The 1,153,433-nt window shown below is 36.3% G+C and overlaps 2 protein-coding genes, 1 long non-coding RNA gene, 2 other non-coding genes and 1 pseudogene across 5 annotated transcripts; 3 read left to right on the top strand and 3 right to left on the bottom strand.

Moving 5' to 3' along the window:
- Positions 1 to 62,714: 62,714 nt before the first annotated feature.
- On the top strand, positions 62,715 to 62,783 carry TRNAS-AGA (transfer RNA serine (anticodon AGA)). The gene has a single exon. It is a non-coding gene; the product is annotated as a tRNA-Ser (tRNA).
- A 287,741-nt stretch (positions 62,784 to 350,524) lies between these two features.
- Fs (Follistatin) lies at positions 350,525 to 852,648 on the top strand. Its single transcript, XM_069835112.1, has 6 exons — positions 350,525 to 350,766; positions 712,721 to 712,909; positions 719,857 to 720,072; positions 748,213 to 748,437; positions 839,754 to 840,014; positions 843,976 to 852,648. Exons 1-6 carry the CDS (start codon positions 350,709 to 350,711, stop codon positions 844,038 to 844,040), a joined length of 1,014 nt encoding a protein of 337 aa, XP_069691213.1. The 5' UTR covers positions 350,525 to 350,708; the 3' UTR covers positions 844,041 to 852,648.
- Positions 466,131 to 466,202, bottom strand: TRNAF-GAA (transfer RNA phenylalanine (anticodon GAA)). The gene has a single exon. It is a non-coding gene; the product is annotated as a tRNA-Phe (tRNA).
- Positions 852,649 to 894,782: 42,134 nt separating the features above from the next.
- LOC138706128 (vanin-like protein 2) lies at positions 894,783 to 922,549 on the bottom strand. Its single transcript, XM_069835113.1, has 7 exons — positions 922,417 to 922,549; positions 919,779 to 919,851; positions 917,011 to 917,211; positions 906,146 to 906,289; positions 902,368 to 902,528; positions 897,889 to 898,100; positions 894,783 to 895,965 (listed from the first exon to the last, which is right to left on the bottom strand). Exons 2-7 carry the CDS (start codon positions 919,842 to 919,844, stop codon positions 895,085 to 895,087), a joined length of 1,665 nt encoding a protein of 554 aa, XP_069691214.1. The 5' UTR covers positions 919,845 to 919,851; positions 922,417 to 922,549; the 3' UTR covers positions 894,783 to 895,084.
- A 24,558-nt stretch (positions 922,550 to 947,107) lies between these two features.
- Positions 947,108 to 947,226, bottom strand: LOC138706827 (5S ribosomal RNA; annotated as a pseudogene).
- A 17,794-nt stretch (positions 947,227 to 965,020) lies between these two features.
- On the top strand, positions 965,021 to 1,015,515 carry LOC138705666 (uncharacterized). Its single transcript, XR_011333718.1, has 3 exons — positions 965,021 to 965,201; positions 976,213 to 976,263; positions 1,015,421 to 1,015,515. It is a non-coding gene; the product is annotated as an uncharacterized lncRNA (long non-coding RNA).
- Positions 1,015,516 to 1,153,433: the final 137,918 nt, after the last annotated feature.

Raw genomic sequence — 1,153,433 nt, forward strand, 5'->3', positions numbered from 1 at the left:
ATAAGGATCACAATAAGGACCATGACAAGGAAAACAAGAACCAATATAGGTAATGCGATATGGATAAAGACAAGGGCCACGATAATAATTACGAATTAGACCACGATAAGGACAAGGTTCATGATAAGAGTGACGACATGAACCACGATAAGGACCAAGACCATGATAAAGATCATAACAAAGGCAACAAATACGATAAGGTCCATGATCATTACAAGATCTACGGCAACGATAACGATAAGGACCATGACTTCGACCACGGAATAATCACCATAAGGACTTCGTCAAAGACGGACGATGTTAAGACCCATGATAACAACAAAACAAAGACAAGGTCCACGATAACAATAACGACATGGGTCACGACAAACACTATGATATGACGATAAAGACCATGACAAACACTACGATAAGGTTAGTAAAGACCAAGACAGCGATAAGGACTATGCGAAGGAGAATACGGACCTCTATGAGATTCACGATAAGGATAAGGACGAGGACTACGATAAGGATCACGACATGGTCCACGACACGCACCACAAGGTTCAGGATCGGAAGAACCATAACATGAACACTTTAAGGACCGCGACACTGACTACTATAAGGATCACGAGAAGGACCAAGACTATGACAAAGACAAGGAGTAAAATAAGGGCTATTATAATGACAACAAAGATGACGACAAAGGGAAAAATGATCACGATAAAAAAGATGACAAAAAGAATGATCACGATATGGACTATGCCAGAGACAACAAAGACTAATGTAAGAAGCGTCACATGGACTAATGTAAGAAGCGTCACATGGACGAAGACAAGAACCACGATAATAATCGCGACATGGACCACGATAAGAACCATTACAAAAACAGAAAGAACGAATAGGGCCAATACAATGACAACTAGGACCACGACAAAGACAACAATATTGAAGATAAAAAAATATTACAGATGCAACAATTATCACGTTAAGGACCATGCTAGAGGAAACTAGGCCCAATACAAGGACGCGAAATGGACAAAGACAATTATAAGAAATACGATATGGACCATGATAAGGACCAAGGCCACGATAGGGACCATGACAAAAACAAGATTGAGAAAGGCCATTACAATTGAAAGAAGGACTGTGATAAGGATCCCAAGAAAGAAGAGAATAACCACAACAGAGACAACAATGGCCACGATAAAGACCAGGACCACTATAAGGACTTCGATAAGGACAAGGACCACCATAGCGTAAATATCATGACATGGACCATGACATACACCACGACAATGGTCGCAACAAGACACCATGGCTTGGACAACAATAATGTCCACGACAAGTATTACGACAAAGAAGCAACGACCATTATAGGACCACGAAACGGACAGACACAAAGACAAGAATAACAACGACCGCAGTAAGAGTCAAGACATGCATCGCGATACAGATAACAATCAGGACTACGACATGGACACAACAAGGACCATGACAAGCATTACGACAAGCACTAAGGCCACGATTAGGGCCATGACGAAGACAACAAAGACCATGATTAGGACTACAACAAAGGCAACAAGATGACGATAAGAATCACGAGAAAAACGACAAGGACTACGATTATGATGCCGACATGGACAACGGAAAGCACCACGACAAGGATTACAATAACAACTACGATATGGTTCACGACTAGGAATACGAAAGAACCACGAAAAGGACCAAAACCACGATAAGTACGATGACAAATACAACAAGAATTGTTACGAGGACCACAACAAGGACAAATACGATTTCACAACATAGCTCGGGTCACAAAATATCATTGCTTCTCTGTACCGAATGGCAATTGCATGCTGTGGGATCTAAATTCTGGACTGCTGCTAATGTCACTGTCTTGTCTCGGTAGCTCAAACGAGTACAGTAGCGTGTCGGTTTCACTCTATAACCGAAACGTCTATAACCCTCCTGTTTTTTAACGCCTTATAGTATATAGTACATAAATATTATTGACAACTTAAACATTAAAGATTTTCCAAAAGATACTGCAATTCGTTATTTAACAGATGTATTTAATAATTAGTATTAATATATCTAATTAGTCAATAGCTGCAACAATGCTTTTTCATTCAATCATAACATGAATAAAATTGAATGCACATTAAATTAAACACTATTGCAAACACGTAGATAAAAATAGTTAAAATCAACTGAAGGAGTGAGAATGAAATAGTCCAGAGCCACACTTTTCACAAAAATTGTTTCGTGCCAGTGCATTTCTTAAACATATGGGAAAGCTACTAATAAAATATTGTAATAATTACTCAACAAATGGTATAGGCCTAAGGACTCTAAACCTTTGGAAAAAGTTGTCTGTGTGGCTTAGGAATATATTTTTAATTTCATTCTAAGTGTTAGTGTTTAATATGTTGTTAAATGCATTCATTAGATTAACGTTTATAATATTATAATTTGTAATTTTTTATTATTTTCGATGATTAAAACTTAATCTCAGGACTTTGTAAAACTCTATTGCAACGTTATTTAGCTATTTCAACGTTATTTAGACAAAAAATCGTTGTGTAAACTAAGAATCGAACTCGCACTCTGCTACACAACACGCAAAAGTTTTAGCGTCTGAGCTTCTGAAACGACAAGAAAGCTGTCCTTTCTGTGCGGAGTGTCGATCATAGTCATGAAGGCCCAATGTCGATTTAACTGCACGATTTATGTATATATTTATCTATTATTTGCGTCATATTACCATATATATATATATATATATATATATATATATATATATATATATATTTTTTTTTTTTGCAGTTTTTGAAGTGAATTCGGAATGATGCTAGTAACAAACCAAATAGCCTGAATTTAAGTAATTCAATATTCGTTATCTTGTGTATCAGTGCTCAGGTCTCCGATCATGCGCAGTGTCTTACATCTGAGACTTAGGAATATTCAATCGTCTCATTCTATTCTAGGGAAACTGTACATGTTGTTCTTGTATCAATTGGATATTTGCAGAAGATACGATATCACAGATTTCGTATGTCACCTTAGTATCAACGTTAATGGTTTAATCAATTATCTCGGTTTTGATATCGGTTAGAACCCTGGAATTTGGATTGTACAGAGTGAAAGTGAAATAACCCTGCATATTTTTAGAGCGAATAGCTTGCAGATTACAACGTTGCAGTCAGAGAGGAAGGTGGGAGGTAGTTCACGGGAGACAGAGCTGAGTTGGTTGATCTGTTACATCCGTATTACGCGAAGAAAGAGCAGTGTGTTAGGGGCGATGTTGTCAGACTGCTGAAACTTCCAACTTAACTTCCTAATTAATCGTGCATTTAATCGCAGAACATAATATAGGTTTGCCATTCATTTACGTGTATCCTATTGTACTTCTCAATCTGCAGGATTATTTCAATTCCACTCTGCAATAGAATTTCCTATTTTCCTTAATTTGAAAATTCTTTATCCTTGAAAGGTTTACGAATAATGTTGGCTGAAACTTGAAACAAGACAATGAAACAAGTGTTACCGTGTTGTGTTTATTAAATGATATGATATGAGCCTAGATAATCTCTGAAGGAAAAGGGTCTCCTACTAGTGTAGGGGGGTCTCAATTTTAATTTCATGTGATATTATTTTCATTCCCCTGTGACTTTTGTCCATATTGTGTTTTATTAGAACGGCTATTTATGTTTATAATGGCAATTTAATATATATGCTACTCTGACAGACCTACCCAAAACAAAAACAACCTGGCAATTGACTAACAATGCATCAGTGTTTTTCTGAGCGAACCATTTATTTTATGGTGTATTTGTTGTTAGCAATCAGCTGTTTGACTGGATAAAGCCAGAACACTAATTCAAATTCCGATTTATTACGTAACTTGGTCTCACCTTGGGTAGTCTGTTCGAGAATGCTGAAATTCGTCAGAACCAACTAATAGACCCTATATATCTGTGATCGGCTTTCTCGTGGAACCCCGTTACGCTGGACATCTCCTCAGCCCTCTATTTAACCCACAGATTTAAGAGGATTGGTTAAAAATTAATAGCAAGTCAGCTGTAATTTTGAAAAGGCTTTATTATATGAGGGAATATACTTGCATTCCTTCAATGTAACCACTCCCCCCATGTTTACCACGTTCTCCCATTCTTGTGGAAGGTGTCGTATACAATTAACGCCTCCATCTCTGTTGATGTTCAGAAATGACCGTCCTATAGTATTGTAACTTTTAATTTAAAACAAGAATGTAACTTTTGTTGAAAACAACAATAATCACTTTCTACAATTTAATTTAAACACTCCCGTCAACAATGGGATTTCCACTCCACACAGCAACACAGTATTCGTTATTGCACTCCACAGACGACAATGACAATTCACTTGGATTATTGAGAACAACAATGTACTCCTAATCTCAACTAATGTTCACAAAGCACTATTTAGAACACAAAACTGTCAGTTCTCAGTTCACAGTTCGTTTGCCTTGGCTAGTTCTTCTAGCTCAGTCACTCACGTTCACAGTACCTCTTCAGAAACAATCCACTGAACTTCGAACTCAGGTCCCCAAACTGCGGTCCACTGCACTCGAACTAAGGATTTGCGGCGACAGTCCAGTGGCCAGGAGGCTCACAGCAGCGGACACACTCAAGTCGAACTCCGGTTTCGAAGCAGGCATCACTGCTACACAAGACTGACTGGCTTGCTGTCCAAAAACTAGCAACGACTGCTATAATTGCTGTCAGCTGACTTGGGTCTCCTATTTATAACTAAACCATAGTTTCAGAAAGTACGATTCCTATAGATGCCGAGGCGCCTATCTAGACTGCTCTGGATTTCTCCCCTCAGTCACCAGCTGGTTTACTTTTCCCTCTCTGCCGCGGCCAGCATGTCGTTGTCCCTCCTCTCCTCTCTACGCCGCGCGCCACCTCCCAGTGCTCCGTGCAGCTCGTCTAGTCTCCCGCGCACCCTTCCCTCTTGCGGGACGCGTGATCGAGTCTCGACATGGCTATCACTATAATTAATTGCGTCTCTTGTGTTGTAATGGTTCCCACTAAGTGGTTCGTTTTTGGGGATGAAGAGATCATAATCGCACGAGCTCACATCAGGTATGGCGGATGTTACAATACTTACCATCGTCAACAGCGCAGAAGATCAGTCACGGTTTTACCGGTGCGAATCCTCGCATCGTCATGAATGATAGTGGTGTTTCCAGATAGTGTCGCGGCTTTCTCCTTAAATCCGGACGTAAGTGTTGCAGGAAATTGCTGTAGTAAGCAGCATCTACCGTCCGTCTTGACGGTACAGTATGACGCACTACCATTTAGATGTCATACGCGACAATAGACATCTCCTTCACCCCACCTTGTGCAGAGCGCTCTGTCCTTGAACGAGAGCGGGAATACTCATATTAATTTGTTTGCCGCCTCAAGCGTGGTTCATATGAGACAGCTTACGTTTCGCCCATAGCGACTATCCGTCAAAAACAGTTGTCACCTTCCGTCTAGTAGCGGTTTAGCAATTGTATATTTGGATAGTGCTGTCATTGTTGCACCGCAGTGATCCAATGGAATATCTGACGCGCTGCAATTTTGCGTAACCCAAGAATATCGTGCAGTATGTGGAGCACGGTTTGTGGCATACGCCTATATGCGACTAATTCACACGCATTCCATCGGTGATCAATATCCAGCAGCGAAGGAAGCTGAGTGGTATGATCGTCCTGAACGGGGTCTGTCCTGAAGAGACTCCCTGCCTTCACGAAACACTTTCATCCATCCATCGCACAACTGTATGATATGACAATGCTGCATTACCACATGCATCACGCAGTCCCTGGTAACAGTTCAGTGAACCAGTTCTATAGGAATGAGGTAGTATGCTGGACGCTCAGCAAGTTTTGGAAATAGGTGCACAAATTATGTACGCACTTCACACTTTAGGTGAAGTCCTGTACTGTAGGAGAGTGATAAAAGGGACTCGAAAAGGAATTTGAATATCAGTTTGAAAAGTAACAACGATTTTGGATTAATCCAAGTCAAAAGCTCTATGACTTTCAAAATACACGAATGTTGTTTGAACCCTATTACGTGAGAATATGCTTTTGACTAAGAGAAGCCCTTAAATAAAAGAGACAAAGGACGTGTTACTTGCGACAACGTGAATTCACGCACATCCCCAAACTAGAAGTGAGAGAGAGAGATGTATCTCTCGTTTGTTACGTGACATGCGCGTCAAACCATACCGTGCATATGAGAACAGCGATGAGACTAACGTAACTAGTTCCTGGGAAAACGAGGATTAGCGTACAACCTGCTTCGCCCCAAGAATAGGAAACATCTCCCCTTTGAGCTTGGAGGAGTTGAGGTTTATACGCCAAAGGAGACATCCAGAGCAACCTAGAGTGCGAAGACATCAGCGTCCGGCAAATGCTGAAGATTCACTCCTCAAGGACATGGACCAAACTTTCAGTGGTCATTGTAGATATCACAATACTCCCGAAGGCCGGGATAGGATTAAAGCCGTACGGCTTGTTGCCTGGTGAGGATCACTGTTGAGGACTATGTCCCCAGCAAGCGTCCACCTCAATGCAGCAAATGACAGTGGTACTATCACAAGCAGGCTAGAGCGCAGCCTTTGTATCGGGCTTGCGCATGCCTCCACAGGATTAAGGACTGTCGCAAGTCCAATGTCCCCGCTACTTGTGTACTTTGTATTTTCGCTCACATCGCCAACAATGGAAGTTTTCCCGTGGCCCTTCAAGTAAGGTATGTCGCAGGAGGAACGAGCAGGTCTGTCTGGTGGAGGAGGGCAGAGCTCGAAGAAAAGCGGACTCTCCGATACGAATGGCTCCGACACCGGGTAGAGCGAACTGCAAGGCAGCAGCAGCAGCAGCTGTTCCTGGAACAGCAGCGGCAGCCTCAGGTGCAGCAGACTCATGCTTCTCTCAGGGGCCACGCATGGGCCTCAGAACCGTCAACATCAGCAGCAATCGCAGCAGCAGGAGACGGTAATCTATTCCCTGCTACTAATACTCGTCGCACCCCTGTGGTCGGTCATGACGGCGACAACACACATCCCTGCTACCAATAGCACAGGCCCCAGGACCCTAAGCGCAACGAGGGCAGCAGTAAAGGCACCCAGGCTACCACGGGAGAGCTCACCTCAGCTTCTCTCCCAACAGCCAGAGAGCTGTTGCCAGCACCTTGAAAGGCGTGTCCGATCTAGGTGCTACCATTGAGCTAGTTCAAAGCTTTGCCGGGACAGTGCAAACAGCAACCCCACCTGCCACTAACCCCAATCCTAGAGGTTGATAGCTCTTACAGAGAACACTATGGCTGCCGTCCCGGAGATATTTAAACTTCTAACATCCCTCGTTTCCCATAATGGCCAGACGAATTGACGAAGTCGCTAGGATGTGTATATGGAACGCTAGGAGCCTTAGATATCATAGGAATGAGTTTTTGGTTTTTCTCGACGAAAATAATACAGACATAGTATTTGTAACGAAAACGTTCCTGACACCTCAAGTAAATTTCAGATGCGCAGGATTCAAAGTATATAGATCGGGTAAGCCAGATAGAAGAGACAGAAGTGTAGCGGCGTTAGAAGCAATAGCTATCAGAGCCTACATAGGCAGAGTCTTCTTTCTGCTTTTATCTGCAGAAAGTCCTCCAGGTCACACTCACCGAACTGGATCTAAATACAGTGACAGGCCTCGACGATAGGTTCGTAGTCTTCACAGCACTTCAACTCAAAGTACGCTAACTGGAACTGTAGACGTCCCAATCGTGAGGTCGATAGGGATCCCATTCTTTTCAATATCTTCGTTAATGACCTCCCGTTTCCATGACAGATGTAGTCATCTGTATATCTATGCAGACGACACTGCCCTCTTGGTAATGAGCACCATCTACAAGTTAGCGTCCCGTAGATTGCAGTCGATCTTAGATCACTCCAAGCCGTGATTCCATGACTGGAGAATCAAGGTCAACGTAGATAAGGGGAATACAATGGTAACTCTCATTTTTATATATTTGTAGAAAGGTGAATAAATACAATGAAAAACATTCACTGAACATAATGCTGCAAATAATTCAACATAGTGATTAACAGTTGGCAGAAAAATGTTAAATTGTTTCTATGAGGTCCCATACTATCAAATGGAATGTTCAACATTTCTACCTCAATATCTCCATTTCTGTTCAGTGTGCATTACCATTATATTCCCCCACATCCTTCAAATATCAGTTCATACGCTTTTCACTAAGAGTAGGGCTCGAAGACATAGCACCCCACCAACACTTTTTGACCAAGCAATGCCGTGGATGAACCCAATTAAATGCTTATGGATCATAATGGACACTCATCTAAATTTCCGAGATCATATTCAATCCCTTCCTCGTAAGGCCAACGGAGGGATCATAATGGACTCACATCTCAATTACCGAGATCATATTCAATCCTTTCTTTGTAAGGCCAACGGACTGATAGTTCGACATTATCCCATTTTGGCGGTCTTAATTCCTGATAACCAGGGAGTAGAACCAAGTATAAAACCCTCATTCCCTCTGTCATAACCTATGCCGTAACCTCAGGGGAGTTCGCGGGAGTGACCCATCTCCGAACCTCAAGTTATCCAGAACCAGGTGATTTGAAACATTATAAATCTCCGAGTCCCCTCGAGAAAGATGTTCCATGATGAGCTGAATTTCCCAACCATCGACGAGTTTATTACTCGACTCGGTAAGAACTGTACACGACAGCTCCTGCCACCAAAACCCGCTCATCTCTAGCCTCGGCCGGTATGATCCTAGGTTACGGCGGAGACACCAGACGGGTCCACTAACCATACTCGTGGGACAGGACAGGGAGACCGGTGCCATCCCCAAGTTTAGGTAGATGAACACTCATCTCATAGGATCTCTTGAATAATTAATTAAAAGCTGTGAAATGACCTTGTTCTAACTAGAGTTACTGTATAATACGATCACTTTCCAAGCAGTATCGTCTCACCGATCGAAACCTAATTCACTATTCACCAAAGAGCCAATTGGCTAGTCTAAGAAACTGAACAATTGATCGAGTCATAATTCAAGTCACCTCAGCTAAGAGGCAATTGGCTCATACCCCGTCGAAAGTCTCTTAAAATGAGACAACTGGTCCTGCCTAAGATTTTCTGTAGTTTTTCTAAGATGTTAAGACAAATGTCGGGATGAGACCTGAAAGACCTACATTCCCTTCGCCATAAAGATTCCATTATGTTTTTTCTAAATTTAAATTTTCGACATAGATGTCCCTGGTTCAGCTTTCATACATTATCCAGTTACACGAGCGAGGTTTCTCGTCTCTACTCGCACTGCGAGAGGACACTGAACCTTCCACTGTGAAATAACTCCCGGCATCTCCTCCTGTGGTCTTGGCGTACTCTTCGAACATCACACCTGTTACATGTGCTAGTACTTTTCAGTATGCAGACTTATGCCTTCCGGCGTTTCTTTTCCTATCCTGCAGTCAGTTCCTCTAATGGCTCCCCCTCCCCAGTATGTGGTAGCTAATAGGTTACGTCCATTTTCAGCTTTTTTCCCCTTCAAAATTTTCTAGATCCCCTTCAGTGGAGCAACGAAAACCGAAGTGAGAAGTGGCCAACAAGCGTGGAGCTCACACACTCAGTTTCTCTCAGCCCCGAATTCTGTTGCAGGCCGCGTTTCTGCGTAGCTTTTAACGTTTATCCTTCCATGTCCCTCTCATTTCAATTCGGCTAACATGAGTGCCATATAAGCCATGGTGTCGAGCTCATACTACAATAATTGTCTATAAATCGATTATGAGGACATCTTCTGTAGAGTCAGTAAATCACAGATAAATTAATTAGAATCAGTGGAAAGGAAACTACTTTGCAAAACTGTCCCCTTCCCACCGAACACAAACAACAGAACAGTCTACACACTTGATAAAGTTAACCATTTTCTCAGTATATAAAACACAAAAACATCAAATATAATACACGCGCATTACAAAAACTTTTCTCGCAAAATCTTTTCGCAATAGCTTCACCTGTTGAACCTGACATCACAATTTCCCGTCTACTAAACGAATATAACAGTCGCCACAGAAAAAAAAAACTAAAAATATCCACAAGTAACATGAAAATCCTTCCCAAATCATCATCTACCGTAACATCATATAATGATAAAAAATATCTTTACCACTGTCCTCCCATTTGCATATCTCGCATTCCCTAATACCGCCATCCCAGCCTTTCCAACAACAATACTCTCCACACTTTCCTAAGACCTGAAGAGGAAGGCTCGTAAATCCTTGAAGCAGGTGAGGCAGCGCAGCAGCTGCAAACTTCGACGTCGTCTGTCCCACAGAAAGAACTCAACAGTATAGGAATGCCGCGCATAAGTTACTTGTTATATGACTTTCGTACTTCGTACGTAACAGAATGGGTTAAGTACAAATTAACGACCAACACTCCACAAATATAACCCTACTGTACATGGAGTTGTACCCCAGGGCATCGTACTATCCCCGATACTATTATGAACATCTATGTTGCGGACATCCCAGGACCTTTCAATGTGCAGATTTACACCTTCGGCGTTTCTTTTTTCGATCCTGCAGTCAGCTTCTGTTACGCCTCTCCCCTTCGCCCGTATTTTGTAGCTATTAGATTATGTCCATTATCAGCTTTTTCCCTTCAGAATTTTCTAGAGCTCCTTCAGTGGAGCAGCGAAACCTAGAATGAGACGAGTGGCCAACAAGCTTGGAGCTCACATGTTCAGTTTTTCACAGCCCGAACTCCCTTCTAAGGACGCGTTTTCACATTCTTTTAAGTTTCTCCCTCCATTTTGCTCTCTTTCACTTCAATTCAAAACATTCCAGAACTACAAGTACCGGCAATAAAACTATGGCAGTTTGCAAATAACACAAAACTGACATCGACATGCCTAAGCATTCATACTGAAGCAAGGCTCCTTAACGACTCTCTGAGACGTCTCACAACATTGCTTGACAAATGGAGACTGACGATTAACACGAGAAGACAGTGCTACTTAGAAGACTACAGTACTCAGGAGCGACAATACGCGACAGGAACCTGATCCTCGTTAAAAACACACGCCTATCATAGAGACAAACTAACCTACTTCGGTGTAACGTTCGATAGAATATTAAGCTTCAACCCCATTCAGAGAAATTCCTCAAACGAATCAACCTAATAGTTATACTCCTCTACAAAGTACCCGATCGCACTCCTGAACGAAATGGAAGCCTCCGCAAAACCAACATCAGTAGTAGTAGTAGTAGTAGTAAGTAAACTATCTTTGACGTAGCCCCAGAGAAAGAAATCGAGCGGTGTTAAATCAGAATCAGCGACGAGACGGTCTAGCATCGTATTGGCGAATTCCACTCGTTTGGGTTTGTCATCCGGCTCCAAACGTTGCATTAACTGCACTTTGTATGCGTACAGTTTGAGACGTTTGTGGACAATTCGTTGCAATGCTGATTTTGCTACTTGAAGTTCCCGCGAAGCTCTTCTTAATGACTTCCACGAGCTTCGCTCATACGCGGCTTGAACATTTGCAACCATTTCGTCGGATTTCTACGACCACCACCATGCTTCTTCAACACCGATCCTGTAGCTAAAAATGTATCGTGCCACTTCTTAATGCTTTTAGCAGTTGGAGCATCATGGTTAAATACTCGCCGATACTCCCTTGAACTCTAACAATTGATTTAAACTCCGCATACTACAACACAGTTTGCGCTTTCATCTGCGGTGTCGCCATTTTGACAATCGATACAATCTACGAAAAGAAACCGTGTCTCGCACCATCTACCGACAGGATTCGAAACTTGTTGAGTTTTCCTTTCATATAAATGTTGCCGTAAGGTTCTATCTTCAACCGTTCACCAGTCACATACAATTGAAATTAGGTACATTCGAGCGGTCCACCCTGTATATTACATTTATGATTCATTTAAAGGACGACAATGTCGTGATTCTCTATACATACATACATACATACAGTCCACACCTGTGGAGTAACGGTTAGCGCGTCTGGCCGTGAAACCAGGTGGCCCGGGTTCGATTCCCGGTCGGGACAGTTTACCTGGTTGAGGTTTTTTCCGGGGTTTTCCATCAACCCAATATGAGCAAATGCTGAGTAACTATCGATGCTGGACCCCGGACTCATTTCACCGACATTATCACCTTCATCTCATTCAGACACTAAATAACCTGAGATGTTGATAAAGCGTCGTAAAATAACCTACTAAAATAAAAAATACATACATACATACATACATACATACATACATGCATACATACATACATACATACATACATACATACATACATACAGGGAGTTTTAGTCATTATACGATGTTGCGGAGTTGGGTAGAAGGGATCATAAGAGATAATACAGTAAGTTACTCCTTTTACAAATTATGTAGGAGTGGAGCACGCGCACGGATGTTAGTAAGCACTATGGGACCCGGAAAATTTTACACAATATAACATTTTTAAAATGTAACTAATCATCTTACTTCATTAATTGAAAATAAAATATTAGATATTTATTAGAATTACTTACTTTTTTGTTTTTATATTCATCTGTATGAACGTTTTCATAACTAGTGAAGTACTAGCGGTGTTCAGCAGTAAAGTATGTGCAATTCAAATTCCACTGTTTACTCTTTGTTTTGACATAGACAGGTTTTTGGCTGACAAGTACGTGTAGTCGTGCGATTTAAGGCGTATACATGTCATACAAACAATAGGACCATGGGTTCGAATTCCGTTGCATATGTGTGCTATGCTGAGTACAGGCAAAGACCCTGAGTGAGGTTGATCACCCACACAGAGTCCTTGATCTTTAAGAACGTCATGTGAGCGACCAAACCCCTGCTACATAGGGAATTTAATGAACTCGGCTTGTACAGATTGTTTCGGTATCGCAATTTCGAATTTTAAAGAATGTTTGTAATAACAAACAACAAATTTTTAAGGAGGTCGAACTGTACCATAATTTATATTTTTTCTTTATCATCATTATCATTATCATCATCGTCGTCGTCGTCGTCGTCGTCGTCGTCGTCGTCGTGGTCATCATCATTATTATCGTTCCTTCTTTTATCTGCGTCTTCAGCCCGGTAAAGTCAATCACGTCGTCCGACAGTACCTAAGTTGTATTAACTGTCGCATTATACTAAATACAGTGAAAATATTATAATGTTTGAAAATACGAATATGTTTCGAGAATTTTACGAATATGTAACCTACGCTTTCAGCATATTTAAAATATGTTTTTTTTTATCAGTTGTTAAATATGTCATCTTTTAGTATACCAGTATATAGGATTTTTTTTGGAAAGTGTTATGAACCAATTCATCTGCGAAATGTGGACATGAAAAACAACGTTACTACTGTAGCAACATGGTATCATTTTAAGATACTAAACGTGAATTGCAGAAAATTATTTCATATCGGTTAATGGACAAACTTTGTCACGTCAAGAAGTCAATGGTTGAGAGCTAGAGCGGTGGTGGGGACCATTTCAATTGTTAAGAGTAACATACGTTGTCATTAAGTTATTTTAAGTTGTGCATTACTGCCTTAAAGTAACGTAAGATTGATAGTGCAAGATTAGAACTTTATGCTGAATGTATCAAGATAATTCATCCAAATTTTGTGATTCTGAATGGTGCGACTTAGCTCTATAGTGCAGACCTATAAGAAGCATATCTTGCTGATTTTTCTGGTGAATGAGCAAATACAATCACTGTCTTTTTGCAATATGGGATTCAGAGATCAGTGTTTCTTACGGGTGTCCGTTTGAAGAACCCAAAATGTAAATAGAACCATGCTTCATTCGTTAAAAAAAATTAAACGTTGATCAATAGAGCCATTATAACACCCAACTGCAGAAATTTACTCTAATCACTTGGCCGGAATTCCTGAATAAATAAAATGGTATAAGGTTGTCTTTTATTAGACACATTCATTTCGAGATGTTACAGTGGATATTTTTGTAATACCGTATGCGATTTCTACTCGTATTTATGGGGAACTTAATAAATAAAGTGTGTTGGATTAACCCACATACGTTGGAAGGAGTAAACGACAATATAAGTAAGGAAAATGCAGCAATTTCGGAAGAAAAATTAAAGTGTGTTAATGCAAATTTTCTTAAAAGGTGTGAGAGATGCGTGTTGGAACAAGGACATCATTTCCAACACTTTCAACGACAAAGGTAAGTGGTTATTGTAATTTGCATAAACATTCTATGCGCTTGACTTAAGGGGCTATGAATATGAGACTCTGCCGATAAATATCGTGCTTCCAGCAGCCACGCGTGACCGCACAAATCACGGATGAATGTCTGTTTGAAAGCTCTGTATTATATATTGGTTAGGAGAAACAATATATCCCCATAGCTCATACTATTGAGTTGAAAGAGACTTATGAATCCATAGGTATAGCCCTTCTGAAAGGGATAAACAATTCAACATTTGACTGGTACATTTGTGCAGATCTGAAAATGGTATATCTTCTCCTTGATCTTCAGTTGAGAGTATGCCAAAAAACATATGGTTCTTATGTTTATGGAATAGCCGCCATGGCAGCAAACATTTTTCAGTTAGTTTCAACACTGAACTTCAAGAACTGAACATATGTTGGAAAACGCAGTGTGTAAAAACTCCAGATCACATATAGATTGCTCATCTCTATGCTAAAATCGGTTGCACTTTGAAGAGAACAACCGCCAAGATAGCCACCCGTCCGCCGTAAACGAACACGAAATGGCAGTACGGTCGCTAATGTAATTCAAATGGGAGTTATGACGTGACTCCTTATGTAACAACTAGATGGCAGCATAGTAAACCTGACAAAAGTTACCGTCAAAGCCTATAATGCCGACCAATCTGGGTATATATATTATGATCTAGGGTAAAACGCACGCAACACTCGTTGACGCACAGAAGACCTATCTTCTACTCTTTCACATTAAACTTGTCTCGATGAAGTATCGCAATTCTTTTATATACTGCTGTTTTATTATATTTGCTCATGCCTTGGCAAATTTTATGTTTAAAAATATTTTAAACAATTTTTACAATTACGTTTTTGATTAAATGTAAAATAATCGTTTTAACTAACATTAAAGCACACATATTCAACTGATGCGATACAATATTAACACATCGCGTCAACAAAATTTGTTTCTCATCAATATTGTACCTCGCACAAAGACACGTTCACTTCAAGAAATTCCATATGAATAGGGACATGTTTCCGAATATTTACGTAGTTAGTTCCCATCTTGAGAAATGTATTACTTTGAACCAGTCTTTCATAAATCGATCAAGTTTTGATTACCAAAGAAAGAAATACGTGTTTTTGTTATCTTATTCTCCCACATCATAGACACAAGAAACCATTACTTTACCACGTATAAGCGGCTGTCATTATGATAGTAGTTACATCAGCTTCAATGAAATGCAAATCTTCAATAATTGTCGCAGATGAAGTAGTCTTATCAAAAGTAATGTCAGATATAGGCGTGGTCAACACTCAGGTATTTTGCCTACGCGAGTGAAGTTTGTGCTGCCAACTTCATCAAAATAAGAAGTGAAGCTCTTCAAAATGTGTTTGTAATGTTGTTTAAACTATTCTGATAGCCACAAATAAGCAATTAATAAATTATCATTTTCTTAATACTGCGTAAAATGAAACAACGATTCAATTTTCAATCTTCATTTAATACAAAAAACATGCTGTGTAGCTTTGAGAAAAAAAGCTTCCAACTTTCTGTAATGTAAGAAAGCACTTCTGATTAAAAAAAATGCTACTTAGGACAGTGTTCTTTGTGGTGATACTTTATCCTATGTTTCCTAGTTAAGACAATTAATACTTTTCTTCTTAATTCTGAAATTTTTACATCACGGTAATTATTATCCTGCAGTACTCGCGCTGCATACATTTGTAATCCATTCCTAATTATTACGTAATCACATCCCCGCTTCCAATGCTGAGAGCGTGAAATTTTCAGGACCTTCCTGTTACAGTTTAGCTCTGATGCCTGGAGTGTTTGGATGTAATTGTGACTTTTTTCTTTGTAGCAATATATATGTTTTTAAAGTGGATTACAAATGTAATCCGCGCGAGTACTAACGCCAGAGTTTTTAAAAGAATATAATACAAAAGCATAATTTCGATTTCCTTGTTCGTAATTTCATTTATTTCTATAAGCCATTCATAAGACATTTTTATACTCTTTCTATTGTTGCAGTGATTATTTTATTCTGCAATATAAATGATTTTTAAGTAGGTTATTTTACGACGCTTTATCAACAGCTTAGGTTATTTAGCGTCTGAATGATATGAAGGTGATAATGCCGGTGAAATGAGTCCGGGGTCCAACACCGAAAGTTACCCAGCATTTGCTCATATTGGATTGAGGGAAAACCCCGGAAAAAACCTCAACCAGGTAACTTGCCCCGACCGGGAATCGAACCCGGGCCATCTGGTTTCGCGGCTAGACGCGCTAACTGTTACTACACAGGTGTGGACAATATAAATGATTACGTGAACATATTTGATAGTATAGACCAATAACTTCTTTTCATATGAAACAGACATGTACTTGAACCCAATAGTGACTTAAATTTTAGGAGTAGGAGATAATGACTCTAGAGTGTAGTTTATAATAATTAACAATTAAGCCCATATAAAAATAATAGAGTTTTTAATTACATTCTTTGCATCATAATACTACTAATTATATTATATTATCACTGATTTAAATCGTAAATTTCAAATAGAGTTACATTGTTATATCACAAACAGTTTAATATAATCAGTAAAGTAATTTTATTTTATATATATATATATATATATATATATATATATATATATATATATAGACACACACACACACACACAAATGTAATCCGCGCGAGTACTGGTGTCACAAATTATGGCGTGAGTACTAAAGAGTTAGTAATGAGAGCTTGTTTGATATGGGACTCTTTTACTCAAGAGGACCGCAGTGCCAGGTCAAATATAGCAGGCCGGACTTTTTTGTTATTGGCGATAAACGCGAAATATGACTGAGAGATGCACCAGAAATATCTGCAGTTAATATGACTGATTTATGACACTAAATTTGTTGCGAATTTTCGCGAAAATAGCTGTTTCTGCGGAAAATCTTAATTTATGTAACAAAAACGAAGGGTATTCTTTTAATTTTAGAAAAATATATTCGTCCGTCGAATGGGGACGTTAAGCCTGGCGGTCCCCTTGGTGCTATTCGACAAGAATAGGCTACGTGCCTGCACCTTGTTTCCTCTTCTCCCTTCCTTACTTTCATCATCATCTTCACTCATTCTCTACACTACACTTACAAACACGAACACTTGCACTGTTAGGTTGGCAGTACATATTCCACTTTTGTACCGCTAGAATTCCCAATCTTTCGTCCCAAATCTGCTACTGACGGACAGCATTCAATAGACGTGATTGCGAAGATGACGGCCAGCCCTAAAATGTCAGTGCGCTATGTGGCTCGAGAAAGTGATATCAGTAGAGAATCTGTTCGCAGAATATTCAAAATCTGCACGTTTTCACCCCTACAAATTACATTTACACACAATGCAAGAAGAGGATCCACTCAAGAGGCGAACATATTGCAAATGGATCACGTAGTGTTTGCGTACTGATCGATCCTTCCTTCATCATGTTCTGTTCAGTGACGAATGCTTGTTTTTTCTTTCTGAATGAACACACACATACACAAAATGCACGATACTGGTCCGAGATGGATGCGTGAAGATAACAACCCTGGTGTTCCAAAAGTTATGAAGTGGTGTGTAATACTAGGTGATATGGTTGTGGGACCTTATTTCTTTGATGGAAAAAAAAACATATGGGGAATTGCTGGACAACACTGTAATGGAGTTCCTGTATGATTTGCCACTGAACAAACGGTTAAGAATGTGATTTCAACAAGATAGGGACACGGCACATTATGTTCTAACATTTCGCCAGAAACGAAATGAGATGTTCGGTATGCACTGGGTTGGACGAAGTGGATCTCAGTCATGGCCTCCACGATCACCAGATCTCACACCCTTGAGTTCTTTCTATGGAGATTTGTGAAACAACACGTTTTTCAGACGGAGCCTACATCTATAGATGATTTGAAACAAAGGATTACCCATGTTATCCAGCACATCCCACCTGCAACACTTTTAAGCGTGACAGAAGAATGTCAGGATCAAGTGAGGCACTGTCTTCAAGTAAATGGAGCACATTTTGAACTTTTCGGTAGTGAACATACTGTGTACAATTGTATTTCCAATTAGGGTAGTGTTTGCCATTTGTCAACTAACTTCTATGTCACACGGTATAAAACCGAGTTAAGAACAAGGCTGTTTTACGATGGATACAGTTATTATTATTATTATTATTATTATTATTATTATTATTATTATTATTATTATTATTATTATTAACAGCTTTTTTCGCCATGAATGTTGCAAACAATGAGTATGATATTACAAGACGAAAAAATTATCACGAAGTTTTAATGAAATTACGATCAGATTTTTAAGCATAATTACGAAATGTTATTTATTTTTCACGAGAATTAAAAAAGAATTGTCACCAAAAAACTTGGCCCAAAACATGTCAATCATTTTGTATAAAACTGTAACTAAAACTTGAGTTATTTAAAAATAACGTTACATTGTCTTAAATACCGTACCTCACTTAAACGACTTTTCGGATGAGAAATAATGTAACTTGATTATTTTTATGTACTACTCCGAATTTAACATTTTAATCCCTATGAGAAGAGAAAATCTTTTATATACTACTCTGAACTTAACATTTTAATCCCTGTGAGAAGAGAAAATCTTATGTACCACTCTGAATTTAACATTTTAATCCCTATGAGAAGAGAAAATCTTGAGAGGTCGTTCCACACAATACATACGAAGTTGTTCGTCCGTACGTAAGGAATCTAAAAGAAAAGAACGCATCCGTTCTGGTGGAAGAGACTTGATTGACTGGGGGAAATGGGAATGATGGACGTAAGACAAATGCATTCAAGCCGAAGGAGCCGAGGGATGAGGGGTTGGGCACCACATCTTACTCCTCGCCGCAGTATTGCTACATAGTTTGCAATCGATTAGCTACATCAACTGCTGAAATTAGTTGCTTCCCTTGGGGAGTGTATATAATTCTACCTTGTTTTTGTGCATGAAAGAATCGGTTTTCTGTCTGAGCGAGGAAACCGATTCAGGGCATGTGAAAATAAAGAAGTAGGGGGATATTTGTAAAGAACATTGCACACTGAGTACCCACCGGGGATTTGAAACCAGACCAATACGGCAGAGGGGTGTGGAGTATCTGGAAGGAAGAAGCTACTGTGAAGACCAAATTATGGGACGGAGAAGAAAAGCTGGCACATTGCGTGTCCATTCTTTGTTTAAAAAAAATTATAAAATTGTAGTTTATTTGTAGTTAGCCAATTTTATAAAACGCTCTTTGTAAAAAGTCATTCTTGTGAGATTTTATCTTCATATGCCACCGATAAATTTTTATGGAAAAAAAAAAAACATGTCTGTAAATAATACCTTATTAGGAAATGTCGATGCCACATTTCATAATTATTTTTCTTTTGCCTGTTCAATATATCAGGCGGTCACATTTTCGGAATACCTTTGTAACTTTCATAGACTGGATGTCATTGTATTTCGTTATAAATAATATATTTTTTTATTCCGTAACAGTTCGGTCTATCGTTTTCCAATATGGTTAATTATTTTCTCATGTTTCCAATATATTTTATATAAATTAATGTAATGCGCTTCGTCCGCTGTATATGTATAATGGTTTATTATTATTATTATTATTATTATTATTATTATTATTATTATTATTATTATTATTATTATTATTAGATTTCTGGAACTTCTGCACAGCAATGTTTGTAGGTCTCTGAATTTATTTTGAGACGTTCTAATGGGAGTCCAAATTTTACACGCGTTTAATGGAGACAGACAAAACTATTCCTTCCACTCATATTATCATGATAGTGATTTAACCTGTTCACGTTTTCACACATTCGTTTTTATGACTAAATTGTTATACATTCGTAAATTCACTTCATTTTGAAGTCATTTTATTTAATAGTGACATATCAAACATAAAACGTTTTATGAAAGTATCCTGAAAGAACAAAGCTCTTGTTCAGAGACAGTTCCGTTTTGATAAAATATTTTCAGATTACAAAAAGATAACTTGAGAATGACACATGAATATATGTTTTGATTAAAGTTTTTATTGTAAAGAATGTAAGACGTTCGACTACAAGCAGTAGACTAAGAATACCCACCAAAAGTATAAGAACATCAAAGCATATTGAAAGGCTTTGGAAGAACCAATTATGACTTGTGACAGAACGGAATAATTTGGTCTGATCTTTCCATATTTATTACCAACAACGCTATAAATATTCGGTTTAATATAACCATTATAGATACAATATCAGATTAGAACGGAATAAGGCAGAGAGATTCACTAACCCCCTTAACCTTACTATTCAACTTAATAATGGATGGAATAATATTTGAAGTAAAAACAAAAAAAAGTTACAAGTTAGGTATTAAGGACGTACCAATTGTGTGTTATCCGAAGTCGATTTAAAGAGATTTATATATTTATTTCATGGAGGACGAGAGAAGTATAATATGACAACGTATTCAGAAAAAGAACAATGCATAACAATTTCCAAGTTTCCACTTCTCAGTAACATACAGACTAGAAACAGATCACAAAATAATGCGAGTCGAACAAGTAAATGCCTTTAAGTATCTGGGTATACTAACAACTTCCTAGATTGATTTATAGAAAGAAGTATAAAAACAAGCTAAGAAAAGCATTGAAAATATCAGAGGCTCTTGATAATAAGATCTGGAACAAGAAGTACCTACAACCTGATGTCAAAACTAGAATATACTTATAAAAATGTAGTACGTCGTATTTTAGCATATGTTCAGGGATGGGCAACTCGTGCTCCCAAAGTGCTAAAAAAAAAACCTTGAAAGAAAGAAAGGCAGACGGAACCAACAGCAGCAGTTACAAGTTTTTTGTAGTTTCGCTGCAAAAGCCACGGTGCGCTCTGGCGGCTCATGCAGGCGATCGTGATATCTGTTCCATGATTTGAATTTCAGAATGACTCATGGTACAATAATTATAGTAATTTTAAACAGACTGTACCTAAACACGTAACAAAATTATATTATTTCCTAGCTTTGTAAATTAGTTTAGTACTGGAAACACAAACTGAATACAACCTTTTCAAGATACAACAAATATAGCTGCAACACTTATTTATTATTACACTGTTTGTTAATATTTCTTATTATAGGTCTCATTTGAAACATAGAACCCGAGAATTTACAAGTCTTTATACATTAAAGAGTATTCCTATGTTCTCAGAAAGGTAATAGTCTGTATTCGTAAACAATAACAAATTCAAGGAAGTATTTTTTACATGTCACGGTAGACGAAATAAGTTTATTTCTGAGCTCTTTCTTTACTTTGAGAGCTATTACACTTCTTTCTTGTATTAAACTCTGCCTCAAGCATATATAGTATATATGGAAGCAAAGAGTAGGCCTATATTTGGAAATTCTAACTTAGGCAACATTACGAACAGTTCGATTCCTGATTTTGCTGGAATATGAGTGGCGTGTTGTTCTGTAGATTTATTAATTCAAGCTATAAATTTTCAGGGTTTTCTATCGACGTAAGCTAAAAAGGTTTCAGAAAAATTTCGATTCCTTATCAATTGTCACTGTTTCTCCAAACTTAGCAGTGAATTCTGCTGTAGGTCTTGAAGTAGGATCTTATATTTGATAAGATTTTCTTATCACTCTTCAAGATAGTTTATAGTCAAAGAAAGTGAAGTTGTCTATGTTCTACATGATACTACCACATTTCAAATTTATCCATAAATGTTCTTAGCTAGTCGATTATGTCTTGCAATTCTGTAACTCGCACGCACAACGTGCTAATGATATTTGATATCAGTCTCACTTTGTTTATATCTCATTTTTACCTTTAGCTATTCTAAAGCAGATGCAGACAGTATTTCTTTACTAAACCCTTCACTGTTTATTTGTAACATAAAATGTCATGCGTAAGAAAGTGTAATAGAATACAAGCTTTGCCTCTCTTCTTAATAAAAAAAATTCTCTTTTTACTGGTAACTAAAGGGAAATGATCTGGGAATTATATTTTTTTTACTTAAAACGAGCCGCCACTTACTGCAGACGCGATCGAACTTGTGTCTTCAAAGAACCGCACACAGACAGTACAGCTAGTAGAGTGTCCGTTCTACCTGCACTGAGATTGTGTTGACACTTTGAGAGCACGAGCTGCCCACCCATGCATATGTTTCTGAGTGGAATGGAATTCCTTGAGAGGGGCACTACGACCCAGCACTGCGACCTTTCACGATCTATTGTGTTTATCCTTAAACTAGGCGTATTCCAAAACCCAAATATTAGCTGACTACACTAAGGTTCGCTGTATACCCAGTTTTCTAGCAGGCAATCCTTCTCGTCTCTTGGCCAGCTCTCTCAGTATTTCGCCAGCCAGCATTCGGGGAATGCTGTGGAATGATAACGAAATGGAGAAATGTTGATGGAATGATGTACAGGCCTAATATGGTGACATGGGAGAACGTTGATAAAACCCCAACTGCGACCTTGTCCACCATAAGTGTCACTAGGCTAGGCCTGACCGGGACTCGACACTGGACCGCCTGCGTGACAGGCTGAAGATCTGACCACTCAGCCACCGCAGGGTTGAAAATGTTTCTGAAACCAAGCCACATAAACAAAAATAATTAGAACAATTGAAACAGTAGAAATGAAAATATTGAGGTAAATTGCTAGAAAAACGAGATTTGACCATGCCAGAAACGAAGACATAGGAGATGCATATAATATCCAACCTACAGAACAGTGGGTACTTTAGAAGACGGGAAGAATGGAATGCCTGTATTGATAGTAAGCAAATAGACTTGTTCGAATCGCCCGAGGTAAATCTCCAAAAGGAGGAAGGAGCATTGACCGACCGAAGAAAAGATGGAAAGATAACTTATTTAAGGTGTTTAAAAATAGTGGACATTATTTGAGAAATGAATTTCCCATTGTAGACAATAAAAAAGTTTATTACAACATGGGTCCGAAAATGCTAGGTTTCCGAGTTGTGACGGTGACACTCTTTTATATTTCTCTAAAGGAGTTGTTCAAAATGTCCATCTTCTGCGTGAAAACAGGTCTCACATCGACGTCTCATGGTCCTACGAAAACGATCCCGATTTCCTGGATTATTATGTATTTCCTCACAACTTGCCACAATTCGATTTCGAAGAGTTTCCATGTCAGACACCGGAGGCGAATACACTAATGATTTTAATGTTGCACAACAAGTAAAAATTGATAGGGTTCGAATGATGTGAGCGTGGAGGCCGAGCAATTGGCACACTTCTACCTATCCGTCGATCAGGAAACCTTCGATTCATTGACTGAAGTGTGATGCCGCGCCATCAGGTATATTATTATGATGTATCAAAGTACATAGGGCATGATATTTCCGTGCAGAAATTCTGCGTTATAATATGATGAAGGACAGATAGAACAGAGAAAAATTCTCTCCGGCACCGGGACTCGAACCCGGGTTTTCAGCTCTACGTGCTGACGCTTTATACAAAGTCACACTGGATTCCAGTTCCGATGCCGGATCGAATCCCCTCAGTTTAAGATCTACCTCTCAGTATTCCCTTTGGTGGCCTACCGTCATGTACTGTGTTGGACATTGTGCCACTTAAACTGAGGGGATTCGATCCGGCATCGGAACTGGAATCCGGTGTGACTTAGTGAATAAAGCGTCAGCACGTAGAGCTGAAAACCCGGGTTCGAGTCCCGGTGCCGGAGAGAATTTTTCTCTGTTCTATCCATTCTTCATCATCAGGTATATTATTTTCCAGAAAAAATTGTGTAACCTGCATCGTAAGTCTGTTTGGAAGTACATGTGGTCCAAATAGCAGGTCATCAAAGGCACTGCCCATAGGCTATAGCTATAAATTAGCGCTTCGCACAAAACTGTAAGGCATATTCTTTTCCTGCGAAAGACACTTTCTGTAAGACTAAGATATGCTGAGACGCAATCGCTTGTAGCAATGTTGCCGCGTTTACTCACTGATAGCACTCTCTCTCAGTTACCGGCGCATAGGAGTGCATCTGCTAACAGTCAAGCTGCCCTTTCGTGGTAAGGAGATAATCTACTAACCCAGTAGCCTAGGCTATATCTAGTGATATAACTTAAGGCTATGTCCCTTGTTGTGGCACAAAAAAAAAATAATTTTCTATCTTCAAACTCAGCGGGTCCTGATTTGATTCTCGTCACGGAAGTGTGAATTCTCGCTCCTTTGTCCTTTATTTTGTGTATATCTTAAGCAGTAATCTTGCGCCATGCTGATCACATGAACAAGGAGACTTATTCTTGTTTGGCATTGCTTCATAATCGTCATGAGATTGAAGACGATAATGGCAAGTAATCAAATTCTTAAAGGTACGTGATGACGAGATATATTATAAATTATTATTTTGTAAATGGCTGGTTAGCCTGAGACTGAAATAATTGTAGAGTGGGTGTGTGTGCATATCCAATGCCTACCCACTTCACTTATGTAATTCGGCTTCCGCATGTTGCGGATAGATAATTTGTAGAGTTTCTGGCTATCAATTCAATGGAACCAAACTCGATTCCCGGCAGGAAAGTAGAGCTTAATTTTCCTTTAATAGAGACTGGGTCATTTGTTTCTGTTTTGTATCCTTAAGAGGCGGTCTTGCTCTGTGTCAACTTACATGATCATTGTGTCCCAATTTTTGTATTTAAGGTTTATTTGTACTCCTCATGAAATGAGGACGGAATAGAGTAATTATATGCTATAGAATTATCTTCTTCAGCATAGAATTAAGGAAGAAGATGATGATTTAAAAATTCAAAATTTGATCCTTAGGCCGTTTCTTTCCTAATTTCCTTGAGGAACATAAAAAGAAGATTAGAAGTTAACAAATCTATACCTCAGCGGAATAATAAGTCCATTTTATCAACAGATTACACGTTTTTTTTCTTTCATTTCCGGTAAAGTTACAAACCACAAACCCATTCCTTTTATTTTTGATATAGTGGAACCATGATACACCTGGAAATTATGACACAGGGAAGTAAGCAAAGTTATGTGGGACTTATCCTAGTATATACCTAATACCTTTTCACTCACCTTCTTCTAAAAACTATTCATTCAATCCGAAATCAGTCGTCCCAGGACTTAACAGAGTATAGGCTATCTTCTGATAGATCTCATCCTAAGGAATTCAGTAGAGCTATCATCTCAAAATCGCAAAATTTGGACTTAAAATACATTATCTCTGAGATACAGAAATATTGGTTCACTTTCATCCTATGTTCAGCGTTAATTCGACTTAAATCAATGTCTTGAAATGAATTCATTAGCCACTGAATACTCTGTGGACAGTGAGATGTTAAACAAAGGACTACAACTTTAAATTTCACAAGCTTCGATGTTAACTGCAATGTTATTTCATCGTAAAGTCCTCAGGCCCTCTGTGCCAACTTTTTGCAGGTCCATTGTAGATCCGGAATGCAAGTCGTGTTTAAGTTACAAGATGAGACTTTATAAAGTATGAAATATGAGGAAGAGGATGGAATGTTTCCTGAAGATAAATAAAACCTCCCCGTCTTTGAACAGCACGTAAAAAGCATAGTTAAACACGTGAAGCATATGGGGAAGGAAGGAAGGTCTTATAGTTCTTTATCTCGGAAATTAAGCGGTGAATATTGTTTTACATTATTATGTTTACTCACTGGTACACGTTCACATCTGATTAATGTCTGGCAACTGCAGTCTGACTGCATAACTATAACTGATTGATGGCACGCTGCTAACGTGGGAGGGGGATCTGCAATGTATACAGATAGCAAGGTACGTAAACGAAGCGGGCGACCCAAATCCCCGGAGTAATAAATCACTGTCTTGTATGGGAAAACTTCAATATTGAAGCAGCGTCGGTGGCAGAGCAGACTTGCTGTTATTAGCTCGGTGCAAGTCTGCGGTTATTCGTACTTGCATGCATTCCGCTATGCATCGCGTCTGTGTCTGGATGTCTAGCCTCTTTGTTCCTTTTGCCCAGTCTCCAAGTTTTGAAGTTGAAGGTGGACACAAAAAAGCGGCGGAAGGTGGGGAGATATTGATTAATCTGTGCGGTGGCGGGTACATAATAAATCCAAGGAGATCGCCGGTTATGCAAGACTTTATCTCAGGGGCGTATTCTTCATAAATGCAACCTGTGAATTGCATACTGGTACTTAAAATGTTGCTGCAGTAGATCACAACTAATATTAATAATACTAATAATAATAATAATAATAATAATAATAATAATAATAATAATAATAACAACAACAATCTTTCTCCAGCGGCAGCGGGAGAGGTTCATAAAATGAACTAAGTTGGTCCACATCATCTCCAACGAAGCTGGTAATTTCAAGTTCTTTTGGAGTATTCTGGTCTTATTTATCGATATTTAATATCAGATTTATGTCTTTATTTCGTCTCTCGTAAAGTAGTATAAATACATACATACATACATACATACATACATACATACATACATACATACATACATACATACATACATACATACATAGGCCTACATATACATACATACATGTTCTGCCCTTGGGCAGGTCTTTCACAGCAAAACCAGCTTTCTTCAATATTTACTATTTTCTGTCTTCCTCTTAGTCTCCGCTTATGATACATCTTAATGTCGTCTATCATCTGATATCTTCTTCTGCCCCGAACTCTTCTCCCGTTCACCATTTCTTCCAGTGCATCCTTCAGTAGGTAGTTTCTTCTCAGCCAGTGACCTAACCAATTCCTTTTTATCTTTCTGATGAGTTTCAGCATCATTCTTTCTTCACCCACTCTTTCCAAAACAGCCTCGTTTCTTATTCTGTCTGTCCACTTCACACACTTCATTCTTCTCCACATCCATATTTTAAATGCTTCTAGTTGCTTCTATTCACTTCGTCATAATGTCCATGTTTCTGCCCCCATGCAATGCCATACTCCACACAAAGCACTTCATTAGTCTTTATCTTAGTTCTTTTTCCAGAGGTTTGCAGAAGATCCTCCTTTTCTATTAAAAGCTTCCTTTGCCATTAATATCCTCCTTTTGACTTCATGACAGCAGCTCATGTTACTGCTTATAGTACTTCTCAAGTATTTGAAGCTATTCACCTGCTCTACTGCCTCATTTAGAATTCGGAAGTTTATAAAGGAGTGTATGGAAGTACATTCATAATCCTTGGCACGACAACCCATGAAGAACCAAGGTCAACCACCCGACTGCTAGCTTCATCTCCACATGCCTTAGCAGAAGCAATCATTCAACCACTACGGAACCAACGTGTGGTGTGCCGTTATACTTGGCTTACGAAACCGGATTTCGCTACTCATTGAAACTCCTCAAATTCATAACGATTTTGGGTGGACACCTGTCCCACACACTGACTTATATTGTATGAAAAAATTTCTTCTTCCATTGAGTGTGTGTATTTATTTAATTTTTCATGAGTGTCTAATAAGCAGGGAACGGATTTATATGGACTAAAAATATATGAAATATGTAAATATATATGTAGTTATTTTTACCAAAATATGGAATTAAATATGGATTTTTACCAAAATATGGAATTAAATATGGACTTAAAATTATAAAAAAATGACTATGTACGTTAAATATTGGTACATTTTAATCAAACTAAACAAAAAATATAATGGACGTACCTTATCTTCCAATGTAGTTTCAACAAAACACAATTTTTATTGTCTGTTACCATAACAATAGGTTACAAACATTTCTTTCAAGTGCTGAAAAGTGAATCTTCTTCTATTGTCTCTGAGGATAGATTTATACTGACTAAAAGAGCGTTCGACGTCACAAGAAGTAACTGGTACATAATTCAATTTCACAATGTCTGCTGGGGATAAGTCCAAGTTAATCTTCACTGTTGATTCACCACTCATCACAGCAACAACCTTTTGTAGTTCTTCATATCCAGGGTTTTTTGAAAGTACAGTGTCCACCTTAGCTCTTACTGCATCTGCAACTTTACCTCTACCACGATTCAGTTGTTCCACAGTACTATTTATAATTTCAAAACTTTCAGATAGTGAAAGGTGCCTATTTTGGAGACTTTTGAGCGTTTTTATGATGCATGAAAATGTATGCTGAATGTGAGCTAAGTCATTCTTCACACTTATGTCACAGGTAACTGTTTTCGCAGTATCAATTGAGACTGCATCTTCAGAGTCCAATGCAAGGAGAACATTGTTAATAGAGTCTATATGTTCGGCATAATATTCAACTGCTTCTAGCCATGTACCCCATCTAGTTAAAATTGGCTTTGGTGGCAATGGAATTTCAGGGTACATTTCTTTCAACACGTTAACTCTACTGGGAGCTTTGAGAAATACTTTTTTCACTGATGAAATCAACAAATCTACTTTAGGGAAATTGTCTCTGACCACTTCTGCCACACGATGAAATGCATGCGCCACACAAGTAAAATGAGTCAATTTAGGATATACAACAGATAATGCTTGTCCAGCTTTGACCATATAAGGGGCAGCATCGCTAATAAAGAATAACACATTATCGTACATAATACCCTTTGGCCACAGGATACCCATAGCTTCGTTGAACAGTTTAACTATAGTTTTGTTATTGCACTTTTCTAGAACATCACAATGTAAAAGAATTCGTTCAGAATATTGTTCACTTAACAAACCGATAACTACATTACCAACAAGTCTACCTTCTTTGTCGGGAGTCTCATCAATGGAAACCCAAATTGAACTATCTTTAATTTCATCTCTTATCTTCTGTATTGTCTCATCGTAGATGGATGGAGCATACGTCTTCCTAAGTGTTGACTCATCCGGGATTGTATGTTGAGTATATTTTTCAAGGAATTCCCTGAAGACCTTATTCTTTAGTTTGTAGAGAGGAATATCAGCAGAGATGAGAGAACGGCACAGGTCGATGTTAAACTCAGATCTTACATTCGATGTTGTTGGTTGTGTTAAAAACAATTGTCTCTGCTTGGAATTTAGTTGTTTGTTGGCCTGATGTTTACTAGTTGTAATGTGTTGTTGCACCAGGAACTTTTGTGTAGATGATACTGCACACTGACACAAATTACAAAATAATATTTTATTGTCAGTTGATAAACCATCTTCTTTAAATTCTGAAATGTAACTTGTTAGTTTTGATTTTAAATTGACTGAATGACGCACTTTTGGCATATTTACCGTCTTTATAGTATGATTTACAAAACTGAACCTATGTGTACTCTGACTGGCATTTAACTGTTGAGCTGCTCAACTGAAGTCTGTTAAAAATTTTAAATTAAATTAATACAGTTTTGTAACTTACTTTCCCATTGTTGATAGGACTGCTAATTTTCAAATAACTCTGATGTTAAAGGGATTACTGAACATGTGTTTAAATCTCTATTGTTGAAATGTATTTTTAAAAGTTAATGGAATTTTGTTTTGTTTTATTGTTAAACCTAATATAATATGGACTGTTTTATATGAAATATGGAAAATATATGGAAATTAACGAAAATATGTACTAAACTCTAAAATATGGAAAAATATGGAAAATAAAAGTAGGATTTTTCAACCCTACACATTGTGAAACATAAAGATAATGCAAAATATAAATTATATTAGCTTTATAAGTAAATATGTATTTACATATAAATCCTTTCCCTGCTAATAAGCATATTCTTACTTACTTTAAGAGTACTCGTGAGTGAATTTTGAAGAAATTCTCTCAAAAATCATAATTTTGTTTTTTGAAATAAAATATTACATATCTCTCTCTATTAAAAATAGCACCACCAGTACGATAGCGCCATTTTAAAGTCCATACGCCAATTTTAAAAGTTCTGTGGTTTTTAAATTCTAGCTGCGACACGGTCAGTTTTGCACTGTTTATCCACACTTTAAATTTTCAACAATTTCATTCCTGTAAAATGCTTCTTACGAACCAGGTTTTATGATAGACACTTCAAACTTGCTATTTATATTCACAGATATATAGTGAATAAAAATTGCTCTGGGTTTTATGGTGAATACAATTTCAATATATTGTGGCGCCATGTTGGAAGACCTATTCGCGTCGGGGGAAGTTGCGAGCGCATATAGTGCGAGGGGAGGTGCGGCGTGACGCGGAGCAGAAGAGCAAGGGGGGGTATATCTGGAAGTTTTGCAAAGCCACGCGAGCCGATTGTTGTAGAAACTTCGGGACGCAGTACTTTCGAGAATGGGTGATCTAATAAATAGAAGGGGCAAATGAGCCGCAGAGTCAGTTTAGTTTGGTCAGTCTAGTCAGTGAATCAGCAGCGAGCAAGGAAGCCAGCCTTCGAGACCGGGGTTCGACGTGAGGAGGATCGCAACTGTGGCAGCGACCAGGCAAGGATCTGGGTTCGACGTGCAGTGAACTTGAGTGAGTCCGCAACTGTGGCAGCATCCAGGCGAGTGCGGCATATCCGGAAGTCTTGAGTTCGACATGCAGTGAACTTGAGTGGGTCCGCAACCGTGGCAGCGTCCAGGCGAGTGCGGCGTATCCAGAAGTCTTGGGTTCGACATGCAGTGAACTTGAGTGGGTCCGCAACCGTGGCAGCGTTCAGGCGAGTGCGGCGTATCCGGAAATCTTGGGTTCGAAGTACAGTGAACTGTATCCGAAAGTCTTCGGTTCGAAGTGCAGTGAATTGTTATCTGGAAGGCTTGGGGTTCGACGTACCGTGAACTTGAGTGAGTGAGCTAGAAGAACTAGTCAAGGCGAACGAACTGTGAACTGTAAACTGACAGTTTTGTTTTATAAATAGTGTTTTGTGAACATTAGTTGAAATTAGGAGTACATTGTTGTTCCTCTCAATAATAAACGTGAATAGTCATTGTCGTTCTGTGGAGTGCAATAACGACTATTGTGTTGCAGTGTTGAGTGGAAGACTGAATGTTGACGAGTGTGGTTGAAAGCTAGGAATAAAAGTAACATTATTGTTTAAATGAAAGTTACAATATGTTTTTATCAGTTTCTTAATATTTATTTTTATTAAAAAGTATACAATATTTAAAAAGTTCTAGAGGCTTATCTAATTAATATATATGGAAACCCAGGGCAATTTAAATAAGTATATGTTTGGAGAGTCCACTCACAAATTATGAGAACGAAAAAATGAAAATTGTTACGCAAGGGACTTTTTGTGTTACTCGCCACTTGCCCATAACTTGTAGACCATGAGAGCTATAAGGACAGATTTTTGTGAGTTCTCTAGTTATACACCTATGATACAAATTTTAAAAATATAGTTTTTATAGCTTAGAATTTCGTAATTTCACTAATGGGTATCCAATATTGCAACCATATCCCCTATGACATCACAATAATTCTTCATTTTCATTGCTAATTACGAATGTAACGTAGGTCCACCTTCCGCCGTGCACTCTGGACAGTCTCTGACGAACTAATTGCACTACGCTTCTCGGAACTAGCGACATCTGTGAGTATGCTCGTAGAGTCGGGGCGAATAACGGCAATAATGGAATTAAAAAAAGATATTATGTATATTTTTTTCTGAACTGAGTATGCCGCCAGGTTTTTCCAATAAGCTATTATTTTCGTCTCTACGGAAGAGTTTGTGAAATTCGGATGTCAAGGCATGGAAGGCAATTCGAGCATGACAAATTCTTTGGGCCGTATTCATAGACATTCTTAGCGCGGGCTTTCGGTGGAAGATCAGCAAACTAACGTTTTTCGTATTCATAAACCAGTGTCAGCGATATGATATGATATGAATCCTGTTTAGCACGCTCGTAGTGCGGGCTAGCGAAATGTCTATGAATAGCACTCTTTGTGTTTAGATTAGTTAAGTCAGGTTTATTATGATTCTCTGAAGGTACTTTTTCTCGTTTACAGAGTCCGCCACTTTACGGCGCAACTTATTTTATGGTGAATGAGTTGAAGAACGGTAGAAATGAATTTTAACCGAATGTTCATGGGTATCGAGGTTTTTCATAGCTCTTCGTCCACTTTTCCAATTTCTTGATTATAGACGCACATACGATGGTGAGGACTCATGAGACACTGGGTCGACAAGATGTCATAGGATCTCCACTTTAGATAATACATCACTTCACGTTAACAAGAAACAAACATCCCTGCTCTAGACAAGTTTTGGTCCCATGACTGTATCTTCAAGGAACATTAAAGTTGTGCTCCCAATCGTTGCTTTCACCGTATGTTACTTAAACTGGCACGATAGCTTTCGGTTCTTACGTCGTGTTACAGATATAGAAACTTCCAACGTTTCGGAGTTGTATATCAGTCCCATAATCATGGAAGACAGAGAAAGGGGAAAGTACGATATATACTGTATTGGCTCGGTTACCCAGAATCCAGTCCTGATGAAGAGGATGAAGAACACTTCATTACTGATCCAACATAGCAGACAGGTTCTTCTTTATCTTTCTTTCCCGATGATGATGAAGATAATTATAGCTCTGAAAAGTTGACGTTTCTATATCTGTGACGGTGTAAAAACGAAAAATTCTCGCACCAATTTGAACACAATCAAAGCTTTAAATAAAGAGAAAATTACATTTATAGTGTCATGAGTACGGTACCATAATTTCTGTTTTAAACCGTGCTCAGCTTTTCTTTTCTCTGTCTTAATTCGTTGCTGAGACTTATCCTAAATTCAGGTTTTGAAGCAACGTAAGACTGTTATGTAACAATGGTCTGCATTGCTATTTGTCCACTACCTAACACAGTTAAATGTAAATCTTATAGCCACTCGCAAAATAACTTACATTATTCTCTTTTATGAGTTTATTAATTTGAAGTAATTTCGTAAAGTTACATTTCATTGTGGGACCTGGAAAGTGACCCACAAAACAAACAAAAATTTATAACATTTGAACGCCTAACATTCTAAATGTGCTAAATGCCAATTTTTCAAAATTAACTTTATTCAACCTAAGGAGGAACATTCATATGAGAATATTATATTAAATTGTCTCTGTCGTAGCTTAACTTTAAATGCTCATTCATGCGCCAAAAGACGGTGTTGTAGGTACGAGTATCTCAATTTGCATTTCGCAGTGTGTTTTTCATCAATATCTCAGATACTTATTTTTGGTACTTAGCACATTTACAATATTAGGTCCTCATTTTATAAACAGATGTCTCTGGGAAGTTCTGAATATCAACTGACCTGATATACTCACAAACGAAGGTTCTGGAAAACGGCAAATGAAACTCTGATCATGAAAATAATTTTGAAATGGAAATGGAACTGTATGCGAAACACTCTAAGAAAAGTCAACTCAACAGAAAAAGAAGCACTAGACTGGAATCAGCAAGAAAAAAAAGAGAGAGAGGTCAAAAGGACTTGGAAACAGAGAATGGAAGAAGAGTTAGCTGATCTACACATTACAACGAGCGACTGCAAACATTTTAAGTGTTTCAAAAGAAAAAGTCTCCATTTTGATAAAATACGTTTTCTTCTTTCCTAATGAAGTGCTCGCTACCAAATTCTTCTATTGGGGCACTCATTTTCAACCCCCTAGCTTTATTTTGTTTTCGTATGTTCACTGAACAGCAGACCTGAACTAAGCAGCGTTGCGTGCCGTCAAGCTATAGGCCTACTCCATACATACCTACACTGTTGCGGGTTGCTTGGAGGCTTTAGGTAACCAAACGCAGGACTGTACTTATTATATCCACTGTATACATTTCAAATATTCCCATTTTAGTACCTGTTTTAAATGTCTATTTTTGGATGTTTTAGTGCCTCTTTATCTGTTTATTTTTAAGGTTTCAAGTATCTACCCATTGTTTATAAGTCGTTTATTATTTCACCGCCACAACCATAAATCCTAAGTCATTTAGACTGTTTCTCTCTGTCTGCCAACATTCCGCTTTTCTCTTCATTTGTAATGGCACATTTAAGTGGGATTCGATATAGCTCAGTTCTAAGTAGATGCTCTTGCTGCTTTAATATTTTACATTTTATTCTGTTGTTGTGTTTACAAAGTACGTAATTATATTAAATTTATGCTGCACGCTTTCTTAAAAATGTATATTTTTCTTGTACTGAGGCTGAGCTAGTAGGCTAATACTGCAGCCCTGACTGGACTTACTTTGTATTACCATGAGGCTTAAGACTCCGGTGAAGTCCGTATAGAGTACCCCTTCACCTTCCACCCGAAAAAAGTAGGCTACTACTCCTCAGACTAATGCCGTCTCTACTCTAATCACAGTACTACATCTCACAGCACCGTTTTGGATGAACACTACTGAAATGGAGAGTGACAGTGAAATTATGGAGCCAAATGAAGGAAGACCGAGAAAATCCCTCAGGAACTTTGGCTTTGTTCACCACATACACGACTCCGCAATCACCCAAATTCGAACTCGTGTCTGTAGTCATTATAAGTCAGTGCTCTGCTAACTGAGTTAACAAGGCGGCTTAAACATATATGTTACTTAGATCGCGAATTTCCGAAATGTAGTTCAACACGCAAGAGGCACAACTTTATTCCATTACTTTCAGGTTGATGGATAAGTTAAGTTTGTAGGTTTTTTTTCGTTATCACAGCACTGTGTTTTTAGGAGGATGCTTATGGTTTGTCATTTGTCATATGTTGTGCTCGTTTGCATCCGATAGCTGCTTATACTGCCTACTCGTAAGATCATTTTAACAAGGCTTTGACTGAAACAGCGAATTTACAAATTTCAACGATAGGTGTAGCACCAACCAACTCATCTGTATGTCTGTTTCAAACAATAAAAGAACGTTGTTCTACCTAGTTTGTGCTATTGTGACATATTGAAGTGTGTTAGAAATAATAATAATAATAATAATAATAATAATAATAATAATAACAATAATAATAATAATAATAATAATAATAATAATAATAGACTAATCAAAAACCTGTATCAGAAACTCTTGTGGATAAATTCGTGAAACCTCTACTTACTTGTTAGTAATGTAGGGAGTTCCACACAGAAAAAAATTTCTGCGTTCCTTGTTAGAAGAAACCTCTTCCTCGGAAAGTACGGAAGCTGTAAGTTCCTGGGAAACTAGTTCATTTTTTTTATTGAATTGCCTAGTTGCAAAAGTCCCTATCTGGAAAGTTCATATATATATATATGTATATATATATATATATATATATATTTGTAAATCACTAAATTTCCTTCAAATCTCTGCTTTCTGTGTTCACGTTATAGTATGTTAAAATAGCTTGAGTAATTAGGTCACTACTATAATTGGATTTTATCGATTACACTACCCAACATAAAATTTACCTCCGTGAAGATAATACATGTTTTTAGCCCATTTTCACGCGTAAATTCCAAAAACAGTGCTTAAAATGTCACTTCATGTCACAATTTTTACATATTTTAGGTAAGTTATCCTACATTTTAAACGAGTTCGCGTGCCACCTCGTAACACGCGTGTCATGTGTTGTTGGCTACCGCTGTCCTACACGATTACTTACATACTTGCAAAATATAAAAATGAAAATGTGTTATTTGTTATACTATTTGTAACCAAGCCCTTGTCAGTTATCGGGATACCGTCCACACCTGTGGAGTAACGGTCAGCGCATCTGGCCGCGAAACCAGGTGGCCCGGGTTCGAATCCCGCTTGGGGCAAGTTACCTGGTTGAGGTTTTTTCCGGGGTTTTCCCTCTACCCAATAGGAGCAAATGCTAGGTAACTTTCGGTGCTGGACCCCGGACTCATTTCACCGGCATTATCACCTTCATCTCATTCAGACGCTAAATAACCTAGATGATGATACAGCGTCGTAAAATAACCCACTAAAATAATAATAAAAAAAGTTATCAGGATACCGGAAATAAATCTGTCTTTTCTTCTAGAAGTAGACATCGCAAAGATATAAACCCAGGCAGAGACCGATCTGGCACTTCTAATGGGGTTGTAAAGTAATTTTATTTCCTGCATAAAACGTGATGTAACTTATGTTAGAATATATGTTTCTGTGTAGACGTTAATTTTTTAATCAGTGAACTAAGGGTTGACCATAATCCAGATACTGGTGATTGTTTCTAGATTCATCTAAGTTTAGCTTAAAAGCAGTGTTACTTCATAATTGTAATGAATTTCCATCTGTTCCGGTTTTCCATTCTGTAGGTCTTAAAGAAAGTTATGAAAGTGTGGCTAAGATTGTCCGTGTTTTAAAATATGAGACTCATTGTTGGAAGATATTGATTTGCTGCTTGGTTTGCAAGGGGACTTCACAGAATATTGTGTTTTTTGTGTTTGTGGAACAGCCGTGCTACAGAAAAACATTATGTGGTACAACATTGGGACAAACAGCAGGAATGTGTTCCAGGGGAAAATAATGTAAAAGTAACACCATTGGTTCAGCCTGATAAGATTTTTCTTCCTCCCTTACACATAAAACTTGGGCTGATAAAGAATTTTGTTAAGGCACTGAACAAGGACGGTAGTGGTTTTGAATATTTACAAGGCAAGTTTCCACAGTTAATACACGCAAAATTGAAAGAAGGGATTTTTATTGGATCTCAAATCAGAAAACTCATGGAGGACGAAATGTTTGAGAAAAATTTACAAACGGTTGATTTAGCAGCTTGGCAATAATTTTAAAAGGTTTTGCGTGGTTTTCTCGGAAACACAAAAGAAGAAAACTATAAAACTTTGGTGTCAAATTTGTTGAAATGCTACAAAAATATGGGTTGTCGAATGTATTTGAAAATCTTTTTCCTTCATTCACATCTAAACTTTTTCCCGGAAAATCTGAGTGATGATAGTGATGAAGAAGGGGAATGGTTTCAAGACATTTCCATTATGGAGAAGAGGTGCCAAGGTCGTAAGGATCCAGTAATGACGAGGGATTACTGTTGGTTTCTTGTGAGAGAGAGCAGGTAAGAGTACTAGATAAAGTCACGTATTACCAAACACTTTTAAGCAAAGTTAGAGTTATGTTCTCTTAAAATATGGCCCAAATATTATTTCATGCATATAAAACTACATTTGTAAATTAATCTTAACCTAGCATGAATATGTCATTATATCATAATAATAAATCTAACATAATGTTTTATCTGAAATCACTTATGTGAGATTCTAAAATGTGTTTATATCTTTTTAATTTGACGAGATAAGATATTTTCAAAATCAGCGCAACTTTTTCGTTAAGAATCACCTGTTTTTGTCGCGGAGGTATGAACAACTTTTTTTTTGTTGGGTATTGTTATTTAACGATGCTGCACGAACTGCGAAGTTATCTAGCATCGTCGTTGAGATTGGTCCTAGCTGTTTTGGTGAAATGAGGCCCAGGAATCGCTTTGAAATACCTGGCATTGCCTCGTGCTTGATGGAAATATCGGAAAAATCCAACCAGCTGTCATCTGGAAGGGGATTCAAACTCACACCTGATTACAGCCTGCTATCAGGAGACAGCTGAAAATTAAGTATTTTATACGATGTTAGCAGACATTTAGGGTTGCATATGTTTCTATTCATAAGTGAGGATACGCCACTGCTTTATCTGCAGAGATGCGCATAACAATGCACTGATTGTTGCGTAGGGTTCCACCAGACTGTGTCTGTCTGCCCCCTCCCCATCACCTGTACAAGGACGCGGTACCTCCCGAGGGGGTCGCTCTACTCGGTATAATTCTCTTATATAAGTTCTAAATGAACTTGTCGAGTGGAATTCGCCACGAGAGGCGGGGAGGAACGGGGATCCGGCAATATTTCACGTTCCTGCAATTGCCCAGTGTAATAATTCTCATATAAATAAAGAAGTAATAAAAATTTGCAGGTGTGTCCCTTAATGACTGGAAGCGACAACATTGTTATTTTGTAATGGAACTCATTTCAATGTTGTTTATGACGTGTATTTATACTCTAACTCCGAAGTAACATTCTGTTCTCTAACTCTTATGAACATGCTTGAATTTGAAATCTGTATAACATAGCGACGTAAAAATTATTTTTCATTCAGTAAAAATTCAAATAGAAGACAATATTTAATTTGACTTTAATGATCCTCACTGAATAATATCTATCCGTTCCTCCATCCATCCATTCGTCAATAAATCAATCCATTCATCGTCCATCCGTCCGTCCACCCACTGCCCGTCCATCCATCCATCCACACGCCATCCAGCCATCCGTCCATCCGTTCGTCCATCCGTCCATCCATCCATCCATCCATCCGTCCGTCCACCCATCCATTCATTCATCCATCCATCCATCCATACATCCATCCATCCATACATCCATCCATCCATCCATCCATCCATCCACCCACTCGTCTACCCATGCATCCTTCCATTCATCCATCCCTCCAGCCATCACTCTGTCTAAGTTTATTTTCATTGGAAGATAATCCAAAACGTTACAAGTTTACGTTAAACAATCCATGATCGTTGGCCGAATTTCAATTCTTGTGCCTCGAATCTAGCCACAAGCAGAGTAATTGGACCAATGAAGACACGAAATGACGACTATGAAGCGAGGAAGGAAACAGGATGGGAGGAAGAAACTGTCCCACAGACGCTTTGTTACCACAGGACTCAGAGAATCTGCCCAGTATCCGACACTCAGCCTGTCTCTAAGAGAAGGTGCTAGATCACTGAGCCAACACTGGGTCTGTGTAATTCATATGCACATAACTTTGCTCCAGACTTTGATTTGTATGTTATGAGAAGTATAAAAATAAAATTCCTTCACACGCCAGTGGGGAACAGGTTTTTGAAAAAGAGAAGCCAGTCTGCTGACGTGTCATGTATCAAAATGTGCAACAAAATTGCAAAGCGCGCGTGCACGTCCTCCAGTCCCCCGAGGCACAGCTTCTGTGTATCAGAACACTTCGTTTTTCAATTTAAATTTTATTTGATCAATAAACTGCTTCGCCGAGCCTACACTTCCACATTTCCCACAAGCTTCCTTCGTGCTCATTTAAGCCCTTCGGCTTACCTGTCCGTCTCCCAGACGGTGTTGCATTCTCATTCTTATATTATACAAATATGTAAGACAGTTTTTCTGTCGTCTGTGTTTATAGAGGAGGAGAAGGATGTGTAGTAAAAACAGCTTGATGCGCAATACCTCGTGTATGAGTAATGCGTGCTGTATTCTATTAAGTGCTTCTCAGCCCCTGAAGAGGAAATAAGTTTGCGTTTATAATTTTTACTTCCACTAGATCATAGACTATTACGAGGATCTGTAACTTGTAGCCAGCACGACGATGGCTTTCCATGTATAATAATAATAATAATAATAATAATAATAATAATAATAGTTACTTTATTAGTTTTAATTTTAAGTTGTATCAAGTTATATTGTTTTAATCTTAAGGTTGTGTTTAGGTTAAAGATAAGTTATCTATGTACCTATCACTTACTTACTTACTTACGGCTTTTAAGGAATCCGGAGGTTCATTGCCGCCCTCACATAAGCCCGGTATTGGTCCCTATCATGTACCTATCATTCGAATGAATAAATAAATAAATAAACACATAAATAAATAAATAAATAAATAAATAAAATAATAATAGTTATTATTTCATCGGAATTTTGTCCCGCAGGAGTTCTTTTACATGCCAGTAAATCTACTGTCATGAGCCTGTCTCATGTAAGCACATTTAAATGCCATCGACGTAGGCCGAGATCGAACCCGCAACCTCAGGCACATAAGAACAGCACTGCCGACTGCGACACCCAGACCGAAAGAACATCGGATTCAAAAGTAAGCATGGTACATATATACTTTAGCATGGAGGGGTTGTATTTACATTCACTGTACGAGCATTGCGAGGACAGACATATGGGGCAACATTAGCAGTACAGTTACACAATAGAAACAAATGTACAGGCTACTCACTTGCGGCTTAGCTTAACAGGATAACTATTGAATCTCATAAGTGTATCTTGTTCATGGTGCCTGTTATTATTTCTCATCGAATTATGTACTTTTCGCGTCACAAGAGTAACTCCCTTGTTTGTCACACGGACTCAAATAGTAGTTGACTTGGGTTAATTCTTTTTCATGCATTCTGTCATCAATAAAGTGCATTTTCACTTCGGAACTTTTGCCTTCATTTTTTTCTGATCTGTAAGGGCTCAATCTATGATTTACCTTGGGAATTTAACCTCTTCAGTCCGTATTCGTTGTAGATCTTTCCTAATTGTATTAATGCCTATATTTCTCTTCCCGTATGTGTCCATTATGTTATAGAATTTAATTTTTGTAGTAACCTATATCGTCATTTTTTGACTAATTGTCTATGAATTTTGCCGCACATTATTTTATATTTTTAGTCCACACTTGTGGAGTAACGGCTAGCGCGTCTGGCCGCGAAACCAGGTGGCCCGGTTCGATTCCCGGTTGGGGCAAGTTACCTGGTTGAGGTTTTTAGCGGGGTTTTCCCTCAACCCAATATGGGCAAATGCTGGGTAACTTTCGGTGTTGGACCCCGGACTCATTTCACCAGCATTATCACCTTCATCTCATTCAGACGCTAAATAACTCAGATGTTGATAAAGCGTCGTAAAATAACCTAATAATAATAATTATTATTGATATTTTTATTTAGTTTATTATAGGATGTGCGGCAGAGTCACGTTTAAGGCGTAAAGTTACGTGGCTGGAAGGTCATGGGTTCGATTCCCGATGGGGCATGGATTTTCTTCTTTGATCCAATCCTTCCGGTCGCAATAAGACCCCGGGTCTTAGTCAGTCTCCATCACAAATGAGTACCAGGGGCATTTCCTTGGGTTAAAGGCGGCAGACACATAGGACTGACATCTCTACTCTCATTAATACCGATTGTAAAGGTGGGAGCCTTAACTTTCCACCACCCTCTGGGCATATTTGGCGTGGGATTGATTTAAAGTCCACACCTGTGGAGTAACGGTCAGCGCGTCTGGCCGCGAAACCAGGTGGCCCGGGCTCGAATCCCGGTCGGGGCAAGTTACCTGGTTGAGGTTTTTCCGGGGTTTTCCCTCAACCCAATACGAGCAAATGCTGGGTAACTTTCGGTGCTGGACCCTGGACTCATTTCACTGGCATTATCACCTTCATTTCATTCAGACGCTAAATAACCTAGATGTTGATACAGCGTCGTAAAATAACCCAATAAATAACAAAAAAATGATTTACATTTAGTATATTCATAGCTTATATGGCATTCTAGAAAAGTGAATACCGGAGCTATTATTATGCTCCGATTTATAGCTATCTTGGAACATACTGTGTGTTCGTCTACTTATTGTAGGTTTTTAAGTTTGGAATGCTGAATTTGCCTAGTGTACAGCTGGTGTGAGAGTCTAGACGGGAACGTGAAGATTGCGGTTTTGTTTGGGCACGAGAATTATGCAATTTCGCAGGAGAGGATCTGGCGCAGACGGCGCACCCATCCTATGTGCCGCCCACACGGGAAGGAGGGCAGACGGACCCGCGGGCTGCCTGATCCCTACACGCGAAGCAAACCTCGGACAATCGGCACAAAGATCCTTTATCACTGACAAAAACGTCGCGAATAGTAGCAGATCCTGTCTGCAGGCATGGGAACGCGGAGGCAGCCGGGTGTGAAGTCTGCCAACTCGTCCGGAGTATTTTGATTTACTGCGAGCGGAGCAGCATCTTTGTCACTTGCATGAGACCCTGCCAAGCGATTCTTTCCATTCATTCGTTCAGGTTGATCTTCTATGTCTGTGGGTTATAAATAAATAGGTGGTTGACGTAAAATGAACGTCATTACAATATCCATGTTTCCCCTGCAGCTTAATACAGGATGAATCTAAAGTAAATGATCAGACTAATGATTTTATACGATTTCGTGACTTGAATACTCTGTATGATACAAACATAGAGTTCAAATTAATTTTCTGTGATACGTTAATGTATTGTGGGTCCCTATCACCACGGCATGGCGCGTCCTCAGGTTGCGAATCGAGGAGACGGCCTCCAGATATGGAGGGAAGCTGTGAATATATTGAATAAGCAGTCGCGGACAGCCGATGAGGGGTGGTCCCCCAGCTTGGGGGTTGGGCGAAGGACCAACAACCCATCATCGTAAAAAAACAGCTTGTTACGAAACCTTCAAATAAGCCTCGGAATGAAACTGTTTCTCTGGCACGACCACAGCAAAGGAATAAGGTTGTGAGATTTGGGTTGTGAAACTTGGACTCTCAATTTGAGAGAGGAACATAGGTTAAGGGTGTTTGAGAATAAGGTGTTTAGGAAAATATTTGGGGCTAAGAGGGATGAAGTTACAGGAGAATGGGGAAAGTTACACAACACAGAACTGCACGCATTGTATTCTTCACCTGACATAATTAGGAACATTAAATCCAGACGTTTGAGATGGACAGGGCATGTAGCACGTATGGGCGAATCCAGAAATGCATATAGTGTTAGTTGTTAGTTGGGAGGCCGGAGGGAAAAAGACCTTTTGGAAGGCCGAGACTTAGATGGAAAGATAATATTAAAATGGATTTGAGCGAGGTGGGATATGATGATAGAGACTGGATTAATCTTGCTCAGGATACGGACCATTGGCGGGCTTATGTGAGGGCGGCAATGAACCTTCGGGTTCCTTAAAAGCCAGTAAGTAAGTAAGTAAGTAAGTAAGTAAGTAAGTAAGTAAGTAAGTAAGTAAGTAAGTTAATGGGCATTGTAAACGGGATGAAATCGTTATCCCACTATTCGCCAGAGACTACAATTAAAAAAAAAAAGTAATGTCATGAGAAATTAAAGAAAACTTGAATGGAATTAAATACGAGTATTATGCAAATGGATCATACAAAAAGACTCAAAAACCCATGGACGGACGGACGGACGGACGGACGGACGGACGGACCGACAGACAGATAGATAGATGAATGGGTGGGTGGTTGAGGTTGATAGGTAGATAGGTATCATGTGATCATATTTTGTTAATACACCCATGTCAGAAACGCTTTGTTTACGTGCTAGCGTCTCTGAAATGTGGAGGAGCAAGTAGGCAGTACGGATTACAAAAGAAGTAAAAAAAAGACAATTGAAATACTGTAAGTAAACAGCATTTTAATCAGCTACAGAAGGTGCTCCAAATGGGTGCCACCAACTTCGATACTTTTGTGCATCGCCTGGTTATGTCATGTCGAACTCTTGGAAATATTCCCGGCATATCTCGGATGACTCCAGCCGCTACTTGAATTCGTGCCACAAGATCTTGTTGTGTCTTCACGGGAGTCTCCTACACCAGGGCTTTCATGTACTCCCAGAAAAAGAAATCCAATGGTATCAGGACAGACGAGCGAGGGGGTCAGGCTATTGAACCTCCACGTCCAATCCATCTGTTGCCAAGGTGTCATTCAAGTGGCCACGTAACTCATGTTCGAAGTGTACTGGAAATATGCTGGTGGAATGATAAAGTGAACGGGAGTACCCCGAGAAAACCCTCTGTAACGTCTGCTTTGTCCACCACAAATTCCATCACGACCTGGCTGGGGATTGAACTAGGGCCGCCTGGATGGAAGACTTTAGCACTTTAGCCACAGGTGTGCCAAATGTGTTATCATTTTGCAAGTAGCTGACGTGTCTAGTAATGTGTGTGTATTCAATGCCCACCCACTTCACTTGCGTGATTCGGGTTCCGCATACTGCGGATAGATGGCAGAACTGTGACACCACTTCGGCGGGTCACACTGTACATGATGTATATCTGTGGAGAGTTATGTCGTGTACTAGGGTGAGTGTATGTGTAAGTGTAGTGTCTGGAATGAGTGATGATGATGATGAAGATGATTAAGGGAGAAGGGGAAACCCGGTACCGGCACTAGTCTACTCCTGCCGAATAGCACCAAGGGGGCCGCCAGGCTTAACGTCCTCATCCGACCGACGAATCACTATCAACAGTGACATATGCCTTCTCTTCTGTGCACTGCTGAGAGATTTAACCCTTGGTGCACAATCTAGTGATTAGAAGTTATGCACCTAGAAATTTTACATGAAAATTTCTGACCCCGCCGTGAATCGAACCCGGGCCGGCTAGTCTGGAGGCAGACACGCTACCACAGAGCTAACTCGACGGACGTGTCTAATAATGTACAGTATGAACTTGTTTTTGGATAACTGGTTGGTGACTGGTTGATAGCTAACGCTTGTAGGCATGGTCAACCAAAGATCTCTCTGAACTGTGTTAACATTGCAGTCTAATTTGTATTTCTCAGATTGGGGAATGTGTAAGGAAAATTTATTACCCTGATAGTAATGTGGCAGTCACGAATATTTATTACAGGAATTAAAAATGACACGGCTGATTATCGCCTGGAACCGTCTGATCCAGGAATAGATCTCTTTTTTATTTGCCTTATATGTACGACATTGAATTTCTACCTCGACTTGTCCTCAGAAAGAAGAAATACTCAGGAATTTTTACTTTTCTACTCTTCTTAATCCGTTCTTTATTTTAAAATAGTACTACTTTGGTTTTCTAAGTTGTATATTCCGAATATATTTTTTATCAATTTATGGCACTTAAAAATTACTCAGTTTTGTTTTTAGACTTGCAAAAATTAGGATCTAATGCATCTCATTTGCACTTAATACAACAGTGATTAATAAAAATGAATAAGATACAAATTCAGAGAAAAGGCAGATTTATCCTTCCATCAATTTCCAAAAGTAATATTTTAAAAGAGGACTTCCTCGATTGAAAACATCTGGTAACTTAGCTAGGAGCAAGATATTCATTTCCTTCATGGCAAAACACCCTATCCCCCAGTTAAATGTCCTTCTAGGCTTCCGACAATAAACTTTAATACCCCATCGGAATCTTTTTCTACGCGAGCCAACAGCGATACCAAAGCTTACTTCTTAGGCTAGAATTGTTCTATATCAATTATTTCCTGAAGAATAAAAAAGCAACTCTATCGACTACGTTACCCGCGACTTCGCTTTTGAATAAACAGAAGAAAGTAGCTGAGATTTGCCTTCACTTCCACGAGAATAACGTAGAATTTACTACTCTAGTTTTGTTGTAACACAATTCACAGATGATTGCTAGAGAGAGGTAGTTTTTCGTAAGATTTTTGTCCCTTTCATGCCCGACCGCCATTGTACGTGATGGATTGGCAGGCTAATAGTTCGTCCGTGGTGTGATACTCCATTTAGTCGTTCCGCCGCGTGCGCTGGCAGCGATCGTTGACAATGAAATGAACAGCTCTGCGACTCGCAATGTAATACTTCAGACGCTACGTGGCTTGCATATTGCAAACAGCTGAATGATTGGATTAGCTGGCTGTGCAACATTATATAAGTGGGCTGAAAATGTGACTTTACATTGTGCTAGGTTAGGATTCTCTTTGTGAGAATTCATAGTATGTCGTATTTGTTAGATTTTTACATTCTCTACGTACAAATGTTAGGGAAGTATTCAGTATTACTATTTATTTTATTATTACATGTTAGAGAGGACAGAGAAATGAGATGTACAGTACATATAAAACTGGAAACATTCCAAAACATTTGCTTACAGAACTTTGTAAAATAAAACAAGAAAGGAAATAAGGATTAAAATATACAAAAGCAACGGTTGTAACTGTGTTTCAGTATGGACTTAAACATAAACACATTGTAAAATTTCTTTACAGAACGAAAAGTTACGTTTGTTCGGATCAAATTTCTGCATATTTCAAGGACGAAACAAAAATTATTTCAACCATTTATTATCATTATACAATGCTCTCTTAAATTCATTGAGCATATTGGGAATTAAATCAGTGACTTTTCCAAACACGCTATGAAGTGTTTCATATAAAACAATTTTTATCTTAAAAGGAAACAAAAACGACAAAAATTGTATTAAACTTTTTTGTTTGGAATATCTCAAAAGTCCACACCTGTGGAGTAACGGTCAGCGCGTCTGGCCGCGAAACCAGGTGACCCGGGTTCGAATCCCGGTCGGGGCAAGTTATCTGGTTGAGGTTTTTTCCGGGGTTTTCCCTCAACCCAATACGAGCAAATGCTGGGTAACTTTCGGTGTTGGACCCCGGACTCATTTCACCGGCATTATCACCTTCATATCATTCAGACGCTAAATAACCTAGATGTTGATACAGCGTCGTAAAATAACACAATAAAAATATCTCAAAGAATAACCCCTTGAAATTACTTACGGTTCTCTCTGTATATACAGAATGGAAAAATTAAATAAAAGATTAGCACATGTCGTTATTTTCTGCCATTAGGAAGTTAAGTAACCCAATTGGAGTGACTAAGGGACGGAATTCAGTTGTTCAGACCGAGTGCGTGTGTTTTCGTACGTGAGCCGACGACACGCTGCGCTGTTACCAAACAACGCAGACTTTCAGCCTACTTTTCTAATCAACCAAGAAGAAATATAACAAAACAGCGTATAACATATAACATGACAAAACATGACTTGACATCCTTGAATGGCTATATAATTCCAATTCTTCCGCAATTATTGGCGTCGTCCTCGTAAGACGGTCCCATTTATTAGTAGGACCAGTAAATTCATAATATTGCTTTACTTAAATCCATTTTATTAATATCTAAACACTTTCTTGAATGGAAGTTATAAATATAATATTAGTCTGTATGAGATAAAGAAGAGCTGGCTTAGTTGTGTCTATTTTCACTGATTCTGGAGGCTATTCCAGATGATTGTGAGGATGGGAGATTTTTCGATATTTTACTCTTCATATGCAGCTCTTTCATAAGCTCTTTTAATACATTCGTGCATCCAACTGTTCCTTGTCTGCTTTTATATTTTTTTCCTTCAAACAATTTTACATTACCATTTTCGGCCGGTAGAATGCCAATTCACATATCTGATGTCAGTTACTTTTTTTTGGAAATACACTTGAAACTTCATCACTTGCAGCTAGTGATAACAGGCTTCGAGACTTTGGACCCGATACAGTAAGTTTTCTGTGCTTGTATTATAGGTTGTTGACTCGCTGCAGGTAGTGAAAGGTAGAGATGTGTTGAGGCAACAACGTTGCTATTTAGAATAGAGTACGGTAGTATGGGGAAACGCACACACATATGGACATTCTGAAAGTAAATATACATTACACAGTGACAATGCCAAAAGAATGTGAAAAGCATTTATTCTCCTGCCTTTTATAAACATTTGTATTTAATAATTATACACAGTGTTAATGGTGGAAATAAACATTTAGCAATTTTAATTTATTCATTTGTCCTATTGGTCGTCTTTAGGAAATGCAGTTACAGTACCGAATTGCAATGTACTACAAGATACATTTTCAGTGTCTCAAACGTAAATCTTTTTCAGTTATCTACCAAACACAGTTTGTACTGTGAAAAGATGCGCTCTACGTCGCATGACTTTATAGGAGCAAAACGAAAAAAACCTAACGTCATTGCAGTCTCTAACAGACAATCCTTCATTCTCGGGTGACTCTATGTCCACTAATTTTCTGTTTATATTACACATTGCTCCATATCCGTTATTTTTTTTTTACATAAAATTCATTTCCACTTCTGTTTTACACATTCAATAACCGGTGTACTTGGTGCCTCATTAATTCTCTGTGTCATTTCCTCAACTAATTTGAGGGCTTCCGGCATCTCTTGCTCTGACTTTTCTAACCGTGTAATAGTTTCAGACACAGTTTGAAAATAGATTTGTATGAAAACCAAATTATTCATCAGAACCTTCAAATCCAGAGCGTTTTTCTTTGCGTATTTGTTGTCATTCATTCTACAGTACCCCCACTGTACGCTTCGCCACTATACTCAGTACGCCGTTATGCAGATTTCCCACTGAACTGCTCTATCGGGTCCGAAGTCTCGAAGCATAGTGATAACACGATGATAACTTAATAATTATGTTGACGGTCACTAGACGGCGCATTACGTCAAGCCGGGTGCACACAGAATCAGACGCAGCGAGGCGCGACGCGACATTTTGTCTGATGGTACTTGTCTCCCATTTCTTATGATGTGATGCACACAGAATCAGACGCGGCGCGACGGTCGAGAGCGGACACAAGGAGACACGAAGAGACAACATCGAATGACTGCTTGAAGTTCGTCGCGAGGAGACTGATAACTGCAGTGTACTGCGCATGCGTTAATAGTGGCTATGATTGCACGCTTTCATTATCTACAAAAAATACTTTTGTTGTGTAGTGCACGTTATTCATAATGGAGCTCGATGCGGATAAATTAGTTGTTTTAGTACAGGAAAGATACGTTATGTACAATCTTTGGAACAATATCACGACAATAGTGTTGTTTCTAAAAATGTGTGAAAAATTTCAAATGAGATGAAAGCACCAGGTGAATAATAATTAATAATAATAACACTGCACAACAAATTTTAACTTTTCTTTTGCGCTGGGCATGTGATACATGTTTTCTATATAATTTGAGCCTCCTGATTATGAATATGACAATAAAAATAGTTGTTGGTTACGGTTTTTGAGAAATTTTCGAATTTATATCTATTCAAAATACCGTTTTATATAATGACAATAAGGTTAAATATTCACTGTTCAGAAGATTACAGCTTTCTTTTTCTGCATTTTCTTTTACACTGGGCATCAGGTACATCACGACCTAAAGTCCAACATTAGTTTGCTAGCATATTGGTACTCCACTGTCCTTGGTATCTTTTTCCTACAGTTGAAATTTCTTTATGAAAGCGCTCACCATGCTCATCACTGAAATCGCCACAATTCTCGGGAAAATAGTCAAGATGTGAGTGAAGGAAAATTACTTTACTTTGAGGTACAAGGGGTTGATGTATAATATTTTTCTTCTCTGGCTGTAGTGATTGTCGTTTTATTTTATAATGCTTATCTCGAGAGTGACTGTCCCATTCGCACAGAAAGCAGCTAAATTTTGTGTAGTGTAATTGCATTCCAAAAAGCAATGGTACAACCTTCAAATCCGCACATATAAACCATTATTACTTTGAATATTATCATTAAAGCACACTTTATTAAGAAATACACGTCTGACACAGAATACTAACACCACGGAAATCTCCTGGTAAACTGAAGCGATTTCATACGGCGAACCTGTTTCTTCCCCTCCAAACGGAACCGAAAAGAGCAATAAAACAATTTCTGCTTCTAGAAGTGGTTTTGACATGGTGGTCTATTGCAAAATATAAACTGCAGTAATGTAATTGAAGCTCACAGTGAAAAAAATATACATCTCAAGTAAAGTCAGGTAAACTCAAGCGAATTCATTCCGCGAACCTGTTTCACCCCCTCCAAATAGACTCGTAGAAGGGCAATAAAATAATTTTCCTTTCTACAAATGCTTCTAACATGGTGACCTACTTATACTAATATTGTTTTCACATAATGAGTCTTCACATTCGTAAAACAAAATAGTTACTCACGAAATACGGTGATTTTTTTAATAAAATGCATAGAAAATGAATTATATTATGCATCTTGAAAACAAGAACTGATGGAACACTTTGCTTGTTATTTTTGAATTCAGGAAGTCTAAATTAGTAAGAATTTGTTAGTTTTATGTCTGGCGCAAAATGACTGTTGACCAGTGTAATTTGTAGTAAGCCTAATTCTCTGCTCTATACTATCACTCATTATTGATTTAATATATTATTTTTCTTTATTGTGAGTCGTGAAGTAGTCATAAACATACAAAATGACGTTTGTGCAGTACATTTAATTTTAAGACTCTTTCAGTCGTATAGATTTTTAGGCGCTTTAAACATCCTTAGGAAATAATAAGCAAATACAATAGAATTTTTCATATAGACAGTCCTCTTTTATTGACGCCATTTTCTAGCCAAGGCCAGTTTTCCAAACCCACACAGCCAGCAAATCAGTTGTCACGAGCAGACAGTTTTAAGCTATCGCGAGGCGTTGTAAAGCAAAACGTAGCGTCGCGCCGCACCGCGTCGCGTCTTATTCTGTGAGCATCCGGCCTTATTGAGCGACCTCAGCCTTTATTTTGCGTGACCATAGTTACCATGATTAATCGAGAGTAACCATGTCAACTTTTCTGTACTATCGAAACGCGGTATCGATAATGTATCTGCTCTGAATTGTCTAGTCTTGGAATAAAGATTCCGGCATCGGAGTTGTGAATAAAGTAAATCCGTTTGAATCAAGAGTTATTTGACGATGAAATGGATCTATTTGTTAGTATAATGAGAGTAAAATGTGTAGATAAGTTTTAGAAGCTTAGGAAAATGAGTGAAATGGAATGAACACGACATTATCACTTGAGAAGTTTCATGTGTAAGGTAGGCCTAATACAGATTTACTGGGAATCCATTTTCAGATCTGGATATTTTGCAAGTTTCGTTAGTATATCACGTAGATTATGTTTTTCCTCTTTTGTGTGTGTAACGCATTTGAATTATGAAATAGTGTTGAAATATTTATTTCAGTCTTATTAAGGATTCGATATACCAAATGCTCAGCGTAACCTGTCAGTGTTATAAACGATTGTAATCACCATGTTCACCAATTTACTAGCCGGTGAATGTAGAGTATCCAACGCCCACTGAACGAATATTTCACTTTTATCACTGCCAATGTTGCGCTATAATCGTATATGCAATGTAGGTTATAACAAAAACCTAAACTAACCAAACCTAACCTGTCAAAGAGACAACAAGTTATACTAAATATGTGTAAAATTGGCCTATGTCTCTATAGTGGGCGGGACATAAGTAACATTGACAAAATGCTACTATCATCATTTGTTATTATTTACCGTTGATAATTATTTACTTTGTCGATACCGTAGTTGTTGACATTCAAATGTTGCGTCATTCACTTAGTACATTGTGTTTGTGACATAGCGTTATTTATTTTAACATATTATAAGTAATATACCAAGGCCGCTTCTAACCTAAATTAAACTAACTGAAAGTGCAATATGTTCGCGCCACTGTAAGCTAATTTTTCATAATTTTATCACTGCCACAACGCATTTAACTTTTTATTGGATCATATGAGATGTTTACTGCATTAACGCATTAATTCACAAAACGCACGTCAGGAGTAAAATGTAAGAATAATGAGTAGTAGTTCGAATGAGTCACCATTCTTGGCATGTTTCCCGCTTCATTCACTAGGTGGCTCCCAACTCAGCATAGCAAAGACGGCAACATTGAAGCGAAAGTAGATTATGTGTGTAGTATTATGTGAGATGTTAGGTTAGATTAGGTATGGAGTATTGTGTGAGAGGTTAGGTTAGGTATGTAGTATTATGTGAGAGGTTAGGTTCATATCACAACCCTTGCACGCCATTTTCCACATTTGGTGACACTGAAAATCCCAACATTCTATTCCTCATATTACGTCACATAAAGAAAATATAGCGGACTTTTTCATTCACGCACAACGAATTTCGTAGCATATAATTAAGGTAAACAGGTCTCCTAGTGATCACATCCAATTTCCACTACTCTATACTATTAATCATACCGATTTTCAAGGTATTTTAGGGGTGTTTTCTAGTGGCGCATACATATTAAATCTTTACACTAAACTATCGGAGAGTGAGAGGTAGTCTAAAGCATATCTGGATGGAAGTCACACAAGAAGAAGTGGAGAAATATTGAGTAGGAATGGTATCGATAAAGTAAATAAGTACGTTCCTCATCATTATTATTATTATTATTATTATTATTATTATTATTATTATTATTATTACTGAAACTTGAGCAGAGGAAAGAAAGTTAATAAGAAATACACATACTAGTGAGGGGTCGATCACGCGATCGGATGTGGGTCAGTTCCCTCCCGCAGTCAATTTGCACAGCCCAATTCCCTCCCGACCGATTAAAGTTCTAAGATAATATCCCCATTCCCTCCGGCTAAATTTTATTCAGAAATACAAGTAGCCCTTCTGATTACTGTACACGAAATAATATTTACACATTGAAATTCAGATTTCAGGAGACATTGAAGGACGGTGTACAAAGATGGGGATGCATTAAAAAACGTGCAGGTGCTTCATTAAAACTGATTAAAATACTGAAATAATGACTGAACGAAATATTGAGCATAACCATGAATGCGTTAGTTCCGATATCCTGAACCGAGATAATTCGGAACTGTGCTAAACACAAAGCCACGGATATTAATTTGAACTTATGACAGTCCACAGTATGTGAGACGGGAAGTTGTGTTTCCATTTCAGATGGGAGGAGGGGAATTGACCCATAATCTCCATGTAGTTTTTTCAGATGGAAAGGAATAGACCTGTATCTTTTTTGGGAGGGAACGAGGCTGCGCATTTGGGAGGAAATCGGACAACTTCGACGCGATCAATTATAATAAGCAGAATCAACCTATCCTGACCTGAGCTGCTGTTGCTGAATTCCTTGTTAAGCGCACTTCCGCATGATACCTATTTTAAATGATTTCAGTTAAACACGAAAGAAAACTGTCTTTTAGTGTCCTCTTTTAAAATTTTGGTATACCAAAATAACTAAATTTCATCATCATTTTGAGGCGTTTTCAATGATTGATTTATTCATGCGAGCAATAAAAGATGACGATATAAGGTGCCATTTGAAAGCCAAACAAAGATGATTGTGTTGCAAGTTTCAACTTTTGTTGTTTATCATAGTTGTGACGTCAGTTCCTCTGCATGTGTCTGACACTGCGTTTTCGCTGGGCAGCAGGTCCTCATTCAAGATTTAGGAAATAAGCCTAAATTTGTTATAACTATGTCTTTTGCAAGGATAACAATCCTGAGACTTTAATTTTACCGTCAATTATGATATGGTCACATCAATGTTGATGACGCGCATTTAAATTCTATCAATAATATTAACATTTGGAGTCGCTCCAAATTTACAAAAGCACTTGAACTCGAAAATAAAATTTCAGAGTATTTTAAAAATATGAACCAAAGAAAAGACAATGTTACAGTTCTCTATCCTAAGCAAGATTAATCCAGTGTCTAGCATCATATCCCAACTCCTTCAAATCCGTTTTAATATTAATTCCCATATAATAGAATATACTGAAATGATAAATGTTAAACAGTTACAAAAGGCTGAAGTATTGTTTGAAAATGTTGTAAACGACTGTATCAAAAGCATACACTTCAGGACGAAGTAAATCTTTGTATTTGAAGGATTTTCTAAAATAATTATGAGTATAAAAATTCATAATGACAATATTTAAAGACAGTCTAAGTAAAAAAAAAAAATAATGTTAATATCGGATTAATTTAATTGATCCGTAAAAATATAATTACATTTTTTATACAAAAAATACCAATGACAGGATGTTTAGGAGGTTTTGAAAACTTTTACAGTAATTGGATATATCCCGTGAAATATGAAGAACTTTAGAATATTAGAGAAATTTGACCATAACACAATTCCAACTCTGTACAGAGTGAAAACCTTATAAGATGCCATTACGGCACAGTTTGTTAAAAAAGTGAGTTCATTTAAGTTCATTTTACAGTTCGCAAAAGAGCGGGCCAGGGTTCAAATCCTGGTTGAGGCAAGTTACATGATTAGGTTTCTTTTTCCAAGATTTTCTCCATCAGTCAATTTCGAGGTAATTACATTATTTATTAAATAAGAAAAACAATGTAAAAATGTTACATTTTAATAATCACGAAGTGTTTAGCCTGATTGATGGGATAAGTTTTTTAATTGAAGACATGGAATGTAATGGTAGATTGTTTCGTGACACATGAAACGTTTAATTTGACAATGCATGTTATTTTATGTTATTTACAAAGGTTATGAAATTTGTGTTTATACTAATACAGGGACATCATTTTATTTTTACTTCAACTTTTATTGTACCGGAGTTTTTGAATGTACTTCACTCCCACCCCTTCTACTAACCAAGTTCCAACTGTTCACACAGAACTAAGGCCGCAGTACTGAGTTAGTGATTATAGTACGTTTCAGAAATATGTTCGCGTTTTCCAGTGACGAAAATTTCCAATATTGAATCATATTTTCGCACAGGTACTCTCGTCCGTTTGCCTACGTCGCATCCCGATTTCCCTCACCTGCATCTGCTCGCTCCACTGTAAAGACTAGTGGCTGGGCTTTCTTAGCTCTTTTCTGAAATCATTAATTTCTGTTAGAAATTAATTGGACGTCTACGTAATATTATCCAACTGTTTAAAATAACTTAAATAAAAGGGCCTCGTTAAGTAATTAACTATCATGTGATTCCCCCCCTTTCTACGGTCCTGCGACATAACCACTTGGACGGACAGTAGATAGCATGTCTGAGTAATTTTATCTGTGCGACTCGGGCAGAAGTGAAGACTAAATTTACAGTACGTAAGGTACTCTTTTATAGAGTACGTACAGAATTATTTCAACATGAATTACTAAGTATGAAGGACGAAACTGGTAATTGGAATTAGATGCAATAGTCTATAGTGCGATAATAGGCACAAAAGACCAGTATCGAAATGAACGGCCACCATTTTAAAAAATGTGTTTAAATATCTATATTATGATTATTTTTCATTTTAACTTCGTTCTCTATATCGTATGCTACTGTGATGTAGACAATATAATATATAGTGCATAATGAATACGTTCGCATGGATAACTCAGTTCGTGAGTAAAAACACTTACTGTTAATACTGTACTGTATTTTGATTAAACAAAACCTAATGAAAATTATCACACTCAAAATCGCGATATTTCCTACTTTACGTAAATGGATGAACTACTTTTCTTCCCTCCTGTACCTAGTAAAGTGATCTTTTTGTATTTTACGCCAGTAACATCGAACTCCAGTCGTGGAAGGGGTAGCAAACGGTGTTTCCGGATCTCAATCATTAATCCAAAGGTATAGCCAGGTTAATATTAAAAATGTTAGTAAAAATAAAATGATGTCCCTGTATTAAAACAGCACAAGATTATTAGACAATTTTATGACATTTCATAAATTAACATATTTTATTATAATTTGTTCTAATGGAGAAAGTAATGACGGTGTATTATTGATTTCAAGTTTTTCTTGAAATATTTATATTCCTAAAATACGTATAAAAGAAAACAATATGTGTAGGGAAAGATTTGTGCATTTGTTATTAGAAAGAAATACAATTGATAATGTTTTTAATTGGTTTATTTTACGACGCTTTATCGACTGCTGTGGTTATCTAGCGTCTGTGTGATGAAAGTGGTAATGCCAGCGAAATGAGCCCAGGGTCGGGAGCCAAAAGTTACCCAGCATTCGCTCTTAATAGGTTGAAGGAAAACCCCGGAAAAACCTGAACCAAGTAATTTGCCTAAACCAGCATTTGAACCCGGGCCCACTCGTTACACGGTTAGACATGCTACCTTTACTCCAAGCGGCGGACACTTGATAATGTAATAACTGGACTGACCAAATGGATGTTTCACTATAATTTGATGGCAGTTCAACCTACTTTCCACGTTAGTGGAATGTGTTTATACTATATGAGCCGTTCATAGCAAAAGTGGTGTAAGACAAAATTGAGTAATGAGATTTAAAGTATAAATTCTGTAAAATACAGCGCAAAGTAGCAATTAATATTTCCTTCTTGCTATCCACTGACTACTAATAGTTTAAATAAATTGAATACTAATTGCCACTTTGCGCTGTATTTTACAGAATGTTTACTTTAACCCTCATTACCCATTCTTGATTTACACCACTTTTGCTCTGAACGGCTCATATAATATGTAAGAGTAGAAGCAAGCAATGAAAACATAAATATGCGGTAGATAATTTTCGACATAATTTGTGTTTTTTTTTTTTTTTTTTTTTTTTTGGTAGTATGAAATATTTTTCTGTGCCTCTTCTGACTTCGAATATTTCAAGTTTGTCAGCATTTTCTAGACCCACCTGCAGTCTCTCTTCCTCTTTTGAAATGCGACCCATTGTATTTCTGTTCCCAATATACTGTATGTTTGACTCTGTATTATGTAATTATTACATCTGTAATGGATGTAACATTTAATACATTTTATTGGTAAATGTAATGAGCTACTGGTAGAAGCTATATTCGTCTACGTAAACGTTGAATGAAATCCGTAGAAATCTTTTTGCTATAATTCAGCATCGAACCAGGCAGAAGTTTGAAACATCGTGATACGATTACTAGTGAACGAAGTCGAGACACCAAAATATTGCCTAGACGCGGCTACAGGTTAACGGAACACAGGATATAGGATGACGTTAGTTGTTTCCTTTACTGATGTACCTTAAGGTTCGTATCCAAAACTAAGAACGTCGCGTGAAGGTATCTCTGTTCGTTCGAAGTTTAATGGGTGCGAGTTTTGTATTGTTTACTGCATTATAATAGTTGTTTCTACACAGTACGCCTATTTTCTGTTCAAAAAATAAACGTCTCGTATGGAGTTCAGTTGTGATTTAGCAAAAGTATTGTGAAGATGTATTAAAGTATCGCCAATAAAATCTGCACTTTGCCTGTGCTTGCAAACAACTTTGGAGATGGCTATTTTTCAGTCAAGGACGAAAATATATTATGGTGTAAAATGTGTAAGTTAGACATAAAAGTTGATACGCGTCATAATTTACAAAAACATTGCGACTCTAAAAGGCACTTCGAACATCTGGAATTGTTTAGTGATTTGATTTCGGATCAGTCCACTTTTTATTACGACTTGTGTCTGATGCTGATATGTGCGAATATTCCGTTCCATAAACTTGAGAATCCACTTTTTAGACATTTCATTGAGAACTGTACGTTTAGAAAATTGCAGACTCCAACAACCATGCGTACACAATATTACCGTCGTGTTTTGAAATAACTTTAAATTCTATACGATCAGCTGTTGGTAACAACAAAAGTGTTAAATTAAAACTAAAGAGTGTTCTTGGAAATATTCTGCTTAGGCCTATTTGAAATTCTGTGGAATGCAGTATGAACCAAATAATGAACAGGCACAAGATTATAATAAATAAAAACTATTTCAAATTCGCACCAGTAACATCGTGTGATGTCGAAAGAACATTTTCTTGTTTGAGTTTATACTTTACAATTTACGAATGTACGCAGTTCTACATTGCAACAAAATTAGTGACGCTTAAAATACAAATCATTATTTAGGATATATCACCATTTACTACAAAGAAGAGAAGGAAGTAAGTATCTTCCGTAATAGTAATATGCGTTACAAGAGCGGTATATTGAAGTTTTCATGTTCGAGGAAAAGTTTGAAAAAGCGAAACGTAGTTGAGCTTTTTTAATTTCCGAGAATTGAAAGAAAACATACCGCTCGTGTATAGTACATTATTTTGTGCGAAGATCGTTTATTACATACCTGAAAGAGGAATTTCTAATTAGTTGCAATGAAATCTCCATCTTGGTTTCTGTTCAATGACGGCAAATTTGCAGAACAAAAATATCTATCTTCAACATTGTTGCTTTAAAATGTTTTCTGTGTTTACTATACTCCAGCAGGCCGTGATATACGTCTGTCTTTTTTTTCCCCCAGTCTATGTTGAGTCTGGAATCTTGTTGATTTTTTCATGGCTTTCTTAATGTTACTTGCATCACGAATGCAGTAACTTTAGTGGAGGTGTAGAGTTTACTTAATTTTTGCAAATATTTAAAAACAATAATTAACAGTGCAATTTAGGTGAAATTGCAGTGGTAAGTTTCCAATTTATAATTATTACTATATTGAACGTCTCTAAAAATAATATGTTAAAAGCCTAAAGCAGTAAAATCAATATGTCACTTAAGCGGTAAGAGGAGGGAAATTGTTATGTGTGTTAGGTTGAGAATACTGAATGTGGAATTTTAGACTTTCCGCGGATTGGGTTTGTGCGGAAACCAAGCAAATACGCACGATCTCGCACAAATGTGTGTTATACCCCACTTGTTTCAGTCACCTGATTATATCGAGCAGTGTTTTGATTCAAGCAAAGCAGTAGAAGTTCCTGTACTACTCTGAATTGATGTAAACAACATGATTTGTATAATACGCGATGTAGTTAACTTCATAAGTTAGGTGTCTAAACTTCCATGCCTAATAATTACTAAGATGTTCATTCTGTACAATGGTAATTAGAACTACGTTTGCCGTTTTGTGAATAGAAAGGTAGAATCAGTATCGAAGGAAGCATCGCAAGTGGCAACAGATGCGAATTCACCCGAACACATGTTAGAAAAATGTTGTAGAGATAGGTAAACAACAGCACTGCAACAGAGTGTTCCAGAATTTTTGTAATGGAATTTGTCCAATTAGGAATAAGAGTAGTTTTAGAGCAATCCAAAGTCATGTTCAAGTGTTCAGATTCTACTCAGGAAGTAGATACTAGTATCTTGTCTTTGTGACACACTGTGATATCTTGGATGAAGTTCGAAGTTGTGCTGGTTATGTTACGCGCATCTACAATGTACTGTGTTCGTATAGTGTGTCGACCTGGTTGGCGAGTTGGTATAGCGCTGGCCTTCTATGCCCAAGGTTGCGGGTTCGATCCCGGGCCAGGTCGATGGCATTTAAGTGTGCTTAAATGCGACAGGCTCATGTCAGTAGATTTACTGGCATGTAAAAGAACTCCTGCGGGACAAAATTCCGGCACATCCGGCGACGCTGATATAACCTCTGCAGTTGCGAGCGTCGTTAAATAAAACATAACATTTTTTTTTTTCGTATAATGTCATAAGGATATACTCGGATACTGTGCAACAAGAGAACCGGTTATCTAGCTACGGGTGGGACTGGAATCATGTTGAACCGAAACCATTTTGTTGACGTTGGTGTGTTCCGCAGTGAGAAAGTGCCTTGTAGAAAAAGGACAATGGACATACTTTTGAGGACATCATTAAGTAAGTTTTTGTCTTGAAAAAAAAAATGGCGAGAATTATATTCTCACTGTAGAGGCACTTCTAAAAACATTGTGCATTGCATGAAACCCGTAGTTGAAAGCCCGTGTGCTTGGTCTAGAAACAGATTGCTTGATTTGTAATCGATTAACATATTTCATTAAATCTCATACGGTATGAATTGTTTAATCAGATTCAGGTAGTACAACCAAAAGAAACCGGTGAATAAGTGGAAACTGATGAAGGTGTTGGGACGGCCCCATATTTCTTATCGCAAGGACGTAACAAAACGGACCATTGGAACGTAAATAATTCTCAAAGCTAAAATAACCATTCTCTAACTCTGCTGTTTTTATACCCTAATCTCATCGTCCTCTGCGGTCTATTCGATATCATGCTGAGAGTTGAACATGAGGTTCGCGGATTCCAATGCGGCAGAGGCCGATGGATTTTAGAAGGCAATAAAATCATTAAAATTGCTTCTTCCTGGAGGGACGTGAACTACGGGCGCCGTATCGTATATTTACAACTCACAGAAGAACCATGTACTTGGGAGACGATTCCAGGAAACCTTATTTGTTGGCTATTGCCCACGTTGAATTTCTTAACTGAGTAAAGTGTACAGTTGGAAGCAGCGTTAATACTCCTGAATCCTACTCTATTTTATGTTATGGCCTAATACTACTCTATTGGAAATATAATATTCTAATCTGCTCTCTTCTATTCCGGTTTGATATAATATAATTCAGCCACCGGCATGGTTCAGTCGGTTAAGGCGCTTGCCTGCCGGTCTGAAGTTGCGTTCGGGCGCGGGTTCGATCCTCGCTTGGACTGATTACCTAATTGGGTTTTTTTCCGAGGTTTTCCCCAACCGTAATGTGAATGCAAGGTAATCTATGGCGAATCCTCGGCCTCATCTCGCCAAATATCATCTCGCTATTACCAATCTCATCGACGCTAAATAACCTAGTAGTTGATACAGCGTCGTTAAATAACCAACTAAAATTAAAAATAATATAATTTTATTTTATTTCTTATCCAGTTTTCTTTTACGTTCAACTGTACACTCAACTTGACTCTATTCAAGTCGATGGAATTCTGTTCTCATAATACAGCGTCAACAGTATGTATTGTCATTAATTTCGGGATATTTCAAACAAAAAAGTTTAATTCATTTTTGCTCGTTTTTGCTTCCTTTTCGAGATAAAAATTGTTTTAAATGAAACTTTTATAGGCATTGATTGAATTCCAAATGTTCTCAGTCAGTTTAAGATAGCAGTTCATTATGATAATACATGACTGAAAGAATTTTAGTTTTATCCTTTAAATGTGCGGAAATTTGATCCCAACGAATGTAACTTTTCGTTTTGAATAGAAATGTGAAAGTGTGTTTTATTTCGTTTCACTTTGTTGAACGTCTTTTCAAAGTCCATAAAAGCTATGCTCATTGGTTCTGTATTATTTCAGATACATTTTTTAGTAGGCCTATACTTACATTTAGTATATATTTTTTAGATCCATAGTATACATTTTGTTACTTGTATTCTGTTAGCTAATTCTTCTGTAATTTTCACATTAATTTTTATTTCGTTTTTTTTTTTAAATATAGGAATAATTACTGCATACCTCTATTCTTATGGCATTTGTTCTATTTTCTAACAAACATTTACCGTACTAGGAAAGAATGAACTAGCTAAGGGTGAAGTGAGAGCGAAATGTGATGGTCAGCAGAGTATTAGGCCTATTTCTATGCCTTCTTGTTACTGTGTGAATCAGTGCACTCATTAGAACTAGGTACAGACCGATTATTTAGTCCTGGCAGCTCGACGACGCGAAACAGGGGAAGTAATAGGAGTAGTGGGGAGAGCTCCGGAGTAGAGATAAGAGCGGGCGGTCAGTAAAGCAATGGAGTACAGCTTAAATTTACTGGAAACATATCATTCTACCACACACGTGACATCCGATCGCTCTGAATGCAAGCTACTGACTAACCCGAACACTGCTTTGTGTAACTTAATGGACCCGCCTGACCCAGGCGCACATTGTCGGCGATTGTCAGGACTAAATAATCGTAGTTACTGTACACAGCTTTGAAGCCGTTAGCCCTGTGATCTTGCAGTTTATTTAATTCTCCTTATTTTTCTTGAACTTTAAATTTTCTAGAGGAAACAAGTTTGTGGACTAATTTGAATTGTGTCTATTCAGACAAACATGGGCAGAGCAGCATGTCGTTTATTGTATTACTGCAATTATTAATCGATTTACTATAATAATTATTATTTCGAAAACAATTTTAAATTAATTTTGTTTTTTTTTTTTTAATTTACATTGTGAGCACACGTAAGAGTCTGGAGAGGGTTGGCTGCTCGGTAGAGCATAAGCTTCACCGTAGATGCATGATGGCGAAGCCAATTTTCGAAGAAGTAAAATACCATCGAAGAGAGTGAATGACGATAATTTATAAAACATTACGAAGAAATATGAAGGAACAATTCAGAAGGAAGGGATTAGTTCCGTGGCCCATTTCTTTAGGTCTCATTCCGACATATTTTGTCTTAGCGCCCGAGGGAAACCAAGGAAAACCAAGCGCAGAATGAGTTGTCGTACTGACGACTAAGTATTTATGAAATGTTCAAGGAGAAACATCAATCGCCAACTTACGAGGATCTTTGTTTATTTATTCTAAAACTACACTTATCTGATTTATGTGGACGAACATATCGTCCTGAATGAGATAAATAGAAAGTGTATTAAAACATTTATATTAATTTTAATTAAAACCAAAATGTTGAGCTATGTGTGGGCCTAAGATCATGTCCATCGAGACAAGTCGCCGTGTCGCTGTCGCTGTCGTTTCGTCTTCGATTTGATGCATGTCTGGGACATTGCCTCTTAAAGCTAGAACGTGAAGCGTGCTCTTAGGTCTTCTCCGAGTTTATTTAAAGCGAGGTTGCAGTTACCCAGACTGGATACTATTACACTATACGATTTTCTATATCTACGGAGTCCTTGTTTAAAAGTTAATCAGTTCTCCAGGTTATTAATTCCTTATGAATTAACCGAACCGCGGTAACTCTCAAAGTCCAATATATTTAATCTTAATATTTTGTTTTGCAACGAAAACGTTTACTGGATCTAAAAATTTTATTAAAAAGAATAAAGAAGCATTTTTTTAGTTTATTATTAATTACGTCCGTTCTCAGTGAGATTTTAAAATTATTTGTAACTTGTAGTTCCTCCAGTATTAATGGGTTCATATTTTCATCATTTGTTCCTAGCTCAATAGTAGCCCCATTTTCATCAGTCCATGAATTTTTATAGTAATTATCCCATTTTGACTGAGATATAGTATTTAAATATAATTAATATTTGAGGAGAAAAATTCGCTTCGGCGCCGGGGATCGAACCCAGGTCCTTGGTTTTACGTACCAAGCGCTCTGACCACTGAGCTACGCCGAATTCAATCCACAGCACCGGATCGAACCTTCCTCCTTCAATGTTTCCCGTTGGCCTGACTACAAGCTAGGCATATATGTTGACGTTTTATGCCCAAGACAGCTGCTATTATGCAAGGGGCACACTCAGCTGAGTGCCAACGGGAAACATTGAAGGAGGAAGGTTCGACCCGGTGCTGTGGATTGAATTCGGCGTAGCTCAGTGGTCAGAGCGCTTGGTAGAATCAAGGACCCGGGTTCGATCCCCGGCGCCGGAGCGAATTTTTCTCCTCAAATATTAATTGTCAATTAATTACAGAGATTATTCTGTAGAACAAATTAATACATCTTTAATATTTAAATATATGTTTTTTATATTTTTAAGCTCATTCAATATCTTACAGTCATTGATGTGGTTGACTGACATGTTCTGTATTGTTGTTTAGTCAATTGTCCGAAGACAGTTCTGAAACTCACAAGTGATACCTAAAAGCATCACTTATGAGTCAACTAGGCCAGGAGATAATGGGGTAGGGTGGCCAGTTCCTTTCCCCCTCCATTGCATACATCGGCGATTACACTATTACACTAATCAGACTTCAGATGTATACAAACAATTGTTCTTCCTCTGACGCATGTTGTCAAGCGAGATGTACTGTCTGATAATAATAGATGTTCTTAGCAGCCAGAACCTCAATCAGAGGATATGTTCTGTACATGAAACATATGTATCCCATCTTTGTCTATTCATTTCTTTCATTTCCCCTTTACAATCTTAATTAATTTTTCGTACTTCAATCTACTTTCTGGAGTTTTTGTATTTTTATGCTCGACCATGCCGAAATGTAGTAATTATACACCTGGTAGCAGTCCTTTAATGCATGTCATTAAAGTACATCTACTCATTAAAGTTCAGGTGTTCAGCCAATGACAAATCAGCTTTGTACCGTTATATCGATTATTCTTGGATATGCAATCGAAAGACAATTAGCGAAAAGTCACGGAGGCTGGAAATCCAATACTGTCGCAGAAGGTTATGTTCTGTTACTATAATAATTAGCGTTAATTGTAAATAATGTTCAAATAAATTCAATTTGTCATCTCGTTTTTCAATTCTAAATCAATTTCCAGGTTATATCAGAGTAATCTTAATCTTATTCTCTGCCAAGGTCAATGACATTCTGCCTCGGAAAAATCAATACTTTCGCGTCTGCGCACATCTCACAATTCAGGTCAGTTCGCACATAACCATAAGAAGATCTAATTTTAAATAATTTCAAGTTAGAAATATGTTCGAGCATAAAAAAGTCGTATGAAACTTGCCTATAATGGTAATTAAGACGCTCGTATGAAAATTATGAAACTCGCTTGCGCTCGTTTCATAAACAATCATACTTGCGTCTTAATTACTACCATTATAGGCTCGTTGCATAATGTACTATTATATTTTAGATAGGCCTGTGCTACTTTCTTATGTAATGACACGTTATGTGAAATGAAATCAGTGTTTCCACCGTGCTTCTGAATGAAAATATCAGAAATTAAGGACAAGCGTGATATACTTAAATGTTATCTTCGCTATTAATTGAAATGTCTTTGTACAGTATCCACAGAGAGGGTTGTCCATAAGGCGTTGAACTAAACATTTATTCTGGAAGTGTTCAGAAGAGTCGATAAAACTTGTTTAGTTCATCAGATCATGGTTTAAGATAAGAAACTGGATTTTCAGTCACCGAATCATTTATGCGCACAAAACTACTATAAAGAAATTTCTTGGCAGATATTCAAACTAGTGCTTCTAATACATACACACTTTCCGTTATACTGTCCTCCGCTCATGCTGTTCTGCAACTATTTCTGTCTGCGAAATGTTTGAAGGATTTAGATCTACGAGTTACATGACCCATGTGAAAAACGTCGTCCTCATTAATACAGAGTTTACCGCGACTACATTTGGATCAAGTATCGCGGGTTCCGACATGACTAGGAGCATTGAATTTCCCGAATGAAAAATGTAATAGATTGATTTCTGGAGGGGGAGAGTATAGTTGTGGATCCTGTGTTGCACCAAGTTCCTAGCATATAGAAGAATCTTAAGGTAAAATCCTAATAACCAAGTGAAGCAAACAAAATTATTATCGCCTTCATATTGTCTACCTGTAGTTCTTACTTTCAGATACGATTTCAGAGTCATACAGGTTGTTCTGCACGGTGATCCCCGGTGGTGTTTTCTGATGTCAAAAAATAGGAACGATGTAGTGGTGGTGGTGGTGGCGGTGGCAGTAGTGATTGAGGTTCTGGCTGATATGTATATCTACATATTATCAGGCGGTACATCTCACTTATGCTGGGTAACTTTCGATGCTGGACCCCGGACTCATTTCACCGGCATTATGACCTTCATTTCATTCAGACGCTAAATAACCTAAATGTTGATACAGCGTCGTAAAATAACCCAATAAAATAAAAAATACATCTCACTTGACGATATGTCAGAGGAAAACAATTGTTTGTATGCATCTGAAATCTGATTAGTGGACTACGTAGCTAATCGGAGATAATATGTATTGGAGGGGGAAAGGAAATGGCCACCCTACCCCATTATCTTCTGGCCTAGTTGCCTCATGACGATGTCTTATTGGTGTCACTTTGAGGTTCAAACCTGTATTCGGACAGTTGACTAAATAATAATAATAATAATAATAATAATAATAATAATAATAATAATAATAATAATAATAAGCCGTTAATTAAATTTACAGTAAGCTTCATGAAAGGAAACATTACAAATTAAAAGAGAAGATTATTCAACCCCACATTAAAGAACTCGTCAACAGTATAAAAAGTCTTGTCAGTTAATCACTTTAAGATAAGTTATTTAAAATGGGAAAGAGCAACACATTTGGCATTTACAGGCAAGGTGTTAAACAAATTTATTCCCATAGTTTCCCAACCTTTCATTGTGAATGGAATAGTCAAATTTTTCTCATTAAAAATTCACTTAAGGTCACATGTATTCCTACTAATATAGACGTTGCGGAAAAAATGCGCACAAAAAATTTGAGAATACGAAGGGTGCACAGAACTAAGTATTTTAAGACAAGAAACAAGCGGTCTAGACACTTAAGTATGGCTCTGAATGTATCGATGTGTGTCAACGCTGAACCTAAGCTGCAATTATTGTGAAATGTGTTTATTTACTGTCATATGTAAACAAAACTCACTGGCACAGTTGCTGTCATAAGCAAACTGCACATCGACCTCATCCCAAGCCATCCACAGTCAATTGGTTTATAGATTTTCGTGCAAGAGCGGTTCGCTCTAACCAATATGTGGGTTGGGGTTGTGGAATTCCTCGTCGGCTCCAACATGTTACCTCGAATACTGGACGCACATGTACCTTGTGTTCTTACGGGACGGTTTACCTGAGTTGTTATTACACTTAGAAAAAGCCTTTGGTTTCAACATGACGGCGCACCTTCTCATTTTTTTTTGTACAGACAGAAATCATGTGATTGAAGCAATTGATATGTGGCGATTCAATAGCATGGCGTCCACTTTCCTTTGACTTGATATCGTGCTACTTTTTCATTTGGGGTACAGTGAAGAACATGTTTTTTTCTGAATAGCTACTGACAAGTTACTACTTCCGAATGTGGGTGAGAATACTTTCCACATGACCGTCAACAAACACATTACAAGATCACGACTTTGAATCTGACATCCGCAGCGCCGCAGCCAAACGTCTGAGACGAAACGTCTGTATTCTTAAACTACTTAGTTTTTTGCCACCTTCTTACTCCCATATTTTTTGTATGTATTCTTTCCGCACTCAGTATACTAACAGAAAAGTATATTTTCGAAAACGTCTCAGATTCATTTAATAAAAAATTCTCTCTCTCTTTCTTATGGCGAGTACTTCAGTGATTCACCCAAGCGTTCTCATCTGTGAGCAACGTACCGGAGCTGTAGTTCTCTCCCTATTTTATGTCTCCTGGTATCTCAGTGCCAAAGTGCGGACTTATCGTTCCACAAACTGCGCTGACTTTAGTGATGCTTGTGATGGACAAATTTTGAGAAATGTTTTTCTCAGGGTTCTCACATTTTCCTGAATAGTCGAAATTTCATTGCACCAACACTATATTTCACAATACTATCTCTTCATTTCACAAAACATAGTTTCAGAGTGAGGTGTTTGAGCTTCGGTGATGCTGAACAGCGATGACTGATGGGCCTTAGTACCTCGTAGTGGGGGCAGAATAACTTCCTGGTACTGGGGGAGGAAAATCAGTGGCGTCCGTGAAACGGGGACCCCGTTAGTAGCCTATATTTGTAACAATGATGTCGGACTGGGACTGCCTAGATGTCGTATAAGGAGCGCTGTGTGTTGGTCCTGCCTGGTCGTCTGTGTTATTTATTGGTTTAAAAATCTGCAATGGAGTCATTCAGTTATCTCGTCTTTACCTCCTGCGAGTTATACGCATAGGCCTGACTGCATGGTTTGCACCCGTATGGAATGCATACATGCATGCACACTCATATATATATATATATATATATATATGCGTACCAGTACATTTACAGTCCCACCCCAAGACAGCATGATACGCTGGAATATTCTAAGTTCCTCTGGTTTGTTTGTTGTTGAAACTAGTTCCGAAAATCACTTGAAAACTGCAAGAGAAATGTTTGTGTTTTAAATAATAGATAAATATAAAAATCGTATATTAACATCGCAATTTGAACCTTAGTGCGCAAACACACAGCGCAGAAGCGAAACCTTCTATCTCGTCTTAGTGGATCAGACGGCTGGCGCATCTGTGTGTCATGCAGAAGGGAACGGGTTCGAACTATGCCTGCAATTTTTTTCTTCAATAACGTTAAAACGTCCTGAAGTTAAGCGAACGATCGCGAGCGCAAGAAGATAGGTTTCCGATAAGAATTACTGATCACAGACAATACAAAATTACGAATTATAATGTTATAAACTTATAAACAATAAAATAATTGCATTAACTATGAAAGCAATATGTATTAAAAATTTGGTGACTCAGCGATATGTTTTAATAAATAATGAACATAAATTAGATTATACAATGTCATGATTAGAGACGAGAATTCCATGCAAATGCATGTTTTTACAGGAACATAGGACATAGCTCAAACTTAGTAAACTTAATCCAAGAAAATGATGGACAGAACAGTAATATACTGTAGACTACTACAGCCAAAGTTCCCAATTGTTTGAAGGATGATTTAAATACATACTTACTATACATCAGTATAACTGATAAACTGACTATAATAACTTTTCCACGTAGTTGCTCATCGAGGCATCGTCGTACCTTCAAGTTGCCTTCATTGATTAAGTCTGCCGCGACTCCATTTAACCAGTTGACCACGAACTCATGGAGTTCGGTAATATATGGCACGTTTTCTATCCAAAAACTTTTTCAGGTGAGTGAATAGGTGATGGTCACTCGGCAGCAGGTCAGGGCTGTACGTCGGTTGGCCAAAAACTTCCCAACCAAATTCGTTGAACAGAGCCTGAGTGCTGGCTGCAACATGTGGGCGGAAGGTATCGTGAAGCAGCACAACTCTGACGGACAGTCGACTCCCGGTGATTGTTCTGGATCGAGATCGTAGCTTTCGAAGTGTGACACAAAAAGCCTAGTATTAATCGTTGTCTCATTAGGTATGAAGTCTACAATCACAATGTCTTAGCGGTGTCAAAATATCATAACCATGGTTTTCCTTGCCGGCAACGTTTGATTGAACTTTTTGATTTGTTAGACGACTGAGCATGGTGCTACTTATGACACTAACGTCTATCTTCTGGAGTTTATGTTGTGTGAGACCCAGTTTTCACTCCCCTTAACGATTCTGTGTAAAATCTCATCGCTTTCGCTCCGGGAGGTAAATGCTGCATCTGTTCTGCTTCTTGTGCTCTTTTTTCAACATTCGCAGACCCATCTCGCACAAATATTGTGGTAATGGAAGTGTTTACTCACAATTTCACAAATTAACGATCGAGAAACTTGTGGACTTATTCGTGCAGCTAGTGAATGAGCGTCTGTTGCTTCGAATATGTTAATTAACCTGTATGCTTGAGCTCCTCATTGATGACAGATGGGGGTCCACTTCGCTCATCATCGTCGTCACCGTTTGTTGCTCTGTTGTTAACCACCTGGCACCGTCTTCTCATATTGGCTTCTTGCATTTCTCTCTCTCTCTATCTATCTCTCTCCCACCTCTCCCCCCATAAAATGCAACAAGTTGCCGATGAATTTCAATCGGTGAAATCTTTAGTTCGTTTACGAAGCGAATAGCAGACCGCACCGCACACGTGACGGAGTTATCAATTTTCTTGTTCATGAAAAACGAGTGTGTAACATTTAAGCATTACCGAAATGTAGTGCGAAACATCAACATACAGTAGGCACTGGACTGAAGCCATTAGACGTTGAACGGGTGAATGTTACCAGCGTATTTGGTTCGATTCTCGACAAGGAAATACATATTTCTCTCTCTTCCATTGGAACGGGCTGTATGTTTTCTGTCTTGGATTGTTAACTTGTTGTTTTAAGTGATTTTGTTACACAAAATCGAGTAGGCGGGGTGCGGCAACAATTCAAACCGTAGTTCATGTTGTTTAGCAACCGCGAATGCAGACGTATGAGTAGGTGCATTCTCGTGATGAAACAGGACTTTCTTCTTGACCAAACCAGGCCTCTTGCGAATTTTCTCTTTCAGTTGCTGCAGAAGATTTGAATAATGTTCTTCGGTTATTGTTCTCCCCTTTGCTAGATAGTCAATCACGATTATCCCTTTTGAATCTCAGAACACGGATGCCATGACTTTCCCAGCCGATTGATAGCTTTTTCTGCTTTCTTTGAAAGGGGAGAATCACTGTGCTTCCATTGTTTCGATTGCCGTTTTGTCTCTGGTATGTAATAGTGGAACTAGGTTTCATCAGTAGTCACAAACCACCTATAAAAACCGAGCGTAATTTTCTCGAATCGACTCGGATAATCCCTCGAATTTTGAGATCGGACGTGTTTTTTCCGGTGCTAACAAAAGCGGGACCCATCTTGCGATGATCGTGGAGACGCACCCATTCAGTTGAGATACGCATAACCTCACTAATTTCCCTCACTTTCAGTCGACAGTAATTCAACACTATATCGTGGATTTTTTTTTAGATTCCTTCATTTGTTGCTGTTACTGAACATCTACTGCTGGAGTCATCTTTCACATTCTCTCGACCTTGTTTAAATAGTGCCGTCACAGTCGAAAATGCTGGAACGGATTCTACTAGAGTAGCATCCATGTCTGCTTTAATTTCTGTTGTAGGTACTCATTCCCTTTTTTATGAAATATTTAATGACAATACGAAGGTCGATATTTTCCATTTTTGCCACTCTGTTCTGCTAAGTTCAAAATTAAACTGCATAAAATGTAGTCAATGTTATTCGGTGGCTATTTCGAGTAGAATCGTGATTTTTGTCCATATCGATAAAAAATCTAATAATGATTTATCCATCTGGCGTATTTGAATAGCGTGGACGATTTTCGTGTAAATTTAATTTAAAACCATTAATTTGAAGCCACTGACCGAAGCGACTAGCTTGCACCATTGTAGCCAGAAAGGGGGATGGGAAGTAGTTCATGAAGGCAGACAGATCGTATTTCGTTGACCTCTTAGATCTGTATTACGAGAGGAAAGAGCGGTGTGTTAATAGGATGTTGCCGGCCTCCTGAAACTTCCAGCTCAATTTCCTAATTAACCGTGCATTTAATCACACAACGTAATATAGGTTTTCTATTCATTTAAGTGAAACTTATCGTTCCTTTCGATCTGCAGGATTATTTCACTTCCACCCTGTATATACTGTAATTAATAAGAATTCCTAAACGTTTGGGTGACTCAATCATCTTAAGAGACTCGAATTTCATTTTGAGGGCATGTCAGAAGGGCGTATCAACAAAACTGCACCTTTACATTAGAGTCATTTAAGTATAGAATAATTTTTCCTATCCTTGTCTATATAAAAGGTACATTTTTTGATCCTTCTTCATGCCTATTGTATTTTTAAAACGTTTCTTTTCAAACATAAATAGTTTCTATTAACATATTTCAATAACGCTCCATTTGTTGATACGCTTATCTGGTATGATACTCTCGGTATCCAACACGTGCTTTAAAATAGTCATAATATAAATCAAGATTATGGTAATTTTCATAAATATTTATTATAACACAATCGCTGTCATTACCATTACGATAACTTTAGCACCACTATCATGATCGCGATCCTAACCATCATCCTAGACCAGTGGTTCCCGAACTGGGAGTCGTGTAAAAAGCTGAAAGGAGTCTCGAAATTATTTATAAAATGGAACAAAAAAGGCCCTTGTTAATGTACACTTACTATGCGTTAAGAAGCAACATTCAACATAATAAAAAGAGTTTCATTGTCTGTTTTTCAGAAAGTGTCTTTCAAATCTTGACTCTGTATTAGATACATAGTGATACCTTTTCAAGTTCAGTGACATTTCTCGTCTTTGTTTTGATGACAATCTTAGACGAGAAGCTTATTTTGCATAAAAACGAGGTTGCAAATGTTATACAAAATTAAGAGCTTAATTAGGAAGCTCGAGGTGTTCATGAATTCTTTTGATCCACAACTGGTCTCCGTTCTGTGAGAAAGCCTAGTTTCAACATTCCATCAGTAGGTATTACTCGACCAAGGCGAGTGGATCCGCGGGCGTAATGTGAGCTATCGCGATGCGGTATTACGAACACAGGAGCAGTAGCGCCACGGCTCCGGACTGCAGGACTCCACTGGCCTTGGTCGAGTAATACCTAGATATTTATTTATTTTTTTTAGTTTCAACTAGTTTAACGAACTATCAAAAAACGGATTTAGTGGACATCTGTGATTGTCGTGGTCTTTTGAGTGTCTTCCGGAAAATACTCAAAGAGCTGTTGTTTAGGATTGTGCAAACTTAATTTAACAACTCAGTATTTGCCGTATTATGCGTAGCTAAATATTTCACGAGTTCTTTAATGCACTGGAATGCATCACATTCCTTTTTTTCAAGTGATGTAGACGAGAAATAAAGTTTATTTATAATTCCTTTGGTTTTATCTCTATTTGTTATTATGTTAACATCTTTGTCTTGCGAAGTGTTTGTGTTCGCAAATATATTCAAAGTAAGCTATTAGACCTAATCTTCATGCAATATTAAATTTAATGTCATTGTTGTACTATATTTTTATATTTTGGTTTTTCTTTGGGTGGTTTCCATTAATTTTCAGTAAAATTATCGTTGTATTCGATTTTATAGGGATTTGTATTTTTCGAATGGGTTTAAGTAGCCTAGCAGTTCGGTAGAGGAGGTCGCATGTAAAAGTCTTGCTAGAAAGTGGGTTGCGTCTTCAAAGAGTTCGGGAACCACTGCCCTAGACTATATAAATTGGCCAGTTCCGCTTGTAGTCAGAATTTTTGATTCTGTTGTTTTATTAGGGCGTTCAGGTCCTTTACACTTCAGATATTCGTGGGATATCAAGTAAGTTTTACATTCTTCATACGAGTATATTCTTACCCTCAGTATACATTTCGTATTTTCTCTACATATAATATGTTTGTATATATTTTATAGTATGTGTGTGTAATGGCTGCTATACAAAGTGGAAGTGAAATTACCTTTCAGATTGAAAGGGACGATAGTGTACACTGAAATGAATGGAAAACCTTTATTAAGTTTTGTGATTAAATTCACGGTTAATTAGAAAATTAAGTTTTAAGTTTCAACAGTCCGACAACATCGCCGAAAACACACGCTTCTCGTGATACATATGTAAGAGTTCAACGAACTCGGTAACCCGGTGCCTCGCTAGATGATCTGTTCTCCCTGGAACAGTGTTGCAACCAACTCGTAGCGTGCAATGGCTTGGATTTAGAGGTTTTTAAAATTAAACTTACACGAAGACCGTCCACAATGCTGAAATACGCCAGAGGGATAAATTATTCTTCATTAGTTTCCCTATCGATATGGACAAAAATCACGTTCCTACTCGCAATAGTTACCGAATAAGAGGTTGTTAAACTTTTGAGAAAGAAAAAAAAAACTTTTTTTCTGAAAAAAAAAACTATTAATTAACTAGTGGACTTGTGTTAATTATGTAAGTTAATTAATTAGTTACATTCAAGTGTTAAAAATAGTGTACGCAAAATTCAAAATGGAAAAAACTATTAACTTTCCGCCAATGTGATATTAAAGATTTTGTTACATACAACATGAGCTATTCGCTCTGAAAATCTGCAAGGCTATTTCACTTCCACTCTGTATATTATAAACATTGTACACTTACATTTAGAGACCTTGTGTAATGAAGGGATCTGGAATTTGTTATGGTTGAAGATAATCTTGTCCAGACTTCTTTCAGTAGTTTTGACACCTCTCTTATTGCTCCTTGACTTCATTATTCCATTATTGTCAACTTTGATGTACTTTCTTGAGTATTTCCTGTTATAGAGTTGCTGCTTCATAAAAACCTAAATCTTTTGCTTGTGCTTCATTATGTCTGAATGGCCTGTGTATTTTAAATGTAATGCTATGTAATTCTACATTTGAAAAGTTAAGTCAAATAAGTTCAGAACTGGACTTACAGTTACAAAAGAATATTAATTGACGGGTGGAATTGTTAAAACATGCATTTAACAGAGACTTTACTCCACCCCGTTTATTGGCCTAATGAAGTTGTGTGCATACTAACACTTCTGTGTTTACGGCAGATTTAAAGAACCGAGAAGTCTCTGATATTAATGAGGTACTTGTTTTGGTGCGGGCATAAATAATAGAATGGGGCGAGGATTTAGTTAGTTGGCTATAATACAAGTGTGATTATATATGACCTTAAAAATAAATAACCTCTTTAGCTGCACCTCTATCAAGCAATTGTTCTTGAATGAACGAGACCTTGGTTGTTTCCTGAGTAGCGTCTGGGAACTTGTTCGTGCATATACAGTATTCTAGGAAAAAGATTTTAGCAAGAAGCTATGATCGACCTGGGTGTAAAAAGTTAATGTTCTAGATTACGTAAGAATAGAAGACCTTAATTCCTGGAATAAAGTACTAGACGTACTATTATGATTTTATTTCCCTTAGAGATTATAAAGCCCAGGGCTGTCACGTTTTTATCAGTAAATTAATTAAAGCACAGATTATACATTTATATGACGACAGAAATATCTTAACTGCCTTTACAACCCCCACAATGAGAATACTCTCGATATATTTTACATTTACCGCCATGAACTCGAAGAGTGATACACAAGAAAAGGTTAAATGCATTTTCTCATAAGGATCGCTAATAATAATAATAATAATAATAATAATAATAATAATAATAGGTTACCCTGGTAATTTAACCTGTATGTAGTTCCGAAACGTTGGAATGCCAAGTTAGAACGGACACGGTGGATTACCCAAAAGTCTAATTCTAATCACAGTCACCAAATAATAATATTTATTAATGAAGCAATGGAATACTAGAAAATTGGAAGTGCCCTGCGAAAAACCTTCTTTCAAGTATAGTTTCTGTAAACCAAAAAACTCAATCTTACCGGGATTAGATCGCGTGTCTCCTCAAACAGAGCGGAGGCTTTTCAGTAACCTTTATATGAAACAACGAGCCAAAGTCAGGATAGGAAAAGAAGTGACAGAGAAAAAGGGAAACAGGGAGAGGAGTACTTCAAGGATGCCCTTCATCACCTACCCTGTTGAACATCTACTTGGAAGATTTAGTGAAGAACTGTTTTCAGAACGTGGGAGTAGTGGTTACAACAACAATGAGACAATGAATGGCGCTCGCCTTCAGGCAGAGTGGCGTATTCGCCCTTCTCGTACGGACTAATATGAATATTATGAACCTGTGACAGACTACGCAGTTTCTCCAACCTTACAAACAATGATAATTTCGATCTAGCAAGGACGAGCTGGCCAACGTCTGTCAGACTTATGTTGCAGATATGTGTCTTAAGTATTTGGAGGTGTAAAAAACGCAAAATTCGACCCTTACGGAACGCCTCATATAACCTTCATTTCTCTATCACTTCTCTTCAAATTTAATTTCTTTCATTCCAGCCTGAAGTAGTATGACTTCAATGCAGTCTAGTTTTTAAAATTCCAATTTATCATAGTTAACTTTAAGTTTTTTTTCTCTTTAGTTTCACTGAAGTACATTTTATTCGCCTTTCTTCACTCCGGTCCATTACACAAACAGAAAGTGTAAAAATTGTGTTCATGTTGATGGGAGTAACGTCTAATGAACTACTGCTATTGTGAAGTACACCTACTGTGTTAGTAATTGGAGAACAAATTTTGCCAATACCAACCAGCATAACGCTCATCACTTCATGCTATACAGTATCTTATAACTTAAGTTTTTCCGAGTAGATGATGCAGATTTTTTTGAATCCTTGTAGTAACAATGCATTAATTTACCTCTTACTGCTCGCATTTTGTTGGAGCAGTAGGCCTCTCAATTTCCTGAGAGTGAAGAGTATCAACTTCCCAGCCTTTTTTCTGGGAAGGATGAAAAGGCAAGAAGTACCACAACCACTTAATTTTCTTACCAGACAAAATTCCTTGAAGCCAGACTTGAAGGTCATGCTAATCTGGAGTTCCTAAACAAAGCTTATGTGATGCCATGATTTATGTTGCACTCTGTTTAGCTTTGGCAAAATCATACCTGTATTTAATATACATGAATATGACTCTTGTAAAATAGTAATATATAAGTAATAATGGAAATAATGTGATATTTAAAAATCAGATCGTCATAAATAAATAAATAAATAAATAAATAAATAAATAAATAAATAAATAAATAAATAAATAAATAAATACAAAATTTAAATAAAATTCATAACAAAAAGGGTATGATAATCCAGTCATCAGGTGATCAAGAGAACAAAAAAGGAAATAAACAAATAAATAAATAAGTAAATAAATAAACACATTAATTAATTAATTTAATTTAATTAAATAATGGAATTATTTTTATTTTGAAGTTGTTGTGTAACAAAGTTTTCAGTAAAATAGTGCAAATCACTTGAAATCGGCTATTAGAAACAAGAGTGAAACGTCTGGCCACTGTTTGAAATGTTTTCAAACCAATGCCACCAGGTTGTCTTTTCGACATTTTTGGTCTTCTGTCCTGGCAGTGGCATAGTTGTAACCCACTTCTGAGGTTGGGGCGCCTGGAAGGTGGAGTTATATTACCCCAATGGTATGATAGGATGATTATGATTATGTGGTGCCAGGAGAGGTCTTAAATCTAAACTTAACCTAAATTCCAGACCATAGACGAACACAGGAATAATCTCCTTTTAAGGAAAAATTCCTGTGCTCTAACCAGGAATCGAACCCGGAACCACATGAACTATAGCCAGAAGCTCTGACCACTAGATCATGAGGCTGGTAATAGAAAGTCATTTATAGAAATTTCTGAACGTTAGATATTAATAAACAAATGAATTACTTGAACAATAAAAGAATGTATAACTATTGATATAAGTAAACAAAGCAGAAACAAATAATTCTAAACTTCCCCAAGTTCGGAGAATCCGGTTAATTAGTTTTATTCAACCTGTAATATCTCCGTCTGAGTATTCACAGGAGACTGCTTTTATTAAATGCCAATGAATTCAATAGTTTTGTACTGTGTTGTTATCAGTAGATTAAGTACCAGGTAGTGTAATTGATTTATAACTCTCGGCACTGTGTCTGATGCAACAGGTTGTGTATTGATGAAATGTTACCTTAAAGACAGATGTATACTACGGTAATGCTGTAACCTTAACGTTCCTTCATCCTGCGTTATCTGTCCATACTACGCAACACAAAATCTTCCCTACATACATACATACATACATACATACATACATACATACATACATACATACTACACGAATCTACCGATACGGAAGTTCACCTTACAATCTGACTAAAACCTATGTTATCCCTCCATACCCATTGGTGATACAGCCTAGGCACATAAGGTCACAGGACAGGTCTTGCCTCCTCTTCTGTACATGCATACTTACGTACTTACATACTTCACATACATGCATACATACATACTTACATACACTACATACTGTACACATTTTACAGATATGCAATACAAACACACCTACACACGTACATACATACATACATATATACATACATACATACACATATGTACGTAAATTCATTCATACATACATAAATATATGCATACTTTACATATATAAATACATACATACTGTACACATATATTTTGCGTACATATATACTGTACGTACATACTTTACATGCATGCATACATACATACTGTGCATACATGCGTACTGGACATACACACATAAACACGCATATACATACATACATATTGTACACTCCTTGACACGGAAAATGGTCGCTCTCCAGTAGTGTGACTTTGTGTCGTTCGGATTAGCGTATGAAATTAAGACATAACAGCGATATACTGTATCTGTGTCACGAAACGATATATTGCCTACAAAGTCTTTAGGGCTTAACGATAGAGCTCTTTATTTTCGTTACAAAGATCAGGCTCCCAATCTCTCTATGTAAAACGCACGTGTGTAAATGCAGGGCACACGATGATTCCCGAGCTATTCCGAGTGGGACAGTCTCTGAACAGCGAACAATTTCCGTGTCAAAGGGAGTATATACATACATACATACATACATACATATTACATACATACGCCTACAGGTTTTCATACTCGTACATACATACATAAATGTCTACATTACATCAAAGTACCTGGCGGTGATGAACATGCTCTTGAGCTTCATTGATGCATATGCAATAGGTTATATCTCATTCATTTACCTCCACTGGAAAACTTCAAGGTGATGACTTTGGATGTGTTGCTCGATATTTTAATACAGTGTATGTTTTATAAATATTAAAATTGTACGTTCACACCTCAGATACGAAATCACCTTGCAGAACATTCCTGGCTGGAAGTGTTTAAAATCAATTGCATTCTGGTGGGTTTGAAAATGTGAATTTGTGATAGAAAGGAAAGTCCGGTATCCTTCAGACTACAGAGGGAGGCAAAGTAAACAGTTGTTACGTCGCGGTCAAATGAACCGTGAAACATATTGGTTTGTCACATCCACTGAGCAAGGCACAGCACGTGACTGCCAATCACATCCTCAAGGACACGTGCGCGTTGCACTGTACATTGTAATTGACCTACCTCAATCCACTCCGCGCTAAAAATCTCCTCGATCTGCTTCTGGCAGCTGGTTTGTGATTACCTTCTTTATGGTGCAAACGCGGTCTGGTCTGATTTGCTGTTAACGTTAATGAACTGAGAGTCTGCAGTGTGTATTTCATTACTGCTTTTGATTAAATTCCTCTTCGCAATAACGACTAGATGTTTTTATAATAGTACGTACGTAGCTAGATCTTTATTTCTAGACCATTGCTCGACTTTCATGAAATAACATAGTCATTCAAGACCTACAGTATGGTCGAAAATACGTAAAAATTATTTACAATTTACAAAATTACAATGCGAATTTAGAGCAACGTGAGAGCAATCTGTTTATTTTCTTGTCAATAGAATCCAATACAATTTCACATCTCGACATGAGTACTGATTGAATTTTAAGACTTTAGCTCTATTCTGATTATCCCAACACTTTCGCCAGTCTGCAAAGACAAATACAAGGATAGTTTATATTTTATTATTCACTGTTACACCGCAAGACTGAATGAAACAATGGCGGGAAAGGGAATGAGAAACGAACTAATTTGGCATTATCGAGAGAGAATATAAGTTACACGGAGTAATTTATATTGAATTAAATACCTGAATTGACAAACATCCCAAGTTCAAAATTGACAAAATTTGACTTTTTACCTGATACATGTTGTGTTTTGCATGGGCTACCATTCTGTAGAAAAGAATATCAGAGTCCGACTCTAAGCCTGTGCTTGTAAATCATACATATATTTCTTTCAATATCCTTATATTTCAAGTATATATAGTTTCTTTGCCCTTCTGAACAAAATTTACTTCAACGGACTTCTCAATGCATTTCTTCAATTTCGTATAAAGTTTTGGAAGTTTACATATATATCTTGCTAAGATATTATCAGCAGAAGATTGGTCACTGATTCCTTGAAAATAGGTCAAATAATTCTTTAGAGACAAAACCAAATATTTCATAAATGATTATATGTAATGAAAACTTTCAGTCGACAAATAATGTGGAGACGAAAGGCACGCTGGGTTTTCACAACTGAATTATCATTCTTGAAAAATGTCTCGATAACGAAAGCACGATGCTCCGAGCTTCATACTTACATGATTACACAAAATGGCACCAAAAATTCTAACAAACGACGGTCGATCGATATCCATAACCCTCATGTTGCTCAGTAAACGGCCTTCTAAAACCGTCTATTCCTTTGCCGCTTCTTGTACAAAACGTTTCTCTTAAGCATGAGCAGGATGTGGGAGGTGTACGATCATCCACTCTACATTTCTCATAGTGGCTGTTGTTCGCCAGGTGGATAGTGCATTGGAAGATTAGATGTGCGCAGTGGAAGACTTTTAGAAATAAATAGTGTGAATTTGTATAACAGATATAATTAACAATAATGGATAACAATATACATGAATGATAAATGAAATGACAAATAAGTATGAAATAAGCGAATGGAAATATCACAAGTTAATCTGAACAAGAACCACAGCGATATCTGAATCGTGAAAGTTTAACTAGACTGGGCAAACATACTTATAGGTCATAATACAATCTAATATGCCCATCTCTCAATAATCAATAACTGACCTATTAATCATCTAGTCATTGAAACACTCTCTGAAATATATATATATATATATATATATATATATATATATATATATATATATATATCTCCAACTAGATATAAAGCTCAACACAAAAGCCCAGTCAGTACACTAACTCAATACATGGTCCATTCAATTACAGATACCATACAATCTAACCAAACTCAACGTACACATAAACTCAATATAACACAAAGACTTTACCCAGTACGAAGCGTCACATGACTGATCACTATAATATAAATTACCAATATGTCTTACATAAACTATGCAGATTGGACAAACAACAATCTCTGTACTTTACAACAAACAATGCCCAAGAGAGAAAGTGAGAGAGAGAGAGAGAGATACGGTATATGATAAGTAACCGACGATAATTTCGAATCCCAATGATCGTTTGAATAGCAACGGAAAGTCAATGCACTCGATTCCTGAATAGCGGCGTGGGAACCAATAATCAAAATGGACTAGGGAAGATACTAGAACAATTAAATGAGGCCCATACTATTCTAGTTCATTACAACGTCAAATAGGACGTAACCCAAAGATCGTAATCGCTACGCTATCACACAAACCGTCTTGGAACATCAAAACCTCACATGTCAAATCATATTTCGTCACGTAATCCCCAATACAATATAACCTCATATATATCACATTATATGTTACTTCACGTAATCACAATTACTTGACCCAAGACGTATCACCAGCGAGCGATTTTTCAAAATACGATCCAGCACAATCTCTCAAACACATACAGCCAAAAATAAAAATATCACAACCCAAATTTACCTACTCCACTGATTACAAATCTGACACAAGTTGTAAGCAGGCTAAATCACAAGATATACATCTGAAACAAGGTTCCATATAATCCGTAAATACTCAAAAGAAATATAATGGCACCCTATTCTCGAACAATCTATCACGATAAACTTAAGTTACCAAAATAGAATACAGTTCGAGCTCCACTTCGCGAGTGCACGTCAATTGCCTGAATGAAACTATCGATGCGGGCTGCAACTCCCAAGTAATGTTGCCCATACGGCTTCCAACTCCTAAGTGATGTTATCTCTACCAACTTCAACAGCTGAGTGATGTTATGTCTACGGCGTCCGAGGCCTGAGTGATGTTATCTCTACGGCGTCCGAGTCCTGAGTCAAGTAACATATGACTGCACGTAACCAAGTAAACTCGCTTTCCCCCTCTCCTCGTGAGACGTAATCAACCGGCCCATAGGATAATTTGGATCTATAATATGACGTCTGAGAGCGCTCTGACGGACGAAGTGACATAGTAGGTGAACAGCTACGATGTCGGGCACGGCTCAAACATCATATCCTTTTTTAAATCTGTGGATAACAGATGTACTGTGCCCTTATAACCGCATTTTTCCTCCAATATCTGTCTAATGCAAAAAATTTGATCAATAGTCGATCTATTACGTCTAAAACCACATTGATGACCCCCAGTAATTCCAGCTACATTTGGAGTTAATCTTCTCAATAGAATATTTGACAAAATTTTGTACGACGGTAAAAGTGATGCTCCATGAAAGTTACACAGTCTTTTCCCCCTATCCTTAAATGTAGGTATAATTATGGACTTCTTTCATTGTTCTGGTACAATTTCCTTTTCGCAAATAGCAAGTATAATAGTCACTATAAAAAGCGCTTCCATCCACTTGTATTAATTCTTCTGGGATTTGGTCGATACCTGGAGACTTGTACTTTGTCAGTTTTTCTATTGAAATTTATTACTTCAGAAACTGTGAGTTCGGGTATAAATGGCTCAGCTGTTTGTGTTTGAATATCGTCCCTGTCATTTGTGTTTGGCCTATGTACTTGTAGTATTTGCCCAAAATAGTTTTTCCATCTGTTCCGGATGGAATGAGAGTCTGCAAGCAAGTCACATTCTCATCCTTGTTCGTATATACCCTTGACTGATATCTTTTCTTAAATTCCCTTATGCCCCTATATAAATCTCGAATTTTTTTAGTCTTACTATTTGTTTCTACTTCATTCAGTTCGAAGGCTGGCTTCCTCGCTCGAAGGCTCACATGTAGACTGACTTCCGAAGACTCACTCAAGTTCACTGCACATCGAACTGAGGTCCACCTTGCACGCTGCTGTCTAAGACTTGAAGGCTAATTAACTCCCGTACACTCACTCGCCCTTTTATTTATTAACTCACACGTTCTGGAATCTTAGATTCGCGTGGCTTTTCGAACCTTCAAGAGGGATACGCTTCTAGATATTCCCCCTGCTCTCTCCGCTCCGTCCCGTAGTATTCCTTCCCATCGCCCCGTACCGCGTTACAGTGCCTACCGAAGCTCGAGTTTCGTTTCCCCGCGCCTTCCTTCTCGCTGATGCGCGCACACGCTCCGAGGCGGCCAGAACGTTCCAGACGGGTGCCACAATATATATGTATAAGAAAAGGTCAAAGACGCCCCCAAAAATTTTTAGGCTATATCAGCAAGAACCACTGTAACTACTAGACTGTTGAGGTTATTAAGACTTTTGCATTCGACGGTCTCCTATGTAAAGAACGCACTATTGACGGATTAATAATACTGTAATCAGGCTAGGATTTATATGTAATAAAAATGGCTAAATATGTACAGTAGTGGCCTTATAGCTGATTTCAGAGCATTGTTCACTCCAGAGCGTCGGTGCATATTCCTTGGACCCGAAACCACCTGTGCAGTTGAACAACAGCCACACAGCTGGTTACTGTTTTCGTCTTCATTGAATGGCTCAGGTACTTGGGGCGCGCCGCTATCATGCAAACGGTCGCAGGTTCGATTCCCGTAGCAAGAAATTTTTTTAAGTATACGATAATAATATCCATTGTCACAGCTCATATACCTAATTTCATTTTAGTAAAACAAAATGTGGATTATTATTTGGCCTAAAAATAAAGATTTATCTGGAGGATGCATCTAGTCATCGTCTAACAAAACAAAAAATATATTTAAAAAAACTTCACAAAACATAAAAAAATAATGAAATAAAATAGGCTATTGAACTACTAATATTTTGTCCAATAGCCTTCAGCTTCTCTGACAGCTTCTGCTCGCCTAGCCATGGAATCGACGAGCCTCCGAAAATAGTCAAGATCATGGGCGATGTCCTCCCAGGCGTCAATAACATGTTCCCAGAACTCGTCACGATTTCGAGGTCTGCCTGCAATCAGTTTGCGCGTCCTTCCTATTAGTGTGGCCCACGCATTTTCGATAACATTCATATTAGGTGAAAGAGGAGGCAGAGCAAACTCTTCGATCTCTGGCCTCTCCGAAAACCATCTCTGAACGCCCATCGATTTGTGTACTGCGTAATTATCCTGCAGGAACAATAATGGTCTATCTGGATAACGTTCACGGGCGGAAGGGTAAAACATGTGCTACAAAATATGAATATACTGATCCGTGAGCAGAGTCCCATCTATCCGATGTAGCATTCGTGCTCCGTCTCAAGACATCCACCCCCAGAACTTGACGATAATGCGCCCCTGCTTTGGGTTTGGAGCTACATAAGCACGACTGTGCTGTCGGCCAGCATCGCGATAGAAATGTACAGGTCCTCCATAACTAGTCGAGATCTGGGATTCGTCGGTGAAGATGACTCTTCCCCAATCGCCCCTATCTAGACTGTTAGCATACGCCAGGCGATCTATGGCTTGCTCCTCTGTAAGAGTTTGTTTACGAGCAGCTCTATAGTTCTTATACCCGCAGCCTTAAGGCGATTGCCAACCGTCTTACGGCCTCCAGGGAATCGAGAGGTAGTTAGTAATTGCCCTGCAGACATTGAAGCTGTAATTAGGAGAGGGAGAGACCGATTTAATAGCGAAGTGATATCTCCATATTTTTGTTACATGTATTCGCGGGGATGTTCTGGCGACTTGGTTAGAATTAGCTTCCCACGCAGGTGTTCGTCTGCGTCACTGGTCAGAATCGGACAGATTTATGCAGGGTTTTGTATATAGAGACTCGTTGAAACATAAAATCCTAAAGTTGGACTGGACCCGTGGGAAAGCTATTGCAAAGCTCGGATTTTCCAAAAGGACGGGGATTCTCGAAAGATCTACTAACTAATTTGATGTTGTGGGAAGTCCAAAGTCTAAATTTAGAGATGACGTATTTCGCGCCCAATGAGAAGAGATCTTGGTTCAGCTTATGAGGTCACTTTGGACCAATAGAGAATAGATTTTAGGCCGGTTAAATGACGTAGTTTGTAGCCAATGGGATAGTTAGTTTTAGCGTAGGATAGGTTTTTATAAATAAGGGTGACGGGGCGCGGAGAGGATCACTACTCCTTTTCGTGTCGACGGCCTTACATACAGGGCAGAATAACTTTTATCGTGTCGGCGGCCCTGCATACAGGGCATAACTACTCCTTTTCGTGTCGATGGCCCTACATACAGGGCAGAATAACTTCTTGTCGTGTCGGCGGCCCTACATACAGGGCAGAATAACTTCTTATCGTGTCGGCGGCCCTGCATACAGGGCATAACTACTCCGTTTCGTGTCGACGGCCCTACATACAGGGCAGAATAACTTCTTATCGTGTCGGCGGCCATACATACAGGGCACAACTACTTCGTTTCGTGTCGACAGAATAACTTCTTTTTCGTGTCGACGGCCCCACACATCGAGCTTTTTGGTGTCGGCGGCCCAACTTAATAGTCTTTCTCCCGTCGAAGACTCGATAGATAGAACTTTGTCATCGACGAGACTACTCGTCAACGTTTAGGAGCTTCGATCGGAGTGTATTGAACAAAGGATTGAAGTTATAGCATTGGACAGAGCATATTCAGCGCTGCCGTTGAGTCTATACAGAAGTGCGACCAACGATTGAATTACAAGTCCAGCCGGAAATACATACTCAAGGGTTTACTGAGTGAATACGACAATAAACTTATAGTTTTGGAATGAACACTGTCTTTTATATAAGTAGCCGGCTTGGTATTATTCCCGACATCATCCTACACCACAACTGTATCTCGGCTACCCTGAGTGGACCTCACGCTACACCGAGCGTCGAAATAGGGTGGGCTGGCGCCCACTACTTAAAACAATAATAAATTCGCCTACCCTATTTGCGCTTCTCGAAGTACGAGTGCTGACAGCCGTGGACCAGCAGGCTGATGCGAGCGAGGGCATCATCCATCGCATCGGTTGATTGATCGAGGACCACGACCGAGACGCATCCACCCACAAATGGTCTCCAACGAGGGGCAACAGTAACCAATCCACCCTCAACATAAAAGGAATACGCTCACGAATTCGGAGCAATGCCCTATCCTCTCTTCCCGTTGAAACACTCGGACGCCTAGATCTACGGCGTCTTTCAACCGCCCCAGTTTCTAGGTATCGACGAGCCCACCTCTTCGCAGTAGCTTTTGCCATTCGTAGCTTATCTGCAGCCTGAGATATGGAATATCCGTCATCTAGCAGAGCTGTCAGTCTGATACGTGTTTCTCTAGCAGCGGCCATTTTGAGGAGAATCTGTTCATAGCATTCTGTATCGACTACAAATTTGTGATAAGGTGCAACATAATATAACGTGATTTAGTAGCGAGTTTCTCAATCCAGTGATACTTAAGTTAAATTAAGAGATGTAACGGAAACGTTTGTTTTCACAAGTAATGCAAATTACGTGACATTAGTTCTAAATTAAAGCTACTTGTAGGACGTAGTCTCCTTTTAAATCACTTGTTGTATGACAGATTCTCAAGGAACGTTGGTTCTCAAGTGATTCCGTAGCACAGTGACAGCATGATAGAGTAGTAACTAAGACTTTCGTGGTTGGAATCCTGCCTGGGAAGGAAACTTTTTTTTTGTTTCTTACTCAAATTTATTTCCAATATTTTTCCATTGCAGCGATATTTTACTACTTAATTAACTTATTATTCCCAGAACATGAATTTTACCAGCTTATTTTCTTATGGTTTTCGAAATGGGCTGCATCAGCAGTCGAAACTACAATTTCAATAGATTACTCGCTATCTTGTGAATGCGGACGTGGCATGCGCAGTGGCTCATTTCGTGGACTGATTATTCCGTCGGTCCGGTTTTTTTGCCACTACTGTACATACGTATGGGCTAAATATTTTCAAAATATGGAATAAACTATGGACAAAAATTGATAAAAATGGTGCAAAATAATGTGAATAATATCTGTATTGTATCAAATTTTCATAGTTACAAAATATCTTTCAAACTTACAGAAATATCTAATCTTACAGACGATGACTTATGATTTGATGGTATTTTAACTGATTAACACTCCGAATGAAAAAAAATATATAATCCACATTGAAGACTCACTCAAAGCTAATGCACGACTTTGATGATTCGTGAACTACTCGTATAGAACAGAACATGTTACAGCTGAAGTCTTAAAACTGAACATCCCTCTATCAGTGGTAAATGGACTTGATCAGGCGACAATCGTAGATTGATTGTTGCCAGTTACAATTGTCGCATTACTCGCAACGCACAGGAAAAACACTTGACTATTCTCGTTATGCAAAGTAAGAGTTTCACATTTAATAAACACGAATTTATTTTTAATTAATGTCATATTTTAAGGAGCCGGGCTCTCGTTCAGAGGGTCGGAATTTCAAATCTGCAGAATACCACGATCTAGCTTTGAAATTACTGATGCTAGTAAATTAAATTTTAACTGATTTTCTGACAAGAATAACTTTTAAACCATAAAATATGAAACATATTTAAAATAAAATGTTAAGTTATGTCATGATATGTGTGTTTTCCTAAAAAAATGTAAAAATATTTACTACTCGAAAATGTGGACAAATATGGAAAATAAGATATATTTTAAATCCTTCCAAATATCCTAATTTGTAAACAAATTACAAAATTTTAACTGTTGGTAATGATAAAACAAAATAATATGCAATTATATAGACGTCACAGCTCTAGTAACAATGTGTTTTGTCGAGGGTTATATTATGATACAGTTATGGATGTGTTGTCGGCTGTAACGATATATTTTTTGTTAGAAAGTATTAAAATAAAACATTTTAACAGCGTATGGTCCCGTGAAAAATGAACTAATATGAGAAGATGAATTAAAAGTAACACTACTAATAGGTCAACAATAAGCTTTGGACTTGCGCATTTGCTCGTTCACGTCAGGTTTGGGGACGGCGTCGGTGAAGAAGTGTTAGGAAGTCCGCAGCATAGTATAAGTTGGACATAGTAATGAGCGTTTCTCTTGTAAGTTGGTAAGTAAAAATAAAATTCGAACTCTTCTATGTTACGCAAGGAGATGCTGGAACTGTCTGCCTTCATTTTCCATACATTTGTGGCATCTGCTTATGACATTATCCATTACACTATGCAGCTCCCCCTGAGAAATGTGTATTGACATACCACGTGACAGGAACCAAATAAGATTAAAAAGACAATGCGTACAAGACAAATCCACACATTTTAGATAAATTGAAACATATCATTCGTGAATAAATGCGAAAGACGCTTAAGTGTCTTTTCTTTGGGGAGGTGGAATTTTCCAGAGAATGTCCAATGTGATGCCTTCTGTAAGCATAGTGCGTTTCGGAATATGTATGATAAGACTTTCTCGTGTTAAATTCTAACGTACCTTGTTTACATGTTTCGACCTATTATGGATCATCCTCAGAACTGGTAGTTAAAAGCTGTGTAATCAAGATGCATAGTGCGTTGCTTTCTAGGCTTCTTAATTTGAACATTTCTTGTTTCACGGAATTTATTTACCAATCTATGAATCGTAGATCGACCTGAAGCTTCAAAGCCTGGCTATCTCCCTACAACCCGAGCCTATTCCGTACTCATGTACGAATGACACATACATAAACATTCTCAGTGGAATAGAATACGAATTCAGTCGTATTAGCTTAATTAAAACTCACACAGATACTATGACTAACTTTAAATGACATATTGAATGGTCGTTAAGCCGATGTGAAAGTGTATAAGTTACGTTATATATATATCGTATATGATAAACTTTGACGGTCGTAACATGACCTATATACCATGAATAACGCCTCCTCAAGAACGAGTATTTTTTCCTGCGAAATTAAAACAGACTGACGTGAAGTGACCTTGAGGGTGGGTGCGTCTCGGTGTTGCGTGAGATTCACTCAGGGTAGCCGAGGTACGGTTGTGGTGTAGGATGATGTCGGGAATAATACCAAGCCGGCTACTTACATAAAAGGCAGTGTAAACTCCAAAACTATAAGTTTATTGTCGTATTCACTTGGTAAACCCTAGAGTATGTATTTCCGGCTGACTTATAATTCAATCGTTGGTCGCACTTCTGCATCGACTCTATGGCAGCTCTGAATAAGCTCTATCCGATACTATAAATTCAATACTCTGCCCAGTACACTATGATCGAAGCTCCTAAACGTTGACGAGTGGTCTCGCCGATGACAAAGTTCTAACTATCGAGTCTTCGCCGGAAGAAAGACTATTAAGTTGGGCCGCCGACACGAAAAAAAAGATGTCGCGCCGTCTACACGAAGAAAAGTAGTTATCCTGTCGACACGAAACGAAGTAGTTATTCTGCCCTGTATGTAGGGCCGTCGACACGAAAAGTAGTAGTGGTTGTGCCCTGTATGTAGGGCCGCCGACACGATGAGATGTTGTCTTTGTGTCGACACGAAGCGAAATAGTAGTCCCTTCTCCGCGCCCCGTCACCCTTATTTATAAAAACCTATCCTACGCTAAAACTAACTATCCTATTGGTTAAAAACTACGTCACTTAACCGGCCTAAAATCTATTCTCTATTGGTCCAAAGTGACCTCATAAGCTAAACCAAGATCTCTCTTTATTGGGCGCGAAATATGTCATCTCTAAATTTAGACTTTGGATTTCCCATAACATCTAATTAGTTTGTATATCTCACAAGAATACCCGTTCTTTGGAAAACCCAAGCTTGCAATTACTTTCTCACGGGTCTAGTCCAACTTCTCTGATTTTAGGCCTCGACGAGCGTCAATGCAGAACCCTGCCCAAGGTGGCCCTAAATCTGTCTGATTCTGACAGGTGACGCAGACGAATACCTGCGTGAGAAGCTAATTCTAACCAAGTCGCCAGAACATCCCCGCGATTACATGTCACAAAAATATGGAGATATCACTTCGCTAATAAATCGGTCTCTCGCTCTCCTAATTACTGCTTCAACCTTCAGCCAGAGGACTTCACAATCAGCCGTATGACAGCCCTATCGGCTTGATTTGCCGCGGACGGACAAGCCGAGCGCGCGAGTCCATGGTTATGGTTCATCCAGTATTAAAAAAAAAACAGTTTTATTGTTCAAAGAGTTAAACAAGACAAGATCTATATTCAGCAACGGCTGTATCAAATTACTCATTTCCCAGTTACACCATTAATAAGAAACATTAATGCCGGACTAAATGGCTCCGCTTTAGCAGCGCGGTCCGAAAGTTCGTGGTTTTGTATCCCTCCTCGGACATGGATGTCCCTTGTTAATTTTCTGTCATTTGTCTGAGTGAAGCCCTCTACGCTCTACTGACCCGAGGCTAGGAGAGGCCCATACATGTGTCGACATGTAGTGTATGTGTCTAGAGAATTATTATTTAGTACGTATCGTAGGCATTGTTATTTAATATGTATTGTAGAAGATGTTAAACAACCAATAAAAAAATGAAAAAATGAGCATTAATAACAATAGACTGCTGCAGTTGTTACAATATTATTTCATATCGGGATCGAACTCGGGTTCTTGGTTCTACATGCCAAGCGCTCTAACCATTTAGCTACGCCGAAGTTCAATCCATAGCACCGGATCGAATCCCCCTCCTCTGGTGTTTTTCCCTTTGTGGCCTTACTCCAAGTTCGACATGTATTGAGTCAACTGCCATTATACAAGGAACTTACTCAATTGAGTGACTTGGTAGCCGGTGGCCGGTTATGTGGATTGAAGTTCGACGTAGCTCAATGGTTAGAGGGCTTGTACGTAGAACCAAGGACTCGGTTTCGAATCCCCGATGCCGGAGCGAATTTTACTCCTCTAATTACAATTGAATCAGGAATTTGCAAAAGGGACCAAGTCCGAAAAAGTAAATTTTAAGAAAACAACATAAAACCTTTTTGTATGGATTTGGATGTAGGTATGACAGTCCAGACATGTTGATACACAATTTAAATGTGTTCATTCTATAGAACTTGGTTGCTTTTAATGCTGAAATCCAAGAAGAGTGTATGGAGAGCCAGAAACGGATATAAACTCAATTTGCAAAAAATATGGACAGATAAATTCTGTAGGACCAAAAATTAATCTTTACGTAGATTCTTCGCCCAACAGTGCATATATATGTATATATATATATATATATATATATATATATATATATATATATATACTGTGGAATTCCGACCACCAAGTCACTCAATTGAGTGCGCTCCTTGTATAATGGCAGTTGACTCAATATATGTCGAACTTGGAGTAAGGTCACAAAGGGAAAAACACTAGAAGGGGATTCAATACGGTGCTGTGGATTGAAATTCGGCGTAGCTCAGTGGTTATAGCGCTTGGTACGTAGAACCAAGAACCCGGATTCGATCCCCGGCGCCGGAGTGAATTTTTCTCCTCTAATTACAACTCGACACGCTAGACATAGACAGCGTTCAGAGAGCAGTAGTATTGTCAAGGCCTTCTAGAATTTTTCAATTTACCATAATCGCTATGACTAAACAGTCCGTTCATTAACAAAATAGTAACAGACATTGGTATAACGCAATATATTTAACGTTCTAGATGTATAAATAAGCAAATAGCCTAATTTGCTGACAAGCATGTAGCAGGAATTTAGACTGACCTACTGTACTCACTGAAAAATACCGATTCAGCTATTGCAGTGTGCTGGGTACATATCAACAACTGCTAACCTGGATGCAGTATGATGACACGGAATAATAATTATTAGTTAACATGCATAAGTGAACCTATCACTAAACATAAATACGAAAGTTATAGAATAAATTTAGATGCAGAAAAAATTTTTTTTTTAATGTTCATGGTAGTAAATTGTGAAAAGGAGCAGATAAATAAGTTTTAAAGTTTTAATCGTTATCACGATTGGTTTCAACATGCACTAAAACCAGACGGAAGTGCAAGTTTGAACTAATAAATTATTGAGATTTGCGATAAATTAATTAGTTTAGGAAACTGTATATTTATTATGTAGCTATAACTACTGGGTGTTCATTTCAAAGTGTGTCATGACGTCACTGTTGTTGGGTCACCGATTTGAAGCGAGTTTCAGCTCTTTCGAACTGTGTTTTGCGCCGGCAAGTCGTACGCAGGGTATTTGTTATCATCGGTTGCGTACGGTAACATTCCACAACACAAATCAAATGCTCCGTGTCCATGTTGACAGTCGAAGTTAATGTCAACAAATACGTAAGTAATCGTCTTAACCCTCTCCCCATATCCCGACAGTACGTATTTCCAAACAGTTCACATTCCTGCCACTACCGGCGTTACCGTACATATCGGTACGTACTCTTCAGAATGAACGCCGTACTTGCTAGGCAACTTCTCTGCCTCTTAGGTTATACACCTCTGCGGAAGTGTAGGATGATTGAATTCTCTAGGCTCATCGGCTAGCCACATGACGGCATACAGCGAGCCATGACACATTTTGAACTGAACACCCAGTACTTTTGTATATAGATCATTTTTTTTAATTATTAAGTTTGTACGTTTGTGAACTAATATCAATAAATCTATCATGATTATATTTAACGTTCTGGCAGCCTAACATTAGTGCTGGCTATGATATACATGTTTAAAGTGATTGTCTTGCTCCTAAGTTATCTACAGTTCTCGTTTCGCAAATATTCCTACTTATAAAATAAAATAAAAGTTATACCATAAATAACTATTATCTTTCATTTGAATTATTTCCCCACAGTTTCGTCTGGAAACTAGAACGCGGTGCAATAATGCGGGGGAGTTCATTAAAACACGTACAAGTATATCTCCCGCCCTGATAGCCGCAGACTCATTGCGCCAGAACGGGGAATAACTCCCGTTTCATCTTCATTAGTCGGGAGTCATTTGAATTTGCAATAAATCACAATGACAAAAATGATTTGTTTAGTTTGAAGAACTGCGCGGGTAAGTTTCATTTCACTGGTTAATAACAACACATGACGTAGTGTTGTGATGAAACTATCTAATGAGAAACGCGAGGAAAAAATAAAGATCCCAGACATTGTATAGGAAGCTCTTTTTATTATTTATTTCTTGAGCTTCGTCTAATATACTGCACGAGGAGGAATGGAATTTAACGTAGACGTGGCACAAAAACATCGCTGATGGCATTCAGATTATTTTGCTAGGAAAATGAAGATCCAGTCAGTGTAATGAAACCCATGTAAGTACAAGAGGTTCAACAAATATATACACTATAGAACGTCGTAGGTAAGGAGAAAACTTTGGACTCTCAAAATTGTTTCAGAATTATTTTCAAAACTATTTTGAAAGCTCAAAAACAAATGAACTAGTCGTTTGAGAAAATTTACTTGTCAAAAAACGGATGTAACCTTTGGATGTAGATATATGCTTTCTTCTTTTTCTTCTTCTTGAGGCGCTACAACATTATGTAGAAGTTTTGGCCATTCTTTGGATCGACAGTAGAATCTCTGACACGATGTAGATGTATTGCAGAAACGTCACAGGACATATACAAGACAAGCTGTAGTTATAAATGCATCTGTTCAGTTTTTGAAACTGTATTTAAATGTTGAAAAAAAAAAACACAATTACTAAATAAATCCGAGATGATCACCAAAAGAATTAACTATTTTAAAAAGTTTTCTTAGAGGTGTGTTCCGGAACAAATGAGTCTTAGATGGGTGAGTGGGTCCACACCTGTGGAGTAACGGTTAGCACGTCTGGCCGCGAAACCAGGTGGCCCGGGTTCGATTCCCGGTCGGGGCAAGTTACCTGGTTGAGGTTTTTTCCGGGGTTTTTCAACCCAATATGAGCTAATGCTGGGTAACTTTCGGTGCTGGACCCCGGACTCATTTCACCGGCATTATCACCTTCATCTCATTCAGACGCTAAATAACCTAAGCTGTTGATAAAGCGTCGTAAAATAACCTACTGGGTGAGTGGATAGGTGAATGGACTTATTCGTTCCATAATATGCTTACAGTTTCTTTACAGCTATAATAAGGAACATGTTCAGTTCTTATGTTTGATATATATATATATATATAAAAAAAAAAACATGATTAGTTATCGTACAATAATACATGAAACACTCGTAAAATACAGAAGTTTATTACATTTATATTTGTTACATATGTAGGTTTTATAGCCATGTACGCACACACACGTAGTAGTGGTTGCCATTTGAAGAGTACAGTGGAAAAAAGATTAATGTGATGAGAGTGAGATAATGATCTAATTTAGTATATTACTACAAAATTGAAAATTACGGAAAGCATGACCGTCCGTAATGATAATTCTCCTTTTTACCAGATTTGATAAGAACAATATTGAAGTTTATAATAATCTATTGAATTAGATACTGACATCACCCTTAACAGCACTGTGACATTAATCTCTTTTCCCGTTTACTCTTCATTTAATAATGTATGGAATACATACAGAGGATTATTATATTCATATTTCCACAGTACTGTGAAATATCAAGATTTCATCTAAAGAATAGAAGATGTGAGAAATAAGTAATTATTTTAGTTCGGCTTTAAGTGATAGTGTTTTGGTTATGATTTTTAGCACCCTCAGTAGGACTGCTGCATTTTTTTTGCCATATAATGTAGGACTCCATTTTAATATCACGGTAAATTTGGTTATGATTGATGTAAATCTTTCTTTCCACGGGTGTTTATATTATTAGGCCTACGTATAGCTGAATTAGTTGGAAAATTTTCTTTATTACATAAAAGGAAGTTTACTGAAGGATATATGCACTGATTTGTTAAGGTCAGAATTTCTAATATGTTTTTTTTTATTTAATATGATTTTTCCATCTTAATGTGTTATCAATATGTAAACCAAGAAATTTTGTTGATTTTCCAGAAGGGGTATATTATTGATGGGTGTGTTTAATGTTTGGGAGATTAAATTTGAACTGATTTTAAATTGAATTATGTTTGTGTCATTAATGTTTAATGCTGGTTTATTGGTTGTGTACCAGGCATAAATTTGAAGAATTATTTCCGTTTTGTATTTGAATGAATCAAACTTGTGGTCTGTACGAAACTTGCGTCATCCGCAAATTGTATAGGACAACCTGTTTCTTTCATAAAGGAGTCAAGATCATTTATGAAAATTAAAGAAAAAAGCTGTAATATACAGGTTGTCCCGCAGTGGGATGTCCATAGCTCACCTACGTGTTTCTGGGATAGATTGAAAAAGTTATTGAATGCGTTGATTTCGTAATTTTATTTTTTGTTTTGGTGATATGTTTGAAACCGTTTGTATACTATGCTTTTAATTCTATAATATTCTAATTTCGTCGGTATAATTTTATGGTTAATACAATCGAAAGCTTTGGAGAGATCACAAAATATCCCTCCTAGTTGATACGATATTTTATTGCTGCAGCTCTTATTCAGTTATGGGTCGTCACAACGTCTCTGTATTCGTGCTCCCCATCACCTTCTAATTATAATATCATATACAAACTTTCATCAACGTGTGCAGTCATTTTATTTTCCTTTACTATCTCTATTATAATACATACCCTCAATTTGCTCTCTAACCTCTCACCTTGAAAATAACAAGATAATTCACAAATAACTTTAATTGTTTTTTTATTGTATTTAGTCGTTATGTGTCTAGTATTTGTTTTATTATTTCTGATAAAGTTTATTTATATTCTCCTTGTTAACTTATCTGTTTTTCGACAATTTTAGTCTGACCAAATATTTTGTCTTGTGCTCCTACAGCTTATCGTTTTTTTAAATGTTTTCAGTCGTTCACTGACCTTAGTTAAAGTGCGCAAATAACCATAGCTGTTGACGCGCCCTTCTAGAGATTAGTATTACTATATCTATATGATTTTTCTCCATCGCATCGGTGCCGTAAGAGACGACGGATTTGTCCTCAAATACTTTATGTCCCAACAGAAGATAAGAAGTTCAATATGAATGATTCCTTGATATCAAAACTTAAATATTCGTACACGAGTAACTTGTACAGTAGTGGCAAAAAAAAAACCGGACCGACCCTTGTAACTGATTTCAGAGCCTTGTTCACGCCAGACCACGATAGACTAATAACGAAGACTTTCGTGGTTCGAATCCTGCCTGGGAAGGAAACTTTTTTTTGTTCCTTATTCAAATTTATTCCCAATACTTTTCGATTTCTGGTAAAATCCATGTTCTGGGAATAATGAGTTAATTAAGTAGTAAAATATCGCTGCAATCGAAAAGTATTGGGAATAATATTGCAAAAGGTGATGTATTCATAAGCAGATGATAACTACCTCTGTACTTCGGGAAGAGACGATGAATTTACACGAGCTCTCAGTCAATCACATTTTATATTTCGAAATTTTTATACGAAATTCTTAAGTCAAACATGGCATGTGTCTTTTGCGGTTTGTAATAATTTCGTAAATATTGTCCTGAATTTCTGCCCAACTTTCCGGATCGCATAGTTCAGTTTTAACGAAACTCCATATTATAGCTGAAATTGGAAGCTTTTTCATTTTTGTACCGTTGTGTTGAAATGATTAAAAATCACAAAAGCAATAAAGTTATACATATATCGTAACTGTTATAAAATTTAATCTCAGTACGCTTTATGAAGTTCTTTCAACATGAACTAATGTAACATAACATTTCATAAGGAGAGTGATTAAGTCAAACACATTTATGAAACTGAACAGTGGCTTATAGTCGAAGATTAAAACATTTGAGTACCGGTATGTTGGAATTGAGCTTCACGGATAAATGCAATAATACTCTAAATAAAAAAAACACTGCTTTCTGGAAATACAGACATAATTTTTACACAAAAAACAAAGAATAATTACAATTAAATTAACTTTATGGTAAGGGGGAGAGATAACAAAAAGTTATAGCTGTCCTTTCTAAGAGTTGCCATGAAGATATTCATAGTCTACTGGTCAATCCAAACAAGAAAATACAGTCTGATCCGTTTGAGTATGGATAATATTAATTTATTATTATAAAACTATTATCTTAGTAGGAAAAATTTCTTGCTTGTTATATTATGATTAAAAGATGGGAGTTTCCATATATGACAATGAACAATGCATAATCTGAAAGAACAAATGAAAATCGTAGATGATTAAAATGGCTACTACAAATCAACAGCGGGCAAAATGTGTTCTTTGGTATGTTAAATTTGAGAGTGTTAAAAGAGTGCAAAGGGAATTTCGACGTGAGTGTGGTGTGCGTAATGTACAGCTGTCAAAAGAAAAAGTGGCCGCTCTCCTGAAACGAAGTTCCCTTCGGGTATCTTCGCTACAATTCGGAGACAGGCGATGTTACATGTTGTTGGACCACGTTGCCTGATATCTACAGTTATAATTGAAGTATTCTGTGTGTCATTCGATAGCGTAATGGTAGCGTTCAGTCCTCTTATTTATGACATCCTGCGTTCGACTACAACCTCGTGCTTTTTATGTTCTTTTTTGTTCTGTTTTTGAGAGAGACAAATTATACATAATGGCTCCTTTCTCTTTTACGATTATTTTAGTAATTAACATCAGGTTCATTAATATATTATGCCATGACTTTATCATTATGATATTGTGGCTGCAAATGGAAAGAAAAAAGATTTTATTCTCAATAAAAATATCTTCCGTAGCATAAACAAAACAAATTTACTGGCGTCGGCATAAAACATTGAAACAATTAAGCGTTCAAAAAACAAAACAAAAAGCCACAATTCAATATTTAGTCTATCTTCCTCTTATCTCGATCATCTTGCAGTCGAGTGGTCATGGAATTGACTAGTCTTTGCAAATAGCGACTGTTCTTAGACACGATATTCCAGGCATTCTGAACATACATACATAAGTGTTCTGTCCATGGGCAGGTCTTTCATTGCAAACCTTGCAATCTCCAATCTTTCCTATTTTCTGCCTTCCTCTTAGTCTCCGCATATGATCCACATATCCTAATGTCGTCTATTATTCTTTTCAACTAGAGACCCAACCAATTCCTTTTTCTCTTTCTAATCAGTTTCAGCATCATTCTTTCTTCACTCACTTTTTCAAAGACAATTTTATTTCTTATTCTGTCTGTCCACTTCACACGCACCGTTCTTCTCCACATCCACATTTCAAATGCTTCAATTCGTTTCTCTTCATTTCGTCGTAACGTCCACGTTCCTTCCCCATACAATGCCACACTCCACACAAAGCACTTCACTACTCTCTTCCTTAGTTCTTTTTCCAGAGGCCGCAGAAGATCCTCGTCCTCGTCCTCCTCCTCCTCCTCCTCCTCCTTCTTCTTCTTCTTCTTCTTCTTCTTCTTCTTCTATTAAAAGCTTCCTTTGTTCATGTTTGCAGTTTTTCTTGGGAAGGATAGGCCTAAATGCTGTAACATTCCGTTGCTTTCCGCACACCACTATCTCTTTCGCATCTTATTAAATTCCAGGGGGCCCAAGCGTGGAGATGAGGAGAGTGGATTTCACTAATTGGGCCCTCCGGACTTCACTGAAAGTCACGGCAAGGGTTAAATATTAATTCTATCAGGATGTTTGACCCGATTAGAGACCGGGAAATCTCAATTAGCCTTTGCCCACCGCATCCTGGACTAGCTTCTAAGAATCATCAGAAAATCTTAGAGTGTGATTGGGCTAATTTTTCCGAAAATGTTTCCACACTTTTGCCCTCGTAGCTCATCGGACGAACGTCGGAATTTCGATGTCAGCGTCTCAGGTTCAATTCCTCGTTACTCCTTTTCATTTTATTGTGGTTCAAGATAGTATAATGTAATAATACAAAAAGAAAAACTAAAAAACTAATACCAGTATTATGCAATTGGATTTTCCAAACCTAATATTAAATTTATGTTATTTATATCGCTAAAGAACGATTACAATATAAATAACTTTAATATTATTTATACAGTATCACGAAAGAACGATAACAGAATATAAATGATAAATATCGGTTTGCTCAATTAATATAAGATATTATATAATACGTATTTAATTATCTAAATAAAATAACCTATTTTACAAAGAAAGATTGTTACTTGTGTTATAATAATTAACTTACTTACATAAAATACAGATTATTTATATTGCGAAAGAACAATAACAATATAAATAACTTGAATATTATTTTATAATGCTAATGAAGGAAAACAGAATATAAATGATAACTTGAATATTATTTATATCGCTAAAGAACGATAACAATATAAAAAACGTGAATATTATTCATATCGGAATTTCACAGATTTATTACAGATGTATTTAAGAAATTGTAGAAGAGTAGTAATTAGTAACAGTGTCCTATGTATTGTTCTTGGAGCCAAATTTGTAACTTTTAAAACTGTGATTACTATGTTGAAGTGTATGTGTTGCAACGGATGCTTGATTTGTTATGTATGTGAGTCAGTTATGGGATGCTTGATGTGGTCACAATGTCGTAATTATAGTTTGATTGTGTTTGTGTGACAATTGTGTATTGATTTATGATGTATGGTACAGAAAGCTGCATTTTTTTGTTATAGAAGTGTTACTTATGTGTGTTGTTAATGTTTTTGTATGTTTCAAATTGATAACTGATATTTGTTTTGCAATCGCAACGCCTAATTTACGGATTGTTTATGTTTTGTTTACATCGCGTAAGCTAATTTAATTTTCTTTTCCTTTTCTCTTTATGCTTATCTTTTTTGTGTATAAAACTATAGCCCTAACATACATATGTAAAATAAGGCTAACCTCCATTGGAGATACAATAATAATAATTATTATTATTCATATCGTTATAAAACGATAACAGAATAGAAATGATGACTTGAATTTTATTCATATCTCTAAAGAACGATAACAAAACATAAATAACGTGCTATCCATAAAGAACGATAACTGGATATAAATGATAATTTGAATATCATTTACATCATTAAAGAACGATTAAAAAATAAAATGAAAACTTGAAGAAGGCCCGAACCCACAACCTTTGAATCATTAAACAAGCACTCTACCGCTGGTCTACGAGGCGCAGATATGGAACACTTTCATAGTTCCGGAACTGCGTGTACAAGCACATGCATCGTGTAACATCGCCGCTATCCGAAGTGGACTTTGAAAATATTCGCTGTTCACGAGTGCGGCCACTTTTTTTTTTTTTTTTTTGACAACTGTACAGTAGTGGCAAAAAAACCGGACCGATCCTTGTAGCTGATTTCAGAACCTTGTTCACTCCAGAGCACGATAGACTGGTAACTAAGACTTCCGTGGTTCGAATCCTGCCTGGGAAGGAAACTTTTTTTTTCCTTATTCAAATTTATTCCCAATACTTTTCGATTGCAGCGATATTTTACTACTTAATTAACTTATTATTCCCAGAACATGAATTTTACCAGACATTGTGTTTTCACAGAAACCTAGAAACATTGATGATCTGAGAGTAAAAATTATTCAAGCTTTTTAACAAATCACCCCTCTTATGTTATAACGGACATGGGCTGAATTGTATCATCGTTATGAGTTGTGCAGGGTGCGCAGTGGGGGTCATGTTGAACTCTGAGAAATCTCCCATCTCTGAGTGTTGTATGCACAAAGTTTCAACAAATAAAGTTTAGTAGTAAATATTTTACGGCGTTTTTTGTTTTATCCATACCCAAACGGATCGCCATGTATTTTAATTCATAAATGCTAATTATAAAATTTTAGTGCATCAGTATAATAAGTGTTTTGTTTATGTAATTTTGAGTGGACACCTATCACTTTCAAGAAGTTATTAGATTTTAATTTTTGAGAATGTAAATGATTGTGTACTATAGCTAAAGAGTCTCTTAAGATTTGTAGTCCGATGTCCTCGAGATGGTAACTGTGTAGCCCGAAACGGTTGAAGAGATCACTAAAAATTTAATGCAGATTAACGAATGTGATAGGAAGATTGCTTATGAGAAAATTAATGTTCATAATAATGACATGCCTTTTTATGAAGTTAAAAATTAGAAAATACTGTCGGGATGCAAGTCAACGTTTTGCAATAGGCCAATGCTTCAATGATGAAACCATTCAATTATCTGCTTGTATTTTCATTACACGAAATAAAATGCTAAAATTTATGTAGTATTTAATATGCAATATATATTAACATATGTATTCGAACTGCATTTATGAATTTTTATTGCATTTTTAATGGAAAGTGGCCACTTTATATTCATTATATTATTACACTCCATAAATGTGTATTTTCAATATTGCTGACGACATGATATATAATAGTGTTAATTTGCATTTCTGCAGATTATCGTAATTCCTTTGTAAAGTAGATCGAGTGATAAAATAAATTATAACAATTTTCTTATTAACTTTCAGGGTGTAACTTTTGAAGACATCACGTGTCGTTATCGACAGGAATGATTCATCGTCATGTGACCATGGTAAGAACATAAAATTCAATTCATTATTGTTATCCTATTGTGTACAGGCTACTTCGATTGACTTAAATAATATTTTGACGTTAAAAAACAGGATATTGTGGTAGATTTTCATGAAATGCGTAACTTTTTTTATCCTAGCGATTTAAGCATAGGCTATACAGGGTGTTAAAAAGTATCCAATATTGTAAGAGGTGATAGTATGGATCAAAACAAGAAAAAATGTTTAATAAACATGGGTCCTACAATACATACTTTCTGAGATTTGAACACTTATTCATAGGAGGTGCTCAATGTGACGTCCATTTATGGCAATGCATTTTTCTACCCTAAATACAGCAGGCTACCAGGTAATCATACCGTAGTTGATACCCCTGGCATGGAATAGTGATACGTCGTAAGGAATACTGAAAACAAAAGTTTGGTTGTGGATATGAGCGGGATTCAGCAGAGATAGTGTTGTGAATTTTCATTGTCAGCATGTGTGGGCTGATGAAAATTCCCATGCACTTGAAGAAACAAGGCATCAGCACCGATTCTCAATCAAAGTATGGGTAGGCGTTTTTGGCGATAGATTAAGGACCATACGTGCTACCATAGAGATTAACTGGGGCTCGTTATCAGGATTTTCTAATTAATGTATTGCCTACCTTGTTGGAGTATGTGCCATGTCAGCAAAGACTACAGATGTGGTTCATGCATGATGGCACACCAGCACATTTTTTCCGCAATGAGCGTGAACATCTGACAATGACATTTCAGGACCGCTGGATTGATTGGGGAGGCCCCATACCTTGGCCTGCGCGGTCCTGAAATCTAAATCCCCTAGACCTTTGGTTATCAAGAACAATCAGATCAATTTCAAAGAGTGCGTGATTCCTTACGCTGAAGGGCAGAGGAATGCATTGCCATGAATGGACGTCACATTGAGCACCTCCTATGAACAAGTGTTCAGATCTCAGAAAGTACGTGTTGTAGGACCCATGTTTATTATACACTTTTTTCTTGTTTTGATGCATACTAGCACCTCCTAAAATATTGGATACTTTTTTCTTAACACCCTGTATAACAAAAAAACAGCCTAAATAAAACATTCTTAAAAATGATGGTCGGGTTTATGAGAACTGCGTTTGCTGGAAAGCCTACCAATCTCACTAACATAAAATCCCATTCTAATTTTTGTTCTGAAGCCTGAGCACTAAAAAGAAATATAAAATATACGATTAGAAGCCCAAGAAATGAAATTATTAATATAGTTAACAGGATTCTGTAGAATAGATCATGTTAGAAATGAAAGTATTGAAGAAGCATGCTTGGGGAGACCAATAGTCTGTTGTATGGGACATACAAAAATACAGGTCATAGTTGAAAAGCATAAATAACTTTTTTTAGTTATATTACAATGAGGATGTCCACTAAGAAGCGCCATTATAGGCGTACCCAATTGTGTTTTCTAAACCCCGAATACCCTCTATAGCATTTGTGATGAATACCTAGCAGGATATGAGTCTGATATAATTAATTAATTTAATTTCATTCATTCCACTCATTTCATTTCATTCATTCCAATAGTGTACATATAGGACTATGTTACCTAATGTGTGTTTGTACGTGTGTAGATGTATGTGTGTGGATGCGTAAATGTATACACAGTGTATAAGGTCTATGTGCTTGATCATATGCAACATATATTATGATATTGGAGTTATTGACGTTATTAACTAAATGGTTTACGCGTATGCATTGTAAGTGTTGAGATACTAAAGTTGTATAAATAAAATCATACATACGTATTTAATTTTTTGCTGTAATGTATCCTATTCTTCATTGTTTAATCTCGTGAATGCAGGTGTGGTTCTAAGAATAGTCTATAGTTTTAATAACATCTGGGTTTTAGGTAATTCCTTTTCTTTACAATAGAAACTTCGTTGTCAGACATAAGAATTATTTTGGAAATAGTATAATAAAATGTTTGTCTGGCTTTCAGTTTTAAAGATTGCTATTAATTGTTTTATTGTATCGTTTCACATTATAGACTACGTGAATAATTAACGCATATTGTAATAAAACATACAGTATACAAGAAATACCGGGAAAGAAGCTTATCTGAGCAGAAAGAAGCTTATCTAAGCAGACTCATCTGAGTGATGTAGACCGACAGGACCGAACCCCGGTCACGCCTGTTGATATCTGACAGCCAACAAACAACATCGCAACGGCCGTCAACCCCGCGAACCGCGGACAAGCGCCAACAAGGCCACATCAGATGCACTTAGGTAAATAACCCAAGGATAGGTGAACGATTGTACCGATCTGTAAGGGGTGGAAACCACCTGAGTTCGATGTTCATGTACACGTTAAATTTAGAAGTCGTAGCCAAAGGAAACGTTGTGCATATAATGATGATGATAATATAATATAATATAATATAATATAATATATAAAAATCAATGTGTGTGTGCGTGTATGTGTGTTTTTTTTCTATACAAATCTACAGGAATTGTCCGATATTTGCCAAAATTCTCATAATCAGGAGAAGAACATAGGCTACATTAAAATTGGACAGATGGACGTTAAATTATTGAAAACAATAAAAATTAGGAAAAAATGCGATCAAGCAGGCATGTTATAATATAAGTTGAACGTCATCCAATCACGAATCAGAAACGCGGTGACGCGCATCTTCCTCCGTTGTAAATACGGCCATATTGATACTGAAATATTAAATAGAATAACATTAAATTAAAATTGCGTAAATGAGGGATGATCTCTTGATTGAATGTGTCAAACATGAAAGTATTCGTAACACGTAAATTCATCGGATTTACTACATAGCTCTCTGTAGCATAGTTGTACTGTCATGTTTGGTCTTTGGTGTAGGGGACCTGGATTCGAACCTTAAGTCAACTGATTGCTTTATTATTTTGACAATTTATTTACATTATTTTAAATACGTTATTTTATTTTAACCCGATATAAAGGGGGGTTTACTACATAAATAATATATCCATAGTATTTTATTTATGCTGTCTCAAACAAAGTTACCATACAATTTATGTAAATGCACGTACGCAAACTCACTGAAAATAACAGTGTGTTAACTATAAAATATACTGTAAGCTTATGTCTTTCAAAATTTTGTTATGTCCGAATATGTGTTATTGCTAAATTATATCTGTATTATCATGTCGTGAATGTGCAGTAGTATATATGTTAAGCCTACTGGAAACAACAATCTGTTAATTTTTAAAATACGCTTCTTTCAAAATATTATTCTTCAAGTCCAAAACTGTTTTATTGCGAGATTATACTGTATTCTGTACATAAAATGAAAATGACATAATTAATATACAATATTATGTACGAGTATTTGTAAGACGTCATTTTTCAAGTCATATGTAAGAAACCGGGTATGACATAAGCCGGCGTAAAGCGGACAAGGGCTACAAAATTCTCCAATCCTATTATGTATTTTTTTATTTATATATATATTGATTCTTTAATACTACCGGTAAAGAGGTAAATCTTAACTCACCATGATATCCCAAGGGGTTCAGACTGAGAACAAGAGTTTTCCCTATTTATCGTCAACTGTCTTTAAACGTCAAGACAGGAAATTACATTAAATTTGTTTCAGCACAGCTTTAGATCAATGTAGAACATTGCGTCTATGCTAAACGGATGTAAAGGGACAGAGGGGATGTTTTTGTTTAGCTAAACTGCAAGACAAAAACAGTAAGGCACATGATGAGAATAATCTTTTCTTTTTGGTGCCTGATCTTCAACTGTTTTAAATTGTGTTAATCTTGGCAGGCGTTTTGGCTATAAGAAGGTCATTGATTCATGTAAGTGACGCTATGTGAAGATTCATCTTCAGGGACGAGGAAAGCTTAGTAAAGACAGTAATTCGTTTTGGTTTTCTATAGTTGAGTTGCTGAGCCTCCTTAAGTCAGAAGCAAAAAGGAAAACTCGGCAACTCCGGGTGCTTTTAGCTAGTATAATATAATAATGATAATGACAATGATAGTTATGGACTTCAAGAATACCTAGTTTAATAAAATTTAGATCGAGTCCTAGATCTTAAGATGTTCCTGACATATATGTGTTAAGAAAGCTCTATATTACTAATGGGCAGCAGTGATGATGATAGAAAATAATAAGAATAATGAGTCAAGTAAATGTAGCTTTCAGGAATAGCTAGCTCCCCGTGAATAATTTCAAGGAAAAAATTGTTCAAATCATCTTCGCGGGGAGCTATACCTGAAAGCTAGATTTGCATAATACAAGTCACTGTTCGTTAACAGAAAAACCACAATTCAAGTCAAGTAAAAAACATGGATGCTTATTATAACTTGGTCTATTTTACTGTATTATCTAGAATAATGTAGGCCTATCTTGTATTAAAATTTCTGTTTGACAAAATTGAATTCTTCAAAATATGTGCACCGATTACTCGAAGCAAATTAATGTGGAGTTAATCGTAGGGTTAGAACTGGAAACGGGATAAGTATTGTATATTGAGTGTTGCAAACTTAGGGTGCAACTTCTTCTCAGATTAATAATATTTCATTTTGACTGTTTGTCTTAGCAGCCTTCAGGGAAATTACTTTAAGCAAATTTCTGTGAAGAAATTATCAGTATGTATGGACTAAGTTGTACGTTTGAATTCCAGGCTTGTTTTGTTCATATATGATACATTTTTCCTTTCCACCCGAATACTTCAAAAGAGAGTCGGGAGATAAAATTTGAACTGTAACCAAGCATATTTTTTATGAAATATTCATTTAGCTTTGAGATTATACGAAATAACGAAAATAAATAATCTGGAAATAATTGATAGCATAAATTGATTTTTTTGGCAATTTTACGTAAAATGCGGTTTTATTAAGACATGAATATTCACCATTGCTTCCTTTCAAATATCGTACTCATCATTCTGGCATGTTTTGGACGTGGTGACTTGTGTCTTCTGTCGGGTTTTTGGAGGTCTCCCAAAAGACTTATTACCCCTTGGGTGTTAATTCAGGAGCTGTTTGAGGTAGACGTGTTGTATGCATACTTAAGGCAGGTATCAGTTTTCTCTATGTTAATCCGTACGAAATATTAATAATTCTGTGTTACAGGCTATCTGCATTTTTTAAAATGTAATTTTATGTATCTAGCAGTTTCTAAATTTTTCATTTCACTGGCTATGCTTTTTATGTCGTACTATCATATGGCTCAGATTTAGCGTCCATAAAGGAACATTCGCCTTGCCAAGAAATTTCAGATCTTGATTCTTGTAGGCTTACATTTTGGGGTTATGAAACTCGTAGGGACTTAATAATTCCCATTGCTCTGTTGTAATTTACAGTTTCGCTCCTAAATCAATTTCCTTTTCATGAAAATTAAAACATTCTAATATTAATCTGTGGCTTGGAGCAAGAAACACATGTTAAAAAAGTAACTTTGTGGGAAATCCCTTCCGAAGTTTTGCACCAAAATTTAAACACTTATAACTTCCAAACGACTCCAAATTTTTGTTTAATTTTTTTTTCTTGGTTAGATATGAATTCTTTGGGAGTGTATACTTAAATTTTCTTTTATGTCAGTGTTTTAGAAATACGAAATGTTATTTACATTGGTTGTTGTAGCACTGAAGACATTTTGAAAATTTCTGATTATGGTTGTGATACGAACTCATTCAGTTATTCATTTTACTACATTTTAAGGAAATAAATAGATATTAATAAAAATATTTAACTTTTGTTACTGTATTTACCATTAGATAATGGGTATTTTACAAAATTTTCAATATTTTCAATAGCGCAGTCTTTTAAGCCTTATGACACATGCTAAATGAAAATGTATACATTAAAAGTGGTGCTTATTGGTTATAAGAACATGTTCTCATATACTGTTTTTAGCTAATTAAACTTGTTAAGGAAACAAATAAATTAAGTTCGACTTTAAACCTTAAAAAAAAAAAAAAAACAAGTCGTTTGAGTAGATAGTGGAAGCGGTTTTTTGTGAAGTAGAGGTGACATTGTTGATGAACTTGATCAAGACAATTATTTAGCCTATACTGCAGCAATTTAATTTTCACTTAAAATATATTGGCTTTCTTATTATTAAAACATAGTATTCTTTTAATAATAACGAATTGAAGTCTATTATATATTTTGTTCTAATTCCATTACTGTAAGTTCTGGGATTACTCTGATAAGATTGGTTGAATCTCTTGAAGCTCAACCAGAGCTGCTGACTTCTTTGCATTTTCAATGGTAGCGTGAATAGCGTCAGTCTCCATATGAGTACTATGTCATGGCTCTAGGAACTTGTAATTAATAATTTTTATTTGTTTTCTTGCTTCCTGTAACTGAGAAGGATTGTGTACCACCATTACAGCCACTAAAATGTTCCCGTTTTGTCCAGTAGAAGAATCACTGAAGATATTTACCTCTTCAGTTCCATAAGGCAATGAATCTGAGTGTTTTCTGACACAATACGCAGTTTTCTGCCCTTCTCGTCTTTACCGTCCCATCCCAGAGGCAACATGTTGCGTAATTGTTAAATTTAAGATTCAGACGCCTTTTATAGAAAGCAATGCCACTCATAAGCAGAGGAGTTGGTAGGAATTTTTCTAAATCAAACCTGAAGAGGGCTATCTTGCGATTTTGTTTGGCTTTCTCTTTGTCCATCCTATTTCCTTCATATAAGTTTCAAATACAAATATTCATTTCGATCTTTTTCTGTAACAAATTTTTCTTCATTTTATTGATGTACTTTAAGCACTTCAAATCTATCGTATTTTCCACAATTTTCATTATTTTGGGTGATGAAAGACTAAGTTAATTTTCTTCCATGAACACTTTTCTGTAAGCAGTTTTAATGCACAATGTATCTGCATTTTTTCATAGTATATTTTCTAGAGCCTGTGCATAATTATGTGATATTGACAAATTAAAGTCCAAATTTGACTGAAATCTATAATAGTGGCTTGTATAAAGCCGGAAACAATTTCATGTGATTTTTATTTAAACGATTTTATTTGCACACTGTATCTGCATTCCTTCACAGTATGTTCTGTAGAGCCTGTCCATAATTACGGTATGTGATATCGACAGATCAGGGTTCAAATATATTTTGACTGAGATCTAAAATAAGCTATATTTTCCTCTTCCATCAGGAGAGAATATATTACAGTCTGAACTTACCTTCTTTTCTACTATTATCCTTATCTTTACAAATGTCAAAGCTCGAGCGTTCATAATCAATTTTTGATATGTTTAATTATTTTGGTGCCTTTCTGCAAGGAATAATTCCTGGAATACTTTTGTAAGCTTTCCACTTTGCTTCCACCTCTATGTGTGCATGTTGCTTTAGAATTCTCATAGACTATTGGATTTCATGACAAGCCTCGAGTATTTCCTCAAAAATTTGTTATTGTTACTACAGAAATCAAACACAGGCATGTAACATTAATTTTATTATACATTAGTCCTTAGGAAAAAATTACATCTGTTGTATTTATTTGCTTTTTAATTACTTTGGCATTTAAAACACTTTCTAACTGCTTTCATCTCTTTTGCCAAATTTTTCATTCACAAGTAGGTAGATATTATTCGGGCAAGAATGGCCGTAGTGGTCGGAGTTATTTTCTGTGGGATCTCTTGCTCACGAGCAAAAAGCCGGAGTTTGATAACGATGCAAGATATTAAAATAGCTGGTTGATTAAGTAATAGTTTATTGAATGAGTATGATAATTCACCAATCAATCATATGTTAGAGAAAACGGCGTGTTGTAATCGATAATTCGCAATGGACTACCATCTTCTGGCCTTCTGCCTTCTGACAGAGACAGGCAAAACCTCATTCAGACGTGACCATAACTGTTTACCTTTGTGAGTGGGTTAACGCATGGTATCGCTCGCCTGCCGTCAACCTTTCCTCACAAGCAGGCAAGCAGTGTGGTTGCCAAAGACGTTGTAGTTATATATGTAGACACACAATTGGCGCTGGTTTCGTGCACAAATTTGAAACCTCTCGCGCAGGTTCGCGCGACGCCATGTTTTGGGACACGAATGATTGTTTCTATAAAGCATTCGGAGTTTAGAAAATACCATTGAGTATAAAGGCATCTTCTTAGTGGATTTCCTCCTTCACTGTAATATAACTAAACTGACTTACGTATTTTCTAACGTATAATATAAAATAACAGAAGTAAATCTAAATATTGTAACTAAGCATTGTTTTAAATATAAACGCCTTATATTGCTCATAAATAGACTTATTAGTTTATTTCTATTTCCTATGACCGAATACATGGAATATTTTTACTTACGTTATTTTATATACGTTAAAAAATACGTAAATAATTTATTTAAATTATATTACAAAGAGAGGGATGTCCGCTAAAAAGTCTATATACCCAATGATATTTTCCAAACACCTAACGCTCTGTAATAATAATTCTCAGTGTTTTGAGAATCAGAGGCGGCATGACTCTTCTACTGCAGACATTGATTCCAATTCCCTGATTCTTACATCATTTTCAATGACACAATATTGTCAAAATGTGATTGTATTCATTGCTGGCTTAGTTGTTAAATCATTAAGAAAAATATGGTGTAATAAATCTAAAGACCCAATTTATGGTACGTAGCCTACCAGCAGTAAACAAAATCTCTTGTATTTTTTTAACGAAAGACTAATGGGAGTCTTATCATACCATCATCTGAGATTATAGAACTATGTCGCTTAAGTGAAAGAGCGATTATACAGATGTTGACAGTTCAATGGCATATTACCACATCGTGTGAAAACAATGTGCTCTGGAAGTAAAACACTTGTACAATCTTTCTATACTTAGGGCCTAGGAACATATCTTAGAAAATGAATCCCAGATTCCTCCCGAGAATCATATTTTAAAATTGTTAAACTGACCATAAAAGTACATAAAGATCTACTGACGTAGCTCAGTGGGCTAAGGACTGTCGGTCCGGAGTCGCGCTCGGTCGCAGGTTCGATTCCCACTGATTTCCTGGTTTGGTTTTTCTTATATCCCCAATGGTAAGGTGAATGTCAGGTAATCTATGGTAGATCCTTGGCCTCGTCTCGCCAAATATCATCTCGCTATCATCAATACCATCGATGCTACAGTCCACACCTGTGGAGTAACGGTTAGCGCGTCTAGCCGCAAAACCAGGTGGCCCGGGTTCGATTCCCGGTTGGGGCAAGTTATCTGGTTGAGGTTTTTCCCGGGGCTTTCCCTCAACCCAATATGAGCAAATGCTGGGTAACTTTCGGTGTTGGACCCCGGACTCATTTCACCGGCATTATCACCTTCATCTCATTCAGACGCTAAATAACCTAAGCTGTTGATAAAAGCGTCGTAAAATAACCTACTACTCGATGCTACATAATCTAGTAGTTGGTACAGCGTCATTAAATAACCAAATAAAAGAAAGTACTACATAAAGAGCAGATGTTAGAACACAGCTTAAGGTTATCAGTACAACATGGCTTTACATAAAAATGTTGTAAGACAGTATTTAACGAAGTCAATAATAATAATAATAATAATAATATAATAATAATAATAATAACAATAATAATAATATAATAATAATAATAATAATAATAATAATAATAATAATAATAATAGGCAAGATGTTCTGTATACTAGGCCCGAGTTCTATTATATGACTAATTGACTAATTCATGCTTGTGACGTTCATTTCATACTACAGCTGTGATAATAAGCTATTGCACGGTAGGCCTACTTATATTTCTAACTAAAACATTAGGTACGTGTTTCTATTTTACAGGTGTAGGCCTATATTATGTGATATGGAAGCGAATAAATAATAATTGTTCATTCTCGTCCACATCAAAGCAAACATGTTTACAATATAGGCCTAATGTAATGTCTTACACAGGCAGTGTTTTGCTAATAATAGTTAATACTAATAATTTTCTTTTCATCTGAATTACTACAATATGCATTTGTATTTCTGTTCGCTCTATATGTTGTCAAATAACTATATAACATCTTTAGTTACGGTATCAAATTGTCACAGTTTTCTTTCGTTTCATGTCAAACTAACGATAACTAAGCTTGATTATATATTTAACGTGGTCGCTTTAAATGTTAATAAGATTTTTTTTCATGTATCCATTCAGATTTGATTTATAAGAGACACCAAACATATATATATATATATATATATATATATATATATATATATATATATATTAAAGCTTCAGCATTGTATAGTGCAGCCGTCTGCTAGCCGGTGCTTCTCCCAAAGCATGGCGGCGGACGCAAGCTTCAATTTGTCCCTACTCTAAACTTCTGCGCAGCCTCGGCTGTAGGGGCTCGGTGATTGTAGTCCTAATAGTGACCCGAAAGGGCTGTTTTGTTCCGCCGACCTGCGCCAGACTGTGCTGCTTTCAAGTGCATGATAAATATCAACGAAATCTCATCCAAACCCAACAGGAAGCATACAGATATAGATAAACTATTGAAAACTTAATTTATCGTCTTCTGAAACGTAATAAATAGAAAGAAAACTATTTCTCGTCAGCATAATATCCATTAAATGCCAATAGTTAGTATAAATTACTTACACTTTTCTTTTCATCATAGTAATATAAATGTAATCCAAACTCTTCAAAATTTAATCTTCATAAATAAGAAGAAATCTATCCCTCAGAAATTAAATAGCAAATCAATATTTCGAAGAACGAAAAACTTTTTTTACATTTTTACAAGTCTTCATGAAGGTTTTAATTGTTTATAAGAGAAAAGTTAAAATAGAGTTTTTTTTACTATAATAGTTTTTGATATTCATAATAATTGTTACTAATGTATTTTAAACGTCTTTCCTTTCCTTTTCTTTGCTCGCCCCTTTCCTTTTCTCTCCCCTTATCTTTCCTTTCCCCTTTCTCTTTCTTTTCAATTTCCCTTCCCGCCCCTTCCCCTTCCTCTCCCCTTCCCTCCCCTCCTCTGTTCTCTTCACTTCTCCTTTCCTTTCCTTTTCTTTTTTTTTTTAACTAATCACAAGGTAAGAAATGTTACTATTTTATTGAGTCAGACACACTTTGCAGGAAATTGAAATGTATAATATTTAGCTTATTATTTTATTAAATTCTGTAGTGCAATAAATTGTAAAACTATGTTACTTTAACCAAAATTTTCTGCCGTATTTATCAGAAAATACAGATTTTTTGAAGTGACTAAATAGCCAACGAACTTAGATTTCAAACTAGTAACTTCCTGGTTCATGATAACCATGATACCTGAATGCAAGTCAATCTACAATACAAGCACACAGGCGGGCTTTCTCGTGTCCCGTCTGGACTGTGCTTATAAAACCCGGGCTGAATGGGCTAGTCCTAAATTTTAACGAGCGCTCTAACTGCGCCACAATCCAAGCCTGACGGCAGACAATTACGGGCGTGAGTATTGTCTGCTTTGCCGGTGTCTGACAGAAGGGGACTCTCAGTCCGAGTTTGATTACTTGTGGTGACGGACCACACAAGAACTGGTTAGGTAGATTTGGTGAATAGACAGATAAAGAGACAACTCTTCGGAAAACCGCATACGTGTTGCGAAAAAAGCCACTGTAAACGCATTTGTTGACATTTCTATTGCGAATCATCCAATGTTAAAACATGAACATACTGTACTAATTGAGTAAGCAAGCGAGAGATAGCGACTTTCCTTTCCTCTTTTTCCTTACTACCTCAGTGCTTCAGTAGCTATCCATTCTACTGTTCTCGCTGTTTTGGCCAAGTACATCTCTAACAAGTGAAGGCTTTGGACCTCCCGACGAGAATCGTTACGAAACTTTCTGGAGTGGACAAGCATGAGACCAAACTAACTGGTACGAAGTGTGGCATTTCGCAATCACCCGTAACCGCTAAACATGGCTTATGAAAGTGGATCGCGCGCCTGTTATGTTTGTAACCATAAAGCCTCTAACACAATTTACCTGAAAGATAGTTATTATAATAGACATGTAAATGATGACAGCGATGATGTAAAACATAAGGTTGCAAATATATACATATCTCATTCCACGTCATGGTAATGTGGCGTGAAAAGGCAGTGCTGCAAGCAAAGTTGAATTCCGCACAGCGACGAGATACGACGGCACTGGAATCAGTCAGGAGTGCTGCATGTCTCAAAAACTGCAAAATTTATGTCCAACACGTTACGGAACATAAGAGGTGTGTCCTGTGACATATCCAGACACCTTCCATGCATAGCAAAGCATAGGTTGGTATTGTGGCGCACTCAACTGATTTAGAATCAACGAATGTACGATCGTCGCTACAACTGTATCTCGTCTGTCTGACCTATAATTACTATAAATTTTGGCACCCGTAAATATAGGATTTACATACATTTGCAGAAATGTGTTGATGACGAATTCTATTCATTGCGGGGAAAGAAGCAACATATTAGGAGCTGAATCTCGGAGATAGCAATCGTGGAGTACATCGTGGGGAGAACTACCACTCTGGCTACTCTCTCTGTGTTGGTAGTCAATTGCAGTTTAGGGTTGGCTGATTGCTAAATGTGAAGAAATATTTGAATTTGTGTAAGGGTTTCTATTTGTTGCCTAGGACCAATAGGTTAGGGTGTTAACATATGAGGGAACTGTGAAAGCTTGAGTGGAGATGGCATGGATATTTGCTGCTTCTAAAATTGCTGCTACTGTTATTATTGACCTGATCTAGGAGCACGCGACTTGCGAGTCGAGGGTATGAAGTCTGCTGCGTCTAGCGCTGCTGTTGCTGTTCCATGAACTGCTACTTAGCACCTTCGCTGGAATCTTTGCAGCTACTGGTTTGGGTGGTGTATACAGCATCCGGTGCACGGGTTTAATGTTATCGGTGCCCATTGCCTTGTGCTTCCGAACCCGGTATTTAACCATTGCACTTTAAGGAGGTTGATCACCGATCGGGGAGAAACTATATATATGTGCAAATCCATACGTAGTGTAAGAACCTGTATGTTCCTGTCCTACTGGAGAGAAGCCTACCAGTTACGCCAAACTAGTCACCATAGAATACCCGGTCTGCTACCATAGAAAGTGCTGCAGAGCCCGACGGTTATCGTTTGTCTTTTCGCTAAATCTCACGGTCCTCAGAAGGGATTGTTGGACAGTGAACGTAGCCCTTTTTAAAAGGTTTTACAGTAGTGAAAGTATATAGATGGGAAGAAAGCAAGTAAACTCCAGTCGCTGTAGACAGTCATTCTTGACACAGTGGCACGGGTAGCGTGAGGACTCTATCCCTACCAGGAAGCCAGACGAGGAGCCTTAAACAGCCGTAGGTCTTGTGGCCTGGTCGAGGAAGGATTATTGTGTGCAATAATTATCCGTGAGCCGCGAGCCTCCTCCTTTCAAGAACGCCAGTACTGCTTATGGATCAATGGACTACTGCTTTAGAAATGACAGTTTGCGAAGATTCCCAGGGGTCTACCTTTCTTGCCTGCGAGCCGTTCGCTGCTAGGTTTCTTTCATGAACTTTGATGAAATGCCTCTGTTGGCTGTTGGCCTTAGTTACTGTTGTACTGAATAGTTAAACCTGCTGTACCAACGGTCATTTTGTGAACTTGTATAATAATGCCCTCTTCGACTGCGTATACCTCATTTGGTGTGCTAGTATTTTATCTAGTGACGTAAATATTAGCTTCTCGGGGAAAAATAGGTGATACTTATTTTACATATCATTTTGAAATTAATATATATTGTTTCCGTTGAAAAGCGAAGTGAAATGGGTTTGAATACTTCCCGTATAGATTTGAGAAGAGGAAGGATGCCGAGAAGAAAGCACAACTCAGATTGAGTAATATATTTAATAAGGAAAAATTTGTTGAATCGTGCACATTCTCCGTTAACTTCATAATGGTGTTCTCAAAGTGATTGGTATGTAGTGTGCTGATGTTGATGTGTCTCTTTCGATGATTTGGAAAGAGGAGTACATGGGAATGTTTTCATCCTTTGGAAACTTAACCAAGTGTGACAGATTGAAGAGATAGCTTGAGATGATTTGGAGTTACAGATTGTAATTGTATAACTATTTGGTATATAATTCCGTCTAAGTTGGTATCGAGGTGTTGAAAAGTTGGAGGAATAAATAAATGTCCAGTATTGTGTCATAAGTCAATCGTGATGGTAGCACTGGAACTAGGTTGTAGAGTTGGCTTTAGTTGATGACATTATCGGTGAAAAATGTTGTGAATGTGGTTGAAATTCTGTTCAAGCTGTTTTGCATGAATCGTTGGGAGGATTTATCGGAAAATTTAAGTTTTCCTATTGTTTCGTGAACTATTAATTATCCGTCTCGTAATGGGTAAGAGTTGCGGTTGTATTGCCCGAAATACTTTTAAGATTCCCCAAAAACGTTTAGCAGCCTTTGACTTTCCATTCTAAAATTTGCGTATGATTTCTTCCCGTCGTTTTTTTTTTTTGTGTATTTGTATTGCATCTCTAACATTTTGCTTTCTAAATTGATTTATTGTCGTTACAACAACTAAAGTTATATCGCAACATTTGTTGGAGGAAGACTTTGAACCTTCAAATAGTGTTCGGTTCACTTTGACGCAGACAGGTGTCCTTAGTTGCTTTGACATCTTCCTGCTTTGCGAAGTGTGCTGAAAGTTCCCGTTGCATAGTCGCCTTTGTGGTCATTACCTATTTCGATTTTACTATTTTGTAACTACTGTAAATTAACTTTTAGGGTTCATGGTAAGAAAATGGCCAACCCGGCATTTAGCTTAGCAATTAGGGAAACCAAGCGAAAAACCTAGTTTGGTTGTCTGGTCCTGGGGTTTGAACTCGGCACCTCTCGAATTGGGGCCAATGAACTTGTAAGAAAATGTAACGCTATCTGTTTTCGTCTTCGTCTTCGTGGTACGTACGTTTAGTCTATGTAGAGCCCATTCAATATTAATACATTACGTTATGCCTGAAGATACTGTGTGTAGCAGAGACCTACATTGCCTCACATCTATACTCATACAAAGATGGCGTCTGTAGTGTCTGAGTGTTCATGTTTGGGGATTAGGAAGGAGGGAAGAAATTGAGTTTATGACGCGATACCACTAACTGAAGCGCTTCTTCGTGTAAACAACCGGAAGTCGCCTGACGTCGATAGTCTTCAGATTATCCGGAGTAATGTGGGAGACTTCGGTTGAGTATTTCTGTGTTAGGGTACTACATTGATGGCCAGTCATTGGTGATTTATCGTTAGATTTTGTAATACACGCTGATAGTAGAAGGATAAATCCGAGTAAAGTGAATTTCTTTTTTTATAATATGTATGGAGGAGCTCATAATCTCATAGACTTTGAACAATATTCAGGTTTTTTCTATTCCCTTCGCTCTTCCAACGCAAATACGAAAAAGATCGTTTCATTATAATGAAGGAAAGAAGACAAGATTGAATTAGACCCGGAAAAGATTAGATTGTCACCTGTGAGATATCAACAAAACGCGTTTGGACATGCATCAATACTGGTTCTGAAGAAATCTGAGTCAAGTCCTTGCAGTCACGCCATATGGCTTGCCGAACGACCTTACCGGTGCTGAATCGCTTACCACGCTGGTGCTTCCCAGGTGCAAAGAGACGGAAATCATTGGGTACCAGGTCGGGGCTGTTGGAAGGATGATACAGTACCTTCCACCGGAAGCACCAAACCCACATTTGTTTCCGTGACATGATATTCGGACTGTACACCTCAACAAGTTTATGATGAATTTCTTCTGGTGAGGTGCCTTTCAGACGCAAAAAACGGATCACACTAAGCACTTCCATGTTTGACCATGTTACATTGCAGCCATGTACTTGTAGGAGTTTCATTGTTAAAAGAAAATCAATGTTTCAATTAACTTGTAACATTTATATGGTTAAGTACTGTTTGTCCCTTGTGGCAGCTCACGAATGGTGAGGAGATTTATAAATTATTACAGCTGATATTGCAAGGATGACGCAACATATGCGCCATATTGTAGCTGCGTGATAAAGCTGTGATCTGGTGCTGCGGCCCTGCCGGAAAATTCGAACACGACTGCGAATTTGTCACTCGTGAGAGATCTTGTTACCTCACTTTCTGAATCACCCTCGTACAACAGTCTGTGTGTAGGAGCCTTCAATATTCCAAACACAGAATTTAAATTTCAGCATTTTATCACTCGGGTTTCTGACTTTTTTTTCCTTTGAAGTTATATTTTCATGTTTCTCCCATTTTTAGGCTTCACACACTGCCGATGACAGAAGATATGACAGTAAAACATTATTATTATTATTACGTGAATACAAGAGACGCCACATATCTATATACGATCCATTTTAAATACTGAATGGTATCTCTCTCCATTTATAATCCAGTTTTGTAGACGCGGTGACGAACGGTTGCATCATAGGTAAAGCATTTCGCTGCAAAGAGAAAGGTCGCGATTTTGTTTCCCGATTGGGTCATGGACTTCCTCCACTAATTTCATTCTTCTGGTCATACAGGCTCTGGGGTTATCAACTTCTAACAGACATTATTACCATGTATAGGACTGTCATTCCTGCTGCTACTAATGCCAATTTTCTGTAAAACAGGGAGTCTTAACCTCTCGCTACCTTTGGGCCTGTGTGGCATGTAATAGGGATAATTTACTTCACCTGTATTTATTCACGCACTTCGAATGGTCGGTCATCAATGACATCCAATTCACCTATTCGTCGGATATTCTGCTGAATATTGATCTTTTAATCGGATTATTAAACAGGCAGGCTTAGTTGGATTTTCGGAGTGTGTGTTTTTCGCAGATAGTGAATATGAAGACGTGGAATCCTTGGTGGAGCATTTCTCAAATATAATGATACGGGCAGCGGAATTAATATTATACCTCAATCCTCTTGTAGATCAAAATACATAATTTTTCTTGGAGAAAAGTTACATGACATATGAGAACGGCAAGGGCTTGGCGCTAGTTTGAAGATCATTCGATCCGAGAAAAGTTTATCTATTTTACTCGTCATTTTTTCGAAGTCATGTTAATTGCGAATGTGTCCTTGACAAAATATGTTTAATCAGAGTTTAGATCGTGCTCCTTATCATACTGAGACGTAGTTCTGCTATTTTGGATCGCTTGTATAATATTACTATTATAAAAGTATTGTAATAATCATTAACTGAGTTGAAATATCTAAGCTACTTGCTAGGCTTTTTGCCAGAATAAGAAGATAAGTAAACTATGGACTGAAGTTTCTAAGAATTCAGAAGACTGCAGAAAAACAAGAGCTCGTTTTATATCGAATAACAAGAATTCTTATAACACACCACATACCAGGAATTAAAGGTGGAGTTAATCGCTTGATCTTCCAACGGCCAGAAAGTATTCATAATCCAGTAGTAAAAACTCTTAACATTAGTTACTAAGTTTTTTCGCTGAGTAGAAGGATTTTTTTAACTTTATGGTCTGTCATTGTAATCCTTGTACAGTAATAACAAAGAACTGTCTTTAGCTTCTGACTTCTATTTGTTGACCGGTTTTTCTGACCAAATGCGTGTAAGGTTAAAAAGGAAATTATAATGAAACACATCATGTGGGTACTCGAATAAGGAAAACAATTTTCCGGAATTAAGTGCAGTTTCAGCCATAGATGATTTTGGTTCAGACACAGAGAAGTTTTAGGCTTATAGGGGTTTCCTCAAGAAACACTATCTTGTGGCCTTCTGGTGTAATCTAGAGTAGGCTACAAAGTGTGCAGAACTGGGAACTTCGTGGCAGTCGGCCTGCTGGTATTTTCTAAGTTCGCGTTGATACACAATTTTCAACGCAAATGTTCCGCTCAGATCTGTAATAAAAACCCTCCTTTCGTTCTTTGCAACAAAATATGCCTTTAATATTAGACACCGTTCTTGAGCACTTTTATACGTAGACGACTTCTCTACGTACATAACATAATTCCTTGTATCTATCCTCTAATGGGCGACAGATACATTATTTTGGCCACATTCATATCGTCTGAATGGACACAGCGCAATGATTAAGAGTTTTTACTTAGAAGTTGCAAAGTGTCCGCTTTTACAACCTCAGTGACTAAATTCATATTCTGACATGAGTCTTAACTAATTAACATTGCAATATGAAGCCAGCGCTAGATTATTTTTGGACCTTATATTACTTTATAAGGAGGAGACAAGTTAAGTGCTTTGTGGGGAGTGTAGCATTGTATGGGGCAGAAACATGGACATTATGACGAAGTGAAGAGAAGCGACTAGAAACATTTGAAATGTGGATATGGAGAAGGATGGAGCATGTAAATTGGACAGATAGAATAAGAAACGAAGCTGTGTTGGAAAGAGTGAATGAATGATGCTGAAACTGATCAGAAATAGGAAAAGGGATTGTCTGGGTCACTGGTTGAGGAGAAACAGCCTTCTGAATTATGTATTGGAAGGAATGGTGAACGGGAGAAGAGTTCGGTGCAGAAGAAGATATCAGATGATAGACGACATTAAGATATATGGATCATATGAGGAACCAAAGAGAAAGGCAGAAAATACTAATGACTGGATAATGCTGGATTTGCAGTGAAAGACCTGCCCTTTGGGCAGAACACAATGAATGGATATTACTTTATAATGTATTTTCTTCAAAAGTATATACTCGGAATTTTAGGAGGAATTTCAGTAAGTCTGTCTAGGGTAAACCTTTGCCTCTGTGTAACATCACATTTTCGGGGGGGTGGAAGAGATGGCAGAAAGATTGTGATGCTTTTTAATACTCTAACGCTCGCGAATAATATAAGGCACTTTAAATTTAACGGTCATTGACCACCAGAGATGAATTTTAAGATCTGTAGATCATTGAGTCAACGCTATGTGAGTGTATAGGGACCAAAAGGTGTGTTTTTGTTTTGCTGAACTTCAAGACAATGCTAACTCATTTAAAGTTCGTGTGACTGTTGCCTGTCTATATTTTCGTTGGTTTTACTTTGTTTATAGTTAGATTTTTTCTATTATTTTATTTTATTTCTGGTGATGTAGAAGAGATGGTCTAGTGGCCTTAACTACACCAGATTAAATAAACAAACAAAAATAAAAAATATGTAATTAATTTAAAAAACAGTTAAACGCAAGGCTCATGATGCCATGTTTTCTTCTCGGTGTCTAATCTACAGCTGTTTTAAATTGAGTTAACCCTGGTAGGCATTATTTCATGTAAGTGACGCTATGTAAAGATTTGTCTTTATAAACGAGGTTGTCTATAGTTCAGTTTCCGAGATTTCCGAAAATTCTAACAACCAGTTTAATTAAAAATAGAAGCAAAACTGAAAACCTTGGCAATGCCGGGTGTTCCCAGCTAGTATATTATATTCTACCTCTTATCACGGGTACGATAGGGTACAAACTGAATATTTATTTGTCGTATTTGCTTGTTTTTGTACGGTTGCTTGATTTTGGTTCCTGTATTTATAGCTCACACCCAAAATACATAAGGATAATAAGTGAAATATACAGGAACAGCAAAGCGAGAGTGAAGACAGAAATTGAAGGAGAAATATTTAAGACAAGAAGAGGAGTCAGACCGGGAGACCCCATCTCGCCCAAACTCTTCACATGCACACTCGAGGCGATATTCAGAAAACTAAACTGGAGCCAGAAGAGAAGAGGGATAAATACCAATGGAAGAATGCTATCAAACCTAAGATTTGCAGACGACATAGTGCTGTTCGCAAAATCAGCCACAGAACTATAGGAAATGTTAGCAGATCTGAGCAAAGAAAGCGAGAAAGCGGGCCTACAGATGAACCCTACAAAGACCAAAGCAATGACAAACGACATAGAGACACCAATAATGATAGACGGCACACACAGTCAGTACTGTAAACAATATATATATATATATATATATATATATGGGACAAGAAGTCAGCTTAACTGAAAAGAGGGACAAAGAAATTCGAAGAAGAATTTACCTAGCATGGGGGAAATTCTGGGGACTCAAATTCCTGCTCTTAGACAAAGATATTAATATACAATTAAGACTGGAAGCCCTACGGACCTGTATCATACCGACCTTAACATATGGCAGCGAAACCTGGCCGTTGACTAAAAAAGACAAGCACAGAAGATACAGGTATGCCAACGCAAAATGGAAAGAAAGATATTAGAGATTAAACTACAGGACAAAGTAAGAAATGAAGAACTGAGATTAAAAAGCGGTATCGAAATGGCCTGCAAGACAGCGAGAAGACTAAAATGGAAATAGGGAGGACATGTAGCCAGACTACCCGCCGACAGATGGGCATACGCCACTACAGTCTGGGACCCAAGGAGGGGAAGAAGAGGAAGGGGAAGACCAAGAAGGAGATGGGCACAAGACTTCGTTGACGTGATAGAACCGTAGTGCGAGAGACAGAGAAAAGTGGAAAGACATAATTTTAGATTTAGAATAAGTAACAGTAGAACACAAAACAGTGGAGTGAAGTAAAGTGAAGTGAAATGAGAAGAAGTGAAGTGACTCAACTTTGAGTAAGGCCCACAGGGACTAGCTCACCTGGCGAGCAAAAGTAGAGCTGCTCTACCGATGGTAGGAGGCCTTTGCCTGCTAAATATCTAATGGGCTTTTATAATTCTAATTTTTAATTTATGGCTCAAAATGTAAGTACAAGCTATAGTTACTATACTCGACACATGCAACTTTCTGTAAGATTGGCATCAAGAGATTTCTGTTCATATTGGATACGAAGACTGTAATGAAAGTCTGGGGAGCTACCTTTGTATCAACGAGCTAGTATTTAGTATTAGTAGTATTTAGTATTTATTTATTTAACCTGGTAGAGATAAGGCCATCAGGCCTTCTCTGCCCCTCTACCAGGGGATTACAACTATAATATGAACAATAAAATTACAATTAATATTAAATTTACAATTACAATACAAATTAAAGTACGACAAGATTACCTGATTAATGAAAGCTAGACATTTTATCATAGAAGTTAAGAACAAAGAATATTTTTGTATTTACTGAATTACAAATTAAACCTACAATAACAAAATTCTATAGTGATGAAATTACCGGATATTGAAATATCTTGTGATAGATTAAGAGAACTATTTACGAGAAACCGGTGTCTGAACGAGTCTCAATTACTGACCAAGTGCCTAGAAAGTTTGCGTTTGAATTCGATTTTATTTCGACAGTCCCTGATGCTAGCAGGTAACGAATTCCAGAGTCTTGGCAGGGCTATTGTGAAAGAGGATGAGTATGAGGAGGTGCGATGGGATGGTAATGTTAGTATTGTTTCATGGCGAGAGCGTGTGTTCAGATTGTAGTGGGAAGAAAGGTAAGTGAAGCGAGACGACAGGTGCGAAGGAATAGAAGAGTTCAAGATTTCGAAGAGAAGGAGAAGTGAATGTAAGTTTCTTCTCTTATCTAGTTTAAGCCAACCTATTGTTTCCATGGATGGGGTGATATGATCATATTTACGAACATTGCTTACAAAACGTACACACAAATTATGAGCACGTTGAAGTTTCGTTTTGTTGTCGCTGGAGAGGTCAGTCAGTAAAATGTCAGCATAGTCAAAATAGGGAAATACAAGCGTCTGCACAAGGGACTTTTTTAAGCAAGAGGGAAGATGAACATGTATCCTTTTTAGCACATGGATAATAGAATATACTTTTCTGCAGGTTTCTATGATTTGCATGTCCCAGTTGAGATTATTATCCATGTGAATGCCAAGATTTTTTACCGAAGAACTGAAAGGTATATGCACTGTACTTACTTTAACGGGGGAAATGTCGAGGTGCTTTACAGCGTCGGTTTGCCGTTTGTGTCCTAATATAATTGCTCGTGTCTTTCCAGGACTGATATTAAGGTGGAATTTCTTTGTCCATGTCACAATCGAGTCAATGTCTTCGTTCAATTTATCTATAGCGTCATTTATTCGGTCTAAGCAGGAAGAGATGTAGCATTGAAGGTCGTCAGCATACAAGTGATAGTTACAATGCCTTACGAGAGATGTAATATCATTGATATATATTGCGAACAACAATGGTCCGAGTACCGAACCCTGTGGTATACCTGATGTTATGTTAAGCCAGGAAGAGCTTCGATTCCCGGATACAACACATTGTTGTCTTTCCCGTAAATAGGATTCGAACCAACTCACAGCAGTCTCTGACAAATGCAGATTTCTCAATTTATGGGTGAGCAGGTCAAAATTTACAGAGTTAAAAGCTTTGCTAAGGTCAAGAAGTGTTAGTATTGTTACTTTATTAGAGTCGATTGCTTCACGAATGTCTTCGGTCACTTTAAGTAGAGCAGTGCTTGTGCTGTGTCCAGCTCTGAAACCAGACTGATACTTGTCGAATAGTTTGTGTTCGTTCATGTAGTTAGTAATTTGTCTGTGCACGATTCTTTCCAGTGCTTTTGATATGGCTGGCAGGATACTGATTGGTCTATAGTCGCTCGGGTCGGTGGGAACTTTGACTTTTGGAAGAGGAAGAACGAAAGCTTGCTTCCATAGGGAAAGTTGAAGTGATTAAGGGTCTATTGAATATGTGTGCAATTGTAGGTATTACTATGTCTTGTATTTTCTGTATGAGTAATATGCTAATGTTGTCTGGCCCTTGAGCTTTCGTCTTGATGCGTCGGATGGCTTTCATTACGTCAATAGGAGTGACGTCGGTAAAATAGAATTTGTCTCGAGTAGGGGGAGCTGAGTCAGGCAAAACTGTGTCTTGTTTCGTTGTGCCGTTTAAGGTCGGGTCCTTTACAAAGTGTTCGTTCAAGCGGTCAAGTGGGATGGGAATGTCTGCTTGTTCACTAGCCCTTCCAAGTCCAATAACCTTCAGATTTTTCCATAACTCGGAAGGGGTTGTGTATTTAGTATTCTATTGTAGTCAGGCGGCGTAAAGCTCCACTTACATCTTAAAAAATAATGTAGACCTTATTTTGAAGCGTTCACTTATTCAGCTTGCCTAATCGATAAAGAGTCAATCAACGGAGACTTAAAACTGCTGTCAGTTTCAGGACGTAATCTGAACTCGGTCTTCAGCTTTCACTTCTAGTGTCCTGGAACATCTACCCACTTTTCCATGGATTTTGCGTCTCTCCTAATTTGATTTCGCCTGAGTCGATGCTTTGATAATTTTACAGGCTCTTTTATTTAAGACTGCTTTTCAGAGAAGTTTTATTGAAGTTTGTCTCTTATACTTCAGTGTTGACTCAAACATTCCATGTAAATAATTGTATGAATTGTTCTGTGATTGCATATGGACATTTGTATCAATTTTAATTCTGCTATATGTTAATGTTATTACTGCAAAATCTGTGCGTTTTACAGATTCATATAGCACCTGCCCCGATCATTTAAGAGTCATTCAGTATCTTAGGTCGTCGTGATCTGACATCAGAATGGCATAGATTCCTATTCATTTTGCGATTCTTGATAACTAAGAGGCGGCTACTGCAGCCAGAGTAGCTGCAATACTAGCGTGAGAGGTGGCAAGTCGTATTGAACACCATAAGGAATTCTCTTTGATGGTAATAGGAGGTGGGAATAATCTGTACAAGAGGAAATTATATTTCTTAGAAACAATTCACTACTCGACGATGGAATTCATCTACCACGATGTAGAAATATGGCAATTATTTATTATGTCTGCTACTATCTGGTACACGGCTATCTAGTATGTTGCTCTTTGAAATTATTTCAAATTTGTGAGAACTGAACTATCATATTATTTGTTTATCGAGAGTGAGTCTCGAGAAGTTCATCTGAGTTTTATATTGTCATAGTCCATTTTTAAGCTTTTTACACTCTACACATCTGAGGAATATTTCAAACGTTTCAATTATTTTACATTTAATATACAGACATTTACCTCGGACTATTTTGTTCATTTCAGTAGTTAGAATTTAATATACTCTACATTAGCGTATTACATTGTTGAACAGACCTTGTTATACTATTTCGGGTCTATTATTTGTTAATTTTATTGCTTATTTCAGGTTATGTGATTCATCGTCATATTTGATTACTAATTTAGGCTAGTGAGAGTTCTTAAATTACATTCTTTAAAATTATAAATTTTTTAATATGGTATGGTTTAAAAGGTTCAGATGATAATAGTAAATTTCTGACACTCTTTAAACAATTAACCACCAATATTACTACTGCTATTAGTGCTATTGTTACTACTTGGAAGCAGGATAGTTTCATCTGTGTTGGTTGTCAGTTAAGTAATTTAATTATGCATATTCAATATGAAAGCCGTTCTCTTCAAGACACCCGCAGTAATTCATTTGGCTTTTGAAGTCAAATCGGAATCCAAAAGGCATGTGTTCAAACCTAATGAAATTTGTTATTGATGTCTTATCTATGGTGTTGTGTATTATACGGGACTTAGCTCACCAGCCCTCACTCTAAAGCTACTTGAAATCACGTCCCAATTCGCAAGCTTCCGAACTGGTAGCGTCCAAAGTACAGTCATCATTATGAATGTTAACATATCACATTCAATAATTGAATGACAAAGTTTTCGTTGTACATCATACACACAATTAACAAAATTGTCCATACCTGTGGAGTAACGGCTAGAGCGTCTGGCCGTGAAACCAGGTGGCCTGGGTTCGATTCCCGGTCGGGGCAAGTTACCTGGTTGAGGTTTTTTCCGGGGTTTTCCCTCATCTCAATATGAGCAAATGCTGGGTAACTTTCGGTGCTGGACCCCGTACTCATTTCACCGGCATTATCACCTTCATCTCATTCAGACGCTAAATAACCTAAGATGTTGATAAAGCGTCGTAAAATAACCTACTAAAATAAAAAAATAAAAAAATTAACAAAATTGAAGCTGTGTATGTACCTCAGCGCTAGCGCGCACTGGTTCAACTCCCGGCTAGGTCGTGATGGAATTTATGGTGGACAAAACAGACATTTTACAGGGGTTTTCTCAAGGCACTCCCGTTTAATTGCCTTATTCAACCAAGACACTCCACTTCCTCATTTCATCTTCCAGCTACAGTAGTTAAAAATAGGCTGAGGTAACATATGGGGGTAGTGCGGGTCTCCTGTGCTGATATAACATTTAAGGATTTTGGGCCCTGGGCTTGGGGTTTATCATCTATTCGTCTGGAGATGGAACCTGGCTGTCTGTCTGTCTGTCTGAAATCTATTAACTGCAGCACGTTTAGCCCTCTTAATCTTTTTACTTCCAGAAATATGCTTCACAGGAGTAATAGTCAATACAAGTTCATTGTATAAATGTTGCTTCCTTTATTGAGTCGTCTCTGATTTTGTCGTGATGATTGTGAAGACATGTGCACGGACTCAGTTTCAGTGTTTCATTCGTTGCTGTTTACGAGAAATTAACTCATCACGGCAGCAAGAAGTGAAATGGCCTGCTATTCCCCCTACAACAAAATGACATGCTTGGCAGCGATCACAAATCTAATCGATTAAACCAATTATTAATACAACTTACAACTGGCTTTGAAGGAAGCCGGAGGTTCATTGCCGCCCTCACATAAACCCGCCTTCGGCCCCTATCCTGTGCAAGATTAATCTAGTCTCTACCGTCATATCCCACCTCCCTCAAATCCATTTTAATATTATCCTCCCATCCACGTCTCTGTCTCCCCAAAGGTCTTTTTCCCTCTGACCTCCCAACTAACACTCTATATGCATTTCTGGATTCCCCCACACGTAATAATAATAATAATAATAATAATAATAATAATAATAATAATAATAATATTTTAATTGGTTATTTCACGACGATTTTTCAACTGGTATGATTATATAGCATCTGAATGAGATCGTGATAATGCCAGCGAAATGAATCCAGTACTCAACGTCGAAAGTTACCCAGCATTTGCTGTTCCTGTGTTGAGGGAAAATCCATGAAAAACCTCAACCAGGTAACTTGTCCCAACCAGGATTTGAACCCATGCCCACTCGTTTCAGGATCAGGCATGCTAACCGTTAATCCACAGCGGTGTAATAATAATAATAATAATAATAATAATAATAATAATAATAATAATACTTACAAATGGGTTTTAAGGAACCCGCAGGTTCATTGCCGCCCTCACATAAGCCCGCCATGGTCCCTATCCTGTGCAAGATTAATCCAGTCTCTATCATCATATCCTACCTCCCTCAAATCCATTTTAATATTATCCTCCCATCTACATCTCGGCCTCCCCAAAGGTCTTTTTCCCTCCGGTCTCCCAACTAACACTCTATATGCATTTCTGGATTCGTCCATACGTGCTACATGCCCTGCCCAACTCAAACGTCTGGATTTAATGTTCCTAATTATGTCAGGTGAAGAAAGCAATGCGTGCAGTTCTGTGTTGTGTAACGTTCTCCATTCTCCTATAACTTCATCCCTTTCCTAAGAACCTTATTCTCAAACACCCTTAACCTTTTTTCCTCTCTCAAAGTGAGAGTCCAAGTTTCACAACCATACAGAACCGGTAATATAACTGTTTTATAAATTCTAACTTCAGATTTTTGACAAATAATAATAATAATAATAATAATAATAATAATAATAATAATAATGATAATAAGAGTCATAGTAACAATAACAATAATGTAATTTGTTCATTTATATGGCATTTTGGGAGCATAAGTCAACTATCAACTATGGATTAAAATCCTAAATTGTGGCAATACGATAACACTGGTGATACATTTGAGATATAATTTAGTAATTCTTTATGTTACGGATATTTTACGTGAGTCAAATTCAATTTCGAGAGTAATATAGAGCAGGTCTTAACTTTGTTTTGCTACTTTGATAGTGATACTACTAAAAATATAAAAATAGTGTCGGTAGGACAGTATTTAAGAAAGTTGTAAATTTATTCTCTAATCGCATTTAAATTTTCTTAGTATCGATTGATACATCATCTGAGTCTATACTTCATGGAATACTGGAAAATGTGCCTCTTTAACCTTTGTCTAACAGAGATTTTGAAAGCTGTTTAAATGGGTCTCCCTCTCACACCGTCTGGCCTTGTGAGACAGACTGCAGCGTAGATCATCTCAATGTCAAAAAACGTCTTGCTTTTGTTTTACGAGATGCGATGAGATCATCTGCCGAGACGAAGTACACTTATATGTTGACACTTGTTAGTTTTTTGGATCATAAAGTTGGATTTTGAAAGTAATGGTATCATCAGGTAAAGTAGCGAAAAGCAGTTTCGTAAATAATAGTATAGTAATGATAGTGGTAATCGTAATGAAAATGATGATGATAATAATAATAATAGTAATAGTAATAATAGTAATAATAATAATAATAATAATAATAATAATAATATATGGCCGTGTTTGGGTGTCGGAAGGCCACTACTTGAGAAAAATAACGCAAGGCAGACGTCCCACTATATAGAATAAATTCAAATTTCTGTTTTGCTATGGAAATCTGGATTCTGAATGCATTGGATTTGTGGGAACATTCGAATCATTCGCGGTGAACGAAGTGACTAATTCTTAATGTTAAGCATGATTTTTAAATTGACTATTACACTTTTACTACGTCATACTACTTTTGACCAATAAAACGATACGAAATGACATCTTCCAACCAATCATGGCTGCTTAATTAGGCTATCTCACAATTTTATCACTTCCCTAGTATTTGTTTAATTTTATCACTTCCCTAATATTTGTTTGTTCTATCACTACCCTAGTATTTGTTTCTTTGTTTGCCAACATTTCAAACTACAAATTCTTTACCTTACTATAAAACATGCTTTGCGATAGTCATTTGTTTCTCGCTTAGATAGTCGACTGAAAATGGCGGCTCCTTTCAAACGTTTTGGTGAAGGTAACATTAGTGAAATAGAATTTTAGTAAGTCAATTAATATCTGTTTTATTGTATTAGAATACTTTATTTCTTCTAATCTTTATATACTTCTGTTTTTATCACCTCCCTACCATTTGTTTCTTTGTTTGCCAACATTTCAAACTGCAAATGTTTTACAGTACTACAAAACATCTTTGCAATCGTTATTAGTTTACAGCATAGACAGTCAACTGAAAATGGTGGCTTCGTTCAAACGTTTTGAAGGTAACATTAGTGAAATAGAATTTTAGTAAGTCAATTAATATCTATTTTATTGTATTAGAATATTTTATTTCTTCTAATCTTTATATACTTTCTTCTGTTTTTATCACCTCCCTAGCATTTGTTTCTTTATTTTCCAACATTTCAAACTGAAAATTCTTTACGGTGCTATAAAACATGCTTTGCGATCGTCATTTGTTTACAGCATAGACAGTCAACTGAAAATGGCGGCCCCGTTCAAACGTTTTGTTGAAGCAAACATTAGTGAAATAGAATTTCAGTAAGTCAATTAATATTTTATTTATTAGTCTACTTTATTTCTTCTAACCTTTATATACTTTCTTCTAATCGTGTAACAGTCAATTAAATCCCACTGGAGTTTTGATATTTTAGATTTGAGAAAACATACATTACCGGCAGGCCTATGTGGAAGAAGAAGATATTACTTATTCTGTTAATTAACGTAAACTCGTACTTTGAAACAATTATTACACGAAATACAAATACAAGTAAGTAGTACTGAGACACTGGAAGAAGTTCATTTCGAGATTTTAGTAGTAGAACACGTTTTAGGTATCGCTGGTATAAAATAAAATTATTTTGAAAATATCGTTTATCATTCTTTTTCTCTGTGGATGTTGATTTTCCTAAAACTCATAGAGCCTGAGTATACAGAAGGTCAATTTAAGGAATGCGCACGAAGTACAATAAGTGTAGTAAACAAATAATATGCTCTTTTTCTTGAATGAAACAAAATGACACTGCAATTTAAAATAGACACGATTTTCTTCATTATTTTTGTATTACGTAGAAAAAAAACTTACACATTTAGTATGACTATGAAAATCGTATCGACTGTAACAAGTTTCACTAAAAAAAATTACTTTTTCATTATTGTTATTGTACTTTTCCATTAACTGTCACGAATTTCTCCAAATGCATTGAGACAGGGTATTGTCCTCTGTGATCTGAAGATTAACATTCTGACCGCTTGATCAGAGGTTCACGGGTTTAAAATCGGTCGAAAGCGATTAATTTTTAAAAGGCGATTAAATCATTAGTATGGCTTCTTCCAGTTGGGAAGTAAATTTTCTCCTTGCCCCTTGTTAAGACGATTACCGTTGTTAATAAGAAAAACGTTTGTTAATCGCGAGTGAGCCACTGGATTGAGGTCTTAAATCTGTAGGGTCCTGCTTAGAGCCTCATAATAAAATCAGTATTATATTTATTACCTTTGCCACTTTTAAATACTGATTTTTATAAAGAGATCATAATATTATAAAAATTATAATAGGGTCTAGGTGGGGAAGAAAATAACAAAAGTCATACTTTGATATAAAGTTGAAATACTTTTGTGGTGTGAAAATATGAACAAGTATGAGTAATATTTCAATTTCCTTTAATATATAATGAACACAAATTTCACAATTTGGGACATCTGGCCGACATCTACGGCTGACCACAAGGATCCAGAATACAAAGCAGAGGATAAATAAAAAATAAAGTACAATATGATTTGCGGAGAAAATGCGAACAATGATAAATTTAAAAATAAAGTACAATTTGATTTCGGAGAAACATGAGGTGAAAGTACATTGAAGAATAATGAAATGAAGTAAAAGAAAATATTACGTAGTGTTATACGAATGATTGTGTGAAATGGATAATGAATCTCTCATTACCATTAGGCAAATTTTGTTAATGTCCTCATTAGAAAATTTAAGAGAAAGGAGAATGGTTTTGGTTAACTTAAATAAAGTTCCCCTAGCGCCAAAAAGAAGTTCTTTCACTTCCCATGTATTAATATTAATATGGTCTATGGGCGTATATAAGAAAATAAAACACTCTTTCTCTGTTTCTCAATATGTGGGGAAAACAATAACTGTGTGAAAAACGAAATCATATGCTTTTCCTGTTTATAACTATAGTAGTTTCATGGGTCATAAATTTAAACACAACTAATGTTCACTCTTGCTAGCAACCCTTAAAATACTCTTTCTTTGTTTCTCGATATGTGGGAGAAAAAATAACAGTGTTTTTCTTTGAAAATGTGTAATCTCATTTGAAAACGTATACTGACGAAACAAATTAAATTATAAATGTATAGACCCCTCTACAATCATATAATCTATGAAACAGCCAAGAACTAACAGTACACTGATCACAATACATCTGTTTTTTTCTCCAACTTTCTGTGCGTTATTTTCTTCCCCACCCAGACCCTATGTATAGCTGTTTGGTGTAAATTCGTGTAAAATAAAATGTGTGCATCTACGTACCTGAGGCTTACAGTTGGTAAAAATAAGTTAGATATCTTACTTTTGAGATTATGAAGAATTAATTTTGTATATAATCCAGAAAACTAAAATTCGTACCGTAGCGTTCCGTATATTAGGTGTAGACTCATTACATGTAACTAATACAATCTTCTTTTTGTGAAAAAATAAGTAATAAGTTAACTGAATTTGTAATTGTACAGCGTTCTTATTCTTTATGGCAGTATTTTTTAATAAAAAAGGTTCCGAACAAGATTAACTAAATTTCTGCATACTCATACTTTCTTCCCCACTGATAAATTGTATATTGTTCCCGTAAATTTTGATTTAATCTGCTTGATATGTACTGTATGTTTTTGCATAGCTCAATCGATGATTCGTTATGCTTGTAAATTGAGTTAGGCTTAATGTTCTTGCTATATATTGTATATTTTTGTATAGCTCAACCGATGAATTGTGTATACTGTACCTGTGAATCGAACTAATCTGCTTGTTATGTGTTGTACTCGTATATATTTATAGAGGCACGAGCGTAGCTCAGTCGGAATTGGGCTAAATTCCCCCGAGGTTTCCCTCAACCATAAGGAAAATGTCAGGTAATCTATGACGAATTCTCAGCCTCACCTCATCTCGCTAAGAAATGTACAACTCGTGACTTGTGTCATAACTTAAAGCTTCAATGCTAATGTAAGGTCTATGGAATACAGTGAATTAAATGAAATGAAAAAATGAAAAATAAACAGTAAGTCAAGAACGGACCTAGCAGCTTTAACCCTCTAGTGACAACTTCATTCGTACCACTGTGACCACCATCGCAACCTCTACTCTACCCTAAAGGAAGGGTGAAAGCGTCTTTCCAGATGGGTAGATAACGGACGCAAGATCCCCACGGGATCCACTAGCTATACTTACGAGACAGGAGGATAGGGAGGCCGGCGTCATCCCCAGGTTTAGGTAGGTGAAACCGTCGGAATACTGCAGCCACTACTAAAATTACCTTTTTGACATTGAAATTAAAATCCACGATTATTTGCCAAAGATTTTGTGTAGTCCTTCGGAGAATATCTTTTAAGTCTGTATTAACTGCAATGATTTTGAACTTCGTGTCCATTACCAGACTCTGAAATTCTGAAGTTTTCTACCCGACATAAAAGCATCTGGAGTAAAGTCAGTTGCATAGGATCAAATTTCGTTGTCGTGAACAACATAGAAAAGTGTTTGTGCATCCCTATCTCTAAGAATTCTGCATGTCTCAATACCTCCCATATGCTGATTCATGACGGAGGGCGTATTTCTAAGGCCAATCTTTGTTCGGCGCTCTCACAATTACAGTAGTATTGAGAGAGGCGACCGTTTCTCCTTGGCTGCCATGATAATGAAGTGCATCTTGACGTACCTAACCTAACCCAACCTGCACTCAGACTCGCTCTCTTTCTCTCCAAATATAAAGAAGGCATTCATGGCTCGAGCTAGACAGCGTCTGGGAACCGCTGCACCTGTGTCAGATACGAAGTTCAGAGAAACTGCATAGCACTTTGATAACATCCACTCATCCACGAGCCCCCGTGCACATTAATATCAGACAGATATTTCAGTTCCCAGGTTAACGAGATTCGAATGGAAATTTCCAGGACTATTAGAAAACGTCCCAGATGGTAGAAACTTGACAGAACTTTCTAGACGTGTGTTTATGCTGCAGTTTTCTGTCTCATTACGTCTAAGTGGTTCAGATCTTGGAGACCAGTTTTATAATTGTAACCACGACACAGTATGACGATGGATATAATTTCTCACTAGTTAAGAAAGTTTAGTTCCCGTCTCGGAATTGTTACGAATTTTATTGAGAATAGGGACACTTTCGTTCTTCCTGCTGCTCCCGGTCTATATGCAAAAGAAATACTTAACAGGAAGAAATTCAAAAGAGCTTAATGTATATGTGTGTGTATATATATATATATATATATATATATATATATATATATATATATAATATCTACAGTCCGTTGTCTTTAGTGGTCGAGTGGTTATTGTGCTTGGCATGCGATGCGAAGTTAGTGGGGTAAAGTTGAGTAAAGTCCTGCAGAGGGCGATTAATATTTCAGATAATAACCTTTGGTTCTAAGTATTCGGGAGTAACAGTGAGTAGTAGTTTTTTCAAGTACATATGAATTAAGATATAAAATAATAATTCGAGCAGTAACAGGATAGCTAAATGAAATGAAATAAGGATTTATTAACTTTAAAGTAGTAATACGTGAGGTGCAGAGGAATGAGATAAACGACAGATTTAGAAATTTAGCGATCAAAGATTGAATGAAAATGAATACAGATCTAAACAGTAAGATTATGTGGTCATGTGCGTGGGATAGGACAAAGGTTGCTACAGAAAAAGTCGAAGCAGAGAGGTAGAAAAAAAAACACGTAGAAAAGATCTTAGAGGAGTGGCTAGGCAAATAAATTTTTCTACGTTGCTATGAAGTGAAATGACTAAGACTAAAATAACACATAGTTTGATAGATAATAACCCTTTCAGGGTATTCGGAAAAAAGATTAGTCTCCGAAGTCCCATTTTCAAATTTTCCGCTCGTACGTAGAGTGTTGAATAAGTTAGTTTTCGGTGTCTAACAAATGAACACACATTTATTTACTCGTCAAAATTTCACACTGAATGTTACCCATACTTTTTTTCTCTGAGTTAGGGACGGGGGACATGAAAGTTAGTGCAAAAGTCTCGAGTGGGCTTGTTGTGCCTGTCGCGCTCTTTTAGATATCGTGACTCTGATGTATGGAGCCATCTGTCGATTCGGGTTAGACGTCTTCACGGTTCTGGCATCGTTTTAGTTAGGCTAATGCTATTATAAAAATGATAATAGATATTGAAATGAAGAATGACGGTGGAGTGATGAAGGGAAACGGGATAACCACCAGCGAAATCTTCAGAAATTTGGTTTTGTTCATCACAAATATGACTCCGCCATCACCGAAATTCCAAGCCTGGTTCGCCGCTTTCATCGTAGGCCAGTGCTTTGCCAACTAAGCTACAAAGGCGGCTACTCGCATTTTTAATCTCTTCCTCCATACAATCGTCTTTCGTATTTTTTTTTTTTAATTTTACCGGCCAGAGGCCATTTCCCTAAAGTTTTCTTTTTTTTTTTGTTTATCTTATTTCTGTTTTTCTGGTTTCTTAAACTAGTACGTACACAACATCCATGCCCGAGGCGGGACTCGTACCCACAACCCTTCAGGCCAAGCGATAGAGACATGCCGTGCCTCTACCGCTTGCGCCATCCAGGCGATGATTTAGAAATTTAGCGATCAAAGATTGAGTGAAAACGAATACAGATCTAAACAGCTCGTATTCAGGCAGCATCTTCTCAAATATCTCTGCAAAGCAAGTAATGATCTGGATAAACTCGTACAAGAAACGTCTTACTGTCTCTCTAACAGCTTCAGTGAACCAAAAAATGACCATCTTACACATATTTATTCATTATGGACGGAGATGTAAGTCGCTGTGTGCCAAATCAGAACTGTACGGTGAATGATCAAGACGTTCCTCATCAAAACAAATTTTGACATACATACATCACCACGACTCTACAGCGAATATCATTTACTATAAAATATGTCCCTGCTCGTGACTAATAACTTTATTTATTTCTTTGTTGATCTAGGTCTCTAAACACACTGACGCTTGCCATATCGTGAATTCTAGTAACTAGATCGACCCTCTTCACCGTGTATAGTATTTAAGAAACTACTGCTTATGCGTAAAAAATCAGATCTAGTAAACGATAATTAACACATGTAAAGAGACGATCAGTTTAACTCTAACTATTCGTATAAAACTCTCAGTTGTAAATAACTTTGCTTTGATTCATGTGTCATGCTAAACGTACTTTTCTATGAATGAGATGGCGTCAAACTAAATATACAAATCATTTCTGTCCGTAAAGTTAATATCTTTGCTAAAAGTGCCTTTGAGAACTAATATTCTACGAGACTTTATAACATACACGTAGAACATTTGAAAACGAGTGCACTATATTATTTTAAGTTCTGTTCATCAGTGATTGGGGAGGAACAAAATTTTACCTTCGGCATCCTATTTTAAATGTTCCGTGCATGTAGTAAGCACATACTAAATTTAATTCCTATTTCTACGATAGTGGTTATTGTGGTCTCCATTCGAAACTAGCTGTTTCAAATTAAGCCGAAAGCGATTATTCTTTTACTGTCCTTAGTGCACCTGAAGTACAGCTTACTGGCATTGTAAGCGGTCGTAGCGCTCTTACTTAGTGGGGAGATCCGAACGCTCTCTCGCATGGGAGGAAAATGAATCGGCAGTTTAAGTCGGAGATTTAGGCCTATAGTCCGGTACAAATAAATAATACGCCGGTAAGAGGTAATAGCGAAACGTTAATGTTATTTTTGCCTTTTAACAATGCGTATGTTGAAAATGATGTCCAAGTATATGGATGCAAAAATGATATCGGTGTAGATAATTCTGAATTTTCTATTTGTAATTTCACTCAAACAAGCCTTATTTCATTCTCCAGCTCTTCAAGAGAGTTTGGATTGTTCACATACATTTCTTTGTGTTTTAAATTCCTCCACCGATAAAAGTCACCAACATTCAGACTAGTAAGTACCATATCTCAGACAAAAGAAATACCCGATTTTCAGAGTGTTTCAGGTGTTTAGACAAATGTATTCTATTTGAGTTGAAAAAATAAGTCATTTTAGGGCAATATCAAACTCTATGAATAGCTTTCAATTTTCATGAAACGTAAATATTAATAATTATTTTTTTCCTTCTCCTAAAGCAGCGGTCATCAGCACAGTGCACTCTCGGGCTAGCGTCTCTTACCCGCGGATATGAGACTGCACTATGGTGCATCCGTGGCTGCTGGCGGGTATGCTATCTCCGTCTTTCTGCTTATTACGAACAACTGCTTACCCGTTACCCATTTCAATGAGTGCTGACGACCACTGTTCTAAAGAATAAAATAGGCATTTGCCCTAAAATCCGATGTTTGCTAATAACATTTCAGAAGTTATTATTCAGCAATAAAATACAGAGCAGAAATTTATATCTAAACAAATTATATGTAAACACTCTAACCGATTTCAATTTCCTGTCCATTTTATTAATGCTACTGTTTTGAAAAAGAGGTTGGCACAATAAGCCCCATAAGAGGTGAAGTGATCAGAGATAACCTAATCCTTCTCTATCAAACGATTCTTGTGAACTGTCGATGCTATTTAATGCACGTGAGAATGCAGTAAGAGTGCAGATATGCAGGAAAAAAAAAACAAATAGCAAATAAACTTTATATCCCGTGTGATCGTCTGCACAAATAACATACTCACAGGGGTCGGAATGCAGTCCTTTTTGTACATAACTTGTAAGGTACCGGCACGCCTATACCTTTAATCGAATACATAAATAAAAGAAAACGTTGCAATTAGATACATTTAAGAACATATACTTAAAGTGAAAACACTGTTAAAGGAAAGTTACATAAAAACATTGGATTCAAATTGTTATTCGTCTGTATTTATTTTAGGTAACATCATACCTCGTACTCTTCCTAAAATATTTAATTCTTAAAGCTGACGAGGAGGAGGAGGAGGAGGAGGAGGAGGAGGAGGAGGAAAGAGCGAGGAGGCGGAGGAGTATTAAATATTGTGCCATTTCTTGCTATATTATAAATTTCCTTCACTTATTAATTAATCTGAAATTCATTTCTTACTTACCAATAATTTCAAGTCACTTGTTTCGATATTGATTTTATACAGTTACATAAAAGTTATGTCAATAGAGTTTGCTCAAATATTAGACCTACTTTATACAAACACAGAAACAAAATTTGGGCCACCAAATTTTCACAGTTCCAGTTATAACATACTGCTCATGCTCAGGTGGCTCAGGTGGTCAGTACAATATTTGTTCAGCCCCATTTCATTTTATGTTCAAATTTTGTAGGAATTATTCCCCAGGTATCACTGTAATTTGTAACAGATCAATTAATAGTGGAAACGTACTTAATTGTAATTATTACTGTACGATATGAGTTGAAGCTTTAAAAAATAACTGCAAAATAAGCTGAGAATAGAAATTAAAGAAACGTGTGTCCGTTGATTGTGTATTTAATGTGAACTTAACAAAATGTGTGAATGTAAAATAAGAATTTGTAGAACTGAAGTCGCATAACTACTAAACGAATACGACAACGTTAATATCAAACGGAATATTTCTTTATTAATTCTACAGTATATGCTGAATGTTCAGAACCAAACATAGTATTAAACAGTAACACTTTCAGACCGAAACTATTAATACCGCATGATGGGACAGGAAGTGTTAATATAGTTCTGTAACTAAAAATAACAGAAATTACATTCAATAACTGATTCCGACACTCTCATCTACAAAAGGATAGATTTACGTACCGTTAGTACAAAACACTGAATTCTCTGTCTTACCTCATCAAGTACTCAAATTTAATTCAGTCGAACCTAAAAATAACCTAGTAATTCATACAGCGTCGTGAAGTAACAGACTAAAAACAGTGCATTAAAACTGATACTCCTGGAAAACTTGATCGTCAGTATCTCTATCCACGAATCTCACATCAGTGTTCGAAATAGATCACTGGTGTCCTTTGGAAAGAAGCTATCAGCTGAACTATTTCAGAATGTCATTTTTTAAGAATATAACAATGTTAAACTTCCAGATGTGTCAAACGAAAACTTCCTGGACTGCTATTCCAGGAGTGAAGAAATATTATTTCAGAGAATTATTATCTGTAAGATGAAATTCATCCGTCTTCTTTCCTTTGCTATGGCACACATACAGTGCGCGACATATACTGTACAACGTACCGGCATTTTAAGTGGTCGTACCGCGCGTGTTCATTGGGGAGATCCGGCCTTTCACTCGCATGGAAGGAAAACGAATGGACGGTGAATGGCGGTGATTTGCCTACAGTCACGCACAAATAAATAATACCCCTGTAGGAGGTAACAAGGAAATGTGTTGATCTTACTTTTTATCAAAGCATATGTTGAAAACGATGTCCAACTTTGTGGACACAAGAATCATATCGGAGAAACTAACACATATTCTGAAAAGAATATAGCGAAGTCCTAGGAAATCTTCACAAGAATGTGTTATAGTAGATAACAAAGTGTGTTGACGTCACTGGCTTGAGGGCTCGTAGGGATCGGAGGAGGCGCAGCCAACAGAGGCTTCGTAGTGTTGCTCTGTGATTGGTTGTAGCGGAAGTGGAAGATTTCAATTTTAACTGACAAATGGGGTAGGAGCATGTATAGGAATGGTGAAATGGGGTGGAGCAGATTTGGGAATGGGGTAACAACTTCTCATTTTGTTCTTGCAATAGCAATTCGTTGATCACATGACTTTTTGAAAGGGAACTTGTACAACCCATGCTACGAAATGACTGATTATGAGCAACATTGTAACATGGCCACACAAGCGCAGTTTCAGCTCCTTAGTAGACACAACATTTTGTTTCGTTCGAAGGAACTTGTCTAAGATCCCAGTTTTGGTAGCAGCACGTTGTTTTAGGTTATGCAGTGGTGTTTTTACATTATGCTCAATGCCATGCTTTCCTTTGTTTTGAATTGACAAAACTACGTTGCCGATAATGCATCTAGTCTTGTAATCATCCTCTTTCTCTCGCTTCATGCTCGGAAAATTACTTTCAAATAAATCTTGAAATTTATATTTTGGACGTGTCATTTCCACTTGTTACACAGTCCGATCGAGAGGTTTTGCACTAGTTCGATGGACACATAGGCACTAAGGAACACATTTTTTTAGAGAAGTTGAGAAGGTAATTAAACCCATAAGTAAAACCATATGCGAAATAAACATAGGCCGACACATTGCTCTTGTAACTGCAAACGTGCACAAGGGCGGGATAGGACGCCTCCTGTCAAATCCACCAGGTAGCTCTGTATTCTGGTGCAGTCATATTTCTCTCCAAAACAAATGGCAGAAATCCTGTCAAGTCTATGTGGAAAACAACAAGCATTTTCAGTGAAGGTATCATTATAACCGCAAAAAAAGAGTACAGCGTGAGCAAAGAAACCGAAAAGTGAGGAGCACTTACTGTACAGGAGCACCTCAAAAAGAGTACATGTACTCTTTATAGAGTACGTCTGATCACCCTGCCTAAAATGATTGGTAGAGTCTAATTTGTTAATATTCGGCTTAAAATGTATAAATAAATGTAAAGTTTCGTTATTTCACTATTTGCTCACACTCTCATATAGAAGCCGCGCTCATTCGAGCCCAGGCGCTTTCCTTTGTAAGCGACAATGAAACACTTTTCACTGTTGACCACTTTCCTACTAATTAAAACAAGGAGTGGAGGCAATTGTTTTTAGACGCGTTGTTGCCGTACTTTATGCTTTATAGGCCACTAACAATTAAATTAGATTAAACGTACCTTTACTCATCGCCGTCGCTGTCTCTCACGTGAATCACAAATCTCTCCAGGTATTGTCTGTGTCGTGATTTTGTACAATATGTAAGCTATATTAAAGTTCAGTTTTTCATGGATTAACACTACTAGGAAATGTAACATACAGGTATGTGACAATAGTTGAAATATATTTTAATGAGTAGCCTTATTATAATATTTATACATTGACTGAGTTATGCTGAGATGAAATTCTTTTAAATACAACTACACTTTAGCTTTTAAATTTCGATAATTAAAGTATTTACGGGTCACTGAGATTTTGTTTGTTCGAACCAAGTAATCGCAGTTGTGATAGAAATACGGCAATACATATATGTTTGAAATGCTGACAGTCTTTCTGTGTAGTCATGCTCAGATAGGTGACCCAGTCATTGAGTACATGTCGTGAAGTGTTAAGGATTAGTTTTCTATGTAGCTGCGATTCTTGTTTGCATATTATTATATCCAGGACCAGGTATTTATGGAGATTGCGAAAATAACGACATAATAGATATGCAGTAGATTTTTAATAATTTTTACGAATTAAGTGATTCTGGTTAATAATATGCGGATAAAATAATCGCGACAAATCGCGAAATAGAGTTCTATTAGCGAAATATGAATACATTGGCGAATTATTACTATTGTGTCGTTTTATAGCGAATTTCATATTCTGAGTTTCTTTTTTGGATTTTTTAAATTTTAATTTGTTATATATCCAAGTAGGCTATATTACGTGGTATTCCAGATGTTCTGATTACATTAATGAACTCAAAAGACGGAGAATTCAACATTTCACTAATAATTTGAAAGTGTTAATTTGAGGGCTGCAAGTTTTTTTTTTTTTTTTTTTTTCATTTTTGATGAATGTGTGTTAAATAAAGAGTCAGTCCAACAAATATTGTCTATTGGCCATACCGCACATTTACCAGAATCTAACGTACCTTTAATGTTAATTATTTGGAAAGTAATATACTGAGTTAATACTCCAATTGCAAAATAATTTTATTTTCCAAAATTTCAGTTAATCCCCGTCAAGAGTACAAATCAATCTCCAACAATCTTCGCCGATACAAATATTAAGAAACACAAATGATAAAATTAATCTTCATAAATACCTGTGCCTGCATATATCGAAGTAACGTTATCACTTTGGTACACACAGCGATCTTTACATGTCTCCACAAGTGAAAATCAAGAGGCGTGAAGTCAAAACCACACAGGGGCATTATTCGATAGGTCCACGTTAACCAAGCCATCGTTCAGGGTACTGTTCCCTATGGTACGTAACTTACGAAACAGCTCTACTACTACTACTACTACTACTGCTACTGCTGCTGCTGCTGCTACTGCTACTACTACTACTGCTACTGCTGCTGCTGCTCGATAGGTCCACGTTAACCAAGCCATCGTTCAGGGTACTGTTCCCTATGGTATGTAACTTACGAAACAGCTCTACTACTACTACTACTACTACTACTACTACTACTACTGCTGCTGCTGCTGCTGCTGCTGCTGCTGCCGCCGCCGCCGCCGCTAGGATGCAGTAACCTACTATTAAGTCCATCACAATAATGAATCAATTGCTTTTCATCTTAGTTATTTCCTCTGAACAGTTACATTCATTGTTACAAAAAGTGCAATGAAAGTATGTGAAAATTGAAAGAAATTCCGTTAAAATATTTGAAAATAATTTCGATTGAAATTGATGACTTACTTATAGTCATTAAGCTGACGGTTTTATCACTTTGATGTTTTATTGTCCTTTATTAAATGGTTCTTTGTAATATTTGTCTGTTACATAGCCTACAAAATTGTATACTTTTGGAACGCTGATATAACAGAGTTAAGCAGATCTTTTCGCCGTGACGTGAGTTTTACCAGCACAACTGTTATTTTTTCACGTCATGTAACTGACCACAATACAAAGTGTTTGTTTAGCTAACTCCAACGCTAGTTCGAGGATCCATTACGTAATTGTATATTCTTGTTCTCGTCTCTGAGTCATTTAGAATGCACAAGTATTAATATATGCAAAATGCAAAGTAAAGAACATCGGTGTGTATCGTCTAGACCAGGGATGCCATGAATTGTAAAAGTAAACTCTGCAAGTGCATCGAACATTTTCCCTGTGTGTTAAAAATTCAAGGTCACATTTCCCAGATATTTCATGTTTCGTCTTTGCATGCTACTTGAGAAAGGATTTCACTTTTTACGTTGATGGTGAGGTATGTTTCTAAAGTTTTACCTTTCTTTTCAGGCGAAAAAATGAGAAAAAGATTCCCATATCGCTGGCAAAATTATTAATACTAACCAAAAATTGAGAAATGAAGATGAGCTAATGTAACGAATCTGAAGAGAGTAAGGCGAAGTGTTTCAGGACATAAACTGTAATAAACTTTATCATTAAGATGTCAACAAACTATCCCATTATGCATTGTGAGTCCCGAAATAGTACAGTTTCTGTAGTTATGTTACAGTACATTTCGCCTTATAGTCGATGTTGCATATCTCGCTCGACAGATAAACACAAACTAACACACACACTGACACACTTTCCACCATAAGCACCGACTCGTACATTCACATGAACCTGCTATTCGTGTATTGTAACAGCTGTATGTAGTATTTTTCTTGCATACGTACTTTGATAGGGTCTATATAATATTGATGAATATATTTCGCGACTTACTGATTTGTAATGAAATTATACTCCACATATCTAGAATTCGTAAGGGCGCAAATAGCCATAGTAGCTGACGCGTCCTTCTTAAACCCTACTACTACTACTACTACTACTACTACTACTACTACTACTACTACTACTACTACTACTACTACTACTACTACTACTACTACTACTACTGCTGCTGCTGCTGCTGCTACTGCTGCTGCTGCTGCTGCTACTCTAGAATTCGTATTGTTACTTATATTGTTAATAAAGTAAATTATTAGCACTCTTCTGAACGATTTTTTTTATTTTCTGTGACATCCCTGCACATATTATATTCAATGGATGAATTATAAATATGTTAACTATATTAACTAATGAAGAACTGTGTTTTACTCGATTTACAACTCTTCCAGGAAAGTTAGTTCGTAGATACTGAATACGAATAAAATCCGTTGAACATATTAAGGAGAAATCGCTGTGCTTATGGTTTCGTGTGGTTTTAGATTCAAAATGAATCACCCTATCTTCAGTTGCTTTTAACTTCCATATTTTTCTCGGACTTTTAATATTATCTTAATACATAATTGATAATAATAATGATAATAATAATAATAATAATAATTATTATTATTATTATTATTATACATGTCATTCTCAAGAGTGAATACCGTCAATAATAATAATAATAATAATAATAATAATAATAATAATAATTATTATTATTATTATTATTATTATTATTATTATTATTATTGACGGTATTCACTCTTGAGAATTACATGTGTACCGCCCATCTATAACTACTGTTGTCTGTCTTAAACAAAAACAAATTTTTCAGTTTATTGAATAATTTAGATGATTAACAATTCAAATGACACTTCCACGCAAAATCAATTTAATATGGATAATCCCCACAAGTTGTATTATGTATGACATATACAGGGTGAACCATAAGTAATGTTATTAATTCTGGTGGATGATTTTTTCAGTAAAGAGCGACAAGAAAGTAAAGTACCGTTTTGATATGTTTTGAATAGTTTTCCAGAAAAACGTGAATTTTAAAATTCATGAATAATTATGAGATCGTGCAACGCTGCAACGAGTGCACATTAAGTTGTGTTGCTCTGAACAACCCTTTCACCTGTTGAAAGTCATTACCATGTACACTGTTTTTAAACTCGTTACAAAAATACAGATAATATGTTTATGTTTATGTTTAAAGTACGTTAGAGAACGGGGAGTCGCCCTGGTTGGCGAGTTGGTATAGCGCTGGCCTTCTATGCCCAAGGTTGCGGGTTCGATCCCGGGCCAGGTCGATGGCATTTAAGTGTCCTTAAATGTCCTTTAAGTAGATTTACTGGCATGTAAAAGAACTCCTGCGGGACAAAATTCCGGCACATCCGGCGACGCTGATATAACCTCTGCAGTTGCGAGCGTCGTTAAATAAAACATAACATTTAAAAAAGCATTTAGAACGGAGAATGAACAATGTTCACTGTACGTTAAATGAAACCTTGGAAAATTTAAAATAAACGCTACAACCTAATTGTAATTAAATGTTCAGAGGACACAGACAATAATACACGCTTATTTCAAACTAAATGGAAAATATTAAGCAATATATCTACACTTCCATTTCAGTTGAATATTCTAGAGATCGTAAACTATAATTATACTTATTTTACTTTATACATTTTAATTAAATATTCGGTGAACACAGTCAATAGGTAAAGCTTATTCTGCATTACACAAATCTAATTAATGATTTTAAAAAATCTCCATTTGTCGTATTGAGAATTTTCTTCAACCAATTAGAAGTATTTTCCTCTCACTTTAATTTTTAAAGTAGTAATCGGTAAACTTACATATAAGAAATTAAATTTACCGAGCTATCTTTAGAAACAATTGTCTTATGTTTACATATCTCTTTGTCTCATCCATTCCTTGCATTTCTCCAAGCAATAACCTTTATAGTGTTGTCACATTGCATCTTGTTTTAAAATTCCTTTGCAGAACGAAAACTTTTATTTGTTCGGATCAAGTTTTTGTAAATTTAAAGGAAAAAACTAAACTTCTTTCAATCATTTATTGGCTTGATGTACTGCTCTCTTAAATTTACTGAGCATATTGGGAATAAATTCAATAGCTTTCCGAAAATACGCTATAAAATATTTTTTTCTCGAAAAGGAAGCAAAAACGAGCATTGTATAGTATTAAACCTTTTTTTAATATCTCAAAGAATAACCCCTTGAAATTAATGACATTACTTGCAGGTCATTCTATGTACTCAAGATGGCGAGATCGTACGGGAGTGAAGTAGACTATCTACGGTAGAATATGAATTTCAAGAGAAATCGAAATGTCGCCTGAAAACATGTCAGATCCTACTCTTGTCGTTAAAATGTCACTTAACCTAGCGGGTAACATACCGCATTCCACTTTAATTAAAATCCGTGAGCTATCTGAGTTACGATAAAGACATTTTTGTAGGTAGACGGATTTAGATAAATGAAGGATATTTATATCCTTAATAGTGAGGTTGAAATTCCTATAGATTTTATTTTTCTATGTATTTTAGTACTATTTTATGGAAGCTATATGTCAAAATTTGCTATTTGTAATACGGATCTTCTCTGGATACTCGTATGCCTCATTAGTGCTTATTTCACAATAACTGGGTATATATAACTTACTGGATGATGCTATCTGAATGCAAATAATTAAATTAATGTATAAAAACAGCTGAATAGGATTTAATATGCAATATGATACTAGGTACACAGAACTAACCGCTCTTAAATTATTTCTTTGCTCCTTGTATGAAGCTGCTTTAGCTGTTTCTCACTGCATTGCAAATGGAAGCAAACTAGAGCAAAACAACCGGTTATTTTCCCGAAGCTAAAGGATTAGAATAATAACCGAGACGTTGTCAACTAACAATTTCTCTTCCTCCGGGATTCAGCGCAAGCAGTGCTTTTAACTTCGAAACAGTTACAAAGGGATGTTGCTTCGCTCTCCCTCTTCAATTTATAACAGCTGCTAGAAGGGCAATCACTCGGTGGTGCTGCCGCAGAATTATTTGAGTGATGCATTGATGCAGTGTCTTCAGTAGAAAGGATAATTTTTAGTCAGTTCCATCAGCGTTCGTCAGATTTTCCTTGTAAGATCGTCAAATTAGCAACTGTCAGCCTAATTTTTAAAGATAAACATTTTATGTAAGTTTATAAACAATTAATAATGATTATTCGTCAGTTTTGCATTTCAATATTAGTACCGGTATTAGGCATGCATCTTAATAAACAAAGCAAAATCAATCATCATTCATTTATTTTCAGCCATTTGGTATATTACAATAGAATAGGCAATGTCAATGTCATTGTAACAATTGCAAATATTAAAAACAAAGATCACCATGAGCCCAGTTACAAATTTATCTGAAGTATTATTATTTATTCTATTTCTTCCTGTAACCACTACAGGTTGCCATTGACAAAGAGTACCATGATAAAATAAATAGAGTAAATGCCTTGAGGCTTAGTGATACATTGTTGTTAGAGTGAAAAATAACAATTTGAATTAGATTTAAACACATGATAATAAACGAAGTAACGTTAAGAAGATGCGAATTAGTCATGGTCCATATGTATGATGCCTGAAAATAGCTATTGAGCCTTTGAGTGCTGCAATAGTTAGATCTCTTAAAATATCCTTATTCATGCCAAAAGATTTACAGACGTCGACTTGGAACCGGGGTATGGTCCCACGGGCTCCTACATTAGTCCCGTAATGACGATGATTCCAGATGGTATTTGTACTTATAAAAACTGATGGAAGATTCATATATATTCCTTTTTTCCTCGTGTACTTCTTCTGCCCGGTGTTCATGTGATTCGAATCTCACAGTAGGGTCTATGATGTAACCTTCAAGAGAGGGATGTTTAAATGCAATTATGTCGAGTCTTCGATTACTGCCCTCACTGGATATGCCGTGTACTTTTTCATATACTGAATAACGTTTGTTCCTTAAGGCAGTTGCTATTATAGATCTTACTGTATGATGCCGTGTATTTCGTAGAAGTTCACCGTGTGGACAGGCCCCCAGGACATGGGCAAGGGTTTCAACCTCCCTGTCGCAACGTCGACAGAGGTTACTGCCCGAAGACCTGCCAGGTACACTACGCACAGCTGATACGTTTACTTTAATCTCAAATTTAAAATCGATTTGTATTTGTCCAGGGAGTAACCCTTGATCATGTCAGGTAATATATTATTATTATTATTATTATTATTATTATTATTATTATTATTATTATTATTATTATTATTATTACACTGTGCAGTATGATTTTCTATAAATTAAAGCTAAATAGCGTTTCTTATCGATTTTTGTGCTGATTACGAAAGTGTACTTGGTTTCTGCCCATCACATCAGAATATACCGCAATTCGCAATTTTATTTTTACTTAAGGGACATTTCTAGACAGATTTCCTTAACATTTTTTTCTGTCAATTAACAGTATTACCAAATTTGAATTTAATTGGACTGATAGTTATTAAGAAATTATTTTTTTATATTTTATATGCAAATAATGCCAATTAATCAAACGTTCCCCACTGTTTTCTAGATACAACATTAACTGTAATAAATAATATTGGTTTTGAGTATGAATTACAGTCATAGAAATACTTTTGCTTTGTGATATTTAGTATAACTAATTTTATTTAATTGTAATATTTTTAGGGGGGATTGTAGACCCTATCCTCGCCATGTTGATGTTAGGTACCGTCATTTCCCATAACTATGGTCCTGGAACACAACTATGGTCCACGATACAGCTATTCAAAGAACATTGTAGAAGTAACATAGACCGTTCGTAGTTAGCTGCAGTGACTTGACTTCAAACTACAGTACAGCAGATAAACGAGGTACTATGTTTGGAGTACAAAATATGAATGGACCATAGTTGTGTTCCAGGATCATAGTTATGGGAAATTATTGTACAATTTTGTCAGAAACTATCGCACAGTTATGGAACTTTGCACATTTATAGTTTCGATTTTTTTTAAATCTTTGTATATTTTGAAGTGTGTTCGTACAAAAATTAATATTTTCATTATTTTTTGACAATTTTTTGCTGCAATTTTAAAGTAATCTCTCTGTGAGCTGTTAGTTTAATGTGAATATGAATTAAATATTTCACGTTCTCACCACTGCCGCATGCCTGGCCTGTGTTTGAATCATATGACAGTATAAAGATGGTACTGCAGGAAGTGGAATATGAAAATCATATGTGGTCTGTTTGTGGTGATTCTAAAGTTATTGGCTTGTTATTGGGTCAACAAAGTGGTTTTACAAAATATCCCTATTTTTGTGTGAATGGCACAGTAGAGATAGGACTTCCCATTGGGAGAGGAAAGAATGTTAGGAGACAAACATTTACACTGGGAATGAAGAACATTATTCTGGAGCCATTACTTGACCCCACCAAAGTTTTTTGCCACCCTTACATATTAAATTAGGTCTTATGAAGCAGTTTGTGAGAGCTTTGGACAAAAATAGGCCGTGTTTAAATACCTGTATGATAAATTTCCCTCACTCAGTTATGATAAAGTCAAGTCTGGAATATTTGTAGACTCCCAGAAAGTCAAATTAATGTTAGAGAATTATTTTGATGCTGTTATGTGTAATTCAGAAAAGAATGCTTGGGATTGCTTCAAAATGGTTGTAAATAATTTCTTAGGCAACTATAAAGACCACAATTACAAAGAAATTGTTGAAAATATCTTGTATAACTTCAGAATTTTTAGTAGGCTCACAACTTGTGGAAAGAAGTATGGTAGAAGAAGAGTAGATGTTGATTCCAAATCATGGTAATGGCATAATACAATGCTAGAAAAAGCTACTTCTTACACCAAGAACACACAGTAAATGCACACTGGCTTCACATTCTGGAGAGCAGCAGGTCGTACTTCGTTAGAAGTTGATGGCCAGTACATTTTGAAGCTACACTTTCTCTTTACGCGATAAATAACCAGGTGATATCCAAGCTTACCGTAACAAGAGGAAAACATTAACCTGTTACAAATGAAGCTACGCATCTTCATAAAAAAGATGCAAGTTAGAAATGTATTCCATATCTCATCTTATATATTTCCAAAGCCTTCTAGGAAAGCTTGTACCGAAAAAAGTGAAGTGGTTCACAATATTTTGAATGGTATAATTATGGAAGACAGTTCCATGTCGTCATTGGGAAAAGTTCTTAAAAGTATTAAGTATGACAGAAAAATTACCTATAAAATTATCTTAACTTCATGAAAATATGACATTAAAATCAAAAATAATAACCATGATTTTAATAATAAAATAAAAAAAAATAGTACTATACTTCCATATGTGGAAAATACATTGTCACCAAACTCAGTCACTAAGTATTGAAAAAAAAAAAAACTTTGCTTTGTTTTACTTTCGGCATTTTTACGTTTTCACTTGTGTGATACAGTATGCTGACTGCGGGCACTGCAGCTGCAGTATTTGTTCTGTTGAGGGAAAGCACGTAACACACGTGATCAGGAGTGACGGCTGATGCAGCCATAAGGAAAATTCTTGTAAGACGCAATCGAATTACATAAGCAATCTGCAGTAGGTCCTCGAATAGACTACAACTACACCATGAAAAGTGTCCGTTCATGAGCAGGAAAGGGCAAAAATTCAACAAAAAGTAGAGCATTTTCTACAAATTACCAATAGATAATAAAAAACAGAAGAATTCAAAATAAAAGTAGGCTATATTTGTTCGTGTTGAAGTGAAACTACTTTGTATTATATCCTGCATTATCTGTGATGTCTTGGAAACAATATGACATTTCATCAACTTCCGAGCCATAGTGATAAGACAGAGCCGTATTCATAGACATTCTTAGTGCGAGCTTCCAGTGGATGATCATCGAACTAACGTTTTTCGTATTCATAAACCAGTGTTAGCGATATGATATGATATGAATCTTGTACAAGTAACCAGTCGATAGCCCTAGTTTAGCACGCTCATAGCGCGGACTAGCGAAATGTCTATGAATAGCACTTGATGTGTTTGTGTGGTAGGACCACGAATAAAGAAAAAGAAGAATGTTTTTTTTTGTAATATAGGTTTCAAGACTTGCTGCATCCAGAAAATTAGCAGATTGATAGACGTTTTACCAGAATTTGGAGGCCTACAACGTGGTATATTTCAGAAATACGGTTTCCAAATTTACCTGTAGGGCTTGAAAGCATATGTGCAGTTTTTTTCTAGAGTGCCATTCATGGATATAAGGATCCAGTTAATGTGTGAGTTCTATAATAAATTGATTACAGTACGCCTACTGCATCCATACTGTTCTCTCTTGTATGCGTTAATGTTACCTTTGCAGACAGCTGACACTCAGAACAATTTTAAAACACGAGATTTTTGTGTTTTATTGTTTCGTAGCCTATATATTCACATAGGCCTACCGATACTTCACTTGTAAATGAACACCAATTGTTTAACGACTTTTGTCATCTTGATCATCTCTCTGTGAAGTAGGTGCTGTTATTTTCTTTGAAGAAATCTTACACTTGGTTTTGATATGTTCAATAAAACTGTAAGAAACTTCAAACTAAGAAATTCTACATCTATGTCAGCCTCTCTGGCCCAGCTTTGTATGTACCAATAGTGTGAGGCACAGCTGCATTTCTTGCTGGTTTGAATTTCTTTAAAATGTGTGGGTAAATGGGATTTTATTTTTCTTATATACCTACCTACTTATTCTTTTTTGATAAACTTCACTAACTCCCGCATTTTTTCGCGAGTCGTTTTGTACTTTATAGCTGTAGTATCCATGGTTTTATTCTCTTTCTCAATACTTCTGTAAATCTGCTATTTGTTTCCCTGAAAAACTTCTATTCAATATTATTTTTCTTCTTATTCATGGGAATATGAAATAGACCTATTTTCTTCTTACCCCTCTGGGCTTCAGGGAGTTACAGCTATTTCAGGCACATCACACTGATGTCCACTGTCCTTCGATATATTGCTGTTGTGCAAGAGTACATGGATTGTACTTCGGGTTGCATTCGTCGACACGTACTGTCCTCTAGTTCTCCTCAAGAGGTTCCAGAAGAAATCCTAAAGGTCATTAGTACTTAAATATTCATATTGTTATAGGCAATAGCCATATTCGTTTGGCGGACTACAACCAGGAAAAGTTACACAATTTTTCAACCATCTGGTTCAATCCACATATGATTGCGAAACTTTAAAAATATCACCGTATTTTCTAACACTTCCCAAGCGGGAACTGCGTGCATTTCGCGAGTAAGCGGTGATGTCGTTTCCTGCACGTGAGTCAGCGGTCTCGTCGCTAGACTGCGCCACTAGCCGATCTTCGCTTCGCTACGGTATTGACACTTTACGTGTAAGAAAATTATATCGGTTCGTATTAGAAACACCTCCAAATTCTGCAAAAAATATTACTGATATTCGATTATAAAAGAATAAAAAATTAATTTAAATTGTTTTTAATTATAAATAAATAGAACTTTGGAAAACGTAAGTTAAGTTTCCATTATACCGCTTAAATCGTGTTATGATTTAAACAATAAAGTTTTGTTATGAAGAATGTGATGCTCAAAAACTACATGAATTTGAATTCGATTATTCTTTTACAATGATCTCAAACGTCACTTACATGTCGTTGTAATTTATAGGTCATTATAATTTTGGTGATATTATTTTCACAAGGAGAGTACTGGGAGCCAACTGACTTGTATCATGTCCTGTTTTTAGCTGCAAAAATGATTAGACTTATTTCTGACATATATATGTCTAAGTAAAAAAAAATGGAACATAGCTTATAACTTAGTTATTTGGAATAAATAAATCAACAAATTTTGCACATGTTTGTAAAACAGTATTTTATTTTTATGTGCAGGATGTACTTTATAATGACACTCTAACATTTATTTTTTACAGTATGTATTCTCTTAGGTGTTAAGAACGTAACAAATCATAAATATTTTATATATAAAATTCTTCTTCTTCTTCTTCTTCTTCTTCTTCTTCTTCTTCCGTCTCCTTATGCTGTTAGGCGTTGGGTTCACCTCGGTCCACCCAGACTCTCCAGCGACTTCTATCTGTACACATTCTCTTCAATTCAATCATTGTTTTCCCTCTCTCATAAGCCATTCTTTCTATTGTGTCCTCCCACTTAATCCTAGGTATTCCTCTTCTTATTCTTCCCTCAGTTCACATTTCCATCACCTGCTTAGGTTTCCTATCTTCTGACATAAGATAAAGTATACCCAAACCACTTCAGTTGTCGTTCCTCAACGTTCTCAATTAGTGACTTCTTTTGATTTATCTTCTCTCTTATCCTGCTATTTCTAATTCGATCCCGTCTGGTGTATCCCGCAGTTCTTCTTAGATATTTCATTTCTACTGCTATCATTTTACTCCGATATTTGTCTTATAATGGCAGATTTTCCGTCCCATACTGACCTATAAGTGTTATGATTTACATATCTGCATTTTGATCTTAATGCTAATCTCTTTCTCCAAGTACCGTGTTACAGTTATGTATCTCATAATATGCTTATATTGCTTTATATGTTCGTTATAGCACGGGTTCAATGAAAAGAGAAGTGCATTTCACTATCGGCATATCACTAGTGAGTGCAAAGATGATGACCATGAATCCAATAATCGTGGACAGAAGCCAATTGAAAACATGATGACAATACATTTTTATTTCAATCTTGAGTCTTTTTGAATTGATCACCATCAAGTAATACGGTAAGCATTCAATTCTAGAGGAGAGGTGAAAAACTATTTTGAGTCGAAAGTTTCCGGAGGAATGAATGAAATTGTCAGAAAAGGAAGAGTTGAATGGCCCCAAGATCCCCCACCCCATCTGAACTCAATTTTTTTTTTATAATGATCCGGTATTAAATTGTAAGAGAGGGTCTGTCGTAACAAGCGAGATGCCCTACAAGAGTTAAAACGAAGGATTAGCAATGAGATCCAACACATCAGCGGAACAACGTTGCTGAAGCTATTATAACCCTTTTCATGTGACTTAGTTCATGGAAATCGTGGCTTTTTATTTTCCCAGAACAACAAGAGTCATTCGCGCTTAAACAACGTTACCTAGTTGTAATGTTACGACTCGGTTACTGTTAGTTATAGAGTTAAAAAATATTATATGCGTCCAGACAAAATACTGTAGCCTCAAAGAAGATAGGACGTATGAACTAAGTCGTGTGGAAAGCATTATAGGCTACACGTATTTCAAGATAGACTCATTCAATATCTATAAATTATTAGTGAAAGGTATCGTAATGTGGCTTTGCTTATTGGGCCTAATTGCGACCTGCTTCTTTCGCGAACATATAATTCTTCATTATCATATAATTTCATGTCATTTATCCATATTTCGCGATAAATCTTGCCATCTGCCCAGGAGTATAGCACCTAATTAAATTAAATTAAATTAAATTAATAATTATTAAAGATTAATTACAAAGGAATGAATGAAGAAGTGACTGTATGTCTGACCAGGACGATTACAGTGTACACTTGTGTTTGTTACTTAACACGTTCATTATCTCCTCCTCGATAGTAGAAAGTACAACTAAGGTAAGATAAATTAATTTTATTATTAATTATTCTTAATATTATCATCGTGCCAATTACTTCCCTTCGAAAGAAAACATTTTCTACTTCAGCATAATGTATTCGTACAGTAAATTCATGCATATATAACTATACCCTAGATCATATATGTAACAGATAGGTCGGCCTTATAGGCTTTGAAGATAACAACTTTTGTCAGGTTTACTACGCTGCCATCTAGTTGTTACATAAGGAGTCACGTCATAATTCCCATTTGAATTGCATAAGCGACTGTACTACCATCTCGTGTTCGTTTACGGCGGACGGGTGGCGATCCTTGCGGTTGTTCTCTTCAAAGTGCTGCCGATTTTAACATAGGGATGAGTTATCTGTTACATATATGATCTAGGACTATACATACACTTAGTCTGTAGTGAGTGGCAGTGATATAACTGTGTTCATTAAAGGGGCAATAGAATACTTTAAAATAAACTAAAAGCCTATTGTGCATTTTGTAATTAAGTGCATGCTTAATCAGAAAATTAGGCTTAGAGTCTCTGCAGTTGGCAACAGAGTATCGTCGCCTCACCTACGAATCGAAACAAACAAACAAAGGTCTGAAGAGCAGTACTCCGTCCCTTAGTCACCACAGCAGGGTTGCGAGACATCATAATGGCAGGAAGTAACTATACGTGGTAATGTATTTATTTAATTTTCAAGAAAACCATCTATTTTATTTAAAAACTGCAGAGGAATAAATCATTCCTTTCAATTTCTCTAATGATAAGAAGATAGTGCTTATTGAGTAAAACAGTGTTAACATATAAGGGAAAATTATTTTTTTTCTGAGGAAGTATTAATTTGAGAGTAATATAGTATTAGAATTTCTTGTTGTATTCAATTGAAGAAATAAACTATTAAAATCTGCTCACTCACTCACTCACTCACTCACTCACTCACTCACTCACTCACTCACTCACTCACTCACTCACTCACTCACTCACTCACTCACTCACTCACTCACTCACTCACTCACTCACTCACTCACTCACTCACTCACTCACTCACTCACTCACTCACTCACTCACTCACTCACTCACCTATATAATGTAGATCGGAAGTCTGTTTTATTCGTATGATTTTAGTCGTGACGATACTTCCGGTAAATTATTATTACTTCAGAAAATTCGAGCGGTGTCGGTGTAACATAACGAATGTAGAAGCTTGAAATTCTTCTGTTTCTCTGTTTTATTTGAAAATAATGATATTGCTGAATGTTATGGTAGCGACAAAACGCTTTGAAATTACAACAAATAATAATGATTTAATAACATTTTCTAGTGGTCAACGAGAAGGTAATGAAATAGGCTTTTCGTATGATTTTAATTAAGTTGACAATTATGAAATTCAGTAGTGTTACTCTGCGAAGAAATTGCGCTTGTCGAATTTTTTCGAAGTGTGAGCTGTTTGTTTTGCCAACTACATTGTCTTCGTTTCTGACTTACGTTATCGGAAGAATTCTTTTATTCTCTCGTTTTGTTGATGATCTTGCCCCAGATATTCCAGATAGTCAGTATTAAACTTACAAGTTATGTTAATAGGTAAAGAACTCCAGCAGCATTGTATGGTAAGAGAGTTATAAAAAGCTTCGGTATCGTCCGCAAAATTCAAATGAGAAGTGGAATTCGCCCCAGTGAATTATGAATATGGAGCTTAAGTGTGTTCGGTACAGAAGGTACTGAAAAAGTAAATTTATGATCACAGTATATACTTTTAAAGACATTTTTCTTTGGATTTCGCCTCTGTGCAAAAACAATCAAAGCGAACTTATCTGTCAGTTCGAAACTTTTCCCATTCTTCACATTGCGGTGATATAGATCGGATGCTCGTGATGGGGACAAACGGCTTGGCTGGTCTAGCGCTCTCCGCCACATCGATCTCTCAAACTGTGTGCGAACAAAGAAATCGAAAAGAAACAACTCTCATCATTTGGTCATCCTCGCAGTTACAACTTTCTCGCGTTCTGTACTATCATATTTAAGGAGTATAGAAATTCTTGCACTACCTACAGTATATCAAATAGACCCTATAGGTATTAACATCCTCTTCTATTAATAAATGTATTGAGAACAAGCAACAGATCTTATATTCATATGTTAGGTATGTCATTATTATTATTATTATTATTATTATTATTATTACTATTATTATTACTATTATTACTATTATTATTATTATTATTATTATTATTACTACTACTACTACTACTACTTAGTTACTTACAAATGGCTTTTAAGGAACCCACGTCGTCCTCAGTAGCGTAGTCGGTATAGCGCTGGCCTTCTATGCTCGAGGTTGCGGATTCGATCCCGGCCGAGGTCGATGGCATTTAAGTGTGTTTAAATGCGACTGGCTCATGTCAGTAGATTTACTGGCGTGTAAAAGAACTCCTGCAGGACAAAATTCCGGCACACCGGCGACGCTGATATAATATCTGCAGTTGCGAGCGTCGTTAAATAAACCATAATTTAAATTTTTTAAGGAACCCGCAAGTTCATTGCCGCCCTCACATAAGCTCGTCATTGGTCACCATCCTGTGCAAGATTAATCCAGTCTCTATCATCATATCCCACCTCTCTCAAATCTATTTTAATATTATCCTCCCATCTATGTCTCGGGCTCCCCAAAGGTCTTTTTCCCTCCGGCCTCCCAACTAACGCTCTATATGCATTTCTGGATTTGCCCATACGTGCTGCATGCCCTACCCATCTCAGTCGTTTAGATTTAATGTTCCTAATTATGTCAGGTGAAGAATACAATGCGTGCAGTTCTGCGTTGTGTAACTTTCTCCATTCTCCTGTAACTTCATCCCTTTTAGCCCCAAATATTTTCCTAAGCACCTTATTCTCAAACACCCTTAATCTCTGTTCCTCTCTCAAAGTGAGAGTCCAAGTTTCACAACCATATAGAAGAACCGGTAATATAACTGTTTTATAAATTCTAATTTCCAGATTTTTTGACAGGAGACTAGATGATAAAAGCTTCTCAACCGAATTTCTTCTCACGCATTTCCCATATTTATTCTGCGTTTAATTTCCTCCCAAGTACCATTTGTATTTGTTACTGTTGATCCAAGTTATTTAATTTTTCCACCTCTTCGAAGGATAAATCTCCTTATTATTATTATTATCATTATTATTATTATTTATTTATATACAGAGTTATAATGTTTACACATCCTTCTGTTCCTAAAGTTTTAAAGTCTTATTCTTGTTCTCTACTCTTCTCTGTCCATCCAATCCATGTCGTTCAATTCTGCGCTCTCTCATCCCTTTTCTGATGTCTTGTAAGCATTAATTTCAAGGTCTCGTTTTCCTTCTCCTCCCAGGTGGACACCATTCTAGCACCATTTTAGGTAACCTTTCTTCTGGCATTCTTGTCACATGCCTATACTAGGTCAACTGCTTATATCTTACATACTCCAAAACAGATCTAATTTTGAATATCTCCCTGATCTTCTTAAAAAATTCATTTCTATTGTAATGAGTTTTTATGCTAACTTTTTATTAAATTTCCATGTTTCAGCATCGTATCTAACAGTACTTTTGGCTACTGAATTATATATTTGCAATTTATTTTCCCTTGTTATATGTCTGTCCCATAGAATACCATTCATCATCGCTGTTAGTGTTCTGGCTTTAGTAATTCTGTTCCTAATATCAGCTTCTTGTCTATCTTCTTTATCTATTCGAACCCACAAATACTCATATTCTGCACAGTCTTTATTACAGCCTTTCTGATCTTCCAATATTAAATCCTCAGTTTTTATTCCACGTCCCATATAAAATGTTTTTTCTAGTTTTACTTTCAAACTCCTTATATCGTATTCTTCTAACTATTTCCGAAACATAATTTTCATGTCTTCATATTCTTGTGCAATTACCACCTCGTCTGCAATGAATAATGTATACAACATACTTATTGATTTATCTCCAACACATATTCCCATTCCTGAACATTTCCTAGTCCAGTTTGACAATTCTCTCTGTAGAAATATCTTAAATAATGTAGGTGACATGCTACATCCTTGACGAAGGCTCTTTGTTACTATGATTTCGTCTTTTGACCTAGATTTTCCTCTTTTCACTTTATATACAACATTCTTATATAAACTTTTTATTGCATTAATTTTTGTGTCAATTTCCATATCAACTAATAACTCCCATAATTTTTTTAGTGGTACAGTGTTGTAAGCCTTTTCTAAATCTACGAATGTAAAATGAATCTGTTGTCCGACACTATTGATTTTCTCAATTAACTGTTTCACACAAACATATGGTCCATTGTAGATCTTCCTGACCTGCCTGTATTTCATTCTCTTTATCTTTGTAATTTTCTTCTAGGTAATATTTGATTATTTTTCCATATAAACGACTAAAAATATTCATCACTCTTTTTTCCCTTGTAATTCTCACATTTATTTTTCCTTCCTTTTTTTTACGAATCACTGATATCAACCCAATTTTCCATTGGTTTGGCACTTCTTCGCCATTTAGGCATCTCTCAAAATGACTTCTTAAAATTCAAATAATTTCTTGGTGCCATATTTGATCAGTTCTGGTTGTACTCCTCCTTCTCCATAAGCAGATCTATTTTTCAAGATGACAATTGCCAATTCTATTGTTTCTATATCTAAATGTATAACATCTCTATTTTCTTCTTGTTCTTCTTCTTCTGCATTCTTTTACTTTATTTAAGAATTCTATTCGATCTTCGGTTAATAATTTACTAAAGTATACTTTCCATGTATTTAAAGACATTTCCTGAATATTTATTTTATTGTATCCTTTACTTCTCAGATTTTTCAACACTGACCAAGCTTCTGAAGATCTTTTTCCTCCAGTATAACTCTGAATTGCTTGGCAAGTTTGTTCTCAATACTTATTCTTTTCTTCAACTACCTTCTTCCTTACCTTTGCTTGAGCTTTCTTATATTCCATTTTATTTGTTACATTATTTGTACTTAATTTAAGATTTTTATCCCTTTCATCATCTATATCTTTCTTAATATTCTTGTTCAAATAATAATTTTTCATAATTTCTATTGTCTTTATCCCTAATGCTTCTTCAACGGCTATATTTATACTTACAACCTAGCTTCTAACAATACACTGATGCTATTCTTCTGAGTATCAATTTGGTTACAATTAACTTTTCTTCCAGTCTCTTGCGGTGAAGGTATAAAATACTATAGTCTTCAAGTGATCGTATATTACATATATTCTGGTGTATTCATCATTGCTCTAAGTTCTCAATATTTTCTGCAGTTAGTTAAGTATGGAGCAATATTTTGGAGTTTACCAAATAGTGATCACTTCCACAGTTTGGTCCTCGAGAAACACTAACATTCTGTATTTTCATATTTTTTTTGCCTAACAATGACATAATCAATTATTGATTATTGCTGTAATGTGTCTCGGTATATTATTATTATTACTTACTTACTTCCTGGCTTTTAAGGAACCCGGAGGTTCATTACCGCCCTCACATAAGCACGCCATTGGTCCCTGTCCTGAGCAAGATTAATCCAGTCTCTACCATCATATCCCACCTCCCTCAAATCCATTTTAATATTATCTTCACATCTACGTCTCGGCCTCCCCAAAGGTCTTTTCCCCTCTGGCCTCCCAACTAACACTCTATATGCATTTCTGGACTCGCCCATACGTGCTACATGCCCTGCCCATCTCAAACGTCTGGATTTAATGTTCCTAATTATGTCAGGTGAAGGATACAATGCGTGCAGTTCTGCGTTGTCTAACTTTCTCCATTCTCCTGTAACTTCATCCCTCTTAGCCCCAAATATTTTCCTAAGAACCTTATTCTCAAAAACCCTCAAACTCTGTTCCTCTCTCAAAGTGAGAGTCCAAGTTTCACAGCCATACAGAACAACCGGTAATATAACTATTTTATAAATTCTAACTTTCAGATTTTTTGACAGCAGACTAGATGACAAAAGCTTCTCAACTGAATAATAACACGCATTTCCCATATTTATTCTGCGTTTAATTTCCTCCCGAGTGTCATTTATATTTGTTACTGTTGCTCCAAGATACTTGAATTTTTCCACCTCTTCGAAGGATAAATCTTCAACTTTTATAGTTCCATTTCGTACAATATTCTGATCACGAGAGACAATCATATACTTTGTCTTTTCGGGATTTACTTCCAACTCTATATCTTTACTTGCTTCAAGTAGAATTTCCGCGTTTTCGCTAATCGTTTGTGGATTTTCTCCTAACATATTCACGTCATCCGCATAGACAAGAAGCTGATGTAACCCGTTAAATTCCAAACCCTCTCTGTTATCCTGAACTTTCCTAATGGCATATTCTAGAGCGAAGTTAAAAAGTAAAAGTGACAGTGCATCTCCCTGCTTTAGCCCGCAGTGAATTGGAAAAGCATCAGATGGAAACTGGCCTATACGGACTCTGCTGTAAGTTTCACTAAGACACATTTTAATTAATCGAACTAGTTTCTTGGGGATACCAAATTCAATAAGAATATTATATAAAACTTCTCTCTTAACCGAGTCATACGCGTTTTTTAAATCTATGAATAACTGATGTACTGTACCCTTATACTCCCATTTTTCTCCAATATCTGTCGAATACAAAAAATCTGATCAATAGTCAATCTATTACGCCTAAAACCACACTGATGATCCCCAATAATTTCATCTACATATGGAGTTAATCTTCTCAAAAGGATATTCGACAAAATTTTGTACGACGTCAACAAAAGTGATATTCCTCGAAAGTTACTACAGTTAGTCTTGTCCCCCTTCTTAAAAATAGGTACGATTATGGACTCCTTCCACTGTTCTGGTATAATTTCCTTTTCCCAAATTGCAAGTACAAGTTTATAAATTTCGCTAGATAATACTCTCCCACCCTCTTGTATTAATTCTGCTGGAATTTGATCAATACCTGGAGACTTGTACTTTTTCAGATTTTCTATCGCAATTTCGACTTCAGAAAGTGTGGGTTCCGGTATAAATGGCTCAGCAATTTGTGTTTGAATTTCGTCTATTATTATTATTATTATTATTATTATTATTATTATTATCATTATTATTATTATTATTATTATTAATCTATTAATTAGTATTTATGAATTATTACACATAATTTTTACTTCGATAGTCAGAATCAATGGAATAATAAATAATCGAGCAGATTATGAATTTAAAAAGTTGCATGGAAAGCTTTTTACTTTATTTTACTTTTGAGAACCTCCCCACTATTCAGAGTTTACCCTCTATTCAGTCTGTTCCCACTCCTCATCTTTCAAGATCTTGCCAATACTCTTTTTGAACATGCCGGTTCCTCATCCGTAAGGTCATTTCAGCTCTCTGATAGCTCTTTCACTTACGTGCAACATAATCCAACCATTTAAATGTTATAATATTTTCAAATACGTTGGGAAAACTAAATTTTCAGAAGTCATTCCAAAATCCGAACAGCCCCCTACATCGATGATTATAATAGTGCTGATGATATTAGTAATTAGTATTAGTAATTCAAGAGGCTGGTGTGCGGTGGTCTTGAAGAGCTCCTCGATTACGTCGAAGTATTAGATTAGAGGAAGATTTATTATTCAGGAAATGGAGCAGGAAAACTTAATTTTCATATAGATTTTGAATTCCTTCTTACTGACTTAATTTCGAATTATTGAAGTTGATGTGAAGGTCACGAAATTACTGTTCAGTATAAACAGAAATTCTCGTCCGCAAATATTGGTGCGGGTTCTAACATGTCAAGAGTTACACTTAGGACTCTATTAATCCATGTATAATGAACAAAATCTAATATATAATAGTCACTGTTTGAATATGGTAATTTCTAAATATTTTTACAGAAACTTGCATATTACAATTTTTATTTACACTAAAATATCATGTCAAGAGAAACATGATTGTCTTTGAAATGTCCGCCAAATGCTGTTTTTGTCGAAAATTTTAATTTGGAATCGCTAGTATTTTAACCTGATTCTCCAGCATGGAAAGCCGACGTTTAACTAACGTTTATACATATTACTAAGTCGCTAGAAAATCACTGACCGACTATGGTTTAATTTTGAGATCCCTGTCTTATTACATAGTCTCATTGAGTAGGTAAAATTACTGAAATGAAGATTGCCTGGAAAGAACAGCGGTGCAGCAAAGTGAATATGAATTGGAATAATGGGTCATTAGACGCGGATGCACAATAGATGGGAGTAGCGTACTTGTCGTCTCTCTAATGGATGCACTTAGACATGACATTGAAAACTCAAAGAATTTAAAAGGCTAGTTTACCGTCTAGACGCCTTCTCTAGCGCAAGCTCGAGATCTCTTGTCGAGATCAAAGGCTGCTCTTCGTTCCCGACTGTAACAGATCCTGTGTTTCATTGTGCAGATAGGGGATACTTGAGGAGTGTGTACGAAGGTATCACTTCGATTTTTTTTACAGAATCTGTTTCTTATGGCAGTAAAAGCTTATTTTGCTACTATCTAGTCACGGATATAATGCAACCTATTTGCTTATTGTTCTGATTCTCATTTTTCATATTCCATTCCTTGTTTCACCCCCAGGGCCTTTGCGGTCCTCAGTCGATACGTTGATCCGCAGAGATATCTGTTCTTGAAGAAGAGGGCGTTATTGGACTGGCAGCAAAAGACCGACAATGTAACTTGGACGCTTTCTTGTCTTCAGGGACAGGGTTCCTTAACGTACTGTAAAAATCATAAATGACCATCAGCTTTACTGTCCATTCGAAGGAATCTATGCTAAATATGGTTGTGGGGTTTAGGCAAATAGTTCAAAATACACTAACTCAGTGTTTCTCAAACTATGACCCGCGGACCACTTGTGGTCCTCGAGTTCTGCCTTTGTGGTCCTTCAAAAAAGACAAAAGAAGAAATAAAAATCAAACGAATTGCATATCACACTAAAGATGAAAATCTCAGAGTTTGGAAATGATACATGACAATCGCTTTCCACTATTTTCCCAGTACTAATATTTTATGAAATAATTTCTTACCTTACCCGTCTACTCTCAGCAGCAAACGAGTGATTTAAAGCACTACGAACTATGAACGTGGCATTTCTCGCCATTTTTCCCTGCACATCTGGTGCCGAGCCTGTAACCCAGCCAGGGACCACTCGAATTCATAACAGGGGACCAAAGTACCGAACCTTTTCATGTATTGATGGCTTTCTTGATAGTTTTGCCGACACCCAGTCTGCACATTGAAATGGGCACATACAATACGTCGTACACTAATAAAATAGAACGTGCCAAATTGCGTCTTTACTTGTTGAAAATCGGGCATGTTTTTATTTTTTTATTTCTTTTTTCAGATGACGATATAAGAAATCTTAAAATCCGACAGGTTTACTTTTTACACTTGCGTGTTTCGTCTCTATGTGCCGTTTCAATTTCGCGGGTTTCATACACTCGTTTGAAAGAACTTCGTAACAAACAATGCACCGAAGTTTTGGTTCACACTCATTGCCACACCAAGTAAATCCAAGTTCCAAATAACTCTTGTCATATTTACGAAAGTATTTTTTCTTTCAATAGCTATCACTAGGACTAGATATTTCTGTAATGGCACTATAATCACTGATATTAATATATTTCTTCACACACAGCTTCTGAACTATTAGCAGTGCCTAAATGAAGCGTATCATCATGTTCCTTTCTTTTCAAAGATCCGGATCGATGTTTTTCCATTATTTATAATGGACACTATTTAACAGAAACATGGACAACTACTGCGTGTACCACATAAGAAGGATTTCAAACGACTAACTGCTAACAGGCAAGCGATGAATCAACAATGCACAGAATTTGTTATAAGTTACTTGTGATTGGCTACAAAAAATATAATTAGAAAAGTATTATAATTAATTAATTAATTCTATTTTAAAATATAAGTATACTGGTATTAAAATATGCTACAAAAATGATAAATTTGCTTTCGAAGGGAACAAGAGTAAGGTGGTCCGCGGAACTGACTTAAAAAAGTGGTCCTCATTTCAAAAAAGTTTGAGAAACGCTGCACTAACTCATTCATTCGTAGTGTTCTGCCCAAAGGGCAGGCCTTTCACTGCAAAACCAGCATTCTCCAGTCTTTCCTATTTTCTGCCTTCCTCTTATTCTCCGCATATGATCCACATATTTTAATGTCTTCTATAATCTGATATCTTCTTCTGCCCTGAACTCTTCTCCCGTAAATACACTAAGCGCCGATTTCACCAACATGTTACTAATCCACAATTAACTAATTGTAATTTAACTTAAATACGGAAGTTGATTCGTACTTATTTCGTTTGAATTTCATCAAATTAATATGCATTTAAAATTAGTCAATTAATTTAATTCTCAATTAAGTTATAACGGCCTTTCGAATCATAGTAAAATCGTAATTTCGAAGGCCATGTGCCTTGTTAATGTAAGCAGTGACCTCTGTAGTGAGTTCATTTGTTTTATTACGACAATAAAATGACATCATAAACATGCACCCTCAAAACAATTACAATCATGAAAACAATAAGATGAATGGGCAGACTTCAGAAGAAAAGAAGAAAGGTTGGAAATAAGTAGAAATAGATTTCAGTGTAAAAAAAAAACCTCATCCCAATGTCTTCAGCAATGTTGAAGACAAAACGGAATAATATGAAAGTAGATTCGAGGAAATATGCAACAAGCAAAATTTAAAGACTTTATGGATTTGTGCTATTCCTATGCCTTCAAATGTAATATTAGGTTTACATGATAAATTTGATATTCATATTACTTTAGTTGCCGTATTTTATGCAACCGAATACTGATTAAACGTTTATTCAATAAATGTATCATTTAAGTAATTTTATGAAGTACTTAACTATCAGTTGGAAATTCTAAATGATGTTCTATACTATTCAATATGTACAATGCTTATGTTTTGCTTAGCCTAAACAGTATTTTCAAATATTTGTCGTCCATCGTACTAAAATAATCTTCTCTTTCGGAAATTATCCTCGACCGTCTTGATGAGAAATCATAATTTTCAAATCTCTAGATCCGTCATTCTCCTCGGCCATGATAAAAATGGTCGTTAATGCAGGATTAATTATTTAAATGACCAAAATATTGACCAATTAACTTAAATGTAGTTTAATGAGAGCTTAAAGCCCAATTTGTGTTGCTGAGCTACCATTGCTACCTGGCAATAAATAAAGTTCATCTACCTACTTTAGATCTAATTAAAGTTCGGAATTAACAAATGAAAAAATATAAATTTCAGCACAAACTTAAAATAAAACACATTATGAGTGCGTACTTTACGAGTCTATACAAATTACAATCATTGACTGTAAACATTGTAAGTGTTTCAAACGAACAAAAATTGTATTCTTTCTGATAAAATGTATTTTTTTCTTTCCTGATGGCGTGTTCGCTATCAAATTCTTGTATTGTAGCATTCATTTCCAACCGCGTTTTGTTTGCTATGTTCACTAAACAGCAGACCTGAAATAAATAGTGTATATGCTATACTCCATACATGTTGCGAGTTGCTTGGAAGCTCTAGGTAACCAAACGCAGGACTCTAATTATAATATTAAATGAATATCGGAAGGAATGCATATTAAATAGTTGGAGGGTTGAGTGAAAGTGATGACATAGTCGTGAATGAGAAGTAGTGAATTATTCGTCTCAGTTCTCTTCTTAATGCTGTACACAGAATTCTGCAGAAACTGTTGATAGTACACTACATTTAGAGTTTGTTCCTCAGGAACTTTGTGATGGATTACACCAGACCATTCCAGGTGGGCAGCCACCGTGATGCCCCGTGGCTGCCCTGGGTTCGTAGAAGCCATGCAGAGTCCCGGAGAGAGACAGCGAGTGAGTGGGAAGAGACGGAATACCGATCGCTGAGAGGGTTGCATGCGTGCAAGGGGGGGAGTGAGCCAATGAGGTATATGGATGACACATAGAAAGAATTCAAGAATTACAACAATTGGCCATTACAAAATAATACTACAAAATAAAATTGTCCTTTTTTCTGTAGTTAGGAAGACAAATGACATTTCTTTGATTTCACCAACTTAGCTATATTAGGGAAAATTGTTTGAGCAGAATGAATGCGTAACACAGCTTCCAATGCAACATCGGACAAACATGACCCAGTTTTACTCTTATTCAGGTTCATGACTGAAAATGTGTGTTCGCAAAGGCATGTAGAGCCAAACAATCAACTTGCATGCCAATGCTTGGATAAGCAGAAACTTTTTTTGTTCTAAGTTCTTATAAAACGCAACGAGGCCGCCTGGAATATTGTAATATCTATCTTTCAAAATTGTGTAACACTGAAGCCTTATCAATTCTCTTTAGAAATTGACTGGAGCCTGCTCAACATTTACAAAAAAGGGCGTCATAAAAATGTTCACGACGTTCCTGCACGCGGCGACAGATTCTTTGTGGAGAGAGGCTAATTGACTCAAATAAAGTCACCAGGGAAGGAAGTTGAAATCATGCACTTCTTTACAAACATTCCTTCCGTAAAAGATCGGCTACTTTTGGCGATATTTAGGGCAACAATATAGCTTGCATGAACAGCTCTTTCGGAAGTTGGCTCAATGTGCTGCGAAAGAAAGGGAAAAATGAATTTTTAATGACATTGTCACTGTACAAAAAATACATACATAGTTAAACGGACAGAAATTCCTTTATCAGTTTAACGGACAGAAATTCCTTTATCAGTTTAACAAACGTTTTTGTAATAATTCCCATACATTGTTGACAACTGTTCAAAATAAGCTTACTGTAACCTAACTATTAATGTAATTATATTGCCCTTAGAGTACTTAATTAGTTGAAATGATATTTACCTCGTCGTAAAAAGACTGCATTTCGACCTTTAGTTTCGTTCCTCTGTTCGCCGATATCATGAGCGTGGATATCAGAATGTTTAACTTCAAAGTAATGCTTAATGTTGTACGTTTTTGCCCTACATTGATATGGCATATTAAACATCGAACATTGTTGTCAGATTAGACAAAATACAAGCCATCCCGAGAGGGGTTGAATCCTTATTCAAAATAGTTAAGCACAAACGATAGTACACCATATGGATGAATGAATGACTGATGGAACGCATAATCCAACAATGCCTGCAGAATATCATCGAACAGACGAGTAGAGTTGATGATCGCATGCATTCGTACAACACCACAGCCTCTGTGACAGAGAGGAGTGGGGGTCCACCCAGGGCAGACACAGGGCAGCGTCAGGGCGCCTTAGTCCTCAGACACTGTGTTGGAATGATCTGGGTTACACCATCCCTGTTATAGATGACAGTCAACTTCATTCGACTGTGTTTCTGCAGAATTTTTTTCGGTCGATGGCTTACTCGATACTTTATTTTGCACAATGTGCCTATTGATATAATTTCCCTCAAACGAACTAATGTTAGACATAATTTGACGGAAATTGTACTAATAGGCATATTGTGCAAAATAAAGATTACATATCACGCCTATCGGAAACAAAGCTTAAAATAAATAACAACATAACTCGATGCTGCCATTAATTTGATCGGAGCTTCAGTTCCGACTCACATTTCGTCTATGATGAAGATTCGATTAAGAAATGCATCACCCTGATTTTGATAACGCTTCAGTTGAAGGTTGATGAGGAATTCACCTTGCGATATTTGGCATGCCGAGAACATCATGCAAAATATGACTCAGTCTCATGTGTAAGTTTTTGCTGTGTTCATTGCCTGTCAAAGTGAAGTAAGGACTGCACGAGCTGCACCTTTTCTTTGGGATGTTGAAACATCAAGCTCGATGATTATCCTCAGCATTTTCTCGACCTCGATGAAGGGCGCTCACCCATCGTGCAACTGTGGGCAGTGCGTCATTACCACACACTTGCCTTGCCAATAGTCTTTTGTGTTGTGACCATGCGCCACTTCAGGTGTTATCTAACAGCATTGTTCCAACTTCGTAAACATGCTCATGAGCGCCTTAACGGGAGTAACTCAGTTCTGTTCCTATTTTTGTACCACAACGCAAAGGATACCCTGCACTGAGAAAAGGTTCTGTTAGCCGGATGTTGTCCCAGTAGATTGCGTTTTCAGTATTTTACTGTCGTAAAATAGTATTTCCATTACTTCTTACTCAGTCCTCAAATGTAACTGCAAAAACTATGCACAATTCTTCCGATGAATCGTCCGCTTTGCATTCACAGCACATTAATTTATTGTGATCTCTTTTGTGATTTCTTTATTATTTTATTTTCATGAATTGTCCCTTCAGTAATATTGTTGTCTCACAAGACGTTACCCTTCACAGGTATCTGCAGTCTTAATCGAACGGTAATTTTTATGGACATACATTTGAAGAATAGGGAACTCTGAATAGGGAACTGGTCCTGAAATATTCTCGATTAGAGACAGCATTCTTTTGCATGCTATTAATCTACGATAGGGTCCCCAGGTTTTGCTTCCCTTTTGGTAAAAGACATGCTAACCGTTTTGTCATTACTTACACATCTGTCGCCTTCTACTGGATTTGAACTTTTTGGATTTTATGGTGAGTATATTAACGATTAAACCACCGAAAACATCATTATGACTAGCCCGCAAAGCCATCTGCACCTGTAAATAGAAACTGCATAGACGTTCTCTTTAGAATTTTGCTCTCAACCTTAATCAGCAGACATGCTACTAATATTTTTCTGGCAAGAGATCCCCAATTTTACTTCCTACCGGAGGAAGCTTTGTCTTTTATTGCTTGTTCTAATTTACATACACTTGGTGCAAGTTTAAAAACTCAAAGCTCGAGTTCAAAACAAGAATGGTAGCCACTACACTACCAAGGATGACTATTATTTTAAGGAAGAACACGCTCACTTTTCTTTAAATCTCAAACTGATCCACAAATCAACACCACCTGATTGTTTCAATAAAAGTGTGTAAATTTTGCAGTTGTGCATATTGTCAATGCTGTTTCTGTTCCTAAGGACAACTTCATCACGTCATTGAATATGTTTTATGGATGGGCATTCTATATCGGTTATGTGTTATCATATTCCTGAGCGTATCGTATTACCAATTAGAATAGTACATAAAAATAAACTAACATTTAACAATTTATTCTCATATTCTAATTATGTCATTCTTTGAGGAATTATGAAATAGTTTGTATCATTTTTTATATATTTGAACATTTTTTTTAATTTTACGAAATGTATGAAGATAATGTACCTTGAAAATATGCCATTACACCATAGGATTTATTTCAACGTGTTATCTTATATTTGGACTCATCGAAATCCTGATACGGTTGATGGATATTAGACAAAACATTTCTAACTGTGGTTTGTTTCCGGTAAGAAAAAATAAAGCGTTGTATATGATCCTTCTTCATGAAAAATGATCAATAAAATGTAATTCTATAGCAGGTCCACTATTGCAGGGCTATCAACTCTTAACAGATATCAGTTACTAAATACTCTGGTATAAAATAGTGTGAATATGTAGATTAACTAATATCACTGTTACACACCGTCTAAATGTAACATATTCGTTGACGTACATGTTCGTAGTACAGAAACTGAAACTGAATTTCAGTGAAGTCGTGACCGGTAAAGAATAGGAAATGATAATGGAAAGCAACCTGTTTTGACTCGCCGTGAGTTGAACTGGAATTTCCATCGTGAAAAGAATTGCGTAGTAGTTATTTGGTTGACAGCGCCTCTTAGAGGTGGTTAACGCATTGAGACTGGTTATATAATGTGGAAGATTTTTTCCTTACTAGAACGGACTGTCCAATGAAATAGTTTTGTATAATGAAGTAAATAGCACCAGTATGAAAAATACAAACACCATGAACATTTCACTCCTGTTAACATTCTGCCATATTACGACAATGTAACAAATTGTCAGATTGCTAGATAACACCTGTAACTTGAGGGCTAAAGCCATCTTAAGTATACACTTTAAAACTTCTGACTGTAATGACGAAGAATACTATCTCACGCCACAGTTGGGACTCCAAGAAACTTAACCGAAATGTTTCTTTTTGGTTACAGCTCCATAAGCTTACATATCGTACTGTGTGTAAGTTGCATTTTTCTGCTCAAGCAACTTGTTCCACCGCGGGGAATCAATTAAGCCGGCGCCAAAGGCACGTGCGGTCGCACAACTTTGTTGCACTGAGGTGCCCTCACGGATCTCGTCATGGATTCATGCCTCTTGCGTTACTGCTTATTAACTGAGCTAGTATGAGGGTATAGAACTTTTTGGTCTAAAGAATATTACTTTATGAACAGTAAGGATTGAAGGATTGTGTTCAGCTAGGCTTTCGAATACAGGAAAGCTGGTACTTACGTCAGTAAGTTCTTCTACCTCTCACCGTATGGGCCTTAAATCGATCTTTCTCTGGGTTGAGCTGTGTCTTTCTTGCTTATTGGTTGGTAGGGATAGCACTAATTTATGTTCACTTGAATTTTCAGGTAATGTGAAAATCCTTTGAAAATTCCAGAAACTCCACATCCGCTATTTGAACTTCTTTAAAGTAGTTTGATAGACTTTCTGCATGGTACAGAAGCAGTCTAAAGTCACACTATTCTCTAGAAAATGATCAGGGATTTATTTAATGATTTCATTTACCTAGGTTGCACATGCCTAACTGTAATATGCGATTGAAACAAAGTGGAGGTATTTGTATTGGCGAGAAGATGGAGATACAATTGAGTACAATATTTAAGGCGAAGAAAAATAAAGAAGGTAAACGTGCGAATTCGAAATGAGACGGTAGAACAATTGGACAGTTTCAAATACTTGGGGTGTACATGAGGTCCTTCCAGGAAACCAAAAAGAGGATATCAATGGCAAAGGAAGCTTTTAATACATGCGTACACGCACAGAAATTTGAACCGTGTAAATGCACAGGCTTAATATCTTCGCGTCTGTGCTGCTAGAACAATAAAATAGCCCACCAGTTTCCTTTAATGTACTGAAAGTATGCATTTGTAAATTTGCTGTAGCCTAAATAATTGAAATGTTCGTATGCTTGTCAGCATTTCGTCGACTTCTAAAATCCCGGATGTCTTTTCTGTAATGTTGTAATCTTTATATATCTTATATATATATATATATATATATATATATATATATATATATATATATAATCTTTGTGTATTTTCAAAATACGTCTGCAGATAACACCTCTTTAGTCTACAAATAATGTGAAAAATAAAACAAATAGAAATATAGTTACAGAAATGCATAAATGCTAATACATAAGAAGAATAAACGTATTTGAATATATACAGTTCACATAAATAGCTGTTTATATGTTTAATAAAATCTTTGAATTTTTCTAAATTTAGATCTGATATACTGTATGTGGATATAATTTCATAATTGAATTGTACAATAACTGAACCATAATTCAAACTGTGTAGCTTTGTAACATAAGATAACATATATTGCAAACTCTTTCTTAATGGAACAATTAATATTGTCTTATTAAGGCAAAGAAAAAATAAACCAGTTAATTAAGAGAAAAAAATACGAAATATGCAATTATCGTACTACGCAGCTTCGATGTAAAAGAATAATGTTATATGAAATACTATACACAATTTCTTCAGTCTCTCATATATTATTCGGCATTAGTTTCTCACGTTTAAAACAGTAGTCACGTAACTGCTATATTATTGTTTGTATTTGTGGGCGTAATTCCACACCGCTCCGCTAGAGGTCAGCTCCCCGAGATTTCACACTCTCGTCAATGCAGCTAGTATACAGCTGTCCGGTATTATTATAGTAAGCTTAGGTATACTCAAAACAAAAGAGTCCCTTACAAGGTATTTAGTATTTATTGCTACATACAATAAAAAATAAAAACATGTTGACGTAGCGCACACCCGTTTGAGCCAGCTATTTTGTACTAAATGGAACATAACAAAAATTCAATAAAAACTACAAAACGAATATAATTATTACTGTCGATAGATTTACAGAGACCGTTGCTTATTTCAGCAAGATTTTGCACCTTGAAGTTGAGCTGCCTCAGAGATCAACTCTGCTATTCTGACAGTCTATGAAAGAGATGGGCTTTCGTGTGCATTTGCACCGCATGCCTTCACGTTTGCACTGAAGATTGTCTAACCTCTAGGCGCTGTTGTCTTTACTGTCTCGCTGAAGTCAGTGACTGACAAATATTGATTGCAGCTCTTAAAAAGCGAACTAAAATACGTAATAAATCAATGTATGTAAACAGAGATTTTGTGAATCAGTACAGTATGGCTAGCACAAGTGATGTTGAACAGCGCTCAGCATTTCAATTGAATCTTGTGTGGAAAAGTAATTATTTATTTTTAGGGGTAGGGACTGGGACACAGTGTTCAGTTCGTAGAAAAGTTATTATTATTATTATTGTTATAACAATCCATTTAGAATGGTATTATAACACATACCATATTATTCGATATGAAGATATCGTAGGATTTGATCGTGAAACTCTTTTGAATGATCTTTCTAATAATAAACTTGAGTGATTATTTGACGTTGTTTGTATCATCGAAACAACTTCCTAATTCTCAAGCCATCCTCACGTCTTACAGTACCGCTTCGGTTGAGAACGGATTCCTCGTGCATGAAATATGCCTACGCCGTTTCAGCCTTGTAGTGCATGCATACAGTGTAGGTATCTGCCCACCACTGAGCCAGAACAAGAACCGAGCTGGCTTTGTCGTTAGGGCTACGGGTCAGCACTGGAAGCTTCCGTGTTCAAGTCCTTATGGAATCTAATTTTTTACTTGCTATTAATTATTTTAGAACGGCTGTACTGACAATTCTATGGGAATAAGTACAGATTCTTTTCTGGAGATAAAAGGCGATTGGAGAGAGCCGCTGACCATAAATTCTCCTATTGCCTAAGTGCTGTACATCTTTATCAAGTAGACCCAGATAGCTCTGGGCTCTTGATTCTGTAATTTGCTTCATGATGTAGGAGGAATAGAACTGTCAAATTACCTATATGTAAAACTAAACTTTCTCCAAATTACTTGCATGTAAGTTGATATCTGCCACTTCTTTACTTAATATAGGGTGTTAAAAAAGTATCCAATATTTTATGAGTGATAGTATGCATCAAAACAAGAAAAAATATCTAATAAACATGGGTCCTACAACACATACTTTCTGAGATCTGAACCCTTGTTTATAGGAGGTGCTCAATGTGAAGTCTATTCATGGCAATTCATTTCTCTGCCTTACAATACAGCAGACTACCAGATAATCATACCGTAGTTAACACCCCTGGCATGGATTAATGATACGTCGCAAGGAATACTGAAAACAAAAGTCTGGTTGTGGATATGAGCGGGGTTCAGCGGAGATGGTGTTGTGAATTTTGGTAATCAGCATGTGTGGGCTGATGAAAATCCTCATGGAGTTGAAAAAACAAGGCATCAACACCGATTCTCAATAAACTTATGGACATCGTTCTTGACGATAGATTAAGGGCCATACGTGCTACCACAGAGATTAACTGAGGCTCGTTATCAGGACTTTCTTATTAACGTATTGCCTACCTTGCTGGAGTATGTGCCATGTGAGCAAAGATTGCAGATGTGGTTCATGCATGATGGCACACCAGCACTTTTTTTCCGCAATGAGCGTTAACATCTGACGCTGACATTTCAGGGACCGCTGGATTGATTGGGAGGCCTTACACCATGGCCTGCTCGTTTCCCAAAGCTAAATCCCCCAGACTTTTGGTTATTAAGAACAACCAGATCAACTTCAAAGAGTGCATGATTCCTTTCGCCGAAGGGCAGAGGAATGCATTGCCATGAATGGACGTCACATTGAGCACCTTCTATGAACTAGTGTTCAGATCTCAGAAAGTATATCTTGTAGGACCCATGTTTATTAGACATTATTTTCTTGTTTTGATGCATACTAGCACCTCATAAAATATTGGATACCGTTTTTTTTACACTGTATATATAACTTACTACCGGCGTAACTCAGGTGGTAGGTAGCGCTTGCTAATCCGGAGTTGTGCTGAGTGTGGATTCGATTCTCTCTTGGGTTGATTACCAGGCGATATCGAGTAATCTTCGGCGAATCCTCTGCCTCATCTTGCCAAATATCACCTCATTATCATGAATTCCATCGACGTTAAATAGTGAAGTAGTTGATGTGGAGTCATTAAATAACCAACTAAAAGTAAATATACTTTCCCCCCATTTGTGGCGCATAACCTTGTTAGCTCAAAGCTTATGCGCCGGACTGGTAATGAAGACTTCTGAATTCGAGGCTGTCTGGTCCTTTTAGAGTTCCTCATGCCACATTATTCTACGTTTCAGAATGATCATAAACAGGTTTTGACTTTACCTCAGTTGCGAGCAAATTTACCTATAAAAGAGCTTAACTGTGAGTGGTCTTTATTAGTACTTTCCTGCGAATAGAAAATTAATTCATCATGAAGATAACGCATTTTGTTATCGAATAAGTTATTTAATTTACTAACAAAGCATTATATTTCAGTGGCCGGCATGACCTTAGTCTCCTGTAATATGAAGTTCACGGGTAAAAATTTGACAAAAGCTATAGAAGCTATGATGAATGAAACATAAAAATTGACAGTTATTTCGCTTTGTAGCATTTTATTCTGAAATACTTAGGTCACTTCTTACACTAATGTAACAATTGCCTACAGCTTGTCCAAGTCAAGTCTGCGAGTGGGGATATCGGGATGGAATGTAGAGGCAAAACACAGTTGCCACATAGGTCACTTGACGCTCAGATTTCAACGTGTGCTCATCGTTTAAAATACACTACGGAGCGCACGCATTTTTTGTCCTTGTCTTCAGATAAAGGCAACAGTTACGCTGTCTCCCAGCTTCCCCCCTCATGCAACTTTCTCTCCTACGCCCACGCTTGCCAATCAGAACACCAAACCTCACTGTCAAGCAGAAGTAGAAGTACAGTCTATTTCAAAGCGTCTTAAATTGTTACCGCTCTATGAACTGAAGCGCAGTAGGAAAACTTTTCTGTCATATGAGACTGTACTGGTCTCCTCTCGTTACCGCCTCCTTGCACTACAGAACTGCCTCCAACTTCCCCTCTCGGCTCGCAGACTTAACTTGGTCGAGCTGTACCTCGCGGAACTATGAGGATCCGAGTGCGCGCAAGAAGCGGCATATGTAGCATCGATTTTCAAGTCATTATATTTCGTAAACAAGGAAAAAGCGAAACGAACGACTATCACCACGTTTCTTAACGAACGAAAAATAGCTTAAATATGCATTTTCATTAAATTCTAACTGCATGACCCTGGACGGTTCTCTTGTAAGCCATAAAGACTTCGTAGGGAATATGCCGTTTCGTGACATACTGATACGACTTGTCTTCATCATCGGACCTCGATATTTCCCCTTACAAATTTACAAATTCGCGCTACAGGAGAGCGACCACTTTCCGTGTCAAAGGGTGTACATTATATTATCTGTGTAGAATAAGTTAGTGTAATTTTTCCTTTATTGTAACTTAAATGAAACGGAGGAAATGCAAGTTCGTAGTTCATAAATTTGTGTTTGAATGGTTATGCTAATAGATTCTGCTTATCGTTATAAATTTAAGACACCGATGTTCGTTTAAGATTTGAATACAGTCTGTCAGTTGTTTAGTACTATTCCAGCTTCAAAATCGTGGATGATATTGATAACAGTATCTGTTGTGAATAAATCTGTTTGATTCGTGCACTTTAAAAGACGATTTGGTATGCTGCAAACCATTATTTGTAGCAGCCAGCGAGGTCGAGTGGCTGACTATTGAACTAATACGGATTCCAGCCCAGCGTTTTGCTTCTCCGGTTTCTCCAAAGGTAGCGAGACGGGCAAGCGGCACGGGCATTGCAATGATGGTTTGCAATATACCGATTACATAACGTGTGAATTGTTTGTATTATCACAGACAATCCGGCCTGTACTGCCTTCTTGATCGGATGTACAATACTTTGCCGAGTGTCGGATAGATAAAATATTGTCTCTCTCATATATCGTGGATTTACAAGCAAAGCACATTAAGTAAAAAATATTACTTCTGAGTAAAGGATGTATATTATGTACTTAATTTATATATATATATATATATATATAAACTTAGAATTGGTCAATTAAACACATATAATGAGAAACAATTTATTAAAAATAATATTTCGAGGATTCAGTTTTGTTAAGAGCTTTCAAAACCCCTTTTTCTCAGAGATATTATTTATTTTTTATGATTATGTATATTATAGGACAAATATTTAAATTATCTCATTATTATTATTATTTCATTATTATTATTTCTTATCAATGTTCATTATTGTTCCACTAACACTACTTATCGTCGGCTTGGACAGCGCAGTCGGTATAGCGCTGGCCTTCTGTGCTCGAGGTTGCGGGTTCGACCCCTGCTCAGGTCGATAGCATTTAAATGTGCTTAAATGCGACAGACTCATGTCAGTAGATTTACTGACATGTAAAAGAACTCCTGCGGTACAAAATTCCGGCACACCGGCGACGCTGATATAACCTCGGCATTTGGGAGCGTCGTTAAATAAACCATTTTACAACACTACTTATCTGATTCGTTATTTACTTTTACTACTCACTTTCATGTTGTTGTACGGTATAGATACTAATGTAATTATTACTGTCTGATTGGGCGGAAGAGAAGGCCTGTTGGTCTTAGGTCTTCCAGATTAAATAAATTATATATATATATATATATATATATATATAGAGAGAGAGAGAGAGAGAGAGAGAGAGAGAGATAGAGGGATAGAGGTATGTGGTTGATACCATTAGTGCTTCTTAAAATTCTAGAACTGTTAAATTTTCTTCTTTTTTCAATATTGTTAAATTATCGTGTTTTTGTGACTAAGCAATTTTTCTTCATTTATATTGAACTTAACTCGTCACCGTCTCGACGGGGCAGACTGCCTCCGTTCTGATTTTCATCGCAGCTGTATGATTATTTGATTAATTTACTTGTTTCACCGGAAAAACTTTGCCGCCTTCAACAATTTCCGAAAACAATTAATAAAACATCCAATATTACGGTGTCGTCTCTTGATGACAGTTATCTGCAACTGATACCACATGTTTCATATAATGGGACTACTATCCTCAAGAATCTGCTATTCATGCAGGCATTCGTTTACAGAACTATTTTTAATTTCTAGAGTCTCATATGGAAATTTACATCGACGAAAACCGTCTCACTACTGATGTCAACCGAAGTATAAAAATAATCCCACTTCTCGTCTTAAAGAAACGAGTGCTACAAATAGTGCAATGGTTAAAGATATTCTTTCCGTCATCTTTTCCGCCAATAATGAAAAGTGCGTCATTTCTCTGGAAATATATTTACCAACTTCTCTGTGTTAGATAAATTACTACATTAATGTTAACAATTAAATTACTATGAAAAAGAGAGAATTGCTTTTGTTTTATATTACATATAGGTTATTGCGCGTCGCAATTTAAGATTTATATGTAACTAATTGAAACGAAGATTAATTACAATTTTTACTTCTTCACCAACATCTTTATTTTACTGTTCATTTATTTTCAGAACTAACACTTTTCGTTTCAATGTAAAAATTGAACTACTCGTCTATACGTTTAACAATATAGAAACTTTTTTTCCGAGAATGTAAAGTGCCCAGTAATTTTACCGAAGGTGAAGTAGTGTTCACTTAAGTTTCGTTACATAATATACATCTTACATATCCTAGAACCCTGAGATGATTCCTTCTGTCGGAGGTGATTGAACCACCACGTAAGAGCGTGTCAATTTGTTCACAAACCTTCAGGGCAAACGAAAGCAATATTGTATCCGCAGTGCTAATGAGACAATTAAAATATATGGGATGTTCTGTTGCTACTGCATATTTGGGAAAAGAAATTGTGCAAATCATCGTACACATGTTTCGTAGAAGTGCACATTTATATTCGAAGTTAAATATCACCGACAGTGGGTGTCTGTGAGCAACAATATCATAGAAATCAACCGCTTGCGTCGTTGGAGAAACAAAAATGCAGCCGTAAGCACATTGCATCACACACAACCCATACATAGGTTAATTAGATACAATTGCACTCCAAAAGAATCGTGCCTCTTATTCTTATAAAACATAGAAAGTGACTAAACATAATGTTGGATGATACTGGAATCATGGTATAACAATGTATACTGTCAGGCGGAACTAAAATGTTTTCCAATCACTAAAAGGAAAACGAAGTTGACAGTTTGGATGAAAGAGAAAGTACAATATTTGCCTAAAATTTACAGAAACTTGGCAGAACAAAATTGGAGTAAGGTTCATATTAAACTTCTTACCTCAATTGATGTATAAAGCTATGAGGTTATCCATAAACTTTGCAGGTATGTTTCTTCAACGAATTCTCAATAAAAATTCTAAATTCTGGACGAAACTGAATTCGACGTTGCTAAACGAGATGCACAGATTTTCATTCAAAGGTTGCAACATATCTACTCTTTATTGATATGATCTTGTTAAGCAGGAAAGATGACGTATATACCTAAAAAAGGTGTACTAATGGAAACAGATTTCACTTAGTACGGCATCACCTCCGTTCGGAAGTTAACCTGGGCAGGTAACGGAGCTTGCTTGACGGAGATTTAACTGTTCAACTTTCACGAATAAAATCTCGCGACTTTACATTACATTACAGATGTAATTTATTTAATTGCTAATCTTATAATAAGTACTGTAACTATCGACCATCTTTTCTAATGCACATTTCATATCGTTTGAAGAGATTTCTAGATACTCTAGATTTTGTCTCTACCGAGATAAGGTGTATCTTGGAGGAGTACTCAGAATAGTCCATACTTTCATCTCCTAAAATATTAATATTTACCATTCTTCCAGAAATACCATGTATTTGATAACTGGAAGCATTTTCCCAGATATGTATGTACTATTTGTTTTCAATAAACCTTTCCATACAACAGTAAGTGTTGCCCTTTTGAGATGGTCTTCTCGTCTTTTTATGAGAGCAACACTATTCATAATGCCTGTGATCAATTCGTCCCTAGTGTTTATTTTTTATTTATTTATTTTTACATTTCATCTTTCATCCACTACTACAGACAAAAATCGACAGGAGTAAGGTCTAGAGACATCGATGGCCAATTCAAGTCACCACCGCGACCGATCCATCGTTCGGGAAATGTAAGATTCAAATGATGTGTCACTTGATCTCTAAAATGTACATGGGCTCCATCATGCTGGAAAAACATGCCCATCTTTACTGTGAAAGGAACTACAAACAGCTGTTATTCTACACCCACTATGAACAGTGCTGCGCTCAGACTATCTCAGAAGTGCAACACGTACCATTTCCTTTTATGTAGTCAATAATGCGTAGTCATTTGTCGTTCTTTCATACCATTTTTTGTTAAGTTTATTTATACACGTTTAAACATATGTGATCATATCGCGTTTTAGGATCTGTAGGTATACTAGTAGGCCATCCTTACTGTTCTTGAGTTCCTGTTTTTATTGTGTAGGTATTGTCGATGGATTGTGTTCATGTAACAAATTATAGATTTTGATTAATGTTTATGATATTGGTGATTGAGGCGATGATGAATCATGGCATGCAAATTTCCAATCCGGCATTTGCCTTTGTAACCGAGGGAAACCATGAAAGACTCCAGTCAGATTGGTCGGCCACGGGGTTTGAACCCGATACTTCGCGAATGCTATTGTCTGAGCTACAGAGTTATTTTCAAGCAGCTGTGTCGCCACTCTCATTGAAAATTGGACAAGTGTTCATATAAACTTTTTTACTCAGTATAATCCATAATACCACCCCCTAAGATGTTTACTATTCTTTATTGATTATTATGTAGGTTATTTTACGACGCTTTATCAACATCTTAGGTTATTTAGCGTCTGAATGAGATGAAGGTGATAATGTCGGTGAAATGAATCCGGGGTTCAACACCGAAAGTTACCCAGCATTTGCTCATATTGGGTTGAGGGAAAACCCCGGAAAAACCTCAACCAGGTAACTTGTCCCGACCGTTACTCCACAGGTGTGGACTTTTCTGTTCTTACTGAATCATCCTGTATGTTAATTTATTTTAAGTTTGCAACCTGGACTTGTTGTCCCGCGCCGTGGCGTCGTGGTCTAAGCCATCCTGCCTAGGACTAGCGTTACGGAATGCGCGCTGGTTCGAGTCCTCATGCGGGAAGAAATTTTATCATGAAATTTCGGTCAGTGTATAGGACCGGTGCCCACCCAGCATCGTGATACACTTGGGGAGCTACGATACGTAGCGAAATCCGGCTACGCAAATCAGCTATAACGGCTGGAGGGCTCATCGTGCTAATCACACGATACCTCCATTCTGGTTGGATGATCGTCCACCTCTGCTTCGTCATGTGGCCGTGAGGTCAGCAGTCTGCTGGTCGGTCTTGGCCCTTTATGGGCTATAGCTCCACGGATTAAGTTAAGTTAACCTGGACTTGTTACGGAATTTGAAGTAATGTGTTAACGTGTATTGATAATGAAGTGTCAAAATATGTATGTTCCAGGAATCTTCACGAATTTAATTCTATAGGCCTAAGTATTTAGACGTGGGTTTCATAAAATAAAGTAGCACGGAAAACGTGGCAAGTGTGAAAGAGCATTCTGTAAACTGAATAAGGGACATAATGAGCTCGTTACAAGAGTAGACTTGACCTTCCCAGAATTTGGCACATGACGGTAACGAGGCTCGGTAAGGAACGCGGGCCTCATTACCAGCATCGTTAATGAGAGCGCGGCAGCTCGCCAAAGGCTGCGATTGCGTGAGTAGTGAGTGACATACTGCAGCCAGCGTACACATCCTGCAAGGCTGCATTTGGCACAAGTTGAAGTCTGAAACTTTTGTAAAAGTATCGGGAATACTGTGGGTATGAAATTATTATTTAAAATAATCTATTTCAACGATTTTTTGTGTACAATACAACTTAAGCTGTCGTTGCAAATGCAGAACAAAGAAAAGTTAATAGATGAGGTAGTGACAATATTGCTATAAATTAGAAATAAGAGACGTAATTATAATGATCATAGTCCGTCAAGTAATTCCCATCTTGGCCGATTCATTGTTTGGACATCTGCGGCGTCGTTACTGTTTTGCGAAGGATACTCCCTAAAGCTGAAAGTATGTTGTTGAGATCTTGGAAACGCTTACCTCTTAAATGCTTCTTAATCTTCGGAAAGAGTCGAAATTACAAACATCCATATCAAAAGAATATGATGATACATCAGGCTTACCCACTTTCGTCTGTCCAGTAACCTTCTTACAACAATACAAGTATTGTTGTACAAGATAGTCGGATGTGGTTATACAAGTAGTTGAATTCAGTGTTCAAGGAAATGAGGTAGTATGCGGCGTTTACTGTATCTTCTTGTGAGACGGAATAGGATAAAACAAAATTATATTCAATGATACTAACACCTTAAAATTCTTTAATTTTTTTATCTGTTTCTTGACATTTGCAGTTAATTTGTTGTTCGTCTGATTATCGTTTCAGATGTGGGTTACATCATCCTGCCCGTGTTACATCAATTGCAGTGATCAGATTAAGGTACATATTTCATTAGAGTCTTAAGCTGAAGATGAATTAACATGATTTTCATTCGTTATCATTTCTGCATTTTCTGTCGAGGCAATGAGGCACACACCTTTTTGTAATTTTTCTCCTTATCAAATTATTTGAAAGAAAATACACAATGAAAGGTTCAATGCTGAGTATAACACTCAATTCTTCGTAAACCTATCGATGGTCACACTGTAACAAGTTGAAAATGACTTTTACATTCTATTTATTTAAGCTAGTAACAAATTTATCATCGCCGTGCACACAATCCGTGTTTTTCTTTTCTCATGGAAAGGCGCCGATCCTCCTGGCGACAGTGTAATATAGCTGTGAAGCATCACCACTCGCTTCTTGCAGCTCTTCGTGGCAAATCACTAACGCTACATCACCTCGTCGTTACTGATGCGTGAACATCTTTTAGGGCAGTAAAATAAACACCGAAAATTAAGACCTTCCATAGCCATTAGCGACAGCATGTCACATAAAAATGGTGAACATTTTTTCAAATACATTAAATAATGGTCCTTGTAATTCTATTATGCCACAAAATGATGATGATGATGATAATAATAATAATAATAATAATAATAATAATAATAATAATAATAATAATAATAATAATAATAATAATATAATCGCAAGAAGTCTGATAACTTTTTCTTTAAATGTCCAGATCTGTTGATGTCTGTATTAAGTAGCTGTCGTTAAGCATCAATAGAATTCAGCTGTTCAGTAGTACATTATGAGACTATGTACTTATGTTGTTGAAATATTACTTTAGGTCTAATGATGGCTCCTCTTCTTTGTAACATACTTTTTAAAATGTGCATCTGATCTTTATAGTTAGGGACTGAAATTTGATCCGAATTTTGTTTATAAATACAAAAACTTAAACGCATATTATATTTAAAAATAGTCCCCCAGATTTTTATACTCTGTTTACTTCTTGAAAAACATCTTTAGTTGATTTTTCAGCTATTCCCGCACATTTTTTTGTCATAAAGTTCATTCGTAGAAAATATTTCCCTTCCTAAGCTTTCCTTCAGTCATCAAAACAGGCTGTAAATCTGGATTATATGGAAGATGTGGTAGCGCTTCCCAACCAACTTCGGTAGGCGCATCTATTATGATTTTTCTCAGTGAAAGGGAATGATTTCTTTACACAGTTTTACACTTCCTCTGAATCTTATAACTGTAGTTCTTTTTTTCTTAATTTGCCTGCTTTACAGTTAGTATGCTGTATTTATCGTTTATTGCGTTAAGATAAATGTATTAATGTCGGACATTCAAAGTCCAACAAGCAACCTTAAATTTTCCTCAGATGATTTTGCTTTAACCTAGTTTGGTAGTGGCGAATGTGAATGTTTCCATTCACTTTTTCTTAATTGGTTATTTTACGACGCTTTTTCAACTGCTGTGGTTATGTAGCGTCTGAATTAGATGCAGATGATAATGCCAGCGAAATGAGTCCCGGGTTCAAAGCCGAAAGTTACCCAGCATTTGCTTTTATTGGGTTGAGAGAAAAACGCGGAAAAAACTTCAACCAGATAAATTGCCTCAACCAGGGCCCAATCCGGGCCCTCTTGTTCACGGTCAGGCGTGCTAACCGTTACTCCAGAGAGATGGACTCCATTTCTTGTTGCCTACGTTATTTTCAGTGGTGTATTGGCATGCCCAAATCATAACAGTTATTACAATTCTATCTCCGAACCCCTGACTTTCTTGGTTGTAGCCTCAACAATGTTGAGAATAAGGACCAACTTCTCTTTCTTTGCTTTCTTAAGTCAAAATTTCTGGCCATAATTTGATAAACTTTAGGTAGGTGATGAATAATTTGCTCGGTACTACAAATGCTGGTACTCGCTTTAATGGCCACATCATATTCACTTATTCCATGGTCTTTTGGACTACGTTCTCGAATGCGTTGAATCTCTTTTTTCGTTGACAGAATTTGTTGGACGTGCTGCATGTTGCACGTTGAAACAGTAGCTCGCTCATTTTAAGTGATCTACACTATTCGAAGACAGAGTGAAAAGTATCATCCGAACCTGTTTGGGTCTCTGCATGAATCATTCTCAATGTCAGTGTTCACGACGTTGAGCAGTTGGTGCAAATGTCTACATTAAAATTCTACGATTTATTCCCGATTATGGAAGTTAAATTTGGAGATGCCGGACACTGAATTTTTCAAGGCGACTATGCAAAATGTCTAATTGAAAATGGTTGATTTAGTATTCATTTTCATTATAAATGACCGTTTAATTTCCGATAAGTATTGTGTATAAGATATGGAAGTGAAATAATCCTGTATTTATATGAACACACATTAGTCTAGTTACTAGAATAAAGAACTATTAGTATAAACTGTGCATTAAAACATACATATCTTACAATTTCGTTGTCTATTAGTTCTGTAGTATATTTGAAATTAATATTTATTTTTCGCACTAAATTAAAGAATAAAGAATGAAAGATGTTTCATCACTATGCATAGATGAATATCCTAATATAATTTGTCTGTTTATAACTGAAATATATACAGAATATTTCGTAGGAATGTACAGGAACGGATTTCTCGTGGCAAATCAACATCGTTTTCATAATTTAGTGTTGTTATAATCACCAAATTTACAGATTAATCACATGATTGCACGCCACTACATTAGTATCGTAATCGCCTCACTTATTAACAACAATTGTTGCGATTCTACGATTTCCTTAGTAATAAATCGATTAATATTTATATCCCCATCTATATAATCCTCATCCTCTTTCACAATAGCCCTGCCAAGACTCTGGAATTCGTTACCTGCTAGCATCAGGGACTGTCGAAATAAAATTCAATTCAAACGCAAACTTACTAGGCACTTGGTCAGTAATTGAGACTCGTTCAGACATGGTTTCTTGTAAATAGTTCTTTTAATCTACCACAAAATATCTCAATATCCGGTAATTTCATCACTATAGAATTTTGTTATTCTAGGTTTAATTTGTAATTTAGTAAATACAAAAATATTCTTTGTTCTTAACTTCTATGATAAAATGTCTAGCTTTCATTAATCAGGTATTCTTTTCGCACTTTAATTTTTATTGTAATTGTAATTGTAAATTTAATATTAATTGTAATCTTATTGTTCATGTTATAGTTGTAATCCCCTGGTAGAGGGGCAGAGAAGGCCTGACGGCCTTATCTCTACCAGGTTAAATAAATAAATCTAATCTAATCTAATCTAATCTAATCTAATCTAATAATCATCACTGTACAAAATAACTAAAGAAGAAATAAATATTAAGGTCATCCAATGAAATAAAAATGTTATAACAACAGATCCAGAATTAAATCTTTGTGAGACATATCATAATCGTAATTTGTGAACTTAATCATGATATACCAGAAATTTTTGATACGCTATGGGAATCATATCTGCGTCGATATCGTCTCTGTATTACTGGTGGAGGTCGTCAATTCCAGCAATTTCTGTAAAAACTGTACACTTTATTTCAGTTTTCCGCAGTTGTTTCATAGAATTTCAAATGGTAGAAGTCAGTAGCATGCATACCATTTGTCATAACATGGAAAATTGAATGTACATATCATAGGTTCCTTATCTAAAGTTGCTTGTCTAGGACCCCCGTATATTGAGTGAAAATATTTCGATGTTCACTAACGATGTAGTAAGAGGAAGGTAATGTAAAATGAAATGGAAAATATTGGTGTGATGAAAATTTTTAACTTGGAGGAAACGAGAGAATTCCGAGGAAAACCCTCATCCGTCCATTTCTTCACCCCAGTCAACGCTGGGGCTAGAACCTAAGCCCGCATAGCGACAAGCCCGCGCTTTACAACCAGCTACCGGGGGTCAGGTAAAGTGGTTAATCAGGCTACATAGTGTGTTTCGCAATTGCAGGTCGTTGTCCTCAGCCAGGAATGATGTGAACTGTTATTAATTATCGAGCAGCATTGATTGTTTTTATTGCACTTTGAGCCTGTATCTATCTCCTGTCAATTGGTACTTAATGTGTGTTGCTTGCACCTTGTATGTGATGTCATAGGGTTGACAGCTGGACGTTGTTGTTTGACTAATCTGTCTACGGAAATAGAAATGCCTCATAGAAGTTGCATTTCTCGGTACTTGAGAATGCAAGAAGTATGTTTCAAGATATTCTGTCATCTATAAATTACTACAGAACAAGTATGACTCGACAGATTTTATATATACTTATTTAAAATCTTGCGTAGTTGAGAGGTTACAGACTCTTCATGTCACTTAACTGCATCGACATTTTGAAGCTGCACGGCTATCGAAATTTCTTTAATCTATAACAGAATAGATGGCGAATGGAAAATGTATTGTGATGTGCTTAGATTTATATTACTGGTACTTGTTACATTTTTGCTCAGAATTTAGAAAATCTAGCTTAAGTTTCTATAATATTTCAGGTACCTGCTGCCACTTTAAAGGGAGATAGTCTTCAATTTTTCCATTATGTATTACTATAAGACGAAACTATTTGAGCCACCTGTTTAAGTAGGCGGCCACGATTTTGCCTGCTGATGCTGAGTTGCGCTTGGGTGTGGATTAGAGTCCCGCTTGAGCTGATAACCTAGCTGTTTTTCCGAGTTTTACTCCAACTGTAAGGCCAATGTCAGGTATTTCATTGAGAATCCTTGCGCTCATCTTGACAAATGTCATCTCACTATCACGAATTTCATCGACGCTATATAACCTAGTAGCTGATACAGAGTCATTAAATAACTGAATACAAATTGAGAGAAAACAATATTAACATCAAGTAAAAACATTAATAGGCTTATTATATCACCGTTATCACCACCACCACCACCACCACCACCACCGCCGCCACCACCACCACCATCATCAACTTCATGATCATCACAATTCTAGCTAAAATTGGATTCTTCGGTACATTCTGTGATTACTCTTGTGAAGATTATGATCATTGAAAGAATACACGCAGTTCTCCTCGCTCCATCAAATTTTCTGCCTTGCGTGCAGATATCTCTGTTCTGTAGCGTCTCAGTTGAGAATGCAGGTATGTCAGTAGATCACCATCATAATCAACATCGTGGGAGCCTCAAATAACACTGAAGAACAAATTTTTACTTTTTGTCTTGCTCCGAAATAAAAATAGGTTACTATTACTGATATGTGTGCCCTAAATATGAATTTAAAATCCAAATTGCTCCATCACGTACCATTTTCTGGGGAAAATGAATTGAATTTTTAATGACAAAACTTGTTTGTTTTTAATTTTTCACTGCTACTGATAAAATTACAACAATTCCTCATAATACTAGAAAAATGTGTACTGGATACAAAAATGATGTTACATAGTTTAAAACACAACAATAACATATTTCATGCGTATAATGAGAAAAATCTCGGAATTTGAACTTCCATTTAAATAATTTTCTGGATGACTTCTGTTTATAACTAGACCCGGGACTGTATTTTACAAGGAACAAAACAAAAGTCTGCAAGCATGCTGGATGATGTTCTTCCTTTATATCGCCTTTCCATTTCAGATATTTCTTGATGAAATATTTACCCATGCTCGTAGCTTACCGCTGCAAAGTTAGGAGGAAAGAAATCCAAATGAGAATGTAGAAAGTGTATTTTGAAAGACATATTACACTCCATTTTGTCATATGCACTTAACATGGTTTCCACAACAAGTTCTGTGTAGTTCTCTGTCCTGGAATTTCCAGGGAAATTTGAGTAAACGCCATTCTTTCTGTAACGGAAAGTTTTTCCTCAAACAAAGGTTCAGCCATAACTTTGTGAATTTGTGGACCGATGAAAATGCCCTCTTTTAATTTGCCTTCACTCATACTGATAAGCTTTTCCTTTAAATACTGAAAACCAGATGCTTGTTTGTTCATTGCATAGACCCACATGGAACTGTTATGAAAAATACTTAATAGAAGGGACCCAATATCTATTTATTTATTAGAAGTACAAGAGAACATGCCAACAACCATAAGAAACCGGAAATGAGTCATAAACTCATAAAATTCATTAGCTTTTGTTTTGGTTTATACCCCCAACCCGCGCCAGATATTTCCTGGGGGAGCGCTTATCGAAAAGTGAAATCATAGTATATTTTAAAAACCTTACGAAGAAAAGAGATGCATTTTCGGATTCAGCGCACATCAAACCATAGGAGACACAGTGTTTTAAATCGGAGCAAAATTCTTGTTGTTCAGTGATAATCAAAGCAGGAAACAAAATATAAAATGTATATCTCCAAGATCACGCAATTTTAAGGACTTAAAGACATGGTTATCACTGTAAGTTACTTAGGGTGCTATTCATAGACATTTCGCTAGCCCGCGCTACGAGCGTGCTAAACAGGATTCATATCATATCATATTGCTAACACTGGTTTATGAATACGAAAAACGTTAGTTCGCTGATCATCCACCGAAAGCCCGCGCTAAGAATGTCTATGAATACGGCCCCTAAAGTTCGGTTTAGACTTAGAGTCAGGAATTTCTGCTTAAATACACCTCGCTTCAAAAATTGAATTCACTTCACGAGCTTATCAGACATGCCGTATACCCCATATCCAAAAGAGTTAAAGATAGGCTACAGTGCATATTACAGTTTTTATCTGGAAGTTACCTTGTTCTTTTGGACTACAGTACGGTACAAGCTTAAAAAATCGGCTGCTCGTGTCAGTCCTCGTAGCATGATACATTACTTCTTATTTGCGCTCAATAAACTTTTTTTTTAGACTCTTAAAATGTTCAAGGTGAGATTCGCCAGATGAACCTTCTTTATGTAATGCAAGGCCTGGACTCTGCTATTAGCTGTGAGATAACTTTTATGGCCTCATACGGAGGCTGGATCATTAGATATTAGGATGTTTTTATTTGCTATATATTTAGACAGACGAATGGTCTGACAGACGGACAGAAATTTGATTCTTACTTGCGAGTGGACGACCAGTCTCTATGATGATGCGAAATACGCGCATAGGCCCTACCAAGTTAGCCTAGTGAAGACTGAACCTTGAGGAAAATGAAAAAAAAAAAAAAATAGTGTTGACTTTGAAATCCACACTTTTCCGAAACTGATAGACATGATGATGATGATGATTATTATTATTATTATTATTATTATTATTATTATTATTATTATTATTATTCGTGTCATACTTTATCATCACATAAAGCGTTCGCCATGAAACAGATTTCATTCAGGTACGTGCTTTAAGCCTTTTACCGTTATGAGATCGAAAGCGGCTATCGAGGAAATAGTGTGTAAATTTCCCCTGGATCGAGCGAGGGAGGTTTTGTATTTCATAGTATATAGACATATAACACACGTTGATGGGCCGTCAAGACTAGAACTGAATCTATAGGGCTGCTGAAGTCAGTGGCGTAGCCAGCGGGTGGGCCAATTGGGCCCAGGCCCACCCAAAAAATATGCAAATTTTTGCGTTTTTTAAATGGAAAATACTCAACATTAAAACTAAACCGTGGATCCAGAGCAATAGTTACAGTCGATAGCATTAAGGTAAGAAGTCAAAAATGCGTTCATTTCTTCAAGAGCCAATTTAACTGTGTTGGATTGGGCCTAAAAATTGTCTGGCAGCGATAAAAAGAAGGAAGCCGTGGAGGCTACTCAATTGTTACATTAGCTAGAAAAATTTGACACCTTATTTTATTTGGTATGTTTAGACCATACCTGCACAAACAGCGCTCAACGAGCGCGCGCGCGCTCTTTCGGAGCGGGAGAGCTGTGTTTTCCGCTCGCCGAATCGGAGAGGAAGATACGTCAGAATGGCAAGACTTGCTATAGGTAGAGGAGAGGGAAACGACCGCTCAGCTATCTAGTGGAGTGCAGTGCGTATTCTCAGTAACTGTTTCACGTTGTTCTACTGCTACAGTACGGTATGGAGGAGTCTAAAAGATGGAAAAGTAGTGATCAGGCAAATTCTTTCAAAGTTGCATGGGAAAATGCTTATTTTTTCATAGCTGCTAGAGTAAATACTCAGTGCTTTATCTGCCACAACTAACATAATGCGTCATTACGAGTCCAGACATAAAGATACTAAAGATATTAATCTTCAACAATTTAAATATCTCTCTTCAGGGAAAAGGCCAGCTCAGTGTTATATGTTGAATAAATTACGGGATTTCAGTCGTAAACTTAAACTTTTCGTAAGTCAGTTTCGGGAAGGTAATATGGCTTACTTTCGAACGATAGAAACTGCTCGTGATGAAGCCATGTTAAACGATTATGTGCAAATATTAATTGAAATTCAAAATGAATTTAATTGTAGGTTCCAAGATCTTGTCTTAAGGTCCACACCTGTCGAGTAACGGTTAGCGCGTCTAGCCGCGAAACCAGATGGCCCGGGTTCGATTCCCGGTCGGGTCAAGTTACCTGGTTGAGGTTTTTCCGGCGTTTTCCCTCAACTCAGTATGAGCAAACGCTGAGTAACTTTCGGTGTTGGACTCATTTCACCGGCATTATCACCTTCTTCTCATTCAGACGTTAAATAACATACGCTGTTTATAAAGCGTCGTAAAATAACCTACTAAAAATCTTGTCTTAAATGGAAAGAAGTTTAAAGTTATCATACTAAATTACTTCAACACCAGTTGAAACAATGTCATATAAGTTACAGGTGGGCCTGGTTGGCGCAGTTGGTATAGCGCTGGCCTTCTATTCCCGAGGTTGCGGGTTCGATTCCGGGCCAGGTCGATTGCATTTAAATGTGCTCATATAACCTCGGCAGTTGCGAGCGTCGTTAAATAAAACATCACATTTAACGATTTACAGCTCGGATTTATTGATCTTCAATGTGGCCTAAGGGCTAAAGATCGTTTGAATAATACTGCTAGCCTGGTTGAGTTTTACAAGACTAAACATTAGCAATAATATCCACGACTACACAGGCTGGCTGTGAAAATGATTTCTATGTTTGGCTCAACATTTATATTTGTGAGCAACTGTTTTCTATAATCAACTTTAATAAAGGCAGACATCTAACATCTCTAACTGATGTTTCAGTAGGCTACTGTTCCTTTCAGCTGCCAACAGCATAAAACCTCGTTTCATATACTGATAAATAAAAATATAACAAAATGATAGTGTACATTTAAGTAGGTATAAAATTTCTATTATTTCTGTAAAATAAATATTTCTGTATTAATTAATAATAGTCCAAGATAGTTTTGCAAACACTGAACGGGAATTCATTTCATAAACACTCGTACTAGTACTACCTTTTGTGTATATTTTGTACTAGATCACCCCTTCTTCCAGTCCACCCTATACTGAGCGCAGCTAATATCTGCATTCCGTTCATGAGCTGTGAGCCGGCTCGGAGAGCGCAAACCTTGTGCAGGCCTGGTTTAGACGATATGCTTGCTCTTGCAAATTCATTATAGGAAGCACCTGTCTCCAAAAATGGATATTAGGAAATGTTCGTCCTTCATTAAGGCAATGATATAAAACTTTTCAAAGCTCTGAAACGAAAAAAAATTCGACAATCATGTCAAGTACAAGTGTTTGTAATCTAGCAATTCTATCCATCGAGAGGGAGAAAAGTTGGGATTTGTTGGAGGACCCATCATCAGCGATCGACAGATTCGTTGCTAGGAAATCTCGACGGCTCCAGTTCACCTTATGAAGCGTTTGTATACATATGCCTTGCATGATTGTGTATCATATTTAGCATATTATTAAATAAGACTTCCGAGAATGAGTTTCAAGAGAGTTGACGGCAGCGGCATTGTCAGGAGATGGGTCAGGTACTTTCTAAACCCTGCATATCTGGCCCACCCAAAATAATTAGTGTGGCTACGCCACTGGCTGAAGTATAGCCTATAGTTGACATCCCTTTCCTGCAGTTCAGTTTATTTCGTAGCAATGCAGTGCACATTAGAACAACGAATCTTCATCTACGATAGATATATTGCGAAGGAATGTTGCTAAAGTTTCGTGAAATATTCTATGGAAATATCCGGCCTTCAATAAACATCTGATCCAACAATAGAGAATTTAGTGAGAAAAGTGAGAGAACTCGACTCAATTTTAAATAAAGAAAGAAGACGCACAAATCCCGTTTCCATTGAAAGAAAACTCCAAGACATAAGCTATAGGTTATTACACTCTTCCATGAAGTCCTTAAGAATGTTAGCTCAAAAGGCAGGTGTATCCAACACATCAGCTTGGAAAGAAACGAAATTGTTAAAATCAACTCCTTTTTTAAACCATAGATTTAGATTTAGATTTAGATTTTATTTAATGATACCGTATACATAAAAACGTTACATTAAAATACCCCGAAAGAGCAAAGCTGTGTTCGGGGACAGTTCCGTTACATAGATATACATACTTTGTAGACAAAATACTTGAGAAAAAAGCTCACATAAAGATGATAATAAAATTAGTAAATAATAGTACTAATAATGAGTAAAAAAAATGAGACGATGTTGAGATTGATGGATTAATATTAAAGTATTATTAGTAGTATAATTAGTGCAGATCATGTTGACATAGTAACCAAGATAAAATAGAAAAAATACACTTAGGATAGAAATAAACTTGTTTTACAATACATGGTACATAATATAAACACAGGGAAGTCTGTCATATAAATTTTTTAATTCTGGATCTGAAAATGTCATTGCTTAAAGTAGTCAGTTCTGGATGAAATTTTATTATCGAATTATATAGACGTGGACCATAATTTGTACTGTGTAGTAAAGCAGCAGATGTGAAACATTTAGGTTCAACTAATTTAAGAATTTCATTTCGTCTTGTATTATGATCATGTGACTGAGCTACAAAATTCATTCTATTTTTATGATAGAATTTCATTAAAGAGTATTTATAAATTTGGTCAATTCTAAAAACATTCAATTCGGAATGGATCAAATTTGTTGGATAATCCAGTCGCCTTTTCAAACAAATTTTGATTATACGTTTTTGCAACATAATTAGAGGAAAAAGAGCAGAAGTCGTTCATACATTGTATGAAACGGACCATGTATCTCAGAGACGGGAAAAATGTGAGGAGCAATTGATGCAGCCTGTATGACAACAAAATGACAAGTTCGAGAACAAGAAATACATCACTGATATCTACTGTTGGTTGCGGGAGGTGGGGTGTGGCCTGACTTCACGGCGATTACAGAATTTGTTTTGTGTTGCAACATACATTTTGTCCCTCCAGTGATGTACCTACAGTTCATGTCTATCGATAGCGACGAAATCCAGCGTGTCTCAAAATCTTATAAAAATATGTGAAATGTTCATTATACAGGATGGACGACAGTTCCAGCAATTATTCCAAGGTAAATCAATAAATTACATCTGTAACGTAATGCATAAGTCTCGAGATTTTATTGCCGAAAGCTGACGCGCTGAATCACCGCTAAGGTAACTGTTTCTCGCCCTTATCACTCTTCTGTACTAACAAGCAAACATTATTCCAACAAAATTGTAGTGTACGTTAACTAAATCTTTTACATGGAACTGTCCCGCGCCATGGCGTCGTGGTCTAAGGCATCCTGCCTAGTACTCGCGTTACGAAATGCGCGCTGGTTCGAGTTCTCATGTGGAAGAAGTTTTCTCATTAAATTTAGGCCAGTAAGTTATATGAGACCGGTGTCAACTCAACATCATGGTGCACTTGGGAGCTGCGATAGGTGGCGAAATCCTGTTACGAAAGCCAGCTACAACGGCTGGGGGAATCATCGTGCTAACCACACGATGCCTTCATTCTGGTGGATGATCGTCCACCTTTGCTGCGGCATGTGGACGTGAGGCCAGCACCTGCTGGTCGGTCTGGGCTCTTTAAGGGCTGTAATTATATGGAACTAACGATTTAATCATGGGAAAGCCACAGTTAAGATACTTTCCCCTAAAATTTGTATCGTCCTCATTAGGTTAAACCCTTGACCGTCGAAGACAACCGAAAGGAAGGAAGGAAACAAATGAGGATGAGTTTTTACTGGAATATTGATGGATTAATGATCAAATTTTTGAAAAAATATACCTCCAGCTCTAGATTTTTATCAAAAGGTTCAAGAGATATAGCTGGGTAACTTTCGGTGTTTGACCCCGGACTCATTTCACCGGCATTATCACCTTCATCTCATTCAGACGCTCAATAACCTAAGCTGTTGATAAAGCGTCGTAAAATAACCTACTAAAATAAGAAAGAATCAAGAGATATGCACAAGAATAAAATTGAACCCCAGTTCCTTGATCAGAGATTTTCAGCTGAGTGCACTATGACGCTGTCTCTTCCGATGCTGGAATGTGCATTGCGTAATCGAGGGGAAGTCTGCATCGGCATTCTGCGCCCATTCCAGCTTGTTATAATATAAGATGCTAAGTAGTTCTTTCGGTCGTAAAGCGGGCGACTATAAAACCCAGCTAACAGCTTCCTTCCCATTGCCAAAAGCTGCTGCAACTCTGCTGTCAGACGAACTGACGAACAGTAAAATGCGGAGGTCTACCTAAAATGAAACAGAGGGTTGCTTTGTTCTTTAACTCTTGAGATGTTCGTCCGTCGGAGCGTCTCGGGCGGATTTCCACAAAGAGACTGCGAACGAGATTTTGAGTTGACTCACGGTTGTAATAAAACATAATTTTCAATTTCCTCAGAGTGGGCGAAAGGAAATAAAAGCGGTGTGTTCACGCACCGCCAAAGTTTTGGTGGCTGGTTTAATGGTCAAACGAAACGAGCGTGCTCCCGATCCCCATGACTCCGATGGCTTCTAGGAACTTCTCGTACTGGCGCGAGATTGTCCACCCGAAGCGGAGATATGCGTTCGATTTCTTTGTTTCCGCAACCACATCTGGAGATCGTTTAACTCTTCGGACTCAAGAATTTATAGGTCTATTCCATTTTCAAATACTTAGGCCTATTAACTTTCTACTCAGTTATTTACTTCCTTATTTGCTTGAAGGCTAAGTCCATGTTATGGCTGAAGTGATTGCATATCCGCCTGCAAGTCTAGTGGTATCATGAACATAATCATTATCTCATACAACTCGATTGTGTTTGATTTGTGTTGTGTTTTTCCTATGTTCTGAGCTGCGTCATGCTAAACACATTACTAGAGAGTAGGCCTACCGCTACTTGCGAATATGTAATGTAACTTCAAACTTGAGGGTAAGGGAATTAATTACTGAAGCATGTAATGTTTAAGAAGATTACTTATTGAGTAATTAAAACATTTTTGTATTAATATTATAGAATGAATTTTCAAAAGTGATGGTCAATAATTTACAGATGAAAAGTAATACAAACTAACCCAAGCAAAAAGCTCCAATATACACATCGGTCCGCAAATTAGCAGTTGTCGAGATAATGCACATTTTCTATCGAGATTCTTCGCTGACTAAAAGCAGACGTGCAGACATCCCTAACTGGATTCTATCTAGAGCAGGTGTTCAAAATGATGTCCATGCATCTGAAAGCAATGTTGTGCTCTTCTCTATAGCGAACTGCGAATCCTCTCGGTCAGTTCTGGATCATCCCTTATTTGCTGAAAGATACGTTGAAACCAAAACTGCAATTCCTGAAGTGTGTTTACCTCAGAAGTGCAAACCAGGCATTTAAACAACCTCAAATGTAGATCTTGTGAGTTTCCTTTCCCACTTTTCCATCTATTTTTGGTTGAGTGACTATTTTACGATTTCATCAGAGTCTATATTTCTATTGGGATAGCGGTAACTAGACTTTAGTTATTTAAAACTCACTATACTCACGTGAAACATGTATTGAAGTGAGAATCAGGAGTAGCGGTGATAATAAGTAATAAAAAAGCCCGCAAAAGCCCATAAATGAAAGACATATGCACGCAACCATTCATGAGGAATGTAGGAGGAAATAGCTGCCATTTATTTTCTGAAGACATTTCGGAATTTTCTCGGAAGGGATAAGGAAACCCAACTTACTCCAGCGTCTACGACTTAGACGTGAGATTGAAGTTAAGTTTAATTTGTACTGAAACATTGAAAACTCACAAAAGATCTTATATGAGTTAGACATGTGATAAGACCTGTAACTATAGGAAAGAAAATTCAGGTGTGTACTTACGTTTAAAAATGTATTTGGAAGAAGTAGACTCATGTAATCTTGACTGGTAGATCTGTTACCAGACCTCTTGGGTGTATCATGACAGGAATGCGTGACAAATCATTAATTAGTTCTTTCAAGACGTAGGCATTTACGAAAAATGATAACTTGAGGTGAAGGAGGTCCATTGAAACGGTAAGCAAGTGCACGTTAGCTATATGTATTATTCCTAAAAACGCGTTGCAAGAACCTGTGAATCATGACAAAGGTACTCGTATTTCCCTGATTACATTTTGCATAATGTCATATTATCAAAATAAGTTATTTATTCTTTTTTCAATTTTATCTTCAATATTATATAATTAACATTAATCACTCAAGTTTGCGTTTAGAAAGAGGCAATGTTCACCGTACATACTTATTAAAACTCCGCAGCGCGTTTCAAATACGCCCTATATTGTTTTAAAAGTGAGTAATTTAAGTTGCACTGTATTGTTTTGTGTAATTTATTTACTTTGTATTATTGTAATTATGAAGTACGAGGGTATACTGCGTCCTTTGTCACACAAGTTGAGAGTTGCACCAGATTCATTACGAGCACTAGCAGCCCAACGTCACACAGTACTGATATCGACACATTGATCACGATAAACAGCGTCCAATCTCTGATTAATATCATGCCCATTTTCTCCTGTTCAAAACTCGACCACAGCATACTGCTTCAAAGCATCGACATAGTGCTGGGACATGCCGCCGTGTTTCAGGCTATAACTCAGAGCTCTCTACTACAGAAATACGAAACTTGCGTAACAGAAAGCAGAACGTTCACTGAATACAATGTACTATCACTAATATTTTTAACTATATTCGCAGCAAAAAAAAAAAAAAAAAAAAAAAAAAAGAGGCATTACTTTTCAGCACGCCCTCGTACAGAGAACTTAATATTTTTTTAGTTTTTATATATTGTGTTATAACATCGTCGGTTTAGAAGCAAAGCACATTAAAATAAAAAAAAAATACTTCTGAGGAAAAGGCGTATATAAGACCCAGAAAGGAAGCAATGTGCATGGTCAGACATACAATGAAACAAAACTAATTTTATTATCTCTGATCCTCTGATCATGCGCACTGTCTCCTTTGTGGAACTTACAGAATACCTATACGACAGAACTTTTTTCTAAGACTGTACATAACGTATGTGTATAAACTTAGAATTGAACAATTAAATACACCTAAAGAGAAACAACTTACTAAAAATAATATTTCGAGGATTCAGTTTTGTCAAGAGCTTTCAAAACGACTTTTTCTCAGAGGTAATATTTTTTTTTTTACTTAATGTGTTTTGCTTATAAGCCGACGATATGCCATTTTGGGCCCATGATGGGATGTGTAATTCTGTAATGTATGTACAATAAAAAGTGATCTAACATATCTAACTGAGTCGACCTGGTTGGCGAGTTGAAATAGCGCTGGCCTTCTATGCCCAAGGTTGCGGGTTCGATCCCGGGCCAGGTCGATGGCATTTAAGTGTGCTTAAATGCTACAGGCTCATGTTAGTAGATTTACTGGCATGTAAAAGAACTCCTGAGGGACAAAGTTCCGGCACATCCGGCAACGCTGATATAACCCCTGCAGTTGCGAGCGTCGTTTAATAAATCATAATATTTTTATTTAACTGAAGCTAAAACACATAATAATGACATTTTTAAACAACCAAAGTATCACTAATATAATTTAATGGAAAAATGACATGAAACAGACTTGCTGGGACATTGATGAATTTCATACGAAAGGCCTGTATTCTTTTATAGAAAGGTTTGCACGTCGAAATCCTCTATCCTCATCTTCTAATTGAATGACGCTTCTATTGCTACTCCTAGCACCAAGAATGGTGTCATCTCCAGCCGTTGCTCTAACATTTTTAGTGCTCGCCTCTTCATGTATCTTTTAACTGTACCGACTCACACCATTACATTTATATTATATCTCCTGTGAGTATTTCATATTACTAGTATTGAAAGTGGTATTGAATTAGGCAATGTGGGCTTTAATCTTAGACCTTGTCAGTTTAATAGCATGAATTGGCAATGGTAAGGAGGGATTCGAATAATTCATTCAAGCATCTCTGCTGTCTCGTCTGTTTGTAGTTGGTATTAGTAGTAGTAATAAAATTTTATTTGGTGATGTTTCAACTACACAGATTACTCAGCAGATAATCTAACGCGGCCGAAAAGTGACTGATACATTTTGCTTCACCTCGGAGAGACTCCCTTTATTTGCCAGAAATCTACGACACGGAATCCACAGCTTAATTTTCCTTCCCGTTGGAAATCATGGTAAGTAGGTTACTACTTTTCAAAATCCATCGCCCTCGGCCGGATTGGAACTCGCAAACTTCGATCACATGGTTAGCATTGTAACTACAGGACTACTAGTCGTAGGATATTACTTAAAGTTTGTATTGCTTGAAAAGTTCTGTAATTTATATTTTATTAAATATGATCTAAGATTTCGCTGTGTCCAGTGTGGTGCGAAATACATGGGATGTTGCATCTTTAAACGCAATTTTTTGGATGCGAGGGGATGTATGTACATATCAGTATTTTGATATAATGAATGTTGGATCTCAGATGCATGCTTACAACATTAAGCAATAAAAATGTAAATCGTTAAAAGGAAGTCATTATTTATTACAGGCTATTAATTGTTACGAAATTAGTTCAAAGCAATTTGTTAGCTAATGCTAGCCATGAAAGCCGACAGGGTGCCTAAATCTAAAGGAGCAACTCCTCCAGCATCTTCATCGTTTAGGGAAGCGGTCATCAGAACACTGCACTCTCGGGCTAGCGTCCCTTACCCGCGGACAAGACACTGCCCTAGCGTGCATTCGTGGCTGCTGGCGGGTATGCTGTCTCCCTAACCCTTGTGCACGACGGAGCATATTTCCTTACCCTCCAAGCACTCTACCCATTTCAGCGAGTGCTGACGACCATTGGTCTAGGGTCATAATAATGCATCACAGACCCAACGTTCGTCGTATCAAAATACTCGAATGGGTAACCCCTCACATCCGAAAGGTGAAGGGATCATGTAGGTTGCAGGCTATAGGTGAGTTCGGAGTCGGCGCGCGGTGGTCTTAGGACATGCACAACATTCCATGCCGGGTAGTACAATGGGTCCACTCGATCTCTCTGCGCGCGAGGACAGTGTAGTCCGTACCCTCCCCTAAAGGGAGAATAATATATATAGGTAGAACACCTGTCGTGATTGTTTTTTTACGCTCGAGATTCAAATACATGTATCTCCGCATTGACATTTGGACACACATTTACTTTTTTTAAACTCAATTACGGTTACTAGCGACTATATACCGAAATATTTACTATTTCTCTTGTATCAACGTGTATAAGAGGAAATGGTCATAGTAAATTTAATTTACAAGCTTATAAATTAGTTACAAAGCTAGAAATATCTCAACGTTATACTTCAGTAATTTCCAACTGACCAACTTGTAACGTCGGAGCGCATTTCCCCTCTCGGAGCAGAGCTGGTATAGCACGTGAGGGAGGGTAATGTTGTGTCTCTGTTATTTAAACGTCTCCATTCCTTCCTCTGGCATTCCCCCTATTTTGCTCTTTTACCTGTGCTTCCCTCTCAAGAAGCTCAAGCAGAGACGTGTGACGCCACAGAGCCACAGTTGGAAACGCCTGTCAGCGTATTCCGAATCTCACCGGTCCGGTGGCATCAATGACGTCACGTTGCAGCGAAATAAGGAACAAAACTGCTGGAAGGATCGATGCTGTCATGGCGACTGTACAAGTTGTTGTCTGTGCTACGTTAGCAAAATGTTGCGAAATTTTCGTACTCCCATCTCGTTCAAAGAAAAGATAGCATAAACAATTTATTTCTTGAACCAGTAGTAATAACTGGTCCGTTGACATGTTCGCTCATAAACCATTAACATATTATTTTAATGTACCGAAGTACATATGATATTTCCATGCAGATATTCTGGGTCATCATACGATGAAAGAGTAATGGAACGGAGAAAAATTCTCTCCGGGTTCAAATCCTGGCGCCGGAGAGAATTTTTCTCCGTTCCATTACTCTTTCATCATTAACATATTGTTTTTACGTTGTGCTCATTACAAACAATATAGCAGAACTAAAGCAGAACACACCGCCATGACACAACAGTGCACGATGTTATTCGTCTGCTAATTCCCGCCCTATACAAGAACCAATCAGATTCACTGATGGCGGCTGATGGAGACTGCCACCACCTCTGCAAGTTGATGGCACCGGTGCGACACCGTGGAGCATCAATGACGTCATCGGTGGAATTCGGAACACCGTGATGCCATCGGATTGCTCACCGGTGAGATTCGGAATACGCTCTGTTATGCTTCATTATACTTGTTTTTTTTTTTTTAAGATGGGACATCACACGTGCGTTGCGTCCGAAAAAACAACTGAATGTCACATAGCGTGGTAGGCCTGTTGCTATGGTAACAACGGTTGAGTTGCTAAACTTACCATTCCCACGTAGCGAGTGCTTAATAGCTCTTTTGGCGACATTTATTGTGCACAAAATGTTAGCATTGGTACGTTTCGTGTTTGATTCTCTGTCGATTTTTGTATTGTTTTCTTTCCTTTGCGTCAATTGTCAATGAATCTTAACGTCAATTGCTACCTTCCATCAGCTGGCAGCATGGTAGTCCAAATTGGCAACATAGCACTGTAGTTCCAAGCTCGGTCGCTTAACTGTCATGTTCCATCTTTCAAAAGAAACAAGTATAGTGAGATGTTGAATTAAGAATTCGCGAAAGTGGAGGAAATTTACTGTAATAATTTTTTTCATTACTTGACGCTACGAATGACTGTCGTTAGGATAGGATGCGTTGTGTACCATTAAGACTTGCATTTCTCTAATAGCCAGCTAATCTATAACTAAATGTTAGAGTCAGTATGAGGTTATTATGGCGTAACATGGAGACGCAAGGAGCAAGTATTTCACAAACAGGCAAAGGATCTGACTTAAATAGTGCACAGCTATACTAAGTGGAAAGCAGAAACCGGTCGACATTTACGCGATGTTTCCAAAGGTCTATCTTCATTTTCCTCTTTTGAAAATCGGCTCTAACTATATTTCTCCATATTTTTCTTGCGTGAAATAGAGTGAAAAATGGAATGGATTATGGCATGTGTTTTCTAAAATGTTTTTGTGAAGTAAATTAGGTTATTTAATTCGTTGTACATATGTTTAATTCAGACGACATCTATATACAGTATTTTTTTAACTGGTGTAATCCTAATTCTTAGGAAAGGAAACAAAAGAGGAGTAATTTTTTCTCAGAATTATGTACTAAATTACTCGAGAAATTGTGGGGGATTTTATATAAGAGAGGGATAGCATTACACTTAATAAAAGTACTCAAAATTCTATACGAAGGCTCTGATATCAAAATAAAAAATTAAGGAAATACAAGTGATAGTAGTACAATAACAACACAAAGCGTTGCTTAATCTCTCCAGTACTGTTCAATATGTATTTAAATTATGCAAGTAGAGTTTTGAAAGCAAAGAACAATTTTGATTTTAAATTTAACAGCATCAAATTTTCATTTCTTTTATATGCGGACGACTAGATTTTGATATCAAGATCGGACAATCTTTTACAAAAAGCATTTTATAATTTGGACAAAATAGCCGCAGACTAGAGCTTGAAAATATCTTAAATTAATAGTTTTCTGCAACAAGGACTCATTAAGAGGGAAAATATTACATAATATAGAAAGTGAACAGATAAATATTTTTAACTGCCTACATATGTGGCACGAAAATGAGAACAGTTAAAAAGTAAACATGAAGGGATACTCAAATTAATTTTCATAAAATGATGGGATTACCTGTTTCGTTGTACGGATGCGAAACATGGACTTTAAAAAATACAGATTACAAACGCATCCAAGCCGCAGAAATGAAATTTCTTCGAGCAGTGGTAGGCTACAAATAAATAGATAAAAAGAGAAAAGAAGATATAAGGAAAGAGGTGAATGTATAGAGTGGAAGTGAAATAACCTTGAAGATTAAAAGAGACGATAGGGTACACGTAAATGAATAGAAAACCTATATTACGTTTTTTTTGATTAAATGGACGGTTAATTAGAAAATTAAGTTTGAAGTTTCAGCAATCCGGCAACATCGTCGCTAAAACATTCTACTCGTATACAGATACAAGAGGTCAACGAACTCGTTGAGTCACCGTACATAAGCTGCCAAGACGTTGCCACGCGTTCGTTTCGTGCAGTGGTTTGAATTTATTTACTTACAAATGGCTTTTAAGGAATCCGAAGGTTCATTGCCGCCCTCACATAAGCCCGCCATCGGTCCCTATCCTGTGCAAGATTAATCCAGTCTCTATCATCATACCCCACCTCCCTCAAATCCATTTTAATATTATCCTCCCATCTACGTCTCGGCCTCCCTAAAGGTCTTTTTCCCTCCGGTCTCCCAACTAACACTCTATATGCATTTCTGGATTCGCCCATACGTGCTACATGCCCTGCCCATCTCAAACGTCTGGATTTAATGTTCCTAATTATGTCAGGTGAAGAATACAATGCGTGGTTTGAATTTAGGGGTTTTTAAAAATAAATTTACACGAAAACCGTGCACGCTATTGAAATCCGCCAGAGGGATAAATTATTCTTTATTAGATTTTCTGTCGAAATTGGCAAAAATCACGATCCCATTCGGAATAATTGCCGAATAAGAGATTGTTTGAAAAAAAAAAAAAAAAAACATTTCTTCTGAAAAAAAAAGAAGAACAAAAAAAGAAACTATGAAGTTTCCACCAATATGATATTATACTCGGGAAGAAATTAAACACAGAATAAATATGGGAAATGCCTGTTATTATTCTGTTGAGAAGCTTTTATCATCCAGTCTGCTGTCAAAAAATCTGAAAGTTAGAATTTATAAAACAGTTATATTACCGGTTGTTCTTTATGGTTGTGAAACTTGGACTCTCACTTTGAGAGAGGAACATAGGTTAAGGGTGTTTGAGAATAAGGTGCTTAGGAAAATATTTGGGGCTAAGAGGGATGAAGTTACAGGAGAATGGAGAAAGTTACACAACATAGAACTGCACGCATTGTATTCTTCACCTGACATAATTAGGAACATTAAGTCCAGACGTTTGAGATGGGCAGGGCATGTAGCACGTATGGGCGAATCCAGAAATGCATATAGAGTGTTATTTGGGAGGCCGGAGGGAAAAAGACCTTTAGGGAGGCCGAGACATAGATGGGAAGATAATATTAAAATGGATTTGAGGGAGGTGAGATATGATTATAGAGACTGGATTAATCTTGCTCAGGATAGGGACCAATGGCGGGCTTATGTGAGGGCGACAATGAACCTCCGGGTTCCTTAAAAGCCAGTAAGTAAGTAAGTATGATATTATAGTTTTTTGTTACAACTTGAGCTATTTCACATCCACCCTGTATACTCATTTGAACGATCAAATTGATGAATAGGCCTATAGAATAAAATGGAATGAGCATTTAGAAGACAGCGCGACACTTATATTGTAAAACAAACTTGCCAATATAAACCAATAGTAAAAATGAGCTTAGGATGACAGAGGACCAGTTGGATAACAAATTGCTGAGGCCGGAACGAACAGGCATAATTTGCCTAACCCGTAATATAGGAAGAAGAAGAAGAAGAAGAAGATGCTTAATTATTACTCATTGATTTGAAAATGTTTTCAGACAAACATTTTGAAGTTCATGGTATCTATTCAAATTACTAAGTAATTATTAATGTAACTTTGCTATCATGAACAGAGAACAAAATAAAATCATTTTTATGTTAGTGCTTTGCTTTTCAGTGGAATATTCAGACGAAGTTGTCACATTGTCACATCGGTGTCACAAATTTAATTTATTTTGTAAATATTTTTAATAAGGAGATCCTTGCCCTGTCGTTCTTTTTTACGGGCCGTAGTTTTCTCGTTAAAAATGAAATGTGTATGATTTTTGGGTATATCACTGTCTACCTGTAGCAGAATTTATTATGGCACACCGCTGACAGCTTATGTTTTTACAGATATAATACGTCACAGTAGGTTTCAGTGTGTTGGAGGCGATAAGTGGGGTAGGTAAACCTCCCATGATGTCTGTCATTTACGCTAAAGCAATAAAGTAATTCAACATTCCAGTGTCTGCAATACAGTAAGCTGAGTTTACTTATTACATTTGTTAAAAGTATGCCAGAAATGACAAGGATGGTGCTTGCTCATCGGTATATGATAAGCGCGGAATTCAATAAGCCTGATGTCACTGCAGCTGTGTGATTTTCAAGCTAAGAAAATAACATTCCTCTCCTGTCTTCAAATTAACAACTTGATTCGTAATTACAAAGGTATTTCGTTTCATAACAGCATAACAATTTTTGTAGTTAGTAAATATACATGTAGTGACTCGTTACTTAAAAATAATACTACAGAAACTACATTGTATTGAAGGCGCGAGGGTAGAGGTGGAGACTTTACGTGCAATAAGAGACTACGCACACGGCTGACGACATTATTTTTAACATTATTATTGTTCGCTATGTATGTCTATATTGAGACAAATCCCTCTTTATTTTGGTACAATGTTACCCAAAGAAGACGGCCGAGAAGCTTAGGTGCTAGAGTAACAGACTCGAAGATCGAGTTCAATCACGGGTGGTGTAGAACATTTTCCGTTGTCAAAACTTCCAGAACGGTCACGAGGTCCACTCAGGTTCCTGTAAAATTGAGTAATGACAATTTTTCGGGAGTAAAGATGGGATTCAATGATGAGTATGAGATATTCTACGAGAAGGTGTATATCAAGGTTTACAACAATAATAAGAGTCTTTATTAAACACAAATGTGTACAACTTTCACCCATCTTATATTTTGTTCTGCAGACATAAGTACACACGTATAGCCTACCAAAATACTGGTTGTAACTAAAGGTTTGCGATTAGGTATAGCCTAATCCTATTTATGTCAGAAGTATTTTGGTTTATCTCCTTTTTCTGGACATTTTCCCACAAAAGTTTATCTCCTGATTACACAACTTCATTCTAGTATATCCAATTCACAAAAGCATGAAGCTCTACAGCTGCTGCTACTACTACTACTGCCGCCGCCGCCACCGCCGCCGCCACCACCACCACCACCACCACCACCAGGATTAATACGATTGATACGACTACTACGAAAAGGAGACGAAGGTAAAAACGACTGGGTTAGTTGATTATTATTATTGATGATTTTAGACTGAGAAGGAAGAAAAAAAATTAATATGAAGGTTAAAATGAAGACGGCTAAATTTGTTTGCTGTAGAGTAATTACCAAATTTAAACGAAAGAAAAAGGAGGGAAACAGGAGGCCAAGAAAATTTGAGTTTTCAGCGAGAGAAATGTACATGATACAGAAGTTCCATCACAAGATGAAATTTACTGTTGCTAAGATTTAGGTTAATTTATCAAGACAATGACACTAATTATACAGAGTGAGTCAGCCAGGGCTAGACCAGCGTCAGCGGAAAGTCGTATGCGTAGTAACTGCTGCGCCATCCCAGTGACCAGACCTCTTGCTCGCGTACTTTTCGTGTTTAGTTACGTGAACAGGTTCACACAGTGAGAGTCCAGCTATATACCGTACATTTAGAGTGCAGTAGTGTGTCCATTATGAAATATAGCCTTGAACAACGAGTGGTTTATTTACGAAAACTTTGTGAAATACGAATCTTCGAGAACTGTTGAAACAAACTTCCGTCAGTCGTTCCCTGATTCGCCAGAGCCTTCTAAAGCAATGATTTTCAATTTAGTGTAGAAATTTCGTATAACTGGATCAGTATTAGATAAGAACTTATAAAATTCGTGTAGTTCAGAGTTTAACGATTAAATCAGAGCAGACTTAGGTTTTACATATGGTTCCAACAGTCAGTGTATGATGAACTACTTGACCCCACCTTAATTTTTTATAGTGACGAAGCATGGTTCCATCTCAGTTGGTACGTGAACACTGAAAACAATCGTTACTGGGACATTGAAAATCTACACCGTTTTCACGAACAACCGCTACATGGCATAAATTCGAGCCATTTCGGAGAACGAACTGCGGCGAGTTGCTGGATAATGTCTTCAGGAGATGTATAGATATCACAAGGACGTCATTTCGAATATGAATTGTGAATTCGGTAAGTACATCATTGCGCAATACTAAATGTAAACGCGCGGAACGAATCCTCCGCATATGGTAGCGTCGTTACGTATGAATCAGCCGCCGTGAGTGCAGTTAGGACTCTAACACTGTCTGGTTCACTCTGTATTATTGTATTCCAAGAAATCTTATTACCATTTCTGAACTGTCACAAAGGATAAAGAATATTTTAAATAATAATGATAATGATAATGATAATGAATATATTTTCACATCGGAACAAGAAAAAATCATTCAACTGTTCATGTAATTAATTAAACTATGCACTTATTTCAGAAGACACACGATGTCATAAAATATTGGCCTGCAGTAATATTAATCATCCTATCATGTTTGGCAACGAATCTCGCTATATGGGTATATCACTCAGAAATGAAATTGAATCATATCAGACTAGTAGAAAGGAATAATTTAAAATTCCTGCACCTTAGAAAATAACAACAAACACCTTGATATTGTCGGACCATCGGATCTGTGCCCTTTCAGCGCTGTCGTCGTTCTTGGAAAAGTTAACGCCTGTACTCACTCCATTCCACCCGCTTTCCTCCCACCACGTTAAACAGCAGGCCACGAACCTTGCCGAATGGGGATGTTGCCAAACTTCCGTCAAACGGTGTCATAAATAACTGGTCTTCCATGCTTCAATCTTATTTCTTTTAATCAAGATACATCTTGTATTTCTACATTTTTTAAACCTAAATCCCATGTCTGGAATCAGTTTCCGTAGTTTTTCTCTCCAACCTTGGAAATTATTGCTTCTCTCGCAAGCTTCAGTAATTTCTTCAATGTCGAAACTTCTTTCTGAACGGTATAAAATTCTTGTATCTTTCTTCTTAAAATACATCGGTTCATATCATCTACAATAATTAAAAGTTCCCTTGATCTGTTCTTCTCTGGTGATTCTAGCTTTTCATCTCCTGCACAGACTCCCTCTCTCCTGATTTTCTTTATTAGGAGTTCTTACCTATCTATATAAATTACATAAAATGCTGTATTATTAGTATTAGTTAAGTAAGTAATTTTAATACATAATCAATTGAAATAAAATAAGCCTCACCTGTGATATCAGTTGCTCTTTTCGTTGCCTGATTTATAGGAAACAGATATTGACCTGTTTGTTTCTCTCCATCGCAAAATGCTATTACGTACTTGCTTAATAATATTTCTTTCGCCACTCCGTGCTACAGTATTCATGTTGAGTTGACAATACTGGACTGCAAGTGCAAATATTGTAAACTGTCCCACAAAAAGGCCAAAATTGTGAATAGTGGGGGACAGAAAGGGAGAGAGATAGAAAAGCGAGAGATAGGAATGCAGGGAGAGAAATGAATTGCTGAGGCTGAGAAGGAATTAGGGTTCGGTTCGCATATCTTACGGGGCACAGATCCGATGGTCCGACTATACTTTTGCTTTTCTCCACCAAAACGACCCATAAATTGTATTATAGTACTGATTCATGTTAATTTGGTCTATTTTACTTACTCAACCCAATGATAAATGGCCAGCAACATTCAGAAATAAACTTGCATAAATTAACAGTAATTACTTAGTTCACTTCAGATCTTAAAAAGCCAATGAACAGCTTCCAATAACATTGGCACACTTTATTACAAAGTTGCAGTTGACTTTTTCTGTAAGTTATAAATAAATGTTCCAAAGTTGTAAATCCTGTGTACAGTATACTCCACAAGCAGAATTCTTGTTCAATCCATAAACTGATGTGGGGACGACATTTTATTATGGTCTCCGGGGCTGCATATGCGAACGGAAATCCTGGTCAATTTCCGCAGCCCCGCGGTAGGGATCAGAGGTCGCTGAAGCTGCGCCCGCGGCCAGGAAGCTCGTTATTTATGACTGCTCTTCACTGCATCAAGGTCGCTGGTGATGTCTGTAGTGGGTAATGAGTACCAATAATTACCTACTGATCACTTCTACTTGCAATAATGTATGGAACGCCCTATTGCTATTCGAAAGAATTGAACCTCAACGGTCACACAGTGGTGTCTGTAGTCACTTCTGGGAAAAATAGACGTTTCACACATTAGTATTGAATGATGGGAATAAGTTTACTATAAATTGGGTAAACAAATATATAAAAATATAAAATTATGTACTTAAAAAGTTGCAATAGGCCTATACTGTCACATCGGAACAAGAAAAAAGCATTCAGCTGTTCATGTAATTAATTCAACTATGCACTTATTTCAGAAGAGACACGATGTCATTTTATATCTCGAGGCTAGCAATCATACACGTGGACAAAGTATCCACTTCGTTGTTGCAATGGTTTGTCAGTTAGAATAATTTTATATATGTTTTTAGCCAAGCATGTTTTTAAAATGTTTTATCAATTGATTCACGTATATGTAATTAATTATTCTAACATAGCATCTATTCTATGCTCCAAATTTTTTATGTACATGCTTGTTAATGATAAGGCCTGTGTTAATGTATGGGTGTGAAACCTGGACCTTTTCTCAATCTGATATTATTAAGTTGGGCTCGTTTGAAAGGAAGATATTGCGTAAGATATATGGACCCATAAACGAAAGGGGAGAGTGGAGAAGTAGATACAACCATGAGTTGTATCACCTTTATGGGGATCCTGACATTGTTACAGCTATAAAAGTCGCAAGATTGCGTTGGGCCGGATATGTATGGAGAATGGATAACAATGAAATCACTAAGCGAGTTATGGAATATAAACCGGAAGGAAGAAGAAGTGTTGGGAGACCCAACTTACGTTGGATGGACGGAATAATCGAAGATTTGAGAAGGCTTGGAATTAAGAATTGGTGGACGGAGACGAGGAATAGGGAGTCATGGAGGAAAATCCTTAAGGAGGCCAAGGCCCAAACTGGGCTGTGGTGCACATGATGATGATGATGATGACATGTTTTTTAACCTAATTTATAAATATATTCAGTTAGATTATTGTACAAATTGATTTAAGCTGAAAACGTTCATCAATAAATGAGTAAAACTCATTTGTGCATCGTAACACATTGCACCAGATAAGCATAGGCTGACATTAAAATACAATTATATATTAAGGTAACGGCTTTTTGGAAAACTCAAAATTTTTATAAAATTCGTTTCTTATGTCTCAACATCAATATAAAGATTCTTCATTATTTTTCTTTCTTCAAGTAAGTATTTTCACTTAGGTATGGATAGTATTTTGTGATTGAATTTTTTTCTACAAATTACATATTGCAGTTATCTGACCATCTTCCAATAATGTCGGAACTTTGCATAATTGTACTACATTGGAAAATAAGATCTGTAAAAATGTTATTTTCATGAGATAGTATTTTGTTTGTAGAAGGAGCTTGTTATTGATCGACATAGTGTCAAACAGAGCACCAACATCTCTGACACAAAGTAAATTTTTTTTCATACCATATATGTGTTCACAACTTAGCAGAAATGAAAACCAAAATATCTTCATAGATAACGAATCGATCAAAAGAAAACGTATCTTTTAGCATGTGTAGGGAATGAATAAATTTAATTGTATCTTTTAGCATGTGTAGGGAATGAATACATTTAATGATCTACTTTTCCAAGTCAGGTACAGTATTGGGAAACAAATGAATCGGGCATTGTTAAAAGGCTCTTTCCGTATTGTGATAATCGAAGAAAACTGTTCTACTAGCTTAATAATTTTAAAGTTATGTTTGTGTTGTATTTACGTATCACTTATTATGATAACAATAAACTAGGAACTACAGTTGCTTTATTTAATCCTCTATTACATAAAAGAAACTTTAGAAATCCATCAAAATGTCTATTTCGTCAAGAATCGACTTAATGACTTTTAACAATAACCAATAAATATATTAATAGAAACAAATACTTTTGGATATTTCTGTAACCCATTAAAACTGACTCCGCGTATGACTGTACGAAGGGAACTGTTTTTTTTTTAATTTGTAAAATAATGCAGTTTAACCACTAATGTATGTCTGCAAAGGGTGGAATAAATATAAAAAAATAGAAGATAAAATGTAGTAAGTAAACATTATGACAAACTATACATTAAAAAGAAACCTAATATAAAATTAATTTGTTGTAGTCACGGTCCCACATTGTTTCGTAGCTACTAAGTTTATCATCCCTTCACTTGGTTATCGATACGTAAGTTTTTCCTCTCATCCTCCGGTCTGTTGCATCGGTCCTTATTTTCTAGAGAAACGAAGTCGTGGTAGACATTGGAGTTTTCTCAGTTTTTCCGCCAATAATCCGAGATTATTAAATTGTACCTTTTTTGCTTCCTTGATCCATGTCGTTAGAAAGTCAATTCATGGTGAAATATGTCAGAAAAAGTGCATAATCTTTTATTTTTCTTTTCTCCCCTAATATCTGTCCTTCAAACCGTCTCAGCAGAATTTGTTCACTGCGCCACACGCCATTTTCGAGTTTTTCCGGAGAGGTCACTCACTCTATACTTACACTCTCTCTTAAATCAGAAGCCAGAAGAAAGTAAGTCCAAAATCTGCATTTTGAGATAGCTATGACAAGATGAATATTCCACTCTGCACAAAATTTCATGACTTCCTTTGAATACTGAAAAATGTACGGTACTATCCATTCCTGCAATACAGGAAACCCAATATAAAAACAAGCATGACATTCTAATATGAATAAACTATAACCTAAAAATCCATGTTTTGGCGCTTACTTCCTTTTGCCTTATGACGCAAGCTCTGGTAGTAGGCTCTACTTAACTATTTCGGAAGTGTACTCAACACCCGACGTATCTTTTCCAACTTATCAACTCAACCAAGAAACCTTTAATGCAAATTTCTAACTTCTCTTGTGCCATTTCGTGGCCCGATACAACTCCCATCGGAATTATACTGTATGAATGCAATTCCACTTATTTTATCAATGCCTTACCTTTTTAGAGTTACAGTATATCTCCTAAGACATTAATTACACTCAGTAACTCTGCCTTTTCGCTTTCAGATCATTGAATACACGTTATTGCCTACAAAACTTCAGTATTTCATATTAATCGCTCTGTTTATTGTGTTCCATTAGGGAAGATTGAAGAATGCTGGGTTTGTAGTTAAAGATCTGCTCTTGAGTAAAGAAATATGAATGAATGAGTTATTTTTTCGCCCCCTCTCGTCGGAAATTATCATATATTAGTCGAATTTCAATAGGAGATCTTTATTATATAGGCCTCTAGATCTGTTTGAGATGTCTGTACATACTGCAGAAAAGATGTCCGACACTGAATATTTTCGTATTGTTATGAACCTACTTTAGCCAAGAAAATAGGTACCAATACATCAAATAAGACTACAGTCAAGTTGGGTAGGCTAACTAATTCAAACTTTACTTACAGAAGGTTATTGTTGTTAAGTAGGTTATTTTACGACGCTTTATCAACATCTTAGGTTATTTAGCGTCTGAATGAGATGAAGGTGATAATGTCGGTGAAATGAGTCCGGGGTCCAGCACCGAAAGTTACCTAGCCTTTGCTCATATTGGATTGAGAGAAAACCCCGGAAAAAAACCTCAACCAGGTAATTTGCCCCGACCGGGAATCGAACCCGGACACTTGGTTTCGCGGCCAGACGCACTAACCGTTACTCCACAGATGTGAACTTTTACAGAAGCTGTAGCCTATCTGCCTTACCTGAGATTTCGTCGATAGTGAGTTTGAAACCTGCTTGGACGATCCACTCGTTATACTTTTTCTGAGGTTTTGCCAAAGTATAGACCTAACGCGAATGTCAAGTAATCCTTGCACTCATCTCGTCAAATACCACTTCACTACCGAACTCATTGATGCTAGGTAACATCATAGTTGATATAACGTCGTTAAATAATCGATCAAAAACGCCATCACTGCTATCACCAATACCATAAAAAACTACCATCAAAGATACTCATTACAACCATCAACACTACCAACCATCGAAGAAAACCATCATACCAACCACTACTACAATAAACATCATGTACAATCTACACTACCAATATTACTACTGACAAAACCATTACTATCACCAGATTACCAGTATTGCCAGTAACACCAGTACTCATGCGCAAAAAACAATATTACTGCAATACTTCGCATAGAGTGTTTTCCTAAGGAGCATGCAACTTCATTCCAGTTATTTTACTCCTTACTATCTTGTTATCCTTCTTTCGGCTCATCCTCCTCTGCCGGTTTTGGCTTTAAGAGCACTTGGTAGAGTTAGTAGTACGAGTATGTAGGCTTAAGCGCACAGTTAAAGAGGCGAATAAGATGGTGGGTTGTTGTATGTTAGCTTAAGTGCGCAGGTAAATATTGTAATTATTATTATTATTATTATTATTATTATTATTATTATTATTATTATTATTATTATTGGTGGTGGTAGTGATAGTAGTGATGGTGGTGGTGATGGTGGTAGCAGTAATAGTGGTAGTAGTAGTAGCGGTGGTGGCGGTGGGTGGTTGGATGTAGTAGTGTCGCTGCTATTATACATACTACTAATCCTTACTTATAAAATACAGAGATGGGTAAGAAGCAATTAAGACAATTATTATTTTAAAAAGGGTTGCTAAAAGGTAGTGATGTGCATTCCATCTACAACCTCTCCTACCCAAATCCCATCCTCACCTTCACGTGGTGCAACCCGTTTTGAACGAACGAGGCTCTGGGGACCAAGTATCAGCGGTATAACTGAAATGTCATATGCAGAGGAAATGCTGCATAGGTGGAAACCCAACCAATTGTACCTCTCTGGGCTAGCAACCCATTGAGCGTCATTTTCACATTGCTTTCAAGTCTCAACAGAAGCCTCGGATGACAAGGATGGATTATAATGATGACGACACAGGCAAGAACAAGGACCAGACGTGGAAAAAAGAAAATATTTTAAAATTTGGAACTTGGAATGGGCATTTCACACAAAGAAGATCAATTTGATGATATTTTAACCAAAAAGAATATTTGAATAGCAGTAATTTCGGAAACTAAAAAGAAATTGAAAGGATCTAAAGAAACTGAAAACTACCTTCAGTTCTATTCTGGTGTTGACACGAAGAATAGGGCCAGAGCTGGAATCATGGTAATGATACATAAACGCTTCAGGCATGTTGTAGATCATTATTATTACTGGAATGAACGAATGATTCAATTACGATTAAAATTGCAAAGAGGTTATCTTACAGTTATTGGCATCTATGCTCCAGTAGAAGGGAAAGACGAAGAAAATGAAGAATTTTATACTAACTTACAAAAAATTGTCAGTAAAGTTAACAAATCACTGTTTCATTACCATCCGCATGGCAAAAGATCTCTAGGTCGTCCGAAGAAGAGATGGACTGAAAATTCTAGTTTGAGACCGTAACAGGGCACTCGACCTAATACTTGTTAGGAATACGACGACGACGATTATTTTAAAAAGCAAAAATAAAGAAGCAGGGCACTTCCAGGTTACAGAAAAGGGTAACGGGACGGCGCCCTCGTGCGCCCTGGCACGACTTATCCTCTGATTCCACTACTACCACTATTTATAACAACACAATAGTCTCATTTATCTTTACCACGCAAATATACCCGCAGTAATCACCATTACCAATAACATTACTGTGATCTTCACCAACACTTTTACTCTTCACTCCACACTACGAAAAAAGTCTGAAATGAGCTTTCATGAACTGCGAATGAATGAACTGAAACTAGGGGCTTACGGCAACATAATGATAAAAACTGTTAAGTAATTTGATACTCATAGTCTGCAATTAAATTTCGAGTTTCCCAAAGAAAGAAACGGTTAACGAGTGGGTAATAGTCGTATTTGTTTATTTGTGGCCTTTTAAATGATACGTCCTGTATAAGATGACTAGACACGCTGAAATGTTTGATCACGCATCATGTTTGTCATGAAGACAACAGCAAAGACCTTGAATAGTCATCAACTTTTTAGACGGCTCGAGAGCGTAACAAGAAGAAAGAGGTGTACTTATGAGATCACCCTTTAGTGTGTCTGTCTGCCTGTCTGTGTCGGAGTGAACAAGCTGTGGCTCACGGACCAGAGACGGTCGCGGCCAGATAAGTCATTTCACTGTGATGTCTCAGGCTTTTAATATTATATTTGTTAATTTCTCCGTCTCGGTAACTAAGATTAAAATGTAAATTTTCGTCAGGGAAGGTTCAGAAAAAAATATTGTGATACAGGGGATGTATTGTGACTTATATATACATAAATGTGCATCGGTAATGAGATAGAACTTGGTCTGGGAAATGGCGAAGAATTACGGTAATGTGTTTGTACCGTTTATAGAAACAGACATTATTAAAACTGGAATCCATAATATTCAGATAGAGGAGGTAGGTATTCATGTTAATACTAAATGCAGATAACGCCTGTCACTCTGCCAGACTAAGGAAAAAAACGATAACTAATAGACTTATTAGATAAGATTTGTAATTAATTAATTTGGCTAAAATTTTCCAAATGTAACTATAAAATAGGATAAAATATTTACTGAGATAACGTTTTAGGAGTTGTAACTAATAGGTATATGTAATTAACACCAAATGTAACCTTATTGAAGAAGAGGAACAAGCTTGGTAGGGGCTGTATTTAACGAAAATACATAACGGAAAAAAGTTTTGGTATTGGAAGCTGGCAGGACTGTGTAAAAGTGAAATTTAATAGCAATGCAGTAATACAAGAAGTATGAACAGTGGCACTATTAAAAATAGGAGCATAAGAAGCAATGGAAACATCTGTTAGTAATATTGGACATGAGAATGCCCAGAACAAATCTTATATTTGAGCATTTTTGTAAACTGAAAATTCTCTTCTTCGCAGCCGGGAATCAAATATTGACCAATTAAAATAAATATTCTATCTTTAATGTAATTGAAATGCGTTTCATCTGAGAAATACACCGTGTCCCGCTTAGAGGGACTGGGAGTTTCGGAGAATGGTCAGTGCAGCTCGATGTGTGCGCCTCGAGCTACCCTGAAAATATCCAAAAGGTACTCAACTTCTGCCAAGTGTTCCATAACATTTGTGGCGTGATTAGCGCAAATTGTTTTGACGTTAATTCAAATGTTTGTTTCATAACTTAATCACTGCAAACTCTTTATGCTTATTCTTACCCAATTGTGCGGCTAAGAGTGTGCATTTGCCTTATTTAAATCAAAATCAAATCTAATTTGGTTACTATCTTCTCCTCAAATTCATCTGTTGGATTAATAATTCGTACTGTCATTTATTAAACAATTTTTCAATATTTCATCAATAATACAATAGATTCCACAGCCAGTAATACACTAGGTGCGCACACTTACCCTCCTTTACTTTATGTCATATAAAATGTTGGAAAATAGCAAACGTATGAAGGAGCCAAGAATATTTTGAAGAGGAAGGAAGTTTTAAAATTTCTTCTTAATTTGATTGAGGAAATAATAATTGAAGAATCCACTGCAAGAATGATGGATGTCATTTGGAATACATTTTGCAGGAGAAGCAATTGAAAGTTTGAAATGCTTAGCGCTCAAAGCTTGACTGTGATTTTCTGATCATTACTGGACAATGACTATCAATGTTAATGTCATATAACTCTCTATGTACATTCTATATGTCTTAAGCTATGCATTGACAGTCTTGGTTCATTTTCGGCAAGAAAGTGACATCCATCATTCTTGCAGTGGACTCTTCAATTGTTAACTGCTTGTATTCAATAATTACTATTTTACATTAATACTTAATGGCTGTCAAATTCCGGATCTTGCTTATTACGAACTTAATCTTATAATGTGCAATATATTCTGTGTAATATTTACTTTTGTTTATTAATTTGTCTATTATAGAGTAACGAACTAATTAAAGAAGATAGTACAAAATCATAATTCATTACTTAAAAAATGAAAGGGAGCCAAATGAAAAAGTGAAATGCAGATATAAATGCAACAATAGGTATAGATTTAAATGAAAAACACAAATTAAAAAATAAGAAAATGAAAAAAAAAAATACAGATATAAATACAAGATGTAAAATGTAAAAATGAAAATTTAAGAGTAACAATTCATTCATTAATAGTTTTCTGCCGAAGGACAGGTCTTTCACTGCAAACTCAGCATTCTCCAGTCTTTCCTATTAAGAGTAACAAATTGCAATATTATTTTGTCGATTGTCTTTAATATTTGAATAAGAAAAAATTTGTATTTTGTGTAAGAAATGTTCAAATCTACATCCCATATTTTACACAATTTATTAAATTTAGAATACAATATTATGAAGGAAATCATATGCTGGTTCTTCAATTGGCGTGCTATTGTGTGCTTTTGATCTAAAATAAACTCACTAATTCCTCAAGATGAAATAAATCTTAATATATTCCGATTATTACACGTTGATCATCGAGCAGTATTACCATGTTAGACTAAAAGTTAATTTAATATTCGTTCCCAAATAAATTAACACGTAGACACTGAATATAAACAAAATTTGAGCCATGAGAAATTGACAGACAGACAAGCAGATAGGCGTCTTGTCCGGAACCACTATTTCGGTATCAGAGATGGTGAAAAGTGGTAATGGGAGAATTTCTAAATATATTTTTTCAAGTATCATATTACAGTCTCTTCGTATTTCGTGTAATGAGAGTGACATCACTGAACGGCACATGACATACTTTCATTTTTATACATAAGTTCTTAATGTAAGACAGTTAAAATAATGTCTTTTAAATGAAGTTTTACCAACAAAATACGATATATACTCATGCTCTCTTAATTCTCGTTCTCTCCCACAGTCACAATGTGTCTACTTCAGAGTTCTGCACCTGATTCAATCACTATACAGAGATACAAAATATAATTGACGGTACACGCTTTTCTACTAACCGAAGTAAGGTGCCGAGAGCCTCTGAATGTAGGTATGATAAACTGAACTAAATATTTTAAACCATAGAATCTCTAGTGTTTAATTTGATGGTATTTTCTTGTAAGAAATGTTCAAGAAGAAAATAATTGTGAGTTTGAGTGAATTTTTTGTGTAATTTTGACATAAGAGTTTAAAAGTTCTCGTGTTTACATTATTTTCATTTTAATACTTCTCAGTTTCATTGACTGTTAGGTACAAATTATGAACAAAAACTGTCCAGCAGTTCAGAAGAATGGCTGTAGGTACACAGAGGAACAGACAGAAAGCATGTCAAGATATGACCGATAGTGAAAACGAGTGTTTTCGTAAAACTTTTTTTTTAATAATTTATTTATCGACCAGCGCATTTAGCGCTATACAGATCATTTCTAAATAAAATATAAATAGGCTACAATACATGACACTGAATTGAGGGCAGCCTAGATTGGGCTCCTCAATGAACAAAAATAATTGTTAATAAATAATTATTTACATAGGTTGGTGTGATGATAAATTTTGATTCTAATATGAGGTCCATTGGAAGTCTGCTCTTGATTCTGGTGGGAAATGTGGACTTCCTTCCGAGAGAGTAGTGGATGGCGCCTGGAACATTTTCTAGGTTGTTATAGAACTTCTCAGCTTGTGAATGAATAAACTGTTTGATTGTGTCAATACCAGTTTCTCTGTGTAGTTGGCTGTTACGGACAAACCAAGGAGAATTGAGTGAAATTCGTAGGACTTTATTTTGAAATGACTGGTTGTGTTTAATTTCACTTATTGCAGCTCCTCCCCAGACAGGACAGGCATAAAGCAGTAGAGGTCGTAATAGAGATGTGTAAAGTAGCATGCAATTTTGTAGCTTTAGAGATGATTTCTTGTTGAGGAGCGGATATAATTTAGTGAGTCTTGAGTAAGCCAATTTAAGTTTGTTGTTGATGTGATGTTTCCATAATAGACGGCGATCTAAGTGCACTCCAAGATATTTTACAGCTTCATCCTTTGGTTTCCACGGTATCACGTTGGTTGAAAGGTTTATGCATGGAGGATTAGCAGGACGACACAAAGTAAATATCATTACTTCGCATTTAGCGTAAAACTTTAGAAATTGACATTGTTGAGCACAGTCAAAACAGTCAGGAGTACTTGCTAAATTGCAACTTTGATAGTATTTTGTAAAAAAAAATATTTCAGTAGTTAGCATATAAAGCACTTAATCACAAAGGTAATGAATATAGTGGCTTCCTCTAGGACATCTGTTGTTACGAGTATAATTGCTTTCGAGGAATGAGCCCTTCATTCGTCCAGTTCACAACTTCAATCAATCTAAATAATGTCATCATTACAATTATATTAATTACGACTTGGTCCCACGACCTGACAGAGTAAGTGAATGAGATACTGTGTAACATGACATTGAAGCCATGGAACTGAATTGGAAGGTCGCGAACTCACGATAGTAAATGAAAAATAAAAAAATACTGACTAGACACATAAAAGTAAAAACACTTAGTAAGATGAATGAATACAGGGTGAAAGGAAACTTAATGCATACATTGATATGAGTTACGGATTAGACCAAATTCGGTAAATAGTGTTTTTGATACGGACAGTAATCTGTTGAGAATCTTGAGTTTTTCGAGAAAATTAAATGCAACTTTTTGCGGAGTAGAAATGCAAAATACATTAATAGAGAATGGAAGGCAACTTGTTAAATAAATTCTTGTGAGTTACGAATGCAAAATAAATTAATACAGAATGGAAGGCAACTTGTTAAATAAATTCTTGTAAGTTACGAATCAGGCCTTTGCGAGCAAATGTAATTTTTTTTTGATACGAATAATAATCTATTGAGAATTTTGAGTTTTTTTTTTAGAAAATTTTAGCTGCACTGCAGAGCATAAATAGCATTATCGCTACGCACTTCTTCCCTTCACTGACTTGCAGATGGGTGAGTGCATTTCTGTCTGAGGTAGCCAACTGCAGCTCTGACGGCTTTCCAGAGCCACGTTACTGCAGCTGAGGAGTGCAATTCTTTTTTAGGCATTAAGTCTAAACCTGTGCTTCTTGTAAATCAATTACTACTCAAGACATGGCCATAATTGGCTTGCTCTACACTTCCCTACAGAAGAAAACTATGATTTTGAAACAGTTTCATGAAATCTGCAGTCAATATTTTAACATAAAATATATTTTAAATAATTGTTCGCAAAGCAACAACTGGGAATCATACCTCAGGAGGAATTTAGTACATTCTTTTTCACCCTGCAGATCTAAGAAGTAAGTACCGGTAAACAAATAAAATGTTAAGTAAGTAGATAAGAATAATTATACAAATGATTAATAATCTTTATCACGATTATCATTAGTATTATAATCATCATTGTCATCATACCGTACTACACGAATTAAGCCATTCGATCTGTTTCGCTTTTTAGAATATCATATCTGGTCCTTATCGCTTTTTGAGCCAATATAAATTTCTTTAAATTTCTTTTACCTACAGATATAATAAGTTCCATATTTGTAGTTATGGTCGAATTTCTGCGTAGTAACACATTCCCCTTGCGAGTGGTTTTAACATTTTAAAATTAATTAATTAAAATGTCTCAGTAAATGAATGATAGTGTAAATGATATAACATTAAAATTTAATGTTGATATACGCATATGTAGAAAAAAATCCGTAAGAAATGTTTGAATTTCTTAAACTGTGTCTATGAACTCACTGTAAAATACTGACGTTTGTGAACACATCGCATTTGGATCGTTTAAATAACGGTACTCAAACAAAGAAGCGGTGTTATTGCAACTGTAATAGTATATACTGGATGTTCAGTTCAAAGTGTGTCATGGCTCGCTGTATCCCGTCATGTGGCTAGTCGTTGAGCCTAGAGAATTCAATCTTCCTACATTTCCACAGAGGCGTATTACATACATGCCAGAGAAGTTGCCTAGCAAGTACGGCGTTCATTCTGAAGAGTACTTACCGATACGTATGGTAACACCTGTAGTGGCAGGAATGTGAACTGTTTGGAAACACGTACTGAGGTGAGTTTTTTTCTTACTGTCGGGATATGGGGAGAGGGTTAAGACGATTACTTACGTATTTGTTGACATTAACTTCGACGGTCAACATGGACACGGAGCATTTGATTTGTGCTGTGGAATGTTGCCGTACGCAACCGATGATAACAAATACCCTGCGTACGACTTGCCCGCGCAAAGAGGTTATGGTAGCACACAGACCGTACAGACCGCCACGACGTTCAAGTTATACCGTACACGTTCTCAAGTTCAGATTGAACGCCTTGACTTATAGGCAACTTCTCTGACAAAAAATCTGAAACTCGCTTCAAATCGCTGACTCACAACAGTGACGTCATGACACACTTTGAAATGAACACCCAGTATTATTACACGTTATGTGTAGTAACTTACTAAGGAAACTACTATTTAATATCAATTATGAAATTATGATAAAAACCTCTTTGTTTACGCTTCTTCGTCACTATACAAATTTCTGTGGTATGTTCTGTACCTGACTCTCATTACTATACACACAGTTTTCTCTCCTTTATTGTTTCCTAAGCAGGCTAATGCTTCTGTGCTTATACCACAGGAAGAAAGAGTCTCTGTTATTTTTTAAAGATTTGCTTCCGAATATAATGAAGTTGGTCATTAGTTTGATCTGGGATAATTCTGCACATGGTGAAATATTTGTCATTTGTCATATATTTGTGTCACTTCGTATACATTCTGAACGGCTAAGTTAATTATATCGTGCAACTTCGTAAGACGCTTAACATTTTAGTCTAGACAAAATGTTTATATTTGAATCATGATATAGATTGAAGTCAACCAGGCATTTGTAAATATTTATTGATATGTATATTTATTTGTCAGCCAACTTTACAATTCGTAGTTATGGTGGACCTTTAAATTTCTGCTTTTCGATCCACCATCTCTTTAATATATACTATCCTTTTATGTTAATATATTACTTAGCCGTAGATGGGAGGATAATATTAAAATCGATTTAAGGGAGGTGATTGTAGAGAAATCTTGCTCAGGATAGGGACTAATGGTGGGCTTATGTGAGGGCGGCAATGAACCTCCGGGTTCCTTAAAAGTCATTAAGTAAGTAAGTCAAGCATTTCCTGCTTACTTTCTATTCTTCTGTTTAACTGAATTGCTATCTATCCTTCACTACCTATCCTCTTCTATTCTCTCTCATACCTATACTGTCTCCCTTCCATTTTTATTTGTAAATATAGCATAAGGACTTAACTGCGTTATCCGGTTCTGTTTCTTACACACATGCGCAGCCAGGCCAGTAAGTCAGTCAGGTAAATGACGTGGCAATAGAATTTTATTACGAAAGATTTTCCGATAAATTTTAGAGGTATATACTTTTTGCAGCAACACATTACAGTTTTTATAGTTCGTATAACGAGAATGTTAAAAAAAATAAGTAAACTTCATTGTTGAAGTGATAATCGACATATCGTGACAACATGAAGCGAAGGTGTGTGAAATATGCAAGGTGCTTATGTAGTCGGTAATTTGGCTTGAGGATTATAAGTTTAATGCGTCTGTCGTGTAGACAAACTCCTTCAGCGATCTGTTTCCACTATAAAACCGACATCATTGCTGATCCGGCTCGAGCAATTTTCTTTTAAATGAAGACATATTGGAGCGTCATGCATTGTATCGCCAGCCCTAAAGATGCACTTAAAACTAATTGGGTTGGTGCAGCGTGCAGTAACGAGCGTTGCACAACTGCTTCTGTAACGACCCAGCAAAGACGTATTTATTAAAGCCCACACAGGCGACCTCTTCAGTTTCTCTCTCTCTGTCTCTCATCACTCGTATTGATATAGGTGGCTGAATCTGACGTGGAAAATGCAGAGTTCGATTCCAAGTGTACTTCATTTTAGCCATTATATTTATTGGGAATAAAGAGACACCTTTCAGTCTTCTCTGCGGAAAAATGCACAGTAATCTTATAAAGAAAGTTAGAAGGGAATTCAAATTAATTCTAGAAAACAATGGTAGTGAAACCTGATTTCAAAGAACGGAAATCAAATAACGTCCCCAAACAGGGATATGAGAATTCAAACTGTTGTAACTGGTTGCAGCTTAGAGAACACTATGGTATTTCTACTGTATTATTAAAACACATTACTTCCTCATACATATTTTGAAGTAATTCAAATAACCGCAGTATTACGTGAAAGGTTATTAAATTATTAATTATGACATTCTTAGAGTTAATTTCCTTCCACACACTCAAAACTCCCACTAGCAAAGTTCTTGTCTGCTCTAACTCTATCCCAGTGATGTATAGCACGAAATTACAATTAATTTCTTTTATAATTTGTACTCAAACTCCAGCCTAAACCTTAACCGTAAGGAAGTTAATGCGGATAGTAAATGAAAAAAAAATCTAATCTATTACTAAACGCCGCTATTTGAACTGCGTGGCCAAAGTTGATAGCGAAATTATTTTCTGCGAGACAGTAACCAAGATTCGTCATGGGATGGAATTACCTGATATTCGCCTTACATTTTGGGAAAACCTGAGAAATGATCACAATTAAGTGATGGACGAAAGAGTGATTACTGATCAATCTTTTAACCGGAAACAAAGCAATACTGTATAGCCTATGATATACCACAAATATTTTCTGGGAGCACTTGTACTACTTAATTATCCCTTAATGAATATTGATTTTTCTTAGTAATTTATATAGGTCTGTTTACACTTTAAATTGTTTTGTCTGCAAGCATAATGCTCGAGATAATGAAATGTATTTATATGGCAGAAACTTATTTGTAGTGTTCGCTTTTTGCTCTCGAATTATACAAAGTGTAAAGAGAAAGTACTGTGCTAAAATGTCTTATTTCGAGATTTCTTTTACGGAAATACACGCTTTCAGCTTCTTTTATGCCGGAGAATCTGTGGCCTAAGTGTTATCGCGCTAATCTTCCATTTAGGCGGCCCGCAGCATTGCAGAGGGTTTTTTCGAGGTACTCCCGTATCCCTCTATCATTCCAACATTCTCCACTTCATCTACACTTCCATATTTCATCATCATCTCTGTTTCTTTTCCCCATTTCGGCACCCAACTTGGATCCGTGGTAAGTGGTCATTAGTTGGTGGTGGTAGTGCTATGTGCCGTGAGCTCTCTCCTGGGCTCATGATACTTCATGGAACCGGGGTTGGAGACCGCGGTGGAGCCTACATTGAAATACAAATTAATTCTGCGGGCTGAAGGGGGAGCTCGTGGGAGATTCGTAGGGGATCTATAAAGTGGAGGGTCTTAGGCCATGCACATGATTCCGGGTAGCACAATGGGCCCACCCAAGCAGCCTACGTGTGAGAGCAGTCCCAGGTCACGCCCCTCCTCTTCTTTACTTACAAATGGCTTTTAAGGAACCCGGAGGTTCATTGCCGCCCTCACATAAGCCCGCCATCTGTCCCTATCCTGTGCAAGATTAATCCAGTCTCTATCATCATATCCCACCTCCCTCAAATCCATTTTAATATTTTCCTACCATCTACGTTTCGGCCTTCCCAAAGTCTTTTTCCCTCCGGCCTCTCAACTAACACTCTATATGCATTTCTGGATTCACCCATACGTGCTACATGCCCTGCCTATTTCAAACGTCTGCAGTTAATGTTCCTAATTATGTCAGGTGAAGAATAGAATGCGTGCAGTTCCGCTCTTAAATGGAAATATTATAGTACTATAGTGTACGGCATTATTTCCTTGATACTCTAAATGTTTTTAGTTTAATAATTACAACAAACAAAAAAAAAATCGCCATAATAATTATAACGAAAAATATGTCTTTATATAGCGATTTATCCTAAAATGTATTATTCGATATATTTTGTTCATATTCAGTAACTAAGAGTTAATTCGTCAAGAATTACTTGCATGGAATTTAAGAAACTTTTACTAGAAGTTGAAACGAAACTTCTTACAAATTTCTTCTTGCATGATTTCGTTTATTATATAAGATCGTGTAATGTATGAAGTACGTTCCCAAAATCCTTCCCCCCCAGATATGTTAATTATTCTTTACTTAACTAGACATCCAATCACGAACCTATTCAGACAAAATTTTTGGGACATAAATTTGTTTGATAACGTCTGACCCTTTTACTTTCTGGTTGTTTCTTAATATTCTTTTATATCTAGACTCTACTACGTCAATTTCCGAATGAAAAGAAATCACTAGTATATAAATGATTTGATATTAGCAATATGACTGTGAAGTTTCCATAATACTTGTATTGTACAAGATCATTTTAGTAATACAAGACTTTCGAACTTGGTTAGTAAATTGAAACGTATTCGGACTCCACAAATTTGACACAGTTGAGAATTTCACTACACAGGTAGAAACAGCTGTAAAGGGGAATCCTTATCGAGAAGTTAGTTAAAGTTATGTTTTATTTAACGACGCTCGCAACTGCAGAGGTTATATCAGCGTCGCCGGATGTGCCGGAATTTTGTCCCGCAGGAATTCTTTTACATGCCAGTAAATCTACTGACATGAGCCTGTCGCATTTAAGCACACTTAAATGCCATCGACCTGGCCCAGGATCGAACCCGCAACCTTGGGCATAGAAGGTCAGGGCTATACCAACTTGCCAACCAGATCGACGAGAAGTTAGTAAGATAGATAAGGATAATAACTAACAGGGTGGAATTTAGATACGAGAGAAATCCAGCCGATAAACTATATCTAGGTCTTTGTAATTCATGAATGAGGTTGTACGACAAAGGTCAACCACCTTTCTTCTCTTCTTATGGAATTCATAAAAGGAATTTTTATCGTTCTTAAAAACCAAACTTCTTTGTTGGGATTGTAGTATATCGAATGTAGTTGGAAGTTTGATAACTTCTAATGACATCATATCTTGCAGTGTGTTCTGCAGATCGAACTTAGGCGTTTTGAGAAGGTTAAACCGTAGTTGAAGATTTAATTGAACATGTAGTGTTTTAAGAAAAACTTCTTCAGATTTATTGTATTTAATTTGCTTGCTTATAGATATTCAGGAGTATTTGTTAGCGTCCAGACGTTATATTGGTCCACATTCACCGCAAGATCACCATTTTGTATGGTAGATATATAAGGCCGGCATTGCGGAAGTAGGTAATAAGCGAAACCCTGATAATGATAAAATGTCTAATGGAGCTGAAAGTAATAAATAAAGAAATAAAAGGAATATAAATAAAAAAATGAAAGAGCAAGAAGTGAAACGGAGGGAGCAAGAATGAATGGAAGAAAAAAAAAACAAAATAACGCAAGAATGACTGAAATGAATGGGAAATTAGAGGAAAAAAAAAAAAAACGAGTGACAGGAAAATGCAGAAGAGGACTTGAAGGATAAAGAAGGAATGAGAGAAAGGTGGAAAAAAATAAAGATAAATTTGAATACGAAAATAAATGAAGGGAAAGAAATAAGGAAGAAAAGGATAATGAAATTAAAGAAGTATACGATAAATTAAAATAGAAGAAAAAAGAAGAAATGAGAGTAGAAAGGAAAGGAGGAAGGTATGTTGGTATCTTCCAGCGATAATAGCAGCTTTCAGTAATGCAAGCAGTGAAACACTTTCCCTTTAGCCAGACGAGACGGCTTGGGGTGTGTCAGGACAGCGCCGCCCCTTGAGTCAAGGGTGCTTGAGCTCCGTGTTCTCTGAACCTCAACAGTCATCAGACATTCAGTTCCAATCGATGAAGGACTCAATGAAGCGACAAATCTGTCTGCAACACACGAGGAATTTTCGCATAATAAGAACAAGTTTAATGCGTGTTACTTGAAGAGGGGAAATTATTAATTTCAGAATAAGTTGAAGAAATGTGTGCTAATGTTAAAATCAGAAACCTTGTCGACTATATTATTTGCTCCAAATGATTATATTTGTGTTTGTGTATTTTTTTCAGCATGGCTCAGTAAGTTACGGTACGAAAAGGATTAAGCATTTTTAATAACAACTTATAATCAACTTCCATTAGAATACAAATTTTTTTACCAAAATCCCTGTGTTTTAGGAAATGTTTAAGAAAAACTTTTTTTGGCAAGATCATTTACTTTGTCTTTTTTTCATTGTTGGATATACACTTTTAACATTCTTTATTATAATCACTGATTAACTTTATAACTTCTTTACTGCGTTAACATTAGAAAATTACCTGGCTGACTAGTTTCGAAGTGGTATTCTTCATTGTCCGAAGCCTTGACTAGGCTTGACTAGGCTTGGGGACAATGAAGAATAACACTTCAAAACTAGTCAGTAAGATAATTTTCTAATGTTAACATAGTAAAGAATTTATAAAGTTAATCAGTGAGTATTTGTTTTGGTTGGTTTATTTATTTGTTGGTTTCAACCTATTCTTCCTTCTCCCGAAAACTTCAGTAATACTCCCACCTTACTGTTCTTATTTATTTATTTATTTATTTTCTTTCTTTAATTCTCCTCATGTTATATGTTTTTTACAGACTGTAGCTTTATGATTTGTTGTTATTATGTTGTACAACTTACTATGTATCTGTCCTTGTACAGCCCCTGAATACGAGTTTTTCTCGTCGGGCATTACTCAATAAATTAAAAAAAAAAGTGTGTTGAATATCTCCCGCTTGTTGTAAGGACCACCTTAAATAATCGCAGAGTAGGATTTTATCCTTCTCTAAAATCTATCGCCCATGGCTTGGTCTGAACCCGCGAACGTCTGATGAAAGAGCTAGAATTTTAACTGCAACATCACCGAGGACGGCCACTTTAATTTTGAAGGAAAGTCTAAAAATGTTCTCTTCATTGAGGAAAGAATAATACGTAACTTCAAAGTAATGCGTATTTACGGCAAGTTTTAAAGGCGATGTATGAAGTTTTAGAAGTGTTTTTGTTATTAGAAATACTTCAGAAATTATGTTAAATGTTATAAAATTGAAGATTTACTGAATATAGATCTACTACATAAATGACGAATAGTAAACCACACGACTGTGTCCTAAGAAATTTAAATAACTATACGTTATTTGTAAAATTAAGAACCACAGAAACGTAGCTACTTGCTGAGATCAACATTCTTTACCTAGAGGTGTACACACATTCTGGATAGCCCATGTATTACAATTCATAATTATAACTCTTTCGTTGAAGGAGCAGGATTTTCGGTTCCCTACAGATTTTGTGAGATGTTAGAGAAAGAATTCGCTTTCAGGCTAATTTTCCCTCATTTATCTATCCTGCTCCTTCAAATAATTTTCCATAATTGGTATGATTTCGTATCTTAAAAATCTTAGTAATGTGGAGAGTTATTTCATAACAGATTACTATTAGAATGTTCCGTTGTCCAAAAGACTAGAAATCCTAGTAAATTCAAGTACAGATTATATCGAAATACTTCGTGTCCCGTGTCACCATCCGATACATTCTTAGCAATCATCTATTTATCACAGAACCTAACCTCGTCAGTAGCAATATGATATTCTGTGGCGTATACAAGAGTTTTGTATTTCATTATACATTGATATAAATCAAATTGTGATGGAATGTTACAATTAAAATTTTCGGCACAAATCAAATCACTTCAATAGTCACTGTACTTTTTGAGTCGTTTTCACAGAACACTGAGTAACGAATTTCGATCACCAGGCATCCAGACCAGGAGAATGTGAAATGCTTATTTATGCCTAGAACTGTAGGTAGATATTTGATTACTTGTTGCAGTACATAGTGTAATGGTGATGCTTAAAATAATTACTAAGATTTTTATTTAGAGGATAAAAGTTTTCAACTTCTGTGATACCAAAATATAGTGTCTGGCGTTCTGTTTGTGTACAGTTATTTCTTTCGACTATTGGAGTGATATTGTTTATTTCCAATATCTGCTATACAGTTCATTCCAAAATGATTCACATGAAATAGAAATGCAATCATACGTTTTAAAATAATAATAGAATCTTTATACGAAATAAATAACACAAAATAGTGATTTACTCAAATTCCATTGACACTTCCTACTTACATTTTGATATTTTTTCTTATGAAAGTTAAAATGACACGTGCAAAGTGTATATGATCCTCATGTTTAAGAGAAATTGTCATGTACTACTTAGGAAATTAAAAAAAAAAAAACGTGGCAAAGCATACGTTAAAACAGTGCTAATGGTCGTTTCTTTGAATGTAGTCTGCTTGTTTTTTTTTTTCTTTGGTTAATCTTATAGTGGTAATTGAATCTGCAGTAAATGACAGTATATTTTCTCGGTTTTACAGCTAACAATACACCAGTAGTAGAGAAATAGCACAAACGGCATTCTACAGAACGAGCCAAACCTAAGTTATTTGAATTTTACCGAGCCAGGAGATTGCTCTTTCGACGGGTAACGCAATGGATTTTCTCGGTTAGACTGTTTCTGTTAAGCCTGATGTAGGACACAATGCGTGGGTTTTCCTTGTTACTTGTTTACTCTGAACTGGCAATACAATTCTGCTAGAATTTTTCATTGTTAACTCAGTTAGTGAGTTGTCTATTGAGAACGACCTATTTGAAACTATAGCTATACAATGCAACAACGCATCTTCCTCGTTTAAATGTAGGCTTATCTACTGAAGAAGAAGTAGTACGAGTTGTGTTGTCATTTCATATATTTCTTTTTATCGAAAACAGAAATTGTTTTTTATCATTTATTTAACAATTTAACACACTGATTCAATGATTGCGTAGCCCTGAAAATGCTGCCGAAACTTGCTTAAACACAACTCTTATGACTACTTCTTCAGTAGATAAGTTTCTGATATAATTATGATAGAAAATAGGTCTTTCTCAATACAATTCAGACAATTCACTAACAGAGATTGACAATGAAAAGTGCCAGAAGAATTGTGTAGTGCAAACCCAGGCAATATGTCCTGCGCTGAGCTTAGAAGAAACAACGAGGAAAACATGTTTTTCCGTCAAAAAGAACCTCATGGCTCTGTAAGAATGCCTGTAACTTAGGTTTCATTTGCCCCGTATACGCTTCATTATCGATATATTTAAGTGACAAAAATCTTCAGCCAATGATTTAGGCCTACAATATTCTACTGACAGTAACTTTTCCTCCAGTTTGATGTTAATTTGTAGTTCCCCATTACGCACATATTCACTAAACGACATTTCATACAAGTTGAGAGGATGCGAAGGCATTTCTTTCCCCTTCTACTTGCCCTGAATCCGTCAGTGACAGACTGGTAGCTGTTACCTCTTATACCTGCACCCCCCCCTCAAGCTGTACACGCTAGCAAATAAAATATTAAATAAAGTAAATAAGTGAATATAAAATATAGTGTCACAGATGTTTGACAATTACATGTTAGAGTAAATTTTTGTGTAGTTCTTTACAATATTTTCAACTAATAATTAATTACATTTAGGAATGTCAGTTTTTATCATGAAGTCAGGGGGAGCGACACAGTGCAGATTGTCCCATTGTATATGCTGAAGTGTAGCAACTAGTGACGGAGAAAACATTTATCTTCTGCTGTCAGTAGCTTTTTAAGGTGACAGTTAATATAAACAGCAATAAAATTCAATATAAACGCTTAGTATGGACTTTCGAAGTATAGAGTACAGGTAAACACTTTCAGAAATAACATTTGTTACTATATAGAAAGTCTATTAGTCGAACGTTTGTGAGATGGACAGTAGCATCTTCCCCTTCACTGATGGTAGGGAGTGTGAGTAGAGGGGAAAGCCTATCAACCAAACTGAAATGGGGTTTAGTACGGTCTAATATTTTAGTCTACCGGCATAGCTCAGGCGCTAGCAAGCTGGACTTTTGTTCTGGAGTTGAGCCCGACGCGAGTTCGGATCCCGTTTGAACTCGTTACGTTGCTGGGTTTTCCTATGTTTTCCCCGACTGTAACACGAACATTAGGTGATGCCACTATTATTCCTGGGCCTCATCTCGCCAAATACCACCTTCCTGTCACCAATCCCACAAGTGCTAGATAACCGCTCATTTGGTATAAAAATGTAACCTGTGATCTTGAAGGTTTTATTTCCTAAGTTACTTCGATAAGTGGGTCTTCTGTTGTATCTTAGTGCCTACCCGTTTAGCTAATCGAGAATTGATTCTTGACATGAGAAATTTGCAGGACTCTTTCTCTCTCTCTCTCTCTCTCTCTCTCTCTCTCTCTCTCTCTCTCTCTCTCTCTCTCTCAATTTTGCGTGTACTAACGAGATTAAAAATGGTCATACTTTTTTCCATAATATTAATAAATTGAAATCACCTGAATAATGTGTATATCTATGAATAATTATTACTTTTGTTGTAATGATATTATTACTACATTGAGTTAGAAATATCCCGTCAGAGCTTTCAAATTTAATTTAATGACTGTTCTGGTGTTTGTGGCGTTACTAGTATTTGTGGTGGTTTTGGCGTTAGTGTTGGTGGCGATGATAATGATGATGGAGATGGTGATAATGATTGTGGTACTGTCTCAAGTGGAAGTGATTGCACGGCGATAGAGAAACTTTAGTACTCCATGCTTGGCAAAATGCGGCTGTATTGAAAGTGAATGTTGTCTTCTACCTTCCTAGGTACTTGTTACTAATTAAGTGGCCCATTTGCTGTATATCGTTACATGTGAGAAAGTGCTAAGCTAGAGTACTCGTGTCTTGCATTATTTGCAATAACTAGAAAACTTAGAGTGGAGACTGGAGAGTAAGGAAGCCAAGGAAAGTTGCCGTAATGAAAATGCTAATGTTATAAAGACGATATTGCTCCAGGTTCAAAGCGGCAGCCCTCCAGTTGCATCGCCTGCTAACCCAGACAGTTGACTGTCTCATAGTTTGTGATGTAATACCAAAATTAATTTCAGGTAAGCTAATTATCGTCTCGCTTAAAACCTCAGCACTTATGGGTGGAATGCAGTTTAGCGTAACTAACAGGGGCAGCAGGGTAAGCATCGTTGCTTGCTCAACGCACCATGATGGCGGTCAACTTTCCCTCTCGAAGAGGGGGTGAGTTCAGTTGACTTGCAATTTTGTGAGCACAGTACTTAACAATGTTACAATACAGCCACGCAGTTTAGTGCAAGCAATTTCGCAAGCACGCCAGCAACAACTTTCGTCCAATTATCAGGGCACCACATTTTGACGCAGTAAACGAGATGACCTCACAAGTCAAGTGTCTGCTTTTACTGTCTAGCCAGGTTAAATGATCCCTGTATAAATAATTATTAGCAAGTGAACAGAAATGTGAAGATGCAGGAGTACGGGCCCGCCCGGCCGTCTGCAGCTCTATTTTATAGTCTAGCACTGGGGCATTCCACTCTCCCGCTTTCGGCTACGAGGTCATTACGAGAGAAAGTGAAACTTAGACGTCAACCCCTCTTCGTTATTTGATAGTGAAAGTAACTTTAGGGGAGGCGTAAATTTTATTTGTATGCACCGTCCTTCTCTGAGTGAGGATAATGAGATGAATAACTCCGAGTCTACCTCTCTTTTTATCCGTCTCCTTGTACATACAGAAAGAAATAAATCCAACTTATTTTGTGCTGCTAAACAACTCATCGTCACAGTTATCACCATTATCATTGTTAAAACTTCTACAACCATTGCTATCGTTAACACCATCATCATCATCATCATCATCATCATCATCACATAATTATTAGCATTGCTGCTACCATCACCATCAGTTAATAATAATAATAATAATAATAATAATAATAATAATATTATTATTATTATTATTATTATTATTACTTTGGAAAGTAGTCTGAAGAGAATGGTATGAAAATGTATGTTCCCAAGACGAATGCCATAATCTTTTCGGGAAAAAATATTACTCTGAAATTCAACTATTACATAATACTTTGTATGGTCTACATTTTACTCCACACCTCAGGCCAGGGAGCCGCACTATAGCAATGTGAGGAAAAAAGGAGCCTCAAAATCAAAAAGGTTGAGTAACATTACAGTAGTCCACCGCTGTGGAGTAATGGTCAGCACGTCTGGCTATGAAACGAGCGGACCCGGGTTCAAATTCTGGGTGGGACAAGTTATCTGGGGGTTTTCCGGGGGTTTCCCCCAACTACTTGAAGTACAATTGCGTTGGACCTCGGATTCATTTCGCCATTATTAATTCAGATATCATCATCATTATCATCCATACACGATGCAGCGTGCTATACTTGTACAAGACCGCGGCAGTTCGGCTACCCAATCATTCACAAGAATAGGGTGGTAAACACAATAAGCTTCAGGCTGCAGTGTAAGCCTTCGAGTCCCTCCCCCGTACAAGAGAAAGGAAAAACATTACAGAACATTCTACACAATCTACACCTTAGACTTAGAGGCCAGCACTAAAATAAAGTGAGGAAATGGGAAAGGATGAGAAACTCTGATCTATATAGATTATAACAAAAATAATGGATGGTTTTGTAATTTGTTATAATGAACAAGAAATAATAAAATGTCGAGTATAAATAATTTATTCATCTGAGTAATTTTTATCACCTTATGTTAACAGCAAACAGCTCGGTACGACATAATTATGTAGATCCAGTCAAGCTGCATTTATTGTAATTTTTCCAATTGTTCATCAAATGATTGAATAAACATGCGAAATTAGTTAAAGGAACTTTCTTTCGGTCTCGCGCAAGTCACTATGTAGATTTATAAAAGCTTCCTTCAGGATTATTAGAATTAGTAGCGAGTGAACACAATATTGTCTATTATGCACTCTTTTAATACAAATAATGTGCAGCCAGAAGCTTCCTTGAAGCACGCTCATTTTGAAACAAACAAGCCGACTGATATAATTAATTTGCTACGGATTTGCTACGCGTGACTGTGAAAGCAAACTGCCTACGGATCCGTAGTGCGTACTGCGTAGCATACGGATGACTGTGTAACGGGCCTAAGTGGTCTGTGGCGCAGGTTCTTTTCTATGTTGTATACGTATACCTATCTATTATAGGCCTCTATATTAAACAGAAATACAATAGTGATATGGAGTACCGTATAGTCTTCTTCACGTGAACTCAGAAACTCGTGTTATATTAAGACAATACGATACAAAGTGAGATACTTCTAATAGTGAAATAAGGAAGTTCTATCCGATTATCGAATTATGTACTCATCCCCTAGTGAAAATCGCATAAATTAACCTGAAACTGTATTGGAAACTCTTTTTTTTTTATAACAACTCGCAATTTAAAGGTTGCAACGAAGTCCGTAGTAAATAAGTGTAGGTAGTATTAATTTTGTTATTATGCTTCATAAGAGGTTGTCAATGGCAATGACCAACCACCAGACTCCTTTGGAAGACGCATTAGTAATTACTTCTCGGGAGATTACCAGACTTAATCTGGAAGTAACTGAGGCATATTTCAGCTCACCTGTAAATTCAAACCGTAATGGGCCAAGAAGCTCAGTACTTGCCAGGAATGTGATTATGGGAAAAAAAAAAACTTTGAAAATTTCGCAAAAACTTTAGGGTGTTGAAATAAAATTCCCATCTTGGTGAAATGGCTTCGTGTTTAAAGGACAGAAACATCTTACTTTTCATCTTCTTACTTTTGCCTTTTTTTTCTCTATCTCGTATTGTATTCTGTCCGTTTGTCTTTTACCTCGTCTGTTTCTCACTTTCTTTTATCTCTCTATTGACTACCCTTTTCATTTTTCGCTTAGTTCTTTTTTCTTTGACTACTGTTTCTGTCTCTTTCTGTTCCTTATTTCTTGTCTCGTATCTTTTATTTTATTCGTATTTCATTTTAAATCTCTTTTTTTCTTTTTGTCTTTGTTGTTTTGCTTTCAATTCTCTCTATTTCTATTTTCGGTATCTTTCTGCATCTCTTTTTTTTCTGTCTCGTCATTTTATACGTTGAATGTCTAGGTTACAGAAGTTCTTCTCTGTCTCTCATGAAGACTACTTTGAATTCCAGCGAGTTAAATGGAGATTTCTCTTCTTATTATGGTGACTACACTGTAAGTTTTAGTAACGATATCGGGAGTCTTTTTGTGTGTGGTAAGTTCTTATGGCTGCCTAAACATTGCATGTGTTGGGTTTTTGTCGATGTGAAAAGAGCTGTTTCTTATGTCTATTAATGTTACGTGCTCCATACTTTCTGATTCACTATAGCGTCTGAGTTAAGGCGTTACATTAAAAGCTGAATGGTCGCGGGTTCGATGCCCTTTTTTCATTGATCTAGTACTCCCGGCTGCATCATGACCCTGGAATTCATTCAGCTTCTAATAGAAGTAAGTACCATTGTAGGCCTATGTCCTTTCGAGGAAAGCGAGCAGTATGACTGGCATCCCTATTGCTACTCAGTGCTGATTACCTCTTGAGTCGGGATGCTTAACAGTTCGGGACCTGTGCTGGGGTGACTTATTTTTGCTTTCCTTTCCTGTGGCTTCTGCTTACAATGTGTTTCTTCAAGCGCACCTCATGAAGTGCCTTGCACTAGACTGGTATGACCAGGAAATCCTCTTTCTTGGGACGGACTTATTTGTGAAATTATATTTAAGACCTAAATTTTAGTTTGGTTCAATTATAGCCATAATTAAGCAAATTAGAATTAATTTTTTCACTTTGTGCAGTTTGGGAACAAATTGTCGTTATAATTTATTTCCTTTATTGGTTTATCTCAGTGGATCCAATCGTTTTTGAATGACGACACACTTTATTGAACGCCCGCGATATAGCGACACACATTTGTTTTTATTAAAAAATAATGATATAATAATAACAACCAGTGCTTTTCTTCTGGAGAGAGAGGTGGTGGAACTCTGTGTATAATATTTTATAGCGGACAGTGAGATGATTACTATTCACTGCACGGGAATTTTATCGTTTTTAACCTTTTTTCGTCCAACTAAGACTTTCGAGATCTAAGCGGAAAAATAATATTAAAAACATAGTTATTCACACATATTTCGGTTCCATGATGAAAAATGTAACAAAAAGGTGCCGGAATACCAGAGCTTGCCGTCAGAAAAGAGCATAATAACAATTTCTATGTAGTGTCGGACATACAGTGTTGTAAATAGGTCGATGTTAACATGCAATCAAAAATTCTTAAAAAAAAAAAGAACAAAACAAAAAAAAAAACAAAAACAAAAACAAAATAAGCACCAACTTGAGTAGCATTAGAAAAAAACAAAGATATGTGTCAAAAATCTCAACCTGTCTATTCTGGATGTCCGATAAAATAATTTTATTATCGTTTTTGGAAACTCGCCTATTTAAGTTAATGTGGTCTGCGCTTGGTGAGTTGCACAGAGTTTCTCTATATGTGGCCGTATGATTGACAGGCCAACACACAAATCATCTTTAAGATGCAGCAGTCTGTTATTTTGTTCAGAGTTCACTATTTTCATGGTAGAAAATGCTAATTTATTGACATAAGTATGACGTTGAAAACGGCAGTTCTAAATATCTTTTTAATTTATTTGGCACCATCGACTGATTTGACAAAATATTTCCGCACATAAGACATACGGGATTTTGTTTATATTCATTTTCACGCCACGTAAAACCATATTCCAAGTAGGCTATTCATGACTATAATATTTACGAAACGCAGTACGTTTTTGCGAATTCTGAAGGGAACTTTCGCTCACATTATTTGAATTAGTGCTGCTGTCATCTAATCCAGAATTTAATTCAGATTGAGTTTTTTTAATTAAAAATTTGCCCATAAAAAATCTAAATAAAGCACTATCACCCGCTCACACATATATCTGAAAGTGACCGATATGTTCTAACGATTCTAAACTCTGTTTATTACTAAGTAGAAAGAGCAAACGAATTACTAAGCATCGCCACGCAGAAAAATAAAAAAACTGAGCATTGTTATAGGTGTTCACGTGTCATTGGTAAAGTCTGTCTCAAAATAAAATGAGCCACATCAAAGACTTCGTTGTAAATAAAAAAATGCGTTGTAAAGGGACTTCCTGGATGGCATAAAATTTATGTTTGAGTTCCAAAATTTCACGATACACACCATGGGGCTGCGCGACACACCAGAAAAGTACAGAGAAAATCGCCATTTTGTATTTTTAAATAAATTGCAATAAGTTTCAGTTTGAGTAAAATTGTATCCAGGACCTGCAAGCGACAACGGAGTGATCAGTGTCAAGTGTGGCAGCTGTAGAAAGAACCTACGAGTAGGCGTGCTGTGCAACCAGTGCGAGAAGTGGTTCCATCTGACTTGTCAGAAGATCAAGAGGGAACAGATAGTAGAAGAAACGTGGCTGTGCAAGGACTGCGGGAACGAGGCAGGCAACAGGGAGCTCATCGGTCTACGGAACGAGGTGAAGAAGCTACGGGAGAATCTAGAGACGGCGGAGCAACGGATCAAGTTTCTGGAGGACGAAAATAAGTTGTTGCGACGGGAAAAGGAAAATGGCGAAGAGAGGGAGGAGAAGAAGAAGCATGGTGCGGCAAGTGTTATCATCGGAGACTCCATCATTCGACACGTAGGGAATCTACAATCGGAGCTGGCGACAGAGTGTTACCCTGGGATTAGAGTGAAAGAAATGAAAAGCGTGATCGAAAATCAGGAACGAGGGGACCCGAAAAACATCGTCCTTCACGTAGGAACAAACGATTTGCGAAGAGGTGTTGATTATATCATGGCAGATGTATATGACTTGGTGATGGAAACGAAGAAGAAATATCCGGCAGCTGGGATTGTCATCAGTGGAATCGTCAGACGGAGGGATGTGAACTGGAGAAAAGTGGGTCGTGTGAATAAAGCTTTCGAGTGGGTAGCGGAGTGTCTTGGTGCGCGTTTCGTCGATCCAAATTCCTGGATAGACGACAGATGCTTCGGAAGAGACGGAATCCACCTAAATCGGAGGGGGGCTGCAGACATGGGATCCCTCTTCGCGCGGGTAGTTACTACAACATGGCGCGGCGGGATCGAGGATCCATCAGCTGGCAGCGGCACCGAAGGACCATCAGCCGACGGCGGGGGCGTGGGACTACCGGCGGTCAGCGGGGGTGCGGTCGAAGACCTATCCGCGGGCGGCGTAGACCTGCAGTGACGGCGAGGTGCCACGGGGATTCTGAATGTTCAAGTAAGGACAGGCCTACTAAGACTACTGCAGGTTAATTGCCGAAGTATTAGAAATAAACTTATTCCGTTTTGGAACTTGGTCGATGTTTATAATCCAGATGTAATAATTGGGACGGAATCATGGCTTAGGGAAGACATAAATGACTCGGAAATTTTTAGATCGGATTATAGAGTCTTCAGAAAGGATAGAAGTGAAAAGGGAGGGGGAGTTTTCGTTTGTACTAAGATAGAAATAAGTAGCAATCTTCTGTGGATACATGAGGAAGTTGAAATATTGAATGTTCAGATAAGAAATGGGCTGGAAACCTTAGATGTAATAGCATGTTACAGACCACCCAGTGAATTAAACAATTTAACTTTGCACAAACTAAATGAATATCTTAATACAGTATCAGAAGACCGAAACGTAGTAATTGCTGGGGATCTAAACCTCCCGAAAATTAACTGGAACGGGATTTCAGGTACAAATTCAGATGCACAGACCCTTGTTAATGAATTGATCTGGCGTAAAGATTTCACGCAGGTAGTAAATGGTCCGACGCGTGACAATGCCCTCTTAGATGTTTACCTACTAAGACCTGTCTCTCTCTTTGTCAACTCTGAAAGTCTTCATAAAATAAGTGATCACAATAGCGTCTTATTAGAAATCTTATGGGAAAACACAGTAAATCCGAGGTCAAGTCCAGTGTCTGTCTGGAATTTTAACAAAACCGATGTCCATGAATTACAAACGTTTCTACGACAAAAGCATGATGACTTTCTAAGGACTGAAGGAAATATGGAAAATGTGTGGCATAAATTTAAGTGTATAATTTTCGAGGCATTAGTAAAATGTGTACCTTCTAAAATAATTAAGAAAAATCCGGACCCAGAATATTACACTAATTATATTCGCTACTTAAAGAAAAAAACAAGGCGCGCATTTAGCAAACGTAAACGGAGCCATGAGCATTGGGAAAAATATGTTGAATTAATTAAGAAACTTGAGTGTGAAAAAAGGTTAGCTCAGGAAAATTTTCTAAAAACTATTTTAAAAGAAGATGAAAGTAACAATTGGAGACAATTTTATAATTATGTACGCAGGAGAAAAGGGAAAAATGAAGGAGTAGTGCTTTTACGAAATCAGAACGGAGAAAGTATAACTGATGACAAAGAAAAGGCCGACTTATTAAATTCCTATTTCATTTCGGTTTTCAATAATAATAATAATAATAATAATAATAATAATAATAATAATAATAATAATAATAATAATAATAATAATAATCCCGCTGATAGGAGTGGTTGTGTCACAGACCGTGAATGTGAACCAAATTCGACTTTCAAAATAACTTCCAAAGGGGTTAGAGAGAGAATAACGAAATTAAAAAATCGGAAGTCTCGAGGACCAGATAGTATTGCTACAGAGATTCTTAAATTAGGTTCCGAGGCCATAATTCCATACTTAATGCGTATATTTCATGTTTCCATAAACAATGCAGCTATTCCATGTGACTGGAAATCAGCTATAGTGGTACCCATACATAAAGGTGGAAATAAATTAGATGTCGGAAACTACAGACCGATTAGCCTTACATCTGTCGTATGTAAAATCATGGAGCATTTGATATCGGATTATATTCGTCATGTTCTAAATGCGAAAGACTGGTTTTACAACCGCCAGCATGGTTTTAGGGAAGGCTTCTCATGTGATAGTCAAATTACGTCGCTGGTTCAGGATCTAGCTGAAGAGGTAGATAGAGGCGGAAGAATCGATGCAGTTGTGATTGACTTTTCGAAAGCATTTGATTTGGTGCCACATGACATATTAATAGATAAGTTAAGTAGGCTAGGAATAGATAAAAGAGTGGTGCTATGGATCCAAGAATTCTTAAAAGGTAGAACCCAGAGAGTTAGAGTAGGTCATGAAATATCGGAAATTGGAAATATAAGTTCAGGGGTGCCACAGGGCAGCGTTCTGGGTCCATTACTCTTTATAATATACGTAAATGACCTATGCCAGGATATTACATCAAATGTGAGGCTATTTGCAGACGACTGCATTATCTATAGAAAGATTAGAAATAATTCAGATGTAGATTCTATTCAAACAGACTTGAATAACATTTACAACTGGGCGTTAAAGCATAGGATGAAAATAAATGGTTCTAAAAGTAAATCTATAACATTTTGTAAAACCCGAGAGGAAACTAGTCTTAATTACGAATTCAGTGGTGTTGTAATTCCGCAAGAACAATGTTGTAAATACCTAGGAGTGTATTTAAACTCCAAACTTTCTTGGGGAGAGCATGTTGATAATGTTACGTGTAAAGCATGGAGGGCACTTCACTTTATTATGAGAATCTTGAGAAAGGCTAGCCCCAAATCGAGGGAAATAGCATATCTAACATTAGTGCGACCGTTAATGGAATACGGAACTACATGTTGGGATCCCTATAGAATATATCAGATAAATTCCTTAGAAAGAATCCAGTATAGGGCAGCTAAATTTGTTAAAGGTAAAAGAGAAGATGGGAACGATACGATAAAAGAACTTAAATGGGAAACTTTGGAAAACAGACGTAGGAAAACTAGAATAACATCATTGTATAGAGCACATCTAGGTCAGAAAGCATGGGTAGACATAACGGCTTGGTTAGAAAAGCCAACGTACTATGGTAGGAACGATCATGATTTTAAAATCAAATGTAGGAAACAGAAAACGGATGTAGGTAAATTCTCATTTTTAAATAGAACTATAAATGATTGGAATGACCTACCTGCAGCGGTCTTTGAGGGCTGTCCTTCCTTAAGGAGATTCAAGAATAATTTAAAGAGTTGTGTATAAAGTGAAAATTAAAATTAAGGTGACATTCAACATTTAATTTTTTAAGGTGGCATGTATTTATCTAGCCTGACGAGTTTACTTCCTTGGTTTGAATTGTAAATTATTTAAAAATAGCGTGTAAGAGGGCCTTAGACTAGAAATGTTTAGTTTAAATGTAGTTCTGTTTATAAGTATGCATAAGAATGCAATTATTTGACTTATTTGAACTGTTGTATCAGTGAAGCGAGGTGAGTCAGTGAAGTTATGGTTTTACAGTGCAGTGAACAGTTCCGATCAGTGATAATTTATAGCGTCAATGAAATGTGTTCTATAGTGTCAGTGAAATGTGTTACAGAGTGTCAGTGAAATGTGTGCTGAAGTGTCAGTGAAATGCGTCATAGTGCCACTACAGGGAATGAGATGAGAGTAAAGTGAAAGACTATTGAAAATTATGTAGGACCTATACATAATCATGTAGGTTGTGTTGTAAAATTAGGTGTTTTATTTTATGTTTTATTATTATTGTGTTAAATTGTATTGTGTATTCTTATTGTATTGTGTATAAAATTGTATATGTGTTGTAAATTTTATTATGTATTGTAAATTTTATTGTGTATTGCTTATCATTTTAACTGTGTATTGTTAATATTGTATATACCACTGCCACCGGGTGCTTGCCCACTTGCAGTGTAAATAAATACATACATACATATGTGCATCTTTACCCTATTAAATTTATTTTTTGATACTGAATGTGAAAAACCTTGTTCATTATTCAGGGAAAAAGATTGTACAGTTTCCCTGGAAAAGGATGAGACGATTGAATATTCGTAAGTCTCAGATGTAAGACACTACGCATGATCGGAGACCAGAGCACTGATACACAAGATAACGAATATTGAGTTACTTAAATTCAGGCTATTTGGTTTGTTACTAGCATCGTTCCGAAATTCACTTCAAAAACTGCAAAAATATGATAATATTACGTAAATAAAAGATAAATATATACATAAATCGTGTAGTTAAATTGACAATGGACCTTCATGACTAGATCGACACTCAGCACAGAAAGGAAAGCTTTCATGTCGTTTCAATAGCTCAGACGGTAAGACTTCTAAGACTTCTGCGTGTTGTGTAGAAGAGTGCGAGTTCGATTCTTAGTCTACACAACGATTTTTTTTGTTTAAATAACGTTGAAATAGCTAAGTAACGTTGAAATAGAGTTTTACAAAGTCCTGAAATTAAGTGTTAATGATCGCAAACCATACAAAATTACAAGTTATAATATTATAAACGTTAATCTAATGAATGCATTTATATACACATATATACAATGTAAATGCATATAACTTATATTAAAAACTAACAATTAAAATGAAATTAAATATATATATAATAATAGACAAACTTTTACAAAGGTTTAGAGTCCTTAGGCTATATCATTTGTTGAGTAATTATTACAATATTTTATTAATAGCTTTCCCATATGTGTAAGAAATGCACTCGCACAAAATAATTTTTGTTAAAAGTATGGCTTTGGATTATTTCATTCTCACCCCTTCAGTTAATTTTAACTATTTTATCTACGTGTTTGCAATAGTGTTTAATTTAATGTGAATCAATTTTATTCATGTTATGGTTGAATGAAAAAGCACTGTTGCAGTTATTGACTAATTACATATATTAATACTAATTATTAAATGCATCTGTTAAGTAACCAATTGCAGTATCTTTTGCAAAATCTTGAATGTTTAAGTTGTCAATAATATTTATGTACTATATGCTATAATACGTTAAAAGAATTTGCAATAGATTTGGGATCCTCTACTTTATAATCATTGGTTTTAATGAAAAAATATTTTCTTTCTTAGGATATCTACAAGTTTAAATTTAATAATATTCCGAATAGGTTTAATTGCATTATCTGAATTTTGTACTTTTCTATTCAAATATATTCTATTTCCCTCTTTCATAATTTTTGATAAATTACACTGTACTTCTTGTAGTATTTAAGAACATGTGGATCATTACATTGCAATTCATTACATATAGATTCTTCATGTTAATACATGAGAGTTTTAAGTCCCTGCGTTATCTACATGTTTTTACTTTTGAATTTTTTCACAACATTGAGTGGAGAACATCCACTGAAGTGATTATGAAATTAAGTGAAAAATTCAATACATTTACTCTTAATATCACTAGTACAAGTATCATATATGTTTTTCCAAGATTCATTTTGTAGACATAAATGTAAATAATCACTAGATACAGCATTTACGATCCTTTCTTAGTTTTTAAATTAATATTTTGAAATTGTTCAGTGACATTGGAAACACTTAGGATTTGTTTATCATGTTCAGACAAGCCATTGATTATAGGTTCTGTCGACTAGGAATTCAGTCTAATTCTGTGTACAAAACATTTATCAATGGCTGTGCTACTTCAGCTTGTATGCTGTGGGAAAATGACTCCGCGACTAAGGTTTCCAGTTTCAAGGAGTGAATTTAATTTACTTTTACGGAAAAGTTCCCAAAGATAATCTATGTTTATGTCACTACAGATCACAAATTCCATATGAGATTTCTAAAGTATTTTCTTTACAATGTCAATGTTGGCTATAAATATTAATAAATAATGTAAGAAATATGAATGATTGTAGTTATACAATAAGTCTGATTTACATTATAAAAAGCAAGAAGTTACATTCCTCGGCAAGATTCGAAATTTCGATGATGGTTTTGTCGTCCAACGCACAACCACGGACCTATTCAATGCTTATGTTAATAACCTACAATTTAGCCGAAGCAATGTGGTGTCATAACTTGGGGTTTGTTTACTTAATGTAATTACATTTAATTTGATTCGTTTCGCAACAATTGGACTTCCTGTTATTTAGATATTTAATTTAGGGTTGATTTATTAACTCTTACTATGCAAGATGCTTCTTATTTCAATAATTCTATATCACGTTAAATAGTCATTGTCTACACTAAAGCATTATCGTCATCCCTCATTTCTCATCGTAATGGCGAACCGACGTGACATAGGACAGCGAGTTATAGCTCTAGTTGAGGCTGGATATGGGGCTAGATCTGCTGGCCGTTCGGACGGTGTTCCTGGAAGTACAGCCGCGAGGTGGGTTCATCGTTACCAAAATTTAAAGGAGGTCGAAAATCGCCCTATTCCTGGGCATCCGCGCATTTCTTCATTGGAAGAGGATGCTCTCTTATTCGAGACAGTTCGACAGGACCCCTTTCTGACTGCTAACGAAATAAGAGCAGCATCTAACTTTCCCGGCTCTTCACAGACTGTGATCAGCAGGTTGAGGAACCGCGGTATAGGAGCCGGAGGGCTGCGCAAATGGAAATATTGGGGGAAGCACAAGCTGTCGACCGTCTTGCCTTCGCTACCAATGGAGTGGATTTCGATTGGAGAAATGTAATTTTCTCCGACGAAACAACCATCTCGAGTGATTACGAAGGTCCTGTCCGTGTCTATCGTGAGGATGGTCTCCGACAAGACCAGCGCTATGTGCAACGACGTGAAAGATGGGGGCGCTTTAGCATATCGTGTTGGGGGTGGATGTCTTACGATGAACCTGGCGTTATAGAACGCATCGATGGCCGGTTTAATGCGGGAACGTACGAGTACATTCTGGAAAATATATTCCTTCCCTCCGCCCGAGAACGTTTTCCCGAAGGAACATTGCTGTTCCAGCAGGATAACCATCCCGTGCACTATGCTGGAAGCATTCAAAGATGGTTTCAAAGGAGACCCGAGATCGAAATCATTAATTGGCCTCCGAAGTCACCCGATTTGAATGTCATCGAAAATTTATGGGCGGAATTGAAAAAGAGAAGGATAGCCACCTATGCCCACCGACACCCTCGAAATCGAGGCGAATTGTGGTATCAAGTTGTTGACACCTGGGAAGATCTCGCCGGGGATCAGAACTTATTCCACAATCTCGTGACATCCATGCCGGATCGACTTAGAGCTGTAATAGAAGCTGATGGGATGTGGACAAGATTTTAAGTTAACAGGTCTCTTTTTGTTTCTTATGATTTTTGTTTGAGGAAGAATACTTTTAACTTCCAAGTAAGATTTATTTTTTTTGACGAGGTTCAGCCCACTTGTAAGACCCAGAAATTGGGCATAAATTATTCCATATTTTTCGACAAATTAGACAGTCGAGGAACTCTGAACAAATTAATTACACCTCAATAAAAAAAAAGTTTTACCCGGGATCGAACACGAGACGTTTCGGTTATATAGTGGAACCGACACGCTACTATATGAGCTATCGAGACAAGACAGTGACAGCAGCAGTCCAGAATGTAGATCCCTTAGCAGGCATTTGCCATTCGGTACAGAGAAGCAATGATATTTTGTGACTCGAGCTATGTTGTGAAATCCTGGCCTTAAAAAGCAGTCTTCTCCGTGATCCTTATTCTGGTCCTTGTCCTTGTTGTGGTCCTTGTAACAATTCTTATACTATTTGTCATATTATGTATCGTTACGTCGATATCGAGTGAACCGCGCTGTAGAACTTTAACTTCCGACGACCAAGAATCGTCTCATTCTTTTTCAGGGTAACTGTACATAGAAAGCACGCCGGAAATCTCTTCTTCGATGTCAAGAATGTTAAATATATGTGTATTAGTTAGACGTTTGTAATATCACAACGCATTCTTCGCATCTTTTGTATGAGAAAGTAACAAAAATAAAGAAAAAAAGAACAAAGAAGGCGAAAGAGGTTAACAGGAAGAAAGGCAGAAAGAAGAAGAGAGAAGAAAGAGAGAGTAAAAGGGTTGAACAATATGGATAAAGGGAAAGATAAATACCTTAAAAATTAAGAAAAATAAATAATAATAATAATAATAATAATAATAATAATAATAATAATAATAATAATAATAATAATAATAATAATCCGTGTCGCCACAACTCCTGAAGAGCACAGACCGACCAGCCGGCTGCTGGCCTCACGTTGACATGCAGAAGCAGAGGTGGACAAATAATAATAATAATAATAATAATAATAATAATAATAATAATAATAATCCGTGTCGCCACACCTCCTGAAGAGCACAGACCGGCCAGCCGGCTGCTGGCCTCACGTTGACATGCAGAAGCAGAGGTGGACTAATAATAATAATAATAATAATAATAATAATAATAATAATAATAATAATAATCCGTGTCGCCACAACTCCTGAAGAGCACAGACCGGCCAGCCGGCTGCTGGCCTCACGTTGACATGCAGAAGCAGAGGTGGACCAATAATAATAATAATAATAATAATAATAATAATAATAATAATAATAATAATAATAATAATAATTAATAATAATAATAATATTAATCCGTGTCGCCATAACTCCTGAAGAGCACAAACCGGCCAGCCGGCTGCTGGCCTCACGTTGACATGCAGAAGCAGAGGTGGACCAATAATAATAATAATAATAATAATAATAATAATAATAATAATAATAATAATCCGTGTCGCCATAACTCCTGAAGAGCACAGACCGGCCAGCCGGCTGCTGGCCTCACGTTGACATGCAGAAGCAGAGGTGGACCAATAATAATAATAATAATAATAATAATAATAATAATAATAATAATAATAATAATAATAATAATAATCCGTGTCGCCACAACTCCTGAAGAGCACAGACCGGCCAGCCGGCTGCTGGCCTCACGTTGACATGCAGAAGCAGAGGTGGACCAATAATAATAATAATAATAATAATAATAATAATAATATTAATCCGTGTCGCCATAACTCCTGAAGAGCACAAACCGGCCAGCCGGCTGCTGGCCTCACGTTGACATGCAGAAGCAGAGGTGGACAAATAATAATAATAATAATAATAATAATAATAATAATAATAATAATCCGTGTCGCCACAACTTCTGAAGAGCACAGACCGACCAACCGGCTGCTGGCCTCACGTTGACATGCAGAAGCAGAGGTGGACGAATAATAACAATAATAATAATAATAATAATAATAATAATAATAATAATAATTGTAATATTAATAGTAATAATAATAATTTTGAAGTTACATCAGTTAATAGAACATTGCAATAATAAAATAATGGCATTATCGGAATCTGGATAAACTTTTTATTTTTCAGAGAAAAGGAGAGGAGATGTTTTATGTGGGTTAGAAAGTGGAATACTGAAAACACTGAAAGGAGAAGGAAGAAGAAGTGAGCGAATAACGAAGTTGAAAGGTAAAGGGAGAGAATATAATAGAGAGAAGGGGCAACGACAAAATTACGGAAAGGGAAAGAAGAGGAATATTATTATTTTCCATTGCTTTCTGCTCTACGTCTATTGCAAATTAAATAGTGTCACATTATAGACTAGTCTGCTAAGAATTAAAAAAAAAAAAAAAATTCTTTACGAATGAGGAGAGTCACGTACGTCTCATGGTATTGCTGCGAGGATTAAACCGATCTGCATTTCACAACACGTCATTAGAGGCCGTCACTAAGTACCTGCTGTGTCAGGCGGTTAACTCATTTTGTTTTTCCCGCTTATGCAGACAACATAAAGCGGCCAGTGAACGCGGAGACCCTTCGATATCGGATATTACAGCCATCCAACTAGCAATAAGAAACACAAATTACAGATCATTGCACCAATATTTTTTAAGTTTCTACTACAACTCGATTGGGTTTGTAGACTGTGCACTTGAAGCTTGGAAGTAGGTAGTCTAGTTTAGCACGCTGTGCTAACTGAACAGTTATATAGTATTCATAGCAAATTGGAGAAACATTCTTACTCAACATTATATTTTTTCATCTCTCGAACAAATTCAAGTCGGAATGAACTCACTATAATTCTGTTCATAATGTCATGTAAATGGTCATTATACGTTTGCGTAGTCCATGATGAGGAAGATTCGTATTTCTCGTAACATTGAAGGTTTTTTCTACCTGTTTCTGAAGTTCAGCAAAGTTTTCTGTTTCTTCAAGTCAAACATGTGAATCCTGTTTAACGCAGCATTTAGAAACCTAAACAAGATTAATTTGGTGGGTAAGTAGAAGTAACTATAAGCGAAAATAAAACTTTCTTCAATTTAGGAGAAACGAAAAGAAAATATATAATTTTTTAAAGTGAATGAATGGTATTAAAATGAGAATATTTACAGAAATACCTTTAAGCCATATGCGTAAAATGATATTACGACTTTTTACAGTGTGTGTTATTTTTATATTTCCTGCAGCAACATTGGAGCTAGTATACGGAGCTGTGGTAAGATTATCTACGTTGTATGGGGCAGAAATTTGAGGTTGGAAAAATGCGGGAAAATTAAATAAGATACGAACGTATTTCCTGAAACGAATACTTGGCATTATAAGAAGCACAGCTAATTGCGGGATGTAAAAGGATTTTGAGGTCCAAACGAAGCAATTAACATGAAATTCAGGGTGGTGAAATACTAGCTAAAAATATATATCTTGGGACCAATCGCTTTTACGGTCGATTTGTTACAGAGTTCATCAAAGAGAGGGGTGAGGAAAAGGATGGGTTTATAAACTGCTGAGAGGACTGCGTCATATAGGATGGGATGGGAGTGTGAAAAAGTAGGAAATAATAGAAGAAATGTATGGCGTAATGTGAAGATGCATTTAATAAAATTGATGTCGAGAGGAAAGAGATTGAGCTCCAATGTTCGGAAAAATCCTCACTACATTTACAATCAGACCTGATGCTTAATTGGATGAGGGGTGACTACATAAATTCTTGTAACAAAGATAGTAGAGCAGGTTTAGCGTGACTAAGATTGGGGGCATGGAAGGATAATAAAATTGTTACCGAAGAAGGAGAACATTTTAGCCTATTGTGAAAAAAAAAAAAATACAGAACTTATATGGAGAAAATATCTACCACCCTCGATGCTAAGTCGGAACAGGGATTCTTGACCTCATGGGGAATAGAGAATACGAACAAAAGACTGGATTGTTCCTCTTGAAGGCGAGACAGATTAGAACTTTACTTGTTGAAGTTTATGATGCGAACTGACGGAAGGATAATGGTAACTAGCCTATTGAATTATATACTTTTATGCCTGTTTGTAGGCTATGTTAGTTTAGGATATATGATATATTGTGCTTTGTTTGTACTATTTGCATATTAATCTGTGTGTTTTTTGGAGATTGATTGGATTTAATCATAGGTGAGAGTAGTGAAACCAAGAACGTAGGACTTGTTTTGTAAAGCACGCTAACAAATAGGGTTCACTGGAGTATAATTTCAGACACTGGATGCCTCGTCGCTGATCCAGAAGGTGACATATTCCTAATTGAGTTCTAATATTTCCGTTTCCTCTAGCACGTGAACCAATGTCCATCCATCTTAGGCCTATATCAATAAACCTTCATTAAAACAACAAACCTCTAATCACCTAAGCCTTTTTGACCATAACCGATTCCTGTTTGCTTTCACCAACTCTACAACTACAGAGAGATGTACGACAGAGTCGCGAGAAATTTATACTACATTTATAATTATCTAAAATACATTTATTAAAATAGTATGAACATCTAAATTACGCTTTGAAACCTAGAAACAATCTGTGACTAAAAATGGAGATCTTGAAAGCGACATGAGCTGAACTAAAGCCTCTACGTGTTAAGTCCTCCTCAATAAGCCATTTCTTCTCTCATGTGAACGATGTTTCCGTTTTGTGGTTTATTTTCTGAACAATCATTCAAAATAAAGGCTATAGGCTACATAAATAAAATTATTTACTGCATACCAAAATAAAAATGTGAACTTCTGTTCTGTAATCGCAGAAAGAAATATACTATCTGCGATAGCTATGGCCAAACGGAGTACAAGTAAGAGTTATTTCAAATTTTGAAAACAATGAACGCTGTAAACCGTTTTTATTCAATTGAACATTCGTACATTTTATAACTTGTTTATATTTTCATCATTATTTACATACATAGAAACATTTCTTCATAATATACAGTAATCTCAGATCTGATATTCACATAATTAACACACGGCATAAATCAAAACTAGACACTTGAAGCAATTAATAAGTCATGTTTTCCTAAAAGAATTGAGAACTTTATAACACACTACCTGTCTCTGCTAGAATATTCCTCATGTACAATTTTAAAGCTAAGATATATAATATAAGTAATTATTGGTTTGTCTCATCACCATTTTATTTATTTAAAAAAATTGAAGATTTTCAACGTATTTATGAAGTAAGTGATAATGCAACCCAAGTGCTAGACAATTTAAAACTACATTTACTATTTTACAATAATAGAGTTCATGATTTTAACCATATTTTCTTTGTCGGTAATAATGCATGATCTTAGTCTACATATTTTAACCTTGCTTCTCTTTTAGATTGAAGCATTTTTTCATCCAATGTTACCAGGTTGTCTTTTGGCATTTTTTTAGTCTTCTCTCTTGGCAGTAGCTTATTTGTAACACACTTCTGAGATTGGGACGCCTCAAAAGCGCAGTTATGCTACCACTATTTGATTGGATTATGTAGCTCCAGGACAGATCTTAATTCCATAATATAGAGGAACACAGGAACAATTCCCTTTGACCGGAAATCGAACCCGGGATCTCTTGCACTGTAGCGAGAAACTTTGACCACTAGAGCATGGTTAAATATAGAAATGTAAGTACCTAGTTTATAAAATGTTGTACAAATAAATTTACAATATGGGATACAATTTCACACAAACATAACGTGTTTCGAATATTAACGTAATACTTTGTTGTCTCTCCTAAGCTCTAAACGGTTGGAGTTAGGTACATTTTTCCAGACTAATTTCTGGTAGATCTCTTTGGCTGCAGGCACTTATCTCAGTAAGTTTACGAATAAAAGTAGATATGCTCCAGCATTATGGTCTATAAAGTTTCTCTCGGTACCAATTTTGTAAACGTTTCAACAGAACAGTCGTTGAATGAGTGGTAGAATGACAGATATGCACTGCAGCGTTGTTGTATCTGATAAACCTTAAAATAATTACGAGAGGTTTAAAACGGGGTTCATTGTTGAGAAATAGTAGGTGTATGACAATGTTGCTGAATCCTGTCAATTGCTGACGAGGGATTTGTAAATATTGAATATTGTCTCTTAATTCATAGCTAGATTAGGGGATTGAAATCGTTACACATGACATTGTCAGAGGGAATCTAACGATTACGCGGTACTGTAGTTAGCTGAAACCACTGCGCACTGCCGAAATGCTGCCGAGTGTTGTCAGTCATAGTTAAGGCTCCTGTGCGAGACATAAAACGAAGCAGCCTCTTCTGGGAAGCACAGTTTTCCGGGAAGGATGACCACTCGTCTCTCCCCTCTCTTCCCAAATTGCAGAACAAATCACTTGCGGTTTGTTAGACACAAGTTGCATACAAAATGAGCAAAATCAACAACGAGACAGCAGACGTCTAGATCCTTCAACTCAAATCTCCTCTGATACATGCTCTCAAAGCACTCCGCAAAGGTTTGAAGTTAATTTATTTCTGAGCACGGGTTCCCGCAACTGATGGCGTAATATGACAAGAGAATTTGCATGCTAGAAGATCTTTTGACAGGTGTCGAACACCATCAAGCATCATTTTCAACGAAGATAAAAAAAATACACATTTTAGCTACAGCATATAATTTACATGTCCCTTTAACAACAAGTTACTTTAAAACCTCTAATATAATATTATGTACATCGCTGTTCCTATTAAAATGTAAGTGATATTGTCACTACTGTATTACTACAGAGACAACTACTCTTACTGTGACTGCTCTTTTTTTTAGTAGGTTATTTTACGACGCTATATCAACATTTTAGGTTATTTAGCGTCTGAATGAGATGAAGGTGATAATGCCGGTGAAATGAGTCCGGGGTCCAGCACCTAAAGTTACCCAGCATTTGCTCATATTGGGTTGAGGGAAAACCCCGGAAAAAACCTCAACCAGGTAACTTGCCCCGACCGGGAATCGAACCCGGGCCACCTGGTTTCGCAGGCAGACGTTCTAGCCGTTACTCCACATGTGTGGACGTGACTGCTCTTCTATCAATACAAGCACACTTCTTTAATCAATAATGTTCCTGATGCTATTACTGATTTCATTGTAACTACTGTTAGCGATATTATTTCTACTAATGTTGACTGCTATTAATATTTCTACTAGTACTGTGGCACATTATTACTATTAATAGTGCCATTATTGTTTGGCATTTACAGCTGCTGAAGAGTTTTCTCCAGACTACCTTATATACTTCTACAAGTGTATGTTAAGTCAAGGACACATACTATTTGATGAGCAACCAGTGGCACTTCAATGGGGTGAGTTTAGAATTCACTGAAGGGAACAAATTATTTTACATTCGATCGACAAAAAAAACTCTGTCCAGGTTTCGAAATAACTCTCGATGCAGAATTTTTTACCAATCTCGAACATATATCTATAGCAGATTCTGAACCAACAGCTACAAGATATACCGAACAAACAATTATAACAATTTCCGAAAAAAAAAAAAAAAATCAGTCACAAATCTCCAAAAACTGTGACAATTCCCGAATAAACAACCGTGATACGTCCTGAGCAAGCAACTATGACGAGTCCCGAGCAAACAACCATGACGAGCTCCGAGCAAATACCCGTGACCAGTCTCGAGCAAACAACTGTGACTAGTCCCGAATAAACAAATGTGACGGGTCCCGAAGAACTGACTGTGGCGCGTCGCGGGGAACAAACTGTGACGAGGTCCGATCAAAGCAAATGACTGTGAAGGGTCACGGAAAAAAACTATTCCTGGTTAGACGGAGAAAAGACTATGACGAGTCGAGGGGAAACGACTGTGACGAGTCGCGAAGGCGCAACCCTGACAAGTCCCGTAGGAACTGCCGTGACGAATCCCAAAGGCACAAAAAGTAACTCCGGAAGGAACTACCGTAAGACGCGTCCCGGATAGAGCTACCGTGTGACGTGTGCCGTAAGTCGCGACCGTCGCGAATCCAGGAGGCGCCATCATAGCGAGTTGCGGAAGGTGCGACGGTGCGACCTTATGACGAGTCGCGGAAGGTGTGACTTTGTGACGAGTTCCGATAGATTGGACCATGTGAAGAGTCCCGGAAAGCGCTTCCAGGACATGTGACGTGTCTGAAAGTGTGCCGGTGTGATGAATCGCTGAAGGTGAGTCCGTGCGAAGAGTCCCATGTGACACGGCCGTGCGACGAAAACCCAGAAGGCGCGAACATGTGACGAGTCTGAGAAAGCGCAACTGCTACTATTTTTAGCTGCAACTACGGTATGTGCCGAAGGCGCAACCGTTCCAAATTCCGTAGCAAGTTTCGACGATGGTGGCAAGTCTCATACCGACAACTCGGACAAGCTCTGAAGCAATGTGTGTATCAGGTTTTTCATAAACAATTACGCCTTGTTTCGAAATAGCGATACATTATAGCATTAAGTTCTGCGGGAGCAATAGTTTTCGAATGAACAACTTTGGAACGTTTAGAAACTACAACTTTATTAAGTTCCGAGTCACAACTTTGATTCGCTTCAAACGAACACCTGTGGATTGTTTAGAATAAACAAGTGTGGCATGTTCCGAATCAACAGCTGTGACAGGTTTCGATTTAACACCTGTTGCCGGTTTGAAACCAATAACTGTGAAATCGTGTAGGGTTAGGACTGCGCTAAAGAACTTACGTATACCTTAGATGAAGTAATTTTAATTGAACATAAAATCGATCAAGTTAAAGGTAGGTATTATGTTGAGTGTCAAGTGAGCTTTAAGAAAAATCGTAATGAGAAAATCTTGAATTCGGTAGAAACACAATGAAAAATATGCTGCAAGAATAATAAGCTTGCTTTAAATATAATTTTCGTGTCATAGAATTTCCAACTGTGGTAGGCCTACTTCTCGTCATTTTACATTATCATCATCATCATCATCGTCATCATGTGCAGTCCCGGAAACAAAAAGAGACTGATGCCTGTAGGTTCGAACAGCCTGCCAAACAGCACAACTGTCGTCAAATTTTTACGATTGGTCAGTCGTATAGACTATAAAATTGTACTTCATGACCTTCTTCAAATATAAAACGCAGAAAAGTGATTTGTGTCAATTATTAAGTCTTCCTTTGCTGTAGACATAGCCAGAAGCAAATAAAGTGTTCGATATATTCAGAAATGATCGTTCTGAAACTGAAGCTGCTCTCACATACGTCTTGGTAGTACACACATTAAAATGAAATGTTTTTTAAGTACACAGAAAACACGTTTCTTCTGTTCCAAGCATGGGAAGATTATAATTGGATTTTATTTCTGTTTAGTATGCAGAAAAATTCAGCATGTTAATGCAGGAAATGTGAAGTATCATATTATAGTCCTCGAAAGAATTATTTTAGTCTGCACGAATTAATTTCGTATAAAACGAGTACGTGTTTGTATATTCTTTGGTATCAGTATCCTTGCAGCTAGAAAGAAGTTAAAAATTGCAGATATTTTATATCATATGCTATGTTGAGAAGTTAGTATGGCTTATTTGAACAGATTAATACCTACGGTACTGAAAAAAAAATGAAGTTGTTCATGAGTCTTGTTTCTTTAATTTTGTGTGTATTCCAGCATTTAAGAACATAAATGAGTTTGTATATTTATGTTATATTTATAAGATTATCGTAATAACGAGTACTACTAGTTGAGAAGGACCATGAAAGGATAACAAACTTGGTGGAAAGAAACCGGTAAATAAGAGTGAGTGGAAACAAGAAACAAACAAGGAAACAAAATAAAACAGGAAATGACTGAACCACTAGCTCTGGTGAATTGATTGCTTCAAAAACAATTTCAGCTGTCAAGATTTCTTTTTTAAACAGTGCTGAGAAAGGGTATTTCTAATCTATTATTTAACGACGCTGTATCAACTACCAGCAGGTTATTTAACGTAGGTGTACTTGATGATGGAGATGATAGATGGAAAGATGAGACCGAGGAATCGCCATGTGGTCACTTGGCATTTCTTCTTGTAGTTGGGGAAAAATATCTGAATAAACCAAATCAGGCAAGAGTACAAACGGAAATCGAACCCACACTCGAGTTCAGCTCCGGATCAAGAGATCAGCGCGCCTTACTCCTGATCTATACCGGTGATTGGAAAAGTGTAAAGGAATAACAGCAGTGTACTTTGTATCGGGCATTTTATGGAACCTCCAACAAGGAAGTGCAAGATTCTTGTCTCTCTGACCGCAAGAAGAAACAACCTCTTAGAACAGCTGCAACCAGCCCTAAGAAAAATGGACACCTCATTTGGCCTTACAGGCTAAGGAATCGTGTTCACGACAAATAGATATATGAGAAATTTATTTGAAGTTTATTTCAAGTCGACATGAAGAGGATTAGAATCATTCAACATAAAATTCTTCAGAACGATACTTTTGTGTGACAATTGTGTACAGTTTGAAATAAAACTAGGAAAATAGTGCAAATGATACCTGTAAGTTTCAGCATACATTTCAGAGAAGAAAGGTTAAACGCTAAGATATAATAAGAATAAAGTATTAGATGAAGCAAAAACAAGTTCTTGATAACCTGGTTTTCGAGTTTTTGATTATGCTCAGAATTTATCTATGCCGAAGTTAAATTTAACAAGCGAGTTTTACAAGAAATTGTGTTTTTATGTGTTCACTGAGTATGTGATGCATAACGATAACTCTTCTTTCCTACACTGCGTCATTGAAAACCAGGTAAAAATATTAATTGAGTATCTTTATTACTATGCAACAACTTAGAAACAAAGTTAAAGAAATTTTCAGATGCGAGTTAGAATAATATTTTGTTCTCTGATGCAGCCAGTGAACAAAATATTGTAAGAATATGACTTCAGTACACTTTCGTTATGGGTGTCCAAGATTTTCTACAGTTCGTGGGCATTCCAATACTCCAGCGGTGACCAAAACTCGAACGGCAGTGATTAGACGCGAGAGACAGTCTAAGAAGTAAGGAGACGGGGGAGAGGTACATGGCATGAAAACTACAACCAGTGGTGATTCGTGCACTAACATTGAGTTCTTCATCAACCTCGCGAATAAAAATCGCAAGATTTTCTATATCAGTAACACCACTATCACCAAGAGCCAATAAAAAAGGTATACAAATTTTCTTGCTTTTTTTTAAATATTCCTCATGAACACAATCAGAATTTTTTTAATTCTCTTCTGGATATTCAGTCGAGAAATGCGCAGTTTTTCAAAATTAATTAACAACTTTCATTGGACAAATTATTTCAGCCACTTTGATCATTAGGCTTTAGAAAACTCTTCTTCCTTGGAAGGCTTAAGAGAAGGAGCTATTTCGTTCACCACTAGATAGCTGGCTTCCTTACATTTATTTATGTCATCTTTATCTTCATGACGATGATTTAAGGCTGATTTAGTTCTTGGAGTTTAATAGTTCGTTTCATTACAACATTAGCACGTAATATTCAATCAATTTCTCTATAATATTATTATTATTATTATTATTATTATTATTATTATTATTATTATTATTATCATTATTATCATTATTATTAAATCAATAACTAGAAAATAATTGATAATAGTCATCAAAAGATTAAAAAAGAAATTAAAATGGACATATGGCGTAGTAATTATTTTATCCTTCAATTGAAGATGTAGGGCTATATATTTAGGCACGTATATAAGAATTACGGTAACACTTGCTGATTAATAATAATAATAATAATAATAATAATAATAATAATAATAATAATACCTGTTATGCCTGTATAATGCCCTGTAATGTCGCTTCTATGTACTAGGCTACTACTAATTGAACCGTTGAGCAAGGCAACATATTACATTTTCTTCGACAGAACAGTGAATAAATTCCTCTTCCCATTCTGTACGAAATCTTCTGTTCCTGCTCGTAGAGACGGAGGGTTTGTAGAGCGACATGGTACCGACATTGCTTACCTTCAGTACGTGAGCGAGACAGAGAGAGCAAAGTACAGGAAACTCTCCTTATCAGTATGAATGTCTTCCATTACATGTAATCACGATACCCAGTTTGGTCACCGCTGGTTTACACAGTGGAATGAGACTTTTGACTAGTCAAATCAAATAACAGCCATGGTATTAGCTACGAAAAATAGCTATAATATTAACAGTTATATATGGCAAAAAACTCGCTTAAGAACAGGTTTGACATATTGAAGTCTATGTTCTTCTTAATCGAAACAAAAACTTCAGAATACTATTTGTTAGACATCAACGGTGATTGTGTTCAGAGGTAGACTTCTCTGTTTACCACTGTTTTCTGGAATGTAACGTCTCCAACTTTTCGGAACTACATACAGTTTCTACTATTTACTGAAGGATGCACTGGACGGAATGTTGAGGAAGAAAAGTTCGAGGCAGAAGAAGATATCAGATGACAGACGTCATTAATATATATGGTTCATATAAAGAGACTAAGAGGAAGGCGGAAAATAGAAAAGATTGGAGAATGCTGGGTTTGCAGTGAAGGACTTGGCCTTGGGCAGAAAACTATGAATTAATGAATGAATACAGTTTTCATTTTCAGGACAAAGGTGAGAGAACCTGTATGTAGTTCAAAGACATTGGAGATATAAAATCAAAGGACAAGATGGAATACTAAAAAATCTAATTCTGGTCTTCAGAATGCAGTAACATGTGTAAGTAAAATACAAATACAAGTCTTGGTGTCACTTTTTTTTAACGAATTTACAGTTAGCCTTTCTCATATCTGGAAAGCAAATTATGGCGATTGCATGTTGCGCACTGTTCATCTTTAAGATGCCAAAATGCTGGAATCGCAAGTGCAAGACTGACAGATACAAGGGCATTGTTCAAGTTCGAGGACTAAGACAGCGTTGACTAAATGGAAATGTTACTACAAGAAAGTATACTACATAGGCCTATCTAAGAAGAGCCCACTGTTAAGGAAACGAGCGATGAAGATTTGAATTGGAAAACTACAAAGTGGATTTCGTTCGGTTGTTCTATGTCAGGGCTGGACACATTACGTTATTCTGAGAAATGAGCGCTGTGTGCTTTAAAGAGCGGGTTCTGCGAGCGCTGTGACGTATGCATACTGTGCGTCATTCAGTGTCGGTGTAGTGGTGACTCTGCAGTATGATGGCGAACTTTGAAGACGGAGCTCATACACTGAAGTGTTCCGCTATTCCCAATGCTTTTAATGTATCATGGGCGGAGGAGTTCTTTTTGGTAGAGAGCAGTGGATTAGCAAAGTGTTTAATTTGGCATAAAACACTCCAACTGATTAAGAGGTTCAATATCCAACGGCATTATTCTTCACAACATGCTACTGAATATGACAAATATGTTGGTAATGAACGCCATAAATTAATGCAACTTAAAGAAAATGTTTCTCAGGTACATTATATTAGAGTATTTATTTGATATTTACATTGCATTATAAATTATTATACATTTAGTAATATATAATTTTAAATTATACAAGTATTATGATATACTATACTATGATATATCATAATATTTGTATAATTTAAAGTTATATATTACTAAATGTACTACATAATAATAACTTATAATGCAATATAAATATCGGATAAATACTCTAATATAATGTACCTGAGAAACATTTTCTTTAAGTTGTATTAATTTATGGTCATATCATATCACATCATATCATATATCATACCATACCATATCATATCATATATCATCATATCATATATCATATCTTATATCATATCATATCATATCATATCATATACCATACCATACCATATCATATATCATATACCATATACCATACCATACCATACCATATATCATATCATATATCATATCATATCATATCATATCATATCATATCATATCATATCATATCATATCATATCATATCATATCATATCATATCATATATCATATATCATATCATATCATATATATCATATCATATCATATATATCATATCATATATATCATATCATATCATACATTATATTAACAGGATGACAATAATGCACTTAGTGAATCGGCTCTGAGAATTGGCCACGAAATTGCAAAGGAATTGAAAACATTCAATTAAGCTGAATTCATCAAGCGATGTTTAATTATATTGGCAGATGAACTCTGTCCACAGCAAGTAGGGGAAGTGGAAGCCATACGCCTGTCTCGTAGAACCGTGGTGAGGAGATTGCAGTATGTGCGTATGGGTTATGTAAATAAGCCTAATGATTTGTGTGTGTGCATAGAGCGAGGTTTATTTCATTAAATTAATAAGAGTGTTATTAATTCTGTAATATACACTAGATTGATGTAATATCCTTATAAACTATTATGTACTGACAGACTGAATGACTAGCACAACCGTGGCTCTTGTTATATTAATGCAGGGAAGGTAGCTGTAATGCGAGTCCGCCACTGAGTGAGCGTTCTGCTCTGGCTTGGAATTGAAGTGCCTTGCGGAGCGAGAGCAGCTCTGGCCGACAAATGGAGCCGCTCTCATGCCCGGCCCTGTTCTATGTAATGAGCACATGGCATGTTCGAAACTGGGTCATATCAATATTGAACACAGATGAATACATACTGTATTAATTGTATTTTAAGTAGAGAGAACATAATTATTTATTTTCTTCATTAATAACCAATTAGTTTAGGATAAATATGTATTAATAAATTATAATACATTTTAAAAGCTAATTTCTTGAAACTTGCAATTTTCTGTACAAGCCTTTTTGGAGCTAATGCTTCATTTAGCTAAACAAATTTCTTTGATAACTTCTTGCAGTTCGGCTTGTAGTTTTTGAGTCGTGTTGTTTGCAAGTGTCCTTACTATGATCACCAGAAAAGATGTCAATAACGATTAAAAGTAACAATAATTGTAATAGGGTTCGAATATAAAAAGTTCATCAATGAAAAAAATTCAGCTATTGCGATCATTCACTTTTTCCACAACAGACTATTATTATTATTATTATTATTATTATTATTATTATTATTATTATTATTATTATTATTATTATTATTATTAAATTGTATACGCTTGAAATAGAGGACATATTAGGTCTCGAGTATGTAACTGTTTCATATATCATACTATCGTTGTCACAATTGGGCCTACAGTACACGAAGGATGTTTCCCTTCTACGGGTAAGAATATGGTTTGTAAACCATTCACTCACCATTAAGAATAATTTTGTTAGTAAACGTAGTCATCTGCTGAGGCGCTTGTTTGCCGATCTGGAATTGCGCTCGGGCGTGAATTCGTTTCCCGCTTGGGCTGATTATTTGGTTGGTTTTACAGAGGTTTTCCCCAACCGTAAGGCGAATGTCACATAATCTGTGACGAATCCTCGGCCTCATCTCGCCAAACACTATCTCGCTATTATCAATCCCATCGACGCTAAATAGGCCTAACCTAGTAGTTGATACAGCGTCGTTAAACAACCAAGTAATAAATTATTAAACGATTCTATTCTAGATCACAAGTAACTTAAGGATCTCAAAAGAAATTACATAAAGGCACAACAATATCCGATGAAGTTATAACGCGAAGAGATCATATAAAAGGAGCAGTACAATAATTAAAGGAAAACAGATCAATTTTAAGTACCAACACTTTTTAGAATTTCAGGCATTTGGCCAATAGGATCGGTCATTTTTGTTTCCGTAAATGTTTCCTGAAGAACTGATCTCTTTATCCCGTCCCATCGTGGCACTTGTCAGGATCGTGAATCATCATTAGACATTGAACAATTGTACTGTTCAAGTTGTTTTTTGTCTTTATTAGTCCTATACAGGGGGTTCGACTCGAGTCTGCGACGATAGAGCGTATGCATGCGTGACGAATGGCATGCGTCGTAGACAGCGGCAATAACGAATGGGAAATGATTACAATACAAATTTCAATTTCTTCCATAGAAATGCAATTTTTGCCTTTCATTTTTAAAACCCTATGCTTAAAAACAACACGATTATTTCAAGCCCGTGTGCTAAAATTGAGCGAAAGTATAATAATAATAATAATAATAATAATAATAATAATAATAATAATAATAATAATACAGCCCGTGAAGGACCTAGACCGACCAGCTGGCTGCTAGCCTCACTCCTATATGCCGAAGCAGAGGTGGACGATCATCCAACCAGAATGGAGGTATCATGTGGTTAGCACGATGATCCCCCCAGTCGTTATAGCTGGCTTTTCGCAACCGGATTTCGCTACCTATCATAGCTCCCCAAGGAATGAAAGTATAGTTTACTCAAATTATGTTTCAGTGATTTCCGTCTTGAATTTTATTGTATAACAAGCTAAGTCAAATGTAATAATATAGAACTATCTCTTCAAAACTGTTTCTTTAAAACAATAATGGCCGGTTTTTCCAAGTATTGTTAGAACATGTAACGAATGTTAAACCCTAAAACCAGTTTAACTAGAGTGTTTTCATGTCTTCAACACTAGTTCGGCTTAACAGATTGTTAAGTGTTTGTTAACTTTAAATGTAGGATTTTAGGCAGTTAACTCATTTGACAGATAGTTAAATATGGCAAATGACACTACAGCTATTCAAACAGAAGTTGTGAAAATCATATTTTTGTCTCTCTTTAAAGAATATTTCGTGAATGACTGATAACATTTAAAAGATACTATGAAAAGCTAATACAGGGAAGATAATCTTCAATACTGAACTGATTATCATACTGGCTGCTATTTTGATACTGAGTTATTATTCATTGAATATTTAGAAACTATGGGATCTCAACGTGGAAAGGTTATGATTTATATATTATGCATGATACTCAATTTGTAACAATATAGACTTTCAAAACAAGAAGGCCTCAAACTTTTACAATATATTTAAACCAGACTTGAATATACTACAAACAGAAATAGACCACTTATTCCAATTCATTATCTACTATTTACCCTTGATTCTGTGATACTGGCTCTTTTCAACCAATTGTACTCTTAGTCAAAGTCAATAGTGTTTCAAAATACACAGTGAATATTATATTAAAAAGGTTTCAGCAAAAATTGCTTCTTTGCGAAGTCTATGTTAGCATTAGTACTATAACCTTATATGTAATAATAATATTATTCAATAATAGTTATCTACAACTTCTATTTGTCTTCTTCTTTATCAGTCATGACCTACTGTACCAGGTTATTTTATACATGTTTCATGGCTTACTGTACAATACAGAATTTAAAGAATAACATCAATCTTTAAAAAATTGCCTCACATGTGCAAAATCATTCCTAACTGCTATTGAGTGGTCAAAATAGTGTTAACGACTGTTATAGTTAAATATTGGTTGTTTTACTTTTTTAAGTAAATTGTTTTACGATTCTGTATCAACTTCTTTGGTTATTTAGCGTCTGAACGAGATGAAGGTGATAATACCGGTGAAAGAGTCCAGGGTCCAGCACCGATAGTTACCCAGCATTTGCTCATATTGGGTTGAGAGAGAACCCCGGAAAAAACCTCAACCAGGTAACTTTCTCATACTGCAATTCGAACCCGGGCCACCTGGTTTCGCGGCCAGACGCACTAACCGTTACTCTATAGGTGTGGACGGTTGTTTTAAACAAAATGATGTCGAAGAAATGGAAAATACATTTAAAAACGTTAAAAATAAACATGCTGTTAATTTAACACTAGTTAAGCCAAATTAGACATTTCTCGGAGAAACTGACCGTGAGAGTTGTCCAGATAATTTTACATACAGTAGCTACATGTTGCTAAGAATCATGATTATTCAATTGTTAGGCACCGTACGTATGTGGATGAAAGGACAGGGAAGGAAAGCATGTCGTTGACGAGAACCCACGTTAATTTATATTCTGCTTTGTAGACCCCGAAGATAGAACCCCGGCTGTGGAAATGTTACAACATTGAAATTAAAAGAATCTGGTTTAATGCGATAGTAGATAATTTAGTAAACTTTTATTTAAAAATGCAGTTACTTTCTTGCATGCATAACAAAATATCTAAGTACGTGCAGTTTAATAGCACCAGTTTTTAAATATAGGGCATGTAGTAAGAAGCAGTCTAATGCAGTTTACGCCGGTGCATGTAGGGACTTTGCGAGATGACAGAGGCTTCCGATTTTGCCCGAGATACGAGCTATCATTCTGCCACCTACAGCCTTATGGAAGTACTGAAAGACAATAAAAAGTACTGCATAAATTACGAGATACCGGCGCAAATAACCAGGGGATATGAGTCGACATGTATAATATATGCAGCAAGTAACTAAATAAATATCATATAAAGTATGTAAATTACCTAAGTAGTCTTGCTTTCCTTTTTTCGTGTCATACATAAAGCAACAGTCGTGTGCTGCGAGCGATCCCTAACACCCGTGCGACAAGACTTACAGTATAGCAGAGTTTCCAATTTGGTGTGCAAATACGAAGTAAATCGAATTTAAATATGGAGTGCAGCACACGTGGGAATTGGATTTCTATTCATTATTCCTTATAGAAGTGCATTTCGCTGCAAGGGAAGCAAATGCAATTTTTTGCACAGAACCTCGTCTGAAGAGGGAATTTATCCCAAGGTTCAATCAAATGTGCATCATACATAGTTGTCACAGGAATAGAAGTAACATCTAAAAGGGATTCTTTCCGTTCCCTTCATTATGAATCAGAATTCTTTTTCTTCCTATATATACATCTTTAGAATAAGGAATAAGATATCTTGAGCGTGGCAGAATGTTCTTAAACCTAGGAGACAAACGAAGACATGAAGGGAGTAAAAATAATATAATCGTATCATGATACAAAAGACAAGAACATCGGTTTTTCATAACGGTTAGACCCACTTTTTGCCCTCTCCTGTAATAACGAAAGGCATATTCCTTAGTGAGAGAGTAATGACCAACTGATTTGGCAATTACTTAAATATTCCGTCACTCTCAGTACTTCTTACAAAGGAGAGAATTATTTAATATATCTGACATCTTCTACGCCAAACTTTTCATTTTGTAATACTCATCGTTCCGAGTTCAAATCTCGGCAAGTGTAGCGGAATTTGTAACGAGAATGAGTATTTTCTGAATTTCAACCCATGTGTAAAAACATTTAATTTCAGGCTTCGATCAGATTTTAATCAGTTTTAATGCTTTCGACAATATTTAATAAAGGAATAAAAATATGTGAAAAATACCTATGTACTTAATTTCAACCTCTAAACTAGTCGTGTTAACATCAGCTCGCAATGAGTACTTCGCCCACCGTGTTAACAGTCGAGCTCGCTTGCATCTTCCCCTCTTTCGTCGCAAGAGGGGTGGCAGGAGTGAACAAGTACACCGGTAGTTTTTTTACTTGGTTATTTAACGACGCTCTATCAACTACTAGGTTATTTAGCGTCGAAGGGATTGGTGATAGCGAGATGGTATTTGGCGAGATGAGGCCGAGGATTCGCCATAGATTAGCTGAAATTCGCCTTGCGGTTGGGGAAAACCTCGGTAAAAACCCAACCAGGTAATCAGTCCAAGCGAGGATCGAAACCGCGCCCGAACGCAACTTCAAATCGCCAGGCAAGCGCCTTAGCCGACTGAGCCACGCCGGAGACTTATACAGGTAGTACTAATACGATGAAAGAGTAATGGAACGGAGAAAAATTCTCTCCGGCGCCGGGACTTGAACCCGGGTTTTCAGCTCTACGTGCTGATGCTTTATCCACTAAGCCACGATTCTAAGCGGCGTCGGAGTTGTATCTGGTGTGGCTTAGTGGATAAAGCATCAGCACGTAGAGCTGAAAACCCGGGTTCAAGTCCCGGCGCCGGAGAGAATTTTTCTCCGTTCCCATTACTCTTTCATCGTATGATGACGCAGAATATCTGCATGGAAATATCATATGTACTTCGGTACATTAAAATAATATCTATGATATGCGTAAATCACTTCGTGATTTAAGACGGCGCTTATTCCGTCGGATCCCGGCCAACTAGTCACTCATATCGAGTGCACCTCAGCACATGTGTGGGCTTCGGTCCTGCGTTCATAGACATCTATGACGTAGTGCAGAGGACGGCCACTAGAGGGAACCCAAGAGTTGGAGCTTAATCTGAGACGATTCTAACCGGCGTCGGAGTTGTATCCGGTGTGGCTTAGTGGATAAAGCATCAGCACGTAGAGCTGAAAACCCGGGTTCAAGTCCCGGCGCCGGAGAGAATTTTTCTCCGTTCCATTACTCTTTCATCGTATGATGACGCAGAATATCTGCATGGAAATATCATATGTACTTCGGTACATTAAAATTATATATAGGTAGTACTAAACATGATGTTCGAAACATAAATTTCCTAAATAAGTGATCCTAGTAGGTCTATGTTTATCCTACTATTAACTTTACTTTACTGTAGTAACTTATTCCCTGTACAACGTACATTTCTATTACACGCACTCAATCCAAGGCGCTCGTAAAGTGCACACTGATGGCCAGAAGTTTGTAACCTTTCCCGTGTCCTTAACATGCCTTCTCTGAACGAATTATACAATAATGTCAGCACTGTCTGACTTTTCTTTTAATATTATATCCATAATTTTATTCATTCTTTTTTTTTATAGAACTACGAGTTAGCCTAAATTTAACCTATTTCAGTAGATGTTTATGTACTGCACTTGCTTGTCCCGATAATAATCATAAAACTTCAAATTTCAGGTTCGTACTAAGTTTAGTTGTAATGCTGCCACAATACTTACAGTTAGTAAAGAAATAAAAACATACCAGAAATTCATACTTTACGTCAACCTCTAGCTACTGGATGAGAATAAGCTATGTAGGGGGGAACAAGATTTTTCCTTTTACTATAATTTCTAATCGGCTCTGGGATCCATTCCACATCTTCGATTACGACTGGATCATTATGCTAACAACTAGCCTCCTCTTGACGTATTATTACGAAAGCATGGGAGTTCTACTGTATTTCCCTGTCCTTCGTGTGTATCCGTGGCGAGTACGGAGGACTGTGATGATGATTTTTTATTTCACGATCTCACTAACATAAATATGATACTCAAAGCTAATGTGATAAAAGTATGACGATAACGGAGCAGTTTTGAGGGAAGCAGATGCAGCAGGAGGAAGCCTGTCTCACAAATATTTTAGCACGTATCTCACAGGATCTCTCCAACGATCGACTAGCGTTCTCTTTGGCGAGACGCTGTCTGTTGAGTAATGATAGAGTTTGGACGGGGCACACCTTAAGCTTTATCTTTGTGTCAACATTTCGTTGTAGCATACGAAAAAAAAAACTATCTACTTGTGCCACTTTTGCTGATACTGTTATGGATACAAGTTTCCATGTTTGGTCTGGTATTAGATAATATTAAGAGGAGAAGTAAGAAAAGATACTCTAAGGTATTACAGGGCACTAGTACTCACTTAATGACTGCAAGTTTGGAAATCACAGCAAATTAGGAAAGAAGACTTAAATTCATAAGTTTCCAACTGACCACAGATGATAATGAATTTCATGACGAATAGTATTTTCAGTCTTTCATGCAGTGGCGCCTCGTGGCCTAGAATTTGTCCGGGGCTATATGATTATAGTTTGTCATGGGTGGTACTAAAACTAAAAAGTTATTTCATTATTGCTCATAACATCACATTATCTTTACTTGTATTACATTATTTTACCGCGATGCGAACGCGACCGCGACATAACTGAATGAGCCCTAACAGCGTCCCTCTCCCGGCGCCTTCACTCGCAACATCTGTGTTATAGGATCTAGCATCTCCGTGCACTGAGCGCTACGCCGAACCAGAAACTACGTCATACTCTCCTCGTAAGGTCTGTATTGGGGATCTAGTATCTCCGGGCTGGAATTTATCTGTCGCTTCCATAACAGAAGACTATAGCATCTCCTCCGCGCAGATAAGTCCAAACCTTGACTGTAAAGAGAACGAAACTTCCTCTATATTTGAGAGTTGTTCGTAAATGTCTGAAATAATATACTACGCAAATTTTCATGCGGGGCTGAGCCCCGAAAGCCCCAAAGGACGAAACGCCCCTGCTTTCATGTTATGGCTTTCTATTATTAACATATATTTTTTATGTACCATATTATTCTAAGCTACGAGGAGCCCTAATGCTTCCAAAGATCAGAAGCGAAAAGGTAAAAGCGAAGAGAATATCAGTGTTTTCAGGGAGAAGAAAGAGGTTTGGAGAAGGTACCACACTGAGGACAAAATACCAAACACGGAAAAATTCTGCGCTGTATTAGGGATATACACGCACAATACATCACTGTTTGAATATTTTATTATTATTTTTGTTTAAAAAGGGAAAATATGGACAGGGTCTATATGATAAAAGAAACAATTAATGAAGGACATGCAGTAGGCTATATTTCCTCTCCAAATTAATTAACGTTCCGAAATTGGTCCACCTTACAACAAACTTTTCACTATGGTTAATTAAAAGAGTACCGTACGTGTCTATTACCACTTTAATATTGCAAAACTTGCGATTACAAATCAAACGAGTGGTCGCACAGGTCTGTAGCTGCCGAGATATTACTGAGAGGGGCCAGGCGACAATACTATTTTTATACGCAAATTCGGCGCCCTCTCGCCCGTAGCGAGGAAAATTGGAGTCATTAGGGTTGTCATACACGTTACATTGTTCATGGTCTAACTTAATGACATTAGCATTCAGCTGTGGCTCATAGTCTTTTTACAGTAAGCATGTTAAATTCTCCTATTTTTTTGTTTCATCACTGATCCCTGAACGGTGCCTGTAGCCTGTAAGAGGAAAGACTTATTCTGCGTCATAAAATTAATCAGAATAGTTGAAGTATCTCTCTCCTCTTAGTCCACATGTGTGGAGTAACGGTTGTTTTGTCTGACCGTGAAACGAACGGACCCGGGTTCAAATCCTAGTTGGGACAAATTATGCACATTACACAATTTCCAGTAAAATTTTCTCCATATGCTGATATACGATTATCAGCAAACTTTAAAATATTGCATTCTACTTCGTGCGATTGTAAGATTTAAATTCTGCCATATTAAAAAACTGCTCACTAAACTGCACAACTCCACTGCAAATGTTATAACGTAATAAAACTAGTTCTCTACTGTGCATATTGCTGTAATGTAATTACGAAAGTACATTTGCGAATATACTGTGTTATGTGAACAGAGTGTAGTATACACAGAAGTGTAATACAGCCGGCGTGATCTATATGCGTGACTGCACTCAACCTGAAAACTGTGTTTCGGTACGAAATTCCTACTTTTAATGAGAAGTCGCTGAAGAACATTGATGTTCCTATTGAATGAACACTGAAAAAAATAATAATAGGCTAATAATAATAATAATAATAATAATAATAATAATAATAATAATAATAATATAAGAAGAGTAATAAGAATGAGAATAAAAGAACAGATACAGCCGGGGATCGAACACGAAACATTTTCTTGGCAGGCTAACGCACTACTATACCATTCAACTGTGAAATAAATACGGAATGCACGAGTAATGACGTTAAAGTTGGTTGGCTAATACCTGTTTCTCAGTCAACAAGCATTTACGTATATAAATCATGCATGCTTCCTAAAATGCTTCCTTGGTATTCACGATTCTTAAACGTATTCTGAAAGGAAACAATTAAAATGAAACAATGGACATTTTTATGACCTTCCTCATACATCGACAAAGATCGTTGACTGCTGAAGAACTTTCACTGTCATTGGAACTTCCTGTTCTATAGATTAACGTTGAACGAGTCTTTTAATTTTCGGAAGTGTTTATGACCTCTGTGAAGGAAATTATTTGGATTCCTGACGCTCAAATGATTTAATAAATTCGACAAGCTGACAGGAATTCCAATCTACTGCGATCAAAAGAATTTTTTTCAGATTAGAAATTTTGTAACTTTTGCTATATACCTATAGCATAATATTCTCATGACGGCACGTGTGTATTGTTTTGCCTAGGCCTTGAACCAGTTCGACGTTTCATCTGAATTCTTCAAAAAAGAAGGCGCGTCGAATATTAAAATTATATATGTAATTTCAAGACAGACAAAGGAATCTAATAACGTTGCTATGTATCTTGCTGTTGAAATATATGAAAAATAGGAGTCTACGGGAGAACAGTTCAATATTTAACACCTCTTTTCAACTGCAGAGGTTTTAAAGAGAAGATGAGGTTTCTATAACGTTGTAAGGGAGCAATGGTAAAACAAAACGTCAAAAAACATCTTCTTTGATCTTCGATAAAAACGTCTGTCTTGTTCACTATAAACGAGAGGAATGAAGTAATGAGAGAAGAATGATATTTCTGAACAAGGCATTCGAAAAATATAAGTGGAGTATGAAACAAAATAAAGAAGAGATACCTTTGCAGTTTCCTCAGTATTTCAGAAGCTTTGGGGGTTCTAGGATACTATTGTTGCGTGTTCATATGCTGTCTAGGGTTTTTTGTCCGTTGTCAAAATTTCGTTGTTTGTCTTAAGAGAAAATAGTCAATGTAATCACACAAGTCAAACTTTTGCACAAGTTTGAAATTCGTAGACTAACGATGGATTGAGGATTGGATGACGGGTAGTGAATGAATACGCAGATGGATTGATGGATAGATGGATAGGTCTCCATAGACTATTGGATATAGGAATGTAAGAAGGAAAATTTTCCCCTGTACAGGATGTAAGGGGTATAAGTGCCGTCCTTTTCACAGTCGTCGGAGACGGTCTGCAGGATCAAAAAATGTCCATACAACATAGGGTCAAAACTTGATAGTTTTCCCAGGACAAAATATTTCTTCTCTTATTTTATTAGCGTTATACTGCTTATATCGTTAGTAAAATTACGAAAACAATTAATCAGTAGGTATACCTAGCAAAGAGTTAATATTAGTTTAAATACATATTTGTGTGTTCTGTTACGTTTTCGTGAAATTAAATAAAATTGCATTCTTAAATTTGTTAATATTCTGATGTGAGAGACGTGGCAACGTGTTTAGCAGGCAGTACTCTGCACAGACGTACGTACATGTCAGTTGAGTTCAAGCTCCCTGTCCATAGGTCTACTGCCGAGCGGATGACAGTTCGGTACCAGGTATTCGATAAATAACTTACAATGTCATTCACAATTTAGGAATATCATATGTTATTAATTTATGGAGAAAGTCATCGTAATTCAAGTGGGGCAAGAAGATGTACCGTCAATGTTTTCCGCAATGAAGGTTACGTAATCGGCGAACTTTTGTAGCAGTTTCTGAACGATTATTATAAACTAGAAGCCTCTTACTTCGTTTCGAAAATCATACAAACAGAAATTTCTGTAAAAATGATACCGCTTTATGGAAGCGGGAGAGATTAAAATGTTGCATTTAGAAAAAAAAGTTCGTGTGATTTTGTGCATTGAACCATTATTGTTTATTTCTTAAACGTACAATAAAAAATGGACATTTACCATAAAGTTCTGTTAATGAGAATGAACGTTTGTATTTACTGTTCGTTTTATGCATTAGAACAGAGAATCTGTTTTGTACCGGTATGTCTGTACCCGCTTGAGCTGTACTGTGTACAATAGGCCTATTTGTAAACTCCCTCCTCCCCATACAGCAACGTTGCCAAAAGCCTAATATTGTAAACTTTAATAATTACTTAAATATTGCAATTAGAAAAAATTGTGAGGATATTTTTTCTTCCTTATGACATGAAAAATGATCGGATAATGGCACTTATACCCCTTACACCCTGTATATTCCGCCTGACCAAATTGTTACTTTCTTCGCTTCCTTGCTTACAGTATGAAGAGATGTGGGCCGGGCATTACCAACTGCCAACTCTGTGATGTCACACGTTTCTGCTCTGGAGCTCTTTTTAAGGGAAAGCATAGATAACGGAGTAAAGTACGGGAGGTGGCATTGAAAGGGGTGGAGATTTTTAAATATTAGATTTGAGAACTGCTGTTCCTCATTTATTAAATTGACAGAATGATTTAATCTTTCATATTTATTTGTGTATTGCAAAATTAGAAGTGATGGTATTGATTCCAAATTAATTGTACTTTTGAAGACTGAACATAAACTATGCTTATTTATGTGATAAACTTCTTTTACGTTATATACAGGCTTAGGATCCAACCAATGTACGCACAACTTGACTATACAGTTCCTTGTATTATATCAATACAATTATTATAAAACTTAGCCAAATCAAGAAGCTGAAAAGTGGCTCAGGTCAGAATGGGAAGAAATATCAGAGGGAAGTGGAATATGGAGAGGAGTACCCGCTCTTTATCATCTACCCTGTTCAACTTCTACTTGAAGGATTTAGTGAAGAAGTGTTTTCAGACCACGAGAGGGATGGTAGTAGGAGAAAGAAGAATGAAGTGTATAAGATTTGCTGATGATATGGCGTTGTTAGCAGAAGAGGAGATGATACTAAGGGATATTCTACCGGAACTAAATGACATCTGTGACCAGTATGGGCTGGAGATAATGAAAACAGGACGAAGATCATGGTTATCGGAAGAAAAATAAAGGAGATAAACGTGCGAATTCCAAATTAGGCAGTTGAACAATTGAACAGCTTCAAATACTGAGTATTATAAATAGTAACATGAGATGCTGCGAGGAAGTTAAATAATAATGATGATAATAATAATAATAATAATAATAATAATAATAATAATAATAATAATAATAATAATAATAATGTATGTGTATTTATTCACACTCCAAATGGGTATATACCCTGTGGCAGTGGTAACTAATTACACTCAATAATGACAATTAATAATAAACCACAACTAATAAAAACATCAATAATTAATAATAATGATAAATAATAATCATCATCATCATCATCATCATCATCCTAAATTAAATGAATCACTATCACTTAAAATTACATTTAAAGTAAATATAATTTGTATCTTAACCCTAAGTTCGAACTAAGACTCACGAGTGTGATAGGTTCATACCTGCACAAGTACCTTTCGACACTACACTTATTTCGCTATCAACTCACTCACTGCACTGATTCTATCCTGATTTCACTATCACTTCAAAACAATTTCACTGTTCAAATATTTTGCACAGGGAGGCTTACCTCTGTATGTTTTGAACATTGCGCATAATCGAATAATAATAATAATAATAATAATAATAATAATAATAATAATAATAATAATAATAATAATAGAAAAACATCTGAAAAAGAACTAAAGAAGAGAATAGTGAAGTGCTTTGTGTGGAGTGTTGCATTGTATTGCGTGAGGAATAGACAGACAAAATAAGAAATGAAGTTTTACTAGAATAAGCGAATGATTGAAGAATAATGCTGAAACTGACCAGGAAAATAAATATAAATTTGGCTGGATTACTGGCTGAGAAGAAATTGCCTACTGAAGAATGCACTGAAAGGAATAATGAACGGGAGAAAAGTTGGGGGCAGAAGAAAATATCAATGATAGGCAACATTAAGATACATGTATCGTATGCGGAGACTAAGAGGATGGCAGAAAATAGAGAAGAATTGGAGAATGCTGGGTTTGCAATGAATTACCTGGACTTGAGCAGAAAACTATGAATGAAGGGTAACATTTGATCACTAATTGGATAGGTAGGAGAATGCATGGATAGTCAGGTGCATGAATGTACTGAATATACAGATGGGCAAACGGATGGATATGTGGATGGATGGATGGACCATGCATGCGTGTGATAAAATGAAAAGAGAGAACGATATTTAAAAAAGAGTGGGAAACTTTGTCATGAGTGATTATTATTTGTGTCAAAATGTTGAAACTTATTTCCTACAATTGGAATTCTATTTCGTGTAATGAGATCAGAAAACTGTAAAGAGAAGTCTGGGTTGGAATTAGCTCAAACAGCTTACAATTCCAACTAAATGTTCTGTGGTCAAATTTACTGCAAAGTATGAGATTGTTGTTGTGAAAACAGAGATATTGAGACATTTTTATACCTTAACTTGTACTACATCATTCTGTATTTGTGCCTTATCCCTCTGTGATGTGTTAATATATAAAGTTAATTTTAAAAATTGTATTAAAATAGACATGATGGTTTAATATACATAATTTCTAGACTGCATCGCATAAGATCTCTGCACGTACTGCTGTATTAGTGTTCCCTGGTCTCTAGAGACGCCACTCGAACGCGCCGGTATGATTAATAAAACACTTTCCTGGTATCCCGCTTCGGGAGATTCCGCGGAATTCCCTAATTGACCCTGCCTCGCCTGCCCGCCAAGCAGACCTTGGCCCCCTTCCCAGGAGAGCTGTAATTTGACATTTTACTTCCGGTGCGGCGGGGACTGAGATGGAGGAATCCTTTGCATGTATCCAACTGTTCCTGGTAGCTTGAAGGTTACTGGAAGCGTCTGCATACTCTGGAAATCGGGTTGAAAGCTCTCTTGTAAATCATAACTACGCCTCGCTTTCGCTCTTAATGTTAATGACTGCAAGTGCTGACGAAGCAGAAAAGGTAGTCTATCTTATGATTCCCAGGCGATTGGTGTGCGATCTTCCAGAGTTCTCAGAAGATTAAATTGCTATTTAGTATCTCTTTCAATGTCGAAATAACAGTATTCGAAATACCGGTATCGATAAAACATTAACGTTTTCTGTGCTAATATTAAAATGGATGTTATTAAATGACATAATCATGCTTCCTTATAGTTTTTATCCACTAATTAAAATAACGATTGCTTATTAACCTATGTAAAAGTAGTGATGGTAATACTTAAGAGTTAGAAATAGTAATTAAATAATATTTAGGGTTTCATGTAATTGAGAGAGGAAGAATACGGGAAGTGGAGGAGGTAGAAAGTGAGTGTAAGTAGTGAGAGTGAACCGTAAAAGTTATTCAGTAAAGTGATAAGTGAATTGAACAAGTAATAGCAAGGAAATATTACAAATATTAGAATTGGAACAATAAACGAGACAAATAATACAATTTGGTAATGTAGATGAGAAAGAATGAAAAAAAAGTGAATACTAGTCAGAGATAAAAATGTTTTAGGATAAACAGAAAATTACGGAAAATAGTCATGAAATATGATAATGATAGTAGATATGGATGAGTAGATTATAGCCGAGAATGTTTGTAAATGAGAGTAAGGTAGACAATATTGCATAGTATTCGGGAATGGGATTGAGGGAAGATAAAGAAGGTGAAGAGTTGAAAATAACTATACATCAGAAAGGATAGAGGTAGAATATAGACTGAAATAGGGTTTAACTTTAGGTAATTGGAAGATGTGGGGAGATATAGATGATAGGAGAAATATTTTAGGATATATGATTGTAATCAAGTGTATTGGTGGACCATATGCAGAAATGTGAGGGAAACCACTACCTGAAAGCCGTATGATGATAAATATGAATATTATCCTATATAGAGAATTTTCAAATTATTCACGATTTTATTCTTGAAGTATCCTTTTCTTTACAAGTCACAGAATTTCCACTACTGGAGTTCTCTACTTGCTATTACCGCTACTTCGTAAATTATCATTATCATTATTATCATCTTCATCATCTTTTACAGGTTAGATCTTGAGTGGTTCCGTCTTCAACCCATCGCTTCCTAGGTCTGCTTACATCTCGCTTTTCTGTGACCATTTTATGTGATTTTCCAGTTTTGTCGACAGGTTCATACGAGTATTTTGTCTGCTATTATAAATCAGGTCTGAGCGTTAATAACTCAGTCGAGTCACAATAGACTACCCCTTAACTCCCCACTCATAGCTTTCGGCTGTTGCTGGTCGCTTAAATTCATCACTGATGCACAATGTCTGTTCGCTTGTTTCCAAAGCGGAGTAAGTGAAAAGGACATGAGCAGGAGTATCTCCCTTCCTTTTCTCTTCCCCTTCATGTTCAAGGCTGTTATAAATATTTCAGAGTCTTGTCTAATTTCTATGTTTTAAATTTTGTTTTCTCTTGTACATCCTTTAATTGAACGTAGAAACTTCATTTATGTTGATCTTATCTTTCAATATATCTTGTTTTCTTCTGTATCGAGGATTCAGAACCCTTGAAGTCATACTGGCATTGCAAATCCTTTATTGAATTTTAATTGTTTCTCTTTTGTAGCTTAATTATTTTGTGATTGTTTTATGTTCCACGTATACGTAGAAATTTTACTACATTATTTATTATATCACAAATCTGAAGAGGCTGCAGAGGAAGATCACAGGGAGGCGGAAATGCTTTCCTGTTCATGTGGACTCCGTCAGACGTAGATGCTGTGGCTGAATCGATAAGATGGCACCAAACAGTAAATAGCGTGCTTGATGAGCAGTCCTAAGGACTTCAAAAACCATCCCATAAAAGGAGGTTGCACAATAAGCCTAAGACTGCGGTACTTGTCTACGAGTCCTCTAGCGAAAGAAAAGAAAAAGACAAAAAGTAAAAAAAAACTAGAAGCATGTGCAAATTTTGGGGAGAAAGTACTGAACAAGATATGAATGAAATAAATAAATGAACACTCATAAAGAGGAATAAAAGGAAGAAAGAAGAACAGAAAGTAACAAAATGGGAAGAAATAACGAATTAGTGAGAACAAATCAATTGAAATGCAAGAAAGAGAAAGAAAAGATGCGAATGTCTGAAAAGCAGGCACTAAGAGAAGTTAAAGAAGAAAGCAGAATTTGATAAAGACCAAAAAGAGTGAAGTGTATATAAGGAACAGTTTTGAAGAGAGAAGAGGAAAACTGAAAATTACAGGTGTTCTGAAAAAAGGTTCCAATATTTAGAGAGGTAGTATGCATCAAAATAAGAAATAAAAGTCCTACAAACATGGATTCTAAAATAAATATTTTCTGAAAAATGAGAAAATGTTTATCATCACTGTAAGAGCAGCATATCTTCCACTCTGAGCTCTTTGGCATGAAACAAAAATGGGGAAACAGAATGCAACCGTTTGTCACTACGTATTAGTTTCGTATCTGTTGAATAGGAACATGTTTTATTTCTTGCTCAAGAGTCCACAGTGGAAGATATGCTGATCTACAGTGATGGGAAAGCATTAGCTCATTTCTCAGCAGATATTAATTTTAGGACCCATGTTTGTAGGACTTTTATTTCTTGTTTTGATGCATACTACCTCCTCTCTAAATATTGGGACTTTTTTTTTTTTTTCGGAACATTCTGTATATAGGCGTATACAGCTCCTGAAAAAGAAGTAAGGAGGAGAGATTACGAATTAAAAAGAGGAAGGAAATGTAGAAAGAAACGGAAAGGGGTGATACTGAGTAGTAGAAAGTTAAGGGGGAAAGAAAATGGAAAATGAAAGAGGGTTATAAAAGAGAGGCCATAATGAATGTATGAATGAACGAATGAATTGACAGAAATAAAGGAGAGAATAAATAAAGAAAGAGTATTTTTGATGGTAAAACGAAACAAAGAAAATATATTACGTTATATGAAGAGGAAAATGCAAAGAGTGGAAGTGAAATAACCCTCTAAATTTAAAAGGCCGATAGGGTAAACTGAAATGAATAGAAAACCTTTATTAGTACGTTTTGTGAATAAATGCACGGTTAATTAGAAAAATGAGTTGAAAGTTTCAGCAGTCTGGCAACATCGCCTCTAAAAAAACTCCTCTTTCTTCTCCTAATACAGATGTAAGAGATCAACGAACTCTGGCAAATGTCAGGTAATCTATGGCGAATCCTCGGCCTCATCTCGCCAAATACCATCTCGCTATCACTAATCCTATCGACGCTAAACAATCTCGTAGTTGATACAGCGTCGTTAAATAACCAAGTAAAATAAAAATCAACGAACTCAGGTCTGCCTGCATTAGTGAACTGTCCTTTCTGGCTACAATGTTGCAAGCTGGTCGTGTCGTTAAATGGCTTCAAATTAGTGGTTTTTAAATTAAATTTACACTAAATACATCTATGCTATAGAAATACTCCAGAGGGATAAATTATTCTTTATTAGATTTTCTATCGACGTGTAGAAATATCACGATCCTACTCGCAATAACTACCGAATAAGAGGGTGTTAAACATTTGGGGGGGGGGAAACATATATTTTTTTTCTGAGGAAACTATGAACCTATCTCCAGTATGATATTACATTCTTTTTGTTACATGCAACATGAGCTGTTCGCTCTGAAAATCCGCTGGGTTATTTCTCTTTCACTCTGTACATTACATACATTTTCAGAAATAAAAGAGGATGCAAGTGAAGTGAAATAATGAAGGGAAGAGAGAAAGGAATGAAATGAAAGGGGTAGCAACACATCGATAATGGACAGCTTACAGTAAGTTCTTCTGAAATGAAACTTTCACTGCTTCGACAACGTAATCAGTGTCATCCCAGAGGACGCGGCTATCAACGAGGGATCGCGCCGCCAGCCGAACTGCCGTGTTCTGTGGAAGCCTGTAACAAGCACGACCTTACTAGACGGAATTCTCAAAAGTCAATTATGAACTCCAATAATTTCTCTGATTTCCGAGAATATTCCCGCATTCCCAGCGTGCAAGTCGGGGTGGGGGATATCTATAAGTTATCCATTACCACATTCAAATGAGTCCACTTTTCTAAGAAACTGATCAGACGAATGATTTCTCCAAGATGTTTAATTAAACGAAAACAAGATCATCTGTTGGATACATAATCCTTTGTGTGCGGGGCGGTATGTGAAAATATACATGGAAATTAAAAGCATGAAATCTTTGTCATGTATATAATCAGACGCTCAATTAAAGAAATCATTGTATTTTCTCTCTGTTGGAATGGTTAGCATACAATATTTCTCATTATATACAGTATGTGGTTAGAGAGTTCGATATCGATGAGAGCAACTGAGTTCTTAAGGTCATTACAAGTCTTGAAGTCCGGATTTCTTGTAAAGTTAAATGAAGACGAAGTTCTGTGTTTTGAATTGCACGTAAAGAGCACCGTTTCTTTGATTGAGAGAGAGGAAGATATTCTACCATACTTTAGAAAATAAAATTTCACTAAGCACCCAACTATATAAACAAGATTTAATTCGAACTTAGAATGGATTCTTTCATATTTTTAGCTTCTCAGAAATCATGGCTAGGAATTAGACTGCTGCTACTAAGTATGTATACAACATTGAAATAATCCACATAGGCTGTAACAGAATCAAAATCCTAATAAGGCATAAGCCTATATTTTCAACTTATAGACCGATTGTGGAAATAACATATACATGTTACTCTCTATAATTGATAGTTATACTTACTTACTTACTTACTTACTTACAAATGGCTTTTAAGGAACCCGAAGGTTCATTGCCGCCCTCACATAAGCCCGCCATCGGTCCCTATCCTGTGCAAGATTAAGCCAGTCTCTATCATCATACCCCACCTCCCTCAAATCCATTTTAATATTATCCTCCCATCTACGTCTCGGCCTCCCTAAAGGTCTTTTTCCCTCCGGTCTCCCAACTAACACTCTATATGCATTTCTGGATTCGCCCATACGTGCTACATGCCCTGCCCATCTCAAACGTCTGGATTTCAAGTTCCTAATTATGTCAGGTGAAGAATACAATGCGTGCAGTTCTGTGTTGTGTAACTTTCTCCATTCTCCTGTAACTTCATCCCGCTTAGCCCCAAATATTTTCCTAAGCACCTTATTCTCAAACACCCTTAACCTATGTTCCTCTCTCAGAGTGAGAGTCCAAGTTTCACAGCCATATAGAAGAACCGGTAATATAACTGTTTTATAAATTCTAACTTTCAGATTTTTGGACAGCAGACTGGATGATAAGAGCTTCTCAACCGAATAATAACACGCATTTCCCATATTTATTCTGCGTTTAATTTCCTCCCGAGTGTCATTTATATTTGTTACTGTTGCTCCAAGATATTTGAATTTTTCCACCTCTTCGAAAGATAAATCTCCAATATTTATATTTCCATTTCGTACAATATTCCCGTCACGAGACATAATCATATACTTTGTCTTTTCGGGATTTACTTCCAAACCGATCGCTTTACTTGCTTCAAGTAAAATTTCCGTGTTTTCCCTAACCGTTTGTGTATTTTCTCCTAACATATTCACGTCATCTGCATAGACAAGAAGCTGATGTAGCCCGTTCAATTCCAAACCCTGCCTGTTATCCTGAACTTTCCTAATGGCATATTCTAAAGCGAAGTTAAAAAGTAAAGGTGATAGTGCATCTCCCTGCTTTAGCCCGCAGTGAATTGGAAAAGGATCAGATAGAAACTGACCTATACGGACTCTGCTGTATGTTTCACTGAGACACATTTTAATTAATCGAACTAGTTTCTTGGGAATACCAAATTCAATAAGAATATCATATAATACTTCCCTCTTAACCGAGTCATATGCCTTTTTGAAATCTATGAATAACTGATGTACTGTACCCTTATACTCCCATTTTTTCTCCATTATCTGTCGAATACAAAAAATCTGATCAATAGTCGATCTATTACGCCGAAAACCGCACTGATGATCCCCAATAATTTCATCTACGTACGGAGTTAATCTCCTCAAAAGAATATTGGACAAAATTTTGTACGACGTCAACAAAAGTGATATTCCTCGAAAGTTACCACAGTTGGTTTTGTCCCCCTTTTTAAAAATAGGTACAATTATGGACTCCTTCCATTGTTCTGGTACAATTTCCTTTTCCCAAATAGCAAGTACAAGTTTATAAATTTCGCTATATAATGCACTTCCACCCTCTTGTATTAATTCTGCTGGAATTTGATCGATACCTGGAGACTTGTACTTTTTCAGATTTTCTATCGCAATTTCGACTTCTGAAAGGGTGGGTTCGGGTATAAATGGCTCAGCAGTTTGTATTTCAATTTCGTCCCGATCATTTCTATTTGGCCTATGTACATTTAGTAGTTGCGCAAAATAGTTTTTCCATCTGTTTAGGATTGATGGAGGGTCTGCAAGCAAGTCACCATTCTCATCCTTGATCACGTTTACCCTTGACTGATATCCGTTCTTAAATTCCTTTATACCCTTATATAAATCTCGAATGTTTTTATTCTTACTATTTGTTTCTACCTCATTCAGTTTTTCCTTCAAGTAACCTCTCTTTTTATTCCTAAGTGTACGACTTGCTTCCCGTCTTTCATTGAAATAATTATCTCTCTTCTCCTCAACTGGATCCTGTAAGAATTTCAATTTTGCCTGTTTCCTTCTTTCTACTACCATGCAACAATCTTCATCAAACCACGGTTTCTTTTTCTTAGTTTCATAATAACCTATGCTCTGCTCAGCTGCAATTTTGATACTATCTCTGATATTTTCCCACACGCTATTAACATCTAATTCTTTCTCAACTTCGTCGGAACTTTCTAAAGTGGCAAACCTATTCGAAATTTCGACCTGATAATTTTGCTTAGCTTCCTCGTCCTTTAATTTCAAAATATTGAATTTAGTAATATTAACTTGTTGCTCTACTCGCTTGGCTACTGATAATCTTTCTCTTAATTCTCCAATCACCAAATAATGGTCAGAATTACAGTCTGCACCCCTGAAAGTTCGAATATCTACTATACTAGTATGTCTCCGTTTATCTATCAAGATGTGATCTATTTGGTTGTGTGTCAATCCATCTGGAGAAGTCCAAGTATATTTATGTATATCCTTATGGGGGAATGTTGTACTTTTGACAATTAAATTTTTCGATGTGGCAAAGTTGACTAATCTAACTCCATTGTCACTACTAATTGCGTGTAAGCTCTCTTTTCCAATAGTTGGTCTAAAAATATCCTCCCGTCCTACTTTAGCGTTGAAATCCCCCAATAAAATTTTCATGTGATACCTAGGGAACTGATCAAAAGTATGTTCCAATTCCTCATAGAAGCTATCCTTTATATAGTCGTCTTTCTCTTCTGTAGGGGCGTGAGCATTTATAACTATGATGTCGCACCATCTACCCTTAAGTACTAAATATGATAACCTGTCACTGATAAATTCGACCTTTTTTACTGCTGATTTTATTCTTTTATGTACAAAGAATCCTGTTCCTAATTGGTGATTATTGTTTCCTTCCCCATAATACAACAAGTAATCTCCTATTTGTGATATGCCATTCCCATCTAACCTAACCTCTTGTACTCCCACAAAGTCTATTCTATATCTAGCTAGTTCTTTTGCTACTAATGTTACCCCTCCTGTTCTATAAAGACTAGTTACGTTCCAAGTGCCAAATCTCAAAACCTTATTCCTTTGCTGTGGTCGTGCCAGAGAATCAGTCCTATTCCGAGGCTTACTGTAGGAATTCGTAACAAGCTGTTTTTTACGGTGATGGGTTGTTAGCCCTTCGCCCAACCCCCAAGCTGGAGGACCACCCCTTATCGGCTGTCCACGACTGCTTATTCAATATATTCGCAGCTACCCTCCATATCTGGAGGCCGTCTCCTCTATCCGCAACCTGAGGACGCGCCATGCATAATTGATAGTTATAGATCCGTAAAATTCGCATTACGTGATAATATTGTTCTCATTTTGCCATTTTTTTCACTATTGTTCCTATACCCAAAAAAAACCGCATCTTTGAATCGCGAAATAACACTAATTCATGTAATAATGCGAAAAAACAGAATTTAAGTTTTTAAACGAGTTGCGGCAATACTTGTTTTCTTCGCGAAATCTTAACAAATGTGTATTTGTGTATTTTAACCACAATATTTTTATAACTTTCGTCTATTTTCTTTAATGGCACATTTCATTTCGCTATTTTGTCAACAAATGAATGTAGCCGTGTATAAAACACAAAACTGAAAAGTGATGATGAAAAATTCTGCATAATATTGGTATATACCACTGTTATCGTGTTTAATATCTTAAGACAGGTCTATAAAATGTTATATATAATTATTGAAGACCTTCCCGGAATATAGTTGTAACCAACAAATCCATAATACACGTTTCAGAAGAAAGGAAAATTATTTATTTCAGGAGCATATTTCGTTAGGCCTGTATTTACTAGCAGAATCATTTGACTAATCTAGGATACAAGTTCATTCAGCTATTGGATGCTATTGGATTAGATAAAGGCGCAAATAGCCAGAGTAGCTGACGCAACCTTTTTAAACCCCACTAACTGGATGCAATAATGTATTGTTATAAGTGAGTGCTTCAAAATTACTTTTTTCACCTAAATCACAGATTTAATTAATTTTATGTTACATCAGTTTTCCGTTGTGGTCTTCAATGTTCTAGAAACACCGAAATCTTGCAATTTTAAAGCGAATTTTCCTTAAACATGTAACGACTTTCACGGACTTTACATATAATTAAATAAATGATCAGTGTCACTTTCTCATTAGGTATACTTTACGAATTCCATAAGAATTAATTTTGTTTTATTGTATTACGAATTATATTACTATCGATAATTTATTTTCTTAGATAATTATTTAAAGATATGCTTAGCCTAAATTGAATAATTTACTATGCACCCAAATCATCATCATCATCATCATCATCATCATCATCATCATCATCAGCCATTCAAGTAATAGTCCTAGTGGCCTGTTACGGTCTTCTTCCATCGTTTCAAGGACCGACCGAAAGATCTTTTCCCTCGAGGAATGTATCTGAGGACCTGTCTATGCAATCTAGAACGGTCCATCCTGCTGACGTGCTGGAGCCAATTCTGTCTGTAAATTGTTGAGGTGTTCGTGAATTTGGGTTGTTTAATTCCTTTGTTATTGTGGTTATTATCTATCGGCATCAATAATAACTCCTGTCGCCTGTGTCAGGTTTTGATCCTCTATGCACCCAAATAAGAAAATAAATTTTTATTTTTCTGGATTGTATACGTAAAAGGCTGCGTTTTTAATTTCGTTTTTTTTTTAAACAATTACAAGGCCATTAACGTAGAGTTATTCGCACCGACTCTATGAGCATGCTTCTAGTGCCGAGAAGTGTAAATCAATAGTTCGTTAGAGACTATCCAGAGTGCACCACAGACGGTGGGTCTACATTACACTCTTAATGAATGATGGAGAATTGTTGAGATTCACAGGAGAACCGAAGCACCCGGTGAAAACCCACGTGACACTTTTTTTATTTTTACTTGGTTATTTTATGACGTTGTTTCAACTACTAGGTTATTTAGCGTCGATGGGATTGGTGAAAGCGAGATGAGATCGAGGATTCGCCATAGACTACACGACATTCGCCTTACCGTTGGGGAAAAACTCGGAAGAACCTAACCAGGTAATTAGCCTAAGCTGGGAACTAACCAACGCCGAGCGCAACTCCGGATCGGCAGGCAAGCGCCTTAGCTAACTGAGCAAGCGGGATACCTACCACATAAGCTACGCCGACCACTTCCGTAGAATTTTCGCCGTAGGAATCGATAAGAGTTATTTTCTACGGTGATTTACCGTTGCTGCTGCACTAATAAATTGACGAGTGTGAGTTGCGAAAAGGTATTGAAATAACTTTGAGGGAAATGAAAGTAAACTACAATAGTACTGTTCAATCACAGTCTTTTTCTACTACAAAGTCCCCTTCGACTGGCAAGGATTTAAACTCCAGTCTGCAGAATGGTATCCTGACATTGTGTTGCGTTCACCTAATGTGCTCCTACGAAGTCAGTATCACTATAAATTTCTTAGATCTCTCAGTAGTCAAATCCCGATCAGTTTGATGAGAAACTGTTCATGAGAAATTACGATGTAGAGGTAAGAAATTTAACAGCATACTTACCTCAGGTTGTCATTTTGCGTTTCTGTAATAGGCAAGTCAATTATGACCAGGGTGAAATGATGAACTGCTTTCTCCGTGTTGATCTTGTGAAGTATTCTTTAATATACAGAACTTCGGTGAGATACCGTCGGCTATAGAAAGTTAATGCAAAGTTTCGCCACTAGATGGTAGCCATTTTGCAGACCTGAGTACTCACTTCCGCCACTAGGTAGCAGTCAGTCTTAATGCAAGATTTATGAAAATCAATTGCCACACGGCAGATGTTTTTACTGCTGTATCTTGGTAATGTGCGTTAAAGTTACTGTTTTAGTGATTTATTATCGTCCTTTCCTGCTGTGTGCATTTGGTGAGATATAACTCAAATTATTGTAGTTTATACGTCAAACATGAACACCCATCCATAGTTTCTACTCCAGCCATGATCCTATCCCAGATAATAATTTTGTGTGTTAACTTTTTCTTTATTTACTTGTTCTCAGAGTTTTGCCTTGTTTCATTGGTCCTCCCTTTCATCTTTTTATCAAGCCATAGTCTTTTAACCAGCTACTGTTCTATTCCCTATCCCTTTCGTTCATCCTTTCTCCCTCTCTTTGTATCCGCGTTTACTCTCTCCCTATCTGTCTTTCCCCCAACCATTAACTATTATAGGGCATTTATTATGTACATCCATAGCTTCATTTCCTGTGAAGATATTTTTTTAATGTTAGTTGATATTATTTAGGCCAATTACGATGTAATTCCAGTATTCTCTCATTCTGGTAATTGAGAGTCCGATCTCGAAGGGTGATTGCTTGCTTTCTGGATCAGTGTGGCGGTTATATGCGTAGGATGTAGCTATCAGTGGCCTTGTTACCGTAGTAATGCGATAAAACCTTTCCTATACTGCCTCCGTGAGTGGCACCAGCAGCAACAGTGCCTGTTACAAGCTGACAACCAGTACTTGGGTTAAATGCAGTACAGGAGTAAATTAATAACTTCGGAACTATTATATTCACGGTTTCTTTGTTGTGATTTCCTTTCATTGATTATTTATTTATTTACTTAATCATCATCATCATCATCATCATCATCATCAATAATAACATTCAAGCCTGATACTCCTCCAGAAGAGTTAAAAGTGTAACTGGTCCGTCCATCGATCCTTTGGTCTTCAACTAATCTCTTTCCTACAGGTTTATATGACCATATTCTGAAGAGTATATACCTAAAATATTTATTTATTTATTTATTGTTTTCTACAGGTTTATATGACCATATTCTGAAGAGTATATACCTAAAATATTTATTTATTTATTTATTGTTTTCTACAGGTTTATATGACCATATTCTGAAGAGTATATACCTAAAATATTTATTTATTTATTTATTTATTTATTATTTCGTACAGGTTTATATGACCATATTCTGAAGATATTCATTCATTCTGGTAGAGTTAAAGCCATAATGCCTTCTCTGCCATACCACTGCAAATAAAATTTTATACAATTAAACACAAAGAAAGTATGGAGACAAATGTAGCAAGAAAAATTACAAATACATCCTTGTAAGGTTATTTTAAAAGAAAGAAATTTATTTCAGCAGTGGCTGATGGGTCGTAGTTGTCAAGGTTCAATACAAAACAGGGTATGTAGTCGACTGTAGTGGTTGCAAAGATAACCATTGAATTGAGAATTCTTGAGTTCAAATTTGGTCGAAGGCGGTAGGTTTTAAAATACGATGAAGTCCACCCGAGAGGGAAGTAAAGCTATTCTTGCACGATAATATTTTTTCGTTGTTATAGCAAACGGCCACCACTATTCGAAGTTGATTTTGCACCTAGATAAGTATATAATAATAATAATAATAATAATAATAATAATATAATAATAATATTTATTAATACTATACACTTGAGCTACATTAGGCATTGCAGCCCGAAAGAGCAGAAGCTCGTGCTCGGGCGCAGTTCAGATCAGTTATACAAAATATATCACAAAATTACGAGAGTTCATTGAGCACAATCACATTAACAAATGGTAAAATACATACAGCATGTAATAACAGGGTCTATATACAAATAGAAAATACAGAAGTACATGAATATTAGAGTAACAATTTTAACTCAATTAGCTTAAACAATTAAATAATTAATCTGATTTGTTTCTTAAATCTATGTGTGTTAAGTGTACTTAGCTCAGGGTAAGCTCTAATTAATGTATTATATATTTTGGGTCCAAAATTTCTGCTGTGTTTTAATCCAGCAGTTGTGTGGCATTTGGGAGTATTTAGAAAGAAACTGTAGTTTTGTCTCGTCTGGTATTCATGAGGATCATATTTAAATTTATATATATTGAAATATTACAAATAACTCTCTAGGACTGTAATTAAAACTACTCTGTCATCTACCGACACCTATGACAGACTTCTTGCTGAGAATCAGTCAGTTATTCGTAGTCTAACCTACGTAGGTACTGTATATTAAGATTTTTAAAAATATTATTTTCAAAATATACTATCGTGCAAAAAATACTGTACAATACGAGTACATGTTTGTGAATTTCATTACAAAATCTCGGACACTGAAAAACTCGCTCTGCTTGTTTTTCAAACTTTCCCTCGATTTTGTAAAAAGCACTTCCCACCCTTTCCTGTTCTCTACGAATACTATGTCCTGTCCCTGATAAATTGCTCCGGGCAAAGTTTTTGTCATTTGTCATTTTGTCGTTAAAATACTACTACTACTACTATCACTACAACTACTACTACTACCACTACCACTACTACTACCATCACTACTACTACTACTACCATCACTACTACTACTATTACTACTACTACTACTACCACTACCACAACTACTACTGCTACCTCTACTACTACTGCTACCACTACTACCATCACTACTACTACTGTTACTACCACTACTACTACCACTATCACAACTACTACCACCACCACCACCACTACTACTACTACTACTACTACTACTACTACTACTACCACTACTACTACTACTACTACTACTACTACTACTACTACTACTACTACCACTACTACTACCACTACTGCTACTACTACCACCGCTACTGCTACTCCTATTGCTTCTGTTGGCTACTGCTACTGTTACTGGTACTACAGTCTGCATTTAAGACAACCTCAATCGTCATTCTGTAAACGTAAATATTCACGTTCTAGACTGGAGTTCGGTTCACGACAGTGACTTAAACAACCAGTATCAAGAACGCTTTTATGAAGCTACATGTTTTAATGAGACTTTTCAGCATGTGTAACGGGCTTGTATTTCAAATGGTGTGTCTCCCATACCAATTTGTTAGTTTTCCGCTAAGAGACAAATTTTGTACGATAAATCCAAATAAATCGTTCCGCTTTTTCTGTGTATGTGTACGCTGTACTCGCAACGCCTCTAGTAGTCACTTTCCTCTGGCCCATAAACTATTTCCTTGTTCGTCGGTGAAACTATTTCAGCGTAGTATATGTCCTTTATTACTAACTACTATGATTCTTGCTGAATTCAGACTAACAATGAACTAAATAAGTTGATTTGAAATTAAAAATATAATAAATTATATTATTGCACAAAACTAGGATGGTTGTGTCATATAAACTATATGGAAGTTGAGAGAGTAGTTGAGAAAGCTTTAAAATGGGGAAACCATTAAGCACAAAACAGTAAGAAAACCAGAAATTGATGAAAAAAATGGTGTCATTGAAGATATAAAATAAATGAAAATAAAGAATTGGACACTATTTATCCGGAACAGAAATGATGCAAGAAAATCATTGATAAGGCTAAAACTTCCACAAAGTTTCAAAGTCGAGAAGCGAATATTACTAGGCTACCTACAATTTCAGTCTGAAAGTTTTTATCAACCGTTTGTCAAAAGAACAGAATGTGAGGGCGATTCAGAAATATGTCTACAAATTTGATCGCTTCGTGTGATAACAGTATTATGGCTATGGGAAATGAGACATTACCATTGGAAAGGCAATTCTTCAAATTGAAGAACAATACAAAAAAATACCAACCAGAGTCACTTTATTGCCCCAAACTGCTCACCGTTCACATTCAAGCGCCATCGGCAAGGCTTGCAAAGTCATTAATTTCTTTGTGAAACTGGAATAGCATGAATTTCTTCCTCAAATGCTCTTTTCAACACGTCGATATCTCGTGGTTTCCAATCGTAAACCTTCTTCTAATAAACCCACTAAGCAATACCGTCACAGGCTGTGATATCGGGGGGGGGGGGAGGGGAGGCTAGCCATTCTGTCGGTCCTCTCCTTCCCAACTACCTTTTTGGCAGTTCGCGATTCAACATTACCCTCGCCACAATAACATAGTGAGGAGGTGCACCGTCCTGTTGGAAAAAGGAATGTTCCTATTCAACATTTTGCATCACTAGGATCACATATTCGTATAGTACAGCCTCTGTCTTATTGGCTGTGACGTTGTTTGAAGGAGAAGGTTTACGCTCTGAAACCGCGAGACATCGACATACTGAAAACAGCATTTGAGAAAGAAATTCAAGCTATTCCAGTGGGAATGTATCGCAAAGCAATGCAATGACCGACTTTCTATTGCATTGCCGATGATGCTTGAATGCGAACGACAAACGAAAGTGGTCTTGTGTATTGTTTTTTAATTTGAAAAATTGATTTTCCAACGGTAATGTCTCATTTCCCGTAATACAAATTCAAACTACTTGCCTAATTGCACTCTTTTAGATTTTGCTGAAGGTGAATCTGAATAAATTTCGGGTTTAATGTTGAATATGGAAGAGGTGGTTTTGGCACAGTATATTATTATTTTATTTAGATGAGTTAAAATTTCGGTAAGAATTGTGAACGAGCTATTTTTTGTAATCCATTAGATGTTACTGACTTCGAGGCTCTGAATGAAATGAATAACAAGCAGTTAAACCAGGTGAAAGGAAAAATAAGATTATATTTATATATCTTAAAGATACTATTTCTAAACTTAAATCTTTATAATAAAACCCTGATGAAATATATTCAACGTAGCCACCTGCGTAGCTCAGTCGGCTAAGGCGCTTGCCTGCTGATCCGGAGTTGCGTTCGGACGCGGGTTCGATTCCCGCTTAGGTTGATTACCTGGCTGAGTTTTTTTCCGAGGTTTTCCCCAACCATAAGACAAATGTCGGCTAATCTATGGTGAATCTTCGGCCTCACCTCGTCAAAATATCATCTCGCTATCACCAATCCCATCGACGCTAAATAACCTCGTAGTTGATACAGCGTCGTTAAATAATCAAGTAAAAAAATATATTCCACGTAAAGCAAATTCGAGTTATGTTCGTTATAGACCTACGAGTTTTCAACTGTTAGAATACCTAATAGGGGTCATGCATTAGTTGTTCAGAAGATTTTGTTTATATGAACAATTTAACATATTTTCACATATTTTGTATAAACATATTTTATCTCATTTTAATGTTTATGCTTACATATCCACAAAACTTAAAAAGGCATAAACTAAGCAACGTTTACTGCGGCCGATGAAGGCGAACAGCGAGCTGAAATGGGACCGTATGACAGCCCAAGTTACATTAGCTTTTTAAATACAGTTTAACATTTTAAAAAGTTTTAAGTTTTAATTTTTTTATTTTATTAAATCTGAATCTCTTTAATAATGCTAGCCACCAGCGTAGCTCAGTCGGTTAAGGCGTTTGCCTGCCGGTCTGTAGATGCGCTCGGGCGCGGGTTCGATTCCCGCTTGGGCTGATTACCTGGTTGGGTTTTTTCCGAGGTTTTCCCCAACCGTAAGGTGAGTTGTTGAGTGCTGGTTGAGTGGAAGAGAAGGCCTTTCGGCCTTAACTCTGCCAGCTAAAATAAATCATTATTATTTTTATTATTATTATTGTTATTATTATTATTATTATTATTATTATTATTATTATTATTATTAATACCATGTAATCTATGGCGAATCCTCGGCCTCACCTCGCGAAATATCATCTCGCTATCACCAGTCTCATCGACGCTAAATAACCTAGTAGTTGATACAGCGTCGTTAAATAACCAATAATTAATAATGCTTAGAACGCTATGCACTTCATTCTGTGCTAACTTATATATTATGGAGACATTGAATTAATCAATGTAACATAGTAACTGAAATAAAAAATATAGAATAATAAAATTAACAACATTAATTGCAAAACATACTATAACAATTAAACAATGCTAAATATGATTCAAATTTGTAGACAACCTGTACTCTGTACTAAAGTACTGGAATTAATAGCTATACTTATCAGAGTTCACCTCGATTCGAACAATTGCATTCATTCCCACTATCTCTTCCCAACCATTTTATTTCATTGCACGTCAGCACACTAAGATGCATGTAGGTACCCAACTGCATTGGAGAAGTCTGTGTAATTGATTAATGTACCATGATAATGCATTGGACTTGACTCCGAGGTCAGTGACTCGAACACCGGCGTTGAATTTTCCGCACTATCTTTTAATGTACGGCTAGCATTCTATAAAATATAGGTATGCTATTCATTTCCATTTACTGCCTTTGCCATTTAATATTATTTGCTTTTCATAATGCTCTGTGCCATTTTCGCATGTTGAACTAACTGTATAAAAAATGTTGGATAAAAATGACAGTGCAACCAAGCAAGATATTGTCCTTTCGGTAAGAAAAATTCGGTCACAAAATTCAGAGTTTTATATCGAGGTAATCATAACATTTGATTCATAAAAAATTAACGAGATGAAATAATGTCGAGTTAGTCACCATACACTGAATTTAAAGTATCTCGATATGTATTTATAAATTTCAAATCCGTCTGAAAGATAACACTAATCAACGATTCCACTAATGCAGTCATGTCAATTGATGCCCATAAGAGCAGGCGCTTTGAAACTCATTGTGCCTATAGCTCTCGTCGGCAGATTAGACAAGAACATACCAGATGAACGAGCTAGTCTACTAATACGGGTGGAAGCCGTAGGCCAAGTGTGTTCAATGCGTACATACAGTAGGTTACATGCAAGAGAACATATAGTATATTTACACAGAATGGAGACTTATTTTTGTATAAAAAAAGAGTAGCAATTTAACAAAGTAGGCAATATGAAATTATTACGAATTGTATTAATTTTCATTTCTAATTTTTAAATATCAATTATTATACCTTAACAGTTTATTATGCACTTTCCTTATTTTGCAGACTACAATATCTGATGAACAATGTATACCATTATCAGTTACCTATGATAAATTCCTTAAAACTGCATGGACACTTCATTAAGAGTTGTATCTAGACACTGTAGCCAAGATATCTCCCAATGATATAAGAAAGTACGAAGAAATATATTTTTCTAGAAACACTGTAGTCAAGAAGATACAAGAATTAGCAGGGGAACTGAAGAAAATAAGTAAAGACTTATGTAAATAATCTGTTTCTCATTATTTCTTGATGAAACACATCTGACATCTTGCAGCTTGTAGCTTTTGTTCGTGGTATAAATTAAAACCTTAAGCTTACAGAAGAACTATTACTGCATTTAAAAATCGGTGGAAAAACATAATTTAGATTTTGTATATACAAGGTGTTTCCGGGCTAGTGTTACAAACTTTCAGGGATGATGGGAAAGGGCACATGTATCAATTTGAGATAAGGAACCCTGATCCGGAAATGACCGAGTCGAAATTACAAGCAAAAATAGTTGTGTGGAAATGAAATAATTTTATTCCTCTATACACCTTATTTATGTGTATTTATCTGTACACCTTGCACATACTGTATTCATCTGACGTTGTTTACATTGTCTACTTACAGTATTCTATTCAGTGCGCTGTCTGAGGGGTGGGGACAGGAAACTACACTAAAGCAATGCAGATAGCGTAATGTGTAACGGACATGGTCGGTCCTGATATACACGTCTGTAGACAACAGTGTATGTGTACAAGTTGCAGTGTCCAGTCGATCAGTCCTAGTAAAATGGAGGAGTACACGAGAGCGGAATAAGCAGACCTGATTTTCGAATACGGATGAGCCAATGGGAACAGTAGACAAGCTCACAGATTGTATCGCTTTTAAGTACCCACGTAGGAGACATCCGGCCCATACCATCTTTCCACGACTGTTCCAAAGGTTAAGGGAAGGAGGGCACGTGGTGCGAAATTACAATTCCATTTCCACACAACTATTTTTGCTTATAACTTTCGACTCGGTCATTTCCGGACCAGGGTTCCTCATCTCAAATTGATACATATGCCCTTCCCATCATCCCTGAAAGTTTGTAACACCAGCCCGGAAACACCCTGTATATACAGTAAAACCTGTTCAAGACGGAAGTGACATGGTCCCGATATTTTTTTCCGTTATGGACAGGTTTCCGTATTATTCAGGTGTGAAGTTAAAATGCAATATTTTATCATTTGTATAACTGAAAAACAAAATGGCATTCCCGCAAACTACAAGAAGTACAAAACATTTCGTTTAACACTACTGACATTAAATCAGTTTTCTGTCGCTTATTCCAGTGGTGAATCATATTGAAGAAAAATCTCATTTTCTGTTTAATGTTATCGTAACTCACTCATTAAACACTATTAAATCATAATAAATTTAATATCTAACGCTATACTGTAATAGTGTACTGTATATCACTTCACATTATTTAATTTATTGGTCTAGGAGCCATACATTATAAGCCTTGAATTCTGACTTATCTATTTTTTTTTTTGACAGTTCAAGGGTTTGTTTTGCAGAATAGATCCAGAAATTGGCACGGTCTTTGAAAAGGCATGAAAAACTCACTCTAAGAACAGTTCATTTATTTCTACATAACCAGCGGTTTTCTGTTTCCTTTTTATGGCACCATTAATGTCCGCAAGCCACTCACTCATGAGACGGCCTTTATTTCTCAAAGTGTTACACCTGAATTTTCCACAACTAAAATTCCACCCTAGCACTCCCTAAATTTTGCAAAGAAAACTTGTTTTTAGCTTAGACATATTTCGTACATTTCTTGAAATTACACACTGCTTCAAAATATAGTTTACATTATAATAGTGTATCCAAAATATTATTTCTGTTTTGAACAGTATCAGATAGTTTGTTTCCGCGTTGGACAGTTTCCGTTTTATTCAGGACATATTATACGTAATACAAATTTCGTCAGGACCAATAAATTGTTCCGAAATAGACAGGATTCCGGATTATTCAGGTTCCGATTTGAACAGGTTTCACTGATAAATATAAATGTTGAACACAGTGTTCCTTTAAAGTGTCTGTTATGTTATAATGTGACATTATACTTTTTGAGAGAAATTTGTTTATGTTACTAATTTCAATCGTGTCATATTGAACTAATTATTGTTTATATTTTTACAAAAGCAATGTAGCAAAAGAACCATGGATATCTTTCTTACTTACAAATGACTTTTAAGGAACCCGCAAGTTCATTGCCCAACAACGAATGACCATATATCCACGAGGTCCAAGTTCGGCGGCTGCCGGCAGCCTACTCCGCATCGGAGCAAGCCCGAAACCTAGGAAAGAAATAGAGATGATAATGAAATAGCGGAAGTGTAATTTATTATGATGACGAAATCAATCCGAGATCCAACGCCGAAAGTTACGCAGCAATTCTGCTTCGATTGGCTGAGAAAAAACCTCGGAAAGAACCTCAACCAGATAACTTTACCTAACCAGGATTTGAACCTGGGTCCGCTCGTTTACGGTCAGACGTGCTAACGGTTACTCTATAGCTGTGGACAGATATACTGATTAGCTCTCAACTGAAAAAAAACCTGACGACTTGGGTAAACAACTGATTTCAAATTTGGAATTGGCACATCCATTACAGTAAAATGAAACAGAATTTACGTTAGTAGGAAATAAAAATATTTTCTTCGTCGATCAGTGTAATTATTAGATTTGACATACATGTACAAAATCGCTGACATGTTTGTGTGATTAATACACAAATTTCGAGAGTCGAAAAAGTAGGTCAAAAGAAAGACAATGGAATTCAGTATCCTTGTCCGGTAATGCTGGTAGGCGTTTTGAACTACAATAATTTTAATAAAATCCAAGGTAATTAGGTTACTCTTGTGATTTAATTTGTTTCAATACACCAATTGAGCTACATAAATTAACTCGAAACAAATTTTCGCGAACATATTTATTTCATAATTAATTACATAATTACCTATGTTTCTAGATAATTATAGCAAGTAAATGAATATACTGACATTTCCAGTAGTTGCTGAATGAGACATTATGAAGTGTACCCGTACATATACATAGTAAGCTGTCTTCCATATGTCATAAGCAAGTAAGACAATTAACAAATTTTTATCTGTATGGCCTACCTGACTGGCTGCCTGTATTTCGAAGGCCGGACCCGGAATGAATCCATAAACTTCAGCTTACATGGACTCATTTTGTAGTCTATTTACAATGATTGTTTCAATACAATAGGTAACCCGGTCGGCATTCGTTCTAATAGGAGGGACATCTTTCCTCAGTCCTGTTAGGGCTAGTTCCCATCCTCAGGCGTGTACCTAATAACCACCGAGGTCCAAAGTCCTGAGTCCTCTCTACAGTACTGTATATATAAGCATGTAAATCGGTACTACCTGTAACACTGCCGAGATTTCACTCCAACTCATTTTTAAAGTAGAAAGTGATGGTGAAATATAGGAGGGAAACTGGAGTAGCCGAGAAAATCGTCTACAAAGTCTGCTTTTTCACACCAAATTCCATCACGATGTGGCGGAGACCGAACCCGGACCGCCTGGATGGAAGATCAGCATGCTACTGCTGTTGAACTTGGACATGTTTCGCTAAGTAGTCCTTAGAATTGATCTGAAGTCATCGAGAACTAATCAAGTAGTTGCAGTTTACTACAAGTTTTATGTAGCCTACCGCATTGTCACAATCATCGCAATCTTCTTCTAGAATTGAACTCTTTGGTCAGTTCCATATTATTGCGAGAGTTATAGACAAATACTAGACATTCATAGCCAGCAGGCTTGGCTTAACTTTACGAGCGCTGGATCCAGAACTTGTCCGTACACTTAGGCAGTCTTTGACCCATTGTGCTCCTTATGTATGTGGTGATGGTCTAAGTCCGACAGATGGCTTGCAAATCTGACGGTGACAGGTGGACCATCCTGCCTCAGCCCCTGATAATCAGGTTTCATTCGCACACGAATAGCCTCACGGACCCGGGACCCCAAGCCCTTCTTCGTAATAACAGTGTCGTCAGCTCGTACTGTTCCCAAGACTTCACTCCAATTTATTTTCACTATTTCAGATGATAGATTAATGAGAGGAAGGTGAAGGGTATTGGTGGAATGATAAAGGGAAATGGGAGTATCCCGAGAAAAGCTCTGTACAAGTCTGCTTTATCCAAAACAAATTCAACACGACCTGACCGGGGATCGAACACGGGCCGCCTGGGTGGGAAACCAGCGCCCTAGCATTTGAGCATCATAGGCTACAAGACTCCCGATTGTAACCTATTGCATAGCGAAGACCATAGTTTAAAATAATATTTACATCCTATGGGAATTAAATCCCCAACTCACTACTGGGAATAGAATTCGAGTCAGTTAAATTTGTAGCTAGCAATGTTAACATAGACCTATAAGTAAAGCGTAGAATCTCATATTGAAATAATCATACTCGTAGTCACAACATTTCATCATAATGTGCACAAATACAAAAAGACATCATGGTGGATATAGTTGAAAGGCGTCATCCTTATTACCGCTAACCTCAAGTGACAGGTTATTATCCATTCCTAGTGCAAGGAAATTAATCATGAAGTTACTGTCAAAGCCCGTCATGTGCTGTCCCGACTCACATGTCGCTAATTCATCACTTATTTCACCGTAAGAATAGTCTATCTATAGTCTTCGGATCATACATTGCAGTAGCTTGCTCTTGCTTCCTAGACCAGTAATACTGATAGTGATGTGTTATAATAATAATAATAATAATAATAATAATAATAATAATAATAATAATAATAATAATAATAATAATACATTGAAACACAAAGAGGATCGTAAAGAACCGTTTTTGAGCCACATAAAATTAACTTAATCCTTAAATTCACAATGTGTCCTATAGGATACAACAGTTTAATATGCTATATGCTATAAATGTATCCTATAGGATACAACAGGTTAATAGGCTATATGATATAATTTTAATAGAACAATAGAAAACATTTTTTTTTCAATCATAAGAAAACTTTATTATATAATTATATACAATACAATTGTGCTTAAAAATTATAAATACAGTGCTATAAAAGCACACAAGAAACATATATGGAGGTTGCAGTACTATGACTGTCCTCTGGCAATATGTGAAACAAAACAAAAATATTAATCTTCAAACAACAGATCTGAGTGTCTTTTTCTTTTTAATCTTCTTATTTGGCGAGGCGGTGGAAGTTGTTCTGGGATGGTATTGAGCAGTTTCATTTTGATGGTTAACCATTGAGTGATGAAGTCGTATGTAAGAGCTGCGCAGGGTGGATTCAACTGTAGGCACGTTCAAGTCTTTGTGTAGGTTGTCATTGCTTACAGGGTGCATCCACGATTAGACGAAGGACCCGGTTCTGTATTGTCTGAATTCGTCTGATTTGGGAATTGGATGCAGATCCTCATATACCACAGCCATACATCCATATAGGTCTGATCAATGAGAAATATATGTCTTTTCAAGTGTAGCGGCAGTGGTGATGAACCCTTCAACAGATGTTTAACTTGATATAATATATGTGGAGTCTTTTCACTAGGTTGCTTATATGTGTATGTGTATTCCAAGTCAATTTTCTGTCCAAGTACAGACCTGGGTACCGCACTGACTCAGCATGTGATACTTCTTCACCTTGTAGAGTGATGGATTGATTTTCAGTTTTTCTTTTGTAGGTGAACTGAATAACATTGGATTTGCTAGGGTTCATTTTAACTTTCCATTTGTTACACCATACATCCACTAAATGTAAAAACTGTTGCAATTTATTAGCTGCCATTTCACATGAATCTTTGCACAGAACAGCAACATCATCTGCAAACTGAGCTGTTGTTAAATTGGCGTGGGAAAATTAATAATCAATAATTAATTAATGATTTTTTTACTCGTAAAAAAGTAGAAAGTAGTCAAAGAAGGCCATGATTTAATAATGTGTGCTTTGTTTTCTCTTTCAATTCAAACGTTTATTATTATGTGATTAATATCCTTAACTGGATTAACTCTTGATTATCTGAAGACTTACTTATTTTGTTTCTTCATGTGTGTATTAGGAATGTTTTTCGTCATGTGAATATTCAAGAAATTCAGTGTGTTTTCTAGTGACTTTACAGACTTGTTGATTTTACATAGCAACAGTGCTTACAATTATTAATTAACTAATTAATTTCATTCAGTTTTCGTCTTCGTCTAGTTTATTTACGCGTTTTACTTTAATTTATCACTGATGTCAACCAACATCCCTCTGTGTACTCCTTCTGAATCTACTAACATTTCTTCTGTGACTTGTAATTTATGTGGTAAATCTTTTACTCATCGAGGCATCAATACCCACGTTTCGAGATGTCATACATCAGAAGATTCTTCGCTGGATATTACCCCATCTGCAGCAGGAAGTTCTTCTGATATTTCTACACATATTAGTGCTATCACTGAACCTGTTGAATATATTCCGTGCCCACATTGTCCATCAGGTGATACTAGACTTTTTAGAGGTACTCGTGGTCTGCGCATTCATCACTCACGTGTGCATTCTGACATTCAAGATGCAATTCCATCCTCAAATATCACCCACGAAGAGCTTCACTCCATACTCATACAGTGCAAGAAATCTGTTGCTGTCATACGCAGAATCCCCAAGGGAGCTCGCCCATTGGCTGCGGACCGACTTCGACATTTGATTGACCTTTGTATATCGTTTAATTCCGAAGCCCATTGGGTCAATTTAATGCTTTACGCTTACATTGCTCTTCGTGTTCCTGAAAAGTCTACTAATAAATCACTAATCTCCAAGATTAAGGAAAACATAAACAATTTTCAAAATCCTTCTTTCACAGAGTCTATTCGTACTAAGAAGTCACCACATATCTCCCTGGCGCAACGCATAGAGAGGAAAATTGCTGAAGGAGACATTCGCAACGCTGTTCGTATATTATCATCCGATATGGGGATAGCTGAATACAATCAACTTACTTACGAAGAATTACTATCACAACACCCGCCTCCTTCTCGACCATCTACTTTTCCTGATGCTCCTGTTATTACTGCTAATCACCCATCTTTTTCTGAATCTGATATCCTACACGCCATTAAAAGTTTCCCTCAAGGATCTGCTTCTGGTATTGATGGTCTGCGACCTCAGCATCTAGTTGATTTAGTGTCCATTTCAGCTGGTGACTCTGGTAAAAAGCATCTTTCATCCATAACTAATCTCTGCAATTTTTTGTCTCAAGGTAAATTAAATGATAATGTACGTACAAATTTATTTGGTGCCTCTTTGCTTGCAGTTAATAAACCTGGCGGTGGCATACGCCCAATCGCAATAGGTAATACTTTCAGGCGCCTTGTTTCTAAAATTATTTGTCACGCTATTAAGATTGAAAGTGGTCATATTTTTCGACCTCATCAACTAGGATTTGGTTCTCCTAAAGGTTGTGAATCTGTTATACACTCTGTACGATCCTTCTTACATACTTATGATAACTCAGATAAAATTCTATTGAAGATAGATTTTAAGAACGCATTTAACAGCATTGAACGTGATATCATGTTAAACTCTTTTTTAGAAAAATTCCCCAGCTTTTACCCTTTTGTTTGGCAGTCTTATAGATATTCGTCCAATCTATTTTTTAATTCCAAAATTATTTTATCACAAACAGGCTGTCAGCAGGGAGACCCTTTAGGGCCTTTACTCTTCAGTCTTACAGTCCACTCCCTCATCCAAAAATTAACTAGTGACTTAAATCTCTTTTATTTGGATGATGGGACTTTAGCTGGAGATTCCCATGATGTTCTTTGTGATCTACAGAAAATCATTCATCTTGGGTCCGAACTTGGTTTTGAGATTAATCCTAATAAATGTGAAATTTATTTTTGTTCTGCTATTAACCCAAATATTTTATCTTCTTTCCAGAATATTGCTCCTGGCATTAAAACTGTCACAAAGTCAAATCTGTCCGTCCTGGGTTCTCCCATCTTTTTAGATTCTGTTGATGAAATAGCTACTCAAAAATTGGAGCTCCTGAAAACTCTGTTTGGTCGTCTTGAACATTTTCACCCCCAAGTCTCTTATTTCATTGTCAAAAATTGCCTATTAATCCCTAAATTCACTTATTTTTTAAGAACTACACCCATATTCCTTTTTCCTACTTTTCTCCAGCAGGCAGATGATTTATTAAAGCAGTCTTTACAATCTATTTTAAATACTTCTTTTGACAACGACAGTTGGGTACAGGCTTCTCTCCCAATTAAATTAGGAGGCCTCGGTATTCGTACACTTACTGATATTTGTATACTAGCTTTTTTATCTTCAGTCTTTGGCGTTATTGACTTCATCAAATTTATTTTCCCTATTTACAGTGATGCTGTCGACATTTGCTATGTTCCTGAAGCTTTAAATAAGTGGTACGAAAAAACGAATAACTTTGCTCCTCCCCAGAATCCAGCCATTCAAAAAGCCTGGGATGAGATTATTGCAGGTCAAATACTTGATTCTCTTATATCCTCTTTCACATCTGACAAGGACATCGCTCGTATTAAAGCTCTCCACGAGAAGGAATCTGGATCTTGGCTCCATGCTCTGCCTTCCTCCTATGTTGGTACCTTGATGGACGGTAAATCTTTCCAAATCGCTACTGCTTTGCGTCTGGGCTGCAAAATTTGCCATGTACACCAATGTATATGCGGAGAGACTGTGGATTCCTTTGGACATCATGCCTTAAGCTGTGCCAGAAGTAAAGGTCGCATTCCTAGACATTCTGCTATTAATAACATCATTAGTAGATCTTTAACCTCCTGTGACATTCCAATTCTTCTCGAACCATCTGGTATTAGCCGGTCGGATGGTAAACGACCTGACGACTTGACATTAATTCCTTGGTCCAAAGGTAAATCACTCATCTGGGATTTTACATGTGTAGATACATTAGCCCTTTCCCATTTAAAATCTCCTGTCAATTGTGCCGCATCTGCTGCTGAATCCGCTTATCATGCTAAACGACGCAAATATGAACATTTAACATCAAATTACATCTTCGTCGCTTTTGCAGTTGAGACCTTTGGTCCGTGGTGTAGAGACGCTAAAGATCTACTCACCCAAATTGGTACACGCCTATTGTCCCGTACCGGCGATCCTAGATGTATCAATTTCATTCGTCAACGCATTGGAATAGCGGTTCAGCGAGGGAATGCTGCCTCCATCCTGGGATCATTTCCTAACTCTGTTTCGTTAGAAGAGATCTTTCTCATTTAATGTGTAGCATACCTGCTTGAGCACGGGTAGAAAGTTCACAAGAACAAAACTTCCACGAAGAAAGGAGAGAGAATGTCCGATCTTTAATGAAGCCATGGTCGAGAATATCCACAAGGCGAGGTGCTCCCCATCGGCAACATGAAGATCAACTCTCTGTCTGAGTTACGACGGCTGGCCGGCGTCAAGAGCATGGGCGATGCGGAATGCCCCACGCTGCTGGACATCGAGATCTGCAGCGAGCAGGACCACCCCAGGCAGCGCCCCAACTTCGGCGTCAAGTGCAAGATCTTCGAACTGGACGCTTGCCAAGGCATCGGAAAGGTGTGTCTGGTGTACATGGACAAGAGCGAGTGCGAATCCGATCTAAAACGAGGGGACCCCAAGATCTGGCTGCTGGACAGAAGTTTCGAGTGGCACTACCTGTCTGCAGAATTCACGCAGTACTTCCGGATGATGCTGGTACACCAGGGTCTCCCCCAGTGGCAGTTCAAATTCACGCCCATGGACCTAACACCGTGGGCTGTGCAAATGTTCGTGTTGATCGCACCGCATCTGCTCCAATCCGATGTGAATAACCCACTCACACAGAGCGTGGACTGGTGTGACATGCCGTATAACCACCTCGACCCTGCGATCTTCAAGACGAGAGCGAAGAGCTCCAAGAAGAAGGCAGACCCAGGTAAGGTCAAACCATCCTGAGCAACTCTGCGGGTGTACGAGTAATAACAGAGCGGCAGAAACAACTTCTGTAATACGATTATTACACTAATATTCGTGTTTATTTAGAAATTTCATGACTTTCCGTTTCAGTGTTATAGAAATTAATGATTAATTTATTTAATTAAAATTTCACAATACTATAATATTGTACAATATATAAAATATGAACATTGTGATAATTGTTTTCTTTATAGTCCGACACGATTTAATAAACTAGTGTAAGAAATGAAGTTTTGCCAATTTAAGGATTAACTGGTGAACTGGTAATACGTAAGAGGCTTTGGAATTCTGAAAGCTGAATGGGAAGCCAATATTCAACACTATAACATCGGTAGGCGACTGGAACACATGAATGATGCACATCTACATCACATGAGAAATCTAGAAGATGAGAAAAAAACATCTCTCACGCGCCTGAAAATTGCTCCAAACAGCGTCACTCCTCAAACTAAAGGAAAACATCTCAGAGAAGTTCTCAGAAAACAATCATTCCAGTCATGGTGCTAGCTCCCACATAAAGGCAAAGGTGTTTGTACATTTGAAGAATGCTCCAAAGCCAACTCCTGGATCTCCTCTAAAAAGTGTCTTTCGTCCTCGGAATACATCACTGCCATCAAGCTGTCTTGCAATGTCACCGCAGTGAGATCTGTCCCTAGCAGAACCTTCAGTATTACCCGTTGTCATCCCGGCTGCAGCGAGACTGAAACACTTGGTCATGTATTAGAGTTCTGTAAGAAGGGAGAACTACTGCGTAACACACCATCGTGCCCGTACAGCAATATCCAACCTGCTAAGAAACAGAGGATGGGAAGTACATGAGGAGATTCATTGTGTGTCTGAAGATGATTCTCATAGAAGAGTCGATATAATTGCCATCAATAGAAGAACCCAGAAAGCGATGGTCTTAGACCCTACGATTTGCTTTGAACGAGACATGAATCAAGCACTGCAAATAAATGATGACAAGCGAGCTAAATATGTACCTTGTCTTCCATACCTCAGTGAAAAATATGGCATTTCGCTTTACAACTGGGATGTTGCAGGCTTACTATTTGGAGCGAGGAGTTGTTTACCAAAATTAACATGTAATATCCTTAAATTCTTTAAAATTCCCTTTTATGAGGTTCAGAAGATTGTAATGGAAATTCTGAAGGCCTCTCTTCAAATTTTACACTATCATCTATATGTTAGCACGTAAATTTTTGTTTTCATGTACAAATCGAATCAGTATTTTGCTCGTTTAATTTCCCTTTCCCAATATCAATTGATGAATTTGCTAAGACAACACCTGTTAAACCTCCAATGGTGAATAAAAATACAAATCATATTTTATATTTTGTTAATTCCGGATCCCAGTGGTGAGGACGGATGATTTGAAATCTTAGTAGTACCTCGATTCCACTACAGTAGTGCCCGCATTAGACATCAATGAAACCGTCAAATATCTTGGAGTAACTTACAATGACGAAACCGTTTTCGACTCCGCGAGAACTATGGAAGCCCTCCGATCTCAGTTAGAACGTCTGACCACCTCACCCTTGCTCCAACCTTACCAAAAATACAACGTGGTTTCTTCCTTCATTTGTCCGAAGCATGTATACCCTTTTCAAACAACCCCTCCTGATAAATGACCTGTCAAATTCCTCAAAGATTTAGATCTTCTTATTAAAAGCTCAATTAAGGACATCCTACAACTTCCTGGAGATATTCCACACAATATGTTACATTCCGACAAAAAATTTAAAGGCTTAGGTATTTTCTGCGCACGTTGGAAAGCCTACTTGCAACACGTCTACTCTTGCATGAAGTTGAATATGTGTAATAATATGTATATAAACAACACTAGATGCCTAATGGAGGAAGCTAAACATTGAACAATCTTCAAATCGATGGAACTGCACACCTAACTTCTACAAGAGGAGTAATAAACACCAGAAAAATTAGGACCGAATTACGCCAGCGAGAGTACAACGCATGGTGCAACTTACCTCAAAAGGGAAAAGGCGTTATTCTGTACAGTGAATTCACTCCCTCTAACAAATGGATAACTAAGCCCGATGGAATGACTAGCGGTGAATGGAAGGAGGCTATCAAAATGACTGCAACGTAAGTGCTGTAAGAGCATACCCGGTAGGTCTCAGGACAACCACTGCAGGCGATGCCTCAGTGAGATAGAAACCCTTGGACAAGCCCTGGGAGCCTGCCCTTATGGCGAAATATTGCGAATACATAGGAACTTTGCAATTAGAACTAAACTGGCCGATGCCGTTAGAAAACTAAAATACACCGTCTATGAATAAGTCCACGGAACTGCCGACAATGGCAGTAACAGACGAATTGACATAATCGCCATTAGCAAATCCCTGTCTCAGGGTATGATAATCGACCCCACCATCATATTTGAAACGTATAAAGGACAGCCTGAAGACGTACATGAGGAGAAACGAGCAATCTACGTTCCAACCATCCCGTATTATAAAGATAAATACCAACTTCACGATATCAGTGTTACGGGATTGATGTTTGGAGCAAGAGGAACGATACCTAACTTCTCTTCCCAATTCTGTAAGACCCTAGGACTGCACAAATAGTTTCTGAATGAACTAGCCCTCCTCATAATTAGAGAGTCAGTGAAACTTTTACGAAACCACCTATATGAACTCTAATTCAGTGTACTGAAAAATCTGACGCACCATTATCTTTTTTCTTTCCATTATTAGCTTTCATTGCTTCTTTACTTGTAACTTTTTTTTATTCCGTAAATTTCCATTGTTTGTTTGTTTACTTGTTTACCTTTTTCTTACTCTCTTATCTTTCATCATCTATTTGTTCTTATATTGTTTTGTATGCTTTGTCTAATGGCAGCCTCTAATTTGAGGAAGCTCAATAAAATAAAAATAAAAAAAAATAACTGCATGAGAATATTTAGTAAATAGCGTTATTTATCCATTTGTATGTAAGTAAAGCCAAGCTTGTAATAACTTTCTACAGTTACGCATGTATTGTGCGCACGTCTGCTTCACGTCCACGTCAAAGCAAAACTGAATTTTGTATATGTATACTGTGTGTATATAGGCTATATAGTGTGTGTGTGTGTGTGTGTGTGTGTGTGTGTGTGTGTGTGTATTACAACACACCGATGGATTATAATAAACCTCTCCTAATAAAGTTATATAGGCTATGCGAACTCTCTTGTGTTCAAGAATGGGCCCCTCCACATTGTTCAGTTCATTGGATATGAAGTAAGTATTTCCGTGGCAACCTAACAAGGAAAGTACTCGAGTTGTCCGAAAGAAATGTTGAATATTTATACATCATTGACAAGAGCATGAATGAGATGACCCATGTTATCTAATTTAAAAAGAAACGTCTAATGTTTTACTGCCTTATACTCAAATCATTCACTTCGGTACGTTTTGTATACCATTATGTTTATGTAATTGAAGAGTATGATCCCAAAACGCGCTCATTTTCATTATACAGGTTGTTTAAAAAATACGGGGCATAATTTCAGGTATGTATTTCCCACATGTAGACAATCAAAATAGTTCATTACAACATGTGTCCGGAAATGCTTTATTTCCGAGTTATGGCCTTCACAACATTGAAATTCACCGGAACGTTTTTCTTTCCGCAGGTCGTTGCCGTCAAAGGAGACATTAAGAGGGCACTCTGACAGTTCATTCCGAGGCGAGGGTTACATTCAGTGTTGTGTAGGCGTTAGATTGTGCGACATGTATTCAAATCAAGAGCTGGCAGAGATACACTTCATGTACGGTAAGGCGGACGGCAATGCTGCGCTGGCTCGTCGTTTGTACCAGGAGAGGTACCCACAGCGACAATGTCCAGATCGGAAGACATTTGTACGTCTCCATTACCGTCTGTGCGAGTATGGAAAATTTAACTCTCCTGGTTTGGGAAGGGGACGACCAAGATCTACAACTCCAGAAGTACAGGAGGAGATTCTGGAGGCTGTGAACATGACTCCTTCTATCAGCACACGAAGGGTAGCGTTGCAAGTCAATGTTCCTCATACGACTGTCTGGAGACTGTTGAAAGAGTACGTATCAATTGTATCCTTATCATTTGCAACGTGTACAGGCCCTGTCACCAGCAGATTACCTTGCACGAGTTAGGTTCTGTCAGTGGTTCTTGCAGCAGTGTGGTGTAAATCCGAACTTTCCTGCCGCCTTAGTATTATTTACAGATGAAGCACAGTTCACACGAGATGGCATAACAAATTTCCACAATCAGCATGTATGGGCGTATGAAAACCCACGTGCAACTTTACCATCTCATCACCAGGTGCGGTTCTCCCTCAACATGTGGACCGGTATCATTGGTGATCGATTAGTTGGACCCCATGTACTTGTAAACAGACTTACGAGGCAGGCGTACACAAACTTCCTGGAAAACACCATACCTCATGTTTTAGAAGACACTCCACTGATCAATCGTCAACACTTTCACTTCTTGCATGATGGCGCTCCTGCACACTTCAGTCGTACGGCTCGCCGGTACTTGGATCGAAGGTTTCCTGATCGATGGATAGGTAGAGGTGGCCCAATTGCTTGGCCTCCACGCTCACCTGATCTGAACCCTCTCGATTTCTACTTGTGGGGCCATTTAAAATCATTGGTTTATTCGTCTCCGGTGCCTGATTTGGAATCCCTTCGAAATCGAATTGTGGCATGTTCTGAGGACATACGCAATACTCCTGAAGTTTGGTCTCGTGTTCGCAGGTCAATGAGACATCGATGTGAGGTCTGTATTGAAGCAGGAGGTGGACATTTTGAACATCTTCTGTAATGACAACGACCTGCGGAGAGAAAAACGTTCCGGTGAATTTCAATATTGTGAAGGCCATAACTCGGAAATTAAGCATTTCCGGACACATATTGTAATGAACTATTTTGATTGTCTATATGTGGGAAATACATACCTGAAATTATGCCCCGTATTATATATATATATGATTATGTTTGAGCCCTGTCGTATTTTAAGCATGCTTCCTTCCAAAATAACGCCAATGCTTGTCTAAAAGGTTGTGTTATTGTGCATGTCACTTGAAAACTCTCTCAGTCCGTAGACTGGCGGATATAAAACTAGCCCAGTCCTTTCATAAAAATGGACTTAATGCGTTTTGGGATCACACTCTTCAATTGTTACAATAGTGAAACTTTAGGCGAATAGAATTATCGTCCAGAAAATGCTCGAAACTAAGCGTTCAGGAACATTGAATTCATACCGGTGACTCGAAATGAACACATTCTCGCAAACGGGATCGAAAACCAAACTTGGTTGGCGATTCGAAAACAGTATAGTTCTCTGACCTCATGCCTGGTTTAGAACGTGTACTACCAAAGTCCTGCTTAACGGGGAGACTTGCATTGATTGTGCATAATGAACATCAACTTGATGGCATTGCTCCGCTTCTGTATGTCGAAATTAGGAGCCTGATACGAATGTGGTTGTTAAAGTGCGCATCGGGCGGAAACCAAACTGGTCCAATCGTTGACAATATCGAGTGCAGTTCACTGGTATATTTTCGATGATTCAACATTTACCATCCAGTAGAGCTCCCTGTATAGTCGCATGGTCTGTGAAAGGTCCCCTTGGTCTAGAATTACAAGTGCTTCTTCATTTATAGGCGTACGTTCGGAAAGTACCTCTTGAACGAAAACAGTACAGTCAATTTTTGACATCTTGCCGCTTATAGAACACTTTATATTCAAATTAGGAGGTTGTAACAAACTTTGTGTCATTCGTGGACCGAATTTTCCAGTAGACTCTTGAAACAGAATCAGCATCTTGTCATGCAAAATCCCAGACATTGATATAATAGGCGTAAATGTGAAGCTAGGAATATGTAGCTGCACTTACTGATCGCGCTACTTTCACTATGTCACCACAACCAACTCTGACTAGCGAACGATTTCCAGTCAGTTCATAGTTGAAGCCACTTTGCACACATTTAAATAAAGCAGTGGGTGGGTAATTCCCATTGTTCACAAGTGTTCGTATTGTCGTGGAAAGTGAGTATGCTTGTGCAACTAGAGCATCTGTCAATTGCAAAGCTTTTCGATTGACGTATGCAGTTATTTTGTGATTAGTAATACGAATGCGACGCTTAAAATTAGCAACGAATGTGTGGGATGCATTGAAATCTTTAAGTTGTAGCTCTCTTGCGCGTTGTCTGACCCAATTTGAATGTCGGAGTCGTGAATGAGATGACCCACGTTTACTGCATTTTCGAAGTCTGAGAATATCAGATAGCGCAATCTGTTAAACACGTCTTGTCTATTGCCACCTCGTACGAGTTTGATTTGTAGCAAGTTACTTACACTGGCTCCAAAAACTATTAGTATACCCCATTTTGCTGTAGTACTGGGTTCAATTTAAGATAATTGATATATATGGACAAAGATAAGGTAGTTAAACGATTTTAATTACGAAACTATTCAACGACATGATAAACAAACTTTCTATAAATTGAAATACAGTATTATAATCTCCAAAAAAATTGTGCATCGTACGTTTCTTTCATTTAAACTGCATTAAACACAATATCATGTTTCTGTATCATCACTAAGGGTTATTTACCAGTCATTTGTAAGTGTGGTGTGGTAGTGTTCAATAGGCCTATTGTCAACACGTGACCGAAGAAAGGTGAACATTCATCCTCTGTTCGAGATAAAGTTATGTTATTGCACTCACAAGGAAAACGTTACAGACAGGTAGAATGCTTTCTATAAGCTTCTCTACTGTAAGATGTATAACACATAAATACAGGAAACAAGCAAAGATCTAGTCGCCCATGAAAACTCACATATCGAGAGAAAAGAACCATCATACGTTCAGTCCGAAAGAAATCTAAAGGAAGTGCTGCCTCTTTAGCTGCTGACATCGCAACAACATGTAACAAGATGGTAAGTGCTCAAACAGTACGGAATGTCTTGTATAGTGCTGATATTCATGGCAGGTCTTCCAGAAAAAAAGAAACATATATTTCCGAGGTAAACAGGAAGAAACGCCTTGAGTTTGCCAAGGAATACTGTGGAAAGCCATTGGAATTCTGGGACATTGTCAGTTTCAGACGAGCCGAAGTTAAACTTGTTCGGTTTTGAAGAACGGAAGAAAGTGTGTCAAAAACCCAACACAGAATTACAACACATAGTTCCAATAGTAAAACATGGAGGTGGGCATGTTATGGTTTGGAGCTGCATGGGATCCACGGGAGTTAGAAATCTGGCCTTTATTGATGGATAAATGTATCAATAGAATTTCATTGGTGTGTTGCCGGATATTTTGTCCAACAGTGTGCACAACGTCGGCGGCCTGGGTGGGGTCTTCCATTTGCAGGAAGATAACGACCCCAAACACTGTTATAGAAACAAGAGAGTGGCTACTATATAATGCCTGCAAAAGACTTCTTACTCCACCACAGAGCCCAGATTTGAATCTTAATGAGTATTTGTGGGAATATCTTGGAAGAGAAAGGGCCAAGCGCCGCCCATCTAATAAGGAAGAGTTTAAAACGGTTCTTGGATGTATGATCTGAAATTTCCCCTGAAATGACGAGAAATTTGGTTCATTCAATGCCGAGACGTCTGGAAGCTGTCAACCGTGCTAATAGCTTGCATACAGAATACTGAAAATACATTACAGAGACCTATTATATGCATTAGTATAATGTGCCAATACTTTTTTTGAAATCAGAAAATGAATTTTCTTTTGTAAATAATAATTTTGTGTTGTGATTTCTGTGAAAGATTTTTAGTTTTACATTATATTAAGGAACAAAAATAGTATTTTCTTAAACTTGCCCTTTATACAGACCTTACAGGGAAAACATTGAGTGTGCCAGTACGTTTTGGTGCCAGTGTACGTATTGAATCGAGCTTGAATTGTTGTCACCTTCTTAGGACTTCCATCTTTCATCCTGAAAAAAAAAGCAATAACCTTCCTTTCATCTCATCAGTAAGGGAGACAGTTGATCGAACTTTCTTTATCGGCGAGGGGACACATTCTGATTGGGACGATTAGCCTTCGTCTTCAACAGACTTGGCTGAAGATTCGCCATCTTCTGCAAGAGACTTGGCTGAAGGTCTTGCATCTGTTGCTTTCTCGATGTCTTTGTCTTCCCATCCAATGCTGTCCTGAGTCCATCCAAAGAGCGAAGAACTATTCACTGTATCACATTACCCTTCAATAATCCTCAGAACTCTAACCCTAGATATTTAGTTTCTCGTTTTCAATATTTGTCCTCATATCACACAATAGATACTCGGTCACAACACCATATGACACAATCCATTCCTAAACATAGAACATCCTTCTACTCTTCATCTTTCACCGTCTCTGCAGCTCATCTCTGGAACTCTCTACCATAGCATGTCAGAGACTGTCGGACATTATCTAGTATCAAAAATAAAATAAAAGTGCACTTTTTCAATTCAGATTTCCTTCAATTATAAGCCCTTTTCTCTGCAACAGTTTTGTAAATATTACACTGAACTTTCTTGACCACCAGATGAATTTTTCATCATAGCCTTTTTATTGTGGCTTTTATTTAATTGAGTTCTTTTGTATTATATTACATTTCATTTGTTGTATTCTTCCTTACGTTTTCGCTGTTAAATATTTGTACTAATTTAGTTGCTTATATTATATTCCAGTCTTTAGTTCTGTATTTTACTTTTTTTTTCTATTAGCCTATGATATTATTTTCATTTTTTTTATTATTTTCTGTAATATGTTAGTATTTTGTTCTTTCACTATTTGTTAAATTTCACTGCTTATGCACTTTGTGGCCTGGTAGAATGTAAGAGAAGCCCCTATGACCTTAACTCTGCCAGTAAAAATAAATGAATAAAATAAAAATAAATAAATTGTGCCAAAACAAATATTTGTTTGAAGATTTAAAACAATTTTCTAAAACTTAGAAAATGTATAATATTGTGACAGCGACGTGAGATTCGAACTCACGACCAGCGTCCCGCAAGAGAGAAGATCGCGCGGAGCACTTTGGGACGGCGCGCGGCGAGAGAGTGGAGAGGGAGTTTGCGCGCGCATCTTCTGCTTGCCTAGAGAGGCCGAGAAATCCGTCGAAGTGGAAGACTCGCGAATTCGAACTTTCGAGGCTACGTCGCTGTGGTTATAAATTACGGTCGCGAAGGAATGACAGCAGTTTTCAGTTGATTAGTCAGCCAGTCAGTGAGAAAGCCAGAGCAAGCAAGCCAGTCTTGTGTACCGGAGTTCGACTCGAGTGTGCGTCAGCAACTGTATCAGCATCCGAAGGCCTGAGTTCGAGTGCAATGGACCGCAGTTGGAGGGACCTGAGTTCGAGTGCAGTGGACCGCAGTTGGAGGGACCTGAGTTCGAGTACAGTGAACTGTCTCTGAAGGTCTGTGGTTCGAGATACTGTGAACTCGAGTGACTGGGATAGAAGAACTGTGAACTGAGAACTGATAGTTCTGATTTGTAAATAGTGCTTTGTAAATATTAGTTAAGATTAACAGTTCATTGTTGTTCGTAATAGTCCAAGTAAATTGTCATTGCCGTCAGTGGAGTGCTATAACGAATACTGTGTTGAGTGAAAATTCTATTGTTGACGAGAGCGTTTAAGGTGAATTGTAGAAAGGAATTATTGTTGGAAGAATAAAATTTCATTGTTGTGAGTTGAAATAAAAGTCACAATATATAAGCCAAATGACTAACATACGTCTGTTTATTTTTCAAAGCTTAAATTGTTGAATCATAAAATGGAGACATTTTTGTTTCAGCAAGGAATAACTAAATGCCGTTCTTCACGTATTTCATAGACGCTTAGTTGATCTTGATTGCTCAATTTATTTAGAAAGTATATTATTTCAACATTACTTTATAATAATCCTATCTTAAAGAACTATATACGGAATTTAGGATATACTTCTGTCAATATAATTTAATAACTACAGACTCTTAACAGATAAACCAGATAAATGTTCGAATAGTTTTAAAACATGATCTGTAGGAGAAACATTCTCTTAGGCAGTTTAGCGTATAATGATGATATTAAACCAAAATCAAATTGGGCAAATAGAATAAATATAAATTAAGTTCCTTAGAAAAATTGCGGATTGTATATTTGCGGGAAGGAAAACACATCAAAAATGCAAAGGTTACAAGCGTCAATGAAATACATAATGAGATGAATTAAAAATTATTTAAGGTTACGATCTTTTATAAAATGTTACTTAGTTAATGCTGGGTTGCACTATACTAAAGATCTAATTTGAGGTAGACCTAAATAGCATTCGGATGGAAACGCAACTAAATTGTTTCTCGTGTGAGTTGAGATTTCTGTCCTATAATAGTATAACTGGTATTTTAATAAACATTACTAACACGTTAAGAAATCATGGGATGGAATCGGTATATAAATCAGTCTGGAATATGAACATATATTTACCACATATGACGTATAAATAAGAGAAAGCAAATTGAAGTTGGGGGAGAAAAAAGTGTATCTTAAGATTTTAACTAATGGTTGCATTTCTGGTGTAACTGACCTGGAAAAAGTGGTTTTCTCAAGGGCATAATGCAGTCTATGTTTTATTTGTTTATCTTCGTACTGCTTTAACGTCTGGACGAATTAATGCATTTGGATGATGCGATTGAAGGCGAAGATCTTAAGTGCAAGAATGTAACAACATAAGGACTGCAATAATTTTGTTTTATTCGTTATGAGTAGACCGCGGAACTTCATGCAAATGCATATTTTTATTGATTTGGCATATTAAAAAAATAAAAGTGGCTCTTTGCCGATAAAGGTTAAATACATTCGAGTGACGCCAACTTTATTTTGCATACATTCATATTTCGAGAGTTTTGTCTTTTAAATGCATATATGTTTTTATTTTGCATATTTAAATGCATATATATATTTTTATTTTGCATATTTAAATGCATATATTAATATATTTCCTTGTTTTGTGTGATTTATTATCTAATTTCAAAATTTGTTTCTGATAAGAATGAGAATAATTTCCAAGAAATATAAAAAATATGTCAGAAATAAAATGATTTAATTACTTTGACGACAAGAAATCGCTGCGATGACAATGGGTACTTGTCGCTAGTGTATAAAAAAAATATAATTTCGGTCGTTTTCCACTTTAACATAAAGAAAGCTGTTGTTCTGTATACATACGTACTACCCATGTAAGTGTAATTTTTCAGGAGCCAGGACGGAAATAGGCGTCGCCTAAGGTCATTCAGACTTACAATATATCACCTTTTTACTCTTATTTCATAGAACCAAAAATGAACGTATTTAGACACCTGCGACAATAGTCATGTATTGTTGAGTTCGTGGAACTGCTGCAAAAACAATGCTGCTAGTGCGCTCTGATTTCATACAAACAAAACTGATTGTATTTAAACACCTGCGGCAATGAAGTTTCCTGGAGTGTAAATTTTCATTTCAACAACGTTTACTGCACAATCAAGCGAAGAAGCAGTACAGAATCGCTCTGGTTACAAGTATAATCGCCGACATGCCAAAAGAAAAAAGTAGCAGAAAATATTTATTGGAGAAATGAACACAAAAATGTTTATCTACTGATGGGAGAATAGTCTTCTGTGTAATATGACTTCCGAACACTTATTACTTTGATCTAATTTAATTTATATCGTATTATATTAAACCTTTAAATTAATTTTCAAAGCATATATTTCAGTTTTTAGCACATATTTCAACAGTTTTTACTACAAGTTGCATGCATATTTCAGGTTTTTTTTTTAGTATATAGAATTCTGTGTTTTAGTTATGAGACTGCTTAGACTTGAGCTGTATTTGGTCAATGAACTGATGATGCCTACTTGTCTTTAAATTAGGATACCTTAGCACTATTCACCAATTCCGTATCCTTTTGCATGTCCCCTTACAATTGAAGACATTATTATAAAAACATCCTTAGTCATTTTTAATGAAATTGAGTTAAGGGCACATTTGCTACTATTTCAAATGTTTATAGAATCCAAAAATGACACACGTCAGGTGCAATATCTACAATGACAAACATCAGTTGTACGGAAACAGCTGACATATGTTGTTCTATTTATTTTTATTGTTCTCTTGGAAAATAGCAATTTTGACAAGGGTTGTTTTTGTAATAATGTCTTCAATTTTTATAGAGTTTAAAACATTTGCAGCAATGTTTGGAACATATACTTACATCTACTTTACTGATTCAAGTACCAGAGTCCGCTGTATTCTCACAGTATCAATAACAGAAGCAGGAAAATAAGCGAGGAAATGGACGACAATTTTGTCTGTAGCCTTCTCTGTCAGGAACAGAATTTCTTTATACGTTGTAAATGTACAATATGGAATCCTCTATTTTATTTACCTCTCAGAGGAAGTCATGGTAAGGATATTTATCTTCATTAATGTTCACCTCCCTCTTCAAACCTTAAATGTACAGTAATTACAAGTACAGTAACTACTAGATAACCGTGAAAATTTGTTAATAAACTTTCCCCTGAATGGAAATTATTTTATCAGTTTATTTTGAGGTGTAGTAATTATTTTTTGTCTAATAGTGTATTGTTATAATGAAGATAATACCAACATAGAGTCATATGTATCAACGCAACAATTGTATTGTATTTTCTTATCAGTATATCTTAATTTTATTTTGTTCTTTGTTAAAAATTCTCACTGACTCTCATCCATTAAAATGTCTCACTGTCTCCCATTGACATTTCTCACTGTCTCTCACTCATTCAAATTTCTCACTGTCTCATTCATTCAAACATCTCACTGTTTTTCACTCATTCAAACTTCTTTTTATCTATCGCACTCATTCAAACTTCTCACTGCCTCTCACTCATCCAGACTTCTCACTGCTTCTCACTCATTCAGACTCCTCACTCTCTCTTACTCATTCAGTTGCTCAATGCCTCTCACTTATTTAGACAGCTCACTGTCTCTCACTTATTCAAATTTATCACTCTCTCATTAAAGAAACCATTAATGTTTCCCACACATTCAAATTTATCAGACTCTCAAGCTTATTAATACTTTCAGTTGAATTTCAATCATGAAATATATCACTACGTTCCACTGATTCAAATGTATCATCTTTTCTCCTTCATTCACATTTCTCACTGTCACTGATATATATCTTTTACTCATTAAATCTTCTCAATTTGATTCACTTAAACTTCACATTTTGTGACTCATCCAAAATTCTCATTCATCTCACTGTCTCCCACACATTCAAACGTCTCACTCTCTCTCATTCAAATTTCTGACTATCAACCATGCATTCAAACTTTTTATCTCTGCTCATTCAAACTCCTCTTTGTCTCTCACTCGTTTAAACTTCTCACTGTCTCCCACTCCTTCAGATGTCACTGTCTCTCGCCCAAATTTGTCACTACCAGTTATCTGTACGATACTATTGATGTATCTCACTTATCGGTATTTAAATTTATCACTGCCTTTCATTCATTCAAACTTCTCACTGTCCCCCTCTTATTCAAACTTCTTACTGCCTCCCTTATTCAAACTTCTCACTGACTCTCTTATTCAAACTGCTTACTGCCTCTCATTCATTAAAACTTCTCATTGCCTCTCACTCATTCAAATTTATTATTCTCTCTCTCTCTCTACCACATTCATATTTCTCACTGAATATCACTCACAAAAATATACCACTGTCGTCCACACCTGTGGAGTAACGATTAGAGCGTCTGGTCGAGAAACCAGGTGGCCCGGGGTCGATTCCCGGCCGGGGCAAGTTACCTGGTTGAGGTTTTCTCCAGGGGTTTCCCTCAACCCAATATGAGCAAATGCTGGGTAACTTTCGGTGCTGGATCCCGGACTCATTTCATCGGCATTGTCACCTTCATCTCATTCAGACGCTAAATAACCTAAAATGTTGATAAAGCGTCGTAAAATAACCTACTAAAATAAAAAAAAAAATAAAAATATACCACTGTCTATCACTTATTCAAATGCATCGCTGTTATTCATTCACATTTCTTGCTGTCACTCAAATTTATTACACTGTCTCGTCCATTAGTATTTCTCGCTGTTGCTTACTTATTCAAACTTATCACCGTCTTTCACTCATACAAATTTTTCACTGCCTATCGCTCATTCAAGCCTTTCACTCCCTCTCACCCATTCAAACGTATGAACTGTCTTGCCACTCATTTATAAGTGTCTCTTCCTTTTTCAGAATTTTCTGTCTCTGACTCATTCAAGCTTATCTCTGTCTCTAGTTCATTCATATTTCTAACTGAATCTCTCATACAAATATATCACTGTTTCTCATTAATTAAAATATGTAACTATTTCTCAATTCTTCAAATTTCTCTCTCTCTCTCACTCTAATTTTACATTATCTTCACACATTAAAACTCTTCACTGTCTCGCTCTTTTACTCTTTCAAACTTTTTACTGTCTCACTCATTCAAACTTCTCACTGCCTCCGTCATCCAAACATCTCACTTTGTGTTACTCATTCAAACTACTCACGTTCGCTTATACATTGAAACTTTCACTGTCTCCCACTCATCCAAACTTCTCACTTTCCCTCTCATTCAAATTTCTCACTGTTTCCCTCTCATTCAAAAACCTTCTCAGTGCCTTCCACTCATTCAAATTTCTCACTACCTCTCACTTATTAAAACATATCGCTACCTCTCTTTTATTCAAACTTTTCACTCTTTCCTACTCGTTCACTCTTTTCACTGTCATCCACATTCGAACTTCTCACTTTCTCTCACACATTCAAACCTTTCCCTCTAACCTATGCAAAATTCCACCCCTTCTCTCTCGCTCTCTCTCTTTCTTTCTAAATTTCTCACTGTTTTTCCACTCATTCAAATTTCTTACTTCTCCTGCCCATTGAAATAATATATTATTGGATCTCATTCATTCAATTTATGACTGTGTTTCACCCATTCAGTTTTCTCGTTGTCTGTCACCTATTCAATTCTTTTTCTGCGTCTCACTCATACAAATATTTTGCGGTTTTTCCCCCTGTACACATCTTTCACATCTTCTCATTCTTTAAAATTTCTCGTTCTCGTTCAAATTTTTACTGCCTCTCACTCATTCAAACTCTCTCTCATTTATTCAAATTACTCACTTTGTTTTCTTAAAATTTTCACTTTCTCTCATTCAAATGTTCCACTCTTTCTCACTTGTTCACTTTTGCACTGTCCCTCACTCGTTAAAATTCTTCATTGTTTCACATTTGTTCAACTTTCTCAGTGCGTCTCACGCGTTAAAATTTATAAAATTCTCTTAATCGTTTACATTTCTGTTTCTCGCTCGTTCGGATTTATCCATTATCTCATTCATACAAAAGTACTCAATATAACTGACCCATTAAATTTCTTAATGTTTCTGAATTATAATTTTTTTTCTAGTTTTCTTAAATACTTCACTGTCTCTCAGTCTATGATTATTACTGTTTGCCTTAAAATTCATTACTGTTTCTCCTTTTGGGATTCAAATTTCACTTAGAGAGTTTCACTATTTTTCATTTTCTTCTCAATATTTTTACTCTGTGTCTGAGCCCGTTAATCAAAATCCAAATTTTCTTTGTCTACTTACCCCTTTTTCCATTCTTTCTTAATTTCGTAATCCAGTGTCCCATTGTTTCTCTTTCTCTCACTGGAATATTTTCCAGGGTGTTAATCTCTCATGCATGTGTCATATTATAATTTTATTATTCTCTCGCTTCGTACCATGTGAATATATTGCTTCATCCTATTCTTTACTCAAGTTTCACTTTTGTTGTTTCCCATACTATCATCAAAACTCATAGTCTCTGTGTCATTCTAGTTTCAAAATTTGTCTAATTTTTTTCTAAGATTTTTTAAAATCTCCTATTTTGTGTCACAAATTCGTCGCTTTCCGTTAATCTCTTATACAAATTTATATCTTCTCAATTGATATCATTACCCTTGATGACATTTCTAAATTTCTCTCTCTTCCTGAAACTTGTGACTTTCATTCACTCTTAATGTTTTTGTTTTTCGCTCCATCTCTCACTCAAATTTCTCACTTTTAATCTTTCACATCTCTCTCGCCTCTCTTTCTTTCACGAAACTGTTGCTCTTTTTCAAATTCACTTCTTGTTCCTATTTCTTAAATGGGCATTTTGTTGCATACCTTTTTCTAAATTCGTCTCTCTGCTATTCTCTGATGTCCAATCTCGAATCCTCTCTCTCGCTCACCTGAATGTATACATACACAAAGCGAAGGCGACTTGCGTGGTGCCCAGCTTGGCGGTGGAAGTGACATAATCCGCTTATGAGTTATAAACGCGTTCGCGGCGTGGAAAGGGAGTGGTGAGCAAAATAATATTGTTGCACGATAATGCGCAGGATAGATGCTAATGCTCGAACAATAAGTAACTCTGTTTCGTGGGCAGGTAATTTGAGTCATACTTTATTACACTGCACACAATTGAGAACTTCCATTCTGTATTTTTGTGATCTCGAGTGCAGCGCTACTTTATTAAAAAAAATAAAATAAAATAAAAAGCAAACAAATAAATTCGAAGGGCGGAAACTGATTTTCCAGTTGCGTAGATATTAGAATTCCGTGTTGGTTAAGTTATATGGTTCTTGAGTACTTATAATCTTCTTTATACCAATGTGTGTCCAAAGTTTCGGAATACCTTACTGTTTCCATCTTAAGGAACGATGAACTGCATTTTCTACAAGATATTTTCGTTCCTATGATGCCAACTTCTGGGAATGGGAGAAGGGTCGAAGGTATCAATATGAGAGAGCATTCAGCCAAGTAATATCCCTATTAAGAGTTAAAACTCACAATACCACATCATTATGATGCCGATGCAGTCCTCCAGCGTACATTTATAACTGAATTTTGATGTGTCTCAGACTTGTTTAAATGAAGAACTTTTAAACTTAGTTTTCGTTGCGTTACTGATTTTATTGCTTTTAGGTATCGGTAACATTTTTGTGTAGTTTTATCACATAATTTATTCCTTACGTGATGAGAACTACAAATTAATTGAAATTTCTGGTTGTGCTCTGAAAATAGCTTCCTCCCGCTTTATGAAGAATAATTGTAGCGTCACGGTGTGGACTTCAGTCCCATCTCAAACTTTCTTGCTATTATAACTAAGTTCATAATTCTATTATAATTGTAACTATTTCCAGCCGAAAGTTCTTGGACTATCCACATGTGTCAGGAGAGACTTCACTTTCCAAACACGCAGAAGAAATAGCCTAGTTATCCCGTATTACAATAACAGAGCGTTCGCCAGGAAACAGATTTCACTGAGGTAAATCCAGATTTTTATTGCATTCGCTGATGCTATCGGATCATTGTGATGGATATTGTAATGACGTCGAAATAGCCCTTGTGCAACAATGAAATTATAGGGTATACAGTGCACTTCTCTTGGATTGAGCGTGAGAAGGTTGTGTTACATAATACGGACAGATAATCAGGCTGAACGGAGGCAAGGCTAGAGCATTAATATACAGCTAACTTCCATTCAGTACAGTTCACTTTAGTTCGTGACAATTCAGTACAAATTAGAATTGTGAATTTTCATCGTGTGAAATGTGTCATGGTATACTTTTGACACAAATATTCTGGCGTTCAACAACAATCTGATTCAACAGTTCAGAATTTAGTGAAAAATGTGAGAGAAGCCAAAGTATCTTTAAATAAAAAAGAAGGCACACAAATCGCTTTCTTTATAGCTGAGAAGAAACTCGATGACACAGGATAGAGACTAGAAGAGTCTGCATTGAAATCGTTAAGAAATTTAGTTCGAAGGGCAGGTGTCCAAGATATCAGCTTTGAAAGCGACTAAAATTAAAATAACAGTCGTTCACAAATTCATTGAAACGACTATGTGGAAAAAAAAGTGATATGTGCATTATACAGGGTGGAACTGAAATAACCCTGCAGATTTTCAGACCGAATAGCTCGTGTTGTATGCAACAAAAAAGTGTAATACCATATTGATGGAAAGTTCATAGTTTTCTCAGAATTTTCTGTCCCAAATGTTTAATACACTTCTATTCGGTAACTAATGCGAGTAGGATCGTGATTTTTCTCCATATCGTTAGAAAATCTAATAAAGAATCATGTATCCCTCTGGCGTATTTTATTAGCGTGGACGGTTTTCCTGTAAATTTAATTATGTATGTATTTATTTACACTGCAAGTGGGCAAGCACCCGGTGGCAGTGGTATACACAATATAAACAATACACAATAAAATGATAAGCAAAAAAACAATAATTTCAACAATAATTTCAAACCGCTGAACGAACATTTAAGATTGTGACAACCATTACCTCTGCCTGAGGACTGCACATTGTCATTCAAGGATGTGATGCTATCACCACAGTCTAGTATATATAGTCACGAAGCTTGAGTTGTGAGGGTGCTAGGAACAATAGACTGTGCCGGTACTATTTCGCATTGTCTGTAATGAGGCGATATTAGCGATCCTAGTGGTTAGCAACTATCTATGGATGCATATTTACTACGTATTGAGCTTCGTGACTATATATACACTAGACTGTGCTGCTACGCAGACACCACCTCCCGACTTAACTCGAGGAGAATGGAAACGCCTGCTTATCGCATTTCGCAGTGGACATGCAGAACTACAGCACTTTTATCTTTCATGAAGAACCTACTATTCTGTTTGTCGAGAAGAAAGACCTCGGGTCTGAATTATCCCTGAGTATTGGGGGTTACAGAGATCATTAGCATAACCACCTTACCTGTGTGACAGATCCAATGAAGGATGTGTTATCCTGTGAAAAACAATATTTTGTCCTGTATGGTCAATATTCATTTCATTAACTATACTGTGGTTAGAATACACCTATCTTCAGTAGAATTTATAATAGACTCTATGTACTCGCGACTTGGGTTGAAAATAAAGGACTGTTGAATAGAAAAAGTCGCCAAAATAGCTATAAGCTTTGGTATGAAGATCAAACTATGCAGAAGAATGCCAGAAAAATCCTACAAATATGAGGAGAAAACTAGATTCCATTACTGTAAATGATGCGGAATACAGGTCTCAGACCTAAATTGAAAAGAAAAAATACTTCCACCAGACTTGCCATTACAATTACGAGAACTACACATTCTTCAGATCAGCGCCCAGTCCCATTCCTTCACGTGGGAATATTTGATCTCATCACAGTTCGCATAACGAAGTTGATACAGAACGTATTATAGCCTCCTTAATCTTAGTACACTTAATACACGAGATACCACCCATTTATCTATGGGTCCCGGTATACAGGATGAATATTAAATGTCGTCTTCGAAGACCAGGGCGTAATAGACTACGTGAGAACATGCATGAAACATACTTTATCTTGCAATTTTTACAGTTGTCTAATGGGGCAGGTATTATTTCTGTGGAACACGCTTCTATATGCACGGGTTTAAGTTCAGACTGCAACTCCCTCCTTCGTACAAGGGCGGGAAGCGTGTGGTGGGGGGTGCATTTTCTATAAAGTTTCTTTGCACAGTGCAGTGTTCCAAGGTTGGAATTATGTATAGTTCAGGCTACATCGGATTTCTGGAAACAAGGAATCAGTCGCTGCGGACGGAGACGTTCTCTGAATGACACACTGGTAAGCCTATACTTCCATGAGAGGTGGCAAGACGCTTAGAGAAATTATTATAGGAATTGTATAGTGTGCGATATAGTATACAAGTATACATTAGCATTGGGAAAATGCATGGTCTGTACAAGAGGGAAATAAATTACATAGAATGAAGAATATTGTTCAAAAATGGGATTCGTCAACAACCGTGACAACGACGTAAAGAAGTGACACTTTACCTGACTGAAGATTGGTCACTTGTGCCTAACACACGTTCCTCTCAGTGGCGATAATCCGCCTGAGTGTGACACGTGCCGTGTTCCCGTTACCCTGGAAAACATTTTATTATACTGTTCTAAATTCACTGGCGCTCGGCGTCAACATGCATTACGTCCAACTCTGCGTGACGCTCTTGGCAATGATTTTAATTGTGTGAGCGCTGTTTTAAAATTTTTATTAACCACAGGTCTAGACAAGATGATACAGGTTTTAAAAGCATGTCCTTCAGACTTCGTACGCTTGCAGAATATTTTGCTACCTGCTTTTGCGTATTCTAAATTTTGTGATAGGATAATTATCACCAGAATGTTACGTCTTTTATAAGAATGATGGCCACTTTGGATATAGCGTGCTTCTTGTTATTGTTACAAGTATATTTTATTGTTTTATGTCTAGATTTTTTTTGGTTTTATTTCATATAGGTTCTACCTGAAATATATTTTTATTGTTCCTGTTAAGTTCGTATTTTCAAATCTCTTACATCAGAAACTTTTATTATTCTTATTTGGCACAAAAACATCCGATATTTAACTCTCGTGGTACATTATTTTATAAATTCTTATTGCAATATATATCGTGGTGTTCCTGATCTTTCTCATTGCCTTTAGTACTTCGTTAGCAAGGATTTACCTTCTCATTTTAATTTTATACTTAATGCTATTTTTCACGTTTCTATCTTTAAAGTTTAGGTAGTTAGCTTTAAATTAAATGCGTACTTTGTTTCGTATGCAAAGTGAGCGTAATCGCTAAATCTATGATATGATGGACCCTTTAATGTAGGATATTCCAATTTTTTCAAGGATTGATTAACATTTAATTTCTTAAGTAAATGTACACATATGAGAATTCTATGTATTCAGTACATAGGAAAGCGATTGAGAGATATAATATCGCCTTATTTTTATGCTGCTCCTTACTTCAATAATTTTGAGCCACATCCGGAAAACTTCTCAGGCGTGACATATTTTCCCAACTTGATTTGAATTTTGGGGTACAATAAATAAATTTTCACAATACAGTTGAACCTGCTTTATAGGTAATTCTGTTCTGCGTAATTCATATTTATACGTAAATAATTTTTGTAGGTCCCGGAAAAATTACATTTAAAAACGTGTTAATTAAATCTTATTTATACGTAATGCATTTATATGTAATTCGCTGTTATACATATAAAATTTCAGTGAAATACAATTGACTTATGCAAAATAAGCATATGCTGTTTTAAAAGAAATTATCTCTGAGAGCTGACGGCTTTCGGCGCGGAAACAAAAGACACAGCGGTTTGCTGACACTGTTGTTTTGAATATGATAGTTTTTTTTTTCCGTGGGAACAATCGAGAAGTAAAAAATACAGGATAAAAATTGTCTGTATATGGTTTTTACAGTTGTACAGTGGTTCTTTCATTCAGTTGCTTTCGATCAGCCATGGAAACAGAAGATGAAATACAGTGGAAGCTCTTAAGTTCGACAGAATTTAAGTTCGACATCCTATAGTTCGACTGCTTACGTAGGAGAATTAGACACGCCCCTATACGGTCACTAAGAAATGGGTTTGCCATTTGAATGGAAATTGGTCCTGTGTCTTGTAGTGATACTTTTGTTAGAGGAAAACAGAATATTTTATTGATTAGGACATCCATATTGATCACTGATTTCAAATTAATGAACTCTTCTTTTTCTATTTGAGAATTGTGCCGTTTGTGGGACGGAAATGTCGAAACCCACTGTGGTACTAGAAGCGCATACACAAGTGTCGGGGCGGGCAAGAAATGAAAGTACAGTATTCTATTCGTTGATGGGTAACCAATAAGAATTTGTATTCATTTCACCTGCCACACCCACTACCCTTATTGGTCAGAACTTTCAATTCTGTTCTGTCGAACTTAAGAGAGACCACTGTAGTTATACGCTAGATCAGAAAGTAAAATTCATAAGAGAGGTGGATGTTAATCCACACAATACAAAAACTGAAATTGCTTCTGTCTTAGGAATTGCTTATACAACACTGTGTCAGTCATCAGTAAATGAAACACCATTTTGGATGAATTTTTAAAATTGGGTGCAAAATCAACAAAACGCAGCCGTCAGCAAGAAGAGAGATATGTAGATTTGAAAAAAGGACTTTTCACATGGTTCCAGCAAAAACGGGCTGCAGCTCTATATCAGTGACGACATGCTGAAAGCAAAGGCGATAGATTAGTTAAAACTGTAAATATGAATGCTGATTTCAAGGCTTCATCAGGTTGGTTGCAAGGATTTAAAGATCGTCATAAAATCACAGGGAGAACAATATCTGGCGAATTGAAAACTGTGGATGACGTTACGGTGCAACATTGGAGTGAAAAGATTCTACCCAGTATCATAAGCGATTATCAGCCTCAAAACATGTACAACTGTGACGAGACCGACCTATTCTACAATCTTCTCCCTAGTGAAACATTGGCTGAAAAGGATGACTTGTGCCATGGAGGAGTGACGAATATTCGGAGCATGGCCTGTTATTTAAAAAAAAAACACACTTTTTGTAATTCAAATTATTATCGTTGTTATTATTATTACAATTTTATTTAAATTTATTTTTCTCGTTCTATTTTCCGCGAAAATGTTAAATACTGCTGTATTCAATTTAAATCTAACAGGTTAGACTGCATGTAATTATGTACCCTATATGCAGCGTTTGACAAAAATGCCTTCTAAAGCTTCGAGGTGTATTATCGTTCGCAGATCTTAGAAAGGCGCCGAGCAGGGAAAGGGTGTGTTAGGGTGAAATTCCAGTCAGTTTGGGTACCATAAAAGCTGAGAGTAAGGATGCATGCTATACGGCAGTGGAGAACTGACACACAGATTTCTGCCAGCTTGACCGTTTATTTCAATGGTTATTCCGACAGTGATATTTTTCAGCACAAAAGCAAAATCGACACTGTTACTTACCATTCGAAGATCCATACCTTTCACAATTTAGCTTACAGTGTAGCTTGATTTTGTGACATGTGCAGTGCTCAAGGTTCGTTTAGATCAGTGAGAAGATGAAGTTGTATTTTGTTGTTTTATATAATGTAAAAATGAGTGACTGTAACGAAATGTGCCAGTGTGACGAAAAACTTAAATTAAAACATTTCCGACATATGAACTTTGAGGAAAAGCAAATTATATTTCTTGCTCGACCATGCCGAAATGTAATTATACACCTGGTAGCAGTCCTTTAATGCATGTCATTAAAGTACACCTATTCATTAAAGTTCAGGTTTTCGATTATTCTCGGATATGCAATCAAAAGACAACGAGGGAAACGTCACGGAGGCTGCAAATCCAATACTGTCGCAGAAGGTTATGTTCTGTTACTATAATAATTAGCGTTAATTGTAAATAATATTCAAATAAATTCAATTTTTCATCACGTTTTTCAATTCTAAATCAATTTCCAGGTTATATCAAAATTGGTTCATGTTATTCTCTAGATTATATCAACGTCAATGACATTATTGTTCCTCGGAAAAAATCAATACTTTCGCGTCTGCGCACATCTCACAATTTACGAGCTATGCACAAGGTCACTTCCACTCTTCAGTCAGATGTGAATAAAATGAATACTTCTGAATAATTTCAAGTTAGGAATATGGTCGAGCATAAAAAGTCGTATGAAACTGGCCTATAATGGTAATTAAGACGCTCGTATGAAAATTATGAAACTCGCTTGCGCTCGTTTCATAAACAAACATACTCGCGTCTTAATTACTATCATTATAGGCTCGTTGCATAATGTACTATTCTCGGGACAGACCAGCGCCTACATTAACAGCGGCTGGATTTGTCATACACGAGTAAATATACTGGTAAGTCCACAGAATTACGTTTTGGAAGTTAAACAATATAACTTTATTATGTATAATAATAATAATAATAATAATAATAATAATAATAATAATAAAACAAGAAATAATGTCTAACTACGCTCACTTTCTTGAGAGAAATTGAAGTAATTGCATAGTGCATGCCTTGGTCTTGACTTCACGCTCCGCACATTGGCATGGAGGAAAGAAAAGTAAAATTCGCGTAACAGTTCTTCTCGCCACCAATGCAGATGGATCTCACAAATTTCCCCCCAATTTTGACACTAGAAAAATCTAAGAATCAGAGGTGTTTTAAGGGTGTGAAAACAAAACCTGCAGAATATGAATCCAATAGAAATTTTTGGCTGACTATGATTTTAATGGAACATGGAACTGGATATTAGAGTGAAAAAGAAACAGAAAAAGGTCCTTCTTCTTATGGATCGATGTTGAGTACCTTCACCTCAAATAGTTTTGGAAAATCTTCGAGTGGAATTTTTCCCTCCTAACTGTACCAGTTAGAGTTGAACAACGATCGAGAACGCAAGAGTAACAGCGCCCTCAAAGCCGAAAACCCGCACGACAATATTGCCAATGTCGTTGATTGCTTGTGAGTGAATCAAGCAAACTTTCTAGACATTGGGAGTGGTCAACTCTCGAACGTCAAGCAACCTTGAATTGCCACAGTTGTCTATACCAGACCGAACTTTCATCTATTTTGGCAACTGTTACATATGTATAAACAATCAAGTAGCCTATTTAGCTTATTTGAAACATCATCTTTACCTTTCAATGTATACTAATCCGTTTCCAAATCTTTATTTAATTATTAGGCCCTTATTAAAGGGCTAGGATTTTTTTTCGTATGTTTGAGATCAAGTGTACAATCTCAAGTAAAAAAAAAAAAAAAATATATATATATATATATATATATATATATATTAACGCTTTTTAACGTTATATTTTATGTTTCTAGAAATGCAAATTTACTTGAGAATTTTTCTCTATTTATAGACCCATAGGTAATATCTGATAATAGAACCAGAACATTTAGATATAACTGATACCGTTTTGTTTCCTCTTTTTGAATCAATTAAACACCTATAATTTTATTTATTTCAATGATGTATTTTATTCAAAGTTATGAATTCTTTCCACGCCCAACAAATGCTATTTCGAGAATGATGAGCAAGACTCGAAGCGCATGAGAGTTACGAGACGAGATTCGACAGACAAATGCAACGAACACAGGGAGCGAGAGCGGCAGTTAGATTTGTTCATCTCTCGTACCAGTGTTCTACGGCCGCTTGATTTGGGCAAGTGCATTATAGAAAAAAAATCTGGTTCAGCATTTAATAACACTAATTGATGGGGGAAATGAAAATCTCTCCATTAACTTAGTACAAACCATGGAATTTATTTCGGCTGCCTGGAAGCAGATGTCATCCTCTACAATCAACAACTGTTTCCGTAAAGCTGGTGTCTTACTGGAGGAGGCTGCCTCTGATGATGATGGTGACGAAGTTGTCTGGTGGTGAACTAGCTCTACCGGAGGTTGCAGATTTCGATACGTTTGTGCATTTTGACACAAATAGAAGATAAGGGACACAAATGATCATTTCCCAATAGCTGGAAAATATATATTCAGCTCTATGTTGGATATCTAACCAGGACCCAGTCGCTTCAGAGCTGGACTCGCGACCATTCGAAGAGAGAAACATTTAATAACACATCTCATTGTTTAGAATTTCCCATTAACTTTAAGACCAGTACATAACCAACCCATTAGTTATACCAAAACGACGAGATAAACATTGCAGTTGAAAGAAGTTGTAGAGATTTCTTCTGGAGTAATTCTTGGCATATATCAGGTGTTCAGAGCTAAAGTGGATCCATGAGACGTAGTTTTGAGATAATAGGATTTAAATTTAACTTGCTCTAATGGATTATCCAATCATTTTATTGCTCCATTCTCAAATTCTAGATTTATAAAATATAAACAATTGTGATGTTAATTGATGCAACGCTTTGGTGACTTGATTCACTATGGCTCAGAACATCGTGAACAAATAATCTGAGCCAAAAGTGACTGGTGTCACTTACCGGCGAATACTTGGAATTAAGACTTGATCCATTACTGCTCGGAAAATATCCAACTTAAAATAATCAGAAAATGAATTAAACTCAATTTATGAAAAATTGTGACTTGATCCACTTTAGCTCTGAACGCCTCATATATAGTACGTAGAAATATCGGGTGTTCTCCAGTTAGGCTGATCGGAAACAGCCGAAACTGGTCGAACTGTGTTCCCGGTGTAGTCAGGTCGGACGCCGCGAGCTACTCTAGTTCATAACAGGTTTCGTTCAGAATTCAGCTGTGAGTGTGATGATAGCATGATACGTTTATTGTACATTGCTAATGATCGTGTACTATGATGTAGAACGACGGAAATCATTGACGACAGTCATGTATGAAAATGTTCTTACAAATCCTGCAAGAGAAAATTTCGTCGTTTTGATGAAGGTTACTTATGTCCCAGCCACTATAGAACTTGCTAAAATACATTGGAAATACCTTGGATTTATAGTATTGATTAATAGAAATTTATATGATCACTGGGAGAGCTATATGTTCACCAACCCGCCCTGAATACGTACTTTACTTATATACAAAATCGTCGTGCGTCAATGAAGAATACGGCCATATTTCGTTAATGTGACAGTGGGTTTCAGTATCGCCAGCATATTAATAATACTACACACCTAATCAAACCTAATCTAACCTGTTACATAATACTACACACCTGTAGTAACATTCCTCACGTTTAGTATCAATTCGTTTGCATGTATTGCCAAACCTGTTACTCATTGCAATAATTTTCAATAAATATATTAATCGATTTTTATTGGAAGGTCAAATAATTGAATTAGCGTGATTTTGGCTCTAAAATATGTACACATCGCCCGTCGTTCTCATTACTTACGAATTTGCTATGCAAGCTTTATAATCCTATATATTGAACCAAAATGAAATGTTCAATTCCATAATAATAAAATTATTCCAGTTGTAACAATTTTATCTTCAAGTGGAAGTGGATTGTAATGCCAGGAAGAAAATAATTACATTTAGTTCGTTCAGTGTATGTTTTGTGATTTATTAAATGTGTTAATGTAGTGATAATTGCATAAATATAGTACAATAAGAACTTAAATATGTTGTGGCCGTGATGAAAGTGTTCAAAATTGGTTTATAGCGCCACATTGGCAGTAATAAAAGTATACAATATTCGTTCAGTGGCCGGTGTATACTCTACCTTGTCCGTCGTTTTTCTCTTAATTTTATTATTCCTGAATAGACATTTATCACAAAATAATATTTTAAGTTGGTGACATGTGCGAAAACATAGTATTATTACAGACAAATGTATAGCTAAAGACATGGGCCCTATCCTGTTTTAGCTGAGGAAGAATTTGACAATATAGCGTACCGACTACAACATGGATAGAACTGTATGTTTAAGAGTACAGTGTGAACACTTCATTCGTGAGTACCATTTGATTAAAGTACTTCATTGAAATAAGTTATTGAAACAATGACTAAAATCCAAATGGCGCAGCGCTTTGACGATGGAACAACACTGTCCGATCAACCTGACTGGTGGACACCCGTTAGTAATCTCTCAATTTTAGTATTGCAGTATTCTACTATGCGACTGCATTGCATGATACATACGTCATTCTTATTTACATTACACAGAAAATTGCATGACACGTAGGTACTTCAAATGTTATTTATATTACTCAGTAAAAGTAACGATTCCTTTTGAGTACAGATTTTTACACCAAATGATTCATGTTCTACAAATCCAAATCCCTGTAACTTCATTTTATGCTAACTTACAATATTCCATATTATTTAACTTCTATAATATATACCGCACGTAACAACGAATGTGTTAATGGCAACTTAAAATTTCCTTCTCTCACTTCCCGAATAAGAGAAATGATCGAATAAGAGACATGATGCTAGCGTGCAATTTTGTAGATGATTATTACTCTGAGCGTAACATTTCTCGAGACTTATGTTATTATGTTAATGCATTTTAATATTGTTTCTCACGCAAATGAAAATTTGTATAATATAGTCGTGTTATTTAAAAATCAAACCCGATTTTAAAGAAACGACCGTTAAGTTCAATATTGTGGAAAGAGACTTCAAAGAGCCTTATTTTGTTTCCTAACGTAATCTATTTTTATTTTTTGAGAAGCTAATTTTAATTTAAAGAAAAGCTAAGGGAAGAAGGGATCTTACGTCATTCATTCGAACTACTCTAAAGAAATACGAATAGAAGATTCTGATGTTTCGTATTCATACTTCCAAAATAATTTGTTTCTGAAATATGGAAACCAAATGAAATGAAATGAATTCAGTGGGATATAAATAGAAGAGTCTGCTGTACATAAAGGGACAGAGCAGAAAAAAAGGACTTAGAGACAGGTGGGCAGAGTAAAGCTAGCTGTTTGATATCAAGAACGTTGAAAGTGTATGGTTTCTTCAGAATCTAAGATTCTATTTTTGAACGTTGCACCACTTTGATAGACTTGTTTTAAAGAGAAAATGCTGGTTGTAATATGTGCAACAGGTAAGGAGAGCTTAAACGTTGTGTGGATGCCGGTCATGGGCTCCAATCCGTCTAAAGGCATAGGTATTTATTCTGATCTCTGATGTTGTAAGTGGAAGCTGATTGTACGTTATGAATATTCCATCTTCTGTTACTTTTGTTTAAATTTGTAAAAAGAGAAATTATTGGATTAAAGTGAATTTTTGGTTATGTAATGACGGAGTCCGGGTAAATATGAAATAAACACGAAATTCTCTGTAAATATGTAATAACAAGCATTGTAATAAACATTACTTCAATGAATTCACTTTGTTCTCTCTATTATTGAGTTTGTAATGAGAGATAATCTCAAATTGTTCTCATTCAAACGTCTAGGATTAACACTCAAAAACACTTTCAAAAACTGAAACATTATTTCCTTGTTACAAGTCGTAGTGCGTCACAAGACACACCAGAAACAGAAGAAATTAGTGTTGTTAGAGTTGGCGTTCATATCATGCCCGATCAAGAAAAGTTGTGATAGCCGAAGTCATTGATTGAGACGAGGTTTTCCTTGTTAACATTCACTATTTATCATCATAGTGAATCCGATAAATCTAATTTCACTCCAAATGCAAAACTCCGTGTACTATTGTTCTTCTGAATAATCTCATTTGGAACTCTTTCAGTGTATTATTATAGTATTCTTTGTTTAAGAGTTCAATATTGACTGTTATAAGTTACATTAGTGTATTGTTACTATAGAAGAGTTCTTCACTTAATTTTGTCTTCTTCAATATTAGTGTGGTATGTATGAACTTTAAAATTATTTTGTATAACTTTTCCTCGTTTTTGTATGCTGTATTACAGCCCAGGTAATAACAGATGCGGCCAAATTATTAGACTAAAGTGATTACACGTACAACAAATCTGTATTCATCGACAGAAATAATGGACAAAAATGTATTTTATACAGAAATAATGAACAGAAGATAGATCTGAAAGTTACTAATATTTTGTGAACTTTTCTTTATTCTTGATTAACATGATGATTTTTTCAGGGTAGCGGAAATCTAAAGTTTGACACTTTCTTTGAATATCAGCATCATTTAGCCAGATATCAGACAGTGCTTCAATGAGTCCGTGTTTTGTTGTAAGCTTCAGATTTTCAATTTGCTTCATATCTGGTCTTTTTGCAGGCCATGGGAGAACTAACTGTTGAATATCTTCTGCAGTATGTAATTAAAACACCAATAATACCAACACAACAAGGCAAAATGTATCAAATCGTTGAAAAAATATAGTAGAAGATGTAAATAATAATCATATTTACAACAATATTATAGACTCTGTGAATTATATTGATAGTTGATATGATGAATTATATTATGTTTTAAAGAAAAACGTTTTAGTATAATATTTTGGCCACCTCTATGAAATGTGTTTTTATTCCAAATATTATTGTTTACAATGAATTGCTCCATTAATAAGTACTTACCATTATCCTTCTAGTGTAATGTAACATCCACCTTCTCTGGAACACCGCTGGTCATGCAGATTTGAAGCGTTGGTTCTATGAGGGGATCATAGACATGAAATTGTTAAGAATTGCATTATCCACCGTTGAGCAGGAAACATAAGTATGTAAGCACTGAAGTGATTACTTTTTTTTTAATTTCCCTTAAAATAAAACGCTTCTCTTTTATTAAATCTTGGACTTAAAATAGGGTGTATATCAATAAAAGTGTACTCCTCCTTGTAAAAATGTACTTACAGTGTATTTTAATGAATATATTCACTTGTACTCACAATAAAAATGCACGTAAAATTATCAGAAACATACTTGCAATTTCAAAATATGTGACATTTTACTGAATGTTATGTGTAACATGCATTCTAGATAGAAATAATAATGATGAATAACGAAACTCATTAGCTGACACTGTTCATTTTTAACCGGTAATTTCTTGCCGATAGGGAAATAATATCCCTCAACCTAGAATGTAATTGAAGGGCTCAGAACCATAGTGGGCCAAGCGCCATTTACTAAAACCGTAGAAAACATGGGTTAAAATGAAGTTATTACCATAATTCAATGCGAACATATAGCAAGTAATATAAAGTATACACATTAAAACTAAATCCTATGTCAATCCTCATTAAACTATGGCATTCACTTAACTTTAACCCTTGCTTTCTCTGTTTTTAATAAATGGCGCTTGGCCCACTATGGCTCTGAACGCTTCAATTGCACTTTTATGGTACGATAATATGATTACTTGAGATGTTTACGAAAAACGAAGTGTAATAGCTGAAATGTTAAATCTTATAGAAGCTGTAAATCACACTTAATCCGCGATGCTCTAGGGATTTGTCACAGTTAAGCCCCCTGAAGTTTCTCGTCCAAGGGATCACATTTCGATTTCTGGCAGATTTCATGATTATATATTTTGGTAGAACAAGGTACTGTAACTGTGAAATAGGTTCTCTTCTGGTGCTCCAGGGTATACTATGATTTCAACATCAGGACTACGTAATCGCAATATCATCACTTACCTGTTTCTAAAATAACAGCAGTATTTGGAGAAAGATGTAAAACGGACAGTTACTATTGCCATTATTATCTCACAAATCGATAATCAGGAATAGTACCGCAGGTTGAATACTAGTGTCTGTATTGTGCAATTGCTTCTTCAGCAACTCACTGGATCTTCTGTATTCTTACGACATTACACATTATTTTAAACGATTGGCGAATCAAGAAAAATGTATAAATCAGTTCTCTTTACTGACGTTGATATCTGTGGTCCACCGCATGAAGTAGTGTCTGCTTGTCGGACTGCTAAATCGCGGGTCCGGGTTCAAATTATGGTTGGGACAAGTTACCTGGTAGATGTTTATCCGGGGTTTTCTCTAAAAAAAATTATGTTTCATTTAACGACGCTCGCAACTGCGAGGTTATATCAGCGTCGCCGATGTGCAGGAATTTTGTCCCGCAAGAATTCTTTTACATGCCACTAAGTAAACTGACATGAGCCTGCCGCATTTAAGCACACTTAAATGTCATAATCTGGGCCGGGATCGAACCCGCAACCTCGGGCACAGAAAGCCAGCACTCTACTGATTGTGCTACCAGTCCGACCGTTTTCCCTCAATCCGTTAAGAGCAAAATGCTGGGTAACTTTCGACGCTGAACTCTTTACTAATTTCGCTGCCATTATCACCTTCATGCATTTCATCCAGCCTCTAATCTCTAGATAACCATTGCAGTTGATAAAGCGTGATAAAATAAAGCAACTAAAAAGTGTATGTGAATTCAGTAATCATCATCACAAGTTTTATAAACATTTCACTACGTCACTCATATGAGATGTGAGCTTTGAACATCAACAGTGAATTCTCACAGGAACTGCTATGTGATACCAAGTTGACGGTGATGGATTTCTTTCTCTAATCACCAGATATTATATGATATGGGTTCACTATTATGCGCAGAAGAAAAATATGGTTTCAAAGCGATGGGAGCACAGAGCTACTCCATTTCCCAAGAAGTTCCGCAACCAAATCTCGGCTGATAAAATTACAACGTTGATCTTCTTGGAAACGGAATTAGCTATGTTGTGAATGTGTATTTCTTGAAGAAAGAAGAGACTGTTATTGCTGCGTACTGTTCTGAACTACATTTGGCAAAGTTCAAATCGTTAAATATGAGATGTGATCACCACTGATGAAGGTTCCGGCTGATGTGTACATATATTATCAGGCAGTACATTTCACTTGACGATTTGTATCAAAGGAAAAACAGTTGTTTGTATACATCTGAAGTCTGAGTAGTGTAATATGTTACTAGTCAACGATGTATACAATGGACAGGAAAAGAACTGGCCACCCTACCCCAATATCTCCGTCTTAGTTTTCTCATGACTGATGCCTCATTGAATTAAAATTATTTATTAGGGTGAAGTTAAGGTCATCAGGCCTTCTCTTCAACTTCACCATGAATTATCCTGAGGTACAAAGTAACTCGTAAAATATAATAGTAATTCGTACAATATAATATTGGTGACTTATAAAATTTAAACCTGTCTTCGGACAGATGAATAAACAAAACGATATGATCTGTATTGTATTACAAAACTGTCAACGCAAACTCATATTTGACTAAGAAAACTGTGGAAACTCTTGTATGTATGTACTACAAAGTGTTGTATCATTTCTTGTCTGCAATCCGGTACCCAGATTATAAAGATAGGCTCCTGAATAAATAAAACGAATAAGTCAAATGGATATTTCCTCATTTTGATATTGTATAATTCTCTGGAATGTTTCCAGAAATTTCTCACTTACTCCAGCAGTCTCAAACGTTTTCAATAAATAAAATGTTATTTGTCAAGAAATAATATAACATACAGTATAATTTTCTAGATAATAAGGGATTCTATAGGTACAGTGGAAGCTCTTCCCAAGTTCGACAGAATTCAAGTTCGACATCCTATAGTTCGATTGCTTACGTAGGAGAATTAGGCACGCCCCTATACGGGCACTAAGAAATGGGTTTGCCATTTGAATGGGAATTGGTTCTGTCTTTTGTATTGATACTTTTGTTGAAGAAAAACAGAATATTTTACTGATTAGGACGTCCATATTGATCACTGATTTTAAATTAATGAACTCCTTTTTTTCTATTTGAGAATTGTGCCGTTTGTGAAACGGAACTGTCGAAACCAACTGTAGTACTAGAAGCGCATACACAAGTCTCGGGGCGGGCAGGAAATGTAAGTACAGTACTGTATTCGTTGATGGATAACCAATAAGAATTTGTATTCATTTCACCTGCCACACCCACTGCCCTTATTGGACTGAACTTTCAGTTCTGTTCTGTCGAACTTAGAAGAGTCCACTGTATTTAATTGACTACATAAATTAAATAGCAAGCAAATACACATGAGTATAAACTTACATGGAAATAAATGCCCAAATAAAGAAATAAGATAATGTACAACTACAAACACGGAATGAATAGCAAGTATTGCTACGTATAAAACTATTAACAATAATTAATACTAAAATATCTTTCACTGTTCTTATTTAAAAATACGAATAAATAATTGCAAAATTTTAATGATGTTGCAAATATTAAGTTAAACATACATATCTTGAATTTTCAGTGGAGATGCAGGTTGAAGTTACTGAAGGTAGCAGCTGGTATTAGCTCTGAACGCGAGTCAGCTTGCCTGGAATGAGGAAAACCACGGCATTTCCCATGATGACAGACGTGAACAGGTTGTCCTTCACTGTGACGTCAAAACCAAAAAATAGTTGACCGTATCGGACGCAAAGCAGCGTTTTGGCTTCCTATTCTGTTTCGTTCAGTCATACAGCATAATGCAGGTGGCTACTCACCTAAGACTAAGGGCCGATTTCACCAACATGTTATTAATCCACGATTAACTAATTGTAATTTAACTTAAATACGGAAGTTAAATCACATTTAATTCATTTACATTTCGCTAAACTAATACGCATTTAAAATAAGGTCAATTAATTTAATTCCCAATTAAGTTGTTACGGCTTTCGGAATCGTAGTAAAATCGTAATTTCAAAGGCCATGTGCCTTGTTAATGTAAGCAGTGACCTTTATAGTGAGTTAATTTGTTATAGGATAGACCAGGGTAATTGTAAACACTTTTCACTGATATCAAATATATTTCAACATTACACAACCCTCAGTAACGGTAAGCATGACAAACAAATATTGTGTTATTTTCATATCTTTCTTTTCCCTGAAAATGGGTTTAAAATCATAAGGTTGACTTTTTTCAGTGTTTAATTGCTAGTTTACATTTACCCCTTTGAGAGGAGGGTAATTGTAAACACCAATTTTCGCACGGGCTATCAGACACTGAACATTTTTCGTTCTGTTTCAGAAGAAAGAGCTGTACTCCTTCCAACTCCAATTTTGGTCACTGGTATATTTCGTCCCTTTAACTTATGATATATGACGATATAGGAACCCAGTACCTCTACTGAGCTTCACAATAACTATAGTTACCATTTTTCACATCTGTGACAACCCTTTCTAAATCCTCTACAGTGTAGTTGGCTGGGAGTCTCTTTGATTACTGAAAAGTACGAAATGTAACCATAGTAAAACATGCTTTACCTGAAAGATTAGATTTGCATGTTTACAATTACCCCCAAGCAATTAGAACTATGGGGCAAATGCAAACACGTCATAATTTAATGAGCTGAGGTTATGGGAGATCTCAAAACTATTGTAATAAATGTTAACTACTATACATTACTCATAAAAACAACATATTCTTAAAAAATAGCACTGTACGTTTACTTACAATGCCAAAAATGAAGGTAAAGCAAAATTATTTCTCAACTTTTTTTGTAGACTCTTACAAAACATTTGTTCACAACTAAGCAGTTACTCCTATTTGGCGCCAAACTGCTTTGTAGGTTAACATGTTAATTTAAATATTCCCCCCAATTAAAATTTTTATATTGACAGTTTTATATTTTTCACAGCGTTTGTTTACAATTACTCCCTGTTTAAAATTACCCTCATCTACCCTATTACGACGTCATCATAGGTCTAATTCAAACGGGTATGGTTTACAGGAGTCAAATGTTTGAAGCCTCTAAACTTGACGCCATATTTGTGATCACACGGAACTACCAAACTTGAAACCATGCTTGAAAAACGCTTGCGCTGAATGTTGTATTCTAGTGGTGTTTATATTCAGAGATAATTTGTAGAAACAAAAGCCGCCCTAAATAAGGGTTTGATAGATCGGCCTACTAATCAATTCATAAAGAATAATAAGTAAACAAAACAATTTTGTGACACTTGGAAAGAAAAAGGTGATTTTGGAAGCGAAAGTCGTCAATTTATAACTTTCTTTTTAGACATACAATAATTATTATTGTACTGTGGAATACAAGATATTTAAGCCTACAGCAATAAACTCATTTAATATTAGTAATAGTACATTTTTGTTCATGAATATTGCTTTTGTGGTGGATTAAACGAAATATAGAATAATTGGACCTTTACTGCATTAGCGAAACGGTTAAGATGGAAATTACTTCTGAGATATATCGCTCAAAAAACTTTTGCACCACTTTGATTTTCAAAATCACAATGAATATAGCTTAATGTCCCGAGGGGCTAAGAGATCAAAAACACGAACCATCTGAAAATGAAATACAGATTTACTGTAAAGGTAAAACAAAAAACTGACAAAATGAAAGGCATTATTTGGGAAAGTCTGTCTGTAAAATTCTGAAATTAAAACATCAACTACTGGTGAGCTTCAGTATCCTGTTACCCTACCCCGTGAATTACAGCAAGCTCGGACCCTTCGCGTGATGCTACCCAGAAGATGATTGAGACGGTTCTGGTCCAGTCTGTCCCATTCTTCGACAGTGGCTTTCCGAAGGCCATCTAGGGATTGGGACGGATTCTATGTCGTCACACTGCCCTCTTCAGTTGGTCCCAGGCATGATGAATAGGATTCATGTCTGGAGACATCGCAAACCATTCCATCCGATTCATCCCTGTCTCTTGAAGGAAGGTGTTTACAAGGCGGAAGCATTGTGCACGCGTATTGTCATCTTGAAAAACAAAATTGTCTCCAAATTCTTGCCTGTGTGGCTCAACGATGACCTGGAGGCTCCTATCCCCATATACTGCACAGATGTCAAATTATCCTGGATAGCGATAAGCGGCATACAGCGTCCATGCATGATACTGGCTCAAAACATTACTGATCCGCCTCCCAGCTGGAACCGTGGAACTGAGTATCTGAGATACATGACACTACCCGGTTCTCGCCATACTCTTCTCTGACGATTGTCAGGCATCAGACAAATTCTGCACTCATCGCTGAAGAAAATTTCACGCCATTGTTCCAGATTCCAATCCTAGCACTCCTTAGTCCATCTGTTTCTGGTGCCACGGTGCAGAGGAGTCATCTGTGCTGCTCATAAATATCTCTTGGAGTGTAGGTTGTCCATGTGGAGACTTTTTCTGACTGTAAGGCATGGCGTAGCTGTGTTGCGTTGTCTTCTCTATTTCCTTGGACCGTTATTCGCAGATAACGGTCTTCAGCTGGTGTTGTTGATCGCGGACGATCACTCCGAGGCAAGTTTTCAACATTTTGTGTCATACGATAGAGGTTCCATGTTCTAACAACATCACTATGACGTCTTCCGATCTCGTGACCGGTTTCTCTCATCCTGAAGCCTTGCTGAGGAAGGAAGACTATCTTCTGTCTGTCGAAGGGCAGAATAGGCTCTGGCGCTACTCAGTACCTTAACTTAAAATTTGTTTAAAATCACGTTTTCGATGACAAGGTGAGTTGTGTTCATTAATTGACTTTGTTACTAATCAATAAAGTGCGCAATAATTGTGTGTAATATTGAAACAATTGAATAACTGATGCTAATTTGTTTCGAGATAATAATCTTGTATTTATATTTATTTTAAAGTAATCGCTTATCTGTAGCAGTTATAAAAAAATTGCAGTGGTGCAAAACTTTTTTTGAGTAGTGTATGATTTTAATCAGCAATAAAAAACTGAAACTGTAATAACATGACTTACCAAAGTTAATGTATAGTCCTGGTAGCAGTTACACATCTCAAAAACGAATCTACTTTTTTCAAACCAGGCCAATTTAGACTCATAAATCTTCAGTCCCAGCTCCACTTTTTTCTTGCGATTTTTGTTAGTTCTTGGCGGTACACTGTTATAAGGGTTTTTAACTTTTTTCGAACCATTTCTACGTCAATATTATTGAAACCTTGTTCCATGAGTTCATTGACTAGTTTCTGAAATAATAATTCCCTCTTGTTTTTATTAAGGTATTCTTTGTCACATATTATATTCGATAGAAGTTTGTACCTCTCATACACTTCCAAAAATTTGATGTCATTGGAATTCCACTTAGGGGCATTCATTATTAATTTACTTTGACAATAGGCCTAAAACCACACACACGACACACTCTTTCTCCTTGCAAGTTGCTACAAGTCAGCATTCAGATGCGGAAGTGGTGGAATCAAGTTGGTTAAGTGACGGAAAAGTGAACACACAAGTCCACGACTCGGCAACTCAAATTCTGCTTGACCTTCCAAGTCACAACTTGACTATCTCGACCATATCAAACGGGGAAAGTTAAGGAAAGTCCACATGCTTCAAGCACTTGACTCCTGTAAACTATCCCCGTGTGGATCAGGGCATAAATGGAGGTACCAGTAACCTCAAAACGTATTAAAATAATCGAAATCAAAAAGACGGATGGGCAGACTTTAGAATAAAAAGAAGAAAGGTTATCATTTGGAAATTTTAAATCAACTTCTGTACTATTCAAAATATACAATGCTTAGGTTGTGCTTAGTCTAAACCGCTTATGCAAATATTTTTCATGCTTTGTATTAAAATAATCTTCTCTTTCGAAAATTATCTTCGCCCGTTTTGGTGAGAAATCACCATTTTCAAATATGAAGTCCATTATTGTCTTCGCCATTATGAAAATGATTATCGTTAATGCAGGATTAATTATTTAAATGATCAAATATTGACCAATTAACTTAATAGCTATTCATATATCAAGTAGGCAAAATAAGGCTTTAGCGGACGAATTGAGTGTCTTTGGACGAGGCGTATGCCGATTCCAAAATACGGGATGAGACCGTTGAAAGTTTTGCGTACGTGGTGCATAAATAGTTTTTAGAAAACCTCTCTAAATCATATGAAATAAAATAAAGTAAAAGTAAATATAAGTATAAAAAGCATAGTCAGTCAATTGTCATATTCTCACCTCCGTCTGATAAACATAATGAAACAATGTTGGCTTATTTGAACCCTCTAAAGGTTGTCATGTCGACTTTAACGGCCTAGGCTGCTAAAGATCAATTTTTAGGACTGATAACAGTCCGAAAGCAACTATTTTAGAGTGCATGTATTAAAAAGTAATTTAATGAGAGTTTAAAGCCTAATTTGTGTTAGTGAAATGCATTGCCACTCTAATTGTCAATTAAAAATACTTAAAGTTAAATAAACTTGGTAAAATCTGCCGTTCTCGTGACGGTGTAGTGGACAAGGGCGATTTAGGAAAATATTTTATCCGGTATTGCCTCACGGATTGAATGTAATATATAACACACAAACAAACAAATACAACCACACAGGCGTATACAACCTCAAATGTAACACTTGCAACAACTTCTACAGTACATAGGACAGACAGGCAGATCATTTCAAACACGTTACAAAGAACACATCACAGCCATAACAAAATTACAAAACACCTCCATATATGCAGAACACATCACAAATGCCAACCACACCTACAGAGACATCAACACAGACATGGAAATACTGCACATCCAACCAAAAAGCCAGAAACTCAACACACTAGAACAATATGAAATATATAGACACACGAAAATACACCCCAACGATATTCTCAACACACAACTCAATTTCAAAACACATACACTCTTTGACTCTACACTACGAACGCACCCTCACAGGAAACAAGAGGCGCTAAGACCAACAACGACCAGTTCTGAAGATGACCCAAAATAGGTCGAAAAATGTTAACAAGGTACGTTGAAATTTAACACAAGAAAGTTCTTATCATACATATTCCGAAGTGATACAGTGTTAAAAGTTGTCTAATCAAGATGTATAATATATATAGTTGAATAGTTTCATATACCTATGTTAAGTCACCAACTATAAAAATTTATTACCGCGTCCGCAAATATTTTAATGCTTCTTTAGTAGATTATTCAAGATAACTTTCACTAAAGAGGTTTTTACTTTTAACTGTTTCATAAAAAATTTTTATTATTATTATTATTATTATTATCATCATCATCATCATCATTACTGTCATCTCCGCCATCACTGCAACCAAGATTATGAACATACGTTTTGTTTTTCAAATATTTCATTTTAGCTGGATTTACTGGTATCGACCATTTGTATTTACAACCAAGTGCTGGAAGGATACAAGGTCGTCCAATTTTGCCAGTCTTGAAAGTAGTGTGCGTTTATAAAGCACTGTATGAGTATTTGCACTGAACCACAAGAGGGTCCTGAATTTCAATAAGCTGGTGACCTACTGAACATGTTCGAAGAGAACTATGTCAGGTCAACAAAATCTTCACGATTCCTGGGAAGTACAGTGAAAAGTTTCTCATATCGAATAGTCTCCACCAAATTAAACCAGTCTTGAGGAGTGTGTATCTCATTCATGTGTCCTCTTCCTTTTTTCTATGTGACTGAAGTCCGTGTCACATGGAAGGAATGTATGTTGTATTTTGTCACAAAACCGTCGCTGGACGAGATAGAGTCATAGTGACAGAATAAAAAAGTTTTTGTTCTGACCTTTGCATCCATCACTCCACAATATCAACTCTTTCACAGGAAGAATCTTATTTTTGCGAAGATAATTGAAGTCTTTCAGAATGGCAGATGCTATTTCACAAGAACCACGCTAACTTGTCCTTCAGCACACATCACCATAAATAAATCATCAATAGAGCACACATGCACACACTCATTGTATAACCATAACTGCCTCTGATAGAATGTCTGAGAATGACTTAGGTATTGCACAGATAATGTTTGTTGCATATCAAATGTGAGAACTTCAATAAATAAACTTTTATCTTTGGATTTCTTTACATCTGCACGCAAATGTGCATACCCGTTATCAGCTTTTCGGGCATGCATTTCCTTTTGTGTCAAAAGTTTTGATCTCTGTATTTCTTGTAAGTTCGGGTCACTTAATTGAGCTGTCAACTTGTCACACGTAGTGCAATCTGTACGAGGTGTCCCAAAACTTAAATTAAAGTCATGAAGGAATATGCCTCTGTACATCCATGCCTTCACAGGGATTTCCACCTCCTCCTTATAGAGTTTATACATTTTATTCAAGTTAAGAGTAGGAGATAGGTAAGCTCTTTGTGGATTATCCTGTCCTGAATAGTGGCTTATGGACGTAAGGAAACTTTTTGATGTGATTACGCACTTCCGCCTTTTTTTTTTCTTGAGGTACAGCTCTTTTTACATATTTGCCTCGTTTATCCATCAGAATACTTGGGTCATCGGCTTGCACGCTTTTCTGAATCTTCTGCTGACGTTTACTGCTTATCTGAAATAATGTTTTAAAGGCCTCAACACATACATTATTAATCACGCCATTTTCTCGAACACTATACTTAAACTGTTCTCTGGGATGCATTCTTTCTGCTTCTGTAACTTTTCTATTGCTGTTTGGTATTATCATAAGAAATATACAAATTTTGCTTGTCATATGACCCAGACTTTTGAATTTTTCATACACTGTCTTCCTGTTGGCAATTTTCAGAAAACATGTTATTACAGCTCGGTTCCACAACTTCTTTGCTAGGAACTATTTTCCCCGTTGTAGATACATACTCTTCAAAATTGTTTCTCTGTCACTTTCTTATGTTTTGCTTCCATGTCTCAGGAGTTCGCCGTTTCCTATTACCAGTTCCTTCTTGCAAATCTTCTTCTTCTGCTCTTCTGAGTATCACTAACCTGTAAATAAGTTTTTTTTCTATAGTTCCATACCACTAAAATAAGAAACGATAGTTTTTTTATATTATAATCTGTCACTGGTTAGGCTACTACATAATAAGATCTAATAAGAGGATAATAAAACTTAAAGAATAGAGAAAATATGGCTACTTTTCCTAACCTATAAACCCATGTAATATAAAACACAATAAACCAAATGAAAATTAACTTACTTATCTATTCATTATTATCAATGTTGACTCCTTTTCTGTACATGTAGAGGCACACAAATCTCCATTTGGTACACAAGTCTGCATCTTTTTTCATTGCAGCCAGAAACATACAGTATAAACACAACACGCATCACCTAAATAAGTATTATTTCCTTTCTCTGAATAGCTGGGTGTCGCATGGTAAATGCATAGCTTCCTATGGGTCGAAAGTGTTGCCTGATACAGATAGTACCTTTATAATCTTAAGTATGGCAATCATTTAAAGTTGATTTTACAGTTAGTGTCTTTCTATTCGTGTACACCAAGTACTGAGCCAAACAAAAAAATATATTTTACAGGCTTAGAAGGGTACTAAGTCAAACAAAATGGCGGAACGTTTTTTATATGTAAAAATACATACAAAAACATGTTTAACTCATTTGTCCATAAAATAACAGTTAATACCCTTCTAATACTCAACCCTTCAATTGTCGTGTATAGATGTTGGACCGGAATGAAACCGCGCAAACTAATAATTCCTTTCAGCTGATTTTCTTATGCATGTCTCCATATACTGCAACCATTCTGCGTTAGATTCCCACATTTGTACGCCATTCTGCAGTCAAAGAACGAATTGCAGCACGCCGTTCACTTTTGGACGGTTCCATCTGGAATCATTGTTCGCTTTTCTTTCTTCTTTTGTTCGGAGCAACGACGATACTATGCCAACTACCAAGAGAAAGTCTATAATCATTCATTGTTGCCAATACACTTAAAGCGAACTCCGGAAGTTACCACCACATAGTAGACCTCGGCCGATTTCCATTTGAACTAATCAAACACACATACCTACATTATATAAACCAGTTACTGTAACGTATATATTTTATAATTCGTTATTATGTTGTATCAGTCGCCAACAAATATCCCACCTTTTTATGACAAGCATCATACCGCACTTACACATATCGTGTAAGCGTAAAGTACCATATTATTGTATCACACCATGTAGTCGACCGCGATGGTCTAGTGATAAGTGGTTTGAAATCAGGCCGAGAACTATGGGTTTCAAAGGAAAAGGAGGGAGGTAAAGATTTGTGTTCCATGTTGTAGATATGTTATATAAAATAACTGTTTCTATTAATATTAGGGAGCCTGACAACATTTTGTAATTTCTCGCCTATTTTGAATTTCGACGTTGAGGCACCTCTGTACTTTGAAACTTCGTTGAATAAACCAATAGTACTACTGCTGCTGCTATTATTACTGCTAAAATTACTACTATTACCACAAGTACAAGGCCTAATAGCACCAAAACTACAACTATTACTGTAACAACCACGATTACTATACCACCACTATTACAACTATTGACACCACCATACCCAACATTACTATTACCACTTCTATCACCACCACTACTACTATTACCACTGGTATAACCACTATTAATACTAATAGTCATGACTAATATTATCACCACTACTGCCAATATAGCTACTACTGTCATTACTACCACTATTACCAATACTACCGCTACACGTCTTCCGTTACTGCTGATAATACTATCATCACTCATAGCAATAGTACTACCACCACCATCATTAATACTACCAATCCTACCACTACTCCTACCGGAACTACTACTACAACCATTATAAAAGACTGCCATTACTACCACTCCTACTACCACTGCTACCACAACTACACTTCCAACTGCTACAACAACTATACTTACCACTGCTAATAATATTACCACCACTACTACAGTAGCAATTACTGACATCAATAATACTGCTATAACAGCTAATATTACTAGCAATCGTACTACCACTACTATCACCACCACTATTGTTACTGCTTCCACTGTTAACACTACTACTACTACTACTAAAGTAACTTCTGCCACTAATACCAATACAACTACTACGTTTACTATTACCACCTTCACTGCTACTACTACTTACGACTGGTACAACTATAATTATTACTGTTTCTACTACTTCCATCAATATTATTAACATCACCACCACCACTACTACTACTACTACTACTACTACTACTACTACTACTACTACTACTACTATTACCATCACTACGACTACTATTCCTACAACTACGACCACTATTACTACAAATACTGCCATTACTACTACCACTGCTACCACCGTCGCCACTACTGTATTATTACTACTACCATCATACGTACCAATGTCACCATTGCTGTTACCATTGTCATTGTTGCTGTCATTGCTGTTAACACTTCCACTGGTGCCAACATCTTCTTTGCCATTGCGCTGCTGTAACCATTGGTATTGCCACTGGCACTGCTGCCACTATTGTATTTTTCACTACCACTGATGTCACAATTGTTGTTGCCACTGACACCATTCCAGTACCACTGCCACTGCTGCCACCATTGCTGTTACTACTGCCAGTGACATACCCGTTTCTGTTGTCAATGCCACTGCTGCCAACATTGCTCCTGCCACTGCCACTGCTGCCACTATTGCTGTTGCCACTGCCACTCTTGTAATCACTGATGTTTTAAATGTCACTGCTGCCACCATTGCTGTTGCCACTGCCACTTCTGCCACGATATCTGACAAAACTACCAAAATTATTGTTACAGAACCCATTCCTCCTTCCATTTCTGTTGCCAATGCCAGTGCTGCTATCACTGCTGTTGGCACTACCACTGATGCCAACGTTACTTTACAACTGCCACTGTTGCAACCACTGCCAATGTCATCGTTACTTTTCCAACTCCCACTGCTGCCACCATTTCTGTTGTCATTGCCACTGCTGAAACCAATGCTCTTGCACTGCCACTGCTCCAATCATTACCTATACAAGTGCCACTGCTACCACCATTGCTGTTGTTACTGCAACAGCTACCCCATTGCTGTTACCAATGCCACAGGTATCAAGTTTGCTGTTTTCACAGCCACTGCTACCAACATCGATGTTTCCATTCTCACTACTGTTACTCTTGCTGTTGCCACTGCCACTGGTACCCTTGTGACTTTTACAAATGACACTGCTGTCACTACTGCTCTTGACACCGCAAGTCCTGCTATTATTATAGTTACAACTACCAATAGGCTTACTGCCACCATTTCTGTTACCACTGCCACTGCTGCCATCATTACTGTTGCAACTGCATTGCTGCCACCATTACTATTGCCAATAGCATTTATGCCACAATTGGTGTTATCACTGCTAATGCTGCTGCCACCATTGCTATTGCCACTGCCACTACAATTGCTATTGCTACTGTCACTACTGCCACCATTACTATTGACACTACAGCCATTGCCACTGCTGCCGTCATTGTTACAACTGCAACTGCTCCCATTGTTATTGTTACCAATGGCACTGCCACCAGCATTACTATTGCCATTGCCAATGCGACTAATACCATCATTGGAATTGCTACTGCCACTGCCGCCAGCATTACTATTGCAGCACTGTTGCCACCAAAGCAGTTTCCACTGGTAGTGCTGTTGCTATTGCAGTTGCCAGTGTCACTGCTAAAACCACTGATTTTTGCCAATGTCACTACTACCACCATTATTATTTCCACTGCTACTGCTGCCACCATTGACACTGCTTTTACCGCCACTATTACTTTCCCCACTGCCACTCCTATCACCTTTGCTGTTGCCAGTGCCACTGCTACCATAATTAATTTTACAACTGCCACTGCATCCTCCATTGCTGTTGCCGCTACCACTGCTGCTAGCATTGCTTTTGACACTACCATTGCTGCTATTGTTACTTTTACAACTGCAACGGATGCCAAAATTCCTGTTGTCACTGCCATCTTTACTGTTACAACTGTCACTGCTGCCAACATTCCTTTATTGCCACTGCTGCCAACATTACTGTTACAACTCCTATGTTACCATCATTACTGTCGCCACTACAACGTCTGCCACGATTATTATTGCCACTGCCACTGCTGCTACTTTTTCTATTCCACCATTGTTGCTGCCATCGTTACTATTACAACTGCCACTCCTGCCATCTTTACTGTTACAAGTGCCACTGCTGCCACCAATTTTTGTCACTACCACTTGGCCATTATTTCTTTTTGTCACTGCCACTGCTTCCACCACTATCGCTATCATTATTACTCTTAGAACTGCCACTACTGCCACCATTGCTGTTGCCACTGCCGCTGTTCGATAACCCTCATACTTGTTCGATTGCGTCCAAATCAAGACTACGTTCTGACCATTTCATTTCGTTAACTCTACTTCATCGAGGTGTACTACGTATGAGAGACTGTCATGCATTAACAAAGCATTATCTCCGACGAATGGTGTGAATGGTATTACATATTCTATGATTTCAAAATTTTGGCCGACCAAAAACAACCAAATGTTACGATGTTGTAGCAACAACCGAGGACCCCTTAGTGGTCTGCGGGCATGCACATTATCTTCCACCGATCTTATTAGTAGGGTTCACTCACTAATATTAACCTATTGGATATGTTTGATAGCATTTCTTGCCCCAACATCAATAGAGGGAATGTGTTTTTTGAAAATAAATAAAATAATCATCATGTTCTGACGTGGGACATTTTCTCCCTGAAACAGGTCTTTCTATTAATCCCCCAGTTTACAGTACCCATTATACTATACCTCCGTGCATAGGTGTATTGAGTATGTAGAGATTTATTTCAACATATCTTAGCTACTGTCATCCTCAGTGCCACTGTCCTACTGAGTTTTAATATGTTCTTTTTTTTTCTTCTTTTTTTTTATACAAACGGCAAGAAGTGAGCAATCTCGGAGAAAAACCCAATTAGATAATCGGCGGGATTCAAATCCACACCTAAGCTCAAGCTCGGCGCACCGCTAAACTATGTTAGTGGTATCACAGCCATATCATATATAATATATTCATACCATATATCATATCAAATCGTATCATATATTATATCACATCATCATAAAAATAGGACGTCACTACCACATTTTACTACCCACATATATCATCATATTGTCATTACTATTAAATCATAGTATATCATTAGAAATATCACATATTATATCATTATCATCCTCATCACAATAATACCGCATCACCTTCACCATAATATACTGTGTGTTCATTTCAAAGTCTGTCATGACGTCACTGTTGTTGAGTCACCGATTTGAAGCGAGTTTCACCTTATATGTCAGAGAAGTTGCCTATTATTCAAGGCGTTCAATCTGAACTTGAGAACGTGTACTGTATAACTTGAACGTCGCAGCAACAGATGGCGATCTGTACGGTCTGTGTGCTACCATAACCTCTTTCGAACTGTGTTTTGCGCGGGCAAGTCGTACGGAGGGTACGGCAACATTCCACAACACAAATCAAATGCTCCGTATCCATGTTGACCGTCGAAATTAATGTCAACAAATACGTAAGTAATCGTCTTAACCCTCTCCCCATATCCCGATAGTACGTGTTTCCAAACAGTTCACATTCCTGACACTACTGGCGTTACCGTACGTATCGGTACGTACTCTTCAGAATGAACGCCGTACTTGCTAGGCAACTTCTCTCGCTCATAGGTGATACGCCTCTGCGGAAGTGTAGGAAGATTGGATTCTCTAGGCTCATCGGCTAGCCACATGACGGCATACAGCGAGCCATGACACAATTTGAACAGAACACTCAGTATTATCATCATCACAAAGATTTCATATCAAGGTCATCCTCATATCGTGTCATCATTATATCGCATCATAACCACCATCATACCGTACGATCGTCACCAACATCTCGTCATAATCATCACCGTATCGTGTTATAATTATTGTATCGTCTCGTCATCACTATCCTATAGTGTGATCGTCACCATAATATATCACCATAATATCGCATCATCGTCGCACAATATCGCATCAAAGTCACCATAATAGTATATCATTGTGGCTTTAATATATCACTGTCACCGTAATATCGTACGTCGACACCACAGTATCTCACCACTGTTATAAAGTTTTATCATCGTCGTATCATCGTCATCAAAATATAGTATCATCACCACAATTTGGAATCATCACCATAATATAGTTTCATCATCACCATAATACTCCGTTGACATATCTTATTATCGTCACCGTAATATCGTATCATCATTCCCATAATATCTGCAATGCTCGGGAAAAGTGACACAAGTCACTTTCCATAAACCTCTTTTGATAATTTATTGACAACTTACGGAACATCTGCTCGCTTGGAAAAAAATACATAAGTATTTCTCCCATTACAATAATTCATAGAGGAAAAAAAATCAAATCGACATAAACCAGTGTAAGTTGTCAATAAATTATCAAAAAAGGTTTGTGGAAACTGACTTGTGTCACTTTTCCCAAGCACTGCAGATATATTGTCACCATAGCAATGGTATTATGGTCACAAAAATGTCGCATGGTAATGCCATCACCATAATACGGGATCGTCGTGACCATAATATGAAATCATCTTCACCATAATTCGTCATCGTAATATGCAGTCGTCACCATATTATAACATCGTCACCATGGTATAGTATCGACACCATAATATTCCTTCATCGTCACCATAATATGATATCGTCGTTACCATTGTATGGTATCGTAATCATCATAATATATCGTCGCCACCATAATAAAAATATGGTATCGTCACCATAATATATCATCGCCGCTGCTATAATATCGTGTCATTGTCACCTTAATACTGTACACCAAATTTCATATCATTGTCACGAACTTAATATCACATCATCTTCAATACAATATATATACACCGTCACTATGATATCATACGACCTTCACCATCATTTAGGATCGCCTCCGTCGGTATCATATCGTGCCACGTTCGCCATCAAAGCTTTCTAGATACGTGATACAGTTCTGTAACAAGATTCTTACCCTATGTAGGCCTATATCTCAATAAGCGGTCTTTGGTTAACCGCGTGGTTTCCTACGAGGCAAATGAAGCTGGGCTTCTTATGCGAAACTAGTTTATGTGATACATACGGATCTTGCTACATCCGACCCATTATTTGTTGTTATTTAGTCAACTGTCAGAAGACAGGTTTGAACCTCACAAGTGACACCAATAAGGCATCACTTATGAAGCAACTAAGCCAGGCGATAATGGGGGTAAGGTGACCAGTTCCTTTCCCCCCCCCCTCCATCGCTGACTAGTAACATATTACCCTAATCAGACTTCATTGCCTTCTAATCGTCCGTCTGCAGTTCCTGTCAGGTGCAGATGACTGTGTTCGATATCTCTTAATGATTCTGTCTCATAGGAATATTATGAAAACTTCCTACTTATTTTCCCGTATCGCTCAATATTACTAATCAATATATTCATTTCAGGGCGTAAATGAATAGTCTATCAAACATACTGGAGATTCTAATGGCCATATTCATAGACATTCTGAGCGCGGGCTTCCGGTGGATGATCAGCGAATTAACGTTTTTCGTATTCATAAACCAGTGTTAGCGATATGATATGGTATGAATCCTGTACAAGTAATCAGTCGATAGCCGAGGCTAGTTTAGCACTCTCGTAACGCGGGCTGGCGAAATGTCTATGCATAGCACCCTTAGAGACTTCGAGGATATTAACATGAGACGCTACTCAGCTTCGAGTTTACAGCTTCGACCTTTTATTTTATTTTGTTGTTTGTTATTTTTGTTTAGCCATTGTCTAAGTTTTTCTGGCCGTGTATCCTCTCACTAGGCCTACGTGATCTCCGGACTTAAACACACTACAATTCGTTCTGTAATAACTCCAGCTTCTCCTGTTCAAAACTCTTATCTCTCTGAAAAATAACTGGTTTCAGAATTTTGGCAACCTGCATTTTGTTTCGAAACGGTTTAGGACACTGGTCAACAGTCATTTTGTGCCAGACATAAAAATAACAAATTCTTAACTAATTTCGACCTCTTGAATTCAAAAGTAACGAGAAAAATGTTCCATCAGTTCGGATTTTCGAGATGCACTAATTCATTTTCCATACATTTTATCAAAAAATCACCGTATTTCGTGTGTAACTATTTTGTTTTACAAATATGACGACCCATTAAGTGAAAACAATATTAGTATAAGTAGGCCACCATGTTAGAAGCACTTGTAGAAACGGAAATTATTTTATTGCTCTTTTACAAGTCTATTTTGAGGGGGTGAAACATGTTCGCAGTATGAATTCGCATGAGTTTACCTGATTTTACTTGAGATGTGTATTCTTTCACTGTGAGCTTTAATGACATTACTGTAGTTTATATTTTGCAAGAGACCACCCTGTCAAAATCACTTCTAGAAGCGGAAATTGTTTTATTGTCCTTTATGGTTCCATTTGGAGGGGGAGAAACAGGTTCGCCGTATGAAATCGCTTCAGTTTACCAGGATATTTCCGTGACGTTAGAATTCTATGTAATACGTGTATTTCTTTTAAAGTGTGCTTTAATGATTATATTCAAAGTACGAATGGTTTATATGTGCCAATTTGAAGATTGTAGCATTGCTTCTTGGAATGAATTAGGCTACACAAAATGCATTCTGTGCGAATGGGACAGTTGCGCTCGAGATAAGCATTATAAAATATAAGTATGGCCAACACGACAATCATTAGAGCCAGGGAAAAAAATATTATACATCAAACCCTTGTACCTCAAAGTAAAGTAATTTTACCCCCTTTACACATTAAGTCATGGTTAATAAAGAATTTTGTTAAAGGGATGAATCATGAAACTGAAGCACTTAAACATATCCAGGAAAAATGTCCTGCTATTAGTGACTCAAAAATAAAAGAGGGAGTTTTCAATGGACCACAAATTAGAGAAATAATGGACAATCACTTCGACTCTTTGTTGAAAGGAAAAGAGATCGTATTCAAGAAGGTGTATTAAATTTTCTGGGTAACCGTAGAAGTGAGAACTATGAAGAACTAGTGCAAAATTTCTGTTGGCGCATGAAACTATGGGTTGTAACATGTCCCTGAAAATTCACTTCCTTCACTCCCATCTTGACTTTTTCCCCGAGAATTGTGCTGATTTCAGTGATGATCTTGGTGAGCGCTTTCATCAAGAAATTTCAACTATGGAAAAAAAATACCAAGGACAGTGGAGTATCAATATGCTAGCAGACTATTGTTGAACTTTAGCCCGTGATGTACCTGATATCCAGTATAAAAGAAAATGCAAAAAAAGACAGCTGTAATCTTCTGAACAGTGACTATTTAACCTTATTGTCATTATATAAAGCATTATTTTGAATAGATATAAATTAAAAAATTTCTTAAAAACCGTAACCAACAACTACTGTTTTATATTGTCATATTCGTATTCAGTAGGTTCAAATTATATATAAAACATGTATCACATGCTCAGCGCAAAAAAAAAGTTAAAATATGTTACGCAGTGGGATTATTTCAATCAGTTAAGCAAATCTTAATTCGTTATTGCAATATTTGAGTAGTTCGAGTGATAGTTACAACATATGAAACATAATAAACTAAGATCAGATTGGTCGTCGGCATAGTCTTGGATTAACGACAGGGACTCCTGACGCTAGCTTATGCTGAGGCGTATGTTATAATCCTTCTTTCCGAGGTGTTCTGCAACTATAAGGCGAATGAAAGGTAATATATTGAACTTAAAATTGTTTAACGACACATTAAAAGTGTTAAAATTTTTACAAAAAGGTTATGTACCTTAGACAGACGGCCCGTTTCGACGCCGGTTCTGCGTCATCTTCAGTGTCCTATGAACTAATTTATTGCGATTCTTTGAATACATTTCGCCAAATAAATTTTTCTATCATTAATTCTATCGACGATAGTTAACGCAGTAATATATACAGCGTTGTTAAATAACGTATTAAAAATACCAAATAAAAAAAGAAAACAAGAACATTACAAAACAAAAACAAGGAGGAAACAAAATCTTCGAGTTGCTGCATTTAGCTGGTTTTATCATCGTCAATAGATGCTTCATGGTTTTCTTTTATAAACTTCTTTTGGTTGCCGTACAGCTCCATGACTTTGGAAGACCTATTCACTTACGCTTTGCTTAGTTACGTCATATAATTTAGTCAAATCCTTCTTATAAACGTTCCGACCTCAAAATTGAAATTAAATACAACTAAACTAGCAGAGTCAAAGAGCTCACTTTCCAGTGAAAATTTCTAGAGAACTGGTAACCAGTCAACCAAATCTCTGGATTGTAAATGAGTTTATGAATGTTCTCTTATGTGGAGTGCTCTATAATGTAGTGACCTAACACAATTTGATAATAATTTTATTATTGTTATTATTACAACAGTAATAAGCGCCTTTAAAATAAAATCGGGTCTAGCTTATTACCTCATTTTTTTTTTCAAAAGTCTGGTTCTTAAGCAATGAATTCAGCAATATTCTAACCGTTAAATTGAAAACGTCGCTAGTCTAATGACGCTCTTGAGTCTCCAGGGTCTTGAAGTCGAAATGGGGACAGATTAACTGTGTGCTTCGGAACAGACATATGATGGTAGTGCTCCTTGTCAAGTACTCAGGACCTCGAGCCCAATGCTTCTTATAATTTTGATTCGGCGGTTTTAAACATCTCTTGACCGTTTGATCCCAGACTGATTGTCGCTCATATCACCGACATCTCAATTGGACTTCATGTCTCTAGTCGACAACTTCATGTTTCGAGCCCAATGGAGTAGTATTTGCCTGTTATTTCTCGGAAGACGATTTGAAGTGTGTCACGACCACTTACGAAGTGATTGCGTTATCTCACTGACTCCGATCTAGGATTCCGAGGATGGAGACCGGTGAAAAGGCGTCTCCCATGACAATGTAGGGACTGTGGTTTTAAGTGAATGTTTGATCAAGATGATCGTGTCTCATGTCACCGCCAACATTTCACATGTTCAGGAATCTTGTTAAAGACTCCTGGCTTCGAATCCACTGGAGAGGCAAATCCTCTGCTTACTTAAGGACCGCGTCTAAAGTGTACCACGACCATTTGATCCCAAACTGTTCGTGTCTCATGGCACCACCGACATCTGAACTGAATTTAAGGGCTTCTGGGTTCGAATCCAGTGGAGGGGCGTATGACCTGCGTTTAAAGTCTGCCATGACTGTTGGAGCCCAAATCGATCGTGTCTTACGTCGCCGACATCTAAAGGCTCTGGCCGAAGACTCTGGGGTTCGAGCCCAGAGGAGGGCCGTGACGACGCAATCAATGGCCGCCGCGGTGCTCCGCGAGCGCGTCCAGAGGGAGGACAGTAGGAGGGGGGCGGCCGCGCTTCATGAACTCGCGGAGGAGGCCTTGAGAGCGTTCGGCACGGCCCGGCGCGTGTCCCCTCGCCCCCCCGCGGCCCGCTCCGCGAGTAGCCGTGCCGGCAGGAACGCAGGCAGTGGTGTGTCTCGGAGCGGACGGTGTGGAAGACTCGGGATCTCGCGTGTGTGTGTGTGCTGAGTCTGTAGCGGTGCCGGCGCATATCGCTGCGGCCGTCATGTGACTTGTGCGCACATGTTCTGCCGCTAGCCACGTGGCCGCCATTCACTCCCCGACTCTCAGACCGACAGCGCGATGAATGCCGCTGCGTCTTCCATACTGGTGCTGGTCCTTCTGCTGCAGCCGACTCAAGGTAAGCCGAACCCGCGGGTCGCGGCCCGACTTGCCGACTTCGAGTTGCTCCAACAGGTTTCTCGTGCCTTCCCTCGGCCGGCCGGCAGGCGATGGGTTCAGTGGACGCTAGCGACTTGGCTTAGCCGTGCCGTGCCGAGCCGGCGCGAAAAACTTTTCTTCTCCCAACTTCCCAAACAACACCACGCTCGACGCGCAAAATTTTTACAGCTGTTGCTCTGTGTTGTAAACAACAGTTTTGGTTAATTTAGAACAAGTGTTCTGCCAAATTCCGCCCCCCTGACCCCTACCTCCGTCGCCGCCTCCACGTGCCGGCGGCTTATTTATAGTAAGTACCACTCCATTCAGACCGACTCGTATTTGTACCCCCGGAGAAAATAATTCCGGTACACTAGGTTCAACGTCCTGAAAAAGTCGACGGCAATTCTAAAACGGCGCCGGTGTGCCCCCATGTGCGGCGGGGCCTGCTGTCAAGCTGACAGCGCTCCCGTTAATTGCGATGAACTCTGAACGCGGCTTTCCCAGTTGCCGAAAACGACTCGGATTACACGCGACCACGTGAAGAGGACGATCTCCGTGTAAATGTTTCTCTTTTGCAACGTGTTCTGACAGCCCAAACTTCTACCGTTACTCCGTCACGAGAGAAAATTGTGGCTAGACGTCATAGGTGATCGCATTCCTCTGCTTCAAATTATTACAATGCTGTAGTCGCAGTGTCGTAAAACAATCGCTCTACTGTGCATTCGATTACCGCGAGAGAAGCGTCCGCACGACCCAGTTCACTGTCACACTTTGAGATTTGTTTTATTTTTAACACAGTTGTCAAAATAGAGTATGCAGATTCAAAATCAGAATTTTCCGCACTAAGTGTTAATATTGGCTTCGACAAAAAGTTTCTGAAAACCACAGTATTATCTGGAAAGATGTTCCCACGTGATTTAAATTGTTTTAGTAAGTAAAAACACGTTTTGAAAGACTATGACATTCCTTTCGATTACTCGTTCATGTGTGCAAAACACTAACATGGATGTTAATAAATTGATGAATTCCGTTCAAATATGTTTCATGAGAGAAAAAAAGTTTTGTAAGTGAACATACAGAAAGTAAGCCAGTAAATGTTTAACTTTGGTTGATTTATGGCAAACCGTAATGCAGAAGTTAATTTCGATCTGACGTATTCTACGGAAAGTAAAGTTTCGTAAAGTAATATTTAGAAGAATGTATATGTCGCTTAATTCCATATTTTCGTTCACTTTTCTTAATTATTACCGTTATAGTCTCTAAATAGGCACATTTCTTCTAATATTCCATTTGCAGAAATGGATATTCGAAACTGTATGTTATACATTTTTATTTCGTTTCTGCTGAACTACAGTACGCAAGATTTTTAGCAAGTACTAGATTCTATAGCAACAGTGTATGATTCATGGAAAATAATCTTTCGCTTAGGTAAATAATCGTGTATTTCGAGGTTTGAAACAACAGATTTATGACTAGCGTTGTTAATAAGGAACTTAATCATCTTTGTTCATTTTTAAAGTATGAGTGACTGTAGACTTCATAATGTTTGTTGGACACACTCACATCGAGTAAACTAAGACAGAAAAGTTTTGTGAACGAGTGCGTAATGGCAAGATGTTTAAACTTTCTAGTGTTTATATTAGGGCCATCTCCAGAACTGAATTAAGAGTTGGTGGGAAAAACTTTCGACCTTTGAAACGTTTTTATGAAAGAGAAATGTACCCAACATTTCGGAATATATTTCATGTGTCAGTAGCACAGTAGGGAGAAATAAGGTCATTGACCTCCACCTGGCGAGTGGAAAATAGTATCATAACTTCCATAATTGCAATACGAAGACAGTGATGTGTGACTTTTTAAGTTATTTGGAAATGTAGAGGAAACAATACTACTGCCCTTGTTTCATGAAGAAACTGGCAACTAATTTCGTGTAAGTTTCGTACTTTAAAACTTCTTGCAGAAAAAATGTGTTTCGTAAACTTTACGGTAACAATTCTTTTGTTAGAGGAGGTGAACAGTCTTGCTGATGACTAATAGGATTTTAACTATTTCCAGTAGGAAGAGCTACCCTTCCGAACATTTACCAAGTGGTACAGCATACGACTTGAGTTGACACTTTACCGGAAGTCAAGATTCAATTTGTTTCTGCTTTAATAAGTCGTTCAAGGAAAGGATTACGTTTTATTCTTCCGAAACTGAAGTACGATAAGTACAATGTATATGTTGTATTTTTAAGAGATTGTTGCTGTATTTTTTTAGTAAGTTGAGAGTGGTACGTTGATTTTGTAAGACTAATACAAATAAATTAGTAAAATCAGTAATATTAAGGTAAAAGTAATACTACAAGAGTCGTATATATAGGATGAACGTAAGTAACTTCATTAATTTGAGGAGGTTATTCTTTGAGATATTTCAAACAAAACACCTTAATACAATTTTTATTGTTTTTGATTTCTTTCCGAGATAAAAATTGTTTTATATTAAACATTTCATTGTACCAATGTAGTATGATAATAAATGATCTTACAGAAATTTTGCGTTAAATATGCAGAAATTTGATCCGAAAAATGTAAATTTTAAAAGACCTTTTCAGAAAAGTTACATTTGTTCGTATTAAATTCCTGCACATTTAAAGAACAAAACTAAAATTCCTTAAAAAATTCATTATCATAATAAACTGCTCTCTTAAATTGACTGAGCATATCGGGAATTAAACCAATGACTTTCCCATAACACGCTATGAAATGTTTCATATAGAAAAATTTTTGTTTCGAAAAAGAAGCAAAAATGAGCAAAATTATATGAAACTTTTGTCTTTGAATGAATTATCTCAAAGAATAACCCCCTGAAATTAATGACATTAGTGACATTACTTACGGTTCAGCCTATATGTGTGTGTGTGTGTGTGTGTGTGTATATATATATATATATATATATATATATATGGGTATAGTTTATTTACAGTATACGAGTATGTAACTACTTTCTGGGTTAATTCTGACTCATGAAGTGTTTATACCTGTGTATATATCCACGTGTGTGTCTATATATACTTACTGGCTTTTAAGGAACCCGGAGGTTCATTGCCGCCCTCACATAAGCCCGCCATTGGTCCCTATCCTGAGCAAGATTAATCCAGTCTCTATCATCATATCCCACCTCCCTCAAATCCATTTTAATATCTTCCCATCTATCTCGGCCTCCCCAAAGGTCTTTTCCCCCTCTGGCCTCCCAACTAACACTCTATATGCATTTCTGGATTCGTCCATACGTGCTACATGCCCTGCCCATCTCAAAGTCTGGATTTAATGTTCCTAATTATGTCAGATGAATACAATGCGTGCTGCTCTGCGTTGTGTAACTTTCTCCATTCTCCTATAACTTCATCCCTTTTAGCCCCAAATATTTTCCTAAGAACCTTATTCTCAAAAACCCTCAATCGCTGTTCCTCTCTCAAAGTGAGAGTCCAAGTTTCACAGCCATACAGAACAACCGGTAATATAACTGTTTTATAAATTCTAAATTTATATATATATATATATATACATATTATATATATACTGTATAAATATACTGTATATATATACTCTATATATACATAGATAAAAATACATACCGTTATCCAGACGAAAATTTATATGTAAAGTTTATGTCCTCTGTTTTAGTTATATAATATGCTAGTTTCAATTACCAGCGCTTTTCGAATCCTATATTATTCAGTGCGGCTGAGACAAGACTATGTCCATGATTAAGAACTGAAATATGTATCATATAAAATGAATGTCAGTGGAACATTTGCTAATACAAAATTATCTGGTAATTATATGTACTATTGTAGATTGTTGACCTATTTGATTATTGTATAGGTATTAGCGCATATTTAGGTAGAAACTATTTGATATATATTTAATTATTTTATACTAGATAAGCTGAAATCTACTGATATTTATCCTTTTAAAGCTAACATTTGTAAATGGAGCCGCTTTTAGGTCCACGACAATATCTGTAGGAAATATCCCAATTATGTCATAGGCCTACGCCATGCTGAAGTAAATTCATAGCAAGATGAATATTGTATTGTAATTGGACTATAGATAAATTATATACAGTTTAACTGAATTCGTTGAATATGTTACAGTCTCTTTTCCATACATATGCAAAATCTTATAGTAAAATGTGGATGAAATTCGGTCAATTGAAGTAAATGAAAAATACTCCTATTAAATGTGACGTAGAATCACATACCTCGCTTAATATGTCGGATATCGAACTCAAGACACCTCTGTGCTAGATTGTTAATGCTTATTAACCTCTAAACAGATCATGGGGTTTTGTTTTACGTTTGAATACCGGTAATTGAGTGCATTATTATTATTATTTGTATGAAAATTACTTATTTTAATTTACGATTAAATTTAGTTATTGTTGTGGAATTTTTATGTTTACAGAATCACACATTTGTGTGTCATATTAATTTGCTCTTAAGTGCTGAACTGTATTCGAAGTGTAACCAATAGTAAATATTTCATAACAAAGTAACTTTTAAGTAAAATTCGGTTGATGGAATTAAATCTAAATATTCCTATAAAGTCTAACATAAAATCATAAACTTTACTTGATCTGCCGGATATCGAACTTAGATCCTTTTAGTGCGAAACTGATACTCTTATGTAACCTGTAAACAGAATATATGAAGTGTTAATTTATTTTGGATATCGGAAATTCCACACATTAGTTCTTAAATATTAACTTATTATTTTTTTCTCAGTTACATCATTTAGAAAAGCATTATCTTAAATTAAATTTTTGTTGGGGATTCTTTTCTTGTTTTCAGAACCTAAACAATTAGGCCTATGTGTAATATTAATTTACTCTCATGTATTGGACTAAATTCGAAGGGCAGCTATTACTAAATATCCTTATATAAGTAAAAATTAATATAACTTCATTCATTGTTACTGTCGTTAGTTACTAGGCCAGCGGAAATTCTCAGAACGGCTTCCGTTAGAAGGGAAGTGAAACTGGGCGTTTCATATCTTAGATGTATGATACGTACAAGGAACCTGTTCTCGAATGAGAGGGTTACAGGCAAAATTATTGGCTAGCCGTTCTTGATCCCACCAAATTCCCTGCTTTGAGACAAACATTACTTCGCAGGTCAGTGTCTCTTGAAATATTAAAAAGTTGTCTGAAGGACGAAATAGGAAATATAATAGAAAACTAAAGGTGAGTACAATACCTCGTTAACCAGTACTGTTAAGAGATTTCGTGCTTAACAAGCGGGCGAACCACGGAATAAAAAGTAATTATGAAAATACTGATTCTAAGTAAACGATTTTGGAAAATATGTAGGCTACATATATTATGTATGCACACAAATGTCCATAAACAGACCTCACTTATATAAGTTTTCAGGCTTTCACAGTGACAGTGATGAGAATTAAGATTATCCTGGAATTTGACATTTGCAGCGTCGCGGGACTACTTACATGTTCTATCATCAGGGCCGATTGGTAAGACCAGAGGTTCACCTATTCTGTTGGGTTCATTAGACCAGGCTAATACGGACAACTGAGCTCTGTCAACCGCCTTAGCGAGTCCAACAGAATAGGCAATACATCTGGTGTTACTTATGTGCCCTGATGATGGAACCTGTAAGTAGTTCCTCCGGATTAATCTGACGTAACGAGTCTAACAGAGTAGGTGACCCCTCTGGTCGTACCAATCTGCACCGATGATAGAACCTGTAAGTAGTTCCGGCGGATTAGCCTAGCACAACGAGCTCAACAAAATAGGTGACCCCGCTGGTCATACCAATCTGCTCCTATGGTGGAACCTGTTAAGTTGTTCCGCCGGATTAGCCTGACTTAACGAGTTCAACAAAATAGGTGACCCCTCTGGTCATACCAGTCTGCACCGATGATTGAACCTGTAAATTTGTCCGCCGGATTAGCCTGACGTAACGAGTCCAACAAAATAGGTGACCTCTCTGGTCATACCAATCTGCACCGATGATTGAACCTGTTATGTTGTTCCGCCGGATTAGCCTGACGTAACGAGTCCAACAAAATAGGTGACCTCTCTGGTCATACCAGTCTGCACCGATGATTGAACCTGTAAGTTGTTCCGCCGGATTAGCCTGACATAACGAGTCCAACAAGATAGGTGACCTCTCTGGTCATACCAGTCTGCACCGATGATGGAACCTGTAAGTTGTTCCGCCGGATTAGCCTGACATAACGAGTCCAACAAAATAGGTGACCCCTCTCGTCATACCAGTCTGCACCGATGATTGAACCTGTTAATTTGTCCGCCGGATTAGCCTGACTTAACGAGTCCAACAAAATAGGTGACTTCTCTGGTCATACCAATCTGCACCGATGATTGAACCTGTTAAGTTGTTCCGCCGGATTAGCCTGACGTAACGAGTCCAACAAGATAGGTGACCTCTCTGGTCATACCAGTCTGCACCGATGATTGAACCTGTAAGTTGTTCCGCCGGATTAGCCTGACATAACGAGTCCAACAAAATAGGTGACCTCTCTGGTCATACCAGTCTGCATCGATGATTGAACCTGTTAAGTTGTTCCGCCGGATTAGCCTGATGTAACGAGTTCAACAAAATAGGTGACCCCTCTGGTCATACCGATCTGCACCTATGATAGAACCTGTTAAGGTGTTCCGCCGGATTAGCCTCACGTAACGAGTTCAACAAAATAGGTGACCCCTCTGGTCATACCAATCTGCACCTATGATAGAACCTGTTAAGTTGTTCCGCCGGATTAGTCTGATGTAACGAGTTCAACAAAATAGGTGACCCCTCTGGTCATACCAGTCTGCACTTCTAGAACCTGTTAAGTTGTTCCGCTGGATTAGCCTGACGTAACGAGTTCAACAAAATAGGTGACCCCTCTGGTCATACCTGTCTGCACTTATAGAACCTGTAAAGTTGTCCCGCCGGATTAACCTGACGTAACGAGTCCAACAAAATAGGTGACCCCTCTGGTCATACCAATCTGCACCTATAATAGAACCTGTTGAGTTGTTCCGCCGGATTAGCCTGACGTAACGAGCCCAACAAAATAGGTGACCCCTCTGGTCATACCAATCTGCACCTATGATAGAACCTGTAAGTTGTTCCGCTAGATTAGCCTGACGTAACGAGCCCAACAAAATAGGTATCCCGCTGATCATACCAATCTGCACCGATGATGGAACCTATGAGTTGTTCCGCCGGATTAACCTGACGTAACGAGTCCAACAAATTAGTTGACCCCGCTGGTCATATCAGTCTGCACCGATGATGGAACCTGTAACTTGTTCCGCCGGATTAGCCTGATGTAACGAGCCCAACAAAATAAGTGACCCCGCCAATCTCATCTTATAATATTATTATATTATATTATATTATATTATATTATATTATATTATATTATATTATATTATATTATATTACCGATGATGGAACCTGTAAGTTGTTCCGCCGGATTAACCTGACGTAACGAGTCCAACAAAGTAGGTGACCCTCTGGTCATACCAGTCTGCACCGATGATGGAACCTGTAAGTCGTTCCGCCGGATTAGCCTGATGTAACGAGCCCAACAAAATAAGTGACGTCGCTGAACATACCAGTCTTATCTTATATTATATTATATTATATTATATTATATTATATTATATTATATTATATTACCGATGATGGAACTTGTAAGTTGTTCCGCCGGGTTAACCTGACGTAACGAGTCCAACAAAATAGGTGATCCCTCTAGTCATACCAGTCTGCACCGAAGATAGAACCTGTAAGTAGTTTCGCCGGATTAGCCTGGCCTAACGAGCCCAACAAAATACGTGATCGTCTGGTCTTGCCAATCTGCACCGATGATGTAAGTAGTTCTGAAACTTTGGAAATGTTAAATTGCTGGACATAGTGGAATACCCTAATACCTAATTCAATGCTCACTAATTTCAACAAAATCAGATTAGGTTCTGACGATTAAATATATAATCTTGCATACTGAAGTTAAACAATTGTTGTATTTAATTTTCTGTCTGTCTGTCTGTCTCTCTCTTACACACACACACACACACACACACACACACACACACACACACACACACACACACACACACACACACACACACTCCCTCACACGCAGCGATACCGGTAATAAATTGTTGATTCAGTCTCGACGTCAGGCTGTGACGCTAGAGTGGGAATTGTGATTTAGGAAACTGGAATTGAAAGAACCTTAAGTAAAAACATATTAGGAGTCGATAAAATTGTCCCCCCCCCCATTCTGACATCTGTTCATGAACTTTAAATAACATAGTATTTTGACATTTTCACTGCCTTCTGAGCTGCACTCTTACGGAGATTCATGACGATTTAGGCCATATTACGTCGGAATAATATTTTATATCTCCAATATTTCAAGGACCGCTTACTGCTGTATCATACACTGATCGCTGCTCATTAGTTTTACGCTTAAAAATGGGTTTTAGGCTTAGAAAGTAGCTGATGATTCTCGTGGAAGTGATGAAATGTCCAATCCTCTTTTCATTATTTTATCTGGTTGACGTATTTATTATTATTATGCAATAAGCTGTCATGAACAGTCAGTTGGAGTTGGAGTTATTCTGCACCGATTTCGCAGCCCTTATCGAGACTATTTCCGGTGGTGTATGGAAATATATTACTTTTATGATTGTAATAGACCTTCAACGTGGGAGAACCGGAACCGATTCGTTTCGATTGACTGACTGATGAATAACGGTTGTGGTAAGGATACGCGACAGGGAAAAAAAACTAGCAAAAGGTGTGTGAGAGCGATTCCTTGCAGGGAGGTTTTGGGCTGAGGGTGAGATACTATATGAACAACAAGACAGTAGGACACTTGTCTTGCTCCATGTGTTGCTGATCCGCCGAAGGAAGATAAATTTACCTCTTCTCAATGACACTGAGTAAGCGTCACATGTCTTACCTTAAGCTGTGTTGTTCAGTAAAGTCAATTAGTATATATTATTCTTATAATGTACCGAAGTACATATGATATTTCCATGCAGATATTCTGCGTTATCATACGATGAAAGAGTAATGGAACGGAGAAAAATTCTCTCCGGCGCCGGGATTTGAACCCGGGTTTTCAGCTCTACGTGCTGACGCTTTATCCACTAAGCCACACCGGATTCCACCCCGGCGTCGGAAGAATCGTCTCAGTTTTAATTTCCAACTCTTGGGTTCCCTCTAGTGGCCGCCCTCTGCACTACGTTATAGATATCTATGAACCTAGGAACGAAGTCCACACATGTGCTGAGGTGCACTCGTAATGAGTGACTAGTTGGCCGGGATCCGACGGAATAAGCGCCGTCTTAAATCACGAAGTGATTTACGCATATCATATATATTATTATTATAATGTACCGAAGTACATATGATATTTCCATGCAGATATTCTGCGTCATCATACGATGAAAGAGTAATGGAACGGAGAAAAATTCTCTCCGGCGCCGGGATTTGAACCCGGGTTTTCAGCTCTACGTGCTGACGCTTTATCCACGCCGGAGAGAATTAGGCCTATGTGTCAAGGAAGTCTCGCTACTTGTAAATATTGAGTTTAAAAGCCTATTCTTAAAGACAGTGGTGGCGGTGGGGATAATCATTGTGTTTTTAGTGGATTATTTTAAGACACTTGATCAATCGATATGGTTATCTAGCGTTTGAATAATATGAAGGTGATAATTCCGGCGAAATGAGTCCAGGGTCCAACACTGAAAATTACCCAGCATTTGCTCATAATGGGTTGAGGGAAAACCTTGAAAAAAACCCAACCAGGTAACTTGTTCGAACCAGGATTTGGACCCGGGCGCGCTCGTTTTACGGCATGCTAACCGATACTCCACAGCGATGGACATATTATTTTTTTCGTGTAAAACAAAAATAAAAATAATATGGATATATCCTGACATAAATTGAAGCGATTACTTTGATAACCAAAAATATTAATAGGTATTAAGCATTGGTTTCTAACACCAACTAAAATCTTGAACTCGCTTGTCTGCCAGTACGAAGAATTTTATTTGTGGAAGTGAGGACACTAATAATGCGAAATTAATTACTCTATGTTAAGATAATAATATAAGTTAACTATTAAAGAGTATAACCTTCACACGTGCGAGATACAGTTAGTAAAATTTCTTGGTAGTGTCTCATTCTGGAGAAAGGTTCTTGCACATTCTTTATTTTACTTGGGAAGGAAGTACTTGTACCATTCTTAAAATTTCATATCACTTTGCCGGTTTTTATTCCTTAAATCTTGATATGTTGGCGATGATGGTAACCATTAAATCACTGGTGAGTCTTAAATAACAGATTTTCTTATGTTGAAGCAATAGTGTTTCTAACTACAAATCCAGCGAACCCGGGTGCAATTCCAGACAGGGGATGGAAATTTAACTTTTTTCTTGATGGACTGAGCGTGTCTTAAGTTATTAGATGTTGTACAGGCTGAAAGAGTACTAATTACGGTCCTTTTGAGGAATGAATCAGGGCAATTATTTAAACATACAAGTGTAATATCATTGTGGTGTTTTGTGGACTGGTTTCCAGCATTTTTAGTTGAATAATTTCGGAATCCGTATTCCAGGAAGACGGGAGACGTTATGTTGGGGATTTTGTAGAGTAAATACGAACAAATGTATCGTTTATTCATTTGTTGCGTAAAATTGATGGTTTGACTGTAATGTCTTCGAAGACTGGTAACAAAGTATGCGACAAAAAGACGTGGTAATCGTCCATTCAGTGACGGTAGAAGCACAGTCTAGTATATACAGTCTCGAAGCTCAATACGTAGTAAATATGAATCCATAGATAGTTGCTAACCACTAGGATCGCTACTATCTTTTATTTATTTTATTGGGTTATTTTACGACGCTGTATCAACATCTAGGTTATTTAGCGTCTGGATGAAATGAAGGTGATAATACCGGTGAAATGAGTCCGGGGTCCAGCACCGAAAGTTACCCAGCATATGCTCGTATTGGGTTGAGAGAAAACCCCGGAAAAAACCTCAACCAGGTAACTTGCCCCGACCGGGAATCGAACCCGGGCCACCTGGTTTCTCGGCCAGAAGCGCTGACCGTACTCCACAGGTGTGGACTCGCTACTATCACCTCATCACATCGCGAAATAGTACCTGCACAGTCTATTGTTTCTAGTACCCTCAAAAACTCAAGCTTCGTGACTGTATATACTAGACTGTGGTAGAAGTAAGTCGGATGCAGGACTAGACTGGGAAGGAGGAAATGCAAAGGCAGCAATGTCCCTCTATGACGTGTTAGATTAATCTACCTTTCGTGCAGTTACGAACAGAATTTAGCGACTCAGCCTCTTCTGTTACGTAAACACTTGTTCTAATTTGGCCATCTTTTCGCTTTTATGAATACTGTATCTCAAAAACCGTTCACAAACGACCACAATGATATTAGACCTTTATGTTTCACTTACCTCCATGATCCATCTCTCAAAAGAACTCTATTCATTAGTCTCTTATTTACCTGTGTATTAAGACGGTACCGCGTAGTGTATACACATCACATGACCAGGGGTTAGACTACATGTGAATATCTGAAGTTGGTTTAAAATCCCCATACAATTGAGGAATAGAATTTGTTCACACTCTGTATCTAGGCGCAAACTGATTTGCAAACTATGAACATGAAATATAATGATGTTTATTGAAATTTAATGGACCTTTATTTTAAATAAAACATACAATAACGATCAATTTCAATAATCTGCAGACGACATTCTTCGTGATTTTTTGTCGTAATTACGTAGCATAAACTAATAATTGAGTCTGTAAAGTTAATATTGACAAACAAAACTTTTTGAGGGAAATTCATTTTGATATACAGAATCATTTCTACTTTTTGTTGCGAATTTTGTAACTGTTCCATGTTCTCTGCCCATAAGCATGTAAGGGAGAGCCAGAAATTGTGTTTTTGTTATGGTATTATCACCCGGTTGTAGAATATTCTTTACTCATGGATATACCACTCAAGCAAGATCTTAAATGTCTGGAAAGAAATTAAAGGAATTTTCTCCGATTGTGAGTCTCATTCACTGATGTATTTCAGCATTCTTGTCACTTTTAAATGCCGGTATTCTTAAATAGAAAAAATATATTAGGGCCTATAATTGGAATATACGTACAGCTATTTTACATAAATTTGTGAAAAATTAATTACTTACTTCAAACAGTTTAAAAGTGAAGTAAAATGTCTTTTTATGCAAATCTAGCTTTCGGGTAAAGCTCCCCTTGAAGCAGACTTGAATAATCTCAAGGGAAAAATTATTAGTGTCGTCTTAGTTCTGGAATTATAAAAAAATGCCTTTTAGTACAGTCCAGAAACGAGTGATTCCTTATATTTTTAGTAATATTTTATGAAAAATTTAAACACTAATCCAATTATAAACACCGCAATAATCATCATCATCATCCTTAATGATTGTAGGCTGATGATCCGTTTCAGCACACAAAATGAAATCGTTATGCTTTTTAAAAACTTTTCTTTTCTTCTCTTTCCTGCGGGCGGATAATTCAAAATAATAAAATAATTTTACGAATGTTGAAAAAATTATGTATCATTTTCGTGACAATTTTTATTTAATTTAATACGCTAGTGTTCACGATGGTCGAATGTTTACGTCCTTTCCATTAGAATGGAGAATAGCGGAATCAAATTTAGCAAACATTCTTTAGCCAGTATAAATCTCGTAGGGTTTTCCAGGTATCGTAATCTGTTTGCTTTAACAAAAATTATAAACTATTTTGCTTATGGCTAAGATCTCATTCGATCGTGTGTCTTAAAAGAATTATCTTATTTTTCTTTCAATTCCGATTGTTATTATTAAGGCTTTATTAAGTGAACTATCATATTTCTTAATGTAGCCTAAACAAACTATTGACTTAGTCACTTTTCTATGTAGTCACAATTCCTGTTCTTACACTTGTAACATTTTGTTAAATCACTGATGGTATTGTTCTTAAAGAAATGTAGTTCCACTGATGAGAACCATTTAGTACACACAGGTCTTCAGTTCCTTATTAATTTTTTGATCGGTTTCATTTTGGAATTTACTTTATGGATTCAAAGAACTAGAAAGCTGAAGAACATCCCATCTATATTCTATCATCGGTATCTTTGTTCTAATAATGTCTGGTAGTTGTCTTACCCACCAGTAGGAATCCTTGCTGTATTGAAGGATGTTATTAATCATTTGCTGGAAGTTTCCAGTAAAACAGTTAATAAAATTAAACATTTGATTAATGAAACGCATTTTTTTTCTTATCAAACCATCTGCTCACGCCGTAGTGACACTTGTGACGGGCAAGGTCGCAGTTGGGGTTTTTCTCGGGGTTCTCCCGTTTTTCCCCGTATTAGGCATTTACATCATTCCGTCAACATTTCTCCATTTCGTGACACTTGTGGCGGAGAAGATCGCAGTTGGGATTTTTCTCGGGGTTCTCCCGTTTTTCTCCGTATTAGGCATTTACATCGTTTCGTCACCATTTCTCCATTTCGTCATCATTCGCCGGCTGGCGACGCACTGAGGGGGCTGGCCTAGGGACGAGGGGAGTTGCCTGCTCGACACCTGGGTACACAGCGAACCGTAGTGTAGTCAGCCGGTGTGTGTTTAGGAATGCGCCTAGCTTGAGGATTAGCGCAATATACCTTAACAAGTCGCAGTGCTGGGCCATAGTGCCCCCCTCCCGTAAATTCAATTCAATTCACTTCAAATTCGTCCTTTTCAACTTGCAGTACTCCACACAGAATGGCTTCTCTGCGCCATCTCTGGACATGCATATCGATTATACCACCCATTATAGTGGCGTAAAATTTGATAGCCTTATCCTGTAATGTTTTACTTATAAGACATAATTATAATACATAATTCAAACATTTTTTGAACAACCTAATATGAACATTTTTCCACATGAATTCCTTTCATGCCACTTAATTCACGTATATTATTAACATTTTATATTAATTCTGCAGTGCTTGGGAAAAGTGACATAAGTCAGTTTCCACAAACCTTTTTTGACAATTTATTGACAACTTACACTGGTTTATGTCGATTTGATTTTTTTCTGTATGAATTATTGTAATGGGAGGAATACCTATGTATTTTTTTCCAAGCGAGCAGATGTTCCGTAAGTTGTCCCGAGCACTACAGAATTATACGAAAGTATTGTAACTATAATAAAACGAATTTTAAATTTTCACAGAATTGAAACAATCTTAATTCAGAGAAAACAGCTCCTGGCACGCCCTTTTTGTCAGTTCATGTATGATTTTCTTTTAAAATAATGGACAGATATTGTTCTTACTCAAGAGGAATTCATCAAACAAGTATGCACATGAAATGCAATACTTTATAGCTGAAAAGCAATGGAGAATATTTGAAGGTCTTGTGCCGTAATGTATTACACAGCTAGTTAGTCAAACTCTTTTCTAGGATTTTGTTATAGTTCATTGTATTTTATAAATAATATTATTGTGTGTAAGAGTATAAGGAATATATCGATGGATAAGAAGTGATACCTCGTATCTGTAAATTTGGAGGTGAATAAAAGAAAAGAACAATTTCAAAAATTAATTTTTCTGCAACTACACAAACTTTAAATGTATGTTCCTGCTTTGCAAGATCTTCTGCTCGAAGACAGAATATTAATTAACTGTCCAATTTTGTAAATATAATAATAACGTAGTTGATTTCAATAATGTAGTTAAACTAAATGACAATTATTCTTCTAGATACGGGGTATCACTTCTTAGCCATCGATACATTCGATAATGGTTTTTAATTATATAGACTATGCAGCCTACACATGCCGACTTATATCACACGAGTTTTTCGGCAGTCGGATGAAGGAAGTCAGTCCCGCTAGAATATTAATGTGTGTTGCAGATTCATAGTACAGGAATTAAAGAGATTAGAGATTTTTTTTTGAAGTGGAATGTCATTGAAAATAAAAATGGAGTGGGGGAAATGAGAGAGCATGTCTATAATGACAAAACTTCACTTAATTGTAGTTATTTTAAATGACGCATAATATGTAAAATGGAATTGTGTTATTTAATGACACCGTTACACTTGTAATGTTCCATATTTTACCAGTAAATATAATACGAAGCACTATACTTCTTTAAGTTGCTTATGAGACTTTTTAATAATTTTATCATTAGAATTTGGCGATGCTTTTACGAATGGTGTTATTCGTATAATACTTCCAAGCAAATGCATTTGAAAATTACAGAACATGGTCTAAGAAGATGTGTTGAACAAGGATGTGTGAAATATATTTATTTTTTTGTGACCCAGAACTGAGTATCGCCCCAGAAGTCAATACACTATTACTCTTTAAAATACGTCAAATATAAAATGTTCTTTTGAAAAATAGTATTGATATTTAATAGCTGTTTTGTATACAATATTTCACTTGCTGTTCCTCCTCTTTACAACATTTAATTCAATGTGGGTTATTTCGCTGGTTCCTTTGTGAATTTGTTTGCTTACAGGCTTACATGTAGGCGTGCTTGATTGATTAGTCAGTTGCTAATTTTCTTATTTGCTTTTTTATCCATTTTATGAAGTTTTTTCTTCCTTACTACCTTCCAATTCAGTTCTTTTTTTTCTTTTCTTCTCCCCTTCGTTTCTATTTGCTGAATTTCTCTCTATTTTGACTTATTTGTCCCCTAACATATTCTACATTTTTTCATTCTTGGTTTCTTTTCTTATATCTTTCCTTCCTTCTTTTATTTTTTATTTTTCTTTTCATTTCTCATTTCTTTCTTTTCTTTCTTTTTGTATTTATTTCCTTCCTTATATCTTTCCTTCCTTACTTCTTTTATTCTTTCTTTCTTTGTTTTCCTTCCTATCTTTTTTTTGCGCTTCCTTTTCTTTAATTATTTCTTCTTTTATTTATCTATTTCTTTCTTTCTCTCGTGATTTCTTTTTTCTTTCTTTCCCTCCTTTTATTCTTTCTTTCTTCTTTCTTTATTTCTCCTTTCTTTCTCTTCTCTTTCTTATTTATTTCTTTCTTTCTATCTTTGTTCCTTATATTTTTCCTTCCTTCTTCATTCTTTCTTTCTTTTTTCTTATTTTCTTTTCTACTTTCATTCTTGCTTTCTTTCCTTCTTCCCTTGCTACTTTTATTCTTTTTTCTTTCTTTTCTTCTTTCTTTATTTCTTTATATCTTTCCTTCCTTCTTTCATTCTTTCTTTCTTTTCTTATTTTCTTTTCTACTTTCATTCTTGCTTTCTTTCTTTCTTTCCTTGCTACTTTTATTCTCTTTTCTTTCTCTCTCTTTTATTTTTCTTCTTTCTTTATTTCCTTATCTCTTTCCTTCCTTCTTTTATTCTTTCTTTCTTTTTTCATTCTCTTTTCTTAATTTCTTTCTTTCTTCTTTCTATATAATTTTCTCTCCTTATATTTTTCCTTCTTTATTTCTTTCTATTTTTCTTTCATTCTTTATATCTTTCTATCTTTCTTTTCTTTTTATATAGTTCCTTTCTTCCTTTTATCCTTTATTGTCCTTCGAAACAAAACTGCATTTATTTAACAGCATTGCTAAGTTAGCAATAATAAAGTGCTTAAATGATTTTTAGCATTTAAATAAAGCTATATTACTATAGTATGGAGTTATTTCTCGTCTCTGTCTAATTCACAGCTATAGCCAAATAACAATTTAGTTAAGTTATAAAAGCTCTTATATCGTTGTCTGTCATCATCACCTTTATTCTCGCCGCCGTTGTGTTCGGTACTACGATGTCATCACTTTTTCATCGTCATCAGCACCACCATAATCTTCATTGTCATCTTCATTATATGAACACATTGAAAGTGTTTTCGTCATCATTACTATAACCGTATCATCGTCTTTATAATCATTATCTGATATTGATGTCAGCATCACTACTATCAAATCTTAAAATAATATTAAATCATAATTGTCATTGTCATCATTATAGTGAAGTCGACGTGGTCATCACCACGAACACATTTCTGTTATCACCATTATTATCATCATCTTCTTCTGCTTCAGGCTTTAAGCTTTTAATGCTAATTGTGAGAATCAAATAGGCTTATTCATTAATTTATCATCATTATCATATAACCATTATTGTCATCGTTGTCACTGTTACGTCATTAACATTAACGGATAACACGAATGTTATCATCGTCACAATAAGCACTATAGAATCACCATCACACATCGTCATGATGATAATGATGATTTTTTTATTTTAGTAGGTTATTTTACGACGCTTTATCAACATCTAGGTTATTTAGCGTCTGCATGAGATGAAGGTGATAATGCCGGTGAAATGAGTCCGGGGCCCAACACCGAAAGTTACCCAGCATTTGCTCATATTGGGTTGAGGGAAAACCCCGGAAAAAACCTCAACCAGGTAACTTGCCCCGACCGGGAATCGAACCCGGGCCACCTGGTTTCGAGGCCAGACGCGCTGACCGTTACTCCACAGGTGTGGACGATAATGATGATGATGATGATGATGATGATGATGATAATCATCATCATCACTGTCTATTATTATCACTAGCATAGATATGTTGTCATAACCATTATCAACAACATATCATATACTCGTACAGAGTTAAAGGAGTCGGATAGGAGATGAGGGAAAAGATTAGTGACAACTGAGAATAAAAGTAGGAAATGGAATTGTAGGGTAGAGTTAATTTATTAATAGTAACAGAGGAGGTATAAATTAGAATACAGGAGTAAATAATAATGAAATTGTAAACGAATGTACATGAGAGTTATGATCTGATATAAATACAGTAATGTGTAGGTATACCTTAGCAGATATACAGTAAATGCTGTTGACAAATATATTATATTATATTATATTATATTATATTATATTATATTATATTATATTATATTATATTATATTATATTATATATTATATTATGTTATATTATATTATATTATATTATATTATATTATATTATATTATGTTATATTATGTTATTACCTTTGTTCTTTATATCTATCAATATCTTCATCATCATCATCATCATCATTATCATCATCATCATTGGCAGTGTCACCACCATCACACTGTAATATGATTGTCAATGTCTTCATCGTCATAACGATCATTATGAAGCGTAAATCTAGTAGTAGAATTTTGATTTCAAGTAAGATTTAGTTTTGTGAACGTATTTATCTGAAACATCCATTGCCTTGAATATTTTATGAAATGGAACACACTACGTTCTGAATATTCGGATACAGTTTTTTATTAAGCTTCCTTAATTCTTTATGGCGAAGACTAAATTTATTATTTATTAGTGATTTCATTGTGTGATATGAAAAACTTGGAAGTTGACTCGGTTGCTTCGTGTGTAAGGTTGGTTCCGAAGGGAGGGAGATGATACTTCAGTAATTTTCCCGGCGATTTTGATATACGTAAATTGTCGATGAATGGTGGAATGGCGACTAAGAAACGTAATACTACAAAATTATCTTCCCCATCATGTTTCTTGTTCAGAAAATCTATTGACTCCATTTAGCTACATGGAAAACAAACCCATTAGACTTTAGATTATAATTGTATAATTGATACAGAGACCTGAGTACTTCGAATCTGAGTGTTCGTTTTTTGTACAACGGATAGGCCTATCTAACATTTTCATCCTAGTTTTGTTTCTTTTCGCGAGTTTCTAAATATTTTGTGGAAGTCTCCAGAATTTTTCAGCGATGTTTGGTACTAACTTTTCTATTTCATCTGATTCGAATATCAGAGACCTTTGTAGTTCTCACAGGACACTTGTCTACAGAACGGAAAATCTCCTGGTATACGTGGCTAGTAATATTGTTAGTAGAAATATAATTCAGAATACGCTTATGTAAGTGCCATAAGTTTTCAACAAGGGTTAAACTCGGTTTCCCTTCTCCTGCAAAGGCAGTCGTGCCTGCGATTTTTTGTCGTCCATAGACGTACATTGCTCTAAATAGATTTACAAAACCTCTAATGGCAATTACATTAATATTCTCATTATAGAAATATATTTTATATATATATATTTTTTTTTTCTCCCTGTAACATAGTTCTAGTAAGCTTATATTAAATTAATTTTGATCATTTTACTAGCTATCTCAAATATCAAATTAATTATAATTGATTGAATTAAATTAGCTCATAAATTAAGTTACTACTTTACCTTATAGGTTTATCTAAATTTAAATAAATATGTAGTCTACTAGTCGTTAACTTAACTGAAGAATATTGCTGGAGAACCTTTTAAGTGTAATGTAAATATTCGTAATTTAAATATGTATTGTATTGATTAAAGCTGGTTGGGTGGAAGAGAAGGCCTTATGGCCTTAACTCTGCCAGCAAAAATAAAACATTATTATCATCATTATTGCTCTGAGCCGGATTTGAGTTCACAAACGTCTAATCTAATAAGCATGAAAACAGAAGATGATAGTCTACGAATATTATTGAAGTAACATTTTTCTCAGAGATTAGTTACGATAGAGATTTGGCAGCTAATTTCAAGTCCTGGTGAGCATACATGAAATATTTTGTGCTAGATACAAAGTTTTGTGACTGGTTTTCTCGGGGCACACTCACTTATTTCCGTTGCGATAATACTATCATTTATACGTAATACTGCAATGAAGCTTATCGCTTATACAAAAAAGCAACAAATACCACTTATCGCATCAACTTCCCAGGTTACCATCTCCGAAGGAATTACTAATACGGAAGTGTAATTGGAGCAAATATCGTAGGAATCCTTAGAGATGGTCTTGGTACCCGACTTCAAGTATGACACTATAGAGGGGAAAAGAAAGCTTATATTATGTGTTATGAGAGACTGTGCTTTGAAATACGATAAGCACGTACGCATAAGTTCAATGTCAATTGAAAACCGATATTCTTTGTGGTAACTTATTGTATGGAATATGCTGTGTAGAATGATTTTAACCGAATTTATCGCCATAGACAGGTACGTAAGGAACAGTTATGGTCTAATAGTAACAGGAAATGTCGAAGTATTCAGAGAAAACCTATTCCCACAGCTTTTTATTCACAATACCCAAGAAATAGCTGCTTCTCGTGTTGGGTTTTACCCTAGATCATATATCTTAGATAGGTCGATCTTATAGGCTTTGACGTTAACAACTTTTGTCAGGTTTACTACGCTGCCATCTAGTTTTACATAAGGAGTCACGTCATAATTCCCATTTGAATTGAATTAGCGACTGTACTGCCATCTCGTGTTCGTTTACGGTGGACGGGTGGCGATCCTGGCGGTTGTTCTCTTCAAAGTGCTGCCGATTTTAACATAGCGATGACCTATCAGTTACATATATGATCTAGGTCCTAGATTCTAGGACAATACACATCTCAGCAAAATGTGGCAGTTATCAGTATCATCTCAGTAAAACACTTCAGCTGACCCTTGGAACTAATATAAATAAATAAGTATTCTTCGTGTTGAATTTATCTAATAAAACTTTTGCAAATATAAGACGGCAGTGTAATGCTTTTTAATTGGTTATGTAACGACGCTGAATCAACTACTAGGTTATTTAGTGTCGATGGAATTGGTGATGAGATTGTTGACAAGATGAGGCCGAGTATTCGCCCTAGATTACTTGACATTAACCTTATAGTTGAGGAAAACCTCGGAAAAAACCCAACAGGTAATCAACCCAAGCGAGAATCGAATCCACGCCCGAGAGCAACTCAGGATCAGTAGGCAAACGCGCTACCGCCTGAGCGACGCCGATGGCTTCGTATTGTATGGTATGGTGCTGGGAATTGATGTCCCTTCATTACTTTGGCATGCGTCAAATATGAGTTACAGAGTTCCAGTATTGTTGTTCTTTTGCTGAAAATATTCTTCGATCTAAGTTTGTAGGAAGATGTTAAGGCTTATTTTAAGGTACAATGCTATTTCTCTGCCCACCATCCGTTGTAGCCGTAGGGTAGCAACACTACAAGAAGTGATGTCAATTCCATACTGGGACTAATACAGTAGTAATACTAGTAGTTTCATATCGTGTAGTGCTGCGGGTTGCCGTACCAGTCACATGATTAAAATGTCGATGTAATCTATTCGTCAAACTTAGACGGCAACAGCTCGAGTACATCGGTCAGCTTATCTTGCTGTAAACGTTTATATTTATGCAGGTGGCAGGACATTATTGGTACTGGAATTTTATATGACGTTGCAACAACTCTTTTGTGTAAGATTGTACGATGTGTAATAATGGGATAACGTATGGCTGATAAGACGATTGCACAAGGGCGCCCGCAGGATCCAATCTCAGTAGTAGGAAGATGGTTAGAAAATTAGAGGAAATGGATGGACGAGGAGAGAGAAAATTGAACATGAAAAATACCCAGTTCTGAAATCTAGATTACTGTACTCTGGGCACACATTCATGGTTAAAGCATTCGCTTTTGTTGAATTGTTTACCGAGGATTTGAGAAAACCTGTATTGAGCAGGTAGAAGAAAATTTAAAAACGCTTAAAAATAAAAAATCTCAGTGGTAGAAATACCCCCTATGGGCGCCCTTGCGATTGTAAAACACAATTACTAATATTTATCTATTGAAAGAATGTGACAAAGCTGCATAACCAACAGGCTTGCACCCAATGATTTATTATATTTTCGGTCAGGCAAAGTCTGGAGAGTAGTGTGATTCCATCTAAGCTTGGCAAGAATTATATTTCTGAATATTTAGGTACATTACGAATCTGAAGAAGAATAATCAGCTGTATTAAATCCCAATTATTTGTTGTTATTGTTATTATTATTATTATTGTTATTATTATTATTATTATTATTATTATTATTATTATTATTATTTACTTGCAAATGAATTTAAGGAACCCGCACGTTCAGTACAGTATAAATCTCTCTCAAAACGTCTTGAATTTCAGTAAACTTGTCTATACCTACATAGTTCGGATCGAGTTAGTACTGTACCTTTCTGAACCCCGGACCGAATATTTCAGGTGTACAGTGAATCAATTTAATATTGGGCCAGTGTTATCCTTACTATATGTGCAGAATCACATTTTGCATTAAAATAAATGTATAGTAAAATACATGGAATATAGATATATTATACAATTAAAAGTAAGAAAACTGCGCTATTGTACTACAGTCACTATGACATGGTAAAAATATTTCAATCATAAGGAGGCATTATTTATATTATGATGCTGTATTACAGTACCTATGTAAAAAGTGATAATCATTTCATACTTCACCCTTTATACACCAGCATTAAAACTTAATTCTTCAAAGATCCTACTATATTGTGATAAAATTTCCGTATAATAAAATCCATTGTTACTTGTTTGCATTTTCCGCTGTGAATGTCACTTCGTAACGTTTACTACAAATAGTGTACACTTGTACGGAGTGTTCCAAGTTGTACCAGTGGTGATAGATACTGTATGTCGGTCCAATGCCAAAACCACGAATGTGCAAAATCTTACTTTAGAGATAAACGCATTTTAATATTCAAAGTGACATAAGTGGAAGTACATAAGTGTTTTAAGAATTGTGAATAACTCGGAATTGAATGATCATACACTTATGTGATTTTGGCATAAGAATCTACATAACATACAGACTCAGAAAGTGCACTTAGATGAAAATGCGAAATTTTGCACATTCGTGGTTTTGGCATTGGACCGATGAATTTTATCTACATATAAATTGAAATCCACTCTTTAAGCAGTAAAAATAGCTCATCTAAGGCACCTAATTTCAATTTTTCAAAAATCCGCTAGGAATGGGAGCCGCCGGCATACCTCAGGAAATAGTATCTTCGCCTGATGAGGGGCGTTCGAATCTCGCTAGGGCTGATTAGTTTTTCTTCAAGGTTCCCCCAATTGTAAGGCGAATGCGAGGTAATCCCATGACGAATTCTCGGACTCATCTCGCCAAATACCATCTCGCTATCTCCAATTGAAGACATACGCACAAAAACGGTTTAACCCTCATCTTTTAAAAGAGAGAAAAAATAGTTTTAAAAATACTATAAGATCAGAGCAATAAACACAAGAACTTTGATGAGATATGTTTAACTTCAACGATGCTTTCTGATGCCAGATCACTCATAAATAGTTAGTATCCCTTTTAGCCAAGAGATAGCAGCACTAATCTGGAAATTTTCCATTTTGCGGGATAGACCGTTTTACGCACGTCTTCAATTCCATCGACGTTAAATTAATTAGGTATCTGGTAGTTGATAAATTCATTCATTCATAATTTTCTGCTCAAGGGTAGATCTTTCAAAGCAAATCCCAGCATTCTCCAATCTTCCCTATTTTCCGCCTTCCTCTTAGTCTCCGCATACGATCCATAGATCTTAATATTGTCTATCATCTGATATCTTCTCCGTTCACCATTCCTTCCAGTGTATCCTTCAGTAGGAAATTTCTTCTTAGTCAGTGACCCAGCCAATTTTTTTGTCTCTTTCTGATCAATTTCAGCATTATCCTTTCTTCACCAACTCTTTCTAGTACAACTTTATTTCTTATTTTGTTAGTGCACTTCACACGTTCCATTCTTCTCTATATTATCCACATTTCAATTGCTTCTAATCTTTTCTCTTCACTTCGTCGTAATGTCCATGTATCTGCCGTCATATAATACTGCATTCCACATGAAGCACTTTACTAGTCTCTTCGTTAGTTATTTTTCCAGAGGTCCGCAGAAAATTCTCCTTTTGTAGTTCAGAAATGAGGAAAATGTACTCACTGAGTACATTCCCCTCTTTTTCTCCTTCAACCCAGTCCAATGCCAGTGCCGAGCACGTGGTCTTGATTCCCCTCTGGCGTTGACCCATTACTCTCTACGAACTTCGCGTATACTTATTGAGTAAATAAAGAAAGGTTAATTTCTACGATGAACGGGAAGAAAAGTATTTTTTCTCCCTTCAAGATGGAAAACTGGATTGTTTACTTAGGATCAAACTTAAACTTCCGTCATATTGAATACTAAGTACACGCCACTGAAAATTGATGTTGAGTCAATGTTCCGCGTCGCTACTTCATAAATAAACGGTGTTAAACCTTGGAAGGGGTTGAAATGGACTTTTTACCCGTGATGCTGAGTTCCCCATTGCTGTTGTAGTTGATAAAGTCATTAAAATATGCATTAAACATTGTTAGAAATCGTCTACATACATGAGAATAATTCGCTACCTGACAAAGTTTTCTGCTTGCAGAACCTGTAAGAATGTCATTGTGGTGGTGGTGGTGGTGGTGGTGGTGGTGGTGGTGGTGGTGGTGGTGGTGGTGGTGGTGGTGGTGGTGGTGGTGGTAGATTTGTGCGATCCAGGAAATCCACTCCGAGAATGTTCAGCCTATGTCTTTATTGTCTGCCGGATTACATGAGTCATCTAGAATCATAACTCACAATAACCAAAAACTTTCCTTTGGCAATTAAACAAAAACTTATATCTCACTAATTACCATTTGACAAAATTATTTAAAATGTGCTATCTATTGGTTCAGGAATGAATTAACATAAAATTTGGATTCCTCGTGTGAAGTACTATAGAACAGGTTTCCTACCTCATTACTTCACATTTTTTGGATATTGTGAGTTATGTTATGACTCTAGAGGACTCGCATGTTGCCATTCTTCCCTTTTCTTCGGCATGGTCCACCACTGGCTGCCGTAGTTCCTCCTAAGATCGTCCCTCCAACTTCTCTTTTGCCTGGCGACATTCCTGCTGCAAATTCTTGAGTTCTAGCCTAGATCATATATGTAACAGATAGCTAATCCCTATGTTAAAATCAGCAGCACTTTGAAGAGAACAACCGCCAGGATCGCCACCCGTTCGCCGTAAACGAACACGAGATGGCAGTACAGTCGCTAATGCAATTCAAATGGGAATTATGACGTGACTCCTTATGTAACAACTAGATGGCAGCATAGTAAACCTGACAGAAGTTGTTACCGTCAAAGCCTATAAGGCCGATCTATCTGGGTAAATATGATCTAGGTTCCTAGGCTGTATGTACCTCGATACGTCTACAGCAGGCATGCCCAGCCGGGGCAGATCTAGCCTCCAAACGAGGTCCGATAGTGAAGTAGAATATCTTTCATGTGTGTGCCTGTATTCTGAGATTGAAGACTCGATCTCCCCCGGCGAGCATGCTTGGTCTACAGTATCTGTTTGGGTTTATTCTCATGTATCCTGCCCACTTCCACTTCAGAAAACTGGCTATGACTGCAGTTTCTTTAATTCCTGTTCTTTTCGTGATTTCTTCGTTTCTGACACTGCCTTGCAATCTAAACGCTTAATATCTTTACATGCTTCTCTTCCACATACTGTTGCGATGCCTAAGGAGTAGGGCGAAGTTTGTAGTATCTCGATATGTCCTCTCATGTTCGAACATTATGTGTGTAATTGACGAATAAATTGAATCGTAGGTACTGAAAATGAAGAAGATCGTACAGTAGTTTAGAATAAATCGCGTTACTGCCAGATATATACAAATAAGCGGAATAGGCCTATTAAAACCACTTTTACGATAATCCAGAATGCGGAAAACTTATGTTTCCGCGAAAGTGTCGAAATTGGTTTTTTTATAGTACTTATTACAATGTTTTCGTTTCATAATGCCTATAATTAGATAGTAAAGGAAAAGTGAAAATGCACCTAATTCAGTGTTATATTATTAACATGAAAAAAAAAATATTTTAAATACAAAAAATAGAAAAATTCAGTCGGGAATTAAACAGTAAACACTTTTGTTTTGAACACCAGAGGCTGAAAGGAAAATAATGATAAGGATGTAACGGAAAAAAACTTTTGACCTAAAAGAATGAAGGATCTCTCTTATGGAAGCGAGGACTCTGTGTGAACTGTTGTGCTGCTGATGAAAATAATGTCACTCAGAGCCGACGTAGAGAAATGCATCAGAAAGTTATTGCTTTCCTAGGCGTAGAGAAAAATTTCCTTATTGTAATTCTGCAGTGCTTGGGAAAAGTGACATAAGTCAGTTTCCACAAACCTTTTTTGATAATTTATTGACAACTTACACTGGTTTATGTCGATTTGATTTTTTCTGTATGAATTATTGTAATGGGAGAAATACTTATGTATTTTTTTTCCAAGCGAGCAGATGTTCCGTAAGTTGTCAATAAATTATCAAAAGAGGTTTGCGGAAACTGACTTATGTCACTTTTCCCAAGCACTGCAGAATTGTTCGTCTATAAGGAATGCACTTATTTTACGGGACGGAATATATTATTTATGTATCCATGAGGTAATGCAATAGCTATCGAGTAATTGTGTAAGAACAATAGGACAGAAAACAAAAGTGTACAAACAAAACAACACCATAGCCTTTGCGTAGTCATATACGACACACTTTGCGCGTGATCACGTATCTCTCTAGTCAGGTATCTTTGATCGACCAAAGTTATAAAGAAAATGTCTTAAACGTGTATTAAGGTTTGATTTCTTCGATATTTTGAAACTGCAATATTTACAGATTGCATTTTCACGACCTCGACGATACGTTTCCGAGAATGAAACATGTAAATAGTATAATTCGGAGAAATGAAAGCTGAAAATATTATTGAAAATTGAAGAGTATGATTCCAAAACTCACTTAGTCAATTTAGCCATTTTTATGGTCATATATACATGTATATGATTTTTTTAGACCTCTGTCATTATATTTCAAGCTACTTTTCTCCCAAAACAACGCTAGTCCTTGTCTGAGAGTTTGTGTTATTGTGCATATCACTTGAAAACTCGCTCAGTTCGTAAACCGGTGGATAAAAAATTAGCCTAGTCCTTTCATAAAAGTGGACTGAATGCGTTTAGTGATTACACTCTTCAATTGCGACCACGAGTCTGGAAACTGTAAGTAGTTCCAACACCTTAGAAGAAAACAACGTAGGCCTACAATGAAAACTGCGAAATCTGCTTCATAACCCAATGATCGTGAAAGCTTTAAACCTCAATTTAAATTACTTTTTCTCCTCTTCTTTCAGTGGCTTTATAGCCCAAGCAGGGGTACTGATAGTCCATTTGTTTTATTTTATTGGGTTATTTTACGACACTGAATCAACATCTAGGTTATTTAGCGTCTGAATGATATGAAGGTGATAATGCCGGTGAAATGAGTCCGAGGTCCAGCACCGAAAGTTACCTAGCATTTGCTCGTATTGGGTTGAGGGAAAACCCCGGAAAAAACCTCAACCAAGTAACTTGCCCCGACCGGGATTCGAACCCGGGCCACCTGGTTTCGCAGCCAGACGCGCTGACCGTTACTCCACAGGTGTGGACCTGATAGTCCATATTTTGTGTTTTTACAAGTGGATTATGGGAGTTCTATAAGAAAATTTCATCTCGACGCCGGGTCTTTAGGGCCTACTAAATATCAAATGAACAAAGGAGAAACATCTAGATTATAGACGAGATTCGAGCCCAGAAACTTGGCTTTTGCGAAGTTTTAAAGCTGCCCCTTAATCGTTCATTATATTAATTAATCAAGCATTTTCTCTAGGCTTGCAAATCACTGTTTTTCTTATGTGTAACGGATATCGTTGAAAAGCTGTGAAATGTGTAACACTTCTTTGTCCTGCTTTCATTCCGAAGTAAGATGAGTACAATAAAATCTTAATGTCCCCCCTTCGTATCTAAAGCTGTCTATCCTACGATACTTCTACGGAAGTAGGACCTCGTATTATCTAGTAGGTGGTTTATTGTTCGATACTTACTTACAAATAGCTTTTAAGGAACCCGAAAGTTCATTTTGCCGCCCTCACATAAGCCCGCCATCGGTCCCTATCCTGTGCAAGATTAATCCACTCTCTACCATCATATTCCACCTCCCTCAAATCCATTTTAATATTATCCTCCTATCTACGTCTCAGCCTTCCCAATGGTCTATTTCCCTCCGGTCTCCCAACTAACACTCTATATGCATTTCTGGATTCACCCTTACTTTACTGTCCGATATCGGGATTAATATTCAACGGCTGTAGTCTTCTCTCTAAAAAAGTGTATTTAAACACATATAAAACGTAACATAACATGTATACATACATACATACCATACCATAACATAACATACATACATACATACGTACATACATACATACATACATACCATAACATACATACATACATACATAGATACATAACAAACATACATACATGCTTAACATACATAACAAACATACATACTTAACATACATATAACGTACACACGCACGCACGCACACACACACACACACACTTGACGATTTCCTCCCATTAGAAATCCGGCTCTCGATATCGCAACAGATCTTGGACATAATTCTGTACATTTGCATCATCCAGAAATAGTCTTCCTCCAAAATACTTCGTCAGTGGCCCAAATAAATAAAAATGGGATGTGGATAAATCCGTGCTGTAAAGAAGATGCTCCATAATATTCTAATAAAAATAATGAAAAATCTCTTTGTGCGCTCTTCGTGTGACGTCTGATATTGTGAAGAAGTTCAACATCTCTGGATAGAAGGTCAGCCTCTTCGTGCTAATTTCCACCTTTAATAGTCGCAGTATTGCACATTATCTGTCGCATTTGATTGTTGTTCGAGTCTTCATAATGTCAAGGTGAAGTACGTGAATTGCGCACACATAAGAAAAACATTATTTCCCTAGTATATGCCTACAAGGAAATATTACCCAGAAAACCCTACTTAATGATCAAGTCTCATAGAATCCCAATTTGTACCACAGAAACAATGACTAAAATAATGGCTGCAAATATTCAATTTTTTTTTTACTAAAATTCGGAGTAAATATGAAATTTATAGTTAATATTGTATTAAAGTACATATTATGTTAATGAATTTACTTTATTTTAGGCTCTGCAATGTATATTCCTTCCTGATTTCCCCCATTGAAACTTCGTTACCAGTATGCTCATATTGCAGCCATGGAAAAGAATATGGTCGTTAAAGCATATAACTATAATGTTATGTCGTAGTGGCCATTATTATAAACAAGCCAGTTTTACAAATAATGAATTTAATAAGTATTATTGTTGTGCAGGCTGTACAATGTTATCACATCTTCCTGCGCTCATTTAGTTTTTCGTAATCTTCCAGTTGCTTCTGTCCTCCCAATCTCTCTCCGTAATCCTTCTCCTCTCACTATTCCGCCAATTCCTTGCAACCAAGTAAGTTTGGGTCTGCCTCGTTTCCGTCTTCCTGATGGATACCATTCTATAACTTCATCTGGTAACTTGTCCTGTCTCTCTGTCTGGACGTGTCCATACATTTCAAATTGTTTGTTCTAATATCATAAAAGAGGGACTTAGTTACGTCCATTTTTTTGTTTGTCGTATTTTTAACTTTGTCGTTCCTAGAACTGACCTAGCTGATAGTCGCCAGAAATTAATTTCTGTTCAATTTATTTTCGCTAAATTTCTTTCTTTCAAATTCTATCTTTCTGCTGCATATGTAATTGTTCTTTTAACTATTGTATAATAGGCCTAAATATGAGACTTCGTTTCAGACGTCACGGTCCGATCAGACAAAACAATTAATAATAATAATAATAATAATAATAATAATAATATTCATCATCATAATGTCTCATTTCGAGCTATTTAATAGTAAAAACGTAACAATGCACATTTGTGCGCTTTTCAGTTTCTTATATAGTAAAAACGTGTCAAGTAATCTGACGTTGTAGTCGTATGGTTAGCATGACGTAGGGAAAGCTAAAACTGCTCTGAATAAACACAAGGCAAGTGATTTGGACTCAGTCCTTAAAAAGAGGCGAATATGACTTTCCTGTCTTAAATTGAACATAACCCCACTAGATTTGTATATAGAAGCAACAATATTTTAATATAAATTTACCTTTATATGTTAAACATAAAAAAATAATTTTAATCTTAAGTTGATTATGCAAAGAACCTATTTTTTATCGAATATGTTTTCATATAAACTGTCGAATGTACGTTAAATTGTTTACTAAGTTATAATTTTCAGTGACTCCATTTCACGTGTTGCAGAATTATAGTTGCAATATGAATTTTGCATGCAAATGGGGCTGTACTATGCAATTTATTCCTTATAAAGGAACTTTGACTAGAAGAGCGCAATTGGATAGCGTACAACTGAGGCTTTACTATGGGTTCGGTCGCGACTTGGTCTTGGTAACAATTGTGTTCTTATCACCGGAGCATCAGCCCCGGCCCCCGTAAGTCTCTCGACGTTGGTGTAGGTCGTTACAGAGTAGGAGCAAGGAACTATAGAGTGTTTGCTTCTTACGTCACAGAGGAACTTCTTTGGTACGTAGACCCGAGCTCCCGATCTCGTGTTCCTCAAGTTTTGTTTGAATAAATAAACATGTGAAATGCGCTGGCGGCTTGTACTTTAGTTCTGGAAATTAATAACTTACCAGACTACGCCGTAAAGTATGCGGAATGGGTGACTGGCAGACGGATCGGATCAAGCTGGTCGCTAACTTGACGCCAGTTTGTGGCGTCCGCTATTCTTCTACCTTCCTGTATAGTTTACTCTTATCAAGGTTTGGCCTTTCTTTGATCTTTCGAATAAATTAAAATTTTGCGTACTATGCCGATGAGTGGTGAGACTCGTGTGACGCGAAGTTAGCACGGCACCGAAAATGTACGTAAGAAAATAACTTTAACAACGGAGTTTGAATAGGCACAACGTAATGATAATTTCATAAGAGCAGCGTACATGAGGAATTTCTTTATTATTTTTTTTTGTTTGAAATATCTCAAAGAATAACCCCTTGAGATTAATGACATTATTTAAGGTTCACTCTGTGAACGCGCGCTTAGTTGAATGGTTAGAGCGTCGGCTTTTGACGTTGGTAACCCGGTTTGATTATCGATGGATCCAAGTAGAATTTGTGGTGGATAAAAACAGTGTCTGGTGGTAGGTTTTCGCGAGGTACTCCCGTTTTCTCTACCAATATTATGCCATTGTTTCATTGATCATCGTTTTGATCATGCGATACTATGTAGTTTGCCATCAATGGTGCACCAAGGGCAACGCCTAGCCGCTTTTAAGAACTACAGCTTCGACTCGTCGCCCATAGATGGGGACGCTTGCGTTAATGATGGAAGTCAAATACCCGTCTTAAAATATAATAATCCCCTTATATTATACGACAACCCTTCGACCTACACATATGAAGAGGTGGATTCCAATCTTGCGCAATTCCAAATGACAAGTTATGAGAAAAATTACAAAAGCTTATAAAATAGATGTGACGTCCCTAGTGCCTGCGTATGTTTTTTTTTTTTTTTTTACGGATCGAAGTCAAGACTTAGGAGAGTCTATTAAATAAATTTAGACAATTATATATGGACTTGAAAAAGATAATTTAAATCGTGAATAAAACAAGTTAAAATCTTTAAAAAGGACTTAGGACATTTTGGATCCACTCTTCATATGGGTACCCAACTCGGTTCGATTCAATAGCAAGACTAAAAATTCGTTACTCTGACAAGTGTATGTCTTCTCTCCTGTTTCTCCTCTACTTGTATCACGTTGATCACATAGCCAGGGTGTTCTGCTACTTGCAAGTGTCTGATATCTGTTCAGAATTCTCAAAATTTTGTGAATGGTATGGTGCATAGTGCCAAATTCTAAACATTATAGTATAAGCGTCGTCGTCATCATCATCATCATCATCATCATCATCTTGAGTCCTGAGAGTACAGTATACTATACTATACTATACTGTACTATAATTATTGTACTGTACTATACTATACAGGGTGATTCAGACCACCCGTAACAGTAATTTATTTCGGAAACTAGTGCATGAAAATTTTCGAGACAAAAATATTTATAACTAAACCACATGTGAACTTTCACTGGAGCTTGATTTCATCAATCAGCCTCAACAGGAAGTAGGGTCAGTGGTGTATCACTTCAAAATTTCAAATGGGAGTCGGGTCAAATAAGGTACCATTTGATAGAGCTCTTCAAAACAAACAACTTTCATAGGAAACGTTTTTATCAATTCCTACTCTTTCAATGAGAAAACGTACAAAAAAACAATGTCAGCAAAGTTGAGAAATGTGACAAGACGAAAATGTAAACAAGACAATTAATGTTGACATGTTACTGAAAGGCTGGACAATTCCATTAATTTTTTATAAATTTTCAAACTATCTTGCCGTTCTGAGCAGCACACACCTGTACTCTTCTTCTAACACTGTCAGTGATCCTAATATTTCGGCGTGGTCAAGTGACTGGCAGAATAGGAATTAATAAAAACGTTTGTTTTGAAAAGCTCTATCAAATGGTATCCTATTTGACTCTACTCTCGAACTTCCTGTTAAAACTGATTGGTGAAATCAAGTTCTAGTGAAAGTTCACATGTGGTTCAGCTATAAATATTTTTATCTCGAAAATTTTCTTGCTCTAGTTTCCGAAATAAATGACTCACGGGTGGTCCGAATCACCCATTGTCTTTTCGTACATTTTCTCATTGAAAGAGTAGGAATTAATAAAAACGTTTCCTATGAAAGTTGTTTGTTTTGAAGAGCTCTATCAAATGGTACCATATTTGATCCCGACTCACATTTGAAATTTTGAAGTGATACGCCACTGACCCTATTTCCTGTTGGAGCTGATTGATGAAATCAAGTTCTAGTGAAAGTTCACATGTGGTTCAATTATAAATATTTTTGTCTCGAAAATTTTCTTGCTCTAGTTTCCGAAATAAATGACTGTTACAGGTGGTCTGAATCACCCTGTACTATACTATAGTCCACACCTGTGGAGTAACGGTTAGCGCGTCTGGCCGCGAAACCAGATAATCCGGGTTCGATTTCCGGTCGGGCAAGTTACCTGGTTGAGGTTTTTTTCCGGGGTTTTCCCTCAACCCAATATGAGCAAATGCTGGGAAACTTTCGGTGCTGGACAACGGACTCATTTCACCAGCATTATCACCTTTATCTCATTCAGACGCTAATTAACCTAAGCTGTTGGTAAAGCGTTGTAAAATAACCTACAAAAATAAAAAATCATACTATACTGTAATATACTGTGCTGTGCTGTACTGTACTATAATTACTGTACTATACTATACTACTCGTATGTTATACTATACTTTATTATAAGCTACTATAATTACTGTACTATACTATACTACTCGTATGTTATACTATACTTTATTATAAGCTACTATAATTACTGTACTATACTATACTACTCGTATGTTATACTATACTTTATTATAAGCTACTATAATTACTGTACTATACTATACTACTCGTATGTTATACTATACTTTATTATAAGCTACTATAATTACTGTACTATACTATACTACTCGTATGTTATACTATACTTTATTATAAGCTACTATAATTACTGTACTATACTATACTACTCGTATGTTATACTATACTTTATTATAAGCTACTATAATTACTGTACTATACTATACTACTCGTATGTTATACTATACTTTATTATAAGCTACTATAATTACTGTACTATACTATACTACTCGTATGTTATACTATACTTTATTATAAGCTACTATAATTACTGTACTATACTATACTATTACTATACTATGCTATACTGTACTATAATTATTGTACTATACTATACTATAATTATTGTACTATATTATACTAATACTATACTATTACTATACTATACTATACTGTACTATAATTATTGTACTATGCTATACTAATACTATACTATACTATTACTATATTATATTGTACTATAATTACTGTACCATATTATACTGTACTATACTATACTACACTATACTATGCTATAATATACTATACTATATTATACTATACTATACTATACTATACTATACTGTAATTGCTGTACTATACTATTCTATAATATACTATACTAATACTATTACTGTTACTATACTATACTGTACTATAATTACTGTACTATACTATACTTCATACATGATTGGGATATAAGATGTATGTGCAGAAACCCGAAGTATAGTATAATATACCTGCATTTCTGCCCTAGCTGTAACCTGCATAATTTTTTCAGCATTTTCTTCATTTCAGCGACTTTTCTTGAAGTGTAGAAATTATATTTAACTTTAAAAATAAAACAACAAATGTCTCGGGACTGAGGATGTTTTATTATTATTATTATTATTATTATTATTATTATTATTATTATTATTTTTATTTTAATGTTTGATACCGTTATACACCAGAAAATAACGGTAATTTAAAAAAGAACCAATTCCTAAACTTCCAAATTACATTTCTCTAGTCAAGTTCCATGTATTGCTCGCTTGTGATGTAATAGAATGAGTGAATGTTAAATTAGTAAGAAGCTCAAGATTTTAATGGGAATTACACAGTTTGAAAAAGAAAATTCCTTAAGACTACCGTACTTATCATTTTATAGTGAATATTTACAAGGTATGGCTATGCATGTGTAATTCATGTTGCTATGTTTATTTCATAATCACCTAAAAGAGTGAAGTTTTAACTTCGGATACAGTGTCACAATTCTTAACATATTTTATGTAAATTATACGATAGTTGAAAAGTTAAGGAACTTATGTCAATTGCAGTTTTGAAACTTTCATAGGGGCGCTGGTGGTTGTGATTCTGTTAAAGTAGAAAGTGTAAAATAATGCAGGCTTGCAATTTTAAACTAGTTCCTTGCGACGAAATTAAATATTACTTTTCTATAGGCTTATCTAAAAATTGTGACATTTATATGAAAAGAATGTTATAACTTTAACAGACCATCTTTAAAGAATTTAATGCAGTTTTCATAAACATGATTATTCTATTGCTATATAGTATATCATAGGTACTCAACTTGCTGCGCCTAGGCGTTCCGAATTCGATCCCCAGCCTGTCCATAATGGAATATATGGTGGACAAAGCAGGTGTTGCATAGGGTTTTTCTCGGTTCTTGTTTCCGTCTATCATTCCACCAACACTCTTCACCTTCCCCTCATTTCATCTGTCATCTGCAATAGGCTAGGGAGAAGCCTTGGGGGGGGGGGTATGAGTCTTCGGTGCTAATATATTATTTTTAAGGACTTGGGGCTTCGAGTCCTTAGGTTTATAAGTAGGGACCGGATGTTTATGTAATTACATATTATATTCCTTTCAACATAACCGTATATAAATAAGAAATCTTTGCGAATCTTGTAATTACCATTAATATATTAAAATTTGATAGGTCTACTACATATTTTTACATATTTACCCCACATTACATATTATGGCTTGGTATTACATAAATCTACATATTTAGGGGTTTTATTCATTTTTACTTCTTTAAAAGGAAAAAGAAAACTGCTGCTGGGGAAGTTTACAATTCGAAATACACAGATTTAAAAAGCCTTTTTACCTACCCGAGAAAGGATATATTTCGGGACGAAACATAACATCTAAGTTCCAGGAAGTAAAAGAGGCACTCACCCCTTACCGCCCACTGTAAATATGAGTGAACAAAAGGCAACATTTCGCATACAACTACTCTGTATTGTAAAAATCAAGGAGGGAATAAGCGGACGACATAGTACTAGGGTCTAAAGACCTTACAAAGTTACAAGAAACAATACATATCATGGTAAAATGGTACAATAAAAACAAATTTGATATAAATGTGAACAAGACAAATGATGATACTCAGAAACGGCGGAAGAGCACCAGAAACAGTAGAAATCGTCATGAGGAACAGAAAATTAAAAATTGTACCAAACTACAAAATCTAGGCTTAATAATACAAACCAGCGCAGATATTGATATTAAATATTTTCATGATTTTACATATTTTGGTACATATTCAGCTTATTTTTCTTACATAAATATGTACATATTTCACACCTTGATATAACATAAAAATCCGGTCCCTATTTATAAGGTACTCGTTTGAGGATGGACCTGACTTACTGTTAGGTCCAATCAGGGTTGATGCCACCCGGACCGCCTATCGGACTGGAAGAATTGGCGCATATAGGGCGCACATTGGGTTATTGTAAGCCTTAGTGTATGGATCCGACCCTGGAAAAACCAACGAGCCAAGTTCTCAATTTCAATTTCGAAACATGTATTACTTTCCCGTTATTCAAAGTATTAAGGTACGGTACTGTAAAACAAAAGTCTTAAATTCATAGCAGAAGTCTTAATAGAAGAAGAACAAACTGGATTTAGAACTGGTCGTACAACTGCTGACAACATTTTTGTTTTACAACAAATATTTGAAAAAAAAAGACGAGAATATAACTGTCAAACACATATTGCTTTCATTGATTTTGAGAAGGCTTTTGATAGAGTAAAAAGAGTTGTGTTATGAAACATTATGGAAAATCAAGGATACCCATAAGAATTAATTAATGTAAGTATGTTGAATGTGAAATAATAATTAATATAGGTACCTCGAAGACTGAAACAATTTTAATAAATAAAATAAGTATAAAAATCCTTCAAATAACTGTCTTGTTTAACCTAAGGAATAATACAAATAAATTACATTAGGTCATTTATGCAATTGAAAAGCATGACAAGCGCTTTCGCCAATTAATGGTCCAAAAACATATCATAGTGATACTGTGAGCATAAAGTGCGTCTGTATTGGAAGCCCAGAAAGGTAAGATAAAAAATGTCATTATTTTCGTTTAAGCGGTAATTTTAGTAGTTTTTTTTTTATTTTCCATATTTATTAGTCTTCTTCACCGTGAATACTTATTTGTTTGATACATGTTGAAACAGATTTCGGATAATGAACGTAAGAAAACCCCATTAATATAATAAAAAACATCCAATAAATAGTTGCTAATATTTTAGCTTTTTCTCTTTTTCTGTTCAATTGTTTCGTTCAAGTTTGTCATTAAGAAAATGGTTTGCATTATTATTATGACAGTGTAAGTGTAAGAAGGACTTCGCGAATGCAAATGCAGTTGTGTTCATAGACATTAAAGTTACTGAACTTCGTTGACTTCATGCGCTGTGGACACAAAAACGTCTCTAAAAGCAACGTGGATTTGAATGCAATGATTTAAGCGCTCCTAGGAAGCTCTCTCTCAAAGTGCATCTCGCCTGTCTGCGCTGTGTAGACAACCAGCACGACACAGTACTATCGCTGCGGCTTCCATTGCTCAGTCTGATTGTGATGCATGCAGTACAATGAGGAGGTTCTTTTTGTATTTACTGGTGCGACTACAACACTCTGGCTCTTCACTATAATACCAGATACCGACTGTTTTGCAAACACCGAGAGCCATACGGCTGGAGCGGCAGCTTGGAGGATAGAGTTCGAGACAAACTTGATTTAATGGTGGAAAAGAGACGTATGAGGCCAGACGTTATTAGGTTATTTCTTTTAGTTATTATTCCATTGTTTACCCTTAACTTACAATCATATTGTTATAATTGTACAGCAAAATGAAAAAAAAGACTACAGACACGCAATGTCTACAGTTTTCACCAACACTTGAGTTAGAGTAAAAGTTTGAGGCAAGGTCCAGATTCTAGTGCAGAAAAGCACAGATTTTCTCATGATCCCAACCATTTTTTACTGTACAATGTTCTGCATAATTCACAGTAAGTTAATAGTTTTCATAATTGAACATCGTATTCGACTCTGCCATTGAACGTCGCAGTCTTCTTCACCATTCAACGTCGCCGTGGTCGTCTTCGCCATTCAACGTCGCCTTAATATTCTACGTCATTCAACGTCGTCGTGATCGTCTTCGTCATTCAACATCACCGTGGTTGTCTACGTCATTTAACGTCGTCGTGGTCGTCTACGCCAGTCAACGTCACCGTGATCGTCTTCGTCATTCAACGCCGCCGTGATAGTCTTCGTCATTCAACGTCGTCGTGGTCGTCTACGCCAGTCAACGTCACCTTGATCGTCTTCGTCATTCAAAGTCGCCGTGATAGTCTTCGTCATTCAACGTCGTCGTGGTTGTCTACGTCATTCAATGTCGTCGTGGTCGTCTTCGCCAGTCAACGTAACTGTGGTCTTCTTTCTATTCAACATCGTCGTGGTCGTCTAAGTCATTCAACGTCGCCTTGGTCGTCTTCGCCAGTCACCGTTGTCGTGGTCGTCTTCGTCATTCAACGTCGTCGTAGTCATCTTCATCGTTCAACATCGTCGTGGTCGTCTACGTCATTCAAAGTCGCTGTGGTCGTCTTCGCCAGTCAACGTCACGTGGTCTTCTTTGCATTCAACATTGATGTGATCGTCTTAGTCATTCAAAGTCGCCGTGGTCGTCTTCGCCAATCACCGTTGTCGTCTTCGCCAATCACCGTTGTCGTGATCGTCTTCGTCATTCAACGTCGTCGTAGTCATCTTCGTCGTTCAACATCGTCATGGTCGTCTACGTCATTCAAAGTTGCCGTGGTCGTCTTCGCCAGTCAACGTCACTGTGGTCTTCTTTGTATTCAACATTGTCGTGATCGTCTTAGTCATTCATTGTCGCCGTGGTCGTCTTCTGCTAGTCAGTGTCGCCGTGGTCGCCTTTACCAATCATCGTCGACGTGGTCAATCATCTTTGCCTTGGTTGCCTTCGCCTTTCGCCAGTCATCTTCGTCGTGGTAGTATTCAGTATTTAACATAGTTATACTTCGTTATTTTTCATTCTCATGGTCTTCATTTTTCGTTATTTTTGTTAGTCATTGTCTCCATCTTTCGTCGATTTCTACGTTATTTATCGTGAACTTATGCTGACTCATTTTTCTTCGTCGTATTTCACCGTCCTCGTCGACTCCTTCTGCTTTATTTTCACTTCCTTTCTTTTAATTTTCATTTCTCATAATCACGATCATTATTATTAACGTTAGATCGTTATTTCAGATTTGATCATACTCATTAATTGAAGTCTTCTCAGAAAAAGGGTTCTGTAGTATCGTGAAAAAATCATTTCATGGACATCATATCTGCAAATAAATCGGTTTTGTATATTTTGCTATTCTGTCTCTGCTATGCTAGTACCATATTATCTTAATGTCTGTGAATAGTTGTAGTTCAGGAAGGCGGTTAAAATACTTCATAATAATATACCACTTGGAATAAATCTAAATCGAAATACAGAGCATCTTTGTGTTCTGTGGACAAGTAGACACCTTTTGCAACCTTGTTCGCAGGAAACATTAAGGAAGAGGTCATTGATTTTAAGTGTTACATAAATTCGTGTTCCGAGAAATATCCGCTGAGAGGCAACATGTCTGACCGGCTCCGCTGTAATAAGCCACTCCTGCCTCTGTCAAAATTTCTTCCCTTCAACCCGACAAACTCAAAGCGTTTAAATGAACAGACTGATTCTTACAGGTCTCATAGACTACAAGCCATGCCTTAATAAACGTTGCCATTAAGTGACATAGACTACCTTTTTATTGTACCTAATACCTGAAGATGAAATAACTTCTACTTTAAATGAAAGTGTGTAAAATTTCACAGAATCACATTCTTACATATCCACGTATTTGTGAATCATGAAGTTTCAACCGCCAGGTTTGTCTTTCTGCTCTGTTCGGTAATCCAGAAACATGTAACATACCCAGATACAATAACAAGGAAGAGCGAACAATCTTAACAACGGCATGCTTCATTATTCAAACATCTTGTTGAACGAGGAAACTTAAAATTTCGTTTCAACAGGCACGCTGTTTTATTACTGACAATCATTGTTTATATTATTAAAATAATCCAATAATAAGTACTGTACCAATAATCCTGTACACCTATTGGTTAGAAACATTACTTTTCATTGAAGCAGAAGGACCTCGACGTTTAAATTCATTTGCTTCTTTTTCACGTTTCTGAAAACATTGTTTTAATAAAAAATACTACCGATAGTCTTACACAGTATTTGTACAACACAGTAACTGTACAAAAGGAGAAAATAATAAAATAAAATAAAAAAAACTTGCTTTCTAAAATAAGATTTCCGTAAATACTGGAATTTTGGATCCCACATTTGATTCAAACGGGACAAGTTTCTCCAGCATCAAATACGAAAATTCTACTCGTATGTAACATTGTTACTTTTCACAGTGTGAGAAAAATGACAGGGGGTTTAAATTAGCATTGATAGTGCTTCAAAAACGGATGATGTCTTTCATTTTTACAATACTCCCCTCGTATGAGATGGACTGGTTCTATGATTATTTCATTCGTTTCCTACGATATTCCCTCGTATGATATGGACTTCGACCATACTTTAAATGTAGAATTGTAAAATGGTGTTTCCGACGGTCCGCAATCATCTAATGAAATTACTGCTTCTTTTTATACCTAAAATGTGATTTTTTATTTCCATTTTTACCTCCAGTGAGGAGCTAACCATGTCAAAAGAGCTATTATGCTCTTCGATATCATTTTACGTATGAGAATGAGCTTAAGTTTCTGCTGGGTTACTTCTTGTGCTTGATTGTATCGTGTCATTCCAAAGTACTTCGATTTCGGAGAAAAATAATCGGTTTCCATGGTTACTTTCTTTTAGAACATTCGCTGTATGAATTTCAAAGTGGTTATATCTTGAGAAAAATGGTGTGTTGTAGTGATTAGTAATTTCCAATTGACAATGCTTCCGTGTTAAAGAAAACTACGACAACCCCTGCACTGTTTTGGACGTAGAATTTACGCATCTAGCAGCTCATATAATAATATTAATAATGTGTCATACACTGTAATGTTTTAAGAAATTAGAGTGCTCAATATATTGTTTAATTTTATGAGAAACTGAGGGTTTTTGAACTGTTCAAAATTATAAACAAATTTATTGTACTTTCGAAGTAGCAAAACGGATGCAACAGCAGTCAACTGAAACCCCGACAGCATCCATACGTGCCATTACACTGATTGCTTTACATGGGCCCTCCCCATCCTTTACCATAGGGCCACTTGACTGCAGTGGCTGTCATGTAATTTTTTTAATGTAGCACTGTAACTTGGTGTTTTAAACGATTCGCAATCACTGCATGTCATCACTGCTTCCTGTAACATGAAATATGGCATTTTCATAATGTGCCTACAATAAAGAAATAGTCATGTCAAGAGAGTTTAGGTAAGCGCTCACTTATCTGAACGGATTCGTTCAGCCCATTCGAATTTTATATTCTTAGCACTATTTTAAATTGAGCATTGCCCACTTGGCCATATCATCTTCGTCCGCATAACCGGATTTCGTCCAGAATTCTGACTAGATAAATCTAGACGGTTTTTCGTACTGACTAAGATTGAAATGAAAAAGCCACATTACACCGATTGCAAGGCCTCCAATCGCGGTATTATTGAAGGCATAAATGAAATGGTGATGCGAAGCTTATTTTATTTCTTCTTCCAAAGCTAACATGATTAAAACTACTTCTCCTCAGAGCTCTAATTTTATTTCAAGTGTTAATTCAGAACACAACAAGGAAATAATGTTCTCGCTCTGTCGATAAACAACAACACTTTGAGATAATCAATTCGGAAATGCAAGTAAGTGAGCGGTATTATAATAAAAATCGGAACGCACTGTACGAATCCGTTCCGGTAAGTGAACGCCTACCATCATTATTGCACTTCGATATCATTTTTCCTAAGGGAATGGATTTAAATTTTTGATGGATTACTTCTTAGGCTAGTTTTTACCATGTAATTAAAAAATATCCAGACATCGTAGCAAATATGAACGATTTTCATGGTTGCTTGTTTCTAGAACATTCGTCCTATAACTTTTTTTAAGAATGGTAGAAATATAATAAGAAGGGCGCATGTCCTCGGTGGAAAGCTTCCCCAAAAACATTTTAACTATTTAAACTCGTATTAAATGGCTGTTAAATGATTCGTCCGCGATCTCTTCTTGCAGATTTGTAGTGTGGAAATACATGTTCACAGGCAACACATATCTACTGTTCTGAAAGACGCGCGAGAATAATTATTCTAACATATATGTCATGTTTTTATGATGAGGATTCTCACTATAATATAATATACGTTATGTCCGCAGCTTGACAGTTGACGATAAGCATATTTAGTCACATCTCTGCAGAGTGTTAATTACAGCAATTTCCGCCTCCTCCATGTTTTCTATTGACTAAAAGATCATCTTCGCCATCTCATTTCTGATGACAAAACTTGCAGTCGGTCATGGGATTTTCAATGACGAGAACAATGGAACTCGTCTCCATCATTTGGTTGGTGATGAAGAATACTCGCCACTTAACTTCACCGTATGTTTCTAAGAAAGCGAATTCACGCTATTGAAAATTTTCGCAACCACTCTTCACCATATGGTTGCCTACGACTAGAAGTCTCACAATCCGTCACTGCCATGCGATCTGCTAGTCACGAACATTTTTATGATCCGTCATGAACACAGCTGATTTCTGCTAGCCCATCTCAAGCCAGTCTACCTGAGTTGCGTCCACCTCCATGGCCGCAAGGTGATCGCTATGGTGTGGGTGGACAGGTGTACATCGTGAAAACACGCTCTCAGAAATAGTCGTTACACATTTCTTCTAAAGTCTGTTCGTTGTATATTTGATCGAAGTTTTGAAACCTCTACATTTCTGTTACATGGTGTCTTACTGGTAGTATTGAAAAATATGTAATAGAATAACATTCTGTCGTAATTAAATTGAAGAGCATGAATTTAATGTGATAAGCGTTAAAAGAAAAAATAGAAACTAGTAAACTCCTTTATTTAGGCCTACTATTTAAACATGTAATAGCTGTAATACAAAACAAAAGTCTAGATTCCGGTAAACTTGTTATAATAAAAAAAAAACACTTCTACATCTATTAGCACGTAATTCTTGATCGGTATGGCCAGTAATCGTGGCTCACATGATTAAATAATGAAAGTAACTATTAGCACTGTGAAGTCGACTGATAGGTCCACTATATTACTTAATAGGCCTACCATCGTCAATACATATAGTCACTTACAGCACCGTCAGAATTATCATCAACAGCAGAAACATCAGAATTAGCGTTATTGTTATCACTATCTCATCTGTCAGTCATCGTCGTCGTCATCATCATCATCATCATCATCATCATCATCATATCACTGCCACCGCGTATATAGTCCCTACCCAATTGTAGTGCTATAAAACATCATCATTAGTATAAGAATTAGTACCGTAATAAACAAAATTCAATAGTAACATCACCATAAGCATTATCATCAACATCAGCACATTAACACATTAACAGCACCATTGTCAACCATCATGTCCAATGTCGAAGGTTAGGTCAACTTTGGGCTTTTGATTCCCTGTCGTCGTTTTTCAAATTCACACTAATTTTCACAACAATAGATACGTTTAACACTACATTTTTTTCACAAATTTGAATTCCCTATTATTATTGAAGTACCCTATATTGTAAAATTCTTATTAATCACATTTTTCATATATCACAAATTCTCACTATGTTTCCACAACATAACTGGTTACTTCTACATTTTACACAGTTATCCTGATTGCCATTTTTTAAATCGCTTTGTAGCTGAAATTCCCAGCATATAGGCCTATAGAACCACAGAGAGGATTTGACACTCTTGTCACCTGCAGTTAAAATACTCGTAACTATTAACACTAACATTTCTACGGGTGTAATAGGGTTAAAAATAAGTGGGTATTTTTGTACAACTATGGTTATTACTACTGCTACTGCTACACGACATACATGCATGCGTACACATATGCGAGTATATATTATACACATTTTATAAATTTAAACGTACATTACTGTACATAATATATAGTAGGCATACGTAGGCCTACATGCATTCGTATATACCTACGTACAAACAAACATACCTTCATACACACCATGCATGCATACATACATATATACATACATACAATACAATGCAATACAATACAATACAATATATGCATACATACATACATACATACATACATACATACATACATACATACATACAATACAATAGGTGCATACTACAATAGATATAATGGGAAAGTAACACTGTATCTTGATTTTTATTTCAGCATTTCTTCAAGTGTTGTTCCCTTTGGCCCTTCCTTCTTCATTTCGAGTAGAAGTGTGGATGACTATTATACGTATAGGCTGATGTACCACATTTCCCTGATAGTCCAGTTAGTTAAAAGCAATGCACGCAATGTCATTACTGCACTGACTCGATGTTAATCAGGACTTTCATTCGCTCTGCTTTGGGGATACTTGAGGTAACGATCTGGTGTGTACGAGTTCAAATAATACTAGCACAAATAGAATCTGTTTCATTTTGTGGCAATATATACACGAAATTCACGTAAACACCCATTTAATTGATTGCAACTACCTAGTAGACTTAAATAACCTTAAAATATTCTTCATTGAGGTTAATTGTCTGTGATATAAAATCTTTAACTCCGAATACAGCTCCAGTGACTGTATCTTATTTTAAAAGCGACAAAAGAAAACCGAATACGAAATAAGAAGAGAGATGAATTTGTTGCTTATCATGAGTTTCCTATCCATGATACTACAAGAATATTCTATCACTGTGATAGAAACTCCTAAGAATGATAATATACAAATGTCCATAGTAAATAATTTGGTCCGACAAAGCCTCTGTTATGATATTACAACACCTAGTTCTTAGTCTTTCCTTGTTACACGTCTGCATTTTGGGATGCCTATAGATCTTCATTATTCACCAGCCTGAGGTTGTAAGTAACCACGTAGGCTACTCTGGGAACGAGTGGAGAGGAGGCTGTGGAGACAAAAAAAAAAAATAGCGATGGTTTGGACCCACTCTTAGGAATACTGGTAACGCTATTGAAAAACGCTCTCTTAATTGGAATCCTCAAGGCTTCTGAAATAGAGGACGGCCAAGGGGCACTTCGAGGAAAACCGTCTATGATGAGGTGAAGAGGATTGGGAGATCATGGGAAAGTGTAAACGCAATTGCACAAAATTGTGTCCTATGCTCCTAAATGGAGTTGAACATGTTTATTATGGAGCTGTAATATATACTTTGCGCGTATATAAATTTCCACGAACTGTTTTACTAAATTATTTCAAGGTAGGAATTTCATATACTTTCATCACATATTAGTGACACACATAAAAATTCATGAACGTATGAAGTATTGCAGTACGAGTATGTGCACAAAATGGAGACTTGAGCTCGCAATATAGACAATCACATCTGCTTTAGTTTACCTCGTATCTTTCAGATAATATCATATTCTACTAAGTTTTCTACCAAAAGTTCATTTCCAATTTCAACAGGTGGAAATGAAATAATTTTATTCCTCTTTACACCTCATTTATGTGTATTTATCTGTACATCTTACACATACTGTATTCGTCTGACGTTGTTTACGTTGTCTACTTACAGTATTCTATTCAGTGCGCTGTCTGAGGGGTGGGGACAGGAAACTACACTAAAGCAATGCAGATAGCGTAATGTGAACGGACATGGTCGGTCTTGATATGCACGTCTGTAGACAGCAGTGTATGTGTACAAGTTGCAGTGTCTAGTCGATCAGTCTTAGTGAAATGGAGGAGTACACGAGAGCGGAAAAAGAAGACCTGATTTTCGAATACGGATGAGCCAATGGGGACAGTAGACAAGCTCACAGATTGTATCGGAATAAGTACCAACGTAGGAGACATCCAGCCCATATCATTTTTCCACGACTGTTCCAGAAGTTAAGAGAAGAAGGGCACATGGTGCCAAATTACAATTCCATTTCCACATAACTATTTTTGCTTATATCTCTCGACTCACTCATTTCTGGACCATGGTTCCTTATCTCAAATTGATACATATGCCCTTCGCCATCATCCCTGAAAGTTTGTAACACCACGTCGGAAACACTCTGTGGATATACAGGGTGTTTAAAAATACGGGGCATAATTTCAGGTATGTATCTCCCACATGTTGACGATCAAAATAGTTCATTACAACATGTGTCCGGAAATGCTTCATTTCCGAGTTATGGCCTTCACAACATTGAAATTCAGCGGAACGTTCTTCTTTCCGCAGGTCGTTGCCATTACAGAAGATGTTCAAAATGTCCACCTCCTGCTTGAATACAGACCTCACATCGATGTCTCATTGACCTGCGAACACGATCCCAAACTCCAGGAGTATTGCGTATGTCCTCAGAACATGCCACAATTCGATTCCGAAAGGATTCCAAATCAGGCACCGGAGACGAATAAACCAATGATTTTAAATGGCCCCACAAGTAGAAATCGAGAGGGTTCAGATCAGGTAAGCGTGGAGGCCAAGCAATTGGGCCACCTCTACCTATCCATCGATCAGGAAACCTTCGATCCAAGTACCGGCGAGCTGTACGACTGAAGTGTGCAGGAGCGCCATCATGCAAGAAGTGAATGTGTTGACGATTGATCAGTGGAGTGTCTTCTAAAACATGAGGTATGGTGTTTTCCAGGAAGTTTGTGTACGCCTGCCCCGTAAGTCTGTTTACAAGTACATGGGGTCCAACTAATCGATCACCAATGATACCGGCCCACGTGTTGAGGGAGAACCGCACCTGGTGATGAGATGGAACAGTTGCACGTGGGTTTTTATACGCCCATACATGCTGATTGTGGAAATTTGTTATGTCATCTCGTGTGAACTGTGCTTCATCTGTAAATAATACTAAGGCAGGAAAGTTCGGATTTACACCACACTGCTGCAAGAACCACTGACAGAACCTAACTCGTGCAGGAAAATCTGGTAGTGACAGGGCCTGTACACGTAGCAAATGATAAGGATACAATTGATACTTTTCAACAGTCTCCAGACAGTCGTATGAGGAATATTGACTTGCAACGCTACCCTTCGTGTGCTGATAGAAGAAGTCATGTTCACAGCCTCCAGAATCTCCTCCTGTACTTCTGGAGTTGTAGATCTTGGTCGTCCCCTTCCCAAACCAGGAGAGTTAAATTTTCCATACTCGCACAGACGGTAATGGAGACGTACAAATGTCTTCCGATCTGGACATTGTCGCTGTGGGTACCTCTCTGGTACAAACGACGAGCCAGCGCAGCATTGCCGTCCGCCTTACCGTACATGAAGTGTATCTCTGCCAGCTCTTGATTTGAATACATGTCGCACAGTCTAACGCCTACACAACACTGAATATAACCTTCGCCTCGGAATGAACTGTCAGAGTGCCCTCTTAATGTCTCCTTTGACGGCAACGACCTGCGGAAAGAAAAACGTTCCGGTGAATTTCAATGTTATGAAGGCCATAACTCGGAAATAAAGCATTTCCGGACACATGTTGTAATGAACTATTTTGATTGTCTACATGTGGGAAATACATACCTGAAATTATGCCCCGTATTTTTAAACACCCTGTGTATATATGATATGATATATATTTCTTCACAGCACTTCTTTACATGTAATGGTATACCTCACATTTCTGTATCCGGTGCCACCATTAACATATTATTACAATATCACAATATTTGCAGTACACGTCTACACCAAAACTCCCAATTACACTATGTACCTTTTTTGTTACTCGATCAATCTCCCTTTCAGTACTTCTTCTACATTTCATTTGCTATTCTCTATTTGTTCATTATCCTAATATATATATATATATATATATATATATTTAGGTTTGGTAAAAATGGCAACATGCAATATGTGTCGAAGTCCATGACCAATAACGTTCTTGTTACGAGTTGAAAGTCACAATATTTGTTATTGCAAAGTCGTTAGTTTGAATATTTCTTTTTCATCTAAAACTGTAATGCCTACAAAACACCTGTTGAAATTGCAAATGAACTTTTGGTAGAAAACCTAGTAGAATGTGATATTATCTGAAAGATACCAGGTAAAGCAAAGAAGATGTGATTGTCTAGGCTATATTGCGAGCTCAAGTCTCCATTTGGTGCACATACTCGTACTGCTTCGCGGTATTGAATTTACCCTCCATGTAATTAGGAAATACAAGCGAATGTGTGATCGGTTTCCTTCAGGATGTGGTTTACTCTATAAATATAATTTTATCATTATTTGATTATAATTGTGTAGGAATATTGACGAGGTTTTTGTTTCTAGTTTCAGAATTTAATTTAAATAAGTATTTTATGTATGGTTTTTCAGTACAGTTACCTGACTCATGAATGTAGTAGGCCTGCGTGACAAGTCATGAATGAGGAAAGATAAGCGAAATATTCTTGACAACTAGTAATAAGGAAATTGCAAACCAAACAAGTAGAACGCTGTTAGGAGAGCCGGTTACTTAATGGAAGAAAATGGAAATAACGAAAATTATCAGTTGTTAAAGAAAGCGTTTAACTAATGACACAAGTTCAATATATGAAATATCCAGGTACTGTACTACAGAAGTTGACTCAGTGATGACTTTCTTAGAATTAAATAATGAGGATCTGTGTTTGGCTCCTGGGAGGGAAGTCGAGGTGGGTGCGCCTTTCATATTGTTTCTTCTATTTTTTAGTCGATTATGTAATGACGCTGTACCAACTAATAAGTTATTTTGCATTGATAGCGAGATGAGTTAGAGAATTCACCATGTGATTACCTGACATTTGCTTTGCAGTGTAAAACTGTGGTAAAACCCCAACCAAGTAATGAGTCCAAGAGGGAATCGAAGAGACGCCCGAACCCTGTTACGGCTACAGCCGGAGCCTGTATTGGTTTGAGCCGTGATCTTGCACCATAGTGCTCACAAGACCAGGAAGTTCCACTATTATTCGATATCTAGTTTTGATTCAGAATACCCGCATAAGAATAGATAGAGTTATAAAGGCCTCAGTTCTCGAGATTGACTATGATGAAACGTTCTGTTGATTAATTCTTTGTTTATCGTATCTTTCGAACTACTTTGCTCACTTAGACGTCATGAAATGATGTTATGGAAATTGCAAGAATGAAAAAATGAAAATGGAAAGGAAACGAAATTGCTTGGATATAGTCATAGCAAAGACCTACAGTTACTATTATATTTCATCACGTGTCACAGAATCTGCTGCGAAAAACATCTTTTTATATAAAACTAAATCAACATTGTATTGCATGACTTGGACCTGTTAATCTTTCTTCTTTTTGCCCAATTTTCGGCGGTTGATTTGCACGCTTCCTTTGACGTCACTCTGTCGTTCGTTTACCCTTGATTTCTACGTACAATATTTTCTAGCGTAATGCTTCTTAACAGTGTAATAGTCCACTCCTGTGGAGTAACGGTCAGCGCGTCTGGCCGCGAAACCAGGTGGCCCGGGTTCGAATCCCGGTCGGGGAAAGTTACCTGGCTGAGGTTTTTCCGGGGTTTTCCCTCAACCCAATACGAGCAAATGCTGGGTAACTTTCGGTGCTGGACCCCGGACTCATTTCACCGGCATTATCACCTTCATTTCATTCAGATGCTAAATAACCTAGATGTTGATACAGCGTCGTAAAATAACCCAATAAAATAAAAAAATAAACAGTGTAATTCTTGTCCATTCACAGATTTCGACTGTATAGCATCACAGCATTACACAGAAGACGCATGACCCGGAAGCAGCCCTACTCTCACTAATTCATGCGTTAATTTTTGTGAATTGATGGAAAACCTCAAACACCAATAACTTTATTTACGCAATAACAGAACAACGCAAAGACCTCTTCCTTATTTAGTTATTTAACGACGCTGTATCAACTACTAGGTCATTTAGCGGCAGCGTCGTAGAAGATGGTGATAGGAGATGGTATTTGGCGAGATGAGACCTAAGATTCGCCGTGAGGTTACCTGACATTCGCCTTACAGTTAGGAACTAACTCCTAAGGGAGTAAAACTCAACGAGGAAATCACCCCAAACGGGAATCGAACTCACGACCGAGCTCGGCTCTGAATCAGTAGGCGAAGACACTAGCGCCTGAGCTACACTGGTGGCTCTAAAGTTCTCTTCAAATGTAGTCACAGAATTTTCACAGCTTTCGACTCATACACTGCCGAAAATATTAATAATAATAATAATAATAATAATAATAATAATAGACTAATAATAATAATAATAATAATAATAATAGTGAAATGTTATAATATTATTATTGCTGTTGTAAAATTATAATTATTATTTTTAGTTTGTCATTTAACGACGCTGTATCAACTACTAGGTTATTAAGTGTAGTTGGGACTGGTGATAGCGAGATGGTATTTGGCGAGGTGAGGCCGAGGATTCGTCATTTGTCTTATGGTTGGGGGACAAACCTCGGAAAAACCAACCAGTTAATCCAAGTGGGAATCGAACCCACGCCCGAGTGCAACTCCAGATCAGCAGTCAAGCGTTCCAGTCGATTGAGCTATGTCGTTGGCTATAATTATTACTATTATTATAACTATTATTGTTTTTATATTTTAATTCGTTATTTTACGAAGCTTTATCAACTGCTATGGTTCTCTAGCGTCTGAGTGAGATGAAGGTGATAGTGCCAGCGTAATGAGTTCAGGGTCAGCATGTGCCCTTAATGGATTGAGGAAAAACCCCGGAACAAGTCAACCAGGTAACTTCTCCCAACCAGGATTTGAATTCGGGCCCGCTTGTCTACGGTCAGACATGCTAACCATTACTCATCAGCGGTGGACCATTATTATTCGTGTTATAAGTATTAATATTATTATTGTAATCATTTTATTAAATTAATAGCAATGATATTATTATTATTATTATTATTATTATTATTATTATTATTATTATTATTATTATTATTATTATTATTATTATTATTATGGTTTTTGAGGAACCAGAAGGTTCATTGCCGCCCTCACTGAAGTCCAACATCGGTCCCTATTCTGAGCAAGATTAATTCAGTCCCTAGCATCATATCCCACGTCCCTCAAATCTATTTTAATATTATCCTCCCATCTACGCCTTGGACTCTTCCCCTCAAGTCTTCCAACTAACACTCTGTATGCATTTCTAGATTCACCCATACATCCATACATGCTGTCATTTATATTAGTTATTGTTGCTCCAAGGTACTTGAATTTTTTCACATTTTCAAAGGAGAAATTATTATTATTATTACTATTATTATTATAATTATTATTATTATTATAATTATTATTATTATTATCATTATTATTATTATTATTATTATTATTATTATTATTATTATTATTATTATTATTATTATTATTATTATTTGCTTACAAGTGGCTTTTAAGGAACCAGAAGGTTCTTTGCAGCCCTCACAGAAGTCCAACATCGGTCCCTATCCTGAGCAAGATTAATTCAGTCCCTACCATCATATCCCACGTCCCTCAAATCTATTTTAATATTATCCTCCTATCTACGCCTTGGACTCTTCCCCTCAAATCTTCCAACTAACACTCTGTATGCATTGCTAGATTCACCCATACATCCATACATGCTGTCATTTATATTAGTTATTGTTACTCCAAGGTACTTGAATTTTTTCACATTTTCAAAGGATAAATTATTATTATTATTACTATTATTATTATTATTATTATTATTATTATTATTATTATTATTACTTGCTTTTAAGGAACCAGAAGGTTCTTTGCCGCTCTCACAGAAGTCTAACATCGGTCCCTATCCTGAGCAAGATTAGTCCAGTCTCTACCATCATATCCCACGTCCCTCAAATCTATTTTTATTATCCTCCCATCTACGCCTTGGGTCCTCACCTGTGGAGTAAGGGTCATCGAGTCTGGCCGCGAAATCAGGTGACGCGGGTTCGAATCCCGGTCGGGGCAAGTTACCTTGTTGAGGTTTTTTCCGGGCTTTTCCCTGAACCCAATACGAGCAAATCTGGGTAACTTTCGGTGCTGGACCCCGGACTCATTTCACCGGCATTTTCACCTTCCTTTCATTCAGACGCTAAATAATAACCTGGGATGTTGATACAGCGTCGTAAAATAACCCAATAAAATAAAAAGATAAAATCTACGCCTTGGTCTTTTCCCCTCAAGTCTTCCAACTAACACTCTGTATGCAATACTAGTTTCACCCATACATCCATACATGCTGTCATTTATATTAGTTATTGTTGCTCCAAGGTACTTGAATTTTTTCACCTTCTCAAAGGATAAATAATAATAATAATAATAATAATAATAATAATAATAATAATAATAATAATAATAGTAATAATAATAATAATAATAATAATAATAATAATAATTATTATTATTATTATTATTATTATTATTATTATTTTCGAATAGAAGGTGTTGAACGGTGCTGTAGCTTCTGAACCAACACTGTAGCAATAGGTGACCTGCGTCATTTGCTCATTTGGAATTCGTGTAATTGAAACAGAATAATAAATAATTATTAGGCCTATGCACCGCAGGAGCATGTTCCGAGTTGGGCACATTCCTGCGCATATCTGATAAGCGGCGATCCCCGCCGGGCGCTTCGCAGCCTCTGCGTGCTTTCTTGCTGAGTCACGTGTCAGCGAGACCAGAACCGTATGCGTAGCGGGCCTCGCCAGCCTCGAGGAAAGGTAGCATGGTGATAATGGTGATCATGTGCTCGTTAACGGTTGTGGCAGAGCCTCATTTAAGATACAGGTGCTGGGCGCATTATTTGAGATTGTACAGCGATAATGGGACACTGATGTCATGGGAAATGAAGTACAACCGAACTTCCATTACTCCAACTTTCGATATCTCTAACGTAATATTCCTGACCGTCACTCACGTGGCATGTGTGTTAATATTTTTCAATTACTTGGACGTTTCCTGCATCTGGAAGCGTAATTTTGACCTTTCAGGCAGAAAATGATTCATTAACTTAAATGCTATGGTCAAAGTTCCATACAGATAAACAGAAGTATTGAAGGGCCACTATTACAAATAAGTAGTATTTGTTAGCAGATGAACTCATGCTAGCCTCAGATCAGGGTTTCGATGCTGCAGCTACTTCTTAAATGTGCATACGGGGCATTATCTGTAGGTGATGAGTTTAATGGTTTTAATAAATTATGTTAGAAAATAATTTCAAAGAAAGAAAATGTTGCAAATAAAGGATATCAATGTCTCAATTCCAGTGGGGAATATGTTGAAAAATAGCGCAACAGTTGATGTATTCATTTCAATAAATCTTTCCATGAAATTGTGTTTTTTATGTAAACGACCCCAGAGAAAATCACTTTCTGGACGGCCTCGTAATTGCGGTGGAGTGGTCAAAATTTGTATAAGCATTTGTACATTATTAACATGGTGGAAGGAAAACTTTTAACTTTTTTGTCTGCCCTCATGAGAATGTTTGCTTGTGAGCTCTGCCCAGGTCACTAGTTGGCGCATGCGCTTGAGCAGGGTATAGATAAAGGATTCCCTTTGCGGTAACAGAAACTACAGAGTGATTTATATAGAACTGACACATTTCTTTCATTAATTGTTTCAAAACGAATTGTGCTAGCGACAACTTATTATACCTAAAATGTAGAGTAATTTTGGGAGATTATTTACCTCTATAGCAAATGTTGTCCGGCGTTGTCAAATCCGGAGATCTCGGTGGCCACAGGTTCCTGGAAATTATTCGGTCGTCACATAACCGGATAAATGGAACCATGCTTCATCTGTGAACCATGCGATGAACAATATGGCAGGATTTTGCACAATGAACGTTTAAAACCAACGACAATAATTCAATCTTTTATCCTTATCTGGTTCCTGTAGCTGATGAACAACCGTAACCCTATATGGCTTTAGGCTCTCTGACACATTGAGTAGGTGTACCCTGTCTCCTGCGACAAACGTCTTAATGATTTTTTGGGTGACTGCTCCAGTCGTGCTCTTACGTCAACAACAACCGTGGGAAGCCTAGATGAACGATGCTTGCCCTTTTCACTCACCAGAGATCCAGTTGTTTCCAATTTGTTTACCAGTCCCAGTATTGTGTTTCTTTTGGGAGGATTGCGAACACCAAATTCTCTCTGGTATGCCCTTTGAGTAGCTGTAATTGAATTCGTAATCCAGTATTGCTTCACAAGGAAGAGTCGTTGATTTAATGTGTACTCCATTTTCACGTTGACACAAAATGTCGAAAACAGCTGCCAACAATAGGAATAAAACATAAACATCTGCGCATCTAGTGACAAGGAATCGAAACTCCAGAACATTCTGCTGTTAGTTTCAGACGTTCATTGTGCAAAATCCTGTTATATTGTCCATCACATGGTTCACAGATGAAGCATGGTTCCATTTATCCGGTTATGTGACGACCGAATAATTTCCAGGAACCTGTGGCCACCGAGATCTCCGGATTTGACAACGCCGGACAATATTCGCTATAGAGGTAAATAATCTCCCAAAATTCCTCTACATTTGAGGTATAATAAGTTGTCGCTAGCACAATTCGTTTTGAAACAATTAATGAAAGAAATGTGTCAGTTCTATATAAATCACTCTGTATAAGTGTTGTATGTAGGCGTATATGAAGTCTTTTCTGAGATGCATTTTTTTCAATATCTTTCAGCCGTATTCTCTATTTTTCGTTGCCATTTGTTTCTCAGTTTCAAAGCATCTTTGATGACACCAGTGCAGCAGGTAGGGGAGGTTGGCGTCACAATTTTAAGTATTAATATTCATTATTGTAAACATATTTGTTACGCAAGAGTGAAACATTAAGATTGGTGTATTTAACATTGATACTACTTTTAAATGCTAATTTTGGTGAATATAAAATGCCAGTCATATTATAAATGAGAGAGAAAGATTTATTAAATCATCAGCCCTCCAATGAGAGCGACCTACTACAAGGATCCTGAATACAGAACAGTTGTGCTTCTTTAAGTCTATACATAGTAGTTATTTATGATACAAGTGTTAAAAATTACATTTTATTTTGTGAGTAGGGATGTTTGCGAAACGGGACTGCAGGCGCAGTGAAGTAACCATGCGAACAAAATAAAAACATTTCAACATGTGTGTCGTACACTGTTTTCTAGACAGCCGTTCGTCCGTACTGGTAAAGAGACAATTCTCACAACTTTTTGACTGCCGTCTTATTTCTCATACGGAATAGTGGAACTTCACGTGGTGTGGTGTGGCTTAGTGGTATGGTGTTCGACTGCAGGCCGAGAGGTTCCCAGTTTAAACCCAGATATCCCCTAATTCTTTATAATTACATTTAATTCTGTAGTTATCAAAGTAATTGTTGAAGCAATTTACTTCATTGCACAGGTACTTATCTTAACCAAAAACGGTAATTTTAAAAGCAGGCCTGCCATTGTTTGAACAGTTTTATTGAACGGTTGCGATTGCTGTCGTATGAAATCTGATGCGAAACAATTGACAATCATCGCAAACAGATGCAAGTCGGTGTTAAATTACTTTTCGATAGTGTTAAAAGCTACTTTTTTCATGCTACTGTGCAATAGTCAATACTCATGCCTAATGTTAATACATCTTCTTTATGGAATGGCTATATAAAAAACTGTTTCATATAAATTCGTGAAAAATTACTTACTTACTGTATATCAACTTAAACCGTACAATGTTCAGATGAAGTACTAGCCTATGTCTTACTTTTGGGATTATAAGAAATAATCTCTTTTGTGTGCATTCCAAGAGAAAAGAAGTGCGTACAACTTATTTGAGTGTATATTAAATTATTTTATAACATCTCAAGAAATGAATTATAAACAGTAATATGCATAAGATAAGGTACTAAATTCTGTACCTATGAGAAGTAGAAATTTGTCAATTTTGAGTTTATACCACTACTTAATTCCTTAGGGTGAGATCTATCTCAATGTATACTCTATTAAGTTCTGGGACGACACATTTCGGATTTATTGCAGTTTTTTTCAAAAGAACATGATCATAGAAGAGGGGTATACTACAAGTTCCCCATAACTCTGTCCACGTCTATGCTTCTCTTACGATTTTCTAGGTATACTATGGTTCCACCATAGCAAAAAATAAAACAAATATATTTGTAACATCACCTGCTATGAAAGAAAAACACTATTGAAATTTGTTTTTTATTTGTATCCTAAAGTTGATAAAATGTACTTATCGTACAATAGCTGTGACGTACAGAATTGTTAAGAAAAGCGTAGAACCTCTATCTAATGAGGTAACAGATAACGTGTTGAGCCGTTCGCGGTACAGAGGTCGTACAGCTAATGCAATTTGTACGCTGTATTCAGAATAAATGCGCCCGAGTCTTGACGCGCCGCCAGGTTACCGAGTTAATGACGATAGTTGAGTGGCCAGCGCCGAACTATTGCAGATGCAGCGGCTCTGGTTTGGGACAAAAACCCCCGAGGTTGTGGCCAAATGAAGACGGTCAAGGGCATTAATAAGTTGTAGATGCTTTCTTTATGGTCTCCCCACCCTGCACGGCATAATGAGGTGTATAATACAAGACTTGAAAATGGACAGTACTAAACGGCGCTTGTGCCTACAGCGCAGGCAGGGTGGGTCCGACAACTGTCAGTGAGGCGAGAGAGAAGGAAAAACTTACCTAATTTGGCAACATCGAAAAACGTTTGTGTTCGTCGGGCCATTCACTTTACACTGCTTACGTGTTGAAAATGTCCGTATAATTAGTTGGCATCTTCCAAATCGCTACCATTAAAACACGGATTATGACTTTTCAGAAGTGCAATTAAAAGTCTGCTTTGGATGGTTAGCCGTGCAACTTCTGCAACAACAGTAGATTTTTTGATAGGAGTGCAGAGAGCTGTGCGTTTTAGGATAAATTGCTCTACAATATATGATCATCTACCTTCACTGACTTTCTCACCCGTTCCGTCCTTCATATTGTGGTAATTGTGAAATGAAATCTTCGGAATTAGCGGGGCTCTCCGGTCATTTAGTCAGCATGGCGCAAGACCATCGCCTAATATAAGTCAAGAGCACATATCTGGTCACGTTGTAAGGAAACAAATTAGTAATTTCTTGCCGGGAATGGAACACGACCCCGCCAGTTTCGAAGCCGGAAATATTAATGATTGACACTGTGCGACTATAGCCTATACAGAGCGTAAACGACATAAACTGTAGAAAAATGTACTGTTGATAGAGCATAAATTACTGAACAGAAAAGTGCAATAAATTTTTTCTGTGACTTTTGTCGTTTTTCTAGAAAAAAAAGTTATATGTGAGGAGTCTAACGTTTTTGGAAATGTCATTAATTACTTCGCACCCCCACGTACATTGCAAAAAGGTAAAAAGGTAAAGGTATCCCCGTAACATGCCATGAAGGCATTTGGGGGGGCAAGGAGGTAGAGCCCCATGCTTTCCATGACCTCGGCACTAGAATGAGGTGGTCAGCACCACTCTCTGACCGCCTTTTACCCTCGGGAAAGACCCGGTACTCAATTTTATAGGAGGCTGAGTGAACCTCGGGGCCGTTCTGAAAGTTTAGCAACGAGAAAAAATCCTGTCACCACCTGGGATCGAACCCCGGACCTTCCAGTCCGTAGCCAGCTGCTCTACCAACTGAGCTACCCGACGTTCACATTTATTCAAAGAGTAAATATTAGACTACTATCAGTCCTAAAAACATAGCATTTTAGGAATTAAAAAGAAAAATAGGAGAAAAAAAAAACAAAATTTCTCTATGGAACATATTTAGTAAACCGAAATGTACAGTATGTATAATTTTGATAGTTTATATCGTTTACACCCTGTATATAGCATACGAATGTCGAAAAAAACATAAATGCACTTGTTTGTATTATTATAGTTTTGAATTGTTGCAGCTTTCCCCCCCCCCCCCTGTACAAAGTTTGTGAGAAACATTTCTGAAAGGGTTGAAGTTCAGATTTTGCAGGTTTAAGGAGATAATAATGGTTCAGCGTCGTACCGCCGTGGTCTAAGGCATCATACCTAGGACTTGCATTACGGAATGAGCACTGGATCGAGTCCACATGGGGAAGGAATTTTCTCATGAAACTTCTACCAGTGTATGGGACCGGTGCTCATTCAGCATAGTGATGAATTTGGGGAGCTACAATAGGTACCGAAATTCGGTTCGATATAAACTGTAACTGTTGGAAGGTTCATCGTTCTTGTCATATGTTACCGCCGTACCGGTTGAATGATCGTTTACCTCTATTGAGATATGATAGTATGCGTAGATGTACTGCAAGAAAATTAATTCTGTCCCGGAATGAAGAGACTTCTGGCAAAAGTTTCAGGCCAGTTTTAGTAAATATTATTATATTTTAACTCTGCAAATCATTATTTTTGTCCGTCATCCTTTAATTGGAGGGGCCCAGTGGAAAAGGGGCCCATGCCACATTTCTACCGAATTGTAATCCGACACATCTTATCATCTAGCACCTCATTTAGGGACTTCCATTCTTGTGGCATGTGTCTACCGGACATGGTAAGCATTTATAAATGCCTCTTCTTCACTTGAAGAGAGAATCTTTGTGGAATAAAGGCCCATGCCACACTGTCTGTTGACTTCATAGAACAGTGACTCTGATTGGCGGAGTCGTGCGCAGCCACCCAATTAGGTGCTATGTTCTCTCATGTTCACATCGTTCACAATATGGAGCAATCGTGTAGCAATTTGAATCAGTTGGAGCAAAGAAATGAAATAGTTTCTGCCAAGAAACGTCCTCGTAATACACATCAGTGGAAGGATAATGAAAGGAAGATATTAAGAAACAGTGGTAGACAGTATGTGAGACGAAACAAATCTGTTTGCCTGAGAAAATGTATAAAGACAGCGTAATATTATAGTTATTTACCTATTGACCCGAATATAAGCCGCACTTTTTATCCAGTTTTCAACTACACAAGATCAGGGCGCGGCTTATATTCGCTACCTATGCTTTTACATACCATGTGCTCTTTAACATTACGGTATGCTCATTTACAACATATTTAAAATAAACAGCTCTTGCAAACGCAAGTCGAATAATCTGTACTTGTCGAAGTGCAAGTATTTTATTTTCTGAAAATAATTCTTTGCGAAAAACAGATTTATTTCTTTTGGCCAGGCTTGTAAGCACACGTAGGTGTCGCTCTGTATTCGTTTAAAAACTCAATTAAGTGGTAAATATTTGGATGGCTGGCGATGAAAGGACTGTTAAGTTATGGAATGACGTCATTTCGGCATATGAATGAGTAGTATCGTGCGAGATACATTCAGTGGCGGATTTTAAAATTAGACGTCCTAGGCAAATAGGAGACAATTTAGTACAACATCTCTAGTAGTCCCCTTGGAGGCAATTTACATTATCTCTTTAATTCACTCATAGTCAAATCTCATTGAATGATAAAAGGAATCGTACAGAAATTAATGAAAGAAGAAGTTAAATGGTTAGCTGAGCTGTGATTTTGTTGTTATTGATCATTAGCATCAATCTTGAATCATTATAACAGATTGGGCTCTCTGGTCATGAACATAGGGACATAGGGAAATATCCACTTTCCCACCGGGAATCGAATCTGGGTCCGCTGAATTTGTAGATCTAAATGTCCTCATTTGAACCACAGCGGAAGACAACTGCCATTGATAATAATAATTCTACATATTTCTTTAATTGGTTTGAGTGAAACTGCTAATTTATTAACTGAAATGCACCGATAAACATTTAAATCCTCATTGCATCTTTTAAAGGCCAAACTTTCATTGCAAGGCCATTGTCCTATAAAACACGTTCATAAAAATTCCATCGCCTTGCTGGCAGTAGCTTGACCTTGGTAGTGTTAAATATTTCAGCACTTAGTGTGCAGCCTTATTTCCATCCTTTTGCGGAAGTTTCATGACATCTGTGACCTAATCGTATGGAATCTGAGTTTTATCGGAGATATGAACTGGAGCGGTGCTAATTATGATTAGAAACATCCCACTGTAATGAGATCCCACTGTAATGAGACTTCAGACTTATTATAAACTTTCCTCCAAGTAATTATTCATAATTAAGACGATTATATTTTAATCGATGTTTGGTGTCTTTGTACTAACATACAGTACTTATTCATTTAGAAATATTGTTATAACTTATAATCGGAGCATTATCTGACGTGGTTATTTATCTCATGTTGCTTGTGTTTAGCCTCGATAAAATTAAAAGTTTGTTTCAGAATAGTTGAAACACTATGACTATACAGGGTGGTACACGGGGAGTTACCATAACTTAAGGAGCATATTTCAGAAGAAATTTTGAGCAAAAATGTCATATAAACAAACATGAGTCCTACTCTCAATATTTTTTTAGTTATTCTAATTTAAATTTGTTTGTAAAATGCCTTTGTTCTTTAGTTTTAAGGATAAAAGAATATTGCAAAGAGAGAATGAACTATTCAGAAGTATCGTTGCTTTAATTGACTAGTATTCTGAAGTTAAAAATATGTTGTTAATTCCTTAGTTGCTTTGTACAGTTTTTTTTTATTTTTAACTACAAAATTACATTATTCTTACGCACGCATCACAACAATTGTTACAATTCACGTCACTCTTGTAAACTCTTTAAGACTGTACATTAGGATGTAAAATTGAACTGTAAAGAATCAAGTCGCTAGAAGTGGTATGATCCAATTGTTGTAATAATTATGTAAGAATAATGTAATTTTTAGTTAAAACTGGAAAAAAAAAACTGTACAAAGCAACTAAGAAATTAATAACACATTTTTTTGTTTCAGAATAATAGCCAATTAAAGAAATTATATCCCTGAATATTTCTTTCTCTATTTGCAATATTATTTTACATTTCAAAGTACAGAAAAAGGTGCAAATCAAGCTTTCAGGTATAACTCCCTGTTACGTTGATTTGAACAATTTCGAGGGAACTGAGCTACCCGGGAACTCTACCAGACAGGGATCCAATTTTTCCCTCTATAACCACAGACCTCAAAGTGGGCTGGCAGTCGTCAAGCAACCAACATTGAGTGCACACTAACTCTGTGTGACTTAAATTGTGGTTTTCTGTTAACGAACAGTGACGTGTATTATGCAAATCAAGCTTTCAGGTATAACTCCCTGTAAAGTTGATTTGAATAATTATACAGAAAAAGGTATTTTGTAAACAACTTCAAGTTATTGTAACTCGGAAAATAATGAAAATAGGACCTATGTTTATTTGATATTTTTTGCACAAAATGTCTTAGGAAATAAGCTTCGTAAGTGACGGTAACTCGTCGTGAATCAACCTGTATAACTAAACAACTACTGAACTTAAAACCATATAAGTTATGGAATTTGCTCACGTATTATCTAACTAGACCAAAAGCTAAAGGCACACCCACATAAATTATTGAAACTGAACAGTCATATCTAACAAAGCAAGAAACTGAACCCACATCCACATTAATGATGGAACTTGTATAATCGTAATTAACTAAAGAAGCTGATCTCAAACTCAAACCCATAGACTATTAATAATAGGATTTTATAGACTTTTGTAACTATAAAGATTTAAATCTACAGGCACATAAATTATGAACTTGTATAATCGTATCTAATTAAAGAAGAAATAAAATCCAAACCTATATTAATAATGGGGTTTGTATAGACATTATCTAACTAAACTAAATCCAATATCATATTATTGAAGATATTTATATAGACATTATTTTACTAAACAGGAAATTAAACCCATAAATATATAGATAATAGAACTAAACTTGTATAATCGTATTTAACTAAAGTAAAAACTAAACCCACGCTTATATACATGATATAAAACTTGTGTAGTCATACTAACTAAAAAATACCTAAACTCAAAATAATAGTACCATTTATACAGGCATAGACATTATCTAACTAGAAAAGAAATTGAATGCACACTCAGATCTTGTATAATTATATTTTAGTAAACAAGAAACTAAACAGAAATCCATACTAATAAAGGGATTTTTATAGAATTTTATCTAACTGAACAAAAAGTGAACCTACACGCACTTAATGATGGGTTTTGTAGAACCATGTTCAATCGAAGAAGAAACTAAACCAAAATCCATATTTATAATGGGATTTGTATAAAGATTATCTGTCTAAACAGAAACTAAACCAACTCTCACATAAATGAGCCGTTCAGAGCAAAAGTGGTGTAAGTCAAAATTGGGTAATGAGGTTTAAAGTAAAAATTCTGTAAAATACAGCGCAAAGTAGCAATTAATATGTCCTCCTTGCTATCCACTGACTACTAATAGTTTAAATAAATTGAATACTAATTGGTACTTTGCGCTGTATTTTACAGAATGTTTATTTTAACCCTCATTACCCATTTTTCACTTACCCCACTTCTGCTCTGAACGGCTCAAATAATGAAACTTGTATAATCCTATTTAACTAAACGAGAAACTAAATAGAAATTCATATTAATAATGGGGGGTTTTATGGATATTTTATGTAACTGAACAAAAAGTTGAACCTACACTGACACAAATGATAGTTTTTAGAACCTTGTTAATTGAAGAAGAAACTAAATCAAAATCTATATTAATAATGGGATTTGTATAGAGATTATCTGTCTAAACAAAAATTAAACCAGCACTCACATAAGTGATGAAACTTGTATAATCCTATTTAACTAAAGAAGAAACTGAACGGAAATCCATATTATTAATGATGGGACTTTTATAGACATTATCTAACTAAACAAAAGCGTGATGGATCTTTTACAATCATATTTAGTTAAGAAAGGAACTAAATTTAAATTAATATTCATACTGAACTTTTATTGGCATTATCTAACTAAACAAAAGTAAACCCATAACCGTTATAAATTATGGATCTTTTATAATCATATTTATCTAATAAACTAAGTTGTATCCATATTAATGATGAGGCTTTTATAGACAGTAACAAAACAAAAACTAAACTTACACACATTTATTGATGGAACTTTACAATCTTATGAAGGTAAGGAAGAAAGTAGATTTAAATCTCTATTAATAATAATTTGTAAATAGGATATGTATATAGTCCGGATCAACTTACTTCACATCATAAGGGTGAAACCTAACCATTTTTCCCCCATTACTACATATGCTAGTAGATTGTGGTGATTTTCTAGTTTGCAGGTTGAATTTTCTTTTGCCAACTTCGTTTCGAATTTCGATACTGACAAATACTACAAATGGTAGCGATTCTGTAACTGGTATGTTAACAGCTGAGACAAATATCGACAATATTTGTCGGTACAGGAGTTCCATGAAATTAAAATTGTACTGGATTTCTGAGCCGGTTACTGGAAGCTGGTGAAATTTGAACATACTAATAATTAATTAATATCAGTATTAATATTAATACATAATAGTAATTTTATGTGTTTCGTTGTGGTTATAATTCAAGACTGTAGTCAGGTAAGTTTTCGGAGTTATACTAATAATTTCATGTGGTCCAACAAAGTACATTTTTAGGTTAGGTCTCGTGAGTCAATTGTTTAGTCAAAACAATGAATTTCATATTGCCAGACAAAATACTTGACATGTTGATCCCCTTTCTTGTATAGTTTGCCTACGAAAATATGTTACAGATTATTGGATTATTTAGAATAACCTTCCAACATAAAGTACGGTAAGTAAATAAGTCATTTAGTACGTAGGATCGTGTGATATCTGGTAACAGTTGGCAACACTGACAAGGCGGCAATATTTGCTGTTTAGGAACTGTACTTATGTGACCCTCACTATAGACATCAAACTATACCCACCTCTGGAACTGGAACTCGTATAAAAGGCATTACGTATCTAAACAAAAAACGAAACATACAAATGATGGAGTATGTTAAGACCACGTTGTTAATACATTGTTGTAGAAATAAATTTGTATAATATCCTATTTTTTTTTGCTTTCATATACGTACCCATTGCCTAATAATTTTATCGACTCTATTTGCGCTGCGCACTTAAAAAGATACGTAATATATAGGCTTACAGAATTATGAACTTATCATTCGGTTTAAGACACGATGCAGAAGCAGTATATTTGTATTAACTTGTAATATAACCGTCTGAAGGAGATGGCTCTGCAGCGCAAAAGGGGTTTGACCCCATAAACCGCCTTTCTGGTCGCGTACGCCACTGCCGCCGATTCTCGGTGTTGCCCCATTTCCCTGTTCTCTCTCTCACTTCACTTGTAGCTCGGGAGAATGGGCAATGACCTTGGCGAGTGGGAATGGCCTTGAAGACGTGGGCTATAGGGACCATCGGTGCATTTTTTAACATGCCACAAGCCGGCACTCGAGAATCGACTCTCTGAGATTCAGTACGGCATTATCAATTAATAATTTAATAATACAAGAATGTCGTGTTCGATTTTACTCCATCAAAATGTATCAACGTCCGTCTTAAAATAGAATATCTCACGTGTATACCTACGTGAAGCTTTTGTTAAAATACCGTTAGAAGAGATTTCCGCACCATGCGATCATGTACAACTAGCAAGCTGCCAGTATATTGGCAGGATTTAAATTGTGAAGCGCTGTGAAAACCCAACTCATAAATAGTGAAACACCAGAAATTAAAATTGCTTCCCAAACTGAGGAGCACGACAATTTTATTAAACATAATTTAAGATAGAATACATAATATATGAACACTACGTTACAAATAATTACATTAATATTCTCATTATAGAAATATATTTTAGATTTATATATATATATATATATATATATATATATATATATTTTTTTTTTCTTCTCCCTGTAACATAGTTCTAGTATGCTTATATTAAATTAATTTTCATCATGTTACTAGCTATCTCAAATCTCAAATTAATTATAATTGATTGAATTAAATTAGCTCATAAATTAAGTTACTACTTTACCTTACAGGTTTATCTAAATTTAAATAAATATGTAGTCTACTAGTCGTTAAAACTTATATATTCGTAATTTAAATATGTATTTTATTGATTAAGGCTGGTTGAGTGGAAGAGAAGGCCTTATGGCCTTAACTCTGCCAGCGAAAATAAAACATTGTTATTATTTTTATTATTATTATTATTATTATTATTATTATTATTATTATTATTATTCATTTTCTGTTGGAAAAACTCATTAAAATTATAAATAACCACCGATGCTGGTCAGATGAATGACACGTTGAACCGGAACTTCGATCGGGCATGGGTTCAATTCCCGCTTGGGCTAATTACCTGGATTTCCCCAACTGTAAGACGAATAGCAGGAAATCTATGGAAAATTTTCGGAATCATCTCGCTGTCACTAATTCCGTTGACGCTGAATAACCCAGTGGTAGAAGCAGCGTCGTTAAGTAAAATAATAAAAAATTAAGATAAATTAATTTATTTTGAATTTCTCTTCGAGAATTATAAGATTTCCCATGTTAATGAGGACTCATAAGGCTTATCGAGACATTGGTATCAGTCTTCATTAATAATATAAATTATTTTGTTAATACAACTAACAGAAATAACATTTTTATTTTTCTCGAGAATTATTATTTTGGGTCTTCAACCCTATATTGACATATTAATAACTTCAACGTTTCAGAATAAGTACATTCAGTTTCCATCATCAGTGTACGCCCCAAGATCTAAATTCTCCTGCAAACTCTCGTGCATTTGTTCTTTGTGGCTGTACCAAACAACTCTACCAACAGACTCAATCCAGTTTTTCGGGAGTGTCAGGCATAACAGGCCAAACAATGTGGACGCTCCTCTAGTTCTTGGACATTATTACCCTCATCATGGAACCTGTAAATAAATCTCAGTATTCAGTTTAAACCCAAAAGTGATGTATCTCTCTGCTATAGTACGGTAATCTGTGTTCAAGTATTAGACATTTGGTCCATTCCGTCCCCATTAATTTGAGTAAGTCCCAACCTTATTTTTATTCACGAATAGCGGGACTCTCTGATCTTGTGGCCAGCATGACACAATGCAACCGCTGGAGACAGCACATGATGAACTCTGTACAAATTATAGTACATATATTTTCAAATGCCAGGGAAATATATTTGTGCTTATCTGTAGGAAATCAAACCCGGGTCCGTAGCATTTTTTAGCTGTAAGCACTATACTTGCTAGCTATTTATTTATCACACCAATTAATTATAATTTAATTACGACACAGCCATCCCCACACCTGTGGAGTAACGGTTAGCGCGTCTGGCCGCGAAACCAGGTGGGCCGGGTTCGATTCCCGGTCGGGGCAAGTTACCTGGTTGAGGTTTTTTCCGGGGTTTTCCCTCAACCCAGTATGAGCAAATGCTGGATAACTTTCGGTGCTGGACCCCGGACTCATTTCATCTCATTCAGACGCTAAATAACCTGAGATGTTGATAAAGCGTCGTAAAAAAAAGAAAGACACAGCCATGTTTTTCCTTATCTATGTTAAGTTGAAGTATGCACTCTATTAAAACACATACTGCAGCATATCACAGGAGATTAATTAGGCTCTATATTGCTAAACTTTGTGTTCATTTCTGACTTCAGTAACTGTAATTATATACTTATTATAGTAGTAGTTATTTAGTAGTTATTTATTTAACCTGGTAGAGATAAGGCCGTCAGGCCTTCTCTGCCCCTCTACCAGGAGATTCCAACTACAATATCAACAATAAAATTACAATTAAGTTAGTATTAAATTTACAATTACAATTACAAATAATATTACAATTAGTATTAAATTTACAATTACAATAAAATCAAAGTACGAAAAGATTACCTGAATAATTAAAGCTAGATAATTTATCATAGAGAAACAAAGAATATTTTATATTTACTGAATTACAAATTAAATCTAGAATAACAAAATTGTATAGTGATGAAATTACTGAATATTGAAATATTTTGTGATAGATTAAAGAAACTATTTACAAGTAATCAATTACTGACCAAGAGCCTAGTAAGTTTTCGTTTGAATTCAATTTTATTTCGACAGTCCCTGATGCTAGCAGGTAGCGAATTCCAGAGTCTTGGCAGGGCTATTGTGAAAGAAGATGAGTATGAGGAGGTGCGATGGGATGGTATTGTTAGTATTGTTTCATGACGAGAGCGTGTGTTCAGATTATGGTGGGAAGAAAGGTAAGTGAAGCGAGACGACAGGTACGAAGGAAAAGAAGAGTTCAAGATTTCGAAGAGAAAGAGAAGTGAATGTAAATTTCTTTTCTTATCTAGTTTAAGCCAACCTATTGCTTCCAGGGATGGGGTAATATGATCATATTTACGAACATTGCTTACAAAACGTACACACAAATTATGAGCACGTATATTATACGTAAAGATAAAGAAGAACTATATATACAGTTAAAAGAAATATTTACTATTACCAAAAAACTTGCGTCTAAGAAGATAGAAGCAAAGGGATTCATAGAAACCCTATAATTGAAGTGGTTGGTGATTGTGTGATTGTGTGATTATATGGGTTTGAATGTTTGTGGGTTATGATGTGTGTGAAATAGATTATTAAAGATCGTTCTGCATTTTGCATTATTAGTTATTTCAGTTGCCTTTATACTGTGTTGCGGGTTGCATCAGCCCGCTACCTCAGAGGAGCAATGATATGTTGCGAATTACTTAAGAGTAACACAGAAATGCTAACGGATATTTTTTCCGAATAGTTATCCACTGAAACGTTCCACGTTTAAAACATACTGTAGCTTTCCAATTTATGAATAAGTTAATTTAATTTCTACATAACACTGGTCAACAATGAAAATGTTTCTTGCTCAAAAATAGCTAATTCTTATGTATTTCCACCTGCTGAATTAAAAAATCACCATAAAAATGATATATTAGCTCTTGCTTTGTAGATAAAGTGATATTTCATTTTTTAGAGTCAACATTTTCAGTTTGGGGGAAATTTGGGGGAAATTTTGTTTTGGGAGTTGGCACACCTGTCAAATAACAAAACACAAATGTTCTTCAGCTGTTTGTAAGTTACAAACATAGGTATTGTTGCTGTCACTGTGAATTTCATATTGTTTCTGCTGTAATTAATGCAGAATTTCTGGTTTGAAAGTGTTTTTAAAGCGTAAAATTTGTAAAAATGCCACGAAAATTGTGTGTTTGAAGTAGAAAATGAAGACAGTGTGGAACAAGAAGAAGAACCCAACAAGCCCTGCACATCTCAGGACCCTGATTTTGAGGAAAAAAGATGATAAACAGCACAGACTGAGTCAAGCGGAATTGAATGATCTCATTAGAGACCTTGACCTGTCAAAAGGAGAAGGCAGAAATTCTAGGGTCTAGACTACAGCAATGGAATCTTCTCGAACGTGATGTCAGGGTCTCACAGTACAGACAACGTCACAGGGATCTGCTTCCCTTTTTTTTTTTTTTTTTTTAGAAGAAAAAGAATCTTGTTTGCTGCGACATTAATGGCTTGATGAAATGTTTGAATTTGAACCATGATCCAATTGAATGGAGGCTATTCATAGACTCCTCCAAGCTTAGTTTGAAAGCTGTATTACTTCACAATGGCAACCGTCTTCCTTCTATTCCTGTTGGTCATGGAGTTCACATGAAGGAGATTTATGCAAATATGACAGCCCTCTTCGACTCAATCGAATATCATGAACACAAGTGGAAAGCTTTTTATGTATGTGGGACAGCAGGGATAGGAAATCACGTTATATTCAGGCAGACTGGCCTGCAAGAAATCATATCCCTAGCGAGAAAAATGTTATTGCCGAGCCTCTCGTGGACCCAAAAGATGTTCTTCTTCCACCCCTGCATATTAAGCTGGGTTTGATAAAATATCTTGTCATAGGTATGAACCAAGAAGGACAGGCCTTTAAGTACGTAAGAGAGAAATTTCCGAAATTAAGTGATGCCAAAGTCAAGGAAGGTATTTTTGTCGGGCAACAAATTCTAGAACTTGTAGAGGATCCTGCATTTGACCATGTTTTGGCGGGGAAAGGAAAGGAAGTTTGGGAAGCCTTCAAGGGAATTATTCTTGGATTTTTAGGCAACAAAAGAGATGATAGCTACACTCAGTTGGTGACAGTGCTCCTGCAAAAATACCATGAACTCGGATGCAAAATGTCCCTTAAAATCCATTTTCTCCACTCCCACCTAGACTTTTTCCCTCCTAGTTGTGGAGCTTTCAGTGATGAACACGGAGGAAGGTTCCATCACTATATTTCTATTATGGAACAAAGATATCAGGGCCGCTGGAATGAAACAATGCTTGCGGATTACTGCTGTCTTTCCGTAGGGATGCTCCGGAACTCACAAGAGGCAAGCTAAAAGACGACGATCTCATGAAGCCATACATGATTCTCTTCAGACCCAACTATCTGCCAGGTATTTTTCCATAAATTTAGAACTTTTAGAATGTAACTGCCATTTAAAAAAAATTAAATGCACTTTCAATGTTGTTGGCATATGTAATTAAAATGTATCGTTTTCTCTTAATCCGTTAAACTGAAATACTTCCACCTATTGTGTATCACAGAAACTAGAGCTAAGAAAAATTTTTCATTCTCATATTCTTTTTTCTCAACCCAAAATTAGTAAGAATTGACTCATGAAATGCAAGAAACATCCAAAAAAATTTTTTTGTTGGCCAGTGTAATATGACAACCATAAAGCTTAATATTAATAACGTTTGGGAACAATTCCTGTCCTCAACTGAATAAAAGTATTTTTGAAAACTCCTTTCTTTGAATATATTGGAAGGTACTGATTTCTTTGTATACCGTTGTACGTCAAAATATTTAGGCATATTGAGTCTAATTTTAAATTCCTCAGTCAGATTCAGATCTACAACCCAAACAATTAAAGTTCTTTCGGTATTTTGAAAGGTCTTGCCTTATTTCATGAAACCACTGATCACAACTGACGCATTTTTCACCATGCTTGATGTCCTCAAAATTTTCTGAGCAAGATCCACACAAATCATTAGGTTTATCGTTCTGCTTTTCTTTAAGCACAGGTAATTATAATCTTTGTTTGACTTCTGAAGACATTACTGTTTGGTTGTCTACTTCTTTTAACTCACTTGAGAAGCTAAAAATGTCGTTCTCATTGACAGCTGGTTTGGTCCTTTCTGTTCTCGTCAAACTTTTTTTAGTAGTTTCCTCGACCATAAAATAACTAGGAATCTGGTTATTTAAAAAGGAAAATACCGGATTGATTGCTGTGTACCGCAAGATCCTAATCTATACTGATTATGCATGAAGGACACGTCTTATATTCTCAGTATGTGGCAGAGTTATTCGCAGACTTGGCGGTAGATGGTAGCAATGTCGACAGTCGCGCAATACCATGCGATTAAAGTGACTATTGATACAGTATGTTAAAAAAATAGTTTTTATAACTTGTAACAGTGGCGTTACCGGACATGGTTTGTAACTGGTATACTTTATATTACATCTTTTGACTCTTTCTACAATGCGAAGTTTTCATTTGCGTAACGGAAACACCCTGTGTATATATGCCTATAACTCATTTCTAACGACTTGCTGATATACTTTATAAGAAACGTGGAAGAAAATTGAAAAATGAAATTCGTCCCAGTATTAAATAACAAAGTTGTTAAGATTTCATAAAATTACGGCGTAATGTAGTGATCTAGCAACGTCATATTGATCAGGGATGTACTGACATTCATAGCGCAAATGAGCTTCGATCACAATACAAGGAAACAGAAAATCATAGCTATAAGTTGCATCACAGTTATGACATCCTGTATCATATAAAAAACTGGTCTTTTACCATTATGTACTGTACCAGCCAAAGATTTTACAATTCTTTGATTGTGTAACCTTATATAAATGCTTGTTTAAAAAAACTGTTTTTCATACTTATCCACTACTTAGGCCTGCACAAGGAAATATTATTTTATCTTTGCTGATAATTTCCCATTTTGAACTGAGACTTCTTAAGAAAACTGCAGTTGTTTATTAGTAATGTCTACTGAGAGAAAAGTTGTGTTCGTTTTAGTACTTGATACACAAATGTTGTCAACTCTAGTGTATAATTAATGAATAACGCCAATATATTGTGCTTCAGAAAGAATATTTCCACTGTACAAAACAAAGTTAAGTGAAGACTAATGTTTCAGCGAAGAAAATCTTTAGATGACTTTTATTGCAAAAACTGAAACAAGAAACAATAAAATGAATTCATTATATGACGTCTATCCTATTGTCATGTTCATAATTGTATATTCGTACTCGTTCTACGCATTTACATTTTTGTACTCGTTTTTGCATATAATTACAGATCCGGAATCTTCTCTTGAAATTGTTCTTTTACTCACGAAGCTTAATGCTGTGTTATAAGAAATGGGGGGGGGGGGGAAAGAATAAAAAACTACAATGGTTGCTTACAAGATTCGATGCCGGGACGGGACTCGTATAATGACAGACCAACGCTCTCGTGTGTTGGGTACTTATGGAACGTAGCTTTTAATTGGATAAGCCATTAGACATCGGTCAGATGCTCGAAAGCGCTCGGATGCGGTCACGACAAGGTTATGAGAATACCTCGGCACTTGCATCCCGTTCGATCTCACACCAGGGGTTGAACCTCAATGCCACGCCACGTGTGGTGAAGTAGACCATTTCCGTTGCCATTTTTATTGTAACTGTAGTTCGAAATACATTATTATCTCATGAATTTCAAAGAAATCCCTCAGGATAGCCCGAAAAGGAAGGATTCGTAATTGTAGCGGGTTGCTACACTGGACATATGACTGGTATTACCCTTATGAGACACTTTTACAATGAAAACTACAACGTTGATTTTGTGGGTTAAAATATAGAACTACCAAGATTTCCTAAGCCGGAGAAAATAACATTCCTCGGTCCATAAATGTGAATGAAGAGAATATCATCAAAGGGAATTCTGAAAGTGATTAACGTTTGAAAGCTACAGTAGAACCCCGATTGTCAGTCACTCTATTAATCGATTGGTGGATTATCCGACTGTTTTTCTTTCTTTCTTTCTTTCTTTCTTTCTTTCTTTCTTTCTTTCTTTCTTTCTTTCTTTCTTTCCTTTTTTTGTTTTGCTGCAGAAAAAAAATGAAATGCTGTACAGTATATTAGTATGATTTTTCTACAGAGTATTTTTCTTTTACAAGCCTTGGAAAAAAAAATGCAAGCAATTGAGCGGTTTGATAAAAGGGAAACTGTGATTCATCTCGTATCAGAAAACTAGATTGGAATTGAGGGGTTTGCCGGAAAAAGGGCGTACACGTCAATATGGCGTATTGAAATACATGCAATCTAAGATTTTAAAACGCACCTGAATAAAATGTTATACAGCACGCAGCCCTGTCCTGCAGGTATGTACAGTACAATCAAAACAAAATTTCGCTATTATAATTATTCACTACATTTTAAACCGTTTTCCCGAAGAAGGGCGTATAGGTCTATCCGCCTTTCTTCCGGCAAAGCCCTCAATTACACTGAGACGGTGTCAGGTGGAGTTCCCGGGTAGCTCAGTGGTAGAGCGCTGGTACGTTCAACCAGAGGTCCCGGGATCGATACCCGGCCCCGGAACAATTTTTCCCTTGAAATTATTCAAATCTGCTTTACAGGGAGCTTCACCTGAAAGACTAGATTTGTATATTACAGGTTATTAATTGCAATTTTGTAGGATGTGACGTTCAGTGCATAGGGATATACACAGGGAATTATCCTTGTTTAAAAATATACGGAATGTTCGAAAAGTATGGACTAACTTCTTAAATTTTAATTCCACAAACGGAAATTTTATACAAAAGCTGTTGGAGATAAACTACACAATATAATGCCAGTGTTCGAAAAACTTTAGTTATTCACGCATACAAAGTGTGACCAGCGAATAGGGATTATAAAGAATGGACACTTCGTAGCCGGACTGATTTCAATGACCTTCAAGCCAGCTAGAGCGTGAGATTCTGCTTTGTCCCTAGAGTTGGCGCTGACATCACACCAGCTAGCAGTCGACACAGCGGAAATATGACACATATAATTTATACATCTAGGTACATTATGTACTCAAATAAAATAAATTGGATCCATAAAATAATAAATCCGTCATTAACTTTAATGTCTAGACTCTAGAGTTCCTTTATAATGAGAGTTGAGACGTTGACCCCAACAACAATTAAAATATGTAATGATTTGATAGCACTGAAAATTGAAAAACAAAACTCTTATGAGAAGTAAAACCATATACCTATATTATATACAAATATTAAACGAATTCGATACTTAATTTTATAATGTATTATATTATTTTATAATATAATTTATTATATCTGAAATATAAAAAAAATATATTATTACAACTAGTTTGCCACTAAGAAATAAGGAAAAGCTGTTAACTTGAATTTATTTGAAGCAAAGCGTTACTGGATTATGCAATAAGGTAGGCGATGTTTGAATCCTGTGTCTCAACTCTATACTCAATTATCTTAGCGTATGCTCGATTACACTAACCTCTGGCACTTGAAAGTGGACCTAAGCGCCGGCGCACAGAGAAACAAAACACAAGAAAATTCGTTCAGTGCCCATTGTTTATAATCCCTATTCGCTGGTGTGACAGTAAACTTTTTTTTTTTTACCCAGTAATCGGTTTCATGTCTTTTAACTACTTATTAAACTTGTTTCATGGACTTCAAACTTGAGACAAATAAGTGTGTAAAATCATGTTGAGTAGGCCATGAAACTAAACAAAACACTATTACTAACCAAACTTTACAATAGGTGCTCAAAATGAGAACCATTCGCAGTCAAACAATGTGCCAGTCTATCACGAAAACAGTCCATTGTCTTTCTCACAGTTGCATGACTGATCTGTTCCATCTCATATGTACAGTGGACTGTTTAGTGACAGACTGAGACATTGTTTGGCTGTAAATAGTTGTAAAGTATGGTAAGTGATGATGTTTTGTTTCCTTTTATGGCCCACTCAGCATGATTTTTACATACTTATTTGTCTCAAGTTTGAAGTCCACGAAGCAAGTTTAATAAATTGTTAAAAGACATGAAACGGGTGAAAGGATAAAATTTCTACACATTCAAACGTAAAATTTAATGGAGATTCGGAATATGTAAATTTTAATATAACCTCTTCCATCCTGTTTTAGAGTATACTATACACAATTTTCTTTTAATTTTTTTGCAGTGTCTTGGATACTTTTGAAAATTTTGAAAAATTAAATTTGATAGAAATGAGTATCACTTTTGCAACATTTCTATACCAGAATTATAAATTAGAATTTAAAATTTTTGGGCCCCAAGAGTCAAAATTGCCCCAAAATTTGATTTTCTGTGAAGACTTGATTTGAGATGTTTGGAACCTCAGAATGATTGTGACCAATTTTTTGTTCAATGTTTTTTTTTTTAATTTAAATTCGCGACTGAAGAGGATAAGGTGTCATTTAAAAAAAATAAGGTTGCTATCACATTCTGAATGTCTGAATAACTTTTTTCGAACACTGGTATCATATTGTATGGTTTATCTCCAACAGCTTTTGTATAAAACTTTCTTTTGTAAAATTAAAATTTAAGAAGTTATGAGTAATATACCACACTTTTTTGAACACACTTTCATGTGAAAGTACAAATTCTACAGAATTTAAAAGATTATAAAAGCAAACAACAATACAATTTTATTTTTATATGACTGCAAAACAAGGACACTTAGAGAAGACACATTTGCCTCCAACTGAAATAAAGAAAATTCATTTTTAAGACCAGTTGAATTTATGATTAATATCGATGATAACAGAACAAGTAACTAAGACTGGTCTAAATGTGAAGACAAAGTGGGATAAAGCATAAGTTTTTTGTTTCGGTATGGGTTTGTTATGTTTTTATTCTTTCTATTTTATTTTCCGTACCATCCTATTTAAAAGTTTTAATCTGCTTTCCATGTAAAATAAAAGAATCACAGAACTACCTTTCATTCGCAGATGTACACTGAATATGTACACAAAGTTTAATTACTGCAGCTTTAGCCACTCAGGAGATACTCTGACTTTAGTTTGAAAATGTGAATGGGACTAAACCTGCACTTGAGCGAGACGTTGCAGACCACACCTCGCATATGTATGTGTGAGCATATCCCCTAGAAAATAGACTGAAGAATCGAGATGTCGCAAACTTGTCTACTGTGTAGTGTCCAGAGATCAATCAGTTACCATGCTAGCCATTGGACCTAAGGTTCGTAGGTTATAACCGGACAGAAGGTTATGTACTTCTAAGGGCAATAAAATCCTTAAAATGACTTTCTTCGGGGCAGAAGAGAAACTGGAAGGCACTGTGAAAGGCAACGTTTCTGTACAGTACGATTATTTAGTCCTGACAGTCGCCGGAGATGTGTGCGTAGGACAGGCGAGTCCATTTAGTTACGCCAAGGGGTGTTTGGGTTATTCACTCGCTTGCCTTTGCCGACCGCTCGCCCTAGCTCTACTTCGGAACTCTCCCCACTCCTCCTATTACTTCCCCTCTTTCGCGTCGCTGAGCTGTCAGGACTAAATAATCGGTCTGTACGTTTTTTTGCGTCATATACTGAGGATTCTGTAGTATTTGGGTATTGTGCTGATTCTCGTGAGGACCAATTTCGTGTGACTATCGTAATTAAAAATTATACAGCATGATACCGTTATATAAGAAATATGCACCATTGAAGTGGAATATACATAAAATGTACTCAATTGTTTCTCATAACATTTGGTACACGGTAGATTTCAAAAACTAGATTTACCTCGATTACCGAAGTTCTTGTACTGTGTTTCCGTTTACTCTGACATAATTATGTATTTTCCGTAGTGTTAATAATTATTTCTCCGAAAAGTAGTAGTAAATTACTTCTCCGTATCTTCTCTCGGGATTTTTTCAGGTTTTTACGCTCTGAGAACGAGTAATAGAGTTGGCTTTAGGTTGATGCTATTGCTTAAATCACAAATAACACTGGAAGTAAGTTAAAGTATCTCGGTGACACATTTTCCCAGAGTATGCATATTTCTAATAATTTCCAATCTTTTACTGTTTCTTCATTGTCTTGGCATGATCTTTCTCCTAATAGCATTGCGATGGATGTTTCATTGGCAATTGGTTCCGCTATGATTGAGTATGAATCACTAACTGCACCGACAAGTGATCGGTCAGTTCGCAGTGAATTATCTAGTCGCCATAGCAACTGAGTTTAAATAAAATCGCAACTTTCATTACAAGTAGTTATGGAAATATCTGCCATTTTGTGGAATACTTTTCTTGTCAGACTTCTCACAGCAATTCATTCAAACACTTTCTCCATCATATTATTTCAATTAGTGGGGCTGATTGAGTATGATATTGTTTTCCAAAATCTTCATTCAGCTAGTTCTTTCTTTCATAAGCCATATCTTTCAAGATACTGCCTGAGCACCAGCTTTGAAACCACGGCAGGAATGCGGCTTGGCGGTTTCAGAGCTGGCGCGCAGACAATATCTTCATTGATAAAAATTACACAAAGACAAATCTCGGTGTCCATAAATTTCAGCTTATTAATTTACTATATACAGGGTGATCCGTTTGGTTATGGATGAAATAAAAAGTGTAAAACATTTACTACTGAACTTTATTTATTAAAACTTTGTGAAAGATGGAAGATTTCTCGGAGCTCAACATCCTGCGAGTCCTGCACAACTCAAAACGGTGATGCAATTCAGCCCACGTCCGTTGTAACATAAGAGGGGTGATTTGTTGAAAAGCTTGAGTAATTTTCACTCTCAGATCATCAATGTTCCTGGGTAGCTGATGTGTAGCTACGTCAAGTTGGAATTTCTTAATATGGTGCAAAAGACTGTAGTTTCGTACCGGGACTTGAATCTTCAATGTAAGGTCCTCCCCCCCCAAAAAAGTGACCCGCCTAATTTTACAACAAAGCATTGAGAATGTGCAGTAAGGAAATATAATGGTGGTAATTAAGACGGGAGTTTGTTTATGAAACGAGCGTAAGGGAGTTTTTGTTCAACCGTAATTAAATGTCTAAGTTTTTAGTTTTTACAAATATCTTGCCTTGTTACTTGAAAGGGTGACCGTCAATGTATTTTCAGCGTGTTCCCGAGCAGAGCAATAGATGGCAGGCACGGAGCACTTTTCTGTCGACGCAGCATTTATTGATTTTTTAAGGGCTTTGATTTGGACATTTTGACCTCAAAACAACACACATTAAAATACAGGAAATGAACTCAATATTTTATGATAGGTCTATTAAAATTAACATGAAAAGATTTTATTTTGTTTGAAATAAAGTTTGTTGATTGTGCACGCCTCTGGAGTAACGGTTAGCGCGTCTAGCCGCGGAACCAGTTGGCCCGGGTTCGATTCCCGGTCGGGGAAAGTTACCTTGTTGAGGTTTTTTCCGGGGTTTTCCCTCAACCCAATATGAGCAAATGCTGGGTAACTTTCGGTGTTGGACCTCGAACTCATTTCACCGGCATTATCACCTTCATCTCATTCAGACGCTAAATAACCTAAGATGTTTATAAAGCGTCGTAAAATAACCTACTAAAAGAAATAAAATAAAAAATAAAAATTGAAGGCTTGTGGGTTGTTGCGCATACGATATTAACCAATATCGCATGTATGTAGTTAGAAATGGATAGTTGCAATGACATAATGAATAGCAGTACTTTAAAGTATGTCATTAAGTTACGTCACATATAATTAGTGTATTATAGTATGGTCGAATAAAAAATATTTTAGGCTATTTAGTTTGAGATTGTGTCATTGTATTATAAAAATTAAGAATTTCGTTAATATTGAAGTTCATTTTGTCTCTCTGAACTCTGCAATGCTTGGGAAAAGTGGCATAAGTCAGTTTCCACAAACATTTTTTATTAATTTATTGACAGTTTACGGAACATCTGCTCGCTTGGGAAAAGAGACGTAAGTATTTCTCCCATTACAATAATTCATACAGAAGAAAGTCAAATCGACATAAGCCAGTGTGAAGACATTTTTTTCCTTCTCCTATAAAATTAACATTTTTGACTTGTGCCACTTTTCCCGAGCACTACAGAACTATTATCATTATATTTATTATTTATTTATATTGAGCGTTTAATTTTAAACTAATACGAAGTGAAACGTATCTTAATATATCTAGTCGCAGATAAAAATGACATTTTCAAATAATAGTCTCCCCAATACAGTTTCTAACCTAATCGCAAAATATTTATCAATCATACCTGCCGAACAGTGACATCTTACTATGCGATGTGTTTTAATTGAAGAGGTTGCACGCTCAAATCATCTTCGTCTTCTGCTAAAGGCACGTTGCTACTTCTGCTGCTGCTGTCTCCAAGAATAATCATCGACTCCACCTGTTGCTCCAAGACGCCGTCCTTAAACTTCGCCTCTTCAATTACCTTTAAAGTGTGCCGAATCGCATCAGTTCACTCTATGCAGTGTTTCTTTCAATTGTACAGTAAACCGAAGCTTCATTGACTATCCGGGTTACTTTGACAGTTTTCAGGGCTACTTTGACACTATACTTTTTAATGTATTATAACACTTTTTATTCTTCATATAGTGTTGTTGGTGCAATATGCGGTCAACTACCAACTTCTGGAGTAATTGCTTCTTTACTGTAGGCTACTCGTGTGTTATTGTTATGCATACTTGTATCGCCAGTCGGCACCCTTCGATACTATGTTTCCAGATATGTTGACGTGACAGTTTTAGTTCGAATTACACTGAACAAACAAGTTAACAGAAACGTCTTCCTAAATTTGTCCTTTAAATGTGTAGAAATGTTATCTGAACAAATATAACTTTTAAAATTCCTTCTCAGAACTGCTCTCTTAAATTTACTGAACATATTGACAACTGAATCAATGATTTTCTCAAAACAGGCTGCGAAATGTTTCATCTCAAATCTCTTATTTCTAAAAGGAAGCAAAAACAAACAAAATTGTATTAAACTTTTTTTGTTTGAAATATCTAAAAAAAATAACCCCTTGAAATTAATGACATTACGTACGATTCAGCCTGTATATACAGGTAGGTGATCCCAAATGTTACAACAAACTTTGGAAGGTAGTTCTACACACAAAAAGAATGGAAGAAAAGGAATTACATACACATAGTCTGATTAGTGTAATATGTAGCTAATCGGAGATGTATACAGTGGAAGGGGAAAGGAACTGGCCACCCTAATCCATTATTTCCTGGCTTAGTTGCCTCATAAGTGGTGTCTTGTTGGTATCACTTTTGAGATTCAAACCTGTTTTCGGACAGTTGACTGAACAACAACATAATATGTCGGCAACCGAAACATTTCAGAGCTACAGTCCTTTCCTTGTACTGTCCCTCAGAGTAGATGTTCGAAACTCGTTTCTCCCATCTGAATACAGGTCTGGCACGATGCTGCATTGACTGTCGTACACGATCCAACATCCCATTCGGGAAATGGTTGCACATGCTTAAAAATACGATGTTTTAAAGTTTCCACATTATCATTTGAGGTACCATAAACTAAACATTTCAAATGTCCCCATAAAAATAGTCTGAAGCATTAAGATCCGATGAGCGAGGAGGCCACACATAATAAGCCGACTACCACCTATCCACTGTCCAAGAAAAACATCATAAAAATGGCAAACATTCCGTTGGAAATGAATCGATGCACCGTCATGTCTAAGCCACATATTTTGCCTCATTTGCAAGGGTAAGCCTACAAATTAAAAGTTTCGACAGTACATTGACAAGAAAATCAAGTTAAATCGGCTCTTTCCCAACGGATTGTTCGCCGCCATCTTGAAAATGTTTTGCCTGGACAATTGGTAGGTAATGGTGGGCGTATTATATGCCTCCTCGCTTACTAGATCTTAATCAATTACAGTCCTTCTTATGGGGATATTTGAAAGATTTAGTTTATGCTGTCCCAGTGGATGATGTGGAAAATTTCAACAGCGTATTTTTTAAGCAGTGCAACCTTTCTCCGAACGCCTGAGATGTTGGATCGTGTACTACAGTCTATGCAGCATCGTGATCAAGTCTGTATTCATATGGGAGGATCGCATTTCGAATATATGCTCTGAAAGATTCTACACAAGGAAAGAATTCTAGTCCCGAAATGCTTCGGTTGCGGTCATAATGTGTTTGAAAATTGTTCATTCTTTTTGTGTGTGGAACCACCTCCCAGAGTTTGTTGAAGTATTTTAGGGACACCCTGTACACCTATCAAAAAATGAAGTGGCCGCACTCGTGAACAGCGAATATTTTCTAAGTCCATTTCGGATAACGTTGGTGTTACATGATGCATGCGCTTATAGAAGCAGTTTCGGAACTAAACTTTTTAAGCAGGAGACATCTGCGTCTCGTAGAGCAGCGGTACTGTGTTCGCTTAATGATCCGAAGGTTGTAAGTTCAAGCTTTGTTCAAGTTTTCATTTTATTTTTTTATCGTTCTTTAGCGATTAAATAATATTACACTACAACTGTAACATGAAGAACACTTTAATTATAATTATAGATATCTGGCAACGTGGTCCAACAATATGTAACATCGCCTGTATCTGAATTGTAGCGGAGATACCCGAAGGGATCTTAGTTTCTAGAAAGCGGTCACTTTTTCTTTTGACAGATCTAGGCCTACATATATAAACTAAAACTTTAGGTATAAATGTTTAAATTTACTGTCATATTTCACAAGTACTAGGAATTCGAATCTCTTCAAGTCAAACAACTCACTGAATTGTGAAATCGCGAATTTCCAAACAAAACTGTATGGAATGAAAAGATGAATGCCCAAAGAAAATGAGCTAAATACCGGCACGTTTACAAGTACAACAGCAAGAGCCCACAATTATTATTGTAACTTGTAAACATTAAAAAAAAATATGATTTGGGTGTTAACATTCAGACACCCCACCACACTGCTCCGCATTGAACTGGCAAACAGTCTTTTAGTGTACAACCTTTAGTGGGCATCCTAATAGGGTCTCTGGTTTTCCGATGACGTTGGCGAGTGGGAAGAGAGTTTCACTGATGGCTGCCGAGTTTGCGACCGTTGAAATATTCGGTAGCAATCCCCTGCAAGAACGTCTCCAACAACTGATCTTTTGTATTATGCAGCGAGTGGGACGAGAGTGTGCAGTGGCATATATATTGCACTATTAAATGCGTTAATTCAGTAAGTTTTGACAAAGCTGGGTGTAAACACAGCTCTAACTTCACTTGCTCTCGTTGCTGTATTAAGCACAGTAAAATACAACCAGCATATTAAATGTTCACTACTGTCAGGAAAGGAAATGAAGTAAGATATATGTCCCACATCTGTATAGTGCTGTAGACGCTAGTACATTTAATATGAATATTTTTGTAAGTTGTCGGAGACGCTGTGAAAGTGAATGTCACAGTTGCTTTATGAACAAGACCACGTGCAATGTCTGTGACGGCAATAAAAATATTCATGGCCGCGGTTGTGGTCCAACTGGGAAACCGTAAGCATGTGTACTATATTTTATCGTAATCATTTATTCACACGTTATCTTTACATTGTTAAGGTTGGTTCGCCTTTTCAGACATCTGTAACGTTTATGCACTTGGTGGAACTGCTGCTCTGGAACATAGAACATCATATTGATGGCGGAAAAGGTTCCATGTCCTAAGCAGGATTCAAATTTACAACCGTATCTTCACACAACGTTAAATCTGCACGAATTTAGCCGTTGCGTACATTACGATTGTATCGTACTTCTGATGCATTGTTGCGTGCAAACAAAGAATTTGTTCGATATGTAATATTGTCTTACCATACTTGGTGTTTATACAGATTTATTTTGTAGTACAAAGAGTAATAGCACAGTACCCTCATAATATTATGCTCTTTATCGTGATCCTTGTTGCCTTTTTCATGGTACTTGCCACGACTTTTGTTTTGTGTGTTGTGATCCATGTCATGGTACCTTTGGAATCATGGTCCTTACGGTCCTTTTTATCGTGGTCCTTATGGTGGTCTTGGTACTTGCCGTGATCCTTATTGTGCCGTTTCTCGTGGCCCATGTCGTATTGCTTATTGTGGTTCCTGCCGTTGTCCTTGTCTTTGTTTTGTCCTTGTGATTCTTATCATAGTTCTTATTGTCTTCGTTGAGATCCTTGTGTGTTCACTATCGTTGTCCTTTCGTCGTCCATGCCGTGGACCTTGTACTTGTCGTGGTCCATGTGGTGAGTCTTATCCTGGTTCTTCTCTTTGGCATGTTTCTTATCATTGTAGTTGTTATCTTTTTCGTTGTCCTTATTATCCTTGTTGTCTTTGCCATGCTCCTTATTGTGATCCTTGATGTCTTTGTTGTGGTCTTTATTGGCATTGTGATGGTACTTATCGTTCTCATAGTTGGTATTGTCATGACATTTATCATGCAATTTGTTGTCCCCTGTCATTGTCTTTAACGTAACCTTTGTTCTTATCGTTGTCCTTATCATGGTCCTTCCAGTGGACTTGTAATCCTCATCATTTTCCATGTCCTGGTTTTTATCTTGATCGTTATCGTGGTCCATGTTGTGGTCCTTGTCGCAGTGTTTTTCGTGATCCTAATTGTGGTCATTGCCTCTGTCCGTGTCATGATACATATAATGGTCCCTTTCTTTGTCATGGACTTCGTCATACATTTCTCATAGCCTTTATCGTAATCCTTATTGTAGTCATTATCATTGTCCTTGTAGTGGTCCATGTTGTGATCTCATCGTGGTCATTTTCATTATCCTTGTAGTGGTCCTTATCGTGGCCATTGTCATTGTCCTTATAGTGGTTCCTTAGCGTGATCCTTAACGTAGTCATTGACAGTGTCCTTGCAGTGACCTTTGTCGTAATTCTTATGGTGGTCACTGTCATTGTCCTTGTAGTGGTCCTTATCGTGATCATTGCCATTGCCCTTGCCGTGTTCCTTATCGTGGCGCTTGTCGTTATCATTACTGTGATCCTTTTCGTTGTCCTTGTGTTCTTTATACAGTGTCTATCAGTCTTATTCGTACAGGTGAAAATATGTAACAACTTTGGTGATAAAAGACACATAAAATGAAAGTATTACATTTCTCTTTGAAAATTCTGTTCAGTAGCATTATGAAAACAAATAAAACGAAACGTAAATTCCATATATACCATAAACACGTAAATAAACGAAATTTAACAAAACATGTAATTTCTCTACTTGTCATTTGTATTCGTACAGTTAGTAACAAAATTAAATAACTATACATAAATAAGATAAACAATTACGTTCTAATACCTAGTTGCATATCCTCTGGCTTTGATCACTGCCTGACACCTTCTCTGCATGGATTTTACCAATGTTTTACATTGCTGAGGAGTGAAATTTCGCCATTCTTCCAGCACAACAGTTTTGAGGTGTTCTTTGGACGAAATTGTATTTTTATGTATATTTTCCTTAAGTTTGGACCACAAATGCTCGATAGGATTCAGATCGGGTGATTGAGGAGGAGTATGGAGTTGTTTCGGGACGTTCCATATCAGCCTGTTTGTTCATTTCGGCCGTATGTTTGCTGTCGTTGTCTTGTTGGAAAATGTAGACAGACGGCAAATCCATTTTATTGCACTTTCCTTGACATTATTTTTCAAGATGTTGTTATAGACTACATTGTCCATAATTGCATCAATTAAGTCGATGTTACTCACGCCTTTCGAGGACTTATAGCACCAAATCATTATGACGCCACCTCCATGTTTCACAGTGGGAAGATTGTTATCCACTTTATCGGCCTCATTCTTCTTTTTCCACAGTCTATGGGCACCATCGGATCCGAAAAGATTAATCTTGGTCTCATCACTGTCCCAAAATTCTTGCTCCTAATCTACATGAACTTTAGGAAATTTAATTCTTAAAGCTCAATTTTTTCTATTTACAAAGGGCCTTTTTCTTATCCTTCTACCATGAAATCCATATTTATATAGGACACGTCGTACCGTTATTACACTAACAGTCTTCCTTGTGGTTTTTGTCATGAGAGAACGTGGTTTCGGCACACTTAACCGTGGATTTGATTTTATCTGTCTTATTTTAAACCTTTTTTCCCTCTCATTTAGTATTTTTTCTTTTGGTTTTCTCTTCTGATTTGCAGTAAATCTACGGTATTTGAATTTATTAACCACGTATTGTATCGTGGAATGACTTTTGTTTACTATATTGCCTATTTTCCGTAAAGAATAACCTTCAAGAGCCAGTCTAACTATCGTCTTCTTCAGCTCGGCACTGAGTTCCTTCGACTTGCCCATTTTGAACAGAACTGGCTGCTGAAGCAAAACAAACCCTAGAGCACGCGGTAATGCACATTCGCTGTTACCATTAAGGCACGGCACCCCCGAATAGGTCAAAATTACTCAAGTGTACGAATATAAATGACATACAGTTTTACTTTCAAAGTAATTTATTGATTAATATTTTTGTTAATTAGAGCTTAAAATAAAAACTGGTTGTACATTAACGTTCTAAGAAATGGTTTTAAAGCATGGTACACTACTATTAGTATATGAGTATAATTATTTTGTACATAATGTTGTCTTATTAGTTTAAATTAGATATGTACGAATAAGAATGATAGACACTGTAATAGTCCTTGTACTTATCGTGGTTGTAGGCCCTAATTGATTTAATATAGGAAAAGGAATTCCAGTGTTACATCTGAGTCAGAATGTACCAATCAGTTGGAAATGGAATTCTTGTTAATAGAATTAACTTACATGGACTAGTCTACTGGAAAGAAAATTTTAGTCACATGTACTATGCTATAGCAGTAATTCAACTTACTGGAAATGAAGCACCTGACACTCCTCCCACCATGTGTAATCCTGTCCCTGCCCCGCAAGCAAGAAGCTGTCACCTATGATGGACGTTTCGGAGCATCCTCAGCCTGACCTTGGCGTGAGCGTGAGCGTGCACAGACGGTCGGGCACGCCCCTCATCCGTGTGATGGTTTTTATGGCACAAGGACACGGCTGCTGTGCGGCCGGGGTCGATGAACACGGCTGCTGCACTTCCGTGTTGTGTCTAGCGACCGCCCGCCCGCCTGGCCGCCAGGCCGGTCACTCTGATAAGCGGACACGTGTCACATCACAGATACTCATGCTTATCACTCCGACGTGGGTACATGCACCGTGCCGAGTGCCATCAAGCGAGTACTGAGGCGGTACGATTGGATTTTTTAAAATTTGTTTCTATTCCTGAATTTGTTGTCGGTATAATTTTTGTACCTGTATTAGCAGGTGTCTTCTAGTTATAGTGGGTTACGTCGGTTCTCCTAGGAATTCCATGGAGTGTGTATCCTGGAAGTATGCTGCAAAGCACTGGTTTCTTAACAATCCATGTCTTTACTAGATATACTATTGTTAGTGAAATACGAATAAAAGTGACATGCAAATGTAATACGTTATAATCAGGGAACGGATTTATATGGACTAAAAATATATGAAATATGTAAATATATATGTAGTTATTTTTACCAAAATATGGAATTAAATATGGATTTTTACCAAAATATGGAATTAAATATGGACTTAAAATTATAAAAAAATGACTATGTACGTTAAATATTGGTACATTTTAATCAAACTAAACAAAAAATATAATGGACGTACCTTATTTCCAATGTAGTTTCAACAAAACACAATTTTTATTGTCTGTTACCATAACAATAGGTTACAAACATTTCTTTCAAGTGCTGAAAAGTGAATCTTCTTCTATTGTCTCTGAGGATAGATTTATACTGACTAAAAGAGCGTTCGACGTCACAAGAAGTAACTGGTACATAATTCAATTTCACAATGTCTGCTGGGGATAAGTCCAAGTTAATCTTCACTGTTGATTCACCACTCATCACAGCAACAACCTTTTGTAGTTCTTCATATCCAGGGTTTTTTGAAAGTACAGTGTCCACCTTAGCTCTTACTGCATCTGCAACTTTACCTCTACCACGATTCAGTTGTTCCACAGTACTATTTATAATTTCAAAACTTTCAGATAGTGAAAGGTGCCTATTTTGGAGACTTTTGAGCGTTTTTATGATGCATGAAAATGTATGCTGAATGTGAGCTAAGTCATTCTTCACACTTATGTCACAGGTAACTGTTTTCGCAGTATCAATTGAGACTGCATCTTCAGAGTCCAATGCAAGGAGAACATTGTTAATAGAGTCTATATGTTCGGCATAATATTCAACTGCTTCTAGCCATGTACCCCATCTAGTTAAAATTGGCTTTGGTGGCAATGGAATTTCAGGGTACATTTCTTTCAACACGTTAACTCTACTGGGAGCTTTGAGAAATACTTTTTTCACTGATGAAATCAACAAATCTACTTTAGGGAAATTGTCTCTGACCACTTCTGCCACACGATGAAATGCATGCGCCACACAAGTAAAATGAGTCAATTTAGGATATACAACAGATAATGCTTGTCCAGCTTTGACCATATAAGGGGCAGCATCGCTAATAAAGAATAACACATTATCGTACATAATACCCTTTGGCCACAGGATACCCATAGCTTCGTTGAACAGTTTAACTATAGTTTTGTTATTGCACTTTTCTAGAACATCACAATGTAAAAGAATTCGTTCAGAATATTGTTCACTTAACAAACCGATAACTACATTACCAACAAGTCTACCTTCTTTGTCGGGAGTCTCATCAATGGAAACCCAAATTGAACTATCTTTAATTTCATCTCTTATCTTCTGTATTGTCTCATCGTAGATGGATGGAGCATACGTCTTCCTAAGTGTTGACTCATCCGGGATTGTATGTTGAGTATATTTTTCAAGGAATTCCCTGAAGACCTTATTCTTTAGTTTGTAGAGAGGAATATCAGCAGAGATGAGAGAACGGCACAGGTCGATGTTAAACTCAGATCTTACATTCGATGTTGTTGGTTGTGTTAAAAACAATTGTCTCTGCTTGGAATTTAGTTGTTTGTTGGCCTGATGTTTACTAGTTGTAATGTGTTGTTGCACCAGGAACTTTTGTGTAGATGATACTGCACACTGACACAAATTACAAAATAATATTTTATTGTCAGTTGATAAACCATCTTCTTTAAATTCTGAAATGTAACTTGTTAGTTTTGATTTTAAATTGACTGAATGACGTACTTTTGGCATATTTACCGTCTTTATAGTATGATTTACAAAACTGAACCTATGTGTACTCTGACTGGCATTTAACTGTTGAGCTGCACAACTGAAGTCTGTTAAAAATTTTAAATTAAATTAATACAGTTTTGTAACTTACTTTCCCATTGTTGATAGGACTGCTAATTTTCAAATAACTCTGATGTTAAAGGGATTACTGAACATGTGTTTAAATCTCTATTGTTGAAATGTATTTTTAAAAGTTAATGGAATTTTGTTTTGTTTTATTGTTAAACCTAATATAATATGGACTGTTTTATATGAAATATGGAAAATATATGGAAATTAACGAAAATATGTACTAAACTCTAAAATATGGAAAAATATGGAAAATAAAAGTAGGATTTTTCAACCGTACACATTGTGAAACATAAAGATAATGCAAAATATAAATTATATTAGCTTTATAAGTAAATATGTATTTACATATAAATCCTTTCCCTGGTTATAATTATACATCTTGATTATACAACTTTTAACACTATATCACTTAGGAATACAATATAGGTCATTACTTTGACGTATTTATATCAAATTAACACGTGGAAGTAATCATCATAATATATTGCATTCCTAACATAATTATCCATTTTAAGCCCTAACAAAATTGTTAAAAATCTTATCTTGGGTAAATCTGTGTCAAATATATTGTGTGCAAATCCCGTCTGACATATAACGTTTTACTTCGAAATTAACAAGCCTTCTATCATTCTAACGGGGTTACACCGAAGTGACCATTGTAATAAACTAATAATAATTATACATAACAATGGCTAAGAAGTGATATCTTGTATATTCTATTTTATTTCAAGGAGTGCAGTTTGGTGGCTCCTTCGAACACCCACTTACTGATTTATGACTTCCTACACAAACATCTCTGACAATTCCATCCTTTCCCCTCGTCCCAACATTGCACAGTTGCCACAATCCTGGTGACCCGCGAAATGAGACTGATGGGAATCTTGGAATTCGGAAAAGATGCAGCAACTCTGCCTCCACGTGGATTTGACGGGAGCCTGTCAATTCTTCTGAACAAGGGTTGTGATTGGTTACTGACAGGAGAAGACAAGATTTCCGTCACAGTAAGGAAGACAGTTATTTATGACAACCAATTAGTAGGGGGCAGTAGAAGGTCTGTCAGCGAAGTCCTTTCTATGAAACTGCACTCCACGGAGAAAAAAAAAATAGAGTATAACTGCAGAAGCGGTCGTTTAGGTTAACTACATTTTATTAAATTTACACAATTAGAAAGTTACTAATATTTTGTCTTCTAGTAGAAAAATTTTCAAAACAGCATAATATAGAAAAATTTGCCTATTTTGAGAAAAAAATAATTTTTAAAACAGTTTTTTTATTCATCTGCAGATCCAAAGTATCACCACAGTCTACTATATACAGTCACGAAGCTTGAGTTTTGAGGGTGCTAGAAATAATAGACTGTGACGGTACTATTTTGCATTGCCTGTAATGAGGCGATATTAGCGATCCTAGTGGTGAGCAACTATATAATGTTTGCATATTTACTACGTATTGAGCTTCGCGACTGTATATACTAGACTGTGGTATCACTTCTCAGTCATCTCTTTGGTGCTGAGAAACAATCTTCTGAATCTGACTTAGTTTAGAAGCATGCTATCACTACGTGCTACTTTAATGATTAGCAAAAAGATTCCCTATTTGTCGTTGTCGTTCATTCATTCAATCATTCATTCATAGTTTCCTGTCTAAGAGCACGTCTTTCACTGCAAACTTAGCATTCTCCAATATTTTCTATTTTCCGCCTTCCTCTTTGTCTCCGCATATGATACATATATCTTAATGTTGTCTATCATCTGATATCTTCTTCCGTCCCGAACCTTTCTCCCGTTCACCATTCCTTCCAGTGCATCCTTCAGAAGGCAGTTTCTTCTTTGCCAGTGACTCAGCCAGTTTCTTTTTCTCTTTCTGATCAGTTTTAGCATCATTCTTTCTTCACCCACTCTTTGTAGGACAGCTTCATTTTTTATTCTTCCTGTCCATCCCACACACTCCATTCCTCTCCATATCCACATTTCATTACTTCTAGTCGTTTCTCTTCATTTCGTTGTAATTAAAAATATACATATTACATGTTATAGAAAAATGCGTATATCTTTCAGTGCTGGGCGATTTTTAATAATACGCACACGGAAAACATTTTTATTTCATAAACGTTATACGACTATGTTATTTTGTACATGGAAGCGTTAGTACTTTCACTGTCAAAAATGCAAATTTGACATTGGCAGGTAAATGTATGCAATGAAATTGTTCAAAGCATAGCCTTGAGTCCTAGACATACACATGGCATCTCTGGCGAATTTAAGACTGCCTAATACATCTTACAGAAACACGAAAAACAACGAATATCAAACAGGTCTCTCATTTCCTAATGCATGGTAGCCCTACGTTACAGTTATTTCACATTTAAAAATATAACTGTGACTTCAGCGAAAGGTACAGGTAGATGAATGTCGAAATGTGTTACTGGCTCAAGAAACTTAACTTAATCGAAAAATTTACAAGTGCAGAACTGCAGTTCTCTTCGCGATAATTTTTAGAAATTATGTTGCTCATCAGTCATGACTATTACTTATTTTCGATAAGTCATTCCCTTTTTCAGCACTCATTTGCTAACATTTCCACATGAATACAAATCCATCTGTTTCCTCTTTACAGGAGAGAAATAATTCTGTTCACATTGTTCACTGAAAAACCTATTTATTATTATTATTATTATTATTATTATTATTATTATTATTATTATTATTATTATTATTAGCAGCATCATCATCATCATCATCATCATCATCATCATCATAATAGAGTCTTCTCTATAGTGACTGTTCTCACTCCTTACTCCATAACTCATAATAATGTAGGACGCTGAAATAAAAACCGCTTGATCAAAAATGTATATTAGGAATATTTTGGTGGATAATTTCTTTGAAACAGTTGTTAATAAAAATATATGGCCTGTGCCTATCGTATTATCTTACGTTAAAATAAATTCCGAAAGTATCGTTAGCGGATAAATTAACTCATAGATACTGATAGTCCTGAGAATATAGTATACTATACTATACTTCATACATGATTATGATATAAGATGTATGTGCAGAGACCCGAAGTATAGTGTAATATACCTGCATTTGTGCCGTAACTAGAACCTGCAGAATTTTTCCAGCATTTTTATCATGTCAGTAACTTGTTTGAAGTGTAGAATTGTATTGAAATTTAAAAATAAAACAAAAAATGTCTCAGGACTCAGGAATCTGTAGGAGAAATAGTTATACATAGGCAGAAAGATAAACGGAAAGAGACAAGGAGACGGCATGCCAAATTCACTTACTCGATATCATGGATTGTGAAAACGTGTAGTCTGTATTCATTATAAACTCGAACTAAATATTTTACATTGCAGTGCTTTCTCTACATTATCATTGAGTACATCAAGAGCTTGAGATTAGATTTACAAACTGAAGACATTAAAATCTGATTCCAACCTCATGATGTACTCAATATAACACCACAATAATTTAGATTGTTGTAATAATGCTTTGAATACACAGGACTGTCAATATTATTACTTCAAAGGTTGCACTTGTTATTTTGTGTTATAACTTGTAGATACATAGTTGTGGTGCTACAAGTATGCAAGTGAAGATACCTAATTGTAGCAATACAAATGTAAGTTGTTTTGATAACACCTATTTTTTTACGACCAAAATTTTAAGACATGAATCAAAACCTCACTCATCTAGTTGCACCATATTAAAAAGTATAAACTCAGGCATTATGGAAATGTAGATAACTTATTTTCATGCAAAAGTTAAGTTATCTAGTTGTAGTATTAAGGTAACGAATTCGTTACTACAATGACACCACTGTCGTTATCATTACACCAACGTCCATAACATCACATAACCATTCCTAGCACTACATCGTTAATACCACTATATTACCATCACTACTATCACTGTCATATTAACCGTACTATAGTTGCTACCATCAAAATATCGTCACTAAAATTAAATCACTCTCCTTACCATTACACATTCGTCACAATCATCACGACATCGTTACTAGCATCACACCATTGTCACTACCATTATAGAATCTTCACTACAATCACACCATATCGTCACTAATACTCATCCAAGGTCGTTAAGATTACACAACCATCAATAATATTACGCCACCTTCGCCAGTATCATACCCTCGTTACTACCATCACACACCGTCACTACGATCACCATCGTAACTATTTACTACTACTACTACTACTACTACTACTACTACTACTACCATCACACACCGTCACTACGATCACCATCGTAACTATTTACTACTACTACTACTACTACTACTACTACCACCACCACCACCACCACCACCACCACCACCACCACCATCACACGCCGTCACTACGATCACCATCGTTACTATTTACTACTACTATTAATACTACTACTACCGCCACCATCACACACCGTCACTACGATCACCTTCGTAACTATTTACTACTACTACTACTACTACTACTACTACTACTACTACTACTACTACTACTACTACTACCACCACCATCACACGCCGTCACTACGATCACCATCGTAACTATTTACTACTACTACTACTACTACTACTACTACTACTACTACTACTACTACTGCTACTACTACTACTACTACTACTACTACCACCACCACCAACATCACACGCCGTCACTACGATCACCATCGTAACTATTTACTACTACTACCACCATCACACGCCGTCACTACGATCACCATCGTAACTATTTACTACTACTATTAATACTACTACTACTACCATCACACGCCGTCACTACGATCACCATCGTAACTATTTACTACTACTACTACTACTACCACCACCACCACCATCACACGCCGTCACTACGATCACCATCGTAACTATTTACTACTACCACTACTACTACTACTACCACCACCACCACCACCATCACACGCCGTCACTACGATCACCATCGTAACTATTTACTACTACTACTATTACTACTACTACTACTATTACCACCACCATCACACGCCGTCACTACGATCACCATAACTATTTACTACTACTATTAATACTACTACTACCGCCACTATCACACACCGTCACTACGATCACCTTCGTAACTATTTACTACTACTACTACTACTATTACTACCACACTATCGTCACTACTATCACTCCACCACCACTTATCATTCAATTATTACTACTATTACAGCATGGTCAAAACTACAATACCGTCACTACTATAACAACATTAGCACTATCACTACACAGTAGTCACTATCATGAAACGAATTTTACTACAATCACAGGACTGTTTTTACCATCATATCATCCTTACCAACAAACCACCATCATTATCATCATACGATCATTATTACGTTCAAAGCACAGTTTCTACGGTCACACGACAGTTTCCATTGTAACAAGGTCGTCGCTACTGTCACACGTCTTTCGCTATCATCACACGATTCTCCCTACCATCACACTAACGTCGCTACTACACAAATTCCCCTACAAAAAATACAACAGAAGATAACATAGGAATGCAATCACATTCGTCACATCACCATCACTGTTGCTGTCATCAGTCACTGTCGTTAGCATTACAAAACTATCACTACCATGATACACTGTCACTATCATCACAGCACTATCGCCACCATCACACCACCGTCGCTACAAACAAATAGTCATTACCGCCACAATACCATCACATCATCGCCGCTACCGTCAATTCACAGTCCCTACGATCATACCACCGTCGTAACCACCATACCACTGTCGTTACCAACAAATCATCGTAATTATAACACACAAACTCGCTATCACAACAAAACCACTATAATCATCGTCGCTATCACACGACCGTCGCTGCCATCATACGATCACACGACCGTCGCTGCCATCACACGACCGTTGTTAACATCGAAACAAAGTAATTATCGTCACATCACCTTAGTTACTATCACATCACCATATCACCATTGCCATTACCACACAACCATGCTACCATCGCACCATTGCTGCTAACATCACACCACTATCTCTACCATCATACCGTCGTCACTTCGATCACACTTTTGTCACCTCGGTCACACCGTGGTCACTTCTCTCACGCCGTCGTCACTTTCATCTCGCCGTTGTCACTTATATCACTCCGTCGTCACTTTCATCACGCCGTCGTCACTTCCATCACGCCATCGCCACTTCGATCACGCTGTCGCCACTTCCATCACGCTGTCGTCACTTCCATCACTCCTTCCTCACTTTCATCACTCCGTCGTCAGTCCCATCACGGCGTCGTCATTTTCATCACTCCGTCACTTTCATCACTCCGTCGTCAGTTCCATCACTCCGTCGTCAGTTCCATCACTCCGTCGTCAGTTCGATCACTCCGTCGTCACTTTCATCACGCTGTCGTCATTTTCACCACTCCGTCGTCACTTTCATCACTCCGTCGTCAGTTCCATAACGCCGTCATCACTTTCATCACGCCGTCGTCACTTTCATTACTCCGTCGTCAGTTCCATCACTCCGTCGTCATTTTCATCACACCGTCGTTACATTCATCACACCATTGTCATTACTATCACACCATCATTCCTAACATCACACCACCATCACTACTGTTACACTTTCATCACTCCGTCGTTATTTTCATCACACCGTCGTTACATTCATCACACCATTGTCATTACTATCACACCATCATTCCTAACATCACACCACCATCACTACTGTTACACTTTCATCAACACCATCACACTATCGTCCGTAATATTACGTCACATCGTCACCACTATTACACTATCACTACTATTATCACACCACCGTGACTACAATCAGCACCATTACACCACTGTCTTTACCATTATACCATCGTCACTACCCAGGCCACCGTCGCCAAAATTAGAACTTAGTTGTAATGGCTGTGAAAATCCAAATTATCCGTAAAAATTGAGTTTGAAACTACAAATAACTTTGAAACAAATGTTATTTTCATTTATAAACAATTTGATCATATTTATTTATGCTATTCTGTAATGGCCACTGAATTGGAATAACCATTGTAATATTCCAAATGAAAAGTTCTTATCTCATTAAGTGTCATAGGTCAGCTGAACTCTGAAAAGTCTTATTTCATATGTACATAATGCAATCGTAATTAGCTCGAAAAATTCTCTGCGCGGAATAAATAAAGACACGGCAATCTGTATGTTCATAGTTTTACAATAATAAAATTTATATTTGACACATTTTCACAACTAAAAATCTTAATTATACCATTCAGTTCAGTTCAGTATTTTATAGGCTATTATACTTTCGTTATTTATGCATAATAATATACACTGTTCTATAGCCTTCTCCATTGCTTCATAATCATTGTATCGTTACATCATGTGATGCCTCAGTTTACTTTACTTTCTAGTAGTGATGCATACCTGTGCCAACAATGACAACTATTACAGCTTTAGAACAGCCGCAGAAATGACATATCATTGCTTCAGGTAATTACAATTTTGCACTAATCTTGATCTCTATTGCAATGAAGAAATAAGATAAGAAGCAAGAACCAAATACTGTCGCTCAATCGTTAGATTTCCAGCTTTGTTTTACAACAACTGTGTTAAGAAGTTCTATAATAGTCACCAGATCTCACAGGCAGAGTTCAACCGCAAATAAAGGAATCGAGTCTAGTCGTAGACGTCCCCGACCGGAACATTTTACAGAGAAAGCTGTACCTGACTAGTCATTTCCATTTTTTATCACCGAAATTCATGCACCAATTTGTGCTAAATACGTATTATGGTTGAAAGTGTACAAATAGGGGGATAAGGTCAGGTTAAATAATAGTGTGTTAATGCAATGACATTTGGCAAGTTGAGGGAACAAAGCAGACTCCTTCTTCCGTAATACCTCAATCTTCGATCTCCCCCACCACAAGTATCATTCCAGATAAAACAGATCCCATGGAATGATTAGCCTTCTCTCTGGCACAGAACTGCCGGAGGGGTCGAGAATAAATATTACTCCCATAACTGATAGTATAGATGGGGTGAGCTTATTCGAACGTCACTCGGATCCCTTGTCTAGCGAGGACAGCGTTGGCCTCCTCACCACTCGCTTTGCCCAGACCCTTAACATTTTCGGCGATTCTGCCCTGCTGCTGTTTTGGGGTGCTTGTGAAATTTCTCTCCCTCATTTGGTATCTATTAGGTTACTTTATTTCCTGCTTTTCTTCTTCAAAATGGTCTATGTTCCTATAAAAAACGACGAAAATCGGAATGAATTAAGTGGCCAACAGGTTTGGAGCTCACATAGGCATTTTCTTCATCACCAAATTCTCTTTAAGGACACGCGATTGCGCAACTTTTAAATTTCTTGTCCCATTTTTCCTTTCATTTTTACTGTTACGTCGGATCTCCAAACTTTGTCGTTCACTGATAATGGAGTCTTAACATTGACGGTGCTTCAACTCCGGCTGACATAGGTACATGGTTTTGGCGGTGCTTCTTTCCTCCTCCACTCAGCGACTGGGTGGAGGATGTTTTGGGATACGGTAGTCGCTGTCTGCAGTTGCGGGTACTTGTGCACTGCTGGCTTAATTGTCCAACCACTTACCGTTTTTCTACTTAATTTGTTTTACCTTCCCGCCCCTGTAAAATTTACTGAAGTTCCTTAACTGGGTCAGTATGGACGAAATGAGACAAGTGCCTTTCGGCTAGGAGCTCACATAAATGTTAGGATAAACTCGTGTGTCATTGTGGGTGACACTTCCTCCTTTCTCCCGCATTTATTCATTCGTTCATTCATTCGTTCATTCATTCGTTCATTCATCCATCCATCCATTTATTCGGAGTAGACAATTACAGAAAAAATATGGAGAGGACATCTTTCAAGAATGCGAATGGATGAAGATTTACAAATTTGGTATTCCAGAACAATATACAGAAGATATACGTCGACCGAAAGCGAGGAAATGACCCGATATCAGGAAAGGTCTAATTTCTTAATAGCTTGTTGATCGTAATAATGATTGTTATGGTTAGGCCTTTATGAGTCTCTTTTTAGCCTTTCATTGAACATTGACGTGAAGTAAAGAACTGTGAAGTCAAGGAGTGCATGAACAATTTTTGTTGAGCTATATTACTCAAGTATTTAACATTTAAGTACGTCGATATAAATTAAAGCCCTCACTAAGAAGAAAATATTCTGATTGCGACAGACATCATTTCCCAAAGAGCTATAATATGTCGTACACGACAAAATATGTTCCATATCCCATTTCTGTTTATTTAAATGGTGTTCGTCACTGTTCTGGAACATGTCTTTCCTGTTTACTAGAACTTTGGTTTCGTTTCTTGTGGAATGCGATGTTTGATTTTTTTTCCTCTTTGCATACCGAAGTATTCTTGGTTCATCTTACACAATATCTCTCAACCCACTATATTGCATTCTTGAAGCATTCTTCACATGCCGTGTTATTCTTAGCACAGATTTCCCTCCCCTCTACAAATTCGAGCTGCGTTTGACATTCAGTCATCTATTTGTTGCCCATTTGCTTTCTGGATAGTGCTGTATTCTCCCCATTCATTTCTCAAGCATGTTTATTTCTTCTGTTCGTATGCGTATTTGTTGGATGCACTGTTCCAAAATTTGAAGAATTTACAAGTTATTTACCATCGGATTAGGATCCAGTATAAAATACGACAGACTCAATGGGTTTGGATGCCGGCTGATCGCGTTTGGAGCTTTGGCATCGAGTTGAGAAATTATCCCACATAATATTAATAAATTAAACAAGACAGTTATGTAATAGATAAGAGAAAATCCGGTACTTCATGCCGTATTATATCCTTCATTTCGTATTTTTTATGGATTAAGCTCAGGGCCCCTTACAGACTCATAGGTAAACTTTGTTGATAATATACCAAATGAGAGAATCTATCTGTAAGAGATATTTCAGGGAATAACAAATATTGACCTGAAGCGTAGTTTCTTTCCTTTCCGCCCCCACTCGTTAAGGACAAGTAGCCCATTCGAGTTGAAAGGACACTTCTAACGAGCAAACATTCTCATGGGGACAGATAAAAAAGATTTTTTTTTCTTCCACCATAGTAATAATGTCAAAACAAGTTCTTGTCAAATTTTGGCGACTCAAGCGCAATTAGGAGGGCCGTAAAAATAAGTTTCCCTGTGGCCATTTTTACTTACTTACTTACCAATAGCTTTGCCGCCCTGACATAACCCCGCCATTGATCCCTATCCTGAGCAAGATTTATCCAGTCTGTATCATCATATCCCACCTCCTTCAAATCCATTTTAATATTATCCTCCCATCTACGTCTCGGCCTCCCCAAAGGTCTTTTTCCCTCCGGCCTCTCAACTAACACTCTATAAGCATTTCTGGATTCGCCCGTATGTGCCACATGCCCTGCCCATCTCAAACGTCTGAATTTAATGTTCCTAATTATGTCAGGTGAAGAATACAATGCGTGCAGTCTGCGTTGTGTAACTTTCTCCATTCTCCTGTAACTTCATACCTCTTAGTCCCAAATATTTTCCTAAGAACCTTATTCTCAAACACCCTTACAGAAAGAAAATTCAATGTCGTTGAAAAAATTTATTGGACCAACTGTTGAACTATTTTTCAACATAGTCCACACTGGAATTGAAATATTTTTATACCATGTTATCGACAGAGAGGTGCAGACGGCTGTCACACACTAGTTCCGATCCCAGGTAGCAGACTTTTACGACATAGAGATACAAGTTGATCTCACGGTATGATAAATGTCTCAATTCCGGTGGGGAATATGTTGAAAAATAGCTCAACAATTGCTGTATCTGTTCCAATAAATCTTTCCTTGAAATTGTGTTTTCTTTCTGTAAACGACTCCATGGAAACTTATTTTTACGGCTCTCTTAATTGCGCTCGAGTGGCCAACATTTGTATAAGTACTTAGTTTTAACGTGGTGGGAGAAAAAAAATTATCTGTTCCAATGAGAATGTTTGCATGTAAACCCAAATAAGGCTGGATAGAGTCCTAGTATGAATTTGTATGTACGATAAGTGCCTTGTAGAAAAAATTATTTGTTATTAGAGTTAGGCCTATATTGCTACATTTAAATACATAGTAATGACACACGGTTTTACACCACCTGAAATAGTGTGTATACGAGTTCGAGTTAGTCCTATACATGTGTGACTCCCTTTCAGGAAACCAACGATATTTTTTTCGTGTTTCACCAGACGTGCAGTCCGCTGTTCACTGCTGCTGACATTGCTCAGGGCTGATCTGTTCTTACTTTGGTTCTTGGCTGCGAAGTTACTCCTCTTGTTCCAACAGATGACAGAAACTGAAGCATCTTAAATCTTACGTAATGACATACGTTACGTAACCGAACCCAATGTCTGACAACTAGGGGTGGAAAAAATGTTTTTTCAAAAACATTTCTCTTAATTATAGTTCTACAAGTGAGTGCATAACTAATTCCGAAGGCATTGCAGATTAATATTTTTATGGATATGTTTAGAATTTTTAGTGACCTAACGTGATGATTAAAATATGATTAAAATGGTCTTTGATTTCAGATCACTTCATTTTAGTGTTACAGTGATAAGAAAAACAATACACAGAATGTTCCAAAATTCGTCTGAATCCCGGATGAAAATGTTGCACTTTTTGAAGATAATACGGATACAGTTCATTTACATGGAGTGCCCTCCATACCTTTGACTGAGTAACACTTTGTCGCCGAGCTACACGACTTGTTCAAGTTCGAGGACTGCTTTATACAGCGTTGAGAATGTTTTCATGTGGTTGACATCTTTCACACTGGATACAAATATTGGAAAGTGAACCAGTTTGCCTTAGTATTTTAAATAGTCTCAGAATTCGGAATCCTACGGTTGGAATAACGGCGTTGATATTCGGCCGCAGCAGCTGTTGCATTTCCCTCACACACACCATAAATACCATATCGGGATATTCCTCAGTTGTAAATTTATACGACGTCTTAATACAACTAACACAATGTATAACCATCAACTGCACATGCGACAAATGACTCTCTATGCCAGTGTTACTCACTACGCGACCCGCGGGCCGCGCGCCTCTCCCAAAGACATTTAATGCGGCTCTTGAACTAATATATTTGTTATTATTATTATTATTATTATTATTATTATTATTATTATTATTATTATTTACTATTTGTTTCTACCTCATTCAGTTTTTCCTTCAAGTAATTTCTCTTTTTATTCCTAAGCGTACGATTTGCTTCCCGTCTTTTATTGAAATAATTATCTCTATTCACCTCAACTGGATCCTGTAAGAATTTCAATTTTGCCTGTTTCCTTCTTTCTACTACCATGCAACAACCTTCATCAAATCACGGTTCCTCTTTCTTAGTTTCATAATAACCTATGCTCTGTTCAGCTGCAATTTTGATATTATCTCGAATATTTTCCCACATGCTATTAACATCTAACTCTTCCTCAGCTTCGTCGGAACTTGTTAATACGGCAAACCTATTTGAAATTTCGACCTGATAATAATATTGCAAGGAGATGCACCATCACCTTTACTTTTTAACTTTGCCATTAGGAAAGTCCAGGATACCAGAGAGGGTTTGGAATTGAACGGGTTACATCAGCTGCTTGTCTATGCGGATGACGTGAATATGTTAGAAGAAAATCCACGAACGATTAGGAAAAACACGGGAATTGTACTGGAAGCAAGTAAAGAGATAGGTTTGGAAGTAAATCCCAAAAAGACAAAGTATATGATTATGTCTCGTTACGAGAATATTGTACGAAATGGAAATATAAAAATTGGAAATTTATCTTTTGAAGAGGTGGAGAAGTTCAAATATCTGGGAGCAACAGTAACAAATATAAATGATACTCGGGAGGAAATTTAACACAAAATAAATATGGGAAATGCCTGTTATTATTCGGTTGAGAAGCTTTTATCATCCAGTCTGCTGTCAAAAAATCTGAAAATTAGAATTTATAAAACAGTTATATTACCGGTTGTTCTGTATGGTTGTGAAACTTAGACTGTCACTTTGAGAGAGGAACAGAGATTAAGGGTGTTTGAGAATAAGGTCCTTAGGAAAATATTTGGGGCTAAAAGGGATGAAGTTACAGGAGAATGGAGAAAGTTACAGAACACAGAACTGAACGCATTGTATTCTGCACCTGACATAATTAGAAACATTAAATCCAGACGTTTGAGATGGGCAAGGCATGTAGCACGTATGGGCGAATCCAGAAATGCATGTAGAGTGTTAGTTGGGAGGCCGGAGGGAAAAAGACCTTTAGGGAGGCCGAGACGTAGATGGGAAGATAATGTTAAAATAGATTTGAGGTAGGTGGGATATGATAGAGAATGGATTAATCTTGCTCAGGATAGGGACCAATGGCGGGCTTATGTGAGGGCGGCAGTGAACCTCCGGGTTCCTTAAAAGCCAGTAAGTATTATTATTATTATTATTATTATTATTATTATTATTATTATTATTATTATTATTATTCCATCATAGTTTGCTTTTCTCTGACTATGGCTTGTAAGTTTTTAGATCCTGTGTCTGTTCATTTGTGGATTGGAAAAAATTGTATATTCTCCATAATACGATTCTGCCTAGACTCTAGATTGCTCAGTGGCAAATCGTCAACCTTGAATCGTCTGGTCATGCTTTGAAATGACATTTCCTCGTTTTTAATGTAACAGTTACCCCGCTGTGACTCGGGTCTCATTGCCTTGTTAGTTTAAACAGGTTGTATCATGAGAATGTGAGGTGAAGAGCAGCATAGGAGGATCATGTGAGCTGTATCACAATCTCTTATAATCCTGATTCATACAAATATTATTCTCCTCTATCCTCAAATCCAATAACACTCACAAGCGTTCCGAGTTCCCCTAAATTCAGGTACATGGTAATTCTATAGGTAAAATCTGGGCTTTTCGAAGAATATTATTTTTTGTTGATTCTGTTATTATTAAAAAAATAGGCTGATAGCACCTTACTTACCACGAACGTACGTTTGCGTCATTAGAGAAGAGACACCATTTTCAAAATTATTGTAATTCATTATATCTCCTTATATCATTACCATTACAATTATTATTATTATTATTATTATTATTATTATTGTTATTATTATTATTATTATTATTATTATTATTATTATTATTATTATCATCGGATCTCCAATATATAGAAATTCAATTTAGCAATAGGCACGTTAAGTTTAAAGTTATTATACAAATGTTGTACAAAAATAAAAATAATATAAATGTCGATAGAATAGTTACATTACCACTCAGGACGACAGATTTGGATGTATTTCATAGTCTGTTTTATATACAGAGTGTTAAGAAAAAATTATCCAATATTTTAGGAGGTGCTAGTATGCATCAAAACTTATCTTATTGTATATGTCTTGACTTAGTCATGGTGTTATTACCGTAGTAAACTATGGTTCGCCTATCTTCATTGGTTCTAGTTGAATAGTCTTTACCCCGTATTAAGTTCAAGAGTGTTCACGATATTCCTTTCGGGTAGCTCCTCCTCAGAGTTAGTAATTCCCAAGAATTCATACCTACTCCTGACTGATGCTTCATATTTGAAAATTATGTGTGAGGCTGTTTCATCCTCTTTTCCACGAAGTCTGCAGAGTGGGTTTTCCTTGAGGATTCCTATGGTGTGCAGATGTTTCCTCAGGACACAGTGATCCGCTAGAAGTCCTACTGCAGTTCTCGGTTGCGGTAAGCTATAGTTAGGCCTATTGTGAGAACGAAAGCCTTTGTCTCAGAAAAATACTGCAGACCAAGATTTCTGGTTCCTGTTACTAATAATAATATAATACATACATACAGGGACTTCATTGAGACGAAGTCAGGAGACACTTATTTAGACTGAATCACAATGATAATCCACAGAAACTTATGTAAATGAGGGAACTTAGCGAGGTGAAGAATAGGTGGCAAATCGTTTTATCTAGATGCCTCAAATTGACATCTCATTTACAGAATTTAAATCCACAATATTGAACCCTAATTCTTCTTTCTTGTCTTACTTTCCTATTGAAAGCGTGTTACCTCTATGGATTTTAAAAACCCATCATTTCAATCTGGCTTGAAGACGGCCACTTTATTTATTTTAAATTCAAATACAGAATAAAGAAATATAATTTATTTATTTAAATTCAAATATACAGAATAAAGAAATATAATTACAAAAACAAACAAAGATAAATACAAATAAAATAATACAAGCAATATAAAAAGAAGATACAGTAGTATTAACAAAATTTGAGACCGAATGAGCAGCGCTCGTGCTCGGTCGCAGTTCAGATATAATATTAAAATAGAAAATAATAATAATATAAATAAATAAGTAAAATAAAATAGGAACTAAAATATAATTACAGCGGCAATGGAATTAAGTATATACTATAATAATAACACTAGAGAAGAATAATATCGCACGTGAAAAGTAGGATTAATATATATTTCAAAATTATAGAATACAAATATAATATAGGTTGATTAATTCATACACATAGGCTATAAATTTATTTAATCAAATTTAAGATATTAACACGTTTCTAATTTTCTTGTTATATGTTAGTGGGTTACATGTTAGAAGTTCTGGGTGTAATTTAGTTAAAGCATTGTACAACCGAGGGCCAAAATTTATGCTATGCTTTAGACCAGCAGATGTGAGACATTTAGGTTCTACTAATGTTGAATTAATATTTCGTCTTGTGTCATAATTGTGTGTCTGTACTACAAACTTATTACGATTTTTATGATAAAATTTTAACAGCGTATACTTATAAATTTGTTCAATATTAAATACATTAAATTCAGAATAAATTAATTTAGTTGGATAATCGAAACGTTTCTTCAAACAAATTTTAATTATTCGTTTTTGTAGTAAATTTAACGGACTAAGATTAATTTTTGTACTTCCACCCCAAACAATTATACCATATTGAATGATAGACTGAATAATGGCCAAATAAATATTTCGTAAAACTCTAATAGGTAAGTAGCAGCGAAGATTAACGAATTTATAAATTGTTTTACGAAGCCTCTTACAAAGATAAGTAATGTGATGAGGCCATTTTAAATTCTGATCAATAATGATACCCAGATATTTTACATACGTGGCTTCTTTCAAAGGTGGACATTTACAACTTTTGGGATCTAAACAATTTTCACTGTGTATTATTAGTCGATATTTATCGCTAAATTTTAAATTTTGAACACTGGCAGCTGTTAACGAAAAAGGAACTAAAGTTGATTTAGATATATTTAAAGAAAGGAAGTTGGAATTAAGCCATTTTTTAACAATGTTAGCACCTACATTAGCATTTCTATATGCTTCCTGCCAAGAAAAACCACTGAAAATAACTACTGTATCATCCGCATATGAATATATAGATCCATTAAATGTTTCTAAATTTATATTTAGCAGATCATTAACATATATTAGAAATAAAATAGGTCCCAAAATTGTTCCTTGCGGTACACCTATATCAATATATTTGTATTCACTAAATTGATCTTCAATTTTGGTCATTTGCCTTCTGTTACTAAAATATGATTGGAATAATTTTAAAACTATACCTCTGACTCCAATAGTATGTAGTTTGTCCAAAAGTAAATTATGATTGATAGTGTCAAAAGCTTTCCGTAGATCCAAGAAAATACCCAAACATTTGTTTCCGATATCTAGTTCATTGATAATTTTTCCAGTAACATTAATAAGAGCATCATCAGTAGAAATATTATTGCGGAAACCAAACTGATTTTTAGAGAGGATTTTATGTTTTTCTAAATAATTTTGATCTAATATTTCATACCTTTCATTTATGTCTCACTTACAGAATTTAAATCCACAATATTGAACCCTAATTCTTCTTTCTTGTCTTACTTTCCTATTGAAAGCGTATTAGCCCTATGGATTTTAAAAACCCATCATTTCAATATGGCTTGAAGACGGCCACTTTTGATCTAATATTTGATACCTTTCATTTATGTCTCACTTACAGAATTTAAATTCACAATATTGAACCCTAATTCTTCTTTCTTTTCTTACTTTCCTATTGAAAGCGTGTTAGCCCTATGGATTTTAAAAACCCATCATTTCAATCTGGCTTGAAGACGGCCACTTTTGATCTAATATTTCATACCTCTGATTTATGTTTCACTTACAGAATTTAAATCCACAATATTGAACCCTAATTCTTCTTTCTTGTCTTACTTTCCTATTGAAAGCGTGTTAGCCCTATGGATTTTAAAAACTCATCATTTCAATCTGGCTTGAAGACAGCCATTTTTGATCTAATATTTCATACCTCTCATTCATGTCTTCACTTACAGATTTTAAATCCACAATATTGAACCCTAATTCTTCTTTCTTGTCTTGCTTTCCTATTGAAAGCGTGTTAGCCCTATGGATTTTAAAAACCCGTCATTTCAATCTGGCTTGAAGACGACCACTTTTGATATAATATTTCATACCTATGTTGAATATTCAGACGCGAATATACTGCAGCTCAGTTTAATACTCTATTATTAACATTAATAACAGGCTTAAAATACTGAGAACAGAGTGATAAACATCAAGGTTATACATATTTTCATGTGTCTCAAATAATCTGCAGTTAAGTTTAACTGGCATTGATGCAGCGTACTGCTTGCACATGCATTGCCAGTTGCCAGAGACTGATGCGATGCATGCCATGGCTCAAAATACTCCGGAGGTTTGCAGCAGCGTCTGGTGCAGGTGAGGCGACTAAACTGGGGCATACAGCGTGGTGTCACCTCGCCGCTTCGTCTCGACGCACCATTCCTCGCTGAAAGCCTCAAATTCACAAGATTATTTAAGGAGAAACGTATATATCAGTTACCGGAGTTTGAATGTCATATTTTTATATTCAAAACATTGTTTCTTGATTTTATAAATATTCCCGACGACAGATTATGAAATTATTAAGTGCGCAACTGTGAACAAATTAAGCAAAATGTTTATGCGGAATGAAAATAGCACTCGTGAAATTATTGAAGTCTTTCGTAACGCATGAACATTAGTAATTTTCAGTGCTGTTTCCAAGGAGAAGATCCGACATCATGGCAACACCACGAATCTCACCGAGTGATTAACTGATGATGTTTTGTTTTAAGTTTCCTTTGAACGATTATCCAAGTCTAAATGTCCCCGATTTCAACTGCCAAGGAGATTAATTTGTGTCCCAAGTCCGAATGCCAAGCATACAAATTATTTCCATCTGCCAAGTAGATTAATCATTTTCTCCGAATCTCACTGTTAAGTAGGCAAATTTGTTTCCTCGATCCACTGTCAAGTAGACGAACTAGTTTCCACGAACCCAAGCGCCAATTAGACGGAATAGTTCTGCCGAGTCCAAACGCCAAGGAAACCGAGATAGTCTTCCAAGTCAAACTGCCAAATACCCGAACTATTCCCACCGAGTCAAACTGTCAAGTAGAGAAACTAGCCCCTCCGAGTCCAATTGCCAAGTAGACGAACTAGTCCCTCCAAATCCAACTGCCAAGTGGGAGAACTAGTTCCTCCGACTCCAACTGCCAAGTACACGAACTAGCTCTACCGAGTCCAACTACCAAGTAGACGAACTAGTCCTTCCGAGTCCAACTACCAAGTAGACGAACTAGTCATTCCGAGTTCAACTACCAAGTAGACGAACTAATCCCTTCGAACTCAACTACCAAGTAGACGAACTAGTCATTCCGAGTTGAGCTGCCAAATAGACGAACTAGTCCCACCGAATTCATATGCCAAGTAGACGAACTAGTCCCACCGAGTCCAACTGCCAAGTAGACGAACTAGTCCCACCGAGTCCAATTGTCAACTCGATAGTCCTGCTCATTCCATTGTACCAATTAGACGACTTGTTCATTTGAGTAAATTTTTCAAGAGACACAAAAGTGATTATCTGCAAAGGAGTTTGGTATTTTGCACCTTTAAGCAGTCGTAAAACACAATGCCTAACTTTTTTAATGCGTATAAAAAATTAAGTGCAAACATAAATATACAAAACAAACATAAACTTCATTAATAAATAGACGGATTGCTAGGTAGATAGATAGTGAGATACTGTTAAATATACTGACAGAGACATTCTTCATTTTTAATAAATCGTAAGGCATAATGCCTGTAAATGAAAGGATCTAGAATTCGATTCCTGGCAAGAAAAGTCGTTAATATGTTAGGAAGATTCCGTATGTATTAGCTCGTGCGTCATGTTGACCACATGCATAGCGAGTTTCTAATTAAGGAACTAATAATGTTAGTAGACGGTTCTCAAGGAACAGGCCAAGCTCTTAAAGCAGATGGCGAAGTTGACGAGAAAAACAAAGGAACAAATGTGACACGTAGACGAGGAGCCCTGACAGCATGCAGGTGCCCGAGGTCATAGACGTCCTCGCGAGTTAAGGTTATCCCATATTGGAGCGTCTAGTCGGCGACGCAGACGTTGACAAGAGGGAAATATGCTTCTATAGATTTTCGAGGAATCTGTTCTCTCTTTAGGACGTCGCTAGACGGGCCGGTATGCACGCCAACTGCTCACGGCCACTGAGTCGGCGATCTTCATCGCTTACATTTAAACAACAGGGAAGCGCTGAAATTCCTGACAGTCTTACCACTTCGATACAAAAAGAGTTTTAAATCTTACGCTCGTATGTCATTTTGTTTTTATATAACTTCCCACCTTGTTCGATATAGTAGTACCCTAACGCATTAAGAAGACTGGGTTAGTATTAACCATAGCTGCATTGCTGAATTTTGTAACTTAAACTATGATATCTAATTAAACCCTGCATTAAATTAAAAATAATTTGTAGAATGATTCTAAGTCTATATAAATGAAGCATATATGCCTTTATATCAGTGATGTCAAAGCAAGCGCATTTTTTGACCTTGACGTCGTGCGCGAGCATGAAGCGCTAGACATGGAAGGAGGAATAGCAGCCTGTTGGATTAAGAAAACAGTAGTGTACAAACTTCAAACGGAACGTATAGCTTCTTCCTGTTTGATATTATCTATATTGTCTGTAAAACAAAAGTACTAACACCAATTTCTTAATATTTCAGTTGTGTTTTAAACGTTAATAACATAATAAAGAGTTAAGAAGGAATATTGACATAAATTCCGTAGTAGTACAACTATACTAAGTGGATGAAACACATCATAAAGAAAGTGATATCCCCCCCAAATTGATATTGAAGGTATCTTTAGCCTTATAAAAATAATCAATGAACTAATCAAAACAATATTATAGTACAAATCAAAGTTACCTAGGTACTGTATATATTTTAAATGTAAATGCTATTCCATAACAAAACTCTTATCACATTATGCTTTTAAGGTGATATTGGTGAGCAACTTTCTGCCATCAGAATATTAAATTATTTTCTCGAAACCTACTGAAGCTGTTGAGCTGAAATTTTTATAACACATGGGCACATATCTTTTGCTTATGATGTAACAGCAGTTGCTTTGTTAATTAATTTCTTTACAAACATTTTCCATGCGAATATTTTCAAAATTTGTAATATACTATCTTCAGTAATACGTACTAAAATACAGTATATTAGATTTACGAAAATATTGTTTCAGTACATGTAAGGTTACTAAATAAATAGACCTATATCTGAAAATTTGACTTTTCTATAAAAAAAGAAGTAGAGAAAATATTTCTTTTGAATAAAAAAAAAACAAACTTGTGAAAAATGAGCATTAAAATTAAAACTTAGATTCTTATAATGCACTTATACTTCTCAGACAAATCTAAAAATTAACATGGATAAGTTTTAATAAGTTCTCTTCCTTTTATCTATTGAATCAGTGCTGGCCATCCCTATATATAGCTCGACCAAGCGGCATATGCTACCTCTTTCGTCTGTCTCTTTCCTTTCCGCTGTAAATTGCTCAGGCTCTCCTGAGCTCTAAAGCACGCGCTTGCGCGTATGGGAATCAATTGACATGACTGCTTTAAATTTATAGTAGCTAAATTTATTTATTATTTTTTTAGCTACTTACGTGAAAAATATTGACCACATAATAGCTATGTACCCCCCTTTTTTAAAAGTACTAATCTCCAAGATAAAAATGCTACATACTCATTTTTCATTGGTTCTATCTCTACTACAAGGGTCCCTTTATTTTTTGTATGTAGGACTAGTTTCATATGAAAGTTAATACTTACTCTGAGAAGAAAGAAAAACTATTTTTAGAACTAATTTAATCATATTTCAATAAATATTTACATTATATTGATGAACGTTTATCCAAATATATAACTGTAGTACTTACAAGAAGTGTGCAAAATTTGAGGACTGTACCTTTAATAATTTCTGACAATGAGGGGCATATGTTTCTATAAATCGATGGCTGAGAACCAGACTGTTCTAAGTTCAACTTCTTATAAGAAAGAAATTTCTATTTCATTGTGTTCCAGTTCTTGTCTATATATATGAATCGAACAAAATTGTAAATATTCCTCTCCATAAGGTTGCTATGAAGCTATTCCAAATTTTTTCATGGAGCTTTGAATGTCAGGAGCTTAAAATAGATATCCTGAGAAAAAAATAGTAAAATGTACCTGGAACAGTCTGGTTCTGGGCCATCGAAATGTGAAATAAAATATCCTACTCTGTATCAGGGATACTCCGGCACACAGAATACGTCACCCACTTGCGGGAATGAAACTATAATATTATTGGCTTTAATGTCATATTTCTGTTGTGGTTTACAATTTGGAGATTATTGCTCTACGACCAAAGAAGTAATTAATAAAAAGCATGCAACATACTGTATTTTCTCTTCATATGAAGTGCCATTTCGAAATTAGTCTCAGGCCACATTATTTATTGTGGTTCACTCAAAGTATATCAAACGTATCTATTATCACTTCAGCACTCGCGATTACATATCAAATGAATAGTTGCACAGGTCTATAGCTGCTATCGATGCCGAGAGTCTTCTCCGCTGGGGTCCAGCCATTATGTGCTGCGGTGGCCTCGAACTGGCGACGGAATATCGCCCAAAACGTCGTACCGTCGAACTTCGGCGTCTTGACGTTGTGATGTCTGGCTGAAGGCGATGATTCCGCAGGGCCACTATATGGAGTCCTCAACTCTGTGGCCGCTTCTTGCATGGCACGTCAAACCTCCTCGGCAACTATCTGTTTTTGTTCTCTAGCTTGGCGATCCACTAACGCGAGAATGTGCTTGATTTCTTCAGCATGTCGGTCCATCAACGTGAGTATGTGCTTGTTTTCTTCAGCATGTCTGTCCATCACCTCACTCGTCTTGTCCAGCAACTCGCTCGTCTGCTCTTGACGACGATCGAGATCGCGGATTTTGCCGTCGAAATGGTCTACATCCTGTCTCAACTCGGCTACTGTCTCGTTTATAGTTGTAAAATTCTGGTTTAGTTTATCCAAATCGGCCTTAAGTTCGTCTTTCACGATGGCGACAATTCCATCTACGTGGGCCGAAACGCTTTCAATTTGCGTAGTGACGTCATCTTTTACTCCGCTGATGTCGCCTTTCACTTCACTTATGTCACTTTTCATCTCCGTTTTAACATCACTTATGTCGTTCTTAACCTCACTGATGTGCCTGTTCATGTCGTTCATGTTATCTTTTACTTCACTGATATCGTTCTTCATTTCTGCTTTTACTGCACTTAGGTCGTTTTTCAGTTCCGCGATGGCTTGCAGGATCAGCTGTAGGTTCTCCATTGTCGATAATGTCCCGGTTCTGACACCAATGTGAATTTTATTAGTAACAACAATGTAATTTATTCGTCACAACAATAATTCCTTTCTACAATTCACGTTAAACGCTCTCGTCAACAATTGGATCTCCACTCAACACCGTATTCGTTATAGCACTCCACCGACGACAATGACAATTTACTTGGACTATTACGCACAACAATGAACTGTTAATCTTAACTAATATTTACAAAGCACTATTTACAAATCAGAACTACCAGTTCTCAGTTCACAGTTCTTCTATCTCAGTCACTCGAGTTCACGGTATCTCGAACCACAGACCTTCAGAGACAGTTCACTGTACTCGAACTCGGGTCCCTCCAACTGCGGTCCACTGCACTCGAACTCAGGTCCCTCCAACTGCGGTCCACTGCACTCGAATTCAGGCCTTCGGATGCTGACGCAGATGCGGACGCACACTCGAGTCGAACTCCGGCTGGCTTGCTTGCTCTGGCTTTCTCACTGACTGAATAACTGAAAACTCTGAAACTCCTGTCGTTACTTCGCGACCGTAATTTATAACTACAGCGACGTAGCCTCGAAGGTTCCACCCGTCTCTAGAGATGGCATTCCAGAGAAATCCAGAGCCCTCTCCTCTCTACCAGCACCAGATGCGCGCGCAAACTCGTCGCGTGACGTAATACACCCTCTCTCTTCTCTCCACCGCGCGACGTCACTCAATGTTCCGTGCAGCCTGTGCGATCTGCTTTCATGCGGGACGCTGGTCGTGAGTTCGAATCTCACGTCGCTGTCACATTATTATTATTACTACTACTATCATAATCATTATTATTATTATCATCATCATAATCATAATCGACTTCGTGTGTTAAACTGCCAGAGCTCGTTCGGTCTCGAGAAAAAAAAATAATCGTTCTCTTCATTGTGGTCAGCCTATACTTCTACCTGTGTATGGTGTAAAATCCTTTTAGGAATACGATCGACGTTCATCCTTTCAACACGTGAAAGCCAATTATGCCTATAAACTTTTATTTTATTATTTAATTTGAATATATTTAGTTCCTTCCTAATATATTCGTTCTGTTTTTTTTTATCTAGAAGTGTAGAAACAGCTACGCTTCTAAGGAACCTATTGTACTCTTTTGCTGCTTCTAGTCTTCGTTCTTGTTTCTTCGCTAGAGTCCAAAATTCTGATCCATGAAGGATGTGTGAGACAGCGTTACTTTATAGAATTTTAGCAGCGTTTCTTTGCGTGTCTTCTTTTAAGTGTCTGTAGTTCCACAGCAGTTACATTTATTTATTTTTTAATTCAGTATGTGTTCGTTTTTTACACATGATATTCCATAGCCGAGGTAATTAAAAATTGGTAACGTTTTCTAAAATTACGCCTTCTGTCGTTATTTTTACTCTTAGAGGAGCAATTCTATTAAATGCCAAAGTTTTGTCGTTTATAATAATATTTCCTTATTATAGCTCTTACAGATCATGTTCAATGTAAAAACTGTCATTTGTAATACTATTCCTAAGTATGCTAACATTAACTTAATCATCAGAAAACGAATGTAGGCTATTAAGTGAAGTATTATTTATATTAAAATCGTTATCCAGGGTGATTCACGAGGATTTACCGTCCCTTACGGAGCCTATTTCCGGAGAAGTGTCATTTCTTTAATTGACTAGTGTTCTGAAGCTAAAAATCTGTTATTTGTTTTACACAGATTTTATTTTTCAATTTTTAACTAAAAATCACATCATTCCTACGCACTTAACAAAAAAATTGTTACAAACCATACGACTTTAGGAACTTGATCTTTACAGTTTAATTATGCATCCTAAAGTACAATCTTAAAGAATTTACAAGAGTGGCGTGATTTGTAACAATTGTTGTGATGAATGCGTAAGAACATGTAATTTTGTAGTTAAAAGTCGAAAAAAAATTCTGTACGAAACAACTATGGAATTCACAACACTTTTTTGTGCTTCAGAATACTAGCTAATTAAAGAAATGATACTTCTGAATAGTTCACTCTTTACCTGTAATATTATTTTACCCTTAAAACTCAAGAATATTGGTAGGCCTACTTTACAAACAACTTCAAATTAGTGTAATTCTGAAAATATTGAGATTATGACAAATGTTTATATGACTTTTTTGCTCAGAATGTGTTCGGAAATAAGTTCCGTAAGTGGCGGTAAATCCTCGTGAATCAACTTTTATTTTTATATTACCTTCATCACTTTATTTACTTTTACTTTTCAAACTTCTCTAGTTTTACTCTTCTTTGCTCCTTCCTTTTTCCCTTTCCTATTTTTGTCTTCGAACTTTTCTTAGTTTTCTTTATTTTTCTTTCTTTCGTCTGTTTCTTCTTTCCTTTCGTTTTTCTTCACTAAATATTTTTAATTTATCTTTTCATTTTATTTCCGTCTCATTACTTATTCCTTCCTTTACTCCCCCTATGCACTTTTCTTTGCTTCTTTCTACCTGTCTTCCTTTATTCTTTCTTTTTGGTTTACGTGTCGTACTAGCAGATTAGAGATCTATAAATTAGAGCGCAAATGGTGTGTCGAAAATGTCACATAGCGAATAGGACAGCAATACTACGTCCAGCACAGTGCCAAACACGAGTGCCAGAGTGTCACAAATTATAGAGGTGTTTGCTCTTTACATGGCTTAATTGAACAAGAAATAGATGGGCCGAGTGCCGGCGATGCCTGAAATTATAGTAACGCTTGCTCTTTTTGAGGTTAACTGGCTTAAGACAAAGCACAGCAATCAAGTCAGATAATGTATTTACACTTTCAGAACTGATGGTAAATTAAGATTGATTTTAGCGCTTTCATTGGATTTCATAGGAAAATATCCGATTACTGATGGGAAATTGTTAATTTAAAAAGTCGAAACCGCAATGTTGGTAAACTAGGTTCCAAGGATTCACGCACATTTTCACGTGTATATATATTTTTTTCTTGTGAAGAGGGCTCCAAGTGTTGCACGGCAGCCTGAGGCTTATTGTGCGAACTTCTTTATTATAGGAGTGATTGTGTAAGTTTCCAGGACCGCATTCCTGTAACTATCGTGATTCACTGTTTGATGCTGTCTATCGATTCAGCCGCAACACCCAGGTCAGACAGAGTCCGCATGGTCAACCAGGAACGCCCCTCTGTCACCATGAGAATTCTGCAGCCTCCTCAGATCGATACCATCTGTTCGCAAATGACGTTACTGCATCCTGTTGCGTTCTATATTGAAATAAAGATCGCATTTCTGTAGGTACCATGATTTACTACGGTGCCATCTGTCGATTCAGCTACACAGCATCCAGGTCCGACGCAGTCCGCTATGAAAAGCTCCCCCAGTCATGCTATCTGTGTGGAGATCTCGGTACTGCATCTGCTGCATCTCCAGTCAATCTGAAATTATTGATGATGATGGTGATGATCTTGCAATCAGATTGGACCTCCTCATAATCAGCAGCAGCAGTAGCACCGTCACCATCATCATCATCATCATCATCATCATCATCATCATCATCATCATCATAGTATGGACCAGTTGGCTCGATCCGTTCTCACTGTATAGCATTTAATCTCTTCATCGTAATCTTGATCTTCCAATACTTCTTCTTCCTCTGGCATAATTTAACATTAGTCCATGTGTGGAATTCGATTTTCTATCATGCGTTTGATGTGTTCTTCCCAGTTTCTTCTTTGATCTTTCATTTCTATTTGAAATTCTTCACTCCAACCTTCACTACTTCTTTCGTCTGAATATCACTCCTGCTAAAGATCTCAAAAATTTCATTTCTATTCATTCTATTGGGCCTTTAAGAACAATATAAATGTGACCTTCCAGCGTGGAGATCTTTCGTCTCACTTTAATGAAGTATATTTTTTAAATCATAGTTCAAAATATAAGGAATAATATAAATATCATGGGTGACATACTTTGTAATTGAATTGTTTTGACATACTTTTTTTTTCGGAGGATGGTCCGCAGGCAAGCACCGCAGCCTTAAGCTTATTGTGCAACCTCCATTTATTTGGAATGGTTGTTGAAGTCCGTTAGGATCGCTCTTCAAGCGCATTATTCGCTGCATGGTATTATCGTATCGATTCAGCCACAGCATTCAGTCCTGACTGGAGACCTGATCCTCCGCCTGCCTGTAATGATGTTCCGGCAGCTTCTTCAGATCGATGGCATCTGTTCGCAATTCTTGTGCTTGAATTTACTGAATCCTTAACCAGAAGAACATGTCGCCGTCGATTCCATGACTTACTAAAGCGCCATCTGTCCGTGGGAGCTTACAGTACCCTGGTCGCCAACAGTCTGCTGAAAAGTCCCTGCGGTTTCGCTAGATGTGTGCAGCTCCCGCAGACAGATGCCGCCTATATGCAGATCCTGGAACAACATCCGCCATGTCCTCCTGGTAACCTGTAATCTATTAAGATGATTAATGAAATGATATTAATGAAAGCGAAATGAATCCGAGGTCCAACGTCGTAAGTTACCCAGCATTCTGCTTCGACTGGTTGAAGAAAAACCTCAGAAAAACCCCCAACCAGGTAACTTGTCCCAACTAGGATTTGAACCCTGGCCCGCTCACTTCACGGCGAAGACTGCTGGACGTGACATGCTTATGTCGTACCTATATAAAGTATTGAGAAAGTGTAAAACTTCATCATCATGACACAGATTGTGTTCAAATGTTCTGTATTGTCTGTTTATCGAATCGGTGTAAATTAAATAAGAAGTTAATAAAGTAAAACTAGTTTTCACATTCCAAAATATCTCCGTCTTAATTTTGGAAGATTTTCAACTTAGCCTAAATACAACTATCAACGCTCTAGATAACCGCACTGTTGATAAACATCGTTAAATGACCTACTAAAGAGAATAAGATACACTACAAAACTACGAAGCAGTTTTCGAGAATTTAAAAAAGTATTTGATAGACTATCGCAGTATTTAAAATATTAAAACCATATGCTAAACTATTATTATTATTATTATTATTATTATTATTATTATTATATTATATTATAAACTAATTTCACTTGATTTAATCAAAGTAAGATATAATGAACGAACAATGAAGAAGTACAGTGCAACATGCCTTAAATGGTCACCCAGACGTTCTTCTGAAAAATCGTCGTTAACAAACGTACCCGAAAAATTGCCTTATTTTATCATCAAGAGTAGGCCTACTAAGAAGTCCTGAGTAAGAAAAGTTGTAACCCAAGTTTCAAATCATTGCTGGATATTATTTCAACCAACTTCGTAATTGGACCACCACTGAAAAATTAATAGTTTGTTGTGGCCTTAAATAAGATGAAATTTATTTTATTTCATTGAATATGTAGAATCAATAAACTGTACTGTATATACGATGAAAGAGTAATGGAACGGAGAAAAATTCTCTCCGGCGCCGGGATTTGAACCCGGGTTTTCAGCTCTTCGTGCTGATGCTTTATCCACTAAGCCACACCGGATACAACTCCGACGCCGGTTAGAATCGTCTCAGATTAAGCTCCAACTCTTGGGTTCCCTCTAGTGGCCGCCCTCTGCACTACGTCATAGATGTCTATGAACGCAGGACCGAAGTCCGCACATGTGCTGAGGTGCACTCGATATGAGTGACTAGTTGGCCGGGATCCGACGGAATAAGCGCCGTCTTAAATCACGAAGTGATTTACGCATATCATATATATTATTTAAAGTACCGAAGTACATATGATATTTTCATGCAGATATTCTGCGTCATCATACGATGAAAGAAATTACTCTTTCATCGTATGATGACGCAGAATATCTGCATGGAAATATCATATGTACTTTGGTACATTAAAATAATATGTACTGTATATAGTTCGAACTGGTAATGGAGATTATAGGAAAACGGCTGAATGGATTTTATTAAATGACCCTTTATTTGGAAGCTTAAGAATTCCAAGGATACGGGGAAAAGCTAACCATGTAACCAGTCGAAGCGAAATTCGAAATCACTTTCACTTGTCCCTGTAACAAAAGTACTCGAGTGTTGGAAGTTCTATATTTAACAACAATTTCATCGTCCAAATAGCGTGGACTTCAAATGATACAAATTTTGTCTGGAGCCCTGTATCAGAGACGAAGTTCTTTAACGTATTAAACAGGACCCACAATTTTCCTTCGCCCTTCACACATAAAATCCATCGGCCATCTGTGAATCTTTAATCCAGTGACTATCATAGCAACCAGTACGTCACAGAGTACAACTTGATGAATTTGATTCTGAACCGATTGACATATGGAGGTACACGAAAGAACAATCCAAATCCAAAACTTTGAAAAATAAGATTTTGATGGCATATTGTAAAAGAGGATCTTTGCTGCTTTCTGACAAGTATATTTGAAGAAATCATAGTCCACTTTAATGAGGTGTCAGAATTTAGTGTTTTAGTGAAGAACAATTAAAGTCGATTGGTTAAAGGACTTGTTAATCAATTAATTTATTGACTATATTCAGTCTGCAAAAGAAAATCGTGAAAGAAAGTCACAGTCAGTGTCATATGTCCAGAAATGTGACGAAGAAACCAGAACTGGCAGATTAATTATCTGATGCTAGCAAAAATATTCGTGCCATGAGTCATGCTGCGGAAGAGAACCGCAACTGTCAGCACTTGAAATACGAGTATTTCGAAAATATTTCGCAAGTAGAAATAAGAAGTAACTATGCCATTATACGTAGTTTAATTGTCATGTTGGACTTTGCTTATTCTTTCCTTGTTTCTCAGGACTTTATTTCATTGGAAAAGTTACACTAAGGTGTATTCTTAAAAAATTAAGCAACAAAAACTAGCCCAAAGTGAAAATATTGGATTATAATTTCAGTACCGATATCTGTGAAACATTTCTACTTTGAAACAAATTTTATAAATATTAATTTAAATAAATGACGTTTCAAACTTTAAATTGTTATTTACTCAGAACTTTAAAAATGTGACTTTGGTTGTTCTTTTGCATTTGCGATAGTCGAATGATTTATTTTTAGTGGATCTTTTAACACTTAAGCGAATAATTTCTTGAAAACTTATTTTTCCGGTTAATGGACTGCGTATTACGTGAAATAATTACAGAATATTCTTCGATTTAATGAAAGGTATTGTACTACATGTAAATTGTTAGATATCATTTCACTGGTTGAATACGAGACATCTAATTTTAGAAAAGTGAGTGCACAAACGTAGAATCAGTTCTTAAGTTGAACTATATCAAATTAGAGCAGTGATCTTTGGTTTCGTTCTGAAATATCAAAAGATATATCGACTATATCATACCAGAAGGGTGTATCAACAAATATATTTGAAAACAAATGTCTGAGAATTACAATGGGCATGGGGAAGGATCAAAGAATATATCTTGTTATGTAGACAGGATAGGAAAAACTATTCCATATTCAAATGGGTCTAATGTAAAGGTGCAGTTTTGTTTGTACGCCATCTGTCATGATGCCCTCGATATGTAATTTCATTTTTATATCATTTAAATAAGAATGAACTTCATGTAGGATTGATTCCGTGCCTGCTGCTCTTAAGCTAAAACGACAGCTACTCATTAGAGATGAGATGTGACAGCGTTTTGCCGTTACAGCTCCGAAAAAATCGCTGTGACAGATAATAGCGATTTTGTCACAGTGTGATTTTTGCGTTCGAATGAGTCTTGGCGATTGTGAAAGTTTCTCATCACGAGCCGACAGATGTTTATGTTTATCGCTCTTCTGAGAATTGATATAGGCCTACCGGTTCCATACCTCATATCAACAATAATTGACTAGAGCGGCGAGTATAGCAAAAACACTCTGAGCTGTGTTATCGCGATGTGTTGGTGCGTATATTTTCCAAAGAATGTTTACTACTGCGTAAGTGAATCATTCGTAGAAGAATATAGCGATTGGATTGTAGCTTGACTATCAAAGATTTGCCGACGTTAAACTTTTGAGTGAGATGAAAATTAATTAGATATCAGTTATGTTGTCCTTCAAGTTAATTTTCTGATTTGCAGTTATCTGGGCTCTGGAGCTGTCACGTCCATTGCTGGTAAAATTCATGTTCTGGGAATAATAAGTTAATTAAGTAGTAAAATATCGCTGCAATCGAAAAGTATTGGGAATAAATTTGAATAAGGAACAAAAAAAGTTTCCTTCCCAGACAGGATTCGAACCACGAAAGTCTTAGTTACCAGTCTATCGTGCTCTGGAGTGAACAAGGCTCTGAAATCAGCTACAAGGGTCGGTCCGGTTTTTTTGCCACTACTGTACATCAGTCACCATCGCAATGAGTCACGTTTCTATAGCAGATTGTGATTTCTCGGAGCTCTGATTTTGAAAACTGTAGTCACAGTCGAAACCAGATTCAAACCTGTCACGGCGATAAAATCACAGGTCTTCAAATCACACCCTATCACTACTACTCATTCGTCCACAGCTGTGGAGTAACGGTCAGCGCGTCTGGCCGCGAACCCAGGTGGCCCGGATTCGAATCCCGGTCGAGGTTTTTTCCTGGGTTTTCCCTCAACCCAATACGAGCAAATGCTGGATAACTTTCGGTGCTGGACCCCGGACTCATTTCACCGGCATTATCACGTTCATTTCATTCAGACGCTAAATAACCTAGATGTTGATACAGCGTCGTAAAATACCCCCCACCCCAAAAAAACTACTCATTCAAGAAGCTGAAGAGAACACTCTTTATTGAATAGCCTAGTCCAACATTTTGATCTTTTATTGTAGAGAAGTATGCAAAATCTGATGCTCATGTAAAAAGATAAGTTTCTTGATTTTCGTGAAAAAATAATTGCTACTAGAGAGTATACCCACAATATTTCATTTGTTCTGTGGGATTGCTCATGTATCTGAAGTACTACACGATCAGCAGATGTATTTAATTAGAAATAAGACATTATCTGGTATCAGACTTCAATTTTGTGGCTTGTTGCAGAGTTCAGGTAAGTTGCAACCTTTAATAAATGCTATCAGAACTCGAAGCCTTTAATCTGAGAAGTGGAAGACGCCGAACAAGACCGCGGAAGCAGGCAAGACTATGCATCAGCTCTGGGAGCGCGGTGACAGGTAGGCAGCTGTGTCGTGGGATTGTTGAGATAGCGCCAAAACCGCCTGCTCGACCCCGTTCCGCGGATTCCTGAGCATGACCCTAGCTAATTGCGAGCGGGTGACCTTGCCCCTGGCCTCGTATAAATATGCGAACCCTCTGCACATGCACACTCATACTTCAGGAATTTACGACAATACTTCATCCAAACAGCTGACTGGAAAAGAAATCGGCATTGCTTTCCGTGGAGATAGGCTCGGTTAGCTGAAGGCTGTCCATCGATTCCAGGCAATTACCAACAAAGAATACAAACACACGTGCTACTATTCTGTTCAAACTAAGTAGCCTGTGCATATGGGGTTTAATGAGAACAATACCGGTACTTTATTGAAATGATCGTCTCTCAGCATCTCATTGCATCCTCATCATAACTTAGTCGTTATCATTGCATTGTAACATAAACTTCGTATTTATCATATTATGATGGCTCAGTAATTTTTACTTCACTATATCATAAAATGATAACCTTAATAAACCCACATAGTTGCCGCATTATTAAATCGTCGCCATTATCGTCTTCTTCATGATCATCGCATTACTTACTTACTGGCTTTTAAGGAACCTGGAGGTTCATTGCCGCCCTCACATAAGCCCGCCATTGGTCCCTATCCTGAGCAAGATTAATCCATTCTCTATCATCATATCCAACATCCATTTTAATATTATCTTCCCATCTACGTCTCGGCCTCCCTAAAGGTATTTTCCCTCCGGCCTCCCAACTAACGCTCTATATGCATTTCTGGATTCGCCCATACGTGCTACATGCCCTGCCCATCTCAAACGTCTAGGTTTAATGTTCCTAATTATGTCAGGTGAAGAATACAATGCGTGCAGTTCTGTGTTGTGTAACTTTCTCCATTCTCCTGTAACTTCATCCCTCTTAGCCACAAATATTTTCCTAAGCATTTTATTCTCAAACACCCTTAACCTATGTTCCTCTCTCAAAGTGGGAGTCCAAGTTTCACAACCATAAAGAACAACCGGTAATGTAACTGTTTTATAAATTCTAACTTTCAGATTTTTTGACGGCAGACTGGATGATAAAAGCTTCTCAACCGAATAGTAACTGGCATTTCCCATATTTAATCTGTGTTTAATTTCCTCCCGAGTTTCATTTATATTTGTTACTGTTGCTCCAAGATATTTGAACTTCTCCACTTCTTCAAAAGATAAATTTCCAATTTTTATATTTCCATTTCGTACAATATTCTCGTCACGAGACATAATCATATACTTGTCTTTTCGGGATTTACTTCCAAACCTATCTCTTTACTTGCTTCCAGTAAAATTCCCGTGTTTTCTCTAATCGTTTGTGGATTTTCTCCTAACATATTCACGTCATCCTCATAGACAAGCAGCTGATGTAACCCGTTCAATTCCAAACCTTCTCTCGCATCATCTTCACATAATTATCGTGATCATAATTATATCTTCGATATCACACAATTTTTACATTGTTGCATCATTATCTTCTTCGTCATATCATTATCTGATCACTAACACATCCTATCAAATTTTGATCAGTATTTCTCGTAATCCTCACATCATCATCTTCATGATCATTGCGTGATCATATCATTACATCAGCGTTTCACTATCTGTCAGTATTATCGCTTTCACTTCAGCACGTGATCAAGTTTCCCGTTGCATCACCACATTATAATCTTCATCACCATCACAAAATCCTCTCATCACTGTATCGTCGTCATCAATATCACTATCGTCCACACTTGTGGAGTAACGGTCAGCGCGTCTGGCTGCGAAACCAGGTGGCCCGATCGGGGCAAGTTACCTGGTTGAGGTTTTTTCCGGGGTTTTCCCTCAACCCAATACGAGCAAATGCTGGGTAACTTTCGGTGCTGGACCCCGGACTCATTTCACCGGCATTATCACCATATCATTCAGGCACTAAATAACCTAGATGTTGATACAGCGTCGTAAAATAACCCAATAATATAAAAAAAAATATCACCATCGTCTTTTTCTTCGTTGTTAATTGTCGCATCATCTTTATAACAGCAGCAGCAGCAGCATTGCATTCATATAATGCTCATATTGTTACATCATTAATATCTTATTTTTTGTCACATCAAGACGAATCTGATCACTGTCACACTATATTACATTATTGTAATTATTACTTACAACATCACCAGCATCATTACGTCACGATTACCTTACCACCGCATCATATATCATTTTGTATGGCATTACCACATCATAATCTTCATCATTATCGCATTATGTTCATATCGTCATATGCTTGGTCTTCTTTATCATACCACGACCACCACCACCACCACCACCACCACCACCACCACCACCACCACTACTGTCACCACCACTATTTTTATCACCATCTTACTTTCATTATAGGTTCATCATCATCATCATCATCATCATCATCATCATCATCATCATCATCATCATCATCATCATGTGATATCATCTTTACACCTAATTTTCGTATCATAATCCTTATCACCATCTCATAATTATGTCCTTATCATGCTATTCTCATATTTTTTTCACATCGCTATCATCACTTTCACCTTGTCGTAGTCATCATATCATCACTACAATGAATTTCGACACCACCTTTCTCATTAATCATTAATCTTTCTCTACATAGCCATATTATTATTATTATTATTATTATTATTATTATTATTATTATTATTATTATCATTATTATTATTAATTATTATTATTATTAATCTTACATCCTTCTTCCTCACAATCAGAAGCGCTGATCTCCATTTCCAGTAGATACAGGTACAGACTACTACAAGATATACCAGTTTAGGTCTGCTACAAATGCGATTTTTCCCGGACAGTCTTTTTTTCCCTTACATGATCAATGTTTCGGCCTATTATAGTCATTTGTTCAGCTTTAAACGGCTTCTAGACCTAGACTTCAGAATTTTGTCAAATAAATTATTTCTACTCCATACCCGACATAGGCTGTAGCTCGAGTTATGGGAGGCAAAGAATTTGAATGCGTAGGGATGTATAAGTTTTTGATATTAATTATTATTTCAAGATCGTACTTCAACTTCGACTGGAAACATGACTGTTAAATGTGAATAGTTGTGGAGATATTTAGGCCTACGTGAAAGAAGTTAGAAATTACTACTTTTCCGGGCATTACAACTCCAACTACAGTAGACTTACAAGTCCTGATCACAGTCCGAGAATCTGCACTACGTTTGTACAACCTTTAACACGGAAAATGGTCGTTCTCCTGTAGCGTAAATTTGTCTAAGTGTCGTTCGGGTTAGCGCGCCGTGCAGACGGGGAAATAATTAACATCGAAGCCAGAGGATGAAGTCAAGTCCTAGCGGCGCCGTATCTGTATGTCACGAAACTACATATTCCCTACGAAGCCTTTATGGCTTAGCGACATAGTTCTTTCTTCTCGTTACAAAGACCGGGCTTCGAATCTCTTTAGGTAAAAAGTAAGCGTGTAAACACAAAGCATACGATTCTCGAGATATTCTGAGGTGAGACTTCGTTTCTGAAAAGTGACCAATATTCGTGTCAAAGGTTGTACATAAGGCTGGTGCAGGTACTTAAGAAGATTTGCGTCTTCCACGTTATAGGCACTGTTGGAATGGTTAAGGAGTAATAGATTTCCATGGTTTTATTCATCATTTTATTGTACTTCAAATGTTGTACCCACATCTATGTTGTTAACAAGTAAATACAAATCGGAACATGGTTATGTCCACGATCTAAAATTGGTTATTTAGGTGTGTTGTTGAACTCGACGTGAAATAAGTGGAAGAACGTAGGCCTACTCTTCAATTCATAAATATTAAACGCAATACACTTTATATGGATAAAAGTAAAGAAGTTAAAAATGAAGTATAATCGGAATGTATGTATCAAATAAACTCTTAAGCTATAATAGGAACAATAAATGATATATATGTATATGTATACGCATAAGCAGACAGTTAATAGCCTCTTCATTGCCTTACGTTAAAGTGTTTCCGAAAATAAATACAGCTAATAGTCTCTTTATTGCCTCAAGTTAGAGTGTTTCCGAAAATAAATACAGCTAATAGTCTCTTTATTGCCTCAATTTAGAGTGTTTCCGAAAATAAATACAGCTAATAGTCTCTTTATTGCCTCAAGTTAGAGTGTTTCCGAAAATAAATATAGCTAATAGTCTCTTTGTTGCCTCATGTTAGTGTGTTTCTGGAAATAAATACAGTGAACACGCTCGTAGATTCGATTACCAGTACGTACAGGAAATTGGAGATTTTTCTTTGCATTTATTGGTTCTGGGTATGAATCTCTTCTCATACATTCACCCCGTGTTGCCTTATATAGAAACTTTATGCTATACTGGTCATATGATAAGGGAGATGTACTACTTGTCAGTAATAGTTCATAATATCTGACGAGCGGGAACGGAACGGTTAACGGATCATGATGATGATGAGGAGGAGGAGGAGGGCGGCGACGACTACGACCGACGACTACGATAGCAACGAAGAAGATGAACGTGACTATGTTGTTGCCGATGTCGACGTAAACAAACATATGATGAAAGAAGTGAATTGATAAGTAAAATCTAAAGACATAAACATTAAAGAAGCGAGTAAAAATTTGTTTGCTGAAAAATAACGAGAAGGTTATACATCAAATTTCTTAATTAAAAAGAAATGAGGGAACAAAGAAATTATATTACGCTCCTTTATTCTCGTACATTATTCTTGTTCCTCTGACAAGGAAAAACATTCTCATGAAGTGGTTTATAGGCCTATTGAGAGGAATGTAATAATGGTAACGGTTAATTCGTTTCGTTATTGCTGTTTATTCTCTTCTCTCTTGCGAGTTTTTTTTTCCTTTTTGGCAAATTCATTGAGGAACTTCTTACAGTAGATACGGGGTCAGCGCGATGGTGGGCCTTCACCTAAGACAGCATAGTGTACAACATTGACAAGGTCAAAAGTCAACGTTTTACGCGAAATTCGAACCCGTCACCATGACTGCCTTGCAAAGTTAAAGTTCAGTTTAATCGTTGCGTACACCGTAGCCGGCAGGTTTAGATTTCTAGAATTCAAAATTACCTTATTTGGACCCTAAATTTAGTTAATTTACTAGATATCGAAGTAACTATACTAGTCCTAACATAATAAGATTAGATTCTTATTTTAATTATTATTACTAGTAGCATTGAAAGTTAGAATTTGCAAAACAGTTATATTACCGGTTGTTTTGTATGGTTGTGAAACTTGCATTCTCACATTGAGAGAGGAACAGAGGTTAAGGGTGCTTGAGAATAAGGTGCTTAGGAAAATAGCGGTAAGAGGGATGAAGTTACAGAAGAATGGAGAAAGTTACACGATGCAAAACTGCACGTATTGTATTCTTCAACTGACATAATTAGGAACATTAAATCCAGACGTTTGAGATGGACTGGGTATGTAGCACGTATGGGCGAATCCAGAAATGCATATAGAGTGTCAGTTGGAAGGCCGGAGGGAAAAAGATCTTTGAGGACACCGAGACGTAGATGGGAGGATAATATTAAAATGGATTTGAGGGAGGTGGAATATGACTGTAGGACTGTATTAATCTTGCCGATGGCGGGCTTGTGTGAGGGTGGCAATGAACCTCCGTGTTTTCTAAAATGCATTCAATTTTAAAACCTAATTTATTTTATTGCCTACATCCGGATTTTAATACTTTGAAAATTTTCAATGCAGTGGAAAATTTGTGAAGAACCTAATTTTATACAACGAATATATACCGAACTTAATTAGATTGATAATTATAAAGTAATTTTTAAAGAAAGGATATATACATTTATCTTACCTTTGATGACTTCACAGTCTTATGTCTTGAAGAAGTTCTTTGTATTCAGTGTTCAAAGTGTAATATACTACCGATTTTCTGAAAATTGAACTTCACCGTTGTGGCAACGTTGAATGATTTAGCCATTCTCCTTTTCGCAACTAAAGTGACGGGTTTCGCAAAATGTACACATTTCAGTAATATTGCCAGGGGAATATATAGAAATAACAGTCCTGTAATATGGTATCTCGTAAAACTACCTCTTCCTCTCTTGCTGATGGCCCTTAAATCACTCACAATATCGTTTATATTTTAAAACCTGTGCATGTCAGCCCTTCGCCTTTCCGGCCTTCCTCAACGTCTTCGTGCGTGGTCTAGAGATACTGGTACTCGAAATGTAACAATTCTCAAAAACTAAATTTCCAGTTCTCCATAATAACAAAAATAAATATATTCATTGGCGAAAAATTACGTTTTTTTTATAAATTTTCTTATAGTTTGTGGAGGTTTTTCCTGTGAATCTTTATTATAAAAATTCTGCTAAGAATTCGATATTGAACAATTGATACATAGTCTATATTATATGCAGGGATTTTTTTAAAAAATTGAGTTCCTATTATTAGCCTAGGTATCATGTGTACCCTATGTAGCAATGTATAATGTACAGGGTGTCTGAATCAAGCCGTTCATAAATTGTTTTAGGCATCACGCACAAAACGACTAGTGGTGGAGAGAGAATACTTTTCGCCGTTGAAATTCTCTAAATCGTAGCCCTAGTATTTTAGTATAAGTAACAACTGAAAACAACTAGACATACTGTAGATTCGGAGAACTGATTGATACATTAATTCATACGATGAGTCTGAATGAAGAAACAAACATTTATAATACGCGGATCACTCGTGGATAGTCCATGGCTCTTAGCTAGAGTGATGTGTTCATATGAGGGTTCGATACTCGGTCTTTCCTTTCGTACTTTTTAATTCCGAATTTCGATTCCAGGTGAAACTAAGCGCCTTATTCCGTCGGGTTCCGGCCACTTAGTGACTCGTAATGAATGCAACTCTGTACATAGTGTTGGACATTGTGCCACTGTCACATATTCTGTGACACAGTGCATGAGAGTAGGCCATAAAAGAGGAACAGAGAGGTAGAAATTAAACTGAGAAGGATTCAATCCGGCATCGGAACTAGAATCCGGTGTGGCTTAGTGGATAAAGCGTCAGCACGTAGAGCGGGTTCGAATCTCGGTGCTGGATATAATTTTTCTCTGTTCTACCCATTCTTCACCATATGGCAATGCAGAATTCCTGCACGGAAATATATGTTCTTCAGTATATCATAGTACGTCGACATTGTACAACTCATATGGGTTATTATCGATCTCATATGTCTTGGATCATATGGTTTGTCACAGTCTGAATCTTGGTCTGCCCAAGTTTTGACGTTCTCATGGTAGTTCACTAGGCGTGACATATTCAAATTACAATTAGAATAAATTAATAAATTTTGTTAAAATTCTGCACTGTCTGTTTTTTAAAGATATATTGCTTATTCCGAATGAAACAAAACAAGTAAATTACTTGGAAGTATTGACTGTAACTAACGTACTAAGGAAACTGTGTTATAGGAACTATAAAAAGAACAAATGACCCGATAAAACGTTATCAAAGAGTGAAATAAACGTTGGAAAGGCCAAAGATAATAAATAATTGACATAGCAGTTTGACAGCACGTGTTTAACATAAAATTATCATACGAAGGCTAAAATTCGTAACATTCACGTAATGATGGCAGTAACGTTACACCCACCCCTGTTTCCGCCTACGAAACCATTAAATACCTCCCACATGTCTCGACTGTTATTTGGACTGCCTAAGCAAAAATGAACGGCTTAAGTCAGACACACTGATATGCATAGAGGCCTTAGAAACTTCCAATTCCATTACTTGGAGTAGCAAAAGAAGAAGAAGAAGAATTAAGTTTAACAAAGCGAGTTATGACAAGAAGTCTTTTTAACTGTCCATATTTATACTGCGTTTAATTTCCTCCCGAGTGTCATTTATATTGTTACTGTTGCTCCAAGATATTTGAATTTTTCCACCTCTTCGAGGGATAAATTTACAATTTTTATATTTCCATCTCGTTCAATATTCTGGTCACGAGACATAATCATATACTATGTCTTTTCGGGAATTACTTCCAAATCTATCGATTTACTTGCTTCAAGTAAAATTTCCGTGTTTTCCCTAATCGTTTGTGGATTTTCTCCTAACATATTCATGTCATCCGCATAGACAAGAAGCTGATATAAAGTAAGCCAGGCAAAGAATAATGAGCGATTCTAAAAATCTGCAGCCTTCAAGATGGTCTGAAGCCTTGATCTTCGGATCGTAAACAAAGCAGCATTACTATTACATTACGGATGACCACTTAACGGGTGCTACTGGGCTTCTTTTCCTTAGAAATCAGTTTAAATAGGAGCGGAAGTACAAACCAGTGTCCTGTACTGGCACGGTAACTCTGCTGGACGTACTTCTGCAATGAGAACGGAAAGGCATTCTTAATTCGCAACCCGCAGGGTTAAAGGTATCCAGGTCATTGAATGCTGATGTAGGAAGACCAGGAAATATGACGTGGCCAGAAAGGATTGAAAAATTACCAAGATAAAATACCGGATACCTGGCTGGTTAGATCACACAACCAAAGATGCGTAGTTCGAAACTCGCCTGTGAAGCTGTTTGGTCATCATCGCGAATAGTGCGTCCAAGGAAGACAAGACTACGTGCGATCCAACTGCAACTCAGCTTTCACACAAAGAGAACGGAAGTTTGGTCCAGGATACGTTTCCTGAGCTTTGCAGGGACAACATTGACATTTCTTCTATTTTGACTTTGCCTGTAATTTTCTTTCCACTAATGTTCCACTGTTGTCCTGTCATTGTCTCAGAGTCTGTAAATAGCACATAATTTTAAAACGTGTGTTAAAACTCACTAATCTACTCCGTGCCAATTAAACGGATTTTGTAAATCACGTTAAGGGGAGGTAATAAGCTACTGAAATTAGAAATTGTTTTTAATTGATGGACAGTTTTCATTTTTGTATGTAGAAATATCATTGTTGCAACAACTTGAATTCTAAATTAATTTAAAAAATATGGTTCAAGTTAGAAAAAAACAGGATACAATGATTCACAAAAATATATATATCTCAGTCATTTTCAAATTTAAAATTTCTGACATTTTACATCTAAAAGCAGCTTCTTTAAAATGTCCGAAGCGTAATTTTTATATTTATTTTAAAAATTGTACAATAAATAATTACGTTTTAGGAATTAATTTTAGAGGTACTATTATAGGAATATGGACTCGTATTTTTCAAATGCAACAAAATAGCAAATTTATATTCCAAAAGAAAGTTTCCCAGTGGCCTAAAGAATGTGTGTACCAAATATAATGCACGTAGCGTTAATAGATCCAAAGATAAGTTATATAACGTTTTGTGGAATAAAGCAAACAACAATTGAAGTTACCTGTACTTTCGATCACAGTTTAGCGTCATTTAAAACCCTGTGCAGCAGAGCTTTAAAAATAACGTTACAGCAGGTGACAAGACCATAAATGAGCATTACATTTTATACAGTGTATTTTTCACATTATCAAAGGGATTTTGAAGGAAAAAGTTTTAACAACTAATTTACGGGAATTTGAAATCAATGCTTAGTGTTGTTTAAAAATCCTGTGCACCAGAGCTTTAAAATGGTGTCACAGCAGCTGACAAGGGCATAAATGCGCATGAAAGTTTATGTAATGTATTTTTCACATATCAAAGAATATTTTAAAATATTTTCTTTTAGTTTACTGGGTTTTCACTATATTTAACTTTCTTCTTCCCTTAAACCCGAACGATAGTTCATCTTACATCGCGACCAGTTGTATTATTTCAGCGATTTTAATAGAATGAAGATAAATTCCTAAACTGTCTGTATGTGTCTGCAATACATAACATACCACTAAAATTCAGTGTAGCTAACGCGATTGCCTATGCTCGAATGAAAATACATCCTGTCTTACCAACGTCACCTATATTCTAGTTGTAGCTTGTAAGTTCTGATATTTAGTCATGGCTTTCAATTATATTAATTTGGCTTATCATGCACACCGTCTTTGAGTGGACTTGAATTCTCAGTTACTAATTACTCTCTCTCATTGTCCATGAAGTCACCACTATCCTCATCAGCAGCAGAATCGTCAAAATAAATTACATCGTATTTATTTGTTTCATGTTCAGTCGAAATTTAATCATCCTAACGTCAGTTAGGGCATCACGATATCCTTTGTCCTTTTAGTCTGTATTCGTGAACTGTTTTTCGATAATCGAGTCTTACACAAATCCATATCTCCTTACAACTAACATTCTTCTGAGTGAGAGCAGTTCCATTTTTTTACTTAAAACTGTAAGAACTAGTTGATGAAGAGACGCGACAAATGAAAAATTTAATCTGCTGATATGAAATTCCTACATTCAGTATCGTGATACTTTTTTCGGGATGTTAATCTTGACTGAAAAATGAATTGAACATTTTGACATCGGTACAAAAAGAAAAAACAGCTTTAGACGGGACTGATACCAGGAGATACTACGAATGGAAGCACGAAGACCATCAGCATCCCTAATAAACTGCAAACTGAAGGAAAGCTAAAAGATGGAAGTCCAAAAACAAGATGGAGAGATAATTTTTTAAAAATCGAATGGGCAGTCGCTACTACTTTTGAAGGTGGGAGTGGTAGTGGTGGTGGTCGTAGTTTTGGTGGGGGCAGTGACGATGAGAGTCTTGAATTCGTAACAAGTGATCTTTCCAATTAATGTTGCTATATTTATAAATAAGTAGTGTTATTTATTATGTGGGAAGATTTCTTGAAAGCAGACATAGCTATTGAAAATGAAGTCTGAATTAATTGAACAATTTAATTTACCTTTGACGCCATTTAATAATTCCAGAGATCCTCAAACATTGAAGTGAAGATACATCGTTACGGAAATATTACAGATAAATTGAGAATTTTACGACAATTTCGAAAGAAACAAATCTATGTAAAAGACGATGGAAACATTGACTCTTCTATCAGGATCAGAGACTCTTAACTGCTATTGAGCAGACAATTACAGGACGAGATTCAATAAAGATGAAATTTTTGGGGATAATTGCAGGAATTGTTTTGACTAGGGATATAATAAAGAAGTGAATGAGAAACTAATCATAAAAGTATAACTGAATTCATAAGAGCATATTGGGAAATTACTACGAGTCTGAACTTAGGTCCTAATCAAATATCAGTTTATTACATACCACTGTGGTTTTAATTGGCTTAAAAAAAGAATTAGTTAAAAATGGCAGACAAATATTTATCTATGCAGGGATTATTTGTGTGATCATGAGTCTTAGTGGACAGTAATATTACAAAGAAATAACAGTGTAATAAACTGAGAAACTGAGCACATATTTCATTTTTGCTCTCGTTCTTAATAGGCAAAATATACGTTAATTTTTCGAAGTGACTTACAGATATTAAATATGAATAAAGTCCGTTCAATAGCTCACGAGAATTCTCTATAAGCAGACAGGCGGATGGCACTTTAAAAATGACATTTTCGTCGTGAAGGATTGTTATAGCCTGTATTTGCATGAAAATCCCGTAGGACCATCAGGATAAAAGATTTGGAACAGAATTAACCAAATTTATACACACCCATACCTTCTACACAACTGATGAATTGCTTAAGCTTGTAAGTTGAATTAACCTACTTGCTATACATTGTACAATTTTGTACAGGGCGAGCCATAAGTCACCGTACCCATAGATATTTCGTACTTACTTAATCCTTTGTGACATTTTACATCTGCTGTGGTGTTATGTCTGCAAAGGTAGCTGTCACAGCATATTTCAGTTCTTCGTTAATTTGATACCGTCTAGCAGCCACTTTTTCTTTTATGTACCCGCACAGGTTATTATCTAGTGTTGTCAAGTCGGGACTTCGTAGAGACCATGATAATGGTCTCCAATAGATCCAGCAACTGCAGCACATGTGTCGAGTCTGACCACTTCGAGGAATGTCTTTGACGATGCCAGTAATGAACGCTCGCTTTTCCCAAGCTAACAATGTTGCTTTTATTGGGGGTGGCCTTGCAAAACTCCTTCCAAACTGTGTCATAATTTGTTGCATTGTCTGCCCCGTGTGCTGCTTTTCGTGGACCGAAACACTCGCAACCAACCGCTCTTCAAGCGAATAATTACTCGTATCTGCCATCTTGCTCACAATTCCACTATCGTTATTCAACTGTTATTGTCACTGCTAGCAAATGTTTTAGTCATTGTTATCAACTGTATTTCAGTGTTGGCACACCAGGTTTAGTAATTAGTAGTTCTACAGTACATGACATTGCATATATATCTAAGGGTGCGGTGACTTATGATCCACCCTGTGTAGCTCAACTAAAATACGCTTGTAAATTGAATTAATCTGTTTACTATGTAGCTCAACTGATGAATAATTGTTTACGCTTGTAAATTCCATAATCTGCATGATTATGTATTAGCTATGTTTGTATAGCTCAACTGATTGAATTGATTATGCTTTCAAATTAAATTAATTTGATTGCTATGTATTGTACTTTTGAAGCTCAACTGATGATTAATTGTTTAGGTTTGTAAATTGAATTATCTGCTTGCTATGTACAGTAGTGGCAAAAAAAAACGGACCGAACCTTGTAGCTGATTTCAGAGCCTTGTTCACTCCAGAGCACGATAGATTGGTAACTAAGGGTGCTATTCATAGACATTTCGCTAGCCCGGGCTACGAGCGTGCTAAACAGGATTCATATCATATCATATCGCTAACACTGGTTTATGAATACCAAAAACGTTAGTTCGCTGATCATCCACCGAAAGCCCGCGCTAAGAATGTCTATGAATACGGCCTTAAGACTTTCGCGGTTCGAATCCTGCCTGGGAAGGAAACTTTCTTTTTTTTTTGTTCCTTATTCAAATTTATTCCCAATACTTTTCGATTGCTGGTAAAATTCATGTTCTGAATAATAAGTTAATTAAGTAGTAAAATATCGCTGCAATGGAAAAGTATCTATACTAATAATAAATCTGTAGCCGAAATTTTTCTGGTAATTTTCGATTTTCTAAAAATAATTGGTCCTAACATATATAATTAACCACCCTGAAACTGAAAATCGCTTTTTTGAAATTTTTGTTTGTATGTCTGTCTGTCTGTTTGTTACCTTTTCACGCGATAATGGATGAACGGATTCCGATGAAAATTGGAATATAAATCATGTTCGTTGTAACTTAGATTTTAGGCTATATGCCATTCAAAATACATTATTTAAAAGGGGGGTTATAAGGGGGCCTGAATTAAATAAATCGAAATATCTCGCTTATTATTGATTTTTGTGAAAAATGTTACATAACAAAAGTTTCCTTAAAAATAATTTTCGATAAGTTTTATTCCTTGAAAAATTTTGATAGGACTGATATTTAATGAGATAAATGAGTTTTAAAATTAAAATAACTGCCATCTAAGGCCGTATAATGAAATAAAAAACAAATGACTTCGTCTATAAGGGGCCTTGGACAGCAACAATCGAAAGCTATGAAAGATAGCCTACAGAGAATGTTTCTGTGTTTGTATGAAGTAATATCGGAAGCTAAATTAACCGATTTGTATAATTAATTATTATTTCACCATTGGAAAGTGTAGTTTCTCTAGATGGACATAATCCTATAATGTTATAACAGTAACTTCTGATATAATATAAAATAATGTAATATAATGTAATGTAATTTAATATAATATATAATATAATATAATATAATATAATATAATATAATATAATATAATATAATATAATATAATATAATATAATATAATATAATATAATATAATATAATATAATATATGTAATGTAATATTATATAATATAATTTAAGTTATTTGAAGGGTTCAGAACCATAGTGTGCCAAGCGCCATTTACTGAATATACGTAGAAAACAAGGGTTAAAATTAAGTTATTACCATAATTCAATGGAAACCTATACAAGTAAAGTAAAGTATACATATTAAATCTAAATGATGTCAATGTTCATTAAACTATGGTTGCATGTAATAAAAATTAGAAACATGTTAAAGGAATTGTCATTGCACCAATGAGTGGTCTCTGGACCAAAATGATCGCATTTTAATTATTTGGATGCAATTTAAATTAAGTAACATATTAAACGAGTTATCCTTCTATCAAACACGAATGTTCCCTGGATCAAATGTCCTATTTTAATTATGTAATTACTTTATATTTATTTCTAACGGGTGCAGCGGAGCGCACGGGTACGGCTAGTTGGGAATAAATTTGAATAAGGAACAAAAAAAAAAAAAAGTTTCCTTTCCAGACAGGATTCGAACCACGAAAATCTTAGTTACCAGTCTATCGTGGTCTGGAGTGAACAAGGCTCTGAAATCAGCTACAAGGGTCGGTCCGGTTTTTTTTTTCTTTTTTTTTTTTTTCCACTACTGTACTATAGGCCTACATTTTTGTGGTACCTCCAGCGTAGTTCAGTCAGTACACTTTCTTGTCTGTTGATAGGAGCTGCGCTCGGATTTGGTTATATTGGTTGGATTTTTCCGAGGTTTTCCCAAATGTATGGAAAATATTAGGTAATCTATGGCAAATCTTCGGCCTCACTTTATGTCGCCAAAATATTGTATAACTCTTGATTTGTTCCACATCTTAAAACTTCAATGCTAGTGTAAGATCTATGGCATACAATAACTGAAATTAAATGACAGTATCTCAGCACTTTATTTTTTAATATACAGAAAAAGAGAAAGCAAAGATTAATTTGATTAGTTTTCCATCGCACAGCCAAAGTCAGTGAAACTCCCGAAAGTGCATTTCGTCAGCAGACGGTCATGCTGGACTTTCATTGCAATCTCATACCTGTTAAATGCTGCGGTAATTAGAGGCAAAATTGGACAATAAAACAATTATCCAACACGTTTCTGAGGACGATAACACTCGCAACTTGCAGCGAAGATCAGTAACCTGCTTCGACCAAGCTGGGAGCACGCACGCCAGCTGTCTCTCCTCCCCTCTTATCTCAGCCGCGTACCTAATTGTTTTAATTATAAGGTTTAACACTATCGCACCAAGGTTCAAAGAAATTTTACTTCTTGTAACCGCAGAAGCCTGTTTCTTTAACAAGTATGGATCTCTATGTGACGTGGACACCTTCTTCTTCTTCTTCTTCTTCTTCTTCTTCTTCTTCTTCTTCTTCTACTGCTGCTCCCGTCTTATCATGGATTTGTGAAGATATCTGTTCCTTTCTCGAGAAAGTCCCTTCATCTTCATATATACCTCAAGTTTCTATCTTTCATTTGCGATAATATCTTTAAACTTCTCGGGAATTTTTCTTTCATTCGAACTTTTCAGACATTGCATTTTTGTTTTATTTTTATATCCTGGAATATATTCTCAGGATCTCCCTGTATTTCTTTAGAACATTATGCTCACACATTTATATTCTTCGTAAGAATATCAATTCTGTTCCTTGATTTATATATTTGTCTGTGTCGTTACACCTATAGTTTCTTTCGTAATGAAAGAAATTTTGTTGAACACCAAGAAAATTAAGACTTTTGTTTAGTGTCGTTGGAATTAGTGATAGCGAGAAGCTATTTGGCGAGATGAAACCAAGGATTCGCCATAGATTACCTGACATTTACCTTATAGTTGGAGAAAACCTCGGAAAAAACCCGACCAGGTAATCAGTTCAAGCGGGAATCGATCCCACGCCCGAGCGTAACTGCGGATCGACAGGCAAGCTCCTCAGCCGACTGAGCTACGGCGTTGGCTCGTGAGCTTCTTAAAACCTCATTTAGTGAGCGTGCGAATTTAATATTTTCTCCAGAGTGTACATTACAGTTTTACAGTACCATTTTGCTAAGGAGGCCAATTCCAAAGACTCCATACTTCGAAAGTTCCATAATGGTAGTGTTGGGAATCTCTGGGGTTAGGACAGTTACCTGCATCTTGAAATTTGGTACAGGAATAAAAAAAAGACTCTAGTTAGTACTCCTGCAGAGTAGGGCTACATGCTTTCCTTCCAACTAACATTATGTACGTTCCTTCATCATTTCTGATATTCCATTCCTACTCGTAGCTTTATAAAAGTTCTCAAAGTAGTTGATTTTATGGTTATTGTTCAATTCAACAATCTGAATGTGGCATCACGTTGTAATTAGTTACTAAATTGAAACACTTTGTTTCAAATGCGGGCATCTCAAAGCAGATTATAATTCCACGCTGGGAAAGGCAGCTGTTTATTTTATGATTATTGAGATTACATCGTTAAGTAATCACTCGTCTACGCACTTAACCAACCTAGTCGTGGCTGTGTTGCCAGATGTAGCCAGATCCCTTCGCGAGACATCCTAACAAATGCTTTGTATTAAGTATTGTCTCCTTCGTTGTAAGGAAGGTAGTATATTTTATTCAGAATTCTGTATTCCCTTCTGTAAACTTTTCCTGAATATTACTGTACATGGGATGAAATCAATAGCAGTGATACCGTAATTTTTATAATCACTCTCATAAATTATCATCGTTGTCGTCGTCATCATCAACATGAAATGTCAAAATGAAAGTTTGGTATTTTCACTTTTGTGATGATTGTGAATTTACATAATTTCAGAACCTACAAGCCTAAACCTTTCTCCATTGCTGAAATGGATGTAGTAATTCACGTCGTTTAAAAAGTATGACTTGTCTTCGTTTTCATATAAAAGGGGTCAGTCAAGTGGACTTAGCTGTTTGTGACTAGTCTAGTGAGTAAGATGCTTATCCGAAGACGAAGATAGATCCAACTTTCGAAACGGTATTAATAATTCCTATATTCATCTTCAGCCTTACTTCTTATGTATAATCTATCATTGTTTTCGCACTTATTCGTATTTCTACTTATTTAAATGTTGCGAGACCATCTACAACACATTATGTGGTCAGCAGAGTGCGTGGCTATTGTGTACGACGCACGGGATTAATGTAAGATCTGTGACACAAAGAGGTCTTTTACTTACTCGTATCAACATAAAAAACATTATTATTATTATTATTATTATTATTATTATTATTATTATTATTACTGCTGCTTATTACTCGACCGAGGCGAGTGGAGGCGCGGGCGTAATGTGAACTATACCGATGATGCTATATGAACGTAGGAACAGTACAAGTGGCGCTCCTGGCTGCAGGACTCTGCTGGCTTCGGTCGAGTAATATCATCATAGACACCGCCATCTACTTCGTCTACATCGTCGTCGTCGATTATTGGCATAAACGTCGACATAACCATAGTCATAATATAATTTCTAAGATTGGGCGTTTTCGTCTGTTTTCAGTGCTGTTCCTATCATTATTAATATTTAAATTAAAGTTGTATTAATAATTTATTCAGTCTATAACTTATCCTTCATAAATTACTATATTATAAGTTTATTCAACCACTTGACACAAATATAGAAATATGAATCACGAACGTTTTCGCCGTTGCGGCATCATCAGGTTCTATTTCACAATACTAGGCCTATTTACTTTTTGAACACCTATTATTTGTTAAAAGTTAAAAATATAATAACGTAACTTATAGTGGGCAATAGTTTGATTGTTGTAACATATAAATAAACATACTTCTAACACAAGAAGTCATGTAGTTCCTCTATTCATTTATCGACATACAAAGTAGTAAAATATTAAAACATAATTTTGATCTCTTCTGTGCCCGAGGTTGCGGGTTCGATCCCGGCCCAGGTCGAAGGCATTTAAGTGTGCTTAAATGCGACAGGCTTATGTCAGTAGATTTACTGGCATGTAAAAGAATTCCTGCGGGATAAAATTCCGCCAAATCGGCGACGCTGATGTAACCTCGGCACCGTTAAATAAAACATAATTTAAATTTAATTTAATTTTGATCTAAATGCAATATGAAACACTTTCTTGATTAAAACAATGTGAGTGCATGATTTGAATTTGTTAAGATAAAACATTTATATAAAATCATTGCATGCTGAAAATTTGTTGAAGTATGTTGTTACTATTATCTTATTTTAATGTTGCTGGTAGGTGACCAGTATTACAAGTTCATCTTATGGATTGTGACTATTTGTGCCGTTTATTGAACAAGTTGTACTGGAGTAACTCCTTAGGACTGTTACGTGTCGCTGATTTACTTACGCAATATGGAATGTTTATGGAAAAAATAAAAATAAATTGACTTTTAACTTAAATTTTATAAAATTTGACAAATAACACGTCTTCATAAATTAAATAGTATTGTGTAATAGGACCTGATGATGCCGCAACGGCGAAAACAAGAGTCCTCCTTATTTGTGTCGTATGGTTAACTAAATTTATAATAATAGGCCTACAGATAAGTTATAGACTGAGTAAATTATTAATACAATATTTTAATTACTTGTAACTTATCGGAACGAAATGTCAATGTCAGTAAAAGATAAAAATAAAAATATTAATGCTACTAACACCACTTCCGGTAGTTCAATTGGTACATCGTATGCATTATGTCTGGACACACTCTCGCTCTTCCTACAGAGCTGCGCACGAGATCGGATGAGTCTACTTACGAATTATAGGGGAATGGGTTTGTCATTGCCTTGAACTCGGTAGACACACGCCCGACCTTCCCTTCTATTCTTACCCCCTCCACAAAACGTTGTTCCGATACTGCACATCGCAAGTGTCTTGACAAAATGCATGAGCTGTACAGCAAGGACTGGAAGATCCCGGGTTCAGTAAGGGGTGGTGATGGAATTGCATATTTCATTTTATAATAATAATAATAATAATAATAATAATAATAATAATAATAATAATAAAGGCTTTATTTAACCTGGTAGTGTTAAGGCCGTAAGGCCTTCTCTTACACTCAACCAGGATTAAAACTTGCTTACATAGTTGAACATACAACTGTATCGGATTAAAGTAATTACATACAGATACGATTTACATAATGATATCATAAGAAGCAGTTGAATAAAAATTTGCCCAAGAAAATAAAAATAAGCACAGTGGAATACATATTAATGATAATTGATTAAATGGCGATCTTACTCGTGTTAATTATGTAAGTATGTGCGGCTTACAGCTGTTTCGGTGCTACTTGACACCATCCTCAGAGCCTTCTGTGTCTCGGCGCTATCTTAACTTCGCTGCCTGCCAATGGAATACATTTTGGTTCAATATATAAAACGACTGGCCTATAACTTGCATAGCAAATTCGAAGATAACAATCGTCAGTTCATATGGAATTTAATTTATTAATAGGACATTTTTAATAAGAAATGAGATTTTTCTCGATGCTAAAACAATCAGAACGGCCCCGAGGTTCACTCACCCTCCTATCAAGTTGGTCTTTTCCGACCACACCACCTCATTCTAGTGCCGAAGTCATGTAAGCATGGAGCTCCATGTCTCCATGTTGCTAAACGTCTTCATGGCCTTTATTTAATGCCATTTCTACTATCACTGCTACTACCAATATTACGATTACCAATAGTGCTACGTAGCCTTGATAGCTCAGTTGGCAGAGCGCCGACTATGATGAAATCGAGTTCAAATCTTCACGGTGATGGCAGAATTGTATTTTTGTGGACAAAGCCAATGTTTTGAGAGTTTTCTAGGGGATCTCCCGTTTTTTCCTCTTAATTCCTACAATACTCCCTCTACAAATCCCCTTTCATTATTATCTTCCACTCGAAAAATAGGGCAGCGCCAAATCGTTGTCCGTCACAGTGGGAGTTCCTCGCGGTTTGTTCAAAGAATGGTAGGTTGCAGTGATGTTGGATTCTAGACGACTCATAAATCTGCATAAAGAGGTACCAAAGCCCCTCAGGAGTTTACTGTTGAAGAGAATATGACGGCTCATATAGATACGCGACAGACCACTACCAGAGATATTTTGTGTACGAATTTGAAGGCTAGAGAAGAATGTGTAGTGTGGTGGATGGTGGAGCCGACTTAGCTTTGCAGCACATTCGACACGCAACTCATTCCATCAAGGGTGTACAAAAAACCTTTTTGGGCAAAAATGCGTGGATATACCCCATTTCCTGCCAGATAAACACCCCTATATCTTTATCCACTAGTGCTAACACTTACTACTACTGGAATAATTCTCAGCCAGGTGAGTTGTATTGTTGCTTCCAAGCTTTAGATGACTAGCTCTGCCATCTTCTTCAAGGATTTAAGTAATCGAAAGCTTGGAAGCAGCTCTCCAACTCACCTAGCTGTAAACTCGAGAAGATAATTATTCCATATTCAATGCCGGGAAAACCTGAAGCCCTACATCTAACTTACTGCTACTACAGATCTCGGTTTTTATCTTTGCCTGTTTGCAACGTCACATTTGTGGTGGGGAAGTGAGGGGATGGGAGGAAAGTTGTAATGCTTTTCAATACGCTGACGCCCACGTTGTAAGATAGGGCATTTGAAATTTAACGACCACTGACCGACAGAGATATAATCCGAGATCTGTACTGCTGCTACTACTACTACTACTACTACTACTACTACTACTACTACTACTACTACTACTAGTAGGCTACTACTATTATTACTGCTATTAATACTACCGCTACTACCACTACTACTGATAGTATTCCTGCCACTAAACTTGGAGACGTTACTTTTAAGCGGTCCGACCACCCCCTCCTCCCGCACTAGCAGGTATGATACCATTCAGCTGCAAAACCTTTTCTGGGCAGAAGTTATTGTATTGCGAGAGCGCAGCTGGATCAGTGAAAGTAAGTGGTCAATGTTTTCAGTTTGTAGTGCAACGAACAATTCTGCTGTGTTTGGGCTCTTCAGTAGTGACGTCACTGAAGCCTCTAGTTTTTCTGTCCCCGGTGTACCTCCTCTTGTACCATTACTCACGTCACTCACTGTCCATACTACCAGTACATCTGCAAATAGCATTGTAGTCACTGCTGTATTTATTGCCAATATTTCTATATAACATTGCTATAAAATAAATGACTAAACCTAGATACCATCCGTGTTGGGGACGAAGCGGGGGAGGCCATGAAAGGTCGGGTTACGTGCGCATACTTATTATTTCGAGCTCGTTAACATTCCTAGCGTTCCAAAGTGTTGGGAAGCCGATGAATCCCGTTTCCACGTTTCGATGTATGTGTGTATGGTAATAGGATACTGTCACCACTATCTGCGCGCCACCAGAGCGTGAAGCCAACACGTTACGGCACTGCATGCTGCTTATGTTTGTACACTCAGAAAATTGCCTCCCCTTATAATGATGATCTGTCAACTCAGTCAACTGACGATTTCTCACCAAAGGGACTATGGTTCGACAATTGTTCACTTAATGGTATATTTTGAACTTATAGAGAGCTTTTATAAACTGTAACATGATAATAAGATGATACTGGATCATGACAGACAAATCATAAAATTCTGAAAAATCCTGTCTCTCAAATTCTTTCATCTTCATGAAAACCTTTTTTTTTTTTTTGGCCAAGCGCTGTCAACTGAGCTACTTTGAAAATTCTGTTCTCATAATCTGTCACAATCTGAATGAATTAATGCAAATTTCAACCTGTTATTGTGTGTTCAGGGTGAATCCAATTAACCATGCCAGAATTATACAGGAGAAAGAGGGTGCCCTGCTGAGAATTTTGATATAGGAAACTTAGGATATGTAAATCCAGTTTAAGGGGGTAGGTACAGTTTAACATCTTAAAAAAATCATTTTTTAATACATTTTAAAATACGCACCAACTATAAAAGTTTATTTTGGTAAAACTATTGTTTCATTAAATGTATTACTTTTAATGTCAGACGCTGCACAAGGTCATACATTGCATATTAAATCTTTAACGTTCTTTTCCCACTAACTACTTTTTGAAAATCCATATCGATAATAATTCTGAAACTACTGAACATAATGTTATTAATTATTTTTGCAAGTTTACATATGTATATCACCCACAAAACTGACCAGAATGAAGTCCCACTGTTAGATATTTTGTCTAGAAAAAATAATTTTGAACTAGAATGCCTCGAAAACTTGTTACATTTAATTTAAATATAAATTTAAAATATTACATATTATATAAATGTTATTGTGGTCAGTCTGGTAAAGCTATATTTTAGCTTTAAAACGAAAATAACTGAACACTGAAATGTTGAAATGTGGTTGAGTTGAGGAGGAAATTCTAGGTACTGACAATACAAATAGCTGCCATTTTCAATAACTAAATTATACACTCTAATTCGTGTTAGAAAATTGAGAATCATTTTAATATATTGAAAAAAAGGTAGTGTTAATTTGTAACTGTGCGTAAGCTATGTACACTGAAAGAAATCATTGTCTGAAGCCTAATTAAAACAGTGTACCAAGCAATGAAGAATTTATTTGTCTCGCACTGAAATATGTAATCAACTTAATTGTCTCATAGTGAATGATTGAATAAATAAATAAATAAATAAATAAATAAATAAATAAATAAATAAATAAATAAATAAATAAATAAATAAATAAATAAATAAATAACTTATTTGCCCAACACTGAATATATAAACATATTTCCTTCTACTGAATACATAAGCACCTTGTCTCACAATATATAATTAGCTTATCTGCCTCATACTGAATATATAATCAAATTGTTTGCCGTATAGTGAATATATAAACAACCTTTTGCATTGTACTGAATATATAAGTGGCTTATTTGTCTCACACTGAAATATGTAATGAATTTATTTCCCTCATACAGAATATATTAACAACTTACTTTCCCCGTACTAAATATATAAATAAGTTTTTGTCTTGTACAAATGCCCAAGGAACGTATATGTAATGTACTAATTTGCCTCATAACAGCTAACAACACTTTAAATTATAATTAATTTGTTAATACCCGTACAGTGAATGATCCCAGAAGAGCGAGTTTTCGGTCTCAGAACTACGTGTTACTTCATACGTTGCATTTTTTATGTAAAATCTTCACGTAAGAATGAGTGTACACATTACGATGTGTGTTGTGTGAACACATGCTCTTCATGTGTGTATTATATTAGTGGTATAAATTAATCCCTTCCCTCCCGAACTACTTGTGAGGTATTTGCACTACAAATCCTTGTATACTCGTTTTTGTTTTTGCAGGTGAGAAAATGCCGTCTCATACATCTACGTCTGCGTTGTCCTTATGTTCGTTGTGAAGGCGATTCTGGTATGTGTTATCATGATTTACAATGCTCAATTTATACATAGGCTTAATGCATATGAACAATGCTTATTCTACTTATTTATTTATTTCTTACTTTTGTAAATTTACATTTAATTAATCTGATACGCATAATCTGTACCGTATTGTTGAAATATGTGACTGATATGAAGGCTACTATGTATTTCTATATAGGCGATAAGCCCACATGGAATGTCATAAAATTCTGATAATGTATTAATTGAGGAATTGGGTGCAATAACTGTGTTAATGTAAAAAATCGATTTTGAAAAAAAAAAGTATTAAAAACTGTTATGAACGAAATCTTTACATTTGGTAATAATTAATCTTACGTTAAGGAATTACATTATATTAATAAAATTATTTAAGAACAGCTATCTATAGAGTAACAGCGTTAACAGACTAATCTCCTCTCAATTGTAAGGTGTTTCTATACAATACGCCGTGGAAGTTAGAAATTTTTCCAAGTCTTAAAACTGCATGTGTTCTCCGCAAGATACGTGAATTTATAATCCTCTTTTCTGTAATAGACAGGCTATTCGGAGAGTAACTTACGTTACGTCATTAAAAACATCCCTGCTATTGCAGAATTTTTATTATACGCAACATAGAACTGCAATATTAAAATATTTTTCAACATAGTCTCCAGCCAAATTGAGATATTTGCCGTAGCGATTCACAAGTTTTAGTACACCCTCGTCATAGAATTCTACCATGCTTCACGATGGATGTCCTCTTTTAACTTCTTATAATGTCTGATTATGGTGTCTCCTACCATGAAATTCTCCATCAGTGCTCTTTTCTGTTCCAAAAGACAGTGACCTTGAGTTTGTTACTGGAGGGAGTTTGGCGGCACTTCTTGAATTTTTGGTGAGTGAGTATGGCCCCAGTGTATTGATTGATTTTTTATCTCTAATATAAATTACAATTAAGCTCAAATTAATTAAATAATCGATATTAACTAAGTTGGTAAGTTCAAAGATAACAAAATTAACCTACTCATGGTTGGTGAATATGGTTTCTGATGTTCAATTATAAGCTGAACTAGATATCAGCTAGACGGCAGAGATCGTGAAGATTGCGGATTCTAAATTTTTAAAAGTAAGCCGAAAGAATTAAGCCAAATTACCGTTGCCAATATTACCAGTCCTCACTTCGACTCAAGACGGAAGTTATCTTACATTTGTTCCTGACGTTTGTAAGCTATCAAGGGAGATATTAATTCCTTCTGTAGGCCCGCCCTGTGAGAGTGAGGGCGACCAGATTGACGTTCTGCCACGGGTGGAACCAATAGCAAGTACCGCGCAACGTAAATTCTTAGTGTTAGGTTTCTCCTATACAAAGAATCCTAAGTTGTTTTTTCGGTACGTTTGTGTTTTTTATTAAGTATATTGTTTGCCTGTTTGCTTTTTTGGTTATTTTCTTAGTAATATATATTCTTATTTTCTCGCATGATAGTTTGTATGTTCATATATTTGTTTATTTGTTCTGATATAAGTTATTCCTGTATCTGTTTGCTAGTTTGCTTTTACATGTGCTTGTTTTGTAATTAGGAGTATGATGACATATTTGCTTATTTGTTCATCCTTTTGCATGTGTTTGATTAGGTTATTTATTTCCTTTTTCTTTATTTTTGTTTACGCTTATATGTCAGTGTTCATAGAATATGAAAGTTGAAACGGTGGTAGTATGTGCTCAGAGGTAGTAAGTGGAACGTAAATTCAATTTATGTATGTATGCATGTATGTATGTGTGTATGTGCATATGTGCGTGCGTACATATCTGAGGAGGGTCACTATGATCCAGCGCTATGACGTAAAAGATCCATTTCGTTTCCCTCCAGCTACGTGCATTCCCAACTCATACCGGTTCACTACACTAAAGTTTGCTGAGTATCCAGGTTCCCCATTAGGGGACCCCATTAGTCTTTAGACAAGGTCGGTCCGTTCTTCGTCAGCCTTCGGCTGCCTCCCGAAACTAATGGTTTTATGTAATATCGACAACAGTGAAGTTGAGATTTGTTATTGTGCTTCTTTCAATTTTGTTAAATAGAGAATAATGTACGTTCCAAATGTCTGAAAATTTAAAGAGGTAGACATGAGTATCCTACTCTTTGACGTTATACAACTACTGTGTAAATCCACATGAATGATCGTCCATTCAGTTTTCTGAAGTTGGGATAGACACCGGGTCCAATCGGTGTTTTCGCCGTAAGGACGTTAATGCATTGAAAACAAGAAAAACGTTGCATAAGAATCGCAAACTACTATGCTTAATTACATTTTAACCGTGAGTACCGCATGTGACTTTCTGTGATTGAATAGGACCTCCGTTCTTGAAAATATAGATTTGGGTGCCAAGTATAGTGTTTTGCAGTACTGTAGTCACTTTTCCAGTTAGACATTTCGCCTTAGGAATCTATTGACGTTGGTATTCCGAATATACAAGAACTTTTATATAACAGAAGTTGTGTGAGTGCAGTATTGCTATTTGTAAAAAATTCTTAAGGATCATCATCATCATCATCATCATCACCACCACCACCACCACCACCATCATCATCTTCCTCCCATATATTAGGCCTGGTGGCCTGTTACGGTCTCGTGCCATCGTTTGAGTGATCTTCCTAAAGATCTCTTTCCTCTTGGATGGTAATTCGAAATCTGACGAGGAATGCGGGATCGATCCGTGCGTTGATTAGTAAGGATTGCTTTTAAAATTTTACGTATTACTGTTGTGAATGTGATAACGGGTACAGTAACTTTTACCTGTCACTCTCTTAATCTGTTTTGCAAATTCTTAATAAATGTACAGTAGGTATTCGAACTTTCTCCTCGTAGCTCACATATTGATTTTGGCAACGTCAAGTAAGTTCACTACACCATTCCCTTGCCTTTGTTCTATGAATTTGAATCAGACAAAAATTTAAATTTGGCTTTATCCATTTCCCGAAGACTGAATTTATTATATACAGTGCACCCAATCGGATTCATATGTCGGTTAAAAATTGCATTTTATTATAGTCTAGTCAATCAAATATAATTTCCTATATTTTTTCATCAATATTTTATATTAATGTTGAGTTGCTTTTGCTATTGGACAAGTGGAAAGGACAGAAAGACTGTACCAAGTCCAAAATTATACATTTCGATTACAGACGTTTAAAATTTTATATCACTTGGGAATATAAATAAAATAACCACTTTCACATGATAACATAAAAACTGAGTTCTGAATTACCGCGTTAACTAATTTCAGCTTTGTGTCGGCCATCTTCAGAACTAGTGAGGACTTTGCTTTTTCCTGTTTCTTCAGTTGTTTTGCTGATGGATGCGTTTGTGTATGACAGTGTGGAGTCAAATAGCATGTGTTCGAAAATTTAGCTGAGGTTGTGTTGTGGATGTGTTTTTGTGTGTCTGTATATTTCGTACTGTTACGTGCTTAATTTCTGATTTTTCGGTTGGGTATGTAGAATTTCCATGTCTCTTTTGTATGTTGCTGTAGCTGTGGTTGGTGTTTGTGATGTGTTCTGTGCATGTGGAAGTATTGTGTGATTTTGTTATGGCTGTGATGTGTTCTTCGTATCGTGCTTGAAATAATCTCCCAGTCTGTCCGATGTAGAAGCTGTTACAGCTATTGCATGTGAGTTTGTATATGCATGTTAGGTTTTATTTGTTTGTCTTGTTTCTATGTTGAGATATTTTTGTAGAGTGCTTTGTATTCTGTATGCGAAGTTTTAATTTAATTTCATGAATGAGGGTGCGATCTTCTGTGTGTTTTTGTTTTCGTGTATTAGTGTGATGTAATTTTTGTGTTCTTATGTTGGTGTTGTGTTTATTTGTTTTTTATAATTATCTTTTGTATTTTTTATTATGTGTATTATGTTGGGGTTGTATCCACTTTCCATTATTATTTGGAGTTATTGAGGGGAAGTTTTGAAATAGAAATTATTTCTTTTCTTGTACTTATAGCCGCAATAACTAAAAGAGCTCAAATTCCATTTTCTTCATGGCTTCCTGCTGCTATAGCAGCTCCTGCTCCGGTATCTGCATTGGTTCATTCATCAACTTTAGTAACTGCAAGTGTTTTTTTGTTAATTCGTTTTAGAGTTGCTTTTAGTGATTGGTGAAATATTTTTATTTTGCTTATTTCTGGTTTAACAATGTTTATGGCTGGTTTAGGGGCTAACTTTGAGTATGATTTAAAGAAAATTATTGCTTCAGTGCTATGTATTTGATGGTGTGTAGTTTTGCTGGTTAATTGGTACTATGTTGGATAGTTTGTGTATCGTGTTTCGAAATGCAGCATGTTTGTGTTGTGATGGGTGATTAGATGTATGTGATTGTTGTGGGTTTTCTGTAAATATTGAAAGTATGTTGCTACCGCTATTGTTGCTACTTCACTGTTACTACTACTCCTTTTACTGCTGCCATTACTGCTACTGCCACTATTACCGCTACCGCTGCTATTGCTGCTACTAATACTATTACCTCTTTACTGCTCCCACTAATGCTACTGATACTATTACTACTGCTATTGCTGCTGCTCCTACACTACTAATGCTACTACTCCTACTGCTGCTACGACTACTACTAATACTATTGGTTCTACTATTATTACTATTACTACGCCACTATTACTATTGGCACTACAACTGGTACTACTATTGATACTACTGCACCACGATCACGGACAACATTACGACAAACATGACGATTAACAGCACTACACCACCTGGATCAGGACTACTACGACGGCGATCAGAAACATTACGATAAACACAGCTGACACCAGCAAGAGCATGAGGAAAACTACCACGGTTACGACCAACAACACTACAATGATGAACACGACGACTAACAACACAGCAACGAGAACGCGGCTACTAAAATCACCATGACCGCGACAAATACCAGCACGACCAGGAACAACACTACAAACACGACGATTAATGACATTACGACAGCGACCAACGCTAACATATCCACGAACAACACTTCCACAACGACTACCAACGACACTACAACGACAAACACGGCGACTAAAAGCACAGCGATTCTACCATAACCTTGAGCAACACTTCACGACGATGATCAACGCCACAAATGTTCAGCACTACTATCGTGATCAGCGCTACCATAACTACAACAACACTTCCAGAACAACGACGACGAACAACACTACAACGAAAAGACGATGACTAACAGCTTTGTCTATGATCATAATGCTACCATAACCATGAGAAAGTCCACACCTGTGGAGTAACGGTTAGCGCGTCTAGCCGCGAAACCAGGTGGCCCGTGTTCGATTCTCACGGGGCAAGTTACCTGGTTGAGGTTTTTTCCGGGGTTTTCCCCGGAGCAAATGCTGGGTAACTTTCGGTGCTGGACCCCGGACTCATTTCACCAACTAAATAATCTGAGATTTTGATAAAGCGTCGTAAAATAACCTACTAAAAAAACCATGAGAAACACTTCCATGACGATGACCAACAACACTACACCGACAAACACAACGACTAACAAAACCATGGCCACGATCAACGCAACCATAACCGCGACCAAAACTTCCATGACGACGACCAAGAACACTACAACGAAAAAAAACGACTGACAGAACCACGAGACCGCGACGAACGCTACCGTCACCATGAGCAGCACTTCCACGAAGACGACCAACAACGCTACAACGACCCACGACTACTACCAGAACCACGACCGCGATCAACGCTATCGTAACTATTAGCAACACTTCCATTACGACTACCAACAACGCTACAATGACAAACACGTTAAGCAACAGAACCCTGACCACAACCAATGCTACCATCACCACTAGCAACACTTCATGACGACGATTAACAAAACTACGACGACAAAGGCGACGACTAACAGAACCACGATCGCGATCAAAGCTACCATAACCACGAGCAACACTTTCATGACGACAACCAACAATAACGACCACGTCGACCAACATAAGCACGGCCACGACCACGATACTATAACCACGAGCTATACTCACGTGACAACGACCATCACTACAACGACAAACACGACAATTAACAGCACCACGACAGCTACCAACGCTACTATAACCACGAGCAACAATTCCATGAAGACAATCCACAACAGTGCAACGACAAACACGATGACTAATAAGCACCACGGCCGCAACCAAAAACGTTACCATAATCACGAGCAACACTTCCACGACGACAACCAACAACAGTACAACGACAAACACGACGGCTGATAGAGCCACAACCGCGATCAACGTTACCATAACCACGAGCAACGATTGCATGTTGGCAACCAATGTTGTTGTGAGGTTTAATGACAGCGATTAGATATTCACTCGCTGTACTCACTGGTCATGTGGTTAGCAGAACGAAAAATAAACATTGAGTTACTTTGGAACAGAGGTAAATCCCAATTTCTCTGTCACTGTCTTTCACGTTGAAGGACACACAATCTTCTGGAATTTAGTTTTGTGTACACTAGTGGTGATGGTGATAGTAGTAGCATTGCTAGTGGTAAGTACTAATGGTAAAGGTAGTAGTAGTGGTAGTGGTAGTGGTAGTGGTAGTGATAGTTTACTTAACTATAAGGTTTGTTTTGCGTCGAAACTTAACGTCGCGGTCGTGAGAAATGGCTGACGAATTTTTCCTGGAACACTCTAACACGGAAATCGTTCATTTACGTGCCGCAAAATTTCAACACGAGACGCAAAGCTGTGCTTTCCTCCAGAACGCCATGCTAAGGATTTCGTGGTCTTTGAAATTAATTACTCTTGGCCGGATTTTGAACTCGCGAACCTCAGACGCAGCAGCCATCATGTGGTAACCGCAAGACGACCGGGGACGACCAGTATGTATGTCCCCACTTACTTGAAGTAATTGTGTTAGCGGGTTAGCCTAAATACATAAAGTAGATTCAGGAATAATTCCACCGTTAACATGCAAGTTCTTGATTTCTAGGAAAATGTTTACCGAGTTACATAGACAGACACTGTGACGCGCTTCCTGCTGAGAGGATGAGTCGGAATAACTTAACAATAAGTGAGGAAGTGGCGCAAGACCTGGCGGCCCTCGAAGGAAATACGCTCCATTATATTATGAACCTTTGCCATATTAATACTCCGAGAAGTATGCCTACAGCTTCCATGTGCATTTGGTGAGGAGTTTCTCAAACGGGAGCTCGCGATACCTGTCATACCACTAATTCTGCCAATATGGACACTATAGCAAGGATACAGATTTTATGCAGACTTATAGATCCTGTGTATTGAAATTGAATTTTGTTTCTGGCATAGAATTTACCTTTGTCAATATATGTTTCGTTTTGTCGCAGTGCAGGTCCACCATCCTACGAACTTCACGTTACGAGGTTCGTAGTGCACCTTTCTGTTTTCGTATGTTCAATTAGCGATGAGGGCATTGATTTTCTCCATTGATCTAATCCTTCCCACCGCAATATGGGCCTTGAGTTTACTCAACCTTTAAGAGTACCAGGGATATTTTCTTAGTGGTAAAGGCGGCGGACACGTAGGAGTGACATCCCTATTACCGTTAATGACAGTTTTTTTTGTAAAGGTGAGAACCTTATCCTCCCGCATCTTTTGGGCCTTCATGACTTTTATATTCGATAACTCTTTCTAAGCCAACGTCTGTTGTACGAAGTTTAAAAACCCGGATGTGGAATTTGGTTTGAGATCGAATTCAGAATGTAACGATGAAAAATAACCGCTTCTATTTAATACCCGCATTACAGAAAGTTTAGAAGCACTCTATTTTCTTCTGTTTTCTGGTGGTATTTGTCAATTATTATATGAATCTTTGCTATATTTATATGATCTTTGAATCAGACTGATGACTAAAGGTAGGAATTTATACCACAACATGAGGATATTAGGTTCGTTGTGCTTAGACTGTCGTTACGTCATGAATGATGTGAAGCCTGAGGTATGGCCAGGTTACAACTGAAATGTGTTTTGTATCGCAGCAATTGAATGGAGATATGTTTCTCATGCGTAGGGTTCAGCGTTGTGCTCCGGCAATTGGTTTGTTTACATTGCACTGCGATTCGTTGATTGGTTAACGACACAAAGCTACATTCTCACTCTGCTTATACCATGGCAGATTTCCCTAACATGCACATGTGTTGCTAGCTACGCTCACTCTCTCTTTCAACAACGAACACTCTATGCATACCTAAGCTTCTAGTCTCTATGGGTAAATTCCTATCTTTATTAATGACACATTCCCGTGCTATCTGTCGTGACTGAGCTGACTGACCGCGTCCGGGCGGTTAACTCATAATCTGTTCACTCTGAGTTTCCCCAGTATTAATGAACTTAGAACGCTTAAAGTTGATGGCTATGGATGTTGATTTATCTCCATATCATTAATTCATTTCATGCAGTATTCTGGCCAAGGGCAGCTCTTTCACTGCGAACCCAATGTTCTCCTATCTTTCCTATTTTCTGCCTTTCTTTTTGTCTCTTCATATGATCCATATTTCTTAATATCGTCTATCATCTGAAATCTTGTTCCGCCCCGAACTCTTCTCCCGTTCACCATTCCTTCCATTGCATCCTTCAGTAGGCAATTTCTTCTCAGCTGGTGACCTAATTCCTTTTCCTCTTCCTGATCATTCTTTCTTCATCCACTCTTTCCAACACAGCTTCATTTCTTATTCTGTCTATCCACTTTACACGTTCAATTCTTCTCCATATCCACATTTCACATGCTTCTATTCGCTTCTCTTCACTTCGTCGTAATGTCCATGTTTCTGCCGCATAACAATGCCATACTCCATACAAAGCACTTCACTAATCTCTTCCTTAGTTCTTTTTCCAGAGATCCGCAGAAAATGATCCTTTTTCTATTAAAAGCTTTCTTGGCCTTTTGGTCTTTGACTTCCTGGCAGCAGCTCATGTTACTGCTTATAGTATACCCCAAGTATATGAAGCTGTCCACTTGCTCTACTGCCTCATTTAGAATTCGCAAGTTTACCTTCTTTACTTTCCTTCCTATGACCATGGTCTTCGTCTTGTTGGCATTTATCTTCATTCCATACTGCTACAGCTGTCATTTAGCTCCAGTAGCATACGATTAAAAGAATTTATTTTCAGCCGCTAGATGGTAAGATTTCACCATATAGGAAAAGATGGCTACAATACGTTTTCAGGATGCCACCAATTAGAATAGGCCTACCTCAGAAAATGCTATATTACCACCCACAAGGACGAAGACGTTCTTGGACGCCCACAGAAATGTCATGACCTTGTTTTGCTGGGAGTGAAACAAGTGAAGAGATGGCCTAATTTCGTGCTCAGTGTATGATGATGATGATGATGATGATGATGATGATGATGATGATGATGATGATGATGAAATCGCCTATGAATTTTACATGAAGACGTTTACTTTCATTGCAAAGAGAGATAATTTTTCCAGTTACAATTTCTTTGTTTTGGTGCAAAATTATTTAATTTTATTTGATTGGATTGAAATAATGTCTAGACTCAATACGTCATGATTATCATTGCACTTTCTCATAATTATAGGCTTACTAATATGTTTGAGATTTTATGTCATTTAATTGAAAAATACTTTGGAAAAAAAAACCGTAAGTCGTTTCAAGTACAAATCCAGCAGCACTCTATAGCTAGAGCATTCAACAACTATCACGCAGTATTGCCACTTGCTAGACTACGCAAAGGCAGTACTGGTAACAGGATCACTAGTACTTCTGGACATACGGGTGTATTTTAAGTCAGTTGATTTAAATACAGTATACACGTATATTAATGGCAGTAAAATGTTTTCGAACAGAAGAAAGAGGTTAAGTTTAATAATTATTAAGCTTTATAATACAATAAAATAAAAATACACTTTCGTGGAACACAAGTTTTCAGACTTGTATAAATTTCAAAGAAATTGAATTGTAAATTGTTAGATATTTGATACATTTATTATCACGGGCCCAAGTAGTCACTTGCGCGTAGATCAGTCTCTAACCCTCAAAGGGCGCGAAATGAGTACCTCTTCTCTTTGTATAATACATGCGTCAGATTTATCTAAAAGAATATTTGGAGTATTTGTGGTTATGGTGGTAGTGGTGGTGGTGGTAGTAGTGACAGTGGTAATGGTAGTGGTAGTACTGTTATTGGTGGTTGTAATGGTGGTGGTAGTGGTGGCTGTAGTAGTTTGTAGTATTGGTCGTGATGGTGATGGCAGTGTCGTCGTTGTAGTTGTGGTAGTGGTGGTGGTCATCGTCGTCGTTGTTGTTGTAGTTGTGATGGTGGTGGTCGTTGTAGTTGTGATGGTGGTTGTGGTCGTTGTAGTTGTGGTGATAGTGATCGTTGTAGTTGTGGTTGTGGTCGTTGTAGTTGTGGTGATAGTGATCGTTGTAGTTGTGGTGTTGGCGGTAGTTGTAATTCAATGTCGAAATTCAACGTGGGCGAGAAATGATCGGCAAATTTTTCCTGGAGCTCTGTTTCAGGGACAGAGTTCCTAAACGTGCCATAAATACCTACATGACACATGATCCACAGCTTTAATTCCGTCTCTGAAGAAGCCATTCTAAAGACTTCATCACCCTTTAAAATATATTGCCTTCTACCGGGTTTTAACTCGCTAATATTGATCCAACAAGTTTTATCATGGTAACCGCTAAACTACCGAGAACAATTGACAGTATTTAGATTTTTAAGAATGGTCAGGTCATACCCGATATCTTGAATGGCAAGTAGGTCCTGGCTGTGCCAAGAAAGTAGCATACCGTAGTCGTTTTCGTTATAGGATTAATATTAAGTGGTATCTGAGTTAAGTACTTTCTTTTTGTGCATGAATAACCTTCGATTTTGCTTCTCTTATCTCCAGACCGCAAAAAGTAATTGACGAATAAAGGAGAGAGAATCGAAATGAAGAAGCCAATAATACTTATGCTGCATAAGGGTTGTTGAATGCTCAGTTCTACGAGGTCGTGTGCATGGATCATTGCGGGAATACGGCTGTCAGCTGTTTATGGCAGTTGCAGGAAATGCACTTATTTCAGAGTCATCCATTCACAAAACTTATAACACAATTTACGAAGCTGCCGGCTATGTAATATGTATTTATTGCCGGTATTCCCCGGAGGAAATAAACATGTAATGCTATTCTGACGTTGGTTTTGTTGTGCCTAGGTGCAGGAACATTTAAAACAAAACACTTCCGCTCGTTGCATATATGCATTCAGGCTTTGAGATTGCATTTGCAAGGATGTAAACTTTGTTCTCGCTCCCCTGTGTCTGGCTGTGGTGTTGGATGTCTGCTAACTTCCCAGACTACAAGTCGTACTACAGCGCAACAAATCAACCATCTTCTCTTGTACAATGCATATTTTCGAGACTGATGCTTTTTATTCTATACATGAGTATGTAACATATATTATATACTTTTAGGTTATTTCATGTACGAACATAATAATAATAATAATAATAATAACAATAGGAATAATAGTAATAATAGTATTATTACTAAACATTATTACTAAATAATATTATTATTGCTAATTAATATTATTACTAATTATTATTATTATTATTATTATTATTATTATTATTATTATTATTATTTCGTTCTCCGCTCTTGCTACACCTGTAGATTTTCAAAAACTTCTAGCTACAATTGCAGCGAATCTGGATTCAAGTTTGAAAATTTGTCCCTCTTCGAAAAGGAACTAGGGTGGTATATTAGAATAGAATATATTGTTTTTTTTTTTTGCTGGCAGAGTTAAGGCCAGTAAGGTTTTCTCTTCCACTCAACTAGCCTTAATCAATGCAATAGTGATATATTTAAATTATGAATATTTACAGTACACTAAAGATTCTCCAGCAATATTCTTCAGTTAAATTTTAACGACTAGTACATGATTATTTAATTTGGGATAAAGTCTATACGAAATAGTAATAAATTTATGAGCTAATGTAATCCAATTCAGTCTATATGCAATATGTAAAGAATTATAATTAAGTTTAAATAGCTAGTTGGTTAAATGATGACAATTAAAATAATAAAAGTTTACTAGAACTATGTTATACTTCTTACTTAGGCCTACTTACTTACTGGTTTGCCTATTTTCCGCCTTTTTTTTTAGTCTCCCCATACGATCCATATATATCTGAATGTTATCTATCATCTGTTATTATTATTATTATTATTATTATTATTATTATTATTATTATTATTATTATTATTATTATTATTATTATTATTATTACACTTCGGTTTCTTACATCCTAATTAAGGGAGGCAATATCCGTGCATAGAAGGAATGTAAAACGTTACTTTGTCTTGAAGTCCTCTAGGAACGTGTGTGGTCACCTGAACACCGCAGTTTATTTCATAGAATAATTACAAGCTAACTAGGACGAGCATTCATTAAAAATGTCACGATTGGCTGCGTGAGATGCATTCTATTAGAGCGGAAGACGTAGAAATAAAGTTGCCAACTTTTGAAAAGTTGTAGCATTGTTAATGGAAGGAAATCTTGCCTTTTGTCACTTAACTACCCACTCATCTAGCCCAAACTAACCTTGCTACAGTCCTCGCTTCCTGCCTTTAGGTTTAGGGAAAATAGTCGTATTTACTTATGTACACGAACCTTTATTATACTTTTGGTCTAGGAAAAATACTCGTCTTTATTTACGTAGACTGTATGGTATGAAATGTGTATGAATATTGCCAGCACTGCAGTACTCGCTTCTCATAGGATAGGGAATTTTGTCGTGCGTCTCAGCTTTCAAGGTCGTACGATTTAAGAAAACGAATGATGATGTAGATTACTACTACTACCACTACTACTACTACTACTACTACTACTACTACTACTACTGCTACTACACATCTCACCTGACGGTATATGTCTGAACAATTACTGTATTTGTATAGATTTGAAATCTGATTAGTGTAATATTTTACTAGCCAGCGACTTATTCAATGGAGGGGGAAAGGAACTGGCCACCCTATCCATTATCTCCTGGCTTAGTTATCTCTTGAGTGATGTCTTGGTGTCACTTATGAGGTTAAAACTTGTCTTCTGACATTTGACCAAACAATAACAACACACAGTAATAAATAATGAGTGGAAATGGTATTGATATAATGAAATTTCATGCTTCATTCATCATGATAAAACGTTTACTGTCCTACTATATGCAGTAGAGTGAGCGAGAAAGGTATCTCTGCAGGACAAAATAATTCTTTATGTTCGTGTGGAAGCTTTTGCGTCGTTTATGAGAACATCTCACCTCCTTACCAAACCTATGGCATTATTGGCGAACAAAACTGCTGCGTCATAGGTTTTCTTGGAATACTTTACTTGTGGCATCGTTATCATCCGTCATTGATTTGCTCTCTCTGTTTTTTATATAGTTCCTGCAACTTAGAACGCTAATTGAAAAATTAAATTTGAATTACAATCATTATCTTGACGTCACAGAACACTCTCTGTATTTTGAAGGATCGTTAACCGGTATTTAAGTGGTTACTGCAGGATTATTTAAAGTCCTTGCAAGTCCAGCTTGCTGGAGCGTTGTACTTCGGGAAGCATGCGTGCTGTGTGGCCTACCTCGCTGGCATTTTGGCGTGGAGCGGGCGGCACCTCCCTGTTATCACATGCAACGGGCGTTGGGACTTATCAGGATAACGCTAGCGGAGTTGCGCGAGGTTAGGGTCAGAGCCTTGCCAAGGCCGCCCGGTGCTTCGCCACTCAATTCATCTCGCCCGCTCGCTCGCCCGCCCGCCCGAAACTTGCCTGATTAGCGACCGCCCGCTCTCCGGGGTCAAGACCCCGCGACCACGCTACATGCATGACTACGTTCGGCAAGGCTGGGAACTAAAGTCACTGGATAGTAGGCGGGGACATGGCCTCGTTTTTGTGTACGTTTTTGAACTCTCGGGTTTGCAGGGGAAGAGCGTATAGATGCAACTAACTTCAGTCAATTCTAATTAAATATAAAAGGTCGAATAAAATTTGTATTAATTAGAACACTTTCCGTTTATTTCTGGTCCTCATGACCTTAAGACTCCGTGAGTTAGGCCTGTACACACTCAAACATAATAATCAAAAGGTGTATTTTCGTTCGAAGACTTCGTCAGTTAGACACACTCGAACATCATAATCAAAACGTATATCTTCCTTCAAAGACTCCGTGAGTTATACTCACTCAAACATTATAATCAAAAGGTGTATTTTCGTTCGAAGACTTCGTCAGTTACACACTTTCGAACATCATAATCAAAACGTATATCTTCCTTCAAAGACTCCGTGAGTTATACTCACTCAAACATAATAATCAAAAGGTGTATTTTCGTTCGAAGACTTCGTCAGTTACACACTCTCGAACATCATAATCAAAACGTATATCTTCCTTCAAAGACTCTGTGAATTATACTCAAACATAATAATCAAAAGGTGTATTTTCGTTCGAAGACTTCGTCAGTTACGCACACTCCAACATCGTAATCACAACGTATATCTTCCTTCAAAGACTCTTTGAGTTATACTCAAACATAATAATCAAAAGGTGTATCTTCGTTCGAAGACTTCGTCAGTTACACACACTCGAACATCATAATCAAAATGTATATCTTCCTTCAAAGACTCTGTGAGTTATACTCAAACATAATAATCAAAAGGTGTATCTTCGTTCGAAGACTTCGTCAGTTAGACACACTCGAACATCATAATCAAAACGTATATCTTCCTTCAAAGACTCTGTGAGTTATACTCAAACATAATAATCAAAAGGTGTATCTTCGTTCGAAGACTTCGTCAGTTAGACACACTCGAACATCATAATCAAAACGTATATCTTCCTTCAAAGACTCTGTGAGTTATACTCAAACATAATAATCAAAAGGTGTATCTTCGTTCGAAGACTTCGTCAGTTACACACACTCGAACATCATAATCAAAACGTATATCTTCCTTCAAAGACTCTGTGAGTTATACTCAAACATAATAATCAAAAGGTGTATCTTCGTTCGAAGACTTCGTCAGTTACACACACTCGAACATCATAATCAAAACGTATATCTTCCTTCAAAGACTCTGTGAATTATACTCAAACATAATAATCAAAAGGTGTATTTTCGTTCGAAGACTTCGTCAGTTACGCACACTCCAACATCGTAATCACAACGTATATCTTCCTTCAAAGACTCCGTGAGTTATACTCACTCAAATATCATAAGACGTGTATTTCCATAGAAAGATTCTGTTAGTTATACACATTCAAACATAATAATTAAAAGGTATATTTTCGTTCAAACTCTCCGCGAGTGATACATACTCGAACTTCATAATCAAAACGTGTGTTTTCATTGAAATAATCCGTGAGTTATACACATTCAAAAATCGCAATCAAAAGGTGTATTTACATTGTAAGTTAAACTCAAATATCATAGCCAAAACATGTATATTCGTTGTTAGTTATACTCACTTAAATATGACAAAGCCACCGGCGTGGCTCATTCGGTTAAGGTGCTTGCCTGCCGGTCTGAAGTTGCGCTCGGGCGCGGGTTCGATCCCCGCTTGGGCTGATTACCTGGTTGGGTTTTTCCCGAGGTTTTTCCCAACCGTAAGGTGAATGCCAGGTAATCTATGGCGAATCCTCGGCCTCATATCGCCAAATACCATCTCGCTATCACCAATCTCATCTACGCCAAATAACCTAGTAGTCGATACAGCGTCGTTAAATAACCAACAAAAAAATATGACAATCTAAACGTGAATTTTCGTGCAGAGACTCCGTGAATTATACACACGCAAATGTCATACCCTAAACGTGTATTTTCGTTCAAAGACTTCGTGCGTTATAGACGAAATATCATAATGTAAATGTTCAAATACTCCATGAGTGATACATATTCAAATATCATAATATAAACCTATATTTCCTTTCTAGGACTCTGTGAGTTAAACATACTAGCCTAATATCGTAATCTAAACGTATATTTTAATTCAAAGATGTCGTAACTTATAAACACTAACAAACTTCTCATCGTATATTTTCTTTCAATGATAATGTCTGAAATATATAGATATCATTATCAAAAGTTTATTTTCTTTTGAAGACTTCATGAGTTAGATCTATACACACTGAAACATCATGCTCAAAACCTGCATTTTCTTTCAAAGACTCCGTGAGTTGCACACACTCAAATATTATATATAAGATTGCATTTCGTTAAAATTTGTCAGTTTTTGTGATTTCATCTTCATACATAGGCATATATACATACATACATACATACATACATACATACATACATACATACATACATACATACATACATACAAGACGCATTCTTACATACCTGCCTACATAAATTAGTTTAGTACGTTTGTACAAATGAATGTCATACGTATTTCTGTAAATTTAACTTGACTGCATGTGAAACATTGAAACTGTTCTTCTCCTTCTCTCCTCTTTTCTGCAGGATTAGTTTTTAACTGTTTCATCGTCTTGTAATGCATAGTTAAATACAGTTAGTATTCAATATGTCCATTGTTTAATTTTAAAATACCATTTGCTCTTGATCTGGATTTTAAAATACGAGGTATTAATGTATAAATATTTAAATGGCGACAGATGTTTGGTTGGGTTGGTAGTACATCAAGATTACTTCCGCGGCTGTGAGAAAATTTCATTTTTCACAGTCTGAACAGCTGTAAAGCATAATATTATTCCTAATGACAGAATTATGGACTAATATGGTTGGACGTTTAATTGTGATATGGGAGCGAAGTGGCTGGTAAGCTTTGTCTGGAGTCCCGTTTATATTTCTGTTGCAAATGAGCAGCAGCTGAAGGATTACTGTGCTTGTGAGTAGAATTGAAAATAAGCGAAATTGTATCGTATTTTGATGGATGAGTCCGAGGATTCGATATGGGATTAACTGACATTTGCCTTACAATTTGGGGAAACGTTCGAAAAAATCCAGATATTCATTTGAAGCGAGATTCGAACCCTCGATCAAGCGCAATCTTGGATCTCGAATCTAACTCGCTAGCGTCTGAACAACGTCTGTAATAGAAGAATTTTGAAGTGAATACGACTTTGTTCGAGATGCACTTGACAGGAAAATATGACATTTCTAGCGTAACACGAAGTTTAAGAAGTCTCCGCTAGATACTGCACATTTCGAACGTAAGAGTAGTACCATCTGTCGAGTGTTGTTTAATATGCTTACGAGTGAATAAAGAATGAGCATTATGTAATAAACTATAGGGGAACAACTTAGTAAACTCCGTTGGTCTGCGCATGCGTCAATCTTAAACAGTGACACAATATACTATTCACCTCCTCCTTCCTAATTGTAAGCCAATAACGGAAGAAGGTGTTACTTACGTAGATTTTCAAAGAACCAAAATATTTTCGCATTTTTAATACTTGGTAATAACTCAAAAAGTAGTAGTGAGATTCTAATAAGGAAAAAAATATGTTAAAGGGTATTGTTTGCAGATTTTTAAGAAGTTTGAGTCACCGCAGTATAACAAATGTATGACTTCTTAATTGAGGTTTGTTTTATACTACTGTAGTGTGGGAAAATATGTTTTTGAAGTAGAAAAGCGATCAGCGATAAACTTTTTTTCTTGAAGAGTTAAGTGGGTAGTTGCAGTGTATGAAATCGTCTAAATAGACTCTACTTTGTTGAAAAAAACCCATATTAATAGAATAAGTCAACACGATATCATCACTTGTTAAGTTTAGCCTATGTATGACTGCTTGCGATCCGTCAAGTAGCGCGTACATAAACATTATTTAACTTCAAAACCCAACCATGCTTTACAAATAACCATTTATTGTTTTAATTGGTTTCATTTACTTACAGGGACAGACTAAAATGTTTAGTCAGTTGTCTCCAGTCTTTTCAGATGGATTTTCGTAACAGAAATTGGGTCCCCACTTAACGTAAAGGAACGATTGTGTCGCCGTCTTCTCGCAGAATGTGGAAAAAAACAAGTGGAAGAAATGTGTTGAGCACGTTAAAAATAATGAAGAACAATATTTTTCTAGTGCTAATGTAACAGACAGTGAAACTAACAGAGTAATTTCCTTAGGAGAATGTTTAACTGATAACAGTGATGCATCAGATGAATTATCAATCAGTAGCGACAGTGGTTCAGATTAATGGAGGAAAACTCCGACTCCGTCTCCAGCGCAGCGGTAAGGTTTAGTAACCTCCCATAGCAGAGTTTTGGCAGTTGTTAACCTATAATAAGCATTTCAATCATACCGTTATTAACCAAAATTTAGATGCAATAAAAAACATTAAATCACAGGAGCCAATCCATAATGATAAGAAATAAAATACAAACAAAATGACAAAGACTTGATTTTATGAATCCCATGTCACTTTTTTATGTGCTATAAATCTAAAACACAATTTTTCCAGCTACGATTCGGTTTCAATGGAACCACGTTAAGAATTGGTATGGTTGTTGAATATTCATCACCCAGAGCTGGATATGAACCCTCGTACCAGGAATTAATGGCAAACATGATAATAATGAGGAGCGTTTTTTCAAAACTCGATATATGCAAAAACATGTTTTTTCAGAAAATGCGTTTTTTCTTTTTTGACAAGAATTATTTACTTTAAAATATGTGTATTTCAGCACATGTAATTCAATGAATAAATGAACAAGATGGCGTAATTAAAATTATTACAATCTATTCTTTGCTGTTTGAAATCAGATGTCAACTTAGGAAGGTTTTTTTCAAAATTCGATAAATGATAAGCAGTGAGTGTAAGATGTTCGTACAATCCTGTTTCTTTTGTCTATTTTTATGTTTTTTTTTTTTTTTTGCATAAACTCCAGTATTTATTGATTTTTGACATACACTTTAACATTATTTATTTCAGATACATAATAATGGATACATTAAACTAAACAATGTATTACATAAGCGAGTAAACTGAATAACATTTTTTATGTAATCTAAATTTAATTTAACCTTTTTTTCCTTTATATTGTTACATAATTTATTTTAGATACACAATAATGCATACATTGAACTAAACAATATGTAACATGAAGTTGCTAAACTGCATAACAATTTTTTTACCTAATCTAAATTTTGTTGAACTTTTTTTTTAAATTTCAGTTGCTTTCTAGCACATCTTTGTAGAAATCCCTTGCATCGTCTGTTATTTTGAAATACTTGATTAAAGCTGCAACATCATTTTTCTTATTTTGCTCACTGCACTTTTCTTTGCAAGAACTATCAAATTTAACATCATCTGATGGCAAGATTTGTTTTTCAAAACTTCAACTTGAACTGGATTTCCAAAGTAAGTGCTTGTTACTGATATTTCAACTTTATCCAGGTTCTTTTTATATGTAATTACACGTTGACTATTCATCTTAAATGGCAGTTTTGACTGTAGTACTTTCTTTGAGCTTTCCTTGAGGTTTCTGATTTTCCAGTCTTTGTTTAGCACTTTCAAAATCCCATGATCTTCTAATAGGTCGTAATATTCCTTGGGTGAAGTGATAGTCTCCTGCCGCCTGTAACTTACTTATTTCTATCCTGCCAAACACTCTGTCCGGAGCCATGTAACTATGTCCCTGGACAGGAAAGAAGTGTACAATATTGCTCAATTTCTTGCTTCTTTCCAAGAATGCAGTTAGTATAGCCATCATAAAACTGGTTTTATTCTGGCTACTACAGGAGTCTGAGAACAGTTGAATCGTACTGGCCCCTTCATTTTTCATTTTATTTTCCAGGTCACACATACAATCCAACAAAGCTGAAGCAACCTGGTTACACCCTCTTGTGGACTCCGTTTCCAACCATGTGTAAAAAGCAAAGTCCTCTTTCCTCTGCTTTTCTGGATGGATCATGATGCATAGATTGTATAGCCATATTTTCCTAGAATAAAACACTTCACCAACAGATAGCTTTGGTATCGGCTGATTTTGCTGCATATCGAAGCAAATTTTTATTACATCTGCATTATCATCTTTCATTGTTTTGTAAAATTGCCTCGCACGAAGTTTATGTAATCTGTGGTTTGTCCTTAATTATTTTTTTTCAAAATCCTGTTCTTCAGTAGATTCATTTTGCAAGTTAAGCAGGTATCGGTATGGGGAGTCTTAAATGACAAGTTGAAACATTTGTAGAAAATTCGTTTGTATTTGGATAACGAGCAGAGATTCAAACCTGAAGCAATCTGGTTTACACAAAAAAAATTTCCACATTTTATTGACTGTAAGATGAGACGTTACGTACCCACTCTCAGACTTTCCTCTACCATGGTGACTTTCTCTACATTTGTAGCTTTTATATCATTTTTAATGGCAAGGGTGAGTTCCTTACGTTTTTCTCCTGCTCTATTCCCTCCACCATTTCTTTTGGCACTTTCCCCGTTTCATGAAACCTGTTAGCCGGATAAGACAATCTGTCCTTTGACATACCAGAAACAGCTAGAAAAGTTGCAGCACAAACAGGCAATAATGTACCATTCTTCTTTCTGATGGTATATTTTACTGAAACTGTCTTCTTCCGCTTGGCATTTTCGGTAGCTACTATTCTGCGTTTAGGAGTAGAAATTTCCATAATAGAAATTTGTCTTGGTCAGTTTTATTTAGAGATGCCACATGGTGATGAAAAGTGGTAATGTCATTAATGTCATTACAGCACAGCTCAGCAGCAGTTTTACAATTTTTCTTTCCTTTGGTATTTGTAGCTAACTTCTGAAGTCTATGACTGCAATTTATTTGTGGTTCCTCCTTAGTTTTGCAGATCTTTCTTTTTGGCTAACTCTCCTTGCATCTTGATTTTCTTCCTAAGAAACATTTTTCAACATGTATATCAGTATCAGAATCCTCCGACAAAATATTCATAATGAAAACTCAGTTTATTAACACAGGAAAAACACCACCATTCACAATGAAAACCTCTCAAGGAATGAAATTGAAACTTGTCAACAATACAGTGAGAACAAGTCACTTTCCGCCAGTTTGTAGAAATAATTTATTAGCATCTGTGCGAAGTTGAATGAAATGTAAGGAATAAAATTATTAAAATGGAATTACTTCTTCCTTACTTACTGCATTAATCGACTTCTGCTTTCTCTATTAGTGAGCATTTATCGAGTTTTGAACAAACCTTCATAGTTTTCCTATTTATAAGTAATACAAATATCGTCCTTAGAGTGATATGATTGTATGGGATCATGAAGCTCACATAGATAATATTGATGGTGTGTGTAACTCAATTTTTAAAATTTTGCATTTATCGAGTTTTGAACAAACCTTCATAGTTTTCCTATTTATAAGTAATGCAAATATCGTCCTTAGAGCGATATGATTGTATGGGATCATGAAGCTCACATAGATAATATTGATGGTGTGTGTAACTCAATTTTTAAAATTTTGCATTTATCGAGTTTTGAAAAAACGCTCCTCAAAATTACTCAATCATAAAGGACAATTCCTGGAATTAAAATGTATTACGGAATTAAAACAACGTTATATTAAAACAACATTTATCCCCTAAATAAATATTTTGTAGCAAATTACTCATGTTATAAATTATATGAAACTTCATTGTTCGTTATTAATACCTTACACTTCTTTTCTGTCACTGCATATTTTTAAAAAGATGCTAATATACTACACATTGAGCTCATGACATCCTGTTTTTTCCTCCTCTGTATTGATTTTTTGTGATGCCTATACTCAATTATTAGGATCGTATGTGAATCACTTGAACTTGAAAAAATGTTTGACTTACTTATCTTATGTGCACAGCCTATCACACTAAAGAAATTTGTACAAAAGATAAGAACTGAGCTTACTAACAGCTTCTGTCTTTATTATTTATTTATATTTTAGATTGCTATGATATTTCAATTTTCCTTGTTTGTGCACAACCTACCTTAACGGTCAGTAGCTCTGATGTCAGTTCGGTTCCCACATCGTGGCATGCATGTTTGTCGATTTGTCTTCTGCACGCACCTGCGCAAGGGGGCGTGTTTCACTGTTGCTCCTTGTGATCAGGCACCACGCCACGCTCTCTTCCGAGATACGCATTAAAGATTCGAGACCTACCGCAGTTACGTATGTACAGAGATTTGCGTAACTTCGCTAGCGACTGAAGTATTACCTATAGCCCAGAGACACGTGCGACGAAAGGGCGCAAAATGAGTGTCACGAAGGTATCACCCATTTTCTCATTAAACGTATGACGCTGTTCGCAAGGATTAATTTATTTTATCATATTGCGAATTATGCTACATCGTACAGTTTATTTTCTTGAACTGTCATTTCATTCAATAGAGACACGACTAAGGAGATGCAATATTATAGGCGCCGACTTCTTTGAAATATTGTGGGAGAGGAGGCAGGATTCTTTACAAAAATCCAAAAAAAACTTTAATTACTATGTCTCAAAAATTTCCTTACATATTTTACAGAAAATACCGCTTCTGTCACCCCTAAAATTTGTAACAAAGTCACACAAACGCCACTATTACCCCTAAAATTTGTAACAAAGTCACACAAACGCCTCTATCACCCCTAAGATTTGTAACAAAGTCACACAAACTCCTCTATCACCCCTAAAATTTGTAACAAAGTCACACAAACGCCTCTATCACCCCTAAGATTTGTAACAAAGTCACACAAACTCCTCTATCACCCCTAAGATTTGTAACAAAGTCACAAGAACGCCTCTATCACCCCTAAGATTTGTAACAAAGTCACACAAACTCCTCTATCACCCCTAAGATTTGTAACAAAGTCACACAAACGCCTCTATCATCCCTAAAATTTGTAACAAAGTCACACAATCACTCCGTATACGCCAAGATATTCCAAGTCTAAGGCTGATTTTACACTATCAAAGTTCTTTGACAAAAAATATAATAAAATATTTTATCAAAGATCTGTGTTAAAAGGTAGAATTTTGACTATATTACACCATACAAAATATTTTATCAAAGATAACCTAAAATTAAGGAACAAGAATCATCAGCCTCTATTTATAGTTAAATAAAATAAAATCTTTTGTGCGAGATCGTGCATATTTGCTTGTTTTCCGCACAGAACCAATACGCGGTAAGTGTGAAATACCACATTCAGTATTCCCAACGTATCACACATAACAATTTCCCTCTTCTTATCGCTTAAGCGCGACATTCATTTTACTGCTTTAGGCTTTTAACATATTTTTAGAGACGTTTAACATAGTAATAATTATAAATTGGAAACTTACCACTGAAATTTCACCTAAATTACAATGTTAATTATTGTTTTTAAATATTTGCAAAAATTAAGTAAAGTCTACTACTCCACGAAACTTATTGCATTCCTGATACAAGTAACATTAAGGAAGCCGTGAAAAAATCAACAAGATTCCAGATGCCGGTGTTATTACTGCAATATGTTAAGTAAATAATATTGTTAAAATATTAAAAAGGAAAAATAAATCATTACATAACCTTACCGTTTGTTTTAAGTTCGCATTTATGGACTGGGGGAAAAAAAGACAGACGTATATTACGGCCTGCTGGAGTATAGTAAACACAGAAAACATTTTATAGCAACAAGATATTTTGGTTTTCCGAAGTTGCCGTCATTAAACAGAAACCAACATGAAGATTTCATTGCAACTAATTAGAAATTCGTCTTTCAGGTATGTAATAAACGATCTTCGCACAAAATAATGTACGTTTCGATTTTTCAATCTTTTCCTCGAACATGAAAACGTCAACATACCGCTCTTGTAACGTATATTACTATTTTGATCATAGATATACAAAAACGAATGATATACAGTACTATGGAAGTTTAGCTACAGTTCAAAATGTTGCAATATGCATATTGATGAAAAATAAACAGAAAAGGAAACGCCCGTGTGTTAAGCTACGAATTGCAAGACGTGACAAGAAAAGCATCCCTCAAAACTTGTTAAAAGAAACAGGTATAATGCGAGGACTTGAAAATTTATCTAAATTATTTGAGAATGGATGAAGACAATTTCCAGTTTGTCCAGACTTGGGTATCACTCTTGTACATCAGTTAACAGTCTCTGCTATTTTTAAGTACACTTCTCGTCTTTTATTTTTGTTTTTGTATTTTCATGTTTTGTGTTTTATAACGTTTAATTAATTTCATATTCTCACTATAAGCATTTTGGTCGTAGTAACAGTCCAACAATATTTACGTTCCGCCATATTGGTTTCAAGCTAGGCAGCTCATTTATAAAAGATAACAAGATGCACTTATAATTGATAAAAGATCTTTTATCAAGGAAACTTTTATAAAAGAAAACCCATTACACTATCATATACAGGGTGATTCACGAGGATTTACCGTCACTTGCGGAGCTTATTTCAAAAGACATCCTGAGCAAAAAAGTCATATAAACATGTGTCCTAATCTCAATATTTTCAGAGTTACACTAATTTGAAGTTGTTAGTAAAATATCTTTTTTTCTTTAGCTTTAAGGGTAAAATAATATTACAAATAGAGAATGAAGTATTTCTTTATTTGGCTAGTGTTCTGAAGTTAAAAATGTGTTGTTAATTGCTTTGTACAGATTTTGTTTTTCAATTTTTAACTACAAATTACATTATTCTTATGCACTTATCACAAAAATTTTTACAAATCATACAACTTTAGGAACTTGATTCTTTACAGTTTAATTATGCATCTTAATGTACAGTCTTGAAGAATTTACAAGAATGACGTGATTTGTAACAATTGTTATAATAAATCGTAAGAAAAATGTAATTTTGTAGATAAATATAGAAGAAAAATCTGTACGAAGCAACTGTCGAATTCACAACACATTTTTAGCTTCAAAATACTAATTGATGAATGAGTTCTATTCAGTCAATACTTAACATAAAAGTAAGTATGTTAAGTATTGACTGAAAAGAACTCATTCATCAATTAACATTGAACTTAACGGAACCAATATGCCTTTAAAATTTTCAAAATACTAGCTAATTAAAGAAATGATACTCTTGAATAGTTAGATTTTATCTGTAATATTCTTTTACACTTAAAACTAAAGAATAATGGTATTTTACAAACAACTTCAAATAGTGTAACTCTGAAAATATTGAGATTAGGACACATATGTATATGACTTTTTTGCTCAGAATATGTTCGAAAATAAGCTTCGTAATTGACTGTAAATCCTCGTGAATCACCCTGTATTTTATAATATTTAATTTATAGAAGATGTTTGTCAAAAAAACTTCGATAGTGTAATACCAACCTAACGAGTGGACTGGTTGCAGTGGTGAATCTGATGTTGACAGGCGGGTTATCATTCAATATCTTGTACGAACTGCGTGTTGTACTATGATTTGAATAGGTCTGCTAGTAAAGAATTCTCCACCCCTCATAATAAAGAATATTGAATGCATAATGTTTATACTCAGATGAAAATGATCGAAGATTACGAAATTTGTGTTATGTTCTCTGCCAAAATGACTACTCAAATGCAGGTTTAAGGCTACTTTGGAAATTTTCTGCAAGGAAAGAGGCTTATAATGACAGATAATACTTGGTAATAAATATTTCTCTTTGGAATAGCTAACCATGCACAAACCCAGGAACAAAATTTGGGCCACCTGAATTTTCCAAGTTCCAGTTATAACATACTGCGCATGGTCAATAGTACTGGAAAAGATCTCAGGAGTATGTTATAACTGAAACTTGGAAAATTCAGGTGGCCCAAATTTTGTTTCTGGGTCTCTACGACTTTTTTTATCTAATGTAATAAACCTATTTCACCCTGAGGTATAGGTCTCTACGACTTATAAAGACAGCTTCGACTTATTGGCCTTGGAAGATTTTCTTTTTATATATCGACATCTCAAATCCATTATTTTATGTTCAACAATATTGATAATCGCAGTTCACTATATCGAAGCTTGTCTGACTCTGTAGCATCGTTGTCCAAGGTAGAATGCCTTGACTCGTATTACTGAATGAACACTGGTTCGAACCTTCATGAGGAAGAAATTTTCTCATGAAATTTCTACCAATGTATGGGACCTGTGTCAACACAGCATCGTGATGAATTTGGGAACCTATAGCTACATACACTCGATTTCGGTATATTTCAAATTCGAGTTGTGAGCGTAGAAAATCGAAGTTCTAATCGTCCTGTTGTTAATGAAAGTGAATTTTGCACATATAAAATTACATTTTTTTATTCATGGTGTTCTCTTGTAAGCTGAAGTGTTGAATAGAATCCGATCTCAAGTGAATCCGCAGGGGACCCATGCCAACGAAGACTTCTCCAGATCAAAGTGTAGGGTTCAATGGACTAGACCAACTTCTACACCTGTTCGTTGTGTGGAGTCTGTAAAAAAAGAAACGCAACCATGTGCTAAGATTATGGCACAGTAAGGTAGTAAGAAGGGACCATCATGCAATGCATCAATCATATAGCACTTTTCCCACAGACGGGAAGACAATACAAGAACTAATACAACTTGTAATATACGTTACTTACAGAAAGATTAGGTCTAAAATTAATATACTCTGTGTATGTTAGGTTTAATCAGGTTCATTATACCAAATACCTCAGTTTTAATGAAATGAAAGAGTTATAAGATTACCAATTTTGTGAAACGTTTCTTTCCTAACAGGATGCTGTAAGAGAGGCTGTCTTGCATTGTAGGTACAAACTTTTTTCTTTACTTAAACCATAAATGTCGTCTGGTATCATAATCTTTAGAATAGCATATGCAGTTGATGGAAAATACGTTAAATACAGAAAACTTGACAGCCGTTGGTTTCCAGGTCGTTCCATCGTAATTTTAAGCATAACAATTTTACATTCTGATCGTGGCTTCATACAGGAACTGCTAGGAATCTATCTCCAGCAGATAGTTGTGTATCTGTGTATATTTTCCAGTTTATCATGTTATTATATTTATACAGGGTGTAAATAGATATACTTATTTACTTACTGGCTTTTAAGGAACCCGGAGGGTCATTGCCGCCCTCACATAAGCCCGCCATTGGTCCCTATCCTGAGCAAGATTAATCCAGTCTCTACCATCATATCCCACCTCCCTCAAATCCATTTTAATATTATCTTCCCATCTATGTCTCGGCCTCCCCAAAGGTCTTTATCCCTCCGGCCTCCCAACTAACACTCTATATGCATTTCTGAATTCGCCCATATGTGCTACATGCCCTGCCCATCTCAAACGTCTGGATTTAATGTTCCTAATTATGTCAGGTGAAGAATACAATGCGCGCAGCTCTGCGTTGTATAACTTTCTCCATTCTCCTGTAACTTCATCCCTCTTAGCCCCAAATATTTTCCTAAGAACCTTATTCTCAAACACCCTTAATCTCTATTCCTCTCTCAAAGTGAGAGTCCAAGTTTCACAACCATAAAGAACAACCGGCAATATAACTGTGTTATAAATGATAACTTTCAGAATTTTTTGACAGCAGACTAGATGACAAAAGCTTCTCAACCGAATAATAACACGCATTTCCCATAGTTATTCTGCGTTTAATTTCCTCCCGAGTGTAATTTATATTTGTTACTGTTGCTCCAAGATATTTGAATTTTTCCACCTCTTCGAAGGATAAATCTCCAGGGGGTTACCCAGGAGGGGTAACATTAGTAGCAAAAGAATTGGCTAGATATAGAATAGACTTCTTGGGAGTACAAGAGGTTAGGTTAGATGGGAATGGCATATCACAAATAGGCGATTACTTATTGTATTACAGGGAAGGGAACAATAATCACAAACTAGGAACAGGATTCTTTGTACATAAAAGAATAAAATCAGCAGTAAAAAAAGTCGAATTTATCAGTGGCAGGTTATCTTATTTAGTAAATAATTATATGTCACAATAACTAGCCATTTACGTCTGCATGCTGAAAATGTTTCATCTCATGCTGTCATGTAGATCACTGCATTGTCATAGTGCACTGGTTCGATATTATTGGCTTTTGTTTCTGTTTTTGTTCTTCACACAATTGCATCGCGTGCTACAAAAAGTGCTCGCAAATAAGATCTTCAGTTTTGTTTTAAACATCGTATGCTTGGTATGCAGCCTATTGGGTCTCTTTCGCCGCGGCCACAATTTTCGTGCCAAATATTTTTCTAACTCGACGATTTTCGTGAACAAGACTCTCTCAACACTCCACCTTACAGATCCATTTTATAGATCCTTGTAAAGGCAAGAAGAAATTCAAGAATGGACAGAAGAGCTACAAGCACCATTAAATAGTAATATAGCATAATAGTAGTTAAACAAAAAATAATCATTCAGGTGCAGAAATGATATAACCGCTAGACTATCGCCTTATGTCTAAGACATAATATGATGGCCTGCAGATAGCGAATGTTTAGACTGCTACGCGGTCAATTTTAGATTTTGTTGCGGCAAATGGCTCGTGACTCATCAGAGATCGGTTTCGTTTCCTTCAATATTACTATGAAAAGAAGTAGAGGTAGGTTCGGGTTTTGTTTATACCGCTTGTTGATATACGGGTGATTCACAGTTACAGGATGTTACTCAAGTATATTAATTTTTTCATGCAAAGATTGGAGTTGATAATTTGTAATACTTCAATTCAAGGTTATTCATAGGTAATGAAGTGGCGTGTTGATCATGGCAGCCGCAAGGATTAAGACACGCGGCTTTGGTGTTGCGGGAGTGCTACCATCATAGGATCGAAACCTGGGTAGGATCTAGAGATATTTGTTTGTACTTAATTTAATATAGACCACCGGCGTAGTTCAATCGGGCGTGGGTTCGATTCCTACTTACAAGGGAACCGTGTGCTCGAATTGAATGAAAATGCACATTTAAGCTAATTTTCGTTCGTTAAGAAACGTGGTGATAGTCTTTTGTTTCTCTTTTTCCTCGTTTACGAAATATTTTGACTTTAAAATCGATGTTACTTATGCCGCTTCTTGTGCGCACTCGGATCCTCCTAGTTCCGCGATACCGTATCGCAGCTCTTGCATTAATGCTCTTGTGTAGTATTTTCTTTTTCTCTTAACTCATATTAATACAATACTCTTGCTGAAATACAAATTCAATTTGAATTTAAAATATGTATTAATTTTGTGGCTCACCTTAAACTTGATAGTGTGGATTCGAAATGAAGTGGTCGGGACAAAGAGCCATTGAACAGTACATATATTTTATATAGTCTGGTTTTTCACACTCTTCTGTAACACATAGCCTACACTATTTACAACTTGCAACACTGTTCCAAGAGTCTGTCTAGTTAGCTCTGTGGTAGCGCGTCTGCCTCCAGACTAGCCGGCCCGGGTTTGATTCCCGCCGGGGTCAGAGATTTTCATGTAAAATTTCTACCTCGGGACTAGGACAGATGGCGGTGCACAACTTCTAATCACTAAATTGCGCATCAATATGCCTGGGTTAAATCCCGAATCTCTCTGCAATACATATGAAGAGAAGGCATATGTTACTGTTGATAGTGATTCGTCCATCTCGGGACGTTAAGACTGGCGGCCCCCTTGGTGCTATTCGACAGGAGAGACTACGTGCCGGCACCGGGTTTCCCCTTTTTCCTTCTTCAACTTCAACATCATCCTCACCCATTCCCACACTACACTTACACATACACTCACCCTAGTACACGACATAACTCTTCACAGATACACATCATGTACAGCGTGTCCCGTGACGATATATCCATTAGCAACAGAATATGGACGCCAACCTCCATGTCTCTTGAGATCTCCGTCGAAAACAGTGGCCTGTAAACTCACTAGCATTGGGAAGATCGAGAAAATCGACGATTTTTTCTTAGATACACAACCAATCGTGTAATTTATGTCTACGTATTCACAACATTCAGGATTTCAGAAAATTCTGATTTTCTGATATTTAAAATGCTGCAGATGCTGCCCTGTCTACGCTGATTCCACAAAAGTACACTATTTTTTGAAGACAAATTTATTAGTTACTTTTTACAAGCTTCACTTTCAATAACGCGTATTAAACTTCATCTACTAATGCCGTCACGTGGATAATTCTTTTAAGTTACTTCCTAGCAACCAGCATGACAATTGAAGGGTCACTTTTATTATGACGCCTGTACACAAAAAAGTGATTTTATTTACTAAAATAACTATTTGGAAATGACTATAAAAAAATCGGATATGCAACACGTGTAAAAAGTGCGTATTACGCAACTTCTTACATAAATATATCCAGTGCTCGTGCTGATTTTAAGTACGTGTTAAGAAGCATGCAAAAACTTTAGAATGTACCTTATTTTGGCAAAAATTTGAATTAATTTTAAAGCACAGCCCCTAATTTTAATTTATCTAGTCACACGTATCCTGACAAGAAATTTCCTCTTAATTAGAATAAAATTGAAAATTCGGAGTGGTACGTTATGAATGATATAATATTGTTGTATACAGTCTTGTTTCTAAATAAATACACAGTTCTCTGGCAGACGAAGTTTTAATTAAGATAACTAAGAATTGAAATGTGTTTAGACTGTTCCATAGGACCACGCCAACGTAGACATTAATAGAAGAAATAAAATTAATCAACAAATTATGAACTTTTCCAAGGATACTAATGGTGTTTATGGTAATGATTACAGTGATAGTGAAGAGCAAACGCAGTGCATTGTTATAAGTTAAGTATAAAAAACCGGTGTCATGGAAATGATTGATATTCACTAGCAATACATTTTACACAACAACAAACAAATTGTTTCTTAACTATGTTTTGGCAAACGAATTATCAATGACCACACTTATGTGAAGTCCCTTCTTTCCGCCAGTTCACCAACAGCAGCTCATTAACCACTTCCCTTATTATCCCGAGTTAACTCGGGTTGCTAACATGTGTCAAAATTTATTAACCCGAGTTAACTCGTTTGAGTCCCATTGTCTATTTCATAGTGATTTTTAAGTATGTATGAAAATTAGTGATGTACAGTGATTCTGCAATATTAAATGACCTCATTACGAAAATAAAAAATATGACACTTTTTTTCACAAAACTGGTAAAATATATAGTAAGGGAAGAGGTTAAGTAAATAATATTTTTTTTAAGCAGTAAATACACTGTACAGTGTTAGAAAAAGTTTTGTCGCACAGATACTTTTTAAGTCCCAGAAAGGAGGCAGTGCGCATGATCAGGGGACGAGAGACCTGGTTCACAAGAGAAGGACTACTTGATGTAATAAAAGTTAGTTTTGTTTCGTTCCATGTCTGATCATGCCCACTGCCTTCTTTCTGGGACTAACAAAGTATCTGTGCGACAAAAAATTTTTCTAAGACTGTACATTGTCAAAAGTTTTCCCATAAACGTGTTCCTCATGTCAGATATTGTTTTTGCGTATTCCACCGTGTTCTGGATCTTGACATTTCCAATGTTTCGGTTCCATCTTCAGGGCAGATAGGTATGGCAACTGAGTCGCCTACTATCCCTCGCTACGCCTGGCTACTCCAGGCGACTGATGTCATAAGTAGAGTCCTGTGTTTGGTTACCTAAAGCCTCTAAGTGACCCGCAACAGTGCAGGTACGTACGGAGTATAGATCGGAGGCACCCAACCGTATTGCACAGTTCAGGTCTGATGTTCAGTGAACATGCGAAAACAAAACAAAGCTGGACGCTTGGAGATCAGTCCTGTAATAGAACAATTTGGTAGACAGTACTTCATTTGGAAAAAAGAACACGTCTTTTATCAGAATGAAGGAGAAATTTTTCATTTCAAACACTGAAAATGTTTACAGTCATTCGCCGTAATGTGTAGAGACTCGTAAAGCACGCACTCATAATTTGTCTTACTTTAAGTTTGTAGTGACATTTTTTTCAACCTCTAATCAAATATAAAGTATCTTCATGCGTTTTACGTATTGTAAAAATCAGAGGTAGACAAATTCCAGGCAGCCGCCATGGCGACCAAACATTATTATGTGGTACTTGAATTGTTTATTGGGCTCAAAATTGTATCTTTTATGTCACTACGACAAAAGCGGTTGTAGGAAGAAATTCGAATGTACTTGTTAGATTAATATTGCCCACACCTGTGGAGTAACGGCTAGCGCGCCTCGCCGCGAAATCAGGTGGCCCGGGTTCGATTCCCGGTCGGGGCAAGTTACTTGGTTGAGGTTTTTTCCGGGGTTTTCCTTCAACCCAATATAAGAAAATGCCGAGTAACTTTCGGTGCTGGACCCCGGACTCATTTCACGGGCATTATCACATTCATCTCATTGAGACGCTAAATAATCCAAGATGTTGATAAAGCGTTGTAAAATAACCTACTAAAAATGAATACATTTGGCTACATTTGTTGCGAATCTCAAGATATTGTCACTACTTAGTTTCAGTGGAGAGCACAGAGCGCTCTGAGAGCGTTATCTTAGCTCGAATGGCTTTTTCACTGCATATGTGGGCTTATTGCTGCTTATAAGCTGCCTTTAAATAAATACTTCGATATTATTGTTGTTAAATTCAATTGGCATTTTGTACATGAGTACTATTCGTGTTGTTCACCGACTTACAAGACACGGATACACGAATAGATGTAAACATACAGGACAGGAGCGTGCGGGGAGAAACCGCACCGTGAAGCTACTATGATCGAGGTATAATCTAGCTTGTATTCAAAGCAAGCAAACGCAGGACTCTAGGCATAAGACTTTGAGTCATTATTATGCTACCTTCTCGTCCTTTGAATAATAACAGATAACTTTTTATAACTTACTGTTCGCTTTAAATTATTATTATTGTTGATGCTTTAAAAACTTGAGTACCATACCTTAAGACATAATATCTGCAGTGCCTGGGAAAAGAGACATAAGTCAGTTTCCACAAACCTTTTTTGATAATTTATTGATAACTTACACTGGTTTATGTCGATGTGATTTTTTTCTGTATGAATTATTGTAATGGGAGAAATACTTATGTCTCTTTTTCCAAGCGAGCAGATGTTCCGTAAGTTGTCAATAAATTATCAAAAAAGGTTTGTGGAAACTGACTTATGTCACTTTTCCCAGACACTGCAGATATGTTCCTATCTAATTTCATTAGATCCATGTATAAAATTGTAAATTCCTCTTGAGTTAATAGTGGATACATACAAATGCACTCTGCCTTAGTTTGTTTTGTGCATTTTGCAGAACAGTGCAGTGGTGTAAACTGGGCGTTCAAAGCCAGGGAGCAAGTGCTAAATTTGTGAGCATTCGTACTAAGGAATGCCATGAAGAAGAAACAATAGCTACGGTGAAGTAATTCGTGTACATGCAGATAAACTCTTATATACATTCTTCTCCAATAAATATACAGTATGTAACAATCTTGTTCGTACAGTAATATTCTTATTAAAAATATATAATTTTGTTATCAAAAATATAATCTATTTCAATGGGTTAAATAAAAATATGAAAAAACAATATCTTCTTTTCAGGATATGAAATAAGCTTCATCTAATTTTTCAAATCAGTATAAATAAACATACAAAATCAAAAAATATATATGCACATTTTATGCAACTTTTCTCTTCGTACATCTAATCATTTTGTACTTTTCAAAGTCTTAATTGCCAACTATTACACAAAATTAATATCTTTTAACATATCTTTTGGCTTTAATAATCTCCTCACATCTTCTTTTCATTGAAGAGACAAGTTTCTTGCAAACCTCTGGGGTGATATTCTGCCATTCTTCTGCCACTATTCTTTTGAGCTCCGGAATGGATGTTACCTTGCTATTTCGTATCTTCCTTTTCAAAATTGGTCACAAATGTTCGATAGAATTTAAATCCCCTGATTAATGTGGCATTTTGAGTTGATGGAGAACGTTCCAAATGAGCCAGGTCTTGACGATTTCGGCGGTGTGTTTAAGGTCGTTATCATGTTGAAATATATAATCATCATGGAAGCCGATTTTTTAGCACTTTCTTTCAAATTTGTCACAAGAATACTCTTGTACATCATTTTATCCATAATTCCATCAATGAAGTGTACGTTTCGGACTCCAGAGGAAGACATACAGGCCAATATCATGATGGAACCATCTCCGTCTTTGACAATAGGAATAGTATTTTCTTTCCTAAAGACATAGTTTGCCTTCCTCCACACTCTGTTGCAACCATTTGAACCGCAAAGATTTATCTTCGTCTCGTCGGACCATATTACACGATCCCAATAGTCCTCCTCTTTAGAAACGTGTTCGTTTGCAAATAGAAGTCTTTTTATTCTATTTGACTCACTAATAAAAGGTTTTCTTACGTGGAACCCTGCCATGATATCCGTGTTTTTACAGTACACGACGAATGGTCTGATTAGATATTCCTTTTCCTATAGTGTCTTGTACTTGTGAACGCAGTTTTTCAACACTTGACCTAGGGTAACGACGAATTTGTTGTACAATGTATCTTTCATCCCTTTCATTTAATATTCTTTCTTTTGATTTTCGCCTAAAATTCTTACAAGACCCTTCATAATTAAATTTGTGTACAATATGCTGAACTGTTGAATGTGTATGTACAACAATTTTACTTCTTTCCCTTAAAGATTTGCCCTTAAGGACAAATTGAACAATATCTTTCTCCAGATCTTCTGAAAGTTGCTTTCGCTTCGCCATCTTGTACACTACTGTCATGCTTGCAAGGTAAAAATGTAAACAAGGGAAGCCACCACTCAGCAGTAGCAAGCACGAACCGGTTAGCGTATTTTGAAACGGTGAAATAGGGCAAGACTTGTAAGTGTACAAACAGAAAAGTGCATATCGAACACAACGAATAATGGAGATTTCATTTTAAAATAACAACAAATGTTTTAAAGATACTTTATAATTAAATCTAATAGCGAATATTATGCATAAACTGGACACAATTATATGCGTGAAGAAGAAAACAACATTTTTATCTTAATTGACAGTTAAAACGTACATTGTCACAAAAATAAGGGCTGTACGAACAAGACTGTTATATACTGTATACTGTCGTTGCTTTTATGAAACCTCCTATGTGAATTCACAGAAAATAATTTTTCAGGAGGAAGAAAAAAATAATTAAAACTCAATAGGCTTGCTTAATAATATGAAACATTTCGGTAGAAAATGAACATAAATGTCATCATCGAAGATCAGAGTAGGCCTATTTATTTTTAATTAATTTTTTATTTCTCTTGAAAAATTATTTCCTTACGTCATATAGGAGGTTTCATAAAATCAACGATGATATAATGTTTAAAAAGGAGTTTTTTTTGCATTATTTATTAGCACATTTGCACGACAATAAGTTTTTAAGGCAATTTTTACGAGTACGTTCTATACCTCTTTTTAATAAAGCTTCATTACATAGTCTTTCTAACCCGAAGGTGTCAGGAATATAATTTTAGACTCGTGCAAACACCTGAAGTATTCTGTGATTTTGTGAAATTATGGTGTTATTGGAGATCAATGGACTTCAGAAGCAAGCGGCTTCAATTATAGCGTTTGTGGGGTTCCATATAGCACTGGGATATGCAAATGTGGCAGCCTCTGTTCTGTGCGTGATACTCGGGCGTTGAAATTAGGGATCGGCAATTACTCCACAACCTACCCCAACATGATGTTTCGTGACCCGCCACGCACGACCACGGCGCGAGCCAAGTGCCCGGAACAGGTGCAACCAGGTGTGCCAAATCATCGTATCCGATTTCACGATACTCGTTATATTTGTATTCTGCCCGTACGTACACAACAAATAGCCACCCATTAAGAGCACCTGTCCAACAATTTATTATGTAGGACGCTGTTACGTTTTCGAATAATTGCAATCTGTCGAGGCATAAGTTAGACAAGTTTCAGAATCGCTAATACCGTGCCATTACGTCCCTCACCACCGTCACAGCTCACCATGCTATCACAGCATTATCATAACCATCTTTAACTTTTATCATCAGCACCAAATTTAGCACATCGTCACCACAGCTGTGATTACCACCAGCAATATCATTAGCATTACCATCATTATACTTGTCGTCATTACCACTATTATTGTCAGTCATCATCATCATCACTAATAATTATCATAGTCACCACCAAACCTGTGATCATCATAGACACATCATCACTACAATCACCATGGTCATCGTTATCATTGTCACTACCACCACCATGATGATCATAAAAATCATCGAGGCTATCATTACTGTCACCAGGGTAGCTCGGTCGGCTCAGGCGCTTGCCGCCGATCTGGAGTTGCGCTCGGGCGTCGGTTCGATTCCCGCTTAGGCTAATTATCTGGTTGAGTTTTTTCCGAGGTTTTCCCAACCGTAAGGCTAATGTCGGGTAATAAATGACAAATTCTCGACCTTGTTTTGTCAAATACCATCTCGCTATCACCAATCCCATCGACGCTAAATAACCGAGTAGTTGATACTAAGCAACTAAAAAAACTACCACTACTGGCCATCATCATTATCACTATTACCACTTCAGTTGTCATTAATATGAACACCAGTATAATCACCATCATAAAAACTTGTATTATCACAAGCAGACTATAATTATCACTATCTTAATGCCATTATCATTACCGTCATTATCTCTACTACCAGCAGTAATATTATCAACAGCATCAATATAATTATCATCAGCATATCTTTATACTGAGCATCAATATCATTATCATCAGCATTAATATTGTTACCAGTGTCAATGAAATTATCGCCAGCATGAATATCGTTAATATAAGCACTAATATTATCATCATCAGCATCAATATCATTAGTAACAGCGAGCTCTGCCACCACCAGTAGACTTATCGACAGCATCAATATCATTAGCACTAGGATCAATGTAATTATCACCAATATAAACTATTTTTAATATCAGCATCAATATTTAGCAGCGCCAGCTGAACGACTTCATGGTGGAAACAGGCGGTCATAGTTTGTGTAGTCCTTCCGTTTTCCATAGCTTAAAATCATCTTATCACCTGTACTATAGCAACGGGATAGTAGTGCTCCGTGCCAACTATAACCTATGTGTGAAGTACTACGAAGCACTAACCACAGGATTCTGTACGTTTGTCTGAGTATTCGGGTTTAATGATATAGAAATGAAGGGCTCCCTGCAGAAACGAGGTAGCTCCATTTTAACAAAGTTGTGGAAAAAAACAAAAGAAAACATTATAAACATTCAAATTTTAACTGAGGTTTTATCCTTTTTCACAATATGTCCTAGGTACCTAGGAGTTTCATCACTCACTAATTTATTACAATCAACAATTTAGGGGAGTAAAATATGAATAAATAATGGAACTACTCCCTTTTTGCAATAAAATTGGGTATTATTACCCACATTTTGCACAGAACACACATTTGCTGTGTGAATGTCACAAAATACGACACGAAACTTAGAAGATACACACACATTTATTTATTTATTTATTTATTTATTTATTTATTTATTTATTTATTTATCTATTTATTTATTTATTTATTTATTTATTTATTTATTTATTTAATTAATTAATTTATTTATTTATTATTTATTTTTATTTATTTATTTTTTGTTGATTTATTTATTTTTTATTTAATTTGAGAAAGCATTGATTTAAATCAAACATTTTACAGTGTGTTTTGGAGAAGCCGCTGATTTAATTCCCAATATGCTCAATCAACTTAAGAGAACATTTTGTTATAGTAATAACTGATTGAAAGAATTTTAGTTTTATTCTTTAAACGTGCAGGAATTTGATTCTAAACAAATGTAACATTTTATGAAAAGTTACTTTTGTTCGGATGACATTTCTGCAAATTGAAAAACAAAACTAAAATTCTTTCAATCACGTATTATTGTAATACACTGCTCTCTTAAATTGATTGAGCATTTTGTGATCTAAATCAATGATTCGCTCAAAACACACTGTAAAATGTTTCATATAAAACAATTTTTATCTCGAAAAGGAAGCACAAACGAGCAAAATTGTATGAAACATATGCATTTGAAATATCTTAAAGAATAACTCTCTGAAATAAATGACATTACTTACGCTTCACTCTGTAGCTCAGGACCTGCCTCCTTTTTGCAATGAAACGATTGGGAGCTGAGCTCCAATTCCACTGTAACTCTCTACCAAATGCTCTGAATCACAGCGTTCTTGCACTAAGATCGGGCAAGCAAAATATTAATTTGAACAAAAAGTAGAGCCATCCCCGTTTTGCAGAAAACTCTTCAAATATTAAAGCAATCACGTAAAGATGCTTATGGAAATTTCTACAGATATTTGTTTCCATTGTAATTCTTTTTAGAATATTACACTTTATCGCCATACCCATATCTGAATAAATTATGTAATTTGGAAAATAATTAAATATATATTTTTAAATATGCATCGATACGAGTAGCCGATCAAATACTTTGCTAATACAACGTTCGATATGTAAATTTTGTTTCTATAGAGCGTGCAGAGTTTACAAAATAGCATTTGGTATATGACATCTCCCCTCTTTGTAATATAGCTTAAATGAGTTAGCTATTATTGGAGAAAAATTCGTTCCGGCACCGGGAATCGAACCCAAGACCTCTTAGCTCTGCGCGCTGAGCGCTCTTTCCACCTGAGCTATACCGGAACCAGATTCACGACGCCGACCGAACTCTCCTCCTTTTTTTTTGTATCATCAATGGCCTACTACCTGCATTTAAGACATACAAGCCATGTATGCAGGAGCACATATTTAAATGAATTTGTGACCATTTTCGACAACTGTTTATGAGTTACTGCTAACATTGATATATACTTATATTCATGCCGTCCTCATTGAATAATCAATGACTATAAGTAGTCATACTGTAGATATCTATTACTGGAGAAAAATTCGTGTCTCGGTTTAGCTCAGATGGAAAGAGCGCTCAGCTCGCAGAGCTGAGAGGTCTTGGGTTCGATTCCCGGTAGCGGAACGATTTTTTATCCAACAATGGGTATCAACAGTATGACTACTTATAGTCACTGATTATCCAATGAGGAAGGTGAGGTCTCATATATGAATATAAGTATATTAAATGAGTTATTTACGTATTTCCAACGTGTATAAAATAACAGGCGTAAATCTGTTCCATTTATTTGGCTATTGGAAATACAAATCACCCAACATTTATATATTTATATACAATATAAAGCGTGTATATTTAACTAGTTAATTTACATCTGTTACTTTATTATGTTAGAAAATGCGTAAATAACTTAATTAGTCATATTACAATCAGGGAGGATGTTCGCTAAAAAGACGCCTATATAGCTACCAAATGGTATTTTCTGAACTCCGAAAGCTCTACAGAAAATCAGAGACTTCTTACCATACGGAAATGATGAAGTGATAATGGAAAATGAGTAATTGTCATTAAATGTATTACACAGGGTGTTTAGAAAATGTGTCTTATATTTTTACAGGAGGTAGCATTGGTCGAAACTGAAAAAAAAAAGTTCCTATACACATGTGTCCGGAAACAAAATCTGTTGAGATATGGGACATGTTGCATTGTGGCCTACGATACCTACCTGTCTGTTACGTAGACACTACAGGAGGTGCTCTATGTGGTTACCACGCATTGTTACAAATGCTTCAGCCCTTCTCAGTGAATCACGAACTCTTGCGACCATACCTGGCTGGTGTCGGATGTACTCACGTGCATTGGATACACGTTCCTGTAACGTTTGTACTTTGTCGATGAGCGTGACATACACCAATGCCTTTAAATGTTCCCATAGCCAGAAATCCAAAGGATTTAGGTCAGGTATTCGAGGAGACCATGCTACTGAGGTTCCTCGACCAATCCATCGCGCATTAAAACTCCTGGTTAGGTATTATCACACGAGGCGTAGAAAATGGGGTGATGCTCCGTCGTGCATAAACAGAAAAAGAGCCTACACCACTGAATAGTGTACGTATTTTCTAACACAAGTAAAATGATAGACTCCGTAGTATCCTGGACTTTTGTTTACAAGTACATTTTCTGTTTACTTCTGTTGACGGATGCTATCCACTCTCAAAACATGCGCTATTGTTCTGTGTTTTTAAACGAATGACTATCATAAGTCACAATACATCATGACCCATATCTCAACAGATATTTGTTTCCGGACACGTGTTTACAGGAACTTTTTTTCTAGTTTCGACATATGCTACATCCTGTAAAAATGCTACACTTTTTAAACACCCTGTATGTAACACTCCTTTATACAACATACCGTTACGTTATTTAGAGACGATAAGGCGTCGAAATGGAAATAAAAAAATAATAGAGGAATGAGAACAGCAGAGAAAGTCAAAGTATTAGCAAAAAAAAATCTGGCTCCACAATAGTTCAGTATATAATGCATTTCATATAATCTTTTGAGGATCGAACCTTGTTAACTTATTAAGGAACCGTCAAGCTATGAACCTGCGGCTAGACTTGATAATATTGAGGAATTACCACATTGAGAGCAGTATGAGCTCGAGAAACCAACAATAACTCCGACTTCCTCTCCAAATTCATAATGAATTCGCCGGTGCTTGGAATCAGAACTTCAAAGTTAAAAACAGACGTCTTTTCATTTGGCTAAATTGTTTTCAATAAGTGATTATAAGTCGCTATTGATTCTTTTTCCTTGTTCTCTTTTTCACATTACTTTTGATTGTCGGCATAAAATAGGCTAAAACGGTAGCTTTTTGGTTATGTATTAATTATCCTTTTCATTCCAGAAACTGAGCGTGTATCTCTTGTCTTTGTTCTGTGTCGGCTTGGCTTGACTTTACATGGGCTCTACTCGGAACGGGTCCGTACACTTAGGCACTCTTTGGCCCATTGTGCGCCCTATACACGCGACGATTTTCAAGTCCAACAGGCGGTCCGGGTGCATTCGTGAATATGGCGCTGTTAGGTGGTCCATCCTGCCTCAGCTCATGATAGAGCCATATCCCGTTTTACGGACGAGTAGTCTGATAAGCCAAAGGGACTCAGAGCTGACGCTGACAGGTGGGCCATTCTGCCTCAGCCCATGATAGAAGTCCCGTCCGCACACTAGTAGCCTGATAGCCTGATAAGCCCCAGGGGTCCGGAGCCCCAAGCCCTTCCTATATCAGCATCGGAAACTCGTACTGCCCCCAAGACTACACCCCAGCCCGTTTTGACTATTGTAGATGATGGATGAAATAAGGGGAAGTGGAGAGTGTTGGAATGATAGATGGAAACGGGAGAACCCGAAGAAAAAGCCTCTGTGACTTGATCTATATTACTTAAAGCTGTATTTCTTACGCTATGCTAATCACATGAAAGAAAAGTCCTGCAGTTACATAAATCAGAATGCAATAAGGGTTTAAACCTCGAGGATGATAAATTCAGGCAGCGAAACTTGTTGCCTGATGAAAACAGGTTTATTGTTACTTTGCTATAGGTACCGATTTGTTTACTTGCGCGTAGTAGAGTCATAGCCAGCGGTGGAGATGGATAGGTAGAGACATAGATTTTCATATAATGACATGAAGCGTAGAATGAATATAGTAATTTCTGATAACGTAGGAGAGTCAGTAGGCAAATTAATTAACCATTTCAGTTTGGACATACAGACTGAAATACAAGAATTATTTAAGCAGTAAACTAGTGATTCAGAAAATTGCAACATACGAGTTACATGATTCATATTGATTCTTTGTAAATTTAAATGAATTATTCAACCTAGTAAATATTGTACAGATAAATGTTGATAATGTTAATGCACTCACAGAAAGGGTTAAAGCAATGAGTTACTTCAAGGATATAAAAAGTACTGATTGCAGTGTAGCATTTCTTACTTTGAAAGAAACAGTTTTGAAACAATCATCCAACACTTTCAATGTAAAGCCGACGTGATTGAGGCATTACGAGCTTTCATGTTGAATTACCAGAATTTATATCTGCTGTGTTGAAATATGTCTGCGTTCCTTGTGCATCTGAAAGATTTTTCTCAATGTATGATTTAAATGTTAGTAACCGTAGGCGCAGAATGAAAGAAAATAATATTGTTACTTCTGCTATGCTTTCATTCCACAAATGTTTTAAATGTTATGTTTTATTTAACGACGCTCGCAACTGCAGAGGTTATATCAGCGTCGCCGGATGTGCCGGAATTTTGTCCCGCAGAATTTCTTTTACGTGACATTAAATCTACTGACATGAGCCTGTCGCATTTAAGCACACTTAAATGTCATCGACCTCGCCCGGGATCGAACCCGCAACCTTGGGCATAGATGGCCAGCGCTAAACCAACTCGCCAACCAGGTCGACATTCCACAAATAGAAACAACAGATATTACATAATAGAAATAATGTGTTTTTTCCCTCTCAGTGTTATAAAGTTTTGTTTAATTTTAATATGTATAATAAATGATTGTCTAAAACCTTTTTTATCATTATTTTGACATCTAATCCGTAATATAGAGTTATTTTTTCACATAAAATTGCTTTCAATTTATACGAAATTATTGATGTTATCTTAAAATTAATTAGCGATAAAACTTGAAAATAATATTTTATAACGATTTTTTTCTAAATTAATACGAAATTCTGTTATCTCTAGCCCATGATGTACGTTACTCGTCGCAGTTGATAAAGCGTCATAAAATAACCAATTAAAAAAACCATTGTCGACTGCAACACAAAGCAAGTAAGCAGCGAACAACTGAGGCATAATAGTTCAACGGGGCACGGCCCACGTCGCCTTCTGTTGTACACAGTAGAGGGACTCTAGAACACAGTTAAACTGAAACTACTTCCTCTCTCTCATCGGACACTAAGTTTCGCTCCATGATGATAATGTAGAATACATACAAAGCGAGGGAATGTTAAATTTTAGTCCGTGTAATAATTCAGAAAATCATTAAATCTGTGTACACAAGTCAGATTAAACTCGTCACTATGCACGTCCTCATATACTTTCGGGCTTGAACTTTTACTCAAGTCAGTCCGCACGTAGGTTAGGATTATAGAGAACACTAAGAATTCATACTTACTTACTGGCTTTAAGGAACCCGGTTCATTGCCGCCCTCACATAAGCCCGCCATTGGTCCCTATCCTGAGCAAGATTAATCCAGTATATATCATCATATCCTACTTCCCTCAAACTAATTTTAATATTACCTTCCCATCTACGTCTCGGCATCCACAAAGGTATTTTTCCCTCCGATCTCCCAACTAACACTTTATATGTATTCCTGGATTCGCCCATACGTGCTACATGCCCATCTCAAACGTCGGGATTTAATGCTCCTAATTATGTCAGGTGAAGAATGCAATGCGTGCATTCGTACTTAGTGAAACTCCTTTGTCATGTGGTCAGCATGGGCTGAAGGCTACCGCTGTGGACAACACAGTACAAACACAAGATAGTGCCAGTGGAGGAAATTAAATCTTCATTTACCTCTATGTAATCAAACTCGGTGAGTTACTTTGTAACTAGAAATGCTACATTTTGAGCCAAAGGGGAACACATATGCGTTCACAGAGCCTATTTTGCGCTCTTCGAATGTGGGAACAAAGATGTTAAATATTGGGTCGGACCGGATTCGGGTAACTGGGAACAAATTGTCTAGACATACAGCAGGTGCGCAGTTCACAACAACAGATTTGTTAAGGCAGGTCCCAGACAGACAGAAGACGAAATGTTTGTTTTTCCTTCGAGGCACTACCAGACATTTCTGGACATAACAATTATAATGTCTATTTTTATATAAAAGATTGAGTATTGCGCTTTCTACCTGAAAAAAATTGTAACTTATTTCATTGATGTATTTGTGTAATACAATACAAAGTATTCACAGTGAGACTCCCAGCATTTTAAACAAACAGTTATAAAAAAAAACTATGTATACATTCATTACCTACTATGAATGAAAATGACTGAAACTAACAAGGTTTTCAGTTTAGTGCAGTACACACGAATAATATTTAACTGCGGACAATTTCACTCCATGTCGTTTCCAGAATGTCCACTGTGACAGTTTATTCGTTATGGTATTTCTTATGTCCTGTTTTAAATACATTATGTTGTTAACTTTTGTAGCGCACACTCTTTGCCATACCCCAGAAGAAGAAATCTAATGAAGTATATAAAGTCAGGTGAACTGGAAGACCAAGAAATTTGACCGTCACATCCTGTGCAACGATGGGGGGAATTTAGGTATCATTCAAGAAATTTCGTACGTAACCATTTAAGTGAGGTAGAGAGTCATCTTGCTGGAAAATTATTTTTGGCCTCATGCCTGCTATATGTGGCACAACAAAGTTATCCAGCATATCCAAGTAAATGTCTTTAGTGACACAATGCTCAGGGAAGAAAAACGGCTCAGCAATGCAAAACTGTGCAAGAGACCACATCAAACATTAATTTTTTGGAATACCATGCACCTATTGTTTGACTAGAAGGGGATTTTTGGAATCCCAAAACTCGGCACTTTGTACCTATTCACTTTCTTTAAAACGTGAAAAGGGTCTCCTTTGAAAACATTATGCATGATAAAATTTTTCATCACCAGCAGTGCGATGCAGCGTACTGATTGCAAATGATTCTCGCTTTGTTTGGTTGTCAGGCTTAATTTAAGCTACTGCAAAATCTGTAGGTTTTATATGGGTGCAACTGTAATCGATGGTGAAAATCTTTGTGAACCGTCGACCGTTTCATTTCGAGTTCTTGTCTAATTGTCTTCATTGCGTCTCTTTGGAATTATCTTTGCACATTGAATACAATCTCTTTGTGATACTAGGATTTCTGCCACCGTGTCCTTTCGACACAATGCTACACGCCGATAACTGATAACTTCTCTTGGCTTGGCATTTCGAGGGCCAAACCCGAGACGGATCCTTGCACTTATGCTAGCTTTGCCCTATTGTACACCATATGTAGGCTAGTTGTATGAGGTATGTGACAATTGTCCAAGTCCGACAGGTGCCCAGCGTGGAATTCGTGAAACCGATGCTGACAGGAGGGACATCCTGCCACAGCCCATACAAAACCAGGTCTCATCCACAGATGAATACCTTATAAGCCCCAGGATCTAACGCCCTAAAATTCTTCCTATATCAGCATCGGAAATCCATACTACTCCAAGATTTAACTACAGTCAATTGCAAATAGATGAAATCAATGGAAGTTGAAGAGTATCCCTACGGAAACGGGATTATTCCGACAGAAATCTTTGCAACGTCTGCTTTGTTAACCACAAATTCCATCACGATGTGACCTGGGATCGAACCCGGTCTGCCAGAATGGAATAGCAACGCTCTAAAATTTGAGTCACATCCTTCTTTATAGTCTGGATGTCGTATAAACATTGTTTTACACCCTTTGACACGGAAAATGGTCGCTATCTTATAGTGTGAATTTGTCAGTGTCGTTCGGCATAATGAAAGATTCACACGGGGAAATATTAAGCATCGAGTTCAGAGGATGAAGTCAAGTCGTAGCAGCGACATATTCCCTACGAAGAGTTTTGGCTTAGCGATAGAGCACTTTCGTCTCGTTACAAAGACCGGGCTTCGAATCTCTCTATGTAAAACGCACGCTTGTAAACACAGAGCACACGATGATTAACGAGGTGGGACTTAGTATCTGAACAGCGACCAATTTCCGTGTCAAAGGGTATACACATGTAACTAACTCAGGGCCAAGTGGTTGGACTCTGCCATCCACTGTGGTACCATTCAGATTCGATATCCGTCTGGGCCACGAATGAATTTATGGTGGACAAAGCGAGGGGTTTTTCTCGGAATTTTCCCGTTTCCCCTCTCCATCATCATCTTTTCACCAACATTTCACAATCACCTTCGCCCTGCGAGGTCCCGAGCCAGGCCTGCAGTCAAATAAAAAATGACTCAAAATTGTTCTCATTGTTTACACAAGGCAGAAATGTCGTTGCAATCAGTACACTACTTAAAAGTAAAATAGATTATGTTTTTGCGTAATATCACTCAACCTTAACTCGCCTGGAGTTGCCATTTTAGAAATAAGTTATTGTTGTTAGAGTGCCACTGCTGCTCTATCGCGCACTGTAACATTACCAGGTAAACTTTGCGAGTTTATGATTCTGTTTCGTCCAGAACCACAGCTGTCTAGAAATGTGTAAGTAATATTCATTCAAATGTTGAAGTTTTATGGTGGCCATTCTGTATATATGTAATCTTTCGTTTAGGAGAACTGCAGACTCATGGAGTAATCGTTCAATAGTGGACATAATGCCTTTTCCTTTCTTGCCAAAGGTTTTTAATTTATTTATTCATGGATAATTATGTTATATATAAAGATATTTTAATTCAACCGTACTGAGAGAAGTGTTACTTTTGTGAGCCTAGAGAATATTTGCTCATAAAATTCCTTTTGAAATGAATTTATATATAAAAATATACATTATAGTCCATACAATGATGCATAGTTTCCCAGGAATGTATTCGTGAGAATTTTGAATGCTTTATTCCCAGTTGAGCAAATGAATAGCAATATATTTTTTTGTTAGTGTTCACATTCAACAATCAGATCCTTGTAATAAGTAGGCCTATACACATTCTGCACTTTTTTTTTACATATTTCTACCTGACGAAATCTATTGTGTTGTTGTTATTATTATTATTATTATTATTATTATTATTATTATTATTATTATTATTATTATTATTATTATAACATTCCATTTTTCCTTCTACTTAAGCAGTTATTATTGTTATTGAAGAAAAAGGAACTATAATGAAATAATTACAAGGAATGTCTAACAGAATTCATAAAGAAATTAAGAAGTTTTGCAGTTAATGGTGACACAGTATTATCTAAATATTATCGCCTACTGATTAATTGTATTTAATTTATGGCATGGTTAAGATTCTGTTAACCTGTCTACCGAATTCAGACCATTAAATATGTTTGCATATTAAAGACAAGTGCGTGCTCGAGTTCAGTCGGAGTAGTGGTATACTCGGCCTTGATTGCTTTCCCTTCTGCCTGTCGCTTTCTGCAAATTGTATACATTGGCCCTTAGATGCGGGCTGCAACTTCGATTTAGTATCTTTAAAATTATCATATAAATGAGGGGAAATAATCTGTCAGGTCACCTTCACAATGAGTTGTGGATTTGTTTCTGAAGATGGCCGCATTATTTCAACATTACTGAACCACAGAACTAATTAACTAATTAGCGTCTTCTACATTAGGTAGTTAACTCTGGAAGTTGGTCTAGATTTCAGTTGCTACTTGTAATTTCATTTTAAATGCCGGCGTACAATTGAATTTCGCAAGGTGCTTCCATTCTCACTTCATCGTTCAGTCGCTTCTCTATTAACTTTCTCCACTGCAATTTAACTGAGTGCAACTGTATTATACGGTCCTCATATCTGACTAGATGCTGAAACTGATCAGAAAAAGAAAAATGAATTGGCTGGGTCACTGGTTGAAAAGAAACTGCCTTCTGAAGGATGCACTGGAAGGAATGGTGAACGAGAAAAGAGTTCGGGGCAGAAGAAGATATCAGATAATAGACGACATTAAGATACATGGATCATATGCGGAGACAAAGAGGAAGGCATAAAATAAGGAAGACGGGAGAATGCTGGGTTTGCAGTGAAAGACCTGCCCTTGGGCAGAACATTATGATTGAATGACTGAATATCTGACTAGCTACTTCAGCTGATCACAGATTAAAAGAGGCACGCCATTGTCCTAATCTAGAAAATGTGAAACCCACATTCAATCGTGTCGACACGTTCAATTTTTATATGTGTAAAAAATGTTGCCTGATTTTCTGGTGGTTCGCCTGTTTCCATATCATCGGTTATCATTTTCATTTTAATAATATATTCACAATGTTAATAATGATGATGATGACGATAAGTGACATATCGTCGTTGTTCCTGCAAGAACTCCTATGTGCAAAATATAAAATAGTTCAGTAGGAAGAAAAACACATTTATTTATTCTATGGCAGTAGTACATAGGAGACTGTGAATTCTTAAATTTTCGAAAGAAAGAAATATAATTACATATAGGAGATTTTATTATTTGCTGTATCACTATTTAAGTTATTTAATAGAGTAAAACTCTGAAAATCAATTGTCATATAGGAGTTATTTCAGGAACAACGACGATTTTATTAGAACGGCCAAGTCCCCTTAACTTTACCTTAGGTTGCTTTTGTTTAGATTCATTTATCTTGTTTTTAACTTACCTTACTTTATCTTACCTCATAATAGCTAACCTTATCTTAAAAGCAAACGTTCTGATGGAGACAGATAAAAAAGTTAAATTTTTTTCTTCCACCATGTTAATAATGTCAAAAGAAGTGCTTATACAAATTTTGGCCACTCGACCGCAATTACGAGGGCCGTAAAAAAATAAGTTTGCTAGGAGCTGCTAACAGAAAAAAAAACACAGTTTCATTAGACAAATTTATTGGAACAGACACAGCAATTGTTGAGCTATTTTTCAACATACTTTCAATTGGAATTGAGACATTTCTCATATCATGGGATCGACAGAGAGAGGTGCAGACGGAGTCAAACGCTGGTTCCGATCTGAGGCGGCTGACTTCTACGGCACAAAAATTGATTCTATGGTATGACAAATGTCTCAGTCCTAGTGCGGGATATGTTGACAAATAGCGCAACAATTGCTGTATCTGTTTAAATATTTCTATGCAAATGTGCTTTTTTCTTTAAACGGCCCCAGGGAAAATCACTTTCTGGACGGCCTCGTAATTGTGGTCGAGTGGCCAAAATTTGTATAAGCACTTCTTTTGACATTATTAACATGGTGGAAGAAAAAAATTAACTTTTTTTATCTGCCCCCATCAGAACGTTTGCTTGTTAGTTTAGCTTCATTACCTTAACATAGCTTCACTTAACTTCTCTATCCTTCCTCTCATTTTCTTAACATACTTTTTTTAATAATAGCCCTTTGATGGAGGTTCTGGCTGGTATGTACATTTACCCTACTATCAGGCAGTACATCTATCTCACTTGACGATATGTGTCAGAGAAAGAACAGAATTGTTTGTATACATCTGAAGTGTAGTTAGTGTAATCTAATATGTATCTAGTCATTGATGTATGCAATGGATGAGGAAAGGAACTGGTCACCCTACCCCATTATCTCTTTACTTAATTGCCTCATGAGTGATGCCTTATTGGTGTCACTTGTGAGGTTGAAACCCATCTTCCGACAGTTAACTAAACAACAACAACTTTGTAATGCCGTACCTTAGCTTATCTCAGTCAGTTTATGAGGCACAAGAGTGTCAAAGATTGTGAGCACCGTGCTCGGTAAATATGCACCAGACAATGGACAAAGTCCAACACAAACTTGACGCGTCGAAGATGCGAGGAATGCAAGGTTCCTCGGCGCGTCCTCCGGGCCAGTCGGTCATTCAGAACAACTGTCTGCTCTGCATGCTGTGGCGTAACAAAGCTTCCCGTATGTCAATAAATAGCATGTCAATCGATTCTGGAAATAAGAGAGAGATTCTGTGAGAGCTATTTCTGTGCAAGATGTCATGTAAGGAATTTGCGCCTCGGGCTTATTTATTCTTTCTGTCCCCCGCAGCTCCGTGCGGCGTGTAAATTAATGCGACGATTTCTGCTTCCCAAGAACATAAGCCATATTGCTAGTCTCCGGTTAGACATGTGGAGACCAATATTTGAGTACGGTCTACCGATGGGAGCTGATGTTGCCAATAGTGTATTTACAGTTGAAGACTATAGTATAGGGGAAAAACCTGATAAGTCACGTTTTACTGTTTTTACAGGAGATCGAGTTAAAAGTTTCAAGACTTTTATGTTTAACTCCGCTCCCTGATTCATCCCTCAAACGTACCGTATTTAATCCTCTTTCACCAGGTGTAGATGTGTATACCTATAATTGTTATGATTAAAGGTGTTTGTGGTGACGGCATATTGTAAGAATTTTACTATCTACGACTATTACAAGATGAAAAAGACAGAAATATGTGCTTGGGTTAAGCTATGTTGAAGATAAAAGAATTTAATAGATACTTTTTTTTACTTCGTTATTTAACGACGCTGTATCAACTACAAGGTTATTTAGCGTCAATGAGATTGGTGATAGTGAGGTGATATTTGGCGAGCTGAGGCCGAGGATTCGCCATAGATTACCTGACATTTGCCTTAGGGTTGGGGAAAACCTCGGAAAAAATCCAACCAGGTAATCAACCTATGCGGGAATCGAACCACCGCCCGAACGTAACTCCGGATTGGCAAGCAAGCGCCTTAGCCGACTGAGTAATAGATACTATTGTTCGTAGTACGAACACAGATTGGAAGTGAAATAGTCCTGCAGATTGAAAGCGACGGTAGGGTACAGTTAAATGAATAGAAAACCTATATTACGTATTGTGATTAAATGCACGGTTAATTAGAAAATTAAGTTGGAGTTTCAGCAGTCTGGCTACATCGTCGCTAACACAGTCTCCTTTCTTCTCGTAATACAGATGCAAGCGGTCAATAACCTCAGCCTACAGTACGTGAATTACCTCTCGCCATCCTCTCTAGCTACAGCGTTGCATTCCGGTTGCATCGTTCAGTGGCTTGAAATTAGTCGTTTTTAAATTAAATTTACACGGAAACTATTCAAGCTATTGAAATGCGCCAGAGGAATACGCGATTCTTTATTTGATTTGCTATCGATATGGATAAAAATCATGATCGTACTCGCAATAGTTACCGAATAAGAGAGTTTTAAACATTTGAGAAAACTATGGACTATTCATCAATGTGGTATACTACTTTTTTCTTACAAACAACATGGGCTATTCTCTCTGAAAATCTTCAGTGTTATTTCAATTCCAATACTATCCACACCTGTGGAGTAACGGTTAGCGCGTCTGGCCGCGAAACCAGGTGGCCCGGGTTCGAATCCCGGTCGGGGCAAGTTATCTGGTTGAGGTTTTTTCCGGCGTTTTCCCTCAACCCAATTTGAACAAATGCTGGGTAACTTTCGATGCTGGACCCCGGACTCATTTCACCGGCATTATCACCATCTCATTCAGACGCTAAATAACCTGAGATGTTGATACAGCGTCGTAAAATAACCTACTTAAAAAACTACCAATACTGCTACTAAATGTTATGATGTGACGCGACATTAAGATGGTAAAATTTTTGGGACGTAAGATAATCTGATATAATTGAATTTAAAGTGATGTGTGATGCGTTGATGAGGCGTAAAGTGATATGTGATAAGACGTATTGACGTGACGTGACTCGACATAACACTATGATATGACTTGATGTGACATGACTGTATGTGATTTGGTTACGTAACTTAATGTTCATTTCTTACGTGACTTCATGTGATATGTACGTGACAATGTAACTTAACGTGATTGAGAAACCTTACGTGAGATGAAGACGTAACGGTGTAATCCAGATGCTGTGTTTAAGTAAAGTAGTGATAGTCATTGACTTACAGAAATGGAAATTAGGACAACAGAAGAAACCTATTTATTTACTCAAGGAAAGCCTGTCCTCTCATCGCTTTGCCTTATGCAGGGCCAGCCTCATGTGACCTTCGAGTGGGCGCAACACGTAATTTTAGAAGTGCATTCGCAGTTCTTTTTATATTTCAGTCTCTCCCCCCCCGCCCCTGTGCCCGCCGTTCCGATGGAAGAATCAGCTCGGCTCGAAAGTGAAGTGTGCATCAGAACTTCTTGGAGAATTGTTTTATTATCTTTTTTGTTTTTAGTTTTATCTCAAGTTTCTTATGAAGTCCTATTTTATGAGTAGTAGAGTACGGATACTTATCGGTTTGTACATGATGAGAATGGTCAGAAGTGTTCAAAGTAAAATGTGACGTAATTAACGAATATAATGAACACCGATTTTCTCATTTTTCAATGCTGTTTAAGACTGTAAATCAGCTGTGTTCAATTTTGTAGTTACGCCTTTCACCGAGTTTGCGATAACCCGCCAAGCATGGTGACGTATGGCCATCTGGCAGACTTTGTATGTAACCAGTGGTGGCTTGTGCAAACCAAAGGTACCATCTTTTTTTTTTAATGGGTTATTTTACGACGCTGTATCAACATCTAAGTTATTTAGCGTCTGAATAAAATGAAGGTGGTAATGGCGGTGAAATGAGTCCGGGGTCCAGCACCGAAAGTTACCTAGCATTTGCTCGTATTGGGTTGAGGGAAAACCCCGGAAAAACCTCAACCAGGTAACTTGCCCCGACCGGGATTCGAACCCGGGCCACCTGGTTTCGCGGCCAGACGCGCTGACCGTTACTCCACGGTACCATCTTAGATACAAATCAGCAGCCATAGACTAAATCCCCTTCGGAAAATTTCGTGTGCTTTCTTGAGATCTCAGTTTCACACGTGAACGAATGTATTACGCGGCGAGAGAGTTTCAATAATTTTTTGTTGTCATTGTTTCAAATTACCCTTCTTGTAAGAACACATATCTGTTACCTCGAAAGCTAAGTCGCGGTTAAGTAAAAGAGAGAGTATGAGTGCAAGACTCCGCTCTGTGTTTCTCTTGTTTCGTTTCTTTGTTGTTCTTTCTATTCATAAATCAAGTATTATAAATAATTTAGAACAAAGTTATATTCAAAGGGTAAATTAGATGCAAATAAACATCCTTTCCCTCGTCATGTGAACTAGGCGTTGTCTGATGGATTTACGAGAAATTCAGACTAGAGGATTGTGTCGAAGAGTGTATTGCAACATGATTAATTCCCTTATTCATTTCAATCTGTATTCGGTAGGCTGCAAGCTAACATAGGCCTTCACCATATGGCATAAACATTTTAATCTATAAACTTCAAAATGCATATTGTACTAGAAAAAACAAATCAAAATAGTTTCCATTAGGAAAAAGGTACTATAAAACAAATCCATCAAATCACTCATCATCAACTCACATGTGTAGTTCTCTGAAATCGGGAATAATATCAGTCATTGCAATTGTGAGCTGATCCTTCAAATTATCGTCTGTAAATCTGTATCTCGATTTCGATTTAGCCAGCTTCATCTGCGAAAAAACTCTTTGCATATGTAGGTGGAGCCAAAAGTTGATGCAGTTTTCATACTGAAACTATGTAGATTTGAGTATGTAAATTTACAAAGTTCTTTTATATATGTCCAAGTCAACAATGTTAGTACATTTATTTTTGGTAAATGTGTCATTTTGTAGACGGATAACCTTCATCTGCAAATCTAATCGAACATGTCGGACATCAACATGAAGTGGGTTTGAAAATAATAAGAAATCGTTCTCCGAATTTAAAATCATTAAATCTATTATTGGAGAATTGTAAGATTAAATTTCCTAGCACTTGGATGACATTATTAATGACTACATAAATACTTTGAACATTTTCAAATTATTTAAACAAATCAAATGGATTTAAAAGTCATGTTGAGTTCAGATAAGTTTGTGAAATAATATCATATAAATTAGTTTTTATTTTTCAGTCAATCACGTATCATGTTAAGATGGCAGAAATGGAATTCTGTTACATCAAGATACAATGTTAATATACGTTACGAATGTTTTCGACTTACTTTCAAGTCATCTTCAGGTGATAGTTTTCTAACAAACAAACATTTGAAGTAGGTGAAAATATTATTTAAACATATCTATAAAACACTAGTAAACACTGTAAAGTAGGCATGGTCAGACTATTTACTAGTGTTTTATAAATATGTTTAAATAATATTTTCACGTAGTTCAAATGTTTGTTCGTTAGAAAACTATCGTCTGGAGATGACTTGAAAGTAAGTCGAAAATATTCGTGACGTATATTAACATTGTACCTTGATGTAACAGAATTCCATTTCTGCCATCTTAACATGATAAGTGATTGACTGAAAAATAAAAACTAATTTATATGAAATCAAATGGAGTAGAGACAAACCTATTACTTATATATCTTATTTTTAAAATTATACAATATTCTAGCAGGGACAGGTACTGTGTTATAAAATTCTCAATTCCTTTCGGAAAGCATGAATTATTAATTGCTTCAAGTGCCTAGTTTTGATTTATGTTGTGTGTTAAATATGTGAGTACCAGATCTGAGATTGTATGAAGAAATGTTTCTATGTACTTATGTAAATTAATGATGAAAATATTAATAAGTTATGAAATGTATGAATGTTCAATTGATTAAAAACGGTTTACAGCGTTCATTGTTTTTTAAATCTTAATTAGCTCTTATTGCTCTCTTAGGATATTAAATTATCCATAATATAGGCCTATGTAACGTCACCTCATCGACTAATATAATATAATATGTTCTTTTTTTAACAATGCAAAATAAGCTAGATATAAAAGAAAGAAACGAACAAAAATATTTTTCCAAATATTTTGACGAGGCTTCGTATTATATACTTGTAAAATGTAGAATACTATTCTTACCTTTAATTTCGCTGTATTCACGATGATTAAGTTGCTTTTTTTTACCGCCCGTAACACTTTAGATCACATCAAACATCAAATTGTGGTCTTCCACTTCACAACAAAAAACTGATCTTCCCATTCTTTGTGAACATAATAACTTTTTTGTTTTTTTTTTCGCTTGCGAAAGATCCTTAGAAAGAGACATGTTTGTTGCGTTAAACGTTACCTGGTCTCCTACGAGACGCTATTGAGAATACGAAGAATACAGAATTGAGTACAGTAAACATTTCAATCGCCCCTTAAGGAGGAGGTGATTTCCAAGACTCGAACCGGGTGCGACGAATGCTACTTGTGCTCCGTTTGGCCATAGCTGCTGTAGGTGGTTTATTCTTGGACATGGGTCATCTGGAACATTTCGCAAGAGTAAGCTTACTTATTTGGAAATGTAGAAATAAAGAAATGAGTTCATATCATGATACATAAATAAATTCTACGCAGAGCAGTGGCCGTCAGCACTCGCTGAATGGCTAATGGGTAAGGAATGTATCGAAATATGCACCGCGCGTCGTGCAGAATGGAGAGGGAGAAAGCATACCCGCCAGCAGCCAAGGATGCATGCGAGCGCATATATTATCCGCGGGTAAGGAACACTAGTCCGAGGCGGAGTTGCCCGATCCCCTCCCAAATGCGTAGTCTCATTTCCTCCCGAAAAAAGGTAAGGTCTTTTCCGTCCCATCTGAAATCAACTTCACGGAGATTATGGGTCAATTCCCTCCCTATCAGCTGAAATGGAAACACAACTTCCCGTCCCACTTACAGACTGTGGACTGTCACAATTTCAAACTCATATTCTGTGTTTTGCGTTTAGCACAGTTCCGAATTATATGAGCCGTTGAGAGCAGAAGTGGTGTAAGTCAAGAATGGGTAATGAGGGTTAAAGTAAATATTCTGTAAAATACAGCGCAAAGTAACAATTAATATTCAGTTTATTTAAACTATTAGTAGTCTGTGGATAGCAAGAAGGACATATTAATTGCTACTTTGCGCTGTATTTTACATAATTTTTACTTTAAACCTCATTACCCAATTTTGACGTACACCACTTTTGCTCTGAACGGCCCATATCTCGGTGTAGAATATCGGAACTAACGCATTCATGATTGTGTTCAATATTTCTCTCAATCGTCATTTCAGCATTTGAATCAGTTTTAATGAAGCACTTATATTTTTTTTAATGCATGTCCATCGTTGTACACTGTTCTTCAATGTCCTCTGAAAACTGAATTTAAATCCATTATATAAAATTAAGTCCTTTCCCTTCTCACTTAAAATTTTCGTTACCTCAATCATAGTAGTAACTAATCCAATACAACCACATAAAAACTGTTACACTACATGTGAACTAGAGTCCTGCAAAACCGGTTTTAATGGAAAGAAACTTACATAGTGCTACTGAACGCCTGGCGTTATAGGCAGTATGCGAAGTACATCTGCCTGCGTACTGCCTCAGTATTCGGTTAACGAGTATTCGAGTTGATTCGATCTCTCTGTGGATGGACGGCTCTGGCGTATAAAATCCAGATATTATAACTGAGGATCATCAAGAGGAACAAACAGCATGCAGCGTGAAACTACAGACGTTGTAAAGCGTAAATTGCAGAAAAAAACTTTCGGTATCCACATTTTACCAAGGTTCTAATTTTTGCTTACACTACAAAACTGAATTATAATATTACAATAATGACACGCTTAAAAACAGTAAACTCAATTAATAGTAAAACTAAAACAAAAAAACTGTGTATCTTCTGAAACATACTACAACCAATGCTTTTAGTATGTTTATTATGACAAGAGTCTAGCAACTAATTTTCGAGCAATTGAACTCTCAACGAGTTGTCAATCTGGCCACTGTAGAAAAGTCGAACCACAGCTATGACAAATACTATCTATGGCCCACTTTGACATGCTTGACCTAGGGAGACAGACCTGAGTTCGTTGACGTCTTACATCTGTATTACAAGAAGAAAAAGCAGTGTGCAAGTAGCGGCGATGTTGCCAGACAGCTGAAACTTCAAACTCAATTTTCTAATAACCGTGCATTTAATCACAAAACATAATATAGGTTTCCTATTAATTTAAGTGAACCTTATCGCCTCGTTCAATCTACAGGGTTATTTCACTTCTACCCTGTATATGAATAGCTACTGTTTTGGAGGAATGCATTTAGTGTTATGATGAAATGTATATAGTTATTTAATTTTATGTTTTGTGATTAATTGTAATTCTATTTTGGATTTATTTACTTATTGTATCTCACATTATACATTATGCTTATTTGATTTTCTACACACTATATTGGTGGAAAGATCACCAAACAACTTTAGCCTCTCTAGCAACACTTGTGAAACGAATATTGGCCATTCCATGAATAAGTGTTTGCACCGAGCGTAACTTTAGTAAAACAGATTTATTAATAAATAAACACAAGAAGTCAACTCTGATCATGTAGTCTATGATAATAGGCTCTAATAATAAGTGTGAACATAAAATAGTCAATATTGGCACGTGTGTAATAAAATAGTTCTTTGAATGACACTTGTTTCTCTGAAGTAGATCCGTTCTATGCAGAGTGATTTGTTTCTAAAACTGACTATTCTTTTGTTATTCGTAGTTTAGAAATGTGTAAATTATACTTATTTTGTACAGAACAGCAACCATTAGGAGCCAAAGTAATCGTATTGTTAAAAATAACATTACTGTTTATCTTTTTAAATTGATTTCTTAATAAATAATATTGCAACTGCTTAGAATAATTAAAAAGCATGCAACTATTGTTTTAGAAGTAGGCCTATACATTTTTTTTAGTTTAGAGTACAAACGTCATAATGGACTGTATATATTTATTTGTTTTATAGTGAATTGTAATTATATTTTTGAATATGTTTACATTATGATATTTCACATTATACATTACGTCTATTTCCTTCGATGTCACTGTGTCCATTGTTCATTTATTTGTTACCAATCAAATTACTGCAAGTTCGAAATACAAAAATAAATGTATTAAATTGTCAAATTATTTGTATTCCTATTTGAAGCAAACATATTTTTGTAATTAAACAAAATAAATATCCTTCAATATTATTACTCTGTTTGTATACTGAGAAAATGTTAGAGTTATTGTGTGATGAAATGCACCTGGTGTTATTTGGAGATCGTATTTTCTTCCTCCTTCCGATTTCTTTCTGTGTGAGATTTGTATTCTAAAGAATTCGCGATCTTACATGAACTTATGTAATATCGATTATTGGGTTATACAAATCGAACAAGATTCAGTGAATACATGACGGGAAAGAGTTACGACGTAATCAAATGATGAAGTTATGACGTATACTGTTTAACACTGGTATAGGAAAAGCGTTTATTGGTAAGAAAAAATATATATGGCTTGTGCACGTCTTGTTCTGTGAAAAACTATACCATTGTTTAACATATCTATAAGCAACTTTTATTAGTAAAATATAAACAATACTTATAAAGTTACTGCAAGTTCAGAATAATAAAGAAAATATATGTGTTATAGTGTCGAATCAACTGTAAGAGTACTTGCAAACACTTTATTTTTCAATAAGACAACGTAAATTTCCTTCAATTGTTACTCCGGTTGTGTAGTCGAAAAACGTCAGTTTCATGTAAGTGCGCCTGATGTTCTGTCTACTCTGCAATACATCAGGCGTAACCTCTCGACAACCGAGTATCCGGTCCGATGTTCATTCCAGCCGGTTGTAGCTCCGACTGGTCGAATCTAAACCGGTTGTAAGCGCTGTTTTGCAGGTCTCTAATGTGAACACTGCTACAAAGAAAGCACAGAACTATTGCGCGAGAAGTGAACAACGCATGCGGAAACAAAATCAATCACAGTGTGTTCACAAAATAATATTACCCCGTGTACAGTAATCAGGAGGGAAGAGGGCTGCTCTTATTTCTAAATGAAATTTGTCCGGGAGAGAATGGGGATATTATTATCTTAGGACTTCAATCGACCGGGAGGGAATTGGGCTGTGGAAATTGACCGCGGGACGGAAGTGACCCACACGCGTCCGAGATTGCATTGTGCTGATGACTACTGACGTAGAGCAAATAATGTTGTGACAATTTAGATTAGATCACTCAGAAAACTATATTCTATGACAATGCAACTTATTTTGAAGTCAGTACTGACACAGCCATCAAAGATTAAACGACTTATGACTTATGTTTGATATGCAGCTGGCTTATGGTTGTACGGAGTGTTAATGCACGTGCAACTCTCGAGGCAAGGAAGCAAAGAAAGCAAACATTTGATATGGCCGAAAATTTTCGGAAAAATATATCGAAAAAATTTTCTTTTCATATCACTTTACATCACATATTTCCCTCCAGCCATACAATCCGTATACTATACAGGGTGTTTAAAAAGTGATGGTCAAAAATTTAGGTATGAGAAGTAAAAACGAAGAGAAGCAAAAAAGTTCCAATAAACATGGATACGCATGTATAGTAGGCTACTTGTGGTGGTGGTGGTGGTGGTGGTGGTCTGTCGAACCTCATATATACAGACATAAGCCATTATTTTCCGGTCAGGCGACCCAGAATCTGGAGGCTTCCGGTGCCTCTTATGCAGTTCTGTAGGCCATCTAGAATCTAACACCACTGACATCTGGACAAACTACAAAACACAATGGCGGAAAATTGATTGGGCGTCGCTTGAACGAAAGTGATAACGGTATTCTATTTTCCAGACGGGGATGATAATGTAAGGAGAGTTGTGGAGATTTGTGTCGTGCATTACAGGCGCTATGTTTGGTTCAAGTTTGTCGAGTACGGCGAAGTTTGCTGATGTTCGCTGCGCAGAAAGAGACCTCTCGTGTTTGTGCCACCTCGTTATAAAATATTCGCTCTCCTCCACTCATGTTTTAATCGCTTAAGGATCTTGCGATTAGTTTTTCATATCAAATAAGACGAAGTTTTTAATGTACCATGTTCGAACATTGCAGGACACTAGTAGAGATGGTAGAATGACGAGGAAACACGGCAGAATACCAAAAAGAACCCTATAATCTTGGCTGTGTCCACCACAAATACAACTCCGCCATCGCATCCCCGGGATTTGAACTCGGGTCCGCGATGGTCATAAGTCATCGCTCTGGCAACTGAACTATCAAGGCGGCTATAATGGTGATGATTACGGGGAAGAAAATTGTGCATCAACGATAAGATGACATTTATAATGATAATGATGACTAGTATGGTGTTGGCGTTGATTGATAGTGATACCTGTAATAATGATTGCAATGGCGCCTGATGTTGGAATAAGGCTCGCCAGACAGCGAAATGCGGGCGCAGAATGACGAGTAGCTGACCGGTGCAGCGTGCAGGTGCATATCGCCAGTTTTTAACCGTTGCGTCCATCTTTCTAGTAAGGGATGCGTCTATTTTGAGGCGAAGGACTGGCCAGAGGTCGCGTAGAGACGCTGCTGCATACACTTCACACTGTGCGGTTATTTTCGTGCTTCTACTACTCGATTCAAATGCCTCATCTGACGTATGACAGCAGCAGACACAGGTTTGTCACGGCCACATATGACGTATGGCGATATGGAGATTTGGGGAAACAGAATCTTCATATAACACATGTCTTTGTTTGCCACCAGCTTCTCGATTTGCGACGGGATCTCTTTAGAGAGAAGAATAGCTGGCTGAGCTACGATTGGACATTATGAAGATGGAGGTGGTAATAATGACATTATTATTATTATTATTATTATTATTATTATTATTATTATTATTATTATTATTATTAGTAGTAGTAGTAGTAGTAGTAGTAGTAGCAGCAGCAGCAGCAGGCTACCTGAATGACTCCATTTTTCGACAAAATGTATATATTTACTATGTTATTTCTAGTACCGGTTGATTTATTAGTTCGTAAAAATCAATCTGGTTATTTAACCTCTTAAGTGAGTTTTTCCAAAGTTTTCCCAATCGCTTCCTCGCACCCAAAAAGGTAGGGGATCCGGAATTTTCGTCACTGATTTTTCGTCACATGTTACATTTTGCCACTGCAACATTTTGTCACCGATTCAATTTTGTCATCACCATATTTTGTCACCAAATCACTTTGGCTTCACCATTATTTTGTCACCAATTTAATTTCCTCATCACTATTCGCCACCTCAATTTTTTCTCCCTCCGTGTGTTCCCCTTGATGATACCTATATAAAATGATACGTCATATAAAACCTCCTACTTCATTGTGTTCATATTGTTCATTTCATTTCCAAGGATACATTGATTTTTTGGAATCGAAATCTTCAAGTTAGAGGATTCCATGGTTTAAAATCTTCAAGTTATGGCATGACGGAATTATTTCGAATCTTAAAAAAATAATAGAGAAAGAGATAAATTAATCTATAATGGACATATGTATACAAAGCACAAAATTACAAAGACCGGGATTGTATGGAGATGTGATCAGCGCGACATTTGTAATTCACTGATGATTATTTCCTCAGTTAAGAAAACAACTATAAAAGAACCTACAGAGCATTCGAACCACTCAGCAGATTGGGGTAGAATTGGAGCTGGGGAATGTGTAGAAGCAATGAAAGCTGAAGCTGGAACTTCAGCGGAAGCAACGTCATCTATTTTACGACATACAATTATTATTTCGGTGACAAAATCCCCTCAGTATAAAAAGTATGACAAAATGTATATGATTACGACATGTCTTCGGTGACAAACTCTCCTCAGTGACAAAAAACATGATGACAATATGTATTTGATGACCAAAAACTAATGACGAAAAATAGGTGACAAACTATAACGGTGACGAAATTTCCGGTTACGAGCTGCCCTAGACCCAAATGGTAGATGATCCCATTTCATCATAGTTGATAATTTGTTATTCAAATTAACTTTATCGGCGAGAGGAAATTTAAGGATCGTTTGGCGTGATAAACTAAAATAAAGATTGAACCGCAGTTTTATGCTTATTTTTGTCTTTGAATGGTCAATTAGATCATTAAATTTTGTCTTTAAAATTTATACCTCGCTGTAGTGGAGTCTGTAGACACATCTCAAGGCTAGTCTTTCGAACTATCATTTTCCAGCACTCTTTTTGAATTTTCTATACGAAAGACACTTTGTTTCCCCATGATTCAGGACACGTAATTACAATATACAATACAGGCACTACCAGAGCGACCAATATTTTCTGTAATTATTGCTGATTAACTGCAACTGTTCACGGACCATCCGCTATTAACTCAACGTTCCATTTACTTTTTCTTTCTTTTTTCTTACATTTTTTCTTTCTTTCTATAGGAAGCGCGAAACGGAGTAAACTAATTCTTGTGAATTGTTGTTGATATTTATTTATTGGCATTCTCTCGAGCGTTGACGCCGCAGATGAAAGTGTGAAAAAAAAAATAAAATAAATAAATAACTTAAATAAAAGAAAACAAGAAAAAACACTATTTAAAAACCACCAGATTCTGTGAGAACCGCTAAGTTGGCAACACTGCATGAGAGTTACGAAATAACTGAATTAAACATTTATATTTATTTTAAAATTGGAACACCCTAAATCTAGTTAACTGTCTAAATGAGTTTTACAAAAGTCGAGACCTAGCTGAATTGCTTTCCTGCACCCGAAAATGACAGATTCATTCCTTCTTCTCCTTCTTCTTCTTCTTCTTCTTCTCCTCCTCCTCCTCCTCCTATCACGTATGAAACCTGGTGGTCTGTTACGGACTCACTCCATCGTTTCAACGGACGGCCCAAAGATCTTGTTCCTAAAGGGCGGTAATTTAGAGCTTGGCGTGATATTCTTGTTCTAGGTATCCTTAGTCTGTGATATTTCCATTTCTGTCTACAATTTTGAATTTTCTCTGAAATTGGGTCAATATTTAATTCTTTCAAAATATCCAAATTTTTCTTCTTGTCTAATCTAGCATAGCCAGCTGTTCTTCTTAAAAACTTCATTTCATTGGCAGTGATTCGGTGTTCATCACTTTTAAATATGATCCAAGCTCCAATTTCATACATAGTATAGTATAGGAAACAAACACTTACAATTAACCGTTAATATAATAGAGGATTATACGTATTTAATGTACCTGCCATTTCAGTGTTCGTCTAAATAGAACTCTAATTCTTACCTGTCAATCTGTCGTTCGCTTTATAGGTGTCCATATTTCAGAAATGCAAAGCCATACTAATAGAATCCAATAATTTCATTGACAATTTCTGATGGTAATAACAATTCAACCACTCCTACTCTAACATTTCTCACTTAGGCCTACAATATATATTTTTGTCATCGTCTCTCTTAATAGCTTTGTAGTATTAAATGACGACAAGTAGTCTATTTTACATTAATAAAATGATAATTGATTTAATATATGGAATAATTGTACTGAATTAAGAAACCTGATTGTATACACAAAAATTTTATTTGTTTAAAGTTGAAACATTTTATGGTCTGTAAACAACGCAATTAATTGGTAAATGTTTTAGATGGTATAGTTTTATTATTTAAGAATTGTTTCGTGCCAATTCATACTCATCTTGTTCTCTGATAAGAATGTTATTGCCACAAAAGTGTTGTGAAAGAGACTCCATATTACGATCCGTTGCAAATGATCAATTCATAGATGTAGCAGTTTCCTTGAAACGTTCTAATTGGCAAAACAGTGTTCTTTGGCAGTAGTTTCGCTTTCCTTTGAAAGTTGAAGCCGCAACTGAATAGTCTGGCGCGTTCAACATTCCCGATGATAAAATGAAGTCGTAAACCGCCTCCTAGAAGCCAGGACACAAGTGGCTCATACATGCAGACTGCCGAATTGCGTCTGATAATCGCATTTTTACGTCGTTTTAAATCTGTCGGTATGTGGGCATTTCTGTTGGGATGTTCTGCAGTGCCAGTAGACGCAGTACAAGAACTAATTCCTAATTCCTATCATTTCTGCGTTGCATGCTAAGTTTAATGTTTCGGGTTTAATTACGGTATAAACATTCGGGACCTTCGTAGGGGACCTCCTTAGAACTTATAACTGCTTATAGATGAAAACATGTTCTTTCTATGCTGTACAAATTGCTGTCAATTGAAAATAAGGGAGGATTGTTGATGGATGTGATGTCAGGTATAAGGAACGGATTTCTAGGCGCTAAAAAAGGGAGATTTAGGACTTTATGAAATCCAATTTAGGAATTTTATGAGTTTATATATAAAATTAATAGTTGATCATTTTAATTTTAGTAAATATTCCATTTCAGATTAAATTTATGTACAAAGAACTGTTGTTGATAATGAGTGCTGGTGAACTGAAGACTCAAATTCTATCAGTGACAGAGACCGATTGCTGATTGGTAAGTTTCATTTCGCATAACGGGGGTGCACTGACGCGAAAACTAATTTGTCAGCTGTCGCCTAAACTGAATAACCTGTCACCCCTTTTGTGCTACAACCGATATTTCCAAACGAACTTCGGTTCCAGGAAATTGGGTAAAATCTTGTTCTCTCCCTTTCAAAGATCAATATGGGACAGACTTGTCAGATCAATGATTGTCTGTAAGATACACGTTCTAAAACCTGCGACGGGTTTTACCTGGTGGCACGCGTTGTTGTTGTTTATCTTCCTCTCTGTCGCGTCGCCGGCAGAGGAGAAGTCGATGGACGGATGCTGGAAGATCTTGTCCCCCGGTAGAGGAGATCTCTTCTCAGGGACCTTGTGGTTTTGTGGGCGTAGGATATAATGTGATGTTCGTCGTTCTCACGAAAAGAAACCAAGGAGTATAGTTCCACTAAGTGTCTTTATTCGGCTCACTTCCCTTGCTTGAGTCCAAGCGACGGAATACTGGCTGTTGTCTTCCGTGTGATTTCAGCTTCTCGTCTAACGCCAGTTTAAAATCGCTGCTGTCACTTTTTGAGTAAAACACAAAGCTAAAAAGTGCGAAATCTACACTTTATCACTCGATCGGCTGGAAAACGGAGAATGATAAGATATACACGATCGGAACAAGTGCCGGAAATATTATTAATACTCACGCGATCGACTCACAGGCCGTAGACTATATAAGTGAGTAAATACGCCACTGGCCGGCAGTCTTCTGACCAAACACACGATCGGCTCACTGGCCGGTAATATTATGAGAAAATACACGCTCGGCTCACAGGCCGGTAATCGTCTGGGAGGGCTACACGCTCGACTCACGTCCTTTTAAATACTCACTAAGGTGACGCGCTCCCCAGACGCTACTATTGTTTGCCAGATTCAAACAACGCTACCAGCGCGTTCCTAGACAGGAAAAACCCCTTTATGCTATACTAAAGTTCAGTAACCTACCTCGCGTCTACTAGTTTTAAATGCGTTAGGCGCCTGTCAGACTGAGTGAATAAAGAGCCTATTACGCGCTTCGCTGATACCCCTCGCGTAAGTTAAACATCTTACAGAAATATAGAAATATCTAAAATGAAACTATACTATAACTTATACAGGAGAAAAAATATCTTACTATCGCCGGACCACCCGACTACAGCTTCAAATGCCCCTTTCTCAACAATGGAAATTCCCCTAAAGAATTTTCATTGTTGGGAAATCTCGCCTTCGACAATGCCATTCTACCGTTATCCCTATCGCGATCAGCCAGGATACACGCCATCTTGCTCAGCTATACAAATTCTAAAATAAACATGACATATATGTTTTTAAACAATCTTTCTGTGCACACAGTCATCATTCAAGCATACTTGTTAATCATCCCTCACACTATTTATATACATTATCTACAAAATTCATAAGATTCTTATTTACAGGGTCACACATTATTCAATCACGCATCCGCCTTGCGTACGCAGTTACACTCCGCCGCACTGTACATTGGTATCCTGCCTTTACACAATAGAGTCTAGCTCACCATTCCAACTTACGTATCTATATTTACATTGTCTTGCCTGAATGGTCTTAGCAGCTGTTTATGGTATCTACCTAGAACCTTGTTTTTGTTTAGGTCCTTCAACTCGTAGGTATGGTCTCCAAATTTATTTGCTATAGAGAATGGTCCCTTATACAATAGCTCCATCCTCGAGTACCGGCCTCTTAAAGCCGACAATAACTTTATGTCTCTTAACAACACTTGATCTCCAAACTTCGGTTCCCACCGGTGTCTATACCTCTTTACTTTTGACCTTCTCTTTTCTGCCTTTTTCTCTATCCTATCCAATGCCGATCTACACAGTTGTTCCTCATTCATCGAATCACCCTCCTGTATAGCCTCCGGAAGCTTTCCGATCATTGGATCCGGGTCTATCCCTAACATTAGTTTTATGGGAGGGATCCCGGTGGTAGGGTTCAACGAATGGTTCATCACCTTCTCAATTACAGTACAGTGTTTAAACCAGTCTTTATGTTTCCTATGACATAAGATTCTAAAATACAATGATATGTCCCTGAGGGCTCTCTCGCATGGGTTTCCGCTGGGAAAATAGGCGGAGCAGTTATACATTTTGATACCTGCGCTTCTTAGTCTCTCAGTAACGTTATCACACAACAATGCCTTCACTGGACCATACTTCAGTACATAATCATTAAGTATCTTATCTGCACAAATTTTACTTGATAATGATCGCACAGGGTAGATTTTTACAAATTTAGTGAACACATCATATGTTACAAAAATATATTTGTGTCCAAATGCAGACATCGGCATAGGACCATGTTCGTCTACAGCTACAAGCTCGTTTTTGCTTCCCCTGACAATAACTTGTGGTACAGTGTCGAATTTTACATTCATAGGTTTTGCCTTCTGACAAATTACACAACAAGAGACAACTTTCCTAACTTTCCTTGCCAGCTGTTTGATATCCACCGATTCAGCGAGGGTTAGCGAAACTCTCTCGCTCCCTGAGTGACTCATAGATACGTGAAAATCACGAATTAGTTCTTCTTCCATGCTAGTAGGAATGTACACCTTCCATTTCTGGACGTCTCTCCCGTGTAGCTTATACAACACTCCAGAGCACATACCAATTGACTCACCTTGAGCCTGTGAGATGTCTTTAGCCGTGTTCTTCATATTTCTTATCGCGGGGTCCTCATCTTGCAAATCTGCAATCCTACGAAATCTACCCGCGAGTGAACTATTCCCGGTGGAATGAATTTTCATGACCGCGATCTCATATTTAGGGGCGGTAATAGTTTCCGGCAACCCCGATTTTGAATTCAAACGGGACAGACAGTCTCCGAAGATATTTTCTGATCCCGGAATATGCTTTATAGTTACATCATAGGCGAGAATTTCATGTACGTACCTAGATATCCTAGAGTTGGTCAGTTTGCACCGGTTTAGGAAGCCTAAACTCACGTGATCCGTGTACACTACAATCTGACGATTGAAAACGTATTGCCGAAACTTCTGTAGTGCGAAGTACACTGCAGAAATTTCCAACTCCGTAATTGATGCGTTACTTTCCGTCCGCGACAAACCTCTCGAGGCCGTGGCAATCACGTGTCGCACGTTGTCTTCGCTAGTTTGACACAGTACTGCGCCATAACCATACGAAGATGCATCAGTGTATATCTGGTAAGGTAGGCAGTCGTTAGGCCTTTCCAGCAGAATCGAGTCAGCGAACAATAGTTTCGACCGATCGAAAGCCTCTTGTTCCGCTGCTCCCCATCTAAATGGTGTATCTTTCTTTAGGAGTTCCCTCAGTGGATGCACGTGTTGCGCGAAATTGACCAGGAACCTATTTTGGTATTGGAGGATACCCAGATATCTCTGAACCTGCTTCCTGTTCTTAGGAGGTGGGATCTTCATAATGCTCTCCACTCTCTCTCGGTTCGGCCTAACTCCTTCCGTTGAAATCACATAACCCAAGAATTCGGTCTCAATTTTGAAAAACGCAGTCTTCCCTAATTTCACTGTCATGCCAGCTTCCCTGAGTTTACTTAATACAAAATCAATGTCTCGAATGTGTCTCTGTATATTGTTCCCATATATCAAAAAGTCGTCCACATACTGCGCTAAAAACTCTTTTGTGGAATCCATGAAAATCCTATCAAGTGCTCTTAATAACGCCGATCCTGAACTTGCAATGCCAAAAGGGCAGCGCGTGTATTGATATACGCGTCCGTTGTGCAAAAACGCTGTATATTTCCTAGATTCCTCGTCTAAAGGGATCTGCCAAAATGAGCTCGTTAAATCTAAGCTCGTGAACACGGAACAATCACTCATCCTACTTAAAAGTGTATCTATGGGTTCCGTGCGGAAGTTGTCTCGGACTGAAAAGGAATTTACATGTCGGGCATCGATCGTGACCCGCAGGCTACCATTCTGCTTCCTTATCCAACACAAGGCGTTTACATAGGGAGAATCTGATACTTCAATTATTCCGTCCCTCAACATGTTGTTGATGACCTCGTCTGCCTGCTCTCGTATCGAAAGTGGAATGGGCCTACACTTGTGTCGAAATATCTCTAATCCCTCTACATTAATTTTATGAGTGTACATATTACACAGCCCCGGCGTATCTGAAAATACATCTAAATTTTTCACTACCACGTCCATTAATTGTTTTCTCTCTTTCCCACTAATCCTGTACGCTTCACTGACTTTCCTATTTACTGCCTCGAACGTACCCTCATCAATCCTATTGTTCGCGGCGGTTATTCCTTCAACGCAGTGTCGCGACCCTACCGCGTTAACAACGTCTCTATCGTACAAGTGACTATTACGTAATGGCTGCACCCGGGCTAATTCTACAATGCACAAATCACAATTCCCGCAGTCTACATTACATGTTCCCTTCTTACGGTCCTCATTTTCCCACGGATTGATCTCGATTACTGCATTCTTGCAAATTCGGATATGTTCTACAAAGAATAATTCCTCCTGCAGCTCTCTTTCCCCTTTTGATCTCTCATCTCCTTCTGTCAATGCGCCCCCCGCGCTAAACGGTACGTGTCCTATGTTTCCATCTTGGGTGATCACGCCTAAATTATTTCCTCCGAAATCTAATAACGCCTGCCATTCGTAGAAACTCTCTACGCCAATTATAACATCCATGGTTAATTTTTGCACAATTAGGAAAATTGCCTGTAGTCTGAGATTACCACATTCGATCTCGAAGAGCACCTGGAATCTAACTTTCTCCCGCTTCTTCCCTAACGCGCCAGCGCAGTACAGTGAACAAATCGGAAGTACCTGCAATTTTACTCCTGACTCTTTAATTTTCTGAAAGAATTCCATGCTGCACACATTGTTGGTTGACCCAGAATCTAATAGCACACAACAATCAATACCAAAAATCTTTACATCTATACAGGGTAATGTGTATATGCCCTTATTATCCGTTTCTCGGCATGTGATTTCACTCGGTCGGTTTATGTTGATCGCGTTTGCGGACCCTTCAGATAGTGTTCTATGACACTCGGCTACAGAAATCTCCGAGTCCTTAAGACTTCTGCATCCTAGTTTTCCGAAGCGGACCCATTTCCACACTCATCTCTCATTTCGTTCCTCCTTGCCGTAGGATCTCTACCCGGGCTTGCCGGCCTGTCACACTCGTTGCTACACGTGGCTGGCATTCTATTGTTTCCCTGCTGCGCCGCCACCATCAATGCATTTCTGCGGTCTCTTTCTTGTTCCTGCCTCCTCCAGTCTCTCCTGTTATTCCAGCCCCTACCAAAATCAGGCTGCCAGAATCCTTGCCTGTATCTCCTATTTCTTAACCAGTAGGGTGGGTTGCTGTCCCTAGGGTGCATATCTGCCTCTCTATCCGTATACCATCTTATGTGATTAATTCTGCGGACTGGTCCGCCCCCATTATTTCTCATCCTATTTACATTACTTCCGCTACCGCGGTCAACACCAGGATTATTGCGGTTGTACATATTTCTGACAGGTTGAATATCCCTCCTATTTCGGTTTGGGCTGACAGTACCACTTTGACCCCGACTATTATTATTATTATACCCATAGCCTGGTTGTCTGTCAGCTGCCCAACTATTTACATTCATGTTCCCTCGAGGTGGTGAGAGGGCGCCATGTGCCCCTCTCTCCGCCTTCGAGTGGCTGGAATAACCCTTTATTCTCTTCTCTGCACAATTAGTTGCGTCATAACTTTCGCCTCCATTGTGTGTCATATCAGAACTGTCTAGCGCGGTCAGGAGGTCAATTGTCTCCCCAAAATCTTGTGGTCCCGCGATAATCAAGTTATACCTGATATTTTCCGGGTAATGGGATATGATAGTTTGTATCAATTCAGAATCTGGCATTGGTGGATTTAGACTCTTTCCCTTTTTGACAAGCTCCATAAAGTAATCAATCATCGATATGCCTTTCTTAGCATCAAACCTACTGTCATTGATTTCTTTTCTAATTTTCTGCTGTTGCCTCTGCCCCCAATACCGGTCAGAGAACTTTGTTTTGAATTCTCCATAACTAACCTGTGCGTCTAAAGCTACGAGAACCCAATTAAGTGGCCGTCCTCTCAGACTTTTTCTCACGACGGTCATTTTTAGTTCCTCTGGTACCCCTTTCACGTGAAAATACGTTTCCAATTCGCGGATATAACAGTGAGGGTTTGAAAATTCCACCTCATCAAATACGGGATAACCAATTTCATTAATGATATACGTGAGATACTGTGGGCGACCTAAAGATGACCTCTCGTTTACAATATTTAAATTACATTGTTCCTGATTTCGGGGGTCTTGGTTCTCTCCGACCACATGATTACTTATGTTACCACCTCCTACTATATTTCCTAATCCCATATTACTGCTCCCGCTAGGCGTTCCGCTCACGCTCGGTTCGCTAATTGAATTATCGACAGTGACTCCATGGATCCTATCTTGCATCGAATTCCATCTTGATTCTAAACTCTCTAGGCGTTCTCTATCTTCCTTTCTCTGGTCTCTCACTACTCGCCTAATCGCCTCCATCTCTCGGTCCATCCCTTGTAACCTCTCATCTACCGTCCCTTCTATGGCCGACCTCGTCTTTTCGTTCTCAGCAATTGTGCTGTTCCTCACCTTCTCCTCTAGCTCTCTCATGTTCTCTGCCATCTTATCTACTACGACGCCTAGTTGACTCTCTATTTCCGTATTATTGTCTGCTATCTTCTCCTCCAAGTTTTCTACACGACTCTCTATCAGCTGGTTCACCTGTTCCCTAATCTCTCTGGAATTTTCTCCCATCCTACTCTCCATTTCTGATAGTTTGTGGTCCATCTGCCTCATCAGCTGTTCGGTCTTTTGGCCTAGCCTCTCATCTATTTGCTTTATTTGTTCGGAGATTTGCCTTGCCTGCTCGGTACCCTGACCTAATCTTTCATCCATTTTTTTCATTTGTTCTGTACTCTGGCCTAATCTTTCATCCATTTTTTTCATTTGTTCTGAATTATCCTGTTTCATTTTGTCGAAATTCTGCTTCATTTGTTCTGTACTCTGTTTCAATTGCTGTGTAATATGTTTCGTTAAAATTCCTAGCTGTCCTAGCATCATCCCCTCTTCTCCCTTTTCCTTCTCGCTACATTGCTGGGTTTCTTCGCTATTTCCTATGATCTCGTCGTCCCCCATACTGCTCTCCAATTCTAATCTTCCCTCCATTTCGCTGTCTCCTACGTTCTCCATCCCTCTATTCTCTCTACTTATTATTTTCCTCTCACTCTCCGTCCCTTCGGTCTCAATTCTCCTATTCCTTAATAACATCTGGATATGCCATAACCTATATACAGATCACACAATAACAATCCCCTCCAAAATATTATACACACACACACACACACACACACACACATATATATATATATATATATATATATATATATATACATATAACCCTACACAGAATTATGCGTTAATAAATGTTATCCTCCCTACACACAAAGAAAGTTCATACATGTATAACCCTCCAAAATAATACCATCCACGTTGTCTTCCTCCTCGACGTAGCGTCGACCCTGCTTGTCCCGCGTGGCCGTGATGATTTTGCCGCTCTCGGTGTTGCCGCTCTCGTCCCGTTGTCTCGGCGGGGATGCTGCGTCAGCCTCTCTGCTGTCGTCTCGTACTGACGATAATCACGTTGCTGCTGCTACTGTTGTTCTCGTCCCGCCGCCTCGGTGGTATTGTTGATTCTCGTAGCCACGCGCTAGTATTGTTTACTCTCGAGCCCCAAGTTGGGCGCCATTTGCGACGGGTTTTACCTGGTGGCACGCGTTGTTGTTGTTTATCTTCCTCTCTGTCGCGTCGCCGGCAGAGGAGAAGTCGATGGACGGATGCTGGAAGATCTTGTTCCCCGGTAGAGGAGATCTCTTCTCAGGGACCTTGTGGTTTTGTGGGCGTAGGATATAATGTGATGTTCGTCGTTCTCACGAAAAGAAACCAAGGAGTATAGTTCCACTAAGTGTATTTATTCGGCTCACTTCCCTTGCTTGAGTCCAAGCGACGGAATACTGGCTGTTGTCTTCCGTGTGATTTCGGCTTCTCGTCTAACGCCAGTTTAAAATCGCTGCTGTCACTTTCTGAGTAAAACACAAAGCTAAAAAGTGCGAAATCTACACTTTATCACTTCGATCGGCTGGAAAACGGAGAATGATAAGATATACACGATCGGAACAAGTGCCGGAAATATTATTAATACTCACGCGATCGACTCACAGGCCGTAGACTATATAAGTGAGTAAATACGCCACTGGCCGGCAGTCTTCTGACCAAACACACGATCGGCTCACTGGCCGGTAATATTATGAGAAAATACACGCTCGGCTCACAGGCCGGTAATCGTCTGGGAGGGCTACACGCTCGGCTCACGTCCTTTTAAATACTCACTAAGGTGACGCGCTCCCCAGACGCTACTATTGTTTGTCAGATTCAAACAACTCTACCAGCGCATTCCTAGACAGGAAAAACCCCTTTATGCTATACTAAAGTTCAGTAACCTACCTCGCGTCTACTAGTTTTAAATGCGTTAGGCGCCTGTCAGACTGAGTGAATAAAGAGCCTATTACGCGCTTCGCTGATCCCCCTCGCGTAAGTTAAACATCTTACAGAAATATAGAAATATCTAAAATGAAACTATACTGTAACTTATATAGGAGAAAAAATATCTTACTATCGCCGGACCACCCGACTACAGCTTCAAACCTGTTGTACACTGTACGAGATATCACCTCCAGATTGCGTCTGTGTGCATTGGTGGGTACTTGACAGCACACGCAAAAGTTAGTATGCTTGAGGGTGTGCTCCAAGAAGTAAAGTAAAGTAAAGTAAAGTAAAGTAAAGTAAAGTAAAGTAAAGTAAAGTGTAAGTAAGGTTGAACAGCAGTCATACATGAAAATTGCAGTTTTTCGTTGCTGAAATGCTCGTCAGTGTCATTCTGAGCTACGAGAAGCATTGGGTGATAGTGCGTTGCCTCCTGTGAGGAACCTTTTTGCAGTGGGGGGAGGAGATCTTGGAACATCCTCCCTACTCGCCTGATCTCGATCAATGCTCCTTTGATGTCATTCCCCAATTGAAGAAGCCGCTGCGTGGGAAGCGGTTTGCAACCAGGGGGGATATCTTAACAGCGTTTTGACGGGAGGCGGTACACATAGACGAATCGCACACAGCCGATGATATTCAACGCCTGCATCATCGTTGGCAAAGATGTGTGGAAGACTTGGGGGATTATTTTGAAGAGTGTCAGCTGTGAGTAATGTACTTTGTTTCCTTCTGTGCGTAATAAAACCATGATTTCTATATACGCATCTTTCAGTTTCCTTATCCATTGCCTCGTACCCGGACCCAATTTGGGACTAACGTTGTGAAGCACATTCCAGTAACCTTCAATCGCATAGTGAATTTCTGTTCCTGCAGCTTTATTGGATGATATAATATACAGTAGTTGCCATGACTTATGAAATGACTCTCGTATATACTCGTATAAAATTTTAAATAGAATTTTTGTGGTTTTTGGGCATTTTTACATTTTTAGTGCCGGTATTTTTATTTTTAAGGCGACCGGGTAGTTCAGTTCGTAGTGAATTCAGTTCAGTATCAGTATTTAAGTAGTAAGTAGCGAATTGCAAAGTGAATCGCTCCAGTAATGTGCACATTAAAACTTCTTGGTTCTCGACAGTGGATTGAATGAAAGATTTATTCTAAGGCCCTGTTCACACAGTACGGGAATTTCTCGAAACGGTAATTTATTCGAATCGATTTTGTTCGGACAGTAGTGGACACACACTTCGATTTTTTCCAGTTCATAATGTAATTTAAGTTATGTATGGGAAAAATGGAACCGTGTGTACACTGCTGTCCGCGCGACATCGATTCGAATAAATATACTTTTCTAGAAATTCCCACTACAGTGTGAACGGGGCCTTAATCTGGGTCACACTTTTTACAGAATTCTGATGGTTTCCGAGTCTCTTAGCCAAGTCTCTCGGTCCTATCCCTTGTATGGAGAGTTTTAAGACAATTTCGTGTTGTGGATATTCGCCGAGTGGAGGGTTGATGTCTGAATGGCCTTTGCAACCGTCTTCACTAATAATATTATAATTCGATCCAGACTGTTCCTGTCTAGCTTTTAAATTATTTTGGCAAGGAACGCACACAGATTTCGAAATTATTTTTGTGTTTTATTGAATTAGTTTAACAGCCTACAAACTTAGCATTTTTTTCTTACATTTTAGATCGAATGCATAATTATTATGTAAACAGTTAATGTCTCTAACCCTATAGAGTTTCAAACCATATAGTCTTCACAGCTTTATTTGTTGTTTAACGGAATATAGAAACAGGCTTAGATCAAGAATTAAATCATCAGAATCGATTTTGAGTAAATTTCTTTTTGCATGTTTTATATAAACTCGTTCATATATAAAAATAATTTCTGGTTAAATCTACCCATTTAAGAAAAATATCCTCTCAATAGTTCAGGAAAAATCTCTGCACAGACAGACAGATTGACAGACAGATACAGCACTCCAAAATCATAACTCTGTATCACAGATGCTGAATGCTTGTATTACTGTAAAGATCTCGAAATCGATGTTTTTCAGCAATACAGTATTCTGTCTTTATAGATAAAATAGTTAAAAAGTAAAAAATAAGAGGAAAGCAAGCAAAGAAACTCAAAATTCAGTCAGTCGAGATATGTTTTCTGAGTTGAGCAAAGGAGTAACTACTTACAAATCAGAAACCATATGAGGATATCAGAATTTAAAAAGGTTATATTAAAATCACAATAGAAAACAATGTTGATAAAGCATACAAAATGGACATCTCTGTGATTTCAAACAGGAGTTATATTGTTTTGTATTAAAGTACAACAAAATGCCAGATGATCGATGCTAACTTGGAATGACCAAAACTGATGAGAACAGATACTTTAAGGGGAGATTAACTGTCCTATACCGCCAATTCGCCAATGTTAAATTTACTTATTTAGTAACTCTTTAACACAGGAACTACTGAGAATATCGTAATGGAATTTTTAAAGGATAAAGACTTAGGGCCGCATTCATAGACATTTTTAGCGCGTGTTTCCGGTGGATGATCAGCGTTTTTCGTATTCATAAACCAGTGTTAGCGATAGGATATGATTTGAATTCTGTACAAGTAACCAGTGGATAGACGGGGCTAGCTTAGTACGCTCGTAGCGCGTGCTGCGAAATGTCTATGAATAGCACCCTAAATGTTTCTAAGCAAACTGACGCGGATATATGAAGAAATATAAGTTGTACAAAAGATATAAATTTTTAAAACATTGATTTTTTTTTTGTTATTCTTATGAAAATGCCCCATTTTCTCAGGAACTATAAATGATAGAAGGATGACACTGTAGGCACATGTTGACAACACTATAACAATGAAATGGATGCACATAAAATGGTTGATCAGGAAAAAAAAACATTTTACACAAAAAATAACAAAATAAAATGTACATTATTTTAAAAAATCAGTCCAATTTTATTTCAACTTGTATTCTTCAATAAATCTCCGCCAGTTTTCTTAGAAACTTTGCATCTTTATTCTGTAAAAATTTCATTATGTCTGCAGTAGTTCCTGAGATTAATGGTCGTTAAATACGTAAACAAATACAACATTGACGGTGTAGTGCAGTTTATCTCCCCTTAAGCCAACGGCGTAGCTAAGGTGGTAACTCGTTTTTCACCTAATGCGGAGCTATGTTCAAGCGTAGGTTTGATCCCCGCTTTGGCCAATTACCTAGATGGGTTCTTTTGAGGTTTACACACAATTGTAAATTGAATGTCAGGTAATCACATGAGGAATCCTCGGCCTCATGTCACCAAATATCGTCTCGCTATTATGAATTCTATCGACTCTAAATAACCTAGTAGTTAATGCAGCGCGTTAAGTAACTGTTTAAAAAATTTAGTCTACTTCAGAGAGAAGAAAATAACACGCGTTTGCCTGGTGATCCTGGGCTACGCTCGGGCATGAGTTCAATTCCGAAGTGGGCTGATTACCAGATATTTTTTTTTAATATAAATTTTTCCCAACTATAAAGCAAATGTCAACGATGACAATAACAACTACAACAGTGTCTATTATTGTGTTGAGTATGACATTGACGAAATTGACGATTGCTTATGTGTGACTTGCAAGGAAAGAATTATATTTATTTTCAAAAATCGTCTCAACACATGTATCATGATTAGAGTTGTGGGACTTGGTATGAAACTGAAAGGAGCAAAGTGAGATCAACCTTCAAGAAGTGAGAGTCACTCCCCAACCCGTGCTCGCGATGTAGTGTCTAGGCAACGAGACAAATTTACGTCAGTGCAAAACCGGATATACATCGGGCTTGCTAGCCAAGTCTGTTGACATCCAAAGATATCCGCGTAGTAGGCTGGCGACGACGCTCTTATCTACCTCGTGTGCATGAGTTATGTATGTGCCCAGGAAACAGATCCTGTCCAAGCGACAGCTTTACAGCATCCGTTCCCTACTTCCAGGCGTTTGTAGTTCTATCGAACAATATGGACATCTTTTTGGATTGATGGTTCTTTACTGTGATTGAAGTGCTAACGTTTCCGGTTACAAATTCAAAGGATCCAAACCCCATTCCCTGCAGAGGAGTAGATGCTTACCTCTGAATGAGCGTCCCGGTTTTGTATTTGGTTTGTGCTGTGCTGTCTTAAACTTTGGTCATGTTAACGACAAGACGAAGATATGGAAGTTCCTATAATTATGAATGACCTAAGTGCTGAACTTTCTCAAAAACTTCAACGTTTACATAATGTCTGCATCCGATTTATTTTCAATATCCGCCAACATGATCATATATCGGAATATTTTCTACGACTCTCCTGGCTCCGCTTGCAAGATCGACGATTAGTAGTACATTCTCTTTGCCTGCTATATCGAATTATACATGATTCCACACCCAACTACCTTGCCTCTCGGTTTACTCTCCTAGCTTCACATAATAATCGTAATACACATTCACAGCACAATCTATTGCTATCAATACCACGTCATCAGACATCTCTGTACTCAAGTTCTTTCTCAATAGCCATGGCCCGCTCATGGAATTCGCTGCCGCTGGAAATCAGGGGTAGTCTTAGTCCCCAGTTGTTTAAAATTAGGTTGTTTAGAAATATTTTAAATGCACAGAACTAGTTTTTAGGTATAATTTTTATTTATTATTGTTACTATTATTATTATTATTATTATTATTATTATTATACACAGTCATTACTTTATTTTTCCATTAACACTAATATCTAGGTAATTGTCATTGTCTCAATGTAACACGTGCTGTGCTGATCATACTAATTGTACTATTCCTTTAGTTGTGAGATTATATTCATATGTATTAATTCTTTTTTTTTTCTTTTAACTTAATACTTGTATACTAGAATGTATTTTTCTGTTTGTGATTATGTATTCAGTCTCTTTTTTTTTTACTACATATATATTTTTTTATTATTGTTATTTCAAAGTTAATACTGATTGTGTATATGTATTCAGTCTCTCTTCTCTACTTAATTATGTTTATTATTATTTTTAAGTTCATATTTGTATACCGGTATGTATTTTTTCTGTATGTGATTTGATCCTGGTTGAGTGGAAGAAAAGGCCTGATGGCCTTAACTCTGCCAAGGAAAATAAAACTATTATTATTATTATTATTATTATTATTATTATTATAACTCTCAGAAGAAGCACATCCAAGAGCAAAAATTCTTAGCAATTTATTTATTAATACTTACTCAGTTTATAAATCCGGGCAGAAGTCTATAGAAACATACTAAAAATCGTGATAAATACGTCACAAGTATCTTCGTCTCTTGCTCCTGTGCCGTTATCTTCAGTGAGAATAGCAACAAACCCTAGTTCCCTCTCATGAAAATAGCTCCCTTGTAGTAAATGTGAATTATTATTATTATTATTATTATTATTATTATTATTATTATTATTATTATTATTATTATTATTATTATTATTATTTCTCGTGACCAAAACATAGTACGAAATGGAAATATAAAAATTGAAAATTATCCTTTAAAAAGGTAGAACATTTCAAATATATTGGAACGACAGGAACAAAATATAAGTGACTCTCGTGAGGAAATTAAACAAACCATAAATATGGGAAATGCCTGTTATTATTCGGTTGAGAAGCTCTTGTCATCCGGTTAGCTCTCAAAAAAGCTGAAAGTTATAATTTATAAAACAGTTAGACCTGTATTGCCCAAAATAGTTTTTCCATCTGTTCAGGATTGAATGAGAGTCTGCAAGCAAGCCACCATTCTCATCATTGATCACGTTTAACCTTGCCTGATATCCATTCTTAAATTCCTTTATGCCCTTATATAAATGTCTAATGTTTTTATTTTTACTATTTGTTTGTACCTCATTCAGTTTTTCCTTCAAGTAATCTCTCTTTTTATTCCTAAGTGTACTATTTGCTTCCCGTCTTTTATTGAAGTAATTATTTCAGTGGAAATTATGGAAATTTATCTTTTAAAGACGTGGAAAAATTCAAATACCTGGGAGCAACAGCAACAAATATAGATGATACTAGGGAGAAAATTAAACACAGAATAAATATGGGAAATGCCTGTTATTATTCGGTTGAGGAGCTTTTATCATCCAGTCTGTTATCAAAAAATCTGAAAGTTAGAATTTATAAAAAAGTTATATTACCGGTTGTTCTTTATGGTTGTGAAACTTGGACTCTCACTCTGAGATAGGAACATAGGTGAAGGGTGTTTGAGAATAAAGTGCTTAGGAAAATATTTGGGGCTAAGAGGGATGAAGTTACAGGACAATGGAGAAAGTTTCACAACACAGAACTGCACGCATTGTATTCTTCAATTAGGAACATTAAATCCAGACGTTTGAGATGGGCAGAGCATGTAGCACGAATGGGCGAATCCAGAAATGCATATAGAGTGTTAGTTGGGAGGCCGGAGGCAAATAGACCTTTGGGGAGGCCGAGACGTAGATGGGAAGATAATATTAAAATGGATTTGGGGGAGGTGGGATATGATGATAGAGACTGGATTAATCTTGCTCAGGATAGGGACCAATGGCGGGCTTATGTGAGGGCGGCAGTGAACCTCTGGGTTCCTTAAAAGCCAGTAAGTAAGTAAGTAAGTAAGTAAGTTAGACCTGTATTACCGGTTGTTCTGTATGATTGTGAAACTTAGTCTCTCACTTTCAGAAAGGAACAGAGGTTAAGGGTATTTGAGAATAAAGTGCTTAGGAAAATATTTGGAGCTAAGAGGGATGAAGTTACAGGAGAAAGTTAATCAACGCAGAACTGCACGCATTGTATTCTTCACCTAACATAATTAGGAACATTAAATCCAGACGTCTGAGACGGGCAGGGCATGTAGCACATATGGACGAATCCAGAAATGCATATAGAGTGTTAGTTGGGAGGCCGGAGGGGAAAAAGAGCTTTGGGGAGACCGAGACGTAGATGAGAGGATACTATTAAAATGGATTTGAGGGAAGTGGGATATGATGATAGGGACTGGATTAATCTTACTCAGGATAGGGACCGATGGCGGGCTTATGTGAGTGCGGCAATGAACCTTAGGGGTTCTCTAAAAGCCATTTGTAGTTAAGTATTAATAAGCTTATACGACTGACAGTCGCCTTGCCATCCCTATTTTCCAAGGAGTCCTGTCCTGTGCCTGTGTATACTCAAAACAATATGGCGAGGCACCAAAGATCGAAGATGGCTGGCATTTGAACTTTGAACATAGAACACTAATGTTAACAAATGATCATGGCTTAAAAGAATAACTTCACATACAACTAGCTACATAAAGGAATAATAATTCCACAATATCTTATGTTATATTATAATCGTGATATAAAATATACAGTACACACATATTACATCTGCATAAAATTGTGAATTTCAGTTAGACTAGCTTGTCTCGCTAGATAAATATCTCAAATTGTGCTAACCTAACAGTTACAGATTGACTATCGTGTAAGCTGTAACGTGCGTTTGTTCGAGTAAATGTTACCAGTAGTGAAGTGAACCTAACGCGCGTAATCCGAAATCCATAGTAATGATTGTTTCTTACTCGTACTCTAAAACACGATAACTTCGAACCTCTGATGCAACGACTAGCTTGATTGATCACGGAGGATAACGGTGACAATAATAATAATAATAATAATAATAATAATAATAATAATAATAATAATAATAATGTTTTATTTTAACTGGCAGAGTTAGTCATTCGACTTTCTCTTCTACTAAACCAGTATGATACAAAATTACTAATTTATTATAAACAAAACACAATTAATATAATAAAATACAATACATAATTAATTATCTCTGATTGAGGTCCTCTGATTGAGGCTACCTCTATTATCAGGCAGTACATCTCACTTGATTATATGTGTCAAAGGAAGAACAATGTATACATCTGAATTCTGATTAGTGTAATATGTAGCTAATAGGAGATGTATGCATTGGAGGGGTAAAAGAGCTGGACACCCTATTCCATTATCTCCTGGCCTAGTTGCCTCATAAGTGGTGTAATATTGATATCACTTGTGAGCTTCAGATCTGTCTTCAGACAGTTGACGAAACAACAACATAATTAATATAATACAATAACAGTTCCTTTAATCTTCTCAACACACCAATATAATAATTAATAATAATAATCAGACCTAAATATAATTAAATTATTAAACTTAATCATGATTATAATTATAAGTTCAATTTGACTGCGTCCGTTCCTAAGAAATCGCTTGGTCTGTTCTTGAAAGTAGTTTGCCTGGCAACTCCCGATCGTTTGAGGTATAGAATTCCATTGACGGGGGCCTGAGACAGTAAAAGAGGATGAATAGTGGGATGTTCTATGAGGAGGAATTGCTAGGATTTGGCTCTCCTGTGGCCTTGTGTTATTGCCTTCATATACAGAGTAAGTCAGGAGGAAAGGTACATAGCGTGAGGGATGATAACATTGGTGATTCTGAACAAAAAAGTTATATGAACATATGCCCTATTCTTAACAGTATCTGACATACAACTGTTTGAAAATCACGGGCGTCAGTCTCATGTCCTTCATCAGCACTTACATGCTGACACAACCAAAACGACATTAGGTTGTAGTAGGATCAATGAAACGTATCCTGCAAGTTGGATCGGTCGCGTGGAGTCATTTCTTGGCCACCGAGGTCACCCGAGCTTACTCCATAGGATTACTGTGTGTGGGGTTGGCTTAAGAGCGAAGTCTACAAGCGGAAAGTGGAAACAAGGGAGGAACCTCTCGCTCGCATTTTATGTGCTTGTGCTCAAGTAAACGAATGTCCGAATCAGCTCAGATCAGCAACACAGCAGCTATCTACAAAAGCTGCAAAGTGCATTGAAGTTGACGGTGGACTTTTTGAACATGTTCTATAAAGAAAACTACACAATTAAACAGAACATAAGATAACAATGTTTTAATTTACTATCACCTGGACTTTTTCCTGTTCCTCATTGCTTCCATTAGTTTTCCCCGAAACCGTTAAGAACAGGACATATGTTCATATAAACTTTTTTGTTCAGAATCACCAATATTATCACCCCTCAAACCTTGTATCTTTCCTCCTGACTAACCCTATATATATATATATATATATATATATATATATATATATATATATATATATATATATATATATATATACACGGGTGATTCACGAGGATTAACCGTCATTTACGGAGCTTATTTCCGAAGACATTCTGAGCAAAAAAGTCATATAAACATGCGTCCTAATCTCAATATTTTCAGAGTTACACTAATTTGAAATTGTTAGCAAAATACCTTTTTTATTTAGTTTTAAGGGTAAAGGAATATTATAAATAGAGAATGAACTATTTAGAAGTATCATTTATTTGATTCGCTAGTATTCTGAAGCTAAAAACGTCTTGTTAATTACTTTGTACAGATTTTGTGTTTCAATTTTAAACTAAAAATTGCATTATTCTTACTCACTTATCACAAAAATTGTTACAAATCATATGACTTCAGAAACTTGAGTCTTTACAGTCTAATTATGTAGCCTAGTATACAATCTTGAAGAATTTACAAGAGTGGCGTGATTTGTAACAATTGTTGTGATAAACACGTAAGAAAAATGTAATTTTGTGTTTAAAAATAAAAAAAGAAAAAAAATCTGTACGAAGCAACAATGGAATTCACAACATATTTTTAGCTTCAGAATACTAGCTAATTAAAGAAATGATACTTCTGAATAGTTCATTCTTTTCCTGTAATATTCCTTTATCCTTAAGATTAAAGAATAATGGTATTTTACAAATATCTTCAAATTAATGTAACTCTGAAAATATTGATATTAGGATATGTTTATATGACATTTTTTTGCTCAGAATGTCTTCGGAAATAAGCTCCGTAATTGACGGTAAATCCTCGTGAATCACCTTGTGCGTGTGTGTGTATATGTATGTATATATATGCATATATATTCATCATCATCATTATCATATACATTACCATAATCATGAAATATGATTTTTAATGCGCACATTACCTGCACACATTATTTCGCAATTCGCTACTTACCACTTAAATACTGATACTGAACAGACTTCCAGTGACCTCTGTCCATGAGAGCTATTGGTTGCGTAGCTTATTTCTGAATCAGAGACTCTTCGTGCAATTAGGGATGAGTGATAAGAGTTTTCACGATGCTTGTAATATTATTGGAAAATTTGCATGTATATAAGATGTCGACAAGGGAAGTGTTTTTAAAAGGTAAAAAGAAAAACCTTCTTGACTTTGTATAGAAATCCATTTCAGCTTCACTGCATTTTATTTATTGTATTCTATATATTTTACAACAACAATGAGGCTTTAAGATATTTGACAAGTCAGAAGTTGTACATAACATATAGTAAACAGATTAATTCAATTTACTTAGTATAAACCATTTATTAGCTGAGTTGAAGGTATGGGTATGGAGACATTTTGCTAATAATCCATCGACATTGTTAAATTTTACTATTCGCCGAAGTTACTTTGTTGTTATTAGAAATGGAAATAGAAAAAAGATAGATAAAATTTTACAACTACGAAGAAGTTTGTATCATTTTTTTGCTCCTATAAACGCAAATATTTTTGGAGATCTTAACGCATCCACATCAAATGAATTAATGGATTAAGGAAGCTTGTGCTTCCGTTGTGATAGAGAAAAATTATTCATCTTACTTGACATATAGGTTTATTCCGGATAGTACATTTATAAGAACGAAAAAAGAACTGGAATGTTTCCCTGCAGAACAGTATCACAACCAGTTGTGTTTTTGAGCGCCAGCGATCTCTAACCTTCCAAGTCTCTGACACAGGAGAATCTAATATAAAAGTTGGCAGTCCATTACGAGTAGGAAATGAAGTATATTTTTAAGCAGACATTACTCCAACTATATTAAACCACTCAATCAGACAGTCTGCCCAGGTCTTCTTGTGGGAGATGTAGCAGTAACTTACATTCAAACAATCAACTTTGCAAAGGAAACGGATTCATTTATGTCCACCTCAGTTCTCTGTATAATTTCATACAAATTTTAGGCAGTAAACTATTTATGTGCATTATCTACAGCTTCTTTATCATTATCGAATCCGTAATATGAATTTTATACTGATTTAAGTAAAATCGTATAAACATCTATTAGAGTACAGTCATCTAAACAATTCTCACATAGAAGTATTGAAAAAAAATGAGCAACGGTGTTTTTCATGGCAATTTGGTTTCTATTTACATCATAATTCTGTGATAGCTTGTTTATCGCTGTCTTACCATTTCAGACCTAGTCGAGTCAAAAGACAGCTTCTGCCGAGCTCGCACAGGCTCTGTCAAAATAATATGAAGTGAAGTAAGCTGATTGTATTAACTGTTATGCTCATTTTCGCTTAAATAAAGGAGCGATACATTTTTCAATAAAATGATAATTATTGCGCAGTCAATAAATGTGCTTCCAATAACAATTAATGTAAAGCCACTCATTAATAAGCTTCTAGGAACGAATTTGAATGACGTCATGTGCATCAGAAATCACACCGATACACAGTGGTCTAAAATCCATATATAGGAGGACAAATGGAGAAAAATGGCATGTAAAAAATGAAACTAAACCCTTAAATTATTTTTCCTGTATAACTGAGTAACACTGAATTGATAATCGTAATCAGCGGAGGTGGCTGCATAGCGAGATAAGAAGCCGGTAACATGCCACATTTCGCCACCCAGCATTCTTACTCAGCAAGCGCCGCGAGTCTGCCGTTTTCCTTGTGCTGTAACTCTGTTGTAAGTGGTTGATTCCATTCATATTTGGTATCAACATGTCAAGTAGTTCTTTAGGTATGTAACACTGTTTGTTTGTGTTACATTTAATGTTATTATAGCATGTCAAATTAGCATGAATGGACACGGGACAAAATATAAATATAACCATTGAGTGCAGACTTTGCTAAGGTAGAGAAAAAAAACCCTTTAATTCGTCCAAAAATGATTTTTTTTCACTTCCTCCACTATTTACCTCTATTTTAAATCTAGTCTTAAGGTGCGCAGATTTGCGGAAGTAATAATTTATGAGCACTATTCTTTCGAGGTGCAGTAGTGCAATTTTTCTCGGTTGCAGTTATTTCAATATCTGTGAACCGAATCTGCTTCCGCAGTATAATTCAGGGAATTCAAGATGACAGCTTGTTAATTATGTACCAAATAAGCTTTCCGAGTGTCCAAAAGGTTCAATGGTACCTAAAATGTTACATTTCCCCCACCCATAAGTTTTTGTCTAAATGCATCCCCCTGTAAGGGGCACTTCTGCTCATACCAACGTAAACAGAGTTTGTACACAAAACAAATGTACCAAGTGTAACTACTGTATAAAATTTCATAAAAATCTGTTAGATAGGACAAAAGTTACTAATTTTGTCTAATTGCGCCCCCCTATAAGGGGTAGTTACACTTAGACCAACGTAATGAGAGCTTGTATACAAAACATACATGCTACCTGTAACTACTTTGTAAAATTTCATAAAAATCTATCAAATAGGAAAAAAGTTACTAATTTTGTTTAATTGCGCCCCCTATAAGGGGTAGTTCCCCTTATACCAACGTAACGAGAGCTTGTATACAAAACATACATGCTACCTGTAACTACTTTGTAAAATTTCATAAAATCTGTTAAATAGGAGAAAAGTTACTAATTGTGTCTAATTGCGCCCCCTATAAGGGATAGTTCCCCTTATACGAAGGTAATCAGAGCTTGTATACAAAACATATATGCTACTTGTAACTGCTCTGTAAAATTTCATAAAAATATGTTAAATAGGAGAAAAGTTACTAATTTTGTCTAATTGTGCCCCCACTATAAGGGGTGGTTCCCCTTATATCAACGTAACGACAGCTTGTATACAAAACATATATGCTACCTGTAACTGCTGTGTAAAATTTCATAAAAATCTGTTAAGGATACACTGATGTGAAATTTTGTCTTTTTGGTCAAAAATATTGATTTTTTTGTTTTTATCTTTAAAAAATTTTTCATGGTGTAGAGATGTCCTCTGCCAATTTTCATGGCCATACGATCGGTCTATCACCTTTTTAGGGCCACATTTCGAAAAGGTTGCGCGCTCTGACTGGTAATGTAAATCCCCTGTCCACGCCCTCAACTCTGAATTCTGCGACGATTGTGGAAATTACGCTGTATTTCATATATTATTTATTACACTACTGTTTTTGGAAAGACAACACACAGAAAGAATGGCCCGAACGACTGCAATCTTGGGAGATGTGTAGAACAGTGTACCATCAATGATTGTTCTCCAGTAAGTAGGTTTGTCATAACGTGATATTTCGCCTCGTACAGGGTATGCTGCTATGACAGTGACGCGTGTGTGGAACCAGTGGATAGAAGAGGGTCATACACAGAGACGAGCAGATACTGGACCACGTAATGTGACCACAGCACGGGATGACCGCCATCTTATCCTCTTGGCCGTGACGGACCGTACAGCTTCATCCACAATGTTGAGTCGACGTTGGAGTACTGCATCGGGTGTTGATCTATCTGCCGTCTTTTGAGGGATAGACTAGTGGCTCGCATGCCGTTGCGACGGCTTCCATTGTCCAGAAACCACCAACGTCTCAGACTATAATGGGCGTGCTGAGTAGCAAAATTTAGTGTTTTCGGACAAGTCATGCTAGTCCTAGCTACTTGTCCTACAATGATGGTTGCATATATGTTAGACCCTACCGTGGTGAACACAATCTGAGAGCCTGCATTGTTGAGCAGCATAGCGGAGAAACGCTAGTGTGATAGTGTGGGCGCCATTGGATACAATATGCGATCTCGCCTTCTACGTATTCAGGGCAATCTGAACAGCAATCGCTACATTAGGGAGGTTTTAGTGCCCGAAGTACTGCCCCTCCTTCAGGCAACTCCACATGCCACATTTCAGCAGGACAATGACCGGCAACATGTGGCGAGGATTGTGCAAGCCTTATTTTGAAGAACGATGGGTATCCTCTTCCCTGGCCTGCACGTTCGCCAGACATGTCGCTCATCGAACATGTCTGGGAAATGGTTGGTTAGCAATTTGTTCGTCATGGTCCTCCAGCACCGACCCTTGACTCTTTGTGGATTCGCATACAAACTGCGTGAAGGGAGATTCCTCAGAAACATATCCAGTCTCTCTTTGATTCCATGCCACGACGCTTAGAAGCTCTGATGGCAGCGCATGGTAGCTTCACACCATACTGAAATCTCACGGTCACAGATCAGGTACAATTCTGTAATTCTAATCATTTGTATATTGTTATGTACCTAATCTGAAGTATCAATTTCATTTCAGTCACATGTATCTTTCTTGGTGTTGCAATTTCCACAAACATTTGTGTACATTAGATTTCCAATTCAGACAGTGTAGCTTCTCGACTTCTCGAAATATTTCTTCATAGGGTCCAACAGATGTCACTTCAAAGGATGCTTTCCTTTGAAAAATATTTAGTTACCAAGGAGACCACAACTCTTGTCTAAAGAAAAATTCCATTTGTTGCTAGTAGCCATAACAACGTGTTTTCCATGCTTGGTTTTTGTTTTGTCATACAAGAAATATGTGCAAGTTTCTAACAGTTTTATTGTTAGTGTTATAATAGTGTGTACAGTCTACAGTGATTTGTTTTCATAAGTTCACATGTTTTTTTTTTTCAGTCATCTTTATTTACTAGTGCAGGTTAGGTGTGCACTGCATGGTAGTGTATATAAAAGTTCTGCGTATATTAAGCAACGCCTATATATCTCAAAATGCCTAGAAAATCAAAAAGATAGAGTTCTTGTTTATTATTATCATCCCAAACTTTGAAGTCAATTTTCTCCACTTTCAGTTTTTGTAAATTTTTCATTGCTAAAAATGCTACTCTTCCTACAAATTTTGTACTACATGCATGATTTTTTTTGTAGATGTTTCTGAATGTGTTCTTAACAAAACTTACTATCAGGATTCTACCTAACATTCATATTTTATTTAATATTAATTTTTGTTTATGCTCGAGTTGATTTTTTTTCCGTTTTTACACTTTAGTGCACAAAATATTTTTTATTTTATTTTTAGTAGAAAAAAAGGAAAAATTGTATAGTAAGTTTTCTTTCCGAGGGTCTGACAAGTATGTAGACAAAATTTCAGGCCAAATTGTTTGAATTTGTGGGAGGAGTACCAATTTTTCAAAACCTAAATTTACACAATTTAAAATTACAAAATTATTAATAATTCATATATTTCTGCATCAAATGAGACGAAACTTTGTACACAGACTATTTCTATACAGTAGGACAACTGTACAAAATTTCAGAGATCTACATCGAATAGTTTAGAAATTTCAAATTTCACATCAGTGTACCCTTAAATATGAGAAAAGTTACTAATTTTGTCTAATTGCGCCCCCTATAAGGGGTAGTTCCCCTTATACGAACGTAATCAGAGCTTGTATACAAAACATATATGCTAGTTGTAACTGCTTTGTAAAATTTCATAAAAATCTGTCAGATAGCAGAAAAGTTTCTAATTTTGTCTAAATCCGCCCCCCTGTAAGGGGTAGTTCCCCTTATACAAACGTAACGAGAGCTTGCATACAAAACATATATGCTACCTGTAAGTACTGTGTAAAATTTCATAAAAATCTGTTAGGTAGCTGAAAAGTTATTAATATGTTCCGCTAAATTTGCATTCTAGACCACTGTGCGATAGCTGAATTGCGGTGAGAGGTGACAGACCAATAGTGAGTGATTTCATAAACAGAGTGCACGGTGTATCACAGTAGCAATGCCCAAGAAAATCGAGCCTTTTTGGGAGGGGTCCATATCAACTCTTTCCGATACCAAGTACAGTTACCTGAAAATCATAGGAGCCTGCAAAAAAACGTGGTTTCATTATTTTCAAAAAAGGCATCTTGTGTGTACCTAATAAGACTGGCAAAGCTAGAATGGGATTAGTTCCAGAGTGGAAAAAGCAAGCAAATCCACTCTCCGTCACAAGTCGCCGCACCCCACGAGATGATACAAATTAATTCCATTCGAGCTTTACCAATCTTATTAAGTATACAGAAGATGCCTTTCTTGGAAATAACGAAACCTCGTTTATTGCAGGCTTCTTTTATTTTTAACTTAACTGTACTTGGCATCGGAAAGGGTTGTTATGCACTCCTCCCAAAAAGACTCGGCTCGATTTTCTTGGGAATTTCTGCTGTGAGTGGCCGTGCACTCTGACTATGAGATCACTCACTACTGGTCTGTCACCTCGCGCCACAGTTCAGCTGCCGTGTGACTCCTGACGCACATGATGTCATTCAAATTCTTTATCAGAGATCGGAAACAACCCTATATTCCCATGAGGAATCTGACTTATTTAGTCAACCTAATGTAGCACAAGGGTTTGTTTTTTATTTTTGTTTTAAATCAATTAATTATATATAATTAAAAAAATATCCGCCCTAAATATGGGTTTGATAGATCGGCCTACTAATCAATTCACAATGAACAATGATTAAAAACAATTATGTGACAATTTGAAAGAAAAAAACATTAAGATAAGTTAAATCATAAGAAAACAGAGGAAATCATTTACAATAAAAGTTTCTTGGGTACAAATGATTACTAATTATAGGTAAGGATGATTTTAACACATGAGATCCTATGGCATCAATCGTTGCATCAGAAATTTTAAATTAAGTTGATTTGAAGTTTCTCGTGGGATCGTACCACAGGCACCGAACATGAGCCCAAAAACTGTCCAATGTGTGATGCGATATTGTACTCCGAGATGCTGACAACAAGGCTCATAGATGACTTCTTTTTCACGACAGACCTCTTGTGGCTGTTGCTCATGCATTTCGAAACTGATTGTGGGATCAAGTATGACACCCTTATCCTTCTGCCGATCAATTATGATGATATCAGCACGTCTAGTAGAGCCATCAGAAGAGATGCAACCAACCTCTTACCACCATACTAAGTTAGTAGAACGTTTAGTTGTATAAAATTTTGAATTTTATTTATTTATTTTACTTACGGCTGTTCAGAATTCAACAAACTTCTAGAGATACCTGCAGTCAAAAGAACTGAATTGAAACTTTCTGGAGGAGTGATAATTTTCCATATTTCACCGTGTTCGATATATTTATGTAAACAGGGAAGCGAACTATTGATGCCACTTCAGGCTATTGTGACGCATGATTTCAGTTTTTACTGGTATCTGCCTTATCTGTTCAAAAACAAACAAGTGTTTTTTTATGTTGCGTAAGTCTTATAATTTCAATATCTAGGAAAAAACGCATTGACTTTATATGGATTCATAAAATATGGTGTTTTACATTATGTAACAGTTTATATTGTAATCAACTGTAATCTAACGCTTCAGAAGAAATGGCATATAATTAGGACTTCGGTGGTTTGAACAATTTCGAATTAGCCTTTTCAATAAGGCACGCTCTAGTATTTTAAAGATTTGATTTTGTAATTAAAGAATAAGGATAGGTATTATGAATCCCATGTTGCGAGCTTTGATTACTGTAAGCGTTAACCTAGTTGAATCTTGGATATCTCGAAGGTGACTACACAACTAGTTTTTTTTTCAGTTTAAACAATTTATAAACTTGTCAGTCGAATTTTGTGAACCTTGCATGTTTATAATTTATAATATTAGTTTCTGTTTCCTTCCATTACATGTAATTTTTATCAAGTATTATCACTGTAAAGAAAGATATATTATATTTAGAACTGATGTTAGTAGAATAATTATATTGGTTAGTGAACGTCAGAAGTTGTAGCTATTGTTTTGAATGAGTAAAACCTGTATTTTTCTCAACTCGCAGCTTTATTTATTTCAATTTTGGCAGTGTGTTCTATAGTAACTCCTAGAGAAAATAGGGTTTCATGTACAAGAACCTGCGGACCAGCTTCACACTATGAATCATCACTTTCGACGAGCAGGTCCAGGACATTTTGTGGAAAATCCCGATCTTACACATTTCCCAGCTCGCGCAAGGGGCTCACCTCGACATTTCGGGGGCTGGAAAGTACTACATCTTCCAGTAGTAGCAATTCGCGGTCCTGGACATACTGCAGGGCATATTCGTTTCTGCAGTGCGGAGCATATTTTAGTTGATGGCCCGGGACAAACTCTTCGTTTGGAGAATCCCCTACATAGTCTTTTCTTCTCTTGGAGAAGAACTGATGTCATATTCTCTTCGTAATGGGTAGGCCTAACTACAGGGTCTTTGTCATGAAGCAGTCTTGTAGGTTTCTCCTCTGGCGAACTAGAAATTCGAGACGAATCTGGAATTCTTGACTTAGTTTTTGTGTCTGCCTCTTTAGGACCAACGATTTCCTTTGGTTTCGAACTCATGTCTCTTCGTTCATCTACTATCGGTGTTTTCTCGATATCTCTTGGTACTGGACTTTCTTTGATTCTAGTATCAGCAACTTTTACCGCAGGTTCCCTTTCCCTTGTTTTCTCTCCTTTCTTGACACGTTCCGCAGCGCCAACCGTCTTATCCTTCTCTTTATCTCCAGAGCCGTAACCTATATCAGAAATTACCGTTTCAGCGCCATCTACATCTTCGGGATGAAATTCAGGTTCTGATGCCACTTTAGTCTCTTCGAACTTATCTTTCGAAGGCCCCCTCGAGCTTTTCTTAAACAACCCAGACTTCGATTTTTTACCTTGTTTAATTTTGGACACTCGGGATTTTATTGGCTTACTAGTGTCTTCAGAGCCATTATCTATACCTCCACTCCCTCCTCCAAACCCTGCAGCATTGTATAAAGGCGGTAAAATACTTGTACCCCTTTCCGTTAGATTTTGTGTTGGACACATATCTACAGGCATTCTGATTGAGCACGGAGCACGGCATGTGTCTGTTACCAGTCTTGAACAAGGTTCAATCTTACGTGAACAAAGATCTTCATACTCTTCTACTAACGAATTGTCAGTGCACTGCGAGCGACAGTCGTCTAAATTTAACATATTGAAGCAAGCTTCTAGGAAATTTTTTAAGTCAGTCTCAGTTAAACATGATCCTTCGCAGAAGTTTGAGCACGGGACTTTTACGAAATGATCTATGTCTGCTGGAGTTATTTCATGCCTTTGAGATCCTGCATGACACAAACATTTTGCCTTATAACTTTCTGAATCTGTCTCATTCGTGCACGGTGTCTCGCAAAACTCAGAATACGGAACGTTCGTAAAGTCATCTTCATCTGCTTTAGTCATCCCGTACCTTTGGGACTCTCTCTGCGGCGAGCACAGTGTCCAGTAGACCTCTAAATCTTTCTCAGTTAAACATGGTGCTCCGTGGAAATCCGAACGAAGAGCATTTGCAAATTCGTCTGTATCTGCTTCAATGCTATCATTTTTTGACCGACCTGCTTCACATATATATGGTGTTTGATACCTATCTAAATATGTCTCATTGTTGCACTGCAGTTGGTCAGTGGTTAAATTGCTCTCATTTGAGCACGACGCAACGTAATTTTCACACGGGCACGGAGATTCACAGGAGCACTGCGCATTCCAGCATTCTGGTTCTTCCCTCGGTAGACATTGTTCCTGATAACTTGCAAAACTCGTTCCGAATTCATCACTTTCACCTAAGTTCTGATCAGTAGTGTAAGGTAAACTTTTATATGACACTTTCTTATATGAATATGACGTACCGTTATTTTCGTTGTTCCCAAATGCCACATATGGATACAACACTTCCTGGCTACAGCTAAATGGAATTGATGTTGAAAATGGTTGTTGAATGGCGATATTTTCATGTTTCATTGCTGCGTTCGCTGGTGAGGGATATTCGTAATAATCATCCACATTTGTAGAACACTTATTTTCGTATGCTGGAGACTCATATGACGGATTACTGGTGCAATAATGTGGCTTACTCATCTGAGTGTCTGCATAGGAACAGTATTCGTAGGTTGAATCAGAATCTTGCATATTATATTCGCTCCAAGCAGGAATGTTACACATCGTGAGGTATATTTGCGATCTGCATATACTTTTCAATATTTATGTTTGTAGTCCCTTGACCAAAAGCATATCCAAAATATGGATTTTTTTATTGCTTGATTGAAAGTTTAACGCCATTTCTTCATAATTTCGAATCCATTATGTAGATAATGTTGAAAATGTAATATGGTTTGTACATTATAGAGTTCTAATGTGGCGGTTGTAATGCAGGCTTATTTTCTGTGGAGCAGGTCACTTGACATTTTGAGAGTTTTGTTCATTCACTGATTACAAAATTAGTTGCCGAAAACTATGTGATACAAAATTAGTATTTCCATAGATACTATCAACAATACAAATAAAATTGCGACTGTTCATCGCTTCCAAACATTGTCTATTTTCAGAATGTTAGTATCGTTATATAATATTTTTGTGTATATCCATACCTTTAAGATTTTTCTTGCCTACAAAAGTATTCAACTACTTTTTATTAGCCTATATTTATCTCTGAGATAACAATGATAATTAAGTAATACTATAAACATATATATCATAAAGTGAGTTGCAATGACGAGAAACGTTGTTTAGCATGCAGATTCTAATATGCTGTCTAATAGTACAAATCTTATTTAGATTTATAGTGAAGCACAGATAAGAAGCAAGAAAGGTGACATTTCCAGACGAGTGGACGATATGGACAGTTTGGGAACCAAACAGGCTTAGAAACTCGCTCCCCCGTAAGTTTATTTTATCCCATTTAATGGTGCTATTGCTAATTCTGTCACTTAAAGAATAAAAACAATATCAAATCACTTCAGCTTCAACAGAAATTCGACTTTTCCGTATGCATTTGCGCAAACATTATAACACTGTTTCTATTATTAATGTATATTTATTTTATAATATAAATAAAATAATAGTAACATTAATGAAATAAAATACGAAAATAATAAAGTAAATTACTCTCACTAAACTATTTAAATCTCATTATTGAGTCAAACAAAAGGATATATTTATTAATAAAAAATTCTGAGACTATAACGTCATATGCTCATACTACAATAGCAATAAATACAGTGCCATTTGGAAGAAAATGTATTTTTATTCTGTTTGCACATTGCTATTTTATTTTATAACTTAAATGCTACTATGAAGAGAAGATGCAACCAATAATAAATAAGCTATATTTGAAATTGAGATATCTCTTGTGGTAATAATAGATGTGCTCATAATGCATTAACAGCAAGTTACACTGAAATTTCATAAACAAGGAGAAAACGAGTAGTTTTTAAATTCTGTTTCAAAATTGCTTAATTTTAATGTGATACTGACCCGAAGAAAGATAATCTGTTACTAGAGTGAATTAGGGTGAATTCTCCCCTTTGATAAAATTAAATGTTTTGAACAGGGTAAAGTTTTCCCTGTGAAAGTCCTATTGAAATTGAAGTCATAATTAATATTGATAAAGGGACATTAAAGAAATATGACTTCTTTTTTAAATATGATAAAAAAATCTCCACAAAAATCTAATATCTCCTTTTAGTTTTGCGGCACCTTCTCCAAAAAGAAACCTTTCTTATTCAAAGATCCATCAGAAACTGGTCTCTTGGAGGGCGAAATTCAAATGTGTACAGACGTCATCTCTTCTAAAATGTATATGTACTTCAATAGAGCAGGTTAAACCTGAACTGTTGGTTCTATTCTTCTGCCGTATCGGTAATAACTGACACATAGCTGCGTCTTGAATAATTACGTCCAATATTTTTTTCTAATTGCAGTTACAGGCTGTTTCTTTGATACTGCACATAATTTTAGGAGAAAACTGGTATTGACAGGGGATCTTTATGACAATTATGCAGTACATACATTTTATCTTTCCACGGAACCAAAGTTGGCAGTAAGTAGCTGCGCACGCCGCCATTCAAGGGCATGCATTGTCGTTGATGAGACGGTTTTCTGTTATTGTGTGCAGTAGGCTATTGAGTTCAATCTCAGAAGAGTGCATCTGTTCTTGTGTGCAGTGTTGAGTTTCAATTTTCTGTTTGTCTGTTACTTGAGTCATGATTCAGAGATTTCTACATAACAAAGAATTATCATTTGTCATAACTTTCTAAAAAGACTAATCATCCGCTCAGTGTCGTAGAGAATATTTCAATAACTTTTTCCTGGGACTGATCCACCTGAAAGGACTACAGTTCATAAAATATTGAATAAATTCAAAACTGCGTACCTACCAGAATCGTGTTTAAATCGATGTAAAGATTTATATTCACGGCACTGAACAAAACCTGTTTCCGTTTTATTTGTAGCATCTATAACAGTGCAGAGCAGTTTCCATACCTCACTTCTACCCCTTTTCTCTTGTCAGGTATAGGTAGTACACATCTTCCCTGTTTTTATTTTCCACACTCTCACAACTTTCATTCATAGTAACTCACGAAATAACACAGAAAAGCTACACAAACGTTGATGCGCTTGAAGGCAACACTGCGTGTTGTGATCTCTGCTATGGTACCTCAATAACTGGAAGCAGAGCCTAAACAACGTCTCACTATATTGCTGTGTGGGTGGGCGAGCGAATGGGTGGGACTCGAAACTATCCAGTCCATTTCAACATCGCTAAATGAGATGCGTTTGGGTTGGGTACCATTTGTTCGAGCACAGTCCACTTAAAAACTAGGCCCATTCGTGTCTAGAGCGAAGAATAAGCTAAATCAGTGTTCCGTACCCGCTCATTGCACAGCTCTAGGATATTTCATCTCCCGCAGACCCCTGCAAGAACGCGTGTATCTTTGTAGAGTATTATCGCTTTCCATTTTTCTCTTTTATTTTTATTCTTTATGTTGTTTGGTAGAATAAGAATAGCAAAGGAAGCTTAAGTACTTTGAGAAAGACTTCCTCTAACACCACAAATTTCACAATACTTTATCATTCTCGGCCTCTGTTGTAGAGGATCCGTTTAACTCGTTGAGCTGCTGAAAACAAATCTTCCAAGTGAGGTCAGTGTTCTTTCAAATGAGCTGTTCAGAGCAGAAGTGATGTAAGTGAAGAATGGGTAATGAAGGTTGAAGTAAACATTCTGTAAAATACAGCGCAAAGTAGCAATTAATATTCACTTTATTTAAACTATTAGTAGTCAGTGGATAGCAAAAACGACGTATTAATTGCTACTTTGCGCTGTATTTTACAGAATTTTTACTTTAAACCTCATTATCTAATTTTGACGTACACCACTTTTGCTCTGAACGGCTCAAATGTTGGTGAGAGGAATAGGCAGACGACAAGCGGGCTGAATACGATTTTATGCATTTTACATATGAAGAAGTGAATTCCAAAGTGTCCTAAGTCTTTTCTTTGAGATTTTATCTTGCTTTATTCAGGTTTTAATTTATCCCTTTTAAGCCTATAAATAACTGTGTAAGTTTATTTAAAAGACTCTCCTAAGTCTTGACTCAGTGTCTGGATATGTTTTTTTCAAACGGATCTAAGGGCTACGTAAAGATTAATTTTTGGTCCTACAGAATATATCTGTTATGGTATAACAATGATTATTAGAGGAGAAAAATTCGCTCCGGCGCCAGAGATCGAACCCGGGTCCTTGGTTCTACGCACCAAGTGCTCTAACCACTGAGCTACGCCGAAGTTCAATTCACAGCACCGGATCGAACCCCTCTCCTCTAATGTTTTTTCCCCTTTGTGGCCTGACTCGAAGTTGGACATAAATATACTATATTGACATATATTAAGTCAACTGCCATTATACAAGGAGCGCACCCAATTGAGTGACTTAGTGGCCGGGATTCCACAGTAATATGCACTGTTGGGAGAAGAATCTATGTAAAGATGAATTTTTGGAGCGAATTTTTCTCCTGTAATAACCATTGTTACCATAGCAGATATATTCTGTAGGACCAAAAATTCACTTTACGTAGATTCTTTGCCCAACAGTGCATATTACTGTGGAATCCCGGCCACCAAGTCACTCAATTGAGTGCGTTCCTTGTATAATGACAGTTGACTTAATATATGTCAATATAGGCCTATATGTCGAACTTGGAGTCAGGCCACAAAGGGAAAAAACATTAGAGGAGAGGGATTCGATCTGGTGCTTTGGATTGAACTTCGGCGTAGCTCAGTGGGTAGAGCACTCGGTGCGTAGAACCAAGGACCCGGGTTCGATCTCCGGCGCTGGAGCGAATTTTTCTCCTCCAATAACCATTGGATCTAAGGCCGTCAAATTTATTTTTATCAGTTTTTGTCATTTTTCTCATAACTTGTCATTTGAACTTCGGCCAGTTTGGAATCCACCTCTTCATATATGACTACTGGTTGGCTTTACAGGGGCCCATCCTGGAATGGATCTATGCACTTAAGTTCATATTGGTCCTTTATGTGCCCTACATGCGTTGATTGTTCCGGTGTGATGTGCAGTCCTTGTGTCATTAGTGGATCCGATGCTTACAGGTGAGCCATCCTACCTCCACCTGACAGAGGCAGGCTTTATTCCCAGACGGGTAAGTGACAAGACCTAAAGTCCGGCGCCTCAAGCCTTCCCTATATTACTGGTAGCATCGGAAATCCGTTAACCTCAGCCTGTTTTTAACTATTGTTGTTGATAAATGAAATGTAGGGAAGGTGGACTGTGTTGATGAAATGAGAGGAAAGCGGATATACACAATGAAAATCCCTCTGCAACATTTGTTTTGTCCACTGGGAATCGAACCGGGGCCACTTGCATGGACGTGATGCGTATATAACTTAGAAATGGGTAACAGTTTTAGAACACGTATTTTATTACTTATTATTGTCTGTTTCTGCGCGGGATGCATGGTTATTAGTGATCTTCTATCGACTTCGTGTTAATGGACTATCACCTTCAAACATGTTAATTTGTGAACACAGTCTTATTTACATGCGGCCTTCACGTCCTTGCAGTGAAGTAAACAGTTCAGAATTCTAGGTAATTATTACTGACCAAAATACTAGTTTATTAGATAAATCTTGGGATAGTTATAATGGTGAAAGTTTCGGAACAGTCATCTATAAAATATGTTCTGTTTTCCCGCTGCTTCTAGACGCAATCATAGTTAGTACAGATGTTATCGCGCTTTCCATTAGATCTGGGGTTAACGGCTTTAAACCCGTTGAGGACTGTTGACGTGAAGAACAACAAATTTTCTGAGCATGACTTCATCCGAGAATGAATGGAAGATAATGAGACAATTTTGCAGATTTATGACTAGTACCTGAATGAGAGGATTTTTCTGTACCGTATCTAATTATATTGATCACCACTTTCTTCTGTGATAATGTCGTCTACTTCTAGAATAATAACGTCTGTCGTCAAAATTCTGTTCGCGTAAGAATTAAGGATTCACTTACTCACTATTGCATTTTGTGTGGAAAAAATGTATTTTTAAATTTGGATATACGAGGGTTGTTTGAAAAGTTCATAGCCTGACATACAAATGAAACTAGGACTATTCTGAAACAATCTTTATTTCTCAACGTAGCCTATTCCCCCTGAGATTCAAACACTTGGTCTACCAGTGCTGCAATGCTGCTATACTCTCCTTGTACACAGATTCTTCGAGATCTGCAAAAAAGTCTTCTGCTGCTGCGATGACATCTTCATTTGACGAAAATTTCTTCCCAGACAAGTGAGTTTTGAGCTTTGGGGAAAGAAAGAAGTCTGTGGGTGCGAGATCTGATGAGGAAGGTGGTGCGTCAACAATTCGAACCGTTGTTCTTGTAGTTTAGGAACCGTGAATGCAAACGTGTGAGCAGGTGCATTGTCGTAATGAAACAACACTTTCTGCATGGCCATACCCGGCCTCTTCTCGCGAATTGTCCTTTTCAGTTGCTGCAGAAGATTTGAATAATATTTTCCGATTATTGTTTTATTCAATATTTAAATTGTTTAATATCTTTTCCCCTTTGCTAGACAGTCAATCATGATTATCCCCTTAGAATCCCAGAACACGGACGTTATGACTTTCCTGGCCGATTGTACAGCATTTGCTTTCTTTGAAGGAGGGCAATCACTGTGCTTCCTTTGTTTCGATTGCTGTTTTGTCTTCGGTATGTAGTAGTGGATCCAGATTTCATCAGTGATTACAAACCGTCTAAAAATCGGGCGTATTTTTTTTCGAATCGACTCATATAGTCCCTCGAAATTTGCATCGGTCTTGCTTTAGTTTCGGTGTCAACAAACGCGGAACTCACCTTGCGAAGGCCATACCCAAGGCATTGACTTAACATGTGACGCACTCATTCAGTTGAGATACGCATAACCTCGCAATTTACCGCACTTTCAGTTGACGATCTTTCATCATCATATTTTTTATTTTTTCTGCGGTTTATTCACTTGTTGCTGTTACTGGACATTCACATTCTTTCGACCATGTTTAAATAGTACCGCCCATTTTTTCACAGTGAAAACACTGGAGCGGATTTTCGCAGTGTAGCATCCATGTTTGCTTTAATAGCTATCTGTTGGTCTCATTTCCTTATATTACGAAATATTTAATGACAGTACGAAGCTAGATATTTTCCATTTTTGCAAACCTGTTCGTCGCAATAATTTCAAAATAACTACAGAAAATATAGTCAACAGAAAATTATGACTTTTCGTGCAAGAACGAATGTAAAATGGCCGCTAACAATGTCGGCATGGTTGAAACATTTTCAATGTCATCCATTTGCCAGGCCATGAACTTTTCAAGCGCATCTCATATGAGTACGATATAATATTATGACCGCAGACTTTGTTATAATTGTGTAAGGAACTTGATTTTTTACTGCCGGTACATAATAAGATAATTCCGAAACTATACTATTATGCTAGTGTTTCTATGTTTAGTTGTGTTGACATTCTCATATAAATTCTCATATAAATATGACGATAGTAGTGTACATTTAACGTACTCAGTTCTGAGTGTTGCACAAGACTTCAGCTTTTATACATATGTCTAACTTGTTTTTGATGCGTGTGCACTATATTATGCAAATTTGAAAATATTTCACATAGTATGTAACAGTGAGTACATAAACTATGTACAGAAAAGTTGTGCTTCACACCTTAAAATATTAATAAGTGAACCATTGTAACGCTGTAAAAATTAGCCTACATAAAATTATGGCCGGAACTATTTTTGCATTGCTCTGAGGTAGGCCTACAATTTCCTTAATGCCTAATACAATTGAAAAATATAAGGCAAAGAACACCTAGGTAAGAAAATTCTCATCTCCCTGTCAGAAAATGAACCAAATTCTAACACTTGTACTAGCTTGAAAATAATAATAATAATAATAATAATAATAATAATAATAATAATAATAATAATAATAATGGTAATATTCTAGAATATATTTGTTCTGTAAATTTATGTAAATACATGGTGAAAGTTGGTTACATTACTAAAATGTGTCTAATAATAATATACAATTATTTACTAAGTGATGGGTTGATGTAATGGTTCTGTCAATCCGAATGACAGAGGAAAAAGTTTACTTTTGTAACATTTCCGATTACTCTGAAGTGTTACACACAGAACTTGAGTGACATGTTGCAATCTTCTACTGCTAAAGATACCGCGACGAAATTCCTAACATTGCTTACAATGACTGTGGAAGTATTTTGAATTGTGTTTATGCCTCAAATCTCTAAAAATAAAGTGTTTTCTGCATGGAAATGCTTCTCTCTAACATTTCGTAAACAGGATGGAGACAAAGAGTTAAATATAGTCCAGTAATGTGAGCATGGTTCTTACCGATACCGATGTATTAATAATCCCCAGCCTTTGAAGATGCGTACAAATAACCGCTGTAATAAATTAAAGACTGCAGGTTTTTTATGACGCTACACATTTATAAATAACCAGGAGAAGCGCATTCCATTGGAATGCTTTAGTGTGAACAAATGGTATCCTTCCGCACCAGTTTGCATCACACTTTTGTTTTTAAATTTCCCTTCTTCACATGTCACTGAACTTAAATCAATGGCAGAAACTAAATTCCTTCATTCCGTTGTTTTATTAGAACCCACGCATTCTCTATCGGGTTTATGTATTTTAGCTGGTAGTAAAACAGTTTAAAAGTGTTTATATCTCAATATATTGCTAAATAATGGTAATGGAACTGAATCCGTGTGCCGTCGTAGAATATAAAAGAAGTAAGTCAATTTAAGTGTTTCATGGCTATACTCATAAAATGAGACGTATTGCAAAAATCATAATTATTGTCACTGTCATCATCGTTTCGATTTTTCAAAACCATTTCCCCTTACCTTCAGTTCGCTCGCCCTTAGTATTTTTATTCGTAGCTATTCTTTTTCACTTTCTTCTTATTTTGATACATCCCCTACATTAATTCTTCGAACCATAGTTTCTTAGATCTATGCCTATCAAAATAATTGTATGCCAATACCATTACTCTATTTAGTCTGTAATCATTAACTCGTATTACTGCAAATTGTATCAGCTTCTTTTGTTTCTGGCTAAGTGGAAGAGAAGGCCTAAAGGCCTTACCTTCGCCAGAATAAATGAATAAATAAATAAATAATAATAATAATAATAATAATAATAATAATAATAATAATAATAATAACAATAATAATAATAATAATAATAATAATATTATTATTATTATTATTACTTCATTATTTCAGACATACATACATACATACATGCATGCATTCATACATACATACATACATACATACATACATACATACATACATACATACATACATACATACATACATACATACATACATACAGTCAGTATGTTATGGATGCACAAATGTCCAATGTGTCGCGTATTGACCATTTTGGGAGAGGAAGCTGGTTCGGCTGTAGTATCCCGGATATACTTGCAACAAACCTCTGTTCAGTAAGTTGGTGGTATGGGTTAGGGATGCACCTAGTTGCAAAATAATGCAATAGATTTTCGTGCTGGCTCATATGATCCCTGCCGCCCATACAAAACGTTCTGTACTGTATCAGTGTTACACCGACATGTGGTATATGTCACCCAGTTTCGGGAATGGAACTACATTTATATTTTTAATGTTAGGCCTATATATTTTTTTTTCGGTTTGCAAATGGGGAGTATGTGTCTATGATAAAAGAAGTAATTAATGAAGGACATGAAATATATTTTCTCTTCATATGAAGCGACATTCTGAAATAAGTCTCAGCTCACAGCAAATTTTTCACTATGGTTCACTCAAAGTGTATCGTACTTGTCTATTATCACTTTAATATTTCCGAACTTACGATTAGAAATCCAATGAGTGTAGTTTCTCTCGATACTGAGGTATTACTGAGAGAACCCTTGCGGCACGGCTAATTTCATACGTAACTACGACGACCTGATGCCAGTAGGCAGGGGAGGTGGCGTCATTGAGTGAAGTCACACAAATTACTGTTGTTAAAGTACGTACTTACTTACAAATGGCTTTTAGAGAATCCGGAGGTTCATTGCCGCTCTCACATAAGCCCATCATCGGCCCCTATCCTGAGAAGATTAATCTAGTGCCTAGCACCATATCCCACTTCCCTCAAATCCATTTTAATATTATCCTCCCATCTATGTCTGGCTTCCCCAAAACTCTTTTTCTTTCAGGTCTACCAGCTAAGACTCAGTACGCATTTCTGGACTCACCCATACATAGTACATGCTCTGCCCATCTCAAACGTCTGGATTTAATGTTCCTAATTATGTTGAGTGAAGCATACAATACGAGCAGTTCTGTGTTTAACTTGTTCCATTCTTCTGTAATTTCATCCCTCTTAGCCCCAAATGTTTTTCTAAGCACCTTATTCTCGAACACCCTTAACCTCTGTTCCTCTCGCAAAATGAGGGTCCAAGTTTCACAACTATAGAGAACAACCGGTAATGTAACTGTTTTATAAATTCTATCAGTTTTTTAAAGCAGACCGAATAATAGTAGGCATTTCCCATATTCATTCTTTTCTGCGTTTATTTTCCTCTCGAGTGTCATTTATATTTTTTACTGTTGCTCCAAGATATTTGAATTTTTCCACCTCTTCAAAGGATAAATTTACAATTTTTATATTTCCATTTCGTATTATGTTCTGGTCACAAGACATGATCATATAGGCTAGTTTGTTTTTTCGGAATTTACTTCCAAACCTATCTCATTATTAGCTTCAAGTAAAATTCTCGTGTTTTCCCTAATCGTTTGTGGATTTTCTCCCAACGTATTCACGTCATCCGCATAAACAAGCAGCTGACATAACCCGTTCAATTCCAAACCCTCTCTGTTTTCTTGGACTTTTCTAATGGCATATTATAGAGAAAAGTTAAAAAGTAAAGTAGGTAGTACATCTCCGCGCTTTAGTTTGCAGTGAATTGGAAAAGCGTCAAGTAAAAACTGGCTTATACGAATCTGCTATATGTTCACCGAGACAGATTTTAATTAATCGAACTAGCTTCTTGATGTTAAAATTAAGCATTTGAAATTCTGCCACTTGTTTCACCACGTATCTTGAACGGACCCCCGAACTCGATGTTGGGAAAGATGTACCGGTATTGTGTAAAAAAAAAAAAATACTGTGTGTGTGTGTGTGTGTGTATATATACTTACTTACTTACTTACTTACTTTTAAGGAACCCGGAGGTTCATTGCCGCCTTCACATAAGCCCGCCATTGGTCCCTATCCTGAGCAAGATTAATCCAGTCTCTACTATCATATCGCACCTCCCTTAAATCGATTTTAATATTATCTTCCCATCTACGTCTCGGCCTCCCCAAAGATATATATATATATATATATATATATATATATATATATAATTGACTTACATATCTGTCTGTGTTGATGTTGGACGTTGGCACTGTTTTATGTACTTTTATGTCATTTTAGATAGGAAGTGATGTTCTTTTTGCGTATCAAGAATTTATTTCCACCTCTTCGTGTGCCTTACGACAAAATTATATTTGTACCGGTATTTTTTCATGGTGACTTTAATGACATGGTGCCAACACTATGCCTATCATGTACCAAAGACAGAACAGGATATGACATTCACTACAGAGAAACATTTATTCCCTGAGTCAGATTTGAGCCTGAGTTCTCTAATCAGATATAAAATTCGCGTAATCGATGCACGTCAATGCGTGGTGGTGGTGGTGGTGGTGGTGGTGGTGGTGGTGGTGTCCCTCTTTAACATCTATTACTTTACTTGGTTATTCGGAGTGGAAGGGAACCTCTTAGGTACATTAATTCACAGTGGTAGTAGATGAAGTCAATGCGAACAAGTTTTGTCAAATAAGTTTTTTGATACGTCCAATACTTTTGAGAATACGAAATGCCAACGTGTAACACTTCAATGCTCCTTGAGGTCATTGCTCCGCTGTGGGGGTGAGTGTAACTGCAATCATCCACTCCGCAACACTTGCGAGAGGAGAACGTAAACAAAAACGTCTGATCAAATACGTTTCGATCAAATCACCACATGAAAACATAAAGTATTGAATCAATTAATTACGCAAATTGTTTGGTTTTAACATTATTTATTACGCTATAACCACTTTAACTCTAAATTTAATACCACGAAATTTATATAACATTCACAGTATCTGTTGATTTTTTTGCCTTTCACGTAATTACAAAAGAGTGTACAATGTACTTTCTTATAAAACAAAACTATTTCCATTAAAGATTTATTTAAATTTCATATAAACTCAAAATAACATTATTATGAATACATATTCTGTAACTCAATCTCCATTTAAGTTATTAACTTTGAAGAAATAAAAAATAAATTAATTTAGAAAATAAATTGAGTTTACAGTAATGTTAAGTAATGTGTTACGAATGCACAGTAATTTGATCGAAACGTATCTGATGAGACGTTTTTGTTTACATTCTCCTCTCGCAAGTGTTGCGGAGTGAATGATTGCAGTTACACTCACCCCTGCTGCGGAGCAATGACTTCAAGTTGCAGTGCAGCGTTGCAGCACGTTACATTTCGTATTATCAAAACTATTGGCCGTATCAAAAAACTTATTTGAGAAAACTTGTTCACATTGACTTAATCAATTGTCCCTGTGTATGAATATAATAAGTAACCTTTTATCCTGTATAATAATTATAGTAAGTTAAATTTCTTCATTATATTCTGTAATTCATTTATAGCTTTCTGCATTTATAGTCTAATTCGGCCTAGAATTAGGTTTGAAATCTAAATTAACCCAACAACTTTAAGAAAGTTCATCGTAATGCCGTATAAAGTCTATTTATAAATTTTTCGAGAATACATGTTTTCAGCATCCCAGGTGCCAAATGTTTATCACTCAGTCTTTATATAGTAATTTGTCTAAACTGTTATTCATATTGGGTATGTTCTTGCCAATTTATCTGGGATGATATAATAATAATTTTAGAATGAAATGAATAGGTCTCTGAAATCAAGAACAGAAAATGACGGTGAACTCTAAAGCAAACATTATATATATATATATATATATATTAGTAGGTTATTTTATGACGCTTTATCAACATCTCAGGTTATTCAGCCGGTGAAATGAGTCCGAGGTCCAGTACCGAAAGTTACCCAGCATTTGCTTATATTGGGTTGAGGGAAAACCCCGGAAAAAACCTCAACCATGTAACTTGCCCCGACCGGGAATCGAACCCGGGCCACCTGGTTTCGCGGCCAGACGCGCTAACCGTTACTCCACAGATGTGGACCATTTTATATATATATATATTTTTTTTTTTCATTTTGTTTCTTGTATGAGATGAAAATGTATATAGAATTATCTGCCAAAAGTTATTGTAAGGAGAATATTATTTATATTTTCGTTTGCGAATTAAAATCTAGCCAAGTGGTCAGTACGTTAAGTCTTGAATGCCTCATTGTTATAATGTATAAGATTGGCATCCTTTGCCATAATCAGATTTCTTAAGCGACAATGAACCAAAGCACAGTCTAAAATATGTCAACAATCATGCCACTTTGAAATACCATTTTTTCATAATTATGTTGAAACATTTTGTAAATTATTATAATATACTTTATTTAAATTAAACAAATATATACTTTATTTAAATTAAACAATTATATCTATTTAAGCAGCGCAATTTATAAATGAATTCAAGTGTATTCATTTTAGAATTATAACAGAATTGCTTTTGTGTTTAACCCAGTAAACGAAAGATGCTATTGGGATGTCTATTACATTTCATCGAAGTCTACCTTTTGAGTAACAGTGTAAGAAAGCAAATTACTATAAGCGGTAATACAATTCAAAAATATATTTCAGATTACTTATTTTAATACTGTGTACTATTAATGGATTTAAATTTTGCTTACTACAAAATATTTGCCTTCAAATAATAAAACTTCACTTTTAAGCGAGAATGTCAATTTTATATTTTTTCAGATTACCTGATTATTGTATAAAATATAGAAGGTAAACGTCAGGAGAGAGTTAATATATATTGTATTTGATGAAACTTGAAAAAAAAAAAATAATAATAATAATAATAATAATAATAATAATAATTTGAAAATGTTCTCATTAAAAACTAAGATCATGGCATTCCAGAGAAAGTACTCAGGAAGACCAAAAAATAGAAAATATACGTTTTCAAAAAGCTCAACATTTTAATTATCTGTGTTGCAATATTTATTGTAATGTGTATACCTAAATATTAAATGGTATGTGGGACCATTCAGAAAACGTTAAAGACAACACCTACAGACACCAAATTAAAATTGTATAAAAGTATGTCGGTATCGGCTCTGTTATAATTATGGTAGTGATTTTGGACTATAAAACGAAAAGTTAATAGCCATATACAAGCTACAGAAATGAAATTCCTCGGATTTCTAATGAGAGAGTTATAAAAAAAGTAGATGAAAGGAAGTATCATGAAACGAGAAACAAATTAAACATATTTAAAATATATATAAAATAAGAGACAACAGATCTAACTGGATAGATAATTTAGATAAGATGAGCTGTACCAGAATTCCTAAAATGGTGATGACGTACGAGCCCGGAGGCCGAAGAGATGCAGGACGTCCAAGACAGAGATGGAACGACGCCGGAACAGGTTGTCAGGTCGTTAGGTCTAATCCATGTAAGGAAGAAAAAGTATTTAACGAATGCATTGATCTTTGAGGATCAGCCTCAGATGGAGTTGTTGGGACTTCATCATAAATGCAGACATAATGATGTAAGTAGATAAGATGAAATCCGCGCAACTGTCGTGGAAATTCTTTTGATTGATAGAAGGGATAAAGTTGGAGTATTTAACAACTTTCTGGTGTTTACGTGTATCGCAGGAATGCACGTACGTGCAGGGTTGGTTTATGTTTTTATGAAGTACGTAGCGCGTGTTTACACTCTCTCTTTCTTCGGAAGGTCTAATATTGGATCACTTTGCTGCAACGCAAGCTGGCAGTGACCGGCCTGGAATGCATATCGGGAAGTGGCGGGATGGGGACATTAACTGCGTACTTATGCTCTCAGGAAGCTCTGACGTCACCGGAGTTCCTGGAGTAGTGGTCTTGAATTACGTCATGGTTGTCAGTTGTTTCGTCATCTTCCTACCTGAACAGCTGACATCTGCATTGTCATCTGATACGTTGTCATTTATGTCTCGTCAAGGACGACTTCTCGCCAAAGCGGACAGGGAATCACTCTTGTGCAGATTGTTACAGATAACGTTGAAAAGTGCAACGTTCTAATTACTACTGTGTTTGCTTCTGAACCGAAATATCGTAGGTTCGAACCTAATGAAAAGCATGGATTTTAAGGTGAAAAATGTCTAATTGAAGCTTACATCGGTTTATGAAGCTAGCCCATTCGTTTCATGGAGTACAGCACTACGTGTAAAAGAATTCTTTGTTTAGGAGCAAAGATGAAAAATAAAAAGACAAAAATTATGTGGCCCGACCCATCATTCCTCTATTCTAACTGTTGATAATAGTTATCACCACGATAACGGTTTTGTTAGGTAAGAGTGAGTTTCTTTTGTCCGTGGTCGTGGTAATCCATCATCATGTCACTGCGGTGGCTCAGTGTTCAGATCTTCAGTTGATCACGTAGGCGGTTCGGGCTCGAATCTCGGTCCGGTCTGGGATTTTTCATATGACGGACGAGCTCGCAGTTGAGGTTTTTCTGGGTGTTCTCCCGTTTACCCATATTAGGCATGCACATCAGCGACTAAAAACATTTGGAATGTACAGTAGATATGGAGAAGGATGGAGCTTGTGAAATGGACAGACAGAATAGCAAATTAAGCTATGCTGTAAAGAGTCGGTGAAGAAAGAATGATGCTGAAACTGATGAGGAAGAGAAAAAGGAATTGGATGAATCACTGGCTGAGAAGAAACTGCCTAAATGAATGGAAGGAATGGTGAATGGGAGAAGAGTTCGGGGCAGAAGAAGACATGAGATGATAGACGAAATTAAGATATAATTATGGATCATATGGGGAGACTAAGAGAAAGACAGAAAATTGGAAATATTGCAGAATGCTAGGATGTATGTATTTCGGGAGAGGGCACTACGAACCAGTATTGCGACCTTTGATGCCCTATTCCACTAATCCTCGAACTAGATGCATCCCCAAACCCACACCGTCTCACTGCACTAAGGTTCGGCTGTATAATCATTCCGTCAACATCTTTTCATTTCGTCGTCATTTCACTGTATCCCAAACGCCGGCTGGCGACGCACAGAGAGGTTGGCCTAGGGAGAAGTGGAGTTGCCTGCTCGAAAAACGTGCAACTCAGTGCTTTAGGGCAGTAAAAGAAGCCTGTGGGAGAGAAGTCCTACCATAGTGAACTATTGCAAGTTGGATGGAAGCGAGGCATTCGCTTTCAATCAAAAGTTGACATCCGGAGCGCTTTAGATTGATCAGTGAGAGAGAGATCCAGAAAATGCTTCTGCAGATGTAGTCCGCAGTCTTCCAAGAATATTTGGCAACGTATTGTTGATGTTACAGGAGAGTATATTTGAAGTATGTAATGTCAAAAGTAACCTAAATAAATTTAGTGTGAAACAGTAACTATGTTGCCATTACTGTTGGAATGCCCTAGTACATATATTATGTAGATCCTCTTTAATTTCAGTCCCATTGGTTTACTTTTTTTTACCATTCATTTAATAGTCTACTACATCAGTATATATTTTAAACAATATGAGTGGCATCCTTGCAGTAAACCTTAATAATAATGATAATAATAATAATAATAATAATAATAATAATAATAATAATAAATATAATAAATATAATAATGTTAATGAAAATAATAATAATAATAATAGTAATAATAATAATAATAATAATAATTCGATGACTTACTATTAATATAAATTAGTTATACGAATACAAAATTATGGTATATGTTAGTATTGCATTAACATCAAAATTGAAAGACGTCATTATGAAAATTAATACCTAAAGACACTTAAAAATAGAACTGAAGACTATCTGAAAATTTAAAAAAGCCAAAATATCATCAATAATAATTTCCGTATAAGACGTTGAAGCGAAGAACTCCGTGAAGTAGTCTATATTTAAAGAATACAATTCTCGGACGATTTAATAATAGCTAAATAAATTATAATAAATTTAGCCTGCTAGATCCCGTAAGAACAAGGGCCTCCTGATTGACAGGGCTTGGCTCAGTAGACTTCACTCGTTAGGTGAGCTGGTCCTAAGGAGTGATATCATCGAACTTGGCAGCACTTCTTCGTTTCTATGTACTAATCTAAACACTATATGCACTTGTAAGTTCCTTATTCACACCACACTAAACACTGAGGATGGTTGCTTCTAGATCTCTCCGTAGCTGTCTGTCTCTTGCTCTGCTCTTCCATTGTGATCCTGCCTTGTTCTTGAAGAAATCGGCCCATCTAGTCGTCTGGCGTCCCACTCTTCTTCTGCCGATCCTGGGATCCCACAATGTCAGTCTATGCGTCCATCGTCTGTGGTCCACCCTTCCACGTGCCCTCCCCATTTCTACTTCAAGTTTTCGGCGGTGTTTAGGACGTCTTTCATGCCGGTACGGTTGCGTAACTCCTCGTTCCTTACTTTGTTCCTCAGATATCTGTATGTAAATAGTCACAATTCTTCAAATACAGGCTAACACTTCGTGAGAAAGTTTCGGAGGCAGTATAAATTTGGATGTCTTCTTTATTATGGCCATTGTTATTTAATGAGATAATTAAATAATAATAATATAATAATAATAATAGCCTAATAATAATAATAATAATAATAATAATAAATTATAACATCGTTGATTGGATTTGATTCTAGCATCGCATGGATTGTATGGTAACTACGAAAGATAAAAAAAAAAAACGACAGCCACTGGCGTGGCTCAGTCGGTTAAAGTGCTTTCCTGCCGGTCTGAAGTTACGTTCGGGCACAGGTTCGATCCCCACTTGGGCTGATTACCTGGTTGGGTTTTTTCCGAGGTTTTCCCCAACCGTAATGTGAATGCAAGGTAATCTATGGAGAATCCTCGGCCTCATCTCGCCAAATATCATCTCGCTATCACCAATCTCATCGACGCTAAATAACTTAGTAGTTGATACAGCGTCGTTAAATAACCAACTCAAATAAAAATAAAAATAAAAAACGACCATACCGTATTGATGCAATTTACTTTCGCTCCTGTAGCTCATTTTTCATAATTCGAATCAAGGACAGGGAAACGATAACGCTATTGAAAGTAACCTTGGAAGAGTTTCTCACAGACGTCCCTGGCGCTGCAGCCCGTCCGTCACTCGCATCTGTCATTCCCCCCATTTCATTATTCACAATCATCCTACGAACGTAATTTCCTTGTGTTTCTCAGCCGGGAGTGTGGGACGTCGAACAATAGCAACATGCAATCTATAATCCTACTCTTGAGCTACTGGCTTACGGACACAGTAGCGATGTCGAGGCGATAATAAATTACACACTGGTAGGTACTAGAATGACAGCTGGATGACCGGAGTTCAATCCCCTGCGGGGGATCTTGGAAGTTCTTCACTGCTCTTGCGCTCCTATATTCGGATCAGAATATTACTTCAGGATTGACAGCTCAGTTACTGACCCTTGGAGCTATAAAGCCGTCATTATTATTATTATTATTATTATTATTATTATTATTATTAAAATAAATATTAAATAAGATTTAGGCCACCAGACCCTGTTCTGTGCCTCAAAACTGGTCATTTCTTCTCCTTTCAAGCTTTCTAATAGAACTTCTTGTAGTAGATCTGCTTTGTAATGCCTTCTTATGTAATCTTAAAACCTGCACCATCTCTGCATGATTCTCTCTTTCCTTTGTTGATGACTAGAGACCAGATTTTAAAGGAAAAATTTTTCATAAAAAAAAGGACAAAAAGAGAGAAAGTTATAGCCAAAAAGAAAGACTTGAAAAAGGACTATATTACTCCCCAAAACACTCTTCAGCACATTCATGGATATACATGGCACACACAATCTTACATTGATCTCTTCATAACATAAGGAAAGTGTTGTATTTGATCAATTTCAACATTTTAATATGTTTCAATATGATTGTGCCTCTTTGAATGCAGAATGTCTTTATAAACAGAAAATGACCGCTCAACGTCAACAGAAACCAGAGATGAAAATTTTCTTTTTATCCCGAACTCTAAATCAGCACACTTTATTATTTTTTCAATGTCTGGAATCAGAAGAAGGACGATATTTATTTTCGCTTGTTTAGGAAGTTATAGGCCTATCGGAAAGAATATAGGAAACTTATCTAAATGTTTGCGATATTCTGTCAAAAAAGGACCAAAATAAGAGATTTTTTGAAAAGGGGGGAAAAAAGGGAATATGGACTAAAAAAGGGAAAAAAGGGAAGTCAAAACCACATAATTTGGTCGGTAGAAGATAGTTTTGAACATCGTAATTAATTATTTCATGTTTCCTTTTGAAATAAAAAAGGGATTCCCTTTAAAATCCGGTCTCTATTGATGACTGTTAAATCATCATAATCATAATTAATTATTATCAACCGCTGTAGATTAACTTGTATAACGGCTACAAATTCAAAAGTTCTCTCAGGGAAGTGAAGATTTGTTTTTCATTCCTAGAAACTGAATATCTTTCTCATTTGTTATACAGTCTTATTTAATTCCTGGGAGGTATTTACTATTGAGCATTTTCACTTCAATTAAAAATAGACAGGTGGCAGTATTGCTTTGTGATAATGATGTAGGAAGAGCTTAGAGCTTGGGATTACAGGCTCTGGTACTTACCAGGTACCGGTACTCGTCTGAAAACGGGATCGGGCTCTGTTGAGATTGAGACAGGGTGGCTCACCTGTCATCATCGAATTTACGATTTTCACCCAGGCGACCACAGCAAGCCTAAGTGCGTGGATTCGTTCCGGATTCGGCTCTCGGAAAAACCAAGTTGGCCGTCCTCGCTGGCTTAGATTACCTTCCTTGAGAACGTCCGCGCGTTCAAACCGGACCGAGGACAATGCATTTTTAAGGGGCGATAGAAGAAGCCCTTACATATGACTTTCTGCGGAAAGGTAAACACTGGGGGTTTTACGCACTCTCTAATTAAGACAATGGACCAATGCCTGAAATGTACGGAGTAACATTTTACAAATTATTAACTTTTTTAATGTAAGAGGTTGTAATTTTCTGTTCCACAAAATAATATACAAATCTTGTATATTCGTATTAATAGAAAACATGTTACAATATTTGACTACAATTATGTGTGTGTGTTCCGCCTTTGCTTATCATACAATTAAAATGATGAAACTAATAAATCATATTTTCATTAACGTTTTCGGTACCTATGTACCATCTTCAGATGTATATATATATATATATATATATATATATATATGTATATTTATATATATAATGCTAATTGATAACCAAGCCTCTAGGTGCATGTGTCGTAACCTTAAATAATCAGTGTTTTTGTGCGTATTGTGTTATATCGATGAAGTGTTGCCATGATTGAATAAATAATTGTTGGTGGAACATACTATCATCGATATAACACAATACGCACAAAAACATTGATTATTTAAGTTTACGACACATGCACCTAGAGGCTTGGTTATCAATTAGCATTATATATATATCTGAAGATGGTACATAGGTACCGAAAACGTTAATGAAAATATGATTTATTAGTTTCATCATTTTAATTGTATGATAAGCAAAGGCGGAACACACACACATAATCGTAGTCAAATTGTGATAGCTTATCGGTATACCTTCAATATGAAATGTTACAATATATTTAATTGCTGCTACAAATGACGTCATAATTCACTTGTTCATATTCCAAACAAAAATGAGCTTATTGTGCTATGAGGCCCTAATACATAGACTAATTAACAATAAGATTGTAGGTAGCTATAGTAATTTAATAATAACAATAATTGGTGTCTGAACATTTCTTTGTGTTTATAGAATATGTAGGTTTAGTAATGACAAAGGGAGCTTTTAACAGAAAAACGAGCATCTTTTGTGAACTTCTCTAAAAATAACTAAGGAAAAGATAGTGAAGTGCTTTGTGTGGAGTGTTGCATAGTATGGGACAGAAACATGGACAATATAACGAAGTGAAGAAAAATGTGGATATGGAGGAGCATTTGAAATGTGAATATGGAGAATAATGGAGGGTGTGAAATGGATAGACAAAATAAGAAATAAAGCTGTGCTAGAAAGAGTGGGTGAAGGAAGAATAATGTCGAAACTGATCAGGAAGAGAAAAAGAAATTGTCTGGGCCACTGCCGAAGAAGAAACTGCCTACTGAAAGATTCACTGGAAGGAATGGCGAACGGAAGAAAAGTTCGTGCCAGAAGAAGATATCAGATGATAGACAACATTATGCGGAAACTAAGAGGAAAGCGGAAAATAGGAAAGACTGGAGAATGCTGGGTTTGCAGTGAGTGAGTAGGTTTTTCTAACCTATATCCCGCACTATAGAAAGGTTTTAATATAACGACCTCTGTTGACAAATACACTCGTTCATTCTTACTCTAAATCTATGGCAAATCCAATTAACTTCACAGTCACTTTCACTGTTGCTACTGGATCGCATATTTAAACCACTTGATATAAATATACCGGTACCATTATAAAATATCAACATTTGAAAATATTACCCGCCTTTCACTGGTAAGAAAAACTGTATAAGATGGAATTTAGTTATTAATACAAATAATTATTTTGCAGAATAGGTGTCACATGGATGTTACAGATTTATTTATAATTTTTTTTGGAAAGACATGTGAAGTTATGAAAATATAAAAACATAAATGAACTTGCTCTTCTGTGCAATAACATAGCAAGTGTTTTTAGTAATTCGTTCGGTCTAAATACAACCAAAATGAGAGGGCACTCTCCGCCATAGACCCAGATTGCCCATAAAATAAAATATGTTAGATTTTAATTGTACTTGACTCTGTAATGCATGTACTGCCATCCGCCTTCAGCAGAACTTCGTCGCTGATGTCGACTTTGTTTTTACAGATGTAATACGTCGTAGCAGGTTTTAATGTTTTGCGGTAATATAATTTTAAGAATTGCGTGAGCCGCATCGGTGACTAATGCGCTAGTCTTTCATCCAGGTAGCACTGGTTCGAACCTCGGCCAGGTCGTGATGGATTTGTGGTGAACAAAGCGAACGTTGCAGAGGAGTTTTCTCGGAGTATTACCGTCTACCTCTTTCATTTCAAAAACTCTCTAATTCGTCCCCTCGCTTGATATATCATCTGCAATAGTTAAAAATGAGACGGAATAAATCTGAGAGCAGTATGGTTTTCGGTTCCGACGCTGATAAAGAATGAGCTTGGGACTTATCAGGCCTGACTTTGTCAGAAGTGAGGTAGGATGGATCACCTGTTAGCGTCGAATTCACGAATGTCGCTGTTATCTGTCGGACTTAGACAATCATCGCATATGATGTGTGCAATGGGCTAAAGCAGCGGTCATCAGCACAATGCACCCGCGGATATGACATTGCAGTAGCGTGCATTCGTGGCTGCTGGCGGGTATGCTGTCTCACTGTCCCTTCTGCACGACGGAGCATATTTCGTTGCGCTCCTTGCACTTTGGCCATTTCAGCGAATGCTGACGACCACTGGGCTAAAGCAAGGCTAAGTGTAAGGGCCCGTCCGGGTCAAGCGCTCGAAGAACCAAGCCAAGCCAAATCCCTAGTCGCGTGATCAGATTTTCTCAAGCTACTCTATTATTGCAAAGGTCAAATGAAGCACAAGACATACATTAAGTTCTTGTGAACAGGAAAATTTTGTTTCTTCGCCGGGAATCGAACCATTCTTACTTGTGCTTTCGTCATACGCTAGTACTTAAAAATTAATATGCCTTTCACATCGTATGCTGAATGACATTGTCCCTTATGCCAATTTCGGTTTCACAAAGATTAACATAATTTTACAGTTGTAGTCTCAATATAATAATTAGGTCTAATAGACTAATGATGATGATAATGTAATAATAATAATAATAATAATAATAATAATAATAATAATAATAATAATAATAATAATAATATGTACAAATTACATAACGAGAACAATCATATCAGTTGTACTAAATAGTATATATATTTAGGGTCCACACCTGTGGAGTAACGGTCAGCGCGTCTGGCCTCGAAACCAGGTGGCCCGGGTTCGAATCCCGGTCGGGGCAAATTACCTGGTTGAGGTTTTTTCCGGGGTTTTCCCTCAACCCAATATGAGCAAATGCTGGGTAACTTTCGGTGCTTGACCCCGGACTCATTTCACCGGAATTATCACCTTCATTTCATTCAGACGCTAAATAACCTAGATGTTGATACAGCGTCGTAAAATAACCCAATAAAATAAATAAAAATATATATTTAGGTCCATTATAAATAATTGCTGACTCCATTAGTGTCCGAGTTTACAGTCAATTTCTCGTTACGAAATATCCCACTGGAATTATGTGCGCTTGCCAGATTGTGAAAGTGCACGTAACCCAGTTAACACAGATTATTATTATTTTAAGATATAAATATCCACTTGAATTGCTTTGTTGTTATTGTACTCCATTTCTTACTGGTCTTGAAAGCTACATTTGAAAGCCACTGCAGTTCCAATAACGAGACACCATCTGGTACTCTGAATTCTTATGTGTTTTTCCTTAACCACTACATAAAAGTTGTTTAATTAAATAGAAGTGCGTCTTCCAAGCTTTTCGAAAATAAAGACTAGCACTTCAAAAATACATTTCTGCGAACTACAATAAACTTTTGACTTGTTATAATATACTTTTCTAAGTCTAGTTCTCTTAAACTCTCACATAAACACTGTGGGATGTTTCTTCTTTTGTTTCACAGATTAGCCCTTCTGCCTTTGTAGTTTTTTCTACTTTCAAAGGATACCTGAAAATTTAGGTTGCCATGGAAGGATAGATCAGATTCTAATCCTTTATCCATTATGTTTGTTTGTTTGTTTGGGAACTTACCTTCAGATATCCTTGTAGATATTGATATCAATTTGTTTTGTTTCTTACACATTCTGTTGCTCTTCTCCTAATGGTTACTGTATTTGTATCTAGATCCACGGGACTTCGAGTCAAATTAAATGCGGAAAAATCCTAAGTATGTCTTCCATGGGGTGATAAAATGCACCATTGTCACTTTGCTACAGATATGCTGCTTGTTTTATTTTAATAAGTTATTTAATGACGTTACATCAACTGGAAGTTATCTAGCGTCGATGGAATTGGTGTTAGCAATGGTGATTTGGTGAAATAAGACCGACGAATTGTCATGAATTGTCAGGCATTCGCCTTATAGTCGGAGAACCGAGCGAGTTGGATCGTACGTCCCGCATGGGACTCGCATTCTGGAGGTCCGTGGTTCGATTCCCGGACCGACCAGCCTGACTGTGCGTTTTCTGTGGTTTTTCACAGTTACTTAGGAAATTTCTGGGTTTGAATTTTCATTGCCAGGGTCCATTTCCCTTCCTCTTCCGTGTAGAAAAATACTTTAGATTTAATATCATTCATCTTCTTCATCTCATTCCATAGACATATTCAGGTCAAGACGCATGTCTTCATCGTTTACGGGAGGAAGCGTCCTCTCCGCAACCGTTCCTGGGTTCCCAGCCTTCCGCAATATCTCCGCCAGGATTCATTCCTTAAGAGCAATTCCAAGAGCGCTTCGACACCTTGGAAGGGCCGTTGGAATGGATCCTGTGCTGCTTGGTCATCTTGGCGGTATGAACTTAGGACGATGAGATAGGAGGCCCCCATTGGGTGAGCGGGTGAGGGGTCACATGCGGCCGGTGGGCTAGTACACTCTCATCTTCATTCGTCCCATAAAGTCGAGGTGCACGATAGGCCTCAGTGTGGCCGACGTGCAAAGGGTCGTCCTAACCCGCCCCTAGCCACCGTGACCTAAACTAACCATGACCTACAGTTGGAGAAAACTTTGGAAAAAATCGAACCTGGTAATCAGCCGAAACGGGATTCGAATCAACGTTCGAGCGTAACTTTGCATCAGGAGACTAGGTTCTTGCGTAGAAACTACATCGGGGTTTAGTGCAAGTTAAAAACGCTTTTAACGAGAGATACTTGTTAAGGTGTGTGAGAAATGAGAAAAAATTGCCTGAAACAGCCCGGCATATATTTGGTTCTAATGAACATAGCTTTTTGAATTTTTTGTGCTAAATGATGGATCTTTTGACTATTGAATGAACCCAGAATAGTTTCGATCTAGTCCCTTGTAAGGCAAAAATAATTTGTTTTAAATATTAAAGTTGCTTTTTTTTTAACATTGATGCACTTCATTAATTTTATATAGTTCTGATGGTAACGAAATTTCAACCACTTATTGTCAGAGGAAAGTAAAGTAAAGCAATGCAATATCTTTTTAATATGTCCATTATTTTGGTACAAGGGCTCAAATGAATTTCGTTGTTGAAAAATTTAATTTTTTCCAACTATAAAAATTGACATAAATCAGACTTTATTGAGTTACCTTAAAATAGTTGCATGAATATGAGTAATATGTTTAGATTAACATACCCTGAAAATTCCATAATCCTCTCTTAATTAGTTTTTGAGAAACTTGCACCAATGTCATTTTGTGCAACGATACTCTAAAAAAAACCTTTAATATTAAAAAATATATATTTCTGTCTTACAAAGAACTAGATGGAAACTATTTTAGGTGCATTCAATTGCCAAAAGCTCAATCATTCAGCACAAAAAAATGAAAAAAATCCATGTTTATTAGAACCAAATCTATGCTGGGCTGTTTTCAGGCAATTTTTTTCTCATTTTTCACACATCTTAACAACTATCTTCCCTTAATTATGTATAAAGGTGAACAAAGGCAAAACTGTCGGTAACAGATATCGATTAAGAAAATCTTTATTGGAGAAAAAAGGAAACACGTCGATTCATTAATATCACTGGTCCAGAGTCACACAGGTAGTGATCTCGCCGGAGCTTGTCTTGGTTCTACGAGGGCCGAACAGGGACGGATTCTTGCATTTAGTCTTGGTTTGGCCCGATATGCGCCCTATATACGATGATTGTCCAACTCCGACAGATGGCTTAGGTGACATTAGTGAGTCCGATGCTGAAGGTAGATCATCCCGCCTCAGCCCTGATAGAGCCAGGTTCCATAAAGAAACGAGTAGCTTAAAAAGCCTCAGGGCTCGGATCTCAAGCCCTTCTTACATCATCGTTAGAATCCGTATTAGGCCTACTCACTAGCGTCGTGCATTACAGGCGTTATGTTCGGTTCAAGTTTGTCGAGTATGGTGAAGTTCGATATTCGCCGATGTTCCCCTATAGAAGGAAGCTGTCATGTTTGTTACACCTTGTTATAAAAATATTTGCTGTCCTTCACTCATGTTTTAATCACTTAAGGATTTTAACACATCTTGCGATTAGTTTTTCATATGAAATAAAACAAAGTTTTTAATGTCTTGATTGCCTCTCTCACGTTCGAACATTGCAGGACATTATTACTTACTCCAAAGACTTCACGTCAGCATATTTTTAGATATTTCAGATGAAAGGTGAAACGAGGGGAAGGTGGAATGGAGAAGGAAACTTGAGTATCCCCCCAAAGAAACCTATGCAATGTCTGTGTTTTATTCACCACAGATTCCTTCACGATCTGGCAGGGAATTGAACTCTGGCCTTCTGCAGGGAACACTAACGCTTCAGCACTTGAGTCACAGATGCGGATATAAGTGGTGCATATATTGGAAATGGGATTGAGTTAAGTTGGGGCCAGTTAAGAATAGCCAGTGACATAGTTGTAAAGTGCTTCACATTTCAACTGATCATCAACCAAAATTATTCTGACAGAATAAATACAGGGTGGAAATAAAATAGTCTTGGAGATTTTCAGAGCGAATAGCTCATGTTGTATGTACTGTAACAAAAAACTGTAATATCATATTGTTGGAAAGTTAATAGTTTTTTATTTCAGAAAAAATGTTTTTGTCAAATGTTTAACAACCTCTTATTCGGTAACTATTACGAGTAGGATCGTGATTTTTATCCATATCTATAGAAAAATTAATAAAGACTAATTTATCCCTCTAGCGTATTTCGGTAGTGCGGACGGTTTTCGTGTAAATTTAATTTTAAAACCTTCTAAAGTCAAGTCACTGCACGGTGCTGGTTGGTTGTAACATAGCGTCAAAGAACAGCAAATCTAGCGAGACGCAACGAATTCATTGACCTCTTGCATCTACATCACGAGTAGAATGTGTTAGCGGCGATGTTGCTGGACTGCTGAAACTTCAAACTAATGTTCTAATTAACCGTCATTTAATCACAAAACAGAATATACGTTTTCTATTAATTTCAGAGTACCCTGTCGTCCCTTTCAATCTGCAAGGTTATTTCACTTCCATCCTGTATAGAGTATTTAATACTTCTTTCACATCCGTTTAGAGAGTATGGAACTACAAGTCTTAAACGCCTTACCACTTCAATATGTTATCACTTTAAATTTAGAATCTGGTTAGTGTATTACATTGTTATTACTTCCGAGAATTTCTCCTCTAACAAATTATGGTTGATCTATCACACAATCTCTGGAATTTATGTAATACGTTATTTAAAACTTCATATAGCTAAGCAGATGTATTACGAACTCAAGAACTAGAAGTTATGGTTCTTTAAGGTGTTCTCGTATTAAAAATTATTTTAACCTCAGGTTATTTCTTCATTTCAAAGCCATTACTTCTGTTTTATTGTGTCTGGCTTAGGGTTAGAATTATACGTTACACTTTTATGTGAGGGGAAGCTGCCTGGAGATTATATTCAGAAATAATGAAACTAGCTGATCGTGATTAAAATTGCATTTAAGTTTCTTTCATTAATTACGTAATTTTTAGAGCCTGTAATGTGACATACTTGTTCAATAACTTGGTATTGATATCACATACAGGTTTGGTATTTTTTTTTTTTTAGAAATATAATAGATGGACTTAATAGAGCCAACAGAGTAGGAGCTCCTTTTTGTCTGGTTAATACATTTATTGTTTGAGACTATTGTTATTAATTTATTGTGCTAGTTTTTCCCAGCTAGAAGCATTCTCTCTCACCCACACTGCTCGATTGTACTAAGATCTGCTGTGTATACAAAGGCTATTATACATAACCTACCTGCCGTGGACTAGCCTCTTCCGCACGTGACCGATAGGTGATTTGAGAAATGCTGATGAAGTGGAGAAAGGCAGACAGGATGATGTCGATGCCTATAATTAGGACACGGGGGTACCCCAAGGAAAGCCCCAGCTGCTACTGTGTCTGCCATAAATGTAACTCTGAATTGTTAAATGAGAAATTTCAGGCCTTACCGAGATTCGAACTCGGACAGGCTAATGTAGACCACGCGTCCATCGAAGCAAACTGATGTTATACGAGGGTCACTTACTAAGTCATGGCAACTATTCTTTTGCAGTCAAATGTTTTGTTATACAAACATTTCATAATATAAATATGAAATACACAATGTACTTTACCAATAATGTCTCTTACAACGGTTACTCAGAAAGTATTGTACACAATGGAGAAGAGTAAAGTAAAAAAATTCATCTACCTTAATAATGTTGAGCACAATAATCTGCACGCACATTAACACATTAAGAACTTTCGAAGTAATCACCAAGGCAATCAACCGTTCACTGCCAACGATGAGGAAGGCGACGAATACCATCAGCTGCTCCATTGTCCAGTCTGGTAATCTCGCGTCGCACTGCATCAGCGATATCTTCTTGTGTAGAGAAGCATCTCTCACTCAATGGAGCTTTCAATTTCGGTATCAAATCGAAATAGCATGGCGACAGATCGGGCGAGTTGGAGGGATGTCTAGTGCTTACCAATCCCCAGCTCCGTAAACGAGTCTTAACAATGTCTGCTGTATGGACCGTTGCATTATCATAAAGGATGATTGCATTGTTCAACAACTCGGGACGTTTTTGTATGGGAGAGCACGATCTCCAACAGCTTCTACGAATTGTGCGTGATATTTCCTCTCGTTTTGACCGCGAAGTACTGCTATTTTTACGTATAGGCCTATGCATGTTGTTCTAACCGACAGACATCCATACTTGACAACGGTTGAAAACCGACTGACTTTCGCGCATCCCTTCCTCTTCCGTCCTTGGATACCTACACCATCTAGCGGCTTCAATAGGCTAAGTATCATACGTCTCAATGTCATTGCTGCATATCGAAAAATGTGGATCACGGTCTGGGATTCCGCGAAAAAAAAACAGTTGTCATGACTTAATGAGTGACCCTAGTATTACCCTATTGATGGTACCTAAAATAATTCCAAAATATCGATTACATTAATTACCAATGCGTGGGTAAAACCTTGAACTCTTATTTCACACACAATCACGTAGAAACATTACATTTCAAGATAAGACAAAATTATTCATAATATACATATTATATGCTAGTCCATATTGCAGCTACCCATTACCTAGTCTTATTTTATCCCAAATGACTGATCACATACTACAAAGACCTCCGTATAAGATGAAACGGTACGTACAGAAACGGTGTTTCTCACAGCGAGCCTATAGTACGCGCTGCAGTTGAAGGGCATTTCTCAGGTGGTGTATGCGTGCAGTTCATCTCTGTTGTGAGCTACTGCAAGGATTAATCATTCGTGTGTAACGTAGTGAGAGCAATTATGTTCTTTTCTAATTATTTTAGAAACTGAAGGGCTTACTCATTCGTTTGTAATGCACTGGCTATTGTGTTTGATCTAAATATTTGTGAACGTTGAAAATATTACTCATTCGCGCGTAGCCTATTACAAGCTATTACGTTTTTTTCCTAATTGTTTGAGAACGGTGTAGGCCTGTAACATATTACGGTGACTTTTTTTTTTTTTTGTACTTTCAAGTTACGCAAATAATTATTTTGAACATTTCGCAAGAATAGATCAGTCGAGTATTTCAGAGTAATGTTAGGAAATGTCAAATGTATACTATAGTAGAAGGAGGACGCTTTGAACGTCTCTTGTCACACAAATAAGATGCAGCTGTATTCATTTTTAAGTTGTTCATGAACATTTTCCCCGCTAAACAGGTTTTCGAAACTAAAGGTTCTGCCGTAGAAACGTCGGCTGATTTTGCGGTAACTGTGAGAGGCGTATAAAGAAAATGTCGGTGAGTTTGCGGTGTGAGGGAAGAGTCATATTGAAGATTCCGTATTACATGTCAAGAATGTAAATGTTACAAGTTTTATATCCTCATTGAGGGGGTTGCTGAATTGGTAAAATTTTAATAGAGTAGTACACCAACAAAATCTACCTAACTCGGTTATTTTCCACAATAAATTCCATTATGACTTCCCGGGATTTGAACTTGGATCTCTGACGTAGACTGATAATGCTAGACTCTTTGTTATTGAAACACGAAAGCGCACTCGGAGTTTCCAGAAGGAGTTCGGGAACATAAAAGAGAGGAGTCTGGAAATCTTTAAAAAAATTATCGCTGATAGTTATCTTCCTTTAAAGACAGTCACTGTTAGAATGCGGAGTGCACAGTAAAGCCAGCAGGCATGTGGGTTGCGTCCATCGTTTGGCAACACTCTGCTTCTCAGAACTTCGGCATGGCACCGCGTCGGAATGCCGCCTCTCCAGGACGTCTTGGGATGATTCAGAGGCCCCTGACAGGTATGTCACACGCGCTCATTGTCCAGCTAGTGCGGTGAACTTGGCTTTTTGTTTCAACTTACCACGAACCAGTCTCGGACCAGGCATTACGAAAACACGGTCACGTAGGGGACGACAGGACAGTAAGGATCACTTTCATTTGCTGTATTAAATGTAATATGATTATTTCCTTCGATGCCTGCTGAGGTGCTCACCTTTAACATTGTGTTGAAATCGACCGTCAAAAAGAAGCCCGCCTGGAGCATGAATGTTTGTTCACAGTCAGTGTAATGTTAGGTAGAGATCTCGTATCATGCTGACTCTTATCGCGTTACTTCCGCCATGTATCTCTATCCCTACATATGACCTTGGCAGTTGCAATCGTCGTTAAATAAACCATTATTTTACATACATACATACATACATGTGTACTGTACATACTTACACACATACACCTACTTACATACGTACTGTACATACACATACATCGTACAATGCATACATAAATGCATATATTCATGCGTACACAAGTGCCTTAATGCATGCATGCATACATACATGCATACATACATACATACATACATACATACATACATACATATATACATACATACATACATACAGTCGGCCTGGTTGGCGAAGTTGGTATAGCGTTGGACTTCTATGCCTGAGGTTGCGGGGTTCGATCCCGGGCCAGGCCGATGGCATTTAAGTGTGCTTAAATACGACAGGCTCATGTCAGTAGATTTACTGGCATGTAAAAGAACTCCTGCGGGACAAAATTCCGGCACACCGGCGACGTTGATATAACCTCGGCAGTTGCGAGTGTCTTTAAATAAAACAACATTTACATACATACACACATACATACATACATGCATACATACATACATATATAGGCCTACATACATACATACATACATACATACATACATACATACATATATACATACATTTTCTTGACCAAATGCAACATAATGGAAAGATGTAATGTTGTACTCATACACTTATTGGTGCGCAAAACTGCAAGACGATCAGCTTTTCATTTGAGAGAGCCAGATGCAAACTCCAATGGATTTATACGAAATTTATACCGTACTCGAAAGGAGATAATTTTGTACGCTGTCCCGTTTATCTTATAGTTATGCCATTTAGATCATTGATCTGTTTCGGCGAATAAATTAATGTTCTTTTTGGGACCTTAATCCGCCTTACTTGTTTTTTTGATGGCTCTAAGAAATTGCATATTTTCGCGATTGGTTTCATCCTAACGCCGTACGTCCACTAGTGAGAATGCTAACGAATCTTTCTGGTTTTAGCCACATATGTCGCTCGAGTGCTAGCGTGCTGGTCTCCTATCCTGGCGGCCCGAATTCGATCCCCAAACAGAGCGTGATGGAAGTTGCGGCGGACAAAGCAGACATTGCATAGGAGGTTTTCTCGGGGTACTCTCTATTATTCCACCAACATTTTCCATTTTCCCCTGATTTTTATCTGTCATCTGTAATAGTTAAAAATAGACTGGAGTTACGTTTTAGAGGTAGTAGGTTTCCGCTGCTGATATGGGAAGGACTTGGGACTCCGAGCCCCTCGGGTTTAACAGTACTCGTCTGACGATGGGCTCTGGCAGGATTGATGCAGGATGATCCACCTGTCAGGGTCACAAATATCACCTAGGCCTCCTGTCGGACTCGGAGAATCAGCGCATATATATATATATATATATATATATATATAAGCTTATAGAGCGCATAATGGTCCAGTGTAGTCCTCGAAGTCTAGTCTTCTGGATTTTTAACTAACTTTTTTTTAAGTTCGGGCGTAATACTTGTCCTTTGGGATTCGGATCTAATTGTTTATTCTCTCAGTCTGACACATAAACGTAGGACAATTAAGGCAGTCTTATAAATACTTAAATATATATGATGTTCGTTGGCTTCTCATTTGTTCGAAGTAAACGTTCTTGGACCCTGCTGATTTGGAGCCTGAAGAACTTAGTTTCTGAGGTGAGGTATGCTACCTCTAAGACGTAATTTTTTACGCTTAGTGGTAGATCATTAACCAAATATGATGAGTAGTCAAGGTTAAAAATGATAAAGTGGAAAAATTGTCACAGATTCTCCCTATCACCCTTCTTTTTAGTGATAGGCTTCTTTAATGTGTACACAATTTGACGTGGTAATCCAGATTTCATTCCGGTCCGAAAAAATCATGCTAAGAAGTTTTGTATGTCTTATAAATGTATCATCTTGTGCTTAGATGGAGCCATCAAATTACAGTTCCGATGACAAGCGAACACTAAATCAGTCTCGAAAAAATCATCAGTATGCGAGAAATTTTGAACTAACCTTTTATCTGTCTATTCCTCTCATTGTTTAATAGTGGCACTAAGTCAAAGACTGTCTATGGTTGCTACTTGCGTCTTAATTCTGCGACTGTGTAAGAAAAGCGGACCACTTGGTGATATGTAGTAGCGAGCTAGACCAAATACTGCATCAAAACATCGTTATGCGACCTGCTGTACAGAACGAGAAGTGTTTGAATTATGCATACCTTCAATATATAGGGTGTTTCAGATGTAATGGGGAAAAATAGAGATGAGAAGTAAAAACGAAGAGGAGCGAAAATGTTTCAGTAAATATGGATCCGCAAATTAACCATTTACGAGATAATGTAATTTTTTTACTAGTTGGGGCCGCCAGTGAACCGAGCGCCTGAATACTTTTGAAACACCCAAATTTTTGGTGAAGATACGAATATCGTCATGAATTGCATATTATCTCCTTCCTTCATAATAATTTTGCTCTGTTCCTTATCTAACCTCACAAAAATTGAGAGTTTACATAGTATCCCCGGAGAATGTTCAATGAGAAATCGTATAGAGATTTTCCTAGAAAGTTACAATAGTTTTTGGTCGTCTTTTCTACAAGTGGAAAAGGATAATTTTAAAGTATAGAGTAGTAGGAGAACGATGTTAGGATAAAAATACCTTAAGAAATGCACTATTTGCCCACAACAAATCCATTTGAATTCATCGGTGTTTGTAGCGAGATCTCGAGCACGAAAAGCTGAGGACGTATCTTTGTGACTCAAGGTGCGCTAGTTCAACTGTGGGGGATAAACTACGCAATTGATGAAGAAGTCTTCCTGTGTTTCTGGCTTGTCTGAGGGGAGATGGGTTGAACGCACTGTGTGGCAAGTGCGCTTGGAAAAATGTGTTGTGAATTAACGCGCTCCGGTAGAACAAGAATGCGGCTACTGTGTTCCGACTAAATTACTGCACTTAATAACCTTTGTGGTGATGCAACAGCAGCGTGCTATGCAGCACATGTTTACTTACATTGGCAGCGGCCCAGTCGTAGCTCAGTTAGCTCAAGATTCCTCACAAATGAGACTTAGATTCGATTTCGGGAAGATCCTATGATCTTGGTTGGTAAAGAAGATTTTGGTAAAGTTACTCCGAGTGCTTTGATAACGATTGCTTAATATATGTTATTAACAACACTATCAACTGCTCGTTCATCTAACGTCGATCGAAATGTGATATGAGATGATATGTTAGACAGCTGAGTCTGAGAATTCTTAAAATAAAAGTAAACAGAACAAGCGGAATTTAAGCTCACGCCTATTCCGTTACGTCTGGCTACTCTAAATTGCTGGCCCTTGTATTTTTTTAGGAAACTGCTTTTTTCCTGTAGCGGTACTAAATATGTTGTGTTAACTTTCGCTAATTTCCTACTAATAGAATCTGTGATAGTTTGACGTTCGAAATTAATGCAATGGAGTTCGACTTTTTTATATACGAGGGCGTGCTGAAAAGTAATGCCTCCTAATTTTTATGTGAAAAGTTTTATAGTTATTTGAGTGAAACAAAAGTGGTAATTTGCTACAACCTTATTGTTCATACCTGTAGTTTTATTTTTCCACATAATTGCCCTGGCGATGAATACACTTCTCCCAACGGGTGATCAGTTTCTTGATACCGTCACTGTAGAATGTTTCACTCTGATGACGAAACACACCCTCACTTCTGTCTGCACTGCAGCGTCAGAATCAAGGAGATGTCCTCTCAGGTGTTCAAGTTTTCGGAACAGATGAAAATCTGATGGCGCCAGGTCAGGACTATATGGAGGATGATCAATAACAGCGAAACCAAGATGCTGAATGTATTCTGTTGTCATTGCACTTGTGTGCGGACGAGCGTTGTCATGCTGTAGAAGGACCTGCTCCATATCTGGACGAATCCTTCGAATTCGTGCTTTCAGTTTTTTTTAGGGTTTCATAATACGTTATAGAATTAATAGTAGTGCCTTTAGGCATGAATTCCATATGCACCACACCTTGAGTATCCCAAAAGACTGTAAGCATGAGTTTTCCTGCTAATGGTACAGCCTTGAACGTTTTGGATGCAGGTGTTTCTTTGTGGCGGAACTGCATTAATGACATTTTGTTTCCGAGATCGAAGTGGTGTGCCCAGCTTTCGTTACCTGTGACAATGTTCTTTAAGAATTGATCTCCTTCCCGTTCGTAGCGCAGAAGCAATTGTTGGCAAATGCCCAATCTCTTCTGTTTTATGTGAGGAAGAAGCATTCGAGGCACCCATCGTGCGCAAATTTTCCGGAATCCCAGCTCTGCAGTTATCGCCTGCACACGCTCCCTTGATATGTCACACTGAATTGACAAGTATTCCTGCATTTTGCGACGATTCGCCGCCATGTTTCAGGCTATAACTCAGAGCTCTTTACTGGCAGAGATACGAAACTTGCGTCACTGAAAGCAGAAAGTTCACTGAATACAATGTACTATCACTAATATTTTTAACTATATTCACAGCGACAAAAAAGGAGACATTACTTTTGAGCATATCCTCGTATTTCTTATTTCTGTCTGTAGTTATCGTCCTATTAATCTCGAAACTGGAATAACCGTTTGCACGAAAGGCTTCTTTTAGAAATTTTGATATTAATACTGTCCTAATCATATTCTTCTTGCTCTATTTAGTAGCTCAGTTTTTATAGTAGTCAGATACGAGTATAATGGGCCGATAAAGTAGCTGAACATTCATATTATATTGCCCTAAATGTGGAACCTGTATATAGTTCCAGAACGTTGAAGTATTTAATTTCCAAAATAGGTGGGATACGAGGAAGCCTGCTTCTGGACAGAATCACTGTGAAAGTTTGGAATCTCATCTAGATCTGTAGGATATCCAAGAGAAATAAAAATAATTTCATAAATGATTATGACTTATTTCGATTTCATTTCCAGTATTCTGGACTTGTTTTATTTTCTTAAAGAAGAATTATTTAGAATATTAATATTCATTCTTCAATTCACGGATTAGGTTTCATAACCAATCGCCTCTTACGATCTCTTCTTATAATATGATCTGAGAATTTGACTTCATTATCTTTCTGATATTTTCAAAGCTTGTTATGCTAATTATTCCCTTTATCCCTGTACAGGAGACCAAAGTTTTCGATTTCTTTTGTGTTATATCTCAGTTAGGAACATTGTTACATCTTCACTCTCTCTCCTCTTTTTCTTTCACGACGTAGAGTTGTCTCTTCGACTTTGAAGTTTAATTCACATTTTCTTTAACTTTCCCTGATTTCGTTATCCTTTGAGTTGGTAAGCTAAATATTCTTTGTGCATTCAAAAACAATGCGTTCTTTGCGTGTGAAGAAGCAACTCAGGGATTTATTTTTGTATCTAGTCTTTTATTTCTGTGTTTTTTCTGTAGAAGGAAAGTTCTTTAATTAATTTATGATACGTTCATTCCTAGTTTTATAAAATTTATGGCATCTTGTTCTCTATAAAGATCCCTTCTCTCCACTTCTGTAATTAGCAATCTACTTGTTTCGTATACTAGGCAGTGTTAGCAGTTTTTTCACTTGTGAAATTGATTTTCCATATTTGCAGTGGTATCCTAATACATCCCTATCATTTTTTAAGCTAAGTACTATTTTATATAAATTATGGTTTTATTTGGTTCCTATGCGAAAGCTCTATTTATTCTTCATTTTATAATTTCCCATAGAAGAGTGATTTTTATGCTCTCTATAATTTTACGTATTCTTTAAGGATGTTGTAAATGTTTTATTAACGATTTGTATTATATAATGATTTTATCCCTGAAGTTATGAAATTGTCTTTTCGTGCATCGTGTACTGTTGCTTGTTATAAGTATAATTGGTTTGTTCATGTTTATCGGGATCTTTCATTGTCTGTTATTTATTTCATTTTATAATAAGAGAAACATTGTTTCATATGTTTTGTAATTTTTCCATTCTTTCCAAGAGATGCAACTCTTTATTCCTTTATGACTGCATTCTGCTATTCAAAAGAAATTGTTTTATTTTATAAATATCGATTCAGGGTGTTACAGAATTCTGTAACAGCTCTTGCTTCTTTCATAAATTATAATATGTGGACTAGAACAAGGAAAAAAAAAAAAGCTCTCTCTTCTTTTTCTCTCTGTTACGTACGATTAAGAGATACGTACCTTGCACAGGCTTTCTAATGTCTGTTTCCCCATTGGTCTGAATATGTTTCGTTATTTACAGTAAATGAATTCATAATGTTAATTAAGATCGATACAAAGTATATGATTATGTCTCGTGACGAGAATATTGTACGAAATGGAAACATAAAAATTTGAAATTTATCCTTTGAAGAGGTGGAAAAATTCAAATACCTGGGAGCAACAGTAACAAATATAAATGATACTCGGGAGGAAATTAAACATAATAAATATGGGAAATGCCTGTTATTATTCGGTTGAGAAGCTTTTATCATCTAGTCTGCTGTCAAAATATCTGAAAGTTAGAATTTATAAAACAGTTATAATACCTGTTCTTTATGATTGTGAAACTTGGACTCTCACTTTGAGAGAGGAACATAGGTTAAGGGTGTTTGAGAATGAGGTGCTTAGGAAAATATTTGGGACTAAAAGCGATGAAGTTACACGACACAGAACTGCACGCATTGTATTCTTCACCTGAAATACTTAGAAACATTAAATCCAGACGTTTGAGGTGGGCAGGGCATGTAGCACGTATGGGCGTATCCAGAAATGCATGTAGAGTGTTAGTTAGGAGGCCTGAGGGAAAAAGACCTTTGGGGAGGCCGAGACGTAGATGGAAAGATAATATTAAGATGGATTTGAGGGAGGTGGGATATGATGGTAGAGACTGGATTAATCTTGCTCAGGATAGGGACCAATGGCGGGGTTACGTGAGGGCGGCAATGAACCTCCTGGTTCCTTAAAAGCCAGTAAGTAAGTATTATAGTAGTTTTCCAATACCTTACATAATAAGAAAGTAATAACGTCTTAAGATTAGTGAAATTTGAACCTAGTCTCGAACCTAATATCTTCCTTTAACAGTATACACTGAGGCAAAATATCCACTTCGTTAACCCAAGAATCGATTGTGAGGCTTGACCATTTGACACACGAAAATTGTGAGGAGCCTGCTGTTTAGACTACACGCAAAGGAAAAATGACGGAGAAGTTGCCGGGAGAGCACGGCGAAACATTTCATTACCTCAATGTATTTTATGGTACAAATAAAGCAATTGCCGCATTAAACAGATTTTGAAAAAAACTACATTGTTACAGACTCCTTCTTCGAACAAAATTACCTTACCTTCTCTACAACCATGCCGTCTTTACAGCAACATAGCTCAATAAACGTTCTTTTTGTATCGTTCCTAAGAACAAAAATTTCATTATTTTACAAATCACTGGAACTTTTACAAATAAACATAATGAAACGATTTGTTACTGCGTTACTTCCATGGAAATTACCCTCTGCTGTATTACATAATGTATTCAATTAACTTTTTTTATTATTATTATTATTATTATTATTATTATTATTATTATTATTATTATTATTATTATTATTATTATTATTACACCGGTATACACAATTCTTGCTGAATGAAAACTATTCATATTTTCTGATTCCTTACCACATGAAAGCTCTCAAACGAGTCTTAGTTTTGTTTCATCGGACTACGGTGTTTCAAAAATTGGTATTATAGAAAATACTAGTTTTATTTTTATTCATTTAGCAAATACATAAAACAAATTTTTTGAGAGATTTAAACATGATAAAAGTGATACGATGTGTGGACTTCGGTCCTATGTTCATAGCCATCTATGATGTAGTGCAGAGGGCGGCCACTAGAGGGAACCCAAGAGTTGGAACTCAATCAGAGACAGTTCTGTCCGGCGTCGGGGTTGTATCCGGTGTGGCTTAGCGGATGAAGCATCAGCACGTAGAGCTGAAAACCCGGGTTCAAATCCCGGCGCCGGAGAGAATTTTTTCTCCGTTCCATTACTCTTTCATCATATGATGTCGCAGAATATCTGCATGAAAATATCATATGTACTTCGGTACATTGAAATAATATATAATAAAAGTGGCTCAGAATTTTCTCTTAAGTCCCTTCCCACACGTGGGTTCCCTATTTTCTACTTGTTTCCGCAGGTAATCGACAGATTACCGACCTGAGCCCAGCATCTTACTTTTATTACTGGTAGGTCGCTTCACTTTGTTCTCAGTAACAAAAGAAGCAGTTGGAGTATCCTCCCTGTAAAACGGTGATTTCTAAGAAATATCTTAATTTTGTCAATGACCTGACTGCAGTCAGTGGAGTTTTGAAAGTTCTGCTTAATAATATGAGATGTGTGAAACATAAATGGAGTCTTTGTGGTGATCTAAAAGTGTTCTCTATTCTTCTTGGTCAGCAGTCGGGATGTACTAAATATCCCTGTTTGCTTTTTGATTGGGACAGTGGGGCTAAATCATACTATTGAACCAGAAGAAATTAGCCACAAAAGAGCAATTTAGCTCCTGGAGAAAAAATATGAAGTACGAACCATTGGTTTCTCCTGCTAATGCCCTTCTTCCACCGTTCCATATTAAATTAGGCCTCATGAAGCAATTTGTAATTGCTCTGAATAAGGACAGTGATTGTTTCAACTTTCTTCTTACGAAGTTCCCTCAGAAAACTGAAGCTAAGATAGCAGCAGGTATTTTCAACGGACCCCAAATTCGTGAGTGTATGCAAGATGAAACTTCCCTCAATCGATGTCCGAATTAAAGAAGTCAGCATGGTTAACATACAAAATTGTGATAGAAAACTTTCTGGGCAACATGAAATCTGAGAACCATAAGAAATTTATGAAGGAACTGATACAAAACTTTAAAAACCTAGGGTGCAGAATGAGTGTTAAAGTGCATTTTCTCGACAACCATATTGATTACTTCCCTTATGATTCTTGACGTGTATATAATGATTGTTATTGGTAATAATAAGGCAATTTCTACGTCAAAGATTAAGAAGATAATCTATTTTTCGTTATGATTATTATAGAAACTTTTTTTTATTTGTTGTGCTTATTTTGATGAAACTTGGTACAGTGAGTGAAGAACAAGGTGATCGGTTTCATAAAGAAATAAAAAAATGGAAACCCGTTATCAAGGCCATTGGAATGTGTCAATGATGACCGATTATTGTTAGTGTTTGAAAAGAGACACTAGTGATGAACATATCAGGGCTTCGAAAAAAAATTAAGTTTTCTTCTCAGTAAGTGTGAACAAAGTTTTGAAATTAACAATTATTGAAACCTCTCTCTCATATTTCAACATATTTATTCATATTTAAGTCAAAATTAAACACAGAGGAACAGATTTGCCTCATATTTATGACTTTAATAGTTATAATATTTCATTAAAATGTTAAGTACATTACTGTATTGTTTTAGTATTATACCCTCATAGAGTAAAACTGAAACAGATTCCGATTTAAGGTAAGACCAGTGCTACTACTACTACTGCTGCTGCCGCCACCATTGCCGATTGTCCCGTGAGATGGGAGACCTAACATCCAGCCACTATAAGGACCTTTCGGGGCCTTGTATAGTTGCTTTGCTTTTATTATATCTAGGGTATATTAATAATATAATGGATTGCATAGATTTTTCGCACACATAAAACTGCGTATACTAGTTATTTGTTAAACATGGATGTAGAGTAAGAATGCGAATAAGAATGAAAATAGTCTATAGAATCCCATGGGAGCATAAACCTCCCTCCTGTAGTGAGCTACACTTGATGAGCTAGTCCAAGTGAGCCTAATATTAAGTAGTTAACTAATGTTACGTATACATCATTTTAAAGTTATACGCGGCACTCAGAAAGTCCGTAGACAGAACATAATTCATCCGTTTTCTCAGTCCCGGTTGTAATATTCTTCATTCTAGCTTTCTTCAACATTGTCTCGGTGGCGTTCTGTTCCTTCTGCGGTTTCCTTGAACGTCTCACTTCCCTGTTCTTGTGTCCCTTAGGTCCATCATGACTGGTCCAGCCTCAGCACGTATTAACTCCTAGTCTATTTCAGCTATAGGGTCCTAGATCAGGCATGGGCAATATGTTCCCGCGCGGGCACTGTTTACACCACTTACATATTTCCCTCCACAAATATTCTACCTGTCTGCGTGTACTTACAGTAAGCAAAGATGAAACCCGTTACCATAGTGTTCTGATAGGGATGTGTAAAGTTTTGGAATATGGCTAATAAACTATAGGTTTTATTTTAATTTCCAGCTAGCATGGTGACAAGACTGTTTTGTTATTATGAATAAAGATAAAATTCAATGCTTCAACTCTTCAGTTGAAATTTATATAAAACATAATATCAGACGACACTACGATCTTGAACATGGGAAAGATTTTGGCAAACATAAACTTATAGATAAGAATTTAAAGTAGAATTGTTAAAAATTGTTTATATTAATAAAATAGATTTTAGAAGCGATAGAGCAATATAGGCCTATTACTTCAATTTAATTTGTTGTGCTGGTTGAAATAGTGAGAAACTTTTCGTTTCACAAGCTGCAACCAGGAGTTCCTGTATCCATCAACTGTGTTATTTAGACTATTAACATTTAATTATATTCTAATGTCGATGTTACTTCTGTGTAATATGTATAACCAACTATATATCTTAAAACTTATTCCTGCTTCTTGCAACCTTGATCTAACTCTCCGTGTCATTGTTAAAATTTCACTACTTTATAGGTATGTTGGTATTGCCATTACTGTGCAGTATTTCATTGAGGTATATCTTTCTTCATCATTGTTCTTATTGCGCCAATCATCATGTTAAATCCTTTTAATTTACCTCTTTCTTTATGATATGGTACTTCCCGTTGTAAAACATTGAACGACGTACTTGTTCAGTTGTATTATTTATTGTTATTTTAGTTCATATTAGTTCAACTCCTTTGAAGGACATTTGTTTTTCAGTTAAAATTTGGAAGTCATAAGCTCTATTTTCTTTTTGTAACTCGTGTGTCCCTCTCTATGCTGTATAAACACTATCTTAAAAGTTTCAAAGATTGATTGATGAAATTTAAGCTTTTCTAATCTACTTTTCAACTACCTAAGAGTTTCGTCAATATATATAAGATAACTTCAACCTTCGCGTAATCCTTATTTATTATCTCTTGTTTAGATTCTTCTCCAGCAATACACATTTTTTCTTCATCGTACATACTTTCAGGTACCCGAATGAGACGGTTCGGTATTCCTTTTCGTTTTAATATTAAAGTTTCTTTTTTTCTGCTGTGTCGAAGGCCTTCATATAATAATCAACAAATGAAATTTGAGTTTATTATACTCGCGGTTTTTCTCAATTATATGTGTAATATAAAAATGTTTTTATACATGATATACCTGATCTAAAACCAGTTTGTTCCTCAAGAAGCATATTTTTAGATATTTTACGTAATCTGTTCGAAAATAATTTTCATACACTTTATGCGCGCTACATTTAGCATATAAATTATATTTTGGGAACAAAACTGCATAGATTGTGTTGTATACCGTGTTATACTAGATAATAAGTTCCTAGCAAAGCTTGAACTGTTTAAAAATTTTCAGTTTAAACATTTAGAATGCCCTTTTATTTCGTACTTCACATTCCAAAACATTCAAATCAGACTGACTTAATTCTCTTAAATTTCTTCCGTGTTTTCTTATTCTTTTGCTATTCGTGGCTATTAACTTTGCTATGATTCCTTATTGTGCATTAATTAAGAAGTTTAAAGAAAATGATTCAGTTCATTGTAAAATAAAATCAGTGAGATAAAGAATTAGTTATTCAGTTTACAGAAGTTCTTCATTAAAACCACCAGTGCTGATGTGTTAAGCAAACACTTCCAAATTCCGTACATCACTGTTTGAAAAATTGTACGCGTACTTCTGAAATAAACTGCAAATGGCTTTTGAATTTAACGAAGCTGATTATGAGAAGAGAAACAAATTACATCTAATAATTAAGATGTAAATTGAACCGGATTGGTTATATCTAATACTGTGGGAAGATAAAACCCATTTATTCTCAGTGGTGAAGTCAATGGTATAAATGATACTCGGAAGGAAATTAAACACAGAATTAATGTGGGAAGTGCGTGTTATTATTCGGTTGAGAACCTTTTGTCATCAAGTCTGCTGTCAAAAAATCTGAAAGTTAGGATTTATAAAACAGTTATATTACCGGTTGTTCTTTATGGTTGTGAAACTTGGACTCTCACTTTGAGAAAGGAACATAGGTTAGGGTGTTTGAGAATAAGGTGCGTAGGAGAACATTTGGGGTAAAGAGAGATGAAGTTAGGAAAATGGAGAAAGCGACACAACACAGAACTGCACGCATTGTATTCTTCACCTGACATTATTAGAAACATTAAATCCAGACGTTTGAGATGGGCAGGGCATGTAGCACGTATGGGAGAATCCAGAAACGCATATAGAGTGTTAGTTGGGAGGCCGGAGGGAAAGAGACCTTTAGGGAGACCGAGACGTAGATGGAAAATAATATTGAAAAGGATTTGAGGGAGGTGGGATGTGATGATAGAGACTGGATTAATCTTGCTCAGGATAGGGACCGATGGTGGGCTTATGTGAGGGCGGCAATGAACCTCCGGGTTCCTTAAAAGCAAATAAGTAAGTAAGTAATAAGATGAAGTCAATGCTCACAATACCTATTGAATACGGACAACAGACAATCCACGTGCACAGATGAATCCCATTTTTGCACACTCCATAGCCGCTCAATTTAACTTACTTTCTAATTTCTTTTGGGAGTTAACTATATTAATTTCAACTATGGCAGTTACTTTATAATAACCCTATAGGCTATAAACATGAGTTATTGAATTGGTGATGTAACTGAGCGACTACGCTAATCGAATGCCACTCATTTCTTTACTTACAGTGTAAACATGTATGGCAAGTAAATATTTACTCTACTTATTTTCAGTAAGTGCTGTATTAAGCGTATGTGTGTGTTTTTGTGTAGCTTAATATTTTGATAATGTTCGTGACATAGTTCACTCTTTCGCTGAATATAAATTCATTCACTTTGTCGGTACAACATAAAATAATTTAGAAATTTATCGTGTTGTGTAATTATTTTGTAGTTTTCTTATTGAAATACTATACTTATGGAGCCTGTTATTAGTTACATAATTTTATCTATCTCAGTAGAGCAACTGACTACGGACTGGCAAGTACTGGGCTCAATCCCGGTTGGTGGCGGATTTTTTTTTTTTCGTTGCCAAAATTCCAGAACAGCCCCCGAATGCATGCTTTCTCTTATGAAATTGAGTATAGGATCTCTGTCGGGCTTAAGAGACGGCCGAAGATTGGTGCTGACTACACAACCTTTCTAGTGCCGAGGTTATGACGCTCTATCTCCATGTCCTCCATGATATGTAAAGAAAAAGCCTTTACTTGTTTTTAGGTAGGCCTCTAGTTATTCGAATGCGAAATTAAGTTTCATAAGTAGATTATTTTATTGAGTTTTGAAGCCCTCAGATATGGCCAAAGAAGACCTTCCTGAACTCTACAATGCTCTATAAGGCGGAATTAATTACCTCGTTGATAGAATGAGATACAAAATGTATTATTATCATCACAGTTGAATTTGAACATGGGCGATAAATGTTGTTGTTCCTTATCTCGGAAGTTAGAGAAATTCAGAACACGTGACAAGGATCTGACAAAGGTTAGTTTGCGTCCTGGTGCCTGCCCTGTACAAACATAGTCACAAAATTCGTCCAGTTCAGAGTCAGTACACGGTCAAATTACGACTTCTTAAGCCAACTACCATTTAAGTTAACTGGAGGAAAATTTACATTTATATTGCATAAATTAAATAATTACTTACATTAATATTCTCATTTACAATTATTCTTGAGTTTTCTTACGTTTTTTTATATATAGAGTGTTCGTCAGTAAACAGATTTCACTGTGTTAAATTCCGTATCCTTTTATTGTTGTAGGTCGAACTCTAATGTACATACTATTTTCCTCGACAGTCCCGTTCGATCTATAACAATAAAAGTCTAACAGTATCTTCAGGAAAGAAACCTGTTTATTGGCGAACTCTCTGTACTTATATTATTTTGGATTGCAATCCAGAAGGCCATATTTCAACAGGAGGCCCAAGGCAGAGATAGAACAGTCCTGAATAAGGTTATGTAGATCAATATTATTTAGACGTCATGGAAAGTAAAGACGATAAGCAGATATGGATATCAATTCCTCTTGTTAGTCCGTTAAATTGGCTGTGTAATCAACACAACCAAGAGAAGTATGAAAATTGATCGATGGAATCAAGTTGACGCTACTTGTATTGAACTATACGCTAATAGACAATTGAAGACCTCCCTCGAAAAAGAGTGTAACATCAAATTAATGACATAATGTGAATTCGGTGGAAAAGTAATTTTGAAGCATTCATTTATAACAATAAATAGCACACTTATCAATTAGTACATTGTTAATTGCCTATTCTATGTGCTTCATGGTGTTAATTTCATGTTACATGTAAAAATTTTTAATGGCATATGTTCTGACTGCCAACCACACCAGTTTTTAAACTTTTAACGATTGTTTTAACCTGAATATTTTTAAGTGTTCATCATGTGTTATTGTGTTTTCTTTTAATATGACCTGAAGGTGCCATGTTTATGGCGGAAACGTTTGTCAAAAACTTTTATATACCATTTCATGTAATAGTGTAATGGTTCAACGTGTGTACTATTGATAACTAATTTGACTGTAATAAACCTACACATTTTTGATACTAATAAATAGCTGAATAAACTTGTATTCTTGATTAATCAAATGGTTCTGCTAGAAAATATAGGTCTAACGAAATATGCCCCTGAAATTATTTTATTTTTTTCCCTGAAACGTGTATTATAGACTTGTTGGTTACACCCTTATTCGAGGGAAGTCTTAAATTATTTCTGATTGTTCAACTCTGGCAGAGCAGTCTTGTGTAGGTACCGATATATCTTAACTATTGAGAATATAAACAAATCTGAATCGAGAAGTTGAGAAGGAAGGAGTCTACAGATCACCGTCATCTATACTTCGGCGGCTTCTGAGATAATGGTGCGAGTACACAGAAACAAAACTTAAGCATATCTCTCAGTTGAGATTCAGAAAGAGCTCTTTTTTTTATTTGTAATAGTGGATAATAGCCTTTTGTGTGGGCTAATGCGGTACACTTATAAGGCCAATCTGATACAGTGCTATAAATCTGGCCATATTATGTACAGCAATGAAGTAAGGCTATTGTGATAGACGCAAATGTTTAATGTATCACCTGTAGAAGTTTGGTTGAAATCATTAAAGTTGACTAAGATTTAGCAACTTCTGTAATAACTTCTTTTCCCATAAAATGTATACAATAAAATTTATTGAATTTTTTGCACTTACTGCCAATGCTATAAAATTGCTGTGTTTTCACATAATTTTTTGTGTGGAAGGAAATAGATTGAGACATTTTAATTTAATTTAAACAAACTTCCTCTAAAATAGGGCTGTCCTGAAGGACGAAGTATACCAAATATACAAGTATTAGTAAATGCGTAAAATTTTCGTGAGAAATATAATTATTATTGTTGTGCTAATTTACTTTATATATGTGATTTCTCAGAAAATAGATTGAATATTTTAGAGCTGTCAAAGAAACAGTCTTGGCCAAAAAAGATTCAAGATTGAACTCTTTGCAGAAATTAATATTTTTTTTTGTGATCGTGCCTCTAGCACCCACTAATAATCCAATAATTTCAATAGTTTGTAACTTATACATATTTAAATAATAAGGAACAATTGATTCTTCTCATTGTTGACATCTTCCGGTTGAGTTGTATTCAATTCGAAGGGGATAGTAGCGTCTATTATATAGTCTGTTGTTTTCTTAAAGGCTAATACATGGATAAATATATAATTATTATATAATTATTTATCCATGGCTAATATATCAACCCGCCAACAGCTTCCTGTTTCCTATGGATTTCTTCATAGGTGGTACATCCCTTGTCGCGAAGAGCTTGAGCGATTGCGGACCTGATTTTGTGATGCCTGGCATTGCGTAATGTCTCATCTTGCGGGAAAAATCCAAGAACGTGGGTGAGTGTTTCTATCTCATTGAAGCAGTGGCGACAACGGTTACTGTCCACGGATCTGCTCGGAATAGCGCGTACAACCGCAACTTTACCGACCATTTTTATAGCGTCCCTCCATTCCCGCAGCTCAGTCCTTCATAATGAGTAATCCGCCGGTTTATGGCAGGATTTTCCGCGAAAAGAGAAACTCTTTTTCCTTTTTGAGAAAGCGCGCCCCGTTTCTGAAATTCTGGATCTCTTAGCGTACCCCTCACTTTCCTTGAATCAAGAAATCCGTCTCGGATGTTAGTGAGACTATCATCGTACGTTGTAATGCTAAATTAAATTAAAATGCGTTTTTCAATAATGAATTAAGTACTTTTTTCCAAAATTGTATTAAATTTTAGCAGTCAGAATAATTACTATTAAGCTGAAATTGTTAGTTAAATAAGTAAAAATAAGATTCCATGTGTAATTTCTTTTTAACTTACACTGTATTGTAGTGCCATGTTGACATGTCAATTCAAACATTGTAATAGAAGACAAATAATTTTATTTTCCTTTTCCCGGTAACAAGATTAGTTATTTTCCTTGCGGATATCAAGAAAAGCTCTAAAACTTTTCGACTCCATTTCGAAATGGATGGTTAATTGTGTAGATGAGTAATCGCTATTTGTTTTTAAATAATAAATTTTAATTTTAATCAAACACAAATGTGTACAACTTTTAGCCATTTTTATTTGCTCTGGAGTACTGATAAAATTAAGTGTTTTTTTTTTTTTGTAAATAATGTTACATAATAACTCGTATATATTTTGTCTTAAGGCCTAATATTTATTCCTAAATAAGTTTCCGATTAAAGCATAACTCAGTAGACAATTTCTTTAAAGCAGTCAATATTTTGAACATTCATTGTTTCTACGTAATAATCATCACTTGTTATAGATGATTTTGTGTAAGACGCCAGTATGTGTATGTAGTAAAATGATCATTCATACGCATTATTCCCTGACTAATGACTCAGACATATGGGTGGAATTGCCAAATTCACTCTTCCAGGATGAGGAATGGTGAAAATGTTTATTTTCGTGAAAATGCCCAAATCGAGTTTCAGTAACGTAATAAATATTTCCCATGGTAAAAAGTAAGGTGTAAACCTAATTTATTGGGCAGGTGAGCAAACAATTTGTTGTCATTATCACATTGCCATGTAAACGCTGAGTTGAATAATGTCTTCGGAAGAGTATGAGAATGATGTTGATCGTCGTCAGGTATCGAACACTGGAGCTGTCTGGATGTTACGTCATCCGTGGCATCCTCACTCACACTTGAAGGATGAAGGCAGGATACCCAGGCATGTCCGGCCACACCCTGGACATTTGGAGGTCACGTCGGTGCTGTTTAACATTGTTGCGTCCAGACAAGAGCTCACCGCCCGCCGCTGCATTATTCATACTCGTCTGGGCTTCATGACCTAGCGTAACAAGCGTGCCTCTAATTGCGCTCCCACTCCCCTGCCTGCTCCCACCGCCACCGATAATCTGATTCATATTTTTACACTACCCTATGTATACTACATAAGTGTTCTGCCCATCGGCAGGTCTTTCACTGCAAACCCTGCATTCTCCAATATTTCCTATTTCTTGCCTTCCTCTTAGTCTCCGTATATCTTAATGTCGCCTATCATATGATATCTTCTTCTGCCTGCCCCAAACTCTTCTCCCGTTCACCATTCCTATAGTGAGTGCATCCTTCAGTAGGCAGTTTCTTCTCAGCCAGTGAACCAACCAATTCCTTTTTCTCTTTCTGATCAGTTTCAGCATCATTCTTTCTTCACCCACTCTTTCCAACACAACTTCATTTCTTGTTCTGCCTGTCCATTTCACACACTCCATTCTTCTCCATATCTACATTTCAAATGCTTCTATTCGTTTCTCTTCATTTCGTCGTTATGTCCATGTTTCTGCCCCCACAAAATGCTACACTCCACACAAAGCAATTCATTAGTCTCTTCCTTAGTTCTTTCTTCAGGGATTCGCAGAATATGCTCCTTTTTATATTGCTATCCTCCTTTTGACTTCCTGGCTGCAGCTCATGTTACTACTCGTAATACATCCCAAGTATTTAAAGCTGTTCACTTGCTCTACTGCCTCATTTAGAATTCGCAAGTTTACCTTCTTTATTTTTCTTGCGACATCCATGGTCTTCGTCTTATTTGCATTTATCTTCATCCCATACTGCTCACAGCTGTCATTTAGCTCCAGTAGCATATCCCTTAGTATCGTCTCCTCTGCTGCTAACAACGCCATATCATCAGAAAATCTTATGCAGTTTATTCTTCTTCCTCCTACTTTAACCCCGTTTTAGGTATTGCCCGATAATATTATGTACAAGTTCATCGTTGGCAATCTAGTGTATTCGTATTTGGCTCCAGACTAAAGGATCGTGAATTCAAAGCCGTAGAAAAAATAAATTCACAGAACGGTTTCCTTTGAGAGGTAAGTAAAACTGGGGATGTTATATCACAATCGGTTTGTGAAGTATTAAACAATCTCAAAACATGCCACAAGCCTCAATTATCTTCTCACCGTTTTCTTCTTGTTAACTTCATGATGCAGATAGTTTCACAGGCTAACTTTTCGAATATCCTGTGATATCTAAAAGTACCTAGAAACTATTTTCAAGCTTCAGGATTTACTGCAATAAGCCAAAAGTGATGGGTGAACGGTGGAGATTGTTCTTCCTCTTCAGGAGTGTAATGTCTATGTTTATTTCTTCTTGAAATTTTCCACATATATTTCATTCGCATTATTACATTAAGCCCATTTTACGCTCGACAGCTACAAGGAAAAACCGTTCATCAAAACTTTCCGAGTGAAAATGCATTTTAAAAATCAGGCCGTTATGGCAACATTTGAATAGACGCGCCTGGATAGTTCTTTGCAGATAGTTCCCTTTGGTCTTGCTGAAAGAACAAAATTTGGAGGCCTTGAAATGACAAAGGTGCTAAGCACCAAAATAAGGAAAAGAGTTATTTGAGAAAAACTGATAATACTAAGGCTTGTGGAGTATTGTTCAGAGTCATGTACCGGTCATGGTTTGAACTGCTTAGAGGTCTCATTGCATTTCACCCGATTGACATGTAATCTGAAATGGAATATATCACTTACTATGTGATAATCTCAATTTCGAAAAAAATGACACTTAGCACCTTTGATATTTCAAGGCCTCATTCATGTAGAGAGCTGGTGGAAGAAGGGGACTCGTGTACTAAATAGCGCAATCGTTACTTCTTCCAAATTCATTATAGTCATCATCATGGCATTTTATTCCTTTAACGAGAGTAATTAGTTAAATTCCATTACAAATATTCCTACCTTAAAACTGAATTCTCGTTAATCTTTACATTGTTCACTGCTTTTAATTCACCCTTACATTCTGGCGCAAATACAAGTCTCTACTAGTAAAGTCTTCAAAGCACTTTATGTCATATAAACCTCTAGAGGGCAATGTGTTACCTAGGTTTTCTTTTAATTTATTTAATTCATATTATCAGAATTTTCATGAAAATCTCAGTGGACTATACCTGGACTTACTGAAAGATAATGCGAAAAATCACAAACAAATCCCAGATTAGCAAAGTGTTGTTCCAGATGCATAGCATCTTGAGTATAAAGTCTCGTTGTGAATTACTGTACTGTTTTAGTAAATGCTTTATCTTCTTGTAATTGTATAAACCTTTTTGTTAATGTCTGTAGGCGTACATGTTTCTTCTCAACTTGGTACGAGACGAAAACCTTTTTGTTTGCAACTAATTCCCAGAATGTCTGCTGAAATCTCTTCCAAAGTGTTCGAGGAGTCATGGTTTATTGTCACTTGATTCACGTTCGTGTTCAAAAGTCATTAATGGCACAATAATTTACAAGGTCAAGGGGATTCACATCTCTAAAAACTTCTATTACCTTTGTCAGACAGAAGAATTGAAGTTACGGAAGCGTGATATGGCGTCATACTAGTAAAAAGACAATAGACCTATGTTCCCCCACCCCTCAAGCTGTTCTCTTAGAGCTGTGACCGAAATTGATCCGAGTATGATAAATTAAATTTATCTTGTTCATCAATCATAAGATTGAAACTATGTAAAGATTAATTTTTGATCCTACCGAATTTATCTGTTAAGGTAACAATGGTTATTAGAGGAGAAAAATTCACTCCGGCGCCGGGGATCGAACTCGGCTCCTTGGTTCTACGTAACAAGCGCTCTAACACTAAGCTACGTAGAAGTTCAATCCACAGCACCGGATCGAATCCCCCTCTTCTAGTGTTTTTCCCTTTATGGGCTTACTCCATGTTCGACATAATATGTTAACATGCATTAATTCAACTGCCATTATACAAGGAGCGCACTCAAATGAGTGACTTGGTGGCCGGGATTTCACAGTATATGGACTGTTGGGCGAAGATCTATGTAAAAATTAATTTTTGATCCTACAGAATTTATCTGTTAAGGTAACAATGGTTGTTAGAGGAACGAATTTTTCTCCTTGCACTGTACAAGTGTTCGTCGAGTAAACTCGGCCCAGAGTACTGAAGGCAGTATGCGAAAGACACGTTTCAGATTCAAAAGGCTTTAATTTGGGGAAAATGCAAAAACTTGTGTAGAGAGGGGGATGTAGGCCCGTAGCCCATTTCTTTTAGGACTCATCTCGACATTTGTTTTAGTGCCTTAGAAAAACTACGAAACTCCACAGGTATGACTATGCTAAGTTAAAAAAAAAAAACATATTAAGAAGAGAATGGAGCAAGATGGATCGTGTGGAAAACCACAAAACACGAAGATCATCTTACATTTTTGTTTCAATGGTACCACGAGTAGCGTGAGAGTAGGTGTTTAATGTAAGAGCATTGCAATTTTTCTCTTTTGTAGCTCGAATCTAGACTTTTCATATAGGCTATATTCATATATGAGGACCTCGCCGTCCTCTTTGAATAATCAATGACTAACTTATATGTAGTCATACATGTAGATACCTATTATTGGAATCGGGTTTCAGCATAGCTCAGATGGAAAGAGCACTCAGCGCGCATAGCTGAGAGTCCTGGGTTCGATTCCCGGTGCCGGAACGAATTTTTCTCCAGTAATAGGTAGGTATTCACTTTTAATGTCTGAAGAAAAACATATTAGGGCCTATGATACTTGATTGTGTTAGATTAGGTTACCGGTATATGACATATTATATTTTATTATTTTAATTTACTTAATCAAATTAAATTACACTAGGTTAGTTTCTAGAGCAGTTTCTAATGGTTTGAAACTGTCATGAGAATGAGCACTTCAGTTTTACATATCGTAAAGTCGATGTGCGCATGCTCGTGATGATTTCAAACCGTCGGAAACTGCTGGAGAAATCTACCTATTAACGTTGCAGCACTTACAAAGTTATATCGACTAGGTTCGGACTTTACGTTTCTTCTTATAAAGCCAGTTATGCTAAGAACATAGTTAATTTTAGTTTAGGTTATGTATAGGGTAGGTTATGTATAGGGTAGGTTAGAGTTAGGATAGGTTAGGTTAGGTTAGGTTAGGTTAATAGTATTATACATAAAGATTTCAACTAATTCGCTAACAACTGTATTTTTACTTTTACGACACCAGTATACTAAATAACCTACATATAAGAAAATGCCTAGACGTAGCTTAAGAGGAAGATATGAAATCGCACTGAGGCCCATACAGGTGGTTGTCGAATGTCCACCGGAACACCGTGTCGCGTCAGACCATCTCGAGGCACTTACCTGGGAACACATGTGAACAATTATCATTGCGTGAGTAGACGGGACGAGTTATCGCGATTTGAATCTCAGACATAAGCCAACTGTAATTTTCTATGTTACGGAGCTTCTTAATGGAACAACGTGCCATGTCCTGGCTTCGTGGAACCATGCTCCAAGATGATGGATCTGAAATCGTGTCGCTCCTTCTTCACCTTGGAAACAGGATGTTACAGTGCGCACACACGTACAGGGATGTCCAAATCTTCTTTGGCGTACACAGTAGTAGTTCCTGACATGTTTTTGTGAATGTAATTTATGTATGTATGTATGTATGTATGTATGTATGTATGTATGTATGTAGAGTAGGTATGTATGTATGTATGTATGCATGTATGTATGTAATGTATGTATGCATTATGCATTCGTGCATACTAGGTACATATTGTATAATTTTGCATTTGTCTACAGCCAGGCCCGTATTTACGCATAGGTCACATGTACCAGGCCCAGGGCGATAAAATGTTGAGAGAAAATAGAGATATCCTGAATTTTGAACACACTGTAACCAACATGATCAATGTGTGATTTCAAGTAGTCATCCTTACTTAATTATGTTTTCGCTTGCGATATTTTTCTACTTCGCAAATGCTTGCTGTAAATAGTAGCATTATATGTAAAATTTATTGTTACAAGTAACTTTTTTACAGTTTGACTGCTAAATGTCTAAGATTTGCATAAATTAGTGTGTGTTTGGGGGGCGAAAACTTATTTCTGGCCCATGGTCATGACAAGTAAGCAAGATGATGCATGAAACTATATAGACCGTTCGTTTCGAAAAATGTTTTTGTGAGATTAAGTTATTATTGACTTAATTTCGGATCCACTCGACGTCTTGGGAAAATGTTTTAGGACTTGAAACTATCCATCGATCTACCGCACGTGAAGGAATTTTCAAAATTGACGTATTACTAGCTGTTCGGGAATAGACTAAGACAAGAACTTTATTTTTCTATAATATAGGTAGTTCATTAAGCAACTTGTATGTAACGTTGAATAATTTTGCACGAGTGGAAATATCTCAGAACGAGCCTTAGACTCATGCTGAAATTAAGTGAGTGCAAAATATCCATGCCACAAACGAATTGCATACATAATTTTATATATTGCCATACAAAGACTTGTCATTATAAACACAGAATACTTTTACTGTAAATCTTATAAAATATAGCAATATGTAGTTTGCGGTAGAGTTATCTTAGCTTACACCTGCGATAAAGTAACTTTATCTCTTGGTTTTTAGGAAAGGCCGACTTTTCATACACGAGATGATGTCTTCATATTAGAATGGCATGCTTCGTTGCAAACTTTGTATATACTACTTTTGAGAATTCGTCTTCTTTATTTGTTCTTTTTTATTTAGCTACTATAATTTACACCTTTACTTAGTAGTTTAATTAAAGAGTAGATGTCGTTCCTTCTTAAAGTGATATTTATCTCATTTTGAGAAAAAATATATTTGCCATTCAAGTATTTCATCTCACTCTATTGCCTTTCCATTAATTTCGTTTTGCCGCCTTCTCAAAGGGAAGTCCAGAGTATTACACAAGATTCTTCAACATTTATTGTACACAATCGTACTCTTGCATAAAATGTTAGCACAGCGAAGAATCTTTATGGTGAACGGGATTCTTCAAGTATTTTCCTTGACATTAAGATGGGGTAACCAGCAAACAAGAGTGCAAAAAAGCAAAAGTCCACTTCTCTACTTAGTTGCAACCACTGTCTTACAATGTTACGCTTGTGACTGAAAGATTAGCAAGTACTAATAACAACATCCGATTTCCTGAAAGTGGTGGCTATTAATCCAAAATATGAAGTATTGTTGTGAATAATGTTCAATTCATTAATAATGTATAGCTAGGAACATTCTCACGATGTCACTTTTGTTGGTTGATATTTAAATAGCCTTCACATTCTTTTGAAACCTTGTTAGTGGGTAAATATTTCAGGCTGAAGCTAACTACATACAGTATTTATCTACTTACTTAATAGAATTAAGAAATTCATTAACTTATCTGTTGAGTTACATAATAAGGGACCAACCAATCATTTTTTTAATTAACTATCTAACAAGCTAATCAAGTAACTAATTATCTACCACAGACTACGAATTAAGTAAATAACTAAATTATCAACTATCCAAGTAATCAGCCAATCAATTGCCAAAAGTACCACATTAAAACACTTTAAAATTAAAAAGTTACATTTCAGAAATTAAATATGATGGATTATCAGCTGACAATAAAATATTATTTTGTAATTTGTGTTGGCGTGCAGTATCGTCTACACGAAAGTTCCTGGTGCAACAACATATTCAAACCAGTAAACATAAGGTTAACAAACAACGAAATTCCAAGCAGAGACAATTATTGTTTTTAACAGAACCAACAACATCGAATGTAAGGTCCGAGTTCAACATCGACCTGTGCCGTTCTTTCATCTCTGCTGACATTCCTCTCTACAAACTATTGTTATGGTAACAGGCAATAAAAACTGTGTTTTGTTTGAAGTGCAGGTAACAAAATAGTACAATGAAAGATAAGGTACGTTCATCATATTCTTTCTTTAGTTTGATTAAACTGTACTGATATTTAACGTAGATAGGTTTGTAACCCATTGTTATGGTACCAGGCAATAAAAATTGTTTTTTGTTTCAAATTAACATAACAAACTGCACACAAACCGCAAACAAAAACCCGCACAACAAAGGGATGATTGTACTTGATCTTGCTGATAAGTGAACCTTGTTTGATTTTTATTGCTTGTAGTATGAGCACGTAATTCAGGCGTTTTGACATCCCTGCTCTATGACAACGCAAATAAAAGTAGGAGTGAAGGATTCTGTAATGATCTTCATGCGTTTTACAACCACGTGCTCAGATACGTCAGGGTTGAACTTTGGATGATCCCACTTCAAACTCATCTTCATAAATGATTAGTCAGGCATTGTCGTTTCCATAAGAACTGAACGAGAACTATTCCATGAACTGTTTTTCTAAGAATATGCTGATACGATACAATCGAGCGTTCAGTTGTATTGGCGAAATACTGAACGTGTCTTACGTCATTCTTAACAATCACAGAGCACATGTAACATCAGAACTACTAACCTATGCGAGATGAAAAGCGGAAGATGGGAATTTAGTAGGAAATATTCTTTTCGTGTTGGTGGTGGTGGTGGTGGTGGTGGTGGTGGTGGTGGTGGTGGTGGTGGTGGTAAACATAGCGGAAGTCGTGAGCTAATAGCGGGTGACTCGCGCATCATGCATGAAAGTTGATAGGTCTGTAATTCAACCACGAACTGATGACAACAAACCTACAGCAGCGACCTGTTTCCGATTCGACTCCTCCTTTGGCCGCACTAAGTATAGTCAGTGGCGAATGTCCTTCTGTTAAAATTTAATCCCCGCACGACATATTCCAAACATATCTTGTTTGGATCAAGAAATTGTCATATTCTTCTATATTTCTTAACAAAGATACAATACTGGAACGAGCAAATGCTGGGTAACTTTCGGTGCTGGACCCAGGACTCATTTCACCGGCATTATCATCTTCATTTCATTCAGACGCTAAATAACCTGAGATATTGATACAGCGTCGTAAAATAACCCAATAGTAATAATAATAATAATAATAATAATAATAATAATAATAACAACAACAATATTATATTTTATTGCGAGCTTTGTAACAATCAGAAAAATGTTGCGTTCCCATAGTTCTCCAATTGTGTTGATTTTGTAGATAATGATTCTGCAGACTACTTGGCAAAGATAGGCTCATATATGAGAATGCAAACGATACTGAAGTCGAAATACCAAGCGCCAAATACAGACAAAAACACCGATAGCATCACTCGATTATTTAAAAAAATGGGAACATCTTGTTCAGAATTCAGAAATACTGTAATTCCTCATGATCCACGAAAAATGGTTGTTGCCTCTTCCTGTCTTCTAGTTGGTCATGACTGCCTGGTAAAACATCTAGCCCGCGTTAAAATTCTATCATTGCCCAGTTGCGTTTCATGCCAGGACGTTGAAGATATGGATGAATTCCATCTGGAAGTGTGCATAACCTTGATATAGGAGTCATGTACTGTTGCAAAATATTGGAGAGCAAGACAGCTATTGGCATGAGTATTCAACGCAGTACATTGAACACGAGCAACATTGTTGTTAATTTTACTCAATGAAGCATAGTTAAATTCTTGAGCACATTCATGAGGTACTCTTGAGCCCAAACTACTACTATGTTCTTCGCTGTGTGAAGTTGGGATGTAAAGTAACTGATATCACTTCAATTTAAATTTCTCTAACAATATCCTCAAAACAGAGATAAACCTTTTACATGAGTATCGATAGACATGCGGCTACCGTTTGTTACTTTCATTGGTATGGTGTTACAAGGAGCAAGGAAGGAAGCAACAGCCACACCAGTTTCACTCCCAGCTGGATTAGTTTCGAATTCCGCTGTCGGCATTCCTGCAGCAAAATAGCTGAACCACCGCTCGTGTGTTCAGATTCAGTGGAATCAGTAATAATACTCTAAAACTAAAGTGGACAGAAGATTATTTCTGAGGTTTTATTCTTAGCCCTTGTGTGCATGTTATGTCATAGTCTTTTCGACTAAGTCATTACCAGAGCTAGGAACTTCGTACCGATCGCTATCGCCCTGTACAGGGTACGACCAGCTAGGTGCGACGTCATCAATGCATCCATCAAAACACAGCTACTCATAGAAATAGGAAGGTACAGTGGAAAGGAAAACAAACTCGTTGTCAAGGCACTATTCCCGTTTCCGAAAAAGAAAGACCTATTGGACATTCGTAAATGCACAGCTAGTTACATAAGTATGTACAACTATACAAATTGTTACATACATATAGATTAACATTGATACAAAATTGATCTTTACATATTTATATCATTTACACCTATAAAATATAACACAGGGTGTAACATTTACTGAAATAATGGAAAACAATAGGTTACTGATAAAATAATACATTTCGTAAATATTTTGAAAAGTTTACTAAGTAAAAACCAAAGAAGAAAAATAACTGTACATACTGTACAATACATGTACACACATGCACATACATACATACATACTTACATACATACATACATACATACATACATACATACATACATACATACATTACATACATACATTGCTAGAAAACATATTATGTTTATACAGGGAATGAATCTCGCTCACATTTGCAATAGAACAATAAATTGTTACTCAAACGCCTTTCATACTGCCGATGTGGCCCTGTTGCATGCAGTTTTGGTAACATGAACGTGATGCACTCCAAGAGAGCCGTTGGTCGCCCAGGTCGCCCGTTTTGTATGCCCATTTTCTGGCTGCTCGCTCCCTGAATAACGAGATCGGTACGAAGTTCCAGGCTCTGGTCATTACATTGTCTCATCGCCTGATACCTGTGATGTGGGTCACAAATAGTTCATCAAAAGATAAAACAGAGCAAAGAAAATAATAAATGTTCTTATAGCATAGGTAGATCATGCGATATGACCTTACCCAGAATCAAGTTCACACTGTGAGTGGCCTCCTGGTCCACAAAAATAACATCAAGTCAAATAAATTTGGGAACAGGGCGAAGGTGCTGTGTAGGCATCTATAAGTAGAATCGAAAGTTGTCTGTTCATGACCTGCATATGTTTTTGAAGCACGTGCGTCGGGAACGGAAGGGATCAGCTTTGACTGGCCCCACTTTAACATTTATAAAATTGTATTCGGGTAACATAATAGGAAAGAAAGAAAATAATATGGGCGTGGGTATACCAAGTGCTGGCACTTGGGCTGGCATGGCGTAGTGCATGTTTCTGTGTTGCATAATAAGCTATTAAATGCTGATAAAGTCGTGGAATAATCAGACAATCAGTTCCTTGTTCAGCAAGGTCGAATCTCAGACTGTTGAAACAAGAACAAAAAGGTCTATTCACAAGGTCCTTCATAAATCATATGCAGGTGACATTTCAACTCATGCGACTATCTTGATTATGCAGTGCAGTATACCTGAAGTGCCCCGGTCTCGCCTAGCAGCTGTGATCTAATTTATGACTTTCACTGCACCGAAACTTAATTTCGTTAGCAAGTAGACTTCCAACCTCTTCAATAGTAATAGAGATAACGGTCGTGACGGATTTCAGCAAAGGGGTCGGTGCTAGATTCCCGGTAGACAAGTAAGCTTGCAATGGGCAGAGCGTCAAAGTGACAGGTTTGTTTTCCAAATGCTTATGTTTACCCAGCCGTTTCATGTCAACCATTACTCAACTTTGTCATAACGCCAGACCATCCCATCTTGTCTTGATTTCAACATATATAATACACACCTACAAGTAAAGGGTAGACGATCCTATGTCTAGTTATTTCTGCGTGTATTCTGCTTCACTGTTCTGAATTGGATGGACTTTCGTACAAACGCCTATGTATGACGCATTTTTTATATTTTCTTTTATATTACACCACCAATTATTAACATAAAAATATCAGATGAACACTAATATAACAAAATTTGGTTGCTGAATCAATTAATGCGTTCACAATTGCCCCAAAATGAATAGTTTTATTAGAAAAAAATATAACAGGTATGTCAAAGTTATCCCGGATTAGAAACTACTTTGACACCCAAGAAAAATTTCGTGTAAAAAGCATCGTAAACGCTCTTGTGTCAAAATAATCCCACATTAGACGCAGAAAAAATTGTGTAAGTACAGGAAAGATCGGGATTTCTTTAGGCATATATTGATCGTAGCTCTGGTAGAAAGATTATTTTTCTCACAAAATGTATCGACAGAATCGGATATTGCATAATTATCTTTTCAAATAGGCATTGTTTTGCCTTGTTTGTCGAACTTTTTCACTACTGCACCAATATCGCACTTCTTTAATGTTTCGCCACTTGACCTAAGTGTCTGCTATCAGTGTTTCTTCATCGTTCGACAGGACACTTTGGTATCCTACTGTGTTGTTCTGGCTCTCAAGACATTTGTTTATAAGCGTTTTCCATGAAATTGTATACATAACGGCCGGTTTTTTTTAACTCCCCATTCAAATTCCCGGACCGACCAACCCGACTGTGGTTGTTCCGTGATTTTCCATACTTACTTAGCCAAATGCCGGGTTGAAATTTTCATTTCCATGGTCCATTTCCCTTTTTCTTCCCTCTAGAAAAAGTATTTAGATTTCATATCATATCATTCATCTTCATCATCTCATTCCGTAGGTATATTCATGTCATGACGCATGTCTTTGTCCGCTTGCAAGACGGGCGTCCTCTCCGAAACCGTCTCTGGGCTCCAAGCCTTTCGTAATACCTCTGCCAGGATTCATTCCTTAAAAGGGCTTCCGAGGGCGCTTCGAACTTAGAAGGGCTGTCGGAATGGATCCTGTGCTGTTCGGTCACTTTGGCGATATGAACTTAAGGAGGGGGAGGTGTAGGGGGCCCATTGGGTGAGCGGGTGAGGGGTTTCATGCGTCCGGTGAGCTGGTACACCTCATTCTTATTCATCCCATAATTGGGGTGCACAATAGGCCACTTTCTAGCCGACGTGCTGAAGGGTCGTCCCTAACCCGCACCTAGCCACCTATGACATTGCAATTGTCGCCTTTGTAGCTCAGTTGGTAGAGCACTGGCTTATGAAGAGTTGAAGTCCGGGTTAGAATTCTGGTGTTGGCGGAGTCTTATTTTTTATGGACAAAGCCAAGTTTTCTAAGGTTTTTTTCTGGGATCTGCTTTTTCCGCCATTGTACCGTCATTCTCAGTTTCAATACCCATTATTATCATTACAGCAGCATTAATCAAAACGGTGTCTGCGTGATGTAATATTGGAGTTGGCGTAGTCTGAGAAGGCGTAAGAGACTTTTGGGTGTGGGTATTGAAGGGCACTCTAGTGGAACCTCACGGAACCTTAGAGGTACAGTAGTAGCAAAAAAAACCGGACCGACCCTTGTAGTTGATTTCAGAGCCTTGTTCACTCCAGAGCACGATAGACTGGCAACTAAGACTTTTGTGGTTCGAATCCTGCCTGGGAAGGAAACTTTTTTTATTCCTTATTCAAATTTATTCCCAATACTTTTCGAAAGCATCGATATTTTACTACTTAATTAACTTATTATTCCCAGAACATGAATTTTACCAGTTTATTTTGTAATGGCTTTCGAAATGGACTACGCCAGCAGTCGAAACTACAACAATTTCAGTAGATTACTCGTTATCTTCTGAATGCGGGCGTGGCATGCGCAGTGGCTCATTTCGGGAACTCTGATTATTCCGTCGGTCCGGCTTTTTTCTGCCACTGCTGTTCATGGCTAAATCGGCAGATGGCACCACATAGCTGAGGTACGATATCTACAAAGAAAGTTCGGACTTAACACACTCCTAACTGAAGAATCCGAGGTTTACCTTCAAGCAACTGAAGCAGAATTGCTGGGTAACTTAGCAACAGAGGAATTTTTATACAATGTTGTTTTTAGTCAACTGTGCAGAGACAGGTTTGAACCTCGTAACAATTTCATTATGGCTAACTAATATTATATATATATATATATATATATATATATATATATACGCACACACACACACACACACACACACAAAGGAAAACATTTAAATTTATTACTACGATAAAATAAAACGTATATTACACATGGCTAAAAATTCATTATGTCTTAGTTAGAAATTGCCACTAACGGTACGCATTCGTGTCATAAATACGAGTGTCTTACTCACGAATAATAGTCAACTTTAGCCACTAAGAAGATAAATAACTGCCGATCCGGAGATGCTCTCGGGCGCGGGTTCGATTCCCGTTTGGATGATTACCTGGTTGGATTTTTTCCGAGCTTTTCCCCAACCGTAAAGCGAATGTCAGGTAAATTATGGCGAATCCTCTACCTCATCTCGCAAAATACCATTTCGCTATCGCCAATCCCATCGACGCTAAGTAACCTAGTAGTTGATATAGCATCGTTAAATAACCAAGTAAGAAAAAGATAAATAACTGATTAACATCTCGTCAGATTATTGTTTATGAATAATTGAGGCGTACCCTGGAATAACAATTTAACATAACCTACGTCATTTTTTCGTTTCTGACATACTGTGTATCTTAAGAACACATCTCCCTCTCGGAAAAATATTACGAGTATTGCCATTCGACAAACACAGTGCCCTCTAGTAGTATCTGAATGTCCTGCTACAGAATACTGTTATGTCAGCTAAAATGGTTGATGCTTGGCAAGTGTGTGCCCCAAGTTTGCTACCGCTACAAGAACCAACAGTGCGATCTCCTACCTTTCTACAAACATGAACACATAAAATACAATAACGATATGAAGGGTACACGGGAAAAACGAACAATGTTACATTTCCATTAAGGGTGAGATATTGATCTATTTCAGTATATTAATGCAAAATTTATTGGTTTTTCTACTTGAAATGAAGGAAATGATAAATGTATCCGTGGTTTTAATTCGCCTTTACCACTTTTGGTAAAAATAACACTAAAGTTTGTAGTAATATAGTGAATTAGATAACCTTAGCCTTAAAGGAATTGTGACATTGTTCGTTTTTCCCGTGTACCCTTCATATATGTTCAGCCAGATTTATTTAATATTACAAGTCGCTAAAAAATATTATTATCGTAAAAATAATAAAATTGAAAAAATATATATACTTTTTATCTACCTTACTTAACATGACATGGATATCGGAATGATTTATAAATTGGATAAGATACAAGAGAAGTTATGCAGAATAGCATTGTAACTATCCAAGAAACTTCCTGTGAACAACTTCGTGGGTTTTTTTTTTTTTTTTTTTTTTTTTGCAGTAGCGTGAGTTTAACTAACATACGAAGTCAAGAAGGAGACTCATTGTACAATTTCGTGAAAATGTAATTTAAAACCTCCTACAAAAATAAGGTGAAGTAATGCATTTCAATAGCGAAGAGTGATTGCATAATAAACATGACTTTATAACACATATAACATACGTATTAGAGCTAAAAGGTGTAGTAGAAGTTTTGGTATTTGGGCCACAATATCTCTTATTTACGACCTCAGAATGTTGAAAATAATCTTGTGAAAATCGAAGCAATTTTACATTCATTAAAAGGAACCTGCTATGGAAAATCTGTGAATATATTGGGCACTATTGTCAAGTTATATAAAGTAATGACAATCCCATCTGATTTATGATTTACAACTATAATTATATTCATATTTGATATCATCAAAACATTAATTTCTAAGATGAGTTATGGATTATTATCCATGAAGAGGTCATAACCATAGTCAAGCTGTTAGGAACTATAGGGCTTTCAGAATAAGAAGGCATATGGCCTACGCCAATCGAGTGCTAGCAGCAGTACGGCGTTGTCAGATGATGCACGGTGTACGAGACGTGGAAGACAGAGACAACAGATAAGGACAGAAACTATCAGTCGCTGCTCGTTGCAAGCGAGAGGACGGGTCGTGATCCGTTCCTTCATTGTGTGTAATTTTAAATATTATTACTCTTACTGAAGTAATTTTCATCCCAATTTTTATTATTCTTCGCTTCACAGATCAGTAGATCTTGGAGTCACTAACTTACGAAATAAAGTGACAGATATGTAGAAATTTACTTTGCTAATGTCAGACAAAGAATGTCTTAATTTAAAAAAGGAATGCTCCATATTGTATTGCACTATCTGACATGTGGAAATTCTCTCCTGAAATAATTGATGGCGAGAAACTGTACCCAAATGTTTAGACTTTCTTGTACAGCAGTGTTCAATTTATTATTGTATATTTCTCCAGAGGAAAGATGAGATACAGTTTGTTTGTAGGGGCAGCTTACGAATCTAGCGATAATAAAACGTAAACATGTTTGTAGAAACGTAATTTAGTATTGATATTGAAGTTGAAAAGTAATTTATTTTTCCTCTGCTAAATGAAGCCTATATAATTTAATTTCATTCTCTAGTTTATACCTTACCTAGGGTCCAGGGTTCTATATTCTGGTTACGAATCTGACTATAATGCAACGAAAGCATAATAATTATGTGTTCATACATAATTCAGTATTCATACTGAAACTGTAGATTATTTTATTTTTCTCTGTAAAACTAAGTCTATCTAATTTTATTTTATTCTCTAGCTTTTACGTATCTAGAGGTCCAAGGTTCTATATTCTGGCTAAGAATCCGGCTATAAGAATATTAGCATATCTGCTCATATGTAGGTCTAATTCAGTACTCATATTGAAATTGAAGATTACTTTCTTTTACTTTGTTAAATCAAGCCTATCTAATTTAATTTAATCCTCAGGCTTATACCTACCTAGAGGTCCAGGGTTCTATGTTCTATCACTCTGGCCTGTGGCATATCCTACTAGTGAAGGTAGTTATATAGAAGTGAATGTGAAAACAGTAACCCAATAATATCGTTAATATATTGAAGGTAAATTTGTATATTAAAAAAACGTATATATAACGCGAGGTTTTTAAAATAGAAACTGAGTTTTGGAATTGTAAAATCTTCTCGTTTCTAGTATGCCTATATTTATTTTAAAAGTGAAATGTAATTAAATTGCTTATCTCATAAAGTTTTTTTTATGCTCTTAAGGAAGAATGTTCTTAACACTCATCGTATAACTCATCGAAAAAGAGGCAGGGGTGTTTACGTTTACAATATCAACCAAATATCTCATACGTTTAAGCAATATTTCGTCTTATACCACGTATAATATTCCAATGAAAAATGAAAATCGTATCTGTGGTTTTTCTCAGCTTTCTTCTTACTTTCCACGTTCTATAATGGCACTGCTAACATATACTACTAATGTAGTCTATTTTAATTATTATACGATGAAGTAATACACGGTTCTGAAAATCGCCCAAATAATTAACACGTTTGTTTTGCGTTATTTTCCAGGAGAGGTAAATACTGGTATATTACGTATTTGAATTGTCTCTTTGTCCTGTCCGAGAATACGAGATAACGCATGTACTTCTAAACCACACGCCTCTGCAGTCAGATTCTTTGTTTGTGAAGAACTGACACGCACTGCATCATAAACAGTATATACTGAAAATACAATTATACTCCTCACCTCTGAGTGTAGAACTATTCTTTTGCGTATAACAGATGTCTTAATCCACGTCTGAATTTGAAAATAAACAGAATCTATCTTGTTTATAGAGACGGAATTCAGAGCAAAATATGTTCTATGCTGTAGGTTGGATATCTCTGTTTAGTCTTATAGCGATAACACGCGACCCAGTTGACATACAATTGCCATTCTTGTACTGTTGAGTTCAGAATTCGTAGCTCTATCGAATGGCACAGCTTAAAATTCATTCCTAGCCATAAGTATTGTGCGCGCAAGAAATAAATTAATACGAGACGCTTCAGCGAGACTTCGCGACGATTTAACTAGGCAACACCGCTTCACTGTTACTGGCTAGTCGAGATAGACCGGCCTGAACTAGCTCCGCCTTATATGCCTTCTTATTCTGAAAGCGCTTTAGCTGCATTCAAATACATAGCTTATCACTATTGAGCAAATTATAAGAAATTGAATGCAGTACAGTGTTTATTATTATTATTATTATTATTATTATTATTATTATTATTATTATTATTATTATTATTATTATTATTATTATTATTATTATATTTAGAACATTATGATTTGCTCATTTCATTACATCGTATTGTGTTTTTTACAATATCTCTTTTACAAGAACAGTGACTGCTTCCTTTTTCATTTGTTTGTGCTGTGTTGTTTTATGTTTCAGTTTTGCGTCATGCTTTCCACTTAATCACAGAGACCCGTTATATGTGAGTTTTGGTCTAGTTTTGGATCATGATCCTTACATCAGTGAGGACAGGAATGGAAAAAGATCTTACTTCTCGAAGCCTGATAATAGTTACGTTTTACATTTAGGGCTAATTTGTTTGCAAGCAGATGGTCACAATCAATAAACTACCATTTATAGATCTAGGTATTTAAGAATATGTCTATGTTATTAAGATAATAGACTTGTTAAACATGTTTACCTGCTCTGAACAGTGTTTGCCAGTTTATGTTATGGCTACACTTCCGGTTTATTAACGTTTAAAAATATCTGTTACTAGAAACTAATGAATTCTTGGTTGTGATAGTTTTCTTTTCAAGCCTTCATAAGTACTTTTTTTTTTTTTTTTTTACAATTTGATCGAACAGCGCATTTAGCGCTTTACAGGCCACTTCTAAATAAATTGAATAAATGAATAGAAAAATAATGTGTGACATTGATTTGAGGGCAGCCTTGATAGGGCTCCTCGGTGAACAAGAAATTGTTAATAAGTAATGTACAGTAAGTACCGAAAGTCTTGTCCCCCCCCCCTTGTTTGTATGTTGATGTGCATCCATTTTGAATATGTCATAGCAGATGTTTGACAATGGTTGATACTTTACGTTCCAGCTTGTTTAGTGATCCAGAACATCAGTATGGGCACCATCATTGTCGCGGCACAAAATGATGCGGCGTCATGTTCTGTGTGAAATTTTCCGCAACAAAGGCGGTGTGATTTCCCTGAGCTTGCTTCAAATCTTCAATTGTCTGGTATCGATGTTTCGAGACATGCTGCTTAATTATTCCGCCTTTGCTGCGGAAAATTTCACACAGGACATGGCGCCGTATCGTTTTGTGCCGCGACAATGATGGTGCCCATACTGATGTTCTGGATCACTAAACAAGCTGAAACATAAAGTATCAACCATTGTCACACATCTGTTATGACATGTTAAACATGGATACACATCAACATACAAACGGGGGGGGGGGGACAAGACTTTCGGACATTACTGTACATAGAAGGTTGATGTGGTAATAAATGTTGATGACAATATTAGGTGCATGAGAAGTCGGGTCTTGATTCTGATGGGAAAGTTCATTGTTTCAGCATTTTTATAAACTTTTCGTACCATCATTATCACCATCGTCATAATCGTCATCATCATCATCACTACATACTTATGATTGTACAGGGACATCATTTTATTTTTACTTGCATTTTTATTGTACCTGCATTTCTGAATGTACTTCACTCTCACCCCTTCACTAATGTCCTTGCTCCCGTCAGACACACAAACTTACGGCCGCTGTTGCGTTCGAAGTCTTCAAGCAGTGAAGTAAACACTGCAGTGTATAGTGTGTTTCAGAAATATGGTTGCGTTTTCTATAGAAGAAAGAACCTATATTAATAATATCGTACTAAAAATTATATTGAAAAAAAACGATAAATTCAATTTCAGAGGATATGCTTCAAAATGTTTTTAATAATATGCGTAAAGAATTGAAGCCTGCATTGTAATGAACGGCAACCATTTTCAGCAACTTGTTTAAAAATTCATATTAGCTTATTTTGAATTGAGGTGGCTAGAAGCAAAGGAATGCTAGTGACATTTGTAATAACATGAGTTAAGTGCATCCAGTGTAAGCTAAAGTATCTAAAATTTTAGTGGCAAAGGGATATTTTAATCGCATCACACATTAAAATTTAAATAAAAATTTCACCGATTTTACGAAAACTTAAATATTTAATCCCCATTTTCTCAAAAGTAACTTAAGTGCACTTACAGCCCTTTACTTATGACCCCCTCAATTTAAATGCACTCTCTATATTGTATGTTAACATCAATAATTAATATGCTAAATAAAGTAGACATTACATAACGAACATAGCCGCCTGAAAAGTTGAGTTTTTAGAAAAAAATGTTACTACTCTACTGTATTTCGATAAATTCCGTAAAAGTGATAATCAAACTGAAAATCGTAATATCGTATTTCCCTACAACATAAATAGATACATTACTTTTCTCTCCTCCTATAGCTAGTAAAATGATTTGTTTACATATTGCACTAGTAACATCAAACTCCTGTAATGGAAGGGGGCAACAGTGTTTCCGAGTATAGCCAGGTTAATGTTAAAAATGTTGGTAAAAATAAAGTGATGTCCCTGTACTTCTTTACTACATCCGTTCTTATACTCTATCTACTTGTAAGAAATATAAAGAAATATAAAAATACTCACAAGCAAGGGGACCCCCTGATCATATGGCCAGCATGTCTCGAGATCATGCTTAAGGCGACACAGAACAATGCGAAACAAGTTGGAATATCCGGTCTCGATGGGAAGCACAAATTCTTCATTTGCTGCCGGGAATCAAAGCTAGATTTGCAGCTAAAGAAAACTACAACTTGAATTACAGAAGAGCAAAATCGTCTTGTCACGCGATTTCGAAGTACTTACCATGTCGTCAGAATTTCATGAAGTACGTAGTTGTAATTGAAAAGTTTTCACGGCTAGACGAAGAGACAGGCGGTGTCAATAGTTTGGGCGCGTGTCTGGAATGAGGGGTCGGGAGTCCGGTGCTCAGAGGGTCACGCGCCGCTGTGACGTAACCCGCACACCTCCTCGTTGCTGCAACTGCAGACTGTAAATAAAGAAAATGAATAAAATGATAAATAAAAATAGTGACAGACAAGGCCATGGCTTAATGAATTCTACAAACTGCATTACCGGGTGATGCAACGCCCGTCTGCACAGCATGTTTACGAGGACACGGCACTCCTGCTGCAACGTGCAATTAAACGGGCATTAATAAACGAGACGCGTGAGTGGATTTCAAAACTTTTCCTTATTAGATGAACTTAAACAAAATTTTGCAATATGAGCAACATTCTTTTCTCATTCTCCTTTTTGTGTGCGTATGTGTTCTTTTTTTTTCCTTAGTTTCATCTTAGCCTCCTTTAATGGCTCATCCAATCATGTTGGTCTTTTTTAAATTGGTTTATTTTACGACGCTTTATTAACTGCGATTGTTATCTAGCGTCCGAATGAAATGAAGGTGATAATGCCAGCGAAATGAATCCAGGGTCCAGCGCCTTAGAATTTGAACCCGGGTCCGCTCCTTTCATTGTCAGATATGATCTTGGTCTTGAACGTAATACTCTATATATATTTCAATTACCCCTAAGTTAGGGGAGAAAGTACCTCTTTTCTTCGCCGTGCGTTATATTAAATTTGTTACGTTTAATGTTCTGTTTTTAAAGAATTTAAACAAATATAATATTAATATATGAATACCTCCCTCAAAGAAGGTTGTAGACTATATCACATTGGTATGATTTTTACAGAAAATAGAAAAAATTGTAAGTTCTTTGATGTACAACCTTTTACCACCAGAAACTCAACATTGTCAAAAATGTGATATACAACCTTCTGTGAGGGAGGTCTTATAGATATATTGTTTTCCCATAACTTCCATTTTTTCTAGCCTTAAGCCAATGTTCCTTTTCTCTAAAACTATTCATCCCAGAGCATCGAAATTTTTACAGTGTATTTGTTTTATACATACGCATGATTTGACATTTTTCCAACTTCGTACTATTATTATCAAGGCTACCGACGACGTTTCTTCTCTTAGAAATATGCCAAAAAGGACTCGTATTTAAACAAATTTGTTGCCATTACATTTTTTAAGGTATTGTTCAGAAAAAAAAGTCATTCTGTTGACAAAGGATGTAAGTGTATGTGAAAAAAAATTATTGCTCTACAGTTTATAGGTCTTTAAAAAACATTAAAAATGACAAATCTAACATGGCGGAGATATGAGGTACCTTCTCCAGACAGCACCGACAAACAGACACACTTGAAATATTTTCCTTAGGTAAACAAAGATGAAAGATGATCCCGTTCGGTGGTCCTATTACTGTGCTTGATTCTAGAATAAAATATTGTGGGTTCAAAAATGGCAGAGGAGATAGGTTTTTTCGGAAAAATAATTCAGAATGCGTAGTTTTTTCTCCGGTAAAGGAGTAAATTTGGGAGTCATATTTTACAATGTTTCTTGCATATCGTTTAATGCCGTAATCAAAATCCTCATGTTCGTCGCGTCGTCGAATTATATCGTTATTTATTTATTTATTTGCTTATTTACTTATTTGCTTATTTACTTATTTATTTATTTATTTATTTACTTATTTATTTATTTACTCTGGTGGAGTTAAGGCCATCAGGCCTTCTCTTCCACGCCACCAGAAATGCAATACAACTACAAGAAAAATTATACATCAGTGCAATTAATCTACTCCAATAATGAGTGCCGGAATGAATATGACATACAGAAACAACTGAACATACCAGTAGAAATTGAAAATAATAAAAATTAGTCTAACATAATAAATGATGCAAAAAAACAAAAAACAAAAAGTAAACACACATACAACAAATACATACATACACACAATAACAGTGACACTCAGTATCATTGTTGTTAACCAAAGCACAATAACAATAAACTGTTCTAATATCTTGGCAAAAGACGAGAAAGGGTTAATCTAACAAAAGGAAATTATTGTGAAAATACTAAATATAAAAACTTAAGCATAAATCTAGCAACTTCTTACAAACGGATTTCGCGACTTAAAACATACTTTTCTAGTTTACTTTTAAACTGTGACAGTGCCCGGCAATGCATGACGTCACTAGGTAACGAAATCCAGAGGCGAGGCAATGATACAGTATAGGAGTATGAGTATAGGAAAGTTCTGTGACGAGGAATAGAAAGGAGAGATTGATGCTGATTTCGTGAAGTAGTAATTTTTTTTTAATTATAGTTGCTATTCTCAGCAGTAGATGACTCTGCCAGCTAATTACGTCGTTGATGTCTTACTCAGACGTTCAAACACCGCGATCGGTCACAGAGTTCTAACTTGGTTGGAAAGAACAAAAGTAATTATGAATATTAAATTGGCCTTAGCGAACTGATCCTTGAAACAGATGTTATTAATCGGTGGTGGTGATGTATTGTATTCGCACTATATTCCACCTTCTATTCTATATTTTTTCTGTCTTTTTTATAATTTCATTACTTTTCAACAATGTGGGACGATGGGTTTGAAAGTTGAGGAGGCCAAGACGTGACTGATGAGAGGTTGCATTTTATGTATTAAGAAAATATAGGGCCCGTCACGTACCTCATTACTATGACATACTTGTACAGCAAATTCACTCGACGTTCTTCTTCCTTTGCAAATCGATCAATTAAGTCACAACATACTGAACAGCTACTACTAGAGAAACTAGAGACAAATTTCATTTATTTCTAAATCTTCAGTAGCTATATTTAATAAACAGTATAAATAAATATATCACTTAACACAAAAAATAAGAGAAACACTCGCAAACAAGAGAAAAAAATCTACCAACATAAAACTAAAATTTTTAGGAGGAAGAAAAACTAACAATACATGATGCGATTTTCTAACACCAAGAAGAAAGAGAGAGAGGGCTTGCCAATACAGCCAAACCTATCGAAAGCAGCCGAAGCTAGCGCTGCACCTTCAGAGGCTAGCCACATACTGAGTGGGTTTTCTCCAAATGTGCCTCCTCTCGCGAATTCTAGTTAACTGGTTAGCGGAGTGTTTAAACTTATCTTATTGGTTGAACTGCTGTTGTCATGGTTACCGGGGAGGAGGGTCATATAGTTGCCTCCGTTGTTCCGATAACTTACGTTTCACTTATATTGAATAGTAAAATTAATATAAAAGAAAAATATCTGTCATTTGCTATAACTTCTCAATGATCTTAATTCAGCTGGAATGAATATTGTCATATTGTATTCTGGTAAAGTTTTGCATAGAGTACCTTAAAAATTCGCCTCTGCGTTTCAAGTAAACATTGTATTTTACTTTGCATGCATATGAACTCAATATTTTTAACGGGAACGTATTTGTATAGTAGTGGCAAAAAAAACCCGGACCGACCCTTGTACCTGATTTGAGAGCCTTGTTCACTCCAGGCACGATAGACTGGTAACTAAGACTTTAGTAGTTCGAATCCTGCCTGGGAAGGAAACTTTTTTGTTCCTTATTCAAATTAATTATTCCCAATACTTTTCGATTGCTGGTAAAATTCATGTTCTGGGAATAATAAGTTAATTAAGTAGTAAAATATCGCTGCAATCAAAAACTATTGGGAATAAATTTCAATAAGGAACAAAAATAAAAGTTTCCTTCCCAGGCAGGATTCGAACCACGAAAGTCTTAGTTACCAGTCTATCGTGCTCTGCAGTGAACAAAGCTCTGAAATCAGCTGCAAGGGTCGGTCCGGTTTTTTTAGCCACTACTGTACACATAAACGAAGGCATCTCAAGTGTCTGACTGGGGACTATTCTACCAATAAACTTCGCAACATCACATTTCACTTTTCACTTTTCAACTTTTGAAAAATGAAAAGTCTTTGTGTTTCTTGATGATTTACAGACTGATTTGCACTCTTCATTCATTTCATTCTTTGCGTAACAGTTGTCATTGCAACTCCATGTTGTTGACCTCCATTTCTTAGCCGATGAAGGGGCATATTGTTCTTTAGAATAAAGATTTAAGCTTATTCTTGTTTTGGGTTCTAGAATAGGCCCAATTCTTGGCGTAATTTTTAAACATTCACAGAATTAGTAGAGTGGTTGCAAAGGAAGCAGAAGCTATCCAAAATATAAATTTTCACCGAAAATTCCACTTGGACTACCTGTTTTTCAGTTCCTGGTCTTCCGCATGGAATGTCCACACTCTGGCCGTTTGCCTAACGGCGCGCCAAAATGAGAAAGTAGAAATTGATGAAATGCCTATTTGTTGATGATGAAACTAAGATATGAGGAACTGTTGAATTCCTGAAAGTGGTTTGGTGAAGACAAGCTTCTTGTTTATTATGACTCAGATCACAAAACGAACAAATGCTTTTCAAATGTTTGTTACGTAAGTGGCTCGTAATTACTTCTCCCAAACAGCTACTTCTTTTAGTTATATCGAGCAGTAACAATAAAAATGAAAATAGCTTGATAGGAATCATTTAGTTAACTCTATAAATGCGAGCTTATTCTTGGCCTCGGCGTATGTTAATTGGACATAAATGTTGTCAGAATACTTAAAATTTTAAGAAGAAATATGACGCTATAACCCTACGCTTAAGAAGAACTTGAGTGTTGAAAGAGTAGATAAGTATTTAACAGTTATAAAAAAAAGAAGTAAGGAATTTAAAAGATCGATTTCTAACTCGTAAAATCGGAAACCAGTCACAGTTGTACAGTAATGTAACAGTAAGCAATATGTGTTCACGAGAGGGAATCAGTTCAATCGAAAGTAATAAAAAGTCTGTGATGGGTACTGACAGGCGAAATATGAACTTTCATTTTGTAATCTGTTCTTGCTAGTGCTGTGGAAACAAGAATTTTCACGATTAATGACGTGTAAAATGCAATTAACGCCGAAATGGTTCACATTTTCGTAATGATTTGATAAAATTTTAATATTTTTGTATAAAAAATCTCCTTATTTTGTACGATTCCACCCTCCGTCTGTTAATATTTTTATAACTAGCACTGAACCAGGCTTTTCAGACATTATAAGGTGACAATAGAGATATTTTCCAGAAAACACTTGAAAAACCCAAGCCTTCCACTTCACAAACATGCCAAGTTTCCCAAATACAAGAGAAATATCCAAATCCCCTTTTAGAGTCATTGAACTTATAGCGTCAATGAATTCGAGAATCCAAAACAAAATAAGTGATTCCTATTCCATTTTTTATTTTTCGAATCCAGTGAAATTCATTTTAGTGTTGCTATGTTTTCTTTTATACGTGTAAATTAATATTTTAAACGGGATTCAACCATCAATTTAGCTGTCTACTTAATTTCTCCTCTATCACAACTTCACGATACAAAACAATATTAACTTATAGAAGGTGCATTCTTTTGCCAGAAGATAATAGAAAAGTTATTTGTGTTGTGTCCATCCAATGTAAGCACTTCTCTTTGTTCTCTTCAGTTTAAAAATTGGACCATTTTATTGGATATATTACAGATCCATTCCTGGAAAATAACTCTCGGTAATGGATCTAACATATAGATTTCCCATTTCTCCTTTCTTCTGACCTGATGGTGGAGTGGACATGTAGCCCAGTTCCGAAATGTTGGATGTTTCTACATGTAAGACACGGAGCAAATACCCAAAATCCTTGCACCACATTGATGACCGTGAAAGTTTCAAGCACCACTGGGTTCTCTTTCTTGTCAAGAAGTAGATTTTATTTCGCTCCCTCTCTTCCCTTATGCGATGTAACACATTGAGCTCAAGCACAAAGAGTATGACTATTCGCAAGTATTCAACAGTCTGTCATGAACAGTTTTATATTACTGGGTTATATTGTGGCTCGAGGCGCGCGGTAGTGTCGCGATTGAGGTTTAACGCTGCAAGTCGGAAGGTCTCATGATCGATTCCTAATGGGGTCATAGATTTTTTTTCCCAATAGCCTAATCCTTCCGATAGCACCATGGCTCTGGAGTTTACTCAACCTTCAACAGAAATGAATACCACGGGTATTTCCTGGGGGAGGGGGGTAAAGGCGGCGTACAAGTATAACTGACATCCCTACTGCCACTAATGCCGAATGTCTGTACAGGTGGGACCTTGAGTTCTCGCCCCTATGGTTTTCCATAACCTGTGATGAGGATGACTTTACTTTTCATGATGTGGGTCAGACTACAGTGTTTTTTCCTCAAGTCTAGTGAATGTAATTATACCTACGAGACCATCTTGACATACTGTCCCAATGAGAAGAAGTTCCTCCACTGTCCTTCAAAAGATGGATAGAAAACTCAAGACCCTAATAAACGTCGTGACGTAGTATTTGATATATTCATTATGATGTTGATTATTATTATGATTAAGATTATAATGATGATCTAGTAAAACTTAGTATAATTTCCTAATTGAAGTAGAAATTTCTTCCCATAGGGCGTTTATACAAGGTGAAAGTGAAATAATCCTGCAGATTTAAGGGACGATAGGTACACTTATATGAATAGAAAACCTTTATGACGTTTTGTGATTAAATGCAGGGTTATTACAAAATTGAGTTGGAAGTTTCAACAGTCTGGCAACATCACCGCTAACACACCGCTCTTTCTTCTCGTAATAAAGATGTAAGGAGTCAACGAACTCAGGTCTGCCTGCCTTAGCGTACTACTTGCCATCTCCCTTTCTAGTTACAATGTTGCAAACTGGTCGCATCGTTCAGTGATTTGAAGTTAGTGATTAAATTTACATGAAAATCGTCCATGCTATTGAAATACGCCAGAGGGATAAATGATTCTTTATTAGATTTTCTGTCCAAACGGACAAAAATCACGATCCTACTCACTATAGTTACCGAATAAGAGGGTGTTAAACATTTGTGAAAAAAAAAGCGTTTCTTCTGAGAAAACTATGGACTTTCCACCAATATTATATTACACTTTATTTTACATACAGCATGAGCTATTCGCTCTGAAAATCTGCAGGGTTATTTCACTTTCACCCTGATTGTGTCCTGTTTTGTCTTAAGGTGTGATATTGCAAAATATTGAACACACCACTACGAGTCTAACAACTAATAATTATGAAGTATTGATATATTATGATTTCTACAGGAATGAGTAGGCTATACCTTTACCGGGTGTACCATACAGGGAATAAGTTACTACAGCAATGTAAAGTTAATACTAGGCTATGCATAGCCCTACTGGGATCATTTATTTAGGAGATTTATGTTTCGACAATCATGTTAAATAATATTTTCTTTGGAGGTAGGTATACTTGATTATAATTCTTAATAAAAATTATTTTATATTATAACACAAAAATTTCTCTCGTGCAGTCGTAAGAAAGAGGCATTCTTTTATGTAAAGAGAGCCAGGCTGAATTCGTGAGAAGTACGGAACTTGATGTGTGCATGGTACACATTCTTATTCCACGCATGAGTATGGACGATGTTAAGGCATCGATATTTCTTCGAGAAAATCAGATATTTCTTTGAGGTTTTTACATGCCAAAAGCAGCATGTCTCCGTCTCGTCTATTTCACTGTGCAAATAAAAGCACTCAACTTCCATTGGGTTGATTATATTACTCAACGAAATATTTGTGATATTTCTTTCTGTTATTCTAATCATTATCACCACCACCACCACCACCGCCACCACCACCACCACCATCTACCTTTATGAACATCCGTTCTTTTCTCTCCTGTGAGAATCGTGAGCTAATATTATTTAGTAATAAATAGCGAAACTTCTTGGTAATGTTGTCAGAATGGTATAACACCCACCAGTTGAGATTTCACACTGTAAACATAATGCAAAAGAATCTCACTCAGTTTCGGTAGAAGAAAAAAGAAACATTTATAATATAAGTTCACCTATTCTGTATATTTGTGAAGAAATAAAATTATTTTAATATTTTAATTAGCAGCTTTCAAATTCATGGCCTGACACAGTTTTAATATTGAGTTAAAATCATTATTGTGGGTATAGGACGTGTGTTTATAATTTGTCAGTTGTCCCTTGTTGTATCACATGTAAATTCTCATTTATAACTAATTTAAAATTATTAGGCGTACAAGCTTGTAAATTTTTAAGTTGGTATCCTAAATGAAATTTAACAAAATTATGAGTAATTGTAGGATGATACGTCTTTAAAAATTAAATTGGCCGAAGATGTGTTACCAGAACACGAAGGAGAGATAGATGAAGATAATTAATAAGTTAATTTTGAGTCTGTATCCAGAAAACGTTTCTAATATACGATTCTATCGATTTTGTAAAATAAAGATGTTGAGAAGACATGAAAATTGTTAAAATTTATGATAACTAAGAAAATATAGATTAAGGCTGTCTGATACAAGATTTATACTGTAAATCATACCAGCCTGAGATTTTACATAATGAATTTCAATAGAAAAGTACACTTACCCTAAAAGATACATTGTCCATATACAAGGTGCTTGTTTTCAATGGAACTGTTACTCTTACTTTTATGTTTAAAGGCCTAATAAATTGAACTGAATTGAATTGAATTGAATTTCAGTCTCTGATAAAACACAAAGTGAACAGTACTTCGCCTGTATAGAAGCACGAATTAAATGGAGTTTTTCTAAGAGCTTAAGTAGATGGAACACTCTATATATAAGCACCGAGTAAACGAAACAATTTTACTTAGATACAAACTCCCAGTGGATGGACTAGTTTCCCTTGGATACAAGGCTGCAGTAACCGGAAGAATTCTTCTAATTACAAGCACCCAGCATGCGGAATAGTTCCACTTAGTACAAGCACTTAATATAAGCATGCAATAAACAATACAATTATGCACTCGACCAAATACGTAGTTTCTATGGATACAAACCTGCAGCAAACAGGGCAGTTTCCTTGAACACAAACATACAGTATGCGACCAGTTTTCCCCACATCCAAGTTTACAGTAGACAGAATAATTCCAGCGGATGCAAGCATGCAGTAGACGAAACAGCTCTTCTGGTTAAAGCCACCCAATTCACTTTCACTGAGTAGGCCTGAAATCACCCAGTGCACAGAACAGTTCCAGTGGATACCCAGTGTACAGAAGAGGTCCACTGAATAGAAGCAGTGGATACAAAAGTGGAATACACAAAACATTTCCTCTGGATACAATTATGCAATGAACCAAATACGTAGTTTCTGTGGATACAAGCCTGCAACAGACAGAGCAATTTCCTTGAACACAAACATACAGTATGCGACCAATTTTCCCCACATCCAAGCACACAGTAGACAGAATAATTCCAGCGGATGCAAGCATGCAGTAGACGAAACAGCTCTTCTGGTTAAAAGCACCCAATTCAGTTCCACTGAATAGGCCTGAAATCACCCAGTGCACAAACAGTTCCAATGGATACCCAGTGTACAGAAGAGGTCCACTGAATAGAAGCAGTGATACAACAGTGGAATACACAAAACATTTCCTCTGGATACAAGCATGCAGTAGACAAAATAGTTTCCATGGATACACGGAATCTATAGACAAGGCTAATTCCTTGCACACAAACATGCAGAATGTGACAAGATTCCCCCAAAAGCAAGCACACAGTGGACAGAACAATTCCTCTGAATGCAATCATGCTGCGGACGGAATAGTTCCTCTGGTTAAGAGCATCCAGTATGCGTAACAGTTCCATTGAATACAAGGACCGAGTATGCGAAACAGTTCCATTGAACACAAGCATGTAATAGATAGAGCAGTTCTCCCAGATGCAAGAATGCAGCAGACGGAAAAATTGCCCAGGATGCATGCAGCAGACGTAACATCTCGTTCGGTCAGTCAAAAGCGGAACAGTTCCGCTAAATACAGAGCCATCATTTTACCTGGGCTCAACTCATTCCATTTTTACTAAATATTTCATGGCAGCACGAAGTTCGATATTATCCAATTTTCACCAATCTGCTCTGCGCATAAATTCAAAACTAAACTACACAAAATGTGTGTTTGTGTGTGTGTGTCTAATGCCTACCCACTTCACTTTACGTGATTCGGGTTCCGCATGCTGCGGATAGATGGCAGGACTGTGACCCATTTTCAAATTGCACACCCCTTCGGCGGGCCACGTTGCGCTTGATGTGTATCTGTGAAGAGTTATGTCGTGTACAAGGGTGAGTGTATGTTAAGTGTTTTTGTGTAAGTGTAGTGTAGGGAATAGGTGAGGATGATGATGAAGGTGAGGAAAGGAGGAGGAGGAAACCCGGTGCCGGCACGTAGCCTACATTTAATAGGAAATTATTATTTTTCGTTCTAACAATGGCGGCATTGTTGACACGTTTTCAATACTATATATGTGTCAGGCCACGAACTATTCAAACGCACTTCGTATAAGCTCTTCTGAATATAATAACCAAATAAACGTTCGTCCTAGATACTGTCATTCTAGCGCTGTGTATGACAAATATATTTGTAGTTTGGAGAACGTAGACAGACTGAGTAGCTGTGGAAATGTGAAGCCAAGAATTGTTTCGCAACGTTATTTTTTACTTTATAAAATAGTAAACATATTCTGACACGATGTATGGAGGAAAGAAAAAAATTATCGTGTTTCTCGTGAAGGACACACATTGGCACTTATTTCCGTACTACGTAGACTATATTCCGAAGCGTAGATAGGAAATGGAAATAGCCAATGGCATAACTCAAGAGATAGCAGACGGTGTATGGCGGTATCCCCCTCCAATTAACCTTGATGAGTGACTTTTGCTTCACATTCCTGAAGTGGAGTACAATTGAGGTACCCACGCCCTCGTGCTGTCTGGTACAGTCAAGGACCAGGTGCGCGTTACGTCACTTCAATCACCACGTGGGTCCAGGGTCAAGGATGATGACGAAAACTTGTAATCTTGCAGACAAGTTATTTCCTGAGCGAAATTGGCGGTTGTTTCTTGTATCTCCAGGCAACGCACGGTAGTGGTATGGTCTTCTCTGGGAGCGTGTGTTCTTGTTTCAGCCTGACACATTCTCTAACCGCACACACACGCACTCGCCATAATGATTTCAAATTCCCCAGAATTAAATTGATTCTTTCCTCTACGTTTTCCAGCAGCAGCTTAGTCACTTACGTGGTTGGCATACAATAAGCAGTTCAGCGTTGCGTGAAAGCTATGTTCGTAGTTTAGCTGCCGGCCAAGGACATGGATGTTCGTCTGACACCATTGATTTGCGCCGGTAGATGACACCTTAAGAAAAGGAAGTCAATAAATTACGGCGATGAGATGTTTCGTTATTTGATTAAACGTAGGTCTAGGTTTATTATTTAGTTCCTTCATTGCTTATTAAATTATTTTTCATTTACAATTTTATTTTTTTGAGCTACAGTCTAGATCATATATACCCAGATTGCTCGGCCTTACACGCTTTGACGGCAACAACTTTTGCCATCTAGTTGTTACATAAGGATTCACGTCATAATTCCCATTTGAATTGCATTAGCGACTGTACTGCCTTCTCGTATTCGTTTACGGCGGACGGGTGACGATCCTGGCGGTTGTTCTGTTCAAAGTGCTACCGATTTTAACATAGGGATGAGCAATCTGTTATATATGTGATCTGAGACGACAGTCAAAATGATGGCATGAAATGCATGAATATTTCAAATCTGTCTTACATGCAGTTGAATTATATAAAGCATGACCAAATGAAATGCGTTTTGGCCACTTTATTTATCACATTATATAAAATATTCTGTAGTTACAGTGTTCTAGAATACATGCTTGCAGTACATTTTCTTAGAAGCAGTTTCCACAGACATTCATACAGGCATCGGTTCCATTGGGAGAGGAGGCGTCAGAAAGAGTCAGCTGAATACACGAATTCAGTAGATTTCGTTAGACGAAATCTCCATATAGACATTTACACAGGCGTCCCATTGCATGGGAAGGCGTCAGCAAGAAACTACCTCGGCTGTTCTTTGGGTAATTTCAGCACTTCACTTCATCATCTGTGAAATCTGTGCCTCTATATTTTTCTTCAAGGATCCGAACAACTGAAAGGCACATGGTGACAAATCGGGACTGTAAGTAGGGTAGTCCAGAACCTTCTGCTGTTAAGAATTGAGTGATCTTTCAAAGGATCTGAAATTAGCCATTCCTTTAAATGTTTTAGTTTTAATAGCAGTTCCTTTTCGTTTAATTCTGAGATTTTTTAAAAATTTTATGCATTATTCTTTTTAGACCTTTTTATGCTACCTGTCATTTATTTATCTTTACGACACACTTTTTATTTGTTGTTACATTGCTTCATATATTCTTAGATTTAATTCTTTTTCAATCTCTTCAAATTATAGATTAATGAAGCACAACCGAAATATAAGTGTTATATCGTCATGCTATGTGATCTCTGAACTTTACTTATTGAAATATTTCATTAATTGGAATTTTGAGTCTTAAGTAATGTCTTAAGTGTAATTTGGTTTAATACATAATTGTGATCGAATTCAGAAGTAATAATTAACTGACAGGACCTCGCTTCCATTTGCAAAAGAAATTCCGCGTACTTCCTAACTTGTCCGTGCTAAAACTAATTCCAGTACGTGAAACAATTATATTTCTTGAAATAATGCACAATCTCTTGCTTACTGAATAAATGATCACAATTTCTGTGTAAATGTTTCAGATGTAGACTAATAGCACATGTTCTTTCCAAGAGATAACAATTTGATTGATCAAATGCCTCGTTCTGTACCGCCACATTTTATTCTGAGCTAATTGTGAAGCCGTACTTATTTAGTTTCATACTAGTTTCCAACAAACACAGAAAATAACATGTTCATTTAGTCGTGTATTTGGCGTCTTATTTGAAATAACTTAAAATGTCAGCTACTAGTAAGGTACCATATCAACTACTGGTGATTTTTACCTTGCTCAAGGCAGCAACTTTGCTGCGGATCATATTCGCTCTCCAAACAGTAGTCATCTCATTCTGTCGAATCCGTTACGTCTAGCTGACCTTGTCAACTGGGCGAGTCTAGAAAGATGAATAATAAAGGTTAAGAATTTTGTAATTGTGAAGTCTCCTTTTTCAGCTAAATTGAACGCTATTGTTGATTGTACTGCAGGCACTTCTAGGCAGACTCTTTCCTAGAAATAGCCCACGCTTTGTCTTTGTGTGGTACACCCGACTTCAAGGTTGGGGCGGTGTTATCAAAACTGCTTAACTATTGGTTATGATTTATGATCGCAGAAGATACACTATCGTGTCTGAGTACATTACTTTAGAATGGGGATCGTGTGTCTGGTCTCGCCCGCTGAGCATATTTCCAGTCGAGGACATCGCGTTTATTCTATCAGTGCAGTAGTTTGACCAGAAAGTCCAGATTTCATCTTCTACTACTACTGCTGCTCCTGCTGCTTTCTTTTTTACGCTTCAAAGTATATACATTTTGCCCATTTCAGCTTCTTAAAACTTTCCATCTTTTGCCGGATTTTATTGTGAAAAACATTATTCAATAATTGGGCTTCTTGTCTTTCTTCGTCATTTCTATGAAGATTTTTAGCAATCACTAGACATTAAAAACTAGTTGTGTGGCTGCTGATCATGTGGTGAGAACAGCGCAGAATTTCCACTCAAACCAACACAAAAGCAAGATTATCCCAGGGACACCCATCCGGTACCAATGACATTCTCTTATTTTCCTCTGGTTGTTTACCCATTATTTTTATGATAATAATAATAATAATAATTAGTATTATTATTATTATTATTATTATTATTATTACATTTATACTATTGACAGATTCCGCATTTTTCATTTGTAGATAAAGATAGAATGAAATGAAAGAATCACCATGGAAAGGAATAGGCGCATACTATAAAGCAGGGCTTGGCAGCAAGAGCGGATTCTACTCTCTCACGGGGAGCTATATGATTTTTCTTCAGCCCCTTTCTTCACCGCCGAACACCGCGCAGCGTTGATTCCGTGACTGATGAATATTAAGCGTCCCCGTTTCGAGTCTGGATGGGCTCCCGATGCTCAGCCATGCTGTATATTTTGACAAAACCACCTGATGTAAGAAAGACTGCTAAGGATGCCAAAACTGAATTTGATTGATTGGAAATGTTCTTATTGACAATATATTTTATTGTTAAAAACACCAACATTTATATGGGCACTCTGATATAGAAATGCATTTTTGTTAAAGAGTAAACTGAGAGATGTAATTGAAGTGGAAGATTTGTGGGGTTTATTGTACCTTGCAGGAACATTTCATGGTAGATATCGGAACATTCATGACTTCTGGGCAACAAGTGACCTTAGTGTCAATATGTTATGTTTACAATGGCAATTTCCATTCCTGACAAAATAATATACATCAGTTTTGACAATAAAGTCTCAAGGCGTGAGCGCCGAAAATAGATTAGATGGCTGCTGTAAGAGAAATATTAAAATTTTATGAACAAGTGTCAAGTATTTTTTTTTTACTAATGGCACGTACTTGACTGTTCTTCATTCACACATATGAAGTTAGTTGTGTAGACCAACTTAGTGACAGTTTCATTACGCTGGGTGCGACACAGGAGCCTGGTCTACGCTACACATGCGAAGAGATGAGGTGATGGTGATTTGGTGGGATGCCACATGGGATCGGAGCTCCCGAAGAAAAGCCCTGTGTTACCTGGACCATGGGCTTGCGCAAAACACACAACCGTTAAGTGTAAGACACTTATTTTCGCGGTCAAAATGTCCCTGTCGAAAAACAGCTACCTGCATTTCACGGCTGTTGAGAATTTCACCATTGCACATACAAAAATAGTTTAGAAAGTTGTCTACACATGGACAATGCAGAAGAAAGAAATATCAGTGACTGGTTAATTCTCAAGTTCATTTTTTAACTATATTCATACTTTTTAATACTGGAGATATTATATTGTGCTTACTTTTTATTTCAAGTATAATTTTGAAGAAAATACATTTTCCTATGCTTCTCCTGCACACATGTAACATTTATAATAAATGATATTCCCTGAAAATAAAAATAATCACCAACGCGATAAGAAACAATAGCATGGGTCTGACTGATCCATCGCGACTAATGGCGTTCTGCAAACTGACGTGCCTAATAGAAGGTTAATGCTACTTGTTTTACTTCAATTGTATTAGTTGTACCTTTTAAATGAGAATATTTTTCTTATTGTTATTACTTATTATATAAGATCGCCCAGCTCTTCACATCTTATTTTTTTTCTTATTATTCTTATGATTCTTTTGCATCTATTTTTTCGTGCCTAGTATTTATTTATTTGTTTATTTGTATGATTGCTAATAACATTGTTAATATATTTGTGCCCCGAGTTCTAGTTTGATACCATTTTCAATATCCATTCCTATTTCACATACATACATACATACATACATACATACATACATACATACATACATACATACATACATACATACATACATACATACATACATACATACATACATACATACATACATACATACATACATACATACATACATACATACATACATACATACATACGTACACACATATGTGCCTATACGAAGCCCTGTTCTCTTTGAAAGAATCCGTACTATCTCTTTCCAAAATTATCCGAGCTCCTTTTTGGTTGACCGACTTAGAGTAGTAATGTATTATTAGTGTCGTACAAACGTAGCTATTAATTTACACTTGGAGACTAGACATTTAGCTATAACTTACAGCGGAGACTGATATCTGGCGCATGAGGCCCTGCATCTCTAAATGAGTATGCACCGAATGAGTGCCAAGACCTCGCGCCTTTATACCATCTTGCTGAATCTCTTCCGGTAAATTAATGCAGATGAAAAATAGCAACTGAGCTTCTTCTGATACTTTGTTGCTGTGTGCAGAGTTCATTTACCGACTCTACGCTTGATTTACGGTGTTTGAAGTGGCTGTGACACAAATAACCAAGCCCCATTTGTTACGTACAAGGGTGTTTGGATGCAGCGTCATTAAATATATTAAAATGTAGCAAAGCCAAGACTTCAACTGTTTGTGTCACTTGCGAGCCATAAAGATCTTCAAAGGTCCCATGACGTTCTAATGCTCCTTGCATTCCCAGCAGACTTGAACAATCTTGAGATGCTAAGTATATATCGTTAGGGGATAGGCTATCATGTATTTTATTTAACGTGTTGAAAGGTTTTAATGTCATTAAACAAGTACGGAAAATATAACTGTCAGTGTTCAGTACTCTTGCAAATTTATGCGGCGGATATCTGTTATAATTCAAGCCCTATCCATCCTCAGTCTTGCTTCTGTGGTTACTATCTGTGACACATTTATTGAGGTTTTGTCCCTCCATCAAAAAATTTAACAGACATTACACTGGTTGACCTCTTTGCAGACTTCATAAGCCTGCGTCTCTGTCCTATGAGACGAACAGGCATGTCTCACAATAGAATACACAGAACGAAACGTATTTTAATGGAAGGCATTATTCTGTCTCTATTTTGTTACTTCTCATGATTTTTATAAAATTATTTACTCCTTCTCCCTTCCTCTTTTTCTATTCAATTCTTTACCTAACTTATTCTGTAACAATTCTTCTCTGGTTCCTTTCTACTTCTCATCGATCGTTGTTTTTCTCCTCCATTTCTCTTTGCTCCTCCATTTAAGTGTCTGGGAATGTTTTTTTCATTTGACCGTTTATTTTTCTTTTCTCTTTCTCTCTCTCTCTTTCTGTTTTTTTATATGTCACCTATTTCATTTCGTTCTGCTGTCATTATCTTTCTTTTTACATACGTTGTCACGTAAATAAATATAGGGTAAAGGTTGGTAATATTGTGATATGAGTAATATTGTGACAATTCTTTTTGAGAATTTATTACAATTTTACTGAGCGAGAGGAAGATCGGTTTTTTTGCGTCAACGTATTAAGAGAATGTTCGTTGACAAGTTACTGCACAAAACCGGTCCTTCTCTCGCTCAGTAAAATTGTAATACATTCTCAAAGAGAACTATCACAATATTACTCGTGTCACAATACTACCAACCTTTACCCCATTTTAACTATGTTTTGTCTGCTGTGAATTTTAATTAGTACACAGAGCTTTTAATTCTTATTGAGATTGTTTGTGTTAATCGGTAAAGTACTTTTACGCATCTACTTTCTCGCCCTTGTAATTTACTGTATTCTTCTACAACAGCTTTTTTACTAAAGGATTTCGGTTAATAATGACAAAAAGGCGTGTGAATCGCTATTTTCTCGTGATACAATCTGAATTTAATAACAGTAAAAAATATTTTATAATAAAAGAATGACGAAGTGCTACCCAAAATGTCCGAGAATTCTCTCGTGAAAACATGACTACATACTCTAAGTCCTAATTTCTACCGCCAGCATCAAAGTAGTCACCTTATGCTTGTATACAACGGTTTCAGAGATTTTTCAGTTTTTGAAAATTCTCTTTTAAATCTGTCGGCGTTGTCCTTTCAGCACTTCCTACGATTCCGTTTGGATCTCTTCAATGAAATCAAAACATTGTCTTTTCAACTTGGCTTTAGTTTTAGAGAAAAGGTAGAAATAACAGCGAACTAGGTCAGGCGAGTAAGGAACATGGGTGACGGTGTTCATGTTATTTATTTAATTTTTTTGTCAGGATGTTCCTCACACGAGTGATGTGTGTGCAGCGCATTGTAATGGTGCAACATTCAATTTCTGTTCTTCTACATTTCAGACCCTTTGCACGTCACATCTACCCTCAAAAGTCTCGAAACAACCTTAACTAACGTCTTTGCTTCTTAACATAAATCGTTTCGAAAATCTCGGAAACACAAGAACAAGATGTAAAAACATAGCTAAAACTTGGAAAAAAGTACATTTATAAAGACGCCAGTTGGCAGACTAGTGGTTAAAGATAGAGTTTCTCCATAAGAATTCAGTATAAGAGTTCAGACACAGAGTCCAAACATCACCTACTTCGTTGCATAATCCAGTAAGCACTTATTGCGGCTTATAGTAAATACAAGTCAACAGGTTTTCCTTATTCGCCTGTGATACGAGTAAACTAATTGTAATAATAATTTTTTATGTAGGTGTTTAGGTAATAAATTATATATGTATATACTATATTGTTGTAAGATACTGCATGTATTAAAAGTGCTAAATGACTATAGGCCTACAGTTTATAATGAACAAAGTCACACATATTCAAAGAAAATAGAATTTTAAATGGATTAAAATTAAAATTATTAAAATTATAATAACTCTTCATATTCTATACACAATAGAACTTTACTTATGTACGATAGTGCAGTACACGAGATAAAAAAAAAACTTAAACATATAAACTTTCTTTGAATAAAAATTTTCAAACTGTCCTGAAACGTGATCCAGATATTTGGAGTTAGGATAATTGGAGTTCTACTGTGTGTATATATAAAAATTGTTTAATAACTGTATGCAATGTATAAGCCTATGGTTTTAATTCTCTTAGAGTATTTGTTTTTTTTCCATTTCCAGTGCTATCAAATCATTACATCTTTTAATAATTGCTGTTGGGTTCAACGTCTCAACTCTCATTATAAAGCCACTGTAGAGTCTACACATTACAGATAACGAGAGATTTATTATTTCATCGACCCAATTTATTTTTGAGTACAAATGCATACCTAGACTTATTAATTTTATGTTAATCGAAGTCATTGGTTGGAACCAACCAATCAAGTGAAATATGCTCATGTTAGTCATCTATGGTAAATAACCACTTAGTTTTCAATTTAACACTAAAAAGTTGTTGTTATTACTAAATTCTTAAGAGAAACAAAATGTTAAAAGTGTGTAATCAAGATGCACAATAATTAATGTTACAGAGATCTGTCTACTTAAATAGGAGAAATTAGTGTTATAAAGGTTTGTGTACACAAACAGAAGCAATTAGGGTTACAAATATCTGTTAACATAAGTAAAAGTCTACATAAACAGAAACAATTAATATTGCAGAAGTATGCTTACGCACAGAATATCCCATTTATCTTGTGTTATTGATTAGGAAGGTGACATTGTGATACTTTTTGAACTCGTCTTAATATGAATAATCGATGTACCATGATTAAAGTATGTAGTGTTATTTGAAAAATTGATGACGTCACGTGTATTTTGTACCATAATGTAGTTACATGCACCAAATCTCCACACTCATGTTAGCCCCTCGTTATAACATAACGCTCAAAAACAAAAATTCCAATACCTATCCAAACAAAAAGTTATAATAGGTGCACAAGATAAATGGGGCACCCTGTATACAGAAGTAATTACTATTAGGTCTATATGATAAAGTTTACAGACGTTTTACTTTTTGCGATTATATGCCGTAAGTGTCAGATTCAGAACACGAAAATATATCTTCTTTTTTGGCTTCACAGTGAATGATTTCTTGTATGTATGTATGTATGTATGTATGTATGTATGTATGTATGTATGTATGTATGTATGTATGTATGTATGTGTTTATGTATGTATGTATGTATGTATGTATGTATGTATTTTTTTTTTTTTTTTTTTTAATATTAGTTGAACGGCATGTCCCATTACAACAAAGGTAATACTACATGCCTTGCTACCTGTATGTTTATAATATAACACATTATGTCTCGTTTCTGTCACTCTCTAGGCGTATGTAGGTCTGTTATTCTGTTGTGAAAATTTGAGTCTTTCATTATATCTATTGCCTACTCTTATCTATCCTAGATTAAATTATCCTACGTTTACTCGTCTAAATTTATACCATTGACATAGTTTGTGAATGTATGCGCATGTTCTTGCATTATTTTAAGCTTTGTGAAAGTCCACTTGCCAGTTTTCCTTAACATTTCCCGCTGGAACGCTAGTCTTTCTTTGTCCAATTTCGGGCACTCGAAAAGGAGGTGGTCGACGGTCTGTTCCTCTGCTCCACACGTACACGACGGGTTGTCCCTCAGCTTGAATCTATATAAGTAAGCACCGGTTTTTCCATGTCCAGTTAGAAAAGTTGTATGTATGTATGTATGTGTGTGTGTATGTATGTATGTATGTCTATCTCGTAAATAATAATTCAAGAAAATAAAAATTTGTCACTCGTAACATGATAAAGGAACTCTTATATTCAATTATTATTGACGGAATCGATTAAAGGACACAACAAGACACGCCTAGCGATGCAGGTTCGTACCATTAATGATTTGCGCGGGATATTCGAATTCTAGGATATTTTGAGTAGCACTTCGTATGTAACTTATTAGTCTACTTAGAGGACAGAAGAGCGCATTCGAATAGTCACAAACGTTCATGTTTATGACGTTGGAAGTATCTATTTTAGAAATTAAACGTTATGAAAAAATGTAGGTTTATGTCTAGTTACTTTAGAATCAGCTTAATAACGTCTTATTCGTATTCTCTGTGTGTTTCTTTCTTGTTTTCTTCACTTACCTTCGTCCTTTATTATCTTCCATGTTTTCACCCGTTTCTCCTTCATTTCCTCATGCATCATCTCTCGTCCCCTTCTCTTCTTCTCCATTATACTTTTCCTCCGCATTTAATCATCCCCTGGTACCTGTACGCAGCAGCCTAGACTTTGGAACTGTGGGTGAGACGGTGTGCGAGCGAGTAGTACTACTGACTGAAACCGGTCTCAAATAATTAGACGCATTAAATTGAAGCAACATTTTTCGAAGTCGCATAAAAGGCCAAATTTACTGCGAGGTGCAAACCTCCTGTTGGCCGACATTCTTGTGCAAGCGCCTTGACATTTGTTCCGCCGCGGGGGAGGAATTTTTAAGGGGAAAGCTGCACATGCTCATCTCTAGTATGTGAATGCACAGATCAGACATTAACTCGTCTACACGCTTTCAACATTTACTCCATCCTTTAAGCACAAGTAAACAGTTTCTTTAATAATCTGAATATTTTAAATCTGAAGCTGTCTTGCTATTCGAAACTTTTAAGTAGTAGCCTATTTAAAATCACATTCATCAGTAGTGGAGAAGTTACTGTGCCAGTTATTTGTTTGGGATTCGCGAATTCAGTGGAAAGGTGAGCGCTACGAAGACGACTCACATCTTCTCATTTACAATTGTCGCATTTCGTAACACATCAGTTCCTTGATCGTGTTACGAATGATATTAGGTCAACTGTTTATTTTCTTGTATTATTATTTCTGCAGTGCCTGGGAAAAGTGACATAAGTCAGTTTCCACAAGCCTTTTTTGATAATTAATTGACAACTTACACTGGTTTATGTCGATTTCATTTTTTTCTGTAGGCCTATGAAGTACTGTAATGGGAGAGATACTTATGTCTCTTTTTCCAAGCGAGCAGATGTTCCATAAGTTGTCAATAAATTATCAAAAAAGGTTTGTGGAAACTGACTTATGTCACATTTCCCAGGCACTGCAGATTTACGAGACTACCTACAGGAAGTTAAGCGCTGCCGAACTTTGATTTATTTTAAATATCAATTAGAACAGCATCTTATGATGAGTTGCCAGACCTAATGCGTTGCAATTATTTTATGCAATGTATTGTATTCCACTGTGTTTATTATTATTATTATTATTTTTTTTTTGTTTTTTGTTTTTATTGCGTACACTTAATTCGATTGTTTTTATAATGTAATTATGTAAATAGTATTTTCTTCTAATTTAATGCTCATATGTTTACCGCAGTGTTCATTTTTGTGTATTCTATATTCAAATTTCTGTTTATGACTTTATTATGTAAATCGTGTTTATTTATCACATAATACCAATATGTATTCCACTATATATTTTTTATTACATTTTGTATTGTGTGCATTTTATTCAATTGTCGATTCAATTGTATGTTCAACTATGTAAGCAAGTTTTAATCCTGGTTGAGTGTAAGAAAAGGCTTTACGGTCTTAACTCTACCAGGTTAAATAAAGCCATTGTTATTATTATTATTATTATTATTATTATTATTATTATTATTATTATTATTATACATTTATTGTCCCGCGCCGTGGCCTAAGGCATCCTGCGTTACGGAATGCGCGCTGGTTCGGCCAGTGTATGGGACCGGTGCCCACCCAGCATCATGATGCACTTGGGGAGCTACGATAGGTAACGAAATCCGGTTACGCAAACCAGCTATAAGGGCTGGGGGGGATCATCGTGCTAACCACATGATACCTCCATTCTGATTGGATGATCGTCCACCTCTGCTTCGGCATATGGCCGTGAGTCCAGCAGTCGGCTGGTCGGTCTTAGCCCTTCGTGGGCTGTAGCGCCACGGATTATTATTATTATTATATTATTATTATTATTATTATTATTATTATTATTATTATTATTATTATTATTATTATTATACATTTATGAAGTGGATATAACTTCAACATTGAAACTGCTAATAATGCACATACATTGTCAAAATCTTGCGTTTTCAGTTTTGTTTAAATTATATATTTATCGTTTTGTTTCTTGTTTTAATTATTGCGGAATGTTGTCTCATTCCTGCTTCTCTATTTAGTCTTTTTAGGTGTTCTGATTTGATGAGCACATACGTATAAATTCCAGTGATAAAGTGAGAAATGATAAATATTATTTCCGTTTAAGATGTTTAGTAATTATTATTGTTATTCAATATCATTATTTTAATTACTGTCGATGTTTCATATTATCATTGATTCATATTTTTCCGATTTTTGTATACATTTTATGAAGTCCTCTGAGCATAAAATAAAACTTAAAAATCTTTAGGACTCACGAAACCCCTAGGATTTTCTAATGGAACCCCTCAAGTTCCGCGGAACACGCATGGAGAAACGCTAGACTTTAGGAGATGATGTATTCGTACAGTTACTGACGTCTGTAGATAGACATGGGGCATGCTGTCCAAAACCAGTTTTTCAGTATTCAATTTTATGAAGATGTGTACTTCCTGAAAATCTCTAAATATAATTTTTGCAGCACCGCAATATTTTCTATTTATGCATGGCATGATGAGACAATAGAGGAAAGGAGAAAGAATCATCAAAGATAGGAAAGATAAAGGAAATAAACTCGGTGAAATCGCTCAGAAAGGCCATTAATTTGAATCTCGGTGTAGCCGTTGGCACTCCAGACGCGTGCACGGAGCTTACAAGAAATTCTGAGAACTGCGCCGTAAAGAACTGAAGCGTTATCCGTCCTTAATTACACGCGACTTCTGAGGACGATGTTTGTAAAGTAATATTGTAACAACAGATTAATACCAGTAATTATACTAAATTGACACATCAGTTACCAATAATTACTCAAGTTGAACGAAGACAGAAGTGAATGACTGGAGCTTTGGGTTGCGGTGTCGACAGCATCGGTTGATTGAACGTGTCCTTGTGCGCCGTCCACTATCAATCGAAACACACTGCAGCGATCACAACCAGTAACCACCATAAATAAATTATATTATTATCTGATGTTACTGATTAACTGCTTCTGATCTCGCTTACATGTGTGTATTTAATCTGGCCTTCGTCCTCCATGGAATTTTGGATAAAGAATGAGACACGATTTTTTAAATTCTTTTGAAAATGAAGAAATAATTTAATCACTAGGAATCATAAATTAAAAGAAACTGTGTCCCCTTCGGATGTAAAAAAAAAGTAAAAAAAAAAAAAAGGTAAAGGTATCTCCATAAGTGCCATGAAGGCACTTGGTGGGCATGGAGGTAGAGCCCCATGCTTTCCATGACCTCGGCACTAGAATGAGGTGGTGTGGTCGGCACCACGCTCTGACCGCCTTTTACCCCCGGGAAAGACCCGGTACTCAATTTTATAGGAGGCTGAGTGAACCTCGGGGCCGTTCTGAAAGTTTGGCAACGAGAAAAAATCCTGTCACCACCGGGGATCGAACCCCAGACCTTCCAGTCCGTAGCCAGCTGCTCTACCAACTGAGCTACCCGGCAGCCTGTAAAACAAAGAGCATTTGTAATAATACTGTAGTTTAGTTTAGTTTTAATTTAGTTTAGTTCATTTAAAAAACTGTTACATAATATAAAATTGCAATAGGCTTAGTCAAAATTAAAACTGTTTATATAAAAATTAGTTATAATTACATTCAACATATTCTTGTACTGTGTAAAAGTTTTCGGAAAAGAGAATTTCTTTGTATTTAGTTTTAAAAACTCTAATATTGTTAATAGAGGGACATCATTTTATTTTTACTAACATTTCTAATATTAACCTGGTTATATCTTTGGATTAACGGTTGAGAACCGGAAACACCGTTTGCTACCCCCTTCCACGACTGGAGTTCGATGATACTGCGTAAAATGCAAACAAATCATTTTATAGGTATAGGAGGGAAGAAAAGTAGTTCATTCATTTGCGTAAACTAGGAGATATTGCAATTTTGAGTTTGATATGTTTTTGTTTAATAAAGATACAATACTGAGCTATCCATTCGGACGTATTCATTATGCAGTGTATATTATACTGTCTACAGCACATTAGCGTAGAATATAGAGAATGAAGTTAAATTGAAAAATAATAAATTGAAACATAATCATAATATGGAAATTCAAAAATAATAATAATATGGATATTTAAATACATTTTTTAAAATGGTGGCCGTTCATTTCGATACAGGTTCAGTTTCTTTGTGCATATTATCGCACTGTAGACTATCGTACCTAATTCCGATTACCAGTTTGTCCTTCGTACCAGTAACTCGTGTTGAAATAATTCTGAACCTATTCTATAAAATAGTACCATACGTACTGTAAATTCAATCTTCACTTCTGCCCGATCCGAAAAGATAAAATTAATCAAACATACTATCTACTGCCGTCCAAGTGGTTTTGTAGCTTGGTCATAGAAAGTGACAGTTAATTACTTAACAAGGCCCTTTTATTTAAGTTATTTTAAACAGTTGTATAATATTACGTAGACGTCCAATTCCTAACAGAAATTAATGTTTTCAGGAAAGAGCTAAGACAGCACAGCCACTAGCCTTTACAGAGGGATGCGACGTGGGCAAACGGACGACAGTACCTGTGCGAAAATATGATTCAATATTGAAAGGTCTTTCGCCACTGGAAAAACGAGAAAATATTTCTGGAACGTACTATACTCACTAACTCCGTACTGTTTATTATGACCGTAAGGCGACTCTGAGTACATACGCGGCCTTGGTTCTGTGTGGACGGTTGGAAGTTTACTAGTAGAGGGGGTGGGAGTGAAGTACATTCAGAAACTCAGGTACAATAAAAACGGAAGTAAAAATAAAATGATATCTCTGTATTTCTAACGTTAAGAGGAATTCTATTAAAAACTTTCATACCCACAGCATAATGGCTATTACAAATTTTGCCTACTCTACATTTAGGAACACTTGAGTTATGGTTATTTCTAGTCTCATGAGAATGTACCATATTATAGTAGAGAAGACAAGACCTGTCCTGTGACCTTATCATGTGCCGTGGCTATATCGTCAATGGATATGGAGCGGGAAGAGGTTTTAGTCTGAGATGAATTTCTGTGTCGGTAGAATCGTAGATTTCAGCTCCTGCGTAAACAATGCGTGTTGCAAGATTTCTTCAGAGTCACGAAGGGTTTCAAAACCACAGGTAGGAATCAAATTGGGTTAATGCATGATACCGAGCTCAGGGAATAAACAAACCGGGCGAAGAATGACACTGCTCTGATGGAGTAAACAAACTGGGTGGTAGCGTTAAACCTCTCTTGCACTGAAACGAAGCGTCCGATCCCATGAGTTTCTTAACGAAAAGTGTTTGAAAGAAGGTTATCTATCCGATCCAAAAGTTTGCAGGTCTAATTTAGAAACTCTCTATATATATAAGCTTGATTACATTAAATATGCAGCAGAACCTCTATTATCCGTGGTAATCAAGGTGATGGACTTGACAGTTAATCGAAAAAATCGGATAATCCGTACGATAAAAATTTTCATAAATTAAGTGCATAATACAGTTTCATAATTTTCTCCGTGGATTTGTGTTTAACATGCTAGATAGTGGATCAGAAGTTCACTAATTTAAGTCTGGTTGTCAACAATGGGTTTATATATGAAATATTGTGACAGCGACGTGAGATTCGAACTCACGACCAGCGTCCCGCAAGAAAGCAGATCGCACAGGCTCCACGGAACATTGAGTGACGTCGCGCGGTGGAGAGAAGAGAGAGGGTGTATTACGTCAACGCGACGAGTTTGCGCGCGCATCTGGTGCTGGTAGAGAGGAGAGGGCTCTGGATTTCTCTGGAATGCCATCTCTAGAGACGCGTGGAACCTTCGAGGTTACGTCGCTGTGGTTATAAATTACGGACGCGAAGGAACGACAGCAGTTTTAGAGTTTTCAGTTGATTAGTGAGCTAGTCAGTGAAAAAGAGAGCAAGCAAGCCAGTCTTGTGTACCGGAGTTCGACTCGAGTGTGCGTTCGCAACTGCGTCAGCATCTGAAGGCCTGAGTTCGAGTGCAGTGGACCGCAGTTGGAGGGACCTGAGTTCGAGTGCAGTGGACCGCAGTTGGAGGGACCTGAGTTCGAGTACAGTGAACTGTCTCTGAAGGTCTGTGGTTCGAGATACTGTGAACTCGAGTGACTGAGATAGAAGAACTGTGAACTGAGAGTTGATAGTTCTGATTTGTAAATAGTGCTTTGTAAATATTAGTTAAGATTAACAGTTCATTGTTGTGCGTAATAGTCCAAGTAAACTATCATTGTCGTCAGTGGAGTGCTATAACGAATACTGTGTTGAGTGAAGATCCAATTGTTGACGAGAGCGTTTAAGGCGAATTGTAGAAAGGAATTATTGTTGTGGCGAATAAATTACATTGTTGTTACTAATAAAATTCACACTGGTGTCAGGAGTGGGATATTATCGACAATGGAGAACCTACAGCAGATCCTGCAAGCCATCGCAGAAATGAAAGCAGAAATGAACATGCACATTAGTGAAGTAAAAGATAACATGAACAAGCACATCAGTGAGGTTAAAAACGACATAAGCGATGTGAAAACGGAGATGAAAAGTGGCATAAGTGAAGTGAAAGCAGAGATGAAAAGTGACATAAGCGGAGTGAAAGGCGACATAAGCGGAGTGAAAGATGACGTCACTACGCAAATTGAAAGCGTTTCGGCCCACGTAGATGGAATTGTCGCCATCGTGAAAGACGAACTTAAGGCCGATTTGGACAACCTAAACAAGAATTTTACAACTATAAACGAGACAGTAGCCGAGTTGAGACAGGAGGTAGACCATTTCGACGGCAAGATCCGCAATCTCGAACGTCGTCAAGAGGAAACGTGTGTGCTGATGGACCAACATGCTGTAGAAAACAAGCACATCCTCGCGTTGGTGGATCGCCAGGCTAGAGAACAGAAACAGATAATTGCCGAGGAAGTTCAACGGGCCGTAGAAAGATCGACGTCAGAATTGAGGACCTCATGTAGTGGCCATGTGGAACCATCGCCCTCAGCCAGACATCACAACGTCAAGACGCCAAAGTTCGACGGTACGACGTCTTGGGCGATATTCCGTCGCCAGTTCGAGGCCATCGCAGCACATAATGGGTGGACCCCAGCGGAGAAGACTACTCAGCTGCTGACCGCGCTTCAAGGACAGGCGTCGGAGATTCTTCACAGCGTTCCAGAAGATGGGACAGCCGCTGAGATAATGGCGGCCTTGGAGGGACGTTATGGTGACCATCAACTTGCGGCAGCGTTTAGGACCCAACTGAAAACGAGGGTCCAACAGTCAGGCGAGTCCCTGCAAGAATTCGCGATGGCGGTGGAACAGCTGGCCCATAAGGCGCTCAGGGACCTACCTAATGACTTCATCGCTGGAGAGGCGGCCTACACTTTCGGCAGCGGAGTTCGAGACCCGGAAATAAAGCAACAGCTACTCTTGGCAGAGCATCGCACCATCAATGCAGCTCTGGCGGCGGCCCTCAGGATGGAGGCAGCCAAGTTGACGGCGAACGTCTCGGCATCGCACCGGATTAGGAGCGTCGCGACGGCCGACGTCGAGGAACGTCAACCGAAATCACCCGAGCGACGAAGACGAGGATTGCCTACCTGCTGGTCCTGCGGCGAGCCTGGGCACCTGAGGAGGGACTGTGACCGATCTGGTCACAAACAGGAAAACTAAAAGGGGCCGATGCGATGAGGGGCACGTCGGCGCCGTCATCACCATCCCCTCGGCTGATCTTGAAGACGGTTAACAGAAGATGCGACGATGGGCTGATTGCTGACGGATGGATAAGAGGCCGCCCATGCAGAGTACTGGTAGACACCGGGGCGTCGCTCACTATCGCCAGACCGGAAGTCGTGCGTGGCCTACCTGGGAGGACGCCGCTGCGCCGGTATGAGCTACGTACTGCCTCAGGCGAGAACCTGCCCATCCAAAAGGTTTTCCTGGATCTGACATTGGGAAAGAGGAGACTGGAGATGTGGGTGTTCGTCGCCAACATCACTGAAGACGTCATCCTGGGACTCGACGCCATGCGGATTTTCGATGCAACGGTGGACGTCCGGCGCCGTATCCTGCGTTTTGGTCAGGATGAAGTGTTCCTGAGAGACGTCGAAGACCAACCCATGGCCAGCAGACTCACCTTGGAGAATCAAGTGACAACCCCAGCAGGCTGCGAGATGGTGGTGACGGCAAGACTGGACGGACAACCTAAGAGAAACCTGCTCCTCGATTCGCAAACAACTCCGATAGATGGGGTTTATGTGGCCAGATCCCTACTCCCGAATCAGTAGGTGGTACCGGTGAGGGTCCTGAATGTCACCAATCGGGACAAGGAGGTGCCTAGTGGAACTGTACTAGGTAACGTCGAGCCGGTGGTGTCTGTGACGTCGCTGGCAGAAAACGAGGAGTGTCACCGACCACGTCCAGATCTAGACCCATCACTGAAAGAGCTGGCTCGAGAATTGCCGGCGAATTTAAGCAAAAGAGAAAGAAGACAAGTCCACGATCTACTGACAGAATTTCAGGACGTGTTCAGTCTGTCTGAAAATGACTACGGGAGAACGGAGAAAGTTCAGCACCGCATCGACACCGGAAATGCTCGCCCAATCAGACATCTCCTCGACGCGTCCCTCTAGCTAAACAGAGGGAGATTGACAGCCAATTGGAGGGCATGAAAGCAAGAGGGGTCATCGAGGAATCCGACAGCCCTTGGTCATCACCTGTGGTGCTGGTGAAGAAGAAGAATGGGGACCTGCGTTTCTGCGTGGACTATAGAAGACTGAATGACGTCACCAGGAAAGACTGCTTTCCCCTTCCACGAATTGACGACACCTTGGACACTCTGGCCGGAGCAGAGTGGTTCTCGACGTTGGATCTCAAGTCAGGATACTGGCAGGTGGCGCTACATCCTGAGGACAAGGAGAAAACGGCATTCTCTACAGGCCAGGGACTATGGCAGTTCACCGTTATGCCGTTCGGCCTCTGCAACGCACCGGCTACATTCCAGAGACTAATGGAGTCCGTAATGAGAGGCCTGACATACGACACCTGTTTGCTGTACCTTGATGACGTCATCGTGGTGGGCAAGACTTTCGGCGAACAGCTGTTGAACCTGAAGAAAGTGTTCGAGAGACTGCGACAAGCCAGGCTGTAGTTGAACCCGACGAAATGTCATCTGTTCCAGAAGAAGGTCAGCTACTTGGGGCACGTAGTAGGGACGAACGGAGTGGCCACGGACCCGGAGAAGCTACAAGCCGTCAGAGGATGGCCGAGACCGAGGGACAAACAGGAGTTGCGCCGCTTTCTCGGCCTCTGCACTTATTGCAGAAGGTTCGTAGCTGGGTACGCCAACATCGCTAAGCCTCTAACCCAGCTGACCGAGGAGAAACGACAATTCCAGTGGACAGACGAGGCGGAGTCATCCTTCCAGTCACTGAAAGAGGCGCTCTGCACTGCTCCTGTACTGGGATATCCCATCCCTGGAAGGAAGTTCACGCTCGACACGGACGCTAGCAACGTAGGCATCGGCGGAGTACTCTCTCAGGAATAGGACGGGCAAGAGAGGGTGATTGCCTACTTCAGCCGAACATTGTCCAAGGCTGAGAGAAACTACTGCGTGACCCGTAGAGAACTTCTTGCTATTGTGGAAGCCCTGAAGCATTTCCACAAATATTTGTATGGCCAGGAGTTCCATCTGAGGACAGACCATTCTGCACTCACCTGGCTATTGGGCTTCAAAAATCTGGAGGGGCAGACCGCCCGTTGGGTTCAACGACTGCAGGAGTACAACTTCACCTCCGAACACCGACAAGGGAAGAAACATTCCAACGCTGATGCCTTATCACGACGCCCGTGCCCGGATGGCTGTAAACACTGCCTGAAAGTAGAAGAGCGGGATGGCGCCCACGCAGTCCGAGCAATTGCCGCCCAGCCGAGCCCAGGATGGGATAACGCCGCCATAAGGAGGGAGCAGCTGGAGGACCCAAACATTGGACAGCTACTACGTGATGTGGAGTCCGGCCAGAGACCAGTATGGGCCGATATCGCCAACCGTAGCACCACTTACAAGAGCTACTGGGCCCAGTGGGAATCCTTCACTGTCAAGGACGGTATCCTGAAGAGGATTTGGGAGTCGGCCGATGGAAGGACCCAGATAGAACAACTTGTCCTGCCCAGGAGCAAGGTGAAGGAAGTGCTGGAGGAGACTCATGCTGGAATGACTGAAGGCCACGCTGGACAAGTTAAGGCAGAGGTTCTATTGGTTGCATCAGAGAACCGACACGGAACAATGGTGCCGGAGATGCGACACCTGTGCAGCCAGTCGCGGACCAAGGACCCGCAGCAGGGGAGCCTTGCAGCAGTACAACGTGGGAGCTCCTTTTGAGAGGATCGCCATCGACGTTGCTGGACCGTTCCCGGTCACGGATCGCGGGAACCGCTACCTGCTAGTCGCCATGGATTACTTCACAAAATGGCCAGAGGTGTACGCGATTCCCAACCAAGAGGCTTCGACGGTGGCCGACGCGCTGCTTGACAACTTCATCTGCCGATTCGGGGTGCCCCGGGAATTGCATAGCGATCAGGGGCGCAACTTCGAATCCAACCTGATGGGAGAATTGTTCGAGCGTCTGGGGGTGCATAAAACCAGGACCACTCCCCTCCACCCACAGTCCGATGGTATGGTGGAACGCTACATCAAAACCTTGGAAGAGCATCTGCGGAAGGTGGTGTCCAACCATCAACGAGACTGGGATGCCAGAGTCCCACTGTTCCTCTTGGCCTACAGAGCTTCGGTCCACGATACAACAGGGATGACACCGGCAAACATGGTCTTCGGGAGAGAGCTGCGCCTGCCCTGTGATCTGCTCTTTGGCACGCCACCCAGCGCCGACGAGCCAGCGACTGACTATGTGGCAGAACTCACCGAGAAGTTGAATGGAATTCACCAACTGGCCATAGAGCACCTCAAGATGGCCAGCGACAGGATGAAAGTGCGCTACGACAGATTAGCCAACTCTGCAGGATTCCAGGAGGGCGACCTGGTGTGGCTGTATCGACCTACCAGGACCAAAGGGAAATCACCAAAGCTGCAGCGTGCCTGGGATGGACCATACCGCGTGGTGACCCGGATCAACGACGTGGTGTACCGCATCCAGCGACAACCTCGAGGGAAGATGATGGTGGTGCATCTGGACCGATTAGCAGCCTACCAAGGGACTGCCCGAGACGAGCAGTCCTAAGGAGGGAGCAATGTGACAGCGACGTGAGATTCGAACTCACGACCAGCGTCCCGCAAGAAAGCAGATCGCACAGGCTCCACGGAACATTGAGTGACGTCGCGCGGTGGAGAGAAGAGAGAGGGTGTATTACGTCAACGCGACGAGTTTGCGCGCGCATCTGGTGCTGGTAGAGAGGAGAGGGCTCTGGATTTCTCTGGAATGCCATCTCTAGAGACGCGTGGAACCTTCGAGGTTACGTCGCTGTGGTTATAAATTACGGACGCGAAGGAACGACAGCAGTTTTAGAGTTTTCAGTTGATTAGTGAGCTAGTCAGTGAAAAAGAGAGCAAGCAAGCCAGTCTTGTGTACCGGAGTTCGACTCGAGTGTGCGTTCGCAACTGCGTCAGCATCTGAAGGCCTGAGTTCGAGTGCAGTGGACCGCAGTTGGAGGGACCTGAGTTCGAGTGCAGTGGACCGCAGTTGGAGGGACCTGAGTTCGAGTACAGTGAACTGTCTCTGAAGGTCTGTGGTTCGAGATACTGTGAACTCGAGTGACTGAGATAGAAGAACTGTGAACTGAGAATTGATAGTTCTGATTTGTAAATAGTGCTTTGTAAATATTAGTTAAGATTAACAGTTCATTGTTGTGCGTAATAGTCCAAGTAAACTATCATTGTCGTCAGTGGAGTGCTATAACGAATACTGTGTTGAGTGAAGATCCAATTGTTGACGAGAGCGTTTAAGGCGAATTGTAGAAAGGAATTATTGTTGTGGCGAATAAATTACATTGTTGTTACTAATAAAATTCACAATATGAAAAGCCTGAAATCCCATAAGGGCAACGGTCTCCTACAGGAGTGTAGGGTGAGCTGAAAGTCTACCACACTTGGGGGAGCCAGTCCAAGAGAGCTTACACTATACTTACAACTAAACACACAAAAATATAACCTAAACACGAAAAACTATACAGACTGAACATATAAATTATATAAACTAAACACCCACAAGAAAACTATACAAACTGAACATACAAATTATAGTCTGAACGTGCAACTATCCTCACTAAACACACAACAAATTTTACAAACTGAACACATTAATTATATAGTCTTAACTCCCACACAAACTAAACACATAAATTATAGTCTTAACACAGAAGAGCTATACAAACTGCACACATAAATTATACAGCCTAAACACACAAACTATCTAATCTAAACACACAAAAACCATATGTACAATTAAACACAAAAATTATACTAACTAAATACATGAACTAACACACACAAAAATATCTATGTATAAACAATACACAACTATACACAGTTTACATAGTGTTCGTGATTTCTTCCAGTCTTTTCCATGCCTGCCTGTCCCTCGCTGTTCTCGTCCACTGCTCTCCAGTCTTTAATGGATTTATAAGGACCAAGTAAATTCCTTGTGTTGACTCTTTGCGGAAAGATGGGAATAGTAGAGGTTTTCTGTTGTAGATTTACAGATATTATGCACTTTATCCTTGTTTTTTATTGAATCGCGCACAGTTTTATCGCCAATCTCGTATTCTGATGCGAAATGAGCCGCGGTTTCTTTTTTCCCAAATCGCTCTTATTTCGATACTTAGCAAAACACTTATGACACCCGTGGAGATATTTTACATAGAAATTATGAGTACAGGCACTCGAACAGTAGAACAAGGACTGAATGCTGCACGGGTTTGCTCTAAATTGTGCGAAAGTTCTTGAAACCATTTCTTTGAAAGCAGGTAGTGACTGTTTTACAATCTGGAAAAAACCGGTAAGCCTACCGGTAACTGTCCCTATTGTTGGCAGTAGTGCTAAGGGTAAACGCTTGTAATAACTAACTCTAGAGAAAATAGGTACTGATATAAGGTGTAGCACTACATAATTTTTTCCGCAGCAAGAAAAGAGTGAGTGAAAGACATTCGGATAATCCCCCGATTGGTTAATAGGGTGATGGATAATCGGGGTTCTACTGTACTCGTATTATCTATCACTTTGTCTATTCTCAATTATATTATTCTTACTACTTATTTTCTTTATTTAATTTACTCGTTGATTTTTAACTTCTTGTTTAATTTATGTGCATATTTATTTTAAATATTTAGCACTTTTCATGTTTTGGTACTGTATTTTAAATATATTTATACGTCTACTTTATTCACTTTTTTATTGCTTGACCTATTTTATTATTTATCTTAAATATTTATTTGTTTAACATACGTATTTCTGAAGTTCTATTGTTCACTGCGTTTTGTGTTTGTTAGTATGTTTTAAATATTGTGTACCTTTTTTAATTTTTACTGGCTCTCATTCATATTGAATATATACTTGTTTCCATACTTTTAGTTGCCAGTTTCTTTCTAATATATGATTAACTTCTTTATTTTTATATAGGCTATTTATTAATTTATATTAACTTATTTTTGTTTATTTTAATTTGTTGTTTGTCTATTGTTTCTCTCGTGTTTCAGCATACTTCTTAGTCTGTTAATTACCTTTCTACAAACATGATTAACAGTTACAGTGAATGAGCTTTACGGTCTACAGAATCTTCTTAACTTCCCATGAGACGTGCAAGTTCATTCAAATCATCGTAGCATTTTCGAGCAGCATGTAATGAAGAGGCTTCAGTTTGAAATGTTTGCAGTGCAGTGTATCCAACTAAAGCATTAAATTCTCCCTTCGTGCTGCCATCTATGAAGAGTCATATCAATCTCTTGCAGTTACGGAAACCGATGGTAACACATAAGTCGGCACATCAGTTCTCTGTTGCAAATCTAAGTTTCTACAAACGCCAGAGAATAACATTTTTCGAGTCGCCCTGAGTGGCGCAGTTGGTATAGCTGGCCTTCTGTGCCCGAGATTGCGGGTTCAATCCCAACCCAGGTCAATGGCACTTAAGTGTGCTTAAATGCGACAGGTTATGTTACTAGATTTAGTGGTATGTAAAAGAACTGTGGGACAAAATTCCGGCACACCGGCGATGCAGTTGCGAGCGTCGTTAAATAAACCATAATTTTTAAAAATTTAAACATTTTTTGAATATAATCTTATATATTTGCTTAATTAACATGCTTAATTAAGATAATCAGAAGTCAGTGCTGAAGCGAAATTACTTGATAACCCTTTTCTATTCGTTCTCCTTCCTTTTCATCCCCACCGCCTTGCCCTCTATCTCGCGATGCTCCTCTTTGTTTCTTCTCTGCTTATCTCCTCTCTCTGTCTTTCCATTTTGTCCTTACCCCTCTTTCTTCTGACCTGTTTTCTTCCTTCCCTTACCCCTTGGTCCCTCTTTTTCCTTCACGTCATTCGTCTCATCCTCCTTTTACTTTGCATTCTTCTGTTCGTCCTTCATCACTTTGTTCCTCTTACCTTCCTTTCCTTGCTTAATCCTCTTTTCGTCTTCTTTCTTTCTCCGCCTTTTTTTCCTCTTACCCTCTTCTTCTTTTTCACATTTTCTTACACTTTTCTGCCCTTTTCCTCCAACTTGTAAATTTTATTATCTCTACTCCTCTCCTTCGTCCGCGCCTTTAGTTTACTTCTTTTTTTCCGTCATGTTCAGCTCCTTTTCCTTTTAATTAAGTCTTCTTTTCTCTTTCTGCTTGTCCCAATTCACCTATTACGAGGGAGAGTCAAAAAGTTACCTTAATATTTGTTTTATTAATTGAGTATGTACAATAAGACTACAAACACTTCATTACTTCTCAACATAGTATAACAGGAAAACTTGCATTGAACGTAGTGGGGACTATGTTAAAAGTGATGAAGTGTTTGTAGTCTTATTGTACATATTCAATAACAAAACAATTATTAATGTTACTTTTTGACTCTCCCTCGTAGTTACATCCATACACTACTCATAAGAATTTTAATAAAGCTGACATATCCTACTTTTATTCTTACTTCTTCCCCTTAGACAACTTTTTTGTTTTACTATTTTTATCCTTCTGTGTCTCATTCTATGGCCTAATAAATGAGCCGTTCACAGCAAAAGTGTATAAGTCAAAATTGGGTAATGAGGTTTAAAGTAAAAATTATATAAAATACAGCTTAAAGTAGCAATTAATATGGCCTTCTTGCTGTCCACTGACTACTAATAGTTTAATAAGTTGAATATTAATTGCTACTTTGCGCTGTATTTTACAGAATGTTTACTTTAACCTTCAATACCCATTTTTGACTTACACCACTTTTGCTCTGAACGGCTCAAATGTTTGTTCCGGTACCATGAGAGTCAATCATCTCATTCTTACATTCCCAAAAACAGCAGTCCTATCTCTTGCTCTTGGCTTGTAGCGAAATGAATTTCAGAATAACACTATATATTTCCATTGGTAATTCCACTTCGACTTATTTGTATTTGAATCCAGGTCCAGTGTATATAAAATCAAAGCGTCAGTGATTTAAATTACGTTGCATTAATATATTTTGTTACTTGCATATTTGCAATAAATTGTTTAGTATTTAATTTATATTATTTGCATATCCAATATTTACCAATTACTTACTCGCTTACTTACTCATTCACTCACTCGCTTATTTACTTGCTTGCTTAATCACTTATTTGCTCGCTTGCTTACTTACTTAAACCTTCCCATTCATTCACTTAATCGTTTATTTACTTACCTGCTTGGTTACTTACTCATTCATTCAGTCAATCAATCAATCAATCAATCAATCAATCGCTTATTTCCTACTTGCTTGCGTACTTACTTAGGTACTGTCCGTCCGTGTGGTTATGTCGCAGGATCGTCGAAACGGGAGAAATCACGTGCCAGTTACTTACTTAATATAGCCATTTTCTTTAAATTATTTTAAACAGTTATATAATATTGCGTAGACTTCCAATTCCGTACAGCAATTAATATATTCAGTCAATAATGTTTACAGAAGAGCCGCCAGAAACGGGTGAGGGAAACCGAGATGCGATATAACTACTCGAACGGACAGGAGACCTCATTCATTCAGTTAACCGCTTATTTGCTTATTTTATTGCTTACTTATTGATTCTCATTCGCTTATTAATTTACTTAATCACTTATTTACTTATTTGCGTACTTAATCAGTAATCTCTTACTTTCTTATTCATTCACTTACTTGCTTACTCATTTATTTCCTTATTTACTTAATAACTCACTTAATCACTTATTTTCTTACTTGCTTACTCACTCACTCATTCATTCACTCACTCACTCACTCACTCACTCACTCACTTCTTTTTCGTACTTACTCGCCCACTCATTTACTTATTTATTTATTTAGGCACTTATTCGCTTATTTGTTTACTAACTTATTTGTTACTTGCTTATTTCCTCACTTAATTTCTTATTTACTTGCATGCTTACTTGCCCACTAATTTACTTACTTGCTTGTTTACTTACTTATTTAATCACTTACTTACTTACTCACTCATTTACTTAGACGGTTATGGACTCAATCTCTTACTTACTTACCTACTTACATACTCACACACTTACAAGCTTATGTATTACTTAACTCACTTAACTTGCTTACTTATTAAGGCACGGAACACAAATTTCGCCCCATAAAATTTCCTTAAAGTGGATACTGTATTTAACTGTGCATCCCACATGACAAACAGGAAAATCAAACCCGTTCTGTCACGTAATTAAAAACGTTCACAGGAACTGAGTGTGGTATTCGCGTCGCGCGTGCATGCCAGCTACGATAAATCCTTTTAATCGTGACCTTGTGTGGCATTGCACAAGGGAGAGTTTGAGTGCCATTACGGAAAAGTGAAAGTAATTTTATCCTTACACATACTCCTCAGTAATGAGTTGTGACCGCAGCCCTAATCCCTAAGATGCCTTTACGAACACTCACGACTAAACTTGCGAGTGTAACGAAGTGTTACTAGAGAAGCCTTAAATAAATAGATGCAGAATCGACAGAGTAAAGTTGACTGGATAAGTATTATTACACGTTCATGAAATTAATTATTTATTAAAGTATTTTTAGTATGAAGATATTTTCATATTATTTCACAAACTTCAAATAGTTTTTCTTTAGATTATACGTATATTTTAACCCAGAAATGTGAAACTGACTAGAGTTTTACAAATGAAAAATTGAATTTCAAGAGGAATTAATTTTGTTTCTTTAAATACACGTCTCAATTTATAGTTGCCAATGTGAAGTTAACGTTCAAACCTATCATTAGAGATGTCGAAGTAATTTTCTTTTGATATTGATAAATTCTTGACACCTGAGTTTAATGTTCACCTCACAAGTTAATACGGCTACCAACGACCTTGTAAGTAATTGTTTTTTCCACATTCTTTCAATAAAGCGTGAGTGTAATTTTATCCTTAGAAATACATGTTTTTACATGTGTTGTTATTAAATTGAGTAATGGTAGTGGGAATTGTTCTTTAACGTCAGTTTTCAACTACAGCCGTACTAAGGCGGGAGCCGTATTGCAGGGAGGTCGTCACTATGGGTTCTTTACGAGACAAGCACTGTACAGTCCGTGTCAGATATAAACTGGATCACGCTCTGAAATTCATTTTGTACTAAAATCATAACATTTTAAAATTTCTGTATAACCATTTCTACAGCACGAATTACTCACTCATTTACTTAGACGCTTATGGACTCAATCTCTTATTTACTTACTTATCTACTTAACTTACATACTCACACACAAGCTTATGTATTACTTACTCACTTAACTTATTTAATAAAGCTGACATATCCTTACGATGCAAGATGTATCATCATGGAAATCCGTCATTTTTCCGCATTGGGATGGGAGTATTTTGTTCCGATAGGAATGATGGGGAGAAGAAAGCTGGTTGTGTTGCCAATCTGAAAATTTTAAACAATTAGTATGGATGCCCATTATTTACAGAATTCGCCAGTTTTATAACAGTGATTTTATTATTGAAGTGTAAAATTGACTTTTTGTATAGATGTTTTAGAATTTTAGTCGGAGACAAAGTAGCCATAGTCTATCAGCCGCTTCTGTTGACCTTATCAGTGATTACATGTTGACACGACCCTGTTACGTTTGAATATTAAAGACACAGGCAGTTGATGTGAACGATGGGTAGCATAAGGAATGGTTTTCAGTTTAATGTTCAGCCATTGCACTCATATGCATATGTTAAACCGAAAACCATAAATGGTGTGCATATTATAGTTAAAACATTTTCCTTTGAACTGATAAATCATTGCGCTCTCTATCTTTGTGGAGTAATACGAAAAAATTATAATAATTATATTGTTCGTATAATGGTTACCTGTAGTACAGATCGGGCTGTGTAACATGAGATGTTTATTTTTATTTTAGTTGGTTATTTAACGATGCTGTATCAACTACTAGGTTATTTGGCGTCGATGAGATTGGTGATAGCGAGATGGTATTTGGTGAGATGAGGCCGAGGATTCGCCATAGATTACCTGGCATTCACCTTACGGTTGGGGAAAATCTCGGAAAAAACCCAACCAGGTAATCAGCCCAAGCGGGGATCGAACCCCCGCCCGAGGTCAACTTCAGACCGGCAGGCAAGCGCCTTAACCGACTGAGCCACGCCGGTGGCCAACATGAGATGTAGTTCCGATTTTTCCCACCAGTGGCATTAACAGTGGCTTACAGCTTCAGTAGCCTCTCAAACGTAGGCCTATGCATTGAGTTGGAGGTGTTCTAATGTAGCCTGTTTGGCTATGGTTTAAACGACCTAAAATCGACTGAACTACGAGATGTATAATTACGATTTGAGACTTTCAGGATGTTCAACGTGGTGTGAGATTTGTGGGTATTTGCATAACGTTTCTATATGGATATTGCACAATTAATTTATCTTTCATTTTATCATTATACAAAATATACAAAGAAAGTGTTGTGACGCTACAAGAAATGCATTTGACGATTTTCACGGAAATAAACGTTTTTAGCACTGTTGCAAAGTTGAAGGAAAAGTCGCCAAATCAAGCGGATTCGAAGATCGTAACGAGGACGAAATGTTTTATTTCTGATCAGCAAATTTAGTGTAGTTATTTATTGGATTTTGGGAGAAAATCTTTGGTATTTTAAAAATAAAATCTGTTTATTTTATAGCCGCATCTAGCAATACAATTACACGGGAATCCCTGTTTTTTTGAGTCCCAGAAAAAAAAATCACGTAAAAGATGCATACCTGGTGAATCCCCAATTTCTTCATTCAGTCTCATCTTGTGTGTGTAAACAACCGGTAATTAACATATTCTGTTACTTTATTACTATGGTTATGTTTAGAATTTAATTTTATGCTCGACCATGCAGAAATGTAGTAATTATACACCTGGTAGCAGACCTTTAATGCATGTCATTAAAGTACACCTACTCATTAAAGGTCAGGTCTTTCAGCCAATGACGACTCAGGTTACAACTGTTCAGCCAATGACAGGTCAGCTTTCTACCGTTATAAAACCGCAAGTATCGATTATTCTCGGATATGCAATCGAAAGATAATTAGCGAAAAGTCACGGAGGCTGGAAATCCAATATTGTCGCAGGAGGTTATGTTCTGTTACTATAATAATTAGCGTTAATTGTAAATAATATTCAAATAAATTCAATTTGTGATCTCCTTTTTCAATGTCTAATTTTATTTCAATGTTATCTCTGTAGGTTCTTATGGCCTAGCAAGGTCAATGTGCACATCTGTTCCTCGGAAAAAATCAATACTTTCGCGTCTGCGCACATCTCACAACATACGGGACATTGCTCTAGGTCAGATACAATAAAATTAATAATATCAAGTTAGAAATATGGTCGAGCATAAAAAGTCGTATGAAACTCGCCTATAATTGTAATTAAGAAGCTGGTATGAAAATTATGAAACTCGCTTGCGCTCGTTTCATAAATATCCATACTCACTTCTTAATTACCTTCATTATAGGCTCGTTGCATAATGTACTATTAAAGTGTAGAAATCGAAAAATGGATCATGGATTCTAAATATGAAGATCATTACAAAAAACACTTTGCAATACATAGCTCAGTTTCAAAGGCTGAGTTCGTCCAGTGATAAAAAGATGCATATTGCGCATATTGCGCATATTGCAAGTGCGAATTTTTTTACAAAGTTAACTGATGTAAGAAGACATGTTCAGACGCAAAAACGTATGCAACACAGGGAGCTATGTATACCTGAAAGCCAGATTTGTATAATACATGTCAGTGTTCGTGAACAGAAAACCACAATTCAAGTCATAGAGTTTGTGTGCTCTCAATGTTGGGTCTCTGGCATCTTGTCAGCCCTCTTGAGATATGTGGATATAAAGGGGAAAAATTTATTCGGTGTCTACACTCTATACCAGACGTCTTTAGAGCAGATATAAACAACGAAACAAATGCAAGAGCGCGGTTCACACGATACTAAATGTCTGTGTAGGAATTAAGTGACCGACTACGTTCATATAACGAAAAGTGAAAATTAAAGTAATATGTCTTTGAACATAACTTCTTGCATCAGTCACTAGTTGTACTGCTGTCGTTTGCTCATACACCGCACAGATGCTAGACGCAATAGAACTGTAGTAGTGGACGCATCTCTGAATACCGTCTCATAACCAGGATATGCACGCGCTAGTGTCTACAACGCTCTCAGCTAAGTAATGACTCGCCAGCCAATGGGTGCGCAGCGATAACATGAGATGCATCGAGACCCTTGTTATGGCCTGCTACAAAGACATCTGGTATAGAGTGTAATACGTTCCTGTCTGTTAATTGTCTATTTATTAACAGGAACCGGATAGGATTGTACACACAATATTGTTTTTTTTTTTGTATCTTCAGACATTACAATAATTTATACCACATTTTCCATGTATTGTGCAAGTTTTATTTGTATATATTGCTTTTACTGAAAAAAAAAAAGTTTATAGGCAATTACGCATACACAGACACATTTACCCAATGAATAAACGCACATTATGGCTAATAGCTTCTTGTCATAATTATGTATAGTAAAAGTTAAAATTTAAATTATTTGCAAACTTGAACTGGTAAGATCATCGCAAATTAATACTGAACCGACACTGATAATATGCAAAACTTGATGAATTTTGGCTTGGAAATTGAGAGTTTAAAAATAATTTTTAGCACATTTTTGTTATAACTAAGTTGACAGCCCTGGCTTTCAGCGGTCCGAGTATCCACAAAGTGGTTTTTGGCAACGATTTTTTCGAAACTATTGACGCGGTTTTGTATCTATGGGTCAATTTGACCGAGAAATGATAGTTGGCTCGCGAGTCACGAAGTGCCGACCACTACTGTGTTGCATAAATGGCAAATGTAAACTCTCAATTTCTTTCTGGCCACAAATTATTTAAAAGCCAAGCGGGACCGCAAGACTACCCGAGGTCGCTGTTTGTAGTTAGTGAAATAAATTACGAGCTCCTTTCCACATGGCGACTGTCAGTTATAAAGATGACCGACCTTTCATTAGTATTATTATCTAGATGGGAATATACTATAAGGAGAATAGTGATTGTGCAACAATGTATTCACATACAATTTAAAGTGATTTTACTTGTGTAGGGCGTACCGTTCTCCTGTTTCATCTGCGGCATCTTTATTGCTTTCTTTAGCTGACTCTGTTTATGAATTAGCGGTTTCGACATCTCCGCTACCTGACGTACATTTAAGCCTACGGAGGCAATCAGTTCCTACTAATCCGGCCTTTATCCAGTTTCCTTTTGCCATGCTTTCGATATGACTGTACCAGCTCCTTTATAGTACAGACGTGTCACCCATATTCCTGTCGTAGTCTCAGCGATGTGGCTCAGTGATAAAACATTACACTCGCATTCAGAAGGTCCCGGTTCAAATCCCGGAACTGACTAATCTGATTGGCATTTTTAGTGGTTCTCCTGTTACTAATAAATAGGGATCTGGTTACTTCAATAGGGTTATGTTTAGAATGTAATTTTAAAGTGCAGAACTCGAAAACCGGATCATGGATTCTAAATATGAAGAGCATTACAATTTACCTGTGGAGTAACGGTTAGCGCGTCTGGCCGCGAAACCAGGTGGCCCGGGTTCGATTCCTGGTTGGCACAAGTTACCTGGTTGAGGTTTTTTTCCGGGGTTTTCTCTTAACTCAATATGAGAAAATGCTGGTTAACTATCGGTGTTGGACCCCGGACTCATTTCACCGACATTATCACTTTTATCTCATTCAGATCCTAAATAACCTAGGATGTTGATAAAGCGTCGTTAATTAACCTACTTCAATAGGCAAGTTCCGAATTGATTGCCACTTCCACTGCATCAGATATGGGGGAAAATGCTTCAATATGCGCTTTCCCCCTCTGTCCTTGTTTTACTCCTTCCACTTGTTAGCTCACATACCTATTCTGTGTCCGCACAATCTGTTATTCAAAACAATTGTGTTTGCGTCAGTGGCGGAACTATGTCTCATGATAAATCAGAGAAATAAATGTAAAGAAATGAGTGGCAACTGAAGTACGATACTTTTATATTTCTCCTAATAGTAGGTCTAAGACATTGTTCCTAGTTTTGCTGGTAGCTTGTAGGATGTACGCTTACGTATAATGCAAGGAGGTGTATTCTAAAATGAATGTTATCAAGGCAATGAGAAGGTGAAAAATAACGGACTTGCATCTTACATCTGTACTGCAATTATGTTGTACAAGCCGAGTCTGTGGTTCAACGCTAGCTCGTTAGTCTTCCATCCAGGCGACCCGGGTTCGTTTCCCGACGATATACTCCTGGAATTTGAGATAGACAAATCAGATATTGCAGAGGCGTTTTCTCGGGGTACTCTCTTTTCCCTCTATCATTCAACTAACACTCTTCATTTTCTTCTTATTTCACCTGTCCTCTGCAATAGTTGAAAATAGACTGGAGTGAAGGCTTGGGAGTAGTACGGGTTTGCATTGTTATAGAGAAAGCGCCTGGGACTTATCAGTACGGGAAGGCCCACTTGTCAGCACCGGATTCACGAATGCCATCCATGTCACCTGTCGGACTTGAAAAACAATCATATATTACTGCACTACACAGGCGCATTGAAGCTTTGCGAAAAACTGTCATATTTTAGAAGCAAATGATTGTCGTTGGCTGTGTTGCAGTTATCATGCTGGCTATTGGAACTGCGGTTTGTGGGTCCAAACCCGGACAAAAGCGATGGATTTTAAAGGAGGATAAATATTTAGCATGGTTTCCTCCGGGGGGAAAGTGAAGTCGGAAGGCCAATGTCATTGAGTTACGGCAGTGGTTCCCAAACATATTCATATATGAGGCCTCGTTGTCCTCATTGAATAATCAACACTACCTATATGTAGTCAACATGTAAATACCTATTATTGGAGAAAGATTTGTTTCGGCACCGGGAATCGAACCTAGGACCTCTCAGCTTTGATACAAAGGAGGAAAGTTGGGCCGGCGCCGTGAATCTGGTCTCGGCATAGCTCAAATGGAAAGAGCGCAAAGCTGAGATGTCCTGGGTTTGATTCCCTGTGCCGGAACGACTTTTTCCTTAATAATAGGTTCCCAAACTTTTTGAAGGAGCGATCCACTTTCGGGCGAGACTTCTGTATGCGACCCCCATTACCGAACTTAACTCCATTCGAAAAATAAAAATCTCTGTAGAATTGAAAAGAACGATTATTTTAGGTACCTACTCAAAATTAGTAGATACCACACAAAGAACGACCAAATTAGAAGAATACAGTGCAACAATAACACCAAATATTACATGAACATTATTTCTAATAGCCCACTTTGCTGATATTTTCGAACATTTAATCACTTTGAATAATAGTTTACTGGGCCAAGATGTTAACATAATAACTGCCAGGAATAAAACTAAAGGATTTTAAAGAAATTTGATTTCTGGTCAACATTTCTTGACAAAAGGAATCTAAAGCATTCCAGTGCATTAAAGGACTTTTGAAAATTTAGCTACGTTATACGACAAATATTGAGTTTGTTTTTTTGCGAACATGCAACTAAGTTTGCACAATTCGAAACAACAGCTTTTTCAATATTTTTCGGAAGACACTCGAAACTATACTACAGTCACCGATGGATACTAAATCCATTTTTTAAACGCTTGCGTTGAACTGGCTGAAAAAAAGAACAAAAATTATTTGCATATGTACGTAAGTTACATACTGATGAAATGTTGAAAATGTTTTTTTTTTTTTTTTCGTAAAATGTTGATCAGTTTTGGATCAAAAGAATGCATTAGTAGCCCGAGCTTTCAAGACAAGCTCTTAATTTTTTTATAACATTTGCAACCTCATATTTATGCAAAATAAGCTTCTCGTGTATGAGAAATCTATTGAACTTGAAAGTGATATCACTATGACATGTGTATCGAATACAGAGTCCAGATTTGAGAACTACTGTCTGAGAACAGACATTTTTGTTGCATTAATTAAATTATTTTTTTATGTTGGTGTATAACAACTAAAACTTTCTTTTCATTTTTATGTTAAATGCTGTTTATGTTTTTGGACACACAATAAGTGTATGCTAATAAGGCGTTTTTTGTTTAATTTTGTAAATCATCTCGCGAACGCCCTCAGCTCTTTACACGGGCTCCCTGGGGGTCGCGACCCCCAGCTTCGGAACCACTGAGTTACGGTGTACAAAGGAAGATTATCTCCGCTAGAGGGCACCGAGAGAAATTCGTCTACTATTTCTGGTCCACGTTGAGTTTCGACGCTGAATAAATTCTACAATATTGGAAGCTTTGTTAAATATGCTCTTAGACGACTACTACTGCTACTGCTGCTCATGATGCTGATGCTACCAGCACCACCACCACCACCACCACCACCACCACCACCACCAATCTGTGTTTGTGTGTTCCTCGTGGCTAACGAGAAAGTCAGGCTACGGCGCAACGTCACATTCTTAGTCATAATATGGCCAACATTGAACAATTTTACATATAAATACACGTTTAACATTAGTTTAATATAACAATTCCTTTGTTTTTTTTAGAACTTTGAACTTGTATTTATATTAGACGATTGTCACAATGGCCCTGACTAGACCGAGATAATCATGTGACTCCGATTCTCGTCGTACCCTATCTTTCTCGTTAGGTACGTTGTTCCTAGAATGACGTCAGCTCCTGTAGTTAAGATCTTTACCGTTCCCTTTGGAGTTTTGGTCAAGCATTACAAATGCTATTCAGAGATCACGATGCGATGATTTGACTAGAAATACTAGTAGAATGGAAATAGTGAGGGAAAAATATTATCCGCAGTCCTTATTTTCACAATAAAACTCTTAGAACCTACACGAAATGTTTCCAGGACTTCTTTGTGAGAAGCCGGAAACTGATTTTCTGTATGCTTTGTGTGGTAGGTTGATTGAAGAAAAATTTTGCCTTTATGAATATTATAACCTAACAGAAATATGACGTAACAATAATTTAATAAATTCGTGCTATAGAGATGGTCAATTTAGTTTTTTTTTTTTTTTTTTTTTTTTGTACGTATGCATATGAATGTGGAGAATTTTAGGTAACATTATTCTTGCGAATTTCTTTTTACATTAATACTTATGTAAATTTTTTATCCTTGATCATCTGTATCTTAACCGAATGACTGGTACTTCGGTTTTCATGCCATGAAACTCAGGCCGAATCTCAGTAAGGTCAAAGATAACTTTTGGTGGGATATATAAGAGGGTAGGTTTTATCTGTTTTTATCTGGATAGCATGAGAATAGAACAGTCCATTCGGCCTAATTACTTTGGGAGGAAGACAACGACTTCCTTTTGGTCTATTATGACCCCACACATTAATCATAGCAAATCGCAACTTGTTCCAAAGATACCATAATGAAAATGAAGGACAGGCGAATTAGAATTGTCAGCAGCGTCTCTATCTGACACGACACTTAATGGAACAGTTAGGCGCATTAGGTACACAGGAAAGGACAATGGATTTTAAACGATTATAAGTTATTTAATATGGCTGCCTGTGAAAGGACAGTGAAGCTATGGTTTCCGAATCGTAGTTTTACAGTGTATGAAAGAACTCTCTTCCAGAAGAGGGCTCCAGAAAAATGTGTTGGGCATATCTCGCTCATGTTAAATTTCGACGCTGAATAACTTCTATTGTTGAACGCGTTGATAAATTAAATACTACTACTTCTATTACTACATTATACTTTGTACTAATACAGGTTGAAAATATTATAGGAAGAGAATTCAATTTTTCTTCAAAAATCATAAATCTTACAAAAAATTAAGTAAATGTTGTTGTTTTCTAATGCCAGGCGTTGACAATAAAGTCATTTAACCTCTTGCACTCCAATATTTTTCAAAGATATTATCATGACCAGCCACTGCAGCACAGATTTTGAGATGTTCCGAATCCATTTCTTGGTTTTAGTTGCAAAATGGGCAGTTGGGGGACTGATATATTCAAATTCTATGCAGGTGTTTGGCCAAACAGTCATGGTCTGTTGCCAATCTAAATGCAGCTACAGGCGATTTGCGTGGTAAATCGGGAATTAATTGTGGATTATGATGCAGAAAGTTCCATTTTTTCCCTTGAGATTGTGTTATCAAATTTTGTTTGTTGAAGTGCAAGTATGTAGATTTAATAAATCTATAAATGGCAAATTGTAGCCGATTTAAGAGAACACCATATTTTAACGTTTTGGTGGCTACTTCATCCACACACAACCCCCAGAATGTCTGAAGGTCCACACCTACTATTGGTCGACGGGTCTACTAGATCTAGTTGGGAGATCTTGTTGATCACCAGCTTTCCCTCCTTTAGCCACTGGAGGACGATTTTAATGCCATAGCAGGTCAGCACTACGAACAGAAAAGTAGAAAGGGTAGGAAGGAAAGTGAAATGAACCCCTAGGCGCGCTAGCCGAGGGTTATGAGTGTAAGATAACCTCACTCTGCTTTAGCCTTACGTACTTCAAGAAAAAATTCCTGCCTTGAACTTGGCATGTCTGTTACTACAGGAAAGTGAAAGTGACTGTGAAAGTTCCTAGAAGAATGTACGAGAAATCTTGACCTTATGCAGTGTGTGTGAATACAATTTTATCCGTAAAAGGACTGTAAATGCAATATTTACTATACACCGTACGATCTCATTCCGTACTCACGGACTTTTGATGATTTTATTCTGTAAAACAAAGTAATGTAAAATAAAATTGGTAGTGAAAGTGGACAAAATAACAAAAAATAGATGTTATTATAATTATAAAAGAATAGTATGGGTGCAAAATAATATTATGAGAATACTCTGAACTTCTGATATTCAGTTTCATGAGAAGTACGGTACTAATGCTACTAATAATAATAATAATATTATTATTATTATTATTATTATTATTATTATGACCATCATTGTCATAATCATTGTACCAAGAAACTAATGTATGCTTTCTAAATAATGGTAGTCATAGGTTATTCTTCTTCATTTGTCTCGGTTCTACGGCCCGGTGTAGATCTTGGTGTTGTATAGGCATATATATACATACAGAGTGTTTAAAAAATACGGGGCATAATTTCAGGTATGTATTTCCCACATGTAGACAATCAAAATAGTTCATTACAACAAGTGTCCAGAAATGCTTTATTTCCGAGTTATGGCCTTCACAACACTGAAATTGACCGGAACGTTTTTCTTTCCGCAGGTCGTTGCCGTCAAAGGAGACATTAAGAGGGCACTCTGACATTTCATTCCGAGGCGAAGGTTACATTCAGTGTTGTGTAGGCGTTAGACTGTGCGACATGTATTCAAATCAAGAGCTGGCAAGATACACTTCATGTACGGTAAGGCGGACGGCAATGCTGCGCTGGCTCGTCGTTTGTACCAGGAGAGGTACCCACAGCGACAATGTCTAAATCGGAAGACATTTGTACGTCTCCATTACCGTCCGTGCGAATATGGAAAATTTAACTTTCCTGGTTTGGGAAGGGGACGACCAAGATCTACAACTCCAGAAGTACAGGAGGAGATTCTGCAGGCTGTGAACATGACTCCTTCTATCAGCACACGAAGGGTAGCGTTACAAGTCAGTGTTCCTCATACGACTGTCTGGAGACTGTTGAAAGAGTATCAATTGTATCCTTATCATTTGCAACGTGTACAGGCCCTGTCACCAGCAGATTACCCTGCACGAGTTAGGTTCTGTCAGTGGTTCTTGCAGCAGTGTGGTGTAAATCCGAACTTTCCTGCCTTAGTATTATTTACAGATGAAGCACAGTTCACACGAGATGATGGCATAACAAATTTCCACAATCAGGATGTATGGGCGTATGAAAACCCACGTGCAACTGTTCCATCTCATCACCAGGTGCGGTTCTCCCTCAAAATGTGGGCCGGTATCATTGGTGATCGATTAGTTGGACCCCATGTACTTGTAAACAAACTTACGGGGCAGGCGTACACAAACTTCCTGGAAAACACCATACCTCATGTTTTAGAAGACACTCCACTGATCAATCGTCAACACATTCACTTCTTGCATGAGGCGCTCCTGCACACTTCAGTCGTACGGCTCGCCGGTACTTGGATCGAAGGTTTCCTGATCGATGGATAGAGGTGGCCCAATTGCTTGGCCTCCACGCTCACCTGATCTGAACCCTCTCGATTTCTACTTGTGGGGCCATTTAAAATCATTTGTTTATTCGTCTCCGGTGCTTGATTTGGAATCCCTTCGGAATCGAATTATGGCATGTTCTGAGGACATACGCAATACTCCTGGAGTTTGGGATCGTGTTCGCAGGTCAATGAGACATCGATGTGAGGTCTGTATTCAAGCAGGAGGTGGACATTTTGAACATCTTCTGTAATGACAACGACCTGCGGAAAGAAAAACATTCCGGTGAATTTCAATGTTGTGAAGGCCATAACTCGGAAATGAAGCATTTCCGTACACATTTTTGTAATGAACTATTTTGATTGCCTACATGTGGGAAATACATACCTGAAATTATGCCCCGTATTTTTGAAACACCTTGTGTGTGTGTGTGTGTGTGTGTATATATATATATATATATATATATATATATATATATATATATATATATATATATATATGAGCCGTTCAGAGCAGAAGTGGTGTAAGTCAATGTTGACTTACACCACTTTTGCTCTGAACGGCTCAAATAAATAATATACAAAATACAATTCCTACTTTCTCTTTGTTTCTCTCTCTCTCTCTCAATCGCTCTGTTCTTCGTATATACATTTACAGCAAAATATATATTCATGTCATTTAAATTTGTATAATAACGACCGAATCATTAGCCTAGTTTATATGAGCCGTTCAGAGCAAAAGTGGTGTAAGTCAAAATTGAGTTACACCACTTCTGCTCTGAACGGCTTATATATATATATATATATATATATATATATATATATATATATATATATATATACACGAAACCCCTTGTATAAGCGTTGCATTTAGAGCAAAAAATGGCCGCCCCTGTAACAGCTGTTCGTATCGACTGTCATTTTATGATGATTGCCTTGTAACTACAATAGAACACACCAAAGAGCACAGAATAACAAGAATAATATTACTGTAGCTTGTACTCTGACGAAAATATAGTGTGGTAATCGGTCAGAGCCAGTTGTACTATCGATACTTAACACGGCACACTAGAGCACTCTACCGGATGCAATAGAGAATCTCAGATATTCTGTTACCATTCGTAATGAAGTAATGGTGAAACTATGACGTAGCTGTGTAAAAATTGTACTGTTATATACGACATACGTAGTGATTATTAGTAAGGAATCTCCACAAGACTTATAAACGAGCTACTCATTGTATAAGACAGTTAAACGTCTGTATATAGAGTTTTTATTAGTAAGACCGATAGAATTTTTCATGATGTAACAATGAACCAAACTGACATGACGTGAGGTCAGCATGACCGCCGCCAAAATAATTGAATGAGTTTCACCAATACATTATCATTAATTTTATGTTGCAAAAGTGCTATCCTCCCGTTTATTGTCGCTACAGACGTGATTCGTCACAAAACGAGAACGTAAACCCTATTTTCCTCTTGAAGGGAAGCCACGTGAGAATTCTGTACATGGTTTTCCCACGGAAAAGAGAATTGAATCTTTATTTCGCGCCATTGTAAGATTACAAGTGTAACCTTGACATTTATTCGAAGGAAGTGAATGTTGTCTTCCTCATACATGAGGCACATGAACACAATCGTGACACTTCTCGTCAGTTTACTATACTACAATTAAATGAAGTCATTAGTTCGTTACAACGTCCTTATGGAACATAGCCTTTAGTGATGTGAGATTTCCTACGAAATTATCATTCCTCCGAAAGCTCAGCTTTAAATTCTCGCATTGATATTTATGTGCACATATTAAACATAATTCTGAAGAATCCAGATCTTGTTTTGGTGATCAAAAATTACTATTAGGTTCGCCGAATTTAATGAAATTTAAGATAATGAGCTTTTAAGGGCGATAACAATCTTCAGCATAACTTCGATTTGATTGTAAATAAAACCGGGTAGCCCGTATCGATTACGGCACATAAATTACTTTGATCTTTTTTTGTTTTAAATTGAAGCGATCCTGCGAAATTTACTGGTCATTTATCGTATTTCAGAATTAAGTTCTGGTTGTAACCATCCTTGCCTGTAATCGTTGGCAGCAGTGAACTTTGCCCTACACTGTACGTTTATGAGAATAGCACAATCCATAAAAATTTGTTGCCATCATGCCTGGAGATGGTCTACCAATCATTCAAAAATATACCTATAACAAAATTAGAGCATTTAAATAATTATTTTTACACATACGTTCAAACTGAAAGTTATGGAATTCATAATTCTGGCATTATTATTATTATTATTATTATTATTATTATTATTATTATTATTATTATTATTATTGTTCCGCGCTGGGTGTCGTGCTCTAAGATATTCTGCCTGAGATGTGCGCTAGTTCGAATCCCCGTACTTACTAACAAATGGCTTTTAAGGAACCCGCACATAAGCCCGCCATCGGTCCTTATCCTGAGCAAGAATAATCCAGTCCCAAGCATCATATCTCACCTCCCTCAAATCCATTTTTATATTAGACTATCCTCCCATTTACGTCTCAGTCTCCCCATGAGGGAAGAAATTTTCTCATGAAATTTCTGCCAGTATATGGGACCGGTGTCCACCTAGCATCGTGATGCACTTGGGAAGCTACGATAGATAGCGAAATCCGGTTACGAAAGCCAGCTATAAGGGCTGGGGAGATCATCGTGCTAACCATACATTACCTCCATTCTGGTTGGATGATCGTACACTTCTTCTTCGACATGTGGACGTGAGGCCAGCAGTCGGCTGGTCGGGCTGGATCCTTTAAAGGGTTGTAGTCCAGTAGTTCAGTGTTTCTCGCAGAGAAAAATAGCACAGATTTAAATCGGATGGTCTCGCAGGTCACAATCCTCTGCTAATTATGTTATCATCTAACACGTCTGTTATCAGTAATTTTTCTTCCTTTTAAACTTCCTTCCGCACTTTTTATAGTTTTTATGCTTCACATAAAAGTCGTAAATAATATACCCTGTTCTAAATCGTAGCGAACCATACTGTGGCGCACGATATTGCGTAACTACAGAGACTGACGATTTCCAGCACGTCTCACTGGAGTCAATTTTATGATATCATACACTCGTGTCTTAGTAATCACCGTTTATATCACATGTAAACCGGCAAAGCGTACCTTTCCTCCTGCCAATAGAAACATGTACAGTAGTGGCAAAAAAAAAACCGGACCGACCTTAGTAGCTGATTTCAGAGCCTTGTTCACTCCAGAGCACGGTAGACTGGTAACTAAGACTTTCGTGGTTCGAATCTTGCCTGGGAAGGAAACTTTTTTTTTGTTCCTTATTCAAATTTATTCCCAATACTTTTCGATTGCAGGGATGTTTTATTACTTAATTAACTTATTATTCCCAGAACATGAATTTTACCAGCTTATTTTCTAATGGCTTTCGAAATAGGCTGCGTCAGCAGTCGAAACTACAACAATTTCATGTTGAATCTTTCGTACACTACTTTTAACACTTGAATATAAATAATTGATTAAATGGCGATCTTACTTGTGTTAATTGTGTAAGCATGTGCGGCTTACACAATTAACACGAGTAAGATCGCCATTTAATCAATTATTTACAACAATTTCAAAATAGATTACTCGCTATCTCGTGAATGCGGGCGTGGCATGCACAGTGGCTCATTTCGGGGACTTTGACTATTCCGTCGGTCCGATTTTTTTTGCCACTACTGTACTTATAGAAATACCAGGGCGACTTATAAATAAGGGACTTGGTATTCCTTTAATAGGAACTGGTGTGTCTCTTTAATATATGTTGTCTTGCAACATATTTGTTGCATCATCAGGGAGTTATGCGTCTAACGAATGTCTTATGTAAGTAATAATGAGAACGGAATGACCAAAAAAGTCCGGTCCTTAAAAGTAGATGATTGCGACAAGAATAATAATGATAATGAATTAGCGACAGTTGAAGAAGATAAAATTGTATCGTCCTCACATCTGAAATAAGCTTCATGTTTTTATAAATTGGTCTAAATATTTTCTTCAATCTTGATGCACAACACATATGCGATGAAACGTTCAAACTAAGTTAAATTAACTGTTTTTAATTACGTACAGTCTAGACACTCTAGACTCTTTTAGAATGGCGAACATCACGTCGGAACTAGTCACAAAAATATGGTACCTTCTTAATTTTCAATAATAATAATAATAATAATAATAATAATAATAATAATAATAATACAGTATGGTACATAATTAAACGTTGTTAGTTATTACATCATCGTAAATATTTTCTACAAATAAATAAACAAAAGTTTAAATGATTTTATATGAATTCTTATTCTCTGTTGATTCTTGCAGAGTATGCAATTGAAGACGCAAAGATATTAAATTAGTGCCGGTCTCATTCAAAATATTATTTTTCAAGAACAGCCATTGCGAATACTTGTATTGTTTGATTTTCAATTTCTGTTTACCGGTAGTTCAGATTCTAAGTTTTCCCAATGATAATATTTAGACGAAATGTTTTGAGTATTACACTGTGTATTTGGACTTAATATTACCACTTGTCAGAGTCAAATAGTACCAGAACTGACAAATTATTTTGATGACCAAGGAATAACAAATTCATTAGAACAGGCGACCGATCAGGCCTGGTAATTAGTCTGATGACGAAGCCTGTAAATAGATCCGAAACGAAGTCCAAACACACGATGTAAAACCGAAAATATATCGTATAAATTCTATTTGTGTACGTTTAACACCGAATTTATTGAAAATGGATGTTCTTTTACGATTACTTTTAGCAATTTTGTTTAGTTCGTGAGTTGTAATTTTGTTGTCAGAACTTTCCGAACACCCGCAAGGTAGACATTTGCCGTACACAAATTTGGTAACGATATAAATTGCTGGCCCATGCGCGTGAAACCCGTGATCGCATTGTTCAGTAAATAGCACGGCACGGACTGGGAATCCACGTTTGTACCGTTCCCGGTGTTGCGTCATCGCACGGCGAGGTTGTGCGCCTGCGTACGACTCCCTCCGTATCTCCCCCCTTTCTTCCTCAAAGCGAAACCATGAATGAAGTGTGACGTCATGTTGAGACTACCGAAAACCGCGCGGCCGAGCGCCTTTCACACGCACACAGTGTAGGGAGGAAAAAAAAAGGTCCGTTCTTGAGTTACAGACGCGCTAGGCTAGCCCCTCTCCCACCCCTGTGTGGCTCTTCCGGAACTGTGGCTGATTTGTGTGAGAACCAAATGCATAACTGCGTACGCAGCAAGATTAAGACGCAAGCAGTTGAAGCGGTAAGATGTGCTGAATACCGTGCATGAGCTCTCGGCTTTGACGTGTTTCTCAGAAATAAAAGGTGACTACTGGAGTATTTTTTCTCTTCTACTTTGAGTCTACTTTGATCACATGAATATTAAACCTCCATAAAGCCACCCGCGTAGCTCAGACGGTAGCTCGCTTGTCTCCTAATCTAGAGCTGCGCTCGAGCTTGGGTTCAGTTCCCGCCTGAGTTTATTGCATGGGTAGAGTTTTTTAGAGGCTTTCCCTAACCGTGAGGCTAATGTCAGGTAATCTATGGCGAATCCTCGGCCTCATCTCGCCAAATACAATGTCACTATCACCAATCCCATCGACCTAAATAACATAATAGTTGATACAGCGTCGTAACTCTCTGAAACTACGTACACTTTAAAACGCTATATGATAATAATTAGAGATGGTAGATTTTAGCACCTAAAAGTTAAAAAAATTAGCACTTTACAAATCGAATATAGCATTTTATAACACTTTCAATGTCACATTTTGTAGCGTTTAGGGATGAAACACTTTTTACGGAAAATTTTATAGTAGAAATTACATATCATCAATGTATTAGCAGATGCATTTTCTAGATTTTCCAGTTCAAATTCTTGAAAATAATGAATAGGTTAAGCATAGGAAATAAAATAACATTACAGTGAAATTGTGAACATTAAGAAACATGCCGAAAGAATTTAACCCAACCCATCTTGTTAATGACAATGACCCGCTACCACACACACACACACACACACACACACACACACACACACACACACACACACATATATATTGTGAGTGAACACTGTGCCTAAAGAGATCACATAGGCAGCCAATATTCTAGCACCAGACATATTAGTTGGAAACTGGAGATAACTGTACAGATAACAAAGTAGGTAACACGTAGTTAACATTCCTGTGTTATTCATACTGTAAAAGCTAACATAAAAGGGTGACCAAATTTACTTGAAAAGTGTGGCCCGGCAGTTAGAGAAATTTTGATTCTTTTTTATTTTACAAAAAAAAAAAAAAGACTCATAAATTGTAGTTTCGCTCTTATTTCGCAGAAACACATACATTTCGCATTTTGTGCTCAATTTCGAATTTTATTGCGGATTAAAAACTGCAGTAACATAATTAACATGCTTTTAAACATAAACTTATTTATTTAGACAGCATTTGGGCACATTTCGCATTTATCGCGATTGCGAAAATTTGCTATCTCTAATAATAATAATAATCATAATATTTATGTTTGTCATTGGTTGTTGTTAATAAGACCTTCACAATATGCTTTTCAATTTCTAATTCACGTCTGAAACTAAAACACAAAGCTGGGAAAAGCACTCAATTAAATACGAAATAATAAAATACGTATATGCTGCTGCATACGAAATGTACTTTCTACATATTTCGTGGAAGAAAACAAGGAAAGACACTAAATTAAATACAACATAACACATCACAAGTTGACCTTCAAGGGCAGAGATGCAAAACTGTCCTCCAATTGTATCAATACGTCACGAGCCGGAATACGTCACTCATCTCTTCCTTCAAGGCCACGCGTCATCCACATGACAAGGTACAGAAGATTTATATTCAGTGTCCAGAGGTGGAATTCGAAGCAATGTCGGTCGGAAAGTACCAGTTTAAAGAGGAATGGGAGAATGAATGTTTCTGTATTCAAAATAACAACAAAGCACGTTGTCTTATTTGTGAATAGTTACTGTATATTTCACAATCTAATTTAAAGAGACATTTCAATACGAAACATAAAAAGGACTGTGACAGCGAAATGCTGACAAGTAACTTATTCGTTTGTAGTTATTTTAAGTAACCAGTTTTATTATTATTATTATTATTATTATTATTATTATTATTATTATTATTATTATTATTATTTGTTAGGTGAAAGACGCACAGTAAACATTCAAGAATTAAAGCATGTGTTTTCTACACAACATGAAGCTACCTTGCAAGACAGCGTGCGATCTAGTTACCGTATACGTAGCTCACCACATCGCAAAACATTTAAAGCCAATTAATGACGGTGAATTCATTAAGAACGCACTTCAATGGCAGCTGAAGACATTTGCCTAGAGAAAGTTAAATTTTTACGCGCCATTAGTCTCAGTAGGCCAACAATAACAAGCAGGATTGATGAGTGGCAAATAACATTGAAAAACAATTTAAAGATAAAATCAAATCACTGATTTCTTTTTTCTTGCCCTTGGATGAGTCTACCGATAAAAGTGACACGGAACAGTTATTGGTCTTCATTAGGGTGGTAGATGAAGATGATAGTATTTTCGAAGAACTCCTGGACATGGTCTCATTACAAGGGCGCACAACGGGGATACTACCGTATTACATAGGCCTAAATTTCATTATAAGAATAAAACATTTAATCTGATTTGTTATAGCAATATGTTTTGAAAGGATACATATATATATATATATATATATATATATATATATATATATATATGTATCCTTTCAAAACATATTGCTATATATATATATTTAAGATTTTCTTTCATGACTGACGTGTCTCTAATCTGCTAAGACTACAACAAGAATATGTCTTGTTTAGATATTTAGTATCATCAGTTCACTTTAACCAGTTGAATTTTAATGAAAAATTGTAAATTTAAATATTTCCAAATGTACACATTTTTGTTTTAAATGTAAACGTATTATATTCGATTAGATAACTTACTAATAGTTAGGTAATGCACATAATCCAAATTTGTTGGTTAAATTTATTGTTATAATTATTGTAGTCGGAAACATATTTATGTAAAACAAAAACTCCCAGTCTCATGGACAGAAGATAGATTTTCATTACCTACTCCGGGAATCGAATCACGGATCGCTCGGATGAGAAGCGCCTACGCTATCCAAAGAGTCGAGAACTACTTATGATGCATTAAAACAAATGCACATGCAATATTTACATATATGTGTTAATCACGTATGAGTAGGCCTATTGTCTGCAACTGGTAACTTAGTATCTACGGTCCTACAAAGAATTTGCGATTTTGGGAGTGTAAACTTACAATCAGTCGCTGTTGTTATGGGTAAAAGAATCATACCTACGCTACAGTAATGAAACATTTCACTCAACAGGGATGCCACTAACTGCACAATAACGAAGACTCATAAAGGTGTTGAATAGCTGTTTTCGGCATGTACTACGCAGCTCTGAGTAAAGGATTGTCAGTAAGATACATTCTTTAAGCCCCGCAACCCCTGCGGTAGTTGTATGAGCAGACTTTCGGCCTGTCACGCAGGCGGTCCGGTTTCGATTCCCGGTCATGCCTGAGATTTTTCATTGTGGTGGACAAGTCGAAGTTGCGGTTTTTCTCAGAGTTCTCCCGTTTCCCCATATTAAACACTTACATCATTTCATCAACATCTCTCCATTCTGTAATCGTTCCATAACATTCCCGAAACGGTTGACAACTTAAAGATAGTTCACAATAAACCGGGAACGGAAACGATAACGGGAACGAGAACGGAAACAATGTTAAATACATTTATTTTAACATTATTTCCGTTCTTCTTCTCGTTTTCGTTACCAGTTTATTGTGAATCAGCCTTTACGGAGAGAGATGAGTGAGGTGGCCTGTTCGAAACCTGGGTCTGCAGCAAACCTTAGTGTAATCAGCCGGTTTGGGTTTGGGAATACGCCTAACTTGAAGGTTAGAGCAATATATCGTAAAAGTTCTCAGTATTGGACCGTAGTACCACCATTCCAAAATTCAATTCAATTATCCCCACTCGTAAGCATGCTTAATAAGCTTATGCTATATTAATAAAAACATTTAATTGATAAACGATGCTATTAACTATACAATAATGAAGAATCACAGAGCTGCTCAGTTCTGAATAAAGAATCATGAAAATGATACATTCATTAGTCACGCTCATGAGAGTGTTTTCTCCATGATTACGTCTCGTGACCAGAATATTCTACGAAATGGAAACATAAAAATTGGAGATTTATCCTTCGAAGAGGTGGAAAAATTAAAATATCTTGGAGCAACATTAACAAATATAAATGACACTCGGGAGGAAATTAAACCTAGAATAAATATGGGAAATGTCTGTTATTATTCGGATAAGAAGCTTTTGTCATCTAATCTGCTGTCAAAAAATCTGGAAGTTAAAATTTATGAAACAGTTATATTACCGGTTATTCTGTATGGTTGTGAAACTTGGACTCTCACTTTGAGAGAGGAACAGAGATTAAGGGTGTTTGAGAATAAGGTTCTTAGGAAAATATTTGGAGCTAAGAGGGATGAAGTTACAGGAGAATGGAGAAAGTTACACAACGCAGAACTGCACGCATTGTATTCTTCACCTGACATAATTAGGAACATTAAATCCAGACGTTTGAGATGGGCAGGGCATGTAGCACATACGGGCGAATCCAGAAGTGCATATAGAGTGTTAGTTGGGAGACCGGAGGGAAAAAGACGCTTGGGGAGGCCGAGACGTAGATGGGAGGATAATATTAAAATGGATTTGAGGGAGGTGAGATATGATGATAGAGAGTGGATTGATCTTGCACAGGATAGGGACCGAAGGCGGGCTTATGTGAGGGCGGTAATGAACCTGCTGGTTCCTTAAAGGCATTTATAAGTAAGTAAGTAAGTAATATTCAACTACTGGAGCGCAGATTCCACTCACAAACAATAGCTTAGTGTGTAGCCGTATACTGGTAAGAGAAGAGCTGCACACATGGCAGCATTGTCACTGACTTGCGGCCCTTGTTTCAGGAGGGAACTGCTGGTCCGCCATGGTGCGCAACGGACGCTGCACGGAGCTGTTGAACGAGAAGGTCAGCAAGGAGGAATGCTGCGCGTCGGAGAGCGTGTCCACGGCCTGGAGCTCGGAAGACATGGATGCTGGCACTCTGTTCTTCTGGAGGGTGCTGGGCGGCGGGGTGCCTTGCTACGCCTGCAAAGGTGGGCGCCAACACCTGCGTGCCTAGTCACGCGGTTTGATCCTTGTAGGGTCAGTATCCGCACCGCACACGTCCTCCCTCCTTGTCCTCTGCACACGGAAGACGAGTATCTCCTTTATCAGTCCCCCACTGCAGTGTGGAGAAATGGTTAGCATGCCTGAACGTGAAACGAGCGGGTCTGGGTTCAAATCCTGATTGCCGTAAGTTTACTTCGTTCGGTTTTTTTCCGAAGTTTTCCTCCGAACCACTTGAAGCAGAATTGCTCGGTAACTTTCGGCTTTGGACCTCGGATTCATTTCGCCTTCATTAATGTCAATTTCATCTATAGTTTTCAATAGTTTCAGATCGACCACGAGATTGGGCAGATGTGGTACCGTCATTCGCCTACAGATGTCATGTGTGTGGGGGAGCTGCACAGATCCCAGGGACAACAGCAGACCAGGGAGTGTAGCTCTCTCAGACAGATGGCGCCTTGGTGAGTCGCGGTATCTATGGTGGCGCGATCTTCAGGTCAGTATAGGATACAGTAGGATATAGTAGGCCTTCGTGAATTGCGATTAGTGCCATCTATCTGAGGAGGCGACAGAACATCAAGAGGGAGACGGAGGAGTGTTGCTGCCTACGCGAACTCCGTCAGAACTGGATGTTGTAGCTGAATCGATAAAATGGCACCAAGAGGTGAATCACGTATTCACAGGAATGCGGTCTTAAGGACTCCAACAATCGTCCCACAAATATAAGGTTGCACAATAAGCCTCAGACTGAGTTACTAGCCTTCGGGACCGCCACAGAAAAAAGTCTTCTTTAACATATTCTACCGCTCTACATATAAAAGGAGAACTCGATGTGACTTTCAACAAAGAAATTACGAAAACTTTCGCAACTCTTAATTTTTGCTGGATAACCATTGGGACAATCCATAATTCAGACATTCTGTTGACGGCTTGTAGTTGAGAGACTAGGGTTCGAACCACGAGAGACATTCCTGGTTGGCTCTGGAGCGAACTTCCTCCGAATACTTAGGTTTTCACCTAACCGCGCTTTTCTCAGAAAACCATATTATTGTTTTGTTGACTTCTCACTGAAAGGACAGTGGTACGAATCCAGGCAAATCCTTCGAGATTTGTTGTTGATAAAACAGCATCTGTTGGATGATATTGGCTACTTCGGTTCCCCCAACATTTTGTATTTCACCATTGTTTCATTACTGTTGCATCTTACCTCTAGGTGTCTCTGTAGAGGAAAAAGGGTATTAAATAATTATCATTACTTTTATTATATCATCGTCTCTGAGTACAGTTGGTAGTTTAGAAAGTGACAAATTAAAAAAAAATATCCCTGTCATTTAAAATAAAACCGGCTGGCGAAAACGGCATGGAATAGATTTTTTCGAAATGCATTTGAAGAGTTTTTGAAAAAAAAAACATACCGGTAGTCCAAAAAATGCAAATTTGAGATATTGAGCATATGGTGAGAGAATTGTAGCGGTCATCTACTGAATTAGTTGTTAGTATTAGTTGTTATATACTAGTCTATCGGATTCATCTTTGTCTCACGAGAAAGTGCTGAGTCTTCTCTGGCAGCGTAATAATGTGTGATTGAACACATAGTGGGAGCGTCCTAACCGATCAGCTGATCTATGGGATAATACCTTGTAAATCAAGAGAAAAATTCTTAAAAGTATCCAATTTCACATAATTTTACAGTGTCATTCAAGAAGTAAAATTGAAATCGCCTTTGACTTGGAGTGAGGTGTGCGAGATATTTGCATGTGGACTTTCAACACTTCTTTTTTTTATTTTGCTGATGTAAAATTCTGTTGCGCGTTGGATGGATTTTCCTATCGTTACTCAATCGCCTTGGATCTTGGAGGCCGTGATTTTCCACTGACACCTGGAGATTTAATCACAGTAATATTGACGTAACAAGATGTGGCAACAAGTGCTTGTTTGCAGTGAGTATGATTATTCCTCGTATTGAAGTACGTAATTACTTCCTCGTTAAGTAGTCCAGTCTCCATTTTAAGTAAGTACACAACTAAGTACAGCATATCTTCGTATTTGGCTAATTCTTGTATTTCGCTAATATGAGAGAAGTAGATTGAAGTCCTTTGCTACGACCAACCGATCTTTTGAATATTACATCACCATGAAAAAGAAGGGAATACATTACTGATATACTATGGTTGGTATGCAGTCCGAAATACTATAGAGATTGCTTAAGAACGTTCCTAAAAATCACCAGGTTTGACTAACGTCTTGTAACAGCGGGTCTCGCCAGCAGTGCGTCCCCGACGGGTCTTGCGAAATGCCATCCTGCGTTATCATCACTGTTCGTGATTGTGAGTTTTGCACGAGAATTTGTATATTAGATGTCACCTGAGCATAATATGCTCCTTATGCTATATATGTGTTCAAAGACAAATCAGAAGCATTATCAGGACTTAGTGAGGAGTAGAATTGTTAAAAGCTAGATAAAGAATATAAATGAAATGAACACATATTTGGAAAAAAAAGAATAAAGAAATGGCTTAATACTGAAGATAAAGGAAAACATTGTATGGAAAAAAATACGAACGAGAGTAAGCAGACGGAGGATGAAGAAACACCAGAAGAACGAGAGTTAAATTGCTTTCTATTCTGTTCATGTAAATGATTGTAATTAATACGTACGTGAAACTATATTCTTGAGCTACAGGTATTTCATAAACTGCTAATGCATCACACGATTTTCTACCGACTTCGTCACGGCGTTGGTGGCGGAAAACGTTCCTCCGTTTCGCGGTTAATTAATTGCCGTCTTTGGGGACAAAAAATATGTACTCAGTTTAATGTATAGTCTCCAAATGTTGTCCCTCTCATGATATGCATTCGTCACTTCGTTTTAACTATTGATAGCAACACGGCAAAGTTCTTGTTCTGTGATGTTTATAATTTCTATACGAATATTGTCTTTCAAACTATTTATCTATGTGGATTGTTGGCTCATTCAATTATTGAGGTTTGATAGCCTCCAACTTTGTCTGTTTATTTATTTTCATTATTACTCGTACTTATTTATTTAATTGATTTGTACTTACAGGCAGAGGTAAGTCTGCAAGGCCATCTCTTCCACTGAACCAGTATAAAAGTATATAGCAAATACAAATAACAACAATGCAAGCAAAATGGAATAATGATGACGATGATAATAATAATAATAATAATAATAATAATAATAATAATAATAATAATCAGAAGAACAAAATGAACACAAGTTTAATAACATGCAATTCTATGAATTAAATAATTTTAATTTTAGTGTTAATTAAGACGGTTTGAATGAAAGAAACTATTAAAAGTAATTAAAGAAAATGTATATATTGAATACACTATCTACTAAAAAGTATTTGGGCACCGTTTTTGCCCCTTTAGAATCTCGTGGTATCACTCTTGTTGCTATAACAGCAGCCACCCTGTCAGGCATGCTCTCCTCTAGTTTTTGTAGGATACCCACTGGAATGCGTCGCCATTCCTCTTGTAACATTGTACTCAGAGAATGGAAGTTGGCCGCATCTCCCGAGACCTCAATCTCCGGTCCAATTCGTCCCAAAGGTGCTCAGTGGGATTGAGATCAGGATTCTGTGCAGGCCAGTCCAACAGGTGAGCATTATTGTCTGCATACCACTGCATAGTAGCCGCCGAAACATGGGGCCAACTTCCATTGTCCTACTGAGTGCCATGTTGCAAGAGGAATGACGACACATTCCAGTGGATATCCTACACAAACTAGTGGAGAGCATGCCTGACAGGGTGGTTGCTGTTATAGCAACAAGAGGTGGTACCACGAGGTTCTAAAGGGGCAAAAACAGTGCCCAGTTACTTTTTGGTAGATAGTTTATATTCAAATAGACGTTCATCCGTGAGTATACGGCCATGCCTGGCGACTGGAAGCACGCTGTTGTTGGCAGAGTCAGTCATTCATAGCTGCTTAAGTCAAGTATATTGCTAATGCGAATTACAATAACACCTACCTTTGGCATAGAAAATGTTGGAAATGATGTCCTACGTATCTCTCACGCCTTTTAATAAATTTTTCATTAACACGCATTAATTCTTTTTCAGAAATTGCTGCAATTTCCTTCCGTATGTTGTCTTTCAATTCTTCCAACGTATTACGGGTTATTCGGATACACTGTACTTTTTAAGTTCCCCCATTAATAGAAATCGCATACGATAAAATCTGGGAACCGCGCTGGCCTTATTTCCTTACTGATGACCCTGTCTTAAAAAAATTCCGCAATTAATGTCAACGAGAGATCTGCTGTGTGCGCTGTAGCGAAGTTTTATTTAAAAAATGCCTCTATGTGTACATTAAATATCAGATAATTCTTCTAGGAATGATGTGACTATGTTATCCCTGTATATCTATGCATTCAAGGTATAGACGCTATAATTCTGTAAGCATTCACTGCGCACTATAACACCAATTTTTTTTGTCATGCTTGGCAAGATCGGATTTTTCTGAACTTCATTATCTGTTGTTCTGTGTTGCTACAGAACCGTATAAATATAATCATGCTTCATCGGTGAAAAAAATTAAATGTGGATGAATAGAGTCATTATTAACATTATCCAACACCCAATTGCAGAAATTTGCTCTACTCTTATTATCATATGGTTGCAATTCCTGAACAAATAAAGTAGTACATGATTATTTTTTATTAGACAGATTAAGTTCGAGCTCTTACAGTGGATATTCTTGAAATAACGTACACAATTTCTATTTATGGGGGAACTTAACAAGTAAATAAAATAATGTGTATCCAAATAACCCGTTTACGTTGGAACAACTGAAAGACAATATAAGAAAGGAAGGAAATTGCAGCAATTTCAGAAGAAAAACTAATGCGTATTAATGCAAATTTTCTTAAAAGGTGTGAGAGATGTGTGGCGGCACAAGGACATCATTTCCAACATCATCTATGAAGAAGGTAGGTGGTTATTGTAATTCGCATCAGCAATCTGTGCGCTATGAATAGGCCTATCCGACTCTGCCTGCAAATGGCATGCTTCCAGCCGCCACGCGGATGAACCTCGTTTTGAAAGATAGTGTATATAATATTAAGAAAAATCGTATTGTATAAAAATTGCTCGTCACCGTAGCATAATACAGTGTCCCAATTATCTTGTACATCTATTATAACTTTTTTGTTCGGATAGGTATTGGAATTTTTGTTTTTGAGCGTTATGTTAGAACGAGGGGCTAACATGAGTGTAGAGATTTGGTGCATGCAACTACATTATGATACAAGATACACGTGACGTCATCACTTGTTCAAATAGCACTACATACTTTAATCATGTTACATTGATTACACACATTATGACGAGTTAAAAAATATATCAAAATGTCACCTTTCCAGTCAATAACAACAACAAAATGCAAAATGAATGTCATCAGAATGTGCCGTTTGTTGTGGTGCCCCATTCATCTTGTGCATTAACTTACACAAAACGAAAGACGACTGACGTCCGTACACGTCGTATGTTGTGTGTTTGCTGTTTTAACATGGAAAAAAACCACACCAGCTATCGATGCCAAAATCCACGTACAGTGGCCTGCACGTTCTCCGGATCTCTCCCCACTCGACTTCTTCCTGTGGGGAACTGTAAAGGACAGTGTGTACCAGAACATTCTGATAACATCAGACGACATGAAGCAACGCATTCGACAGACTTGTGTATCCATTCAGCCAGCAACATGCCGGGCAGTCATACGGTCTTTCGGGGAACGCCTTCGAATGTGCTTTAATGTGAATGGTCACCATTTGGAACACCTTCTGAGACTCTCAAAGCATAACATTATCACATTGGAAGTACGTTTTTGTTTTTGTTTTTTTTTTGTTGTTGTTATTGATTTGGAAGGTGACAATGTGATACATTTTTGAACTCGTCTTAATGTGTGTAATCGATGTAACGTGATTAAAGTATGTAGTGCTATTTGAAAAATTGACGACGTCACGTGTATCTTGTACCGTAATATAGTTACATGCACCAAATCTCCACACTCATGTTAGCCCCTCGTTCTAACATAACGCTCAAAAACAAAAATTCCAATACCTATCCAAACAAAACAGTTATAATAAGTGCACAAGATAAATGGGACACTTTGTACATCCCATTAACTGACTATGGTATGGAAGATGCTGGGTCCAATTCCAGGTTGTGGCGGAATTTTTCTTGTTGCCGAAACTTGTAGAGCAGCTCCCAAATTTACTTAGCCTCTTATCGAATTGAGTACCGGATCCTTCCCGGTGGTAAGAGACCGTCGCGTCGGAGCGTGGTGCCGATCACAACACCTCATTCTAGTGCCGAGGTCAAAAAGCATGGAGTTCTTCCCTAAGCGCCTTCATGGTTTTGTGTAGGAGATTGATTACCTTTGCCTTTCTAAAAGTTTTAAAGTAATTTTGATGTACGACATTTCGACCAAATAAAGGAGAAAAAAATATATATCCTACAAATAGATTCCTTCACGAATGATTCACTGTAGGTAGATTTTAATCATTTGTTACGGTTTCACCGAGTAGATACCATCCCTCTCACCTACCTTTCACCTGAAGATATATCCAATCACCGAAACATCGTATGTCCAATATTTTTCAGCGACGAAAACGTTCACTCTAAACCTCCTTTGAACGAGCCATAATTACTTTCTCCATACTTAATAATAATTGTATAATTATTTATGGTAATTTAAAGTAATTTTATAAAATTGGTACCAGAATAGACTTAGGTAAACATAATAGTTGAATAATTTAAAAAGTGTGTAAAATAATCCTCTCCCTGATTGATTGGGCATAGTGCAAAATTACTGACCATGTATTCCCCACTTGAAAACTAATTGTAACAGCCATACTCATTTTCAACATATGAGGTAATGAATTGCGTCTGTGTGTGTGTTTTGCAGAGTCGTGTGCCGGCGTGGATTGCGGAGAAGGCAAGAAGTGCGAGGTGCGTCGCGGACGTCCCAAGTGCGTGTGCTCACCTGACTGTCGTAAAAGTCGCCACAAGGGCCCCGTGTGTGGCACTGATGGACGCTCCTACCGAAGCGTGTGTCGACTGCGCAAGCGCGCCTGTCGGCGAGATATGAAGCTGGCCGTGGCGTACTACGGCCACTGCCAAAGTAAGTTTAAGTGCAGTAGCAACCTATCCCGAATGCACACAAAGACACGGGGATCTGAAACAGCTTCTAGTTTTCAAAATAGTACAGTAGGCCTACCTGTTTTGTGTAGTTAATTGCATAATACGTCAATGTGCAAGATAACCGTTCAATTCTTGTTACTACGTTCAATCGCCACTAACAAAATAAAAACAATAAATAAACCAAAAACTTCCTTTGTTATTAGATATTATCTTTAGTATTTTATTTAGATCCAATTTTTATTTTGTGATATTATTTAATGGGTTTTATTCTTGCTTATTCATTTGCTTTGAAATTATTTTGTAGCTATCGATCTTCTATGCTTCTTCTTCCGTTCTATCTACACTGTGATGCTTGTTAGGTAATTCTGCTTGAGGAAACACGAAATTCCATCCAGTATTAAGTTGTTTATTTTTTTTAGATTGGGCGAATATTTGTCCGTTTCATATGCTTAGCTGTCTCTTATCGAATGCCCTCTCCGTAGTTCTCAGACATTTTATTTCTCATGTTCCTCTATAAGTTACTGTCTCCCTCCTGTCTTGTTTGTTTACCCGCCGTCTGTCCTCCCGTCCGTCCGTCTCTCTCTCCTTGTCTGTCTACACATACATACATACATACATACATACATACACACACATACATACATACATACATACATACATACATACATACATACATACATACATACATACATACATACATACATACATACACACACACACACACACACACACACACTCACATCTTAGCCTATTCTATTGTTTTCTTTTCTACTCCATTCTGTTCTCCTACAACTTATTCTAATTGCTAAGCAAACAGTACAATTACAATTGCCAGTCGTACTTTTTAAATAAAGTTTACTTCTTATACGAGTATAATCCTCAGAGTTCTTAATAAGATTGCACAGTTCGTATTGGTCCCAGTCAGTGGCACAATATGACTTCTTCACCCAAACAATACATTGGAAAGAGAGGAATGAAATAATTACGGAGTCTTACGATAGAGCAAGATAATATAATTAATTCACATGCTGATTGCTGCTGTCTTTACATATTGTTCGATACTTAGAAAAATTGTACTTAGTTTGTTCTGTTTTCGCTGCTTGTTTCATGTTTCTCTTTAATGTTTTATCTAAATCTTCTCTTAATACAGGCTGATCCAGAACTTATGTTACAGAAGAATACAGTAGATAGAGGGTACTAAAATAAACATTTTTCATTAAGCAATGGGTGTCCTACCTCGCATCGGTACGGCGATACACTTATTTCATTGTTGTGGCTGGTAAGCAATCATTCATTCAAGGGCCAGTGACTTGACTCTTTGATGACTAAGCTTTCAATGAAAAACAACAGACAATGACGCTTGACAACTTGTGCATTACAGAAGAGCTTCGAATTGACGCCCCCTTTCTTGTTAACAATACTGGCATCGTCGAAGCATTGACTGACGACCTATTCAAATATGCCAGGTTTAGTATATATGGTGTTACAGGAGTCGATAATCCGTGGAAGATCATCGACATGGTCTAGAGGTGTGGCATACACCAAGGTCTTCAGATGTCCCCACAAGAAGTCAAGTGGATTAAGATTGGCGATGTTACTGGCCATGTTATCGGAACTTGATGAACAATCCGTCACCAAGTGTTGCAGTCAGCTATTGCCTTGCCACAAGATTGAAGTGCTCAGGAGCTCCGTCATACTAGAACCATGTCCTGGGGCATATTGCAAGCGGCACCTCTTCCAATAAATTGGGAAGGATGTTTTACAAAAAGTCACTGTAATTTTCTCCCCGTAAGCGATTTGGCATGACATGTTGACAGAGTAGTGTGTCGTTAATGATGCCACACTACACATTGACAATAAATCGCACCTGATAACTGACTGCAATGGAATATGGATTTATCTGCTTCCAAATGTGTTGCTTTTGTATTTTAAAAATACCATCCCTTGTGAAAGTTGCTTCATCAGTGAACAACACACAACTTGCAAACTGGGGTATCACTGCGCTTTGATGCAAAAACCAAATGCACGTCGGCTAGTTCTCTCAGGCCTTAACGCTCCATTTTTTTGGCTGTCTTTCTGATGACTAAACTTTCAATAAATGTACAGTTTCCCTGGAAAAGGATGAGACGATTGAATATTCCTAAGTCTCTGATGTAAGACACTGCGCATGATCGGAGACCAGAGCACTGATACACAAGATAACGAATATTGAGTTACTTAAATTCAGGCTATTTGGTTTGTTACTAGCATCGTTCCGAAATTCACTTCAAAAACTGCAAAAAATATGATAATATTACGTAAATAAAAGATAAATATATACATAAATCGTGTAGTTAAATCGACAATGGACCTTCATGACCAGATCGACACTCCTCACAGAAAGGAACGCTTTCATGTCGTTTCAATAGCTCAGACGCTAAGACTTCTGCGTCTCGTGTAGAGGAGTGCGAGTTCAATTCTTAGTCTACACAACGATTTTTTTTCTCTAAATAACGTTGAAATAGCTAAGTAACGTTCAAATAGAGATTTACAAAGTCCTGAGACTAAGTGTTAATGATCACAAACAATACAAAATTACAAGTTATAATATTATAAACGTTAATCTAATGAAACACACATATACAATGTAAATGCATATATATTAAAAACTAACAATTAAAATGAAATTTAAAAAATATATGTAATAATAGACAAACTTTTACAAAGGTTTAGAGTCCTTAGGCTAAGTCATTTGTTCAGTAACTATTACAATATTTTATTAATAGCTTTCCCATATGTGTAAGGAATGCACTCGCACAAAACATTTTTTGTTAAAAGTAAGGCTTTGGATTATTTCATTCTCACCCCTTCAGTTAATTTTAACTATTTTATCTACGTGTTTGCAATAGTGTTTAATTTAATGTGCATTCAATTTTATTCATGTTATGATTGAATGAAAAAGCACTGTTGCAGTTATTGACTAATTACATATATTAATACTAATTATTAAATGCATCTGTTAAGTAACCAATTGCAGTATCTTTTGCAAAATCTTGAATGTTTAAGTTGTCAATAATATTTCTGTACCATATACTATAATACGTTAAAAGAATTTGCAATAGATTTGGGATCCTCTACTTTATAATCATTGGTTTTAATGAAAATTATTTTCTTTCTTAGGATATATACAAGTTTAAATTTAATAATATTCCGAATAGGTTTAATTGTATTATCTGAATTTTGTACTTTTCTATTCAAATATATTCTATTTCCCTCTTTCATAATTTCTGATAAATTACACTGTACTTCTTGCAGTATTTAAGAACATGAGGATCATTACATTGCAACACATTACATATAGATTCTTCTTTTTAATACATGAGATTTTGAAGTCCCTGCGTTATCTACGTCTTTTTACTTTTGAATTTTTTCACGACATTGTGTGGAGAACATCCACTGAAATGATTATGAAATTAAGTGAAAAATTCAATACATTTACTCTTAATATCAGTAGTACCAGTATCATATATGTTTTTCCAAGATTCATTTTGTAGACATAAATGTGAATGATCACTAGATACAGCATTTACGATCCTTTCTTAGTTTTTAAATTAATATTTTGAAATTGTCCAGTAACATTGGAAACTCTTAGGATTTGTTTATCATGTTCAGACAAACCATTGATTATAGGTTCTGTCGAATAGGAATTCAGTCTAATTCTGTGTACAAAACATTTATCAATGGCTGTGCTACTTCAGCTTGTATGCTGTGGGAAAATGAGTCTACGACTAAGGTTTCCAGTTTCAAGGAGTGAATTTAATTTACTTTTACGGAAAAGTTCCGAGAGATAATCTATGTTTATGTCACTACAGATCACAAATTCCATATGAGATTTCTAAAGTCTTTTCTTTACAAATTCAATGTTGGCTATAAATATTAATAAATAATCTAAGAAATATGAATGATTGTAGTTAGAAGTCTGATTTACATTATAAAAAGCAAGAAGTTACATTCCTCCGCAAGATTCGAACTTTCGATGATGGTTTTGTCGTCCAACGCACAACCACGGACCTATTCAATGCTTATGTTAATAACCTACAATTTAGCTGTAGCAATGTGGTGTCATAACTTGGTTTTTTTTTTACTTAATGTAATTAGATTTAATTTATTTTCGCAACAATTGGACTTCCTGTTATTTAGTTATTTAATTTAGGGTTGAATTATTAACTCTTACTATGCAAGATGCCTGTTATTTCAATAATTCTATATCACGTTAAATAGTCATTGTCTAAACTAAAGTATTATCGTTATCCCTCATTTCTCATCGTAATGGCGAACCGACGTGACATGAGACAGCGAGTTATAGCTCTAGTTGAGGCTGAATATGGGGCTAGATCTGCTGGCCGTTTGGTCGGTGTTCCTGGAAGTACAGCCGCGAGGTGGGTTCATCGTGACCAAGATTTAGGGGAGGTCAAAAATCGCCCTATTCCTGGGCGTTCGCGGATTTCTTTATTGTAAGAGGATGCTCTCTTATTCGAGACAGTTCGACAGGACCCCTTTCTGACTGCTAACGAAATAAGAGCAGCATCTAACTTTCCCGGCTCTTCACAGACTGTGATCAGCAGGTTGAGGAACCGCGGTATTAGGAGCCGGAGGGCTGCGCAAATGGAAATATTGGGGGAAGCACAAGCTGTCGACCATCTTGCCTTCGCTATCAATCGAGTGGATTTCGATTGGAGAAATGTAATTTTCTCCGACGAAACAACCATCTCGAGTGATTACGAAGGTCCTGTCCGTGTCTGTCGTGAGGATGGTCTCCGACATGACCAGCGCTATGTGCACCGACGTGAAAGATCGAGGCGCTTTAGCAGATCGTATTAGGGGTGGATGTCTTACGATGGACCTGTCGTTATAGAACGCATCGATGGCCGGTTTAATGCGGGAACTTACGAGCACATTCTGGAAAATATTTTCCTTCCCTCCGCCCGAGAACGTTTTCCCGAAGGAACATTGCTGTTCCAGCAGGATAACCATCCCGTGCACTATGCTGCAAGCATTCAAAGATGGTTTCAAAGGAAACCCGAGATCGAAATCATTAATTGGCCTCCGAAGTCACCTGATTTGAATGTCATCGAAAATTTATGGGCGGAATTGCAAAAGAGAAGGATAGCCACCTATGCCCACCGACGCCCTCGAAATCGAGACGAATTGTGGGATCAAGTTGTTGACACCTGGGAAGATCTCGCCGGGAATCAGAACTTATTCCACAATCTCGTGACATCCATGCCGGATCGACTTAGAGCTGTAATAGAAGCTGATGGCATGTGGACAAGATTTTAAGTTAACAAGTCTCATTTGTTTCTTATGATTTTTGTTTGAGGAAGAATACTTTTAACTTCCAAGTAAGATTTATTTTTTCTTGACGAGGTTCAGCCCATTTGTAAGACCCAGAAATTGGGCATAAATTATTCCATATTTTTCGACAAATTAGACAGTCGAGGAACTCTGAACAAATTAATTACACCTCAATAAAAAAAAAGTTTTACCCGGGATCGAACACGAGACGTTTCGGTTATATAGTGGAACCGACACGCTACTATATGAGCTAACGAGACAAGACAGTGACAGCAGCAGTCCAGAATGTAGATCCCTTAGCAGGCATTTGCCATTCGGTACAGTGAAGCAACGATATTTTGTGACTCGAGCTATGTTGTGAAATCCTGGCCTTAAATGGCAGTCTTCTTCGTGATCCTTATTCTGGTCCTTGTCCTTGTTGTGGTCCTTGTAACAATTCTTGTACTATTTGTCATGTTATGTATCGTTACGTCGATATCGAGTGAACCGCGCTGTAGAACTTTAACTTCCGACGACCAAGAATCGTCTCATTCTTTTTCAGGGTAACTGTACCTAAAATAGCAGACAATGACGAATAAATGCGCATAGCAACAACAAGCAATCAATGTCACAGACCGTCACAACACTAAAAAAATGCAGCACCGTACTGGTGCGAGAGGACACATTTTGATTAATGAAATATGTTTGTTTTAGCACCCTCTATGTACCATATTCTTCTGCAACATGAGTTTTGGATCATTCTATATACTACAATTTTATTAATTGGAATGTTATTACTCTTTGTAATAGGCGTCGTTTTTCTTTCTGCTCAAATATTACCTTATTTATTTCATTTAATTCTACATTGCGAAAGTATATCCGGTATGGAGACCTTTGTTTTCTGAGTTTCTTGTTATATTTTATGACAGAATTCAGGGATTGTGAAGCAGTGGATGATATGGCTTTTTTCGAAGCGTCAGCAGTGAAATCTAAAATGGCAAGTTTTAGGGGCGCATAACAATTTAAGTGCATGTTTTGGTTTTACAAAATAAATTTTTCTACACAACTGCAAAGAAGTGTTCGTACTTGATACAAAAGAAACTCTCGTTCAAATAACTCAAGCTTTTAACTTTTCGGCTGTTTTTTCTCGCAATTTAAGCGTAGTTATTTTCTTTTTAGATTACTCTGTATTTTGTGCCAACAAAATTTCCATGCCACTGGCATGTCTGCATCCGTAAAAGTCATTTTATGTGCCACTGCAGTGACGTTGCAAGCAATTGTCAATGGTATTACAATGGGTAACAAAACTTGGTGGCCTATCCTTCACATTGATATACCGAGTGTCTCAAATTAATGTGTACAATTTTTTGAATAATATATTTAATTAATTAAAAGAGATAGATATGCGATTTATGTGGTGTTATGTACTATAAGGTTGTAAATGTTCAAAATGGCCACTTTCCGCCCCAATCCATTGTCGACAACGACGTAGAACAGAGCGACATATCAACTGTATTGTTGCTAATGGAATAGCATTACAAATATGTTTAATTTACTCTCTCAGATCCGGCAGTGTTTGTGGTTTTGCAGCGTACCCTATCTTCTTTACAGTTCCCCAAAGGTAGAAGCCCATGGTGTTTAAATCTGGAGATCGAGGTGGATACTCCGCAGCACTTCCTCTTCGTCCTATCCATCTCTCAAGAAATGTGCGATTGAGAAAATTTCTCACATTGTATTCAAAGTGAGGTGACGCCCTCTGTTGAAAACTGTACCCATATTCATTGTCAAAGAGGTCATTAAGAATAGGAATTATGGTTTGCAACATTCGTAGATAAAACACACCTGTGGCAGTGTCTTCGAAGAAATATGACCCGATCATCCCTCTGAAAAAGTCAGACCATACCATATTGACGATTAGCGTGCTTTTCTTCAATGACGTTTATGTTTTCGTTAGCCCAATACACAAAGTTATGTTGACTAATTGTTACATTAAGTTTAAACATGGATTCACCTGACCAAACAATTGAATCTTGAAAACCTTCCCTTGCTTCACAAATGTTGAAGTAGCCTACTGGATTTCCCTCATTTAATGCTGGGAGAATTCTCGGAATGTAATTCTTCCATTTCTGAGTCCGCAAATTTTTTGAACGCTAACTTTATTAATACCAGTTTCATGAGAATATTGCCTCACAGACTGCTTTGGGAATCGTGTGAAACTCTGCATAAGTGCAGCAGTACTTTCGTTGTTCGTCGAAGTTCTCTTTCTCGCGCACCGTCCCATCTTCATATCTTACACCATTCCATCGACTTCAAACTTGTCACGGATATGCATATTCATACATGAGGCCTCGCCGTCCTCATTGAATAATCACGACTACCTATATGTAGTCAACATGTAGATACCTATTATTGGAGAAAAAAATCGTTCCGACATCGGGAATCGAACCCAGGACCTCTCAGCTTTGCGCGCTGAATGCTCTTTCCATCTTAGCTATGCCGAGACCCGATTCATGGCGCCTCTGTATCATTAACGGCCTACTACCTGCATTTTAGATATAAGTCGTATGCAGGAGCGCATATTTAAATGACTTTATGGCCATTTTCGACAACAGTTTATTGAATACTGTTAACATCCAATAGGTATCTCCATGTTGACTACATACAGGGTGTTAAAAAAAGTATCCAATATTTTAGGAGTGCTAGTATGCATTAAAACAAGAAAATAAAGTCTAATAAGCATGGTTCCTACAACACATACTTTCTGAGATCTCTTGTTCATAGGAGGTGCTCAATGTCACGTTCATTCATGGCAATGCATTGCTTTGCCCTTCGGCATAAGGAATCACGTACTCTTTGAAATTGACCTAGTTGTTCTTCATAACCAAAAATCTAGGGGATTTAGGTGTGGGGGACGAACAGGCCAAGGTGTGGGGCCTCCCCGATCAATCCAGCGGTCCTGAAATATCAGCGTCAGGTGTTCACGCACATTGCGGAGATAATGTGCTGGTGTATCATCGCGCGTGAACCACATCTGTAGTCTTTGCTGACATGGTACATACTCCAGCAAGGTAGGCAATACGTTAATAAGAAAGTCCTGATAACGAGCCTCAGTTAATCTCTGTGGTAGCACGTATGGCCCTATTAATCTATCACCAAGAACGCCTGCTGCCCGTACGTTGATTGAGAATCGGTGCTGATGCCTTATTTCTTCCACTGCATGGGGATTTTCATCAGCCCACACATACTGATTACGAAAATTCACAACACCATCTCAGCTGAATCCCGCTTATATCCGCAACGAAACTTTTGTTTTCAGTACCGTATTCCTTGCGTATACCGTATCAGTATTCCATCAACTACGATATGATTATCTGGTAGTCTGCTGTATTGTAGGGCAGAGGAATGCATTGCCATGAATGGACGTCACATTGAGCACCTCCTATGAACAGGTGTTCAGATCTCAGAAAGTATATGTTTTAGGACCCACGTTTATTAGACATTTTTTTTCTTGTTTTGATGCATGCTATCACCTCCTAAAATATTGGATACTTTTTTTAACAACCTGTATATGTAGTCTTGATTATTCATTGTGGACGGCGAGGCTTCATGTATGAATATGGATGTAAATGTTAACAGGTATTCAATAAACTGTTGTCAAAAATGGCCATAAAGTCATTTAAATATCCGCTCCTGCTTACACGACTTATGTGTCTAAGATGCAGATAGTAGGCCATTGATGTTACAAAGGAGGAGAGTTCGGCCAGGATAGCTCAGATGGAAAGAGCGCTCAGCGCGCAAAGCTGAGAGGTCCTGGGTTCGATTCTCGGTTGCGGAACAAATGTTTCTCCAATAATAGGTTGTCACGGATACTTGTAAATGTTGACCTTGTTGGTGGTGTTTCAGATTCAATCCTCCGATCACATTCTTCGTTTTCCAATAACACTTTCGTACCCACTTCCCTTGATCAAACGATAACCTTATCTCTACCATATTTGTTTGCCATGACTGCAACAAACGAAAGCGTTACTAAGTTTTTCATTGTCATCTTAATTATTTACGACTAAAATTGTATATCTATCTGTTTTAATTGATGAGATGTATTGTTTCAAAGAGTATACATTAATTTAAGACAATGTGCATTATGAAGCCAATTATACAGAATATATTATAATGTTTTGAATATAAGAATTTATGAAGTTACATTAGGCTTAGGCCTACCCTGTATTTAATATTGTATCATTTATTTTGTGGATCGGTAGAGCGAATTGTACAAGTGAGAACGAGTTCGAAGAAAGGAAACGAATTTTTCGCGTAATTATAACTTCTAAAGAGCTGAGTAGAGTGATAGACGGCAGACTGAGAGAGTCCTGATTCAAAACTGGGCGAAGGATAAATATTTCATTTCGTTTTAAAACAGATTCCACATAGCCGTCTATAAAACGGAATGTTCTGGAAGTAAACAGAGCCAAAACATGATGAACACATCCCTCTTTTGCAGTAACAAGAACGGGAGCTTTCTAACGCACTGCTTGCTCTGCTCAATGGCATGTACATGGCCACTATCTTCTTTAATTCCATCTCCTATGAAATGATAACTGAAAGTACTTTTCTCGAATCCACTGACTACTCACTTCCTGAGGTTAAAGGTTGATCCACATTATACTTAACACTTCCTTCCCGTTTCGCTTCCATTCCATACCCATAACTCATAGTTATAGTTACTAGAGTTCTATGCATAAATACACACTTTACGTTTCGAATACTTTCAGTAACGTAACCCTTCCCTTCATGTTTCTGCCAAAGCAATTTTTATGGATATATAGGGAACGTATATGGACATGTTTTGATAGTGTGCATATGTTATCCAAACGAATATCTTCTGACCCATTCATTGATTTTTCTCCTCTCTGTGATCGAAATGTGACATCTTCATCTTTAAAATTGATTATCTTCATCGTCATCATTTAATCTTTGTGGCTCGTTCCGTCTTAAGAAAACTGTTCTGACCACCTCATTCGCGGTTTGCCAACACTTCTTCTACTAGCACGTTTATACTTGAATAGTCTATTATCTGTGTTCTTGAATTTTGATAGTTATTCATTTTATTTTATTTTGTTTTTATTTTAGGATTTAACGACGAAAAACTCGCTGAACTTCTGAGGTAAAATAAAAAATGGTATATAGTGACAATAATTTGAAAGAAATGTGCGTTTTAAACATTCTGCACACCATTTTTAAGTGAAAATGAATTTAAGACTTAACTTTCTAAAGGGGCTAAGTGCCAAAAATAAGTTTCTGGGATATTGATTAGAGACTTATACGTGTTGAGACACCTTACTTGTTGAGACACCTCTGACACCTTCTTTGGAGCATAAATGAGTAGCTTGCAATTTAACTATGACAGAGCCCATTTGGTATGATATGCTCATCTGGATGTGTCACTCTTAGATTGAATAAAATGAAATTTAAAAAAATTGGCACTTAGCACATTTAGAATGTTAGGTCTTCAATTGTTTAACATACACAGAAGGCTGAACTACAGTTAAAATATAGCGTCACATGGCACAGATAGAAGGAAAAGGAGATGCTACATGAGAACACAATAGAGATGGGGAAAAATAACATAACAGTATACCTACTTTCGGAGCAGTTCCCACAAAAGAACAGCAGGTCGGAACATTCTGCTGTCTTATCTTCTACTCACCTTGTCCGGAACGCTCCAAATACTTTCTCAGAGACCATAATTGAAGACCTAATATTCTAAATGTGCTAAGTGCCAATTTTTCAATTTTCGTTTTATTTAATCTAAGGAAGGAACATCCATATGGGAATATACTAAATTGTCTTCTTCACAGCTCATTTGTAAGTGACTCATTTGTGCGCCAAAAGACGGTGTTGTAACTCAGCATCCATTTCGCAGTGTGATTTTCATCAATATATCAGAAAGTTGTTTTTGGCATTTAGTACATTTAGAATGTTAGGTCCTCAATTATTTTTCCAGCTAAAGTGTTCTCGTTGGATGTACAGTAGTTCCATCACAGGTGAGTATTATAGGGGAAGTGCCGAGTTTTTAACTTCAACGAATTTGCAGTGCGCGTTCCAATATTAAACAGTCACTCTAATTGACCATTCAGCTTCATTTACATTGTTTGATATTAATATAGCAATCAATTTCAAACTGTAAGATTATTATGTCTATTATTATTCTAAAGTGATTGTTAAGTTTTAATTATATATAATAAAGAAAAAAATATACAAAATTCAATATTGTTTTGTGTTATAAATTTTGTATACGGTAACATAACAGTGCAAATGTAACCCAACTAACCTCAATGGTTATTGTTATTACAAATAAAATTATGAAGCTTTGATATAGACTATTTTCACGTATTAATATCCTTTCATTTAATAGAAGGAATGATCGAACTATTACGATGTTTTACAGTTGAATGTATAAATTACATATATCTGGCTGTAGCAGCTGTCGCGATTCTAATTGCATTATAGTCTGGGATTTTTTTTAGTTCCGAAACAACATAACATGTTAGCGATTTTTACGTTGTGTGCTGTTATTTCGGAATTGTTCTCTGGAACTAGTAGTTTTTTGGAACCGGAACACTCAAAACAGTTCCGAAAAAAATAACGAATTTTCCCATCACTAGCACACAACTTCATTTAGTATAACTGACACGAAACGGATAGGGAAGGAAAGGAAGATGTATAGTGTGAATCAACAATACGAAAGCAACTTGTGCTCCTCACAAGCTGTCATAGCCTAAATGCATAACATGTTGTAACGTTTCTAGCCACAAATTCAATCGACCCAGGTTTAATTTGCGATATACAAATGGACAGTAGGCTATCTCATTTCTATTTGGACTGGTATATATTCTCAGTCGTGTAGTTTTCAAATGTTATCGAAAGCGATGGCTTTACGCCATAACAACCACATGACAAGGACGTTCAGCTGCTAGCATTTCATGTTGTTTCAAAATCTTTACAAGAAATAAGAACGCAGTAGAGGAAAAGTTTAGTTAGTCAAGGTCGACTAAGTTCACTACGTTTAAATAGTGCTGTTTCTAATCATTTAAACACTTTACAAGTAATTACCTGTAGTGCTAATTGTGAATTGTATACGCAGAGTATTTAGAAAAGGAATTGAACACTTTCACAGCCTTATTAAATTAATAAGTATGATAAGTGTGCTTCGTACTGCACTACTAGGAGACGTAGTAGCTTAATTGGTAGAGAGTCAGACTGCGGACTGGAAGGTTTCGGGTTTGTGCCCTGGTGGTGCCGGGATTGTTTTCGTCATCATAACTACAGGACGGCTTTGGGGTACATTCAGCCTTCTGTCCAATTAAGTACCAGATTTTTCAGGGGTAAAAGGAGGCCGGAGTGTAACGCTGGTATCATCTCCTCGTGTTCAGATCAAGAAAACATTTAATTTCTACCTCCATGGCTCCATATACCATACAGCGTGACGGAATACCTTTACTTTACAAAATTGTAAGATTATAAAAATTACTGTGGCGTATATTTAGAAATTTATTTAGACTAGTCTACTTTGTTACAGAATAATTTACCTTCTTCATTTTTTCATTGCTCGTTTAACCTCTCCTGTTATAATTTTTGCATATTAGTGCCTGTAGGGAAGGGGACGATTCTGTGGACATACACACTAGACATCGACACATTTGTAGGCCTCTCCTGAAGCCCGGGGTTAGCAGAGCGTAGGGGTCTCCACTGAGACACACACAGGACAGAACATTAACAGGGACAGGTGCCTTGTTGGTATCACTTGAGAGATTCAGACCTGTCTTCGGACACTTGACTAAATAAGAATAATAACAACAACAACAACCCATCCATGTCCGAGGGAGGATAATTTTATTGTTCCATTCTCAAATTCTAGATTTAAAAAATATAAACAATATTGTTATGTTAATTAATGCAACGCTTTGGTGACTTGATTCACTATGGCTCAGAACATCGTGAACAAATATAATTTGAGCCAAAAGTGACCGGCGAATGCTTGGAATTAAGACTTGATCCAGTACTGCTCGGAAAAGATCCAACTTCAGATAATCAGAAAATGAATTAAACTCAATTTATGAAAATTTGTGACTTGATCCACTTTAGCTCTGAACTCTTCATATCTAGGTTAGTAACTACCAAACAGAACGTTTCCAGACATAGGTTCCTATATGAAAGTCGTTCATAAGTGTCTCCTCTATCATCCCTAAGAGTTTGTGACATAGTCACTGAATCATCCTGTTGGATCCTCTCTGTGTGTTGGTGTCTTCGGATGATGTCACAGTCAAGGAGGATCCCCGCCAGAAGTATTTCTGGTTTCTGTAGGTGTTCGTAGACACTTCTGTCATGCATGCAAAGGGGCTTGTCCGACTAGTCGTTCTTGTAAATCAGCCGTGGCGAAAATGTGATCGTGCGCCGAGCCACTGTGTAACCTGCAACGTGCATAGCACCTATGCAGGAAGGGGAAGTGAAGCAACTGTCTGACTTATTAACGGATTTTCATTTTCCTTGCGTCAGGCACTTAAATATAATTTTATACAGTATAAAGTTACAAACTAATGTTTAGTATGTATAACGAAAGAAGAAATAAACAAAAAGAACATAGGACACATTATCACAACCTATTAACTGTGTTCAGAATGTCTCTGCGACAGAGTTTAAAAATCAGGAATTATGTCACTTACTGCCAGTCGTAGTTGATCACGAAGATATTTGTCTGTCAGTCGTTATCTAAATTTGCTTTTTACTATTTTCATTGTTGAAAATAATTTTTCACAAACATAAGTTGTAGCGAACATGGCTTCAACTGAGGAAGCGAAAGAACGAAGCTTCGGATATTTATTTTTTGGCAAAGATTTGAAAAGTTCAACATTTGTCAAGTCCTTACATCTAGCTTTCATTTAACATCACATTGTAAATCCGTGCGTTTAAATTGAAGATCTAACTGCATTATTCGTACATCTGCTGAAAAAGGATCGACGTGCAGAGATGATGATGATGATGATGATGATGATGATGATGATGATGATGATGATGAAAATACTAATAATACAACCTTTTACTGTTTCATGAGTGACATGTAGTATAATGTCGTTTTATGTTATACGTACAACCGTTTCCTCGTAATATTTGTGAACAAATCATACATTTAATATTCCCATCATAGTGGCAGCAAAAAAATGCGTCCTCCCATCCTCCTTGAAACTTTCGTTTTTGTAGAGGTACATGGTTTCGAGAGAGAAATTGCGACGACGCTACTCGCAGGTCAGAGACAAATACAAATGGAACGGAGTTTGACTCCAGTGAGTGAGAGGGTGGGGTTGTGGGAGGTAGGAAGCAAGAGAAATGCACAGCTATCATTGCGAGCCACAATGTGCTCGTGACTCACTTTTTCGCCACGGCTGTTGTAAATGACAAATCTTATAATTTTCTATAACTCGTAACAGAAGCGTTACCGGACACGGCTTCCTAATATCATGGTGCTTCTTTTTGACCACGCTCTGCTAATCCTAGAAGTTGCCTATGTGTCATAGCAAGAGAAATACCCGATTCATTGAAAATAGTTGTATGACTTGCAATTATTTCAGATTATTAACATATTATTATCACTGTGGATTTTTTCCTGCATTGCATTCTATTATTCTAAATTAAAAGTCACAATAAAACAAATAATATGTCTACGTAATATTCTACAGAAATTTTCCCGAAGAATAGCTTTAAGAAACAGCAAATTTTAAAGTGAAATGTCATTCCCGGTATCGGGATCCAGAATTTTCGTCACCGATTTTTCGTCACTCTATGATTTTGTCACATATTACATTTTGCCACTACAACATTCTGTCACCGATTCACTTTTATCACCACCATATTTTGTCACCAATTTCATTTCCTCATCACTATTCGCCACCACAATTTTTCCCCTCTTCCATTTAGGCCAAACATTATGGAGACGAATTCAAACAGAGGGGCTATCAGGAGAATATCTTGAAGAAGAAAACATCGAACTAGAAAGTCCAATCTTCGATTACTTTGGGGATAATTTATTATGTCATGGGTCGTAGACGTGGCAGAGGTAGGTAGCAGGCCATGTTCCCTCCAGATACGTGGAATTGTTACATTCGTACTAGGGAAAACCTGCCCAGAACAACAAATACTAGCAAAGCGTGGCATAGGCGTCTCAATACTTCAATGGACAAAACACATCCCTCCTTTTACAGTGTCCTTCAGTTGCTACAGGAGGAGACTGCAAGGATACAGCAGGACATTGAGAAATTAGAAGTAGTTCAGTCTCCACCCAGAGGAAAGTAGAAATACACGTCTTTAGATAACAGAATTGCACGAATTGTCAATAGGTATGAAGCCCATAGGTCACAACTTCAGTGGAAATTTTGGTTAAAACTCCATAAAAACAGGATGAATGTATGCAACTGCAAAATCCATGTTAATACAGAGCATTAAAATAATACAGTGATGGTTCTGGAATCATAATAAAAACAGCCTAAATGTAATTTTCTTTATTATTTTGGTGACGAACGATAACAAAATGTGTATATGATGACGAAATATCTTCGGTGACAAAACCTCCTCAAGTGACAATAAACATGATGACAAAATGTATTTGATGACCAAAAAACTAATGACGAAAAATAGGTGACAAACTATAACGGTGACGAAATGCCCTAGACCCGCGGTATACTCCATGATTTTTTGTCACTCAACTTTATTTTGACTATAGTTCTCCAAGTTTTAGTTTCGCTATCTGTCTCAGTGTCTAAGTTTTTCAATTCTGAAATTCTACGTTATTCATATCAAGGGATGCATCCTTTTACTATAATTATTATGGCTTGTTAAATTTACAAAAAAAAAAAAATATCATTTAAAAACGTGTGTGAACCGGAGAAACTGAAATACGAGTATAATTAAATCACATAAGGAATTCGTATACTAGACTCGAATGTCTGTTCTTGTACGAGGCAGAAGTATCACTAGCTTGGGACCCCTGTTATCAGAAAAATGTGAATAGCTACCACATGCTGCAGCTTTATAAGTAAAGTGAACGTTAATGACGCAGATCACTTGAAAGGAGAGGCGTATGTTCAACCACTGACATGTGTCCTGTTCTGCTCTATTGCGCCGATAAAATTGTCTCCGTTGCGATATGCAACTAAGTTTTTATGATGTAACTCAAGAGGCTGGTACATTTGTACAATGTAAAGCAACACTGAGAAACAGAGGTGTACGGAGTCATTTGGCTAGAGTCCATGTACTTATGTACCGAGAACTGAACCACTTTCTCAGTTCCCATTCCCCATTACCACCGACTCTTGCGTCTGTAATGGTGTTTATGTAACATACTATATGCGAGGCACTATAAATTTAAATATAGGCACTCATTTTCTTAATGGTAGTTTCCTTATACTGTGACACTGTTGAATCTGCTCCTATGTATAAAATTCTCATAAACAATTGCCAACTACAATTGAGGCGGTTAGAAGTAAAGGAGTGTAAGCGACATTTCTGAAAAACAAAAGATTTAAGTGCATCCAGGGTAAACTAAAGCATTTAAAATTTTAGTGGTAAAGGGATATATCCTTTAACCACATCGCACATTAACACTTAAAATTGAAACTTCACGGAATTTACGAATATTTAGTAACTTTTAATCACAATTTAAGGAAAATAACGTAAGTGCACTTACACCCCTTTGCTTCTGACTGACTCAGTTATGGTCTGAAATACTTGTATATGATGTTCGCATATTTTTGTGTTGAAATAGACTAGATTCACTTTTAGTTTTAAAAAGTTCACATTTTGTAACGTTTTGAGAAACCCTTCTTCTTATGCACATCATAAATAACTGTTACTCCAGTCTGAATGACTCGACTTTGTACAAACTTGTTACAAATTACGTAAACTATTCAGTATTCTTTTATAGAAGGTATACAAAGATTTAATTTCACGTATAGTACAATAATACTTAAAAGCTGTCGGTGGAAATGAAAAATATTTCCTCGTTATGCTGTACAATAACTACGATGATTCTATCGTTCCACCAGTGACGTCAGACTTTACAGAAAAACCTTTCATTTCAAAATATTACAATTTTTCTCTCCTTAGGTCGAGCATAGACGTTTCAGTCAAAATGTTCAGCGCTTCTTCCAGAAAGGAAGCCATTCCTATCCATTATTCCTGATAGAGGCAAAATCGTCGGATAGCCGTTTCTTTCATTAAGTCCTTTAGTCAGCGGACAAAATATGTGCTGCTGGGGACCAAGGCCTGTATAAAGAATGCAGATGTTATTGTCTTCTGTGACCACAGCGGCCTGTGGCGCTCGAATAAGAAAATACAGTAGAAAATTAGTTGTACAAGATCTTCGAATATAGCACCGTTTATGGGTAATAAATGAAACAATCATTAGAAAAGTGCGATAGAAATTCATAACTCTTTTCGTAGAAGTGGGTGGTTCATGATTTATTGAACGTAAGGACGCTTTGCTGCAGATAGGAAATTCCATGTACCTTTTACTATTTTTTTTTTCCGTCTAGGTCAAAATTTGGTTCTGTTAGGTATAATCATCAATTGTTATATTAGCGAAAACATAATGATTTCCGTGTTACTGGTGACCCCGCCTAAGAAATAAATTTGCATACTTAGACTACCAGAGCCCTCTAAGATTTTCGAGATTACATCTGGAGTCCACGGCGCTAACTGGAGTGATACTTGCGGTGAACAAAATCGGAGGACAAGGTTTTTTCCGGGATTCTCCTGTTTCCCTCAACACTGCAAATTTCATTCTACAAAAACACTGTATTTCATTCCAATCCTATCTTCATTTCATACCAACGAAGACTGATTTCAGGGTAAGATGTATAAACTTTGGTGATGCAGGCTGGAGATTACCAGCCAAACTAGTGCTTCTCTGTATACAAAAAGACGCTCCTATTGTGCATTATGCCCAGTGGACACGCCAAATTAGTAATACCCCCTGACATGAAAGAGTGTTCCCGATGCTAGATGATGGATGCCTTGCGGGAAGACTGGCTATCATCCGAGGGATCAGAAGCAGTTTAAATGGCTTACCACTGACATTGGTGTGGTCTGTTCTATCTGGTTACCATTTAAGTACTGGTTGATTCAAGCCTTCTGCATGTCCGGGTATGAGAAACAACCTGTAGTGGTTTCCATTTATTTCACTCCTACCTCCAGGGAGTTGTATGTATAAGGGATCTACTTAAAATACATTTCATACAGAAGAATTATGGTCTGTCCCAGTCATGCAAACGTACAGTACGTCTGGGAATCATTAACAACCAATGTTGTATCTTCTGTTGCCTGTATCTATTAATGTCAATAGCTGATTTTATCCATATTCATACCAGTGTTATCGTAAGAGTTGTCGTCGGTGGTCTAGTGATAACCATGCTGACTATTGTATTCTTGGCTCTCGGCCGAATAGCATGGGTTTTAAAAGGCAATGATATATTTAGGATGGCCTCCTCCGGGAAGAAGTAAAGTTTGGAAACCCGTGTCATACAGTAGATTTATCGCACGTAAAATAACTTCTGTTCCTGATCGTATAATCATTCATTCATTCATTGTGTTCTGTCCAACGGCAGGTCTTTCACAGCAAACCCAGCTTTCTCCAATTTTTCCTATTTTCTGCCTTCCTCTTTGTCTCCATGTAAGATCTATATATCTTAATGTCGTCTATCATCTGATATCTTATTCTGCCCCGAACTCTTCTTCCGTTCACCATTCTTTCCAGTGCACTCTTCAGGCGGCAGTTTCTTCTCAACCAGTGACCCAGCCAATTCCTTTTCATCTTTCCGATCAGTTTCAGCATCATTCTTTCTTCATCCACCTTTTCCAACACAGCTTCATTTCTTATTCTGTCTGTCCACTTCACACGTTCCATTCTTCTCCATATCCACATTTCAAATGCTTCTAGTCGCTTTTCTTCACTTCGTCGTAATTTCCATGTTTCTGCTCCATATAATGTCAGACTCCACACACAGCACATCATTAGTCTCTTTCTTAGTTATTTTTCCAGAGGTCCGCAGAAAATTATCCTTTTTCTGTTAAAAGCTTCCTTGGCCATTGCTATCCTTCTTTTAACTTCTTGGCAGCATCTCATGTTACAGCTTGTAGTACATTTCAAGTAAGTATTTGAAGCTGCCCACTTGGTCTGCTGCCTCATTTAGAATTCGCACGTTTACCTTCTTTATTTTTCTTCCTATAACCATGGTCTTCGTCTTATTTGCATTTATATTCATCCTATACTGCTCACAGCCGTGATCGTACACTATACCCGGTGAAAACACCAAATTAGTGACACCCGCTGACATCAAAGAGTCGCGCTGGGGCTAGATGATGGATGCCGCTAAAATCCCATCGGAAGCAATCAGTCTTCAATCCAGGGAAAATTTATTAGCATTCCTCGTTCACTTTGTATTTTAACGCTGAATAACCTCTGCAGTTGAAATCGTCGCTCGTGAAATACTATCGGTACATTAATACATAGTGCTATGTTACGATAAGTGTAACTCACGACCGAAACAAGGTACACTTACTTAGGTATAAAGGATTGATTGAACTAAAATTTCTCAGATTAAACATAGTGAAATTGACTTACTTTCACTCTTAGTTGAGTTACATTAGACAGTGAAAGATAATACATGATGTAACTAAATGAATTCCCTGATTTAACTGCGGGTTATGCGCTAAACATAGAGCAATGAAACACATACGTAGAGATAAAGTCACAGAGTTTTTTTTTTCCTTTTTCCAGAAGTGTATAACTTATAATTGCTCAATATGGGCTTCCTTCGTTACTCTTCAGACACCAAGTCGATAGTTCAGTTTATCCTATACACGGGTCAGCGTCTTCCGGTGGTGGAACAAACATATAATTCTTAATCTACAGTTAAGTCAGGGGAATGTGGAGGCCAGGACAAAAGCTTCTCATTGTTCCTCACACGACCGATCCATTTGTTTTTAGTAATCGGGTGTTCAGAAATTGCCGACGTCTATGTGAAAGTGAGGCGGAGTGTCATCTTGTTGGTAAATGAAATCGACATTGTCACTTTTCAGCTGAGGCATAAGCCAATGTTGTGGCATGTCCAGGTAGATCCACCACGTCACACTGTTTTAAAAAAAACCGTAAACCTAGAATTTTGAAAAGAACACAGAAAACATGAGATTTGGGGAAAATACGAATATGTTCCACGTAAGCCCGAGGATTTTTCGTCCCCCAAATTCAACATTGTGTCTGTTAAACTTTCTACTCAGAAAAACTAGCCTCGTCGATGAAAACCAGTTTCCCACAGAAGTCGTTCTCTTGCATGAGATCGATAAGTTCTATGCAGAACTCATACCATCGAGAGTAATCAGCGGACTATAATTCTTGCAGGAACTGTATACAGTACGCTTTCGTCTTCAGTCGTTTGAATCATCTTCATATCTAGTGGGTTTTTATTAAATTTTGTACGGAAGTGGCGCTGCACGGTTTTTACCCATTTCATGGCGTGAAATTGTAGCACAGATGACGCTTGCGTCCACCGCTGCGGAGTAACGGTTAGCATGCCTGACCGTGAAACGAGCGGGCACGGGTTAAAATCCTGTTTGGGACAAGTTACCTGGTTGAGGTTTCTCCGGAGTTTTCTCTCAACCCATTAAGAGCAAATGCTGGGTAACTTTCGGCCCTGACCCCGGACTCATTTCGCTGGCATTATCACTTTCATCATTCAGACGCTAGATAACCATAGCTGGTGATAAAGTCTCGTAAAATAAACAATTAAAAAATAAAACAACGCTTGCTCCTCGCCTGTAACCATTAAGTAACTGCAATTCTTCGCCATGCCGGAAACTCCAAACGAAACTTTGAGAGTTGCTTCTGTGATAAGACACATTTTGATCGTTGTATCTTCCGTGATTCATTTGCATTCTTTCCTACAAACCCTGCATTCTTCACTGCAAACCCAGCATTCTCCAGCCTTTCTTATTTTCCCCCTTCCCCTTAATCTCCGCATATGACCCATATATCTTAATGTCATATATCTGATATCTTCTTCTGCCCCGAACACTTTTCCCGTTCACCATTATTTCCAGTGCATCATTCAGTAGGCAATTTCCTTTTAGCCAGTAATCCAGACAATTTCTTTTTCACTTCAGTTGCATCATTATTCTTTCTTCACTCGTTCTCCATAGCACAGCTCCATTTCTTATTTTCTCTGTCCATTTATTGGTTCAACCATAAAAAGCGAAATCAAGGAATTTATTTATATAAACTCAACACTGTGTATTACACCCAACATAGCATTGTCAGCCGAAAACCTTATCATGTCTAATTATTATTCTGAAGGTCAGGATTAAAGTTAAACACCCTGAGTGAAAGTCTAGTTTTTCAGGTAAAGCTCCCTGTGAAGCAGACTTGAATAATTTCAAGGGAAAAATTCTTCCGGGGTCGGGTATCGATCCCGGGACCTCTGGTTGAACGTATCAGCACTCTACCAACTGAGCTACCCTGGAACTCCACCCGACACCGTCTCAATTTTTCCGCTTATGTCCACAAACTCGAATGGACTGATAAGACACCAGAGACTCTCCCCCGGAACAATTTTTTCCTTGAAATTATTCAAGTCTGCTTCACAGGGAGCTTTATCTGAAAAAAGACTTGCACTTTGTGTAGGGTTTCCCGTGTAATTGAGTTTACGTAATTGGTGATTTCTCCCTTAAGTTCATCACTTGTATTGGATTATTCTTATATATCGCGGATTTTGCTGCCATTCTGGTAAAACAACTTCACTAGCAGTGCACGGTCTCTCTTCTCAATAGTTATTGCGTTTCACAAGAAAAAGTTCAACCTTCTAAATTTTCAACGAACATTCACTTCACTAACGGAATCAAGTAACAGGGAACTGACACAATGCAATGCAACCGGAAGAACATACTGACGTCAGAGTTACAGACAATTGCATGTTTTGTCTGCTTACAGCGCCATATTTACACCTGATGGCGAGACTTGGAACTAACTATTTTTGGCATAATTCGCGAGCGCATTGGTTAATTAGCATATCTACGAGATTTCACATTCCTACGATCATTAGAGTCGGTGCTGTGCCACGCTGAACACCGTCAGTTTAATTATAACCACCCTGTATGTTCCTTCTTAATTAAAACCTTTTCTTTTATATTACTAAATGAATCCCTGTAACATCACTGAAAACAAAAAAGTTTTCATTCGGCAGGACACTATATTCTCACATGTCAGTGGTTCAGTATTCGCAACTTCATCAGTAGGATTTTTGAAAATGAGTAATTCTCCTATAATAGACTCGAATCTTATAGAAGTTTACACATTAACGTCCATCCTTCGACAGGAATTTTAATGTCATCTCTTATCGGTCTCAATCTGTACAGTCTGAAGCAACAGCTTCGAACAATTTCGATTCAAGAAGTTTGTCTAGCTTAAAATGTGTCTGTAGAAGACGACTACATGTCGTAGCTCGGAACACCTGTACGATCAGCTAAGATAAAGTTAGTTTACTCATATTTTAACGCATCTCAATAGCTTCAATTACTGCATTGTTTACATGTTTGCCAACTTTAGTATAATGTAACACCTGGAAATATAAAATCTCGTAATAAATCTGTTGTATTTCTTAATTGATATTAGGATGGTGTGTCAACACGGTTGTTACTACATTCCCTATTAAATATAGTTTTCCTCCTGAACATTTTAAAGGAAGTTGTACGTATATTCTTGTTCTTAGTTTACAGTGGCGGAAATGAAACTAAAATGTTCATCTATACTGATCCTGTAGTGTCAGGGATATGGTTAGACATGATTGAAAGGCAAATTAATGAGTTTAAGGTATCACGAATTGTAGCCGGATGTGGCAAACTTCATCTCATGTCTCGCCTTGATGTAAACAGAGCTGATGGGCAATTACATTTCTCCCACTTCTGGATTGGGGACAGCGTATGTTCACATGATATGCACTCAGAAGGATTGTTTTATTAAACAGGAATTATTGTATCTATTGCAGTTTCATGTTTATCCGAGATCTCTCTATATTCGTTGCAATTTTGTTTATTTATTTATTTATTTATTTACTTACTTACTTATTTTATTTTTTGTCAGTCAAAATAGCTAGAGCAATACGTTTGGCTTTGTCTGTAAGACAAATATGAATTTTTAACAGAAGGCGTCAGGATATTTTGATTATAGCTGCATAATACGCATCGCTCTCTTTTCTTAAGAATTTTCACATTATTATTATTATTATTATTATTATTATTATTATTATTATTATTATTATTATTATTATTATTATTATTGTTCTCATTAATATTATTAACATTTTTGGAACTATTATCACCAAACATGTTTCATTTTATGTTAAAAATAATCTTAATCTATGTCCAGAATTAGAAAATCTGGAATTAGCTACCAAGAGGAAGAAGATCACAAGGACGCGTCATGAGATGAGAGATGAGATGAGATGAAAGATGAGATGAGATGAGATGAGATGAGATGAGATGAGATGAGATGAGATGAGATGAGATGAGATGAGATGAGATGAGATGAGATGAGATGAGAAGAAAGCTCTTGTAGACTGTAACAGTTTTTAGAACTATAACCTGGCAAGCTGATGATGATGATGATGATAATGATGATGAACTTAGCCTAATTCATCCTAACATGAATTTGGTAAATACAAATCTACATAACAAATTTATATAATATTTACGAGTACCGGTAAATAAAATACGTATAATGTCTTATCGAAACACGTGGACAAACTGGTTCAGTCTATTTTTATTTTAGCGAAGTCCTTGACGTCGTTCCCCATAACATTCCGCTTCATAAGATAGGAAACATTGTCTATCAACGGACTACTTTTTTTTACATACATAATATTCCGCTTTATAAGCTACAAAACATTGCCCAACAAAGGACTAATTACCAATCTCTCCTGAGTGACCTAGAGTCTGCTAGATGAGCTGAAGAGAGTGGCATGAAATTATTTTCAATACGAATTTTATAACATAACTTTCAATATGAAGACTGTTTTTGTTACATGTATTTATTATTTTAAGTCGAAACAAAATATGTATATTTTACGAATCCTCCCTTAAGATGCCGTTCGCGATCTCGAGTTACACTTATATCAGGCTAAAAAATAGTTTATGAGGTAGCTTATTTCATGTCAATGGTGGATAGTCATTGTTTTGTACACATTACAAGATTAGGTATTTTTATAATCATATTGTCTTTTTATTTTGTGAATTTCTTATTTGTTAACAGAACAACAAATTGAAACAGAAAAGTATTTATAACGTTAATTACACCAAACAAATTATTTACTAAAACTATATCGTAAGATAGAAACCTGTATGTTGGTGTTGAAACTATGAAGTACAGAAAAAAAAGAGTATTTTTAAGGACAGTCATGAACCTGTAAGCATTCCTTTCAGAGATTCACTATCGCTAGGAAGATTTTACATACTCTTGGGACAATAAATTCATGTGTCAGCGCAAATAAGCTACATTGAACATTTCGAAAGAAGTCTGACACACTTTTTAAACTTTTTGCCTGAGTAATTAATTTCGGAAATATGATGGATTGAAATGCATATGTAGTGTTAGTTGGGAGACCGGAGGGAAAAAGACCTTTAGGGAGGCCGAGACGTAGGTGGGAAGATCATATTAAAATGGATTTGAGGGAGGTGGGATATGATGATAGAGAATGGATTAATCTTGCTGAGGATAGAGACCAATGGCGGGCTTATGTGAGTGCGGCAATGAACCTCCGGGTTCCTTAAAAGCCAGTAAGTAAGTAAGTAGGATGGATTGAACATTTCAAATGAAGGTGCACAATTACAAATATACAAATATATTTAATTCCGAAAATGAAATTGACTATGCCTATCAAATGAAATGTATTGCGGTTCTACAAATGATTGGCTGAATGTTTAATTCTTCCCATGACCCGTTTCGCTCTCGAGATATCATTCTTCTATCTTGATTTATAGGCCTGTCTCCCAAACTGCTGGTTCCTTGCGGTCGATAAGTTAACTAGTAAAAGCTTTTGGATTCTGATGTGTCTTTTTGTAATATATTCAAACCAATCTTTCTTCTGTTTTTCGGAAATTTAATTTAGTTATATTTGTTGTTTTCTTATGTCAGCAGTCTTCTGATGAACATGAAGAATCAAACTAGCCGTTGACTTATGGAATCTCATCTCTCAGATTCTATTTTCCTGTTATCGGATCTGTTCATTGTCCGGTTTCCACAACTACAATTTAACCTAGGCATAAATGTAATTTGCATTTATTTTATGATATCTTTCCTTAATTGTTCCACACATTTGTCCAAATCTGTTTATTTCAAAATAATTTGTTCACGTTGACAGTAAAATAGAATAAAACCTAGGAAGTTAAAAATGATGCACTTGCTCAACTACTTCATTATTTACCACTGTCTTATATCTTATATGATCCTTACAATAAGAGGCCAACACTTTTGTCTTCCTTACGGATATTTTTAGGTTATGTTCTTTCAACATATTTTTAGCCACTGGCTTCGCTCTGTCGGCTAAGATGCTTGCCCGCCGATCCGGAGTTCGATTCCGCTTGGGCTGATTACCTGGTTGGGTTTTTTTTTTCAAGGTTTTCCCCAATCGTAAGGCAAATGTCAGCTTATCTATGGCGAATCCTCGGCCTCATCCCGCTAAATATCATCTCACTATCACCAATTCCATCGACACTAAATAACCTCGTAGTTGATACAGCGTCGTTAAATAACCAAATAAATTAGATTAAAACTTAACATATTTTCTAAATGTTTAGTTGCAATTTGTACATAATTTATCGTATGAGTCTTTAAGAACTACTTGATCATCTGCGAATAAAATTGTATTTAAAACATAATTATTTATTTTAATTCTACAGTGCTCGGGAAAAGTGACATAAGTCAGTTTCCACAAACCTTTTTTGATAATTTATTGACAACTTACACAGGTTTATGTCGATTTGATTTTTTTCTATATGAATTATTGTAATGGGAGGAATACTTATGTATTTTTTTCCAAGTGAGCAGATGTTCCGTAAGTTGTCAATAAATTATCAAAAAAGGTTTGTGGAAATTGACTTGTGTCACTTTTCCCAAGCACTGCAGAATTCCTCTAGTAAAAACACTCTGTCATTGTTTTTGGCTTGATCAATATGCAGTAGGCCCTATAATTAAAAAGAGCTGGAATTAAAGGATTCTTGTTTGATTCTTTGGTTCACCTCGTCTGCCTAAGATGTATTTTCTCCATTGTCAATTCTTATTTTTGTTGTCTTACATAAACTTTATATTGCTTTAATCATATGATCAGTATATCATTTTATATATTATACAACTTATCTCGGAGAACATTATCAAAAACTTTTACGTAATCAACAAATAATATACTTGTAGGCAAATTAAATTTTCTCTGTTTTTGAATTTGTTGTTCCATGACAAAAAATCAGTCTGAACAAGACCTTCCTTTTCTGAATCACATTTGTTCTGCTCCAAAGATTATTTCATTAATCACGTTTAGACAGCGAATTATAATTTTAGCATATACGTATTTTACAAGTCACTGTTAGCAAACTTATTCCTTTATAGTTGCTGCAAACGAGTCTTTTTATTTTTATTTTTTTTCAAAGATCAGTGAGTGTTTAAGGGAGGACATATACTTTTAAGTACTGAAAAATTGCTACAATTCAATGTTTTTCCTCAGCATTGAATAAATCTGTAACCCTGAAATGTTATATTCCCAATGTACGTTATTTCTGTAATTGTATACTATTTTCAGAGATAGTATAACTATTACCATTACGGTTAATTAGCAATTCAAAATGGCAGCTGCATTTTGTGCATTGAAAAGCCGTTTCACTGATAATTTCCACAAATATCAATATTTCTTAGTGACACTTGTTTTCTTTTTTATTCCTGAACGTCCATGAACAACATGACCTAGAGTCTTTCAATATCTTCATTACAAATAAGTAATTTTTATTTCAATATCAACTTATAATCATTTTTAAAAATATGATTAGGTCAAAAATGTGTTTCAAAAATAAACTATAAATTTTAAAGCAATAGTGATAGGTAGGCTTGTTTACAAGTATGAAATATAATTGCACGCAAAATTTCACTGCAATATCTTAAAAACCGTTTGAGTTGGCCGGGAAACCGTGTGAATAAACACAAATTATAGGTACCATTTTGCATTTATAATAACCCGTAACGGTGTAGTTATACTAAAATTGAAAATACTATACAATTGCAAAAACAGTGTATATTAAGCATATAAAATTTCAGGGTTACAGAATTATTTATTGCTAGGAAAGTAATATTCTACCAGTTTTTCAATACCTACTTAAAGGTGTATGTCTCCCTTACTTAATTTGGAAAAATCAAGTGAAATTCAGTAGAGTTCTGAAAAAAAAAAGTTTGTGTTTGGGCATTTAATTCGTTACGAGAATGAATTGACTTGGCATTTCACGTGTATTTCGGTAATATATTGAAAAAAATGTTGCCTGAGTGTTGAATATTATGAAACTTACATTCCAAGTGAAATCCGAAACGTGTGGTCAGCCTGTCTGTGAAGGTGTTGTATTTGTATCTGTATTGAATACACATGTGTCCTGATGCAGTTCTGCATAGAGCAGAACGTGTGCCTGGCTAGGAGGTAGTGTGCCGGTGTAACCGCGTGTGCCCGCCTCACTCACGCAGGCTCCTGCGACAGGATCCGATGTCCGGCCGGAAAACATTGCCTACTCGACCAGAACCTGAGTCCACACTGCGTCAAGTGCGCGCAGCGCTGTCCTCCACGCCCGGCCGCCAGCAGGCAGGTGTGCGGCACGGACGGAGTCACGTACCAGAGCGCCTGCCACCTTCAGGAGGCCGCGTGCCACAAGGGTAAAGCCATCCCCGTCGCCTACAAGGGACGCTGCAAACGTAAGACGACTCTTTTCACCACACACACAGGGGTCTCAAGCACGCGACATTGTGTACTTGCCTTCAAATTTGGGTCTTTAACTCTAGAAAATTATAAATTACTTTTGTTCTTTTAATTGGAAGGTAATAAAATATTGCCGACACTCTCATGAATTCATGACACTTCTGTTTCTGCCTAATTTAATTCCGCGTACTAAATCTTTATTGGTTCCATTTACTAAATCAGAAATGTCCGGGTTCTTGACAGACTATTCCAGAACCTCTACAACAAACTCGCTTGCTACCGCGATCGCATATGGACAACTATGCTGTGCACTGCCGCTTCCGTTCTACCTACGCGAGCGTGGAAAGATAAAATGAACGCACTCTATTTTGCCATATAAACAAATAGTTGCTGAAATTATGTTAAATATTTAAACAGTATCTTTTCTCAAGTCTTTTCATTTTATACAGTTCAGAATGCTAATACAGCGGCCGGTATTCCTGACTTTCTCTAACTTTAGTTGCAACATAATGATATCGACATAACCCTTTCCTTTTATCCACTTCGTAATTAACCATAAAATAGCAGCAAATAATGTTTGTACAAGTTCTTTCCCCGAATTTTAAGCAGTCAAATTTATCATAAAGTGTCCGCTTGCTTCTAAAACTCTTCCATATCCTTCTAAGTAATTCTTTTACTAATATTTTCCAGTAGAAAGTTGACAAGAAATGGTGAACAGTGGTGAACGATTTTATACAACATTTTACGTAGTATAAAATGATCACAAAATGCCGACACTCTTTTCAGTACCGCCGTGGTTCCTTTACACTTAGTCTGTTAGATTAGTCTTTTTCTGTTAGTGATAAGAAGAAAATTGTAGTATTGCAATAAAATTTTATTATTTGACCACGTTCCTTTTATTTTGCATATTTCATAATTTTTCCGAACTCTTTTCTATTAATTTACGCAGTTCAAAATAATCACAAAATACATGTCTAGAAAACGCATTTACTAGTATCTTATAAAAAAAAAACTTTTCGCATCCCTAAGAAAGATTTTATTTAAAATATATTTCATAATAAGCACTTGTAAAAGTAGGCCTACTATTAAGAAGTGGTAAGTAATCTCTTCATACTGTTAGTGGTAACGCAATGTTGCAAAGTTGTGGTGTTTCTCCAAAATTCAGTTCTGTATTTTAATTTATTTTCTGTTTCTGAAGTAAACGTGTTGGCAGTAATGTAACTCAGTTACTGAACAGGTTTCTTCAATTTGTGTTGTTTCAAAACGGGTCGCAAATTGATAACATAATTTATGTTTATTATACGCAGTTCAGAATCATCACAAAATATTCATCCTTCAAAAAATGATTTCATAACCATGAAAAATACAAGTTTACTTATCGTCTAAACCTGAAGATTTTCAGGCATTGTTTATTTCGTATAATCCTTCTACGAATATCTTCCATATTTTGATCTGAAATCTTCTAGCATTGTCTTACTTTGCTTCATTTTAAATTCATAAGTCTATAAATTCCTTTCTTGCTTGTGAAATGCGTGTTTGTAATATGGTGAAAATCGTTTGAAAAGATTCTCCATATTTTTCAGATTTCACAACAACAAATTTGCTATAAAATAATATTTCAGCAAGATATTTCTTCCATTTAATGCAATTCAAAATTATTAGAAGAAATTTCATCCTGTAAAAGGTGTTTTTCTTTTCATACTGCTCAAAATATGTGCGGTTACTAACATTTTCCAAAGTGTAAAGTTCTACATGTTAATAAATTATAGTTTAATACGTGTCTCTCGTATTCTGCAGTTAAAGTTATCACAATATGTTCTGGCATCTTATAATGTTGTATTGCTTTCCTTAAATTCACTCGTATTAAATATGTACTAATTGCGAAATCATTGTAATATGTGTATAGTTTTGAACATATACCGTTTATTTTGTGCGTTTCATATTACAAACTGGCCACAAAATGTTTCAACAACTTTTCTTTCCGTTTTATGTAGTTTACATGATGAAAAAGACCATACACTTCTAAACAAAATGTAATGTTTCCATTAGCTTACTCGTTTGCAATGAAATTTTTCCTGATTGTCAAATAGTATTTGCACTGTTACACACACTGATTTAAAATGTTTGTCTTTAATTTGTTCAATTGTAATTTATCTAAAATGGCCGAAAGTAGTGTTCGTTGAATTCTTCCAGTTTGTATTTTGTTTCCAATATAATTTGAGTTGGTGGGATATTTCTTTGTACGTTTGAAGTGTAATCACAGTCTAGTATATACAGTCATGAAACTCAATAAGTAGTAAATATGCATCCATAGATAGTTGCTAACCATTAGGATCGTTAATATCGCCTCATTACAGACAATGCGAAATAGTACGGGCACAGTCTATTGTTCGTAGCACCCTCACAACTCAAGCTTCGTGATTGTATATACTAGACTGTGGTGTAAACGTGTAGTTTAAGAATCCCAACTTTAAGTTAAGAAATTGTCCTCATCAACACTCTTCTATTTCATTCGAAATTAGTATATATGAATTCAACGAAAGTCAAGGTCTGTTCTACATACTTGACTTGGGACGTTCCGTAAATCAACGAAAAGGAAACGAAATATAGTGAAAATCTTGCACTTAAGGTGAAAGATGATTAAAAGAAGATGAAGAAACTCGAAGGATCAATGACGCTAGTTTGAGACCCCTGATTTTAATGTTCTTTTGCGTTATTGAAATGAAATTTTGAGTAGTTTTATTATATGTTACTATATATTCTTCTCACACAGGATTGTTGTATATTGGCAATATTAAATGTTGTATAGTTAATATTAAATTGTGTCCTGTTGCGTAGAAGCTGCAGACACAAGATATTACTCTATATTTTACTTGCTCACGGTCAGATATATTATTTTTTGTCGTTTTCTTAATTTTAATCATGTGCTTAACTCTAATTTGTTTCAGAAACACGTAGACAATATATGTGATTTATTAGCCTACATAATTTGAGTGTCAATTATCTTTGTGAAGTACCGTACTGTCAAGTATTTTTTTTAATTTGCTTCTAATATAGAAATAACTATTATATATTTCAGGTTTTCCCAGTAATTGAGTTGTGATGAATATTTTAGATTTTGCAACTGTGTCTTGATTATATTACGAGTATATTCAACGTTTAGAAACTATTATTTACAAATTTCATCCTTAGGGTAGTGCCACTCGAAGCCTCGAAGATTTCTGAAACTTCAGTTATAGGGCGACGTAACATAGGGATATAACTTACAATTTCTTCGCAAATGTTGGAAAAGACTCTGCAGGTCTGAAGCGGCATTGTCCTGCAGATGTAATCTGAACGTAGTTTCTAAGTGTTGAACAAGAGGGCTAGGGCTTATAGTTTTCTTGGTGTTGAACAGAATAAGGTGCCCGATACCTCCAGATCACAAACAACAGTACCCTGAAGATGGAAATTTGAAGTATCTCCGAAATGTCAGATAAATTAAATTTCAATACAGAGGCGCAGGGAGCAAAACCCAAACTATTCATCAAGTACACATCAATTGTGATATGTTGTTGACAATAAATTAGAAGAGAGAGTAGGTCCTACCTTATGTAGATTTGGCGGTTTTCATAAGATACCATCTGGACAAAAATTATTCATGAAGACAAACATAGATTAGCATACCAGTCATAATTTATATATATTATTTTAATGTACCGAAGTACATATGATATTTCCATGCAGATATTCTGCGTCATCATACGATGAAAGAGTAATGGAACGGAGAAAAATTCCTTCCGGCGCCGGGATTTGAACCCGGGTTTTCAGCTCTACGTGCTGATGCTTTATCCACTAAGCCACACCGGATACAACCCCGGCGTCGGATAGAATCGTCTCAGATTAAGCTCCAACTAGTCACTCATAACGAGTGCACCTCAGCACATGTGTGGACTTCGGTCCTACGTTCATAGACATCTATGACGTAGTGAAGAGGGCGGCCACTAGAGGGAACCCAAGAGTTGGAGCTTAATCTGAGACGATTCTATCCGACGCCGGGGTTGTATCCGGTGTGGCTTAGTGGATAAAGCATCAGCACGTAGAGCTGAAAACCCAGGTTCAAATCCCGGCGCCGGAGGGAATTTTTCTCCGTTCCATTACTCTTTCATCGTATGATGACGCAGAATATCTGCATGGAAATATCATATGTACTTCGGTACATTAAAATAATATATATGATATGCGTAAATCACTTCGTGATTTAAGACGGCGCTTATTCCGTCGGATCCCGGCCAACTAGTCACTCATAACGAGTGCACCTCAGCACATGTGTGGACTTCGGTCCTACGTTCATAGACATCTATGACGTAGTGAAGAGGGCGGCCACTAGAGGGAACCCAAGAGTTGGAGCTTAATCTGAGACGATTCTATCCGACGCCGGGATTGTATCCGGTGTGGCTTAGTGGATAAAGCATCAGCACGTAGAGCTGAAAACCCGGGTTCAAATCCCGGCGCCGGAGGGAATTTTTCTCCGTTCCATTACTCTTTCATCGTAAGTCATAATTTAATTAAGTATGATTTTGTGATATTATAGTGTGATACAATTATCGAAATGCTACATTATTTTTGTTATTGTCAGAAGATATAAATGATTCAATAATACTACTATTGCTAAGTATAGAAAAATAATTTAACATATTATATTGTCGCAGTTTTCTCTCGAAAGATATTATTTCTGATACAATATTCGTAAGGCGTCAAATACCCTGTATCGAAATCTGTGTCCAATCACTCATTTTTACTAGTACCCTATTTACTCCTCCACTGCTGTACTCTGCTTGAACTTGGTGGGACTCCCGTGATGTAAAATGAGCAAGACGTTGTACCTCCATTAACATGACACACTGAAGACGAGCAAACAACAGTGCTTTAGACGAATTCGATTATTGCCTCTGGGGATAGCTAAAATTTATTTTGTCTCAGTATTACAGTGTGATTTATGAATGATTGTAACAAAGCAACTAAAACTTAATTATTCAAAAAATCCTTCATTTGCATACTTCTCTTTTTCTGGGCATTTAACTTTTTCGGGCTTCCATTAACAGTTAATTTGAAAATTTTTATCGATTGTTGCAGTCGGATATTTTGTAAATGTGCATGGTTCATATGACTTAACATACAATTCATTATACGCATATAGGCCTATTACGTTTTACGTCAGTTAAATATATTTTTTTCTTGTATAATTTCACTGATATTCGTTTTTTGCCCTATGGATAACTATTATGTAGGATATATTCTGTTTCCTTCGTTCTGAATTTGCGAAACTAGACTTTTTATTTTGAATTAGTTACATTTGCAAACAAAATTGTTCAAAATGGCTATGTTACAGCTTGAATATTTGAAACGTTTCTTTTAAAAGTAATTTGTTAATGCCTTTATAACTTCGGAATTGTAGATATCACATGTGTTGAATCCCACATTTCTAGTTTTCATGGTGAATGTTGATTTCCGGACCTCAACGCCTGTTTTCCATATCTTATTTCCATTGCATTTTTTTCCTTGCCCTGCGCCATTATGGGCCATTTTCTACCACTGTAATGAAAACCTCATGTAAGTTTCATGACAATACATTAATACAGTATGTATAAAAATTTATTAGCGATTTATAATAGGGAGTTACTTTCCGCCCACACTGTATATATGAACATAACTTAAATTCCAATAGATTCTAAGCTTACATCTATTTTTTGTGTGCAGTAGGATAGTTCTGATAGTTAACGGTTATTCTGGAAGAGAAATTTCTGAACTTTACTTTCTTTCTGTAACTCTGTTTCGTTAACATGCTGTATATATGAGTCGCCGAGCAATTACAGAGCTGCCACTGGACTTTAGGAAGATTTAATCCTGAAGAACTGAGGGAAGTTCGTAAACATGTATTCGGAGTAGGAATTACCTACTATCGAATTACAAACATACCTGCTTAATTATATCGCGTACCAACCTTCGACATCATGATGTCTGTTGTTACCTTGAGAAAGATATAAATAAGTGGATTATGTAAGCGACACCAGCTTTTGATATTCAAAGATAGCACCGATATTCATGCTCCGATAGACTGAACGGTGTAGCAAAAAACCTGCCGTTCGGTATTCGACCCCTGACACGACTTACATTTCAACTTGTCACTGTGATGAAGGTAAGCGGTCTGACATCTCACAGAAACATGTTATTTTTTTTTACGTTCTATACATGGAATGCCAACACTCACCTTGTAATTATAGCTTTAGATACAAAGTTGCAGACGAAGTATATACAAAATACAGTGTGTTTTAAAATAAGTGATAACTATTATAATATAATATTATCTCTATCGGATATATAGGCAATTTCTAGATACGAGCCATTCCATGAAAATGTCGTATCGATGTGATTTTTCTTTAATTAACGTGGCAATATTTTTGTTGAAGAAATATGTTTCTTTATAGTTTAAGATGACTTATGCCGTTAATAATGTTTCAAATACTCTTTTAGTCTATAACTTGCTGCAGATCTTGTCATATTGCAGACACTTAGAAAATGACGTAAGGAAATGTATATTTAATATCACAATTTGGACACGTAAATTTGTTTTATTTCAATCTCTCTTTTTTTGTATACCATATTTTGGTATTTCCTTGAACTAAATATGAAAATAGTTGGAGTATCCTAAGGTTCTAAGTAACTTAAAACATTATAATTATTTGTACTGTAAGTTACGGTCAGTCACAATAAACATACAAAAACTCTTCCACACAACACAATAACTGACAGATTAAAATTTTCTTTGAGATTCTACGTTATCACTACACCTCCAACAAAAAAGTATTAGAAAACTTTTTTCTAAAATTATTTCGTTTTCCGCTGCAGCACCGTGACTGACTGACATGTCGCGCTCTCGGTTATTCTGTTCTTATTCACCGCGTACACAGTTGCTTGGGAGATCATGGTAAACTTACACATGAACTGTGTTAAGTGGGGAAATCCGTGGCAGAAAGACAACGTGAATATAAACTTCGTCTGAAGAAGCAAGGATGATATAAATGGCAAGAAAAGACACACGTTGAAAATAATTCACGGAGAAGAGCAGGCAGTTATTGTGGACATACATAACAGCCATAGATACTATGGAAAATATAAACTGTGAGCAACGTCACCATATCGTAATAGCTAAGGCGATTATTGGCGGATTGTTAGGAACGCGCCTGGATAATATAATACTCTCGAAGTTTTTTTTTATTTTATTTGGCAGATTAATTTGCAGCGTTTTAATCATGCAATTGAAATTGAACAATAACTAATAATATTCAATCATGTTGTCTACATTTTGGTGTCTTGAATATTATTTATCATTGCGTTTCTTAAGGCCATTCAATAGAGTTGCACATTCAGGGAACAAAAATAATCATATTTAGTATTTTGCACAAATTTCATGTTGATAAATTTCCTTCGGAAGTAGCAGACTGATTATAAACATCATTTTAATTTATTGTACGTTTTTAAAATAATAGTCTATACCCAGACACTGCATAGCACTTCAACTGAAGATAGATTATACTATACTTAGTTCCATGATGTTTGACAGGCGATGTAAACATTGTCCGCAAGGAGAGAGAAAAGGATAATTGCTATTGAATCAATAACAGAGGTCTCATTCCATGTTTATCTTGAAGTTGGGCGGTCTGAAACCTTCTACTCCCGCCCAAATTCAATACAGAATTGGAATGAGACCTCTGCCATTGGTTGAATAGCAATTGTACTTCTCTCTTCCTCTGCCGGCTATGTTTACGTCGCCTGTCAGGCATTATGGAATGAAGTATAGAACTTCTCATTACTGAATACGAAATATAAAGAATATAATAAAATAAATAATTACACGATTAAGAGTTTTTATATGGAAGTATATTATATTTATTTCAATAGCTACTTATGTTACAGTGCATCAATTTAAGAATGGATTATTTTCACAATTAATGAACTCTAGCACTCGTAATTATAAAACGCGTTGTATTTACATAATATTTATGTAAGAAAAGTTGATTATATTCATCTAGTTGCAGTGTGATTTATTTTGACATTGTCTTTTTCCCATTGAGCAATTATAATCATGGGTGTAGTTAATAAAAAAAACTAATTCTGAGTTCATGAACCTCCGTTTGGTGCTCTTACGCCATCCTGACCACATGATGCCAGAGAGTTCCGCTACTGAGGAATGTTTATTAATAATTCTCACATGTAGGCGGGACAGGGCAGATGGTCCAATTCTTGAAGGTGGATGACGATTAATTTTAGATTAGAATTCACAAATAACTTAATTAAGGAAAAGGATGGACATTATAATAAAAGATAAAAGTAAAGTCAATCCAATGACAGGCCAAATCGGCTCAGAGGGTGGCGAGAGCTTAAGGCCCTCACCTTTACAGACAATCGGCATTTGTAATGGCAGCAAGAATGTCAGTCCCACATGCCCGCCACCTTTACTCCCAAGGAAATGCCCCTGGTACTCATTTCTGTTAGAGGCTGAGTAGACCCCAGAGCCATAGTGCGGCTGGAAGGATTAAATCAATGGGAAAATCCGTGACTCCATCAGGAATCGAACCCGGCTTGCAGCGTTACGCCTTAACCACGACGCTACCGAACGCCCCCGGCATGATAATAGCAATAATAATAATAATAATAATAATAATAATAATAATAATAATAATTATTGTTCTTGGCCACTGGCGTATCTCAGGCGGTAAAGCGCGTTTGCCTGCTGATCCTGAGTTACGCTAGGGCGCGGGTTCGATTCCCGCTTGGGCTGATTACCTGGTTAAGATTTTTTTTTTCCGAGATTTCCCCAAATTGTAAACGAATCTGCGGTAATATACGCACTTGCGCACTTCGCAGCCATAGAAAGCACTCACTATCTCTCGTGTAGTCCAGATTTGTGCGAGGCCCGCTCGCACCTCGCACGTCGCATGCGTCCATTCAGAAAAACCAAGGTTTTACGTAGTATACCCCTTTCTCCTCTTTCCAGGGATTGGAATTAAAACTCCACTTTTGAACGCCTCTGCTCTAGTCAATAGTGAACATTGTTAATACCGATGTCTAAAACAAAAACAAGGTATATATGCGATTTCATAAAAATGGGTAGGGACTTTATAATCGCCCTGTACAATTCGTAAAGCCAAAGAATTACAGGGCATTCGAGAAAGTGATGACGATAATAGTAGTGATAAAGATAATGAAGATTATGATTATGATAATGATTTAGTGGGGATGGCATGGATAATAGGGAGGAAATCAGTTCCATATTCTTAAATTGCCGAAGTTTGATAAACGCATTGCTGTTCGCAAAGAAAAGGAATGCCGCGTCTCTGGGTCAAGAGCTAGCGCGCTGCCTTCCATTCAGGTGATCCGTGTTCGATACCGGTAAGATCTTGATGGAATTTGTGTTGGACAAAGACGTTGCAGAGGGTTTCTATCGTGGTATTTTCGTTTCCGTCCGTGATTCTACCAACACTTCCAATAATAGGCTGGGGTAAATTCTTGGGGATAGGAACGATATCCGATACTGATATATGAAAGGCGTGAGGTTCCGGTCTTGGGGTTTACTCATTAGAGGATGAACCTGGATCTGTCAGGGCTGAGGCAGAATGGCCCACATGTCGGCATCTGATTCACGAATGACACCAGGGCCACTTGTCGAACTTGAACAGTCATCGCATATATTGGACGCACAATGGGCCAACATAATCGTAAGTGCAAGGATCAGCTCCGGGTTTCGCCCTCGAAAAACCAAGCTAAGCTAAGGAAAAAAATTTTCCCGAGTGAGAGGGACATTTCACTGCTTCCGAGTCACCGTGAAGCAGCTGCGTCGTAAACAGGGCTCCTACACCGCAAGGAGAGCGGGGCCGCGCCCAGCTGCGGTGACGAGTGTGTGCTTGACGTAAGATCCTAGCAGCGAATTGTAAACTAATGCTCGTGTTTCTCAATCGCCATTAAGTCTGTCTTTTATATTGCTTGTGTTCTCTACTGACAACACATTTTATGTGCTTCAATTAAAGAGAATAAGCACGGAAAATCTTAACAAGGGGAGACCAGCAACAGGAAATGCAATACCTGGATGGAAGCCACAAATTATGGAGTTCGAGAGATCCAAACACATTAATGCCTTAAGCCTAAATGATCAGTCATTTTTCTTCAGGTTTCATGACTTCATGTCAGTTGCCGCTAGTTTACCGGAAGTAAGCGTAGCATCAGTGATGACCAACTCAGCTGCTTTTACGAAGCACTGTGTGCACTCGCGTTGGCATTGCAAGCATTGGGACGATCTGCTCTCGCATACTGATCGTGTGCAGCGAAGAATGCTCTTCTTCAAAGAGCACGAGTTGCTCATCACTGCCATAGCTGAACAGATAGTAACACTGACTAGTTTGCATGGGGGCCTGGTTTGAATCTGTGTACTTCATTACTTTCTACTGTTCAACAAGTTTTATGTCACTACAATATATTTATACTCTTTTTTTCTAATTTCACATGAGTTTATAAATATTTCTGCCATATGTGTTACAAAGAGATTCATAGCTCAGTATACGCCAAACGCTTCAAATATATATTTTTTGTACTTTGTTATTTAACGACGCTGTATGAATTACTAGCTTATTTAGCGTCGATGGGTTTGATGATTACAAGATAAAAATGTATGCGATAAGGCCGAAAGTTCGCTATAGATTACCTGACATTCGCCTTATGGTTGGGAAAATCTCAGAAAAAATCCAACCAGGTAATCAGCTAAAGCGAGAATCGAACCTATGCCCGAGCGCAACCTCGGATCGGCAGGAAAGAGCCTCAGCCGACTGAGCTACACTGGTGGCTAACGGGTGGGAAAAATATATGTTATATTAAATTCATCCACATAAGAGTGTGAATGTCATGAGAATGTAAACAAATTATCGAACAGTAGCAAACAATAAGGGAAAAAATTGCAAGGCCGTCCTCTCATATTAGCTCCAGTTGACAAGTAGACAACAAAAAACTGAGAGTGGGGGGGCTATGTGTTGGTAGAAATAACACGAACAATATAAAATATGACAGTAATTATTTTTCTAACGACGACTGACTATATTCGCCTGTAATTTATGTACTGTGTTTGAGTCTGTCTTCAAGCTCTTAATTCTAGCATGAATGGAATTAGAATATCGTATTCTCCCTTGGCGACTCGCCGTAATAAAGACACAATTCGTTCTCGTGGATTTTTTAGCAGCATGCTTCATTGTTTTTCAGTAATAGACATACTACATGCTTGGAATATACATTTAAATTTACATTTACGTAACTGTAGGGTAATACTTTTACAGGATATTATGTTCGTGTTTTGAACTATAGTTTGTCAAAGTATATGGCTTTTATAAATCTTGTGAACAGTTTCAAATACTTGTTTGTTCTCGTGGTATGTATGGGTGTGTGTCAATATGTGTAAGTTATAAGTAAATGTAGGAATTTACCCACAGAGACTACAAAGTAAGGTATGCATAGAGTGTTCGTTGTACGCACGAGAAACATATCCCCATTCAATTGCTGCGATACAAAACACATTTCATTTGTAACCTAGCCATTACTCAGGCTTCATGTCATTCATGACGTAACGACAGTCTAAGCACAACTAACCTAATATCCTCATGTTGTGGTATAAATTCCTACCTTAAGTTATGTATATATGTATGTATGTATGTATGTATGTATGTATGTATGTATGTATGTATGTATGTATGTATGTATGTATGTATGTATGTATGTATGTATGTATGTATGTATGCATGCATGACATCTCTGGACCATTTCGTGTAGTAGAGTCAACTGAAAATGGAAAAGTGTATTATTTATATACACACACCGCCTGTGGTACATTCTAGATAGACTCTGGAGAACTGAGAGATCTATATTTCTCGGCACTAGCGACATCTATGAGTATCATCGTATTGTCGATGTCGGGAAAATAAGGACAAGTTAATGGCCCTGGCAATAACAGAAAATAGTTATGTGCAAGGGGATAGATTAAAAATTCATTCATTCATAATGTTCTGTCCAAAGGCAGGTCTTTCACTGGAAACCCAGAATTCTCCAGTCTTTCCTATTTTCTGCCATCCTCTTTATCTCCTCATATGATCCATATATCTTAATGTCGTGTATCACCTGATATCTTCTTCTGTTCCGAACTCTTCTCCTGTTCACCATTCTTTCTAATGCATCCTTCAGAAGGCAGTTTCTTCTCAACCAGTGACCCAGTCAATTCTTTTTTCTCTTCCTGATCAGTTTCAGCATCATTCTTTCTTCACCCACTCTTTCCAACACAACTTTGTTTCTTATTCTGTCTGATTAATTTAATTGGTTAGCATAGCTTTGTCATGGAGACAAGCTAGTAAAGAGAAATGTAAATGCGTGAATATTACAAACGAAAGAAAGAACTTTAAGTCAGTAAAAATTAAACTTAAGTATCTTCATACAAGCGGCTAAATAAATGAAAGTAATAAGACGCATTCACTCAATCCTTGAGAGGATTATGTGATTCGCCTCTCACTTTTTATTTATATGAAAGCCTATGAGCACTTGAAACAATCACATGGGCCCATTGTGCTACCCAGTAAATTTTCTCCGCAGTCCCCTCATTCAAGGAATAAATTTACTTTACTGTCTTGTATCTACGACACGCGCGCCTCCTAGCTTCATTTCCTTGTTGAAAGAAGCCGTGCTACTCATTTTTATCACCCTCGGTATTCTTTCAATCCGCAAATCTCTGATGCTGTTACCAAAATGGTAATCGAGTAACTGATTCAGTTCTTTGAAAACGTTCTTGTTTTCTCCATTTTGCTTGAAGCACATTTGCGTTCTTTCCGTTTGATTCATACTTAATATGTAATTTTCTGTGTAGTCTCGACGTAATTCGAACCGCAGACTACTTTTTACTGGAGAAAACGGGTCGGTTGTTGGCATATCCTTGAGGTTTGCAGCAGATTCTACTGTTTTTCCAATACGTCTGTTTTCTTTGCCATTAGCACTCCACTTTACTCTGCCAGTCTTTTACCTTCATCTTGATGTCGTACTCTAATAGCATTCTTAATCTGAAAATATTATTACATAAATAGTTTCTGTTTTTTTTTCTACACGACTTGCCACTAATTCTGTTTAACTAGATTTTTCTTTTTTCGTCTTTATCTCTTAATTTTTAACAACGCATATTTAATCCTTTTCTAGCATTAATACATTGGCACTCTAATAATAGAAATCATATTTCGTTCTTTCTCATTCTCCTTAACCTCCCCTCTTATCCCACTTACTGCAGGTAAGGGATGGAGATTTATTTGATCCCACACTAGTAGACAGCTCACATTGAGGGCCTCCCTAGTCATGGGATCGGCATGACGCAGGGTCACCGCACACACATCACAGGACAATCTAAATACAACGGACAGAAACCAGACCCGTGGACGGATTATAAATTAATTTCGTCCAATGTCCACCATTGCTCCTAGGAGGAGGACGACATACATTATTGGTTACATACAGGACTGATATTAACTAGCCCTTCAGAACATGTTTAAATTTGATTTTTATGATCTTAATTATTATAATTATTTTCACAGATTATTGTTGTCAGCAATTAAAATTAAGTGACAATAACAATAATCATAATAATAATTAATATTATAATAATCAAATAAATTTAAACATATCTTGCAGGTCTAGTTATTATCAGTTCTGTATGTAACCAACAATATAGTACATCCTCTCCTAGGAGCCTCGACTTTGCGAGGTCTAAAAATAAAACATGTTTGAAACTTACGTGATTGCTTCAATATTGTTCCAATCTCTTCCCATCTACTAACCCTACATTGATGATTGCTTTAACCTGCGTGTTGTAGAGTAAATAATTCTTCATAATTTTGAACAATTGTGATAAGAGTATCGTCATCCATTGCACATCTATGAGAAAACTCGTGCTCATGAGCATGCGATCCGAGTGATACTGATACTTATCTATCAGTGAACGCACTCCACATAAACATTACGATCCGTGCGGCTCTTACTTGAACGCTTGCCTTTAGACTACTACAAAACTCACCTTTCTTTAATTTTGTAAACAATGATTGATTAGGAAATTATACGGATCATGTCGTAGGAAACATCTCACGTTAGTAATTGAGAAAGTGGCATGTGTATTTTGAAGTGCAAATTTTGTGCTGAACACAGGTGACGAAGAGCTGTGTTTTTGCAAATTTATTCAGTAAGCTTATAAAAGGCTTAGGATTCGAGACAATTTAAGAATGAAGTGAAGTTAGAGTGCAACGGAGTACAGGTGGAGTCACGTGGCGCTTTGAGTTTTGTTTACCTGTGCGTTAGTGTACAATCCGGTTCGTGATCAGAGGTACAGCATTCTTCCGTCTCTCCCTACGAAACGAACTCAGGCCATCACAGTGCATTTTTAATTCATAGTGAACAGTTTTTCGAACTAGTTGAACTACATGGTTGTTCACTGTAACACTAACGCCTTCAACGTCGCCGAGGGAGCAAAACAAAGTTTCCTTCCCAGGCAGGATTCGAACCACGAAAGTCTTAGTTACCAGTCTGTCGTGCTCTGGAGTGAGCAAGGCTCTGAAATCAGCTACAAGGGTCGGTCCGGTTTTTTTGCCACTACTGTACATCATTCCATTCCGGATAGTACAATGGGCCCACCCAAGCGGCCTTTATGCCAGGGCAGTCCCCAGCTAGCGTACACAACACACCCAGCGAATATCTAATGACTAGCAGTTCCCATTTCGTGTTGGTTTAGAATGTATATTCAGCCAAACCAGCGAAATACGGGATTAAGATTTTTTCCAGTAGTTGATAGACTTTCTATAATCTTGAAATTTAGGTGGAAACAAAACCCTAAGACCCATTTCAGTAGAAAACGATGAACAGGAATACAGAGCAGCAGTAGTCATAAATTACGCCTACATAAGATGTTTAAAGTAGATAAATGTACACTACCGGTCAAAAGTTTTCGATCAGCTATGAAAATAACTATATGCTTTATTTCAATGTAGAAACACATCGGAAAAAACTAAATAGACCAAAAAATAAATATTTTCTCTCTCTAGCATTATGATATGATAGAATATTCAAAACGAAATCCCTGTTTTAACCACAAAGCCATAGTTGTGGTAGGTGATCGAAAACTTTTCACCGGTAGTGTAGCTATACATGAATTCATATACAGAGTGTTAAGAAAAATGTATCCAATATTTTAGGAGGTGTTAGTATGCATCAAAACAAGAAAATAATGTCTAATAAACATGGGTCCTACAACACATACTTTCTGAGATCTGTACACTTGTTCATAGGAGGTGCTCAATGTGACGTCCACTCATGGCAGTGCATTCCTCTGCCCTTCGGCGTTAGGAATCACGCACTCTTTGAAATTGACTTGGTTGTTCTTGATAACCAAAAGTCTAGGGGTTTTAGGATTAGGTAACGAGCAGGCCAAGGTGTGGGGCCTCTCCAATCAATCCAGCGGCCCTGAAGTGTCAGCGTCAGGTGTTCACGCTCATTGCGGAAAAAATGTGCTGGTGTGTCATCACGCATGAATCACATCTGTAGTCTTTGTTGACATGGCACATACTCCAGCAAGGTAGGCAATACGTTAATAAGAAAGTCTTGATAATGAGCCCCAGTTAATGTGCATGGTAGCACGTATGGCCCTAAATCTATCGTCAAGAACGCCTGCCCATACGTTGATTGAGAATCGATGCTGATGCCTATTTTTTCAACTGCATGGGAATTTTCATCAGCCCAAACATGCTGATTACGAAAATTCACAACACCATCTCTGCTGAACCCCGCTCATATCCGCAACCAAACTTTTGTTTTAAATATTCCTTACAAGTATCAGTATTCCATGCCAGGGGTGTCAACTACGGTATGATTATCTCGTAGCCTGCTGTATTGTAGGGCAGAGAAATGCATTGCCATAAATGGACATCACAGTGAGCGAACAAGTGTTTAGATCTCAGAAAGTATGTGTTGTAGGACCCATGTTTATTAGACATTATTTTCTTGTTTTAATGCATACTATCACCTCCTAAAATATTTGATACTTTTTTAACACTCTGTATTTATGGTAATGCCTTATGACTTTCAGATATAATAATAAATATACATAATGGTTTAGTGAACATTTATTTTGCAATTGCTGCTCATGTTTTAGCAATTAATTAGTATGGATTACCATTGTAATCCACGTGACTACTGACGTATAAAAATATCACGCGGCTATGAAGGGTTAAGACTGATGTGATGAGTCTGATTTATATTATTTTAATAATTTCTTTTTAGTATATAATTTCCAATCTCGATCCATGCAATTTAAGCTGAAATATGATTCAAATTCATAACTTACAGGCTTCATCTTATATTAGCTCTACAACTTCATGTATAATATTTTATATCTACGTCTTAATCTAGACTTTTCTCAACACAACAGAACGAACAATAGACTTCTCATTACGTGGGTTCAGTAGCGCCAATCCTTCAACTGAGACAATGTGTCATAATAGCGAACACTCTTTACCTGAAGGAATTCAAACCAGGAATCATGATTTCTGTGTAGTGCTAAAGCTATGTCTTAGTCATTTTGTCGGCTATGAGTATTTATACATTTGAGTATAATGTGGAATTTCATTTGCCTAACTGGAAAACCTATGAGTAATTTTTGTCACGTGTCAGAGGAAATAGAGGAATGTAGCGACTGATGCAATCCATCTGATTGCAGTCGGCTTCGACATAACAAAGTGGATTCTTAATTTCCGAGACAAATGGAGACTACTAAATGACGAAAATATTATCGTAATCATAAAAAGAAGAGCCGAGAAACATAGAAACATATTTTTGTTATCCTGTAAGTTTAATTTCCTTGTTTCTTTATCCAAAATTTCAGAAATTTACGTTAGCCCGTTCCATCTTCACCGTATAATACAGTAATTATGAACCAATATTAAATGTTTGTAGCCGTACTCCGAGGAATGAAAACAGCATGGCCCAAGGCAATATAGTGCCAAGAAAAGACAAGGAACACATACACGCAGACACCTTAAGAGAAAGATAAATCTTCACTACTTTCTGTCGAGGAATTGAGACTAGATTCCCTATTTGACATACAACTCTGTCTTTCCCTCCACTAGGTATTCGGGGATTACAGTAGAGCGTCTCGTTTAGGCACGACTAGCCAAACACGAGGGATGCACAAGGTTTTAGTTACAACATTTATGGCGAAGCATTAATTGAAATTATATTTTCCAAAAACACACAAATTGCATAACGTTATCATATACACATTTCAACAAACAAGCAATTGTAACGTTGAAATAATTCAATATAACAAATCAAATTTTGTTACTTACATGATGTTGCTTTCAACCAGCATTTTTTACGGTCATGAATTTCATTTCTGTATGACTAACATAATATCGTCGTCTTCTATGGCCGAATTAACAAAACTGCAGTATATTGGTCTGAACTGTATCTGAATAAATTAAACTTTGAGAAAGGATTATTATGTTTAGGAAATAGCGTTGTCACTTGGGACAATATACTGTAGTTTTGTTAATTCGGCCACAGAAGACGGTGATATTATGTTAGTCATAGAGAGAATAAAATCCATGACCGTAAAAATGCTGCTTGAAAGCAACATCATGTAAGTAGCAAAATTTTATTTTTTAAATTGAATTATTTCAACGTTACAATTTTATTGCTTGTTTGTTAAAATGTGTATATGGTAACGTTATGCAATTTGTGTGTGTGTGTGTTTTTTTTTTTTGTGTGTTTTTGGAAAATATAATTCCAATTAATGCTCCGCCATAAATGTTGTAACTAAAACCTTGTGCATCCCTCGTGTTTATCTTACGGCTCGTCCTCCCCACACCTTACCTGCACTTTGTTTACGTTTTCACTGTGCCTAAAGGAGACGCTCTACTATACTTGGGAATTAACCGTTACGTAAAAATGCAACTTTCTCTTTCCCATTTCCTCCCTTATTTCCATTGTTCGCATTGTATTCCACTTGTTCTTCTATTTCCCTTGTTCTCCTTCCTTTAGTCCTCTTGTTCTTATCCCCTTTTTCTTCTCATGCACCGCTGTGGAGACATACTAACCGTTGGCTGGGCCACTGGTTTAGAAAAAACTGCCTACTGAAGATTGCACTGGAAGAAATGGTGAACGGGAGAAGAGTTCGAGGCAGAAGAAGATATCAGATGATACACGACATTAAGATGTATGGATCATATGCGGAGACTAAGAGGAAGGCAGAAAATAGGAAAGACTGAAGAATGCTGGATTTGCAGTGAAAGACCTGCTCTTGGGCAGAACACAATGAATGATTGAAAGTAATCTTTAAGTAAGTTACTACCAGTTGAAATACGTAGGTTACGATATTATTTCTCTTTTGAAGTAAGCTATATCATTCAGTAAAAGTTCATCATCGTTCACCATATTTTGAACTTGCGACCTCAGATCAAATGACAGTGATTTTCTACACATAAAAAATGTAAGTGAAGCCTAACATTTGTCCGTGGAGCGCACTGATTTGTTACAAATGCATATTATAATATTTTATTCCACTCCTCTAATTATCATATTATCTCTATGTGGTCTGAAAGAAAAAGAAAAAATCCGTGGAAATGCAATGAAAAAGTGAGATAAATATCAGTTGCATTGGATGCAGTGCGTTAACGTGACAGTAATTATATGGCATGTCAGAGTGACTTTACTTCGGATGGTTAGTAAATTACATATTTTCATAATGTTAATCTGACGGTTTGGTCGTCCCCGGGATCAACATAATAATTACACATTAGAGGTTAACATGCAGCTGACCTCCTGTTCAGCGAGGCGCGCAGTTATGCTAACGAACAGAACAAAAGACGAGTGTTGATATATACATTTCTCGACAAGTCTCCGCAATGAGATCTACTGCACTAACAGCGCGTATTTCAGGTATAAATTGAATATATTAGTCTTACAATGTAAGAGACGCAATCATTTGCATTTCACGGACAAATGGCTACACCGGAACCACCCACTGCGCACATGCAAGTTGAGCGTGGAGCAAATACCATTCACTTCTCATTATGTAAAGCACGGAGAGAATATATTGTTCAAGAAAATGTAATAAATTGCTCAATAGTGCGAAAATAAGCGTTTTAAGTAGTCATAACAGTAAAAGTGAAGATGATATTTGGCATAACATAATGAGGAAAAAAGTTACTATATATTTTTATTATTCTTAAGGGAATATCTTGCAAAGAATGCTTAGATATGTTTAACTAGCCATTTTCTACATTCTGTAAAAATTTAATTAGAATTCGGTAATATTTATTACAAAAAATATGGTCTAAAGCGAAAAAAATATAAGTTACGGGAAACTGATTTTAAATTATTTGTTTGACAACTTTCAAATGGGTCCCGCCCATACAGACATCAGGAAAACATTTTTTATACCAACTCCTCAGAAGTGGAATTGGACAAATTCCTTTGGCATTATGAAAGTATAGGCCATTCGTTATCTCGTGAAACCAAATGTATGCCTGCGTCATAGCTTATAGTGGGAACCTTATGGTGGGGGTAAGTGAGCTAGTTAGCTGCAAATGGAAGCTAGGGAAGGAGGGAATTTTTTCAGTCCACTTACTGCTTCCTCTCACGCGCTGGTAAATTTCACGAGATAACGAACGATCTATACACATAGTAATGGTTTTTTAAGTGGAGAGAAAAAAATCCTAAAATTTTCACTGAGTCTCCCCTTAATCAGTGTACAATATTTTGTTGGCATGACATCTTCAGTAAATAAATACTGTAGGCTAATTAAATAAAAATAAATAAATAAACTGTGAGATAATGACGAAAGACCGGCCTAGCTAAGGCAGTAAGCACGTTTACTTGCTGATCCGGTGCTCCGCTTGGGCGTGGCTTCGATTCTCGTTTGTACTAATTATCTAGTTTGGTTTTCTCCGAGGTTTTTCCTAACTGCAAGGCGACTATAAGGTAATCCCATGACGAATTCTCGATCTCATTTCGTCATCAATTCTGCCGAAGCTAAAGAACCTAATAATTAATATGAGGCATTCAGTGCACAAAATTTGCATATTAAGTTTATTGCTTTAAAGAGCTCTCATTTCTCTTCAAAGTGTAAATCGGCCTAATCATCACTCCCAGTTTTGCATGAGATCTCAGCACAATTTGTGTTTGTGTATCGCATTTCGCGCACTTTTACAAAGAGGTGAAGTGGAGATACAATTTTGTGGGTTGGGTCATTTGTGCGCTGAGCGCCTCACATAGCGTCGTCATGAGTAACGACTAGATGAAACATTGACGAAAAAAAAAATAATAATAATATTTAATTCTTGGCACAGTAGGTAATAGAAAAGTTCTAATCACCAGAATAAAATCTGCCCCAAGAATTCTATAGAATTTATCTATCTATTGATATAGAATCTTGATTGAATCTTAATAGTTATATTCAAGTTACAAAGAGAAACTTCAGTAGTAACCTCACACAGAAGAGTTAAGAACAACTGCACATATCTGTACTTAAGAGAAGAAATGATAATTTAATGGATATTATACATACCTCATCACAGAGAAATATTGGTCAGTAGGAAGAACATGGGAAATCCCAGAATTAGATAGGTTGATCAGTAATTTTGTTTGAAACCGGAACTGGTCACATCGACGTAATCAGTGGTATGATTATTATTATTATTATTATTATTATTATTATTACTTTGATTTGTAGAGATGTGCATGCTAAAATAAAAGCCATATAGGCCTGTTGTTGCTATTAATAATCCTTCGTCACGCATTGCGATAAGTAGGTCACATTGAAATAATGAATTTGATAGTGAAGTGCGGCAACAGAGTCGCCATTAGCATAATACTGACTTGTATCTTATTATTTGATGGTCTGTGGTTGCAGTTCTTAAAAAAAAAAAGAAAAAAAGAAAAAAAAAAGCTTAAGAACTGCAAAGTGTGTCTTAAGGCTATGAAGAATTATTAAATGAAATTTGTACAGCATTCCTCGAAGACGCAAAGCATGCCATGTTAGAATTCACAAGTCAATTAATGCATTATTTATACTCTTAAATAAAGGATAATAGTTAATATAAATTTAATAAATTTATTTTTCTGTCGTGTTGCGGTTGACCTCGCTCGCTTGTTTGTAGATGCATTCGAAGAACGAACCGGTTGAAGCTGCTTGGAACTCCCTCCAAGTGCATAATGCATGTCTTGTTCAGTAAATTTAGGCAAATTTGCAATTACAGTTATTGGCTGATCTCTTTCAAGACCATGTATGGCTGCCGAGTCCCATTTAACATAACCTTTAAAGCTGATACTTCTTAATGGCCAGACTGCATTATGTGTCACAATTATTTTTCTGGTTTTGTTAGTTTGTTTGTAGTCGATGGTAATTTTATTCCATCATAAGCTTATTTCTTTCATTTTTAATATTAATTTTTTTGCTCGCGCATGACAGTACAATAAACCTTGCTCTCTAGACAGGCAATTTTCTGATCTGGCATATGTTATTTATAAAGGACGCCTAGTACATACATTCAGTGCACTTGTATGCCCTGTCTCCTGGACCCAGGCCAACTAGTGTCGCGATCTCCTTCTCCTTAATGACACAAATTCATCAGAACCAAATCTTATTGTGTCTTACATCCCATGTTTTAAGTTCATTTTCAGTTGTAATATCTGTGAAATTGATCACGTGTGTTGTAACAGTCAAGCATGAAAGTGGTTTTCCAGAGTTAGATATACGGTGTGTTGTTAACAGACTCTATCAGACGATTCTTAAAAACACAGTTTTGGCACCCTGTAATGCCATCAATATTACCTCAGCAGCAGCAGCAGCAGTAGCATCAGCAGTAGCAACTGCACTAAGATTACACCAAAACCTGTTACGACTTCGTAATTTTGTTCTTCATCGTTCTTACTTTTGTGTACATGTACTTTAGAATTCCAATAATGATTTTTTTTGTCAAGTCTAACATAAATCTTTCATATAAAATTGCCTACGATGAGTTAATATCCTTATAGTTGTAGTGGTAACGTTATTTGGATTAGGCTTTGCCTTCATTCCCTGCACGAATTGGAGATTACATCTTCTTTCTGTTGGACTTGCGCATTGCCTTATACTTGTCCTGTGTTACCTAAAGAAGCTGTGGACTTGCACCATGCTGACCACTTGATCAAAGAGTCTCGCTACTTCTCAATATGATTAGTAAATGTAAAAGCCTCACTAGTCAAGACGGAATGGACCAAAGATTCCCATTCCTTGAAAACTGATGAAGAAACGAAGATGGTGATGATTATGATGATGGTGGTGATGATTATTATTATTATTCATTCATAGTGTTATCCCCAAGGGTAGGTATTTCACAGCAAACTCAGCATTCTCCTGGCTTTCCTATTTTCTGCCTTCCTCTTTATCTCCTCATATATCTTAATGTCGTCTATCATGCAATATTTTCTTCTGCACCGAACTCTTCTCCCGCTCACCATTCCTTCCAGTGCATCCTTCAGAAGACAGTTTCTTTTCAACCAGTGATCCAGCCAATTCCTTTTCCTCTTTCTGATCTGTTTCAGCATCATTCTTTCTCCATTTTCTCTTTCCAACACAGCTTCCTTTCTAATTCTGTCTGTCCACTTCACAAGTTCCAGCCTTCTCTATATACACATTTCAAATGCTTCTAGTCGCTTTTCTTCACTTCGTCTAAATGTCCATGTTTCTGCCCTCATCCAATGCTACATTCTACACAAAGCACTTCACTAGTCTCTTCCTTAGTTCTTTCTCCAGAGGTCCGCAGAAGATGCTCCTTTTCTGTTAAAAGCTTCCTTTGCCATTGATATCCTTCTTTCGAGTTCTTGACAGCAGTTCATGTTACTGCTTATAGCTTATAGTACACCGCAAGTATATGAAGCTGTCCACTTGATCTACTGCCTCATTTAGAATTCGCAAGTTTACCTTCTTTACTTTTCTTCCTATGACCATGGTTTTCGTCTTGTTATTTATCTTCATTTCATACTGCTCACAGCTGTCATTTAGCTCCAGTAGCATATCTCTTAGCATCATCTCTCCTTCTGCTAACAATGCCATATCATCAGCAAATCTTATACACTTTATTCTTCTTCCTCCTATTATGACTCCTCCCATGAAAACAGTTTTTAACTAAATCCTCCAAGTAGATGTTGAACGGGGTAGGTGATAAAGGGCACCCTTGACATATTCCTCTCCCTATTTCGTTTCCTTCTGACATTTTTATTCTCCTATCCTGACTTTGGCTCGTTATTTCGTATAGAGGTTACTGAACAGCCTCCTCTCTTTCCAGTCCACGCCAATTTTCTTTAGCCTCCCCATGAGTTTATTCCAATCCACTCTGTCAAACGCCTTTTCTAGGTTCACAAATACTATATACACTTTTTTTTATTCTTCACTAGGTATCTTTCGCCGTTTGTTCGTAGCAGTCCAGTTGTATCTCTCGTATCTTTTCCCTTCCTGAAGCCAAACTGCTCTTCTTCGAACTGCTATTCCATCTTAGAATATAAACATCGATTCAATCTTCGCAGAAAAATATTCGTCGAATGTGATATCAGTTTGATAGTCCTGAACTCGTTACATTTCTTGGCATTATTTTTATTCGGTATTGTAAGCAACACTATCTCCGTGAAATCTTCAGGCGAGTCTCCTTTCTCATTTATTTCATTGCATAATGATAGAATACCCTTCTTGTCTTCACCCAAGCATTTCACTAATTCAATGAGGATTCCATGAATTCCTGATGTTTTCCAATTCTTCATTTCTCTAAGCTCTAGATCAAATTCTCGCCTTAAAATAGAAAATCCTTTTTCGTCTTCTGATACGGCTGCTTCGTTTTCTATAGCCAAATCATCTGGACGATTCCCTGTCTCCTATAACTTTTCTACATATTTCGTTCACGTGTTCAGTATTCCTGGTCTGTCTGTTATTTCATTTCCGATTCCGTTGTTTATCAACCACATTGATTTGTTTTTCTTTTTTGTGAAGATTATTATTATTATTATTATTATTATTATTATTATTATTATTATTATTATTATTATTATTATTACGAAAAAGAGGTTATACTCATGATTATCAGCATTCAGTCACGAAGTATACTGATTTCCTATTTTGATATCTCGCAATTAATTTGGTCTTCTTATATTTCATTTTAATAATTTTTTGTCATCTTATTTCCTATTTTTCTGCATTCTGAGAAATGTCCTTTCCGCTTTCGTAAATTCTTTCATTTCTCTTTAGTAGAAAATATGTGGGGCTGAGTGGCTCAGTTCGTAGAGCAACTGAATACGGACTGAAAAGTCCTGGTGTTCACGGGATGTTTCTCGTTGCCGAAACTTCCAGATCGGCCCTTTGGTTCACATAGCCGCGGTATTTTCCGGGTGGCAAAAACGATCGGAGCGTGATGTGAAGGTCATCACCTCATTATAATGCCGAGATCAAGAAAGCAATCGAGATCTACCTCCATTCCTTCCAAGCGCCTTCATGGCGTGTAAAGAAGAGAAAATATGTCAAGATCTTCACTAATCGCCTCATTTTTATCGTATGTTACAAAGCATAGCCATGTACACTTCTCAAAAATTTGTATTAATACTAATGTAATCGTTTTCTTCATGCTTACTTTCTCTGAAACAATTGAATAACTCAGAGTATTGTGAAAGTCTATAATTGCTTCATTTGCTATTCTTTTTACTGTATTTTATGTAGGATCTATTATCTTGAATCCTTTTCTTTTTATCTTAATTTTGTACCTGACACTACAAGTAGCTGAAATCATCATACGAGCGTTCATTCCTTGTGAAGTACACATTAACTCACGAAATAGTAAGCATATACACTTCAACTTCAATTTGAGTTGTCTGCAGAAAGAAAAATGTTAATGTTTAAGTAATATCTGTTGTCCATCCTTTTGACAAAATGCAAATATAATTTATCTACCACTTTACTTTTACTTCACAACCTAGCAAAATTCAATTTTTTTACGGTACCATTCGTGTAACTTTGAAAACAAAACAAGTAATTCTCATAAAAAAATATTATACTTGTTTTTCTGTATGAAGGCAAATTGGTACAAAAAACGTAATATATCTAGGCTACAGCATAGTGCGGAAATAAGCTTTATAACATAATGAAACGCTGTACAAAATTATCTTCTTCGTCTTCCTTTCAAGTATTAGGCCATATGGCCTGTAACGATCTCACAGTTGAATTTTCAATCCAGCGCTTCTTTGGACTACCATGAGATCTCTTCCCGTTTGGACGATAGTGGAGCATGACTTTGGGATTCTATCTCTACGCATGCGATGGAGATGATTTATCCAGTTGTTCCGATAATGTTTTACGTGATTAATTACAGTTTCTAGTTGTAATTCTTCCATTACATCTTCATTACGTTTGTGATCCAATTTCGTATATCCCGCTGTATATCTCATAAATTTCATTTAATTAGCCGTTATTCTGCTTTCGTCTTCCTTCATCATTGTCTATGCCTCACTGCCGTAACAAAGTACAGGTCTCCCCAAGGTCTTGTACAGGCGAATTCTAGTGTGTCTTTGTACTAGGGAAGGTTTCATAATGTTGTTAATTATTCCCATTGTTTTGGTGCATTTAGAAATTTTCTGTGAAATGTCTACTTCATCGAAAAAAGGTAATGTGTACCCGAGATATGTAACATAATTTACTCTTTCTAATATTTTAAAATCTAAACATATTTTGCTAGGCACAGGCTATTTTCCGCAGAAGGCCATAATGTTAGTTTTTTCTTTATTGATTTTCATATCATATTTAATTCCAATTTTGTTAAAATGTACAAAATTATATTTTATTAAAATGTAGGTACTTTAGAAGAAAATTAAAATATATTCACTAAATCATAAAATATAACAATATCCCAATAATGTGGATTAAATTAAAGAAACAAGATTGTAATATATTAGCATACCGGTATAGACCTATGACCTGTAGGAATTGAAACAAAAAAAGAAAAAGAGAAGAGATGGGAAGATTGCTTTGAATTCGAAACAGGCTATTCGCTTGACAAGTAAAGTGTATAAAAAGGAGAGAATAAGAAGAAAGGTCATCACTTTAGTGTTCTCTAGCAATTGCAGTTCTTCATTTTATGTCCCTTTTAACTACAGATGCTATTCAAAGAGGCTGGAAAGATAAGTCCATAATGAACAACAGTGGCTTGGAAAAGGCGTGGAATGTCCGCATAAGACAAAACCAGAATGCCGTGTGGGCAGTCATCATGTATACTAAAGACAGAATTTGAACGCAGAACCTTTGCTTTCACACAGCGTTAAGTTTACGCTTTATGCACAGAGTATTCCAATATGTCAGGTCCTACTTCATACAATATAATAAGTAGGCTACTTCTGAATATCCTAACAATCTTACATAACGCGTTATAGCAGTTAGAATAGTGCATTTCCAGACGTCACATTCGTCAGGCTCGATGTTCTGAGTTAGTGTAGTTCTCGTCACGTGATGGTCGTACCTTCGAAATTAGACCATGGGTCAGCCGCGTCTGTGACTCAGCGTTAGCGCGCTGGTTTTTCATCTAGGAGGCCTATGCTCAATATCCGGCAAGGTCGTGATGGAAATTGTGGTGAATAAAGCAAACATTGGGTAGTGTTTTTCTCGGGATGCTCTCGTTCTCCTCCATTCCACCAACACACTCCACATCGCCTCATTTCATCTTATCGTCTTCAGTCTTTAAAAATAGATTGAGGTGAAGTTTTTGGGGCTAATGCGTATTTCCGATGATGATATAGAAGTTGAAAGTTTGGGTCTCCAGGCCCGGAGGCTTATCAGATATTAGTCCGGGGATGGGACTGAGTTCTGTCAGGCCCATCTGTCAGCTTCGAATTCACGAATGCTATCCTAGCCACATGTCGGAATTGGACAATAAAATTGTCGCAGTAAGCACAATGGGCCTATGTCTAAGTGTAAGGATGCGTTCCGGGTCCGAGCCTCCAAGAACCAAGCCAAGACCATCAGTCAGTATTGAATCGCATACGTAACGCTCCAGTACCATGGCCTACACGGTCACCGGACTTCATTCCTCTCGATTTTCTGTTGTCATATTTGAAGAACAAGATCTATATCACCTCATTGATGCGAGAGAGAGAGAGAGAGAGAGAGAGTGAGAGAGAAAGAGAGAGAACCTATACCGACGAACATTTCGCATGTGTTCAAAGGATAAAATTCCGTAATCTCAGGGCCACCAGCAGAGCTCAGTTAGTAGCTAGTTTGACTCGAGCACTGAGATTGCGTTCATGTATGAATTCGAAAACCACTCCGGTAGATTACCTAGTTGGAATTTTCTAACGAATATCTTCTTGTTTTTTTGATCGGCAGATGAATTTATTATCGTATCCTTTTTATTGTTGATTCTATTTAAATTTATTATTTTTTTATTTTATTACATTCAATTTGTTGTATCCTTCCTTACGTGTTTTCCTGTTAACTATCTGTACAAACTGAATTGCTTTTATTATATTACAATCTTTAGATCTGTAGTTTACTTTATTTTTTCTATTATAATATTATTTTCATATTGTTTTGTGTGGATTTTGTTATGCTATTGCTTTTTGTAATATGTTAGTATCTTGTTCTTTAACTTTTTGTTAAATTTTCCCTCTTTGTAGCTATACTTTGTCATCTAGTAGAGTTTAAGAGAAGGCCCTATGGTCTTAACTCTGCCAGTATAAATAAATAAATAATTATTAATATCAGGTAATTCGTAGCGAGTCTTCGGACTCATCTCACAGAATCTCGCTACCACCAATTCCACCAACAAGCAAAATAAGCCTTCTGTAAATAATTTTCTATTTAACTACGCTCGCAACTACCGAAGTTATATCAGCGTCGCCGGTGTGCCGGAATTTTGTCCCGCAGGAGTTCTTTCACATGTCAGTAAATCTACTGAAAAGGTTATGGATGCTACAGAATACAACAGTACCGTACAAATGTGACATGTAGTTAACGTGATGATTATCCCAGCCGTTACAGTTGGCTTTTGAAACCGGATTTCGCTACTCACTGTAGCTCCCAAAATTCATCATTGGTCGAAATTGTATGGAAAATTTCTTCCTTAATGAGGACTCGAACCAGCGCGAATTGGTTATCCCTTGTTGAAGGCAGGACGCTTTAGACGACGCGACGCGGCTACGACACAGAACAAAATGGAGATATAGTAAGAGAAAATCACTTCAGAAATTGTGTGGTGAAGATAGAGAAAACTGAAAATAAAATAAGCTGAATGCAAAGAATCGCAGGGAGAAAAAAATGTCTATAACGTATATAATTAGGAACAAAAGAGAAACAGAGAATAAAATTGTTGCACTTGGAGGCTATTATATGCAACATTGTAAACGAAGTTGTAGAGCTTCATTACTTTTCACTTTAACACGACAGCCGTAGCCCAGGGCAGAGTGAGTTCCATGGGAATGCAACGATCAAGGTTGGTCGTAAATTGTACGTGGGTGCATAATAATTACTTTCCTTTCCATCAACACTGGTGATTAGCTACAAAGACTGTTGCACCTCTCTCCCTCATCTACGTGTGTTTATATACAGAACATAACGGGTCAAATCGAAACCGTCTAACTTTTAGTCGTCCCTGTTTTCAAACGCTGTCTCAGTGACTGTACTAGTACATTGCGAATCTCTGAAGAAGGAAAGGATTCCAGCATTTGAAACCAGGATTTTGTCTACTTTGCGAGCTAATCAGAATGAATATTTTATGAATTTGACGGTGTTAAAATAGAAGTAGAGTTACATTACATGGATTTCTAACTTCTTACAATCAGTTGTCTTTTCGGCACTTTAAGCCTAACACGTATGAAGCCCATTCTGCTGAAAAATAGGGAAAATCTGTGAGGGCTGGTCAGCGTGTAGCATAACCCTGGGGTTGGTGATAAGCCTGTACGAAATATTATGGAGCAGTGGTGGAATGAATTGGTATGATAAACTGAAGTACTCGGAGAAAACTTTCCCCAGAGCCACTGTGTCCACCAAACATTTCACTGGCACTGCTGGGAATCAAAACCCGTTTGCCTCGGTGAAAGACCATGTCAGACAAAGTAAACCATGGCTCGGCTTCTAGCTTAATACAAGAACTAATATTTTACTATGCTGATAGCGTATGTGCCTTCTAACCAAGCGGTCTTTGGTTCGATTCCCACCTTGGGTAATGGTATATATTTATCTTCCGTTCACGGGACTGGTTATATGTCCGTTTTCATATGGTATCCTGTGTTGTCTCAGCTGTTGCCTTGTGTCGTGTAGACCACAATACCAGAGAGGCCTGCAGTATATTCCTTTCTAGTGTTGGTCAAAAGATAGAACCCAAAAATTTCCAGAAACTGTTCTATGAAATACCACCTGTGCTAATATTCGGCTCTCGTACAGAGATGAAAGTACACCCATTGTTTTGTAGAATTTCGTGTCGTTTTATTTCTTGTTTTTGTTCTAAAATTCATATTAATGATATCACATACATTTGGAATTTTGTCAGGTTGCTAAGTAAAAATAAAATATTAGACAAATGATGTTTTCATTATGTTGAATTATTGTTTCTGCACACAATTACATAAAATTAAAGGAGAATGAGTGTAATCGTACCATTCTGGCAGTTTGTGTATGCTACATTGTTGATTTTTTAGAGCAGGCTGCTTATTAGTTAGTACAATACATTTTTGGGTTTAGAAATTAAAATTACGCCTCTCTCATATTGTGTGATATCGGAAATCGAATCAAATCTATTGCATGCTCATAGTTTTTGCCACCAGGCACCAGCAGTCAAAAGAAGTAACTCATTTGATGGATAACTACGACATGTAAATCCGAAGCTGCTGTATTCTGAGGTTTATCCAGGCATTTGCTTTGCATCTGAAAGTTTTCTATTGAAATTTTATTTTGATATATTTAACTCATGGCCCAGAAAACTATGCTGGTAAAGCGTCTTCTCTCATGTTAGGGACGGCTTGCAGCCATGTCAGAGGAGAGGGGCGAAAGTGAATCAAAAATGCAATCCAAAACTGTAGTGTCAAGACTCTGCATGTGGAACTGCAATGAGAGATACAAGTATATCGAAGGCGAAGAGGAGGCAACTGTCTAAAGTTGCCTATCCAGCTTGTCTTGTTCTTTGCCTCGCGGTTTTGTTATTTTGGTAGCGAGGCAAGAACGCAAAGCAGCGTGAGCCATTAGTTAGCGCGCGGCAATTGAGGCAGTAACATCGAGTTGCGTGATGACAACGTACAGTCCTCACGGAGTGAGTTAATCACTGCGAGGCACCTTTGATCGCCTCCAAAAACCAACCGGAGTTGGCTCACGGTTGAGGCAGCCGCGCAGTATTGCGAGGCAAGGCATCACTAAGCGAAGCATCGTGAGGCAGCCTTGATTTGTGGACGCGTGCATTAAGACATAGTATTCTAAAGACCTTAAAACCGAAACCTCTTGGATACGTTACTTAGGAGCAAACTGATTATCCAATCTAAGGACACTTATTAAGTTCATAAATTAAATTTGTAAATATCCAGACAGTTAATAAATTATCGAAGTTAGGACAAGGAATTTAGTAGAAAGGATACACAGATGGTGTGGGCGCATAACGGACGAAGATGCATCGAGTACTTAAATAAATACCGTAAAATGGGGTTACTTTGATACCGCGAGGTGACTTTGATCATTTACATTTAATTTGAAAAATCCCGCCTTAACGAACAAATGAATGTTCTCAGAAATTTGCTTCTTTGCATGTTAGTTTTAACAATGGTATCGGAACATAGTCTGCAATAATTATATCAACAACTATTTCCATTCTTCGTGCAGCAGTCATTGTCGTTAGATGTTATTTCCTGCATATTGTGAATTCACGTATAAAATGTGAGTACCCTTATTAAACTATTTAAATATTTATTCTGTCGCATATACTATTATTTTAAATGTTAATTGATCTATGCTTAGCATTAATTAAATTAGTTTTCAATTTTAAAGTACGTATTCAATAACAGTTTTTAGTTATTGGGGTGAGTTTGATCAGTTTCATTTCTTTATCAATTTTAGATTGAAGAAATGGGTAGGACGTACAAAAGGAAGCCAGGATCTAGAAACTACAAAAACTATTCAGATGTGAATCTTGAGGAAGCTCTTACTGAAGTAGCAACCGGCAAACTTTCAATTCGGGCAGCTTCAAACCAGTACAATATAAGTTTCGGTACACTTTATAACAAATTCAAAGGCCTTCATACAAAGAAACCCGGTGGACAAACTGTACTTTCAGAGTTAGAGGAAAAATGCATTATACGTGAAATTGTAAAATGCGGCGATTGGGGTTTTCCCATTAGTATGTTGGATCTGCGTATGTTCATCAAACATTATTTGGACACTAAAGGGCGAACATGCACTTCTTTGAAAAACAATTTACCAGGAAAAGATCTAGTTTACTCAATGCTAAAGAGACACAAATCTGAAGCATCACAAAGACTTTGTGCTAACATTAAACGAACCAGGGCTTGTCTGTCACACGCAACAATACGCGATTATTTCAAGAATTTGGCCTCAACAATTGCTGATGTGTCTCCTTCCAATATTTATAATTTTGACGAAACAAATTTAAGTGACGATCCCTGTAAAAGTCGTTTCATTTTCAGAAGAGGTGTGAAATACCCAGAGAGGGTAGTAAACTTCTCAAAGTCTGCCACATCTATTATGATGTGCGGCTCTGCAGATGGGACATTGTTGCCACCGTACATTGTGTATAAAAGTGAATGTATGTGGGATACCTGGTGTCAAAATGGACCAAAAGGAGCACCATGTTGTACCAAGCAATGTTGTTCTCAAGGTTCTCGCTATGCACGAACTAAACATGGTTGGTTTGATGCTCAACATTCCAAGATTGGTTCCAACTTACATTTCTGCCTCATGCTAAAAGATTACCTGGTCGCAAAGTGGTCATTGGGGATAATTTGTCTTCACACATCAACATCAGTGTCATTAAGTTATGTCAGGAAAACAGTATTTCTTTTGTGTGTTTACCACCGAATGCCACACACTTATGTCAACCCCTTGATGTGTGCTTTTTTCGTGCTATGAAAGGAGTGTGGAGAAAGCAACTATTGGAATGGAAACAAAAATATCCAAGATGTGGAATACTGCCAAAAGAAAAATTTCCTACTCTTCTGAGAAACGCACTTATAGATTTGAACGGACCTTCTGGCAATAAGATATGTGAAAATTTGATCAGCGGTTTTCGTGCTACAGGAATTTTCCCACTGCATGAAGATAAAGTCCTTTCAAAGTTACCGGAAGCCCAAGAGGAGTCAACATTGGGGCAACAAGTGAATGATACTCTCACACAATTTCTTCAGTCTCAAAGGACTGCGTTGGAGCCAGCAATAAGAAGAAAGCGAAATCGTCTGAATGTAGAGCCTGGACGAAGTATTACTGCACCACACGAATCGTCAAGTGACTCTGATGTAGATACTCCACCTGACGAAACCAGTACTTCCGATGATTCAGCTGAAAGTTCATCGGAAGGAAACGACGAAACCCCTGAAACACTGAGTGGGAAGGATGGAAAAGAAATTGAAGTTGGAAATTTTGTATTGGTAAACTTTTGTTTCAGCTCTAAGAAAAGTAGGTTTATAGATACGTTTGTAAAGTCCTACAGATAAACAGTTCTACACGTGAGGTAAAAGTAATGGGCCTCATATCGATTGAAAATAAGTGTGCCTTCAAACCAGTTAAAGACGATGTGTCCACTGTCAGTGTGATACACATAATAAAAGTACTTCCAGATCCAGATTTGAATGCAGCAGATGATGGGGATGTGTACACTTTTCAACAGAATGTTGATATCAAGGAATTTTGTTAATCTGTGTTACATGCAATAAGAAAATACTTATACTTTGTAATGCTTTTGTATGGAACTACTGTAGGCCCTTTAGATGTTGTGTGTTGATTTAAAAAAAATATTTTTGATTGTATGATGTGTTTGAAATAAATTAAACAATTGATCAAAGTCACCCCCTCAAAAAAAAAATTTCAAAGGTGAATATAAGAAAAATAAAAAAAAAATCAAACTTTTTTTTTCCACAGAATCGTTAGTTTGAGGGTCGTCTTTGATAATTGCTAATAAACTTACGGCCGATCAAAGTCACCCCACTCTAAGTATGTCTTTGATCAGTGAAATTTTCGGTATTTTGGGTATCTGAAATGCATACGAATTAAATGTAGGGCACATGATAGATAGCTGCCCCCAACGCAATATACAGGGCGTTTTCAAGTTAAAAAAAAATGAATATTTTTGAAATTACTTTATGTTCAAAATTAAAAGTGATCAATCTCGCCCCATTTTACGGTACTGCTTTATCAACAAAGACGCGGAAGAAAGCGCTGGAAGAATAAATCATATTTTAAATTCCATTTCAACTAAGAGAAAAAACACAGTTTAAGACTTAAGAAGTGAAAACAGGTCAGTGGGCCAACCAATAAAGTATATTGTTATTAAGAAGAATAGTACTTATTAATTTAAATTCAGTTTTCCTGTAATCAGTTATTAAACGATGCTGTGTCAATTGCGCGATTATCTAGTGCCGATGGAATTATTTATAGCAACAAAATATTTTGATGAGATGGGCCTGGGGATTCGCCATGGGATTATCTGTCATTTACTTTACGGTGGAAGAAAACTTCCAAAAAATCTATAGGTGCATAGATTTACTTTGCCGGAGCATATCTTCACGTGTGAATGTAATCACCTATTGACAGGCGCATAGCTTTATATGCTGCATATCTTTACGTAGAACTACGTGTGAGTGGTGCAAAAAATAGAACAAGGAGAATACAAGAATAACGGGAAGGCGGGAGAACAAGGGGGAGGGAAGGACGGCAATGAGAAAATAAGGAGAAATGGAAGAATGCAAGGAGAATAAGAAGAATGTAAGAAGAACAAGAGGAATAAAAGGTGAACAAGAGCAATATAAAGAGAACAAAGCGAAGACAACGGGAACAAAAGGAAGCCAAGAAGAACAATGGTGACATGAGAAGAATTATATGAATGTATGAGAACAAGGGGAAGATAAAAAAAACAAGGAGAACTCAAAGAGAATAAGTTGAATACAAGTGAAACAAGGGGGATATAGGGAAAGTAACGGAAATACAAGAAGAACAAGGAGAAGACAAAGAGAACACAAGGAGAAAATTGAGACTACGAGAAGAAGAAAGGGAAGACAAGGCAAACGAGGGGAAGAGAAGACTGACCATGGGAGTATGATGAAAGTAAGGAAAACACGAAAGGTGGTTAAATTTCTGTGTGACTGTCAATTTCCAAGTTATTCCACCTGAGTGAGGAGAAAGACGTATTTCTACGTCGAAAATCCAACTAAGAAACCAGCCTAACCGGGATTTAAACCCTGATTTTATCAATAAAATCTGGTTAACAGTCTGATTGAATGATTTTAATTCTTACGTTTTTTGTTGTTTATTTCTTCTCAAATGTATAGGCTATTTTTTAACGTAGGCCTACATAATACTTTTTTTTTTTTTCAGAAAAGTGTGTTATTTAAACTGAAATATGAAATAGTAGGCCTACACTTACAATGGTGCTAAAAGTAAATGATTATAATATTTTGCTGTAAGTAAAATAATTCAACTTCAAAGGTAAATATGTCTTCAGGATGAGTTCTGTTTCCCATACCTACCATTGCTTTTTTATTGCAGTGTCATTACTTCATTTTAGTAATAGCTTTATTGGAGTTTAAAAGGTGCACTAAACGAAGATAGTAAGAGAAAATTACGTTAGAAATTGTATGATTAAGTTAAAAAAAAATGAAAATAAAATAAGCAGAATGCATGGGATTATAGGAAGGAAAAAGTATACATTAGGTATATAATTATGAACAAACGAGAAACAGAGATTAAAATTGTTGCACTTGAAGGCAGTTATATGCAACATTGTAAGCCAAGTTGTAGGGCTTCATTACTTTTCACTTCAACACGACAGCCGTAGCCCAAGGCAGTGTCTGTTCTTCATGGGAATGCAACGATCAAGGTTGCTCGTAAATTGTACGTGGGTGCATAGTGATTTCGCTCCTGTCCGTCAACTGGTGTTAGTTACAAACATTGTTGCACCTCTCTATATTTAACGTGTGTTTATATACAGAGTATAACGGAGCAAGCCAAGCCTATTTCACCTTCAGTCGCCACTGTTTTCAAGTCTCTCTCAGTAGAAAATAAGCAAAGACTGCGAATCTCTGAAGGAGAAAGGTCTCTAGCATTTGCACCTCGGATTTTCTTCACTTTGTGAGCTAGTCAGAAAAAAGCATAGGCCTACAATTTTACTATAAGATTCTTGATTGTGAGGAAGTTCCTCTCAAATGTCTTCTATTTTCCTTGTAATTTTTATTCCATCTTAATTCTACTTTTACTATAGCATCCCATCATCTGTGAATAGTCTCTTCTCTCCAGTTAAGAGGGGACGTGAAATATACCGTTAAAGTTAGATCTGGGACGCAACGTACGGAAGTCTTAAAGTAAATAGACAGTTGTTATATTCACTTTTTCAAAGACATGGAGCAAAGATTAAATGAGTGGAGAGTGGAGAATTCTGATGAACTGAAAAAAAAAAAACTAAAGCACTCCATGAAAAACCTTCTGCAACATCTGTTTTGTTCACATATATTGTAGATTGAAGTCAGACCGCCTTTATGAACTGAGCCACAGATGCGGCCATCGTGTAGGTGCAGAGTGGTTAACTTAAATTTATTAGAATTCATTTTGAAGTTCAACCCATAGCAATATTCGATAAATATTTGTCACACAAATCGGGAGAGAGATTTCTATCAGAAGAAAATTCTGTTACAATATATTACTTAATCTAAAGTTTATTTTATTCATTTGAAAGCTTCTCTTCTGTTCAGTCTCTTATACAGTATAGATAATAGCCTTATTATGCTTGTCTTAATACCCTCTACATAGGCCTATGTTTCATATTTCGCCGTCACCGGACATCAGGCTTAGGCCTATACTTTCCCTCGGAAGAATGAATTGTATCATCTTTTGGAGATTCATCGCTTTCAAATGGATTTGAATTCTCTGGTTTTATTTCAGACTTAATGAGGTGCATGGTGATCACTCGATCACAGAGACCGCTTATAGAGGTCATCTACCTAATTATATTTGTGTAACATTGAAGTACCGGTAGTTGTTGTGGTCGCCGACATTTCATTTAACAAAATTTAACGAAAGAATAACATTGTAAGTTTTTCTGAAGACTGTATAATAATAAAGTATTCATCAATCTCATAGTAATTATCATCATCATCATCATCATCATAAACTGCACGAGTTTAGGCCTCCTGACCTGTTCCGGTTTCACAATGTTTTGTTTAATTTTACAATTCTTCTCTCCAGCGTTTTCTAGGTCTGCCAACATAAGTCATTGTGCAATAGGTTTATAATTGAATATCCCCCCGGGATAAGGGTCTATGTACATAGAATACATTATACACCGTATCCCGCTTAGAGGGATCGAGAAATAAATGCTCACCATTTAAAACCAGATAAAGAGATCGTTGAGATTTACATCTTACAAGATAGAGAAACTGCCCAAGTCTACGAAACAAAGTCTTAAAACAGCTGCATGCGTAACTTTCGTTTATTTGTTGCTAAAAAAAAAAAGGCCTGGCGCCATTTTATAGGAGAACACGCCATGGTAAACTTGTGGACACCACAACAGAAAGTTCGTGTGTGCTATGGCTAGCAGAAGAAAAATCTGTTACTCTAGTACAACGCCGTGTTCGTCGTACATGTATAGGTGGATCGGAAGAAGAGGACCCATTGCCGGGCCAATTAGGTTACCCGATCTGACCCCCTTGGACTATTTTTCTGAGGCTTTGTGAAGAATGCTGTGTACGAAAGAGGCAGAGCTAACAGTTTGGAGTAATTGAGACAACGTATCACAAATGCAGCTGCACTAGTGACTCCACAAATGCTACAGAACACTTGGCGGGAGGTTGAATACCGTAGTTTAGTTATCTGCAGAGCAACTCAAGGCGCACACATCGAGTTGCATTCAGTATTCTCCGAAACTCGGAGAGCTTTTACATCAAGTTATGTAAAAAATTATGTTAATAAACCATTATTTACACTTGAAATTATCACTTTTTTCTTGATTCCTCTAAGCGGGACACGGTGTATATTCGTAATGGTTTTCTAAATCATTTCTTCCTAACCATAGGTATACACCTATTATATTGTACTATTTTATCTATTACATTATTGATTTCTAGTTAATTTCTATGTCTTCACTACATTTATAATCCAGCATCTTATATCCCAATAAAATTCGGAGTAATCTCATCCCTGCTGCTTCTATTTATTGAATTTGTTTCATGGTAAATGTCCACATTTTCGAAACTCTGAATGACCTAATTTTATAAAATGTGTCATTTGCTTCAGGACGTACAGTAACATTTTAAATATTGTTCGTTTAAGATTGCCTATTAGTTTCCTAAATGTATTTATTCTTACATAATGTTTGTGTATGAGACTATGCACTTGCCTACTGATCCGGACCTGCGCTCGGACGTAGGTTTGATTCCGGCTTGGACTGATTACCTGATAGGGTTTTTTTCCCGAGATTTCCCCAACAGTGAGGCAATGCAAATTTCAGGTAATCTGCGGCGAATCCTTTGCCTCATCGCCAAATACCATTTCGCCATCACCAATTCCATCGATGCTAAATGAAGGGTTCAGCGCCATAGTGGGCCAAGCGCCATTTATTAAAAACGGAGAAAGCAAGGATCAAAGTTAAGTGAATACCATAGTTTAATGAAGATTGACATATCATTTAGTTTGAATGTGTGTACTTTATAATTGCGTGAAGATTCCTTTCATCAGTGGAGCAAATTGAAAAGCAAAGATTTGGAAGTTGTTTTCTATTCTCACTGGAAGAAAGGTAATTCGTGGATCTCAACCAATAGACTTTCGAGCAGTCCGTGGACGCAAGCCATTAAGATGGATTGTAATACAATACCTGTACGTACTCACCCTCGTAGAACTCTTGACTCAACACTTGCAGAAGATGCGACGAGCAAGAAACACTTCCTCACGTCTTGGGTTTCTGCCATCATGGAGAATTTCTCCGAATCAACAGACATAATACGGTTTGTTCTATCATCGCATCTTCAATCCGTCAGAATGTTTCCTATGAGGTTTATGAGGAGGTTGGTTGCATCTCTTATGATGGCTCTACTAGACGTGCTGATATCGTCATAATTGATCGGCAGAAGGATAAGGGTGTCATTCTTGATCCCACAATTCGTTTCGAGATGCATGAGCAACAGCCACAAGAGGTGTGTCGTGAAAAATAAGTCATATATGAGCATTGTTGTCAGCATCTCGGAGCACAATACCACATCGCACATTGGACAGTTTTTGGGCTCATGTTCGGTGCCCGTGCCACGATCCCACGAGAACCTTTAAATCAACTTAAACAATTTAACATTTCTGATGCAACGATTGATGCCATAGGATCTCATGTGTTAAAATCATCCTTACCTATAATTAGTAATCATTTGTACCCAAGAAACTTTTATTGTAAATGATTTCCTATGTTTTCTTATCATTTATCTTAATGTTTTTTTTTTCTTTCAAATTGTCACATAATTGTTTCAATGATTGTTCTTTGTGAATTGATTAGTAGGCCGATCTATCGAACCCTTATTTAGTGCGGCTTTTGTTAATACAAATTATATATATACTTGCTATTATGTTTCCATTGAATTATGGTGATAACTTCATTTTAACCCTTGTATCCTATGGTTTTAGTAAATGGTGCTTGGCCCACTATGATTCTGAACCCTTCAAATAACCTAGTATTTGATACAGTGTCGTTATGTAATCTAATTTAAAAATGGTTGAAACTAAGATTTAGTCGATTATTATTATTATTATTATTATTATTATTATTATTATTATTATTGTATTTCGATTTTAGTTCTTAGTATAGGCTATATGAGGAGCCTATGAAGTCCATTACTTTTATAAGTTACTCTTTTTTTATTTGAAAATGTACAAAGTCTGCGAGTCCTTATTACAAGTGCTGTAGCATCAGTAATCCTTTTTGGAGGCCAAAGAAATGAATATTTATTTGGACTTCGATCTTTTGAACTCGTGGCCATAACGCTAGCCACTACTCAACGCGATCGACTGGACAACCCAGAATACAGTTTCCTATTTGTGTGTTAATACATCTTGTAAACGAAGCAGGACAGTGTAACTTTTCCACACGGGTTATTCCAAGTAATAAAAGAAGTAGGTTGTGTGTTAGTCATCGTTGGTTTGTGTCTTACTCCCCCACATATGGTCGATTAAAGACTTTCATGACCTCCACTGGTCATATTGCAAGGTGGAGGGGATTGTGAAGGTAATTTCACTACTCTTATGATGAGGAACATTTCGGTAGAAATGAAATTTTTTCATCAACAAGAAAAAAAAAATAAGGAAGGAAAAGAAAAGAAATGGAACCACTTTCGTTGAGGTCAGAGTTTTTCCAGCGTCATAAATGTATGATATGGGAAGCGATATTTATTTTTATTTGACAGGTAGAAGGAACTGGAAAATGTGCTCGCTCTCATATTTTCTACAAGTGTTTCCGACTTTCACCACCATACGCATGTCGTATCGTCGTTTGTCTTTGTAGTATCCTATGATGTTTGTCTTTCTCTGTCCACAAAGCAAAATGTTTCGTGTGAGAGATATATTTTTTTCTGTGTTCTCTCATTTCGAGTTTCTTCCTGTCGTAAAGTTATTATAAAATCTGGTAATACGAAATAAGATATGTACATCTTCATTTATAAGAAGAATATATCCGCTTTGATAGCTCATTTGGCACAGAACTGTCTTATCTTGATTGCTGATCCGTGTTCCAACCCCGACGATGGCAGTATAGTTACGTGAAGGTTTTTCTCTGAGTTCTCTCGTTTCACTCCATCATGCCAATTGCCAGTCTTCATTTCATTATTAATCATTACTTATTATTTCAATAGTATCTACTAATATGATGCAGCTGGATGTAGTATTGTAACTGACATAACATACGATAAAGTTGCCTATTTTCGTGATACCCCTAATCCCATGATACTTTTTTAAATTTGAATGTGAATCAAAGCTTTGCCGCTTGACCATACCGCCTGACATCTTTCGCCTGCTTTTGAGACATCGGTAAACTTCCTAGAAAGATACCCAACCCCATGAAAAAGTATCACGGAATTAGGAGTTTCACGGAATTACGAGTATCACGGAATTAGGCAACTTTACCCTACAGATGTCATCAGTCTGAAGGGACGTAGTACGTTATTCTAGGATTGAAAGAGCGCTCTGTAGGAACTTCACTGAATATTGAGCTTTACTTACAAATGGTTTTTACAGAACCCGGAGGTTCATTGCCGCTCTCACATAAGCCCGTCATCGATCCTTATCCTGTGCAAGATTAATCCAGTTCCTACCATCATATCCCATCTCCCTCAAATTTATTTTAATATTATCCTCCCATCTACGTCTCGGTCTCCCCAAAGGTCTTTTTCCCTCAGGCATTCTAACTAACACACTCTACGCATTTCTGCTACATGCTCTGCCCATCTCAAACGTCTGGATTTAATATTCCTAATTATGTCAGGTGAAGGAATACAATGCGTGCAGTTCTGCGTTGTGTAACTTTCTCTATTCTCCTGTAACTTTATCCTTCTTAGCCCAAATATTTTCCTAAGGACCTTATTCTCGAATACTCTGAATCTCTGTTCCTCTCTCAAAGTGAGAATCCAACTTTCACAACCATACAAAACATCCGGTAATATAACTGTTTTATAAATTCTAACTTTCTGGTTTTTTTAAAGCAGACTGGATGACAAAAGCTTCTCAACCGAATAATAGCAGGCATTTCCCATATTTATTCTGCGTTTAATTTCCTCCCGAGTGTCATTTATATTTGATGCTGTTGCTCCAAGATATATGGATTTTTCCACCTCTTCAAAGGATACATTTTCAATTTTTATATTTCGATTTCGTACAATGTTATGATCAAGAGACATAATCATATATTCACCAGGGGTAGAATGATGAAACCTTTAACATGAAAATGGAAGTAAAATGTTATGAATTATAAATAAAAAGCAGAAATTTTGTAGACACGTTCTTTAACCCTTCTTTCTCTTTGTCCTCGTCTCTTATGTGTTGATTTTTGGAATAGCGGAGATTTGTTTTGAAGAAACCTGAGGAAATTTGGTCGAAGTTGAAGAAGAACATAGGGCCACATCTTTTGCAGGAATCAAAAGGGCTTCTCTTCTTCCTTACTGCTGGACCAGTAATTTCTGAAAGTTTTCCTAGATTTCACTATATCACAATGCAAATAAATGGATAGTTCCGCCACTGGTTCCCCTACTTTTGTCTTTTCGGGATTTATTTCCAAACCTATCTCTTTACTTGCTTCAAGTAACATTCCCGTATTTTTCCTAATAGTTTGTGGGCTTTCTCTTAACATATTCACGTCATCCACATAAACAACAGTTGATGTAACCCGTTCAATTCCAAACCATTTCGGATTTTTCCTTAATTGGTTATTTTACTACGCTGTATCAACTTCTATTGTTATCTAGCGTCTGAGTGAGGTTAAGGTAATAATGCTAGCGAGATGAGTCCTGGGTCTAGCGCCGAAAGTTACCCAGCATTTGTTCTTAATGGGTTGAGGGAAAACCCGGGGAAAACCTCAACCAGGCAACTTATCCCAACCTGGATTTGAAGCCGAGTCCACTCGTTTCACGGTAAGACGTTCTAACCTTTATTCCACGGCTGTGGACTGTTCGTGGCTGAGGAAATTCGACCGCTTAGCCCGTTGCAAGTTATTGGCTTCTTTGTTTTCAGTACACATCTGCTCCGGATGGATTACGGACCCATAACAGGAATAACTAGTTGTGAGCTGGCACAATATATTGGTTAATTGTGTCGTAACAGATTATTCTTTATGCATTTTGAGGTATAGACTGAAGCAAGACCCATCTGGGATAAGATATAGCATTATAAAATAGTTTTATGTGTATCCAGATGCACACCTGTCTGACAAGGTCACGGACGTGGCAAGCCAGACCTGGAACCTGGAAGTCGTTTAAACGCCCTTGCTCATGTATGAAAAATTATTTTATAGCTTTCGAATATGGGGGAGGAAGTTCACACTTGTGCGACGAGGCAATGTTCCGCCAGATATGAAGCACCTTCAGACTCTTCCGCACTCGCTACTATGTGACTGCGCTTCAAAGTTCTGCTGCAATAAAATTCAGGGTGGGAGTGCACTTCCTACTTTTATGGGAGGGTGGACAGTAGAGAGGGGAATAATAAAACAAGTCCAGTTGCTTTGATTACCAGCTCTGTCATCACCTATCCAAGACGGATTGTTACAGTGTGATAAAGCGATTCTCTCTGACCCAACCTCCTGTAATTGGTACCCAACGCGTAGAGTATTGAGGAATCTTGTAGTTAATTTATCATCGTTTAAGTACTACTTCCGTAAACTGAAATTAAGACGAGTAATGAGTTGGAATTTTTGTTGGATGAATGTAGAGAAGATGTTATTTATTCAACGATTTTTAAAACTACACACTAGGCCTATATGAAGAATCTGCAAGTTGGTCAGAGCCATAATCGAGGAATGTCATAATAAAATTGAGAAGAGTCTTCACAACTGACGCCTTAAGGAGATACACATTCGCGGAAGTTTGCTTCTGGACATAAACTCAATGATATTTCAGCCACTTTGGAAGCTTTATATTTCATATTGAGAAGATTCCTTTCGTCCAAGAACTAAGATACACCGATCATTCTCTATTGCCATCCTAGATAAATTCCCTAAACTGAAGGGTCAGTTCTCCCTACATGAAAGTAACGAGTGTCTGACATACAAGGAGATGAGTGGAGAGAAAATAAAGTACTGCGCGGTTGCCACGTAACTCATGCATATAAACAAACTTTCGTTTCCGCTGGCAAGTCAAGTTCTGCTCTCTCTCAATGGCTCAGTAGTGTCACCGACTCCGTTGTGCTAACATGTATTCGGTTGAACAGCGTGTGTTTACATACGCTACTTTAATAAACGTGAGAATTGGAGAAGATGTCAAAAACAATTTCATAAAATACTTCCAAATTCTTGCAGACATGCATATTATGAGCACATATATAGAAACTATCAACACCAGAGAATAAAAATTCGTCATGTTGCTACCAATATTTTTAAACGATATGAGGCATGCATCTCCGCATTTCGAAACAGGCCAGTTCCAGTGGATACGGGCTCCAAATAGACAAAACAGTTCCTACTGAACACAGCCCCAAGAACTCCAAACAGTACTGTTGGGTATGAACACCGGGCAGACAGAATATGTCCTACGTAAAGAGATTCCAAATACAGAAAATAGTAAAGTTGTCATTGAATCAGAAACCACAAAGAAGGAACAGTTCCCTACCACGTAGTACTACCACGTAGACACGACATTTGCTTAAAACTAACACCAACAAGTAGGAGAATTTCCCTGGGATATGCACAGAACAGTTCTTCTAAATATGGATACCAAACAATTCTCCTTAAACAGGCATATAGTACCAAAAAAGAAGCACCAAAAAACAAAAGAGTTCTTCTAAATACAAAACAAATGGGCCTAATATTTTCCCCGATACAAACAAGAAGTGCATGTAGCAGTATCCCTTGGATTCAAGAATGGAACACACGAAACAAATTTCCTATTATATAAACATAAAACACACAAAACAATTTTCTTTGTAAACCACCAAACAGACGCAACATTTTCATCCGGATATAGGTCGAAATACTCAGGAGAGCTTCTTCTGGACAAGAGATTCAAGTAGGCTACACAGAAATGTATCTTCTGAACATAAACACCAAAACAAGAGTCACTCTCCTCGATACATGCATCAAATACGCGAAATAGTATTCTCTTGATACAGGCATCATCTGAGCATAAGAATCCACTGTATGTCAGAGATTGAATTTTACATGCATCTGTAATACAGTACCGATCAATACATGTGCTAAGTGCATCGTCAGCGTGAGTGCAATCAAATGTCTGTACTCTTGCCAATAAACCCGTTATAACATGACGCAGGATGGAAGGCTCCGAAATTAGGTGGCTGTGAGTGACGTAGTATTGTTACAGATTTGTTATGATTTGGCTCCGAACAGAGTTGCGTGCATTCGCTTAGTGAATATTTTGACAGTAAATCATATCCTGCGGGGGTTCGAACAGATGAGCATTCTAATAGCTAACCTAGGTCAACAACGAGTTGGTGTAACGTATTGCGTTTCATCGTTGGCAACACGCCCGGCGGTACAGACTCCCTTACTAATAAGCGACCAGCGTCAACAACCTCACCTCCAAGCCAAGGACAATCCAAGGTCACCGCGCGCCTTCACTTTGCACACACTTATTATAAATAAGTGATTTATTACAGCCAGACCTACGCTATAATAATATTTTTCTCTCAGTCGAAAGCCTTCTCTATGTCGTGGAACTTTTAAGCGGTTACCCATTATTTTACACTTATCAGATCTTATAATGTATGAGATATGATGCTTCGTGTGTGTAAGGTCTTAATAAGGGCTGAACAACAGGAATTGTGTCCTGTGAGTGTATAATGCATTACCTGGCTCTGAAGCTCTTTCACTTCGTGCCTGATATTTTATCCAAGTTGAAAATGATCTCTCATATTCATCCTCTGGTTAAATTAACCGTAGGCATAAAACATTGTTATCACTACTACAGATATTTCCACGTCACACAGGCATCTCATCTTGTTATTTCTCTCTCTTTTTTCTGCATGCTTTTCTTTTTATAGCCTATATCTGCGTGCAAATATGCATTGCCTTTTGGATCTCAAGTTAATTTTTCCTACTTCTCACATTTCTTAATATTTAATTCACAGATTCTTTTAAGAGTTTCGATGAGATGGTTTTAGTGATGGTTTGTTGAATCTCACCAGCATATATAAACAGTTGCCCACTGAATGTGTTTTATGGCAGCATTGCTCTTTGTTTAAGAAATAAACCTCTTAAATGTACTACAAGTACCAATGAAATTGTTACGAAAAGATATTTGGACTAGAAATTTATAAAACAACGGTTGTCCCGCTAACATTTTGTAGCACAGAGAACTGAGCATAAATGTTATTTAAACTAACGGCAAGATATCTGTTTATTTACAGTAATATTAGTGAAAATTTTCGATGGAAACTGAAAATTAAAAATATGGTGTGCACCAAAGATACTGAAATTATAACTCGGCTTCTGCACATCTTTATGTACCTAGCAACCAAGTATTTATTTAATTGCCAAGATATTCTAAATTTGGTGCTTGGCTTAGTGTTGCAATTATGGAAAAGTCTTTGTGTTTAAAAGGACTTGGACGCGCAAATAAACCAAGTTTGAAATATGTTTTACATGGCTTTCGTGAAATCTTTCACAAGCAGTACAGAAAACTTCCTCACCAATCACACGGCCATAAACACTCTTGTTTTACTCCAGGAACACTTTGGGGAATGCATAATTTCCCATAGAACACATTTTCCTTACTCATCGCATTCATCTGGCTTGTAAAACTCGACGCCTATGTATGGGATATGTTAAAGGAGTCCATCTTTATGAAGAATCCACTGACAATAGTTGCGCAATTACTGAAAAGATAATGGTTTTCTTTTAAAAACTGCAGCAACCTTTATTCACAAAATTTTTTGAGTATACGAGAGTCACTTACTAAGTCATGACAACTATTTTTTTGCAGTAAATGTTTTGTTATACAAACATTTAATAATACAGATATGAAAATACACAATGTAGGCTACTTTACCAATAATGTCCCTTAACAACGGATACTCAGGAAGTATTGTACACAATGGAGAAAATTAAAGTAAAAAAAAATCATCTACCGTAATAATGTTGAGCACAATAATCTGCACGCACATTAACACATTAAGAACTTTCGAAGTAATCATCAAGGCAATCAACCGATCACTGCCAACGATGAGGAAGACGACGAATACCATTAGCTGCTCCATTATCCAGTCTGGTAATCCCGCGTCGCACTACTTTAGCGATGTCTTCTTGTGTAGGGAAGCATCTCCCACGCAATGGAGCTTTCAATTTCGGTATCAAATCGAAATAGAATGGTGATAGATCGGGCGAGTAGGAGGCATGGTCTAGTACTTCACATCTCCAGCACCATAAACGGGTCTTAACAATGTCTGCTGTATGGACTGTTGCATTATCGTGAAGGATGACTGTATTGTTCAATAAGTCGGTACGTTTCTGTATGGGAGAGCACGATCTCCAACACCTTCTAAGAGTTGTGCGTGACATTTCCTCACGTTTTGACCGCGAAGCAATGCTATTTTTAAGTACATGCTTGTTGTTCTAGTCTACTGACATCCATACTTGACAACGGTTGAAAACCAACTGACTTTCGCGCATCCCTTCCTCTTCCGTCCTTGAATATCTGCACCATCTAGCGGCATCAATAGGCTAAGTACCATACGTCTCAATGTCATTGCTACATATCGAAAAATGTGGATCGCGGTCTGGAATTCCGCGGAAAAAAATAGTTACCATGAGTTAGTAAGTGACCCTCGTATATGTAGACTTTATGAATGTTCTATATTACAAAATAGAAAGAATTTTGAACATGTGTTTTGTATAAACAGAGGCGCTTTGTTTGTATGCATCTGAAATTTTGTTTTACAAAGATATTTTTATGCTCAAGTTTAACCGAGCGCAAACTGCAATTTGTAGATTACTCGTTATTTAAAAACGCAGTGTCCATTTTCAATACTATTTGTTTTGGCGCACACCGTAACTGTCATAGATAGGCACCAACGGCAAATATTAGGAATGAAACTAATCTGTATTCCATTGAAAATATATATGACTCTGATGACGGGAGGCAGATGTAGTTCTGCTATGTCGCGGACATAATAGTAAACATCAACATATACAGTGAAAACCCCCAAATCCTTCTTCTCAATGGAAATGTTATTTTATTGTATAAAATTATCTTATTACATTAAAAAAGAAGTGAATTTTAAGTTCACTTATTGTAGCATAGCAGGCATTCCGAAATACACATGTGCAAGAGAAATTGCCTAATTACCTGGCATAGTAGTAACAGCGACTGCAGATTATAATCATAATTATGATTTCTATTACAATCATAGTAACCTCTGTATTTAAGACCCCTCATGTCATTTTAGAGAAAATATGTGTTATTTCATTGCAACAATTTTCAGTTCAGCTCTGACTATTAAAAAATTAACTTTGGTCGCCAAGACGAACCGTTTTGAGCGGAAATGTGATTTTTTTAACCCGAGGAATAAACATCAATTTTGAAATTGTTATTTATAAATGTCGGACGCGACTGTTACTCAAATTCTTGTTTTTGTGAAATTGAATATCATGAAAGATAACACGGGAATTTTACTTGAAGCAAGTAAAGACATACGTTTGCAAGTAAGTCCCGAAAAGACAAGGTACATGATTATGTCTCGTGACCAGAACATGGTAAGAAATGGAAATATAAAAATTGGAAATTTATCGTTTGAAAAGGTGGAGAAATTTAAATATCTTGGAGAAACAGTAACAAATATAAATGCCACTCGAGAGGAAATTAATCGCAGAATAAGTATGGGAAATGCTGTTATTATTCGGTTCAGAAGCTTTTGTCATCTAGTCTGTCGTCAAAAAATCTTGAAAGTTAGAATTTATAAAACAGTTATATTACTGGTTGTTCTGTATGGTTGTGAAATTTGGATTCTCACTTACAGAGAGGAACAGAGGTTAAGGGTGTTTGAGAATAAGGTGTTCAGGAGAAAAATATTTGGGGCTAAGAAGGATGAAGTTACAGGAGAATGGAGAAAGTTACACAACACAGAACTATACGCATTGTATTCCTTCACCTAACATAATTAGGAACATTAAATCCATACATTTGAGGTGGGCAGAATATGTAGCACGTATGGGCGAATCCAGAAATGCGTATAGAATGTTAGTTGGGAGGCCGGAGGGAACAAGACCTTTAGGGAGACCGAGACGTAGGTGGAAGGGAAATGGATTTGAGGGACATGGGATATGATAGTAGGGACTAGATTAATCTTGCTCACGATAGGGGCCGATGGTGGCTTATATGAGGGCGACAATGAACCTCCGGGTTCTCTAAAACCATTTGTAAGTAAGTAAGCAAGGATATCATGACATGTTTCAGAATAGCACATTAGAATTCGACTGCGCGACTTGAGAACGTAAAACAAACAACGTCTGACACTTGAGCAGACATTCAGTTTCTTTTCGTCGTCTGCATCTAATCAGGATTGAAATAACTTAGTTGTTCGCGATCGTACTGAACAGCTTTTCATAGTAATAACGTCGTAGATTTTCATTCAGGAAGTACACTTTCCGTTTCCAAGTCTTAACACAGACAAATGTAGTGCTTCTTTATATCCCTCATTTAATCGGCATTTCTTCCATCAGTATTCTCGTCTCCAGTTAAAATTGTTTCCTTTTGTGTGACGTCAGTATACAGTTGCATAGCAACGTATGACGCATATCTCTGCTTTCAGATGTTCTTCTTCTGCTTCGAGTATTTTTAATACCCCTATCTGAGTTTATCGTCCGGAATGTTATGAGTATTAGTTACACGAAGTCCTCACCTAGTCTCGAAATCTGGAGGATTGCTCTGTCGTTTTGCGCTGTAGAAGCGTGGTTTCTTGTTCTACAGGGTGTAAATGATATAAACTGCCAAAAATACTGGTGGTATAGCATAAATAACTGAAGAAAAATTTAAAATAATGTCTTTCTGTAACTGTCAAGGTTTTTCAAGAAATAAAATGCGTTTTGTGAGTCTAACTTTTTTAAAATGAGGATAGAACCTGGACTATCCCAGTAATGAAGTATTATGTATTTGAAGGTCACTGCTCTAGCGAACTGCGGTGATATATTTTTCCCCAAACCAGGATAGGCCTACATACTCTGGTGTGTATTGGTGTGTGTTGGGCTCAAGGTCATTGGCAGTAGAAATGGAAACAATATTGGAGTACTATCAATCTTAAAACATCGTATTTTACTAATTAAAAATAACATTATGAGAAATAATTAAATTTCACTGGATATTTTGTTGAGTAGACCGATATGTACTGTCTATATTATAATTTTGGCAGTTTATATCGTTACACTCTGTATAATAGACATTGTATTCAGAAGCAGACTTTTGGGTATTAAATAACCCCATCATTCTCGGCTATTCCGTGTTCGATCACATCAAGTGGATGGAATATGTTTTCGATTACAATATTTTGTTGCATGTGAGTCTGCAAATTGCGGAAACGATCACAGAATTCGGGTCGATAGTGTTGCCAACCCACAAGATATTCCTGTCTTAATATCATTAGATTACCATCTTTTTCTTAACTGGTACTCATTTACACAGTCGCAGATCACAACTTGAGCATGACAACTTCTTGGTGGGCGTCGTGAAAAAATGGCTCAGAAGCGTAGATTAATTTTACAATCCTATAATGCATCCTTTGTTCCTAGGTCACGTTTGAGTTTTGATAGAGATAGGAATTACGTAGGAAGAAATATTTTTTCACCTGAAGGGAATGTCAATACAGTGTGTAAATAACAAAAATGTAGGACAAAAGGTGATTTAAAAAACTGTTCACAGTAATTTTAAGTGCACCGGCTATTTGCCTGTTCTCTCTCTCTCTCTTTCTTTCTCTCTCTCTCTCTCTCTCTCATGGTCGCTCCAGTTTTTTTGCAATTTACGATGACTTCACATTTTATGAATAAATTATCACTATAAATTAGAACGGAAGGCACATCCATCCTTCTCTCATCTGCATCACTATCTTGATGATATCAAAACAGACAGTATTTCCATTTTACAGAAAATACATGTAAATGGGGATTACAAAACTTGTCTGCCGGAGATGTTGATTCCTAAATATGGTATTTGAAGACAGAGATAGGATCCATATTAAGATTCTTTCCCACATAGTTATAGTGCAAGAAACAAGTCTTTGCTTCTCTTTTTATATGTATTATGTTGTTCAATTTTTCAACATTGTAATTGTTAATAAAGTCTTTGTCGCAATCTGTTTGTTTCATTTCAACCGTCGCAATCAGATAAAGTTGAAACCTGTTTTTGGACAAATAAAACAGAACTTTTAAGACCGAATGACAGCAAATATCGCCTAGCTTACATGCAGGTAGTGGGTCTCAGACTGCAACCCCTCCTTACCCTTTCAGATAAGTAATTGAAGTGAATGTTTGTTTATTTTTATTTTAGGTGAATTGCTAGCTTTTCTTTTAGTAAGAACGGAGAAGCCAGACACGAATGCAGTGTCATGTCATGACTAAGAAGGCAGACTTGGTGATTTTTTTCTACACGATTTTACACCCCAGACGTCCACCCGACGACCTTCGACGTCAACACGGTCTGCGACGTCATTAATTCAACACAAAATTTCCTTGACTTGGAAGTCTTACAACATTAGACTGTAATGTGTCGACTCCAGACAGACAGACAGACAGACGGACGGAAATCAGATTGTTTGCAATGGTAATATCTCATCTCACAAGATAACACAATTCTAGTTCTCTGCTTCGTGTTGTCTTGGTAACGAAACTCTTGTAAACTTTCACTTCAATTGCGTTTATAAATTGTTTGATCCAACTACTCAGCGATATTTCTTAGTCTAGTTCTATGTTTCAGACTATTCATGCGGCTTGATTAAGTGATTGAAATGGGTCAGTATTGTTTCAAAAACGTTAACTTCGGAAATTTGTTCAACATTAGTGAGATGACAGGATCAACATCGTTCTCATCATCATATCATTTATAAAGTATTATGCTGATATGTGTTTCGCGTACATCTAGAATCTCTTTCCTTTCAGCCTGGTATTTCAGGAGTTTACTGGATAATCTTCCTTGGTAATCTTCTGTTTTATTATTTATTTATTTAATCTGACAGGATTAAGGCCATAAGGCCTTCTCTTCCATCCTACCAGATAGCACATATAAATACAAAAAAGAAATACAAACACAGATGAAAATAATACATATTAAATTAAAGCCCTATAGAGGGTCAACAGAGTCAAAAGAACACTATATAGCTCTCATCGAGCTAATACAAGAAAAAAGAAAGAAAACAGAGATAGCAATGATGATAGTGATAACTGATAACTTATAACTGATAATTGATGATAATAATAATAATAATAATAATAATAGTAATAATAGTAATAATAATAGTAATAATAATAATAATAATAATAATAATAATAATAATAATAATAATAAATACATTACATATTAATTGTCAATTTTACAACAGCATAGTTACAATATTTATTATATGTCATGGGTTAAGCCGAAGTTGCGCAACCTTACAGGTGTTCAACAAGCAATTCCATGAATTAGAATGTGATTTTTTAATTTAAATTTGAATTTTGATATTGTCCGACAGTCTCTGACATGGTCAGGGAGAGAGTTCCAGAGGCGTGGAATAGACATTCTCTCTAAGCGTTCATTCCGAAAATTAAAACTTGTCACACATTTTCTTATCATTTTTCAATTTTTATTGGGTTCTTACATCATACAAAGCTTCAAATTCTGATTTGTGCATGATATTCATCATATACCTAACAACGCTGTTTCTACCTTAATAGTCATTAGGTTCTACATCAGGTAAAGAAAATACGAAAATAGTAATCTTTTCGTTCCTGATACCAAGTGTGAAAATAGACACTAAGTATATCAACTTTTTTACTCCAAATACCGTCTACTCTCTCACCTTACAGTAAAGACATTCAATGTTTTACACCTTACATAGGTCTATATAGAGTGAAAGAGGTATAACTGCATTAAATTTAAGAACATAATCTTAAGGTTTTAAGTAACCAAAAAGTTAAATGTCATTTTAGTATTTGAGTAACGGTTTAGCCGAAGAAAAAAACAATTTGTTTCTGAAGTTTGATTCCCATTTATGGTAAAACTATTGGGCATTGATACAGTGGTATGATATCAACGCGAAGAACAAGTCGAAAAAAATATTCCTTTGTCATTTCTTCAAAAAACGCTTCATTTGTGTAATAATGTACAAAATTAACTGATTAAATTTCCGTCACACTACAAATGCGTTTTTAACCCTAGAATACTAACGATATTCTACACCCCTGCATACTATGAGTAAAATTTACTCATATATTTTTCAATCACCCCTAAAATCTTAAGAGAGTATTTTATGATTACCTTCATGTTTCTTTTTTGTGTGGATAAAAAATTTGAGCATTGATATATTGTGTGAATTAAGATTCAAACATCAGTTTATGCGGTATTTACTGCATTGCTGAATCACATTATCTCTGTAAATTTGAACATGAAATTCAGAAATAAGAATATTACAATGGACATTCGAAGTAATCAGGGCTCTCGAGTAAAGAAGTGAAATCGTGAGGAGTGAGTAAAATTTACTCATGGATAGTGTTCTAGGATTAATCAGTTAATTTTATACGTTATTACACGAATGAAATGTTTTTTTTTTAATGATTAAGGAATATTTTTTTCTGCTTGTTCTTCCAGAAATACATATAGAGTGTTATTCGGGAGACCGGAGGGAAAAAGACCTTTGGGGAGGCCGAGACGTAGACGGGAGGATAATATTAAAATGGATTTGAGGAAGGTGGGATATGATGATAGAGACTGGATTAATCTTGCACAGGATAGGGACCGATGGCGGGCTTATGTGAGAGCGGCAATGAACCTGCTGTTTCCTTAAAAGTAATTTGTAAGTAAGTAAGTTCTTCACGTTTACTACTCATATGTCTCAATACCGAATAGTTCTACCATAAATTTGATTCAAACTTCAAGCACAATTATTTTTTCGACTAAACCGTTATTCAAATACTAAAATGACATTTGACTTTTTGGTTACCTGAAACCTAAAGATTCTGTTCGTAAAATTAATGCAGTTATACCCCTTTCACTCTGTACATATAAGGTGTTTCGAAATTCCTATTATAAACTCCCAGGGCGTGTAGAGGAGATTGAATACATAAAGTTTTGAATAGAAACCGATATACGAAAACGAGCCTTGCCAAAAGTGAAACAAAATCAAATCAAATATCTATAAAAATAAATATCCTTGCTTCTGCTTGGTCAAAGAAAGTAACTGACGTGGATGAATTAAAAATTGATCTGATTTTGTTTTACTTGTGGCACGGTGCACTTCCGGAAATGTGTTCTTATTCGAAACTTTATCTGCTCGGTTCCCTTTACAATCCCTGAGAGTTTGTAATAGGAATTTGAAATCACCCGGTAGGCTATATGTTACATATATTTATAGAGTGCGTCATCAGTTGTGGCAACTGACTCATATTCTTTTAAAACGTAAATAATATAACTACTTCAAGTTTAGAAAAGAACACGTCATTAATTCGTTCTCCAGCTAAACCTCTCTTTTAAGTCGAATCATATAAATCGTGAAACCAACACACAAAACAGGAGGACTAGAGACAAATTAATAACACATTTTAAAGCGCTAATTGTTTAAACATATAAAATTAATGGATCATATAGGAATTTATTTCTTATGTTTTAACGTCATTATTTCCAATGTTCTACAAACTGACTTTTTCACTTTTTGAATTGAGTTTAAATTTTCAGCTTACGTTGTCAGAAGGAAGTTGCACTAGATATTTCTCAAACCGCTCTAATATCTCGTTGAAGCTTCACGACAGTACAAAACTGCTTTAGGCTAATACCAAAACATGCAAATCTAAAAGTTTATATTTTAAAACATTGCTATGCGCACCTTTAAATATAGTTGACTCTGTTTATAAAGTTTAATATTAATCTCCTCTACTTGTTTGCTGCAGTCTGTAAATCAGTATTGTAATAATCCGACAATTAAAGCTATAAGTCCCGTTGCTCTAATTTCCGGCAGCCAATCGCGTTGCAGGTCGGCTACATTTAAACGTGTGCGTCTTGTGATTCGCTGATGGAGACGTTATTCATTTGTTAAGGCTCGATAAATACTTAATATAATCGGCCGCCATTTTGGCTCTTTCGTTGGCGTTCGCAGAAAGCACACGAAAACGTTATTTGCCGCTCAATTATTTGCTGAATTACAGTGTGTTTGATTTATTATCATAGGAGCTACGACATGATAATGTTTAACGGTGTGGCAAATAGATTCCTTGTATGGTAGCTCGGCAACGAAAGAACAAAAATGGCAAACGATACTACCTACCTAGACTTTATAGAGCCTTCACTTCCTAAGACGTAAGCAAAGAGAAGGAGTCACGCCGGGAATAACAGCGTCGCGACTTACATATTCCATGTTTCAGACGAGTAATTCTTAAATGGAAATGCTGTTAGAGACATGGGAGGGTTTTCATACGAAAGTAAATTGATATATGTTCTTTGTTCCGGAAAAAAGTAAATGTTTCTCTTAAAATTTAAGGTCACTTTTAAGCTGTAGACAATTATTATTAACTTTAAATCTGTAAGTTGTACACGAAATTTGAATAATACAATTGACTCTGGCATTCCGGCAGCATTAACGACGTGTGTTAACTACTGCGCACACCATGCTTGGCATTGGACTCATTAGTTTAAATTCTAACTACGTAGTTACATAAATTATGTTGGTATGCTTCAGTCTGAACTTAAGGAACATTAATGTCTCATTGTGAGTTTAATATTATTAACCAGTGTAGAAAACCGAACGTGTTAATTTATCCATGTAATTGCCTCCTTAACATAGAGCAGGAGCTTTATATGTGAACATCTACTTGAGCTGGATAAAGATAGAAATGCAAATATATTATCGTAATTAATGAACCTTCTGAAATAATTCAACCAGGTTATTTCAATCTGTTTAATAAATTCACTTTTAGTGTGTGTACTATTACGTTTAATTAAAGCTGTTGGTTGATTGTTTGGTTGTTCATACATTTAAACAGTACAGTAAAACCTTCCTAGATTTAGATAAGATATCGGTCTGAAGAATTTCATTTCTGACAGACTGGGAAGTTGCAAGGCGGAATTTATTATTCTTGATATAAGAAAAAAAATACTGGGTTAGTTGTTTCGGGCCTTAAGAGAACCCGGACTGAGTTTTCTATATTTTCAACATATATACTTTTCTTTTCTCTGGAAATATCAGAGATATCTGTATGGAATTTGTTATGTAGATTTACAATACATACATACATACATACAGAAGTGTTCTGCCCAAAGGCAGGTCTTTCACTGCAAACCCAACATTCTCTAGTATTTCCTATTTTCTGCTTTCCTCTTAGTCTCCGCATATGATCCATTTATCTTAATTTCGTCTCTCATTTGTTATCTTCTTCTGCCCCGAACTCTTCTCCCGTTCACCATTCCTTCCAGTGCATCCTTCACTAAAGTCTGTGTGATGTATCTTGTCTCACTGTGAAAAGAGAGAGAAAGGAGATATGTCTTACTTCGTCTGTGTTGTTATGGTGATGGGGGAGTGAAGCGATGCCGTCCATCCGTCTAGTGTCGGAAGGGACTAGTTGATACATTCTGTAGCGCAAAATAAAATAACAAAAATCTCTCTTCGTACTGTGTAGTTCCGTCACTGAGCTTGTCTTTCAAGAAACTGAGTTCCGGTAGCCTGTACAATAACAAGGTTTTGAAAGGAATCCTGAAAATTTACAATCCTCCTATAATCTCCACCCTCATTTGAAGGGACTTGGTTTTATTGCTACTGAGACAAGATAAACCTTACCAGGTATAGGCAGTTTCTCCTCAGCCAGTGACCAGACCAATTCCTTTTTCTCTTTCTGATCAGTTTTAGCATCATTCTTTCTTCACCCACTCTTTCCAACACAGCTTAGTTTCTTATTCTGTCTGTCCATTTTGCACTTTCCATTCTTCTCCATATCCACATTTCAAATGCTTGTATTCTCTTCTCTTCACTTCGTCGTAATGTCACACTTCACACAAAGCACTTCACTAGTCTCTTCTTTAGTTTTTTTTTTTCCCAGAGGTCCGCAGAAGATGCTCCTTGATTTACAAGAGTACAGTGAATAAATATTGAAAAGTACATTGAAGTTTGAAAAGTTGTTTGGTCACAATAAAAACCTTAGTTCTGGATAAAAATGAAACAAAATTAAAAACAATGTCGCATTCAAGTACCAATATCTCTGAATGTATTAATCACATGAGAGAATTTGTCACTTCCTTGTATCAAGAATGAGGAGGAAATTATAAAATGTCTAAAAATTACTACTACTAAGTTCATTATACATGGAAATTTAATTAATAAACTGATTAAATGTATTAAATTATAATTAGAAAATTTAATTAATTAATTTTCCAAGTATAATCATCTTATCAGTAATAATTTTTAGGCATATTATAATTATTTCCTCCTCATCTTTATACCAGGAAATGACAAATTCTGCCATGTGATTAATACATCCAGGGATATTGGTACTTGAATGCGACATTCTTTTAATTTAGTTTTATTTTTATCCTGAATTAAGATTTTTATTGTGATCAAACAACTTTTTCAACTTCAATGTACTTTTCAATATTTATTCGCTGTACTATTGTAAATCTACATAAAAAGTCCTGCAGATACCTTTGATATTTCCAGAGAAAAGAATCAAAAGTATATATGTTGAAAATATAGAAAACTCACGTCCGGGTCCCCTTAACGAAAAATGATATTCAGAGACAATTATTTTACTTGTTACCAATATATTACACGGCACCCCGAGATTTAGTTTCATTTCGAAGAAAACTATGCTAAGGGTTTTATCACCCTTGACAGTGCACCGCTATCAGTAGAGTTTGCACCTGCTAATCTAAGATTCTATAGCAAGTTTGGTAGCCACTGTACCACCGATAAGATACCACTTTTCAATTATCATCATAATTATATTCTCTCCATATCTGAATAGTCTGTGTAGTTGAAAACAGTCGTTAGATAAAAAGTTGAAATCGCAGTTATTCGTTATTTCCCGTCTTTGTGCCGCTCTCTCTGGTTCTGGAAGTCATTCAAATATAATTCTGACTCCACTCGAAACGCTAGAGTTGCTAATCAACTGCTTACTAAATAGTTCTAAGGGCATTACTGTATTATTATCACAATACGTTAGACTTTGGATTTTCCACACCATCGTGGAATCTTATAGCAGTTAATTCTGCGCGTGTAACTTCCCAGAAGCAAATGCAATCGTGCCATCGTGGTTGGTATTATATTCCTGGAAGTCTAGACTGCTAATGACACAATAAATACTTCTTCATATAACAAGCATTTGTAACATCTCCAAATATGTGAGATCTGCGCAAGCTTCTAACTTCCCTCTGTTACAGCGTTGAAATTGATCGAGTACGAAACATGTTGAGAAATTAAACTTACATATACACGAGAAAATATCTTGTTCAGACACTTCTTCAACTAATAATAAACTTAGACAGTATATTTTAATCACCACCACAATTATCATCATTATCGTCATTTTTCTTTTAAATATTCCTTGTCTGGTCCATTCTCAACATTGTGAATATTATGAATAAGTATTACACATACACATAGCGATTTATGCGTAACTTGAAAAGCTATTACTCGGGTTGTTGTGGTAAGAATATTTACTGTAAGTTGAACATGAGTTCGATTTACAACGGTTGCAGTCTTGCTTAGCTAAGTTGACAGAGAGCTAACTTCCGACGACCACAGATCAGGGTTCAATTCTCCGGGATGGCGGATTTGTATTTGTGGTGGACAAAACCAAGGTTTTGAGGGTTTATCTCGTGGTCCTTCCGTTTTTATCTCGTCATTCCATTAACACTGTTCACAATTCCCCTTTCATTAACATCTCCGTTTCGTGAACTAGGAATCGTCTGTGTTTGTGTGACATCAGAGCTATCGTCCGCCACAGTTGATGTTCCTTGCAGTTTGTCCCCATGTTAGTAGATGGCAGTGATGGTGAGTACTACACTGCTCATAGTTCTGTATAAAGAGGTTCTGAAGCTCTCACTGGTTACTGCTCGTCTGAAGGATATTTGACGATTCGTACATATATAGATCTATGAAGAACAGCAGATTATCGCCAGAGGATGGTATACAGATTTGAAGTTATGAGAGGAATGCGTAGTGTGACGGATGGTGTGGACAGCTAAAACGATATCACAGTCGGCAAGCGACTCATTCTATCACGGGTGAACTAAAACTTCTTTGAACTGAAGAGCTTAGGGATGGTCTCATACGTCGACCGATAAGCACCTCTATACCTCTATAAATATACAATATTATTTCCCTGAATTATGTAGAGAACATATGAAGTGGATAAACTCTCAATGAATCGTCGAAATACTATATAATGATCATTCCTGAAAATAGGCCTACTACTACGAGTATTTACAGTCTGTCCCCTTGACTGGTCTAAAAGACCTACTTATTGTGCATACTACTAGATCTGAGGTTCGTGGGTGTGGTTCCTCCGAAAAGGAAGTATAAAACTAGGAGACCCGTGTTGTACATTTATCGTATATTTATGACACGTAAAAGAATCCTGTATGTATGTATGTATGTATGTATGTATGTATGTATGTATGTATGTATGTATGTACTCGTATGTAACTTATGTACTCGTATGCATGCATGTATGTATGTATGTATGTATGTATGTACCTATGTATGTATATGTATGTGTGTAGACCTATGTATGTATATGTATGTATGTGTGTAGACCTATGTATGTATATGTATGTATGTATGTACTCGTATGTAACTTATGTACTCGTATGTATGTATGTATGTGTGTAGACCTATGTATGTATATGTATGTATGTATGTATGTATGTATGTATGTATGTATGTGTGTAGACCTATGTATGTATATGTATGTATGTGTGTAGACCTATGTATGTATATGTATGTATGTATGTATGTATGTATGTATGTATGTATGTGTGTAGACCTATGTATGTATATGTATGTATGTATGTGTGTAGACCTATGTATGTATATGTATGTATGTATGTATGTACTCGTATGTAACTTATGTACTCGTATGTATGTATGTATGTGTGTAGACCTATGTATGTATATGTATGTATGTATGTATGTAGGTACAGAAAAAGGGTCACTACGATCTATGCTAATTAGTAAATCTATTTTGCTTACCTCGAGCTACGCGCATTCTGAAATGCATTATTATTATTATTATTATTATTATTATTATTATTATTATTATTATTATTATTATTATTATTATTATTATCATTATTATTATTATTATCTAAAATATATTGTCAACTATGAAGATATGATTGTGTGGGTACAATGTAGCAATAGTAAACCAAAATTATTGGAGAAATAGCGACCTCGGGGAAACATATTACATCTTATTTTTTCTTCACCTGTCAGGAATCGAACCTCTATTCCTTTGTTGAGAAATTGTGAGCTGACTGAGCAACGACCCGGTGGTGTTTTCGTTTACTGAGGTGAACTAAAAACACGAGAAAAAGTGGAAGAGGAAATGTAGGCGAATCTAGAAAGATAGGTCAGACCGTTTGCTTAAAATACGCGAACTATGATAAAACCGGCCTCATTCCTGAAGCTGTGCTGGTCGCCATCACAAAGAAATAAAAAAACTTTTAGTGCCTCTTACATAATGCTCGGCTCATGGTCTGTCTGGGATAAGAACAGCAGTAGGCATTGCATGACTTCCTCTTTATCTTATACATAAATAAGACGTCTTCTAGACCAGGGGTCGGTAACTCTTCAACACTAACGTGCCATAACTAACCTATAGTTTCTACCAAGGTCGAAAATGTGTCACATTTTTATTGAAATCAAAGTTCCATTTCTTAAATATGCAGAGGACAAAATAATTCACAATTGCAGAATCAGACAAATCTTGAAATGAACATATTTGCGATAACAGACAAAAGAGAAACAAACATGATTGTGTCCTCGATTATCTTTTTTGCTACATTTTTCTCTTGTATTCACCGTTCGCATGTTCAAATACAGCTAAGGGCGATGGACTTTCAAGAGAATGGTGATAAAATTATTTAACGCGCCATTATTTCAGAATGGAGGTAAACCTAGCGGTCCGTAGAGTTAAAGAACGCAAATATGCCCTAGTAGAAGAAAATTACTGGCTCCCTATTTGTTGCTTCATGGATGAACACATCGGTGTGAATAGAACAGATCCTAGGACGGTAGTGAGAAATAGATAACCAGTAAATCTGCCTGAAGCTCTGTCCATTAGAGATAGAGTTTATTCCTCATGGGTCCACACCTGTGGAGTAACGGTTAGCGCGTCTGGCCGCGAAACCAGGTGGCCCGGGTTCGATTCCCGGTTGGGACAAGTTACCTGGTTGAGGTTTTTTTCCGGGGGTTTCCCTCAACCCAATATGAGCAAATGCTGGATAACTTTCGGTGCTGGACCCCGGATTCATTTCACCGGCATTATCACCTTCATCTCATTCAGACGCTAAATAACCTGAGATGTTGATAAAGCGTCGTAAAATAACCTACTAAAATAAAATAAAATTATTCCTCATGGATCAAATCTACTATACGGGACCGACGTGAGTCTATATTTTCCTTCCAAAGAAAGTCATGCTAAGGATTTCTGTCAGCCCTTAAAAATAAATCACCTCGATCGGATTTGAACCAGTCAGTTCTGGATTCATTCGAAATTTTGAGAAATTCAACGATAGGCCTATATGATGTAGCCTATACCAGAAGCTTGGAATATTGCATAGATTATTATAAACATTCACAAAATAGAAAACAAAATATGAAAGTGGAAGTAGCCTGCATATAGATCGTCTGCTTTGTTCACTGTAAATTCCAGCAAGTCCAGGCCGAGTGTCGAATCCGCACCTCCTGCATGGAAGACCAAAGCACTAGCGCGGAGCCACAGACGCGGCTAACATGCAATTATTCTAAATAAAATATGCGTATTACTACTTCAAATTTTACTCACGTTAGAGTAACTATAGGACACGCATTGCAAGCCGGAAGGTCGCGGGTTCGATTTTCGATGGGGTCATGGATTTTCTTCATTGATCTAATTCTCCCGGCCGCACTGTGACCTTAGAGTTTACTCAGCCTCTAACAGAAATGAGTACTGGGACTATTTCCTTGCAAGCGGCGGGTACGTAGGACTGACATCCCTACTGCTATTAATGCCGATTGTCTATTATGGTGGCTGACCCCGAATTTATTCCAAAACGTACGTCTTGATTCCCATTAGCTCTCACCGTATTTATCCGATAGCGTACGTACTGATTCCCATTAGCTGCCACCGTATCTCTCGCATAGCGTACTTGTTGATTCCCATCAGCTGCCACCCTATCTCTCCCATAGCGTACGTGTTGATTCCCATTAGCTTCCACCTTATCTCTCCCATAGCGTACGTCTTCGTTCCTATTAGTTCCACCTTATTTCTCCCATAGCGTACGTATTGATTCCCATTAGCTGCCACCTTATCTCTCTCATACCGTACGTGTTGATTCCCATTAGCTTCCACCTTATTTCTCCCATAGCGTACTTGTTGATTCCCATCAGCTGCCACCCTATCTCTTCCATAGCGTATGTGTTGATTCCCATTAGCTTCCACCTTATCTCTCCCATAGCGTACGTCTTCGTTCCTATTAGTTCCACCTTATTTCTCCCATGGCGTACGTATTGATTCCCATTAGCTGCCACCTTATCTCTCTCATACCGTACGTGTTGATTCCCATTAGCTTCCACTTTATTTCTCCCATAGCGTACGTGTTGATTCCCATTAGCTTCCACCTTATCTCTCCCATAGCGTACGTGTTGATTCCCATTAGCTTCCATCTTATTTCTCCCATAGCGTACGTGTTGATTCCCATTAGCTTCCATCTTATTTCTCCCATAGCGTACGTGTTGATTCTCATTAGCTGCCACCTTATCTCTCCCATAGCTTACGTGTTGATTCCCATTAGCTGCCACCTTACTTCTCCCATAGCGTACGTGTTGATTCCCATCAGCTAAAACAGTGCCGTAATATTTCCCTTCCCATTTTACACAGACTTAGGACTGTCTACATGCAATAGGTATGGTTAAAAATGTTTGGCTTTTTGTTATTCTCATAATGTATGCAAAGTTACAATTGTCAAGCATAAGCAGCTAATAAAATTATGTAGATGGGAGAAACTTGTAGCCGATTTTTGAAGATATTCATACCGGTAATTTTAGAATCAGATAGCTTTTCCATTTCTTATTTTATGCATTTTTGTTTGTTCTGCATTTTTTGGCAGTAGTAGTTTTCTCCTCCCTTCTCATTTTAACGTTTCAGTTTGAACACCCTTCAATGTCTCTAACAGGTGGAATATGTTGGGATGGGAAGAGTAAAATTGAGCGTTCAGTTTAGAGTGGAATGCCTCACAGCAGTTAACAGTCCGTTCAGAACTTCTACTGAAGTCGGCCCGCATAATGAGTGGAAAATCACTATCTGCGGGAATATAGGTATGAAGTAAATAATAATAAAAAAGTCATCCAGTTGTTCAAGCGTAGGTTTGCGGGACATTAAATCTTCGACGAAGCAGTCTTCAATTTGGTCAGGGGGCAGTGGAGGCAGCCCAAACAAAGTTTTCAGAAGTCTTCCGATTTCAGATTCCTTTGATTTAAAATCATTTGCTAATCCCAATTACTGAATATTTCTTCACCATGACTGCCCGAGATGAAATCTGCAGCCCTTTATATTCGTTTGGGGCCAAATGTAAGTAATTGCCTGTGAATTGCCATCTCAAAGTCAACGTATATTATAATGTCTGGATTCGTGTTATTTGTAATTAGGGACAAACTTTCCTTATGTCTCATATGTTTTGTTTGAGAGAAAAAAAAGAAAGAAAGAAAGAAAGAAAGAAAGAAAGAAAGAAAGAAATACCAATGGGAAATAGTTTTTTTTTTAATTTACACCATGAATTAATAATATTTGGCTGAACAGCTTAGAGCAGCTCTTGAAGGTCCTATATATAAATAAAGTTATCGAATATTTCAGAAAATTTAAATTGCTTTAGCATGAGAAACTCACAATACTCTTTTCAGAGTAGACTATCGAAGCGTCGCCAGCCGAAAGTGAGAGGAATCAACACGGATGTTATTGTTCGACGAACTTATCGAAAGCGGGAATTAAGTCGTTCACTATTCGACCGCAGGGGGACGCAAAACGGCAGCAGCGATTATGGTGGGAGTCTTAACTACTGCCCTGCGGACCTTTATGCCCTGTGACAGGGAAGACTATACAATTACTTTTACACAGTCTTCCCTCCAAAAATACGTAACACCTTCAAAACTGTCAACATATCAATTGTTTGTTATGTTAATAGCGATTAAAAAACATGTGGAAATAAAAGACAACAATGAATTTCATAAAAGCATGTTTTGAATCCTTGAATATCTCTCTTCCGTTATGTTACCTTTAAGTTTCCTGATCATGTTCGTTAAAACAGCCTAAGGTAAAAAAAAATACTTTGTTTCCCTTTTCTTTAGGACAGTTTACTCTTCAGAATAAAGCGACTTCATAAGAAATAAGAGGCAATGAACAATGTTTTCATTTCAAGTGCTTTTAATTCCAATATGTAGACCTACGAGTATTTTTTAGGATTTCCAGTGGTACATTCTATTTACCGATTATTATTTACACAAATCACAATGCTATTAATTGAAATAGTCATTCGAGGGCTTAGAGCACAAATATTTTATCCCCACTTTCTTCAGCTTTCGGGAAATCTTGAAAGAACATTTCCTGTTGCATACATATTATAGAAAATAATAATGCAGCAAAATATAGTTATGTGATTAATGATCCATATAATGCAATACAATAATTGTGCAGAATGAAGATTTAAAGCACCATACTATCAGTATATCACCATATCTCCAGTTTGACCAGAAATATACATGCAATATTTTTGCTCTAAGCCATCAGTGTAGCTATAAGAGGGTTATTACCAAAAAGATTTTTATTCTCATACGTTCTTACTATTGATTTAATGATAAAATAGTTCATAAAATTATTCGTTAACACCTACGTGTTTACTGTGTGTCTAGTGTCTAGTAGTCTACATTAGTTATTTTAATAAAATTTTCAAATTTTTATTTTATTTGGATTGTGCTTAAGGTTACTTACTTACAAATGGCTTTTAAGGAACCCACAGGTTCATTGCCGCCCTCACATAAGCCCGCCATCGGTCCCTATCCTGTGCAAGATTAATCCACTCTCTATCATCATATCCTACCTCTCTCAAATCCATTTCAATATTACCCTCCCATCTACGTCTCGGCGTCCCCAAAGGTATTTTTCCCTCCGGCCTCCCAACTAATACTCTACATGCTACATGCCCTGCCCATCGCAAACATCTGGATTTAATGTTCCTAATTATGTCAGATAAAGAATACAATGCGTGCAGTTCTGTGTTGTGTAACTTTCTCCATTTTCCCCTAACTTCATCCTTCTTAGCCCCAAATATTTTCCTGAAAACCTTATTCTCAAACACCCTTAATATCTGTTTCTCTCTCAAACTGAGAGTCCAAGTTTTACAACCATACAGAACAACCGGTAATATAACTGTTTTATAAATTCTAGCTTTCAGATTTTTTTGACAGCAGGCTAGATGACAAAAGCTTCTCAACTGAATAATAACAGGCATTTTCCATATTTATTCTGCGTTTAATTTCCTCCGGAGTGTCATTGATATTTGTTACCGTTGCTCCAAGATATCTGAATTTTTCCACCTCTTCGAAGAATAAATCTCCAATTTTTATGTTTCCATTTCTACAATATTTTGGTCACGAGACATAATCATATACTCGTACTTTGTTTTCCAAGCTGATTGCTTTACTTGCTCCAAGTAAAATTTCCGTGTTTTCCCTAATCGTTTGTGGATTTTCTCCTAACATATTCACGTCATCCGCATAGGCAAGAAGCTGATGTAACCCGTTCAATTCCAAACCCTGTCTGTTATCCTGAACTTTCCTAATGGCATATTCTAGACCGAAGTTAAAAAGTAAAGGTGATAGTGCATTTCCTTGCTTTTGTCCGCAGTGAATTGGAAAATCATCAGATAGAAACTAGCCTATACGGTCTCTGCTGTAAGTTTCACTGAGACGCATAGCGTAGTCGGTAGCATTGTAGTCTTGTATTCGAAAGGTTTCGAGTTCGAATCTCAGTCTATACTTTGTTTTTTATGGACTGCATTTGAATTCTCGAGGCAAGGACTCGCTAACGCGTCTCATTGCTACAGTCTTCAATGTGACCATGGCAAGTGTGACAATAAATGGTCTTTCGGATCACGATGCTCAACTCCTAAGTATAAATATTAACACATCATCAAAAAAACCAACTAAAGTGAGATTCAGAAATATAAACAGGGAACCATTAAATAATTTTGAAATAAATCTTAAAAATGAAACATGGGAATCAGTATATAGTCAAAGTGATATGAATAGTAAATTCAACGAGTTTCATAAAACATTTCTAAATATTTTTGAATCCAGTTTTCCTGTTAAGTATAAAAATTAAACAATATGTAACAATAGATGGATTACACAAGGTATTAAAATCTCATGCAAAACCAAGAGAACATTATACATACAGAGCAGAAATAGTAATGATACAAACTTAAAACAACACTATAAAAATTATTCAAAAATATTACACAAAGTAATTCAAAAAGCTAAAGAATTACACTATAATACAACAATACAAAACTCTGATAATAAAATCAAAACAACTTGGAACATAATTAAAAAAGAAAGTGGACGATAGAAAAATAAAGTAACAAACTATACCCTTATATCTAACAGTACAAAAACGTCAGACCCAAATGAAATTGCAAACATATTTAACAAATATTTTCTTACAATAACTGATAACCTCAACATCCCCCAAGATAATGTTACTAACAGTTTAGATTCTTTAACACAATATTTTCCGACAAAATTCCCAAATATTCAAATATTTCCAACAAACAAACAAGAAATAATTGCAATTATTAAAAATCTAAAGTCAAAAAACTTCTCAGGGTATGATGAAATAACAAGCAAAATATTAAAAGCGAGTTCACATATTATAGCTGGGCCATTAAGTTATTTATGTAACTATTCAATGTTCAATGGTATATTTCCCGAGAGATTAAAATATTCAGTGGTTATTCCTATCTTCAAAAAGGGAGAAACAACGTCTCCAGAAAATTACAGACCCATATCACTTCTACCAGTCTTCTCCAAAATCTTTGAAAAAGTAATGTATAAAAGATTATATCATCATCTAGAAAGGTACATTTTAGTCCCAGAACAATTTGGATTTAGAAAAAAAAAAGGTACAGAAAATGCAACATTTAGTTTAACTGACAAAATTCTGGAGGCAGTTAATAAAAAATTACAAGTTGGAGGGATTTTCTGTGATTTATCCAAAGCATTTGACTGTATAAATCATAAAATGCTGCTAGATAAATTAGATTATTATGAAATTAAAGGTGTTGCACACCAATGGTTTCACTCATATCTCATAGATAGGAAACAGAAAGTTGAAATCAATACAACTATGAAATCTGCATCGACATGGGAAACTATTAATAATGGAATTCCTCAAGGATCAATATTAGGTCCCCTACTTTTTCTAGTGTTTATAAATGATCTTGCCTCCTAATAAAAGATGTAGGTCATCCCATATTATTTGCAGATGACACAAGTATAGTAATTACAGCCAATAACTCCAACACATTCCAATCTTCAACAGAGAAAATTCTCTTCAAAATATGTGACTGGTTCTCAGTCAATAAATTAGTATTAAATTGTAACAAAACTAACATAATTCAATTTAAATCCTGTCCAAATTCAACGTCGCAAATTTCTAGCGCAATAATTAATAATAGATCCCTATTAGAAACAACAACAACCAAATTTCTTGGCTTAAAAATCGATAATGTGTTAAATTGGAAAAATCATATTAAAGAAATTACCCCCAAACGAAATTCAGCTTGTTTTGCTATTAGATCTATTCAAAAGATAGTAAATATCAATACCTTAAAAACAATATACTTTGCATACTTTCACTCAGTAATGAGTTTTGGAATAATATTCTGGGGAAATTCCACAGGTAGTAACAATATACTTCTATTACAAAAAAGAGTAATTAGAATAATAGTAGGTGCCAAATCTAGGAAATCGTGTAGGGCTATTTTCAAAAAACTACAAATAATGCCCATGGCTTGTCAGTATATCTTTTCATTAATAATCTTCCTCGTATGTAATCGTGAAAACTTTGTAACTAATTCAACAGTTCATAGCATAAATACACGTCAAAAAAATGACTTTCATACTCCATCGGCAAGTCTATCGTGCTATCAAAAAGGAGTGCGTTATATGGCAGTAAAAATTTTTAATGGCCTCCCTATCGATATAAAAAATGAAACTCAAAACATAAAATTATTTAGGGCCAAATTAAAGAAGTACCTAATTTCTCACGCCTTCTATTCTGTAGGTGAATTCATGACATTCAATAACACTTCATGAAATTGATACTAAAACTTTGTCTTGTACTAGTAGACTATATTGTAAATCTCGTCTATATATATTTCATCTAGACTGTGACTATAAATTAAGATTTTATAATAGTATTAAGTTTTTTGACTTGTTCCATATTCTAGCTGTAAGCATGTATGAAAACCATGGAATGTTAATAAATGCAATACAATACAATTAATCGATATATTTAATTAATTTTTAATTAATGTTAATACTTGTACTCACTGGTTTTAAATATTATGTGAATAAATCTGTAACTGTATTTCTTATAAACTGGCATGGATTATCCAGTATTAAATACCGGAAAAATCATAGAGTTCCAGGTATTCGGGATCTCGGTAAGCAAACCCCTGCTGAATCATAATCTGCGCATTCTGCCAGTGTGCCACAGTTTGATTTTCAATGTCAAATCTCAGACGCGTTAGGAAAGGCTTGGCTATGCTTGTCGAAGATTCGTAACTCGAATGGAATCCGAAAAACGTCTACTGCTGTAATATATGATAAAGTCTCATTCCTACAGCTTCAGACTGCCATAAAAATTCAGAGACTCAGCCTTGAGGCGTCTTCGGAAACTGATTTCGTATCGTTTTGTGCAGCGTGACTCACAGACGTGATGGCCATTTCAAAACGCAATTACATACGTAAGCAGAGATTCCGGAATTATTTTGACTTTATTTATTTATTTTTGGGAGGGGTTCGAAACCATAGTCTTAATACCTTGTGACATCTCCGTTGCCCAATTCCCTTATTCTTCTGATATTTCAGTAGTAGGCCTTTGTCTTCCGCTGTGATTCAAGATGTGGTGTTTCTAGTCACCATTCCTGTCTCGTTTCGATTCACAGTAAAATAATTATGCGACGAAAGTTTATCAAATGCGAAGTTATCCAGCGTCAGCGGAATTATTGATAGCGAGATTATATTTTGTCGAGAATTCGCCACGGGTTACCTCACATTGGGAGAACATCAGAAATATCCACAGGAAGTAATCCAAAGAGAAATTAATCGAACTATCGTCCAAGCATAACCTCGGATCAGCTCATTACCTCTGAGCTAAGCCAGTGATCTTTCATTATCATCATTGGCTTAACAAGCCTTTAAGAGTGGCTACTAGACTTCCGCAAAAGCATTTACCACTCTTCTCTGTTTTTGCCTTAGTCATCCAACCATTTGCTCCAATAATTTTGTCATCTTCTGTCACCGTTATCTTCCCATTTGGTTCTTGGTCTTCCTCTGGATCTACTACCCTTGCGTTGGATTCAAAAACTTTCTTTGCTGGTTTTGTTCCTCCTTTCTTGTTAAGTGCCTAGCCATCGCAAAGGGCCAGTTTTCTGAATGTGATAATATATGATTCCTTGAACAGACCATAGAATTCATTATTAAAACTAACAGCCTTATGAACCCTGTAAGTCAAATGACTAGAAAATAAAGAGTTTTAAAGGGTAATATAAAGACGAAGACCATGCTTGTCGCAAGAAAAATAACGAAGGTAAACTTGCGAATTCTAAATGAGACAGTAGAGCAAGTGAACAGCTTCAAATACTTGAGATGTACTATAAGCAGTAACATGAACTGCAGCCAGTAAGTCAAAAGGAGGAAAGCAATGGCAAAGGAAGCTTTTAATAGAAAAAAGAGGATCTGGAAAAAGAACCTAGAGACTAGTGAAGTGCTTTGTGTGGAGTGTGGCATTTTATGGAGCAGAAACATGGGCATTACGAAGAAGTGAAGAGAAACGAATAGAAGCATTTGAAATGTGGATATGGAGAAGGATGGAGTGTGTGAAGTGGACAGACAGAATAAGAAATGATGTGTTAGAAAGAGTGTGTGAAGAAAGACTGATGCTGAAACTGATCAGAAAGAGACAAAAGAATTGGTTGGGTCACTGGCTGAGTACAGCTACGTACTATGTTGACGCGCATAGTTCACCCTCGGGCGACTACGCGCATTGCTGTAGAAAGTGGGATCTTTGAAAACGAGTCTTAATACAAATTTTTCTGGTGAGCAATAATATGAATGTACTTTAATAAATTTATATTACATCCAGCACGATTTTCTAGATATTTAAATGCTTATACCTTCATAACTTTCACGTTCATGTACAACTTTCAGGACTTAGTCAAGTTTAAAATAATGACATAAGTTTATATGAACCTTTTCCATCACAATTTTATTAGAAATCATTTCCTACAATACTGCACTCTCTTCTTGAACCATCCTTTATAGGACGTTAGAGAAGATTTCAGTGGTCTTCCCCAGTTAAGAAACGGACATTTATTTCACTTTGAACAATGTCTTTAATCTTAAGCTATAGGCGGATATGAATTCGTATTTCTATTTAATCCAGTGAGAATATTTGGCTGTTTACTTAAGAATAATGTTGAATTATCATGGCTGTTACAATAATGAATGATAGAAGGAAATAAATAGACAGGACGTGTTAAAGAAACTATTCTTAAAATGGTCTGTGATTGAGAGCGAATGTGTGTCTCTTACGCTGTGTTTGTTCTATGTTGTCTTAGTGGTTGTCTTGTTCCATGCTGGTCGCATGATCAAAGAGTTCCGCTATTCGTTGATGTCCAGCATACGCTTATAATTTATTCTCACATGCGAAACACCTAAAACTAGTTTTTGATTAATACTTTTACTAAAAAGAGAGGAAGACTTATATAGGCCTGATATTTATTCAGACAGTAAAAGAAACTACTGCCAAATCTTACCTTATGCGGGTCGGACAGTGCATTTAGGGAATCCCAATGCATCTGGCATGCATCCACACTGCATGTCTCTCCTCCTTAAGGCGCTGGACCTTGACCGTAGCGACTTGTACGTAGAAAGTGACAGAGCGGAGTTAACCCCAACCAAATGCAATCAGACGTAATTATTGGATCCGCCACATAAACATCGCAGTACTGTACTTTTTGGCGCGCTGCCACCACGAGCGTAACAATTTACCGGTTGTGAATCAGCGCTTACTCTGAAAATGAGTTGCAGAACTAAATCGAATCTATTTATATAAAAAAGCGGTCAACTCCCCCTCGTCTCGCCAAGTTGATGGTCTGTGAGTCCTGTGACGACGAAATCTTGTGCCACGTCTGTAAAAGGGTTGAATTAGTGAGGTGACTCACCAGTAAGCCTTACATATGCAGACCAAATTAGTATTTTGTTCAGGAAAACAAGCACTACATCATGCAACGTTTTTCATATACTGCTTCCAAAAATCTTTTGAACGATACGTCATTAGATTAAATGATATTACGTTTCACTTTATTACGTTATATTAAATTAGATAAGCTTGTACGTTCATTGGCTAGAATTACAGTAAATCAAAAAGATTATATTTTAATATAATGTACGAAATTAGACTGGACTAAGAATATTACTCGTATATTACTGTAGATTGAATTTCTCAGTAAATAAACCACCCTTGATAATTTGACAGCAATATAGTTAATGTGTTCTTCCCAGGTTAGTTTGGAGTCAAGAACAATCCCCAACATCTTTACTCTGTTAGTTGCATCAATGCATTTCAATGGAAAAAGGAAATGATTCAGTTTTGGACCCATTAGAAGAAAACCAAAATTTGGCCATTGAAAAAATATTTAAATTTGAATCTATTACAAGATACTGTTTGACAGTGATAATACTGCCATGAAATACCATCCGACTAGTCATGATAGTATTAGTATTATCATGAAATACGGCAGAAAAAAAATAGCTGTAATAAAACTGTGCAATCAGTAAAAATTCTTTGTTGTCCTTCGTAACTGTCATTCATGGATAAATTGACTCATAGATACTGAATATGAACAAAATCCACTCAATAGGATAAATCGCTCTACGCAGACACATAACAACTTTTTGGTATCAACATTCTGAGAAATCTTCATAAACCTTTATCTTTATATTTGTTCCTTATAATTGGAAAATAAAAAGAATGGATAATGATCACCTGCCAAAAGCAGAGGATTATCAACCAAGAGAAAAGAGGCATTTAGATATATTTTTATTTATTTTATATTTTTGATCAGACGATAGCGCCGCGGTTAAGAAGTTGAGCTGAAACTGGAAGGTCGCGGGTTCGATTTTCGGCAGGTCATGGGTGTTTCCCATTGATCTAATCCCGCCATCCTCACGGCGATAACAACGTTGAACTGATGTTACATTTTAAAATTTTACAAATCACATTATTATTTCACTCGTTGTCTTGCAGTAAACGGTATTTTGTTTATCAATCTTCGTTGAGTGGTAATCTGATTTCTTTTGCCCGTAAAAACGGTGATACAAACTCCTGTGCTTTAACATTATACAGAATGGCCCACTTAACTCTTTCACCTCCAATAGCGTGCGAAATATTTCGGATACGCACAAACCGACAATTACAAGTTAAATTACATCGAAGGGGACATCTGATACACGTAATGCATTTTTTTGTACATGAAATAATTTTCAAGATATTAGAGTCAACTTTCTTTTTTCTTAAATGGGAATCAACTATGTTTTGTATTGCAAATGTTGCGTCAGCTCTGTCTAATAACAACTGACTACTTTGCATACTGTTTGAATGTCACCGGTAAGAGTAAACATAAACAATGTCTGACCTAGGATCGAACAGGAGGAGGACATATTCTGGTTAGATTTGTGCGTCAATTAAATCACAATCACAATCTACTGTACATTTTAATACTATGGAAAAGTTGCACATGGTGAAGTAAGACGTACAAGTATAGTCGCGACGCTGTTATTCCCAGCGTGACTCCTCCTTTTTGCTTACATCTTAGGAAGTGAAGGCTCTATAAAGTCTAGGTAGGTAGTATCGTTCGCCATTTTTGTTCTTTCGTTCCCGAGCTACCAGACGAGGAATCTATTTGCCACACCGTTAAACATTATCATGTTGTAGCTCCTATGATAATAAATAAAACGCACTATAATTCAGTAAATAATTGAGCGGTAAATAACGTCGTCGTGTGCTTTCTGCGAACGCCAACGCAAGAGCCAAAATGGCGGGCGATTATATTAAGTATTTATCGAGCCGTAGGAAATGCATAACGTCATCATCAGCGAATCACAAAACGCACACGTTTAAATGTAGCCGACTTGCAACGTGATTGGTTGCCGGAAATAAGAGCGACGGGACTATAGTGTACAATAAAAAATTAACAATTCTCAAAAAAAAAAAAACAAAACACAAAATCTCCTGTGTGCAATCAGATTTCCCGTCGATTCTTACCGTTCAATTGTCCAGTACAGAATTGAAGAAATAAGGATTGTATTAGGTAGTGTACAGTAATGTAGGTGTGTTCGATCTTCAATTAGCCTAAGTCAACATTGTAAGGAAGGGTGCGTCAGACATTGTTTATGTTTACTCTTACTGGTGACATTCAAACAGTCCGTAAAGTGGTCAGTTGTTATTAGACAGAGCTAACACAACATTTGCAATATAAAACATAGTTGGTTCCCATTTCAAAACAGAAAGTTACTCTAATTTCTTGAAAATTATTTCATGTACAAAAAATACATTACGTGTATGAGATGTCCCCTTCGATGTAATTTAACTTGTAATTGTCGGTTTGTGTATATCTGAAATATTTCACACGCTATCGGAGGTGAAAGAGTTAAGTGGGCCACCCTGTATTGGAACTAAAATAACTTTCGTGTCTGTCCTGATCTAATTTTATGGCGATTTTGTTCTATAGTTTCCTGAATGTATCTGGTAGTACCTACACGTATGTTAATAACAGTAATTGATTTTATGTGTAATGATTGCGCTTTCAATTAAATGTATGTACATTAAGTACGCTTATGAGCGAAAACGATAGAGTGCTGAACCTCAACAGGCCAGACGACTGAACCATGAAGATGATGATCATGACCACCATAATCATCTTCTTCCACCAGTGAAGGATGTGGGTACACAACAATTAATAGAGCTTCGCCAAGTAAATGAAGTGGGAAGACGTCTATCTGGTGAGGACATGTTTTCTTGCACAGCCAGTTCAAGTGCATTGTGCAGTACGTCACTACACCAAAAAGAAAATGAAACAGAGAGCGAGTGGCTTGCAAGGTGCATTCTGACAGGTTGAAATTGCCGGTGGGAGGGTCGCAGGTTCCTCATAAGAATAATAACACTTGGCTGCATGCACTTTTTTTTACTAAGCTCTTCATTATTTATTTGTCTTCTTTTTCTGCAAATCCTTTTCTACGACTCCCGCAACTCGTGTACGTGCTCAGCCTCTCGCCATGACCTTCCCCCATGTTCGTCTGGATACACGCCCAAACTGCTTTGATTATGAAATGTTGCATGTAACGTCCAGAATCCTGACTGAGGAAACCCTATTTGGAGCCTGACACGTGCAACAGCACATCTAATTGGTTCCAGTTTGTTTCATGCCTCAGTAAATTACAGCTAGGTTTGTCATCCGCAGAGATCTAGGGGAGTGCCGATTCTTTGTGAGGATATATCATGTCAAATTTATATGTTCTTGTCAACGCATAGGGCATTTCATTTACGCTTAAGTTACTTCACTATAAGAAATTGAGAAATATTCTAATAACTGAAATTTAAATTGCAAAAACTATGACGAAATGTGATAATCTCTCAAAAAATATGCAAGTTCACACATATATGCTTACATATATAAACACTCACGTAGGCATACATACATACATACATACATACATACATACATACATACATACATACATACATACATACATACATACATACATACATACAGCCCACACCTGTGGAGTAACGGTCAGCGCGTCTGGCCGCGAAACCAGGCGGCCCGGGTTCGAATCCCGGTTGGGGCAAGTTACCTGGTTGAGGTTTTTTTCCGGGGTTTTCCCTCAACCCAATACGAGCAAATGCTGGGTACTTTTCGGTGCTGGACCCCGGACTTATTTCACCGGCATTATCACCTTCATTTCATTCAGACGCTAAATAACCTAGATGTTGATACAGCGTCGTAAAATAACCCAATAAAATAAAAAATACATACATACATACATACATACATACATACATACATACATACATACATACATACATACATACATACATACATACATACATACATACATACATACATACATACATACATACATACATACATACATACATACATACATACATACATACATACATAACATTACATTACATTACACATACAGAGACGGCCTTTTTTGATCGGTGGAGGAAGTCAGTCTGAGAATCTAAACTTACGCAGTTCAAGTTTTAATATCTTAACAGCGCGATGTTTACTATTGATGAATATTGTGGAATTTTCTCCCGAACCATAGTCTATAGAATAACTCATTCAGTACTTTTGTCCCGCTTTTCGTTACTATACCGATTTCTAAACCGAATATATGCATTAGATTGTTTCCAAATTATCGAAAAATTGGATAGTTATAACAATCGAATTACTTGAGAGTTGTGGTACTCGAATTATTCGGCTACATTTATTAGTTTTTGAAAGTCATATTGAGGATAAAATTTCAGATAAGTTAGAGTTTATATAGTAATAATTAATTTAATTGATAAGTTGTAGGCGGAAACTATAAAATAATTATTACTATTTACATTTATTAGGATTATGGAGTTCTTTCATTCTCTAACAGTGCAGGCCATCGGTAAAAAATGATCTTGTACAGTGTTCAAGCAGTGTGGTGATCGATATTTTCAACGCTGCAGAAGTTTGGAATGGTGGAATTGTGAACTCATCCACTCCACTGTTGTTGCGGGAAAGATGTTCTTGTTTCACTCTTGCACTAGCATTGAGAACATTCACTGTACGGTAACTAACGAGCACTGAGTCTGTAAACATATGTTTCCGTCAGGTACTACCCCACTGTGGGTGATGTACCATAAAAATGTCACTTCCATTACCTAAACCCGTAATAGTGAATGTAACCCTTAACTTTCTCCAACTGCCAAGGACTCAGATATACACTCCACGTTCTTTTTAAGAGTTACTTCAGATTTCGTTTGTTTTCGTGTGTTGAGTAGAACCGCGGATGGTGGCAATACGTATAAACTGTAAATGCAATATATTATTTGAATATTAAAAAATCTGCAAATACAGTACATAAGGTACAGATTCTGTTTATATACGCATATTTATTTTTAATAGCCTACTTATGAGTTTACATAGTTTCATCTCTGTTTTGAAATCTCTGTTGATCATCTCTTAAGATCACACTAAATTTTAAATTTCGAACTCGTTGAAATTCACCAGCATCATTAAAATTTAATTCTGCGTCAAGGTTACATAGATTGATAACAATTATTGTATTCCAATACACGCTAGTAGTTTAAACTAATAATAAAATTAAATGTAAAGCTGTCACTTCTTGGATTAGCGTTGCTTAAAAAGGGCAAAGCACTTAAGCTGATAACGTTTCATTGTAAATCCTATATGCGATGATTGGGTGAAATTCGTGAATTCGATGCTGCTTAGTAGATGATCCTGCCTCAGCATTGACAGAGTCTGGTTCCATTCCCAGACGAATACCTGATACATCTCAGGGCTCGAAACCCAAGCCTTTTAATCTTATATCAGCATCGGAGACCCTTACTACTCTCAAGACTTCACTCCGGCCTATTTTTAACTATTGCAGAGGATAGATGAAGAAATAGGTGGCTGAAAGTGTTGGTAGAATAAAAGAGGGAAATGGAAATACCCAGAAAAGTTCTCTGTAACGTCTTTGTCCACCAGAAATTTTACAACTTGTGTTGAATGTTCATTGTGTATAAAGAACTTCGTTATTTTTAGAGTAAGTGTTCTGAATTTTGAATAACGCTACGTATTGTATCTCCATTTAAGGATTGAGCTCTTTACGATAATATCATATAGCGGAACTTCTTGGCTATTTGACCTGTTTGACGTCTACCAATCGCTTAAATTAAAACAATACACAATTAAACACATATTTTCCAAAACTCACAACCGCATCTCTGAATCTGCAACCATAAAATAATATATTTCATAAAATGGATAACTCTGTAATGGTTTAAGAATAAATAGCAACAGTGCAATATAAAAAAAAAATTGTACAGATTCACTTAAATGTAAGGGGCTTCCGAGTATGGATATTGATGTTTGAGTTGTTTGTTTACTTTGCTGAAAAACATAGGGAAAATTAATGAGCAGCAAATATTTTGTGCCAACATCACCTCAGTATAAGGGTAATTATTATTACCATATGCTATGATGTTTTTCGTAAGTTTGTATTTTCTGTGTTTTATAAGAAACTGCGCTAGTATATTAATAGCAACTCAGTTTGACTTCGAGTGTCCGCCATATTGGCTCTAAAACAAGCTCTTTAAAATTTTATGTTTTTCTCTTTGAAAATCATGAAGATGTAAGAACTGAAGAAAAGGGCGAACTTCTCCGCAATAACAGACACCATAAAGTTGGCAGTTCCATTGCAAACTGTTTTATAAATGCTTACAATTAAAATTAAACTTTTTATATGTTTTTTTATGATTTTCCACAATTATGGGTGCACAAGATCATATAGCCATTCTGGAGAAACAAAAAACAAAGTAATCCTCTTCCTAATAACAGCTGGCCAAGGAACTGACGGGTGCTACACTCTAACGGTAAAGAACGCACTTCTGAGGATACCAAATGGAATCGTAGGCAAATCACATGATTCAGAGATTACAGAAACATGTTTCCAAATGGACTCTTTCAAGCGGAAAGGGTTAAACACAACACTCTTATGACATTTTACACAATCATTTGTACAATGCTAATTAATGTAAGTCCTTCTCTTTTAATAAAACCTAACCATAGTATGACGGTTAAATTATGGTTTATTTAACGACGCTCGCAATTGCCCAGGTTATATCAGCGTCACTGGTGTGCCAGAACTTTGTCCTGCAGGAGTTCTTTTACATGTCAGTAAATCTACTATATGAGCCTGTCGCATTTAAGCACACTTAAATGCCATCGACCTGGGCCGGGATCGAACCCGCAACCTCGAGCACAGGTCAGAGCTATACCGACTACGCTACTTAGGTTGACACCATAATATGACGGTAGCTTCCCATTGAACATGTTTCTTAAATGTTTTTCAATTAATTATAACATTTATTGAAATATTACTTTTCAATCTGTTGATTGGTGAAAAGTTCTTTGGATTTGTAAGTAAGCTGAATTGTTTAAGTTCCATAGAATCGGTAGTTATCTCGTTTGGGGAGGCCTTCCTAAAAAAATAATGTAGGAGCTACTGAAGATAGTAGAAATGAAAAAGGAAGAAGAAAAGGGAAAGGAAAAAAAATTGAAATAATTACAGCAAAATAATTAAATAAAAAATGTGAAATGATGGCAGACTGGTCATCTAATAATTTGGAGCAATGTATTATTCTACAATTTTATATGACATCCAGCTCAAGGATTCATAATGTATTGACTTTTAAAGTGTTGGAGATATATATATTATTTATAATGAACAGTTAGTGTCCGTAATATTAATACACGACATGAAATCTCCGCCAATTTCTTATATCTGTTGATTTAAATGTAAATGTAGTCGCTATATGACCACTGTAGTTAAAGCGACTATAAATAAAACATAAAAAAATGTAAAGTTATTATTTAGGAAACATTATATTAGTTAATGAAGTAAATAATAATTTGCAGATTCAACTAAAGTTGGATCTTGTCAATGAAGTTGTGTGAAAATTACTGGATATCAAATACGAGTATAAATCCGTCCATTAGGAACTTTACTTGGGAAGTAGGCTGGAACTTGTGATTTGTTTATTTGTTTGTTTGTTTCTTTCTTTCTTTCTCTCTGTCTGTCTTTGTTCCTTTTCGTTTCCTCCAGTTTTCCTTTCTGCTACTCATGCTTTCTTTTCTTCATAATCAACAACATATTACATTATTCCTTTTACTGCTTTTTCTACTGATGCTATGAATTTAACCTTATTTATCTTCGACTTCTCCTCTTCTTCTCCTGTTTTACTTATTCCTTTGATGCTGATTTCACTTTCCTTTTTATTCACTCTCTACTTCTACTACTTCACTTTTTCATACCGATTTTATTATCCTTCGTTTTTACCTGCTGTTACCTTTGCTTATGCGTTTTTATTGTCATTCGTCTGATGTTGACTACTTTTTTTCTGCACCGCTTTCTCTACTTTTCTTTCCGCTTTTCTGTTTTCTAGTTTTCTTTGACGTTTTACTGTATCTTTCAGTTTCTCCTTCATCTACTCGTACATTTTTGTTCTCATTTCTATTGCTGCTGCGTTTTCGTTATAGTGTTTTTCCACCTCTTTTGTTATCTTTAAAGTACCACTCTTTCCTCACTTTCATCTTTCTTCCTTGTTAATCGTGAAGCTTGTTGTAACCTTTCATATTCTCTTTCTAATTGAATTCCATAAAAATTAGTGCACTGAAATTCCTATAAACAGAATCCTGGTGACCTAAATTGAATCTGGGAGCCTTCTGTAGGCACGGGTGGTCGGTATAATGGATGGGCAAGCACAGCCAAGTTGTGTGTTTCGAGAAGACGAAGACAGAGAGCTCTGTGTACTACACGCTGTGCTCAACATGTCGTACATGCAGATACATTTCTTGGAGGGCGCTTTTCCTAGGCAAATTCTAATTCGCACCGGAGCGCGGCCAGTGTGTTTACAACATCGTAGCAACGTGTATTATTTTAAATATGCAACAAATTACACACACGGCTTTGCTGTTTTCCAGTCCCGCCCTCGGACCAACTAGTTAACACACAAGAGACTGGCTTACGTGAGTGCCTACACTGTCAACGTATTAAGTCCTCACGTAATGAAGTGTGGCTAGTTCTACACTATAATTCTAGTTTTTAATTGCGCTTTCAATTTTCTTAGAAAAGCCATCTTAAATCGTGACTTTGCTCTAGCGGGTGCGGCAGAACTGCAGAAAGCTTTCTGTGTCTGCATGTGTTTACTTACAACGAGACTAGCTATGATGTAATGAATAAAATATTTTCTTTCAACATAGCCAGAACCTGCCAACATTAACATCGGCATCAGTGATTAAGCCATTAGGTAGAGCTGATCCCTCTACATGTGTTTTTTTTGTAGGTTATTTTACGACGCTTTATCAACATCTGACGTTATTTAGTGTTTGAATGGGATGAATGTGATAATGCCGGTGAAATGAGTCCGGGGTCCAGCACCGAAAGTTACCCAGCATTTGCTAATATTGGGTTGAGGGAAAACCCCGGAAAAAACTTCAACCAGGTAACTTGCCCCAACCAGGAATCGAACCAGGGCTAACTGGTTTCGCGGCTAGACGCGCTAACCGTTACTCCACAGGTGTGGACTCTCTACATGTTTACTTTTGGTTTCTCTATCTACGATTGTGTTGACTTTGGTCTAGGAGGCCCACAGGTTTATTTTATTTTATTGGGTTATTTTACGACGCTGTATCAACATCTAGGTTATTTAGCGTCTGAATGAAATGAAGGTGATAATGCCGGTGAAATGAGCCCGGGGTCCAGCACCTAAAGTTACCCAGCATTTGCTCGTATTGGGTTGAGGGAAAACCCCGGAAAAAATCTCAACCAGGTAACTTGCCCCGACCGGGATTCGAACCCGGACCACCTGGTTTCGCGGCCAGACGCGCTGACCGTTAATCCACAGGTATGGACTCCATAGCTTTATATGTACGTAATGAAGAGTAGCCTTTATTTTGTACTCTAAGACGGTCTATATATATTTTTTTTTTCTTGAAGAGGGGTATTTTACGACACTGTATCAACATCTCAGGTTATTTAGCGTCTGAATGAAATGAAGGTGATAATGCCGGTGAAATGAGTCCAGGGTCCAGCACTGAAAGTTACCAGGGCCACCTGGTTTCGCGATCAGACGCACTAACCGTTACTCCACAGATGTGGACTCGGACCATATTACAACAGGTCTTTCCATACCTGAAACTTTATGTAACAGATTTGTTGACAATCTTACTAACAGTAGACGATCATGTTATTTTACTAACTCTGAATACGGTAACGGCTAGTGCCTCTGGCCGCGAAACCAGGTGGCCCAGGTTCGATTCCCGGTCGGGGCAAGTTACCTGGTTGAGGTTTTTTCCGGGGTTTTCCCTCAACGCAATATGAGCAAATTCTGGGTAACTTTCGGTGCTGGACTCCGGACTCATTTCACCAGCGTTATCACCTTCATCTCATTCAGACGCTAAATAACGTAAGATGTTGATGAAGCGTCGTAAAATAACCTACTAAAAAAAAAGACGATTTCCAAAGAGCAGTTTGCATTGTATGTATGGGAGGAGGACCGCTAAGACCTAGTGCCTAGCCCTGAAACGTCTATTACTCTCACCAGCGAGGCGCGTTCCCAGCCTATACCGGCTGACAACACTAATGTTCGCTGAGTATCCAGGTTTCGAGCGTGCAACTCCACTCGTCTCTAGATCAGCCGGTGTTCAGGGAATGCTATAAAATGATAGCGGAATGGATATCGGTCGGAGTGATGTTGATACTTAATAAGGAGAAACGGGAAAACCGCGAGAAAAACCCTAACTGGGACCTTGTCCGCCACAAACGACACTGATGATTCTTATAATGAACAATTTTCATAAATGTCGGAATTAAACATATGATCTTAATACGCTAAATGTCATCCTCCGACCACAGGAGAATAGGAAGACAGAGGAGACGATGAACAGACTACTTAAAGGTACACTTTTGTAGTAACTGATCATTAAAGGCAAAGGATCAAAAGGACGGAAAAGTCAACTAAAGTAACATAGAAATCTTTTCTATTGTTGCGTATTACTTTGAAGATAAATTTTTTCTGTAAGACGTTTCAATTGAAATTACAGTATATATTTTTCTACAGAACAGTTTTGATATCCCTGAGACCTGTGACAAAACGAAAATAGTTTCCAATATTGTCGCAGTTTTGCCCACTGTGTTTCAGTATCTGCCGAAGATCAGTATTCAGGTCCAAATTTGAAGAACGATAATTGACTGTATCTACCATTACATGTGAAGTATTCAATTCCTGGACAAAAATGCTGATTTTAATAACAGAGGAATACAAAATGTCATAGTTTTAATCATAGACCACTCGCTACTGTTGCTTGTACTGAAATATAAAATTGACTGTGGTGAGTTTTAAGGTAGGGGACAAAGGGGCAAAGTGAAAGGGAGGGCAAAGTGAAAAATTTGAAATAACTGTCTGTTTGGTGCTTACATATGAAGAGTCCACTGCAAGAATGATGGATGTCACTTTCTTGTCGAAAATGAACCAAGACTGTCAATGCATAGCTTAAGACATATAGAATGTACATAGAGAGTTATATGGCATTAGCACTGATAGTCACTGTCCAGTAATGATCGGAAAATCACAGTTAAGCTTTGAGCGTTAAGCATTTCGAACTTTCAATTGCTTCTCCTGCAAAATATATTCCAAATGACATCCATCATTCTTGCAGTGGACTCTTCATATGTAAGCCCGCCTACGTATTAGATGAGTTTAGAGAGCTTTCAATTTGTGTAGTTGTGTCGTTAGATTGTACTAGAGCAAGGCGATTTTTTTTCTACATTGGTGATGTAAGTTTCTAGCAGTTTTATTTTTGCATTAATAATGTAGCCTACTAGTGACTCGTATTTTGTGTTTGTTATGTATGTTACTTTAACTTACGTATTTTACTACACTGTGAAAGCCAAAACCACGTTTTATATCAAATCAAGATGGCGATACAAGTTTTTATTTCTTAATGGTGATTATGGGGCAAAGTGAAAGAAGGGGGCGACGTGAAATGGAAATGAAATAATTTTTTGAAGGCACGGTTTCCTATAAAATGAATGAAAATTGCAATTTAACTTAATAAGTAATGGTACATTTCATATCCACAATTCATTTTACATATTTATGTTTTTTACTTGGTTATTTAACGATGCTGTATAAAGTGCGAGGTTATTTAGCGTCGATGGAATTGATGATAGAGAGATGGTATTTGGCAACAAGATTCACCATATATTACCTAACATTCGCCTTACAGTTGGGGAAAGCCTCGGGAAAATCCAACCAGATAATTAGCTCAAGCGGGATTAGAATACGCGCCAAAGAGTGACTCCGGATCGGTAGGTAAGCGCATTAGCTACGCCGGTGGCCTAAGAGAAAATAGAATATGTTTTGCAGTTTGTTATTTTTCAATTTATGACTTTTAGTTTCAGTTTTTGTATTGAGAATTATTGATTCTCAAAGATATAACATGATTAATCTCTATAATAATTTATAATAGGCCCTAATACTTAATACTGTAACTCTTTCATTTCTTTACGAACACCATTTCCCATAATTTTAATCTACATATATTCTGAAGTTGTGCCTTCATTTTTCCACTTTGTCCCATATGGGTTTTCAATTTGCCCCATAGTGAAAAATAATCAGGGGTTTGGTAAAACAAATATACCTAGTCAAGTATATAAGATTTTCCTTCGGTGATCGCTGCAAACTATAAAGAAAAGTTTCCTCTGCTGAATTCGGAATAAAACTTTACAGAAGTATTTATTAAGAAGCTGTCATTTACGACTTAGTGAAAAGTATTTCGCTTTGCCCCACTCTCCCCTATATCATATTGTGCGCGTTTGAAATGTTTCAAGTATTATCTAAGTCTGATAGGCTTATACTTCGTAAATATTTCTTCACTTCTACAATAATTCGTTTCACAACCAATGAAATATCTAGCAAAGTTTAATCTCACATAAAATCTCTGAAACCCAAATCCTATAAAATTTCTGTAGTACTAAAACTTACCGATAGTGTGATGTATGTATTCAAGAGAATGTCGCTGAATTTGTTTTGCTCTGAAGAATCACTTCAAAATTTTATCGAACAATCATGCGAACAAAATTACCAATTAGGCCTACTTACAAAATGATGAAATTATGGCCATTATAAGCCTAACATATACGATTTTACTTTAATTTTTATTTCAATGGCTTGAAGTGTCAAAGCTATGAAAGTCGATTGATTTTGGAAAGAAATTTTGTTGAACAGATTTTTTAATTTCTTATACTATCCTTTATGGAATATAGACTTTGTGCCTGTCAGGGACATAATTTAACATTTATATATTCTCCACGCAAGTCTAATAAGACAAAGTGCAGCAGTACAGTTCGAAAGAGAGAACTCTAGCGGCGGTTAACAAAAACTTTTCGTCGCCCCTTTCTCGTGGCTTTTCCGTCCTTGAACACTTAGTTTTCAAGCAAAACAGATGGTGTGCTATAGATAAGCATTTTGACAACACATTTGAAATGTTCCTCCATCAAACGTCTTCGCCTGTGCTTGGGTGTGGAGCCGCCACTGCACTCCGACACTTGCGGAGCGGGTTGTAGGCTCCACCTCCAGCAGACTGCACAGAATGCGACGGCTATCAGACCGCCCTTGGAGTTAACAAATTAGTAATCTCGAGACTGAAGGTGGTCTCACATCGGAGCCATCTTGCGGAGGCGGAGCAAAACAACCCAAAAATGTGACCAGAGATAACATCTGTCTAGACTCTTAAACTGATCTATCGTTTCAGCCTAGTTTCCGTAAATAACTTCATCAGGCTCAGACAGATCCTGCATCACAATTAAACTCTATTAATATTCTGCTGTAATTTGTGTGGACATGACATGAATATACTCAACAGAGAATCGTAAATTTCTGCAGTCGTGACCTTAAACATTTATCTGAAATATAAAAATAAAATAATGATGGGTGCTCGCAAGTTTCAATTTGAGGTTATGTTATAATCCAGTGACATCACTAGGGAATAGATTTTTAGCTCCGTACCTATTTTGTTTGCTGCGTCCTAGACGTATGTTATTTATGTACACAGAATCCCCCTATTAAAATTCTACAGGGCCTAGAATGCCCAAATGAACCATAAACTCCTATATACCTGAAATCTATGTTTGTGTCTGAAAAGCGCTTTATTAGTATTTTGCTGATATTTAAAATAAAAATGCCGGTACTAAAAACGCAAAAATGCCCAGAAACTACAAAAAAATGTTATTAAAAAAAAAACAAAAAAACAAAAAACTCTCTTGCAGACGAACACTGGTCCGGCAAGTTCTTCTCATATTGGTCTTAGAAGGGGAGGGAAGAAGATTTTACCTAATTTCCTGGAACCGAAGTTCGTTTGGAAAAGTCTCCATCCTAGCATAAAAAGGGCGTTAGGATGTTCAGATTAGGCGAGAGCTTACAAATTAGTTTTCGCGTTAATGCACCACCGTTATGTGAAATGAAATTCACAAACCAGCAATCAGTCTCTTTCATTAGTATAATTTGAGTCTGCAATTCAGCAGCACTCACTGTCAGCACGTTAATTCTTTGAACATAAATTTCACCTAAAATGGAATATTTACTAAAATTTAAATAATTAAATGTTAATTTTATATAAACTCCTAAAAGTCCTAAATTGGATTTTATAAAGTCCCAAATCTCTCTCTTTAGCATCTATAAATCCGTTCCATAGTCATCACTCACTTCATTGGTATAGGTCTGTTGACTTGTTCCAGACTTCAACAAAATTCATTCTCCCATATAGCCACATAACGACCGATGTCCTCAGACTTAATAGTTTGATATTATATTGAAGAGATTTTCTGGTAACATTTTAACCAATTATTTAACAATTATCTATCAAATACTTGGTTACTTTGCATAGGCGGAATTGATATAATAGTAAGATTGTATTTGGTGAGATGAGTCCGAGGATTCGCAATGGGATTACCTAATATTTGCCTTACAGTTGAAGAAAACCTCGAAGAAACTCAAGCAAGTAAATGGCCTAAGAGGGACTCGCACCCACGCCCAGAGCATAGACCCGGGCTACGAATCTAGCTCACGAACCCGAGAACTATTCCGAAAGCTCTGTTTTAATTCTTAAAACTGTGGTATTGTCCTTCTTTCTGCTGTTTATTCTCTTCACAAAACTGAATATATTCAGATTCACGTATTTCAAAGTTGCATTTCTCCACCAAATATAAGAAACTAATCTTAGTTGACTCGATTTCTTTTAACGTAGAACGTTTAAGTGGATATCTACTCGGAAAATATATATATATATATATATATATATATATATAATTATTGACAAAGGAGAAGTGATCAGTAATAAAACGCTAAACACAAATCGAAGTGTTAAGTAAGGCTGCCCCATGTCTCTGGCTATTTTTAGTGTTCATATTGACCGTGTCATTTAAGGAATGGCAATATAATTGAATAAATAACTTTAAAATCAGAGATAAAACTTTCAACACTGTTTTATTTGCAGATGACCAGGTCATTTCCAGTAATTTAGCAAATAATTTACACTTAACTGTTTATAAACTCAGTGAAGTAACAAATACAGTTAAATACAATATGAAAAGTAAAAAAATCACATGAAATATAAAATAATGATTAAAATTAAATAATAATTATAGCAGATTAAGAAGAGAAACTGATAAGGCCAAGGAAGACTGGATGAAAGAGGAATGTAAAGAAGTAAAGGATCTAGAGAGGAAAGGAAGATATGATTTAATGTACCGCGAAATTAAATGTTTGGACTTCACAAATAAGAACAGAAAATCCATGTGGTTGATAGAAGACGAAATAAGAAATGAAATAACAGGCAAACAAGGAATGCTGAGCACATGGACGAAATATGTAGAAGAGTTATATGAGACAGGAAATCGTCCAGATAAGTTAGCCATAGAAGATGAAGTAACCGTATCAGAAGATAAAAAAGGATTTTCTATTTTAAGAGAAGAAGTTGAACTAGCGCTTAGGGAAATGAAGAATGGGAAAGCAACAGGAGTTTATGGAATCCCCATTGAGTTAGTGAAATGCATGGGTGAAGACAAGAAGGAATTTCTAGCATTATGCAATGAAATGTATGAGAAAGCCGAATGACCTGAAGAGTTTACAGAGACGGTGTTGCTGTCAATATCGAAGAAAAATAATGCCAAGAAATGTAAGGAGTTCAGGACTATCAACCTGATATCGCACTCGGCAAAGATTCTCTTGCGAATATTGAATCGACGTTTATATTCTAAGATGAAAGGATAGTTGGAAGAAGAGCAGTTTAACATCAGAAAAGGAAAAGGTACAAGGGATGCAATTGGTTTACTGCGAACAATGGACGAAAGATACCAAGAGAAGAATAAAGATGTGTACATAGAAAAGGCGTTTGACAGAGTGGATTGGAACAAACTGATGACCATCCTAAAAAATAAGTGTGGATGGAAAGACAGGAGGCTGTTCAGTAATCTATACATGAAACGAGTCAAAGTCAGGATAGGAGAAGAAATGTCAGAAGGAAGTGAAATAGAGAGAGGAGTACAACAAGGGTGCTCTTTATAGCCTACTCTGTTCAACATTTACTTGGAGGATTTAGTGAAGAACTGTTTTCAGAACATGGGAGAGATAAAAGTAGGAGGAAGAAGAATAAAGTGTATGAGATTTGCTGATGATATGGCATTGTTAGCAGAAGAGGAGACGATGCTAAGGGATATGCTATAGGAACTAAATGATAGCTGTGAGCAGTATGTGATGAAGATAAATGCAAACAAGACGAAAACCATGGTTTGTCGTAAGAAAAATAAAGAAGATAAACTTGCGAATTCTAAATGAGACAGTAGAGCAAGTGAAGAGCTTCAAATACTTGGGGTGTACTATAAGCAGTAACATGAGCTGCAGCCAGGAAGTCAGAAGGAGGATAGTAATGGTAAAGGAAGCTTTAAATAGAAAAAGTACCATCTTATGCGGACCTCTGGAAAAAGAGCTAAGGAAGAGACTAGTGAAGTGCTTTATGTGGAGTGTGACATTATATGAGAAAGAAACATGGACATTACGACGAAATGAAGAGAAACGAATAGAAGCATTTTAAATGTGGATATGGAGAAGAATGAAGCGTGTGAAGTGGACAGACGGAATAAGAAATGAAGTTGTGTTGGAAAGAGTGGGTGAAGAAAGAATGATGCTGAAAATGATTAGAAAGAGAAAAAGGAACTAGTTGGTTCACTGGCAGAGAAGAAACTGCCTTCTGAAGGATGCACTGGAAGGAATGGTGAACGGGAGAAGAGTTCGTGGCAGAAGAAGATATCAGATGATAGACGAAGTTAAGATATATGGATCATATGCCTCCGCATATGATCCATATATCTTAACTAAGAGGAAGGCAGAAAATAGGAAAGATTGCAGTGGGTTTGCAGTGAAAGACCTGCCCATGGGCAGAACACTTACATATGTACAGTAATATAGCAGGAAGAAGTTTTAAACATAAAGTTAAACAGATTTTATAGTCTGTGTGGAAGAGTATGTAGGACATTGAAACACAAAACACTGAAAATTACAGAGTTAAAATTTTATAACATGATGCCAGTACTCATTTTAACTTAGCAAGTGAGAACTGGACACTAAACCTCTCTGACAAAAGGAAAATTGAAACGGCAGAAATGAAGTTCCTATGTTTAGTGGCGGGAGTAACACTTCTAGATAAAAGAAATGAAGATGTGGTATTGAGAAAATATTTAGTCTCAAAGAAAGACTAGATGAACTACAGGATAACTGGCACCAGCATATCCAAACGAACTTAACAGAATACCATCCTTCTTACTAGCTTATAGACCTAGGGGGAGAAATGTTGAACGTTCCCTAACCAGATGGACAGAAAAATTCTCTTGAAGCAGAAGCAGGTCAAAAATCCTAACTCCATGAGAGATGAGGAGGAGAGCAGAAGAAGAAGAAGAAGAATTGTAATGATCAATTTAAAATGCACAGATTCTGTGGTGTAATTGACTATAAAACTTTATTATGCCTGTACTGTACAGTAGTACTTACGACAATTCAAAATTCCCATCATCTTTGATGAGGAACATTGAGCAAATGTGGTAGGTCTACGTAGTACCACAATTACCGCTACATGGCACCACCTGTCACTGCCATGCAGTATAGATCTCATGCTGCTACATTAATCATTTGGGACAATATGATCATTTCTTTTTACATACAAAATGCCAAAATCATTTATTTTGTAAATAACAACAAACATACTGGTACTACATAATATTGCAATTGAAAATTTGTAATAGCAATTAATGTATCACAGTCTGGTGGATGCTGACTACCAAACTTTTTATACCGGTAACAATTTTCATGTATTTCAACAATGTATACGTTAAAGGCAAAATACATTAATTTATGTCTTGATACTTTTTCAATAAAGTGAAGCATATGAAAAAAGAGCTATTTTAATAAAATGAAGTGAAGCATATGATAAACAAAAGAGCTCATGCTGCTATGTGGTTTCAAAGAAATGAAAAGTCGTTAATCGTTTGAAGTAATGCAGTCAATTATTTAAATCAACTCATGAACTGAATGTAAGAGCTTTGAACATATTTTAAAATAATATATAGGGTGATCATTTTCATGAGCGCATAGGCCAACAATATGTTTACTCTCGTATGCTATACAATATTTTATCCATTACTGGTACCGGTATCTAATAGTAATTTACGTGACAAGAAACTTAAGTAAGATTTTATTCATGAGGGAAAGTTTATCTTCTGAGACAAAGTGTGGTTTCTCTAGATGAACGTAATGTTATATGCCATTACGGTAACTTCTGAGTGAATAGAGAACTGACGTAATATTAAAATTAAAATAAATCATTACACACAGAAAACTTGATATTCTGTCCTAATATTGTATTACTTGATTATTTATTTGGTCCACATAAAGTACTCTAATTTTATACATTTTAATTTATTATTGTCCAAAGTACATAATAGCATTTTTACGAGATTTTTTTGTAAAGATGAGTATCTTCCCAGGACCAAAAATACAGCAAATATGGAGTAAAAACTAGTATTTTACCGTTGGAGCTGAGTCATTTTACAAAGTATCACGAAATGGCTTTCCTGCACTCATAATTTACCCACATTCGTTTCGTATATTTCTTAAAATATTATTTATGTCCACATTCATTTTCATTTTTTTATTTACGTAGACAATGATGCACAATCGAACGAGATGGCTCGGATGGTAGCGTTTGAGACTCGCATTCGGGAGGTCCCGGGTTCAAACCCTGGCCGACCAATCTGACTGAGGATTTTCATGGTTTTCCTTAGTAACAAAGGCAAATGCCGTTGTCAACACACTTTTTAAATAACAGCAACGCCTTATGTCAAGTGGCGTCATTTGGTGCAAAGGAAATACATAAAGTCAATTCTATGCAATAATTTAAAGTTCAAGCATAGGCTTATCATTTAATTGGAAGTTTTCTTCCAGCTGAGAGTAAGAGCCCTCAGTTCTTGCAAGTATATTTTATTTCAAACACTGACCAATTTTCTATTAGGTCTAATATAGTAAAAGCTTAAAAGTAGATTTTACTGAACATCTCCAGAAAGTATTGCATGATAACAGTTAGATTCATTGTTTTAAATCTAACTTTGAAAATGATTCAAGAGGAAACGACTTACAACATATAAAAACTTATTATTCACTAAATAATTACAAAACTATATTTAGATTTAAGTCAATAATATTTATTTCTAACAAATGCAGCGAAGTGCGATATCTGAGTAGGGACTAGATTATTTTGAACAGTGCGAGAAAATCTAATATACGAGTGAAAAGGAAGATTCTCTGAAGATATAACTTACAAACTAATACTCAGTAGCTCTAACACTCCATTTTTCCCTTAGAAGTTGGAATAGACTATGGCCAAATTCGTGATAAAGAAAGATGAGGAAATATTTTGTTTCATCTATCCATGGAGAACATTACTCTCTTTTCATGTGTCGTGCCCCACGGCTTGAAAGACATGTATGGGGGAATTTAGATCTGTCTCCGTTACTTGATCGATCGACCGACCCACCAGCTGCCATAATAATGTCACATTTCCCGCGTCAAATATGCAGAAAATCTCTGGTCCCAACCACTAGACCTTTGAGTTGGAAAGAAATAATGGGAAGGAAAAGGAATGTTCCAAGAAAACCTGTATCCACAGCGTCTTTGTACATCATTAATTCTATTTGCATTCATGGGAATTTGGACTTGGATCTACAACGTGGGTAGTTGGCAGTACAGTTCTTCGATTACTAGTGTGACTGAGAAGTTCATAATTCTTTAAAATCTCTAAATCGAGATTCTGCAACATGACAGTACTGTACTTACACTGTGCTTTGAACAAGGAATCTCTCAACTGAAGAAATCAATTTGACAGTCACTTTTTGCTCACATAGAGTGATTTTAGGAGAATATTAAAGAGCATTTGTCTGAAACCTAAGTAGGAAGCTTATCGTCAAACATTACTTTCTTCTGAGGTTTTTAGTAAGGTATTAGATCTGATTTTGTAAAAGTCTTTTGGGACATTTTATCATGAGAACAATCCTTCTTTACACAAAAAAAGACAGAAACTTTTCACTGTTAGCAAGCTAATCTACTTCTTTGATTGAGGAATTTCCTGTGTAGCGGGAAAGTAAATTAAAACAGAATAATACACTGCTTGCTACGGGGTGTTGCAGAGATGGCGTCGTGTGGCAGTGTACGTTGCCGTGACCGGCAGTCCTGCCTCACCGAGCTGAACACTGGCACTCCGCGCTGTGTTACATGCAGCTACCGGTGCCCGCGGCCACGCAGTCCGTCGGGTATGCGGCGTGACATGGGCGGGCCTATCTGTGGCACCAACAACCGGACCTACCACTCCTGGTGCCACATGCTCAAGGACGCATGCGCCACTGGTTTCGTCATTGAGACCAAATTTTCCGGCAGTTGTGACATGGGAGGTAGGTTGAAATAAGAGGTAGCAAGAAACTGTTGTTTTAAACTAACTGAAGTCCATACATTTTGATGATGATGATGATGATGATGATGATGATGATGATGATGATGATGATGATGAACAGGCATGAAACTTCTGTATTTTAATTCAGGGAAAAGGATTAAAAATTGAAACAAAAATTATAATATTGACGACATGATAATTATTATGAATATGGAAAGAATCTTTAGTATATTTTAAAAATTAAGTTCAAAATCACTTCATTAATAACAATGATAAACACGATGAAAATTATAATGATTCTAATGTTGATAAATATTAAAGAACTGTTTACTTAAAAAGAAGTCCGAAAGTCATTAAATAATAATAATAATAATAATAATAATAATAATAATAATAATAATAATAATAATATTTTTAGTTCGTTACTTAGTGACACTGTATTAACTACTCAGTGGTCTTCAGCAATAGCTGCAATGAGTATTGGGTAAGCAGTGTATTGCAGCATGCACCAATGTGCTGGAGGAAGAAAGAGAATGCTTGATATGAGCGATCAGTGGAGAGTAGATCTACACTTGTGGGTGATGTATGTACATGTTGGTTGAAAATTCAAATATAGGTCTTCTATCAAATTATGTTGTTTAACTATTACTGGGAATAGACATTTGTTTTTATAGAGATTGAAAATGTTGAGAGATATTAATTTGCAATTTGATCTTAACAGTTACCTTCAGGCAGAAATCATACAATTGTCCAGTTGTTTGGAAATATTAAAGCATTCAAACAAAAGCTATTATTACCGATATGGGAAAGTAAATTACTTGACGTGAACACCATACATTTTCCAAATCTTGCCTCTGGTAAGTTGTACGAAACATCGACTTTCACTAAGTATGCAGAAATGATGTACCAGTAGCAATTACTAGAAGAATTGAAGGGCTTCCTGCAAAAACGAGGCAGCTCCATTTTTACAAAGTTGTGAAAAACAACAAAAAACATTATAAAATTTCAAATTTTAATTGAGCTTCTTTCTGGTAACTGGTTTTGGTAACCTAAAAGTGATTATTTGACACGTGAAATAATCACTTTTAGGTTACCGGTACCTACCCCGATCCTATATGAATTCTTTACATTCCAAAACACCACTTTTCCACTTTTTTTTTTGTCAAAAAATCCTTCGCTGTCGTGTGCTATAGAAAACCCAGGCAACATTCTAGAAGTACTGAATATGTTTCTGTGATTTGATTAGGCTTCACTTAGTATTGCTATATGCAAGGCACACCAAAAGCCTAAACTAACTTAACCTGTCACAGATTCCAATACCATAGAACTTAGAAAAACGCAAGTTGGAAGTTTCAGTGTTACGTGCTACAGAAAAGTCAAGTACTGAATAATGACTCAGGCTCTAACCTAAGTCCAGGCCAAAGCAATCTAACTTAATATAATATTTTTAATTTGGTTCATTGCTCGTTATGTGGGTCTACATTCTTCACATCATTACAATATGCACTGCTCTTACGTTTCCTTCAACAGCAATCGTCACTTACATTTTTCCCTGTTTCCGTATACTGTATGCTCTCCTCATGCCCTATGATTCAGCGAGTTTGACAAGTCTTGGGTAAATTTATTCACCGCTAAATGCTTGCTTATAGGGATAGAGATGAACAGTTACATGTTCTGCTCAGCTTCTACTTTTTGCAACCTAGACAATCATCCACTTCCACGTGCTCATAACAAGAGTATTGGACACATTTAAAGTCTGCTTACAATGCTAATGTGCTAAATTCAAAATCCTCAACATTTAAGCTATATTCAGGCACATTAAAGTGTAGCTCAGTTGCTGCACTCGACTTGATGAAATTAAGATGTTATTTATTTTACCCGTTTTTCAGTGGCGGCTCATGCATATTTCTTAAGAGGAGGAAAGAAATTAACAGCACTAAACGACACCTTCTTGAATGAAACATGCTACAAATTAGCCTACATGCATACATGTAAGACCAGGTAGTGTTGGGGTTGGCCTTCCCTTCTGTATAGCAATAATCTGTTCTTGTAAACTGAGTTTCCTAAATTGTCCAAAATATATTATGATTTCACTTCCATTCATTGTTGAATAATTGCACAAATTAATAATTACAAGGAAATTCACAATCTCATAGCATGTTTCGAGCACACTACAGCATCACACGTGTTGGAAGAGACTAGCTACTAACTCGTAACCGGAACTGTTTTACGGAAATGGAAATGGGAATGGGAAATAATCTGAGGAAAGCGAGAACACTGCACCCACCCACGTGGTCTGTGTTGCCACATGTACATTTTACAAGTTCAGTATCACATACTTTTGAAGAATGTCAGTTCTTGTAAAGTCATACTATCATTATTGTTGAAACCTGCCGGTGGCCGATTAATTTTTTGTTAAAAATGATGTAGTTTGGAGTACCTACTTTCATTTTCAAATATATTTGTACAAAACTGACAACTTGGCTGTTGCCCTGTCTAATAAACAATGAATAGAAGTGAATTTCAGGGACCAACTACGTAAAACTACTTCCTCTTTGTTTTACATAAACCCGACTTTTAACTTTCAATTATCCACGAAAGTTTCAAACCATGAATAGTAGCCTATATAAAGTGCAATGAATAATATTTTTGATTTATAATTTAGAAAAAAGTTTATATGGTGTCTTTCATAGCGTTGTGTTAAAACTGTTTTTGTTGTGTCTCCTCCTAGATGTGTTGTAGTCCGGTTGAATTCAACATCGTTAAATGGCAGCGGTAGTGAGCTTTCTGGACGACCAGTCGGTTTCTATTTCCCGCCAATGACTGATTCAGAGGAGGATCTCCTCCCTCTCCGTTCATTTACTTGCTTTAAAACTCTGCTTCTTTCTCTGGCCGCTAGTGCGCTGTTGTCTATGTGTGTTAACTGCAGTAGAGGAGGAATGGAGTGCCTTTCCTCTACACAGACAATCTCGCATCTTTCCCACAGTTTTCTACAGCACATGAGCACGCGTCGTTTAAAACTCGATCAACCGAGTTTTTTTTATAGCTGTGAACTTAAAAATTATCGAATCGTCCTCGAATTTCAAGGCACATACTTTATTTGGTATTTACTTTCGAAAGAAGAAAATGTGAGGAGGACGTTCCTCCCTTCCCTCCCCCTAGGAACCGCCACTGCCATTTTTATCTTCAAACAGTGCTTAACTTACTATGCTTATATGGATGTAATGCCCTTGGTTTGCATTATTTAATTAAAAATGATATCTCATATAATAATTTCAAGAAAATTACATAAAGATCATGCTAACATTTAGAAAAGTAGATACCAGTACTGTTAGAATACACAATAAAAATTGCAAATGCCTTCATATAGTAGATGCTGATGAAATAGGTCTTGAATTGAGACAGATTTAACATTACACAGATAGGCAATTCGGAACTCAATTATTTCATTAGCTAATCCATAGCACTTACTATCAATGAATGCTCTTGAGGCCACAAATTTTTCCATTGAGTTAACAAAGACTTGTGTTTAGAAGTGACTTAGAGAACATGGATGGGTGATTTGTACATTAACATTTGATATTCATCTACTGATATAGTACTTGGTTAGTCCGTACATTAAGAACTTATGAACATACGAAAGTTTGTAGGTATTGGATCTTACTGAAAATTTTAAAAATGAAATGGCAAAATGCAAACCAAACTGAAGAAAAAAAAGTTGTATTACAGATCTGATCAACATAACCTCAGTTATCCAGATTCGGGGATATAAATCTCATGTGTGGGATAGATAATCGCATAGGATGATAGAATACTATGATGATTTCAGGTTTTAATTTCATCATTATTATTATTTAGGCTACTTTAAATTCTAATTCTGATAGCGTGATACATAGGATAGTGCATATAATATCGTGAAAAAAATTAGTATAACTGTTACTGTTATTGTTTTCTGTTGACAGGTGCTAAACCTACTGTGGCAAATACAGTGTTGGATGAAGCCAGCAGTATCGACAGGTATTCATGAGACTTTAACTTTTCCTTGTAGCGAAACCAAGGCGTCCCCCGGCCTGCCTCCTGCGCTGTGAGCTTGCCCCACACAATCCGTAGCGTCCGTACTTAACAGCAGGCTTGGTACTCTCAGTATTGAATTCAGACGAAGCATAGTTGTGTCAATCTGTGGTTGTTTCCTCTCCTTATCAAACTACACGAGCCCATGTATATCCAAGGCACCAGATCGTGGTGTTTGTTGCAGACTACATGGACAACATTTTTTCAGATTTAGGTGCCGATCCAGTGTCGGGTATGAACAAGCCCGCTGAGTATGTGTGTGAGATGTTTGGCTTGAGTGGAAGCAAGGCCACCAAATGTTAACTCGAGTATCTTGGGTCAACACATACAGTGTTGGGCCAGGTCTTCAGGTTGTCACATTAATTACATCACGATACAGAATGTAATTATGGAAATTAATTTTAATTTTGTAAAGATAATTATTTACATCATATTCACTAATTTCAGTGTAAAAGTAAACGGTAGGTACATAACATTCAGTAAAACTAAAATAAGAACAAACCTGCAAGACAATTCATTTGAAAGATCATGAAATAATGTGCACAACATGACTACCATGTTAATATTCTCATAATTTCTAAATATACTGGTAGGTTCCAAGTGGAAAAAAAAAAAGAGAGATTGAATTAAGCACATAGACTTAAAGATGTTAAACATGTAATACAACTACTATTGTGGCATTACGTATGGTCTCAGAATACTTCCCTGTTATATAATTTATTTTGACATTGAATTCAATTGAAATTAAAATAAATTTCGAAGTAAAACTTCAGAATTCAATACAGTTGAACTATTTTTTCTGTATTTTAAATTGGGTTATACTGTGATATATCATAGAAAATAATAGTAGTGATAGTAATTGTGGGCTAAATTTCTGTGATAAGGTAGGCCTACAGTTTGTTGAATTTTTTTCAATGTAGTACACATGGCCATGAAAATCTATAATTGCTCATAACAGTAGAAGCAAAGGAGGAAATAATTTAATTCTGAAAATATACGGTGCTTTACACTGTATCTGAATGTTTATACATATATATTCCTTATGTATGGAATTACTTTGATAAATCTTACAGTTCCTTTCCCGAAAAAATTAATATTATAATCGAAGGAAGTGTAAAATACTTCTAAAAATTTTCACTTATTTTTGTAACTTAATTTTCATATCAGGTAGGAATAATATTAACATTACAAATTTTGTAACAAAGAGAACTGAAGTACCGCACTTTACCAATCTAAAAATATAATACCGATATCGGTACTGCATTTTCTTGTTTGTTTCTTATTTTTGTTTTACTGCAGGTATACTTTCTTCCTTGGAATATAATTATAAGATATGAATGAAAAACGTGTTGAAGTACAAAGAAAATGGAAGCATGCATAAATATATCTTTGTTATGGCATCAACTATAGGATGTTTATTCTGTATATTCGTTTTATGAAACCATTAAGATGATTTTTAAAATTGTAAACATTTGACCTCAGTCTTTCTTTGAATCAGTGACAAATAGTTGAAAATAAGGACTATAAACGTTGTTTCATGTGGTTGTGGCACAACTTGTAATGTACCGCATTTGCATAAGTACGGTATAACATACATCTTCCACTTAAAATATTGATATTGAAGTCTAGTGTACCTACATCTAATACTTGAAGTAGCCAATCTACCAGCTACATCTTGAACAGCTTGTTATAATTTCACATTGTCTGACTACATAAATAATTGTGTTACTGTTCAGTATTTCGATGTTTAATATTGTACTGATACTGGTACTGGTACATAATGATGCTTTGTCCAGAAAGGTACTACTTGATATCACTAATTTTTTTTAGACTGTGAAATTCATCAATTAAATTCACTTATAATTCAGTGATAAGTGTGCACCATGAAGTCATTATTTTTAACTATTATATTTTATTTATTTTGAAGATGTATTATTTTTGTATTCTCTGATTCATAGCAGAATGAGCATTATACAATATGAATACGGTATAGAAGTATGATTCAAAGCCATCGTTTTATTACTTATGCTTTATGTATATATTATAACCAATATTCGGTCCTGATACTGAGCGTTAGATGTACTCCAGTTTCAGGGAGATAACTGAACTCATTGCTACGCTCTCTCCTTACACCAAGGGATATGATCTCTTATTGCTCCTGTGTAGGGACCGAAAATCTACTGTCTGGTTATAACTCATTTGATCTATGAAATAATACTTGTCTCCTTTATTTTCTACTTTCCTTTCATTTACGTTCTAAGTGGCTAGATTTTATTCTTGATTGCTTAAATTAAGTTATGTTAATTTGTTAATATGTTTTTCAAAGTGTTTAAACCACGAACTATGTAGGCCTACACTTGTTCATAAACGTGTTATTGAATCTACAGTATTAACTTACATACAATGGAAAAAAGTCTGGATTTGCACTAACGTTTCACCAGTCCTTTGAGCACCAACTCTTTGTAGGATAACTTTTAGTTCAGAATCAGAGTTACTATTTCTTAGCAGCATTATATAATGTATGTTTATATATATATATGAAAACAAGTTTCACTGATTTATAGTTTTCTGCCCAAAGGCAGCATACAATCCATAATATTACTTCATGTTGTCTCCTATCTGGTACCTTCTTTTGACACCAAATTTTTTCCCATTCACCATTCCTTCCAGTACATCCTTCAGTAGACAGTTCTTTCTTAGCCAGTGACCAAGCCAATTTCTCTTGTCTAACTGATCAGTTTCAGCATTATTCTTTCTTCACTCATTCTTTCAAGAACAGCTTCATTTCGTATTTTATCTGTCCATTTCATACATTCCATTCTTCATCTCCACATTTCAAATTCTTCCAGTCATTTCTCTTCACTTCGTCGGAATCCCCATACAATGCCACTTCACTATTCTCTATATTAGTTCTTTTTCCAAAAGTCAACAGAAAATGCTCCTTTTTCTATTGAAAGCTTTCTTTGCCATTTTTATCCTCCGTTTGACTTCCTGGGAGCAGCTCATGATACTACAGACTTATCTACTTAGCCTACCACATCTGTTCTGGTGAGTACGTTTTCATGCCTAGAAAGGAACTTGTATTCATTTTGCAAATAATTACCAACCTTAAATAAAGTCAGCAACGAACTAACATGACTTAACCTAACCTTTCACTATATTAAGTACCCATTAGATGTCTAGGGCCTACAAATTAAAATATAAGTACATAAACGACATTATGTGACAGTATTGTTTCATTTTTACCGAACCTCGTCAATTTACTACACATTCCTCATTAATGGCGAAATTCACTTTTATGTGTTGTTATGCATGATATATTACAGAATGTTATAAAACTTTTAATGGACTGGTGTGTAGCTTATTAATATGAGTGTCTCCTTGAAGAAATGATTAGCTTGTCTGATTATGAACCAAAAGCTCCTGGGTTCGATTTCCTCTATACATAAGAAATTTTTCAATGTATATCTGGAACAGATTCACCAAGCCTTCTGATCGGAAAATTGGGAAATCATGTTAGGTGGCGGACTCTGGATAAAGAAAAGCCCCTTAATAAAATCTATAGAGACTTGCAGCACTGACCATGCAGCGCCTATACCCTGTCTGGTAGTTATGCAACTTAATACGGTACTGTACTAGATGAGAGATACATGCATTTTTATGACTGTAGTTCCATGGTTAGATGGTTTCCCCTAGTGATTCACCACACACCTTTTCTTCTGCAGAGAAAGTGTATAACTCTGAAATTAAGCAGTGGGGAAAAAACATTATTTTGAATACATTTTTGGCCAATTAAATATGTCACACTCAGTATTATGTCACTTCGGAATGGTTATCATGAACCTTTCACTCGACAGTAGATATACTGTATATAAAAAAATAAATAACAATTTAACTACTTTGAAAACCTTGAATCGCATATATTGAACAAAGGTAATTTACTGTACCAGTAATTATTTCACTTTAATTTTAATAGGACAAAAGAATATCTGACATACAAGTCTCTACTTGCGAGATATTCTGCAATAGGAATGAAGAACAAATAAATCATGTTTATAAGTTAATACATGAAAAAATTATCAGTAAACTGCGGGAATGCGGGCCCTTTACCGTCAAGTTAAGTATGACTGGAGTGTTCCGTGGCGAGTGTAATGAACTCTCAGGTAAGCAACTCACTGTGCGTGCTTCAGACGTACAGTCTTGAGTATATGAATTGCATACATACAATAATCATGCATTTCGTACTTATCTAATTGATGTGATGTCGAGGGAATCTTTTTCTTTACAATAAGGAATTACAATATACTCCTACAACTATGTACATACGTAGATTGTCAAAGGAGAAACTTCTGCGTGTATCAGTTAGAATATGTTTGTACTGCGAAAATCTTCTTCCGACATCACATGAGTTTAATGGAAAGTACTTGAAAAGATTTATATTGTCATTTAAGTTTTTGTCATGATTTTTCACCAAACTGTTCAACACTGCATAGCCATTATTTTTTATTACACTATGTAATTTGTCATTTACCTTCTCAGGATACAGTCCTTGGTGTACCTTGTTAATTGTTTCCGATACTTCCTTAATTAATTTAATATTTTGGCAATCGTATTCTGGTACGAAATTGGTAAATATTCTTTACGTATTGTTGCTTCTCCTGGAATATGTTGATTTGTGTATTTTTCCAGAAATGATCTAAAGTGGGAGTTGTCCAAAATTCTAAATGGAATGATTGTGTGCACCAACATGTCACATAAGTCTATATTAAATTGTGACAGACTATTTGAACTCGATTGGTTCTTGTTTGAATTGCGTTCAACATTTTTCTTGTGTGCTTTACTATTACAGTGCCTTTCAAAATAGTACTTCTTAGTTCGTAATAATCTGAAATTACACACGACACATACAACATTTTCTCCTTAGGTTAAATATATCGCTTCCGAATTGTTCCACCAAATTATTTAGTATTGCATTTCGTCAGCGAGTTGTTTTAGGCATTGCAATACCGTTGGCTGAGAACCAGACTTTTTATAAGAAAGAAATCTGTGTTTCATTGTGTTCCAGCTTTTGTCTGCATATATGAATCGAACAAAATTGTAAATATTCCTCTCCATAAGGTTGCTATGAAGCTATTCCAAATTGTCTCATGAAGCTCTGAATGTCAGGAGCTTAAAATAACTCTTCTGAAAAAAAAATAATAATAAAATGGACTTGGAACAGTCTGGTTCTGGGCTATCAATATGTGTCATTTCACACACGCAATTCTTCAGTATGATAGCTAAACACACTCCGAATGTTTCGGATTCGATGCGCGGAACAGTATGACGAAAGGCGAGAGAGACTTACGTCATACTCTATACCCGTCTGCATAGTCAACTGTAATCACTGTATTAGGGCCCGCACTCCCGCGGTCTAATTATCAGTGAAATGAGAATGCAATTTCTGAATGTTTTCTTTCAAGTACTGGTACTACAGATTTTCCATCCAAGTTATCTTGAGCTCACACTATTTTCATTTCTATTAATACTCTCTCCTGTCTACGAAGTGCAGATAAAATACGATATCAATTCGTCTAATTTGGAAACTTAAATGTGTGATATCGAAGAGGAATGACTGATTCGGTGATGAAAAATATAACTTTTATCGGGCGAGAAATAAAGTAAATATAAATACCAATGCAAAGTATAGAAGTTATTATGAAAATGTGTTACTGTATAAATTAAAAATAAAACAGACTATTGGTACCGGTAGCTTATGTAACAACAAGAGTGAGAAAGGTTTTTAATGTGTAAATTGTTTATTAGATTGATGTAAGTCAGGAATCAGTTATTTATATAAAATTGAATTAAAACGAGTTAAGAATTAAACATTTGTCAATTAAGAATATAAATTCACACTTGAAGCAACACAGAGACATATTTTCATAATACTTTTGTTTAACTCTGAACCTAACTAAATTCAACCCAACCTGTAAATTTTTTAGTCAGAATTACTGATATGTTTTGTTGTTGTTGTTATTATTATTATTATTATTATTATTATTATTATTATTATCATCATCATCATCATCATCATCAGGTCTATTATTATTGTTATTTTATCATCATCATCATCATTATTATTATTATTATTATTATTATTATTATTATTATTATTATTATTATTAGGTATTATTATTATCATCTTCATTATCGTTATCATTATTATCATCATTATTACTATTTATAATTATTCTAAACTTTATGATAACATTTTATTAATTTATGCAAATATTTAATTACAATTTTAAACACATATAGCAAAGTAATAAACTGATGGCTTTTTAAGTTCACTCACATTTGTTGAAGTTGTTGGGTGTTTATAATTTAGTACAGTTTATTATAAATTGATCTGTTGATGGCTCAAAGATGCTGACAAGGAAATAAAGATGAAGTATATTAATGTATGTATACCGCTTTTACTTAATACTTAGTTTAATACAAACCTTTAGAAATTGTATTCTGTTCTCCCTATATTTTCTGCATGAAATGTTACATTCTCACTATTTCAATGTTCTTTGTACATAGTAGGCAATAAGATCTGTACATTTTAGTCTAAGTCATCCCCTTGTAACAATTGGGGTTTAATTTTATTGTTTGAGTTGTAGGTTGAAGTCATCTTTCAGCGTATTTTCAAACAAATGTTATTTTACGGGTCCAGAACAAAGTTGTTTTTTTTCTCTCAGTAGGCTGTGCCATTGTGAAAAGTTGCGGTGAAGGTGCAGTCTTTATCGGAGTAATATGAATATATTACCATAGATTGTACAATATTTATGTAAGATTAGCTACACAAGAAATCAAGTCAGTTTAAATTGGTTTCATAATAGCTTAATAAAGCATGGTGCAGGATATGGTACGTAAAAGCTACTTAGCAAATGAATGGGCACACACTTGAAACATTTATAGCATACAATGTTAATTCTTCTGCTCTCCCTCTGTGTATTGCATTTTGAATGTCACAAACAGAACTTCAAACGACTTTTTTATTTCTGTCATTGTATGGTATGAGGCTTGGAATTAATAGACTATATTGTAATTATGGATTATATAATTCTTTGTTATTCAAATATTTGTTGGTCTCAAATGTGCTGTTATGACGTACATACCTAAATAAGACACAGACTCGTACATTAAATACTGGAGAACTGTCTTTCCAGGAACTCAGTCCAAAAATGTCGTAGATTGAAGTAATTTTAAGCTTTGAATATCGGTATGTCTCTCCCCCTCTCCCCCAGAAAAATTTAAAACTTTTTTCCAACATCTTCATCCCTTAGCGTTTTACAAACTGTGAATGGCTTTATAAGAAATAAGCTTCTCTTTTGTATATGTGCAATTAACATTCTAGGAAATAAAGGCATTTTTTTTATTGTTCACACTGTAACTTAGACTCACGGAGCAATAATCAAAATTGTTTGCATAACTTATGGTTGGGCAGCATTGTTGTGATTAAACAAATTAATTGGAGCCCTTTAAAAAGCATTAGTCTTTCCTTTATGTAATATAATGCAATAATTTGATTCGCATAAGGTCCCTCGCCCAGCCCCAAATAACACTGCCATTGCTAATGTAACAAGAAGGAGAAGAAAATGGTATTGCTGCTATCATATTGATGATAATGGTGATAATAATTATGATGATGGTAGTGGTAATGATGACAGAATTGACTATAATTTTATGACTATCATTATATTAACGACCAAAATATTTATGTTACGGTATACTTTTAATTATAATGCATATTATAATTGAAAATTCACCTATTCTATTTTGGTTCTGTGAATCTGTGACAAATGATGTATATTGTGATCATTTTTTGTTCTGTACCTTATGACCGAATATGAATGTGTCACAGAAAAAAGTCTTATTATCTATTTATTTGTACATGCACAATGCAGGTAGCCTGCCAGCTGATGCACCATGTTGCAATTTGTATATGCATATTCTTGGTTGTTGAATATACCATCCACAATAATGTATATGATATTCACATTATTTATTACTAAAAGTATTCTAACACCTCTCAACTGATGTTTTGATCATCAGAGTGACAAATTAGCCATATCTAAACCATATCCTTATATATTAATATCTCATAATTACACATTTATGTGCTTGATATCTAATAAACTGTATTTTGTATTACCTCTTTACCAACCATAGACTGTGTAATGTTGTGCATTTGGACGTTCTTATAAATTGTCATCAGTATCAGAGCATCATAATGCCAAAGCAACATGTTTTATTGTGTCAATTCCATAGATAAACACCGTGATGTTAATTGTACAAGGAATTAATAAACAAAGCAAATGTGTAGTGAATGGGGTATAATGGTTTGTAATATTATTACTCAGAAACCAAAAATGTAATGAGGTATTAATGACAAAATGAATAAAGAATGTACGTACTTTTGGGCAAGTTTTGGACATATTTAGTGCATTCTATCAAAAGTATGAAAGCAGATACAATTTATAAGTTGAATATTTCAATATGTTCTTTTGAATAAAATATTCTTAGTGTTTTGATTGCTTCTGTTACTCATTTTATACATGAGTATACCCTTTACTTAAACCGAAAATTAATCCTGCTTAACACTTAAATTATGGTATTACTTTATAGCTACATCTTGATTACACAACTTTTAACACTATATCACTTCGGAATATGTATTATATGTCTTTCTCGTGTTAAATTACTGTACCAGGTTAACATGTTTCGGCCTGCTATTGGCCTTCTTCAGAACTGGTTGTTGCTGGTCTTGGCGCCTTTTGTTTTATTTCCTGTGGGAGTGTGTTTGTGTAGTGTAATGTGGAGTCAAAGCGTGTGTGTTCTGAAATTGAGTTGTGTGTTGAGAATTTCATTTGGATGTGCTTTTGTGTGCCTGTATATTTCGTATTGTTCTACTGTGTTTAATTTCTGGCTTTTTGGTTGAATGTGTAGAATTTCCATGTCTGTGTTGATGTCTCTGTAGGCGTGGTTAGCATTTGTGATGTGTTCTGCATATGTGGAAGTGTTTTGTAATTTTGTTATGGCTGTGATGTGTTCTTTGTAACGAGTTTGAAATGATCTGCCTGTCTGTCCTATGTAGAAGTTGTTGCAGGTGTTACATTTGAGTTTGTATACGCCTGTGTGATTGTATTTGTTTGTTTGTTTGTGTGTTGAGATGTTTTTGTAGAGTATTATTTGTTTTGTATGCCATGTTGTAATTTAATTTCTTGAATGAGGTTGCAATCTTGTGTGTGTTTTTGTTTTCGTATGTTAGTGTGATGTATTTTTGTGTTCTTGTGTTTGTGTTGTATTCTTATGTTTTTTGTGATTATGTTTTGTCTGTCATATTATGTTACCGGTATCTATTATGTTGGGGTTGTATCCGTTTTCCTGTGCTATGTACCGGTATTTGATTGTGTTTAGTTCTTATTTGTAATCATGTTGGTTCATTGGTATGTTGAGTAGTCTGTGTACCATTGTTTGTTGTCGACTTTTGTTATTGTGATGTCTAGAAAATTTATGGATTTGTTGTTTTCAGTTTCTAATGTGTAGTGTAGCTTTGGGTGTATTTTGTTTGTGTTGATGCAGGTTTTGGATCTGTCTTTTGTTTCCTTTGTATAGTATTAGTAGGTTATCTACGTATCTGTGCCAACATATGATGTTGTCTGCGTGTTTGTTGTTGTCTTTGTTTAGTATGTAGGCCTATGTTTGTTCTACGCATAGACATACATACTGGTACTAAATAAAGACAACAACAAACACGCAGACAACATCATATGTTGGCACAGATACGTAGATAACCTACCAATACTATACAAAGGAAACAAAAGACAGATTCAAAACCTGCATCAACACATAAACAAAATACAACCAAAGCTACACTACACATTAGAAACTGAAAACAACAAATTCATAAATTTTCCAGACATCACAATAACAAAAGTCGACAACAAACACACATTCAAAGTCTACAGAAAACCCACAACAACAATACACATACACAACTCATCCAGTCACCCCATACAACATAAACAAGCTGCATTCCGAACAATGGTACACAGACTACTCAACATACCAATGAACCAACATGATTACAAACTGATAGCACAAGAAAATGCATACAACCCCAACATAATAGATAACATAATACGAAAGACAAAACATAATCACAAAAAAACATAAGCTCCTCGGCTGACTCCCTCTGGCACTATAAATTAAGGAGCTGGATACCCTCAGATATCATTTAACCCTGAAGATGAGGAAGATGAACATCCTCGAAACGTCGGTGGATCACCAACGTATGACCTGGCTGGAAGCCCGAGAAAATTTCGAATTATCACGTCGCCAGGAAAGCTTCAGTAGTTATTTAAAAAAACATAAGAATACAACACAAACACAAGAACACAAAAATACATCACACTAACATACGAAAACAAAAACACACACAAGATTGCAACCTCATTCAAGAAATTAAATTACAACATGGCATACAAAACAAATAATACTCTACAAAAACATCTCAACACACAAACAAACAAATACAATCACACAGGCGTATACAAACTCAAATGTAACACCTGCAACAACTTCTACATAGGACAGACAGGCAGATCATTTTAAACTCGTTGCAAAGAACACATCACAGCCATAACAAAATTACAAAACACTTCCACATATGCAGAACACATCACAAATGCTAACCACGCCTACAGAGACATCAACACAGACATGGAAATTCTACACATTCAACCAAAAAGCCAGAAACTAAACACACTAGAACAATACGAAATATACAGGCACACAAAAGCACATCCAAATGAAATTCTCAACACACAACTCAATTTCAGAACACACACGCTTTGACTCCACATTACACTACACAAACACACCCCCACAGGAAATAAAACAAAAGGTGCCAAGACCAGCAACAACCAGTTCTGAAGAAGGCCAATAGCAGGCCAAAACATGTTAAGCAGGTACAGTAAAATTTAACACGAGAAAGACAAATAATACATATTCCGAAGTATTATTTTAAGTCATTTTATGTACAAAACTTCTGTGTAAGAAGTCCAAGGACTTTTGGTTTGGTTGTATTGAGTGTGAAGGATCTGTCTTACATTTTTAAGATTCCTACTTGTTTTTTTGACAGAAAATTTCTCTGTTAGACAGTGTAAAGACAGTTCGACTTCTATGTGAGTATTTCCATTATAATTCGTAGTATAAAATTTTTGTCATTGTTACTGCTTTGAGAATCGTTTTTGTAAGACTGAAAGAGCTTCATCCTCCAGTCAGAGTTTCCTGGTGTCTTCGGAATGATATTTTTTTGTTTTATTATTTTCAAGTTTAGACATTAGGCTGTAAAAATCCATTGTGATGCGTTATTAATTTTTAGTATGAAAAAATGGCCTTTCTTCACTTACCATACTTTATTTCTTGCATTAGTAATGGTTTTCCAACATACATGTACGCTATTTCATGAACTAAGACCTATGTTTAAAGGAAATGCCAAGTAACAGTAATAAATTTTATATTTCTGTACGTCCATGTGAGTGGAGAGCATTAAAGCCCATATATACATAGACCACTGCAATGGGAAATTTTGACCAGAATTCTTCGTAATAAAAATAATTGTAAATTGCATTATTTATGTTATTTAAGTCTTTTTTTTTTTTTTCAGGGACAGGACTATTTTTACATGCCTTAAATCTAAGACGTGGGATCCCCAGTTTTACATTCCTTGGAAAAGAAAGCATGCTAAGAATTACAATCATCCTCAAAAATCCACTGTCCTCGGACAGTTTCGAGACAACAATTCTCGAATTCAATGGTGCAAGCATGGTCCTTGTATATAAATTACTGTTATTGTGATATGTTTTTCCTCTCTTTAATCATTGTTAATATAATTTTTTTTTTCCTCTCTTTAATCATAATAATCATCGTCGTTATTATCACCTCCATTTACTCTGTACGTGTATATTGCATTAGGCCTACTAATTATTAGTTTCTCTTTACATTCTCATCACACTGTCTTAATCTCAGGATCTCATTGTATTTTACATAACATCAAGAATTTTACCTCTGAGATTCTGACTGATATGTATATTATCAGGCAGTAGGCCTACATCTCACTTGACGATATGTTAGAGGAAGAACAATTGTTTGCATATATCTCAAGTTTGATTAGTGAAATATGTTACTAGTCAGCGATATATGCAAAGGCCAACCTACCTCGTTATCTTCTGGCTTGATTGCCTCATGGGTGATGCTTTATTGGTGTCACTTATGACATTGCAACCTGTCTTTACACAGTTGACTAAACATTATCATCAAGTATTTCATTCAGCACATTTATAGTATGAGTAAAGAACAGTTTTCTCAATAATAATAATAATGATGATGATAATAATAATAATAATAATAATAGTAATAATAATAATAATAATAATAATAATAATAATAATAATAATAATAATGAAGGTAATTATGATAATTGAAGAGCTTTCTCTCAAAACGAGTTAAGTCCACAAAAATGAAAAACTACTTTTGTTGTATTTCTAGTATTCTTTGCAATCGTCAGAGATTTGCTGTATGTTTCTCCTCGAACTAACTTCCATAAAGCAAATATCGAGGTAGAAATATAACGATTTCATCCAAGACAAGTTAAGTCCATAGCTCAATTTCCACCGAAACACTTTAAGTTCTTCCCGTATTTGTGCAGGAAACAGAAGTCTTTCGCACCTTCACATTTGTTCAGGAAACAGAAGTCCTACATGCATGCACATTTGTTCAGGAAACAGCTGAGTATGAAGATGGCCGCTGCCAGCCAAGACATGGAGAACAACAGAAATTTTCCTGGTGACAAGTCGGAGATTGTAAGTAGGGCTCGAAGTTGATTACTTAAAAATCATAGAAAAATTACCTATAAAATAATTTTAAATTTCTGAAAATATGATATTAAAATTTAAAAAAAAATGACCATGATTTTAATAGTAAAATACAAACAATTTAATTATACTTTAGAGAGGAATAGAAGAAATGATAACAGGGACAAATTCAGAAATGATAAAGCGAGGGAAAATCTGAAATCAAAATTTTTTCATATGATCGATCTAACAGAAACAGATTTCTATGGTTCTGGTGTGTTAAAATAACAGGAAAAGAATTATTTTCCAAGATAGGTTTTGAAATGACAGTACAACGATAAGAATACAAGCCAGAAAAGGCATACAGTAACGGAAACATATGGGAAAGTAAGAGAATTTGTTTGGTGATTACTCACAGTAGTGGAAATGTCAATGGATGATGAGGAGAACGAGGTTGGCAAAGACAAAATACTGTCTTCACTGTAGCGTGTCAACGTTTATTTACAGTCAGAATGTTATTTCAAAACAGTTAAGAGTATTCTAGAGCAAAGTTTGAGTTACTATCTTAAAATTTTATCTGTCAGTTATGCATGATTATTTAAATGCCAGGCAATGGAATATAGACAATTCTATTGCCGTTTTATCTATTTTTTCCTCCGAACAGCGAATTGCCTAAAACTGAAAAGGAATATGAATCTTAATTTTGAATGTGTATGCAGACTTATCGAATGTGTCAGATTTACATGTATTTTTTTTAGTTTTAATGAATATCACCCATAATTGTTGTTTTACAGACAGGCAAATGAGACCAAACTATACTCTGTTTCTGGATTATGTAAAAAAAAAAAGAAGTTGTATAAATGCTCCCAATGGTGAATTGTAACTGAGAAGTAAAATTTGCTCTCTTCCACAACAACTGTATTAAATGAAGGTGAGTAGTTAGAATCATTATTGTAGCATCATATTCTAGATACCATTGCAGTAAGAATCTGTGAGATTCATTTGATAGGAAAATGAGTTTTTCAACATTTTTGGGTACCAGTACAGTATAATAAAGTAGCAGCTGTATGTTTTTAAAATGATTCCTAATTGTATTACCGTATATTGAAAATTTATTTTGTTTTTGTAGGTACTATTTAAAGACAAAACATTCCCTTTTCTGTCTCTTGTTCTTCCTTTCGTTTCTTCTTCCTCTTGTACTCCACCATTTCTTCTTCTTCCTCTTCATCATCTTTTTCACTTACGAATTAGATATTTCAGTTTCACAGTATGCTATATTTGCACTTTGACTTTGTCTAGCGATCTTTTTTACCAACGGATTTAAAATAATATATAAACTTATTTGGAATTATTTCCAACATTGTAACATAAAATGTAACCTAACCAGTTTTGTTGTTATTGAAAAATCTAAAATTAAATGCCTTATAAAATGTATTTTCTTTCTATTTTTCTTACTGTATATTCTCAATTTGTTTCAGTTTGGTATGCACTTTTTCATAACATAAGGAAGCAATTATCATGTAGTGTCTGTACCACTCTAAATGAGGGAAAAGCAGTGATGTATTATTGAGAAGACATGGACCTAAGATCTTTTCCATTGCTGGTGAAGTATAAATCTCAGGAGTTTCAAAGGCCAGACACTTTTGCCTTAAGGTGAACAAAACGGAGGAAGGTCAGTAGATGTAGGTACTTGTACTAGAAATTGGAAAACACTTTGATTCAAACCATTCATTTAATAGACGAACTAATTACATTCTTAGAACACAGAAAGAATATAAAATGGTGATAAATTTCTTAGTCCTTTGTGATGTTGAAACGCAATTCTGATAAATGATTCAGAAGACAACTACCAAAGAATGTTACATACTTTTTGTTAAAACAGAAGAAATACTTACCGATAACAGGACAGTATCTACCTTAGGCTAAAACCAAATTCATGATTATAAATTAATTTCCACGAAAATGTAATTATTACAAATCAAAGGAAAAATCACTCAACAACCTCCTCATTTAATTAGCTAGGTACATTGAGCACTTCTTGGGTTGTCAGTTGTGGACATTGAGACTGTAAAAGCTTGTCCTTTATTGAACTCATATGGGATGTTCAAAGTCCCGTATTTAAGTACTAATAAAAGAATGGCTATTTTTCATAATGTTTTTAAATATTCCACATCTTTCGAAGGGGAGGCTACGGAGCCGCAGCACCCCCAGGCATTTCTGGCTCATTGTCTCGTTTTATGTTCTTAAATACATTTATTATATAGTCTCTATTTTTTTAAATTTCGCTCTCATCGATATGCATGCAGTCGTTAGTGAAGTTACTTCCTCCCCTAGTGCTGCCAGAACGAAATGAGAGACAAGGACTATGGGTGAAGCCACTTCCTCCCCTGGAGCTGCCAGTCTCGTCTCGAATGCTTTGCGAGTTAGTTCCACCATGTTTCACCCCTCCCCCTGGTACCACTTGCCATGAATTCAGAGTCACCAGGCGCTGCAAAATTTACAACAGTTTGTCAGTAGCACGCAGTTTTAAATACATTTTCTTTAATGTTGTGAGCAACAGTGTTTAATTCTGTACAATATTTACAGTCTATTCAGTTCAGTTCCTTTACAATTCAGGAGAAATGTGAAATTAAGTGTCGTGGAAGATCTACATCAGTGCTAGATATAAAACAGTGTTCGACAAACTGACAAAAAGAATATATGAGGAGATTTAATTGTGATGTATATAAGAAGTTTGTGTGGTTGATACGCTGCAATATTAAAAATGCGCTGTTCTGTTTTCCATGTCTTTTGTTTGGTGGCGATTCTAGCTAGATTCAGAAAGGCATAACTGATCTTAGGAAACTAAATGAAAAAATTAATAAACATGAAAATTCGATGAAACATATAAATAACACCTTGAACTTGGCTGTGTTGGGAAGAGTGAATATTCAGGAGAGTTTAAGTTCAGCTCATAAACAAGCTATTGAAACATCATAACAACAACGTGAGAAAAACAGAGAAGTGTTATCTAGAATTATTGACTATATCAAGTTTTGTGGCATAATGAAAAGATAGGGTCTGACAATCAAGGAATATTCCTCAATTTGGTGAAATATACAAGTGAAATAGATTCGATGTTCAAGTCCCATTTGGAGAGCTCTTCGCCATTTAAAGGCCTATCAAAAAGTATTCAAAATGAGCTACTAGAATGTATATTGGACATATTCAGAGAGGAACTTTTAGCAGAGATTGAGGAAGCCGAATTTGTTTCTGTTCTTGGTGATGAGACCACAGGTGTATCTAAAAAATTTCAGCTTGTGATTGTAGTTCGATATTGTAACAAAGAAGGAAAAGCCGTGGAGAGGTTCTGGGGTTTCTTTAACCCAACCAGACAATGCAAATGCAATATCAGAGTGCATACTTTCACAGCTAGAAACAATTTTAAAACAAAAGAAAGATAAGCTTATTGGACAGAGCTATGACGGAGAAGCTGTGATGAGTGGTGTATTAAATGCAGTATGGTACCTACAAGCAAAAGTTAGCTATTGTTACAAATAAGCATATTTTGTGCATTGCTATGCCCATCAGTTGAATCTAATGGAAAGAGCTGCTAAACAAAATACAAAGGCTCGCATATTTTTTGATAATTTATCAAGTATTCCTGCTTTTTTCTCTCAATCCCCACATAGACAGTCTGTATTAGATTCATGTGTTTCAAAGCGAATTCCATCAGCTGGGGCAATAAGATGACATTTTAAAATAAGAACAGTACTTAAAAGTTGTTCATGAGAAGGAGGAGCCATTGCTAGAATGTTTTGAAACCATAATGGAACCTGAAACATTTAACAACATCACAATAAATGAGGCATGCGCCCTGGTGCGTACTTTTGAAGATCCTGAATTCAATTTCTGGCTAAATTTTTTCATTTATTGATGCCTTATGTAGATATATTATACAACCAATTATAAAATCACCAGTTAGATGTTTCTAAGGTTCAAATCTGCATATCAAGTTTTGTTAATGCCAACAGACAATGCGGAACAATGCACAATTGAGCAACGAGAACTGTAAAAATGAAAACCCTAGCAAGCATCATAAGGTCGAAGGGAATCAGACAAGAGTTGCGGCAGCCAAGGAAGTGTGTGACCTCATTATCACACAAGCTAACACCCAATTCCAGTTCATAGATCATCTGATAGTATCTTCTCTTCTGTGTCAAGAAAAATTTGAGTGCTACAAAAGCTCATTTCCTGAAAATGACCTAAATGTATGTGTGAAGCTTTTTCCAATGTTCGATAAAGGCAAACTAAAAACGGAACTCACTGTGTTGTATCAGAGACAAGAATTCAGAAATATCAGTGGCGCAGTCAAGCTCTTACAGTTTCTTCTATCTGAGAACTTGCAGGCCTTATTTTGAGAAGTTGTGAAACTAATATGCATAGCTATCACCATACCAATGACAACTTCCGAACCAGAATGTTGCTTTTCGTGTTTGAAGAAAGTAAAATCCTATCTTAGAAATACTATGAGAGAAGAGAGACTGACCGCATTAGCTATGTTGTCCACTGAAAAGACTATATTAAACGACATAACAGACTTTAACAAGAAGGTGATTCAAAAGTCTGCAAACTAACCTACAAGACAAGGCGCATGGAACTAATCTTTAAATAAGGTAAGTTACATGGTTTATAATATATTTTTGTATGCAGCTCCTCTGAATTCAATACCCACGAGCCGCCACTGATGCTAAACAAGAATATAATTATAATACTGTCGTTCATTCTGTATTATAACATATGTCTTTGAAATAAGATCCAAAATGAGTCAAACCAAATACCTATGCGAAACTACTGAAATGAAAGTTTTAAGAATGTGGAACTGAAATAAGAAGGGATCATATAAAAATCAATATATTACATAAATGTATAATAACCGACCAAAAATGATTAGATAATTGAAAAAGGGAAGCCTGGAATGCTCATACAAACGTAATGAATGAGACTTACTTTATTAAAATATAGGCAGACGTCTGAAGGAAAAGAGGGAGTTCGCTGCCCCAGAAAGGGTAGAAAGATAGTGGAATGGTATGACTACCAGTATCTCAACTAAACAATATGATCACTTCATAAACACTTCCGATACTGTGTTTAAGTTAATGAATGGTTTGTTTAATGCAAATGAACTAGCATTTAATATTGATAAAACTAATATACCGGTAATCATATTTTAATGTGGTGGTACACATGAAAGTGTTCAGTACTCTTTCAATTTTAGAATAAGTGGAATAGATCTCAAAGAATCTATAAGCACTTAGTTTCTCGGTTTCTTGATTTGGAAATTGATGGTGAATTCATATAGAATTAAATTAGCCTTAAACTACATAACAATTCAACCTATGCAGAACACATCACAAACTCCAATCACAACTACAGCAACATAGACACTGACATGAAAATATTACACATCCAGCCAAGAAAACCAGAAACTTCACACTTTAGAACAATATGAAATTTACAAACATACAAAACACACCCCCAGCACATTCTGAACACTCAACTCAATTTCAGAACACACACTCTTTTCGACACAATAATGAGTACACCCCATCACAAGAGAAAACCAGAAGTTAGCGCGGGACCTTCACTAGGCTTCCGACAATGAAGAATATCACTTCGAAACTAGTCAGCCAGGTAATTTCCTCATATTAACACAGTAAAGAAGATATAAAGTTAATCAGTGCTTAAATTTAGCTATGCCTATCATGCATTAACATTCCTGTTCTCTAGTGTCGATAAAACACCCTTTAAAATGGCATACTTTGCATACTTTCATCCCCTAATCGTCGGAATTAATAGTGTAAACTAACTGATCTGAAGATTAACATATTTTTATTTCACTGAAAGAAAATCCTAAGAATAATGACTGTTATGCATAAAGAATATAATGTAAAATAATTTTCCACAATTGAGAAATCTTGATCTTACCTCATGAATATAATAACATTCTTTCCCTGAATGATTTTAATCAAGATATTTTCAGTACTAATCAGAACATTCACAATTTTAATGCAAGACAAATTTCCAGCTTTGCTCTGTTAATCTTAGCTGTTACAAAAAGTAGTACACTACGGTATTCATATATTACTGTCTTCACTGCACTGCCTAATTATCTGAACATAAACAAAATTTCTCCATATTCATACCTTCTAATCAATTGATGAACAATTGTTTTTGCTTATTAATTAAATTAATCTACTTTGTATCAATAATTATGTTTTACACTGGTCTACAAAAAAAAAAAAAAACTTTTTGTCTGTTAAGTTATTTAAATAAATAACTACTTCAATGTGTCAATATTAAACTGTGTTGGTATTTTATCTTAATTGAATAGTTTCGACATGGTGTGCATCATCTTTTGAAAAAATGTAATTTTAATTTTGAATTTTAGTATGTTGTTCATTAAATTTCAAATTACATTTTTTTTTTCAGAAGATGATGAACACCACGTCGAAACTATTCAATTAAGATAAAATACCAATATAGTTTAATATTAACATAGTGAAGTAGTTATTTACTTAAATAACTTAACAGTTCTTTAGTATTTTTGTTAATTAAGTACTGGTACTGAAATATACTCGTAAGTTGAGCGGAACACAATTTTATTCTAAGAGCTATTACTTGAATAACCTACCTAAGATTTGCGGCCAGAAATACTATGACAGAATTAACCGTAATTATTGACATCTGATTTGAAATTAGTAAAATATCAGTTCTTAGTGTTACATTCTACATTTATTATTTCTGAAATTATACCGGTAACCTCCTGAGTCCTGAGAGTACAGTATACTATACCATACTTCATACATGATTGTGATATAAGATGTACCTATGTGCTAAGACCTGAAGTATAGTATAATATACCTGCATTTGTGCTCTAACTGTAACCTGCAGAATTTTTTCAGCATTTTCCCTCTGTCAGTGACCTTTTTCTTGAAGTGTAGAATTATACTGAACTTTCAAACTAAAACAACAAATGTCTCAGGACTCAGGAGGATAAACATTACAGAGTGTTCCTATGCAGACCAGTCCCAAGTAGTCATGTTCATTGGTACAGTATATATGACGGTAGTTGTTGCATTTATCGTTCATATTGGTAGTTCAATACTCTCTGCAACACCGTGTGTTCATTTATAATATTTATTTAAGGGAAAGATCAATAAAAAAGTGTCGATCAGAATTTAACTTCAAAGTACATTTTTATTAAAACATTTTAGGATGAACTGAACTATCCATCCACTGGCATATGGCCGCACGCTGTGCACCAACAGATTTTGTTAGGTAGAGGGTGGATTGAGATCAGTCTGCATAGGAATGTATGCATGATATTATTAATATACAATGACAAAACATTTAGAACTTAGTATTCCAAATTGAAATAATAATACTGTTACTTATGGCTCAAGTTATAGTGTTTCCAGTTACAATCGAAGGGATTGATATCCTATTCTTGGTATGGAATTGCTGACCACATTATTAAGGAGTCCTATTGCCAGAGAACGTCTGATGTGATTCTCACAGAAATGGGGATAGAACGGGAAAAATTACCAGTAGTCAAGTATGGAGTATGATATTTATTATTATTACTACTACCGTACTATTATTACCGGTATTATTATTATTACAGTAAAACCTCCCTAAAACGAAACGTGATTGTTCCAGAATTTTTTTTCCGTTTTCACAGGTTTTCGTTTTACAAGGGGGTGAGTTCTGGCAAAACTAAGAATAGACTACTGCAATAGGCCTATGCTGTAGGAAGAACACAATGAAGAAATAATTTGAAATAAAAGTTACTACAATACATGCAAAGTGAATTTTATTTTCATAATTATTAAGTTACGTAATTGCAGCCTCTCTCTCCCCCTCTCCCTCCCTCCCTCTCTCTCTCTCTCTCTCTCTCTCTCTCCCTCCCTCTCTCTGTGCCCTAGTTTCTTGGGCCTCACATTTCTTTTAAAGTGCATTGCCGCGACTTTTTTTGAAGGGAAGGTTGTAAGATTTCCTTCACGTCCTGCATCAATTCAGAGTGTAAATTGCACCCTGATCCATCGGTTGTATAACTGAGGTTGTGTTTGATGGAAAATAGATTAACTTCACGTTAGACAAATCAATCCTTGGATGACAGGTAGCATTGTCTAAAAACAATATGACCTTACGACTTTGACATTTCATTGCTCCATTAAAATTATGAAGCCACTCTTCCATGATAGAACTAGTCATCTAGGCTTTTTTATTAAATCGCACAGTTTTACTTTATTCCCACTGTTATTTAACACTGTATTGGCATATTAACACAAAACTCAGAATAAATGAAAGGAAATGTGAAACTAAATTGACACTACACTACAATTATTCACAGTTTTATTCAACTAGCACTGTCCTTTATCACTGTATTGACTTGTTAGCACAAAACTGAGAATAAATGAAATAAAATGCAAGAGGGTTTGAAGAAGTAATGGTACAGGCGTCAGTAACCTGCCCAGATTCTTGAAAATAAGCACAGAATAGTGACGTGGGTACAGAAGCTTCACCCCCAATGTCTGACAAAGAATAGTGAAAGTCTTCCAGATCATTGCATGTACAGTCACACAAAAAAATTATGTCATGCTTCGTACCGGTACAGTATTACCGCAAAATTAAAAATGGTTTGAAATAATTTAGCAACAGTTACGCTTAAAATTATCCGTTTTAGTCAGGTTTTTTTACCTAAATAATGCCCAAAAATTATTCCATTTTCGCGTTAGGCAGTTTTCCGTTTTAAAGTATTATTTTACATAGGAAATCATTCCATTCCCAAATTTATTTTTCGTTTGTGCAGAGTTCCTTTTTATAGAGGGTACATTGTAGCAAGGTTGTACTGCATTATTATTATTATTATTATTATTATTATTATTATTATTATTATTATTATTATTATTATTATTATTATTATTACTGAAGATTTTCTAAATTTGTTATATGAGTAACTTTCCTGTGTTAGGCCTAATTGAAACTATGATGGCTAATTTACCTTAGTTAATGACTAGTTTCGGCTTGATTTCGGCTATCTTCAGATTTCCAGTGTGGTCCTTTCTTATTTTCGGTTTCTTCTTTGTTGTCTTGATGGCAAGTGTGTTTATAATTGGTAGTGTTGTGTTAAATAAGATGTGTTCTGAAATTTAATTGTGAGTTGAGGATATGTTGTGGATGTGTATGTCTGTATATTTCATATTGTTCTAGTGTGTTTAGTTTCTGATTTTTCGGTTCAATATGTAGGATTTCCATGTCTGTTTTTATGTTGCTGTAGTTATGGTTGTGGAAGTATTATGTAACTGTGATGTATTCCTTGTATTGTGTTTGAAAAGGACTCTCAATTTGACCGACCTAGAAGTTGTTACAACTATATTTACTTACTTACTGGCTTTTAAGGAACCCGGAGATTCATTGCCGCCCTCACATAAGCCCGCCATTGGTCCCTATCCTGAGCAAGATTAATCCAGTCTCTACCATCATATCCTACCTCCCTCAAATCCATTTTAATATTATCTTCCCATCTACGTCTCGGCCTCCCCAAAGGTCTTTTCCCCTCCGGCCTCCCAACTAACACTCTATATGCATTTCTGGATTCGCCCATACGTGCTACATGTCCTGCCCATCTCAAACGTCTGGATTTTATGGTCCTAATTATGTCAGGTGAAGTATACAATGCGTGCAGCTCTGTGTTGTGTAACTTTCTCCATTCTCCTGTAACTTCATCCTTCTTAGCCCCAAATATTTTCCTAAGAACCTTATTCTCAAACACCCTTAATCTCTGTTCCTCTCTCAGAGTGAGAGTCCAAGTTTCACAACCATACAGAACAACCGGTAATATAACTGTTTTATAAATTCTAACTTTCAGATTTTTTGACAGAAGACTAGATGACAAAAGCTTCTCAACCGAATAATAACAGGCATTTCCCATATTTATTCTGCGTTTAATTTCCTCCCGAGTGTCATTTATGTTTGTTACTGTTGCTCCAAGATATTTGAATTTTTCCACCTCTTCGAAGGATAAATCTCCAATTTTTATAGTTCCATTTCGTACTATATTCTGGTCACGAGACATAATCATATACTTAGTCTTTTCGGGATTTACTTCCAACCCAATCGCTTTACTTGCTTCAACTAGAATTTCCACGTTTCCCCTAATTGTTTGTGAATTTTCTCCTAACATATTCACGTCATCCGCATAGACAAGAAGCTGATGTAACCCGTTCAATTCCAAACCCTCTGTGTTATCCTGAACTTTCCTAATGGCATATTCTACAGCGAAGTTAAAAAGTAAAGGTGATAGTGCATCTCCCTGCTTTAGCCCGCAGTGAATTGGAAAAGCATCAGATAGAAACTGGCCTATACGGACTCTGCTGTAAGTTTCACTAAGACACATTTTAATTAATCGAACTACTTTCTTCGGAATACCAAATTCAATAAGAATATTATACAAAACTTCTCTCTTAACCGAGTCATACACCTTTTTGAAATCTATGAATAACTGATGTACTGTACCCTTATACTCCCATTTTTTCTCCAATATCTGTCGAATACAAAAAAATCTGATCAATTGTCGATCTATTACACCTAAAACCACACTGATGATCCCCAATAATTTCATCTACATATGGAGTTAATCTTCTCAAAAGGATATTCGACAAAATTTTGTAAAACTATTGCATGTTAATTTATAAACTCCTGTTAGATTGTATTTGTTTGTTTGTCTTGTTTATGTGTGGAGATGTTTTTGTAGTGTATTTTGTGTTCTGTATGCAATGTTGTAATTTAATTTTCTGAATGAAGATGCAATCTTGTGTGTGTGTTTTTTTTCGTATGTTAATGTTATGTATTTTTGTGCTTTCATGTTTGTTTTTTATTGTTTCTTGTGAATATGTATTGTCTTTTTTTTATTATGTTGTCCATTATGTCGGAGTTATATCCATTCTCTTGTGCTATGTATATGATGCCTTATATTTCATTTCTTCTTGTTGGTTCATTGGTACCTTGATTAATCTGTGTAGGGTACCATGGATCGAAATGCGGCATGCTTGTTTTGTCTTTTGTGATTGGAAATGTTGTGATGTGTGTGACTGTGGTTGTGGGTTTTATATAAATTTTGAATTATGTTTGTTATAGTGACGTTATCTCTGATTGAGGTTCTGGCTGATACATCTATTATCATGCATTACAACTCACTTGACCTTATATGTCAAAGGAAGAACAATTGTTTGTATACCGGTACATCTGAAGTGTGATTAGTATAATATGTAGCGATTTATGCAATGGAGGGGGAAAGGAACTGGCCACCCTACCCCATTAACTCCTGGCCTAGTTGCTTTATAGTGGTGCTATGTTGGTGTCACTTGTGAGTTTCAGATCTGTCATCGGACAGTTGACTAAACAACAATATGAATAGCCGCTCAGAACAAGGTTGTAACCAGCAAATACAAAATTCTCAAAAATGGGGAAAAACACATTGTACTGTACATACTTTTAATTTTTAGAGCAAGGTTGACAATCAGACAGGTGTGCTGATTTTAATACGAGTACAAGCATTACACATAGAACATCTTTAACCATTATTCACGAAAAGTCAACTTATGAGAAATTAGGGTTACAACATTGTTCTGGGCGGCTATTCAATTGAGATGTCTCAAAAAAACATATAGATTTGTTATTCTCGTTTTCTTTTTTAGTATGTATGAAATTATTCGAAGCCATATATTTAGAACTTATTCGATTTATTCTGAACAATTAGTTGGTCAAATGTAATTTTTGGTGCACTTACTAAGCCTAACTCACAAACCGATATAGTATACTTACTTACTTATGGCCTTTAAGGAACCCGGAGGTTCATTGCCGCCTTCACAGAAGCCCGCCATTGGTCTCTATCCTGAACAAGATTAATCCAGTCTCTACAATCATATCCTACCTCCCTCAAATCAATTTTAATATTATTCTCCCATCTATGTCTCGGCCTCCTCGAAGGTCTTTTTCCCTCCGGCCTTCCAATTAACACATTATATGCATGTATGGATTCGTCCTTATGTGCTACATGCCCTGCCTAACTCAAACATTTGGATTTAATGTTCCTAATTATGTCAGGTGAAGAATACAATGCGTGCACTTCTGCATTGTGTAACTTTCTCCATTCTCCTGTAACTTCATCCCTCTTAGCCCCAAATATTTTTCTCCGAACACCTTATTCTCAAACACCCTAAACCTCTGTTCTTCTCTCAAAGTGAGAGTCCAAGTTTCACAACCATACAGAACAACCAGTAATATAACTATTTTATAAATTCTAACTTTCAGCTTTTTTGAGAGCAGACTGGATGACAAAAGCCTTTCATTCGAATAATAACACGCATTTCCCATATTTATTCTGCGTTTAATTTTCTCCCGAGTGTCACTTATATTTGTTACTGTTGCTTCAAGATATTTGAATTTTTCCACCTTTTCAAAGGATAAATTTTCAATGTTTATATGTTCATTTCCTACAATATTTGCGGTTTCGTAATAGGCTGATTTTTTGCGGCGATGGGTTGTTAGCCTTTTGTACAACCCCCAAGCTGGAGGACCAGCCCTCATCGGCTGTCCGCAACTGCTTATGCAACATATTCGCAGCTACCCTCCATATCTGGAGGCCATCTGTGAACAAAAAAGTGACAGAAATTTTCTTTAAGAAAATTATGGCAGAATAACTATGTTTGGTACTGATTATTAGAATGTGTGGTGAAATTAAGGAATCGTGTTTTCGTGAATTAATTTATTTTTCAGCAGGCCTACTTACAATTTGCCTATGAGATTATTTACAGTCTATGTTAAGTATATGATTATGGTGATTATGGATTTTTCTGAACGAGCATAATCTAAATAAAATATTAAACCGAAAACTTTCTCAGACTTAAATAAACCCCACTTTTATCGTCGTCGTCAGAATTATAATCATCATAGTTAACAACAGCACTGTCACTGCCACTATGACTACCATCACCATCAATAATTTCTTCTTCATACTGGTACACTTTTTCTTAACTACTACCAACATCACCACTATCGTCGTCGTCATCGTCATCATCATCATCATCATCATCATCATCATCATCATCATCATAAACATCTTCATCTACTTCTTCAAGAATTGTGCCCTCTTATGAGAAATTTGAAGCAACATTATATATTTAACTTACATGTAGCATGACTTCCTGGTCATATGATAAGCATGTCGTAAGTAGTGTGAATTAAGATCACATAAGGCGAGGGATACACCTAATCTCTGTGGGATGCAGATAAATCTCAATTTCTCCTTCCAGAAGTTGAATCCAGGTTCACTGGATATGTAGCCAGATGGAATTTTTGAGTTATAGACAGGATTACATGACTTACAGAACAAAATTAAAATAATACAAGGTGGGGCATTTTAGACAAACTACTTTGAAATTGAAATATAATTTATGAAGTGAATAAACCTGTGTTTAAACGACTTAGCATCTTGAATAATTTGAAAGAAAATATTGTTCCAGAGCCGAGTATCGAACCGGGGACCTTTGGTTGAGTGTGCCAATGCTCTACCGGCTAAAGCCCATTTCTTATGGTGCTTGTTTCTGTGATGGATTCCAAGCTGGGAGCACTGATGGCTACCCTGTGTGCTTGCTTGCTGGAAATAATACGCTCTGGTAGCTGCTTTCATGACTAGCTTGCTGGATTTCGAGATTAGGTTCGTTGCTATTTTTCGTGTTGGCTTGCAGGCTTGAACCAAAGATGATGATCTAGTATTATCGCTGAAACCATGTCGCCATGTTCGTTGTTTTCCTACTAAATCTGTTTTTTTTTATTCCCTAGTTTATAAGAAACAGCAATTAAATATCGGACTTCTGGTTTACTTACCTTATTACGACATTTCTTATTGTTAATGTAGGATTTTAGTTGTTTTCCACTGACGGTTTAGTTTCTTTTTGATCATGAGTGTTGGCAACGGATGAAACAGCAGATGATTTTCCAATTTGAACTATGAAAAGAGCCGTCTGCGTGTGAACAACCAGCATAGTAGCAAACACGAGAGCCATTAGCGTACCTATCAGAGAACCAAGCTTGCTGGCCAGCAGGGAAACAAGCAACGAAACAAGCACCATGGAAACTGGGCTTAAGCTAACCAGGAACTGTACCAGACCCCGGCTCATTTATTTTCCTTATATCCACATACCTCAAGTGGGTTGACAGAGCATCAGAGCCCACCAATGAGTGCATACTTACTGTGTGATTTAAATTTGTGGTTTTTCTGTTAACAAACAGTAACATGTATTATACAAATCTGGGTTAAGACATACGGTACCTGATGAGGCTCAGTGCCATGTTAAATTACTTGGTATAACTCTGGATTCTAAATTAACATGGGAACCGCATATAAATTATGTATGTGTTAGATTATCTAGGATGATTTTATTTGTTAAGACGATCAAAAAGCTTGATATCTAAGGAATTTCTTACGAACACCTATTATAATAATAGGAAAATGAGTATGAACGTGTATAAAGTTTTGGACTATCACTCCTTGCTGTATTCATTTAGAGTCATTGTCCTCTTTGCACATACATAGAAGTGGTATCTTTCGCATTTCTTGTTACACAATTTGCACACATACTTTTCGGTTTGCGGTAAAAATGCTTCCATGCAGAGTTTATGATGAAAGCCATGTATGGCGAGCCTCGTGACTGCACTGCGCATTTCTTGGTTTGGGCTTGCCCAGTCTCTGTCATGTAGAACTCCAGCCATATTTCTTCTCTTTTCTCCATTCTTCTCCTCAGTAATTCCATGGCTTGAGGTGTAGATGGCAGTAGCAATCTGTTTCCAAAATTCTTGTGTAGATGAAAATCTTTTTCATTTTCAGCTTCCTTGGCCCTGAATTATGTAAATTAACTTAATTTATAACGTGTTTACTGGATGATGGTGTTCATTTTAACCACAAATCTAAACTCATTTTTTATTTATCACAATCACATGCAAAATAAATACAATGCACTTGTCACATCCAAGCCCGTGACACAAACAGCCCAAAAGGACAAAAAATAAATACTGAACTTCACTGACATAGACTGTGTCATGAGAATGCAGATCAGAACTGAAGCTGAATCTTGAAATTTTTAATTTTTACTGCTGGTATGCTTTTCGGCACCTTATTTTTCTTCTGGTATGCCATACCAGCTCATACTGGCCCAATTCGACACTGCTTAAAGTGCAAGAAATAGTGCCAAATGAAAGATAATATATAGTACATTTAGGGTGATTTATCCTCAGAACCTCATGTACGCTAACAGCCAAGATTTTAGAAGTCTCTAGTTTTCTGACCTCATCTGCAAGTACTGGTTGGTAGTTGATAATTCAAGCGGAGACAGTTGGTTTGAAAATATACCAACTATTGGGAATGACATTCTTCCGTTGAACATTTTTATGCGGGGTAAAGAAGAGAACTCCAGCAGTGGCAACATAATCATAATGATCGTGATCATAATCATCAATTTCTTTAAGAATTGTAAGGACAATGGACCTGTAAGAACGTGAATTGGTAGTTATTTTAAATTAATAAGATAGGATATACCATGTAATAACAGGTACCTATTATATTAGGCAAGTGAATAATGATACCAGTAGTGCCAAATGAAACATTACAGTACGTAGATTTACATCTTCAAAAACATTAATTTTGTTTCGAAGTATTTGTTTAGGACCTACTCACAACACCTTGCTCTGATTAGTAGACAAGAATTCAGAAGTGTCTAAGTTGCCTCATTAGAAAGATTATGATTGAGGGTTAACTTGGAGAGATTGAGCAGTATGTCCTATTGTTACCGAAACTCTTTATTGATTAAAAAGGTCATAAATGTTTAAAGCTTTGATCAGGTGAATAATTTCGGCAGTGGAAATATTGCGACTTTTCAAAAGAAAAAGTTACGAAAAGATAAACATGAGTAATTTAATGAACAAATCTTTATTTGAAATATACGATTTTAATTGCTATGTAATGTATATAATGAGAAAGTATTTATCTTATAAATGACATCCAATCTTTATGGAATAGAATGTATAAAAAGGAAAGCTATATCGTATTATATTATGGTGGCTGTGCAACATTACTCAGCCTAGCAGCCTAACATTTCCACATTGAGCGCTGGTTGTTAGATGAATTATTTTGCAAGGGTGCAGCCTTGTATGCCTATGTTGTAACCACGTTGGAGAGATTTAACGTGAAATAAAACAGTTACATTTGGATTTAATTTGTACTGTGACTCAAAATGTATTAAATAAATATAAAATTATTTGATGTATATGAAATAACAATTATTGTAGTAATTATTTTTAATCCACAGTATTAAAACAGATCTCAGTTTAAAATGAATATTTTTCTAGATCTTTTTCTTGCTATAGTTTTTCCTGATGAAATTTTTTGGTAATATATATATATTTTTTTTAATCCAATGCCACCAGGTTGTCTTTCGACATTTCTGGTCTTCTCTCCTGGCCATGGCTTAGTTGTAACCCACTTCTGAGGATGGGGCACCTGGAAGGCGGAGTTACATTACCCCAATGATGTGATAGGATGATTATGATAATGTGGTGCCAGGAGAGGTCTTTTTTGGTAATATTGCTTATGGTGTATACTTTATTAGGTATTGTGATATACTGTAATTATATGTGTTTGTGTCTGCTGATTATAGAGCCTATGCTATTTTATATAATATAAGTAATTTTATTTATGGGTTACAGAGTGCAGTATAAAATCATATACCTTACCTACGCTTAATTTTAAGATGATAAGAAGTGCATTGAAAATAAGATGTTGTGTAATTGGAATGTCCATTATTTAATTTTGTGTGATTTTATATATATATATATATATATATATATATATATATATATATACTGATAGACTAATACCACAATCATAAATTCTTTTAAGACTGTGGAAATCATTAAAGGTGTATTTAATGTTCAGAATAAATATTACTATAAATTGTTGTCTTTGAAATCATTTTAAATATCTAAAATTAGAAATGGGACCATATTGCTCTCTTTTCCTTGATATAATCAATACTTGTGTCTAGTAACAATAGTAATTATATAGTGATTCCGTCCACACCTGTGGAGTAATGGCTAGCGCGTCTGGCCATGAAACCAGGTGGCCCGGGTTCGATTCCCGGTTGGGGCAAGTTACCTGGTTGAGGCTTTTACCGGGGTTTTCCCTCAACCCAATATGAGCAAATACTGGGTAACTTTCGGTGTTGGACCCCGGACTCATTTCACCGACATTTTCACCTTCATCTCATTCAGACGCTAAATAACCTAGATGTTGATAAAGCGTCGTAAAATAACCTACTAAAAAAAATATATATATACTGATTCCTAGAAAGTGTAGGTAACAGGTTACACGCTTCTGAGCAAGATATAGATATCAGACAGGAAGGCAAACCCAAGTTATTGGGTCAGACTAATAAATTAAATTAATATTATATTTAATTTTTTTGAGCATGATTTACCCAATTATATTCAATTTATTGAGCAAGATAAATCAATACAGAACAAACCTGTTGTAGTATATTACTAGGATAAAAAATATGGAACCAATGAAGAGAAGGGGCGCTCACTCATGGCCAGAGTTTATATCTTTTCATCATCTACTTCTTTTTTTTTTTCAAGTACATTCATGAAGAAAAATTTCATATTATGACGAAATGGTGTAACAAAAGTGTAGTAATTTTAATTGTTTAGTACGGTACTGGTACCATACTCCTAAAAATAGGGAATATCTGTTACAGACTGAAAAAGGAGGAAATTCAGTTCTTCTGTTGACTTTCCAAATGGGAATATACAGAAGAAATAATCATGGCCCTCGCTGTATGTGTTTATATCACTGCGTGTAATTTGATTAATTCACGAATATATGTTTTCTTCAGTCAACATGTTGTTTTATATGTACTGGTATATTTCATTAGTGTATGTTTAGTGTTGTACTTGCAATTTCAATTATATTTAGCTAGTTAAATATTTAATAAATTATTATCGTAATTATAGCAAGATTAATTATCAAGATTTTAAAGATTGTTACGGGTATTCAGTAAAATTTTTATATTTTATTATTTTCAGATTTAATTTAATTTGTTAAACACTCTAGGAAGTGTTTTTTAAGTGGGCAATTTTTCTTCGTCTTTCTTTTTTTTCCAGCAGTCCAAAGACTGGTAGGAACCTCATAAACGACAAAATAAGACATGACTTATGAGGCAACTATGCCAGGAGATAATGGGATATGATGGTCAATTCTTTTCCCCCCTCCATTGCAGATTATATTGCTGACTAGTAACATACTGAGTTCATTAATCATATTTGAGATGTATGCAACAATATTTCTTCCTCGGTCTGCTGAGTTAGCTCTGTGGTAGTGTGTCTGCCTCCAGACTAGCCGGCTTGGGTTCGATTTCTGGCAGGGTCAGAAATTTTCTTGTAAAATTTCTACCTCGGGACGAGGCGAGATGGCAGTACATAACTTCTAATCACTGAATTGTGCACCAATATGCCTGGGTTAAATCTCAAATCTCTCCGCAGTGCATATGAAGGGAAAGCATATATCATTGTTGATAGTGATTCGTCCGTCAGACTGGGATGTTAAGCCTTGCGGTCCCCTTGGTGCTATTCCACAGGAGTAGGCTATGTGCCGGCACCGGGTTTCCCCTTCTCCCTTCCTCATCTTCATCATTATCCTCACTCGTTCCCTACACTACACTTACACGAACACTTAACATACACTCACCACAGTACACGATATAACTCTTCACAGATACACATCATGCATAACATGGCCTGCCGAAGTGGTGTGCAATTTGAAAATGGGTCACAGTTCTGCCATCTATCCGCAGTATGCGGAATCCGAATCACGCAAAGTGAAGTGGGTAGGCATTAGACACACATACACACATATTTCTTCCTCTGACAAATTTCGTGAGGTGAGATAACAGATGTATCAACCAGAATCTCAATCAGATGATTTTTTAAAATATAGAGTGTTTATTACCGGATTAGGTTTTTTTTATGTAGATTGCTCTTTGTTAATTTCATTTCATTTCATTGATTGCATTCTATCGATCTTATATCACCGTTGTGGTTTTGTGATATGAAAGAAGTAAAAAATTATACAAAAATATAATATATTAGCAAAAAGCTAATTGGGATTTCCCAGTCTTTGATCTGGTCAAAAACCCTGATAGAACTGATATTTAACCCTTGTGGTGAGTTTCGGTGAAGAGGGCCTAATTAGTCAAATCCACTCTCCTCACCTCCATGCTGGGGCCCCATGGGATCTTTTAAAATGCGAAAGAGTGTTGTGCGAAAAGCAACGGGAAGCTATCGCATTTACCTTTCCCAAGAAAAACTGCAAACATGGCATGATGAGTCTTTCTATGGTAAAAGATTCTGGAAAAATTGGCGTAGATTGAAAAGAGTAACCTTTAATGAAACAACTAGTCAAAATCAGAATAGGAGAAGAAATGTCAGAAGGAAGTGAAATATGAAGAGGAGTACGACAAGGATGCACTTTATCACCTACCCTATTCAACTTGGAGGATTTAGTGAAGAACTGTTTTCAGAACATGGAAGGAGGATAGTAGGAGGAAGAATAAAGTGTACAGGAGAGAGGAGATGATACTAAGGGATATGCTACTGTAGCTAAATGACAGCCGTGAGCAGTATGGAATGAAGATAAATGCCCACAAGACGAAGACCATAGTCATAGGCAGAAAAGTAAAGAAGGTAAACTTGTGAATTCTAAATGAGGCAGTAGAGCAAGTGGACAGCTTCAAATACTTGGGGTGTACTATAAGCAGTAATATGAGCTGCTGTCAAGAAGTCAAAATGAGAAGAGGAATGGCAAAAGAAGCTTTTAAAAGAAAAATGAGCATCTTCTGCGGACCTCTGTAGAAAGAACTACGGAAGAGACAAGTGAAGTGCTTTGTGTGGAGTGTAGCATTGTATGGGTTAGACACATGGACATTACGACAAAGTGAAGAGAAGCGAACAGAAGCATTTGAAATGTGGATATGGAGAAGGATGGAGCGTGTGAAGTGGACAGACAGAGTAAGAAACTAAGCTGTGTTGGAAAGAGTGGGTGAAGAAAGAATAATGCTGAAACTGATCAGAAAGAGGAAGAGGAATTGGCAGGGTCACTGGTTGAGAAGAAACCGCCTCCTGAAGGATGCACTGAAAGGAATGGTGAACGGGAGAAGAGATATCAGATGATGGACGACATTAAGATATATGGATCATATGAGGAGACGAAGAAGAAGGCATAAAATAAGAAGGATTGGAGAATTCTGGCTTTGCAGTGAAAGACCTACCCTTGAGCAGAACACTATGAATGAATGAATATAATATAGCCTATAATAAGCAGATTAATTCAGTTTGTAAGCATAAAGAATTCGTCACATGAGTATGTATTTTTCTGAAATTGTTTTCCAGACTTATATGGTCATCTATTATGGCAGGTGGATGTATTAATAATAACAGAAATATTTTATTACCTTTTTCTAAACATTTTCTCTTAGCCCTTCAAAGCTCTGAGATAATTATCAGTAAGGCCATGTACAAATGGAGGGAATTGGGGACTTTAATCCCTAATTGGGAAGAATTTTACTTGTTAGAAAGTGAAATATTTCAATGTGATATACGGTACTGTAACTACAATACTGGAGGTATAAGCACCATTTGAAATCGTCATATTGTAATTAATAAACAGTTTAGTAGAAATTTTATTACAAACTACTTTATGAAAAAAAGTAAAATGTTTTTCTCCCTTAAAGTCTCCCCCCCCCCTCACCATTTGAAAAATCTTACGCACTGCTCTGATCAGCAGTGCGTTGAAGACTGTAATACATGAATAGACCTACTGAACTCCTTTTTCATAATGGCTGAGACTGACAGAGGATACATAGTGATCTGATATGTGTCATGTATTAAAATTATGAATATTCTGATTAGTACTGAAAGTATTATTTCGATTTTTAATACAAGACATCATCAGGGAAAGAATTATTCACAAAGGAAGATCAAGATTTCTAAATTCTGGAAAATCTTCTAATATGATGTTCTTTTATGCACACTTGGCATTATTCTTGGCGCATTCATTCATTCATTCATAGTTTTCTGCCCAAGGACAGGTCTTTCACTGGAATCCCAGTGGAATCTTTCCTACAGTATTTTCTGCCTTCCTCTTAGTCTTCGCATAGATCCATATATTATCATCTGATATCTTCTTCTGGTCGATCTTGGCCCTTCGTGGGCTGTAGCGCCACGGATTATTATTATTATTATTATTATTATTATTATTATTATTATTATTATTATTACTATTATTATTATTATTATGTGCCATAGTAAACTGCAGTAAACGTAAGAAGATTCACTGGTAATAAAACTCTGGAAGCTCGATCTGCCCAAATTGCAAGCCATTCATCTCTCTGTTTCGCTTCATATCTGCTGTTTGTGAGTTTAATATCCTTTGTTGTGGGACGTGCAATTGACTCCACTGCAACGCTTTCGATCTTCGCACTAAGAGATAATTACATTTGTATTATCTCCAATTAAGAATATCTAGGATTATTTATAGTGGAGGCTAATTCATTAATATAAACAAGAAATAATAAAGAACCTAAAATTCATCCCAGCAGTTTAATATTGCTACTTTCTTAGTAGGCCTACTGGTATCTAATTTTTTATTATTAAATACTTGTCATATTTAGCAATTGATAAGTTATAGGAATTATGGCTGCTAGTCATTTTTAACAAGGTCACAATTAAATATTTGGAGCTTAGTTGTGTAAATATATTCTGCCTAATGTAGTAGCTTCATGTAACATTTAAATGCACTTTATTGATGTTATGTTATTTTAAGTATTTCTCAGGATACATGAAGCTTTTCTCTTGGATGGACTCTTGTTTCATTCAATAATTTTCCATGTATGATGAGGGATTATGTACAGATACTGAGGAAAATGTGTATTGGGTTACAGTACGTATTTGAAATAATTTTTCATATTTTATTTTTTGGATTATTTCAATATACTGGTAGTCAAAGTATTTGAAACAAAATTAAATAGGAGCAATACCTATTCAAAGAAGATCTAGCAAAAACATTTGAAGAGAAGAGGACTAATGATGAATTTTCTAAAATCTGGAGGAATATTGAAGAGTTTTTAATTAAAACAGCATCTGCTTAGAAAATCTCAAAATGTCCAAGAAAAGAAGATATAAAGAGTTTGTAATGATGAGAGTCTGTTTTGTACCGTACTCTCAACTGTTGGGAAACCTGAGAAGAATTAAAGTACCGGTAGTCAGAGTAATCAGGACTATTGGAAGACAAATATGTGAACATACGGTATTTCAAAGTTCCAGATGTTTTGACTGGTTGATCAAAGTACAGGTACATTGTAGAGCCATCTCGAAATAACTCTTCAAAATAACGAAATACCTTTACTGCAATAGAGTTGCAATTCGAAAATTATTTGCGTAGACTAAATGATAATTCAAACAATTTAATATTTCCGAAAGCATAACAATGTATATTTTTACAATAATGACATTTTTGGAACTAAGGATCGACTGTTTTGAATTTGATTGGTTAGATTACGTTTCCATGGAAACATTTAATTTCAAATTAAGCATGAAGTATGAAACAACTAATTTCCTCAAAGAGGAGTTAAGGAAAGAAGATTCTTCTTGAGTTCTTGTATTTCATAAAATAGAGGTGTGAAGACAATAAACATTTAAGTGTCGTAAAATGGACATATGATAGCAAGAAGAGCAGGGGTTGAAGAATGGAAAGATGTTAAAGAAATAATGAAGTATGTATTACAAGACGTATTACTGCTATAATATTATTCTTTTATCTTTGCTGCTATAATAATAATAATAATAATAATAATAATAATAATAATAATAATAATTTACAGGTTTGCATAACCTCAAAGCAACTAATTTATTATTATTATTATTATTATTATTATTATTATTATTATTATTATTATTATTATTATTATTATTATTATCATAGCTATCATAACCATAACCATAATTAATATAATTGAGAATGAAATCAGTTCTAGCCCTTAAGAATTGTTCCTTCAAGACTCGAGTGTTTTTAATCACACCATCGGAGTCTAGACTGTCCAGAAATGTTTCTGCCTTTAAATCGGTATTGAAATAATGATACTGAAAATTAATTTATTATCTATTCCATACTTAAAATTTTTCTCGTATGTTTAGTTTTATTTGTTCTTTTAATACGGAGCCATAACAGCATTCTTTGTAATTTCATTTGTGCTGCATGTTTTTTTAAGCAATTCCTTTCTGTAAAATCGAAATTTTGCTACCGTAATTCAATACTAACAGTATTAATTTTGTTATCAGACATTTCAATTTTTGTCCAATTATAGCCTACTCGTATTTATTATTTCTCCCTATTTGGTCGGCCCCCATCAGAACGTTTGCTTGTTAGCTCAGCTTTCAGGCAGAGTATTGAAAGACAGAACGATAACGTAAAGAAAAACCGCTATGTTCTTTCAAAGAGAATTCTTCATCATCATCATCATCATCATCATCATCATCATCATCAGGCTCATTTTAAGGCAATTATCTACTTTAAAGAACTGTAGCATTTTTTTTTAATTTTTCAGAAATTAGATAGCCTATTCTTTAAATTGCTGGAAAATTATGTAATATCATAAAAGTAGTGAACCCTTTGTCATATTAGGCACGATCCGCCACTGAGGCAACCATTCTTATGAGCAATGGATTCCTCATGCTTCCCTGCGCTGGTGACCTGAAAGAAATTACATCAGTAGTGGCGTGGGATTTGAGATACCCCATTTCATTTTTTGGCTTTTTACTGAATATGACATGGAACATACTAAAGGAAGTATTGCAAGGAGCTAAACGAATCCCCACGTAACAAACCAGAGCGATCTAGTAGCAAACAAAAAACAAAGCAAGGTGGGGTGTGTCAAACCCCACGTCACCAACGTAGGGTTAAATTTCTGTGTCAAATGGCTTAAATCTCACACACCAATGCATGCCCAGCTCGTATCTTTAGCCTACCCTTAGCAAATAGCAGGCACGGGAAACAAAAAAATTGTAGATTCACAACCGCAAATCCAGCTGTTTTTTAATATACTATTACATTAAAAGCCCTGCAAAATGTCTTACCTCGGCTTGTTTGTGCTTGCTTTAAATCGAGTTGAGGTAACGGCCCGCTATATACCGGTACTTACGAATACCGCGTAAGTACTTATGTACAAAGACTGTACAAATTAAAAATTATTAAAACGAATGTTTTTTATTGAGGGCACAAAGGTAGATAAATAAATAAGTACATAAAAAGGATAGGTCCCCTGTACCAAAAATAAATAATTCAATACAGCAATAATGACATAATATGTACTTACGCGGTATTCTGAAGTCGTTCCTAACGGCCTTCCAAGCTTCTTTATTTTACACTTATCTTCCAAGATTAAAACTGAAAAATTTGCGTGTAAAAGATATTGAATACTATTCTTTTTTTTTTTTTTTTTTTTTTTGGAAACGAACACTGGTCACACTCACAGATGAATATATTAAGTCTAAAACACCAAGAATGTCAATTCTTACGTTTTCCGCCATAGTCCAGTCTCACCATTACGTCACTGGACAGCTGGTCTTTTCATCAGTGCATCCACACGTTTCCCCTGCAGCATTCCCTCCTTATCTTCGCCCCGCACGCAAATCCAGAAACTTGCTCGGCGAGGTTCAGAAGATAAATTTTATTGAACCTCGTATGCATAATCATGTAGGTATTCGACCTCTGCGATTCATAAGTTTTCATACAACAAAAATACATCAGAGCCGCAAGTAAACTTATTAAAGATGAGCAAGAAACAAAGAATGACAATGTAATTTTTTTTAACTTGGTTATTTAACGACACTGCACCAACTACGAGGTTATTTAGCGTTGAAGGGATTGGTGATAGCGAGATGGTATTTGGCGAGATGAGGCCGATGATTCACCATAGATTACCTGACATTTGCCTTACGGTTGGGGAAAATCTCGGAAAAAAAACCTAACCAGGTAATCAGCCCAAGCGAAAAACGAACCCGCGCCCGAACGCAACTTCGGATCGGCAGGCAAGCGCCTTAGCCGACAGAGTTACGCCAGTGGCATTGTAAATTTTAAATAAATTTATTTAAACAATTAAATTGTTTTTCCAAGGGGCTCTCTGAATCATTAAACGCACAGAACACACCACCACTGGTCCCCATGCTCGAGAAATTCAACAAGCAGAAGACCGCTAAAATCGAAGAAGAATGTCAACATGGCTTTACCGGAACTTGTGTGTATTGCTTTGGACTCTTTCGGTGGGGAGAATCCATGTGTTTCCATTGTTGACTCTGCTGTTTGCTCTCCGGTTAAAAATGGTGACACCACGATTCGTCCCCAGTGACAATATGGGACAGAAATGCATACTCTTCCTCTTGGTATCGTTGCAAGTGACCCAGTGAGGCAGCCATTCTGTTTGTTTTTTGTTCCTCCATTAACTGATGTTTGTTTTTTGTTCCTCCATTAACTGATGTAGAACCCATTGAGCGCAGATTTTTCGGTAATGCAGGTGCTTCGTCGCACGTGTACGGAACCGTGACTTATTCCCACCGAACGGCGGAGTTCTTCCACAGTGATCCGTCGATTTCACCGTATAAGACCATCAACCTCAGCAATAGCAGGAGTGATGGCACGAAGAGCATCATCTTGCAGTGACACGCGTCCCTCTCGGAATCTCTTGTGCCATTCCACTACAACGCGAACATGACGTGCTGTGTTCGCCGAAACAGCAGATATGCGACGATGTACTGTATTTCTCGTCCTACTACTCCTTCAGCAGTAAAAATCGCACTACACCTCGCTGTTCTTTACCTTTCTTCATTAGTGATGTTGGACGAACACACGTATCTCCGCCTCCCTTCCAGCACAAAAGCGAATGACTAGTGTGTAAGCAGAGGTTGTAACTGTGCTTTCGCGAGTCGCAACCAGATGCCAGTTCAGCAATCAAATTCCTGTGGTACCAATTTGCCCGCTGTGAGATATACGCAAGGTGATCCGTTTTCATTTGACTGCCCCTCATACAAAGAAATTATGGCATAAATAATTTCTAGGCCTATTACATATTATGTAGGAGTCGTCCTCGGTGGCTTAGTGGTTACCATACTTGTCGATCCCAAGGTTCCACGGTTCAACCCTAACGAAGATGATAGAGATTTTTAATAGTAATAAAATCCTTAGGGTGACTTCTTTCGAAATAAAACTGAGAACTCTGTATAATAGATTTACGACATGTAAAGGAATCTTGTTCCTGACAGAGACAAAAATTTGCCTACCATATCTCGATCACGTCAAAGTTTGAAGGTACCAAATCTGTCCGTATCAGTGGGCCAACAATTGTAGAAGGGCTTAACGCTATCGCCACTCATAATTCATACTATTTCATACAGACGTACAATTATTATTTTCAGCAAAAATTTGGAAAATAAATCAGAAGCTGTATAGCCATAAACTATAGTCCCGTCGCTCTAATTTCCGGCAGCCAATCGCGTTGCAGGTCGGCTACATTTAAACGTATGCGTCTTGTGATTCGCTTATGAAGACGTTATTCATTTCTTAAGGCTCGATAAATACTTAATATAATCGTTCGCGTAGGCTTCCGCGGCTAGTGTACATGGTGTGTGGATAAGCTTCAGGGCTTCTATCGCGTTGTCTTGGTGTTGGTGGCTGACGTTTCGACCATCGAGACTACTATATATATACCTGCTCGCAGACTATTTCCTTATCCAACAACTGCTCTGAAGATGACCACAACACAGCGGTCGAAACGTCAACCACCAAGACAACGCGGTAGAAGCCCTGAAGCTTATCCACACACCACTTAATATAATATCCCGCCATTTTGGCTCTTTCGTTGGCGTTCGCAGAAAGCACACGAAGACGTTATTTGCCGCTCAATTATTTGCTGAATTACAGTGAGTTTCATTTATTATCATAGGAGCTACGACATGATAATGTTTAACGGTGTGGCAAATAGATTCCTCGTATGGTAGCTCGGGAACGAAAGAACAAAAATGGCGAACGATATTACCTACCTAGACTTTATAGAGCCTTCACTTCCTAAGACGTAAGCAAAGGGGCGGAGTCAAGCCGGAAATAACAGCGTCGCGACTATATGAGAGCACATGTGGAAACAATATTACCCTATGATAAAATATAATAGCAGTAATAATACGTCACAAACTTTCCATTTTTTATGAATAGGGCCTACACTTGAAAATAGTTGCCCCTGAACCTAGTATCTTATAAAAATACAAACTTCGCTGTTACGTCATTCAGGCCCGGAGAATGACGCCGTAAAATTCGATGCACATTGAGGTCGAATGTTAACCGAAGGCAGTGTGCGTCGTGCTTTCTACTCCATCTTCAGTTCATGAGCAGTGCCCTGAGGCTTTTTCCGTCAATATCCCATCCCAAAACTCAAGGTACATGTGAGAAGAAACGTACTATAAGTCAAACTGATATGATATCACATCTCTGTCTATATCTTTGCTTATTGAATATCCATCCAGTCTTCTCTATTGTCTCTGAAATCACCACTGAGTCCAACAATATAACTCTACACTTTAAGGCATCGTATCTCATGAGCTAAATCAATTTCTCACATGTACCTTGATGGACAAAAGCTGTTAATCGAATGCTGAGAATGAAGGAAATCCTGTAAAAGAAATTTGAATTTTCAATCATATGAAAAGTTGAATTTTGTGATGGTGATCCTAATGATGATAAGAACCTTTTTCGTATGAATGAGTGAAAATTTGAAGAAAACAATATACGTTAGTACAGTTGTGTACATTTTTCTGGTGGTCTCACTCATAATAATGCAGTGGTTGGAACTCTCCTAACTATTCATAATGGTCAGTGAAAAAAATAATTTTCCACTTCTTGATGGGATAGTACTGCAAAAAGCTAATTTTAAATATTTATTAAAGTATTTCCAGGGAGAAAATTGTTTTAATATGCTTCTAACTAACTTGTTCTAGGTAAATACTATGAAATATTCAGCTGCAAAGATTTTAAATTTTGTTTACGGAGTAAAGAAGCTATATTTTCCTTAAGGTGGTAACATTCCTCCCGCTTACTTACTTGCAGTTGCATATTTACATGCAAATTTTAATAAACCTTTATGCATATTATACATGTATAAATTCTTGTATAAAAATTTAATTCTGCATTGGGACTTTATTGATCATATGGCCAATTAAATACATGCAGTTGTTTAATATTATTGTATAATCTCTATAGAACCATAGAGGCAAATCGTTAATGAAGGTGATGACGGAGTCGATCTTTTTCTTCTTCGTTTTCTTCCATAACAGGGATTAGGCAGTAATGCTTATTCCGGTTTCACATTGTTTAGCTCAATCTCTTCCTAGGACGTTCGACATGTATCTTGCCTTTAGGTTGATTTTTATAGCTGGTATTTTCTCGCTGCCATTCTATTGACATGTTCTTTCCAATTTCCTTTATACGCTTACATTTTATTGATTATATTGTAAATATCAAGTTCTTCGCGAATTGTTTAATTTCTAATCTGATCTTGCCTTGTACAGCCTTCAACTTTACGCAGAAATCTCATCTGCTGCCTGCAATTTACTCCTTCGTTTCCTCTCGTTATTCATGATTCCCTTCCACAAATCTATACAGGGACGGGCAATAACTTAAAAAATTAATTTTTCTTTCCTTTCTTGTTTCGTTTTGCGGCGTTCTGTTTATTATTCCATGAATAGAATTTAAATTTATGTACTTTATTTTCTGTATCTTTTGTCTCTGTCAAAACTTATATTACAATCTACGTAGTCAAAGTGAGGTACCTGCTCTACAGGTGTACCCTCTAAATTAGTTTTGAACATACAGGAAATTTTTCGTGTTGAGTCATGACTTTGATCCATATTATAATCCAGAACTCGGAAAAAAATCGGCTAGATTTTTATTGTCTTGTCATGTCAACGGAGTTTGATTTTTTTGTTTTATTTCTCTTAATAAATATATTTATATTGCATTTATTTCAACATTTTACTCATTTTTATTTGTTTTATTACAAATATTCAATTGTAATTATTATAAATTTATCTTATTTTATTTATTTTTACATTCGCTGTAACATATTTGTGTTAAGGCCTAATAATGCATTGAAGTTTTCTACTTCACTCACTAATACTTATTTACATAAACACATAAGTGTTTTGCCCCAGGACAGATCTTTCACTGCAAACCCAACATTCTCCAATCTTTCCTATTTTCTTCCTTCCTCTTAGTCTCTGCATATGATCCATTTAATCTGGTATCTTCTTCTGTCCCGAGCTCTTCTCCCGTTCACCATTCCTTCCAGTGCATCCGTCAGTAGGCAGTTTCTCCTCAGCTAGTGACAAACCCAATTTATTTTTCTCTTCCTGATCACTTTCAGCGCCATTCTTTCTTGACATACTCTTTCCAAGACAGCTTCATTTCTTATTCTGTCTGTCCATTTCACACGCTGAAATCTTCTCCATACACACATTCCAAATGCTTGTAGTCGCTTATCTTCACTTCGTCGTAATATCCATATTTCTGCCCCAAACAATGTCACACTCCATATGAAGCACTTCATTAGTTTCTTCCTTAGTTCTTTTTCCAGAGGTCCGCAGAAGATTCTCCTTTTTCTATTAAAAGCTTCCTTGGTCATTGCTATCCTCCTTTCGACTTCGTGGCAGAAGCTCATGTTACTGCCTATAGTGCACCCCAAGTAGGCCTATATGAATTTGTTCACTCGCTCTACTGCCTCATTTAAAATTCGCAAGTTTACCTTCTTTATTTTTCTTCAGATAACCATGGTCTTCGACTTGTTCGCATTTATCTTCAGCCCATATTACTCACAGTGAACTATTTCCTTTCTTTCTTGAGATAATTTAGAAATAGTTTACACTGTCGACGAAAAATACGAGTAATAACTGGTGAACAACTGCCCCATAATGCGTTCAATGAAAACACCACACATATGACTTTCGAAAAAAGAAAATAAAAAACAGATTAGTTCACTCTTTCATTTAGATTTTCTTGTCCCTATAAAATGGAAAGCACCATCAATCAGTAGAATTTCAGTTAACAAAGCAGTGATCAAGATGCTTTGTTCTGGAAAACAAAGCACTGTATAAAATAGAAAGTGATGGAATAGTCATTTCTGGGTAGTTACAAATCAGTGGTTGCGCCTTGTCTCCATGTTGCTCGTATTGAGACCTTGTATAGGCCTGGGGATATAAAACCACCCCCTGCTCTATGACGTGAATTTTATTTTACTTTTTGTTATTAAGTTCTCTTTGCCACTGGCAGCCGCATCAAAATGCTTGTGTGAAGTGAATTTTCCATTACCTACATTGTAGGTCATGATGGCATTATCACAACACGGTGGGGCACAATGGCAAGGTCTCGTTTCCACAGCAACTTTTAGATGAGCTACACGTTTTGGGTACTTCTATCTCTTGGAGATACGCGCTACTGCCAATTTATAGGTTTAAGGCAAGCGTGGAACGGTCAAAACTGAATCCTTGACTGGAACACAGATAAAGTTAGCAGAAGTTGAAGGAACAAAAATATGGATTGCATCCAGAGTTTAAGTCGCATGAAAAGTTTCCACTGTAGGGTCCACAGTTCGAGCCTAAGAAGACAGCGGCAGGATAATTCGTTGTTTAGGCCCTATAAAATTAATAAACATGTTAAAAAAACAAATATGAATAAATTAGAGATTTAGTCGTATATTGGTATCACAGTTCAACATGTAAAGTATATAACAAATTCATTGTACTTGAATTTCTCATTAAATTTAGTAACCTACTTTTAGGCTGCATAACAAACATTTAAATAAACTTCAATTAAGGGAAGATCAGGAAATATCGTAGCTTTAAACGCAAGATATTATTTTTGAGATATTATTTCTCATTTATCGATTCCTATTGGTGTTGGTCAAGTGCGACGTTTTATGCGAAACATTAATCCAAAATAAGTACTAATTCAACATAACTATGCTACTAATTTAAGCTTAGCGCAACTTTAGTCCCAAATCTAACCAATTAACTATTTACCTACCAACCTATTTGTACTCGTACTAATTAAAAATTCTTTTTAATTTATTTTAACACATATAGTGCCGTGTGGCCTAACTCACTGGTAAAAATATGAAGCCATTTAATGAAGGGAAATTCATAAAAAAAAGTAGGACTATCATTAAGACAGGTGAAGAAGTTTGACCCAAGTTTGTAGATGGTTTTAAAGTTTTAAGCCTTTCTATGAATACTATGACAAGGACAGTTGAACAATTTGTGGATATATAAGAGAAGCTGTACGAGGCAAAGAGAATGAGAGTGAGATGAATTTCTGTGAATATGAGGTGATATTTTGTTTGATTACATACAAAAGAGTTGTAGAATATGCATTGCTTAGTGAACTGTCTGAAAACAGATTTGAACCTCATAAGTGACACCAATAAGGAATCACTCATGAAGTAATTAAACTAGGAGATAATGGGGGTAAGGTGGCCAATTCCTTTCCCCTTCCATTGTATACATCGCTTACTAGTAACATATTACACTAATCAGCTCTCTGATATATATATATATATATATATATAAACAAACAAATTGTTCTTTCTCTGACATATCGTCAAATGAGGTATACTGCCTGATAATATATGTACGTATCAACTAGAATATATTTTTAGTTTGCCCTGTTTTAGTCTATTTAACGACATTCTGTCAACTACTAGGTTATTTAGGGTGCTATTCATAGACATTTCGCTAGCCCGCGCTACGAGCGTGCTAAACTAGCCCCGGCTATCGACTGATTACTTGTACAGGATTCATATCATGTTTTATCGCTAACACTGGTTTATGAATACGAAAAACGTTAGTTCGCTGATCATCCACCAGAAACCCGCGCTAAGAATGTCTATGAATATGGCCCATAGTGTCGGTGGAATTGGTGATGTTGAGATGGTATTTGGCGAGATGATTCAAGGATTCGCAATAGCTTTTCTGACATTCGCCTTACGGTCGGAAAAACCTCGGAAAAAGTCCAACTAGGTAATCGGTCCACGCGGGAATCGATCTCACGCCCGATCGCAACTCCAGGTCAGCAGGAAAAGCGCCTGCCGCAAGAGCTACGTCGGTGACCTGAATTATTATGCTATACTTTATTTATTCCTCTGATTGAGGTTCTGGCTGATATATACAGTACATCTATCATCAGGCAGTACATCTCACTTGACAATGTGTCAGAGGAAAAACAATAATTGTTTGTATACGTCTGAAGTCTGATTAGTGGAATATGTAGCTAATCGGCGATGTATGCAATAGAGGAGGGAAGGAACTGGCCATCCTACCACATTATCTCCTGGCCTAATTGCCTCATGAGTGATTCCTTAGTGGTATCAATTATGAGGTTCAGGCCTGTCTTCGGACAGTTGACTAAAAAGCAAACAACTTTATCTATATGAGCCGTTCAAAGCAAAAGTGGTGTAAGTCAAAATCGGGTAATGAGTTTTAAAGTAAAAATTCTGTAAAATACAGGGCAAAGTGGAATTAATATGTCGTTCTTGCTATCCAGTGACACCTAATAATTTAAATAAATTGAATATTAATTGCTACTTTGCGCTGTATTTTACAGAATGTTTACTTCAACCCTCATTACCCATTCTTGACTTACACCACTTCTGCTCTGAACGCCTCATATATTAATTTGTTGGTCGTGGTGGTGGCGGTGATGGTGGTATGTTGCTATGGTAGGCTACAGAATATCGATGATGTTGAACAGCAGCCTCGTATGCAAAATATTCAATTTTACAGGAGAGCGAAAAACATTTTAATACTTTGAAACCGAACAAATATTTGACGTCAGAAGGTATTTACAATACTGTATCTTATTATAAAGTTTGTATCCGTGCCTGGACATAAGATGTGTTTGCACAAGATTCGGAAAGACTTTTTTATGGGGATAAAGTGAAATCTTATTTCGTTAAATGTTTTATATACGAGGTTCCTGTCCAACAAATTTTACAAATTATGTTTCACTTTAATAAACCAAGATTGAAATCACATTTTTATATCCGTCATGTAATATAACGGACCCAGGACTTTCTTTTTAACGTTTACTGAACTTTTATCCACGAACCTGCCTAGACACAAAATGTGACGATGGCGCGCAACATCGTTAAATATGCGAATAACTCAGTATCTATGAAAGATAGACAACACAAACGTAATGTAGATGAAAATTAGAGAGTAAATCAAGAGCTTTCAGCTGTCATAAATGTATGCATATATTTTACGGTGATATTTAATAAATTTAAAAACATGCATACACAAATACGAGTGCATTATATTGCAACTGTAACTTGGAACCGAGATTCCCCTGTTTACTTCTGTTGACACGAGGAGTACACGACCTCTCATAGCTTCGAACAAGTGGAAGAGGGGAAATCCACCCTCTCCTTGCTTGCTTCAGGTGGGCATTCGTGCGATGTGTTCTATCTTGTGGTTTTTATGTCTTTCACCGTGTATGATCAGTTAGTTTAGTTTAGTTGTTTGTCACAGCAATGGCCGGAGAGTGTTTTGGGTGTGAATTTCGTAATACGTATAATCAGAATTTTTGCAGCTATTGAAACTGCATGAAAAGGTAATTATGATGTGACAATAATACTTATTTTTATTTGTGCATTTAAAATATTGTCCATAAATTAGTTTCATCTTAAAGGGTGTGTTACGTGTTCACAAAACGAAAATTGGAGTCGTGGACGTTGGCAGTGGACAGCAAATTCTCATTACATGTTAAAGTTATAGTTTGTTTTTTTTTTTACGTAAAGTAGTGAAAACTTGTTATGTATCCGTTTCATTTTATATTAAAGATGTATGTCATTATTTATTACTCAGATACTGAGAATGGAAATGTATCCGGAAGTAGTGAACATGTAGAAGTGAGTGTAAGACTAGAGCGATCGCCAATGTTACAGAATTCGACCAGAGCTATTGAAGACAGCAAAATTAGCGGATTAACTTGAAATGCTCCTTCAGGTGAGTTCTAAAAGTTTTATAATAGATGAATATTCTTCTAAGTATTAGTTAAGTGTGTATTTTTAATATTAGAAATATTTCGAAAGTTTTAACATAAAAATTTAGGACAAGGTAGAGTATCCACGCTATAAACAATTTCAATACTTTTATCACAGCCACAACACATTTCAATTCTTATTTTACTATATGTATGGAATTATCACTACATTAACACATTTAATATATCAAAAAACATACACTGAACGAACTAAATGTAATTATTATGAAAGTTGCCATATTTTCTTCCTGGAATTACGATTCACTTCCACTAGATGGGTACCGACACGAGTAGCAGGATCGGAAATACATGCAAACGAAATTATACTAAACGTGAGGAATGTTACTACAGGTGTGTATTATTATGTGACAGGTTAGGTTAGATTAGATTAGATTAGATTAGATTAGTATTATGTGACAGGCTAGGTGTGTAGTATTATTACTATGTTGGCGACACTGAAACCCACTGTTACATTAAAGAAATATGGCCGTATTCTTCATTCACGTCCACAACTGTGGAGTAACGGTCAGCGCGTCTGGCTGCGAAACCAGGTGGCCCGGGTTCGAATCCCGGTCGGGACAAGTTACCTGGTTGAGGTTTTTTCCGGGGTTTTCCCTCAACCCAATACGAGCAAATGCTGGGTAACTTTCGGGCTGGACCCCGGACTCATTTCGCCGGCATTATCACCTTCATTTCATTCAGACGCTAAATAACCTAGATGTTGATACAGCGTCGTAAAATAACCTAATAAAATAAAAAAAAAATTCTTCATTCACGCGCGACGATTTTCTTATATATGTAAAGTTCGTATTTAAGTTAAGTCGGGTTGAGAGGACTTGCAAGCTCTCTCGGTGATCACATCAATTTCTACTAGTCAATACTCTAAAGCCAAGGCATTTTGAAGGAATTTTATCAAGTTCCTATAGTGGCTGAGACATAAGTAATATTCACCTTTCGAACTGGCGGATCAAGGCCAGTACAAGCGTACAAAAGTACAAACCACGCACGAGTCACCGAACTGAAAACTGTGAACCGAAGTACTGGTAATTCCGGCTGTCCCAGCTGACTTTAGTTGAGGAGAATGGTCCAGGATTGGTGTAAGCACACGTGACAAATGCAGTCATTACTGAGCAATAATAAAATAATTACAATGGTTATTATTTACCTACTATAATAATCTTCATCATTATGTCTCAGTGGATATAAATTAGGCTATAGCAAACTAAATCGAAGAATGACACTTCATAAATGTTAGACGATTCTTGTGTATAAGAATGTGTACTTTATAAAGTTGAGAAAATTGTTAAATGACCAATTGGTGTTTGTTTTAGGTCACAAATTATTATTGATACAGCTCCGTATAGGTTCACTAACTTCTTATTATCGATGAAAATGAGGTCGCTGCTATCGCTACAAACAGGAAACGTGCAACGACCTCAGTAGTTCGAACACCTGCCGTCGGTAATCGGAACTTGGCTGGCCTATAGCTAGAATTCTTATCTAAACTCTATATGGTATGTTTATGGTAATCAATACTTTTTTTCTGCAAGTTGAAAATACATAGTTTCATTACACAAAATATAGTCTATCTACTTTACTTGTCACAATAAGATAATTGAAGTATCGGTGTTATTATTTCGCACAGAATTTATTACTGTAATAGTCATCAGTAATTACACACAGAACATTATTTAACTTCATTTTATAATAATAATAATAATAATAATAATAATAATTATAATAATAATAATAATAATAATAATTATTATTATTATTATTATTATTATTATTATTATTATTATTATCTTTTTAGACTATTCCATTTTCAAGGATTCCTTTCAGAATTGGTCTTTCCATCTTGTCTGTGGTCGTCCTCTATCTCTTCACTATTGCTCTATATTTGTATAATTGTTTATGAAATATATTATTATCCATTTTTTCTGTATGTCCCAACCATTTCTGTTGATGCTTTCTAATTTCATCCACAAGGCTATTTACATTCAACTTATGTTTAAAATCATTCGGTCTGCTCTTGTAAATCATAAAATTGATCTTAAACACTTCATTTCTGTAGTCTGTATTTTCTGTTTTTTGTTGTTTTGCCAGGGTCCAGCATTCTACTCCATAAAGAATTGTGGGAACTGCCATCATTTTATAAAATTTAAAATTGTTTCAATACTCGCTTTGCTATATAGAGTTTTTCTTGTTGTGTCACATACACTTTGGATTTTTTAATTTTAAAATCTATATCTTTGTTCTTATTTAAACTTAAAAAATGTAACCTAGGTATTAATTTTTTTATAATAATATAAATAAAAGAAACGTGTGAATCGGAGCTGTAAATTATAAAAGTTTTTCTACCACAGTTCGAAAAAGATACAAGATATACCGTTATTTCAGTTTTTTTCCGCTAATGCGAAAGAATAATATCCTGTGACAGTGAGCAGCCCATGTTCTCCGACGCGTTGTTTATGAGCTACATGACATCGAAGAAAAAACAGGTTTTGGTGATTTTTTTGCATTTACGAAACTATTTTCTTAATTTATTTCTTCAAGTACCCTTGCGAACAGGTTACAGAACGTATTCAAAGTGTCTTAATTGAATCTAATTACTTTCATTACACAGTTGTAGCAGTGGCAGTTGGACTATGTCCAACATTTCAGGTCTGTAGCCAGCAAAGATTTACCATAAGCACCTGGGCTGGAATTGCAGGTGAAAATCTGCTTGGACCTGTCATTTTTCCGCCATGGATAGGGAGAGAGGGACCTGTTACGTGGCCAGCACGATCACCCGACTTAACGCCCATACATTTTTTTCTTTGAGACATGTGACGAGTTCCTGTATATCCTACCTCTCCAGTTGATACTCCAAAGGAACTGATTGTGCGAATATTCGCTTCTTTTGATCAAATTCGACACAGACTTGAAATATTCGGTAGTGTCCAACAATCACTGCTTTGACGGTTCAGTGTAGAATTACAGTTCTCACTTCCGTTTGGAATTTGTAAATTTCATGCTTAGTTATACCTAATAATAATGTAAATGAAGGTGAACTGGATTTAGACTATACACATTCTATGAAATTGAACACACATTTATAGATGTTATAAAATACAGTATAAAACATTCGCGACATGATCAGTAATGCTTAGGAAGCGATGGCATTTTCTCTTCACATTCTCGTTTACCTAGCATGTTTAAATGTTTAACTTCAATTTGAAATTCTCTGATTCTATTAATATTTTTGGAAAAAAAAAAATATATATATATAATTCTAATACACTAGTTTATAGTATTGTTTATGTTTATCAATTATTTCTATGTTTTCAAGAACGATGTATATGTTATATTAATTTGGATGCGTTATCATAATTTTTAAAGACAGATTTTCATACCGTTAGACACTTTATTTCAAGTCGGCATTTTAGTATTATCTACCAGTGTAAACAAACATACAATGGGATTCTGGTGACATGAATCAGACAACACAGAAACTCCAATTAACAAGATCAAGTTTTCATACTCTACGTACAATTTTGTAGTTGCGCGCCTTAGTCGTTGCGTACATAACAGGCGGCCTGCAGTTTCTTGTTTAGTTAACTGTCCGAAGACAGGTTGGAACCTCATAAGTGATACCAATAAGGCGTCACTCATGAAGAAACCAAGCCAAGAGATAATGGGGTTGTTAATTATAGGTATTTAAGAATGGTTGTGTGACAGTATGAAACTTTGTCAGTTTGTACTAAAATTACATTTCTGGGTGTTATAAGATTCTATTTGATGTTGTATAGAACTTCGTACGATTTTTGACAATGATAAGGTTATATTCTACCGCACGAAATAGGTAAGCATACAAAGAATAACCAAACCAAAGAAAGAAGTGACTTGACGTGTTGTGTCTTGTCCAGAAGGTTCACTACTTTCCGGCAGTCCATCAATATCAAATAATCTTGAGTAGATCCCGAACGTTTGTAAGTTTCTGATAGCACCGTTGGTACGAAGGTAGCACGCCCTTCTGCCAGAAATAATCTGGTTTTTCATTTCATAAGCATCCAGAGTCAGTGGCAGCATTGTGTTCAGCAAAGTTGTAGGCATGAAAGTGGAGTTGCGGTTGTAGAATTCTCCTTGAATGCTAATATACTCGAAAAGCGCCGAATCCTTGCCTGTGTTCATTGATAAACCACATGATGACAAGCTTGAGTTGTTGCAAGATATGATGGAACACACCTGAAGTCCAATCGTTTCCTTGCCTTGGTACTTACGAGTACCATTGAATACTGCCATTCTGTAGTACATTGAGTTTTCTTTGTTACTTGGAAATTTAGCAGAAATGTTAAATGAACAACATAGTCCACTGGTGCATAATCTAGTACTGGTGTTTGACTTTTCCAGAAGTTGTGTTTTGTATGGCTTCAAGTTATCGTTGAGAAATTTGAATTCTACTTGTGGAATATAGTTAGAACTGTCTGGAGAGATAGATGCTGAAACTGCACCTCCTTGTATTTGTCCTATGCGAGTATTCCTCTGCTTTTGAACATAACTCGAAAGAAATTGGCTTTGTCTGGTGTGGGGCATCATTGCCACTGTAGATCCTCCGCTGCGCGCAGGATAAATTCCGCTGCCTCCATAACCGTTAACTGGATCGTCATATCCAGCAGCTAGCAGATTAACCTCCAAACCACGAGCCCATCCTTCCTGAATTTGAACGGCTGAAAGAAGAAGAATAATAGCATTGAAAGTGATTAGCATTGATTTATTAGAAGTGATCCTTAATCTTTTCCTTTCGTGAACATGTACAGCCAGCGCAATGGGGAATGTAAACACGGCGTAGCCTGTACTCTCCTCCTATGAGCCAACTACCCAGGTAAAGAGCATGTGAACTTGCGTGACTACATTCTCTCCATATCCATTGCGCTGACTGTACGGCTGCAACAGAAAACACCACATCTAAATACATTAGGTATAAGAAAACCAATTACGAGTACAATAAAATAATGTTATCCACATAACATAGCATACAGCGAATATTACCAGTTGTAATAAAAAAAATCTTGAAAATGGTTTTCTTGTACAGTTGCGAAATATTACGAGATTATTGTTGTAAATGAGAGAGAAAACATTGTTGGATTATCAGAAGAGACGTGAAAATCTAGTCTTTCAGGTAAAGCTCCCTGTAAAGCAGATTTGAATAATTTCAAGGGAAAAATTGTTCCGGGGCCGGGTATCGATCCCGGGATCTCTGGTTGAACGTACCAGCGCTCTTACCAACTGAGCTACCCGGGAACTCCACCCGACACCGTCTCAACTATTCCCTTTTATATCCACACGACTCGCGTGGGCTGACGAAACGCCAGAGACCCACATCGAGTGCACACAATCTCTGTGTGACTTGGAATTGTGGTTTGCTGTTAACGTACACAGTGACAATTTTTCCCTTGAAATTATTCAGAAGAGACGTGGCTTCGTAGCTAGTAAAATACCCAGTGGCGTAACTTACACCCCCGCAGACCCCGCTTTGCGGGGGGGGGGGCCGAGGCCAGAGAGACCCGAAAACGTTCAGTGGTTACTGACGCATATTTGGAAATGAGTTCGAATTACAGTTCAAGGCCCACATTATGTATTTTCCGTAACGCATAGCCACTCATTTTACTCTCTGGCATGAGGAAATCTGTAGTAATGACCGCATCACTGGACCCGAGGATGCGCATATAATGATTCAACTGGCAGTACTTTGCATCATGCACCCACGTAGACTCGTTCACAACCATACTGCAGTGACGCCAATGTTGAAAATGTGACAGTGATTTTCATGGATGGAGACATTTTTTCTGGTGGTGTATTTTCATGTCATCAGGTTGCCAGCCCTAGTCGGAGCATATAAACAGTAAACGCACTTTGAAATAAAGAAGTTTTGTATAGCAACACGTCTGTTTGTTACTAGATTTAATTGATCATTTTTCTCGTGTTTTGTGACAATGAAACCTTTTAAAAGTAATTATGAACATTTAAGTGCTGAAAAAACGCAAAAGAAAAAAAACTTAAAAAATATGTTTCGATATTGACTAAAATAGACTCAGTATTTCGACCAAACAGTCAAACACAAACTACCTGTGGTGGAACGAATCCCACTGCTCCAGTACCATGACTGAAGAAAGACTTGTTAGTGCTCTCGGAGTATTAAATAGGCTATTGAATGTGAAAAGGTCCAAAGACTTGATCTACATGATTTGATTGATTTGTTTGCTTCTCAAAAGTCCAGGAGAGAAAAGCGTTTGTTGAACTAAGCTTCACATTTAAAAAAATCTTAGGTAGGCCTATTATTGTGTAATTATAGCCTTAGTAAAATATAAGTTATATCGTTTAAATTTTTTTCAGTTCTGTTCACTTAATTTTGTTAAAAAATGGAGTATTTTGGTATGCTAAATTGTTTCATTCAAATTAGATGTAAAAAATAAAATTATGAAATATTAAAAAAAATGGCAGTAAGGAAAGGGGCCTAGATTATAATTTTTGCTGGGGGGCCCAGCTATAAAAGTTACGCCACTGATTAAGTACCTATATAAAAACGACGCTTATAAGGTTAATTTACCTTTCTTGTGCCGCTTATTTGTTACTTTAGCGGGCTTACTAACCTGATAGGAAAGGAAGCTCTGAGCGCCAGGCTCCTAGATACACGAAGTCTGCGACTCCTTTTCTCATCAAGTCTATGGCAGGCTTGTAATGGAGGATGTCGTGTGTGTTCAGGATACCGAATGTGACATTGAAGTCTGTGTGGAATGTAGGGTCCTCTTTCGTTACGTCGCATGCTGATTGTGACTCAGAGAAGTAACTACTCCTCCTGTACCTGTGACAAATGAAAAAATATTCTAGTTACAATTTGGAACAGACAGTAATGCTACATTGGCTTGCAACTATGAACTATCCGCCTATATGTCTTAACCATCTAGATTCTGGATAAGAATGAAGACTCGCTATTTAAATATGCATACGCAAATGAATGATTTGGAATTTGAGTTCTGTTTAAGAGTGACAGAAAAATGGATAAAGCTGCACAGACGACAGTTCCTTTTACATGGCCTGTATAGGATGAAATAAAACTAATTGTTAAATTAATTCACATAAGTGACAGAACAGATCATAAGAGCAAATTTTATATAATAATAATAATTTGATATGACCAGTATGTTGAGAATTGTAGATTTTTTGAAGAAGATTAAATGCAACATGTAGAAACGCTGCAGAAAGTAAGTAGAAATTTACTTACTTCTACACTTTACTGTTCTGCATAGGGTTAGGTGTAATTTTACCTGAGGTACCCCCTAGCTGCAGCGTTGCTACAGGTGAGTGAAATTTGCAATTCCTTCAGGCGATTAATCTAAACATGTAGCTACTTTTTATGAATAAGTTATCATAATACTAAAACATGGCTGTAAATAGTTTACAATACACTCGCATTTTAAAATTATTCATACAATTTGCAAAATATTAAAACAAAAATACTTTTTTTTTTCCGAAAACCATGCATAAGAACAAAATGTTCTTACACGTTTATGTTAGTTATATTTCTAGAAATCATACATGAGAAGGGAAGTATAGTTGAATGTATCTCATGGACCAAGTAGGCTTATGGAACGGTAGAACGACAATACTTAAGTTTACATAATTTTTAGTTTAAGAAGGAATACAAGGGATTTGAATAAATTTATATAAATATATTTTAAGAGTGGACGACAGTTTATAATACGAAATCCATAGGGTGAGATGAGACGTTGGAAGACTAGTATAACGGGGAGAAGATGGACCTTTTCGAGGTGAACTGTCTGAGGGAGCCTACCTTGGAGGAGGTTGTAGAAAAGGAGAAGATATTGCGTGGAAGCAAAAATCGTGAGTTTCAATCCCGCTTCGGACATGGATGTTTATCCATTGCCAGAGTAATATCTTGCGTTTTGTTATGTTCTGATCCGTCTTCTCTTAAGTTTCATATGCCTGTGTCTAATGTCAGGTCGAAAAAAAAAACAGTTCAGATGGAATGGAATTCTAAAAGACGTATGAAATCTTACGATATGTCCGAATACGCATAGTCAATTAATGATATGATGGTCAGACTGACTGACAGACATAATTCCGAATACCACTTTTTCTGTATCAGAAACACTAAGAACATATTATATTTATGTAAAAATATGAAATGTAATGCTTTCTGTATATACTGCCTCTAATGATATTCTTATTGAATTTGGTATTCCCAAGAAACTAGTTCGATTTATTAAAATGTGTCTCAGTGAAACATACAGCAGAGTCCGTATAGGTCAGTTTCTATCTGATGCTTTTCCAATTCACTGCGGGCTAAAGCAGGGAGATGCACTATCACCTTTACTTTTTAACTTCGCTTTAGAATATGCCATTAGGAAAGTTCAAGGTAACAGGCAGGGTTTGGAATTGAACGGGTTACATCAGCTTCTTGTCTATGCGGATGATGTGAATATGTTAGGAGAAAATCCACAAACGATTAGGGAAAACACGGGAATTTTACTTGAAGCAAGTAAAGCGATCGGTTTGGAAGTAAATCCCGAAAAGACAAAGTATATGATTATGTCTCGTGACGAGAATATTGTACGAAATGGGAATATAAACATTGGAAATTTATCTTTTGGAGAGGTGGAAAAATTCAAATACCTCAGAGCAACAGTAACAAATATAAATGATACTCGGGAGGAAATTAAACACAGAATAAATATGGGAAATGCCGGTTATTATTCGGTTGAGAAGCTTTTATCATCCAGACTGCTGTCAAAAAATCTGAAAGTCAGAATTTATAAAACAGTTATATTACCGGTTGTTCTTTATGGTTGTGAAACTTGGACTCTCACTTTGAGAGAGGAACATAGGTTAATGGTGTCTGAGAATAAGGTGCTTAGGAAAATATCTGGGGCTAAGAGGGATAAAGTTACAGGAGAATGGAGAAAGTTACACAATACAGAAGTGCACGCATTGTATTCTTCACCTGACGCAATTAAGAACATTAAATCCAGACGTTTGAGAAGGGCAGGGCATGTAGCACGTATGGGCGAATCCAGAAATGCATATAGAGTGTTAGTTGGGAGGCCGGAGGGAAAAAGACCTTTGGAGAGGCCGAGACGTAGATGGGAAGATAATATTAAAATGGATTTGAGGGAGGTGGGATATGATGATAGAGACTGGATTAATCTTGCTCAGGATAGGGACCAATGGCGGGCTTATGTGAGGGCGGCAATGAACCTCCGGGTTCCTTAGAAGCCAGTAAGTAAGTAATTAGACAAAAATAGATGTAAAGGTAAGAATATCTTTGTATTCTGGCTTGAAATGTGTAGAAAATGGTAAAATATTCGTGCTAATAATAAAATTCAATCGTTAAAATGTCATTTTAAGTAGGCTAACAATAAAGTTGAGTCTGATACAATATTTTTACAAATAACAATACAGGTTAGAAGTGAAATAACCCTACAGATTGAAAGGGACGATACGGTACACTGAAATTAATAGAAATCCTATATTACGTTTTGTGATTAAATGCACGGTTAATTACAAAATTAAGTTTGAGGTTTCAGCAGTCCGGCAACATCACCGCTAATACATTCTACTCATGATACAGATGTAAGAGATAAACGAACTCTGTGTGTCTCGGTCCGTGAGCTGTTCTCTGCCTCGACGTTGTCACCATTTCGAATCGTGCAGTGACTTGAATTTAGAGGTTTTTAAAATTAAATTTACACGAAAACTGTCCAAGTTATTGAAATACGCCAGAGGGATAAATTATTCTTTATTATATTTTATATCAATATGGACAAATATCATGATCCTACTCGCAATAATTGACGAATAAAAACTGGTTAAATATAAAAAAAAAAACATTTTTTTTCGAAAAAAAAAAAAAACTATGAAGTTTTCACCAATATGATATTATAGTTTTTTGTTACATACAACATGAGCTATTCGCTCTAAAAATCTGCAAGGCTATTTCACTTCCACTCTGTATATCTGTAACTACAGTTTTGTCACTTCGTAAGGGGTGATTGGTCTTTGTCTATTTGCTTCATAATAAATATTCTTTTGTGGTTAGATTTTCGGAATAATGATAGGTAGGTATTGCTCCTAAGCAATTTAAAATAATTAAGTAATTATGACATGCATAATAATAATAATAATAATAATAATAGACTAATAATAATAATAATAATAATAATAATAATAATAATAATAATAATAATGTGACCAGGTAATAATGGCGCAGTATAAATATTTAACACTTAAACTCATAGACGGTATAGACCTAAACTTTATTTAATGAAAATTGATGTTGGGAGGGGGTGGAAGGAGAAGGTAATCAAATGCGTTGAAATTTTTAAATACTTTAGTTTCATAATGACAGTCGGAAACTTGTGAAAATGTCATCATCTACTTGTGAATTATCAGGAGTACAAGTACAATGTACAATATATATATATATATATATATATATATATATATATATATATATTTTGCAAACACATTAACTGCAAAACTTCCATAACAATAATTTCATGTACCGGTAGTTGAAAAGCATAGTTTTCAAATAAGCGTGCGAATATTACGAATGCAGCATGTTAGAAATGAGATCATGGACGGGATGGAAATAGAAGCGAGGACCGTAGATACGATACAAAAGAGAATTAGGCAGTGAAATAGATACGTGCAAAGAAAGATTGATAGAAGATTGCCAAAGAAAGCTCTTAATTAGTTACCACTTTGCAAAATAAAAAGAGGAAGAGCCCCGACACCACGGCATGGAGGAGAAGAAATTTAGAAGCGGTACAGTAGTTAGACCGATATTATTACGATAAACAAGAACAAAATACAACTGGAAAGGGAAATGTCTGTAAAATAATAATAATAATAATAATAATAATAATAATAATAATAATAATAATATACACTCCAGGATAGTCACAAGTCTTGTTACACCCTGGTTATCAGGTCAGCATGACGTAAGGCCATCGCATAACATCGTATTAGATTAAACCCAAGACAGTAAACCCAAGACAATATGGAAATAGCCTGCTCTTTGAAGATAGGCTACTTGTACTACTACAAACCTTGCAATGATAGTTCCCTGTCTGTTGAAAACTACGTTGGTATTGAATAAGCAAATTCTATCTGGCGGGCATCCTTTGCCCTCGCAGTTATCACGTTCTGGTAGGTTCACTACAACGTGTACACTGTTCTGCTTAGCTGCACAGGACAGTACTTGCAATACCTGTAGAAAATGAAATAAATTGTTAAGGGACAGTAAAATTAAATAAATGGTTGCCTTTCAATGTGCATATTATCTCATTATGCATCGGTACATAAACCGAGGTATTCTTTTTATTTGAATGTAACATTTATTTAAGTATAAGTTATACAACAATAGTGAATAGCCTATAATGAACGTAACTTATCAAGTTTATTCCTGAATCTTAACAGGAGCACCATTCGTCGCTCATAAAATATGTAACGGGTATTCAGTTACAACCAGATGTTTTACAGTATGATAGGTGTTACACTGTTTCCTGCGTCAGTTACGCGTTGCCTCAGCCTCTAACTCAGGAATTAATATTGCGTAGACCAAATCCTTTGCATATCCCCACTAAAAAAAGTTTCTTGCGGTATAACGGATGACCGAGACGGCCAAAATTTTTATCAATCACGTCCAATCCAGCGCCTGAAATTGGCAACTCGTAGACTGCGGTGCAAAGACTGGAAAATAATGTGAGGTTGTAAATTCTTCACTTAAAGTAGCATATAAATTTTCATCATATTCAGGCTGTTATTTTGTCTTCATTAACCTCCAACATTAGGCCTACCTCTGATTGAGGTTCTGGCTGATATGTATATCTATTATCAGGCAGTACATCTTACTTGACGATATGTGTCAGAGGAAGAACAATAATTGTTTGTATACATCTGAAGTCTGACTAGTGGAATATATAGCTAATCGGCGATGTATGCATTGGAGGTGGCAGGAACTGGCCACCCTACCCCATTATCTCCTGGCCTAGTTCCCTCATGAGTGATGCCTTATTGGTGTTACTTATGAGGTTCAAACCTGTCTTCGGAGAGTTGACTAATAACAACCTCCAACATACAGTGACTTTTACTGACCCGTTTAATCTCTTGAGAAACATACAGATTCTTTGAATCTCACTTTGTTTAAATTAACACTGTCATTTAAGTGTAAAGATGACTTGTCGGAGAACTAGACCTTCTCCAGACATGCATTGTTATCGATAAGATTAATGATCTCCTCAATCTGTCTGCGTTTTGGTCGATTGTCTGGTCAAAGAATTAATTCAACTGCACCTTGTATGGATTTCTTCAAAATGATTTTCCAAACGATTGACATTGCCCTCAGAAATGGAATTCCGTCCTTGCTTCATATTATGGACGTTACCTATTTTCCAAAATCATGTTACCTTCAATAATTTGTAGTGTTGTAGAGGACATCATACACCTTCATTTTTGCATAATTATGGCTGTCATCGATAAGCTTTTTATACCCATATGTCTTGAATATGATACAAGGTTTCCAGAGACAACGTGAGGAAGGCTCTTCTTCAGTTGACATGTTTGGTATGTTCTTACAAAACAAGGTAGCTCTTTGGTAAAGGAAATTTCTAAACCAACTTAAATGCAAAAGTAACTTCCAGGTTTTAAATAATTGCTAAATTACTATAACTTGATTTAAGAGACCATTACTTGCTTTCAGTCATTTGATGATTCTAATAGTACCACTCGTACATAATAAAGTCCTTGAATGAACTAAATGATTGGTAGAGACGAGCCTAGCTATATTTGTCAGAAACAAACTGAACCAATTTTGTTTGGCGAAAAGCACGTAAGGTATAGAGTCTAGATTAGATTACAATGGTCTACGTCATTTTTCAGGTCAACATTTTCATAGCTGCTCTTTTATATTTAGTGCATGCTGAATTCAGAAATGTAACTCATTTTGCTCAGTCAGGTTAGATTTTCTTATTATTGCATTTTTTAAAATATGTTATTTCAGAGATAAATTGTATCTTATAGTTATTAGACTATACTAATTATGGTTTCAAGTCTGACTTAGATTTGCGTAAATAGTAAAATATGTATATAGAATGAAACACGAACACCATTATTGTGGAAAGAAGGACCTTTTCAAGGACTTTCGTGCGTGTTTTGCGTCTGGAACATCCCTCTTGAGGTAACCTGCTAGCAATAGTCTGCAAGCTTGTTTACATCCCAACGATTCTGGTACCTCTATTTCTTCACTCGAATGTCTCTATGAAAGTGCTCGCCTTGATCCTCTCTGTATTCCCCACAGCTTTCAGGAAAGTAATCTAAATGCGAGCTGAGGAAGTGCATCTTTATGGACATACATTCACCAAGAGCCTGGTATCTCTGCAGGAATTCAACAGCATGTTTGTACTCTGAGCTCCTACGATTGCCCAGAAAGTTCTTAATAATAGACTTCAATGCAAGCCAGGCATTACTCTCTTTATTTTTTTCATGATCATTGAATTTAGCATCATTCATAAGTTCCCTGATTTGAAGGCCATAAAAAATACCTGCTATTAGTTTGGCCTCACTGACACGTGGAAATTTCTGACGTAGGGAAGCAAGAACTCTTTTTTCTTTGTTAAGTGTCTTGACAAAATTTTTCATTAGGCCACATTTGATGTGCAGTGGCGAAAGTAGAATTGTTGAGGATCCACGAGAGCTTCTGGCAGAGTGTTGTGTGAACCTGGTTTCAGACTCTTGCTTCCCAGATGAAGAAAGTGCTACACACACGAGATACGAAAAGTTTCACCTGATCACCAATTTTGAAACCAAAGTAGGCATGATATTTGTGCATTTTCCTTGCAAATGGAGAGATTTTAAACTTTCGATTGGCATAGTGACTTTACCACAAATGTAGTAAAATCGGTCAGGGTGAGTCTTGCACTTTCTATTCAAAATGAATGTAAAATGTAAGAACGTTCCTTAAATCAGTCTCATCACTGAGAAAGCTCAAGCCAGACTACATGGGACAGCAAGAAAGAAGTTGATTTTGCCCCTGTCTCTCTCTCCTACTAAGTTACCACTAAACAGAATTGCAAGCTATGGCCCGTGTCTCAAGTGTGATTTTCAAGATCTGAAACAGTAATGAAATTTCTTGAAAAGGCCCTTTCTTCCAAATTAACTGTATTTACGTACTATGTAATATATTTATTGCATATTTGAGTGAATTTAAGTCTGTTTTGTGATAGTAAACATAATTTTTTCTTACCTGTTGTACGTTTTATTTCTGTAAATACATACGAACTAATATCTTGGCTAGTAAATAAACTTGACCTGATTGAGCAAAATGAGTTATATTTTTGAATTCAGCATGCAAGGAACATAAAAGATCAGTTATAAAATCCTTGACCTTAGGAAAAAAGTTTCGAAACGCAGACCAGTGTTATAGGTGGAAGTCCTTACCTGACCGCGTGCACTGCGGTATTATAGAGCCGAAGTGCATCTCATACCTTTTGTCTTAACAGCATTTAGCTAAACTTATTGCACTGCTTTGATAGAACTTATTGAGTTCCACAAAGTAGATTCCGACTATGTGCTATGGTACCTTATTCAAATTAAAACATTCCTGGAGCTTCATCTGTCATGGAATATCTGGAAAAAGAGGAATATTCCCTTTTCCGATCTTTTACAGACAACGTTTCACTCTACCTTTTCAAGTGAGTAGGATAACAGTCAAGTGTTAGGTGTTCTAAGCTTAGTTTTAGCAGTTAGGAGATCTGATATTGTTTCCTGCACGTACCTGCACAGTTTTGATAATCAAAAACAGTATTATAAATGAACGATTATACTTGCATTATTCATTCTGTTGTCGCAAGGATTTGGTTTGCTTTGTGGAGATGGAATTTGGGTAGAGTAGAGCTGAACTTCGTGACGACTTCTCTGCGCGTCAACTGTTGTTAACCCGTGTTCTGGGAAGACAATGATGTTCGACTCAGGCTGCAAGAAAAACAAATATACTTCTTATTGGTTAGTTGCTATCCAATTCCTTTAAATATGGACAATTAACTAGGAAACATTCTGATGGGGGCAGATAAAAAAGTTAATTTTTTTTCTATCACCACGTTAATAATGTCAAAAGAACTGCTTATACAAATTTTGGCCACTCGACCGCAATTACGAGGACCGTAAAAAATAAAACGTCAGGAACCGTTAACAGAAAGAAAACACAATTTAATTGAAAAATTATTGCCACAGACACAGCAATTGTTGAGCTATTTTTCAACATATTCCCCACCGGAATTGAGACATTTGTCATATCATGGGCTCGATAAAGAGGTGCAGACGGCTGTAAAATGTTGGTTCCAGTCCCAGGCGGCTGACTTCTACGACACAAGAATACAAACATTTATCCCATGACATTACAAATGTCTCAATTTCAGTGGGAGATATGTTGGCAAATAACGCAATAATTGCTATATATGTTTCAATAAATCTTTCCATGCAACTGTGCTTTCTTTCTGTAAACGGTCTCAGGTAAAGTCACTTTCTGAACGGTCTCGTAATTGAGATCGAGTGGCCAAAATTTGTATAAGCACTTCTTTTAACATTATTAGCATGGTGGAAGAAAAAAAAATACTTTTTTATCTGCCTCATCAGAATGTTTGCTTGTAAGAGCAATATCACACACAGCCACTTAACGCTTCCAAGTGTCGCTGCATGTTGGATTAAAAGGTAAATTATTAGCATGGCTAATTAACTACATTATAATGTTTTATGTGAACATCTCCGTCCTCTATAAGCTGAAGACGGTAGCGCTGCTAGCTATAGATTTCAGAGTCTGCCTGACATCAACCACCATAGTGGTTCGGTTGCGTTTCATGTGATTGGGGCCACTTAAAAAAAAGAGCAGAGAGAGAGAGAGAGAGAGAGAGAAGAAAAAATAATCCTAGTCACGCGAATATTTTGCAAGAGAACCTGGACACCGGAGTAGGAAGTCCATTATCAGAGATATCACAATTATTGAACTTCTGCTGATCATATATTATGATTGCGACAGTATTTTAGTCATCATCACAACCACAAACACCATTACCATCATCATCACACCAACATCGTCATAATCCAAATGATCTTTATGTACGGTGCAAATCAAATAGGTACTGAATTTGAATAAAAACTCGTTAAGTACGCACTAAAAATATTGAATATGGCCAAAAGCGTCTGATTTCAAAGACCAGTTAGTCCTAGTGGAATATAAGAGTTGAACAAAGACGGATTGGAGCAAATTTCCTTGATGTTATAGTTAAATTGGAGGAAAAGAGAATAAACTGGAATAAATTCACAGGACGGTTAGGGAAAATGAGGAAAGTAAACAGAAGGGAAGAAATTAAAAGGATGAAATGGGAAGAAGAATGCAAGAATAAGGGAAGGTAAAGTTTAGAGACGGGGATCGAAAGGGAAAGAAATAAATGGACCGGCAGAGAAATCAAGGGGAGTAAGGAAGAGAAAATAATCTTAAGGGAAATAAGGGACATGGATGTGGACTGTAATCTATATTGTTACTTTTATTCAAATAAGGCAACAGAAAACTGAAGAAGCCACCGGTGTAGCTCGGTCGGCTAAGGCGCTTGCCTGCCAATCCGGAGTTGTGCTCGGGCGTGGGTTCGATTTCCGCTTGGACTGATTACCTGGTTGGGTTTTTTTTTTCAAAGTTTTTCCCAAACGTAAGGCGAATGTTGGGTATCTATGGAATCTTCGGTCTCATCTCACAATCTCGCGATCACCAATTCCATCGACACTAAATAACAGAGTAGTTTTGATACAGCGTCATTAAATAACTTAAAAAAGATACTGGAACACAAGGTCCAGAGGAATTCTTATTATTATTAATAATACAAAGTTCTTGGCAATAAAAGGAACAGCACAGGCGCGAATTGAAATAGTAATAAATGAAGTAATAATAGTGCAGATTTCCAAACTTAAATACTTGGTCTAAAATATCGGTGACAGGAACAAATGGAGATATGAAGGAGACTTTAAAAACGCATAAAAGCAACACTTTGGGAGAAGCGTGAGAAGAGAAGTAAAACGAAGAGTACATAGCATATTTTCGAAACCAACATTGAAATACTCAAGTGAGACATGAGTTTTAGGACAAAGAGGCAAATGAAGAGGTATCTGAGATCTCTACAAGGAGTAACAAGAAGAGACAGCTTATGAAATGGAAATATTAGAGAACAGTTATAAGAAACTAATACGTGTACTGTAACTGAGGAGATCCAAAGAAATAAAAACAATTGAAAGATTACGTTTTGAGAATTATTCCTTCTAGATATCTTTGGCAAGCACTGTTTATAAACTGGAAAGGATGTAGAGGAGTTGGTAGACCCACAAGAAGATGGAGGGACTAGTTTTAAAAGTTAGCTTTGGAACAGGCCGCAGAGTCTAAATCTTAAGAAGAAGAAGAAGAAGAAGAAGAAAAGAAAGAGATAATAGAAGAAGTAAAGAAGAGTAAAGGTGTATGGAAGATTAAATGCTTTGAAATCCACTCAGTGTACAAAAAAATTATCTCTTCTCTTTAATAGTAACAGTATAACTACAGATCTCATTTTTTTACTTATTAAATGAGATCTGTAGTTACACTGTTACTATTATTTACATACAAGGATTTAATATTATCAGTAATAATTACGTATCATTAATTATTTTTCTCATATTGTTTGTGAGAGCAAAGAGCTGACTTCTTTCCTGGGACTAGCCTCCAAGCAGCTGACGTTGTGAATGAGGTGTATTTGATGTTACCGAGAAACTTAATTTCGCGGTCGGTGACACTGCCTTGTAAAACATCAGTCTTGAAGATTGTCAGTTCCTACAGGAAGTGACCTGATGATCTACAAAGCTGCACCTCTTCCGTGCTTGTCACTCTTTGAGAGATCGACAACCGAAATACGCAAGAACTGACATTTTCAGCCGTAGCTTAGGCAGGTAGGTAGGCCTACTGCCTTCCATGAAAGTGACAGTGAATTGACTGGACAGAATTAGTTTTACATAAAGGTGCATTTATTTGTAACAATAAATAAGTACTGTATTGTCCCTCAGGATTTTATCCCACAAATATCAGCATATAAATTCACTAATAATTCAAAACACGCTTTGCAGTTAAAAAGGCAAGTTAAATTAAGCACATTTATTTAAATAAAGATACTTACTAAACTTAAAGGTCCCAAAATATGTTTTGTGTTAAACACGCCTATCTGTCTTTATGTAGGAGGATAAAAGAGATGCGAATTTGAAAGAACGTTCATTCTCACATTCTTCCAAGAGATCTCGTCATTGACTGAAGTACTTCTATGAGCCCCAAGCCTTCGACTATAAATTTTACGCCGAAATTCGCTGTATCTTCGAAGAGAACAGATAATTTAGAAGGAAAAGAGCTGAATATAGGACGTAATAGACCACTCTGTTGTTAGTTTTGCGTGGCACTTTAACATTCCTTTGGCTGCTAAGATCCACCCACAACACAACAGCCAGTGCGAACATGTTGCAGAACACGTATATACAATTAATTTTCAAATGGGAAGCGGTTTAACCTTGACCAGCCCTGAATAGGCAACCAAGAGCTTCCAATGTTGCCATAGATATTCCTTGTTGTGAATAAGTGTTTTTACGTGGAGGAGACTCACTGGTACAGGTTCGAAATATTGTTTCACATGGCAAATACGGAAAATAGGCAAACAATTCTGAAAAAACATCGTGGCGAAACTTGAAAATTCAAAATTTCAAGACCCACAGCCGAAATCTGATGTTATTAATTCAATTAATTTATATATTACGTCAATTATTAATTCTGCTTATAAAGAACTTGGATTTGTTATAAGGAATTCAAAATAATTTAATAATCCTGAAGTCCTGACTGCATTATACAACAGTTTAGTTACAAGTAAATTAGAATATGTCTCAATCATATGGGACTCAATGCATAAAGATCAACAACATGTAGTTGAAATTATTCAGAATAAATTTTTAAGATCATATTCGTACAGCACCTATGTATTTTAAACCGTTTAAAAATTCTTGCCCTATTCGGACATTAACATTGCAGCTAAAATCAATGTTTAATATGAAATGCCTCCAACATAAGAGATCAGTATGCACAATTTTATTTCTCAAGAGAATACTCACAAACAAAGTAGTTTCTTCAGATATACTGAAGTTAATTCTCTATGCCCCATTCGTTAAGGTACGTAAAAAGTATTTTGCCGTATTCCTAGATCAAAGACAGTCAGTCATAAAAATTCACCCCTAATCAGAATATTGTTCCTTTATAATAAGTTAATTGTCCCAGTTACACTGATTTATTTTCAGGAACAGATGATATATTTAAGAAACATATTTATGCAAATTTGGTTAATTAAGAACTACTTCTTCCTCTCTCGTTATATTCAATATATTCAGATTATTCAGTTTACTCGTAGCTATATGTTATAATACTCTGCTGCAAATATGAATTTGTTTTAGATTATTAACTATTTTCTTCTTTTTCTTGTAAAATAAAAACGTTAGGAAGGTGCTTTTATGATCACTAATGTCTGTGTACTTACAAACAAACAAGTAGGTAGACAGACAGACAGACAGACAGACAGACAGACAGACAGACAGACAGACAGATAGATAGATAGATAGATAGATAGATAGATAGATAGATAGATAGATAGATAGATAGATAGATAGATAGATAGATAGATAGATAGATAGATAGATAGATAGATAGATAGATAGATAGACATGAACCCTTCTAAATTGTGTGACCACACCCAATAACGCCTCCTCCCATTGCCACGACATTGAGGGTGCGTAAAAAATTAGTCGTGCCGTTCAGCCCCTCTCAATAATATCTCGGCATCGAGAGCAGCCACATACATGAGCAGCCACTCATTTGATTTGTATTCTCGAGTTCTGCAGTATTAAAGTGATAGTAGACACGTGTGATACACTTTAAGTGAACCATAATGAAAAATTAGTTGTGAGCTGGAACTCATTTCGGAATGTAGCTCCATATGAAGAAGAAAATATATTGCATATCCTTCATTAATTACTTCTCTTCTCATAACTCGTACTCTCCACTGTAAACCAAAACGAAAATAAAACATTCAAAAAGTAATAGTGATCATGCTACGGGTAGTTCGAAAACACAAGTAAACACAAGTAATGCGAAGTCAGGACGGAAAGAACATTTAAGTTATAGTGTTTATACTTTTCGGAAAGAGGAAGTGAGACAAGAGATTTTGTGTGGTTGTTAGTGCTGCGGTGCACATAAAACACCCCGAAGAATAACTTAGGAAGGTCGTTGTATAAAGAATTGTGTTTTTTTTACTCCTAAGCTAAGATAAAGGGGTGAATTTCTTACCCTACAAGAAATTACCCTAGCTTTGAAAACCAAAATAAGATACAACGATTCTAGTTCTTCCACTTATATCATATTGCGAAGTTTGTCTTGAGTCATAAAAACACGAATGAGACCGATTTATTATGGGATTCTTGAAAACATCTTTCGGACCTGAAATCAGATAGTTACTGGTCTAAATTAAGCAATGTACATGACACAATTATGCGTGTTAGACTCTAAAATTGTATATGTACTTCATGAAAGAAAGATGGTAGTATGAAATTTTAGAACCAGTTAAAAAATTTAAAGACTCATAAACTGCATACTGATGAAGACAGTATTGAAGGTGACAACAGCGAAATCGACGACGAGCCTCAAGTGCTTTTACTGGGTTAAAATATCGGGTAATTGAGGTATCGGTAACTCTTATACTAATTTATTTAAAAAACAGTCTATTTTTAGTAAATTATTGTAACACGTTCCACATTAAGTAAGGTTAATGTGCGAGCATCAGTGCGAACGTGAATGATATAGAGGGAGAGAGAGAGAGCAAGTAGGACTATTTGCGTTTCACTGGCTATAAACGGAAACCGCTTCCCGCCTGAGGACTATAGTTCGTCAATGCTTTGTTGCCACGTGTTTCGAGAAGAGCGAGAAATCTGCGTGTGTGTTTTTAAGTGGTTCTTTTGTATTTAGTTACTGTTTTGTTATTATTACTATTGTTTAGTCACAATTAATATTATAATCCATTGGTATAATAGGCTTTCTGCGCAGTTTCGTTGTACATTTAGTTTCAATGTTTTTATGGTAGGATCTGAAAGTCAAGGAACGCATATCCGGTCTTGTGGACGTGAAATAATATGCCGTATTCACAGATGTTTAAAGACTAAAGAATATGAACAGGACAATCTAAAATATTTGTGAGTAATAATAATAATGATAATAATAATAATAATAATAATAATAATAATAATAATAATAATAATAATAGGGTGCTGAGGCAGTATGAAAGTAAGATATATTACAAGACCATTGCAGGAAGAAAGACGTGACTAAGAGAAATGAGAAATAATTAGAAATTCTAAGAAGCACCACAGGAAACCGAAACAAAGGTTAAGATTGTGTCACCACGGGAGCTACTGTATAAAGCGCACTATTTATGAATTGTGTAAGTCCGACTATATTCTTAGAATTGCTGACATGAATGTTGCTTTAGAAGAAGCAGATATTCTTGCTTCCTGATTCGTCATAGGCTTGAAATTTCTTTAACTATCCTCACGTCCTGGTCCGTTCATAAAGTACGTCTGTAATTATTTTAGCGTTCTGCTCGCAGAATTGTCACGTACATTGCTGACTTTAAATCCAGTTTTTAAGGCTCTCTCCAGAGTCTTCCAAACTTCTTGAGAGATTTTTTTCTTTCAGAAACGCCACAAAGTGTGGTTCATGGCATGCTGATGCACCGGCACATTTCGCTTCAGCTGTGACTCAGCATAGAACTGAAAAATACGGTCGACGTTGGATAGATAGTTCGAGGTCGACCTGTGTTTTGGGCAGCCAAGACTTTATAAATCCTTAGGATTGTTGCGTCTGGGTTAATGTGAAAATCTCAGTGTACACATTTGGAGCTTTTGAACATCGTTTCGAGAGAGCCCTCAGCTACATCTAGTTAAATGCCATCGCGCTATCACCAAGTCAGCCACCGGCGTAGCTCGGTCGGCTGAGGCGTTTGATTGCCGATCCGAAGTTGTGCTCGGGCATGGGTTCGATTCCCGCTTGGGCTGATTATCCGGTTGGATTTTTTCCGAGGTTATTCCCAACCGTAAGGCGAATGTCAGGTAATCTATGGCGAATACTCGGTCTCATCTCGCCAAATACCATCTCGCTGTCACCAATCCCATCGGCGCTACATAACCTAGTAGTTCATACAGCGTCGTTAAATTATCAACTAAAAATCACGAAGTCCAACAAGGCTAAATAACGTAGTAGTTGATACGGCGCCGTTAAAGAACTAAAAAATACAATGTTACAATTTTGTTAGATTTTAAATAGGCCTATTCATCAGAATAATATTTCATTCATCTATTAAATCCATAACTTCATTTTGATTTTGTGTGCTATATTAATCGAATCTCGAGCTGAATCCCAACAGTATTTTGAGTCATGCATTGTCCTCTAAACTGTTTTCAGACGATATAAAAGTGTCAAACTCCAGCTTAAGGTAAGCGTTCACTACATCGTATCGAACTCATCGGACGAATCGCACGGATCGGAAAAAGACAATCTTTGCTGTAATTGTTATGTAACCGCGTTCACTACATCGTATCGCACGCATCGACTCTCGGCAAATCCGTCCACGTTTCTCGGATGAGCAACTTTTCCGATGCGTGCGATCATGGCCTTCTTTAATAAATCAATTTTAATTGCTCAACTGTTACTATTATGTTGTGCCATGTTCAGTGTCGCGCCAAAATGGCAGACGGAAAACATATTTCGCTTGTAGAAAACTGCGAGGAATTTATAATTTGAGGCGTTCCCATTACAGTAATCAAGTCGTTTCTTACATATATTCTATGTAACCAATATCTCTTTCGTTTCTTCCTCTTCAATTAAGACGGATGAAACAATTACAAATTCGTATTCGCAAACACTCATGATTAATAGACCTAACTTCAAACTCCTCTGTTTTCAGCAATGTCAATATCGTACGACGCCATGCTTTAAACAGCTGCTAGGGAATCCGATGAGGCGATGAGGTAGAGCCGTTACAGTGAACGCACTCCACTTAAAATATCCGTTGCGTGCGATTCGTCCGAGGAGTGCGATATGATGTAGTGAACGCTTACCTTTACAGTTTAATTGTCAAACTGTTATTTTGGAGCAGTTATCTGCCACTCGGTATTTCAGGTGAACCTGAACAGATGGAATATGGTACTTGACTTTGAATCATTGACCCATTCGTATCCCTCTAAAAGTGACTAGAGCGGTAACGGTGTATCTTTTTGCCGCCGTAGCGTTGCCTTCGATAACCATGGGAGATGATCTACGCAGCGCCGCAAGATGATTATTAATGGAGCAATGATGAACTGTCAATAGGGGAAACGGAAATAGGCCTACTGAACAATACACACTTCCACACACGAGCGCCGCCAGAGCATTAACCACAAAGATAGAAGTGATCGTGTGACAGTGACAGCAGAACTATGAGTACTGCTGAACGTTATTAAACAAGTAATAACTACTTTACTGTATTAATATTATAGATTCCCGACTGTCTACAGTGTGGTCCAAATCTCCTGACGTTTGGGGCGTGTTTACTTTTACGGCAGTAGCCAGTAGCAACAGCGCTGCTTTGCCGCGAACGGATATTCGTTGACGCCGCTTGTAAAAATAATACGTTCGCACAGATAAGTTCTTCGTGACAGGGTGTCTACATGTGATTAGATTGAATGGCATTGCTGCTTTGCCGCGAACGGATATTCGTTGACGCCGCTTGTAAAAATAATACGTTCGCACAGATAAGTTCTTCGTGACAGGGTGTCTACATGTGATTAGATTGAATGGCATTGTTTTTCTGAATATATAGAAATAAGAATGTCATTTTTACGTCAAGTAGTTCGCATTTTATGCGTTTTAATCGCGCCCAGCTGATTCATAGTTTTTTTTTGTGGTCTTCCACGAGTGATGTTTATACAGCTGCGTGCCGATAAGAAAGCCTTTCGAAACACCAAGACTATCAACTATAAACAGTATCCATTCAGCTACATAAACGTCAGATAAAAATAATTATGGAGCGAAAGTCGAAAATGTCAGCTCCATTTCTGTTTGCGTTGTGTGTAGATGTTCGACGTGCTTTGTGTTGTCAATGAAATCAATAATTCGTTTCTAATAAACATTTTCTGTGTTTTCTTATCACTTATTAGTTTATTTGTTTATTAGTAGTATGAAATTCAATTATGACATTCTGCAAGGCCAGTACTAGTGAAAGTAGTAGATCCAGTGGATATAGTAGCAAAGTTTGAAAAATTATATGTAATGTCTGCAATTTTTTCAAAAAATATTCGTCCGAAGAAAACTGTAAAAATCTTAACTTTTCTAAGTGCTAAGAACTGCCGAGGCGTGTTCAGTAAATGTATCAACTGTATTACGTGTATGGAGAGAAGTGCAAAAAGCGGAAATACAGAATGCTAAGAAATTGTTCGTCCTATTTAAGACACCGGCCACCCATCCCTCCCGCCAAACGACTTCGGTGGAGCACGCATCACCCGCTCTGTAGGTTTGACAACGTTGCACATTATTGGCTCTCGCGAAACGTCAGGAGATTTGGACTCCACTGTAGTTTCGTCATCCTCTGCATCTCTAGAATTCAGAGGATGATGAAAAACTACATCAAAACTAGTCCGTCAGGTAATTTAACACCAGCATTTATAATACTTCTAGGATTCAGAGGATGACGAAACTAATCCGTCCGGTAATTTAACACCAGCATTTATAATACTTCTAGGATTCAGAGGATGACGAAACTAATCCGTCCGGTAATTTAACACCAGCATTTATAATACTTCTAGGATTCAGAGGATGACGAAACTAATCCGTCAGGTAATTTAACACCAGCATTTATAATACTTCTAGGATTCAGAGGATGACGAAACTAATCCGTCCGGTAATTTAACACCAGCATTTATAATACTTCTAGGATTCAGAGGATGACGAAACTAATCCGTCAGGTAATTTAACACCAGCATTTATAATACTTCTAGGATTCAGAGGATGACGAAACTAATCCGTCAGGTAATTTAACACCAGCATTTATAATACTTCTAGGATTCAGAGGATGACGAAACTAATCCGTCAGGTAATTTAACACCAGCATTTATAATACTTCTAGGATTCAGAGGATGACGAAACTAATCCGTCAGGTAATTTAACACCAGCATTTATAATACTTCTAGGATTCAGAGGATGACGAAACTAATCCGTCAGGTAATTTAACACCAGCATTTATAATACTTCTAGGATTCAGAGGATGACGAAACTAATCCGTCAGGTAATTTAACACCAGCATTTATAATACTTCTAGGATTCAGAGGATGACGAAACTAGTCGGTGAGGTAATTTACCACCAGCATTTATAACATTAACACAGTGAAGTAGTTATTACTTGTTCATCAATGATAATATAAATGAAGACCTCCCTCAAAGAAGGTTGTATATCATATACTTTTTCATATGATATGATACAACCTTCTTTGAGGGAGATCTTCATATGTTAAAAGAATGTATCCAAGAATGAAGAACTATGAGATTGAAGTTTCAGTAGCTAGCATTTACTCACCATCTGAAGCTTGGCATGCCTGATGAAAGCGGAATATGTGATGCTGTTGTTGGCCAGAATTGCGGAGGGTGTTGCGCTGTTGACGTGTCCGTCCGCGCTGTACTCCACCACTACCGCAAAATAATACGTAGGTGAAATAGGACCAGCTGGGAGAAAGCCACTTCCTCCAGGGTTGCCGAAATTGTCTGGGTAGTATGGGGTCTGAAACATGCAGAAAATCACGCATTGCATTTGGTTGCTCTGAATAAAAAACAGATTTTACTATGGGTATTATACTTTTACATTATCGTTAGACGAATATAGAGAAAATATTAGGACTTTGCCATAATTCAATTTGAAAATTTTTTACGGAAGTAATTTTCATATAAAAAAGCAGATTGCAGCATGCCACCACGATTCGTCAGACTGTTAATAGTTAATACAGTCTTTTCTATTGAACTTCTGTACGAATTTTTTCGACGAATTATTTTATCCGGGAAACTATGCATATCAAGTATTAAAATTAAATCTGTGGCGCGACAGCCCATAAACGACCAAGGTCGACCAGCCGACAGCTGGTCTCATGTCCACATGTCTTAGCAGAGGTGAGTGACCACCCAACCAGAACGGAGGTATCGTGTGGTTAGCACGATGACCCTCCCAGCTGTTGTAGCTTAGTTTCCGTAGTCGGATTTCTCTACCTAACGTAGCTCTCCAAATTCATCACGATGCTGGGTGGGCACCGGTCCCATACACGACCGAAATTTCATGAAAAAATTCCTTCCCGTGAGGACCCGAACCAGCGGGAATTCCGTAGCGCGATTCCAGACGTGATGCCTTAGACCAGGGATGTGAAAACGCCTGCACTATGCTTTCAAGCACCCGCACAACATTTCCTTAAGAGCAATGATTGTACTTTATCTTGCTGAAAAGTGAACCTTGTTGGATTTGTATTGCTTGTAGTATGAAGCACGACGCTACGGGTTGGGACGACTATGAGATACAGAGCTATGCAAAAGTGAGTACGCTTCTGAAATTGCTGAAAAAATTACCAAAAGCAAAGTTAACATGAAACAAAAAATATCATAGCATTAAAACTAATGTGTTTTAAAGTACTGTACATGTTCTCAAGCGTTTATTTCTGCTGCTTTGGCAACACTTTTTTCTAAATTTAACAAATGAAAGTTACTTAAACTATTCTTGTTTAAGTTATTTGATTTCATTAACTAATTTATTCCTTGGAATAATGACTTTTGGTGCTGAAAATACGAATTTGTCATATTTAAGGTTATTATGAATTCAGTATATATCTACAATACTCTGGAAAGATTTATAACTCTAATGGTTTGAGATATGGACCTGTAATGTCTTTCTTCCGATGTCTTGTTGGGAAAATTGAAGATACAGGTTCTGCAACGGATACCAAGTGTCATGATAGACCAATCCGTAGAACTCATTATAATTTCATGATCGCTTTATAAGAAGTTCAGAAACTTAGTCAAAATCCCGTTATGAAATATGCAGTGAGAAAATTTGCGAGATAAAGGAAAATGGGATTTAATACGATAAACAGATAATATGAAATCTGTCAATTATTTCTATCTACGACGTTATCTTAAGAAAATTGTCTTTCTTCATCATTCTTTCTTCTAATATTGAATAAGTGAAGCGATTTGCTACTCAGGAAACCCAGAATATTAGACAGAATTTTTCTTCTGAATGCTTACAAAGGCTGAAGGCTATTAATAGTTTAAGGATAAAATAGTGTTCATATTTGAATTTATTTTAATCACTTTTCACACAAATAAACTTCGCTCATTTGTGAATATATATATCATTTTTAGTAAAGTCCCGGAAATTTAAATATTGCACCGACTTTTGAATAACTACAAGTAATAATTTGTGCCCAAATACAAGAAGATATTATTTGAGATTCTTATGTCAAAATTATAGGCTATACAAAACGATAGACTATAATAACAATTTTCATTTTCACTTTTATTACCATACACAAAAACTAAGGAAATACGAGGCTGCAGAATCCCCGTAAGCTAGTTTACTTTTCAGATGTTAAATATGAGAAATGATAGAAAGAAGTAAATAGGTCGTGTAGTTGAAAAAAAAAATAGTGTTAAGAATGCAGCAAATAAAGAATGATAAGGCAAAGAAAATTTAATGTGATGTAAATTATTACTGAGAAAATGAAAATTATTAATTTCGTGGACAGCTTTCTCAATAAGAGTGCGGAATGCAGATATTATTGGACTCATGTATCACCATTTAGAGTTCTAAATATTCCCATGGAATTGGCTGATATTTACTGAACTCATTATACCACCAAATTAGACAAATTCGCATTTTAGTAACAGAACCAATATGTCGAGGAATAAGCAACTTCATAAAGGCTCCACATTGTATGACATTGTAATGCAAAACACACAAAAATGTCTGAAATAAAAGAGCGGTAAAAGCTGTAGAAAAAGGATAAATACGTAGAAGGAAATGAGTGACAGAATACTAAAAGAGAATATAATCAGAGATGCGGGAAACCGTTACATTTAAAAAATTCTCATTAAGCTAAAGGTTTCGTTATTTTAATGAGGAAGTATGAGTCATTATTGTATCATTTATTATTTCATAATCAGCACTAGTCATAATCTGGCTCAGGCTAATATTTCCTTCAAGAATATCATTTGTGTGTTGAGCTAATGAATCACGTCTTACGAGATGATGCATCATCAGTGAATGTAGAATTCATATCATCTGCAAATAGATGTAGGCCTACTCACCTGAGTAGAGAACTGGCCTGCGCACAACGTTGCGAGGAGCGTAATCAGAAGTGCCTGAAAGACCATCTTGTACCTGCAACAGTAACATAAAAGCTCTTTCACGGGACGAATGAAAATTAAACTTACATTTAAATTTTAGAGGAAATGTTGATACAATGAGTTCTGTTCCTCGTTGGTCTAGCACAGGGATCGACAGCACAGAGCACGCTGGGGCTAGCCTCTCTTACCCGCGGAAAACGCAGTGCACTATAGTGCTCTCGTATCTGCTAGCGGGTATGCTCTCTATCTCTCCCTGTTGCACGACGGTGCGCACAGACGGCACCGCGTACCCATTGCACATTTCAGCGAGTGCTGACGACCACTGCTAGCAGTTACTGTGTATAACTTTAGGCCATGCTTCACGGAATAAGATTTGATCGAGTACTGTGAATATTTTTAAACACAATAAACAATTCTTAGCATAATTTTGGGAAGAAGTAGAACTGGGATTTCCGCAATTTTTTAGTTAGAGGATTTAAGAGAAAAGTTGTTTGCCATTTTTGGTCAAGTTACGAAACAAGAAACAACTCCATAGCTTCTGTAAAAGTAGAAATAAAAAAATAATTAAGCTATGATTCAAAACTTGGTAATTAAGGGGAATTGGTCATTATCGCATGAAAAATAATGGTAAAAATAGCCTATCTTCAAGCATTCATAAATATAATACTATTTATCAGAGGTCTTTCATTTTTGTTAGCTATGTGTCTATGCATATTAAGCTTTAAAATGAAAAAGAATGGATACTCTAGAGTAAATCTTTATCCTTAAATTATTTTTTTTAATTAAGCACATTTTTTTTATAAATTCACTATATGTCTGTGATTAGGTACACTCTATTCACTTATTATAGCACATATTGAATTGAAAATTTGACCACTTACTGTTAATAGATACTAAAACATACCCTACTAAAATTATTCATGTATCTGTAATATTATGGGCATAGGACTTATAGAAATCATCACCGTGAATAAATTAAAAAAAAATGAAGATTAGTATAAGCCCTATGCCCATAGTATTACAGATATTTTAATAATTTTAGTAGGGTATGTTTTAGTATCTATTAGCAGTAAGTGGCCAAAATTTTAATCCAATGTGTGCTATGATAAGTGAATAGAGTGTACCTAATCACAGATATGTAGTGAATTTATATAAAAATGTTTAAATTTGACAATTAATTTAAGGGTAGGATTTACACTAGATTAACCATTCTTTTTTCATTTTAAAGCTTAATATGTATACATGTATCACTAAAAAATTGAAATAGCTGTGATAAATAGTATTACATTTATGACTGCTTGAAGATAGGCTATTTTTATCATTACTTTGCATGCGATAACGTCCAATTCCCCTTAATGGAATAAATTTAAATATATAATAAAAATAGTAATACCTGTAATAACATTTTCTTATTCACAGATAATATAGGGTCATTATAAAGTAACGCATGAAAGTAATGCAACTGGCAAACAAATTAAGCAATCAGAATGTTATAAATGTTTGTGCACGTGTATTTTCTGTTGTCCATATTAGACAATAAAATTGTAAGTATTCATTGCACTATTGAGAGTAAGGTGGGCCTCATCTGTCCACAGTACTCCAGATATAACCATTCGGGTTCAATTCCGATTTATGTAGTACAAGTAATTTATCTCTTTTCATAATCAGCTTCTTTCAGTTCAAACATCATTTGCAATTTATAAGGATACATTTTCAGAAGTCTGCATAAAAATTCCAAACAGCGCTGTATGGAATTTGCTTAACACTTTGCTTATTAGCACTGCTGATTGATAACGGTTTTTTCTAGCTAGGTTTTGACTTTCATGGGAACTCAGTAACCTGAATATTACTCATTCTTTATCTTTCCAATTTCATTTTATCATGAACTGAACTGAATTGAACCGAACCAGTTTCTTAAAACTTAATAAAATTATAATTTATTCACGATAAAAAAGATTGATACAAGTTCGTTTCTCAGATGTATTTTTGTCCGAAATCTTAAGCCGCCAATAAAGTTTCGATCATATTCATAATGCCAATCCTTATTTGAAAATTTCTTAGAATTGTAAACTGAGTATAATAGAAAAGTAAAATGGCTAACAAATTTCTGTTTATTTTTCAAAGGCTAATTGTTGCATCATAACAATGGAGGCAATTCTTTTAGCACGGAGTAACTAAATCCCGTTCTTCACAATCCCATAGCCGCTCAGTTCATGTAGATTGTAGAGTTACCATGTGAAGAAATTCTATAGGAGAACATGGAATCTAAAATAAGAGGACATTGCTGAAAAAAGGACTTTTTAAAAATTGATATGAACAAAATTAAAGATAAAAACAATGGCTCACCTTAGTTTTCTCACTAGTAGCTGGATCAGTAGCCTATTACATCTGTACCCTACTTATCGGTGGAGCCCACTTTATGTGCACAAGAGCCTGAAGAGACAAACTTTTATCTTGTAACACGTAACTATGGAACAGTTCACAGGACATGTCCTTGAAATTATATTTCACCATGATGATACCTCTGACAAATCTTCTATAATATTACAAGCATTTTGCTGTAATTGTATAGCTCTCAAAGACTTCACGTTATACTTACCGAATTAACCGTAGAGGAATCTTATACAGATGATTATATACACCAATTGAAGCTGCTCCTTATCTACACTCGCGCTGACTGAATGCAGCCTCTGGTGAGAAGCGTGTATATAGTCACATAAGTCTGACTCACATTCCACCTTGGCGTGTGTCAACCGCAGTCAATTCTTGCCCACATCCTTCACTCTGACGTTGTCCTGGAAGGAGTGACAATGTATTTCTGTAATCACGTCTCGTCATTTTAGTGGCCATAATTACTATGAGCTAATGGTGGCGAAAACAAATACGGTTAACGATCCATAATAGGAGTCGGTGCAAACTGGTAATAATTAAAATTATCTTTATTCTGCATTCTGCTACTAGACCTGTTTTAATACTACTACTACTACTACTACTACTACTACTACTACTACTACTACTACTACTACTACTACTACTACTACTACTCTCTTATATTTCTGCTACTTATATTACTTCTAAAATCTCATTTCATTTATTATATTCCGTGAATCGTAAACAATTATACATACTAAGCAGATTAATTCAATTTACAAGAATAAACAATAATTCATTACTTGAGTAGAAGGTACGTATATAAGGAATTTTGTTAATTTTCTTCTAAACTTCTTCTTTTGGTCCTTCAAAGCTTTAAGATTAGGACTTTAATAGTAAACTTCTTTTTAAAAAGGCTGAATCTAATCTAGGGTAGATGAAGATTTGATTTGTGTATTGGATTAAAAATGTGGATGTTCTGATTAGTATCGGATTTATTTTTATTTTTAACATAAAATGTCATCAGGGAAAAATAATTTACTCACAAGGTAACTACCACTACTACTGCTGCTCTTACTACTGCTACTACTACTACTACTACTACTACTACTACTACTACTACTATAAACAACTATTACTGCTACTGATAATGATACTGATACTACTGCTATTTTATTGTTACTGTTAATGATTTTCTTGCACCACTGCCACTATTGTTGCTCTTAATATTATAGGCAATGCCACTAATTTATGCGCTTGTCCTTCACCTTTACTCACAAGGTAACTTGTGCGAGCCTTGTTGCCCTGTTATGCAATTTCAAAATTGTTATTCCCTCATAGTTTTGAAAAACAAAGCAGCTGTCTGGTTTTAGTTTATATTAACTAATATACCTGTGCTACATAGTACAATCTACAGTATAATGAAATCACTATCCAGAGGTATGTACTCGTATGTCACGACAAGCATTAGTTAATTGTGAAGTTGTGAAATTTTATATTTAATGTAGCGTTAAAAGTATATATTTGGGACAAAACACAACCTTGTCTTACTCATTTAGTGATATATCTAATTATATAATTTCATGAAGGAAGACGGACCCCAATGAAAATATAACTGCATTAAATTCCTAAAAACTCAATTCAGAAGCAATGAATTAACAGTATGGTCATTAGAGAGTAATAAATCGCTTTTGAAATAATAGCCGTAGTACTTCCTGAGGTTCATCATCCAACCATTTTACATTACAATTCTTCATTCTTCATATGCAATAAAAATAAAACATTGTCAAGTTACAGCTTTATCCGCAAGGAAAATTATAAGAATTTATTGTAAATTTGAATCTTTATACTGTGGTTATATATTATGCAGAATTGTTAACGTGGAGTACATTGTTTAAAACAGTTGGCCTTATTCTTACTAGTACCGGCAAGAGTAATGGCAGATGCTATAGTGATATTAGCAGGGAGACTGTATTTAGTAGTACTACTCATAATAATGGTAGATACCGTAGTAGTAACAGAATTAGCAATAACAGAAGTGATTATTAATTGTTCTATTGAAGGTTTGGATGCGAGTTGCCTACTAATATGTTACTGGATGACATCACGCAATGCCGGAGCATTATGTTCCGAGCCGATCACACAGTACAGGCACGTCTGGATATGATTATCACTTCCAATGTAAATATAAAAGGCGTATATTTCCAGCATGTTAAATTTAAATGCAGATACAACACATTCTCCAATTCATCCATCCTCGATGTCTTCATCTTCTGCAACGCCATATTTTCGTTTATCGTTTTGCATTCCAATATTTCAGAAAACAGGTCAGATAATTCTTTTGCTGGAAGTGTATGTTGTTTTCAACAAGAACACCTCTAGGCCTATTAAATTATATTTTTTCATTTCAATTCAAGACTTTTGTTGAATCTTCTCGGACTTACAGAAATATCTTGCAAATTAATGTCTTATTTTCAATTTTACTAACAATCACTTTAATTAAGGTCGGTACATACAAGTTATGGATAGTACATCTAATAACAATTTTGTCGAAATCGCCAAGTTCGGTAATTTTTTTGGGGACTGTTATGCTTCTAGCCGAATTGTCAAATGTCCCTCCCTATCTTTCAGTAGTCTTAAATTTGAACTAGATCTCTTTTGCATTGTCTAAATTTATTTAAAATGTTGACAAAAATCTTTATTGAAATTAAAAATATACAACTAATTTACGACAAAACTAGCTAATACTTATTATTCTTTTCTGATGCAAGTCTCTTTAGTCTGAACGAAATGGTAATTGAGACTTCATTAATAAAACTTCCATTTTAATTAAACGATTATACGTCTTGCTCTGTGGTTTAGTGATAACTGCTTTCAAATTGATACAAAGTTTGCAGTTGGAAATATGAGTGACAACGTTGGATCTTTTTATTATACTGGTTTTCTAACTTTCTCTGTCTTTCTATGCCCGTTCTTGTAACCCATTTCACACATTGAAAACTCCTTAGAATTGCATCTTTAGGAACTGAAGTAAAGTGGATGGTACCACATTGTAAGTTTTGTGGTACGTGAAGGAGCCTTGATCCTGATGAGAGAGCTCTAGGCAAAACTGACGATCAGCGTTGCTCGTTTTATCGTGTTCCATGCTTTGGTAAAAATGTGTCTAAGGGGTTTCATAAGTCGTTTCTAGAACATTTGCGAATGAAAATTACGGAAAATATGAGGACGGGCGCAATAAGGTAAGCGACTGGGTGTCGAACGTATCATTAAAGAAAAGCTGCTATTCGGAAAGAATGAGCTAACATTACAAAATAACGCACCACAAACTATAAGGACAGAGGAAACCTCACGACGCTGTCTATAACGGATCTCACAGAATATACCTGGAATCGAATTCTGTAATCTGACTATATTTGGATCGAACTTACTGGAGACGAGTGGCTTTTTACTCTGTCACAGTATTAAGTACTCCCATCGCCGAGAAAGAAATGATTTCTAACGTTTTTAATAAAGCACTTGGAAGATACAGGGCACGAACAAGCTGCATTTCCCCTCCCCTTACATCGATTGCAGACAGCTGGCGACGGGGCGGATAGTCGGGCGTGCAGAGATTTTGTGTTCATTTATAATAAGGGCGGAAGCAAAGTTAGGAAATATATACTCAAACCTCAGTGAAATTTATTTAATATGAGAGACAAAATGGGATAGATGATAATGACTTGGCCAAGTCCGCCTCCTTGGTCTTGAGGTAGCGTGCTGGACTCCTGATCAAAGTGGCTTGGGTTCGATTCCCGGTCGTGAAGTCAGGGGGATTTAATTCGGACCTCTTCACGGATTCTGGTTATCTGTCCATTGTCCCAATGTGTGTGATGTCTCTCAGTGGCCCCCGGGTACCCTGACCCAGTAAACGGGGAAGTCCTGCAGTGTGTGCGTGTATTCAGTACAGTTGTGAGTCTAGGCACAATAAACCTCAGGCTGGGTGCCGAAATTAGTAAAAAAAAAAATGACTTAGCCACCGGCGTGACTCAGTGGGCTGAGGCGCTTGTCTGATGATCCAGAATTGCTTTCGGGCGTAGATTAGTCCCACTTGGGCTGATTACCTGGTTGTGTTTTTTCCGATATTTTCCCCAACCGTAAGGCATATATTAGGTAATCTATGGCGAATCCTCGGCCTCATTTCGCCAAATACCATTGCTATCACCAGTCCCATCGACGCTAAAGAACTTAGTAGTTGATACAGCGTCGTTAAGTAAGCCCCAAAAAATGACATGACTTGCCTGGAGTTTCTAAGAGATCTCGATTGTGATGTCCCAGGCTCAGTTTCATATTCCTCTTCCTTCTTTTTCAGCTCTTTTCCAGTTTTTATAACAGTGTACCGATTTATTTTTAAAGCTGTCTCTGTCCTACTCGGCATTTGTTCACATCTTCAAGCGGAATTCTATTTTATCTTTCCCTCTCTAATATTCTCGTACCCAACACACCATTTCTCGCATTTGTCCGCGGATTGGAGCACCCTTTCCGATTTTTTGTACTTTCGTCTGCTTTTAGTGGTACTCACTTCTCTTCTCTTAAGATTTTGTCCAGATTGCAACATTGTTATGGTGACAATATGTAGGGCAACAAATTAGAGCTGGAATTAAATTATATTAATTTATTAAAGATAAACCACAACTAAAGTGAAACTATACAAAAGAAACACTTCGATAACTGAACGAAGGAATGTGGCAACGTAACCATTTTTACTTCCTGCGTGCTTCCACAAAGTCTTGTAACTAATTCAGTTCATACTGGCTGAAGGGCCCGGTAGGCGGGTGAGAGTTAAAAACTAGACTTTAGGAGCTGTGAGAAATCGTTTCTTTAGTTGCGGAAGGTATACTGTACTGACCTTTATGAATTTCTAATTCAGAAATTTTAACCATCTCATGTTATTTTCATGCTGGCGTGTTAAACTCTTGACTGTACATAAATGTGTAATTTTAATGATTCTAGGCTTTAATAAAGACACTTACACACGTGTGTGTGCGTGCGTGAATGTGTGTGAGTGTGTATGCGCGAGCAGTAGGAGCCAGAGGACATCATTCACAGTGTTCCAATATGTATTTTTATCTCATTTTAGAGGAAGTGAATACGTCTACTTAAATTTCCTTCCTACCTCGAACGTTATCCATCGTTGCAACACGTTAGTGACGTTTTATTCTCAGTATTTATGTCGTGATTCGGAACACATCGGTTTTGTTTATTGTAATTACTTTCTTTTCCTCACGTGCCCGTTTGTAATTCTACATAAGAAATAGCGATAGTCTTTTTCTTCTTCCTTATCACTGTGTGACCTAATTACAATATACTCCTTGTTAAAGCTGATCGTACCATTTTTTAATTAGTTACGTTAAAATGTTTCTCATATATGAGTTTATACATCCTAGTTTGTCACTCTATCAGTATTATGCAGTTTCAGTTATTTACTTCAGTACTTCAATAATATTATTAAATATTGTATACATAATGTCTCAGAGTTATTTTTTCGAATTATAGTAAATTGTTCTTTCATTTTATAATGTGGCCAATACAGATTTTTTTTATCAGTTATTTTGTCGCATATTCATGTTTAGTTCTCGATGATGATGATTTTCAATATTTTCTTGCACTTGTTTAAATTATTTTGCCATTTCGTTTTTTTTTTTACGTTTGGATTACTTTATAAATTTTAGTTTAATTAAATCAATCTATCATTATGTTCCTGCCAGTTTACTCTAGGTGTTTACGGTTTCATTTAATTCTCTAGGATAATGTTCACTCTACCTTTTCTTAGTCTGTCAAAATTTCTCTTGCCTGAGGATTTGTGCAGTTGAAGTTATTCTATACATTTATCGCTACTAGTACTTCAATAATATTATTAAATATTGTATAACCTGCATATTATGTATCAGAGTTATTTTCTCGAATTACAGTAAATTCTTCTCTCATTTCATAATGTAGTCAATACAAATACTTCTTTAATTACAAAAATTATCTGCAAGATTTCCATAAAGCGTCAGTGGATCAGTATTAGAATGACGGAAGAAAAATAAAGTGAAAGAAAACATTTCGCATTGCTTCATCTTAATAATAGTAGGACTACTGGAAAATTAAAATCAGGGTACACATTCGCTTCTGTTTATTAAGAAGTCAGTACAATAAAATGAAAATTTTGTAACATCCCAACATTTATAGGTACACGTATTTCGCATCCTGAGAACACACACAACACACGTAGGTGTTGAAGGTGCAATAAAGTTGGCTATATTGTAGACAGAGTACGTTTCATTAAAACTTCCATATCTACCAAAACAGGAATTGGCTGCGAATTTTACGATTGTTTAAGAAGTTTTACTGCGCTATTTGAAGATTATTCAGTGCAGATTATTTTCCTTTAAAGTTTTGTAAGCGCTGGAGGAACATATCTTCAGTCAAATATATAGCGAAAGAAATAAAATCATAATCCCTTATTTCGTTACAAGAGAAGTATAGGGCTCCTAAAAATGTTCTACTATCCAGTTACATACTCGGGAAGTTAACTTTTGACAGCTTTATATTGTGCAGTCCAAAAATTTTGTTAAGTTCCATATTTCTAAAATACTCTGGGTAGGACATACAGAGTGTTTCATAATTGCAGGGGTGGCTTTTAATTTAATTCATTTTAGAAAAGTTTGCTCGCAAATGTATGTCGTTTAATATTGTACTGAGACGTAAACTGCAAATGTTTAGAACAAAGAAGACATTTAACTTGGTCATTTTCTTTGACACAAAAATATTGCAGTGCCCATGATTCGTGAAATAAATATCTGGAAGTCTTTGGATAAGCCATTGAAAATTACAAGAACTCACAAGGCCGCCGCCACTGCGAATGAATTAATGTGAATGTCATATTAAGGGACGGACAGCTGGAAAAACCTTTCCTCTCAAGTCAAGGAGGTGGGTATACTCATAGCTAAAATGCCACTATACGTAAGAGTGACGGTTGAACTTGCTTCATCATCATCATCATCATCATCATCATCATCATCATCATCATCATCAATAACAGTCTTGGATTAGGCCTCCTGGCCTGTTCCGCTTCCAGAAGAAAGTTGATCTTTCCATCTCTTCCTTGGTCTTCCGATGTCTCGTTTTCCATGAGGTGTATAGTCCAATAGTCTCATGGGTAACCTATTGTTGGGCATTCTTAATACTTGTTCATACCAGTTGTTGCGGTAAGATTCTATAGTATCCGTAATGGCGGTGATATTCTATTCTGTTCTGATGTCAGAGTTCCTTTTATGGTCGTAAAGAGTATATCCTGCAAGAGGTCTTAGCAGTCGCATTTCAGCAGCTTCTATTCTTCGAAGTTGTCCTTTCGTTAATGACCATGTTTCAGATCTATATAATAATGTCGGGACTGCCATAACTTTATAGAATTTCAAAATTGTTTCTGGTCGAACTTTCTTTAATAGAGTTGATTTGATTGTCCTTAACAGTTGCTGAAATTTGCCAAGTTTAATATCTACGTCCCTGGAGTTTATATAAGAAAGATTGCAGCCGAGATAGTTGAATGTGTTGACTTGTTCTATACAATTATTATTGATTGCAATTTTGGATCTTACATGAGTCTTTCCTTGGAAGGCCATGATTCTGGTTTTATTTATAGAGATTTCCAAATTATAATTTTTTGCTACTTGCTTCATACCGTCAACAATTCTCCATTTATTCGTCATTCCATAGCATTCTCCGAACTCCGGCTGGCGACGCACGGAGGGGGCTGACCTAGGGACGAGTGGGGTGGCTTGCTCGAAATCTGGGTACGCAGCAAACTTTAGTAGTCAGCTGGTATGAGTTTGAGGGTTACCGCAATAGATCATAAGAGATCGCAGTGCTGGGTCATAATGTCCCCCTGCCGAACAAAATAGACACGTGAGCCTATGGTAAATTTTGAGTGAATTATAGTGAATATTTTGTTGTGAGCTGGAACCAATTTCGGAATATCTCGTCATATGAAAAAAATATACTACATATCCTTCATTATAATTAACACAGATCCATACTCTCCATTTGTGAACCGGAACACAAATAAAACATTCAGACCAACACAATTGTTGTGCTTTCATTCTCGAAACTGGATGTCGTATTCTACTTGCCGATGTATCCCTGATACAGCGCAGAATTTGTTTCGACGTTTTCCCCAGATGTTAGGGGTTATAATTAGATACTCCCATGGCAAATTCTTGAATTCATCCCGCTATTTGGCTATCACGAATTCCATAAATTGTTGATAGCAGCAAAATTGTTGTAGTATCGTTAAATAAGAAATTAGATAATATACTGAATTGTAATAATGTCTGTGTGGTAACATTTTATCCATCCTAAAACGCTGGAACTTCTAGTAGTGCAGTTCTTAGGATTCAAACATATTTATGAAATTCTAGGTAGCTTATCATGATGATACTCTTTACCAAAATATCATCTCTTGAAAGCAGAGCCCAGTGACTCGTTATGTTTTTGAGTTTGTGAAGATTATGAACCATACTATATGTCCGATATTTGAATTCATTGGTCATGACGTCAGCATATGGTAAAGCAACTGATGATAAACGTATCGCATTTCAGAATAGCGATAATTAATATGGTGAAAAGTGGATATTAACAATTTAAGTACAATAAATCGTATTGAAATAGTGCCAACTGAATAGTCATAGACAGTCTAGTGATTAGCATGATTGTTTTAAATTTGAAGTACGCATGATAAAGCCTGACCGAGGACGATGAATTTATAACGAAAAGAAAGTAAATTAGGTAGTTCCAAATCGTACACTTGTAAATCGATACGTAGAAGAACCCTATCCCTGATTAAAAGAATTGTGGACGAAATTACTGGCCAGCCATTCTTCGTCACATTGCTCCCCGCTTTTTCGGAAAATGTCTCTCTACGGGCCAATATCTGGATTGAGACTGTCGATGCTTCTTCAGGTCGTCCTCGAGACGGTAGAGATTTCTGGCGGACAAAGTTGGAAGCAGAAACTCTGAGGCTGGGCGAAACAATACAACAGTTTTTCTGTATCTGAGACTTAATAACGGACTGGCTTTTTCTGTTAAAGAAAGAAATAAAGAAATAAAAAAAAAAAGAAACAAAGAAAGAAGTACAGGACGAAACAAAGAAGAAAGAGACGTGCCATCTAGTTGTTAGTAAACATATAGGTCTATTTAAATTTATACGCATGCATTTGGGACTTACTTATTGTTATTTAGTTATCATTACAGTATAGTTTTGCGAAAGCTTTGGAATAATAATTAATATTGTTATAAATTTTCAATGCAAAATATATTGTATTTCCAATTTTAGAAAAAAATATCATCGTGCAAAAAATATTGTACAGTAGCGGCAAAAAAACCGGACCGACTCTTGTAGCTGATTTCAGAGCCTTGTTTACCCCAGAGCACGATAGACTGGTAAGTAAGACTTCGTGGTTCGAATCCTGCCTGGGAAGGAAACTTTTTTTTGTTCCTTATTCAGATTTGTTCCAAATTCTTTCCGATTGCAGCGTTATTTTACTACTTAATTAACTTACTATTCCCAGAACATGAATTTTACCAGCAGTCTTAGTTACCAGTCTATCGTACTCTCAAAATTTTCCTCGATTTTGTAAAAAGCACTTCCCAACTTTGTACCGTAATATAGTATTTAAATAATGCATTAAGAGAAGTTCAGTTATTACTAAGTTACTGTAAGAAAATTTTGTCACTTGTCACACACGCAAATCGAAAAATGGCCGAAACGTATTCTAATGTATCTCTAGCAGTAATTTAAATTTGAATGTATTTTTTATTCTTGATCACTATTACTTTTTTTCGACATACGATGTGTAGTTCTTGGTTACTGCATAACAGTATCACGATATTCAATCAGGCCTGTTTTCATAACGATAATGGAAGACAATTTCAATGTATGGATTGACGCATTTTACATACTTACGCTGTCTTGGAAGTATCACGTTCGTGCTTTAAAAAATGTTCGTAATTGTGAAGCCTAATAAATGGTACCGGATTTAGTAATGTGTTACGGAATATGGCTGTTAGAAATCATATAGTCAGAAAAGACTAGTTATTAAATTATTTGAAATCTTATGTAAGTTCAGAGAATGATTTTAGATTGCAATTTTGTTTTTATTTTCGTATTTTATTAATTATCTGCGTATTTATGACCTAAATGGCTTCCCTATTCTTATTCATATTATCTTTAGACATTCTGCAAATATTCAGCCTGCATGAGTTTTTGTCATAAAATTAGCTCCATTATAAACTTGTCGTTAACTTGCTACGTACTATACAACAGTCATGTCAAATTTGTAATTAAATGCCATTATCGCATATAAAACACTTTATGTGCTTGATTTGGACTGCTTAAATGAGCTTTGATAGGCTTAAATTTTGGTACAAAACCTGTGTTTTTCATTGATAGATACGAAACATGTGAAATTGGTTGAAACGCCATTTGTATTAGCTTGGAATTTAATTTAGTACTTGCATTGTTTGAAGCTTCGAAAACGTATATTGTTAATATTTTAACTACAGAGAAAACATTATGTTGTGTAAAGGCCCAGAAACAAAATGCTTACTGAGCATGCGCAGTATGTTATAATTTGGAAATTTAAAAATTCATGTGGCCCGAATTTTGTTTCAGGGTCTGTACTATTTGATAACAGCGCTAAACATTTTATTTTTAAGCTTAGACGAATATGCCTCACTGCATACAAAGAGTAGGCTACAGAGAATGTACTCGAACATTACAGAGAGTCTAACTTGAGATAATGTAAAGACACATTATCTTCAATCTTTGACACATACAAGTGTGGTGTTTGTTTGTCAATCTTCTCTTCCTAATTTTGTCTGTTTGATTTGCTTATTATTGTAAATAATTGAGATTTGTTTACATTTATAGCTATTGTTAGTTCCTAATTTTGTCCTCTCAGAATAGCCTATATGAAATTGAGGAATCTTTACTGCACCAGTCTCCTGAAATGTAGCTACAGACTTCGTTTTAAATAAGTTACATAGAGACAACGTAAAGTTTAAAAAAAGTCACATTGTACATACAGCTTTCGTAATCCTGCCCATTTTTCTCCAATTTTTTCCCTTTCATTTTCTTTCCCTGATCTTTATTCTCATTTTTTCTATCTTGACCTTTCCATTCTACTTCTTTTTGCTTACTTTCTTTCATTTTATTCTTCTTCTCTTCATTTTTGTTTCTTTTCCTGATCATTATCATGATTAGCCAATCTTCTATTTTTCTCCTTCTACACTTTTTCAACTCAAATACCGTATTTCTCATCATCACCATTACTAATTACCATCATAATCATAAACACCATTATTTTCAACATCATTATGCTCTTCTCTTCCCTGTTTCTGCTCTCCGCCTCCTCATTATAGTTGATATTATGTGTTTTCTTTTCCCACTATTATTTCTTTTATCGCCTTCATCGATTTCATTACTTTCTCTTTTTTGTGTCTCTTTCTTTACCCCATGTTCTCCTCACCTTCCTCTTCCTTTTGCTAATCTTCTCTCTGCCTCATTTTCTTACGTATCTCTTTTTATATACCTCCTCTTTTTGTGTTCTTTCTAATAGTTATCTTCTCTTTCTGTCTCACTTTTTCCTCCTTCATTCTTCTCCGATTCTTCAATCCTCTCCTGCTACTCCTCCACCCCTTATCTTCTGTCCCTTTATTGTTACATCATCTACCTCTCTCTCCTTTCCTGTTTCTTCCCATCATTACCTTCATCATTGTCATAATCGTCGTCATCCTGTTCTTATTTGCTTCCTTCATCACTGTCTTTCTTTTTGCTCTTTCAGTTCACAACTTCCTTCTCTGCTCTTTCTTTATGCCGTCTTTCAAGCATTAAACTTAGATCTCATCTCATAAAAATTGCTGTGTAGCATGTATGTACCAATTAAAATTCACTCTTTGTTATTTCTTCTTTATAGGTATTTCAGTTTTTATCTCTTCTTTATTGCATAGAGACACATTGTTTGAATCGTTAAATTGTTTTGTGTCATCCCTGTACTTTTGCTACCGAAATGTGTCATAAACACAAAGAACGTTTTAGTGTGAGACTCCGCTTTCTGGGGTCGTAATGTTGGGGGATTTCTGTCAGGTTCAGGGTATCAAGATTGTAATTTTATGTGTGCATATATGTTCATGCAATAAAAATCTAAGTAAAAAGCGCAAAAGTTTCATGAATCCAAAAACTCTTTCTGGGCAAATAAATGAGGTAATATAAATTATAAAAAAAACCCTTTCAAAGCTTCTGCAACTTGCACGATGATAAACCATAATCGTGATATTCCTGCGTAGATTAGGTCGAAAGGATTGACACCATAATCCAAAAACAGGGTAGAAATAGTACACATGTAGGAAGATGAAATTGAAAATATGAAAGTTAACTGAAATAGAAGGAAACTAAATTTTCAGAAGTTAATTTTTTACGTAAATGAACAATATACAGCCAACTGGTGTGTAGAGGGATATTATTATTATTATTATTATTATTATTACTATTATTAATAATAATAATAATAATAATAATGGTGATGACAATGATAATGATGATGATAATAATAATAACAGTAATAATAATAATAATAATAATAACAATAATAATAATAATAGGGTAGAAATAGTACACATGTAGGAAGATGAATGGAAAACATGAAAGTTAACTGAAATGGAAGGAAACTAAATTTTCAGAAGTTAATTTTTTACGTAAATGAACAATATACAGCCAACTGATGTGTAGAGGGATATTATTATTATTATTATTATTATTATTATTATTATTATTATTATTATTATTATGTCATATACGTCCTTAAAAGTAATATGTATATTTCTACGAAATGCTCACTTATTCTTTTATTTTATTTTATTTTTTTAAGTAACAAGTCTGTGTGTGATATGTCCTGGGAAAGTACTGTATGTAATTTATTTGTCTGCATTTCATATATTGTGTATCTATTTCTATATATTATATCTATTTTATCTTATATCTTTGTATTTGTATAATATAAATACCTATGATTTTATTGTCATACACATTTAATGTAATATGTGTATTTTATGTCATAATTATGTATATATTTTATGTAACTATTTGTACAGGGCTATAATATGTATGATTTAATTACAGCCCTAAGATGCCTTCGGGTAAAATAGGGTCCTATAAACTTGGAAATTCAATAAATAATAATGATAACGATAATAATAATAATAATAATAATAATTATTATTATTATTATAATATTAATAATAATAAATAATAATTATAATATTAATAATAATAATAATAATAATAATAATAATAATATTATTATTATTATTAGTAGTAGTAGTAGTAGTAGTAGTAGTTTTTCAAGCTATAAAAGTTCACTTAATGGGTCAAGTGCAGCACCAATATTTTCCTCGGAATTCAGCTTCTTTTTACGCTCATTTATTTATTTATTTATTTATTTATTTATTTATTTATTTATTTATTCATTCTGGTGTAGTTAAGGTCATCAGGCCTTCTCTTTCACATCACCAGAAATACAAATACAGTAATAGAAATAAAAAGAAAAATCACACTAAAAACAAAGTAAAGCCACACAAAAATATACACAGGTTGCAATAGTCCAATATCATCTGCAATAGTGAGAATAGATTGAGGTGAAGTCTTGGGGTAGTACGGGTTCTCGATGCTGATATAGAAAGATCTTGGGGTTTCAGTATCCAGGCCCCTGGGTTTTATCAGACTACTCGTACGCGGACCTGGTTTGATCAGAAACTGAAGCAGAATGACCCACCTGTCAGCGTCAAATGATCAGGAAGGACATGGGGTTCCTGGCCACTCGGGCTTATCAGGTTACTCGTCCTCGAAACGAGGCCTGGCTCTGTCAGTGGCTCAACATCCAATTAGGTTCCCTGCAAACATATTGTGCTGTGAAACAACCCATTACTGACAATATTATGTAGTGTAACTGGCTCCCACTTTATCAAAGTCTGACAACGATAGAAGTGCCATATATAATTTCCTTGAAAACGGTACAGTCGAGTGATTTGTGAAAATTAAAAGGTACAGCACTAACAATTTGATTTGTAAGCCTGAGAAATTGTTTGTTTTTCTTACTGGCACAGGTCCTTATAAAAAACCATGGTACTTAGTGTCCATGAAATCTAGCATTGCCAGAAGATCTTTCTTCTTCTCTGCCTTTAAAGAGTTCTTAGGAGTCAGCATAGCAAACTTCTGCAGATTTGTAATAGACTGCAGTGTTCGTCCTCTTCTTAGAATCTGACATGTATTCCACTGTTCAGAATCACCCAAGTTATTCCTGGTAAGGACCAATGTTGGATGCTCACAAGCAACTCGAATCCATGACACTTGAGTAATGCGCAATGTAAACATATTTAGAACCCTATCAGCTTCTGAAGCCACATACAAGAACTCTTCATTGAATGGTTTTTTAATTCTGGCCGACCTTGCAATGTCCTGCATCTCATCAGAAACCAGGGCTTTACAAACCCTCTCCCTTAGCAGTTGTGTATGTCTACCCTTGCTGCCATAGTTTCCTATTTTCTACACACTTCTTTGCCTTAGATACTTTTATAGTTAGTGGTCTGTTATTATCCATGATAAAAGCTACAAAAGCGCTACATTCACTGCAGATCAACACAGCGAGTAACCTTCCACAGAACATACACTATGCCATCTAGAATGCATTCGTTTGACTATATGGAAGGATGTTTGACACACATATCCATTACTATGGCATTGGCGCTACTACATATATCACATTCCGTGACAAAAACAAAATTTGACCTCGGAGGCACTTATGCCGTTTTCCATGTCTACTCCTCAGTTACAGGTTCTATATTAACCAATATGGGATATATTAATCGCTATAATAACTTAAAATATGAAATCCACGCGATAGGAAAATTGTGTCCTCAGAGAAAATTTATAAATAAAATTTCAACAGGAAAATTTACTAAAATAATTTCAACTTGAATAGCATTGTCGTAGTATTTGTCTGTATAGCCTCCTGAGTCCTGAGAGTATAGTATACTATACCATATTTCATACATGATTATGATGCAAGATTTAATTATGGTATTATATACCTGCATTTGTGCCCTAACTGTAATCTGCAGAATTTTTCAGCATTTTTGCTCATGTCATTGACTTTTTTTGAAATCTAGAATTATTATACTGAACTTCAAAAATAAAACAAAAAAATCTCAGGACTCTGGAGAATAGACGAATGATGTATAGACCCGAGAATTGAACCCTAGACCTCTAAAATGTATAGTTAGTACTTCGTCACGATAGAATGGTGTGGCTTATCATTACTCCTTCATTAGGAACTTCAGTTTCACAGTAAAGCATACTAATCACAGTATTATGTAATAGGTTAATTTGTCGCATTGGACCTGCAGCCGTGTTATGGGTCACCGGGCGCGGATCACTGTGATTGCCTCATGACTGATTGGTTATTTAACGGATGTATCGATTGTTCGGGTTATTTAGCGTGATGAAACGCGATGAAGGACGTTGGAAATGGGGCAAACAGAGTGCTGCTCTGGCGATACGGTTTTGTCAACACTAATCCCCAGAAATTGAAAGTGTGTGAAAACAAAGTGTCATGGGGGTCGAGAGTGTATTGGGGACAGCGGGACACCGCAAGTGCCATCCACAAACATTACTGCTATTAGAAACGGATTAAAACCTCATAGCAATAAAAACAAACAAGAAAATAACCGAAAACGCATGCATATCAACGCATTGCAATATTTTATATAAACAAAACTGCTTCATAAAGTTCTCGGCACGTCTCGTTTCGTCATACAATGAAGTGAATCGTGTGGAAAATTAGAATGAAAGCGGAGTTATTTGTTACTACTGATTGTTGGTGAACGAAATTAAAAAGTTCATTAAAGTAAACTGAATTGCCAACACCAACTTATTGAGTGTAATTCATTATAGCTTATGCAAAACATGATCTTTTCAAGAAGCATTAAAATTACCTAGCTTGTTTTGCGATACTAAATACCGAAGTTAATTTGTTGTATGAGATTAATTCTTGATAATTAGGCCCACGGAGCAGAACATGTTGAGACCTTTATTTCCCTTTGTTGTACACAAGGATTAATTAAATATTTAATTTTCATTTAAAATAGGTCATGTGTTCTACTCTGAACGAAACGTATTTGAAAGTATCCACATCCTGTCCTGTAAGCAATAATTATTTATTTGAATATTGAATAATTAAAGCAGGCTGTTGTGTATTACACTTTGCAGGGAATATGTTTAGGAGTATTCTTTTTTTTTCTTGTCAATATAAATTAGTTTCAATAATATTCGGTTGAAATTGGTCGTGCCTTTAACTTCGAATAAGGTTTAGAAGTTCATTGAAATACAGAATAATTACAATGAATTACAGAAATACGAGATAAGACAAATACAAAATAAATAAAACAAAATAATAACATACAAATAAGCAAAAAAATAGGGAATATAAAAATGTTTAATAAATTTGTGGTCCGAATGAACAGTGCACGTGATCGGTCGCAGTTCAAAATGTGTTATTTGTTGCAAGATGTATAGATAAATAATTTAGAAACTGAAATAAAATAAGAGCTACAACGAAATATCACGTATAATATAACATTAATATAGATAAGAATTTACATAATTTTGTATATTAATCAACTAACATGTACGACAATATTTATGAAAAAGAAACTAAATAAGGAATATACAGTGTATATATACACTTCTGAATGAAGTGATGACATGTCTTTTACAGAATATGTTTACAATGCTTATAGGCTATTTCTCCCTCGTGTTCTTTCCCTCCAGCGTAAAGGACTTTTGAGCCCTTAGGTCTCCAGCCCAGAACTACTAACGGGATTGAGTCTTGTCATAAATAGTACAATGCGAAATTTTAATCATCACATGCATAATATGTCTACATATATACATTTATATATATATATATATATATATATATATATAATGTACCTACTCGATGTGTTGCTCCAAACACAAGAAGATATTAAGTAAAAAGTGAATTCCATTAACAAAGAAGTATTCAACTTTTAATCAAAAACGTCCAGAAATGCGACTTCTGTTAGTTATATTTCATGGCTGACTTATAGGATAGGTAAAAGAAACAGGCTGGCAGTCCACTGGAACCGAATTCGGCCGAATAACAACTCGGCCGTTTACGGTCGTACACGACCGAATGATCCCACAACAAGAGAATGCATTGGCGCGCGTCCATTACACTCCTCCTATTCGGCCGTTTGCGGCCGAAGACAGCCGAATGCCGATTCGATCCAATTCAGATGGGATTTTCCGGTCTCATTCGGACGAACAGGGCAACATGTGATGACTGTTTCCATAAATTTCGCCATGAACGCCAAAAAATTAATTAGTTCTTGTGTGTTTCTTTCTTTTTTTTTTTTTTTTTTATTAAATAGGTGAAATAAAATTTTTAAGGCTTAACAAATTATTATTCTTGCACTACTTACCTTAAGATCACTGACAAACGTTTCTCAGGTGGTACAACTTCTCTGAAATTTGACCATTTTGAGATTGATGGACGAATTACATTTAAAATATAGCTATTGAAATGTATCAACATTCATCCGATAGTAATCGAAAAACATAGTACTATGCTCTAGAAGTTTATTGTGTAGGCGTAGATGATGAAAATTACCCAGGCGACATCTTTCTCTAAGCATCGGATATACCCTATATTTTCCTCATTCCTTAAAAGTCATTTGTATGTATGTATGTATGTATGTATGTATGTATGTATGTATGTATGTATGTATGTATGTATGTATGTATGTATGTGTGTATGTATGTATGTATGTATGCATGCATGCATCCATGCATGTAATTTTTTAGTTGATTATTTAATGACGCTGTATCAACTACGAGGTTATTTAGCGTCGATGAGATTGGTGATAGCGAGATGGTATTTGGCGAGATAAGCCGAGGATTCGCCATAGATTACCCGGCATTCACCTTACGGTTGGGGAAAATCTCGGAAAAGCCCAACCAGGTAATCAGCCCAAGCGGGGATCGAACCGCGCCCGAGCGCAACTTCAGACCGGCAGGCAAGCGCCTTAACCGACTGATCCACGCCGTTGGCTGTATGTACGTACGTATGTATGTATGTATGTATGTATGTATGTATGTATGTATGTATGTATGTATGTATGTATGTATGCATGTATGTATGTATGTATGTATGTATAAGCATGTAGCACGAGGACATACAACTGATAATTGACGGCCGAAGCGTCGGCTCCAGTAGACGATCGATCGGCTCTTCTGACGGTCGTCCTGTATTCGGCCGTATACGGCCTAATAAATATTCGGCCGTTCACGGTGCCAGTGGACGGCTAGGCATAGACTTCAATATTACTCGTTGCACGAATGATTGCCGATTTCGAGAGAGGCATTGGCGCTGCGTTATGCGATACGATCCATCTCCTATGCAGTGTTCATGCTTTAGTTTGCCTACTGGCCGCTGGCAATCATTCGTGCAATTAGTAATATCTTGCAAATGTAAGGCTTGAGACGTATGTGTTTACTGTAGAGGAGGATAATAATGTAAATCAATATGTGGTTAGGTGTATAAAACTTGTGTAAAATAAATACATATTATAGTGAGTATTTTAAGTTTATGTGTGCGCTTTAGGGTCCCACCTGTCGCGTATGTTTCTGTTTTTCAAGCTTATACTCTAGAGTGCGCCTAAAATGTTCCAGTTTAATTAAAAGTGCGATTCGAGTATTTCCCGAGCGCAAGTTGGCCGCAGTTGACCTTGGGCCTTGACCAGAAAACGTTAAGGACCCTTGTTTTAGATTGTCAAAGTTTGTCGTTTAGAACTTTATATGAATATTAACATAACATTAAATTATTCAAAAGTGCTGTGGGTTCTATTCTGCAGAAGATTTGTATTGAAGAATCCACTTTTATACTACAAATGAATTAATTCTATAGAAAAATGCAATTTAGGTAGACATTCTCAGTGCCATTTTGCAGGCGGTTGAAGTTACCGTCTCGTTGCCAGATACCTCTTAATGCAAAGCTAGTTTTATTGCATTATAATGCAGAATTTCCCACTTCCGTCCGTCCCTAAGGAAGAAAGCAATTATTGTACAATTTATTACCATGGTTATTCTACTTGAACCGTGATAGCGTTTGCGGTTACATACATACTTAATGTGAGTCCAGTTTGTAGTGTATCCAGGGACGTGGAGGTTTATTTATATCCCTTCTATCGGGACGTACGGAAGCCCATTGCCTATCGGTGTAACAAGCTGTAATTTATGCCATGATCAGGGAACCCATTTAAATGCGAAATGTGCACGGTTGTTTGCCAAAGAATCCAACTCGTAATGGAGATACAGTGATGATGATGATGATGATGATTATTATTATTGTTATTATTATTATTATTATTATTATTATTATTATTATTGTTGTTGTTAGCACCGTTTCTTTGTTCCCATTTTTCACTTCTATGTAAACACATGTCCTCTAGAAATCTAGCCTTCATTGTACCTTCCACCTCATCTCTCCAACATGATCTTGGTCTTTCTCTCTTTCATGCTTCAAGTGATATCCATTCTAGAATTTTTCTATGCCAGCTATCCTCATTCACTCTTTTGGTGTATGTGAACCAGTTAACAATCTTCATTTCCGTTAATTAAATAATAGATAATTATGTTTTTTCAAATTACTTATATTTATGATTGCCTCGTTTCTTATTTTATCTAATCTTAATGTTATAGAGACTCTCCTTAGACAATTCATCTCCATAGCAAGTGGTTTACTCCTAATTCTATAATTAATATCTGACATCTCAGACCTATATCGTAAAATGCTCGACTGTGTTCGTTATTGTGATTCTTTTGTCCCAACGTATCCCATTCATTCCTCTAATACCCGCTCTCCCCTCATTAATCTCTCTACTATTTCGCTTTTAGTATTGCATTCTTTACAAATATTACTCTAAAATGCTCACATTTGCCCATATCTTTAATTCTCTTCTGTCCTAATTACAAATCCTTGACTTTTTTTTATTTCCGACTAGAAAATACAGTAGGCCTATTAAGATTTTGCGAAATTAATTTTCAGTTCACCAATTTCGTATTATTCAAATATATTATCAATTAAGTTTTTTTAGTCTAAATCATATCTCATCATCAGGGTTCGGCCTAGGGACACAGAGTAACCAGTATGAGGTTTAGAGTACACGGAGTATAAATGACGTCATGACCCGTGTGGAGGGGTGACTGCAACAGCACAGGTGGGTCCGTAATGTGCATTACCGTTGTGTGTATTGCTGCTTAGCTACAGTACGTGTAACAGGCTTCGGCGTAGGGACATCTGATTAAAGGTTACAACTCACGTTAATACTTTAATGGTACACATTTATTGTCTACACTAGGAATGCACTGTATATACTGCATCTGTACATGGTGAAATATATTTTGTACCGTACTGTGACGGACGGTTTACATGTTGAGACACAAAATAACGGCGCGCTCCATCTCCCACTCCACTCTACCAACACAACACTATGGCCCGTGCGTTCTGAACTTCATGCGTTTCTGTGCCCAGGACCGAAGACTGCTCATCATCGTTCACTTTCAGGCTCATGTTTTTAGACTTTATATTCCACCTACATGAATCTACTGCCAAATACATTTTGAAAAGTATAGGGGAAAGGTCATATCCTTGAACTCTTCGGTGACTGAATTTCCTCTTTAATCTTGTAGTATTTTCCTTGAAGAATACGCAATTAACTTACATATTAACTACAGCTTGCTTGAAACACATAACTTACATGTAACTATATGGTACGGCCAAGTTCAGCGGATGAAGGAAGAACGACTTCCAAAATGTATATTGGAGTGGAAACGTAAAGGAAGAACATAAAGGCGAAGACCTAAAGTTTCCTGGAGTTAAGGCATTTATGATGCCGTGAAGGAAAACGGCTGCAGATTGGATGGACAGAATCATAGATGAATATCGTCGTTATTCCTGCAATAACTCCTATGTGCAAAATATAAAATTTTTCAGTAGGAAGACAAAACACATTTATTCATCCTATGGCAGCCGTACATAGGAGACTGTGAATTATTACATCTTCGAAACAAAAGAAATATAATTACATATGGGAGATTTTATTATTTGCTGTATCAATATTTAAGTTATTTAATAGAGCAAGAATCTGAACATCGATAAATATGTCACATAGGAGTTATTGCAGGAACAACGACGATATATAATTATATATTAATCTATGGATAGAATACTATGACTCCTAGGAATCGGAAGATGTCATCGAGATTAGATAATCGCGATATATTCATTCATTCATTCGTAGTTTCCTGCCCAAGGACAAGTATTTCACTGCAAACTCAGCATTCTACAATCTTTCCTATTTTCTGCCTTTCTCTTAGTCTCCGAATATGATCCCTATATCTTAATGTCGTCTGATATCTTCCTTTGCTCCGAACTCTTCTTCCGTTCACCATTCCTTCCAATGCATCCTTCAGTATGCAGTTTTTCTCACAAGCAAACTTCTCATAGGGGCAGATAATTTTTTTTTCTTCCACCATGTTAATAATGTCAAAACAAATGCTTGTACAGATTTTGACCATTCGAGTGCAATTACGAGGGCCGTAAAATAAGTTTCCCCGAGGCCGTTTACAGAAATAAAACACAATTTCATAGGAAAAATTTATTAGAACAGATACAATTGTTGAGCTATTTTGCAACACATTCCCCACTGTAATTGAGACATTTGTCATACCATGGGATCGATAGAGAGGTGCAGACGGATACAAAAGTTGATTCCAGGGTTGATATATAGGCCTATATTAACTGCTATAGCTTGTAGGCCTAAAATGCTTTCAATTTAAAAGAAGACCACACATTGAATACTACATAACGTAACTATTTATATACTAGCTGAAAGCACCCGGCGTTGCCCGGGTTGTCCCTTTTTTTAAATTAAACTGGTTGTTAAACTTTTCGGAAATCTCAGAAACTCAACTATAGACAACCAAAACAAATTGTTTTTACTAAGATTTCCTCGTCCATAAAGTTGAAATTTTTACATAGTATCATTTACATGAATTAATGAACTTCTTAGCCAAATGCCGGAAAGGATTAACTCAATTTAAAACAACTGTAGGTCAGGCAATGAAAGAAAATATTTTATCACGTGCCATACGTTCAAATATTGTTTTTAAATTTGTATGTATATATACTGTATATATATATATATATATATATATATATATGTGTGTGTGTGTGTGTGTGTTTATTTATTTATTTATTTATTCTGGCGTAGTTAAGGCCGTCAGACCTTCTCTTCTACATCACCAGAAATACAAATAAAACAATAGAAAAATCAAACTATAAATAAAATAAAACCAAACTAAAATATATACAAGCTACAGCAACACAAACGTTAAATGAGTTAGCATTGCTTTGATTTTCATTCTCCATTCTTCTGGTGCTACAGTCCATGAAGGACCCTAGCCTCTCTTACAGCTATCGCCCAAACTTTCTTGTCCGCAGCACGCCTCCACCATTGTCTTGAAGTTCAGCAAAACAAAAACACACTCCTCGGTCCCTATACGCCCACTTAACGTTAACTCAATGTTCTACATATCTTATATTTTATCTTTGCCGGTCAGTGACTGTCAAATTTCAAATGGCTTATCTTAGTCGTGGGAGTCAGCGTGTTAAAAATCGTTACAACTTTCCTGCCGTCTCCTTTCCTACTCACTTTTATATATTAAGACGAGCGAAAAAGCAGGATGATAGGTACAGAATTATTGGCAACCGCCGTTGGAATTATGCCACTGCTGGGACGTTAATTTTTTTAATTGGTTATATTTACGACGCTCTATGAACTACTAGGTTATTTAGCGTTGATGGAATTTGTGATAGCGAGTTGGCAATTGACGAGATGAGGCCGAGGATTCGCCATAGATTACCTGACATTCGTCTTACGGTTGAGGAAAACCTCGGAGGAACAATCAGGTAATCAGCCCAAGCGGGAATCGAACCCATGCTTGATCGTAATTCCGGATCAGCAGACAAACGCGCTACCGCCTGAAACACGCCGATGGCTTCTGGGAGGTTAAAGATCACTATTGAACAATGTGAAGACAAATCATTTTGTGCTTTCCTTTCATCGAAAATGATAGCATATCGTGCGACTACTAGGAAAGGAATTCAGATGAAATTTATGACATTCAGATGAAAGCAAAAAGTAAATTCTTTGAAATGCCAATTTACTATGGACAACAAGGTTTTATTCATCTGCACCTTCATTTGATGTCTTCTTCCCAAATGGGTTATCCTAGACAACCTACTCAACCAATTACTCTCTCAACGTCCTATGGTTCAGCTCTCGAACCACCACAACGTCCTCCGCCTCAAGAGTTTTCTTAAGTCGACTTTTGAATGACAAAATCTCCAATTACATTCTTACTACAATATACTCTGTCACTTCCGAATTTGAATCAAACTCTCTTGGCTCTCTTCAACATCATCCAACCAAAACTCCGTCCCCAGAATGTTCATCACATAAGCTACTACGATAGTCAAAACCAGCACGTTTAATATCTTCTGCTTTTTTTCTTCTTATTATTTTTAATTAATTGAATAACAATTTGTGTAGTATTTGTTGTATATATTTTGCATTTCTATGTTTTATTTTAAAATAATTTTCTTTGACTGATTTAAAATACTTGTTTTGACTGTACACTTAAATTAAAAACATAATTTGGGAATCAAATTTTGATTACTCGAAAAAAGAAAATGTTTGTAGTTTAATTGTACGTGTTTCTTTACTACAATGCGACTTCGAAATATTATTGATTTTTCTTGGTGTGATATTTCGAATGTTTTAATTGCAATTCTCTCAAAATTTCATTATTTGTATTGTAATTAAAATATCCCCATTAAAGAAGCACATTATATTGGTACTATGATTTAATTCATCTTGATATTTTCTTTTAATGCGCTGACAATTGCTGGGCAAACTTCTGGGATTATTTCTCCGATAGCCTATTTTGAAATTTGCAAAAGGTGCTGAAGGCTTGTAAACGAATCCCCTGTCACCAAGAATCGTAAAATCCTCGCCAACCTGGATTATTGACATATACAATCAACCAAAAATAGTACTTTACATACTTTGTTAATTACACAATAACATTCTTCAAGGATGAATTGAGTTTAGTACAATAAATACTGTCCTATCTTGACTTGAGATTGGTTCTCGCATGTTGGTGGCTGATTTTTTAAAGTTTGGTCCGATTTTCATCAATAATTCTCCAGAATTGGTGGATATCATCCGAGTAGTCCACAGTTTTTATACTGGCCGCTGATGTCTTGAAAGTTTATAGCACTTAAAAAATTACTCCCTAACCGCTTCTTGTACAACTCCGTAGGTCTACGTTTCTTTCTGTTGAAAATGTACCGTATGCTACTACTACCAAAGCGCAAATAGCAGTTAGCAAAGCTTCCTCATTTGCCATGGTCGTGCATAGTGTGAGATAGAATGGAACTAGAAAGGTTTCGAGGCTTGTGCGCTGCTCAGATGGTTCGTATCGTGCGCACCGCTTGTTGGAGAGTGCACAATTTACTCGGCGCATTACATGTGATGCGTTACTGCCGCAGCGCGTCCGTGTATTCCCAGCCTAAGTGGGCGATTCCATAGATGAATCGCAAACACAACAGAATTGCCGCCATTTTGTTATGTTCGGCTATTGCGGAAGTATGTGTGTGCGCAATGCCTATCCACTTCACTTACGTGATTAGGGTTAAAAAGTACGCCAACGACACGTGGTGCTCCCAAGCGGTCACCCATACAAGTACTGACAACGCCGAATGTTGCTTGACTTCGATGATCGGACGAGAACTGGTATTGTCAACATGGTATGACCGTTACCGTTCCCCACTTTTGATTATATGGTTAGATCATTGAAGTTGATATCATTTGGTAGAGAAATATATAAGCTACGTAACCCTATTAAAAAGTATATTGTACATATAACAAAAATTTGTAACATTTGTATAATTTATATCTCTTGCGTATGCTACGCGTTGCCTAACTTTACTAGGCCTGTATAACACGAATTATAATATGTAAAGTATTGTCAGAGAAGCCTCGTGCGTGAGCTAATGGTGTCAAAATCTGGTCACGCCTGGCAAGAGCAAAGTAGAGATGGGAAAAGTTATTATTTTCTCGTAACAGTTCCAACTGTTACAGTTCCATGAAAATACTAGATTCCAAATAACAGTTCCAAAATAACAGTACCACCATATATTATATAGCCTACGCCGAAGTTCGCTCCACAGCACCGGATCGAATCCCTCCTCCAGTGTTTTTCCCTTTGTGGCCTAACTCCATGTTGTTACCATAACAGATAAATTCTGTAGGATCAGAAATTGATTTTTACATTTTATATATATATATATATATATATATATATATATATATATATATATATATATATATAGTCCAGAAGTCATACTGACAGTATTGACACCACGAAACCAGTTACGTTATATTTATGCACGACGCCAGTTCAGGATTAAAAGTTGGTATTGATTTTGTCCCTGAAAATTGTTAAAAGTAACCAGATCTAGTGACAAAGTCGCTAAATTAATAACACAGCAGCAACGGTTGTCAAAGTCTTTGGTTGTCATATTGTAGTTCCATACACGGCCAACTTGATGCTAGCTTCGCTTCATCTTTGAAAGCGAAGGGAGCATCAAGTCGGCCGTGTTCCATAACATCGAGTATATTGTAACATGTAACAGCAAGTATTTTGTATAACAGGTACAGTACTACTAGTATGTAATGTAACAGTGATGGTTTGGAACAGGCCTGACTCATAATGTAGTTCCATAACAGCGAGTATTTTTTGTAACGGCGAGTTATTTTTTTGTAACAGCAAGTATTTTTTGTAACAGGAGTATTTAATGTAACAGTGGAAGAGCCACGTACTACTAGTACGTAACGTAACAGTGGTATTTAGGAACATGTACGGACGCTAAATGATCACATACTTCCCTGTATGCCATGTGATGCAATACGATGTCATAATGAGTCGAAGATGTGAATTCCTGGAAATGAAATCTTTTCTAATGCTAAATTGAATTCGTAGATCAGGTTTGTTCGAAGCAGGAAATGTAATGTAATTTTAAATTATTTGTAAATTGGTCACGAAATCGAAATGGATCCCAGTGGTAAATAAAACCTAACCTATTCTTCCTCTTCTGCTTAGCTGAAGGTCACAGTAGTGTTCAATTTCTCCAACAACGCGTAAATAAAAGCTATAATCATTTCGGCCGTGCTAAAATTCATATTAATAATGTACCGTCATGAAGAATAATTATCTCATTGTAATGAAATATGAAAATTTACCATTGTACTTTTTTTTAAACAAAAGAACTTCATGTTCTGAAATTGAATAGTCATGTTTCAACAGATTTTAATTTAATTTCAAGAATTGGTAATGAAACTAAAACTGTAAAATATTTGGAAATAAAACATAACCTATATATTTTCATCTCCCTTGATAAAATTCACAATGTAGTTACTATAATACAGGCATTATATTATTTGATAGAATCCTATACTTAATTAACATAAGTTCCAAGATAATGTGTACATTTTTTAAAGACTATCTTCGTATTTTTAATATTTATCTTTTACTTCACTTTCCAACATTTTTTTCAGTACGACGAAAGGATTCGCAATTCTGCTTTCAAACAGTGGCGCCAACTTATATGGGCTCGTGGAAGCCGAGCCCACCCAATAATTTATCGTGTTGTGACACGTTGTGAGATTTATTTAACTTAAGGCTCGTCAAATGTTTGAGCCCACGCACTGTTTTCCAAAAGTTGGCGTCACTGCTTTGAATAGTACCAAACATGTTCCGTTCTGTGGAACAGGCGTTGTCATAATGTAGTTCCAAAGTGAAACGAGTATTTGTAACCGCAAGTATTTCGTACTAGCTCAGAGCAACACTGTTATTTTGGAACATAGTGTTCCAAGGTGCTGTTACTTTTTGGAACAGTTCCAAACAAGGAACGGTTCCAAAATAACTGTTACGTTATTTTTTCCCCACCTCTAGAGCAAAGTGTTTGCCAATCTTCTCTTCATAACTCCACCCTCCCTACCTCCATTGCCACTCTTCCCTTCACAACTCCAAAAACAAAAACTCCCTACCCCCAACTCCCCCCTCCCTACCCCAAACTCATCCATACCTACAACTCCCCCTCCCTTCGCCTAACCCCCCTCCCTGCTTCCCAAACTCCTCCTACCTCTAACTCCCCCCTCCCTACCCCAATAAAATTGGCATAATAATCCTGGATAGTTCCTTAAGGGAAACGGTTCTGTCATTGCGAAAGCCACGTGAGAGCGGCCTTGTTGACCAGCTCTGACTGAATTTTTCGTTGCTTTTTTCACAGTATAAAGAAGATTATTTTATGGTGAAAGACTCCGAAAAATGCATAGTGATCCGAAAAAACGGCAAAAATCACAGAGGCAAATTTATTTACAAAAATCACTTTCAAACTACTTTTTAGAAAGAAATGAGTATTACATGTTTTATAACTAATGTAAACCCTGTTGTATTAGAATATTACAGAATAGAACTCTCGTAAAATATTTTTAAATTATAGCTACCGATACTATTTTATTAACTTCATATTATCTACTAGCTGAAAACACCCGGCGCTGCACGGGTTTCCCTTTCTGCTTCTATTTTAATTAAACTGGTTATTACATTTTCGGAAATCTCGGAAACCTAACTATACACAACCAAGAAGAATTATTGTCTTTACTAAGCTACAATTAATCTTTACTTAACGTCACTTACATGAATTGATGAACTCCTTAGCGAAATGCCTACCAGCGTTAACTCAATTTAAAACACTTTTAAATCAAGCACCGAAAACAAAACATGCCATCATGTGCCTGACGTTCAGTGCTTTTTAAAATTTATATATATATATATATATATATATATATATATATATATATATATATATATTTATTCTCGTGTAGTTAAGGCCATTAGGCCTTCCCTTCCACACCGCCAGAAATGCAAATAAAATAATAGAAAAATCAAACCATGAACAAAGTAAAACCCAACTAAAATATGATTCCCTTTCCTCTTTCTGATCAGGTTCAGCATCGAATCATTATATAATTTAATTTATATTGGAAGATTTATTACCCCTTGACCGCTGTGCACCCACTTAGCCTATATCAGGCTCCGCCAGGTCGACTCAAGATCGCGAGAAGGCGTACAGGCCTTGCTTACGGCTTCCACTGCGGGCAGTACAGTTGTACACTGCAATCTATCAGTGGTGGAACCTATTGAGTCGTTTGGAGGCACCGGTGCACTGCATTTTGCACCAGGAATATTTAGTGCTAAAACATGAACCTTAGCAATGTAATGGATGTTGTTGTGCGAACAATTAATTTCATAAGGTCTAAAGGACTTAATCACAGGGAGTTCAAAGCACTGCGTGATGATATTAACAGTGAGTACGGGGATTTACTCTACCATACCGAGGTAAGGTGGTTAAGTCGAGGAAAAGTTCTGGAACGTTTTCTCCCACTTAGGAATGAAATTGTCTTATTTATGGACGTACATGGGAAACCAGTTAGAAGCCTTGGACATGGAAGAATATAAGAATACTGCAACAATTGCGCGAAGACTTCGAACGTAGATATCAGAAAATTAGAGAACTTGAACAACAATTTAAGATATTTACAACATCTTTTTGAGTGAGTGTCCTGGATATTCCTGCTGAACTACAATTAGAAATACTTGATTTACAAAGCGATATTGAGCTAAAGGATAAGTATCAAAACAGAAAAAGTATTAACCATTTCTATACTTGTTTTCCACGAGAAAGGTTTCCTAAACTGCACAATCTCGCTGCAAGAACGTTGTGCATGTTCGGGACAACCTACGTAAGCGAAACACTGTTTTCTTTAATGAAGTTTACAAAGTCACAGCACAGAAGCCAATTAAGTAACGAACACTTGAAAGCATGTTTGCAATTTGGTGGTACTAAAACAATAGGTTCACGAATTGAAAAGCTGCTTACTAACAGAAAACTGCAAAAATCGCCGCATATCTCTGATGTATAAGACATAGTACTATTATTAGAGATTTGAATAACAACGTTTGTACTGTTGTTTTATTTTGTTAATTGCACTGTATAGCAATGAGAAGAAGACAAACAGTGAACAGTTTTATTTCGTAGTATGTTAATCTGTATAAAAGTGTATACAGTATTTTGTTTTGTTTCATTGTTGTGCAAACATACAAAAATTTATGTCGTATATAGTTAGTTAATTGTACCAAATTGTATAGTGTACTGTTTTTAGCATAGTGCAATTAACAGTGAAAGTGTGCTTCAATTAAAAGCTGAAATTAATTTATATTCTTATCACAAATTTGGTTCACATAGAAGTTCTTAGCTCCTCCACTGTGGAAGCAGCTACCCTTGCCCGCAGCCGTATGCCAGGGCTTGAGGGTTTGTACGTACGCACGAGAGTGTACTCACTTGACGCCCCCTGGCCTATATCATACCCAGTTTTTTTTTTTTAAATATGACTTGGAAAACTATATCTCACAAGCAAATCAAGCTTTCAGGTATAACTCCCTGTAAAGTTGATTTGAATAATTTTGAGGGAAAAATTGTTCCGGGGCCGGGTATCGAACCCGGGACCTTTGGTTAAACGTACCAACGCTCTACCAACGGAGTTACCCGGGAACTCTAGCCGACACCGATCCAACTTTTCCCTCTATATCCACAGACTTCAAAGTGGGCTGACAACCGTCAAGCAACCAACATTGAGTGCACACTAACTCTGTGTGACTTAAATTGTGGTTTTCTGTTAACGAACAGTGTATTATGCAAATCAAGCTTTCAGGTATAACTCCCTGTAAAGTTGATTTGAATAATTTTGAGGGAAAAATTGGTAGAGCGTTGGTACGTTTAACCAAAGGTCCCGGGTTCGATACCCGGCCCCGGAACAATTTTTCCCTCAAAATGATTCATTTATATCTCACAAATTCAGAACATATTATATTAATTCTTATTTTATACACAGAATACAGATAGAATATAAACTTGCATTAAGTCATTTTTTAGCATAAAGACTAGGGCCATATTCATAGACATTCTTAGCTCGGGCTTCCGGTAGATGATCAGCGAACTAACGTTTTTCGTATTCATAAACCAGTGTTAGCGATATGATATGAATCCTGTACAAGTAATCAGTCGATAGCCGGGACTAGTTTAGCACGCTCGTAGCGCGGGCTAGCGAAATGTCTATGAATAGCACCCTCTTAGAGACGTATAGGCTTAATTGTATTTTAGAAATTAAGAGATTGTTATTTCCACAACGCATAACATACTACATTTGCAACATGATTATGCAGATAGAATTTCGCAGTAACATATTTTCGGACGTGAACAACAATATTTTGAGAGACGTATATTTTAGATTTAATACAGTGCTATTTTCAGTCGGCTTACGTACATTCATATACTACATTAGCAACATGACAGAAATGTCACTGAATTGCTTTTTGATATGTGTAATTTTTTTTTCCCCCCACTCCTTTGTATAAAATATAGTCGAGGATGTGAAATACACGCAGTTTTAAGTCAATGTCTGCAACTTTGAGCTACTGTCCTTAAGCTTCATTTTAATATGGTCATTACAAATGCTAGTCGCACTGAAAATTGCAGTTGCTTAAAATCGAATGGGTATCATGGCAATACGTGAGATAAAAACATCTTCTTCTTTCGTTTTTCCAGTTAATATTATTTCTATTACGTTTCGCATGAGTTCTTCACACCAATTCATGTTGGTGCAAAATTTTGATGGATCAATATTTCGCAATAGTACTTCTGGTTATTCAATATTACCGTAAGTAAATTATGTGGTAGCAATCTTTGTAGTTTGAAAATATTATAGAATTCAGTTGGATAAAACACAGTCTGCTCACTATCTACAGCTGCATAGAGAAATCCATAATACGGCCTGGACTGCTTAAAGATACTTATTGCACGAATTATACAGTTTTAGCCTCCAATATTATGTATCAACAATGTTATTTAATTTCGTGTTATAATTTCCATGGCGTCGTGAAAGTCGATGTTGAATACAACAGACAATAATAAAAAACAATTGACTATAGAAGATTGGATTTTAGTATTATACATGAACCTAGTGGCTTGTACAGCAAATGCTGCAAACTAACTTCATTAAACGTTCAAATAAAAAATTTTCAGATTTATTTTCAATGAAGAATACCAGACATTTTGAAAGTTATTTGCTTCCATAATAATGAAATATACTCCCTCTGAATGTTTTTTATGACAAATACTTTTTCTTGAACTAATCCACCTTCAGTTCTTGAGTATCAACGCGAAAACGCAAGTAACAATGTCAGGACGATCAGTGGGACGATGTGGGAGTAAAGCAATATATTTCAGGTCATTGTGGATTGTAGGTGAAAGTTAAAAAAAGTCAGGTTTGCTATGTTTTCGAACAATAGACATAGCATCTTGGTATAGCTGCTGCATATAGAGCTTGAAAGGTGGAGGGTAAAATCATTTTATCCTGCTAAGAGATCTTGCCGAAATGATCGGGAGACTACAAAATCTTGTAGGCTTCTTATTTTATCAGTAAGTAATGCCTTTTGGTCTTTCATTAGGAACTGTAATTTTTGCGCTCTCTCGAGCCAATACTGACGAGAATGACGCATATAAATATCTACACCACACCGCCAATAAGTTTATGAAAAAGACCCAACCGCATTTGATTAATAACTATGAAAATATTTGATTTTTAATAACAATATTATTCTCTTATGTAAGTTTTGTAAATTCATTTGTAAAATAGCCGCCACTCAGTAAATTATAGAAATGAAAGTCTAATTTAATATATTCTCTACATCTACTTATATAACCCAAAAACATTTCACTTTCATATCATCAATATAGCATTAATATGTACGTATAATTAATGAAAAATAGTCACATCATGGCATTAACTATAACAATGTTTAATTTCTAATGTAATAATGTTATCAAACCACCTCAAGTTTTGTAGATTTTAATATCCAATACACAGCTATACTCAGAAAATTACACACCGCAGAATCAGACCTGTAAATTATTTTAGCAAGTCTCGAATTTTTTAATAACCAATTGAATTTGAACTCTAAATATGTCAGCAATCTTGCAGGTCATGGCCTTCGTGTAATAGTCTATTGTTTATTGTAGTGTATGTTTTGTTTTATTCTTAAATCATGGCCGACTGCTGAAATGCAATTAGTTCTCAAAACTGACGAAAGATGGATTTTGGAAAATAGGAAAATGATGTAGGAAAATTGACATTTCACTAAAAACTACTATTTTTCGAAAAACTTTGGGTTCCAAGCTTCAAAATGAGGGGTCATTTATTAAAATCCGTTCAGCCTTTTTCTCGTAATTTCCATTACCAGTTCAAATTATATATATAGATGTTTGATATTTTTATTTTTTAATTAATTTAACGTCCATTTGCACAATTTTAATATAGTCTATGTTTTTCTCCTGGTTATGAAGGTTAAATGTGTAACCTTTGGCACATATCTGTCAAAGCGTGTATATTTGTATAGAGAACATACATACATACATACCCACATTCACTTTTATATATTAAGATTATAGTTTATTTGTAATAGTAATAGGCTATATATTACCAGATCATATTTATGCGTCACAATTAGTAACCAAACTACAATCAATTCTTGTGGAGAAATACATTGAAAAAGGAGGGACATCTTTTCAGACATGCTGTGACCACCTATGGCGGGTTGTCTCATGTTGAACGTCTGTATAAAAGTTTACTCTGTACTTAAATTTAACATTTCTTTCCAAATTTTTTCCCCACCACCACCACCACCACCACCACCACCACCACCACCACCACCACCACCACCACCACCACCACCACCACCACCACCAATTAGTTTGAAAAGTATGTCGAATCTTCAACCAATAATAGGCTAAGGTTTTCCTTTGAATCCCCAGATTATCGTTATTTTTAGTCTTTCGTTGCGGCTCAATCGATAGCATTTCTATAAAAAAAAATCAGCGGAGTTAGATTCGATTACTGACAGAGAAGTGGAAATTTATCTCCTTTCCTTAGGAACTGAATAATATGTGCTTGTATTTAGTTGCGTAAACTGTAGTCTTCATTCCTGCTGGCTACTTTTGAATTGTTTAATATGGTTCACAATATTTGCGCAAACAGTGTGTAACGGTCGAAGAATCTAAATCTTGAAGGTAGATTGTAATTATGATTATGATGATAGTTATAATGGTGCTGATGATGAATATCGATACTATTTTTATTTGGAAATATTATTTTGAAGACAAATTCAATAACAAAATCGTTAGTGATTTCGAATAAGTTACCAATTTATGCTTAGTCGGAGGACTTCTCGTTGAATTATTTTATTGCCTTCCTATTTTTTTTTACTTCTTTCGTCATTTAATTTCTTTTTTGTTTCATTTGTTTCCCTTTTCTCTCGCTTCTCTATTTCTATCTTCAAATATTTCCTTCCTTCCTTCCTACCTTCTTTCCTTCCGTCATTCTTTTTCTACATTTTTTCCCTCCAGATTTTTCTGCCTTTCTTTCTTTTTCTATTTATTTTTCAGTCGTTTCGTTTCTACTTTGCTGTGTCGAATTAATTTAATTTTTTGCTAAACAATATACAAACACACAGTAGGATTCCATTCTCGTTAGGTCTACGTGCTGGTTTGCTCCTAATAAATCATAGCCCATCAGATTGACAATGAACGAATATTTGTGTAATATAATTATGGGGTTCGAACCCAATATTGCTGTGTCCACGCTCCAAAGGTTTTCGCATTAGCGGTTTCACTGCTCTTAGATAACGCCGGAAACCACATTTTTAGAGTGGCACGAAGCTACCATTTAAGAAAACTACAGAACACACAAAAAAGTAACACATACACAGTAGTGTTTGTGGGGAAAAGAATAATCTTTGCTTTCTTGTCGAGAATCGAAACTGGGTACACTCGATTCGTAGGCCTACATGCCGTTGCACTCGAACTAAAACGGAGGGTATGACTACATAATACACAGTACGTGCCGTAAAGTATGCTGCATAATGAAATATATTTACATTATGTGTGCGAAATATTTAATTACAATGTTTGTAAAATGAGTGTACACAAAGACAAGTGTGTTTACAGATTGCTCAGTATGTCCACATATGAAGCCACTAGCTACTGCGATGACGTACTGTAGGCCTACATCAGAAATGTGACATGCATAAATACATTTCTAAGTAGTCGGTAGTCTGAAAATGCCAACAATAATATCCATGTTGTAAACTTTGCCAGGTAATGAAACTTGTCAAAAATTAAGTACATCTACACTTCCGAGAGTCAATAACGAACCAAATCTTCCACAAAATCGCTGAAGGAATGTGACTGCCGCCTCTTAAAACATACAACGGAAAACGAGTGTGGCACGTGTTACATGTTTTGAAGAAACCAACTAATATAATTATTTCCTTCATATTATTGTTTATACATTTCTTAACGGAAATTTGACGTTTCATGATAATGAATCAACTTGTATGTAAAATATGAAACATTGATACTCATTAGAATATTCGTAACTCTTGATATTTTGGTGTGTTTTTTACACACCGGAGAAAGTTTTACAATATTTTTTGGATATATTTAAGTTTTGTTTAAAATATGAACGTTTGTAAGCGATTTTATGTTGTCTGAAATGCCTATTTTGCCCATTGTGACCTATTTTAAGGTATTAAATCCTAAAAGTGTCTATTTCTATTTTATTAACATAAGTTTTTATTTTTTTCGTATAGCAATGAAGGCCAGGAACCCATGTAACTTATCTGATCACGCCCAATGACTCAAACTCTCCTTGCTACGGGTAGCCTATGAGGGCGCCAGAGTTGCGTAAAAAAAATAGCTATGCCACGCGATTTCTCTGAGTAATATTTCGGCGCCGAGAGCAGCTACAGACCTATGCGGCCACTAGTTTGATTTGTAATTGCGAGTTCTGCAATATTAAAGTAGTAAATAATAAGACACATAATATACACTTTAAGTTTACCATAGTGAAAAATTTATTTTTGAGTTTGACATATTTCGGAATGTTTCTTCATATGAAGAGAGAATATTTTTAATGCCCTTCATTAATTACTTCTCTTAGCATAGGTTCATATTTTCCATTTTTAAGCAACTGTAGTTTTATTCGCGAAACTGGGTGACAAATTCCAGGTACAGCTGTATTCCTGATAGAGCGCAGAATTTATTGTTTGGTTCATTAATGAACTTGTAATTTGATTGTGTATTAGTCATCTTTGTCGTTGTCATCGTTTTCTTCCTTTTTCCTCCTCCTCTTCCTCCTACTCCTCCTCCTCCTCCTCTTCATCATCATCATCATCATCATCTTCTTCTTCTTCTTCTTCTTCTTCTTCTTCTTCTTCTTCTTCTTCTCCTTCAGGGCATGAGCCGATTGGCCCGTACCGTACCCGTTGGAATATTATTTGTCTAACCATATCAGTTTTGGTCTGTCTCCATCCTTGTAGTTTGTAGAATAACAAATTTCTGGAAATTCTATGATCGTACATTATTTCCATATGTTCATATCATTTGCTTTATTTTTTTTGTCTTCTACTTTATTATTCATGTTAAATATTTCCAATTCTGATCTAATACGCTCATTTCTCTTCTGGTCACGTAACGTTAGCTTACCCCAGCCATTAAGAAAGCACGTACATTTAGGCAGACTTGATTCTTCTCTTATTACTTTTAGTTGAAGTCCAGATCTCTGCACCATATGTTCATGTAGAAACTGCCATTGACTTGTAAAACTTTGTGTTCCTTCTGTTGTCTCAGTCTGTATATTAGACCAATTTATTTTTATAATATATTTATATCAGAACGAAATTAAAATAGGAAACAAAATGCTATTACCGATGGAGGGGCAACACATTGCAAATAAACATTTTTGTTGATCAATGACATGGCCCTTAACTTGCCGTTGTTAACCCCGATTCTACGAGCGTGCTCATAGATGTCGCCAGTGTCGAGAAGCATAGACCACACAAGAATTCTCTCTCTGTAGCGTAGTGGTAAAGTCAAAGGCCTTGGTGTAATTGAATTCAGGTTCGAACCTGAGATCAATAGAGTTTTTTTATTGATATAGAAAACCTTCTACAGCACGTCATTCAGAGCAAGTATCTAGCTTGTTCATCACACAATAAAAGCCTTCAAAGGAGACTACGAGGAGATCAACGGGCAGTCCTTCGCTCTATCACCGGAGAAGACTACACTACATCAAATAAATTCCTGCATGAATTACTCAACATTGAATCCGTCGAGGAAATAACCCATAAACTACACAACAATTTTACGTCAACTTATTAAAAAAATAAAGCACATAGAAATTACAAAAAATATAAAACTGATCATTATCAAATTTTTTCTAATGTTAGGTAACGAGTCAAAGCTATGATTAAATTGGACAAATTGATGATAATTTAAGGAATGAACCGAATATTTTGGAAATACGTTGCATATTTTCGTGAAACCAATAATTATCCCACTGAATTATTATTAAATGGAGTTCAAATCACGGATCAAAATTAAATTGTTAATGCATTTGCTAGTCAATTTAAATCTATCATAGCATATTACTATCCAAAGTGCACCATAGGCGATGGGTCTACGTTGTACTCTTAATGAATGATGTTAAATTATTAGGATGTCACAAGGAAACCTGAGTATCCTGAGAAAATCCCTGTGTTACCTGAACCATGAGCTTGCCCAACACAAATTATAAATCCAGGAAAGAGCGGGTTTTGAACCTGCCCCCCCCCCCAACGCGCTGGTACTGAGCCGCCATGGCGGTGCGTAAATAAAAGTTCAAATATTATGTTTACGTATTTAGATATTCTTCAGAGGTAGGCCTAGGAATATATTACTTCAAAGAAGAATATTACATTTCATGCTTAATAGACGCGTATTATATATTTAACAATTTTTTCCGCCACGATGGCTCTGTTTTGTCAATGTATTGGGTGAGTAAGAAAGTTCACTAGGATTTTGCGTCATTGATAATGCTTACAATATCGGCAATACTACCTCAACTTTACGACATAGAACAACTATTGTAGACATTTTTTTTTTGTTACTTCTCTAAATATAACATTAAAATTGCACGTTTAGTGGTTGATCTCCTTTCTACTTTATTCCTTTTCTATTTGGCTTCTTTTTTCTTTCTCTTTTATGTGTATTTCTCTTCTTTTGCTTACTTGCCTGTCTACTTTCTATTTCTCTTTCACCTCCTTTCTTTACTTATTTCATCTTCTATTTTTTTCTTTCTCTTGCTTAGTTTTTTATATTTCGCACTGTTTCCTTTCTCTCTTAGTTTATTTTCTTAGTAATTTCTTTAAGCATTTTTACTTGTCACTTTTCTCATTATGAAGTTTCTTCATCATTTTGTTTCAGACTTCCTTTATTTAAATCATTTTTTATTTTGTATCTTGTTTCTTGTTCAATTGAACAGTTGAACGTATTATATTACTTTTTACTGTTTCGTATATTCTCATTTGCTTAGTTCTGCCATTCCCCATACTCTTATATGGGAACATACGCTGTGTTGCATGTTTTTCTGGTGAAGCTCTTTAGGATTTTTCTCCTGTGTTACAACATCTCCAAGTGACCGAGTAAGAAGAGATATAAACGGCAGTGGTGACTTCCTTCCTTTCGCGGATGATTATTCACGAATGCAACATTTTTTAAATTGCGTTCATCAGTATTAATATTTTCGTTTATTTCATAATATATTGTGATAGCAAAAGTGGGAAAATCCTACGCACACTGGTACATAGAATTCTTAGAAATGTAGTTAAATTTAAACGTATGGTGTCAGAGGCTAGGAAACCACTCGGTTTAGCAATCTGATATACGTTTTTAAGCTGCTATTCATTAAAGCATTGTCACTTGACCTCTTCTCTATTTTAATGTATGTTCCTTGGAATAATAATAATAATAATACAAAAATATAATAATAATAGTAATAATAATAATAATAATAATAATAATAATAATAATGAATTCTCGAGTCCTGAGAGTATAGTACGCTATACTATAATCCGTGGCGCTACAGCCCGTGAAGAGCCTAGAGCGACCGGCCGGCTGCTGGCCTCACGCCCACATGCCGAAGCAGAAGTGGACGATCATCCAACCAGAATGAAGGTATCGTGTGGTTAGAACGATGATCCCCCCAGGACGCTATACTATACTTCATATAATTATGAAACCCTAAATATTGTATATATGTTTTTAACATCATTTTTCTTTGAACTCCGTTTACGTTTTGAAAGTTTTAAAGTTGGACGAAAAGGAGGTTAAAAACGACAAAATTTCCATGTACTGGAGAGTAATCATCTCCCTTCCGCTATAATATATTCCACATAATTATCCACCACTTTTTCTCCAGAAGGAAATCACGAGAGAAATCACAATAATATTTCATATGTGGGCACACTAGATGCATATGAATGACCTCATTGCCATGAATTAAAATACGATAATGTTATTTAATGACGTTTGTTTCAAATACAGAAAATTAGATCTACCTCGCATTACTATAATGATATCTTTCACTTGTATCTGTAATTATTTCACAGCAGGGCCTATATTTATACAAAACTTTTTGGTTATGTTATATTTTATATCGTCTACATTGCGTTTAATACATAATAGTTGGGGTTTAGACCTAGGCTATAGCAATGTTTTTCCATGTAGGCCTAATTATTATTTACTGGCACTATGCTATTTTTAATCAGTGTCTGGAATTCTTTCACTGTAGTGCCTATATGTATATTTTTACTTTAATTCTAGAAGTGTTCAAGGAAACAAAACAATTTTCAGTTTGCTCATGGCCACCTATGACACTAAACTGCTTGCTACATGGTAATGTTGAACGAAAAAAGTACAGCGATGGCTAGCTTTCAATTCCCGCATACGTATTAATTTTAGTCCGAAAAGGCATGCTCAGTTGAATGCGTTTCGGGATTATTGCATGCATTACTTGAATGCGTAAAAGTTGAAAGAAAAGTTGAACCGTGTAGATGCACTTTAAAGGTGGAGCTACGCGGTTCTACACGGTTCAACTTCTCTTTAAACGTTACGCATTCAAGCAATGAATGCAAGATTAGGGTGACCAAACGTCCTCTTTTGTCCGGACATGTCTTCCTTTTTTAGCCTTTGTCCGGGATCCGGGCGGTTTTTTTTAAAATCAAGAAATGTCCTCCTTTTCGTAACTTGTATGCCTGATATTTTGAAAGTATCTGATCTGACGCCTTTTCAAGTAATTGGCCTGTAGGTAGCAGCAGCATCGACGGAATATACTCTTTGTCATCGATCATAACTTTACCACAGTCTACTATATACAGTCGCGAAGCTCAATATGTAGTAAAAATGCAAACATGGGTAGTTGCCCACCACTAGGATCGCTACTATCGCCCCATCATCTCAGATCTCTCTCCTAGCAGCCGACAAAATATGTTACACTTTCGTTGTCGTGTTCTTTTGGAAAAATTAACACCTTCCTTCCATTATTGAAATATTAAATGCATAAAGTTAATTTATTATTTTAATGAAGTATATTAAATTCCACCATAAACTCGAAGATACCTGCAAGAAATAAGTTAATATAATTTCTGTTTGTGCAAAACGAACTGAAATTTACTATAATAGCTTCACTCATTCAATATTATAGCGATAATTAACTATGAAACCAATAAATATTAATTTGCATTTCTCTTTACAACAATAATAATGGAAATATGAATTAATGAAGTAACTTACGTGTACCGGTACTTGTAGTGTAGGCTTACGTAGTTAACAAAGTGGGATGAGGTTAAGCAATAATAATCACACCAGAATTGGAAATAAAACGTGATCAATAAATTTTATTGAAACAGACTTTTTCTACGTCTCTAGTAAAGCAACAAATAAAAATAACAACAAAATTAACAGCTATAATTAAAAACATATCCTTTGAAGAAAATAGTAGGCCTAAGCAATAATAATCCCATCAGAATTGAAAATAAAACGTGATCAATAAATTTCATTAAAACAAACTTAATTTTTCTACGTCTTTAGTGAAATAACACATAAAAATAATAACAAAATTAATAGCTACAATTAAAAATATATCCTCTGAAAAAAAAAGTAGACCTAACCTTTATTTCTCTGGAAATTTAGCAGCCTAAGTGACAGAACTTTAACCGGTATCTAATGTCCTTTCAGTTAGACTGTAACATTTCATTGTGAAATTTAAGGATATAATATATTCTAACAGTCACAAATAACTTCAAATTAACAGTTTTGTTTCTGCACAGCATTCTTGTGGAAACCCAGGAACCTTTCTGAATCTTTCGGAAACCGGAAAAAGGATAACTCTGGCCTCTTTCTCTTACTGTTACTACAATTTATAGCACTACAAACGTCTCCTCCTTGTCCCATATTATTATTCCAATTATTATATTTTAGCCATTAACATTTTCATTATAACCAATAACGAACATTTCACAAGCATCAATGTGAAATACGCAACGAGCTAGCACTCGATAGAAATACGACACAGTCCAAAGTCGACCATGGACAGTCTATTGTTTCTAGTTGCTAACCGCTTGGAGCGCTTTATCACGAGATTTGCAAAAAAAAAAAAAAAAAAACACCTCAAGCTTCGCGACTGTATATAGTAGACTGTGACTTTACTGTATTTCCTTACAAAGTAACATTAAATTCACATTTTGTGCGGTCTTTTTTATGTATTTTGATAATAATTATAATTCCCTTTGGTTTTCATGTAATTGTAAAATCATTTTATATTATTAAGTTTTATCGTAAGTAGGCCTATACTGTAATAAAATAGATATTGACATAATTTTAAGTATAATATAGGCGGTGTTGATATAGGCCTAAGCCTAAAACTAAATAGATATTTTCTGTCCTCTTTATAATTATTGACTTTCATATGTAGCTAACTGTAAAATCATTATCAAGTTTTACCATAATTATTTTGTAACATTAACACACTTTGAAGTATGATATAAGCCTAAATCTGTACTGTAAATATTTTGTAAGAAAATAGATATTGACATAATTTATAGTATAATATAGGATCAGTCCTAAATCTAAGTAGGCCTACATAGTTTGTCGTCTTTTATCGAAAAATGTTCTCCTTTTTGAAGCTTTGTATCCTCTTTTCTATCGATGTGAAACTGGTCACCCTATGCAAAATTGATTATTTAATACTAATATATATATATATATATATGGCTTGGTTCTAAAAGAGACAATGTCAATTTTTTGCACTTTTGAGTTATATACACTTTCGAGCTTATCTCGGTCTGTTCTTCCATATACTAAAAGGGTCAATGTCTGCTGCAGTTAATATGGAAGGTACAGAGGATTCACAAGCCAATGCCATAGGTTTACTGTACAAAATAAGCAAACTTCAAACCCATTTATCTCAAAACTAACATTTTTGACATTGGCCCTTTTAGAACCAAACCACAGATATATATAGTGAAGATGACGTTCAAAAGCGTGTACCATGTATACACAAAATCTTCATGCATCCTAATTGAACGGGCGTTTTAAACTCGATTCTTTCAATATTTTTCCTAAATTGCATGCGTACTCGCATGGAAAATTGAACTGTGTAGACGCAGCTTTAGCGCATTTTGCTCCTTAGCAATCCGCAACATATCATTATTAGAAAAATAAATGAGAATGGAATAGTAATGCATTCGTAACTACATATTATTACATTCAATATAGCATCTTACTAATGGCTTGAGCAGCGAATGCTGCATTTATTTTCTTGCATTGGTTGCGATGTTAATTACTAGAAGTTCAAGTTATTTGTTTTATGATTGTGCCCAGACGATTCTCATCAAGCGGTAACCTACAATTATTTCAAATCACACAACCACCAACCACTTATACATTCCACTTAATAATATTAGCCTCTAGAGAATCAATCGTACTGCCATCTTTATTGTTTTATCATCTTATTTATATAATGAATTTTAAAAATTAAATAGAGGAAATTATAAAATATAAATTTAATGATGCTACTTCAGTACAAACTACGTGTGCTAAGAGAGAATTTCTAGAAATAATATAGCGGGTAAGAAATAAGCTGACACTCACTATAGTCTTTTCAGATGTCAACTACATAATAAATAATGGATTAAACTTTGCGATTGTTCCCACAGGCTCTATTCTCAATCCCATTTCAACCCTCTAAGAGCAGATAGCTTCATTGGGCACGAGAGACATCTTACATCTCTTTCACGTTTCACTGTCATACAAATCTGTAGAACTTTCTTACAGAATCGTGCAACATCGAAATTTGTCGTTGTAGCTCGTGCTGCCATCTCTTATTGGAACGTTAGAACTCGGTGTAAGTAGACTTAGTGGAACGTATTTGCTGATAGGCGCCGTCGCTGCCATGCCTCCCCCACGTTACATGGTATGGTTAGCACCCCCTCCCGCGGCCAGGTCGCATCGCTTCTACACAGCGACCACTCCCACCTCGGTTTCAGTGTTTGGGTAGACGGTGCGACGCGCGTGCCGGCATTCGTTTTAACTCTCGATTGTTGTAGTGAAATCATAACAATATATATCGCAACAGTATTCTTGCATGTGGTTACGTTGTATTTGTTACTTTTGTTTTGTTTATGCTGATTTAGTGTTTAAAACTACTGGAATGCGTTTCTGTCTTGTGAAATAAATAAAGGTAAATGAATTATTTTAAATTCAACCATATGACAAGGAGTGGTCAATTGTAATCCCGTTATGAGCCCCACAACAACTAACATCGCTTAAACCTGCTGTGATGAAGTTGTCACATTCTTCTGCTTTGCTGGAAATAATCTTTCTCACTTCTGTTTTCTGTGCACTTAATTCTTCATCTCATACTATTCTTTTTAACTTATGAAAACAATAAGTTACTTTTTTTTAACATGATTTGATTTTGAAGCTATTTCTATATCTTCGTTTTTTCATCAACCTTTACACAAGATGAAGTAAACGGTAAGAAGTACCTGAAGTACTATGAGTTTAGGGCTCAATCTGTTTGCTTGGCCACTCCTGACATGGCCGAATGTATTAGAATTGTATGTTTATGTAGCTGATGAGTAACAAGATTCCGGTTTTCTTTTCCTTTTTTTTTTTTTAGTTTTCTTCTCTTTGATAGCGTTTTACTTAAGCATTAATTCCGTTCAGTTCATTTTTTGTAATTCTCGTTGAACAATCGGCTGTCATCTATCCCTGGACAAAACTTAAAAGTTATGTAGAGATGAAAACTACATTGGAAAAGTTGATACTCGTAATAAACTTAAAAAAGTTGATAGTTATATGTCACAATTTATTACTGAATAACTGTTAAATAAAGTTGAATCTTAAGCTGAAGTTAAAACCGATTTTCTTAGTTCATTATTGTAGGCGTTTTGGATAAAATAAAATAAATGACTGTCTCTCGATGAACGAGACTTGCAATTTTTATGTTCAAATTAACTGAATTTAGCTTAGTCAAGCTATGGACAGATTTAAGAGACCTAGTTAGTTAAATACTGTAATTTTTTGTTGTAATACTGAAATAGAAGTTTTAAGTACTTGAAACTTACACTTAAAAGAAGAAATTAGTTGCCAACTTAGTTGCAGCCCGCGGAAGTGGCTGAATGTCGAGCTCGCCCAAAACTCTAGTTCGCTGCGCACTCTACCTGCTATCACCTCTCTTAAATGTACCCGCCCACTTTACTACATGGATGATAAGCATTGTTATTGTGTACAGCGTAGGATAAATATATTTTATAATTAAATTCTACATTTTAACACTATTATCAACAAGCATTGGTAATATTCTCAAATTAAAGTTTTTTATTATAGTATACTACCAGATTTACATTAATCTCGTGAGATTTACAATAATTCACTTCCAAGAATACAATTTGACTTGCAAACACTACTAACGTTAGATTGGAGATTTTGTTTAGCCATTTTAAGCTGCTTCTAGCACTATTAGTGCCCCTGCTACTCCTATTATTATTTGTTTTACTGATATTGAACTGGTAAATTACTACTAATATTCATTTACTGCTGTTACTACTTGTAATGCCGCTAAAAGTATTGCTCCTGATACTGATAATACTGATTTTATTACTTCAGTTGCTACTAACACTAGTTTCTACTATTAACGCTGTTATTGCTAATAGTACTGCTACTGTTATTATTGCTAATGATGTAGACTACTACTGTCACTGCTAAAACTGATATAGACCTATTACAACTATTACTCTTCATACTACGAATTTACTGCTGCTACTACTACTACTACTACTACTACTACTACTACTACTGTCATTATTGTTGCTGCTACTACTACTACTACTACTACTACTACTACTACTACTACTAATAATAATAATAATAATAATACAAGTACGTAATTATTTACTTTAGCGATGCCGTTCGTATCCACTATTTCTTTACTTCTTGCTGTGTGATTTCCATTCAGTTGTGCTTTCGATTACCCCTCACTCTCCGAAAGTTCGGTTAGGTTAGTTTAGGTTATGTTCGACCTGAAATCTTGCAACGACACTTTCTCGACTTGCTTTCTATTGGTGTTACGTTATTTGCCGCAATTAAAAACATAACTATTTCTATTTACTTTCACTGACCGTTCGTACCCCATTATTTATTATGTCGTTCACCACTTGTTCAGTTACTTCCATGAAAAAGAGACAACTACGGTATTGCTAAAGTAAATAATTACCTACAAATAATAATAGCCCAATCGTAATAAACCTATTACTGTTATATTATAGGAAAATCATGGCCAATGTTGCCATTGTTATTGTGTTTTTTTGTGCATCAGCGTAACAAAAAATACACATTCGTAAAGTTTCTTATATTCCACATTTACGGACTAATTTGCTTTTCTGTACATATCAATGAATAAAATTATTGTTCGAAATGAATAATTGTAAGGATGGAACATATTATATAACTGAGTATTCCATAACCTACATTTGATTATGAATGCATGAATATCTCTAAATTATATTGCTGCTAGTATGATATTTCACATCTCATTTTCTCATACAGTTACATACGGCGCGAAGGATCAAATAATTTATCAATTGGATTAACATAACGCATATCTATAGTTTTGATAGTAGAGATTTGGATTAAGAAATGCAATAATTTTTATCTTTGCTGTTAATCGTTGCTACTTCCCCGTTCTCTTTTAATAACACTTAGTATTCAGTTCAGTTTTATTAATTTTTATAAACTGTTATTGCAACTTGTTCCTCCTTTCGAAGAAAGGCTGCAGAAAGATCGCTTATCAAATGATATATTGCTTTAAAACGAAAATCTGGACTCCAGATTGTATCTCCAGCGCTCTCTATTCCTTTAGCAATATCACAGTGACAATCAAACTCCATGTAAATTTATTCAAATAGTCCAACACTTACGGATTGTGATCTTCAGAAGTAATTTTCGTAACGTAACATTAAGCATACAGAAAGATGATTGAATTTTCGTGACGTAAAGTGAACACAATACCAGGCCTCTACATACTGTAAGACAACACAGCACATTATTAATTTGTCTCAACAGGAACAAACGTCTGTACCGTAGGCTAGATTCGAACCCACAATCGTAGTCTTCCTGCGGCATCAGAGCTGCATGCCTTAACCGATGCTGTGGCTTCACATAAATTAAATAGTAAAATAAAAGCAGAGGAAACGACAGTGCCCAGACAAATCCTGTCTCTTAGTTTGTTAACGTTAAATTCCTTTAATCTTACTATTAGAAATGTGAATAATACAATATCTGTATTAGTCAATTTTATAATGTAAATGAAGTTGTTTACATATGCATAGCCTACTAAATTTTAAGTGATAATATCTGTATTAGTAAATTTTATAAGGTAATTAAAATTGTTTACATATCCATAGCCACCTAATTTTAAGTGATTTTTTTCATTATGAGTAATTGCTAATCTACTATAAATTCGTTTACGAGACCACTTTGGGCTCTCCAAAATACGAATTCTGGTTTCGTAGGAAAAGTAAACTAGTGCTTTTTACATAAATAAAGGTACAATTAATCATTTAAGAACTAATTTATCAGTTTATATGCCTATGTAGTTATTCAGGATTACATTTCAGATGAGGGAAATGGGTAGTTAATGTATTTTTTCATAGAAACAGTATACATACTGTACATTTATTTAATAAAATTGTTTTTTCATACGTGATTCTCTTGCGCCACTTTGCTTACACCAGCATGGTACTATAGGCCTATTAGAAATACATAATCCATTTGATTGGGACATAAACAAAATAATATTTTACCTGCAGTTAGATTCCAGAGATAATTTTGCATCATTTTACTTACTTCGGAATATGTATTATACGTCTTTCTCGTGTTTAATATTAATGTACCTAGTCAACATGTTTCGGTCTGTTATTGACCTTCATTAAACATGTTAACCAGGTACAGTAATATTTAACACGAGGAAGACGTATAATACATATTCCGAAGTGATATAGTGTTAAAAGTTGTGTATTCAAGACGTATATTTTTACGTACGATTGAATATTTTACGGAATAATATCTTGCATGTTTCCCCATTAAAATTGAATTATAATTATTAAAGAGACATTTTGTTTTCGGTAATGGATACATGAAATAAAATCATAATCAATTTCGTACTTAATATTTACCGAAATGTAGCCACAGTATACTCTTTTCCGTGCGTCGGTAACTCGGTAACGTTTCACGACACAGACTGTGTAACATGTTTTTCAACAACAGATGTAGAAGTTTCACAAAAAATCTCAAAACGGTATTCGTTATATTGTAACAGCAGAGAATAAGGTAAATTCATTGGCGCGTTTTACTGTAGATTCCATAACAGTTACGTTACATTACATTTTATTGTATATGTGTAATGTGCGTTAGAGTTAATTTTGAGCAAATTTGCGGGAATATTTAATTACTTTGGTTCGTCACATATTTCCTGCCATTTCAGATTACATAACCTGCGTTTGCTGTCTGTGAAAATGTAATGTTGGTTTATAATTTCCAAAGAGATGGTTGGAGGGGGAGTGGACGAACGCGTCTATTAACCTAACTCGTAAAAGAATGTTTTGTTTGATCTATATCGTATGATATGCGTAAAGAACCAATTTATTTAGTGAAAATGTTTGCTAATTCATAACTAAATGAACAAAAACAGCTGTTGTAGGAAGGTCATGTCATTCCTGCACTGTATTGAATTAGAATTTGTTATGTTTCAGCAGTACCAAGTTTGATTCCCGGCAGGAGAAGTAGTTTTAATAGTAGTGTTCTTAAGTATAGTAATTCGAGTACAGGAACATGCACAGACTACACGCATCAATCTTTTATTTCACATTAGGATCAAACTATCCTAGTGGTGTATTGGCCCGTTCCTTTCCCGTTTGCATGAGGATAAAGGCTGGTTCACAATAAACCGGGAACGGAAACGACAACGATAACGGAAACGGAAATAATGTTAAAATAAATGTATTTAAATGTGAGCGTTCACAATAGTCAATTGCGAATGCTATCGTTTAAATACATTTATTTTAACAATATTTCCGTTCTCGTTCTCGTTTTTGTTTCCGGTTTATTGTGAACCAGCCTTTAGAAGACAGTATCTACCAGTAGTTTGGTTCTCATCATATGGTAAGCACGGCATATAGTCGCAGTTTACGGTAACATGACAAATTCGCTCAAAGCGAGATAATACTCGCAGTGCCTAAAGAATAAAAATATATCTCAACTTTTCTTGACGGGAATCGAACTCTGATGCATTGGATGCATAACTCAGAAGGAGAACACTTGAAACTATAGACTCAATTGTAAGACTTACTCATTGTTTATATTCTGATTTATTATTTTCATTCCATATCTTTTCTCATTTATTGTACTTATTGAAGCTTTGTTCTTTTTGTAAAAATTGATAGAGGATAACAAATTTATTATTCTTACGCGTTTTACTACTTTATCATCTTACAAGGTCTTCATATTTTTGTGGACTTGGTAATGGACGAACATTGAGTGAAATTTTGTAGCGTGTGTTAAACAGAACTTTAGCTCATATGTAGGAAAATACAGCATCTGTCATCGACAAGGACATAATCATCATCATCATCATCATCATCTTCTTCTTCTTCTTCTTCCTCCATTCAAGTGTAAGGCCCAATGGCCTGTCAAGATCTCAATGCTGAATTTTCAGCTCACCTCTTTGGATGGCGCAAGAATCTCTTCCCTTATGGACGGATATAATGCATGGCTTTTGGAATTCTATTTGGATCCATACGTTGTACATGATTTTTCCATTCGAGCTGGTATTTGAAGAGATGGATTCCAAACTGGCCTAAGTTCAAATGACAAGTTATGAGAAAAATGACAAAAATTGATAAAATAAATTTCACGTCCTTAGTGTCTGCATATGTTTATTTCAAACGGATCTATTATAAGTCAAGACTTAGGAGTCTGTTAAATAAAATTACACAGTTATTTATAAGCTTGAAAAGGATGAATTAAATGTATGAAACAATCTACGTAAAGATTAATTTTTTGGTCCTACATAATTTATCTGTTATGGTAACAATTGTTGTTAGAGCGCTTGGTGCGTAGAACCAAGGACTCGAGTTCGATCCCCGACGCTGGAGCGAATTTATCTTCTCTAACAACAATTAAATAAAGCAAGTTAAAATCTTAAAAAAAGACTTAGGATACTTTGGAATCCACTTCTTCAGTTATTATAAATATGTATGTATAATCGATTGTGAATAAAATTCGAACATTATAATTATCTTCCGTTTCTCTTATGATTCCACGCCAGTATACAGTATTACTACTCCACCAGGATTTCAAATCCTTGATCGTGGCTTTTAAGCTGCAGCTTGCGTTACATACACCACGGTCGGCAAAATTATGGCATACAGTGCATTATAAATGTAAAAGTTTGTGATATGGGTAGATGGCAGACACATGTATCATATAACCTTGAACGAGTCTTCGTATAGACAGAGGTTAGCGCAGGTGGCTGTGTGGCAGATGGTACTCATGAGTGCTTTAAACCAATCATATTACGTTTTGAGAGAGACTGTTTTTGTGACAGAAGTTACTGGAATCTAAATGTTACTTCTGAGTTTTTACATTCAGTCACTATCCGCCTCACTAAACAAGGCAGAGAGAAAAGGTATTCCTAAAGTTATAGAACTATATAGTTAGTGGCCACCCAAATAACATTTTGTATATTTGCTTAGGCATCGGATATCTATGAACAGAGGTGAATGTTGATCTTTTAGCTAAATTAGTTTAATGCACTGTCATCATAGCATCAACCCACATTTATTTCATTTAATTACCGCGTCTTAACAAGAGGATGGATGGATGGATGGATGGATGGATGGATGGATGGATGGATGGATGGATGGATGGATGAACAAGATGACTGGGGTTCGATCACAGATAGATATTGTTAACATGCTAGTGATGTAGCTCTGAATTTGTAGAGGAATCGTGCGAAGATATTATGTGATAGATTTGTTTTGTTTTGAAAACTTGCATATTATTGATATAATATACACTGACAATCATTTATCATTACCATAAAAATTATATTAGCTTATATTAAAAATAAAATACATAACTTATTTATAAATGTTCTACATGAAAAGTTACATTCTTCATGCAAAGTTGTATTCTCCAGGATTTACTGGCTCAACACATATCACCTCTTCTTGTTTTCTTTATTTTCAATAAAGATTCTCGCCAATTTTTCTAAGGTTCTGTATTTCAGAACAGTCCCGCGCCGTGGTCTAAGGTCCTGCCTAGTACTTGCATTACGGGGTGCGCGCTGGTTCGAGTCCTTGGAAGACATTTTGCCATGAAATTTGGGCCAGTGTATGGAATCTGTGCCTATCCAGCATCTGATACGCTTGGGGAGCTGCAATAAGTGGCAAAATCCGATTACGAAATCCAGCCATAGCGGCTGGAGAGACCAATGTGCTAACCAGCTAACCACACGATATCTCCATTGTGGCTGGTTTATCGTCTACCTCTGTTTCGGCACGAGGATGTGAGGCTAGCTGCTGGCTGGTCGGTCTGGGCCCTTAAAGGCTGTAACTCCACGATTATTGTTATTGTTATTGTTATTATTATTATTATTATTATTATAAAGTCTTTGCAAATTTCTTTGCATTTGTTGGGCAGAGTTGATGATTACACGAAAAACGTACACACGTAGGATATAGTAAACCGAGAAATATCCAAATGTTGTAGAATGTTATTCTCTGGGTACTCCAATTATCTCTTTCATTCCATCGATACACTCCAACTCTTCTTTATTTTATCTATTATTCGTTATAGTTGAACATAGGCTGGGGTGAAGTCTTACAAAGTGGGACGGGTCTCCGATGCTGATAGCCTATAGGATTTAAAGGCTTGGCGCACCGGACCATAATATTGATCAGATATTCGTATATTCGTATGGGGATGAAATATAAATCCATTAAGGCTGAAGTAGATAGCTCACTGTCAGCATCGGATTCATGGAAATAACCGAGGCCACTTGTCTGACTGGAAACGCGCATTATGGCCTATGTAAGCGTAAATGCATGGTTCCATCCTGGTACGGCACTTGAAAAGCTAGCGAGCCACTCATGGGTCTATACGTACAAAATGTATAAGTGTAGAAGAAAAGCAATAAAATCACTGTATAGGAGAAAATATTAATAAAACAACACAAAATTCAACTCGCATAATTATTCTGCTATGTGAACATGAGAAGTATGGTGAGGTTTGACAAACCCCAGGAAACATCAACTAAGACTTCTCACGAAATCAAATCCATAACTAAAATTATTGCAAACTAATATGTGTGGATTATTTTAGGCAATTCTTAATTACAGTGAGCTAAAATGTTAGTTTTTGAATATGCTCAGAGCGTTCATTAACAATTGCAGCTCGAGGTTTCTGGTTAAATTTGTAGTGAACAAAACCTAAATACACTACATAGGCTACGCAAAATAAACACTGCAATACACGTGCAAATATTCACAATGGTTGATTACAACCTTAATTAAAATAGAACGAATATTACTCACCGTGTCAAGTGGAAGCTTTTATAGACACAGATCCAACAGACTCTGGTTCGATTTCCGGCAGGAGAGTGAACATTTGGTCTACTTCTTTCCTTTCGGATATGGGTCTGTGTTATATATTGTCACAAGCAATGATATTGCATCATGTTGTTAACATGATTACAGAATTATTAATAATAATATTTCACGATAATAAAGAGTGTAAAATCAGAAGTAAAAAATCCAAAATCCGAAGCCAGAAGATTATTATTATTATGATTATTATTATTATTATTATTATTATTATTATTATGCCTATTTCATTATAATTCTTATTATTGTATTTTATTACCTTTATTAATTTCCGGTATATGTGCAATTATAATTACAGTAATACATTTATAATTTATGTTTAATATGGTCTGTAATAATCACGAATTAACCTTAATATCTAACTTTGCTGTATACAATAAAGATTGTATTGAGATTTCGCTTGGAGAAACTTCTGTTCTTGCATCTTAAGAAATTTTGATAGTGTATAGGTCATTCGTTATCTCGTGTAAACAAATGCGTGCGTCATTGCATATAATGGTGGTGGTAAGTGAGCTAGGCCTATTAGCTGTACGTGAAAGTTCAGCGAAGGGGGGAAGCTTCTAAGTCAATTTCTACTTCCCCTTACGCCAAATACGTTTCATGTGTTAACGAATGACTTATAAATAGTTGTTTTTTTAGCCATATGACGCAAGTAGTATCCATAAAGAAAAGGAAAGGAGTGGAATTCATAAAATTATGTAAGCATGGAGTACCAGAATGATTAAAATTTTTCTTCCAGTAACTGTTAATTTCAAACAGAATTAAAATTTCTTAATGTTACTTTCAAATTTATATTTTATGGTATCGGTAATAGGAAAATGAGCATAAAGTATTTTTTTTTACTTAAATACGCATTTACGTGCACAACAAACTGTGTATTAAGTTTCCCAATTATTTTAAATGAATATCACTAATGAATGCGTATGATGTAATATAATAAGCGTTTTGTCTGTATATCCGGGCTCTAGAAATGAAAAATATACGAACCGATTTTAGCTATGTTTTAAGATTTCTCAGGCCATTAAATTTCGGCTTGACAATGAAAGAATACGCTTTTGGAATAACCGATTTTATTGAAATTATTGTCAATGGAGATTAATTAGGTATAGTAAAGTCAAATTATACAACGTTCAAAGATTGCAGAGTTCTTAGCAGCGAAAGTTGAAGACTGTCGCTTTGTTAGTACTGTATTCTTAATTCCCTTATACAGTACGTCTTTTGGATCGCGGCGGTAGCTCAGTGACTAGATGTAATAATGGTGATAGAGAGATTCGGACTTGGAAACCGTTTTAGTTTATTTTATTATTATTTATGAGGTAGCTTTTCAAAAAAGGGGATCGGGATCGTGATTTGAACTCTGAAAAATTCTGTGAGATTTGTGGTAGATAAAATTAATATAGAGCAGGCTTACCTGAGCACTATGATTTCAAGTAGGCCAACTATTTGGGCGATCAAGTTCTTAGTCTGCCCACAGTCCAGTATATACAGTCACGAAGCTCAATACGTAGTAAATATGCATCCATAGATAGTTGCTAACCACTAGGATCGCTAATATCGCCTCATTACAGACAATGCGAAATAGTACCGGCACAGTCTATTGTTCTTAGCACCCTCACAACTCAAGCTTCGTGACTGTATATACTAGACTGTGGTATGCCTTCCTCCGGAAGTAAAGCTGTGGATCCCATGTCATAAATTTATGGTACATGAAGGAACTCTGTCCCTGTTGAGGGCTTTAGGGAAAAGTAGTTGACCATTTCTCGTCCACATTGAATTTTGAGTCTGAATAACCTTTGCAGATGACAGCGTTGTTGAATAAAAACCATTGTTTCCACACCATTTAATTCAGATTTAAATCACTCACCAAACGGGATAGAAGTTGATCCCGAGCATTTCTTGTGAAATATTTTGTGTACAAAAATATTGTCTTGATTTTGCTTGAATATTACTGTTTGGCCTGCCATAGTTATGTAATTCATTATTACTCCATTATAACTTTTGTTTGACGTGCAACATTTGAACAACAGTTTGCGTCGGGGCGTTCTTTGGATTTAGGAAATATCATTAAATTGTTCTTCTGATGGCTGATTGGTCGAAAATAACTTCTATATACTACATATTATTCTTCTGGGAATTTAAGAATCAATATCCTAGAAAAAAATATGATAGGATTATAAAATATAACACAAGAAATTAAGATATAAATAGAAATAAATAAAAAAAAAGACGAAAGGGATAAGCCTGTTTCTCCAGTGTGTGGTATTGAAGGATGTGTAATAGAACAGTGAATCATTCAAAATCAAGAAATTTGGTGGAAGACTAGGGATGAAAAATATAACAACGGTCATTATATTCATTCGTAGATTATTAACTGAAATGGAGAGTTCATGTTCACCAAATGAAACAAGATCTATTTTTTCTAGATAGTGTTACAGTAACTAGGTTTATTCTTTACAGTCGTATTAGGTATTTATTTTACTGTTCTACAAGCTTATGAATATTTAGATGCATCTTTCACTATTGCAGATTCCGTTTATGGATCTACCAGTAAGGAGAGATGTTTGCAGGACAAGAAAGGTCTGTGTAAGTGAATATAACATTTTAAGTACCCAAGTTTTGAGAGATGAAAAAGGAAGATTATTTCTCTAGTATGACATTACATAAACTAAACATTTTTCTAACAAAAATGTTATTGAAAAAATTAACTTAATATTTTAACCAGCTTTGATAATTTTCCCTTATTTCTCTTTGTATATTTCCACGTTTATTTTGTAGCTGTTATGTAACACATTCGAACAAAATAGAATGAAATTGTTTCTATTTTTCGGAAATACGTTTGCGTAAATATAGATTCTATGTTTGTTGTTAGGTGATTTCAAATGCCGAAAACTTCATGACTAAATCATTCACCCTTATACACTGGTCTGGATATACTGTAATTTATGTTCATTTTCAATTTGTTTACGTCGTACTCTTCAGTCATCACACAAACAAGCTGTGGATGAGTGAAATGTGTGAATTGAATTTAGGGAGAGGGCGCTACTTATTACATCTATTGCGATGACCCTCAATCTAAGCGCATTCCCAGTCCACGACGGCTGACTACACTAAGGTTCGCTGCGTATCCATGTTCCTAACAGGCAACCCCAAACGTCCCTAGGCCAGCCCCCTCCGTGTGTCGCCTGCCGGTGCTCGGGAAATGTTATGGAATGACGACGTAATGGAGAGATGACGGACGGAATGATGTAATGTCTAATATAGGGATACGGGAGAACCCCGAGAAAACCCCTAACTGCGACCTTGTCTGCTGCAACTGTGACTATGGATTTTTGAATGAAAAATTCCAGGCCTGACTAGGAATAAAACTCGGACCGCCTGCGTAACAGGGCGAAGGTCTGACCATTCAGTCATCTCAAGGATGAGTGAGATGTTTAAATCAACATTATCCATTCTTGTCTATCAGAGGCCCCTGAAGTTATTGTCGTGGTGATATCTCTGAGTAGAGGACAAATTGTAGGCCTGGACGTACTGTAACATTTATCCTATATTCACATTCACTCACGAACAAGGAAACGTTTTACGTGCAGTAAATCTATTATATGTGACTAATTCTTCCTATGGAATGTTACCGTTAAAGCAAATTTCCGAGTTGGTTAGTCCTATCAGGGAGTTCTCATAGAATTGTTTTCCTTGCAACCGGTGCATTTTCTAATGATATAACAATCAGAATATTGTGGATAAAGGAGGCGTGGCGCTTTATGGGTGTGATGGGCATAGAGCGGAATATAAACATGAGACTACACGACTCCATTTCGTGATTGTCACGAAATAGCCTCATGCACGCCAGTTGCAACAAAGTCAATATTTTAAGAACATAATGCAATGCATAGACCTTTAACAAAATGCTACTCTTGACATGTATACTAGCAATACGTAATGAAGAAGGAAAAACAAATTATTCATTTTGCACAAAATAATAAAATTATTAAGATATCAATAATTATTGTTTAATATATATGACTATACCGTTAGATACTGTAGTCTCTTTGATGTTTGGTGTAGATAACCCACTGCTTTATCGATTTTGTACATTAAACCTATTAGCATTTGAAAAGTTCAGAGCCATAGTGGGTTAAGCGCCATTTATTAAAAACGGAGAAAGCAAGGGTTAAAGTTAAGTGAATACCATAGTTTAATTAAGATTGACATATCATTTAGTTTTAATGTGTATACTTTATATTACTTGCTATATGTTTCCATTGAATTATGGTACTAACTTAATTTTAACCCTTATTTTCTACGGTTTTAGTAAATGGAGCTTAGCCCACATGGTTCTGAACCCTTCATTTATTATTAAAGAAGCAGCAAAAAAAGTGTGTAAAATTGGATAAAATTACTCAGTGGGACTGAACAGTAGTGTTGACTATATTTTATTCTGTTCTGCCTTATAATTATTAAACTTATTTTTGTCGAATTCACTAGGTACTTTAATACTTTACTGTTAATTCTATTGTTTAAGGCAGGGCTGGGCACCGGGAGCGAATCCAAACTCTAAACGGGGACGCTTAATTTTCACCCGTCACGGCATAAACGCTGCGCGGTGTTCGGCGGGGAAGAAAGGGGTTGAAGAGAAGTCATATGGCTCCCCGTGAGAGAGTAGAATTCGCTCTTGGTGCTCAGCCCTGGTTTAAGGGATGTTACATTTTGGAGATCTTGAAAAAACAGTCCACATGAAAACCCTGCAATAAACCCAGTCTACCATCAACAATTATTCTCTCTTGAACATTTTTATGATAAATTCAAAATAGATTAAGCAATTCAGCAATAAGAATCGCAATTCTGGTTATGCTGTTATACATTTACATGTTTTGAATTGTAGGCTACATTTGGGCAGTGAGGCTACTATCAGAACGGATTTATAAAATTTGGGCCCCTAAGCTAGCTCGGTTTTCGATCCTGCCATTATTATTATTATTATTATTATTATTATTATTATTATCATTGTGATCATTTTTGTTATTATTATTATTTCTCACTTTTGTTAATTTATTACCTCATTTTTGTTGGGGCAGAAGCATAGACATTACGACGACATGAAGAGAAGCGAATAGAAGCATTTGAAATGTGGGTATGGAGAAGAATGTAACGTGTGAAGAGGACAGACAGAATCAGAAATGAAGCTGTGTTGAAAAGAAAGAATGATGCTGAAACTGATCAGAAAGAGGAAAAGGAATTGGTTGGGTCACTGGCTGAGAAGAAACTGCTTACCTCACTGTCCACTTCACACCTTCCATTCTTCTCCATACACACAATTGAAGTGCTTCTATTCGCTTCTCTTCACGTCGTCGTAATGTACACTGGAAGGAATGGTGAACGGGAGAAGAGTTCGGGGCAAGAAAAGATATCAGATGTTAGGCAACATTAAGATATAATGGATCATATGAGGAGAGAAGGAGGAAGGCAGAAAATAGGCAATATAGGAGAAAACTGGATTGGCAGTGAAAGACTATCCTTCCTTGGGCAAAATACTATGAATAGATGAATCCTAGACTGCGGCCTGTAGATTATAGTCTAAGATAGCCGAAATACAATTATATTAACATTGGTATTTGTAATTTTTACACCCAGGAGGGCCAGGTTCAAGTCTCAGCGAGTCAATTAATACATTTGTTGTGAAGCCTGTTTTTGAGGTAGATTTTCCTACGATACTGTAAACTGTTACAAAATAGTTTTATTTATTCCCTCACATCCCCAAGAGAGAGTAAATCCATTTTCATATAATAACATATGAAGTTGCAGTTGTTGATCTGATCCCTTTCATCTACAGAGAGAAGAGTAGTAGGAATGCTATCCCACAGTCGCTTCATTCACACAGTTCTCAGAAGATATGTTAGGGAATGAACGTACTGTAGGTCGTCTTAGACGTCGCGGTCTGTTCAATGACGGCAAATTTGCAAAACAAAAATATCTATCTTCAACATTGTTGCTTTAAAATGTTTTCTGTGTTTACTATACTCCAGCAGGACGTGATATACGTCTGTCTTTTTTTCTCCAGTCTATAAATGCGAACTTAAAACAAACGGTAAGGTTATGTAATGATTTATTTTTCATTTTAATATTTTAACAATATTATTTATATAACATATTGCAGTAATAACATCGGCATCTGGAATCTTGTTGATTTTTTCACGGCTTCCTTAATGTTACTTGCATCACGAATGCAGTAACTTTAGTGGAATTGTAGAGTTTACTTAATTTTTGCAAATATTTAAAAACAATAATTAACAGTGCAGTTTAGGTGAAATTGCAGTGGTAAGTTTCCAATTCATAATTATTACTATATTGAACGTCTCTAAAAATAATATGTTAAAAGCCTAAAGCAATAAAATCAATACGTCACTTAAGCGGTAAGAAGAGGGAATTTGTTATGTGTGTTAGGTTGGGAATACTGAATGTGGAATTTTAGACTTTCCGGGGATTGGTTTTGTGCGGAAACCAAGCAAATACGCACGATCTCGCACAAAAAGAATATAAATACTTTCTATTTACTCGATGTGCTAAGGCCTTCACTTTTTATAAGATGTATTTTTAGGCCGATACCTTCGTTATCTTGTTACAGACTTTTTACATAGTTTTATTGTAAATATTTAGACCAATATCATACTTAACGAGATGGATCGATTGCATATCTCTCATCTTTTACGATAACGTTTTGTATCTGGGTTAGACTAAATTTACAGTTGGGTTGTGAGAAGGGGTGAGAATATGTACACCAATCCGCTGGTCTTTTCATGGCCTCGAACATCTAACATTGTTAAGAGTTCTCCGCCTTGCGCAGTTTGCAACGACTTGAGTTTTTCATAACATTCGTAAAACTACTGGGAACTGGTAATAACTGGTAACAACATGGTAATAACTAGTAATAGAAAACAAAGTAACAAACACTGAACATACAGGAGGACAGCAAACTACAGAGAGTTCCTGTGCAGACCGGTCCCAGGTAGTAATGTTCCGTCGGTTTGATGGCGGTAGTACGGAGCGCTTATCCCGAGGAAACTACTGTACGTAAGCGGTAAGGGCGCAGCATACTGCATAGAACATTCTGCCTCAGACAGAACGGTTTTATCGTTGTGACTATGATTACTGAAGTCCGGATTTTTATGTAATTAGTATTTTTTTCCTTAGTATGTACAGTATGTCTGAAAACTAAAAATGTTGGCGAATTAGGCTACTAAGATCATTCTATTTAATTTTAATACTATATATTTTTGCATATTTCGCACAATACTACATATTTTAAGATAATTACATATTTTTACATAAAATTAACATCCATGCCAAATGTCATCTCGTAAAGAAAATTAATTATTATTTTAGCATAAACTACAACGACATTACAAAACATTTATACAATTTTAAACTCAATGTCGTCAGTAGACCTACATAATGGGATATATATTTCACCATTCAGGACAAGACAGCCACTTAGTGCCTAGATAGTCATGAAATAATTCGAAACAGTCCTGGAAAGAAATTGGGGTTATGTCAGTTTATTTGCTGTTTGTTACCCAGATCTTCATCAGAAAAACGTGAAACTTTCAGAAGATATTGCTGTCAGCCACATCCATTTGTTTAAATATGCACCAGCAACCTCATTCGATGTCGAGAGATCATTTTCGGTGTATAAGAACATACTATCCAAACACCGACGGAACTACAACTCTTGAAAATATGGAGGAATATATTGTAGTAGATCGTGTTTCATGCCTTGAATAACCTTAAAATCTTATCAAAACTATCGTATATAATGTATAATTATTTATATACAATATATATATATATATCGTCGGTTTCTTGGTAAAAGTGACCAAGTCACATTCGAAGGCTTCCAAGCATTATGAAAATTTAAGACAATTTTATATTTAAAACTAATAATATAGCACATTTACCATCAAAATAACTTATTACTAACATCTAAAGAAGTACAGTTATTTTTGGATTGATCATTAAACCTTTAAATGCCTTTTCCCAACAATTTTGCATTTTGGGCTTGGTCACTTTTACCAAGAAACCGACGATATATACTTATATTGTATGAAATAATCGCATTTAGTTATAATTAAAATAATTTTTTTAAATAAATTATTTATTTTTAACTCTCTGTGCAATTTTGATATACAATATTTAGTACATATTTTGAGGTTTTTACTTACATATTTATGTACATATTTTTAGGGTCAATATTACATAAAAATTCGGACTCCAGTGATACGCATTGTTATGATATGAGACTGCAGCATACTGCATCAGACATTCGCCCGATGCAGGGTGCTGCAGCCTTATAAGAGTGTGTATATACTGTCAACATCGAAGAGTCCGAGGCAAAACCGTTCCGTCTGAAACGGGATGTCCGATGTAGTATGCTGACACTATGCTGCCGGTCTCGGAGGAAGAGCGCACGGACCTATCCGTACGCCTGTATATGACTGCTCACCGCTCGACAACATATTTTGTTAGGTAGAGGTTCGAGTGGGACTGGCCTGCATAGGAACTCTCTGTATTGCTTGTGGTTTCAATTTTCACGTAAATTACACATTCAGAAGAAAGTTGTTATGGCTATGGAGTTTGTAATTATCAAAAGTATCCCCGGAAAAAAATATATATTCTGCAATAGTCACTTTTCGTACAGAAATCTCGTATAATCTATTTTTTTAAATAGAATCCTTGCCTTCTCAAGGTCAGTACACTGAGATATCAGACATCACCATATGATTAAAGGGGGTCAAGTGGTTAGGTCGGTGCGCGTAGAGGATCGGTGGGCACGCAACTCATCCCAGGTAGGGGGGTGTACAATAGACCTCAGACCTTAGTGCGTGGGATGTTCCCTCCCTCCCTCCTAACAAAAAAAATACCGTATTAATGTGTGGATACGAACCTTCTTTTGAATCATTTCTGAATTCGTTAGCGTGAAAACACAATGTGCTTTCAGTGAAGCACTGCTCCATGGTGTGGAATAAGTGACCTATGGACTTCGAGTTCACATAGATATATTAAAATTAAACACAGGCAATACACGTATTACGCCTCATAAAAATTTATATGATTTAATAATTAGATATATCACCTTTTCAGGAATTAAGTTGAATCGATAGTTGCATAAACAACATGAGTTAAATTTTTTTTATCGAAATTGAGTCAAGTGCTGTAGAGTATTCACATGTAGTAGATGCATGTCTTGATGCCTAAGTAACATGAGTCCTGGTATTTCAAATAGGTAAGCTTGCACATTCATTTTCATGTTTCTTGCATAAACAGCATCAGTCCTGGACTCATGTTGGTCGAGCAACAGATAGGAGATGGCAGCAGCTACCTTTGTTTCAATAATCAACATCACATTTGCAAAATGTACAAACACGTGGCTTTCACTAGGACGACATTTTATACAGAAATTATATTTCATCAAATCACTTCGTCCTGGTTTTTACACTTCTTACCATTTTTATGCTGAACTAGAAAAATTCTGTAAATTCACTAAATAATACAGAACATAATAAAAATGAGAAAAACCTAAACCATAAACAATATAAGCACTATTTTAATGGTGGAACCGAATTAACATTAGTTAATAGGTATTCTAATAACTAGCAATGCTAAACTAAGAGTAGAACTCCGCCCAAATTAAGGCTATGCGGAGTATAATTCCGGCAAAATAGACAAGACTGAAGTCTAGACGAATTTAACAAAGTATCCAACTTGAGCGAAAGAAAAATCCTAAACTATTACAATATTTACCGCCTAGACGCAGATAGGTCTATAATTTTTGCAGGGCGTGTGGTCACCGTCTTGATAATATGCATTTATATCAATTTTTTGCTTTAAAAATCAGATCTTGCAATAAAAACATGAGTCCACAAAATTAAAAAAATACAAAAAAAAATAGCAATAAAAAGTATCACCCCGAGTTCCATACTTACAATAGCGCAATGTGAAAGGTTAATATTGCATCAATTGGAAATATTCACAGTTTAGGTGAACAATTGTTTTATGTATATCCTGTAAAATTTACGTTTTTTTTATTGATATTGTTTATGTAATTACCGATTCAGTTCTTTTGAAAGTTCCCACGTCTTTGCTTCATCAACCAAAACTAGGCATTCACGAATATGGAAAATTCTTAATCAGCGGAGAAGAGCTTAATGAAGGACACACACTTACAGACTTCTCTCCATGTAAATGGAAATACATTTTCATTTTTTTTACAAATCTGAATCTATTGGATTTTAACTAGGTAATCCCACGCGAACCTTTCTCAGACAGTGAATGATCTCATTGATGATAGACTGACCAGTGAGAATCGAATTACACTGACAGTTAAAAAGCATGCTGCTCAAAATTAATAACTGATGGTTTTTCCTCCTACAATAATTTGCTTCGATTCATCAGAAATCAAACAATTATGTCAGATTCACAGTCTCAACATGCAAGGAGCTTTTATTCCTATCATTTTTTGCTTAGATTAGATTGTTTTCTGAATCTTATTATTATAATCTCGAACGTTTAGTTCAGAATAATAGTTCGCATTGGAATTATCTTGCAGAATACAATTCGTGATAATAGTTATTCTCAGATAATTTAATTTAGTTTTTTAAACTCATGTTTTTTAATACATAATTACTTCTCGACATACGGTCTCGATTATCATGGTAAAAAACATTCGTTAAGCTAACAAGTAAAAATTCTGACAGGGGCAGATAATTTTTTTTTTCCATGTCAAAAGAAGTGCTTATACAAAGTTTGACCACTCGACCGCAAATACGAGACCAACCAGAACATGATTTTCCTGGGGCCGTTTACAGAAAAAGAGCACAATTATATGGACAAATTTATTGAAACAGATACAGAAATTGTTGCGCTATTTGTCAACATATCCTCCACTGGAATTGAGACATTTGTCGTACCATGGAATCAATTTTTGTATCCTTGTGTCGTAGAAATCAGCCGCCTGGGATCGGAACCAGCGTTTGACAGCCGTCTGCACCTCTCTGCCGATCCCATGATATGATAAATGTCTCAATTCCGATGGGGAATATGTTTAAAAATAGCTCAATTGCTGTATGTTCCAATAAATTTTTCCAATGAAAATGCGTTTTCTTTCTGTTAACGGCCCCTGGCGAACTTATTTTTTACTGCCTTCGTAATTGCAGTCGAGTGGCCAAAATTTGTATAAACTCTTCTTTTGGCATTATTAACATGGCGAAAGAAAAAGAATATTTTTTTTTATCTGCTTATATGCTCAATTAAATTACCGGAAAATTGTCAGAACGAGTATTATGGAAGCTAATTAAATGGATCGTTGTTCCTCATCTGTAGTTCTGTTGTTATCAATTTAAGCTTCTTTCAAGTTTATTCCTTTTTATAATTTGGTGAGCGTTGGTTATTCGAAATATTTGTGAATATTCGTCTTACTTTTTTTCAGGTATTTGAAAAAAAATATATAGGCCTATTTTTTGATTGTTTATATGAGACACTCTTCTTATGTATTCATACTATCTTATATTTTGTATTAAATTTTTATTGTAGTTCTTGAACATCCACAATATTATTGTTCATTTATTTTTTTGTTTATATAGGATGATTGAAAAATCCATACCAAAATGTTCAGAGGTGGCAGAAGGGCAGCAAAACGAATAATGTTTGTTAGACAACATGGGGTTGATGTTAAATTGTTACCCCATTAGACGACTCGAAAGTCGGGAGCACAAATCACATGTCGGTAGAGTTGCATTACAGACAACACGTTATCCAGCTGGATATATCTACGGTTTCTACTTTGAGTAATGATTGTAGTAATGTACTCATTTAATTTATTTCTGTTGCAGTTACAGTGTCTGCAATTATTCGTGTTAGAGGTAATGGGTTATCGATTGTAAAATATTATTTACAGTATATTAATTTAATTTAATGAGCGCCAGTGTTCGATTACAATATTAAGAGCGATGTAAAACATTCTGCTTTGGTTTTATCATTTTCTATTTCATTAATGGTAAAATATTTATTGAGCCTTATATAACAGTAATTTTTAGAAACGATTATAACATGAAACCCATAGTCGTAACTAGCATCAGACGCACTGTTGTTGTAAATGCAAAATCTTACGAAATTAGACAAATTTCGCTCCGCAGTTGAAGTATTTTCATGTAGATATCGCATTCTTTTAAAATGTCTTAGGAAGTTCAGAATTGAAGATTAACATTTCTTCTAGGAAATCCTCAACTTTCTTATCGCGTTACTCTTTAAGTAACTCCTCATAATGTTATATAAATATACATGAAAATTAATAATTTGTATATAACTGCCATGTTGGCTAAGTGCTAGCGTCCTGGCTTTATATAGTAAGTAAGGGACCCGGGTTAAAATCCCGGTCAATTTACAATTGTGCTGAACAAGCTTGTAGTCCAGAAAACACGGGTTTTCTCCGGGTACTCCGGTTCCCATGTGACATCCCAACAATTCTGTCACCATTTATTTCAAACGTAATGTAGATCCACCACTTGTGGTGCACTCTGGATAGTCTCTGACGAAATAAGTGGTTTAGGGTATGCTTCTTAGTATACCTACTAGTGACATCTATGAGATACATCCGTAGAGTCGGGGAAAGTTAAAAGTTTAAAATCCTGTCATTACAAAAAAAAAAAAATACATTTTTTGTACATTCTAATACAGTACTTAATTTTTTATAATTAGTGTACGAGTCATCTTGTCCTATTATATTCATAAAATATTTCTTATGGTAACTTGCAGTGTTTTATGTTTTGCAGCAAATAATAATAATAATAATAATAATAATAATAATAATAATAATAATAATTGCAATACTATATTAATTGTGATTATAATAGCAATTATATAATAATAATAATAATAATAATAATAATAATAATAATAATAATAATTTAATTAATTAATTTAAATTTTACTAGGTTTTATTTTTTTTCTATATGTCTTAATCTCTTTTATTTGAAACCTGCTTATATAATTTTTCGTTTTAAATTTCATTGTGAACTAATCTGTGCCGCAAGGCAAACCCAAAATATTGGGTCAAATTAATAAGTTAAATTAATAATAATAATAATAATAATAATAATAATAATAGTAATAATAATAATCTATATTGTGTTAACTGTTACTTTATAGAATATAATGAGGAAATACTGTTTCATGACGAAATTAATTTAGATGCTTGTTTGCTTCTCCTTTAACCGAAAGTAGATAGGAAAAAAGGCTAACATATTGTAAAGCTCCAGAACAATCAAGCCAATTTATTCAGAGAGAGCAAAGTTGTTTTGTGATCACGGAGCGTTTGCTGTTTGCGACCCCTCAAATGAACAGACTGAGGCGAAGCTGTTATCAGACCGGGCCGGCAGTAAAACGATAACGCGAGTGACAGCAAATTGCTAACAATGCGATAAGTCGATTCTGCAGCACTTCCGCCAGCATCAAGTTCACATAAACTAGGCAACAGAAATCGATGCATTCTCTCTTGCTTTTGTTATAATAATAATAATCTGTAAACCCCAATGTAAGAGCCCACCTGTTTAGTGATTTCTTAAGAGACGTTTAGACTGTTAAACAATTGCAATTTTAGCTGTGATACGTCCCTGGCGATGTGCACTCTGTTAAGGACTTGTCATAGTTCGATTTTCAATATGATAAATGTAATCACGGAGACCAAAGTGCTGACGTATAAGGATCTGCATGCTGAAATATAAATAATGAACTTAAAAGATGTATCTAATCATACCAATCTTTAACGAAATTAAAACATATATACAGTACATAGACCAGACATACCAAACTTTTGATTTTTTTGTTAAGGTATTAGCTATTGTTGAGAGGAACAGAGAATAAGGTTCTTAGGAAAATATTTGGGGCTAAGAGGGATGAAGTTACAGGAGAATGGAGAAAGTTGCACAACGCAGAGCTGCACACATCGTATTCTTCACCTGACATAATTAGGAACATTAAATCCAGACGCTTGAGATGGGCAGGGCATGTGGCACGTATGGGCGAATCCAGAAATGCATATAGAGTGTTAGTTGGGAGGCCGGCGGGAAAAATACCTTTGGGGAAGCCGAGGGAGGTGGGATATGATGGGATATGATGGTAGAGACTGGATTAATCTTGCTCAGGATAGGGATCAATGGCGGGCTTATGTGAGGGCGGCAATGAACCTCCGGGTTCCTTAAAAGCCAATAGTAAGTATTAGCTATTGTTAATGAGCAGCCCTGGCTAGTGACTACTTATGGACAGCTAGGAATGAGGCATAATGAACGAGATAGTACATACTGTATACTTGGACGTCTGCATAGAATGTATGATAATTACACATACACAATGGTGCATTGGCGTAAAAATTAGGAATATGAAGACGAAGTTTATATTTATTATAAATGAGTGAAGGAATAAATAAACAGGATGTCTTTAAATGAGACCAATAAACTTTGGGATCGGATAAATAACCTTCTTTGCATTATAACACTTTTGGTTAAGGAACAAATGGAGTGTGACGTTTTGTCTTAGTACAGCAAAATTTAATGTCGTTGATTGGGCGATCTTTTAGGACGAGAATAAGGTAATCAGTTATTTGAAAATTAATTAATCAATCTGATAAAGGAATTATAATGTTATAGGTATTCATTCGATTAAAAAATTTAGAAAAAAAAATAGGAATAAAATAAAGAAAAATAAAAAGAAAAAATGGTTATTGCAGTTTTAAATTAGCAACCCATTGCTCTGCAACCCATTTCTTCCTCAACAATTTTTTTTTAATTATCCATTCGATCCTGAAGCTTTTCGATCTAATTTAGAGAGATCCTATATATTTCTTTACAGAAAGTAGCGATCCAAATAAGGCTGCCTGTTTATTTATTTATTATAATATTAATGTAACAGATTACTAATTTAAAACATCAGTTATGTTTGAGTTGTAAATTACGAGATACGTAAGTTATGTGAACATACAATATTTGCATATCTCCAAGTCTCCTTCCATAAAGGAAATTGGATTAAGTTAAAATAATTGTTCATTATTATGAATTATACCTGTGTAGTCTGTATGTTTCGTATATGTAAACAAACTTGAAATAATACCCTATCTAAATTTAGCGACAAAACACTTCAGTTTCGTGTAATAAGCTGATCTTATGTAATACTATGTTGTTTTAATTTTAATTTAATGAACATAATAAATTTATCAATCACGATTTCTTTGTTTCTCAGAGATGATGTTTTTTCTTTTCAGTTTTCTTTTTTACTTTTAACACATTTTATAATTTTACTACATATTCCATTATATTTTAACGTGGACAGAAGTGTATAAGAAAAGTATTGATTTCTTAACAAGGTTATTCATTTTTAAATAATTTTTGTAATAAGAGTTATTAGTGTTGTTGCTATTTACTTTTCAGTATTCGCCTTGCAGAGCTGCATTTACTGCACTGAGATCATAGGAATCTTTAAAATAAATTAATTTAACATATTTACCTAAATTCAATATCAATACACTAATTGAGATTAGCGCCTATGGTCTACCACTATTTTCCATGGGAAATAAATATACTTGACATGGGATTTCCTTGCAGCACAAATAGGTACCTCTACATCACATCACGTGTTTCTCCCTGTCATTCATGACATAGATTTGCTCGCTTATAACTCGCTTTCAAGGACGTCACAGCAATTAATTTCTGTAACCCAGTCTGTCATGTCAGACATAGGCGGACTACGAGGACAGAAATAACAGGTATTTAAAAATCAGTCTTTATGGAAACATCACGTATACTTAGACACAGTTAACCAGGTTATACCTGGACTGTGAAGTGTTAAAATAATGAAAACAATAATACGAACGAGAAACAAGAATCAAACTTGCACAAATTATCGGTGTCTTGAATCGAAAAACAAGTCATACATCTTCCTGACAATATCTTCACTACTTTTCTATCAGACAAAATTGAACATTTTTAAAGGAAAACATTGCAATTGCCAAAATCAACGTCGTCCCCGGCAGTGTGGGTTAATATGCTCACCAAGTTTTCCGGTTTAAAAGGATCTAAGCATGGTTTCCTTGACAAGGGAGGTAAAGCTGAAAGGTCCGTATCTGCTATTTACGGAATATAAAAGGTTATCACTGAATAAGAGGCCGCCAAGAAAAATTTACAGATAATTTCTCGCCCACATAAAATTAAATTTTCGATGTGGCACGAAGGGCACGAACATGCATTTATGTCACCCTTCACATGTAATACATCCATGTAGGTCTACGCACAAATTTGGATTTAAACTGTGAACCAGTTTACAGAAACGTAACGTTTATGACTGCTTTCCAAGCGAGAGTGATAAAATGGTAAGCCTCTCCACATGCCATGAAGACACTTGGGGTGGGGGGCATGGATGTAGAGCCCCATGCTTTTTTTTTTACCTCGACACTGAAATGAGGTGGTGTGGTCGGCACCACGCTCCGACCGCCTTTTACACCAGGACCCGGCACTCGATTTGCTAGGAGACTGAATGAACCTCGGACTCGTTCTGGAAGTTTGGGAACGAGAAAATCCCCTTCGCCACCCGGAATCGAACACCGGACCTTCCAATTCGTAGCCAGCTGAGAGTAATAAAGAATATTAAAATAAATATTAAATGCAGGAAATGCCACACTTTGCCAGGAACAATAATAGCCCATATCATATATGGATGCTCAACACTTGTCATTTATGAACTACTGTACATTCTGAAACATAACAATGCAGATAAGATCTCACATAATCAACTGAATAGCAAACATAACTCACTGGTACAAACCCCAATACAGGGAAACTTTTATAAACATATGCGATTCTCTTATGTAAAGCCCTTGCAGACGTGTCCTCTAGGGGGCATAGCCGAGAACCGTGGTTTTGTGAAGAAATTCGAAAAAAAGTAGATACGACACCTTGTGTCATTTTTGTCGGTACTGTTTGATCACAGTGTCTTGGAATTTGGTTGAGATGTGTTTCCATTTATTGTAAATACAAGTAGTTTTAACATTGGGCTGTTTGAAAATTGAATTGAATTTTTATATTATATGTTCATTATTTTAATATTCAAATTTTCAACTTTTATTTCCTTTTATTGAACCTCTAAAGACATAAAAACAAATAATGAGGTTAATTTGAAATGGTAACTCCTGTATGGATTGGTTAGAACGAGATAATAATAATAATAATAATAATAATAATAATAATAATAGTAATAATAATAATAATAATAATAATAATAATAATGAAGATAATGGTTTTACTTAACCTGGTAGAGTTAAAACAATAGAGCTTTCTTTAACCAAGAGCAAGTCTTTGATACAAAGAATATTACAGGTATTCGGAGGAAAGAAATGTGAAATTTCTGCAGCAACAGTTTATTTAGTTTGTGATTTTAGGAAAGGAGGGATTGGCCTTTAGTGAAAAGGGCACATTTATGTTTTAAAACTTATTGCTAACAATTGCGAAAATTAATGCTCTGCGATGCTAGGCTACCAAGTTTTACGTCCACGACTGTACAACCATTCAAATCTCCTGCAATATTAGTTTATACATGATCTAATGAAGTACGACAGTTATCAGACAAAACTGTTTTACCCGGTTTAATTGATGAAATGGTAACAGATAATATCAACGTCCCTATTCAAATGCTAGGTATAGCAATTTAGCTAATTAACGCCACATACTGCATAAAACAAAAATCAATAAATGGACAAACAGAGTTAACTTAAGAAATAGGAAATATAGGAATGTGGGAACTGTAACAAGTAAAACATATACTATCAACACACTGTTCACAACCAAAATAATTTCAGATACTCTTACTGAGAGATTATTATAATTACCCACTTACTCTTATCTCTTTATAGAGTTGTTATTTTGACACTTTCACATTGGTAGAAGATTTTCACCTCTGGCAGAGTAGTAATTTAAAATTGTGTATGTACACTTCACTCCGTTTATGCATTTTATTTCAAGATGTATTCAGGAATGGCTCTTGATAGCGAGTCGAAGTTGTGAGCCGAGACTATGCTTGGGCTGATTACCTTATTGGGTTTTTACCTGCGTTTTTCCAAATTGTAAGGCGAATGCCAGGTAGTCAATGGCAAATTCTCGGTCTCATCTCGCCAAATATCTCACTGTCACCAATTTAAACGGCACAAGATAGCGTCACAGTTTATATAACGTCGTTGAATTACCGAATTAAAAATCTACATGTAATCTGGAAATAAATCAATATACCGGTGGTGGTGATATTAATAGTACTAGTAGTTGTTTAGTCAACTGTCCGAAAACAGATTTCAATCTCCTAAATGACACAAATGAGGAAACTAAGCCGGGAGATAATAGGGTAGGATGACCAGTTCCTTTCCCCGTAGTAATAGTAGTAATAAAATAATAATAATAATAATAATACTAATTATTATTATTATTATTATTATTATTATTATTATTATTATTCCATTTTGTTTTGTAGGATCCATTCACATTAATAACAGACAAAAATGCAATACTCTTAAGTGAAAATTCGAATTTTTGGTCGTATTTTCACCTATATCAGATTTATATACTTTACCGTGATAATATAGGCCTAATCTATTATTTTAATTAACGTCATTTAATAGCACAGGTTATTCAGCGTCCATAGGATAAGATTATCATTAATTGGTAGTCAAGAAAGGAAGTGACAATGCTTTCTCCGTCTCCTTCTTCTTCTTCTTCTTCTTCTTCTTCTTCTTCTTCTCTTTTTCTTCTTCTTTTAAGGTGCAGGCCATAGTGACTTGTTCCGATCTGGAGACTTAAATTCATCTTCCCATCTTGTAGGTGCAATAGGTCTTCTAGGAAATCTAATTACTATTAGTTTTTAATTTAGGAGCACTTCAGAGGTCTTAATTCTGCCATTCTTAGTGTTCGTACAAGTGGTTCTTACGAGTATATCCTATTAAAGTCTTCAGAATTTCATTTTAACTGTTTCTGTTTTTTCTATCTCATCTATTTGTTGCCCAATTCTCAACCAACCATATGTGAAATCTATTTCAGCTTTATTAATATATAAAAACGATCTATATTATTATTATTATTATTATTATTATTATTATTATTATTATTATTATTATTAATTATTATTATTAAGTCTTGAAAGCTATAAAAGCTCTTGGCTGCTGAATTTGCAATATACCGTAATACCAATTCCCCTGACCTGGCAAACGATTTTCCAGTTATGATGAATTTCTACAATTTTGAATACCTCCTTCAGATTGTCCAAATATCTGAATACTACGAGTACGTATTAAATAATTATATTTTGTGATAGTTTGTTTTTATTTGTACTAGACCTTTAAAATTATAACATTGAGAATCAAAATATAATTATACATTTTAATGTATAAAGATAAAAAAATGGAGAAGCTATGCTTGTTCCATAGCATAAAATTAACCAATGGAAAAAAAAGGATATTTTCTGAGTCCGCTCTTGATCTTGGAAGTGATGGTAATGTAGCACAACCATTGAAACTTCTGCATTTGCTGAATCTTGAGAAAATGCAGGAGAAGGCTTGCTTGCTGCATATTCCTGTAGAGGCTGCACTGGAGTTTGAAGAGGTGCCAAGGATTTGAGGATTTGCATAGGTCTATGGGCTTGTCCATTGTCAGTAGTGGGACACTTTTCGTTAAGTTGAACAAAATAATTGTTCAAATGAAGCTTTACTTCTTAATATTAATTATACTGTAGTAATCATTATACTGCATCGTACAGAATATTAATATTCTGCACAGTTAGTGTAATATAATGCATTAAATGAGTTCGTATACATGTCAGCAGTGTGACAAAATCTTGAACATTTAAACATACAACATGCTTGTATTTTGTTGCTATCTTAAACTACATTAATATGGAATGAAACGTTATTTCTTCTTTTGCCACACTGAATAATTAATTTTTGAAAATATTCAAGACTTCGAACAGAATTAGCTACCAAAATTGTCAGTGCTGTGGCTGATTTTTTTGTCAGATTGTGGTTACAGATGTTAGGCCTATAAATAAATTTAAAACTCTTGGAAATTCATTTTCAGTTAACGAATATATATATATATATATATATATATATATATATATATATATATATATATATATATATATAACCACAAATATTATTCCCTATTCTTCAATCTAATTTAAGTTTGATTAGAGAAGCATTTTTAGATTGTATGTATAAATATTTCGGACATTCTCTCATGGACAAGAACATATAGCCTAATGTTAAGTAGACGTATAATGAAATGGAGAAAAAAATGTGTACAAAATGTTGATGATGTGAAATTTTCGAGTATCGGAGCATATTCGAAGGAAGCGCCCTAATTTAATGCAATACTCGATCACTGAATAGTTTGTACTGATATAAGTTTCTTTTGTAGGCCTACATCTGTCATACTCATAATCTGGAATGCTACTTCTCCTCTAATATAATAATCTGCTTTCCTTCTGGGACTACGGCGTGGACATTACCATTAACTTATGGAACTCTGCATTGTTTTATTTCTCAGAATTGTCTGAATAGTGCCACACATTCTTTGGAATCAGCTCAGTTTAATATTGACATCTTTTTGGTAATATGATACGCTAATCGTAAACAGTTAAATTGTTTAACTTTGTTTATTAGGTTTATTATTTATCAATAGTTCATATATTATGTGGTTTTACCCTTGAAACCCATTGTTTTAGATTTTGTATCTGATGTTGTCAAATTATATTCTTTTTATACATTATCAAAGCTGTATGCAGTCACTTGAAATTTATCCTCGGTGTTGCCAAATAAAGCCTGATCGTCCACAGATAGTATTCCGTTTAGAATTTATCTTTAAATTCAAAATTATTTGATAAAAGTTTCTGCCGGTTTTGAATAGCATTGTCAATATACATATTAAAAGAGCAGGACTCAGCGGATGTCACTGTTTTAATCTTTGGTTTAGAGGCATATCAACTATTATGTCCCATATTAATCCCTTGTCTATGCTTATTTTAGTATTTTCATAAAGCCTTTGGATTGTTTTTATAAGTAGCTATAAAATCCATTATTTGTCTCAGCTTATTACGTAATGTTAATTCAGTTGTGGTTAAGTTTGTCTTTTAACCATGCATGGAAATTTAATTTCTTCAACGTTTCTGCAATAGCCTGTTTATAAGATCCTTTCTCAAAGCACAAGTAGGACTCTAGACTTGGAAGGCTAGCCCACTTTGTACAGCGCTTTATACTTGGCTGAACAAGTTATTTGGGCTAACCATACATAATGAACTTACATTCAATTACTATAATGGCCTGAAATATCATACGATGTTTTTTTTTTTCTGGAAAGAGTAAAGAAATAGAAATAACCGCCGAAAATCTGTAAGGAGAGCTTGCATGGCGATTAAAATATGAACCCTCAACAGGATTGTAAGCCACTGGCGTAGCTCAGTCGGCTGAGGCGCTTGTCTGCCTATCTGGAGTTGCGTTCGGGCTTGGGTTCGATTCCCGCTTGGAGTGATAACCTGGTTGGGTTTTTTTCCGAGTTTTTCCCCAACCGTAAGGCAAATGGCAGATAATCTATGGCGAATCCTCGGCCTCATCTCGCCAAATACCATCTCTCTATCATCAAGCCCATCGACACTAAATAACCTAGTAACTGATACAGCGTCGTTAACAAACCAAGTAAAAAAAGAACAACATTGTGAATGGTTAATCAGTGCTCTTTCAGAGCCTGGTGGTAATTTATACTTGCACCTAATTTCATTGCAATAAATGTAATATAGCTTTACAGCCTGACAAAAGATAATATAAAAAATTTGATACGGGTATCTGTTCAACTAAAGGAATTTCCTATGGATGCATGTGCTATTGGACATTTCTTCGTAATTTGAATTTGTCTAGTGAAAATATCACACAAGACATTAGTTTCCGCATTGTTTTCTTCTCTGGTGGAAAGATTGACTCGGAATTCGGAGAAAATGGTGAAATTATGGCAGAGGAGAAAACCTTCCTTTAACTCTTGTCACCACTAATTCCACTAGATGTTGATTCTAATATAGCTGTAATAGGGGACGATGTCTTATCTAAAAAAACACCGTTCGGTTCCGTACATAGGCTATTTTATTTTTTTAGTTTAATGGTGGGTAAATTGACTGCAGAGTGGAAATTCTAATCCAGAACAGTCTCTCGCAGGCGGTCGACATTACTTCGACGCTAGCTCATAGCAGGCTCCTGAACCGGGCTCGCAGGCGGTCGACATTACTTCGACGATGGCTGATAACAGACTCCTCCACTTAATTTAGAGTCCATAACAGGAATACATGAAAACCGTTACAAATTCGAAAGACCCAATGAATGAACCCGTAGCAATTAATCTCGACACCCGGAAGAAACGAGAATCAAACCGCCCCGCTCTAGTGAGACAAAAGCCTCGAACCAAAGGCAGCGTAGAGAGGACAACTGCCCTCTATTGCAAAAAAGGAAAGAGAACATAAATAAATAAAATAAAATCAATAAAATAAAAGAAAAAGGAAGCAATAAAGCTTAAATAGAAAGAAGGATGAAGGAAAAATAAGGAAGGAAAACGTAGAAGGCGGAGCAAACGCCACAACTCTCACATAGGCGTACTCTCACACTCACACATATACACACACTGGATAAAAGCACGAGTAATATATAACTGTGTAGATTTTAACAGCTTGTTCCTTAGATTTAGCTCATCATAATCCTGTAGTTCCATTCAGGAGCCTACCACCGGACACGATTTCGTGCAACAGCTTTCACTTCACTTCAGGATTTCTCCAACACTCTTCGCCTCATAATAAACAGTTCTTCTCCGTGTTCCACGTGATCGTCGTACATATCTCTCGCCTTGAGGATTTCAATCTAAAGCGCGTTTTTCGATTGCATCACAGTCCTTCCTAAGGGTCTGTCCAATTCATAGCGACTTTCCTTTTTTTATTTGTATCTCAGCAGGTCCCTCATTTTCTGACTCCCATAGTAAATGATTACTTATAACCTCGGTTCAGAAAATGTTAAAAATTCTTCGCAAACATCGGTTTATAAATGTGTGCAGCTTAGAATTTATTGCATTGTTATTTTATCATTACATCCTGTCAGGTTTCTGGTCCACTCCTTAGGTAAAGCACTATATATATATATATATATATATATATATATATATATATATATAATACCGTATTAGTCCGAAACGTATAATTTTATTTTTTCAAAAAACTAATAAAAACTCTAATTGTTAACACTGTTTTACTCAATAAGTAATAGCCGTACGATTCTGATTTTTATAACTATCATTACAATAACTGGCAAGTAACGATTTATCTCTAGGCAATTTTTAAATAAAATGTAAAGTTTTCTTGAAAATTAAGTAAAAAATTAAGATGTATCGTTATTTCACGTCATTAGAAATTCTAGCAACCCTACTGCAGTGGCTAAGGGACGGAAAACAGCTATTCAGACCGAGTTCGTGTGTATTCGTAGGTGAGCCGGCGATGTGCCATTGCCAAACTACGCAAACTTCATCCTAATTTTGTAATTCATCATGCACTTGATTACAAAACTCATAATACGAGTAGGTTTTTTTTTATTTATTTTAATGTATTCTATTACCCGATTCAATCTGCACAGTTATGTACTTACATCCTGGAATGCCATCCTGAATTACATCTCATTGCCATTGTGTTACTTACATTGTTTAAATGGACTGTCATCGTATTATCGCACTGAATAATCTATAGAGTTTAAGTGGGGTGTTATCCTATCATCACATATAAATTGTCAATGTATAACTTGTGTTGTTTAAGTAGGATGTGATCTTTTCATTGTGTAACTTTTATTGTTGAAATGGGATGTCATTTTATCATAACATCTGTCACTATGTAACTTACAGTGTATAAGTGGGATATCATCGTATTTTTATTGTGTAACTTATGTTGATGAAATAGCATTGTGTAACATATTGTTGAAACTGGATGTCATCCTTTCATAACATCTCATTGTCATTGTGTAACTTATATTTTGATTAAATGGGATGTTATATTATTATAGTGTAACATATATTGTTGAAATAGTATGTCATCCTATCATCACATTTTGTCATTGTGTAATTTATATCGTTTAAATGTGATGCCATCCTACTATAATCTATCATGAATAATGTGTATAATTTAAAGGATATGTCATCCTTATTCTAATCATCTCTGAACATCGTGTAGGCCTATAATTATATATAGGCCTACATGTTTTCCTGTCATTTAAACGTCTCTGAATAGTGCATTACCAACAAAAAACAAAGTAGGCCTACCGTTCAAACAGTCGAAATGAAATTCTTAAAAATTAAAAAGAATGTAATAAGAAGTGACAGAAATCTGAACGAAACAATAAGGAGGGCTTAAGAATATTTTCATTAAATAAACAAGTGGCTATCACAGAAAATTGGCTAACACACCAAGACAGAATGCAAAAAACTCGCTTACCTAAGATAGGCCTACTATACACAGTGATTCAGGACCTCTGCAACAAACTCTTGGGATTGATAGATCTAGCAATGAGTTTCATTTTTCGTAAAACAACCCATGTTCACCGATGTCTCGTATAGGAGCTATGCGACATCGAAAAAAAGACAGGTTTTTAATGGCATTTGAGCAAAAGTGTGGTGTAAGTCAAAATTGGATAATGAGGTTTAAAGGAAAAATTCTGTAAAATACAGCGCAAAGTATCAATTAATATGGCCATCTTGCTATCCACTGACTACTAATAGTTTAAATAAATTGAATATTAATTGCTACTTTGCCTGTATTTTACAGAATGTTTACTTTAACCTTCATTATCCATTTTTGATTTACACCACTTCTGCTCTGAAGGGTTCATTTATAGTTAACTATGAAATAAATTAACTTACTGATTTATTTCTTCAAGGACAGCTTACAAGTGTCCTGTCATTTTGCTGCCCCGTTTGAATGGAGCGCTCTTCGGAACACTCTTCCGCTGCTCATGGAGGATGTACCCTTCACGATGTGAGGGGACATTCATTCAACATAACGTCTCAAAGCACTTCAACGTTTGTACGAGCACATTTGAACAACATCTCCGGAGAGCAATGGATCGGGAGAGCCGGACCTGTTAAGTGGCCAGCGTTGTCACCCGACTTTATGCTCTTAATCTTTTTTTTTTCTTTTGGGACATGTGAAGTAATACACCACTCGAATTGACACCAGAGAGGAACCGACTATGCGAGTGTAAGCTGCTTTTGATCAAATTCGACACAGGCCGATAACCACTGCTACGACGATGTAATGAATGTAATCAGGATCAGGGTAGGCACTTTCAACATCTGTAACTTGTCAGCAAACATACCTGAAAAATAATTCATTTCATAATTGTTAATGTCACAAAAATCTCTTTGTTTCGATGTCGCTTAACTCCTAAACGAGGCATCGGAGAACATGGATTGTTTTACGAAAAATGATCCTCATTGCGAAATGTATCGATCCTTAGAATTTGTTTCAGAGGTCCTGAATCATCCTATATAATTATCATCTTGTAGAAATCGTATAAGAATACCAAGAACGAGGTGGAGATCCGGAAAAGGTCAAATTATCTAATCCTTGTAAACTAAGAAGATAATGCTGAGACAACTGCATGGATTTATATTTTTTCATTCCCAAATCATTACGAAGAAATACATCATATAGGATACTGAAAAACTTGAAATTGATAAATCATTGCATTCAAAGTGAAAGATGAATATTTCTAAACTTTACACGGATATTACATTTGCAATTACTTAAGTTTCCTTATTGCTCACCCTTGTCACGAGAACGAGATAAGTGATGTTGAGCGAACCGTGAGTTCGCGCGTTCATATCCCCTTGATGCAAGACGCCGCCCTACTTTATCTCAACACCAAATGAACGAGCAGCCCTCGAGTAATTCCATTCACACGGCAGTAAGCTGCTTTCTGTAACTTGGGCTATTAGCAACTCCAGAACCCTGACGAGGTGATCATAGCCTCCGTAAAACGCAGCTGCCATTCAATTCCCAATGTTGGCTGCCGCCTCTGTAATAAACTTCAATCAGATTTCAGAATGGGGAGTGCAACAAATTTCAGTTCACATGTATTCTCTTCAGATATCACTTCCTGTGTCAATAAATATTAAGTCTTTTGAATATAAATAAAAACGAGCCAGGACTATGAGACAAAATTACTAGAGATATATCGCCATATTAACTGACTTCATAATAACGAGTTTACAAAAAGGTTTCGCTTAGCACGGCGCCGTTTGAAAAGTGACGGGGTCGAGTAACGGCCCGTTTAGTGGTGATTTAATGCGTTCACTTTCGGCAATAAAATCTCGTGGCTTATACAGGGTGATTCACGAGGATTTACCGCCACGTACGGAGCTTCTTTCCGAAGACATTCTGAGCAAAAAGGTCATATAAACATGTGTCCTAATCTCAGTATTTTCAGAGTTACACTAATTTGAACCAATGTGACTTGTGTGACCACGCCCAATGACGTCACTTCCCTCTCCCCTACAGACATGAAGGCATATAATTTGAGTATAAATTTAGCCTGCCGTGCCGGCTGTCAGTTATATCTCGACATTGAGAGCAGCTACAGATCTTTGTGACCACTCGTTTGATTTGAATAGTCCACTGCAAGAATGATGGATGTCACTTTCTTGTCGAAAATGAACCAAGACTGTCAGTACATAGCTTAAGACATCTAGAATGTACATAGAGAGTTATATGGCATTAACACTTATGGTCATTGTCCAGTAATGATCGGAAAATGTCAGCTTTGAGCGCTAAGCATTTCAATCAAACTTTCAATTGCGTCTCCTGCAAAATGTGTTCCAAATGACATCCATCATTCTTGCAGTGGACTCTTCATTTATAATCGCGAGTTACGCAATATGAAAGTGTTATGAGACACATACGACACATTTTGAGTGAATCTTGACGAAAAATTTGTTGTAAGCTGTGACTAATTTCGGAATGTCCTTCATTGAATAGGTAATAGTGTTGCATGACCTTCATTAATTACTTCTCTTATCATAGATCATACTCTCCATTTGTAAAGGGAAATACAGGAACATCATTTTATTTTTACTTCAATTTTTATTGTATCTGAGTTTTTGAATGTACTTCACTCCCACCCCTTCTACTAATGAAGTTCGAACTGTCCTCAACACAGAATCAAGGCTGCATATAGTAAATAGTACTGAGTTAGTGAGTACAGTACGTTCCAGAAATATGTTCGCGTTTTCCAGTGACGAAAGAGCTTTCAATATTGAATCATATTTTCGCACAGGTACTGTCCGTTTGCCTACTTCGCATCCCGATTGCCCTCACCTGCTTCTGCTCGCCCCTCTGTAAAAGCTGGGCTGTCTTAGCTCTTTTCTGAAAATATTAATTTCTGTTAGGAATTGGACGTTTACGTAATATTATACAGCTGTTTAAAGTAACTTAAATAAAAGGGTCTCGTTAAGTAATTAACTGTCACGTTATTTCCCCCCTTTGTATGATCCTGCGGCATAACCACTTGGACGGACAGTAGATAGCATATCAGAGTAATTTCATCTGTGCGGGTAGGGCAGAAGTGAAGATTGAATTTACAGTACGTAATGTACTCTTTTATAGAGTAGGTGCAGAATTATTTCAACATGAGTTACTAGTACGAAGGACGAAACTGGCAATTGGAATTAGATGCAATAGTCTATAGTGCGATAATATGCACAAAAGAACTGAAGCCTGTATCGAAATGAACGGCCACCACTTTAAAAAATGTGTTTAAATCCATATTATGATTATGATTATTTTTCAATTTAACTTCATTCTCTGTATTGTACGCTAATGTGCTGAAGACAGTATAATATACACTGCATAATGAATACGTTCGCATGGATAACTTAGTTCGTGAGAAAAACACTTATTCTTAATACAGTACTGCATTTTGATTAAACAAAAACCTAATGAAAATTATCGAACTCAAAATCGTGATATTTCCTAGTTTACGTAAATGGATGAACTACTTTTCTTCCCTCCTATACCCAGTAAAGTGATTTGTTTATGTTTTACGCCAGTATCATCGAACTACAGTCGTGGAAGTGGGTAGCAAACGGTGTTTCCGGTTCTCTAAAGGTATAGTCAGGTTAATATTAAAAATGTTAGTAGAAATAAAATGATGTCCCTGTATGAACTTTAAATCAACAAAGCTGTAGTTACATTCTCTAAATTTTCAAAATTTTCAATTATGATGCTCAATAAATAAATGAAATACCTGCTTATAAATTATATTTAAATTGATTCTATACATAAAGTAATTTGTGCTCTTATTTTTTTTATTTTTTTATATCAAGTTTTGTATTTCTGGTATCTAGGTACAACTACACACACGAACAAGAGCTTTGCTCGTACGGGTGTTCCTGATTCTTTATATAAAATAATAAATTTCTAAATTATAGACGTCAGCTCAAAGAATTTGAGTGACCACAAGGGTCCTGAATACAATAAACATGTACAATATAATGTGATGTGATACATTAAAGAAAAAAGAAAGTTATTTGTTGAAGGCAAATGAAAGTTGATTAATTGAAATAGAGATGATGATGTAATATTTGAAGAGAATCTTTGATAATGTTTATAAGAATAGACATTACATAATCAAAAGGAATGTGAAGTTCCTTAAGATAATTCCATGTGAATTTTGTAATTGAACCTCTACTGCCAAACAGCAAACCAATGACAGACCATTGTTTAAGAGGGCGTTGTACATTTGAGAAAGATACGGCAGATAAGGTTCATATATAGACTTCTTCTCAATATCAACTTCGGTGGCCTGATTTAGGTTTCTTTCGAAACGGATAGTAGGGTCAAGAACAAGAGCCCGTTTTAAGCGTCCGTTGATAGCAATAATGTCTGCCCGTCTAAAAGAACCATCTGATGATACACAATGTACTTCCTCATGAATCTCCCAATTTAAAGATTTTAACGATATAGCCAAAGCATGTCGTACACGATGATGTCTAGCATTGATCAGCAGCTCGCCTTTGGGGCATTGTCCAAGCATGTGGTGTCCAAGTGTTTCAAGCTCGCTACAGTCTGGATGACGGCAGCGGGTTGTGCTTAGAGTTCTGCCCGGTATTGCGCGAACCGCCGAAATATTGCTTGACATTTTTAAAGCATTGGTCCATTCTGAGGAAGATGCAATTACAATAAATAAATACTTAACCCTTAAATTGGCAAAACTTCATTTCTCACACTAGTTTATTAAACCGTGTCGGACTGTAAAGAAAACAATTATCGCAATGTCCATATTTTATATGTTGTACAATATGTCCAGCAATCTATTTGCGGTTAGATCTGTGCCCGGCAGAAGTTTCAGCACAACCCGTTGTCGTCATCCTGGCTGCAACGAGACGGAAACTCTTAGTCACGTGTTGGAATTCTGTCGAAAAACGGAGCTGCTGCGCAACAATCGACACCATAAGGCCAGGACCGGTACTGCTGATGTCCTCAAGCGTCGTGGATGGGAGGTACACGAGGAGATCCACTGAGTTTCATCCTTAGATTCGAACAGAAGAGCAGATATTGTAGCCATCCGTAGAAGTCGATCTAAGGGAATAGTTCTTGATCCTATAATCCGGTTTGAGAGGGATGCCCAGCAGGCACAACACGTTGATGAGGAGAAGAGATCCATGTACGAGTCCTGCATCCTGTACCTAGTCAGTGGAGTGTTTCTGGTCTTTTGTTAGGTGCACGTGGCACACATCCTAAATTCACATACAATATTTTAAAAGCACTCGGTCTCCGATTTTTTGAAATTCAAAAATTTTGTTGAATATTCTTAAGGATTCAATCCAAATATTACATTACCATTTATATTTTGGCCATTGATGATTCTATTGCATTTGCATTTCTCTGGATTTTTTACTAAACAATTCCTGTATTTAATCTTTTTGTCTTTCTAAATTATTCTGTAGTGCTTTTATTCTGGATCTTTATGGTCACCCTCATTGAAGGAAGATTATTTTGTTGAAAATTAATATATTGTGTAATTTTGGTTATTTAATTTTCCCACCAATTTTTTCTATTGTTCTATTAAAATAATTAACCTGTTGTATCCTATAGGATACTTTGTGAATTTAAGAGTTAAGTATCAAATATTCCCGAAACTGGGGAACGTATTGTATCTGCCGGTGTATCCCTGACACTGCGCAGAACATATTTTTTATAACGATTAACACTGTCAATCAAATTAAAACTGATAAATAATAAAAGTGATTTCGAAATTAACAACCATAGTTATTTTAAGGAAGAAGGATGTTAACTGCGTAGTGTTCTGTGCCGGACTAAAATATTAACGAAAAAAAAAAAAGAATAATTGTGTGTATAAAAATTACTCTTACAGAATGCATTTTCATTGGTTATGTCATTTGATTTGTCTGTTTATTTTACTTGATACAAGAATTCGCCAAGGAAATGGTCTGATTTTATTTGCAGTCAATTAACATTGTAATGCTTAATATTTAAAATAAATTATTGTACTTCTTACGTATCACTTTCGGGTAAATTGACCCAATATTGAATATCAACAAAATCTATACTACATTTTACTTCAGGAAAAATTGTTACACACAGACGTACGACATGCTCAGCACTACATTTTCGATACGAGGGACGCTGAGAATGCGTGTTTTCGTGAAAACGTCGAAGTCTATTTCTTTATTTTTTTCAAGAACACAAAACTTTTTCTTTGTAGTTGGTATAGTGAGAAAGTGAAAGTATTATGAAATATGGAGTAAAATTAATAACGAGACTATAACTAATACTGTATTTTGTGGCGTAACTAATCTGTGCAATATTTCGTATGCCATGTGCCTGTGTCAAGCAGTTAGCTCTGATGTCTGTAATTAAATTTAAGTAGTTGGAATTGTGTGCTGCTCTGCATGACTGAATGGAGATAACAAGGACATGTTTACGACACATTTCATCTAGCAGAAAACAAGTAATAACCGTCATTATTCTTTGAGGTCTGGTGGGAAAGTACCAATGGATTAAAATTTCTGCGAGTACTCTGGTTATATTGACTTATCTGTAGAATAGTTAATATTAGGTGTATACATTTTTTTGTGTCTGCATTCAATGAATTTGAAATAGCCTATAACAATAGATTTTTCGTCTGTTAACTTCTTTACCATGATTATTTTGAATTGTGCAACGTGGATAATGCAATGAACACGTTTGGAAAGGATATAATTCCAAATTCTTTTGTAGGGAAATATGCACGTTGTCAGGGATACAATCGAGATCCGCTACATTTACTGATTGACAAAATACCACTAGAGCCGAAACAGAAACTTGTAGATATCGGATCCTTTTAACAAAATCTTTTCAATGGTTTAGGAGAATTTTGTGCACGGAAGCAAAATAAAATATGTCTAAAAATATTTTTTTGTGTGATAGATACCGAGAATTCGTATTAATGACAAAATTTCGAAATACTGATTTCAGCACTTTGTACAAAGATGCCTACATATTAGCTGCCTCTGACGTTGACAGAACGTAAACCTCATGTTTCGTAAGACCAGGGAGACGTTCATGCACGGGTTAAAAAAAAGACGACGAAGGTTATCAGAGGAAAGCGACCGGTTGTGAAGTACAGTATAAGAAGAGAAAGCAATTAGCAGCATTTCTTGGTAGCTATCGTTCCGATAATACGTCCAAAAGAAACCACGTGGAGCGGTCAAGTGCGATAAGCAACACAGAACAGGAACCCATACAAGAGAGTGCTGTAATATTTGGTGAAAGAGGCCATAAATTCAAGTGAAACAGGAAATAAGACAGAATAAATATGACACGAGATGCGTAGAATGCAAGGAGTGTTGGATGCTGTAATTTTAGTTAGAAATGGATAAGAGTGAGGAAACATTTTTCTATTGAATGTAATTCCTCATAGTTTCTATACATATTGGGATTTTCGTCTTGAATTAGGATTTAATCATGGAGCATTTTGTGCATTTTAAACGCAAAATCGGATCATGCTGCAGGACTCCTGTGTTGTAACGTCGACACGACGCCAATATTCTAAATCAAAATAACAATGAATGTACACATACGAAAATAAAATTTGGAGCTCCCTTACTGTAGGCTATGTTTCGCTTACAACACACTGCGCATGTGCAGTAAACAAAAGCCCATGAATATATGCTACTTATGGACAGTCGTATGAATTAATTGCTGCTTACATACAGCTGGACTCCTATCAAGAGTCGCTCCAAATTTTAATTCCGTATCTGTACTCTTAAATTGTCTAAACAGATTGCAGCTTCCTTTCAGCATCCGGTCTACACTTTAAACGTTGTGTACATCAGAACTTTACAATAGTAACTTCTTGCAGACTTTACTCTTACAATTAGCAGATTTACCATAATATTACTTTCTTCTGGCTTTTATTATTTGGGGACACTGTGTGAGTTTTATATATTGGGTTGCCGGTCTCGTCTTAAATCGAGAAAAGTATTTTCTTGAAAAATTGTATGAAAAGTGTTAAATAAGTTTATTTACGACTCCATGATGATGGAACAGTTTTAGTTTGTGACTACAACGCAGCAGAGGCACCGTTTTCCCGGTAGGAGAACTTTCAAGTTAGGTCGCATACGAGTCAGAGAAGTTGTTGGAACTGTATGGCATTTGAGTACAGAGGTGGCATGTACGTACCACTAATGCTCTAATGTTCCTAAATATGATAGACGTTTCGTGAATCATCCCTGCAGCTTCAACAATATCCAACAATATCTTTCGGGGTTTCATAAACTCGATGTTTTATCTTTCCCCACAAAGAATTATTCACATAGGTGAAATCTGGCGATCTAGATGGCCAAGATACAGGCTCACTCCTGCCAATTCATCAATCCTGGAATGTTGCATTTAGGCAGTCCTTGGCATAGACGGGAAGTTGTACAGGTGTGGTTCAACCTGTAAGCGCCCATAACGAAAAAAAAAATTGCAGCTCTTGGACTGTTATCACTAGCGAAAAACACTGAATGTGCAGTTATGTGCGCGGATCGCCGGTCTGTGCAGACTGCATCATTCAAGCGTTGCTCTTACGAACTGCCCCTCTTTATCTTTTCAATCATTCCTGAGCCGTTGTAAAAGGGACTAATTCAACAATCTATATATTAAGCTATAAGAGAATACGAATTCTCGTCCTAGCTTTCACTCAGTATCATAACTGTCGTGGGTAGCTCGTTAAATTATTCCATCCCGTATGATATCGATGTGCCCATAGTTTCCAGTCAGCGTAAAATCCTTAACTTAAAAGTTGCATACACCACTTCTTCTTGATAACTTACGAAATTAAATTAACTGAATTTCCACGCTGACGGTGGTGACGGTGACGGGTGTCATAACGGTGGTGACGGTAACGAGTGTAATGACTGGTGATGATGGCGGACGTGATGACGGTGGTATAGATAGATTTATGGATGTAATGTATCGTTAGTACTGTGGTGGTGGGAGTATTGACAATAGTTATAGTAATAGGTGTGTTAACGGTGATGATGACTGTGAAAGTGTGTTCATGTTGGTGATTGTAATGGCTATTTGAAAGGCATGTTGGTCCGACAAGTTAACAAATTTAAAGAAACAAATATCAAAAGTCCTTCAATAACTGTCTATTCAAAAATACAAAATATTACATAGGTTACATGAACATATTCTGACTAGCGCTTTCGCTATTATAATAGCATCTTCAGGTCAGACTTGCGTGATATTAAGCTTTTCATATAAAGACATAGATGGACAAGTAACGTCGAAATGTGTTAAGGTACATGGCGTGAAGATATAAAAATACAATGGTAAGAAAAGTAAAATTTGACTTATGAACAGTCTAATATTATATATATGACAGTAAAACTATTACGCCACAGACCAGGCAACATCACTTTCTTTTATTACGCCAAGACCAAAGACCTTATTTTACAATGTGCTGCCACGTCGTGATGACTGATGCAAGCTGCACACATGTCAAATACTTTTATGTATTAATTTTTGAGACCTCATGAAGGTTTTACTGTCATTCATATATATATATATATATATATATATATATATATATATTAGACTGTTCATAAGTCAAATTTTACTTTTCTTACCATTGTATTTTTATATCTTCACGTCATGTACCTTAACACATTTCGACGTTACTTGTCCATCTATGTCTTTATATGAAAAGCTTAATATCACGCAAGTCTGACCTGAAGATGCTATTATAATAGCGAAAGCGCTAGTCAGAATATGTTCATGTAACCTATGTAATATTTTGTATTTTTGAATAGACAGTTATTGAAGGACTTTTGATATTTGTTTCTTTAAATTCTGTAATGGCTATGTTCACAGAGGTATAATTGTGATGATTTCGATGGTAATGGTGGCGGTGAATGATCAAGATGGCGGTAGAGATAGTGTTTGTTTTTGGTGATTAATGATAATGGATTACTGTAACCCCAACCCCAATCCCAACCCTGTGGTGTTGCATGTAAGAAAACTTGTAGGTTCTACTTAACAAGGCTTGCTTCATCTTCATCCTGCCCCCGAATCAATAATAGCTCCCATTAACAATACAGCAATCGAGGGGCCCGAATTAGACACATTTAGCATTGCAATGAGGCAGCTAGTGCATCGATTTCTCTAGTCCCGCTCCGTTTTATGTTTTGTGCTAGTGGTCGTCTTAATTTTCCGGTCAATGGAGGAAATGTTCTTAACAGTATATCCACGGCGCCGCGTCTGAAGTGGCCCCACACAGTTCCCCTTACTCCTGCTTGAAGTGAGTGCAATAGGCAAACTTCAGCAGTTTTCTTGACAAATCTCAATATTTTCATTCCTTTCATAAATTAAATTGAATTCACTTTAAACTTCGCATTGAATGAAACACGCTGTTGAAGATAACATAGAAAATAAGAATCAAATGTGTTATGCATATTGCTAAGGCGGCATATTCACTGACAAGTTTGTTTTTTTTTTTTTTTTTAGTTGTTGAATCATCAAGATGTTAATGTATGGAAATACCTTACTCACGCATCAACTTCTTGCGCTCGTCTATTGTGTCTGTTGCATTACCGTCAGAATGTGCGAATTTACTTATCGAACATGAATTGTTTTCCTTACTTTATTTCTAAATCCTAATTTCTTGGCCTAAGTTGTAAAACCTATAGCTTTTAACTTGTACCAAACGTGTATACTCGTCTTGAATATTTTGTTTGTGCATGGATTCATTGAACATGACGTTGAACTTACTGAAACTTGTATTTATTCTTACTTTCAAGAAAAATTGAACTTTAGCCATGGTTTTAATATATCAATACTCTTTCATTATGTTTATCAGGAGTTGAGAATATGACAATTTACTGACTTTATCAGGAGTTGAGAATATGACAATTTACTGACTATGTCTTTTATACTTATATTTATATTTACTTTTACTTTATTTTATTTGATATAATTTAGAGAGCTTTTACTATAAACTATTGCATGCACCACGTACGCAAAACCTTTAGTGGATTCATCCCGTATTTTGGACTCGGCATACATCTCGTCCAAAAACACTGAATTCGTCCGCTAAAGCCTTATTTTGCGTACTTGATACATAAATAGCTATTATGCGTTTTGTATTTAAGTGTATGGTTAATTGGAAACGTGGACTGAAATTCTGCAAAATTTGTAAATGGCGCATTGCCGGCTCACCTACGAATACACACACGAATTCAGGTATGAATAACAGCTTTCTGTCCCTTAATCAGTGTAACAAGGTTGCTAAGCTTCCTAAGTCAGTGATGTCAACTGATGCCCATAGGCGCAAGCGCGCGCTTTAGAGCTCAGGAGAGCCTGAGCGCTTTACAGCGGGAAGGAGAGAGATAGACGAGTGAGGTAGTATATGCCGTTTGGTCGAGCTATATACAGAGATGGCAGCACTGATTCAATAGATAAAGGGAAGAGAACTTATTAAAACTGTATCCATGTTAATTTTTAGATTTGTCTGAGAAGTATAAGTGCATTATAAGAATGTAAGTTTTAATTTTAATGCTCATTTTTCACAAGTTTGCTTTTTATTCAAAAAGAATATTTTCTCAATATTTTATTACAGAAAATGAAATTTTCAGATATGTTTATTTAGTAGCCTTACAGGTACTGAAACAATGTTTTCGTAAATCTAATATATCGTAAATACTTATTACTGAAGATAGTGTATTGAAAATTTTGAAAATATTCGCATGGAAAATATTTGTAAGGAAATGAATTAACAAAGCAACTACTGTTACATCATAAACAAAGAATATGTACCCATGTGTTGGTAAAACATCAGCTCTATAGCTTCAGCAGAATTCGAGAAAATAATTTAATGTTATGGTGATAGAAAGTTGCGCACCAATATCACTTTAAAAGCATAATGCGATAAGAGTTTTGTTATTTAGCCTACTGTATTAGTTACAGTTAAAGATGCATCTAGGTAACTTTGTTTTGTACTATAATATTGTTTTGATTAGTTTATTGATTACATTTATAAAGCTAAAGATACCATCAAGATCGATTCCAACTTATCATGTCATGCTCAATCTCTTTCTTTAGGATATCACTTTCTTTATGAATGATGTGTTTCACTCACTTAGTACAGTGTAGTTGTACTACTATGGAATTTATGTTAATATTCCTTCTTAACTCTTTATTGTGTTATTAACGTTTAAAACACAACTGCAATATTAAGAAATTGGTGTTAGTAGGCTACTTCTGTTTTACAGACAATCTAAAACAGAAAGAAGCCATATTAAAATAATGATATAAAATTTCACGTTCTGTTTGAAGTTTGTGCACCGCTGTTTTCTTAATCCAACAGGCTGCTTATTCATATACATAATCCTTCGTGCTTCCATACGTAGCGCTTAATGCCCTCGCACGACGTCAAGGTCAGAAAAAATGCGCTTGCTTTGACGTCGCTGGTCTACGTGTTAATAATTTTAGTTAATTTGCAAGAAAACAGTCCATTGTACTGAAGAACTAGGAAGGGGTAGATAATTCCTATCAGTTTTTCTAATGAAAAAAGTAAAACTCAGAATCGTACGGATAATACTTGTCGAGTAAAACAGTGTTAATATGTAGGGGAAATTTATACATTTTTTCTGAGAAAAATATTGATTTGAGACTAATATTGTAATAGCATATTTTGGTAAACTCTATCCAAGGAATAAACTGTTAAAATCTGCACAGTTATATTACCTCTATTCTGTGTATCGTGTGACGATGCTGAAATATTGCACCTAGAATCTAAGCAAAGGTTAAACTATTGTCATCTGATGTGTAATAAAATTTACAAGAGTTCATGTGTACCGCGCGTTAGTACTTAATGATTTCAACGCGGGCTATATTTTTGTCCATTATGGTGCATCAGGAGCTTTTCCGTTTTAATTCCTGTTGCAAGAAAGTCAAAGGAAGAATTTTTATCACTTCAAATTAGTCTAAAGTTCTCGGCCAAGTTTGAAACCGCGAACTTCGAAATTATTATTATTATTATTATTATTATTATTATTATTATTATTATTATTATTATTTTGTAATTATTTACTTCAGTAATTTTGTGCATTTAGCTTTAGTGCCCTGTTCTCAGATTATAGAGAATTCTTCCTCCTAATAGTAATCTTTCAGTTGTTACCCTTAACAACACGCTAATCCCTTATTCATCTGTCGTAGAAAATATTGGCTTCTTTTTTGATAATAATCTAAGTTGGAATTTTCAAGTTAAGGAAACGATAAAAAAAAATCTGTTCCTCCATTCACTGTTTGAGTCGCTTGAGAAACTTCTTGCCCCAGCAACTAAAACTTACCCTAGTACAAACCCTAGTAATGCCGCACTTCGATTATTGTGACGTTTTGTTAAGTGACCTAAGTTCTGAACTGTCAATCAAGTTACAGCGAGCTCAGAATATGTGCGTCAGATACGTGTGCAACATCCGACGATATGATCACATATCACCGTCCTTCGCAAGTATTTCGTGGCTCCGACTTAAAGAACGCAGAACTTTACACTCTTTGTCTTTACTCTTTCGAATTCTGCACACATCAACATCAAATTACCTTTCGTCTCGTTTCCCTTATCTATACTCTAACCACGACGTAAATACCAGATCACTTATCTGTGGCATGCTAAGTATACCACCACGCGTAAATGGAATTCCTTGTCACAAAGTATTAGGGGCTGCAAGACAATAAACACCTTTAAAAACAGCTTAACAGATAACCTTATTAGCATTTCACTCCAATCATACTGATTTAAACTATCACTGACTACATTGTTACTTTTTTCTTTACACATCATCCTGAGAGTGCTCTATTTTCACAATTTTCTCATAATAATCTCTTTCTATTATCTAATATTGTTTGAAATATATTAAGAGTCTATGTATTTTAGCATAATTCTGCTACACAGTTTATTTCAGTGTTTAATTAATAGTTCATTGTATTTTGTTGTTTAATTCGTAAATAACTCTTGTATCCATGTAAATCAAATTGTTGAATTCTTTGTAGTTCATGCATATATATATATATATATATATATATATATATATATATATATATATATATACTTTTTGCTGGTTGAGTGGAAGAGAAGGCCTTACGGCCTTAACTCTGCCAGCTAAAATAAATCATTATTATTATTATCATTATTATTATTATTATTATTATTATATAGTCAGAAAATATCCGAATTTAAGGACTTCATATCTATTGACTATTTATTTTATGTATATATTCGATTTATTTTTAACAATTTTCGTTATTGAATTTTGTGTGCAATTTTCGTGGCTTCCATTTCAATAATTTCTGTAATGTTCCAGACAGTCTTTCAATCTTGGTCACTTTGTGTCTTGTTCTGTAACAGTTTCGACAGTTTTTTTACGTCACACGTGTTCATTCTTGAAATGAAATTACTTTTGTTGTTTAGTCAACTGTCCAAGACAGATTTGAACCTCATAAGTGACATCAATAAGGCATCACCCATAAAGTGTATATTAGTTATTATTATTATTATTATTATTATTATTATTATTATGTACAATACTTTGATATCTGCCATACAAACGATGATTTTTTTGTTTTTATAAAGTGAATTAAAGTATTGAGATATGATTACAGTCTGGCAAAATATCATAATGCTGAGCATGGTGTGGACTCATACGCCATAATATGACAGTGCCAAGACAGTCTCGCAGTAATAACCTCCATACCAGTACTGTACAATTTACGTGTACAGTACAGACATGGGAATCTGCTTGCACAGATGTTTCTTCCTCGTAGACCGCTCAGTAAACATATGTTGCCGAGCTGGAAGAGGTTTGAAAGTCTCGTTGTTCTGTATTAATCCTTAAAGTCCCAATGTTAGACTTGTACAGGGACGTCATTTTATTTTTACTTCAATTTTTATTGTACTTGAGTTTCTGAATGTATCTACTTCACTCCCACCCCTTCTACTAATGAAGTTCAACCGTCCTCCATACAGATCCAAGACCGCATATACAGTCATAGTAATTTAAATCACACGTGTAAGGTCAATTAAACAGTGTTCATGGGTTAGATAAGAAACATACTATATATATATCTCACAGTTGTATGAACACTTTAAAAATGATAATAATTAAAATTGATAAAATTGAGACATGTTTCGGAGGCTGCCCCTCCATCTTCAGTGACATTACCACGACGGCTGGTTCAGGTGTTCGACCGCGATGTAGCGTGGTTTAAAGGAGACTGGCCAGTCTCGGTCGAACACCAGAACCAGCCGTCGTGGTAATGTCGCTGAAGATGGAGGGGCAGCCTCCGAAACATGTCTGAATTTTATCAATTTTTATTATTATCATTTTTAAAGTGTTCATACAACTGTGATATATATATATATATATTGTATGTTTCTTATTTTTGTTACAGTCATAGTAGCCTTACGGTCATAGTAAACAGTACGTTCCAAAAATACGTTCGCGTTTTCCAGTGACGAAAGAGCTTTCAATATTGCATCATTTTCCATTTGCCTACGTCGCATCCCGGTTTCCCCCACCTGCTTCTATTCGCCCCTCTAGTGGCTGGGCTGTCTTAGCTCTTTTCTGAGAATATTAATTTCTGTTAGGAATTGAACGTCTACGTAATATTATGCAACTGTTTAAAATAACTTAAATAAAAGGGCCTCGTTAAGTAATTAACTGTCACGTGATTTCCTCCCTTTCTACGACGCTGTGACGTAACCACTTGGACGGACAGTAGATAGCATGTCTGAGTAATTTTATCTTTTCGGATCTGGCACAAGTGAAGATTGAATTTACAGTACGTAAGGTACTCTTTTATAGAGTAGGTACAGAATTATTTCAACATGAGTTACTGATACGAAGTACGAACCTGGTAATTGGAATTAGGTACAATAGTCTATAGTGCGATAATATGCACATTAGAACTGAAGCCTGTATCGAAATGAAAGGCCACCATTCTAAAAAATTTGTTTAAATATCCATATTATCATTATTTTTCAATTTAACTTCATTCTCTATATTGTACGCTAATGTGCTGTAGACCGTATAATATACAATGCATAATGAATACGTCCACAGGGACAGCTCAGTTCGTGAGTAAAAACACTCATTGTTAATACTGTACTGTATTATGATTAAACAAAAACCTAATGAAAATGATCAAACTCAAAAGCGCAATATTTCATAGTTTACGTAAATGGATAAACTACTTTTCTTCCCTCCTATACCTAGTAAAGTGATTTGTTTGTATATTACGCCAATATCATCGAACTCCAGTCGTGGAAGGGGGTAGCAAACGGCGTTGATCCAGCGGTATAGGCAAGTTAATATTAAACATGTTAGTAAAAATAAAATGATGTCCTTGTATATCACTATTTTAATGAAGATTTCTTACAAAGTACGAGTAATTTCAAAACTGTGTGAAATTCTTATTGAAAGTGATCCATTTCAGAATTATGATAACATACAGTATAATCGATACGTATAAAATATATTATTTTTGGAAGGTCAGTCTGCTGTTTTGTAGGCCGTTATTTAATGACGCTATGTCAGCTACTGTGTTATTTTAGCTTCGATGGAATAAATTGATGGTAGCGAGATTGTATTTGATGAAATAAGGGCGAGGATTAGCTAAAAATTACCTGAAATTTGTCTTACAGTTGGGGAAAAAATGACAAATCCCAACCAGGTAATCAGCAGAAGAGGAAATCGAAACCATTCCTGAGAGTAGTTTCAGATCAACAGGCAAACGTTCTACCGCCTAAGCTGCGAAGGACTTCACTCGGCTATTGCATTTGGAAAGAAATACCTGACGGTTTCTATAAATTAGTCCTTTCAAGATAACGGTATCGTACTTGTTTTTCTTGGTATATTGTGACAATTTGTATATCGTCATAAAGTCTGGTAAGAATTAGACGCATATTCGACACAGCATAGTCACAGTTGCTGCTACTAAGGGAGAATATGATATAGCCTATTTTTAGTTCACCAGAGATGGCAGTGGATTTTATGACCAATATTTTCAGATTTTAGATTTTAGAATTTAAGAATCTTATTGTTTCTTGCAGTCAGTGGTGATGCGGTCAGGTGTGCAGACTTGTAACTGATAGTGCGTCAGAGCAAAGAGCAGCAGCGGAGCCCAAGTCCAGCGACTTCACTAAGGTAAGTCTCACGCCTCTTGTATTATATTTGCAATGGAGCCCAAGAAACATTACTTTTTCCCATCTCGTACGGCGTTAATTAAAGATTTGTATTGGTGAACATTTTCTAATATATCTTAATGTTTATAAAAGTAACATCACCCCCCTCATAGGGCATAAAGGTTCACAGGGTGGTGGTGGATTAAAACTCTTATTTCTACAATCGGTAATAATGGCAGTAAGGATGTCAGTCCTACGTGCCCTCCAAGGTAATATCACTGGTAGAGGCTGAGTAAACTATAGGATCCCTTAATGTTTATAACAATCAGAAATGTAATGTGTTATGCAAGTCATCACGTACGTAGACTATTTTAATTTATGTAGAATTTGCTTCAGCTCTCTAATGGGGAAATTCGTACTAATACGAGCGCTATCCTTTCGGTTTTACATGTTTATTTAATTTTACAACTCAAAAGACTTAACAATAGAATACACAAAATGGCGTTTTATCTTGGATCTCCTTTACAATTGTTCTTCCTTTGCTAAGAAGAATATTGAAAATGTATTATAACTAGACTTTGAAGTTCAGGTCCGGACCTGGGAGATACAGGTTAACTAATAGCGGAGTATTGGCCGGAGGTAGGGGGATCCATCTGTCGGATCTATCCATTGCGCTATCTGTCTAGATCTGATTGGAAGGTTTCGTACGTACTAGCACTGAAGCTGGTAGACTTGAGACAACGTGAAGTCATTGCGATGTCGAAAACGAAATTCAATTGGAACAAATTTTTGAATATACGTTAATAAATTCCTTCCAAAATAATAGAAAAACTTTACAAGTAGAAATATATATATTTTATTTGAAAAGGCAAAATGGGGTCAAAACTTCTGGTAAAAATACAGCCTGAATTATGGACTAAAAATTCATAATGACCTGATTTTGAAATATCGGTATCTGTATTTAAAAATTGTAATATATAAAATAATGTGAAATAGAAATAGGAGATATTTAGAATATGTAATTCAAATTAGCATGAATATATTATATTTTGCATACTATACATTTATAGTACGTATCTTTGGAATTTGTGATACCAATACTTCATTTTAATTCATTTGATTCTCAGTTTTCTCTATCTTTTTATGAAGTTAACTTACAAAACTTTCATTCTAACTTCTTACTAATATTAAATTCTTACTAAATATTATAATACTTGAGTTATTTTCATTTTAAGTATATTATCTTTGTATCTTGGTAATGATTTGTTAAGCTACTCTATGCTGATTGTATCCCCCCGGACACGAGATTTAGGCCTACTTATACAAGGATTAGACTTATATTAAATAGAACATATTCTTTTCTGAATGTTTTATTTAAATGTTGTCAGACAAGTCTGTGTATATGAGCTATATTTTATACTGTATTTATGTCGCTTCTTTTCTGTAGTTTGTAATTTATGTACAATTACAAAATAATGGTATTTATTTAATTTCACGAAAACGTAATAGAACACAAATATTTATTTAAACTAATATTAACTCTTTGCTAGATATACCTGCTGATTAATTGTTTTCGTAATTTTACTAACGATATAAGCAGTATAATGCAAATAAAATAAGAATTTTTTTTTTGTGGAAAAACTATCAAGTTTTGACCCTATGTTGTATGGACAGTTTTTGATCATGTAGAGTAGACCGTCCCCGACGACTGTGAAATGGACGGTACTTATACCCCTTACACCCTGTATAATTCAATCTGAACAGCAGATTCGCATGTTGTTTCTGCTAATCCTTTCCGAAGAATTTTGCACGCAAGACGAGAAAATCGAATGAAAACTATAGCTGATATGGAAGCAGAAGCGAACCTGTGCACCACATTTAGATTTTGTTAGCACCTTTTGCTGGTGACTTAAATTTCCAAATTGAAGTATCCTTTGGTATCCTTGTTAGTATTCTGTTAATGTTTATTATAATTATGATGTGTGTTCACAACGTACAACAGTGTCGAATTGGTACTTAGAGGGCAGGTGATGACCTTAATCCTATTCATATTACGGCTACTGAGAATTTACATAATTATTGGAACTGAATTTACAGCAGCTATAGGATGAAGTAACCTCGATAGCGAACAAAATTGAAAATTTATGCAACCACGTTAGCGGAAATAAGTAATTATAAGTAGGAAAAGAAACCCTTGTCTACCGCCATCCATATTAATAATTTCAGTTACGTACGGTATTAATTATTCATGTAACACGCGACAAGGACGTGTCTAAACCATTGATAAACACTGTATGTAAAACAGTTGTTGGTAAAACTGTCATTTGCACAACGAAGATCTGTACATTGTCAAGTTCTAAAACACTATTAGTCCATTAAGTTACTTTGCCCTCCATTCTGTACCTCAGAGGTAATGTATGATAAGTCCAAATTTCTCAATTTTGAGATTATAGCACCACTGAATTCCTTAGGGTGAGATCTATTTGAAGATATACTCTGTTAAGTCCTGGGCCGACTGATTTTGGATTTAATGCATTTTTTTCAAAAGAACGTGATCATATATTAGGGGAATACTACGATAAGTCCAGCATAACTCTGTTTACTTCTATGAGTATCTTACACTTTTCAAAGTATACTATAGTTCCACTACATCAAAAATAAAATAAATAGGTTTGTAACTTTGCCAGCTATGAAAGAAAAACACTATTGAAATTTGTTCTTCGCCTGCATTCTAATAGATGGATGGATGGATGGATTTATTCGTTACATAATATTCTTACATTTGCTTTATAGCATAGAATAAAGAACGTATCTAATTCTTACGTTTAACAATAAAATGCAATACATATAAAATGCAAATATGAAATATGTACAGAATTAATACCTTAATAACAATAATATTTTATACAATGTAATATGTTCACCATTTAATAGTATTATAATATTTACACAGTACTGTGTAATGTCAAGAATTCATCTACAGAATAGAAAGTTCTGAGGTGCATCATTATGTAATAATCTTATTTTGTCCACTGTTATATTTTAATTGTTTTGTTTTTTTTTTTGGTGAGAAGTTCCATCACTCGAAACGTCCTGTAGATACAGCTACAGTCTCAATCGAGTCTCTGACCCACAGAAATATCATAAAAACAAGTAATTTATATATCTAGGAATTGTTGAAACATGTCTGAATCAGGAGCAACATTCTTCATATATTATGAACTTACTACATAGGCCTTCCAGCTTTCCAAAGTAAATGTTAATAACACTTACCGTTTCTTGAATATTCACATTCTTCTGATAGTCTACGTAAAGATTAATTTTTGGTTCTACAGAATTTATCTGTTATAGTAACAATGATTTACAATCTTCGTAGATTCTTCGCTCAACAGTGCATATACTGTGGAATCCCGGCCACCAAGTCACTCAAATGAGTGCGCTCCTTGTATAATGACAGTTGACAATATGTCAACATATATGTCCAGCATAGAGTAAGGCCATGAAGGGAAAAACACTAGAGGAGAGGGATTCGACCCGATGCTGTGGATTGAACTTCGACGTAGCTCAGTAGTTAGAGCGCTTGGTACGTAGAACCAAGGACCCTGGTTCGATCTCCGGCGCCGGAGCGAATTTTTCTCCTCTAATAATCATTGTTCTTCTGATAGGTTTGAATCCGTGAAAATAGGTTTTACTCCTAAACTTTATGTCCACTAGGCGAACAAAGACAAAAATGATAATTATACAAATTTAATTAGTTGAGAATATTACGCGCAACAGAAATTGGCACATTTTCTGATTATGATCGTAAGCTATTTACTGTAATATCTGTTTAAATACGCAATGGGGGAACTTAATACATCAACCAGTAATAATGTAGTCTACATTGAAATTCATCAGTTAAAACTTGTAACATCATAAAATATACATATCACTAAATCAGCTTATTATTTAATTTTCTCTGGTTAATGAAATCGATGGGAAGCTTTATCCTATTGGAGTAGAGATTTTATGTATCAGTCGTGAACATGTAGTGAAATCACATATAATAACTCTCCGACTAAATTATTGCTCTTTCGGTCGTACGATATGAAACAAAATGCACGAGTATTATTAAGTAAAATATATGAATTAAAAAAAGTGAGCACCAGTGGAATTGTACAAACAGAGACTGGATTTCTAAATTTGATAGATTGAAACAATTATTTACATAATAAGTTTTAGCCTTTCACAGTGTTCGGTTGTGAGAAATGTTTTGAATTTCGCAGCAGTGTGAAAAGATTTAATCTACCCTACTTTTTAGATACCATTATTTGGAAGTAGTTTTAAACCAATGTAGAAGTTATTGTTAAATCTCACATCTTTGAAAAATCAGAAATATTAATGTAATTAATTCTTCATATTCCATATTTGTGTAAGTGTGTTCGATTAATCTCAGTTCTTACCTCAATAAGAGGAAATAATAGATTGATTCAAAGTTATTACACATTTATATGTATGTTGTATTGGAAAATTAGGTTCAGTTATTAATTAGATTATTTTATTAATTATAATTATTGTGTATTATTTTTATTGTGTGTAATTAAGTTATCACTGCCACCGGGTGTTTGCTCACTTGCAGTGTAAATACATACATACATACATACATACATACATACATACATACATACATACATACATACATACATACATACATACATGCATGCATACATACATACGTAAATTTATTGCTATAAGTTTATTTAGCACAGAATTCTTAGAAAGATCATTAATTGTATTATTTGATACTTTACTGACAGCAGTTGAGTTTTAGAGACGATACCATTCTTTGGAATTCGGAGACGAGAAAATCTTGTGTGTTTTTCATCAGAATTATTGAAATGCCGTTCATTCCGGTTGAAAACTTTAATGTCCTTCAGCTCTTGAAACATGAGTTGTGTCAGATGTGATCAGTAGACGAGCGTTTGCATTCTGGCAAAGAATTAGTCTTTTGATGACCAAGGACGTATAGGGATTGCAAAAATCCTCATGCACGAGCCAATTATTGTGACTGCTTTTCGGCGTCAATGATCTTTCTGACCATCCGGTATAAGTTTGAAGTGAATTTCCCCAAACATGAAACATCGTTTTGTTCCCAGAAAGATTTTGTTGATACAAATTGCACTTATTGATTACATGGATATGTAAGGTGGTCCACTTTTCATTACATGTGACGATTCGATTCCAGAATCAGTCATCTGGACGATTTTGTGGTAGCTGACGACAGATCTTAATGCATCATTCGACTTACGTATCCTTCATTTCGCATGGATTTTGTCGAGGCTGGTTTCTCTTAAAATTAATTTTACAACTGATGGAAAGCAAGTTCTTTGCGAAAGGTAAAATATTTTCGATACTACAAGTGTGCTTTATAGTGATTCTTCCAATGAAGTTCAAAGAATCCTATCAACTAAGTGCTAGAACTAAATTGGTGCAGTACTTCTATGCAGTACTCTCTCAATTTATGTTGCAAACCTTTCGGCAGTTATTTTGAAACGTAAGCCCTTTTAAGTAATGGGGTAGAATACATGAATCTCTATTAATTCGTCACATATCCATTTTAACTAATAACGTTTATATTCAAGGTACAAATGAGAAAAATAAAATTTTAACGTTTTCATATGAAAAGAGTACTCTGATGTCACTCGTGGTACCATGGAAATGAAAATGTCAGGTGAACGTGATGCCTTGTGGTTTTCAACACGTTCCAATCTCTATTTAATGTACCTCGAGGTCTTTCATACAATAGCAATGAAAATATTAGGTATGTGGGTTATATATATTAGCATCTTGCATTACGAACGCTAGTAGCTATAAGTTTGTGGAATGTGGCGAAGTTCGATATTCGCCGATGTTCTCTCTGCAGAAGGAGGTTTGTCATGTTTGTTCAGCTTTGTTTTGAAAATATTCGCTGTCCGCTCCCACCCCTCCATGTTTTAATCGCTTAAGGATTTTTGCACTTATCTTGCGATTAGTTTTTTGTATGGATAAGACGAATTTTGTAATGTCTTGATTGCCTCTCTCATGTTGGAACATTGCTGGACACTAATATAGCCTATATACATGAATATCAAATAAAATACACTACAGTGTTCAATAAACTACCCACATACTGTATTTGATTACTGTAATTTGAATATAGACGTTTAACGCGATTATTGACATTTTCGTAAATCCCTGTTAATTTTTATTGTGAAGACAGAAATATAATTATATTACTACTCATATGACAACAGAAAAGTATTATATTGCAGTATGAGTCATAAAGTCTGAAAACTTATAAGTCTCCAGGTATCGATCAAATTCCAGCAGAATTAATACAAGAGGGTGGAAGGGCATCATCTAACGAAATTTATAAGCTTGTACGTGCTATTTGGGAAAAGGAAATTGTACCAGAACAATGGAAGGAATCTGTAATCGTACCTATCTTTAAGAAGGGGGACAAGACTAACTGTAGTAACTTTCGAGGAATATCACTTTTATTGACGACGTACAAAATTTTGTCCAACATTCTTTTGAGAAGATTAACTCCATATGTAGATGAAATTATTGGGTATCATCAGTGTGGTTTTAGGTGTAATAGGTCAACTATTGACCATATATTTTGTATTCGACAGATATTGGAGAAAAAATGGGAGTATAAGGGTACAGTATATCAGTTACTCATAGATTTCAAAAAGGCATATGACTCGGTTAAGAGAGAAGTTTTATATGATATTCTTATTGAATTTGGTATTCCCAAGAAACTAGTTCGATTAATTAAAATGTGTCTCAGTGAACCGTACAGCAGAGTTCGATTAGGTCAGTTTCTGTCAGATGCGTTTCCAATTCACTGTGGGCTAAAGCAAGGAGATGCACTATCACCTTTACTTTTTAACTTTGCTCTAGAGTATGCCATTAGGAAAGTCCAGGATAACAGAGAGGGTTTGGAATTGAACGGGTTACATCAGCTGCTTGTCTATGCGGATGACGTGAATATGTTAGGAGAAAATCCACAAACGATTAGGGAAAACACGGGAATTTTACTGGAAGCCAGTAAAGAAATAGGTTTGGAAGTAAATCCCGAAAAGACAAAGTATATGATTATGTTTCGTGACGAGAATATTGTACGAAATGGAAATATAAAAATTGGAAATTTAACTTTTGAAGAGGTGGAGAAGTTCAAATATCTTGGAGCAACAGTAACAAATATAAATGATACTCGGGAGGAAATTAAACACAGAATAAATATGGGAAATGCCTGTTATTATTCGGTTGAGAAGCTTTTATCATCCAGTCTCCTGTCAATAACTCTGAAAGTTAAAATTTATAAAACAGTTATATTACCGGTTGTTCTTTATGGTTGTGAAACTTGGACTCTCACTTTGAGAGAGGAACATAGGTTAAGGGTACTTGAGAATAAGGTGATTAGGAAAATATTTGGGGCTAAGCGGGATGAAGTTACAGGAGAATGGAGAAAGTTACACAACACAGAACTGCACTCATTGTATTCTTCACCTAACATAATTAGGAACATTAAATCCAGACGTATGAGATGGGCAGGGCATGTAGCACGTATGGGCGAATCCAGAAATGCATATAGAGTGTTAGTTGGGAGGCCGGAGGGAAAAAGACCTTTAGAGAGACCGAGACGAAGATGGGAAGGTAATATTAAAATGGATTTGAGGGAGGTGGGATATGATGATAGAGACTGGATTAATCTTGCTCAGGATAGGGACCAATGGCGGGCTTATGTGAGGGCGGCAATGAACCTCCGGGTTCCTTAAAAGCCAGTAAGTAAGTATGAGTCATGAAGATGTATAGAAATATTTTAGAAATCGAGCTCCAAAATGTTGAACATTTATGTCTAGTGAGTGACTATGAATGGACATAATAATATGGATGATACTGAGTTAATTTTTGGACTAAGGTATATAGCTTATAAAATTATACGGAATAAAAAAGGGACTAGAACAAACTAACTGTAACATTATTGACTTTCCACTTCAGAGACCTAAGCTCAAGTCTCAGCGACTGCAAGTGGAGTTAATGATAAAAAAGATCGTATTGTGCCAAGTTTACTTAAATAAGTCTGCTTCAGTTTTCTCTACCATTATGCCACTAATGCTGTCATTATTTGGTGCTCATTACCCTAAGGAAAAAAAACGTCCGATCTTGTCTGTCAGAACTGTAAGTTACATATGTTTTATCATTGAAGTTCAGTATTTTGGATATCTTTTATTTAGCATAATAGTCCATAATTTCTCATGGATCACCCTGTCAAATGTAGTAGTTGATACAGTGTTGTTAAATAACCAACAAAAAATGCTAGGGTTCGGAAACATATGGTACGAATTTACAATCACGGAATTTCAACTATAGGTATTCAGTTTATAGAAAGAACAAGCACATGCGAATAATTTTAATCCGTACAAAAGAGCTGCCCGTAGCGTTCGAATTTAAAATACCAGGAATTTCGACCGATGTATAGATCAGATCCCTCTCCGTATAATCAGAGCTTCATTAGCAGTGCTTTTAACTTCCCTGTACTGCAGAGGTATCTACATTTTCTAAAATCAAGTTGTATGTTATTGCAATGTCCACATTACTATGCAAATGGAATTGGATAAAAGTATTGACTATTCATTTCACTGAAAAGCTACTTAAACAATTCATTTGTTCTGTGTGACTTGAAAGTTTACACAACTAATTAAAACTGTATATTTTAAATGTTAGACATTTTCGACGCAGAATGTCAACTAGAAAAGCTATGTTATAATGTAATTTTCAGGCTTTTGTAGAATACTGAAACACTGAAGCTGCGTGATTTAGCTGTTGAATACGTCCAGTGAGGAATCCTCCTAATGTACTCAGATGTTATAACGCATTTGAGGTATTGTTCAAGAAGGTGTATAATTTATTTCCTATTACGAATATACTGAAAATTTTTTAAGTGCCATTCCTGAAAGTACCGGTAGATTTTTAACGACAGACAAGCGTGTTAAAATGTTGATATTGTATTGTAGTATGCGAGAAGTATTGTTAGTGCCTGGTTACTTTGTTCGTGGAAGGAACTGCGAAAAGTATACAACGCGAAGGGTGGGGTCACTCACTAGACAAGCTACTTTCTATGGCCCGTCCCAGGAATCTGTAGAGTAGAAAAACGAAATAGGACCTATGCGCAAGTGGTATGTGGGAAGACTAGGACAATGACCGCTCTAGGGGAGGCATTGGTTGAATGAAGCTACCAATCGCTTGCAGGAAGGAGATCATTTCTATCTGAAATCTCTATCATCAACATCTTACCCCTTACCGGCCTCGAGCTGATGCTGCCCGCAATACACTCCGGCACAGATGGACTACGCCCCCATATGCGCCAGGTCACTCTACAGATTACTGGGACGGACCACAAACATCCTTTATTCTCCTGTCCCCGTTCAGAAGACCCGACACTCTACGACGGATAGTCTTACTGGGCACTGAAAGGACTTTCACTGAATTTCAGTTCTATGCGCCGATTGTCGATAGTTTTTTTTTTACGAGATGTCACATGGTAGAAATAGCAATCGATCTGTAAAGTGATTCAAACAATTCCAGGCCTACTTTTAAAATTGGCTGATTTTGATTAAGAAATACTATATACTTACTTACCCATGGCTTTTAAGAAACCCGGAGGTTCATTGCCGCCCTTACACAAGCCCGCCATCGTTTCGTCTCTATCCTGAGCAAGATTAATCCAATCCTTTTTATGCAAATTAAATAAATTGCATCAAGAACTGTTTTAATAATAACTGCCTGTATGAAACAATTGATTAATTATACTTTTTAAGAAAGGTAGCATCCGGGTTCAAACCGGGCAACTCTCGACCGACAGTTCAATGCTCTATCACTAACTATAACACTGCTTGCTTATAATGGGTTAGTTGTATTTTTCCAGGGAGTGCAATGGGAATAGTCTGTGTAACAGCACGAAACGAACGGCTATCTAAAAAAAACTGTACGATGTAGCCTACACGTTACAAATGATTTAATTTTCGGAAAACGTATTATGCGTTTTTCACGTGTTAAATTTTATATTACCTTGTTACCATGTTTCGGCCTGCTATTGGCCATCTTCAGAACTTTTTGTTGCTGGTCTTGGGGCCTTTTGTTTTGTTTCCTGTGGGGGTGTGTTTGTGTAGTGTAATGTGGTAACAAAAGGCGCCAAGACCAGCAACAACCAGTTCTGAAGATAGCCAATAGCAGGCCGAAACATGTTAACAAGGTAATATGAAATTTAACACGTGAAAGACACATAATACGTTTCCAGAAGTGATATAGTGTTAAAAATTGTGTAATCAAGATTTATAATGAAGACAAGATTTAGTTTTGTTCATAGTGTTTGTGGAGGGGGAAGGGAAATGGCCACCCTACCCCATTATATCCTGGCCTAGTTGCCTCATAAGTGGTGTCTTCTTGGTATCACTTGTGAGGTTCAGACCTGTCTTCGGACAGTTGACTAAACAACAACATAGCGTTTGCTTCACTCAGCTTACAGTCTCGTTTCGCAAACATCACTAATCATACAATAAAATGCCATTTTCTACACTCGTATCGTAAATAACTGTTACCTATTTACTTGATAAATTATTAGTTGTAAGTTGTAGGAGTTATGGTGTTACGATTATTTTAACATATTATGGTAAGAGGATAATTATATGATGCTCGTGCATTCTTTCGCCACATTCTCATATTCTTGATTGACCTTGCTCGTAAAACTGTTAGTGTGGTAAGAGCAGTGTAGCTAGGAGTCAAGGGACTGATATTGTGATTTAATTAGGTGGTTTTTGTGAGGTACATGTAGTTCTTCTTTTCTCTCTAGTTTCTTTGAAACATAAAATCACCATAATATCTTATAACTGCATAAAAAATATTATATTAAATCCCTCCCTGTACAGCTTGAGCTTCATAAGCTGAGCTCTGGTGACCTATCTAAATTTTCTAAAACCAAGTTGTATAGGCTTACTAATGGAATAGTCACATTACTGTACAAACGGAATTGACTAAAAGTATTCGCTGTTATTTAATTGAAATGCTGTTTAAATAATTCGTTCGTTCTGTGTGATTGATTTGAAAATTTACAGAACTAATTAAAACTTAAATATTTTGAATGTTAAGATAGTTTCTACTCAGGTTGTCAACAAGCAAAGCTGTGTTATAATTCGTAGGCTCTTGTACAATCCTGACTTGTAATTTCTCAAGAGACAGTGAACTTAATCTACCACCGCGACTTCTTGTTAACGTTGTAGCTGCATGGCTTAGTTATTGGGTAACCTTATATGTGTATGTATTTATTCACACTGCAATGGGTATATACCCGGTGGCAGTGGTAACTAATTACACTCAATAATGACAATAATAAACTTATTAATTAAAAATACAATTAATGATAATACTAATAATTAATACTAATAATAATAATAATAATAATAATAATAATAATAATAATAATAACAACAATAACAACAACAAGGAATACACTAAATTAAATGAAACGATCACTTAAAATAACATTTGAAATATTCTAATTTGTATCTTAAAACTAAGATCGAACTAAAACCCACGAGTATATGTTCATATCTGCACAAGTATCTTTCAACATTACACTCATTTCGCTGTCAACTCACTCACTGCACTGGAACTACGACACATTTCACTGATTCTATCCTGATTTCACTAACACTTCAAAAACATTTCACTGTTCAAATACGTTGCACTGCCACTATAACCTATACAGCTTCACTGACAGGAACACGTTTCACTTACACAGCACACTTCACTGACACGACATACTTCTTCACTGATACAACACACTTCACTGACACAACATAATTCTTCAGTGATACAACACTTCAATAACAACATATCATTTACACCCTTTAATTACTGTGTATAATTACCGTCTATTAGTAAGGTCCTTAAGCCTATTTTTAAATACATTTTTGGTTGTTGGTAAAGCCTTTAGTAAGTCTGCAGGTAAAGCATTCCAGTCCCTGATAGTACGATTGAGAAAAGAAAACTTTCCAGTGTCCGTCCTCTGCCTTCTTTCCCTCAATTTATATGGCAATTTTCACTTCGCGACGTGTAGAAAATATGAATAATGTAGTAAGTAGGTATATATAAAGACCACCGCTATCACATAATAATAGTTCATGTAATGGCGTGTCTGGGGTTTAAGCTCTAGCGCTCATTCAGGTGCTCCTGGTTCGATTCCCGGACAGATTGTGGTAGAATTTGTGGTGGACAAAGCAGATTTTGCAGACGGTTTTCTCTTTGTACTCCCGTTTCCCTCTTTCATTTCACCAACACACGCCACCTTCCCCTCATTTCATCTGCCATTTTAAATAGTTAAAATTAGGCCGGAGTGAAGTCTTTGAAATAGTATGTGTTTCCGATTTGTCAAGTCTATAGGAAGGGCTTGGGATTCCGGATCCCAGAGCTTATCAGGTACTCGTCTGAAGATGGGACCTGGCTCTGTCAGAGCTGAGGTAGACTGGCCCAACTGTCAGCATCGGATTCACAAATGTCTTCCAGGCAACTTGTTGGAGTTAGACAATTATGTATATGTGTATGCATGCATGTATGTATGTATGTATGTATGTATGTATGTATGTATGTATGTATGTATGTATGTATGTATGTATGTATGTATGTATGTATAGGATGCAATGGGCCAATGAAAACCTAAGTATAAGGGTCCATCTCGGATCTAGCCCTCGATAAACCAAACCAAGACAATGGCTCATCTGACTAACGAAGGAATGTATTAACACTTCAGTACATTGCTGCTCAAAGTATACATATACAGTGTGTAAATGATATAAATTGTCAAAATAATACTGGGGGTAGAACATAAATAACTGAAGAAAAAAGTAAAAAAAAAAAGAAAAAAAAAAGTATATATATTTTTTTTCTGTAACTGTTAAAACTTTTCACAGAAAAAAGAGAGTTTTGTGAGTCAAATTTTTTGGAACAATGAAACGACACATATTATTTACTTTGCCCTATACTTACGCTGAAGCAGTCGTTTGTTATTTTGTTGTGTATTGATATGTGTTGGGTGCAAGGTCACTGGCAATGAGATTCACATTCAGTCGAAATGGAAACAAATAATTAGTCTACTGTCAACCTTAAAAACATAATATTTTACAAATTAAAAGCCCAATTATAAGAAATAATTACATTTCACTAGACATGCACAGTCTATATAATTTTGACAGTTGATATCATTTACACCCTGTATTTTATCATCAAGCTGTAGACTTTTGTACCCTCTGATATTCGTTGTCGTTACGTTATATTGAATGTAAATGGATTATATACAGAGTGGTTGGGGACCTCTGTAACCTTTGCAAAAAAATTTAAGAGATGATTCTACATGTTAAATATAACAAAACTTTTATTACACATTTCCTTCGATGAAGCATCGTTAAGCAGGAAAAAAAATAATCTTAGCCCAATGTTTGCAGCGCTCTATTGCGGTAATGGCCCGAGAGAAATGTCTGATTGCCATAAAAGCACATACGTAAACATAATCTGAACAGTTATTGTCTTGAATCTTCTTTTTGCAAAGTAAACCGTTTGGCCATGAATTTAAATTGAATAATAGCGAAAATCGTTGAAATAAATCTTGCAACGCAACGCACTATCTCGCGTCACCGACTGAGTACAGCAGAGGGAGAGGGGAAGGTAAAGGAGTGCAGACCGCGCTTACTTAGAGTTATTGCAGTAGCCGTAATGCTGCCAGATGCTTCTTAGAAACATAACGATTTCTTTCAAAATGGTGAATGTTAGAGAAAAAACTTATTTAGATTTTTAAAATATCTCCTTTTACCAGTTCCATTTTGGAAAAGAGGTTACCATCCACTCTGAACCATAGATAACTTTAGTAATTGCCATTACTTCTTAAAATAATTGCCTGAGTTGAATTCTTGTTTTGTGATTTTTCAATTCTTAATTCATGAATTTGCATTTCACGTTTATGTTTATAAATAAGAAATACTGAATCCAAGGTAAGGTAGATTCCTTATAACTTCATAAATGCCTCGAAATGCAAGCATACAAGGGAGTTGCGTAACTACCCGGCATTGCTACGACAACTGTTATTGATTTAACTCGTGACTGGAAGTACTGAACTGGATTCTTATAATTACACTTCTTTTAATGTCTTATACTAACTGGAGAAGTTTAGATCATGGTCACACATTCTACATTATGAAAAAAATAGGAAGAAACATTGCTATGAGATACTGGTTTTCGCAGTTCAAACCCGGTCTAAGGCGTTGAGTTATTAAGGGCTATGAAAATGTTTAACATGGTTACGTACAGAAGGAAAGTGAAGCTGAGAGTCCCGTATCTAAATTTACAAGTAAAAGAAATTTTTCGATTATTTCTCGCCCGTGTTGAAATTTTTCAGGCATACAATGCGTCCATATCAAGGGCCCACATAAGTATGGATTTCTCCCATCATAATCCATATAATCCAATAACAAACAGTTAAACGACCTTACTTTTGCTGTACTTATTAGCGCTACGGTTTTGGTTTGTAAGTCCGTGTGAATTGTGTAACAGCATAAACACTTGTAACATTTAGTGAAATCGCTAGCTTGGAGAGGTTCCAGTGGATTCAAGTAATGGCTGTGCTCCACTCGTTTTACTTCATCTTGAAGTTGGAGAACCTTCGCTTTAAGGCGGCGGTGTTAACCCTCCTCACTCCATTAGTTGGCCTGTTCGGTCATCTGTGTAGAGATCTTAATGCTGCCAGCGGATGGCGGTAATCTCTCCTTCCAGTTTTGCCAACTGCCTCTCTGGTCTGGTGTTCGCTGTTCAACGAAATACTCTTTCCCACGACGCTGTTGTGATGTATTTGAATTTATGACCTCAGATATTCCGTTTGTATTGGATTTTTATTTGAATTGCTAGGAGCTGTTCTTCGATTATTTCTGTTCTTCTAAATTGAGTTCATTTCTATATGAAATTGAAGTATAAGCGATCAAAGAATTTATCCCAGAAAATCTTACAAGGTTGATGTAAGGAATGATTCTTTCCCCCATATATAAATGCTTTTGTCCATTTGTTTAAATAGCTGCTCTAAGGTACTTAAAACTTTATACTGTTCGAATTATTTTTCTATTAATTTGTAAGTCATAAGTACGATCTGTACTCATGCGTATTCTGTTTTTTCACAATTAATTTGAGGAAATCCTTTTGAATATAACTTTAATAATTTTCTACCCATTTAGTATCACCGATCCCAGAGATAACCACTCAGGACAACCGGTGTAGGCATTGCCACAACGAGGTTGAAAGTCTTGCACACGTCCTGGGATCCTGTCCGCACGGCGAAGCTCTGCGAAACGCTAGACACCACCAAGTACGATCAATTATAGCCACTGCCCTTAAAGATGCCGATTACAACACCTTTGAAGAAGTACATGGTCTCTCCGTCACTGGCAGTACACGGCGCATAGATATAATAGCTTTCAAGGAATCTACAAGATCTGGATTCATAATTGACCCCACTGTGCGTTTCGAAACGGATGAGGAAGAGCCAGCAGAAGTGGATAATGAAAAAAAGAATATCTACAATCATACCATTCCTTATTACCTCCAAAAATACCAGTTGAAAGAGCTTGAAGTAATCGGACTTCTGGTTGGAGCAAGAGGTACCACTACTCTCTTCATGAAAGATGTGTTTAAGAGGCTTGGAATACCTACATCTATTATTCCGATATGTAACCTTAGCTGCATTGAAAGGATCAATTGCTCTCCTGAAGAATCACCTATATTCGAAATCAAACTAAGTTCAGTAGCATTCTTTACTTTTTTATAACACTTACCTCTCTAAAAATAGGTATATTTCCACTAATCTAAAAAAAAAATTATTTGCAGCTATGTACTTGTAGGAATTTCATTGTTAAAACAAAATCAATGGTTCAATGAACTTGTAGAAATTTCTGTGCTTAAGTACTCTTTGTCCCTTGTGGCAGCTCACGAATGGTGAGAAAATTTATAAATTTAAAATTTAATCATCGGCGAATATTACATATATATTTTTTTTCTCTAAATTTTAATGCCATAGGTCTACATTTTTTGGACCACTCGCTTAATCCAACATCAGTATATATTTATTTTATATTATATTGTAATATTCATCTATTTTTTTTAAATAATGTTTGTTACTTTTACTGCATTTATTAAATTTGAGAGATATTTTAGATTATTAGAGTCTGCTTAGTTTTACATATTCGAACTCTTTACACTAGAATCTTTTATTGCTTTGTTATTAGGTACCAACTACAAGACATTCTGAATTTGGTGGCACCGTCTTTTATAACTTGGTATTGAATATTACAGTTTTGATACTCCTCTAACATTCCTTAGCATTCTTTATAATACTTTCAACATGGTTGACCTTGTTTTAATTTTCAAGTAACTTACTGCTATTTTCGCGTCAAAAATATATTAAACCATGCTTCAGTTTCAAGTGTGTTGCTTTTTAATAATCATAATGATAATAATAATGATAATTATAACATTTACTAAATACAGTTGTTTCCAACTTGTTTGCTTTTATTTGGGCTTATATGCTATAAAACATGAATGTGTGCTTACAGCCACAGCTACTGACGAATTCTTTAAATACAATACCAACACTAATACGTTAGGATCTTCCAAGTATGTTCTTTGTTCTGTATTTATTTCAGAAGGTGCCTTGCGCCATAATGACTGTATGAGCGAATAAAATGTTCGTGCGCAACCACAAAAGGAACAGAACGAGTCTATAGCGTCCAAAAGAGTGGAATGGTTTAGGGAAAAGGAAAAAAAAAACTTTTATAAAATCATCAAAGAACCTTTATACCAAATTCCATTCCGGAAACGTTGGGATTGGTACTTCGAGTTTCCGAAGTGGAAGCAGATTAATGTATGTCGTATGAGATAGAAGATTTTACCTGGATAGTGTTGTAATGCGGACTTCGAGAGTTTCAATCGTGCGATGAAATAGAAGGTTTTCAAACGTTTCGAGAACACTTCAGAGCTACCATGTTCATGGTCGGAGGTGGAACCCGGATAGGCATATAAAAATAAATGTGCACATGTACAATCGGAAAAATTTAAATTATACGTTATGAATATGGAACTACATTATTAATGTTACAATGATGGTATAACTAACGTATACCAATTAATTATTTTACTTCCTGATATTCGACATATAGTGAAAATCGTTTCTAGATTTTTTCGTCGAATTTTTGCGACAAAGATTATTTAATACAATGATAATATTATTTCTACATCACAAGATGATACTAATGTTTACACTTTATACAAAAAGTGTAGGTGTTAAGTTGTAAAATTTGCACGAATATCTTGTACTGGGATTAACATAATTTTCCTTTTAGCAGAAATTCATTAATGTTAAATAGGGTTTCTTAATAATACTCACTTTTAAAAATGGCAGTTAATGTAATATATAAAAGGAAATTGGAAGAAAGTGTGTATAGACCGAGAAAAAAAATGGGTCGCCTAATTTTACCAAGTTCCATATACAACGCATTGCGCATGTGCAGTAAACAAGAGCGTCTAAATGTATGGACAGTCTTGCGAAACTTGTTGCCAATATTCAGGAGGACTGCTACCAAGACTCGGCCCACATTTTATTTTTGTATCTGCACGCACATATTTCCAATGAAATAAACTTCTATATATGCACATTAATGCATAGTAAAATCTTCGATCACTACGTAATTTTCAAAGAATATCTGTTTTGCATTCATATTAAACGTTACTCGGAACAAGAATTTTACTTTAAAACCCGAGATTTGCCTACCGTTCACATAAACGCATCACATACTCTATGTTGCAATAATCACTAAGGACAGATATATTAACACAGTTCCTGCATTTGGGCCAACTTCACACTTATTGGTTTGTGAAGCTGATTGAATCTTTAATAGTATTCACCTCGTATATTTTCTTACTGACGACGCACAGATAGAATTCAACGTTCTGTAGCAGCCACGGGATTAAACTTGTGAGACTAGCCGCAGACATTAATTGCTTTGGTGAGAATGGAGCAGAGTGGTACCACGGTTCTCGTTTCACCTTATCTTCTGGAAGGATCTGGCGTGTCTTTCTCATAAAGACTGCTGCGTCGGCCTCTACTCCAGAGTTTCAGGTTCAAATTCTGGTGAATTCTGTGAGGAATGAAAATGTAGTATTTTATCATGCTTGGCATTGCCTCATCGAAAGAACTGCTCTCAATTTTCCTGTATATCCTGTGGGATTTATGGAGAAGAAAGCGAATTTGGGTAAATATTTTCTAAAATTTTCTAAAAATTTAAACTGCGTAAGGCACCCTCATTTCTCTCAAGTTTTAGTTATTGTTATATAATTTCATAACAAATTAATATCCTTGGAAGTTAAATGACTATATAACACTGGAATAAAATATACAGTAGTATTATTATTGATACAGTTCGAAATGAGAACGTACTTTACAGGTCGTACTTAGGATTACCATCTTAGTGAAATTTATAAATAAAGATAAATTCTATGCAAAAGAACCAACAGAAATACAAAGATTTCTTCTTATTGTATGTCTGGAATCCGGGAAGATAGTGTGAGGAAGAGGAGCAGGGGAGAGAGGGAAAAATAGAGAAAAGGCAGAAGTAGAAATATAAATAAAAGCGGAATTAATTACACAGAAAGTATAGAAAGAAAAGGAGGGTAAATTAAATCGGCAGGGGGATTGGAAAAAGTGAAGAAGAATGAAGATGAAGGAAAGAAAATAATAAATAGGAGAAGAAGAACATAATAAGGTGAAAAGTAGTAAGTAAAGAAGGAAAGAAGAAAGGAAAAGACTTGTAGAAATGGAAGAAAAGATAAAAAGCGTAAGAGGAGGCAAAGGATTAGGAGTGAAAATAAAATGAGAAGAAGATATAGAAGAATGGAGAGTGGAATAAAATAGGATGAAAAGAAAAAGTAAGATATTTACTTCCAGAACTCTTCTTCTTCACTACACGGGTTAAGTATATTCGGCCGTTCGACTTCAAAGTTGATCCTTCTAACACCTAAGCGGTCTTTCTGATTCTCTTGTCTCTGCTGGCTTTCATTCCAACAGTATTTTGGATGACATAACATCATGTCTGTCATTATATTCAGATGTTGGAACCACTTACTATGGAATTCTTTTATTTGGTCATTCAAACTGTGTATCTGCAATTCTCTTCCGGCTTCTTCATTTTGTATATTATGACGCAATATTTTACATAGTTTTATCCTGCCAAAGTTATTTCCGCATTTTGTATTTTATTCTAAATTTTCTGTTATTGTCTCTGTTCTTCTGATTCATAAAGAAGAATATGTATAGCCATTGCATTGTTTTATAAAACTTCATTTTGGTCTTCTTCCTGACGCGCTTTAGTCGTATATTAAATCAGTCCGGTTGTTTAATGTGAAGCATACCAGTAAATAAACACCCTGGAAGAGTCATCAGTGCTTCACAGAGGTTGACATAAGAGGACTGCTGTCTGATGGCTTATGTCTAGCCTGGAGAAAGCGTGTTCCAGTATTTAAAGTCTCAAGAAACTAGACTCCTTGTTAGTCCACGGCGCAGCATCACCAACCTTCTAACACAACATTTTGAAATTGTAGTCCAAAAATTATCGGATTTTCTACAAAATTATCATAAACATACAATAATGATAATGCTATACTATCAAAACTTTACACAAGACTAAATTAATAAACTTTCAGTCACTTCACACTTCAGAAGAAGCACAAATAGGAGCAGCGAACAGACCAGAACCACCTGGAACAGACTATTGTGATTAATTGATTAGCAAAGTATGAGGCAAGCTTACTACGGTGCTGAGTGGGGAAGAATCTGCTCTCCCCTGAGAATCTTGATGGAAAGCGGGGAAGAAATAAAGCGTTTATCCAGAGAGTTCTAAAAGGAGAGATTAAACTCAAAATGTATCTCTTTAATGTAATAATTTCTTCCTGTAGAAAGCAAAGTGGAATGTACCTTGAGGAATGATATGATTAATGAAAATTATCACATATCACATTATCGCATAAGTGTTATTGCATTTCGCATGAGGTTTAAAGAACGCTATAATTTATCGCACGTTAGCAGATATATTTTCATTGCGCATCAGCTACAGAACTTAGGCCCTCTTAGGCCTGTAGAAGCTGAGCTGTCTAATGAAGGAATGCATCCATTATAACTTAACGCAAAACTATTGCAAGCCTTACAGTCGGTTGTAAAGTAATACAGAGAAGGAAATTACTGCTCCTTGACTGGATTCAAACCCTTGGTCTGAGAGTCAATACATGGAGAGAGCTATTCTGCCTCTCAGAAATTCTGTTAACAGGAAAAGCTGTAAATGTAGGTGCGTTCGTCCTGCACTAGATGGCTTCTGTGTGGTCAAAAGGAATTTTAAAGTGTGGGCTGTTCTATAAGTGCTGAGCTGGTTAGATCCCTTCAAAGTCCAGTTAATAAGGTAGTTCCATCAAAGGCGTGCTGTCCGTCAATGGAATTCAAATCACGCTGCTGTGGGCTCCTAATTTAACAACGCTTTAAGACTGGTAGGCGTGTGGGTTTACGGGTTGGTCAGAGATGAAAGAAATTGCAGTACCGAGTGGTAAAACACGATTATTTGAATTTTAACTATTTTACACATCAAAAAATGAATCTAACCATAAAATTTGTTAGAAATTGTATCCTTTAGTTCTGAATATGTTTCACTGAAACTTGCTGGAAGCGCTTACATGGCTGGCTTGCCAATATAGTGGACTAGTCTTCGTTCTCACCTATGTAAATTACAAACCCAAAGAACGGAGAAACGCTGCACGATCAGAAACAAGACGGATATATCACTTTCGGAATTAAAGTGAAGGTTGGTGTTCGTTCCTGGTGATTGTGACTGTGTTGGTGATAGTGATGATATTAATTTTATTATCGTGAAGATTTGAAAGTTACTAAGATAAAAGTTTTTTTCTTTATAAATGTGTTCAATAATTGACAGGCATTAATCAAACGTAAGTTTTTTCCTACACAGTTCGTGAAATTACTAAATATGAAGTTGTGCAAACCCTCTCTGAGTTGGAGAATTGCATTTTACTGAGATCTCATTTTTGGCAGATATGACACAAGACATTTTCATGTACCCAAATTTTTAAGTTAAAAGTTAATGGATTGCAGAACAATACCACAAGAAGAAAATCGAATAGAATTTGTTGAAATTAAATTATTGAGACACTGTAGGCTATGTGATCAGAATCTCAAAAGAAATACTTATGTTCAGTGACTTACAGTGAAAATGATATTGTATTATATATTATGATATTAAGAGGTATCTTATTATGAGAATAATTACGAAAATACAAACCACTTAATTTTTATTTTTATTTTACTAATTAATATATTATTGCTAGAATAATACGTTGAAACATGGAATGATCGGGGACGCAGTAATAACGAGATAATATGTTTAAAACTCCGACTTTAAATAAAAATGTTAGCCACTTTATTAAAAACAGGGTTTAATGCTTGTTTGCGAATCCTTATTTGTCTATATGTTTTTGAGGCGGTCTGGAATAGATTATACCAGATTTTTTAGTATTCTGTACCAACATCTTCATTACTTTTCTTAAAGCTTTGTCAGAATAGATTTTTTTTTCAAAATATGTTCTACGTTAGTCTAAGGAATTTCAATAAAATTTACGTCTGATAAAGATTGATTTTAATTTTTTGGTCAGTCATTTCTTTGATTTTTTAGGTAATTATTTGGTACATTTCTAGCACTTGACTTCAAGAATATTTTACTAATTATGTTTATTCATTATGCTGTCCGTATGATATTTTCCCTCACCCGATGGCTGACTTATATCCCCATATTAGCACACTACCACCACGCCTGTAACACTTGGACCAAGATTTTTTTATGAAGCTTTACTCCAGGTTTTCACCACACATAATTACGTCCATCTCACACAGTACCGTACGTTATACTTGGTTTTTATCAGCAAGGAAAACTCTTACCTAGAATTCAGATCTTACTAGGAATTGAAGATGACGGAAATAAACCGGAACTAGTTATTAAAGTGACATTTCAATATTAATACTGGAAAGTTAAATGTTGTAGCCTATAACAAATTTAGCAAATCATTAGTGATAAGATATCTGTTAAAAGTGTGTAATCAAGATGTATAATTTGTGTAATATTCTGTAACCTTCAATGATGTTCTTGGATGATATATTGCAATGTTATTTTTAATAATTAATATAAGTATATTATACATATAAATGTACTGACACTCATACTTCGAAGACTGCATTATAACTAGACTTCAGATTTATAGATAGCTAAAATGTGATTTTAGGTGCGTAAAATTTAGGAAATAGGTTCTAAACATCTAAAAATAGGCTGTAATATATATTTTTTTAATATTAAGTTACAAATTTGCTGAAATATCAGCTTTAAAATTGTGAAATTTGTTTTATTGCTGATAATTCATTAAATTAACTATAATATTAATCTGAATATGCCACATTGTTATATTAATTAAATAGTAGACCACAACCACGATCAGTACTAATTTATTTTAGTTCATTGCCTGCTACAAAATCAAATAGGTATACTTTAGTGGAGGCAACAGAACTCAATTTTCCAATAATTAAGTTGGCTGTCTAGGATCCCATGCTATCAGTAGATTTATCTACTGAGAGCTAAATATGTGAATCACCAGTATCCGATCGAATTCTACACAGAGCCTCCTCGTATATAGGTTCTTGTGAACATACAGTAACTTTTCCTTAGGGTGGATTTTGGTGGAATATTTCTATGACAATATTTATCCAAGAAGCCTTAAGAAGGAGAATTCTCCAGAGCGTTGAACGGGGGTATTTGAAGCGACAATGGCTCATCAAAGTTCAGCATGAAATTAATTTTTGTTTGAAGAATTATTTAATCTCTGGGTTAGTAGAGACAGTTTCAAATTTTGTTTGCTCCAAGTTTCCCTGGTGTATAGCTTCTTGCACACGTTCCATGGGATTTTTTTCACTGGATGCCTTCACTAAGCAAACGAAATGGTAAACAGCTTAGGTAAATAGTTCCATATTTTAAATAATCCTACCTGATTTTAAAAGCATTGCGTCCACATCTGTGGAGTAAAGGTTAGCGCGTCTGGCCGCGAAACCAGGTGGCCCGGGTTCGATTCCCGGTCGGGGCAAGTTACCTGGTTGAGGTTTTTTCGGGGTTTTCCCTCAACCCAATATGAGCAAATGCTGGGTAACTTTCGGTGTTGGACCCCGGACTCACTTCACCGGCATTATCACCTTAATCTCATTCAGACGCTAAATAACCTAAAATGTTGATAAAGCGTCGTAAAATAACCTACTAAAATAAAAACTAAAAGCATTGAATTTATTAATCATTTCGGATTTCCAATAAGATTTTAATAGTGAAATTTAAATTAAAATCTCAGAAAACACTGTCGCTTCATTAGACTGTATGCTGCACCATGACAGAAGTGGTTTACAATTTAAAGGAGAAAATTGTCATTTGTCCCAGCAAAGAGCAAAAAATATGAATACAAGTACACCAACGGGAATTAAAATTTCTTCTGGCTCATGAACAGTCTTTTACATACAGTATATAAATTAAAACAAAAACATAATGTATTACAGTGAACACACGTTTGCTGCACACTTGTCAGTATATTGTCTGTCCATCTGATGTCAAGTCCAGAAATTCTTGCAGCCATTGATGTATCAGAGGATTGCATATTTAATTATCGGCATTTCACAATTCATCTATTCATTCCAACATCATACTTCTCACTTCGATAACTTAAGACAGAATCACAATTAGTTGCAACAAAATAAATACAATACCCGACAGGAGAGATAGTCGAATATACTTTCTCTTTTTCCAAGAACCGAATGTTTGGCCCTTATTTTTGTTGCGTCACAAGCACCCCAAATTGTATAAAATAATAAAGAAACCCCTTACCAGACCACCAAATATTAACAGCCCTATGACGCACTCTGGGCATCGACTCTGTTGGTAAATTGGACTACATAACTGGCTTCATATGGGTGAATGACTTAGTCAAGTACTGCCATTAGGGGAGAGGAGGGAATTAAAAAAGTAATAAAAACTGGAAAATGAACTTTGCAATTTACAATATAGATTATCCATAAAATAGATATTTTGACTTTTCAGGGACAAAACATGCTACCTAGGCAAAATTAGGCTATAGGCCTATCGTCAAAACAGGCATTTGAGAAGCTTGTTTCCAAAAGGTACTATATCCACATTTGAGAATTTTTCAGTAGACCTATGAAGGAAAAACGACAGGATATATGTACAGTGTTTATGATGTATTGAAAAAAATTTTAAACTCTTGATTTTAATTAGCTATATTATTTTTCGCAGCACAAATCGAATCAGCTACTTGAATGTTGTACCAACATATAAAGACATTAAAATTCTTTAAAAATGGATGTAGTACCTTTTGGAAACAAGCTTCTCATTTTTAGATTCTATGAAAGTACCAATTTTAAGCATGGTTTTCTATGAAACACGTACTTGTAAGTTTTTATATACTTATCATTTCATGATTAAAATAGGTTTTTCATAAAATTCAGAGTCTAATTATTATAACCTTACATGCACGAATCAGAACAAAACTGACATAAGTAAATTTAACATCATAGATTTATAATTACTATTTCGTTTATATGACGTCATTCCATTTTCGACCAATGAAGTGTAATGAAATTTTGAATTCCAACCAATCACAGTCACACTTTGCGATAATTTTTGCAGCTAGATTTATCGCTATCAATTTATCGCATGGTCATTCTTTTGTTTAGTCGTTGTCGCCAACTGTTTCCCCGTAAATTGATGATCATGAATACATTAAGATGCAACTACACGGTTAAACTTTTCTTTCAACTTTAAAGCAATGAATGCAAGATTGATATTTAATATTAATTAATATATTTACGCAGTGAAGACGACGTTCAAAACGGCGCACCATGTAGACACAAAATCTTCATGCATCTTAATTGAACGTACCTTTTAAACTTGATTCTTTAAATATTCTTCCCAGATTGCACGCATACGCGATTGGAATATTGAACTGTGTAGATGCAGCTTTAGTTCCGTTACACACTACAGCGAGAATGCGTTTGTCGAGCTATAAAAATTGCTTTCGTATAACACTGATTGTAAAGGTCGAAATAAGGCACAGCTGACATTGGTCCTGCTCCCACAGGTAGGCCTACCTAGAATTGTAGCCTATAAAATCTGTATTTTGTGAAGGAAATGAAACAATTAATAGAAAGTCAGATGTTCAAATTCATGTAACATTATCGCATTATCAAACCCAAAGACCTTGCATATTAATAATAAGGTCTTTGATCAAACTGCCTTCCGTATGGTGTAATAAAATTCGTGTTTTAATTAGGCCTATCTATACAGAGATGGCTTCACTGTGTAGCAACATGTCTCGCTGTGAATACTTAAGCATTGGTATATAGCTATTCCCACTGTTACTGTTAAATTAAATTATGATTTCAGCAGATAATGAAAATGTATTTATGTTATAATAATAAGAGAAAAATGCAGTACATGTAATTAACATTGTTAAACCTGTATTTCGCTTTTCGCAATTGGCATTACTGAATAATAATATCGAATTTCTTTATTGCAGTAATCGATATTCATCTAAGAGTATTTCAACTTCACAATGTCTGAATAGGTGAAGTATTCGTTAATATACAATTATTAACATTTTATGATCGAATTTTAGGGATATATTATTTACATTTTTATTTGATTCACGAAATAGTCCTAATAAATGTCACTTGAGGTCTGAGATTTTCCAGATAAATCTCAGACCTCTCGTGACATTACTGCAGAATAAAAAATCCAGCTAATAAAAATTTGATTAATAGCTACCACCTTAAAAAATCGTTGATCTTTCTAGACTTAGCTGTTGGAAAATATCACGTTTTATGTGGGGCGCGTGTAAGACGGAATAAATTACTCTTGATTTTAGGATGATAAGAGAAGACGGGGATGACAGCAGAATTCAACGTTTTGATGATGAAGAAATACCGAATAAATTTTATTTCAGTCCTCTTGTTGATGTACTATAATGCACATTTATATAACATAAAATCTACACAACAAATCTCTTAAAGTCTACTTCCTAAATGTGTCATTCTGAATCAAGTCTGAATCGGAAAACTTCAGGTTTTTTGGTAAATGTTTGAAGTAATGATAATAATACGTTTCTTAAGTAATCTGTCATTTTAAATTTGGATAAACAAATCAAGATTTTGAGCCTTCAGAATTATCCTGTATTGTGCTCAAAAGACGCATCAAAATTCAGATAGATGGACGTACGGCGATTCAGGCACTCGGACTCTCAAACAAACATTTCGTGTATTACAAATATGCTCAAGATGTAATTAGTTGTGAATTTATAACACTGTCTGCCTTTACAAGGTCGCAATATGCCAGGAACCTCGGAACTTCTGATCATTGTGTCAGATGTGGTAATCCAAGCGTTGAATGCTCCCTCTGCGCTGGTCTTACGTAGATCCAATCCCTTTCCCTGTCGGTTGTGTACGGGAAACTGTTCTAGGAAGCCGGTGTTACATTTGCTAAATTAATTCAAAGACTTCCATATCAAATTAGAAGCAGACGCCAACTACAAGATGTACAGGTCTTTTCAGAAGTGTATTAACCTTCTACATCAAGAATGTATATTCGACAATAATTAGGCACGATTTAACACTTATCTTTGGTACCCAGATATTGTTTAATTCCGAATCTCGTTCGTTATCAATTTCTACATCTTAGATCTAAACAGTTAATTACCCAGAATGTAGAATTCATCGTAAAATATTTAATGTCGAATTCACTTTAAGAGTGAAATGAACTAATAGTAATTCAATATAGTACATCATGGAATAAAATAAAGAGGTTACAAAAATCTTGGTTTTTCGCTTTTAATTTTAATTGTTATTAACAAATAATTATATTCAAAGAATAGGGTACATGGCGTTCAAAATTACATTAATTGCGCCGGTTCTAAAGATGGAATTTCAATGGGTTCTAGTAATTTAGAAGCGTGTACAGACGGTGTTGCAAAAAGTTTTCTTACAATCATCCATTCTCTTAATTTTTTCGATTTTTTTTTATCCTGAACAGGATTTGGGCTTCCTTCTTTCAGGTAACTTGAAATATAAATTTCAGATATAAACGTGGTGGAATTCCTATAATTGGAATATACCTAAGACTACACGACATGACATGCAAAATGGACTAAATCGGATTCGAACCCAAGAACCATGACTTTTATGCAATATTAAAGCTACCTACAGTATTTGCACCATTGGACATATCGCGTTCTTCTGCCGTTTTCTCTACCATGACTGTCATTGATCTCTCACGCGTGAATTAACGAGATTTCCCAAGAGTCTAATTTCACAAGACCGCTTTACGAAAAGACAAGACAAAAAGAGATTCATTTATTAACCCTTAAATTGGCAAAACTTCATTTCTCACACTGGTTTATTAAACCTTGTCGGACCGTAAAGAAAACAACTATCGCAATGTCCATATTTTATATGTTGTACAATCTATATATTTAATTTGAACTGTGGCGGAAAATTTTATGAAAACTATACATCCTGTGAGATTGTGTGATGTCTCAATCGAAAGCTAATAATATTAATATTGCGGAAAAATCTAAATGATTTGTAGCGAAGTTCATAAGAAGCTATAAATTAAAAAAATATATGTGCGTCCGTCGCAGCAAAGCGTATACAGTAGGACATTTTGCAGTTCGTTTCGTAGTGTTGTGCAGAGGGCCGTGGTTCACGTAATGTACTTTATCTTCGAGTTATTAATGCAGCTTTTTGAGGTTTTTTTGAAGGTCATGAATAGTTCAGTAATGCGGGGCTTTGTGTATAGAAAAGGCTACGTTTGAAATAATGAAATTTCAAATATCTGTTTCCTTAAAACGTTCACAAATGTAGTTATCGAAGCCTTCTGTACAGTTGTCAAAAAAAAAGTGGCCGCGCTCGTGAACAGCGAATATTTTCAAAGTCCACTTCGGGTCGCGGCTATGTTACACGATGCACGTGCTTGTACAAGCAGTTCCGGAACTGTGAAAGTGTTCCATATCTGTGCCTCGTAGACTAGTGGTAGAGTGCTTATTTAATGATTCAAAGGTTGTGGGTGCGGGCCTTCAAGTTTTCATTTTATTTTTTAATCGTTCTTTAGCAATGTAAATGATATTCAAATTATCATTTATATCCAGTTATCGTTCTTTATGGATATCACGTTATTTATATTTTGTTATCGTTCTTTAGAGATATGAATAAAATTCAAGTCATCATTTGTATTCTGTTATCGTTTTATAACGATATGCATAATAATAATAATTATTATTGTATCTCTAATGGGAGTTAGCCCTATTTTACATATGCATGTTAGGGCTATAGTTTTATACACAAAAAAGATAAGCATAAAGAGAAATGAAAAAGAAAATTAAATTAGCTTACGTGATGTAAACAAAACATAAACAATCCGTAAATTAGTCATTGCGATTGCAAAACAAATATCAGTTATCAATTTGAAACATACAAAAACATTAACAACACACATACGTAACACTTCTATAACACAAATATGCAGCAATCCGTACCATACATCATAAATTAATACACAATAGTCACACAAACACAATCAAACTATAATTACGACATTGCGACGACATCAAGCATCCCATAACTGACTCACATACATAACAAATCAAGCATACGTTACAACACATACACTTCAACATAGTAACCACACTTTTAAAAGTTACAAATTTGGCTCCAAGAAGAATAAATAAGACACTGTTACTAATTACTATCGGTATTCTTCTACAATTTTTTAAATGCATCTGTAATAAATCTGTGAAATTCCGATATGAATAATATTCACGTTTTTTATATTCTGTTATCGTTCTTTAGCGATATAAATAATATTCAAGTTATCATTTATATTCTCTTTTCCTTCATTAGCATTATAAAATAATATTCAAGTTATTTATACTGTTATTGTTCTTTCGCAATATAAATAATCTGTATTTTATGTAAGTAATTATTATAACACAAATAACCATCTTTCTTTGTAAAATAGGTTTTTTATTTAGATAATTAAATACATATTATATAATATCTTATATTAATTAAACAAACCGATAGTTATCATTTATATTCTGTTACCGTTCTTTAGTGATACTGTATAAATATTAATCAAGTTATTTATATTGTAATATTAGGTTTGGAAAAATCCAGTTGCGTAATACTGGTATTAGTTTTTCTTTTTGTATTATTACATTATACTATCTTGAACCACAATAAAATGAAAAGGAGTAACGAGGAATTGAACCTGAGAAGTTGACATCTAAATTCCGACGTTCGTCCGCTGAGCTACGAGGGCAAAAGTGTGGAAACATTTTCGGAAAAATTGGCCCAATCACACTCTAAGATTTTCTGATGATTCGTAGAAGCTAGTCCAGGATGCGGGGAGCAAAGGCTAATTGAGATTTCCCGGTCTCTGACCGGGTCAAACATCCTGATAGAATTAATATTTAACCCTTGCCGTAACTTTCGGTGAAGTCCGGAGGGCCCAATTAGTCAAATCCACTCTCCTCATCTCCACGCTTGGGCCCCCTGGAATTTAATAAGATGCGAAAGAGATAGTGGTGTGCGGAAAGCAACGGGATGTTACCGCATTTAGGTCTATCCTTTTCCAAGAAAAACTGCAAACATGAACAAAGGAAGCTTTTAATAGAAGAAGAAGGATCTTCTGCGGACCTCTGGAAAAAGAACTAAGGAAGAGAGTAGTGAAGTGCTTTGTGTGGAGTGTGGCATTGTATGGGGAAGGAACATGGACATTACGACGAAATGAAGAGAAACGAATTGAAGCATTTGAAATGTGGGTGTGGAGAAAAACGGTGCGTGTGAAGTGGACAGACAGAATAAGAAATAAAATTGTGTTTGAAAAAGTGAGTGAAGGAAGAATGATGCTGAAACTGATTAGAAAGAGAAAAAGGAATTGGTTGGGTCTCTGGTTGAAAAGAATAATAGACGATATTAGGATATGTGGATCATATGCGGAGACTAAGAGGAAGGCAGAAAATAGGAAAGATTGGAGATTGCTGGGTTTGCAATGAAAGACCTGCCCATGGACAGAACACTTATGTATGTATGTTCAGAATGCCTGGAATATCGTGTCTAAGAACAGTCGCTATTTGCAAAGACTAGTCGATTCCATGCCCACTCGACTGCAAGATGATCGAGATAAGAGGAAGATAGATTAAATATTGAATTGTGGCTTTTTGTTTTGTTTTTTGAACGCTTAATTGTTTGAATGTTTTAAGGCCGACGCCAGTAAATTTGTTTTGTTTATGCCACGAAAGATATTTTTATTGAGAATAAAATCTTTTTTCTTTCCATTTGCAGCCATAATATCATAATGATAAAGTCATGGCATAATATATTAACGAACCTGATGTTAATTACTAAAATAATCGTAAAAGAGAAAGGAGCCATTATGTATAGTTTCTCTCTCTCTCTCAAAAACAGAACAAAAAAGAACATAAAAAGCGCGAGGTTGTAGTCGAACGCAGGACCTCATGAATAAGAGGCCTGAACGCTACCATTACGCTATCGAATAACACACAGAATACTTCAATTATAACTGTAGATATCAGGCAACGTGGTCCAACAACATGTAACATCGCCTGTCTCCGAATTGTAGCGAAGATACCCGAAGGGAACTTTGTTTCAGGAGAGCGGCCACTTTTTCTTTTGACAGCTGTACATGCGAGATGTTGACGTCACAATATGCTTTTCGAGACCTCGATACCGTAATAATGGTTTGTTCATCTTTCAACTGTCACGTATTTTTTTCGTGCTTCTATATAGTATGTGTGTTTTTATTTAGCATTATTTAAAAAGTAATAGTGTTGTTACGTTATGAATTTAGTTCTTCTTTATTAGTTCATTATTATGAGTGTAGCTGGTCGACCAAGAAAATGTGGTAGAACGTTTAGAAAATGTAATTATTATTGTTTCAAGAACTCATAAACGACTATGTAGAAAATGATGTTTGTAACAACGTTTCAAGAAGTGAAATTATGCATGAAGACAGTATTACATATTACGATGTAAAAATTAAAAAAAATATGTGCATCCATCGCAGCAAAAACGTATACCGTAGGACATCTTGCACTTCATTTCGTAGTGTTGTGCAGAGGGCCGTGGTTCACGTAATGTACTTCATCTTCATTTGAGTTATTACTTATTAATAAAGCAGTGTTAGGTTTTTTGAAGGTCATGAATAGTATAAGTAATGTGGGATTTTGTGTATATGAATTTTATTGTGGTTTTCAATCTGCAGCAGTTGCTGTTCCAAGCCACTAGTATTATAATATTATTGTGAAATTTTAATTTTCCTATCATTTTTTTTTCTGTTGTTCTATTAAACTTGTAGCATATAGCCTATTAACCTGTTGTATCCTATAGGATACTTTTTGAATTTAAGGGTTAAGAAGAGGTTGACATTAGGTTCTCCTTATTGACTATAATACAGTAGAACCCCGCTAGTCCGAACTAATTGGGACGAGGCCTGTTCGGATTAAACGTAGAACAGGAATTCCAGCAGGGACATCACGCGTAGTCCCCTCCCCGCCCTTCACTGGCCACCGCTTCGTCAAGTTCATCCGCTCTTCGTCAGAAGAAGCTGACAGATTATAATAATAGTATAGGAACAAGGACTAGTTCATTCACTGGCGACAAAGTAATTTGTACTGTAACTTATATTCTACATTTTAAGTTTCTAAATATTTTACCATTGAAAATTGATTGAGTTTCAGTTCAAATACTCTATTTTTCCTTCCTCTTCTCCCTAACTCTTTTTTGCATGTTCGGATTATCGGGAATTTCGGATTAGCGGGGTTCGACTTAATACTCAGGTTTTTTAGTCTCTAAAGAAGCACACATGAAATTAGGTGACCTGAAGAGGTCTCTGAATACTATTTTACCTTTCCTCACTCCACAAGTTTTATAGTCGTGCTATGTGAGTACAAGGTTCAAACTTGAGATACATAGCAGTAGTTACATTCAGAGGCATACCAGGTGAATGTAACATGACGAGCTTCAAGGTACGTTCGAGTTTAGAAAAATCATGGAAAAATGAGTTTTTCGTTCAATGAATAATGGTAAAGCAGAATGTCTGATCTTCTCAGTTGGATTACGTTACATAAGAGTATAACGATGATCGACTCAATAAAGAGATTTAAGATACGATTGCAATTACGGAATATTGAATAGAAAGTAATACCATTTTCCAGCTTTGCATTCGTTAGGAGATGAAAGGTCATACGTATAATAGGTCTATATGAAAGCTACGCACTTACAATCGAGAATCTTCACAAATAATACCAGTTTAAATTTTATGATAGCAATTTATATTATGGACAAATAAATCTGTCTCTTTAGTGTTCCCTTGTCGGTTAACCCAGTAGAAACACTAAATGGTCTACAGTTAGAGCTAAGTTTAATACAGAGTAATACACCTATTAAAATATCGGGTAAAATCGGCATGGAATTTTACGAATCATTTCCCAATGATACATTCAATTCCGTACACGATTTTGCTGCAGTTATTCTGCCAATGTTTGTATCCGAATATGTGGTTGAAGAATTAATTAAAAGAATGGGCTGCATTAAAAATATTGCATTTTAACGTTTAAAAGATTACCATCTTCGATCAGTTTCACGTTTAAGCACAAAAAGTGTTAATTCTAATACAGAAAGGTTAATTAGGAATCATAAATGTGAACGTTCTGCGGCATCGAAGTGATTATTAATGAGTACTGAGCTTAGTGAGTTTAATTTATTATATTATATATTTATATTTATTTAATATTAATTACACATATATAATGAAAAGTTGTACATAATACATGAAGAGTAAAAATGAACTTTAAAAGTAGGTAAGTGAGCTGTTTTTATTATTTAATTATAAAACATAAATGTAATGTATGTATGTATGTATGTATTTATTTATTTACCCGGCCAGAGACCGTTTACTGTACTCAAAATATAGATAAAATCCGATACCAACTGCGCCAAACAGGCACACCTGTAACTTATATGACACTGTTTCATCTGGGTTTGAAGGAATTTATTATGATAACTTTAAACCTCTTTCCAATTAAGACAAGATTTTTAATAGGTTATTTTACGACGCTTTATCAACAGCTTATGTTATTTAGCGTCTGAATGAGAAGAAGGTGATAATGCCGGTGAAATGAGTCCGGGGTCCAACACCGAAAGTTACTCAGCGTTTGCACTACTGGGTTGAGGGAAAACCCCGGAAAAACCTCAACCAGGTAACTTGCCCCGACCGGGAATCGAAACACCTGGTTTCGCGGCTAGACGCGCTAACCGTCACTCCACAGGTGTGGACCTTAAGACAAGATCTTGGAACCTAGAATTAAATTCATTTTGAATTTCAATTAATATTTTCACATAATCGTTTAACATGGCTTCATCACGAGCAGTTTCTATCGTTCGAAAGTAAGCCATATTACCTTCCCGAAACTGACTTACGAAAAGTGTAAGTTTACGACTGAAATCCCGTAATTTATTCAACATATCAACATTGAGCTGGCCTTTTCACTGAAGAGAGATATTTAAATTGTTGAAGATTAATATCTTTAGTATCTTTATGTCTGGACTCGTAATGACGCATTATGTTATGTTTCTTTCTACCTTTCAAAATGTTGTGGCAGATAAAGCACTGAGTATTTACTCCAGCAGCTATGAAAAAATAAGCATTTTCCCATGCAGCATTGAAAGAATTTGCCTGATCACCACTTTTCCGTCTTTTAGATCCTCCATACTGTACTGTAGCAGTAGGTAAGCAACATGAAACAGTTACTGAGAATACGCACTGCACTCCACTAGATAGCTGAGTGGTCGTTTCCCTCTCCTCTACCTAAAGCAAGTCTATGTCATTCTGACGAATCTTCCTCTCCGATTCTGCGAGCGGTAAACACAGCTCTCCCGCTCCTAAGGAGCGCGCGCTTGTTGAGCGCTGTTTGTGCAGGTATGATTTAATCCTTGGTCTAGTAATTACTTTTACGTAACAAAAGTGACGCTTCTGACTGACTGTTCTTTATTCGCTTAGACCTGTAGTGGGTTGAACTGCAGTGTTGTACACATTACCTGGCATTCTGTTGTCTTGTTACGTGGCGCGTGCATACATTAACCTTCAGTCAGGCTGTATTCTTTAAAGTCCAGCTGCATGGTGTACTGGTTAAAGTGGGAAGAAAGAAGACAAATGCCACATACTGATAATTTGGTTACTGGGCAACATCCGACATACATGTGCATAATAAGCAACTGCATGCCGTCTCCTCATGGCTGCAATTTGCGGAATGGCATTATAATTACGATATATTGTTAATCTGAGTTAATTCTCAGTGTCTTCTGTTTCCTTCCTGTCACTTCATTAAGCTTTCATAGTACCATAAATAGTTCTCAGCTTGCAGTCTGTACCAGTATGTAATCGGTGAAAATACTGATATTCGACGTATTTTACAGGTAACAATAGTTTTTTAATCATTGACATTGTGTAAAGGAGGCATTTACGTCAGTTGATTCTACACCATTTAGAATGATTTGTCGGTAAATCGTGTTTCTCTTGATGCTGACTTGAATCAGTCTGATCGTGGATGTTGTGAATGGGGCACCATGCGAGGAAACTATATGTTGATTATTAACGGTCTTGAATAAGGCCCGGGGGTTTAGCCACAAAAACATTACAGCAGGTTAGTGGTGACAGGGTTATACTCTACCTGTATCTCGTAAACATGAGAGAGGGGGGGTTGACTCGCTTTCAGTCGCTCACGTAATTTCGTAGGTACAACCAAGGTCAAGGGCAGCCTAGCTAACCTAGTGCAATGACGTACACGCGTCATAGAATAAATTGCATATTTAATCGTAAATTATACAAACCAAATATATTTTTCAGTAATATGAACATATATATACACAACATATGCTTTAATATTAACAATGTGCACAGTAAATGGAAAGGTATAGCTCGCGCAAGAAACGATTACCGAAACGCAATGATGTCGTTGCTGTCTGTTTTGACGTGTGTATGTAGGCACGCCGGGGGGGAGAGGTGCGAGCCGATGGAAGTACTGTCTCTTCCAAGAAGATGAACAAATGAGGACATCGCTGTGGAAATAAAGAACGTAGCAAGAGAAGAATTCGAAGCTAATTAAACGCGCAACATATGTTTACGAATGAAATAATAATACCGTGCGATACAAGACACTTATTTGCATGCAATGGAGCAAAGTAAAGTCGTAATGTAACTATCACAACGGAAGACTGGTTCTATCGATGTCATTTCTCTTCCGACTGTACTCTTGAATATCATTCAAGTTTTCTCGTGACCTATCCTGTCGCCCGGTCTTCCTTATCGCAGTGTTTGATTCGCATTCCTTCCTTCGGTAATCCATACTTGCGAGACCTTATAATAAATTGATTGTGACTGTATTATACATTATGTGCATATGCTTTATTACAATGAATTACAGTACACATTTTGAAGTTTTCAAATGAAAAAGATCTTCTATTCTCCTTCAAACATGGTCTGTACTGGGAAAGAAGAACTTCTCTCTACGTTGCATGACGTGACGGGGACAAATTTAAGCCAAGAGAAGGTATTAGTGTTTCCTTTATGTGGGTTAACATTTTGGTCTCCTCTAGAACTTTTTTGTTAACCTCGAATGATACAAAGAATAGAAAATCCTACATTTTTCTAAATAAAAGGTATTGTGTCTGTCTGAACTGAAGTTAGACGTTGAAGGCATAGTTCCCCCCCCTCTCTCTCTCTGTATATATATATATATATATATATATATATATATATATATATGCAACATGTTTTTTATGCATCTTAGTTGCGATATGTTGTTCTATATAAAATTTATGGTAACTACCTCTTATTTTTGTTCCACACAACTTAGAAACAGAGGAAAAATACTCTCGGCCATAATCTGCCACAATTGTATCTTTCATAACTGTTTTCGGACGTCCTCGCTAATGCATGATTTTATTTCACTCACAGCGTATTCCCTGCCTGCTGACCGTACCCAATGCCGCATGACCTACAACAGGCAGCGCAAGTTGTGTAGTAACTCAGACAGGGTTCTATACCTTGTGCACCACTAACTTGGCGAATTTTGTCTAAACCCTCGGCTACACTTACACAATGTAAGATGGCGATGTATCGGTACTATAGGCCATTCGTTAGCTCGTGGAACCAAATGAATGCTTGCGCCGTAGCTCAGAGTAAGAACATTATGATGGGGGTAAGTGAGCTAGATAGCTGAAAGTGGAAGCATAGAGAGGGAGGGAAACTTCTCAGTCCACTCTGTTCTTCCACTTACGCACAAGTAGGTGTCACGAGAAAACTAATGGCCTATATTAAGTTGTGTTGTGTTAAAATAATTATTGAATTATGTGGAGGTATTGTACTAATGGAAGGTAATCAGAATCGCGAAGTCTGTGAAAAGAGAGTAAAGGCTGGTTCACAATAAACCGGGAATAAAAACGACAACGAGAACGAGAATGGAAATATTGTTAAAATAAATGCATTTAAATGTGAGTATTCACAATTAAATATTGTAAATGCTCACATTTAAATACATTCATTTTAACATTATTTCCGTTCTCGTTCTCGCTGTCGTTTCCGTTTCCGGTTTATTGTGAACCAGCCTTAATGCCGCAAAATGTTTTCGAGCAGCCTGTAAACGTAAAACTGCAGCTGATCTTTACGAAAAATTCAATCAAATTATATCTGAAATTATTGGAAATAATACATGTGAAACAGCTATTCGTACTTTATTACATTTCTCGGACAAGAAACAACTATCTGAAGTAGTTTATAACTTGCATCGAAAATGTCTTCCACGCTTCCAACTTCCGATGCACAAGCTCATGAAAGTGTAAACAACTTCCACATAAGAACCTCAAAAGGTGAACAGTTTGTTCGGGGTTATTGGATTATATCATTTTCTTCCAATTGATTTTGCGCCATTTCGGTAAATTGTGTTTGTTTATAACTACCAACTTATGAAAATAAAATCATTGACCTCTTTCACGGGTACTTGACACTGCGCCAATTATGGCAAAAATGGGTTCCTCGATGTAAAGAAAAGGCATGTGCGTGCTTGCGTGCGTGCGTGCTATTCCCATTTCTAAGAAATCAACTCTTGGGTGGAAAATGAATCTGGGTGTCCTAAGTCACATTACAATATGTTTTTGGTACTTAATAGAACTTTATATTAATCGACCGATTTATGTCGATCATAAATTATTTTAGTTGATTGACGTACAGAATTATGTAAATTTTTCTGTTTTAATATATTAGGCCTGTATGTGATATTTCGTTATAGCTTGTATCTCGTGTTAGTTGCTGGGTTATATCTCTATTGATCTTGTAGTTAATAAGTTTTTAACTGCGAACGAACTCGAGCACTGCTTATAGGGCCCTAAAATTTATTAAAAATTACTATACTCTTATTTATTTCTTATATGTATTATTATTATTTTATTCTCTGGAATATGTATGGTAAGACTTTCCTATGTTAAATTTCAATTTTATTCTATTTGTCGTTTGTAATTTTTAGATAAAATTCTATAAACCAACAACAAAAGATAAATTAAGTCTGATAGTAAAAGAAATAAACTCACATATTCGAAATGAGGCAGTTGAGCAAGTGGACAACTTCAAATACTTGATCCGTACTAAAGCAGTAACAGAGCTGCTGCCAGGAAATCATGAGGACAGCAATGGTAGAGGGAGTTTTTAACAGAAAAAGAAGTATCTTCTGCAGATCTATGGAAAAGAACTAATTAAGAGACTAGTGAAGTGTTTTATATGAAGTGTGACATTATATGGAGCAGAAACGTGGACATTACGACAAGTGAAGAGAAATCAATTAGAACCATTTGAAATGTGGAAATGGAAAAGATTGGAGCGTATGAAGTGGACAGACAGAATAATAAACAAGCTGTGCTAGAAAGAGTGAGTGAAGAAAGAATGATGCTGAAACCAGTGGCGTAGCATGAAATTTTGAGCAGGGGAAGCTAACTCAAGTTGTCTTTCATGCAATATGAGAAAACGTATTACAAAAATACAGTCTTAAAATAAATAGTAGTCAATTTCAAGTCAGCAGTCGAAGATTGGTTGGAACATCGTAAGTAACACCAATAAGGCATGACCTCAAATGATACGTAGTAAAATATGATTTCACGGTTTACACATATCTCTTAACAAATAGACACGTATACGTATATCATTAGCTCACTCCCTGTCATACTTAGAGAAATCACAATATTAGTATCATTACGTAAGTATGCGTCTGTCTTTTGGTTGTGTCCTTCATTGACAGCAAGGGAGTTGGTCATTTGTTTTTTAACTCACACTTTTGTTCGTAAGTCAGTCTTGATAATACAATTGTCCTAAAAAAAATTCAAGTAAATTAGTGCCAGGAACTGTTATTTCACTCATTATTTATTATATCAGCCACAATGCACACTAACACTTCAACTGAACACAACTGACGAAAAGGGATAACTCGGAAACTACTTATTTTAAATGTTAAAGCTAGCTTCTTGTTGCCTTGCGACTAGGGTAGTTTAGTTAGAAATGGATGGATTATCTGCGGGGTGCATTACACAGAAGAAACCAGTTTGCTTGGAAGCTGGTGTGTGCAGGCTTCTTGTTTACTGCTGCATCACAAATCATCCTGAGCTGCCACATCACAATATTTAACGCGTAAATAAAAATTCTATTAAAATTAATAAATAATTTTCTCCATAAACTGCCGGTTTATTATGAAATTATTATTAACCGGGGAAGCTAAGCTTTTTAGCTTACATTGACGCTACGCCACTGGCTGAAACTGATCAGAAAGAGAAAAAGGGATTGAGAAGGGTGAACTGGAAGAAATGGTGAACGAAAGGAAAGTTCGGGGTAGAAGAAGACCCCACATGATAAACAACATTAAGATAGGTACAGTACGGTATATAGATCGTATGCAGAGACTAAGAGGAAGGCGGAAAATTTGAAGATTGGAGAATGCTGGGTTTGCAGTGAAAGACCAGCCATTGGGCAGAACATTATGAATGATTCAATGAATGAATTAGGTGTCTGACTTTATCCACAGAGTGTAGTCACGAGTGTTATGCAGCGAAAGCAGTATGTGTATGAGACCATCTTTAGCGAAAAACGTACGGCTCTCTAGTTCTTCCTTTTTTTCTTTTTCTTTTTTTTTTTGTGAATTAGAATGATATGAAAAAAGGGGAAAAGTAAGCTAAAAGGGCGAATATAAGCCCGCGGAATGATAAACCAGCTATTAATTGCTAAGAGACCGGATGCCTTTATTCCTTGTTTAGCCTGTCATGAATAATGTTCATTATAGCTATAGATTCCCATTAATTCTTTATAACATAATTGCTTCAGATCAGAGTTATAAATGACATCGTTAATATTTTAGGACATCGTTAACTTTTCAGAGAATTGTTAAATACTAATAATTTCATTAATATTTTAGAGACTCGGTTATGTTTAAGAGTAATGTTAACTGTCTCTAAATCATCGTTTGGTATTTAATGGATCGTTAATTATTTAGAGCATCATATATAATACCGTTAACACTTAGGACATAGTTAACTACCTGGACATCCTGTAACATTTTGAGTGTCGTTATTACTTTGAACTTTTTTTGTTTGTTTGGTATCAATTATTTTAATATAAAGTTGACTTTCTTAGCGGAATACAGTTAATTACTTAGAGATTAACGTTAATTGTTCAGAGAGCCTCGTTCATTGCTTAGAGAGCTTGATATTACTTGGAGGGTAGGGTCTATTGCTTGGGGAGTATTGTTAATTACATGGGATGCGTGGTCAATTGCTTAAGTGACCTAATCTAATTGTTTAGTTAGGATCGATTTTGTTTGATTGTTTAGGCGGCACCATTAACTTTTAGGACATTGGCAACATTTTAGAACATCGACAAATTGAAATATTTTTTTATTGTTAGAGTGAGTGTCATTGTTTTTAGAGTTCATAATTTTGTTCTGAACTTTTATAAATCTTTTTCATAGTATTTCTAGCCTATTTGCTCGATGCCTCTGCAAGGAAAACAAGGGGAAGACAAGGATATCAATGGGAAGGAAAGAAGAACAAGATGAAGGAAAGGAGAAATAGGAGAAGGCAAGGAAAACAATGGGAAGGAAAGGAGAACAAGATGAAAAGGGGAACAAGGGGAAGGCAAGGAAACACAAGATGAAGAAAATGGGGACAAGGGAAAGGCAAGGAGAACAAAGAGAAGGGAAGGAGACCAAAAGGAAGACAAGGAGAACAAGAGGAAGGCGAGGAGAGTAATGTGAAGGAAAGAAGAACAAGACGAAGGAAAGGAGAACAAGGGTTAGGCAAGGAAAACAATGGAAAGGAAAGAAGAACAAGGGGAAGCCAAGGAAAACAGTGGGAAGTAAAAGGAGAACAAGGGGAAGGCAAGGAGAGCAAGGGGAAGAACAGGGGGAAAGGGGAATGCAAAGAGGAAAAGAGAAATACGAGGGGGAAAGGAGAAGGTGAGGAGAATAAGGGTAACATAAGGATGACAAGGGAGGAGTTTACACTTTTATGTAAGCAATTGCCAAATTATTTCCCTTCCACAACTAGTGAGGAAACAAAAGTATTTAGTCAGAATCTGTATGGAGTAGGGTTAAATTTGCCGTATTTTACCATTATCATCGTTGTATGTTTGTTTCTTCCGAAAATAGATTATACACCAGCATTAACTCTCTCAACCATATTTAAATAACAGCAAATATAAATTTTCGCTAAAGAACATTTAATAGACTTCAGATTTTGATGTATTGCCGACATTGTACTTTCGTGATGTGTTTCATAGATTATACCAATACGTTTATTGGTGTACGTATCAAATGACGATGGGAATCTCCAAATTCGAACTTTCAAGAGTCGCTCAACATGACTTATTTCTAGGTCACTAATGAAAATAAAATTTCAGTTTTGATGGAGATAAGGGAGGAAAATGTATCTGCACCCTGGAACCATTGAAAGTTCATAAATTTCTACTATTGTATGAAACTGATACACAGTGTTCCTCCAATGGAAACCAATATGAAAACAATACGTTTGAGTGGTTCAAGAGACACTGAAGACGACGATAAATAGCTTCGAAACGGGCCGTCTGTCGAAGGTAAATACCTTTTTAAACAATTTTAACACTTTTAACGTGTGACAGTGTAAATTTTATGTTTTTAACAAAGTGTTAACGAGAACTTTAATCAATGAATACGTTTTCTTTGATTAAATTCGAAATCTTTATTTGAGTCACTACAAACTATTGCTAACTAATATTACATTCGCTTTAGATTAATGATGTTCAGTTACACATGAAATAAATATGTATTTATTTTATTACCCGTAATTTGTTGCGCTGTTAAGATTTACAATACAAAGGACAATTTTGTAGAAATTATGGTAGCTTTACAAATTCAATTTACACATTTGTAAAATTATTCCATTCTGGAGCAAAACACTTGTAAAGTATGCAAAATTACATTTGTAAGGGTTAGACTTTGTTTGTAAAGTTGAAACAGAAGTCTACAAATTACACAAAAAATTAAAATTGACAACAATAAAATTGTAAACACTGTGAAACATGCCCCTGTTCCGGCTGCTCTCTAATCATCTTCAATTATTTATTCCCAATTGCTATGCTTTCTCTCGTCTTGCTGAATTTTAAGTCTCGGCATCTTTTGAGGCTATTATTAATTATTTAAGACTTAAGTGTATGTAATACATATACACTCTATGCCCTCGCAGAAAAAGTATTAACTAAGTGCAATCAAGTAAAGTTACATTAGGTGCATTTTAAACTGTAGCTTGTAGTCTGTTTTATAAATGAGTATACCCTAGTTTTAGATGTGGTAACTTAAAAGTTAAAACTGTGTACGAGCTATAGCATTTGCATTAGAGAACTATGAATATAAATACAACGAATTCCCCGGAAAAGTACCGACGTTAGGCATTATCGACTGTAATGCCCGTGCGGAAAGGGGATTAAGCTGCCAGTGTTCATAAACTGCTGAAAATGCTGCGGGACAGTTATGGTGCTTCTGTGTACCACTGCGGGAGCGACGCTTTATCTCGAGCTCTTTGTTGTTCTTTTCCTCTAATTAGTCGTCCATTTCAACTATTTACCCATTCTCAAAATAATTTAATAAGGATGCCATGCTCTTTTGTTAAAATGAGTGGTTGGGATAATATACGGGACGTTACGAATGGAGCTACATTTGTTTTTTAATTTTCCTTCAGGCGATCTAATAAAATTTCTTTTTACTATCTCCTTATCTTTAAATGGATCACTTAACAAATTTTAGTAACACGCTGGATTTGCTTTCGTTATTCACACCATAATGAATGTTCTCGTGGGAATGTTTAGTGTTGTGTGTGCGTGCGTGCTTGCGTTTTTTTTACAGTATATATTTCAACATTCCCCATTACATAGGTTGTAATATTACATGTTCTGACATTTCTAGATAATTACATTTTTAAGATTGCAAATTTACCAATTGCGTAATCAATAAATATCTGTGTGATAAGATATGCGATGATAATAAAATTATAGTTAAATACCATTCCAAATTATGAATCTTACACCTTCCTACTTACAAATATACAAATTACATTAGCAATATTAATTCAAGATTATAAGATCCTATGTTTCCCTAGTTACAATTTTAAATTACATTAGCAGCAATAATTAAAGTATATATCACTCCTACATTTTCCTACTTACAGATTTCAATTCAATAAGCAATAAACATACAAAAGGATTAAGATAATATATCAGTAAGTTACACAGATAGATCAAAAGACAATAAGGACATGGACATATTTCCATAGTATCAATTTTACAAATTACACATACAATTAGAATATAATCATCTTAAAATTTAAATTACAAATTACTAAACCCTACATAAGAACAGAAACACACTAAATTATAATTAAAAATTATCAAGACTTCATTTTTCCAGTTTATTTATCACTTTCACTTTATCACTACACTTCACAATCCTACTGAATTACTGAATTTTTGGAAAGCCCTCAGATGTGTGGAGACTAGTTGATGCGTGGTGGCTGGCCAGTTTCCTCCTTTCTTCCTGATTTCTTCTCTTAACTGGGTTCTTTGTTGTCGCACTTCTGGACATTCATAATATGAATATATTATATATATCATATATTATATGATGAACCGTTTGTTGTCCTGTGTTGCATGAACATGTAGGGTCGTCTGCAATGTGGAATCTATGTTGGTACGATTTCGTTTTCCATGACCTGTGACTAATGCTGTGAAGCACGGTGTGATTTTTAGTTTCATCTTGAGTCGTTCTTTAATGGAAGGGAAAAAAGATTTTGTTATTGCTCCTTTTGTGGTATTATTCCATCTATTCTGCAAGTCCTGTAGTCCTTCTTTAATTTCTGCTTCAATGGTTGATTTTGGTGTCCTGTCATAAACTGGTCCAAGTCCTGCTTCCTCTGCTGCTCGTTTTGCCAGTTTATTTGCTAACTCATTACCAGGTATTCCAATATGTGCTTTAACCCAGCTGAATAGAATTTTCCAATTTTGGTGATTGAGTGCTGTTATGATTTCATGCATTTCTGTAATTATTGTGTGTGTGTGCGTGTGTGCGCGTGCGCGTGTGTTTTTTCCCATCTTCAGTGTTACGCGCAGCTGAAGTAACTTAGTCGTCTGCGAAAATCATAGCTTATATTTTCATATTTCTGTTGAGTTTAATAAAACATCTTTCTGCCTATATTTTCCTTATTTAGCAATGAGTTCTTGTGTTTTATTAATAATGTAGGAAGTGGGAATTCCTGCCTAACGTCACAGTTTATCTATTGGATTTCTGAGAGTTCAAATTGGATTTTATAGCTACCTTTGTGTTATTGTAGATATTGTAAGTGGCTGTAATGATGTGATTTGGAAATCCGTTTTCTTTCAATATGGGCCTATCATTTAAAATGATATTATATTAAATTACCTTTACTTATAGATTTAAAGTTTCATTGCAGTGTTGTCATTTGTTGTAAATATAGTAATTTCTATTTTACAATACTTTTAAGTACAACTTAAATATATTCACTATATTATGTATGTATGTATGTATGTATGTATGTATGTATGTATGTATGTATGTATGTATGTATATGTATGTATGTATGTATGTATGTATGTATGTATGTATGTATGTATGTATGTATGTATGTATGTATGTATGTATGTATGTATGTGTGTATGTGTATATATACACATACACACATACACACACACACACACATATATATATATATATATAGTGATCTTTCCTTGTGTGTTGTATATTTGTATCCATCCTCTTTTTTATCTTCGTGTATGAACTGTACATATGTTTGTTCTTGAGATTCTGATCATGAGAATCGTAAGCTGAATATTTACTCAGTGTAACTAATATTGCAACTAATCAGTATTTTGCTGGCTTAACATTCAAATTTTTTAAATTGTGTAAACATGACCATTTTGGTAAACATGGACTAGTACACAAGTATTTATCCGAATAAGAACAAATTAATATATATATTAAAGAGTATTCTAATTATTACGTACACTACTGCTATTAAAGTTATAATCCTGCTAAGGCGTTATTATACGGAAATAGAAGTTTGTGGACACTATTGTAATCTTAATAATGTTAAGTACTTCAAATTCAATCAAAAGGGATTATGATTGGTCTTAACTGCATTCATTTTTGGTTCTGTTTTCATCTTAGTCGAAGGAAAGGGATCATTAATAAAAATTATCTTACTAACAAATGAAAGAAAGAAGTGTTAAATTATAGAGAAACATGATAGTACCTACTCATCTTTTAATATCCACGAAATTTGAATACCACTTTTTAAAGATTAATTTGTACAGCTTCAGATTAAGCAAATAGTTAAAAGTCTCCTTTTGTTCTGTTGTTAGGCCTATATCTCGGTTTGTTACATGAAGGCATAGACATTTGTCTTTTTAATTTATCCAGCTTCAGTGTTTCATTCCTTCCACTTACAATTAAAAGAAGACGATAGCTATTTTACTTTTGTTTTATCAGTTATGTCTAATAATTTTACTGTGTATATTTTGATATTTTTCATTTCATTGTTCCCTCTTTAATGCAGGCGTTATCTTGGAATTCTCTTCCATTCTCTGTAGTCCTGTAATTTGTCCTCTTTCCCCCTCTGCCGTCTCAAACAAGTGGATTTAACCGTTTCTAACGGTCCAGAAGAGTGGAGATATTTCTTTTCTCTCCATTTTACAGCTCAAGACGAACATACAGCTTTCGAATCGTCGTGATCTGTATTACATTCTATATTCTGTTGAATAATTCGCATTTACTTCGTTTCCATTTTAAGGCGATTTAAAATTCAATGTTGAATGGCAAAATTACAACAGAGAGCTATATAATCAAGATTAGAGGGAGAGGCCATGCATAAGGATTACTCCACAAAAAGGTAGAAATTTCGCTACGGTAATTTCAGTACAAATGCTTTAATGGTACTTCAGTTGAGAAGATTATATTCTAGCCATATTTCTTGTGCATGATGTGAGCATATTGTACACAAATATAGTAGGCCTACTTCTTATTTAGCACCAAGAAGTTCATATGGAATATTCGTGATATTTCCCGGAACGCTAAAGCAATGCGTGTGACAGCAAATTGTAGATCCACATTCCTTTTATATATTTTTTGATATCGGTTCTCCTCTTCGTTATACGGCTTTGGTGATTCATTTTACCGCAGTTCTGGAAGATTTATGTTTTCGAAAATTAGCTAGGAAATTGGAGTTCTGATCAGTACGGTCAAGAATGTACAGTATGTAACAGTGTTGTTTGTACAGTTCTATTTTCCAAATAAAACGACAATTTATCTTATGAAAATGTATAATTTAATTTATTTTCATATGAGAGAACTATTACATGGACGTTTGAATATATTTAAGTAAAAAAATAAAATATAAACTTTTGAATGTATTAAACAAAACAAAATAAGCAAAAACATGTCCAATTTCTGTGTAACAATCCTGTTTGTACACTTTGATTTACACTTTTGAAAGACAATTAATACAGTATCTTGTAGCATAACTTTGCGACTTCATTTCTCCTTGGCATCTCCTTCTCATTCATTTTACCAAGTTTTTACACTGTTCTGGTTTGATTTTAGCTCATTTTTCTCTCACTACACGTTTGAAATCATCTATGGTTGTACACCTCTGCTTTCTCACTCTCCTTTTCAAAATTTCAAACAAATGTTCGATGGGGTTTAAGTCTGGTGATTGAGGAGGTGTTCGCAGTTGTTGGGATATGTTCCATATGAGGAAATCCTTATTGACTTGAGCAGTATGTTTACTGTCATTGTCGTGTTGGAACATATACAGTACACAAGTGGTATTCCCATTTTTTTGTGCATTCTGCACTCAAAAAGTTATTGTACACACACTCATTCATAATCCCATATTTGAACTCAATAGTCCCCCACACCATTTGCAGACATACATCCCACAATAGTATGCATCCACCTCCGTGTTTCACTGTAGGTAATGTGTTGTTCCGTCGCTATCTGTGTTGGGCTTTCTCCATGTCCTATGAATGCCATCGAAACCATAAAGATTTACCTCCGTCTCAACTGACCAAATCATCCTGTTCGAAAATTCTTCTTCCTTACCAACATGTTCTTTATCGAAATCTTCGAGCATGATTTATCTCACTAATGTACGGCCTCTTTCGTGGTCTTCTGTCATGGTAACCATTTTTACACAACACACGCCGGATAGTTTGATTACTGATCTTGGTGTTTGAAGATTCTTCAATCATGACTCGAATTTTTGGAACACTTATTCTTGGATTTTTGACAACTTGATTAACTATGAATCTCTCGTCACGTGCATTTAGCAATTTTTGCTTGGTTTTTCTTGCCAAGTTATTCCAAGTTCCATGATTTCGAAATTTTTCGATAATGTGTTGTACTGTAGAATGTGTCTTATGCACTACTTTACCTATTTTTCTATAGGAATAGCCTTTCAGAGCCAGACGAACAATACAGTAACTTTCTTTAAAGCGGAACTGAGCTCCTTACGGTACTCCATTGTACAGTACGCAATTCTCATTGACAGACTAACAGCAAGTGACCTCCACTAAAAGATAACCCTGTGCGCACTGCATGCTTGTTTACTATGCATCTAAACGTAATTTCAGACCGATTATTTAGTCCTGACAACTCACAAGCAAACATTCTGATGGGGGCAGATAAAAAAGTTAAATTTTTTTCTTCCACCATGTTAATAATGTCAGAAGAAGTGCTTATACAAATTTTAGCCACTCGACCGCAATTACGAAGCCGTCGACAAAGTGATTTTCCCTCGGGCAGTGTATAGGAAAAAGCACAATTGCATGGAAATATTTATTGAAACTGATACAGCAATTGTTGTGCTACTTGTCAACATATCCTCCACTGGAATTGAGACATTTGTCATATTACAGGATCAATTTTTGTGTCGTAGAAGTCAGCCGCCTCATATCGGAACCAGCGTTTGACTGTGTCTGCACCTCTCTCTGTCGATCCCATGATGAGAAATGTCTCAATTCCGTTGAAAAATATGTTGAAAAATAGCTCAACAATTGCTGTGTCTGTTCCAATAAATTTGTCCAATGAAACTGAGTTTTCTTTCTGTTAACGACCCCTGGCGAACTTATTTTTTTACGGCCCTCGTAATTGTGGTCGAGTGGCCAAAATTTGTATAAGCACTTCTTTTGACATTATTAACATGGTGGAAGAAAAAAGTTAACTTTTTTATCTGCCCCCAGCAGAACGCTTGCTTGTCAGCGACGAGAAATAGGGGAAGTAATAGGAGTAGTGGAGAGAGTTCTGGAGTAGAGATAAGGGCGAGCGGTCGGTAAAGGAATGCAGTACAGCTTAACTGTACTGGAAACACAAGGCTATACCGCATGCGTGACATCCGATCGCTCTGACTGCAGGCGACAGACTAACCTGAACATCCCTTGGCGTAACTTAATGAACTCGCCTGACCCAGACCCACATTGTCACATTGTACTTCTGTCCTTGGAGTAAGTGTACGAACAACAGTGTTACACGAATTTCACGGAATATGCAGTTTTAAATTTTTATGTAAGTAACAGGTGTATGTAAATTAATTTTATGTAGGCCTATGTCACTGTGTTCATGTTTAACTCAACAAACATAATGAATGTAGTTTTATTGATATATATTTTAATTTTAACGTCACTTCAAAGGTCAGTTTAACAATGTATGAGGTGTACAAAAACACTATTATACTGTATACTGTGGTAGTATCAAGCGTGGAATTTGAGATAAAATGAATATCTACGAAGAGATTTTGTTGGATTTCTCTAACAGTGCTTTGATGCTTTCTACCACTATTTCACCAATATCCGTTTTTTTTTCCTTAAACCTAGCGTCAATTCACACTGCTGCAGCAGAAACATACCATTTAAAATTTCTCAGATTATCCATTTGATCCTTAGCAAACACGTGCCAATAATTTCTCTAGTCTCTGATTGGCCTAAATATTGCACACTATCCTGTTGAGACGCCATTTTTCGCAATGTTGACTTCATCTCCGCACTTGTTATTCAAAAGAACTGAAATAAAGAGAGAAGGAAATACTGAGTTTCTGCATAAAATGTTGCAGACTACATACAAAAAAATGACCTGTCTGTATTGTTCATATATTAACTGTCATTACTACCGTTCTAGAGATGATTCTATACCACTTTTTTGAATAGTAAAAAAGATAACACATTTCAGTAATATGCGAAACCGTGATGGACGTAACACATGGTCCCATAAGCTTTGATATTGAGCAAGTGTAATCCACTCTGGAACGGAAAGAAAGGAAAGAATGGAAGAAAAGAAAGAAATAAAGGAAGAAAGAAAAGATAGAACCTCATAAAAACTTAAATGTATAGAAAAATATAGTCATTATTCCAAAACTATCGATCGGTCTCGATACTCCCAATCATCGAAGTACCGAGGTATCGAAAGTATAGAGAAGACAGTTCATTACTACTGTGGTAGTTCTGTTCAAAACTTTCATTCCACATTGTTAACTGACGTCGATTTGTGACGCTGAAGTCTTGTCAGAGGACTAACGATTCGTCAGCGAGTGAGCGTTGTGACACTTGATGGATAATACAGTTCCTGGTTAAACAGTGCCCTGCTGGCGTGGGAGTTGACAGCAGTCATCCGTTCTCGCTCTCGCTGTCGAATACTCTTCAACTACATGGGTGATAGAGTACAAAACCTTCTTGCCTTGTGGTGCTCACAAAAGCGTTTTCATAACGTCATTACGTGTGGCACGGACAGTCGAACATGTAAAGCGTCTGATTTCACGCCAAGATTTCGGTTTCGAATTCCGGCAGAGGGAGTGGACGTAATGACATTGAGGAAATACTTTTTTATTATTATTATTTTTTTTTGCTCTTTCAGATTCCTTTGATATTATACACAATTTTCCCGTCTTATCATAAGTAAAAATGCTGCATAAGGAGAAAATTAAATTTCGACTCTAACTGGATAATATACGAAGACAATCCGGCAAGTAAGTTCCATTAGCTGTTAGGTCGTTAAAACATCTGTGCAGTTGTAACCTGAAACGACAACATTAAACTATTTTTTAAAATAGTCCCTAGTCAAATTCAGATACTTACTGTAGCGTTTCACATTTTTATCCTAGATTTTTAAAAACAAGGAGATCAAATGCAATTGTGCCGCCTGTGGTTTGAACCATGCCTGACGCTGAATGGCACTCCCGAAGTTCTTTAATGTCTGACAGTACACCTCCCTGCATTGATTATGATCCCTTGTTCCATGAAATTCACCAAGCGTATTTATTTTCTGTCCAAAAACACAATGGCCATGAGTTTGTTGCGAGGTAAAGTTTGGTGACACTTTCTGGGTTCTGTAATGAGTGAGTATGGTACCACTCCATTCACTGAGTTTGTCTATATGCATATATATGCGTTGACGATGGATTTCAACTGCTCTAAGTTACTTTTTTGCTAGGAGAAATTTTATTACTGATCGTACCTCACAGCTGGCAGGATTTTCAATCGCAGCACATCTTTTTAACTATTGCTGTAAAGCAGCTATGGCCAAACGGAGCACAAGTAGCACTCGTCGCACTCTGTTCGAGTCTTGGAAACCACCCCCTCCCTACAGGGTGATTGACATATTTACCGTACTCAATGCTGTATTCTTCGAATTCTCAGTAGCGTCTCGTAGGAAAACGCAACAAACATGTATCTCTGTGAGGAACTTTCGCAAGTGAAAATTCAAAAAAGATATTTACAATTTTGCTATGTGGAAGAGTGCTCTGATTGATTTGTACAAATTAGTGATTCATTAAATTAACAGTACGATTATGTTCAACCACATCAAAAACATATAAAATTCTGACACTTTAACCTCTTCATCACGTTAAGGTATATTTGAAAATAGTGTACTTAATACTTAATACATTTTTAATTTGTACTGCATCATTTTTTTGAACTTTTGATATACCATGTATTAAATGCTCACTTTTTCCGGATATAAGTTCATTTTCACGTGCTTTACATTTAGCCTTTCTAACGTTTTCATCCTTGCATAACCAATCTTAAAAATTTGGTTCCGTTAACAACGAATCTTATCCACCGCTATGGAGTAACAGTTAGCATGTCTGACCGTGAAATGAGCGGGCCCAGGTTCAAATCCTGGTTGGAATAAGTTACCTGGTTGAGGTTTTATCCGCGGTTATCCTTCAACCCAATAAGACCAAATGTGAGAAACTTTCGACGTTGGACTCTGGACTCATTTCGCTGGCATTATCACCTTCATCTCATTCAGTATGAACAGTTTAAAGGATAGTTTTGCAAAAACCATAGCAGTTGAAAAAGCGTTTTAAAGTAACCAGCTAAAAAAACAACTCAAGAAGTGTCTGGCCACGTCACGATTTTTAACTTTTAATTAATTCGCCACGCACTTCCGTTATCTTCTTGGGAGTAGATAGATCCAGTGTTGCCATACCTACTGATTAAGCAGGAGATTTCCTGTTTTTCCATTGAATCTACTGCTCTATTTCTTTTTTTGTCAAAAGTCTGAATTTCTCCTTCGTTTTTGGCACGCTGCAGTCATCTGTTTCTATGCTCGGATTTTCAATTGATTACATATTATTATATTATGTCACCATGTCTTATTTTTCCATCTTATACATCAATCAAACAATGTTTTCATTTGTCTCCCCAACGAGCTAGAAGTAAGAATATTCTTCTAGCTCGTTGTGTCTCCCTGCTCATAATGCATCGCCACAATGACGCTTAAAGGAGCAAGAACACGTGAAACAGTGAGAGAGTAAAGTGTAGGTAATGGTATTTTTGTGTTACATATCTTGCACAAAAATCTTTTAAAATGAGTGGAAGTGTCCCAGCAAGAAAGAAAAATAAATACTCCTTCCCAGAATTATAAATCAGAGAGGGAAAATTATGAACAGTTTAAAGGGTAGTTATGCAAAAACAAGAAAAGGGTTAATTTTTCGTCTGTTATAATCGCAGCTAATGCAGTACTGTCTTTAATATCATCTTTAAAATAAATCTCGTTCTATCGAAAATCGTTTGTCAATATATGAAAAACTCCTGATTAATACATTTTAATGCGAAACATTGTCAATGAGACATTACTGAGTAAAAACAAAATTGCATGACTTATTTACATACGCTGAGTAAATATGACAGTAGTAATATTTAGCAAAATTGTTCCATTTCATTGGTTAGGGATGTGCTAGATATAGTAATACAACAGTATCATCTTTCTTAAAGTATACACTGTTTTGTAATTAATATTATAATACGAAGAGAAAATTCATGTTTAATTAATCTACTGTAATCTCCTGTTTTTTTCGATGATTTTCTCCTGATTTTCATGAGTAGATCATGGCAACACTGGATAGATCTGATTCGCCGCCGGAAAGATCCATATTGGAAAACATTTTTTACCGCGATTAGAGAACACTATTTTAATCACATGCATTTCACAAGAAAAGCTGAAATCATAGAGACGACCCTTTGATACATGTACTGTAATGTCGCAGAAAAAACATAAATAGGAATTACGCAATCATAATAGAAAAGAAGAAGGAAGTTCATTTCTGATATAAGAGAGCATGTATTGATATGAAACTATGGCTGACATATACGTAGATACTTTGTGTAAGTACAGGTCGACATGTAGGTATTTCAGATTCCATGAATTTGAAAGTAATTAAAATACATGTAGATTGTTAGGAATATTAAAAAAGGTTTTGGTAAATTCTACCAAAAAAAATTCCTTAATTGCTACCAGGATTAAAATATCCCTGCGAAAGGTATTTTAGCCTACACCTGGCAACAGTAGTTACCTTTAGCAATCTCATTTTGACTGTTGCTCCACTTTCGCCGCATTATTATCTCATCGCGCTTGAGTGACATCTGTAACTTAAGTAGGGCATTAAATATTTACATGACGTAATATGTATGTATGACTTAACAGAATGTAGTGTCCTATGACAAATGCAGTGTGTTACAATACACGATATATTATTATATACAGTGACTACACATGAAATTAGCATATACACAAAATATAATTTATGTCATAAGTTAACATAATTCATGTCATGTACAAGGCTTGCATTCGTAAATTTTCACGCTTAAGTTACAATTATGGGCATTTGGAAAAAGAAGCTTGAACTCGGTCACAAATAGTTTTGACACTACTATTCAAATATGTTCTGGACCCCCAAGTTACTCTGACAACTGCAGAACAAGAAATTAACAGTGAAATGAAACATTATAAAACATAACAAGCACTAGTAAATATATCAACATTATTTTCGAAGATTTCTTACGGTCCACACCTGTGGAGTAACGATTAGCGCGTCTAGCCGCGAAACCAGGTGGCCCGGGTTCGATTCCCGGTCGGGGAAAGTTACCTGGTTGAGGTTTTTTCCGGGGTTTTCCCTCAACCCAATATGAGCAAATGCTGGGCAACTTTAGGTGTTAGACCCGGACTCATTTCACCGGCATTATCTCCTTCATGTCATTCAGACGTTAAATAACATAAGATGTTGATAAAGCATTGTAAAATAATTTAATAAAATAAAAATAAAAGATCTCTTACAGAATTATATAATTAATAAATACTTTATACGTTGACTTGTTAAAGTATTATTACTATTACTGCTGCTACTACTGCTACTGCTACTGCTACTGCTACTGCTACTGCTACTGCTACTGCTACTGCTACTGCTACTACTACTACTACTACTACTACTACTACTACTACTACTACTACTACATCATTTTGAATTTAAAAAAGTATTCAATTCTTATGTTATAATAAATTACTCGTATGACCATATCAATTTGACAATAGGAGAATAATCCTGCTCTTGCGAGTATTGCTATTATTATTATTATTATTATTATTATTATTATTATTATTAATCAAAATTATCATTTTTGCCATTATCATAGTTTGAAAGTTTGTTCAAAACAGGTTTGAAAGACAACAGGAGGATATAATATAAATCTTATAAAATACTAGTAAATGTGGTTTTACAAATATTCTTTTTGTACGTGCTACAAAATTTTAGACTGAAACGAGAGGAAAGTCGGTCATAACTGCATACAGAAATATGTACCAAAGTAAGAATATAAAATCATGAATATAATTTATTTAGAATATGGGTTTTATACCCGTTTTGAATTTAATAATACATATGTTGTGAATAAACGCTAGACCTTCCCAGGCAGTGTGATGTCCTTTTCACATGGTTAGTATTGCCCAAGAAAACTTTTTCACGTAACATAAGAAAAAGATATAGGAACATACAACAGTAATGGATGAATGACTTTTCTCCTCTTCATTACTTGCAACGATGGAGGGATTTTCTGAAAGTAACTTTGACCAGCTCCAAACATGTTAGACGAGAACTGTATAAAGTGCAAAGCTCGTATGAGAGCGCACGAGGTTTATTCCTTGTAGATCTGGTGGTCATTGAAAGGGAGAACTTTACTTTGTTTGAGGGCATTAAGCTGAGAGGAAACTTCGCCCAAACCAATCTCACACGAAGCGTTCGCACCCGCTTGAGAATACGGAGTTGGACCCTTGTGAGGCGTACATCTCAGTAGCTTCAGGTAGGCCTATCTCCCCTTTCTGTGCAAACGGCTTTTCTGCTCGAAATGTACAACAAACTTCTCAGCAGTCTTTGTTGTTAGTATTACACTTACATGGTAATTTCATCTTTGATCTTGAGTAATGAAGAAATAATTTCCCCGGAACTCATTCATATTGTGATTAATTACTGGATGTCTGAACCGTGTGTAGAACTATAATCTTTCCAAAGTTTTATGATAGGTACTCCGGTTCCCTTTCGCCTACAGTCATGCGTGTCGGAGATGAGAGTTAGTCAAGTATCGCTATTTCTCTATACGTAAATCATTCTTATTACCAGTGCAGAGAATCTCAAGAAACTACTGTGATATATATTTCACGAAATTAACTTTCCATGGAATAAATAACCGAGAGAACTTCTGAACATAAAATTTGATGTGAAACCTCTTTTAAATTCCTTTTCCTATCACCATAGCCGACCATCATCAGTATTTAAATTCGTTATATTTCTGTAATATTTGCATGATTAATTACATGAAAGAACCATTATTGTTTAATTTCATCTCATTAACTTACGTCTGGGATTATTTAATTCATGGCCATCTTATTCTCTGTAATGAAAAACTAATATAACCCTTAGATATGTACACATACATTCGAATCATAAATTTAAAACAGATTTTATAAAACAATAGTTCATAAATGATAAAAATTATATATATATATATATATATATAATTTTCTACGTTTCGAGACCTGAAGAATTGAAAATCATAAAAATAAGTATATGTTACCATTAAACACATTCTAGCACACTCTTTTTGAATGGAAAACATAGTTTTTGAAAATATATTCATAATATTAATTTCTTCACCCCTATAACATTGCATGAGTTTCTCCATAAAATTAAAAATAGGGAAACTACAAGCCGTATTTTTACTCACTTTCTAGATCATGTCACTATGAGGACATTTTATTACACGTTTTTGATACTGAAATGTTTTGAGTTTCTCGATAAACTGAAATTCAACATGTAGTGTCAAATCCGGCGATCTAGCAGACCATTTGCCGAGTCCATAGCGTCCAATTCACCTATCAGGAAATCTACGAGTGAGTTTGTTACAAAACATTCAGCTTAAAATGCGGTGGGACAGTCTTGTAAGAATCATATGATTCTACTGGTTCTTACGGAGATATTTTCAACTACACCTGAAAGTATGTCTTGAAAGAATGCCAGACAACTAGCTCCTGTTAAATGTTGTAGGAAAATGTACGGACTAATTGCACAATAATTTACGGTTCCTACCCATAGATTTATTTTGGCCGGCGTATTATAGATGTTGTGAAAGTTGACAGTGCCATTGTTTGTGTGAAAGTAACGTCGTCGTCATGTTCCAGGAATTAATTGGATGAAGCTAATCTAGGATATGATTTGTTTCTGAATGTTGCCGACCATTTTCCCGAATCCTCTTTCCCGAATACAATAAATCGAATAGCCATTTTCCGAATCCACATTCCCAATTCCATTTTCACCAGTGCAAATTCCTGAAAGTCCGGATTCATAGACACTTTTCCCGAAATTTTTCTAAATAATATTGTCAGAGTGAAAGCTGGACAACAATTACAAAAAGGTTTTTGTTGTCATTGCTTGATAACAAGAGTTTATCTGCTCGATCAAAATTTACGAGATGGGTATATGAAACCAGAAATTATGTTACTGGTAGGCCTGCTAGATTGCTAAAATTGCTTCTAATTGGATATGGATATTCATTCATTCATTCATTCATTCATTGATACATTCATTCATTCATTCATTCATTCATATTTGACTGCCCAGGTGTTCCACTGCAAACTCAGTACTCTCCAGTTTTCCCTAGTTTCCGCCTTATTCTAAGTCTCCACATTCGACATGTAACAGATAACTCATCGCTATGTTAAAATCGGCAGAACTTTGAAGAGAACAACCGCCAGGATCGCCACCCGTCCGCCGTAAACAAACACGAGATGGCAGTACAGTCGCTAATGCAATTCAAATGGGAATTATGACGTGACTCCTTATGTAACAACTAGATAGCAGCGTAGTAAACCTGACAAAAGTTGTTAACCTCAAAGCCTATAAGGCCGACCTATCTGGGTGTATATGCTCTAGGATACGACCCATATATTTTTATGTTGTCTACATCGGATGTATTCTTCTGTCCCGAACTTTTCTCCCATTTATCATTCCTTCCAATGTATTCTTCAGTAGGCAGTTTCTTCTTAGTCAATGACCCAGACAATTTCCTTTTCTCTTTCTAATCAGTTTCAGAATTTTTTCTGCACCCACTCTTCCTAACACAGCTTAATTTTTTATTTTGCCTGTCCATTTCACACACTCCTTTCTTCTCCATATTCACATTTCAAATGCTTCTACACCTTTGCACATGTATTTCAGAAGAGATCATTTTAATTATCAGAAAGCGTCATTTATATTTCAGATTAATAAATTTACTCGTAATTTCATAAAGCGTCATTTGTAATTCAGAATAAAAGTAAATTTATTTCAGGAGAATGAATCCACAATTTGCTATTTTCAAGATCTCTTCTTTCAGTTGGTTATTTGACGACGCTGTATCAACTACTATGTTATTTAGCGTCGATGGGATTGATGATAGTGAGATGGCATTTGTCGAGCTGAGGCCAAGGATTCGGCATAGATTATCTGACATACTCCTTGGGAAAACCTCGGAAAAAACCCAACCAGGTAATCAGCCCAAGCGAGAATCGAACTCACGCCCGAGCGCAATTTCAAACCGGGAGGCAAGCCCTCAGTCGACTGAGCTACGCAGGTGGCTCAAAATCTGTTCAATGTAAAAAATTTCACTGTGATGCTTCATTGTATCACAAGCACCAGGTATTTCAATACAGTAATTTTATAAAGTTCCCCCCCCCCCCGAATGGGATATTATTAAAAAGGTATTTGGAAGTGACAGCTGGACAAATTTTACAGTAAACATCAATGTGTTAAGAAATCAGTGCCTGTATTTAAATGTTCTTTCGTTATGCAATTATCTGAAATACAAAAATGATTTATGAAATGCAATTGACTCTCACTGAAATACAGTTGACTGCACTGAAATACAATTGACGCTTTCTGAAATACAGTTAACTCAACTGATATACAAATGATGTTCTCTGAAATACATCTGGAAAAGATGTAGTCTTTTCTCTTCACTTCGTTGTGATGTCCATGTTTCTCCCCATACAGTGCAATACTCCACAAAAAGAATTTCACGCGAGATTAATATTGTTGTCTTAAAAGGCGATACCACAACGGCATGCACCGAGCAGAGAAAAAGCTCAAGCCGAGATTGTTGAAGCTAATCTGAAAGAAGCAGTTCATCAATATCCACAACTAAACCCGGGTCAGTTCCTTAGAATTCAGTTACACTAAGTCCCATGAACAATTATGAATATTGCGCTAGAAAGAAAAAAATCGTTAGAAAAGAGAGAGAAAAAATTACTGAGCTATATTGAATAGATATATCCAAGTATTTAAATTTTACTTGTATATTCGGGATAATAGTATTTGGGGAAAATGGATTCGGAGCTTTGCATTCCGGATTCTTTTCTTTCGGGGAAATGGTCATTCAGGATATTGAATTCGGGATTTTCTATGGAAATCGCTTCTGAAAGACAGTAGATCTGCTGGATGTGGCACGACTACGATCGTAACATTAATTATTCATAAAAGTTCCGGGACAGTCCATTGCGATACGCGGACCTTGCGGCCTATTCCATGGTTACATTCATTTACAAGATACAACATTTGTTTCTCAGTTGCGGCCGTATTCCTTGGTCACCCCTATTTGGTATGTTGGATTTTGTGACCGTCTGCCAGGAAACTTTTATTCGTGCAACCTGGCAATTGCAGCAGAATTTTCATCATTGATTAATATTACGTGTCTAGGTACTCACTGATTAAAAAATTGTAGCATTTCGTCGTAATTAAGTCATCTTCACGTACAGTGTAGCACAAAATTGTTTGTATGCTTCAGTAACAGTAGTGTACAGTATCTGAAACCAGTATTCTGGCTGAAGTTACAGTTTTCTTATCAATTACTTCTCAGTTTCATGATTTTGCTCTCAATGAATATGTATAAAATTCAAAATACAAAATTGTTTGTATGCTTTAGTAACAGTAGTGTACAGTATCTGAAACCAGTATTCTGGCTGAAGTTACAGTTTTCTTATCAATTACTTCTCAGTTTCATGATTTTGCTCTCAATGAATATGTATAAAATTCAAAATACAAAATTGTTTGTATGCTTTTGTAACAGTAGTGTACAGTATCTGAAACCAGTATTCTGGCGGAAGTTACAGTTTTCTTATCAATTACTTCTCAGTTTCATGATTTTGCTCTCAATGAATATGTATAAAATTCAAAATACAAAATTGTTTGTATGCTTTAGTAACAGTAGTGTACAGTATCTGAAACTAGTATTCTGGCTGAAGTTACAGTTTTCTTATCAATTGCTTCTCATCATACTCAGTTTCATGATTTTGTTCTCAATGAATATGTATAAAATTCAGTTCCTGAATTAGCCTAAATTAAAATAATAGATAAAATTTTTAAAGAATATATAGGATTGGTACTATATTTGTATAATTTAGTAATATTCTTTTACCCAAATATTTAGTCAGATCTGGTGGTAACAAAATCATTCAGAAAATGGGCACCGCTCTGTCTACTAATTCAATGCTATCAATATGAACGTTGTATTTTTATTATTTTAACATTGTAGGTAGAAATTACTTTCCGTTTTTATTATTAGCTTTTTTTCTTTTCAGAGTATCACTGATATTAAACATTCTGAGAATTGTGTGATAAATATTTTAATCTTATTTTTGCCTTTATACATCTGAAATGATTATGATTTCTTGCGGATAACTATATAGGATCAATTAATATGTGCATTGAATCTTAAACATTTAATACTATGTTCATACTTACTGGTTTTTAAGGAACCCGGAGGTTCATTGCCGGCCTCACATAAGCCCGCCATTGGTCCCTATCCTGAGCAAGATTAGTCCAGTCTCTATCATCATATCCCACCTCCCTCAAATCCATTTTAAAATTGTCTTCCAATCTACGTTTCGGCCTTCCAACTAACACTCTATATGCATTTCTGGATTCTTCCATACTTGCTACATGCCCTGCCCATCCCAAACGTCTGGATTTAATGCTCCTAATTAAGTACGTATGTTCATATTAATATTATTTAGTAATATTTAAGTTCATAATATTTCGTTCGCTTGTCTTAAAATCCATTGCAATAATTTCAAGATTTAATGATCCTCTAGTTCATTTATTTAACAATAATCGTCTCTTCTTTTTTTCTAATTTATCTTACAGTTATAATATTTTCATCCGATCGTCACATCGAATACCTTGGTTATGTTATGTTTTCACCAAACATAATATTTAATAGTTCTGAATAAGTATCGACGATATTCAACATTGAAATAGATAATGTATGTTTCATATTTGTCATTAAATAATTTTAGAATGTAGTAACGACTTTCGAATGTCATAAAATTAGTCCAAGTGTCACATATTCTGACGTCCAATGATAAATGTGCTTTCTCTCGTGTACGTAAAATACATTGTCTTCGTCATATCTCTTCGTCTGACGCACACTGTTTAAACATTTCTTACGTAACTTGATAGCATTTACGACATTAGAGTTTGTATACGATGACATTTGCTTATAATAAATTGCGAAATACATGTTTGTAAATTAAAAAAAAATTAATGTCCATGATTTTTTACAAACAGAGAATGAAATGTGTACTAAAATTAAAGAAAAATCTGTTTGTCTCTATTGACATCGGTAATTCTTTGTTTATGCAACTGTACATAAATTAGAAACCACTTCATGAACGAAAATAGCAGTTTGTATTATTCGCTTCTGTCTTTTACACTACTGTTCTGAAATTGCACTCTGTTGTCAGGAAAATATTACAGTAGGCCCTACATTCCGATATTATTTTAAGCAGTGTGTTCGGTTCAAGTTTGTCTAGTATGACGAACGCCGAAATTTGCTTTGGAGAAGTAGGTCTGTCATGTTCGTTCTAACTTGCCCCTACAAGTTCGTTGCCTTCCCTTCCTCTCTCCTCTCCTTCTAACCATTCATACTTTATCAGCGTATATATATATATATATATATATATATATATATATATATACAAAACTTCAAAGTATTTGTTCTAAAATCATTATATATATATACAATTAATTTTTATTAGGTACAAAAATGTGATTAAAGGTCCAAATAGATAGTATGTATATATTAGATACATATAAGTAAAACATATATTTCTAAAAATATATAAAGTGTTTACTGTAACAACTACCAACAGAAAGTATAATTTACAGTCTTGAATTATTATTCAAATAAGTTACAGTTGCTCGACATCAATATACATTATACATATACTATACGGGTAAATAGCATAAGTCCGTAAAAAAAATAAAATTATGGTTTATTTAACGACGCTCGCAACTGCCGAGGTTATATCAGCGACACCGGTGTGCCGGAATTTTGTCGCGCAGGAGTTCTTTCACATGCCAAAAATCTACTGACATGAGGCTGTCGCATTTAAGGACACTTGGGCCGGGATCGAACCCGTAACCTCGAGCACAGAAGGCCAGCGCTATACCGACTACACTACCCAGGCCGACCTATAAAAATAAATGATTTCATTTTCAACTATACAATATTATAGCTTGCTATCCGACCTGTTTATAAATAACATTTTCATTTTTACACTACACAGTATTTCAGCTAATAATATCCAACCTGTTAATAAAGAAAATAAATGATTTCATTTTCATACTACATTAAATATACTATTGACGTTTGTCAATTATGGCGAAGTTCGATATTCGCCGATGTACGCTCTGCAGGAGGAGGTCTGTCCTGTTTGTTTGACGTTATAAAAACATTCGCTGTTATCTCCTCCCATCCCTTAATGTTTTAATTGTTTAAGGATTTAACTACATATCTTGTGAGTAGGTTTTTCATATGGAATAACACAAAATTTGTAATGTTTTGATTTCCTTTCCTGCACGACATTAGTCCGTACTATTAACATACTGCATTTTACAAAGTCATTTTGTTTTACTTATACGTATATTTTGTGGACGTTAGTCATATTAATAACAAAAATTACATGTACTCATTACTATGGATAACTTCGCAAGGTATTGTGTGTTCGACATCCTTATGCAGCTAAAACACCAATGAGCATGAAGAGCAGGAACTAATATGAAAGGCGCCGAACATAGTGGAAAGGTTGAACAAGCATGACAGATTGCTTCCACAAAGCGAACTTCAGTTCTACTGAGACTCGACCTCTTGCGTCTATAGTCAACAAACGTCGCTGCGAACATGCTCTTTGAAACCAGGTTTTAACAAATTCGAATATTTTAGTTGACGTGCTTCACTTCTACATATTGTTGGATGCTTATTGAGTTAGGCGAAGTTTGTAATATCTTAATTTCTCTTGTCATTTCGAACATTGCACGACACTACTGAAGCTCTCTGTATACAAGGACTATCAGAGTGTAATACATAGGAATATATTAGAGCGAAAAACATAGGCATGTATTAACATAAATCTGTATTCCATTACTATTGAAATTTCATTATTACCAATGCATGAATAACAAACAAACCACAGTTTTATGTGTAACAACCTGGGTGTCATATGTTGGAACACGAATAACAAAGGAGTTATGTTCAATGAAGTTAATGTGAATACCCTCAAGTATTGCTTTTGTGTTCGAACAATGCAATTGAAATCGAACACTACTAATTACCAAGATTATCTTTGATTGTTGTTATTCTACTATGTAGTTTGCACTGTAATTTCATATTACATTTCAATTGGTTTCACGTTTTGGTTCAGGCCTTTTATAATGCAAATAATCGCTATAGGCAATGCGATCCACGTCATTTTGAGGTGGATATACGAACTCACCACGTACAATATGAAAATAAAATATTGCTTTATCGACTTACGTCCTTTTTTTTTATAGTTTATTGCATCTGTAGTTGGATACTTCGGTCTGCTGTATATTTTTACTGCTGATGGTACGAGTAATGTATCATTTTGTAATTGTATTCATGTTCCCGTTCATAAATTTGAGAATACTTACAAATGGCTTTTAAGGAACACGCAGGTTCATTCCCAACCCTCACATAAGCCCGCCATCGGTCCCTATCCTGTGCAAGATTAATCCAGTCTCTATCATCATATCCTACCTCACTCAAATCCATTTTAATATTATCCTTCCATCTACGTCTCGGTCTACCCAAAGGTCTTTGTCCCTCCGGTCTCCCAACTAATACTTTATATACATTTCTGGATTCACCCATACGTGCTACATGCCCTGCCGATCTCAAACGTCCTAATTATGTCGGGTGAAGAATACAATGCGTGCAGTTCTGCGTTATGTAACTTTGTACATTCTCCTGTAACTGTATCCTTCTTAGCCCCAAATATTTTCCTAAGCACCTTATTCTCAAATACCCTTAATCTCTGTTCCTCTCTCAAAGTGAGAGTCCAAGTTTCACAACCATACAGAACAACCGGTAAAATGACTGTTTTATAAAATCTAACTTTAAGATTTTTTACCTTTTTTTAATTTGAGAATATTAATAAAATACTCGTATTATTTATTTACACATATTTTCATCACAACTTCTTTACTCTCTACGTTTTTACTCGTACCTTATCGCCAAATTCTACATCGGTTTTTTCTTTCTGGATTTGTTATTTATCCATTCTATTTTTTCTTTTTCTTTTCTTTGTTTCTTTCGTCTTCTTCACCTTATTCCTTCTCTTGATAATTTTATAATTTGTATTGCTTCTTTCTTCCAATTTTCGGACTCGAGTAATTCAGTTGAATTACAAAATGTACCACCAGCGGATTACGGATATTCAAAATTACCAAATAATTATTAATTTTTTTAATATATGTGCAAGATTTTTTTATATAAAATGTCTTTTATATTAGTCCGTCGTTGCACATTTACATGTTTAGATATATTTTTCACAGTCCATCGATTTGTAATAGAAAAATTTCTCATAGGGGTGGGTAGAATAATGTACAGCGAAGCATGCTGTATCACATTAAGCGGGGAGAGGAAAGATACGTAAGGAATCTCACCTCTCTATTGGAGTTTCTGCTGTTGGCATAATACTTACTACTTCACTATTCATGAATTTCTTACACTAACACAAGGACAAGAAAATAATAACGTACTAGACACACACAAAATAATAAAGCACTAAGAGTTTTTAACTATAGCCTATTGCAAGTGCAGTGCATGTGTGGTGTCTTATCGTTCACAAAGAAAACATAAGACTAACCATTAAGACTTTCTTCTGCGGACCTCTGGAAAAAGAACTAAAAAAGAAGACTAGTGACATGCATTGTGTGAAGTATGGCATTGTATCGGGTAGAATGTGGTTTTTATGACACGACGGGTTGAAAAGGAGCGACTAGAACCACTTGAAATGTGGATATGGAGAAGAATGAAACGTGTGAAAAGGACAGACAGAATAAGAAATGAAGCTGTGTTGGATAGAGTGGATGAAGAAAGAATGATGCTGAAACAGATCAGGAAGGAAGAAAGGAATTGGGTGGGTCACTAGCTGAGAAGAAACTGCCTACTGAAGTATGCATCGGAAGGAATGGTGAACGGGAGAAAAGTTCGGTGCAGAAGAAGATATCAGATGATAGATGACATTAAGATATATTATAAAGGAAGGTAGAAAACATGAAAAGTTGTGTTTGCAGTGGAAGACCAGCCTTTGGGAGAAAACTATAAATGAATGAATAAACCATAAGACCCATCGAGGTGTCGGCCTTCTACTCATGAACTCATGGTGCATCTATACGCAAGCGCTAGATCTAAAAATACATTTATATAAAACTGTAAATGGTGGGAATTATTGTATTTTAGAATCTGTGCGAATTTAGCAGCCTATTTGGATTATTGTACCCATAATCATATTTTCAGCTTTGTCTTTGAAAGTATTTGAGGCATTGCTAGACGTCCTGCAGAAATCTGCAGTATCAATTGATACGTAAAAATAGGGATAGAAGTAAAACAATTTTGATATAAATGTAACTTGTTCATGATTTTCACGGAGTAGATGTCAAAGGAATTTAAAATGAAACTAATGAATACATGAAAAAGTTAATGAAGATAAGCATGAAAGAGGGAATGAATGCATTTTTAAGTGAATGTGTAGAGAGATAAATGAAATAAATAATTTTCTGACTTCATAAGCTGGTTCGCCTTAACTATGTGTTGCTAATCCTGCTACTTAATCCAATGTGAGGAATTTATTCTTCTATTTTTCCTTAAAATGCAGTAAATTAATCTGTTAATTTCCGTTGCAGACCACGAATTGTATTCATGGAGTATAATTGGAATTAAGTAATGTAATAAATCGGTCTTTTATCTTAAGATAGTTTTACTAACAGCATAAATTTCAGACACCAGAACTTTCTCTGCAAGCGATATACAATGCATTTGAGAAACCATATTTTGAGTATTAAAGAGGATGAAAATCTTTCGTTTTCATCAAAATACAAAAATCGTAATAATGTTAATAACAGAATATCTAGCGATATTTAGCGAAATTCAGCTATTGTTACTGAACTACGCATTTCAACATCTCCGTGCGACTAACCCTGTGCCATCTATGTCAAATGTCAGAGGCAATGATACGAACTGCACATAGCAACCGTTATCTCGGGATTATGTTATCAATATACGCATTCAACTCGGACTAGGTGCCTATGATACAAGGCAACGGTGACAATATCCATAAATGACTGACGTACTACTCAACCTGTGAAAAATAACCTTCAGTTATTTGTTTACTTATGTATACATAGACCTATTAAGGATTCAAAGCTATTAAATCGGGAATGTGCAACAGTTTATTGGACATTTGTATTCGGCCTCATATTTTCTAATCCTTTTTTCTTCAAACATTTCTTAATCTGACCATTAAAGGTCTTTGCATTCCCGTAGCCCCTCATGCAAAGACGCTTGTTTTCTAAAGAAACTTCGAGTAATAAATGATCTACAGTGTTATTTAAAAGAAACCCCCCGGTTTTGTTATTCTTCGCATGGAAGTTATTTCGTCACCATTTATTGTCCTTAAAAATTCTTTGGAACAGATCTCAACCCGGTGAACAATATTGCACATTTCTTCTTTACAAATATTATTAAATGCCTATATTAAAACTGCAGGTGTTATTAAAAGAGGAAGAAATAAAGGGATATAATAGTCGAAGAAATTTTTTGTATTCTGCGGTAACTTCGCCATAGCATAACTTCCCTCACAGGATTGTCTAACCCCGAGCTCTTCAATGAGAAACTAATAGGAGAGAGAACTTTAACTGGACCCGTGTTATAAAACCAAACATGAAACGTAACATTTTGGATGGCGAAGAAGCCTCAGTGTACTTTTTCTTCTTGCACGCCCCAGGATATTTAACATTTTTAACCCTGATCCGCATTTTTAGCAAGCCTTAACGACCTGTCAGTGGCTTCGCAACACTGCTAGGATCTGATTCTTCGTGATTTGAGTATCGGAAATCCGAGGTCGCTGTAGTCCTGTAAAGATACTTATTCTTAAAGCAGACAATTTGGAAAGAAAGCGGGACAATTTCTTCTGGAGTCCTTTTCTTTCAGGAAGGTGCTTCCCTTTCGAAAGAAATTGTAAGAACCTTTTTGCCCTTATTTGGGTTTGAACCCCCGAATCGTTGAATCATAGAGGGTCAGAAAAAATGTTACATTAATATGGAAAATATGCATAGCAATTATCTCAAAATAGCCTATCATTTAAAATCATTCTTATGCGAAGTAACATAGTTCAAATGAAACTCGACCGATGCCTACTCTGTGCAACAGGAACATCGACCGGAGTTTGCTTTAGAATGTATTGCCAACAGTAGTTATAAACTTTCTATTGGTAGGTGTCGTTGGCATACCTGTCATTGTTGTTGTGAATGAATGAAAAAAGAAAAACGAGTAGTGCATAATGGAAATGTCCAGAAGTGAGCAGCATGCTGTAATTCGTTTTTTGACTGTACAAAGGCGTACATCTGCTGCAATCCATCGCATAATAGTTGCCCTAGGATAGGGAGAGACATGACTAGGGAAATCAGCTGTATAGGATTTGTGTGTGTGGTTTCATTCTGACCGAATGTCTCTACAGGGCAATCCACGACCAAGCAAGCACTGAAGGCTATCACACAAAATTCATTTCAAAATGTTATTTCTTTTGTCCGAGAGAATAAGAGAATAACAATAAGCGAACTTAGACTAATTTATGACTGAATTGTCTGTAAGGGAAGTATCCACAAAATTCTCCAAAAACACTTGAAGTATCTCAGAGTTGCTCACAGCGGGAGCTTCACTATTTAACTGTAATGCTCGATCTCACACTGTCACATCAGCAAGGAATGAGTTGTACTTTTTTTTTCTAGGAAACACTACCCCACTCCACTTATTCCCATGACATTTCCATATTTTTGGAGATTCGAAGAAAAACTGAAGAAAACTACATTTCGATCGGACGAATCTGTGAAAAACGCTATTAAACATTGATTCACCTCCAGGGCAGAGGAATTCCATCACCCGGTGTCTGACTGGAGAAGTGTAATATCTAACCGTGGCGTGTATTAAGTAGCAAGTTTAATTTCTTTGTTTCCATTAGCGGTGACCGGGTTTCATTTGTTGAACGACGTACTAGCAAAAATAAAAACAGACAAAATCAATATGAAATATATTTTCTTCGCCATTGTGTGCATGTTGGTACTGTGGAACATGACACATTTCAATTGATTTTTAGAGTATACTGTCATGTAATTGTGCATGTAGCCTACTACAAAAGTCTACGTCTAGCATTGATTTACATTACTATCTGCTGCCATACACAACCTAATGGCTACGTATGTCCTGTATGTGCGTAATTGCAATATTTTTACACCGCGTAAAGTAAACACATCATCCAAATATCAACAAAATTTATCCATACATTTTACCGCAGCATCTAATGGGACTATTGCAAATATTACTCATAAAATTTTAATAAGTGAAATATCTACTAACACTTTATTATAAGCACATTCCTATTAGAGATTTGACGAGTAGGGCCTGTATAAAAATAAAATGAATATGCAGCAAGAAAATTTTCATCCGATTTCTATGTAGGTCCTATAAAAAGTAAAAACTAGTAACATGAAATGGACTGGAATCACGCAGGTCAGAGTTACTACTAGAGATTTTTGGTGATGAGATATGTTCACTTCTCGACTCTAGCATCTGATTGGGACTCCTTCGGTGATGTGAAAGCCCATTGACTGACTTCACCTCGATAGGGCCTCCAATCAGGATGACAGTATCCCCACAGAAATCTACCAACAATGCTGCATGAATAATATATGCCCAGAATTCACCTGTAATCGCTGTAATCGAACTCTAATTCTCTAATATAGAATCATCAAATAACTGCAATGAAGTTAAGCTCTGAGTCAGAATTGAAGGATACACCAAAGAGCTTGCAGTAAAAGAGCTGTACAATATTCTGTCCGTCATATATTTTACAGAACTGTTATCGAATTCCATTCTGTTTGGAGAAACATAGAAATGACCTTTTCGTTGACAATATTTTATTGCTGTAACAGCAGGAACCTCGACTGGAATATTATGCTACGATTAATGGATATGATTGTAGATCAATGGGAAATAAAGTCTTTAACATTAAGCCAATGTTCATTAAAGTGCTCGGGTGTGAGAAACCTAGATTATAGTGCGGCGTGCCTGTATGGTCGATAAAGCTGAAATAGTCCTTTTTATGAGATAACATGCATAAGTCGTCAGTAAAACACTGCTGGCGTGGATTCGCCAACCCTTCGGTCCTCTTCACGGGTGACTCGCTCTTAGTTGGGAAACAAAACACTCTTCATTCTACTCTTGGGTCTCCGAAACAATGTTACTAGTTCTAATTAAGATAAAACTGGGTCATAGTTATAGTGTTAGTGGATACAAATGGTGGCCTGCATCGGTGTGGTAATTGTGAGAACTATTATTATTTAACAGCGCTTTGTCAACTGCGAGTTTACCCTGCGTCGATGCAATTGATGATAGGTGATATTTTGGTATAATGAAACCGAGAAGTCGCCAAAGATTACCTGGAATTATGCCTTGGTAAATGTTACTGAATTGAGGGTTATTTTTGAAAGAGACAACTTAATTAAATATGCATCAATTTTCCGTAAAAATAAAAATAAATGCAAGAAAAATAGTTTAAAAAGAAAGGCGCTTAAATACAATTAATTTTTGCATAAATAATAGATACAAAAACTTGAGCATTATTTCAGTGTATTTAAGGGCTGAAAATCGCAATAACATGTTGTGTCGAACTAAAACCGTTAGGAAGAGAAAAAGACACGTAGACAGACCTACGAAACGATGGGATAAGGAGTTATGAAGATGTAACGGACAAGAGCCTAATTTATTAATTGTGATGTATTTTCGGTGAGGAGATTTTGTCTTTATTCATATCTAAATATTTTTATAATATTTTTGCCAGCTTACGCTTGCTTCTAGGATTATGTATGGGCAGACGTTAAATATTCATTTTCTTCGATTAAACTCTGTCTGTCTTAAAGTCGCTGGCTAGATAAAAATGCTTATTAAAATATTCCCATGTAATAAAATAACTTGCGTATGTAGAATTGTAGAGTTTATATTACGAATAAACACAATAATAAACATTTAACAATTTTATTAAAAATTACTAACTGTCGACTGTTGGGAAGGGAATTGATTTATAGATAATGTTACTAGGATGCTATTGGATTAGAGTATTGCGTCGCCTGCTGTGGCTTAAGTGACAGTGTTTTCGACTGTAATGGACTAATGTTCATATTATGGTAGTAAATGTAGGTTTGTGATTAAGTAGCTGGGTAAATCATCTTGAGCTAAATGTATAATATTTTCAAATTGTCGGAATAACTTGCCGATGTGATTTTTGATGTAGGCTTAGAAAACGCTTTTGACAGAGTGGATTGGAATAAACTGATGGGGATCCTAAAGAAAATTGGTGTGGATTGGAAGAGAGAAGACTGTTCAGTAATCTTTATATGAAACAACGAGGCAGAGTCAGGATAGGAGAAGAAATGTCAGAAGGAAGTGAAATTGGGAGAGGAGTACGTCAAGGATGTCCTTTATCACCTATCCTGTTCAACATCTACTTGGAGGATTTAGTGAAGATCTGTTTTCAGAACATGGGAGGAGTAGTAGTAGAAGGAAGAAGAATAAAGTGCATAAGATTTGCTGCTGATATGGCGTTGTTACCAGATGAAGAAATGATACTAAAGGATATGCTACTGGTGCTAAATGACAGCTGTGAACAGTATGGGATAAAGATAAATGTAAATAACACGAAAAGCATGGTCTTGGGAAGAAAAATACAGAAGATAAACTTGAGAATTCTAATTGAGGTAGAAGAACAATAGTGATGACGATAATTTAATACTTAATCGCAGAATAAGTAATAATGATTATAATTGAATCCTTATTCGCAGAACAAATAACAATGATAATGATAATTAAATCCTTAATCGTGAAATAAATAATAATAATAATAATAATAATAATAATAATAATAATTATTATTATAATCCTTTGATTCGGAACAATTAACAGTAATAGTAATAATAATGATAATAATAATTTAATTCTTACTGACGGTACAAATAATAATAATAATAATAATAATAATAATAATAATAATAATAATAATAATAATAATAATACTAACAGCAATAATAATTTAAACCTTACTCTTTTTAAAGCTCATTCCAGAACAGCCGCAGCTAAAATAACGTCAGTTTCCATGCATATTATGTACGCTCCCCCTCTTACAGATATACCGACATTTTACACGAATTGTTTTAGCCAATTGTTGCATAGACCTACCACTAGTGAATGAGGGAGTAGTAGTACGTAATGTACATATAAGGAGACGATTTAAGCGAAATGGTTTCGCATTGCGCTATTCGGGTCCATCATTCGGCAAAAGTGGAATATTAATAATAAATGCTTTTTCAATTGATTCTCTTTCACTGTACAGTATATTGTGAACTGTACTGTTCGTACGTCATCGGATATCCAGCCAATAAAAGACGCAACACCTACGTAGTACAATAGCAACTGTCTGTTTATATCTCGTCAGTATTTATCATGAACTTTGATCATAATCCTGATATTAATGGGAATTAAACGCTCCACGGAACAGAAAATAAAATAGTGCTGATGATATGATTGGTGAATTATTCAAACGCATATCCGTGCTCGGTGAATATAATGTTTTTAAAATCGTCGGATTTTTCTGCTGTCTTTTAGTTTAGCAGTTTAAAGGATTGCATTTCTTGTGATAAAAGCTTGTGTTAGGAAATACTAAGAGAAGAAGCAACAGAAAGATGAATCTCTGCAAAAGAATTTATCTGAGACTTCTCTCTCGGGGACAAAGTTTGTCTTTCGTATATATATATTTTTTTCAGCATTGGTCACTTGGCTGTATCTCAATTGCAGAGGGAGATGATATAATAACAGTTTTTATAATTTATTACTAGTTCTGGATCAGATATGAAACAAAAGCGTAGTATGTTATTTATAGTGTGGTAACATCTGACTACTGTGGCTAATTGGTTATATTTCTTAGGTCAACATTTCCATTTAATCACCCCATGACCTAGATAAAAGGTTGACACTTAAAAGTGGACATTTTTAATGGTTCATAATTCTTGCAGGATTGAGGGCGCTAGGGAACAAGCCGTGAAAACACTAGATAGATGTAGGGGAGAGTTGGGTAGTATCGGATATCGGATAATATCGGACAGTGCGTTTCTTTCATCTACCAACAGATGGTAATACCTGAATGACATGGTTACGTTTCTGTATGCGACATCACAGGAACGGTCTACACCTGTGGAGTAACTGTCAGCGCGTCTGGCCGCGAAACCAGGTGGCCCGGGTTCGATTCCCGGTCGGGGCAAGTTACCTGGTTGAGGTTTTTTCCGGGGTTTTCCCTCAACCCAATATGAGCAAATGCTGGGTAACTTTCGGTGCTGGACCCCGGACTCATTTCACCGGCATTATCACCTTCATCTCATTCAGACGCTAAATAACCAAAGATGTTGATAAAGCGTCGTAAAATAACCTACTAAAATAAAAATAAATCACAGAAACGTAACCATGCCATTCAGGTACTATTATCTGGTGGAAGATGAAAGAAACTCACTGTCCGATATTACCCGATGTCCGATACCACCCAGCTCTCCCCTAGTGGCGACTAATATGACTGCGGAAATATATAACGAGATTCCGAGTCTTCTGTTTTCGGTTCTCAAGAATTGTAACTAATTGAAAAATCATTTTATTGACCGAACTTTCAGTATGCTGTATTTCCTCATTTTTGTCAAATTGAAACAGCAGTTTCTTCTTGGCAGCCGTCCTTTCTCTCTGGCTTACGATACAGATATGATCATTTTTATAATGCATTTGGAGCCACTGAGTGTCTCGTGATAAGATTTAAATAAAGAGAGATGTAATGTGATAACCACTGAATGATATTGTAAGAAGAGTGAGATGAGAGAATTATGTGATGAGCTCTCTCGTGATAACGTTGAAATAAGAGAGATGTGTTACCAGTTTTTTATTTGAGCCACTGAGTGATCTCGTGACAAGGTTTAAATGAGAGTTCTGACGTGAAATTTTTGTATTGAAGCATTAAGGAACGACCACTCATATAAACTGAGGGAAAGAAGACAGAGGACGGACACTGGAAAGTATTCTTTTCTCAATCGTACTATCAGGGACTGGAATGCTTTACTTGCAGACTTATTAAAATGTTTACCAATAACCAAAAATGTATTTAAAAATAGGCTTAAGGATTTGACTAATAGACGGTAGTATATTATACATACTATTTAAAGGGTGTAATTAATATTTTGTTATTTTAAGTGTTGTATCAGAGAAAAAGTGTGTTGTGTCAGTGAAGTGTGTTTGTCAGTGAAGTTTTATAGTTTACAGTGGCAGTGCAAAGTATTTGAACAGTGAAATGTTTTTGAAGTGTTAGTGAAATCAGGATAGAATCAGTGAAATGTGTCATAGTTCCAGTGCAGTAAGTGAGTTGACAGCGAAATTAGTGTAGTGCAGGTATGAACATATCATACGCATGGATTTTAGTTCGATCTTAGGGTTGAGATACAAATTAGATTTACTTTAAATGTTATTTTAAGTGATCGTGCTTCATTTAATTTAGGATGCTCTTTATTATTATTATTATTATTATTATTATTATTATTATTATTATTAGTAGTAGTAGTAGTAGTAGTATTAGTATATATTATTATTATTAGCATTATTAATTTATCATGAATTTAATTTTTTATTAGTTGTGTTTATTATTAATTGTCATTATTGAGTGTAATTAGTTACCACTGCCACCGGGTATATACCCATGTGCAGTATGAATACATACATACATACATACATACATACATACATACATACATACATACATACATACATACATACATACATACATACATACATACATACATACATACATACATACATACATACATACATACATACATAGACCTCGCGAGAAAGTTGAATTGAAATTATTTAATGTGCTAGGTTTATATTTTGTTATCACAAAGTAATATTGTGTAACCTTTGAGTTTCATATAGGTAGTCAGTTTCGTATTTTGAGCCAGTAAGTGATTTATTAAAAAGGTTTAATTTAAATTTTGTTCAGTTTCATATTTGAAATTCCAAAGTGAATTCATGAGAAGTTTGCAATCATAGAGATATAATATGGTCAGTTTTTATAATTATGGCCTATGAAGCCACGTAATGATCTTGTAAAGAGTTTGAAATGAGAGAAACCCTTCTTCGGCCGCTTGGATTGTATCGACCGTGAAATATATATAGATCCTACATAGCAAGTTGCATTTTCGGCAGAGTGGGAGGTTTGTCGGATAGGAGAGAGCTCCATAATTTAATGTTGCTAATTGGGGGCTTGGCGTGGGTGTACGTTGATGGAATACATAGTTAACACAACTTCCGAAAACGCTGAACCATTGATCCCAATATCGGATAATTGGTTTCACTCCCCCACCCTTACATCTGGTCTACTAGTGGCACTTGCAGGTCATTGCGATTTAGCGAAACTGGACCGGGCGTTTCTGTTTAGAGTATTATTGTACGTATAAGGAAATGCTGTTATGTAATGCAAATCCGTTCTCGAATTGTGCATAAAATATAGCATTCGCCATTCACGAGTTCTGTTAAGTGGTTCGTTTTGGATAGAGGCACCAACCTATGTTGTTAAAATATTTAAAAGTAGCCTATAATATTCCCAAAATGTTGGGAATATTGAGACGCTGCTGCCGAAGTTTATTTAGTTTTCATTTTAAACAAAATTTATTGCACTACAAAATACAACTTAGGCAAACGGAGGAGTGCATTTCGTCGTTTACGTCAGATTCACGTAATTGCATGGACACAAGATATTGAAAGGAATTTCACAATGGTGTTTATGTTTTGTGCGGTGAATGGAGGGCATGAGATAGAGCATGGGCACATGCCTAATTATAGCGGGCTTTACACTTGTTTTTGGCGGTAGGCTATTTCAGAGGACATTTAAAATGTGATTTTCATACTTGTTCACATCTCAAGAACACCATTTACTATGTTTGCTAGAAAATATATGTACAGTAGTTGGTAGATGGGAATGATAGAATCAATGACTTGAGTGATCAGATAAACAGAAGTGGCCACATATAAGTAGAGACAAACAGACTGACGATAGTTTAATGGTAACTGAGTAAATAGGCAAAGTAGAAGGTTAGATATACAGGGTGGAAGGGGACCGATGCACGAAAATGTAAGAGGTGATTCTACATGTTAAATGTAACAACAATTTTATTACACTTTTCCTCAGATGAAGCACCGTTAATCAGGAGAAAAATAGTCTTTGCCCAATGTTTGTAGCGCTCTATTGCGGTAACGGCCCGAGAAAAATAGATAGGTAAAAATCTGAACAATTAATGTCTTGATTTTTTTTTTTTTTTTTGAAAATTAAACCGTTTAGCTATGAATCTAAATTGAATAATTGCGAAAATCTTTAAATTCATTGAAATAATGATTTCTATTCGCCTCAACTGGATCCTGTAAGAATTTCAATTTTGTCTACATAAAAGCTTTTGGAATTTTGAATTTTCAAAACTTTCACTTCACGATTTGTACTAAACTGATAAATCTTGCGACGACCAGCATGCTGACCCCTACACCACACCAGCAAGCTGGTCTCTTACGTAGAGGGCCCGGGTTCGATTCCAGGTCGGGTTGAAATTCCTGGTTGACGTTTTTCAGGATTTTACCTCAACTGTAAGGCAAATGCTAGGAAATTCCAGCCACAACATCCCTGAATATCACCGGCTTCATTCATCACCAAAATCATATTCGTAACAAATCAGTAATACATCTACAGACGCCATCTAGTTCATAACAATAGAACCAGTACTCAACAATAGTGCACAGGCCTTCGGATTTCACCTAAAAGATTATCTCGCGATATTACCAGAGATGTTAAAGCGAGTATAATTAACAGTCAAAAAAGAAAAAAAAAAAAAAAAATCTTGCAACGCAACGCACTGACGCGTACCTGTGGCAGTACAGCTGAGGGGGAACGTGTGCTTGGAGCTGCTCACGAAGTCACTCAAAATGACGTTCTGAGATGAGTCAGCCAGTTTTCTACGACGTTCTCGATCATGTGTCACTGCCAATGGCGGACATTTTGAGCATCTCTTGTAATTGGGTAATGTTTTCGAGAAAGTTCTCTTTTATTATTTGTTTTTCCTTTTCTCATTTGGCCTAGATGTAGAACATTAACTTTGATTTCCACTTTTTACGTTTTGTTTCCAATTCGATACACTATTTAAACAGGAAACATTTATCTACGTCAATTTAAACTTTTTTAGTCTAAAATTACATGTAAATAATACCATGTGCTGTAATGATTTATTTTCAGGAGAGTTAATTTAATGTAAGACAAATCATGTCAGTAAGCCGCAAGTGAATTACTTCATTCCCTTCCTAACCTAAAGAGGGAGGGACGCGAATGGTAGGAGTTGCTTTTGTTTATGTCTCCTACGGGTGGATATAGTCTTGAACTACTCACTCTGCCCGCCACACTGCAGGCCGCCACTTGCTAGAGTTATTGCAGTAGCCGTGATGTTGCCAAATGTTTCATAGAAACATAACGATTTCTTTACTGACAACAGTGAATGTTAGAAGAATAAACTTATTTAGATTTTTCACATGTCTCATCACGATCTATTACCAGTTTCATTTTGGTGTAGTGGTTACCTTCCATCCTGTACAGTTAGGTAGATACATAAATAATAGAGTTGCAGGTGGGTAGAATAATAAAATTGTAGACAGTGCAGACAGAGGGAGATGCAGACTAAAGAGGAGGTAGAAAGTTAGATGTGCATAGGTGAGGCGAAGAGTAATGGGGACAGACGGAGACACATACATTAATATTTCAATTAGTATGTATAATAACACTGATCTTCAATAATCATCATAATCATAAAAACGATATTAACCAATGTTGTGCAAACTTATCATGAACTTTGATAGTTTTTAACACTCGAGTCGCATTTTTAACCAACGCATCTTTTTCATTTTCGCTTGTTCTTTCATAAAACAATATGTGAAAATGTCTGCAGTCGGTATGTAAGAACGCAGTAGCCTGGCAACGGCCATCATTATGTGTACATGTTACTTTCGGAACGGAGCCATCACTCGCACATTTCTGAATTTTCTCTCTTGTCAGAGTAGGGCGTCAGAATGGGCCGAGCTTGTGCCACGTTAAACAGCGGTACCAGAAGCGATTTAACAATGCAGCACCAAATAACACAACAATGTTGGCTATTGTCGAGAGATTTCGTCGTACGGGATCAGTTTTATGACACCTTTCATGTTATAATGACTTATCTTGATTTTCAAAGTAGGTTTGTAATTTCAATACTCCGTATGACCGGAAATAATACTTTACAATAAACACCTTCTACTCTGTTGTGAGAAACATAATTGCAGAAATCAACACAACATTGAATTCACATTACGTCAAACTATTATATACAATAAATCAATCTTCGTTGCTAGGGAAACGTGGACAGCAGATGAGTGATAATTTCAGTACTGTTTGTTTTGGCGCATGCTGTACTTGAAAACAACATAAGGTACTGAATCCTGCATGCATTATTTGCTACAGTTGTATAGTATAATACTTAAACGATATCCTGTACGTTATATCTTACTGTCAAGAATGAATTTTAGATTATATTTTTACATGCTTTAAAATTACTTTCAGGCATACTGTGGATTATGCAAATATCTGTGTTTACCAGAGACCGTGGTATATATTGTTTTTTTACAAACTTATATCACTTTATATTTGAACCAATAGTATAGAAATAGGAAGCGTTTGAACTACTTTAATTGCTAACACTGACATTCTTAATCCAGTTAAATTGGTGCTTGAGACCCTTATTGCATTCTACTTGATGTACGGCTCTCTAATATTTGGACGCTTATTATTATTTCCATTGTTTATACGCACGTGACTATTGTCATAGTATGTATTCAGTATTCTCTCTGCGTCCGGGTGTGTGGTGCATGTTATCACTGTGCCTTGAACACACAACTTTAATAGGTTCCCCGGACGCAAAGCGCGGTTAAACTAAATAATGAAACTCTCTGCGGTTACAAATGGGAATCAGTTTTTACTTTCTCTTTATATGAAATGTAGTGAAAGTATTACATTCCAAGGTTTCTTTTTTATCGATTTTTATAAAACACATAGCCTACGTTCTGGGAATTTTAAATATCTACATGCCATCTGTATACAAGTCTTTACACTTTTACATTTTATATGAATTTCGTTTACTTATTTTTTTAACAGTAGATAAGAAACCATAAAGCATATCTCACACAATGTCGATGTCAATAAGATCAGAAGGGATTATTTTCTTCTCGAAACAGTAGCTCATTCTTACATTCATGTTTATGTACTAAATAAATCCCGTCAGCATTTCATTTCTTCACTCCTTTTCACTGTTTTTTACTGTAACAGTACCCCTCAAATTTTTAACTAGGTATATGATTCACTCTTACGGGCAATTATAATCTATACTAATAACAAATCTGTAACCAAATTTTTCTGGTAATGTTCGCTTTTCCAAACATAATTGATGTTAACATGTATAATTAACCATCCTGAGACCGAAAATCGCATTTTTTTTTATGTCTGTCTGGATGTTTGTTACCTTTTCATGCGATAATGACTGAACCGATTTCTATGAAAATTGGAATATAAATTAAATTCGTTGTGACTTAGATTTTAGGTTATATGTCATTCAAAACACTTTATTTAAAAGGGGGTTATAAAGGGGCCTGAATTAAATAAATCGAAATATCTCGCTTATTACCGATTTTCATGAAAAATGTTACACAACAAAAGTTTCTTTAAAAATGATTTCCGATAAGTTTTATTGCATGCTAGAGTTTGATAGAATTGATATTTGAGATACACGAGTTTTAAAATAATACGTTTTATAAGCGCCACCTCAGACTATACTAGGCTATAATGAAATGAAAACAAATGTCTTGTCCACACGTGCGGAGTAACGATTAGAGCGTCTAGCCGCGAAACCAGGTGGCCGGTTGGGGCAAGTTACCTGGTTGAGGTTTTTTCCGGGGTTTTCCCCTCAACTCAATATGAGCAAATGCTGGGTAACTTTCCGTGTTGGACCCGGACTCATTTCACCGGCATTATCACCTTCATCTCATTCAGACGCTAAATAACCTGAGATGTTGATAAAGCGGCGTAAAATAACCTACTAAAATAAAAAAAAACTACAAATGACTTAGTCAATTTAAGGCGGGCTTGCATACAACAAACGGAGAATATCATTCATTTAACAATATTTTCACAGTATTTTAACCAATATTTTATTGTATGATGGGTATATATAAATGTTTATCAATATTAATATACAAAGAATGTTTGTGTGTTTGTATGAAGTAATCTCGGAAGCTATTTAACCGACTTTGATCATTCCTTCACTATTTGAAAGTGTGGTTTCTCTAGATGGACGTAATGAATGAGGACTGAGGTAAGATTAAAATACAGAGTGAATCAAAAGTTTGGAACTATATAAATATCTTCCATATGCTTGATTTTCGATTACTAGGCTATAGGTGTTACCAGTATTTGTAAGAGCAAATGCTCTACCAGTGTCACATTCGATTCTAGACCTCAGCTAACTCAAAAGCCGCCATTTTGAATCCAACTTTGAAATTTTAAATGGAAAGAGAACCATGTAGGTACTCAAAATCATGTGAAATTTTCTGAAAAGATCAATGGTGCAATCCGTTTTGAAATATCTGTAACAGTTTTCAAGTTATTTAAAGATAACTGTCATAATAACACAAACACTAGTTACTGTAGCTACAGATAATTTGTAACATGGTACAATACTAAGGAGGCTTTGGAAAAGTTATTTTTATATAATTATTCTGGTAATTAACTTTTCCTGCTTTACTGTTCGGTTAACCCGTGACAGTTTCAGTGCATTGTTGTGATTATTTGAAGCTTTCCTATAACAAATTTCTTGATTTTCGTGTTGGCGTTATCGAAAGAGAGAAGAATTGATATCATTCTTTATTCATGTGGGTTAAGCCACAGAAATGTTGCAGCAGACTGGACGAACAGTTCCCTGGACATTTGATTGGTCGACGGCCTTATCTCTACCAGGTTAAATAAATAAATCTAATCTAAATAAATCTAATCTAATCTAGAATGGCCGGCCAGGTCTCCAGATTTAACACTCATTGATTTTTTCTTTTGGGGTTACATAAAGAGATGGTATACGAAGAGAAAGGTAACTTTATCAGGCAATTGGAACCTCACTCATCTTCGCCAGTTCCTTTCCTCCCCCATTATCCTTTCCTCATTATCCCGTTTCTGGTTTTTCAGATCACTCTACAGGCGGCCTCCCGAACTACTGGCTCTCTCGGCCGGCCTCCTTGAAATGTAGCTCAACGACGTTGAATGGCTTCTGCAACGAGCACCCGAGGCGGACCTACACGGGGGAGGAGTTTCGCCTCGGACCGACAGGGGGCTTTGGGGGAAGTTGCCGAAGCAGGAATGGTATATGGATTTCTGTTGGCTGTAGGGACCGGTCGTTAGGGAGTCATGTGGTTGAGTTGGTGCGCATAGGGGATCTATGGCACGCAATTCATTCCATATCGAGGGTTAGCGCAATAGATCTCAATAGGTCGCAGTGCTGGACCACTCGTGCCCCCTCACTTAAATTCCATCTTCGCTGGAAGGCAAGGCTACAGCTACAGCTACCTAGAACAGTAGTAAGCAATAATCGCATAACGCCCAAGTAAATCAACACGTCCTGTTTAATATCTTCGCTAGAAGGCAAGGTTACAGCTACCTAGAACAGTAGTAAGCACTAATCGCATAACGCCCAAGTAAATCAACACGTCCTGTCTAATATCTTTGTCCACGCCTGTGGAGTAACGGTTAGCACGTCTAGCCGCGAAACCAGGTGGCCCGGGTTCGATTCCCGGTCGGGGCAAGTTACCTGGTTGAGGTTTTTTCCGGGGTTTTCCCTCAACCCAATATGAGCAAATGCTGGGTAACTTTCGGTGTTGGACCCCGGACTCATTTCACCGGCATTATCACCTTCATCTCATTCAGACGCTAAATAACCTAAGCTGTTGATAAAGCGTCGTAAAATAACCTACTAAAATAAAAAAATCTAATATCTTCGCTAGAAGGCAAGGTTACAGCTACCTAGAACAGTAGTAAGCACTAATCGCATAACGCCCAAGTAAATCAACACGACCTGTTTAATATCTTCGCTAGAAGGCAAGGTTACAGCTACCTAGAACAGTAGTAAGCACTAATCGCATAACGCCCAAGTAAATCAACACGACCTGTTTAATATCTTCGCTAGAAGGCAAGGTTACAGCTACCTAGAACAGTAGTAAGCACTAATCGCATAACGCCCAAGTAAATCAACACGTCCTGTTTAATATCTTCGCTAGAAGGCAAGGTTACAGCTACCTAGAACAGTATAAGCAATAATCGCATAATGCCCGAGTAAATTAACACGACCTGTTTAATATCTTCGCTAGAAGCAAATATTTCCCCGTAACTTTTTCACTTTATTCCGTTATTTCAATTACAGAGATGTAACCTCTTCAGTCAGAGCTGTCGCGCTGCTCCGAGCTTTATTAAAGTAATTACACATTTTTGTGCCCTATTGTTCAATACTACTGCGCTCTCGTCTAGGCATAGCAATTCAATTATACGACATGTATTTCAATGGAAAAAGGGTTGCCACAAATGTCGCATAAAATGAAATAGCTTGAAGTTGAGAATATTTTCCAATAATGTAGCTATACGTTTTTAATTGTATAAATGGAACAGAAGTACGCACTGGAATATCATTGGAAATGACATCAAAGGCTGGAGGAATGTTTACTGTAAAATTATTACAGTCGAGAATATATATTAAAAGACATAATATAAAAAACTCCGATGTTAGTGATGTCTGCGACAATAATCACGAGAGTCAGCAAAGAAAAAAAATCGTTCAAATGAAACCCGGACATCACTTTCCTCAGTAGTATAGTGAAAAATGTTGGAATGTTCCTAATACTTCTAGAGTTATGACCTAAACCTCTGTCAGTTTACTTGACCATTTAAATATGTTCAAAAGTTCTCATCTTCGGTACATTTGTCGCTCGTTTTCCGTAACGTACTATTCCCAAATCCGTTTTTCGTAACTTCCATATTTTTAAGGTACATTCATAAAATTTTGCATGGAAGTTTATATCATACTGGAGAATAAACTCTGCCTTCAGCACTGTTTCGTAATTTCATGTTGTAATAGTTGTTTATATAAAATTAGTAAATTTTGAAATTCATGCCAAAAATAACCAAAAATATTCTTACTTATAAATTCAACCGATAATATCAGGATTTCTTAACACACTCATTATGGATAAAAAATAAACAGGAAAGCATTAAAAGATGTTATAAAAATTATACAATATATGAGCGAAACCAATTTCCCATGTACAAATTGCATCCACAATTAAAAAGTATAATTCGCGGGTGCTCGTGTAAAGGGGGTTAAGTATGAATTGGCTAAACTAGAATAACTACAGATTTGAACTATCCACAATTACTTTTTTTGTGTGTTAAAGGGATTAAGTTATTATTCCATCTATGATTCAGTTAGAGTGCTCCATAATAATGTGACAAAGGGGTTTTGTTCAGTACCAAAGGAGAGAAGTTTACATACCTTGCAATTTGACTTAACACCCTTTACACGAGCACCCGCGAATTACCCTTAACAATGAAAGTATTTTTAGTTCTAAAATAGTTTATTAGGCTATTCTAGAAGTATTGTCTAATTACTATACCAAGTTCCAAGGCAAAATTAATTCAGGATATTATGTAGAATTTGAATTTCGAATTTTACTAAATTTATACTAGCGAATGGTGCACAGTTCCAGAAAATAGAATGGCCGCTTGATTTTCTTATTCCAGATATGAAGTATTTGTGCATGTGCAGTAAGCAAGAGCGCCTGTAATATGGTACTTGTGGACAGTTGTCTGAAACTTATTGCATACATACAGGCGACTCGGACTATTTTCTTTTCTGAAACTATTTATACACCCTTAAAAAAGTTAATGTATTACAGCTTTCAATAGGCTGCCTAATATCTTAAAAATTAAAAGAATAAAGAGAAAAGGCTCGTTACAGAATTATCGAAATTTCTCCATATTAATACTTTCCGTCCAACTGACAGCCGTTAGTGCTTGTAAATTGGATTACTTTAGTTACTATGTATTGACTTGTAAATTTGTATGCAATTTTTAATTGTTCCTAGTGTCAAAGCTACAGTGATGGTTCAAGAAATATGGAACTCAATAAATGAAGTGAACATCGAATTCAACAGCGAGCATGATAATCTCAATGCCACAGAGGACATTGCACAAAAATAAGAAGATAAACTTTTATTTTCTGAATTACGCACAAAATAAATACTTATAGTCCAAAAGAGTAACTTGTGACTTCATTTAAGGAAATTAATTTTACTGTTTAAGTATCATTCCATTGTGACCGCTGTGATATTTCTACTCCTCATTAATATTCGTATTCACTTAAAAATGTATTTTTATATGCACATTAATTTTGTCATATCTTTGAAATGTGACGTTACTATTAGAAATACAATGCAAAATAATGTTAAGTGAAAATGTGAAAGCGAATACTTGTTCTGTATCCTTATCCTGTTTTCATTTTGAGGCTTAATGGGTTACACCAAGAATCGATTTTCCGATACAATATTTGCTCTGACTGTTATTAATTCTCATTTATATTGTTGAAATTGTTATATGATCAGGATTCCTGTCGTAATTACAACATAACTCAAATTTATAAATGATATAGTAACTGATGTACCCTAAAAATAAATAAATGGAACGTATTAAAAAATCATATTCTAAAATATACGCCAGATTTGCTACGTAGAATCTAGATATACTAGACTGTCACGTATTTTAATCGTGATCTTTTTTATGTTACTTCATAGTCACTTTAACTGCGAAGACATATTGCGACTATCGGGAATGGTACGTTGGATTTCCATTCTGGTGCCATCGAGTACCCAGTCGCAGACATGTATGTCCACTTATTGGCCATATTCGACACATGTCTACTGTCAGAACTTGAAAAGAGTATCTTCGTAATGAAAATGGGAGCCAATCCGGCATTTGTCTTTTAAAATAACTCGTTTACTACTTATTTCAAGATCGAGAAAACTACTAGAAACATCTGTCATATTGGTCGACCATGGAATTTGAACCCGGGACCTCCAGAACACTAGTCTAATAACTTGCTCCTAAGTCATCTTGCTTGATACTATTATAATAATGTATTGGAAAAAGGCGAAGAAAAATACAAACATATATCATAAATATGTGGAACCATTCATGAAACATTAAAAATCAGATTGAGAAAAGAAAAAAAAAACAAAAAACTGTATAAAGTAATGATAACGCCAATATTTATGTAGTTATGGCAACGAAACATAAGTAAATCTAAAATTTATAATTTGCTAAGATACGACTTCTTACGAGTATTAAAGACTGTTCTATGTTAGATAAAATAAGGAAAAAAAATGGGAGAAAAATTAAATACTTACTTACTTATTTACTTACTGGCTTTTAAGGAAAATGGAGGTTCATTGCCGCCCTCACATAAGCCCGCAATTGGTCCCTATCCTGAGCAAGATTAATCCAGTTTCTATCATCATATCCCACCTCCCTCAAATCCATTTTAATATTATCTTCCCATCTACGTCTCGGCCTCCCCAAAGGTCTTCTTCTCTCAGGCCTCCCAACTAACACTCTATATGCATTTCTGGATTCGTCCATACGTGCTATATGCCCTGCCCATCTCAAACGTCTGGATATAATGTTCCTAATTATGTCAGGTGAAGAATACAATGCGTGCAGTTCTGTGTTATGTAACTTTCTCCATTCTCCTGTAACTTCATCCCTCTTAGCCTCAAATATTTTTCTAAGCACCTTATTCTCAAACACCCTTAACCTATGTTCCTCTCTCAAAGTGAGAGACCAAGTTTCACAACCATAAAGAACAAAGAAGAATTAAATAAAAACATTAAATATTGAAATTTAAAAATACAGAGAAAGTAGGATAAACAATCTAACAAGAATAGATGATGACAGATTGTGCTCTCCCAGAGTTATTTATTGGCCGAAAAAAGGAAGTAAAAGGAGACAAATCAGGAAGGCTAAAGGTCTCTGAGGACCGAAATGGACAAGATGTGCATTTAATCCGATTGTTGATGACGTTTAGATATCACGTTGTTACAGGAATTATTAGCACTTTATTAAATAGATACTGAAAAAAAAAACAGATGTAGAAAAACTGTTTTGTCTCTCTCGTACGATTCCCCTGCTTGCGCTTGCTGTTGCTCTTAAGAGATACTGAAGTATTGTTAGTACATTTTGTCTTACATTATCTGTAGAAGACAGGATATTTTTGCTTTGCTATTGTTCTTTACAACACAAATTAAGGTTATAGTCAATGAATAATATTGAGAAGACATGATAGTTTTGCATTGCTATTGTTCTTTACAACACAAATTAGGGTTATAGTCAATGAATAAAATTGAAGACTTGTGAAATCTCATGACATTCACGAAGATGCCTACAAACTTCACTTAGGCCCAGTTATATGATCGCAGAATAAATCTTGAAATAGCTATTCGTGGAATAGCCTAACTATAGAATAAATGGAGTATCGTGTTGTATGACGTTCGTTTATTCCAAAGTTATCTATTACCGTAGCTAACCGAATTGGAACAGAGATTGGCAATATTTTAGATGGTGTTTTGTCTGTAAAGTACGTTCAGAATGCCAGTGATTTTTGAAATTTGTTTTCTGAACATATCACTATTTATTTATTTTATTTTTAGTAGGTTATTTTACGACGCTTTATCAACATCTTAGGTTATTTAGCATCTGGATGAGATGAAGGTGATAATGCCGGTGAAATGAGTCCGGGGTCCAACACCGAAAGTTACCCAGCATTTGCTCATATTGGGTTGAGGGAAAACCCCGGAAAAACCTCCACAAGGTAACTTGCCCCAACCGGGAATCGAACCCGGGCCACCTGATTTCGCGGCTATACGCGCTAACCGTTACTCCACAGGTGTGGACATATCACTATTATGTCTATGGATTTTATTATAAAAAATGAGTAAATCAAAATAAGTTAGAAATCAAAATTATAAGATAAAAGATACAATTAAGCTAGTTGTGGTAGTGAATGACTATAAGAACGTCCTAGAAAACAAAAAATTGATGCTGTAACTTTTAAACAAAAGGCAAGAGCATGGGACTCTATTTTATAATACAGTACCTAATACTGATATTATAATATTGTCGTATGAATTTGCGTAAAATTTAATTTTAATTATTTAGAAACTAAAATTCCTTTACAACGATGAAATTGTGAACTACTATATTTTTACCTGTCTTTTATATGTTCCAAGTCATCATTGATTAATTCCAGCACGCTGTAAGCAGTGTCCATTTAAAGACTGAATCGTGCCAGAAAGTCTTCATCGCCGTACTCATTTAATAGATAAAATCTATGCCTTATTTTCTTCTGTTTCTGCGCTCTCAAAAATGCGTGATATGGTAATTTACTTTCACTATTGGAAATTCATGTCTAATACAGTAACTGAATTTTATATTTTATTCTATAGTTAAAAATTTAACTACTACTGAAAGCATGGAATAGCTCATTCTGAAGATATCTTCCGAGTAATGCACTATTCCAAGTTCGTACAACACATTTCTCGCATAATCATTTAATTCATTTTAACGGAACTTTATTCCGTGTCGTACAACTGGGCCTTAGTGTAATACCTACAATGAGAAAATCTAAGTTAATAAATAACATTCATTGTCACTACTGAAAACTTTAGCCCGGTAAAGTTATGTCTAAAATACCAATGTTTGCTATTCATCCCATATTTTGTTACATACCGGCAACGTTTATTCCGTGTATAGATTGTTGGAAGTATTTCCATTTTTCGTTTAGTTTTTATTTCAGGTAGCTAAGAATTCTTTTATATCCTGTCTTGCTATTGGTCTGTAGAAGCTTTCAGTTCGCTGCGACAGAGTTCCATTTCTACCAGGGAAGTGTATTCAAATACTACAATCCAGTACTTACCCAAGGGAGCCTTACTCTCTGGAAGTCTTTACAATGTATCAGCACGTAATATCAGAACAAAGGAATTCAGCGCAGATATGAAACGAACATGTAAAATTAAGCATAGGCCTATTTCGAGCATTAGAATTTTTTTCAACATTCACCAGTATTCCAAAATAGATGAGTTACTTTCATGCTATTTCTCGTAAAAGGAGCGTGAAAAAAATGCTACTTGGTGTCCCTAGTATCATAGCCTATCTCCCTCAAATCCAATTAATATTATCCTCCCATCTACATCTTTTTCCCTCAGGTCTTCCAACTAACACTCTGTATGCATTTCTGAATTCAGTCATACGTGCTACATGCCCTGCCCATAAGAAACGTCTGGATTTGATGTTCCTAATTATGTTAGGCCAAGAATACAGTGCGTGCCGTACTTCGTTGTGTAACTTTCTCCATTCTCCTGTGACTTAGCCTCTAATAGGTTCCTGAGCACCTTATTCTGAAACACCCTTAACCTCTGTTGCTCTCTCATAGAGAGAGAGAGTCCAAGGTTCACAACCATAAAGAACAACTGGTAATATAACTTCTTTTTATAAATTCTAACTTTCGGTTTTTTTGAGAGCAGACTGGATGACAAAAGCCTTTCAGCCGAATAATAAGGCATTTCCCATATTCATTCTGCATTTAACTTCCTCCCGCGTGTCATTTATATTTGTTATTGTTGCTCCAAGATATTTTAATTTGTCCATCTCTTCAAAGGATAAATTTCCAATTTTTATAGTTCCATTTCGTACTATGTTCTGGTCACGAGATATAATCATATACTGTACTTTGTCTTTTCGGGGTTTAGGCCTACTTCCAAACCTAAGTCTTTACTTGCTTCAAGTAAAATTCCCGTGTGCAAGCACGTCACCATTATCGTTCTTGATCACGTTTACCCTTGCCTGATAACCTTTCTTAAATTCCTTTAATCCTTTATATAAATCTACTAAGTATAATGTTTTTAGTCTTACTATTTTCTCTACCTCATCCAGTTTTTGCTTCAAGTAATCTCTATTTTTAGTCCTAAGTGTACAACTTGCTTTCCGTCTTTCATTAAAATAATTATCTCTATTTGTCTGGACTGGATCCTGTAAGAATTTGAATTTTGCCTGTTATCTTCTCTCTACTGCTATGCGAAAATCTTCATCAAACCATGATTTCGTTTTCTTAGTCTCATAATAGCCTATGCTCTGCTTAGCTGCAATTTTGATATTATCTCTGATATTTTCCCACACGCTATTAATATCTAATTCCTTTTCAACTTCGTCGGAACTTCCTAAAATGGCAAAACTATTTGAAATTTCAACCTAATAAGTTACTTAGAGAGCACGATGATTCTTTCAGCCGTAATAGCTGGCTTAGAAAACCGAATTTTGTTCGTTTTTCAAATTCATTACAACGATAGATGAACACCGGTCTATACATTGGTTCAAATTTCACACGAAAAATTCTTCTCAGGAAAACTAGAACTGACGCTCATTCCGCAACGCTAGTCCAAGACATGGGGCCTTAGGTCACGTACAAGAAGAAGCCTAGTTGGTTACCGGGCTCGTCGGTAATCTAGCTGGTCGCTGGGTAGAAAGTCGGGGTGATCATAACGAAGCTTGTTTACACCTGCCAGTCAGTGTAGCTGAACTTACTCTGTTTTCCAAATTGTCTTTAAAAACAGTAACAAATTGTAAAAATGCCAGGATAAACCGTATTGGTCTTTAGGATCTCTTAAACGTACCTTAGATATGTTTGCACTTTCGGTGCGAAAATAACCATGTAAATATTTCCATTTTTCTGGAAGGCCTCTTCTGTCATAATAAAACCCTTCCATTAAATCCCATACAGCTCATTCTATTTTAAATATAACATTGATAAAATAATAAACATTAATTGTCAAAAAGTCAGTACTGATAATTATCTCTAGTTTCTAAAATCGTCACTTACTGTAAAACATCAATTTTCATTTAGAAGTTTACTTACTCTCGGTCGCCTATCCATCTCTACACCCCTCAAGAGCCTTTATGGCATGTGAAGGGACTATCTTCGTCTTTATTGGTATCCATTTCAACTCCTACTTCAGCTCACAATTTCACAATAAGATATAGGTTTTGGTGGTCGAGATAGGCCTGATTTCTAACATTGTAAATATATTAAATTGATCTTAATCTATCCATTATACGCGTCGACCAATTTCTCGACATCTCACCGGAAGCAGCCGAACCGAATGAGTAACGTTATGCAGTAACAGGACACCGTCTACATTTTTTCTAAATAACAGGCCTAGGTAACAGTTCGGAAACCAATCTGTGTAGTGTGGCTATTAGTTATTTGCGATCGTCGTAAAAGAAGATTTAGTTACAGCCGTATGGGTGAGTTGCAATAAATAACAATTGTGGAAATATGTTTTATGTATATTGACGCAACGCAGACACTTTTTCGACTCTAACGTCCGTCACTTCAGGTGTTCGAAAACTGTGCTTTGTGTAAGAAAATTGTAGGGCACATAAAAAGTATACCAATAAGTTGCTACAGCTATAGTGTTGAAAGTTTATTTCTTCCCCTTGTATCTTTTTTCTCAAACTGCACTGCTATATCAACAAGAAAATAAATAACTTTAGGGAAAAGTGTAAGTTTATTACGCCTACAGTACAGGCAAAATATTTTCATTAGGTGTAAGTTTACTGATTATACTTATAAAAATATTGCTTAAATGCTGTAAAGTTATAACCACAAAATGTATCAATAAATCAAAAAATGTTGTTACGAATATTATTATTATTATTATTATTATTATTATTATTATTATTATTATTATTATTATTATTATTATTATTATTATTATTATTATTATTATTAAACAATATGTTTTTGTTTAATATGTATTTCTGTATTTGTATAAGTGAAATTGTAAATTTAAAATTGGTATAAATTCTATGTGAATTTAAATTCAAGATTTAAACCATCTCTGATTCTTGCCTATCTTTGCTGAATGAGTACGGATTGCTCACTGAACACAAGTTTTACTCTTCCAGCTTTGCTCTAGGAAGCGGTCATCAGCACAGTGCACCCTCGGGCTAACGTGTCTTACCCGCGGATAAGAGATGCATTAGCGTGCATGCGTGGCTACTGGCGGGTATACTTTCTCCCTCTCCCTTTTGCATGATGGCGCATATTCCGATATACTTCTTACCCATTACCCATTTCAGCGAGTTCTGGCCACTGCTCTAGAACATGTATTCTTGCTGATGTCTGTATAAGTGTTTTTGATAGCAATAAATTTATCTTTACCGTTTTCTTTATATTTGCAAGTAAAATATACATTCCTTACTGTTTTCACGAAATTATTAATTTCAGTCCAAAATACTATATTGGGCCTAGAAACCACATTTTACAACAATCGATATCATCCTTTGGATATTCTATTTTGTCGCCATGTTTTGTTTCATAATCAGCAGTTACAGATGCACGATTATTAGGCCATGTTTTTGAAGCTTTATGCTTAATGCATGTAACCCTGATTACAATTAATATATATTTATAAAATCCTTACTTACTGAATACCGAACATTTACTCTTAGTAAATTAGTTACGTGTTGTTAACTGGAACACAACTAGTCTACCTGAATATTGCAGAAAGAAGAGCACGAATTAAATTCTAAATAACTTTTGGTTACGACGTAAAGTATATGACAACAATGTATAGCCTGCGTAGTATAATATGGCACTGTTTATTACCTACAGATATTCGATGACATCCAGTGTTTTATTAAAGGTCACGAGTGTAATAAAACAGTATATAAGAGTCAAAGGTATTGTAATCGTTTGTAACGTACTACTTATAGAGGGTTCAGATGTTTATCAATGGGCAACTCTTGTAACTGCACAGCGTTCTTTGAAGAGATACGGAAACAGAAATGGTATGGAATTACAACTCAGTTTGATATTTTATACCACGTTTACGTACTCTCCGTTAACTATAGATTTGTTCTTTTTAGCATATAAAGTTACGATTCGTGTGTACTCTTTGATATTTCAGTATTTTAGTATTATGATTACCATATCACCAACATCGTACAGTACCACTAGAGTTGCGATTTTATAAGTTTGAACATTATTTTTCTTGTTCACTATTTCAAAATACTTTCAGTTTCATGTTCCCTTGAGGAAAATATTTGAAGTACATTACTGTAAAACAACTTCAAAATACCAATCACAGTAGGAAGCAGACAACTAGACTACGTGACTGAATACATCTACCTCGACCAACTAATGTCCTTTCACAACAGACGACAGAACGAGATTCAAAGAAGAATAGGAAACGCATGGAAGAGATTTTGGAGCCTCAGTTTCATTCTGATAGACAAGACTTACAATTTAAAATTATGAAGCGGAGTTATGAACAGCTGTATGCTTCCAGTTCTCCTATACGGAGCACAGACATGGACTCTAACAGAAAGAGAGCGAGAAATACTGAAGAAGTGAAAACGAAAAATGGAGAGGAAGATGCTGAACATCACACTCATACACAGACTACGCAACGAAGACATAAGAAGACAAACACATCTCAAAGACGCAGCAGAGACGGCCGACAAGCTGAAGAAGAAATGGGCAGGACATGTGATGCGACTCAACGCAAACCGATAGACACACATACTTAAGACATGGGACCAAGGATTGGCAAATGCAACGCTGGAAGACAGAAGACAAGGTGGGCAGACGAAATTAGATCAAGATTCGGCTATCTATGCTTAAGAACAGCGAAAGACCGATAACAATGAAAGCTCATCACCAAGAGACTTGCAACCCAAACAGTGACTAGTGAACAGCGGACCCCTCAACTATGACATTACAAAAGTGACCATCATTCCCGGAGTGGCTAACCGGAAACTACTTGACAAGCTACTCTGGATAGTCAAGAGGCCCTTGCCCTTTATGGGATTTCGTGGCTAATTCTAATTCTAATTCTAACTGTAAAACAGGAACTCAACATTAATATTTGTACTAGCTAGTCATTAAGGGGCAAGTTATGCCTCCTTTTGGAACAATCATTCCACATCCGTCTCAATATTTATACTTTGTTCAAATCTCAATCAATTTCGAGTAGACTTTTGTGCTTGTAACAAAATTTGGAAAATATTTGTTCATGAAGATATGTACTTTGGAACAAAAGGGAACTAAACCATATTCACCTAAGCTAATAAGGGAAAATGTTCACTGAGAAGTGATCCGAGTACATTACTCGAAAAAATTGTTTAGTGAACCGCAAGTGAGTTAAATAAAATGCAGCTTGTCATTCTGCAGATGTCGTCCGTTGTACGTACACTCAACGGAATCAAAAAGTGGCCGGCCGTGTTTTTTAATTGAAATCCAAATTGTACAGTTATCGGCATAAATTTAATACGCATATAAAGCACAATAATTACCTACAATTAAAACTAATCCTGATATTATTACGCACAAGAACATGCATCGTAATCAAGATTTAGAATGTTCGGAATCTACATTTATATGTGTAAATGCTTGTTATTCGACAAATAGATATTATAGATAATATTAATATATTCGTATATGCCAATCAACTTCAATGTTATACTTATGCATTTCGTATCTCCTTCATAGTTGAATAGATAGCACATTAACCTGCTAAGAAAATGTTCTATGTTCGGTCCTCGGCCATGACTGTTTCTTTTCTTAGGATTTATTATTACATCTTTGCAATTTGAAGGTGTGTTATTCAGAATTATTTTATGTTTCTTGAATACATTTTGGTAAAATTATCCAGCCCTAAAAAAGATTGCTTCTGGGTGTCCACTTAATATGCACACCAATAACCTCTTTTGTTACAGACTTGTTATAGTCGACAGACATGATGTAACTCACTCAAATCATGCTTTCCGTCTACACATGCGCACAGGTCAATTTACACAAATTGGAAAAGAGTGTAAGCGGAGTTTTACAGTAATAGTGTACTCATAATAAAGAAAATTTAAGGAGAAGATTAATTAATTAATTAATTCATTCATTAATTCATTGTGTTCTGCCCAAGGGCAGGTCTTTCACTGCAAACCCAGCATTCCCCAGTCTTTCCTGTTTTCTGCCTTCCACTTTGTCTCCGCATATGATCCATATATCTTAATGTCGTCTTATCATGTGATATCTTCTTCTGACACGAATTCTTCTCCCGTTCACCATTCCTTCCAGTACATCTTCTCAACCAGTGAGCCAGCCAATTCCTTTTCCTCTTTCTGATTAGTTTCAGCATCATTCTTTCTTCATCCACTCTTTCCAACACACCTTCGTATCTTACTCTGTTCATTTCATACGTTCCCATCCTTCTCCATATCCACATTTCAAATGCTTCTATTAGCTTCGTCGTAGTGTCCATATGTCTGCCCAATACAATGCTACACTCCACACAAAGCTCTTTGCTAGTCTCTTCCTTAGTTCTTCCGCAGAAGATAATCCTTTTTCTATTAAAAGCTTCCTTTGCCAATGCTATTCTCCTTTTGACTTCTTGGTAGCAGCTCATGTTACTGCTTATAGTGTACCCCAAGTATTTGAAGCTGTCCACTTGCTCTACTGCCTCATTTAGAATTCGCAAGTTTACCTTCTTTACTTTTCTTCCTATGACCATGGTCTTAGTCTTGTTGGCATTTATCTTCATTCCATACTGCTCACAACTATCATTTAGCTCGAGTAGCATATCCCTAAGTATCATTTCCTCTTCTGCTAACACCACCATATCATCAGCAAGTTTTAAACACTTTATTCTTCTTCCTCCTACTATCACTCCTCCCATGTTCTGAAAACAGTTCTTCACTAAATCCTCCAAGTAGATGTTTTACAGGGAAAGTGATAAAGGGCATCCTTGTCGTACCCCTCTCCCTATTTCGCTTCCTTCTGACATTTCTTCTCCTATCCTGACTCGTTTCATATAAAGGTTACTGAACAGCCTCCTCTCTTTCCAATCCACGCCAATTAAAGGATTACATTTAACGGATTAAGTTCTATTCTCATTTTTTCCTAGTTGTTCGGAGGGAAATCTGTAAGCTATACTGACCTCATGATAAACGAATATTGTTGTTGATCACTAATATGTGGTAGTATGAAAGAAATAATACAAAGACGAGGAAAACAAAAGGGAATAAAGACGAAATGGAGAAAAGATGTATGAATATTAAAAGAAATATAAGAGGATGAAGAGAGAAGTGAAATTGTATGCGAGGAGGGAAAGAAAATATAATAGCTGAAGAAGAAAGAGATGGAAGACTAGGAGGAGGAGAGTGGTGATGGGTAAAGGCCCAAGAAATGAATGAGAAGTGTGAGAGATGGGGAGGTGAAGGAAATCGTTGGGGAGAACAAAGAAATTTAGACGGAGAAAAAAGAAAGTTAAGAAAGAATAGCACGAAAGAGCGAAGACGGACGGAGATTCGAAAGTTGTTATAGGCGATGACTGCGACGGAACCATTTTTGACTCTATTAATAATCTCTCTACATCAACATATTTAAGAGCGACATGGAGTCTGTCTATTGTTAGAAATATAAATCGACCGGAATACGTATTTTCGCTTCAACCATGTGTGTAACTGAAATTTATTGAATTGGGAAAGGGGGGGTCTCTTGATGTATCAATATATAGGGTATTGATTTTCTGTCAAAGGCGGGTTTGAACTGAACAGTGACATTATAATTGCCACATTCGTGCAGGGTTTTGAGTCGATTAACAACTGAAACCGGCTCGCAGGAATTTCAAGTGGATTAAAGGTGTGCCATGTTGCTGATAACAAACGAGTATTGCAGATTGTCCCTCTGCCCGTCCATGCACAGAAGTCTGTTACTTAATTGAAAAATAATAGCCAAATGATGGAGCGTTGGGTTGTTGTGCACTGCACATAGGTTGGAACTGAGAGAAAAACTTCTGCATTGTACGTAAAAATCAGTTCATCTTCTCTTTCTCATGCAAAATACAACTTCCGAATATGTAGTAGATTTTTATTGATAAATTCTTAACCTAACATGCAAGAAGTATCTCAAAATGGAACGGGGCCGGGTTCAAATCCTGATTGGGACAAGTTTCCTGGCTGAGTTTTTTCCTAGGATTTTTCCTCAACCCATTAAGAGCAAGTGCTGGACTTTGGATTCATTTCGCTGGCATTATCGCCTTCATTTCACTCAGAAACTAGTTATAACAGTTGATAAAGCTTCGTAAAATAACACAATTGAAGATATTATTACAAAAACAGCCGTAGTCATTTTTAATGAAATTAAGTTGACACATTTGCTACTATTTCAAATGTTTATAGACTCCAAAAACGACCCATGTCAGGTGCAGTAGCCACAAGGATAAACACCAGTTGTACAGAAACAGTTGAAATGTGTTTTTCTACTTATTTTTTTTTGTTCTCCTAAAAAATAGCAATTTTGATAAGGGTTGCTTTTGTAATAATGTGTTCAATTGCAAAATCTCAAAACAAATTTGTGTTTATTCAACATAATTAATTATCTTGGTATGAAAACTACTTTTCCATAGTACCTAGTACGACTTCTTTCGATGAAAAATGCTTCCCTTTCAGTGTTCTTTTTTTAGATGATAGTTTAAGGGGACTAAATAAGGCGAATGTGGGCGGGATATCTATGTTCCAAGCCAACTTTATCATTTTCTGCAACTTAATGAGAAAGTTGTAACTGCATTGTCGTGCAAGAACCTCGCAGTTTTGTAAATTTTGATAGGCCTACTAAGTTTCTACATATTTTTTCGCCCAAGATTTTAATAATGAAGAATAACACTCTACTATCACAGTTTTACTTTGTTCTTCGAGTAAGTATTAAATGAATTACAGTGAAATACCAGTATAACGAAATCTTAGGCAACTCTGAATTTATTTTTCTTTAGTGAAATTTCGTTATATCTAAATATCGAGAACGCCAATAAAAATGAACGACTTTAATAATTAATAACGTTGAACTAATTTTATATAGTTCAATTGAAGGGCTTGGGTCAACATAGTGACAAGCTACACTCAAACGTTACAGGAAAACAACCCTTAAATCTTAAATCTTTGAGAGTTGTTTTCCTGTAAAATTTGAGTGTGGCTTGTCACTATTTTGCCCCAAGCCCTTCAATTATTACTGCACATGTTTAAAGACAGGACATGGGAGATTCATGCACGATGAATAACATTTTCAAAATGACCACCGCGAATGGCAATACAATGATTTAAACGTTCTTTAAGATTGTCAGTAACTCTCTGGTACATATCGTCAGATATAGACTCAATGGAGAACACGTCCTTTGATAAATCCTCACACAAAGAAGTCACACGCTGTGCAAACTCCTCGTCATGCAGGTGGTGCAGAACCTCCAGCTGGTACGGCTTCTTCAGCGTGAAACGCAACACCTACGCACCGTCGAACGCGGAATATTCAATTTCTGTAACACACACCCCACTGATTTTGGACTAAGTGCGATGAACAACCTGATGACGTTTCAGAGGATGATGGACGTCCTCGTACGGGCTACGTTGTGACTGTCTGAGTCGTTTAAACTTGTTAAACAGCGTGTTAACTGTTTTGTCTGTGGGTCCAGCTTTATTGAATCGGCGTTGAAATGTTGTCCGAATGTCACCATACGACGACACCTCTAGCCTCCACATCACCATAGCAACCTTTTCTGGTAAGCTGAAGATCATGCAGATTCAGTTACTTGTAACGAGGCTTTGAAGAATGTTTGTCCAAACATTTTCGTCCAATACAACATGTCGTCCAAATTTCTATGACCAACACATTTAAGTCCATAGCATTTTCGTCAAAGAATAAATTTCGTCCAGAAATTTTTTAGTCCAATATACATATTGTCCAATCGTGATTGATTTTGGATATTCAGATAGTAGAAGCATATTTTAAACAGATGCCAACAATATAATACCAAATAATGGAGAACTCAAAAATGGACAGGTGTTGCTAGGGAAATGCATACATTAGTTTTACTTAAAATTATCAGGTATGGATCCCAAATTATTTCAAAAAGGAACAAACCAGTGTTCATAAAAGACGGCTACTATTATCAACACCACTCTTATAATAAGGATTGAATCAGGATATATTGGCGATGTGAGAATCGGTCAACCTGTAATGCAACCTATAATGAAATTACACAGCAACGCGCAGAACCCCGAAGATGGAAATTAAAGAAGGAAATTATACTTTCTAAGAAATAGCTGCAATGAATGCATGATCTTTGTTCCCTGAAATAACTGAAAATAAATCTCATGTTTTATTTCAGTGATTCTTTTTTGTAATAAACACAGCTACGCAAATTTCAAGTAAATAAATTTGAACTAAATCAGGTAAGGACATATATATATACAGTATATATATATATATATATATATATATATATATATATGACGAAATTTCACATAATACTAAAATGACATGGACGAAAGATTTGTGGACAAAATTTGATGCAGGACAAACGTAAAATAGGACCTAATTACGAAAGGACGAAAACGTAATGGACTAACATTCTGCTAACCGTAACGAGAGAACACATGTTTAGCTGTTGTCACAAAGCCAAATGCATGGACGTCAGCAGCAACTACATAGTTTAGAAACACGGTGTACTTGCAATTTATTACCTTATACATCTTACCTCTAAACGTCCTATTTCTACAAAATATATACTTAATTTCTGGGCACTTTGTATTGACTAAAATAATTTAACATAATACAGCAAAGGAGATATATTAATAAGTTCCATTTTGTTCTTTTACTTTAATACCATTCTCCTCGATCCTGAATGTGTCCCTAGCTGGGAAATAATGGAGAACTTATTCTTATTATGAGAGGAATCATGCCTAATTATTCATTAAGACTGATATAATGATTATTGTTTTAAAGAATCCAAGACATTTCACGTTTTGTTTTGTATTCCGCTGTGGCTTAAATCGTAGCAAATCTGGAAATAAATTCGGTGGATGTGGGTTCTAGTTCAGAAGGATCCGGACGTCTACCTTATTTCTATTCTTTACATTGTTTGTCCTGTGTTCTGTTAGTCTGTGACCATGTGCCGTTCTATCTACATTAAAAGGGAGTTCCACTGTACATATATGAATGTTCAATGTTGGTAAAAATATCTTCAAGTGAACGAGGGCGGAGCTGACGAAATAGGTCTACCCAAATATCTTATGTTGTAGATGATAGGGATGACGACGACGGCTCTCTTTTCTTGCTTTGTATTATAATGAATGTTTCTTGTTCCATGCAATGTAAGAATAAATATAAATGTAAGAATAAATATATTCAATATGATCAGTATACATTCTGAGTAATTAGTTTTATACTCTACAAAATATTATCTATTTTACAGGTAACAACCATTGACATACGAGTAGACTTCACGAGTTGTCTACAGTTGAATTGTCGAGGGGTTTTAAGTTGCTTCCCACTATTTTAATCCAGGAAAAGGTGAGTGTTATTTTTATGAACATCTTTATATGCTTATTTCACAGTTCAAGAAACTAAAAAGTTAAATATGTACAAATATACCCTATTAAATTGTAGTATCGATATATGCGGAGTTACTTTGAAAAGCCATTAAATGAAACAAAATTGCAATCGGCTTGATTAAAATTAAGAATATTTACATACAAGTTAATTAAATTTATATTCAAGATATTCCTGTATTGTGTAAAAGTTCTTGCTATAAAGAGTATGTCTTTTAATTTAGTTTCGAAAACTCTAATATTATTAATATTTTAAATGTTAAATTGAATTTTATTAAAAAGTTTTACACCCACAGTGCAACAGAATGGCTATTACAAGTCCTAGTTAATCTACATTTAGGAACAGTTACATAATGGTTATTTCGAGTTTCTCGAGAATGTGCCGTATTATCAGAAACATATTCATGTAAATGTTCATATACGAGCATTATAAGTGTATCCTTTACTTAAAAAATGTTCTTACGTTGATTAATGAACTCTAACAACGATATCTATATCCTTTCTTGAATGTTTCTTGTAATCCATTTCATTGGCAGATTGATATTCAGTGAATATTATCTGGATGACTTATCCAGTGATCGAATTTGGAAATAAATTACTGCATTCAAGGACGCATTTTCGCGTACCTTTTAAAGTTTATCCTCCCATTTCCCTCTCTTTCAATTCAATTCAATTTGGAGAATTTCTAAGAGAAGATACAGAGTATGATGGCCATGTCCAGAAAATAAAATATTATAAGCAAACAAATACACTAATTGCCTCACTTGTTTCAGCGGTATTTGAAAAATTATTGTAGATGAGAATCTATTTCATTTTCTGTTTCCTTGGCCCTGAGTTATATAAATTTCAGATTCAACTTCATTTATAAGCGTTTACTGGATGAAGGTGTTCATTTTAACCACAAATCTAAACTCATGTTTCACTTATAACAATGACATGCAAAATAAATACGTCGCAATTGTCAAATTCAAGCCCATGGCACAACAAACAGCCCAACAGGACGAAAAACAAATACTGAACTTCACAGACGTAGACTATGTCATGACTCATGAGAATGCAGGTCAGAACTGAAATTGAACGTTAAAATGCTTTTTGACTTCTTATTTTACTTCCGGTATGCCATACTGGCCTAATTCGACTACTGGCCACTCATCGCTGTGAAACCTGATAAATGTGTAAAGAAAAGTTAACCCTCTTCTTGAGATACCTAGTAGAATTACAAGGAGAGTAATTAAATGATGGGGAAATTAGCAGCAAATAGTAGAGAGAAACTATGGAAATGCGGACATTTGTCCATGAAAAAGTTTTATAAAACTGAACAATTTTTAACATTCCATAAGAGTTAGCAAACAATTTTATTGTAACACTACTTCTAATTGAATACTTTCCTGTGAAGAAATACCAATAATTAATATTAAACGGATCTGCGTGGAGGAAGAACTTGACCTCAATTTATGTACGAGGAAGATCTTCATAACCTAGTTCAACATACTTCGTGCAACTATGTAAAACGTTACAGTATGTTTGAGATCAATACAGCATGGAATCAAAACAAAACAGACTAGTCGTCTACGATTCAAGGACTTCTCAAAATATCGACCTTCCTCAATATCGAATCACTGAACATTTTATTGTACTTTAATTCGAAGTGTTATTTTACCCTTTTGTATAATTACAGCATGTAATAAAATTAGGCAAATTACTTCTACTCTTTAAATAATAGATATCCGTGTTGAAATGTACTTACCTACATGACCGATTGACAGCATTTTTTTCTTCAAAAATTTAAGTTAGGAACTTAACTAGAAACCAGTCTTCATTTGACGCATTATAAAAAATAACTTTATGAAGATTCTCTCAAAGGGCGAATTTTTAATGAAATAATTGTGGATTGAGCTTGAACTCGCGAACCACGAATGTAATGTTAACTATTATAATCGCTCGAATTTCGAGGACGGCACAGTTGTCAAATATGAAACATGGTTGACTGCGAAAGTTTGAATCGAGGTAATAGCTTTGTCTTTGATAAAAGCTCTATTAAATTTTTATGTTCTGTATTTTGCAGTTAACGTGCACCGATATTACTTCGCTACATCTGGACATGTCACACATTATATTTTTATTTTAATGACAAAGAGTTATAGGAGTAATTAAAACATAGTTATGCTTTCCACTAGAAGTGAATTAGGCAAAGAGTTTAAGTATTGTGGAAGTGAAATACTGTTAGCCTCTTTATTGCCAATTAGTAGAATGAAGTACAGAGAAGTATAAAATACTGAAGTCATTAGAGAAGACTATAAAAATATAATGTATGGAAAGTGTTTCAGTCTACGTATGAAGCACGTAACTTATGTTAGATATTGCTGTCATTTTTTTTAGATCGTGGTAATTCTTTGATGACACGTTAAGCACTGTATATTCTGCTGCACTTTTCAGACGAGCACTTCTGACTCGTCATATATTTTGAATTGGATATTTAATTTGTATCTGAATTGAATAAAAAGTAAGCAATTGTTCTCTCATCGCATCCTCAATCCGTCAGAATGCTTCCTATGGGGTTTATGAGGAGGTTGGTTGCGTCTCTTCTGATGGCTCTACTAGACGTGCTGATATCATCATAATTGATCGGCAGAAGGATAAGGGTGTCATTCTTGACCCCACAATCCGTTTCGAGATGCACGAGCAACAGCCACAAGAGGTGTGTCGTGAAAAACAGTCATATATGAGCCTTGTTGTCAGCATCTTGGAGCACAATACCACATCACACATTGGACAGTTTTTGGGCTCATGTTCGGTGCCCGTGGCACGATCCCACGAGAAACTTTAAATCAACTTAAACAATTTAAAATTTCTGATGCAACGATTGATGCCATAGGATCTCATGTGTTAAAATCATCCTTAGCTATAATTAGTAATCATTTGTACCCAAGAAACTTTTATTGTAAATGATTTTCTATGTTTTCGTATCGTTTATCCTAATGTTTTCTTTTTCCTTTCAAATTGTCACACAATTAGTTTTCATTATTATTCTTTATGAATTGAATAGTAGGCCGATCTATTCGAACCCTTATTTAGGGCGGCTTTTTTATAAGATTTTTAATTTTTTTTTATGAATTTGTTTTATAAAACGTGAGATTTAGTCGTAAGAGTAATGTTAATGCTGATTTTAGTTCACTGTTTGTTTTTGTCGAAAATTGTTACAACTGTTATGCTGTGTTGTCTCATGTAAATGTAACATTTTATGTCCGAAGATATCTGCTTGTGTGTGCCAGGGGCGTATTTTGCGGGCTACCGGCGGTAGCCCAAGGAAATTACAAAAGAAAAAGTTTATAATATAACATAATGTAATAATTTTGTATTATTAGTTTTACCATAGTAATTAAAATTAAAGTAATTGTTAGATATATTTTGTGTAATAATAGGGTCAGCGGTAGCCCAAACCCTTTAACCAGTATACGCCACTGGTGTGTGCAGACAGTCGTTTCAGAACTTGACCAATTTTTCAACGATATCCGTAAAGAAGAGCAGAACGAGAATGATGGTGAAGATGATTACGAACATAACGACAGGCAACATTAACTGCCACAAAAACTATGATAAATACTAGGCTACTATACGATGATTACTGTAACGATGATGGTTATGATCATAATGATTCACAATACGACCATGATAATGATCACGACTTCAGTTATAACTACGATCACGATGGTGTCAAAGAAAACGAAAATTGTGACGGACTCGTAACTTATGGTTACGACCACAGTGATAATAATTTGTGACTACTATAACGTTGATATTATTTCTTATTGCGAACACAATAATGATGACTGCCACCCTAGATCATATATGTAACAGATAACTCATCGCTATGTTAAAATCGGCAGCACTTTGAAGAGAACAACCGCCAGGATCGCCACCCGTCCGCCGTAAACGAACACGAGATTGCAGCACAGTCGCTAAAGCAATTCAAATGGAAATTATGACGTGACTCCTTATGTAATAACTAGATGGCAGCGTAGTAAACCTGACAAAAGTTGTTAACCTCAAAGCCTATAAGGCCGACCTATCTGGGTATATATGATCTAGGCTGCCACTATGCTAGTGATAACTGTGATTATTAAGATGAGTATGACGTTTGTGACTGCGATTACGATTATTATTATGATAATAATGATTAAGGCAGAGGTGGTTGTGATACAACATTGACAATGATGACCACTGTTAAATTAATAACAAAATATGTAAAAATCTCCATGTATCACTAAGATATGTAAAATTAATAAAAAATCGGTGGTTCGTCAGAACTTGTTTCAAAATGTTTTCCTTCTCATGTCTTCATAAATGTCCACGTTTCGGTTGTTTCACATTATTCCCAACTTAAATTTCAAATTTTCTCTGAATTATTAAAATATGCCTCTTGTAGAACTTCTCGGGTCAGTATTAATTCTGAGTATTGGATAAATTACAAATTTTGATTACAAAAAGAAATTTATTTTATTTAAAATTCTCAACTTAAATTCTTTTTGGATTTTGTCTAACTACAGTACATATAGTCTACAGGAGGAGAACAATATTGATAAATTTCGTACTAAGTGCTTACACGTCAATTTCGTGATCTTGATTGCAAGATTTTTTTCTCGATCTGTTGCAAGATTTTTTGCTTGATTTCCAAAAAGAAGCGGAACTGGAAATCACACATGTTAGTGTACAGGGAGAAACTGCACTTAGTGTCCCGCAAGAAATTTTTCTAAGTCCAATGATGGGACACTGCGCATGCGCAAGACACAGACAAGTAAAGGAGCTACCACACCATAGATAAAGCTAGTGCTCTAACAATGACATGTACTTAAACCGTTTTAGCAGGTACATTTCGCAATAGCTGAGACTCAACATAACAAATGGCGGCAGTTATATTGCATCGTTTAGGGCCGTTTTCTCCAAAGTTGGTTAAACTTGGGATAAATTAAACCCGTTCAACTTTACTATTCAGTTTAAACGTTAAACTATAAAACGTCTTTGGTTTAAACATGCTTTCATTTTCTCCATAAATACCTGACAGCCCACCCGTTTAAACTAATGTTGGCACTAGATGCTCATGCCTTCTCATGTGTTGGCTACACTGAACAATGGTTACTGATGGCGCGTTAACATGTCAGCCACAGATCAAGATGTCAGCTGTTTACAGAGAATTAATGCTATAATCAAATCAACGCAAATAAAGAAGAATAATACTAGTTTCACAAATAAATAAATAATTTATACCCATGTGAAGTGTTGTGTATCATTTAATCAGCTGTTTTCTTGAATTTATTGGAAAGCGTTCTCGATTCCACTTTTCTCTGATAGGCAAGATCGTACAATAACTTGTGTCTTGTGTTGATGTGCATTATCTGGTGGCATATGTGGATCCATTTTAATATAAAAAAATAATTTCCTTTAGTTTATTCCTTTCCCTCCGAAAATCATGATCTTACTTAATTTCAAAAAGACAACTTCCAGCTTTTTAACGTGTTCGATAACCCACTAAATTAGGCCTACCTGATGTACCCAGGATCTTGATAATTCTAAGGGAAATTGCTTTTATTTTTAACATTGTAGTATGTGACCTAATCTATTTATGTAATATTGACAGGCCCTAGTATATAATTGGCTAGAATGGGCAAATAGCCAGAGCAAGAGAAAGTATTTTGAGGTAGGATGTTGAAATAATTATTAAATACATGCTCAATAAAAATGAATATTTATAAATAATGTAATAAAAACAGCCTTTTGTTTGGTGAATTGGCACAATTATTGTTTCACATTTTTGTTTGGTAATAGAATGAAGTTAAAGAAAGAGGTTAGGGTGCCAATATTTGCTTTGTCCAGTTTTCCAGTGATCTAAACCCAGGGCCTAAATATTCATAATAGGTGTCATCCTCTTGTATTATTTTTATTTCAGTAAACGGTTGGTTGCTCTGTATGATTGCTTCATCGTCCATTATAAATTTTGATCAGATTATCATAAGCTGATTAATGTACACTGTAAGGTCCTGTGTTCAGAAATGGAGAATTCAGGGAAAAAAAGTAAGAATTTTAGTCCAGTTGAAATTGATTTACTGCTCTCTTTAGTTAGTACAAAGAAAGATATATTAGAATGTAAGAAAACCGATAGTGTATCTTTAAAAGACAAAGAAAAAGCCTGGCAAGAGCTAGCAGAAAGTTCCAATGAAATTAGTGGAACTGTAAGAGATTGGAAGATATTAAAGGGGAAGTATGAAAACCTCAAAAAGACCTGTAAAAGGAGATTTTCCGAAGATAAAAAATACATATAGGTGCAGGTAGAGACCCAAATCAACCGAACTTAATAACATATTAAAATAAAAGAGATTATTGGCACAATACAACTTGAGGGGCTACCATCTGTATGTGACTCAGATTGTACTGGCCAGTCATCACTACTCGCATCTGTGGAGCACCCATCTGCAAACATTGGAAAAACACAATTTTTCTTCCTTAAATTCAATCAATTCAAAATTGCAATGTAACTCCCTTCTCATCTGTGAATCTATACAAGTCTGTAGCTTCTGAATCCAAAGCATTTGTCGCAGGTGACGATTCAAATCCCACTGATCAGGTAACTGAAGATATACCAATATAATAGTATCTCAGGATAATATACAAATTAATGAAGTAGAAGCCATTCCATGTTGCAGCCAATTCAGTATTAGGGACCTGAGGAAACCTACTTCCACTCCGCTCCTAGTAAAGAAGAAAAGACCATCACTAGACAGTTCATTGGCAGGAAAGAAACTTATGGCATTATGGCAAGAAAAACAAGTTTTGCAGTTACAAAAACAAGTAATAGAGGATCAAATTCAATTCCAAATGATGGAGCATGAATGTAACATATATTATGAAAGAAAAACATACAGTGAAAATGAAACTCACAGAACTGTATATAAAAAATAAGGAGTTTTATCTTGAGATGAAAAGAAGAATTCTTGAACTTGATGTTAGGAATAGGGAATTGGACCTTAAAACAAACAGCTAACTGAAATCACAAGATTTTGATGTAGTTATGGAGTTTATTTTGTTCAAGTCTATATATTCTTTTTTATTTAAATTAAAAAATTTAATCTAACGTATTAAATCACTTTAGGTACCGGTAACTTATATATTTAAAGGCAGTATTGATAACTTCACTTTTGTAGTGGTTTTTAGTGGTCCTAATATGTTATGATGTCATTTTGATATTTTCATAAGTCATTCGGTTTATATCATTCACTGTATTAATAATACCATAATCAACATCACATCAGGTTATCATGCTACTTAAAACAGAAGATATTTAAATTTATGTAGCTTCTTAAATAATTTAATAACAAGTTAATCATTAGGTACTTTAACTTAATTACAATTGAAAAACGAAATTTATTGCATGCTATTACCTATCACATAATTTATATATGGCTTATTTATAATATACTAATAATAATACATAAGAAAAAAACAGGCCTAGGCCTAATTATAACATGACATCAAAATGTTCATAAATCAATTTTTAGTTTCATTTCTAATTATTTTAATAGACATGAACATGATATGAAATATACAGTATATTCCCTCCAGCTAATTTCTTATATGTTAGAAAATAAACACACTGCATATTTCAAGTAATTAGTTACTTTCTGTCATTCAGATCCGACATTGATATAATTTTGATACAAATGCAGATATATTTCAACTTGTAACTTCACTGCGTAATTAAAATAAAGTGGAATTTTTACATAAATTGTGACTACACTATAATGTGTTAAAATATTTGTATATCAGTACCGGTAGTAATATTTTATACAACACAGTTACAGTTAAGTCAGGTCATCATTAGATTTTATATTGTGTGGTGTAGCATCAATGGCGGGCTTATGTGAGGGCGGCAATGAACCTCCAGGTTCCTTAAAAGCCAGTAAGTAAGGTGTAGCATCTTAAGCTACACCACACAAGATAATATGTCAGGTTTAAAAAAAGTAACAATTTTAGCCTTAATAATTATGGTGTAAGTTACTGGTACTGCTTAATTTCCAGTGAAGTAAAGTTATAATATACTTTTGAAAATATGCAAGTTTAACATGAATAATAAACAATGTTACATGTACTGCAGTGAATGAAACTTATTTTAAGTTAATTTAATCTCTTCCTTCACTGGTACACAACAAATCATGGAAGTACTGATGGATAAGGTGGTTTCGCCTGACATTTTCTGCTACATTTGGGTGGTTGTTAGCTGCTTCAGGGAAGTTATGCACAGCGTTAATGGCATCCAACAGGTCATCAGTAACAGGAGGTATATTTTCATTCTCATTGCAAGCTATATTGTGTAAAATAGCTGTTGCCACAATTACACTTTGAATTCTGTCCAATTTTAGTCTGATTCCAGTAGCTAAAACAGGAAATCTTCTTTTTTATACCCCATAGCTCCTCTCTACTGCACTTCTAGTCCTTATGATGGCCTCCTGAAAAATTTGTTCCTCTGGCGTGTGTGTAATTGTCAGTGGTGTAATGAGATAATTTTGTACAGCATATCCACTATCTCCAACTAGAATGGCTGCACCAAATTCTCCATCTTCAAATCGCCTCTTAATTATTGAAGAATTAAAAATATGTGTCATGAGATAAGCCTGGCCACCTAGCCACAATGTCTCGAATCAACAAGGAAGAATCAGACACAGTTTACACATTAATTGAAAAAAATTCCTTGCGATTTCTGAAGATTTCTGCATCTCCTCCACCTGGTGATTGTATTTTCACATGTGTTCAGTCAATTACACTTATATAGTTAGGAAAACGCCAAATCGTATAAAATCCGTGCTTAACCCTTTCCGTTCCTTTAGGCGTTGTTGGGATGATGATATAACGCTGTGACAAATGTCCTATAGCTGTAGAAACTTTTGCAAGGACTGAGAGAACAGAGACTGGAATTAGAGTACAGAGAGTGGACTGAAAGGACAGAAAATGATCTGAGAGTACAGAGAGTGAACTGAGAGAAGATAGTGGACTGAGAGGACAGAGAGGAGCCTGGGAGGATAGATAGAGCACTGTGGGATAGGGAGTAAGCTAAGGGAACAGAGGGAACAGAGACTGAACAGAGTGACAAGAAGGTGGAGAGCGAGGATGGTGAGTAGACTGAGAGACCAGAGAGTGGACTGAGAGGACAGACAGTAGACGGAGGGGACAGAGAGTAGACTGAGAGGAAAGGAAATGGACTGAGAGGACAGAAAGTGGACAGAGATTACAGAGAGTGAATTGAGAATACCGGGAGTAGACTGAGGGGCAGAGAATGGAATGAAGGGACAGAGTGGACTGAGACGTCAGGGAGAGGACTCAGATAACAGTGTGTAGCCTGAGAGGATAGGAAGTGGACTGAGAAGTTAGGGAATGAACAAGATGAGTGGGAATGAGCTGAGAGAACAGAGAGTGAACTGAGAGAAAAGAGAGTGGACACAGAGAATGTTGAGTATATTGAGAAAACAGAGAGAGGACAGAGAAGGGGCAGAGATTACAGAGAGTGAATTGAGAGTACATTGTGTGGATTGAAAGGATGGAAAGTGATACAAAGAAAACTGAGAGGATGGAGTGAGCTGAGGAGAAAAAGAGTGAACTGAGAAGACGCAGATTGGATCGAAAGGAGAGAGAGAGAGAGAGAGAGAGAGAGAGAGAGAGAGAGAGAGAGAGAGAGAGAGAGGAGGACTGAGGTAGTAGAAAAGGGAAAGGAAACAGAGTGGACCGATATCAAAGAGAGAGTACCGGTACTGAAATTAAAGTGAGTGAGCACATAGAGGACTGAGAGGAAAGAATTCTGACTCGCAGTTTCCCTAGTTCACTCTCAGTCTTCTCTCTATCCTCTCAGTCCACTATCTGTCCTCTCAGTTCACTCTCTGTACACTCTCAGTTTTTCACCCCACTCTGTCCTCTCAGTCTACTCTCTGTCACCTGAGTCCATATTCTGTACTCTCTTTCCTCTCAGACTACTCTCTGTCCTCTCGATCCACATTCTGTCTCCTCTCTGTTCTCTCAGTCCACTCTCTGTCCCTTCCCTGTTCTCTCAGATCACTCTCTGTTCACTCTATGTCCTATCAGTCCACTCTTTGTCTTCTCACTCCACTCTTTGTCTTCTCAGTCCATTCTCTGTCCTCTCAGTCCACTCTCTGTCTTCACTCTGTCCTCTGAGTCCACACTCCGTGCTCTCAGTACACTCTCTGTTCTTTCAGTCAACTATATCCTCTCTGTCCACTCTCTCTTCTCTCAGTTCACTCTCTGTTTAGATTTTTCCTGCAATTCTTTATTCCTACAATAAGCAATTATACATTTTCAGGGCTCGAACTCAGGAAGTAATTCCGTCATTGGGTTAAAACTACAGACTGTAATGTGGCGGAAGATTTGCATTGTGTATACAAGTTTTTAGTTTTTCCTGAAATTTTTTTTATTCCGTTAATAAAAAATTATAAATTTTTGGGGCTCGAACTCAGAGAATAATACCGTCATTGGGTTCAAACTACAGGCTGTAATTTGGCGGAAGATGTGCATTGTGCATACGTTTTAATTTTTTCCTGCAATTTTTTATGTCACTAATGAAGAATTATAAGTTTTCGTTGGCTCAAACCCAGGAAATAATGCCGTCACTGGGTCCAAACTACAGACTGTAATTTGGCGGAAGTCGAGCAGTGTGTATACAAATTTTTAGATTTTTCCTGGAAATTTTTATGCCTCTAATAAACTATTATAGCCTACACTTTCGGTATTCGAACTCAGGAAATATTGCCGTCACTTTGTCCAAAGAAGAGACTGTAATTTGGCGGAAGATGTGCATTGTCTATACAAGTTTTTGTCTCTAATAAAGAATTATACATTTTTCGGAGCTCAAACCCAGGATATAATGCCGTCACTGAATCCAAATTACAGACTGTAATTTCGCGGAAGTGGAGCATTGCGTGTACATGTTTTTGGACATTTTTAAAAATTTTTTATACCTATAATGATGAATTATATATTTTCAGGGCTCGAATTCGGCCTTAATTGGTTCCTATGTTGGCGGTTCCATAGATGAACCGTTCCTATACTGGTGACAGAACATCTAGAAGCTTGAAGACGGTTACTTTTACTGTCCGACCACCCCCTCCTCCTGCATTAGCAGGTATACGGTACCATTCAGCTGCAAAACATTTTCTGAACAGACGTTATTGTATTGTGAGAGCGCAGCTGGATCAGTGAAAGTAGATGGTCAACGTTTTCAGTTTGTAGTGCAACGAACAATTCTGCTGTGTGTGGGTTCTTCTGTAGTGACGTCACTGAAGCCTCTAGTTGTTCTGTCCCCGGTATACTACAAACATAATCTTTGTAATAAGACAGCAGTATTTTACACTCTTTGCGCGTCTTGTACTCTCTGCTCGATCTGCATTAGGTTTTTATCGAGAGGAAGATTGGCATAAGTAACAATTTTCGTTACAGTGGAGGCAGATGAGTTAAGGTTGGTAACGCAAAAAGCGCTAGAAATATGTTGGCACTCCTTCAGATGTTACAGCATAGCGGGACAAATACTGCAGTTGAGCCGTGCATAGACTACATGCGTTATTGAATGTTCACAAACGGTTTCAAATATCTGAATTGATTTCGACCATTTATAGACACCAATCAGTCAGTTTGTTGACGACTTTTAACTAACGACATTGGGGTTCATTCTTCGAAAGTTTACATGTTATTTGGAATGAAAAAACTGCCGCCAGCAATCATTGATTTCCTTAGAGTTTACCATAGTTGAAGCAATCAGCCATCTTGCTTCTTTTCAAGTTGTTCTTTCATGATTTTTAAAATAATTTGTAGATGTTGAGTGTTCATTTCTTTTCATCATCATCATTATTATCATTATCATTGTCATCATATCATCACCATTATCTAGGCTTTAATAGCCTGCTCCACTTACGAAATTAGTCGAAGTGTTCATCATAATCATCATCATCATTATTATCATCATCACCATCACCATCACCATCACCATTATCATCTCCTTCATGGATTAGATCATTGCTCCAAAGTATAGTTGATCATTCCATCTTTTGGTTGGTCGTCCTCGACTTCTGTGACCTTGAGGCTTATAATTTAGGATCATACGAGGCAGCCTTTCTTCATTCATTCTGCTGACGTGTTCAAACCATTTATTTCTATACTTTCTATTTTGTTACTATGCTGACTATTTGTAATTCTTTGAGGATATCTTCATTCATTCATTCATTCATTCATTCATTCATTCATTCATTCATTAGTCGAAGTGTTCATCATTCGAATATTTAAGGAGCATCCTTCTCTTCGTTTATTCTTTCATATGTAATCGATATAAGTTTTGAAAATCTTGTTATTGTCTTTCTTTGCATATATAATTGTATACCATATCTGTCGATACTTTTGAGTCACTTTATTCTTGTTATTCATAATTCTTCATTTTATTTAAGATCCATCAGTTTGTCCCCTTCAAAATTCCCCGATATTCCTTCAATGGAGCGGCGAATATCGGAGTGAGACAAGTAGCCAGCAGACTTGGTGGTCATGTACACACTTTCTCTTAGCTCCAATTTTTCTTGATAAGGACGCATTTTAGCGTACCTTTTAGATGTTTATCCCCCCATTTCCTACATTGACATAGAGACCGCTACTGGTCTCAGAGCTCGCATGTCCGTCGCCTCTAGTCTTCTATCTTATCTGTAGTTCGTGTACAAGAAAAAAATATCTATCCCGTTTAAGTATGTGCCAAGGCTATTATGTCTTACTACAAGTCTCTTTCTCCATTCTGAGAATTTCAACGACGCGACGAACAGTGGTCTATTCTTCACTTTTATGGGGACATTAGCTTTTTAGAAGTACAAAGAGCTTGATGTTTTCCTTTTTATTTAATTTCCATATAATTGTACTTCTAACAAATTATCTTCTTGCTATTTGTATTTATTATCCATTATATTATCTTAGTACTGGAATATTGTACAGTAGTGGCAAAAAAAAAAAACCGGACCGACCCTTGTAGCTGATTTCAGAGCCTTGTTCACTCCAGAGCACGATAGACTGGTAACTAAGACTTTCGTGGTTCGAATCCTTCCTGGGAAGGAAACTTTTTTTGTTCTTTATTCAAATTTATTCCTAATACTTTTCGATTGCAGCAATATTTTACTAATTAATTAACTTATTATTCCCAGAATATGAATTTTACCAGCAATCGAAAAGTACTGGGAATTAATTTGAATAAGGAACAAAACAAAAGTTTCTTTCCCAGGCAGGATTCGAACCACGAAAGTCTTAGTTACCAGTCTATCGTGCTCTGGAGTGAACAAGGCTCTGAAATGAACTACAAGGGTCGGTCCGTTTTTTTTGCCACTACTGTACATCGAAAATAAATTAGGTGCATATTTATTGTTGTTAAATAAATCGCATTGTGTTGATGTTAAGAGTAACCAAATATTTCAACTTTATCTCTGTATTAATTATATTTATTTGACTATTTTAGCTCTTTGTAGAGGACTAAATGCCAAATGTTCTTGATATATACATTTCTTTCATATATATATATATATATGTATACATACATACATACATACATATTATATATATACACATATTGTATAAATTTTCAGTTCAATGAACATTTTCAGTATTGTTTGTTTTGGTGCATACTATACTTGTTTATTTATTTCATTGAATGATTTGGCATAACGAAGTTACACTATTAGACAACAAACCCGAATTTCTTACAATGAAAATTTATATATATATATATATATATATATATATATATATATATATATATATATATATTTGTGTGTGTGTGTGTGTGTAATTGCTCTTTAACTGAAACATATTTCGCAATGCCGTTATTGAAACAACATTTCAATTATTTTACATACCACTATAATTATAGCGAGCAATGCGATAATCTGGTAAATTTTCTCCGATCAAGCACAAGGAATATATGAAAGGAGGAGAGGAAGACGAGAAATGAAATAGATAAATAAATAAAATAGATTAATTACGAAAGAAGATGAGAGAAGAACAAATTAAGAAATTCAAAAAAGAAGATAAAAAGAGGAAGACGAGAGGAAAAAGAAAGGTAAAAAACTAAAATTGTGAGAAGAAAAGGATAAGCTTACTATGTACGAGGGAAGTAATAATGAGGGAAGAAAGAAAGGAAAGGAAAAAGAGCTAACGTACGAATGAGAAGCGAGAGAGAGAGAGAGAGAGAGAGAGAGGAAAGAAAATTTGAGAATGAAGGAAAGAACGAATTGGCAAAGAGGAGAGGAAAAAAAAGAAAATGAAATATAGTGCGAATGAAGGAAGGGGATAAAAAAGGAAGAAAAAAGAAAGGAGGGATGAGAAAGGAAAAAAATGAAAAGTGTAGTTAAAAAGGAATAAGGAGCAAGTTAAGAAAGCAGGAAATAAATGTGAAAAGTAAGAAGGGATGAAACGATGATAGAAGAAATAACTGATAGGAGAAAATAATGTGGAGACTGTAAAGGGAAGAATGATTGACTAAAGAGAAAGAAACATGGAAAGAAAGAAAGAAAGAAAGGAGGAAAGAAAGGAAAAGAAAAGTAAATAAGGAACAGGAAGAAAAAGAGGAAAGCATATAAAATAAACAAAGGAAATAATAAAGATTTAAAAGAGAAAATAAGAAAGACTGAATGATCGTAGAAAAAAATAAAGGTTGAAATGATGAAAAAAGGGAAGAAAGAAGAAGAGAGAATAAAGTGAGAAAAAGAAGGAAGAGATGAATACTGGAAAGAGAGTTAAATGAAGAATATAATTGTACATTTAATTTCCATGTTAAAAGTTACAAGCGGCGCTTAGTCATTTCAATAAAATAATTGTTAGTATTACTACACATAGCTGCAGAATATTTGGTTCATACGGATGTCCGGTTATATTTGTTACGTTAAGCTTTAGAGGTAAGTTTGTTACAACAGGTAAATCAGACGCTTCCTGACTCGGGCTCTAACTGGATATGGACACTTGAGCGTGAAATCTCGTAAGGCATGCTCTGGTGTCCTGCTCGAAGCTTCTGTAACAGTAATCTGGTTTTACATGGAAGGAAGAGAACTGTGCCGATGCTGGAGAGTGTGCGATGTTGCAAAAGTAAACATCAATTTCATCTTACAATCTAAATTTTTTTAATACCAAGAATATTTAAAGTTATATAAATCGGTTCATGATTATTTTTACCTTCTCATTGCACGAAGCAGTCTACACGGGACGAACATTATCCGCAAGAAAGTTTTATAATTCAGTAACTTATAAATTTATCCATATGCTGCAGGGAACAGAGGAACTCGTCAAATTTTTATGGTGGCATCACCGTAATTCCATTCCTCGTGATTTTTACTAGATATTCAATTATTGTTAAGTTTTATTTTATTCCCATTCATTGGTGCTGACATCCTCGTTGATACGTTCATTTGTTCAGTCTGTCGAGCCATACGAGGTCCACATGTGGATATTTATTGATCACCATAAAACTATTCTTGATGAGTTCCTCTATCTTTTGAAGCAGTCGGCATTTGGATAAATTTGTTGGTTGTTGAATTACAAACTTTCTTATCGGTAATATTCGTCCAGAACAGTGTATAAGGAAAACTATTGTAGTGCGACTAAATAGATTTCATGTTTGCAACCTCTCTGGCACCGAGAAAATTGTGTTATTCATGTTTCTCTGTATCTTAACGAAGCCATTGATGACTGGCTGAATATTTTAAACTGTGATTTTATCTTAGATGAAACACCTGTAAATTGCCTACTTTTTGCAGACGACCAAGTGGTGATTGCTGATACAGAATACAACCTCCAAAGTGCAGCTTATAAACTGAGTCAAATAACCAAAGGCTATAATTTAAAAATATCACACACTAAAACAAAAACAATGGCTTTCATAGGGACCCAGCATAAAAGGTCGAAAATAGTTATTGACTCCAAAATTATTGAGCAAGTTAGTAATTTTAAATATTTAGGATGCAACATTTCTTATATGGAAAAAAGAGATATGGAAGAAAAGATGCATAGATTTCAAGGTATATGTGGAACAATTAGACGGAGCTTAGGAAAAAGAACAACGAAAGAAACACAGTTAAAACTCTACAAAACAGTAGCCCTTCCAGTACTACTTTACGGAGCAGAGACTTGGACCTTAACAGAAAGAGACAAAAGACGACTAGAAGCCTCAGAAATGAAATTCCTAAGATCAGTGGCGGGATATTCTTTATTACAACACAAGAGGAATGAAGATATCAGAAAAGAATTAGGGATAGAGGGAATAACACAAAAGTTAACAAATCACCGAAATAGGTGGATGGAACATCTAGAAAGGATGGAGGATCACCGAATCCCCAAGAAAGCTTTCCAGTATGCTCCAAGAGGAAGGAGAAATGTTGGTCGTCCTAGGCTTCGTTGGAGAGAACAATTCTAATGGGGACGGAACGGGCCTACCGGCTCAACCCGTGATGTTGATGATGATGATGTTTCTCTGTGTACAGAGAATTCCCGGGCTTGTTGTTGTTTATGTTCATTATCAAAAAATCAATTTGTCTGGGTATGGTGCTGTACTGTACTGTACTGTACTGTGGCGGTGCTTTAGGTCGAAGGATCAGAATAGATACAGTACGATTATTTAGTCCTGACAGTCGCCGGAGATGTGCGCGTGGGACAAGCGAGTCCATTTAGTTACGCCAAGGGGTGTTTGGTTTATTCACTCGCTTGCCTTTACCGACTGCTCGCCCTATGTCTACTCCGGAACTCTCCCCACTCCTCCGATTGCTTCCCCTCTTTCGCGTCGCTGAGCTGTCAGGACTAAATAATCGGTCTGTACTTTCTATTTGTATTTCATTTAATAAGAAAATGAATAAAAATAAAAATACGAATTAAGGAATTAAAACAGGTTTTAGTGATTCAGTTTGGCAGTTGTATGTAATTAAATGCCCGCCTTAAAGCACTGGACGTAATCATACAGCTCATGCATTTTGTCAAGACGCGATGTGCAGTACGGGAACAACGTTTCTGTAGAGGGGGAGGAGTAGAAGGGAAGGTCGGGCATGTGTCTACCGAGTTCAAAGCAAGAACTAACCCGTTCCCCTATAATTCGTAAGTAGACTCATCCGATCTCGTGCGCAGCTCTGTAGGAAGAGTGGGAGAGTGTCTGGACATAATGCATGCACTGTACATTGTTAGGTTACGACAAAACGTGGAAATAGTGAAATGAAAGCTCTAAGGAAAAACCGAAGGAAAATCAACACTATAAATGATCATTACCATCGTCTGCCTGTCAAGTAATAGGCCTAATTACGGTCTCCCGCCGTCATCGGAATGGTCGATCCACAGATCTTCTTCTGGGGTTGTACGGTAGCTTCTGCTTTCGTATCCTGTAACGTTGCATTCAACTGACGTGATGTAATCACTAATCAATTCTGTCTATAGTCACAGAGATTCAGCAATGGAGATTGCTATAGCTATAGTTTCATTTCGTTTGTAGTCTAAAGAGGCTGTATTATAGCTTATATGCTCAGTAAAAATCAGGTATATCTGCTGGCATCGAATTCTAGTACTATTGAATGACAAATCGCCATATGACAGAGCCGTAAGCATTTCAGCATTCTAGTAATCCTCCTCAGTTCATTATACCACTCCAGAAGAAGTGTCGGGCTATCGAGAATGTAATAGTGAAAAGGAAAAAGTAACGACCCCCACGCACTATAAGCTGTAACTTAATACGAGACACGAACTGCAACTAAATATCTGCCCGAAAAAACGTTCAGATCTGCAGGTCTGTAAGAGCAAAGGTACGTGTTTCCTATCAGAGCTGGAATACAGAAAAACATGGGCATTCGTTTAAATGAGTTTTAAAACAGCTGCTTACAAGCAGCTTCCATACAGTTTTAAATAGTTTTTACACATTTCTACGTGCGTTTTCGGGAATTTATATGTAGGTTTGGCTCAGGCCTTCAGTAGAGAATAATTGAGAAGAGCCATTGACTTACAAGGAAGGCTCATCAAGTAATTTAATGGATTTTCACAACGATTTTCCCCCCATACGTTTCATTTGAAATAAGAAATCTCCCTGTAAATTTCTACAACCTCAGAAGGCCTAGTCTTCGAGATATGATTTTTCGAATTAACCGCTTAACACTCATGTAAGTCTCATATCTCCCCTCTTTAAGCTGTTTCAAGGAGCATACTTTCCATGTGTCAGTGATCATAGCATTCTTTTTTGTAGACTCATGGACCAAAATTACAGTCCTTAACACACAATCAGTTTTCATCTTCTACATTTGTGAATATGTTTAAATAACTTATGGATGGCATAAAGCCAGATATCTTGACAATATAATAATAACAAATGTATTTTTTACCTTTCATTTCTGTCGACTATATTCATGTTTTTTATTGAATATCACTGGGTTCTGTCTGATTGTCAATTTATATTAAATATGTTTTTTCTCTCTTTTCCTCTTTATTTGTTTTGCTCTTGTGTGTTATTTATCGGTTTGAATTAAGTTAATTACTATATTTAGTAAACTGTCCTTGTAACTTTTATGTTATAAGACCACACCGTACACGATGGCTCTTACGGTAGTGGCTAGAGACATTTTTGTTTTATAATTTTAATTTGTACTCGCTAGCTAGCTAGTTAAATAATTAAGCCTGATAAAATTTGTCACTCCTTTAGAATTCTGTTTTAACGTTTATGTACAGAACTGCTCTAAAGCTGACTGTGAGAAATTTATTTTTCTGAGGTGTTCGTTGTATAAAGTTCCACTGTGTTTTGAGCATTTTTTGCAACGATTTCCACTACTACTGTGATCAGTACAGTGAGTAATTTCAGGTATGCTTACATTTCCTTATCGTTTTTTCATAGACTATTCTGAAGCCAATTTCGTGAATATTATAGTCTATATCTGGTATGCAATTTTCATAACTCATATTATTTAAGAATATTTTGATATTACGGTATGTAGCTAGATTAGATTTATTGTCTGATATATCTAGCACATAGCACTGTTTGCATTAGCTGTTATAGCTCTGGATTGAAGAATTTGAAAAAAAAATCATATCTTGAAAACTAGGCCTTTTCTAGATGTAGAAATTTATAGGGAGATTTCTTATTTCAAATGGAGCGTATGGTGAAACAATCGTTGTGAAAATCCATTATCACTTGGTGAATCCTCCTTGTTAGTTGAACTATCCGTCATTATAAACTAACCAAACACGCTCTAATAACTAATTCAGCCTTAAATGTTCTACATTATTTAGACGTCTATGTTACTACAACTACGCATAATCACTTTCAGCTTTCACTATTCAATATTGGCAAGATTATAATATATGTAGCCTTGTACTCTACTTTTGTTTACTTCTCAGGAAGAGGAACTTATAGCTGTGACCTGTATGTAAAGTGTCTTGCCTGACATTTCTGCCTTAAGCTGCAGTTCTCTGTTTGATAGCACTATCTTGCTTCGTGACAGATGCATCACGTGAAGGCGTCACTCGCCCCGAACTACTTCAGGCGCCTGTTGCTGGGATACTGTCTCCGTGTGACGGGTTGTTTATTTATGAAGTTGGGGACGTGGACGCTAAGTGTTTAGTACTAGTTTGTTGCAAACTCTTACCAGACTACTATAAATCTAGTTCTACCAAATTGTCTCCAAAGTTGAACAATTCAGGTCCATGGTGTGTATAATGTGTTTTGCCAGTAAGTCGTAGGTACTCAGCGGTCGAGTTGTTGCTATGCTTCCATTATATCCAAGGCTCGTGGGTTGAAACCTGGCTAAGGACAATGGGTAAAATATTTATCTTTATATCTCTCTAAGGGAGAGTAAAGAGGAATAGCTCAATTTTGTAGATATATGCATGTAAACTTAAACTACTTCTGAATATAAGGAATCCAAAGACAATTCACCGTTCATATTTAGCTCACATTAAAATTCAACTCTGAAATTCTCCAGTTAAACCCAAGAAGTTACTATTGGCATTATGAAAGAAGACATTATGTATGAGCTCAAGAAATTTCTTGTTTTATTGGTGGTAGGATTTGAAGACTGTTTTCCTAACTGTACCTTACTCACTTACAAATGGCTTTTAAGAAACCCGGAAGTTCATAGAGAGATTTCTTATTTCAAATGGAGCGTATGGTGAAACAATCGTTGTGAAAATCCATTATCACTTGGTGAATCCTCCTTGTTAGTTGAACTATCCGTCATTATAAACTAACCAAACACGCTCTAATAACTAATTCAGCCTTAAATGTTCTACATTATATTTCACATAAGCCCGCCTTCGGTCCCTTTCGTGAGCAAGATTTATCCAGTCCCTAGCATCATATCCCACCTCCCTCAAATCCATTTAAATATTATTTTCCTATCTACTTCTCGGCCTCCCCAAAGATCTTTTTCCCTCAGGCCTTCCAACTGACACTCTATATGCACTTATAGATTCGCCCAAACGATCTACATGCCCTGCCCATCTCAAACGTCTGAATTTAATGTTCCTAATTAAATTAGGAGAAGAATATAATGCGTGAAGTTTTGCTTGTGTAACTTTCTGCATTCTCCTGTAACGTCTTCCCTCTTAGCTCCAAATGTTTTCCTAAGCACCTTATTCTCAAACACCCTTAACCTCTGTTTCTCAAAGTGAGAGTCCAAGTTTCGCAACCATACAGAACAACCGGTAATATAACTGTTTTATAAATTCGAACTTTTATTTTTTTTATCTAATTGTACCTCCTCTTCTAATATAAAATTTAAGATGTGGAGCAAATCGAAGTTATACAAAAATAGGCTTTGTGAGTTAGCTATTTAATGGCGCTGTATTTAGCGTTGATAAAAGTGGTGATAGCGAAATGGTGTTTCGTAAATTGAGGTCGAGGTATCGCAATACATTTCCTGTACGTTTAGGGAAAACTTCTGGAAAATAATCAACCAGCTAATCAGCCCGGGCGGGAATCGAACTAAAGTCCAAGCATATTGTTGGTTCATTACAAAATAAGTTACCTGAACTATATCATAATTAACTTCCAAATCTGAAATCGAGGAGGTTGACCCGTTAACTTGTCGTAGTGTCAGTCTAATAAATTGTGCATTATTTTTGTATGTTGAACTTCGTCTCATCTTCGGTACTGATTTGCGTATTTCTGTCATCAGTATTTTATTCTTAAAATTTCTACAGTTCTTTCTATAATCGTTTATGTATTTATTGAAATTTGATTGTTTTATAATCTCTCCATTTGTATAGGCCTACCGGTATAATTCTTCAGGCATCGCAAGAATTCCTGAATTGGGCGGTCTCTTCATGAGATTTACTTCTGTATAACAGAATTGCCGCTACTATTACTATGTTAAAATTGAACTGGATGTCCATACACATATTTTAAAGCTTGAACATTATTTCAGACCTCATAATTGAATTTACTTTATTGTATTTCATAGATCTTACATCAGAATTCTAACTTCATTCTTGAATTCACTCTTTTAACACTTATAATATAAGTGATTATATTATAAGCATATAATCACTGATGTACTGTTAAGTTATTTGAATAAATAAATAATGACTTCACTGTGTTAACAGTATACATTTTTGGTGTTATGGTACTTGATTGAGTAGTTTCGATGTTATTTGCATCATTCCCTGAATCACCATACTACAACAAGAAACCGGAATCATGAACACACCCCACTACAAAAAGAAACCAGAAAAGATCGGTGGAACTCAGTAAGATTCAGAGAATGATGCAAATAACATCGAAACTAGTCAATCAGTAACATAACACCAAAAATTTATAATGTTAACATAGTGAAGTTGTTATTTATGTTTTCAGGTAACTTAACATCACATTAATAAGCATTGTAACTTTGATATGTGGATCAAGTCAAATTTATATAAAAATACACAATACATAGCAAGCCGATAATAGATATAATAGTTATTTATACAACAAGTGGATAATCTTGATGATTATGGCATGAGTGAATGTTTGTCACACTCACTATCGTTCGTGCGACAATTTTCACGAGTGTCATAGTAAGATTACTCACGAGTTGGAGAACATTTTATGGCATCTTAGCATTATAAATTGTAGGAAATAAATTATGAAATGACAAAGTCGTCATATGTTGTATCGATCAGCTGTGCCTGGCATTGGCATTGAATAAAGAGAAATGGATGACCTTGCACGTATCCCACTCAATCTTCTGTCATTGCTATTATTGGCACGCGTGCCATAATAAGCCGATTGCGCACGATATTGGATGTAATAACAACCTGTTTATAATGCTAGGATGGCATAAATTCAATTTACGAACATAAAGAGTTCATCACTCGAGTAGAAGCTATGATTGTATAGATTTTCTTTTGTAATTTTGTTCTGAACCTTTTTCCTTGGCATTCAAAATTTTACGAAAATTAGGCAAAGACAGTAATACGTAAACAATTAATTCCTTTTTATATAATAACTGAGACTGACAGAGGGTAGATGGAGATCTGATTTGCGTCTTGTATTAAAATTCTGAATGTTTTGATTAATACCGTACTAAATATATTTTGTTTTTTGTTCTTTTGTAATATAAAACATCAGTAGTGAGAGAATGTACCCACAAGTTAAGTTCAGTATTTCTAAAAGTAAAAGATTATATGATATCCTTTTATACATACCTTTCATTATCCTTACAGTTACAAAGCTAAAGAAATTATGCTTACCTTCAGAAGAGCTGCCCCAGAATATGAAATTCTTCATACTATTAGAATATTAGTTTAGTAAGATCAGCCATCTGTAAGTATTTGTAATCAGTCAAGCAGATTTGAATATTAAGAAATATATTCGTTATAGAAAAACACACTAAATACAGCAACGGCGGAGCAACGGATCAAGTTCCTGGAGGAAGAAAATAAGTTGTTGCGACGGGAAAAGGAAAATGGCGAAGAGAGGGAGAAGAAGAAGCATGGTGCGGCAAGTGTTATCATCGGAGACTCCATCATTCAAACGTAGGAAATCTACAACCGGAGCTGGCGACAAAGTGTCACCCTGGGATTAGAGTGAAAGAGATGAAAAGAGTGATCGAGAATCAGGAACGAGGGGACCCGAAAAACATCGTCCTTCACATAGGAACAAACGATTTGCGAAGAGGTGTTGATTATATCATGGCAGATGTATATGACTTGGTGATGGAAACGAAGAAGAGATATCCGGCAGCTGGGATCGTCATCAGTGGGATCGTCAGACGGAGGGACGTGAACTGGAGAAAAGTGGGTCGTGTGAATAAAGCTTTCGAGTGGGTAGCGGAGTGTCTTGGTGCGCGTTTCGTCGATCCAAATTCCTGGATAGACGACAGATGCTTCGGAAGAGACGGAATCCACCTAAATCGGAGGGGGGCTGCAGACATGGCTCCCTCTTCGCGCGGGTAGTCACTACAACATGGAGCGGCGGGATCGTGGACCCATCAGCGGGCAGCGGGACCAAAGGACCATCACCGGACGGCGGGGGTGAGCGACTACCGGCGGTTGGCGGGGGTGAGAGTCTACCAGCGGTCGTAGGGGTCGAGGGACTACCAGCGGGCGGTGCGGTCGAAGACCTATCAGCGGGCGGCGGAGACCAGCAGTGACGACCAGGTGCCACGGGGATTCAGAATGTTCAAGTAAGGACAGGCCTATTAAGACTACTGCAGGTAAATTGCCGAAGTATTAGAAATAAACTTATTCCGTTTTGGAACTGGTCGATGTTTATAATCCAGATGTAATAATTGGGACGGAATCATGGCTTAGGGAAGACATAAATGACTCGGAAATTTTTAGGTCGAATTATAGAGTCTTCAGAAAGGATAGAAGTGAAAAGGGAGGGGGAGTTTTCGTTTGTACTAAGATAGAAATAAGTAGCAATCTTCTGTGGATACATGAGGAAGTTGAAATATTGAATGTTCAGATAAGAAATGGGCGGGGAACCTTAGATATAATAGCATGTTGCAGACCACCCAGTGAATTAAACAATTTAACTTTGCACAAACTAAATGAATATCTTAATACAGTATCCGAAGACCGAAACGTAGTAATTGCTGGGGATCTAAACCTCCCTAAAATTAACTGGAACGGGATTTCAGGTACAAATTCAGATGCACAGACCCTTGTTAATGAATTGATCTGGCGTAAAGATTTCACGCAGGTAGTAAATGGTCCAACGCGTGACAATGCCCTCTTAGATGTTTACCTACTAAGACCTGTCTCTCTCTTTGTCAACTCTGAAAGTCTTCATAAAATAAGTGATCACAATAGCGTCTTATTAGAAATCTTCTGAGAAAACACAGTAAATCCGAGGTCAAGTCCAGTGTCTGTCTGGAACTTCAACAAAACCAATGTCCATGAATTACAAACGTTTCTACGACAAAAGCATGATGACTTTCTAAGGACTGAAGGAAATATGGAAAATGTATGGCATAAATTTAAGAGTATAATTTTCGAGGCATTAGTAAAATGTGTACTTTCTAAAATAATTAAGAAAAATCCGGACCCTGAATATTATACTAATTATATTCGCTACTTAAAGAAGACGACAAGGCGCGCATTTAGTAAACGTAAACGAAGCCATGAGCATTGGGAAAAATATGTCGAATTAATTAAGAAGCTTGAGTTTGAAAAAAAGGATAGCTCAGGAAAATTTTCTAAAAACCATTTTAAAAGAAGATGAAAGTAACAATTGGAGACAGTTTTATAATTATGTACGCAGGAGAAAAGGAAAATATGGAGTAGTGCTTTTACGAAATCAAAACGGAGAAAGTATAACTGATGACAAAGAAAAGGCCGACTTATTAAATTCCTATTTCATTTCGGTTTTCAATAATAATAATAATAATAATAATAATAATAATAATAATAATAATAATAATAATAATAATAATAATAATCCCGCTGATAGGAGTGGTTGTGTCACAGACCGTGAATGTGAACCAAATTCGACTTTCAAAATAACTTCCAAAGGGTTTTGAGAGAGACTAACGAAATTAAAAAGTCGGAAGTCTAGAGGAGCAGTTAGTATTGCTACACAGATTCTTAAATTAGGTTCCGAGGCCATAATTCCATACTTAATGCGTATATTTCATGTTTCCATAAACAATGCAGCTATTCCATGTGACTGGAAATCAGCTATAGTGGTACCCATACATAAAGGTGGAAATAAATTAGATGTCGGAAACTACAGACCGATTAGCCTTACATCTGTCGTATGTAAAGTCATGGAGCATTTGATATCGGATTATATTCGTCATGTTCTAAATGCGAAAGACTGGTTTTACTACCGCCAGCATGGTTTTAGGGAAGGCTTCTCATGTGATAGTCAAATTACGTCGCTGGTTCAGGATCTAGCTGAAGAGGTAGATAGAGGCGGAAGAATCGATGCAGTTGTGATTGATTTTTCGAAAGCATTTGATTTGGTGCCACATGACATATTAATAGATAAGTTAAGTAGGCTAGTAATAGATAAAAGAGTGGTGCTATGGATCCAAGAATTCTTAAAAGGTAGAACCCAGAGAGTTAGAGTAGGTCATGAAATATCGGAAATTGGAAATATAAGTTCAGGGGTGCCACAGGGCAGCGTTCTGGGTCCATTACTCTTTATAATATACGTAAATGACCTATGCCAGAATATTACATCAAATGTGAGGCTATTTGCAGATGACTGTATTATCTATAGAAAGATTAGAAATAATTCAGATGTAGATACTATTCAAACAGACTTGAATAAAATTTATCACTGGGCTTTAATGCATAGGATGAAAATAAATGGTTCTAAAAGTAAATCTATAACATTTTGTAAAACCCGAGAGGAAACTAGTCTTAATTACGAATTCAGTGGTGTTGTAATTCCGCAAGTACAATATTGTAAATACCTAGGAGTGTATTTAAACTCCAAACTTTCTTGGGGAGAGCATGTTGATAATGTTACGGGTAAAGCATGGAGGGCACTTCACTTTATTATGAGAATCTTGAGAAAGGCTAGCCCCAAATCGAGGGAAATAGCATATCTAACGTTAGTGCGACCGTTAATGGAATACGGAACTACATGTTGGGATCCCTATAGAATATATCAGATAAATTCCTTAGAAAGAATCCAGTACAGGGCAGCTAAATTTGTTAAAGGTAAAAGAGAAGATGGAAACGATACGATAAAAGAACTTAAATGGGAAACTTTGGAAAACAGACGTAGGAAAACTAGAATAACATCATTGTATAGAGCACATCTAGGTCAGAAAGCATGGTAGACATAACGGCTCGTTAGAAAAGCCAACGTACTATGGTAGGAACGATCATGATTTTAAAATCAAATGTAGGAAAGAGAAAACGGATGTAGGTAAATTCTCATTTTTAAATATAACTATAAATGATTGGAATGACCTACCTGCAGCGGTCTTTGAGGCTTGTCCTTCCTTAAGGAGTTTCAAGAATAATTTAAAAAGTTGTGTATCAAGTGCAAATTAAAATTAAGGTGACATTTAACATTTAATTTTTTAAGGTGACATGTATTTATTTAGCCTGACGAGTTACTTCCTTGGTTTGAATAGTAAATTATTTAAAAATAGCGTGTAAGAGGGCCTTAGACTAGAAATGTTTAGTTTAAATGTAGTTCTGTTTATAAGTACAGTATGCATAAGGGTGTAATTATTTGACTTATTTGAACTGTTGTATCAGTGAAGCGAGGTGAGTCAGTGGAGTTATGGTTTTACAGTGCAGTGAATAGTTCCGATCAGTGATAATTTATAGCGTCAATGAAATGTGTTCTATAGTGTCAGTGAAATGTGTTACAGTGTGTCAGTGAAATGTGTGCTAAAGTGTCAGTGAAATGTGTGCTAAAGTGTCAGTGAAATGCATCATAGTGCCACTATAGTGAGTGAGATGAGAATAAAGTGAAAGATTATTGAAACTTATGTAGGGCCTATACATAATTATGTAGGTTGTAATGTAAAATTAGGTATTTTATTTATGTCTTATTATTATTGTGTTAAAATATATTGTGTATTCTTATTGTATTATGTATTCTTATTGAATAGTGTATAAAATTGTATTGTGTATTGTATAATTGTATTGTTATTGTAAATTTATTGTGTATTGCTTATCATTTTTTTTGTGTATTGTTTATATTGTGTATGCCACTGCCACCGGGTGCTTGCCCACTTGTAGTGTAAATACTTACATACATACATAATCTGCGCAAATAACGAATTCGTGGATGAAGATTTATTTAAATTTTTGAGCGAAAATTTGCTAATCGGTGGATGAAGTATTGGGGTAGATATCTGCGTGCTAATTCTATTTCCGAAATTATAATTCTAGCATTTGGCTCCTTCGTGTGAGAAAGTGCATATCAACGAATATTGTCTATTTGAGAAATTATATCAAGGTTACAAGAATGAATGGGGGCATGAAGGTATTCAAAACCGTGATAAGTCTTCATTTGAAGAGTCCACATAGTTACAAATTTATTGTCAGATTTCACACTGAATTATATGTCAGTTGTATTATATTCGAGCTTTCAAAGGTGAAATCCATGCATGATGCTGGTATTGTCTGAGACAATTTAATTTCAGGGGTTTTGTTTCATTATCTCTCTCACGTCAGTAGTTATCAGTGCATTTATATGACCTGAGGCGATAAGAATGATTGTGCTTTAGTTTTCATGGATGAAGATAATAAAGCGAACATCAAGTTATTAAATATGGTACAGTACGACGTATATTGAGATAACTGCGATATTTTTACAGTGGACGCTAATGTGTTGCTGTCCTTTCAGTTGTTAAATCTCTGATATTTTCAGCACGTTCAGTAGATAGCTACGGTTTTTTTCCAGAGTGCCATTCGCATATCAGATCTTGGAATGATAAAATGCTTTTATTATCATTTTACATATTTTATACAGAAACATAGTTACAGAACGACTAGAGCGTTGGATTTCCACACTAAGTAACCCGGGTTCGAATCTTAGCGTGTCCATGTGGGATTTGTTATGGACAAAGACAGTGCTTGGTGCTAAGTTTTCGTGGTATACTCCAGTTTTCTCCACCGGCACTCCACCATTGGGCCATTATCGTCTTCTTCCGATGCTAAGTAGTTCGCTTCGCGTGGTGCACAGAGGATAACGCTTGTGACGGGGAAAGAGAACAACTTCGACGCGACGCTTGAACGTGTGATGCAAAATAAAATAACCAATATTAGATTATATGCAATACGTTCTACAAACTGACGGACGAGGAATTCTTCAACTGCCGGCATCATGAATTTATTGGAAAATCTTTAATTTCTGTATGGCTGTGGATATTAATGGTATAATGTCGATAAATCAAATAAAAATCTAACAATTCTTGCATATTTGTAAATTTTACCTTAAAAGACTAAGGATTTTGATGAAATGGGGTGAATGGTTACTTTAAATTATTTTCATTCACATCATATTAAACCAAATAAACCTCTGAAGTGTAGTTTTTGGTGCATATATTTCAATTTTTAGCGCATATTTCAACAGTTTTTACTGCATAGTTGCATGCTTATTTTCATGTTTTATAGTGCATGCAGTTACGTAGTCTAGTTATCACCATATTACTATTATCACCATCACCATTGTTATCATAGTTATTCTTACCACCATCATCTCTCTACTATCGTTATTGTTTACACTCTCGTCATTGTATTAATAACTATAGGCCTACTGCCATATCTTACACTGTTATGACTAGTGTCGTACATTTCAAGCTCTATGTTCGGTTCAAGTTTGTCGAGCGTGACAAGAACCGAAGTCTGCTTTGAAGAAGCGAGTCTGTCACAGCTCACTCGGACTTGCGCCTTGTATGATCTGTGCCCTTGAAGTTCGCTGGCTTCTCCTACCCTCCTCTCCCCTCCCCTCCCATCCCATCATGCTTTTAGTTGAGTAAAGATTTTAGAACAATTTTTGTAAAATTGTATTTATATGTAAAGACAGGTAATATTTATTACAAAAACATGATTAAACATCGACAGAAATATACGTACAGTTACCCTGAAAAAGAATGAGACGATTCTTGGTCGTCGGAAGTTAAAGTTCTACAGCGCGGTTCACTCGATATCGACGTAGGGATACATAACATGACAGATAGTACAAGAATTGTTACAAGGACCACAACAAGGACAAGGACCAGAATAAGGATCACGAAGAAGACTGCCATTTAAGGCCAGGATTTCACAACATAGCTCGAGTCCCAAAATATCACTGCTTCACTGTACCGAATGGCAAATGCCTGCTAAGGGATCTACATTCTGGACTGCTGCTATCACTGTCTTGTCTCGGTAGCTCATATAGTAGCGTGCCGGTTCCATTGTATAACCGAAACGTCTCGTGTTCGATCCCAGGTAAAACTTTTTTTTATTGAGGTGTAATTAATTTGTTCAGAGTTCCTCGACTGTCTAATTTGTCGAAAAATATGGAATAATTTATGCCCAATTTCTGGGTCTTACAAGTGGGCTGAACCTCGTCAAAAAAATAAATCTTACTTGGAAGTTAAAAGTATTCTTCCTCAAACAAAAATCATAAGAAACAAAAAGAGACCTGTTAACTTAAAATCTTGTCCACATGCCATCAGCTTCTATTACAGCTCTAAGTCGATCCGGCATGGATGTCACGAGATTGTGGAATAAGTTCTGATCCCCGGCGAGATCTTCCCAGGTGTCAACAACTTGATCCCACAATTCGTCTCGATTTCGAGGCGTCGGTGGGCATAGGTGGCTATCCTTCTCTTTTTCAATTCCGCCCATAAATTTTCGATGACATTCAAATCAGGTGACTTCGGAGGCCAATTAATGATTTCGATCTCGGGTCTCCTTTGAAACCATCTTTGAATGCTTGCAGCATAGTGCACGGGATGGTTATCCTGCTGGAAGAGCAATGTTCCTTCGGGAAAACGTTCTCGGGCGGAGGGAAGGAATATATTTTCCAGAATGTGCTCGTAAGTTTCCGCATTAAACCGGCCATCGATGCGTTCTATAACGCCAGGTCCATCGTAAGACATCCACCCCCAACACGATATGCTAAAGCGCCCCGATCTTTCACGTCGGTGCACATAGCGCTGATCATGTCGGAGACCATCCTCACGATAGACACGGACAGGACCTTCGTAATCACTCGAGATGGTTGTTTCGTCGGAGAAAATTACATTTCTCCAATCGAAATCCACTCGATTGGTAGCGAAGGCAAGACGGTCGACAGCTTGTGCTTCCCCCAATATTTCCATTTGCGCAGCCCTCCGGCTCCTAATACCGCGGTTCCTCAACCTGCTGATCACAGTCTGTGAAGAGCCGGGAAAGTTAGATGCTGCTCTTATTTCGTTAGCAGTCAGAAAGGGGTCCTGTCGAACTGTCTCGAATAAAAGAGCATCCTCTTCCAATGAAGAAATCCGCGGACCCCCAGGAATAGGGCGATTTTCGACCTCCCCAAAATTTTGGTAATGATGAACCCATCTCGCGGCTGTACTTCCAGGAACACCGACCAAACGGCCAGCAGATCTAGCCCCATATCCAGCCTCAACTAGAGCTATAACTCGCTGTCTCATGTCACGTCGGTTCGCCATTACGATGAGAAATGAGAGATGACGATAATACTTTAATCTAGACAATGACTATTTAATATGATATAGAATTATTGAAATAAGAGGCATCTTGCATAATAAGAGTTAATAAATCAACCCTAAATTAAATATCTAAATAACAGGATATAACAGGAAGTCCAATTGTTGCGAAACTAATCAAATTAAATCTAATTACATTAAATAAACAAACCCCAAGTTATGACACCACATTGCTACAGCTAAATTGTATGTTATTAACATAGCATTGAATAGGTCCGTGGTTGTGCGTTGGACGACAAAACCATACATCGAAAGTTCGAATCTTGCCGAGGAATGTAACTTCTTGCTTTTTATAATGTAAATCAGACTTATAACTACAATCATTCATATTTCTTACATTATTTATTAATATTTATAGCCAACATTGAATTTGTAAAGAAAAGACTTTAGAAATCTCATATGGAATTTGTGATCTGTAGTGACATAAACATAGATTATCTCTCGGAACTTTTCCGTAAAAGTAAATTAAATTCACTCCTTGAAACTGGAAACCTTATTCGTAGGGTCATTTTCCCATAGCATACAAGCTGAAGTAACACAGCCATTGATAAACGTTTTGTACACAGAATTAGACTGAATTCCTATTCGACAGAACCTATAATCAATGGCTTGTCTGACCATGATAAACAAATCCTATGTGTTTCCAATGTCACTGAACAATTTCAAAATATTAATTTAAAAACTAAGAAAGGATCGTAATTGCTGTATCTAGTGATTATTTACATTTATGTCTACAAAATGAATCTTGGAAAAACATATATGATACTGGTACTACTGATATTAAGAGTAAATATATTGAATTTTTCACTTAATTTCATAATCACTTCAGTGGATGTTCTCCACTCAATGTTGTGAAAAAATTCAAAAGTTAAAACATGTAGATAACGCAGGGACTTAAAAATCTCATGTATTAAAAATAAGAATCTATATGTAATGAGTTGCAATGTAATGATCTTCGTGTTCTTAAATACTGCAAGAAGTACAGTGTAATTTATCAAAAATTATGAAAGAGGGAAATAGAATATATTTGAGTAGAAAAGTACAAAATTCAGATAATGCAATTAAACCTATTCGTAATATTATTAAATTTAAACTTGTAGATATCCTAAGAAAGAAAATATTTTTTTCATTAAAACCAATGATTATAAAGTAGAGGATCCCAAATCTATTGCAAATTCTTTTAACGTATTATAGTATATAGTACAGAAATATTATTGACAACTTAAACATTCAAGATTTTGCAAAAGATACTGCAATTGATTACTTAACAGATGTATTTAATAATTATTATTAATATATGTAATTAGTCAATAACTGCAACAGTGCTTATACATTCAATCATAACATGATAAAAATTGAATGCAAACACGTAGATAAAATAGTTAAAATTAACTGCAGGGGTGAGAATGAAATAATCCAAAGCCATACTTTTAACAAAAATTGTTTTTTGCGAGTGCATTTCTTACACATATGGGAAAGCTATTAATAAATTATTGTAATAATTACTCAACAAATGACATAGCCTAAGGACTCTAAACCTTTGTAAAAGTTTGTCTATTATTATATATTTTTTTAATTTCATTTTAATTGTTAGTTTTTAATATATATGCATTTACATTGTATATATGTGTGTGTGTGTATAAATGCATTCATTAGATTAACGTTTGTAATATTATAACTTGTAATTTTGTATTGTTTGCGATCATTAACACTTAATCTCAGGACTTTGTAAAACTATATTTCAACGTGACTTAGCTATTTCAACGTTATTTAGACAAACAAAATTGTTGTGTAGACTAAGAATCGAACTCGCACTCTTCTACACAACACGCAGAAGTCTTACCGTCTGAGCTATGGAAACGACATGAAAGCTTTCCTTTCTGTGCGGAGTGTCGATCTAGTCATGAAGGTCCATTGTCGATTTAACTACACGATTTATGTATATATTTATCTTTTATTTACGTAATATTATAATATTTTTTGCAGTTTTTTAATTGAATTTCGGAACGATGCTAGTAACAAACCAAATAGCCTGAATTTAAGTAACTCAATATTCGTTATCTTGTGTATCGGTGCTCTGGTCTCCGATCATGCGCAGTGTCTTACATCTGAGACTTAGGAATATTCAATCGTCTCATCCTTTTCCAGGGAAACTGTACATATAGGTACAGTACATCACATTATGTTTTAAAAATATGACAGTTGTTACTATACCAATACCGACAGAAAATAGCTATAATTACATTCTTAACATAATATTAAAATTAATCACAGGTGCTCGGACACAATATTTGTGTGACTATACGGATGATGGAAGTTTTAGCGACGTGTATTACAAGCACTATGTTCGGTTTAAGGTAGTCGAATGTGAGGGAATTCGACATTCTTCGATTTTTCTCTGCAAAAGTAGGCCTGTCGTGTTTGTTCCAACTTGTTATAAAAATATTCGCTGTCCTCTACTCCCACCCCTTCATGTTTTAGCACAGCTCTTGCTATTAGTTTTTCATATTAAATTCGATGTAAGACGAAGTTTGTAATGTCTTGATTGTCTTTCTCATTGCAGGACACTATTTTAAACCACTTAAGGATTTTAGCACATATCTTACGATTAGTTTTTCATATGGAATAAGACGAAGTTTGCAATGTCTTGGTTTCCTCTCTCATGTTTGAACATTGCACAATATTTGTCGGTACTTTGAACATACTGTATGCGTGTTTTTAAATATATTTTGTTTAATTTCTTTATATGTATATTTTTATGAATATTTATTCATATTAATAACAAGAAAAGTTACCTATACTCATTACTATGGGTAAGTTGGCAAGATATTTGTCGATATCCTTATGCAGCTATTGCACAAAGGCGAAGAGAGAAGAGGAACGAACGAGAAAGGCACAGAACATATATAAAGAAAGAGGAAGATTGAACAAACGCAAAGGGAGCTTCGCTTCTACAGAGACTCGGCAAACATGAACCGAACATAGGCTAAGCCCTCTTACCTGTTTTCAATGGACTCGGTTATTTTAGTTTATATGCTTCACTTCCACGTACTGTTGGGATGCCTATGGAGTACGGTGAAGTTTGTAGTATCTTGACATCCCCTCACATGTTCGAACATTGCACAAGACTAGTTATCACATCGTCATCACCGCCATGGACACTTTTACTGTTAAATTTGGCATGCTGTTGTCATTATTATTTCCATTTGTAGTTACAATCTTCACTGTCATTACATAGCGACTGAATGGTGTCCATGCACAGTAGGAATTATGCACCATACGGCTGAAGCACCCAAAAACTTCAGCTCACAGTATACTAGATATGTGAGGGACACTGTTTTGTTTAGTGTGGGGGGGTGGTGCTGGAGTACATTTCATGGTTGTTATGTCCTCTCTCAGCGTTCTGCTGTCTTGTACACTGAACACGCGTCGGCTGTGGGCGACATCCCGACGCTTGTCTGACGTCTGATTGGTGACGCGTGTTTTATTGCAGTCACGGGTTAATTCGCCGCCCTAGTCTCGCGACAACGAATCCTCACACCTTCTCATCTCATGTGAATCGTCTCCACTTCAATGGTAGTCCGAAATGCAGCTCTCTTGTGTAGAGAGCCGGCACTTTCCATCGCGTCCACAAATATTTGGTTGTAGTAAAGAATCTGTCACGTAAATGAATTATAATGCATTTAATCATAGTGTTTCACAGGGATAATTATTCCATACTTTCATCTTTTCTGAATTTCTCTGCAATTAAAACATTTTGAAGTAAATAAAATAGTAAATAAATAAATGAATAAATAAATAAATAAATAAATAAATAAATAAATAAATAAATAAATAAATAAATAAATAAATAAATTAGTGAATTCCTGACTGAATGAACGAAGGGAGGAAGATATAAATGAAGAAAGGAAGGAAGGGAGGGAAGCAGGAATAAATGTATATTTCATTCATTCATTGTTCTGCCCAAGGGCAGGTCTTTCACTCCAAACCCAGCATTCTCCAATCTTTCCTATTTTCTGCCTTCGTCTTTGTCTCCTCTTATGATCCATAAATCTTAATGTCGTCTATCATCTGATATCTTCGTCTGCACCGAACTCTTCTTCCGTTCACCATTCTTTCCATCGCATCCTTCAGTAGCAGTTTCTTCTCAGCCAGTGTCCAACCAGTTCGTTTTCCTCTTCCTGATCAGTTTCAGCATCATTCTTTCTTCATCCACTCTTTCAAATACAGCTTCATTTCTTATTCTTTCTGTTCATTTCATACGCTCCATTCTTCTCCTTATCCATATTTCAAATACTTCTATCCGCTTCTCTTCACTTTGTCGTAATGTCCATGTTTTTGCCCCATACAATGCCGCAATCCATACAAAGCACTTCACTAGTCTCTTCCGTAATTCTTTTTCCAGAGGTCCGCAGAAGATGCTCCTTTTTTCTATTAAAATCTTCCTTTGCCATTGCTATTCTCCTTTTGACTTACTGGCAGCAGCTCATGTTACTGCTTATGGTACACCCCAAGTATTTGAAGCTGTCCACTTGCTCTACTGCCTCATTCAGAATTTGCAAGTTTATCTTCTGTATTTTTCTCCCTATGACAATGCTCTTCGCCTTATATGCATTTATTTTCATCCCATACTGCTCACAGCTGTAATTCATCTCCAGTAGCATATTCTTTAGTGCCATATCCTCTTCTGCTAACAACGCCATATAATCTGAAAATCTTATGGATTTTATTCTTCTTCCTTTTACTATCATTTCTCTCATATTCTGAAAACTGTGCTTTACTAATCCTTCAAGTAGATGTTGAAGAGGGTAGGTGATAATGGACATCCTTGACGTACTCTTCTTCCAGTTTCACTTCCATCTGACATTTCTTCTCCTATCCTGACTTCGACTCGTTGTTTCATACAAAGATTGCTGAACAGTCTTCTCTCTTTCCACTCCACATCAATTTTCTTTAGGATCGCCATCAGTTTGTTCCAATCCACTCTGTCAAAAGCCTTTTCTAAGTCCACAAATACTACATATACTTCTTTATTCTTCTCTAGATATCTTTCGCCGATTGTCCATAGCAGTCCAATTGCATCTCTCGTACATATTCCCTTCCTGAAGCCAAATTGCTCTTCTACCAACTGTTCTTCCATCTTATAATATAAACGTCGATTCAGTATTCGCAAGACAATCTTCACCGAGTGCGGTATTAGGCTGATAGTTCTGAACTCATTACATTTCTTGACATTATTTTTCTTCGGTATTGGAATCAATACTGTCTCCGTAAAATCTTCAGGCCATTCGCCTTCCTCATATATTTCGTTGCATAATGATAGAATTTGCTTCTTGTCTTCACCCAAGCATTTCACTAATTCAATGGGGATTCCATCAACTCCAGTTGCTTTCCCATTCTTCATTTGCCTAAGCGCTAGTTCAACTTCTTCCTTTAAAATAGAAAATCCTTTTCCGTCTTCTGATACGGCTTCTTCTTCTTCTTCTTCTTCTTCTTCTTCTTCTTCTTCTTCTTCTATAGCTAAGTCATCCAGACGATTCCTTGTCTCATATAACTCTTCTACATACTGCATTTAGTCCATCTGTTTAGTATTCCATGTTTTTCTGTTATTTCATTTCTGATGTCCTCTATCAACCACATTGATTTCTTGTTCTTATTTGTGAAGTACAAACATTTTACTTCGCGGTACATTAAACCATATCTTCCTTTTCTCTCTAAATCCTCTATTTCTTCACATTTCTCTTTCATCCAGTCTTCATTGGCTTCATCAGTTTCTCTTTTTAGTTCGTTATAACTAATAATAATAATAATATAATAATAATAATAATAATAATAATAATAATAATAATAATTTCGCTTGCCATCTCTCCCAATATGCTCACATCTTTTAAACTATAGAGTAAGTTTTGCTCATATTAAGTATCTACAGGTCGTTTTATACACATAGATTATAATAATTTGTAGTAAAAGTTTATGACTTGTCAATTTTCTTAGTTAATTCTTGTTTTACTTACTAGATATAAAACGAAGTCCACCGTTGTAGCCATGTGGATAGCAGTTACGCTTCCCAACCAGCCTGAGGTTCGATTCCGGACGTGAGTAAATGGAAGAAATTTATCTTCCGTCCACAGGACTGGGTGTTTATCAGTTGCCTTTTGCGACTGACCTGTGATGCTTGAGCAGTAGCCCTGCGTCATGCCAATCCCATGAGCAGAGAGGTCCGCATTTGTGGGGTGTCTAGTGTGCGATCCTGTGGATTGCCCTCCTCTGCCCGCAGTGGTGTGTAAGTCGGACTGAAAAAAAAAGAAGAAGATAAAGTAGAATTAAAAAAAGAGAGCAATGAAAAAAAATAATTACCCGATGAAAATTAATTTATTATTATTTTAATTTCAAATTACTCGGTCTACGGGTGTAGGTAAGGAACCATCTTTCTTAAAAGATTAAATGTCAATACATGTAAATCCACTCTTGTACGTGGGAAAATTCTGTATAATTTAGTTTTAGAACGATCTGAATGACAGTAATGCTGGTTATTTGAAAAGAAAGACATTAACGATTAATATATTTCAATATTAATTTTACGTTTACTAACTTTTGTAAATGAAAAATAATGTTAGATATGATTATGTGAAATTGTGCAAAAGTAAGTTATACATTCATGTAAATATAAATATAATGGGGAGGTGCAGAGAATATTTTGAAATTCACACAGTATATCTACATAAACTGTGCACTTTATAAATTAAGTCATATATATTTTCCCTTTATTACGGAGGAGAGATTCGAAGGCTAGCTCTGCAGCTTCTACAGAGCTTATTATACCTTAACGCTCCCACAGCTGAGTGATGGCGCTTCTGTAGCTATCGTGAGGGTAATTAATACGGTACTGAAATAGAGAATGTCGATAGAATGATGAAGGAATGCGGAAGAACCTCGATAAAATACTTCAGAAACCCTTGGATTTGTATACTTCAAATAGGATTACCCCATCGGCATCGCCGGAATTCGAATCTGGGTCCTTCATCACCGTAAATCAGTGTTCTATCAACTGAACTAACAAGGCAGCCAGTCAAATGTTGCTCGAGGGATTATGAAGGATGCATTTTGTGTGCAATACAGGAAATGAAAGTTCATCTGTTTTATTGTATCTAGCTATATTAAATGATTGTTTATTTTGCGTGTCTCTGAATGATACTTGGGAGCAGTGGTGTTATATGCCATATATTAAGGAAACACAAAAGAATTAAAAGGAAAGTAAAGAAAGTGAATAAATGTAAAATGTTTTAACGTATGTAAATAAATAAGGGAATAAGCAAGTTTGTAAATGAAAAATAACATTCTAGTCTTTCAGTATCGCTATCTGGCCATTGATGCCTTGTTATTTTCGGAGTCCAGTCTGGCACTCTATAATTAGTCTAACATTTACATTTTGTTTTGTCGCCTATGAGACACATTATACTATTACGAGCTTAGAATTTTACAGCGTGTGGTATTTTATGTACAAAGAATATCCGCGCAACATTCTCTGTGCAACAGAGCATGAATCCGTTCGTTAGAAAGACAGGACTCTGCGGCAGACTTGCTGCAGCAGGTTACTTTGTCCCGTCCAACATAGGATGTTCATAGTCGAGTGGCCAAAGATAACTCATCCACACCTCCGACTGATCATAAAGGACTTACTATGTTGAATCACAACAAATGTCTCTCTACTTTAGAGCTTACGAACCATAATGATTGATTCTCCTGGTAATATGCTTTCACTTGTGTAAGGTTCGGAGTACTGTGTTCCTCACCCTGTGGCGCTTGAGTAGTGGACAAAGTGTGTTCGATGAATATTGGTGTGGTGTGGATTACGGATGAAGGATTATACCAGTCCACACACAATCACTAGGACCCTTTTTGTACCTCCAAATTTTGACCTGGGCGAGAAACGGTCGACAATTTATCCTGAACCATAAATATCAAACATGGGATCCCCCAGCCTTACTTTACTTCCGGAAGAAGCCATGCTCATAAATTTATTTCCCCTAGACCAGATTTAAATTCACGATCGTTTGATCCAATGGTAAATGTGGTAGGCCACCAGATTTCCGAGACCTTGGTGAATATTACATACCTTAATTAAAAGGAAGTTGCCTACTTGCTGAAGTTTGAACTTTCGATCTCATCCTCTGACAGAAACCATCTACAGTGTTCACCGATTGTGCCACAGGGATAGAGCAATATTATATCCGACACATCTCCAAATGTTTATCGCTATGCTACGTGCAGATTCAATCAGTGGAGTACTGGTCCAAAAAATATTTCATGCCATTACGTGCAAGTTAAAACCTGCAGATCCCTAGTTCCCTCTCTCAAAATACTTACCTAGGACTCATCCACAACTACTTAAATTTCTTCGGTTGAATTCTGGAACACCCTCTATAATAGCACTGGAAGGTCTAAAATATTGTAGGCGTATAATTTTATTTTTCCACTCTTTCTTACTCTGATGGGTTTAAGAATATTATTAGTAATTCCTGAGGTTCTTAAAATCTTTCGAATTTTACTCGCAATGTCTTCATTTTAATATGAAATTGAATTTCCTAGATAGTTAAATGTATTATGCTTGGTCGATGGTTATATTGTTCATTAATATTTTGCTTTTCTTTAGGTTTTGTACCTCGGAACACCATTTCTTCAGATTTTTTCTGCTGAAATTGTTAAACCACATTCTTTTAGCATTTCGATTATTTTATGGCTTGCAATTTATAAATTCAAGAGCTTCGCTATGAGTCCTCATGGGGAAAGAAATTTTTAAAATGAAATCTCGACCAGTGTATTGGACGAGTTCCCACGGAACATTGTGAGCAATTTGAATAGTAGTAAATTCCGGTTTCATAAGCCAGCTATATTGGCTGGGGAGGGGGGGGGCGGCTCATCGTGCTGATCATAGGTTACCCCCACACTGGTTGAAAATTCGTTCATCTCTGCTGAGGCATGGGGACGTGAGGCCAGCGATCACCTTGTCTGCCATGGCCGCCATGGGCTGTCACGCCACGGATTTAATTTAATATCTAAATCATCTTCTGAAATTAATGTTATGAGCTGATCATCTAGGAATAACATAATTGATATTTTATTCGCTCTGGTAGATCGAATTCTTCGGTATTCAGTTCTGTCCACTTATTTAGAATATAATCCGTATGAATATT

The sequence above is a fragment of the Periplaneta americana genome, chromosome 9, assembly GCF_040183065.1.
Source record: "Periplaneta americana isolate PAMFEO1 chromosome 9, P.americana_PAMFEO1_priV1, whole genome shotgun sequence".
Lineage (NCBI taxonomy): Eukaryota > Metazoa > Arthropoda > Insecta > Blattodea > Blattidae > Periplaneta > Periplaneta americana.

Excerpts from the sequence above, each read along its gene's own strand:
- LOC138706128 (XM_069835113.1), bottom strand. The coding sequence starts at position 919,844 with ATGGTCTTTCAGGCACTTCTGATTACGCTCCTCGCAACGTTGTGCGCA. Across the intron at positions 917,212-919,778 it reads CAGGCCAGTTCTCTACTCAG|ACCCCATACTACCCAGACAA; the intron begins GTGAGTAGGCCT and ends TGCATGTTTCAG. Across the intron at positions 906,290-917,010 it reads GGCATGCCAAGCTTCAGATG|CCTGAGTCGAACATCATTGT; the intron begins GTGAGTAAATGC and ends TTTTTCTTGCAG.
- Fs (XM_069835112.1), top strand. The coding sequence starts at position 350,709 with ATGAATGCCGCTGCGTCTTCCATACTGGTGCTGGTCCTTCTGCTGCAG. Across the intron at positions 350,767-712,720 it reads TCTGCTGCAGCCGACTCAAG|GAGGGAACTGCTGGTCCGCC; the intron begins GTAAGCCGAACC and ends CCCTTGTTTCAG. Across the intron at positions 712,910-719,856 it reads GCCTTGCTACGCCTGCAAAG|AGTCGTGTGCCGGCGTGGAT; the intron begins GTGGGCGCCAAC and ends TGTGTTTTGCAG.